Source organism: Erpetoichthys calabaricus, chromosome 3 (assembly GCF_900747795.2).
Source record: "Erpetoichthys calabaricus chromosome 3, fErpCal1.3, whole genome shotgun sequence".
Lineage (NCBI taxonomy): Eukaryota > Metazoa > Chordata > Cladistia > Polypteriformes > Polypteridae > Erpetoichthys > Erpetoichthys calabaricus.
The window spans coordinates 243,811,391-244,936,644 of record NC_041396.2 but is presented as its reverse complement, the minus strand read 5'-3'; the positions used below and the strand labels follow the sequence as shown (position 1 = coordinate 244,936,644).

The 1,125,254-nt window shown below is 37.6% G+C and overlaps 4 protein-coding genes and 1 pseudogene across 6 annotated transcripts in view; 3 read left to right on the top strand and 2 right to left on the bottom strand.

The window, feature by feature from the left end:
• Positions 1 to 62,850, top strand: part of arhgap18 (Rho GTPase activating protein 18) — a 152,251-nt gene extending 89,401 nt beyond the window's left edge. Inside the window, exons 9-15 of one of the 2 annotated variants that reach the window (XM_028797930.2) lie at positions 12,116 to 12,275; positions 16,162 to 16,244; positions 25,080 to 25,283; positions 28,734 to 28,880; positions 33,094 to 33,218; positions 39,164 to 39,225; positions 57,607 to 62,850. In XM_028797930.2, the coding sequence (XP_028653763.1) occupies positions 12,116 to 12,275; positions 16,162 to 16,244; positions 25,080 to 25,283; positions 28,734 to 28,880; positions 33,094 to 33,218; positions 39,164 to 39,225; positions 57,607 to 57,698 (873 nt within the window). In that variant the 3' untranslated portion in view covers positions 57,699 to 62,850. Of the gene's footprint in view, positions 1 to 12,115; positions 12,276 to 16,161; positions 16,245 to 25,079; positions 25,284 to 28,733; positions 28,881 to 33,093; positions 33,219 to 39,160; positions 39,226 to 57,606 lie in introns of both variants that reach the window. The other variant, XM_028797929.2, reaches the window with a different exon arrangement.
• Positions 62,851 to 66,391: 3,541 nt separating this feature from the next.
• On the bottom strand, positions 66,392 to 122,582 carry LOC114648729 (enoyl-[acyl-carrier-protein] reductase, mitochondrial). Of its 2 annotated transcripts, none has more exons than XM_028797927.2 (10): positions 122,380 to 122,582; positions 117,126 to 117,223; positions 111,646 to 111,777; positions 105,074 to 105,217; positions 104,696 to 104,798; positions 102,373 to 102,475; positions 94,590 to 94,663; positions 86,952 to 87,012; positions 79,019 to 79,091; positions 66,392 to 66,678 (listed from the first exon to the last, which is right to left on the bottom strand). In XM_028797927.2, the coding sequence occupies exons 1-10, from the start codon at positions 122,532 to 122,534 to the stop codon at positions 66,515 to 66,517; spliced, it is 1,107 nt and encodes a 368-aa protein (XP_028653760.1). In that variant the 5' UTR covers positions 122,535 to 122,582; the 3' UTR covers positions 66,392 to 66,514. The 2 variants fall into 2 exon arrangements, with proteins under 2 accessions (XP_028653760.1, XP_028653761.1); XM_028797928.2 differs by lacking the exon at positions 122,380 to 122,582 and adding an exon at positions 121,971 to 122,047 and having other exon boundaries at positions 66,393 to 66,678.
• Positions 122,583 to 150,661: 28,079 nt separating this feature from the next.
• lama2 (laminin, alpha 2) lies at positions 150,662 to 971,431 on the bottom strand. Its single transcript, XM_051924216.1, is given in 65 exon segments — positions 150,662 to 151,167; positions 157,753 to 157,975; positions 160,993 to 161,123; positions 161,219 to 161,372; positions 164,419 to 164,577; positions 170,337 to 170,526; positions 173,141 to 173,253; positions 175,968 to 176,027; positions 186,159 to 186,342; positions 188,570 to 188,749; positions 189,273 to 189,421; positions 190,215 to 190,391; positions 197,166 to 197,286; positions 212,021 to 212,159; positions 212,908 to 213,052; positions 216,423 to 216,585; positions 217,348 to 217,472; positions 237,857 to 237,973; positions 237,975 to 238,017; positions 250,377 to 250,510; positions 254,845 to 254,988; positions 255,437 to 255,591; positions 256,952 to 257,134; positions 260,988 to 261,104; positions 266,464 to 266,566; positions 272,933 to 273,071; positions 282,217 to 282,380; positions 290,440 to 290,556; positions 290,932 to 291,142; positions 292,946 to 293,108; positions 315,481 to 315,592; positions 318,291 to 318,389; positions 334,910 to 335,052; positions 351,568 to 351,761; positions 356,072 to 356,158; positions 356,287 to 356,411; positions 360,914 to 361,042; positions 368,993 to 369,110; positions 369,734 to 369,855; positions 369,943 to 370,128; positions 370,575 to 370,754; positions 371,185 to 371,328; positions 385,024 to 385,260; positions 395,701 to 395,837; positions 396,527 to 396,708; positions 421,928 to 422,063; positions 445,888 to 446,099; positions 454,446 to 454,532; positions 459,524 to 459,651; positions 477,318 to 477,431; positions 518,142 to 518,253; positions 519,121 to 519,332; positions 522,209 to 522,310; positions 611,377 to 611,550; positions 625,179 to 625,319; positions 630,935 to 631,095; positions 637,511 to 637,610; positions 637,743 to 637,921; positions 640,532 to 640,649; positions 640,865 to 640,954; positions 647,885 to 648,064; positions 659,754 to 659,996; positions 758,263 to 758,375; positions 784,126 to 784,296; positions 971,240 to 971,431. Coding segments are annotated over 65 exon segments (9,396 nt in total). The 5' UTR covers positions 971,310 to 971,431; the 3' UTR covers positions 150,662 to 151,012.
• Positions 971,432 to 1,033,923: 62,492 nt separating this feature from the next.
• Positions 1,033,924 to 1,053,181, top strand: si:dkey-126h10.1 (vesicular inhibitory amino acid transporter). The gene is made up of 2 exons (XM_028799017.2): positions 1,033,924 to 1,034,193; positions 1,052,030 to 1,053,181. Exons 1-2 carry the CDS (start codon positions 1,033,924 to 1,033,926, stop codon positions 1,053,179 to 1,053,181), a joined length of 1,422 nt encoding a protein of 473 aa, XP_028654850.2.
• A 43,238-nt stretch (positions 1,053,182 to 1,096,419) lies between these two features.
• On the top strand, positions 1,096,420 to 1,098,891 carry LOC127527124 (uncharacterized; annotated as a pseudogene).
• Positions 1,098,892 to 1,125,254: the final 26,363 nt, after the last annotated feature.

The window sequence follows — 1,125,254 nt, the reverse complement described above, 5'->3', positions numbered from 1 at the left end:
CATTTTTACCAACATTAAGATGTTGTAAAAAGGAACAACCCATTTCTTTACAGTGTTCCAGCAGCTTTTCAAACAATGCACTGTGGCAACTCATTTTTTGCCAACCAGTGCATGGATCTTAAAGCTCCCACAAAGGCATCTCTCTGTAAGTTATTTAACACAGATACAGATCTTTGAATTTGACCGATTCCAGTTTGCTCTAGTACACGCTTTCCTAAAAGGTCAGCAGAAGACTGAATGTGCGTTTTATTTTTTTCATGGTCCAGCAAGCTTTTTCTTTTCGAATTCTTGTGCATGGCACATTTACCCAAGGCAACTCCCTCCTTGAGGGGTGTTTGTTTGAATATTTCATGCACAATGAGCACCACATACCATTTTCTTTGACCATTAGCCAATCAAAATATTTAAATTATTGTTTGTTTATGCCAGATAAGCAGTGCTTAGATTTATCAATTGGCAGAGTGTGTGCTGAAGAGATTTCCCCTGATGGACCAGCCTCGGCAATGTCTTTGTCTGAAATTGCCACATCAGGAGTTGACGCCGCACCTTCATTAGTTTGTGGCGTCACTTTTCTGAAATAACTGAGCAGTGTTGTTTTCTGAACACTTTTTTTTGCTCATGTTGGTAAAACATTTGGAAAAAATTAAAAGTAACTATGAATAAGACTTTTAAGTGGTAAAGTGAAAGCCTGTTGGATATTCAATGCACACTTGCACTACGGTAGGGCAAGATATGAACAAAAAAGAAATGGCAGATGGGTCACTTTAACAAAACCCTCAGCAATTCAGTGACCAATTCTTTCGCTCAGGACATAGTGTGTGCTGCAAGGGTTTCTGCACACTTTTTGCAATATGGACGCAGGTCCAAATATGAGCAAATATAATAACGGCAGATGGGGTCACTTTAACAAAACCCTCAGTATAAGCAAATATAAAAACGGCAGAGAGAGTCACTTTAACAGGAACCACAGTGAGTGCTACAAGGATTTTTGCACACAGAACACACCTAATGCTTAAACAACAAGGGCCATATCCTCGATTTAGTTATTACTGACCTCCAGGTACTTGATCTGGGTGTTTCTGATCACAAAATTGTCTCAATGGATTTACCCACAAATTCACTATACTCTAAACCACAGCGCTGTATCCGCTTCAGGCACCTGAAAAAAATAATTTTGACTGATTTAAATGCTGACATTAAGAACTTCTCCATTGCTCCCCATCTTTCTTTTGTCAGTGAATTAGTCGATTATTACAACAATGGGCTCCACAACATCCTTGAGACCCATGACCCAGTTAAATCATGAGTGGTCTCTTTTGTAAAATCTGCCCCGTGGTTTACAAGTGAGCTTCGACAGATGAAAGTAGCTGGGCGAGCCCTCGAGTGGTGTTTTGTTGCAACCAGTTTAACAGTCCACAAATTAGCTTATCGGGAACACCAAAAAAACTACTCCAGGGCACTGACTACTGCCACATCTCAATATTATTCAAATTTAATCGACAACAGTCCTGGAAATTCCAAACAACTTTTTTCCGTGATAAATCATTTACTCAATCCTCACACCTACGCCTGTAATAATTTCACAGAGGAGCTGTGCAATAATTTTATTGAATATTTCACCTCTAAAGTGGACATCATCCACACCTCATTGTCTGCCTCCAGCCCTTCATCGCTGGATGTTTCTACATCAAAGCCAATGGGCTGCCTTTCCCAGTTCCTCTGTAGCACAGTTAAAGAAGTTGAGGGCATCATAAAGAGGATGAGGCCATCAACATGTTCATTGGACCCTTTTTCTACTCCTCTGGTAAAAGCTAATAAATCAGATATAAGCTCTCTTATCACACTCTCTTCAGAGTGGCTTAGTCCCACTGGCCTTGAAAACCGCAAAAATTAAACCTCATTTTAAAAAATCCTCTTTAGATCCAGAAGTGATAGCAAACTATCATCCTATCTCCAACCTTCCATTTTTGTCTGAAGTTTTGGAAAAGGTTGTTTTGGTTCAGCTTCAGGATCACCTCAAAAAATTCAATCTGTTTGAAAAATTTCAATCTGGTTTCCAAACTTCTCACAATACAGAGACAGCCCTGGTCAGAGTCACCAATGACCTCCTGATGGCTGCTGACCAGGGCTCTCTTTCACTCCTTATACTCCTGGACATCACAACCTTATTTGATATGGTATGGTAGATCATAATATTATGGGGTCCCACAAGGATCAGTCCTTGGGCCGACCCTCTTTAATATCTATATGCTACCCCTGGGTCACATCATCCGCACGCATGGAGTTTCATTCCATTGCTATGCCGATGATACGCAGCTCTATGTGAGACTGGATTCGACTTCTCTTACACCTCCATCAACTCTTTCCTCTTGCTTGGATGAGATTGAGGCCTGGATGTCCAAAAACTTCCTCAAGCTGAACAGCACCAAAACTAAAGCTCTTTTAATTGGCACCCCCCCCCCCCCCCCCATCAACTTCGTTCCTCTGTAAATTATATTTCCTTTTCTGACCGTACCATTACCCTCTCCCCTTCTGTTACAAATCTGGGTGTTAAGTTAGACTCCCATCTGTCATTTGATACACATGTCCATCACCTTTGTAAAATTGCATTCCTTCATCTCCGAAACATAGCCAAACTCTGTCCCTACCTCTCCCTCTGTGATGCAGAAAAGCTGGTTCATGCCTTTGTCTCATCCAGACTGAACTATTGTAATGCACTCTTCATTGGGATACCCAACAAGAACCTTCAAAAGTTACAACAAATTCAAAATAGTGCTGCTAGAATCCTGATGAGGGTGTGGAAATATGAACACATTTCACAAATCCTTCAATCACTTCATTGGCTCCCTATCCATCTCTGTATAGAATACAAACTCTGTTTACTCACCAGTGTATCCGTGGAAATGCTTCACAATATGTTAAAGAACTCCTTATACTACAATCCACTACAAGAAACCTCTGTTTTACAAATACCTACCACCTTCGCCCCCCTGTGACCAAACTTCATACAATGGGTGACAGCCTTTGCAGCCGCTGCTCCACGGCACTGGAATGCCCTACCAGAGAGCCTAATAACACAGCAGATTGTGGGCTGTTTTAAAAAAACTGCTACAGACTTTTCTATTTAGGAAAGCTTATTAACAAGAATGCTATAATTATTGTTGTTTTATCTCTGTTTTTATCTTGCTTTGCCTTTGTTTAAACTTTTATGTTGCACTTTGAGATTTACTGCTAATGTAAAGTGCCCTATAAATAAAATGCATTATTATTATAATTATTATTATTATTATTATATATTGGTTTGCTATGTACTGAACAAGAAGAGAGCAGCTATACGCTTAGTGCGGTCTGTGTAGTGCTGCTAACACTGAGAACAGAGACGTCACTTCCTGACACCCTTTTTCTGATATCTGACAGGCTGGTTCCACTAGTCTTTTTTTATTTTATCAGTCCTCCTCTCGCCTGCCCACCTCCACATCCTCTTTGCTTGTGAACTGCCACTCCGCTTCCACTATTAGCATGTACAGCCCCCTCTCGCCCGCCCACCTTTCCATATCCCTTGCTACTGTATTAAGCTGCTCTGCCCCCGCTATTACCATGTACAGCCCCCTCTTGAAAGCCCACCTCCCCATACTCTTTGCTTGTGAACTCCGCTCCGCTTCGTCCCCGCTATTAACTTTAGCATTGAGTGATCGGCAACCTCCCATCCCACGCCTCTCCCCTCGCCACTTACGATCCTGCTTCTAAAATATTTGCCCACCTGCCTGCTCATCCTTTGCCATCTCTGCAGATCATTAGATCTACCTGTGCCTGTAAATTTGTGACTGTAATCTCACAATGTCATGCGAGATGACAGCCGGGCGCACAACTAAATTAGCCGGTCGCTCCGAGAACACTATTAAAAAACAATGAGGCAAGTAGTTTCTCTCTTGTTTTAGATCAGCATAAGATATACACTTGGAGTCCCTTAGGATGATGAAAGAGAAACCATAAGAGTATAATATGAATGACAATAGTAAACAAATCTACTTTACATAATCTTATCTTACTTTAAGTGACCACTTTGATTCAATTTGACCAATCTTTGCGAAATGTGACAATGGAGGCTTTCAGTAAACTTAATTCTGTACTACTGCTCTATGCAGAATCCCTGGCTTTTTGGCAAAAATGCAAATTTTTGCTAATTTCTTTGTTTTTAACAAAAGTCACCGATTTCAGATTTCCTTAAATTAAACTTGCATATTCATTGTACAAAGTGTTCTACAAGATATAGGCACAATTTGAGTTTTAATAGTGTACATAGAAAACAAAAGATAGTATTTTGCAGTAATAATCACTAATAAAAAAAAAACAATAAAATGTTCTTAAAATACATTGAAGTAGTGGCTTCATGTTAAGTGCAATAGTATGGAATTTAGTGATGATTGCTCATTGAAATATTTTCTTTCAATGTCTATGTATTTGTTTCTGTCACAGTTAAGAAAAACAACTAGCATTTTTCTTTTGCAACAAATCCTATCTTTAAAATTAGTTATTCTGTAACACAGCCATTAGGTTAATCTTGAGGTATGTTTTATTACAAAGGAAGTGCAGTATGTTAAGTATACTATCTTAAATGTAGCAACAGTAGAATAAAAGTTACAAATATATGGTCTTCAGAGATGACTGTTAATTATATAGTGTCCATACTCTCACAGTGTATGTGTATATATTTGAGGAAATTAAGATTTTGAGATGTGTGCGAGTATAAAAAGAGAAAACAACTCACACTGACACTACTTAGAGTTTATTTCAGGTAACGTAATTTTTAAAACATAAGTGTTATTGGCTTACAAATTATACTTAAATTCCATGATTTTATTTTAGCTGCATCTATCTGTCTTACTTCTTTCACCAAAATGTTTATAAGTTCAGTCTTCTGTCATTACTGATTGTTTTATGCCAGAAGCATTCCTTGTTACATTGGTCTTGCAAACCATAATCTGCTTTCAAACCATATCAGTACACACACACATTTTTTAAATTAATAGGAAGCCATTATGCCTTTCTAAAACCAATATAAAATAAGATTCAAATACCAAGGGACATTAAAGGATATTTTAATAAGTCAATTATTTTTTCAAAAGCAGTTAATTACTTGCTTTGGTTTCTTATTATTCTTTTGCTTGCTGTAATATATTGTGTAATTTGCTTCTATAAAATAAAATGCATACATTTGAATAAGGCAAAAGATAAATCGTGTACAATATTTAAAAATGAAGGAATTGTATTTGTGACTTAAAAAGATATAGTATAGTGGAATACAAATTATGCATTTTCAGTGTGGTTGTATAAAATGTGTTTTTTTTTTATAAACTGGCTTAACTGAGCCCTACTCTGCAAATATAAAAGTAGCTAAAATGTGGTTATTTTTAAACTTGTTGGCTATGCTTTATAAAAGTAAGTGTCTTTCCTTATTGCATTCTAATTTATGATACTGATGAGGTTTATGGTCTTGAAACCTGTGCCAATTCAATTGATATCTATGCAAATAGTGAAAACAGAAGTAGAAACTGAAGGAAGAGGAGATGCTGAAGTAGAAAGCTGATATGAAATGAACAATCTGTATGTGAAGGAAGGGAAGAAATACAGGTATGTGATGCCTGAAGGTAAATGAGCAGAAGGTGTGAAAGGTATGTAAGAGATGCATGTGCTGTTAGTGTGTTGGAAGGGTTCTGTTATTAGTGCATGTGCAGCTAGAAATTAACTTGTAAAGATGTAGAGGGATGCTAGGAATGAGATTGTTAGGAATGTGCATAGTTTAAATTCCAGAAGCTGCCACCCATTCTGATTTTTAAAGAGAATAATTTCCTGCTCTAAGAATTATGGGTTACCCCCCAGTTTGTTAACTATATCCATTGTTAACCATTCTGGCCTTGCCCCATATCAAGCACTGTGGAAAGTGGAGAAAGGTTTGAGGTGTATTCAGCCAAACTATCCATGTTTGGATGAGGTATTTTACTAATATACATTCAATTTATGCAAGCCAGTTTATGTCACTGCAGGGCAGACTGACATCATTCACTCTTATGGCTGGAACACAAGTCCATCTCTTGAGAAGCCAAGGCCAGACACTTTTAATGTCAGGTAAAAAATCATAATTTCTATGACAAGGCCCCTGTTCGGAATGTAGCCTCTGCACCTTGTCTGATATGATGACCAATCACAGACCATGTAACACTCAGAGATAGCTCTTAGAGACACCATTTGGACACCCATGTTCAAAGAGCCATAATTCAATCAGTGGCAACCTTCATGAACAAAACATTTCACCAGTTGTCAAACAAAAGGATGGGCTTATGTGTACCAAAGAAATAAATAGCATGATGTCCACTCCTGCCTTTAAAAAATCCCTTGCACACCCCAACTCATTGCTTTCTCTATCAAGCCTTATTGCTTGGCCTGGCCATATCTTCTGTAAAGCATGTACCCTGCAGCTTACGGCTTAGCCATAACAAAGGCTAGAGCAATCCCTAGTACTGTACTTGAAAAGGTAACCAGTGTTAGACTGGAAAAATCAAAGGCTGTCTGAAAATGGAGTTAGGTGAGGGGTGCCATTAGTCCAGACTTTGCTAAGCACCAAAGCAGAGGAAGACTATGTAGAGCCACGTGTTCACCTTGCTAACGATGGGTACTCACTGATCACCAGCTGAGCAAGTAGGCATAACTTTACTAGCATCTATATATATAAAAGACCACGTTGCCCAACCAAGGAGGACGGACGCACGCACGCACGACAGAGCCCTGCCCACCAACTCTAACCCTCCTCCTGCATCCACCCTCGCTCTCGAGGCATGAGCAGGCAGTGCACATGGGGTACGCATGACAGAGCCCTACCCGCCAACTCTAATTCTCCTTCCGCGTCATGGGATACGCACGACAGAGCCCTGCCTGCCAACTGTAACCCTCCTCCCGCGACCACCGTTGCTCTCGAGGCATGCACACTGCCTGCTCATGTGCCCGCCCCCAACTCCTCACCAAACACATCCTGAGTCGCTTTGGTCTGTGCTACAGTCCACATGCACCTCTGAGCCACGTTGACTGTTCATTTTCCTAACATGGCCACCGCTTCACATGTATTTCATGGAAACAACTCTTCTTTCAAGGTTATACAAATTCCTGCATCAGGTAACTGTTTCTTTCTATCAGTCGGATATTTCTGGAAAAATGTCATCGGCGAAACTGTTGCTCTCGAACTTCGCAACATGGCTGTAACCTTTCTTTGCCAACATTGCAATAACTTCAGCGACGTGCTGTCCGTTGTTCTTAGTCACAGAAGCATAGTCATACAGTCTGCTCAACAATACGCTGACTACATGAATACTTCCAGAGTTTATGGTGGCGAGGCAGAAATTGTGGTGATGTCCCAAATACTTCCAGTTACTATCACCATTCACTTCCGAGAACGTCCTTCATTCCCCGAAGAATTTCTTAGCAGTCTTACTCCCACTGGCATGCCTCCGCATAAACTCAAAATTAAAATTGGTTCAGTTGTCATGCTTCTCAGAAACCTCATGCCAGCAACAAGTCTCTGTAATGGCACTAGACTGACTGTTACCAGCATTCACCCAAATGTACTGGAGTGTAAAACTATTGCAGCTGCTACCTCACAAACTGTCCTTATTTTTCCGGATTTCCCTGACCCCATCAGATTCAAATTTGCCTTTTACTTTTACACGCAGACAATTTCCTGTTAGATTAGCCTTTGCAATGACAATTAATAAGGCACAGGGCCAAACTTTCAAAAAGATATGCCTGTATCTGCCAAAACCAGTTTTCAGTCACGGACAATTGTATGTTGCTATCTTCAGAGTTCCATCTTTTCATTCACTCACAGTCGTATCCTCAAACCCACCCCATTTGGACAACTGTGTCTTTCAGGAAGTGTTCACCCATCAATAAATAATTATGATGCGTATACTACGCCGCGGGTCGGCTAGTACAAGATAAATAGAAAAGTCACATTCTCAAAATTCAGTGCTTTTGAACTGAAGACAAGATTCCTGATCAATGAACGAGTGGGAGATTCAAAAGCACTAAATTATGGGAAGGCTTCTTTCCTGTTTATCTTGTATGCTAAGTTTTCTGGAAGTAAGTACAGGGACATTCACTCAAAAGAGGCCCCGAATATTCTGTAATAACTCTAACTAGGACAAAGCAATCTGAATGAAACAATGTGCAATGTCCTTCTCATTATATGGAGCTTTGAACAAGCCAGAGCGATCCACAACCCCTGCGCCGGAGCGATGAGGTAGGCGCTGGACAACCATCACAATGTTTAACCTCGGTTTACAAAATCTAGGTGTATACCACCCGTACCCTTTCACTCAGTCACTCGACTTCTCATCAGGATGGTGGTGTACAGTATTGAGCAGTGCATTCATGGTGTGATCCTATTGGCTCACTAATTCGTTTAAGCAATATCAGAATCAACTGGATGATCGTGAGTTAACGGAAGGTTACTTCCAGCAAGACGGAGCAACATGTCTCACCTCGGCAAGGAGCAGAAATTGAGTCCTTCTTCAGCAACAGGGTAATTTCAAAGGGGCTTTGGCCACTACGGTCACCGGATCTGACACCACCAGACTTCTTCCTTTGAGGTATGCTCAAAGGAAAAGTCTATCAGAACAAACCTCGTACTGTGGAAGATTTGACGGAAAACATCCAACGTGAAATTGCCTCTATTTCCCTCAAGACGTTTGCTGATACGCTCAGGAACGTGGAACACTACTTTGAAATGTGTTCTTCAGAAAATGGAAACCACTTACAGCATCACATGTAATACAACTGATTACACATACGTCAAGGTATATAGCAGATTTTTTTGGTTCAGATTGCTTCATCCTAGTGGGAGTTACAACAGAATATTCAGGGCTTCTTTCAAGTGAATCTCCCTGTATTAATAATAATTTAGCAAAAATACTGTGCATGCATTATGCAATTTTGTGCTTACGAAATGGATAAGGGACATGTGAATTATGTAAGACAAGTTACTTTAGAAAGTATTTATTTTTTACATGAACGTTTTTCACATTTTTGCCATTGTCTAGCATTGGCCATTATTGGGGCCTGTCAGTTTGAATCTTTGCCATATACTTTCTCCACAAAAACATGCGATATAAAAATTTTTATCAGCCACTATTACAAAATACATGGGATAAGTAATATTAAAAAAGATTTTTTGGTGGAGTACTGCTTTAATTTCCCTGATAAACTTACAGGGAAGTATATATAAATATATTTGTGTATATATGAAGTCAGTTTATTTAATCAGCAAGAGTGAAAGGGAAGGTCTACAGGACGGTAGTGAGACCAGCTATGTTTTATGGGTTGGGGATGGTGGCACTGACCAGAAAGCAGGAGACAGAGCTGGAGGTGGCAAAGTTAAAGATGCTAAGATTTGCATTGGGTGTGACAAGGATGGATAGGATTAGAAATGAGTACATTAGAGGGTCAGCTCAAGTTGGACGGTTGGGAGACAAAGTCAGAGAGGCAAGATTGCGTTGGTTTGGACATGTGCAGAGGAGAGATGCTGGGTATATTGGGAGAAGGATGCTAAGGATAGAGCTGCCAGGGAAGAGGAAAAGAGGAAGGCCTAAGCGAAGGTTTATGGATGTGGTGAGAGAGGACATGCAGGTGATGGGTGTAACAGAGCAAGATGCAGAGGACAGAAAGATATGGAAAAAGATTAACCACTGTGACAACCCCTAACGGGAGCAGCCGAAAGAAGAAGAAGAAGAAGATGAAGTCAGTTTATTTATCTCCAATCCTCTAGAAAAAGAAGTTTGCTCATTTCAGTATGAAAAATAAAGTGCGACCTATTGGTTTGTGGATCATATCAAACTTTTGAAACAGGTCATGATTGTGGTTAAGATAGTGATAGTGTTAGAGAAAAAACTCAAAGCTGGTGCTTGGAGAAAGAACAACTAATGTGATCCTTGATGTCTGACAGATAAAAGAAAAACATCAGGCAAAGGGACATATGTTATGCTATGTAATTATAGATTTGTAAAAGGCATTTGACAAGGTGACATAAGAGGTGGTGAGATGGCTATTGAAAAATGGTCAGTACTCTGCATTCATGTAATGCACAAACACAATAAGTTGTCAAGGCAGCAAGCGAAGGCCGCACTTGGTAGTTGTTCTGAGTCTGGTGACCAGAGGGGTGCAGAAGGATTGTCACAGGAGCTTTTGTTTGCTGATTTCATATTGGCTACAAAAGTGAATCAGAAATTTAAGAGAATATATTGAAATTGCATGCCAGTTTTGAAGTCAAAGCCCTCAAACTAAATGCAGAAAGGGTCAGAGGCAAAGGAGAATCAGGCAGTAAGGAGGTGGGGTAGGGGCATGGCAGTGCAGCATGTGTGATAAAACAATGTGTTATGGATGAAAGGGTGTGTGGAAACAATTCTTGGAGCTGTATTTAACGAAAGCATTGGACCAGATTATTTTATTATTTCCCTGCATTCATCTGATAGACCATTCAATTAATTTCACTGATTGATCCAATTTTTTGTGACATTCCTCTTGGATTTGTAATGCCAGGCCTATCAGGAAACTTTTTATTAGTGGCTTGTTACTGTGACTGATACAGTTTTGCTCAAAACAATTTGACCACATTATTTTTTCATGTCATTTAATTATTGATCTGTAAATGGTAATAATTTTAGTAATATTCAAAATATACTTGTTATTTGTCTAGTTAACTGAAGTATTTTTTTTTAATTTTCTCTCCATATCCATTATGTGAATGACATGATTTTAAGTAAGCATTATTTGATATATTTAGCGGGCAAGAGAGAAAATTTCATACAGAAGTGTGTTCTTGTGAAGATTCCTTATCGATCTTTTAGATGAGATCTGTTATTTGTAGCATTCTCCTTGTGTATTGCTTTCTCTAATTTTTGTATTATGATATTATTTTACCTGTCTTGAGAGATTGCCAATGAAATTCAGATGAAAGTATAAAAATTAATTGAAAAAGCCCATCTATGAAGACATGCATTTAATTAAGATAGTCAACATCTGCAAATATGAGTGGATTGAAACATTAAGAGCTTTGTTGCAAAGGTAACTGCTTATTCCATTTTAAGTTAAGTAGACTGCACTGGCTTCATAAGTGCATGATAGCAGGGATGACATCACATTATCAATAAAAAAATATTCACTCTGTGATTGTTTGTGGTTAACTACAACAGAAAAAGGAAAAATGCATTTATTGTAGATGAAATACAAAATGCTCATATATTTTAGATGGCATAATAAGTTGCCATTCAATTAATGCTAACCCAAATAGAGTAGATGTGGTAGATTATTAAAGATGAGCATTCAACTACTGGGTTAAGACCATAATCCAGATCACCCCTTTTAAATAACCTTGTTAGAGAGAGAGGAAAAAATGGATACATGGTCCAAAAATGTATGATATTTAATTTGTAGGTTGGCCTGTATTATTTGAGAGTTCTGCCTATACTTTTGTAGCACCTCCTTAGATCAGGATTCCCCCAAGAGAATAACTTGGGGTACTGACTTTTGTTTCAACAGTTATTCTGCATATTTCAGATAACAAAATTTCCACTCTAAAAGACTGGTAACATCTGTCTCACTGATGTCTTCATTTTTAAACAATTTCTTCCATTATGCTCAAAAGAGCCTCCTGTAAAAATAATGTCAGGTTTAACAAAAGTTAGTTAATATACTATTTCATCATATTATTTTACATCATTATTTAATCTTTTGACATTTCTAGGGTATAATCTCAGTAAACCAACAGTATATTGTGTTTAATTATAGGAGTGTAATAGTATAGATAAACACAAACAACTCTCCACACAACCCTACTTCAGCAATATTGCCAAATAAAGCAGACAAAAACTAATATGGGTATGTGGTCTTAAACATGCTCTACAGCTATTTATTTAATATGAGTGATGAATAAAAAGGAGGAAGTGAAATCCAGTTGTAAATTTTGTCCTTATTTGCACCTTCCCAAACCTTAACATTTCAAAAAAGGAAGTTATTTTTTTTGTAAACATTCAGTGAATAAGCCGTGTTGTACTTTTATTCAAACCTCTAGAGTCTTTGCCAAGAGCTGGAGTCTAAATTCTATGATGGGACATTTATCTGGGAAAATGTAAAACAACATGATGCTGCAAGTTTATTAAAACTCTTCATCCGTGAACTGCCTTATCCTCTCCTGACAGTTGAATACCTCAACGCTTTCTTATCAGTGCAAAGTAAGTTATTTAGATATATACATTTGCTCTTTATCCCAACACTTGTGTTAAATTTAAATAAAAAACAATTCATCTTCTTATTGCTTACATAACAGGGCATAGGCATTCATCAGATTTTTCAGGTTTTAAAATACTCTTGTATAGTGTTTTCTAGTAGCACAGCGTAATGCTTCTACAAATTTGTTTGCATGCAAAAAGGTCACATACTGCATATTACTGAATTCCAAAAATTAATTGATTGAGGGAGATATGGTTGAGGAATATTAAGCAAATGTACAGTCATGGCCAAATGTTTTGAGAATGACACAAGTATTGGGGTTTCACAAAGTTTGCTGCTTGAGTTTTTTTAGATCTTTTAGTCAGATGTTTCTATGGTATACTGAAGTATAATTACAAGCATTTCATAAGTTTCAAAGGCTTTTATTGACAATTACATTAAGCTTATGCAAAGAGTCGATATTTGCAGTGTTGGCACTTCTTTTTCAAGACCTCTGCAATTCTCCCTAGCATGCTGTTGATCAACTTCTGGGGCAAATCCTGACTGATGGCAGCCCATTCTTGCATAATCAATGCTTGAGGTTTTTCAGAATTTGAGGGTTTTTATTAGTCCAACCACCTCCTAAGGATTAACACTAGAATTACCAGAGCCTACGAAAAAACTCGTATATCCGGCCCACCTTAAATCGCTTCTTAAATCCGTTCACACCTCTCCGCCAGCATCCTTTGTCCTCTAAATGTGCTGATAAAAGACAAGCTGCCAGCAGCCGGCTATTCCATCCCCCCACCGACTTAGAACGTGAGCGAAGTTTTCCCAGCTCACGCCTTGATTGATTATGTGGGAGTGAAGTGGAGTTTTACAGTGGAAATAAGAGATCATTATTCTAAAGTAATCTGTGTAAACACATTGTTAAAACAGAAACTTTGTCATATTTTAGTAATAAATGTTACAAAATGTAGTAGGCACAAACTATAGAATATATAAAGCCCGAGTTCCAAAGATCAAATAAACACTTTCACAAAAGCTTCAAGAATGATTCAACAGCTTCTGTGGCGTAGCGCGCTAAGATTTGCCTCTTAGCGCAGAGCAGCTTTTCCTTGCCTCACAGACCTGAGTTCGATTCCCTGCTGGGGATGAAGTGTTGCTTTTTTTTTTTTCTTTTCTTTTAAACCTCAAACGGACATAAAATTTATACATTGGTATGCACTGTCAGTTACTGAGATCGTTATATTTTCATGTGGGATGCTCCTTTTCAAATATTTTTTTAGCAATTGAGACTGCAATTAACAGGAACAACTGTCCTTATAACTTATTTTTAAGATCCATAACACACAGACAGACAGAGCACTGCGTAATAGAGAGACAGACAGGCAGAGAAGTCACTAGATATATAAATAAACAGGGAAGCCACGTGTACTGAAACAAAAAAAGAACAACATGTGCGTTGTCCCTGACTCTCTAAGTAAGATCGGGAGAGGGGTGATGTTAGAGCGCCTGCGCTTATTCAGTGCAGCAGGGACAACGCACATGTTGTTCTTTTTTTCTTTCAGTACACGTGGCTTCCCTGTTTATTTATATATCTAGTGACTTCTCTGCCTGTCTGTCTCTCTATTACGCAGTGCTCTGTCTGTCTGTGTGTTATGGATCTTAAAAATAAGTTGTAAGGACAGTTGTTCCTGTTAATTGCAGTCTCAATTGTTAAAAAAATATTTGAAAAGGAGCATCCCACATGAAAATATAACGATCTCAGTAACTGACAGTGCATACCAATGTATAAATTTTATGTCCGTTTGAGGTTTAAAAGAAAAGAAAAAAAAAAAAAAGCAACACTTCATCCCCAGCGGGGAATCGAACTCAGGTCTGTGAGGCAAGGAAAAGCTGTTCTGCGCTAAGAGGCAAATCTTAGCGCGCTACACCACAAAAGCTGTTGAATCATTCTTGAAGCTTTTGTGAAAGTGTTTATTTGATCTTTGGAACTCGGGCTTTATATATTCTATAGTTTGTGCCTACTACATTTTGTAACATTTATTACTAAAATATGACAAAGCTTCTGTTTTAACAATGTGTTTACACAGATTACTTTAGAATAATGATCTCTTATTTCCACTGTAAAACTTCACTTCACTCCCACATAATCAAACAAGGCGTGAGCTGGGAAAACTTCGCTCACGTTCTAAGTCGGTGGGGGGATGGAATAGCCGGCTGCTGGCAGCTTGTCTTTTATCAGCACATTTAGAGGACAAAGGATGCTGGCGGAGAGGTGTGAACGGATTTAAGAAGCGATTTAAGGTGGGCCGGATATACAAGTTTTTTCGTAGGCTCTGGTAATTCTAGTGTTAACCACAAATTCTCAATGGAATTACGGTCTGGGGAGTTTCCTGGCCATGTACCCAAACTTTCAATGTTCTGTTCAAAAAAGCCACTTGGTTATCACTTTTGCCTTATGGCACGGTGCTCCATCATGGTGGAAAAGGCCTAGTTCATCACCAAACTGTTCTTGGATGGTTGGGAGAAGTTGCTCTCTGAGGTTGTTTTGGTACCATTCTTTATTCATGGCTGTGTTCTTAGGTAAAATTGTGAGTGAGCCCACTCCCTTGGCCGAGAAGCAACTGCACACATGAATGGTTTCAGGATGCTTTACTGTTGGCATGACACAGGAATGATGGTAGCACTCACATTTTCTTCTCTGGACAATCTTTTTTCTGGATGCCCCAATCAATCGGAAAGGGGATTCATCAGAGAAAATGACTTTACCCCAGTCCTCAGCAGTCTAATCCCTGTACCTTTTGCAGAATATCAGTCTGTCCCTGATGTTTTGTCTTGGAGAGAAGTTGCTTCTTTGCTGCCCTTCTTGTCACCAGGACATCCTCCAAAAGTCTTTGCCTCACTGTGTGTGCAGATGCACTCACACCTGCCTGTTGCCATTCCTGAGCAAGCTCTGCACTGGTGGTGTCCCGATCCTGAGCCAGGCGGGTGGATAGACAAAAACCCACAAATCCTGACAAACTCCAAGCATTAATTATGCAAGAATGGGCTGCCATCAGTCACGATTTGGCCCAGAAGTTGATTGACAGATTGCCAGGGCTAATTGTTGAGGTCTTGAAAAAGAAGGACCAACACTGCAAATATTGACTCTTTGCATAAGCTTAACATAATTGTCAATCAAACCCTTTGAAACTTATAAAATATTTGTAATTATACTTCAGTATACCATAGAAACATCTGACAAAAAGATCTAAAAACACTGAAACATCAATCTTTGTGATTGTGTCATTCTCAAAACTTTTGGCCACGGCTGTAGAAAATCTGATCTTAACATATATTATGAACTTGGACATTATTGTTTTTTTGCCTTAGTTTGCCACGTTCAGTATATCTTTACAAGTCTCAGCCCTTATGTAAAATTGATAGAAGTATAATAATGGTCCATACAGGGTAGAAATAAATAATAAAAGTGTTTGGACTGTCCTTGTTACAGAATGGACATCAATATTAAATTAAATTATATTTCTTCATTAAATTGGGGCCCCAGGTCTAGTCTGCAGCATTCATGCAGGACCTGCTAAGACCAGAAAAAATATTTTTGGGAATTAACAAAGAAGAAGCTCTCCTTCTCTTTTTCAGGCAATGATATTCTCAGTGAAAAAATGCTCAGTTAAAAAAAAAAAAAAGCTTCCAGCTCCATCTTCTGGTCTCTGATATATATTGCTTAAACCTACAGAATTATGTAGTGCTGCATTGTATTCAGTTTATTGTATATGAGCCTGTTTAATTCACTTGTGCTTCTTTATCAGATGCTTTAAAAGTAGACAGTCTATTTTATGCATATATATTTTAAAAGAATGTATATGTGAAAATACATTTAAAATACATTTTTCCCCTGACTAGAACTTCCCAGAAAGAAGCAGCAGCTTCAATCACTTAATCTTTTGGTGCTTCTTCTTCCAGAGTCGAGCAGAAACACACTAAAGGTACCAACTTACAATAATAAATCAATTTTTCTAAGCATTGTTGAAATTTAGATTAAAATTTTTGGCATCTTATTGTTGTTTTTATTTTTCTTGTATTATGAAGTAGTTTGCAAACTAAAAATTTACTAGCATGTTGCAGAATTTATACTTTAAATGGAAATGATTTAGATAGCAATTATTGTTTTATGTTTCTATGCTAAAACTTTGCTTTTAGTTATTTTTAGTTGTATATGACATCTTCTGTGTTTATATTTTTAAACACACTTTATAAAAATAAGTTAAGGAAGTTGTAGTCATCTTCAGAGGTGCAATGTATATATTTTGGGTAACAAGTTTCATAATAATCACATTGTTTTAGTACCATTGTGCCAATCAATAGTAACATCACCAGTTTTTCTTAAACCATTTCTTATTATTGGGATTTATATCTTCATTATAGTTTTATACATTTACAAGGTCCATCCATCCATCCATCCATCCATTATCCAACCTGCTATATCCTAACTACAGGGTCACGGGGGTCTGCTGGAGCCAATCCCAGCCAACGCAGGGCGCAAGGCAGGAAACAAACCCCAGGCAGAATACAGTAAAATATTTGTTTTCCGTGCTAACCAATATGCAACAAGACACCACTCTCAAATGATACAAACTTAATAATTGGCAAAAAATATTGATGCAGAAAAAATTGTAACAGCTAGGAAAACTAGGTTAAATATAAGCAATTATATATTTAAAAAGCCATACTACCATGCAATGAACTCACAATTAACTGTAAATAAAGTAATTGGTGTTCAGATGTTGTGTGTCTAACTCTTAATAGGGAAGGTGATAATGATGAGTGGGGCTTTAGGACCCGGCACATTGGTCTTCAGCATATTTGCCAATTCTTTAATCTTTCATGAAGTTACTTATTGGTGTGCACCGTAAGCATGCATCAAAATGAAATTCTTTACAAAACTATCACTCCAGAAGATTTTAAGCCCCATAAATATCTGAGTACAGATAAGGAGTCACAGACACTTTGTTTTATTTATTTTCACTATTGAGATCAGACTAATAATGCCTTTACAAAACCACAGGTCTGAGGTTAGAGGGCACAGCTCTTGTGGAACTTGGAAGTGACAGTATGTGGCAGGATCACTCTCAAACCATCAAGGGCTAAAATGCGGATGTAAGAAAGCAAAGACCTTATTTAAATTAAGTTTGCAGAAATTCTATAGTAATAAATGACAATGAATTCAACAATCTCAACAGTTTTTCCCAGAACAGTTCATAATATAACAATTTCACCTTTTGGCCACCACAATATGAAAGTAAATACAATGTGAGTGCAAATCCTATATTCAGTTACTGCATATTTACTACAATAATATGATATAATATCATGTTAAAACCCAGTAATAGTTGCTTAGGAGCATGCTGCCTGAATTTCTTCCAAGTTATAAGCATCTTGTAAGTGAGTACACTTTTATATTGCTTACTATGAGCATAGACCACAAGAATTCTCTCCCCCATCCCCTCTCAGGTAGCTTGCTATTCTTAAAAGGACTACTTGTTGTTGTTGCACTAGCTGGATTTCATTTACAACTATAGCAGACTTGCCATTGTTATAGGTTCCCCTGGGCTCTGAAGCTGCTCTTTTGTATTACGTAGCCCTCCCCTGAAACTGCTGTCCCCAGTAACTCTCCCAAATCCTTGCAACGTGGAAAAAGCTCATTAAAATGCGAGGATGGTCTTTGTTTTCATTGTGGTTGTGTGACCAGTGACAAAAACATATCAGTATTGGTCTTGAATGCTTTTTGATCAAGAGGCACAGCAGGGATGTTAAGTGCTGTGCTGCCAGGCAGTGCAGCAGAGGTGTTTACATTGCATCATATATGGGCAAGTTAACTTCCTTGTGTGGAGCAGCAGATGTACCAATCTGATGGTTGCATTGCCACACACCCAGTCCAAGGTATCTTAGCAGATGGAGAAGCAATGGTGGAGCTGCAGAGATATAGCAGTCTCTCAGCTCTCTTCCTTCCTTTACTGATGCTGCAAACAACATTTCAGATCCTGGATGTCAGCATTGTCACTCTCCCACAACATCTTAGAAGAGTCCATTTTTGGTCTCCATAACTCTCTACGTTTTCCTAAGTCTGACTGAGTGCCAAAGGATTCTAGCCCTTTACATTGCTCTTTTAGGTGTATCACTGACCTTAGAAGGAGGGGTGCAGTGGAGTGTGTACACCTGATGAGCCCAAATAAGGGTGAAACACATGTCGCATACTCTTTGCATTATTTGACAGTAAACTATGTAACATTCTATGATCTGCTTCTCGCAACTGGGAGGGCGTGGTGGATGTTTGCCGACTTGCAGACCAACCACATGCATTACCTGCTAGGTAACCACCCATACAATCAGATTGTGTTTCAGACTATGAATGCGCTATATATATATATATATATATATATATATATATATATATATATATATATATATATATATATATATACATATATATATAATACATACATATATATATAATACATACATATATATATAATACATACATGCACACACACACATACTGTACATACATACATACATACATAGTGGCCTCCAGGGGGCACTCCAGTTTCCCTAACCCAACACACACAGATGTAGACACAAACTGGAAGCACAATAAAGGCTTTATTTGGTGGGAAACTCACCTGTAGTGCACAGTACAGCAAGCACCAATGATACAGTAAATGCAGCGGTTTGTCATCTTCTTCCTCTGTCTTGTCTCTCTTTCTTTCACTGTCATCTTCTTCTGCCTCCACCCCTCCTCAAGCAAGTGTCATCCTCTTGGCAGTGGCAGCAGGCTCTTTTTATGCTGCACCCGGGAACACTTAGCATGATCCGGAAATAGTTCTGGGTGAGGCGGAAGCCCAGTGTAGTAGGTCTTTGCAGCCCCTACAAAGGCCAATGTATTATAAGCACCTATCAAAAAAAAAAAAAAAATCTTGTGTTAATTCTCAAATAGATATAGTATATAAAACACAGATGTGTCAAAGTAAAACTGATTTAATTGAAAGTATAAGCATCAAGTGGACATACATTAAAATTGTGTTAAAACTGTTCAAATACCATCCTCAATTGTGCATCATCATCAACGACTTCATAATTATACTCTGCGCAAGTGTTTTTCGACTGGTGGGCTGTGGAAATAAAAGTGTAGTGTGCCCCTGGGTCCTGTCTTGAGAGAAACACATTCTCTCAGGTGGTCAAGATGGGTCTTAGGAGGATGGGATTACCTAAAAAACCCAACATAAAAGCAGCACCACAATCTCTGTTTTGCAGACATAGCAGTTAGAGTGCATTGTAGTAGCCAGGAGACATGCTGGGGGTCCATCTGCCTGGGTGTGTGTTTGCCAGCGACTCTTGCAGAGCCAAGGATCAGTGGACATTTGAGTACTCTCGAAGTACTGTGTCTGTTATCGCCAATCTTCAAACTAAATTTTTGATGGGGTCTCCAGTAGTCAAGACCCTTCAGACACTTTAGCACATGTATAACGTTTTAACATTTTTGTAGTTGCTAGAATCGTGGTGTGCCTTGGGAATTTTTTGGGTTACAAAATGTGTGCCACCACAGAAAAAAGGTTGGAAAACACTACTGTACACCTTTGCTTATGGTGTGTAAAAAGTTCTCCATAGCAGCTATCTCACCTAAAAACTGACACCTTTCATTGCTTGTATTGTTATGTTTGTTTCTTTGCATAAAATAGCGAAAATACTGCAAACTAGAATAATGTGTAGGGATAATCTTTATACTTCTATTTCGTAGAATTTTGTCATTATATTAGGTCAGTCAGTAATGCAAGCTTCCTTACAGACTAGCGAATTAAACACAGAGGTCAATCAAACAATCAAAAATTTTGCACTTACGTGGTATGACATTGATTTGATCTTACAGAAACATGAAATGAAATAAAAGAACAATTTTTATCTTTACCACTTTTCTCTAGCATTGCACCATGACTGCCATAAACCTACCTGCCACCCCTCTTTCCTCCCACACCCCTGCATCTTATGTCAGTATGTACAAATCAAGAAAATGAACACCAGTATGAGGTGATCATTTTGTATTGTATTGTATTGATGTGACAATATTTTTGACGTGTTAAATTGGCTACACTAATCGCAAAAATGAATGTGTTAACTTTCCCAGGCCTATTATTTATAGCAATCAGCTAAGAAAGGACATTTCAATGTACCCACATTTAGGGGTAACCCTTGATAGAAAATCTAAATAATATTTTACAAATTCAGCAAGAAAATACTTGCATCATTAAACATCATTAAACTGTGTATAATGTTCTCACAAAAGAATAAAATAAACAAAAGGTAACTAGAACTAGAAAATGCTATAAAATGGAAGGAACTTACATAGAACTATAAAGTAACCAGTATTTGATATATAATAAGAAGCATACAGGAATATAGCTATCATTAATACTTGTACAATGAAAGTGGTAGAAATCATTTCAGATAAATATAATTGTAATTACTGTATGCAATCAATACCAGAAATATACAAATAAGTACAAAATAATTCCAAAATGAAAACATTTACCAAAGTCTGTCAATTAAACAATGAGTTAAAAAAATAAAGAGATAAAAATAGAAGTTCCACAAAAATATGGTTATATTAAACATTTAAGTAGTTAAAGGATCACCAAGGATAAATCTTTATAAGGAAACAATTTCAGGGAGAAGACTTGTGCAGATATGACATCTAAAGCAGAAGTTCTAATACTGTATGTATAATATACCAAAGAGTTTTTAAATTAAATAGGATTAAACAGATCAATGCAGGAACTATTATGCAGAAATAAGAACAATGATTATTGGTTAAAACTTAACCTTTACTTACACATACTTTTAAAGATACTAATGAAAGCACCAACATAATTAATTATATAGGTACATTTACATTATAGATACATATGTAATATATATATATATATATATATATATATATATATATATATATATATGTATACTGTATAAGTATATATAATATAGTTGAAAATAGTTTTACTGTCAAATAATGCAAGGAGTACGCGACACGTGTTTCGCTCTAATTCTGGGCTCTTCAGGCGTACACACTCACAGCACTCCCTCTCGGGAATCGAACCTCGGACGTCAGCGCTAGAGGCGAAGCCCCTAACGTTGCGCCACGGCGTGTGGTTCGTTCATTTGACAGCATGTAGATCGGGGTAATTACATTCATGGCATTCATAGTCTGAATCACAATCTGATTGTATGGGTGGTTACCTACCAGGTAATGCTTGTGGTTGGTCAGCAAGTCGGCTAACATCCGCCACGGTGCCGTCTTTCAGTTTTACACATACATATATTGTCACAAAAGACTCCAGACAATCACAAAAGTGATTGGGGCAGCCACCCGTATAATATGATCCTGACTGCAAAAGCTTTGTAGAGAGTGAGTTGTTTACAAGACTGAGTCCAAAACAGAACTAAATATGCGGCGGTAAGATGGCGGTTTTAAGGGCTAGCAGAAGAAATGATGTCATCTATGCCGGAACCGGAAGTGATGTCTTCGGGAACTGGAAGTAGCATCATCTGATGCGCCTGGACTGGAAGTGACATCATCAGAGGCGCCGGAACCTGGCGGGATTTCCCAGGAATGGTCTGTAAGAGACTGAGAGAGAAACGGTCAGCACACTCCACCACCCCCTGGTCTGATGTAGTATTACAGTTACTCGAGCCCTTTAGCTGCCTCCTAATCACACGTGTGTGAGAAGGCCACCGAGAGGTCGTGAGAAAGAGCATCGGTGTTTTAATGGAGAGAGCCCGATGAATAAGTGAATACTTATATGGTTGAAGATCAAGAAACCACCTGGTGAACCGAGGATTCGACTCCCTGTGCAGGGCCACCCACTGTAAGGGTGCATGATCTGTCACAAGAGTGAATTCCCGACCCAAGAGGTAGTACCTCAACTGTGTAATCGCCCATTTAATCGCTCCACTGCCGCATACCTGGTCTCCCGATCCAACAGTTTCCGGCTCAGGTACATAACGGGGTGTTCAAAACCATAGACATTTTGGTTCAGCACGACAAAGAGGCCTGTCTCCGAAGTGTCGGTCTGGAGAATGAAAGGAAGAGAAAAATTAGGAGATTTCAAAATTGGTGCTGACATAAGGGCCTGTTTTAAGTCACTAAATGCAGCCTCCGTCTTATCGTCCCATACCACATTGTTAGGGGCCCTCTTCCTCGTTAAATTAGTCAAGGGCACCGCTGTTTCTGAAAACCGGAGTACAAACTGGCAGTAATACCCGTTACTGTCCAAGAAAGGCTTGGACTTGCTGCTTGGGTCGCAGACGGGGCCATTGTACCATAGCTTCTGTCTTTGAACACTGTGGTTTTACGGCACCCCGACCCACCAGGTAACCCAAATATTTAGCTTCTTTTAATCCAAACAAACATTTCTTTGGATTAATCAGAAGCCCGGCTTTTTCTAGCATCAGCAATACAATACAATACAATACAATTTATTTTTGTATAGCCCAAAATCGCACAAGAAGTGCCGCAATGAGCTTTGACAGCCCCCCAGCCTTGACTCTATAAGAAGACAAGGAAAAACTCCCAAAAAACCCTTGTAGGGAAAAAATGGAAGAAACCTTGGGAAAGGCAGTTCACAAAGAGACCCCTTTCCAAGTAGATTGGGTGTGCAGTGGGTGTCAAAAAGAAGGGGGTCAATACAATACAATACACGGAACAAATCCTCAATACAGTATAAAAATAAAAATATTACAAGTACAGAGCAGAATTTAACAGTAGATGATATCACATAATATGATTTGGATTTGTTTAGAGTCCTGGAGACCTCAGCCATCAAGCTGCCTCCCCCATTTGGCCATACCACAGCTGAACAGCGCTGGGCCAGCCAATCCAATGAAAGGACCCCTCTACCCCATGATTCCTGCAATCTTCCATCATAGGGATGACTTTACCTTAGGCAGGCAAAAACAACTTGGCAGGTTGGCCAAGTGACCTGTGACCTGCTGTACGTGTTCCTTCCATGTTCTGGAGTAGATGACGATGTCATCCAGATAGGCAGCACTGTACACATTATGGGGGCAGAGCACTCTATCCACCAGACGCTGGAAAGTTACAGGTGCCCCATGTAACCCGAATGGAAGGACACAATACTTCCAGTGTCTGCTAAGGGTACTAAACGCAGTCTTGACCTTTGCAGAGTCTGTTAAAGGAATCTTCCAGTACCCCATTATGTCAAGTGTGGTCAAAAATTTTGCTTGTCCAAGCCTCTCAAGAAGGTCGTCCACTTGAGGCTGCGGATAAGTATCAAATTGTGAGACTTGATTAAGCCGATGGAAGTCATTGCAAAACCTCCAAGTCTCATTAGGTTTACTAACCAAGACAATTGGGCTGAACCAGGGACTAACACTTTCCTCTATCACATCTAGTTCCAGCATGCACTTGATTTCAAGTTCCACCTCAACTTTCTTTGCTTCGGGAAGTCGATATGGGCGCTCTCGAACAACAACACCAGGTTCTGTCACAATGTCATACGCAATCAGAGAGGTCCTTCCGGGTTTCTCACTCACAACCTCTGTGACGGACAGGATAGCTGTTTCCAGCTCCCGTCTCTGCCTGGAATTTAGCTCTGGTCCAAAATTAAGGGTGGTGGATTGAGCAAAGAATGAGCGGGGCTGAGGGGAGAAGGTATCTGGATCCCTTTCCTTTCAGGACTTTAGCAAGTTCACATGATAAACCCACTCACTCGGTTGATGATTGGGTTGTTTCACCAAATAATCGACGAGCCCTTTTCTCTCCTTAATTTCATAAGGTCCTTACCAGTGGGCAAGTGATTTGGAATGAGAGGTTGGAACTAAGACTGTGACACAATCCCCCTGTTGGAATTCTTGGAGGGTTGTGCCACGGTCATAATAGTGGACCTGTGCTGCTTACGCTTCCTCCATGTGAGTTTTTAAGATCGGTCAAATTTTCCCAAATCTATCGTGTAATTGTACGGTATAATCTAATATATTTGTAGAAGGAAGAGCCTCTCCTTCCCATCCTTCTTTTAAAATATCCAGTATTCCCCTGGGTGGTCATCCATATAATAATTCAAAAGGTGAGAACTCATTAGAGGCCTGTGGGACCTCCCAAAGGGGGAGGAGCTGATCCCAGTTTCTCCCGTCCCCGCTGACCACCTTGCGAAGCATTTGTTTGAGAGTCTGATTAATCCTCTCAATGAGACCATCGGTTTGAGGATGATACACCGCGGTCTTTAAGTGCTTTATTTTAAGTAACTTGGCCGTCTCCCTGAACGTCTCATATACATATATATATAAAATACACAGTTGAAAGAAATTAAAGTAAAGTGCCATGTCATTCTGACATCTCGGCAACCTTTGTCAATGGTGATGATGTTGATTTGGTCAACAACTTTTTTGAAAGGGTAGGGTAGGTCTTACAATAAGTAACATGTTTCTATGTTCATTTTTGCCAAATATAATCTTAGTGCATACTTGTACTATTATGAACGAAAGCATTATGCAAGGAATTACAAAAATGCATGAGCCAAGTAAGTCTGTATATACTTGAAATGTAGAAGCCCTTCCTTGGTCCAAGTTGTTTTTTCAAATTGTACCTAATTTTAGCTGCAATTAAAATTAATTTTGTAAATCTCTCTCTATTACATTAACCTCACTGACATGTAGTTTTTTGACTTGCTGTTTTAGAGTTATTAAAATGTTTGAATGATTGTTTAAACATCTTTTTGAATTTCTATAAAAATATTTTGTTTTTTTGATTTCAGACTCTCTTGGAATTTCTTCAGCGGGTCATAGAAAACACAGAGAAGAACAAAATGACGCTTAATAATGTTGCTGTTGTAATGGCACCCAACCTCTTCATGTTCAAAGAAATTCGTTCCAAGAACTATGAACAAGAACTTGCACTTGCTACAGGATCAGCATCTATTATGCGTTTTCTAATTAAATATCAGACTCTTCTGTGGACAGTAAGACTTTGATTATTGCGGGAATGCTCTTTTTTGTTGCTTTATTAAAATCAATTTTAGAACAGCTAAGGAAAATCATTTCTCATTATAGCATTGATCAGGATGAACTAAATTTCTTATTCTGCTCCTTTTATAAAGTGCATAATTGATAATTGCATACTGTATTGCTGGTCACGTGTTTAATTTCAACTTCAATTTTGCAGTATATACAATAGTATATAACTTGCATTGATTTCTCTTCTTCCTTTGACTGCATATGCCAATCACTCATGAGTTTGCATGCATTTATATCCTGTTTTAACTCTTCCTATATTACATGTATATCAGTATTCCTAATCTGCATGTTGTTTCTTGACTAGTCCTGAAGCCTGTATCAACACAAGAAATTACACAGTGTTCTTATAATTTTTTCTCACTATGTAAGAGTAATATGGACTCATTAATTCAACTCAAAATTTTTAATGTTTTATTGCTTTAAATTACACTTAGGTGAATTTTTATTTTCTTGAGGATAGGTAAAGCTGATGCAAATGCAAAAAGCTTATCTATGTTTATTGTGTGTGTAAAGTACTATAAAAATGTAGACCTTGGCCACAGTGTCAGAGAGATGACCATATATAAGAAACGAATATAGAAGTGATGTCAAAGGAGGGTACAGTAGAGGAGTATTCACCTGGGTTCAGAAGACAATCTACTCTGCAATGCCAAGAAAAACTTAACATTATTGAAATAAAAGCTTTGACAATGTTATGGATTTACATTTTTAAAATATTATTGTGGATATCTATTTGATTTTGTATAGCTTAAAATAGTACACTTTTTTTATTGCTGAAATAGTAGTTTGCTTTGTTTCTTACATTAAAGAAAAGTAGATTGTATTGTCCAGTAGACAATATGTCTAGTACTACTGCATCTTGAAGGACATGTAATAAGTATAATGGTGGTCTAGCAAATGTTCAAAGTGATATTGAAATGCAGATTTCTGTAACCTGTTCACTTCGTTGAAGTATCTTTCTATCTGCCATTAAGTAACTTGTCTAAGTGACAGGCATCTAACAGAACTGTCTTTGTGTTGACATTTGATAAGGTCTATAAACTGTATTCCATTAGTGAAGACTGAGCTAGATTAATTTTCTGTCTGATAAAAGAGCTGGGCAAATCTAGCAAGAATGATTTCAGGTCTATTTTATTTTGCCATTTTTTTCCATAGATAAGGGTACTTCAAACATCATTGAAACATAAGAAGGATTAGTGTTTATAAATGAAGATTAAAGAGATTTTAATTAATAACCCAAGCTTAGCTCAAAGCATGGCAAAAGATGCATTTTGCAGTATTCAGTCAATCCCAGCAAGTCATTCTTCTGTTTTCCTTAACAGTAGTTGCTGTCCTTCATATCCAGGGATGCACATTTGCACATTGTCCATTAGGTTTTTACTTTAACTTGCTGGTTTCCTTCTCCGTTGCTGTTAGAATTGCAGCCATGAGAAGTATCAATCACCATAACTCCATAGCTGCCTTCACTACTAAAGTCTTGAAGAGGGTCAATTCCCCTCTATACACTGAATGTGACATCAGCTTTGCATATTTTAAATATATTTTTTCATTTTTTGAAAACTGAGACTTCTGTAAGTATTTATAGTTATGTTGACATTTTCAATTAGGACATCACTTTATCTTTGCCTTTGACTGGTAGCTAATATATAACCATATCTGCTTCATTTCTAAACTAAAATGTACAAAACCACACAACACATTTTTCAAGATAAAGCAATAGAACATACAATCTAGACCAGTTAAAAACATGATATACACAAAAGATAAACCTGATTTTGTTATCACACACAAAGAGGAACTAGTATACCAATAGTGTTTTTGGTAAGAAAACTTGTATTTGTATATGTGCAGACGTGTTACTAGTGAAATATGCAAGTTCACACACCTATCACATTACAAAAAAAATCAATCAAGTCTATCATTGTAATACCCTCTGACATTAAGATTACTTTTGGATTACTCATTGCTCAAAATTGAACCTTCTGGCTGCCTTTATTTAGTGGGTAGCTGGAGGCAACTAATGTCACTCTTATAAAAGGTATACTTCATGAAAATATAAATGAAAGTAAAAATTAGACTTAAATTTGTTCTTCTACTACTTTTACATCCAAGTTGTAGGGGGAAGTTTTCTGGTCCTCCACTAAAACTATATGTTTTATCTTGGTAGAGTAATATGTTGCTGTACTTTCCCCTATTGTATTATTAAGTAGCCTTTGTCAAAATGCCTAATCTCACAGACTTACTACTGTTTATAAGGTATTATAGTATATAACTTATCCCCACCTTCCCTTCTATATCTATAACCTCAGGCAATTAGGTGTAGTAAAAAGACAAGCAGGAGTTAAGTTACACATAAAATAATGTATTATTGATAATAATCATAAATAATAACAATATGCAAAGTACATTTGAATATTGGCAACCATACAACTTGATTAAATGGTGATGTGTAGTTCAGGCGGCACACAGACTTGTTAGTTATTTAAAATGTCTCTAGTTAAGGCATCAGTGGTGCTCAGCTTTCTTCAGAACAGGCCGCAAGCCTGTTCAATATGGCTGCCAAGCTGTGCTCTTCATTGTGTTGTCTTCTTAGTTCATCAGTTTGGTCTTCATCAGATGTTAGTAAGAGAGATATGCTTCTTCATGATCAGAGGTTAGTAAGAAAGATATGCTTCTTCATCATATGTTGGTTAGTAAGAGAGAGAGAATGTGGTTGAACAAGCAGACTTATAGATTCTCTGTCCAACCCCTACAGCCAGTAGGACATCATGGTACTTAAAAGCTTCTGATAGAAGCCAGTTCCAAACAGCCATGCTTCAGACCAATGGGGCAACACCTGCCATCTCCCAAAACCATATAGCAGCTTGGCTTCCTTGCGGGGGTTGAAAGACTTTAGCAGAGAAACACTCGCCAAACTGGTTTAAAGCACACCCCCCCCAACTCTGTCGTAAAATTCAAAGAGACCCATTCCTAAAAGGGGGGGAGGGGTTGTAAACATGAATGTTTCTCACTAATGTAACACTGAATTACATTGCTTTGCCTAAATTACAAATAAAGACATACAAAATATTTATCAAGTTATATGCAAAATCTTACATCACAACATTATATATAGTTTTTTTCTGTCCACTAAGATAACAATTGAACTGAAAAATTAATTTTAATTAATTCACTCATTTTCAAAACCTTCTTAGCCCTTTGAACCATGGAACCACACCTTGGAATAAAACAAAAATGGAGAAGAAAAAAATGTTTAGTATTTTATGGTACACATCTTGACTCCTAATCAAAGCTGCTTGCAAATTTGTAATTTCCACTTTTTATTTAGTTGCTCCTATTTTAAGTGTATAAAAGTGTACTTTGACAGTTTTTATTTTATTTCATATCTTTTACAGATACCACGATTTATTATGAATCAAGTAAGAAAACAAAATATAGAAAACCAAAAGAAGGCCTCAAAAGACAGAGCAATGAAGAAATTGCTAAAGAAAATGGCTTATGACAGAGAAAAACATGAGAAGCATGAAAAACTGACAGTGGATGTAAGTCCATCAAAACAAATTTGTTATATTGATTGTCTTCTACTTAAACTTTGTGTTACACTCCAGTGCTCAAGAAACTGGGCTTTGTGTCAGAAGGTTGCTGGTTTAATGCTAATTGGCTAACAAGTAATTCTAGGCTTATTTTTAGGCAACCTAAAGTAAAAAAGTTGTCACAAATGGATTCATCTCATGGCCTATCCCTATTCATCCCACCTCACCAAATAATTAAGGTGATAATGAGAAAATGATGTTTAATCATGTTTGATTTTTAATATTTGGAAATGAAATGACCATCTTACTTCTAACTGCATGAAATATGAGAAGTTTTGAACACTTAATTAAAAACTCCTTTAAACTCCTGGACACAATTTCATATTTTCTTAGAGAACAGAAACAACAAAGTTGGGTTTCACTAGGAACCAACCCTGAACAACAGCAAACAATTTTAGAATGTCAAAGAAAAAAATCTCTGATTAGTTGTATGGCATAATCCACATTTCAGGCATCTAGTCATATGATCAGAATATCACAAATACATAAAATGCTTTTGTGAACAAAACTGAAATGTGCTCAAATGAAAACAAGTATTGAATTACCTAGTAATAGCTTATTCATTGGCTAAAGTATCTATCTATCTATCTATCTAATATGGTGCTTCATTTGATATTAAAATTGCATAGCAATGCCTACATTTTCCTTTGAGGATCAATTAAGTATTAAAAATAATAATAATATTGTCTGAAAGCCTAATGCTTTCTTTTGATTTTCTTTGAATTACTGTATCTATGGCTGTCTTCTGTATTCTGTAATACAAATGGATTACATTACTAGAGTTTACTGTTGTATCTGGCTGTGCTTTATTAGTTCATATGTGTAACTCACTCCTGCATAATTAATTATCTCAGAGTTTAAAATTATTCCGCTGAATTACAGTAAATCATTAGTATTCTATAAATTTCTCTGCTCCTATCCATATTACTAAACGAGAATGGTAAACCGGATATAGATGCAGGGACCTGCCCGTGGACGCAAAAGACATATTGCGCAAGTGCCACACAAAGCCCTCCAAATCCCCCCCCCCCAGAGTGAAACGGGAGAGACTACGCACGTGTGCAGGCGCCACACAAAGCCCCCACTCCGCACCAGAGCAAAACGGGAGAGACTACGAACCGTCAGAGTAGGAAACAAAATAAAACGTCATAAAGAGGTTAAAGAACAGGGACAAACACATGCAGAGCAGGTTACAGAACAAAGCCCCCCTGCCCAGAGTAAAACGAGAAAGACTACAAACCGTCTGACATGCCGCAAGCAGGATAAAGCGAGGTCAGAAATAAAACACAGAGTAGGAAACAAAGTAAAACTTTATAAAGGGATTAAAGAACAGGGACGAACACATGGAGAGCGGGTTACAGATGATGAAAACTGGAATGCAACAGCTTCAAAAAAACCTAGGCACAAAACACATGCACACCGAGATACAGAATATAAAGGCAGAAACAACGACAGTTAAACGTCCACACCACACAGCGGAGGCAGACCCGGAAGGTGCAGGCGCCTACATCGTGCGTCAGAAGGTGCCTACACAGCATGGTAAAAACCGACATAATACGGAAGGCGCAGGTGTCGCCGCCATATTGTGAGTGGCACTAATGCGTAGTGAAAACCCAGGAGGAGACATAGTAAAACAAGAGGAGTCAACGCCCCGCCCCAGAGTAAAACGGGACACACTACGGAGTCCACAAAGGTTCATACATCAAACCCGAGATGGTACGGACACGCGTCTGAAACCGCGGAAGCAAAACTGTCTCGGCTCCAAAACCAAACAGCTCAACAACTAACACAGCTTCGACACCGAGCCCGCGTGGACAGATCTAATGAACGTGGACGCCTACAACTCGCGTCTCAAACTGCGTAGGCAAAGCAGGCACGGATTCAACACGACACAGCTCGAGTAACCGAGATACAAACACGTGCCTGCCTGGATATAATTAATGAACGCAGGCGCCTACAACGTGCATCTGAAATGCCGCAGACCAGGCAGGCACTGCTCCAAAAAGAAAGAGCTCGACTAAACGAGATTCGAAGTGAAACGGGAAACACTACAGAGTCCGCAGTGCTCCACAATGCACCGCATAATAGTTCGGAAACAGCTTCGTAGTGGGGAGACCCAGAGTGACACGGGCGAACGCTCCGTATTAAGCATACGTCCAAACTATACAGCATACGTGAATCACATTACAGTGATGCATTATTAACAGTACCATAAACATCACAGTATCGCAAACAAATGAAAATTATTAGTCAAAAAAGGGAAAATATATTCACCACGGACCAAGTGTCATTGAAACAAAAGCAGAATAAAGCGAGATCAGAAATGAAAGACAGAGTAGAAAGCAAAGTAAAACGTCATAAACAGGTTAAACGAGGGGGCCAAACACATGGACAGCAGGTTACAGATAATGAAGACCGCAATTCAAAAGCTTCAAAAACAACAGCTCGACTGACCGAGATACAAACTGAAACGGGAAACACTACGGGGTCCGCAGTAGTCCACAATGCACCGCATAATAGTACGGACGGAGCTCCGTATTAACAGTGGAGGGCCCCAGAGTGACACGGGCGAACGCTCCGTATTAAACGTGCGTCATCCTCACACGTGGCTGCCCAGCAGGCGCGGGTTCAAAACGCCGGGGGTAGGCGAGCGAAGCAAGCAGGGAGCGGAGCCCCCTTGTGTGTACTATCATGAGAAAAATTAGATGGCCTGCAGAATGCAAACTTTAATTATTACTTGTGTGTTTTTGTGTGTGTGTGTATAATATATATGTACTGTATGTATGTATGCATGTGTGTGTATGTGTATAATATGCTATTAGGGGCCATTCAGAGAAAAAAAGATTGGTTAGTAAATGTATGAATTTGTTTAGATAGATATATAATATATAATATAGATATATATATATATACAGTAAATATATATATATATATATATATATATATATATATATATATATATATTGGTTCAGATATATATGTTGGTTTGAATACATCCATTCAGATATATACATTGGTTGAGATATATATACATTGGTTTGTATAGGTCTGTTCTGATATACTGTATATACATTGGTTGAAATACATTGGTTTGGATAAAAATTCAGAAAAAATTATTACAAAAGAAAATATATTTTTATAACAATTTAAATATGCAATGTAATTATAAAAATATTAATATTAATTTTCAAGTTTATAAAGTATTGTTATTGTCTCTTTATGCTCGTCTTAAGGCACAGTCATAGGAGTTGAGCAACTAAGCATTTTAGTGCATTTTATACTGTATGTATAATTTGTATGTGACAAAAAGATTTGATTTGTTTGTTAAGCAATATAAAAAAGTAGCTGCATATGGATAACAGATTAGGTTAGATATGTATGACCTCTACTGGCCCAAAGCCGGCAGGTAAAGAATAACATATGAGACTGAACTGAAATTAGTTTCTCTTTCTCTACCTTTACAATTATTGCAAACTTGTAATGTAGGTGAGCTTTATAATTATTTTTTATTACATGCCAATATTTTACCCATAGTTTGTCAAGTGTGCATCCACCTAAGAAGGTGACTGGGTGTTAACTATGCATCGGCTGAGGTAGCTAAGTAAGCATTGCTGATGTTGAAAAGACTTATTATAAATGCAACACAAAAGCTGCTATAAAAGCAAAAGGAAAATCAGAAATTCAGCAGTGTGTAAAAACATTTAAGTATAGAAACTTTACAAATGCTTGATGAAGAAAACTGACTTAACTTACCTCACAATTGACCTAACCTCAAAATGCTCACCACAGAAAAAGGATTGAAAGCTCAGTGTCTGGAAGGTAATTCCTCATAAATTGTAGTCAAAGCCTCAGAACAAAGTACTACCATGGGTGCAAAGTCACTTGGAGTGAAGGTTATGAAAGTTTATGCTGTTAACTTCTTACGATAAAGAAACTGAACATTATGTTAACAAGAATAATTCAGTTAACCATTATTTCTTTTTTCAGTGTCATACTAGTAAAGATTTCATGGGAAAATTTACTTTTCATTCAATAATGTTGCTTTATGAAAAGCTAAACTAAATAAAGTGCAAACTTTCAAATTATGTATATTGTGTAACGATTACATCAATTAACTTTAATTTCATAATTTCATTTAGTGATCATTTTTTCCTATTTACAGACAGATGTTCTTCAAGGTGTTATACGGGTTCAAGCACCGCAGTTCTCCAAAGTCTCCATGGCCATTCAACTAACTGAGGACCTTAAAGCTAGTGATGTCCTAGCCAGATTTCTCAGCCAAGACAGGTGTGATGCACTTTGTTGTTTTGTTTTTTCCCCTTCCACTGTAAACAATAGGTTCCATAGTGAAGTATAAAGGTGTTGTGCCATTCAGTCTTGATGCAAATTTCATTAATCTATCAAGTCATTGTGATTTTTCAAAGAAAAGTACTGTGTTTGAGATATGTGTTTTTTGCATGGTGTTCCTGTACATTTTCTGCCATTCTTTATTTTGTAGCAAGTCATTTTATTAGTCCTACCATGTGCTTCACTTCACTTAAGGTGACTGCTGCAGTGACTGATTAGTGACAAGTTTAGATGTGACATGTCTTCTGTGTACAACAAGTTACAAATTATTTCAAGATGAAAATATGATATACCTTTTTGGTAATAATGTGACCCCCACCACAACAAAAGTGCATTCCTGCAACTCTCACCCTTTTTCAATGGTTTATAATGCATAACAAGCAGCAGTGTTTTGACCTACTACACATGGTAGTAAGTTACAAAATGGGGATTTTAAAAATGTATATGCTTATTTTGTCTGCATTTTTTTATGAATGTGATTTAATAATACATTTGTATGTACAGCATGCTTTTTTTGTTAGTATGCTTTTATTTTAATTCAGTTTAAAATTTGTATGCATTACTTTTTTGTTGTAAAATGATGTTCTTTGCATTGTTTATTTATTTACTGCCTTTCATTATTTATGTATTTATCAGTGTTGTCTCTAATTAGCAACCATTGTCAGATTTACTATCAGATTTACTAGAGGAAGCACTACTTCATATTTAACTTGTACAAAAGTCAGATTTGTAATAACACAATAATGAATATCCTGTATATTATTATTACAATTATTGCTGAAAACAAAAGGAATACTTTATGCTCAAATGCCACAGTGAGACTGGATACAGGTTGTCATTGTTTATTTAGATGTTACAGATCTGTATCAACAGTTCTGAAGGATTGTTGAGCAGTGATTTTGAAAGATTACATTCATAACTCCAAAGACTGCACAGTTGAAAATGGACCGGTCAGTCACTAAATTTCTACCCTCAGCTAGTTTTTGCATGCATAAATTTTGTTTTCTCTCAAGGTTGTAAGCAAAACAGCAATGATTTGACCTTATTTCCTAGGTTGCAGTGCATCAGAATCTCCTCAGTTAACCCAGGCAGTTCAGCTAATAAAACTCCAGCGATCATAGCTTTTTATTTCTTGAACTCACACAAGACAAGAACTTCTAGAAACCCAGAGCAATGAAATAAAAGGGGAAATGAGGAAGCAACTGGAAATTGGAATGAATTTCTAGTGTGGCCCTTTTTCTGAAGAAATCGCTAGACAATTTTCAAGTACAGTGGAACCTCGGTTTGCGAGAATAATTCGTTCCGGAAACATGCTCGTAGTCCAAAGCACTCGTATATCAAAGTGAATTTCCCCATAAGACATAATGGAAACTCAAATGATTTGTTCCACAACCCAAAACTATTCATATAAAAATGATTAATACAAAATATAAAGTAAAAATACATAAAACAAATTAACTTGCACTTTACCTTTGAAAAGAATCATGGCTGGTGTGAGTGAGTTTCTAAACTCTTGTGGGATTGCACCCAACGGGACGACACGCGGAAGAGCGTCCCAAAGCAATCGCAGTCTCCCAGCGCTGTAGCAGTTCTCCGTAAAAGCGAATCCGAAAAGATCGCGGACATGCTATAAGCGCCTGCCGTCAATGGGTGATACAAGGAACAAGGAACATTATAAATGTGCAGGGCCCTGCCTGACTGCTGTGTCTGTGTATAAATAACCGCGCTGTTGCAGTTTCAAGCTGATTAAAGCTTGTGTTGCTAAAGTACTGAGACCCAGCTTCGTGTTTTAGGGTGCAAGACGGGGACTCGCACATCACAGCACACACGAGCGAGCGAGCACACACAGTCACAATGCTAATGCTGTAGTAAACACTATACGCTTGTACGGATGTTGACTATATGAGTGAGGCACGCTGACTCAGACGGAGAATAGGAGACGATTGCCCACAATCCCGCAGTGAGAGAGAGAGAGAACAACCATCAGCTCAGTTGTGATCACATGTCGCTCAGCAGACAAACTACTCTTACTGCAAGACCTCGCTCGTTTATCAAGTGAAAATTTCTTAAAAATTTTTGCTCGTTTTGCAAAACACTAGTAAACCAAGTTACTCGCCAACCGAGGTTCCACTGTACTATTCCTCAGACAGCCAGAGCAAACCCAGTAGACAAGATGAAACAAGTCTGCTAACTCTTCTGACTAACTTGAGGGAACCTTTCTGTGATGCTTTATCTATTCTGACTTTTGCTCCATTGTTCTCTCCCATTTTGTGAGTCACATATATTAAAAAAAGAACATGCTGGCATGGTTTTGGTTTACAGAGGAACTTTATCAATCATTTTATCAATCAACCAGTCTATTAAGAATGTTTCTGAAGTGATGTGCTGAAGTTGTTTCACAGTAACAGTAACTGAATGCCATGCCATCCATGAGTCTGCTATGAAGTACTCTTTATACCCATGCATTCTAATGGAAATGTGAGGCAGTCTGTCTAACAACTAAAGCTTGGATTAAATTGCATCTCACAATCACACAATGATCCTAATAAAACCATCAAATTTTAAACTGAATGGCTGAAATGAAAGAAAATCAAGGTTTTGAAATGGCCAAGTCAAATTCCAGACCTTGCACCAGCTGTTACACTGTGATGGGGACCTTCAGACAGCTGTTAAAAAATGAATGCCCTTAAAATCAATCAAATGAGCAGTCCTGTAAGAAGGAATCACTAAAAAGTAAACAGATTTGTAAGAAATTGCAAATCATGCAGAAAAAAATTACTGCTTTTGAAGATCTAATTAAACATAAGATGTACATACTTTTTCACACAAGTTTTCTGCATTTTGGCTCAGGCTTTATTGAATGAAAGAAAATCTTTACTGTGGTGTTTGTCACGAGCTTAAAATTGGTGGAGTGGTGACTCTGAGGCTAGGGATCGGCACTGGCAAGCGGAAGGTTGCCGGTTCGAATCCCGTAAACGGCAAAAGAGACTCCCCTCTGTTGGGCCATTGAGCAAGACCCTTAATCTGCAATTGCTGAGCGCTTTCAGTAATGAAAGAAGCGCTGTATAAATGCAAAGAATTATTATTATTATTATTAAAATTATCTCATTTTCAGATTGAGTGTTTGATTATTTTAGAGAGTCTCTTGTTCACATTAGACTATAGAGAGATTAGGTCATCAAAGTAGTCCGGAGTAAAGCCAAACAAGGGATCTTGAGGTTAGGAGAAAAGCTTTAAATTTAAGCCAGCATAGATCATAAAACTAAAGCATTCGTGTGGATGTAACAAGGAACAGAATACACCAGATGGGTAATAGCATTATGATGAAGTGGACATGTCAGATATGAGCTGCAGAATAATTGGAACATGCTAAATACATTATATTGCCAAAAGTATTGGGACACCCCTCCAAATAGATAGATAGATAGATAGATACTTTATTAATCCCCAAGGGAAAATTCACATACTCCAGCAGCAGCATACTGATAAAAAACAATATTAAATTAAAGAGTGATAAAAATGTAGGTATATCGGACAGTAACTTTGTATAATGGTAACGTTTACCCCTCCGGGTGGAACTGAAGAGTCGCATAGTGTGGGGTAGGAACGATCTCCTCAGACTGTCAGTGGAGCAGGACAGTGACAGCAGTCTGTCGCTGAAGCTGCTCCTCTGTCTGGAGATGACACTGTTCAGTGGATGCAGTGGATTCTCCATGATTGACAGGAGCCTGCTCAGTGCCCATCACTCTGCCACAGATGTCAAACTGTCCAGCTCCGTGCCTACAATAGAGCCTGCCTTCCTCACCAGTTTGTCCAGGCGTGAGGCGTCCCTCTTCTTTATGCTGCCTCCCCAGCACACCACCGCGTAGAAGAGGGCGCTCACCACAACGGTCTGATAGAACATCTGCAGCATCTTATTGCAGATGTTGAAAGACACCAGCCTTCTAAGAAAGTATAGTCGGCTCTGCCCTTTCTTGCACAGAGCATCAGTATTGGCAGTCCAGTCCAGTTTATCATCCAGCTGCACTCCCAGGTATTTATAGGTCTGCACACTCTGCACACAGTCACCTCTGATGATCACTGGGTCCATGAGGGGCCTGGGACTCCTAAAATCCTCCTTGGTTTTGCTGGTGTTCAGTTGTAGGTGGTTTGAGTCGCACCATTTAACAAAGTCCTTGATTACGCTCCTATACTCCTCCTCCTGCCCATTCCTGATGCAGCCCACGATAGCAGTGTTGTCAGCAAACTTTTGCACATGGCATCATTGAGTCATTGAATTCAGGTGTTCCAATCACTTTCATGGCCACCGGTGTATAAAATCAAGCACCTAGGCATGCAGACTGCTTCTATAAATATTTGTGAAAGAATGGGTCTCTCTCAGGAGCTCAGTGAATTCAAGCATGGTACCGTGATAGGATGCCACCTGTGAAATTTCCTCGCTACTAAATATTCCACAGTCAAGAACATTGTGTAGCGAGCTTCATGGAATGGGTTTCCATGGCTAACCAGCTGCATCCAAGCCGTTCATCACCAAGTGCAATGCAAAGTGCTGGATGCAGTGGTGTAAAGCACACCGCCAGTGGACTCTAGAGCAGTGGAAACGTATCCTTTGGAGTGACGAATCACACTTCTCTGTCTGGCAATCCGATGGACGAGTCTGGGTTTGGCGGTTGCCAGGAGAATGGTACTTGCCTGACTGCATTGAGTGAAGTGTAAAGTTTGGTGGATGGGGGATTATGGTGTGGGGTTGTTTTTCAGGGGTTGGGCTTGGCCCCTTAGTTCCAGTGAAAGGAACTCTTAATGCTTCAGCATACAAAGCCATTTTGGACAGTTTCATGCTCCCAACTTTGTGGGAACAGTTTGGGGATGGCCCCTTCCTATTCCAACATGACTGCGCACCAGTGCACAAAGCAAGAAATAGATGAGCAAGTTTGGTGTGGAGGAACTTGACTGGCCTGCACAAAGCCCTGACCTCAAGCCGATAGAACACCTTTGGGATGAATTAGAGTGGAGCCAGGCCTTGTTGTCCAACATCAGTGCCTGACCTCACAAATGCTCTCCTGGAAGAATGGTTAAAAATTCCCATAAACACACTCCTAAACATTGTGGAAAGCCTTCCCAGAAGAGTTGAAGCTGTTATAGCTGCAAAGGGTGGGACAACTCCATATTAAAGCCTATGCATTAAGAATGGGATGTCATTGAAGTTCATGTGTGTGTAAAGGCATGCGTCCCACTACTTTTGGCAATATAGTTTATATCATATAGTTATGAAACTTCTGTATATATTATCCAGTTTTACATACTGCAGACAAGGCTGAAGACTTTGATAGGCAGGATATTTTGTACCAGGAGAAAACTTCTCCTTTTTAATCTAGAGACAAATCTGGGTTGCGAAACGATATTTTGTACCAGGAGAAAACTTCTTCTCCTTTTTAATCTAGAGACAAATCTGGGTTGCGAAACTAAACTGTTGTGGTGATAATGTGGTTTCAAGGTCTTTAAATGATTATAATAATACCTGACTTGTTATAATGGATTTGTTGAGAATGAAACACATCTCAGGTTCTCATACTTATGTTTTTCTGCTCTTTGTCAACATATGCCTTAAACAGTTAAAAAAAATGACAAAGCCTGGCTCATAATATTTGGAGGTGCTTTATAGAAATTAGTAGAATCCTTTAAGACAGTGACAAGAAAAGGGAAATGATGATGTGAATGTCCATTTACAGCACTCCTATTGTACATGTAGCTGCATTCATAGAAGATGACATGATTATACCTTCCGAAATGAGACTTTTATAGTAAAAAGTAGCTCAAAATAGACTACAGTTTGACTAAAACAAGGGAAGCTTTAAAGTGATTATATTGTATTCTTTTTACAGCAGCACTGTTGAACAGTCTGTGAAGAGAGAAGAACTGTGCCTATTTGAAATAGGAGGCAACATAGGTAATGTACAAATGAAGATTAATGGTTAATTAATTGATCTAAATAATCATTGTTTTAAGTGGATGTATCCTAACAAGTCAGTTGGCAATTGGAATCAACTTATTTCGGCATTAGTACAATCCTCTTAAATGACTAATTGGTTATCTAGTTTATGACTTAAAGAATGTGATCCAAGAACCTGCTGAAGCTCCCATTATTAGGATTTTCTTGTTTCTACCTTTAGTAGAGATAAAAATGACTAAACATAATGTAGTTTTGACTTTTTTTTTGTCATAGCACATGAATAAATGAATGTGCTCCTTCAGTACATATTCCTAGTAGATGCAGTTTTCCCCTCATGCTAACTACCAGTGTAGTCTGTTTTATTTGCTTTCCTGTAGTAATTAATCGATACTTCTCCACCCTAAATAGAATTACAGTACTTTGCTCATGTGCTTAAGTTTTATATCTTGTACATTGGTATTCACCTTATGTGCTGAACTACAGATGGTAAAACTGGCTAACTAAGCAGAAAATTTTGCATCTTTGGGTAAACTTAAATCGCTTTGTTCATCTTTAGTAAATGGGAGGTCCATAGTGATACTGTGTATGGCCTTATGAATGAATGACTTATCAAAACCTATTAACGGATGTATTTAAATGTAATTTTCTTTTCATACAAATATTATGCTTCTTTTTTTTCTTCCTTATTTATGTATTATGTTTTAAAGTACTAGCCATCTTATGTTTTAGCCTAGAGAATTAAAGTAGTCCATCTTCACTATATAGGTGCTAAACAATATCAAAGAAAATAGGATGAAAGTGAATTTAGAAAAGGTAATGCCATTACCCTCTACTGGATGATGAAGATGTATAAAAAAGCAGCACATCAAAAAACAAAACTTGAGTTTATACTTCAGTCTGGTAATTAATGAGTGGTCAGAACTTTCAAAGTCAGTTTTATTCATTGCTTTTATTGAACAGACTTTTCAATAGTAACATTTCGATCATACATGTGAGAGGTAAACAAGGAGTACCCAGGAATCACCAAGAGACATCAATTGCAGGGACAAAACCAAAAGGAATGCTAGTGATGAAAATTTCCTGCATAAGGTCTTGTCAGCCTTTTTTCTAGTTTTCACAATAATTCCTAAACCATGAGAATCTTTCTAAGTGCAGATTTTCCAGTGACTGATATGTTAGAGGTCATTCAGATTGACTTTGCTACAAGACTGTTACTCATCTTAGTTCCTTACTTAATTAATACACCCAATCAATATTGTCATTTATAATTTTCACCTCACTACAACAAACATATGAAAGTAAAAGATACTGATAAAAATTATGTTAGTAGTTTTTCCAAACATTTAAAGTAAGCCATTTGAACAATGTAACTTTTTTTTTACCCCATCCGTATGCTGCCATTTACTAATGAATTATATGTTTTAGGTATTGAAATTAATGAAAACTGAAATATCTCTGGCCTGGCTGATTCAGGGTGACAGGGGCTGAAGCCTGTCCTGACAAAAATTGGTACAAGGCACTTTCAGGCACACAACACCACAGAGCCATTTTAGATTTGCCAATTATCCTAACTTACCCAGGTTTTCTTTTTGTTTACTATATATTTGTATCTCTAGAAAAACCTTTGCAAATGGATAAAAGTGTAGAATCCACATAGGCAAATAATTGAGAGTGGGACTTGAATGCAGGTTGTTGGTCTATGAGGCAGAATATCAAACCTCTTTCTGTCATGGTGACCAAAATTACTTAAAGTAGACAAATAATGATAATTGATAATTAAATATGTAGGAAGCAGTTGTCTTACAATCTGGTTATAATCTAGTCAGTACCAGGAAAGTTTAGTACATTCAGATTAGTCAGTCAGTGGAGAATTATGGGAAATCAGGAGGACATATATTGAATCTGAAATTTGAATGACCATGTTACGTTTATGTGCATTTTTTCTGGATAATCTGCTTCTAATGTGTGGTTAAGTTAACTGGCAACTCTAAATTGGCTGATTATTTTCTATCAAACTTCATTATCTGTTTTCAGGTTCCGTTCCAAATTCAAGAGACAAACCATATTCAACAAACCCCTCCTTTAACCGCCACCTTATCGTGGTGGAGGGGTTTGCGTGTCCCAATGGTCCTAGGAGCTCTGTTGTCCGGGGCTTTATGCCCCTGGTAGGGCCACCCAAGGCAAACTGGTACTAGGTGAGGGATGAGACAAAGAGCGGTTATACAAACCTCCTATGATGGAAAACAATTTTGGACGGCGTTTTCCCTTGCCCGGACGCGGGTCACCGGGGCCCCACTCTGGAGCCAGGCCTGGAGGTGGGGCTCGATGGCGAGCGCCTGGTGACTGGGCCTGCACCCATGGGGCTCGGCCGGGCACAGCCCGAAGAGGCAACGTGGGTCCCCCTTCCCATGGGCTCACCACCTATGGGAGGGGCCAAGGAGGTCGGGTGCAGTGTGAGTTGGGTGGTGGCCGAAGGCGGGGACCTTGGCGGTCCGATCCTCGGCTACAGAAGCTGACTCTTGGGACGTGGAATGTCACCTCTCTGAAGGGGAAGGTGCCTGAGTTAGTGCGTGAAGTTGAGAGGTTCCGGCTAGATATAGTCGGACTCACCTCGACGCACAGCTTGGACTCTGGAACCAATCTCCTTGAGAGGGGCTGGACTCTCTATCACTCTGGAGTTGCTCCCGGTGAGAGGCGCCGAGCGGGTGTGGGTATACTTATTGCCCCCCGACTTGGAGCCTGTACATTGGGGTTTACCCCGGTGGACGAGAGGGTAACCTCCCTTCACCTTCGGGTGGGGGGATGGGTCCTAACTGTTGTTTGTGCGTATGCACCGAGCAGCAGTTCGGAGTACCCACCCTTTTTGGAGTCCCTGGAGGGGGTGCTAGAGGGCATACCTTCTGGGGACTCCCTCGTTCTGCTGGGAGACTTCAATGCTCATGTGGGCAATGACAGTGAGACCTGGAAGGGCGTGATTGGGAGGAATGGCCCCCCCGATCTGAACCCAAGCGGTGTTTTGTTATTGGACTTCTGTGCTCGTCACGGATTGTCCATAACGAACACCATGTTCAAGCATAGGGGTGTTCATATGTGCACTTGGCACCAGGACACCCTAGGCCTCAGTTCGATGATCGACTTTGTGGTCGTGTCGTCGGACTTGCGGCCACATGTCTTAGACACTCGGGTGAAGAGAGGGGCGGAGCTGTCAACTGATCACCACCTGGTGGTGAGTTGGCTTCGATGGTGGGGGAGGATGCCGGTCAGGCGTGGTAGGCCCAAACGTGTTGTGAGGGTCTGCTGGGAACGTCTGGCAGAGCCCCCTGTCAGAAGTAGCTTCAACTCCCACCTCTGGCAGAACTTCGACCACATCCTGAGGGAGGTGGGGGACATTGAGTCCGAATGGGCCATGTTCCGTGCCTCTATTGTTGAGGCAGCTGACCGGAGCTGTGGCCGTAAGGTGGTCGGTGCCTGTTGTGGCGGCAATTCCCGAACCCGTTGGTGGACACCGGTGGTGAAGGATGCCGTCAAGCTGAAGAAGGAGTCCTACAGGACCCTTTTGTCCTGTGGGACCCTGGAGGCAGCTGATAGGTACCGGCAGGCCAAGCGGAATGCGGCTTTGGTGGTTGCTGAGGCAAAAACTCGGCCGTGGGAGGAGTTTGGGGAGGCCATGGAGAACGACTTTCGGACGGCTTCGAGGAGATTCTGGTCCACCATCTGGCGTCTCAGGAAGGGGAAGCAGTGCAGTGTCAACACTGTATATGGTGGGGATGGTGCGCAGCTGACCTCGACTCGGGACGTTGTGGGTCAGTGGGGGGAGTACTTCGAAGACCTCCTCAATCCCATTAACATGCCTTCCAATGAGGAAGCAGAGCCTGGGGACTCAGAGGTGGGCTCCCCCATCTCTGGGACTGAGGTCACCGAGGTGGTTAAAAAACTTCTTGGTGGTAGGGCCCTGGGGGTGGATGAGATATGCCCGGAGTTCCTCAAGGCTCTGGATGTTGTAGGGCTGTCTTGGTTGACACGCCTCTGCAACATCGCATGGACATCAGGGACAGTGCCTCTGGATTGGCAGACCGGGGTGGTGGTCCCCCTCTTTAAGAAGGGGGATCGGAGGGTGTGTTCCAACTACAGAGGGATCACACTCCTCAGCCTCCCTGGAAAAGTCTATTCAGGGGTCCTGGAGAGGAGGGTCCGTCGGATAGTCAAGCCTCGGATTCTGGAGGAACAGTGTGGTTTTCGTCCTGGTCGCGGAACAGTGGACCAGCTCTACACCCTTAGCAGGGTCCTGGAGGGTGCATGGGAGTTTGCCCAACCAGTCTACATGTGTTTTGTGGACTTGGAAAAGGCATTCGACCGTGTCCCTCGGGGAATCCTGTGGGGGGTACTCCGAGAGTATGGGGTACCGGACCCCCTGATAAGGGCTGTTCGGTCCCTGTACAATCGGTGCCAGAGCTTGGTCCGCATTGCCGGCAGTAAGTCGAACCCGTTTCCAGTGAGAGTTGGACTCCGCCAGGGCTGCCCTTTGTCACCGATTCTGTTCATAACTTTTATGGACAGAATTTCTAGGCGCAGCCAGGGCATTGAGGGGGTCCAGTTTGGTGGGCTCAGGATTGGGTCACTGCTTTTTGCAGATGATGTTGTCCTGTTTGCTTCATCAGGCCGTGATCTTCAGCTCTCTCTGGATCGGTTCGCAGCCGAGTGTGAAGCGGCTGGGATGAGAATCAGCACCTCCAAATCCGAGACCATGGTCCTCAAGGGTGGAGTGCCCTCTCAGGGTTGGTAGCGAGATCCTGCCCCAAGTGGAGGAGTTCAAGTATCTCGGGTCTTGTTCACGAGTGAGGGAAGAATGGAACGTGAGATCGACAGGCGGATCGGTGCGGCATCCGCAGTAATGCGGGCGCTGCATCGGTCTGTTGTGGTGAAAAAGGAGCTGAGCCGCAAGGCGAAGCTCTCAATTTACCAGTCGATCTATGTTCCTACCCTCACCTATGGTCATGAGCTATGGGTAGTGACCGAAAGAACGAGATCGCGAATACAAGCAGCTGAAATGAGTTTCCTCCGCAGGGTGTCTGGGCTTTCCCTTAAAGATAGGGTGAGAAGCTCAGTCATCCGGGAGGGGCTCAGAGTAGAGCCGCTACTCGTCCGCATCGAGAGGAGTCAGATGAGGTGGCTCGGGCATCTGATCAGGATGCCTCCTGGACGCCTCCCTGGTGAGGTGTTCCGGGCACGTCTAACCGGGAGGAGGCCCCGGGGAAGACCCAGGTCACGCTGGAGGGACTATGTCTCTCGATTGGCCTGGGAACGCCTTGGGATTCTCCTGGAAGAGCTACAACAAGTGGCCGGGGAGAGGGAAGTCTGGGCATCTCTGCTCAAGCTGCTGCCCCCGCAACCCGACCTCGGATAAGCGGGAGACAATGGATGGATGGATGGATGGATATTGGCATTAAACTGCATAACAGTTTTTAGAGACTGGAATAGTTTTACATATTTTTATCACCAATTATTCAGAGAAAATCTCATGTAGATTTTATCATTTTAATTTCAAACGCATATAGTATTAATGTTTTCTTTTGAGTATATTATTTGAGCGATTCAGGCAGCAGAGTGCCAGATTACCTCCGACAGCCCATTAATAATGAATTAGTAACTCTCATGGTGTGAAGCAAAGATTTTTAAATCCTCTTGCATCTCAAACATGACAGTACAGGAGTGTGTGTTTGTGTGTGTATGTATGTATGTATGTTTGTATGTTTAATGCATTTTTCCCTCATTCTAGAAAATAATATCACCTAGTCAGGCAGATAACCATTTTCAAAATATCAGAATACCAATTATATACTGAAAATGATACACCAAATGCATGCTTTTAACCACTGTAATAAACAATTGTCTTTTAGTTTATCAAACTAGGTTACTAGCAAGTCATTCTACTCCAAACATTCTTCAGATGAGGTACATTTTAAACCTTTATTTAGTATAACCTCCTTTGCCTTGTACTCTACACATCGTATTATACTGTATATTCTGTTAGCCTTTTTAATTACTTCTGAAACTGCCTGGAAGTTGATAATGATGAGCCAACTACGACTCATAAATCCTTCTCATAACTAGTTCTTTCACATTTCAGACCTTCCATTTTGTATTCAAATCTAACATATTACTTAACATTTACCCTAGGTTCTTGTCTATAAGCCGGAGACCAAAAATCATACGAATTTTTAAAATAAAATCTTATCATAGATAAGCCGGACTCATGGATAAGCCGAACGTACTATAACCTATAACTAATAGAAGGGAGGGAGGTCAGTGGTCTCACTCGCACCCATTTAATTTCTTTAAGTGGGGAGAGAGTGTGAGATATTGGCGTCTCTCTCACTCCCCGCATGGCGCGGTTGGAGCGGCCGGAGCGCGTTCTTTCTGCTCTGGGCGTCGCCGAGTCAACACGCGCGCGTAGCGGTCATTTAAATTGTGATTTTATATGTAAGCATATTTAAATATATATCGCGGATTTTTTGCTGGTTCGCGGATTTCTGCGGACAATGGGTCTTTTAATTTCTGGTACATGCTTCCTCAGTTGGTTTGCCCAGTTGATTTCATACAAGGGACGCTATTGGCAGATGGCTGAGAAGCTAGATTGCTTACTTTTCTCTCTCTCTTGCGCCGACTATCTGTGATCCTGACGTATGGGGATTGAGCAGGGGGGCTGTTCGCACACCTAGACGATACGGACGCTCGTCTAAAAATGCTGAAAGATTATCTTCACGTTGTGATCTTTTCTGCAGCTGCTTCCTGAAACGACATGCTGCACAGTGCTTCGCATACTTAAAAGCTCGAAGGGCACGTATTGATTTTTGTCTGAAAAACAAACTCTGTCTCTCTCTCTCTCTCTCCCTGCTCCTGACGGAGGGGGTGTGAGCTGCCGCCTTCAACAGCTTTGTGCTGCGGTGCTTCGCATACTTAAAAGCCAAACAGCACCATTGATTTGTTTGCTTTTCTCTATCTCTGTGACATGATCTGCTCCTGATGCGCACTCCTTTGAAGAGGAAGATATGTTTGCATTCTTTTAATTGTGAGACAGAACTGTCATCTCTGTCTTGTCATGGAGCACAGTTTAAACTTTTGAAAAAGAGACAAATGTTTGTTTGCAGTAACGTTCCTGTCTCTCTACAACCTCCTGTGTTTCTGCGCAAATCTGTGACCCAAGCATGACAATATAAAAATAACCATATAAACATATGGTTTCTACTTCGCGGATTTTCTTATTTCGTGGGTGGCTCTGGAACGCAACCCCCGCGATGGAGAAGGGATTACTGTATAAGCCGGACTTATGTATAAGCCGATATTCTATTTTTTCATTTTCACAACTTTTTTCCTTAGATAAGCCACGGCTTATAGACAAGAACTTAGGGTACTTCTATTAAAAGTCATCTGTCACAAATATCCCCAAGCCTGTATGCTGTCCAAGTTCCCTTGTAATAATTAAGTGGATTGTAGATGATCTGCCAATTTACCGAAGTTGGTATCATGTGCAAACTTAACTAGCTTGTTACTTATATTCCAATCCAAGTCATTTATATATATATATATATATATATATATATATATATATATATATATATAAAATATTGTGGCAGGGCGTGGTCCTCAGCCACCTGCCTATATAAGGAGCCACCTCCCTTCATTAAGGACTGGAGTTGGGTGAGGAGAAGGACGAGGTCTGGGAGGAGGCAAAAGAGAGGCCTGGAAAGAGTGAGAGAAGGCTGAGAGAGAAAAGCCTGGACTTTGGGGGAGCCTTGGCGTTTGTTTGTGTAGCACAAGACTTTGTATATAGTTGTAAACTAGCAAAATACCCAGGAGAAGGACGAGGTCTGGGAGGAGGCAAAAGAGAGGCCTGGAAAGAGTGAGAGAAGGCTGAGAGAGAAAAGCCTGGACTTTGGGGGAGCCTTGGCGTTTGTTTGTGTAGCACAAGACTTTGTATATAGTTGTAAATAAACGTGTGGTGGTGCAAATTAACATGTCTGTCTGTCTGTGTCCGGGGCTCGTTCCACAATATATATATAATATACTCGGTTTACGAGTGTTTTGCAAGACGAGCAAAAAATTTTAATAAATTTTGACTTGATAAACAAGCGAGGTCTTGCAGTATGAGTAGTATGTATATGCTTTGTCTGCTGAGCGTCATGTGTCACAGCTGAGCTGATGGTTCTTCTCTCTCTCTCGCTGCGGGGTTGTGGGCAATCGTCTGCTATTCTCCGTCTGAGTAGGCGTGCCTCACTCATATAGTCAACATCCGTACGAACGTATACTGTTTACTGCAGCATTAGCTTTGTGACTGTGTGTGCTCGCTCGCTCGCTCGTGTGTGTGTGCTCACGCGCGTGTGTGTATGTGTGTGTACTGTGACGTGCGAGTCCCCATCTTGCACCCTAAAACACGAAGCTGAGTCCCAGTACTTTAGCAACACCAGCTTTATTCAGCTTGAAACAGCAACAGCGCGGTTATTTATTGTAGCGGGATCTGCCGCTCTCCTATACACAGACACAGCAGTCGGGCAGGGCCCTGCGCATTTATAATGTTCCTTGTTCCTTGTATTACCCATCGATGGCAGGCGCTTATAGCATGTCTGCGATCTTTTCGGATTCGGTTTTACGGCGAACTGCTACAGCGCTGGGAGACTGCGATTGCTTTGGGATGCTCTTCCGCGTGTCGTCCCGTTGGGTGCAATCCCACAAGAGTTTAGAAACTCACTCACACCAGCCATGATTCTTTTCAAAGGTAAAGTGCAGGTTAATTTGTTTTATGTATTTTTACTTCATATTAAATGATTAATACAAAATATAAATAGTTTTGAGTTGTGGAACAAATCATCTGAGTTTCCATTATTTCTTATGGGGAAATTCACTTTGATATACGAGTGCTTTGGACTACGAGCACGTTTCCGGAACGAAATATGCTCGCAAACCGAGGTTCCACTGTGTGTGTGTGTGTGTGTGTGTGTTTATATATATATATATATATATATATATATATATATATATATATATATATATATATATATAATATACACGCAATACTTCTCCCTGTACAATTTCCAAATCCCTCCAAACCTTCTTAGTATTACCTGTTGCCACTGAGACGTTATCTGCTTTCTCCCTTGTGAACACTTTCAAAAAATGCAATTTTAGAAAATTATTTCACTATTTCACTGTCTGTATATTTTAAATCCCCTTAGCTATTCCTGATGCACTTTACCTCATCAACTGTTCTTTTACTACTAAATTACTGAAAGAATCTTTTTGGGTTTGTCTTTTGCCTGATCTGCTATATTCCTCTGTAATTGCCTTTTAGCCTCCTTAATATCCTTCTTAATGGTTGCCCTCATGATGTTATACACACTATGATTCACAATTGAGTTTTTAATCTTATATGCCTTATACAGCCATTTTTTTCAATTTGCGGCTTCTTTTTCAACTCGTTATTAACTCACTGCAATGTTTTTTGTTAATTTTCTACAAATTCCATATTTTGGGTTGTACCTATCCTGCTTTATATGTAAAACATTTTTAAACTTGTTGCATTGTTCCTCAAATATTTCTAAACCTAAAATCTTATCCCCAGTTTATCCCTTTTGGATTTTACCGTATTCTATCAAAATTTGCCCCACCAAAGTTGAATTTAACAGTTTTAGTCTTTGCAAGTATGCTTTGCCAAAACACTGAGAATTACAGTATATTATATTATGGTCACTTGACCCTAATGGTTCAATCACCTCTACACCCTCAATTCTGTCTTGATTATTACAAAATACTAAATCTAGACAGGCTTCACCCCACATTAGTACTTCAAGATACTTACAGTGGGTACGGGAAGTATTCAGACCCCCTTCAATTTTTCACTCTTTGTTATATCTATCTATCTATCTATCTATCTATTGCAGCCATTTGCTAAAATCATTTAAATTAATTTTTTTCCTCATTAATGTACACACAGCACCCCATATTGACAGACAAAAAAAAGAATTTTTTAAATTGTTGCAGATTTATTAAAAAAGAAAAACTGAAATATCACATGGCCCTAAGTATTCAGACCCTTTGCTGTGACACTCATATATTTAACTCCGGTGCTTTCCATTTCTTCTGATCATCCTTGAGATCACCTTCATTTGAGTCCAGCTGTGTTTGATGATACTGATTGGACTTGATTAGGAAAGCCACACACCTGTCTATATAAGACCTTACAGCTCACAATGCATGTCAGAGCAAATGAGAATCATGAGGTCAAAGGAACTGCCTGAAGAGCTCAGAGACAGAATTGTGGCAAGGCACAGATCTGGCCAAGGTTACAAAAAAATTTCTGCTGCACTTAAGGTTCCCAAGAGCACAGTGGCCTCCATAATCCTTAAATGGAAGACGTTTGGGACGACCAGAACCCTTCCTAGAGCTGGCCGTCCGGCCAAGCTGAGCTACTGGGAGAGAAGAGCCTTGGTGAGAGAGGTAAAGAAGAACCCAAAGATCACTTTGGCTGAGCTCCAGAGATGCAGTCAGGAGATGGGAGAAAGTTGTAGAAAGTCAACCATCACTGCAGCCCTCCACCAGTCAGGGCTTTATGGCAGAGTGGCCTGTCGGAAGCCTCTCCTCAGTGCAAGACACATGACAGCCCGCATGGAGTTTGCTAAAAGACACCTGAAGGACTCTGAGATGGTGAGAAATAAGATTCTCTGGTCTGATGAGACCAAGATAGAACTTTTTGGCCTTAATTCTAAGCGGTATGTGTGGAGACAACCAGGCACTGCTCATCACTTGTCCAATACAGTCCCCACAGTGAAGCATGGCGGTGGCAGCATCATGCTGTGGGGGTGTTTTTCAGCTGCAGGGACAGGACGACTAGTTGCAATCGAGGGAAAGATGAATGCAGCCAAGTACAGAGATATCCTGGACAAAAACCTTCTCCAGAGTGCTAAGGACCTCAGACTGGGCTGAAGGTTTACCTTCCAACAAGACAATGACCACAAGAACACAGCTAAAATTAACGAAGGAGTGGCTTCACAACAACTCTGTGACTGTTCTTGAATGGCCCAGCCAGAGCCCTGACTTAAACCCAATTGAGCATCTCTGGAGAGACCTAAAAATGGCTGTCCACCAACGTTTACCATCCAACCTGACAGAACTTGAGAGGATCTGCAAGGAGGAATGGCAGAGGATCCCCAAATCCAGGTGTGAACAACTTGTTGCATCTTTCCCAAGAAGACTCATGGCTGTATTAGCTCAAAAGGGTGCTTCTACTAAATACTGAGCAAAGGGTCTGAATACTTAGGACCATGTGATATTTCAGTTTTTCTTTTTTAATAAATCTGCAACAATTTCAAAAATTCTTTTTTTTTGTCTGTCAATATGGGGTGCTGTGTGTACATTAATGAGGGAAAAAATTAATTTAAATGATTTTAGCAAATGGCTGCAATATAACAAAGAGTGAAAAATTGAAGGGGGTCTGAATACTTTCCGTACCCACTGTCACCCCACATTAGTACTTCAAGATACTTAATTAAAAAACAGTCACTGATTATGTCTATAAACTCCTGCTGTTATACTCTGCGATTTGTCTAGTGTATATTCAGTTAGTTAAACTCCTCCATGACTATATTATCCCCCTGTAACTTTGCCTTTTTAATATTACTAAAAAGATGTGTATTAAAATTATTGTCTGCAATTTGGTGGAGTGTCCATTTTTTTCTTTAGCACGCTCCTACAATAAGGCCACTTGCTTTAATGAATCCAGACATTCTCACTAACATTTGGCTCATCAACCAACTAGAGAAGATGTATGTTCTAAATTCTGTTTAAAATAAATGTCACCCCGCCCCCCCCTTTTTCTTTTCTATCCATCCTAAAAAATGTTTAACCATCTATGTTATACTCATGCTCATTTTTGCTATTTAGCCATGTTTCTGCCTTTGCTATAATACAATTACGCTCCGCTACATAAAACTCCAAATCATTTTGTTTTATTTTTGATCCATCTAGCATTACAGCAAGCTATTTTTAATATATTACTAATTGTTACTTTGAGCTGGAATTTACTATGCATATTTGTTTTTACACCATTTTTCGTCCCTTTATGTACAATTCTAAATGTGTCCTTTCCTAAACTCTCTGCCACTTCCTTCTCTAGTTTAAATAATCCTTGTATATCTTACTCATATGCCTCTCCAGCACATCAGTACCCTTTCAGTTCAAATGTAACCCATCACGGCAGAACAGGTCCCATTTGTTTCAAAAGGAGTCCCAGTACACCATACACCTATATCCTTCTGTCTTGCATCAGGGTTTGAGCCAAGTGTTAAGTGTTCTAATTTCCACAGTTTTACTTGGCCTGGAGGCATGGCATAGATAGAAATTTGGAGAAGAGTACCTTGTGAGTTCTGCCGCATAGCCTGGCACCTCACTCTTTAAATATGAATTGCAGAACTGACAGCCTGCCCTTATATATGTCATTTGTTTTAGCATGGACAGTGACTACTGGATCCACCTCCTCTCCGGCCAAGAGCCATTCCACCCTTTCAGGGAAGTTTCCCACCTATGCACCCTTAAGGCAACACACTTTGCGAAACTCCCTGTCTCTGGAGCAAACCTGCGTTTCATTCTTCCTAATGATTAAATCTCTCACTGTCACAGCCTATGGGGTCTTGGGCTCTACATGCCTACATAACACATCAGAGCTTTAAACAATACTAATTTCTTATACACTGTGGCGGACGGCTGGGAATCCTACCCAGCCGGGACACCTGGAAGGACCAGGAGAGGGACAGTGCCTCCCCTAGGCCACAAGAGGGCAGCCGCCCTGGTCTGCATGGGGTCCACGGGATCAGAGCTTGGAAGCTCATCCCTGTTGGGGCCTGTGGCCATTGCAAGGGTGCGCCCGGAGGATCAGGGAGCCTTGGAATGCAGCACTTCCGCCACACTTGGAAGTGTCGGCGGAAGGTAATTTACAGACCACCTGGAGCACATCCGGGGCATGATAAAAGGGGCCACCTCACTCCATTGGACGAGCCAGAGTTGGGAGGAAGGAGACAGAGCTTGTGAGGAGGGGAGTAGAGGTGATAGAAGAGAAACAGAAGAGAGAAAAGAAAGGACTGAGTTGGGCTGAATAGAGCGTTGTGTTGTATAAAGAGAAGAGAAAGCAATAAACGTTTGTGCGTTGGACATTTGGTGTCGTGTCTGCTGTGTAAGGGGGCTGCATTACCACAACACATTTTCAGGGACATTATCCCATTTGCTAAGTGGTCTTCTGTCTCTCTCTCGGACTACTTTACAGTCAACATCAACATTACCAGTTTTTTTTTTTTTTGTTTTTGTTTTTTAATTTTAGTTTATCCATATGACACTTCCACTAATGAAACCAGTGCGTATGCAAAAATTATAACAGATGCAACATAAACACAAAACATACTGTTAAAACATCAAGACAAGCATTGTGCAGCAAATCAAGCACATCCTCTTGTTTTAAGTTCAAATTCTAACTGTCCCAGGTCAGGTGTATTCTGTAAAGAATCATTCTGCATACAAATGTTGACAGTTTTCTTGTGTAGAAGACTCATAAGTTCTGCTTGCTGTTTTAACCTTATCTTTCTACTGAAAAAATTGTAAAATGTGTTTACGTATCCTGAAATACTTCTAGATCTTGCTTAGGACTTGCAGTATAAAACTTGTTCAGATAATTTAGACTGGCTTGATGAGTTGGGTACTTAACCTGTAAGATGTAGTAAGCTATGTAGGAGCGTAGTAAGAGGTTAGGGTAACAATATAGTAGAGAACTGGAAACACAGTAAAAACAGTGTTTGTCAGTCATAAAATATCCCAAAACACAGGTTCTCGTGACACATGTAATTCAAGCAAACTGAAAATCATATCTTGCAAGCGGTATTCTAGTGGACTTGGGATATTAACAGACAATTGTAAAAAGTTTTTTTTTTATTTTTTTTATTTCAAATTCAAGTATCTAAATCTTTACCAGATTTCATCAATACAACATAACACATAAACTTATATTTATTATATACTCAGGAGTAAAAATATTTGTAACCAGAAGCAGTGGTATAATCTGACAATTGGCAAACAGAACAGGAGACACACAGGATTTGGTAGTTAATTGGATAAAATTCCTATCGTTGGCAATAAAGGTGGGAGTGGATCATGGCACTCAATCATACTGTACAGGTTCTGGTGTGCCCTATTATAGATCCCAGCAATCATTGTCCTAATGCTTCCCTGGGGAGACCAGGGTCTGAGACAGCAATGTGAAATTAATTATAGTTGACATTAAATAATATCCAACACATGCTCACCAGAGAAAGGAAAGCACATTGATATTGCATTGATAGTCAAGGGGATGCCATTGTGTATGGCCAGGTGTTATCTTGTTGAAAAAAGGAACTGGATAGTGATGTATCATCACATGGTCACACTTTCCAAAAGAACAAGCAGGTAAAGAGCTGTTGTAATTGTGGCACCCAGTGTCATAGTATTTTGTTCTGATGGCATGCCATTCAGGAAATTTTTCTGGATTTCACTGTTGCATGCTTAGTGTCCCAAAAGCTTCTAGAAACTCGTTACAGATGATGATCCCACACTAGTTCCAGCGCTCTCGGCTGCATCAGCCTGATATCAGCCCAGACCTACTCATCAGACGTGAGTGAACAGTAGAAGATGACAAACTAGATGACATGACATAGGTCCCAGCTCCAGAAATTGTCAACCCACAGTTTAAAACAGTGCCTAGTGACCCCTCAAAATCACCACATGGGGTGGATGGGGTAAATTGTTAACGTAGGCTCTGCAATAACCTGTCAAATGATCTAATAATAGTTTCCTCTGTAATTTCTAAGTCTTCCCTGACTGACATGACAGACTTTCTTCAAATATTGTCACTAACATTAACATCCACATGACCAACATGTACTTTCATAAATTAGCAGTGATTCATCCTCAATCAAATTACCTCTGTTGTGTGTATGACATAACACCATTCAAGGTATTTTTAACATGACAGAAGAAGCATTCAGAGATGACTAGTTTGGCCCCTCTTTAATTTTTATATTGAACCCACTGAGCAATTCTCTTGCAGTATTTGTGAGCAAAATGAGTATGCAGATTTTATATTCATAACTACCCATGCTCATCTTTTGACTACACTGATAAATCAGTACAGTAAGGAAAGCTTCCCAAACAAAATAAAATAGTGTTTTATAAACCTCAAAAGGGAGGGATAAATCCAGGGAGAGCAAATACAATAGATTTTAAACCAACAAATTCTACCACTCTTCCTACACAAGTCATGAGTCCTTTCCTATCTCGGAGAGTGTGCCACCTGTTAAATACCATCAAGCATACTTTGTCGTTCTCTTGGCCTCCTCCTTTTCTAGCCATAATCACATACTTAATTGAGCCTTCTTTATAGATGTGACCCAGGAAAGGTGGTTAAAGTCAATTCTATGGTCAAGGCAAGGCTGCAAGAATCTTCGAACCACAGTGGCATCTGCTGGCCTCTGCACACACCAATATTTTCTGTTTACATAAATAGAAAATTCTGCCAGACTGCTTTTTAAAAGGACAGCACAGCTAAATTATTTGTAGAGACTCCAGAAGGAAAGCATTGGCCAGCCATCTCAGAGATCTGCATCTGATCTGAAACTAAATGGGCATGCTGACTTTGCTGTATAGCAGAGCACCATTGATGTTGCTTTAGTTGAAGAGTTGTCAACAGAGGCGTAGCTAAGGTTTTCAGCGCCCGGGGACAACTGAAGATTTCGCGCCCCCTCCTGTTTGCCAAAATGCAATGGGTAAGGGAAAGAAAATTTTAAAATGGCGCCCTTGGATGCTGCGCCCGGGGACAGATGTCCCCCCTTGCCCCTCCCTAGCTACGCCACTGGTTGTCAAACAGTCCTATAATATGATAATCTCATCCATTTATTTTGAGACTCTTGACCCATATTTAATATACGTTTTAGTTTTGTAATACGTTTACTTCTGTCATTGTCTGGTGACCAAACAGTAGTCATAAATAAGGTGAGTAGCAAACATTCAGTCATCTCTGCCCCATTCCCTATATAATACCAAGAGATTAGCTTTTTCAACTAAATATTCATAAATCATACCTGATTAACCACACGACTGCTGGCTCAGTCTCATCAAGTGACTTGTAAAACAAAAGTACAAACTGCATTATGCCCAGTAATAATTTAATGTAAATGTATAGTTATTAGTATGATACAGTTTTAGTAAAATTAACTTTTCTTTCTTGCCCTAGCAACAGGCAATAACTGATATACAGTAATCCCTCCTCCATCGCGGGGGTTGCGTTCCAGAGCCACCCGCGAAATAGGAAAATCCGCGAAGTAGAAACCATATGTTTATATGGTTATTTTTATATTGTCATGCTTGGGTCACAGATTTGCGCAGAAACACAGGAGGTTGTAGAGAGACAGGAACGTTATTCAAACACTGCAAATAAACATTTGTCTCTTTTTCAAAAGTTTAAACTGTGCTCCATGACAAGACAGAGATGACAGTTCTGTCTCACAATTAAAAGAATGCAAACATATCTTCCTTTTCAAAGGAGTGCAAAGCAAGCAGTCAAAAAAAAAATCAATAGGGCTTTTTGGCTTTTAAGTATGCGAAGCACCGCCGGTACAAAGCTGTTGAAGGCGGCAGCTCACACCCCCTCTGTCAGGAGCAGGGAGAGAGAGAGAGAGCCACAGAAAAACAAAGTCAAAAATCAATACGTGCCCTTTGAGCTTTTAAGTATGCGAAGCACCGTGCAGCATGTCCTTCAGGAAGCAGCTGCACACAGCCCCCCTGCTCGCACCCCCTACGTCAGCGCAAGAGAGAGAGAGAGAGAGAGAGAAAGTAAGTTGGGTAGCTTCTCAGCCATCTGCCAATAGCGTCCCTTGTATGAAATCAACTGGGCAAACCAACTGAGGAAGCATGTACCAGAAATTAAAAGACCCATTGTCCGCAGAAACCCGCGAAGCAGCGAAAAATCCGCGATATATATTTAAATATGCTTACATATAAAATCCACGATGGAGTGAAGCCGCGAAAGGCGAAGCGCGATATAGCGAGGGATCACTGTAATTCAGTAAGCACTGTTTGGTTTTATTTGTTTATTAATTTATATATTGGTTTGTTGAATAAAATGTACTGTACATGTTTGTTTAGACTTGAGATGTTTTCAAATTGCTCTAAATATAAAAAACACCACCAAGGGAAGACATTTTTCAGTTTCCCTCAGTTCAGTTACTTTAAGATAAAAATTGTACAGGGGTTCGCAGCTCTAGCATCATATTTTCTTTAAATTGTTAACCACATTCGTACTTGTAAATTACCAGTGTTTAGTATTTAATTGTAAGGTAAGGCTGTCAAATTAGCCAACAAATATAAGGTTTGTTTGAATATTCAAATTAAAAATAAGTAAATATTCTGATATACTTGAACTTAGGGTAACTACTCTGGGTGTGACATGCACATTTATGTGTTTTTATAGTTATGGTAACGTCCACAGTGGCAGCCAAAGCAAGATCAAATATCAACACCCAAAAAAAAAATTGTATTACTCAGGCAACTGTTATTAAAAAAAAAAAAAAAACAAAGAAGTAAAAATGTTAATTTATGTAGTTAGGCGCAGTGAAAACTCTGTATAACAATGCACACTGGTTTAAATCTCCCAAAATAAAGTTTGGAGATTTGGAAGTGTGATATGGATGCTGTATATCGCCTGACCCGACACACTCGCACTGAGGCATGTGTAAAACACCAAGAACTTTTATTTTTCTTCACCTGTGGGCACATGTCTTCCCTGTGACCTAAGCCATGCAGCTCCTCCGGGGGGTGGCCACGGAGCCCAACAGGTCTGAGTCCTGAAGTCCCACACATGTGGCCCCGATGTTTAACCAGGAGGGCTGCCACCACGCGTTCCGGGGAATGTAGAGTGCATCCCATGGCTGCTCCCCTGGATCCAATGTTGAAGGGGCATCCCAGCTGGGCATAGGACCCGGCCGCCCGTCACAGGAGACAGTGATTCAAGCCTCTGTATCATTCTGGAGATGGTGTTAACAACCTCACTGTCCTTGGGTGAATATACACGATTGTCATGAAAATCTGTGGAAATTCTGTGGGCATATAAACAGGGTGCAGGGTAAATGCAATATAAAAAAATCCACTAGTAAAATACTAGAGCTGTCTAGAGACAACAATATACTGTATCTCAAAGTATCCTCATGAACTGACAGTTTTAGGAACTGTGGCATCTGTATTTTATGTAAGGTTAGACAAACACTTACACTCGCCATCTAAGGTGTTTTTGTTTTTTGTTTTTTTTTTTTATAGGTGAGCGCTGCTTAGATGATGATACCTATATGAAGGATCTCTATCAACTAAATCCTACTGCAGAGTGGGTTATAAAGCCTCGTTCTCAATGAAAGTGGATTTTCTGAGTGCAAAGGGAAATGCAAAATGGAGAATTTCATATCATATTAAATATATATTTAAAATGAGGAGAAAACAGAAGAACATTTAAAAAAAAATGCTCCTTGTAGCAAAAACTGCCAAATTTCTATTCATATATATTGTAACTGTAAATATTTAATGGTATTTCAAGAAAATACCACATTATTTCAGTTTTTTCACTGTCAAAATATGATGAAGAATGGAACCTGTCCCTAACAGTTCTTCAACCTGAGTTTATAGCTGCCAGGGTTTTAAAGATGTTCTCAGAATCCAAGACAAATTTGACTGCTCTGACTTTTGTAAAAGAGTAAGCATGCTTATGTGCATATATTTTTGATACTAAAATTTGTAAATTTGAAATGAAAATTTGTAAGACATTATTGCACTTAAGATGCAATGCAGCCACAGAAATGTATATCATTAGAAAGGATATATGTATATTGAGATTTTTCTATAAAAGAGGAAAAAACAAACGTATCCCCTTAAAGCCTCATATTATAAACATTTTTGCACCACCCTTTTTTTTTTTATACTGGTGCCAATGCCATCATCTCCTTACATTAACATAAAACATCTGAACGGCTTGAAGAAATGCAGGCTAATTTATATAGTATCCTATAAACTGATAAATGGCATTTCTGTGTTTAAACAAAAATGTAATATATATATATTTAATATATTTTTAGAACAGACATTGGTGACAACAGGTTTAGGATAAGTCAAAATCTTTGTTGCCTTCTTTGCTGATTTACAAATTGGAAAAAATGCCTTCCCTTCAAAGATGCTCAAAACAAATGCACTGCTTCTGCAACAAGATGAAACCAGCTCTGATTAAAGTTTGTATGGCTTAATTTGCTTGTATTTCATCACTAAGTTTAAAACCGCTCTTATTATTTTAATCTTGATTTGTAAAGAAGCTCGGTCTATGAGTACAAACACCAGTGGCTTTTACTGTAGCTTTATATAAGCCATGTTTTGCCGAAGCATTAACTCTCTACTTATATTAAGCATGTTCATTCACAAAATGAAAGCATAATGTTCCTTGAGCCATGATAAGGAAGATCACCCCATAAAGCTACAGTGTGTTTGCTGAATTTTGCTTTGAGGTAATTCTGTAATGCTCATCTTTTGCTGCTTGCCATTCTAACTTACCCAAATCACAAAAATATTGTTGACCCAAGAACACTTTGGTCATCAATGTTACCACAGAGGCCATATAATGGCATCTGCTAGTAGTTTTCTTTTTGTGCGTTGCTTCATTTTCTAGGGTTTATCTGATTGAAACAGACTTATCCAGAGGGCTGGTAAGCATCCCAAACTCCAAAAGATCACTGATGATTTTGAAATTAATTTGTATCTTGTAGATCACTCTTGATTTATAACAACACAATATCTGAGTTAATCTGCTGTCATGAATAGAAATTAACTGGCTGAATATTGATTCTGTGAAGGTAGTGGTTTTAATTTATAATCATGTTAAAGCATTGTGTGTGAACAGAGGGCATTCTCAACCAAGTGTGAGTCTTGCAGTAAGTATTCTCTCCCAGCCCCTACCAAAAAGTTTCAACATTTTTTTGCATGTTTACCAAAACATACTTTAAATGGGCCGTAATCTCTTTATTTTGTTAAGAAAAAATATAATTCAGCTTTGAAAAGTATTTATCTTCTTAGCATTTGCTATCATTTAAAAAAAGAACTTAGTCTCAACCAGTGGGATTAGAGTTTGAACAGTCTGCTGATGGGGCTCAGCCTTTTAAATGGAATTCAGCTGTCTTTCGTTGCGTATATCAGTTTGTATGAGATTGCCATATTGGATGTTACACATGAACACTTTTCTTAGATATGAAGAAGAACGTTGTGGACAGACATAAATCAGGTAATGGAATATATATATAAAGATTCAAGGGAACTGACAAACTCGAGGAGAACTGCTGTTTCAGTTATCTGGAGGTGGAGCACACAAAACTACTCCAAAATTTTGTAAAGAATTAGTCATCCCAAAAACACTGTAAATGAAGAAGAAAAAGAAGAAAATTGGTTAAAGAAGCAGCTAAGAGACCAAATACAACTCTTTAAGAATTTAAAGTTTGGTATTTTTCAAGTCAGTTAATTTCTCAAAATAGTGGTACAGTATATACTGTATAGATTTGCCACATGAAATTGCATTCTAAAGTGTAGCACTTCACTGCTCACCTTCATCCATGATACTTTTCAGCCCAAGGGTGTGAATTCACCTGGGAAAGTCATCGCCAAATGCTAATATTGAATGCCAATGCCCAGATGTGAACTGCTGTCTTTGTTCCGAAGACAACTAGATAATAATCATTGAAAACGTCACACAATCTGTCACATTCTTTCACTACACAGAAGCTTATTTTGTTACTTCGCAAAGATATTGCTTTCTGCCAATAGAATGATACATTAAGTTATTACGTGTGTGATTTGGTGGTCTAGTGAGTGAAAGATTGAGCATACACACAGCATGCGATACAGTGACAAGAACTGAACAGACATTATAGGCATACATTTAGTTTTAATCATGCTTAAGTTTAGTACAAAAGTATTAAGATAAGCTGAGAGGTAGTACAGTGTGGTCACTCCTGCATCACAGCAGCAGGTTCTGCATGAAATTTGCATGTTTTCCCCATATATTTACAGATTGATTGGCATCAATCAGTTTACTCGCTCCAAACCATTCCCAGTTCTGTTATTACCTTGTGGATCATGAAAGTGAATTGTCATGCATTAAAAAAATCAATAATTGGGATGTAGCCCTTCAAACTGTGTCATCATGGTTAGGTTCTTTCATCACAGAAAGTGTGACGTGTGGGCTTGGCTCTTTCAAAAATCTAAGTCTTTTATTAAATATAAAATGCAGTGCAATCATTTCAGTTCAGATTCATTGTACTTTCTACAAATGACATTAAAAGTTTATGCTACCACTTAGCGAGAATCTCACTCTGTAGGCTCTGAAAATTAGCAAAACAGAATTTTACTAGCAAAAAATAATCACTGTTTGGGGAAAAAAAATTATAAGATTTGAATGCGCATCTGTTTGTTGTTAAAAAAAACTATGGCAGAACATAACCACTGAAGAAAGTGAATTGTTGAAGCAGAGGGATTACAAGCAGAATACGGCTTGGCATAAGGAGGTTTGAAATACCTCCAGACACTGCTCTGCTGCAAGCAGACAAGCGTGTGTGAAACAATTTGTTACCTTGAGAAAATAGGACCAAGAATCTATAATAAAATGGATTATTTTCAGTTTACTTTTATTGTCACAAGCTACCCATCCATAAATGAAAAACTTTACTACTTCAGTAACGTTTAAGGCTAACCATTAGCTCTATGTTAAAGTGCAAGAGCAGACTAGTTATTTTTTTAAATTTATAAAATATGCTTCATTTTAGAACACAATTCCATGTGGCAATTTAATGTATACTACATTTGTGAAGAAATAACACTGACTTGAAAATTACTGAACTCAATTCAGATGAGAAGAACTGTGTCTGTAAATTCTGTAATTGATCAGGTTGTCCACCAGGCTGAACTGTATGGTAGAATGATAATGAGAAAGCCATATAAAAAAAAAATAACAATACAACTTGTAGGAACCTCTGAAAGAAAATATTATTTCACCTTAATGCCAAGAGCAAACTGACAAAGTGGCCCACTCTTGAGTCCTGATGGAAGGAACGCAAGACTGCAGCGCACCATCTCTTCATCAAGTGGACTGCAATTGACGGAGCACTTTTGAAAGAAGACTTGGAAAACATTAAACCTCCAAAGATGCCACATTGTTTACCACCTGCCACTGAAGACTTGATGATTGCAACAGAAGTGACAGCTACCAATTATTTTAAGCCTAATGGCAGAGGATTGACATTTTCAAAGCTGGATTTTTGAGTTTTGTTTTTATTTACTTTTATAACAAAAGTGAGTTATGGTCTGTTAAAATATAGAGTGTGTTTTGTTAAATCTGTATTGTAAATTTTGTTGTAGTAGCACAATATTTTTTAACACTGCAGGAGACGAGGTGAATACTTTCTACAGTCTCTGTCTGCATTTTACTTGTATCTTGGTTGATAATGAATTTGTTTCATCTGTAAGGTATTGCCATGTACACAGAGAGTCTGGTTATTCAGCCTTGCCAAGAAACAGCAAAAATCAAAATTTCTAAGGTGGACTATTACATGGCTATGTGGGTTCATTATTAATTAACCCTTTATGTGTGTTTTTTTTAATCATGATCTCCTTGTAGAAGATAAACAACTAAAAGCTGCACAGGAGCAAAGCAGATACCATTTCCTTTGTATCTTTTTGTTTAGAAAAAGCTGATACAAATCCTTCAGGAAGGACTTTGTGCCCAACTGTTTTTATATGCATTTAAGGTTGTGATCTGTGTCTCATGTGAGTTTAAAAATGTGGGCCATCAAGATGATTATGAAAGGGGACATGAGAGACACTGGTGTCTTTTGTCATCTCGTAATACCTAGCTGACAGGCATTTGATTAGAAGTCGAAGTTGAAGCAATTATTGTGTTTATGTAACATAACGTAAAAAAGCAGAGGTAATGCGGTACTGTCGAAGAGAGAAGGATCACATGGACGAGATGACGGAGACTAAGCCCTGCAAGCATGAGGCTGCTTGGTTGCCGAGGATGTGACTCTTAGACTGGCCCCCATGTACTGGCCATTGCCTTCACTCTAAAACTGCAGGTACTTGCCTAATGTTCTTTTTTTGGGTTGTGTTTGTGAAGGCCTATTCAATTTTAAGTGTCAAATCTGTGAATGACAAGGGTCTGCTGGGTTTAATTGGGATTGTAACTTGATGTGTTGTAATTGGAGGATGTGAATACTTCAGCAAGGCACAGACAATCATTTTTTTTTTTTTTTTTTTTTTTGCTTCCATGTTCTATTAACATTCACTGCCAAATCTCTGCTTTGACTGAGTGCATTTTTAGGAAATATGTACAGAACATTATTTTTTATTTAATAATGCTGTGAATTTATTTGATAAATCAGGCAAACCTTTTAAATATGTTAGACACCCTGAATTTTAAAAAATGTAAAATTTGTACATTTGTTTTGTAGTCTTGTAAATAAAAAAATGAAGTATACACCATATGTATAATTTCTTGCAGCTTTATTTTGGTAATTAGTCCCTGCCCAATTGGAGGATTTTCTAACATCCGGAATGTTTTCAAATTGGCTTATGCAGAGATGTGTAGGATGAGAGTCAAGGGTTTGGCTCTGCTGTTTCATGTACTTGTTGAATTGATAGCCTTGGCAAACGTTTACTATGGATATTGTAACAAATCTTCAGAGTGTGACTATTATTTACAGTTGCAGGATCAAGATCCAAGCTGCATTGAGTTATCCCAAATTGTGTTTATGTTCAGTTTACTGGTTGCTGATATTTATTTATGTATGTATGTATGTATGTATGTACAGTTAGGTCCATAAATATTTGGACAGAGACAACTTTTTTCTAATTTTGGTTCTGTACATTACCACAATGAATTTTAAATGAAACAACTCAGATACAGTTGAAGTGCAGACTTTCAGCTTTAATTCAGTGGGGTGAACAAAACGATTGCATAAAAATGTGAGGCAACTAAAGCATTTTTTTAACACATTCCCTTCATTTCAGGGGCTCAAAAGTAATTGGACAAATTAAATAACTGGAAATAAAATGTTCATTTCTAATACTTGGTTGAAAACCCTTTGATGGCAATGACAGCCTGAAGTCCTGAACTCATGGACATCACCAGATGCTGGGTGGATTCTGCGATCATCCACCACTGTTGTCTTCCGTGGACGTCCAGGTCTTTTTGCGTTGCTGAGTTCACCAGTGCTTGCTTTCTTTCTCAGGATGTACCAAACTATAGATTTTGCCAGTCGAAATATTGTAGCAATTTCTCAGATGGTTTTTTTCTGTTTTCACAACTTAAGGATGGCTTCTTTCACCTGCACGGAGAGCTCCTTTGACCGCATGTTGTCTGTTCACAGCAAAATCTTCCACATGCAAGCACCACACCTCAAATCAACTCCAGGCCTTTTATCTGCTTAATTGATAATGACATAATGACGGACTTGCCCACACCTGCCCATGAAATAGCCTTTGAGTCAATTGTCCAATTACTTTTGAGCCCCTGAAATGAAGGGATTGTGTTAAACAAATGCTTTAGTTGTCTCACATTTTTATGCAATCGTTTTGTTCACCCCACTGAATTAAAGCTGAAAGTCTGCACTTCAACTGCATCTGAGTTGTTTCATTTAAAATTCATTGTGGTAATGTACAGAACCAAAATTAGAAAAAAGTTGTCTCTGTCCAAATATTTATGGACCTAACTGTATGTATGTATGTATGTATTTATTTATAATTTTTACTGCAGTTGGAATTACCCATCAATATTTGTTTTACTACAACTGCAGTAGTGCATTAACATCACTTGTATGTCTTGTGTTTCACTGGCACATGAGGGTCAGGAAATGGTCAGCCTTCATTGCAAACCCATTTACGTTCGTCACGAGGCTCCTGGTACAGAAATGCAGTGGCCATCTCACTTGCTGTAGAGAAGAGACGGAACACCATCTCTGCAACATCTACAGTAATGCAGTAAGAAAGGAGGACTTTGGGAAATGTTGGAGGACTGATAGAACCACCCAAACCTTCTACCGACTTGAACATCAAGGAGGTTAGCTTAGTGTTTTTGGCATTAAATCTGAACGTGACTCATTCTATGGAGATACCATTAGCCACGATTCAGACTCAGGATAATGTTTAATGGAATAATACTAGGGACAGTATTCTGCTGCCCTCTTGTGGATGGAATAACATAGTGCTGCAAAACAAATTCTTGAAAATTTTTATGCGTTTTGCCACTCTAAGGCAGTTTATCAGTATTCGTGAGTGGGGCAGAGCCTCTAACTAAAAATACAATGGTCGAACAGAAAGCCACAAAGGCAGTTTTAGAATAAATTGAAACTCAACTATTGATTGAATTGATTGATAGTGATGACTGGTCATTTGGCATTGACTCAGATAGTGAAACTGATGTGTGACACCGCACTGTATGCCCGAACTGCCTAGACATAACCCAGTTAATTCAATCATGTGAAGCTTCAGTGTGGTGTGACAAAAATGTAAGATAACGTCCAAGTGAGTACATGGACAGCAAGATCGTAGACCCCTAAGTGGTGTTCACAATACTGAAAATGTTGATGTTCATTGTCAGGTAAAATGTGGAAACCACTAAGCCTTGCACTGTAGTTACCTGTGTCTGGATTCCTACAAAGAATAAGAAGTTTAGTATTAAGCAGTTTAGGAGCACCTCACTGCTCAGCATTTAGGGGAAGTATCATTACCTGACAGTTGACTGACTACCTCTTGAAGAATGGCTACATTGATACCTCTGTACAGAAGTGTGGAATCCTGAAGGTCCCAGGGTGCCTTGAACACACAGCTAATCTGAGAGGCACAGAGGAAGGCAATGGAGATCTGACAGTGCTGCTTTTGGACCTCACCAATGGGTATGGGTCTATATCCCAGCACTGGAATGGTATCGTGTCCCATGTGCAGTCAGAGACATCATTTTGAATTGCTATAATTTCCATCTGAGAGTCCCCTCTGGGGCAGTAAAACCTGAGTGGCATCGATGGAGAAAAGGATAGCCTATGGTAGCCTATGATAACACAATGGCCATGTCTATCGTGCAGATCAGGCAGTGATATTCTGCCCACTCATACGCAAGTAACAAGAAAAAAAAGTGCACAAAAAAACAGACCTCTGCCGTCCCAAATTTGCGGGATTGATGTTCTGGTGCTGGTCTTAAAACATGTCACACTAAGGATGTGTACTAAATCTGCATTAGTACAGCAGTGAGCACTAGACATTCCTTTCCTACTGTATCTGTGTTGACTTTTTGGTGTTTGCATGTGGCTGTTGAAAAAAATCAACATTTTTAATTTATTTTCTAGGGTTTCAAGCTTTTAAATAATTCACTTTATTTGTAATACTGAAATGTGTTAAAGTCTTACTTTAAATCAATTATTTTCACTTCAACATACCTTTCCTTCCTCTATTTTCTTACAGTAAAACAATTTTCTCACCTTTTTTTAAAATTTTGGAGCAGAAAGCTTTTTGATCTTTTAACACTTCAGATAAGTCTATTAATTTAATTCTTCCACTGTTAGAAATCTAAGACTTATTTCAATTTGAATGAAGGATTAAGGATTCATGGCCTTTGGACAAAAGGCAGCAAATCTCCTGAGGTTTCGTAACAATAGCTCAGCCATACAGTGCAGCAAATCTACCCAATTAGTGTGATGGTCACACATTCAAGAAGGTCTTCTTGTATTTGCAGTCCAGCTTTAAATATTACACTGGAAGCCTGCTAGAAACCAATTGACTACTTTTAACCATTTTTATAAGCTATAATCATATTTTAATAAATAAATCTTGAAAGTACAATTGAAACATTTAGAAAAGTAAAAAAAGATCATCTTGAACTTTTTTTTCTGCCTCATGTTATAAACAAATTAAATGAGCAGGGGTCCTAGAGTTATAGCTCACCCAAAGCCATTTGTCAGATTAAACACTAGCGACGGTCCACCTGGACGGCACATTAATGCTCTCTTATATCTAATAAAACCCATAGGGAGTAGCAGTGCACCACATAGAACATCTTGATTTTTGGAATTGGAACCACAGCCCATTTTCTTTAGAAGTGATAAAAATCATTTTAAATAATATATATATTTTATCTTAAATATTTCACCAAAATCTACATTACAAGAACATGTTTTCTGCCCTGGAATGGCTGCAAAGCTGCTGACAGAGCTTGTTTGTAATCTTGAAAGGGAATCTTTGTGCAGAGTGGCGAGGAGAATTTCCCAGTCTTCACCAGTTCACACAGGTCTGCCACCATTGACTGCAGCTTGGAAATGTCTGTCAAGAAAGGACATGTGAACCTTTGAGTAAATGCACATAAAAATAATATGTCAGTTTTCCTGTTTGATAGACACTATAAATTACAATACTTCATGAATGCTTGTGTCCAGAAAATAAATGACAAATGTAAATATTTTCTATATAAATTCATTTTAGGTACACCCTGGAAACAAATTTGCCTAGGGCACTGAAAAGTGCATTACACTAAAAGAATTCTGCTAACACCTAATTAAGTAATTTCCATGGACGGTAACTTTTGAATTTTTGTTATGGATTCTGCAGTAGAGGAGATACCTCCAAATTTCTGAGCAGCACTATGTTGTTCTGCTTCTCTAAATGCCCTTTGGTGTATGAACAACATGTTCTGCCATTTTCACTTGCAAGAAGAGGTAAGTAAAGTAAATAACATTCCTCCAAAGCTACAGCAAATATCTGCATGAAAACTAAACTGACACTATTATTTATAGGTTTCTGTTAGTTTACTGCATGGAAGTACACAGTTTTTGGCTTGGATGAACAATTGTGCCTTACAGAAGGACCAGTGATAGCTGCTGCTCTCCTTACACCCAGTGGGTATTGCTGTAGCCAAGAGCCAAATGTCAAGTAGGAGGGGCAATGTCAAGTGGGAGGGACTTATGTATTGAGTAGGAGGGGTTTATGGGCTGTTAACATCAGACCCTCCCACAACCTGAATCTTAACCCTAGCGTAATTAGGCATGCAATGGGCGTATGTCCCCTCCCACTTGACACTGCACTCCTGGCTGCAGAGATAAGTACTTATAAAGACATGCTTAACTTCTTCCTCACTAGCTGTCACCAGACGACTGGTGCGTGCACATATGCTATGTTACCAACCCCAACAGGCAAAATCTTTGCAAAAAAAAAAAAAAACCTCAATCCTTCTGCAAAATAAAGTAGTATTTTTTTTTCTGGAGTTTCAGGGGAAAAAGCTTTTTTGTGATCTCATATATGAAAATTCATAGATTACCCAATATATAAGAAAAAAGTGCAGGTAAGGTTCTCCACTAGGAATGTAACAATATTTTGTGCCATGAAATTTTCTGATTCAAAAATATGACAAAATGTATCGTGCATATATAGATGTTGATTGCAATGTTGTGGAATCTGGTTCTCTAAGTGCTAACAAAAAGTTACGTGTTCTCTCTTCTTTTTAAATGCTCTTTTTTAGCAACAGAGGGTGCAGTCAGCATCATACGTGCTTTAAGTAGCTCTGGCCTGAGTCTGAGAACGTGTAGCTAAATGCAGAGTAACTTTAATAATGATGGAGTCAGGCGAAGCAGAAATTGAGGGTGCCCCATTGTCTTTCAAGTCTGCTGTCTGGGAGCTTTTTAGATTTCTTGCTAATGGTAAAAATGGTGAGAAAATAGATGATATGATGAAGACCATCTGCAAGTACTGCAAGAGAGTTTTGACATACGTTACAGCAAACACTACGAACTTGCTAAACGATGTACAACGCCATCATAGTGACAAATACAAATCACCATCTGCAAAGTAGCAATTGCCTAAAGCCCAAACATCTCTGACAAATTATTTGCAGCACTGCTTCCATAGTCAAGTGCAAGGGCCAAAAAAATATCAAGCTGTATTGGTGTTTTTATTGAGAAGGACATGAAGCCATTTTCAGTGGTTGAGAACAAGGAGTTTTGGCAGCTTATGAACAAGCCTGAGCTGAGGTACAGCATAACCCCTCACACCCGTACTTCAGTGGCACTCTATTGCCGGTCCTGTGCAACAAGGCTAAGATGATTGTGAAAGACGCAGAGAGCATCACAATAACTACAGACAGCTGGAACTCCAAGGCAACAAAAGTTATATCACGATCACAGACCATGTTATCACCAGCAACTGGGAAAAGGCGAGTTTTGTGCTTCAAACTCTGCCTTGTTTTGAAACCCGCTCTGGATACAACATTGTTGATGTGCTAAAATCAGCTGTTTTGGAGTTGAAGAGCTAATCACTACATCACTATGATTACTGATTATGCATGTAACATGGATGTAAGCAGTCAAGAGAGGATGGGCTTTGGACATTATCTGAATATGGCTACCCAGGCAGGCTTGGGCGTACCGTATTTTAGTCATCTGCTTGGTCGACTGAGACAGGTCGGCGCTTTTTTCCACCGGACTCCCACAGCTACAGCTGTATTCGCCGTTCAACAGAAATTACTGAGCTTTCCACTCAGCACAATGGAATAGTACAGCAAAAAATGCTCAATTGTTATCTTGTGCAGCAGCCCTCATAAGGACACAGATGCAGTGAAATGTGCATGAAATCGACACGCTGGATGGCATTAACATTACTGAAGCAGTGGATATCATACAACTCCTTAAACCCATCAAGTCAGCAAGTACAGTGCTATGCAATGAACATATCACCACTGTGTCTCTTATTGTGCCATAGAAGTACATGATTGAGCAAAACATGGCACCAAACAAAAAAGACTGCACTACTATGGCCAGCATTAAAAGTGCAGTTCTGAAAGACCTCCGGGCCTGATACAATGCCGGCTCTGATCTTTTTGGGGAGGGCACTGATCATTATGGATGCAAAATTTAGAAATCTGCCACATCTGGAACACAGCCAGCACGATGCTGTGTTCAACAGGCTGAAGGAGAAAGCAAAGCAGTTACAGCGCAGCCAGGTATTTATTTTCTATGTGTGTGTGTGTCTGTCTGAGCTCAGCAGTATAAAGTACGTTTTGTAAAGTGCTAGTAGTATTACTCACAATAGCGTCTGAAAACACACTAGTGACAGCTCAAATACTGATACATAATTGAACTGATGCTAATTACATATTAAATGTTGGGCATATCATGACTTAAAACCTGACCAAATCATTCCTCACTAGTCAGAGTTTACCTATAGATATTAACATTTGACTTACATTTGTATATTAATAAAAAAAATTGTAACCTCTGCTATTTGTAGATCCAGAAAAGAAGAGGAACAGGAGATAGGGGAGTAGAACAACCACCTCCCAAAAAGTTGTCTCTGGAAGTTCAGCTTGGAGATTATTTCACTGAATTAGTGGCATTGCCCATGAATGGGATACAGAAAGAAATTGATATGTACAGAAAAGAGCTCCCCATTGCACTCACGTGCTGTCCATTGAAATAGTGGAGAGAAAATTTATCCACTGGGTACTACGCTTCACATCAGCATTTTGTCATTATTACTATAGCATTTTAGTTATGTGTTCAACATTTCTTGCCTCACATTTCCTGTCATCTTACCCAGATCGTTGTAGACACGGAACACACATGAAATGTATGTATTCCAAATAACAATATATTATTTACCCTTTACAACTCCAGACACCTCACACCCATCAAAAACGTTGATGAGGAGATGCGAAGAAATTTAAGGTGTCCCAGGATTATGAATATTTTCGTAGGCTTCAGGGATTCTAGTGTTAAGTAGTGGTAAGGAAAATGCATTTTTGATTCTGAAATACATTGTAGAGCAATTGTCTCAGAAATAATAATAAACAAAAACTTTTCAATCATAGGTTTTTTCCATTCAGATTTTGTTTAAAAATCATGAGATATTGAATCATCAACCCAGTATCGTGAATTGAACCAAGTTGTGAACAGAGTGAATCGTTACTTCCCTATTCTCCATTATACAACGGATTGTAAAATTTATACTAAAAGCTCAGAAATAGAGAGTGACAGAAACTTTAACCTTTCGCCAGAGATCACCAAATAAGTCTGGATGGTGTAACAAAGTTACATAACAAATACAATCTTTTTTTAAACTTTCATTGTGAGAGGGTATTCCTTTTTAATAAATTTACTAAATATATTTTTATTCTACAATTCAAGCGAGTAGAGAAAATGACAGAAATTCAAACAATGTCAAAGTTACCCTTGAAATACATGCTTTTATTGAAAGAATGAGGAGGTAGACAGAAAGCGATATTCAAGGTTTCACTGTGGTCTCTGTGTTTCATAACCTGCTTATGATCTATTATTCTTTTAAATGCCATATATATTTCTACTTATTGCTATAATAATATTTCATTGCTTTTTCTTCTTATATAATCTTGCCTTTTGCTTTCATTTCAATGCTACAGAAGTCTGTGAGAAAAGTATTTCTTGGATCTCTGGCAGCAAAAACACTAAGAGAGTTTTTTGCTTCCAGATATTTTAAACAAACTGAGGCAAAGCTGCTGGTGTACTACACTAAAACAATAATATCTTAAGCACTACCAGCACCTGGCACTCAACAATCCCGCAACTGCTGAACTCTGGACATTCTAGCACCACAACCCCTGACCTTCTCACTCCTAAGACCTTTGAATTGCATCCCTTTTTTACCTCCAAACTTCTAAATTTCAGCACCAATGAGAACAACAGGAGAAGATAACAGATGGATCACTAACAGCATCTTAAGATTTTCATAGAGCATCCTAACTGCGATCATTCTGCAGATTTTCCAGATGAGACTTACCCAGATAATTATTCAATACTAAATCTAAAAGTATTATTTGTGTCATTATTGGTTTTTGTTTTGTTATTTTGTCTTCATTGTGACTATAAAAGTAGTGCTGTAACCAGGACCACCTTTCCACAGAGCTTTTCCTAACAGTGTGGCATAGTGGTTAAGGCTTTGGACTTCAAACCCTGAAGTTGTGGCTTAAAATCCTTCTATTGTATTCTGTACACTTGACCTGTCTGTATTCCAGTTGGAAAACCAAAACAGATATGTATTTGATTGTATCATAACCTAGCCGTGCAGGCGGCTCTGCCCGCATATTAGTGAAACAAGACAGCGAGGAGAGCCCTGCCCGGCTCCCCACTCCTGACGTCATGCTTCCCCCTCCCCTCGGCCTGCAGCCTCTGTCTCGGATTAGCGTGAATATATTGCTTCTGCAAATGAACTATGATTATTAGTGCTATGAGAGATGTCATAAAAAAACAACCAGAATGTTCAAGCAAATTCTGAAAAAAGCCCGATCTAAATCTGTTAAGTAGTTCTCTGGTTCGCTAGCTAAGCGGGTGTAAGATACGCCCTGAGGCTGGCTCCCCTAAGCCTGCTGCGTCTCTCTCAGATTCATGCAAATAAATTCATACCGCAAGCAAACTATACTTAGTGTGATGAGAGAGGTCGCAAAATCAACCGGAATGTTCAAACAAATTATAGAAAAAAACCCAATCTAAATCCGTTACGTAGTTCTCTCGTGAAAAGCAGACAGACAGACAGATGTTGGATTTTGTAAGTCACCTTGGATAAAGGTGTCAGCCAAATATGTAAGACAGTGAACCAATACTATTGGTGCAGCTAACAGTCCCTGCTGGACACAGAGTACTACAGTAGCTTCGTTCCAAAACTCTCCTAAATTGGCAGCGCTCCTAACCCTGAGATAATAATGTGTGTCTTTCTAACATAAAAACTCATTTGTGCTACTTTTTGTGTTCTATTTTTTTTGTTCATACACAATGTAACAATATGCCGTAACATGTGAACAGAAAACTGTTTGAAGAGTCGACTCACAATTCAACTCAACAGGTCAACTCCATGGCTAGAAAACAATACCCATCTGCTAGTCAGTCTCCCACTCCACTCCAGCTGCTATCTGGACCTCCAGTCTCATTATCTGAACTTCTGCCCTTCTTTCTCGTTGCCTAGAAGGGAGTACATTTTTGTGTGTGAAAAATGCTGTCTTTACTGCAGCTCAGCTGAGATCAGTCAGATGAGGTTGAAACTAACCCTCTTACTTGAAATGACATGAAGTGAGCCAGGCAGAAATACCACCTGGGTAAATGGATTGTTAAGTTACACCCCACATACAGTATATTGATTACTGTGCCACCATAGTAAATTACTGTACTGTATAAGTACAGTAAAAATACTGCAACAACTATAGTAAATTGGTAAGTAACCAAGAAAAAAGATTTTCTTTTTATTTATAAACACCCCCGGTGTTGGGTATCCTGAAATACATTAGTTGACCCAAGCAGCACATTACTCCTAACTTCACTCCGCAGTAGTGCCACTCACAATATGGCGGTGACGCCTGTGCCTTCACTCCGCAGTAGTGCCACTCACAATATGGCGCGGACGCCTGTGCCTTCCGTACTTTGTGGACCCGTGGGGCCCCCGTAGCCTCTTCCGTTTGAATTTGGGCTGCAGAGCAGAGTCCTCTTTTTTGTGTGGTGGTCGGTAGTTGTTAGCCTTGGTCGCGTTGTTGCTTCATTTCTCATTCACGTCAGTTGAGCTCTTTCGTTTTTGGGCTGTGACTCCTTCGTGCACGGTGGATACAACTTCGCGTGCGGTTTATGAGATGTGCGCTGTACGCGCCTGCGCAGTACGTCTCATGGTCCCATCGCCGTGTACTGATGCCATCTGGTTTACCATTCTCGGTTAGTAATATGGATGTCCAACTGTCACCTACTGTGCATGGGCAGCAACCCAGCTCACATGATAAATAAATACAATTTGTAGACAGCAAAAACAGAAACTTTAAAGAAGTCATGGAAAGTAGCCAACATACACCTACAGCTGCACCTCTGATTATCTCACAGGTTAAAAATAATTGCTTGGGATAACCATAACAATGAAAAGCAAACACAAAGAGTGAACACAACAAGTCTCAAGTATTTTCTAATTTATGCCTTGAGACTTGTTGTATCACATTCACCACAGAAATCAGATTTTTCTTCTGTCCTCCTGGCCATCTGATTTTATCAATGTGATATTGTATATAAGGATGCTAATTTTCTGCTAATTATGTATTGTGATGGGTGGCCATGGCCACTACCTGGCTGGGATGCCAGCAGGGTGGAAGGGCCAGGGGAGAGGGCATTGTTGAGGCAATACCTCCCCTGGGACACTACAGGTCAGCCCTCCTGGGCGGCTGTGGCACCACGGATTCCTGCAGGGCATGTCGGGAACTGGAGTTTGGTGAAGCCCTGTTGGGTTCTATGGGGGCCACCAGGTGGAGCTGCAGAGCCCCATAGGAGACCTCCAGCGCACCTGGGAGTGATTCCAGGCAATACTGATGAGCCACCTGGGACACTCCCTAGACCTGAATAAGAGGAGCTGCCTCATTCCATTGAGGAGCCAGAGTCGGGAGGAAGGAGTGGACAAAGCCTGAGGAAGAATGGAGGCGGATGGATTGGCGGCAAAGAAGGGAATGGCCTGTATATTGGTGTGGTGTTGGTGGTTTGTGCACGTTGTAAATAAACACGGGTGTTGAATTGAACCTGTGCCCTGTATGTCTATGTCAGGGGTTAGGGTGGCGGTGCGCCCCCTAGTGGCTCACAGTATCTTTATTATGTAAGCTCATATGGGTTTATTTTTTGTTGCTTATTCATTATTATTATTCTTACCTAATTAAATTTGTTTTTCTTTTCTTGTAACTTTCTCCTTCACATCTTGTAAAGACAGCACATACATTTGAAAATGTGCCCCTATATACATACGGAATATATACCCCATAAATATTTCTTTTTAAGCAATGAGGATACACTCATTGACCATTTTATTAGGTACATTTATTTAGTATTATGTAGGATCCCTCTGTGTCCGAGGAGCCTGAAATCTTCAAGGCATGGATTCAAGGTGCTGGTTACATACTTAGAGATTTTGGTCCACGCTGGTTTAATAGCATCATGCAGCTGTTTCAGACTTTTCAGCCACATATTCAATGTTTGAATCTCCTCTTTCACCACACACCACACACTAGAATTGCTCTTATGAATCAAAATCTGTTTATGCCGATGTACAGGCCTTTGGCATAAACTGAATTCACCATTATGTTTACAGAACCAGCTTGAGATACTTTGGGACATGGCACATTATCTTGCTTGAAGAACCCATTTGAAAAAGGGTTGATTATGGCCGTAATGGGATGTACATGGAAAACATTTAAGTTCACTATGGCTTTTAAATAATGTTCACTTGGTATTAAATCTAATGTATGCCAACAAAATATTACCCACACCAACTTAATACCAACTCTGTCCTGTACTATTGACACAAGACAGAACAAATGTTCACGGTGCTCTTGATAAATTGTGACCCCCACCATCAACATTTGGCAGACCAAGGAACATTTCTCAAATCTTTAACCTTCCAGTTTTTAATGTATAGGAGTGGAATCCAGTAAGTCGTCTGTTACTGTAATAAGGCCTAACATCGTAGGTTAGAGTTGTGTATTTGTAGCCTTTCTGTTAGTTTGTTAGTTCATTCACAAGGTGTTTTCATTCTCAGAGCCATCACTAACTGGACACTTTTTGTTTATTTCACCATTTCATGTAATCTCCAGCAATTATAGGAGTTGAAATTCTAAGGTGGGTAGCTGCTTCTGAGATGCTGGAACCTTCACAGTCACACCGTTTCAAAGTGTTTTTTAGACCAAATGTCTTGCCCAATCAAATGTCTGGTTAAACAACTGAAACACTCAGCCATGTTTGCATGATATACAGTATATATACAGTATACTGTATATACACAAACAAACACAAACACAGAGTTGATCTATAATTGAAACTTCAGCTTCTAAAGAGAACAGCACCTTAGGTCCAGGCTGTGCCATCAGTGTGCCTTCTTTCTGGACACGACTAAGACTCCCACATTCACACAGGCTATTTTGTTGCTTTGATACAGGTGACTGGATACCCTGCTGCAATTCAGCCATTTTTGATTCCTTGCCTGCTATTCTGCATTGCTACATTGCTATTCTGTTTTAATTTACCCTGATAAAGACCAATATGTGATTATTAATATGCATTAATAATATTTATGCTCACAGGACACTCACATAAATACTCCAGCTGCCTCCCTGCTAAACAGTACATCTCACAATTCATTTATGCTTGGATTATGTTACGCTTTTTTCCCCTCTGTTACCTGAAAATGAATAATGGATAGTAAGCACGCAGAAGCCTTTTGATGGTGTTTGTGCACTAGATGGCACTGCTAATTCAAGAGTATGAGTGCCTTTCTTTGTGTAAGAAACTTGACAAATCTCAGTCCAATTTTGTGATTTTCTTCCTTTTACCTTTTTTTTTGTAATGCCATTCAAGCCATTTTGGTTAAAAAAACTAAAGTAGAAATTCCTAATTACTTTTCTGAAACATTGTGTAGTTCATTGTATCATTACTATTAATAAACTACAACATACAAGGCCATCTCTTTTCCGAAATATTACACTTCTATTAAGCTCTTTTAATTTTGGAAGAAATGCCTTTTAGATTAACTGGTACTCTGGCCTGGAGTGACGGAGTGTGTGCTGTTCAGAGCAGATTACTGCCTCATGCCTGATACCTCCAGGATTGAATTGAGTGGGCACAGGAGATGGATGGGAGAGTGGATGGATGGATCAATAGACAGACATATTCTATTTTATGTTGTTTACATTAATAACTCAGCTCTTAAAAAACAGGACTTTTAATATATGTAATGTAATTTAAGAGGTATCTCACCATCACTGTGTGTGAAACCTTAACTTTCAGAGCTTCAAGCAAGCAATATTAATCTATATATATATAAAAGCCAAATACCACTGACTCACTCATCACAAAATATTCTGAACCATTAGGACTTGGGACTTGAAATTTGGAATGTAGGGTACCCTTGGCAATAGATGCTCGCTAAGAAACGGTTTTAAAAATTTCGTGGTCCAAGCACGAAATTTCTTGTAGTTTTTAGACCCCTTTGTATGTCTGTCCACTATTCACAAGAGAACTACTTAACGGATTTAGATCGGGTTTTTCTCTATAATTTGCTTGAACATTCTGTTGATTTTGTGACTTTCTCATCGCACTAAGTATCATAGTTCTCTTGCGGTACTGATTTATTAGTGCGAATCCAGGCTGTGGGGAGGCGGGCGTGACCCTCCTCACTCACTCACGCATCTGCCTCAGGGCGTAACCTTAACTCCACTTAGTTAGCGAACGAGAGAACTACTTAACGGATTTAGATCTTTTTTTCTATAATTTTCTTGAACATTCCGGTTGATTTTGCGACTTCTCTCATGTTGCTAAGAATCATAGTTTGCTTGCAGCAACGATATATTCACGCTAATCCGAGACAGAGGCTGCAGGCCGAGGGGAGTGGGAAGAGTGAAGTCAGGAGAGGGGAGCTGGGCAGGGCCCTCCTCACTGTCCTGTTTTACTAATACGCGGGCAAAGCCGTGGGGGATGGCTAGTGTATGTATAAAAATACATACGATATATTAGAATAATTAAACTGAGGTACTCTTAACTGTTTTGAAGCAAGGAAACTGAGACTGTTTAGGCATGCATGCAGGCTAGGTGGCGCTAGAGTGATAAAAACAGTGATGCTTGGAAGGTGCAATACAATTAAAGTATAATATAAGCTGATTAGTTTTCATTGTAGGCAATATTTCCATTTCATTTATGATTCATATGCATTTGCTGTACAGCAGCGGATTTGTTACAAACTAGCATGCACCTTTTGTTTTTGTTTAGATTTTCCAGGTGAAAACAAAAAAGTTACAAGTTAATCTCGATCAAATGTTTTTAGTACATAGAAGAAGTGAAAAGCCACCCTTTGTATTCACCATTGTCTTTTTTTTTAATGCCGTTCAAGCAACAACAATGTCAAAAAGAAAGCATAGATCATTGCTTGCTCATTTTGGTTTTGCAAAACAACTTAAACTACAGGTAAGCAACCTGCCTGCCACCAGCAAAAGCTGCAAGCACTAGCTTTCTAGACCGTATTCATGAAGCTGTTGACCTGCCAACTGTGTTTGCCAGGCAGAATATGTCCACTGGTCATGTTAGCTCCACAGAGCAGGAGGCTGATGCTGCTATGACCCCAACCTCAATTTCCACTGATCTACATGCGTATACTACAACCCAGAAATACAGAAACAAATGAAAGGTATTTTACTTTTGTCAAATTGTTTGAATTTAATTGAGCAGGGTATTAATGTACAAGTAAATAGTCACATACAGAAAATGCTTATATATCCTTATGTATAAGGATCACTACAGTACTGTATGTCACAATCAAAAGCAACTCAGACTGTAGAGATGAAATAAAAGGAGCCTCTTCTAATCAAAGAAACCTGAAGTTACTGCAACTCAGCAAGCATCTACCAGGAGAAGGTCAAAAGCAACTGCACCTACTGTGTATTTATGAAGACCTTCACAGATATGTTTCAGGAAACAGCAATTTCTTATAGATTTGTCTTACTCCTTAGCAGTATTTTATTTATTTCAATTTATATAATCTCTCACTGCTCCCACTCCGGGCCTTGCACCTCCCTCAAAATGATCTCGTTTGAGTGTCCCTAAATGCCAAAGCGTAATTTGCACGTTCACCTTTACCAAAGTGTTCAAGTCACTGAAAACAAAAACTGCTTGTCATGTTTCTTACCCACAGCTGTGTCTGTTCCACAGCTCAAAACCTTACCTGGTTATCCCTCAGAATGTATCTTTAACTGTAAGGACTTCATAATAATAATAATAATAATAATAAAAATAATCAAATACTGCTGCTCGTAATATTGTGGTGATATTCTATATTCTGCTGTTGTATGTTACTGTTGAACAAAATGTATGGCTGTTAACAACAAGACAAATTCTTCTCCACTGCTGTATGCTGCATGGCAATAATGGCTCATTCACAGGGCAGAATTTACTTCTAAGAAGTTTGACTCCCACCACTTAGGTCTTTTGAAGTGTTCCTAAAAGGTTGATAACTGCTGATCTCTAGACATAAAAGACAGTTTTATTATCTTTCACACTATAATGCCAATGCATGAGAATACTTTTAGTTTTCACTTGTGCCCCTGTCTTTTCCATTTGCTTCTTTAAAGGAGAGTTAAAATACTAATCTTTGACGATCTTTTCTAAAATGAAAAAATCAATCTACAACATTATCTTAACAGTAGCAAACAAACAAATAGCTTAATTAATTAAGCGTTCGATATACTGGCACAGGCAGATGCTACAATTACAACCTCTTGCCCATTTCTGCACATGCTGCTGTCATTCCAAAAATGTTTGATAAATATAGAAAAAAGTAGCCTGAAAATTAATCAAAATTGAAGAACCTTTCAGCCATTTTAAGATCTGGGCACTGATTGCTGCTCTGACTTACTAAACCTGCAAGTCAATTGGCTTTCAAAATTACTAAGGAAACCATGAAGGTGTAAAAAAAATTACCCTATTTTGATACCTCATTTGCTCTTTTCATTTAATTTTCTGTTTAAGCCAATTTTTCACATTTGAACTTAAATAATTCTAAATCTAACATGCATTTTACAATGTGACATTTAGACAAAAAGGCACATACTGGTGTTGCTTGAACATCTAAGAAGTTACATATTCTTTACCTTGTTTGTTGTTTCTTTTCCATTGTGTCATCCAGAATCCTTCAACTGTGATATTTCTGAAAATCACCGCTTTCTAAAAAGGAGGGAAACATATGTTTGAGATTAATATAGATATTTATAAAAATCATGCAACAGTAATATTAATAAAAAACTTGTTAAACTAAAGCTAAGCACTTTTCATTAAAGATTATATAACGCACATTTCAAAATTAAAAAAGCAATTTATGAACTGAAAGTGTGAAACTGATTTCGTGACAGTCTGCATGTTACTATGGAGATGTGCATGTTTATTTTAATAACTGTACAGATGGGTGTCAGTGATGGTCACCCATGTTGAAATTGTGCCACATGGTAACCATCTGTACACAGGAAGAAGCAAACAGCCTACTAAAGCTCATATTACCCAAATCACAGTCAAGTGGAGACAAGAACTGTTAAAAGAGAAAAATAACGCTTTCAAAGTCTGTGCTTACTCTTTTCTTAAAATCTACAGTAGAATAAAGTTCTGAACAATTTCTAGCATACACAGCTCTTTTTATCTAATAAGTTCACTACATTCACGATAATTTCAAAATGTTGATCCTTTGGGCATTCATTTAAAATGTATTTATGTAGTTTACTAATTCCAGGTTAATCCAGCAAATGTATAAAAATACAGTATCAAACTTTCCATACTTTAATTTCAGAGCCCACATTTTCCAGTCCTGGTTCACGGTAAGAGGAGGATTATTCTGAACACATTCAGCACAAGGCACAAATGGAGACTGCACAGACAAAGACCTATGCAAGGGCCACTCTCATTACAGTCACCAGTGAGCCTAACGTGCATGGCTTGGAATATGAGAAGTTGCTGGTGTGGTCAAACTGATAGAGGCAGTAACCAGCCAGAAACTTTGCCCCAATAATCAGGGCAACAGGAATAACCGACGCACCACCGCGTTGCCTGTAAAAAGCTTCCTCCGTTGTATTAAGAGTATCCCATTTAACTGCCTTGCAGTCGGTTTCCAAAATGAAGTTCTTGCTATCCAAGGAATTGATTTTTCAGAATTCCTAGAAAGAATGGTCCTTCTTAAGGACAGTTAGATGCTGCAGATCAAGAAGTTCTTAACTAGGCAGTTGAAGTACAATTTGAGTTGAAGAAATCACCAGTTGCTGAGCACATGATAAAAAAAATTAACACATGTCACATACTGTAATTTTTGTGTTTTCAATCTTGAGCCATTTTGGATCAGAACTGTACACACTAATTTTACTGTAGTCTAGTTTATTTGGAATTCTTAGCTTTTATTGGAGTTGCCAAACATCTAAAATACTTACCTATTTAATATAAAAGGTTAGCTTTTACATACAAAACCTGCAGCTTCAGGTACAGAACAGAACTAATTCAAATTACATGCTTAAAAAGATTTAGACATGAGTAAATAATACTCTCACAAAAATATTTTTAGGTGTCAGAGAAAATTAGAATAGTAGAACAATTTTGATGAAAACAGGCCAAAAAACTTGTCTAATTAACTAACTCCTACAAAAATAACATAGATTCCAGTTGTGAAGGTTCAGTTCTTTTCTGGTAAGTTGCACTTTCAGATTTCAGTTCTCCTACTGTGTATTTACTCCACCTAGTTTAGTAAACTTACGAGGGGGAGTCAAGCTAAAGTTAGAAATTGGGATTTATTAGAAAATGGAATGAACCTTAAAAAAACTGATAATGTCATATCCCAGTGTTGTCTCTGTAATGGGCTAGAATTCAGTATTTTAAAGAAAATTACATTTCTGTGTGTTGCTTAGTGTGATGGGCTAGAATTCATTCAGTGTTTTAAAGAAAGGGCAAAATTTCTGGAAAATTCTGCTACAAGTTATTGTTGATGGCTATATACAGCGCACAAATATTTACCTGTCTTGCTAAAGAGTCACCTGCTTTGAATAATCAGACTGCTTTGATTAGTATCTCCTCCACACACAATATGGTGATACAGAACTGCCTGCTGCCTTTGAAAATGAACGAGTTCTGGGGACATTGGTTTCTAATCAGGTACTTCTTGATAAATGACAACAATACTATTGTTGAACCAAAGTAAATGTGTTCACACTATTGTTCTGCAGAGGAAATTGGTTTGCACCACTGTTTAACTGATCATCATGTTGATCTATGCAGAGACTGAAGCATTTATTTATATATTCCTGGGTAAAACAGAATAAAGTAGAACAGAGAAGTATGGTCTGAGACTCGTGACTGCTGCCTGCTTCTTTTATGCTTTTTCACCGTATTGCTGTGGCTACACCCTGTAGCAACAGTGGCTTGTACCTGGCCCAGGTTCCCCTAGGACTGAGGCCGGTAACACCTCCACCCTTCTCAATGCACTTGCACCACCTGCCTGGAAGTGTTTGTCCTCTCAACCACTCCTGCACTGCTTTCTTCACGTTGTCATCTGTCTTGAATTGATGACCATCCAGATGTTTTTTAGCGATCCAGAAAGGTGGAAATCACACTGTGCCAAATCTGGTGAATAAGGAGGATGTGGCAATACCTCAAACTTCAGTTTCTCCAGACAAGCCTTGGCGTTCTTAGCAGTGTGTGGGTTGGCAGTGTCTTGCACCAAGAGGACTCCTTGAGACAGCAGTCCCTGACGCTTGGATCAAATAACAGGCTTCACATTGGTCTCCAGCAAGGCACAGTAACTTGCACTAGTGACTGTGGTACCCCTCGGCATGTAGTGTTCGACAATAACTCGGGTGCACGAGTGGTTACAAGGACAAGGCAAAACCTTTTATTCTGCTGGAATCCAGGCACTTCCAGGCAGGTGACACAAGTGCATTGAGAAGGGTGCAGAGTACATTGAGAAATGACATTATCAGTTTTGTTACGGTTCGTTCCATTTTCTAATAAATCTCATTTTCTTACTTTAGCTTGACTCCCCCTAGTATTTATATTCTTATTAAAATTATTGACAGTATGTCTACTTAAAAGAGGAGCAGATCCAGAGCTAATCCTTATAAGGCAACACTTTCAACATCATCTAACTCAGAAATATGTTGTATAGTATTCTTAGAGGATTCTTATAAAAACTTCATTGTATATGTGTTACCAAGCTTTAGATTTTTTATGTGTTTATAAGGTAAACATTGAAGCTGCCTGTGGGGCCCAACCTAAAGCAAGCTAAGAATGAACAAAGAAGAGAAAATATTGTGTTTAGAGTAAAAATGTACATTAGTATTGACTTTCTTTTGTGGTCGCCTCCCCCACTAATCATCTAAGATGGCATCTAATCAATGAAGTGTCCAGGAAGTATAATCACCTGTACACTATAGTTGTTTGTCATCTTAAAGAATTGAATATATTGTTTCCAGATGCAATTTTGAAGGTCCACTAATGAAAACAGGATGCATCTGTGAGTAACAAGTCTGTGTAACTTTAGACTTATAAATGCCCTAAAAATTAGCGTTTTAGTGATAGAGGATGTACACAGCTGTGTGAAACGCTTTGTCATTGATCTTTCTTGGTTTTCTCTCTCTCTCTCTCCTGGCATCAGTTACTAAAGTTTTTTGTTGAAATTCTCTAGTTGATTAAAATCTTTTCTGATGGCCTAAGAGAGTCGTACAAATGGTGAATTTATTGGGGCACCGGACATGCAAGTATGACACACTGAACCTTAGTAACATGTTTCTCTTAATGTGTTTATTATTATTACTAAGTTACTTCAGCAGACACATTGTATTTCTTTTTTATGAGAAATAAAAGGTGACTAATGGAATCAGTTCAGGGATGAAACTGTTACATCACAATCCAGCTTGGCATCCTAATTCTCTGTCTTTATATTTTAGTTAAATGCTCAACTAGGTAAAAAAAAATAGGATGGCTTAAATTTATTGACCCTTATATTTTAAAGACCTTTAACATTTATACATCAACCCAAAATTCTGTTAGTATTTTGATTATGATGTATTGTGTAACTTTTACATTAATTTATTATAACAAATTTGTCTTTTCCTTCATGAAATTAATCTGCTTTCTTAGTTTTTCTCATTTCATAATACTAATTCTTACGCAGCACATGCTATTTCTAAAGTGTTAAATACATGCACCTTTTAAAACTGTTGTACTAATAGCTGAGATTTTTAGATCAGCATGTAATATTGTCAGATGATACATTCCACCAAAGAGTTGTGTTGAAAAGTAAGTTATCATGCTGCAATATTTTTGTAACTGGCACTGTAAGACAATTTACCCAGCAAGAAGTCAATGACTGAGACAAAAAAGAAAGAGAAATAGAGATGTTAAACGACATACAGAGGTTAGGAAGGTAATTTTGAATGAAGGTGTGACCCATAGATTTTCAAGGCCCCATACAGCTAGAAAAAAGAAGTCAGATGTTAAAGCAAGAAAGTAAACCTCATGTACATCCAAATTACTATAATTTAGATAGCTGATACCATGGAGGGGGTTTACAAGGATCACAAGCATCATTTTTCAAAATGAGAAATCACAATCTTGCACCTCATGTGCTTTTCAACAAGATACTGGGTCAACTAATTACATGCCAGAATCCAACAAAGAGGCAGTCTACAACAGCTTGGATTCAATTTACAAAAAGAGGATATTGTTCTGTCTGCTTGGATTGGGCATTGGCTGCTTGTAATTTTTTTTTGTAATGCAGTACAAAAGAAAAATAAGAAGTTAAACTAAAACTAAAAAGGAGGGGAAAATGATAAAACTGCAGATCAAGAAGAGATGTCAAGATTAGATCTGGAGTGAAAAGGGTTGATGCATTTTAAACAAGGTCTCTTTTTCCATTTCACACAAATATAGCCAATAGAAGATTTCACTCTGTAATCTGAATCTGAATGGGTGGAAAGGACAGTTTTAACTGTGAAAGTGTAGAAATATCTTTATTTTGATAGCAGCCACATAAGTAAAGATGAAGCCAGAGTAACTTACTTATATTTCAACAAGAATATGGTAGTTAAGGATTAGTGCCAATAGTGCAATATTTAACTAATTATATTCTTAATGTTCTTTGACGAGATCAAACCCTGTTAAATGCAATATTAATGGAATATATACTTCAGGTATACAGTAAGAGTAATATGTTTGGAAATGCAGAGTGCCAGTGGTTCAAGTGAAGAGGCAAAAAGAAATGGGGAGTGTGGGCCTCTGTGAGTTGCTAGAACCAGGAAGGATAACAACAGGAGAACAATGAAAATGCAGTTGTTATTTTACTGATAAAGCTATCACATTAGTCCATGTGTTAGTTTAAACAAAAAAGATAATATCAGTTTAAGCAGTCGTGAGATTTTAAATCACAGAGCTACTTCTAGGAGTAGGGGCAGCTCCATACCTGAGAAAGGGACACCAGGCTAGACCACCTTCTGGTAGCCCTGGTGTCTCTACAGCCATGAACATTTTGAAGACACTAAATAGGCACAGGTTATGTGCAAAATAAATAAAAGTTGTTTTTTTTTTAAAGCATGCAAAAAATGAATATGGATTATATTGTAAAGATTGATTGCGAGACCCGGGTTCACTTCCTGTGTCCTCCCTCTCCGTGGAGTTTGCATGTTCTCCCCGTGTCTGCGTGGTTTTCCTCCGGGTGCTCCGGTTTCCTCCCACAGTCCAAAGACATGTAGGTTAGGTGCATTGGCAATCCTAAATTGTCCCTAGTGGGTGGGTGTGTGTGTGTGCGTGTGTGTGCATGTGCCCTGCAGTGGGCTGGCGCCCTGCCCGGGGTTTGTTTCCTGCCTTGCGCCCTGTGTTAGCTGGGATTGGCTCCAGCAGACCCCCCATGACCCTGTAGTTAGGATATAGCGGGTTGGATAATGGATGGATGGATGGATTGATTGTGTATTTATAAGAAGAAACACTGGTGGAAGTGTGGAGATTATTTAGGGAACACAACAATTTCTTTAAAAAACCATGATTACTTGCCAGTGGTCTTTAGAAATTGAAAGGTGGTTAGTGATTGTAGAATTTTAAAAGATTATAACGGTCAGACTAGAACTTTACCATCAACATTGTTCACAGCCATAACAATGATGTACCCTTATTTACTCAGAAATTCACTTTTTTTTTTTTTTTTTTTTTTTTTTTTAACAAGAGAAAGAACGGAAATAAAAAAAAATGTATTATTGGTTTGATATTTTTTTTCCTTGCTAGTCTGAAATGTTTTCCTATTTCCCATTCACTGCAGTAGGATTGCCTGTATATTTGTACCACTGCAGGGCTCCTGTTTTTACACTTGAGCCAGGAGAATTATTAATACATAAACAAGTTTAGGGTTTGGACCTTGTGCAACTGCATTTGGACATCTTTGTATTCTGATCTTAATAGTGCATGTCTAGAGAAAAAAATTGGCGAGTAGGTCAATAGCATCCGCTGGACCAAGTAAGTTGCCTCAGGAGGTGCAAACCACATCCTGTGACAAGAAAAGCTAAATTTAGTAAAAGACAGAGCTGTAATGAAATGACTAGAAACTAAAACAAGTCAATCAGTCATTTTCTAACCCACTTAGTTCTAAACAGGGTTGTGAAGAGTGGTAGCACAGGGCACAAGGCAGGGACAAACCCTGGACAGGGCACAAACCTAGGATTGCCCAACCAACCACAAATTTAGGATTGCCAATCCACCTAACTGCATGTCACTGCACTGTGGGAGGAAACTGGAGGTCACAAAGGAAACCCACAATGTACTGAAATACATTAATATGTATAAAAAAAAACTACAAATGTTGGCTGTAAGAGCTTACACTTTGGTTATATACATGGCAGGCAATCTTTATAAGTCATAAAGATGCTACTTTTCAGCTTGGTGGCACATTGATTAGTGCTGTTGCCTAAACGTACCAGAGACCAAATTCTATCCAAGCCACCGAGTTTGCACATAAATTTAATGGCCTCTTCTTATTTATGAATCCTGGTGTATTCTGTGATCAGAGATCTGTAGTCAGTGTAGGCAGATTTAACATACTTTAGCAGTGGCACTGATACAAAGTTAAAAAAAAGACCTAATTTTATTACAATAGCAAATTCTCTACAAGGCATCTTTATAACCAACATACAATACAAAAGCAATAATGGTAATTAACTTTTTAGGTTAGCTATTTCATTAGTTTGGGGAGCACTGTTGCGATCACTGCCACCTCATATATTCAGAATCCTTGTTTTAGATCCTCTAAATCTTCATTGTCTACATAAGTTAAAGGTCCCTTGCACAAACACATGCATGTTTGGTTTCCTAGAGGCTCTGAACTGGCTTAGCAAAGATAAACGTGGGTGATGTATAAATGTGCCCTGTGAAGTAGCAACGTCTCATCCAGGACTCACTCCTGCTTTGGACATGAAGGTATCACAACAGGCTTGCCCACACAACTCTGACCTGGACTAAGTATTTTTGATAATGGATTGACTTTTCAAACTGACCATATTAGCCACTAAATGACTAAAGAAAATAAATATTTACAAACTTTTTTGTCCTCATTTGCTGCCCGGTTATAATCATACAGGCACCAAGAAATCAGACTGACTTAGTCCTTAGTATTCACAGGTTGTTCAATGTCAAATTATTGCATTTATTATTGTGCTGGCAAACAGAGGTGCTTCTTTTTGCCACAAAATGCACAAGAGGGCTCCCCAACCCCTTCTGCTTTTGTGGTTGTTATTGCTGTTGCCCACATCTCACTTAAGTAAGAAAATACTAAAAGTGGGCCACATGTTATGTCCTTCACACTTAATGACTTTGGCTACAAGTGACGTCATCAACCATGCTTAGATTCCCTGCAAAATGATGGGAGCCACCATAATCTCTCCAGATTAGGTTCCTAGTTGCTCCTCCAAGCAAGATTAGATCCTGTGGGAAACACTGAGCACTCAGGGATAAAGTCTTACAATAAAACATTGCGCAACATGCAGACAATATTCATAGATTTATCTATATACTTACTGCAGGAAGTAGGGCTGGCTTTTTAGACATTCCGCCATAGGTGACCAATTTACCCCCATAGCTGTAGAAATACATAATAAAACTTATTAAACTTTTAAGATAAAATGCTCAGATAACTAGAGCCATATTTTTTTTTAAGCAGAAAGAGTAACATATTATATTCACATAATGCAAGGCTTACTAAATATTAACAGTAGTTATTCCAATATTTTTATTAAAAACATAATATGCTTTTAAAGTGAATTAAAGTTTAATAAGGGATGCATTATTAATGGATTCTCTCTACTGAATGACTCAGTATAACTTTTCTGTGTGCAACATGGGTCTTTTTCCCTCACTGACTGATATTCTCTCCACCCAAAATGAGGTTTTTCTTTACATGTTAGCTTTCTGAAAAAGAGAACAATTTCATACTGTAGCTGACATGAGCTAAAAATAAATTACAATTATGCACAAAATTTGCCTTGAACAGAAATGCACACCCTGACAAAGTGCTTCCTTAGCAGAAAGAAGGTTATGTAGCCATTATGACTTATTGTCACTGCATGTACAGTATGGCTCAGAATAGAAGATAAGGCCGACAAGATTAACTGTGTGCTTCGTAGAAGACTTTGATTGTAGTTTGTGGTAATACTGCCTTTCAACAGTTACACTTAGCACACATCCATGAGGACTAACTGCTTTCAAAATTACACACAAATGCACCTTACAATGGTAGGCATATAATTACCAAATACTTTGAGCTTATACTGTGTATGCACTGTATATCATCATATCTGTGGGTTTAATGTGTCACAAGCCTTACAAAGACAAGGATACTGAGGTGACACCCTGTACAGTAGTGACTGTTTGTCTTCTTGCTTTGTAGCCATGAGGACATCAGCTCAGATGACACAAACTCCATCCTGGCCTTATAACTGGCCCTTCTAGCCCTACGCAGAACATCCTAGATTGAGTCAGCATGGAGCCACGAGTGATTAAGGGACACCAATGTAGCTAAAACAGAAGCACTATTTATTTTAATTTTATTTATTTTTTCATTTTTTAAAAAGCCCTTTGCCGAATTAGCAATAAATGGGGAACGTCACACTGGATCCCAACATGCTTAACATTACTGTTTGTTTTCTTTCATCTGTGGCTATCTGCAGACAACTTAAGGAAAAACAAGATTCACTAAGAGATCAATCTTATGGCTGTAGGCCCTGAGGTCCAGAAAAATAAAACATTAATAGTGAAATAATTCTGAGAGCTTTGTGATGATGTTTTGCATTTAATATTATAATAGCAATTCCGACTGAGAGCCACTGGAATCATGGTTTGAGTCCAGCCTATACAATTTTTTTTATCTTGGTCTTATTTATGTTTCCTATATATACAGTCATATGAAAAGGTTTGGGAACCCCTCTTAATTCTTTGGATTTTTGTTTATCATTGGCTGAGCTTTCAAAGTAGCAACTTCCTTTTAATATATGACATGCCTTATGGAAACAGTAGTATTTCAGCAGTGACATTAAGTTTATTGGATTAACAGAAAATATGCAATATGCATCAAAACAAAATTAGACAGGTACATAAATTTGGGCACCCCAACAGAGACATTACATCAATACTTTTTTGCAAAAATAACAGCCTCTAGACACCTCCTACAGCCTTTGATGAGTGTCTGGATTCTGGATGGAGGTATTTTTGACCATTCTTCCATACAAATTCTCTCCAGTTCAGGTAATTTGATGGCTGCCGAGCATGGACAGCCTGCTTCAAATCATCCCGTAGATTTTCGATGATATTCAAGTCAGAGGACGGTGATGGCCATTCCAGAACATTGTACATTTCCCTCTGCATGAATGCCTTTGTAGATTTCGAACTGTGTTTTGGGTCATTGCCTTGTTGGAAAATCCAACCCCTGCTTAACTTCAACTTTGTGACTGATGCTTGAACATTATCCTGAAGAATTTGTTGATATTGGGTTGAATTCATCCGACCCTCGACTTTAACAAGGGCCCCAGTCCCTGAACTAGCCACACAGCCCCACAGCATGATGGAACCTCCACCAAATTTGACAGTAGGTAGCAGGTGTTTTTCTTGGAATGCGGTGTTCTTCTTCCGCCATGCAAAGAGCTTTTTGTTATGACCAAATAACTCCATTTTTCTCTCATCAGTTCAAAGCACTTTGTTCCAAAATGAATCTGACTTGTCTAAATAAGCATTTGCATACAACAAGCGACTCTGTTTGTGGCGGAAGTGCAGAAAGGGCTTCTTTCTCATCACCCTGCCATAGAGATGTTCTTTGTGCAAATTGTGCTGAATTGTAGAACGATGTACAGATACACCATCTGCAGCAAGATGTTCTTGCGGGTCTTTGGAGGTGATTGGTGGGTTGTCTGCAACCATTCTCACAATCCTGCGCATATTCCGCTTCTGTATTTTTCTTGGCCTGCCAGACCTGGGTTTAACAGCAACTGTACCTGTGGCCTTCCATTTCCTGATTACATTCCTTACAGTTGAAACTGACAGTTTAAACTTCAGAAATGGCTTTTTGTAGCCTTCCCCTAAACCATGATATTGAACAATCTTTGTTTTCAGATCTTTTGAGAGTTGCTTTGAGGATCCCATGCTGTCACTCTTCAGAGGAGAGTCAAAGGGAAGCACAACTTACAATTGACCACCTTAAATACCTTTTCTCATGATTGGACACACCTGTCTATGAAGTTCAAGGCTTAATGAGCTAATCCAATCAATGTGGTGTTGCAAGTAATCAGTATTGAACAGTTACATGCATTAAAATCTGCAAAATTACAAGGGTACCCACATTTTTGTACAGCCAGTTTTTTACATTTGATTTAATTTCATACAACTAAATGCTGCTTCACTAAAAATCTTTGTTTGGAAAACACCCCAGTACTTAGATGTTCCTAGGAAATGAAAGACATACCACTGTTATCTTTTTTGTTGAAAGTAGAGTAAATTATTATGCAGGCTGAGAGGGGTTCCCAAACTTTTTCATATGTCATCCCTTTCTCTTCACAGTTTTGATCATGTGCAGATTTGCACCAAAATTTGCATCTTTCTCAATATCTTTTTAATACTTTTACTGTGTGCATTCCTGTACTCTGCATTTTGCTGTGTTTTTGTGGTTCAGTTGCCTGCAGCTTTTATTAAGTATAGACCTAAACATGCTTCCAGCTGCAGAGCAAGTGAATCTATAGCTAAAAAAGCCAGGAAGGTGATGGTATTTGTCATTTCTAGATATGACACTACTTTGCATCTGTAGGTCATAGATATTCATGACATAAGTCAATAGTTTGCTGCAGTTATGACAAAACATTTTGTGGCTTGTGTATGAAAGTACTGAAGGCGGTATTATGTATACATGATAAGGCCGTAGTGACAATTGAATGAGCCCTCAATATCTGGATTGAACATATACCAAGAAAGCAAATCAAAGGGCAAAAAAAAAAAATCATGAATTCTCCTGTCCCAAAATCCATTTAATCCTGAATGCTGTCAAGTGGAGCAAAACAATAAATATTCGAAAGGTAAACATAGTCACGCAGAGCTAATTTGGAATTGCCAATTCGTGTAACTTGCTCTTTTTTTTGGGAAGTGAAGGAAACTAGAGTGCCCAGAGAAGACCCATTAAGTCCCAGTGAGAACGTGCCAACTGCACACAGTGTGACCTGGCCCAAGATTCAAACCATGATACCTATAGAAATAAACGACAGCATTAACCAACGGAGAAACAATTGTGATAAGGTTTTGCTTTTAGTTTTTTGGAGATTTTTTATTAAGTTTGTCTATTATTCTGATTCTCATTTTTCCAGGATAGAAGTTTGTTTTTGGTAGTTGCCCATTTTGTTGGCCATGTTTAAAAGGCTATTAAAAATCACATGATTGTTTTATTTTTTTACATAAACATTTTTATATTTTGCCTTTTATATTTTAGCCACAATTTTGTGGTGTTTTCTGATGGACACAGTCACGTTCTTTGTTGCAGCAGCAACAATTGTTAGTCATGTGAACTATGAAATCATTATGTGCTGCCTATAAAAAATGGTAGCATGCTGCAATTTGTGTCCAAGTTTCTGGACTAAATTCAAAATAGAATATGCTGTGTAAAACTTTGGTTAGGGGAAAAACTGCATAAAAATTATTAACAAATGGTAAAAAAGTTCTATTTCAATGCATGGGCACACTGATTAAAAAAAAAAAAAGTTTTCAATTCCTTTGCAAAGCACAAATTAAACATCTGTAATATATAGGACAATGTTCACCAAAAGTGTTCCTTATAAAAACCATTTCAGCACATTGTTAAAAGGCTCAGAAAAGGCATCTCTATATGTATAAAATCCAACGTCTGTCTGCCTGTCTGTCTGTCTGTCCGCTTCTCACGAGAGTACTTCTTTACGGATTTAGATTGGGTTTTTTTCTGTAATTTGCTTGAACATTTTGGTTGATTTTGCGACCTCCCTCATTGCGCTAAGTATCATAGTTTGCCTGCGGTACCAATTTCTTTGCATAAATCTGAGAGAGACACAGCGGGCTGAGGGGAGGGGGATGGGGCCCTCCTCAATCACACGCCAGCTTTGGGGCGTATCTTACATCCGCTTAGCTAGCGAACAAGAGAACTGCTTAACGGATTTAGATCAGGCTTTTTTCTAAAATTTGCTTGAACGTTCCGGTTGATTTTGCGACTTCTGTCATCGCGCTAAGAATCATAGTTCACTTGCAGGAGCAATATATTCATGCTAATCCGACACAGAGGCTGCGGGCCGAGGTGGGGGGAAGCATGACGTCAGGAGTAGGGAGCCAGGCTGGGCCCTCCTCACTGTCCTGTTTCACTATTACGCGGGCGGCTAGTTATAAATAAATCAATATATAAGCAAATAATTAGGATTAAAATTAGTAAAGTTAGAATAACCCAGTTTTTAAACCTCTATTTAATAAATAAATATAAAACGTTTCCATTTATCTTTTCTTTTTGTATGTGCGTTTTGAAAACTCCCATTATTATGGTAGGTGTCTTCCACTTTTTATTAAAGGTAAGACAAAGGAATAACATTCAAATGGTAGATAGATTTATTTTTTAAGGATACATTTAATAAAACTAAGAATACTTTCATCAGACAAATTTCCTATAAATGATAAAACATAAGATATGTAAAAAATTGGACTTTGTAACATATAGGATGGTGGTAGGAATTTTAGCAATAGGGTTCATTTCAAGGCATTTTTATAAAGTAAAGGGGATAAATAACCTTAAGGTTCATCCTGAAGAAAAAATCAGAATCAGGGTTTCAAGATTTACTTAACCTTAGGGTCCAATTTTACTCACCAATCTTTTTTATTTTTGGATAAGCTTTTAAATTAACCCTTTCATCTCCTGATCCACTTGTTCTACGGTATATCTAAAAGTTCTCCAGATCTTGCCCTCATCTTTCATACAGTATAATTATGACTTTTTACTAAATATGCCTTTAACATTTTATTAATTAACACTTTCATTAGTTTATTTTATTTTATTCTTATTAAGTAAGACGTTTATTTAGTATGCCTATAGAGGTAAAGAGTAATACTAACCACTACATCACAGTACATATTACATGTGATATTTTTCTAGCTATATTGTCTTAAAATTATACATTAAATAAAATTATCCCTTGTTAACATATTCTTTGATAAAAGTAAAAACTTTGTACTGTTCATCAGAATATTACATTTTTAAAGAATTATCATTTTCTAAAAAAAATCATACACTACTAAAACGTTTCATACCATAACTAAACACTTCATGTCTACAATAACTTATTGCTTCTTTTGTATAAAGATGTGCATTTTTAATATCATTTTATTGTTTGAAAATACTAACATTTCCTGATTTCCTTTGAATTTTCCATGCTTTTTTCTGTATTTCATAATTTAAACTTATTACATTAACCAATGTGCCTTGAGAAATCAGAACTGTTGCCATCTCTGCCTACCCTGCATTATTCTTTATTCATTCATATGCCTGACTTGCTCCTGCACAATTGCTTAGCTGGGAGTATAAAATTATCACTGCAATTCACAAGTATATTTAGTATTCCATACATTTCTATCTTCCTGTATGTAATATCATGATAACTGTGTTATCCATTCTAGGAAAAAAATGAAATGTGCTGCCAGTGACATAATCGCAATGCCACTCACATTTATGTTTAATATTAACAGTTTATTCTGAATATAGTTATCCCGGTCACTGTCTATGTGGAGTTTACACATTCTTTTTGGTGACTTCACGGATTTTTTTTTTCTTGGCACTAAGTTTTCCCCCAACAGTCTAAAGACATACATGTTCAGACTGATTCATCGTGAAATAGTGTGGGTGGGCGAGTGAGTTGAGTATGCCCTGAGATGGACTGCTATCCCATCCATGTTTGGGTTATGCCTTGCATCCAATGCTTCTGGGATTTAAGGGTGTACAAATTATTTTATTTTGTGTTCATTTTTATGATCCATGTACTTAAAATGTAATGAACGCATTAAAGTTCTTTAGGGTGGTGTGGAAGTACAGTAGTTAATGCTACTATATTACATCGCTGGGGGGAATGGGATCAAAACCCTGTCTGGTCACTATGTGTGTAGATTGTGTACATGTGTATGTATTTTTCTATGGCTACACCAGTTTTCTTCCTGGGTCCTAAAAATGTGTGTATTTAAGGTTAACTGAGGCCTTTGAGTTAGCCCTGTGTGAGCGACTGTTGTAGTGTACGAGTGTCTAACACACCATTTGTGATGGTGTTCTCTCCAAAAGATACAAAATACAATAATGGCTGAAGTAGTCAGTTTCATGACCCATTTTATCTAATCCAGCACCACTGCACATTATGTTGGAAACAGCCCTGGACAGAGCACTAATCCATATTTAATGTTTTAGCTTCAATTGTCTAATTCTACAATAAATGTAAGATACATCTTAAAAAAAGCATATATAGATGATATGCACAGAAAAACATATCAGTCTCAAATCCACTTAATCCAAATTAGGGATGCAGGGACCCAAACATCTGTCAGAGCAACAATAGGCAGAAGGTAGGAACCAGCCCAGAATGTGGTGCCACAGTGATAGAATCCACCAGTTAGCATCCATGTCTTTGGCATGTGGATGGAAAACCATAGTGTTTAGAGAAAGGTCCACACAGATAGTGGAAGAATATCCAAAATCCTCACCGACAGCAATCAAATAAATAAATAAATTCTTTGCATTTATATAGCGCTTTTCTCACTACTCAAAGCGCTCAGCAATTGCAGGTTAAGGACCTTGCTGAAGGGCCCAACAGAGCAGAGTCCCTATTGGCATTTAAAGGATTCGAACCGGCAACCTTCCGATTGCCAGCGCAGATCTCTAGCCTCAGAGCCAAGTGCAATCAAGTGCAAGAGACGAAACCAGAACAATGTATCAGTAAGGCAGCCAAGCTAATCACCATGCTACCACACCAGTTATACATATGTAATACACTCGATATACTGTATGTTTTGCTGTAATGGATCACCATATTAAACCCAACAACAATGTTCTTAACCCAAACATAGCTATTTTTCTTTTTCTTTTTTTTTTTTTTTTTTTTTTACACATTTCTTCATAAAAACGTTAATACATACTCTAAATGATCGACGAGATATGCAGCATTTGGTCCACCCACACAATTTAGTGCCAGTTTGGGCTTTGGAACATCCTGGTAATATAATACAAAATTCAAACAATTAAAAACAGGTAACAAACAGGATTTCAGTTTTATATATACTGTAAAAGTTAAGATGTTGAATCTTCCAATTAACTATTTGATTCAATTTGAGGCCAGAAAGAGTCAAATCCTAACCAAGCAGCAACAAGACCTTAAAGAATGGCATCCCATGACAGAAATATACATAAACGCTATCACATTTCTGTACATGTTGGTACTAGGGTGTTGTACCGTGTTAGCCATTGTGAATGTAGAGAAAAGCAAAGCAAAATGACACCTTTTATTGGCTAACTAAAAAGATTACAATATGCAAGCTTTCGAGGCAACTCAGGCCCCTTCTTCAGGCAAGATGTAATCAACATTGCATTACAAGATTACATCTTGCCTGAAGAAGGGGCCTGAGCTGCCTCGAAAGCTTGCATATTGTAATCTTTTTAGTTAGCCAATAAAAGGTGTCATTTTGCTTGGCTTTTCTGTACATGTTGGGAAAGAATTCCTGTGTAAATGAAGGTGTTTACAATTTTTTTAATTTATTTGAAATCTTTTAAAAAACCTTTTTGCTATGAAAACTATTTGTGAACATTCTAAGTCCTGATAATTTTTAAAATGTATTTTTAGTGCTATTAATGTTTTTAAAAATGGGTTAATTGTAGGGTTTGCACTGATTAATCACAATCTTTAAAATTGGCTTAAAGACAGGTCCAATTAAAGGGTTTTCCATTATCAGATATTTAATAAGTAATCACTTTCAGGTTTCACCTGAGCTTTTGCCATTGATACTAAAAATGAATAACAGTAGCTAAGAGGGTAATTTTCTTTCTTCCTTTAAGTTCTTCTGCAAGCAATAAATAGTTCATAACAGTCAGATAATTATATATTAAATACAAAGAGACCCTGAACAGTCATTGAAAATCTGCTGATTGCTTTTGTACCTTTTTACCACTATGAGCCAAAGAACATAATGATATTTTAAAAAGAAGAATTTAACTCAAAAGTGCTTGCCCATTTAGCTTCCAAAGGGATCAGAATTTCACATGTTAAGTGTAAGGTGTATAAAAGGAACAATTACTTAATTTTACTGATAGTACTAGGGACTCTGATACATATTGAATAAATAAATGACTATTGCATTAAGGATGAACCACATTCTGTGTTTAAGTGGGAAATTAAGGTACTTAGAAAGAGGAAAAACACACCTAGGCAAGACCCAACTTGGCATACACCTACACAACAGCTTCCGGATGTAAACAGCTGATATGCAGCTTGGCGACAGGTCTCCCACTCTTTTTGAAAGCATGCATTTTGTTTACCACACTTTTAAAAGGAAATTAAAAGAGAAAAGGAAACACACATAATTATGGTTGTGTAGTAAAAATCACAGCTGTGGTCGGAATTATAACCTTGACTACTATTCTAGCACAAACAAGAAAGAAAGTGGCAATCAGTTTTAAAAGTAGCAGAAACCCACGCTCACTTTGTTGGTAAAATGTTGAAATTGTAACCATCTATTATAAAATGACACCTACTTTAACTTCAGAAAGACTAATGGTACATTCCCACTTCCCAGTCATGAAGATTAGGCATGTTATACTTGAACCCAGCCCAGCCACAATACCTGTATGCCGAGGATCTGTGAATGTGTCCACAACTCAAATGTAAAACCAAAGCAGCCGTTCATGTGGTAACTCGGAAAAACTCATGTCAATTGGAGGTACTGTCTTCAAAATGTCCCACTTAATTAAATTTAACGTTAACTTACTAAATTCTTAAAAATCATCTAGCTTTTTGTCAGGCTAGCTTACTTCTGCTGTCCTTAGTAAGCTAAAGTGTCACTTAAGATTATTTTAACCCATTGTATGTGTGTGTTGTATCATAGCTGCACAACAGCTGATCGGAAAGCTCTACCACGTGTTATGTCAAGAGCGCAGAGGATTATCAGGGTATAGCTTCCAGCCCTGGAGAACATTTATAGCACACACTGCCACAGGAAAGCCACCAGCATCTGCACGAATTCTACTCAGTCATGCCGCATTCTGTTTGAAGTTCTCCAATCTGGCAAACGCTTCAGAGTCTTTCCTGCATGGACCTCGAGGCTCAGAAACACTTTCATCCCAAGAGCTATAAATGCACTCAATCACTCCATCATGTGCTCCCAGTACAACTGCTTATACTTATAACTACAACTACCTCACTGTAAACTTGCACTACAACTGTAACATTGCACAACCTGAGCCACTTTATGAACCATTTGAACTATCTGCACTGTATGTACATGTTTATTGTACTTATGCTTTCATATTGTATATTTTTCATTATTTTTATTGTATTATTGTTATTGTTATGTTATCATTTCATAGGAAAATAAGTTTATGGAGGATTTACCTATTGAATCTCCTTGTGCCATACAATGGCAATAAAGGAATTCAGTTCAATTCAATAGAAGAGGGCACATATTTACAGATGATGATGACTGGCTTCTAAGTCGATTTAGATTTTCAAGAGCTATCCTCTTGGAGCTGTATGCTGTTATAATATTAGGATGTATACTTGTTACCATTTTTATGATGCAATCCATTAAAGTATGCATATTACATTTTACAGATAAATTGTTAACTTAATTTAAATAATGTATACTGTTAATATTTAAACACTTGAGGGCATGGTGGTGCAGCAGTAGCGATGAGCTGGCACCCCATGCCAGGATTGTTCCTGTCTCGTGCTTGATGCTTGCTGGGACTGACACGACCCTGGATGGATGGAATAACTAAACATGTATAATGAAGATTTTTCAATGTTCTATAAATGTTTTGAAGAATCTACATTCTAAGCTTACAGCTGGTTTTACATTTATTACAGAGCTCATTGTGTAGCGATTGGTTATATGAAAAAAGAAAGTGGAAGGAAAGGAATTAGGGGTTGGTACGTTTGACTATTGCTGCACTAAATTTTATTCAGGGTCATGCATGTTCCAAGCTTCTTGCGGAAGGCAGGATCAATCTCTGGATAGGGCGCCACCTCATCACTACTGCTGCGCCACTTGTGCCCACATATGTTTAATACATGCTCTAATGCATTTCATCATGAAAATGATATCAAGCATACTGTTCTAAAATGTTCAGAGAGCTGTAATATCATGAATGTAATATATTCTGTGTGACAAACTTGTCTACCAAAGAGAAAGCCTGTTTAAGAAGTACATATTTATTAATGACTGGGTCTGTGAACACATATAATACGAATTATTTAACGTGCTACTTTAGTTACAAAGGGATTTGAGAAACTCTAGTAAACTAAACATCGATTTTAAGATAAAGTTTACGACATTCTACTTTAATGACAAAATAAAATAGATCAAAGTGGAAATTTCAAGATTAAAGTCTACATTTAGACTTTTTTTCGTCACTGTGTCCCTAATTTTTTTCTTTTCTCTGTGCCCTAAAACGCTTCTGTATGACACTCAGACGCTGGGCTACAACTCACCTTTTTACCTCAACTGTGATATCTGACCACTTCTTTTTTATTTCTGACACTGTGCGACTTTCTGAACTTGAACTTTTCAGTGTAATTCCATCAAGTTCCTTTTGTTGTTGATACCACTGCCTAAGCCACGAAGAAGTACATTTTTCCTTGCCTCCATTTCACATTCGCTGAATTTTTTTTTTTTCCTGTGGTTTTGCCATTATCTTTTCACAGAATGCAAGGAGCTATTTGTATTGATCTTCACAATCAAAGGGGCGTAATTTTGGGAGGAGTTGGTGTGGGGCAGCAGGAGCGCATGCATGTGCACTACATTTCACGCTGACCGGGATTTATGCAGCGGAAATGTGTGGAAGTTGGCTTAGGCACGGTTTTGTGCATCTGTATTTTTTTGTGTTTTCCCACATTTCCACTTTTGCCCATACACCATGTTTTAGTGTGAATTCTATGCACAGTATTATTCATAAGGCCCCATGTCTGGTCAATAGTGACTAAAGTATTCCTTTAGGTGTGTCAGATGTGACAATATTATAGGCAGGACTATATCTGCAGGCGCATTAGATGTTCCTAGATCCTTGTGAAGGAGCAGGAACATTACAGCATTTCCTTCATTTAGCCTCTTCTTCCAAAATTCGATTTTCTTATACAAATGTATGAACTTTATATTGCAATTTAAGTATACTGTGATTGCGGCCCTGCATGCTCTGATTCAAGGTATTTAAAAATTGAAATATGTCGGTAAAATACGCAAGTTTCAGAATCCATGGCTGGTTATAAAAACAGCTAGCAAACTGGGAGTTCTCAGATGAGAGAAATTCACGCAGCTCTTCATGGAGATCAAACACTCGTTGTAAAACTGCCCCGCAAGACAGCTACTGGACCTCAAAATGCAGCAAAAGGCTCTCAAAACTGGTGACAGAATTTCCTGACAAATGCATTTGGGGTAATCAAATCCATCTTTTTTCTTAGCCAGCACAAATCCAATCTCTATGTATGAAGCCTCATACTGTGAAGATTTAGATTTTGCTTTAGTATGGAAACTCTGTACCACACAATGAAAAAAATTATGGAATAACCCCTATCCCATACGTACATGAAAATATCTTGTACGTACAGTACATAAAAGTATCCCATAAATATGATATATTTTCTTGTATCTACAAGATGTTTTCACATACATACGGGATACCCAAAGTGCACTTTTATAATTTTTTTATTTAACTTTGTCTCACACATACTTGAAAGTATCTCATATGCATGTGAAAGTATTTCGTATGTACATGAAAATATCTCGTAAATACATAAAAGTATCCTGTACATATGTGTAAAAATCTTGAACCTACAAAAAAGTTTCCCGTCCATATGGGAAAACATCTTATATGTATGTGAAAGTATCCCTTCCACACAAGATATGTTCACTTACATGCGAGATAAGGGCTACCCCATATTTTTTTTTTCCCATTGTGAGGTTCAGAGCTTCCATAATTTAGAATATGACTCATTTGGTGAATTTAAAGCAGAACTACAAGATGGGTTTTCTTCGTAATGTTTCCTTTTTAAAAAAAGGACAATCATTATGCATGTTTTAGCATTCAGTGAGCTGTGTCTAGCTTGCTATGAACTGATTTAACACTACAATGCAACATGTGTACATCTATGGTAGTCTTCTCTGTTTAAGTGCCTTACCATGCACATTCTTTTGTACCTTTTCAATATATGTACAGAGTTTGCCTACTGGTGCCCCAGACCCTTTATGAGTTCTTTTGTGTTTTCTCTTTACAGTATAATTGGCAAGCGTACTAACGAAGTGACAATGACATTATTAAAATATAAGGTGAAGTAGAAAAATGCTTTATTACTTACAACTTTTTAAATAATAAGATCGTATATGCTTTTTGTTCTCCACCATTTTGCCATGGACCCTCTGACATATCCCTGTGGACCCCAGGTTGGAAACCACTGACTTAAACTACTCGTGAAAAATGTGCACTTCATGTCACCTCAGTTGATCTCAGCCTAGATGCTTGTACACAGAATGTTCTTTTTTTTCTCATCCTCAACTCATGAACTGGTTGTCCCATTTTTTCCAACTATCCCAATATATTACACAAAATGTTGGCTGTTAAGAAAAAAAGGATGTAACATTTCTTTTTTTTGTGGTTTATACAGTAAATGTATAATTTTACTTGGTGTCAACTGTCACAATTTTTCCAGATGCAAGCAGCAAGACAAGCATTTGCTTGCTTCTCGCTGTTGTATAGTTTGTTTTTTTTTCTTTCACAGCACTTCATATGATTATATCCAGCCATTTCATTTCCAGTTATTAGCTTATAATTTCCTTCATACTGTTTATTTGACAAGGACAGGCATGTTAGTTTTCTTGAAGTGGTGAACTATCAAGAGCATGTGTAATGTTCAAAATATACTAAAAGTATATTTGTGTGTGTATCTCTCCATGTATACATGGAATAGGCAATACAGTATGTATTAGGTATTAACATGTTTTAAAAGAGTATTTGTTCCAAAGCTAAACAAATGGTAAATGGTAAACATCATTGTCCCAGTCAATTTTCCAGTTATGTTATCTTGTGAAATACAGTATACTCCAACATGCAGAATCCAGTTCAGGATCAAAGGGAGCCATAGCCTGGCAGTACTGTTCTCAGCACAAGGCATGAAACAATCCTGAACAGGTTGCCATTCTATTTTAGGGCACACACATGCACACCCACACTAGCTCACGCTTGGGCCAGTGTTGAGTGTCCAATTAACCTAACCTGCATGTCTTTGGGAATTTGGGAATAAATTCAGGCAGACATGCAGGTAAGCACCAAGATGGCACATGTTTGGTATAGTCATTTTAAAATAAAGTGTTTCATTTATTATATTTGACACAATGGTTAGCTCTGCTGCCTCCCAGCTCCAAACTCCAGAGTTTGAATCTTGATCCTTTTACTGTGTGGGGTTTGTACGTTCTTTTTTGTGATGCTCCCCATCCCAAAGGCTTGCAGGTTAGGCTAATTGGAAACAAACTGTAGGCATGCACATTAAGGTCCTACTATGCACTTTTTTATTTTGATACGCCATAAAATGGAAAAATGGTAATGCATCATAATATTAGTTGGATACATCAGGCTGCTATATTTAGGTACAGCATTCTCAGTGAACAGCCTGACAGAGTATATCTCTATTGTACATATTGAAGGGTGCTTTTGAAAGCTTCCACAATTTTTTGTTTCCAAGCAATTTTGTTGAGGTATTTCACGGAGACTTTGTTTTTTGGTAGGCTTGATACTCTGTTGCAGTTGACCTAGCTGTCAGTGTAAAATTGCCATGGTACTGTAAACAGGATTGCACATCTATCAGTTTGCACCACAGAAGAACAAAGATTCATCATTGGCGTTTTATGGGCAGAAGGCATTGGGAAAATTAAAGAATGAACAGAGGAGAATGTTTTCTAGAAAACAGAGAGGAAGACTCTCAGAAGGTATTCTATTGTTACTCAATAATGTGTACCCTTACACATTTGCCAACACCATGAACATCATTCAGAAAGTGAACTGAGTTGTCGAGTTCAGATCTGGCATCTTTTTATTTTCTTCTGTTTGGACTGCTCAAGGATGCAGTGGGAAGTTGCTGATTTTTAAAATGAAGTAGTGCATAGCTGGCTTCACATTCAACTGAAAATATTGCTTTTCTAAAGGTATTTAGAAGCTTGTAGACCACTGGTATAATTGTACTGAGAACCAGGGATAATATATTGACAAATACTAAATTCTACATGGAGTCATTATGCTTATCATGTGACCACATTTTGTGCTCCCAAATGTCCAAAGACATACAGTTTATTATAAAAGGGTGATTCCCAACTGTGTGTGTGTATATGTATGTGTGCGTCTGTATTTGGAGGGTTTGTGGATGTGAGCCATGCAATGGACTGGCACCCTGTCCGGAATTCTTTCCTGCTTCGTGCCCAGTGCTGCCAGCATCTGCTTCAGCCCTTCCCCAATGCGTAAGTGGATTAAGCGGGTTTGAGAATGCTATGTGATAAATAAACATTTCAAAAATAAATTATGGAAACTTAAATGCATTCAAGATAAAAATAAAAAATATTTTTGATCAGTTATTTGCATGTAAAAAATATTAGGATTATTTGCTGATTTAAGGAGAAGACTCTAAAATCAATATCTTGTAAAGATTCCTTATTATAAAATTGTTTTTACCTTCAGTATATTTTCAGCACTAGATTTATGCAGTTGTTCTTCAGCAATAATGTAGTTTGCCCCCAGTGCCTTCAGTTTTTGAACCAAATTCTGTAGATCTGGTCTAAGAAAACAAAAGAGGTGATAAATATGACTGTATATGAGTGATGGTTTAGTAGTGTAGTGGCTAGTACTGCTGCATCAAACCTTCAAAAACCAACATGTGAAGTCAGCACATTCAACATGGATTTTGTCTAAATACTACAGTTTCTTCCTACATCTCAAGGACACACATGATAAATGGACCCAATATAAGTGAGGGTATGTTTTGGCCTTGCACTTAAAACTGCTGAAATAGACTTTGGCTATGCTGTTAATATAATATAATATAATATAATATAATAATATCTAGAGAACTAGTAATTTTCTTAATAAAATAACATGCTGACGAAAATAGATTAATTTCTAAGAAGTATAAATTTAACATTAAAATGAAATCAAAATTAGATACTGTATGCACACTAATTTTTCAGCAATATCATTGAGCATTCAATTATGTCACTTTAGATTATGAAGTAACACTTACAAACCATATATAAAACAAATTACCTCCAAACCTTCTGTATATATTAACAGTTAATTAAAATGTATAATTTATTTTAAAATGTAATACAAGCTGAGCCCCACTGGAGATTTTGTACTATGGGGATCCTGTACTTCTTCCGTCATTCATCCATATAGTTTTTGAAGTACAGGATAGCTGGAGCTAAAAACTTTTCTGAAAGTAACTGATGCTGAAGGAAACTCTTTCGTATTAACACACATGAATACCAGTTTATGTATACTGTCCATGGAAGTAACTCCTTCCAGTTTTGTGTTATCCTGTCACACAAACCACCAAAAGTCCACAAAACACCTGACCTGCCCTTATTTCAGGTCTGGGACCCCTAAATTAGGCCCCACTCTAGACAACCTAACCCTTATTCAAAAGTCAGGCTGCAAAGGCCAAGAAATGGAGTTGAGGCTGCTAAATGCTCAAAAATAACCAGATGGTCATCAGAAAGGAAGGAGTGGAAAACCATGAAACCTCAAATCAAAAATAAAAAAAGCATTTTATAATAAAAAGCACAAAAGACAGGACAAAAAGACAGCAAAAAGAGAAAAAACATGTAGCTAAAGAGATGCCTTATTACGTGGCCCCATTTTCTTAGGCTCCACATTCAGGACAACAAGGCAGACAACAAAAACACTAAATATATACTGTGAGAGATGGCCGGCAGTTTATCCCAGCCAGCACCCCCAGGCCCCTAGATGGAGTCTTCCCTGCAACATGGAGGTGCCCTGGATCCCCGCAGGGCATCATGGAAAATGGAGTTCGGCTTCAGAGCCCTGCTGGATACCGTGGGTGCCACCAGGGGACGCTGCAGGGATGCACAGGGATTGTTATTTTCCCTATAGCCCGGAAGTACTCCCTAGTCACAGGGACGGAAGAACTGAAGTACTTCTGGGCTGAAAAAAAATAAGAGTTTCCATCTGACCTGGAAGTGCTATAGAATCACATGGACTGAAGAACAGAAGCACTTCCAGGTTACAGACTATTTAAAGGACTGGTTGAGACCCAGCAAGGGGAGCCAGAGTTGGGAGGAAGAGTGACAGAGCTGCTTGGTGGAGAGGAGGATTATTGTTGATTTATTGTGCTATTGTTATTGATTATTGAGTATTGTGGAGGTGCTTTGTGCACATTATTGTAATTATTAAAATTATTACTGGGACTTTTACCTGGTGTTTGGATGCGTTGTCTGTGGGTTTTACGGGGCAACAGCGACCCCTAGTGTCACAATACTTAACATAAAACATAACAGTAAAATTAAACACCATATCAGTAAAATTATATAAACTCAACACAAAACTAAATCAAAAACAGAATTAATAACATAATATGAAGTTATCTTTAAACAGCATAAAGTCTATATAAACAAAAAATAAATCTAATCCAGAGCAACAATTCCTCCAAACAGTGTGAGGTGGCAAGGCGAGTCACTGCATCAACATGTCAAAGTTGTAAGTCATAATTCTGTCATAACCATCAAAAAGTTCAGTTGTTCATTTACAAATATACATTAGAATAGCTGAATGTTGGACGGATGGATGTATGGATAGATAACACTTTATTTGTCCACAGTGGGAAACTGACTTTTTACAGAAGCTCAATAAATATTATTATATTTTAGCAAACAACATATAAACTCCACTAATTTACATTGTTTTAAAGTATTTCTTAGCAGACTATTAAAATGTTACTCATGTAGACATATTATTATTATTATGAAACTAATTACAGTACCTGTTTCTTACAATGTTAATAGTATTTATCCCCATCGAGGCTGCAATCTGAATTACAGCTTGACCTACTGCACTGTTGGCACCATTTTGAATTACTGTGTCTCCTAAAGACAAATCACAAGAAATGACCACAAAATGTTTTACTGACTGTGCATTGCCATGTTTTTGGCCAGAATTCACTACAATTAAAGATTAGTTTCTAACTACTCTACCCTACCTTACTCCAAGTGGTAGAAAAAACATACAGTGCCCAGGAAGGAAGGAAAATAAAACAAAAAAAACCCCACACATTTATTTAATAAACCTATGTCTGTTCAAATAACATGTTTAAATTGATACATAACTAAAGTTATTAATTACCTAGTCACTTGGCACTCACCTGGTTTCAACTGTATAAAGTCATGTAGCATCCTATAAGCAGTACATGGGTTTACACCAATGGTTGCAGCACTGAGCAATGGTATATCATTGGGAACTGGAATTAGATCCCTCTCATTACATACGGCTTCAATTCGCCATGTCCCTTAAACAGGAAAAATAATTTCAATATTTAGTATGAAAAAGCAACAACTATATGAAGATTTTCTGTGGTTTTAAAGTTCTAATAAGTGCTATACAGTAATGTATGAATATGTTTTTATGGTCATTCAGTACATCAATAAGAGTTTCTTCAAACACTCTTAAGACATCTTATTAGGTCAGTTGTTCCTGTGTTTGTGTGTGCCCACTACATGACTTTAAAATGGAGAACATATCGACCTGATGCTTGATTGCATCATCTTGAGGATGTCATACCCAAGCAGATATCATAATTTATGACAGATTGCATAATTATCTTACAACTGTTCTACACAATTTCAAATTTCCAAAGTATCACAACATCACTGCATTTTCACAACTAATGATCATGCTGTCTGACCACACCAGTGACTGCAGGAATGTTTTCCAGGTATAATGCTGAGATCAGTTATCATCTGGGCCTTTCTTTTTCCTCTTTCAATTCTGACAAGGTTTGTGTTGTTCAATGCATCCACATTCCTTGTGTCTGTATTCTATTGTGTCTGTACACACAGGAACCCATCCCTACAGCTTAAGTCAATCTGCACTGGTGAGTCATAGATCACTATGACTGAATCACTAAGATGTCTCGCTATACAACTAGTAGACAATGGAGTGCTCCGTAACCATCCATGATTCACTAGGATTATTTAAATAAAAGCTACAACTGAAAATCACTAGAAAAGACATGTAGTGTGACACCAGCTTTGGACAAACCAAGACTCTTATTATAGGGACTTTCTTTCTTGAGCCCACTGGGAATAATTATGTCTCCTTATAATAATATACAAGACGTCACTGAACATTTAAAGACTTGCAATTTAGATTAACTGAGGGTTCTAAAATGGTCCAGTGAAAATGTTTGTGTGTGTGAGACAGTCATGCAATGGATTGGACCTCATGTAAGACCAGTTTCTTGCTTGCACCCAGTTTTGCCAGGATGGGCACCAGCTGAAAATGCTTAATCCCATTACTGCAGTGGTTGGACAGAAAACCGCTTTACTAAAGTCAAATTTAACAGCAGACCACTTTAGTTTGACAATCATCTGTAGGTATAATTCTGCATTTCCTTTCATAAACTAATTTTTGGAAGTGTATTTACAAGAAAAATATAATGTTATTGTATATGCATTTTAAAGTCCCAGATTTCAGCCAGTCATTCATAATTAACTCCTTAGCTATGAAAATCAATTAACAGTAGGTAGCCTGTTAGCACTAATGCATAGATTACTGGTGGCATAAAGTTAAAGGACCACCTTGACAAGATGTGGGTTCCCCAGGCTGACATTAAAGTGAGTTTAGACGAGAGACCTGTACAGTGATTGAGAGCTGCTGGATTTGATAGTGACAGTGCTTAATGTAAGAGCTTCAGAATGGTAAGAAGAGTGAGAGAGAGGAGTGACCACATCAAGCAAACAGGAAGGCTTGGAATTAAAACAAATGTTATTATCTGCAAGAAAGTCATAGAGTGTGCCCTGTACTGGAGGTTTCAGGCCCATGTTCCATGTTTCAAAATATATTGAATTAGTAGTACTAGAAGCCATTATTTTTAACAAATAAATGCTTAAATAAATATATAACAGAGAAAAAGCCTCTATGTTCAGTCATTATTCAGGGAGTGGATATGGAGTTGGTCCACTCCTACAAGTACTTGGTGGTCCACATCAATGATAGGTTGGACTGGTCTCGGAACACAGAAGAACTTAATGAGAAAGGGCAGAGCAGGCTCTTCTTTCTTATGAGACTGCATTCCTTTAATATGGGTAGTGACATCCTTCACATTTTCTACAACTCTGTGATGGCCAGTGAAATTTTCTATGCTGTGGTGTCCTGGGCCGGTAAGATCACTTCATGAAAAGGCCCACCGAATTAACAAGCTAATTAAAAAGGCAGGGTCAGAAAATGAAAACCAAACTATGCCATTATGAACAATGCTCCACATCCTCTCTCTGACACACTAACACTGAGTATGTCAGCCAATGAATTACTCAGCAGAAGTGTCTCCAGAAATGTTACTAGGGCCCCATTATACCAACAGCAATACACTTGCATAACGCCTCATGGAGACTGTCAAGTCAGAAGTTTTCTTTTCTTTCTTTTTAAAAATTTCTTCCCTTTTAGTTATTCTGGCATGTGTTCAGACCATAGTGTGTGTACATATATTGTAGTAGCCACCCTAGAGATGGGAAGGGGCTGGACAGGCGATTGATGGTAGAGTATTCACAGGTGTGCTGAGCTTGTTCCAGGAACCCCTGGAAGTTTCTCATTATACCTTTCAAGTCTGAGAAGGCAGGTGGAGACTTCTAGGGCATTATAAATACAGCCTTGTAGGTAATAACATAGAGACAGGGAAAGGGGCACTACATGAGACGCTGGACGACGATTCTTTTCTTTCTTTCTTTCTCTCTTTCTTTCTTTCTTTCTAACATATACGATTGATTTAATAGTTACTTTTCCCTCATTACTGTCAGCTGGCAGACCACTTGACTCACACTTAGGGACCACTGTTGGTCCATGGACCATATTTTTAGAACCATTAATTTATCTCACAGAACCAATTTTTGTTCTGCTGCACTGAAATTACTAAGATTGCATTGAAATTGTGTAAACTCAATAAATTCAATTTACCAAAACAGTTACACCATTTTTTTTCTTTTGGATTTATAGGTTACTTGTCACTTTGAGGTTTGTTATGAATGTTAGTATGGTTTGTCCTTTAACAATGGTAGATGAGTGACAACCTAGACTTAAGGTGCGCAACATATACTGTAAATTGTGTGTGATATTTAAACAGATATTTCAGCAAGATTTGTCTTTTGTTATTTTAGAGACTTTACAGTCTTCATAATTGCCTTGTTCAATATGGATTTTCACACAAAGCCTAGGCAGTTTTCTGCATGACAGGAGGCCGTATAGATTTTACCTGATTGGCTGCTGTGCTGCCAAAGTCTGCCTAAACAAAGTGAGCTCTATCTCAAATATTATGTGATGCATTCATGTTTTTAAAGATTCAGATGAGGATACTCCCACATCTGAGTCTCACACTCACTCCTGCTTGCAGTTATTAAAATTATACCTCAAACTGCAAAGAATAAAGTCAGGTCCAGCATGAATGCAGATGTCTACCTTCAAATGAAAAAGCAGTTTGGAAAATGGATGGATAAGTGCAAAGTGCAAATGTCAAGTTAGGAACGTATAGAAGCAGAAATGTTGGCTTATCTATCTGGAGTCAACACTAAATGGGATGCTAGCAGAGATGCAAATAAATTTAAAGGCTGAGACAAATGAATAACCAAAAATGTCTAAGATCAATACAGCAGAAAATAGGTTTCTCAAAATACCAGATCCAAAACCACAGTACAACAAATTTCAAAACCCTGTCTTAGCAAGTAGCAACCATGTGGCCTTATACCAACTAGACACATAAACAGTGGAGCTCATGCAAAAAGTGCACAAAATGATGATGTCATGAAAATAATATTGCGTTAAACATTTGATTCTGCACAAAAATGAAACAAAATTAAATCTACAATGAAATATGAGATCTAACAAACTCAAGTACAGATGTGCCCCATGCCAATATAGATTTTAAACAACATTTGGTAAAGGTGAAGTACATTAAAAGAAAACCCATGTAAGTCACAGAAGGACCATGCAAACTTTACGTTGATAATTCCCAAACCTGGGATTCAAACCTAAGACTCTAAATCTGTAAGTCAGCAGGGGACCCACTGTGCTGTACACATAATAAGGAAATACATTCTGAATCTCAAGGATATGAGGAAAAATATTTGGTACCAGAGTTACTCTACAGTCCTCTAATCCATAAGTAAGCATCCTTAGCAGACAAGGCCGTTGAATTTGGCATTGTGCCTCAGGGTCACTATGGATTATCAGTCCACAGCAAGCCCCAGTGTATCCGCATGTGTTTAAAAATACAGTAATGGGCTGAAGGCCATGTGATGAGAGACACAAGCATTAATATTTTGCACTAAAGAAATAAGGACTGAAAAGTGGGAAATCTTTTATAATAGTTGTGTCAGATTCAATCAACCTGTTTATGCGGTGAGCATAAGATACAGAAAATGTAGTCATCTTCATCTGACATACATGCTGAAGCAGCCATAAAAAACTCTTTAAAACTGACTTAAAATTTAGATGGTAAACTGCAAGGTAAGCCACTCACAAAAGCAAATAGGATTAAGTGATAAGAAAAAGTTTGGACTGGTATATCCAAGAGGAAAATAGTGTTTCTGATGATAAAAAAATTGCTAACGTTTGTAAAAATGACTTATTTATAAATTATAATAAATTGCAACACTGATAATTCATAGATTCTCAATCAATATACCAGATGCTAATAATAACAGTAATAATGTGAATTCCACAAGATTACATCTCCTCTATTATTGCTGTATAAAGTATTTACCCCTTAAACTGTTCATATTTTTCCATCTCACAATATAAATTCCTATGCTATTTAATTGGAAATTTATTGACATTTAATAACTGAAAATTAAAATGCAAACCCATACTGTCATTTTTTTTTTCTTTTTGGAAAAAGCAGACAAAAGCAAAGTACACAACGTAATTTAGTTAGATGTTCAAAAAGCACATGATACAATGCTGCTCAGATGATTAATTCTGAAACTAGGAGCCACTGATATAAAGTAACTTACAAAACTGGATTTTAAATTGGTGAATAAGTTTCCAAACAGTTAACATAGGGTGAGGTCACCAGTGAACTTTGCACCATGATGAAAAACATGTGAATATAGAAAGATACAAAAAATATAAAAATCCTGGAGGAAAGCTTACTAAATTTTGTTAAAAAGCCTTCATCAGTTCAATAACAATAAGACACACAGGAGTGATTCAGAATGTAAAAACAAATTCTCAGTTAAAGTCCGGACCTCAAACTAATTGAATTTATGTGGATACAGCTGAAAAATACAAGAACCCTAAAAACATTTGTGGCCAGATATGCAAAGACTTATACGTTTTAAGTGTGGTCAAAAGTAGGTGACTTCACTAAAAATAGACTTGGACAATTTTATGGATATATTTTATTAGTTGTTGTTTATTCATTTTTACTTTTCATGCCTGTTGTGTTCCTCTGCAACTCAGTACTGCATTCTGGTAGGTTACGAAGAAACAATGTGCAGTGTACTGTTTTTGGAATGGGACAGTGGCAAGATTTGATTCAGTATGGCCAGGTCAATCTGTCCTTTTTGAAATATGTGTACAGAAGTATAATGATAGCAGGCTCAGTGAGTTGAGAATGAGAATAAGTCACACTTGGTTATGGAAAGGTTTTGTCAATAAATTATTACTTTTGTATCTAAAAGCAAGCAGGTTAATCCTTTTATTAGTTTTTATTCTATGTTTGGCACTTTTTTGCATTTTTTAGAAGGATAGCCAGACAAACATGGAAATGGCCTTAGGAATGAAACATTCTGGGTCAAACAACTGATGAATGTGTTAATGGCATAATAAATGCAGCTGCACTGGTAAATCAGTAAAAGAGGCTTAAATGCCATGGCCATCCAGGAAATTGACAGGAAGAAGTGCATGTAGCACATGTTATGAAGATCATGCTGTAAATAGCCCCTTCGGATGAGGTAAACTACAATCTCAGAATGTTTTTGATTTTTTTCCATGTCCTATCTAGAAGTCCACCTAAACTTCAGTTAACTAAGATGGGTAGTATACCTGCCTACAGAGGAGTCTCACATCCAAGTCCAGATAGTCAGTTATAAATGTCTTGGTTCCAGGCGCTAACACTTCTGTCAAAAGAGGTACAGTAAGCAAAATTTTTTTACTTTTTCTTGTGTGTTGCTTTTTATGATTTTGCAGTTTTCACATTCTTTTAGGACTATTTGATTTTTTTGCAATAAAAGCAGTCAGTTTTGATAATAATGGGTGTTATCTTCGTTGTTTCTGGATTTAGCCATGCAGCCAAATGCAGTAAAATATGGGACCCTGTCTTAAGCTTAAGCCATACTTTATTTTCTAATGGCTACTACATTAAATGTATATGTTACAGCCAAAACCCGAAATCGGCCAAAGTGGGAAATGGCTAATTAACATATACATATTTTAAGACATACCTATATTAATAATATTTCCATATTGATATTTTACAAAATGTGAAATACAGAAAGATAAGAATTTTATTTGTATAACTAAACACTATTTCTCCCCATAAAATTAATGGGCACTATACATTCTGTGCAACTTTTTATATGAATTCAAAGTAAATTGCAGCTGACCCTGAAAAACAGCTAACATGAAAAATATCAATTTCTGTTTTCCACAGCAATGAAACATGCTCCCTCAATGTAGACCCAGGAACGCCATAATAAAACATGATTTCATAATAAGTCAGTTTACCAAATTCAGCATCTACTGGGATAACCCAGTCCCCTGGACTTAGTGTTGTAACTTGATTGCCTACTTCAATAACCTCAGCTAGTCCTTCATTTCCTCCAACTGCAGGTAGAGAGGGCAGGATGCCATAAGTACCTGAAAAAGGAGATTACATTTTAGGAAAGACATATTTCAAGATATAACTGTTAACATAATGTCATAGTCATAGGCAGAAAGGAGTTTAAATAACAGTGCATCCCTCATCTGTAGCAACATAAAACATTTACCGACTTGAATTACTTCAGACCAAACAAACACATATAGTATATTAAAAATTAATAAAAACTCAGAACAAATGATCATAGTAAATTTATAGGGGCTGTATCACAAAAGACAAATCTATTAAAAATGAACAAACTGGGGTTTCTGTAGTTTTCTCCAGGCAGTTACAATAATCATCATAAACAATATACATTTTAAACACTCCACACATTCTAAACAAAGAAAGGTATTTTCAGATGCACTTCCATATACAGTAATGCAAAAAGTACCAACTGCAATAGCCATGCCTGTCTGTCTGTCTCTCCAAATAAAATAACTTGGCTCCCTGTGGATCAATTTCTTTGAAGCAGCACGCTTAATGTTGAAGAAAATTTGTTGAGACAGTTTAAATTTCACTGAGATATCTCAATTACAGCAGGAATTTCAATATCTCCTATTGAAAAATACTGACAAATGTATAAACTTATCTCTCTTAACACAGAGAAAGATTCTGTGTGACTTCAACTATGAATTAGTTTACTTTTCAGTTTTACCTTGATGGCAGCTATTTCAATTTGTATACATTTTATATTTTTTTCTTTTACTCACTCGACAGTCGCTCCTGCTGGCAAAGCAGTGAAACACCTGTAGTCATGCACATCCACACCTTGTACACATTGCTGCAGGATATGTTATGAGGCAGCGTCATATGTAGGCAGAGATTGAATGGCTGTTTGTTATTTTACAACAAAGGCACAACTTTAGATGCATATTTATTTATCTAATTCCCTAATAATGATATTCTATATGTATTCGATATGGTAGAATAGAATAGAATAGAATAGAATAGAATGCCTTTTATTGTCACTATACACATGTACAATGAGATTAAAAGCAACTCCTTCAGTGCAGATATATATGTAGAACACAACAAGTAAATAAACAAATAAACAAATGGTGCAAAAAGTTGCAAAAAAAGTGGTAGTAATGATATTGTTTATTTATTCATCACTGTACAAACTAAATATCCCTTATGGTTACAAATGCAGTGGGAGATCAAGTTATATGCTAACAGTCTGTCTTCTGCCTCTGCCCCATCCCACACTCAACCCTGTAGCTGTGTGACATCTTTCATGAACCTCAACAGCAGCTCGCTTCTTCTGCTGCTTGAAATCAAACTGAGTAACAGACTCAATGTTCATGTCCATAAAAGTAAAAAATAAAACCAACTTTACTTATATAGAAATGTAGCAAAAGTGGCTTGGTGATGCATTATGCTGCAGTGACTAAACATGTACTCTGTATTTTGATATTTAAAATAACCTCACTGCATTACATTAACTAAAAATTATAATAATTCAGTATTTCTCTGACACTGTGATTTATTGCCAAAGAACCACAATGATTCTCTATTTATCTTATTCATATACAGCCAACAATTTCAGCTTGAGACTTCAGCACAGATTGTAATTTTCATTGTATACTCTTTGAATATTATGTTTAAAAATTTCAATTACTATTAGCCACCAACCCTACACATTCAACAACAATTAACAAAAGCATGTGTGTCTTTTCATCAGTTGTGTTGGAATCTGCTGTTTATTAAAGCATCTTCTGCCACATGATATTGTAAAAGAGTATTAAAAAGCATGTTTTATGTACACTACAAGTACATGTAATTACATTCTGTTATCACTGTTATTTTTGAATATGACACACTGTTACCAAAATGTAAATGATGGAATCGTGATAACAAACTCTTTGATGCAGTGATTAGAAAATTGAAAATGCTCCAACCTTCAATCCAAGTAACCCAAGTCTCCAAACGTACCCACATGACACGCCAGATGTACATTTTCTTGCTTGTTTAATTCTACCTTTTCTATTATTGTTATTCACTTTCAGCAAAGTTATCCCATAACCTCAAAGTGGATTATCTGGATATAATAATGATTGAATTGTGGATGTTTAAGTAAATGATTTGTCATGATGGGAAGAGTATATGTTTAGTAAAATATCAAAAGGAATATTTACACATTTCTTGCATATGGGTCAAATGCAACCACTTGTGGTTATGGTTGAACATCATTTCAATCAGTATCTTTCAATTGGACTGTGTTGTTTTTACCATTTATTGTCATAAAGTTTAAATGAGCTTATCCAGGGAGCAGACCTGCTTGCCACCTGAACTTCTGCAAAGCATCTTCTTTTCCCCGGTCTTCTGGATCCACAATTTCTCCCACATATCTAGGAGATGAAAATGTTAGCAACTAGAGAGTGGAAGATAATGTGTAAAAAAATAAAGTTGCCTATTGTATCTCTTTATCGTCTAATAATTAGGGGACTTTGCCCCCCCGACTCGCTTCACTTGCCAACCCCCCGGCCTGCGCTATGCACCAGCCGCTTCGCATCTCTGTCACTCGCGTATGTGGAATTCACTTTCACCAAACTACAAACCTTTTAATTCTCGCGAGTACGCCTCTTCATTGTGAAGAAACACTACTTTTCCCTGATGGCAACATGAATTAGACAATCTATAAGTCTCTGACTTAAAGTTTAAATCCGAACAATATCTACATCTGTCATATCACCTATGTCCATATATTCGATCTCTTTATGCTGTTCCGTTATTTCACCGAGTAATAATTTCCGTTTGTTTGCACTAATGCGATCTTTACTATTATTTTTTTAAGACTTTCGAATATTACTACTTTCATTATCTCTAACCTGCTCTGCATGTTTATCGCGCCAATGTTTTTGAACCTCTTTATGATGTTGTGCTTTGTCATCTACTCTTTGTCTTTTATTTTGGCCCTGGGTGTGGTTAAATCTCTTGGAACAAAGTCTTGTCTCGTGGGACATGAAAGTATCTCTCTGAAAAAGTCTTGTCCGTCCCAGGCTAAAAAGTCTTGTCTCGTCCCAGGATTTTTTTAAATAATAGAGAGATAATTATTTTTCATTTGTATTGTGCTTTTCTCACTACTCAAGCATTCTCCACGAAGGGAGGACCCTGGACGTGAACCCATGATCTACTAGCTGCAAGGCAGCAGTGCTACCATTGCACCACAAGGAAATGATGATCTAATAAACAGGCAGAACAGCACTCAACATATGCTCTGATAATGCAATAGGCAGCGAGGCATAATGGCTAAGGCTTTGGACCTCAAACCACGAGGCTGTGGGTTCAGATACGGCTACTGGCACTATGTGACACTATCTGCTTGTGCTCCAATTGGAAAAACAAAAGAAATTAAACCAGATGTACCTGAAATGTTGTAAGTCACCTTGGATATAAACATCAGCAAAATAAGTAAATAATAACAAATGGCTGCACAACAGGGTTTCTAAATACAAAGCAATTCAGTGTTGAAGCTCCATAGAAATAGAACATTCAGCTATCAGGACTCCCTTGCTACTACTTTTAACCCTCCATTCCAGGTTATCATTGCACCATAAGGATGGGGAAACCCAAGAAGCACTCTTTAGCGCCCAAAATAATACATTATTAAATGTTGCACAGATGCAGAAGCCTGACTCCACAAATCTATTTTGGGGTTTTGAAAAACAGTTGTATTCAATACTAGCTGTACTTCCTGAAAATATTACTGTAAATTTTACTTTATACTCAAATGAGAAAGCAACACAAAATTGACTGTGAGTTTCACTAGAAATGCCTGGCTTCAAAACATTGATTAACAGGGATCTGTGGCAATTTGGAATGCATAATTGGTAATATAAATAATATAAATACTGATTCTCCTTTATCAGATCCCATTAAGATCACTCATTCTACCTCTGGACTTAATGAACTGCAGCAGAAATCAGACAATATAAGATTTGAGTTATCCTCCAATTTTCATGAAAATATGCACAACAGTTTTTGAGTGATGCCAAAACAGCCATACATTATACAATCATTCATATACACAAACAAACAGATAACAAGTCAGCTTTATTTATACAGATGTAGCTATGTTTCCTGCTGTTGCCCAGGTAATATTTCAAAACTTCACTGGCAATTTTACTTTATACAAGTCTGAGCAAGTGACATACAGTTATTCATGAGAGCAGCAATTTGACCAGAGACACATGGCTGGAAGACAGACTCACAGAGAATGGCAATAATTTGAACTAGAAGGGATTCTTTGACATGATAAGGGGATTCCATCATATAAATAAACATATCGATCCTGGCCGCTCAATCTGCTCCCAAGATGCCCTGGTTGTGACCAGCAGTTTCAAACTTGCAGCCCCACAGCTAAGTAGAGTACAGCTTCAAAAACAACACCGAAACAGTGACTACTCAGGTTACAGCAGTGGTATACTGAGGTATGATTATGCTTGTGACCCCACTGGAGGCAGCTTGAAACAGTGACTGGAGGAAACCCTTGATAAAAAAAATGTATATTAGATGGGAATCAAATCCAAACTGCCTGCACTTCCCCACCTCAAAGACAAGCTTGCTGACCGTTATGCTACTGTCACACCCTTTGCAGCCACTCACGCGGAACCCTGGGTTGCCCTGCCACCCACTGGGGAGCTCAAGGCTGAAATTATATGTCAAAAATTTGACTTAAGGGGAGAAGCAACAATGTGCCAACTCCCAAGTCTGTGGCTTGAAAAACAACCAGTACATGAAGAATTAATAGAAATTATATAGTAACATAACTTGCAGAAATTTTACTGCAATGAAACATAAAATTCTGCTTTAGTGTTAAATGCAAATGAGCTACAACCCTATTGAAAGTTTAAATAATATTTTATTATTAATTTTTACAGATATAGGTCACGTCTGTAGTGATTAATAAAAACTGCTAAATAAAAAGCTTTCTTACGTATATGATACATTTTTCACAAGGCTCTAAGCACCACACCAGCTGGCTGGTAAAGCTCACAATCACCTGCTGAGGTACCTGAATGATTCCACTAAGGCTGGCGGCCCCTTCAATCAATAAAGACAAAGCCACTCTCAGATTTGGAGGAGCCATTTTTCAGACTCATTTGGGAATGTCTCCAGGGTGTGCCAATGGGAATATTCTAACATGGCTAAAAGGTCTTTATCATCTAGAAAACACCAGAGATTAAACCTTACGGTCTCCAAAACAGTTATTCTCAAAGACATGGCTTTGCCTTGATAGCCCATGTATATTATACCCAGAGGGTGCATTTCATAAAACAAAAATTCATATAGTATCTCTCTGACAAAAAAAAAAATGATTAAGCTTTACTTAAATATGCTTTACCTTGAATCATGTTTATATCTGCAGGATTGACAGGGGCTGCCAACATCCTAAGCCGAACATCCATGGCTCCAATGTCTGGCAGGGTCATCTTTTCCATTCTTCCCAAAAATTTAAATAATTATGTTTAGAAATGACATTATATCAAAAAATATGAATACTGTAATTTTAAAAGTTTCACACACACATCAGTTATAAATTACTATAGGTAAAGCAATATTAAAAAGAAATATCCTATTAGTAATGTAAAGGTCAATAACAGTAGCATGCAACTAATAACCAATAAATAATGCGTTTTTAAAGTGCACATTTTAAAAATTTGAATATTCAATAATATATCTTTTATTTCTTTCAAAATGAATTAATAAATTACTATCCTAGTAATCCTTAATACATTAGAGGTATTTTATTTTTTTTAATATAATTTGCCATGAATACAAAAAATAAAAATAAAACTATTATGTATGATTGTAGAAGTAGTAAAATGATAAAAGTGCGGAGTGATCCCAGACTTGTACTAAAGGGATTCAGGAAAATCAATAATAATTTCCTTCATTTAACACTTTTGTTTTCCATCTGATCTCCTAAATAAGGGTTCTACTGTAACTGCAAAATACAATTACAAAATGATATTGATTACATATTCTGACTTTTTCAAGGTAGTGTATGACAATCTCCTTCCTCTTCAAGTGATGCTGGACATTGTAGGAGGCACACAGGATGAACAGATATCCCGGCAGGAAGTCTGAAAAGTCTCTTACCCAGACGGGAGGCCCCGAGCAAACAGATTGGCGTCCTGACCGGATGTGTACCTAATTTTCTTCCCTGGCTGGGAGAAAAGAAGACAGGAAAGGACTGTTGCAGAGGGGTATTTAATTTCCTCAAGTGTTGGATGGCAGCAGTCCTCTATATCAGCGCCCATTTGGGAACCAGAGGGAATCCCAGAAGTTGTAGTCTGGCAGATCAGCCCTGCTGGGGTCCATGGATGCTGCAAGCGGTGCACTGCAGGGACATGCGCTCCCCAATTTTTGGGACTTCTATATGACCCAGAAGTACTTCCATCGGGCAATGGCCCTGGCACAAGAAGTACTCCCGGGTCCTCAATAAAAGAGATTGCACTCCCTCCTTCCAGGCGAGTTGGAGCTGGGAGGAAGGAAAGCAACACTCAACTGGAGGAAGGTAGTAAGGAGGATTGATTTCTGGAGAAAAGGAAACCTGTGATGTGCTACGTTGGAGGTATTTTGTAATAAACCTTTCATTATTTGAACCCGGGACTGTGCTGCTATGTTTCTGTTGGGGTTTGGGGCTCGCTGATGCCCCTGTTCACATTACAACTTATTATAGGTTTTCCTATTATATTTAATGAAATCAGGCCCTCTACATTTTAGTGATAGATGCAGTAAAGAGAAAACGAATGTTCATGGCAGAATTACCCATAGCAAATTAGTCTAAAGGGAAGGGCCACATAAACAACAACAACAATATTTATTTCTATAGCACATTTTCATACAAACAATGTAGCTCAAAGTGCTTTACATGATGAAGAAAGAGAAAAAAGACAAAATAAATAATTAAAATTAGGGAACACTAATTAACATAGAATAAAAGTAAGGTCCGATGGCCAGGGGGGACAGAAAAAACAAAACTCCAGACGACTGGAAAAAAAAATCTGCAGGGGTTCCGAGGCCACGAGACCACCCAGCCCCCTCTAGGCATTCTACCTAACATAAATGACCTCAATCAGTCCTCATGGTATTCAGGGTTCATTCACATGGAAGAATTTAATGATGATGGTCATGTGGACTTCTGGCCTTTAATCCTTCAATGTAAGGACATCACGGTGCTTTGATTAGGTGCTGGTGGCACAGATCACCACCACAGAAAACCGGAAAAAGAACAGAAGAGAAAGTAGGGGTTAGTATGGATTTTGGAGCCACCATGAATAATAATGGTAATTAATTGAATATACAGAGTATCAGGATTTAACTAAGATGAAGTTATGAGAAAGCCATGTTAAAGTAATGTGTTTTTAGCAGTGTTTTAAAGTGCTCCACTGCATTAGCCTGGCGAATTCCTATTGGCAAGCTATTCCAGAATTTAGGTGCATAACAGCAGAAGGCCGCCTCACCACTTCTTTTAAGTTTAGCTCTTGGAATTCTAAGTAGACACCCATTTGAAGATCTAAGGTTTCAATTTGGAGTTTAAGGTGTAAGACATTCTGAAATATAAGATGGAGCGAGATTGTTTAAGGCTTTGTAAACCATAAGCAGTATTTTAAAGTCAATTCTAAATGACACAGGTAACCAATGTAGTGACATCAAAACTGGGGCGATGTGCTTGAATTTTCTTTTCCGAGTTTCTAGCAGCTGCATTCTGCACTAGTTGCAATCGATTGATGTCTTTTTTGGTAGTCCTCAGAGGAGTGTGTTACAGTAATCTAGCCAACTGAAAACAAAAGCGTGAACTAATTTCTCAGCATCTTGCAATGTTATAAGAGGTCTAACTTTTGCTATAATAAGAGATCTAAACTGAAGAGCAACTGAAAAAAAAATTAACCTCACCCAAAACAGAATAAGGAGGACCACTACTGAGTCTGACTCAGGGTGATGTTCTCTAGTAGGTGTCTGGTGACTAGATGACCCTCACAGTTCAGTCTTCCTTAGTTAGAATGAGATGCTGTGAAGGCTTATCACTAACAATGTGAGGGATGAAGGCCAAGTGTGACATTCTTAGCTTTTGGTGAGCAGTTTTCTCAGACAGGGAAGGAAGACTAAAATGGTTAGGATCAACAAGCAAATGGCTCTTTATGGAATGTATGGCTCTCATTTCTGGAAGAGCATCTTCTGCACCTCAGGACCTTTTCGTCTAATGGATCCATTCAAGGCTTAAGTATGGGAAGCAGCTGCAACAATTTGTATTCAAAAGGTATTTACTGCCTTTCATGGCACTAAATCTAGGACCCAGGAGTGGATACCAATGAGGAGAGAAACTACCAACTGAAAGAAAATGGCCTGTTTTGCAATGTTAGCAAGAAGATCTCAGCCTCTGAGTTAGGTGTACCAACAGGCTAAGAAAGCAGTAGACGTGACAGTGATCAAATCTTGAGCCCGTATGTGCGAGGAGTTTGACAAGGCCATGAAGAATGGCTTTTGCATGGCTAGAAGAGGGGTTCAGAAAAAAAATGTTCTCAGCGTTAACAAGATGTAGCAGGTTCATTATAAGGAACTCTTGCTTCATATGGACACAATTACCTTGGAAGAGTCAATGCTGGAAGTATCATTTAGGAATAGGACCATTTTGTTGAGTAACGTAGTGGGTACAAAACACACCAGAGCGAGAAGTCCACAGAGCTAAGGGAGATTGTCCTGCTCCACAGACAGATTGAGGAGATCGTTCCTCCCCCAAACTATGCGACTCTAATTCCACCAGGGGGGGTAAACGTTAATATTTAACATTATACATAGTTATTGTCTGTTTTTTTCACCTGTATTATTATCATTCTTTAATTTAATATTATTTATTGTATCAGTATGCTGCTGCTGAAGAATGTGAATTTCCCATCGGGATTAATAAAGTATCTATCTATCTATCTATCTATCTATCTATCTATCTAAATTCAGAATGCACAGGATATAATGGGGTGACTTGAGTAACATGCCTTTTCAGTATTACAGTATATGGAAGGTGGACTTAGGGTCTTAGGACTAGTAGGAGAAATATGATCAGACTCCTCAGCCTATGACAGAGTAGTGGCACCAGTCAAATATCATATCCAGGAGCAGCAATGCCATTTTTTTAAAAATGGGAACAAGAAGATGTGTTTTGCTAGTCATTAGAAAAAGAGTGACAAATATTATTACTTGGATAAGTCAGTGCTTATGTTAGAGAAGTATGCAAACAAACCAATAGGAAAATTCTAAAAAAACATCACTCACTGTAACTCATGTAGAACTAGCTGGGGGCTCAAACTCAGATCCTAGAAAGTTTCAGGTTCATGTGCAAGCTCATTTTTTCTTGACTCAAGGTTAAGTTTTGTTTCTGATTTGCCATGTAAAATAATTAATATGTCCTTTAATCACAGCTATTAACTACAGCAGAGGACTTCCTTTTCTGGGAATTTTATTCAGGCCTTACGAAGTCAAAATTTTCACAGCATGGGAATTGATTTGGTCTCTATTTATTTATTTATTTTTTTTGCTTTTTGACTTTCTTTAACTGTTTTGCTAGTTAAGAGTAACTGCTTCCTTTTTTCATAACCAACTAGCAGATGAGGTCAAATTATAAAGGAGCTGACAGAAAAGAAACTAATCTGCTAACATGGCACCCTTGTGTGTTCAATGTACTGTTCATCCAGCCATTCACTTTAATCCGCTGCTGAGTGGCATGGGACCCAGAGCAGATTCTGGCAGCTTTAGGAACAAGACAAATAAATAAAAAAATAAAAATAAGAACCAAAAGCACAAACAAAGGATTAGGCTATTGATATATGCTAATATAGCATAGTATTCTCAAATCTGCTTAATCTAATTTAGAGTTATGGGACCAGAGCCTATACCAACAGCAATAGCAGGAACTAACCCTGGACAGAGCTTCGGTCCACTGCAGGTCTAGTAAAACTGCACATGCAGGTAATCCAATATTAGTGCCTCATATGTACTTAATTCAATTCTCAACCTCCAAAGGTTGAGGCCTATCCCAGAAGCATGTAGCACAAGGCAGGAAGATGGAAACAGCCTGGGTTGTGAGTGCCCACTCCTACACTGGGTCAGTTTAGAATCACCCATTAAACTAACAGGCATACCTTTGCAATTTGAGACAGAAACTTGAATAAAATGAATAAATCCTTACCAAATCTGGGCAGAATGCGTAAACTCCATACAGAGTAAGTGGCAGGGCATCAAGGTTTAAAGCCAGAACACCTGATCTGTCTGGTGGCGGCACTAATCACTGCCTCATACCCCTCTCCAATTATATCGTAAATCTAAATATGCCAGAAGGGCAATTGAAACGTGTGGGGTACTAATAAATAAAGCACGTCTGTTCATTGTTAATTGAAACAAAATCACTTCTAATTAAGGCAGCGATTTAAATAACACTTGCCTCCACTGTAAACTTCCATCGGTTGGAAACTCTCTTCAACATTCTTTAATGAATTTGTATAGATAAATGTTGGCAATGAAACCATAATCTCGTTATTGGCCGTCTGTTAAATCTCAGTAAATTTAAAGCAGTAAGTAACACCGCGGCGGCCGCTTACTTGATCACGTCGTTCGGGTGCCCGTGACTCCTATACAGCAGAGCCTCGTAGTGCCGTCTGCGGACGGCGGTGAAGCGAGGCTGCGTGGTCCGCAGGAAGGAGATGAGCAGAGAGCGCATGTGCGAGCAGACGGCGAGCTGGCAAGAAGCGTTCATTTGGCAGCTGGGCGTGGAGGCTGTGAATGAAGAGGCTGCGGTGAGTACGGACTTTAAAACCTTAAAAAAAAAAAAAAAAGCAGAAGCGGATATGTCTGCATATTATTGTCAACCTTTCAAACGTCAACGCAAGTTTATGATCACAGCAGAACCCCGGGCAATGACAGACGTTGGGAAGATAAACATGGGCTGTGATGTCCGAAAGGGTCGCGGGTTTGGTCAAGGAAAAGCGTGTAGCAAGAACAGATGTAAGACAAGATAAGATAAAATAAGAACTTTATTCATCCCGTGGAGAAAAGCCATTACATAAAAGATTACATCTTGCCTGAAGAAGGGGCCTGAGTTGCCTCGAAAGCTTGCATATTGTAATCTTTTTAGTTAGCCAATAAAAGGTGCCATTTTGCTTGGCTTTTCTCTACATTCATAATGGCTAACACGGTACAACACCCTAGTACTTCATCCCGTGGGAAATTCTTAAACAGAAATAGTGAGAGGAAAACAGGATCAAAGAAGAAAGTTATTTTGCAAGTGTCCTAACTCAAGCAAGTGGTTAGAAACTGTTTATACCATGCAAGAGTAATATTGTAACTAGAGGTTTGAATGAAAATTGTGTAAGTATCAATATACATACAGGTATATGAAGTGCTAATTATTACTTTTAAGTTGTACTCTTGTCATCTCATTTTCTGAAACTGCTTTTGATGGCGTGGGTCACAGTAGCAGCATACCAAGCAGATCTGCCCAGACCTTCTTTTCCCCAGCTACTGATTCCAGGGATTCCCAAACCAGCCAAGAGGTAGGTTCCATCCAGCACCTGTTAGGGAAGCCACCCAGGGAGTATCCTTACTACCTGCCCACAACACTTCAGTGGACTCCTCTCAATCTGGAGAAGCAGTGACTCTACACAAAGACTCTCCTAAATCACTGAGCATCTTACTGTATCTCAGTCTCAGCCCAGCAGCCCTGCAAAGAAAACTTCACATGTGCCACTTCTTCTCATGGCCTCGCTCTGTTTTGTAGGTTTTAAAAAAAGAACATGTCTTTGTCCCTCGGTATGTGTTGTGGGAGGTTCTACATGAATATGGGGTAACAGCCGCTTTTGTTGGTCCCTATCAAGGCTGTGTCTTGTCACCACTCTTGTCTGTGGTTTTCATTAACAGGATATCATTGTGCAGCCAAGGATGTGAGAATGACCACTTTGGATGGCTAGGTGTAGGAACATTGCTTTCAGCATATGATGCTGCCCTCTTTGCCACATCTGACTATTACCATGGACTTGAGTGATTAATTGATGAGAGTGAAGCTACTGGCATGAGGATCAGCACCACCATAGTTCTCTCTCAGAAAAGTGTGGCTTGCTTTCTCCACATGAGGGGGAACAACTGCCGCCTGTGGAGGAGTTCAAGTATCTCACTAGTAAAAGAAAAAGGGAATGTGAGATCAACAAATCAAATCAAATCAAAAAATTGTGAATTTCCCATTGGGATTAATAAAGTATCTATCTATCTATCTATCTATCTATCTAACAAGTGGACTGAAGCAGGAGCTGAATCTAAAGACAAAACCATCTGTCGATCTACATTCCTGTCCTCACCTGTGGTCTTGAACTTTGGGTAATGACTGAAACAATGTGTCAAAGGTATTGTCTGTCAACTTATGTAATTGAAGATATAAGGATATCAATATCTGAGGTGAGGCAGGAAAAGGGTGTTGAGACACTCTTCTGACTCTCGGATGGGATCCAATTCACTTTAGGATAGAACACTAACTACAGTGCAACATCAGCAAATGCCAAAGGGCACTTTCTGAAAACATATGAGATAGCATCCTAGAGTTCATTAACTAATTTTGTCACAATAAACTGTATATGAGTGTATTCATATAGCACAGGTGATGTAAAGCAATAATTCACACTTCACTCCTTAAGCTTCTTCCAAAAAAATCATAGTTGTCATTGCCTGAATGCTATGACATTGTATAGGTATTCATTTAACCACATTCTGTCTAACATACAGTACATAACAGTAAGAAAGAAATATGGATAATTAATTTATATTTCAATAGACAGTACCTTAGCATTTATGATACATTTACAGCATTTGACACACAATTGCCAATGATTCAGCATAAAACATGTCCATATTTCCATGACCATATTTTTATGGCATTGCTAAGAGATAATTCTTACATACTGTATTTTATGAAGCAACTATGATTTTGAAATGTGGCAAATACAATTATTGTTTTGAAATGCTCTGTGTGACTAATGTGTTTTTTTAGGCTGCTGTATGAATATAAGTGCCAGATGTGTACTCCAATGTTGGGTAATCCAATAAAGAGGAGGACCTCTTTTGCAACCTTGTTCTGTAGTATCATAGTCCTTTTAAATGTTACGGTACATTTACTTATTTGGCGGACGCCTTTATCCAAGGCAACTTATAACATTTATGATACAATTAGTTACATTTCATTTGGATTTCCAATTGGAGTGAAGGCAGGTCAAGTGACTTGCACATGTTCACACAGTGTCAATAGCGAAATCTGAACTCACAACCTCAGGGTTTGATGTCCAAAGCCTTAACTACTACACCACACTGCCTGGCACAACAAGTTCCTATAAAGACATTGAAATTTAGGGCCTTTAGAATGTCACTTTCCATAGACAAACAAGTAAGGTGATAAATGCCACATTTCCATTAACAGGTCAGGACTCAGTTTTTAGGTGCTATATGACAATCAAGAACTCAAAATAAAGCACTTGATTTAGATTTCATCAAAGACTTGCATATTATCCCAAAGTAGATATTCAGGAGATTACTGTCATGAAAGTGGTTGGATTTGCTGCTATTTTTGTTGTTTTACTCGGGGTATATTACTTGCTACTCTTTCACACTATATGGTGCAGCTGTTTCTACTGCCTTCTTTGATATTTACAGTATGTACAGTATGTGCATATTGAAATTTCTAGGGTGCATTACGAAATTCTAGTACTTCTTAAATCTGCTATCTGCGTGACAGCATATTGCACAAAGCAAACCAAAAGCAACTAAAGTGAGTGTTAAAAAAAAACATGCAGAACTTGAAAGTACCTGTACAGTCTTGTCATTTGCATGACAACAACAGCTGAATCAAACTCCATGGAAAAATGACATAGTTGGCTCCAGGAATGTTCTGAAAAAAATCTAATGAGAACAAAACATGAAGCAGGCTAAGTCTGTGTGTCGATTGGCCTATAAATTTCTTGTTTGGGCCCATCAACTTTAGACTTTAGATGGACTTGTGTGGGCCCATAGAGGAAATGTTGGTAATTGTTCAGTACACTTCAGATAAAGAAAAGGTCAAAAAAGTATGGTTTGTCCCAGGAACACTTTCGTGTTGCTTTGTTTTCATGAAGTCTATTCTATACAGTAATCCCTCCTCCATCGCAGGGGTTGCGTTCCAGAGCCACCCGCGAAATAAGAAAATCCGCGAAGTAGAAACCATATGTTTATATGGTTATTTTTATATTGTCATGCTTGGGTCACAGATTTGCGCAGAAACACAGGAGGTTGTAGAGAGACAGGAATGTTATTCAAACACTGCAAACAAACATTTGTCTCTTTTTCAAAAGTTTAAACTGTGCTCCATGACAAGACAGAGATGACAGTTCCATCTCACAATTAAAAGAATGCAAACATATCTTCCTCTTCAAAGGAGTGCGCATCAGGAGCAGATGTCAGAGAGATAGAGAAAAGCAAACAAATCAATAGGGCTGTTTGGCTTTTAAGTATGCGAAGCACCGGGGCACAAAGCTGTTGAAGGCGGCAGCTCACACCCCCTACGTCAGGAGCAGAGAGAGAGAGAGAGAGAGACAGAGAAAAACAAAGAAGCACAAATCAATAAGTGCCCTTCGAGCTTTTAAGTATGCGAAGCACCGTGCAGCATGTCGCTTCAGGAAGCAGCTGCACAGAAGGTAGCAATGTGAAGATAATCTTTCAGCATTTTTAGACGAGCGTCCGTATCGTCTAGGTTTGCGAACAGCCCCCCTGCTCAATCCCCCTACGTCAGGATCAGAGAAAGTCAGCGCAAGAGACAGAGGGAGAAAAGTAAGTTGGGTAGCTTCTCAGCCATCTGCCAATAGCGTCCCTTGTATGAAATCAACTGGGCAAACCAACTGAGGAAGCATGTACCAGAAATGCGAAGACCCATTGTCCGCAGAAATCCGCGAACCAGCAAAATATCCGCGATATATATTTAAATATGCTTACATATAAAATCCGCGATGGAGTGAAGCCGCGAAAGGCGAAGCGCGATATAGCGAGGGATTACTGTACTGAACAACAAGAAGTACTTTATGAAAGATCACAACAGGGCGTCTCGTATAAACCTGCAGTTATGATAAGCTACATGTTGCACTAACATATTGGCACAGGATGAATCCAGAGAGAAGCCGAGGCTTATTTGAAGTCGATGGACCTTTGAATGTCAATATATTCCCTGTCCTACAAAGTGAAGTTGTGCATATTTAGACTGCTGCTTGATATTTGAATTAATGAATAAAAAAAGTTAAGTAGCACAAATAATTAAAGTGTATTTTGTATTTATTTTTAGTAGGATTGACTGCTGTAGTGTTTTATTCAAAGGAAGAGAGATTTCATTTATTTCAAACCATTACAAGAACTAGAAAGTATAAGGTGTGGTGGACAGCCGACAATGGAAGGACTTAGTGGGGGCTTTTTCAGGACATTTTCTCCCCTGGACCAATAGAGGGCAGCCCCCTTGGTTTGCAGCAGGGCCACGGGTTTGAAGCATGGAAGCTCAACCCTGCTGTGGCCCATGGCCACTGCCAGGGGTGCCCCTGGACGTTTGCTGGGCCCTGTTTGGCAGTACTTCTGCCACACCAGCAGTTGCTGCCGGAAGAAGGTCATTAGACATTTGGAGTTCTTCTGGGTGTCCTATAAAAGGGGGCCAGTCACCACTGTTAAATGGCCAGAGTCGGGAGGAAGAAGGACAAAGCCTGTGTGGAGGCTGGAGGCCCAAAGGACTGTGCTGTAAATGTTAATAATAATAAATAATACATTTTATTTATATAGCGCCTTTCCCATGCTCAAGGCACTTAAATGTTGGCATTATTTGCATTGTGCTGAGAAGTGGGGAGCAAATTTAAAAAGCACTTCCCCACGGAAGAATAAAGGTGAGTGTTGTGCTGGAACTCTTGTCTCTGCCTGTCCGTGTCAGGTTCGGGTGGCTGTATACGCCTGGGCTTCACAAAGGACATAACTCCAGTTCTTGGGTTGTTACAGTGGCTTCCTGTCAAGCTTAGGCTTAGACAGCAGTGATATTGGGAGCCTTGGAAACAATCAATCAGTTGGCCAGGACTTTGACTGTGCTTCATTCTCTCTGACTTTGTCTGTTATAGCTGACCATAGCTTCATTTTAGTTTAATCCTGATATTCTGTATATGCATTTAATTATCATTATCAATCATGGTGGCTCCGAAATCCGTACTAACCCCTACTTTCTCTGCTGTTCTTTTTCCGGTTTTCTGTGGTGGTGATCTGCTTCACCACCAGCTAATCAAAGCACCGTAATGTCCCTACATTGATGGATTAAAGGCCAGAGGTCCACATGACCATCATCATCAAGTTCTTCCATGTGAAGCCTGAAAACCATGAGGACTGATTGAGGTCATTTATGTTAGGTAGAATGCCTACAGGGGGCATTCTATATAAATAAATATTGTTGTTGTTGTTGACCACGCACACTCCACAGGTTTATCTTTTCCAGGCATGGTGCTGACTGGGCAGCACGGTGGTGCAGTGGTAGCACTGCAGCCTTGCTGTAAGGAGACTGGGGTTCGCTTCCCGGGTCCTCCCTGCGTGGAGTTTGCATGTTCTCCCCGTGTCTGCGTGGGTTTCCGCCGGGTGCTCCGGTTTCCTTGCACAGTCCAAAGACATGCAGGTTAGGTGCATTGGCGATCCTAAATTGTCCCGCATGTGTGTGTGTGTGCACCCTGCGGCGGGCTGGCATCCTGCCCGGGGTTTGTTCCTGCCTTGCGCCCTTTGTTGGCTGGTATTGGCTCCAGTAGACCCTGTGTTAGGATATAGCGGGTTGGATAATGACTGACTGACTGATGGTGCTGACTGTAGCTTGTTTTCTTCTCCATTATTAACTGGCTATACCTGAATGATAATGTTAATGTAAGTTCCATTTATGTTGATTAGTTTGATACTGCTTTGTTTTACTGTGTTTTTAAACAAATCTTTGTCTTTATGTGTATGCATTATATAATTAGAAATTTATAAAGTTATCATTTTAATTGTGTACATGTCACAGTGCTCTGAGCCCAAATTTAGCAAAGATTACTGTACACACTGTAAGAAAACTGCAAGTGCAGGATTTACACTTTACAAAGAGCCGACCAAAGCTCCAACTGAGTACTTTAGCTTGAAAACCATATAACTGGCAAATGGATCAGGTGAAGGAAGAGTATTATGGACTCTATAGTTGCATTGAAGAAATTAGCAATACACTATGATTTTGAACTGTTTTAAAGCAATGTACTCCACGATAGGTTAGTGGGCAGTTTAAGCTACCTTTCCATCCTGAAGAAATATCTCTTACTTTGCAATTTAACTTTAACTGTCACTTTAAAGAAGTTCAGGTGCTCTATGCTTATAATTAGCTTAGGCATAAGAACTTTTAGTGCACAGCAAACAGCCAGAGCCATTAAGTAAGATGTCAACTATGTTTGGGAAGTGTCAGGAAGAAAGCGGCAAATAGGGCAAAATAAACAGTGTTTGGAAAACAACTGAGAGAACCTGTTTCTACTAAGGAGAAATCACATGTCAAAAGTGTGGCTATAGAAATGTAACAGGCTCATTGTATAATAAATGTTCTATGTTCTACCGTCCTAAAAGATACAACCTCTGAAAAGGAATTAGGAGTTTACATTGACAAAGCATTTTTATCCTTTAAGCAATGCACTGAAGCTATTATAAAGGCAAATAAAATATTAAGTTATATTGTTAAAACTGTTGCATATAAATCAAGAGACATTACGCTTAGACTACATATTACACGAGTTAGACCAAATCTGGAGTACTGTGTGCAGTTCTAGTCACCACGCTACAAGAAAGACATAGCAGCACTTCAAGCTGTGAAGAGGAGAGCAACCAAGTGCATCTCAGGACTTCGGGACACGTTTTACCCTAACTGAATTAAAGTTGTTTAGTCTTAAGCAGAAAAGAACTCAGCCTCCATTTTGGAGCCGATCCCAACCCCGGATAAATGGGGAGGGTGGGTGTGAGGAAACATCCAACTGCAGAAATCATGCCGAAACCAATCAAATGTCAACCCCCCCATAAAAGTGGGAAAAAGACAAAGAAGAAGTAGTCTCGAGTAGAGTGGATCATGTGGTGACCTAATCCAGTTCTTCAAAATTCTCAAAGGCTTTGATAAAGTAGATCCAGCAAAATTCTTTCAACTTAAAGAGCGGATTACTTACTTGAGGGCACCATTGGAAGTTAAGGGGAGGTGCATTTAGAACTGAAGCAATTCTTTAAACATAATTGTGGGACTACATAAATAGATAGAACTTTATTTGTCCCTCGGGGGGAAATTTGGCTTTTTACAGAAGCTCTTTAAATAAAAAAATACATACTGTAAATAGGTAGATAAGTAAGTAACTAAATCAATATACAAACAAACTTTCATTTGAACATACACTGCAATTACTATAAAGCAAAAAAAAAAAAATTCAAAAGGAAAAAAAGTTCTGACTTGGCTGTCACAGTCACTGTGATTATTGAGCAAACTTGCTTAGACATATACAGTAGTTAAAGAGCAAACCTTGACAACATTTAAGAAGAATCTGGATGAGATATTGAGATAGCTTTGCTGTTAGCTAAATAAGATGGACTCAACGGTCTCCTCTTATTTGTCAAATTGTTTATGTTCTTTTGCTTGGCCTTATTGAAGAGGTTATTCTTTGCCCAATATTATTATGAAAAATGTCTGAAATGGGTTAGATGAGATTGGGGACACTGATTTGAGTGCTTAGTTAAAATATTGTTAAAGACAGGAACAGCAAAAGCTTCAGTTCCCATAGTGAAATACTTTTGAAAAGCAATGGCACACACAGTTCCAGGTGTATATACATTTTACACATAAAGCATTGCATTGTTACAAGAGGCCATGTTTATTCATCTTTCAGTTCAGGGTTTTTCTGGACAATATCTTGGTCAGCACTTGCGCAAAAGTGAAATACTGAAACACCTGATCGCAGTGTTGGCTTCATTAAAGCAACATGGAGTTCAGTTTTATGCAAAATACAGAGAAGTATCTCTAAGTGTAAAGACACTCCATCACATTAATAGGGACTTGTTACCATTTGGAAGCTGCAGAATATAAAAATGTCACAGAACTCAGTCCTTATCTTAGTCTGTTAATATATTACATTTGGTTCTTGGTTAATTTATCCATAGTGCTACAGCCACTTTATAATATTCACAAAAGTGCTAGCCCAGGCAGAGGTTCAAACTGTGTGATCAGGGATTTATGAATCTGATTCTGATAAACACTGCTAGTTCACTATAACACAAAGAGGCAGTTCACTGCACAACAATTTTTTTGAAAAGTCTTGCTTCCTGAAAACTTTTTGCTGATTGTGACAGGTACCTACTGGGTATGCACAAATATAGTTTTGATTTTACTGCATCACGTAGGAACTCTGAGAAATAGGCATTTATATGTTTACTGACAATAACGGATTTAGTCACATTTATGTTTCACATAAGCTATTAAGTTCAACAGAATTAAAAGTGTTTTGCTCCTGATTTTCTTTTGTATTCAATGTCTGGTGCATCACGTTGCAGTGTCCAACAGTAGTCAGCAAGAACTGACGGACTCCAGTTTCCCTGGTATCGTTTCTCCATCATAGCAATGTCCTGCTGAATGTAGTTTGGGGCTCTGTAATTGCCCAGAAAATTGTCAACAACGTCTTTGAAGGCTTTCCAGGCAATTTTTTCCGGCCCAACTAACAGATCTTCAAACCGCTTGTCACTCATAAAATGTCTTATCTGGGGGCCAACAATAATGCCCTCTTTGATCTTGGCGTCAGTTATTCTTGGGAACATCTGTCTTAAATAATGAAAACCTTCGCCTTCCTTGTTCAGTGCTTTCATGAAATTCTTCATGAGTCCCAGTTTTATGTGAAGAGGAGGCAAAAATATCTTTGCCGGGTCGACAAGTGATTCATGTGCCACATTTTTCTGTCCTGGAACTAACTTTTTACGGAGTGGCCAGTTCTGTTGATAATAGTGTGACTCTTTGACATGGTTGTCCCATTCACAGATGAAACAACAATACTTTGTATAGCCGAGCTGCAGTCCTAGTAACAGAGCAATGACTTTAAGATCTCCACAGATATTCCAGTTGTACCTGCTATACAGGACGTGCTTTAGCAACAGTTCCATATTCTCATACATTTCTTTCATGTGTGCTGCATAGTCAACAGGTACTGAAGGATAAATATTGCCATTGTGTATCAGAACAGCTTTCAGGCTTAACATTAATGAATCAATGAAGAGACGCCACTCTTCCGGGTTGTGTTCACAGCCCAAGGCCGAGAACAATCCTTCAATGTCACAGAAGAAACAGAGACTGTTGACTTGTGCAAAAACTTAGGTTATATCATGATGTCGGCCTCGAAACACAGAAATTTTCATACCTGGGGGCTAATATATAAACGGTGCGTACGCACAGAAATGTTTCCACGCTCAAATCGTGATGTATAAAACCTAAACTTGGTGTAAAGCCATGTACATTTCCACGGTACCTAATACCCTGGCGTATGCAACTTCTCCGCTCGGTTTTGCAGACTGGTGGCAACCAGCGTCAAAACAGTGCTACTGTTCCTGTGTGGTTACCGTTTCTTTCTTAGATCCACATTCCTTTATAAATACACTGAAACTAACTGCATATTGTTTATTAGTGTAATGCATCTGATTGTAATTAACCTGTGTGAAATAAAGACACAATAACCGATTAAGGGTTGGGGTTTTTACGCCCTGTATACTGTAAATCAAAATTAAAGGTCAAAAATTAGTTCTCTGCAACTCAAAATTCGACAAAAACAGTAGGGAAGAATGGACATTTTATAACGGTGGACAGGAAATAACGAGTGAAGGATGCTGGGAAGTGGTGTGTTGGATTCTGGGAGTCTGACGTCATCACGGCTCGTCATTGTTTACATCTGCACCCGGAAGTGCGCGTTTTCTCGATATGTCTGGGCGCTCTTTACGGCTCCGCCGCTTCGGTCTTTCTGAGGAAGTAAAGAAAGAAAGGTTAGTACACTGCCACAGCTCCCCCCCGGGACGTGTTACGCCACAAACCGGGTCGCTAAGCTGCTCTCTAATCGCTCATGCGTGACACCTGTAACAATATAATGGTCCAGGGAATAGCCATAGTATTCCAAATACCGTAACTACTTTAGCGTTGTTACTGTCACTGCACCTTCTTTTTCTTCTTTCAGCTGCTCCCGTTAAGGGTTGCCACAGCGGATCATCTTTTTCCATATTACTCTCACTGCACCACTCGGAGTATTTATATCACTGTATCTGAGTTTGGAATCACAGCAGCAGCTGATCAGAAAGACAATTATCGGTATACAGCATCAAAAACACGCTGCCTCAGCCACAGCAAAACGCTTCAGAGCCTTTCCTGTACGGACCTTGCGGTTCAGAAACCGTTTAATCCCAAGAACTTTAAACGCACTCAATCAGTCCATCAAGTGCTCCTTGTAGAACTATTTGTACTTATAAGTACAATTACCTCACTGTAAACTTGCACTACAGTTATAATATTGCACAACCTGAGCCACTTTATAAAGCGCATATTTACATATGATGACGATATTTTTAAGATGAAATGCAGCAAAATATGTTGATTATATTATACAGATAAAACTTTAACTTCGTTTAAATAATCTATATTGTTAATAATTAAACATATGAGGACACGGTGCCACAGCGCTAGCTAGTTCACGTATTGTTCCTACCTCATGCTGTATTCTTGCTGGGCTGGCGCGACACTGGAAGGATAGATGGACAGAATAATTAAACACATACTACGAAGATATTTCAATGTTCCTTAAACGTTTTGAAGAATCGGCCTTCTAAGCTTACAGATGGCTTAACGTCTATTACAGAGCTGATTGTGTGGTGATTGGGTATTAGGAGAAAGAAAAGTAAGGCCAGGAATAAGGGGTTAGTACGTTTGAAAGAGACAGTAGTGCTGCAATAAATGATTTCATCGAAGGTCGCGCATGGCGCAGCAAGCATCTTGCGTGAGACATGAACAAACACTGCGCCACTGTGTTCCCAAGCTTAATAGCATGCTTTCATTCCTATCATCATGAAAAAGATATCACATATACATCTCAGTATTTTAATTATTCAGAGAGCTGTAATATCACGAATGTAATGGATTCTGTGTCCTGTCGGAGGAAGAGAAAACCCGGAAGCACGTAGTGATTCATACACACAGAGCACATAGAAGATCAAATACAAAACAAAGCATTTAACGTGCTACTTTAGTTACAATGGGATTTCAGAAACTACTAAATTAAACGATTTTAAGATGAAGTTTATGATGCTCTGCTTTAATGACAAAATAAACTACATGATTAAAGTGAAAATTCCAAGATTAAAGTTGACATTTCGATCTTTTTTCCCCACTGTGTGCCTATTTTTTTTCTCTGTACCCTAATAAGCTTTCATATGACACTCAGATGGTGGGCTACGACTCGCCTTTTTACGGCGACTTTGATATGTGACAACTTCTTTTTTTATTTCGGGCACTGTGCGACTTTGTGAACTTGAGCTTTCGAGTTTCTCTGACCCTCTATGTCACTTGATCAACTTCCTTTTGTTGATTATGTCACTGTTTAAACCAACGAATAGTAAGTTTTTCCTTGCCTCCACTTGGTATTTGCTGAAATTCTTCTATTTTCCCCTGTGCTTTTCCGATTGTCTTTTCACAGAATGCTGAGCTTAAGGGCTATTTATATTGATTTGCATATTCAAAGAGGCATAATTCTGGGAGGAGTTGGGGTGGGGCAGCAGGCTCGTGCACGTGCATTACTTTTCACGCTGATCGGGATTTATGTAGCGGAAGAACGTGGAAGTTGGTGAACACACAGATTTATGCATCTGGATTTTTCTGCGCGTACGCACATTCCTGCTTTTGTGCTTACGCCATGTTATAGTGTGAGTTCTACGCACAGCGTTATGCATGAGGCCCCTGGTGATAGCAAACACCATTCCTGCAGTCTTGAAACCAGCAGCTTGCCTTTTGCTTTTGACAGACCCAAATCTCTGACCAAATTGTTCAATTTGGACTGTGTTATCAGATGTGGCTAGCCTGATGAGCACGATTCAAAATCTGAGTCAATGTCACTGTCCCTGCATTGCAGTTTCTTCTCTGGTTCGTCTAAGGTCCAATCCTCCGGTGGTTTCGGAATTGGAAGACTGCCGTCATGTGGCACACGTCTCATTGTTGAAGGCAGATTAGGATATTCAATTGACTTCTTATTTTTGGCAGAGAAACCAGACACATTAGTCAAACAGAAGTAACAGTCCGTTACATGGTCTTTCTGTTCTCGCCATATCATTGGAACAGCAAACGGCATCGTCTTTCGAGTGCCTCTGAGTCAGGCTCTCAGACTGACAGCACATGTCTCACAGCAAATGTGAGGCGCCCATTCCTTGTCTTGATCACCAATTTTGCATTCTAAATACAGATGATAAGTATTCTTCACAAGAGCAGTCATCCAACGTCTCTTAGGCACAAGTGTATATTCACCACAGATATAGCAGAATGTATCACGGCTGTTACGACATTGACGAGACACATCACCCGACACCAAAACGTCTATAGCATCAAGCTTACTTACTGTTATATTGCTACAGATACTATACTTAACTATACTGATACTATACATTCACACTGACTATCTATATTAACCAAATGAGTAGGATCGGTGTATGCAAGCCACCTTTATAGCAAGCTGAGACAGCGTCAAGCTCGTTCAGACCTGCCCAGGAATGTCTAGGATGTCAGCTTCCACAGAACAGCTTCCAACCTGGCCAGATTCCTAGCCTGGACATGCCCAGGCTGCACAAACCGTTGTTGATAAGTCACTTACGGGAGCAAAAATGTTTGGATACAAATATAATAAAAAACCATGACAAAACTGAAACGGTACATGATGGGTAAATTTTGATGTGATATTCACGATCAGCACCCAAAAACTATAAGAAACACTGAGCAGTTGTTCAAGCAGCAAAAACTTTGTTGTGCAGTGATAAGCATAGCTTCACTCTTAAAAAGTAATTACAGTATGGCTGAATTTGAAATCTGAAAATTCATGTTCTTTACAATTTAATAAGAAAAGTGAGGAGTAGAAAAAATAATCCACATGAAAAACAAAATATGACCTACTGTTTAAAAACAAATGCCTGTTGCCCAATTTCCCATTTAGAAATAAACTGCATCAACTAAATCACTTTTAATTGATCTGACTTCTGCAAATTGGCTGTAAAGCAAGTTACCATCAACATTTTGCAATTTGAGAAATTTCAGACTAATTTTGCAACAGGTCTGCCAAAAATGGATGACTCAGTCAATCAGTGAACTTCTTTTCTGTGCAAATTGGAGTGACACATTCTTTACGAGAATTAGAACAAGTGCTAAATGATCATGGAACAAAGTTCCTCTGCTTTTCAACTGGTTTCTGCAAACATTATTTTCCGTACATTTCTAGCGATCACATTACAGGCTCAGCAGGTACAGATGGCACACTTTTCTGCCCCAGGCATGTTATGTACCCTTTCTACACACAAAATGTATTGTTAATTTATCTGTGACATCCTTCCTTGGTTAATTAATGCTTTGTCTCCAGGGCTGCAGGGATTAACCTTGGGCCCACCATGGCCCTGGATTAGATGGACAAGAAAATGGACTGATAAGTGGATGGATGATGATGTACTGTGCCTTTCATTTTGAAATGTGGCACAAATACCTTGTAACATATCACCTTGGTCCTACACCATTTTCTGCACATAATCGTATTAAAGTGTTACTTTGCTTAAAAACTAGAAAGTTGATTCTTTGAACATTTGTTGGCAAATAATACCAGGCATAAGGCCATTCTGTGACCGCTAGCTCTTTGGTTATGAGTTGATGTTCAGAGTCTCATCAGTAAGTTAAATGTGAGCAGTCTGGTTCTGCAAGGCTTCAAATTTTCAGTGTAACTAAAGTCTTAGATATAGTTAGTTCTTCTTACTAAATGAACCCCATGTGCTATTTTTATTAATTTTCCTTTAAAAATAACACAAATACACATGGTTCACCTTTGCAGTTTCTAATTTGTCTTTTGCCAAATTGTGTGTAGGCCTGACTTTAAACATCAAGGCACATTAAACGTCAGATTTTTTACATGTATATACAGTTCATGACCCTATCCTTTTCCTTGCATGATTAAGCTTAAAAGTGCATCATAGTTTCATTAAATAATACATTTTATTTATAGAGTGCCTCTCTCACCATTAAAGAGTACAGCTGTTTCAATTTTTGAAACCAAATCTCCTGGCTCTCTCAAACTTGTGATGGGTGATTTCAATTTATATAAACTGGAATCATAATACCACATCACCCATTAGTGTATGAGTATTAATACCAGAGGGGAAAACACACTGGACATGTGTTATGGAAACATCTGTGGCGCCTAAATATCCCATTGTAGAGCAGTCCTGGGTGTGTCTGACCACGTCTTTATTCATTTACTACTAAAGTGCGAACAGAAACAAGAGGAAACTGCCATACATAAACCCCAAAACCGGTGCAATGGCAGTGTAGAAGAACTGCCTGCACTGACTGGGATGTGCTGTCCTCCTCAAAGACACTAAATAAGGCCACTGGTACTGTTTGAGAATTTGTGAAATTCTGTGAATGTAAGATTATTATGGAAATAACCGTCAAAGTGTATCCAAACAGTAGGCCATGGATCACTAAATACTGTATATAAAAGCGCTACTTTTGAATATACAACATGTTCATTAGGAAAACAAGGTAGAAGAAAAGCGAGTTTTACAGCAGACATATTAACACGTTAATTAAACAAAAAAGATATACAAGGAAAAAATCAAAAGGTGGAACAATTCAAAGCAGATTTGGTCTCAGGGCCAAGCAGTCTGAATGACTATAGACCTGTGGCACTCGCCTCCATTCCAATGAAATTCTTCTTAAAGGTGTGATGGATGGCATGCGAGAGTTTCCGGCCCTCACCCCCAGGCCGCCAGGAGGAGCTCTCCCGACAGCATGGACGTGCCCCGAATTCCAGCAGGGCCTCATGGACTTTGTAGTTTTTATACACAGCCCTACTGGATACCTTGGGGACCACCAGGAGTCGCTGTAGGGAGGCTCATGGACTCTTATGTGCCCTATAACCTGGAAGTCTATCCTGGTCACGTGAACAGGAGAGATGACGTACTTCCAGGTTGAAGATAAGGACTGTTTACCCTGACCCGGAAGGAATAAGGACTTGTGGACTATTGGGCAGAAACACCTCCGGGTCAGGGAATATAAAAGGACTCTGGGAAAGCCCAGGCATTGAGCTGAGCTGGGAGGAAGGGTGGTGAAGTGTCTGGGAGAGGAGGAGTGGTATTTGTATTTAATTATTGAGTATTGATATTTGTATGTGGAGTGTGGAGTGGAGGGTGCTTAGTGCACAGTATTATTATAAAAATAAAAAGTCTTGGACTTTTACCTGGTGTTTGGCGTACTACCTGAGGGTTCGAGAGGTCGATAAATACCTCAACTGTTACAAAGGACAAAGTCACTTCAAGACAACCACCACTGTGCTTATTGTGTGGAAGTATAGATGATGCTCTGCTGATCAATTCTGCACTTTTCTTGATAAGCTTGGTTCATACAGTATACAGTATGTCAGAGCACCATTTCTGGATTTGTGAGTGTTCAGAGCCATCAGGTCTCACATACTGATTGAGGAACTGAACAGTATGAATGTTAATCCATTTTCTTACTTAATGGATTCAGGACTTTCTTGTAAGTTGTTCACAGACAGTTACATTTTCAAAATTCCATCTGTAATATACTGACTTCACAAGGAAGTGGTTTGTCTCCATTGCTATTTACACTGTAGACAACTGACCTGTGACACAGAACAATGACCACTGTTTCATGATCAAGTATACTGATGACACCATGCTGATAGGACAGATACTGTATCTGTGGAGGATGAAAGAATTATTTAAATCAAGTGGGCTGTTTGGTAAACTGGTGCATAAGAACCATCTGAATGTTAAAATGACCACAGAAAAGAGACAAAACATCTGCATGTTTAACCATCATTGTTCAGTGGGAGGAGAAAGAAATAGTGACTGAGTATAAATACTTAGGTACCAAGCTAGATAACAATTTGGATTGGAAAACAAACACAAAAACATATTCCCTAAATGTAGTCAGTGCTTATTTTTTCAGGTTAAGGCCCTCATGTTGGCCTTTTATCACAATGTGGTCTAGTGTGTCATCACTTTCAGCTTTGCTGTGTGTTGTACAGTTCTGACAAATCAAAATTGAAAAAAAAAATTACCAAACATGCAGCTAAAGCTATCTGGGCTGACGTTGATGAGTTGGTAAGTGTGTGTGTCAGGGGGCCAATGTTGAAGAGACTGGAAATCATCTCAAATGACGACAGACGGCCATTACATGCAGAATTTACCTTCAGTAAATCAGGGAGAACAGTTGCTTTAAAAACCAATACAGATTGCTCAGAATTTCCTTTTATTTCCCAGTGCTGTACACCTTTTTAATATAGAATATTAGACAAAAAAGAGGAGCGTATTTCGATTTTCTTATGCATCATGTAACCATTTTAGGTAAAACGTACCATCAAACTATTAGAAGTAATTAGCAAAGAATCTGTCTTTCAAATGATGTGCAGGTTCTGAACCCGTCTTGTCTCTGTTTGTTTGATTTCTTTCATTTCTGTCTGTTATTGGATGCAACTGAGAAGGCACTTTTCACGTTTTCTTGTGTAAACCTGACTAAATAAAAAACTTTGAACCTTGAATGTATTTGTAAAGTTAAAGCACAGTCAGTGTCTCACAGTGACTCACATGAACCTAAAACCTTGCGCTTTGAAGTCGTGTGCTGTAGCTGAAAAAAAGTGAAAGTATATTAGAATTTCAAATTATATTTGTTCTTGGTTTATAATATATTTTTATGACTGCCGCACTTAACTGATGCCATAAAAATAATTTATGATTTACACAGTTCATTTAATGTTCATTTAATGGGCACTGTAGCCAAACTAATTTCTTGCAGGAAAGTGTCTCTTTCTGGTAGTTGAATAAGCACCTCATATAAGTACCACAGTGCCACACTGATGGAATTTTTTCATAGCTGTGCACATCTACAATTTTCCTCCCAATGTTTTTTTAATTACCACTATACATTGTAATGCAACAGTGTGTGAAAATTCTTAGACTGCACTGTTTTTATTGAAGGGACCTGCTTATCAAACTGGCATAATCTACTGACTGTTTGAGTGTGGTAACCTTTTATGAAGGCACACTGTACATCATGTCCAACTGAGACACTTTTAAATTCCATTCCAGTATACAGTATATATCGAGCTGCCCTGTGGGACATCCTGAGAATTTGTGGGATCCCCTCGAGGTTGCTGGATATCATGAGTGGCCTGTTCACTGGTACTGTGAGTGCTGTGCAGAGTGGAGGCAGGACCTCTGTGTTTTTCCCAGTTGATTGTGGGGTTCTTCCGGGATGTGTTCTTGCTCCTACTCTGTTCAATGCTTTTATGGACTGGGTGTTGGGCAAGGTCGCGGAGTCCAGCGGCTGTAGGGCATCTGTTGGTGAGGAGAGATTCATGGATCTTGACTTTGCTGATGATGCTGTGATCTTCGCGGAGTCAATGGAGGCTCTGATTGGGGCTCTCAAGAGACTGAGCGAAGAGTCTGAGTGTCTGGGCTTGCGAGTGTCCTGGATAAAAACCAAGATCCAGGCCTTTAATGACCTCTTGGGCACAGCCAGATGCAGTGTGTCTGTCTGTGGAGTGAGTGTCGACCTTATTGTGAGGTTTACTTACCTTGGCAGTGACATTCATGTTCTGGTGACTCTTTCTATGACGTCAGTAGACGGATTGGGAGAGCATGGGGCATCATGAGGTCGCTGGAAAGGGGTGTGTGGCGCTCTCGATATCTATGCAAAAGGACGAAGATCCAAGTCTTTCGAGTCCTGGTGCTTCCTGACTTGCTATATGGTTGCGAGACATGGATGCTATCCAGTGTCCTGAGACAAAGACTGGACTCATTTGGTATCTCTCCGGAAAATCCTTGGGTACTGTTAGTTTGACTTTGTGTCGAATGAGCGGTTGCTCATGGAGTCCCGAATGAGGCACATTACCTGCATAGTGTGGGAGCGTCAGTTATAGCACTACGGACATGTGGCGTGTTTCCCCGATGGTGATCCAGCTCGTAGGATCCTCATTGTTGAGGACCCGAGTAGCTGGACCAGGCCAAGGGATCGCCCACGCAACACCTGGTTGCGGCAGATGGAGGGTCATTTCCGGAGGGTGGGACTGGACCACGTGTCTGCCGGGGGTTGCCAACCAGGATCCCAAGCTGTTTGTCGTGTGGTGGGTGCGGCAACGCACTGTACCGGTGCATGCTCCCCGACTTCACTTGACTTGACTTGTCTTGTCTTGATGGTATAACTTCAGGGTAGAAATGACATGGCCAGCGGAAGGCTTAGCGTCACAGTTTGACCCAGTTTGCTATACTCTTTCCACTGTAGTTGCCAAAACTCTCATCCAAGTTTATCTTATTAAACCATGTTAAAATGGAAAAAAATAGTATACCAGGGTTCTGTCTCATGTCTTTATACTTCATTGTTTTTAGCCTTTGTTTTATGTTTTATGCTAAATTATAAATGTGTTTGTACTACCTACTGTGCTTGTCAGTTAGCTAGCCTTGAATTTAGCTGTGCTGAAAACCAGAATTTTGTTATATTTTATTTATGTTTTCAGTCAGGACCTCAGTCCACCTGCCTCCAAGTAACCGATCAGTATGGGGATGTTCCATAAAATGAGGTTCATGTCTGCATTATTTGAAAGGATAATGGGGATACTGGCATGAAGACATGAGGAGAACATGCAGCAGTGACTGGGGTTCAAACCCTGGAGCTGTGAGGCTGCACTGCTAACAAGATGAGACAAAATAAGCTCTCATCCCTACTGCCATACTGCTTTCCGGTGATGCCCTTTGTTAATTCTCATTCACAACAGCAGGCAGAGCCCATTGATTGTCGCAGTGCACTCTGTGCTACTACAAGCCTTTGTATGACAAGCTACATTAATAAATGCACAATTGATCCTTACCACTGTTATTCAGAAGTAGTGAATAGGCCACTTGCTGTGCTACTAATAATTCTTTAATAATAAGCCTCAGGAAGTCAAATACAGACATCTAGCATTGCCATGGTGCCATAGTTTCTTCTTGGCAGTTCATTGTTGTTTCTTATTCAAAGAAGAAGGTTTAGGCCATTGATTGTTGTGTTGTTAATATGTGTATTATATATTGAATAATGCATTGTCAAGTGTAGGTATATGTTTTGTGATACAGGAAGACACTTTTATAAATGTATAATTGTTCAGCTTGGTGGCTTCAGTGCCCTTTATTGGACGAGGTAGACATTCGCCCACCTTAAAGCACATTCTTAGCCTTGTATAAATGAAAACACATTATGTTGTTTTGCTCTTTGTAAAAAAAGCATCCTCCTTATTAACCTGATGAAACAAAAGTTAACAGACCTTGAACTCTGTCTAATACACCGTTCTCCATTTGTTTACTCTGCCTGCTGCTAATTATTATTTTAAGCAATGAGTTGCAACCATTCATTTTTACATTTTTTATCACACATTCAACATGCATTTAGCACACATTATGGCCCCAATCAGTGCTGGTTTTTTTCCCCTTTTGTTTTGTTTGTTTAATGCATTGATGCTTTTCTGAAAGACATGGAATTTCCTTTGCCAGTCAATGTTTTAAGTAATTATAGAAGAAATACATTAAAAGCACTTCCCTTTTTTTTCTGAGGACTCTCTAACTAAATATAATGCAACATTAAACATAGTGGTCTGATGTTGTCTTCTTACATAAAACAGAATCAGGGTGTTGGAGGCAGTTCCTCATGACGAGAGAGTGAAATCACTCCTGTTCAGATGGTCTTTGCCATGTGATAGACTCTTATCAAATTCCTGAAATAAAAAGGATAGAATCACTAGACGTTTTAGTAATCTAATTTTGGGAGTTCTTTTTGCTGGTTTTTTCCACACCATACCATTTTCTAAACCCGCTTAATTCTCATCAAGGTCACAGGAGGCAGGAGGCCGTTCCAGCAAGCATAGGGTTCCGGTCTGTCACGGCGTGAACACATACATACAGTACACACACCCCATGGCCAATCCTATAACTCCGCTTTAAGTTCGCTCCATTTGCCATCTAATTTAAATTCTTGTACACCCCTCCAAAATATTAGTATGCTTTGAATTGATACCTCTGATTGTATTTCAGCCATCTTCTTTCGTATCACCCCCTTCATTAATCAGTGTTATCAACAGGGTCACTCAGACAGTGAGTTGACGTACCTAGACTGGAGTCTGCTTTATTGTAGGATACACTTAGTCATGCACCAAAACTCACAAATATAGGGTCATTTTACAAATTGAATTTAACATGCTTGCTTGCATCCATGTGGATGGAAACTGAAGTAACCACACAGACACAGGGAGAACATGCAGACTGAATAAAGAGCAGCTAAGCCAGAATCAAACTCAGGAGAGCTAACTTCCTTGTCACCCATAATTACTATACAGTAATCCCTCGCTATATCGCGCTTCGCCTTTTGCGGCTTCACTCCATCGCGGATTTTATATGTAAGCATATTTAAATGTATATCGCGGATTTTTTGCTGGTTCGCGGATTTCTGCGGACAATGGGTCTTTTAATTTCTGGTACATGCTTCCTCAGTTGGTTTGCCCAGTTGATTTCATACAAGGGACGCTATTGGCAGATGGCTGAGAAGCTACCCAACTTACTTTTCTCTATCTCTCTCTTGCGCTGACTTTCTCTGATCCTGACGTAGGGGGATTGAGCAGGGGGGCTGTTCGCACACCTAGACGATACGGACACTCGTCTAAAAATGCTGAAAGATTATCTTCACGTTGCTACCTTCTGTGCAGCTGCTTAGTGAAGCGACATGCTGCACGGTGCTTCGCATACTTAAAAGCTCGAAGGGCACGTATTGATTTTTGCTTGTTTGTTTTTATCTGTCTCTCTCTCTCTGCACCTGACGGAGGGGGTGTGAGCTGCCGCCTTCAACAGCTTTGTGCCGCGGTGCTTCGCATACTTAAAAGCAAACAGCCCTATTGATTTGTTTGCTTTTCTCTATCTCTCTGACATTACAGTATCTGCTCCTGACTCGCACTCCTTTGAAGAGGAAGATATGTTTGCATTCTTTTAATTGTGAGACAGAACTGTCATCTCTGTCTTGTCATGGAGCACAGTTTAAACTTTTGAAAAAGAGACAAATGTTTGTATGCAGTGTTTGAATAACGTTCCTGTCTCTCTACAACCTCCTGTGTTTCTGCGCAAATCTGTGACCCAAGCATGACAATATAAAAATAAGCATATAAACATATGGTTTCTACTTCGCGGATTTTCTTATTTCGCGGGTGGCTCTGGAACGCAAACCCGCTGTGGAGGAGATATTACTGTATATATTAATTTTAAATCCAAAATATTCCTGATTGAATGTGATCACTATGTTGAGTTTACAGATTCCCCGTTTGCTTCAGACACACAGACCAAAGATTTTTTTTTTCATAACAGTGACAATGTTTGGTTGCACCCAGTAATGAAGTGTCCTATTCAGTACTGCTTATTGATTACACTCGTTGCTGACAGCCTTAGCTTCGGGGAGATGGATGGAGAAATACTGCTGTTATTCCAGTGCTGCCAGTTCATATTTAACCTACAGCAAATAATCAGACTTTAATCAGCTTTTGTATGAATGATTTGCTACTCTTGTAACACCTTACGTCATTACTAGTTTTCCTGCATCAAACTATTTTTGTCAAATGCTTTCAAAATCAAAGTAGTCTGACTTCTGACTTAAGTAACGTTTCTCATGGTCGAGATAAATAAAGCACTCCGATCAAATGTGAATTATAGCTAACCAGAAACAAAATATTTAAATCAATGCAAGAGACTTTAGCCAACTTTGACAAATTACAGCTTTGTTAATAAAGTTTCATATACTTATATTCTTTAAGTGAAAGTTCATTTTCGAAGTAATTAGACCATTTCAAACAAATTGCCATTTCTGTTTCATTAACTGAATTGAAGCACTAGACCCAAGTTTAATGAGGCAAATAATTCTTTGCTTTTGGGAAATCATTTTTTATTATCACTTATTAATGGCATAGCTTATCTCTTGTGGTTGGTTCACTTCAGCCTGTAATTATTTATGTGTCTGTCAGGTTGTTTGTGAACAATGAACGTATTTCAGCCGTAACAAAAAGAGACCTAGTCCTTTAGCTGAAGTCACACATTCTCCAATATGAAAAGCACTTAGGCAGACATTAAAATTTGCAGGGGAAGAAGCTAATTGACAGAGAGCCGTATAACTTTCAGGAGTGATGGGCACGTTCATTCTGAGCCTGCTGAAGGTTGTGGAATATTTTTTTATTGTAGGTTCCAAATTATATGAGCATGATTCTTTCTTTTCTTTGTAATATTTTGGCTGAAAGTTAAAAAATGAGTGAATTATTTATAACTTAACATTTTTATTATAATTGCCATTAGTTATTTCTATCAATTTTTATGTCTAAGCAGCCTCCTTAGCATTATATGCACCCCCAGAAAAATAAGACAAAATGTCAATTTCAATTAGAAAAAAAAGTTATGTACAACAGAAACATGCAAATACCATGTCAACATAAATACAGTAGAAAAGGTATGTGTAATGTTAGGTGCTATACCGATGCAGATTTAGTACAGTACATGTCCTTCATATGACGTTTTGAAACAGTCACCAACATACAGCTTGACAACAGAAGTGCATTTTGTTGTGCATTTTTCTTATAATATTTTTTCTGCTACTTGCGGATGAGAGGGTAGAATGTCACTGCCTGATCTACATGATCAACGCGTCCCTTGTGCTATTTAAGGCTATCACAGTGCAAGGCTTAGTGACTTCCAATTTTTCTCTGGCTCAAGCATTGAAATTTGCTGCATTATGAACAGTAGTTAAGGGGCTAACGTCTTTCTTGTTCTTTCATTTAATTAATTAGGTAATTTTGTCTTTTTGCCGTGAAGCTATTTGCCAGACGGTTAACTTTCAGGTGAATACACTGAGCATATCACAGTATGCATCAATTTCACTATCCGTGTCAAAGTCTGATGCCCAATTCAAATTGTCATCACTATCACTTGATTCAACTAGTGGTTCACTTTCAGTTTGTTCTAAAACTGGTCTCACAGCTTTTCATTTATACACCTTTGTGTTTTTTGTTGATATTGATGAAATATTGATGAGCTGCCATAGAATGGCACTTAGAAAAATTAATGATTTTTTTGCAGTATAATGTTATTCCATCCACAAGATGACAACAAAATACTGTCACAAGTGTTATTTGAGGCTTAATATTCCATATTGTATCAAAAGAGATTAACCAGAGTAGGACTCGGGAGTAATCATATTTACATAAAGTTCCAAGGCTGAGAGTCACTTAGGATTAACGCCAAGCAGGTTAACATTTGTTTTTGATGATGTTATTGCAACCAAATTTTGTCTATGAGCCCCTGTTTCAGTTTTGTTCTACAATGGCCCCAATTATCTTGTTGTTAGTAAAAGCCTCTGGTTGCAAGTATGTGATCCTATTACAATATTGCATCATTAAGCCATATTGTTCAATAAGGCAACTAGCTTCTCACGTCATTGGATTGAGAAAAACAAAAAGAATGACCTACTAATTTTCTCTGTCTTTTAGTGTAGGAGGAGGCTAAAATGTGCACTACCGTGTTTCCCCGGAAATAAAACCGGGTCTTATATTAAATTTTGCTCCAAAAGATGCACTAGGGCTTATTTTCTGGGGATATCTTGTATTTATTCATGCACAACAATATACATTTATCCACAGCCATGTCACCTTCTTTTGGAATGTTCTCATAACTCTCCACATTCAAACCCTGAATTCCAGCCTGAATTTCTTGCTACTCCAGTCACTTTTAGGATCCTACGGGATCGATGTTTGTACTTCGTTGTTTGATGAATGGTTCGATGTGGTGAACCAAAATGCCGACATACTTTTTTATGTTGCTTTTATATTCAAGCATCGCATATTCCCCAAAGTAATAACACAATACATTTTAAAAGTCTCACATCTTCTGTGCCATCTGTTTTTTTTAATTTTGTACCTTACAATACCATCAAAATGTACGGTAGCGTATTTGAGCCACAGATAAAAAAAAAAAAAGGACATAATGAAAATGTCTATTTTGTGATTAAAGTGGAAATTTCGGCTTTAAACTTGAAATGTCCATTTTAACCTTGTAGTTTACTGTATCATTAAAGTAGACCGTCATAAACGTCATCTTAAAACCGACCCAGCTGTTAATCGCCGGGGCTTCCTCCTGACCTGACAGCAGCGGCAAGCAGCAATAGATCACCACACAGAACACATTACATTTATAATATTCCAGCTCTCTGCACATTTAGAATCCTTAGATTTATACCTGATATCACTTTCATGATGAAATGCATTGAAATATGTATATTACATTTTATGGATAAGTCGTTAACTTCATTTAAATAATGAATACTGTTAATAATTACACATATGGGGGCGGCATGGTGGCAGAGTGGTAGCGCTGCTGTCTCGCAGGGAATCACGTCCTTTGTGATCCCTGCCTGGAGTCTGCATGTTTTCCTGGTGGGCTTCCACAGTGTACTCAGATTTCCATCCAAAGACATGAAGGTTTGGGGATTTGGTGAAGCTACAATGACATTAGTGTATGTGTGTGCTTTTGTTCACCTTGCAATTAGCTGATGTCCCATCCAAGGAATTTGTTTCTGTCTTGCACCAATGTTTCTGGAATGGGCGCATCCCCGAACTGATGGATGTAATCATTAAACATTCTTTTCAGAGATATTGTGGCAAGGTGTCCTCGGAATTTAATGGATGTTTAGGGCACACACGTCACATCGCGTGAAGTATAAACCTGGCCTTAGGCACCTTACTTGACTAGGGCTTATTTTTGGGGTAGAGTAGCCTGAAAATCATGCTAGGGCTTATTTTCGGGAAAACACCGTAGTTAGTGTTTGGAGCACAACTTTATTTTCTATGATGTAATTTCTTGCTTTGCTTTTTGAATATGTCTTCTTGGCTGTATTATTCTCCCAGAATAAAGACCTTCTTGCTTGCCTTATAGCGTTGGAATCATAGTAAAATTTTAACTTTGGTACTGATACCAACTTCGACACCTTAGTACTAATGCCAAAACAATACCAAAGCAAGTAATGAATAACTCAATATTTTTCACAAAGTAAAATGCAAAATTATTGTTTCCTCACCCAGAAAGTATTGACAAAAAAAAAACCTGACTGAAGTAACAGAATAGTGGTGCCTTTTGTGGAAGTACATCCTTACTGCTGCCATATCATTTGAGAAGGTAATTAATGGCAGATGCTGTTAATCATCTGCTTTTAACTAGCTGGCTCAAGATGTCCAATCACTGCAGTATAAAAGAGAAACCATCTGCGGTTCTGTCTGGAGCACTCAGGTTTGTGTTAATGGCATGCCAGCAACATCAACTGCCAAACATTCTGGAGTACAACCTTTTACACTGAGAAGAGTTGTTTATAAGTGGAGGACATGAAAGACATGGAACGATACTGTGCGTGGCTCAACTACTGGGTAAATACTGGACAAGTATTATTATGACTGGGAGTCCCAAAGCACCCAAGTCCCAAAAGCACTTCCAAAATGCCCACTAGAGGGGGAAATACTACCAAAAGCCCAGGCTAGATACAAAAAATGCCACATAGAATCTTTATAAAATAAAATATTTATTTTTCACAGAATACTCTTCCATAACAACAAAACTCCTTGCAGATTAAAGGCAATAGGATTTGTCCAAAGCAATAAGGCACTCCAATACAACCAAGGTCCCAATATAGCAAACCAAAACAAAGTCAAAAACAGAACATGAAGTCACAATAAACATAGGAGATAACAGTAACTCTCCACTCCCTAAGGCTTTCAAATGGAACTGTGGGGACCCTCTAGTTATACAGGCTTGAGGGCAGTTCCTGGTGGTGATTGTCAGGTGGCCCCAACTCTTTGGGGACCACCCAGAAAGGCAGCTAACATAGAAAAAAATCAAAAATAAAGAATGATACATATACTATGCTTAACATGAATCTGAAACCCAACCAAGGGAGGAATCCTGGCTGAAGCATAGCAAATTAGACAATTAATAAAGGCTAAATAAAGAGAAAGTTCCTTCTAACAAAAAGAATCTGGCCAGTATGGCTTAGGCTATCAAACTTTCACCAGAAATAACCTGGCATGTTCTCTGGATTGATTTGACCAAAGTTTGGTTATACAAAATGCCATGATTGGGGAAAACCAAATACTGAAAATCAGAACAAGAATCTGGTGATGATCTGAGGTTACTTTTTAGCCAGAGGATGTGGAGGCCTTGCAATCATTAAATCTACCATGGACTTGATACCATCTGTTAAACAGCAACAGCTTTGATGAATATGGGCCATGCAATAGGACAGAGATCCCTAGCACAGTAGCAAATCTACAACAGACTGTCTAAAAAAGAAAAAAAATCAAGGCTTTGAAATGAGCAAGTCAAAGGCTAGAGCTCAAGTCCATTAAGATACCTTGATTGTACTTAAACAAATGCCCCTAAATACCATGAACTGCAGCAAGTCCAGTTTTTTGTTACATGTACTGGTTGAAGTGAAATTCTTATGTACGTATCACATCACCAACTTGGCGGCCCCTGATAATTGGGTTTATTTTCAATTTTGACTAAAAATTGACATTTGACTATAGGTTTCAGAAACATGAAGCTCTATAATCATAATATTGCACTTTGCTGCAGTTAGTTTTCCTCATTAGAATCACAAAATGTTAAAACTGACAAAGATACTAAAAAAACAAAACACAACAAAACTAAAATTAAAAGGCAGCACAACACTTTAACCAGGAATCACCCAGTAAACTATAAATAATTAATTTCTATGCTGTAAGGAGAAGTTAGTAAAATTCATGCAATATGATATAAATGACATGGTTTTTGTGACAAGAGAAACTCAAAAATGACTATTGATGCTAAAGGTGGTTCTTTAAATTACTGATATATGAGACATACTTACTTTTTCACTTGTAATCTGCGTGCTGGCTCATTTTTTTGTTGAGTAATGAGTACAATTCTGCATGTTATTTGTCACCCAAAGTTAGGTTATCGAAATGTAGAACTGGGTGAGAACTTGATACTTACTTACTTCTTCATATAAAAATAAACATAGAAGTGAAAGATGGTTTACTTACCTTTCTACAAATCTCAGGCTTTCTTGCTCTATAGGTTTGTTTCTATTCAAGTAGATTGTTTTTCTTATTTCTGTTTGAAGGCGTGTTGAACTTTTTCACTTTTGAAATAGACCTGTCTCAGCAAAACTTCTCAATTAACAATCAACTTGATATAGTGTGGCTCCGCGTTTGCTGGTCATTAGCTTCCTAGATCTCGCACTTCATTTCATGCTAATGTCCATGGTGATGATGTGTGACAATGCAATGAAATTAATTCATAAACTTTCAAGGTGCATAGAAAGTGCAGAATTACCTTTTACCTTAGAGATGCTCAATTACACTCAGAAGGTATTAGAAGAAGAGGTTTTCGCTATAAAGTTGTGCTTTTCAAATTTTCAATCAGGATGATAATGTGAAATAAAATTAGAGGGTGGTGAAGAGTGTAAGGAGTCATTTAATGCCTTTAGATATTAATGCAAAGCATACATTTTAACTACAGGGCAAGAATCTCTCCATGCACATTAATCTACAAAGCCCTGACCACATAAGCATATATAGAGTACTCAAAAAACTATTTTTACATCATATTTGCTTATTCAACACTCTTCTAATGTTCTCCACTTTTACACTTTCCTTTATATAAAACAGAAAATGAATAAAACACTGACACTTTCAGCAATTAAGTACAGAACAAACATGTTAACATAGCAATTTAATATAATGTTTGAACAGTTGTTTATTTTCTTGCTTTAATATTTTTACATGATTTACACAATGTTGAAGAAGGTTAATTTGTTGGACATGTCAGAGGATGGACACCATGGAGTGCAAGTGCTTTAGTGAAGTCTATTTTCTGAGCTTCTGAGCCCTTGATGAGCTCCAAGTTCCTTATGCATCCTGTGAATGGTGTATCAGTTGTCAATCCGTACTGGTTTAGCCCTTCTGCAAGACAGAATATAAAACACATAGTGTAGGACCCAGCTACTCAACACAGTCCACTCCATGCAGGGCCTCACTGGCCGCGGATTCTGGTTCTATCCAATTTCTACCTCTAATTGGACTTGCATCTTAAATGCATGTGTTGTCATTTACCCCGTTTCCACTGTTACTGTGTTAATCCATACATTTATAACAAAGTTACTTAACCTTTTAAAGGAATTCAGCATATATGACTTATTGTGTGGACATTTTCTTTGTAGTGAGAAGTCAAACAAAATGACACCTTTTATTGGCTAACTAAAAAGATTACAATATGCAAGCTTCCGAGGCAACTCAGGCCCCTTCTTCAGGAAAGCGATGGCTAACACGGTACAACACCCTAGTACTACGGACATTTTCTTTGTAATATGCTGCTTTTTTTCTTTAAAAATATTTAGGTTCTTTAAATAATCTCTTGTTAATGATCACACAAGCAGAAGTACAGGGACTGCTCCTGTCATCTGCACCTGTGTCTACTAATTGTTAAATGGCACCGTTTTAGCAATAACTGCTTCTTATTAAACTCCAATGTGCAATTAACTGGTCGTAACTTGACTCTTAATTTGTAGTCAGGAAGCCAATGCAGAGGCTCTTTTTCATTTTCTTCTTTTAATTTCACTTTGTTTTGTATAGTTTGCCTCCATAATTGAATCCAAATATTGACAGTTAACCAAACCAAAGACAAAGTGAATAGCAAAAGCAGTAATTGCAAACCAGAGGCAGTTATTATAAATTACATTTCCATGCATAGAAACATCAGACAGCAATTGCTAATGTATCTAAAAAGAGGGTTAACAGAGAAAAACTTTGAGATTTGCAGATTATAATCATACTTTTTAAAAATTTCAATGAAAGCTAAATGAGTAAAATAATTGAGTTTTTTTTTAATATACAGTACAGTAAAGCTCTAAGGCAGCAAATACAGTCATTCTAGAAAGTTTGTAAACCCTTTAAAATTTGATCTATTTTTTTTTTAATTTTATTGATTTTTATTAAAATCAAATAACATTCCACACAAATAACTCAAGTTTTACAAAAAAAAAGGTTTGTAACCAATCAACCTCCACCCTTGAGAAAGAGAGAGTAAAACTTTAACCTAGGAAAAATAAGTAAATAGATAAATTAAAAAGATAAATAGAGTAAAAGAGGGGAGAGAACCTGCTTCCTCAATTTAAATGCATATTCTAAAATGTTAAGGTTTTGAAAAAGTTTTGTATGAATCCTCTAAGTGCGAATTTGATTTTTTTCCAGTTTCAAATAGTATATAACGCCAGTTACCCACTGACTTAAAATAGGATTCCTCCAGTTGAGCAAGATAAGTCCACATGACAATAGTGTAGTAAAGGCAATTACAGTTTGTTTGTCCTTCTTCACTTTAAGCCCATCTGGAAGTCCACCAAACACAGCTGTTAGTGCATTAGGAGGGATTGGGACACCAAGGCTATTTATGCATTAATATGACCCTAAAATATGATCAGATTTTTTTAAGTCCTAAAACTAGATAAAGAGAACCCAAGCAAGTAAATGACACAAAACATTTATTTATTGAGAAAAATGATCCAATGTTACAGATTTGTGTGTGAAAAAGTATGCAAGTCTTTGTTTTCAGAAAATTGGTGTGACCGCTTTGTGCGACAAACACTTCAACTAAACATTTCTGGTAACTGCTGATCAACCTCGCACATCAGCTTAGATGAATATTAGCTCAATATTCCTTGTGGAATTACTTAAATTTGGGAATGTTGCTGGGCTTCTTTGCACAAATTGCTTGCATCAGGTCCTTCCATGACATTTCTGTAGGATTAAGGTCAGGACTTTGACTCATTCTTTCCAAAACATGAATTTTATTCTGCTTTAACTATTCTTTGTTAAAATGGCTTGTGTGTTTATGGTTGCTGTCTTGGTGCATGACCCACTTTCTGTCAAGCATAAGTTCAGGTGGATGGATACACTGACCTTTTCCTGTAAAATTTACTGGTACAATTCAGAATTCGTAGTTTCATTAGTAATCCTGGTTGACAGGCAGCAAAGCAGGCCCAAACCATTATACTGCCACCACAACATTTTACAGTTGGAATAAGGTTTTTATGCTGAAATTCAGTTTTTGCTTTTAGGCAAAAATAACACTTCTCATTCAAGGCAAAGGGTTCTGTTCTGCCCTTATCCAACCACATTCTTCCAAAAGCCTTCTTGCTTAGCCATGTGGTCTTTAGCAAACGTTTGATGTGCACCCATGTTCTTCTTGGAGAGCAGTGGCTTTTTTCTTGCAGCCCTCACACGCTCACACCATTGTTGTTCATTGTTCTTCTAATGGTGGAATTAATGAATAATGACATTAGCCAATGCAAGAGAGGCCTTTAGATCCCTAAACATTTTTTGTGATCTCCTGGATTACTACACATCTAGCTCTTGGAGTGATCTTTGTTGGTCAACCACGTGAGGGGAGGGTAACAATTGTGTTGAATATCCTCCATTTGTACACAGTCTGCCCGACAATGGACTGGTGGAATTCATACGCTTAGAAATGGCTTTGAGAAGTGGTTTTGTAACATTTTCCAGCCTGGTGAGCATCAACAACTTTTTTGGAGGTCCTCAGAATTCTCCTTTTATCAAGGCATTACACACTCGAAGAAACCTGTGTGGTAATAATAAGACTTTAATATTGAAGACACAGATTTGTCTTCTTTAAATAGGGCTGGTCCTGCCACATGCTATTGATTGAGACACCTGACTCTGATTTCCCATTCAAATGAACGGACTAGATGTTCATATACTTTTTCACTCACAAATATGTTTAATTGATCATTTTCCTCAATAAACTAAAGAACAAGTATAGTGTTTTGTGTAATTTGCTAAATAGGCTTCTTTTCATATAGGTTTAGGACAAACATTAATTTTTAATCATGTTTTAGATCATATTTATGTAGAAACAGAAAAACTTCTAAAAGGTTCACAAACTTTCTAGCACCACTGTAAGAATATCCATAAATAAAGGCTGGAGTTCCCATTAAATACAGGTGTTGATTGGATCACAAACCTGCACCCACTGTGGCTATCCGTGACTGTCGAGTAGGCCGGGTCTAGGATAAGGATCTCCAACTCCAGTCCCGGAGAGATACTGGGGCAGCAGGTCAATTTCTAACCCTTTGCTTAATTGGTGATCAGTTTTTGCTGTTAATTAACTCTTTTGCCATAATTTAATTGACTTTCCTTTGAAGACTCTTGACTCCTTAATTATTTTTTCCTTGGTTAGCAAAAAAACAATAAAATTAAGGGAGAAGAAGTTCATTTGGGAGTGAAAAGCTGCAGCCATAGTAGCACCCCAGGACTAGAGTTGAAGACCCCAGGCTTAGGAAACAAATAAATGTATTAAGCCTAAATCAAATTTGCAGCAGGCCAAAAACACCTCACTAAGTTAGATTGTATGCAATACTAGACAGCTTGCTTCAGTCAAATAGAAATCAGAAAACTAACAAGCTTATGGCAAGATAAGCATAAAGGCAGACCCTCATAACATCTTTTGTGTGGCTAATTCTGATCAGTTCACAAACACTAAAACCATCTTTTGATTTGCTAAAAATTTCATGTTTGCGACCGTAATATCACTTAAGTCTTGCTGTTCTTGTGACAATAGAATATCCTATTATATAGTACACTGTACAAAAATGTTAGATTTTTGATACAGAAGACTGCTGCAATTAATATATATGCATTTTATGCAGGTCTAAAAAATAAGAAATAATTCAGACCTAGTCCATACAGTATGGTAGCATTTTGTTAAATGAATACAAGATCTGCTTACATTCTTTCCTCCACATACTCAAATAATTTAGTGATATGCAGTTAATTTATGTTAAAAAAGCAGTTATTCTTTCAAAATATTTAGGTCCACGTTTGCTGTTGTGCTAATGTTTTTATTTTAAAATTAGCTGACACTACTTAGTAGAGTGATAATATTAGAATAATGATGATGGAAGTATAATGTAGTAAAAAATTCTGAGCATTCATAACTAAGCTGCGAGCGACACTTCTGTACAGCAGGTGGTAACTTATCTAAATGAAGTTGGCACACTTTCATACAGCAGAGCAATCCACTGCTTCACTTGTGCGTGTTTTAAATAAACTTGATTGTTTAGTTGTTATGGGGATTCTGAGAGCTTAATGCTATAACTGCTTATTAGCTGTTTTGTTATACTGAAAATTTTAACCTAATTTACATGTTTCTGGATTTTAACTGCAATAGATGACATTAAATTGATGTATGGTCATTTCACAGATTCCATTTAATTTAAGAGGGCCATAAAAACTTCAAATGGACTTACAAATGCGGTTTGTTTTGCGATTTTAAAAGTTTTCTGAATACTAAATGAAACTGCTGCGTTAGAGGAAACTTGCTGTTTTAGTAATGTTTTTACATCTTTACATATTATGGTGGCATGACTTCTAGATATTGTGTTTTGTTACTGTAACTGTTCTGTTCTTGCTGGGGCTCCCATACCTGGCTCAGTTCTTTTTGCTGTTACTTTTAGGCTCCTATTGGTTGTTAATTGCTTCCTCTCCTCACCGCTGGGGGCCTCCGTTTCTCTTGGACTACTCACATGTGCTGCTTTTGCAGTGGCCATCAGAGTGACTATTATTTAAAAAACGATATTGTCATCAGTTTCTTGATGAGGCATTTTCTTATGGTGGATTTTTCTCACCATGCCTGTGACTCTCCGCAACAGCTTAAATCTTTACTTTTGTTCAGCATTATAGTTTTATTTTATTGGGTATTATTTCAAACTTTTAAAAATTGTTAGTGTTTTGTGCTTCAAGTTTTAATCTAAGGATTTACGTTCAGGTGCTTCAGATTATTGTTTTGGGTCAAAAGTGGGCCTTGGTTATGATGTTGTCAGTTAAGCGTATGTGTCAAAAGTAACTCGTATCTAACTGAGGACTTTTCTGTATATGATATTTGTTATTTTTTTAACATAAAAAGGGGCTAATACTATTAGATCACTGGAGCTCCATACTCTTAAACATGCTACGTGCAACTACCCATCAGTAAAATATTTGTGCTATAGATCAGTTCCTGCTTTTAACTGATTTTAGCTTGCATGCATATTATTACATGCAGCATTGACATTTTCAGGCTGCACATTTATGTGGCCCTTGTATTGATGGTTTTAAGTATTGTACAGAAATGAACTGGTGAAAAGAAATAATATGGTGAACTTCTGTATGAACTATGTCCACCTACTCTATGTTCTGTCCATGGGGGTCACCCCTTTGCTGAGATGTGGAAGTGTTTAAACTTACCAAGGCATGCTGCTGCTCCTGCCTTGTATTGTACCCAGGGTTTGAAGTGGGCCGATATGAAAGTCCTTATTTCTGCTTTGTGAACTGAAGTGTAGTGGCGCATCATGGTCTGACTTCCAAGGGGACACCCCAGTTCTCTGCAATATTACATGCATTTCACCACCAAGGGCCCGCCATCCCCCCCCACCCATTGATCAAAGTATTTGTACTGTTTATAAGTGAGACTGACAATCCAATCCATCCTGAATTTGTATGTAGTTTATACTGACAGAACAGGGAGTACAGTTTGTTCCCAGTGGTGCAACTTATTAAGCATATCTTCTAACAGCTTTGGCAAAATTTTACACTTTACTTTTAGTTCATTTGCACAAAGCAGCAGCTCTAAGCCCTGTCAGTGGCGCTGTTGTGCTGACAACACTGATTTTCATGAACCGCAAGCTTTCTTTCTGTGTTCTCACAGGGAAAAGGAGGTGATGCCAAAGAATAGCCAGTTTGCTAAATTATTACCAACAAATATTGAGAAATAAAAAAACACATGTCAACTAAGTTTCTTTTTTCTATAACATCACCAAGTTTCCCTTAAATCACTAAAAATGTTTTTGAGATTTTTTGGGTATTTATTTTCCCTGTTGTTTGGTTTACCCCTAAGTATTGATATACTGAAATGTCCTTTCTTAGCGGATATCTACTGATCAAGATGCACCATTCTGACAATTTCAGCATTTTAACTAAACAGGGAATAGTGTTTTTGTTGATGGGTAGATGAATGTGAGTGAATGAGTTAGTCGGTCAGCTTTGCATTATGTATATAGATTATTGCTTGTGCTTGAACGGTCTATCTAGAAAAACAGTGTAAATAATCAGATATTTAAATAATATATATATATTTTGTGCAATTTTTTTAGATTACATTTTTTCATTTTTTTTACCGTACAGTTTTGTATTTATATCTATAAAGTTTGTCAATTTTCTTTTGCTTTTTTATCCTTTAGTTTACTATTATGTTTCCCTTAGTAGTTTGTTTTCTCTTGTTAATTTTCTTCTTATTAAGAATTTTTTTATCAATTCAAGATGATTGTGTTTCTCAATTATTTCATTTAAATAAGATAACATTAATTATTATTTAAAATATTAACTAGTATTGTATGTTTAAGAGTAATGATGGATTTCCTTTTCTGTTTTCATCAGGAGACAAAAGTAATAGAATGTTACCCTCAAAAGTGAAGTGCACAAGCATCAAATTCAACATACCTGGATATCCTCCAACAAAAACAGGGTCGTTCGTGTCAGCTGATGTCGAAGCCACATTAGAGCTCTGTCCTTCAACTACTTTTCCATCCACTGTAAGTTCTAATAGGTGGTGCTTCTTATTTGCTGTTATTGTGTGCCATTGTCCATCACACAATTCACCTTGGAAAACTGGTTCATATATCGCGCTAAATCTGCCAGCACCATTGTCGGCATGGAAGAGTACCTGTTACAGATTATATCAAGTAAAATATCAAGAAACACATTTTTGTTGATCTGTCCATTTACTAAACCTGTATTATCTACTTTTAAGGTTTGAAGACCTGTTGAGGGTAAGACAGGAGCAAGTTCCAGACAGAGGGACGGTCTAACATAAGGCATATTGATGAACAAACTTACATCAACTCACAAGGGTCACCTTTGGTGTCACCAGTCATCCTAACATGCATTACTTTGTAGGAGCAGCTGTGAAGGAACAAAATCATCTGCTCTTCGTAACACTGTAAATATGGACACTAAATTGGAAGTCAACATGTCTCTTTATTTAGGCAGAGATGTACAAAATCTGCGAGTAACGAACATGCAAACTAATTTAACAACATTCAAATGCAGTGATTTCATCAAAGGTTTTGCCAATTAAGAGTTTCATCCAACATCGCAAATACGCCACAAAGACAGTCCCTGTTCATACCCAAATTGTTTCTTTAAAAGTTTTGAACAACTGGGGTATTTACTAATTAATAAACTAACTGAATTATATGCAGAAAAGGGTATCAATGTAGCATTCTAAACTATGTTATAGGGACTTCTAAATACTGTATATTACACTAGAAACTGAACCCTTAGCTTAACAATTCTCTGTAAACTAAACATTTTATTGACCTAATCACTTCATGCAGAGATATATATCTTAGCTTGGTGAAGTGTCACATCAAGTATATACCTTCATAGCTTAGAAAACTGAAAACATTATTTTAGGAATCTTTGGTAGCATAATAAAATAAATTTGTAATTTCATATCCAGGGCATGCACACTATGGCTTCATTCTAGAGAAGATCACTATTGTAGGCTAAACAGATAATGGAACAGTTTTTTTTTTTTTTTTGTTTCCATATTATTAAAGATTTCCTTCCATGGAGTGCTACCATATTTTACTTTTTTATTTATATGAAATATTTACCCAGTTATTGTGAAAAAAGGAAAGAAGAGACACTCTCCTCTCAAAAAAGCTGCTCTAAAATGATTTTGGAGCTTTGCTGATTCAAAATAGACATACTTGATAATATTTAGGCTATTGGCCTCAAATGTAAGCCACTTAGAGTTTATTTAACTTAAAGATCACAGTACAGTAACACACTGACCAATCAAAAATACAATTAATGTGTTTCTAAATGAAAGTTGAGACGCATTAAAGAATATTTTGCTCAAAAATATTTTTTAATGTTACTTGTTCTGTGTAGTTTGTAATGATGGCAGAGGAAAAAATTTTAATCTCATATTTTTATGCAGAATGGAGACAATAACATTTCTGATCTAACATAAATCTATAGGATCCAATGCTAGACAAAGCAAATGAAGAAAAAATCTCAATGTCACTCTTGTTGCATAATCCACATGTCAAGTCATTCAGTCATTTGCTCACAATGTTCTAAACACATTTTTACTAAAATGTTAACTGTAGTAAACCAATTCCTGAATATGCTTTGTGAACAAAAATGAAACACAAGATATGCTTAAGTATTTGAATTGAAGACCCCAGACCCTAACCCAAGCCCCAACACTATATTATTTACTGCTGTGGAGTCCAGTGCAGTAACAGTCCGCTCATTGACTAACATTGCACTTCATCCGATATTAACAAAAAATCATGCACTGAAAGGCATGTAAAAAGTAAGAAAAGTGAGTAAAAATATTATATTATATATAGTTTGCACTAGTGCATATCTGAGATGTTGCAAAAAACAGATCAATTCATTCTTGTGGTTTCAGCTGCCGAATAATCCCAAAGTACTTCCATTGCAGCAGTGAGTACACATGTAATGACATGAGATAGGTCTACAGTTCAGATACTGGTTCATATCTGAGTGTCCCATTTTTGCTCACAAAAGCATATTGAAGAGGTGACTTATTTCACAATACACAATAAGTAAAAAGATGTGTTTGGGATGTTGTGAGCATATGACTTGAAGACTTCACATGACTTCAAGGACATTTTTGGTACTGTTTGCTGTTGTCCAGCGTTGGTCAGCATTGAAGCTTCTTATATCAGAAGCATTGTTATCACCATTCCTGCATGAAAATATTAGATTGAACATTTTTCTCAGCCATCACCTTCAAAACTATATTGGGTAAAATATAAAAATGTTATTTTTGGATGGAATATTCCTGTAAATCATAATTGTAATGCGAGTCATAATTTTTTAAATAAAATTATTAAATAGAGATTTATTTAGCAAAGCAAATGGCTTGGGGAAAAAGATAGCACACCAAAACTATAAAAAATACCAACCTTAGCCATTAAGCCAACATAATGTGTCTACACATGGTAATCTCCTTGGAATAAAGACCTATTTTTCATATAAATACACATTTAAGGACTTTTGGTGTGCTAGTGTGAATAATGTACTGTAATACTTCTCTCTATACTGTTAACCTGAAAATAAATCTAGTTTGGAAAGCATGACCATATTATTTTAAGATATTTATACATCATTCTACTTTTTATGATATAACGATAATGGTGAATTGTATAATAATTTTCTTCAATTTATAACAAATAGTTACTAAATTTATAATCTTTATAAATCCTATAATGTTTCACAGTTTACCTACTTCTGTTTAAATAAACAGAAGTACTCAGATTTGTTTCACTTCTCTAAGGAAGGAGGGACTAACCTAGACGCACACTACTTTGTATCACACTGTTCACTAGCAGATCCACCATTAAGTTTAACAACAGAGATCAGTTGGTTAACACTGAGCTTGTTTGTACTCATCCTGGTTATTTTTAAAAGCTGTCAAGAATTCCATTTCAACTACAGTACATGACTTTCATTTTAGGCTGACATGCCAATCAGCCAAACATCCATGTTTTAAGGATGTGGTAGGGTGACAGAAAGTGCAAACGTCAAACAGATGGTGTTTAAGCGCAGTCTCCTGACACTTTGAGGCAGAAACATTGACAAGTTAATAGCAAGTTAATTGTAATCATTGGCAAATATCACTGGTACAAAAAAACTCACCTTTCCATTAACTATTTCAATGCCAAGACCATCCATTTTTTGGCCACTTATTCCAAGCAACACTCCATTACTCTTTGATGTTCGGAACTCAAACTTTATTAGCAGCTCTGTGCCAACTTTATATGCTCCCACTGAAGTAGAATTAAAGGAAAACAGCTCTGTTTAAACATCTAAAATGAATCTACTGTACTTTCTGTATGTCTTATTTAATATAGTTTAACTATACCTGTTTTTGCATATCCAGTTCCTTTAAAGTAGGCTCCTTTCTCTGGATTAACAAAGCAGTTGCCAATGTTGTAGCTCGAGGTTGGGTTGTCTAAATCCAGCAGCAAGCCAACCATTTTAAAGTTTCGAATACATGCCTTCATACTGTAAACCACCTGGAAAAAAAACCAATAAAAACCATCAACACACTATTATGACATATTCAATGGTATGTACGCTATTGTGGTATATTCAATAGTACATAGAGTAATATCAGTTGTCAGTAATACTCATTAAATGTCATTCTAATTAGTTCATTAGAATTCTAATCTTTACATATTTAAAGTGTGGATTGACATTGCTCCAGTCTTTTTTATTTAAAATGCACACAACCAGGATAGAAATTAGAACATTAGAATATTCTTGACGAGAACAGGCCATTCAACCCAACAAAGCTTGCCAGTTAATTCTTTAAAGAAAACAAAACATCAAGTCTATTTTTAAAAGTCCTTAATGTCCTACTGTCTACACATACTACTTGGTAGCTTATTCCTTGTGTATGTGGTTCTCTAAGTAAAGAAAAACTTCCTAATGTTTGTACAAAATGTACTCTTAACAAGTTTCCAGCTAAAATTGAACTCATTTTTAAGCCACAGTCTCGATCCACTGTACTAATTCCCTTTATGATTTTAAACAGTTCAATTATGTCTCCTTTTAATCTTCTTTTACTTAAAACGAAAAGGCTCAGCTCTTTTAATCTTTCCTCATAATTCATCCCCTGTAGCCCTGGAATCAGCCTAGTTGCTCTTCTATGGACTTTTTCTACCACTGCTATGTTCTTTTTGTAACCTAGAGACCAACATTTTATGCAGTACTCCAGATGAGGCCTCACCAGTGCATTATAAAGGTTGAGCATAACCTCCTTGGATTTGTACTCCACACATCATACTATATAACCTAACATTCTGTTAGCCTTCTAAATGGCTTCTGAACGCTGTCGGGAAGTTAATAGTGCAAGTCCATTATGACTCCTAAATCCTTCTCACAAGGTGTACTTTCGATTTTCAGACCTCCCATTGTGTATTCATTTACTGATACTGCCCAAGACTGTATGACATCTAAGTCCCTCTATAATGATTCAAAGAATTCCAGATTATGTGCCAATCCACCTACTTTGGTATCATCTGGAAGCTTAACCAGCTTACTTATATTCCTATCCAAATCATTGATATATATTAAAAAATAGCAGCGTCCCTAGCACTGACTCCTGAGGGACACCAATTTTAACATCAGCTAGTTCTAATAGGGTCCCTCACAGGATAACCCTCTACTTCCTGTGTCTGAGCCAATTTTGCATCCATCTACAAACAATACCCTGAACTCCCAGTTCTTTTAGTGTGATGCCCAACCTCTCATATGGCACCTTATCAAATGCTTTCTTAAAGTCAAGGTAAATAATATTATAAACTCCACTTTGATCATATTCTTTTGTTGCTCCCTCATAGAATTACAACATATTAGTAATACTAGGGTGTTGTACCGTGTTAGCTATTATGAATGTAGAGAAAAGCCAAGCAAAATGACAGCTTTTATTGGCTAACTAAAAAGATTACAATATGCAAGCTTTCGAGGCAACTCAGGCCCCTTCTTCAGGCATGCCTGAAGAAGGGGCCTGAGTTGCCTCGAAAGCTTGCATATTGTAATCTTTTTAGTTAGCCAACATATTAGTAAAATATGACCTTCCTCTTCCAAACCCATGCGGACTATTCAGTAATACTCCTGTACTTGCCATGTGTTGCTCAGTCTTATCCTTAATAATTCCTTCCATTAATTCACCTGTGATGCATGTTGAGTTTACTGGCCTATAGTTGATTGGATCACCCGGTCACCCTTTTTATATAATACCATAATATTTGACATTTTCCAGTCCTTCGGAATTTCCCCAATGTGAAGTGACTTCCTGAAAATATGCATTAAAGGTTTATATATGTACTCGGCAATCTCCTTAAGAACTCGAGGGTAAATATTTATTTGTTTGATTTCAGCCTATTTAATCTCAGCAGTACTTCTTCCTCTAAAATTTCCAAATCACTCAGTACCTCCTTATTAGTCTTTTTTTTTTACTGAGGGTTATCTACTTCCTCACATGTGAGGACCTCAGAAAAAGTTGAGCTTAGAGCATCTGCTATTTCACGGTCTGTATTTTTTAAATCCGCTTTACTATTTCTGATGTACTTCACCTCCTCCTTAACTGTTCTTTTACTACTAAAATATATACAAGAATCTCCTTGGGTCATCTTTCACCTCATTTGCTATATTCCTCTCCAACTGCCTTTTAGCCTCCCTAATATCCTGCTTAATAGTTGCCCTCATTTTCCCATATGCCCTACGATTCACATTGGAGTTATTAGTCTTATACAACTTAACACAACAGGATGTCCCACAGGGCAGCTCGATCAACTGAGTTGAACGCTTTACGAAAATTAACAAAGGCTGCAAAGAAACTGCTGATATTTGTGTTTGTGCTCCATGAGAACCCTTGGTGCCAGGATGCAGTCAATGGTAGCCTTCTTAGGCGCAAAACCAGACTGTTCCAGTTGCTAGTAGGTGAGCAAATGATCACGGATCCTATTAATAGCTTACAGAAAACTAATTGTCCTTTTGACACAATGGCACCAGGAAAAATGTGTCTTCATTAACATAATGAAATGAAATGAACTGGTCAGTCTTCACTTAGTAGGAGTCTGACCACACTCACATCTATAGCTGCAAGGATTCAGTGGAGAGAGTTACTAGATTTACATTTTGTGGTGTTGCCATTACTGTAGAGATGATCAGGGGTAGGCACATAGTTTGGCTATTACCAAGAAGGCTCAAAGATACCTTTAGTTGGTTGAATGTCTTATCTTTGTTCACCAGTCTCTGTTGGTGTACAATGGATTTGGTCCTCAGTGGCTCGAACTACACATGTTCATCTTAAAACCTCAAAGCACCACAGAGGGTGATGAAGATCTCAGCCATTCTGTGCAGTTAGTTTATAAAATATTAGAATTAAACACATCTGTCTACATGTCCCACACTGTTTGCTTAAACAGAAACCAGTAAAGAAGGAATTACTATGAAGTTACAGCTCTTGTGCGTTTTCTGCTCCGAGCTGCTTTCAAAAGCAGTTGGATGTCTTGCACTTGCAGCGAGTGTCCCTGTAAAACCTTTGTGTCTTACCGGTCCTATTCGTCTTGTTGTATAATTCACCGGTAGGCCTCCTACGTACAACATTCCAACAACATCAAGGATGTCTGCTTTCTTAGGGCTAATTGTAGAGTTGATATATCGGCCATCAACTGTAAGACTGCCTCGTTGCTTATCCCGATATACTCTAATCTGTAAAAAGAGCAAAAAGTAGTTGAATGAAGCATACACAAGGTCAAAAATCCACATTATTTAAAAAATGTATTTATTAATAATGGAGCAAAACATTGAAAAAAAAAAATTACATTACTCCGTAAAGTTAAGTCAATATTTTGAGAAGTCCCATTTAAAAAGATGGAAGTTTTAAATTAGATTGTACTGTTAATTAGAATTTAAACTGTATACAATTTAAGCAGTGTATATTTTAGGGATGGTGAAAATGTATGATGGTCTTATTAAGGCAGTATCTTAGCCTTCAAATGCGGAATGACCAGATTTATGCTTAGACACACACAGACAACAGCATAAAGAGAAGAACAGAGCTGGATTTCTTTTCTATGGTTAATTAAGAAATTACAAGTTCCTCTTCCCTTTCTTAATCTCCAAATACTGTATGTGTATCTGCAATGCAATAGCAAAAATGGATGTTAGGCAGAACCTTTCCAACTCAGCTTTATCTTAGGTCTATGAGGAACTCATTTCTTTTTACCCGTAGCCTTCTGGTACTCCAAATAAAGAAAGTTACCATTGTGTGCAACTTTTTAAGAAATGACCTGTTAAAATATTGTTTTTGGAATGCATACACTTACAGACATTTGAGTTGAATTACATTTACAAAAAGTTTGAAAGAGAATATTTAGTTTCACAATGTTAATTTTTTCAAAGCTAATTTGCCAGTTGGATGTATCTTGTTTAACAAGTCCATTGAAATTATTAATGTTAAGTTTGAGAAAAACAATGTTAACATAATTCCAAGAAATAAAAAACACTGTATTCCAGTGAGATAGGGTTAGAATAAGATCACTGTCCAAATCGTAAAAAAGCAACTAAAGAAAGCTTGACTCCTTTTTTTAATGGCATCTGGCTGTAAAATCCTCTTCCCCAGTATCTTAAAAATTTGAGGGGCAACCAACCAGTTTGGGTGAACCCAGAACAGACAGAGAGCAAGACAGAGGTATATGAACTACTGTGTAAGTTGACATACAGAGTTATTTACAGGAAAATAGTATAATCCTATTCAAATTAACCTTGGACCAAGAAACTTTACACAATGTCTGTAATACATTTATTGCATATGGAAGTGATGAGCAGGGATCAGTCATAAAAATAACTATATCTTCTGCATAAAGTGATTCTTTTCATTCACTTTCCTAATTGCATGGCTGTTTGGTTATTTACTTCTATAGATGGTAAGGGTTTTAATAGCCATGGCAAATAAGACATGCCAGAGTCTGGTTTCACATTATAAAATCAGAAATTACTGTATAGTACTGGTATTTATATCAGCTGAAGCTTCTAGCTGGGGTATAATAGTATAATCCGAACACATAGTGGGTCTGTGGTGAAGCGTGTTAAGGACAGTGGCCAGGGTTGCCAGATGTGTGTTTTTCACACCAAATTGGGCTATTTTTGAAAGCATTTTGCAGGTAAAAATTTTTATTTTGTCGATGTGCGAGTTTTTGGGTTCTTTTTAAAGGTCATTTGCAGCATCCCAAATGGTAAACCTCCAAGGGGGCCTGCACACCACCCCCAGGACTTCAATAGCAGAAAAACACATAGAAAGACACCCCATCACCCTTACTCTAACCTTGTTGGCAGAACTTTGAGGGTAGAAAGACATCAACAGTGGGAATATTATGTCTACACTACAAACACTCCCCCCACCATCAACAGAGTCATTCATTGGGTTGGACCACAGCAAGGTTAGCTGGGTTTACAGCTGTCATTGGAATGGAAATATTTCCAAGATCTGGTATCTCTGTCCATGGCCATAGGCTGGCTTTTCGGTGCGACTTGGGCTCTGTGTTTGCATGTTTGGCTGAGAAACAGGGCAGACACGGGATGTTCAGAGGGGCAACAAGCTGATTGTTTAATTAGGTCAGCTCCCCCACCCAGCAAGGAGTAGGCAGGCAGCCAGGAAGACAGACACGCAGAACATTGTGCTTCCAACACTCAAAGGGGCTGAAGAGGTTCACACCTGCTGAGTGACTTTAGGTAGCTGAAGTGACCTGTTACTCTAGAGCAGTGGTCCCCAACCCTTTTGACAGCAAGGACCACTTTATTAGATGCAAATTTTTCCACGGACCGGTTCTCAGTTTTATACACAATTTACATAGCACTGCTATTATTATTAAAGTTATTAAGCAGTTTGCATACGTTTGCAACCCAAGATTTTTCTTCTTTTTTGCATATAACAAAGACATATGCTTTGCATTTGCCATTCCTACAGATTGCACATCACAAACATTAACACTGCTATCTTTTTTTCGTGTCTGCCGTTTCTGTAGGAGGGTGACAATGAGTTAAATTCCAATGGATGTTTTTCAAATGTTGACAAGCAATAAGCAAAATGTATCACTGAAAACCACAGAAAACAAAAACAGCAAAAAAAAAAAAACAGTACGAGGAAAGTTCGAAGAAAGAGATTTTTTTTACAATGTTTCTGTTTGGGGATCGTTGTGCAAACGTGTACAACTGAGCTGTGACCACAGATCTAACTGCTCTGTGGATGATTCGTTCAAGCATTTCAAGGTCACTTCGTTGTAATGAAAGCATCTGCTAAATGTACTTCGTAGTAACGTGATTTCTATAGACTCGTGTCATATGGGGAAACTGTCGGGACCATAAAAATACTTTGTTGTAATACTCTCTCACCTTGGTCTCTCTCCCCTCTCTGCGCCGCTGCAAAGCTCCGCCCGCCAAGCGTTCTAAAAAGTCTGAGTGAGTCTCCGATGCCAGCAGTTCTCTGGGCCGCGGACCGGGGGTTGGGGACCCCTGCTCTAGAGGGCACTCGTGTAAGGCTGTGGAGTGGTATGGGTAGTCAATGGAGTGATGCTCGGCATGTGATTTTAATGATTGGCTGTGTATGTTGTGAGGATGTCACCTCTGGCTGGAAGATCACATCTAGGGTAAGCAGAGGACACATCAAATTTTAGAGGAAGTGTTGTGGCTCATCTGTTTTTTAAAGATTTTTTCTTTTGAGTCATTTAAAATGGTTTTAAATGATTTTTTATTGGGATAATTTATTAATTTACTGAAGAAGGAACGCACTTTTTGTCACTTTGGGGACCCCTAACTTTGTCTTGGTTGTAATAAAGCTCAAAGCTCTTTTTACCTAACTCTTGCTTGACTGACTGTGTATCCATATTTGCCCGGCACATCCTTAGTCTATGATTATCAATGGTTCTGGCTTCAATTTCCTAAGGACATGGAACCAACCCAAACTGTCAAAGGGTCCAAATGCAATTGCGGAATGTGGTGAATAAGTATTCCCACTGAGCTCGATCGAAGTCTTTTTCTGCATCAAACAATAGTCTGACCTCTGCTTCAGTGCATATATTAAGTTTGATACTTGTTGAGGGCGGCACGGTGGCGCAGTGGGTAGCGCTGCTGCCTCGCAGTTGGGAGATCTGGGGACCTGGGTTCGATTCCCGGGTCCTCCCTGCGTGGAGTTTGCATGTTCTCCCCGTGTCTGCGTGGGTTTCCTCCAGGCGCTCCGGTTTCCTCCCACAGTCCAAAGACATGCAGGTTAGGTGGATTGGTGATTCTAAATTGGCCCTAGTGTGTGCTTGGTGTGTGGGTGTGTTTGTGTGTGTCCTGCGGTGGGTTGGCACCCTGCCCAGGATTGTTTCCTGCCTTGTGCCCTGTGTTGGCTGGGATTGGCTCCAGCAGACCCCCGTGACCCAGTTCGGATTCAGCGGGTTGGAAAATGGATGGATGGATGGATGGATGGATACTTGTTGAAGATTTGATGGTAATTGTCTGCCTTCAACACTTGATATTGCCACAGAAGGAAATATTTTCTCTATTCTGTTTGTAACAACATTGGCAAAATTATGAATATTATTGTTTAATACATTAAGAAATTGACCTGTATGATGTAAATTTTAAAAGGATTTTAATTTTAAAACAGAAATATACACCTGGCACAATTTGTTAGGTGGCAGCCTCCTTTTCTGACTTTGACAGACATACTAGCTTTTACAAGTCAGGAAACTTTAAAAATAATTTTCTCCTTCCACAAATTTCTGGTACATGCTGATCTCTTGGACCCAATGCACACCCTACAGGTTTGTCATTTTTATATGGCATAACACTTTCTGATTTAACATTGAGTGTTTCTTACTGTATATAATTCTGCTGAATAGCCATTTAGATCTGCAGTGTAATTGTATCCACCTTGTATCCAGCTCATCTACAGTACGTATGATTTCTGGAGCTGTGGTATCAACGCTTTAAACAAAGCTGAGGCAGATATTTCTAACATAATTTAATAAACAAGAATAATGAACATATAAAAGTACAATTTCTGTGTTTATTTCTAAAAAAAAATAAAATATTTTTACAATCAAATAAAAGAAATTGGTTTTTATAATCAAACCTAAAATATATAAACTAATAATAAATTATTATAGTTTCCTCTAATTTTTTTGGTTTTCATTTTGTGAAAATCTTCAAGGCATAAATTTAGGTATTGTTTTATTTTTTGTTTTCTTTTTTTGAATTAGTTTCATACGTTTGTTTTGTGTTTAATATTGTTACTTTGTCATTGATTGAAATGATCTCTTTTCTCTTGTTTGCTAGTTAATTTATTTTATGAGGTGAATTGTTCATTAGCTTAAATCAATTAGGTGGTGCGGTCATTTGGGCCACAGTTACACAGGGATATGCAAGACATCTGCTGCCACAGCCACATTTCTGCAGCATTAGTTGCTTCTGCAACTGTGTTTTTCCTCTCCTGTTATACATTTAGTTTGTGTTTGTTAAGTTTGTGGACTGCTGACCTTTTTAACTTTTGTATCTTGTGTTAGTATTAGTGCTTTGATCTAAGGATTTTGAGTATTTTGGATTGTGAGTTGTGTTTTACAGTTATTTTGAATTACTGTATTTTTTTTCCTGTTTATTGTTATCCTTTCTTCCATTAGGTAATATTTATTACTTTTATATTTTAATTTTTTGGGGGTTTTCAATCTTTAAATTAAAACTGAGTTGGTAAAGGTATACTGCCCATGTGTCAATAACTCACAACACAGGAATGCAGCAACATATACCTATATTAAAAACTACAACACACACTATATGCCATGTTAACAAAATTAAATAAACCTTAACTTTGTAAAGGTACCTCATTTGAAAGATGACAGAATTTTTTTCCCATGAAAACCTATCATACCAACAGACTTTAATCAATAAAGTAATGAATATATTGATAACTGTTAATGGACAAAATATGAATATAATATACTAATAAATACACACGTTTAGAAGGTTACTTTGGGAAATTTAATATGTATTTTTTATTTACAGCTTTTATGGTGACTTACAGAAATATTAAACTTTCAAATGTAACTAAACAACATTGGGTATGTCTGGCGGTATTCTTATAAAAGCAAAAATATACTGAATTTGATACAGAGAAGCCAATTTAAACAATACAAGAGCCCACCTAATGAAGGATTCAAGTTAACAGTATGGCAAGCAAAAAGCACTCTAAAATGTGCCCATGCCCTGGACACCAATCAACCTAACTGCAGATAGTCGTAAAATTATAAACAGAAGGTATCTCAGCTATGTTCTGTTCTTGAATGGTGGTGCTACCAGCCACTTTGGCCTCTGTGCCAACTAGTCGACATACCTACTTTTATAAACGTAATAAAGAATTACCAAGGGCTTTACAATAATGTTTTCTTCATAAATGCTTTGGAGTCTATTTATAATGCAAATAGTCGTACCTTGTGCCACTGGCCATCATTGATGATCCGGGAAACAGATGTACTTGTATTTCCACTTCCAAGGTCAAAACTCAAATGAGCAATACCCTCCTTTATCTGAACTGTTGCAAAATCTGCGTGGTTGATTCTTGCCATGTAAAATACCAGACCTGAAGCAGCTTCTGTCCTAATTTCAAACTCAATTATTAACCTGTAATAAAACAGTGAAATATTTGTATGTAATAGTAAATGTCATACAGAACAAGTGTGAAGTTGTCAAGAACAAATCCATTCTTCAGCAAAGCCAAAATGAAAATGTCCTTTATAACACACATGTAGTTTTTAGCCCTCGTGTAGTAATTTCTCTCAAACGACTGATCTGAAAGGAGTTTTTTCTTTTTCTTTTTTGTGATGAGATGGTTATTGATTCTCTGTCTTAAACAGAATCTAAGGCTAAGGAACTTCTTTTCAATTCCAAAGTGGAAAACTATATGTATGAGTAATATTGATTTCCCACAAAAACATCTTACAAAAATAAAGGAACAGTCACCTTTCAATCCTCCTGTCAGTACATACTGCATCTTATACTGTAGATACACCATTAAAGACTTCTCAGGGCTCCATTGTGATGCATCCACTTAGACATTAGTCATAAGGATACAAGCACTGCAAAATGCTTAAAATAATGCCCTCAACTTGAAAAATAACAGTGTACTTAAAAAAAATATTTTTATATCACAGTATAAACAGTAGTGTCAATAACATTTTCAGATCAGATTTGGGCATCTGCTTGGGTGACGAAAACCCAGACTTTCTCATGAGTTCTTCTAAAAAGAGCCTGGTGTCAGAGATCAAAAAGGGTTATTCATTAGAAAGTATTTGTTCATAAAGATACTATTAGGTATAAGAAATAAATTATAAAGCAATGTAGTGAACATGGTAAATTGGAAATCTTCACATCTGGACTTGGTGGGTTTTTAAACAATTAGGTGAATAAAGATTAAGAAGCTCAATTTAAATGACAAAGGAATTGTCCAGGTGCAGTCCATGTCTGATTAAAGTTTAGAGGTCTGGCTACATTACACAATGTGTTGTGGTGGAAGAGCTAAATTATGACAAAGTCAGAGAAGAGGCAATGGATTTCTTGTGTACTCCAAAATGCATGAAATACATGTATTATAACCTGCAAATATACATGAAGTAGTAAGCGTGATGTGCTGAGAGAATTGCCCAATGCAAAAACAGAAGTCAATTTGACTCACTCACTCACTCACTCACTCACTCACTCACTCACTCACTCACTCACTCACTCACTCACTCACTCACTCACTCACTCACTCACTCACTCACTCACTCACTCACTCACACACACACACAAGACAGGCTACACCTTACACAAGATCACACAATTTGTGAACTCTGCATAAAACAATGTTATTTGTATCTGGAATCCTGCTAATGTGGAGCACACTATTATGTACACCCAGCACACTACAATGACAGCTGCTACACACAAGATTTAACTTTCCAAAATAACTATCAAGTCACCTTGTTTTTATAAGTTTAGTAAAACGAAAGGCCAAGATCTCTCTGCAAATTCACTTCCATTTTGAGGGTTACTTCTTACATAAATATTCTTAGATGGGTTATGTGCTCATTTTGTTAGCTTAAAATGAAGGGTGCACTCTCATCCTTATGGCGGTAAAATGAAGGGTGCACTCTCATCCTTATGGCGGTAGTTCAGGAAGAGACAAATAGCATAAGCATAAGACACTTGAAGAAAAGGTTGTGAGTAAGCTGGGAAACAGACATGATGTAGGTAGCTACAAATACAGTACATACAACTTATTTTAAAAAACACAAAGTATTGATCTATAACAGCTCTTTTTATACAGGCAGTATGTACAGTACTTTAAGATGGGTATTTTTCAAGTCAGTTATTTCTTCACAAGCACGGTGCATATGCATGTGAAACTGTTTTTAAAAGGTAAGCACTTTCTATAAATTAAAAAAAAATATCTTTCCCACATTGGCCCTTTATAAGGGAGATTATGGGGCACAGAGGAAAAGCTTACACATTTACCAAATACATCAGTTTTTCATGCCAAGACAGTGGTCAAGTATTGATTCAAGCCTGTTGTGTTTCTGACATATTTTTATGACAACATAAGGGTTCTGAATATAATCATTTTTTCCACATATTCCTGGTACTATTTTTCTCATTTTCTTTTCATTGTTGTTAGTTCTCACATAAATATGGAAGTAAATCAAAACAAAACTCACCATGTGGCATGAAAGGTTTACTGTGATTTGCTCTTTTGAAAGGAAAGCACCCCCAGAGGGTAAAAGGTTGTGGAACAGACTAAGAGTAAGTGCTGAGCTCTTCTTCTCTTAAAATGGCTGCATCTTATAATATTGGTGTTTTATGTTAAAGAAAAATTACATGTATAAACTATTTTACAATGGGTGTGCAATTGCATGATGCAGGTTAGTATTTGACAACTGGCTTAGCTTGAAGAACAAACGTATTTGGTAAGTTCTTAAGCTTTTCCTCTCTGCCGCATAGCTTACAATGTAAAGCACCAATATGGAAAAGACATTCTTTTAAATTTATAGAAAGCACTTAACTGTAGAAATCAATTTTGTGTGGTAAATGTATATACTGTATACCATGTTTGGGAAGAAATAACTTCGACCTGAAAACTACTGAACTTATCCTTTAATCAGTTATGAGGGCAAATGTACAGAACTCCTTCTGCTTTCCTACTTGGTGATCAGTTGTATGTGTCTCACACACACACATGCGCACACACAAATGCACCTACCTGCTCTTGACCGTGGTATCATTAAATTCCATAGCAATGTGACTGTTTCTGGACAGACCAAACTGAATTGCATCCTGCAGAGTAATTGGCTCGGGTCCAGCAGCACAAGAAATCTGCAAAGGATTGATAGTGGCATTTGTTATTAAGTCATTTAAGTGTTTTTGTTTTACTGTCACATTCTAACAATGGCAATATGTGTTTATTATTTTCCTGTAAAATAAAATTCATCTCAGATTAATTTGTGCTCAGTTCAACATGCATCTATCCAGGGAAAAGATAATGCAAAGCAGGAGCCACCACTAAACAGGTGAACAATTTGAGTCATGAATTTGGAGACTCCATTTTACTTCAAAGCATGTCTTTGGACTGTGAGAGGACAGATGAGATTCTTTGACCAAACTCATGTGAATCTTAGGAGAATATACAGTATAAACTTCATGCAGAAACCAGTTTTTACCACAATCAAATCAAAGTGAAATGTCACACTGCTACCAAAATAATTGTAAAGGAGGACCCCAGTTCTACCCATTTGATGGCAGCACTTGTCAATGCATAATCAGCCTCCAAAACACAGAAGTGATAGTCTACTATATGACTGTTTTGGGTCAGACCTTATTGAGTGATTCTTCTTCTAATTCTTCTCATCCTTCTCTAACTCTTTTGCCTGCACATGCTTCAATGGCTACTAATCCTCTGTTCCTCTCTTTTAACTGGGCATGGGTGGAGTGGTGTGGTGCAGAGGGATGGCATCATTAGGGCATTTGATTAGAAAGAAACTTGGCTGAAGGTAGAGATGCCAGAGGGGTCAGAGAGGAGTGCTTTTTAAGAGATGGGAAAGAAGGATTTTGAACAAGATCTATAGAGCTAGGAATATAAGTGTTGAGGAATGGGGATGAACAAGGATCTGGAGTGCCTGTGTGGAGAACCTTAGATATTGGCACAAACAAAGAGAGAAAGATCATGTTGAGGAGAAAATGCTCAAAAAATGTCATAGAGGAGAATTTAAGAATAATAGAGGTTTAGAGGTAGAGAGAGAGAATAGAAAACAAAGAAACTGCAAAGTGTTGCCCTAGGGCCTGTGGTTTATTCTGATTTTCTGAAAAATGTTTCTATTTTGGGCGGCACGGTGGCGCAGTGGTAGCGCTGTTGCCTCGCAGTTAGGAGACCCGGGTTCGCTTCCTGGGTCCACCCTGTGTGGAGTTTGCATGTTCTCTCCGTGTCTGCGTGGGTTTCCTCCGGGCGTTCCGGTTTCTTCCCACAGTCCAAAGACATGCAGGTTAGGTGGATTGGCGATTCTAAATTGGCCCTAGTGTGTGCTTGGTGTGTGGGTGTGTTTGTGTGTGTCCTGCGGTGGGTTGGCACCCTGCCCAGGATTGGTTCCCTGCCTTGTGCCCTGTGTTGGCTGGGATTGGCTCCAGCAGACCCCTGTGACCCTGTGTTCGGATTCAGCGGGTTGGAAAATGGATGGATGGATGTTTCTATTTTTCATTCAAAGACAGGTCCACCTAAACTGATTATTGCAATAATTTGATTTGGAGGCACAGTGGCCACTGCCAGCTTCGTCACATGGTAGGTCTTGGGCCCCAGGGTGGATTCTGGACTGGTTTGCTTCCTTTTTGAAGTTGGCAAGCCCTCTTTCCGTTTTCATGGAATTTCTTCTGAGGACACTTTCTTATTCTTACAGACCAAAGACATCTTATTAAGTAGATTATGTACTCCACACGATAGTTGCACAATGTATTTGTTCCCAGTTACCAATGTGTGACTGGTGCTCCAACCGCAATGGGTTCCTGTTATTTAACTGGTTAGTGATGTTTGGATTTGAATGCCAAAAACGTGAAGGCTATTGTACATATGTCTTCAGCTTTTTTTTGTTTTGTAGATTTTCTTTTTAATTTAATTAGCATTTAGTGTTTTTACTCAATTAGCATTGCTGTGTACCTAGAAAAAGAAAGGAACTGAGCATGTCGCAATTGTGAAAATATACAGTACCTGTGTGTTTAAAACGATTCCAAAAGGATTTTAATTAAAAAAAATAATTACCCGTACACTTTATAACTAATCTTATGTTGCTTCTTCTGTTAGCTGTATTCTTTTCACTGTTACTGCTATTTAGGTTTTGATAAGTGTATTTGGACTAAACTAGCCTATTCACTACAAAATGTATTGAAGTAACATTCGTAAATATGTAAGATAAACAATAGTTAATACGAAAAGGAAAAAAGTGTACTTGTAGAATAAGGCTGTGTGAACCCTTGATTACCAGTAAGAACAGTATTAAAGTAAGTCAACTCAACACATTAGGTGACCATTACAGGAATACAGAAGTTAAGAGGTGAGCTGAGAAAAAGGGAGGCTCACTCATAATAAAGTTATTCACTTCAGAAAGTATCTATTGAACACAGAAGCAGATTTTGTTCAACATCAAATCAAATAGTGTCATGCACAAAGATAATAACCATAAAACACTCAAAAAGCATTTGAACTATTTCTCAAATGCTGCACCACAAATGATAATAATTTTGAATTTAGCCAATTTCTTTTCTGAAGTAGCAATGCAATATTTGTCTCATTCATAATTATTTGAGTTACATAATTGATTAAGAGGATTTAATTAGAGGATGCCTGCAATTTTTTCCAAATGGCTTGTAAAGAAAAGCTGAATGCTAGTAACACAACAACATAGTATTTAACAAAATGATGTCCTGTTTTAAGATATCACTGTTAGTAATTTTATATCACACTGTACATGAAAAGAAAATAGGAGTATTAGAATGTGAGAGGAAGAAAATCCACAGAAGGCAGAAACTCATGAGATGAACGGTACCGGTGTGAAGTGATGAGCAGTGGCAATGCTGGCACTCCTGAATTCAGCTACAATTGAATCCTACAAAGCAGCAAAGTGAGGCAAAGCATGGTTAGACACACAACACTTGCTGTAAGCAGCTGGGTTTTGCTTTCATCAAAGAACAAAACACAACACATTGAATACATTGTTGATACACAGGATCTTGCACATGGCTTCAGTCTGATCAATGCTCACATTTGTAAGCTTACCTTAAACTAAAAAATACCTTTTAGATTTTTTATACAACTACATTTTAATATGTTATTTTATGCAAAACAAATTTTTATTAGACTTATATAAACATACATGTGAAGCATCAAAGAAAGCTCATAAATATGTTAAGGCATTACTCTGATATTTTGTTGTTAGCATGGTTCATTATTAGATAACTAGATCGTACTTTATTTGTCCCAAGGAGAAATAGCATTTGCAGAATTTCAAGAAATATAGAATAATTGAAATAACAACAAGAACAGCAGCAACCCCCCTCAAACACCCACAAGAATTTCAAAAAACAGAAGAAAAAATGAACTTATTCAAACAGGTTTCAATTTTTATCCAACACTCAAATATGTCAATTAAGTTTTATAAATAAAAAGCTCTAAGTTCAAAATGCTGCCTAGGATGACTGGGTACTTTCAGTACCTCTGCCATTATACCTGTCTTAATTTGCTTACTGGTTAGCTGACACAATGTGGTTGCAGGAATTTAGACAATTGTTTGTCTGTCTCAGACACAGAACTCCCTGTTTTGCCCAGCAGATTTTACACTAAAAACATGCACATGTATACATGTATACAGTATGTGATATTAGTGGTTCAGTCAAAATACAAGCAAAGATATGACAACTAAATATAGATATGACAAATTTCTGTAGCAATTACTTCCATTAAATATTTTCATTACCGTAATGTACGCTTCATGAATCACACATTATTTCATCAGATTTTGCATAAAAAATAATGTGTATCAGCTGCTCAAAGCACTTAATATATAATAAACACTGCCACAGTTAACAACTTTACATCAAAATATTTAAAATATATCGATGCGTACCATTACACATATACACTATACACTTCAAGTTCTTGACCAAGGAAGGGAATAGGAAACATCACGTCCACTGCATATGTCGCTCCCAGCTGGGTAAGGGAGCACCACCCACCATGATGTCTATATATATATATATATACAGGTGCTGGTCAGAAAATTAGAATATCATGACAAAGTTGATTTATTTCAGTAATTCCATTCAAAAAGTGAAACTTGTATATTAGATTCATTCATTACACATAGACTGATGTATTTCAAATGTTTATTTCTTTTAATGTTGATGATTATAACTGACAACTAATGAAAGTCCCAAATTCAGTATCTCGGAAGATTAGAATATCAATTAAGACCAATGCAAAAAAAGGATTTTTAGAAATGTTGGCCAACTGAAAGGTATGAACATGAAAAGTATGAGCATGTACAGCACTCAATATTTAGTTGGGGCTCCTTTGGCCTGGATTACTGCAGCAATGCGACGTGGCATGGAGTCGATCAGTCTGTGGCACTGCTCAGGTGTTATGAGAGCCCATGTTGCTCTGATAGTGGCCTTCAGCTCTTCTGAATTGTTGGCTCTGGCGTATTGCATCTTCCTCTTCACAATACCCCATAGATTTTCTATGGGGTTAAGGTCAGGCGAGTTTGCTGGCCAATCAAGAACGGGGATACCATGGTCCTTAAACCAGGTACTGGTAGCTTTGGCACTGTGTGCAGGTGCCAGGTCCTGTTGGAAAATTAAATCTGCACCTCCATAAAGTTCGTCAGCAGCAGGAAGCATGAAGTGTTCTAAAACTTCCTGGTAGACAGCTGCGTTGACCTTAGACCTCAGAAAACACAATGGATGAACACCAGCAGATGACATGGCACCCCAAACCATCACTGACTGTGGAAACTTTACACTGGACTTCACGCAACGTGGATTCTGTGCCTCTGCTCTCTTCCTCCAGACTCTGGGACCTTGATTTCCAAAGGAAATGCAAAATTTACTTTTCATCAGAGAACATAACTTTGGACCACTCAGCAGCAGTCCAAAGGCGAGATGCTTCTGACGCTGTCTCTTGTTCAAGAGTGGCTTGACACAAGGAATGCGACAGCTGAAACCCATGTCTTGCATACGTCTGTGCGTGGTGGTTCTTGAAGCACTGACTCCAGCTGCAGTCCACTCTTTGTGAATCTCCCCCATATTTTTGAATGGGTTTTGTTTCACAATCCCCTCCAGGGTGCGGTTATCCTTATTGCTTGTACACTTTTTTCTACCACATCTTGTCCTTCTCTTCACCTCTCTATTAATGTGCTTGGACACAGAGCTCTGTGAACAGCCAGCCTCTTTAGCAATGACCTTTTGTGTCTTGCCCTCCTTGTGCAAGGTGTCAATGGTCGTCTTTTGGACAACTGTCAAGTTAGCAGTCTTCTCCATGATTGTGTAACCTACAGAACTCGACTGAGAGACCATTTAAAGGCTTTTGCAGGTGTTTTAACTTAATTAGCTGATTAGAGTGTGGCACCAGGTGTTTTCAATATTGAACCTTTTCACAATATTCTAATTTTCTGAGATACTGAATTTGGGACTTTCATTAGTTGTCAGTTATAATCATCAACATTAAAAGAAATAAACATTTGAAATACATCAGTCTGTGTGTAATGAATTAATCTAATATACAAGTTTCACTTTTTGAATGGAGTTACTGAAATAAATTAGCTTTGTCATGATATTCTAATTTTATGAGCAGCACCTATATATCTGTCTAAATATATAAAATTCTTTTCGCGTTTGAAACGGAAATTACGTATGACCACAGAACATACAATTCGTGTTTTCAGATGACATCGTTTGGCAACATGGCAGCTACCGAAGTGTCTGGGTAATGTATCTTTACTTCTTAAATGTTAATGTTTTACTGTTTAATAATTTATACACTTCTTATATTTTTTCTGTCCACCCTGGCCATCAGACCTTACTCTTTTTTTATGTTAACTAATATTGTCTTATTTTAATTTCTTATGTTGTTATATTTTTTTTTTATTTACTGTTCATTATGTAAAGCACTTTGAGGTACTTTTTGTATGAAAATGTGCTATACAAATAAATGTTATTATTATTATTATTATTATATGTCATTCAAATTCTCTTATTGAAATGTTTTACTGTTTAATAATTTATATGCTTCTTATATGTTGTTCAAATTCTTTTATCAAAATATTTTAATGTTTAATAATTTATATTTATATGCAATGTGCTCTTTATATATTACTTCACATTCTCATATGATAATGACATTAATAATGTTGTTTATTTTGATTTCTGTGTTATTGTAAATGCTCTTTATTTGTTGAAAAATAAAATTGGTAATTAACACACTTATTTTATAAATACTGCATTTTATTTTTTTCCCTTGCACTCAGTGAGCGAAGCCACTGGGTAATCAGCTAGTATATATATATATATATATATATATATATATATATATATATATATCCATCCATTTTCCAACCCGCTGAATCCGAACACAGGGTCACGGGGGTCTGCTGGAGCCAATCCCAGCCAACACAGGGCACAAGGCAGGGAACAATCCTGGGCAGGGTGCCAACCCACCGCAGGACACACACAAACACACCCACACACCAAGCACACACTAGGGCCAATTTAGAATCGCCAATCCACCTAACCTGCATGTCTTTGGACTGTGGGAGGAAACCAGAGCACCCGGAGGAAACCCACGCAGACACGGGGAGAACATGCAAACTCCACGCAGGGAGGACCCGGGAAGCGAACCCAGGTCCCCCAACTGCGAGGCAGCAGCACTATGCACTGCGCCACCGTGCCGCCCATATATATATATATATATATATATATATATATATATATATATATATATATATATATATATATATATATATACAGTATACTGCTCAAAAAAATAAAAAAATGAAAGGAACACTTTGAAAACACATCAGACATCAATGGGAAATCTGGATATCTATACTGATTTGGACTGAGTAATGTGTTAGGAATGAAAGAATGCCACATTGTTTGATGGAAATGAAAACTATCAACCTACAGAGGGCTGAATTCAAAGACACCCCAAAAATCAAAGTGAAAAAATGATGCAGCAGGCTACTCCATTTTGCCAAAATTTAATTGCAGAAACTCAAAATAGTACTCAGTAGTTCATATGGCTCCCACATGCTTGTAGCCATGCCTGACAATGTCTGGGCATGCTCTTAATGAGACGATGGATGGTGTCATGGGGGATCTCCTCCCAGATCTGGATCAGGGCATCACTGGACAGTCTGAGGTGCAACCTGACGGCGTCGGATGGACCAAAACATAATGTCCTTGAGGTGTTCTATTGGATTTAGGTGAGACGAGCGTGGGGGCCAGTCAATGGTATCAATTCCTTCATCCTCCAGGAGCTGCCTGCATACTCTTGCCACATGAGGCTGGGCACTGTCATGCACCAGGAGGAACCCAGGACCCACTGCACCAGCATAAGGTCTGACAATGTGTCCAAGGATTTCATCCCGATACCTAATGGCAGTCAAGGAGCCTGTAGTGCTCTATGCGTTCCTCCATGAATATGCCTCCCCAGACCATAACTGAACCCACCACCAAACCGGTCATGCTGAACAATGTTACAGGCAGCATAACGTTCTCCACAGCTTCTCTAGACCTTTTCACGTCTGTCACATGTGCTCAGGGTGAACCTGCTCTCATCTGTGAAAAGCACAGGGTGCCAGTGGTAGACCTGCCAATTCTGGTATTCTATAGCAAATGCCAATCGAGTTCCACGGTGCTGGGCAGTGAGCACAGGGCCCACTAGAGGACGTTGTGCCCTTTGGCCACCCTAATGAAGTCTGTTTCTGATTGTTTGGTCAGAGGCATTTACAACAGTGGCCTGCTGGAGGTCATTTTGTAGGGCTCTGGTAGTGCTTATCCTGTTCCTCCTTGCACAAAGGAGCAGATACTGGTCCTGCTGATGGGTTAAGGACCTTTTATGGCCCTGTCCAGCTCTCTTAGAGTAACTGCCTGTCTCCTGGAATCTCCTTCATGCACTTGAGACTGTGCTGGGAGACACAGCAAACCTTCTGGCAATGGCACGTATTGATGTGCCATCCTGGAGAAGTTGGATTACCTGTGCAACCTCTGTAGGGTCCAGGTATTGCCTCATTCTACCAGTAGTGACACTGACCAAAGCAAAATGCAAAACTAGTGAAAAATTCCTGTTTTGGGGATCATCTCATTGTTGCTCCTCTAGTCCACCTATTGTTAATTTCATTAACACCGAAGCAGCTGAAACTGATTAACAACCCCCTCTGCTACTTAATGTGTCTGTATATAATATACAGTATATATATTCACACACACACAGATCAACCATAACATTAAAACCAGTGGCAGGTGAATACCATTGGTTATCTTGTTACAATGGCATCTGTCAAGGGGTGGGATATATTAGGCAGCAAGTGGACAGTCAGTCATTGATGGTAATGTATTCAAAGCAGGAAAAGTGAGCAAGCGTAAGGATCTGAGCAACTTTGACCAGGTCTAAATTGTGATGGCTAGATGACTGAATCAGAGCATCTCCAAAACAATAGGCTGTGTAGGGTGTCCCTGGTATGCAATGGTTAGTACCTATCAAAAGTGGTCCAAGAAAGGACAACCATTGAACCAGCAACAAGGTTACTGATGCACAAGGCTCACTAATGTGCATGAGGAGCAAAAGTTAGCCAATCGGGTCCAATCCCAAAGAAGAGCTACTGTACCACAAACTGTTGAAAAAAATAATGCTGACCATGACAGAAAGGTGTCAGAACACCCACTCAGGCTGAATACATGCAGACCTGTCAGAGTACCTGAACTGACCCCTATACATTACTGAAACCACCTACAATAGTGATGTAAGCTTTAAAACTGGACCATACAATGGTGGAAAATTGAGGCCTGGTCTGATGGTCTTTCAGATCATGTGGACAACTGGGTGCATGTACATTGTTCACCTGTGGAAGAGACGGCAGAATGATGCACTATGGGAGGAAGGCAAGCCATCGGAAGCAGTGTGATGCTGTAGGCAATGTTCTGCTGAGAATCCTCAGGTCCTGGTATACATGTACATGTTACTTGGACACATATAACCTACCTAAAGAGTGTTGCAGACCACTTACACCCCTTTATAATATATATAAGGTACATACACACACGCACACACACACATACCCCTACACAAACACATATACGGTATATACATTTCCTGCTTTACCTTTCCCAAGCAGGAATTACAAATGATTCTTAAATATTTTTACTGCAAGATGTGCATGCACAAGAAAAAAATAAAACAAAACCAGTCAAAATGTACTGTATGGCCTGCATAACACTGAAACTAAAATATGCAGTTTGCACAAGCTGCTCACAGACTGGCCATTTAGGAGCAAAAATTATATACAAAATTTTGGTAAATGAGGCCTTCTCTCTTTATGTAACAGGCCGTAGTTTCAGTCTTGCACAAACGGACACATTTACTTCCATGTCTCTAACCAGTAATAACTGTAACAATGACTACACTGTCTGAATAACATATAACACAAATAGTGAAAGTTCTGTAGAAATTCCTCTTTCTTAACATTTCAACCATTTGTCAAGCTGTATTTCCTGGAGCAGTAAAAGTGAAACTGTCTACAAGAGATTCAAAAAATCCTGCAAAGATGTATATTTGTTTTACAATGCTATCTCAAAACAAGTGGATTTTTAATTTTATACACTGTTAACTGTCACTTTATAATTAACTGTATTTTTCTGATAAATATGCTTGACAGGTAAGTCTAGTAGAAATATACTCTTAACTACATCCATCCATTCATTTCTACTCAATCCAATTCAGGGTTGCGACTAAGAAAGCTTTACATTTTTAAAATGAACTTTTTATGCAACATAAATTATAGTCTACAGGAAATCACACAAAGTCTCAGTTAAAACTGAACACCGAATAAGAACCAGTCCTGGACAGGATGCCAGGTACCTTTCATAGATGTATCTGCACCAGCATCCACTGGGCCAGACTTTGAGTAAAAATTAACTTGTCGTTCATCTATGGAGGAAAACAATATTCGCTAAAGAAAGTCAAAGAAAAACAAGGAGAACATGCAAACTTCACACAGAGGCTGGGCATCAACATGAAGTCTAAACGTCTGTGCAAATGTGCTATATGTCACACTGAACATGCAGTTAAGCTCTATAACTTATAATTTGCTCATCTCTTTCCCTGCAGGTGTAGGTTTTGTTTTTTCCCTTCTAAAGTATTTGTGATGAGCCAAACAATTCTTGTGAAATTGAATTTGCAGCAAAATTTGGTGTAATGCTTCCAAAAAAAAAAACCAAATAATAAATTGCACTTCACTGTGCAATTCACTCAAGGTAAAGCGTGTAGTTCCTGTACAAAAGCGTTTACTTAGTTTAATTTCACATGTGATCGCCTGTTCTACAGTATTTAAATAAAGATCTCTAGTGATAAAAAAAAATGACATGGCTCATTTCCTGTTGCATGTAGACGTTTTGTTGCACCACCAGACATGTTCGAGTAGTGTGATCCCCACTTTGTCAATTATGATGGCAATCTTGGTGATCACAATCCTAAAGATGCATTGGAGACCAAAAAGAAAGTCCATGGCACTCAGCAGGAGTCAAGGGTTTCATGAGCAGCTACCCATGTAGTGAGATTTTCCTGTGCAGAAAAGTAATTGCACAATAGGGCATTTTGGTGTATCTGGTGTATCTTTGTGTGGAAAAATAAACACTGGACCTCTGGAAGGCACACATAGAATAGAGTACATGACAGATTTTATATACTGCACAGACTTTAAGCAAATTTTTATTTGAATAAGTGGGAGCAAAAAAACAAATTGGCATATTGAATTCTAGAACATTGTACCATTTTACTAATGATCTACAATACTACACCTAGTTTTGAAAAACATAAGTGCAAACAATAGTGTATGTTTTCAGAATTGGAGCACAAATATGTTTGTTATTTTTCTCCTCAATAAATGGAAACAGATCAGCCTAAAATTAAAGCCACTGTCTACTTCAATTAAAATCAGTTTCTGGAGTGTTTTGGCAGCCACTGATTTCTTTTGCTGCTTTTAATTCAGGTCTAATCATTCTACTAAAGTTAAGTCTTTGCTTAAGTCATACTTCCTAATTCTTTATTTGTAAACTAGGTATATTATACTATGTTGCTAATGTAAAATGTGCTTCTTGATCGTTATTTTACAACAGACCGCTGTATTTTGCATCAGCTCCTTTATTGCATGTTTTAATTCTGAAGGTCTTCACAGAGAACCCAGTTTTGTCTTTGTGTAATTTGTTTTATTTTCCCCTGTCTGTGTGCTCTATTTATTTTCAGAAATCCCAAAGCCATTTCTATTAAGATTATTAGTAATGCCAAACTGGCTATGGTGTGAATGAGGATTGGTATGTGCATCAGTGTGCCCTGTGATAAACTGGCACTGCGCCCATCGTAGGTTGGGTAATGGATGAACTTCTTCTATATGCATAGTAGGTCATAATGTGAGACTATGTCTTAAGACCCACTACATTACACTTTCTTTCTGTATTATTAAACTGAAATTAACACCCTGATTTACAGTGTGACATAATGCATAATAAAGAATGCACATTTCTACTCAAAACAGCATATATTGATGCATCCACAGCAATTTACCAATCGTAAAGATAGAAATTCATCCATCCATCCATCCATCCTCTTCCGCTTATCCAAGGTCGGGTCGCAGGGACAGCAGCTTGAGCAGAGATGCCCAGACTTCCCTCTCCCTGGCCACTTCTTCTAGCTCTTCCGGGGGAATCCCAAGGTGTTCCCAGGCCAACCGGGAGACATAGTCCCTCCAGCGTGTCCTGGGTCTTCCCCGGGGCCTCATCCCGGTTAGACGTGCCTGGAACACCTCACCAGGGAGGCATCCAGGAGGCATCCTGATCAGATGCCCAAGCCACCTCATCTGACTCCTCTCGATGCGGAGGAGCAGCGGCTCTACTCTGAGCACCTCCTGGATGACTGAGCTTCTCACCCTATCTTTAAGGGAGAGCCCAGACACCCTGTGGAGGAAACTCTTTTCAGCCGCTTGTATTCGCGATCTCGTTCTTTCGGTCACTACCCATAGCTCATGACCATAGGTGAGGGTAGGAGCGTAGATCGACTGGTAAATTGATTGTTTAAAGTTACAGTATTCACAATGTACAGGTTTATTTATTTTTTTTCCATTTGTCTAATTTTTTAACCTTTTTTAACTTTACATGGGTGCTGGGATTTGAAGCTTAACTCAGCTGCAGTAGATGCAACACAGATGGCAATCTTGCCAGGGTACCAGTCCAACAAAAGGGCACAGTTATACACATGCCCCACTTCAATTTTTTGAAAATAGCCTTAACTGAAATACAGAATAACTTTAAAAAATCCATCAGTGTATGTGGGGAGAACATGCAAACTATAGACAGACAAGGTACAAATGTGCCCACTTTAGTTGATGGTGAAATCAGATAATTGATGTTAATTCAAATGCCTTTTTTTGCAAGAACATTCTTTTTTTTGAAGGCCCTGATAACTGTTATTCTCTCCAACTTGTCCTTACCAGTAGTTTCAAAAGTGCTGCCTCAGTAAGAAACGAACCATCCTATGAGACAGATGATAAGTCAAGTGGTAAGCATGAAGTAGTTCTCTAAGAGTTTCACATTAGCTGCTTTTCTGGCTACACTTATCTTGCTATTTTGCACCTCGTAGGCAGAGCCTGCTTATCTCTTTCTATTGACAAAAGATCCCTAGTACTACCAGTAATAAAATATTTTTTCACACATTTCTTCCACCGGTGAATTGCAATGAATGAAATCTACTCCCAGTTTCCCTTTTGTTGCTATGGCTGCAGTTCTTGGCTCTGTCTTTGGTCTCCCTCTGAATTAATCTCTTGGCTGCAACCTAGCTCCTTATGTATTATGAGTTAATTAAAAAATGCATTTTGTTTTCTTAAGTCGGTGTGCCATTTGGCACCCACACTAACAGGTTTTCAATTCAACAAGCACTGAAAAAAATCAGTAACCAGTTTAAAGAAAATACTTACTGAAGCTGAAGGTGTTATTTGCTGGTCGATGGGGGCGGATGGAGTGCGAATATGTTGGGGTTGGATCTCCTCTGGGACCTGGGTGACTGTCTCCTCTGAGACTGGCATAAAGAGGGGAGTCAGACTGACACATTGTCCAATTTCTGCATTCTCAAATGACACTGGTTGGGCAAAGTCCATAGGGCTAGAATTAAACAAAGTTAAATGTTGAACCTCAGCACTGAAGTCTGCAAAATATATTGAACTAATTGGCTTCAGATTGTATGCTTACAACAGATAATGAAAATCCTTTAAAGACATTTGTCCTGCCTGAGATGAGGAAATGTACACTTCAAGTATATGGACTACAAAACGTAAAGATTTGCGCTACAGTTTATTGATTGTAATTTCAAAGGTCTAATTTTTTGAAATTCTGTAAATAAAAACATTTGGCTACAAATACCGCATAATATGCATTATTGAAAGCTTCTGGAGTGGGTTCAGATTTTTCAATGTATTCACCTGATAGATTCAACAGACCTCTACAAAGTAACTGCATTTCTATTAAGAAAAATACAAGCGCATAAAGTGAACGGAATCAGCAGCTTATAGGAAATAAACTAAATACATATTTTATATAAGCCTTTGTAGAAAAAGAAATGAATGGGTGCATCAGACAAAAATAAAGAGTTTAAAATAGAAGAATCAGACTTGTGTCATACACTAGGCATACTGCTGAAGACTAACCAAACTGTCAGGCTGGGTGGGTTTCTCAATTGTTCAGATAAGAGAAAAGTTGATGGTGTGACTTCAGTCCTCAATAAAGGGAAACAAAACGCATCCAGTTAACTATTAAGTCCTGTGTCAGATTATGTAAACTATAATCTATATATAAGTCAATGTATGTGTGTATGTATGTATGTTCCAGCATCACTTCCAAACGAATGGAGCGATATTCATGAAACTTGGTATACATGTTTCTCATTGGTCGACTAAAAATACTGCAGGATGAAATCAACCCTATCCCACCCCCTTCTGGGTAGGGTGGAGGGTGATCTTGAGGTCTTGTATGCATGTTATCATCCAGTTGACACTCGGAACGACCACCAGAGGGCGAACTGGAGGTGACTGTCAGCATTCTTTATGTTTGAGCAGCACCGCGCCCCTGTGGCTTTTGAAATTAAATAGAGTTGGCTGGTTACGAGCGTCAACTGGATGGTAACATACATACAAAACTGCAAGACAAGCACATTAGCGAGTCTTCATTGTTTGTTAATTTATTTTTATTTTTAAAGTTGTGTCAGCTAGTCAGAAATACATTTGAAGACTACATGAATGAAAAGAGCAACAACAACATTATTTATGTAGCACATTTTCATACAGATGTGCAAATCAAACTGCTTCTAAAACAGGTATTAGACAGCAGAATGAGAAATGATTCAATGATTATACTGTAAAAAATAATTATAAGCAATATGGCTTTAATAGAGGAAGATACTGCAAAACCAATCTTAGACTCTTCCTAAGAGCACAAGAGTAGAGGACAAAAATAATGCAACATAATTTACTTAGACTTAGAGAATTAAGAAGTTTACATGTTTTTAAAGAATTTACATTGGCATGTTTTCACACCTAAAGTTAGCTCAGAATTTAGAAGCATCAGATTTTTAAAGAAGATCTCAGAGGAACATAAAGAGTTCACATAAGAGACAAATATGTCCATATAAGATGAGGACATCAGTGGAGTACTTGGACTATGACCCTTTGCAATTTATACTAATGACATTGATTGTGTTAGTTGGTGTAATACTGAAATTTGCCTATGACACTAAAATTGGAAGAATGACAACCACTGAGTAGATCCCAAAGATGAGTCAAACAGATATAGACAAAACTATGCAGACATTTGGGAAATGCATTTCAAAGTAGACACCCAGACAAACAAACATCAATAAAAAAAAATGTAATGGGTGACACTAAACAATGGGAAGCAACCTCTAAAATGGACCTGGAGTTTACTTTGATGCAGAAGTCTGTCCAGAAAATGTGCAGGTAAATAAAATGTTAAAAACTCTTAAATAATGCTAAAGAAAATGTATGCTCAACTTAGATGCACTAGTGAGGCTACATCTGGAGTACTTTGTGAAGTTGAAATCAATGAATTACAAAAGAGACATACTGTAGAGGCACTTGAAGATGTGCAGAGAAAAATAATCACATACATCCCAGGTCTAATGAACGTGTCCTACTCTGACAGACTTGAGGGCAATTAAAAACAAATGCAGACTCCTAACAGACTGTTATCTGGCTCGAAATATATCCTAGGCCATAGATGTTTAAGAAAGCAGTGCTAATAAATGTATAACTTTGCCAATGGTAATTTAGAATTTATGAGCTAAATATTTTTGACCATATATTTCCAGAAAACTTACACAGTGTTGACTATCAAGTTCCATATACATCCTTCAAAAGGAGAAATATTTCGAAGTACTCCAGGTTGGATATAAGGGGGAACACCTCCAAGGAATAGCTTATTCATGATTATGGGCTGATCACTGGGCATTCTGTGCTGCATTTTTGGTTTCTCATCATCTACTTGCACTGTAAATAGCCTACAAATACAAATTTTAAAGAATTTAGTTCAGTTATACATAAATATACACTTAGTGTTTCTAAAGAAGTCTACTAAAATTATTTTGTAAAATACAGTACTATGAAATCCATTAAGACACTTGGTTTGGCACCCTAATGCTCTTAATTAAACTGGGACTAAGCATAGCATAATTAACATACTAGTCTAGAACCACATTATAAAGGAAAAAAAAAAAAAGACATAGTCGTTGATTTAAAAAATGTCAGTGTGATTACTCAGACATTTATAGATTCAGGTAAATAAAAAAACTGTGCACATCGAGTTTTAAGAACAGAAGCCTGGAACAAAGTTTTAAGTTAAGTTGATAAATATGCCTTTCATGAGAAGATTTCACCTCTCTTTTGAGTCACTGAAATACAAGTTCTGTTCTCAACTGTATCCACAGAAAAACTCTACAATACAGTGTGATATGGTTATCTCTGTGTGATACAGCAATTACTGAAGAAATTGCTTCTGATAAATTGCTAGCTGGCACTTCTTACCCTTTTTTTCTTTCTATTTTGATAGAGTGATCCCTGCCATCATGAAGAGCTCCCTCCTCCGGTTTCCTCATTACTCTACGAGGATCTCGGGAACCAGTGTAAACAAGAACTTCCAGACGGCCTTTGTTCAGCAAGACTGCACAGTAAGGCTGGTAATTATAATAATATGACAACAAGTACAAATTTATATACTGTATATATCCCAAAAATGTCTAATATCAAAGAGACAAATACATGTGAAACACAGAATTTGCTGTAGCAAATATTCATGTAAAGTAAACAGTTATAATTGTGCTGACTGTTATAAGCATTTATGAGGGAGAATTGAAAAATTACACAGAAAGCAAACTAAACAAAAAATACAAGGTATACATTGAATGAAAAGGTACAAAAACTTCTCACTTCTTCACTTTTAACATTTTGTTAATTCTGTTATATCCCTACTTTTTTTAAATATGTGTACACACTATCTGAAGTTGACATTACTTTTCATTTTCTGTGCTGGCTGTCTACCTGCATTAATCAGTTTAGTGCCTCACAGCACATGGATTTGGATTGAAAATCAGAGTTATCGATGGAAAGTGGTACTTTTCAAAATGAGACACGTTTATAATATGGAATACTTCCAAGCACTATTGTCAAGAGAGAAATAATCAAACATGCATGGTTTAGTCAAAGAGCTATTTGCAATGCAAATATGTGCAGAGGTAAATAAGGTAAAATAATCAGAGGGCCAAATATTTGCTTTATTTTTGAATCTACAAAAGTTTTAATAAATGCATATAATAACACTGTTTGAGCAAGTAATACAAACAATTGTCCTAAATGAATATAAAATGACCTGAATGAATATTAATATACATTTACATGGCCAAATACATATTAAAATGTATTGCCTCCAGAGCAATGTTTGACTTTTCTAACTGTAACTGAACTGGTTACCTGACCAGCTTGCCTGCGTTTCCTCCTTGGTTGTACTGGAACACCCCCACTGCCAAATAAAATGATTCCAGTGTCGTTATTTGTTGCAAAGGATAGAGTTATCTCACTGCCCACATCAAAGGAGAATGGCTTCACTTCCAAATACCCAGACTTAGAAAAGCTGACAGTGTTTATGTTCTGGTAAAGAGAATACAAAGAAATAATAATTTTTTGCTTGAATGCTTGAGCAATCACAAAATGACATAACAGAACATTCCGAAACCCATTTAATCCAATTTAGGATCGCACAAAACCAGAACCTATTTCAGCAACATTGGGTTTGTGGGCAAATGCCCATTCTCAGGCCTACTCATCATATACTCACACTCACCTAGATCCAACATTAATTCAATGATTAATCTACTTTGCACATATTTTGGATGTGGGAAGAAATCTGGAGTACCTGGTAAAAGCCTTCATAAACCTGTGTGGAATGTGTAGACGTGAACCCAAGAAAATGGATCTATGAGGCAGGAGTAGTGCTATAGTCAAGACCACTACTTCTGAGTCCAAGACAAGTTTAAGACCACAGCTAGTCAAGAGCAAGTCAGAATTGAGTCCAAGCAGGGTTAAAGCCAAGATAGGACCAAGTTCAAGTAATAGCAAGTGAATCAAAACCAAAACTAATACAAAAAAAAATGGACTCCTCAGTCACTCAATGCAAGTGAGTTAGATGAGGGCACTCGTGTGCAAAGAGATCATACAACAGTACACTCCTCCAAATGCTTTAGGTACAGTAAATTAACTATATAAGAACTAAACAAATAATTTCTCTGTAAATGAATGGAAGAGGAAAGCAATTATGTACAATTTAAGAGTGAATTGACTGAACTAGTATTATCTGCAGATTATTATTGTAAAAAAAAAGATAAAAAAAAATGCATTATCGAATAGCTCTCAAACAGTGTTTCAACTAATTAACACAAGAAAGGTGCAGCTCCCCCAACTGTTATAAACATAGCATGGGTTTAGCTGATGCACTGTATGAGATTAGAAGACTGCAGCTTCTGGGACCGTACTGTGGTGTGCAGTTTCAACTGGGCCTGAAGAGGTGGACTGTACCCCAAATAACAATGGCAGGGCAGGATTGCACTTTGCACTGTGCTCAAAGACTTACTTAATGGTACAACAGACTCGACTGAGGTTACGGTTTATTTATTAGCGCACAAAGAGTTGCTTTTGTTTCCGCATATCCAGTTTGGAATTTTAATCTTTAAGATAATTATCAACATTTGTATTCCTGATATGCAGTAAAGCAGTTCATTTTCAAGTTCTTAGTTATTTCTATAATTGTAATTAATTACTGGGCTTTAACTAATATTAATAGCTAGAAGGAAAACATTTATTCAGTTGTTTTTCACACGTTAATATTGTTATTTATTTTATGATAGTATTGGTCATTTTGTATTGATAGTTATTTTTTTTTTTGGTAATTATTTGGATCTACTGTATTGGACATACTATGAAAATGTTATGTTTTAGAAAATTAAACAACACCCTGTCACAGACCCTCCATTATTAAAACACCTCAATTCATGCCCTTTGTACATTACTTGTCTCGGAGTCTGGTATGTATGAAAGCTATAGGGCCATCACAACCCTGTGTAAGCTACATTTTTAATTACATGACATTGTAAAGTACTGTTAAAAAGCATGTATTTAATGTAGTCTACTAACGCATGTAATTCTATTCCTTTATCACTGTTATTTTTGAATATGACTCACTGTTGCAAAAATATTTCACAAACTAAAACAAAGCACCTAACTCTTGGAAGAAGAAACTACAAAATGTGAAATGCTCCCACTTTCATGTTAGTTAACTTTACTGCCAGATACACCTGAATGTTGTGTCATTCGTATGTTGTCTAACGTGTACGTATTTAATTTGGCTTAAATGGTATTTCATAATGAGAACCACCAGGGAGAAGTGAAGTACAATGAGATGTCCATTCCATCAGCCTAGGATAGTTTATAGTCACAGATTAAAGCAACATATAGATTTTAAGTGTAGAAGCAAAGCAAAACACTTAGATTAAGTGACTTGAGCCATGAATTGAATTTAGGTCACTGGGTTTGTGAAATAACAGCAATAACTAACATGCCAGTGTATTTCTTTTCTTTAAATCATTCCAGTTTTAACAAACACAAGAATCAACTTATACAAGTGACTTGCATGAGGCAACTTATCATTAAGTCAAGATGATAATATTTCAGTACAAATAGCTCATAGGCATAAATTAAAGAGAAAAAGTCAAAAACAACATCTGTTCTATAATGTGACCATGTTTTCATTAGTTTTAGGTTATATGTTGATATAATATAAGTAATATTGTTCATGTCGATTGGTCAAAAGGTAAAACAGTTAAAATGCAGTTCAAGGAGTGTGGCCTAAAACACCAGCAGCTATGCTAACATCAATTCTGAGGTCAAGCCGTAACACAACAGGAGTTAGACCTGGCAAATACTATATGATTTGAACCATTAAATGAAGATCAGAAGAGTACTTTAAGGCTTGTTCAAGAATGCTAAAACAGTCCACATGAAGCACTGCACTAAAAGTTTTAAGAGCCTTACCACTACAAAGTCATCAGCAGTGTGCTTCTGAATGCCTTGAACATATATACTGTACTTGACATCGATCATGGACAAATCTATTTCTCACTATAACTATTGTGCTTTTTTTGAGAGCAGGGGGAAAAAACGCTTTAATCAATGGGAAAAGAACATCAAAACGACTCTTGTGTTTGCCGTAGGCCTGCCTTATCTCCCATGTATGAACTTACACAGCATGAAAGAACAAGAAAGCCCAGTAGGTTGTTTTCTGCTTTATAGGTTTTTGTACTGTAGTGAGGATCAGAAGCATAGAAATATCACAGTTTATTTAAAGAAGTCTTCCACATCTTGAAGGAATGCATGCTAGGTTAATTGGCAACTCTAAGTTGATACTGTGTGATTGTGAGTGGGGTGCCCAATTCCTGGCGCACAATTGCTGTTGCTAGGATTGGCTCCATTACAATATATGATAGCAAGGCTGGCAGCTTTAGTACACAGAAAACTAGCCTAATTGTGTTCTTATTTAATATTACTATTCCATATAATAGTTCAGATTCTATCACTGTAACAAACTGGTAGAAAAAATTCTTGGAGACGGTTTATACAAGCTCCATAACCTTGTATTTTGAAAAATAAATAAAAAATTGGTTTAATAGACTTGTGGAACATGCTAGCTTCATCTCATATTGCAAAAGTAAACTGTTAACTCAGTGCACATTGTGCATGTGTCAGTTTGAATGTCATCATACAGTAAGATCAAATCTCATGACAGCTCTGGAAATGCCATTTGCCATATTATAACAGTGGAACTGTGGATTTGTTCCAGTCCTTCTGCTATGGAGATTTCAGGTCAAGGCTTATTATTATCATCCTACAATGGAGAATTCATATTTTCTGGTAAGTTACAAGTAAACAACAAATATATCAGATAATACAGTAATCCACAGGGAAACTCACTATGATACATATGGACATTTTATGAATTCATTAATCCATTAGTTCTTCTAAAGTTACACTTGACCATAAAATCAAAAGGAAAAAATTGTCTCCTATATCTTACTGTTTGTATTCACATTACTGGATTACATCACCTGTCAGTTTGCTAAAATGGAATTTATACTAGAGAAATATCATATGCACTCACACGGCAACATACAGTATGTAACATCAGAAGAGGACACAACTTCTCTATGGAATTCTCCAAAAAAGGAAGAGAAAGGTTAAAAAAAAAAATCATAATTTGATTAAAAATCATAATTCAAAATCATTTAAGTACAAAACACTGGCTCAGTGCTGAGTGTAAAGTTCAGATTGGTACGTTCAGTTATGCCATGCTTTAAACTAGCAATGTGATCACCTAGTCAGGGGTAACATTTACAGTAAGACAGTAACCAGATCAATGGCCAAGAGAAGCACCCAAGTATGCTTTTCAGTTTGTTTTTTCTTTTGTGGAGGAATTTTCTTTTTAATTGGTACAAGTATTTGAAAGGAGTTTTTTACCATTGTCACACACATGTGCATGGGAGGCAGCTAAAGGGCTCAAATGAAGGTAATTCCACCCCAGACCAGGGGTTGGCAGAGTGTGCTAATGCTTTCTCTCTTTCCACTGCAGACCAATTACGGGAAATTCCACATGGCCCCAGTGACATCACTTCTGGTCACGGGACCAAAGACACCACTTCCAGTCCCGACAACGTCACTTCCTTCAGCCTTCCTTTAACACCGCCATCTTTGCCTCAGCCAAGTCAGTTCTGTTTTGGACTCCAATCTGTACACAATTGTGCAATCAATTTATCATTTTGCATTCGGGTTCAAGTATACAGGAGGCTGCCCCAAACCTTTTTTGTGGCTCTTTGACTATTCTTTGACACAATATATAATATTTTCAGGACTTTTAAAATTGTAATTAAACAAAGATGTGCACACTCACATTTACAATGATAAAATGCATTTTTATTCCAGGGCTGAGGGCACAATCAAATCTGAGTTTATCCACACGACATAAATAACACTGTCATTTTTGCTCAGTGTGGGAACTATTAGCTACCACTTCTCAGTCTGAGGAATTCTGCTGACATTCGGCCATTGATCTTTGGCATTTCCTTAAATCAGTCTACCGTGAAAATAGGGTCTACTAACACATGGCAACCCATCTACTACACACAAAAAATTAATTTTACGTATGGCCAGTTACTCATCTATGGGGGACTGTTCCCCCATCAATATACAAGGACTCAAGGATGAGATGTGTAATTCTAAAAAAAAAAAAGCACCTCACGTACAGAGTTGAGTAAAACTGTTGTGTTAATCACGTGTGGTGTCATGATTACTTTGAAAAAACTCAGAACAATATCAGCATTACAGGAGAGACTTCCAAAATAGTTTCCAGTCATCTTTTCTGTTCAAAACCACAGCAATTGGGGATGAAAATGCATGTGTCCCGGCATATACATGCTAAACCAGAAGAAACTCCACTGTGAACTCCCCCAATCACTTCACTCCGAATATTGTGTATGCAAACAGGCCACCGACCCAAGAACACAGTGGCTGCAGTTTAGAGCTATGAGCCACAGAATTCCAAAGGCAAGCAAAGCACATTCTCAAAGTGGTAACTGCACATGTCTGTGGCGGATATGAGTGCAAGAAAAAGTTACCCAGAATTACACCACAAAGTGGCTGCTTTAATTCAAGAAGCTATTAATTCATCATCCTCTGAAGAGTCTGCATCTCACGTGTCTACTGTAAATGTGGCACTTCATTGTCAAAGATTTAATGTACGTTCTCATGATTCATGACAACTTGTTAGAGCTGACTTTCTAAACTTTGAGGGTGAAAATGACAGCTCTAATTTCAAGGTATATATGTAGTGTTATTGAAATAAAAAAATTAAGACATTCATTTTAACAAATAAAAAATTATGAAAACATAATTAAATAAATGCTTGGAGAAAATAGAAACAAAATTCATTTGTTTTGCGACACATTTACTTACTTATGCTCACACCTCATTTTGTTACTATTTATTTATTGTCACATGTTACAGTATGGGCGGCACGGTGGCGCAGTGGGTAGCGCTGCTGCCTCGCAGTTGGGAGACCTGGGGACCTGGGTTCGCTTCCCGGGTCCTCCCTGCGTGGAGTTTGCATGTTCTCCCCGTGTCTGCGTGGGTTTCCTCCGGGCACTCCGGTTTCCTCCCACAGTCCAAAGACATGCTGGTTAGGTGGATTGGCGATTATAAATTGGCCCTAGTGTGTGCTTGGTGTGTGGGTGTGTTTGTGTGTGTCCTGCGGTGGGTTGGCACCCTGCCCAGGATTGGTTCCTGCCTTGTGCCCTGTGTTGGCTGGGATTGGCTCCAGCAGACCCCCGTGACCCTGTGTTCGGATTCAGCAGGTTGGAAAATGGATGGATGGCTGTTACAGTATAGTTATTTATAAGCATATTTATTTTATTTTTATTTTTTTCTGAAATATTCCTCTATAGTCATCCAATGTCCAATTGCAGACAAGACAGTTCATGAAAAAGTAGCCCTGACATGGTAGAAAGACCCAACCTGGCATACTCATGTTAAGATAGTTGGAAGGCTCCATATATATCGTGCTTTGTTTTGTTAGTTTCTGCCATCACGCGAGGGATTCATGGAGCATATTCTATTGCAATTACTCCTGCAAAATGCATCAGGCATTGGTGAAAAAGTGGCTTACTAATGTCTTTTTGGGCAATGCGCTGAAACCAAGAAATGTTTTCATCCGTACCCAACATGTTGCCACAGATAATTATCACAACAGATGACACTGTTATCAACAGATGACACAAATGTCAGTATGTGCCTCATGAGTTGTGGCAACCCATTATTTAGATAGACAACAATAAAAGAAAAAAGTAATATGCACAAAAACACCTGTACTCATACACACTATTGCTCTTAGCTTATTATTGACAATGCAGTCCAGGGTCACTGCTTCCAGTCTAGGTTTTTTGTGTACTTAATGCTATGAATTTTATGACTTTACAAAATTAAACTTTTTAAAATTAACATGGAATTCACAGAAGCAGAACAGAATATGATGCCCTAAATAATTGGATAGTTTAAACAATTTTCAAAAAAGAAACCGTACAACACAATTACAAAGGAAATGACATTCAGACTAAGAAAACCAACGTCTAATTTGTGGGACAACCTTGATCACAAATTTTTTTTTAAATTCTTTTTCTGGGCTGAGTTGTATGCTTATCTTTTAAATATTTTTCTCATTTATTTTCATTTTAATGATTTTGTCAGGAACAGAGCATAATTAAATGTGTAATGTTTAATTTAATATTTTGGAAAATAGTTACATTTTTTTTTCTTTTTTACACTCACCTCCACTGAGCATCCTTTTGTAAGGCCTGTGTAATCAGAGCTACTTAACAAGTTGTAAGGTGTCCTGGAAATTTCAATGTCTTTGAAACAGCCAGAAAATTTCTTCAGGGTTACTTCGGCTCTGTGAGGAAACAAAAAATGTCGAGACAACTTTTAGACATTTTCAGAAACAAGATCAATTGTATATTGCATGTCTACCATGTCTATTTACTTTCAGCCATATTCTGTACTCATAAGAATTACTTATGAACGCTTTGAAATCACTTCAGTGTTTTTTATCCAGCGCTTATTGACTCACCGGTAAGAGAAAACCCGACATATAAAATTCCATTGGACTTACAGTATCTTGACATCTAGGTATACAAGATCTCATGATTTTTTCACCCTAAACCCAAACCACTCATATTTAGGCAATTTTTTTGACCATATTTTCTGCAAGAAATTATACCCTTATGATAAACAGTAAACCAATAGGTGTTTTCAGCAAAATAATTAGAAGAACTGAAGTTTTACATGACACATCAATTGACCCAACAAGTTCACCCCTTAATGGGATATGAGGGGTAAAAGTTGTTCCTTTTCACAAAACTTTGAAAAAATCAGGATTGTAATACAGGCCTGTGGGGTGTCGTTTTATGCTATTTCATGGTTGCAGATCTTAAATATGATAATATGTTTGATATTCAATTATTCACTGGTGGTCCTAGCCCTCTAAGAGCCACACCCAGAAGGTTAAAAATGACAAACGTCAAACATAAGTATGTGGAGTATCATTTTAGACTATTTCAAGGTCAGTGATTATGAATGTATTATTTTTGATTTTTGATCCTTTACTAGAGGTATGGGGCTTCATGCTTAACATTGTGCGTAGAATTCACACAAAAACATGGTGTATGGACAAAAGTGGAAATGTACATAAGCACAAACAAATCCAGATGCATAAATCTGTGCATACATCACATTCCACAAAATTTCACAAACAAATCCCAATGAACGTGAAAATTTCACGCAATTTCAGTTTTTTTCCTTTCCACCTTCTTTTTTTAATTCTTTATTAACCCACTGTGGAGATTTTTCAAATTTCCTATTAATTCCAAATGTAGGTATGTATGTATGTCCTGCATTACATGTAAAACATTTTTAAACCTGTTCAACTGCTTCTCAACTGTCTCCACACTTAAAAGCTTATCCAAGTCTATCTTCCTTAGACTTCGGCACATCTGCTCAAAATTTGCCCTACCAAAGTTAAACTTAACAGTTTTAGTCTTTGCATCTGCACTCTTACAAAACACTGAGAACTTATTATATTGTGGTCATTTAACCCTAGTGGTTCAATCACCTCTACACCCTCAATTCTATCTTGATTATTACAAAATACTAAATTCAGACAAGCTTTATCCCCTGTTGGTGCTTTAACACACCGTGTTAAAAAACAATCACTGATTACTTCTAAAAACTCCTGCTCTTCTGCTCCTCCATTTGCAACGTTATCCCAGTTAATATTTGGATAATTAAAGTCCCAGACGACTATGTTATCCTATTGCAAAGTTGCCTTTTTAATATTACTAAAAAGATGTGTGTTGAAATTACTGTCTGCATTGGGTGGTCTATAACATTCTCCTAAAATAAGGCCTCTTTCCGTAATTCCGAAGCCACATGTCCTCACTAAGATAGGGCTTATCGTCCAACTGTGGAGGACTTAAATTTAACCTCCTTATCATTATACCAGAGCGGCACTTGGGCAACTGTATAGATGTATCTAGCGTACGCGTTAGAACTGAGAATCACTCAGGCTGTAAAAGTGCTGTCAGTGCTGCTGTTTTTTGGAGACATTATGTCTGAGTGCAGGTTTTCACTAGTTATAAAATATATGCAATTTACCAAAAATGAAGACTTTGATGAGAATACCCATCCAGCACCCAAAATGAAGAAATTCTGGAAGATATACCAGATCATGGTAGCAAAATTTCAGAGCGTTTACATTCCGGACCGTGATGTCAGCATCAATGAAAGTCTCATGCCTTATAAGCGTAGACTATCATGGATACAGTACATCACGTCAAAAAGAGCAAGATTTGGCATAAAGTTTGCTGGGCTTTGTTAATCTGAAATGGGATTAATTTGGAATTCTGTTCTATACACAGGGAAAGGGACCATGTTAAATCTGAAATACAATCAGTACAGCGTTGCTGTGTCATCGGTGCTGACTATGATAGATGCTCTGCTGGATCAAGATTGCTGTGTAATCATGGGCAATTTTTATACTTTGCCAGAGCTATTTGACTTGCTGAAAAGAAAGACTGAATTACAGCGAGGTACGCTAGTACCTTGGTAAAAGGGTAAAGTGCTTGTGCTGAAATGGAAAGACAAGAAAAATGTTTGTCTTCTTAGCACAGTACATAATGCAGCTAGGGTCACCGTACAGGCAAAAAATGGCAAGCAGGTTACGAAGCCTTGTGCTATGGTCGACTGCAATAACATGATGAGCAGTGTAAATTGTGCAGATCAAGAACTGACTTTTCTATCCTATTATGCGGAGACCACAAAAGAAAAACTACAAAAAGATACTTCGTCAACTGGTGGAGCAGTGCATTTGGAACACATTCATCTTATACAAACAAAAAGCTGGAGAAACTGTATCTCATGCAAACTTTACATTCCAGCTTGTAGAGCAAATCATTGCTGCACATCCACCCTCCACACTACCACTAAAGAGATGCGGTCGACCCAGCACATTGGGGATCAATCCAGATCGTCTTATTGGTAGACATTTTATTGATTATACAATATACCTCTAACTGAAAAATACAGAATCCAACTTGTAACTATACAGTGTGCTGTTCAAAAAGTGATACATCTGGAAAGAAAATATGAAAAGAAACACCTATGACGTAGTAAAATAATGATACAAATAATAACAGTAATGATGAATAAAAATAATATGAAATGAACAGTAATAACAAAAATAATAACTAATAATAATACTGCTAATGATGCCAAAACAGTATATAATCTCAAAATGAGTACTTTGTGTGGTAAATCTTAAAGCATGGTGAAAGACACAATCCAACGTCATAGGTGTTTCTTTTCATATTTTCTTTCCAGATGTATATAAAAAGCATTGCATTTTTTGGGCATGAAAAATTACATTTTTATGCTCAAAAAAAATGCAACGTTTTTTACATGTTTTTTTGGAAAAATATGCAATGCTAAGGAGGTTAAATTCTGTTTGACATAAACAGCAAGTCCACCTCCTTTTCTGTTCTGTCTATCCTTCCTAAAAAATGTATATCCTTCTATGTTACATTCATCCCCATCTTTGTTATTTAGCCAGGTTTCCACTATTGTTATAATATCATAATCATGCTATGCTACAGTACATACAACTGCAACTCACTTGACTTATTTTTGATACTTCTGGCATTAAGTTAAGCTATTTCTAATGTGTTACTCCTTCTATATTTAAATGTCGGGTTAGCATTTAAATTACTAGATAGATAGATAGATAGATAGATAGATAGATAGATAGATAGATAGATAGATAGATAGATAGATAGATAGATAGATAGATAGATAGATAGATAGATAGATAGATACTTTATTAATCCCAATGGGAAATTCACACTACACAGTTTTATTTCTACACCATTGTTTATTCCTCCACATATAGTTCTAAACCTGGCCTGTCCTAAAACCCCCATTCCCTAGTTTAAAAAACCCTCAACTAGCCTATGATGGAACAGGTCCCATCTGTTCCAAAAGGAGTCCCAATGCCCCATAAGCCTATACCCTTCTACCCTGCACCAAGATTTGAGCCACCGAATCAGCCCCAACAAAAACAGTTCAGGGACCCAATTCTATCATAGCATCCCTTTCTTCTTACACAGTTGAAAAAGGTTCTTGCTATCCTCCTCTGGAATGACAAAAGATGACCTCTTGGCCTTTTTTGTATTGTCCAATCCCCATCAACGTACATCCTGTCACCTCCAATGAGAAGTGCACAGGATCGCTGACTACACCACACACTCCCCTTAACCAGAACACTCTCTCTCCCTCCAATAAGCCAAATCACTTTACTTGAGCCCTTTACCTCTTTTACGACTCTTCTCTGCTTCTGCTGGCACACTGATCTCTTACTTTCTCCTCTGTAGCATCAGACACACACGGGCTGCCATTCTATTCTATAACAAAAAGTGTATGGGCCATTTAGTACTCCACGAGCCCCCACGTGCCTCTGACTTGTGCAGTCGAGCAGCTGCACAGCTGCCTGCCTACCAGTACCCAAAATCGCATTCTTTCTCCAGCCAAGATAAGTACCTTTTGAAAGCTATTTATAACAACAACAAAATAGTCTATAAAGAGTTCACTCTCACAATGCACTCAGTCACAGTAAGTCATCTCTAATTTAAATACATCATGGCCAGTAGAGCACAGCTTCAACAGATGATGTGCAAAATAGTCAACAAGCTTCTCTCTGTAATTTAACTTGTTAGTAACATATTTATACCATCCTTCAGCTTAAGCATCTTAAGCATTTTTTTTTTTTTACAATTTTTCACCATATGTTAATTAATTAAAAAATAAAATACTGCCTACTGTAGTATTTGAATTTGTCTTCATGCTGTGTGCTGTTAGCCTGTTTCCCTGGTTGATGGGACTGGACCAGCTGGCCCTGCAGTGTCCTCAGTTTACTTTTGGGTGTGTTTGTACATGTTTGACCCGATCTTTGGGGTTTGAAGGCTTGAACCCTTCATTCTCAATATTAAAATGGGGGCTGCCTTTTTTTAAATCAGATGCTTATGTTTTCCTAATGAAAGATATGTTGCAACAAAAACAACAACATGTACAGTTAGGTCCATAAATATTTGGACAGAGACAACTTTTTTCTAATTTTGGTTCCGTACATTACCACAATGAATTTTAAATGAAACAACTCAGATGCAGTTGAAGTGCAGACTTTCAGCTTTAATTCAGTGGGGCGAACAAAACGATTGCATAAAAATGTGAGGCAACTAAAGCATTTTTTTAACACAATCCCTTCATTTCAGGGGCTCAAAAGTAATTGGACAATTGACTCAAAGGATATTTCATGGGTAGGTGTGGGCAAGTCCGTCGTTATGTCATTACCAATTAAGCAGATAAAAGGCCTGGAGTTGATTTGAGGTGTGGTGCTTGTATGTGGAAGATTTTGCTGTGAACAGACAACATACGGTCAAAGGAGCTCTCCATGCAGGTGAAAGAAGCCATCCTTAAGCTGTGAAAACAGAAAAAACTCATCTGAGAAATTGCTACAATATTACAAGTGGCAAAATCTACAGTTTGGTACATCCTGAGAAAGAAAGCAAGCACTGGTGAACTCAGCAACGCAAAAAGACCTGGACGTCCACAGAAGACAACAGTGGTGGATGATCGCAGAATCATTTCCATGGTGAAGAGAAACCCCTTCACAACAGCCAACCAAGTGAACAACACTCTCCAGGGGGTAGGCGTATCGATATCCAAGTCTACCATAAAGAGAAGACTGCATGAAAGTAAATACAGAGGGTGCACTGCAAGGTGCAAGCCACTCATAAGCCTCAAGAATAGAAAGGCTAGATTGAACTTTGCTAAAGAACATCCAAAAAAGCCAGCACAGTTCTGGAAAAACATTCTTTGGACAGATGAAACCAAGATCAACCTCTACCAGAATGATGGCAAGAAAAAAGTATGGAGAAGGCGTGGAACAGCTCATTATCCAAAGCATACCACATCATCTGTAAAACACGGTGGAGGCAGTGTGATGGCTTGGGTGTGCATGGCTGCCAGTGGCACTGGGACACTAGTGTTTATTGATAATGTGACACAGGACAGAAGCAGCCGAATGAATTCTGAGGTGTTCAGAGACATACTGTCTGCTCAAATCCAGCTAAATGCAGTCAAATTGATTGGGCGGCATTTCATGATACAGATGGACAATGACCCAAAACATATAGCCAAAGTAACCCAGGAGTTTATTAAATCAAAGAAGTGGAAAATTTTTGAATGGCCAAGTCAGTCACCTAATCTTAATCCAATTGAGCATGCATTTCACTTGCTGAAGACTAAATTTCAGACAGAAAGGCCCACAAACAAACAGCAACTGAAAGCCAATGCAGTAAAGGCCTGGCAGAGCATTAAAAAGGAGGAAACCCAGCATCTGGTGATGTCCAGGAGTTCAAGACTTCAGGCTGTCATTGCCAGCAAAGGGTTTTCAACCAAGTATTAGAAATGAACATTTTATTTCCAGTTATTTAATTTGTCCAATTACTTTTGAGCCCCTGAAATGAAGGGATCGTGTTAAAAATTGCTTTAGTTGCCCCACATTTTTATGTAATCGTTTTGTTCACCCCACTGAATTAAAGCTGAAAGTCTGCACTTCAACTGCATCTGAGTTGTTTCATTTAAAATTCATTGTGGTAATGTACAGAACCAAAATTAGAAAAAAGTTGACTCTGTCCAAGTATTTATGGACCTAACTGTATTTACAGAATTTAACAAGATGAAGAAAGAAAAGTCTATAAAAAAATATATAAAAATAAGATTAGGCAATATATCAATGCACAGCCGAGTATGTGAGGGTGTCCATTTGGGGAAGTTAGTGGGAACATTGGAGTTTTATGCAGATGATGTTGTCCTCTTTGCCTCATCTGACTGTGACATTCAGTGTGCACTTGAACGATTCACTGTCGTGACTGGGATGAAAATCAGCACCTCTAAGTCTGAGGTCATGGTTATTTCTTGGAAAAGAGCAGACTGCTCTCTCCAGGTAAGAGGATAAAAACTGTGCTTAGTGAAGGAGTTCAAGTATCTTGGGATCTTGTTCATGAGTGACAGAAAAACGGAACATGAGATTGACAAGTGGCTTGGAGTGGCTAAAGTCAAAGCTTTTGGTTTACCAGTTGGTCTGCATTCCTGTCTTCACCTATGGTCATGAGCTGTTGGAAATGACCAAAAGGATTAATTCAAGAGTACAAGTGACAGAAATGAGGTTTCTGTGTAGGGTGGCTAGGCTGACACTCCATGATAGGGTGGAAAGCTCAGCAATACAAGAGAGCCTCAGAGTACAGTCACTGCTCCTCCAAATCAAGAAGAGTCAGTTGAGGTGGTTTCAGCACGTCGTAAGAGTGCCCCCAGGGCTGCTCCGGTCACATCCCACTGGGTGAAGACTCTGCAGCAGACCTGGAATTTCCCAGGAAGAGCTGGAGTCTGTAGCTGAGGAAAGAAAAGTCTGAGCTGACCCGCTTGGCCTGCTGCCACCGTGACCCTCACCAGGAAAAGTGGATGTAAAGATGAGATGAAATGATTTTTAATCTTTGAGCTAAAGGGACAAAAGAAGTTTAAGGATATTATTTATTTTCTGAAGTAAATAACAGTGTGTATTATTCTCATTATTTAAAATGTTTTCATTATTAAGCTGTTTTTTCTAATTCACAATATATGATATTAGTATCTTCAACTCTCTATAAAGAGAAGCCATGTTAATATTCTGTTTTATACACTTGTCCAGCATTTCTTAAAAGGACATAAATCAAAATGTTACCTTACTTACATGTATATATGAGTCTTGTCATGTAAAACTGACTGTCAACAAATGGAAAACAGTAGATATTATGCTGTTTGAAGGAAAAAAGAATGATACATAATGTATTAAAGCAACAGTGTATGTCTAGTTAAATGCCCATTTTACACAAGCACATCTGAATGAAATACATGGACCCCTTTAATAAATACAATGCCATGAAAAAAGTACTCCCTTTGCAATAGCTTTTATATATCCATTTCATTGGTTTGGAGATTTAGCTCATTATTTTTGTAATAACTATTAACGTAGGGGTTCATTTTGAAAAGATACCACAAATTTGCTACATTTGTTCTGTTAATTTGCAGCTGCAGAGTGACTGAAGTAGAAATACAGGTTTCTCACATTTAAGTGATGGATGAACAGAACAAAATGTAAAACAATTTCCTCCAATGTGTAATGGATTGAAATGCCCAAGAATGGGTAAACATATTAATATGTGGTGCCTTCATCATGGTGGGTTGATTCTAAATATAAATGTGGTAAGTGCTGAGGTGAGTATGTTTTGTAATAAACTAGAGTCTCATCCATTATTGACTTGATTCTGTAGTTGTCAGCACAGGCGCTGTTTCCCCATGACGCTGACCCGGAGTATGTTAATATACAAAAGGTATTTAGTGTTGCATTTCATTTTCTTAATATTCAATATTGGCACTGTTAATTTGCTTTTGGCATTTTAAGCACTGCAATTGAGAACATTCACAACAAGAAATTAATAGCATCTGCAAGCATGAAGTGCACTCATTAAAAGAGTTAAGCTAATTAAACAGAGAACATCGTCTGGAGTGTGATCATTGTCCAGGTTTCAGAGGACTAAAGAATCTTTGGTCAAAGATGCCAGTAGAATGACCTCTCTGTCTGTCCACTCCACAGAAAACATACAGTGACCCCACCCACTCTACTGCCTACTTGTATGCCACTAGAAAGGGTCCCTCCGCTTATTCCATCTCTGTCTCAAGACCAGATGGAAACATCCTTACAGGTGGCACAGGAGACTGTAGTAAGGAGACTGTGGAAGATTGTGGGTTCGCTTCCCGGTTCCTCCCTGTGTGGATAGCGCTTTGAGTACTGAGAAAAAGCACTATATAAATTTAATGAATTATTATTATTATCCTTTCATGCTCCTTTCTATTTAAGTACAACAGGCCTCAGTGATGGAAATTTAGCACAACCACAACTTGTCCTCTGAAGAAATTCAGATGTTCTCAAAAACCTTTATGTGCTCTATCTCTTCTTATTTTAAAATAATAAATGGGTTGTTTACCACAAACCAAGATCTGCACAAATGACACAAGAATATTGGCCATCACTGAACTGTCAAAAATCTAATACCATCAGGGCCATAATTCCACTTTGCACTTAGGATAAAATCAGACAAATTCCAGTAGGTGATGTGACTTCAAGTGGAGACCGCGAGTTTAAAAGCATCAGAGTATTAAAAGAATGTATGGGTTGCCACACACGTGAGCATGGGTGGCAGCTGAAGGGCTTGAGTAAGGGCAATTCTGAGTCAAACCGGGATATGCCAGAGTGCACTGATTCTTTTTCTCACTTTCCTGCACACCATCCACGGGAGATTCCACATGGCCCTGTTGACGTCACTTCTGGGTTCGAGCCTATGAAGGAAGATCTTGTCAGCTCTGGCCCCTTTGATGTCACGTCCGGGCTCGAGCCTATGGCTGAAGACGCTTAAGAGCCCGACCCATCTGACTTCACTTCCTGTCTTCCCCTTTAAAAGCCTCCACCTTTTCCCTATTCCCTCAGTTCTGTTTTGGACTCGGTTTTGTGCACATCAGTGCTGTTATACATTTTGCAACTTTGCAGCCAGGATACCAATATACTGGTGGCTGCCCCAAACCTTTTAATGATTCTTATGTCTGGTTTTTGCGACATTGGCGTAGTCGGCAGGATGGAAAGGTCCCGGAAGAGAAGGGGACAGGACCTGCAACGTACCCAGGTGGGAGCATACCGTGGCCGAGTTTTCAGGCGGGGAGGGTGTCCCATGGTTCAGGGAGTCTGTGGGAGGGGCTCACAGAATTGGGCTGCTCCGGTTGCGGGAGGCAAAAGGGGCTTATTATGCTCTCTCGGAGGAGAGTGCCTGCCTCCCTTTGAAAACAGAGCCCCGATTTTCACCTAGGGGTACCCCAGACTGGCAGGTGTCTAAAGTGAGAAAGTGGAGGTTCGACCCAGAGCGGCCGACGCATAAACAAGCCAGGTCCTTATGGGCAATGGTAGGGCAGTGGTTATGGCCACATGAGAACAAGCCCTACCAAATAATAGAGTAGGTGGCCTGCTACCTGTTCCTGAAAGCACTACCCCGTGGCTTCAAATATAAAATACAAGACTGCATAAGCCAAAGTAGGTCACCTCATATCATGATGCTTATTTCAGATTGTTCTCATGCAGTATTTGTGAAATTGACATCTTTGCACTGCTTAGGTCTTGGCAGTGGATAAAAGAAAAAAATGAAAATAATCGTAAACACCACAGAGAAAGGGTACAATAACAATGGACCCACTAAATCAGATATGCATAGAGGGGTAAACAATCTGTAGTTAATGTCTTGGTTCTTTAAAAAAATGTACTGTAATTCTCAAGTAAATTGTTTTTTGAGAAAGCAAGGTCATCTTCAATTTTACTGCTTTGCTTCATATTACAAGGAACAAAGACCTCCTTAAATACGATTTTGTTAATACAATAGAAAATATGAATCAAACTGGTAATTGATAGACCTCCCTCCATCTTAGTTTAGCCAAAAGAATCTATATTGTCAACATTAATATGCTTCCTACGCCTCTATGTCTCTTTCAAAGCATCTCTGTAGATCAACAAATCACTTTTTACGAAGTTGGGCTGAACTGAAACATAACATTCCTTGACTTCAAAATGGCCAAGCATCAAAAGGCTACATAGATTTAAAGCTGAAGTAGGCATGGCACTATTTAATATTCATTTCAATTACTGAGTTACAAACATCTGTTCAACAAAAAAATGTAAACTGTAGGAAAACCATGAAATTATTCTTACTTGGTTAGCCGCGGAAATTTTGCTCTTAATCTTATTTTCACACACTGTTTGTGCTCTAGCCAACAATAATTATCTTCAACTTATCAGCAACACATTTGTTCAGCATTTACTAAAGATATGGAAGCAATATCAGACACATTTTAAAGCAGAAAAGCTCCTACACAGGGTGATTAAAAAAGATTCATCTGATTTCAAAATGATTTATTCCACTTGTAAATGATTATAGGACAATGCAGTAAATTGTAAATGGTTTAGGTGAGCATAAAGTTTATTATGTAATTTTACAAGTGCTCAATATGACTTCCTCCAGCTGTATGGACAACATCAAGGCGATAGTCAGATTCATCCCATACTCCATTGACCATGTCGGATATCACTGTACTCATGGCTCTTCAATGCAATTTCAGAGATCATCCAGTGTAGTTAGGAGTGGTGGCACATAAACAGAATCCTTAACATACCCCAAGAAAAACTGTCACACGGCGTGAGATCTGGTGATCTTGGGGGCTAGAAGTGGAGTGCCAAATTGTGGGCTCTTCTACAGCCAATCCAGCAATGAGGAAGCTAGTTGTTGAGAAATGCTCATCTCCTCGCAGACTGAAGGGAGCCATCTTCCAGTGACATTCAGAAACTCTATGACCCCCTCTTTCAATTGGTATGTAATTGGTTCCTAGGTGCCTTACAGTTGTAAAAATATGGCACTTTGAAATTGGATGAGCCTTTTTGAATCACCCAGCATTGCCCCATATGTGATAAACACGTATTGTATTCTTCTTTAATCTATGCTGCATTCAGTCTATGGCAGTTGATAGGATTGTGACAGAGCTTTATATTGTTAAGACATTTGCATCTTTTGAACTATTAAGATCTACCTTTAATCTTCCAGCAATACACTTTATACAAATACCTATATACAAATAAGAAAATTTATTAAAAGCAACCTACTCAACTTCAACTTTCCTCATCCTTCAGCTTTATCTGTCCTTGAGGTGACTGGATAGTTTGGATAAAGATTCAGACAGCATCTTTAGAGTACAAGTTAAGGAACATACCCCTTAATGATCTTTGAGAATGATAGAAAAGGGATCTATTATTTAATATTTCAGAAAAGGGATGTAATTCAGAAATTTATAAAGTACAATTTAGTGATAATTCAACTAAAGATTTTGATTGTTTACATATTATGTCTGCAATTGTCTACCTATCTAAGACAAGATCCAATTGGGAGATGGAGATGTCATTTGGCGCCTCTATTACTAAGTCATAGGTTTTGGGAATATCCTGCACTTAACCCATTGTGGTCAAAAATATTGGAAACACCTTCAGGATAGTGCTTCCCAAACTTTTTGACAGCACAACCCCCTTTTGGGTAAGAATTTTTCCACGACCCCCAATTATTAGAACAGTAAACATAGTTAGGCAGAGTGGTGGCTCTGAGGCTAGAGATCTGCACTGGCAATCGGAAGGTTGCCGGTTCAAATCCCATAAATGCTAGTAGGGGCACTGCTCTGTTGGGCCCTTGAGCAAGGCCCTTAACCTGCAACTGCTGAGCACTTTGAGTAGTGAGAAAAGTGCTATATAAATGCAAAGAATTATTATTATTATTATAGTTGGGTCTCAGTAACTGTTGCCTAATAGCAAGTTATAATGATTTGTGTTTCATTACATTGCTGCTAATTAGTATGAAAATCTTCTGAAAATCTGACAGCAGCAAACTGGCATTATAAGTGTACTCATGTGCTCATAAATATGGCAAACTAACTGGAGAATTGAAACTAATTGAAACTTTGAAAATGTTTTTGAAAAGACCATTGGTGTATTCTAATTCTAAATGCTATCATAATAAATGAAAAATAGACTGTACAGGAAAAAATCTCATGTATGGATTCACCATTATTTCTAGTAATAAACCGCAGTGGGTAGTTTAAAGTGAAATGCTATCACAAGAAAGTATGAAGCCACCAAGATTACTTTGAATTTTAAAAACAAAAAATCCATACAACAAAGACAAGATATTAGAATTCTACAAAACAAAACTATAAACTCATCATAAAGAACAAGCAAAGTTTACTTGCCTGTCTACTGTTAACGAAAAAACATTATTAACAAGTTATTGAGTTGCAAGTCACATACAATTGCTGATAATATGATTTTACCATCAGCTGTTGACATGGTCCGAATTATAATTGGAGAAAAAGAAGCTGAAAAGACTATACCTCACTGCAATAATACAATTAAAAGAAGAATGTGTACTATAGCAGAAGATATTAGTGACTAAACTGAAAAAATTAAAAGGAGCACATTCTTCTCACTGCAAGTGGATAAATCTACAGATATTTCTAACTAATCACAATTTGTAGTTTTCATACAATATGATTCGGAGAATGCGGTACAGGAAGATACATCGTTTGGCAAACCACTAGAAACTAACACTACTAGAAAGTGTTTATTTGACATTTTATGCAGAGCATAAAATATAAGTTGTAGAAAATGCATTGTCATTTACTCTGACAGTCACAAAGCAACAATGGGGTGTCAAAGTGGACTCTTTACAAGACTGAAAGTGATCATGCCCTGTGCTATATGGTGTCACTGTTTCAATATCAAAATCTGTATCCTCTGATCATAATCGCATTTTAAAAACTGTCATCAATGTGATAAACTCTATCAAAGGAAAAACACTTTAGATCGTCCTAAAAATATGCAAAGAAATGGGTTCATAATACAAAAATCTTTTTTACCACACAGAAGTAAAACAGCTATCAAGAGAAAAGATGTTAACAAGAGATTTTCAGATGTGAGTAGGACTTCTGATCTACCTGTGGAATGAAAAATTGGAATATGCAAAGTTATTCTGCCATCCACTTTGGCTACTTAAATGAGTTTACCTTGTTGATATTTGTGAACATTTGAGCACTCTGAATAAAAGTTTGGAAGACCATAATGTTAATATAATATCAGACAGAGACAGAATCAATGGATTTATAAAGGAAATGATCTTACTTCACTTGCAAAAAAGAAATTAGATTCATTCCAATGTGTTGAACAAATTATAGAAGAAGTAGCCATGCATGTTACGAAAGATGTAACACATATTTTCTAATATGGAACTAAGTTTGCAACATTTAAAACAAGAGTCTTTGGAATATTTTCCAGAAGAAATGCAAAACAGCAACATTAATCACATACAGAATCCTTCTTTACAAAACTCTATTGAATTGGCCACAGTTTCAACAAATATGAAAGAAAAATTTCATCAGATAGAAAGAAATATCGGCAGATAGAATGTAGAAACTTGAATTTTTCTTGCAAAGTGTGAACCAGTTTTGGAGAAAAAAAAGCAAGGCTATCCCAAGCTTTCAACAGGGGCTTTACAATTTTTGATACCATTTGCAACATCATATTTATGCAAGCAAAGTTTTTCATCTATGGCTGCAATTAAAATGAAATACAGAAATTTAAACTTAAAAATGAATTAATCATCAATGTTTCAAATACAGCGCACATATTTGAGAAAACAGTTGCCGAAAAACAAGCACATTGCATTACAAAAAAAACAATAACATGTCAGTGTGACCTATTTTACTAAATAATCAAACAATTCTTTTTGTAACTTATGTTGAAAACCCTTGCAACCCTCCCTAGATCAATATGGCGATTTCCACAGGGGGCCACAACCCACACTTTGGGAAAGATCAACTTGGATTTAAAACTATTCCTATAATGTCCTAACAGCAATATTTGGAGTATTACCAGATGGGATAAAAGTGTGATGTGCATAAAGGCTTATTTTTCTTCAATGGAGCGATCCCAATCCACCTTGTAAAATTCAATGGGAAAGTAATGTTCTATATTCTAATCAGACAATTTAGAACTCTACAAGAACTCATTAACGTAATAGTAAACGTGCTGAGTTTAGTTCTAAATCTTTTTTATTTTTATTTTTTTAACATATATAAAGAACCATATTTAATGGGGCTCTCTAGTTGTAAAGCTCTCTTTACTGGGTGGGGGTTGACTGCTGACATTTATGGGGCATCTTTGGAACATACTATTATACTATGCTATTTTAATTTGATTGGGTTGTGTTTTGTTATTATGTTTTGTTCCTTATATAAACAGATAATAAAAAAACAATGTTCCACAAATTTGGCTAAGTCAGAATTCTGTCCAGGCCCTCCAGTAATAATTTGGCCGAGATACAGTAACACATGCACATAGTTGACAATACCTGACGCTTTTTAAAGATGGTAAACCACCAAAGTAAATCTTCTCATTGTCCTTAAGATTGAGGCCAGAATTTGTTCCTCCAGAAACAGTGCCCATTTTCTCTTCCTGATTAGTGTCTATATCCACTATCGTCACATTAGCTAAGTGTGGAAGAAAAAACAATGAGAAATTCCATTCATATTACTCATTACATTTTTCATTAAAATACCTCATGCTCATTTTCTTTTTAAGATAATACATCACAAGATAAATCAATATTGTATTCATTATTATTCTTTTAAGTCTCTTGATTGCATAGCCCTGAAGCAGATCCCTAGACTTTGTAAAATATTCATCTGTATTTAATAACAACTACATCTGGCTGGCCATTAATAAGGCAACAACATTGAGCAACACTGTATTGTGACATATGTTATTCCATCATTTATTTAAAGAATATATAAAGTACAGATGAAACACAAATAAAAATGTAAACAACATTTAGTGATTAGATAATCTACTGATTGTGGACTTTGCCAGCAGTAAAAAATCATTAATGTAAAATCGCAAATTTAGCATTAGAAAACTTCATGATTTATATAAAATGCAGTACATTTTAAAGTCATGGACTTCCAGTCCTATTTGAAGAAAAACAGTTGCGATTAGATGATCACATTAAACATACCTGCCATACAAAGTCAAGGTCCTAATTTAAATTACATTTACTCAGAATGTGTTGACAAAAATACAGAAAAACAGATAATATAAAATGCTAAAACCACAGCATGAGAGAAAAGTTTATCTGGCCAAGTGAGTAATACGCAGCAATTAATTTAATGCTAATTCACATTACACCTAAGAGCACTTTCCTTTGTTCAAAAAAATGTTTTCATTGACTTAGAAACCTACCTTGCTTTTGAATTCTTGAGAGGGTCAACGACTTCCATTTGCCATCATTGTGCCGCTGTGTGCTGATTACAGATGCTGTACCCGAGCCAAGGTCAAAACTGGCTCTGATACGTCCATCATTTAGCTCAATACTCATGAAGTCTTTCTATTAAAAAAGGAAGAAATAATTGTGTGGGTTTATTGCGGTACTCCAAATGCTCTGTCAGTGCACTATTCAACATGTGGAATGCAATATAAAGACACTGAGAGTAGGTAATAAAAGTCAATCAGCTTGAATGTTGAAACTTTGTTCAGCTGCTAATATGACAAAAGTCAAAATATTATCTATTGCGTCCCTATTCAAACTTACTGTAGATTCTCAAAGATAAATGTATATAGTACTTGACCCTTTAAAAGTAAAGAGTCAATACTCTTTAAGTATAACTCTGATTGTTAATAAAGGTGTTTCATTCAGCTGATCTGCACCATTGTCCTACTGCAGGTGCATTTCTGTTGGTTTGTCTTGCTACTAAGCTCTTATTCAATTAATACACAGCTGAAACATACATTTTCCTGATTGATACTTTCATTTATTTTAATTACCCCCTTAATTACCCTTTTAAACTAAAAGCTTACAACCATCAGCACAACAATTAAATGACATCACATTATGTGTCAAACAATACATAAATGTCAAGTAGAAGGATGGCACTTAAAGTAAAAATAAAGTAGGATTAAAATGCTAACTGATTGATGGTACACATAACTGGCAGAAAGGCCTGCTGTCATTTAGACATAAAATAATAATCTCACAGGTGTCTTTACTTTCATTGTCAGCTACCATTCTGTTTGTATTGTGTGCTCCATCATCATGTCATTAGGATATATATGCATTAGACAGTGACATCTCTACTTCATTCTGGTTAATTGACACTCTAGTTACAGTATCAGCACTTTCTATGAAAAAAAAAACCAAAATGAAACATAAACATGTACTAAAGTAGGAAACACTAGACTATGATGAATAAGAAATACTAAAGCTTAGGTGAATTAAATAAGAGCGAAATTCACAATTAAAAATACGCTAACATAATCATTAAAATAACTGTTGATGTCAGAAATTTTGCAGAATGAAGTGTCATAAATAGAACATTAAATGCATGTTTATTTTTATTTCATACTTGTTTATAATATAGCTGATCAAACTGCAATGGTTCTGGAATTTCAACAAGGGGCACAGGCAATCATCTGTTGCTCCGTTGCCTCACTGCAGCAATAAAGAAAGATTTGTCTTTAGAGTAAGTTACTAAATTACCTTTATACAATGTAGCTGAACTCTGCTTTATGTGAAAATGTGGGGGTGACACTCTTTGCTCATTGAGTGATGGCAGAGTTGCTACAGCATTTGTCAGTTTACTCATTCCCCTTGTGACATCTGAGCTGAGTGCAGAGGGAAGACACTAGGAAGACAGGAGAGGGACTCCAGATGCCTCAAACAATGTTCTGCCCCCATTTCCTAACCAGGATGTCTACAATAGGACACGGTCAGAAGCTGGAAGTACCTGGGAGCATTTTGTACACGTTAAGATCAGACACTCAAGTCTTCCAGTTACAGTTTGCCTGATGCTTGGATAAAAAGCCAGAATAACCAGAACAATTGCTGGGACTTCACTTCTGGAAGCTCAGCAGGAGGACCTCCAGCCAAGTGTTAGGTATCATTGTTATAAGAGGAACCCTAAATTTGATGACTAGGGAAAATTCTGACTAAGAGAAAGGACATAAAGCTAAGAGATGCCCTATCAACAAACTGAACTTAGTAAGCCTAGAAGCATTCACTAGATTATGGGATGTTGGACTGTAATTGCAGGGTACAGAAGGAAGAAGACATACCACAAGTTGTTTTTTCCTTTGACTTGGATTAATACTTTGCTTTAATAAACAAAGACACACTATATTATTAAATATCCTAGGCATGGGTTTGTATTCTGGTGGTTATTCTATATACAACATCACAAATGCAGAATTTAACAAGGGTATGTAAATGTTATTTCCACTTTACTTTATACAAATTCTGCGGTGGGTTGGCACCCTGCCTGGGATTGGTTCCTGCCTTGTGCCCTGTGTTGGCTGGGATTGGCTCCAGCAGACCCCCGTGACCCTGTGTTCGGATTCAGCGGGTTGGATAATGGATGGATGGATTTATACAAATCTGCATACTGCGCTGAACTATATGTTAGTATTTGTTCAGTTTTTCTAGACCAATTGGAAACATTACAACTCTTGACTATTTATCTTTATAAATCTGAAAGGTCTTCCATTTATTTTTGCTCTGTTCATACTGTCTGGGTATCATCAGTACCACCTTGTTGCTCACTCTTAAAGTATATCACATTTCTTTTGATCACCACATAACTGATTACTTGTACTTCATTCTTTTAATTTCACTTGTGCAATAGCATTGAAATGCTTCCAAATGCCTGACATTCTATTTGAGTTCTGATTCTTGATGTGAGACTGTTACTCAATGAAAGAAGAAACACATTACAAGCTCTGTCTAAAAAATTTTAAAAAGTGCAGATTTGTATTGCTGTTTCCTGATTGATGAAAATGATCTCTCCATTGAATTGAAGTGAAAATATGTTTTTTTTTTCTTGACACAACTTCATAAAACCCAGTAATACAAATTATTGATACCATATCCATAGTACATTTGTTTTGTTTCTGCTTATTCAGGTTAGAAGTCCTTCACAGTATCAGACAGGGCTTCTAGCCTGCAATTGGGGAACTGAAAGGCTTTTCCACGTACATTTCTAATTTCTCTAACAGAATTACGTCCTGCTAAATTTTGAACTTTTTATTCTATTATTTTTCTTACATCCAATTTTCTGTTTGTTTACTCTTTTGTACTATACATAAATAAAAAAAATTAAGTAATTTCATAGTTAGTCAAACATGATGTAATTCACCTTCCTATTTTCTTACTATAATTGTTCACTTATGAAGTGCAGATAACAGAAAACTCTAAATTATTAAGGTGTAATGCTTAATTAATGCCTGAAAAATCCACCTCACCAGAGTTATAACATCCATCCATTTAGAATGCTTGCTTAGGACAATTTTAGGGCTTGTGTTGAGTTGGAATCTATCCTAACAGTTTCAGACACAAAACTAACTGGTCACCAGTTGATTGTATGGAGAAGTCACTCACATGCATTCTGTATCCACACTTTCGCACTCACATCAGGCCCCAAGTTAGAGTGTACTTAATACAAGGGAACACATTTTACACCTAATATTTTGTTCAACAAAATATGATAAGTTACTAAGCTGCAAAAATCATTTCTTTTTGTGTTTCCACCCAGACATATAATAGACAATAAGTTAATCATGAAGCATTTTTCTAAAACAATAACAACATTTCTTTTAACTCAATAACATTGGTCAACATTTGATAATTGGGGTGTACTGTTGACCTGGTAAGATATAAACAATGTAAACTTCAAACCAGTATAAAGTGAAAATCAGAGAGTCTTTACCAGGTCTGTTGTAGCAAAATACATAAGAATTGCATTTGTAGAGAATGTCCGGAATTTAAACATTATTGTTGACACGTTGGGGTTCCAGCGGGATGGTCGTCCCACAGTTGCATATCCCTCTCCATCAAACTGCACTGTCCCTTCATTATCTGCAACCTGAGGGCTGCAATCGATTGAGAATAATAAAAAAAAGAATACTTATGAGGAAAAAAGCATAAAAGAAATGTCCAGTAAACAATCAGAATCCAACAATTTAAACAGACTATAATGCTTATAATATTGCCATCTACTCCAATAATGGACATCATTAATCAAGTTTATTGTAACACTAATATACACAATAATCTAATAACTCATATACTTGATACTTTCATTATAATATAAACCTGAGAGTTTTCAATTCTCATCAGTTACTTTGCTATCCAGTAATAAGCCTTCTTTAAATAATTATTATGAATTTGATGCAGCAGTAATCCCCATGTTTTACTGTTTCACCCAGTTTAAAGAACCTTAAATAGGTTTCATAACATACATGCCTACATTGTTTTAGAGTTCTGAGGTCCACAAATGCAGAAATTGCAATGTTATACCAAACTATTTTACAGACGCACACAAATTTACTGACACACCTCTGGAATACCTATCGTATTCATTTACAATTTAAATAACTGTTGCAACTATTATAACAAATGAATGTTACATTCTGCATTTGACCTGTTGAATATAAACATGACATTAGCTCCAAAAACGTTCTACTTTAGGTGTTTTGTTAGTTCAGCTGCAAACAACAGTCAGGGTGGAGTAAGCAACACAGCAATGGCAGCCCAAATGAAATTTTATCACGGACACTGGCATATTTTTAAAGCCAGCAAATGGTCCCAAAATAATAATTCTCAGAGGCAATAGGCATGATTTTCTTGGGTACCTCACTACGCATCCTTTGCAGTCTCCCTCTCTCTCTCTATAGTTCCAGAGTCCGATTGGTTGTTTGTCCAGAAACGTCTCTCCCATGCAGCCAGAAAAAGTTGAAGATTTCACAGCATCTGCTTTCTAACAAAAAAAATTTGAAAAATGTGAACTTCTTCCATATTGTCTTATATACTGCAGAATATATGCCATATAGTAGCTCAAAGTTTGGATAAATACAAAAGTTGTTTTAGTTAGATTCCTAACAACTCTACTTTAAAAAATGAAAAAATTCAAGCAATAAATGGAAATGTATAAAGAGTATTTTATATCAAATTGACGATATAATTTGTACTTCAACTGGCATTCATTCTGTTTTTACAATAGTATATTGATATTGTGTGCAAAAATACTTTTCTGTGCATTTAATGATTTTGCCGTATTCTTGATAAAGTTCTGGAAAGTGAAGGCCATGTCAAGACCTGCGTTATGCCCAATTACTCTCCATTTTCACAGACTTGGAGATTTAAAGACACCACTCGGATAAACCCAGAGGTACTACACAAGCAGTGTGGTTTATTTGGAATGAAATTACATTTGAACTACAACTTTGAAGTTTCAGCCTCCAGCCTTGGCACATTATATGAGCCTGTCCAAACCACATACCTATGCGTGTTCCACTATTTTTTTTCCTGATTTATAAATATAATGTATTATGTTTGTAGCTGCTGGTGCTTCGAGTTGTTGTAGTCGCAGGCTGATACAGAAATGTGACTGTGTTGGTAGTCTACTGCATTGGATGTTAGGCTTGCATTGTGTTGTTCATATCTTAAAATGTGGTTTGGGAATATGAGAGATTCTTCATGTGCCAAGGCAAGGATCAGCAATAGACAGAGTGCCAATCCACCACACATTACCTCTGCAATGAAATCTAAAGGAACAGTTGTAAAGTGCAATAGAACATACATACTTAAGTAAGCTTTATGTAGATTTAGTAAAGTAATGTCATACCAGTTGGGAGTTATGCAACACAAATCAAATTCATATCTGTATGCTAAAATGCTAACAAGTGTAATTTCAAATCTGAATCTGTCTACTTACTCTCAATCAGAGTTCAAGGCACTTTGTGATTTGAAAACCCTATTGTCTGAAACCATGCCAAAAAACATTCAAATATGAATTGCATTAATATTGTCAGGTTAGTTAATACAATAAATATACACTGCAAACAGGACTCATTTGACATCCACCAAAAAAAAAACTTCATATATGGAAATAAGTTGACCATGAATACAGGACAAATTGGATTTTTATGACCGGCCGATGTATAATTACAATACAAATAAATCCTGCTTTATTTTTGATATGCAACAAATATGCCAGAGAGTAAATAAGCAATTGATTACAGCTAACAGAACTTCAACCTGCACAATGCAACATCACTGAATTGCACTGCAAAAAGCCAAACGCAGGCTGTATCTGCCAAACAAGTGTAAAGTGGCATCAACAGTTATTTATTTTCATTTGCTTTTTCAATATTATTGCAATTGTCTTTGTAATTTTATTCCTTCTATTGAATGAGCTACAACCTGGCACAACCAGTACCAAGTACCTTCCTGCAATACACTGATATTTCTGGCTATATTTTTGATGTTGCTGGGTACAATTCGGCCATTGGTATTATGATACTGAAGAGACTGTTGCGGTGAGAACCGTGTATATTTACATAAGCAAATATTTTTTTCTCTTTTATTAGCATAACTTTTCATTTTTTTTTATAAAATTGCTGTTTTTTCAACTAGCAATAATTGGTAGACATCAAAGTGGCACAATTGTTAGTGTTGCTGCCTCATGCTCCAGAGTATCGGCTCTGAATCACTGTGTGGGATTTGCATGGCCTCCCCATGCTCGTGTGTGTAATCTTTTTCTGGTACTCAGATTTTTCAGTGATATCCCAAATATTGGTGTTACTCCCATTTTTTCTAGTGTGAGCTCCTGTACTTGAATACTGCTACAGTGCTTAGACTCCAGTTTGATTTCCAACTGAAATTATTTCTGTTTTGAATTTTCCTAATTTCTCAGGGTTTGCTTGGGTTTTTCTTCATGACTTCAGTTTTCAAACAGTTAAAAGATAAGCTTTTATTTTGACTGGAGACCTAAAATTGAAGTGGTGTTAGGGTTACTGCAATGGAAAAACTGGTCATGTGAACAGCCCAATTCTAAAAAAAAAATAGTTTTAGACAATAAAAACATTCATCCATCCATCCTCTTCCGCTTATCTGATCGGGTCGCGGGGGCAGCAGCTTGAGCAGAGATGCCCAGACTTCCCTCTCCCCGGCCACTTCTTCTAGCTCTTCCGGGAGAATCCTGAGGTGTTCCCAGGCCAGACGGGAGACATAGTCCCTCTGGCGTGTCCTGGGTCTTCCCTGGGGCCTCCTCCCGGTTAGATGTGCCCGGAACACCTCACCAGGGAGGCGTCCAGAAGGCATCCTGATCAATACCCGAGCCACCTCATCTGACTCCTCTCGATGCGAAGGAGCAGCGGCTCTACTCTGAGCCCGTCCCGGATGATCTTTAAGAGAAAGCCCAGACACCCTGTGGAGGAAACTCATTTCAGCCGCTTGTATTTGCGATCTCGTTCTTTCGGTCACTACCCATAGCTCATGACCATAGGTGAGGGTAGGAGCGTACATCGACTGGTAAATTGAGAGCTTTGCCTTACGGCTCAGCTCCTTTTTCACCACGACAAACCGATGCAGAGCCCTTATCACTGCGGACGCCGCACCGATCCGCCTGTCGATCTCACACTCCATTCTTCCCTCACTCATGAACAAGACCCCGAGATACTTGAACTCCTCCACTTGGGGCAGGATCTCGCTCCCAACCCTGAGAGGGCACGCCACTCTTTTCCGGCTGAGGACCATGGTCTCGGATTTGGAGGTGCTGATTCCCATCCCAGCCGCTTCACACTCAGCTGCGAACCGATTCAGAGAGAGCTGAAGATCATGGCCTGATGAAGCAAACAGGACAACATCATGTGCAAAAAGCAGTGACCCAATCCTGAGCCCACCAAAGCGGACCCCCTCAATGCCCTGGCTGCGCCTAGAAATTCTGTCCATAAAAGTTATGAACAGAATCTGTGACAAAGGGCAGCCTTGGTGGAGTCCAACTCTCACTGGAAACGGGTTCTACTTACTGCCGGTAATGCGGACCAAGCTCTGAAACCGGTTGTACAGGGACCGAACAGCTCTTATCAGGGGGTCCGGTACCCCATACTCTCAGAGTACCCCCCACAGGTTTCCCCGAGGGACACAGTCGAATGCCTTTTCCAAGTCCACAAAACACATGTAGACTGGTTGGGCAAACTCCCATGCACCCTCCAGGACCTTGCTAAGGGTGTAGAGCTGGTTGACTGTTCCACGACCAGGACGAAAACCACACTGTTCCTCCTGAATCTGAGATTCGACTATCTGACGGACCCTCCTCTCTAGGACCCCCGAATAGACTTTTCCGGGAAGGCTGAGGAGTGTGATCCCTCTGTAGTTGGAACACACCCTCCGGTCCCCCTTCTTAAAGAGAGGGACTATCACCCGGGTCTGCCAATCCAGAGGCACTGTCCCTGATGTCCATGTGATGTTGCAGAGGCGTGTCAACCAAGACGGTCCTACAACATCCAGAGCCTTGAGGAACTCCGGGCGTATCTCATCCACCCCCGGGGCCCTGCCACCAAGGAGTTTTTTGACCACCTCGGTGACCTCAGTCCCAGAGATGGGGGAGCCCACCTCCGAGTCCCCAGGCTCTACTTCCTTATTGGAAGGCATGTTAATGGGACTGAGGATGTCTTCAAAGTACTCCCCCCACCGACCAACAACGTCCCAAGTCTAGGACAGCAGCACATCTTCCCCACCATATACATTGTTGACACTGCACTGCTTCCCCATCCTGAGACGCCGGATGGTAGACCAGAATCTCCTGGAAGCCATCTGAAAGTCTTTCTCCATGGCCTCCCCACACTCCTCCCACGCCCAAGTTTTTGCCTCAGCAACCACCGAAGCCGCATTCCGCTTGGCCTGCCAGTACCTATTAGCTGCCTCCAGAGTCCCACAGGACAAAAGGGACCGGTAGGACTCCTTCTTCAGGTTGACAGCATCCTTCACCACCGGTGTCCACCAACGGGTTCGGGGATTGCCGCCGCGACAGGCACTGACCACCTTACGGCCACAGCTCCGGTCAGCCACCTCAACAATAGAGGCACGGAACATGGCCCATTTGGACTCAATGTCCCCCACCCCAATAAAAACATAGATATTTAAAAAAAAAAAAAAAAAAACAACATACAGCTTAATATTGAAAAATATCCAAATATGTCTCATTAACTGGAAAAAAAAAATAAGCAACATTCATTTAAAGTAAAGACTACAATCATGTCACTAACATTTTCTTAATTGCTTTTGTTCACAAAAGTTCACATATTATTTTAAATTGTCCTATTTTCTCTTTCACTGCAATGCAGATGATTTCATCTGTAAAAGAGCTGCAGGAAACCTGGAAACAGATGTGCTCAAAATGACAATGGTCATAATTTGCAGGCAAATCTGAAAATAGAAAGCCATGTTTTTTAATAATATTTAACTTAAAGATAAAAAGTGAGAGCAGCGATTCCTGAAATTCATTCAACATGCTTTCATACTTGTATTCGGTGTGATTGATACTGTCATTTTCAAGTGCCCACTTATCAGACCTCTTGTAAAGTAAGTTATGGAGCTGCTGACTGTGAGCACAATGGGGTTCTGATATGGAGCTGTCAAGAAGTGAATTGTCTCATGCTGTCAGTTCAATTATATTGTTCATAAAATCTCATTCAATTACACACACAAACACGCAAAGGCGCTCAGGGCATAATAGGAAAAAAAAAACTTTAATAATTTAAAGAAAAATAAACATGTGTGAGTCACTGTTTCTTTTGTATTGTTATCTTATCCTGCTGACTCAGAAATCAGAAGATAATTAAGGATGGATCACTGCTCAGAGATCAAACACTCGCTTTGCATTTAAATGAATGAATACCTTTGTATCTTAACTTCATTCCTGCTAGGTATAAAAGTATTTCAGGAAAATACTAAACTTCTATCTGAGAGAAGAGGGTGTGTATTAAATGTGAAGGCCTATGAGAAGGAAAGCACTTCAACCATGTATCATATCGACGAAGATGAGCTGCTGGCTTGATTACGTCATCAGGAGCATAGTCACCAGGTTTTCGTTTTTCCTGTAAATATCAAGCTAATTTAATTCTAGCAGTGGGTAAAAAGTCTCAAGTTGTGGGTTTTGCCTTGTTGAACAGTTTAAAATGTTATTTAACTAAATGTACAAACTGACAGCATACAGTAAACTCCAATCTCTTTATCCTTCACACCAAGACTGGCTCACTACCCAGGAGATGTTTCCTATAATCTTTCAGTGTCTCCCTCTCAAACTGTAAATTGAGAGGTGGGCTATTCAGACTACCACATGATTATAACGCAAAAATACCAAGTAACTAATAAAACTTACTTAACATATTGGAAGTTTAAGAGTACATTTATAAATCACTGGAAGAAGAACAGCATGCAAACAGAGCGAATACAGAGAGAGGTACTTGAATACTCAAAACATTTTGAGTGTGGGTATTTACTTTTTTCCTGTAATATTTAATCTTATGGATTACATTCTACATTTCCTTTTAAATTTTATTACGTACACTACACCATGATTTTGGAAAATTTATGGTTAAGCTGCACAACCGTTACCATTTCTTGTTTTCCTTTATATCCCATGTTTGTCCTATAAAGCATCTCCTATCAGTTTTTATTTTTTTATTGTAATGTCACAGAGTGTGCTTATTATTTGTGGAATTTCACACGTATTAAAATTAAAGAAACTTTCAAACTTTCCATGGCAGGTACTGCTCCATCAAGCTGTTCTCTCTATAGGGATCAAGAAAATCTTGACACCTTTTTGGCTTCTCGCCCAGGCATCTTTTTCTGGCACAATTTGTTCCAAATTGCCCCATAAACTCTTATCAGCAGAGAGTTTCGTAATCATTTGCCACTATTGTCAAATTTAATAAATCAGGGATTTGTTTTCAAGGGAATAAGGTCTAGACATAAAGCTAGCCATTATGATTCCTTAAGGACTAGGAAGTCCATTTCACTTGCCAAAAATGTTTGTTACTGCTAGGTGTGTGTCTTGGGTCATTACCTTTCCAAAACATGAAATTCTGCCCAGATGGAAAAGCAGATGCATTAAATTACAGCATTATAGTTTATTGCAGAAAGTTTAATTAGATTATCACACGCCCAGGTGGTGTGCAAAGCCAAATTACCCAAAGTCAAATATATAACAAACTTAATTTGCATACGTCTATATCCACACTATTACAGTAACAGTTATGGAACAAAAATGTCAATGTTAAATATAAATGATACTGATTTAGCCAAAATACCTTGAAATGTGTACTCTCAGTAATTTCTAAAATACATTTCTATTCTGCCTTCTTCAAAGAGGTTGAGTTTGGGTTCATACTTTGACAGATAAAATATTTTGGTAATGATTTTTATTTTCTCGGAATGCAAGTGAGGTGCATTTATCTATCCATCTTTCCATCAAGCCATTTCTGAGTTTGCTTAATCAGCTTCAGGGCTGCAGAAATCGTAGCACTCCTTCAGTTTGGTTACAAAGAGCAGTACAGATGTGAAACTGCTCTGCTTTGGGTAACCAATGATTTACTTACAGCAGCAGACTCTGGGCAAACCAGCATCCTAATTCTGTTAGCCCTCAGTGCAGCAGTTTGACATTATCAAACATGACATTCTACTGTCCAGAGTGGAGAATATTCTGGATAACTCTGACACTGCCCTCCAGTGCCTTAAGTCCTATCTGACTGATAGGAGTTTGTTAGTCTTGGCAACAGGAGATCCAGCTCAACGCCAGTCACACAAGGAGTTCCTCAGTGCTCTGTCTTCGGCCCTCTGTTCTTCTGCATCTATATGCTTCTCAATGGCCATATTATTTGTAGCATTGGGCTAAGTTATTTATCATTTTTATGCAGATGACCCCAGATCTATTTCAATATTAAAAGTGGATGTTCATCAGAGCTTTCTGAGCACACAGCTTGCCTGATTGAAATTAAAATGTGGATGAAGCTTAATTCTTATAAAAATTAAATTGCAAAAAACCTGAACTCCTGCAAATTAGAACTAAAACTCAACTTAAGAAAATTTGCTACTTTTCAATCACTCCTGTCGATGATCTCAGCAGATCTTCTTCTACTCTAAGGAATCTTGGTGTCATTTTGATTACTCCCTTTCTTATTACATGGACATAAAGCACATTAAGAAACCTTCTTACTTCCACTCCATAACGTATCCCGTGTTCACCCATTCGTCTCCTTTTCTAATGTTAAGAAACTTTTCCATACTTTTATCACATCTCACATCGATTATTGTAACTCCCTACTGGCAGGTGCCGCTTGTAATCTTCTATCACAGCTCCAGCTGATTAAAAATCACTAGGCTCCTGTTCGCCCAATAAGGTCCTCTGATTCTGGCAATCTTGTTGTGCCTCACACTAACCTGCACTCTATGAGTGACAGGGCCTTCCACTCTATAGCTCCTAGACTCTGGAATGACATCCCTAAATTAATTAGATCAGCTGACTCAATTCATTCTTTCAAAAAACAACTTCAATCTCATTTGTTCAGGAATTTAACTTAACCTAACATTCTGACCCTTTTTTCAGTTTACCTCTCTGTCCAGATGTGTGTGTGTTATATCACAAGTTATGTTATTTGTTCAGGCTTTCCTTCTAGTATTTTATTTTATATTTTACTCTGCTTTATTTTCTTTTATTCTATTTTATGCTTTGTATATCTGTATCCACATAAAACTGTTATACGTTCTTAGTGTTCTATGCAAGTATTTTTTGTATCAAATGTTATATATACTTGCTGTTCTTTCTGAGACTAGGTGAAGCACCTTGAGCATGGTTGTTGCACACTAACTCTATTAATAGCAGGTAATTTAATGAGGTCAGTTGGTATTAGTAAATTAGGAGGTCCTGGTCTATACTGTGGTCCAGCCAAGCCACTTTGGATACTTGAGACTGGCATACCACCAGGTGATCATTACATTTAGTTTATGTCTGTGTCCCCATCCTTGTTTATTTTTTTTCTACAATTCAGGATCAAACATGAATTTCTAGAACTAGAATTTTTTAAAATCACTCATCTCCATTTTCTGGGACACAGTTCACTCTCAAACTACATGTACAATATATAAAGTGACAAGTGACATATATTTATTTGAACGTGTTGATAGAAAACTAACCCAAATATACTGAACCAGTACAATTACCTAAAGAAATTGTTTAACTCTTTGAGGGCTGAATATTTTTTCAGCAGCCAGCAGTAATGGGCAGCAGAGCAGCTGCCGGCCACCAGAAATAAAGGCAGATCTGGCAAGAGAGCAAAGCAAATGTGCAATGATAAATAATCTGACTTATCACACTCTGATTTTGATGCAAGTGAGCATCAGCAGATCATAGCACTGAATGCATTCATGTAGCGGCTTGAAGGCACTACTATATGTTGTTATAAGTTGACACCCGCCTTAAAAGAGTTAAGGAGAATTGGGGGAATCTAGCCATCCTGTCCTGCTTTTCTGGCAATGATTTAACTTTTTTTTTTTTTTTTAATAACCGGAGTCCAAAATATTGCGAATGATATTTTTTTGCATACAGCACAACACTGTGATGAGATAAACTGGATATATTAATGTAAGAAGTATGATTCCTGTTGTTGAAGGGCATATTAAATACATCCAAAATAGTAAGGCTGATTTCTCCAAGATTCCTGTAGATGGCTTTTTGGTCCAGAAACCAGTCATGCACCATACATAACACAATTAAACAATTAAAACAAGAACAATTTTTCACAAGTTTGACAAGAATTGCCAACATTATTCACCTAATTTCTTCAAAGTAACAAAATAACATCTGTACCCCAACTCATTGGCAATGCATTCCATGTGTCTGTTGTTTTCCTTATGAAGAAAACTTTGTCATTTGTGGAAAAGTCATATGTGACAAGTTTCCATCTGTGTCCTTGTGTTCTTGTTGTAAAATTAACTTTAAAGTAACTTCTGGTTTTGGCTATACTAATTCTCTTCATGATTGTATACACTTCAACACCTCCTCATTTCCATTTTCTTAAATTTAAAAGGTCTAGCTCCTTCAATCTTTACTCTAGCTCATAGGTCTCAGTTCTGTAATCAGTCTAGTCACTCTTCTCTCGACTTTCTCTAGTGCTGCTCTGTCTGTTTTGTAATATGGAGACTACAACTGTCCATGGTAAAACATGAGAGGCCTTACTAGTGTGATATAGTCCCATATCCCATTAAACTTCTCAATGGCTTCTTTACACTGTCTGGTTGTAGATAATGATAAGTCCACTGTGACCCCTTCTCACAATGTGTACTTTTAAGTTTCAAACCTCTCAATATGCAATCAAATCTAATATTTTTATTTCTTATGTGTAATGTGTAATACACATAATACTTATGTCTAATGTGTAATACTTGATGTTCATTTACATTAAATTTCATCAACCACAAATTTGTAGCATTTCAATTGATATTACATTATGTGCCATTCCATCTAGTGTAATACCTTGTGCAAACAAGACAAGATTGTTATTTATATTCACTGGTGAGCATCCAGGTTTTTCAAGTACATTTAAAGCAATCAATAGATGCAATAGACACCATCTTTGGGAATCCATAAAAAAAGACACAGGACTATACTGCATGTGAGCCCTTCGTGGAACAAACTAAAATATTCATTGTTCTTTTGCTGTCTTTTTAACCCAATTCCTATCCCAAGGAATGCCTTGGAGCCATATAGCCATGTACTTTCTTATTGATATTCCTTATTCAACAGAATATTTAGCCATTCTCTATGTTGCTAATAACTATCCATAAGCTGCACATGTATTTGTTTTTAACAAATTGCCAAAAAAAAACAGGGGACACTGTCAGACCTCAAAGATTCCACTTTCTTTGATAGAGCAGCCTAATTTGTGTCAACCTTTTTGAAAGGCATTTGTCACTAGAATTTTGGCATGTATGCCCTGCAGAGGACTGGCATCCTGTACAAAGTCATTTTCTGTCATTCACCCAGTGCTTCTGGGAAAGACTCCTCAAACCACAAGCCATGAATTGAATTGAAACCTGTATGCTCCAGGATGATTGAAGTAAACGTAAAGAATGGAATGCTCAAAAGGATCTATATTACTAACCGAGAATGCTAAACCGGATGATGGACGCAGGCACATCCGGCCATGGGCCGTAGCTGCAAAAAGACGTACTGCGCAGGCGCAAAAAGAGTCCGCGAGAGTCGGCTGAGGAGCCGAGAAAGGCGGACAAAAGAGGGCGAGAGAGGCGGATGAGGGTCCGCGAGAGGCGCAGGCGCAAAAACAGTCCGCGAGAGTCGGAGAAAGGCGGACAAAAGAGGGCGACAAAGGCGGATGAGGGGCCGCGAGTGGCGGACAAGACCACAGAAAAAAGGAGTGAGCACATACAAAAAGGAGTCACACAAGCACCGAAAAAAGGAAAAGGCACATAAAAAAGTACTCAACCGCGGGCAAAGCACAAAACACATTGCACACGAAACTAAACACAACAAAAAAAAAGAACAGACGAGCGCACAATGGCAAGGCACGACCACCCCCCCCCTACAGGCATGGGACGGGACACACACCAAGAGGGGGATTCAACAAGCCCATGGAAGACAATAAAAAAAGAACACAAAACCACCCCACAGACCCTACAAGCAAGGGACAGGACACACACAAAGAGGGGGATTCAAACAAGACACAGGAACACAAAAAGAAAGAAGACGCTCGCGCAACAACAATCCCCCCCACACATCCATAAGAAGTGACACCCAAAGCCACATATTCTAAAGTGAACGTCGACACCTTCACACTAGGCAGCATGGGTGTCGGCGTAGGTGTCAAGCCCATGGGACACAAAAAGAAAGAAGACGCTTGCGCAACAACAATCCTCAACCCCCCCCCCCCAATAAGAAGTGACACCCAAAACCACATTTCTAAAGGAAACGTCCATATTAAACATACGTCATCTGAACACCTTCACACTAGGCAGCATAGGTGTGAGCATAGGTGTATCTCCTTACAATAAAGCACTATTAACCGTTCAACTGCAGAAAAGGATACATATTAACAGTGAGTGCGATCCTCCTTATTTCGCAAAGCGGTGGCAAATCAATTAAAACTACAAAATAGCGCGTCACAAATAATGTACATGCAACAACGCGTCAGTCAAACGCCACAAGCAAAACATGCCCGTCGCGGACATCAACGCCAGACACCTGCTAAATGCTTACGCCAGTTGGCTGACAACGCCTTCAATAATGAGTCCACTATTGAGGAAAATTCATTGGGATTAATGAATGTCATTTGCAATCATTGTCATTCACTTAACTTCCCAGAAGAAACAACTGGCAATACAAATAATGAATTTACACGTAGTTGTCAAAAGGGTAAAATTAGACTGCCTCCTTTACATATAATCACCACGGACCCAGTGTCATTGAAACAAAACCGGAATAAAGCTAGGTCAGAAATTAAAGACAGAGTAGAAAGCAAAGTAAAACGTCATAAACAGGTTGAACAAGGGGGCCACGCACATGGACAGCAGGTTACAGATAATGAAGACCGGAATTCAAAAGCTTGAAAAACATGAGCTCAACTGACCAAAGATACAAACTGAAACGAGAAAAACTACGGGGTCCGCAGTGGTCCAAAATGCACCGCGTAATAGTACGGACGCAGCTCTGTATTACCAGTGGGGGACTCCAGAATGACACGGGCAAACGCTCCGTATTAAACGTGCGTCATCCGGACACGTAGCTGCCCAGCGGGCACGGGTTCAAAACGCCGGGGGTAGGCGAGCGAAGCGAGCAGGGGGCGGAGCCCCCTTGTTGCTCAGAACAGAGAAAAAATTTGCTGGAGACCTTCGGGGGGATGGGGGGGTTTTGAAGAGAGAGAGAGAGAGAAGAAGAACACCATGCTGATAGTAGTAGAAGTCCCATGTATGCCAGTTTCAGAAGGGGCAGTAGATCCTGACAGTAATGGTGCCAAAGAAATACAATCATCAGAAGGAACAATGCAGAAGAAAGATAGGAACAGCCTGGGTGGAAACAAGCAATGTTCTCCTAGAATGCAAAAGGACTGACCACCTATCGGGTATCTAGCCATCTATTAAAAGACAGAGGCCATATAGGGCTAGCAAGGGGCCACAGTATCTTCTGGATCACAGGTGCCGGTGTCCATACAAGGGTATTTTTTAGCCAGTTTTTCCATTTTAGGGGCAGTTGAGTGAGAACTAAAGGTAGAGAGAGAAGGAAACAAACACATTAAGGCAGCAACCTAATCAGCCACTTACTGGGAACCACTCTGACCTTGGCCCCTGCCCCCAATGACATTTTCTAGTCCTTTACTGGGGATGGGTCACTCTTTTTTAGCATGATAGTGTACTTTTCTTCTTTTAGCCTCTTTCTGTCCAATGACCCACTCTTTAGAAGCTCACTTCATAACAATGAGAGGCTAAGGTGGTAGAATTTTGCTTTGAAAAATCAGTCAAAAGCATGTGGTCTATTTAAAGTTTTATTAGTGGCCTTGCTACACCATTTACTGGTAGAAATGTTTATTTCCCAAATTATCTGCAAGATTTCAGACCTTGGAAAGCTCATTCAGAGTGATTTTGCTTTATTTTCTTGCTTTTCAAAGGTCTTTTTAGACGTGCTATGTACGTAGCATCATATGTAGATACAAATTATAGAATGCAAACCTGTGCTAACAGGCACAAAACTGCTAATAGTTTGCTTTATTTATTTCATTACAGCGTTTACAATTACCTAAACTTTATTCCAGTTCTGCAGTTTCTGAGGTGTCAGTTATATAATGTACAGTGTGTACACCTATTCAGCAGAGGGCAGCAGACACAGCAAAAGTATGACACAGAAAGACTGTCAAAAATGTCTATTATGTATTGTAGATGGTCACAGCAGAAAGGATGTGAGAATAATATGAGCAGACATAAAAACCAAAGAACAAGTCATTCTAGCACAATATCTCTTATTGTAACTATTCACATTCTAAAATTGCCTCATTTATAGGCAATAGAGTACAAAAAAGAAAAGAGAACGGGTTCAGCCCAAGACATGAAAGTGCTAGGCCATCTTTTACGTTTAAACAGGTTACATTCTGTAACAGGAAATTCAGGTGAACACAGAGGCAGACAGTGTGACCTGCTTTAATTTAAATTTCTTTACTGACTTTTCAGATAAGAAACCATTGCATTATATTATCAATACAATACGCACTATTATTTGACCACTTTTGAGATGTGCAAATCTTTCCCCTGCAGTATGTCCTAGTTGTTAAGGTGACTCTAAAGCTGAAGACTGCCAATTTAATCATGCTGCTGACTTACTATGAGCCCTGCACAAGTCACATACATTGCAAGTACTCCAAATGAAGAATATTTCTTGTAAGTGTCTGTACTATACACTACCATTCAATCATCAGTTTGTGAACTCTTATTTATCCCATTACATTGTTGGGAGGAACTGGAGGCTATCCATGTAAGTAATGTAACATTCTCAAACATGTTTATTCCAGTTGAATGTTGGTGCAAGGCAGATGTTGTGAACATTACTTCATTAATGTTGTTTTTTTTAATTAATATTCTTATGGGATTGCTGTTTGTTTATTTATTTATTTATGCTGCATTTTATTTGATAGTTGAAGCCATGAGAATATGCCAATAATAATTCACACTTTTGTAATAATTTTGCCTCGGTTGGCTCTCACCGAACATAAACACGGTGCATCTGAATGACCCTGATCAGTCAGTTTTTCTGGTTGTTTTCTAGAAGTAAACATGGCCACTTTGTGCTCCATTTGCACCAAAGAAGAATAGTGAGCAGTTATCCACCTTTTATGAGCTGAAGGTGTACCATAGGATGAAATCTAATATAAGGCTTTCTGCACAATATGGAACACAGTGTTTTACCATGACTGGGTGTGTACAAATGGATTGACACATTCAAAAATGGTTGGACAAGTGTTAAACACGAAGAAGGAATGGGACACTCGTCCATGTTTACTTCCAATGACAACACTGACAACAGCCCATAAAATCTGGATCACTGCTCTCTGCCATTACTGGAGGCAAAAGGAGAGCACAGCAGAGTGACGAAACATTATGATTAGATTATATAATGCACTAGTTAGAGTGCATCTGGAATACTGTGCAGTTCTGGTCACCATGCTACAAAAAACACATAGCAGAACTTGAAGCGGTGCAAAAGAAAGCAACTGAGTGCATTCCAGGACTTAAGATTTTGAAAGACTCAGAATGAAACCTATTTAGTCTTGAGCAGAGTAGGCTATGTGGGAACCTAATCCAGGTCTTGAAAATCCTCAGAGGCATTGATAGAGTAGATCAGTGTAAGGGAGAATTATGTACTGGAAAATAAGGGGAAGTGCATTTAAGACTTAAGACGGAAAGCAATTCTGTACACAAATAGCTGTGGGAATATGGAACAAACTACCAAGACGTGCAGCTGAAGCAGAAACTTTGAAATCCTTTAAGGAGTATCTGGATGACATATTGGGACAGCTTAGCTATTATTAGCTAAACAAATGAGCTTGATGATCTCCACTCATTTGTTAAATTTCTTATGTTTTTATATATATTTCAAGAAAAAAACTATAGGAACTGACTGATTAAGGTCAAAACTTTACCACAGTGTCCACACATGCACACACCATATTTTCACATGTACACAGGGAAAGTTATACAGCTAACTCAAACAAAATTATCATAAAAGTGTGGATAATTATTGCGTTATCCTCATAGTAATGGCTGCCATGTAGGTAGATGCTTTACTGGTGCAGTTGTGACATTACCGACCTGTGACGATAAAAGATGGTGACTTGCAATATTCTGTCACTGGATGATATACCATATATACTTGCGTATAAGTCGGGTCTTGAAACCCAAAAAATCCATCATAAAATCAGACCCCAACTTATACGCCCGTTCAAAAATATGACACTTACATTTTTTTAAATCTTCTTGCTTCTTCCAATCTCACATCAGTTTCTCAGACACATCGAATTTTGTTGCAGCAGCACAGTCACCAATTTCTTTTGCCACTTCAACGACTTTTAATTTGAAACCAGCTTCATATTTTCTTCTGATGAAATGCTCCATTGCAGATAAGGGATGCTCTTACGATAAAGGTGTATGAGGGTAGGAGATACAAAAAACACGAAACAGTGCAAATGTCGCTTCGGAATAGTTCGGGTATTACCGTATGGTCACGTAAGCACAATACATAGGAAAAAAAAGGCAGTGTGCTCAGGTAGACGTTAGCATATCATAATCTCTTGAACCAATGGCGTGAGCTTTCCGCATTCGACTTATACAACTGACATTATAATATACCGGAAATTACACTTCAAAATCAAGCCCTGACATATATGCGGGAGAACTTAAACGCGAGTATATACGGTATATATCAGCAGCCTTCTTCAAAGGGCATAGTTTTGTTAGAGACCTTCTGGTCAGTCTGTTTTCAACCTTGTGTTATGTTTTCTTTTGACTTTGACATTGAAAAACTCCTCTGTTAAAGACAATCAGTATTATGACTTTCGGCTTTTTCCTTGGCCTGCCTTCTGACATAAGTTTTGTCTAGGTAATTCAAACAAAAGAAATATGGTAAATGTTAATTTTCTGGTCTAAATGCATTGTTATAGTGTTTAGCAGATTTCATTACAAGTTTGGAGAACAGTCCCCGATTATAGTGATGAGTCAACTTTAATCACACAGACTTAACCATCGAGCTACCCAGATACAAACAGCTAGTTAAATGCCCTACCAGAGATGGGAATAATTCTTTAATAATAATTCTTTGCATTTATATAGCGCTTTTCTCACTACTCAAAGCGCTCAGCAATTGCAGGTTAAGGGCCTTGCTCAAGGGCCCAACAGAGCAGAGTCCCTATTGGCATTTACGGGATTCGAACTGGCAACCTTCCGATTGCCAGTGCAGATCCCTAGCCTCTGAGCCACCACTCCGCCTTTAGATCACTGCTACTGTGCTATACAGGACAAATACTGGGATTTACTTTGCACACAGCTGAGTAACTCTGGCTATGTTATGCAACAGTTGCTACCCATTGATAAGCCAAGGCAAAAATCAGCTAAAGAAATGACAAAATCTATACATTCATCATCTACTGAGGCAGAAGAAACAGTATAAGTTTGTTTGGATTGGAATGATAGGGGTGTTTTTAAAAATACTTGTGAAAACATTCATGAGCTGAATGACAGTGTTATTAATAATCCTTTTGCTCCTCCCATCCTGAAGTGGTTCTGTCACCAGTCACTTCTTCGGGAAAGTCTCACTCCTCTTCTTCATTGTTTATTAAGAATTTACAATGTCTGGAAGCTGTTTGCAAGACAGAACTGCAAAAAGTCTACCAGTCTGATTCCGTCTCATGCACCACAATCAAACACTGCAAGTCAGATTGCTCCTCTCTTCGGTTACATGTCTTGCACAGTGTGCTGTTCCAGATTGCTTTAAATCTTCTGGTATTGGTCTAGTTCCCAAAAAAGATCAAATAAGCGGTCTTGTTGATTACATTCTTATTGCACTTACATCTGTTCTAATATTTTAATAGTTAGTTCTAACTAGTGATGAGCGAACATTGCCGAGTTCGCTTCAACATTAGTTCTCTGAAATCACGGAAATGTTTGTGATATTCGCCAAACTCGTTGAACTGCATTAAAGTCAATGGGGAAGGACTAACTGAACTAGATTTGACTGGACTATAATGGTGCAGTTGTCTTTAAAGTGTCCCTGAGGGCTAGGGAAACATCTGCCAACTATACTGAACCGATTATTGTGGCCAAAAAGGTGACCTGAGCTGTGCGGCAGCAGTGCCAACCACTGTACCACTGTGCCTCCATGAGATCAAAGAAGAAACAACGCAGTCAGAGACACGCAATCATATATTTCATTAAAACAAAGCAGAAATTCCGAAATCATAGTCAAAAGTCAGAAAAAATAGGTCTTTTAAAGGAAGAAAATTCAAAGTGGCGTGTCATGATTGAATCCGTTGGCACGTTCTTTTTTTTGAAGTCGCGCTGAAGGGTTTCTAAACTGTCTCTGCTGATGTGTTGCACTTTTGTATTCTATTAAAAAAGATACAAATGTCTTGTAAATAGTAATAAATCTTTTGTTATTATTATTACTAGGGGGCTTCGCTCGCCAACCCCCGTGTTTGGTTTTCCGGATACACACTTTTAAGATTTTTTTTTTCTTTGAATTGTTGCTATTTCATTAGTTTCACTTTTATTTCAGAACTTCTGTAAAAACAATATTTGTAATCTTGCAAGTCCCAGTATGCTGAATCTTTTTAATGAGGTCAGGAAAGGTTTCTCTGTTTGGAATTTCAGCACAGACAAAACGATCTACATCATCAGCAGTTAATAATTTTTTTTTGCAAAGTAAAAAAGTAACTAGAGTTCTGCATTGGACTCCTGTCTGTAAAGTTGTGCTATTTTCCTCTCACAGTTCCAAAAGTACATGGGGTTACCAAGGTGATACCCCAGCTTTTGTCTAGGTTTTTGTACAAGGGCTTGACAGAATGTTTTTGACTCCTGGGGTAAATGTAGCTTTTTAAATAAGCAGACAGATAAATATATATATACATGAACAAAGTAACCAATAAATGCATGTGCGGTAAACTCCGTTTTTGAAATTCTCAAGATTCTTTATTTGTCACATGCATAGTTATACAGGACAACACGCAGTAAAATGCATCCTGATCCGCTTATCAAAAACTGTGCAAAGTTAGAAGAATACCAGTTAGATTAACAAAAAGTCATAGATTGAAAGATAACAGTATAGTAGAACATAATAAATAAGTACAATTATGTGAATAAAGTAGAATTAAGTGTTAAGGTGCAATAGTGTAGTAATTATTGTGCAAAACCAAAGTTAGACTGGTACATAGTTAAATGAGGCAGTTTGTTTGTTTGCGCTACTGCGATCTTTACTTTTTTATATTTTCTAATTTTCCTACTTTCATATCCTTTAACTTTCTCCACATGTGTATAGCGCCAACGTTTTTTTCTTTTTTTTGAGCCTTTCTAATTTCCCTGGTTTCATAGTCTCTAACCTGCTCTGCATGTGTTTAGCGGCAACGTTTGTAAATGTCTTTATGAAGTTCTACTTTGTTTTTTACTCACTGTCATTTAATTCTGAGCCGGATTGGATGTGCTTTTTTTCAATTCCACTTGTTCCAGGCTGATAATTACTTTCCTTATTTTCTGAATTTGCACCTTGATTATTCTTTTTTTGCTCTTTTTTCTGTCCAACGCATTTGAGTCTCTTTTCTCCGCGCTGCTTTCTTCTTCGTTTAGATGTCGACATTTAATTCATAACATACCTTATCGCTTTATATGAGCTGAGAGTCCTGGATCTGTGTGTGCTCAAATCCTTCACAAGACTGAATGTTTTGCTGCCTATTGTCCTATTTGATAGATTGTAAGTAGGGCGTCTCTTTGGTCTCGCGGGTCTTTAAAATGTCTCCTGAGAAGATCACATATCGTAGACTTGCTTTTTGCTTTCCAGGACAGGATTTCTTTTTATAATAGATAGACAGTATGTTTGAATGGCCTCCCACCTCTCAGACTGTCCATATCAATCAGAACAGGTGGCCTTTAAGGCTGTGTATGTTCCTGCTACTTTACCCTTTGTACACCAATGACTGTAGGTCCACAGACCCTTCAGTAAAAATCATTATGTTTGCAGATGACACCACCATTGTTGGACTAATTACTAACGGTAATGACACAACAAATTGAAAGGAGGTGACTTGTATTTTGTCTTGGTGTGCTACAAATAACCTGGTGTTCAGTACTGCCAAGGCAATGGAGATGTTAATTGACTTTCGTAAACAGTAGATACAATCTCTCTACCTCTAGAAATGAATGATTCTATAGTTAATAAGGTGGAATCCTTCAAATTTTGGGGGACAACTATTATATACACTCTTAGCTGGGACTTTAATAACACTGCCATCACTAAAAAGGCTATCAGGGGATGTACTTTTTACGCCAAGTAAAAAAATGAAATATTTCCCATTCCATCCTAGGCCAATTCAACAAAGCCATAAATGAAAGTGTGATCACATTCTCCATTGCTGTCTGGTTTAGTTTGACAATGGTCCACTCTAAATTACAATGGTTGAAAAAATAATTGGCTGTATTCTTCCATCTGTTGCAGACCTGTATGTATCTACTGTTATAAACTGTGCCAAAAGGATCACCATGAACTCATTAAGCCCAGGTCATCACTTGTTCCAAAAAGTCCCCTGTGGTAAACACTTTAGGTCAACTAAAACCAAAACTAACAGTTTCTTTACCAGAGCCATAACCCTCACAAACCAGTAATTTAGCGTGGTTTTCAAGCTTGTGTTCTTTCTTATGTGCATGAAGGTGTCAGCGTAGGAGTATGTACTGTATATACAGTGTATGTACATGGATGTGTTTGCATGTCCATATACACAATACATACACACACTTACTTCACTTGCACACCATTTGCACATCTCCTTTATATTTACAATATTCTGCAACTCTTCATAATGCATGTTGTTTAACTTAGGTTATATATGTTATTTCTGTGTGATGTTGTGTTATGCTATAAGTAGCTCCAAAGCTACCAAGTTAAATTCCTGTACATTAATTACTGGTGAATAAAAGAAATTCTGATTCTGACATGCTATGTGTATCACTACAACAGGAACCCTGTAGTCAGGGCATTAGTCCATCGCAGCAACAATAAACAACTAATCTAAATTGCACACACTACAATTTATTTTTCATTCATGACAGAAAAGCTACTTAACCAGAGAAATGCTACACAAATACAAGAAGAATATGCAATTTCTGCAAGACAGTAATCAGACCTAGAATCCCACCCAAATCCCTGGGATTGTAAAGTAATAGTGCTAATCGCTATGCCTTTACATTGTGATCTGTAAATCAGATTAAATACAAATATTAACTAAAAATGTAATAAAAATATGAATTGTCCTTCTGGAGGGAGGGACAAAAGGACACAAATACTATGTGGTAACCATAGAGTATAATGAGGCATACATAATTTTCTAATTCTGCTTTTAACTTGGTTTTGATGAACTGAATTACAAAACTACTAGGGAAAAAACATTTATTTTTTTTTCCACAATTGTTGGTTTAAGTGTTCAAAGGTGTAAGAGCAGTGATATGCTGTTAAATCTTCATAATTAGGATAATCTTTGCTTAACTGTGCAATATTTACATTATTTACTATATTTACAGAAATCAAAATTTGGCACTTATTCATACCTTTGCTTTGCCAGTTATGCCACCAACAAACAGATAAGTATTGCCACCAACATCTAGGATGTTGTAACCTTCAGGAGCCTCTCCATGGAAAATGCTTGGCATTATGCTTGCTTTTTTGGCCTTCCATAGCACGTACTGAAACACTGCCATTGCGTCCATTCCTGCAAAGAAATTAGCTGCTCATTAAACATTTCAGAAAAGGCCAAACATTATTTAATTAATATTTCAATGTTTTTAAAACCATAAAGCAAATTTAAACAACCCCTAACTAAAAGGTTCATGAAGGGTCCCAAATGGTTTCATTTTAATCAAGAAAGTAAAGTAAAATCACTCTTATCACTGGTCTGAAAGTGCAGAAGTCTTTGGAGGAGTTTTAGACCTATTACATCTAGTGATCTCAAGAGCTGATACAAGGGTACATAGTATCCCACCCATAGGATAACAGCAATGCTGAATCCCAAGTATTACACCTATGGTGGGTTGAGTGGGACACTAATTTATACAAGATAACTCACACATAATTAAAAAGAAATCCCAGACCGTTTGCTCCACCATAATAAACTAGTGTCCCCAAACTGAAAAGATAAACTAATTAATCAGTAAAAGTTGGTAAAAGGTGGTTCTTAACCTGGGGGAGGTAAGTGCACAAAGTAAAACAAAACATAAAAAACTAGAAACCATAATCCGACACACAATGGCATCATTTCAGAGTGTACAATGATCTCACTTTGTTGACTCTGTATACACAAATGTGAAAAACTCACAAATTAGATAACAGAAATGTTACTTTTTGAATGTATTGCTATGGTAAAACAAGCTCCTAATATTGTATTTATTTACTAGTGAAACATTCAGACCTATAATCCTAAAATAAATCTATATATATATATGCCAATGTGTGTATGTATGCATGTATGTATGTTCCAGCATCACTTCTTAACGGCTGGAGCGATTTTCATGAATCTTGGTACATATGTTTCTCAATGGTCGACTAAAAACTTCTTTAAAAGGCCAGAGACAATGATATGCCAACTTACAGCTCCATGTGGGACTGGCCATTTTGGTGTATGTCAAATTGGCCATATGTCGGTCACAAAGCGCACAGATCATTGCAACTGAAGCTTTGTGGGAATGGTATGGGATACCGGTATGGAGTAGCCCGGTGGCTGCACACTGGATCATGCAAGGCAATGTATCTTAACCTTTGCACCGTACCGCCAGTGGGTCACAGTTTGCCATTGTTGGTTTGTGAGTGGGTTGCCTAAGCTAGTGTTTCTCAACCACAGAGTTGCGACCCAGGTTGCTGGTGGTAGGCCAAGGGTTTCTGTAGTTGGTTCATGAGTAGGTTGTGGAGGGTTGCGAGTGGATTGCCTAAGTGGTCGGCAGCACTTCATGATATGTTTTCCCACTTCTAAGTTTGTTACACCAAGGGGGACCCCCAGTTGTATTTGTTTTACCAAGAGGGGCGTTTGCAATTGCTGTTATGGGGTCATCAATGAAGGGTTGACCAGTATTGGTGTAAGTAAGGCGGTGAGGGTGGAATATATAACAATTTGCCACATGGAGCAGTGCTGATCAAAACAAACCTTAAAGGACTCTACAAGAGTCAGAAAATATATGAGACCCTTTGAAATAATCATCATAGTTACAAAATATTTATCACTGAGGGTGGTTTTGGCAATTTCTAGAACATTATTACTGTATTGTTTTTCACTGACCCTCTGACGTAAGTATGAATTGCTTCAACTCGGTCAGACATAAATTGGTGCATGACCATATAAACAACTGTAAACTCTCTGCCTGTTATTTACAAACGTAAGAACTTACATTTGATAGTTAATTCTATTAGTTCCTCTTGAAGTCGTAATGTATTTTATTACTTCTGGTGGCTCATCTAGAGCAAGTGAAAGTTTTCTGTTTTGGCAACACATTCTTTTGTCTTCAGTATTAAAAAATACAGTGTGACATTTATCACATCACTGATGTAACTTTGCTAAGTAGCGGCCTTCAAAAAAACATTAACGTAATAATGTAAAAGCAATTATTTCATATGCTCAAAAGTTCAGAGTTTTTTGGCAATCTCCTCAATTTTCAACATGCATTTCTTTCTTTAGAGCATTCCTGCATTGTGTGTCCTGAACTTAAGGCTGATTTCAAACTCATCTTCTTAACATATAAAGCCTTAACTGGCCAAGACACTGTTCTTTTATCTGAACTTATCAATACTTACAACCCAAAGCACACATTGGGATTTCAAGAAGTCGGTCTACTTATGACTCCAAGGATTAATAAAATAGCAGTGGGAGGTTGAGATTTTAATTCCATGTCCCTAAAGTTGTGGAATGATCTGCCTGCTAATATAAAAGATGTCTCTTCATTCTTGGCTTTAAATCCAGGCTGAAGACTCACTACTGTAGTGTAGCATACCCTGACTAGAGCTGCTGATTTGGTGTGCATACAGCATTTCTGTTTGTTAATCATTCATACAGAAATGTAAGTAATACAGTATTTATAAACCTTTACTAAACCTCCTTTATTCTATTTGTCTTTTAGGTATCTGGATGTGGCACTTGGTGCCACTGCTCTACTGCCAGGTTGCTCTCCTGTGTATGAAAAAGTCATCCCAGGTAAAGAAGTATTGCAATCATTGGATGGAAAGATTCTCTCATTATATTGGATGGCCCAGCACAGACTCCACTATAGAATGCCCATGAGAAGGGGTAGGCGGCTACTTGCAGAGTCTCGATGACTGTAACTGTATCAGACTTTATTTTTGACTTTTTTTAAAAAATAATTTTAGTTTCCTCTGTTGTCAACTAGCCATAGTTCATCAAATAATTAATGAACAGATATTGTTGATTTCTATGTATGTTTAATCAGTCTCTACTATGTTCTCCATATGTTTTAACAAAGCTGTACTTTTATGTGTGCTAATTCTGTATTATTATGTATTATGGGTGGAGTGGTGGCTATGAGGCCAGAAGTGACTCTACTCCATTGGGCCCCTGAACAAGGCCCTTAACCTGCAATTGCTTCATCTCAGGTATGATGTTAATCTGCATCCAGCACTGCAAGCAGGTCCTCCGATTTACAGGGTACACTTGGGGGTTGGTCGCAGGATTGTCACTCCAGCCACCGTAAAAAACTTCCCATGGTTCATGTGTGGTGCTGAGGAGTCACTTGCTGCACTTGGGTCCCAATCCAGGTGGTTCTTTGTGTGGTGGGTACAGCAATGTGCTATCAGCACCAGCTCCCAATCTCTCTCTCTAATTCTGTATTTAGTAATTAGTAAAATCTATACTTGTATTTTAATTGCGAATTGTTTACAAAGTTCTGTGCCTGCATTCAGTGAAAAGCACTATACAAAAATAAGTTGTCAGCTGTATTGTAACTTTGCATTACATGCCTATGAACCACCATATTTGTGTGCTGCACAACTGCTCTATATTCAGGATTACTTCTTTCTTGTCGATGCTGTTCTGTGTCTTGTCTTCTTATACTTTCTCAGTTTTCATTACTTAGTTGTCTGTTGCAATTTGTTTGATGCTCAGAAGATGTCACCACTCTTCTTTTTCTTTCTGCCATTATGTTGTTCTTCATCAGCCTCTATGGTTGACTTGATGCTCAGCAGATGTTGTTGCTCTTCTTCTTTTTATACCATGTCACTTGGTTTAGCAATCACTTTGCTGTTATTAACCCACAAACACAGTTCACTTTTCTAAGGCTGATACTACCTTAATTTTTAGAATTTCCAGAATATATCTGATCATAACCTTTCAATTTAAACCAGGATCAAGGTTGTAGACCCAGTAGTTCATGAGTAATCACATGACAGATGGACAGACATTAACATTTTGGTCTGTGAAGGTCCTCACAAGATGACAACTACAAAATACACATTGTTGTTGAAGTACCTCTTATCCTTCCTTAACATCAACGTCCCTGTAATATATCATGCTATTCATAACACTGCTATATTAACAAACGTCTATGCTTTTTGTGCTCTTCTTTTCTGACCCTAATCTGGTATTCACACCTTCCACTGCTGGAAATAAACAAATGTTAGCCCTGTGACTATTTTACTTGCTTGACCTCCTCTATGTTTGCTGTGATATTTCATTTATTTCTTCTTTTTCATTCTATTCAGTGTACAGACTTCTCCCGACTCACATTCATCTTCTGTTAAATTCCAAGACTTCAGTACCGCTGTGTTAATTACTCCTTTGTTAGAAGCTGCCTTCAGAGGTTGCTTTTTCTTGAACATCATCAATTGCAATTTATGATTTTCAAGAATTTCATGAGCAAAAATGGTAAAATCTAACAAGATTAATTTGTTCCTTTTACAGATGCTGACTGTGAACTGCTTCAATATGTTCAGATAAGGCCAAATAAAAACATCATCTGCAGTGACCAGAGATTCAATCCCTAAACTGGACAGTTTGCAGTCCTCAGCTGTGGTCCAATATCATGTCAAGAAAAAAATGGTAACAGAAGAAGAAACAAGGTACACCATTGGCATTGTTCTTCATGCACTTTAAACGGATTCACCTTAACATTATGCTGACTTAACTTTGTGCAAATTCAGAGGCCAAATGCCATCAGACAGCTCCTATGAGACACCATATACTTGTAGCACCTCTTACAAGATTACCCTGGGTACATTCACTTCTCCAAGTCTGTAAAGAACATGCACACAGGAATGTCAAACTCTAAAAACTGCTCAAATTTTAATCTAAGTAAAATAGCTTGTCACTTGTTTTAAGGCTACAGCAGAATGTACACACTTCATGCTGGATTTGTTCTTTGATTGTATTCATTTTTCCTGAATTAATGCTACTTTGAATTCTGCTTAACCTTTTCTGTGGTTTGTTGGGTACAACAGCAGCCAGCAGCTATACCACATGCACTTCAGAACAGGTGATCCACTGAAGCTAAGCATGTTTTGGCTCAGTACTTGGATTGGAGACCAACCAGGAAAAGCATGGGTTGCTGCTGGAAGAGGTATTGGTGAGACCAGCAGGGGTGTGCTTATTCCATTGGCTGAATTTGGATCCCAATGCCCCAGTGTAGTAATGGGGACAATGTACTGTAAAAAATGGCGTGGTCCTTCTGGTGAGACATAAAACCGAGGTTCTGACTCTCTGTGGTCATTGAAGATCCCTTGGCATCCTTTGTAAAGAATAGGGTTTATCCTGAAGTCCTGGCGAAACTGACCATCATAGCCTTGTCATTCTGACCCCCTAATCATCCCCTCTCTCTAATTGGCTAACTGTCTCTCATTCCTTCACCACCAAACAGCTAATGTGTGGTGGGTGTACTGGCCCTATGTAAAGTGCTTTGAGTAGTGAGAAAAGCACTATATACTGTAAATGTAAAAAAATGTTATTAGTATGTTTTTATACAGTATGTTATGCATTGTTTTTAAGATATTTCATTTTATTTAACACTATTTTGAGATTCTCCACACTGCCATTCTGTTTTATCTTGATGTTGCATCATGTGACTCATAAGCACAAGGATTTGTAATCTGGCACTGCCTGCTTCACGACGTCCAAGATTGTGGATTTCTGAAGCTGATAGCCTAACACATTGTGAAACATGGTACAGTATTTCTCCCTTGCACTCTGATGCAACTCTTACTGAATCCATTTCCTTCCTCCACCACTCTACCACCGCTGCACTCTTCCATATTGCATGCATCCAGTGCCTGCACATTCAGGCCACTGGCACCACATCACTTCTCCTTTTAAGTCAAAGGTTACACCACCAACACTAACTTTCCCAAGATCAGTGAGGAAATCCAAGCCAGAATCCTTCCTGAGAGTAGCCAGTGGCCATGTATTTAGGGAACTGGATTTAAGCTAAGGAGTGAGTCTCATAAGCTCATGAATCAATTTAAGTGCTTGATCATCTGTCTCTCTCTCTCTCTCTCTCTCTCACACACACACACAGATCCCCTGCATTGACTTTTTTTATGTTTCCAGGACTAACACGAACTAGCATGAACTAGCATCTTCTATCAGGATGGTTCCTGCCTTACATATGATACTGGAAAGGATGTAGGTTAGGAAAAGAAATATATGAAGCTTTAAATTGAAATGAAAGCGCTGCCTGGAATCTGTGTAATGTATTTTGTTGCAGGATCACCACTTCTGGACTGTGGAAAAGATAAAGGGCAAGAGATAAATCATTAAATTGGGTAATAATAAAAGGTTAGCATGAGCAGCAAAATAGATTGTTTATAAGGGAAACCTGCTGTGCAAACACACCTATAATGCAGAGAATTCTGGCACTTGAAGCCCCATGGGGAAGATTTTGCCGATCAAGCACAAGATCCTAAGCTGAGGAAGTCTTGACAGGTTACAATGATTTATTTTCCTCTTCTTCATAACCTTGCTCAATTACATTGTTTTTTTTTCTTTTTTGCTGACCTTAGCAACTCATTAGTCTACAAGTGATAAGATGATTACAAAGATTATCTGCATTCCCTACTTACAAATTTACAAATGACATTAGGCGCCAATGAAAATATTACTATTTCCCACAGGAATTGCCAGTCTATCTTAATACAAATTGCAAATTGTTTAATGCATAAAGGATAATGTTTTCCTTCCAAACTGGCAAGTAGAAGGCAAAATAAGAAGTTCAATGTTGGATATTTCAATATTTGTTAAATAAAAGAGTAAAGAAAACATTTTACCTAGGTGCAGTAACCAAAATGTTTAGTATGTCACTTACAACTTAAATTTGCAGGTTATTTTTGCTTTTAGGGTGTCATATTATTTGCATACATTAAGTGGAAGTAATTTTTATCATAATGAAATAAAAGTATAATTCCATACAATGAATGTATATTTTGTATGTGCAAGAATGTATACATACATTTATGCATGTATATATATAATTAAACTGTGAAGGGGTGCCTAGCTGTCAAGAAGCTGCAAGAATCAAAGGCACCACTAAGGTGGGAATGGGTGACTCCATAAAAGTGACAGGCTCATACTGACAAGGAGAGAGTAACATGGCAAACCAGTATGGAGAGTCACACACTGTCCCATTGTATATGTTGCTCTAGGAGTGAAACCATGTAGGACAACAGCATATGGTAGAAAGAGTGGGGGCCAGGAGGACCACGAGGGCATTACCACAGACTGCTGGAGTGGATGTGAGTCAATCTCCAATGGCACTATAGAGAGAGAAGTCACGAAAAAGGTACAGTTCAGAAAAGTTAGGCTGGCCTTTCTAAGGACAGCTGGGAAGCTAGAGTGAAGAACTTTTATATTAGCGGACACCACATGGCCTCTTCCAAATCTGGGGACACCGCAGTGATTCTAAAGTGTGTGTGTATGGGGGGTGCTGATTAACTAAATAAAAAAAAAAGTCAGGCTTGGGATTGAGAGAGAATAGCTTGGTAAAGGCCTACTTGTGTGGAGAAAGGCATTCTGGAGGAAGGGAATGCTCGGTGTGGCCTTGAAAGAATGGCAAATAGACATGTAACCAGGTCACACTGACGGGGGTTTAAGACAATTTAAGAAAGATCAAAATGTATTGTAAATTCTTTGACAAGTTTTCTTTGGGTCATTTGTGAAGCATTGTACTTGCTATATTATTTTCTTTTGTTTACTTGTGTTCTGTTATAAAACTTTGTTTACAAATAAAATTAAGTTAAAAAAACAACAACAACAGCACCTTTTTTTTTAATAGTTCATTTACTTTTCTTAGTTGCCATAGTGATCTTACTATCTGCGCTTGGACTTCAAAAATGGTGGGCTGGAATGTCATTTGATTGGACTTCATCCTCAGTTACAGTATTTCTTTGAGGTCAGTATCACAGTCCTGTCGTTATTACCTTTTTTAAAACTTTAATTTCTTTACTGGTCCATTTGAAATAAGGAATACAGGGTTTGCAGAGACATAACATATGTAAACAAATATGTCGATAAGGTCAAATAGTGATGAGACATCAGGAGTGTGCTGTTTTCTGTGACTATGTACAGTACTGTTTACTGGCAAAACATATGCATATACTGCACATCATATACATACACAGATATTAAAGAAATAGAAATTTGTGCACAGACTGACATGTGAATAATTCATTCTTTTGTACCAAAATAAGTTGTAATAAAGGAAAAAAGTGTGTTGTGCAACTCAGTTGTGGCACATTGTCACTTGTAACATTTTCACTCAAGTATTCATATGCCTTATGTTTTCTGGCTTCACTTTGCTCCCAGGTCTCGGTCTTTCCAGTCACTGTAAATGTTGGTGTTTTCATGTGTATTCAGCCCTAGTTTTGTTTGGTAATGCACTGCATATTCTCTCTTTATGCCTCAAATTCAAATTTAAAGCTAATTATACTGGGGTAAAAATAAGTTTGTGTTGCAATAAAATCTTAAGTTCACACTAATTGTGTAAACTGAAGTTCTCCCTGATTAATAAATGCAATGGCTGTTTTTGTTTACCAGGTACTGATGTCATCAGATGAAACCCAGCAGTCATCAGACCATGAACCATTACCCATAATGCTCTCCTTGGGGTGGCTCAACAGTGCTAGCTCTTCGCTGCTCCTTGCCTCTTGGCCTTCACCTTAGCTCCTCCTGCCTATTTCAGAGCCAGCACGGGTCTTTTTCTACTTCCTCAAAGAATCCTCAAATTGATGTCTCTCCCTCCCAGTCAACCCATGGCTGTCAGCAAACACTACATAGAATTGCAGGTAATTCTCTGCATCAGACCTCCACTGGGCACAACCCTTTCTGTAAAACTTTCCCTATGCAGTCTTATGTTAGATCTAGTTATATAATTTATCGATCAGATCATAGTTCATCAATTAATTCATGGACAGATATTGTTGATTTCGATTATGTTTAATCATTTCATACTTCTTCCTTTGTGTGTGTTTAACAAACCTGCTTTTATATGTGTGCTAGTTCTGTATTTAGTTATTAGTATAATCTATACTTGTATTTTAACTGAGAACAGCGCTCTGCACCTGCCCTCAGTGAAGAGCACTATGCAAAAAATAAGTTGTAGTTGTAAATCTTCACATTTCTTCTGAAACATATCCTCGCATCATTCTTCATATGGTGCTATCAGCTCAATAAGGTTGATCTTCTTTGCTTCACAGGACATCATAACATGGGATCTTATTACTATGTGAACAAACTGCATTTATGATCTTTATCACTCATTTTCTCTCTTGTTTCTATTTTTATTGACTAATTCTTTGCTATTCACTGTTTGGTGTATCTGTTAACCTCAAGTTATTTGCTTCTAACGTGCTTCTAGTTTGGGTCTGTAAGCTCATTTTTGTGAAATCCTCAAAAGTCAAGCACAATTTCAGACAATCGTCCAGCAAAATCAGTACCCTTTATAAAGTTATTCACATTTGCACTAGTTCTCTGGCTAAAGTTCAGAACAACCAGATATTGAACAAACAGGTAAACTGAATTAGAAATCAGGTGCACTTCATAGAACAAGGACAGATTCATAGGCAGTCAAAAAGTCCCATTGCATGAAATGTTTAAGTTCTAAGGTTAAAATGCTATCCAATGACCAGTAATACTGACTAATTTTGAAGCATTTCTGTATAGAATAACTTGTAGAAATCTGAAATAAACTACCAAGTCACACAGTTAAAGTGATATTTCTAAATGATACAAGTTAGCAATTACGCAACCAGACAAGCTTGTTGGATTTAATGGTTTCCTCTCTTTTGACAGAAATGTGGTATTTTTGTTATCCAGACATTAAGGAAATGCACAGAGTAATGTCACAGATTGAGAAAGTCCCTTCTGCTTACATATTTCCTTATAGTCTGAAAGAAAGAATGCAAACTAAAAGATATGTGGCAATAGGCCATTCCATAGTTTCCTAACTAGCCACGCATGGTACATGACACAAGGCTAGAAAGTACAGTAGGAGGAAAGCAGTTAGTCAAAGAAGGTTACAAGTTTTTTGTAAATTCAATTTATTAATATTAATAGATCTAATATTAATAGAATATTACTAGATCTATTTTAATAATTAAGCATGCTTTACACACATAAGACTTCCCTTTCATACTAACCAGGAAACTGCTTGGGGAATCCATAGAGTCATCAAAGACCAGAACTTAATATGCTTGAAATGGCAGTGAGATTTTTTATTTTAAAGGCTGGAAAAAACTAATTAAATAGTATACTGAAACCTAAAATTCAATTTATATCTCACACTAACCACCCATATATATTAGATAAGATTAAATATATAAAATGAATGAAAACATTAATCTTAATTGAAATTTGAAGAGAACACAATATCAGTTAAAATATGACTAAGTCAACACTATCTCTGATGTAAAGCACGATGGTGACATCGTCAAGTATTAGGATATTTCCCTTAGGAGAAACTGGATTGAAGGTGGCTGATGCAAGTTAAAGACAAAGCTTAGAGAAAAATAAAAAACTACTTTGAGTCAGCAAAGAAAGTAAGGTATAAGCAAAAGGCTTTTCAGGAGAGCAATGACTTAAGCAAAAGGTCCTGCCCTGAATGACTTAGTTAAGATCCAGGGTAGAATAAAGTGTAAAATTTATGGTCTGATTTATTAAACTATAATAATTTTTTGTGCTTGATATTTACCAAAATACGCTATTCACTTGCTATCAAAGGCACTAAATATAAAATTACAGTTAGGTCCATAAATATTTGGACAGAGACAACTTTTTTCTAATTTTGGTTCTGTACATTACCACAATGAATTTTAAATGAAACAACTCAGATGCATTTGAAGTGCAGACTTTCAGCTTTAATTCAGTGGGGTGAACAAAACGATTGCATAAAAATGTGAGGCAACTAAATCATTTTTTTAACACAATCCCTTCATTTCAGGGGCTCAAAAGTAATTGGACAAATTAAATAACTGGAAATAAAATGTTCATTTCTAATACTTGGTTGAAAACCCTTTGCTGGCAATGACAGCCTGAAGTCTTGAACTCATGGACATCACCAGATGCTGGGTTTCCTCCTTTTTAATGCTCTGCCAGGCCTTTACTGCAGTGGCTTTCAGTTGCTGTTTGTTTGTGGGCCTTTCTGTCCAAAGTTTAGTCTTCAACAAGTGAAATGCATGCTCAATTGGGTTAAGATCAGGTGAATGACTTGGCCATTCAAGAATTTTCCACTTCTTTGATTTAATAAACTCCTGGGTTGCTTTGGCTATATGTTTTGGGTCATTGTCCATCTGTATCATGAAACTCTGCCCAATCAATTTGACTGCATTTAGCTGGATTTGAGCAGACAGTATGTCTCTGAACACCTCAGAATTCATTTGGCTGCTTCTGTCCTGTGTCACATCATCAGTAAACACTAGTGTCCCAGTGCCACTGGCAGCCATGCACGCCCAAGCCATCACACTGCCTCCACAATGTTTAAAGATGATGTGGTATGCTTTGGATAATGAGCTGTTCCACGCCTTCTCCATACTTTTTTCTTGCCATCATTCTGGTAGAGGTTGATCTTGGTTTCATCTGTCCAAAGAATGTTTTTCCAGAACTGTGCTGGCTTTTTTAGATGTTCTTTAGCAAAGTCCAATCTAGCCTTTCTATTCTTGAGGCTTATGAGTGGCTTGCACCTTGCAGTGCACCCTCTGTATTTACTTTCATGCAGTCTTCTCTTTATGGTAGACTTGGATATCGATACGCCTACACCCTGGAGGGTGTTGTTCACTTGGTTGGCTGTTGTGAAGGGGTTTCTCTTCACCATGGAAATGATTCTGCGATCATCACCAATGTTGTCTTCCGTGGACGTCCAGGTCTTTTTGCATTGCTGAGTTCACCAGTGCTTGCTTTCTTTCTCAGGATGTACCAAACTGTAGATTTTGCCAGTCGTAATATTGTAGTAATTTCTATGATGGGTTTTTTCTGTTTTTGCAGCTAAAGGATGGCTTCTTTCACCTGCATGGAGAGCTCCTTTGACCGCATGTTGTCTGTTCACAGCAAAATCTTCCACATGCAAGCACCACACCTCAAATCAACTCCAGGCCTTTTATCTGCTTAATTGATAATGACATAATGACGGACTTGCCCACACCTGCCCATGAAATAGCCTTTGAGTCAATTGTCCAATTACTTTTGAGCCCCTGAAATGAAGGGATTGTGTTAAAAAAATGCTTTAGTTGCCTCACATTTTTATGCAATCGTTTTGTTCACCCCACTGAAATAAAGCTGAAAGTCTGCACTTCAACTGCATCTGAGTTGTTTCATTTAAGATTCATTGTGGTAATGTACAGAACCAAAATTAGAAAAAAGTTGTCTCTGTCCAAATATTTATGGACCTAACTGTATATTAAATATAATGTTATGAGGAGACATGCAATCCACTTGAATTTGAATGCATAACATTTATGTTAAAAATTCTTTCAAAAATCTAGTTTAAATATTCTTCAACATAATTTATCACAAATTTAATTGAATGTTAGGCAGGTAATCCTTTTCCACTGACCGTGTGCCACATATTTGATTCAATAAATGAACACTTAAGAACCTACCTGGATGCTTCAATTCTGTACCAGTTCTCATCATTAATGATCAAGTCTGGGTATTCAGCACGGCCAACCCCAGACCCCACATCCCAAAGGAAGTTAACCTTTCCTTTACGCATCTCAATGGCTAAGAAGTCAGTCTGTAAAGGAAAAACACAAAAGATTTAACCACCCATTGGATCAGATGTATCACTCGTTACTATATATATCCCCAATATTTCAGTTTGGATGTTTGGATTTATCAAATACTACATAAAAATTGAATGTATTTTAATACAATTTAAACTACAACTCTGGAAGGCCTACCTAAGTTTCTGTTTTAAAAGTTTTCCTTCAGACTTTACTGACAAAAACTCCAAAGACAAGTTTTCCATAAAAGCAAAAACAGCACTTATGTCAAGCTGAAGACTTTACAAAAAGCATTGTCAGTAGCCTGAGCACAATATTTAGTATGAGCAAATTTTGTAATACCACAGCTAAACAATTTCTAAAGAGACAAGAATTACCAAAGTTGTATAGAATGTGAAACATTTTTTATGAGAAAATCCACTTTTTGGTAAGAGATGTCTGTTTGAGTTTCAAGACAAGTTAGTAACTGCTCTTTTATTACTGGGAAAAGAAAATGATCTTGACAGCAGTCGGTATATGTAGATAGCAGTTCTAACAGTTGCAATGTTTAACAAAATCATAAAACAGCAAAGGCAGGATTATTTGAAGGTGCATATGACATAAAGAAACTGACATATACATTTGCTCAATCTGAAGAGTTAAGTGAAGACTAAACATGTAAAATATTATGTTTTCATACCAACAGAACTGCAAAGCGCTATATAAATGTAATGAATTATTATTATTATTATATTAAATGCATCTTTAGGTTAATGAAACCAGAGAAATTATCAGACTTTTATTTTATGTAGACCTTTCTATACTCAGCATGACCCAAAGACAAATTACAAGCACAGTATACCTGTAGAACTGTAGTCCAATCATTTAACTGCAGTATGCATTTATATTGCCTTATAGCCTATAAGGTTAGCATTGTTGGTTGCCACATGAACTCTCACATCACATCTATTGGCTACCAAGGGACGTACAACATTACTAACAAACAGGCAACACTACCACCTAATGGGCACAGAATAATAAAGAAACATTATATGCCCTTAATGATTCCTGCCTTGTACAAGATGTTGCCAAGACAGGCTCCAGCTCACTAGGACTCAGTACTAGAATATAAAGGTGTACAGAAAACTGATGGTTGATACAATATATACTTTAATTCAAAATTGACTGTCCTGTCATAGATTTACATCAAATGTAAGGTTGGTTGCTGTAGTATACACATACCGGCCACTTTATTAGGTACACCTTGCTAGTACCGGGTTAGACCACCTTTTTCCTTTAGGACTGCTAGAATTCTTTGTGGCATAAGTTCAACAAGGTCCTGGAAACATTCCTCAGGGATTTTGGTCCATATTAACATGAGAGCATCATGCAGTTGCTGCAGATTTGTCGGCTGCACATCCACAATACGAATCTCCCATTTTACCACATCCCAAAGTTGCTCCATTGGATCGAGATCTGGTGATTGTGGGGGCCATCTGAGTACAGTGAACTCATTGTCATGTTCAAGAAACCAGTTTGAAATGATTTGAGCTTTGTGTCATTGCACATTATCCTGCTGGAAGTAGCCATCAGAAGATTTGTACACTGCAGTCATAAACGGATGGACAGGATCAGCAACAATACTCAGGATGGCTGTGGCATATAAATGATGCTCAATTGATACTAAGGGACCCAAATTGTGCCAAGAAAATATCCTTAACATCATAACACCACCACGACCTGCCTGAACCATTGACAAGGCAGGATGGATCCATGCTTTCATGCTGTTGACGCCAAATTCTGATCCTATCATCCGAATGTTGCAGCAGAAATCGAGACTCATCATACCAGGCAACCTTTTTCCAGTCTTCTGTTGTCCAATCTTGATGAGCCTATGCAAACTTTAGCCCCAGTTGCCAGTTCTATAGTTTTCAAGAGTGGCACCCAGTGTGGCATCCTGCTGCTATAGTACATCTGCTTCAAGGTTCGACGTGTTTTGTTTACAGAAATGCTCTTCTGCATACTTTGGTTATAATGAGTGATTATGAGTTACTGTTGCCTTTCTAACAGCTCAAACCAGTCCAGCCATTCTCCTCTGACCTCCGGCATCAACAAGGCATAACTGCACTGGATATTTTCCCTTTTTTTGGACCATTCTCTGTAAACCCTAGAAATGTTTGTACTTGAAAATCCCAGTAGATCAGGAGTTTCTGAAATACTCAGACCAACCCGTCTGGCACCAACAACCATGTCATGTTCAAAGTCCCTTAAATCAGCTTTCTTCCCTATTCTAATGCTCAGTTTGAACTTCAGCAGGTTGTCTTCACAATGTCTACATGCCTAAAACATTGAGCTTGTGCCATGTGATTAGCAGATTAGATATTTGCATTAACAAACAGTTGAACAGGTGTACCTAACAAAACTGCAGGTGAGTGCACCAATTACTGTAACAAAAAGTGGACTCAAAAATTGGGTGAATAGGACAAAATAAGAAATATAAACTGAAATATTTAAAAAGGCATGCACAAAAAGAACAAAGCAAAGAAAAGCACATCAAATAGAAAAAAGCACAACAGTACTAGAATAATAGCTAGAATGAAATTCTCAAAGCCAAAATTCAGATCCTGAGTACTAAACCAGATCTAAAGTCAAAAGATCCCAAAACACAAAAAGATTAAAAGACCTAAGCATAAGCACAACAGCTGGCATAGCTACAATGTGGCAGAGGTAGCAGGTAAATTAAAAACTCCACGGGTAACTAATGGTTATAGTACCTAAGGGCTGTGATTTAATCAGAGGTCCATTCCCTAAGTTTTGGACACAGTAACATAACAAAGAACAACAAACATAAATGGCCAAATAATTAGGAAAAGTAATTAATAAACCAACATTAAATAACTAAGAAACAATTTAAAAAGAACAATCTAGAAAAAAGACAGGGACCAACTTAAGTAACAGTTGTGACTTGTGTGAAAAACTGATAATAATATAACATTCTCCAATTTATTTAATCTAATTCAAGGTCAATGGGATTCAAAGTCTGCCTTGGCAGTATCAGGAATGAGGCAGGTGTCAGCACTAGACAAGGTTCCAGTACACAGTATGGCCCATATTTGAACAAACCTACACTCAACGCTGACACAGAACCAGTTTCAGGATCCAGGAGTATCGAGGGGAAAACTGATACAGACATGAATGAATATGGTGAATGTACTAACTTCACTTGGGAAATATCTTGGCATATGATTCAAACCTGGAATGCTGGATCTATGAACTGGTAACACTTCCCACTGGACTACCTTGCAGCCTCATAAAACAAAACAACTAAACAGAATTTTTTAAAAAGTATCTTCTACTGCACTTGGGTCCCAATCAAGGTGGTTCGGCATGTGGTGGATGCAGCAATGCGCTATCAGCGCATGCTCCCAACCTATTGACTTGTTGTACTAGAATGAATTAGAATACTAGGAAAATCGAATGAGGAGACTTATTGTTTGATACTTGGAGAGATGGGAAAGTCATCTAAGGAAAAGCCGCATTGGAACCATCAAATGGAAAGATTCTCTCATCAGGTTGGACGGTCAGCATAGACTGCAGAATGCCTAGGAGAGCGGGAGGGTGGTTTGTTGGCTGTGGTCTCCAGGACTGCAACTGTGTCTGACTTTTTGACTTTCTCTTTTACAATTTTAATCTCCTTCTTTGTCAACAGACGGATATTGTTGGTTTTCATTTATGTTAATAGGTCTCTACTTTGTTTTCTATGTGTTTCAACAAATCTGCATCTTTATATGTCGGGCATTTTGGGATGTCAGTGTGATGGTGATTACAGCTGGATAATTCGTAGGGATGCATCTGAAGAATTGTACAAATATCGCACCACCACATGAAGTTTTCAATGAAAGAAAGTAAGAAGTGACAAAAACTGGAAAGGCTATATGTCAATAAATATGTATTTTAGAAAACATTTTTAAAAATATTAAATTGCCTTAATATTTTACTATTAAATTGATTTAGAATGATATTAAGTACATAGTGTAACTTGTTAAATTTTAATTTAATTTCTTTTCAATTTTGAACTTTAATGTGATATAAAGGAAACATTCTAATTACATTTTAATTATGTTCAGTGACAATTAAAACAAATTTTTTATAAGCATAATTTCACAGACCTATGAATTTAATCAAACCTGAACAAATATCCACACAACACAATGGGGTCTTATTATTGCTGCTGCTTTACAGTGATAGTAAATTAAACATTTAGTACAATGAAATAATTTAATAAAACTGATTAATAGATTTATTGTAACTACATATATATTTTTCAAGTTCTAAAATGAATGAGATATTTCCAAGAGTAACTTACATATTTAGAACTTCCAAGATAAAAGAGCAAGTTATCGAGATGTGCTGTCTTCACATTTAAGACAATCGTATTATAGGAACCCTTTTTAATTTCAGGTCGATAAGTTCGGATGCATTCCCCTCCAGATGAAACAGAGACTTTAATCTAAAACATTAATAAAAAAACAAAAATAAAAAAAGAAAGTTTTGTTCAAAGCTGCAATGGCAGATGATGCACAATTAAAATAAAAAAGAGATGTGATTCATAATCAGTCAAAGGCAGGTGCAGTCTCTGCAGAATTTAAAAAGTTGCTGTGTAAAGTAAATCATGGTATAAACTGATAGGATTTTAACAACAGAAATAATGTGAAGGATCTACAGCTAAGACAATTCATATATATATATATATATATATATATATATATATATATATATATATATATATATATACTGTATATATATATTTCTTTTTTACACAGAGCATTTGTGTGAAAGTTAAAAATGGTAATAGCAAAGCAAAAAAGTCCATTGTCATATAAGATAAGACCAAGAACAGTCAGTTCATGTAATCATTAACAAGGCCATTTATCTATGATGATCCATGTGGCACTTACGGAGTTTGCCTGCTTTCGTGCTTGGTTTATGAGTTCTTTAATCTGGGAGATGTTCTTTTTCAGGTTGTCTTGAAGCTCTTTAATTGGTTTTAGTTTTTCCAATAAGCGGTCAGCTTCCTTCTCCAAATCGTTAACTTTAGCACCCGCTGCATTAACTATTTAAACAACAGAGCAAACAAACTGAAACATTTCATACACAACGACTTACTCTGCAAAGTGCATTTCAGCATTTAGGCTATGCATCAGCATTTGATAAACCATGCCAGTGCTTTGTGTAATGCTAAGTTTCCAGAAGCAGGTAAAAAACAAAAGCTGGACTGTGCATGACTTGGAAAGGGAGAATGATATTAGTATAGGGAAAATCTGAATAGAATAAAAAGAGTATTTTTAAGCTCACATCACAAAGGATGCTTTATAAAGAGACACTTTATCCTGTGAAAGCACAAACAATACTAAAAAATATTTTCTTAAGAAAGAGGCACCTTTTCTTTAATATAGCCAAATATCACTCATGCAGCAATAATATATGGGATACCACCATGCATAAGCATTGGTATGCACAAAGCTTTTAAAAATCAGCAGTTGCCATTTTAAAGAGATCAAATCCATTGTACATACTTATTTCTGTTGATGATGAAAACACAAAGCAAAGGAAAAAGAGAAACAGAGAATGTATGTGCTTATTTCTTTATATTCAATGCAAGAAAATTAAAAAACTAAGATGCTGTTTTATGACAACTAGTTTGCTTTATGCAATACAGTTGGGAATAATAAAAACTGATTTTACACGAGATAAATACACACTAATTTAATAGAAATATATAATTAAACTGTCTGAAATACAGTGTTCCTACCACCATTTATTCTCTAAACAGCCAATTTTAAAGGAGGAAATAAATTACACACAGTAAAACGTCTGTTGCTATGAAAAAGGTTGCAGTTCCGATTCATAAGTTTGTAAAAGTGTTTTATAAGTTGGCTGTTTAAAGAAAGCACAAAGTGTAAGGCTGAGTTTATATATTAGCAAAAATGGAACATGAAAAAGTGGTAAAAACCCTCCATTTCAGAACAAAAAACACCAATTGTTTTCTTTGGTCCTACAGTAGTTTTCATGGTTGACTACACCATAAATCAATTAATTTAAATTCAGAATTAGATCAGAATCTCTCTGATATGCATTTAAAGCATTATATTATTTTGAGATCCTCAGTGACGAGATTGTATTATCAGAAAATACATTTTAAAAAATCATAATTTGGCAAATTCAACCGACAAAGTGATGAGATCAGGATCATGAAATGAGTACATTGTAGGATTATACTTAACAACAATATGGCGTCAGTTCCAGCTCCTAGGCCAATAAAACACAGAAAGCATAGCCTGTTAACAGACTGGGCTTGTTCCTGATGCTTTTCTGTCATATTAAGAGCATTGGTAATCTGCAGAACAACTTAATGATGTCACACCAAGAATTAACAATGAAAAACACATTAGTCACTAGAGAAGAGTACATACTGTTTTTAGCTGGATCCTGGATTATAGCATTGGCTCTGTTCACATCATCTTCCAGTTTGCTGTAATTTTTCTGCAACCCCATAAGATTCAAGTTCATATCCTTAATTCGTGCAAGCACATCGCTGGCTGTTTCATTAGCTTGCTTGGCCTTGTCCTTGACGGCCTGTAGTTTTGAACTGGTCTCTGGAACATAAAGCAAATGTCTGATCTGCACTAAGTCTTTTGATTTAAGCATTGTGCTTGCAGAATTTTCTCATATTTGCTCTCTCCAGTTTCTTTTGATTACAATAAACATTTGTATATACTTTGATATGGTTTTATATATAGTATAGCAAATGCAAAACATTTTAATAATACAGTTTTAATCAACATTTTACTTCAATGAAAATGCAGGGTTAGTGATGGGGTCAAAAACTTGCCATCAAATTAATTTCAAATTCAGATTCAATGATGTTCAAAACATCAAGAAATGTTGACTTTAGCATGGTGTCTGTGGAAACCTATGTATAACAATAACTTCCAAAAAAATTGACCCCCATCTTTCAAATAAATTGTTTGCCTTGTTTCAGGCTCCAGACCTCCTGTCTTTGGTCCAGTACTTATCTCCTTGTCCTTTAAATACTATGTCCAATGATAACTGCCATAGAAATTGCTTAATATTCCGTTTAACCAGGACTTTTTCATTTAGCTTCATTTAGTCGTGGGACCAGGCCTATTGATTTGCAAAATTTTTACACAAGTTTTTTTTGAGATGTATAATTTATTTTTTAATGAAATTAGCTAACAGCTTGTTTACCATACAAGAGCACATACTCCATGATGCAGATAAAGAAATGAGCACATACAAACACACACCACAATAGATCTGTAAAGGTCGACATGCATAGAGGCATTAAGTCAGCCTGTCTGTATAAGCAGCTTGTTTATTTCATTTAACCCAATGTATTTAGTTTTAAATTAAATATTATTGTAGCTGGTCACATCCTTCTACTATACATTTATTGTCATGTCATTTTCTAAGCCAATTAATCCAGACCAGGGTCACAAGGGGTACTGTAGTCTATCCCAGTCAACATAGGGTGCAAGGTGGGAACAAAACCTAAACATAGCACCAGTCCATCACAGGGTGAACACACACATCAACACCTACACACCAAACATACATTAGGGACAATTTAGTGTCACCAGTTCACATAACTTATATGTCTTTGGATGGTGGGAGGAAACATACACAGACACAGGATGAACATGGAAACTCCACACTGAGAGGACCCAGGAAAATGAACCCTGCTCTACTTACTGTGATGCGGCAGCACTACCACTGCACCACCCTATACATTTATTTGTGTATATAATAAATATTACATATGTTAATGTTCAGTACTTGATTCTATATTTTTTACAGTATATTAATTTGTAATATTTTGCAAAATCTTCCATTGAGTGACTTCTTGCAGTATCACTAAGGATGGAATTACATGTAAGTACTGTATGGACTATCCTATACCATTTTTTATTTTATTTTACCCTGTAACACTTGAATTTACTTTCAGGATGAGGAGGAGATTCTGGATACAAGCTGTGACAAATGAAAGTTCTGAAGTTTATAGAAGCACATTATTATCTGAATTCTCAAAGACTGGGAGCGATCGACACTATTAGCATATTTTAGTGCCTAGCAAAAAAACTGTTTTTGTATATACACAGGTATCTAATTACGGGAGAGCACTCTTGTTTTAAGTGATTACTTTTTCAAATAAAACTTAAAGCAGGCTGGGAACTTTGAATAAATATGTTCCTGCAATAAAAATGAGGTCACTCCTGTTGGAGCTTCTTATGCCATCAATGTTCACATCAGATATCCGCCAGTTGATCTCTATGACAATTGTCATTATCCATAATCCACCTATACCACATATCTAAAAATCAATAAATTAAGTGTGGTCATGCAAGCTATAAGCTAGGAAATGTTATTTTCAAATATAAATCAAGAACATGAAAAAGCAACAAAGTAATAAATATTTTGAAAAGACAGACTTTGTTTCTGTTGCAAATGAAAAACACCGAGAATGTTTAATTCATAAGCATGTTATTTAGATTGTCAGTGGGGAGAACTTCAACAATTTAGTTGCAAACAAAATGCATAACTATTCTTTAATATACACTATTAATATAGTAATAATTTATTGACATATCTATTTGTGCAAACTCATTAATAAGCCAATTTTTCTCTTTGTATTCTTAATGGTAAGTTCCATGTGGCTCAGTATTTTAGGGTTTGTCAAATAGGTAGGATTTCTGGATAAGCATCAAGACTAGGAAGTAATAATAATTCTTTAATAATAATTCTTTGCATTTATATAGTGCTCTTCTCACTACTCAAAGCGTTTAGCAATTGCAGGTTAAGAGCCTTGCTCAGGGGCCCAACAGAGCAGAGTCCCTTTTGGCATTTTACGGGATTTGAACCGGCAACCTTCCGATTGCCAGTGCAGATCCCTAGCCTCAGAGCCACCACTCCACCCACTAAAGAAGTAGGTTCTTTAATGGTGTTTACTGCTCCAGCAGTGAAATGTCACACAAAGACAGATAACGATAAGGGGATCTCATTGATAAAATGTAGATGGATGACACCTTACATCTTGAAATGGAGCCTTTTATAAATCTTGGAAGCATAAGAATTTTATCAAATGCAGAAGGCAGCTGTTTTCCATATTATGTTATTCAAATATTGTTTAGTAGTCATCATGGGTTCTGCGTCAACTATAATATATGACTTCACTGATTATTCCTGCTATTCAACAACATTGTGTGTGAACAAATGCTACCTAGCTTTTATCTTGAATTATTTTTCCCTTAATTTCCATTATTGTCCTTGTTAATTCAATAAATGAAAGAATTTAGATGGATCAACTTTATTGATACTTTATACTGTTGTGAAGACTAGGATTAGTTCCCCATAAAGCCCATTCTGCTCAGGAATAAAAATGTTTACTTTTGTGTGTGTGTTTCAGAGTAAGACTTGCTCTCTAGTCATGGGATGCACTTGATTGTTCTCGTACGTTGATAGTTTAATTGTACCTTGGTGCCCAGAAATGGACACAGAACTACAGATGCACTTTGCATATTCTAAGAATAACACTGCTTGAGTTATATTCAATTGTTTTTGTAATGTAAAATAACTATTTTTCACTTTAATTTTTTCTGCACATTAAAATCGGAATACTTTATAATCCCCCTTATCTTGTAATAATATGAAGAACAGGAGACTAAACCATATTATGTCTGAGGAAAAAGAAAAATCCATATCATCTTTAAGAAAATTGTAACATTTAATTTGTAAATACAGTACATGCCAAAGCACTTCTGTAAAAATATGAAGAAGTTTTGAAAAAAAGAATTAATAGTGTTATAAACTGTTTTAAGATTTTTTTTTTTCAGTTAGGGAAGACAGAATGTTTGAGGTAAAAGTGCTCACTAACAGTGGTGCCTTATATAGTAAACCTATAAACAGTGCCTAGAAGGACAATGCTATATCAACATAAACCCCTAAAACTTTTCAAAGGTTGCTTCCCATTGGTCAGTTGCCCATCTTGTATTTATAATTAATGTTCCTTTTGCTTGAGTGAATGCTTTATTGTTTCCTAGTGTGTTAGTTCCTTTGTAGCTTATACTTTAGTAGCTTATATATTGCTTTACTTAGTTGTAGCTCACTTCATCCCTTTGTTTGGAGTTTATACTGGTGTAGGGAATCTACAACACAGAAGATATTGTCTTCATTTGACAAATTAAAAAAAAGACAACAACAGGACATAAACTTTCACTAGCTTTTCAAAATGTACCAGAAGTCTGACTCTGTAAAATTAAACTGTCACTGTCAGGTCTTCCTATTTATCCTATACTAACTTAAACACTCAGAAATTATAAATGATATACCATGGTTCAACTATTTAAGCGAAATGTTAAATACAACTCATTTATTTTATATCTAGTTCAGGCATATAGTACACTGGAGGATTAATAACTTTTTAATACTTACCATTAGTCATTGCATTTAGCTTCCTAAAGGCTTCATTCAGATGTTTAAGCAAATCACTGTGCTTTTGTTTTGCAGCTTTCACTCTTGTCTGCATGCTATTCAGATTATCCCCATTTTCTGGAAAATCAAGCACAATATAGGCAAAGGTAAAATTCCCAATAATGCATAGAAAATCAAAGGAAGAACAAAGACAAATCAAATTGTACAAATAATTCCAGCATGTTAAAACATCTTGTCTTTATAAGTGTATGATGACAGTCAAATTCTAGGCAAAATAAAATCACACACAAAAGATATGTTACAAATGAGTAGCAATTGCAATACAAACAAAACAAATAAGTGCAATAAAAATCTTTTTGTAGTCACAGTTTTATTATGTCTTTCAAACCATGCTATGATACTCTTGTGTGATGGATCTAAGATAGAGCACATGAAGTGCTGCCCCCACAGTTTGCTCCCAGGTCACTGGAGAAGTGTCTGCTACATATATTTACAGGTATGTATTAATTATGGTGTTAGAGGTGTCTTATCCAACTCACCATACATTGTATTCAATGTAAATTCATCATGTAAGATAATGCAGACTAATAAATAGTTTGCTAAGACATATGAGGTGAGGGAGTAATAAACACAACCTATACTGAGTTAAACAAAGAATGTCTAACCTATTCTTACTACTGTTGTGTTTTCCTAGCTCTGATTTCTGAGTAAAAGTCTCATATTTCAGTTTGTCATCTACACATATGAAGATATGACTGACAAAATCTTAAAGATCTTTCCGTCTATCACACTCATGGTCCTAAGCTGTGCCAATATTGCATTCAGATACTTCTCAACTATTGTTCAGATTTCCTATTGAACTAATTCCAGACTTTGTTTCGGATTTTCATGACCCTTTGTGTTAAAAACAGTTTCCTGAATGTTTTCTTACAATCTCCTTTAAATTCCTAACATGTACTTGAGTACATGATTTACTATTTAACTGAAAAAGTTTGTTGGAGCAATTTTATTCATGATGTTTTTGTTTTGGAAGACCTAGATCTCCAGATGGAATACTTTCCTAAAGATTAAAGAGCTTTAATTCCCTAATTTTATCAGAGTAGGACTGTCCCTTTTATTTCCTGGTTCTCTTGGCTGCTCTTTTCTTCTCAGGCTCTAGTTCTACTATTACTATTTTTGTAAGTAGCACCTAGAATTGCACATAGCACTCCAGATGTGGTCTGACTAGTGAATTACACACTCTGAATATAACATCCTTAGTTTCATATTCCATACTTTTTACAAAATAATAACAGACATATAAGAAGCAGAATATTAGTATAGAACAGAATTAGTAGGAAATCCTAGGTTAAGTAATATAATACATTCTTCTTTATACAGGTGCAGAAGGGTGGCAAAATGCTTTACAGTAGTCACTATACTCTGTACATATGACAATACTACTAGTACTTGTTTTGTCTTTTGCAGTTTAAGGAAGGGTTATTTTATTAGATCGATGAGGAGATGGAACACAACCATAAATGTAGCAAAAGTCAATAAGTCAGACAAAAATCAGACAAAAAACAAAATCAAAATGCAAAGAAAACTTGTAGTCATTAATTGATTGCACAGAATTCTTACATTGTAAATCACTCAGAAATATCTACACACTTAAATTTGTGCTTGGTTGCCACAGAGAGCCCAGCATTACTAACGGAAAGCAAGATGCACACAGAAGAGAAGCTGTATGAAAAAACTAGATGCTAATCTTGTTGAAGAAAAAGAGCTAATTAATCAGTAGCTTCCAGTAGATTCATTTTATGCTAGCTGGAGGAGGTCACCATTTCAAATCTTAAAGGACTGTAGCTGCAGTATAGACTGACACTATAAAGAGTGTCACTGCAAGCACTGAGATACCTGAACTTGTATCATACACATTCAATACAGTGTGGAAATCTGAAATGTCTAGGAACTGACTGAAAAGTTCATGAATGGCTGCATTAGCATAATAAATAAAGATTTGATTGCCCATCCGCATCCACTGCTCAAATATTAAAAGTGCTCCTGACAAGGTTTTGGCAAACAGGCATGTGACTGCTTGACAAAGTGTATTAATAGTCTGTACTCAGAACTGCAGAAATGTTGCCATAGGCTTCTTGAGACTAAATTAAATGGAGTGAGTACTTTCAATTAAAAGAAGGGAATGGATTTAGAAATAAAGAGCTGGTCTAAGCTACTAGAAAATCACATACAGGGCGAGTTTCCCCAAAACGATGAGTCTTACAGATAAACAAGCATATTTACACCAGATAAGTCACTGCAAAATAAAACCACAATGTTCTGAAGAACAGCTTGTACTTTGATGGTAGCAAAGTGTTTTTATTTAATAAGGCACACAGCAGCCTTTTTAAAAACTAGAAGAACAAAAGATGGGATAAGACAGTGAATAGAATAAGCCTGGGCATCAGAACGAAACTTTATAGACACACAGACAGTATCAATTCTTGTCCTTCCCTTTCCTTTTCTCCTGCTTCTGCCCATAAACAACTGCAGGTCAGAAAATGCCTCTGTCAAATTGAAGATAGCTTCAACATTAGAACATGGATTCTTTAAAAAATTAAAAGAACACAGAAATATTATCAACTTAAAATGTGTAAACAGTACAAATAACTTACATTGGCTTACCAATTTATCAATAAAGTATAATCATACAAATGAGTTAATACATTTTGCCATGAAAATTATGTCCTCTCAAGCGTAAATCTTAGCATTCTAAATACTCAGTGAACTGTCGTTATGTAAATGTAATGTGCTCTATCTGGTGACCACTGTCTGTCACTACAGTTGGCGCAAGACATTGACACTTTAAGAAGTGCTTCGTGATTAACGAGTGGTGCTGGGAAGCACATAAATTACAAAGTTAATGTGCTACTTAACTTATGAGGAATTTTTGGAAACCATTGTAAATTAATTATCAATCTTAAAATGGAATTTCCGAGGTATTTGGTGTTATAGGACAACTACACCCAGTATATATGTTGTTTTAAATCCACTTTAAGTGTAGAGTGAGTTATACAAATAATACAAGGCACAAGGATTGTTTTTTAATGTTATGTGAAAAATACAGATATGCAGACACATCTCTAAATAAGACAGTACATGTGCTGATGCTGATAGGTAGCCTGATCGGATTCAGAAGCCTCTCTGTTTTAGACATCCTTGATCTAGGGCCTTTTATTTGAAGACATAACTGGCACATAATATCCTTCCTGTAACCCATATACAGTACTGTGCAAAAGTTTTAGGCAGTTGTGAAAAAATGCTGTAAACAAAGAATGCTTTCAGAAATATAAATAATGATTGTTTATTGTTATCAATTTACAAAATGCAAAGTGACCGAACAAAAGAACAATCTAAATCAAATCAATATTTGATGTTACTACCTTTTGCCTTCAAACCAGCATCAATTCTTATAGGTACACTTGCACAGAGTCAGGGATTTTGTAGAATTATAGTCAGGTGTATGATCAACCAATTATACCAAACAGGTGCTAATGATCATCAATGTCACACGTAGGTTGAAACACAGTCATTAGCTGAAACAGAAACAGCTGTGAATGAGGCTTAAAACTTGGTGAGGAACAGCCAAACTCTGCTACCAAGGTGAGGTTGTGGAAGACAGTTTCATGTCATGGCAAGATTGAGCACAGCAACAAGACACAAGGTAGTTATACTGCATCAGCAAGGTCTCTCCCAGACAAAGATTTCAAAGCAGACTGGGGTTTCAAGATGTGCTGTTCAAGCTCTTCTGAAGAAGAACAAAGAAACGGGCAACGTTGAGGATCGTAGACGCAGTGGTCAGCAAAGAAAACTTAGTGCAGCAGATGAAAGACACATCAAGCTTATTACTCTTCGAAATCGGAAGATGTACAGCAGTGCCATCAGCTCAGAACTGGCAGAAACCAGTGGGACCCAGGTACACCCATCTACTGTATGGAGAGGTCTGGCCAGAAGTGGTCTTCATGGAAAAGTTGCAGCCAAAAAGCCATACCTCCGCCGTGGAAACAAGGCCAAGCGACTCAAGTATGCACGAAAACATAGGAACTGGGGTGCAGGAAAATGGCAGCAGGTGCTCTGGACTATTGAGTCAAAATTTTAAATATCTGGCTGTAGCAGAAGGCAGTTTGTTTGTCGAAGGGCTGGAGAGCGGTACAATAATGAGTGTCTGCAGGCAACAGTGAAGCATGGTGGAAGTTCCTTGAATGTTTGGGGCTGCATTTCTGCAAATGGAGTTGGAGATTTGGTCAGGATTAATGGTGTTCTCAATGCTGAGAAATATAGGCAGATACTTTTCCATCATGCAATACCATCAGGGAGGCGTATGATTGGCCCCAAATTTATTCTGCAGCAGGACAACGACCCCAAAAATACAGCCAAAGTCATTAAGAACTATCTTCAGTGTAAAGAAGAACAAGAAGTCCTGGAAGTGGTGGTATGGCCCCCACAGAGCCCTGATCTCAACATCATCGAGTGTGTCTGGGATTACATGAAGAGACAGAAGGATGTGAGGAAGCCTACATCCACAGAAGATCTATGGTTAGTTCTCCAAGATGTTTGGAACAACCTACCAGCCGAGTTCCTTCAAAAACTGTGTGTAAGTGTACCTAGAAGACTTGATGCTGTTTTGAAGGCAAAGGGTGGTCACACCAAATATTGATTTAATTTAGATTTCTCTTTTGTTCATTCACTGCATTTTGTTGATTGATGAAAATAAATGATTAACACTTCCATTTTTGAAAGCATTCTTTGTTTACAGCATTTTTTCACACCTGCCTAAAACGTTTGCACAGTACTGTATATGTATAGCATTTATATTTAGTAAAATAAACTTAAAGCTACATAATCTGATATAAAAATACTTAACACTTTAAATACATAATGTACTGTTTCTGGATTCTTTGACATATGGTATACACTATAAGATATGATCAATAAATCAGATCTAACTAGAAATCAGAGCTAACTTTGTTAGCTTCATTCCCAAGTCTGAAATTTCATTGCAAAGAGGCCTTCTTTAAAGATTGTATGTATTAAAAATAATGATTCTTTACTTTAGATTTTTAAATGTTGTAAAAAAGACAAATGTGCACATTTTATATGTATAATATTTTGCACAGGCCAGTTGCCAAGAAGAAATGCTTAGCTATTTGGAAAATGACCACGTTTTTGAGTTTGCAAACTTTGCTTTACGTTTATGATTATGTGCAATTATTAGGATATATATTTGCAATAATCTTTTTTCTTTAAGTTTCTTCCTGCCCTTTGACTTTTCCTTCAGAAGACCACATAGTCTGAATGAGTTGTTTCTTCATTATTGTTGAAAATATATAATAAAATAACACATATATTGCAAAATAATACATAACATTTCATCCTCCTTAATGATTATTATCTTTGTGCAAGTGCAAAAGCTTGGGCATTCGCCTGATGAGAATACCTTTTAAAATTTTATCTAGCATTTTAGCTTCATTCCAAAGTCTGAAACTTCGTTGCAGAGAGGCTTTCGCATTATCCTTTAGTGAGCCCATGGGACCTGAAGCCTGTGGAGCACAGAAAGTAATTCTTAATAAATCCAATAAGCACTGGTGGCAAGAGGTTTATTAACTGTTATAAAGTTTCACACATTTTTAGAACTGGCAATACAAGACCAAACCTTCACAACAAACAAAGCAAAGAATGAAGATTTCAGATCAATGAGCACCCTGCAGATGAATGAAGCAGTAGCAGATGGCTGACGTTATTTTAACACAATGACAGTTACTTTGGGAGAAAAAGGGAAATGCTGAAGGACATAAATTCAACAAATGTGTCATAACATTCATTTAATAATCCAGATGAAACTAACCTCAGATAATAAAAACATTTCTTCAGATATACTTGTTCTCAAATGACAAATCAGGACAGGAGAGCATTGGTTTTAAAATTCAGCATTATTGGAAAATGACAAATGTGCACATATCAGGTTAAACTTATTAATTGACAGATGGGTTATGGCACAACAGCATGGTGTTCTACAAGTTATCAGTAAGTCTGCACCTGTGTGTGGCTATGAGAACATAAAGGCTTTTACTTTTATACTGAAAAGTACACAAAATGAAAATTACAAACTCAATAGAGCAATCAGGCATACTTTAATAGTAAATACTAGTAAATAATATATTAGAAATGTTCTACCTGCCCAGAGTGACCAGCATAATCTCCTACCCTTTGGTCTGCCTGGAAGTAACAGCAGCTCAGGGGGTGCCAGACACCTGAATAAACTGATGAGGAACTGACCTTGGACTCACTAGAAGTAGTGGTAGAAAAGAGGGTGATGTTGCCCATCCTCTCCATGAGTTGCTTTCCAGTAGCACCCTCTTGCCACCAGCCCATTCCACCATAGTGTGTTAAGAGGTACTGGTTGGGCTCCCATCAGACCATATATTGCCTTCTCCAGTGTGCTCATCTTCACAACCTCTCCAGTTACAACAGACAGACTGGCCGAGGAGCAGTGTTTCTTCTGTGACACTATTGATCATTTGTACACTCAGTATCTTGTGTGTATAGCTCTGTGTCTTACACATGTACATTGGTTGGCTCTTTAAAGTTTCTGTTTTGCACTTTGTCCTTGTGCTCTTTATGTTCTTTGTTTGCTGCAGGATTATGAGAATTTCTCCTCTGGGGGTTAATAAAGTAGTAACTAGCTTAAAATTAATGAATATAGTCTTTTACAAGAAAGATGAAAATATACAACATAATTAGAATCAACCAACGGGACAAACAAAATCTGAGGTTAATCTAGGACTCCTTAAAGTCTTACATTAAGACCTATAAGTGTTCTAATGAAGGTATGAGTGCCTAAAGAATTTACTTTGAATTTTCCTCCTTCAGTACTTAAAGAAGTGATTACTTGCTGTGCTACCTGCCTTTTAGGTGCTTTAGTTACACAATTCATTATGTATGCACTGCTCAAAAAAATGAAGGAAGCACTTAAATCACACTTCAGATATTGAACAAAATATTAAAGTGGAAAATCCTTACTGAGTAATGCTGTGTGATTCATTGAGAGCAAAATGATGTAAAACCGGTCAATGGAAAGTAAAACCACCAACCCATTGAGGGATGGATAAAACATCACATCAAAAATGAGTCAAAAATTGAAATCACTGGCTGATTCAACTTGCATGAATTTCATCACAGCAACTCATAATGAGACTCAGTAGTGTGTATGTCCAACCCTGTGCCTGTGTGGACTCCTAATAATGTCTGGGCATGCTCCTGATGAGACAGTGAATGGTGACCTGGGCGATCTCCTCCGAGACCTGGATCAGGGGTCAATGAGCTCCTGGACAGGGTGCGGCATTGGCTGTACCAATACATAACATCCCAGAGGTTCTCAATTGGATTCAGGTCTGGGAAACTTGTGGGCTAGTGAATGGCATCAATTCCTTCGTACACACACTGGCCACATGAGGCTGGGCATTGTCCTGCACCAGGGGGAACCCAGGGCCCATTGCACCAGCATAAGGTCTGACAATGGCTTTGAGGATTTCATCGTGGTACCTAACCATAGTCGGGGTACCTTTGCCTAGCACATAGAGGTCTGTGTGACCCTCCAAGGATATTCTTCCCCAGACCATCCCTGACCCAATGCCAAACCAGTCATGCCGGATGATGTCTATCACATGTGCTCTTTGTGAACCTGCTCTTATCTGTGAGGAGACCGGGATACCAATGGCGGAGCTACCAATTGTGGCATTCTCTAGCGAATGCCAATTGAACTGCACAGAGATAGGCTGTGAGCACAGGTCCCACTAGAGGACATTAGGCCCTCATACCACCCTCATGGAGTCTGTTTCTGACAACACGGACAAATACTGAGACTGGCATACCAGTAGCCAGCTAGAGATCATTATGTAGGGCTCTGGCAGTGCTCCTCCTGTTCTGCTGGGTTGTTGCCCTTCTACAGCCCTGTCCAGCTCTCCTCATATAACGACCCATCTCCTAGTATCTTTTCCATTCTCATGAGACTGTGCTGGGAGACACAGCAAACCTTCTTGTGACAGCACATATGGATGTGCCATTCTGGAGGAGTTGGACTACCTGTGCATCCTGAATCAGCTGCAGGTACCACCTCATGCTACCAGTAGTGAAAAGGACACTAACAAAACTCAAAACTAGAGAAGAATAAGTCAGGAAGGATAAGTGAAGAGCAATTGTCTGTGGCCACAACCTGCAAAACCATTCCCTTTTTGGAGGTTGTCTTGCTGTTGCATCACCAGTGCACCTGTTGTGACTTTCATTTGCACCAATGCAGGAGAAATTGATTCACAATCGTTTGTGCTTCCCAAATGGACAGATTGACATCCCTGAAGTTTAATCGATTTGGAGTTGGACTGCGAAGATTAAGTGTTTCCCAACATTTTTTGAGCAGTGTATGTATGTATATATCTTATATATAAACGTCTACGTGTGGAAATGTGTGTGTCTGTCTGGTCCAGAAGTGAGAGGTGGAGTCGGAGTAAGGGCTCCACCTCCGAGGAAACAGAAAACTCGGTTAGCCGCTAATAACGCAAGCAGGGCCAGCACGTCAGCAAAACAAAACCTCAGAAGAAAGACAAAGTCACTCAGCGGCTAACATTGGCAAAAAGGTATCCCTTTTACTTTTCCTCCTGCCACTAATGCACAAGTGATGCGAGCACGTCGGCAAATCCAATCCTCCTAGGAGAAAGATGCCCAGAGTAGTTCCTTTCAAATACCTGACATCTCTACATTTCAGTTTATTTACCAACGATTTCAATAGTCTCTACGACCCGGGCTTTTTACAGCACAGGCTTACATGGCTAGTATATATTTTATATTTTATATATATACAGTAGTAGGTACCATGGTGAATGGACTGGCATCCCATTTGGGATAAAAGGTTAATTCTTGCCTGTCTGGGATATGGTAACAGAAGGACAAAATAAGAGGAGGTGCTTCCTGGCCTCTATGGTTATTGATTCCGATCCATGTCAGGCTAAAAGAATAATGGATGGACTGGAGAATTCTGAATAGTTCATCCCCAATTATGCTCCTCTGGTTTAGCCCCAGTCTGGATACCCACAGGGTGGCCTTGTAGTCTTAATGGGTGACCCTGTCGGGGTACTTGGGTAACACCAGGGGTGCTATTGGGAATATACCTACCTGATTTAGGAGGTTTCCATATGACCCAGAAGTTCTTCTGTTATGTAAGGCCATGACTCATATAGATTTGTTTTTTCTTTGTTACTTTAATATCTTTGCCTAATCTTATTTTTTTCTCCTTTCCTGTAACTTTCACTTTGACAACTTGTAAAGCACTTTCCGCAAAATTGTTTGTATGAAAATGTTCTATATAAACAGATGTTGTTGTCATTGTTATTGGTTAGGCACCCCCTGAAGGTCACAATACAATATATATAAAACTAAACAAGGTGAAATGTTTTACGAAATGCTGAAGATCTTTCTTTTCTTATTCAAGGACATCATTTCATTGTTACTTTATAAGATGATTTTTTTTTTCCTAGGTGCTACCATTTCTTTATCAATTTTATGTATCTGGTCACTGTCCTGCTATCTGGTTGCTGGACACGTAATATAATGCCTATAAAAATGCACTGTTCATCACCTTGAAAGCTTTTATATTTTATCGGTGTACAGCATTGAATCACAGTTGATTTAATTTGGCTTTGTTGACAATGATCAACAGAAAAAGATTCCTTAATGTGAAAGTGAAAACAGACCACTGCAACATAGTCTTAAATTAATTACTATTATAAAACACAAAATAATAGATAGCATAGGTTTTCCACCCTTTTAATATGACACACCTAAATCATCATTGGAGCAGCCTATTTGTTTAGACGTCCTCGTTCAATGGAGATCACATTTCTGTACTTTCAATTGATTGTAGTATAAATGGACCTGTATTTGGAAGCTCCAACTTGTGGTGAGTCACTATAATGGCCTAACCTACACAATGAAAATAAAACAGCACTCCAAGCAACTCCATGAAAAGGTGATTGAAAAGCACAAGCCAGAAGATGGAAACAAGAAAATATCCACATCACTGAATTTTCTTCAGAGTCCAGTTAAATCAATCATTAAAAAATTGAAACAGTGTGTCACAGCTGTATATCTTCCCAGAGCATGAGGAATGGGATTGTGCAAGAAGAAGATTAGTGAGTGAGACCACCAATGATATCTCTGAAGAGTTACAAGCAAATGTGACTATAATGGGACGTATAGTGCAAACAACAGATATCACCTAGGTGCATCACCAGTCACAGCTTTATGGGAGATTGACAAAGAAAAAGCAACTGTTAAACTATTTAAAAAAATGCACATAACATCTTGGTTAAAGTTGGCCAGAAGGCACATGGGAGATACGGAGGTCAGCTGGAGGAAGATTCTACAGTCTGATGAGACAATAATTGAGGTTTATAGCCATCAGATTACTGTAAATGCCAAGTCTGGCAAAAGCCAAACAGTGCACATTATAAAAAAACACACTATCACTCCTGTGTCACATGGTGTAGGCAGCATCATGCCTTATGGATGCTTCCCTGCATCAAGCCATGAAGGACTTGTCAGGATGAAGGGTAAAATGAATGCAGCAAAATAAAGGGAAATCATGGATAAAAACCTGATGTGGTCTTCAAAAATCCTGTCTATGCAATATTTATTTTCTGGCAAGACAACGACCCTAAGTATAAAACCAAAGCTACACAGGGGTGGCTTAAAAACAATAATGTCAATGTCCTAGAGTGACCAGGTCAGAGTCAAGATCTCAAATAGTTGAGAATTTGTGTCTAGGGCTTTTCACTCCTGATCTCCATACAACGTAACAGAGCTTGAGCAGTTTAACAAAGTGAAGAAAAAGAATGAAGAAAACCTGCAGTGTCCAGATGTGCAAAGCTAACAGAGATCTGTGCACACAGACTCAAGAGTGTCATGGCTGCCAAAAGTGCATCTGCTAAATATTGACTTGAGGGGGGTCAATACTTACGCAATCAATTATTTTGTGTTTTATATTTGCTATTAATTTGTACCACTTTGCATGTATTTAGTTTCATTTTACATAAAAGACTTTTTTTTTATTTTGTGTTGATCTGTATCAAAATAGCCAAATCGTACCCACTATAATTCAATGTTGCATAACAACAAAATGTAAAAACTTCTAAAGGTTGTGTAATTTTTATAGGCACTATATGTGTCCCATGTGAACCATGACTCATGGTGACTATGCTAAAAAAAGATAGTTATTTTTATTAAACAGCATCCAAATGTTTTCTTGAAAAAGTAAAGGAAAGACTTCCCAAAAAACTAGTGTAAAATGTTCTGTTATTAACACCTTCTGTCCTGAGGAATGTCTCTTGACTTTTTATATTTTTCCCATGTCAATGTTTGACTTCCCTTCTGTTACCTCCTAAACAAGTCTGCCACTTGATTTTCTTTAAAGTGTTCCATCAAGACTTAACAGAAGAGTCCAGATGGTCACAACAAAAGGGTTTCTGTATGTTGCACCTTCTGGCAAGCTCAAGTCTTAGATTGTATACATATACATTTTTTGTATTTTTGCTACTTCCAACACATAAATTCATTTTCACAAATACTGTGTGAAGGTAAGAGAAAATGGAATGAATGTTATTTAAATATAGCTGGCAGCTAGCAGTTTAACATTCCCCAAAGATGCTTAATATTTCTGAACAATATGGGAAAAAAGGTGTTTCATCTTTCCAGGATTCCTTTGCTTGAGGAAATTCAATAAAAAGAAAGAAGACTGTGATTTTTAAAAACTAACATTCAGTATAACTGGGTAATGCAAATATCAAACCTATTTCTTTTAGATAAAAAAAATAGAAAAACTCATTTTGAAGTGCTTTAAAAGAGATGACTGCTCCTACCAGTTGCACAGCTTCAGATGCGTGGGCCTTCGCTTGCTTGGCAACCTTTTCTGCTTCATCAATAAAAGCTTTAATGTTGCTGTAAGCTTTGAAAGCTGCAGTGGCATTGAAAGATAGGTTCTTAGCTTCTGCTAGAATGCTGCAAGTTAAAGAAAAACAGAAGTATCTTGTAAGCAATGGCAATTGTGCTTCTCCACTACATTAAAACTAAGAAAAAACAGTTTTCAACAATCTAAACTATATAAATTAGGGCATCACTTTAATCTGATTAATTTTTTTTTCACTTACTTCATAAAATATGCTGCACATCTAACTGAAATAGGTTTAGTATTTTATAAGTTTCTTTAAGTACTGACATACTTCATTTTGGGCTCTGATTGCTGGAGTACCTTTTGGCATAGCACTGGCTCCAATACTATGTGACCTTTTATGGCCTCTCACGCACACTTAACTCTCATCTTTAGGTCTTTTCAAAGCTGCTTAGACTTTCTCTCACTCATTTTGCTTGCATACTCAATGCTTGCCAGTCCTTTTAGCAGAACGAGATTATGAATGTTATCTCTTACTTCCTACATGCCGTACCTCCTCCATTCATATTATGGATTACAGCTCTTCTCCTCAGTCACCCTCAACCCTGCAGTGTATGATCCTTTCTGTCTGCACTTGTTTTGGCTCATTTTCAAGAATACAAGTTTTATACTTATTAATTATAAATAAGCTTCTTTCAACCTAGCCACAGGGGATAAAGAAACCAGTGTGTTTCTTCGTGCCATTCCCAAGTCCGGATAAATGGGGAGGGTTATATCAGGAAGGGCATCCTGTGTAAAATTTTGCCAGATCAACATGCAGACAACAATACAAATTTCCATACCAGATCAGTCGAGTCCCAGGTTAACAACGATTGCCACCAGTACTGTTAGCCAATAGGATGCTAGTGGAAGCTGGGCTACTGTTGGTCGAAGAAGGAGAAGAAGAGGGGGTAGACTTGTTCGGAGGAAAGAGGAGAGGAGGAAGGTAAAAAGAGTGGAGCTGAGGGTAGGAACTTTGAATGTTGGCAGTATGACTGGTTAGGGGAGAGAGTTAGCCGATATAATGGAGAGAAGAAAGGTTGATATATTGTGCGTGCAAGAGACTAAATGGAAGGGGAGTAAGGCCAGGTGGATTGGAGGTGGATTCAAATTGTTCTGTCATGGTGTGGATGAGAGGAGAAATGGGGTAGGAGTTATTCTGAAGGAACAGTATGTCAAGAGTGTTCTGGAGGTGAAAAGAGTGTCAGACAGAGTAATGATTATGAAGCTGGAAATTGAAGGTGTGATGATGAATGTTGTTAGTGCATATGCCCCACATGTTGGGTGTGCGATGAATGAGAAAGAAGATTCCTGGAGTGAGTTGGATGAAGTGATGAACAGTGTACCCAAGGGACAGAAAGTGGTGATTGGAGTGGATTTCAATGGACATGTTGGTGAAGGGAACAGAGGAGACGAGGAGGTGATGGGTAGGTATGGTGTCAAGGAGAGGAATGAAGAAGGTGAGATGATAGTGGATTTTGCGAAAAGGATGGGCATGGCTGTTGTGGCGGCACGGTGGCGCAATGGTAGCGCTGCTGCCTCGCAGTAAGGAGACCTGGGTTTGCTTCCCGGGTCCTTTCTGCGTGGAGTTTGCATGTTTTCCCCGTGCATGCATGGGTTTCCTCCGAGTGCTCCGGTTTCCTCCCACAGTCCAAAGACGTGCAGGTTAGGTGCATTGGCGATTGAACATTGTCCCTAGTGTGTGCTTGGTGTGTGGGTGTGTGTGTGCCCTGCGGTGGGCTGGTGCCCTGCCTGGGGATTTGTTCCTGCCTTGTGCCCTGTGCTGGCTGGGATTGGCTCCAGCAGACCCCCATTGGGTATAGCAGGTTGGGAAATGACTGACTGACTGGCTGTGATAAATATGTATTTTAAGAAGAGGGAGGAACATAGGGTGACGTACAAGAGTGGGGGAAGAGGTGCACAGGTAGATTATATCCTATACAGAAGAGTCAATCTGAAGGAGATTAAAGACTGCAAAGTGGTGGGAGGGGAAAGTGTAGTTAGACAGCATAAGAGGCTGGTCTGTAGGATGACGTTGGAGATCAAGAAGTGGAGAAGAACGAGGGCAGAGCCAAAGATCAAATGGTGGAAGTTGAATTAGGAAGACTGCAAGGTTGAGTTTAGGGAGGAGGTAGTACAGGCACTGGGTGGCAATGAAGAGTTAGCAGACAGCTGCACAACTACAGCAGAAGTAAGGGTGACATCTGGGCAGAGGAAAGAGGAAAAGGAAACCTGGTGGTGGAATGGAGAAGTACAGGAGAGTATACAGAGGTTAAGGATGGCGAAGAAGAAGTGGGATAGTCAGAGAGATGAAGAAAGTAGACGAGTATAAGGAGATAAGGCGCAAGGTGATGAGAAAGGTGGTGAAGGGTAAAGAAAAGGTGTATGATGAGTTGTATGAGAGGTTGGACAATAAGAAGGGAGAAAAGGACCTATACCGATTGGCTAGACAGACGGACCAAGCTGGGATATGCAGCAGGTTAGGATCATAAAGGATAAAGATGGAAACATACTCACAAGCGTGGAGGGTGTGTTGAAAAGATGGAAAGAGTACTTCAAGAGGCTGATGCATGAAGAGAACGGGAGAGAGAGAAGGTTGGATGATGTGAAGATAGTGAATCAAGAAGTGCAACAGATTAGCAAGGAGAAAGTAAGGACAGCTATGAAGAGGATGAAGAATGGAAAGGCCATTGGTCCAGATGACATACCTGTGGAATCATGGAGGTGTTTAGCAGAGATGGCAGTGGAATTTTTAACCAGATTGTTTAATGGAATCTTGGAAAGTGAGAGGATGCCTGAGGAGTGGAGAAGAAGTATATTGGTGCTGATATTTAAGAATAAGAGGGATGTGCAGAGCTGTGGTAACTACAGGGGGATAAAATTGATGAGCCACAGCATGAAGTTATGGGATAAAGTAGTGGAAGCTAAGTTAAGAAGGGAGGTGATGATTAGTGAGCAGCAGTATGGTTTCATGCCAAGATGCAATGTTTGCTCAGAGGGTGTTGATGGAGAAGTATAGAGAAGGCCAGAAGGAGTTGCATTGTGTCTTTGTGGACTTGAAGAAGGCATATGACAGGGTGCCTCGAGGGGAGTTGTGGAGTGGTAGAGAAGTATGTAGGAATTGTACAGGATATGTACGAGGGAGAGGAGGAAGGTAAAAAGAGTGGAGCTGAGGGTAGGAACTTTGAATGGTGGCAGTATGATTGGTTAGGTAGTGAGTAGTGAGGTCTGCAGTAGGAGTGACGGATGCATTCAAAGTAGAGGTGGGATTACATCAGGGATCAGCTCTGATCAGCTGTGAGCCCTTTCTTATTTGCAATGGTGATGGACAGGTTGACAGATGAGATTAGACAGGAGTCCCTGTGGACTATGATGTTTGCTGATGACATTGTGATCTGTAGCAAGAGTAGGGAGCAGTTTGATGAGACCCTGGAGAGGTGGAGATATGCTGAGGGGAGATGAATGAAGGTCAGTAGGAAAGAGACAAAATGCATGTGTGTAAATGAGAGGGAGGTCAGTGGAATGGTGAGGATGCAGGGACTGGAGTTGTAGAAGGCAGATGAGTTTAAATACCTGGGATTAACAGTACAGAGTAACAGGGAGTGTGCAAGAGAGGTGAAGAAGGGAGTGCAGGCAGGGTGGAGTCAGTGGAGAAGAGTGTCAGGAGTAATGTATGACAGATGGGTGCCAGCAAGAGTGAAAGGGAAATCTACAAGACAGTAGTGAGACCAGCTGTGTTATATGGGTTGGAGAAGGTGGCACTGACCAAAAAACAGGACACAGAGCTGGAGGTGGCAGAGTTAAATGTGTTAAGAATTGCTTTGGGTGTGACGAGGATGGACAGAATTAGGAACAAGTACATTAGAGGGTCAGCTCAGGTTCGATGGTTGGGAGATAAATCTCACAGAGGCGAGATTGCATTGGTTTGGACATGTGCAGAGGAGAGATGCTGGGTATATTGAGAGAAGGATGTTAAGGTTAGAGCTGCCAGGTAAGAGGAAAAGAGGAAGGCCTAAGAGAAGGTTTATGGATGTGATGAGAGAGGACATGAAGGTGGTGGGTGTAACGGAGCAAGATGCAGAGAACAGGAACATATGAAAAAAGATGATCTGCTGTGGTGACCCCTAATGAGAGCAGCTGAAAGAAGGAGAAGTAGAAGGAGCAGCACTGTACAGAGTGCTACTACTTCAAAGCACTTGAAGCTCAGCCACAATTCAAGGACTATGAGGTACATATATTACACATTGCACGGCACTCACGTGTTCTGTTTATCTGTTCTTATTATTTATTATTTATCTGTCATTCAAAATAGAAAGATGCCATTTGGGTGTGTGCTTGAGTGTGACCTATGCACCTTGTTACCATAATAGGCTCAGTATTTTGGTGCCAGAAAGTAGGTTCAGAAAACAGATAAACAAATGAAGTCTTCTTTGTTTCTTCTCAATAAAATAATTTCTAAGGGATGTCTGATAAATGTCTCTTTAAAAGTACAAGCCCCTTTAAAAAGTTGAATAAACAAAAAATGGCTCCTGCTGCTTGTATTGTGTATTTGCTTTTCATTTTCCACAGCCGTTCAGTTTTAATATCCTGGATGCTACTCTATGTTGTTGTAGAATGATTATCTTGATTCTGAGAACAATTGTCAAACTCAGATCCTGGAGAGTTGCAGTGGCTGCAGGTTTATATTCCTGCTCTTTGATAATTAATAAAAAATTACTTTTGCTAATGAAACTTACTTCTTTAGTGTTCATTTTAAGTAACATGCTTTTTAAAATTGATAATCTTGAATTTCATTTTGAGCCAACTGACAACAAACTAACTTGATCCCATTTGCACCAGTGTGTCCATCATGCAGTATCTTTATCTGTAAACTATTTTGGGGGAAAAAAACTTAAGATCTAAAAAAAATATTGATTTGCTCTGGTCCAAAAAACATGGTGATGGAGCTCTCAGAAAAAAAAGTAAAACCGTTTTGGAAATGCCTTGTGTGGCAGGATAAAAGCACTAAGAAGCCGTAAAATTAAACAATGGGATTTATTAACAGATAGGAATAACATCTAACTGGGGATTCTGTTGGAGCGAAAATAGAGCCCCTCCGGGAAGGTTTGAGACTCTTACGTTAGCTGGTCATCTTTTGTCTGTCTTTAAATTCTATTATTGCTTTTTCTACTGGTTAAGAAAAAATAAATAGTTAAGGGCTACGAATCTTAAAAAGCATGTTAATCAAAAGTAAGACAAAAGAAATGTGCTTCATACGCAGCAGTAAAGTGTTAAGAAAGATGTTGGAATGAAAACCTGCAGGCATAGCAGACCTCTAGAATGTGAATTTGGCACCACTGGAAAGCTATGAACAAACATAGTGCTGCCAGTATCAGCTAAGGTGTAATTCAGAACAGAAAAATAATCATTGCATGGTAACACTGTGTGGGCCAGCATGCATTATAAATGGAGGCCACTAAACATGCCTTCTAAAATCTTCATACAGCCTGGACAGAATAATCGCTTTAATATCAGAAGATCAAAAAAGTAAACATTACAAGTCCAAAGATTAAAGTCTAGAGTCCTCCTCGGAGACTTATACACTAAACCCATTATTAAATTTCTCAGTGGCCCCCAATAAGAGGCCAGGGCACAGAGATCCATGCAGCAAGCACACAAACACTAGAATAAATCCAATTTTGTCTGAAGTGCAAGCTGACCTGTGATTTCTAAAGACAGGTTCCTTCACGGGAATGTGATAATAAATCTGCACTGTGTTTGGGGTCTACTGATTAATATATTTATGACTTTTTTATTTGTATGTAATGGTTTATTGGTGAATTAATTGACTTAAAATGTATATTGCAATCTCTGTAAAAGTTTAAGTACACTTTTATTATTTTATTACTTTTTTATAGAAAGTTAAAATTAAACAACAAACTCACACTACTCCCAGAAATACAATGTCAGACTTAAACGTAAAAAAAGTAAGGATCACTGGAGACCAGATATGTTGTTTTTTCCTCAAGATTAGCTTCTCATTAGAAGAAAGCCAACACAAGAAAGGAAACAGCACAACAATCAACCACTCACAAAAAAGTATGGTCTAAAAATAATGTCAGTAAAAAGCGAAATGCATGTGAATCACTTGATTTGTTAGGAACTGAGATCACATAATCAAAGGATGATAAGCGATTGTAGGAAATGTAGAATGTAGAAAAGTGCAAAGTGCTACATGTTATGGGGCACAGTCTGGACACCCTGGAGGTCATAATAATGGAGAGAGTTAAAAAAAAACTGAGTGTCATTATGAACAAAGCTGCACATCCTCTCTCTGACACACTAACACGGAGGACTTTCAGCCAATGAATCATTCAGGAGAAGTGTGTCAAGAAACACTACAGAGGCTCCTTTATACCAAAAGAAATACATCTGCATAATGCCTCGCTGTGACTGTGTCAGAAGTTTTCTTTCTTTCTGAATTTTTTTGCTTTTAGTCATTCTGGTGTGTGTTCAGACCATTGTGTGTGCATGTGTGTTTATCTATGTATTTATGGACTTTTTTGGAAAAAGCCAAATTCCCCCTTGGGGACAAATAAAGTTCTATCTATTGCTCTAAGAGGGCAATAGGAACATCAGTAATAAATACTAGATGGGAAACACTGCCCTACAGGCAGCAACCCCTGAAATGGATTTAGGGGTTTATGTTGACTCAGCATTTTCATCATCTAAACAATGAGCAGAAGCTTTTAAAAAGGCAAATAAAATTTTAAACTATTGAATATAAATCGAAGGACAGTTTGCTTAGACTATATATTGCATCTGGTCACCATGCTACAAAAAATACATAGCAGTACTTGAAGCTGCCCAAAGAAGAACAACCAGGTACATCCTAGGACTTCAAGGATATGCTTGGTATTTTTTAAGTTGAAGTTATTTTTTTGCAAACATATATGCAGTTGTCTTGCGAAATTTTGTTTTAAGCTTAAGCATTTTCTATAAAGACAAAAGCTTAAGAACTTATTGAACATGTCCATTTTGCAAGCCAGGACAGTTAATGCGTATTGATCAGCGTCTTGCGATTACACACACACTGCAAAATAGCTTATAAATATAATGTTTGAACAACAAACACCAATATTATGAGGATTCAGTCATTTTAAAAGAAGACCAGAAAACTCATTGCTCATCTTCTTTCACAATAACCTGTCAACCCCAGTGGCATGATTTCCTCTTGAAAGACAAAAATCACAGTATACTGTTCATGCCATGTGGTTGGTTTCATGTTGGTTTACTTCTGTATTTATGTGGGAACTCACACAAGTGAATAGAAAATGTATCCTTACCTTGAGATAAATAGTACCAAGAATATGTGATAAAACGATTATTTTGAGATTCCTTTTACATCTTTGTTTGCCGCTTCATCTGTAAGTTTTTATGTTTTTATTTTTATTATCCTTTAATGGCATGTTGAACTTTGGCAGACTCAGAAGGTTAAACTTGTTCGATCTCAAGCAGAGGAGACTGTGGAGATACTTAATTCAGATTTTCTAAATATTCTAAGGCATTGATAAAGTAGACTCAGCAGAATTCTTTCAGCTTCAGGGGGAATCATATACTTGAGGACACCAGTGGAATTTAAGGGGAAGTACATTTTGTTAAGGGAGTCTGGAACAAACTACCAAGACATGTAGTTGAAGCAGAAACCTTGACAACCTTTAAGAAGTATCTGGATGAGATTTTGGGACAGCTTAGATATCAGCTAAACAAATGAGCTTGATAATACTAAATTGATAATAAAAGTGTAGGCACTAGGAAGATTGTTGGTCCTTGTCACATTACTACAAGGGAACAGTATATTTTTAATATGGAGTGGATTTTTATCATTTTTATTTGTTGGGATGTGGCCACTTTTGCATTAGTCACCATGTTCTTATATCTTTTCCTTATTTTCTTATTGCCACATACAGTAAAGTCAATGTTATTGTGCACTCAGAATCTAGTAAGATTTATGTATAATTATCATGACAGTAGCCTTGGTTACAAAAGATAAATGCATATTGATTTTTTACACATTCACATTCTTAAAGTATTGTTAAATGCCTTAGTTTAATTGTTTAATTAGGCATTTAAATTTCTGCTCATTTTACAAAGACCAATACTTTAATTACAGATATTTGTAGTAAATGACTTTCACAATATTGCAGCATTTCAGCATTTGTAACATTTTATCTTTTCTTTGGAAAATCTCTTTTTTTTTCTCATCAGTTACAGGCAGTTCAAAAATATGTGTTGTCTACAGTATATTAAATATATTAGCCATACCAATGCTTTATTGTGTGACATATGCAATATGTAGTTAAATCGCAACCAATAATTTACAACCAGCCATTCATCTATTTCCTTAATCCACTTATGGAGTAAAGGGCCACAGTGTATATCAAGAGTAGTGGGCATGGGGTGCCAAACCAGTACATAGTACATTTAGAATTAAAAAAGCCTAATAGTACCAGTCTGAAGTTACTAGCTAACCAATTACATGTAATTGTGGATTAGAAATATGGAGAAAACATACAAACTCCACAGATACTTCAATGGCGGGTTTTAAAACCAAGTTCCTGGGTATGTTTACAGTTCAATTTCCCAGTTTTTCTGTGGCACAGTGGGTAGTGCTGCTGCCTCACAACTTCAGAGTCCTAGGTCTGAACTTTGGGTAAAAATCTTCTAAATGACGCCTACATGTTTTCTGCAGATCTTCTTGAGCTTTTTTGCAGGTATTTTAGCTGTCCACCCAAATTTCAAAGATGTCATATTAAGTTTACTTGCTAAGTTTTAATTGTCACAATATGAGTAAGTACAGGAATGTGTATGTGAATTTGCCATACAGTGGACTGCTACCCCTTGCAATGTTGATTTCCACCTTGTACCCAAAGTGAACAGGTAAAAGTGCTGACTCCCAATGTTCCAAAACTACAGTATTTCAATATATTTCTGCTCAGAATCACTGAATATGTAAGTACAAAAATCTTGAATACTTTAAATCTTGAAAATCATAAACATAATTTAACCATATTACTTAATACATATTTTATATTTGTTATTGACTGAGGTTATCATAAACTTCCTAACCCCAAACTTTACAGTGGATTTCTAGCATGACATTCATTCACAACAAATTTTCTTGATTACTGCTCTATAATCAAAGAGTTTTGAACAAGAAAGCAAAAAAGGACATACCTGTCTAGAATGCCTGATGAGTCATTCAGCTGAGCTGCATGATTTTCAGCTTGGAGGACCAGTTCTGGAAGATTGTTTTCCAGCAAAGTTTTGCTGATTTTTTCCACTTTGTGTTTCAGCTGGTTACCAAGTGGTGACATGTTCTTTTGAATTTTCTCTAGGTCCTTAAGAGGAAATAAACAAAAATGAATGTGAAAGGAAAAGGGAAATGGGAAACCCTCGTAGAAACAGTGAGAATGTGCAAAGTTGACAGCAACTCTCATTGTGCTACAAGCCGCTCGACTTATTATATAACTCTGGATAAAACAAAGGAGTTCTGTGGAACCAGAGGTTATTTGTAAAGTACAGTGGCCTGTTGGTCACAGAACATTGTAGGGCTTGTACCTTTAGTACAAAGTAAAAGTAACCTCAGGATGGCATGTATAGAGGCATTTCGTACACCTGCTCGTTGGCTTTAATGTCCGGATGCCACATGTCTGGAAAGCTCAATATTCTAAAAGCAGTGTGGCCTGATTTGACAGGCATGAAAGCTGGAAGTAATAATATACATCAGCGAAAGGCTGGACTGGTGTTGTAACACAGTGAAACTACATAAGAAAGGGCAGAGAAGACTCTTTTTTACCCCAAGAGATTGTGATCCTTCAATGTGAGTATTTACGTTCCTTACATGTTCTACAACTCTGTGAGGGCCAGTGCAATTTTCTGTACTGTGCAAGAGAGGCCCAATGAATCAACAAGCTGATTAAGAAGGCAGACTCGTTATGGGATGCACTCTCAACCCATTGGAGGTTGAAGTGGTGGAGAAAGAATGAAGACAAAAAAAGAAGTGCTGTTATGAATAATTCTGTGTATCCTCTCTATGACACATTAGCACCGAGTGCTTTTAGCCAGAAGTATGTCATACCTACAGCAAAACATCTTTATAATGTCTCACTGTGGCTGCTCTTTTATCTTTATCCAACTCAGACATTTTCTACTTTTTTTTGTAATTCTTTGTGTGTATTTGAGAGGGGGTGTTGATTGTTTGTTTTAGCATTTCTTGAGCTTCTACTGTATATAAAGCTAAATTTTCTTTTTTAGACAAATAAAGTTCTCTCTTTCTGTACAAATAGAATTACACATAAGTGTTGCAACTAATTCCTGGTGCAGTACTGCACTTCATTATTAGTGCTCGATACTAGTGGATGCTGAAATTCAAGTTAGGAATCGTTTTAGAAAATGCTTAGGGAGACATATTGCGCCACATTTCTGTCTTGGTTACAGATTCAGGTTACACTTTCTAGCTTTAGCCAGCTCTACTACTTTCTTCCTGGTGGCTCATTTGAGTATCTATCACTTTTCAAAATCTGTCTATACTGTACTTCATCCATACCTCCATATTTTTGCTCTTTTTCTTTCACTACTGTTTCTTTATTCTTGTATTTTTTTCATCTAGTTCAGAGCCACAGACAGTGGAGCATTGAATATAATCAGTGCTATCAAGTGTTGCCACCATTTTGGTGTCAGTTATCTGAGAGGAACACAAAATGACCCTTTCTTCTGCAGTTCTTACCTATGGCATCTTTTTTTTTTTTTTAATGATTTTTGGTATTCTGCTTAATGTTATTTAGAACACCTCTCATGTGGTAGGCACAACAAATATCTGATATACAGTATGAGGTTGCAGTTAGACAAAAATAAATGATTGGCCATAATGTATTTTTGGCCTAGGTACACAATATTTTCAGGTTTTGGGTGTGTACAATTACCCACTAGATTTGATGTTTGGCTATTATGGGTTATATGTCTTAGCATCAAATTTTTATTTCTGGAACGTTATGGTCTGGCAGCACGTAGGAGGTGAGAATGGTGCGCCCCTTCATGTCAGAAGGCACTGCTTGCACTCATGAAGTTATTCAGTCAGTTGGGGAGTGAGGATTCCTCTCTTGCTCAGCATGATGAGACAGTTGTGGGTTTGTCCCTCTGTAACTCAAAGCTCGCTGGTGTACATTCCAGGACTGGCGCTAACAGCAATATCCACAAAAGTAAATTCCCACACTGAGACAAGGAGAATTCATGACTTCCTAGCACAGACTGATGGTAGTATCTTAAGGCTATGAGAAAGCCTCAGAATAGATCAGCTGTATATAATCTGAGATATCAATAGAAATCAGTTACAACTTTGGAAAATGAAAGGAAGTTAGTCCTTTCTTGAGGTGTCTGCTTCAATGGGTCACATATTTTGGGTATGTCTCCTATTTAGACCCTACTGGCACAGTATGTGTTCATAATGTATTTATTACACAGTCTTGGATTCACAGTAATCTGTAATATTCGAACACCTCTGAAATCATATCTGATGGGGCATTACTTCTTTATATAACAATATATTATGATAACGTAAACACTGCTGGTATGCCATTTTAGCTTGTCCAGCAGAAAGATTCTAAACCAACATATCCTTTCACAATGGAGCATGGGTGTCCTATTTAACTTACAATTAGCAAAAGAGTCAAGAGGAGCCAAATGGAGTGGTTTGGATGTGTAGTTAGAAAGCTCTCTTGCTGCTATTAATGAAAGGTGATCAAAGCATAGCCCGCATGGAGAAGACACAGAGGTCAGTCCCAGGACACAATGGAGAGATCATGCCTCTCATCTGGCCTAGAATGTCCCCATGAGTGGTTGGAAGGAATTGCTGAGGTCAGGATGGTCTGGTGGGCCCAACTCAATGTGTTGTTAACACAGCTGCTTTTCAGGGTAAGCAGAATAATAATGATTTTGAAAGATGATGCTAAATTGTGTCAGGAGAAGCAATTTAAAATTTCTTTTGACTTTAACAGGCATTTATTAATGTTATGTTCAAATAATTGAGCATGCTGAACCACACCGAATCTTCTCAATATTTTTTGTATTTTGAATGATTACATCAGAATTTTTTTTCTGTGCTATTCTTGAGTATGAGGGGTATATAATTTTATGTCACTAAGAATTAATTCTGTATGATTTATTAATTTTAATGTATCAATTTTACTGTAATCATAAAGCAGAATATTTAGCTTTGTTGAGAACTGTACCTTACCAATAGCACACACGTTTATTTCAGATTGCATATTTGAAACAATATTCTATACATGCCTGTTCTGCCCCACATCTTGTTAGCTGTTATGTGTTGAGCTGTGCTCCCCCTTCATCTTGTCATTTATTAACACACCTGTCAGTCACGCCCCACACTCACAGTGGTGTCATAAATGCCTATGAAACTCACGTAAAGCATGTAGGTCGCCTAATAATCATTTGAATACAATACACCCCATGTGTCTCACGTAGGCACCCCTTTATCTCTTGTTTCAGTCACATACGAAGCCTATCTTTTTTGATATATAAACCCCTAGGTGGTACACAGCAATTTGAACCTCTGTCTACGTGCTTCTCTTTGTCTTGATTCAACTGTGGAAATCACTCACCTTGTAAGTGTCTTTTAAATCTTTATTGTTTAATGTATACTGCCTGCTATGTATTGTTTTGTAAACCATTCTTTATTGTCTTTGGTTGTACACCTGTATATACCTGTATGTTTCTTTTGTATATATTTCAGTTTACAATGAGGTACGTCCAGTAAAAGCCTTGAAGAAAGCTCACCCCTTGTCGTTTTTGTGTGGATATGCCAAGTTGTTTTAAGCTCTCCGCAGCCGCGTTGCATGGACAGCGCGGAGTGAGGCAGAAAAGTAAAAAGGTGAATCTATGTCACGGGACAGACTGCAAGAGAATCGTTAAGACAGCTAAGTTAAGGAACGTTCTGGCCACGCGGATCGAAGAAGGATCTTATGGCAATTTAATAAAGGGCAATTCCATGGTGCTGGACGGACCGCAGAACATTGCTCCACATCTGCTAAGTAAAGGGACGTTCGTGCCAGGGATCAAAGGAAGGATCTTGGGGCGACTTGGCCAAAAGGCAGTATTCCCACCGCAAATCAGAGTGCAGCATCTCCACTGCATTTTTTAAATCAACTCCGCCTACAGACAGGTTGAAGAGCAGTAAGGACTGTTTATGCTCTGATTTCCAATATAGATTGGCATTTCTCGTTGCCATAAACGAGAAAATCCGTTCACACAGAAGCCGAATTGGGATCCGATTTGCCTTAAGCGTTTCAGCTTTATTCACTTTGCCTCTCCTGAATCACCTGAAATTGGCAGTCTTCTTTTGGTGTAGCTCACTACACAAGCACTCAGTTCAACTTATACAGCCCAAACTCCACTGTTGCAGACATGGAGAAGGTATACAAAACTGAATCTGCTTCTGTGGCCAATTCAAGACACACACGCTATTCCAATGCCTCAGCAAAAAGTTCCGCAACCAAAGCCCGTGCATTGGCTGAAGGTGCGCATGTATGTGCATCCTTCGCAATGAAAGAGCTTGCCATTAAAAGACTTGCACTGGAGGCATTGCTAGAGGCTCTTCAGTCCGAAAAAGAAGCTGCTGCTGCAGTAGCTGAAGCTGACATATTAGCAGCTGCGACAAATCTACTAAATCATGAGATCTGCAGCCGCCGAAGCTCATCTCAAGCTAAGGGTAGGACAGCAGAGTATGTAACTCTTGACACTGACACCTCTCAGCCTAACTCACCTACATGCGACCTGCAGCACAACAGGACGTCATGCTGAGGAGTCCTTCACGCATATTAGGTGACCACCCATTTTCTACAAAGGTACAGGCTGGAGAAAGTGAAGATGTTCAAAGAGAGTCATCACAATCAGCACATGAGGGAAGGACAGCAGAGTATGTATAGGAGCAGACAGTATGGCTCACTCTTGATGCTGTCACCTCTCAGCCTAACTCACCAACACACAAAGAAATGGAAGCATCAACCAGCACTACAACAGGACATCATGCTGAAAAGTCCTTTATGCATCTCAGGTGACCACCTATTTTCTACAAAGGTGCAGGCAGAAGAAAGTGAAGATGTCCAAAGAGTGTCATCACAGTCAGCACATGAGGGAAGGATGGCAGAGTATTTACAGGAGCAGACGGTATGGCTCACATCTGACGTTGTCACCTCTCAGCCTAACTCACCTACATGCAAAGAAATGGAAACATTACCTACAGCACAACAGGACGTCATGTTGAGGAGTTCTTCACGCATCTCACGTGACCACCCATTTTCTACAAAGGTGCAGGCAGGAGAAAGTGAAGATGTCCAAAGAGTGTTATCACAGTCAGCACATGCTATTTATCCAAGACTGCACCACCAAGCAGGACTGCCTGATCATCACATCAAGACCCCTCCTCTAAAGAGTAGCCCATTCACAAACTCTCTATGAGTTATTGAGATAATTGGATGGAAAGCAGTTGGTTTCCAAATAGAGGCAGTGAATGGAGTAGTAAGTATAGCCCTGACTCCACTTATTGAATGCAACATGATTTTGAACAATTGCTCAGAAATACCAACACCAGAGGCAGCACTTCACCACCCTCGCTTGAAGTCTGTGGCAGCCCATATCCTAGAATTGGACACTAATGCCCACATTCTACCGTTGCTTGGAAGAGACATCATCAGAGTGCACAAAGTCAGACAGCAAATTAATGGCCCTCACAATGCACCCTTTGCTCAAAGACTTGACTTAGGTTGGGTTCTTGTATGTGAAGTTTGCCTTGGAAATGCACACAAACCAATAGTTTGTACTTTCAAGACAAATGTGCTGGAAAATGGGCGACCTTCACTTTTCACGCCTTTTTACAGCCACCTTCGCTTGAGAGAGGGTGACTTATGGCGGGAAGCCAACACCATTAGCCTCTTTGATCAAGTCTGCACATAAAGATGTGCTGGGAATGTCAATATTTGACAAAATTATGGAGAAGGAACCTACAAGAGATGAAGCAAATAGCTGGGTTACTCTGATACCTTTCAGATTTTCCAGATCTCGTCTCCCCAAGAATCATGAACAGGCTCTTTCTCGCCTTGTCTCTCTGTAGCACTCTTTATACAGAAGATTCAAGATGAAAGAGCAGTTCACTAGCTGTATGGAGAAAAGATTTGAGAATGGGCATGCAGAACCACCCCCTCCAATGAAAGAAGGGGATAAATGCTGGTACCTGCCACTTTTCAGAACATATCCACAGAAGTATGGTCAAATGAGGACAATTTTTGACTCCATGTTGCAATGGAACAGACTGTCTGCACCTCCAGGTGGTTTCACAGAGAATGATCTCTTTAAAAGCCAATGGATACAAGTGCAAGCCTTCGCAAATGAATTCTGGACATGCTGGAGACGTGAAAACCTTTCCACTTTGCAGAGCAGGCACAAACGGGCTTACTGATCCAGAAATTTACAAATAGGAGACAATGTGTTGTTGAAGAAGAGTCCACTATCACGCAATAAATGGCCTATGGGATTTGTCACCTTGGTATTCCCTAGCAGTGATGGTACTGAACAAAAAATAGAAGTTAAGACTGCCTATGTCTATGGAACTCACGTGAAGCATGTAGGTCGCCTAATAATAATTTGAATACAATACACCCCATGTGTCTCACGTAGGCAGCCCTTTATCTCTTGTTTCGGTCACGTCCAAAGCATATCTTTTTGGTATATAAACCCCTAGGTCTGGTTAGTTGTGGTACGCAGCAATTTGAACCTCTGTCTACGTGCTTCTCTTTGTCTTGATCCAGCCGTGGAAATCACTTGCCTTGTAAGTGTCATAAAAAGCTTTATTGTTTAATGTATACTGCCTGCATTGCTTTGCAAACCATTCTTTATTGTCTTTGGTTGTACACCTGTATATACCTGTAAGTTTCTTTTGTATATATTTCAGTTTACAATGAGGTACATCCAGTAAAAGCCTTCCAGAAAGCTCACCCCTTGTTGTTTTTATGTGGATGTGCTGAGTTGTTTAAGCTCTCTGTGGCTGCGTTGCACGGACAGCGCGGAGTGAAGCAGAAAAATGCCTTTTTACTTGTGTAAACATAAAATCCACAAGTGATTTAACAAATTATTGTTTATGTGCTACTTGACTTCTGCTTTCTTTCAAAATATAGTGCCGTGACAGTGTAGTTTTTAACTGAGTAACAGTGAAAGCACTCAAACCGTAAAATTCTTAAATAAAGTGTGAATAGGATGTCAGAATAGAACATGATTTCACTTGAAATGAAAGTGATGTGAATGGCACTGTTAATTGCTTTGTGACTTTTTTTTCCTGTGTAAACAAACAGTAGATTTCTTAAGTCTTTGTTCAAAGTAATATGTACTACCATGAGGGGCTTATATTTCCTTGTTTATAATATAGTGATTCAAATTCTGTCTAACCATTTTTTTATGTGGTTAAAAAGGATATCTTTATACATGTAAGACAAATCCTGGTTATCAGACTGCACTTTTAGTATTCTTGAATGACACAACTGAAAAATAGATATACAAAATGCTGTAATTACATTGCCTAAAATGTGATTATTATGAAACAAATTGGAAAAATGATTTAAACCTTTTCACCATTTTTGTCATACTCACATCTGAGTAAAAGTTTCTCCTTACCAAAAAGAACCTAAGTTCAGATACATTCACATTTTCTGTCTTTAGTATCTACTTTTTCAAGCTTGTACCTTAACCAGCCAACGAATTAACTGGAATTTCTTAAATATATGCAGTACAGGCTTTTTCTTTTTAAAGTACAAAGATAATTCTGCTTGTGTATGATTGTTAGGAACTGGCACATTATGAACAATGGAAAGAAATATCAAAGCAGCCCCAGTCACATGTCACTCAAAAGGAAAAAATCCAATTGCAACAGTGGCTGGCAGATAATCAGATTTTCCGTCTTGAACAGAACCAGATCAATTAAACTGACAACTGTGATTTACCACAGGGAAGGACAGTCAGGTAATGTATGAACAAAATCTAAAGATATCACTTCCAATCAAACTGTTGTTTTTGGCCCCTGAAGAGGTTGCTGGCCTGCAATATAGATTAAAGAGCACGGACCAAGGCCAACGAGTTTACAGCTTGTTTCCTGTTATGCTGCTGGGTCGTTTTGATCACAAGAATGACAAAAATGAAGGTGCTATGTCAGTGGTTGGCATAAAAGTGAGAGAAAGAAAAGAAAAACCTACAAATGGAAAGAAAAGTTAATTCTGAGGTGTCAACCTTTGAGTTGCTTCAGAAATAATAACTACAAAAGAGAAGGAAAAAAATCAGCCTTGTCTCCAGTATACCTCCGTTGGAGAATTAGAGATGTATGATAATGAGATGTCTTACTTCAATTTCTGAATTTATGCCATCCAAAAGTTGACTTGCTTCCCCAAGAATATTCTCTCCTTCAGCAAGTACGTCTTCTATGCCCTTCTTGCCATCATTGACAGCCTGCCTTTTTTCCTGGGCATAAAATAGAAATAAGATTTACATCATCTAGCTTTTGAATGTATTCTTGTCACTGATTAAACGAGCTCTTAAAAAATGAATGTCAATTATATTAAATCAAAGTTACATAATTATATTAAATAATAAAATATATTGCATTAAATGCTGCTTGGTTATGACTTACAGATAGTATATAGAAAACCCAATTACAGTGAAAAGTCTACAAGAGAAACATTAATAATGTCTACACAAAATAAAACTATATTGGAAAGGATTTTTTTGATTACTCTCAGCAGAGCTATTTTACAAACCCTTAGTCTGAGCATCTAATACCCCTTTAGAGGCTCGCGATCAGAAAATCACATTGTACTACTCTGCCATTTTACGTGCCTCCAAGGCTGTCATGTTTCTTTGGTTGACGGCAGACAACTGGTTAGTGTGACTGATTTTTCCCTGGGCCTCCCTTAGAAGATTTTCAATGTCGTCCAGCTTATTCTGGTAATCTGTCATTTTACTTTCGACTTCCTTCTTTAGGTTCTCAGTTGTTTGATGGGGACCACCAAAGAGCCTCTTAACTTTGCGAAGAAGTGCATCTGCCAAACTGAAAGTGGATAAAGGTAGAAGCTTGACTTAGTTTTTACAAAAAGCAATGTACTTTTTTCTACAAAGCTAGCAATGCAGCTTGTCAGTTTAAGCAGAAAATAAAACTGCAATTTAAATATTAAGAACAATGCTTAGCTGTACCCACTCATCTGCATTCTAACATACTCATTCAATGCATGATTATTGTCAGTCAAAGTTCAGGGCTCAGATCTGCGGTACTGCCTGTGTGGAATTTGCACCTTCTCACTTTCACTGTGTTTTTCTTTTTTTTTTTTCATGTCACATTCCAAAGATGTTGCATGATGGGTGAACTAGCAACTCAAAACAGGCCCGGTATGAATGAATCTGTGCATTGCCCCCTGTCTATGAATGAAAAAGAACCGGATAAGCAAGTAGCTAAAGGGAGAAAATGTACGGGAGAATAAACATGTATTTCAGAAATACTGGGCAGACACCAGTGTCAATTTTCATCAAACAGGCATGCAGGGGATTTTAAAACAGATGGCTTTGCAAACTATTTGCCTCTCTTTCCTGTTCAGTACCATGGTGATTCATGAATCTGCACAACCCAAGTTCAGAGATAATGAAACCCACAGTTTAATAAACACTGATCTAGACTGAAAAGAGATGCCCCTTCCATCTTACCATTTCATAAGTCTCTGTGGAAATTGTCAAAGAAAGATGGCCTTGTCTGTAAGTTCATGACGTGTAAGGAATGGCTTATAGAATGAAATCTATAGGATGTAAGTCAACTTGTGTGAGAGTAGAATTAGATATGCAGTGTGGAGGAATGGCCAGGAAACTAATTGTTAAACCAGATGAATGCTAGCTCATGAAAGGTATCTGCCAAATGTACAACAAAAAGAGGCACACAACAGGATATTGAACTGCATATAATTCCTGTCTACCTCGATGAAAAAGAAAAAGAAAAATTTGGACTATATCATATAAAGTGTCACACATGCATATTATCCTAAACACTTCAAGATGATTCCACACAAAAATTACAAACTCCAGCAGATGCTCGCAGGCTTCCAGTGCTCCAGTTTGACATATGGATATAAACTACTTTTCATTAAGCTTTGAGGGGAATCGTGTTCTTAATCTTTGACTTGGAAGAAAACACTGTGATCTTAGACAGGAAAACACAAAAACACACAACAAATAAATAACTCATTCTGAGAAGAACAGACTTTTTTCCTTGAAATTCCTCTTAACTCAAATAAAAAATAAAAAAAATGCTACCACTCTTTGGAAATTGATCTATGTTACACATAAACTATGTCTTGTGTCCATACTAGTGTATGTAATAAAAGGTTAAATGATGCTTGCTCTTAATTTTATCTCTTAATTCCAAATCTGAGCAGGCAAGTGTTTTAAAATAAAAAAGCACCATAATGTGCCACTAGATGGTGCTGCCTATGCTTTGATTGCCATAAGAAGAGTAAAGGGGTGAAGAATCAGGAGTGAGAAAGACAAAAGAAATGACATCAACTTAAAGTTTTACAGTATTAGTTGCTGAATCTTTTTGAAATGAAAAAAGCAAATTGAATAAAACAAAAAAGGCAATCAATGATGCTTTTATTTTGTTCATGCTTTGTTTCTTAGAAAATAAAATAAAAAATATCTTAGGATCAATATACTGTAAATTGGGCTGGACACCAAAACATAAATAAAAGCTAGGAATTTTTTTAACTCATAAAACCATCCAATTGCTGCAGATGTGTTCAGATTGGTTAAAACAGTTGCCAATGTTAGTAACAGGATTATACAATATTAATATTTTCCAAACACCTCTCACCCTAGTTCTTCATCGGAGGCATGCTTATGTTTGTCTAGTCTTCTCTTCCTTAATTCTGCTAGCATCTTTTCTACATCCTTGCGTATCTCTGGCAGGCTTTTTTCGTGAGCCCCATCTTGTATCCCAAGAGTTTCATTTAATTTTTGACTTTTCTCTTTCAAAGCTGCAAGGAAAAATTGACTAATTAAAACATTTAAATTGAGAGTTGTTTTTTTTTATAGAAATGCCAGTTATAACATGTCTTAGTATTGTTCAGTTTAATGGTATGCTAGGAAAAAGGTTACCAAGTACATCGCCAGGAAGGTTCAGAGCTTTGAACATATCATGACATAACTGCATGAGAGGGAGAGAGAGAAAGAAACGGTGAGAAAAATTCACATTGGAAGGGAGAAAGCGACAGCATTCCAGTGTGTATTGGTAGGAACTGCTAGGGCAATGGACCAAGTCATACATAGCACAAAGGATGGAAAAACCACTGCAAGAGAAACAGAATGATGACCCCAAAAAGAATCAGAAAAGATTCATCCAGAATGCCAGAGGGCAAATTACTTAGTAGGCACCTGGTGTGCCTGAGCATCTGTCAAGAAGAGAAAGAGACAGGAAGACAGAGAGAGAGAGGCAGAGAGAGAGAGAGAGAGGGATAGAGAGAGAGAGAGGGATAGAGAGAGAGAGAGAGAGGGATAGAAGCTAACGAGAGCTGCAAAACTTCCTCAGAAAAATTGGTAACCACTGGGTCACTATCAGTGAATGTTCAGATAAGATAAGGAGAACTACTGTACTCTCCTGTTTAGCCGGTGGGGTCATAATACAGATCCTGTTAGTGAAGAATTATAAAATTAACATTTTTGAACCTATGTAAACTAGTTCAAGGTATCTGGTGGATGGAACTTATTCACATCAGCATTAACGACAAGGCAGGAAGAGAGTTGCGACCCACAGCAAGATCCACTGATCCACACACCCACACTCAACACATGGTTAACTGAGAATTGTCACTTGACCCAATATGCCTCCAAAGGGGTTTTGAAAGAAAACTAAAGGATACTGCAAAAAACCCATGTTGACACCAAGACAATATTTTAACTTCAGACATACAATGCTTGGAGTGGCATTAAAACAAAGCGTGATGCATCCATGAGATAGCGGTGCCAACCACACATGCCAGAAAGGCTACCTAAGAGACCCAGGCCTTTAAGAGTTAGTGCATAGTCACTAGGTGCCACTAGAGATAGTTCTAGCCTGATGTTTCTGCATAAAAAAAGTCAATTTTGACTGCAAAATTTATTCTAGGACTTGGTCACAATTGAGCCCAGGAGTTTTTAATCACCTTTGGCCATTCAGTGTGGAAAAAGTAGGAGATTTGGGGGTGAAGACAAGAGAAGGAGGGTGGGACCATAATGATGAGTTAAGCAGACCCTTCGTTTGGCCTAGGCCTCACCTCACAGCAGGGTCTCACCACAATACAATACAATATCATTTATTTTTGTATAGCCCAAAATCACACAAAGTGTCGCAATGGGCTTTAACAGGCTCTGTCTCTTGACAGCCCCCAGCCTTGACTCTCTAAGAAGACAGGGAAAAATTCCCAAAAAAACCCTAGTAGGGAAAAAAATGGAAGAAACTTTGGGAAAGGCAGTTCAAAGAGCGACCCCTTTCCAGGTAGGTTGGGTGTGCAGTGGGTATCAAAAAGAAGGGGGTCAATACAATACAATACAATACACAGAACACAAGTAATCCTCAATGCAGTATACAAAATAAAAATATTACAAGTACGGAGCAGAATTTAAAAGTAGATGACATCACATAATATGATTTGGATATACACAAGGATATACTTTACACCACTTTAGCCCTTTGCTTATGTTTCTAAACTTGAGCTAATTAAAACATTTCCCAAATTACTGTGGTTCTTGACTAAAGCACAGATTAATCTCATTTCTCTCCATAAACAAAAACTCCAAGAACTCAGCAAATATCCCAACTCTTTCTTTCCAAAACCCATAAATCTTGATGAAATATTATTTCTACATTGGAGTCAGAAAATATTCAGATCCCTTCACTTTTGCACACTTTATTGTGTTGCAGATGTAATTTTAAATGGAAAAATGTGTCATTTTTGCCCATCAAACTACATTCAGTAAGCCATAATGACAAAGTGATAATATGTTTTCAGAAAGGTTTGCAAATCTATTAAACTGAAATATCTCATTCATATAAGCATTAAGACCCTTAATTCAGTACCTTGCAGAAGCCCCTTCAGCATCATTTATAGCTTTGAGTCTTCTTGGGTAAGTGCCTACAAGCTTTGCACACGTGGATTTGGGGAGTTTATCCCAATCTTCCTTGCAAAGCCTCTCAAACTTCATTAGGCTGGATGGAAGGCATCTGTAAACTGGCATCAGCAGGTCTCTCCACAGATATTCTATGGATTTAAGTCTCGGCTTTGTCTGAACAACTCAGACAGTCAGAAACATGTCCTGAAGCCACTCCAGCGTTGTCAAGACTATGTGCTTTGGGCTTTGCTATGCTAAAAGACGATTATCCCAGTCTGAGGTCATGTGCATTCTGGAACAGGTTTTATTCAAGGACATTTTTGTACTTGACCAAATTTACCGTTCCCTTACTTCTGACCAGTTTCCCTGTCCCTGCCACTGACAAGCACCCCTATAGCATGAAACTGCCACTGTCATTCTTGTAAAAATGGCACTAGGCAGGTTAGGAGTAGTGCCATGTCTTTGCAAAACATATTGCTTGGAATTCTGGCCAAAGAGTTCAGTTTTTGTCTCATTAGACCAGAGAATCTTCTTCTTCATGCTCTGAGAGTCCAAGCAGGCTGTTATATACCTTTTACGCAAGAGTGTCTTTCTTCTAGCCACTCTACAATGAACACCTGATTGATGTAGTGCTACTGAGATGGTCATCCTTCTAATAGGTTATTCAATCTCATCAGAGAAATTCTGAAGCTCAGTTACAGTGACACTGGATTCTCAGTCACCTCCCTGACCCAAGCCCTTCTTGCCTGGCTACTTAGTTTGGCCAGACAGCCAGCTCTTGGAAGAGTTCTGGTAGTTCCAAACTTCTGTCATTTCACAGTTATTGAGGCCACTGTTCTCCAGGGATAACTAAAAACTTCAGAAATGGTTTAATCCTTTTGCTGATCTATGCCTCACCACAATTTTATCACTGAAGTCTACAGTGAGTTCCTTGGACTTCATGGCTTGGTTTTCATCCTGACATGCACTGTGAATTGTGGGACCTTACATACAGAACACAGTTGTGTAACTTTCTAAATTGTGTATGTCCAATCAATTCAGTTTGTCACAGGTGGACTCCAATTAAGTTCTAGACACATCTCAAGGATAAATACAGCAAACAGAATCCACCAGACCACAATTTGGAGTGTAATAACATAGGGTTGAATGCTTACAGGAATGAGGGATTTCAGATTTTTATTTTAATTAAATTACAAACCTTTCTGAAAACGTGCTTTCAATTGATCATTATAGATTATTTAGTGTAGAATGATGAGAAAAATTGTAAATGTATCAATTTAAAATTAAATCCATAACACAATAAAGTGTGCAGAAAGTGAAGTGGTCTCAGTACTTTCTGAATCCACTGTATGCTCCACAGCCCTACTATTTCTGAACATAATTCTCTCCATGTAATATCTAGAACTAAAAAAAATGTCTAACAAACATTTCTTGTTTATAGCTATTTTTGTCCAGGGCACTCTTACAGGTTGTCGGAGTTCCATTGCCTCCAAAGTGATTAAACTAATTTCCAGAATGCTACTCTCCGGGTGCTAAAATTTTTGATCAAAAGATATCCTTGTCATATTGTTGACAGTTCTCATCCTTGCCTATCTTTGCCTCTACCTTAACAATCTAATCATTAAACACAGTCTTACTATTTTACCTATAAATTCTGTTAGAGAAGCCTTTTTTACAAAGCAATTCATGACCTTCTAGTGCCAACTACCCAAAATATGTAGATTGTCTCTCCTCAGCTCTCTTCACACTCTAGAACCCCTTGTTGAGTACATTTTGCATCAGGAAGATTTTATAACACGTTTCTAGCAGCACAGCTATATTTGGTGTGCTTGGACATTGTACTATATCACACACTGGGATTCCTGCTGATGTAAAATTGCTATTTATTACATTTCTTGTTCAAAGTATTCTGCCATCTATATGGGTTAAACAGAAAAACATCTTGCAGTTAGTTTAAGAAACGTGATTGAGCTGTTAAAAGTATTATCCAATTAATTTTAGAAAATTTCAGGTTAGTGTTCAGATCTGTGGTAAAGTGAGGTCCGCAGCTGGTTGGCATTTTAAATAAATAATCACGAGAATCGAGTCTTCAGGAGGGGGCATGGTAGTGTGGCGAGAGCGGATCCCGTGCGCAATGCGGGAGCAGACAGCCCTGCATTTAGTGCACAGGTGCAGGATCGCCCACAACCCTAATTGACGCTGGAAACTACTGATTGCTGAAGCTCTGCCTTGTCCCTGCATTTAAAAAGGGAAGCTTGAGTGTGAGAGGGAGAGTATCAAAAAAAAAAGGAGAACGAACTAGGAGGTTAAAGTGAGAAGAAAAGAGGCAAGAGTATGAGAGGAAGCCGGTGTTAAGAAAGGAAGCAGACGGATGGGTATGGAGTCCCAGAAAGGAGTGTGTCTGGCCAGTGCTCAGGAGGGGGCTGAAATGGTCACTTCTGCAGAGCAATCAAGTAGCAGGAATGACCATTGTGCTCAGGAATGTGCTCTTGCTGGGAACAGCCAATGGACTGGCATAGGTGGGAGGACAGGGAGCTCATGCTTGGAGAAGCCGACGTACTGGTAGAGGTACGAGTGGAACAGGGCTCGGGGGTTGCCCAGGGACGCCGAGGATGTGGCAACAGGGACACGAGCCAGAACAAAAGGTTGTCTGTGTCTGCTAGCAGACTTCTCCTCGTTCTGCTAGATCAGCTTAGAGATAAGACCAGGAGGAGTCGGTTTTAAATGGGCACCAAAGCTAGTGTTTTTAAAGAAGCTTCCTGCTTGTGTTTTAACCTCTGATTTTAAACGATATTGATTGGGACTGTTTTAACCTCCACTTTCACTTCTTTTATGGATTATTTATTTATTAACTTTTGAGAACTGCACTTTTTGAACACTTGCTTTTGTTGAGTTTTTAATAAAAAGCACTTGCACATTTCACCATCCCCTTGCTTGGTGTGTTTTGTCCTCATCTGCTCAGCTCATCCTGGTCATGACTATCAACGTTGTCGAGTTCAAGAGGCTCTCAAAAATGGAAGTGGGAGCATGTTGCTGACCTGCATGATCACAAGATCCAATGTAATGTTTACATATTTCAATGAAATTCTTACTTTCACGGTGGTGGTGTTTAATGTGTTCCAACACTGATTACTCAAAACACCACACCACAATGGGAGACAAGTTCTTCTGGTCTGTATTCATTAAGATAGTTTTCTTTCATGCAAAGAGTAACACTGTAGTTGTGTTTTTGAAGCAGGTGAGGAGCTTTGATTCACTTAGTGTGGCATTAAAGATGTCGATGAAAATACAGTGGAACCTCAGTTTGCGAGCATAATTCGTTCCGGAAATGTGCTCGTAGTCCAAAGCACTCGTATATCAAAGTGAATTTCCCCATAAGAAATAATGGAAACTCAGATGATTTGTTCTACAACCCAAAACTATTCATATAAAAATGATTAATACAAAATATAAAGTAAAAATACATAAAACAAATTAACCTGCACTTTACCTTTGAAAAGAATCATGGCTGGTGTGAGTGAGTTTCTAAACTCTTGTGGGACTGCACCCAATGGGACGACATGCGGAAGAGCGTCCCAAAGCAATCGCAGTCTCCCAGCGCTGTAGCAGTTCGCTGTAAAAGCGAATCCGAAAAGATCGCGGACATGCTAAAAGCGCCTGCCGTCGATGGGTGATACAAGGAACAAGGAACATTATAAATGCGCAGGGCCCTGCCTGACTGCTGTGTCTGTTTCAAGCTGAATAAAGCTGGTGTTGCTAAAGTACTGAGACTCAGCTTTGTGTTTTAGTGTGCATGACGGGAACTCGCACGTCACAGCACACACGCGTGCGCAAGCACACACACACATACGAGCGCACACACACATACACACAACGCGCGAGCGAGCACACACACATACACACACAAGCGCGCGCACACACAGTCACAATGCTAATGCTGTAGTAAACAGTATACGCTCGTACGGATGTTTAATATGAGTGAGGCACGCCGACTCAGACGAAGAATAGGACACGATTGCCCACAATCCCGCAGCGAGAGAGAGAAGAACCATCAGCTCAGTTGTGATCACATGACATTCAGCAGACAAAGAGTATACATACTACTCGTACTGCAAGACCTCGCTCGTTTATCAAGTCAAAATTTGTTAAAAATTTTTGCTTGTCTTGCAAAGCACTCGTAAACCAAGTTACTTGCAAACCGAAGTTCCACTGTATCAATTATTTAGATACTATAGGTTATAAAATGCCCTAAAATTACATCTAGACATCAACTCATTTATAAATCCTCTTCACATCATTCAAAGAAACAAAGGATAAACTATGCAGTACTGCATACCCAGGCATTTCCACATTGTCCCTCCTTCCTACAGTAGTTCTTACACAAAGTACTTCATTGGTTCAGCATAGTTTCAGATTATGGGGCTATTGTGATGTACAGTATGTCATGTGTAATATTTGTCATATCCAGCCAAACTGGATAAAAGCGTCATAAAATTTGATTTTCAGGGCCACTCTGCAATTCAATTGTAAATAGTTTGCAAGCCTCAGGATAAGAATAATAAAGTGAGGAAATAAGTGAACCAATAAAGGATTTTTTTTACTCTTTCTAGTTTAGTTACATAACTGCAGTTAAAATATTAAATAATCAGATCACATTTTGGTAAGGTAAAAGATACCTCACTATGATTCCCCTCAGATCAGAGGCTTAATCTTGTCATATGGTTCGTCTGTGATTCAGCTTGTTTATTTAAATGTTTAATAAATTCCTTTTAAAGTATTCCAGTCTCTTCACTCTGCTGCCTAAAAAATCAAAGTGACACAGACTAATTTTTGAATCCTCTTCACTGTCGTTATTTATTGTTTTTAATAATAAGTTTTGTATTGACTACAAACACTAATCAATCTATTCACCTACAATAATTCAACGATACTCTGATGAAAGTTAACTTATTTTTAAACTCAATTTACCATTTTCCCCAGGACTCAAAGCTAATCATTCAATGTCACATATAATCTTCTCTATACCTCTCTCACCTGTTTCAGACATGCACTTCTTGAAACATAAGGTGGAGTAGTGGCTCTGAGGCTAGGGATCTGCACTGCCAATCAGAAGGTTGCCGGTTTGAATCCCATAAATGCCAAAGAGGGACTCTGTTGGGCCCTTGAGCAAGACCCTTAACCTGCAATTGCTGAGTGCTTTGAGTAGTGAGAAAAGCGCTATATAAATGCAAAGAATTATTATTATTATTAGCATTAAGAGCTGAAACATTGATCCTAAACTTGCTTTTTTTCTTTTAAAATCTTTAACTTAGGATTAAGTTTCACCTAAATTTGATTAAGCAAGTTTAACAATGCCATGTTTTGATAATATTATAAAACAACTCTTATGCAGCCCCATTGTACCTTTAGTACTGTTTGAAATAATGCAGTTGTTGAAGTGAGATAATGTAAAGCTTTTTTATATAACAACACAAATGGGTTGGACAGAATGTAGGTTGGAAGTGTGGGAAAGCACCAACAATGCCTTTTCAGCTAAATCATTCAGCCTCCCTTCCCAGTAACACTTTCTATAACTCTTATTTGATAATATACAATTCCAGCTTTCAGTACATTGCCACGTCTTTAGAATGTATTTTATCTATCCATCTACTTATAATGACTCACTAAGTATGCACCGTTTTTATTTAGACAGGTTTGCTGGGGCATCGGGTGAGAAACAACAGAAGACAAGACAAGCAGGGTTCTTACCTTAACAGAACAGCCCACACTTGAAACTGAATTAACTAGAAAGTATAAAATGATAATGGTAAACCTAGTTCAGTGTATGTCATAGCCTCCAAAGTCAATGACCTAAGATCTGTGTATGAGGAAATTGTGAAGTTTAGCTTAACCATTATTACTGTATCACTTAACAGGCTAAAATGAAGCATTGCAATATTTAAACATTTATAAATGAAAGATCAAGTTTTATTACAGTGCAGCTACATAAGTATGGAGGTACACCGTGGTGCAGGCATATCTATCCAGTGCCCTCAGATGACAACACTGTTTGAATGAAAGACAGTTGTGAGGTGAGTAGAAAAACTGGATCAATAGGAAACTGGAAAGACCTGGAGAATGAAAGTGGTAGAAAAGCACAAAGACAAAAGAGATTAGGACAAAAGCAGATTGCAGGTTTATTGCTTTTGTTATTTTGTGCAACTATAGAAGAACAGAAAAAGCAAGAGGGTCAGACACAAGGGTTTGTGGTACAGCAAGTTAGGGGTCTCTGGTGCTGAGTGATTTTTTTTTTTATAAAAAGAGTGTGGCTCGGGCTTGGTGGATATGTGTTGTGAAGGACAACCGGCGGTTCAGTACGGTCAGGACATCCTAGAACGGGAAGAAGGGAGAAGAGCAGCCTTTTCAGAGCACTGCCTCCACCGGGACGCTAGGTTGCAGATCTCTTGGATGGCAACAGTTCCCCGAATTCCCTCAGCGCATCCTGGGACATGGAGTTTGTTTCCTCAGCCCTGTTGGGTGCCATGGGTGCCACAAGGGGGAGCTCACAAAGAACCTGGGGACTCCTATGGTTACTACAACCTGGAAGTTTTGGAGTCACAAGGACGGAAGCCCGCAGTACTTCCAAGCCACTTGAGGAAGGATGATGTGGCGTTTGACCCGTAAGAAGAGACACTTCCGGGTCATGGACTATTTAAAGGACTGGTGAAGACCCAGCAAACTGAGCCAGAGTTGGGTGGTAGAGTGACGGAGCTGCTGGGAGGAGTGGAGGATTGTGTTTATTGTATTATTGATTTGTGAATTGTGGAGTGTGTGGTGCTTTGTGCACTTTATTTGAAGAAATTATTAAAGAATTCTTCTTGGTGCTTTTACAAGTGTGTCCTGGACGTCTGTCTGTGGGGTTTCACAGGGCAACAGTGCCTCTAGCGTCCACAGTGTGTATCACTGGAAAGCTGTGTAGCTGCAGGGTATGCAGTAGGCAAACTGGCTGATTAACTCAGCCATTCCTCATTGACACTCTGCGGGTCATTAAGCAAAGCACCTGCATCCGTAAGAATAAAAGGAGTCTGAGCAGGAGAGACGAAAAAACAGAAAAAGTGTGAGTTGTTGCAGTGGACAAGAGGCTAGGTGGTCGGGAGGCCTTGCTGTGAGCAAGAGGAAAGGCACTCTGGGGTGGGTCATGTCTGTTGAGCACTGAAGGAGGAGGAGCGGCTGAGGACTTTGAAGACCATCTCACAGATGTTGAGGGATGGTGGTGGGATGATGGAGTTGGACTCTGGGAGTCGTGGAGGGTACTGACTGAGGTGGCTGAGATGAAAGTCGATTGAATGTTGACTGTGCTCGCTGGAGTCTTAGCTCCCCCTAAGGGCCGGTTTAAACTTCATGCTCAGAATGTGTACATGCATGCATCATGGCTGCTACACGTTCTCAGTGTTCATTAGACGTATCCTCCGTGCACTTCCTCAGAAATTAACACAACATGTGCACAAATTGCAGTACCAGCAAAAAGTTGGGGGGCGTAGTGTAATCAAGTTGGAATGTGATGTAAAAGTCTGTGTTTACTATCTACATGTGACACAAAGCCGCTTTGAGGATTCTACAGGATCGATGTGCGTGCTTCAATGTTCGATGAATGGTTCAATGTGGTGAAGCAAAATGCCAACATTCAAATGCATTCGTGGTGCTTTTATATTCAAGCATCGTATATTCCCCAACATAATGAGACGATACATACATACCATCTTTTGTGCCGTCTTTTTTTTTTTGCACCTTCACAACAGCATCAGAATGTATGGCAGCGTATTTGAGCCATAGAGAAAAAAATTAAGGACATGGTGAAAAGGTCTATTTTGTGATTAAAGTGGAAATTTCGGCTTTAATCTTGAAATGTCCACTTTAACCTTGTAATTCACTTTATCATTAAAGTAGACTGTTGCAAATGTCACTTTAAAACCGACCCAATTGTTAATCGGTACATGTTTCTGGGGCTTCCTCCTGAACTGACAGCAGCAATCACCACACAGACCACATTACATTTATTATATTCCAGCTCTCTGCACATTTAGAATCCTTAGATTTATACTTGATATCACTTTCATGATGAAATGCATTAATCTATGTACATTACATTTTACAGAGAAGTCGTTAACTTTATTTAAATAATGAATACTGTTAATAATTACACATGTGGGGGTGACACAGTGGTGGAGCAGTAGCGCTGCTGCCTCACAGGAGTCACGTCGCTGGTGTTCCCTGCCTAGAGTTTGCATGTTTTCCTGGTGGGTTTCCACAGTGTGCTCCAGTTTCCTTCCAAAGATATGCAGGTTTGGGGATGCAAAAATGACGCTAGTGTATGTATGTGCTTGTATTCAGCCGTTGCCCGTCCATGGATTGTTTCTGCCTCACGCCCAATGCTAGCTGGAATGGGCACATCCCTGGATTGATGGATTTAACCATTAAACATCCATCCTTTTCAGAGACATTGTGGCAAGATGTCATTTAATGGATGTTTCAGGCAACACAGAGAAGCTGAACCTGTTCTCACCGTGATGATATCTCACACTGCCACCTGGTGGAATCTTCCATATATACGTAAAGTATGTGTACAAATATAAACAATACAATGGTTGCGTAGCAGTAGCGTCCACAGGCTCACGCATCGCATCTTGTTAAATATGAACCCAGCCTTAGCGGGGGAGGTGGGAAAGAGACAGGCACTATGGCTTGCAGGAGTGTATAGAAGAAAAAGCAACTCAATTTTAGCTCTGTTTTTAGTCTTGAGTTTTACATATCTATTTACAGACGTATTGATTTATTGATTGATTTTAATGCCCACAGAAAGTTGTGTTGTTTTGGATTATTTATTAATTGAAGATTTTGCACCATACTATTTATTGGACACTGCTGGATTTTAATAAACAGTATTATGCATTTTTTCCATAAGTTTTTTGTTTGTGTTCCCATTGCACTAGTCCATCATTAATACCTGACTATGGATGTCTTGGAAACAGGAAGATGCCAGAGCTGTGGGCAACCAGGGCCTCACAGAGCTGCAAAGGATGATAATAGAAATTAGGGTTTAGCTATAAAAATCCACTGGAAACATGACTTACAAATGGCGAGAAGGTTGCAACAGCAACATGGGGGAATCAGGGTGGATAGGACTGGTAAACTCTGTTTGGCTAAATGGTGCATTCTTGTCAAACATTTTTCTTATGTTCTAATAGTAACAACAACAGCATGCTGTGCAGGCCAATTTAAAGAAATTTGAAAAATATGATTTACTTCATTATTTATTGATTGCATTATTTAAATAAGGAACTATAAAGTAAGTAATCAGTGGGTGCTTCTGTCCACTATGTTTATGTGGTCTTCATTCCATAGACACTACTTTCTTATCCTGTCCCACACAGATAAACTTTTTACATTGTGCCCAAAGGTCCTACACTAAGCTGTGCCTCTCCCTATTGCTTGATGTTATACATTTAACTGAGAAAACGTTAGCAATAGGGAATAATATGCCTAAGTTCAAAATTGCATTATGCTGTGAGTTTATGAATTTGTAAAAGTACTGCCAGCAATTGACAGAATGTAGAGATGCTCATTTTAAACTCCTGCTAACTAGTTAAGAACATTACTAAAACTAAAACTAAAACTGCTAAACAGCCTTTCTCATTCTAAAAGTGCCGGTGTGCTGCATTACAGTAGGTGTCAATGTTGAACTGAAATGAGACAAACTTAGAAACTTGATGCTGTGCTTTTAGCAAATGATTAAAATGGTCAGTTGTGATTTATCAATGCCCTCGCTTCTTCCTACACATGTGTAAAGCTTCTAAATGATTAGTAGCTTTTGTACTGCTCCCTCAACTATCATTTTAATTAATCTAAATAAAAATGACTTATGGATCATATTTAAATTTGTCACATCTTAACGGGATGTCATGAATCAAAATGTATGCTCCTTTACACGAGGTAACCTGATCTTGTAAGTCTTTAGCTTAAAGGTATAATTAATAGAGTGACCATGAAAAACTAAAAGGAGAAAAGACTGAAAAGAAATATATAAAAAACACAATCAACAGAGATAATATTCAGGTAAAAAGAAAATCAAAATATTTAAAGTCAAGAAAATCTGAACTTTACCAAAGCAGAAGGTCCCCCCAGATAAAAACTGCAAAAGTACTTTCTCTGTAAAAAGTGGAATTTGAACAAAGCAAATGGGGAAAATAAACAAAGGAAAATTGTACAAAATATCAAACTAAGCCCAAAATAAACTCTCTATACCCACAGTGTACTAATAATGCTACATGCCCATTCTCATCTCAAATATCTCAACACGTCTAAATTCTGCCTCTGTTCATCTATTGATAATTCTCTTGCTCTCCCCACTAGCATTTCAACTTGGAGGCTTTTTCCAAGCTGACCTCCTGACTACCGACTTGAAGAGGCTCTGGCCAGGGTAGAATCTGAAATCCATCTGAGGATTGCCAAAAGAGGCTGACTGCTAAGACTGCAGTCTGGTGAGCTTAGAATAACTACACCACTTAACCCTCTCTAACTCTTAAAGGGGCTGGTGTGCTTAAGCACTACTGGGCTATCTGAATCTCTCTGTTCCACTTCTTTGTTTCTCCTTCATTTTGGGATGAAGTTCAATAGCTGTCACATGTGACTGCCATCAGCTCAAAGCTTTTCAGAATACCCTGACTGTTCCCTGATGGCCCACTTTTCCTGCACTGAACAATAGAGAAACCTTCCCATCCCCAGTGTTGGTTTCTTCATAGGCTCTCCTTCATCCTGTGGCAGGCTAGTATCTGTTCTTTTACCATGTAATCCCCTTACTAGCTGAACAACCACTTGTATAATTTAAAAATACAAAAGGTATTATCAGTTATCTTGTGTGATAAGTATAATGGCACACTTAATGCAATTAACACAAGACTGCAAGCTAGAATTGCAACTATTGATTCATTTCATTCTGTTTAAGATTTATGTACCTACTGCTATGACAACTGATCTTGATAAGTCTGGGTCAAGAACTGTTACATGCCATTGGATGAGATTTTTTTAAATTATTTTTATACTGAAGATACAAAACTTACCACCAGCCAGGGAGTGGCCATATTTAATAACTCCACTTTGTGGTCCTGAAAAAACGATCTTGGCATGCGTGCAACGCAGCAATGGACTCTGGACAAGGTCCCCATTACAGATCCCAAGAAACCTAACTTGAATGTCTTTGGAGATGTGGGACAGAAACTGGAATAGCCTGAGCAAAACCCATGCAGTTATGAGGAGAACATGTAAACTATACACACAAAATAATGACTACATGAGGGATTTGAATGGGATGAATATATGGATTTTAATGGGACCTCTATACGCATTAACCTGTTCATTCTTGAGTACTTTAGTATCATATGACAGTGAGTTTAATTAATAATTTTAAGGTAATTACATCTTCATTAGAGCAATTTTGTTCATGTTTATGTCCATGTCTTGTGCAAGAAAGATATATGTTTGAGCTTCAACTGATATATTTGTCTTTAAAAGTGTCTTCTTAAACATGTAGGCTTGCAATAACAATTGAAATTAGAAAAAGAAGTCCAGATTTTATTATTAATCTAATAGAATGGACACATATTTAAAGATTTGATTACTTTCATGATCAATTAATCTATATACAACAAGGTTCTGTACGCTTAGATGGATCTTAGTTAATTGAGCCAATGGAGAATTTCATCTTCTTAAGTGACTCCTGACTGCTAGGGTGCCTTTTCTTTGCAGTAGACTTGTTCAATGTACTGTATGTCAGTCAGTCAGTCAGCCTATCTATCTATCTATCTATCTATCTATCTATCTATCTATCTATCTATCTATCTATCTATCTATCTATCTATCTATCTATCTATCTATCTATCTATCTATCTATCTATCTATCTATCTATCTATCTATCTCTTTACATGTGACTTGTCCTCCTGGACTTAACAGTGCCACTTCTGCTACCTGTGCTTCTGAAATATTAACTTTAGAAAGGCCAATAAAATGGTAAGAGGTATCAACATGTAATTGATTAATAATTACAGTGTGCACATGTTTCATAGAGGTTTCAGGGTCGTTGAGGTTATCTGAGTGAGAAATACTTGGTGCATTCTCATACAAGCCAAACACAGTATAATTATTGCCATTATGTGACAAGTACTTTGAATGTGGCTCCATCTGAGAAAAATTCAATCTGTAGGAAAAAGAATAAAAAAAGCACTATTCTGTCCTGACATTCGGTACCCGCTGCCTCTGCTTGTCGGCTTTAAAACTCAGCAGGAAGCAAATTACTAGTTGTTGAGTGTGCACTATAAGTCTTTAACATTTTAACAGAGATTTTCATCTGTTTATAATGCCATTCCCAACCCAATCTTAAAATATGTTTTTTGTCTTCTTGCAGAAAAATAAGTCTCAATTACTCCTCCATACATGTGCTTGTTTTTTGCTGCATTACGGTACTACATGCCATGAATTATTCAGATTTTCAGTTGTATGACAGGCCATTTTTGTATAACATACAGTATCTTTGTAATAGAAAAAAATACAACGAAATAAAGAAAGCACCCCTAAATGTTCAGTCCTATTTGTACAACAGATAAAAGCCTGTTTTTCTTCTGCATGCCATCCTGAATTGAAGAGGATCAAATTAGTGTTCAACCAGCACTAAAACATACTGGCAATATATCAACAAAAACACAACTGTATCATTCTACTAATCTTTCATTTGCTTTTTTTTTCTTTTGGCAATGAAGGAAAGGAAAATTGATGCACTGATATTGCAATCGCTCACAACACCATGAAAATTATAAAATTCAAAGCAGCAAACACAGAGGAAAACTAAAGCCACAATATGGTGCTTATTTTTGTATTACTGCCAATATCTCTTTAAAGTGGATTCATAGTCTTTTTAACTTAGTTTCACAAATTAATTTTGTTAAATCAAAATGAAATTGTCCATTTTCAAAATCAAAGCCAAAATCAAACAAATATCTGAGCTGGAAATATTTCCATGTAACACACTCAATTCAAATTTAATTGGAATGTAATGAGTTATTTACAATTGATGAGCTTTTTATTCACACCATATTAGCCCTGAAAAATTAGAAAGGAAAATTAACATATAAATCTGATACTATCCATAATAAGAATAACATCTTAAACATAATTATTTATTAACTGCCATTATGTGTTTCATTGAAAATTAGATTAGCATGCATACATTGTTCTATAATTGGGCAATATGGGACCTGACTTACTACTCTTGGTGGACTCAATTAGAATGCCAGCTCAGACACTCTCTGCTTGTCTTCCCCATGTCTGTTTTTTCCTTTCTAAAGCCACATTATATGAATTTTTTAATGATTTGCAGTTGTAGCCTTCATGTCATAATCTTAAGGAAATCACAGCAAGTTGTAAACAGTTTCAGCATGCCCTTTATCATCAGCTGTGTAGTGTGACACCTTATGTAACTCTTGCTACATCAAAATCAGAACTGGTTTGTTTTCATCACAGTAAGTTATTAGTCATAGCGTAGGGCTCTTGTGTCTATGTGAGTTACCAGGCAATGACTGCTCAGCTGGAAGTGTGAGTGTAAGTCAATAATTATCCTTACTTTTGTGATATATTTTTTGGGTTGACTGTACAGTGTTCCCCACGCTCTTGCGAAAACATGTTATGTTTGTAGACACTGTGGAAAAACTTTGACCTTTGATCATTCAGTTTCTGTTATTGTTTAATAGGAGTAAACATGGTTGCTCCACTCTACATTTGCACCAAAAAAGAGCAGCAACTGATCAAAATCAAAACTTTACTAGTGTGATCACAGGCTCACCATTTTTCCACACGTGCTTGGAGAAAGCTGTACAGAAAACCCAGAAAAACGTTTCGCAAAAGTGAGGATAACTTATTGACTTACCTTTGTATAATGTATGTAATGCCTACAAACAGTGAGGAACATTGGTAGCTGCAAGGGAAGAAGAAAATTGAGAGTAATGAACTCTACAAATGGGAGATAGAGGCTCGTCAGATGTAGAGCCAACACAAATGTCTGTAGGCTGCTTTGTGCATTTCATACCACAACAGAGTTGTAAAAGAACATGAAAGGCAGAGATTGCAGCTTACTCCAAGTATAATTCTTTGCATTTATATAGCGCTTTTCTCACTACTCAAAGCACTCAGCAATTGCAGGTTAAGGGCCTTGCTCAAGGGCCCAACAGTGCAGAGTCCTATTGGCATTTACGGGATTCGAACCCGTAACAGTGGAACAGTGTGGTTTTCGTCCTGGTCGCGGAACAGTGTACCAGCTCTACACTCTTAGCAGAGTCCTGGAGGGTGCATGGGAGTTCGCCCAACCAGTCTACATGTGTTTTGTGGACTTGGAAAAGGTGTTCGACCGTGTCCCTCTGGGAATCCTGTGGGTGGTGCTCCAGGAGTATGGGGTACCGGACCCCCTGATAAGGGCTGTTCGGTCCCTGTACAACCAGTGTCTGAGCTTGGTCTGCATTGCCGGCAGTAAGTCGAACCCGTTTCCAGTGAGAGTTGGACTCCGCCAGGGCTGCAGTTTGTCACCGATTCTGTTCATAACTTTTATGGACAGAATTTCTAGGTGCAGCCATGGTGTTGAGGGGGGTCTGGTTTGGTGGACTCAGGATTGGGTTACTGCTTTTTGCAGATGATGTTGTCCTGTTTGCTTCATCAGGCCATGATCTTCAGCTCTCTCTGGATCGGTTCGCAACTGTGTGAAGCGGCTGGGATGGGAATCAGCACCTCCAAATCCGAGACCATGGTCCTAAGCCGGAAAAGGGTGGAGTGCCCTCTCAGGGTTGGGAGCGAGATCCTGCCTCAAGTGGAGGAGTTCAAGTATCTCGGGGTCTTGTTCACGAGTGAGGGAAGAATGGAGCGTGAGATCGACAGGCGGATCGGTGCAGCGTCCGCAGTGATGCGGGCTCTGCATCGGTCTGTCGTGGTGAAAAAGGAGCTGAGCCGTAAGGCAAAGCTCTCAATTTACCAGTCGATCTATGTTCCTACCCTCACCTATGGTCATGAGCTATGGGTAGTGACCGAAAGAACGAGATCGCGAATACATGCGGCTGAAATGAGTTTCCTCCGCAGGGTGTCTGGGCTCTCCCTTAAAGATAGGGTGAGAAGCTCAGTCATCCGGGAGGAGCTCAGAGCAGAGCCATTGCTCCTCCGCATCAAGAGGAGTCAGATGAGGTGGCTCGGGCATCTGATCAGGATGCCTCCTGGATGCCTCCCTGGTGAGGTGTTCCGGGCACGTCCAACCGGGAGGAGGCCCTGACGAAGACCCTGGACACGCTGGAGGGACTATGTCTCTCGGCTGGCCTGGGAACGCCTCGGGATTCTCCCGGAAGAGCTAGAAGAAGTGGCCAGGGAGAGGGAAGTCTGGGTATCCCTGCTCAAGCTGCTGCCCCCACAACCCGACCTCGGATAAGCGGAAGAGGATGGATGGATGGATGGATGGATGGGATTCATCCCTAGCCTCAGAGCCACCACTCCGCCGTATGCAAAAGTATGCCAAAATGAGATAATATAAAGGTACTTCTGAGGTGCAATGTAAGATTTGGAGCCATGATAAAAAGTTGTGAGGGTATTGTGCAATCAGTCATTGCTTGCATTTCTAGTCTTATTAGTTAAAATCCTCACAATTGTTTTAAGCCCAATGGCGGGATGCGATGCGAGCCTTAGAGATGTCCATACACAACAACACAGCATGTCTCAGTGGAATTAATTGATCTAAATTGGCCAGGCATGATTGCGTAAGGGTGTGACAAGGACTGTGCCATGTGAAAACTAGTACCCTGTTAATGGTTGTTCCCTGCACAGGATAAACTCCCACTCTCTACAACCCTGGAGTAAGCTAAGTGGGTTCAGCTAATATAAGGGTACAATGTTCCAGAATCAAGTGAGACAATCATTGAAAATGCTGTCATAAGATCAATCAAAATAATCTCTTGATAAACATGTTACCAACATTTTTGCCCACAACTGAGAGAAAGAGTGTGCTGAAATCTTATTGATATGATGCACCACTATGGGTAGAGTTCTTTCTGTTTTATTTAAAATATAAATCATGCCTTTGATGAATAACATGGGAAATTATTGGTATCTAAATCATTTTAATTTTTTTGTTTTATAATAACATTGACTTTTAATGTTCATTAACTTTTCTGATGTTTTACCTTCTACTTGAAGTAGAATAAAATAGTAAACGCAGAAAGCCCAGGGCTTTCTTTTTTTTCACAGAATGCTTACTGCAGCCCATTGGCACTTCATTTATCTCAGAAAATCAATACCAGAAAGTACAATGAAAACAATCAGAGGGTAATTTCTGGAAAAAAAAATACTATTGTAAAAAATGACTTATTGCCCAATTGCATTTTGTATCTAATTTTACATGCAAGGAGATAAACACATGTAACATACACCTAGAAGTAAAGCAGAAGTAAAACATAAAGTAGAAGACAAATATAATATAAAGTACAAGTAATATAATATTTCCATCCAATACAAATCCTGTTGAACTTCAGCATGCTCTTTTTAAAGAATTAAATTCCTTCACTAAAATAGGTTTCCATGAACTCCGTGGAATAATTTCTCAGCTAAAACCTTCCACTTGTGTCCTTCACCAAGTCCTAACAGAATTTTTTAAAGAAGTCTATTATGTGCTAATTAATAGTGTACTTGACACAGTGAACTCTTCATAACTCCTCTATTCTTGACAACGTTAGACCTATTTCTAACCTGCCTTTTTTAAGTAAAATTCTAGAAAAGGCAGTTTTTCCATCAATGAAATGATTATTTAAATAAACATTCTTTTCTTGATCATTTTCAGTGAGATTTTAGAACAATTAAGTAATAAATGACGTGAGGGTAAGTGTGGACAGAGGCCACATATCTGTTCTTGTTCTACTAGACCTGAGTGCATCATTTGACACCACAGACCACAGTATTCTAACAAATCACCTTAGTCAAAGGATGCGCCTCTCAGCCAGTGTCTTCAACTGGTTTCAGTCTTATTTAACAGGTAGGAAATTCTTTGTCAATTGTAATGATTGTAGTTCAGAGATTCATGATATTGTATATGGTGTACCAAAAGGATCTATTCTGGGTCCTCTGTTATTTTCAATCTATATGCTCTCATTAATAATAATAATAATAATAATAATAAGTTGAATTTATAGAGCGCCTTTCACAAACCCAAGGTCGCTTTCTATACAGAGGAAACAATAATCACACAGAAGACAAAAATTCGTTAAAGAGGAAAGTTTTGAGTTTAAAGGTGGAGAAAAAGGAGCAATCTTGGCGAGACTGAGGAAGAGCGGTTCAGAGTTGAGGGGCCGTAACACTGAAGGACCTGCCTCCCAGGGTGGAGAGTCTCGTGTGTGGGACAGTAAGGAGATTACTGCTTGAGGACCTGAGAGAGCAACAAGGAGTGTATCTCAAAACACAAGGTGAACTACCACAGCTATGCAGATGACATGCAGCTTAACCTATGTTTAGCACCTGATGACCGTGATGATCTAGGCTCTCCGACTCATTATCTGTCTTGTATTTCTGAATGGATGAGTAGTAATTTCCTCAAGCTAAATAAGGAAAAAACTGAAATCTTAGTCATTAGTAAAATGGAAAAAATAAGGATATTAGAAATACAAGTCAAGGCAGAATAAAGAACGTTGGTATAATCATGGATTCTGAACTAAACTTTAAATCGGATATTAACCATATTACTAAAACTACTTTTCCATTTAAAAACAATTTCAAAATTTAGACCTGTGATGACACTGCAAGCTGCTGAGAAATTACACTTTAGTTTTTACTCTGCTAGATTACTATAATGCACTCCCTAAGTGGTCTACCTAAGAAAAACAGCAATCAGTTGCGGTTAGTCCAGAATGCATCAGCAAGAATATTAGCCAAAGAAAGAAAATCTGAGCACATTTCTTCTAGAATTGACTAAAACACTACTAATGGCAAATAAAGCCTTAAATAATTTTGCTGCTTTGTATATTTTAGAGTGCCTGTCCCCTACACACCAATCTGTAACCTTAGATCTTCTAAAACCAACCTGTGTTTTCATCAAAGAGCCAAACATAAAAAGAACTAAACAAACAATAAAGGAAGTACTTCAGAACATTTATGTTTAGGAGAATGCCCAGTGGGTTCTGGGTGGCCTTTTTTTGGCCTTGGAACCCAGAAGATTTTATTTTTTTTCCAGCAAAACTGGATTTTGTTTTCTGTCCACCCTGACCACCTGACCTTATCATTGGACTTGCAATTAGAGACTTAAAAAACAATTCTATATTTAAGGACTCTACTTCTCTATTAATTATGCTGTATACTGTATCTATCTCATGTAAGCGCGCACTATTTATTTTTTGTATTTTATTTTTTCACTTTTTTAATCTACATTTAATTTGTTTTTTCTTTGCTTGTTACTCTTTCTTTGACATCTTGTAAAAACACTTTGAGCTACATTCTTTGTACGAAAATGTGCTATAGAAATAAATGTTGTTGTTGTTGCCTGTACAGAAGATTTGATGTTAAATGGCAATACAGCAGGAAAAAGCAGTAAGCATATTACAAGAATGGTATTTGCAGTTACAGGGTATACTGAAGCAGACGTGACCCATGGCAAGATGATTTCAGTGGTTGTCTAGGGAACAAAACCATAGCAGTACATTGGGGACAAAGTACACACCAGTGACACAGGCAATTTAGAAAACATCTGCCAGTTTGACAGTGACATGTGAAACATTAAGAGGCAAGTAAAGCCTCCTACAACAGCTCTTAAACTTGAGGTCATTGAGCAATGTGCTGGCAGGGATATCTAGTGGTATAGCTATTCTGGTGCTGCCCATAATTAAGGATAAAAAGAATAATTTTGCTAAGGGAAGTGTAGATATGAGCCATCATATCAGCCACAACAATAAATCAAGATCTGCTAAACTGGAGATGGAACCTATGAGAAAGGTAAAAAGATGATGGTCCCAATGATAGTATGATTAAGAGGAAGGGCCAGAATACTTGAAATTCATTGGAGATGAACAGTGGAAGGCAGTTTCTTCATAGCCCTGAATTTCCTGCATTTATCATATAGATAGATAGATATGTGGCCAAAGGCAAGGTCCTCAGTCCAACCTAGTCACCAAACTACATTTTAAGAATAAAGCAATCGAAAAAATCTCTTTGTACTCTTTGAATGAAGAGTTAAAATTGAGATTTATAATAAGCAATTCTTCAGCAGTTGTTTTGGTAAAGTGCTCTGTGATCACTTTGAAGATGGAAAAGCACATATTATGAAAATTATTTTGATGAGATTGCAATTTACAATGGAAAAGAACATGAAATGGTTTGCTTTTCTCTGAAAATAAATTTGAAATTGTGTTTAGCATTTCATAGCGACCAGTGATTACAACTGATTTGTTGTCAGCTTTTCTTGTTATTACATCAGTGACTTCAATAATGACAGAATTATTAAAGATGGAATGCAAATAACAAGATGAGTACAGGCAGTGTTTCGTTAACTTTGGCTAGGAAGAAATATATATTAAAAGCGTACAATGTTACACTATATTTTAAACACACATTTTCTGTAAAGCAAACAGTATTTTGCTAGTGGTGTTGTGCATAAGTGAACTTTGATATTGACTGGTGTTCCATCCACACAAGGTCTAGTTGAATTTGCTCCCAATGATCCTAGATGAGCCTGTAAACTAAACAACTTTAAATTGAATTAAGTAGACCTAAAATGGTTACATTATGCATTATACATAGCAATTAAGATAAGACTAAATTATTAAATACGCAAAATGGAAATATAACAGTAATGCCTAAACAGAAAATAATGAATGGTTGAAAAAGTAAATGGGTATATTTTTTTCAAATAAAATATGCCATCTGTTATAAATTATGAATAGTAAATACATTAAGTAATGATACATCTCCAATTTAATGTGCACTACTACATTTTTGACTGTAAATAGCACTGCATACTTTTTACTAACATGCAACCTCCTATCCAACAGGAGTATCATAATGTAATAATGCTGCTGGTTAACATAACAATCTCAGAGCTCCACACAATCATATAATAATGCATTCACCGTTACACGATTACCATTTAAATAGTCTAAATGTTGCAGACTTTACTCAGTAATTAGCTTATTTCTTTTATTTTAATCCACAAAAACAATCTATTTATTTACCTTCAGCTGCTTGCAAAGTGTCCTGAACAAAGTTTTTAACTTCGTCTGCCCTTTTCTTAGTTCTTGCTGCATCTGCATCTGTTTGTTCTCCATCAGCAGATACTTTTGTGGCCTGGAATACGGTGAAGGATGAAATAGCTTAAAGTCTCAAGTTTAAAGTCTTTTTATAGTGAATAGTAATCTAAGCTATAACTTTTTAAAAACCATGCCTAAAATAACAAAGACATAAATATCAGATAATTATATTATGAATTATCCATCAGTGTTCAAAACAACTTTGTTTACTTCAAGGGAGAAGGGAGTTGGATAGTATCCTAGCAGTCACAAGGGCAAGACAGGGGTCAGATTCTGCATATAGATAATCGGTTTTCATGATATTTTTGTGACATTATTACTATTAGTAGTAGTGATAATTAGAATTAGTATTAGTATTATTAGATTTCTTATTCTTCTGGTTGATGACAGTATGAAATCACCAAGTCATGGTTACTTAGCTAGACTGGTCTGGGCACATTAGTCGGCAATGTACATCACAGCAGTCATCCCCTGTCCTAATCAAAGCAGGCATAATAAGGCATCAGCTCTTAATGTGGCCATTACCAGAAACTCTTTTGACAATCTTTTTTATTAGCTCTTTTGCTTCTGTTGTGCATTTGCTCATGGTTATTGAAATCTTTGAGTATGACTATGTTATACTTTATGCTTATTTTGGTTTATTTCTGTGGTGGTATTTGTACCCATTTGGAGTCAGTATAAATATGTGAATGCATAGTAAAGTAAGGTCATGGGGACTAGGTTAGTGTAGTTTTAGCTTCTTTTTTAAGATTAGCATTAGCGCCTGCTACATTGAATTTTCATCATGGCAGAAATAACATTTATTTTTATGTTTTAGTGCTTGCTGATCATGATGGTAGAAACTTTTCAGATAAATAAACTGATAAATATAATACGATTCCAATCCATTGGCCAGATGTATTCATGCACACATACCAGCCATTTATGAGTCACTGACCAACAGAATAACTGTAGAAAGAACCCTAAAGGAAACTCAATTGAAAACAAGAAACACATGCAGACTACATAGAAAAGGCAACCCAACTTAGAATCAAGCAAACAGCCTACGCAGTATATGATATACCAATAAAAAAGAACATTGTATCTCAAATGAAAGATTTGATTTAACATCAAAATGAATTTACCGTTTTACCACCTTGAATGCATTTTATTTAAATCAACCATTTCATTTTTACTGTCTCAATGACTTCATGACTTTAGGTTTGTTGTTTTCTTTTTGTTATAAAGGTTATAATAAGATTTGTATAAAACATCTTCCAAGCATATTAATTTATCAGGTTGTTATCATTTCCACCTAACTTTCTGAAACTTAGCTAATTAAACTGTACATTAGTGAATACAGGGGTAAATGTATCCTGCTTCGAACTTGTGACTGAACATGCTCTGAACATAGCCGGTTAATGCATTGCATCTCATTGCTGCTGAGATATGCTCTTCTTGGTGTGCTAACACACAAAGATGAGACAGCATAATAAAGCTCTTTCAATAATCAATTGTTCATTTTAGTTTGAAAAGCATTGTTTATAGATTGAACACATTTGGAAACTTTTTGGACGGATGGATAATGTTAATTGATGTTAATCACAAGGATGGCTGTCAGTTATAGTACATTCCTCCATGTTCTGAGAGGGAAAATCTGTCATTGCTGTTTGGATTAATTAAACTCAATTTGAAATGTGAGTCGTTAACATTTGGAATATGTAAGAATAAGAGAAATATGTCTTGAGAGGATCTCATTCAAACACAATCACTCTCTGACACCTAAAATAAGCATTGAAAAGCTTAAATGACTTTCATGTAAGAAAATTCTCAGTTTGTGTAAGAGAAAAGTCCCGCTCTTAAACAGAAGTAATAACCCTGTTGTAAGCCATGATACAGTGTTATTATCATTTCAAATGAATGGTTCTGCAGACTGTGCCTGTTGTATAGCCTAATCCTTTTTCTTTCACCGAGTAATGGCTGCAGTGCTACTATTACTTTTTAGTTTAAGAGTAATCACAAAAATATGTGCAAACATAATATGGATTACACATTAATCTTACAAAAAACAAATAGACAAACTAATACAGTTCAGCAAGTTTTACAGAGAGATCGATGCATACCTTAAAACATATGCTTTGTTGAGATTTTCTTTGTGTTAAAACTAACAGCCATTTAGCTGAAGAATATTTAGAGGCGCTCCAACTTTTTTTCTTTTGAAAGTTAGGTGGATCTGACAGATTACATTTTAATAAAATATTTCTAGTACAACTGAAGGGCATTTGGATAAGGTAGTACAGTGCTATGAATGGGATTTGCAGTTTTTAAAATGTATTATTTCAATAAATGAATAAGTAATATGCATTAAAACCCCTTTATTTTCTTTGAATAGTATAAAACCTTTTCTGTGGCAAAGTTACTGTAATAAAGTAACAGCACAGAATTACAAAGCAAGGCTTGCATCTACTAGTCATATAATGAGATTTTTCAAATTCTTTCATACTATCTCTTATCACACTTTGCATATTTTGTTGTTGACAGAAGACAAAAATAAAAATGAGAAACAATAAAGTAGTTGAAAAGAATAACAGTTTCTGAATTTAAATGAATAATGTTGTTTTTCCTTCAGGAACATAGCTTAAATTAACTATGAAATATCACTTTAACACACAGTCACCCAAAAGTGATTAGGGCATGGCTTGAAAGGTTGTTATGCAGCAATTGCAGTCCAAAAAACTTAAATATTTGCATCTTACCCGGCTTAAAAGCTCATCCATTTCCGTTATTAATGTTTTTAGGTTACGGTCAGCCAATTGTAAAAGCCTTTCTGGTGCTTTCTGTGGTGACAGCAGGTGCTGGAAGGCAAAATACATGTAGTTAGCACTTATGACAAATTAAATCTTAAAATGCCCTGGTCTGAATGCAAACTTTCCTATTTAACACTTAATTATATAAATTCATACAGAAACTAATATGAACAATTCAATAGATATTTGTAGAATCATGTTGGGACTAGGAATACAATTAATTTTCCAGTTTTAGGAGGAGGGCTAAAAGAATCAATAACAGGTGACTTATGTGGCCTTATTGCAACTCAGCCACCACTGTCTATTGGTGCTATGCCTCGTAATTATGTAGGGTATCTCACTAGTTCTAGTAGCAGAGGTCCAGTATAGGACTAGAGGAAAGACACCAGAGAGTGATGGGTAATATATTAACAATCCCCCATCCAACAGGTGACAGCTGAGAGAGCCATGATAAGTGCCCTCCAGTCCACAAAGTTACCAACAGGACACGCTGCATTGGACTTGCCTGTCCTTTTAACTGAAAGGCGAGTCCATGGAACAGAGCTACCAGAGGAAGTTCTAGGTCATTCCTCACGTTGGAAGATGTTTCTAGCCAGTGCTTAAAAGCCCTTTCTGGCCAGTTTCCCTCATTCAGGAAGTAAGGAGGAGCTCTAGTAGAAGGGAAAGGAAAGTTAAGGTGAGGCGAGAGCAGGTGGAGACTCTTAGCAAGGCTCCAAAAGATAAGCAGGGGGACTAGTCAGTAGATCACCAATAGATATGGATGTACACTGTGATAAGAAGGCCCAGAATGATGTTATGGTCTTGTTTGCTTTTTTGTAATGTTTTGTGTCTTTTATCTTCCATATCTTGAATCTTTGAGTTATTATTATTATTGTTATCAGTTTAATTAAATAATTCTCCATTTTTTACTAATTGTGTATTAACTATATTTGAATTGAAGGATGGCTCAAGAGTGTCTCCTAATGAAAAAGATTACCATATATACACATTGGCTGTATATGAAAAATAACAGTATATAGTAATGTACACAGTAAAATGTATACTAATATATTGTGACGTGCGGCCACGGCCATTACCTGGCCAGGACACCAACAGAATGGAAGGACTGGGGGAGAGGGCATAGATGAGGCAATACCTTCCCTGAGATGCTAGAGGGCAGCCCTCCTGGGCAGCTGAGTTGGAGTTTGGTACAGCCCTGTTGGGTTCTGTAGGGGCTGCCAGGGGGAGCTGCGGAGCCCTATAGTGGACATCTACCTCACCTGGGAGTGATTCCAGGTAATCTTGATGAGCTACCTGGAACACTCTCTGGACCTGAATAAAAGGAGCCACCTTATTCCATATTCAAGGAGCCAGAGTCGGGATGAAATGGACGAAGCTTGCTGGGAGAGGAGTGGAGGCAGAGAGAAGGAAAAAAGGACTGTGCTGTGCTTTATGTACTGCGCTGTGGGGAGCAGAGAAAATCATTCCCCAGCTGTAAATGAATAACAACTTGTGTCCTGCCTGTCTGTGTTGGGGTTAGGGTGGCTGTATGTGCCCCAGTGGTCCACAATATATATATATATATATATATATATATACAGTGCATCCGGAAAGTATTCACAGCGCATTACTTTTTCCACATTTTGTTATGTTACAGCCTTATTCCAAAATGGATTAAATTCATTTTTTTCCTCAGAATTCTGCACACAACACCCCATAATGACAACATGAAAAACGTTTACTTGAGGTTTTTGCAAATTTATTAAAAATAAAAAAACTGAGAAATCACATGTACATAAGTATTCACAACCTTTGCTCAATACTTTGTCGATGCACCTTTGGCAGCAATTACAGCCTCAAGTCTTTTTGAATATGATGCCACAAGCTTGGCACACCTATCCTTGGCCAGTTTCGCCCATTCCTCTTTGCAGCACCTCTCAAGCTCCATCAGGTTGGATGGGAAGCGTCGGTGCACAGTTATTTTAAGATCTCTCCAGAGATGTTCAACCGGATTCAAGTCTGGGCTCTGGCTGGGCCACTTAAGGACATTCACAGAGTTGTCCTGAAGCCACTCCTTTGATATCTTGGCCGTGTGCTTAGGGTCGTTGTCCTGCTGAAAGATGAACCATTGCCCCAGTCTGAGGTCAAGAGCGCTCTGGAGCAGGTTTTCATCCAGGATGTGTCTGTACATTGCTGCAGTCATCTTTCCCTTTATCCCGACTAGTCTCCCAGTCCCTGCCGCTGAAAAACAACCCCACAGCATGATGCTGCCACCACCATGCTTCACTGTAGGGATGGTATTGGCCTGGTGATGAGCGGTGCCTGGTTTCCTCCAAACGTGACGCCTGGCATTCACACCAAAGATTTCAATCTTTGTCTCATCAGACCAGAGAATTTTCTTTCTCATGGTCTGAGAGTCCTTCAGGTGCCATTTGGCAAACTCCAGGCGGGCTGCCATGTGCCTTTTACTAAGGAGTGACTTCCGTCTGGCCACTCTACCATACAGGCCTGATTAGTGGATTGTTGCAGAGACAGTTGTCCTTCTTGAAGGTTCTCCTCTGTCCACAGAGGACCTCTGGAGCTCTGACAGAGTGACCATCGGGTTCTTGGTCACCTCCCTGACTAAGGCCCTGCTCCCCCGATCACTCAGTTTAGATGGCCGGCCAGCTCTAGGAAGAGTCCTGGTGGTTTCGAACTTCTTCCACTTATGGATGATGGAGGCCACTGTGCTCATTGGGACCTTCAAAGCAGCAGAAATTTTTCTGTAACCTTCCCCAGATTTGTGCCTCAAGACAATCCTGTCTCGGAGGTCTACAGACAATTCCTTTGACTTTATGCTTGGTTTGTGCTCTGAAATGAACTGTCAACTGTGGGACCTTATACAGACAGGTGTATGCCTTTCCAAATCATGTCCAATCAACTGAATTTACAACAGGTGGACTCCAATTAAGCTGCAGAAACATCTCAAGGATGATCAGGGGAAAAAGGATGCACTTGAGCTCAATTTTGAGCTTCATGGCAAAGGCTGTGAATACTTATGTACATGTGCTTTCTCAATTTTTTTATTTTTAATAAATTTGCAAAAATCTCAACTACACTTTTTTCATGTTGTCATTATGGGGTGTTGTGTGTAGAATTCTGAGAAAAAAAAATAAATTTAATCCATTTTGGAATAAGGCTGTAACATAACAAAATGCGGAAAAAGTGATGCGCTCTGAATACTTTCCGGATGCACTGTATATGTATATATATATATATATATATATATATATATATATATATATATATATATATATATATATATATATATATATATATATATATATATGTATATATATATATACACATATAGTATATGTACATAGTAAAATGTAATTACAAGGTTTTGACCTCACTATTTCAATTTACACTATATACTGTAAGAAAGGTATGAGGAAAAGGAAAAAGGTGTGAAACATCTATTTATTGAAATCTGTTAATTATGGGTTACTTCTTGTTAGAATTTTACAAGACAGAATACAGCTTATCTTCTTTATCTTTTTTACCAATTTTATGTTGGTTGGAAATCTCACAGGAAACAATGCAAGCACTGAAAATGCTTTCCCCCACAGTCTAGAGCCAGAGTGGACTTTAATAAAATCTCACTTGGCTATGCAAGTTATGATTTTTTAAATTTTTTTTTTTATTATCTTCTCATCAATTTTTTTCCCTTTCCTTATCTCTTATCATCACAAATAGCACTGGCGTGACAAGTAGAGCCGAGAACATTGTTCCTAAATTAAAGGATTTCAAAGTTTATGTCAGTGTGTGAAAATCATTAGAAATGATGGCGATGGTAATTTAGAGACCAGCTTCCTTGAAACAATACTAAGAAGTGAATAACACTTAACATTAAAATAATAGCATACCATATTTGCTGTTTAAAAGTCATTTCAAAACCCCTTCTACAGTGATCAATGATTGAGATCTCAAGCACACAATGAAGCATTCACCAAAAACATGTCTAAATGAAAGGGGTGTTCTAGTAGATAAAAAGCTGCAAGGTTGCTGGAGGCTGCACATTTACATCTTGCTTAATGATGCAAATGATCAGCAGAAATTATACTTGCTTATTCAATTACACCATTACTTCTTTCAGCACATAATGTTGTAAATTGAATGTTTCCTCAATTGTCTCTTATACGTTTGTGTGCAGTTTAACTTCTCTTCAATTATCTAAACAGAAAGTGCATCTACACTTCTATGTACTCAAAACAATAATCACTGACAGATATTATATTTTAGTGATTAATTAACCTATTAAGAGACAAGCATATGTCTTCCTTTCAACCATCAACAGTGGAACATGTTGTCTATTTGTACAAGTCCAAAATGAGATTAGATCTGGGTTCAATGGCTGCATTTGCAATGACTGCTCACAGAGACATATGACCTTCTTCTAATTTCCAAAACATGCTGCTTCCATGGTATACGTTTTAGAAGAGATTAACAGTTCCTACATCCACTTTAATTTGCCAAAATTTTGCCCGTTCCCTATTCGCCTTATACTCATTAGCCTCTTTTCATTTTCCTTCTAATCCAGTTTTCCTCAATTATCTCATTCAACCTTAAATCACTGCATGGCGTCTCTCATCCTAGATCCACTACTTTAGCCACAAATCTTACTTTCTATTGTTCTGACGTTGCCTGGTTTTTCGCACTATATTATCGAGTTTGGCTCATTTGCTAAAGCAATTATGCTTATGTGAGTGGAACTTTTCCAAAGGGAAAGAAATTTGAGCTATTTTGTTCTCCCAGTTTTTTGTTGACTCACTCGTACGTCTTTCTTGTTTAGAAGCTGAATAGTTGAATTCATTCATCTTAACTTTTTCAGTTTCTAAGCAGTAATTTAAACTGCATTCTGAAGACACTCTTTATATCGTAAACATTGACTGACTGAGGATTTGTCACAGCTGCACCTCTGTGCTACAGTACATCTCTAAACATTAGAAGTGATCCTCCTGAAGTCATCTTGCATTTCTTTGTCAAGTAACCCCATGAAACAGACCTTTTTTTGGTTTTATAATTAAGATTTCAATTTAATTGTTTTTATCTTAGATTTTGCTTGTTCCTGATGTTAATCTGTTTGACCTGTTTCCTTGTGTGGTTATGTAAAACTGAGTGTATCAGATCATTTTTGACACTGCTCATCAATATACTTTTATTAAAATAATTAGTACTTACAAATCAGTGTTTTTGATCTAGGCCATCTGACTATAATTCCATTTTACGCTTCAGTGGTCTCTTATTGTTATACAAAAAAAAAAGCAAAGAAACCTCAGAAACATAACAATCCATTGTTTTGTTGAAACAAGATCTAGTGGTAACCCATTTCCCAAAAGGTTGAAAAAAAGTGGCTTTTAAAATAAAGAAGAAAAACAGAAGGTGGTGTTTGAAGCTATGCTGTCCTACTGCCCAGTACATGAAATTGGTGAAGATTGTAAGGACTTGAAGGAGCCTTCAATAAAAGCATGCCTTATTGTAAAGTAAGAAAATATGCTTGACCTACAACTGGAGATCATTCACACCAATAGTAAGTCAGTTAATAAATACATTGTCCCAATACTTTACTCACATAATGTTTGTCCTTGAACCTCTTGCCTTACTTGTCTGTTCTAATTTTTACAAAATTATTTTCACCAGTATCTTCCAACAGAGCCTTTCCTTTACCTGACAACATACAGTCCTAGGTCCAGAAGTTTTATACATCTGCATATTTTCATTTGGATATTTGATTCTCCATTATTATGTTGTGTCCCTGATGATAACTTCAAACTGTATTTCAAATATCACACCCAGAAACACAGTATCAAAAAAGATTTATTTTTTACATACAGTATCCATTTAAGCCTTTGACAGTTAGTTTTTTCCTTGCTCAATCTTGGATCTCATGAAATTATTCCTTAAACTACAACAAACCTTGGAAGTGTACTTCACAGTAGCCCGGACCTCAAACTTCACACATTGACAGCCGTAGAGGCTGCCTTCAATCATGCACTGTATCTAAGCCAACTTAGATTCAAATGTAAGAACAATTAGCCATGAATTTCTTTCATTCAGTTTGACTGCTACATTTCACTTTTTAATTATGTTCATGTAAGAAATACTGACAGATTACACTGGGACCAGAATGCTGCCATCTTTCCTAATACTCAGTCATCTTGACAACTCTGCTGCTAACACTGACAATGTATATCTCTGAATTCTTCACTACATACTTGAAATCCCAGACCCTGTTTTTTTTTAACATTGCCCTGCTATGCAACACTTAATAAATGCTTACTCAACTTCGCTGCAGCTGCTTTGTGGATTTCCCCTTCCATAAACAGTTTATTAGGGTCCATCAGGTATAACTGCCAATTTGTAACTGAAGCCTCAACTGCTCTCCCTTCTATTGTAAACTAAGTTCTGCATGTACTACTCTTGATGCTGCCCTCGTTTGCTTATACTTCAGTATAAAAATGCATGGAGTTCATTATATATTTTTCCCTTTCATTCTACATGCAAAGGTATTGGAAAATTTAATTCAGAGAGCCTAATTGTCACTGCAATGTGTATGGTAAATTTTACATTATACATATATACTAAATGTGTACGTGTGTTATTTTAGATTTCTGCTTTATTATTTCTTTGGGTGTAATTAATGTTTACTCAGCACAGCATCTTGTGATGGATAATCCTGTAAAATGCTGTAGAAAACATAAATATTGATTTATTTACAGTATACAACAGGATAAGGAATGGGAAACACTATCCTCTTGGTGCTCCAGCTGACAATGGGGTTAGTCTTAATGCATTGTGTTCATTGCACTGCCTCCAGGACGTGACCTGTGTCTTGTAAAATTGTTCTTGTATGTTATAATCAGCAACTGCTGAAACAAAGGATTACTGTTTTATGCATAACTGCTGCAGACACCCAGCCCTAAATAATACTGAAAAGAAGTCACAATTCAACCATCCATTCATTTTCATTATCCACTTAATTTAATGATCCTTAATAAATGACATATTTGTTGGTGTTCTTATTTACTGTTAATTAACTAATATTGACAGAATTCAAATTTCATTAAAGTCACGTTTAAATCCTGAGCATCTGGTGTTAGCATGAAAGTTTAAGATGACCATAGCAGAACATTTGGTCTAGTGAACAATGATACTTAATAGTCCACAAATTCCATGATCACAATTAAAAATAAAAATGATTTATGTTGCTAATGCACCAATGCTATATTTAAAGAGCTGCAGTTAGAAGACAGGGCACTATACTATATATACACTATATATTTCCCATTGGTGTGAATTTCCCATTGGGATTAATAAAGTATCTATCTATCTATCTATCTATCTATCTATCTATCTATCTATCTATCTATCTATCTATCTATCTATCTATCTATCTATCTATCTATCTATCTATCTATCTATCTATACCTTTATGACCAATTAGGAAATACAGATTATGAAAATTGATGGATGTACAGTAATGAATGTTAGTTAGTTGCTAGAGATCTTGCAAATGAAAATAAAACTGAACAAAAAATAAATAAATAAAAAGAAACTGTGCACAATGATCACAAAGTAATTCTAAACTAGGGTTCAGGTAGCTACAATACTTGTCACATGTTATTACAAGTATATCAATGTATTCTTCAAATGCTTTATTTCAATGGACGGAGTTGTTATATGTGCATGAAAACAGGCAAAAATAAATTCTACTTTAATTTTTAATATCTGTAAACTCTTTGCATTTTATTCTAATTTATTCTGAATTGGTTCATATAATTAGCATAGTTTATATAAATTTATTGTGAATTAGTCCATATACTATTATCTCACTGAAATGGACTAATTCCTTTTCCAGTGCTGTTCTCCACAGAGAGCCTGGTCCTTCCAGGATAAGGTATGCCCCCTCATAGCCCCAAACTGGTGGGTTTGAGAATGTTATGTTATTTGATTTCAGTAAGGTTGAAACTCAACTTTATTTTTTTAAGTTTGTTGAAATGCTTGAAAGGAACTCACTGAATATTCATTTCATTGCAACAGAAAACAAAATTCAGTTTAATGGTGATTCCTGTAATTTCTGCTTCCAGATTACTTAATTTAAAGCATTTATGTATTACTTATTTCTGTTATAATGTTCTTCAACATTTGAGTCTTTTTAGTGATATATGTAAATTTAATGCCATAAAAATACAAGCAACAACAAAAAATGCACAGAGGTGTACACAGCCATAGAATTAAACCAACTGACAGATGTACCATGGTACCATACAGAAGGCCTTGGGATTCTGCAAATGAATAGTCTGCAAGTCAATGAACTCCCGTGATCTGGTGAAGTAAAATTTTTTCAAGTGATGATGCATAAATTGTAAAATTATAAAGTGAATTAGAATAAAATTATTGAAAATATTTGTTGGAAATCTGTTTGAAATTAAAGAAGTTGTCAAATCACTGGTGTCAAAAGTGAACATGTGCACTCAGTTGAATATCATTGATCTTCAGGCTCCAGTATATAATGGATGTTTCAATCAAATTCATTTTAATTAAATGTGCACTGATATTTGTAACAGTTTGGGAAAAGTAAAGGTATTCTACTAATACGTATGATAAAAGCATGGGGAAAGATGCATAACCACTGAAACAGACTTTTCTTAATAATCTTCCAATCAATCATCAAACTTTACTCACAGGAAACTATTTTTTTCTATTGTGTAGATTCTGAATATTATACCAATATTTTGAAACCAATTAGGCATAGTATATTTCTCTTCATTGTGGCATGCAACATGTTCTGCTGTAGGAATTTGTTTTGGAAATTAAAAAAGGGTACTAAACCAGGTCTGTATGCAATAATGCTCAAATATTTTCCATCGTATTATTCACCTTTTTCAGGAGCAAGACAAGCATTTGAATGATAATGCACCACAAATGAAAATTACTTAAAAGATAAAGAAAATGACTGAACATTCTGGCATATACAACACTTAAAAACATTTACGTTATCTAAATCATTTAGCTATTATTTATATTTTTTTATATTTTTCTACACTATGCCTTACATTCTTATATTTGTAACAAATGTTATGCAGTATCCCAAACTGTATTTAGATGTCTAAGTATCAAAAAAAAAAGCATATTCTGAGTTATATATGAAAAAGTCATGCTTATTTTAAGATTTTAAGATAATGACTCACTGAGAACCAAATCTAAGAAATAAATGGTCTATTTTCTCAGTTAGTCATCAGACTGCATTTGTTTATGGTATTCAATCCAGCATGTCCTTTTACTCTTGTATGTTTTTCATGAATTTTACTACCTTTTCACACTTATTTCAGGCATTTTAAATTTCTGCTTAGTCAGAGTTAGGGTCATGGTAGTCCAGAACCTAACCAATTATGGGACGGCAGTCTATTGCATAGGCCCACTCACATTAACGCTTCATATCTTTGGAGATGTTTGGTTAACTGGTGTATCTAGAGGAAAATCCATGCAGACACAGGGAGAATGTGTGAACTCCACAATGACTGGACACAAGCTGTGAATGAAAGATGTTAGGGCCTTTATAACATTAGTACATTAGAACAATCGCAAGATCAGGCCATTTAGCCCAACAAAGTTTGTGAATCGTATCCACTTAATTCTTCCAAGATAATGTCAACTCTAGACCTGAAGCTTTTTAAAGTTCTACTGTCTATCACACTACTTGTTACCTTATTCCATGCATCTGCGGTTCTCTTTGTGAAGAGGATCTTCTAATGTTTGTGTGAAATTTATCCTAAACAAGTTTCCAAATATTTCCCCATGTTCTTGCTGAACTTATTTTAAAGTAACTGCATCGATCCACTGTACTAATTCCCTTCATAATATTAATCACTTCAATCATGTCTCCTGAAAAGGCTCAGCTCTTTTAATCTTTCCTCATAATACACCTCCTGCAATCCTGGAATTAACCTAGTTGCTCTTCTTTGCACATTTTCTAGTGCTGTTATGTCCTTTTCGTAGCCTGGAGATGAAAACTGCACACAATACTCTATATGAGGTTTGCACATTGCACATTGCTTTGCACATTTTCTAGTGCTGTTATGTCCTTTTCGTAGCCTGGAGATGAAAACTGCACACAATACTCTATATGAGGTTTAACCAGTGCATTATAAAGCTTGAGCATAACCTCCTTGGACTTGTACTCCACACATCATGCTATATAACCTAACATTCTGTTAGCCTTCTTAATGGCTACAGATCACTGTTTGGTAGTTGATAATGTTGAGTCCACCATGACTCCTAAATTCTTCTCTTAAGGTGTGGTTTGGATTTTCAAAACTCCCATTGTGTATTCAAGTGTAACATTTTTGCTTCCTATGTCCAATACTTTCATTTACTTACATTAAATTTCATCTGCAATAAATCTGCCCAAGCCTGTATGCCGTCCAAGTCACCCTGTAATGATTCAATGGATTCGAGATTATCTACCAATCTACCTAGCTGGATATCATCTAATTTCTGGTACATGCTTCCTCAGTTGGTTTGCCCAGTTGATTTCATACAAGGGACGCTATTGGCAGATGGCTGAGAAGCTACCCAACTTACTGACGTAGGGGGATTGAGCAGGGGGGCTGTTCGTATACCTAGATGATACGGACGCTCGTCTAAAAATGCTGAAAGATTATCTTCATGTTGCTCCCTTCTGTGCAGCTGCTTCGTGAAGCGACATGCTGTATGGTGCTTCGCATACTTAAAAGCTCGAAGGGCACGTATTGATTTTTGATTGTTTATTTTTCTCTGTCTCTCTCTCTCTCTCTCTGCTCCTGACGGAGGGGGTGTGAGCTGCCGCCTTCAACAGCTTTGTGCCGCGGTGCTTCGCATACTTAAAAGCCAAACAGCCCTATTGATTTGTTTGCTTTTCTCTCTCTTTCTGACATTCTGTGCTCCTGATGCGCACTCCTTTGAAGAGGAAGATATGTTTGCATTCTTTTAATTGTGAGACGGAACTGTCATGTCTGTCTTGTCATGGAGCACAGTTTAAACTTTTGAAAAAGAGACAAATGTTTGTTTGCAGTGTTTGAATAAAGTTCCTGTCTCTCTACAACCTCCTGTGTTTCTGTGCAAATCTGTGACCCAAGCATGACAATATAAAAATAACCATATAAACATATGGTTTCTACTTCGCGGATTTTCACCTTTCGTGGGGGGTTCTGGAACACAACCCCCACGATGGAGGAGGGATTACTGTATATATCTATCCACATAATTTATATGTATTAAAAATAGCGGTACTAGCACTGACCCCATGGGACACCACTCTTAATGTCAACCAATTCTGATAAGGTCCCTTGCACCAGAACCCTCTGCTTCCTTTGTGTGAGCCAATTCTGCACCCATCTAAAAACGTTACCCTAAACTCCCACTTCTTTTAGTTTGATGACCAACCTGTGATGTGGCACCTTATCAAATGCTTTCTGAAAGTCAAGATAAATAATATCATTGGCTCCACTTTGATCATATCCTTTTGTTCCTTCCTCATAGAATTCCAGCATGTTGGTAAAACATGAGCTCCCTCTTCTGAACCCATGCTGACTGTTCAGTAATACTCCTTTTCTTTGTGTTGCTCAATCCTTTTCTTAATAATTCCTTCCATTAATTTACCTATGATATACGTTAATCTTACTGGCCAGTAGTTGCTTGGATCTGCCTAGTTGCCCTGTTTATATAATGGAAAAACGTTTGCTATTTTCCAGTCCTTTGGAATTTCTCCAGTGTACAGTGACTTCTTAAAAATATCTGTGAAGTGATTAAATATGTACTCACTAATCTCCTTAAGAACTCAATGATAAATATTACCTGGTCCCGGTGATTTGTTTGATTTGAGATAAATTAATCTAAGCAGTACTTCTCCCTCTATAATACCCAAATCACTGAGTGCCTCCTTAGTAGTCCCTTTTACCACTGAGAGGTTATTTACTTCCTCACACTTAAAGACCTCAGAAAAATGCAAGTTTAAAGCATCTGCTGATATACTGTCTGTATTTTTTAATTCCCCTTTAGCCTTGAGGCAGCAACACTAACCTCTGTGTTAACATGCCATCCTAAGTTATATGAACCTTTGCAATTATATGTGGCCTCTTCATTATTAACAGTCTTTTAGATTTAAATAATATTTCTGACTGTACCTATAAAAGTAATCACAGTCTTGGAGGTTTTTAAATTTTATTGTAATACAACATTGAATCACAGTGGATTTAATTGGGCTTTTTACACCGATCAATAGGAAAAGACACTTTAATGTGAAAGTCAATACAGATCTCTGCAAAGTGGTCTAAATTAATATCAATATAAAACAGAAAATAATTCATAAAATAAGTATTCATGCCATTTAATATCACACTCCTAAATCATCACTGGTCCCACAAATTGTTGTTAGAACTCACAGAATTAGTTTAAATGGAGACCACCTGCTTGTAGTCATGACATTTCAGTTGTACAAATGCAACTTATCTGGAATGAAAAACGTTTGGTGAGTCAATATCATAACCTAACCCTAACCTACACAATAAAGAGAAAAAAAACACTCCAAGCAACTCTGTGAAAAGGTGACTGAAAATCATAAGGTATGGAATGGAGAGAAGAAAATATCCACGTCACCAGAGTTTCCCTTGAAGTACACATAATCTGTCTTTAAGAAATGGAAACAATATGGCACAACTATAAATATGTCTGGAGCTGGCATAAACTGGGTGATCATGCCAGAAGAAGATTAGTGAGGGAGGCCACCAAGAGACCTATGATAATTCATTAAGGAGTTACAAGTTAAAGCCGTGAAGACTGGAAAGACTGAACTGACAACAACTGCTGCCTGGGTGCTTCACATGTCACAGCTTTGTGAGAGACAGGCAAAGAGAAAGCCACTTTTTACCATAAAAACAATTGGCTAGAGTTCTCCAGAAGACATGTGGGAGACTTGGGAGTGAGATCAAAGAAGATTCCATAGTCTGATGAGCCTAACATTGAGCATTTTGTCCAATAAATATGATGGCATGTTTGACGCAAGCCAAATACTGAACACTATCAAAACCACACTATTCTCACTGTGAAGCATGGTGATGGCAGCACCATGCAGTGGGGATGCCTCCTGCAACAGGCATTAGAAGACTTATGAGGGCAGAAAGTAAAATGAAATCAGGAAAATGTGTAAAAATCCTGGAGGAAAACCTTGTGCAGTTGGCAAGAAATCTAAACCTTTGGCAAAGATTTATTATTAAGCAAGATTACAACCCCAAGCATTACAGCACAGCTACACAGAAATGGCTTAAAAACAACCATGTAAATGTCATGAAATGGCAGAGTCAGAGGCCAGATCTCAATCCTAGTGAGAATTTATTGCTGGACGTTAAAACGTCTTTATTGATTATCTTAAATGCAACTTGAAAGAGCTGTAACAGTTTTGTAAAGAAGAGCATGGAAAATTTGAACTTTCCAGATGTGCATAGTTGATAGAGACCTGATCACATAAACTTAAGGCTTGGAGATGCATGCTAAAGGTGCATTTACTACATGCTGATTGATAAAGACAATGAATACTCATGCAATCAATTATTTTTTGTTTTATATTTGTAATTAATTTAGACCACTTTATAGAGGTCTGTTTTCACTTTGACATTAAACAGACTTTTTCTGTTGATCAATGTAAAAAAGCCAAATCTATTGTAAATCTATCGTAATCTACTATTGTATAATAATAAAATGTGAAAGCGACTTTTTATAGGCAGTGTATCATACCAGACAATGACAAATGAAGACCTCCATGAATACAGAAACCACTGTAAACAACTTGCACACTTACATTATACAAAAATAGTTTACATTGACATGAAAGATGTATAGATTAATTAAACAAAATTTACAAAATTAAAATATCTGTGGTAATTCTGTGAACAGAACAAAGTGAAGCTTTGCGTCGTTTTACCTCCTTCCCAAACATGAATATAACATGTAAAAAAAATCTTAAAATTTAGATTACATTTCCATTATGGAATGCATGTATTTAAAATATTTTAAGCACTTTGTTTTTTTTAAAAGAAAGCATTAATTTTGCTTTCAGTGGTCCAAAGTATACTTCCTCTGTATGAGATATGGGTGGATATGGACAAGCAGTACTCATTGTGACATCAGTACAGTACTGTAAATCAGATATTCTTTTTATTTAAATTGTTGCGTAGGCCCATTGGTTTGAATTGCTCAAATTGGAAGGACTCAGATTAAATCAGCAGAGTGCTGCAGAACCTGAGTTTATGGGGGCTGACCATGATACTATAATTACTCTTGTTTGTCAGTAAGAACAAAACATTCCATTTGTTTCAATTTCATTATGTGCTGACCTTTGACTTAGCAATCTTTAAAAATATCCAGCATTTCTCAATTTATATTTAATAATCTCAGGCAATCTGAGCAATCTACAGGGACAGACTCTTGCTCCTAGCAACTATAAAATTAGATTAGGCAGGTTCAGTAAATCAATGGATAAATGAACACCTTCCAGATTAATATATATATATATATATATTTTTTACAATATATACCAATGATAGCTGTTAAAGTTCTCGTCACCAGGTTTATTTTTGCTAACATCTTTACTAAATCTTTATTGGGATGAAAATATAAAATTGTGAGGTTAATAAATACTAGATTTTATCAGTTTTTACTGATGGGAAGTACTATAGCACCTTCAGAATTTATTAAGTTGATCCGATGTTTCTATAATAACGCAACAGCAATTAAAAGAAAATTAAAAGCAGTCATCCTTTGTTTTTATTGTCAAATAGACAGGCAAGGTGGAAGTAAAGTAATAGCATGCTATAGACAGAAAAAAAGAATCTTAAAAAAGATAAAGGGATGTCAATTTATACTTATAACTTTTAAGCTTTTATTTTAAGACACTTTTATACATTAGTGAAATTCTAAGCAATGAGTAACAAACTTTAGGGAATATCTTAATGTTAATATTCACATAGGTGTTTGCTTAATTTGAATAGTTTTACACAACTGCTTAGAAAATGGTATAATCTTTTACCCCCTGTAAGGTAACACGTAACAGAATTTTCTCAGTTATTGCTGTATTAACAGAATGTTAATCGGTCAGTTAGGAACATAGTCTCTGCTAAAAGCACGGATTGTTAGATTTGCTTGCAGCTAGCAGGTTACAATGGCACTGCATGGCAGTATGTATGAATGCCCTGACCTATGTTCTGCAATTGCAGAATAGGAACTTAAATAAATGTGGCAAGTTATCTAAGCCTTAAACTGAAACATCTTATACAATAACTTTTCCTTCTTTTTTGTATTTTCAATGGTTCCCTGGTTTGTTTTAAATTCGACTAAGACATTTAAAACAAAGATACTTGGATTGGAATATGGAATCGTTTGCATATGCATCACACTCATTGGCTGAAACATTCTATTAAGTAAGCAGAAGATGCAGAATTTTGGAAATCTTGGAAAAACACAGCTATAGAAGTAATATTATACCTTAATACAGTATCCCCGTCTTTCATGTCTAGGTCACACTAAGCTGAAGCTTACTGAAGAACAAAAGGCACAAACCATAAATCTTATCTAAATAGAATATTAGGTTACTACTGGCCCTTTTATCTTGATACACTTTGCAAAACAAATGATCAAATTAAAATACAACATAACGAAATGCACTACATATACCACAGACTACTCTTCAATTGTCTACAAGTTGATTGATTTTGCTATCATTTAGCTATTAGCTATTAAATGTGGCATGTCTCTTGCCTTCCTCCTGTCAACATTGGAGGGTGCAGCCTATTTACTTTATAGCCTACCGTATATTACAATATGTCATAATACATTGTATGTAAGTAACAATTAAAAAAACATTATATGAAAAAAGACTGAAGAAATTGGAGGCTGCTTAGGATAATTTATATTGCATTATGTGTAAAGCAAATTATAAATGATAACATAGTAATGCCTGTGGTGGGTTGGCACCCTGCCCGGGATTGGTTCCTGCCTTGTGCCCTGTGTTGGCTGGGATTGGCTCCAGCAGACCCCCGTGACCCTGTATTTGGATTCAGCAGGTTGGAAAATGGATGGATGGATAACATAGTAATGCAGCGTTAATGTAAGTGTACGTTATGAGAAAGTCAGCATGAGTTTACAATCTGAAAATGATGTTTTAAATAAGATGGTAGAATCTTTTGAAGAAACAGAAAACCAATTTGATCACAGTGTTTAAGTTTCAAATGATTTGAGAATAATCCTTCTACAGCAGTCTGCTTATTTTTCGAATAACTAAACTATTGCATCTTCTTAGGTTTACTTTGGGTATAAAGCTGTGCGATCTGTTCTGAATTTATACAATATTCTGTGTAGAGTATTGCTTCCTGGTCTTTTGCTTGAATACACATTCAGATAATTTACACCAGTATCTCTGAAGTCAGGTTTCACTATTATTTTAAGAAAAAATCTACATTAAATTGAGAAACAGTTATGCACGGCCTACTGAAGACAACTATATACAATAAATGTACCTTTAGCTCTTGTGTCGTGTTTTCAAATCTGTTCAACACTTTATAAGGTGGAGGCAGTGGACCAGTTAAGTTGATGCTCATCACCATTTGACCCAGGTTGTCTAAGTCAGTGAGGAGGAGTCCTGTACATTCATCATCACAGACTAATAAAACAGAGCAGAAATAATAAAGATTAAACTGCAGCTGATATCTTGGGAGCACCTGCAAATAAAGAGAGCAAATGAATAATCTTTTTTCACAAATGTATACATTATAATAATAATACACAAATAAAACAACTTTTAAAAGTTTGTAAATAAATGCTAATCTTATATTTAATTTATAACATTTCCCGTTAAGTTCATAACAAGAATAGTGTATTGAGGATAAGACAAAACATTAATTATATACTGAAAGCTAAGGAAAATGTTCCAAATATTTGTATATATTTATTCAATATATTCAGGAAAGACTCAGAATCTCAAAAGGCAACAAAACAAGACAATTCTTTTTAGAAAAGAATTTATGTCTAAATTGTATGTTTTTAACTTAAATTCAATGTGAAGTCAGTATTTTTTACCACCCTCCGCCATTTTACACTAATCTTGCAATAAAAAAAAGCCATGCAGTCAGGATTTACCATAGGTCACATTCTTGTCTTACACATGATGATCCTAATAATGTGCAGAAACTCTAGAAAATCTTTTAAACTCAGCATGGTGCATCATTCCACCAACCATTGCCTTCTCAGCTGTTGTCTGATAAGAGACAAACAACTATGGCTTATTTTGAGCTTAGATTGGTTTGTCAGTCTTGAGGGATAAGCAATCTTAAAAAATATTAGCGTGAACTGCTGTGGCTGGCGCCTGAAAGAGTCACATTAAATGGCTTAGGCCTTTCGCACAACAGGTGTGGAGTGTTCATTGGGGCATTTGGATGTGACCTCTGGTGGATGCTTCTCTACAGGACCTTTACAATATTAACAATTGTACCTGTCCAATCTAAACTTCTTTTTGCAGGCTGAGCACTGCTGAAAACCTAATCATAGCAATCTTTGCAAGGTAATTCATTTCAAGTGCATGCTTTTTATTTTTTTGATCACACAGCTTTTCAACCCATCACCACAACTGCATAACACCATGCTTGAGATTATAACAATTCAATAGAAAGCCAGCATTCAACATAATAGAAATTTAGCACTCAGTTATTTATTTATTGAATAAAATAAAGACAATCAGTACATGCAGAAAAACTACCTGAACTTTCAAAATTAAACCCACATCAATTGTTAATAGTTCAATGGAATTATGTATTGTCCACAGGTTAAAGGAGCTCTGTACTTGGCTTGGAAAAATACTGGAAACTACATTGAAATTCAAACAGAAGTAGCAAATCTTTCAGCAAAAACGCTTTACAATTGCATGCTAGGCCTTTGTGAAAAAGTAAAGACATGAAAAAGAGCAAGAACAGAATGTTTTAATAGACCTTTAGCAGTAAGCAGTTGCATTGTAGGGTTCCAGTATTTTACTCAAAGATCAAAATAGATCTTTTTTGTGACTCTTGTGGCAACAGTAGAAGCTGAAAATCTTTGGTGATATCAGAAATATCACAGAACATGAAAAAACCTGACAGGACCAAATATGCATACTGAAACATGTCTATCACAAGGGTAGCACAGGGTCAACTGTAGTGTCTCTTCTGTTATTTTTATGTTTCCAATGAAAAATCCTTAAAATTATTGAAAACTATACTATTGAAATGTTTCAGGTTTCTTGTTATTTTACAAATGATGGCTGAAATTCAAGGCTAAATAATCTAAATTGTGATCAGTGTGTAATTTAACAGTTAGTATGTGTGAGGTCAGAGAGAGAGTTGCTATGGAGAAAATTGCAATGAATATTGGCTGAAAGTCACTAGAAAGCAACTGGAATTTTTTAACAGTTTCTTAAAAAGTGATAATGCTGGATCACTTCACTATAGGAAGAAACAAAAGAATAAGATCAAAGTGGAGCATATAATATTATTAATATATTATATATATATTATATAATATTAATCTTGACTTTTAGAAAGCATTTGATAAGGTGCCACATGAGACGTTGACCATCAAACTAAAACGAGTGAGAGTTCAGGGTGATGTTTTTAGATGGGTGAAAAATTGGCTCAGACACAGGAAGCAGAGGGTGATGGTGCGAGGGACCTCATCAGAACTGGCTGATGTTAAGAGTGGTGTACCTCAGGGGTCAGTGCTAGGGCTGCTGCTATTTTTAATGTATATAAATGATTTGGATAAGAATATAAGTAAGAATCAGGTTATGTTTGCAGATGATAGAAAACTAGGTGGATTGGCAGATAATCTAGAATCCGATGAATCATTACAAAAAAACTTGAACAGCATACAGGCTTGTGCAGATTTCTGGCAGATGAAGTTTAATGTTAGTAAATAGGAAGTAAAAATGTTAGGTCATCATCATCAAATTCTTCCATGAGAACCCTGAATACAATGAGGACTGATTGAGGTCATTTATGTTAGGTAGCATGCTTACTGGGGGCTGGGCGGTCTTGTAGACTGGAACCCCTGCAGATTTTATTTTTTTCTCCAGCTGTCTGGAGTTTTTCTTTGTTTTTTCTGTCCTCCCTGGCCATCGGACCTTACTTTTATTTTGTGTTCCATAATTTTAATTCATTTTTATTTTGCCTTTTTTCTCTTTCTTCATCATGTAAAGCAGTTTGAGCTATATTATTCGTATGAAAATGTGCTACAGTATATATAATAAATGTTGTTGTTGTAGGTTTGAATACAAAATGGGATGTCTGAAAATCGAAAGTACACCTTATGAGAAGTATTTAGGAGTTATAGTAAATTTGTCACTATCAACAGCCAGGCAGGCTTCTTAGGTTATATAGCACAAAGACGTGTAGAGTACAAGTCCAAGGAGGTTGTTGTCAATATGCTGGCAAGGCCTCATCTGGAGTACTATGTACAATTTTGGCCTCCAGATTACAAAAAGGTCATAAGAAGAACTACAAAAAGTCCAGAGAAGAGTGTTTAAGCTGATCTTAGGACTGCAGTGGGTGAGTTATGAGGAAATATTTCAAAAGTTGTGCCTTTCTAGTTTACGCAAAAGGAGATTAAGAAGGGACATGATTTAATTGTTTAAAATTGTGAAAAGTGCAGTGGGTTGATACTGTTTATTTAAAATGAGTTCAGCAAAAACACATGGACGCAATGGGAAACTTGTTAATGGTAAATTTTGCATAAACATTAGGAAGTTTTGCTTCACGCAGTGAATTATATACACATGGAATAACTTACCAAGTAGTGTGGTGGACAGTAGGACTTTGGGAAATTCCAGAAATAAACTTGATGTTAATTCGAAAAAATTAAGTGGATAGGACTGGCGAAGGTTGTTGGGCTGAATGACCTGTTTTTGTCTAGATTGGTGTAATGTTCCAATGTTCTAAAATCAAATTGGCCATAAACAAATGTCTTTTTTATGTCATAAAAACTTGTTTTTTGTGACCTATGAAACAAAATGTCAAAAAGGGTGGGGGAATGGTGACATACATATCATCAGATCATTATATGATTCCACCACAGTTTTGCACATTAGTCTTTAACAGGGTATATTGATGAGAAAATGCCAGGTATTCTTATTTAATTGCTCATAGCCACTTCATCCTGACAGTTCCAACAGAAACTTCTCTTAGGAACTCTACCTCTTAAGAACCTTTTGTAGGACAATGTTTTAATCATCTGGCAATATATTGTACACAAATACACCCCTTCTTCCTACAGAGTTAGAGGTAATGCCTATGTTCTGTGTTTTCCTGGTGCTTAATATACTGAATCTGTCTCTTCTCAGTAAGTATGAAAACACTGATACTATAATATAATATGCTAGCATCTTATACATAAACGTCTATGTGTGGAAGTGCGTGTGTGTGTATGTCTGTCCAGCTCAGAATTGAGAGGTGAAGTCGGGGTAAGGGCTCCAACTCCGAGGAAACAGAAACTCGCTTAGCCGCTAATACTCAAGTAAGGCCAGCATGTCTGCAAAACGAAACCTCCTCCTCATTTCCTCTGTCTCTGTAGTACTTCCAGCCATAAAAACTCTGTCTACCATTGTTCCTTTGTCAACTGTCATATTTGTGCATTCTGACTGGTGTATCGGTTCCTATTGACTGCCTGAGTATCCAACAGTATATGGGGACGGATACCCACATCTTATTCTGTTTCTCTGTGCCTTTATTTCTTCACAAGATGTATTCATTTAGCACACAACTCCAACAGGATAGCTCTGGGAAATATAAATCGACTTAGAAGCCAGTCAACATCATTTGTAAATATGCGCTCTATACTAATTATTCCATTTGAGATGTCTTCTAATAATGCTAAAGCAGCCATTGTAGATGGAGTAGTTTGGCCATTCTGTGTACCATTATATTGTGCAAACGCACTATTTTTACGGGGGCAAAGATAGAGCTATTTGGCCACAGTACCTCATGATATGTTTGGTGAAAATCAAAGGCTGCCTTTGACCAGAAGAACCTGACAGTAACTGTTAATGCATGGTGGTGGAAACATTATGGTTTTCAGCTACCTTGCTGCTTTCCTGCATCTGGGGCTGGGCAGCTCACCATCATTGTACCAGAGGGTGCTTGAGGATAATATGAGACCATCTGCCAATCTTAAACATACCAGCAAATCCACCAAGTAAGTGCTGAACATAAAGAAATAGAGGGTTCTGGAATGGTCAAGTCAAAGCCCAGATCTGAATCCCATCAAGATGTTGTACAGGAATTTGAAACAAGACACTCCTCGAACATCACAGGACTGGAAGGATTCTGCATGGAGCAGTGGAAAAAACTTTCTTTCTGTGTGGTCTCCATGCCTGATGTTTCTAGGATAGGCTCTGTGTTCCTGTGACCATCATATAGATTGCATGGGTTTGAAATAGCGAGGGATATATTTTAAATGTTCTAAATGCTTCATACATTTTATTTAATTTTAATTGATTTGATTCAATTTAATTTAACTCAGTTATGTTAAACTTTTTTGTAAGTCTCTTTGGATAAAAGCATCTGTCAAATAAATGTAAATGTAAATGTAATTGATCTAATACGTAAAACTGTTTTTCCATTTATTTATCAATTGGCTTACATTGGTTTATGACTTTTATTATGTACTTTAAATTACTGTGATGGATACACACAAAGTGTTAAACATAATTTTTCTGAAGTTAAGTTTGAATTATGTATTTTATATCTTACAAGTTTATGCAAATGGAGAAATGTACTGAATTTTTATTAGACATTTCTCTGATTAAATATAACATTAGGTGTTTGCCTTTGTGAAAATGTCCCCTTGCTTTATTTCATTTTTGAATTACCACCCTTTGTCAGGGTCTTGCTGCTAGTAGTGTACTGGCCCGAATTTTGGTATTCACTTCAGAGCTGATTATAAACTTCACACCACAATTTACTGAAGTAAGCCATCATTAATTCTTTATCTTGGACAGGCTTTTCTTACTACTGAGTTTCTTTATTCATTATGGTACTTCATGACTGAATAATTGTATCTTTCTCCTCAACTGTCTTCTTGCATGTATAAATAAAGAACACCCACTACAGAAGCCTGCTTCTAGAATGTGTTGCCAACGCCGCAAAACTCCCTCTCTGTGTCTCTTTGACAGCTTCATTTGGTACTAATATTAGTTCCAATTGGAACAACCAGCTTATACCTGTTGCTTCTCGACAATTAAATTTCTTATTCTGTAACTGCAACAATATTGGGGAATGTACAGCATATTATACTTATTAATTGTATATGTTGTATATATGAGTTTACTGCAGTTTTTGAATCTATTCGTTTTGACTGGGAAAGGAATTTGTACACATAAGGGTCGGATGCATTTTAATAGTAAATATGACTGATTCCATGATTCACTTGCATTTGCTTAACAATAAAGATTGATTATGCTTAACTATTGGCACAATTTGTACCAAGGAAATGTCACCAAAACATTTTGATAGTGGGAATTCATGTTCCCAAAAGCATTAAATAGTCATTATACTTTATATGAAACATCATTAGTTTTCTTGCTTCAAGTCATAAAGGAGGATGTCAAATACCCCAAATGAGTTGAACAAAATTGTATTTATTTTTGAAAAACTTTCCACATAAAGCAGAAAGTAACCATAATAAAGCCAATTTTGTCTTCACAAAATCTCCAAATTATGCAGAAGTGACATACACTAAACATTTCTAAGTTCCCCATTTTACCATTTAATGACTTGATCCTTGATATCTGAAAAGAAAGTGACACCCTAGTCTATTGTAAATTACACAAACACTTTTAATGCCAAACATATATACAGTATATCTGTCAACAGAATATTGCTATCAAATTTCACTCATCAGTTTTCTTACCCCACTCATTCAGGCTAGGTTAGTGGGGAAACTGGAGCCCAACCTATCAATCACTGGGTGCAAGGCAGAAACAATCCCTGGACAGGGCGCCATCCCATCACAAGGTGAACATACATACTGTACATACATAAGTTCACCTAAGTTGCATGTCTTTGGGTGGTGGGAAGAAACTGAATCATATGGAGGGAGAGCATGCAGACACAGGGGGAACATTCCAACTCTATGCAGGAAGCACCTAGGACATGAACTCCAGTCTCATTGCTGAAAGGCAGTAGCGCTACCACTGCACTGCCCTGCTACTCCCAGTATATTAGCATTAAAATAAATCACGTGTTCCACAGTGTTTCTAAAATCATTAATTTTTTCTTTATTCAATAAATTTTTCATTTGGACATTTTCTTCTACAGGTTTTGAACAATGCAATATTTACTTTCACTTTTGTTTTGTAACTTTGTTATATTTTGGATTTACCACAACACTATCTTGTTTTTTTTTTCAAAGATTAAATACTGTTTTGGTGTAAGAGGGTAGAAAACGGGGATTGCATTTAGGGATTTAACAGATAAAAGCTTCTCTGCCTTGAAGTGCTTCCTACATTGATTCCATAGTCAGTGATTAATGGACAATTGGATTATTGGTATATTGACAATAATTTGTATTTACTGGGGCACAGAGCAGAGATTATAAAGAAGTACTACAAGATTTTATTTCTATATCAGACCAGGCTTGTGTATATTCATCAATCTGTGTCAATGTCCAGGTCTTTTTAGCATGTATATTTGCTGCTCAGTAATAAAATTGAAAGGTACTGCCATAGCCCCTTCTGCTCTAGGTTGTTGTACAGTCACCTTTTGGATGTGTGGATGTTTCAAATTCCAAATAAACGAGGTTATAATTGAGTCTAATTTCTAATTTTTGTTAATGTATATAGGGATGCTCTGAAATAGAAAAAGAATCTTGGGAAGGACGTTCATCTTGACAGTACTGATTCTCCCTGCTAACATGAGATGGAGGGTAGACCATCTGTTCACATCTTGTTTGAGTTTTTTTTCCATGCTGATAGCAAAATTCTGTTGAAAAAGATTTGTATATTTACTTGTGATGTTTACCCCTTGATATTAAAACTGTTCTGATAAAAATAAATGGATAGATTTCTAATCTAGTATTGTGTGCCAGACAGTTCACTGGAAAAAGCACACTTTTATTCAAATTTACTGTGAGTCCAGATATCTTTTGAAATTCTGCTAGTGCATTAAGGACTACTGGTAGGGATGTTTGTGTGTCTGATATATACAGTTCCATATAACCTTCATATAATAATATTTTCTGTTCAAGTCCTTCTCTGATAATCCCCTTTTATCTCAAATGCATTTCGAAAGTTTGCCAATGGCTCAAGAGCAGTTGCAAAAATCAATAGTGATAGGTGACATCCTTGTCAAGTTACACATTGTATAAGATAATAATTTTGTGGATATTTAAACAAAAATTTGGCAGGCAAATCCTATTAGGTTAAATTGAAATAATATCAATCTGGGCAAGCCTCTTGCTAGTTAAAGATTTCACCTTTCATGTTCTTTTTTAGGTCTGCCAATTTATAACCTGTAATAAAACACAACAAACGGAATGACATTTATATAAAGTGTGTTCAAAAATGGTTTTCAGTTTGGCTATCTATGTTTTAGTTACTATACCTATCTAAAGAAATTTAAATCTTCACTTTGTTGCCAAATGCTTAATTTCTTCAGTAGTAGTCAGGGCTTAATTCCTTCAGTCCAGAGCTAATAAGAGCGGATTCTCATTTACACCTTTTTCTTCCCAACCTACAATATTTACCCTCTGCTGGTGCGCTCATTAGAGGTGAGAAAAGAAACCTGTAATGTAGAGAACTGAATATTTTTAATTTCAAGATATCTTTTTCTTTTCATTTTTGAGCACCATTTATAATTAAAGAAATCTCTATTGCAATGATAACAATTGTGGTGCACCTCCTGCAGCAAAGTAAAAGCAATGATTATTTTTGACAAATACAGTACATAACAAAATGCATTCCAATACACAGCACATCACACATATTATCATTGCTGCAGAGATTACTATATTAAATGCTCTTTTCACATTTAAGTCAAGAATTTTGGTTTCCCCAGTGTTAGAGTAAAGAAAAAGTTTCCAATCATTGTCATATTAAAATGAAGCCTGCCAGTACACTACAAACTGGTTTACACCAGAGAAAGCAGAAATACAGTACAAGAAAGCTTATCCATAATCACTTGTAACATCTGACTGCAGTGTTTGCAAGTTCCTCAGGATGCTTTGCACCTTTTAAACTTTACTGTCAAAAACACATCCCTCCATGAGCTGCAATGAAGTTCAATGAGCAAAAGAAAAAAAAAACTGTAATAGCCATAAAATAATAAAAAGATGAATTTAATGCATTACAGGATGATTTTTTGCCCAGGGCAGATTAACATGGAAATGTTACCAGTCATCTGAATAGTGTTTTGTAATGTTTTAGTGCATGTCTACATGCACTTCAAGGCAATGTACATTTATGGACCCCCAAGATTTGTAACTAGGCATTTGTGTATATTTAGACACTGCCATAAATATGGAACAGTCTGATCTCAATTACTGGGTGACAAACTTACATCAAACAAACAGTATGGACTAATGTCACACAGGAGTAAGTTTAGGTGAGGTGCCTTAAATGCACCATAAGTGAGTTTTACCAGTAGTGCTGGGTGGATTGTTGTAATACTTGAAACACCTTTCCATAATAAAGAAACAATGAATTAATTCAATTAAATACATATGTCTACCTATTAGGATATGATTTCCTCTTTAACCTTAGGCAAATGGAAAGGGAATAACATATAGCAATAAAGTGCATAATTGAAGTGAACAATAACATATTTTAAAACAATACTATTGTATCATTGGGGTAACAAATTTCCCTTATTTTTAAAAAGGATCCAAAAATCTTACAACTTTACAATTTGTAGACTAATAAGAAACAAACCAAGTACTCAGAAAGCCAATATAAACAGATGAAAAATCCAAAACCTTCTGCACATTGTCTGAGACTGCCTAAGGCCAGGCATGACAAGATGGCGTTATCTCAGACGGCTGTCTGTCGCTGGTGTAAAACAGGCAGAGACATATTATGCCTTAATCAAGGCATCTGCTTAAAACAGAAGTGAAGATGTCTAAAGTCACCTTAGGCACAGACGGATTTAAATGTTCAAATAAACGGCTGAGTTGTTTTAAATAACAGTAGAGAAAATTAAATATTTAAGACAGTTGTCAAAAAAAAAAAACCAGTAACTCCTGTGTATCTCGTTCAAATTCAAGAGAACATGCTAAAAAAAGAAGTTTAGAGTTAAATGCCTGTTCACAAAGCCACAATTTCCATAACTTAGTGCATCTAACTCAATATAGAGGTTTAAAGGTCCCCAGAGTGCTACTTTACACCTCTTTACAAGGTAACTGACTCCATATGTTCTCTGTTCTTTGTGGGAGAAAACACTTAATATTTATGTACTTTAAAGTATGCTCTGGACAGCTTTTGGCAAAAAGAAAATGTGATTGTTATATCACCCCAGGCTTTGGTCAAACATATTTCACTACAGGAAAATTTGTAGCAGTTGAGTCTGGTGGCAAGGTTATTGTTGTATTCAGTGTAAATAGAGAATGCACAGAAAATATCCACTTGCACACCTGATTACACAGCATTTTCACACAAAAGATAACTCTTTATTTTTCTTGCTGCTTCTCTTAACATCTTCAGATCACATTCATCACTGCAGATCAGAAGGTATTAAATGACTGAGGACAATGGTTACAAGACTTTGTAAAACACTGCTGAAAATATTTCCACCGTATTTATGGACAATGAGTAGAAAGCCACTCCCTGAAAAAATACTCTTCCTCAGTCTGTGCTAGAGATGGATTAATGCCATTCAAAATCATACATCATGCGAATCTTCACGTGCTCTAATATCTACCAGGGCTTGGAAGCAACTTGTGAGAGATGAAACCAAGCATCAACCTCCCTTGGCCACGTGTTTTGGTTTTGCCCACAACTCATAATCTACTTCAGTGGTTCTCAATGTTCAGTCCTCAAGGTCCCCTGTGGCGGCAATTTTATGTTCCATTTAGTTTTGTAATTTCTGCTTCAATCAGTAAAAATAAGCACAAGGAGTTTGTAACTTCTGGATGAATGTAATAAACATAGAAACTGTAATGGCTTGCTTAATTAAGAGAAGAAATAGGCTCTGAGGACTGAACATTGAGAACCACTGCTCTACTGAACCTCTGTTTTCACTTTCCACTCAAATGCACTTGCGCTCTCTAAATCCAAAGACATGTATTGTGTCCTCTTTTGTCCTTAGTAGTGTAACTACAGTTGGGCCCATTATTGTGTAATCATGCTTGCTGTGCACTTTTGTTCACATGAAGAATCCTACTGTACTTTGCATTTCTTGATGGCTTATGAATGTGCAATATTATCTGAAAGTGGAAATACATATATTGTCAGACATGTGTTAGCAGGAAGCAAATAATGGTTTACAAAATAGGAAATATCATTGCTGAGTGGAAAAGGACAATTTTTGGACTCTTTCTCCTCTTTTACCTCTAGGATTCAATGTTTGACCATTGTGACTGATCTTAATAGTCTATTTTATCTTTTTTGTGCTTGATTCAACCTCTGGGTACCTCAAACCTTCTTCCTGTCTTTGTTGTTTTATTACAATTTATATATTTGCTTAAGAAAGACAAACAACATCTTATGGAAACAAATCAAAACTGGAGGAAGCGAAGAGCTTATAAAATATAGAACTAAGTCTTGGATGCTGTACCTCTTTTCTTTTTCACTATCTCGCAAATCTCAGCCTTGATCTCCATTCTTAATGTTAAAGAGGTGTGTTCATTCATACATTACGGATCTGCTTATTTCAATTTAAAGTTGGGAGGGGGGGTCTGAGCATTTCTGACCAACATCAGGAGTTTAAGTTTAATCCTCATGGCACTTGCAATTTAAAAGGTTTTGGGCACCCTGAAGATCTGGATAGTGGCACCGATTCCTCTCATGTGATAGGCAAAACTGAGTTACCACAGCAGTCCACCATTGAAACACAGAACTAGAGATAGCAGTATATACACAGTGTATATTGATGCAATTAAACCTGTTTGATTTTATCAGAGCGAGTCATAGCCTATCTGGAATCAGTTGTTGGGTATGTCACATTAGGCCATTGTCTTCACAGGAACACACTGCTGACTGTATCAGACTCTCTAAGGCTACATAAGTGAAGGCCACGACTGAAAATCTCTGGAAAAGTTGCCTAATGTGACATAGCCTTTAGCTGAGGAAGGATTGTTTAAACTAAATAATAGGTTGAGGATTTATGACAGGCTACCCTTTGAAAATGAATGTATACAGTAATACAAAAATAAAACACTGAAATTACTAAGCAACCAGGAGTAACCTTACATTGAATTTTTTTATCTTAGCGCTACGAAGATTAAGTTAAAGAAAAAATGAAATGGAGTTTTATACGTAGCTGCACATAAATATGATGTCAAACTAATAACAGAACATGGCTAATTCCTTGTGACAGAGATACAGTAAGTATAATATAAACTGATACATAAAAAGTGTTAAAAAAAGTACATTGATCAAAACCCTCAGGGGAATAATCGTAAAAATGTAAAAAGGTAATAAACACAATAAATTAAACTTAATTTCTTACTGGGCCTCTCTGCACAGTTGTTGTACCCTGATGATCTGGCGGACTGGCTTCTCCACTTTCCCATGTTCCCAGTGTACCATCATTCACACTTCCTTGACCTCCTCTCTAGCCTCTCCATCTCCTTGACAGGACATTTTGCCAAAGTATAAACTTAGCTGACTTCTAATTGAAAACTGCTTTTAAGCTCCATCATTGGTTACTATTAAAGCAAGTTCCTAAGACATGTCACAGGAAACTCCAATGCTGCTGTTCCACACTAACTACATTCCTTTGCTCTTAGCATTCTTTTAAAAGATGCAAGTCAAAACCATAATGATGGTCTTCTCTTTCTCCCTTTTGGGCAGTACATTCTTACCTGAAACACGTGAGATATTACTGTTACCAAATGCTAGTCCAGAGTGGTTATGCTAGCCTTCCACTTGTCCCTCACGGCGTCTGATTGAATTGTTTCTCCATATTTATTTATACATGTCATTGAGTGTAATGACCGTTTCATTCCAATTAATGTCATTGCATCTTACAGTATGCAAGAATTTTATGGCATTTCCCATACTTGAACAAGAAAATGTATGGCTTTATTCAAAGATATCATATGCAAAGGAAGTAAATTCCTGAGAGTTTTATTAGTGCTGTATGTGACCTAGAAAATTCCCAAGTGGAGTTTCCTAGGATATCAGAGAATTTCAATAGGATTTAAAAAAATAAAAGGACCAATACAATTCTTGAAATGTAACAAACAGTGGAAACCTTATTAGTTTTAAATCATCACATAGTGAAATTTGGTATTAGTACAATGCTAATTATTTTCATAAATGGGAAAATTAGTGTGAAGAATTGTATGTGTATGAATATACATATATTAAAGAGAAACAAATCTTAAATATTTCATTTTCAGGTTTATTTCTGGTGCCTTAAATCACCACTGAATAACAGATTGCCACAACATTACTTAGTTGGAGTGCAAATCATGTATACTAAAAGCATTTTAAAATGGAAGATGATTGTAAAGAACATTTTGTTTCAGGTACATATAAGATTGTCTAAAGTCAAGATGTTGTTCTTAGTAGGAAAATTACCTTATGTCTCATTTAATGTTCTGTGTTTAGAAAATTAATATATATTACAGTAATTGCATTATTTTCAACGTGAATTTGTACTGATACTCTAGCCAACAATCTTTATACTAAAGTCACTTAGTTTGGAATGTATCTTTTAAATGGATCTACAGCACCAAAAATATAATGTAACAGGTGGAAGAAAGACATCACTAGCTTATTACTGCATTGTCACTAGATGAAAGAAATATTTTCAATCAGCATAATGATCTGATGTAAGATAAATGAGACATTTGAAAAAAACATATAGTAATTTCTGCTCTTGTAACATGTTAAAATTAATGTCTAGTTGAGACTTTAAGTTCCCCAAGGTACTGCTTTCAACTTTACTGTCAGGTAAATTATTCCACACATGAAAAAAATATGTTCTAACCTGCATTCAGATTTTCTTTTCAAGATTCTTCTTTTAAAGTAATTGCTGACATCTACCTTATTTTTTTGCTTGACCATTAAAGTGATTTCTGTCATATTCCCGTTACATCTCTACTTACTTACCAAGGAAAGGCTTAATTCCTTCAGAATTAAATCCTATAGCCCTGGAATCACTCAATTAGCACTTATCTATATTTTTAAACTGATTTACAGTATATCCTTTATTGTATTATAGAGACAAACCTGCACACAACAACCTTATCTACTAAACAATAAAACGCTAAGGTTTGTGTATATAGTCCCTCTGAACAACCTGATTGGTTAGTTTGGCTTTGGTGTGATTAGCTAAAAGAGCAACTGCAAGTATGAGACACATGAGGAGGAGTAAAGGCATATGAAGCATGCTGAGAGAGTCACCTTCAAAGATAGCAAGTATAAAACTAGACAGAAGGTGAGAAGGGTGCCACAAAAATAAAACAGGGTCTGAGAAGCAGGCTTTACGGGAACATGCACGAGAGACAGTGATCTGGTTAAGAGACGTTCATACAAGTAAATACAGAGGAAAGGTGCTGAAAGTACATGAAGAGCAGAAAATAGCAAATATTTTTCAAATTATCCTATTACCTGTCATTGGTACTGTGAGTTGTAATCAATATTATAAAACATATTTTATTTCTTCCGTGGAAGATGTGCGTGGCATGATGGTGTGATAAGTATTAGTGCTGCCTCAAAACTTCAGGGACCAGAATTTGAATCTTGTATATGATTTTCATGTCTGTGTGGAACTTCTTCATGTATACCACATTTCTCACATATATATCAAGGTGCACAGAAAAAGCAAATTGTCAACTTTAAATTAGCCCTGCTTGTGCGTGAAGGTAAGTATGCTCTGTCTAACCTGTGATGAGCCAAATCTGGTGTTGATCTCCACATAGTACCCAGATACTCACAGATACTATGTTTACTCCTCAGACTATCTATATATGCGAGAGAGGACACATTACAGCGTGATCACGAAGCAAAGAGGCAAAGGCGTGCCAGTCGCTCGCAAGAAACGGACACTCAGCATTCACACAGATTAGCTCAACGACGCGTCTCTGCCGCACAACGAAAGGCAACTGAAACCCCTACAGAGAGAGAAGACAGATTACGCCGTGATTGCGAAAGAAAGAGGCAAAAGCGTGCCAATGAGACACCCGATGACAGGTCCTTACGATTGCAAAACAACCGTAATAGACAAACCCCTACAGAGAGAGAGGACACATTACGCCGTGATCGCGAAAGAAAGAGGCAAAAGCGTGCCAATGAGACACCCGACGAGAGGTCCTTACGATTGCAAAACAACCGTAATAGACAAACTCCTACAGAGAGAGAGGACACATTACGCATGACCACTTACTTGAAGCAAACATAATCACTGGTAAACACTGTGGTTAACACGTGTTCATCCCCAGGATAGGTCTCGATACTATGGATGACTCTGACCTGCCTTTTGACATGCACAGAAGGCAATTCCCACTCCGATTGGCATACGCTATTACAATAAATAAGGCGCAGGGTCAAACACTAGATCTTGTAGGTATATTCCTACCTGAGCCTGTCTTCACACATGGCCAGCTCTATGTCACCTTCTCCAGAGGAAAACGTTTTCCAAAAGTGAAAGTCAAAATATTGCCTTGCAAAAGTCAAGGGAAATTACTACAAGATACTAATAAATACTTCACACAGAACGTTGTTTACCAAGAAGTACTCGACTCTGTCCACTCGAATGCCACGGGACTGTGTGACTCCACAGACATTACTATGTGCAATGAAGGTGACGGACGCGATGACACAGTGCTGCATGTCACTGACGAAGTTAATGAAGACCACTCAAATGACCTACATTGCTTTGCTCTTCAGAATGAAGTACCACTACATGCCCCCTCGACAAGCACAAGATGTCCTCAACGGTATGATCCTCCTCTTCCTTACAACCATTTACACAACGTATACGATTCTGATTAGTCTGCGTCCCACACTTCGTGAATCATGGGTTTTGTTTTGAAATTTTGTTTCCCATGCAAAAATCAAATGCGGTGCGATGAAGGACCCAGTTCACAACTGGCAGCCGCGTTTAAACAGGGAGTCCTTCAACTGTGGTCATCCAACGCACAGCGTAGCACGCACCAAGTCACTAGTATTAGAATATTTTGATTCACAAAGTGAATGAATGGAAATGTAAGCCTTTATATTTGTACTCTGAGTCCGGTTGTCCTTGGTGTGAAAACATTATCCATGTATTACTCTCTGAGTACTCCTGTTTTCTTCCAACATCCCAAAAACATGCATGTTAGCTTAACTTATATATTCTTTCCAGGGAAAGTTTCTTATCTGTGCCTATTGCTACCAGAACAGACTCCAGCCATGGCTACCCTGAATTGCATAAAGCAGGTTTAGAACTTTATGCAGCATTAACCAGCATATGTTATACGTATAAAGAAATCAACAAAGGGAGAATATGAGTCTCTTAAAAGTTTTTTATTCCTTAGTTTGCAACCCCTACCAGGAGTCTTCATCAGAGGAAAATAATTAGACATACAGGAATGTAAGGCAGTATATAACAAATGAGGAATGGGGGGGGGGGGTAGGTGGGTGTAAAAGGAGGGTGGAATAATAAAGTGGGATTCGGATAATCCTCTGATGATGACTCCTGGCAGTTTAGGAATAAAAAAATATTTTAAGACACGTGCCTCATCTTCTCCCTTTGTGGATGTCTAGCTACAAATATGCAAACCGTATCACAGACCTTTACTTACATATATATATAAACCTGAATTTAGCTCACAACCACCTATAGAGTTTTTGCTAACTCACCAAATTCGGCAGTCTGCAAATGCTATCAACTTGTAACATGTTGCAAAAATGATAGAAAATTCAAGAACTTTACTTTCAATAACCACATGATAAATGTTAATGTCCATACATTTACAAAACAATAAAACCATGTATTATTGTTAGTATACGTACATATGATTTGTTGAGATTCACACACATGCCTTTCCATGCACAGATCACAGGTTGGTCCTGTTGCTCCAGGTCTACATGTACATTGTCCAGTGAGCTGGTCACAAGGCACAGGCAAGGAGCCTGTTAGACTACACTTACATTCCTGACATGAACCACCAAGAGTCGTTGGATCACCATGGAATCCAGGAGAGCACCTACAACCAGAAAAGAAATGAAAACTCCATAACTGATTGATTTAGGACAAATAGGCAGAATCATTTTAATGTTACATTAGGCTCAGATCTTAACATATTCCATAGGACATATGTTCTCCCTTAAGTAACAGATTTTCAGGGCACCTTCTTCAAACAGATTCACTTATAAATTGTCATGTATGCATGTTGGAGGACCTCCTCGCAGGTTCAGTTGAGGTATGTAATAACCATCTGAGGCAAGAGGGGGTGCTGCTGCTAATACTGTCATCTCCTTCTTTTCTCACAGTGCAGAGAAGCTGCCTGGTGAAGTTATTTATCCCTGCTCCTTCCAGTCCAGCCGTCATAAAATCCCAGGTGTCCTGGAAGGAAGCATCATTACTGGCCAGAGCAATCCGCCGGACGGAGATCCGCTAGAGTGGCTGCCACCCTTATTTATTTCTGAGATCACCGCTGAAGGGACGCACAACTTCACGTGTTATTTTTGTTTGTTTCAGTTTATTTTTGGCACCCCCATAATATCCTTGCTGCATTATAACTAGTCATTCTTGCACCCAGCCACAAAGTTCTAACAAAAGGCAAAGTTTTCAGCTGGGCCATTGCAGCTCCTTATTAGCTGAAAAATGTCCCTTAATAGACAGATAGTCAGAAACTATACACTGGGAGGTCAAGTCCTGAAGCTGGAGCCTCACTATGGCTGCAGGTTTTTATTCTAACCATTGTATTAATTAGTGACTTGTTCCTGCTGTTAATTAACTTTTTTTTTCCTTAATTGTAATTGACTTGCTATTTAAGACTCTGGTAACTCAATTGTTTCTTTTTTCCTTAATTAGCATAAAAATAATAATGAAATACCAATACCTGCTAACATGTGTCCATCATACAATATAAGAAAATAAAGAAAGGTGAAGTTCCTAGTAAAGGTGATCTGCTCAGTTGCACAAAACATTTTGTTTGGTGATCTTGGAAAAAAGAAAAATCAGCCATTTTGGAAATGTCTGCTGTGAGAGAACGAGAGTGCCAATAAGCCATGGAGTTAAATAATGGGTTTAATTAACAACACAAATTGGCTACCAATTAAGAAACTGGTAGGAGTTTGAGGCCATGACTTGGTCATCAGTTCATTTTACAATTCATTTTTGTTTCCATGCCATTTTAGGGGAAAAAAAGCAATTCAGAAGACAGAGGCTTAAAAAACATGGCAATTAAAAGGAGGAGAAAAGAAGTCAATTAACAGCAGAAATTGGTCACTGATAAAGAAAGTGGTAGAAAGGAAAACCTTCAGCAATGGTAGCCCCCCCAGGGATGGGGTTGGATTCCCCACCTTATACATAGAGTCAACGTGGAGTACAAGGTTACAAACTATACTATAATTTTGGCAGTAATAATCTATAGAACAAGCAGTAGGTCATTATGGCTTACTTGATACCAGTACGTCAATAGAAAAGAATATAATTCAAGATTCCACACTATACTATATAATGTTTACTGACAGTATTTTTCAAGCACATTTCACAACCCTCTATATAGTCAAGTGCTTTGTAGTGCTGAGTCATGTCCTTGCAGCAATGGAATCACTCTATGAATATACCCCAATGAGAGTTAGTCCATCCAAGTGAACACATAAATACTACAATCATGCAGAATTTCTTTTCAAAGACCTTGTTTCTGGTTTTACCTTGTAAAGATGTTTTTGTTAAGGGACACATTTTAAAATCTGAAAAAAGGAGGTTTGTTTGTTTGTTTGTTTTTTTAATTAACGTTGTCACAGCAGTATAATAGATACATTTTTCTAGCTGGCTTATCATGCCGCATGAGTTAAAAATGGGGTTCAATGATATTTATCACTACATTTAATATTTTTACACTGCACTACAAAATTAAGTGATTTACAACGTAACACAAGGAAACAGTAAATTTGAATCGGCAACCAAATAGACAAAAAAAAATCTTAGAAAAAGTAAGACAATTTGATGGATCAGTAAATTGCCAGGGATTTGAGAGGACTTCAAATTCAACAGGTTTTTCATTATATTATACCCAAAATTGTTTCTCATACTAGAATGTCCAAATTTATCACAGCACTTGCTTGTATGTGACAAGAAGCAATTAACCTCCACTGTCCATACTGCCAGCACTACAGATGGCTCTTATTTTTTCTATGCTAGTTATGCTTCTGTGTTGTTCAGGCTAATTTTTTACAATATTTATTCACAGTAGCTTATCTCCACTCTGAATAAGCATTCAGGCTGGAGACACTCATATTCCCCTTTTTTGAATGCCCATGCAATAGTCTTATTTCTCCAATAGCAAGGAGAATGGTGTAAGGTCTGTAGACAATCAAAGTTTCAGAAAAAAATTTAGGATTCTAATATGGTTATTGATACTGCATTAAAAGTGAGGCGTATCACAAAGATCCAGAGAAGCTTGGCTGCTTGCCTCCTTCAGGTCCAGCAAGTTGATGCTACCTTCTTAATAAGTAAGTCATACTTTCAAGCTGTATTGCTAAGTGATCAGGAATGCTTTAAAAAGGTGGCACCCAGGACACGCTTTGCACAATCCAATTCTGCTAATTATGTCTCTGTGCAGGCAGTTTCTTCAAGTAGAACCACTGCGGTCTTATCTTCCAAAAAATTTTGCATTTGTATTCTACTAAGCTGATCACATGGCTTTACAGCAATCTATAGGTTATTTGAATTTCATAACCAGTTATAATATTTCTCTGTGTATAATTAATATTGTAAAAATATGTTTAATTACAGGACATGTACCTGAACTTTCTTTACTGATAAATGTTGAAATGGATCCCATAAATATTTACAATTCAAAATATTCAGCTTTGCACATGCCTGATTTTATTTTATTTTTTTAAAATTTTATATGCTGTTGACAATTTATTATTATTGTTGTTGTTGATTTCATTCTGACTCTTGTAGCACAATTTTAGAAATTTTTATTCCCACATACTAGCTGTTGGATTCCAGCATGAATCTCACCTAAGACGCTGTTTGTGATGAGTTTACACATTCTCACTATAACTTACAAGAACGGTCTTTAGGTATTCTGCTTTCCATCTACTCTCCCAAAATCTGTATGTTAAGTAACCTGGTAACTCTTAATTACACCGTTGTTATGTGAGCGAGTGTGTGAGTATACAATATGCATATGTTGGTGTAAATGTAGGGACCTGAAAGTTCTGTGTATTTTACTGGTTCAGCTGTCACAGCCTACTGGGACAGCAGAGCAAAGAATTAAAATTTGGTTCAAAAGGAATTTCCAGCTAGAAAAATGCTACAACTTGGTGCTAAAAACGTCATCGGATATAGGTTGGTGGATCCAGATCAAGTGTTGCTACCACTGCTTTATATTAAACTTGGTTAAATTAAGCAGTTTGCCAAATGCAATCAAAAGATGGAGCCTTTTTTCAGTATTTGCGCAGAAAGTTTACACGTTTGTCTGAGGATACACTGATTTTTGTGAACCCGATATTAGAAAACTGATTTTTGATGCAAAAATTTGAAGATGCGACAAACAAACCAGAACAAGAGCCATCAGAATCATTCAAAGAAGTCATTTCTAAGTTTTCAGGTAACAATAAAAATCCCAATTATAAAGAAATATAGAAAAAAGTGTTTGTTAAGTTTAAGGAATCAGATAGAAACAAGAGTCTCAACGTTCACTTTTTTGGAATGGCATTTGTAATTTTTCCCTGAAAACCTTTGCGCTGTTAGTGAAGAGCAGGCTGAAAGATTCTATCAGGATATTAAAGACATAGAAGGAAGATACTGGGTACAATGGGACATCAGTATAATGGCAGCCTACTGCTGGATGATTCACAGGGACACACCAGAAAAAACTGAACAAATAACGTGCCACCAAATGAAGTTTTGTCTAAAAAAACAACTAAGAAGTGATAAAATGTTATATGCAAGTCAATGAATATGTATTGGTGTCTTCTTTACATAAACTATATATTTTCATGTTGAATTAATTCAGAACAACATACATGAATAAATTGTGTAACTTGTTGAATTTGATTTAAATCACTTTTCCATTTTGTACTTAAATGTGATGTGCTGGAAACATTCTAACTATATGTTTTATATTGTGTTCATGAATGCAAATAATTTACAATTAAAACAGTTTTTTGTGAGTTTACTTTTGCAGACCTGGGATAATAGATTAAACCATTTTATTTTATTTTATTCTGCTATGCAATGTAGCTTTTCCTTAATAAAATATTTTATAAGTGACAAAAAAAAAGATTTATACGGCAATTCCATGATAACTCTAGATTATCACAAAAATCATACCTTTCACAATACTGTCCTTCATAGCCTGGAGGGCAGGCAGTACAACGGAAATCAGAGAAGCCTTCCATGACGCAGCTTGGACTAAAACTGTAACAATAAATAAAAAATGTATAAATTCTAACATTTAAAACACAAACAGGTGAGTAACTCAGTCTCACGTGGATGAATTCCAGCCACAAAATAGATTCTTTAGAATGTTCATTTGTAAAACATACTTGTTGCTGGGAGTTGGAAGTGGACAAGCACAAGGCTTGCAGTCACTGGGTGCTCCCCTCACAACTCCATAGAAACCTGGAGCACAGTGTTCACACCGGTCTCCTACTGTGTTGTGGCGGCAGTTCTAAGGAGAGACATTTAACACTTGGCATAAGAAAAATGGACTTTCATACATTTCATGTAATTATGTTAATGTAAAAGGAAACACTAACAACTACATGAAAATTTATTGTCACACCCAACAGAAATGTAAGAAAAATAATGTAAAATCTCTCAGCTCTGTCTTTTGTCCTCTTCTCAACCTGATTCTTGGTAGCTGCAACTTTATATACTATTTACTTTTGAATATCCTATTGGCTTTTGAAATTAAAATAAAACTAAAGCTCATTATTTTAACTTAATTCTTGGCCATGGTTTCACAATCATTATAATGTTATTCTCGTCCATCTGTTAAGCATCTCTGTAATATTTCACACTTTTGGCTACATAAGCACTCAATATCATGGGAAATTTAAATTCACAGAGTGCCCTGGGAAAGCAACATCATCACAGACTCCACTGTCATACCAACTTCAGCATGGCACTCTTCAGTGAAATGTTTCCTAAGTAGCTGAATTATCTGTCTTCAAATACATGTCCAGGGAGTATAAGGCTTTTGTTACACAGAAGTTTATCATCTATGAGGACCTTTAACTGACAATGTCAGTTGTACATTAACCAAATATGTGTATAATTTATATTTGAAACTATAGAAAATTAACTGACAAAGACCTATACTTTTTATTATACTTATAAAAGAAATTAGTTATGGATTTAATTATTCTCACCATAATTAGCGGGAAGAGAATGTGAGGATTTACAGTGTTTCTTAAAAAGTATGAGCTACAACAGCTGCCTATCCTATACAAATTTACTAATGGTTTTTCACAAAATTGATGGCTATAAACCTCTTTCAAATCTAAAAAGGCTGAAAATTCACATTATTTGTGAGCATGATATTTTCATCACTAACATTTGATAAGTGACATTGATATTTTTTCATTCCATTCATATTTCTATATATTCATGTTGTTTGGTGTCTGGAGGTTTCATTGATTGTGACAGGTGATGACATTAGTCAGATCATGAAGCCTGCTCTCCACAAACACAATATGTTTGGATGACTGACCTTCTTGCACCTAATAAAGTGAGCTAACTCATTTGCAGGCAGTTTAAATCTAGGAAATTCTGATAAAATACATCTTAACATTGGAAAGTATAATGTTATAATGATTACTAACATCCAGGGCATGTTTATAGTATTGGTGTTTTGTTCATTTAAACAACATCAAAAAACATTCCAAGAGCTACAGAACACTACATGAAACAGAAACAGCAATAAGGCTGTAGTAGTAGGAGGAGGAGGGACTCACTAGAGAGAGAAAGACCTCTTCTGCATAAATTTACAGCTAGATTAAGAAAATCATATGGAAACAAAACACATTTTAATAATAAATATGTATAATATACAGTAGCTAAAAAATTATATTGATACTGTAAAATAACATACGAGAAAGTACACACGTACAACAGGGCAAACAAAACAATATTAAAAAAAATCACAGAACACAACCAACAACTAGACTAAATTTCTCTTTATCATTAATAATAATCAAATATTAAAATTACAATGTTAAAAAAATACACAATTGGTATAAAACAAATGATGAGAACAAAACAAGAAACAAAAATTAGGAAGGTGTAATAATAACTTCAAAAGGAAGACCATAGCCTAAGAAAACAGTAAACTTGAGGAAAACCCTAATTAAAAACAACCATAAAATCATTCCAAAGCAAAAACCTTTAAGACAAACAAAGAACAAATAATTACCTAAAATAAAAAAAAAATAAAAACAAACAACAAACAAGTCACTCTTTTGTTAGCCCTTACCCAAGGAAAAATCAATAAACAAATTCTCTAAACCAAGCCATAGAATTTAAAATATTGAGGACTTTACTCCAAATAGAGGGGGCCAAAGGTAACGTCACATTTAAGAACTGAGACCTGAAATATTTCTTTTATTTCCCTCAGGTGACTGCATCATCATTATTTGCAGCACCTGAGGGCTATAAACCCTGTCCAATTAGGCTCTAGACTAACAAAACAGTCAATAACTTTGTATAATGTTAACGTTTACCCCCCCGGGTGGAATTGAAGAGTCGCATAGTGTGGGGGAGGAACAATCTCCTCAGTCTGTCAGTAGAGTAGGACATTGACAGCAGTCTGTCGCTGAAGCTGCTCCTCTGTCTGGAGATGATCCTGTTCAGTGGATGCAGTGGATTCTCCATTATTGACAGGAGCCTGCTCAGTGCCCGTCGCTCTGCCACGGATGTCAAACTGTCCAGCTCCGTGCCTACAATAGAGACTGCCTTCCTCACCAGTTTGTCCAGGTGTGAGGCGTCTCTCTTCTTTATGCTGCCTCCCCAGCACACCACCGCGTAGAAGAGGGCGCTCACCACAACCATCTGATAGAACATCTGCAGCATCTTATTGCAGATGTTGAAGGACGCCAGCCTTCTAAGGAAGTATGGTCGGCTCTGTCCTTTCTTACACAGAGCACCAGTATTGGCAGTCTAGTCCAGTTTATCATCCAGCTGCACTCCCAGGTATTTATAGGTCTGCACCCTCTGCACACAGTCACCTCTGATAATCACGGGGTCCATGAGGGGCCTGGGCCTCCTAAAATCCATCACCACCTCCTTTGTTTTGCTGGTGTTCAGGTGTAGGTGGTTTGAGTTGCACCATTTAACAAAGTCCTTGATTAGGTCCCTATACTCCTCCTCCTGCCCACTCCTGATGTAGCCCACGATAGCAGTGTCGTCAGCGAACTTTTGCACGTGGCAGGACTCCGAGTTGTATTGGAATTCCGATGTATATAGGCTGAACAGGACCGGAGAAAGTACAGTCCCCTGTGGTGCTCCTGTGTTGCTGACCACAATGTCAGACCTGCAGTTCCCGAGACGCACATACTGGGGTCTGTCTTTAAGATAGTCCACGATCCATGCCACCAGGTATGAATCTACTCCCATCTCTGTCAGCTTGTCCCTAAGGAGCAGAGGTTGGATGGTGTTGAAGGCGCTAGAGAAGTCTAGAAACATAATTCTTACAGCATCACTGCCTCTGTCCAAGTGGGAGAGGGATCGGTGTAGCATGTCGATGATGGCATCCTCTGCTCCCATCTTCTCCTGGTATGCGAACTGCAGAGGGTCGAGGGCATGGCGGACCTATGGCCTCAGGTGGTGAAGCAGCAGCCGCTCCATGGTCTTCATCACATGTGACGTCAGGGCAACAGGCCTGAAGTCATTCAGCTCACTAAGGCTTAGATTGTGCAATTTTCACCAAAATTACCTGGTTATTTTATCAATGATTAGGCAAACTTTCTTTCTTCTCAGGTTGCAAGGTAGACTGTTCTTTTTAATTTAGCTTAAAGGTTTATGTCTGCTGATCACCAATACAATTAAGTTTCAGCTATTTTAATGCAGCATTTTCTACCAATTTTCTTTAAAATTATATTTTAAATATGGATTCCTGTGAGTTTTTTTCTTCTGTCTCTGAAGGGAAAACAGTACACGGTCACATTTGATTTAATTTACTAAAATATGTTTTGTTCTTTACGTTTTTGTATTCATATACTCTTCATGAAGAACCCTATAGGATAATCACTGTTAAAAAGTAAAGTGACTTGAACTGCTAAAACTATAATGGTGGTCATAACTTTGAAATTCAGAAGCATGTACAGGTTGTATAACAGTGCAAAGTGTTACTTCTAGCTTTGATTCTAGAAAATGGGAAAAACTGTAGCTCTAAGAGTAATTTTAGGATGACAGAGTGGGTGTGACTAGTTCTTTAGACTACAGGAAGGGCCTGTAGAGAATATGGCTTTGATGTAATAGCTACACCATGTCCTTAGCCTCATTTACTGAACATATGGCCTCCCCTTACTCTGACACCTTTACTCAGAAGCATCTCTCAATATGCATAAGCAACAAAATACAATAGAATTGAATAAGTTGAGAAGATCAGGACAGAATGCTATGCGTGCAGGGAGAGTCTAGTTGTTTAGTGGTGCCAGAAGGCCACCCTTGATTCCAAATGTAATTCAAGCGTTAGGATGAAAAGGACTGTGGAATGGGGGTTAACACCATTTCAAGGCAATACATTAAACAAGCGTAGGATGAATTGTAGGGTGTGGCAAGAGCTCAACTGCTGTAAGAAGGTAAGAGGAAGAAAGACAGAAGAAATATGAAGTGAGTTTGATGGAAATTGTGATTACTTTAAGGTAGATGTATTGGGTTTGGGTTAGACAGGGTTCAATACCAGCATAGTTAGACCCAGGGGCTGCAATTTTTGTTATACCGCTTCGGTTTATTTGATATGTATGTTTCTCCTTGAATTTAGCTGCTGATTAAAAGCTCTTTGTTTGGTATAGTTTGACCTGCTTGGCTTTACTCTGGGTAAGAAAATCATTACACTATCACTTCCTTTTTGTGAGATGACTATTGTAAAGACGCAGATGAGAGAAGTGTTAGTTAAAAGCACACCAGAAGACGTGAGTGAGGGTTGTTTCTCTAAGCACATTACTTTACCTGACATATTGATGTTTCCGGATCACAGATTTCACTGTGTCCATTGCACTGACACCTGACACAGCTCCCAATACTAGATGCTGCTCCTTGTGTTCTTGGAGAAAGTCTGTAGAATCCTGCAGCACATTCCTACAACACAAAACATACAAGTTTATTTTTATTTATTTATTTTTGTAAAAACGTGTACTATGGATTTGATTTGAAAATAAAAGTCTGTATTTATATTAATCAGTTAAGAGTGAGAACTATGGCAGTTTTATCAGATATAAAACGTATGAACTATAATTATTGTTTTGTAAAGTATATACTGTACTATAAATGCTGTGAAAAAGTATGGCTAATTTATAATGAAATAAGGCTTGAGTGACAAAAAATAACATCTGGAGCATAAGCTGTGACTATCAGATGACTGCTCCACAAACAGCATTCCCAAAGGGAAGCAGCAATTTAAGCTAGTGCAGAAAGTATAAATTCATTCCAAAGGAACAAGCACAAATCTTTCACCTCCTGTTCACTTCAAAAATGTCAAATAAAATTGATCCAGTAACCAAGTGTTTGATCAGCTTAAAATAACAGTAATAAGTACTGAATATGCCTTAATAAGAAAGCCAAAAGAATAATATTGATAATGAAAATCACAACAATGATAAAAAAAAATGAAACACATTACTATGCTATATACTGTAAACAGATAGCAAGTTCTGAAGGCTATTTTGTGCATAGTTAAGTTGTTGACAGATCTGAGAGATTTTTTAGCAATAAAAATATAGACAAGTGCTTCTTCCTCTACCTTTCTATAGTTCAGGATTCACTATAATGATGTACTCACTCATGGCTGAAGGGATATCATTTGCCCTGGACTTTACCCTACTGTATACTCTAATCAATGGTGAAAGATATCTCAGTTCTACCTTCTCACAAAAATACACAAACTGGACAATCTTGGATCCCTACTGTTTCTGTATGCAACTGTTCCATATTTCAACTTTCCTTAACAATCTTATAAGACCAGTGGTTTAAGGTCTCCCATCATACTTAAGTTACTAACCGTGCTCACAATTGTTTGACAACAATACATTTCATGATCCTGATTGCTTTATGTTTACTATGGACATCAGCTGTCTATATACAGTCAATCCTCATGATGAAGGTCTAATTGCCCTCAGACAGACATTCAACAGATCTCAAGTCCACCCTCATCAGATTTGCAGAACTAGTTGAATGAGTTCTTCCCCTCAATGCTTTCTCTTTTGAGAACTTTTTTCTCCAATGGCAGCTTTTTGTCACCTATTCCTACTTTATCTCCTTTCATCTACCCTGGCTTTGTTCTCTTGTATATATGTTACCTGCTCTTTCTTTTCATTTGCACAGCTGGTGAAGGCAATACATCTGAAATGTCTTTAACTTCCCTTTCTGTGTGGAAATAACCTTGAATTTTTTTCCTTTGCAGATGCACTCTGATCTTGCCCTAAACTAACTCCACTGTATACTCTAATATTCTTCAAACATTTCCTGAAACTTCTAACACCTCACTACCTCTGTATCACTGCTTAAGCCCACAAATACTTAACAGATTTGACCACATCAGTCATTGTGACCCCAGTCTGAAAGAATATTTTTGGAAAGTTTTCAAATATGTAATTTTTTCTTAATCACCAAGCTATGCCTTCTGCATAAGCATTATGTTATCTTCAACCCATGGAGCATGTTACCTGAGATTGTAAAACGGGCAGTAAATGGACTTTGAGACAAACAAGACTGCGTGGTCCATTAAATCAAATGAGTCTGCATACATTAATGAGTTGAGATGCCTTTCTTTTCAGCCCATAAAGCAGTTATCTAATGTGCCTGAAATGTGCCCATTAAAACCAGGATGCTAAGTATCAAAATAAGTGAAAGACTGGAAGAGGATTCTTGACAGTTTGTTGGTAGTTTATTCATTCTTTAGTGAAGTTAGCTCATGTTTTGTAATATAATGATGGTGATACCAAAATAATAAAGTGCTGCTGGTTTAAACATGTAAAAAACAAACAATTTTAAAGAGAATCCATCACTGGGAAAAAGACTTTACAATGCATTATATACAAATTTTAAAAAGTTTTGCCAGAATATGCTCAGAAAGAAAAACACTTATGTAATTCTAGTAGATATCATTTTATCTGATCTATGATAGTGCTATGAAAATATACTGCTCAAAAAACTTAAAGGAACATTTTGAAAACACATCAGATCTCAATGGGAAAAAAAAATCATGCAGGTTATCCATACTGATATGGACTGGGTAATGTGTTAGGAATGAAATGAAAGTGAAAAAATGATGCGGCAGGCTAGTCCATTTTGCCGAAATTTCATTACAGCAACACAAAATCGTACTCAGTAGTTTGTATGGCCCCCACATGCTTGTATGCATGCCTCACAATGTCGGGGCATGCTCCTAATGAGACAACGGATGGTGTCCTGGGGGTCTCCTCCCAGATCTGGACCAGCGCATCACTGAGCTCCTGGACAGTCTGAGGTGCAACCTGGCGGCGTCAGATGGACCGAAACACAATGTCCCAGAGGTGTTCTATTTGATTTAGGTCAGGCGAGCATGGGGGCCAGTCAGTGGTATCAATTCCTTCATCCTCCAGGAAATGCCTGCATACTCGAGCCACCTGAGGCCAGGCTTTGCCATGCACTAGGAGGAACACAGGACCCACTGCACCAGCATAGGGTCTGACAGTGGATCCAAGGATTTCATCCCGATACCTAATGGCAGTCAAGGTGCTGCTACCTAGCCTGTAGAAGTCCTTGCATCCCTCCATGGATATGCCTCCACAGAACCTCACTGACCCACTCCCAAACTGGTCATGCTGAATGATATTGCAGACAGCATAACGTTCTCCACAGCTTCTCCAGACCCTTACATGTCTGTCACATGTGCTCAGGGTGAACCTGCTCTCATCTGTGAAAAGCACAGGGTGCCAGTGGTGGGCCTGCCAATTCTGGTATTCTACGGCAAATGCCAATCAAGCTCCACGGTGCCGGGCAAGTGAGCACAGGGCCAACTAGAGGATGTCAGGCCCTCAGGACACCCTCAGAAGTCTGTTTCTGATTGTTTACTCGGAGACATTCACACCAGTAGCCTGCTGGAGGTCATTTTGTAGGGCTCTGGCAGTGCTCATCCTGTTCCTCCTTGCCCAAAGGAGCAGATACCGGCCTGCTGATGGGTTAAGGACCTTCTATGGCCATGTCCAGCTCTCCTAGAGTAACTGCTGGTCTCCAGGAATCTCCTCCATGCCCTTGACACTGTGCTGGGAGACACAGCAAACCTTCTGCCAATGACACGTATTGATGTGCCATCCTGGAGAAGTTGAACTACCTATGCAACCTCTGTAGGGTCCATGTATCGCCTCATGCTACCAGTAGTGACACTGACCAAAGCCAAATGCAAAACTAGTGAAAAAACAGTCAGAAAAGATGAGGAGGGAAAAATGTCAGTGGCTTCCACCTGTTAAACTATTCCTGGTTTGGGGGTTGTCTCATTGTTGCTCCCCTAGTGCACCTGTTGTTAATTTCATTAACACCAAAGCAGCTGAAACTGATTAACAAGCCCCTCTGCTACTTAACTGACCAGATCAATAGCCCAGAAGTTTCATTGACTTGATGCTATACTCTGATTAAAAAGTGTTCCTTTAATTTTTTGAGCAATGTATTTTATATATTGAAAAATTAGGTTTTTTTCACATAACACAATGTGCAGACAACACTTAATAATAATTAGGAATCCTAAAATTAAAATGACCTAAAAACACTATTATTGTTTAATTTCCTTTTTTATTTTTTTTTAAATTACACTTTTGCTTAATACTTCATTTCAGAATTACAGACATTTTGTCTTGAAAAACCATGTAAAAATGTTGCATTTTTTGGCTTGAAAATGTCATTTTTATTAAATCTAATCTTTCTACATAAAACATGCAAAACACTGAAAGTACAAAGTTAGAAGTATATAAAGTATAATAATGATGCACATAATAATAATAATACTAATAATAATGCTAATACTGTATATACTGTGAACATGTGTTGTTTGTCTGGCATATCTTGAAGTAAGGGAAATACACATTCCAACGTCACAGTCGGACAATAGTAGCATAATTCCTTGCAGATTTACTTTTCAGACTGATCAGCTTTTGAACAGCACACTGCACATGTGGGATTGACACAAGCATCACTTTACGATTCATCAGAATCACTTTCGATTTCACTTCAGCATCACTGCTTGTATCACTGTCAACAGCATGCAACACCTGGACTTTTGAAAAATGTTTCTTACGAGACGCCATTATGAGGCTAGGAGAGGACATGTCTGCACTGTTCCCTGGGTAATACTTGGGCCTGTAGCTGACACAAGACATGCCTATATCATTTCCCGAGCAATGCTTGACACTAACGCTGTTGGCACTTTTACAGCCCGAGTAATCTTTGGGTCTAACATGTATAGGCATGTCTATATAGTTGCCTGAATGATGCCAGGGACTAACGATAATTAGGATATGTCCAGTGCTGAGACACGTAATCTAAGTTATTAATCTTCCTTGTTTAGCTGCTTTTAAAGCAAGTGCTTTAAAATGACTTCTTCCTTTTAATATTAAGTGGTGTTAGTCATGGATTGAAAACTTGTAAGTACTTTTGGATCTTGCAAATGTTTGATTTGCCTTTGGTTAGCTTTTACTGGATCTCAGACCGAACCTGTTAGCCTTGGGTTGCCTCTTAGGGTAGGGCTTTCTTCATCATTATTGCCAAGTTTTTCCCTTGCTTTGCCATTTCTATTTTTCTTTGGTTTATTTAATAAACTTGGAATTTTTAAGAACATTGTTTGTCCTTTTAAACCAAATGTTTCTGGTTATCCTCTTCCTTAAAGGACATTTGTAAATATTTATAATATTTTTGAAAATAAAAAAAGACTTAGCACCATTTAGAGCTTGAGTTTCAGTTTGGGACAAGGCTATCCAACATGAGGCCTGTGCAGTTAATTCTGACAATTTGGTGTTGGATTTTATAAGAGTCTTGGGCAAAGGCAGCTACATGGGGACCTAAACCATGTCTTAAAAATTGTTGAAATACTGATAAAACTGACCCAGCAGAATCCTGAAAAATGTATTCTAAGACAGCAGTGGAAATTCAGAGAAAGTGCATTCAAGAAGTAACACAGAAAGTATGTCTTCAGTGTTCTAGAAATACAGAGCAAACTATCAAATTGTGAATCAGAGACTCTGACAGCTTCTAAAAACATCTGCAAGAGGTACTGAGGCAACATATTGCTTATAAGGCTAAAAGGTTTATTCTTATTTGTGTGTTCTGATTCTTCTCTGGCTGATGACCTGATCACTTTCTATGCACGGCTTGACACTAACAGAGATAGCATTAACTTGCCGGTTAGCAAGGATAACCAGTACTAGCGCCGCTCACAACAGCAGAGATGCGATTTCTGTTTCAGAGCATTGTGTCCTTGGTGCTCTGAGGCATTGGAAGTGCAGGAAAGCATCAGGTACAGATGGAATTTCTGAGCACATTCTTATATTATGTGCTAATCAGCAAGCTGGAGTGTTTACATCCATCCTCAGTGACTCTTTAGCCCAGTCTGTGGTTCCTACCTGATTTAAAAAATCTGTTATTGTACCCATACCATAGAACAACAAATCCATGTGTCTTAATAATTACCACTCTGTAGCACTCACATCACTTGTCATGAAGTGCTTCGACAGGTTTATTATAGGCTCCATCTGCTCCTTCCTTGTACTCCGGTTTGCATACTGTACAAACAGGTTTACAGATGACACCATCTCAAATATTCTGCACACCTCTTTGTCCCATGTAGACAGCAACAAGGGTAATTATGGAAGATTGTTGTTTATAGACTACAGCCAGGCCTTTAACACCATTGCCCCCAACTTATTGGCCTCAAAGCTTAAAGACCTGGGACTGAACCATCTCCCTCTGTGACAAGGTGCTTGATTTTCAAACAGGCAGGCCTCAGGTTGTGAGAGCAGGCATCTACTTTTCCAACACTATCACTGTCAACACAAGAGTTCTACAAGGCTATGTACCGAGTCCTCTGCTGTGCTCCCTTTACTCACACAATTATGTGGCCGAGCACAGCTCCAACACCATTGTTAAGTTTGCTGATGACACAGTAGTCTTATGCCTCATTTCCAACAATGACGAGGAGGCCTATCTGAACAAGGTAGAGAACCTGGCAGCATGGTGCCAGGCTCATAACCTCTCACTGAATGTCAGCAAGACCAAGGAGCTGGTGGTGGATTTCAGGCAGAAGCAGCAGCAGATCTACAGCCCCATCAGTATAAATGGAGTTCCTGTTTAGAGGGAGAGCGGCTTCAGATACCTAGATGTGCACATTACTGAGGACCTGACCTGGACCCAGCACATACAAACTCAGGTTAGGTAAGATAGAACCTTTATCACCTGAAAGCAGCTGAGTAAATTCAAGGTCTCCCCACCTATAATGAATACTTTTTATAGCGGCACCATAGACAGCATCCTAACACAGAGCTACACATCATGGTTTGGGAATTGCTCAGTCCAAAACTGACAAAGCCCTACAGAGAGTGGCGAGTTCAGCAGAGTGCATCTTAAGGTCAGCACTACAAGATATCTACATCAAGTGCTGCATGACCAGGGCAATTAAAATAATTATGGACTTTACCCACCCCAGCAACAGACTTCAGCCTGCTCAACTCAGGCAAGCGGCTGCGCAGTCTAATGGCAAAGACCGAGAGACTCAAGAGGAGCTTTCAGGCCGTAAGGATCCTGAACTCTGACAAGCCAATAAACACTCGAACCTAAAACTCATGGCACACTTACTGTAACTTACTGCACAGTAACTTTATACATTATACTGTTTCAGATTTCCGATTTTAACTTTAATCTAGTTTAATTTAATTTAGTTAATTTTATTTAATTTTGTTAACTTTGTCATCGTTTTCTTAATTTTATTATTTATGCTATAGTGTGTTTGTTTTTGTTTTGCACAATCTTGGAGTAGTCCATCTTTTCATTTCGCTGCACGTTGTACCTGTATAACGGTGTGTGATGAATAAACTCTTGAATGTTGAATCTAAAATGAGACATTCAATAAAAAGGACAGGTCTCTAAAATAAATGGGATTTAATTAATTATTTTTTTTATCCAACAGGTAATCACTTAATAACCAATTATTTGTCTATATTATGAAAATAAAGTAAAAACATTCTTTAAAAGAATGGAAATCCCTTATTTGTATTGGGCCGGTTAAAAACAACAACAACATTTTTATTTCTATAGCACATTTTCATACAAGGAATGTAGCTCAAAGAGCTTAAAAGAGGAGTTACAAGAGAAAAATCAACAAGTTAGAAATAATTATACAGTATATAGATAAATAAATGATATATAAAAATAATTTATAAAGAATCAATATGTACTAACATAACACATTAATAACATTTATCTAATCTTATCTAATAGTTAAAGAAATAGGGTTAATCAGCTAGTGAGTGTCAACTGATTAGGTTATTTGAGAATGTGAATGAGCATGGATGTATTTCACTTTATTTAGCCTTCTTAATTTTGCATTTGTTATTTTTTCGGTTCTGTAGCTCAGATCTAATTCCTCAGCATCATGATGAGCACCATCCAAGGCTCTTGGCATATATAGTACACAACATTTTAAACAGAGCTATTTATAACGGGATCACTGGCAGGTCAAGTGACTTGCACAGGGTCAATTAGTGAGTCAAGTGTAGAGTCTGAACTTGCAAATTTATAATCGTTAGTTCAGGTCTTTAATTACTACATCACATCACATTGTTACCTACTCTAAGATAATTACTCCCTCTGAAAAATTGCACAGTTTATTCTCGTCAGGTTTGAGGAGTGTAACATTAGTACAAAAAAGGGGTTACTTTTGTCCTAAATTAAACCACATGGAGCAACTAGACTGCAATGAATATATTGTATTGCTATTTTCCACCTGTGTTCGGAGGCCAGTTCAGATGAGGTGAGGTGATGTGGAAGTTAGTATATTTAATATGCTACCTCACAGGAGAGTCCTGAATATCCTGGGGGACAGTCACATTGCTCAATCTGATAAGCACGTTCACTCTCCCTCAAGCTTTTGCCTTCTTCTGCCACCTCCATTGAGATTTCTGAGATTCTGAGTGTGGAAAACAATTAAAAACATAAAGATGTCATTGTTAAAATGTATTAATTTATTAATAAGGAAAGTGTAACAAAGCAACCATCCACTTACTGTCATTTCTGCCCTCCAAGAAACACAATGGCACTAAGCTATAATGAATTGCATCTTGTAAACATACATTTTCAGACATGACCATCTTTATGAATCTCTTTTAAATTATAGGCCAATTTCAAACAGCTACCTTGTAAAAGTTTACTTTGTAAATTTTGAGACTTAACATTGTCAAAACATTGTTAATTCATGGTTGTAGGTGATAGTGAGGAGTGTCACCTTTCCCAGCACCATCTGGCACAAGCCTGGAACAAGCCTTGGATGGGGCACCAGTCAGGCCCCACACATGTACAAACTCACCCCCACACTCCTGCTGTGTCAATTCATACATGCACATCTTTGGGGATGTGGGTGAAAAAACAAAGGAAAATACATTCAGAAATTTACAGAATAAGGTACATGCAATATAGAGAACTACCAGGCATGGCCAGGGCATTTGGCCAATGAGATAGCAGCTCTATTCAATGTGATTTGGTGTTATTGTTGTTAAGTAAGCTGAGTGTTGCTATCACTGTAACATTTATTACCTGGTTTGTCTCATTAGGTTTCCATAAGAAGCCTTAATCAAGATATACTCAATATTATACAGAACATTCATAAAATCTTCTCTTGTTAAGGGGCTGCCATCGTGAAGAAATTTCCAGTTGTGCTAAAAAATAAAAAAGGCATATTGTGCATTAGGCAAGCCAATAAAACACAGATTTGTTCAGCATTTGAAACTGTCTGTTTTATTTACCTCAGTCATTTCTATTTCATGCCTGGTTAGCTGGCCAATCTGGAGTCCAGGCATATGGCGCACGATTGTTTTATCTTTGGCCGGGCCGCCTTTTATTATGACCTGTGGCTCATAATGAGAACGTCCTATTTCATCCCTCGCCTCAAAATAAATTGCATATTTCAGTTTACCACCATAGGCTGTTATCTGTTGAACAAAATAATAAAATTCAGATTTTACAAGCAATTATGTCAAAGAAATCACTATCTCAAATCACAGGCTTTGAACATTTTCATTATCTCAAGCAGACTACATCTATTTAAATATACTATTACAAAATTCGTTTCTTCATCCTTAACAAGCTGATATTGCTAAAAAATACCTTCTGAATAAACTAACATCTTGATTGGCACTTGATAGTGTTTTTTAAATGGTAGCATGTATTTTCTTTTTAAGTAAACTTAAATATTACAGATTTTAAAGAAGATATACACACATACATATATATATATATACAGTATATATATATATATATATATATAGTATGTACATATAATACATAATATATCACTTTTTTAAATTATAAACATTACTTTGTCATAATTAAAAACAAAATTCCTGACAACTGAATTAACACTAAACAGAAATATTACCATGCGGCCCTGAAACTGCTCTGGCAGATTCCAATAAAAAGGCTCTGACAAGAGGTCCTGGGTAACAGAATCTATGTTAGCAACTATTTCAGGATACTGGAATGAAATGCCATTTGTGGTCCGTCTTTGATTTGCCTTATCCACCAGAGGCAGCACCATCTGGTCAGGTCTGAGTGTCAGCTACAAATGACAGAATATAAAATGGTTATCAAAAGAATCATTTATTAAAAATTGTTTACTCTAGAAACATAGCAGGCTTTCATTTGCTGGCAAATGATTATTTCACAAGGCAGTCTAACATGAAACTAAACAAAAAGGTATTGCTGCTTTCTGTTCAGTTTGCTGGCACTAATTCAATATATTCAAATATTCAATATATTAATTCAATATAGTAATTTAGAGCAACATTGATAAAATAAAGACACAAGCTGAAAAACTTCATACTTTCATTAATTTAAAAACATAGTTATTTTATAATATGAATTAATTGTCAGTAAAACAATTTTCGATTATTGAATCAAAAAATTGACACTCAGCGAAACATTTTTCAATGTTCATCAGGAACATTGCAGCATTTACTTGAACTGACAGAGAAGATTTTATTACTCACCCACATACGGATTAGTCCCTTTGCCTCGGTGCAGGTGGCTGTAATGCCAAAACAGTAGCAGTTGCTGCATCCCAATGGATTATTTGCACTTAGTCCAAAGGTGCCTGGCTTACACCTATCACAATGCTCACCCTCTACGTTTGGCTATAAAAGAAAACGTAAGGCTTATGTTTACTCTGAAAAAAGGAAAGGTGATTCAGTTAAGTAAGTTACTACATTAGAACCATTTGAGAAAGATGGAAAATTGATGAAGACTGGAGGCTTTCTCCCATGATAGGAGAATGGAACAATGGGCTTCATTACGTCTTACTATGCACTCAAGATGCACTTTTGACCTTGGAAAGTCACAATGTAAAATGCTAAAAAAAAGGAACAGATAAACGCATATTTTAAATATTGCAATTTATAAGAATATACTTTTTGTACAATAATTTTTTACTTTATGAAGTAGAAGTACATAATAAACAAGAATAGTTGTGTCACATATTTGAAATGTTAAAATATGTGCTTCAATTGATATGTTTAAGGTTTAAATATTCTTTCTTGTAATAGAGATTTATCATTTTGTTACCCTCTGACAGAGGTCCATACATGGTTAAATCACTAGTAAAAGATATAACATCAATATTATCAAATTTGTGATCATCAACCTCGAAATAGCATAAAAGAACACTCCACGTGCATACATTACTGGTCCTCTTTTTTTTTTTTTTTTTTTTGAAGTTTTGTGAAATGCACTAAATTTGATCCCTCTTACCCCTTTAGGAGGTAAACACCTGAGATCAGTTGATGTTGCCTGAACAACTTCAAGTCCTTCTGATCATTTTTGTTGAAGACACCCATTGGCTTACTCTTTATCCTTAGGGTGTAATTTCCTGAAGAAAATATGGTCCAAAATTGCCCTAAAAACGTTTTTTTTTAGTCTAGAGAGCCAAAAAAACTGGGGAGTCTGGGGATAAAATATCTTTTATAACTAGACGTCAAGATGAATCAAACCAATATATGGTTGGTTTTCTTGTGCTGGTGAGTCAAGAAGCGCTGGAACATTAGAACAATCTAGACGAGAATAGGCCATTCAGCCCAAAAAGCTCACTAGTCCTATCCACTTAATTCTTCTAAAAAATCATAAAGTCGAGTTTTGAAAGTTCCTGTCTACTGTCTACCACACTACCTAACTTCTTAATGTTTGTGCGAAATTTACCCTTATCAAGTTTCCAACTGTGCCCCATGTTCTTGATGAACTCATTTTAAAATAACTGTCCTGATCCACTGTACAAATTCCCTTCATAATTTTAAAACCTTCAATCATGTCACCTTTAATCTTCTTTTGCTTAAACTGAAAAGGCTCAGCTCTTTAATTCTTTCTTCATAATTCACCCCTTTTAGCCCTGGAATCAGCCTAGTCGCTCTTCTCTGGACATTTTCTAGCACTGCTGTGTCCTTCTTGTAGCCTGGAGACCAAACTGTACACAGTACTCAAGATGAGGCCTCACCAGTGTGTTACAAAGGTTGAGGATAACCTCCTTGGTCTTGCACACCAGGGCACCATATAACATTAATACTCTGTTAGCCTTGTCAATGGCTTCTGAACAATAAAACTGACATGATTTCAAAGCTTTCATAAATAACTCTCATGAACATACAATAGTATATTTAAATTGTAATTTTGCAGATTATACTGTAGCAGTGATGTCTGGTACATAACATGTTATCTGCAGTGTACTACTAACATAGCCTTTATAATCTGAATGGCTGTGTAGTGATTCCTTCTAGTTCTGTGGAGTTGTCATATTGAGATGAATGTTAATGTGGCTGAAAGATATAACATGCATTCTGATGCCAACATTATAAATGTAGCAAAAAAATATGTAAGAAATGTACTTAACATGTCTGAATCATTAAAAGGCAACCAACCCCCAGAATCCAACTTCCCACCATACTGGGAGAACATGGTAATTCCAAGTACATTGCTCATTGCTTTTTTTATGAGACTGTAATAAAAAATAAGGGATAATTGCCTAAGCAATCTAATAATGGTACATTTCTCAGAGTCTACTTACATAAATACCATAAATGTGAGTAATTCCTGTTATAGACCTCCGTAAGGATGCAAAGTGATAATTTAAAAAATGTTTCATTGTTTAATTAGTTGACTGCATTAAATATCTTCACACAACATCAAAAACAAACAATAGTATTTTATTCTCATTTTCGGGGCCTGTGCTCTGTGACATTAAGGGCTTCTATGCAATGCAAACTACTCATAGTGACTACACATGACTGCTTCTTTGAGATAAAATGCAAAATCATATAAAACTGTGACACCACTTGATTAACCTCAGACATGACACAACAACTATTATATGACTGTTACTTATAAATTGAGGTCTCTGATAACCATCATGGAAAAGAGTTAACATTAACACATTATTCAAAATTATTGGTAGTACATTTGATACAGTGATGAAACGAACCAAACTGAGTTAGTGTAAAAAACATCACATATACAAAGCTCACAAGTTAGTAGTTAGTCTGCAATGTGATCTCTCTGATATTTCTTCCACAAACTAAAGACGCGTGTGCCAGATTGACTGGAGGCAGTAGATAGGTACCACATAAGTGAATATGCATGTGTTTTTGAAATCATCTAATTCAGATATAGATCACTTATTTGTAAGCATAAGTCAGTGGAGTAAATGAAAGGAGAGATAAGCAGAGACTGTAGCCATGATGCATTGATTTTAAGAAACTCCTTAGCATTTAGACTCTAAATTTTAGAGTAAAGCAGGTTTACACAAGCTTATACCATTTACTGATTTCTCATGTTAACTGGTGACAAGGTACCTTCAGGCCTCTTTTTTCCTTCCTATACAGTAATCAAGCTAAGACTTTGAAAAGTGTTGGGGACAAAATATATAGCAGCCTGTTGTCCAGAAATGTTCTTGGTATTCTTGGAGTGTGCCTATGACCTGGCACTTTATAGTCTGACACAATTTCTGTGCAAGACCATAAGGGTAATATAGTTACTTCTTGTATAGGTAAATTCTCATTACTGTATTGACAGAAGTCTCAAACTCAGCAGGCACTATGAAAGGAGAGCTTTATACTGACTCTCTTGACTTTACTATTAATAGTATAAAAATAATGATTCTTCTTTTTTCTACTTTTTCCGCTTTTCCACTGCTCAATTTTTCTTTCTGTTTTCACTCTTATGTTGCATTACTCTGGTTTATTATGTACTAGTAGTCTGTGCATTTTACTTTTGTTATTCCAAAGTTTTTAGGTAATGTTGTTATTTTGACCAGTCTATTGCTTATGGCTGTTAAAAGCATAATTTAAATTTGAATGCTGCTTGAATTGGAAAAAGAAATACATGTTTCAAATGAAAACAGTACCAAGATGCATTAGCTGAAGCACAAATTCTAGCTCAATTGTAGATGATAACACAGCATTCAGTGAACGAGATGAAAGCTGAGATCATGGCTATTCTGTCCAATTGTTTTGATGACAAGCAAACATGAGAGACTGAGAAAGAAACACATTCTAAAGGCACTCATTTTGCACTCCTACTTTAACCCTCTCTCCTTTGACCCTCTTGATTTAGTGACAAGCCGAATAATAGTGGCAATTTGATGTCTGCAATAATGTACATCACTTTCTAAATAAACTGGAAAACAATTCTTCTAAATTAACATTCATGGTTTCTACATATGGCTTAATAATAGCTCTAACTGTCGCAACCACCATAGCAATAATGAAAAGTTTTAAAAGATAATAATCTATATATATAAAAATGGAATGGGTGGGTCGTCGGGTGGGCCTTTTTTTTCATTCCGTCATTTTTTTCGACGTTTTGAAAATGTAGAATGATTATTTGATTTTTTTGTTTTTATTTGATCGTGTCTATGTAGCCGCCGTCGTAATAAAGTATCGCTAAAATCGTCATTTATCGTAATTTATTTTTGACGTATAACGTCGCCGTCGTCGAGGTCAGTGATACCAGTGCAAAAAATCTGCTTACGGTTGAAAGACACGCCCTACTCACTGGACAGTTAAAAACACCAATCAAACTAACGATGACATCAAGTATTACCCAATCAAAAGTAGGAAAGGAGGCATCTTCATAAAATGCGTGTGGGATGATTTGCATGAGACGCTACTTTAAAAAAAAATGATAAAAAAATACGGTATAAATCCCGTCCAGTACTGAATCAAAACGAGACGCGCAATTTTTATTCTCAAACGCGGCACGATTCCGTATTTAAAGGACGGGTGGCAACCCTACAGTGCCAGGTAACCACCCATACAATCACATTGTGATTCAGACTAGGAATGCAATGAATGTAATTACCCCGATCTACATACAAGGCGAAAGTCTTGCAACATTCAAAGATGATGGTTTGGGATAAGTACACCATACAACATAAAAGAGCTTATGAAGCCTTGAACCGAAAAAGCAACATCTCAGAGATCGTAAAAAAAAAAAATAGGAGCTAATGTCGTTTTACTCGCTGTAGATTTTAGTCAAACATTACCAGTTATTTCACGAGGGAGACCAGCACATCAACTCAACGCGTGTTTAAAATCCATGCTTCTCCCACGGTCGGTTATATGTCGCGTGTTCTCGGGTAGGTGCACCAAAAAATTTATACATTTAAGCATGTAATGGGCAAACAAAAAATGAGGTATACCCCGAAGGCACAGCAGTAGTACTTAATGTAACTTTACTTCTTAAATGTTAATGTTTTACTGTTTAATAATTTATACGCTTCTTATATGTTGTTCAAATTCTTTTATCAAAATACCACTGACAGCGCAATGCACGATAACATCGAGTAAATACACCATACGCATCCGCCCACGGCTGCCCTGCTGTGCGCAGATAGGACTTGATTGTACAATAAAATAAAATAAAGATAAAAAGACTAAAACAATCATCACCCATAAAGCGGATAGTAGACGTGACGTACTATATGTGTACCACATTTCAAGTGTATAGGTGCAACGGTTTGCGAGCTACAGGTCATTTAAAATCCTGGACAGACACACAAATTGCCACGGTAGCAAATTACAGAAGAAGATTTTACTGTTTAATAATTTATATTTATATGAAACGAGCTGTATATACCCGGCGTTGCCCGGGGCAGAAGTAACGTAATCGGTCAAACACTTACATATATACCAAAGTAAACCTAATCGGTCAAACAGTTACATATATAAAAAAACCGAACCTAATCGGACAAACAGCTTCATATATACAGAAGCGAACCTAATCGGACAAACAGCTAATCTATATACATAACCAAACCTAATTGGTCAAACAGTTACATAAATACAAAAGCAAACCTAATCGATGAAACAGCTTCATATATACAGAAGCGAACCTAATTGGTCAAACAGTTATGCACGTGCAGAATAATTTTAGAAAGATTATGCGTGTTAACAATCATTAAAAAGAAAAGATTGAGGAACTCTTCTATATGTGATGAAGCTGGATGAAGCTGACTTGACGAAGACGTAGGTGGCATAGATTGGTTTTTCTAAAACAGAAGAAAAAAATGAGTATCTATTATTATTTTAAATTAGAATGAAAATGAGAACCTTGATTAGAGATAGATTATCCGTATTAAAATATGTGCATGAATAAACTTTTGCTAACTCTCTAGCAAAAGTTTATTCATACAAATTGGCATGGGATGGCTTTGTGAAAAAGTAAAAATTAGATAAAAATAAATTGAGAATGCGTACTTCGATTTGACTGAGATTATCTGTAATGATGAAAAAAAAGTTTAGTATGTTTTTTTTTCCATACGGGAAGGATGTAAAACCTTACATAGGCACCCTTCAGCCCGTACTGAAGGGTAGTGTCAGATTCTTACTGACTAAAAAACACACTTTTTATTCCACAGCTACCCCAAAAACCACTATTAGGCATTACTTTGGGGTGGCAGTAGTTTAGTTATGAAACAGCTGGGTCCTGAAAAAAATCTGTCTTATTAGTGGCTTCATCACATATAGAAGAACAGTTCCTCAATCTTTTCTTTTAATGATTGTTAACACGCATAATGTTTGTAAAATAATTCTGCACATGCATAACTGTTTCACCAATTAGGTTCGCTTCTGTATATATGAAGCTGTTTGATCGATTAGGTTTGCTTTTGTATTTATGTAACTGTTTGACCAATTAGGTTTGCTTATGTATATAGATTAGCTGTTTGTCCGATTAGGTTCGCTTCTGTATATATGAAGCTGTTTGTCCGATTAGGTTCGGTTTTTTTTATATATGTAACTGTTTGACGGATTAGGTTTACTTTGGTATATATGTAAGTGTTTGACCGATTACGTTACTTCTGCCCCGGGCAACGCCGGGTATATACAGCTCGTTTCTTTACGATTATAAACAATGAATATGTGGGTCAAAGAGTGATGGGAATGGAAGATACAGGGGAAGAGAAAGTGAGGGAGGCAAAAATGGAGGTGGATGGATAAAGCAAAAGAAGATCTGAAGGAAAAGGACATGACTGGCAAGGTGGTGCAGGACCAGGGCGTACTGGCCATTGGGGCATTTGGGTAATGCCCGATGGGCCACGGATTCCGGTCTGGTCATGGGCCAGCCGTTTCATGAAATAAATTTTATGTACTGGTTACTGTTTGACATTAAAATGAATTTTCTAAACCACTAAACATTATCTGTCTGGTACTGCAATTTATATAGTCCTATATAAAATACCGTATTACATCATCAAGTTGCTTAAGTTGTCAGTACACAATGTTGCAACGAAAAATTTAGTGAAAACTGCCTTTTGCCAATTTCTGTTTCGATACCGCTACATTTCTGCTAGCATATACATTATTGCAATTTATTTTATATCATATCCTCTATTTAAATTCTTTGGTACTAATAATTAGTTTAGATTATGTATTATGCATTTTATTGTTCTGTGGTCGTCGGCACGAGTGATAATTAGTGGTTTTCAGCTGTGATTATTAGTATGATGAAATAAAGTTATAAAGCACAGGATAGGAATTTTTCATATTAGGACGGAACATTTATAGTTTAATCGTTAAGTTAATGGAACATTTCAATCAAGTGAGGTTTTCATTATAACCTCGGTTATAATTTATTCCATTGTAAATGTGCAGCTACTAGCCTACTAGGGTACTGGCACTTGGACATGACATGGACATTTGACATGTACTCTAACAACGTGTAAGCCGTGTTACAAAATTTTTATTTTTTCCTTAAATTTTATTTATAAGCATGTAATCAAATTTTAAGTTGTGTCTAAACAACAGTGTACAGATTAAGTTTGACAACAGGTTAGATCAGTGAAAGGCAACCTTTTCAAGTTGCGGCGCACTAAGTCCAAAAATTTTCTTTCGCGGCGCACCTGAGGGACTGCCCATAAATAAAGTCCTGACGACACACTCTATGGACAATCGCCAATAAAAACAGTAGCGTTCGTATTTTCTCATTCTATATTTGCTCCGCCTTCTTCTATCCATACAGTGAGCAAGATCTTCTAACAAAGAGACTTTTTAAGTCTCACGAGATGTGTTTTTGACACCGCTGGTGTTGATATTATGATGAATTGTGAACAGCGAAAATTTTAACTTGCATTCAAAATAAATACATTCGTTTATTCAACAATCTGATTAACCGTTATCTGTTTTTCCAACATAAAATATATTTTTTAAAACATTATCTTTTTAATCAACCAAAAGTTCAAAAACACTAGCAATTTTAAATATTTTACAAAAGTTTTCGCGGCGCCCCTAGAAAATTCCATGGCGCACTGGAGCACCGGTTGCCCGACAGTGGGTTAGATAGAGTTCATAGCATAGGCTCATAGCAAGTAGCGAGCCGCGTACTCATCACAAATTTTAAGAAAATTACAATGAATAATGGGTGGAGTGGGTCGACCTTGTCACCTCACTCGTTGAAGGATGCCTGGGCCGGTTTTGAGACCCAGTCTGCTCCTGTGCAGGACTGATCTGTTTGGAGAAGGTTGATCAAGCACATCAACCCTACATAAAAATAAGAGAAGATGAAAAGGAAGAAGAAGGAGGATTTCATTATGACTACAAGATAATTCCTACCTTCTTACAGAATCCTTTGCTAGCTGGATGCCTGACTGGGATTTTACTATTCACAACAACCTACTGGGCTTTGACTGGACTTTCTTGTAGTAGTCATCTGGGTACCCCTCAACCTTCCACCAAACCTTTTTGTTCTCAGCATTACTCAAAACAGCAGCATGCCAACTGGGGCAACATTTAGACCCTAATTTAGGTTCATGATTTTCCTGAACATGACAGTTAAACAAATGAAAGTCTTGGTAATATTTTAGCATTCTAGCTTCACCTCACCAGTACTGGCCTTAATAGGAATTCTTTATTAGTTTTATGCTCATTTTCCATGTTCACCCAGGTTGGCCAGATACGGAAAACTGGGTATTGAAGCAGAAAGCTTCATGACCAGATGCTGTTCCTGAAATCAATTTTGTTTAGTTGCCTTTTATGAGATGCAGGGGAGATGGTAACCTTATTCTAACTCCAGGTCACAGGAATAGCCTTAAAAGTCACTGAAGGTTGAAAATGATATTTTAACTCATACCTCAAATCAGGTTAACCTAAATATAAATGAAGAAAAAATGAGCTATGACAAGAACAGGGAAAAATGCAAAGAAATATTTTCATTCAACTGACAGGTTTATAAACAAGCTAAAACTCAGCTGTAGGCAAACTGCCTTGAAATAGTTTGACTAAAGCCTGCCCTCAGTGTAGATGAAAAGGCTTGATTGCCAAGATTATGATTAGACCCCTGGATTTAGGATTGAACTACAGTCAATAACACTAATCTCATAAACAAATACAAATTCACTTCCCTGCTGTCAAAGTTTCATTATAGTAGTTTTGTTTTTGTTAAACATGATGTTTTTCTTGATTGGTCGTGTAGTCTTTGATTCTGTCTTTTAACCTGTAGTTTATCTGAAACCATCAACTGCATCAAATCAGTCTTACAAGTAAACTGCACTTGAAAGCTCAGGAATCTTATTTCCAGTTCACATTTGACTTTAATATTATTTGGTTACTAATTTTACCCTGAAGCAAAGTACAGTGGATTCAGAAAGTATTCAGACCCCTTCACTTTCTGCACACTTTATTATGTAATACAGCGGTTCCAAAACTCAATCCTGGGGACCCCTGTGGCTGCAGGTTTTTGTTCCAATCAACTTCCATTTTTCATTGGACTCTTTGCCTAATTAAGTGAGTCATTGTTTCCCAGTTTGTGTGTTGTGGAGTCAAAGTAAAAATTACAAACTAAGTCTGATAGATTTTTATTAAAATGTAATAAGCAGTTATATGGGGAATATGTTATTTTTTCGTCGTTAACAGTATTTTCAACGTAACTTTCATTCTACTTTTTAAGATGTTCTAATTATTTAATTGATTGTTTACTAAATAGCAGGTCTGACACTGAAGTCGCTGCAGCTTTCATCATCCCGAGTGTCTGCTGTGCTGGTATCACTATTGGGGTTAAATGAAGGAAGCAAACTACACAGGAAAAGGGGAAAATAACAGCAAAACAACAAAAGAGAGTTAAGCATTTACAGCTTTAGAAAAAAATAGAAATATTTCTAAATGTCTTATAAATGTAAAAACAATCTGAATGCAAAATAAGAGAAAAGTAAAAAACACCAGATAATTAAATGACATCAGTTGTTATCGATTATTATCACTGATTCTGAATCTGGTTGGAACAAAAACCTGCAGCCACAGTGGGTCCCCAGGACTGAGTTTGGGAACCACCGATGCATAGATTTCATTTTTATTGGATAAATTTGACATTTATGCTCCTCAATCTACACTCAAAATCTGATAATGACAAAGTAAAATAAAAATCAAAAACTGAAATCTTTCATTTGTATAAATATTTTGACCCTTCACTGTGGCACTCCAAATTGTGGTCTGGTGCATCCTGTTTCCTCTAATTATCTTTGAGATGAGTCTAGAACTTGATTGGAGTCCACATGAGGCAAATTGAATTGATTGACACTCACCTGTATATATAAGGTCCCATAATTCACACTACACAAAAGGACCAAAAAAAAAAAAGCCATAAAGTCAAAGGAACCCTCTCTAGACCTTTGCAAAACAAATTGTGGTGAGGCATAGATCAGGGAAAAGGTTTAAACCTTTAAGTGTTCGGACAGGCAAGGTGGCCTTCTTTTCCACCATCTTCACTTTTTGACTGCATTGCTGAAATTAAATCCTGGTTTTCCTCAGATTTGCTTAAATCAAAACAGTGACAAAACTGAGGTCCTCCTCATTGGTACAAAATGATTATTATCCAAAGCCGATAATCTTTCATTTGCTATTGATAACTCCTTTGTTTCCCCTTCACTTCAGGTCAAGAGTCTTGGTGTCATCCTTGATAGTACTCTATCCTTCCAATCTCACATTAATAATGTCACCCGGTCTACTTACTTTCACCTACGTAATATTAATCGCATCCGCCCCTCCCCCACTCCCCATACCACTGCCATTCTTGTTCATAGTCTTGTTGCTTCTCGTCTGGACTATTGCAATTCACTCCTCTTTGGTCTCTCTAATAAATCTTTCCATAAGCTTCAGCTAGTCCAGAATTTTGCTGCTCTCATCTTTACTCGAACCTCACCTATTCACCATATTACTCCGGTCTTGCAGCAGCTTCATTGGCTTCCGATTAAGTTTCGAATTGATTTTAAAATTCTGCTGTTAACATTTAAGGCCATTCATAACCTCGCCCCTCCATATCTGTCCAACCTTCTCCATGTTGCCATTCCCTCCCGTAACCTTAGATCCTCTTCCTCCATCCATCTGACTATCGCTCTCATCGGTGTAACCACCATGGGGAGCAAAGCATTCAGCCGTTCTGCTCCCAAGCTCTGGAACTCACTACCTACTGAACTTAGAAATATCGAATCATTTTCAACCTTCAAATGTAAACTTAAAACCCATCTATTTAAAATGGCTTTTTCTTTATGATTACAGTGGCTTTGTTTGGTTTTAATTTTTATATTTTTTGTATTTTCTGATGTTTTAAGTTTTGTTTATAATGTGTTTTTTATTTATTGTTTGTTCAGTGTCCTTGAGTGCTTAGAAAGGCTAATTGTATAAATAAAATGTATTATTATTATTAAATAATTATGAGATGGAAGAAGTGTAGAATCAACATTATTGCAAGAAAATGAATATTTAGCAAAAAAAAAAATCTGCCAATGCAGTAAGCACACTTTACTTGAAAAGATTTTCTAAAATAAAATTAAAATAAATTTAAATATGTCAATAAATCTTAGAATAAAGAAAACAAGTTTTAATAGTTTGATATAAATACTTTTCACTTGCTTAAATTTCATATTTTTAGCCCGGGCAAACTGAGTAACCAGACGGGGTCAGGGAGGTGAACAAAAACCCAGTGGATACTCAAACAGAGCTTCAGAAGTCCTTTGCTAAGATGGGAGAACCTGTCGGAAAAATGGCCATCTCGACAGCACTACATCCATCAGGTGGTAATGGCAGAGTGCCTCATTCCTGCTTGGACATTGCCAAATGACATTTAAACTGTTAGTACACTTAGGTCTCTGAGAGCATGAGGAAAAAGATTCTCAGGTTGGATAAAACAAAAATTGAATTCTCTGGACAGAACTCCAAGTACTATGTCAGGCAAAGACCAGGCACTGCTCATCCATCACCTGCCTAATACCATTCCTGCGGTGAAGCTTGGTGGTAACAGCATCATACAATAGGGGTGCTTCTCAGTGGCAGGGACAGAAATATGGGGCAGAATTGAGGGAAGGATAAATGCAGCCAAATACTGAGAGGTCCTTGAAAAAAAACCTGCTCCAAAGTGCACAAGACTACTGGCTGAGGCGATAGCTCACCTTTCAGCAAGGACAATTACCCAAAGCAAACAGCCAAGGCAATGCTGGAGTCTGGTGCCACGCGCGATGACACCATTGCACAGTTTCAGACTATGAGTATCTGGAGCCGTAACCAAACAACAAGGGGATGCAAGAACTGAGACATAGGTAATGATAACTTGTAGAAAAAAATAGAATTCTGGCTTATTCCAGAGGTGCCGATAACTATGTACAGTAACGTCTTGCAAATATTCACAGTTCAATGCAAGAACATTAAAATAACAAGAAAAATAAGTGCAGGTGCTATATACAATAACTACAGTGTCTCCAAAGCAATAAGTGATGAGAAAAAATCTTTTTCTTCCTCCTTCTTCTTACACAGACCGTTTACAAAGGATAGACAGAAAAATAATCAAAAACAAAAAGTGAAAAATGACAATAGTAAAAAATGAGCACTCATAAGTACAGATTAGTTCCTCGTAAAAAATCTGTAAGAACCAAACTGTTCTTACTAATACTTACAAACATAATTCTTCTCTCTGCTCCACCAGCTTAGCAAGAAAAAAAAGCATGTTAGCCTGAACACTGGTCAGAAGACAACCCCTGGTGGTCTGGACTTCAGTTTTATACCACTAGTCCCTTTGCGTAGCCAATTATTACTCACGTCTTTCAGGATCCCCCAATAACAAGCATCGTTGAATCACACACCTGACATCCTCCTCTGATCAGGTGCAGCGTCCCTATTTTAAACCACCATCTTTCTCGGTGCACATGGATGTGTTTACAACCATGTTGCGCTGACTGCTCGTTCACCTCAGCAGGTAGCTACGTGGTGAACCTTCACCTACTTCACTCTGTCTTTTCCTTCTCTGCCTGCAACCTGCTAAACTCACCGCTCTGATCTTTCTTTCCCACAGAGGCTTCAGGCACGTGCTTTGCTGTTGGGCCCCTTAATTTCAAAAGTGTGCCTTGACATAATATAGTAGCATTGGACATGTGCCTTGGCATAGTGTCTATTCCAGCCCAGAGAAGCCATCTGACTCACAAACTTTCAAGTCAGTGGGTCAACTTGCAAGGCGACACAAAACGCTGGTGTGACATTGCACCACCACTGCTTTCTCTCTCACTAGATCGCTAAAATAGTAGGTAATTAACTTTTACCTTTAGAACTATTTAACTGAATGTGACAAGCTATTAATAGATATACTAAATGCTACTTTTAGATTGTCTGCAGACTCAGCTTATCACATTGAGTGGCTACAGGACAAGTCTCTGAGTAGCCAAAGCCCAGAGTTAAACCATATTCAACATCTGTGGAGAGACCTGAAGATGGCTGCTCACAGATCCTTCCCCTTCAGTCTAATAGAGCTTTACAGAATCTGCCAGGAACAATGGGACAAACTGCTCAAATCCAGGTGTACAAAGCTTAGTGAGACTTATGCAAGGAGGCAGAAACCTATAATTGCTGCCAAAGTGGCTTCTACAAGGTGCTGTGTTAAGGGTCCAAATACTTATATGAATGAGAAATTTCAGCTTTTGACTTTTAATAAATTTCTAAACCTTTTTGAAAATACACTTTGTCAATATAGGTTATTGAGGGTAGACTGATGGGCAAAAATGGCAAATCTATCCTTTTAAATTTTAATCTAAAACACAATGATGTGTTTAGAAATACTCTAATACTCTAAATACTTTCTGAATCCACTGCACATTCTTACTCAAAGCTAGATTTCTTTAGCAGCCACGTGATAATGATAACTTATTGATGCGCTATATTAGTAGTAATATAAACATGGAAAAAAAGACAAGCAAATTTTTGATGCAATCAGATCAGGTTAACATAAAAATATATGAAAAGGCAAAAAAGATGAGCTATGAGATGCATTTTTCTGAGAAAATGGAGGAGGACATTTTCATTGACAGGCTGTTTTACCTTGCAGGTGCATTGTCCAGTACGATCAGCACATGAACATGTTGCTAGAGTTTCGTCACATGTCTCCGGGGCGGCTCCCTCAAAAGAACACTCACAAGAGATACAGTGTGGGAAGTCTCGATATCCTGTCCTGCACTCATTGCACTTCTCTCCTGTAAATTCTGTTTGACAGAAACAGCAACCCGTTTCAGGGTTGCACTGCAGAGACTGGGAACCCATAACATTGCAGTCACAAGGCTGGGAGAGATAAAAAAAAAAAAGGAAACCATGTCAAAGAGTGGTCTTAATAAAATACAATGCATGGTCTATAAAGAAAAAAGAAAACATTTTTCTTAAGGCATCATGTTAAATTTTTTATTTGGAAAAAAGAATGAGATTTGATTAGATGTGTTTTCAAATATTTTTTCATTTCAACAAATACAATGCACATAATATTTTTTAAAGGTTAATCTAAAACAAGATGTGGGGAAGCTTAGTAGTTCACATCTTTGAAACCATAACAAAGAGCACAATTTAGTTCTCTACTATGCATTAAGCACTGCAAGAAATGATAACTGGAAATAAATTATCTCAACCAATTTAGTGAAGCAATCTCAGCAAATTAAGAAAAATAAATGAAAACACATGTCTGCCATTACCTTCTGTGATGTAAAGAAACAAAGAAAAACGCTTAAAAATTGTCTTCAAGCAAATTTGGAAATAAATAAATAAATAAATAAATAAATAAATAAATAAATAAAATGTGACAAAAACAGATTGTTGGAAAATGTTTTTTTTAGCCTTCCCAAAGACCATTTCATTGCTTTTTCTGTACAATTTTCAAACATGTCTTTTCAGGGCATTTAACAATAGTTGCTAAAATGAATACTTTCAAAAAGTCACTGCTAAGAAAGGAAACCAGCATTTGGTATTTTTTATGCACTTATTATTAAAGTCCAATCTTCAGAGTATATAAAAGAGCAGACTACTTTACTACATGTTGCTATAAACGTTCACTAAAAAAGTCACTTTTTTGGTTTTAAAAAAGGTGTTTTTTTATATATTAACAATGAAAAGCAAACAAAGCTATGAAAATTCTAACAATTTAAATCACCCAGTTGTCAAGCCATATTTTTTTTAAATAACATGAACTAATTTGTGCACATCTAATTGAGAATTCAATTATAATTTACTTACATCACTCAGCTTGTAATTACACTTTTCTTACTTGCCTGATTAAAAATAATTAAACCTAAATTAAACAGAAGAGAAAGCACAAGAATACTTGGTAGTTTTCTTACTCGCTGTTGGATCAAAAGCTATTCAGAGAAAACTACTAATTCTGGCTCTACTTTAATTAAGCTTTCTTTTAAAATGTTATGTTTTGAAATTATGTATAACTGCAACACAATGCAATCAGGCAACAAGGAAAAAGAAGCACATAGTACTTAAAATATAAAAAAAGCATTCCATCGGTCATTAAAAATGAAAAACATGAAAAAACTGGATAATTTTAACAACTGTAAGAACATGAAGGCACTGAAATCAAAGTAAGTTCCATAAAAATATGCATAGAACGTTCACCTTGTATAACAGGCCTGCATTGTGCTGCAAGTATCTTATAAAAGACAACTGGGGCACTTTGCCTGACATTTAAAACTGTGCATATGCAGTGTATGCTGGAGGATTTCATAATTTAGCAGAAAATGTAAGTTTTGGGACGGTCTCCTGTTTCATTGACTATTTGACTACTGTTTGCCTTATTCTGACTATGCTGCCAAAAACATTTTAATAGTTGGTCCTGATTGAACCTGCTGATGCTCCAGCTTAACTTTACACTTTTGTCTTTAATTCTGTGTAAAACTCACATCTAGGTTTGCCATTAGTATCTCTAGTGCAGGTACTAAGAGTTAAACGCAAGGCCAACTTCCCGCTGAAATTCCACCCAAGCCCACCATTCTCGCAGCAGTTTGTACCCAAACTCAATCAAACCTGTGTCCGTTTGTATGTGTATAATAATTAACCCTACACCCAAATTTTGTTTCTTGACCCCCTACAACATTTTCTTGTTAACTTAATTATAAAAAAAATGCCAGTCCTCATTAAAGTATAGATGGTTGTGTTCAGAAGGATTTTATTTGCAACAACTTGAGAGTCATGTGTGGAGATCCCATCTCAGCCATTGACTGTATGGATTTGGCAAGATGAGCTCTTACAGGTTCACATGTTTATAATCCTAGAGGTGTACACGTTAGAACTAACTTGTGGCCCTAAAGTGGCCTATGCTTATTGCATGGTGCGTATTGCCATTTCCTCCTGCATACCTGTATTAGAGGTTTTGTCTGTATTTTAAGAAATGGGTGGGTATAAAATAATAAAAATAATGACAATGTATTCCTCAAAAAAAAAAAAGCTGTCCAGAAATACACCCCTCAAAAACTAACCAATCCCTAATCAATCCAGTGAACATGCTGCTACAACATGCTGTAACATGGACAAGTTATTTGTTTATTGTATGAGTTTTGTTGCATGAAACTGTTACTACATTTACTCTTAATTTAATAAGATTTGTGAATTTATATTTTAAAGTAGCTTCCCTGCTTGTGAGTAAGACTTCTTTTGTTAAAATGATGTTAAAAAATTTAAATCAAGCTCTCTACTGTAGTTAGTCTCACTAGAGGTTATGCCAACAACAGTAACACAAGATAGAGTGCCATCCTTGCCGGATGCCAGTCCATTAAAGGGCACAATCAAACACATACAGTACATCACTCTAAAAAATAAACTAATGGGGTTGTTCACTTCTAAAGTTATTATAACTTAAAATAATAATTTTTGCTGACATTATGCATTTTTTATAGCTACACTGATCTATCTATCTATCTATCTATCTATCTATCTATCTATCTATCTATCTATCTATCTATCTATCTATCTATCACTCTCTTAGGTGTCAATTAAACTATTTCAAACTAAATCATTACATTATTTTCTTTAAACAGAAGTGTAATCAACCTCAGGGATTGTTAATTTTTGGAAAAATTTGATTTGAATTGATATACTTTATTAATTTCCAATGAGAAATGGTCTTGTTGCATGACTTTTGGGTGTCAAACCGCAGGGTCTGCCATTGTACAGCTCCCCTGGAGCAATTGACTCGCCTATTTTAAGTTAATCTTACTCAAAATTATCACTTTTTTAAATGCTCAAAATTTAGAATGCCCATTTTCACTATATAGTGTTGAATTTAATTGATGTAAAATAACAAGTTTCATGTATTTATTATCCCATATTTGCATAAGGATCCGCTCCTGTTGTTGCATTATGGTCCATTGCATCTCCAAAGACTTTTAGGGAAGTGACGGAATATGCAGCATAACTTCTGGTCCAGGCTTTGATCTTGTTGCAGCTCATTTCTAGCAGGAGTACCCACATCTGCTATCAAGACAGAATGCAGCAGTATGTCTTGTATTTAACCAGCTGAGACGGGCACATGTTCCTCCTCTCTTCAGGTCACTATATTGGCTCCCTGTAGCAGCATACATTAAGTTCAGAACCCTGATGCTTGCCTACAGACTAGTCAATGGGTCAACACCTGAATATATGGAGACACTGGTGAAGTGCTATACTCCTTCTCGCCCATTCAGGTCTGCTGCCTGAGTCTGGTGATACCACCTCTACATGTTACGTAGACTCAATCCAGATTCTTTTCCTGTGCAGTTCCTAGTTGGCCTTGCATTGTGGAATGAGCTGCCAACCTTCAACCGAACTGCTGACTCCCTCAATGTGTTTAAGAAGCAACTGAAAACCCATTTGTTCTGTGAATATCTGAATGATTGATTACAAAATACAAAAAAACTTTGCTCTATGATCTTTCATACTGTAGGTTGATTTATTGTTACTTTAAGTTTAATTGCTTTATCGATTGTTATGTTTCTAAATCTATTACATCTTTTCACTTGTGGCAATCAGCTTTTGTTACCTGTCCTATTACACCTGCTGAACAAACAGGCCTTAACCTAATATTACTCATTTATGTTTATCTCTGTACTAAGTCGCTTTGGATAAAAGCATCTGCTAAGCAAATAAATGTAAGTGACTTCTTCTTATTTCCATGGGTTATGTGAGGTTGTGGAAGCTTATTTATGTTACTTTCTTTGATATATTGGCAACTTTATTGTCCACCCTACATCACAAAAAGCATTTTTTTTTCTTTGTCTCCTATGCAACACAATTACTTATGATACAATTGAGCGAAATGTGAAGTCATCCATAATAAATGAAAAAAGTCTTTTATATTCTTAATTATTTGTGTTTATGCAATGTAAATGTCTACTTGAATACTAGTTACACCAATTATAATTCAATTAATTTGATTCATAGTTTTGATATAAATAAATAAACAATATTAAAATATAAATATTCATAAAAATATTAGTTGAATTAAATGAAGATTTGGTATTGGACACATTTTTAGAAAATATGTTTTTTTAAATAATATAGAAGTTCAACTAACAGGAAAATCATTAATTATTCCAAGTTAAAAAAAATTAAGAGTGAAAAATGACTTTATTTAAGTTGATCCAATGTTTTAGTTTTTACAGTTCACACACATCTGAGCATTTCTGATGCCATCTGAAAATAACGATATTTATACTTTTGTATTGTGGAAAGAACATGGAGTTTCTAGGTTAAAACACTCAAATCCATAGGGAGAATGCAACTAAAGCTTTGCATTTATTGTAAACAAATCAAAAATAAGTACTCATCTGAAAACATGTGGTTAAATCAGGCAATATAATGTGTCTTTGCACATTAGCTCATACCTAAAATATACGAGTAAGTGAATTTGTTCCAAAGTGTGACGTTCACTAGATTGATTTTTGTAACCCCACAGGTTGGGGGTGGTGGTGGGAGGTTAGAGGAATCTCTATTATCAGAATGCACATCCTCAAATCTGCATACAATGGCAAAAAAATAATACCATCAGAATAAATATCCTCTTTCATTGGTGTGGTGGTCTTGATTAAACAGATTGATGCTGACTTGTGACCGCAGGGAAAGATGGTAAAAGCTCAAATAAGTAAATCTTGTTAATGCCTTATACACATATTGTCATCAATTGTCATTCAGTTGCTGTACAAAGAGGACATTTTCCTTAAGCTCTACTGGCAGTGAGGGTTTGATTTGATTTTTGCCTTTCCATGGAGACAACACAGACTCTTTAGCCCCCTTTTCACAGTCTGCATGATCATATCTGCCACACAATTAAAATAAATAAGTAAACAAAAATAAAAAGGAAATAACAAACATATTGCTATAGTGAAGATTAAATAACAGTCCTTCGCTTGTTATTTACAGTTCCATAATTTAACTGGTCTTATAAGAGAGGGGACCCAAAAATTGTAGGAAGTTTAAAAAACAAAAAACAACCTTACACCAATTCCCTTTTTAGTCAAAGTCAAAACACTCTACTTGAGATGCAAAAGAATTGTCCCAGCACTTCTCCCATTCCTGGAAACTTAACCTGCACTCATCCTTTGTTATCATATCTAGAGCCTCTGGCGTTTATTTTCCTGGATTTCTTCCACAGTAGCAAACTTCTTCCCTTTAGTTTAAGTTTTCACTTGAGGAACAAAATGAAGTCACTGGGAATGATACCTGGAGAATATGGGGGGTGCGAAGCAACAAGCACATTGATTTTGGTGACAGACTCTTTGACTGATAACAGGTGTGCTGTCATGGTGCAAAAATCCAGTTTTGGACGGTTGGGAGACAAATCAAGAGAGATTTTGTTGGTTTGGACATGTGCAGAGGAGAGATGCTGAGTATATTGGGAGAAGGATGCTAAGGATAGAGCTGCCAGGGAAGAGGAAAAGAGGAAGGCCTAAGCAAAGGTTTATGGATGTGGTGAGAGAGGACATGCAGGTGATGGGTGTAACAGAGCAAGATGCAGAGGACAGAAAAATATGGAAGAAGATGATCCGCTGTGGCAACCCCTAACGGGAGCAGCCAAAAGAAGAAGAAGACTGCTCTGGGTGTTTTTCCCTGAGGCTTTTCTGCAGATGTCTCAGCAGTTAAATGTAATGTTGCTGATTAACTGTCCATGGGAACCAAATGCTTTATGAACAAGTCTGTCATTGTTGAACCATGTAATCACCTTAAAAATCTGCTGTGGTGGCTTGGAGGAAAAAAAAATCACCCAACTCATGTGAATGACAATAGAATAAACTCCAGAAATACATTATCTTCAATACATTATCTACTTAGCATGATGCCACTTGACGGCCTGACTAACCAAATTGTAGGTATATGGTACCTAGCTCCCATGCTATTGACTAATTTTGGGAATTTTTGGGTCCCGAGTTCTTTGGACAGATGAAAGCTGTGGAGTGTGTTTTTTATCCAGATGAGAACATTTCTTACAAAATGTGGCAACTAGCACTTTTTGAGTAAATGGTCAAGAGTGGACTTGAGTGAAAACGTAGAAAATGAGTTTTTCTTAGAGTTGTAATATAACGCTTGAGGTATAGCCAACCATCACTATTAGGTATCATGTGGTTCACCTTTTTTTAACCTTTTTAAGCTGTCTTTTTCAACTTTAAAATTTAAGGTTATAGTATAACATCATCATCAGCTATGATGTAGTGTTTGTAGTGCTTACATCTAACAACATAATTCCAACATCAAGAATAACCCTTTTGGATTTTTTTACGCTGCATATGAAATATTTTACTTATTTCAAAGAAATACGAAAGCTCTAAGCCATTGCTGTTAAAAACTTCACACTTCACAACTCTTGGCAAATGTTCAATCAGATTTACTTTTAAGTGTCTACTTTAAGGAATAATTTTGTTTCTTCTGAAGACACAGCCCTTCCATATTGAGAAGCAATACTTTTCACACTTTGTATTATCCTGTTTACCAGGTATACTGTCTGGAAGATGTCTGCTACAAAGCACACAATCTGTAATGTGAATTTCTTTATAAAACTGCTTTGTGTCTTTGTAGTACTAGGGTGTTGTACCGTGTTAGCCATTATGAATGTAGAGAAAAGCCAAGCAAAATGACACCTTTTATTGGCTAACTAAAAAGATTACAATATGCAAGCTTTCGAGGCAACTCAGGCCCCTTCTTCAGGCAAGATGTAATCTCTTGCCTGAAGAAGGGGCCTGAGTTGCCTCGAAAGCTTGCATATTGTAATCTTTTTAGTTAGCCAATGAAAGGTGTCATTTTGCTTGGCTTTTGTGTCTTTGCATATAGTGATTTTCTCACGATGAAAAGCACTATGTACTGTAAGGGAATGCTTAATGGATTTATAAACAAAGACTGACAGATATATTGGTTTGCATACCTTTGTAAATGAATACAAGCTATCTGACTTACTTTCCTGACCATTACACTTAAGCATTAACAAAAATGGTTTTAAGCCAGGGAATCTGCATACCCAAACTAGAAGTGTAAAATCGTTCAAAAGCAAAAGTTTAGACAGTTTGGGCAAACATTTTGGATAAGCAGTCCAGCAAGGACACATCTGTGACCTACAAGTGTCTTTTATAACGTAAATAGGATCATTGACCAGAGCTCATATGGCTCCTCAGAGGACCGTCTTATCCAAACCTTGTACATTTCAGAGCAAAGGCATCCATTATCACACTTGTAAACTGCTGCCGGCTTCTCCTTGTTTTGAGCTCAAGGTTAATTTGTGAGCCATGTAGGACTTTAGCTGCAAATGAGGAAACATTTGTGCTATGGAGGCCAACAGTGGCCGCTTGTTTTCAGTTCAAACAAGGTATAGTTTCTTATAATTACAGACCTTTCATACATTAGACTTCTTGTGTCAGATTGGATTAAAAAATAGGTTGTTTATCCAAACCATGACTCTTGCTCTTTCATTTTAGTCAACAGTATTCTTTTGCTTTATTCAATACACTCGCTATGAGAATCGACATTCATTTGTGTGTTGTACTTCTTCACAAATGTTCAATTTCTAATTATTTAAACTGCCATCCACATGATAGAGCAATTGCATAGTGGTTAGTCAGTCAGTGTAAAGTGCTGCCTACCACTGCTCACCATGATCAGGCACTTTTTTCAGAAATGCTTCAGCAAAACTAATGCAGCCACCTTTAATCAGTCAGCCATAAAATGCTGAATACAAACATGTGTTTTTACAATTATCCTTGATCATATTTAACATCCAATCCACCAAGAAAAAAGAAACAATAAGTAATCAAGAAATTCAATTATATTTGTGAAAAACATTTTCAGTTAAAAATATGTCTGAAACAAAAATCTACAAGCACAATTGCATTTTGAAAGCAAGATATAATACAAACGAGAAGTTGAGTTTTAGGAAGAAAAATGAAACAAACTTCACTATTTTCAGTTGCTGCACACTCTGGTACAGAGAGTGAGAGACAGTAAAATATTGCAAATTGATTTATTTTGAGGAGAGTCAATAAAATGGTGAGTGTAACTTATGCACAGGATGGACTCCAGTACAGTTTTGGGCTGGGATATTTTTCACTTCCACCTATGTGTGTTTCTGCTTTCTAACACAATGCAAGGCAATTTTGACAGAATGACAAGCAAAACTAAACTTTGAAAGTGTACATGAATTGCTCATGCGATTGAATGATGTCACTGAATGGAATGATCCTTGCCTGGTGCTTAATTGCTACTAGGGTATCTTCTGGCTATGTTTTACCAAGAAAACAAATGTGAGAATGAACTGTTTTCCCGTTACTAGAAAAATATGAAAGATTATTCTCTCAAAGTACTTCTCACTTCAGTACTAACAATTAACTGATTATTAGAATAAATTGATCAATTAACTGAAGTGAGAAAGGGAGACTTTTTTTTTGCAGCTCTAGGTTAATTTAAACCAAGGCTTGGTAATGAATGAATGAATGAATATAACCGTTTCCATAAAATGAAAGAAATACTATACATTTATTAGGGTTTGTTTGACCTTTTTGCCATCGTGCTATATTACTATGACACATGAAGATTTTACTTTCACTCTGTGAATAAACTGATAAAATATTGATTTCATAATTTCCTTTTTTTAATTTATATTCTATTCACTATGTAATAGTTTTTGTTTTTCTTTAATCATTATGTAATTATTCTTTTTCTTAATGGTGTTATTGTGGGATGCCTTTTTATGTTGACCCCAAGGGGGTGGGGCCTCTCAATTATGTAGGTGTGTAGCTGCTAATAGAGGCTGCCATTAAAGCCCCTATTTAAGGGTGTTAATCCATTTGTCATTTATTCTTTTTAGTCTCTTCTCTAAAATACAAATTGTATCAATAGAGGTTAGGAGCACACGCTGATACCCACCACATGACAAACCAACTCAGGATCCCAGATTAGGACCTGAGTGCAGCCATGCAATAGGTGACATTTCAGCACCACACTAGTTCAGATGGAATGGAACAGTGTGAGGTTTTTTATGATGGCTGGAGTGCCAATTCTGCCACCAACCCCAGGTTTTTCCCTGCAGGTTGGAGAGCCTAAATGCAGGGCTGGATGCAGATTAACGTCGTACCCAGGACAGAGCAATTGCAAGATAAGGGCCTAGCTCAAGGGCCCAACTAAGTAGAGTTATTTTTGGCGTTTACAGGATTCGAACCGGCAACCTACACATTGCCAGCGTAAATCCCTAGCCTCAGAGCCACCACTCTGCTGATGTTAGTTGGGTATTAATGTAATTTTGTATTGTTTGGCCTTTATAGTTTTCCTTGTCTTGGCCTTTTGTTCTGCTTCTCCTTTTTCATTAAACTGTTTAATATCTTCGCCTAGGCTCTTTTATATTGCCTTTTTTGTAACTGTGGCCTTTGTAAAGTTTTATCCTTTTATTGCATTAGAGCTGGAGGTAGCAAGAGTTAAAGATGTTAAAATTCGCACTGGGTGTGACGAGGATGGATAAGATTAAAAATGAGTACATTAGAGGGTCTCAGTTGGACGGTTGGGAGACAAAGTCAGAGAGGCGAGATTGCGTTGGTTTGGACATGTGCAGAGGAGAGATGCTGGGTATATCAGGAGAAGGATGCTAAGGATAGAGCTGCCAGGGAAAAGGAAAAGAGGAAGGCCTAAGAGAAGGTTTATTGATGTGGTGAGAGAGGACATGCAGGTGATGGGTGTAACAGAACAAGATACAGAGGACAGAAAGATATGGAAGAAGATGATCTGCTGTGGCAAACCCCTAACGGAAGCAGCCGAAAGAAGAAGAAGTCCTTTTACTGCATGATTGTTGTGTTGCTGGGAAAGACATACCACAAGGGCAAGAAAGTACAAGACCAGGAGATAAACGGGGGATCTTGAATGAAAGCAAAGCAGGAGATCTGAAATACATAGAGCCTTAGCACAAAGCAGCAATTCCAACTTACAGTCTATAACTAGAAATAATTCAATACTTGAGGAACTTGTACACACACACACAATATATATATATATTTTTTTTCTTTCTTTTTGGAATCCACAAACTTAGAAATCAGGAAATGCAAAGAGCTGACCTTTATACTCCTTAACCTGTGATGTCACACCATCTGTGACCCCAGATGTCAACTCTAACAACCACATAGCAGCAGGTACAGAAATTGGACAAAAAGGTAACACCACAGAAAAGACCATAATACACCAAAATATCAAAAAGAAATGTCAAAATTATATTGAGCAATGCCAAAAACATACCTTACATCCACTGATGATATCATGACCCCAATAATCTGGAGCACATCTATCACAGTTTTCGCCAATTGTATTAGGAGGACAAATGCACTGTCCTGTATTTGCATCACAGTGATTTCTAATGTGGGAACATCTGCATGCTGGGGAAAAAAGACAAATTCGGAGATAGATAGATAGATAGATAGATAGATAGATAGATAGATAGATAGATAGATAGATAGATAGATAGATAGATAGATAGATAGATAGATAGATAGATAGATAGATAGATAGATAGATAGATAGATAGATAGATAGATAGGATATCACTAGATTGCATTAATTTTTCTAAATTCGGTGTATAACAACAAGTCAGAGCTATATTGTGTTAGCATTCACCTGTGAAATAAATAAATAAATTTAAGGTAATTCAATGCTGAGCTAATGTGTAATATTGAGTTGCTCAGCTGACAAAAGATATCTACTGGCAAGTTTTCTAAAAACATGGCACATGACAGAAGATAGGGCCATCTGGTATGAAAAAAACGCACACTGGCAGACAGAGCACACTTCTGCAAATAAATTTGAACTTACAGACAGAGGATTCTAGTAGGTGGCATAACCATTAACAGAAAGACAGAGTGTCTATCCATTGATGGATGCCATTATTTTAAACAAATCATTTGCATGAGTATCAACTGCAAGCAGGAATTTAAACAATGGAAGCAAGTTTTACAGACTGTAGGACAAATTGTAGTCTCTATGCATAAGGCATGTTAGTGTAGGATTTAATTAAGCCCACTTTCAGATGAGAATATTCAGCAATGATAATAACATCAAAGTGTCATACGTGTGCAACCTCCTTCCTGAAAATTGTAGTACGCAACAGCACAATGGTCACATTTCTGTCCAGTTACTCCAGGCTGGCATATGCACTGTCCATTTTCATCACAATCAAAAGACTTGGAACCAAAGGAGTTGCAGTTGCAAGGCACACATCCTCTAGAAGGTTGAAGATTATACGTGCCCCACCTGATAAAAAAAAAAGAAGAAGAAGAAAAAATCAACAGTCTAAAAAAGCTTGTAATTCTTGATGAGGTACAAATTCTGTCGAGCATGAAGGAAATATGCTGCTCACCTCAAAAAGACTGTGATGCTAGATGAATGTGAGCTGTCATTTTCATATTAGTATGGTCATGCTTCAATATTTTATTTCATTCATGTTAAACAGGGTTGATTCTACAAACAAATTTAAAAATGTAGTACCTTGGTAAACTAAATATTTTACAGTATATTGATCAAAACTTTGGAACAATGGCATAGTCGAGCATTAGTTTAGAACAAAAACCACAGGAGACCACTGAGCTGTTGAGAAACAGAGAATACCAATCACAAAACACCAGGATGGAGAGGAATGGTTACTAGTCATTTAACCTGAAAACAAGGAAAAGATCACTTGACAACTGTCAAACATGTAACTTGGTGAGTGCTTTACTGGGACCAGTTTCTGTAGACCTAAGAGGGTAGGAAGAAAACAGTTACACATCCACCATACTAACATTTGCAGTCTTCTCTAAAGCAGACTGATGAACCTTTAAATCACTACAGCACCTTCTAGACTCCTCACCGTCTGCTCTTCCCACTAAAGAACACCACAACACAGGTTGTTCAATGTTTTTTCGACTGTAAGATGCTCAAGAAAGAACTAAAATTGAGACAAATTATACATAGGAAAAGCATTATCCTTACATTTATTGCCAAAGGCTTCATTTCTACAAAACTTTGCCAAATTAAACAGGGTACTCTGCCTAGGATGTAAGCACTTTTTCACGTTTCTCCCTACTTTATGCACCAATCGTTATATGACATGTTATTTAATGTATCAATAAAATAATTTGCATAGCATAGCTTTGATAAATTCACATTCACAAGAACGTTTGATTTCACATTCAATCCCTTAGTGACATATCATTATTATTCACTTTGGTATTTAATGTCTGAGCAGTGAGCTATGCAAATTACATGTGTCTTAAAAGAAAAAAAAAATGCTATGTATGTGCTTAATTTTTATTAATATTTAATTAATTACAGTTTGCCTCTAAACTTTTATAGCATATGCAAACAGTTATAAATAATTACAGAATGATTTGATTAAAATGCTCAGATTTCCTGAAAGGCTTGATATCAAAGAAAAAAGGTTAAAAAGTAAACTCTGATTTGAATCAGTTAATTTTTATTCTTTGTCAGCAGGGACTAAATTGACAATTGGAAAATGCCAGGACTGTTTGTTCTCTGCCCATTTGTGCCTTGAAATTTCATTGACATAGTGAAAGCTATAGTCGAGCAGCATGATCTCCGGCCTTTGCTGGTTGTTGGTTTTCTCACAATCACTTTTTATTACCTGCCAGCAGGAACTTTAACTGTTTGTAATATTCTGCAGCAGTATTGTTTGTCAATATATAAGAACAGAAAAAGTACATTTTGAACTACTCTCCATATGAATTTGATTGCAAAATGTATTTAACAACAATGAAAAAGTTGCATTGGTAAAAGAAGTTTATAAACGAAACAAAGATTAAGAGAAGATCAGGGCACTCTCATGCAAACATCTTCATGTATTCATTCCGAGCCATTAGAGCAACCATTTAACCTAACTAACATGTCTAGTTAATATTAAATATGAAGCATCTCCCAGGAGTACTTTATGTGTGATGGTTTATTTGTGTCCTACTACATTGTGCCTTGTAAACTGTCTTCACATCTCTTGAATTCATGTATCTTCTTCTATACATTTCTGAACATTATGTTTGTACTGCTGAGATTTGTTTTCAGAACAGGCAGTGTGATAGAGCAGGCCTTAAACCTTTGCATAGCTTCACAATGAAGAATAAAACTAAAATGCTGGTTTCAAAAAGAAAAGAAAATGAGGGGGTTATCTAGTAAGAATACATAGTAAAAAAGCAAATAATAGAAACAAATAAAACCAAATTCGTCAAACTGGGAAAATTTTTATCCTTCTGTTTGGGTAACCTTAAAACCAAATCATCTGAGCAATTCCAACTCTTCCACTCCTCTTCCAGTCTGGATCCTTTAAACATATCTCTGATGTCATTATCTTCATGCTAGTGAAATTCTTACCCAAATTCACCTTCCAACTCTAGCTTAAAGGGAGGCTTAAGTCGGCTTTAAGTTCTATCCAGGTGTTGCTTGCTGTAGCCAATGAGCTCGCTTGTTAAATCTAAAGGCTTCCAGGTCAGATCATCATCTACTGGTTTCTAGAACCATTGTATTCCTTAGCCCAGTTTCTTCCAGGCCACCTGCTGCCTTGTAATAGGCAACACAGTCTCATCTGTCTAAAACTGTCATGATCTAGAGAAGTTTGAAACCACTTGGGCAGAGTCAGGATATTTAGATTATTTATTTATTATCTACTTGCATGTTTACATTCTTTGAAATTAACTTTTATTTATGTTTCATTTTGCCAACTGTAGTTTCTTGGCACAATTTCCTGTGTCAATAATGCTACTGAGCAGAGGATAAATGATGATGTAGACTCAGTAGGGTTTTTAGGACTGAGTGGTTGAGAATAATCTCCTCTAGTTAGTTAAATTAGAATTAAAGGAAAGACTCATGATAATTTAGGCAACTAATAATTAAGTCTTAAGAGCTTCAGGCTGCCATCTTTTGCTCTCTCATCACTATAGATTTTTTTCCCCTTAAAAAATCTTTTCACCATTGATTGATCCTTGTGTGTTTTTTGGGTTCTGACAGACTAAAACTTCCACTCTCTGCCACTTGATGTAAAAAAGTCATATATGTTTTCTCTCTCCCTCTCTGTAGGCTGTCCAAATTTTTGTGTGATTTTGTTTTCTAAGAATGAACTAGATTGGGGTTAAGGGCATTTGGAAAAAGTTATGTGACATTATGATTGTGTATGTATGTGTATAGCTTTAGCACGGTGGGTGTTGCAATTAATATTATATTCTGAAATAAACAGTGAATAACTTCAAAACAATCTATTTGCAAATATTTCTTCACTGCACATGTTGCATTTTGGTTGATTTGTGTGAGGATCCATAAATAAACAAATATTTAAATTAAGAAAAATGATCCCCTCCTTTAAACCGCCACCTTATCGTGGTGGAGGGGGTTGCGTGTCCCAATGATCCTAGGAGCTCTGTTGTCTGGGGATTTATGCCCCTGGTAGGGCCACCCAAGGCAAACTGGTCCTAGGTGAGGAATGAGACAAAGAGCGGTTAAACAAACCTTCTATGATGATTGAAAACTTTGGACGGTGTTTTCCCTTGCCCGGACGCGGGTCACCGGGGCCCCCCTCTGGAGCCAGGCCTGGAGGGTGGGGCTTGATGGCGAGCGCCTGGGGCTCGGCCGGGCACAGCCCGAAGAGGCAACGTGGGTCCCCCTTTCCCATGGGCTCACCACCTATGGGAGGGGCCAAGGAGGTCAGGTGCAGTGTGAGTTGGGTGGTGGCCAAAGGCGGGGACCTTGGCGGTCTGATCCTCGGCTACAGAAGCTGGCTCCTGGGACGTGGAATGTCACCTCTCTGAAGGGGAAGGAGCCTGAGCTAGTGCGCGAGGTCGAGAGGTTTCCGGCTAGATATAGTTGGACTCACCTCGACGCACAGCTTGGACTCTGGAACCAATCTCCTTGAGAGGGGCTGGACTCTCTACCACTCTGGAGTTGCCCCCGGTGAGAGGCGCCGAGCGGGAGTGGGTATACTTATTGCCCCCCGACTTGGAGCCTGTTCATTGGGGTTTACCCCGGTGGACGAGAGGGTAGCCTCCCTCCGCCTTCAGGTGGGGGGGACGGGTCCTAACTGTTGTTTGTGCGTATGCGCCGAACAGCAGTTTGGAATACCCACCCTTTTTGGAGTCCCTGGAGGGGGTACTAGAGGGCATACCTTCTGGGGACTCCCTCGTTCTGCTGGGAGACTTCAATGCTCACGTGGGCAATGACAGTGAGACCTGGAAGGGGTGTGATTGGGAGGAATGGCCCCCCTGATCTGAACCCGAGTGGTGTTTCGTTATTGGACTTCTGTGCTCATCACGGATTGTCCATAACGAACACCATGTACAAATATAGGGGTGTTCATATGTGCACTTGGCACCAGGACACTCTAGGCCTCAGTTCGATGATCAACTTTGTGGTCGTGTCGTCAGACTTGTGGCCACATGTCTTGGACACTTGGGTGAAGAGAGGGGCGGAGCTGTCAACTGATCACCACTTGGTGGTGAGTTGGCTTCGATGGTGGGGGAGCATGCCGGTCAGGCCTGGTAGGCCCAAATGTGTTGTGAGGGTCTGCTGGGGATGTCTGGCAGAGCCCCCTGTCAGAAGTAGCTTCAACTCCCACCTCCGGCAGAACTTCGACCACATCCCGAGGGAGGTGGGGGACATTGAGTCCGAATGGGCCATGTTCCGTGCCTCTATTGTTGAGGCGGCTGACTGGAGCTGTGGCCGTAAGGTGGTCGGTGCCTGTCATGGCGGCAATCCCCGAACCCGTTGGTGGACACCGGCGGTGAGGGATGCCGTCAAGCTGAAGAAGGAGTCCTACAGGACCCTTTTGTCCTGTGGGACTCTGGAGGCAGCTGATAGGTACCGGCAGGCCAAGCAGAATGTGGCTTTGGTGGTTGCTGAGGCAAAAACTCGGGCGTGGGAGGAGTTTGGGGAGGCCATGGAGAACGACGGCTTCGAGGAGATTCTGGTCCACCATCCGGCGTCTCAGGAGGGGGAAGCAGTGCAGTGTCAACACTGTATATCGTGGGGATGGTGCGCTGCTGACCTCGACTCGGGTCGGTGGGGGGAGTACTTCGAAGACCTCCTCAATCCCACTAACATGCCTTCCAATGAGGAAGCAGAGCCTGGGGACTCGGAGGTGGGCTCCCCCCATCTCTGGGACTGAGGTCACCGAGGTGGTCAAAAAAACTTGGGGGTGGATGAGATATGCCTGGAGTTCCTCAAGGCTCTGGATGTTGTAGGGCTGTCTTGGATGACACGTCTCTGCAACATTGCATGGACATCAGGGACAGTGCCTCTGGATTGGCAGACTGGGGTGGTGGTCCCCCTCTTTAAGAAAGGGGACCGGAGGGTGTGTTCCAACTACAGAGGGATCACACTCTTCAGCCTCCCTGGAAAAGTCTATTTGGGGATCCTGGAGAGGAGGGTCTGTCAGATAGTCGAGCCTCAGAATCAGGAGGAACAGTGTGGTTTTCGTCCTGGTCGAGGAACAATGGACCAGCTCTGCACCTTCAGCAGAGTCCTGGAGGGTGCATGGGAGTTTGCCCAACCAGTCTACATGTGTTTTGTGGACTTGGAAAAGGCATTCGACCGTGTCCCTCGGGGGAATCCTGTGGGGGGTACTCCGAGAATATGGGGTACCGGACCCCCTGATAAGAGCTGTTCGGTCCCTGTACGATCGGTGCCAGAGCTTGGTCTGCATTGCCGGCAGTAAGTTGAACCCATTTCCAGTGAGAGTTAGACTCCGCCAGGGCTGCCCTTTGTCACCAATTCTGTTCATAACTTTTATGGACAGAATTTGTAGGCGCAGCCAGGGCATTGAGGGGGTCCAGCATGGTGGACTCAGGATTGGGTAACTGCTTTTTGCAGATGATGTTGTCCTGTTTGCTTTATCAGGCCGTGATCTTCAGCTCTCTCTGGATCGGTTCGCATCCAAGTGTGAAGCGTCTGGGATGGGAATCAGCACCTCCAAATCCAAGACCATGGTCCTCAGCTGGAAAAGGGTGGAGTGCCCTCTCAGGGTCAGTAGCAAGATCCTGCCCCAAGTGGAGGAGATCAAGTATCTCGGGATCTTGTTCACGAGTGAGGGAAGAATGGAGCGTGAGATCGACAGGCAGATCAGTGCGGCAATCCGCAGTAATGCGGGCTCTGCATCGGTCTGTCGTGGTGAAAAAGGAGCTGAGCCGCAAGGCAAAGCTCTCAATTTTACCAGTCGATCTATGTTCCTACCCTCACCTATGGTCATGAGCTATGGATAGTGACCGAAAGAACGAGATTGCGAATACAAGCGGCTGAAATGAGTTTCCTCCATAGGGTGTCTGGGCTTTCCCTTAAAGATAGGGGTGAGAAGCTCAGTCATCCGGGAGGAGCTCAGAGTAGAGCCGCTGCTCCTCCGCATTGAGAGGAGTCAGATGAGGTGGCTCGGGCATCTGATCAGGATGCCTCCTGGACGCCTCCCTGGTGAGGTGTTCCGAGCACGTCTAACCGGGAGGAAGCTCAGGAGAAGACCCAGGACACGCTGGAGGGACGATGTCTCTCGGCTGGCCTGGAACGCCTTGGGATTCCCCCGGAAGAGCTAGAAGAAGTGGCCGGGGAGAGGGAAGTCTGGGTATCTCTGCTTAAGCTGCTGCCCCCCGCGACCCGACCTCGGATAAGCGGAAGAGGATGGATGGATGGATGGATGGATGGATGGATGGATGGATGGATGGAAGAAAAATTAAATTTAAGTGGAACAACTTCATTTTTTTCCTTTAGTTCATTTTCAAACAAAGAGTGCAGCTCAATATAAAGAAAAATGACAAATATGGAAATTAAAAATAGAAAAAAAAGAAAAAGAGATGAGAGGTTAAATTAAATTATACCTGAATTCAGGCAGTTGTTTTTCTCTAATGGCTATACAGTAGCCATACAGTATATGCCATGCTCGTAGTGAGGGAGAAGAAAACAAAAATTTCAGCTGGCATAAAGTAAAAAGTGATTGGAAGAGGTTATTCAGTTCAAATGCTTGGAAATATAGTTTTCAATAGGAAAAAGATTCTGTTCATACAATTTTATCAAAAATCAGAGCTAGAGATTTAAAACAAAGCATTAAGTTAAAAACAGTCCTATCTCTATTCCTCAAATGCTGTCATTTATATTTTGGCTTTAGTATTTAACCTTCCCAATGCATACACAATTTGACACTTAAGGATTTGGCCCTGCTACTTAAGCAAGAACAGGCACCCAAAAAAATAAACGTTCCTGCTTCTAACAATAGAGGGATTGGTTATGTGGCACTAATGACGTGTTCACAGTTCAGTGCTTCAAATGTGAAACATAACCGAATTGTCTTCTAAAGAATGCATAAAAAAATGTAATTAATTATTGGTGTTTACTGTATAACACAATTTTTAAAACTGCTTTGATGTCTCCCTATAAAAAATGAATCTTTGGGAAAGTAGTTTTTTTTGCTTTCAAGGCTATCTGGCTGACACAGTGCAAATAACACAGAGCATTAAAATGTGCACTAATGTTTGAACAATAAGATATACTGTATATAACTCGTCGCTAAACAGAAATATTGCATATATTTCATTGCAACCAAAAATATATTAATGAGGTATATATTGTACGATTTTAATATATGTTGATAGTGTGTGTGAGTTTGACCTGTGATGGAACAATACACCATCTGGTGTTGGTTGCTACCTTGGATCTGATCCTCTCAGGATATACTACAGTTTTGTGTGAATGTGAACCCTGAGAAATGGAGTCAGCAAACTAGGGGAAAACAATCATTTTCTAGAAAAAAGTATCACTCTTTAAAAGTCAGGTGTCACATGGAGTACAGTACGATTTCTTTATCACCCACAAATAAAAAAGACAATGCACTAAGGAAAAACAGAATGAAAATAAAGATTATACACTCACACTGCAGACTCTCATTCATTTCATTAATAACTGTAGTCTTATGTTAAATACATTTTATTTTCCAAGGACTTTTGTGGTTGCCATGCAACCACCTTCTCCAGGATGATTGCCAAAAAGAAGAAAAGGCAGATGGATTTGTAATGTTGCTGAATGTGGCATTGGAAATCTTTGGAAAGCACATATTCCTAAAAGCTCTTTAAACCTGTTTTCATTCCAAGATGAGGCTGTAATTAAAGAAGCCCAAGATGAATACTACAGTACATATTAAGTAAATTAATAACTTCTTGATCTTTAGGAAAAAATACATTTAAAGAAATTTATTACAAAAAATATCACAATAGAAGATCAATGCAAGAAAAGCACAGGGAACAAGGATAGTGCTCAATATATTCTTGTCAGCTGCAAGACTATAAAGGGAACAGGCACTTTATTTATACCAGAGTGTTCTCCCATTCTCTCTCTGTCACTCTCTTTATATACTATATACAGTATTTACAAATACAATTGAGTATGGAAAAATTAAGGGAACACTTAAATCACACATTAGATCTCGATACCTAATACCTAACTGTCTAAATGTAGCCACCCACTGAAGAATTGTTTTCCAATTTGGGACATCATCGTTAGGAGGAATGCTGATGTACGTTCAGAAGGCGCGTTGTGTAGGGATGATGGATATACTGTTTTTGAAGAACACTTCAACAGCGAAAGCACGGTGCACATTGGACCAATGCATGTTTCCAACTGAAAACTACAAGGGACCACCGATCAAAGGACCCTCACCCCAACCTACTCAGCTGCCTCTACCTCGCGCAATGATTTTGAGAAATGTGGTACTTCATTTTGGCTTACTCAGTAGTAGTTTTTTCTGTTAGTTTTCATGTTATATTTATCATGCATGCCTAATATAAAAAGTAAAACTTCTGTCCCTTGTTTTTCCTGTCACTGATGAGGCATTGCTCGGGGCCATCTATGTGAACCTGGAGCATTCGAGTCAGTAAGCAGCAGTGGGGCTAAAGGGACTTCCCTGTGCTTACCTGAGCAAGTGGGCTTCGGTCTCCTAAACTGCAACTGCAAGGGAATCATATTACCAGCAGGCTCGCTCTCTCCTTTTATCTTTTCAGTCTCTTTCATTACACAACTTATTTTAACAGCACAGATAGAAATTAACCTTGCAAAAGATAACACTCCTCTGAGGACACTTGGATGAACACCCACATTCACTTTCACACATGCCAGGCTAACTTGGAGTCAATGTTTAACTCAACTTGAATGTTGTTTGGATGAGAAAAAGAATTGGAGCACCTGGAGAAATATGGGGTTAATGTGCAAACTCCATATTCATAACTGAAAAGTGATGATATTTGTTTTTACAGCAGCACACTAGTTTTCAGGCTAGTTTATAGCAGCAAGTGTAAAATACTGGGATTTCCTTGGTTTTTCCAAGTATATGACTGTAAAGCCATCATGACATGAAATAATTAAATGTGACTTATCTTCTGACAAGCTAGACACCTACTGTATATGGGGCTGAGGAACACTAGCAAACACTCCATCCCACTGAAAAATACGGTGTGTACTGTCTCCACTGCATAGCTACTATATTAATAACAAAGCAGATGATTTACATTTTGCTGAATTAATTCACTAAATAATGAACAAATGTTTACAGTATTACACTAGATCTGTTTTAATCATTTTTTCTAACCTACTTTTTTAAATGCACCCCATCTGCTATGTCAGCACTTTTTAAACACCATGTGCTTTTCTCCTTAGTACAGCTGCGATACTTGTTAAAATGTATAATGCAATATTAACTCTGCTTGGAATGTTGTTTTACATAAAAGTGAACCATTATTAATTAAGCCGTTAGCCTAATCTGAATCTGTTTTATGAAAGACAATTCACTTGAAGTGAGGATCTTTGTGCGTGATTACTGTAATTTCTTTTAATTTAAAACATATATTAAGTGCAGCCATTTGGTGGCATAGAGGATAGCGGTGATGCCTTACATTTCTTACTTGGCTCAAATTCTGGTCTGATTACTGTATGTGCAGAATTTCCACATTCTCTCTCTTCCTCCATGGATTTCTCCAAGTTGGGCAGTTTATTCACACATACAAATTAGGCTACCTGGTGAGGTTAAATCAGAATAGACGGTGTTAGTGAGTGTGGGTGAGTGCTTGAGTGTGCCGTATGATAAACAAATGGCCATCAGGGATTTATGGTCTTGTGCATGAGGCTGCTGTTTAAGGCTCTCATTCCAAGTAACCTCTGAAAATGGTCTGAAGAGGTTCATAAAATGATTGGATTTAAAAAAACAGCTTTCAGATTTTTTTCAGACTTATACCATTTAAAAAAGTAAGCCAACAGGGATTTTTGTTCAGATGTGGTGTGTTTATTGAAAAGACCTGTTTCACCCTAAGATTGCTCAGACTGAGCACAGTTCACTGATGTACAGCACGCAGGACATTTTATACTAGAGGTAGTCAAAAGTCAGTGTAACTATCCAAAAGCCACTATGAAATTATGAAAGAGGACTAACATCAGATCACATTAGGTGAAGAGATGAAAGGAAAAACCCAGTGTTACTGATGTAAAATCAAAACTGAGTTATGGGCTCTGTGAAAACAAAAGTGAAATCAAACTAAATCTGTGTGTGAAACACAGCTACCAATTTAATTGTTTATTTATGTTAAATTGTATAACACTCACATCCTGGTAAGTCTTAATGTGGTCTTTTTCTTCAGGAGCTGTACAGAAAACAGTTGATAAATCTTGCTGCTCACATAAATTCTTATTAGAAAAAGCTCACTACCCCCACTCCAAACCAACTTGTCATGTGTATTGATCTGTCTGTGCCACCTTCCGTATCAAAAATATATAAAATAAGAAATAATTTGCCTAGTTGCTGCCTCACTAGTAAAGGTCAAAAGTCAGTAATTTATCTGATGCAAACCCTGTCATTGTGAAGGATCACAACAAAAACACTCCAATTACAAAAACATCACACCACTAAAACTAAGATATTAGAAACATAAAACTGTAGTTGATGAAAGACAACAGAAAGTAGCCAAAGAAGAAGTGTGATAGTTCACAGCTTCAGAGGTGTAATCTGTTATTCACATTTGTTTGATGTCAAGCACAAGGTTCTTGTTTGAAATTTCAAATGGATAATTCTTTGAATTAGACAAATGATTGTACACCACAGTATCTAAAAGACTTTATAATGAGGGCATTAGTTTCTAAATTAGGATGCAGTTTTTCATGATAGATAGATAGATAGATAGATAGATAGATAGATAGATAGATAGATAGATAGATAGATAGATAGATAGATAGATAGATAGATAGATAGATAGATAGATAGATAGATAGATAGATAGATAGATAGATAGATAGATAGATAGATAGATAGATATTATTACACTAAAGAATGAATGATTATCTTAGAGTGACATGGGAGGAATCATCAGGGTTATGAGCTGAAGGCTAGAAAGCTCAAAGCCTCTTTATGAATCAGACTCAACGTAACAAAGTGTCCACTTCAACAGTCCAGTCCAGACAGCTCTAATGGGCTGTGTAGAAGCTCCAAAACCTTTATTAAGGCAACAAAGCAACGCTAAGAGACTTGTTTGTGCTAAGCATATACATGAATTTCACTACTGCAGAAGGAAAAAAGATTTTGAGGACTGATGTATCCAACTTTTCAATTCTTTACAGTTCACATATATCACAGAACACTGAGAGAATTAATTCATAGTGTGTAAGCACAGTTAAAAATGAAGGAGGTTATGCTAAAATTTTAGAGGTGGTTTGCTGTCTCAAGAGTAGGAGACCGGCATTGAGTGCCTGGACTTCAGAACCAATGGACCACCCACAGTATTCTCCAATGGCATGCTGTACCCTCTGGGGTTACACATATTAGACAGCAGTTTTGCTGTAGTAGGTCAATGACCTGAAGCATGCATTCAAGCTTAAAGAAGGAGGAAGAAAAAGAGAAGTTGAAGTGATGACCTGGCCTATATAACCTAAGTTTAACACCACTGATATGAATTGGGATCAGTTGGATAAAAAGGCCTAAACAGCCTGCTATTGCAGAACCTTTGTATCGACTTCTACAGCACTGCTTGAGTGAACATTCAGAACAATCTCTCAAATATCCACAGCTCACAGTACAGCTGTAATCACTATTACAGATGGTCATATTGATTTGGTTTGTTCCTTATTATAAATGTGCTGTTTGTCATTTGTTTAATATTTGCCCTTAAATATTGCCATTCTTCTTGTTTTGTATGTTCTGACTGTAGAGCTTAAACTGTAATAAAACATAAACTGTATAATAAAACGTGTAAATATAGACAGACAAAAGACACTAACAAACAAAACAAAACATAAAATTTAAAAAGTTTAGTTTAATTTTCTCTTTTTTTCCTCTTTTTAGGAAAAGGTACATAACTTATGAATTCTGATTTTTGTATTCATGATGTTAAGATGGATACTGTAAGTTCTCTAGCTGGTAAAAATGTTTCTGTTGTGTAAGTGATGTTCATTTGCTAACAGCAGCTACCTTCTACTATGGCTTATCATCAAATATCCCCCACATAGGGCATTCCCAATGTCTCCGTCTGTGAGAGCATACTGTATGTGCCTGTGAAATGCTGCTGTACTGGGTTTGGGAAGTAAAGTACAACACAGTGCCATAACATATTCTGGAGAACATTATTATCTTTCAGTTACATTGAAAAATACCAAAATATTTTAGCTGGCTTTCTCCCATCTATTAAATTTCAATTAATAGTTCTTGGAATCAAGGTAATTTATGCTTATGGTTTGAGGTGAGAGATGCTTTGTCCCTTTCCTGGTCGGCTTTCTCCAGACACATGGAATAATTCTCAGCGTGCTTTCTTTCTTTGTTCAGGGGGTCTCATTCAATGCCTTTGGTTGCACCTTATGGTTGTGGGTGGAACTACAGTTTTCTCTTTCAAGGTTTTACACAAAGTGTTCACAGATGCTAGAAAAAGTACAGCTGCTAGGGCAGCTGGTGACCAGTTAGTGACCATTACTAGAAAGGCAAACGCATGGTTTATGTACAGTCTCGTTATATTGCTCATGTCCTTGCAGTTCCTCAGCAAGGAGGGACTAAAGGCAACCTTGTCCTTACTCCAGTACAGATGAGTATTCCACCTTGTTGCAGCCCAACCCTATCAGCTATGGATTCTGGCTATAGGAAGCAAAATTATGACCAGTTCAAGCCATAGTGCAGTGAGAGAAGAGCAATTATTTAGGGTGTTACAAGGGTTTTTACAGTATAGAGGTCTTGCCATTGCTTCTTGGGTGCACATAAGTCCAACCCCTTGGTTGACCACTGGTGCAAATTTCTGTCCATCAATGTTACTCATCCTTGGTTTATAGTCTTTTTTTCAGAATTTGAGTCTATTTTGTGTTTTAGAGAGAGATATCCCTGGCTGTGACATGGGCTGGTCTTGATCATCTTATCAGAAAAGGCTGCAGAAGCTGCATTCAAAAGGAGGCCTAGTTAGGTAAACTGAAACTTTTTAAGAATGTCTGGCACTAAGTCAGGATTTCGGCCTGGCAAAATGGACAATGCCAGTCTGTCCTACACTCTCAGGCACTCATATGCCATACAGTTAGCAATGGGGTTATTTGTCTTGTACAAATGAGTGAGTTGTTATATTCTTTTAAATCTGCTCCCTTTTATTGACCATCCCCAAACTTAGATTTTGATGCTTTTTGTGAAAATTGGTCTCAATAAAGGTAAATTTAACAGTTTTTATTTCTGTAAAGATGCTCTGCTAAACACTGTAAAATGTACTATTATTATGATCCCTAGATCTTAATGGTTCCATTACCTCTGCCCCCTGAATTCTAAGTATTACAGAAGGATAAATCTACCGGATATATGCTTCACCTCTTGCCAGTGCTATACCATAATAATGTGTTAAAAAAGTATTCCTGATTACATCTGTAGAATCCTGCTGTTGTGATATATGATTAGTAACGTTGTTAGTACATTTTTGGTAAGTAAAGTGTCCCATTACATGCTGAGCAGGACTGTTTTTGTGGTATAACCAGGGGCTGGTGATCACACAAATAATTGAATCCAGCGGTTCTATCTGTATGTATGTCATGTGGTATTCGTCTAATCCAAAGATACCATATGTTTCTATTTGAATTTTAATAGAATTTTAAACCTACCTCAACAAATCAAAAATGTTTTGCTCCATTAACTCATGAAATATTGAGGTGTTTTAGTGGAGTTCAAGGAAAAATCTAAACAACATTATTGTTCATTTTATTTGAAGGCTAAATGTAGTCCTTAACTAATTTTAACATTTATAAATGTTACATCTAATAATTCAAAATTGAAGGTGATTTAAGGGAAACAAATATGTTATTGTTATTGCTATTGCTATCAAGAAAAGCAGATGTAAGCAAAGGCAGAAAATTAAAGTTGAAATAGATACGACTTGGGTTTATATGGATGCATTAGACATAAACCGTTAAACGGAATATGATTTTGTTCTTCATTAAAATGCCAATATGGCGTATTTGGATTTTTAATGAATAAACTGAGCAATGCTCCAGAGACTGTAAACAATATATTAATCTACTAGAGATCATTGCAATTGTTGCAGGCTGCGTTCATGAATCATCACTAGATTTCATAATACCATGATTAATGAAAGTTGTCCAAACAGAGTATTTGTTTTTTTTTTTTAAAGTATATTTTTATTGCTTTATGTAGTCTTGATAAATGCAAATTGTTCACATATGTTTAAATGATTCACATAAAATGAAAAAAGGAAAATTTCATTAAATGCTGCATTGCATTTTTTTTAATGTTTGATCCATTCATTTGTACTTAAGAGTGCACTAGAATTTAAAAGCAGAAAGCATAAAACGCCAAGACTCCAGAGAACACATTTTAGAAGGCCCACACTTTCCATTCATATTAATGATACACATATTGATGGATGTGCAAGCCAGCTAGCTCCAGTTGGTAAGTGTAACAGCACACCATGGAGTGTCTGGCAGCTAAAGTATTCTATGTGTTACATTTATCATGTGTCAAATATATATTATTCAAGTGGTAGCTCATTAAATCTAAATTGAATGAGTTGTGAAAAGCAACTCCAGGAAATGGAAGATCGTGTGTTACAGCCACAATATTAACTTTCAATACTTTTTAAAAATCAGGTATTTCTAATTTGTTTGATTTAAATATGAACATTTTTCATTGCAATTTCTCAGCATGAAATTTCTTACAAATGTCAGGCTTAGATGGAACCTTGCTTAAAGAACAAACTGTTTAAACGGTATGTTTGTTTTTTCATTGTCAACAGATCTGGAAATTGTGGTGAGAGCTAGGTGACAGGCAGGTGATGCTGGTCTTTTTCTTTATCTCAATACTGTGTAGATGAAATGCTAAACTGACAGCCTCCTTTCAGTGCACTCTGCTAATTTTCACAGTGCCCAACTGATAACTGTTCAAGTTTTTATTAGGAAAAGAAGCAATCTAAGGTATGGCTGAGTTAATCTACAATGCCTTGCATATACTTCTGAATTACAAATTATAAATACACATTTTTTACATGTCTGCATTTTCTTGCATATTTACAAGCTCAATTTAAAAAGTATCTAAACTACAACATTTGACAATACAAAAAAGACAAAATATTAAATTTGCTGCTCAGATAATGTATGTGTTATGACCTCTCTTTGATATATTATCTGTTAGATACGAAAATGGCTTGAAGTCTTTTGGAGTTGGTGTCTGCCAGCTCTGTAACTGGTGAAGATTTACAGGACTTTTTTCAATCCTGTTAGCAGATTTGCTCAAGCTCATTCAGGTTTGGTCTACCATGTTCTAACTGGGCATCAGATTCTTGATATAGATGAGGTCTAAACTTTGATTTGGGACCTCTTTACATTGTTAACTGTAAAACCACTCCAGTATTTGGCCCTGATGAGTATCCTGCTCTGAAATCCCATGTTGTTTCTTAAATCTCTACCCTTCAATAAGACTCCAAAGATGGCACCCTCTCCATTATCCCTGAAACCAGGGTATAACTTAAGACATCTCTCCCCTGTTTATTTATGTACTCAGAAGGTACTATACACTATAAAAGCACTGTGTATTTAAGTCCAGAGTAACAAAAAACAATAACAACAAGGTACATATTATTTCTTCTATTAGTTATCAGCAGCAGAATGTATGCTAGCCAAAAATAAGTAAGTAAGTAAATAAATAAAAATAACAACATATATTAGTGCTATGGACAGTGTTTAAGTGGTTTATCCTTCAAAGGCAAATTAATAGAAGTAATTATAAAAGCGAGAGAGTGGTGACAGTAACAGTTCCCAGACAAAGAGCCTTTGTTTTCCTGTGAACTAACCATTATCATTTCAGAAGTAGCACCATTAATTAACTGCAAAGTAAAACAGCAATCATATCAACACTGGCACTTACACTCCCTTTCACAAACTACCAAATAATCTTTTACTCCTCTTTTTAAAGTTAGTTTTACACTTCATGAACCCCCGTATTGTGCTGAAAGAAAAAAAAAGACTGTGAATGGGTGCTTCTTCTGCCTCCTGTTCCTTCAACTTGTACATACTGTATGTGTCATTATTCCTGCAGGGTGTACACATATCACTATGTCCGCTGAATTGTTTCTATGGCCGTTATCTTTTGGTGACAGCTGCATCTTATTTTAGGTGCAATAAGTGAAGTAGTGAAGATTCAGTGTTTTCCCAGGTGGCCAGATTTTTTAAAATGAAGCAGTTTACTACATACTAAGCAAAAGGTTGAAGAATCTGATCTCCTCTCATGTTACTCTCCTGTCATGCTTCTATACTGCAATTTACTTTTAAAATCAACAGACTGGGGACAAGAGAAGTGAAATAAAAGTATTAACAGAAAATACTATAATAGTGTTCTATGCCACTTCGTAGAAAATAGCTTAGCACCTTGTAAAATACTTGAAGCATGAAATTATTTGAAAAAGACACATCCAGTAGTGTACATTAACACTGGATGATGACGTAGGGTGCATTAAAGACTATATAACATTTAATGGTTTTAACTACAGTTTCACACTTTAATGTAGCACATTTGTATCATGAATGTGACATAAAACCTGTAACAAAGAAATAAAGATATAAAACATTTGCTGTTATCACACACATAGGTATGGTCTCCTTCAGGAAATGTCTTAAAGGTACACCCTGGTGCTTGTGAAGTGGTGGAACAGTTGTTCACTCAGTTTCTGTTCCCTCCGTAGAATAAACATGTATAAACAGGAGGAACACTGGCATCAGTTCTGCCTCAATGTCAGCTCCAAACTTTCCATCAGGGAAGAATAAAAACACACGTGACAATGCAGGGGTTTGTCATTCAACCAGAGACCGAGGCAGACAGTGGATGGACTACCTACCTTTGATGCTAGAGGGCGCTAAAACACTGTAAAATGTCTTTTTTTTTTTTTTTTGATTGATTGGCTAGCTTGCAAATTAAATGGGGTTGTGCCAATAAAATGGATGTCTCGTCTTCTTCCTTTTTAAACTGTATATCAATGCATTAAACAATTAACTGACAACAGAATGTTAAGAAAACAAACGCATTATTCCACCTATAATATGATATGATATAGAATGTTGATAAATGCATTATATCTGAATACACAGCAGGATAAAAAAATACAATTGAAATGGTAAGGTACAGAATAGTGAACAAAAGTAAATAACTTTCATAAAGTGTGATTAATTAAAGTCTGCTCATTCATGTCAGGGCTTCTTTTTATAATAACAGTCAGCAGAAATGAAATGTTACACTTAATGCAGTAGCTAAACAAATTCAAGAAATATAAACAGATTTTTTTGTAAATGGGCTTTTACCTAAGAGTTCAAATTGCATATTATCACATAAAACGGTTTTGGATGAAAGTTTTTACTTTGTAGATTATGCAAAGAAAACAAGGCATGTTGATGGAAATGTACTCTTCATTATATCCTTAAGGAGCAAATATATCTTACAATATATGAACAGATTGTTCAAGTTATTTTTCAGTACACTGCAGGATGTGTAAATACATTTTTTTTGTTCGCACTCAAATTAAAAAAGAAGCATAGCTCATAAAGTCCCTAATAACCATACTTGAAAATAAAATAATGAAAGGGTGGTGATAAGCTGGTTCTACAATGGATAAACAACATCTTAGACAAAGGCCTGTCCAGATTATGCTTCATGTTCACATCATTCAGGATAGTCAGACAAATACCCCTAAGTGGCTTGCGAGATGTCTGTCACAAAACAATCTGCTCTGTACACATACTTATCAGCTAGTACTGCACAATTAATGCCTGCAGTATCTGAAGGTAGGGGAAGGACTTCCAGCTTATTTTGAAAGGCAAATATATAACAAAAAGAGTCTTAATGCACTAATAAATGTGAATGGTCTAATAATTTTTTTTTTTTCTTTTTTTGTCCCATTATTTTGAATTTGTGCATCCTGCCTGTAGACTTTAGATTTAATGGTGCCTTTCCACAATGTTAAATATATCTGTATTTGGTAGCTTACAGCTGTTATTTGGCCTGTTTTGAGTGAGTGTGAGTTTGGGGTTGAATATGGCACTACAGTAGGCAATGATTTGCATCCTATATGGGACTGGCTCCCTCTGACCCTGTAATTTTAATTGTCTTGTTTTTAAGACTTGGTCCTCTGTATTACTTCTTCTTTTTCTTAAATGGCAGCCAAACAAAACGTGAAGTTAAACAAAAATGACCAGCTAAGTCAAGGTTCACACTCTAACCAGTTTCACTTGAACCAGTTTCTTAATTTGAACACGATTATCTTTTGTTAGTTAAAACCGTTATTTAATTTGCTCTTACTCTGCTAGAGCAGACATTTCCAAAACTGTTGAGCTTTGCTGAACTCATTATATTACAAAATAATGAACATAAAAAATGATGCAACTGTAATGTATTTTTCATGTTTGACTACACTGCAGCAGACTATCTATGGCAGCGGTGTGCAAACTTTTCTCTCCTAGGGCCACATAGACATCTGTAAGGTCTCTAGCAGGCTCCTTAAGAACTACAAGACAGACATGGCATATAAAGGCACAGCATTCATAAAAACATGGCATTCATCTTCAATTTTACGTTTTTTCACAGTAGCATTCATTGTTAGGGATAACAATATTTGAAATATAACACAGCGCTCGGATTACAACGGCCAAATTAATCTGAACAATCCAAACACATGCACGTGAATGCGAGTGCGTACATAGCAACTGGTCTTCTGACAATCTATGATCGAAACGTCAGTGTGCGCTTACGGTTACATGCAGTACAAAGTCCACTTTCATAAATACAAGCTTCTGTATGTACACATGGAACATTATAAACAAGCTTGCTCATTTGTTCACATGTTCCAAAATACGCACTAATTATGTATTTCATTTGTCATTTTTATTAATAAAATCAGAAAAGTTTTGAACTTGTGTGTGGCCTGCTCAGATTGACGTCACTGTCATTTTTGTTAACAAAATCACAAAGATTTTAAATTTGTGTGCAGGCCACACAAATTGATGTCAGGGCCATATTTTGCCCACCCTTGATCTATGGCATAAGCAGTTAATAATTTAATACATTTTCCACGTTTCCAAGATCTTTACATACAAATAATGTAAGTAAAAGATACTTACAAGTCTTTAAACTATTACAGCTAGTTCTGACCATGAAGAAAATTAAAATGCTATTAGTTCAAGCCATTTCACACAAACTAACTGCACTTATTTACCATCATTAGAATATTTTTAAGGACATCTTTCAGTTAGTACACTTATGTGACATTTCTTTAAAAACTCACACCAAGGGCTTTACTCATTAAAATTAACTAAAGTAAACTGACTTCTAAATATAAAATGAGAGACAAGAGCAGAAGAATCTTTTAATGAATATAGCCCAATGATTCAGCAGGCAGGTAAATACACACACATGCATGATATTACCATGCCTTGGAGTGTGGAAGGCCGATATGCCCCTCGGGGGCAGCCTCCTGTCCCACTTATACCCCAGCGTCGGGGTACTGGTAGTGGAATTTGATGGACAGGCCGTCGGGTCTCTCTTCTTTCATAAGACTGTCTACGTAGGTCACAATGCTTTCCAGTGTAACCAGGCTTACAGATACATCTCCCCGTGAGATCACAACGAGGAGACATGGAACCAGCAGAGTTGCAACTGCATGGCATACAAATCCTTCTTTCTGTATCCCACCAGCAATTAGGCTTCAGGAATAGAGGAGGAAAAAAAATCATTAAATGGACAGAGGCGTGAAAGATATTATATCACAGAAAAACAGCAAGTTGTTTAAATTTTCTACCATTAAGTATACTTTAGTAGTAACAACTATGTTTCTTAGGTTAAGTAAACTTTATTAAAAACACCTAACACATGTTCTTCAATAAAAATGAAAATGTAGAAGTAAATATCTGTAGCAAGAACTTGCAAAAAAAATGACTACATCTAGGATAACCATACTTAAGGAGAGTATTTTAGCCATTATATGTTGCTGCTGACTTCAACTGCAGATGTTATTGACCGGTGGAAGGAATACTTCGAGGATCTTCTCAATCCCACCAGCATGTCTTCCTTAGAGGAGGCAGAGTTGGAAGACTCTAGGGGGGGCCCGTCCATATCAGGGACTGAGGTCGCCGAGGTAGTTAAAAAGCTCTGAGGTGGCGACGCCCGTGGGGTGGACAAGGTTCACCCTGGGTTCCTCAAGGCTCTGGATGTTGTGGGGCTGTCCTGGTTGACACATCTCTGAAACATCGCATGGACTTCGGGGGCAGTGCCTCTGGATTGGCAAACCTGGGTGATGGTCCCCGTTTTTAAGAAGGTTGACCGGAGGATGTGCTCCAACTATAGGGGGATCACACTCCTCAGCCTCCCTGGTAAGGTCTATTCAGGGGTGCTGGAGAAGAGAGTTCGGTGGATGGCCGAATCTCGGATTCAAGAGGAACAATGTGGATTCCGTCCCGGCTGTGGAACACTGGACCAGCTCTACACCCTGGCCAGGATCCTGGAGGGGGCATGGTAGTTTGCCCAACCAGTCCACATGTGTTTTGTGGATTTGGAGAAGGCATTCGACCATGTCCCTTAAAGCATCCTGTGGGGTGTGCTCCGAGAGTATGTGGTACAAGGCTCGTTTTTACAAGCAATTCAGTCCCTGTACAGGAGGAGCAGGAGCTTTCCTGTTGAGGTTGGACTCCGCCAGGGCTGCCCTTTGTCACCAGTTCTGTTCATATGTTTTATGGACAGAATTTCTAGGCGCAGCCAAGGAGCAGAGGGGGTCTGGTTCGGTGACCTCAGAATCTCGTCTCTGCTATTTGCGGATGACGTGGTTCTGTTGGTTTCAGTGGACAGTGATCTCCAGCTCTCACTGGAGCGGTTCGCAGCTGAGTGTGAAGCGGCGGGGATGAGAGTCAGCACCTCTAAATCCAAGGCTATGGTTCTCTGCTGGAAAAGGGTGGAATGCTCTCTCCGGGTTGGGAACACATTATTGCCTCAAGTGGAGGAGTTCAAGTATTTCAGGGTCTTGTTCACAAGTGAGGGAAGAATGGAGCGGGAGGTACACAGATGGATCGGTGCGGCATCCACAGTAATGTGGGCTCTGCAACAGTCCGTCATGGTGAAGAGAGAGCTGAGTCAGAAGGTGAGGCTGTTGATTTACCAGTCGATATACGTTCCTACCCTCACCTATGGCCACGAGCTTTGGGTAGTGACTGAAAGAGCAAGATCGTGGATACAAGCGGCCAAAATGAGTTTTCTCCGCAGGGTGGCTGGACTTTCCCTTAGAGATAGGGTGAGGAGTTCAGTTATCTGAGAGAGATTCAGAGTAGAGTCGCTGCTCATCTGCATTGAGAGGAGTCAATTGAGGTGGTTCGGGCATCTGGTAAGGATGCCCCCTGGACGCCTCCCTGAAGGGGTATTCCGGGCATGTCCCACTGGGAGAAGGCCACGGGGCAGACCCAGGACACACTGGAGGGATTATATCTCCTGGCTGGCCTGGGAACGCCTCGGGGTCCTCTCAGAGGAGCTGGAGGAGGTGGCCGGGGAGAGGGAGGTCTGGGCTTCCCTGCTTAGGCTGCTGCCCCAGCGACCTGAACTCGGATAAGCGGTGGATAATGGATGGATGGATTTTAGCCATTATACTGTAAATGTGACCCTCCGTTAGCTGACATATCCATTGTTCTCCATTAGTTCACATACCATCCAAAGAAAGGATCAGTTTGGAGAATAAATTATCACTCCTTGACACTAGCAGACAATCTGTTCTGGACCAAAATACAGTCTCTAAAAAACACCACTGCTTGTTTGAGATTCTTTGAAAATAATTGTTGATAATTGTAATTTTAGGTTGCTATTTTAAAGAGAAAAACACTCAGAAGAAGGATATGAATTCATTTTAATAAGCTTATTGATCAATTAATAATTTGTTTGACATATTATAAGTTAAATGACATGGCACCAGGGGACTTAGGGCATGCCCAGCAATCTCTGCAATCATCTGACAAGGTAGAATTTTCATGAGGATAAGCTGAAAATTAAAGGAGTGCAGCCCTTACTGTTATCATCTTATGCTTTTCTATGGTAACATTTCTTATTTTTCTTGGCTTTAGAAGAAGCATTAATGTGAAGCTAAACTGCCATTCTGGCTCATTATATTCTCTTTATGAAGACAGGAAGTGTCTCATATCCATAAGCTATGTATTTCAATACAAATACAGAGCAAAGTAATGAATGTTATAACCCCAAAACACTATGTCTCACATCACCTATGGTGACTGCATTAATCATTATTGTACATATATACGGTTGTGGTATAGCGGGTCCGCAGCTTAGAAGAAAAGGTCAGTTTTAAATAAACAGTCCCTGCACTCGCGGCTTAAAGAGGGAGTGTGGTAGTGTGGTTGGAGTGATTCTCAGACGCGAAATGGTGCAGGCGTTTCCTCACTTAAGTACACAGGTGAGGAATCATCCGTATCCGTATTTGATGCCGGGAACTGCTAATCACCACACCTGTGCCACATCCCTATTATAAATAGGAGAAGCGCAAGTGCGGAGGAGGGAAGAAAAACAGATCGAAAGAGAGAACGGAGGTTAAGGAAAAAGAAAGGGAAGCTGGAAGTAGAGATCCGGTGTGAGCGAGTGAGCGACAGCATGCTCCCTGTGAGAAGGAAAGCAGCTGGGAAGTGAGTATTGTGTTTGGCCATCTGGGGCAGATGGATTGGGTCACTTCTGCTGAGTTTGCAAAGGAGCAAGAGTGACCATGATCAAGGACGGCCCACTGCATAAGGCAACGGGAGTCGGAGGCTTGGGAGATAGAAGCCCCAGCATGAGCTCCATGATTGCTGGGGAACCCAAGTCTTGGTCTGGTGAAGCCCTATGGAGCCAGGGACCGAAAGGCTTCCAGGACAATGGGAGAAGTCGGCTGCAGGTAGGGCGACTACCCTGGGGCATAGCCCGGATGGGAGAATCAGGGTAGCCGCCAGTTGAAGAAGGCACCGGGTTTTGTTTTTAAAGGACTGCTTCCAGCCGGTATTTTAACCTCGTTTTTAAAGGATTTATTTATTGGATTCTAACCTCCACATTTTCACTGTTATTAATGGATTATTTATTTATTGACGTTTTGATGCACTGCACTATTTATTTGGACACTGGTTTTGTTGTTTTAATAAAAGCACTGTTTGCACTTTTGCACCTTTCCCCTTGCTTCATTGGTGTCCTCACTGCCCAGCTCATCCAGTTACATTACCGACGGTGTGGGGTTCAAGAGATCCCGAAAAGTAAGACGGGAGCATGGAGCTGAACCCGCATCATCACAACGGTAGATTGTGATGTTCTAAAAATATTGAGTTTATAAGAATTACATATGAAGTCTTTAAAATCAATTTAGTTTTTTTTGTCCAGTGCCTCTTGACTCACTCACTGGTATGAGAAAACCTCCACATATAATATACCATTTAGCTAGTCTTGATGTCTAGTAATGCAAGATGCTGAGCTTTTTAGGGTTCCCCTCGTTTTTAGCCCTCTACACCGCAAAAAAGTCATTTTATGTTATTTTGGACCATATTTTATGCCAGAAAGTACCCCTGTATTCAGCAAATATGATCTGTAGGAGTTGTGGATGACACATCAACCGATCCCAGGAGTTCACCCATTAATGAGGTGAGAGAGGTCAAAGTTATTCCTTTTCACAAAACTTCTGGGATCTGTATTACAGGCATGTGGAGTACAGCTTTTTGCTATCTCAAGGTTGCTGATCACAAATTATATTTTTGATATTTGATTCTTTATTAGTGGTCCTAGGCCTCTAAGAACCCTCCCCAGAAGGCTATAAATAACACATTTTTTCGTATTTAGACTATTTCAAGGTCATTGATTATGAATATGGTATTATTTTGGATTTTTGTCTATTACAAGAATATTTAGACTTTAAACATTTAAATTGATGCACACATTGTAATATTGCAAATACTCTTGCTTATTATGTACTTCTGTCTCATGAAGAGAACAATTTCTTATGAACGACCAAATATGGCCAACTTATCCTAATTTAGACATTTTTGTGATTCAAGACATGACATGATTCATTAAAAAAGGGTGACTAATGTTGTAGAATAATTTGATACTTTTCATTTCTAAGAGCAAACTGCCATTGCCAGACAACGTACTATATTTATAATCGTGTCAAATGAACTGCGTGACCATTGTTGCCAATATGTGTTTCAATTTCAAAGATGTTTTTCCAACTTGTAACAGTAAATGTTCTGTGGAATCTATAATAGCATCTCTGGAAGAAATTATTGATCATCACCATAATGTGAAATGCAAATGGTATTATATCAGGAATGTTTTTTCTGTGGTCATTTGTAGAATTACTATATAATGGCCAGTTTACTACTGATAAATATTTGCTTTTATTATATTTTAGGAAATATGCAGTGAATTAAGTTTGGGCTAACCTTAATCTTTAATTCTAAAGTAATTTTAGTTATGATTCTTGACATATTTAGGTTTACTACAACTATCTGCCTAAACAACAACGCAGCTGTTTCTTAAATAAAGGTAAATTCAAAATGCATTGTCTGTTTATTTTTTTTAAGTTACTGGTACATTCAAAAACTGTACACATTAATTTCCTGCAGCTGTGTCACATTTTAAAGAATTTTAGCACACTGAGTTGCATTTGCTTGCTTTGCTGAAGGTTGGTTCCTTTGTTTCTAAATGATGCACACAAATAACATTTGTGAATAATAAAATATTCAATCAATGAGCAATTAATGAATTTTCATTTGCACATGCATCTCTTCTTTGTACACCGTTAACCTTGTGAATAAGAGTAATCCTAACAGCACCAGACCTTCAAGCACTTAGAGATCTGAGTCAGTGACAAGGTTAAAAGAAATTTGAATCCAAAGAAATTTTATGAAAGAGGCCCCACATTCTTTGTGCTGGTAATATCTATGTTGGCTAATTCATTTACAGTAAAACAATGACTTTCCATAATTGCAGATATTGATACTCACCATGCATTCATCACACTGTCTGCCCACGACGTGTTCTCGACACTGACATTGGCCTGTCTGAACATTACATACTTCTGACATAGAGCCATTGTGATTGCATTGGCATGCTGCATGAAGGAAAAGAAAGCAAATACTTAATATTTAGCTATTATTTCCAGACATTTATTTTCAAAAAAATATGCAAGGTCTTTTGATTAAAATGTAATGGGGCAAATACAGTACATATACAGTCAGCTATGGAATCAAAGTGAGAAATGCTGTCTGACTCACTCATCCAGTCTGATTAGACAATAAACACTTTACAGGTCTGCTACTGACTTATAAGGCTATTCATTTCAAAACTCCACAATACGTGTCTATGCTGATTAGAACATTCAGGTTTATTAAACAAAAATAAATTTGTTCCAAAGCTCTACTGCATAAATGCTCATTTTCTGAAGAGCTGTGGCTCCTACTCTCTGGAATTCTCTTCCAAGTTCTGTTTGGGAGGCTCCATCTGTCTCAACACTCAAGTCCAAACTGAACACAAAACTGTTCTCATTTGTTTTAGAAAGATATAATAACCGTACAGTAAACAAATAAGTGGTTTGTTTTTTTAATTGTTGTCCTTTTATTTATACATTTCAAAAGCCACTGCACTGTATGCTACACTAACTTGATCTACTTTCTTTGAAAGCTCTATAGAGAATTAATCAAATTATCCCTCTCTTTTATTTTGCCTATGTACTGTACAGTAGTTATGATTTTAGATAGATATGATAACCAAGAAAGCCTCTTAGACAGTACAGTTTTTTTATAGTAAGCAAATCAGTTGTTTTTTTGAAAGGCTTAGTTTATGTCATTAAAATGTTTTCACCAAATGTTCAAAGCAACTCATTGGAACGGAAGTGAGCACTACTGACTTGTACATACTCAGACTGCTTGGCCTGGAAACCTTAGGAACTGGAATATTATTGAAAGTTTACACAGTTCAGGTACAATATCATATATCAGGGACCAGTTAAAGCAAATTAAAAACTGGAGAGAGCTGCTTGAAAATAGACTGAAGGAGCCGACCTGATATGTCATTGGCATTTTTAGTTTTGAGCTGGTACAAAAATGTATTCACTTCAATCATGGTGACATCCATCCTAGTAATACTTCTATCATTTTTACAAAGCATTTCCATTTCTTCTGTATTTTGGATACGAAAGTAATTGATTTCAAATCTTGTTAAAAAAAAAAAGTTGTTTCCTTCATCAGCCTGTAATCCTTGTCTACTGGAATGGGAACACTTTTTTAGTACTGAAACCTGTAGTTTTTGCCTGTTTTTTTGTAATTGTACGAATGATTGCATGATTGGTGTCAAGATGGTGCAGTGATAAGTGTTGCTGTTTCACAACTATAGGTAAAGTAGATGCAAATCACCAAGTGGAGTACAGTGGTGTGAAAAACTATTTGCCCCCTTCCTGATTTCTTATTCTTTTGCATGTTTGTCACACAAAATGTTTCTGATCATCAAACACATTTAACCATTAGTCAAATATAACACAAGTAAACACAAAATGCAGTTTTTAAATGATGGTTTTTATTATTTAGGGAGAAAAAAAATCCAAACCTACATGGCCCTGTGTGAAAAAGTAATTGCCCCCTTGTTAAAAAATAACCTAACTGTGGTGTATCACACCTGAGTTCAATTTCCGTAGCCACCCCCAGGCCTGATTACTGCCACACCTGTTTCAATCAAGAAATCACTTAAATAGGAGCTGCCTGACACAGAGAAGTAGACCAAAAGCACCTCAAAAGCTAGACATCATGCCAAGATCCAAAGAAATTCAGGAACAAATGAGAACAGAAGTAATTGAGATCTATCAGTCTGGTAAAGGTTATAAAGCCATTTCTAAAGCTTTGGGACTCCAGCGAACCACAGTGACAGCCATTATCCACAAATGGCAAAAACATGGAACAGTGGTGAACCTTCCCAGGAGTGGCCGGCCGACCAAAATTACCCCAAGAGCGCAGAGACGACTCATCCGAGAGGTCACAAAAGACCCCAGGACAACGTCTAAAGAACTGCAGGCCTCACTTGCCTCAATTAAGGTCAGTGTTCACGACTCCACCATAAGAAAGAGACTGGGCAAAAACGGCCTGCATGGCAGATTTCCAAGACGCAAACCACTGTTAAGCAAAAAGAACATTAGGGCTCGTCTCAATTTTGCTAAGAAACATCTCAATGATTGCCAAGACTTTTGGGAAAATACCTTGTGGACTGATGAGTCAAAAGTTGAACTTTTTGGAAGGCAAATGTCCCGTTACATCTGGCGTAAAAGGAACACAGCATTTCAGAAAAAGAACATCATACCAACAGTAAAATATGGTGGTGGTAGTGTGATGGTCTGGGGTTGTTTTGCTGCTTCAGGACCTGGAAGGCTTGCTGTGATAGATGGAACCATGAATTCTACTGTCTACCAAAAAATCCTGAAGGAGAATGTCCGGCCATCTGTTCGTCAACTCAAGCTGAAGCGATCTTGGGTGCTGCAACAGGACAATGACCCAAAACACACCAGCAAATCCACCTCTGAATGGCTGAAGAAAAACAAAATGAAGACTTTGGAGTGGCCTAGTCAAAGTCCTGACCTGAATCCAATTGAGATGCTATGGCATGACCTTAAAAAGGCGGTTCATGCTAGAAAACCCTCAAATAAAGCTGAATTACAACAATTTTGCAAAGATGAGTGGGCCAAAATTCCTCCAGAGCGCTGTAAAAGACTCATTGCAAGTTATCGCAAACGCTTGATTGCAGTTATTGCTGCTAAGGGTGGCCCAACCAGTTATTAGGTTCAGGGGGCAATTACTTTTTCACACAGGGCCATGTAGGTTTGGATTTTTTTTTCTCCCTAAATAATAAAAACCACCATTTACAAACTGCATTTTGTGTTTACTTGTGTTATATTTGACTAATGGTTAAATGTGTTTGATGATCAGAAACATTTTGTGTGACAAACATGCAAAAGAATAAGAAATCAGGAAGGGGGCAAATAGTTTTTCACACCACTGTATATCCATGTCCGTGCAAATTTTGTCTGGCTATTCTGATTTTCATCCAACATCCCAAATGCATGCAAGCCAGTGTGAAACTGCAACACTAAACTAGCCTGGGAAAGATGAGATGTGGCCGTGTGCTTGAACATGCTCTGTAATGGATTTATGGCCTATCCAGGTATGTCCAGTTATGGTTCCTGCCTTGTAGACTGTTAGGATAGGCTCTGGTACCATGACTGTGACTAGAACATATGTAAAATAATGAAAGTATAGACAAGAAATACTTATGCTTTAGATTCACAGGAAATATCTCAGTTATTACTATGCATGTAGAGCAGAATTATTTAATACCCAAATTAAAATATCACCAAATGTGATATATATGCATTAACAATAACAATTTAGGAGAGTAAACATTTAATTATGAAATCAGGATGAAAACATAGCTTTTACTCATGCTATTACAGAACAAAATGAACAATTAACAGCAACTGTTCACAATAACTGCCCCAGTGCATCATATAGTTATTAAAATATATGTTCAGTAAGCAGAAATATATATGAAAAGGAAAACACAATCTCAGTTACAGTATTTGACAGGATTTATGCCACTTTGTCACTTCAAAAGCAGATGTCATGGCAGCCACTTTCTGAGTGGAATTGTGCAAAAAATTCTGCCATTAAGGGTTAAGATTCTCATAACAACACTGTACAGACTCAAAGTGCCAGGCAGATGCACGTTATCAAACTTTTACAAAATGCAGATATCAGAGGAGTTTCATTCTGGCTTCTGCATCAGGGTGGTTGCAAATAGTGGTCCCAGCCAGTTAGTTATTTAGTACTCTTCTGCACTGAACACCAGTGTAATTCACAATCCTATGGCAATTCTCTCTTAATTAATAACCAAAGTAAAAAGATTGGACTGACTGAATATACTGTATAAAGATTAAAATCTATTCCTGAAAATGGCTATTTGGTATTGTTTCTGAGAAAGGTCAAATATAATTTAAACGTATTGTCTCTATCTCAAAATACATTGATTAAATCATAAGGAAAACACAGTTTATTCATGTTTATTATATCGTAAATACCAGCAACATCACACATCATACTTCAGCCTACAACCTCTTTATTTATGGGTGCTGAAGCTCCACAAGTTTTGGCTAGGAAATTCTTGGCTTCTCTGCATCTATTAAGGTCATTCATGATTGGGAGGACGGTAGGTGGTTGTTTCAATTTATTATTAAAAACACATATTCCAGTAGACAAGCTTGTAGCAATGTATACATTCAGAAATACACTTTAGTTAAAATTATTCAAAGATATACAATATACACTTACAAATACTGTATACCAATGGTACACTGTTCAACTGTCTCTGCATATACTACTGTATGTCTGCCCATTGTTCTTTGGTTCAAACAATGCAATATATCTGCATACCATTGATGAATGTTGACCAGCATACTGTAATGACAAAATTAACCCCCTGTGCATGCATTGTGCACACCTGTCCGTGATACCTTGTGCCTTGGGCTAGATGAGGTAACACAGATGAACCCATTTACCTGGGGTTAATTAGTGTGAATGAGAAAGTGATGGAAGGATGGGTGCTGATTAGCTCTAAAGGTTTAAAAGATAGCTGGAGAGATGGAAGGGTAGAATATGTGAAGCAGTAGCAACAGGAAAGAACAGAGAGAGGATTATTGGTATTGTCAATTTCAGGAGATGGAAGTCTGAGACAGAACTCCGCTAGCTGCAGTGTTATTTTTCCTTTTTTTGTTTTATCATCCCGAGGTATCCTGTGTTTACTCAACCCAAGGGGCTTCAATTGCAGTTGCAGAAAAAAGGCTCAAAAAAAACCCGGAAAAGACAGCTAAAGCTTCATCCAAGCTTAAACAGGCTTCAGGTTCAATTTCAAGGTACAACCTTTTAGAGACTGACCTAGAACAGATAGGCAAAATCACAGATCTCCCATGACCTGATGTTGCAGTATCACATCCAACCAAGAACGAAGTGGAAGTGAAAGTGCAAGTGAGTTGGGCCAGGAGAACTCGTTGATTCCAGAAGGTTCATTGAAACTGAAAATGGCCTTACTTTCTGTGTGCTGTCAACTTCCTACCATGAGTACGAATGGGCTTGATACTTTATCTGTGGAGCATGGAGAAGACCGAAATGAACAGTTCTAGGTAAAGGTAATGATCACTGCAATTACCACCACAAAAACGACCACATTTGGGGGAGACATAAATGAGATAAGAGTAATATAAAGAAGATTACAAAAGATACAAAGAGAGATATAAAGGACATGAACATGACAAATGAGAAGCAACTTAAGGATATTAAAGATTTGGAGAAATGTTTAAGTATTCGCTTTGAGGCAACCTATAAAGGTATGCCAGAAAGAACTGAGGAAAAAATACAGGAAAATGCAAGTAAGTAGAGCACTTGGTGCTCAGCTGGAAGACGCTAAGCAAGTGTTTGTGACTTGTATTGAAATAGCTAAATAATTGGCTTCCGCCGCTGAAAAAAAAGCAATGGCTACAAAATACAAATACAAAGTGCTAGAGACAGACTATCTATGCTGGAAGATGGATTTAGAACTGTGAAAGCCCAAACCCAGTAAAATTCATCGCTGAACTATTCTCTCAAACAACCGGAGGGGACTTCAAATCAGACCTCAAAACCTAGAAGCCTCATTGTACGTTTTAACAAATTACAATCTAAACTAAATCTGATGTTGCTTCTAAACTGATACAAGAGATTAAATAACCGCATTCATATTTTTCCTGATTTTTTACCTTGTCTCGATGCATGCTCAATAATCCAGGTAAGGAAATCCTAGAAATTTGATTCTGTTCATCTGGACAAAGTTTTTAAGTGGGAGAAATATTTCGAGACTTATCCAAGTCTCTTCCTCAGTCTCAATTGACTGCAGGTTTCCCCAACCTTATAAACAGTACCTTTGCTTAATCACAGAGACTAGCACCATTGACAAAGGGCCAGGACTCCGCAGTCTATTTACATCTACAGGATAGTGGTCACTCCTTTAAAGATGAAGAGATGCACAGCCTGGACAGGGAGGAGCGCTGGTTTGAGAGAGGAATCAAGGAGGCCATTTACGTGAAAAAGGAACGACCATCTCTGAACAGAGGAGGGGGCCTAAGGGTACATCTGTCGCCATCTTACAATGCTGTGATTGCAGCCATTCCTCAACCCTCTATGAATGGTTCACACGTCTACTAATCAGTGGACAATTTGCATATCACTGATCAACTGGCCCTTTGTCGAAATATTTCTCCCACTTAAAAACTTTGTCCAGATGAACAGAATCAAATTTCTAGGATTTTTTACCTTCAACAACTACTAAATGTGCTGCATTAACAGCATTAATCAGCACTTATGAGGAGCCAAAATCAGATACAGCCTCTGTTATCCTTCTAAACTGAGAGTGGATATTCAAAGCAAGTTCTACATTTTTAGTTCTTTGGATGAAGCAGAAAGAAGTGCTAAAAAATTGATCTAGACACTGAAATTCAATTGTAAGTCACATCGTGTCATGGCACGAAATTTGTCCTATCTAAAATGAGACTTTTGCTGCAATTATATATTCCATTTCCTTCCCTGCTACATTAATGTTTTAAGTATGATTATAATTATACTTAAATGTGAATGTGTATACAGTATATATATATATATATATATATAAAATATAAATCACACCCTTGGTTTATTGTATTAGGATTGCACGTTATCTGCTGCTCCATGGGTATTTTTAACATCATACCCTGGATTTATTCTTTCAGGTCTGTTGAATATTATATTCTAGGTTTATAGTATTTGGACTGTATTGCCAATAGATATCTCTGCTTTATTCCTTCTATATTGCAGCTCGGTGGCTTGTTTTGTTCTGGACGTGCTCTGTCTCTAGACATGTCAGAGGACTGGGACTTGTGAAATGTGGTCTAGCCTCACTTGGGGAGGCAAAATGGGGGGGGGGGGGTAGGAGAGAAGGACAGCAAGCTATTTCTGATCTGTCCTTTTTATCCCCACAATTGTAAGTGCCAACACAACAATAAGCTTCATATCCATAACTCCTAGCAATATTGGAAATTTAGGTTAAAGCTATCATATGTAATAATGTACTACCTTAATTTGAGATTATAAAATAACAAAAGTTCAGACGTATTCTCTCTTTAACCAAACAGTGAACTTAGTGAGAAATAAGAGAAAAAATAATAAACAAATTAAAGAGGAAGAAAGTATTCTCTCAACTAACAGGTCTAAATGCTAAGACTGTAGTTTTACAGAAGACTCAATCAGCAAGGATGAGTTTCAGTTGCAAAGAGATTGGACTGGCCAGACATTACACTCCAACTATACAAAGAAAGCTAGAGGTGTGCAAATGTTAATTCATAGAACAATTTCATTCCCAGTATCAGATGTAGTATCTAAACCTGAAGGGCACTATGTGATGGCGATGGGTAATTTATTCAATTGTAAAGTGATTCTGATAAATATCTGCGCTCCCAATTTGAATTATAGAGACTTCATCCAAAATCATGTGCATCCATTTCTAACTTGAACACTCATAAAATTATAATGGCCAAAGACTTTAATTCTGTTTTAAATTCAGACCTGGATAGGTCTTCAACTACATGGGCGATAAAATCTAATACTGCAAAAATGATCGCACAGTTTTTAACTGATCATAACTTAACAGACCCATGGAGATTTCTAAATTCATACTTAAGACCAGTAAATCATTGTTCCTTAAGAATTGATTCTTTCTTTATAGATAACAATTTGTTGCCCACGATCAAATCTTGCAAGTTCGATGCTATTGTTATCTTAGACCATGCCCCTCTGATCATACAGCCCAAATCACTATGCCCCACATGCACATCTTGCAGCTGTGTACAGAATTTATATATCCAAGCAAATTGATTCTTTTTTACAGACAAATGCATCCTCATTGGTTTCTGCAGGAATACTCTGGGAAACTCTGAAGGTATTTTTAAGAGGACAGATTATCTCATATCTCTTCCACAAAAATAAATTGGAAACCAAGAAGGCCTCAGAGTTAATCAGTAAAATTACCTGAATAGATCAACAACATGCCGGGTCTCCAAATTAACCACTTTGTAGGAAAAGACAGTCTTTGCAATCAACTTAAACTCTTGCCAAAAAAAGAAACTGAACAACTCATTTTTAAATCACAACATCATTACTATGAATTACTGAAAATTACTGAAATTACTAATAAGATCTTAGCTCAACAAATCCACAAGCAGGAAGTTTACAATGCAATATGGTATCTGGTTTCTTTTTATATTTCAAGAACTAGTTTTCTCCTTTAAATATATAGGGTAAAAAACAACAACATAACGTTTTCAAACTTACTCCATCCAATTCATAGCTATCCCAGGAATATGAAGCTCAGGCCAGGAGCCAACAATGAATGGAGCACCAGTCCATCACAAAGGCCTCTTATGTGTATTCACTCTTACACAAGGCCAATTTAGATTCAGATACATGTTTTTATAGCCTGAGTATCCAGATAAAAAAACTCATGCTGACACGAAAAATATTCTAACTCTAGAGAAATGATTTGATTCCTGGATCACTCTCTCACTATGTTGCTTTATCGCTCTTCACCACTACTCCCCCCACCACAACATTAAAAAAGTTAACACAATTCTACTTCTATAAAACTCCATGCCAAGCAGAACAATCCAAGAACCAGTGGTTGGGTTTTCTTTTCACAAATAACATCTCAGACAACAAATAATGAAATTCCCAGTTATGGGATAAAAAAAATCAAGGGAAGTTATGATTAAGCTATATAAGTCGAGACTTGAGACTTGATTTTACTGTATAATTTCTGGTATTTTATAATGTTGGTCGTATAACTCGAATGCGGAAAACTCACGCGATTGGTCCAAGAGATTATGATATGTTAATGGCTACCTGTGAGAGTAACATGCTATCCTGTAGTCATATTGAGTCCCATGAGGATTATGTTTGAGTTTCATTGTAAAAAGTATTACAAAAAATTACTGTGATGGGCAGCCAGCGGAATAGAAAGACCCGGGAGACAGCATCACTGAGGCAATACCTCCCCTGGGATGTTAGAGGGCAGCGCTCCTGGGTGGCTGTGGCAGCCCTGTTGGGTTCCATGGGAGCTGCCAGGGGGAGCTGCAGAGCCCTATAATAGACTTCCACCACGCCTGGGAGTGATTCCAGGTAATACCAATGAGTCACCTGAAGCGCTCCCAGGAGAACAATAAAAGGAGCTGCCTCACTCCATTCAAGGAGCCAGAATCAGGAGAGGGTGGACGAAGCTTGCCTGAGAGGGAGTGGAGGTGGAAGGCCTGAGTCAAGAGGAAGAGGACAAAGCCTGTGTGGAGGACTGAAGGCGAAGGCTAAAGGACTGTGCTTACTTTGCTGCACTGTGCTGTGTTGTGGGTATTGTGTTGTGTCCTTTGCTCCCCCATGTGTAAATAAACTGTGTGCTGTGTGGCAAACTTGTGTCTCAGCCTGTCTGTGTCAGGGTTGGGGTGGCTGCATGCACCCCGATGGTTCACATACTATAAAAAATAAAAATTCATTAATTTATTATATGCTGTGTTCACCACTGTATAGGTTTTGTATCTTTTAAGACAATATTTAGGATCGCTGTTAGTTTGGGGGAAGCTGTCCATGGCTGAGGTACAATAAATGACTTAGTCACCTACACACTATTTTCTCGGGTTGCAAGTATAGCTTCTATAATTTTTCAAAAGTAGCATGCTTATTGCAAGCTTTCCATGTGTCACAAACTAATGATTGGTCAGTAGCAGGCACTGGAAGTGTTTCTGTATATGACTGATTTAATAATATGTCTTAAGGAGATCCCAAGAATAAAGCCCCAGCTTCTAAACAGAACAGATTCACGTTTTTAAATTATTTCATTTTTGTATATCATCAATTGAAGATTATTTCCCACCATACTCCTGATGCTGCTACTGAAAAAGGATGGATAGACATCAGTAGCTTACTTCTGGTGCTTTCAATTAAACCCAATAAATTATATTATGTTCTTTCCAACTGTCCATTTCATTAATCTGCTTACTCCTGCACAAGGCCACTGAAAACCAGTTCCTATCCCTGGAGCAAATGCCTTAAGGCAGTAATCAGTGAAGGAGTGCCAGTCCAACACAGCTACTCACATATAAACAGTTTGGGGCATCAAATCAATCAAACAGTTTGTCTTCAGGCTCTAGGAAGAAATCTGGGTCCCAGAAGGAAATGCACACAAACAGAACATGCAAACTCTACACAGAACAGACCCCAGGCGATGGCAAACCAGATGCCAACGCTGAACCAATTTGTACTAAATTGGTTGTTTATAAAATATATGGATTGCATCTCTTACTTGTACATATTTTTTATTGATAAACTATCCTTTGGAGCTCTGATGGGTGCAATCTGGGGTAATTTGACAGTTCTACCTGTAGTGGTAAATTCATACAAATTCTAATAAATTATGCAAACGAAATCAAAAGCTTAAGGCATTATGTCTGCATCAAACAGTTGGCTCTAGGCTATAAAAAATGTAGCTAACGGCCTAAACAGTCTACAAGCAGTCCCAAAGAAATAATCATTGCAGAGAGTGATTGTGAACCTTGATACTTTTACATTTGTCGGTTTATAAAAACTATCATGAAGCATTCCAATGCCTGAGTCTCATTAAATACTTTTATGATTAAAGATATAAAACAGCACAACCCTTTTCATAAATAAAATAGTTAATTTAAACAATTTCTTTTTAAGTGTGAATCACATTGGTACACTGGAAAGCAGACCTGTCCTCAAAGCTCCAGGAAACTCAATGTGAATTGGCCTAGGTAATAAGTATGTTGAGTTAGTAACATGAGCTTGTATCTCTAAAATGACTTTGAATGACTAATTGTGCATATGTGCTTATTTGTGTGCATGAGTGTGTGATAGACTGCTGCCCAGTCCAAGGTTTTTCCCAACCCATGACCTAAAATTGGGTTGATTGGACTTGAGAAGGAATGGTTTATCTTTCATAGTAAATACCATCCCAATATTTTTCATGTACAGAACCTCTTAATTTATATGAATATAGAAGCTATGAGGATAAAGTGATTGTTCAAAATACATAGTGAGCCAGTGGAGGATACTTAACCATTGACCTACTAAGCTACACTGCTACTTACAATAGTAACTGGTTACAATATAGGCAGTGCAGGCGGGCCCCTGACTGTATGGTTGTTGTTTCATAAGGCTTTACAATTAACCTGCCTGCCTGCCTACATTGGGATGAAAAGGGTAAAGATGTTATCATTACCACAGCTCCATAAGGATTAATCATGACTACTAAACTTTTATGTAGCTTGTATGCTTGACGTATCTCATTAATGGTGGTCATTTTTGCAATTGCTTTAGTTTAATTTCACATAACGGGGGCCTAATTTATTTTTTGGACAAGGCCCATCACATCCTTGTTACCCACTATAGTTACATGATATGATTGTAAAACATAACAATAAATCAAAATGTTTGCCACTTTCCCCCATCAGCTATCTGAGCCTTCCGTTTTTATATTGGAACTAGGGGGTTCCCCCCTGCTCACTTCTTTCGCCAGCCACTTTGCGTCTCTGCCGCTCGCGTTGAGAAGAGGGGGGCTGAATGCACCCCAAGGAGACACGGTCATTCCTTCCGAAACCCCCTCTTAAACAGTGGTACAGTGGGAAACAAATAGTTTTTTTTTACCTCCTCTTTACTCGATCAGCTGCTGGCTTGCTGCTGCTGTAGTGCTGCATGATCTACATCTCGTGCGGTGCTTTGAACATTTAAAAGCCTGTACAGCAGCTGTCCTACTGCCCGTGTTTTATTTCCACCCCTAGGCATTGTTAAATCTTTTGGTACAAAGTCCCATCTCGCGAGACGTGAGTTCTTGATATTTTTCAGTTCATAATTTAAAAACAGAATAAGAATCTGAAAATCTAACAACATCACATTAAAGTTCGATAAATTCTGAAAAGAATGATACCAAACATATATATGTAGGTTTTAAAATAAGCCTGATTTAAAGAACGACAAAAAAACGTGACATTAAAAACATCACCGTTGCACTTAGGCTTAGGATTTTATACATATAGAGTAGATTATGCAGAGCTGGAGGAACAGCATTATCTTGTGCAAATACAGAACCAGCTGTGGAGATCTGATGTTCTTTTTGTGTGACTTACTGTGAGTCAAATAATAAATATGATAGACTGTTTTCTTTAAATATGCAATACACCTTAAACAGAAAGTAACAAACAAATCTTCCCTCTTAGTGGCAAAGTTACTAGATAGATAGATAGATAGATAGATAGATAGATAGATAGATAGATAGATAGATAGATAGATAGATAGATAGATAGATAGATAGATAGATAGATAGATAGATAGATAGATAGATAGATAGATAGATAGATAGATAGATAGATAGGTAGTACATTAAAATACTGGCCAAGCACACCATACAACATGTACAGGATGTCACTGCTAACATCAAACTAATGCAGCTTCCTAAGAAAGAAGAGTCTGCTGTGCCATTTCTATATAGTTCCTCTTTGTTACTAAACCAATCCAGTATGTCACTGATGTGGACCTCCAAGCGTCTATAGCACTGTACAGAGCTCTTCCACTGAGTCCTATATGCCAGAAAATATCTCTAATTGATGTGACCTGGAGTTATATTTGTAGTCTGATGTATACAAGCTGAGCAGGACTGACTCCTTGGGGTAGTCCAGCATTGCTCACATCCACATCCACACAGTCCTTGAGCATCACAACCTGCAGCCTACTGGACAGATGGTCCATTATCATTGACACCACATGCTCATCCATTTAAACCTTACCCCTTAACAGGCATAGCTGTCTATTGCAATGCACCTTTATAATGCTACACTGTGACTGCTGTAAATTCTAAATTTCCCCTTGAGGCAAATAAAGTACGCTCTATCTATACTTAAAAGCACACACACAATTTGCTGTGGCACTCATTCTCCTGTTTTTATGGAATGTCAGTTGTATCAGTATTCTGTACAGTAGATCAGACACTGTCAAGAGGTACACTGTGGGTAAAAATGTGCCTGACCCAAATTATAAATTGTGTTAGGTGATAAATTGTGACATTTATAATTCAGAGTTGGTTCACTTTTGGAGTCTTAGAACTAGGGTCTTATAATGTTAAGTCAGATCAAATACTTTTATATAGTGAACTTCACTCGGTGCAGTCTCTGAACACTAGAAGAAGTTTAGGTAGAGTAAAAATTACATGAATCTGACAAAAATACAGATTAGCATGAATACACAGTAACACTAGATGCAATGGCAACATGAGGAAGCCCCAAGCATTATCAGGTACCCCTGAAGCCGACAATGAGAATTAGTTTAGAAAGAGAGTAGTGTTTCCTGAAGCCAACTGAGGGAGTTAGCCAAGCTGCATGTGACAAAACGCCTAATAATGGGACCCTAAAGGGTCATTAAATGCTGCTGATGTCTGTGTGTCAGTCCTTCCTCCGCTAAACTGAACGTGTACAACAATAAATTGTGGGAGCCTGCTTCATATATTTGATAACATCTGAGTACACAGAGAGTGCCAGGCAGTAAATGAATGACAGAAAAAATAAACTAAACTGTGTTTCTTTTCAAGTCTACTTTGTGAGTTTTATGCCAACACAGAGTAGTGATTTGTAGCAATTTTAAATCAGATTTCAATTAGTTTTAATATCTGGCTGTGAGTAAAATGGTACAGGGTCAAGTTCCCCATACATGTTTTTTAACATCATGGGCAATATAGCTGTTCAGCTTCATGAATAAATTAATAAATTGTATGTATACTTTAATAAATACATAAATACATACCATAATAGGTAAATTATATTACATAATAGTAAGAAGCATTCACATGTCAATGCAACTAAAAATTTTGGCTCATGCCATGTCAGTCCCTAGAGTTAACACTGATTGACATGCAGTTTAAAATAAGTGATAAATAATTCAAAAGGGAGTGCTTACGGTGCAGTACATGCAGGGTTTTCCAGTGATTAAGTATTTAAGGTGCTCCAAACTTTCATTTGTATATTTTTACAATTTGTCTGCACAAAAATGAATTAGTATGTTTCAGCTGTCCACTGTTTTTAAACTGGTGCCTCATTTCAATAATTAAACACAAATGAATGTTGTGTTCTGCCTAAGCTAACAATGTCCATATATAAAATCCAGAAATCACAATCCTTTAAACTGTGCAAAAATACAGTGAAATTAACAATACAGTGTTCCTCCCTCAACAGCAAATTCTCCATCTGTGGTTTCAGTTGCCCATGGTTTGAAAATATTAACCAAAAGAAAAATCCAAAAATTAAAAATTCACAAAATTGAACTAAATGTGCCTGCCAACAGTATCCAACATGAATGATGTCATTGGCCACTGTTTTTTATGTCACCCACTCCAGCCACCTAGCCAATTAGTCATGGTATTGCATGCCCACGGCATGGCTATAAATAAAACTTTTGATTTGCTTAACACAGTAAAACCTTACTATAGATTATCTTATTCATGTGTACAAAATTGCAAACTATTTTGAGACACTCAGAATTTTCATGTTCCTATTTGTAGCCATGCACAGCAGAAAAAAAAATCTGAGATGTTTCTCATGCAGCAGCAATAACAGGTCTGTGACGACCATTGATGTCCTGGATGGATCAACACATGTCTAACCGGCATATGGGTAAGCCACTGAACCTCATTTGTGATGGGGCTTACAATTGATCCCTATGAACACGGAATTCCCAGTTAGTGCTGACTATAAGCTTACACTGATTAAAACACTGCTCTTTGTTCACACCACCCGTCACTACTACCAATTGGATGGTTTAGTGAAGTCCTCAGATCGGCACTGCCGCAATCACTCGTGGCCTTTTGCAGAGTGCCTACATGATGATTGAACTTGACTGTATAGGAAGTAAAAGCTGTAACTTGTTTTCCGTAGGTAAACCAGCGGAAGGATCATTACCAAGTTTCAAATGACAAGAGCAGGGAGCCAGTCCATCTGCCTGATTGTGTCTCCCTAAGCTGGTCTTCCACTGATCTGCAGTGGGGCAAGGAATGTAGATCCTGCAGATATGGAGGGACCTTTGTATTCACAAAACAGATTAACAAAAACACACGACAATGATCTCCTGAACTGAACTTATTCAGCTGTGGCCTTAAATAACCAGCAAGAGGTTCTCAGAATGAGTGTTAGGATGGCCTGGCCCCTTGTGGCTTCAGCCACCAGGCACAAGGAACATCAGGACATTTATATTAACAATACATAGCTACAATCATCATGGAAAATACATAAAAATAATAATAATTCAAAAACACCAATAAAACACATAAAGATACCATAATACATAACAGTAAACAAACCGAAAATAAAAATAACAATGTAACATACAAAAAATATTTGAAAAACAACAAAAAGATTAAATACACATAAAAACACATTTGAGCCAGGGATGCAGTGCTGGCTGAAACATAACACTAATCTTCCATAATTGTTTTGTCAAACAAAAAATTTCTTCAAAATATCCAGCCATCAATTTCCCAACCCGCTGAATCCGAACACAGGGTCACGGGGGTCTGCTGGAGCCAATCCCAGCCAACACAGGGCACGAGGCTCTTCAAAACAATGTTCAATTAAAAACTACTTTTTTGGAGCTGCTCTAAATTTCTCATGTCAGCTGATTACTAACAGTCACAGAATATTCCAGAGCAGCTTGATTATAAATACTTTACAGTTATCTCCTGTTTAATTCAATTGTTATGTTATGGAGACAAGTAAGACTATACAAAGTAAAATGAATTATCTCACACGAAATAAAGGAAAAGGGGGATAGGTCCAAAAGTGCTGACACAAAGATATTTCTGACTTTACTCACCATTGACCAGTAATGATTTCACCAGAGGAGTTCACCAAACATTTTAGTACTGTTTGATTCAAAAAGTGGTTAATGAAAACTGACATTCCGTTGGTAGGTAGAGAAAATGGCTGCAGGGTTACTTTTGGGCATCAATCATAATTAAATCCTAATTAAAATAGCATTGAAATTTCTGCTACTCAATCATATGTACTACACAACATAAGACATTTCTCTAAAGGAATGCCTATGAGGTAAGGAAAAACTTTTGTTTTTTATTAAGCAGTCATTCAAAATTAGAGTGCAGTGTGAGAATGTTTGCCTTTTTTCCAAGATATGAGCTGCATGTTTAAATACTGCATTTGTGCAGCATCTGGTATTGTAATCATCAGCCGTTGAAAGTGAATCACCGAACAGCTTGTACAGAGTGCTAGCAGCTGGGAGGCAGGGACTACAGTACTTCTGTATTACATCAGGATTTGAAAGCATAAATAATTTTCCTATTGGCTTTTTTTTAAAGTTACAATTATTTCACTTGTATTGGAAGTATATTCATATTAAACAGAAATAATGTTATTACTATTTTAGAAATCCTTACAATTACTATCAATCTACCTTAAAACACAGATTTAAACAAGATGAAGCTGCACTGAGAAAAGCCTAAGCTTTATAACAAATATCTCATGGCACTCAGGTGAGTCCTTAGTTTGATTCTAAGTCCAGTCACTTTTTGTGTGGTTCTTGCTTTCTTCTCCCTGTGTGTGCATGTTTCTTTATTTTTATTTTTTTCCTCTGGGTACTACAGTCTTCCTCACACATCCCACAGATTTGTATATTTGGTTAACTGAGGAAGACTAAATTGCCTCTGTGTGTGACATCTCCGCATTACACTAGGCTCTTTTGGGGGACATTGTAAATAACAGCTCTGCTTTTATCATGTAAGGAAATAATTACTTAAAACTTCATGGGGTGTTGGGTCTTTTTAGTTTGAGTCATGAACCCTTCTGACAGCCTTGCATCCAAAGGCATAATTTTCCTGTTTATTTGAGATATCTTATACTATTAATATGCCTGGTAAGGTTTCCTACAACAGGTTGACAGACGAGAATAGACAGGAGTCCCCATGGACTATAATGTTTGCTGATGACATTGTGATCTGTAGTGATAGTAGGGAGCAGGTTGAGGAGACACTGGAGAGGTGGAGATATGCTCTAGAGAGGAGAGGAATGAAGGTCAGTAGGGACAAGACAGAATACAAGTGTGTAAATGAGAGGGAGGTCAGTGGAATGGTGAGGATGCAGAGAGTAGAGTTGGCGAAGGTGGATGAGTTTAAATACTTGGGATCATCAGTACAGAGTAATGGGGATTGTAGAAGAGAGGTGAAAAAGAGAGTGCAGGCAGGGTGGTATGGGTGGAGAAGAGTGTCAGGAGTAATTTATGACAGACGGGTATCAGCAAGAGTGAAAGGGAAGGTCTACAAGACGGTAGTGAGACCTGCTATGTTATATGGGTTGGAGACGGTGGCACTGACCAGAAAGCAGGAGACAGAGCTGGAGGTAGCAGAGTTAAAGATGCTAAGATTTGCACTGGGTGTGACGAGGATGGATAGGATTAGAAATGAGTACATTAGAGGGTCAGCTCAAGTTGGATGGTTGGGAGACAAAGTCAGAGAGGCAAGATTGCGTTGGTTTGGACATGTGAAGATGAGAGATGCTGGGTATATTGGGAGAAGGATGCTAAGGATAGAGCTACCAGGGAAGAGGAAAAGAGGAAGGCCTAAGCGAAGGTTTATGGATGTGGTGAGAGAGAACATGCAGGTGATGGGTGTAACAGAGCAAGATGCAGAGGACAGAAAGATATGGAAGAAGATGATCCACTGTGGCAACCCCTAACGGGAGCAGCCGAAAGAAGAAGAAGAAGGTTTCCTACAATGCAGGCCTCAAAATATTTCCTAAACAACCAGCTGCAGGGTACAAAAACGAAATAAGAAAAAAAATTCAAATTTGGAAATGTCACAACCAATTTGGGATTATACGTGGTTAATGGAAATTGCATGGCACTCCCAAATATATCCCTGTGATGTCTTCTTCTTCATCATCTTTCCCCACTTCTATGCGAGGTTGATGATCTTGGTCAACCTTCTCCAATCAGCTCAGTCGCGCACATCCTCAGCAGTTAAGCACTTTACCTTCAGATTTTCTTTTACTTTATCCATTCAGCTCTGCTTTGGCCTCCCTCACTTTTTCATTCCCTCTTCCCCTGTACTTCCATTTCCACCACTCTTTTGCCCACATATTCATTGTCTTTCCTCATCATAAGTCCATACCAATTCAACCTTCTTTCCTGTACTTTTTTAGATATCTATCCTACTTTTTTTGTACCTTTCATTGACTAATTTCTTATTGTGTCCTTCTTTGTGCCCCAACACACCCATCTCAACATTCTCATTTCTGCTCTATAGATTATCTACTAGCATTATTCAAAATAACACCTGATAGTGCAAAACCTGTTATGAAAAAAATCCTTACTCTTCATTGCATGTTTGTTCTCTTATGTTACTTACTTGGAAGAATCCAAAACTACCAGGATGTCTTACTTCACTTTAAACAAATAAAAATTTTCTTTTTGAGGAATGGTCTAAAGCATTTTTAAAATAGGCTGTTCTAAAATAAAAAAGTTTTGTTAATCACTTTGATGTCTCAATACCTGTGATGGACTACTGCACATTGGGCTCTCTGATCACATAGTTCTTCTGGGGGTTGAAATATTAATGCATGAGATATAGTACTGAAGGTATTTTTCACTGATCTGTGTATTATTCATTGTAATGTGATAATAAATCCATCCATCCATCCATTTTAAAATTCAATAGAAAACTTTATGTGCTAATCCATCACAATGCAGGTACACCCTGCTCCCCTTCTTTTCAACTTCTATTTTTTTTGACTCTGCTGTTTTCATAAGTTATTGTTCTTTCTCATGGAATGGGAACTTTAGGTTGCAGCAGTTATTAATAGAAAAGGACATTCTTAATCTACTTAATTTTATACAATTCTGAACGGAAATGTTTGCTAACAAAATGATAAAGTGTCCTGGGAGAAGCAGGATAGTCAGTTGGCCTATGTCAGTAACATTGTGCTTTTGCCTTAAATTCTTTAGTTAATGGTTATTTACACTCAGGCCTCCATTGAAACCTGAATTCTTTAAGGTATGGGTTCAACAAGTTGCTAGAAACAGATTTTTTGGTATTTCAGCACATACTAAAAAATAGCATTGCACAGTTATTACAGATATTATGGCTACAAATTCATGTTTAATTGCACCCCAAATGATCCATCTGGGGTTATTTGAGTACACTGAAGTCATTCAGATATTCCTAAAACCTTTTTGAGATGATACACGATTTGTGCCATTGCCTATTACCCCCCAGTAGTACTATTTGATATAAGACTAACAAAGCCTAATGTGTGCTAAAAATAAAAATAATCACTCCACTAAACTACCAGCATCACCCTGGTATGTTGACCTAAGAAATAAACAATGCTTGAATTGAACAAGAATATGTTGATGGTTAGGTTTTTGGAGTGAAGAGTGCTATTTTTACTAATGGTATTTTAGGATAAGATGCTCCAGAATGGAAGATCATGCTGTAAGACTAATTATATAGATTATGGATTTTAATCTGCTTTATTCAGTACCCCATATTATGAGGTGAGTGCTTTTTATGGAGAGTAAGTAAGAAAGCAAACAAAAAGAAGAAAAAGAGTGTGAGGGGAAGGAAAGAGAGAAGATGATGTAACTCCGCATGTCTTTAAGACTGACATCTGATAAAAAAGAAAGAAGAGATAAAAATAGAAACCTTGAAAATTTGAAGACACACACATTTGAAATATCACCAAGGTTCTTTAATGGTTGGTAAAACTGAAAGAGGGTGATATGTCTATCAATTCGAGGGGCATCATTGTGGAAGGGTGGGACGTGAGAATGGCATTTCAGGTTGGAGCCCAGAATTCTTTCAATTTGATACTTTCCAAGAGTTAAGAGAACCAGGTTGAGCATTTACCTTCAGAGAGGCAAAGGGGACAAAACAGAACAAGGGTAAACAAGTCAATATTCAGTACAGAATAACAGTGATGGAATGGCAGGATGGTCAATCCAATCCCAGATCAACCAGAGGATGCAGACCCAAGTTCTAGAATATGAAAAAATACTTGATTGGTGGGAAAGACAGAGCATAGCACTGATACAATGAATAGTACGATATTCATTGTATTAATGGTAACAATGGAAAGATAGGGCCAAAACAGACCAGGCAGGAAGGGATTCTTTAATGTCCTGTAAGATACAATGGTAGGCAGAGGCCATGATGTCCTGAATCATGTTAATGATAACTATGCCAAAGTATTTAAATAAGTTTGACATGAGGATGAATGGTGAAACTGGGCATGGCCAAAGTGTCATGTTATCGGTAGGATTTCATCCCTGGCTCTAGTTTCTTTTGTTTTTATTGCCCTTTGTGAATTCTTTTGTGATTACACTTTTAACATGATTTTCTTTTCTTTCTTATTGTATTTTATCATTATTATTATTTAATAAGTACAGCATTGTTTTGTTTATAAATAATTGTGTATTTGTTAAGCTTTCCTTCTCTATAACTCGTTTTGCTTTTTCTCGGGGTGCCTCTTAGGAGAAAACATTTAATAGTTTTTTGATCATTTTTTTAATCTTTTGTAAGTAAGCTTTATAATTATTAAGCAAATCTGTTGTGTTCATGGGCCTAAGGTTTCACACTTTCCCCATCCTCTTTGAGATTCATAAGCCTGACCGTTTTCTTGGTTGTAGAACTGACCTGATTTTTGCTTCTGGGCCAGGCCCACTTGTCCTTTGAGGCGTTTATGGAGTTTTGAGGTATTATTTTGACTTTAAAGTCTATTTTTGAGTTTCTCAAGCCTGGCGCTCATAACAGAAAAAAGTAATTTCAAGGAAACAGAACCAATCGAATTAAGGATATGAAGGAACGCTGTGGAGCCTTTATCAAGAAAGAGGCTTAAGTCATTGGCTAATAAAGAACTTTTTCAAAGAATGCCACATCTATCAATAAAGGTTGGCAGATTCAATTTACAAAGAGAAAAGGCAAGAAGTTAAATGGAAAGATTCAAGAAGAGATAAGATAGTGAACAGCCTTGTCTGTCATCTGTGCAAATTTAAAAGGGCTGGAAGATATCAGCATTAGTAAATATGACCATTGAAGGGGAAGAATACAGGTGCGTGACTATAATAATAAAATGTACCTCAAACCCCATCAAACTTTAAACCCAACAAAAATGGTCCAGTTTACTTGGTCAAATGTCTTCCCTGTATCTAGTGAGAGAACAGCAGCTGCAGATGTTATGTTAGGATATGCATTAATTACATGAAGAAGGTAGCAGATGCTGTCTGCAACATAATAAGCATGAAAAGCGCTAGTCTTATCTGGGTGTACTGACTTGTGGATGACAATTTGTAGGCTTCTGGTAAGATGTATTGCCAGAAGCTGAGCACTGGAATTAATGAAAGATAATGGGCTGTTATTTGAACATTCACAGAGTTCACTACCTCATTTAATTAAAAGTGTAATTATAGCCATATTAGTAGGGAAATCAATTTTTGTGGCAGAATTTAACCAGAAAGCCATTAGGGCCAGGTGGGGGCCCTTTGATCACAGAGTCCAAATCCACTTTAAATTCTAGATTTGAAGGCTTTGAGTCTAGTAGGATATGTATCCTTCTCACTAACCTTCTACAAATAATGATAAATAATTTATATTTAGGAGAATAGGGATAGAGCTTTCTGAAAAAATACTGTAAATAGAATTCAGAGTAGCATTTATTAATTTAAGTGGGATTGTTGGTAGAATTCTTGATTCCTATAATGAAAGCAAAAAAGTTACACTTCTGAAGCCTAAAAGTTAATCATTTGCAGGGTTTGGCCCCATACACACTGTATATGACTTATGTATGAAGGACCTCAAATTTCCATATTAACCAAAGCTCTAAATTTTCAGGAATAGCACCATTAAGTTAGCAATGAAACTGAAAGAGGAGAAACATAAGTGAAAAATCAGGATTATGTAAATAGCTAAATCAGTGCCCAGCCATGTCACTGCAGCTCTTGAGACTTACTCCGTTGGTTCCCTCCCACAATTAAAAGCATGAACCTATAAACAAAACATCCCAATATCGCCCTCTCTCCTTACTAAACCTGCTGGTACTACCTAAATAAGCAGGATAAAGACAGACCTTAACACCAACCTTGCACAGGCACTGTTTCCTCTCACACCCTAACTTTAGCCTCCCATGAATCAAAAACATTTTACAAATAAGCAAAAATAGAGTAAGAAATTAACTAGGAGTCAAATAGGATGTTAGATATCTATCTATGTTGAATGACAAAACATCTGGCACCTGTGCCCAGCTGTATTATTGTCTAGTATCCATAAGTGGGCTGCAGTGTCCGATGAGCAAAGGCAACAAGTAGCAAAAAGGGACATAAGGGCCACACTATCTGCTTCAAGGTTCAGGGAGTTAAGTGTTTAGAATCTCCTTTTTTTCATATCAATGTTGTAAAGCACTTTTGTTTGTCTACTGAGACCTGAACAAGTCTGTCCATTCTTCAGCTATCTCATAAATGTCGTAAAACATTTTTACTAACAGAACTTGTTCTCACTGGATTTTGTTTTGTCTATTGTGCCATTCTCTGTAAAATCTTGGGACTATAATGTAGAGAAGTTTCAGAATGGCAGAGTTTTCTAAGATGTTGGAAAGATCAAGTCTGGCCTATTTTTATATTTTTTCAAGCAACCCCTTTTACTATGCAGTAATGTGACTAGGATGTCATCTTGGAGAAGGCAAGGGAAACTAAATGTCAAAATAACCTAAAACATCATTTTTACTGACTTTCCGTTGGGTACATGTGTTATACCCTTTTTGAATATCATTTTTGTATATTTGATCAATATCTGACTGGCACGGTGGTGCAATGCTTAGCAATGCTACCTCATAGAGCCAGCATCCTGGGTTTGAATAATGTGCCCTTGTGGAATTTGCACGTTCTCCACAATTTTCCTACAAATCCTCAAAGACGTGTGTTAGGTTGTTTTGTGATTTCAAATTGGACCTGTGTGAGTGTTTGTATCTGAGTATAATGGAGGATGCCCTGGGGTGGACTGGTGACCCCTACAAGGCTTTATTTTATATTGTGTCCATTGCACTGTGGATACAAATGAACACTTTCCTCAAGATGACTTAAACAGTCAGGAAAAACTACAGTTGTTTACACAGATTTTGGAGAAAAGTGTCACACTGAAAATCAGATAATGAACCTCCATCCTTTTGGCTTAAAGTCCAGCGTTATATCCAATATAATAGAGTCTGGTTATATTTATGTTTAGGATGTACTGTCATGAAAATTTCCTCAGTTAAGCTTTGTATTATATTTCTTTGGTGTGGGCACAGAAAACCTTGGACATTGTGAATGCTTCTTTCTCGCACTGTCAATTTCCTTTTCATTCTTTACTGATCCTAAAGAGTGATGTTGGATTGATAAAGACTCATGAGGATATATTTATAGCATCTGAAACTCTTTAAATTACTTTAAAGCTTTAGAGTTCTGTTTTTTTTTTCTGAGAATGAATGCAACCTGACACAGAGTTAACCTTCACCCATACATTTACTTTCACTCCACATCCATAAAAGCAGTCATTTAAGAGTAAAAATGCAAAAAGCAAACTACAAGAAGTATCACAAATGTTATAATGCTTGGGGGAAAAACTACTACAATATAAAGTGCTCATAATTTGATCAAATTGAAATGCATTTTTTCTTACCAAGGTTACACACTGGAACTTTTACTACAAAAAAAAAAATCTCGAGATCACGGTAAGAATAGAAATAAAAGTGTACTCACGCTGACAGGACTTGGCTATAATAGCATCTCCAAAATACCCGTCTGAGCAACTCTCACAATACTGGCCGCTAAATCCGTCCTTGCATTTCAGGCAGGCGCCTGTGACAGGGTCACAGCTCGCAGGGGATGACAAGTCGAGATTGCCATTACACTCGCATGGTTGGCAAGAGCCTCCTGGCTCCGCAGGACGGCCATGGTACCCATCAGCACACCTGCAGTTTCAAAAAATTGAAAGTGCACATTATGTACATGATCAGAAATGAACTCAAATCTCAAAATTATACTGCTTTCTATAAAGACAATTAGGCGCCTTTGTGCAGCATCTTATTTCAGATGGAAAGAAAAGAATTTTGACAGCTGTACTCTGTGATTAGGCCCAACAATTAATTCCTTTTTTTTCTTGAGTTCCTTGTCTTCTCATTATCAATTAGATTTAAAATGTGATGTATCTATTATAGTGTGGATACTCTTTGTTTTACTTCAGATTTGATTTGACAAAAGAGAAAAAAAAATACTTCTCTAAGTTTTTTGTTTTAATTTTCTATGTTTAGTAAATGCAGAAATGCATGATTTAATATAGTGCAATACTATGTGTGTCAGCGACAGAGTTTAATTAATTGGACAGTTTATTGGTTTGGACAGTCTGATGTGAAAATGAACCATTCACTTGGAACACTGCATACGTGAAAATTATATTAACCTTTCCCAATAAACAGCAGCATTCCTAAGGGAATGAACAAGGCTATCAAATATTGCTGTTTCCATTTCTAAAGATATACAAATGGATGCAAGCATTTTGGAAGACCAATATCTTTTGACTTAAATACATCCCTTTAGGAATTTAACTTATTCAAAAACAACCTGTTTTACAATGGTTTAACTAAACTGCTGAAGAGATGTCAAAAAAGTGCTTTTTCAGATTAATGATTACATTAATGACAACAATATTCAAGTTAAATAGATTATCAATATGCAATATATCTAAAATTAAATTATGTAGATTTTTATGGAAATGAGTGTCACCCTCAAAAAATCTTTTTTTTTTCTAGGAGTAGCACTTCTCATACTGAGCAGAGTAACAAAGCAATATATCCATCCATTTTAAAGCTCTCTTAGTATACACCAGTGTCATGGAGGTGAAGCCTTTCCCTACAATATCTGGGACATGGTAGGTACCAAACACCTATCATATACAGAAACAAAATATAACTAAATAATAAATCAGGTAGGGTGTACACTCTTCTGCATTTACATGACAATTAACTAATCAGAAAACAAATTCATGTTAACAGGCATGACTGCAAAACATTTGTGGACACTCAGGAAGAAGCAAAGACTTGTGGTAGTATGCCAATCATCCACTCTGTGTTATTTTTATGAAGAAATATTATGATCGGGCCTTAAAAGAAGACATTTTGAGGAATGATGTCAGGCAGCTACAAATTACTGGTAGCAGTGCAAGTTTGTATTTACTATAGATCAACATAATGTTTTCAATGTGTAAATGTAAGCTGCAAATGAATGTCTAGCATGTAGGTATCATGCATGTGCGCAAAAGGGACCGCTGGAGAGCTCTACTGACTGTAATTCTACTGTCCCTCCAGGGTTGGTGCTGTGTCCTAATGCTTTCTCTCTTCCACCCTCTGCAGACTGGATGATTGACATCTATGACACCTCTGATGTCACTTTCGGTATCTGTCCTCCTGAACCTGCCTCTTCCTGTCAGAAGAATTCAAAGCCAGTTCTGTTCTGAATTCACATCTGCAATGACAACTCCACAATAATTGCATGTTTTTTTTTTATTCTTCACAACCAGTTATACGGTGTGACCAGACTGGTACTGGCAACTCTTTATCAGTGTAATCTGTTTCTCTTAAAGTAGGACACTTCTTCCTCCCTGTTTCCACTGATGCACACATGCCCATTGTAGGCGAACCACCTTGTCAAATGTTTTTTCAGTCATTTTAGTGTGGGCAGTGATACTTTTATAAATGATGTGAAAATGCTGTTTTTTAAATGAAGATGAAGTAGTGTGGACCTAGCCTAAGAAAACAACAATAAAACAGATCAACAAGTCTGTAAGAAATACCTTTAAATAAAGGAAAGTGGTTTAAACTGTAATACACTCTATCGAAATAAATGTTATTTATGTTCTGCGGTTAGTCATATATTATCCAAAGAGAAACAGGCTTAAACTGGGCCTTCTGACATTACCATTGGTTTGCTCCAAGTAAAATATATAGATTGTGTCACGTGGCTGGCGTCCATGCCCAGCCGGGACGCCCCTGCACTGTATCTTCAAGGGGAGCAGCCCTGGACGGTACAATACTTCCCCCTAGACGCTAGATGGCCGCCCCCCTGGGTTGGAGAGGTGCTTCGGGCTCCCGCAGGGCTCCATGGGAATTGAAGTTGGATGCAGCCCTGTTGGGTCCCGCAGGCACTGCCAGGGGGTGCTGTAGCTGGGACTCCTGCGCCCTTGTGGGCCACGTATGCACCACACCCAGAAGTGCAGCCGGAACAAGCCAATCAAGCACCTGGAGCACTTCCGGGTGAATTATAAAAGGGGCCAGCAGCCACCACTCAAGGGGCTGGAGTCGGGTAGAAGTGGACAGAGTCTTCGAGGAGAGGAGTGGAGGTGGACCTGAAGAGGCAAAGGCATTTGGAAGAGGCCTGGACTTTGGGGTGATTGGTGCTGCGGCACTGGGGTGTGCGTGTTTCACTTGTACATAATTGTAAATAAACGTGTGTGGTGCTTTAAGAACCATGTCTACCTGTCTGTGTCCGGGCTGTTTCCCACAAGATCCAAGTAATTATTGTACAGATTTTCATTAATCTTCCATTCATTCACACTTTTTTATGAACCTGATTATTGCAATACAATGGAGTACCACATCACATGGCATACAGTAATTGTCTACACAAGCAGAATCATTCATATTCACCCAATTTAGGGCCATTAATCAATCTAACATATATACTTTTGGAAGGGGAAGGAAACTAGAGAACCAAGAGAAACCCCACTGAAACACAAAGAGAATGTCAAAACTCTATGCAGACAGTGATATGAACTAGAGTTGCATGAGCATGGAAACAGCAACACTAAAAAATGCACACCCACACTGTCCTTATTTAATGCTAAATATTATTATTTGAAACGCAGATGTTTGGTGGTTACTGCTGCTGACTGTAAGGTACTGGGACTTGGGTTTTATTTCTGTCAAGGTCACTGCCTTTGTGATGTTTGCATATTCTTTCTTTGTCCAAATGGTATTTTTCTAAGTGTTCCAATTTCAGCCACTCTAAGATATGTTCGCTACTTGAGTCAATGACTCTTACGCTAATTTGGTGTGTGCCTTCAATAGTCTGGTTGGTCCCTGCCTTGTACCCATTGCTGTCATATAGGCTTCAGCTCCTTGCAAGAGATAATATATGTTCACATCAATAAATATTATTTTTTCAAATTATATTACATCTTTCATCATACTACAGATTGAATTAATTTGTACGCAGATGGAACATTTTACTATGAAAGCAAAGAAAATAACATCTGTTGATAAGGAAAAATCACAGGAACTCTTAAGAAATTGTATAAGGGATCTCAGGAGATGGATAGCTAACCATGCATTAAATTGAAATATCAGACCATTTGGAAACAAGGAATTTACAGTCTGCTTCTGGGGAACAGCTTCATCCCACTGGTATGCAATTTCCTCAGACTAATTGCACAACCAAGTCATATAAAAATTACCATCTAAAATCCATCACACTAATTTCTTATGGAAGCATAATTTGTTGCCCCACAGCTTCTGTGGTGTGGTAAATAATACCCAAGTGTTACTCTGTGTTTGCTGATTGCTTTTGCAAACTTCTTAGTGCAGAAGTAATGTAAAAATGACAAAATGGCCTTCACAAAATGCATTTGTATTTTTGATTTGGTGCAATGGCTTATTTTTTTTTAAAGATTATTACCTTGAGAAACAGTGGTACTGTCCACTGAAGAAGACAAAAATAAGTCTGTTTAAAATAGAACTTAGCCGCAGTGATGTTTACAGCCAGGTGCCGCAAAGCAATATCACTGTCAGATTCCCAAGGGAGCTCCTGCATTGCAGCTCCAAATTAAAGAGCCAATACTGTAATCCTAAATGGTGTTTTAAATGAGAACGTTGGCTGATTATTGTTTGCACACTTGTGCTGCAATTTCTTAAATATATACCAGCACAGTGAGATCAAGTAATTTCTCATTAACCATTAATAAATAAGCATAATTTACCCAAAAAAAGTCAGTCAGTCAGTCAGTCAGTCAGTCAGTCAGTCAGTCAGTCAGACAGACAGACAGACAGACAGACAGACAGACAGACAGACAGACAGACAGATAGATAGATAGATAGATAGATAGATTCAGCAATTTATCTCTAACATTTAAATAGTGTAAAAGTAGGTATGTGTTGCTATTAAGCTGTAGAATGTTTATTGCCTTGTACATAGACATACACAAAAGACCTGGGGCCTCATGTATAACGCCGTGCGTAGAACTCACACTATAACATGGCGTAAGCACAAAAGCGGGATTGTGCGTACACACAGAAAAATCCAGATGCAGGAATCTGTGCGCATGCAAAATTTCACGTTCTTCCACTACATAAATCCAGATCAGCGTGAAAAGTAACGCACGTGCATGCGCCTTCTGTCCCACCCCAACTCCTCCCAGAATTACGCTTCTTTGAATATGCAAATCAATATAAATAGCCTTGTGTGAAAAGACAATGGGAAAAGCACAGGGGAAAATATAAGAATTTCAGCGAATACCAAGTGGAGGCAAAGGAAAAACGTACTATTTGTTGGTTTAAACAGTGGTATAATCAACAAAAGAAAGTTGATCGAGTGACAGTGTCGGAGAAACTCGAAAGATCGAGTTCACAAAGTCGCACAGTACCCGAAATAAAAAAGAAATCACATATCAAAGTCGCCGTGAAAAGGCAAGTCGTAGCCCACCGTCTGAGTGTGATATGAAAGCTTATTAGGGTACAGACAAAAAAATAGGCACACAGTGGGGAAAAAAGCACGAAATGTCAACTTTAATCTCGAAATTTCCACTTTAATCACGTAGTTTATTTTGCCATTAAAGTAGAACATCATAAACTTCATCTTAAAATAGTTTATTTTACTAGTTTCTCAAATCCCATCGTAACTAAAGTAGCATGTTAAATGCTTTTTTCTGTGTTTGATCTTCTATGTGCTCTATGTGTGTGAATCACTACGTGCTTCCGTTCTTTTTCTTTCTCCGACAGGACACAGAATCCATTACATTCGTGATATTACAGCTCTCTGAATAATTAAAATACTGAGATGTATATGTGATATCTTTTTCATGATGATAGGAATGAAATCATGTTATTAAACATGGGAACACGGTGGCGCAGTGATTGTTCATATCTCACGCAAGAGGCTTGCGGCGCCATGTGCGACCTTCGATGAAATAATTTATTACAGAAGTACTGTCTCTTTCAAACGTGCTTTTCTTTCTCCAAATACCCAATTGCCACACAATCAGCTCTGTAATAGACGTTAACCCATCTATAAGCTTAGAATGCCGATTCTTCAAAACTTTTAAGGAACATTGAAATATCTTCGTAGTACATGTTTAATTATTCTATCCGTCTATCCTTCCAGTGTCGCGTCAGCACCAGCAATAATACAGCGCAAGGCAGGAGCTATCCGTGAACCAGCTCTACGCTGCGGCACCGTGTCCTCTCATGTTTAATTATTAGCAATGCAGATTATTTAAATGAAGTTAAAGTTTTATCTGTATACTATAAGCAACATATTTTGCTGCATTTCATCTTAAAAATGATATTGTCATCATACGCGCTTTATAAAGTAGCGCAGGTTGTGAAATATTATAACTGTAGGGTAAGTTTACAGTGAGGTAATTGTATTTATAAGTACAAACAGTTCTGCAAGGAGCACTTGATGGACTGATTGAGTGCGTTTATAGTTCTTGGGATGAAACTGTTTCTGAAACGCGAGGTCCGTACAGGAAAGGCTTTGACGCTTTTTGCCGTGGTTGAGGTAGTGTGTACTTGAAACTGTATACCGATAATTCTCTTTCCGATCAGCTGCTGCTGTGATTCACACTCAGATACAGTGATATAAATACTCCGAGTGGTGCAGTGAGAGTAATATGGAAAAAGATGATCCGGAGTGGCAACCCTTAACGGGAGCAGCAAAAAGAAGAACAAGATGCAGTGAGCGTAACAACGCTAAAGCAGTTATGGTATTTGGAATACTATGGCTATTCCCTGGACCGTTATATTGCTACAGGTTAATTACAATCAGATGCATTACACTAATAAACAATATGCAGTTAATTTCAGTGTATTTATAAAGCCGCGTCAGGAATGTGGAGCTAAGAAAGAAAGGGTGACCACACAGGAACAGTAGCACTGCTTTGACGCTGGGTGCCGCCAGTCTGCAAAACCGAGCGGAGAAATTGCGTATGCCAAGGTATGAGTTACCGTGGAAATGTGCATGGCTTTACGCCAAGTTTAGGTTTTATACATCGCGATTTGAGCGTGGAAACATTCATACGCAACATTTCTGTGCGTACGCACCGTTTATACATGAGGCCCCTGGTGCCTTGTGAGCCTATGGTAGATCAACAGTGATCTGAAAATGAATGGATTGAATTATTAATAATTGGATAACCTCATACAAAATAATGTACAATACTGTAACTCTTTTCAGGTATAACAGTGAATAATGGTCATTCAAATTGGGTTCCAGCAGGTAAGGAAACCTGAACTCGTGTTGTATATCCTACTGTTAATTCCTTGTCAAAGGCCCTGTTGACACCTTCTAGCTGAAGGAAACACATGTCCATCACTAGAAAAAAGATAACAGATAATTCCAACACAAAGCTCATCCAAAGCTCACCCTGTATGAGTACACTACTAGATGATTTAAATAGGCCGAAGTCCTAGGAAGATTTGAAAAACAGGAATATGGAAAATTAGTCTAAGCTGATTAAACTACACAAGAAATTTGCTGGTGATAGAAGAATTATACGAATCGTCCATCCATCCATCCATAATTCAACTCGCTATATCCTAACTACAGGGTCACGGGGGTCTGCTGGAGCCAATCCCAGCCAACAATGATATTAAAATAGTCTTTCAACGAAATACTCTAAAGAAATGCATAGTTTATTTTAAGATAAGCAGTTTCATTTTGTATTTGTCTAGCACTTAGTTTTGGTAAGGACTGCAGTATCTTAAAGAGAAGGCATTTCTTGAATGGTAGATGTTTGAGGTGAGAGGAAATGATTCAAAATTATTTCAGATTGTGGTAAAAGTACTCTGGGAGGGATTCTCAAGAGCTGTATTGTCTTGGAATTCAAATTTTAAATACAACATGTAATGTTATTATACTCCAACTCATTCCCAATTACCGCTGTATTATTTTTTACTTTATCTTCTTAAGCACACTCAGCTGCTAGTTTTTTATGCTTTAAATGTGTGGGCTGTTTCTCATCACTTATACATTATAAATTCATTAGATAGCTATACATTTGCCATCATATACTGTCTTGTAATAAGCCCACACACTTTCTTAATGATGAAAAGAGATGATCTGGCAAATTATCAGTGTTACTATGATGGGAACAGATGTGAGATGAATAGTATTATTTCTTTTATGTGTAAATGGATTAAAATGAAAACATTTTCCAAGCTTCTAATTTGTGTGCCACCACATTTTATGAAACTATACAACAGAAACAAATAAAAAAAAATATTTTAGAGCTCACATATTTTATTATTATTTTATTAATTTTGTTTATTTTACACCTGGCAAAGCTGTACCAAACAAAACAAGATCAGAAAAACTGAAGGAACTGATGGATATGTTGTATAATATATGTCACACAATAAAATTTAAATAGTGCTGTACACACATGGAGAAAAAGGCTAAAGAAGAAACATCTATCAAAAACATCTTTACTTAAAATGTTCATTTTTCACACCATTCAATTGTAAAAAAAAAATGTGCTTGGAACCAGACTTATTTTCATTTGTTATATTATTAGTACGTTATTTGACTGATGAGTTTATTGAGGCAAATTACAACATTTGAGAGACAGAATTGGTTACAATTCTTGTGTTTTTCCAATTGGACAACAGGCAGGTGATGTGACTTGCTCATGGCCGCACAATGTTAGTAGCGGGAGTTGAACGGACAACTTCAAGGTTTGAAGTCCAAAGCCTTAACCACTACATCACACCACCTTCTTTAGTTTTTAAGTTCTTATATCTAACCATTTCATTATCAATATAGACACACAAATTATATTCCTCAACAAATAACATTATACAGCAAATAGATGCATAATAGTGTTAAATAATTCAGTAGGTTTCTTATACGTATATTTCTTAATAAGACTTTATTGTAACATTCTTGTATTGTAAAACAGTTTAAGCTAAGGCAACAAATAGAATAAAAAGAAAAACTAATTGATCCAGACATGGCAATGCTTAAGGTAAAGAAAAGACAAACAGACTTACCTCTCACAGCGTGGCCCAGTATATCCAGGTAGACACTGATCGCATATTAACTCTCCTTTCTTATCCAGGTGGCATGTGGGGCTAAAGCTGTTCAGTTGATTTTGGGTAAAAGTAGGTGTAAAGAAAATAAGAAAACCATATATTATTAACTTCATAGTCCACAGTCAGAAATGAACAGCTTTAATGCAGGGAAAAGGGCAAGTGCAGTGTGTAGGACTACAAAGATAGAGAAGGGATCCTGTTCCACCCAACAGACTCAGGGCAGGCTTTAAGCTATTTCTGACGACACTAGATATAGCCCAGTGGATGGCAGCATCCCAATGGAATGCAGGACTGAGACTTTCTTTAGCTTGTCTCCCTGTGCCCTTACTAAAAACTGGAATTCTCAGCTGCTAGCCTGCCACCCTGAGGGCCTAATCACAAGCTTTATCTGCCGGGGTTTAGTTGCTGTCTCAGCGGAGCAATTGTGTTTGGAGCTTTAGAAGTTACCGACTGTCCAGTCAAAGGGTTTATGGCAGTTACAGTATGATATGGAAATCTAATATCACACATTACAAAACCAAAGGAGACAACCTTTGTGTAATATATATTATATTATAAAGCAGAGAATTTGCTTTTGTTTTGTTTGTTTCATTTTTCATGGTTCCATATACTGTTTAGCATTGTTTCCTCACTGCTCCAGTATTCTAGATTTGAATCCTGACCTGGTCACTGTTTGTGCACAGTTACATGTTTTCCTCATGTCTTCACAGCTTTTTTTTATTGGTAATCTGGTTTAATTCACAAATTCTAAAAATGTGTCTTAAAGTTAATTAGTGACTGTAAGCTAGTCATTTTGGTCCAAGAGTAAGTATGTGCCTAAGTATGCCCTGTGGATGACTTGCACTTGGTCTTTATTTGCTAGATAATTCACTGCACTGAGCCTGATCTGGAGTCAAAAATAGAAAAATTAAGTTCAGATCCTGGAATGAACTCAAACAAATATTCTTCATTTCCAAATACATAAAGCTACACCAAAATATTCATGGGACTGTTTTTTTTTTTTAATAAAAGACTTGAAAATAATTCAGATAAAAACTCTCTTGGAGACCACCAAGAAACACCACCAGATAAAATAATTAATAGTAGATATTGGGTAAATCACATTTGGCTAGAGGGGAGTATTCTTGGTCAAAACTGAGCTGGTGGGGTAGACAGCCTGACAGGTCTCTATATGTCACATTGTATGGTGGTCATGGCTTCTGAATAGCATTTATGACTTGGAAGTGATTCCTGGGCATACTGGAACTAGTCATTTGTCAAAGCTTTAAAGTCTTTTCTAGCTGTAAGGCTGGTGAGCTTTGAGTCAGAGGTAAGTTATTGGTATTATGTCATCTTCCGGGAAAAATCAAGGACAAGGTATGGGGAAAGTGTTTAAGAAGGTACATAGAAGATGTTGAGCAGGGTTTGTTTTAGGAAGTACTTGTGGGTAAATGGACCTGCAATGTCATGTGCTCGTCTTGGTCAACTGCTTATACAGGTTGGCCATATAGGGAAATAGGTATTTTGTTATTATCATTTTATGTTGTACTTTGTGTTATATTAACATTTTTTTTAATAAAAAAATCTTTTTTTGTTTTTGCAATTTTGGCCTTTTTGATTAGTCATTATTTGGGTTTGGATCTAGAGCAGGGGTGGGCAATGTCGGTCCTGGAGAGCCGCAGTGGCTGCGCGTTTTTCTTCCAACCCACCTTCTTAATGAGAAGGCAATTATTGCTGATGAAGCACTTATTGCTTAAGTGACATTTTGATGCTTCATTTTAGTGGTCTTGCTCGTTAAGGGCCCCCAACCTTAATTGCTTATTTCAATCTTAAATCTTCAGCTGCATTCACAGTTTTAATGGCTCCTTATTAGCAATAAGATGGCAGCCAGCAGTTCTCCATCTAGCTTCTTTCCATTTACATCTGTGTGTGTTCATCATACACTGCTTAATTTAATAAAACACTTAATAGAAAAATGTGACAGACTGAAAATTATCCATTTAAGGCTTCAAATCATTTGGATGATATCTTTGGAAAGGAAAAAATCTACGATATAAGAACCGTGCATTGCAGACTAACAAGCCATAAAATTAAATAAGGTCTGAGATTGGCAAGGATTGGTTTCTAATTAAGCAATTGGGTTGGAATGAAAACCTGTAGCCACTGCGGCTTTCCAGGACTGACATTGCCCACCCCTGATCTACAGCATCCTCTATTGACCAATGAGGGAATTTATGGAACAAGTTATGGGTATATGGATTTCAAAATTATATTAGCAAAACAAATTCAGACAATTCAAGATTTAGCTTTAAATACACTTTACACTTTAATTACACAAGCCCTAATCTAAATAATTGCCTAAACAAAACCAATATCAATAACCATCCCCTTAATTGGATTCAGGATTGTGGGAGCCAAAGTCAGTCCCATGCAACATTATGTACAGGCAGGAAACAGCCTTGAATTGGGCACCAGACTATTATAAGGCTTACACACACACACACACACCCTAACCTAACACACACACACACCCTAACCTAACAAGAATGTCTTAAGGGAATGCGAGAGGAAATGACCATACACACAATGCTCAGGCATAGGATTCATACCCAAGACACTGGCTCCATAAGGATTTAACAACTGTTCTTTTCAGTTTCCATAATTTACTGTGTGTAAGTAATTTTTATAGAAATTGTCACCTTGAATTTGTGTCATGTCTAAGTATTTCTAAAGTATTACACTCAGCCATCAACTTCTATGCAGTTTAAAAGAGAGACAAAAATTGAAAAATAATCAGAGAACATCCACTCTCATTCATTTGGGGCAAATTTAATAAGTGAAGAATATGGGGAGGCACAGGGAAAATGTGCAAATACCCATAAAAGACACTTAATCTTTGTCCGAGATAAGCACAAACTCTGTTTGGTATAAGTAGTTTGACCAGACATGACTTATGGCACGTGGTTTATCACATTGAGCCAAATGACCAATGTCAATGTAAATGTTACTTGTCACTTGTGCCTTCACCACAATGTTCTTCTTATATACAGTCAGTAAAAAAGTTGGGGAAGTAAATTCAGTGTGCTACAGCTACAGATGACAAACATGGATGCACTTCAAGAGCATTATAAATTGTAAGTGCAGGAGCAGGTGGTGCTGAACTACTTAAAGAAATACATCTCCCAAAGATATTTTATTTTTAGATTTAATATTTTATTTTGTAGTGATGACAGAGAAAACAAAAATATTCTCATGTTTTCAAGGAGAATGCAGATAAAAGAAAGTTTATGATATAATACAAGCCAAACTTTTACTCCAAATATCAGTTATCTAGTAGTTTGCTGACTACATGCAAAGCACGTGCTTTTTCAACATAAAAATGTTGCTATTTGAGTTTTTGTCTCCCCTTTTCTTTCAGTTAAAGAACATACTGTATGCTTTTCATAGTCAGATATATTTTTCATAATGTGATAATAAAATGCATATGGTCTCTTTGTCTTCAGTCACCATCTTATCCATGAGTTTCTCTGATTTTCATTTTAAAAAAATAAGTGGATCCCCATCACATTTTGATTATTGTGATTAGAGCTTTGAATTTTGTTAATTCACCAATACATTTAAAGACTTGCTTCAAAGTCAATAACCTATATTTAGGCATTAATTGCCTCGAAAACTGGCCTAAATTCTTATGAAAAAATCTACATCAAAGTAACTAGGATGTTCTTTATCAAATGAGGCCATTGATCATTGCAAGATTTAACACAAATCTAATAAATTAGTAAATGCAATCTTGTAATTGTCTGAGGAAAATAAGCCAAGTCATTGCGTGAAGATGATAATACTCTAACTTATAAAACCATTGCAGTCATCAGGGTTTATACCCTAGAACTTTGGATATGAAATATGACAATATTGTAGAAAGTGGTTTTTTTTGGATAATAAATACCAAGGATGGTCATTACTCTATTATTTCTCCATGTCTCAAACAAAAAAAAAATCTGTGAATGTCCATTCCCTGACTAGATATAACTCTTTCTTTACTCTGAGGGAGCTTTACTTTTTTACAACTTGAAACTCATAAGACTGTAGCCCCATCCACTGGGTTATTATGTAGTAATATTGGGTTAACATGGACCTGTCATCTTTGAGGCAAAAAAAAAACCTCAAAGTGTTCTAAACTGGAAATATAGTGAGTACATTTTACTTAAGTAATTTGGGTCTGTCGTGGTGAAAAAGGAGCTGAGCCATAAGGCAAAGCTCTCAATTTACCAGTCGATCTATGTTCCTACCCTCACCTATGGTCATGAGCTATGGGTAGTGACTGAAAGAACGAGATCGCGAATACAAGCGGCTGAAATGAGTTTTCTCCGCAGGGTGTCTGGGCTCTCCCTTAAAGATAGGGTGAGAAGCTCAATCATCCGGGAGGGGCTCAGAGTAGAGCCGCTGCTCCTCTGCATTGAGAGGAGTCAGATGAGGTGGCTCGGGCATCTGATCAGGATGCCTCCTGGACGCCTCCCTGGTGAGGTGTTCCAGGCACGTCCAACCAGGAGGAGGCCCCGGGGAAGACCCAGGACACGCTGGAGGGACTATGCCTCCCGGCTGGCCTGGGAATGCCTTGGGATTTCCCCGGAAGAGCTAGAAGAAGTGGCCGGGGAGAGGGAAGTCTGGGCATCTCTGCTCAAGCTGCTGCCCCCACGACCCGACCTCGGGTAAGCGGAAGAGGATGGATGGATGGATGGATGGATAATTTGGGTTCTGGTCTATCTTAAAAAATTGTGTATCCCATATAAAGAAATGAAGCCACAATTTACAGTAATATAAGCCCAATTTGCCTTATTAAAAACTCACCAGTGACCTACTAATGGATTCGGAAAATTTATCAGATACTTCAGTGTCAACAAATTGCAAATATTTCACTATTTTTTTCAATTCATTAAGTAACTTTTGTTTCAGTACATAATAAAGTACACATAAAGGTCCAATGAACACAATTCCAGGAAATGACAATGCAAAAATAATCTTAATTTTGGTAAGAAATTTTTAAAATTGTAACCTACTTGTTTGATGGATTCAGAAGTGGGCAGGCGCAGGGCTGGCAGTCTGTGGGTGTCCCCCTTTTTGGATCACCATAGAAGCCAGGGATGCATATGTCACAATGTGGTCCAGCAGTGTGATGCCTGCAACCCTGAAGACAAATGTAACTAAGGATGATTGTACCAAACCATGTTGAAAAATTCACAAATTAGTACATTCAAGAGAAGGCTAAAAGAGTCAGCAGCAGTCTTTTTGGGTATAATGGAATGATAATAATAATAATAATAATAATAATAAAAAATTTTATTTATATTGCGCTTTATATTTAACAATCTCAAAGTGCTACAAAATAAGAGTAAATTAACAAACAAAATAATCTATAAAATGAATGATATAAATTAATACTTTATAATAAATAAAGAATGTTAGGTTATTTGCAAAAAAGGGCAAATATCTATAACAAATAAAGCCATAGGGAGTGCTTTGCACTTATATTGATTCACTGATTGAGTGGTTTCCTTGGGTTTAAGATGTTAAGAAAACAGAGAACATGTGCTTGGTTCGAAGGCTGCAAATTTGACAGGATGAAGGTACATCTGTAAGGTTCTGGATTCCCATTAACTTTGTTTTACTTATCAGAATAAAACAAAAAAGAAGGAGCATTTCAATTAGTTTTTGCCATAAACAATATATCTGTGTTGATTTTAAAACAATTAGGAGCAATAAGAACTGAGCAGACAAACCATCTGAATGTGAGAACACGCTCAGAGTTAATATCACGATGATAGTTAAGCAAACATTTCCACTAGTTATCAAAGTCCATAATCTTTACAGTATTTTCAATCTACTCTCATGAAAATAACAGTATAAAAAATATTTAACAATCCACCTCCTTTGTCTATCCCAACAATTTGTAATTCATATCTTTACCAAAAGCATTACTAAATGTTACACTCATAGAACACTGCTCTAGAGAATGTGCAGGTATTTATAACAGTCAGTCAGGAGAATGAGCTTTACATTACATGTCTACCACACATCCAGGTAAGAAAAAAGTGTGACCCATGGCAAGATTTAAACATGTATTATTCACTACACTGTTGTCCACTGTGGCAGGCGGCTGGGGGTGGTACCCAGCCGGGACGCCCAGAAGGACAGGAGGAGGGCTCATGCCTCCTCCGGACCATGCCTGGAGGACTCGGGACCCCAGCACTTCCGCCACACCAGGAAGTGCTGGGGGGAAGAAGAAAAGAGGCACACGGAGTGCTTCTGGAAAGGCAGCCGGCACTTCCACCACACAGGGGCGTGTCAGGGGGAGATTTCCGAGAACCACCTGGAGCTCGTCCAGGTGACTATAAAAGGGGCCGCCTCCCTTCATTCAAGGCTGGAGTCGGGTGGAAGAGGACGAGCTCTCAGAGTGAGAGAGGAGAGAAGGAGGTGGCCTGAAGGTATTGTGGACTGGCCTGGACTACTGGGGTGATTGGTGCTGTAGCACTGGGTTGTGCATATTTGAATTGTGTGCATAATTGGACATTGTATATAGGGTAAATAAACATGTGTTGGGACTTCAAAATGATGTCTGTCTGTCTGAGTCCGGGCAATTTGCTACACCACCTATCTATTTCTAATGTCCCCTGAGTTGCTAACACGGTACAACACCCTAGTACTACTAGAAACAAGCTTAAAATTTTTTAATCAATTATACAGTACCTTTCAGTTTAGTGTTTTTTCTTCTGCTTTGTTTTCAAGTCTGTAAATAACTAAGGGGACATTAGTACTAGGGTGTTGTACCGTGTTAGCCATTATGAATGTTGTAAATAGTCAAGCAAAATGACACCTTTTATTGGCTAACTAAAAAGATTACAATACGAACAGTGCCGTAGCTGGAGTTCGCGCCACTCGGGGTGGGGCAGGGCTTCAATTTGCCGCCCTCCAACGTATCTGAATATGTTAACCTATTTAAATAGAAAATTAAAATGACGTATGGAGAAGAATTAAGATACATTTTGCATATATTTATTTATATATAGAGAAACAGCAATATTTTTTCACATAGGTCCTCACAGGTGGCGCAGTGGTAGTGCTGCTGCTTTGCAGTAAGGAGACTGTGGAAGATTGTGGGTTCGCTTCCCGGTTCCTCCCTGTGTGGATAGTGCTTTGAGTACTGAGAAAAGCGCTATATAAATGTAATGAATTATTATTTTATATTTATAAGCATCATCTAGACAAGAATATAGTACAGACGTACTGATAAACTAATAATCAGAACACGGCTTAATATAATTACGCTGCAAAAACCAGAACCGGTGTAGTGTACAAACGATAGGTGGGGATGAGCAAGAACGCATTCGGATTGTTAACGAAACAAAATTATACATTATGAATTAGGTGTTTATCTTCCTAGAAATTATTATCGGTGTAATGTTTCTGTTTATTTTTGTTATTGCCTCATAAATATCAACTGCCGTGTCTGATGCCGTCACAGAAGGACCGTCTGAAAATGATTTTTGAAGCATTTGTGGATGAAAAATCAGAGAATTTGACTTTTTTCATTCATGAGTGATATTTTTCCGAACACTGCTGCTTACACGTGAAGTGTTCTGAGCCTTTTGGCCAATAATGCCGCCCCCAAAAATGTGCAGCCTGGGGTGGACCGCCCCCTCCGCCCGCCCCTAGCGACGCCACTGAATATGAAAGCTTTTGAGACAACTCAGGCCCCTTCTTCAGGCAAGAAGTTTATTTCTGAAAGAGGTAATAAAGGTCCTAAATTTGTAAGAGGTCACAGATTAGTACCCATGTATTGTGTAAGCAAGTCACAAACACAGCAAAAAAGTGTGTGAGACATCCAAAATACACATAAAGCAAAGTAGGATCTTTACTAGCTAGCCCAGAAGAAGCTTGCTTCAATCCAGTTAGTTCCCCCAACTACTACCTACAGGCTTTGGCCTAAGGAGGTCTAAAATGAGGACCTGGTAATAAATGTTGAAAATACAAAAAAAAAAGCCCCTTAGAGAGAAAAAACAGCAGCATAAACCTCTGTCTTGTCAACAAAAAGGCAATGAAGAATCTTTATAAAAATGAAGATTTATTAACAAAATATCAATAAATACTCAGAATGGCAAAAACAAAATTCCTTAAACAAAGCATTCCAAAGCAAACAAGTCCCAGTACAAGATTCAAAGGGTGAAATCCAGAAAATAGAGTACAAAAATAACAGTAACCAGAAAAACCTCAGAATAAAAACACTTGGAAATTTTTACTTCCCAGTTCAAATGGAACACAGCATTGCAGTAGTAGTTGTTTATTATCTTCAACAAGAATACACTGACACAAGGAAACTGTTAAGGGTAAATTTTGCACAATTGTTCATTGTAAACAGCAGACTCTGGAACATTATTCAGTTCTGTTTGCTTCCTTTGCTGATGAAACCTAAAAGGGTTGTTTCTAGACACATTTTGTAAGCTTATTTACTAGTTTTACTCATGTTTCTCTCCAAAAGGACAAACATACATAACGGTTACATTTAGTAAGTTACTAGTTCATAGCATCCAGTTAATGACTGTGAATGGTAAACTTTAAAGTCAAATCTCATTTTGCAAAATTTGCTAGGTGGTCATGCACAGCAAAATCACTATCAATATATACATGTTCTATATATTTTAAACAACTAGTTTACCACTATAAAAGTTCATTTAACACTGCCACTTTTCTGAGTAGATTTATATTTGACTGATGTTCTAATCATGGGGGATATATATTAAAATACAGGTATATAGATTAATTTGCGTTTGTAAAAAATAAGATAATAATAAGCCACAACACAGGGAAGGTATTGGAGCCATACCAGTTGGAAGGGAACAATAGCTGAATTTCCATGCAAAGTCAGGCAAATAATAAGATTGAAAGAGAGGTACAAAGATTGTCCCTCTAATGACCTGACCAAAAAGGAACATGAAAAAGGACAAGAGTGAGAATCAATGAAGTATTAATGATTCCTACCATGAGACTTGACACTCTATTTGACTAGCTAATTACTATTTCTAAGAGAATACACCCCACTTTATTACTTGGAGACCTGGGATATTTGCAGCACTTAATTTGCCAACTAGAGGTGTGTTTACTTGATAGTTTTCATTCTGGGAAAAAAATACTACTAACATGTCTGAATTTCAAAATCAAATTAACTGCCTTACCAAGCATCCCCTTCTCAGTCCCAATCAACATACTGTATACCCCACATCAAAAAAACACATTCAGAAAATAATGAAACACTAATGTTCTAATGTGTCAAGTGCTAATTCTCCCTGAAGTGTAACCTCCATTCTCTTTCTTTCTTTTTATTTTTTTAATCTCTTTGTCTCTCAGATCCAGTAACAGATGATGGAATGTGCATAGCCACAACTACAGTATATAGATAAAATTAACTAACAATACTGCTGTTGAAATAACAAGAGGAGTGAAACCCCATAGCAAAGATGTGTGAATAGTAGAAAAAGATTAAAAAAAACTAACCTTTTCATTGGAACAAACCTTTTGTATCATTTTCTTGGAAAAGAGTTTCTGGTGTTCATAAGTCATTTTTATTCTTCTGTAACTAGGATTCAATATGTTACAGTGCAATTATTTTTGCTGTCTTCTTTAGAAAGCTGATCATCTTATTGTGAGTAATAACTCCAAGAAAAATGAAGACTAAGTGCTTTAAATTAGCCACTCTATTGATGTTTTACAACCCTCAGAAATTAAGTGTCCATGCAAATGCATTTTACCATAATACAAGGTGAAAGAGATACCATGGAATTAGTTATTCCAGATAACACACAGAGGTGACAGTGACTTGTCCTTACATACTCACAGCCAGTCTGTCAGAGAGCTCTTTAATAAGGTATAGTCAGTGGCTCTTTTCTTGACTATTAGCTGTATTTTACTTAGCAGGAGGGTGGAAACTGTTACTCTGCTAAATCACACATGTTTATTACCTGAGAATCTTATTTTATCAGGCTCAAAGAAATTGCCATTTGAGAAGCTGCTCGAGGAGGCAGGTTTCCTTTCTTGCCTATGTCATTTAGCACTGCCTGTTACGACCACCTTGCCAGCCTGGCCAACAGTCATATTAGATGTGTCATCAATTCAGTTTTTCAGCATGTTTTTTTTTTTTCTTCCCCAGTAAGTGTCAGGAGAACAGAGATCCTATAATATAAACAATATGTACAAACCGGACCAAGTCCTTCACGGCACAAATCAGTTTATGTATCAGTATGCACTTTTCATGTCAGAACAATCTGATTAGCACTAAAATGATGACTTATAAAAAAAATGATTGATGAACAATAGATATTTTTGGTTGATTATTATATTTTGATTTCAGCCTTGTTCATGTTGTGTAAGTGAAAACAATTATATTGAATATATTATATTATGGAGGGTAATTTTTTTTCAAGCAAGAATCAATTGAACCCTATGTCAATACTAAGCTACTTTATTAGAGGTCCTACTGTTAGCAAGGGATCTGTCCTACAGACCAAAAACGATATAATGATGACTGGTTTCTCGCTAGCTTTCATTTTCATTTCATTGATACTTGATAAATACACTCACAATACTGGACAAAACTGTCATTTCATGTGTTCATACTCATCTAGAAGAATAAAAAAATACAGACAGTTTGATCTTTTATTGGTAATATGTTGTTCAGGCATGCTGGAAATGTGAAAATGTACATTTGCAAGTAATGAAATGTTTGGCTTGTTGAATGTAGAATAGTTATTAATATTTAATTCAACGTATTAATACTTCAACATTTATGAAAATTTTTATCTAAATTAGGAGTATTACAGGATTTTAGTTTCTTCAGAAAAATTCTGATTTGCTGGTGTTATTTTCCCATTTATATTAGACTCAGTTTTGACGTAATAAAAGAAATTCAAAATTATCTATCTATCTCTCCTTTTCCTTTCTTTATAATGAAAGCAATGGCACATTAATTGATTTGCCTGTAACTTGATGAAATATTTCACTTCAGTTATTTTGAACCATTCTATCAGTTTAAGGGTAATATTGACTGAATAATATATGCGAATAAAGTCTTCAACCCAAGGGGGATTTTCCTAAAGTGTAAACCTCGTAAATAATTCTGCATGTTATAAAAACATATTTCTTTACAATGAAAGCAATGGCACATTAGTTGATTTGCTTGTAACTTGTGGATTATACATATGAAAAGTTGAATCAGCTAAACAGTACTATCAGTTAAAGGTCCTTAATGTTTCCAGTCATTCTGAATAACACATTCTAAAAAAGTCCTGAACTCAAGGTGGAGCATCCTAAAGTGAAACTCTAAAAAATAAGTCTGTGTGTTATAGAAGCTTTGAAGGAAAAGTGATGTAAAAGTTAATGTCTGAAACAGCTATATCTACCACTTCCATAGGAGGGAGCTACTGAAAAATTGCTAAAAATGTTATGTGAAGCTTAAAGGTTTTAAGGCCTCTCACAAGACCCTCAACAGAGTGTTCAACATGCATCCTTATGCTTGCAGTTTGTTAATCGTTTCAGTCCTTGAGTGCGGTGTTAGAGAGTTCTTTGATAAACCAGTATAATGGCAGTTTTCTTGACAATTGGCAGTGTTTTAATTAGCAGGAGGTTGGAGATTGTTACTCTGCTGAATTAAGTTTTTATTACCTGAGCATCACATTTTATTAGGCTCAAAGCAATTAAGCTTAAACAAAATGTTTAATATCAGGAAAATGGCTTCAGCAATATTGAATCAAATACAATTTGCTCCATCATGAATAGCAATATTTATCCATCATCCAACCCACTATATCCTAACTACAGGGTCACGGGGGTCTGCTGGAGCCAATCCCAGCCAACACAGGGCACAAGGCAGGAAACAAACCCCATGCAGGGAGCCAGCCAACAAGCAGGGCACACATACGCATGCACACACACACACACACACACTAGGGACAATTTAGGATCACCAATGCACCTAACCTGCATGTCTTTGGACTGTGGGAGGAAACCAGATCACCCGGAGGAAACCCACACAGACACAGGGAGAACATGCAAACTCCACACAGGGAGGACCCGGGAAGCGAACCCGGGTCTCCTAACTGCGAGGCAGCAGCGCTACCACTGTGCCACCTGAATTTTGCTATTGGAAGCATTAAGATCAGGGATGTACAAAGTCAGTCCGGGACAGCCATAGTGGCTGCTGGTTTTTGCTCCAACCCATTTGCTTAATTAGAAAACAATCCTTGCTAATAACAGACCTTACTCATTTCATGGCTTGTTAGTGTTTTCATTCTGCCACATCAGGTCATTTTTATATCGTAGATTTATTCCCTTCCATTGATGTCATCCAAAAGATTTGTAGCCTGAAGCAATTGATTAATTTTCCGCCCTTCACTTTTTTCCTATTCATTTTTCTTTGCATAGATTTTATTAAATCAGACGGTTCATGATGAATATACACAGGTGTAAATGGAAACAAGTTTGTCACAAGCATCTTAATTCTAATAAGGAGCAATTAAAATGATGAATGCCGCTTTTCAAGACTTAAAAAAAATTAAGAGTGGAGAACCTTAACAAGTGAGACACTGAAATGAAGCATAAAATGTTGCCTGACAATTTTGCTTCAATAGCAATAACTGACTTCTCATTAAGAAACTGGGTTGGAATAAACACCAGCAGCTCCAACAGCCCTCAAGAGTGACTTTGCAGACCTCTGATTTAGAATAAAAATCTATATTAAATTCAAATATTTTTACTATATTCTGTATTTTACTGGAATGACACAGTTGTTAGCACTACAACCTAGCAAATCCACAACCTGTCTTCAGTTACTTGCCCAGCAATTGTTTATATGGAGTTTGCATTTCTTCTCCACACTTACATAGATTTCTTTAGGTACTCTGGTTACCTCCCACTTGTCACTGATAGTTACTTTCTCCAAATCACCCTATTATTAGAAAGTGTCATAGTATAACATATGGCAAATTGATGGCTTGTGTTTAGAACTGCTGTGATAGACTCCAGTCATCCAGTCATAAAAACCTTCCACACATTCAGGCTGTCCAATGAATTTACAAGGTCGAGACCCAGCATAATCCCTGGGAATTGCCAGGATTGCCATACGTGTGAACAAATGCAGAAAACTGCTGGGTAAAGCATGCCAAACTTCATGACCTCTAGATTTATGTACACTGACATTTTCGTGAGTGAACAAATCACAAGAGACTCAGCAGATTAGCATAGTTCAAAGATTTAGGTACGATATTTGGAAAGTGTCTTTGAATTGGTTGAATTTTGAAAGAATGGAGCTTATCTCAATCCAATCTGTACAGCCCACTCACAGCTGCTGTTTTCCACCAGCACGGGAGCGTCTTGTGCCCATGGCAAAAAGACAGGGGGATCTATGGGGAGTGGGGCATTTGTCTGGTGGAGGTTCGTTAAGTTTTCTGAAATTGTAGAACTACAGTGACATATGCAAGTGGATCAATGCAGTTTTATTTATCAATGTTCTATCGTTGTGTTGTTTTTTCTGTAAATGTGTTGTTGTGATTCAACTGCACCATATTTTGTGCTTTGGGTAACTGTTTTTGGTTTTATAAGATTTTCTATATTTTAAAACCTTAATTTTCAAGATTTGTTTATATTTTATTTAGTGCTTGAGAAATATTTTTTTTTTCATTTAAATTTTAAGTTCATCACATTGCCATTTGAGAAGCATCTTCGGGTGGTTGGTCTCCTTTCTCGCCTATGCCACTTACCACTGCCTTGATATGTCACCAGCTGAATTTCTCAGCCTTTTTTTTTTTCAATAAATGTTGAGAGAACCAAAATCCTACCATCTAAATAATGGGCACAAGGCAAGATAGCATCTCGGATAGGTCACTGGTCCATCACTGGACAAATAATGTTCAGTTCTGTATATGTAAAATGATCTAACTTTTAAGAAGAATAAATTTTATTTATCATTGACTTTTTCTTGATTTCAGCCTTGTTCATGTTGTGAAAGGGAAAACAACTGGTCTGATCCAGGCACTTGGGTCCTCAACACATGGTCATAGTGCTGTAAATGACGTTCCCTCACAATGCAGGTAATGTGCCTCATTCGGGACTCCATGAGCTGCTGCTCATTTGACACAAAGTCAAACCAGTGGTACCCAAGAATTCTCCAAAGAGACACAATTTCGAAGGATAACGTACATGTTTTGCAACCACATAGCATGACAGGAAGCATCAGGAGTCTAAAGACTTGGACCGTCGTCCTTTTGCATAGATATTGGGAGCGCCACACAACATTTTCCAGCGACTGCATGATTCCCCCATGCTCTCCCAATTTGTCTACTGACTTCATAGGAAGAGTCACAAGAGGCATGAATGTCGCTGTTGAGGTAAGTAAATCTCTTGACTAGGTCAACACTCTCTCGGCAGACAAACACACTACTGATGGCTCATATCTATCTATCTATCTATCTATCTATCTATCTATCTATCTATCTATCTATCTATCTATCTATCTATCTATCTATCTATCTATCTATCTATCTATCTATCTATCTATCTATCGTGCCTTTCACATCTATTTGAGCACTTTGAGTAGTGAGAAAAGCGCTATATAAATGTAAAGAATTATCATTATTATTATTATGAACCTATTTAGTTATTCCAATTGCTGCCATGGTCTTCATCATAGTGTGAATACACATCTTGGCCTCTGCAGTACCAGACCCATAGGACAAATCCAGACTAAAATGTATTATACCCTTTCCACCATGCTGCCCAATCTGATGCCAGGTTTCCCATTTCTACTGTGCTCCAAAACTGCTCCAAAAAGTCTGTGACATCTGCAGTCCCCTTATTCTTCTCATAACTTGCCCTATGGATGTAGAAAGGAACAGGTTCACCTGCCAACCAAATTGTATACTACACCTGTCTCTCAATTACTCAGTCCTCTGCCAACTTGCCCCATTCTGCCAAAACTCACACCATAATGTCTGCAACCTACTTCCGCAATCATCCAATAACACGCATTTCCATCTGTTTTATAACAAATCCACAGGATAAGTCCAATCCAAATCATATTCTGCGTCTGCTAATAGAGTGCCCAGTCCATGGTCATTTCCACTCTATTCCATAAATCCACATAATGCAATCAATAGTGCTCTGATTTTTCTCAAGTCTTGCATCCCAGTTTATCATTTAGCACACCCATAGAGTCATTCCCACATTCCCTATTCAGTACGTCAACCACCTGTGGAAATTGTCCCTGTTTGGTTCAGATCCAGGTGTGCTACACTATTATTTCCATGGCACACCTGGATAGCTCTTATGGCGTGGATGAAAAACACTGGTCTAGATGACTGTGGCTACTTTCCTGCTGCTTGCATTTTTCAGAAAGGTGTTTTAGGTCTTGTACCACAGTCGTTGTCCACAATGCTTCAGTATAGACGCTTTGAAGTAGCAAAAAGGGAAAGCAAAAAAAGGTATTACTTACACCACATCCAGTTAGACAACTCTGTTTGTCATAACAACAGTGAGAAAGTCTGTGTGTAAGCTCCTCCTTCTTGAAGGGGTGTTTCATTAAAGAAATTACTGAATTTTCCTTGATTTCTAAAGTTCCTCTTGAAGTTACTACCTCCCTAAAATCACCCTCACACATCTGTAGTTATGTTAACAGCGGGTGTGAACTGTGAACCATGGATGTGAACATGAAGTAGTGCGTGTGGAAGCCTGAACCCTTGAACCCCTGGCACGTCCTTAATAATGGAGCTCCTAGTAATTCATAACTGAGATGAAACCATATTTATGTGAGACAAAGGCAACATAGACTCATATCAAAAATAATGTCCTTTATTACATCAAAAATATTTATCTTTCAAGTGTAGAACTACCAAATACTTCAAAAATTGGGTGTCTTGCAAATCAAACTTGTGTCCACACCCATTTGGTTGTAAAAAAAACAATTGCTTTGAGATGGTAAAAACTGTGATACTATTTACACATTCTGCACTTCAGAAGTCTGCAAGATTGAAAAAAATATGCAAAACATACAAAAAGATTTCTTCAATAATCCACTGCAAGAATATTTACAAAGTTCTTTTAAAAGTTCACCAGCTTTTCTGGTTATTACCCTCCACTCTCTATGAGCTTGGAGGTTCTCCCTTTGTGTCTTCTCTTTATCAGTATTGCCATCGACTAAACCCTATAATACTGATTTGCCCTAAACACAGACCATTCTCTAGCGTTCACTCCCCTTTTTTTAATGGCCATAGGCTCTTTAGCAGTCAATTGCGATTGACGCTCTATGGTATTCCCTATCCTGATTCACGTAGCGTGCTAGCTGCATCTACATCTCATTGACTTTCCCAAAAACTACTGTAAAGTATATTAAATTTTGCATGCGTACATGTGCTTGCTCCCGTGGTACCTGCAGCAGTACCCCTGTGCTCGTAGCACAGTGGCTCTGTTACGTGCAACTCAGCTTCATGACGGCTTCTAATGAGGCGACTGCCACATACCTCCCATTGCACATTAATGTTGGATGGGCTGTTGGCAGCACTTTTACTGCTGCCCTCAGATGCTGGTGACGCTTCCAGTGTGTTTCATGCACTTACCTACGTACTGCATTGGAAAAACAAACAAAGGATAGGGCACTGTTTAACTATTTACAAATGAATATGTTGGAAATAAATAGTTACACTTTGCTTGACTGCTTCCATATTTGTATAGCGCAAAAGAGCTATACCAAAGTGTGCCAACAATTGTCCAATCACATTAGATTAAAAAAACCTAATTCGCTGCCAAAAAATGTGGGAGTGTCCAGGGCACACAGAGTTGAGTCCCCGGAAAAATCTGAAAGCAACCAATTAAAGGGGAGCCATAGGTCACGTGCTTGACAAAATATCAAGGACTTAAATAGAGTCTCATTTGGCTGGTGTCCTTCACTCTGGAAATATAGGTGTTCACACAGATTTTTTTTTTTAATTCATAAAGAAGTTAAACAAATACAAGTCATAGCCAATTTTTAATGGATGTTGACATGTTGCAAGTAAACAAATTTATTTCATTATTATTTCACATTACCTAATTAAATTGAGGTTTTAAAATTTTGGTTTGCGCCACTCCAAAACCCCTCATTAGAAACCACCACTGCATGCATTATTTCTTGATTTCAGCCTTGTTCCTCTTGTGTAAGTAAAACCAATTACACTGAATATTGCATTATGGAGGTAATTTATTTCAGCAAGAATCTCTTGAACCCTAGGTCAGTACTAAGCTAGTTGTATGTTAGTGGTCCTATTGTTAGCATGAGATTTATGTTACAGACCAAAAACATTCTGCAATGATGATTGGTTTCTCTCTAGTCTTCATTTTCATCTCATTGATAATGGATAAATACAGCCACAATACTGGGCAAAAGTGTTGTTTGAAGTGTTCATACTAATCTAGAATAATAAAAATACAGGCAATTTGATCCTTTATTTATAATACATGCTGTTCACATATACTAGAAATGTGATAAATGTATATTTGGAAATAATGAATTTGGATTATTGAATGAAGAACAGTTATCAATGTAGCTATGATTATGTAAATTCAACTTATTAATATTTTAACATTTATGACAATGTTTATCTAAATCGGCTGTATTACAGGATTTTAATTTCTTCATAAATTTTCTGATTTGCTGGTGTCATTTTTCTATGTATTTACTGTTAATAAGCCTCTAGTAGAAAATTTTGAGGTGAAAACAAAGTTTTAAATTATCTATCTATCTATCTATCTATCTATCTATCTATCTATCTATCTATCTATCTATCTATCTATCTATCTATCTATCTATCTATCTATCTATCTATCTATCCTATTCTATTTGACTTCTTCAGCAAATAAAGCAATAGCACATCACTTGATTTGCTTGTAACTTGGGGATTTTACATATGAAAAGTTGAATCAGATAAGTGGTGCTATCAGTTAAATGTCCTTAATATTTCCAGTCGTTCTGAATATCATATGCCAGAAAAATCCTCAACCCAAGGTGGAGCATCTTAAAGTGGAAATCTCATAAATAATTCTGAGTATCACAGAAACCTTGAGGGAGACCTGATGTAAAAGGTAATGTCATAAACAGCTATACCTGACTCTTCCACAGAAGGGGGCTGTTGCAGAATTGATAAGGGCTCTGTGTGAAGCTGCAGTTATTAAGGCAAACTCACAAGACACTCAACAGAGTGTTAAACATGCATCCTCATGTTTGCAGTTAATTAATTGTTTCAGTACTTCAGCTATCTACATCTGTAGCAGACTTTTTGTCATTAAGGAAATTTGCGTTTCATTCTTAATTTAATTTTTATATCTTGAATACTCATAACAGTTGTTGCTGGGAAACGAAGCTGTTTTATGCTGGTCATAAGCAGAGAGAAATAAGACTGATTCCTCATTTTTAATCCATCAGAAAAAGTTGATAGATTACTACTACTACTACAATAATATGTATATTAAATGTTTTTGTAGGAACACTCCACTTAGAGCCTTTTCCTGTCGTGAACCTTTTGATTCTTTAATTGGCTGTGGATTAGACCTGTGATTGCAATCAAGATAAACCTGTCAACACACAAAATGGCAGTAAATCAATCTAATAATGACACTGTCCATCCATTTGACCATCTCTATCACTCTCCCTCCTGTATGTATATTGGTGGGAGAGCAGGCCAATCTAGGAAATGCAGACAAAGGGGCACAATAGCCAAGGGAACTTCCTCCCAGGCACAGTGGGTTGGTTTCATTGGTGATATCTTGACATTCTCTTCTTCTCCAAGTTGGCGGATGATGAAGATCATGCCAATCATGCTGCATTTGGGATAAAAGCCAGCTTGCAACTCTGGAAGTACTCTGTCTGCAATGTGAAGCATGACACAGGCAAGGACTTTCACAACAACATCCAGCAGTGAAATACCATGGCTGTTTCCACAGTTCAGTCTGTTCCCCTCCTTCTTGTAGAGGGCAATGGTGGTACCATGTTTCCATGAGTCGGGAGTTTTGCCAAATTTCCAACACAGAGTGAAGAAATTGGTCAATTTGAAAAGAAGATTAAGTTCCCCCATATTTGTATATTTCAGCAGGTACAGTGTCTTCAGTGGGAGCTTTCTTGTCCTTCAGGGCTTGGATGGCAGATTGTGGAGAGAGGGATACTCAAGTTTAGGGACCTGAAGGTGTAGGGATCTTCTCAAGGACTTAATGATTCACTAGGTTCATTTGGTTCCAAAAGTGCTCTGTCTCACGATTCAAGATCTGTTGCTTGCCTTTGAGGAGAATCGCACCATCTGTAACCCGGACTGGGCTACATTATGTTGAGAAGGACCATAAATTCCTTTGATGGCATTGTAAAACTCATAGGTCTTGTTCTCATCTGCATAGTGTTGAATTTCAGCAGCTTGGTTGATCCACCAGTCATCTTGGATTTCACACAGCCTACATTGTATAGTTGATCTAGTTTTCTTCCAACTCTGCAGGAGGGAAACTGATGACGTATTTAAAGATGAGCTTGAAATGCTGTGTTCCTGGCCTCCAGAATGGGGACAATCTTGTCTGTGGCCTGCTTGAACCAGTCTGGATTTTTCCTCTTAGAGAATCCAAGGTCTTAATGACTGGAGGGCTGTGAGCAGCAAGGTCTATAGTTCACCAACATCAGGACTCTCATCAAATAATTTGTGATAACAAATATATAATAACAATAATTATTATTTCCAGTTCTTTGGATTTTACAGCTTTTTTAGCTGGTATTAAAACTATGACTGCTCAAGAAACTTCTTGAGAGAGAGCATAGCTGAAGGTCTTAGCTAGGAGAACATTTCAGGATTTAGGTCAATTCATAGTTAGGAGAGGCTGGTCAATGGCAGTGGAAAGAAAATGTTTTGTAGAAAAGAGATGTTGATATTGGGAGAGAGCTTTTCACTATATCACTTGAAGGATTTAGCGATAACCCCAGTAGCATCTACAGTATAATGATTGGAATTACTTAAGAGTATTTTAATGTCATTCTTGAGCTGATGGTAGTACTCCAATTTATACTCTTCTTTTCGACCAATGTTATAGTCTGACAGCATTGAAATATCTATTAGATACATTTCATTGGTAGGTAGGTACAAATGGATGATGTCTATTTGGGAGACTGGCATTAACAGTGACATTGGTTGCACAGCGAGAGCTCCCAGAATATAGTGTTCTTCAAAGTATTTTCTGAGATAGTCTTATTGGTATCTTATATATTAGGTCTAGGTCAAGACACAGGGAAGTTTTATGTGGTGTGTTATGTGTGTGTGAGTCTTAAGAGATTGTGTTTGTGTCAAGGAATTTCCTCACTATGTGACATGGATTTAAAATGGATGGCTTCTGTTGCTTTATGTGTGCAAATTGTTTATATGTAATATCAATAGCTTTAATATTATTATGATGATAATGATGATGATATATGGCACTGTGTTTAGCATCGTTGTTTTATATTTCCAGGTGTTATGGGTCGAAGAGCCAGGCTAGACATTATCTTTATGTGGAGTTTATTTCAGTTTTCTCCTATAGTAAGTATGTGTATGAGCGGGCTCTGCGATGCATTGCCCCACTGCATTTCTTTCAATTGCCAAGCACTTGCAAATAGATGACATTTTGAAGGCTCAGCTCTCTGCCACCAAGCCCTGCCCCTTCTGGGAACCAGCATTCTAAATGCACCTGGCACCAGAAGGAGGCAGTCAGTTTGACTCGACCAATGCACCTGAGTTGAACAATGCAGAGTGCTACTTTCTTTTTATACTTTAGCATTCTCACGTGCTTGTCTATTTTGCCTTTTTTCACCCTTCCTCACCATTAAATACAAGCCAGCAGGTTCCCCACCAGCTCACCAATCTATCTATCTATCTATCTATCTATCTATCTATCTATCTATCTATCTATCTATCTATCTATCTATCTATCTATCTATCTATCTATCTATCTATCTATCTATCTATCTATCTATCTATCTATCTATCTATCTATCTGTGACATCACTGACATGAGAGAGTGTTATATGATGTTTGGAAAATTTTCCATGAGATTTAGCTGTAATTTTAGGGCAATTACTTTGCAGACACTTACAGTAGCAATAATTGCAAACTTAAAAAAACCTTGTGACACAAAATTACAGATTAAAATGTATATTCATAAAGACTGGCTTTATCCCAAACTCTTCTGATAGAATGCTAATGAAATAAGATATGTTTTTCTTAAACTACACGCCTCGTCAGTCCTAATAAAACCTAAATGCTCTTGAGTTAATTGCAGATGTCTACTCAGCATAATTATTTACATGCAAAAGATTCTTTGATTAAAAGGAGGATGGCTTTTCATTAAGTGGAGAACAGGGACTGGTTGTAACTGCAGATATCTGCTCTGTAATGGTTACACATTAGTACATTCATGTATATTCTGTAAAATTGTTTTCTATCCCTCATAAAAGATAATTAATGGTTGTAGTCGCATTAAGCTTATCTGTTATACTGCAATAATATCATGTTGTTGTTTTAGAAAATTATCTGTTCATCTCTATTCTGTACCTAGGTATTCCTAATACTTGGTCATAAGAGCCTGTCTTAGTAGCACTAGGGGCAGAGCTGGACCAGTCCAGCATAGGGAGCCATTCTTTTGTAGCACATACTTATACACACACCGTGATATTTAGAGCTGTGTGTCATTGGAATGAAGGTGGAAAGCAGAACACCCAAAGATACCCTAAGCAAGCACCCTGAAAATGTTCAAAATCCACACTACTGTAACAAATGGTCCAGGATTAGGACCTAGGACTCTGTAAGTTTGAAAAATGATAGCTTTTCAGATAAATAAAATGATTAAACTTAATATACTGTATCTTCCGCAAGAGGAACAAATTAAAAGAACCCACAAAAATGCTTATGAAATTAAAGTTTTTATAACTTTCAGAAGCTATAAACAAATTACATCATTATGTGCATCACTCCTGTATATAAATATTAAAACAAAGTTCATATTTTACTGGCTGTGAGGTTTGGGGTTAATTAAAAATGTACTGGGGGCTATGTGAAGAAGATAGTGGCAAAAAATGGGCATACATTCTGTCTGCATCATCAGACAGAAACCAAAAGCAGGACTGACTGACACTTTTAATCTTCTTATAGTTGGTCACATATCGTAGACAAGAGGCAAGACAGAAATGGTATCTGGCTAAGTATTCCACTGCCACAAACGCTATCTGAGACATATCTGTATTGTTTTCATCAATCAAGATCAACATTCCTACGTTTGTGCTATTTCTGTTTACTATAGCCTCATTCGCTTTTTAAAAATAATCTGTACTTGGCGACCAACTGGTGTCTTACTCAGAATAATTTCATGTACGGTTTGTATCTTAGTCCAGTCACTACCTGGATTCTCTGTCTTCTCCATATATCAATATAGGCTTTTTTACATTGGTGTTATTTGATGACTCTAAACTGTTCCATTGTGAATATGTGTGTGAATGTTTCATATGCCCCTTCCATGGTTTCTTGCCTTGTGTCTGATAGTGCCTGGATATTTTTATCCCCTAACAAGAATAAGTAAGTTAGAAAATGCATGAAATAATCAGAAGTAATGAATAGATGAGTTAAACTCTTTAATTTGGCTGAACAGATAAAAAATAAATCATTTAAAATAAGGAACAAGGTAAAGAACTGCAGTAGTTTCAATCAAATTTTAATACATTTACAATGGGGCACAAAAATGGTATTAGTGCACTGTATAACATTTTAAAACAATAACAGTTACCTTACAATTTCCGGTGATGTCATCACAGTCATCTGAATGACCAAAGCATAAGCACTTTTCACAAATTCCTTGCAATAAAGTTCCATTAATTCTTCGATACCCAGTACCACAAACCTGTAAGATAATAAGTGAAGGACACGTGGTCATATAGCATAAATGTTGTGTGTTTTATAAGACATACAGTTCATTTGAATTATAATACAAATCAATCAATCAAGAGTATCATTTGGGAGAATGCTCCCCCCAAAAAAGGAAACACATACCCATGTTCATGATGTTTTCATGTTTCAGCCAACTTTGAGTGGATTTTAGATTTCTTCATACTCACACAGATGGTGCTCCACTGAGGGTGTTACCTCCCACAAAGATATGTAAATAGCTACACAAAAAACCTGCTGGGCAATGCTATAACGGAAGGCTGTTCATACCATGAAATGTCCAACTTTGGCTTCAAAGAGGGGACCTCGAACAGCATATTAGCTATCAACCAAACAAATCATCTCTTTGGGAAGAAAATTCTAGTTTTGGAGTTTGTTTCTGTATTTCACCTTAGAATTTGGTTTTGTACTTGAATGATAAAACAACTCATGTGTGTCAAATTGTGATGAGTATTTGTCAGTTCTCCTGATGGGTCTTTAAAATCTCCACTTCTCACAAATAACTAAAACATCTGTTCTTTGTGTATTCAGCTTTTCCTGTTGAATACTGCAACAGTGCACATCATTACAGGAATTTCTAATTCTTTGAAAGGTGGGTAAGGAACCAGAGTGGCCTATCTAATATGCTAGCATATATATCTTCAGGAGTAATTTTGTTATAGCACCCTAACAAGTTTACATGTGGCCTGGAATTCCATCCGGGGCAGGTTTTCACCTTGTGTAATTTGCTGCTGATAAAGGCTCTCATTTAACATCAATATGAGTGTAAGATTGTCAGCTATATCATTTATTGTATGCTCAGCATGACTAGTAAACACATTGCAGTATAACTCATTATCATCTTTAACCTAGATGATCTTGTGAAACCACATTGAGTGCCTCAATCACACATAGTCGGGGCTAGTGTCCCAAGCAGCAACAGGTTACTATCATTAACATTATGAAGATGGTCAATGCCAGCACTTTTCTTTATCTCACCTCACTTGATTTTATACCCTAGTGTTAACCACTTTGCCACAGGAGTTGCCTGTTCAACAGGGTAAGCAATCAGTATAATGGTAATCTGAATGTGATCATATAAACAGGGCTAGAATGGCAAAATAAATCCTTAAATAATGTAGTGGGGCAACACGTTCACATCATTGGGGTGAAGCAAGCCCGATAAGTGGAACAAAGACAGTAAAATACCTTCACTGAACTTAATGAGGAGGAATTTTGGAAGCTTGATATGGATCCACTTGTGGTCCTCTTCCATTGTGATTACAGCCAGGTTCTTAGATGGCCTGTACTGTCACCTATTTTGTATTGAGCACAGCAGTTCAACCAATCACCACATTTATCAATGTTTCGACTCACAACAAGTCATTGAGTATTTAGTGATCTTTAGGAAAGTAAAATGGCTAGTAGTGGAAAGCAAAGAATGAAAAGAGTAACTTTTGACACTCTTGTTTGCTAAATAGAAATTCATGGCTTCTAGTAGCAAGGAAAAAAGTCTTGTACTAAGAAGGTCCATTTGAGCATACTAGGATTTTTAAAGTGAGACCAATGAAACTGTGCTGAGACTGCAGTTATACCTTTATTTGTGTCTTTTATTTTTTGAGATAAAGACCTCAAACAGTATAATTACATCATGGAGGAATTAGAAAACTGGGTCTGAATTTTGAATGCTAATCACTCTGTCATCTATTTGCATTACTACTTGTTAAAAAATTCCCATAAGCTTCTCTTTATTCATGAGTCTCCCTTTAGATTTATTTCAGATTGTTTATTAATTGCCTTTTTGATTTCTTTCTAATGTAGTTTGTTTGTATTTAAGTGCTTTTACATGGAATACTATTATGTGATACTTATATTCACCTCTCCATTTTTTTATACAAGGTTTATTAATATGGTGACAATAGAAGCTAGAATCAAGCCAGGTAGAATCAGTATTTAGCTATTCAGCTGTGTGGTTCTCATTACCTAGCAGCACACTTCTTCTCCACTGAGAGCTATAATAACCAGATCATCCTCTATGTGTATGGGTCTTGTCTTTAAAGATGTCTCTGTTATCCAGCCTACCATCCCTGCATTTTCTTGTACTGCTGAGGCTTGTTATGTTATTTCCACTCACTGAGCAGAAGTTGTTGATATGAGATGCTGCAACCCCCAGAGCCTCTCCTATCATAATGAAAAGTAAAAAAAAACTAATAATGATAAAATAAATGTGTCCACTGATCTGTTCTATAAATTTGTTTTCTGTCTGATTCCAATAATTTTGATCATTTTTATAGTCAAAATTGCTGAATTGGCGCATTTCCTGTTCAAATACTGGGGAGGAAAGTGATGTGCGGCCACAACGAGCCTCACCTCAGACTGTACTCTCCCTCACACACTGGGTTGATGCATGAAATTGGCACGCGCCTGTTGCTGACTCTCTGTATGTCGCCAATATAATGTTTGCAGACACGTTTATTATATACCCTGACTTTCCACAGTCTGAATAATATCTTTAATGAATGCGTGTGACATATTTAGTCTTGCTGATCGGACATAAAACTGCAGTAAAAAAGCACAAGGTGAGGCAGACAGTACCATGCAGCCCTGATGGGGGCGCATGTGAGCCTAACAGGTGATTGTTGCTGCTGTTCTCCTACGCAGAGTCTCTTGGCACCAATACTTTAGCGATATCAGAAAGTCAACTACACGGCAGCAGTCCGTTTTTTATTTTTTGTTCCGACTGACTGCCAAAATGATTTTTAAAACTAAAGGAAAAAATGGAGGACTTTTACAAAAAAGTGGCAGAGACTTTCGTGAAGAAGGATAGGCGCATGGACTTCATTTACAAATAAAGGAAAGACCATAAATGGTTTTCAATAATATAAAAAAAATGGGATCAGACTAAGAAAAAAACAATCCAATACTTAAAAACTAAATTTGACCTTAAATAAAATATTCTTTTGTTTTTCTTGTTATCCTTTTGTTGAACAGTCTGTATTAAAATTGATTAAAGCATCAGAATTAAAAGCTTGTAAAAACAACTAAATGTTTCAAATAAGGTCAAAATTGAAATCTGTTTTTTTTTTTCTTTGTACACCACTCTATACTTTCCTTTGTATTGAATGAGTATGAATTGTGGAATTGCAACGACAAATTTCGAACACATGGACAGTGCAGAGCAAATGTGCTCTCTCTGCTCTCTCGTCGCTATAAATGTAACGTTCTTTCTTAGCCAAATATGTACCTTACCTGTGTGTGTGTAAACAATGCTGATGAAATATGAAACATAACCAGTAGTCAATGTGCATGCTGCAAATTGAATAGTGAATAAGCTACTCTTTTGGGTTCATATATTTGTAAATCTGACTCTGAAGGTGTCAGTGCTTCACCAGCCATGAACCTCACCACACGTCACTGGTTAGACTGACAAAAAAGGGAAATGTGTATTGAATTATTGACATATGGATGAATGTATCATGTGCCCATAAAAGGTTGAACATATAAAGGCAAGGTTGGAAATAATACATATTTATTATTTGGTTTTACACATCTTGTAATCCTGTGAACTGTACTACAGTTTTAACTGATTATTCATGTTTTCCACATCCTTTCTTTCTGCTTCTGATTTACACAATTATATATGATGGCTAGCTGTCAGTTTTCATTGTTCACAAAATAACACAAATAGATTTCGACATTGCGTATTTACGAGTTATAAATGAACCTTTTCTGGAAAAAAATCTGGGAAACCTCCAAGCAGTTTATTCATTCTTTTATAATTGATGCATCTTGTGATAAACTGATAATCAACAGAGAAATGGCAGTTTGTGTGCTTTCTTGATCCTTTGTTAAGCCATGCGTAAACACTGATTTCTTAAAAGAAATTAAATGCTGATGTTTGTTTTCAGCATGGTTTTCAGATCAGGGTAAGGAAATCAACATTTGTTTTACTGTTTCCATATCCCACCCTGCATTGTTTCTAGAAGAATGTTATTACCCACTTAAAATCCAATTTATTATTTGCAAAGTCCTGGTCTACACAAAACCAGTACGTATTTGAGGTGACACTGACATTAAATCATACTTTAATAAAATTATATTTAATGTTATTATATTTTATCATCTATACGCAACATGGACCTTGGTAGCATCAAATGTGAATTTGCTTCCTCTGACTTTAAAAATGTTCCTGAAAATGACCATCAGCATTTTTTCTGCATTTTACAGTGAGTGACACAGTGGTGTGGTAGGTATTGCTGCTGCTTCACAGTTCAAGCATCCGTGTAGAGTTTGCACAACCACCCAGTGTCCGTATTGGCTTTCTGAATTTGCTCTCACGTCTTGAAGGTTTAGATTAACTGGTGATTCCAAATTGGCACTCTTGAGTATCACTGTGTGGAAAACAGTGGGCCCTGTAATGTCAAAAGAAGGCTCTAAAGATGGATGATTGGATGCATAATTTCTAGGAGGCTGTCAAACTGAAAATGAATGGCAAGGACTCAATTTGCCTCTGTTCTGTCAGGTATAAATTACTTTAATGTTTTATCACAAGTAGAGCTGTCACAATACCAAAATTTCAACATTACGAAATTAAGTATTGAAATTCAATACCATTTTCGGTACCCAATACAAAATAAAACGTAGCTCAATAAAATTTTATTTAAATATATAGCAGTTCTGTTTCTGTTATAATCTTAACTTTGATGAAAACATAAATTTTAGTCATTACATGCAAATACTTCAAGTAGTGTGATCTTTTATAAAATGGAATTGTAAAGTTCTGTAAACAATAAAAAGTAAAGATGTTTTAATCTTGTTAAGTTTTTTACACTGTTGACAGCAGATGCTGTTACTGAGGTCAAACAATGAAATGTTTCATTGTGCGTTAATTGAATAAGGATCACAATGTTTTGTAAACAGTATACATAAACATATTAAAACAAACATTAAATAAACATTAAAGTAAAAAGAAAATTAATGTGGTCTTTTGTAAACAATTGTCCAGAAAAGTAGCAGAACAGATCACCAACCCATTAAAATGCTTTGCATAATTGCACAGTACACATTTGTCCATAAATTATTATATCTCTGTAGCTTCCAAAGTGTTTGCAAGAAAGACTAGCAAGTCAAAGTGCTCATCTGTGAGGCGGTGGCGTGCTTTTGTTGGGCTGCAATTGAGACATATGAGCACACAGAGGAGTAGCACCAACATTGAGCACCAATGTTAAGCATTGAAAAGTTATAGCATCTTACATTATATAGAATTCCACTTTTGTGGCAAATGTTTAGAAATCTAAAGAGCGATGCTAGCACTAAAGATTGTTGCCTCTAAATGAACAGTAAAGAATAAAATTAACCCACACATAAAAATAACTGAAGAACCCTACCTTGATAATTAAATATTTAACTGGCTATAAAAAAAAAAGTTTTAACCTGTTTAAAAAAAACACCATATCCCTACTTCAAACGCAGCAATTTATAGGTTTAATCTTATTAATGCTTCTTCAATTTTGAAATTAGACACCTCTTCTAATTTTTTTGTATAGAGTCTTTTCTAAATCTTGCATACAGGCTTGCACATGTCTTGTGGTTTTCCTTTCCCCATTTTCAGATGCCACTCTGGCTGTCCTCTTCATCATTTAAGTGTGCTAGTGAGGGTTCAGATGCTGCTGAAATTGCCATATTATTAACATACAGTAATCCCTCCTCCATCGTGGGGGTTGTGTTCCAGACCCCAACCCCCCCCGCGAAAGGTGAAAATCCGCGAAGTAGAAACCATATGGTTATATGGTTATTTTTATATTGTCATGCTTGGGTCACAGATTTGTGCAGAAACACAGGAGGTTGTAGAGAGACAGGAACGTTATTCAAACACTGCAAACAAACATTTGTCTCTTTTTCAAAAGTTTAAACTGTGCTCCATGACAAGACAGAGATGACAGTTCTGTCTCACAATTAAAAGAATGCAAACATATCTTCCTCTTCAAAGGAGTGTGCGTCAGGAGCAGAGACTGTCATAAAGACAGAGGAAAGCAAACAAATCAATAGGGCTGTTTGGCTTTTAAGTATGCGAAGCACCACGGCACAAAACAGTTACAATGAAGGCAGCAGCTCACACCCCCTCCGTCAGGTGCAGAGAGAGAGAGACAGAGAAAAACAAACAATCAAAAATCAATACGTGCCCTTCGAGCTTTTAAGTATGCGAAGCACAGTGCAGCATGTCGCTTCACGAAGCAGCTGCACAGATGGTAGCAATGTGAAGATAATCTTTCAGCATTTTTAGACGAGCATCCGTATCGTCTAGGTGTGCGAACAGCCCCCCCTGCTCAATCCCCCTACATCAGGATCAGAGAAAGTCAGTGCAAGAGAGAGAGAAAAGTAAGTTGGGTAGCTTCTCAGCCATCTGCCAATAGCGTCCCTTGTATGAAATCAACTGGGCAAACCAACTGAGGAAGCATGTACCAGAAATTAAAAGACCCATTGTCCGCAGAAATCCTCGAACCAGCAAAAAATCTGCGATATATAAATATGCTTACATATAAAATCCGCGATAGAGTGAAGCCGCGAAAGGCGAAGCGCGATATAGCGAGGGATTACTGTATTTAAATGGACTGAAACAGGGATGCAACTCGAGCCAAGGTGAACCGGAACTGCATTTGTAATGTAGGCTGTAGAACTGATACCATAAAAAAATTAGTACTGAAGTAAATTTAAAGTGTTAAAATCAATGCATAGTGATGCTGCAATACTTTTCACAACCCCTTTTCAGATAAGGAAGACAGCAGTTTCAAGGTAAGGTAAGAGTGGTGACATGTTGCACATTCATTAGCATATACAAATAAGTATTTCAGTGTACTCTGTACATGTGGACCCTATAAACCAATAAACATATAATATAATGTATAAAAACATGGTGTATTATATGCAGTATATGTGTTCAAAATACACAAAAAGCAAGAAATGAGATGCAATTAGTTTAAATAGTATGTTGTTAAAACAGTACTGATTCAGGTCTGCATTGCATTCATATTACAGAGCTATTTATTTAAAAGTGCAGCCATTTTTAAATAAGTACATAGCACAAAACAAGTAACAAAAGCCAGTTTTGACTTCTTTGACATTATGTATGATAATAACAAGGTTTATCTCTATTTAAGCTTTCAGTATAAAAACAGGACAGTAATACTGACCTCACGTTATTTCAAAGGATTCTGAAACACAGGCTTCTGCAGAGAAAAGTGGAGCAACATGACAAAGAAAGGAGAGAGAAGAACAACATAATAAAAGCAGTAGCATAAAATAATCAGCGAAAAGGTAGAAAAAGTATCAATTGCAAGCAATTTGCAAAGGATGAGGAGAAATTGTATTTTACACCGTATGGTCTAGGGTTTCGGCTGTTTTGATTAACAGCACTTTACTTTGGCCAACAGACACTTAGCCTGAATGAGAGAGAATGGCTTTTCTGTGACAGAACAACTGTTGATCATATTACAAATTATGGACACTGCTCTGTAGTACAGTGTGGAATGCCTGGGGCAGGGATCATCAGAATTGTGGCTTATGCTTTTTCTTGTTTCAATGATTATATATATTATGTATTCTTGAATGAATACAAATGAGAGCTTATCTTACCTCTTCTTCATTACTAGTCGATTTTAGCTTACCACTTTTTCCGTATATTTAAAATCCACTCACTGTTTTATAGGCTAAAACTGGTTACAAACATATATCCATCCATCCATCCATTATCCAATCCGCTATATCCTAACTACAGGGTCACGGGGGTCTGCTGGAGCCAATCCCAGCCAACACAGGACGCAAGGCAGGAAACAAACCCAAGGCAGGGCGCCAGTATTACAAACATATAGTAACAGAAAAATACATAATCATTCAGATTTTACATACAGTACTTAAGCACACATAAATAGTATTATTCGTAATCTTTGGCTAAGATATAATAGGATCGTGCTAAAACAAAATATTGCTGCAGTTACCAACAGCAAAGAGTAGGTTGAAGAAGGTGGTTAAGCAACGCACAGGAGTTGAGCTAGGACAAAAGGCTACCTTTTTCCTTCTGGACTTCTTCAGCTTTTCACAGCAGATATCTATAGTATAAAATGATGGTCTGCTGTGTTTGTTATTGTTTATGCTAAAGGTTCCTGATAACACTTATTGTACAACTCATTCCACAGCTGTGTTAGCACACACAGGATACTAAAAAGTTGATACCCAGTTATGATTATTACTTCAGTTTTTCTTATCTCATTTCTCATTCTCCTCTCATTTTCCATCACTTATACAAGACTAGGTATGGGGGGAAACAGTTCTACCATTGAGGCTCAGATGTCCCCACACTTTTCCCACCCACACTTGCCAGCTCACACTGTAGGTGTTTCCAGGCCATCTGAGAGGTAGGGAGGTCTACTCCGGGGTCTCCTACAAGGTGATTGTGCCCATAAAAACCTCCACAGGGAGGTGTTTCTCCTACCTGATGCCTTTCCCCCTCTAAAACTGCAGAGTAAAGAAGAGTCCACTTTCTTTCAAGAGGTTTGGCTCCAGATCTAAGTGAATGAGTGGACATGAGTGCAAATATGTCTAGTTGGTAGAGCTCCGCCTCACCAACCAACTCCTTCCCAAGAGAGGTGATATTCCACATCCCAAGAGTCTCTGTGTGTGTCTGGGTTCCAATCTGCCAAGACCTCTGCCTTTGACTGTTACCCAGATCACACTGCATCTGGACCCTATTCCTCCTGCAGGTGATGGGCAGGTGGTGACTTTAGCTGCTGGTGGAAGCTCCCGTAACACCCTACACAACTGTGTTTGATCTTATTCGAGAAAAGATCCCAGTCGCCCCATGGGAGAAAGACTTTCCGAGACTAAGGTCATAAAGCTCATGAAACTGTTTCTCGACAAATGCAGAACCATAACAACAGTTGCGTGGAGCTTCTACCTGCAGCTAAAGTCACCTCAGTACACATGTACTTTGTGAGCATGCCCGTGTTTTCTTGTGACTTTACGCTGTAGGAAGATAAGTAAATGAATCAAGGTAAATACCATTCGATCTGACTTTTAAATAAGTTAACATATAAAAGTTTTTTTATATAAAGACCATCACAAAACATAATCACAAACAGGACTTTGCATGATACCTTGGTGAGCTCCGTAAGCCCTGCTTTTTCTCTGAAAGACAGGTGTGGGGCACACTGACTGGCAGTATGACGCCTGACCTGTTGCTGCACCCAAACGGTGCCATCGTTTGCCTTTATGCCTGGTGCAGCTGCATGTTGTTCTTATATGTGAGTGGACATTTCTTGTGGGAAGGGCTTTTGTTTTCTTTCTCCGATGTAGAACCCTCGTCCTCATCTGAGTTCACCTCTGCTATAGCACATCTTTATTTGAAAACAGCAGTGTCAGATTGGGGCGAGCATGAACATGACTGAGAGAATAAAACTGAATAATAAAAAAAGAAATTGCTAACCTTTACAAGTACCATAAATTTTCACTGGCTGTTACAGACTCAAATCAAATGTATGTTTTTATTCTATAATAGTAAGAATAACACTTCTTAAATGGAGGTGTCTGGGGTCGAACGTCTTGATTATGAGTCAGCAGGTCCTACCACTGCACCACCAAAGCGGTTGAATTAAGGGCGTGTCAATGTCACACCCTAACGCGAGTTCTTTTTCTGCAGTTATATTCTTGAATAAAAGCACACTTGCTTTGTTATACTTGTATGTTTTGTGAAAGTATTTATTTGATATTTGGGCTTCAGGCTTCACAGATTTTACACTTCATGTCTACATTTTGTCAATTATTACTAAAACATGAAAAATGTTTCTGTTTTACATAGGTTGTTGTAGACACGGAACACACATGAAATGCATGTATTCCAAATAACGATATATTATTTACCCTATACAACTCCAGGCAACTCACACGCAGGTAAACAGACTTGAGCTGAGAGACATGGCAAAGATCTTATCTGCTGTTTGATTTGTTGGCAATGACACTGGTACTGTAATTATACATCCTGCTTTCTTCTCTGCCACTTTTTATTTAATTTTAATTACAATTATATCTGTGTATGTATGTATGTATGTGTAATTTTTTTCTTCCCTCAGAGGGGACTGTTTAATATCATACCCTTGGTTTATTGTATTAGGACTTACGCTTATCCAGGACTAATGCTTAATATCATTCCCTAGGTTTACTCTCTCAAGACTGTTTTAGATTACATTTTATGTTTATAGTATTTGGTCTGTACTGTCAATAGATATCTCTATTTTAATCCTTATACGCCACTGCTGGGGGCTTGTTTGGGCATGCTCTGTCTCTACGTATGTTAGAGGACTGGGACTTTGTAAAGTGTTGTCTAGCCTGTCTAGTTGGGAGACAAAATGGGGGGGCAGGAGACAAAGAGAGCAAGCTATTTCTAATCTGTCCTTTTAATCCTTATAATTGTAAGAGCCAATGTAAGAATCGGCTTCATGGTAATAACTCCTGTAAAAATTGGAAATTAAGGTCAAAGCTGTCTTATGTAATAATGTACTATCTTAAATTAAGACTAAAAATGTCAACAAAAGTTCAAAGCCAATATCTCCATGACCAAACAGTTAACTTTGTCAGCTGGAATGTTAAAGGTCTCAATCACAAATTAAAAAGAAAGAAAGCATTCTCTCACTTAACAGATCTAAACACTAAAATTATATTTTTACAGGAAAACCACTTATTAAGCAAGGATCAGTTTCGGCTGCACAGAGACTGGATTTGCCAAGTCTTCCATTTCTGATTAACAAAGAATATTGCAATCAAGTTCCAGCCTCACTGGGCCACATGTTTTGGGTGTGCATCAAATTAACATCATTCTGGACAAAATCTTTAAATGCCTTTCAGACAGCCTGGGCGTCACTATACCTCCTAATCCACTAACAGTTGTGTTTGGTGTTCTTCCAGATGGGCTTAAAGTGGAGAAGGACAAACAAACTGTAACTGCCTTTACTAAACTATTGGCACGTAGACTTTTTTTTGCTCAACTGTAAGAATCCTAATCCACCTCTTTTAAGTCAGTGGGTAACTGATGTTTTTATACTATTTGAAATTGGAAAAAAAATTCTCACGTAGAGGATCTGTGCAAAACCTTTTTAAAATCTGGCAGGATCTAATCAATAACATTTTGGAAAAAGCATTTAAAGTGAGGAAGTGGATTCTCTTCCCTTATTTATTTTAATTATTTTTATTTAATTATTTATGTATTTATTTACTTATTTTTCCAACTATTAAAGTGTTACTATGTTGGCCTAGCTCCCTTTCTTATGGGTGGGGGTTGATTTGATTTGAACTTACTTTTGTAAAATTTAACTTTCTGGTATGGAATGTTATTTGCTTTTCATAAATTTAATAAAATGTAAAAAAAAAAAAGATTGATTAATTGGTTATATTATTTGTCGTGTGAATCTGTATCCTTGTTTTTTCTTTCTGCTACTATATGCATTTGAATTTCCCCATGGGATTAATTATGTTTATCTAATCCAATTTAATCCGTACCAATCAGTCTCTGAAAGAATAATCATATATTTCAAATACTTTTCTAAACATTGGTTCACTCTCGCCATCTGGCTATTGCTTTGCGGGTGATAGCCTGAAGTGAGATGAAGTTGAATTGCTAATTTCAAGCAAAACCCCTTCCAAAACTTAGAAGTAAACTGTAGCCGATCTGTAATTAAGGATTTGAAAAAGTCATGTAATCTAAAAAATTCCATAGATAGTATTTTTAATGTAATAAAATGGGTTGCTTTGGAAAAGTGCTCTACAAAATCAAGGATAATGATGTAACTTTTTTTTTTCTGTTATGAAATACGTGGAAACCTTCTCCCATGGTTTCTTGGGCGGGGGAAGTTGCTAGTGTAATCTGAGAGGGTAGTCTTATTTTATTTTTTTTATTATATTACAAATCTGCATTTATTTATGTCTTGTTGTGATGCATTTCCCAGGATGTCCACCCAAGAGAGAGTTGTGCCCTCATAGAAATAGTTTTTGATGGGCAATTTCAGGCACTTACAATAAGCCCTTTGGCAAGGCTTTAGGTAAATTTTGCTACCTTCTAAACTAAGGTTGGTACCCCTTCTAAGGTGGCAACAGAGATATAAAACATTCAGGTTTCAGGATTGCTTCTGTTTTAGCATTGTCAAATTGCTCTTTGAGGTAGGAAATTGCCAAATTTCAACAACTAAAAACATGGACCACGGACCTGGCACATTACTTGTTTTAATGATTTTAAATGCATTACATTTTTATGGTGGTTGTAAGTTATGAATGGATGCTACGACCTCTTCAGTCAGTGTCTCCATTCACTCAGGGCTAACCTAACTGCTAATAATTCTCAATCACTAACATAACAAACATAATAATTCTGATCTTTGGATACAGGTTTCTTAGAAAAGAAAGCAAAAGGATAAAGATTGTCAGTGTCAGAAAATCTCTGAGAAAGGAGAGATTACTAAGTAAAAGATGGTTTTATGAAATTTACATTTCTTCAATTTTACAAATAACTTCTGTCAAACAGGTTAGAACTTTAGTAACATTATTTATGTGAGACTCTAAATTTAGAGAAAAATAAGCATTTATATATATTGAAAATATATATGCTGAAACATACACGTCCAAGAAATCTCTAAATATGTCATTGACGATTAAATGAAATGCTTCAGGGTTCTTGGCTAATCCATAAGGCATTACTAAGTAGTCATATTGTCCTAGTGAGGTATTAAAATTACTTCCTTTCATCATCCAATCAAGTTATAAGCACTGGCTAGTGTTAAAGAATTGGGAAACCTATTTTCCCAGGTTAAAAATGTTTTGTGCTTTAGATACTTTATTTGGTTTACAAGAACTTTATATTCTGAAAGCTTTATTTCCAAGCTTTGTTTGTATGTGTGAATTTCAATTTTATTTGTTTGAGACTTTTTTCAGTTAAATTTTAAATGTGTCACATTGCTAAAGTCACTATGATTGGATGGTTGCTATGGGACGTCCTACTTGACTTGTACCAGGAAGACTCGCTATAAATTAGGGTACCACCTTGTCCAAGAGAGGTTGGGGGCACGCATTGCTTTTGCAGCATGTTGCTGCACCAACCACATAACGAACCACCCAGATTGGGATAAAAATGCAGTCGTGCGACGGGTGACACCTCAGCACCACACTGGAACAGTTGTCAGATTTTTTACGGTGGCTGGAGTGCCGATCTTACCACCAAGCCCAAGTTTTCCGAGCAGGTTGGAGAACCTGCTTGCAGATTAACATCATACCCAGGACAAAGCAATTGCAGGTTAAGGGCCTTGCTCAAGGGACCAACGGAGTAGTCATTTCTGGCGTTTATGGGATTCGAACCGGCAACCTTCTGATTGCCAACGCAGATCCCTAACTTCAGAGCCACCACTCCACCCCTGCCTTGTCCAACTTTTGGATTAAATTATTGAACAAGTATAGCTAAATAGAGTTGATTTCAATACTCTGATTTTGACTTTTTCAACTCATTTTTTGCATACAGTGTTTTGGCTCTAGTAATATAATATAATTTTAGTGGATAACTCTTTGCAATTCTTGTTTGATTAAACTCTTTGGCTAAGAAAACAACTCACAGCCTTTACAAAAGTTTTCCCTCTGTTTTCAGCTCTATTTCCAGTCTGTAAGAAAGACTATATCCAGTCCCTTAAGTCCCAAAAAAAACATGATTCACCTGGTAGATGCCTTAAACATCATGGTAATTGATCTTAAAAACTAATTTCTGGAAGATTACCTGATGTGGTCAGTTTAGTGAAAAGATGGGCAGCGGGAATTCGTACTTTAGAGATGTTGGGCCACTTTGCTTTCTCACAACTGCAATAACACCTAAAAGTCTAGCATCATAAAAATTAAGGGACAGGTTATTTGATTTAACATAGGCAATATGAGATGGGAGGGGACAATTGTAATTGACCATAATATAATCACACACAAAAATAGCCAATGCAAATAATAGATTGGAGAATAAAATTACCTGGCAACATTTCATTTAATATAATAATAATATAGATTTTCTTTAATATATAAAATTTCCTTTAATATCCATTGTCTTACTTCGTGTCTAAGACAGAGCATGCATTTTTCTAATTAGGATAGGAGTGCCTGGTAGCAGATCAGTAATCATATGGGTGAAGTGTAAGTGGGGGGAGGAAAGGAGATTTCTGTCTTGTAAACACATCCATAAATTGTTGGTATTCTGGTATTGTTCCAGCTGAGCAACAAGTTATGATTACACATTGGTTAAAACTGTACTTCAGCCAAATCTTGATTTCCCAGGTGCCCAACTTAAAGGATAATTTTCAAGTTCAAGTTATTTCTTCACAAATATGGTATATATGCATTTGCCACATGAATTTGTGTTCTAAATTTAAACTTTTCTATAAATTTTAAAATAGACATAGATTATAGATATACAGTACATAGATACATACATCTGATGTCTTACATTGAACCATTTGGGTCACATGTCATAAAGCATTAAAATGTTCTGAATACATCCATTATTCAAGACAAGACATTTGTTGAGCATTGATCTGTGTCTTGCGATAACACATACATTATAAAAGAGCTAATACGTGTAAATTTAACAAAAACCTCAAAAATTATGAGATTCTGCTGTTTTAAAAGAAGACCATCTGTGCATGGTACTTTAATGTTTATCTTCTTCCACAATAACCTTTCATCCCCCCTAACGCCATGGTTTCCTCTTGAAATACAAAATCACAGTAAACTGTTCATGCCACATGGTTGGTTTTCCTTTTGTTTGCCTATCTGGGACACCTTCTTAAAGGAAGGACCAGGGGAAGGAGCTTGCATAGAGCAAGGGGGAAAAGCTGAGCCCTCCTCAGCAGGACTGCCATCACACCTGGAAGTTTGCCTGGAAGGAAATCACAGGACAACCTTGGAAACTTCTGAGTGCTCTATAAAAGAATTTGCCTCACTCCATCCAGGAAGCCTTGTGTTGTGCTGCACTTTTTGTCTGTGTCTGTTGTGTTTGTGCACCCCCCCAGTGGTCTCAGTGAGAACTTGCACAAGTGAAAAGAAAACCTATCCTTACTTAATCTATATAGCTGACCAACCACAAGCGTTACCTGGTAGGTAACCACCCATACAATCAGATTGTGATTTAGACTACGAATGCCATGAATATATATATATATATATATATATATATATATATATATATATATATATATCTATATATCCTCTTTAATAAAATCCCTTTGTGCGTCCAGGTGTCCGTGTGTGTGTGTCTTCTGGTGAAGTGCGCATGCGCGGGGCATGGTGCGAGGCGCGATATTACTGTCAGAGAAAGTTACAAGTGTTTTACGGAAATACAAACCAGTATTACTGCGAGAGGAAATTAAAGGTACACAATACAGTGACGCATATTACAGCCACATACAAGCCAGTATTACTGTCAGAGGAGATCAAAGGCATATTACCGACGTGCACGCCTGTATTACCGTCAGAGAAAATTAAAGGTATATTACGGACATACAAGCCAGCGGACGTACAAGACGGTATTACTATCACAGAGAATTAAAGACACACAATACATGGCAACAGCCCACGAAGAACGGTCAGCTCAGCAAGTAAACATCAACAAAAGAAAGGCTGAAAGAAAGAAAAATGCGACCAACAAAAAGAATGAGGTCAAAGTCCCTTGCCATTTAATATAGACTGTTCCTACTAATGTTTATGCAGTACTGTTCTAGCGCCTGTTATTGTAACGGGCTAAATGACTAGTATATATATAAAAGTTAATGTATGTTTGTGTGTATGTATGTATGTATGTATGTATGTATGTATGTATGTATTGGTCGACTAAAAACACTGTAGGGTGAACTCAACCCTAACCCACCCCCTTCTGGGCAGGGTGGGGGATGATCTTGCAGTCTTGTATGCATGTTACCATCCAGTTGACACTCAGAACGACCACCAGTGGGCGAACTGGGGGTGACGGACAGCATTCTTTATGTTTCAGCACATTACAAACAACATTCAGAGAGATGTAGATTCAACTGACTTAATGCACAACTCTCATATCTCATAGTAATAAATGTCATTAAAGATGTCACTCTCGCTGATGTCTTTTTTTTCCCTTGCTTTGGGGATTCTTTCTGCTTCTGCTTGGTCTCAAAAATTGTTTCCCAAGCCCTGTCTAGCGGGGAAACTCGGAGAGGGTACTTTTAAATTTTATTAAGGGTTTCATTGAAAATTAGTTAAGTTTTCTTTTGTGTTTTATTTGTTACTTCTTCAAAAATAAAATGTGTTCCTATAAAGAACTGTTTACTCATTTAATTTGTGCAACTCAGGACCCAAAATACAACAATATATTATAATATACAGTCATGTGAAAAAGTAAGCACACCCCATGGGAACTATAGATTTTTTCAGCATATTTGAACGGTCAAACATTAGATCTTTATGCAAAGAGTGCCTACAGATAAAGTGATATATTTAAATAAAACCACAAGGAAAATTTGCATTTTCAAACATTTATTCAAGACAAATACCAATACATGTTATGGTCTTTAGAGGAAAAAGTAAGTAAACCCTTGGCCTTAGAAGCTGGTATTGTCCCCTTTAGCAGAAATGACTCCTTGTAGGTGTTTTGTATAACTGCCCACCAGTCTCTAACATCAAGTCAATGAAGTTTTTGGCCACTTCTTCAAGCAAAAGTCCTTTACTCACAAGATAGTTATAGATTTTCTTGTATATACTGCCTGTTTTAAATGCCCCACAACATTTCAGTGGGATTCAAATCATTAATTTGACTAGGCTAGTCCATAACCCACTATTTCTTCATCCTGAAGAAGAACAACTGCAGGTCAAATTTGTGCAATATCATCCTCATTTGCAGATACATGCACTTTGACACCAACATTTGTAAGTGTTACCACAGGGGTCCTCAATCACAGTCCTGGAGGGCCGCAGTGGCTACAGGTTTTTGTTCTAACCCGGTTGCTTAATTAGAAAGCAATTATTGCCAATAATTTAATTTCATGGCTTGTTAGTGCTTTAACACTGCTATGTCAGGTAATTCTCATATCCTAGATTTTCGTCCCCTTTCTAAGGATATCATCCAAATGATTTGAAGGCTAAAATGGATGAGTAATTCTCAGTCCTTCACTTTTTCTCTTCACTTTCCTTCCAAGTTTTTAATTAAACCCAATAGCGCATGATAAATACACACAAGTGTAAATGGCAACAAACTAAATGGAGAAATGCTGGTCTCTTTTGTCATTTGCATGTTATTACTAATTAGGAGCAATTAAAAACCAAGAATACAGCTGTATAAGACTAAAATAAGCAATAAGGGTTCAAAATCTTAATGAGTGAGACAACTAAAGTGAAGCAGAAGTGTTACTTGAGCAATAAGTGCTTCTTATTAAGCAATTGGGTTGGAACAAAAACCTGCAGCCACTGCGGCCCTCCAGGACTGAGATTGAGGAGCCCTGAGTTACCAGGTGATGAAATGTTAGGATTTGTAGAGACTTCTGTTAGTATCAAATAGTCAGCTGCTGGGCTGAATTTGCAGAGACGTCCAAACAATCATTTGAAATCTATGCCATTTGAGAACGATTTTCCTTACAGTGTAATAAATTATTTTAGATAAAGTCTGCAATGTTTTAAATCCTCAAAGGCATCCACAACCTTCTTTCTGAGCACCTTAAAGAGCTCATTGTTGTTGGCATGATGATATCACACACATCAATAGCAAAGAGAACACCACACCTTAGATGTCTGCAGTTTACATAAGACAGGCTTCAAATACATTCCACCTTAAAGGATGTTCTGATCATTGCCTAATGGCACCTAATCTGGAACACCTGATCCTAACTTTACTCATTTCAAATGGTGATAAACTTACTTTTTCCACATGATAAATCTGCCAGATTTACATGTCATTTGTTCAAGTATATCACCTTTACCTGCAGGCACTGTTTGCATGCAGATGTGATGTTTGCCTGTTCAAATATGTTAAAGTCAATAGATTTCACAGAGTGTGCTTTCTTTCCACATGACTGTATACTGCATCTTGGTACTGCTTATGCTGTTAATATTGTTGTATAGTATAATAAATTAATGAATGAGTGTCAATATTTAATACGTTTTTGCTTGATTAAATGTTAAAGTAGATGATGTACAGTAGATGACTAAGATGATTAAGTCCACCTCAAATGTAATACATGGAAGCATTTCACAGAAAAACCTGTTTGAAATTGATTCCAAATAATTCTGTTAATGTCAAACACTCATACACTTTAATTGCCATAAATTGCATTCATAGATATCTAATTGGTACTATTATTAATGTTGTTACACACTCATTTTATTAACTAAAAAGCATCAATATCAGGCATCTTGTTTTCATTGTATTTATAAGTACTACTGTATGTAAATTTCAAGATTGATTATTGCAGAAACTGAAAGATTATGCAAATACAAGTTGTGTATACAGTGGAAATTACCACAGATCACATTGGATTGGAGAGCAGCAATTAATTAACATGCTTGATAGCTTCAAGTGGGCACTGTGGGCAACCACTACAACAGCACTTCTACATGCCTGAAAACAAGTGGTGGTTATAACTTGAAGGGACAGAAACTGAGCAAAAAAATAATAAATACCAAGCATTTTTAGATGCATCTCTGTGTGATAGTTTTGTTTATTTTGTTTATTTTTTTAATTTTCATTTGTTATTGCTTTTTAGTAACATCATGATCAGCAACACATTAGAATTTAAATTTTGATGCTTTTTTAGTTTTGATGTGGTATTAATTTTTTTCTTGTTTTAATTTTTTTTAGCATTCTCAATATTTTTCAAAGGCCACTGCCATTTTACTGTATATACCTGCTGGGAAACAGTGTGCACTTGTGCCAGAAAGACTGAACTACAAAAGAAAAGCAGCACATATAGCAAAACTTCTAAACTTTAACAAATCAAAGAAAAGACTAGGAGTCCAACAACAACCAAAACAAAATGCATTGTAGGGAAAGAATCTTTTTTTGATTTGTTTTATTAATGTAAAGAACAATCTAGTAATATAAATAACATATGTGACCTGTAGGTGGTGTTGCTGGTCCCCAAACCCCAAGACTCAACTACACAACACAGTGTTGGGTTCAAATACAAGCTGTTTACATCACAAAATACCTTCACAGGGCTTCAGCTTCCTTCTTTCTAGACTTCACAGCAAGCAATAAGTTTCTCTTTCTACACCTCCCATTGACCTTCCTCCTAAGTGAGCAAATTATCCAAAGTCAGGCCACAGCTCACTACTGAAAAGGTAATTAGCCAGGGCAATGTTTAGAGAAAGATCTGTGGATGGAAAAATTAATGGCATATTTAGGATGTTGAATGGGTTAAGATTTAATTGTTTTATGAGGAATCCAATTGCATCATCTATCAGACCATCATAGAAGGAGAAATAATTAATATTTTTTGTGAGAAACTGCATATCAATGTGGAGTCCTATGGTTTTAAGAAAAGCTAAGGCAATAAAAAACTAATTTCCTGTGAAATTATACATGTCGTTCTGAATGGCTACATATTATATCTGAACAATATTTAGAAGTATGTGGCTTTGTATTTATTACCAAATTAACATTTAGCAGAACATTTGTCCTAGCTTAGAAAGATCTTAAATATTATTGTTCATCTTCAAGGGATTTTTTTTTTTTTTTTTTTCAAAAATTAATTTTCACCTACCAGGAGTTTTTAGCTAATTAAGCCCCAAGTATGTAACCACTTCCAGGCTCTGTAACTAAGATAACTTCCTCAGCTGTGTCTGAGATTGCTGGTCCCAAATCACAACTTTGAAAAAGAGACTGTGGATGAATGGGTGCTGTTCAAGGCAGATGGATTAAGAGTTGGCTTTGCCTTTTTCACTGGTGTTCCACCACCCAATTCAACAAGTCATTATTGAGCATGCAATGTGACCTTGACAGCATGGAGTCAGTAGCCTTTTGCCCATTGATGTAAACTACGCATTCCTTGCAAACTTAAGAGTGAATCATCATTCCACTGCTCTTATTTTAAGGACAAAGACAGGGAGTGATACTGAAGCTGCAGTGAGGCCAGTGGATTTGACGCAGCTTCTGATGATGTTTTTGGCTCCTCATTGGGGGCATTGTTGACATGCTTGACATTAGGGTGTTCCACATCCTGAAGTTAGTCTCCTTGTATTGGGTAGCCACAATATTACCTGCCATTTTGCATAATAGGGAATCACCTTTGGGGTGGTGGGGTACCATCCTGACCCAGATTCTACTCTCCCCCCATTACCAGGAGACAGTAGGTCTACTTTGCCTTTACTCTATTACTAGTCTCTGCTCAGGAAACAACCATGGATGGACACACATGCAGAAACATCCAAACTCACATCAAGCAGGGGAATGGAGCCTGCAGTTTTGACAGACAAAGGATGCCATTTTGTCAGATAGAGAGGAATGTTCTATAATGGACACCATACATATGCAAAAAACAATACAAAAATAAAGGGAGGAAGTTAAAAAAAAGCTTTGGAGAAACTATGACAAACAATAATCCTGAAAACTGATTGAAGAATATCTAGCAGATTTTAGAATGGATCAAAAAAACTGATGAAAAGGCTGACAACTTACTTGATCTGCCCCATTTAAGCACTGATTGCTGCAATGACACAACAGAACAAGTGCACTAAAACCACCACAGCAGTTGCACCTGCATATGTATGCTCTCAAAGTGTACATGCAAGCCTTGCAGCAGGTATGTCATGTGTACTATATAATAATGGAAAGCAGCAAGCAAGCACTGGCAGAGTACCGTGAGTAATAAAACAAATAAATAAAGCACCGAACAAATGCCACCCATCATTAAATCTCATAACAAGAATAATAAAAAAAATAGGAAATATGAGTTACACAAATGCAGCAGAATGACAGTAGGAGGATTTTCTATCCTTTTATAGATTATTAGTCTGTATGCCAGAACTTGTAAGTGTGTGCTGAAACGAATACAATAGAACCTATAGGATATTGATGTAATGGCTTTTGGGAGAAGTTGGAATCAATTAAGAATCAAAAAAGACACAGAAGAAAAGAAAAATAATCACAAAATTGAAACGAACACTTGAGAGATTGTGTATCTTACAGCACATATCCAAAAGGTATTTGATATTGTATCTCTCTGATACCCCATGGTCCTGTAATAGGAAAAGTAGCATCACAAAATTGATAAATAGACTGATCTTTCTAACACAGAGGGCAGCAAGGCCTGCAAGTGATGGTCTATAATCTGACTTATTCTAGAATCAATAAAGGCTTATAAGATTTTTTTCCAAGAGTTTTTTTAATAGTCTGTCTTCAACAAAGAGCCTTGCCTAAGAAAGAATCTATCCACAATTCTCTATGAAATGTTGATAAACCCACTTTGGGTGCTTGAATTTAATGGAGATAAACACTGTTTCTCACAGAGGAAGCTGAAGTGACTCATCTTGTCTCAAAGCTGATTTCACAATCACTAAAAATAACAATAATAAAATATCTGTCAAAAATGTATTTATGTTAGATAAATGTTATCAGTTGGGACATTATTAATTTGGAGTTACTGCTCTACTCTCTTCATTTAGCAAACATCTAGTGTCATAAGGAATGCATCCCTGCATTCAGGTGTTTGAGTCTAACAAAACACAGTGCCTGCTTTAATACTTTAACACTTTTTAATCAAGTAAAAAATAATGATTATTGAAATTTGAACAGGAGTGATTCAGACTCAATTTTTGTCATCACTAATCATGTTTTATTTCCACTAGCATTACAAGGGGTAATCAAAAGTTTTGAGGCCTATTGTACAGGAGTTACTTTGTAAACGTTCAAAGATTTGCTATGCAAATTAAAATTTTGTTTCTCATGTGGATATCAAACACAACAAAATCAAATGTTGTTCTTTCACTGAATTTCTAATGCTAGGGAATCTATGCCTTCATAGATTCATTCACAGGTACCAGAACAAAGTCCATTCATATGTTAACATCAAGAGATGAGCTTCCCAAAGAGGTGGGACCACCTGACTATTATCGCCATTGGGTTCCCAAAGTTCATTTGAATGTGTTGGGGATTTGGTGAGTTTACTTGTATTTTTTGCTGTGCTCCAGCTTTGTGATACCTCTGAATTTGTTTAACATTTTTGATCAATCTCTGGATTACTGTATTGGGACATTTTTGGCATTGGATTGCCTTATTGTTCTGGGCAAATCCCTTTTTCTTTGCGCTCCACGAACTTCAGTGTTATTGAAGAGCATTTTTGAAGAATAAATCTTTGTATTTTATAAAGATCCCATCTTAGTCCTTATATCTAGCTTATTTTTTTACATGATTGCCCCTCTAGTGGGCATTTGTGGAACTGTTCTGATGGGGGTTTGGCCAAAGATGTAAAAGCATGAGGCAAGGCTTGTGAAACTGTTGTCATGGTATATGAAAGAAATGAGAAGAAAGGCAGGAGCTTGATGGGATCAGACAAAGGGCCAAAAGCCCTACTTTTAGATGCCCCATTGACCCAAAAATGACGTAGGGAAATGTGAGAAAAACATAAATTCCAGGGCACATTAGTGGACTAGGCATTGCAGCCAAAGGCCCTGCCAGAAAGACATAAAAGATATCACTGCATAAAACAATACAGCCTGCCTCCTGACCGCTAGATGCACTGGATGTCTAGCCTTCAACAAGCCATTCAGGTTGTATTTAGAATAAATGCCATGCTAATATCTAATCTGTTTGCTTCTGCTTTAGGCCAGTTTTATGAATTAAGGTCATTTGTACTTAAAATTGATGATGAGTGTGTAGTGCACCTTGCAATGGCACTGTTGCACAGTTTCATACTCAAGGCACCTCGAGTAGTACCCAAATGAAAAGGGGAGGGAAGAAGAGAGACACAGACAATGATGACCGTGCCAAAAAAACAGAATTCTAGTTTATTCATGAGGTGCCAGTAACTATTTACAATAATGTCTTGTAAATATATACAATTCAATGCAAGAACATTAACAAAAACAAGAAAAATATAAACAGGTGCTATTTACAATAACTGGTAACTCCAAAGGAAAAAGTGATGAGAAAAATCCAACAGAAATAAACAAAAAGCCTTTTCTTCCTCCTTCCTCTTCTTCCGACACTTCATGAAGAATGGACAGAAAATTAACCAAATACATAAAGTGAAATAAAAATCAGCACCTACAAGAACATGTTACTTCCACCCCAAAATACATATAAATCAGAAGTAAGCTTTCCTCACTTATATTTACAACCTTTAAAGCTCTACTCTCTGCTCTATGTTCTCAGCAGTAAAGAAGTGTTTGTAAGCTTAAAGGCCAGTCAAAAGATGAACCCTGGTGGTCTGGACATCAGTTTTATACAGGTAGCACGTTTGCCTATCCATTCAATGTTTACGTCTTCTGGATACCCCTAATAGCAAACAATGCTGAGTCACACACCCCACGTCTTTCTTTGATGAGGTGTGGTGTCACTAATTTAAACCTTCCTTTCCTTGCATGCTCGTATGTGTTTGCAGCCACGTCGTGTCAGCCGCTAGTTCACTACTTCAGGTAATTTGCGCGGTGAGCTTTCACCTACTTTCTTTCTCTGCGCATGTTCTCTTTCTGCAGGCAACCACTTGATTACAGCACTCTGCTCTTTCTTTCCTGCAGTGGCTTTGGGCATGGTCTTTGGCTGTTTCAGTTAAAAAGTGCACCTGTGGATAATATAGCAGGTTTGAAATCATGCCTTGGCATAGTGTAAGTTCAAACGCGTCCAGAGTATCCCAGAGAAGCCCTCTGACTCACAGGACTTTGAGTAAAGTGGGTGACTTGGAAGGGGGGCACTAAACACAGGTGTGGCTTTGCACTACCAAAGCATTCTCACTTGCTGGAGTACTAAAAACAGTAATAAGATTTAAATAGCCATAATAACCGCTACTTTTCAATTGTCTGTGGACTCAGCGTATCACAGAGTGACTAAAATGTTGCACCCAGTCCCCTGCTTTATCTCTGTATACTGTTTCCAGGCTTTGAGTAAGTTAATGATAAGTGATACATGCTGTCAATCCTGGTTTGATCTGTCTGTGATCAGAGTCAGCAAAAAATGTTGCAGCCTGATAGCTAACTAATAGATAAACAGGTAGTGGTTAAAATCCACAACCATCCAAGTCTTAGCCTTGTGTAAGTATCACCTGCTCCCCAATATGAAGTACTTCACTGCCTCCACAGGAACTGCTATGTCAATGATAAAGGTGTGATGTCAGCTACAGATGAGGGGTTGCACATGCAAGGAAACACATTGTATTAGAGTGGCGTAGAAGAGCTTTATGACTGTTTAACTAGTGTACTATCGACTGGGATTATGTTGAAGATTAAAATTTATTTGGTTCTTCTTGGATTTCTTGTAATAGGTCAGATGCTTTCCTTAAAATAATACCTGTAGCTGGTTTTATTTATCAGTTTTTTTACTAATGATGGAATATTATCTGTGCATGTACTGTCTGATTGCCTTTTTTGCTCCCAATGTTCTCCTTTTCTGAGAGGACGGATAAAAGTTCTTTTCACCATGACAGTTAATGGCATAATAGTCTGAGATTACATATAGCATATTTTTAATTTGCCTGCAGAACTGGCCCTTTGAGAAACAGAGAAACATGCAACTTGGTCAGTAAGGTGCCACAAAACCTGTTCCCCAAGTAGGAGAAAAGTGCTTCTCCTTGCCAACTTGAATGTAGCTATCAAGTGAACATTGAGCCGAACTTGTGGTGAGAAAGCCCCATATGGTTGATTCCAGGATTATAATTAGAGCTGGAGGGTGAAAGTAAGAGGCACAACATTGTGGAAAATAAAAATCTGAACTGCTATATTTAAATTTAAAGGCAGTGTCCAGGTAAAATGATCACCTATTGTTGCTTCCAGAGCACCCATGATTCATCCCTGTAGCCTCTTTAGCATTAGAACCAAGCGTTACTCGGGCTGTGAAAACCATGCTAAAAGCATTAGTCCCAAGTGTAACTCGAGCAACTGTACAGAAGTATTGTAACCAAGAATCACTCAGGTTGTAAAAGTGCGGTCAGCGTAAGTCCCAAGCATTACTCGGGCAACGTTATAGGCGGGTCTTGCATAAGCATTATGTCCGAGCGTCACATGGGCAAAGGTGTTGGTGCATCTTCTCCTCTCACCTGTAAGCGTGATCAGCAACCCCCTCCATAATAATGGAGTTTCGTATGAAACGTTTCTCACCAGACCAGGTGTTTCACACTCTTGCTAGTGATACAAGCGGTGATGTTGAGGAGCTCCTCATCAGCAGTGATGAGGAAGTGAATATGTCCTGAGGTGGAAAAACTGAAATGGACAGTGAGCCCAAAAGTGATTCTGATGAATCCAAAAGTGACTCTCGCGTCTGGGAGTCTGTAGACCATGTTTCAAATAAACCAGCTCCACCTCATTTTGATTTTGTGCGGCAGCCAGGAATAAAATTGGATGTTGACAGCCAAGATCCACTCACTTACATGAAGTTATTACTGGATGATGATGTGATCAACAGAATTGTTGTTGAGACAAATTGATATGCTGAACCGTGTCAGGCAAATAACCATACGCCTAAGCAGTTATCTCGTTCAAAAAGATGGGAAATGGTAACTGCTGATGATATCTGGGCCTTTTTAGGCTAATTGATATTGCAAGGACTTGTAGTAAAACCTGAGCAGTGATGGTACTGGTCCAAAAAGAAAATTTTGGCAACACAGAGAAATTATGTCTGAGTGTAGGTTTTCACTGATTATGAAATATCTGCACTTTGCCAACAATGAAGACTTTGAAGAGAATTCCCATCCAGCACCCAAACTGAAGAAAATTTGGAAGATATACCAGGCCATTGTAACAAAATTTCGGAATATAGACTGTCATGGATACAGTACATCATGTCAAAAGAGCACGATTTGGCATAAAGTTTTACGAGCTTTGTGAAACTAAAACGGGATACATTTGGAATTTGGTTCTGTACACAGGGATAGGGGCAATGTTTGATCAGAAATACAAATCAGTACGACATTGCTATGTCGCAGGTACTGACTTTGATAGATGCTCTGCAGGATCAAGATTACCATATAACCATGGACAATTTTTATATTTCACCAGAGATATTTGACATCGTGCTGCAAAGAAAGACTGACACATATGGAACAGTACGTCCCAACCATCGTGGCATACCTGAAGACTTTGGCAGAGCTAAATTACAGTGAGGTGTGCTGGTAACTTGGCTAAAAAGGTAAAGTGCCTCTGCTGAAATGGAAAGACAAGAAAGATGTTTGTCTTCTTAGCACTGTACATAATGCAGCTACAGTCACTGTACAAGCAAAAGACAACAAGCAGGTTACGAAGCCTTGTGCTGTGGTCAACTACAATAGCACGATGGGCAATGTAGATTGTGCAGATCAAGAATTGACTTTCTATGCAGAGGCAACAAAAGAGATTTATAGCTTCCTGTACACAATTAGTGCAACACAACATGTATTACTTAACGTAATTATTGGCAGCAAGTGATGGCATTGGTTTCTAATCCTGAGAGGTGACATCAGATAGCCAATAAAAACTGAGAAAACTCTAATTAAAGTACTTCAGTGCACATATACGCATTTGCCCTTTACTATTCAACACCTTTGAGGTTTAATATATTGCTCATGTCAATGCACATTATAATAGCAGCTCAGTGATATGAATTATTACACAAATGAGTCATCATGTAGCTGGTTAGGCTGCACTTTTGAACTTGATTAAGTGTGTGATGATTTCCCTGTTTGTTTGAAGTGTTGCATACGTATGGTTCAAAGTGGCGGTAAATACACGCATGTTCCTCCGTCAAGTTTTCTTTTATAAATTCTGATGTTTAAGTAGAAAGTTGTGCATGCATACTTTGAGTCTTATTTTGTACACATGCAAGCTTTAGAGTTGAGGCCCCTGGTGTTTTACCCATGTGGGTGCTGAAGTCACCCAGCAGAATTATGGAGTTGTCAGCTGGGACCCCTTCCAGGATCCCCTTCAGGCACTCCAAGAAGGCCTGGGTTGGAATGGATTAGAATTTTATGGACCCCAAAGAATAATACAAAAATTTGCCATAGCTATCATACAACACAAGACCTTGTGGAAGAAAGCACAGGTCAATATAAGATGCAAAAAATTGAATACCCTTTGGTGTATGTGTTATCCAGAAAGGTCAAAAGCAGTATACCAAAAGCTTCATTTCATAGTAACTTAAACCAGAAAGAGAATATTAAGCATATCTTTTTAGATGTTTACTAGCCTAGAAGTGACTTACATGAATTAACAAGCCTAAACATTAGAACATTATGATATTCAAAACATTTTGGTGAGAACAGATCACTTAGCCCAACAAAGCCTCCCTATCTTACCTGCTGAATTCTTCCAAAATACTGTAACACAGAATAAAGTTTTCAAAGTCCCTAAAGTACAACTCTTTACCACACTAGTAATTTATTGTATGTGTCTAAGGTTCCCTGTGTGAGGAAAGATGATAGGTGCAACCTTTCTTATAGAAATAACACTTAAAAAATTTCCAGGAGAGAGAGGCTTCTGCAGTATATGCTTGAAAGCCAAAACATGAAATTACATATATGTCCTGTTGCTGTCCTTGCACAGGTATGATTTCCAGAGACATTCACTCCCAAACAAAATCACTAAACTACCATATTTTTTAGGAGTCTAACTGGCACATTTTTAACAGCTGTCATTTCTTAAAGCTTTAATCATGATTATGATAATATAATAAGAATTACTGTGCAGTAAATTAATTTGCTCTTTGCTAATTTGTGTGACCAGAGAGAGCCTCTATTGCTAATAGGAAGCTAAAAGTAAGCCTTTACTTCTTCTCCTTTAGATATAAACACTACCCACAAACTGACTTAGTACAGATGAAATATACAATACGTGTATGAATATTTTAAAGAAAAAATACTTTGCATGATTAAGATAACACCACAATCCAGCAAGTTGAATATGAAGAGACTTTTCAGCCCATAGACATTGTGTATTTTTTTATTCACCATTATGATAAGATTTAGGTAGGAATTCTTGAAAAGGTAACAACACAAGGAATGACAGGGCATGTGGCAGCATTTATCCATAAGCAAGTTGAATTAAATATTGCACCATGTGGTATGGGAGTCCCATATGTTGCTGGCTTGTCATTTAATGAATAAAAGCTCTGTCCTTCATGTGCCTTTTCATGTGGTAGCTGATATGGAACGGCTTACACATGGTAATATAAAATGCATGAACAACACTCACAGAAATAGTCTCAGTGAGCTGCTGGGCTCCATATGACCCAGCTGATTAGAAAACAAAAGCTGTTCTAATAGGGAGAGCAAGACACATGCTTGTTTTCCAATTGAGAAGAGCTAATCTTCCACCCTGCAGCTAAGCATTTAAATGCGGTTGGGAATCTGTAAATTGGGCACCTCAGCAGGGTGTTGTTAAATATGAAAAATCCAATCACTTGACCTTGTGTCTGAAAAATGAGGGTGGCATTTTGCTGCTTAGCCACTTGTAAAACAGAGCATTCTTAAAATTTCTTATTGTTTAAGAGTCATGATCTTGAAAATAATTTATATTTTTAGTATTGTTTTGTTCTTCTATATATTAACCAAGACAATAGGCATTAATACTTAAGGTATATAAAAGTTTATAATGGCTCAACAAATGCTCTGTTTTTTATGTCACGTGTTATGGTGTGTATATACTCATTTTGGTATTATTCTATCTAGTGTGTAGTGCTGCTTAGCAACAACAAAAGAAAATATTAAAGTTATGAAGTATCACCTTTAAAGTGATTCTCTTGAAGGAAACACTACAACTATGGTACATACATAGTGAATAGTGTCAATCAACTCTTATTTGTATATGACAATAACTACCGCACAAGATGGCGTGGCTTGCTCTGTTAAAGACTACTTCATAGTTTCTGTTAACTTGTTCTGCTCAGTTTCCTTACAGCGTCCTAGACTTTATAACTTGAAGGTTTACTGGAATTTGAATAAACAGCAGGGTTTTGAGTGTTCATAAAAGTGTACCGAAACACCAAACATTTCCATGTTAAGCCTATATTAATTTCTGTATCATCCTCATTATTTGCAATGTTTTGTTGGCAAAACTGCTGGACTGCTGCACAATTACAAAGAGCAATAGTTAGGAGACCATTGGAATGTAAATGTTAAGAAAGTTAAAGAGTGTGAATGGTCATATATGAAGGAAATAAGCTTTTAGGGACTGGCAGGATATTTTTGCCCATGATGATGAATAGCTTATGAGCCAATTTAGGCTTCCAAAGAGTATTCGCTTGAAACTATGTGTTGAATTGGAAAGACAGCCGAAATCAGACTTAACCTGTTCATATGTAGGTTTTAACAACGGTTGACTTTCTGCCAAGAGGCACCAACCCAAGGAAATTGGCTGATAGGTCAGCAATATCTCAACCAAGCTTTAGCTCCATCATGTCTGCTGTGCTGGCAGACATAAAACAACTGTAGAGATGCTACACTCATTTTCCTTATGGTATAGGTGTAGAGGCCAACATAAAAAGGCAATTTGCTGTGGTTTTCCTAACATAATCAGGACAATTGACAGCACTCATATTGCAATAGGGGTTCCTAGCAAGAATGAAGCTGCTTTTGCTAAACATAAGCAGTGACACTCCACTAATGTACAAGTCTTCTGTGATGTCAAGATGAGACTGACAAATGTCATGGCTCTGTGGCCTGAGTCACCCATAATTCATTTATTTTGAGGTAAAGTAGCATTGGCAGATGACTTTGCAGATGATGGTGCAGTATGTGATGACTGGCTTATTAGTAAGGTAATTGGCTGAACTCTCAGTGTTTCAGATGGCCTATACTTTTGTTGTAACAGCAATCATGTCATTACATATACCAGGTAGCAGTGCTGGTATATGCGCTCAAATGCTGGAGCTTTGCGTATTATGCCTTTCCTCGACCTCCAGAGCGCAGAGTTACAATGCCACACATGTTCTTGGTGCACAGTTGTGGAGCACAAAATCCTCAAATGCAGGTGGTGGTGTCTCGATGTATCAGCAGGGAGGTTGCTGTGTCAGCCAATGAAAGTTTGCAGCATTGTGATTGCATATGCATGAGGTTGATTAGCAGATTCCATATATAGTTGTTTGCTGGGGGGGGCAGACGCAACTGTGTGGGGTTCGACGCATGTTTAAAGATGCACATTGACAAAATGATTATGATTTATAAAGGGTGAATTGCGTACAAATGTGCACACAACAGGTTTTATAAATCAGACTTTTTTTTGACAAATGCATTTGGCTGTTTTATGACTTATGCATACCTTCACACTCCAAGTCATGCAAAGTTTTATAAAAGTGATCCAAAATATCTCTTTCTCTCTCTTTCTCTTAAACTTTATGTGATTTGTTCACATAGGGAAAGTAAATCAACTCTTTTAGGTTGCGCCTCAACCAATGTATTAATTGTGTATTACATGTTTTTCGTAGTAAGCAGTACAGAAACTATTTGACAAAAAAATCAGTAACCTAACAGGGACACAGTGATGCACTGGCTGGCACTGGTACCTTACAATTCGAGAATCTTTGTTTGAATCCCAGCCTCTGCACTACCTGTGTGCAATTACCCACATGACACTCTGGTGCCCTTCTTCTATATTCCAAAGACTTTAGTGTTACACGACTACTCTGAATTGGCTACATGTCAGTGAGTGCAGGTGTTTGTAAGTGTACCCAGTGATGGGGTGGCAAAGTGTGTAAGGTAGTTTCCTGCCTTGTACCTAATGTTGTCATGATGAAAAGCAATCTAACTGTGACTGTAAACCGGTTAACAGTAGAAAACATCATTGACGACACTGTGATATAAATTTTTTAATTATTCCATCAATATGCATGTCATGCATCTGTCCTTCCTTAACTTTTGCTAAACAGCTGCACTACAAATAACCATGCTGTTGTATTTCTAAAGTTCCACTGAAAAAAACATGATATGGTGATATTTTTATTTATTTATTTATTATTTATTTTACACGAAAGGCCTTCTATTACTGCTAGGAGCAACGCCATTGAATGCTCATACCCAGGTGCGAGTTAATGTCTTTCTCCTCCAGCCCCAAATTACATATCCTTTTTATCTTTGCAAATCCTCTACTGACACTGCTTTCAACATTCTTTTAACTTTGCTGCCCAAATGTGAATGTCTGTCTCTTTACTGCAGACAACGAAAAAATAATCACCAGAAAAATATCATACTTATAATCATTTACGTTGTTTCACTGTGTGATGTAACAAATAATAGACAAATCTGAAAGACTGTTGGCAATAGAGTTATGTCAGATGGGGGGATAAACAACTATAAAATCACTTGAAATGGCACCATAATGTTTTCACATAACTTATATAAATTGCACAGCCAGCAATAACTTGATATTAGGAAAGGACAATCTGGATGGATCAATAAAATGTAGAACTTAGTCATGAATGAGGTGCTGTTTAAGAAAAAGAAATCAAGTACAGCTATATTGAAATGCTGCTGCACGTATTGAATCACATACATACTCAGTCACACGTAATGAATCACAAACACACTCAGTTGCACGTATCGAATCACAATCAAACTCAGTTGCACACACTGAATCACAAATAACAATCATTTAATGGTAGATTTGTGCTCACATCAAATGTTCCTTTTTCCCCAAAATGTGTTGTGCTGATGTTCCATTGGACAAACATTCCGCCAGAGAATGAATTTACACAGGTTCCACATTAAATATGGCAACACAGATGTTCCTGTAGTGGCCCACTTCAACAGCCATGGACACTGTGAGAGGGACTTTAAAGTCACACTGCTTATGGGCAACTTCAAAACACAGCAAGATAGAAAAGAATGGGAAGTTAAACTTATGCTAAAATGTAATACATTACAACATGGCTTGAATAAAGACAAGAGTTTTATGGCCAGATATGAGGATTGTTTACATCACTCAGAATGATAGACAACCTGTCTACAGATCCACATTGTTTTGAAAAACTCATTACAAACTTCAAAAGACTTTGTTGGACAGTTATCTTATCCAAAGATCTTAACCATACATTGTTTTTCTCTCTCTTATTAAATTAACCCTAGCCTGAATGAATCTATTAATTTTTTACATTTAAAATTTCTCATTTAAAGATTTACCAATGTTGTTTCTTGTCCTAGAGTGTGTATATAAGCACAGGGAACTCCAGTTTCTGTATTATATCTAGCCTGAAGAAGGGGCCTGAGTTGCCTCGAAAGCTTGCATATTGTAATCTTTTTAGTTAGCCAATAAAAGGTGTCATTTTGCTTGGCTTTTCTCTACATTCATAATGGTTAACATGGTACAACACCCTAGTACTACAGTTATGACCAATGAAATTTTAATGCTGTTTCACTCAGTGCAAGTCAAGCAAAGAAAAAAAAAAAAGTTTGACATGAAATTATAGATAACTTCTGATGTAAATAACAAATATTTACTAAGCACTATTCCCAATTTGTGTGACTGTGGTGATATGACTAGTTCAGTGTGTGGCCATTCAAAGACTCAAAAAATGAGTTAGGATTGTTGATGTTGACAGTCTTATAATCATGTCATGTCATTTTCTAGCCTACTTAACTCAGACCAGGGTCTTTGCTGGAGCCTATCCCAGCTATCATAGGACACAAGACAAATCAGGAATAAACCCTGGACAGAGTGCCAGCTAATCACACATTTTATTGTTATTTTATGTGCCAAGCTGTTTTAAATATGTTGCTTTGGTTTTCACTAATAAATGCTAATAAATACAGGTTTCTCCAGAGATGCTGTGCAACCCTAAAAATGTTTTTTTTTTCTTAACCTAAAATGTAAGCCAACATTTAAAGTGAAAAAGTAAGCCAACAATATATGCTGTGTGCCAACTAATTATTGACTTTTACATTTTACATTTGCTAACTTACTGTATTAGGTTTTGTTTTTTGGGGTAGGGCAGTGGGGATGCCTATCTGATAGGCCGTAAGTGAGAACAAAAGGATTCATAAGCCACTTGGTGTAGAGTCTGTGGTTATAATACTGAAATAATGAATTGTGGTTCTAATCATCTAAACAACAGATAGAAGGATGAAAAAACAACATGACAGTCAAGTTTTGCCTGCTGTTATGAAAATCTAGAAGCACGGTTTTATTTCCAATCAATCGACAATAAATAAAGCTTCAAAAAAAGCTTCACAAAGGTCCCAAGACGCAACAATAGGTCTCAAACTGTTAAAGTACATGAGAGCCATTTTTCACAGCTTTGTACAAGAAAAGGCTATTGGTATATTTTTGGACTCTTAGTAGAGTGAGAAAACATAATACAGAAGGGAGCAAAATTCTTTGGTCTATTTGCAATGTTGCCTTAACATTCTTTTTATTCCATGGTGACTGCATAAACATATCTAATACACCACAGAACAAGGAGGCTGCAATATAAGGATGATTGTTTGAGTTGAATGCCTATTAAGGCAAGTGCCTTTCAAACACAAGAAGAAGCTGTAAACCGCAGTCTGATTCGGAACTATAAAAAGGATCAACATAGAGAAATTTTCAGCAGTTTTGTGCTTTCACACTTTATTCACACTGTTTATTCCAGTCTCATAAAACTCTTGGGATAATCAGTCCGACAAAAATATGTTGTTTAGTGATTCTGCTTTAAAAAACTATCACCAAGAACATCAACAGTCTATGTGCTGCAACCAGTAAAAGGAAGAAAACATCATTAACTGTAAAGTCCTGAATCCTGGTGGGCGAGTTTTCCAGTTTTAGATGTACACCAATTCATCATCTACTTTTCTTGACAAAAATATGTAGATATTGAGCAGAAAGGTGGATACTGCCTCCAAGACTCCTATAAAGCACAGCATTAAATGAAAGAACCCTGCTAGAACTGGTGATATCTTTATGCTTTTAACAGACCTGGATTAGGTCCTTGTGTATACTTCCTTTGTTCAAGACTATACAGGTTGAATTCCTTGAGATACTCAAAGTGGCACATTCCCTTTAGCCTAGAAATGTACTTCCTTTCATAGTTTTACACAGATTTTGTGTAGTCGGTACAGAGGGGAAACTATTGGTGGCCTTATTATAAAATTAAAGGCAACATAGTAACAAAGGACAATTTCACATATAATTATGTTTAAAGACATTGCTGTCATTGTTAAGGTAATGTACAAAGCATTTAAGCGAATAAGATTAAACATTTCTCATGTTGTATGGGTTAGTTGTTAGCTTTAATTGAACGTAGCTGCATATATTGTGATTACTGATACACAGAGGTGAAGAAAAGATCAATTAGAAAAGATTTCTTCTGTTACTTCAGCCTAAGGCACGTAATTAAGATGTGTGGTCACCTCCTGTGGAAACATCTTGGGCAGAGAAACAGTCCCCAAAGTACCACAATGAGCCCTTATCCATGATGTTACAGCAAGTCACTTAACGAAAATTAGCAAGATTTCCAACAACCACAATATGATGAAAATTCCAGTGCTGCCCTCACACCAGTAAGTGAAGTATAATTGGCTAGAAAAAATGTTTGTTCAGTTGTTAAAATTCCAAATGGTGTTAATGTTAGTTAATGATACAGTTAAACCATGGTGTTATCATTAGTGATGGTAACGCATATAACATACTGTAAATTATTAAGAAATAGTCAAGGATGGCATGGTGACAGAGTAGGCACTATTGTCATCTCATTGAACACTCATTTCTCTGTGTCTGATTGGGTTTCCTCCAAAATACCAAGACTTGCAGGTTAGGTAACTGGCGATTCTAAATTGCTCTTTGTGTGAATGTGTGTGTGATACCTACCCTTATTTAAACCCCTTCAGATCTGTTTGCATTTTAAACAGCCCTAACTACTTCTCCTTTACCATCGTTACAGTATCTCCTCCACATTGGATTTGGTGCAGGGAAAGGGATATAATCCAAATTCCCTTGCCACAAACCTTTTGATACTGCCATAATTAAATTGTAAATTTTGGCTACTTGTAAAAGTTAGCGTTTGTTTTTTTATTATTCAGTTTTATTCTCTCAGTGACGTTCACGTGGCACAACAAACTTGCCTCTCACTCTCTGAGTTGATAGCACTTATCTCCATTCCTTTCACAAGAGAAGCTGTGGCTGAAAGATACGATGTCCCATGACCGCTATCAGACTGGGCAAAGGCAGGACTGTAGTAACAGACAGCTTCTTCACAGCACTTTCGCCGGCAAATATGCGCCCAAACTTTACACCGGCTGTTACAGACTGAAATCAAAGGCTTCTTTTTTTGGTCACATACACCGTCAGCATGGTGCTGTCAGATCTAAACACTGACTTTAGCTGCAGGTGGAAGTCCCATTTTACTTTATGGTGCCAAGCAAAGTGCAGCAGTCTATTAGCCAGTGAAAGTGCTCTGAAGAAGCTGTCTGTTGTTATGGTCCTGTAAATATTTTGCATTTACTGTAAATACATTTAAATAATTTACCTTATAAAATAGATAACCTAAGTTAATAGTGCTGAATGATCCTCGCTGTCTACTGTCATTTTTCAAGAGAAAAACAGCACGCCACTTATTGAGTAGAAGGTGTACAAGCGAATTAGTGAATAAGTCACTGCAAACTGAAAACAATTCTACCTCCTCAGCCTATCTGTTCTTTCCATGTTTCACTGTGAGACCTCAGAGTAACAGAGGTGGGTAAAATATTAAACATGCCCTTCTTATATTCAGAACACTGTTTTGCAAATGAATCATTCTTTTGCATAAGACAATTACCAATATAATTATTACTACACAGAGAATCAAATTTCTAGAAAACAATTCCTTTAAGTTGGAATGATTCATTAGACTCATAAATCACATATGCTGTGGAATGTCAATACAAAATACTAATTTGTTTACGACTGTAAATTTTAATAACATGTTTTGAGACAATGAGATGTATAATTGCAAAATTCATGCAATCTGTCCCTAGTAGATATATAATAAGGCAAGAAAAATGCATGAAGCTGTCAATATTTATTTAAACGATTCTAATAAGCATTTTGTTTTACATAATGTAAATTTCTATTTTGTCTATTTTTACTGTTTCTGTCTATAATACATTTACATTCATTTACTTAGATACAGTATATCTAATGATTATTGCAGCAATTTATATGTACAAACATTTATGTATGAGGTAACTGATATTCCAATGGAATTATTAGCCCAGGAAGAGGGTGTATCTCCTGAGTACTTGGTCTGGGACACTGGGACCAACTCTGGAGCTTACATTACTTTCACCTTTGTGCCTGACAGTGAGATATTAAACACTTTAATCCAGTTTTAATGACCTGAGCAAAGGAGTACTTATGATATGGTAGTCTTGTCGTGTTCAAAGAAGACTTGGTGAGATTTGTAGGTAAGGGTGCCATGAAAAGGGAGATAAAAAAGAAAACCTGCTTAGGTCAGTAATATACTATCACACAAAACGTTATGCAAGCAGAGTCAGTAATGTAGGATACACTAGAGGTTAAACCATCACTGAATTTCACACATTCCTGGGCTGACACATTCTCTACCAAAAGTGGGCAAAATGAAGACCAAGAAAGTTTGAGGCTTCAAGATAAATTTCAAGCAAATTCAGGGTTCTTTGGAGGGTTGTCACACAATTTGTATACAAAACCATGCCAGATAAGTGATGGCTGGTATGCAGCAGTGTTTCTGCATTAATAGCTGCTATTGCATAGCCCTGCCAGATGTTGTGCAAATAAATAATAAGCTTCCTTCAGTAATTTAACTTAACATGGAATATCCACATGGATTATAATTAGATAGCTCAAATCACTTGCTAAACAAACAATACAAAAACTGTCAGAAATGCATTGTACCCCATAAATGATTCACAAATCTTAGGAAATTGCTTGAAGACTACAAAAGCTGCTGTTTTTATTCCAACTTGAAACAATTCAATTCAGAACTTAGGAACCATGAACTGGATGGGTGAGAATGTATGCTGTGTCAACATGCCACTTTAGGTGTCAGTTTGTGGTCACTGAAGTTATCTGACCACTGACCATGTACACATATTTTTAACACACTAGTTAAGTAAGGAGGAGAGTTTGACAACCCTTTCACCCAAAACTAAAGGGTCAGGACAGTTCAGTTGAGGGGACAATATCCCCTTCTGCCCACATTGTGGCATCTGATCTGAATATAGTGAATGTGGAGTATACAGGTTTACATTGTTTTGTAAGGTGTGGGACATGTTTAATCTAAGGGAAATAAAACAAAGTAGAGTAAGTGTTTGGTGAAAAACTAATTGCTTACTAGTTGCATGTAACAATACAGTATATCATGTTACTATCAATATAAATAGGGAAATGATGTGTTCTAGCACTGCCTTGTGGACATTACTTCAGCAAGCAATACCTTTGTAGCGATAGCTGGCTTCTTTTCAAGTAGTCATATGGTCAGTTTCTTTCAGATTTTACTTTACTTCATCCTGACCTATGTTTTGTTTTGCCTTTTAATTACCAATGCTTCGATCCTCTTCTGAATCTCTGGTATAACCACAGACCAGCTTTGACCCCACTCTTCCAGTTACAAGAACATCTCCTGGTTACATTTTCCTGTCAGATCACAATAATCATCAGAATTTCTCAACTGCCCATAACAGAATTTGTTCATCACTGAATGGTACAATTAACAGGAAAAATTCTCTGAGGAACCAGCATGTATAAGACTGCCACACAAGGGAAGTGGGAGGGATATGGAATTAAAGATTGTATACAAGAAGGCCACATGTAGACTAATGAATTGTTCCTCCCCATCCACCCAATTGAGACAAAATATAAAGGCCCAGATCTTCCGTTAGCTTAATTTCTATTACATTTTATAAAAAGTTTGTGAATGCTTCTATGGCAGGCCTTAGCCCTCTATGAACCCCAAACCTTGAATAAGCAGATTCATTAAATAGAGGAATGAATGTACTGTACAATGCATGAATGGTTTACCGATCACCCTATATATACTGCTAATTTAACTAAATTTGAGTGATTATATATGGTATATGTTTTATGTTACTGTAACTACTTTGTGCCTGTTACTTTGTTTGTGAAAAGCATTGCAGTAGCCTGCAGGCAGCAATTCACAAGCTGTGTGTTGCTAGATGCTTAAGTGGCAATATGTTGGGTGGGACTAGATGGTTAAGTGGCAGCAGTTCATCTAGCAGGGAATGTAAACACTTGGTTTGAGAAATCTCATAGGGATTGGAGAAAGAAGATAAAGACCTTCAGAGAAAAAGTATAGATAGGAACCCCACTCAGTTATTAGTGCTTGCCGTAGTCCAAGTCAGGGGTGGGCAGATTCAGTCCTGGAGGGCCGCAGTGGCTGCAGGTTTTTGCTCCAACCCAATTGCATAATAAGAAGCTCTTATTGCTCAAGTAACACTTCAGCTTCACTTTAGTTGTCTCGCTCGTTAAGATTTTGAACCCTTATTGCTTATTTTAGTCTTAAACAGCTGTAGTCTTGATTTTTAATTGTTCCTAATTAGCAATAACAAGCAAATAACAAAAGAGACCAGCATTTCTCCATTTAGCTTGTTACCATTTACACCTGTGTGTATTTATCACGCACTATTTGATTTAATTAAATACTTGGAAGGAAAGTGAAGAGAAAAAAGTGAAGCACTGAGAATTACTCACCTGTTTTAGACTTCAAATCATTTGGATGATATCCTTAGAAAGGAAAATAAATCTAGGATATGAGAATGACCTCGTATAGCAGAGTTAAAGCACTAGCAAGCCATGCAATTAACTAATTGACAAGGATTGGTTTTTAATCAAGCAACTGGGTTGGAACAAAAACCTGCAACCAGTGCGGCCCTCCAGGACTGAATTTGCCCACCCCTGGTCAAAGTGACACTGAGAAGTATGATGGAGGATGACAGAAAATGATGGAGATTGAAAATACAATGATACTGACAGTGTTTACATTGTAAGGGAACACTAATTACCCTCAAATTATATGCTTCTGCCTTCTGGGTTCATAATTGATGGCAAATTGATTCAGGACATGCCATTACATTAATTCACTTGATGAAAGAGAAGTGTTAGAGTTGCACTCATGGCATCTACAATAAATATATATTTGGCATCAAAAGTGACTATTCTACTATGATACTGGTCAGAAGTAAAATATGTCATCAGGCCACATGTTTTGGGAGTACATCAAATGAACATAATTTTGGACAAAAAATCTTTAAATACTTCTCAGACAGCCTTGGTGTCACTTCTAACCCTTTAATAACTATATTTAGTATATTTCCAGATGGGCTTAAAGTGGAGGTCAAATTAATTATAAGAGCTGATACCACACTACTGGCACATAGAGTTATCTTGTTTATCCTGGTAGAATCCCAACCCACCTTTTTATAAGTCAGTGGGTAACTGATGTTCTGTATTATTTAAAACTGGAAAAAATCGAATTTTCACTTAGACAATCTGTCCAAAACTTATTAACAAAACATGGAAAGAGTTAATTTTAAAAAAATTAGAACAAGAATTAATTTAAGGGGAAAAAGCTGTATTCCCTTTTAAATATTTATTTTTTGTCAGTTGGGGTTGCTTTGAAATGTTTTGCTTGATTGGGTGTTATGTTAGAAGAAGTAAGAGATGTCATGTCTTTGTTTCCAGATTGCATGTCTGTGTTGCAATTCATCTACTTAGGATAGGCATATCCAAAGCGATAACTTTCACATAGCTAATTTAATGTTTGTTTCATAGTACTAGAACAAGATTTCAGCCAACAATGGAACAGTGACTACTACAGGGAATTTCACAAAGTTGTTTTGTATGTTATTGGGAGCAATAATGCCTGTGCTTATGGCCATCAAAAGAGCACTGCAGTACTGTCAGATGGACATGAGAATTCTGAAAACAGCTCCTGGTCCCAAGGAGGGACAACAATGTTGACTTCAGAAACAACTCCTGCATGGGTTAAAAGTGTTCATCCCAATTCGGTATTCACTGAATCTAAAGTCATGAGGAGAGTTAAATAATATCTCACATAGAGGGAGGCTGTGAAGCTTAACAACCTTATAACATAAGGTGAACATAACATAACCTTGTTGAATCCACTTAATCTAAGCATTATTGGGCATAAGGCAGAAACCAATATGCTGAAATATGGAAATATATATTTTCATTATCAACTTATGATTTCTAAACTGTTCTGAATAAAGGCATCGCCTAAATAGGTAAATAACAAATAAATAAGAGAATCATTTAATAGATAGATAGATAGATAGATAGATAGATAGATAGATAGATAGATAGATAGATAGATAGATAGATAGATAGATAGATAGATAGATAGATAGATAGATAGATAGATAGATAGATAGATAGAATTAAGTGTTGTTATAATGAAACAATGCTGCCTACATTTGTGAAGAAAGCACACAGCATGCAGACACAAGACAAAAGCTGCATCCTTAATATAGCCAAACACAGTCTGAATCTTATATTTTCTTAACAGGCTGTAGGGGTCACTCACTTCACAAGAAGTGCCTTCATAGCCAGGAGGACAGCGACATATTTCAACAGCTGTTGCCACAGCTGTGCCTCTTGAATATGGATCAGCTACTTCAAGGCTCACAGAACTTAACCTGTTTGGATTAAGGCAAACATCAACATTAATTTAAAACAGCAAAATATCTCAACTATTGATTAAACCCTGGAGACTCGCATAAAAAGAGAATCAAGTAAAAGGTTATGAAAAACAGCTTATCACTGGCTACACTGCAGGGCAAACATGTTAGTTTAAATTGATTTTCTGTCACCTTTATTTCACAATAAATAAGTTAAATTCTGTAACAAGGAAGTCTGCTTGACCCGGATGCTGTAATTTATAACTGCTTAATTAGGTAAATATTATGAAATATAGCATCATTATCATCCAAAGCTGAAGAAATCCCGATAAAGCTTCAGATATTCAAAGCTTCTCATTTTGTTAGTGGTTGGCAAATGACAGATAGATTTTTCACAAAGAGCAATGTTCTAAAATTAATGAACCATAACCAAGCACTTTTCTTAAATTCAAATGAATGCATGTTTTACTCAGTGTACAAAATAAATCAGACGCAAAAAAATCTAGAGCGTTAGTATATGCCCTCTGCAGAAACAAAACATTCATTTATTATTTTACATGGGTTCTGGTGTCTGAAAATGTGATTAATGTCTTAATATAATATCATCAAACTGAAAGTAATCCTTTGGAAAAAACAAGTTTAAATGTACTGTAGAACCAAAAGAATTCAAGAGACTATATTTTCATTTTAGTGCTTGGTTGTTTTTTGGTGAGGGATTCGAGTAGGCTTGAAGGCATTATGAGAAATGAGAATGAGAAGAGCAGGCATAAATCCTAGGAGCTGACATGAAAGTAATCTGCGCTGTAAATTCTGAGTACAGCAATTTTTCACAAAGCTCATTTGCTGCCCGACGTGACTGAATCATGTAGAAGTTTTGTGGCCTACCTGTAGATGGTGTTCTCTTCATTGCTGTGTGTCACTCTGAGCAGGAGTTGGGACACATTTGTAAGGACTGCCATGAAGTCCTTCCGACTGACAGGAAACCAGGATTCAAGATGTCTGAATTTTTTGTAGTAAAACTTAATCACTTGAAGATTTGCTCCAGGTGAATAGAGCCCCATTTCCTCTTTGACATTACTGAGTCTTCTTCCATTGCCCTGCAATAAATTAAAAATATGTTGCCTTCATCAACAGCTCAAGATAATAATATTACCATGTTGGATTATGTGCTTGTAAGAGCCAGACTGAACATTTAGAAAGAAAGTTGCAAAGTTAATGGACCATGAATATGCTGTACAAAATGGAACACTTCCAGTGAATGGTGATCTTCAAGTAATTTTCAGAGGTGCTTTGTGGGAAGTTATTGAATGTCTGATTTATGTTTAGTCCTTTCGCTCCACCACATTCAAATACCAGAAGGTACCTCGAAAAATGCATGCCAGTGAATCAAAAAGGTAATTACCTGGAAAAAAGCAACCTGGAATACATTTGAGATGGATAGAGAAAATAGATTTTTCTTTTAGCTTTTTTTCTTATAGCCAAGAAAAGGTTCTAAAATCTGTGCAAAACCTGCTTTTGACAATGTAAATTACCAACAGATATTCTTGCATGTACATGCTAAAATGTATTACTCTGTTTTTTTCAACTTCTTTATGGCATGGAAAACATTTATATCATAATGCAAGACCCATCTGATTTATAAGTATTAATGTATCAAAATATATTTTAATATCCTTAATGTTAGGCATTAAAAAATAATGCAGATTGACACTGGGTAATGTGATCATCCTACTGTTTACTTGCATGCTACAAATAATGAAGGATAAAGATTGTATGACCTATGTGAGGTCAACAAGAGAGATGGACTGAGATTAGTGAGGGCTTAAAAAGCTATCGATTACCAAGAAAATGTAATTTACTTCTTAATTGGAGCTCAACACCCGCCAAATCCCATTGATTAAAATTATACACTGGAAATGTAGCATGTTGGGTCAAAGGGTAACAAATTACCGAAGTCAGCAGTGGGCTGACACACTCGCTCACCCAAGCAGTAAATCTGATTTATTCAGAATGTATGGACTGCTAGACAGTAAATTATACAGAAACAGCATGTTGTTCCCAGTTCAATTTTAATTTGCACAAGCTCTAAAATACCCATGACAAAAAAATTAGGCCTATCTTCCTCAAGAGTGTCAATGCAAACTCTCTTAGTAGAATACTAAAGAATTGCTAATATATAATCATCAGGAACAGTCAGAAGAGCAAGCATGGAGGAAAGCAAATGATTAACATTATTAGCTCAGCTAATGGCTGACTATCCCAGAGGAGTTATTCTGTATTTTTCCAGCAAGTGTCAGTTTAAGCCATGAGTCAAATTTTCAGAAGATATAGGTCCACCTTGAGGATTACTGAGCCTTAGTAACTCTGAAAAATGATTCTGGTTCAACCATATATTTTAAAAGGTGAACAAACCCAATTTTCAAAGACACTATATCATACTCCAGATTTCTCCAGGGAATTCCTGAACTGACTACACACCTCGGTATGAATTCATAATCTACTTATACTGTAGCTGCATCTCTTTGCACTTTAGATGTGTCAAGTCCTATGCATTTTAGTTCTAAAATGTCTAAGAACGCCTCTGCTAAAATAGTTAGAGGCTTAGGCACAAGATCACCTTCTTTGTGTAAGGGTGGATACAGATTATTTAAATAAAACAGGCATTGGTTTAAAGAGATGTGATATTTGCAGGATAATAAAGTGCAGTTTTTAATGCATATACTAACAGGAAGCAGAATACTGCAGGGAACATGATTTATTGAAAAATATGGAATGCAAAGTCTAATTATTTTGATTTGAGTTCTGAAAATGTGTTGTGTTTACTTAAAAGTCTATATTAAAATTGTACAAATATCCAAATCTAAGTAGTCATTAAATGTAAGCGTGCAGATGAATAGCTAAATGGTGCAGTAAGTAAGCAATTACTTGTAGTCAGAAACAGTCCTCAAATGTTCTTATTACTCACTCTCATTTACAGGCTTTAAATACTTGAAATTACTTTGACAAATCCATCTCCTCTGCTGCAAAGCTTCCAGACACATTCCTCACATACTCATGTGTGCTGTATCTTCTAGTGAATACTCTCGTTTTCCTCTCATATCTCTCAAAGACCAGCATAACAGATTAACTGGATCTCTGAATTGTCCCACTATGACTGAATGTGAACGCATCCATGAATGTCTCTTCAAATGGATTGGCACAACTTTTAGAGTTGTTGTCTGATTTACAGTGTTATAACCCACTGAGTGGACTAAAGTGTTTATAGATAAATATGAGAAACTATTATATGCAATCATTTTTGAATTAAACAAGCATATCTTGTAATTTCTTGAAGTTGTTTCTTATACTGATTCTGAGCCAAATTTAAAATGCAGGGAAACCTAAATTCTTGATTTACAAATTTCTCACTTCTCTCTCCTCTCCCCACTAGGTACAGAAACCCTTCAAACATTTAAATCATTTTAGAATACAGCATCCTCAATGAAATAACTGTACCCACCCACCCCACACTGAGAATGTTGCTCCACTAATGACTGTTCTTTTTTTGCACCCTGATGAAAAGCAGGAGAAGGAACAATAGAGCTGTATTTTAGCTTCCACTGTCCCAACCGCACAGTAGAGTAGTTGAAACTCCCACAGGGTTTAGCACTCCTGATTCAAGTCATCCCTCTCCCTTTCCTCTGGAGCAGTCTCTTCTTCCGCTTGAGACAAGATGCATTGTGGTTTTGATAACAACAAAACTCAAAAGATTCTAAACCCAGGACTTGTTTGGAAAAAGTAGATTGCTAGTACAAGTTATTTGCAACATAATACTTAACCTCAGATAAGATTGTATTAAAAATGTACACCTCTTTTCCTGTTTTGGAAGAAACATTTCAGTTTGGTAATCAAAAACAGGCTGATCAAACAAAATATGTATTAAAGTAGCTGTGTGGATCTTTCTTCCAAAATCGTATAAAGTTTCTGTACTCACCTCGATAATAATGTCAAGAGGAGTGAAAGTTCGGACATTATTGTCCACACTTTTGATGTCATAGGAAGCTGAGAAAGCAAATTTTCCACCATATGCTGCCAGCTGAGAAGAAAACAAGATTGACATTTAGAATTGGAAATTTTCAATTTGAAAAACTTGCTTGCATTTAGGTTTTCTTAAATCAAGGGATTGGTTGATTGTAAATTGTTTCAGGTTTTTGCAGCTTTAATTAGTTCCTGTGTTTCCAACGCAGGGTTTGTTGGGCTCATCCACTGTAAAGAATAAGGAGCTCAAAATTATGGATATTTAGTTGTTTCATTTTTTTCCCCTGTACTTCTTCTGATCTTTTCCTAAATTTTCCGGAAGGCTATTGTATTCTCATGTTTTTTAAGACAATAGTGTATATCAATACACACTAGACAGGGTTAGAGAAATAAAATTAAAAGGCCATATAACAAAAGAAAAACTGACTAAGCTACTGTAAAATTCCAGCAAGATCTCTATACATCTACCAGAAACTTTAATTACAATTTAAATTGCATCAATTAATTACTTCATGCTTTTGATGTTTATAATCATCAGGGAAACAACTACTGTGTATTTCTAAAGTTGCCATGCCATAGAATTTCATTCTCTTTTGTTTAATAGCTGTACAATGTGTCTTGAATATAAAACATATGTTGTTTTTTTTAGTTTATGATGGTCCCTGCTGCAACAAACCCTAAGGGTTGTGTGTTTGTTTTTGTAAGTGCCTGAGTTAGGACCTATTGCTTTAATTGATTCCCTAGGGGCTTGTAACAGCATGTGATAAGTATAAGCCAGCAGAGACAATAAAGACCTTTAATGCAGGTTTTTGTAATGTTCCCCATGGGATATAACACTTTTAGTTTTATATTTCTGATTTAACCAAGTTAAAAGAAGATGAGAAGATAATGTGTTATTCTGGCTGTTGTACAACACCTCATTATAGATAGATAGATAGATAGATAGATAGATAGATAGATAGATAGATAGATAGATAGATAGATAGATAGATAGATAGATAGATAGATAGATAGATAGATAGATAGATATGATTAACATGAATTCACTCACAAATATTTTGTAGTACACATGACCTGAAAACAGTTTATTATTAACTTAAATAATGTAAAAGTTTTGGTCTGAGATACAGCACAGGATTACATGAATATCATTTGACTTGGTTTTCTTTATTGCAGCTGTACTATCTCTTACCAAATGCACCAAATTCAGTTCATGTTCATATTCTTTGTTCTCTGTATTTAATAAACTATTTCAATGTGCATCTAGCCCAATTACCTCCTCTATTGAAGCCTGTGAAAAATTGCTCTAATTTTCCATAATAAAATGAAAGATGTAAATAATTCAACTAACATAAATCCATCATTCATTTATATCTTTCCCTGACTTCCCAGTCTACCCAGATCCTTTACTCAATTTTTACTAGTCACATCTACATTTGTTAATAACCTGCTTTGTAAGATGAGGCCGACTACTTGTGTACTGGACCCCATCCCCACCACACTTCTTAAATCCTGCCTTCATGCCATAATCCCTACTGTTACGACAATAATAAATATGTCCCTTGACACTGGCTTTGTGCCAGCCATTTTTAAAATCACTTCTGTAACCCCAGTATTAAAAAAGTCTGGTCTTGATGTAGACAATCTTATCAATTTTTGTCCTCTCTCTCACCTACCCTTTTCTGTCAAAATTTCTTGAGCATATTCTAGCCTCCCAATTTACCAATTACTTAACTTCTAATAATTTGATGGAATCCTTCCAATCTGGTTTTAGAGCACAACACAGATGTGAAACTGCTCTGCTTTGAGTAACCAATGATTTGCTTATGGCAGCAGACTCTGGACAAACCAGCATATTAATTTTGTTAGATCTTAGTGCAGCATTTAACACCGTCAAACATGACATTCTACAATCCAGAATGGAGAACATGCTGAGTATCTCTGGTACTGCTGTCAAGTGGTCTAAGTCCTATCTGACTGATAGGCAAGAGATTGCTTTTCTTGGGAAAAACAAATCCAGCTCAGTGCCCGTCACACAAGGGCTATGTTCTAAGCCCTCTGCTCTTCTCAGCTTACAACTTGCTTCAGTGAAATTAAAACCTGGATGGAACAGAACTCTTTAAAATGAAATTGCAACAAAATAACTCTAAATTCTGGCACTAAAGCACAACTTAAGTAAATGTGCTCCTTTTCAGAGACTCTGGATGGTGATCTCATCAGAACTTCTTCTGATGCAAGTAATCTTGGTGTCATTTTTGATTCCTCCCTTTCTTACTCCACCCACATAGACCACATTAAGAAAATGTCTTACTTTCATCTCTGTAAACATATCCCCTGTTTGCTCTTTCCTCTCCTTTTCTAATGCTGAGAAACTTGTTGATGCTTTTATCACATCCTGCATCGATTATTGTAACTCCCTACTGACAGGTGCCCCTTCAAATCTTATATCACATATTGAGTAAATTCAAAACTCTGCTGCAAGAATCCTTACATGAACCAGCAACAGCGAGCACACCGTTCCTATCCTGCTTTGCCATCACTGGCTCCCTGTGTGTTATAGGATCAAGCATAAATTTCTATTAATAACCTACAAAGCTTTAAATGGCCTTGCACTGGACTACATCAGTGACCTTCTGAATTGCTACATTCCTGTATACCCACTAAGGTCCTCTGATTCTGGCAATCTTGTTGTGCCTAACACTAACCTGCACTCTATGGGTGACAGGGCCTTCAGCTGTATAGCACCCAGACTTTGGAATGACCTCCCTAAATTAATTAGATCAGCTCACTCCATTCATTCATTCATTTAAAAAACAATTTATAATCCATCTTTTCAGGAAGGCTTTTGCCTTAGCCTTACTCTCTGCCCTTTCTTTCAGTTTACTTCTCTGTCCATATGCTCAATATAATTTGTGTGTGTGTGTGTGATATCATAAATTATGTAATTTATTCAGACATTTCTTTCAGTATTGAATTTAGTATTATACTCTGGTTTATTCTTTCTTTTATTCTATTTAATCCTTTTATATATCCTGTGTTTATTTGTTTATTGTTCTATGCAGAAACTATTTGCATCAGTTTGTTTTAAGTGCCTTGAGCATGGGAAAGAAGCTATATACAGTGCATCCGGAAAGTATTCACAGCGCATCACTTTTTCCACATTTTGTTATGTTACAGCCTTATTCCAAAATGGAATATATTCATTCTTTTTCCTCAGATTTCTACACACAACGCCCCATAATGACAACATGAAAAAAGTTTACTTGAGATTTTTGCAAATTTATTAAAAATAAAAAAATTGAGAAAGCACATATACATAAGTATTCACAGCTTTTGCCATGAAGCTCAAAATTGAGCTCAGGTGCATCCTGTTTCCCCTGATCATCCTTGAGATGTTTCTGCAGCTTAATTGGAGTCCACCTGTGGTAAATTCAGTTGGTTGGACATGATTTAGAAAGACACACACCTGTCTATATAAGGTCCCACAGTTGACAGTTCATGTCAGAGCACAAACCAAGCATGAAGTCAAAGGAATTGTCTGTAGACCTCCAAGACAGGATTGTCTCGAGGCACAAATCTGGGGAAGGTTACAGAAAAATTTCTGCTGCTTTGAAGGTCCCAATGAGCACAGTGGCCTCCATCATCCGTAAGTGGAAGAAGTTTGAAACCACCAGGGGCCTCATGTATAACGCCGTGCGTAGAACTCACACTATAACATGGCGTAAGCACAAAAGCGGGAATATGCGTACGCACAGAAAAATCCAGATGCAGGAATCTGTACATACGCAAACTTTCACGTTCTTCCACTACATAAATCCCGATCAGCGTGAAAAGTAACGTATGTGCACGCGCCTTCTGTCCTGCCCCAACTCCTCCCAGAATTACGCCTTTTTGAATATGCAAATCAATATAAATAGCCTTCTGTGAAAAGACAATGGGAAAAGCACGGGGGGAAATATAAGAATTTCAGCGAATACCAAGTGGAGGCAAAGGAAAAACGTACTATTTGTTGGTTTAAAACAGTGGTATAATCAACAAAAGGAAGTTGATCGAGTGACAGAGTGTCGGAGAAACTCAAAGGCTCAAGTTCACAAAGTCGCACAGTGCCCGAAATAAAAAAGAAATCACATATCAAAGTCGCCATGAAAAGGCGAGTCGTAGCCCACCGTCTGAGTGTCATATGAAAGCTTATTAGGGTACAGACAAAAAAAATAGGCACACAGTGGGAAAAAAGCACGAAATGTCAACTTTAATCTCAAAATTTCCACTTTAATCACGTAGTTTATTTTGCCATTAAAGTAGAACATCATAAATTTCATCTTAAAATCATTTAATTTACTAGTTTCTCAAATCCCATTGTAACTAAAGTGGCACATTAAATGCTCTGTTCTGTATTTGATCTTCTATGTGCTCTACATGTGTGAATCACTACCTGCTTCTTAAAAGGGCTTTCTCTTTCTCCGACAGGACACATAATCCATTACATTTGTGATATTACAGCTCTCTGAATAATTAAAATACTGAGACGTATACGTGATATCTTTTTCATGATGTTAGGAATGAAAGCATGTTATTAAACATGGGAACATGGTGGCGCAGTGCTTGTTCATGTCTCACGCAAGAGGCTTGCGGCACCATGCGCGACCTTCGATGAAATAATTTATTACAGAAGTACTGTCTCTTTCAAACGTACTAACCTCCAATTCCTATCCTTACTTTTCTTTCTCCAAAAACCCAATCGCCACACAATCAGCTATATAGACGTGAAGCCATTTGTAAGCTTAACACGCCGATTCTTCAAAACTTTTAAGGAACATTGAAATATCTTCGTAGTACATGTTTAATTATTATATCCGTCTATCCTTCCAGTGTCGCGTCAGCACCAGCAAGAATACAACGCAATGCAGGAACAATCCCTGAACTAGCTAGCGCTGCCGCACCGTGTCCTCACATATTTAATTATTAACAATAAAGATTATTTAAATGAAGTTAAAGTTTTATCTGTATAATATAATCAACATATTTTGCTGCATTTCATCTTAAAAATGATATCGTCATCATATGAAAATACGCGCTTCATAAAGTGGCGCAGGTTGTGCAATATTATAACTGTAGTGCAAGTTTACAGTGAGGTGATTGTACTTATAAGTACAAACAGTTCTACAAGGAGCACTTCATGGACTGATTGAGTGCGTTTATAGTTCTTGGGATGAAACTTTTTCTAAACCGCGAAGTCCGTACAGGGAAGTCTCTGAAGTGTTTTGCCTTGGCTCAGGCAGCGTCTGCTTCATGCTGTGTACCGATAATTCTCTTTCTGATCAGCTGCTGCTGTGATTCCCCACTCAGATACAGTGATATAAATACTCCGAGTGGTGCAGTGAGAGTAATATGGAAAAAGATGATCTGCTGTGGCAACCCTTAACGGGAGCAGCTGAAAGAAGAAGATGCAGTGAGAGTTGCAACGCTAAAGCAGTTATGGTATTTAGAATACTATGGCTATTCCCTGGACCATTATATTGCTGCAGGTTAATTACAATCAGATGCATTACACTAATAAACAATATGCAGTTAGTTTCAGTGTATTTATAAAGCCGCGTCAGGAATGTGGAGCTAAGAAAGAAAGGGTGACCACACAGGAACAGTAGCACTGCTTTGACGCTGGGTGCCGCCAGTCTGCAAAATCGAGCGGAGAAATTGCATACGCCAAGGTATGAGTTACCGTGGAAATGTGCGTGGCTTTACGCCAAGTTTAGGTTTTATACATCGCGATTTGAGCATGGAAACGTTCGTACGCAACATTTGTGTGCATACGCACCATTTATACATGAGGCCCCAGGACTCTTCCTAGAGCTGGCCGGCCATCTAAACTGAACGATCGGGGGAGAAAGGCCTTAGTCAGGGAGGTGACCAAGAACCCGATGGTCACTCTGTCAGAGTTCCAGAGGTCCTCTGTGGAGAGAGAAGAACCTTCCAGAAGGACAACCATCTCTGCAGCAATCCACCAATCAGGCCTGTATGGTAGAGTGCCCAGACGGAAGCCACTCCTTAGTAAAAGGCACATGGCAGCCCGCCTGGAGTTTGCCAAAAGGCACCCTGAAGGACTCTCAGACCATGAGAAAGAAAATTCTCTGGTCTGATGAGACAAAGATTGAACTCTTTGGTGTGAATGCCAGGCGTCACGTTTGGAGGAAACCAGGCACCGCTCATCACCAGGCCAATACCATCCCTACAGTGAAGCATGGTGGTGGCAGCATCATGCTGTGGGGATGTTTTTCAGTGGCAGTGACTGGGAGACTAGTCAGGATAAAGGGAAAGATGACTGCAGCAATGTACAGAGACATCCTGGATGAAAACCTGCTCCAGATTGCTCTTGACTAGGGCGACGGTTCATCTTTCAGCAGGACAACGACCCTAAGCACACAGCCAAGATATCAAAGGAGTGGCTTCAGGACAACTCTGTGAATGTCTTTGAGTGGCCCAGCCAGAGCCCAGACTTGAATCCGATTGAACATTTCTGGAGAGATCTTAAAATGGCTGTGCACCGACACTTCCCATCTGGCCAAGGATAGGTGTGCCAAGCTTGTGGCATCATATTCAAAAAGACTTGAGGCTGTAATTGCTGCCAAAGGTGCATCGACAAAGTATTGAGCAAAGGCTGTGAATACTTATGTACATGTGATTTCTCAGTTTTTTTATTTTTAATAAATTTGCAAAAACCTCAAGTAAACTTTTTTCACGTTGTCATTATGGGGTGTTGTGTGTAGAATTCTGAGGAAAAAAATGAATTTAATTCATTTTGGAATAAGGCTGTAACATAACAAAATGTGGAAAAAGTGATGCGCTGTGAATACTTTCCGGATGCACTGTAAATAAATGCATTATTATTATTATCTCCTGTCCTTCAGTTTTCTTTCTTTCTGTTTCTTTCCATGGCCAGTTACAATACAGAAGACACCTCTTTCTAAGTAAAGCTAGATTCAGCCTTGGAAAATGTTTAAATAGCATTGATGTAGTGGCAGCACTTTAGATTATATACTACCTATAATGCACCTATTAATAACATAACATGTGTAACAATATCTTATTGAAGGCTTTCTTTGGTCGTAATAACACTTCCAAAGCATCAACAAAGTAGCATATTGGGTAATTGTGATAAAACTTTTAGTAAATATAAGAGCCGAATTCGGTTTTATTAAGAATTATTTAAGGATTCACAAGTTTTATCCTAAGAGTTTCAACATTCAGAGATGCCATGACAGCCTAGAGTCTATGTGCATAGGTCTGTATCATCTTTGCACACCTGGATACTGCAATTTTTCTACCTTGTTCTTTGATGCTCAAGGTCTTTCAGCTTGCATTGGTTCATGAATGAACAGCACTTATTAAGTCCAGGCACAAATTATAAATTGGATTGAGCCATTCCTATATTGCTTTGGCTTAATTCTTGAGGGTGATGTCTTGGAAATGAAATCTTCTGTCAAGAAGTAGGCTGCTTCCACAATTTATCTGAATTTATACAACAAATAAAATCTGAAACTTTCAAAGAGTGCAATACTTTTTATAGGCACTTCATTTGTGCAGTATATGGAGTCAAATATTTTTAGATTTCTAGAAATGCCTCCTTTACAAAATAACCCTTCTGTGTATCACTAAATGGGGACCCACAGCAGGATAACATAGGAGAATGCAAAGGAATGGCTTCTGTAGGAAATTAATTTGGGTTAATTAATGCTTTTAATTAAAAAAACAAACAAACAAAAAAAAACTATAAAGCTATTATATAGCACCTTGTATAACCCTAAGTAAAATATCTTATAAGATAATGATTCATTGTCATGCTTCATTCGTTCTTACTTTCCTTTTCTGTTTCCATAAATGTTAATTCAGAGCTGTTCATTAGCCTACACACAGAGTTCTTCAAATGTAATCAATTGGGGTTTAATTACAGAACACCTTAAAACGATTTGAAAGCAGAAGCAGTTATTTGTTGCTAATTTGCTGCTATACTTCTATAGTTTCTAACAGGGAAATTTTATAGACCTATCATTACTGTTGTACCTTTTTGTAATAGTAATAACCAATAGTTGATTCCATGTATTAGTGAAAAGGATTTTCCTTGCCTTCTTTTCTGTGCTTCTGATAAAACAGATATTGTCTTTCCCTTTTGAAATTGCTTTTCTCAATATAGGAAAACCAATAGTCTCATTTAATCCATAGCAACATAAGAACAATTTTGATGAGTACCAGCCACACAGCCCAACATATGCTCATCAGTTCCTATTCACTTGACTTTTGTTGTGATTCAGAGGTCCCCATAGTTCTACTAATTGTCATAAAGGTTATTCCCCATGTCTATCTTTTCTATGCGCAGAAAGATTTTCTAACATTTGTATGAAATTTACCCCCAACCAGCTTCCATCATGCCTGTGGGCTATGGGTAACTAACTCATTTTAAAGTAACAGCTGGATACTGATTCTTTTCATAATTTTGAACTCTTCCATCATATCTCGTTTTAACCTCCACTTACGTAAACTTAAACATTCAACTCTTTTCTCGTAGCTTAAAGATAGCAGTCCTGGTATCAGTCTGTTCGCTCTGCTCTGAACTTTGTACTGCTATATTTTTATTGCAATATTTGGACCATAACTGTGTTAATTGTCATGTTTAGAAAAGCATTTGCTCAATGTCATGTCTAATGGCAACACTTGGAAGATAACAAAGAAACAAGATGGGTTACTGCATTTCTTTCTTATCAAGCTATGCTGTCGAAGGCATGTCAAAATCTTTCTGAGAACTGCTAGGTCTTCAGAATTATGTAAGTGAACTTTGTGACATGTCAGTCCGTCTTGCACCACAAAACACAAGGCTGATTCTCAGTACTTTAGCAAAACCAGCTTTATTCAGATTGAAACTGTTGCCCCGGCGACAGATAAACTGTTTTCCACAGAGGCGGCGATCGCACTTCAGGACTCTCTTTGGCATGTCATCTCGTTGGGGGGAGTTCCAAAAGAGTTTAGAAACCTCACATCTCCCCCCTCAGCTTTGTCCATACAGGTGTGGGCAAAGTGTCTGTCCAAGCCAGGCTCAGCTAGGCAGGAGAGAACGTCAGCATTGGTGTGTGCTGCCCTGGGATGGTGGCGAACATCAAAAGCAAAAGCATGCAACTGTGGTAATTGCTGCTCTCCTGAAAAGAATGGAGATAAATGGTTTCAACTCAGAGAGGGAGAGGGAAGTTGATTATACCACATGAATGTCATTGAGAGAATAAAACTGAATAATAAAAAAAAGCGCTAACTTTTACAAGTAGCCAAAATTTACACTGGGTGTTACAGACTCAAATCAAATGTGTTTTTATTATATTATAGTAATAATAAAAATAAAAATAATAGCAGCTCACTACTCAAAACACGGCACGCCAGGACTTGAACCAGCAATCTTTTGGTTATAAGACAGCAGTTCTTACCTCTGCGCAATCCAAGAATACATAATCAGCTTTCTGTCGATTGATATTTGAGCTTGAGTTTGCAACTCATTGACAGTAACATGTAAATTGAATGATTTTTTTTTTACTTTGGTTATATTCTTGAACAAAAGTGCAACTGTTTATTTGATATTTGGACTGAAGTCTTCACACAATATACACTTGACGTAATTATTAGTACAACATGGAAAAAGTTTCTGCTTTAGGTACTGTATGTGTAAGAGCCAATCTTAGAAAGTTAAAGTTTTGAGTTAAACTCATATTAATGTTTGCTTAATTTGAATAGAATATAATTTCTTCCATAGTCATTGTTCTGCCCTACATCTTGTTAGTTGAGACTGTTATTTGTTGAACCGTGCTCCCCCTTCATCTTGTCATTTATTAACAAACCAGTCAGTCATGTCCCACAATCACAGTGGCACTATAAAAGTCTATGAAACTCATGTAAAGCACACAGGTCCCATAATAAACATTTGAATACAATACACCCCATGTGTCTCACGTAGGCACCCCTTTATCTCTTGTTTCGGTCATGTCCAAAACGTATCTTTAGGGTATATAAACCCCTGGGTCTGGTTAGTTGTGGTATGCAGCAATTTGAACCTCTGTCTACGCGCTTCTCTTTGTCTTGAGCCAACCGTGGAAATCACTCACCTTGTAAGTGTCTTTTAAAGCTTTATTGTTTAATGTATACTGTCTGCTATGTATTGCTTTGTAAATCATTCTTTATTGTCTTTGATTGTACACCTGTAAATGCCTGCATGCTTCTTTTTTATATATTTCAGTTGACAATGAGGTACGTCCAGTAAAAGCCTTCAAGAAAGCTCACCCCTTGTCATTTTTTATGTAGATGTGCCGAGTTGTTTAAGCTCTCTGCGGCCGCGTTGCACGGACAGCACGGAGTGAGGCAGAAAAGTCATAGACAATGGTATAGTCCTTTCCCCCTATAAGTTAGTAAGATATAGAACCTTCTTGCTATACCTGAGAAACAGTGTGATATTAGGTTCAGTTGTGTTTAGAACAGGTCCCAGTAAACAGGGACTTAAAAGACCCATTTTCAACTTGGAAATGGGATAAGCAATACAGTTTTCTGACCGTTTTGAAATGGTTCAGAAATGTTAAGCAAATAGTAACGATATGAGATGTAACAAGATTTAAGCTTTGAACAGAACTTTCCTTAATAAGACTTTTCCCTTTTTTTTTTTGCTATTTTAACTTTCTTTTTTGTGTGAACTGTTTTACTTTGAATTTTAACTAAACTTTTAAAAACAAAGATATTTTGTCTGTGGAAACATTTCTGTGCGTCTGGCTTTTGTTGAATCCCATTTTTTAAGATAGAGCTGCTGAACTTTGATAACTTTGGAAAAAACGCAGCTACAGTATGTGTTCAGCATTTCTTGTCTCGCATTTCCTTTCATCCTACACTTACCCAGATCTTTGTAGACATGGAACACACATGAAATGCATGCATTTCAAATAACGGTATATTGTATTATTTACCCTATACAACTCCAGGCACCTCACACTCAGATAAGGAGCCTTGAGCTGGGAGAACTTTTTGCCCAAGTTGAGCTCCGTCAAGGGAGGGATGGGCCAGCTGGTTGCTTGTTGCTTGCACTGACTGACATATTTACAAAACAAAAGATGCTGATGGAGAGATGCAAAGGAATTTAAGGGGGGCCAGGATTACAAGTTTTTACGTAGGCATGAGTAACATTATTGGGTGTTCTTCCCCCTCAAAACATTGTGAGAGCGCCACTCCTAAACCGAAAACACTAGCATCTGTTTGCAGAATAAATTCCTTCTAAATGTCTGGGTTGCACAGAACCGGGAATGATGATAAAGTGACTTTTAGGTCCATGAAAGAACTCTTACAGGCATCGGTCCAGACAACACTACGATTTTTTCTGCCCTTTGTCAAGACAGTGAAGGGTGCAGCCCAATGTGCAAAATTGGAAATGAACTGCCTGTAATACCCCGCAAGCCAGAGGAAGGCACGAACCTGCCTCTGTGTTTCGGGAAGGGGATATGCAAGCACCTCCCCCATCTTGTCCATTTGAGGCTTAAGCAAACCCTTCCCCATGGAATATCCCAGATAGTGGGTTTCCGACATACCCAGCTTGCACTTCTTAGGATTAGCCGTCAACTCCACCAGCCGTAAACTGAGATTCCCAGTCATTACTAAAAATGACCACATTGTTAAGATAGGCACCCGCATATGGGGAATGGGGACACAGGATCTGGTCCATCATTCCCTGAAAGGTCAACGGTTCACCAAGGAGATCAAAAGTGAGTGCTGTTAATTCAAACAACCTGTCTGGAGTGGCGAATGCGGTCTTCTAACAACTAGACCTCTCCCATGGGACTTGCCAATAACCCTTTGTGTGGTCAAGGGTGGAGATATATGAAGCCTGCCCAAGCTTTTTCAACAGCTCATCCACACGCAACATCAGGTATATGTCAAACTTGGAAATCTTATTCAAACGGTTAATGTCAATACAAAACCGAACCATTCATCATGTGGATGGAAACTGCTATTTGTCCTAAGTTAATTTTCTGGAATACTTTCACCCAATACCCATTTGAAAAATAAGGCTGTAACTAAACATGCTTTAATAAAAAGAAAGAATTATCAAATTATTTGTACAACGTACTTGTTAAATTACAGGGTTATAGAGACTCTGAGTCCTTCCTGTGTCAGGCCTTCAGGGCTCCAATAAAGTAAGCAATACCACTCCATGCAATGAGGTGGAGCAGCTGCTAATGCCTTTTTCTCTTTCTGCTGCAGTACTGAAGAATGCTCAAAAACCAACGGAGGTCACTTCCACCCATTTTTCAGAATTCTCTTCTCTTGTGTACTCTCTATTATGTAAAGCCAACCACTACTGGAAGAGGGCATTCATTACTGGTCAGGCAACAAAAGGAAACAGAGATCCTAAACTCAGCCGCACGAGTGACAGAGCAGCCAAGGCCGTAAGATTATTCTTTGTTTCACCCTTCTCTTTTAATGAAATGGGGTTCACTGTGGAGGTGTCCCAACTCTTCAATTGTCTTGATTTCCAGTGATTACACCTGGCAGCATCTGCTGACAAGCAGGAGTCAAACCTGCATGGATTTACGATTCTTCTCAGAATACTTAGAGAAACACTCACAGTTACTCATATTGGACCAATATAGAACTGCTAATTAACTTAAAATGCACCTTTTTAAGATATAAGAGAAAACCAGAGTACAGAAGAAATCTCACATGCACATATACATGTGGCCAGGTGTAGCTTTTGAAAGAAAGGAGACAAATAAAGGTTCTGAATGTAAATCCAATAACCCAAAGCAAGTTAATGAGTAGTAAACCTAAACTGTGCAGAGGCATAAAACCTAGATTAATACCTGACAGTGCTCTATCATTGGTCCAGGCATAGGCTGTGTTGGGCAGATAAAGGGAAGAGATTAGTGGGGGGCTAGAGCTGTACGCAGAAGAGAAAAAAAAAATTGAAAAACAAAAAAGAGATGTATGACACGTGATGAGGGCTGAACACCGTAGACATGGAAAGTACAACTTCACCAGAATACTGAAGTGCGATAGACATAAAGACACAAAAAAAAAGTAGAAAGCTTCAGCAAAATGCTAAACTGATAGGAAATAAAGAAGTAGCAGCATAACGCTAATGAGAAAGTTATATTGAAATGCCAATAACAAAGGAGTTGAAAAGAAACATTCCAGAAGAAGAGAAGGCCGGTAGGACGTGAGTGCAACTCTAGCAAACCGCGGGTACGTTTTTGGTTGAAGACGGGGGTGAGACAGGAGGCCAAAAGGAGATACACATGGAGAAAGAGGATTACATTAACCAAAGGTCTGTTTTTTTTCTTTTGTTTGTTGCTTGGCTTGAGGTGAAACACAAGTGAAGGGGCCGGTTCTGTTTATGTGGCCGCAGTGCACCGAAGCTACACTTGGAGCCCCCAACAGAGTGACCAATTACTCTGGAAAGGTATGGTTACTACGGGTGAGCTAACCAGTGGCACTGGGAGGACAACATATGGTTCTGTAAATAACTTACTATTCTTCGGTTTTTATTTCATACTGTACATAGCTGTATTATGAAATGTTTGGTTGTCCATTGTTGATATAAACCTTCTATTAAAGAGAAAGTTTTCTTGTCCTTAAACTAGGAGTAAGGGATGATTTGTTATATGCTAATTGGTTGGAGATGACTGATACTGTAAAGTCCACTATTAGGGTGGTGACACGATACTAAAGAACTCAAGAGTCTTGTACACTGCTTAAAAAGGAAGGGTGGTGCAAGGGGGTTACATACAGAAAGTGCAAATTTCTCACAGTCAATAATTAGGTCAGGATTCAATCACTGAAACTGTGAGGCAGTATGGCCAACCAGTCAGCCCTCATCTGACCCTCCACCCATTTGCTTAATCAGGATCAATGTCATGGGGCCTGTATCCCAACAGCACTGGAAACAATACAATCACTATACCTAAAATGGGAGCCATTTGATCACAGGGCACATTCATGCCTCACATATCCATCATACTGAGTTCAAAACCCATGCTTGGTTGTTTTCATGTTTAGTTGCATGTTTTCCAAATGTCTGCATAGGACTGCACATGCACCAGGATGTAGCTGTTAGGCTAACTAGCAATTTCAAATTGGCCTGGTGTAAGTTTTGATATTTGTGTTCCTAAAATGGACCAGCAGCCTGTCTATATGCCTTTCCTGATTTGCACCCAGTGCTTCTGGGATAGGCTTCTGTGCCCCAAGACCCCAAACTGGATTAATTGGGTTTGAAATTGCAATGTTGTTGTGGTTAATTTGACCTATATCATGCATATCATTTGGAAAATATTTTTCTTTTTATTAAATCAATGTATAAGTGTAGTGTGTTCTTCTTGTGGTAGCGCTGCTGCCTCGCAGTTGGGTGATCTGGGGACCCAGGTTCGCTTCCCGGGTCCTCCCTGCGTGGAGTTTGCATGTTCTCCCCGTGTCTGCGTGGGTTTCCTCCAGGCGCTCCGGTTTTCTCCCACAGTCCAAAGACATGCAGGTTAGGTGGATTGGCGATTCTAAATTGTCCCTAGTGTGTGCTTGGTGTGTGGGTGTGTTTGTGTTTGCGGTGGGTTGGCACCCTGCCTGGGATTGGTTCCTGCCTTGTGCCCTGTGTTGGCTGGGATTGGCTCCAGCAGACCCCCGTGACCCTGTGTTCGGATTCAGCGGGTTGGAAAATGGATGGATGGATGGATGTTCTTCTTGTTTAATTCTCTAAACATGCACATTTAGTAAAAGTTTATCTATTGTCAGTAATTTATTTATTTGTCATTACTAATGTATTATTTAGTGCACAATTAAACTAACTCTCTCCTCTCTTTATCCTTCCAATCATACTTTAATCTGGACTCCCATTTGTTTTACAATAATTTCTCCATCTTTTTTTTCAGAGTATAAATATTAATAGAGGTGAAAACCCTTCCTTGTATTGTGGCTTAAACTTTTACAAAGCACTCTGTAACAATTTCATCCACAGGAAAAGCAGGCCCAAATTAAGTCTACTAGAAAAGGCAGTTGTCACCCTTGCCGTGACATCTGACCCATTACTAAAAACTATTTTCCCAGTCACTATTTTACTTTTGTGATTCTCAGAGCCATGACTTTTAGAATAATGTTATCGAGAGGCTCTTTTGACAATTGAACTCAAAAAGAAAAGCTCATTTGCTCATAATTCAACCCCTTTGAATTTCAAATATCAGTGCGGAAGCTAGTCATGTCTCAAGATGGCTCAGATAGACAATACAGAAAAATAAAAAGAGTATCACTCTCACATAAAATGAGCAAAAAATCTCTCCACTTAAAATTACTCATTATTATCTCTAGCCTGGTAAAATTCTATGCTTTAAATAAAGCTGGACTTGACTTTTTTTCCTTCTTGGACTCTATATTAGTAGTATAAAAAGACTGCCTTCAGGGAAAAGGTTTGCAATATTACCAGCAATGTCTTCACTGAAAGTTCTAAAACTTTGAACAATAAAAGTTTTAACAGGATCTGGGTTAGGAAGTTCACAAACCAAATAGAACACTCATTTATTTTGTGAGCACTGATAGTGTATTATAAAAAAAACAAAAATAGGTGAATGTTAAGTCAATGCTGAAAAATTATGTAATTTTCACAACAGAGTGAAGAGGACAAGGAAGAGTAGAAATTTCATTTTTTTAATAGAGCAGTAAATGAATTATATTTAACAACCTAACTTGAAAAAATTTGACATCTAATTTTAAGATCTTATTTTACGTTTAATCAATCCATGGTGAAACATTTTACATCTTATCTACCCTCATTCTCCAGTACTGGTTAACAAGAATGGTTTAGAAATGTAAATCAAAAAATATGGCACAAGCCAGTAGTTATTCAAACACACATGGTTATTTTTGTTTTTTTGCTTACAGCATAGAATGAAATTGCCCATTCATTTACAGTTTCTATGTACACAATTTTCTTAATTCTCCCATGGTCATCAATACATCAGCACCCCAGGAAACTGACCCTCCACACCATTCTATTTAATACCAGCTACAGAAACTATCTGAATAATCTTTTACTGCAAGCTATATTAAATAATGGAGATAACGATGGACATACAAAGGTTGTGGAGGACTTTGTTATGTAATGCTGGGAAAATCTGGTATTGAAAAGGGATATGCAGTTGGATGAGCCTATGATATCCTAGATAATGGTCCATCAGACTGCACTTTGTGAGGCTCAAGAACTGTGTTTCTGATGTGATTGTGAGCAACAATGGAGCGCCACAAGGAACAATCCTGTCTCCTTTTCTCTTCACTCTGTACGGTTTGGAATATAATTGTAACACCATGTTATATCACTTCTAGATGTTCCCAACTTATTCTGATCGTGTAGATTGTATCGATAAGGGGGATGTGAGAGAGTATAAGGAGTTAGGTGGAGAACTTTGTTTCTTGGTGCGGCAACTTAACATCAGCAAAACCAAGGAACTAATTATTGACTTTCATTGCATCAAAGAGCTTCTATGTTTGGTCACTATTCAGGGAGTGTCTGTGGAGGTAGTTCACTACTATAAGTACATCCACAGCAATGGCAGGTTGGCAGTAACCCAGAGGACCTACATAAGAAAGGACAAAGACAAAAATATTTTTTTCTTAGGAGACTGCAAACCTTTAATGTGGTTAGTGACATTATTCTACAACTCTTCATACCTAGTTTGACTTTCTACACTGTGGTGTGCTGAGCAGGTAACACTTCAAGAGAGGCCCACCAAATTAACAAGCTAATTTAAAAAGATATGGGCCACACTATCAACCAACTGTAGGTAGTTATGAAGGAGAGAAAAAAAAACTGATTGCCATTATGAACAATATGACACGTCCTCTCTGATACCCTATCTTCTCCTATTATCTTCTACTCCAGGCATACTAATGATATTTCATGACAAATGATGAAATATTTATTTGCTTCAAATCACTCCCAATTATAGCTAAGACTTTCTTCATATAGAGATTTTCCTTTCCTAATTTCTCCGGACAGCAGTTGAGAAATGAAGACAGCAGCCATTAAAATTACATCAAATCATTAGGCATGTTTAAGGGTAGATAGTTTGTTATTACAAATTACAGATTGGGTGGGCCATAAATTATTTACTGTTTTAGACTTTTTACTGGATATCTTGAGCTTTGTCTTGTAGACTTTGCTTTTTCATCCATCGTGTTGAATCCTCTAAGAAAAAGTCTAAAAAGACAAATAAATGACTACTTAAAAATATTTATGTTAGGTAGAATGTTTAGTGGGGGCTGGGTGGTCTTTCGGCCAGGAGTTCCTGTTAATTTTGTTTTTTTCTCCAGCTTAACTGGATTTTTTCTTTCCATCATCTGACCTTATCATCACACTCGAATTTAGAGACTTAGAAAACAATTCTGCATTGAAGGACTCTGCTTCTTTTAATTATAAATCTATCTTATGTAAATATGCATTATTTATTTTTTATATTATTTTTCATCTAATTCTATTTGTCTTTTCTTTGCTTGTAATCATCTCTTTGACATCTTGCATAGCACATTGAGCTATATCCTTTGTATGAAAATATGCTATAGAAATAAATGCTGCTGTTGCACATATAATCTCCGTTACAGGCCAGACAAAATATTAAACTAATTTGAAACAGCCATAGAAATATCTGATAAAAGCAACGCCAGAAGGTTTCATTCAACAGTTGCAAGACATGCTATAAGGCTAATTGGCAACAGTAAATTGGCTTTGTGTGGGTGACTATGGCTGTGTGCCCCGCAAAATACTAGTGTTCCATAAAAATTACTTGTAACCTAGTCAACTTGCCTGAAGAAGGGGCCTGAGCTGCCTTGAAGACCATGTATATTATAATCTGTTCAGTTAGCCAATAAAAAGGTGTAATTTTGCTTGACTTCTCATTGCAAAAAAGAAGAAAAACTTCAAATTTGGCTAAAGATAAGAGAACAGTGACAGTGCTACAGGTATAAAGGAGCCCCAGTAGTGTTTCTTCACATACTTCTGCGGAATAATTTGTTGGTTAACACTACTCAGTTGTCATTAGCTGAGAGATGACGTGCAGCATTGTTCATAATGGCAGTCCATTTGGTTTTCATACTCATTCTTTAAAGGTGGTATTATATGAAGTGGACTTTAGAGAACACCCCTACTTGAAAGTTAGGCACGGGCTATTTTTCTTGTTTTTCTACCCCTAAGTCACCTGCTGTTCTAGGCAGGGAACTAGCTAGCCATATTCAGAAGAAACATAGTAGTAAACCTTTGGACTGATAGAATGAATACAAATATAATAGTCTAGCCCAGTGTTTTCCAAACTTGGTCCTGGGGACACACTGTGGCTGCAGGTTTTTGTTCCAATCAGCTTGTTTTTAATTGGACTCCTGGGCTAATTAAGTGAACTGTTATTTCCCAGATTCTGTGTTTTGGGAACAATATAGAAATTAGAAAAGTTTAGCAAAAAAATATATGAAAATGTACTAAGCAGTTATATGGTAATAGTGTATTTTTTTTTCTTTTTAACAATATTTTCATCTTGATGTTCATTCTACTTTTCCAGGTATTCTGTTTCATTAATCCATTATTTATTAATTAGTGGGCCTGACGCTAAAGTAGTTGCAGCCTTTGATGAGTCAATGTTGTTTGCCCAGTTGTCCACTCTGCTCATTTTTAATTGTCATTAATAAGATACACCAAAGGGGGAAAACAGCACAGAGAAAGGGCAAAATATAATGAAAGCACCAAAACAGAGTTAAGCATTTAAATCTATAGAAAAAGCAGAAATATTTCTAAATGTCTTACAAATGTAAAAATCATGCTGATGTGCTTTTCTGAATATGGAATAAGAGAAAAAAATGTCAGCTAATTAAATGAGATCAGTGTGATCAGGTGTTGTCACTGATTAGGAATCTGGTTGGAACAAAAACCTGCAACCAGAGTGTGCCCCCAGGACCGAGGTTAGGAAGCAATGGTCTAGCCAGTAAAAGTATGTGTATATATACTGTGTGTGTATATATATATATATATATATATATATATATATATATATATAGAGGCAATTTTTCATTTACCATTCCTACATTCATACAGCACTTAATTCTGACTAACAGAGTGAGACACACAAAGTAGAGGAATTTCAGACTTACCATATAGAACATTTTTTCTGAGAAATTAATTGAGTCAGTTTATACTGGCCAAGACTTCACAATCTGAAAATGAAATTTAAAATGCCTGAGTCTATGAAAACAGGATATGCCCTGTAGCAGAAGTGGACTTGAATGAAATGGACTGTTTGTGTTTATATTGATTTTTAAACATCCTTTTTCGCAGTGGTATCGGTTTATTTTAATTTCCCCAGGGATCATAAGGGCTTGTTTATTTGACCTTTTAATCCAGGAGGAGTTCAGTTCACAGTGTAATGCAGTATAGTTTATATATCTTAGTAGTTATGAAATTATGATCCTTTGTCCTGTCAAATACACCAAAGTATGTTTAAAAAAATCCACACCAATCTGCACAAATTGGTAGTCCAGTCCTCATTATGCTATCTGACAAAACAGAATGTGTTGTCTTAATAGCTTTCCATAAATTGTTTCTTATTATCACTATGGGCAACCAGAGACTGCCTCTTTAACTGTCAAACTGCATATTTTTTTTTTTAAAAAAAAGAGTTATATATCTCAAAACATACAAAGAAACCAAATTTTGGTACAGCATGTCCTTGCCTTTCAATCACTGAAGCTGCTGCTGTTTCTTTTCATTCTCTGACCTCAGAGCACCCAAAATGGGCATTGGGAGTCTGTTTCTGTAGTGAATAGGTTTTTAGTAATCTCTTAATCAGAGGTGGTCCATCCATACATCCACTTCTAATCCACTTATCTCTCCAAGGTCACAGGGAGCAATCACAGAAGATTCTTACCTTTAATTGAATTCCTTCTTCATGGTCAAGTTTATGATTTATTTTCATTTGTACCAATTGTATTATAATTGCTATTCTGGCTTGCTCTCTCCATGGAAATGAAAACATCAAACTGCAATCTTTCAATACGAGGTGTCAAACAACAAACTGCACACAAAAATATAATGTACAAGAGAGTTCAACAATGTATAGCATTAGATTATTTGTAGAACATAAGAACAATTTTGACAAACACAGGACATTCGGACTAACAAGTTCACCAATCGGATTCACTTAATTTCTCTAAAATGACAACAGTTTGAGTTTTGAAGGTCCTTAAAGTACTTCTGTCCACCACACTACTTGGTAATTTATTGCATTAATCTGTGGTTCTCCGTGTGAAGAAAAACTTTTTAACATGTAAAATGTAGCCATAAAAAATTTGCATCTGTGTTCCTGTATTCTTGTGGAAATTGTTTTAATATAACAGCTGAGATCCACTGTACTAACTGCTTCTATAATTATAAATGATTCCATCATGACAGGTTCATCACCTCATTAATACTTCCTCATAGCTCATACCTTGCAGTCCTAAAAACAGCATCTTCTCTGAGCCTTTTCCAGTGCTCCAGTTTCTTTTATAATATCTAATCTATAACTGTTCACAGTACTCTTGGCAATACCCTAATAGTTTGCTTTATAACTTATGCATAATTTATTATGACTTCTACTACCCAAATATGGCTATACAAGCTAAAATTGTCATGGAAAAAAAACCTTCCTCTATCTTCAAAGAAGGCAGCCATGGAGCCCAGATGAGAATGCAGAACATTTCCTTATTTGCACAGAGATATGCACAAATGTCTCAGTTCATGGAGTGAGTACAATTCATCCTCTTTTTTACTTTTCTATTACCATTACCTTATCTAATACATCAGTCATCTGACTTTTAACAAGCAGGACTTTATCACTTTAATCCAATCAAATAAAGCTACAAGTAATTTCTGACTCCTGCCAATTCTCCAATTATTCTGAAGGCCACCTTGTTGATAGGGGTGTTCTGTGGATTCTCCCATTGATCTTAGCACCGATTCATAAGAGGGATGTTTAGGCGTTCCCATTAGTTTATCCTAAATTTCTAGAGAGTTGTTTGTTACTCATTTATCTCATTCTAACCTTACAAAATTAAGTTGGTGGGTTCCCTAAGATTAGGCAGACTTCGCATGCTTAAAATTTTAAGCTTCATTTAGATAACCCATGAGTTACCTTCAGTTGTTTTTCTCATGTTTAATAATACATCATGTTATGGCTTCATATTTATATATACTCTTGTAATAAATTATACATGTATATATAAAAATATATATACAGTAAGGGACAGCCAGCAGCCTTACCTGGCCAAAATGCCCATGAGGTTGAAGGATGGCAGTTTCTTTAAGGCACTGCCTCCCACAGAATGATGCGAGATGGCAGTAACCCTGAGTTGCAGAGGTGCCATGGTTTCTAACAGGGCATCATGGGAATTGGAGTTCTTTGACTCAGCCTTGCTGGTTGCTGTGGGTGCCTCCAGGGGGTGTTGCAGGGCCTGGGGAGCCCTACTTCGTGGGGCTCCAGCCTTATCCGGAAGTGTTCCTGGGCCAAGCCTTTGGCACACTGAAAGTAATTCCAGGGATTACTTAAAAGGAACTGCCTGCCACTCCTCTGGGAGTCAGAGTCAGAAGTAAGGGCAACATTCAACAGGAGGATAGAAGGAGGACGATTCACTGGTTTATTGTGTTTGTAATTGTATTTGTGGCTTGTTATTTGAAGGAGAGTTGGAGAGGTGCTTGGGAAAGGAATATTGTGATGGAAGACCACAGCCCTTCCCCAGTCAGGAGGCCAATATATGGGAAGGACTGGGGGAGCAGATATACACAGGACACTGTCTCCCCCGGAGCGCTAGAGGACAGCCATCAATGGTTGCCTTGGCTCCATGGATTCTCGCAGGGCATGCTGGGAGTTGGGGTTCACTGAAGACATGTTGGGTTCCAGTGGGAGCTGCAGAGCACTACTTTTAGTTTCCACCACACCTGGGAATACTTCCAGATATCGTTGATGAGCCACCTGAAGTGCTCCCAGGTGCAGCATAAAGGGAGCCGCCTCAATTCACTAAGAATGCCAGAGTCAGGAGAAAGAGGGATCAAGTTTGCCAGTGGAGGATTGGAGGCGAAAAGGATTGGAAAAAGAAAGAGAAGGGAAAGGAAAAGAAACGATAAGAAAAGAAAATGCTGTGTGCACTGTTTATAGTATACAGTATAGTGTTTACAGTACTGTGCTGTAGGCGGAATGAAAGACAAGCGTCTACCCTGTAAAATAAAATGTGTGTGTTGCAAAGACTTGTGCCTGGAGTCTAATTGTGTTGGGGTTGGGCAGCTGGCGTGCCCCATGGTGGCCACAATATACTGTATAAATATATATATATTAAGTAAAAATTCTATAACCTCTACTAGCCTTGATAATCCATTTTGTACACTGTTAGGAAATAGTGAAAAATCCACTACAACTCATACAACTAGGTCCACCTAAGGTGTACTTTCAAGTTTCAAACCTAGTATTTTGTAGTCGAATCTACATTACATTAAATTTAGTCTACAACATATCTGTCCAAGTCTCTCTGCAATGATGCAGTTGATTCTGCAGTACATTATCTGACAAATTTAATTTACTTGTTTTTCTTTTAAGAGGCAGCATTCCAGCAGCAATTGCTGAGGAACAGCAGTTTTACGATCAGCTAGTTCTTAAAAGGTTCCTTTTACCATAACTTGGTGTTAGCATCAATTTTACTTCCATCTGCACCCATCTTGAAGTGCTGGAGTGTTTAAAATTCTGAAGGGAATATGTACACCTGGAAACTTGTTAACGGTAAACTTCACACAAAAATATGGAAGGTTTTCTTCACACAGAGAAGCATAGACACATGGAATAAACTACCAAATAGTGAGGTAGACAGTAGGACTTAAGGAACTTTCAAAACGCAACTTGATGTCATTTTAGTAGAATTAAGTAGATAGGAACAGTGAGCTTTGTTGAGCTGAATGGCCTGATCTTGTCTAGACTGTTCTAATGTTCTTTTCTTCCACTTTCTTTAATTTAATCGCTAGCCTCAGTACCTGTGGGACCTTATCAATTTTTTTCTGAAATTCAAAAAAAATAATAATATATAATGTGGAAGTACCCATTGAGGAAGACGGGGATAGTTCAATCAATCAGTCTTCATTCAGTCACAGATGAGTACCTGGATTCATGCTTTGCAAAGCAGAAAAGCAAAATTTTTCTGGTTTCAATCTGCTTTTAATATTCATTTTCCTCCCTCCCCCTTACTTATGAAACAGCATCGAACCATTTCATCAATTCGGTCAACCGTTTCTTTTTTGTGTATGTGTCAAGAGGGGCCCCAAAGAAGGAAAGGTCATCTTTCCTGTGTCTAACAGACGCGTTCCTAAAAAAGGAAGTTACCCAAGTTCAGCTTACTTCACCTTATCTTATAACAGTATGAATAACCTGCCGTCATAATAAAACAGGTTTTAATCCATAGTAGCTTGCAAGCAATTAAATTTTCTTTCCCAATAATTACATAAACTATCTGATTATATGCCTTTACAATTTCCTGATACTGTAGAATTCCAGCATATTAGTGAATTATGATTATCCCTGTCTAAACCAATGCTGACTATTCAATAATCCATCTTTTTAGCCATGGGATGCCCAGTCTTTTCCTACTGTTAATGTATACCATTGATTGATCTTAGTTTTTATACAGCTGCTATGAACAATGACACTTACAGGGATCTACCACACTCAATATGTATCTTTCATTTAGCTGAAAGTGTGTCATAATGCCAAAGGTGTTTTCATGGCTAAGACTCACTTCTTCATACTGATCAGGTCATGAGATCGCCACAACACTCCAGATTGTAGTATATGAAATTGAACAGCATAATATTGATTATTTAATGTAATGTAATGTGCTCTATGGGTAATATTTAATGCAAGGTAAATATCAAGATTATCAATTGATTTACACATTTTATTTCCTTTGTTTACAACACCCTGAGGATTTTGGAGATTGCTATGTGCCATTAGCTGCTCAAAATGGTTCATCTAGCCTTTCATTTATTGAACCTGCTTAATTCAATTTTAGGATAAGAGGGAACTGGTACCTGTTCTAGCAATATTAGATACATGACAGAAAACAACCCTGGGCAGGACACCAATGCTTGGGAAAGGTGCTTTATTATATAAAGGTTAATTATTCTATAATAGAACAAAATAATGAAAATCAAACACATTTAATGCAATGTAACCCACACCTCTTATTTCTGTCAAATAACACTTTCAGATAGTGCTTGCTAGACAAGCCTATTATAAAAATATGATTGATTGATAAAGTTTAATTTCTTCTTTGCGCTTTTAAAGTTTCTGGAAATTGTTTGGAATTATTTTGTTCTTTAAATGCACTATACTGGTTGCTAAATTTAACCTGCCAAGTACTTGGGAATACTTCTTTTACAATGTCAGAAGAATCTAGAGAGAAGTAGGATAAAGCCTATTCCAAAAGCAAAATATTTTAAGCAGGAAGAACATTTTGGATGGGATGACAGGTCATAACAGTACACACTTAGGCACATACCCAAATTGAATAATTTTGGAACAGTTTGTATGCAATATATACTCTATGATAGACCTTGGCCCCAATCCACACTGCTCTATAATTGGATTAAGTGAAATCAGACAATGAATGAATGTATGGGTGCTTGGATGGATGGATAATTCACCCAACCTTCAAAAATATACTCAAACAAAGGAGTACAGATTCTACAGGGCAACAAACCCATACTTTAAATTAAGAACTTCACAAAAAATTTGAAAATGTAAATCTATAACAGTCAGAAAATACACTCAGTCCTTTAAAGACATTTCAAAGAGAAGTAAAAGGCGACAAAAAAAAACACAATGGGAAAGAAAGCTTTAAGCAATGAATTTCCATGACTCCCCTCCAGTCAATATCAGAGTCACAGTTTAACCTGACTCTTTGTGTGGGCTTCATCAGTACGATTGTCCCCTGGTCTCATACTTGTGTAGTTTTATGACAGTACTTTATGATAGCAATGATTAAAAACTTTTGAATACTGTATATAAAAATATTAAGTGCTCGCATGCTTTATAATTTTCAAAATTACTAGGAAATGCAGCATATAAAAAGTGGAAATGTATTGATTTATGTGGTCAGGTTTAATGCAGTTTATTCCTTTGTTCTTGTAATATTGCTTTTGAAGGCTATTTGAAGAGTACAAATTGAACGTAATGGAATACTTAGTTTCTAAGAACCTGTCAGGGTATTACAGCTGTAAACACAACAAAAATGAGCTAAAATAGACCCTAATCCACAGTATCCAACATCACTGCAACACAAAGGCATAATAATGTGTATTATGTAAGATTTGTAGCCAATATCATATCTCCTATAATTAAATTCATGTTCCATACTCTTTTCAGTACTTAGAAAAGACGAGAAGTGTGAAGCGAGGTAAAAGTAAATAAACAATAAAGATTGCTTGACATTTTAAAATAAACTATTTTCTTTAGAAGGAAATAATGGCAACATACATACTGCTGGCTTCATGAAAGCGCAAATTACTGCAATAGTACTCAAATACAGTATATAAAAGAACCAAATCTGGGCAATTAACTTTCCATCAAATATGACTTTTTTCATTTGGATGTTATACAAACTCTGACGCTGAGTTACTCATTTGATTGGCTGAGTGATGGGATGATTGCATTCAATCTGGAGGTTGCTTTGATCTTCAGTGATGGGTGCCAGGATACAGCAAGCTTCCATTAGAGAGCAAGTAAAGAAAAATAGAACAACCATCTAAGAGTCTATCATTTAGATAGCACTAATAAAAGAGCAACGCCATCATATTGGTAAAATACTAATGTATTTTAACCCTTTACTGGTTGTCCTAAGGTTTCATAAATAAGATAAATAGGAGAAGCCATTGAAATGAAGATAAAAAAAAATATATCACCCAGTTGCAGTATACTTATTCGTATGCATCTTTGTATCTGTTTCACATTAAATGCCAATCCAACATCCAAAAGAGTCGTTCAAATAGACAGATTTAACATTAAAATGATGATATTCAATGAGATATATTACCGCCATGTCAAAAATGCTTTATACATTATCAAAGAGTTAACTCGCACAACATATTCAATTTCTGAGCATCTACTACAATTGAGCAATCTAAAATAGAGCTTCAATTTGGGCGAAAAGCAAAATCATCCAGTTTTTAACCATGGTGCTTATATCCAATCACACATTAAAGCAGTGATATTTTATACAATAGACTGAATGTGCCATAATTGTGTTTCACGTAGGAGATGTATCTTCTACCCTCCAGGTCTCTCCAATCAGTGCCTGAGGAATGCTTCTGCAATCGGCACATTAGCAAGCTGCCATGACAATGATGAGGAAGAGAGCAACGGCCTCCAGTGAACAGTGTTTATTGAAATGAAAGGGAAAATGCAGCGGAAAGCATCATTTCAGCACTCTCACTAGAAATGACTGTAAATATATTCATTAGAGTAAAACAATCATTGGTGTCTATCCATGCATACTCTCTCCTCGCACTGCTGTCACTCTTGTCAATCTGAAGATGAGAGGTAATGGCCCCAGTTTCTGTGAAACTGCTGAAGTGTGTACTCAGGCAGCAGCCTGAAAGATGGGTTCATTTATCATCATAATAGGCTATTACCCATGATAGGTCACAACTCACTGAAGAGTCAGTAAGTCTAATTGGTGCAATTCCGTTTACTCTGGATACCTCAGAAGGTGATGAGCTGCACTTTTTAGGCAATAGTCAATCACATATCCAAGCAGTTTGTATAACATGTTTGTATGGTTTGATTGGATTTATAATGCACTTGTATTCTCCGCTATGCTACTTTCTTAGACAAAACTGTAACTCATCAGATCCTAGAGGTTGAAGCTTTAACAAAAAAAAGAGCAAACTTAAAATTAGTAGGCTTTATTCAGCAATAAATTGAAATGTGTGGCGTCTCACTGATTAACACAAAGAGGATTAAGACAAACAGTTGACTTTGCTTTTGCATAAAACATTTAACCTTAGCATAAACAATAAGTCAAAAAATTTACTGACAATTCAAGCAGCATGCAGGCCTCATCTATTGTATGTAATATTCTGACTCATGACTTCATTCACCAGCCATTAGGGTACACTTTCATTAAAAAACTTAATTTTATACAGTGTCTTTCTAATATGAATAACCATTCCAAAGCACTATTATAAGCTCTGGTACAGTTTCTTATAGATATTTTGTAATAGAAGTACAGACTATAATATAATTTGACCAAAGTGGTGTTCTTAATGCCATCCTTGTAGTTTAAAATCCTCACTTTTGCAGCTATGTCCAGCCAGTGACACTTTACAGGACAATGTTTGTTACATTTTAACCCTGGACACAAATTAGTTCCTGCTTTTATTTCTGTTTTTAATTTCATTGGAAATTTGAGTATAGCCTTAGGGCCATTATAATATTCTCGAACTTGGCAAAAAATGCTTGTCCAAGATTACTGATATTGTCAGACTAGCTGCGTGTGGATAAAAAAAAAACAACCTAAAGACTTCCAATCACTTTTACTATATTGTTGAACTTGCAGAGGCATCAGCTAAGTTGGCTGAAACATGTACCACATAGCTGAGTTTGCTGTCATGCTTCAATTGAATGAGAAGTGAGGTGCATGAAAGTGCCGAAAAAATGTAAAAGTGCATGCATGTACCATCTCACCAAGTGCAAGTCACACTTGTATACTTACACCAACTCCTGTGGCTGTGGTTGAATGTGAGCAGAGTGCACTGCTCCATACACACACACACACACACGCAAACGCACACACACACACACACACACACACGCACACACACACAGGTCTTTCATTTATTTATGTCTAATTATCAAAAATTACACATTTTAAAGAGAGAAAAGAAATAAAAGAATTCTCATCTAGTTCCATAGACTTTAAGGACAAGAGTTCACATCATTGCACATCAAATTAAGGATTTGTTCTTCCTCCTCATATTTACTATTTTGGGTCAAACATTGAAGAAGCCACCACCATCTGGTATCATATACAACCATTATTTTTTTTTGCATTACACTTTCAGCAACAAATTATTACAGTATGATCTAGAACCCTGAAGTTCAAAATAAAATTATTTATATATGATGTATGTATTAAGATTATTCAGTAATGAAACAAAAGGAAAATAATAATACACCAATTATTTCTTGGTGTTGTTCGCATTTGTATTTTATAGTAAAAAGTATTATTTAGATTTTGGCTCCTGCTTTCTGCATACATGTACTTAATTAATGACAATAATAGCAATAATTATAATAGACCATATTGTTTTTCCAGAAGGATAGTAAACAGTAGTTTACCGAGCTTTAACAAAGTATGTTGCTTATTGTTGCCTTTTCTTCATTTCTTGCAACAAAAAAGGCCTATGTGTTTAGGTCCTAACGGAAGAAAAGGGCACTTGAGCCAATAATGGGAAAGGGGCAAGGGCTTGAGCCCCCCCCCCTCCCCTTTTTGCTTGTAATCTTGGACAGCCTCAAAGCTCATTACAAGATTACTCGATACTTGTGCAATAAAGTGATGATTATCGGCTAGCAAGGATAGGGTTCTCTGATTCACAGCATACAAAGCCTAGACTAGCTGGTTGTTTGTTTGCATGGGGTACACAACAGAACAACCAAATCTGAGGACCTATTGGCACCCCATATGTTGTTGTTAATGCAGAACATTAATATGACTCAATCACAGCTGCTCAGCATGTTGAATCCTCTAAGAAATATGTGTATGTTAGTGTTGTAAACCACACTCCATGAACACACACTATTAAAATGCTATACTCATTAGCAAGTGACAGCCAGTGAAGTGCTTGTGTGGCTATTCATATTTTTTAAAAATTTAGTTATGATTAAGTAAAAGAAATGGTTAAGAAAAGTAACACACAACCCTCAATTAAATACATTTTTAGTGGGGATTGCTTCATGTGTTATATTTAGAATTTTGAAAGTTTCTCTAATAAGCAGTGTATTTTAAGAATTGGATGTTGCTTACTACATCTTAATTATAAGCAAAGTTAAAATATAACAATGCTCTTAAATTAAAAGAATGAATCAACTTAAAAATGAATCCTATTGAAAATCAGTGATTCATACTGTGTCACAATACATTCAAATTTAGAAACCTGGCCTCTCTGATTCAGCTAATAGGAGAATAACAACTGATTTGTTGAAGCATGACTCAGGATTCATGGGAAGCAACCTTCTACAACCTGTTGGCTCATGTAAATTTTATTTCAGACAACAAAAGGAGATGTGAGGTGCTGAACAGTCATTGAAGGAAGGAACAGATTATGGCCAGCACACTATAGTTAAAGACAGCATTTTATGTTGCTGCCTGCTATAATCCTCTAAAAAAATAGGAAGGAAAAAGGTCTCCTAAAAGGTAATGGAAATGTTTGGTTCATTAAGTTACGTTACTTCAGGTTTTTTCTAGTGCTAAAAAATGAATGCTAACTTGCCAAAAGGCTTCACATTTACTTGGCTGACTGAAACCCAATGTTGAACCCTTCATGTCATCTAACCTTGCAAAATAATGACCTTCATGTATACTAGCACCACATTGTAACCATTTTAAAATTCACATCAGTTACATTCTAATTATTTTGTATTTATATTATGTCTGCCTTAACAAAATTGTTTAAAGTTTATAATTGGCAGAATCCTAATTTTTGAGCAATTTCAAGTCAGACAATGCACTTAATTATAATGAGTGCATTACCTTTAATCATTCTCTGACAGTTTGTCTGACAAATCTGAATTACAATGCAATATTATACATTGTCACATGTTGGAGAAATAATAGTGTGAATCTTGAGTACTTCTACAGCTAAATAAAGAGTGGTGCAAAGTGGAGAGTTTTGGATGTGAATTGGAAAATAAAGCCAAAACCTACAATGATTCAATAAATCATCACATATTATTTCAACAGTTTATGAGACCAGAAGAAATGACATTATTTTAAGGGTTCATCGATGACTATTAAATTCTTGAGTGGCAGAGGATAGGTAAAATATTTACTAATCAAACTCATTATTCTAAAATCCAGGCAGAAATTTTAATTAAATTAAACTTAACCTTACCTATAACCCTAAGAAGAAATGAAGCAAACCAAAGCCAATAAACCCTTAAGTAAAATCTACATCAGTGCTCTGCTAGAGCAGCACTTCAATCAGCTCTCCAAAGGAAGAGGAGTTCACTCCTAAAAACTGGTAAGCAAACCCCACATTACAATTTTCCTTCCACTTGGCAATCACTGTTGGCAATGAAGAAAGATGTTTCTCTCCATTTACTTATGTAAAAACTGACTTTCATACACTTACTGTTAAGTGATCGTTTTTTCTATTCATTGTAAATTATTTTTTAAGTCTTTATATAATTGTTGTTAATATTGTTATGTTTCATTTAGTATCCATGTGAATTCTTTGTTCTCTTTTGTCCTTTTGTGCTTTGTGGGTGATACCTCAAGAGAGAGTGCCACCTTGAGACCTTCCTTTGGCTATTTATTGATTCAGGAAAGAACCCCCACTAGTGGTTCATTGTGTTTGTAGAATTTCTGCAATTCCTACTTTTTTATTTGGATTTTCTGGTGTTGTGATTATGTCTGCTTCTGCCTTTGGATTCTTCTCTTGGATTGTGTTTGGAATTTGTTCACTTTGGATTGCTTTTTAGGCAACTCTTGTTAAATGCTTGTTAGAGCATGTTTGTTATAGTTTCTATTTTTAATTTATAAAGATTCTTCTTTACAGAGTGTCTCTGCAAGCTAGAGTTTTTACAAATTTTCTCCTTTGAGAGACATCTTAGGATATTTTGGGACTTTAAAGTATACAGTAATCCCTCCTCCATCGCGGGGGTTGCGTTCCAGAGCCACCCGCAAAATAAGAAAATCCGCGAAGTAGAAACCATATGTTTATATGGTTATTTTTATATTGTCATGCTTGGCTCACAGATTTGCGCAGAAACACAGGAGGTTGTAGAGAGACAGGAACGTTATTCAAACACTGCAAACAAACATTTGTCTCTTTTTCAAAAGTTTAAACTGTGCTCCATGACAAGACAGAGATGACAGTTCCGTCTCACAATTAAAAGAATGCAAACATATTTTCCTCTTCAAAGGAGTGCCCCTCAGGAGCAGAGTCTGTCAGAAAGACAGAGGAAAGCAAACAAATCAATAGGGCTGTTTGCTTTTAAGTATGCGAAGCACCGCGGTACAAAGCTGTTGAAGGCAGCAGCTCACACCCCCTCCGTCAGGAGCAGACAAAGAGAGAGAGAGAGAGAGAGAGAGACAGATAAAAAAATCAATACGTGCCCTTCGAGCTTTTAAGTATGCGAAGCACCGTGCAGCATGTCCTTCCGGAAGCAGCTGCACACAGCCCCCCTGCTCACACCCCCCTACGTCAGCGCAAGAGAGAGAGAGAGAAAGTAAGTTGGGTAGCTTCTCAGCCATCTGCCAATAGCGTCCCTTGTATGAAATCAACTGGGCAAACCAACTGAGGAAGCATGTACCAGAAATTAAAAGACCCATTGTCCGCAGAAACCCGCGAAGCAGCGAAAAATCCGCGATATATATTTAAATATGCTTACATATAAAATCCGCGATGGAGTGAAGCCGCGAAAGGCGAAGCGCGATATAGCGAGGGATCACTGTACTTTGAACCTTAAAAACCAGTTTCCTCAAATCAGGCCTAGTTAGGCTGAGGTCTGCCTCTGGAGATTAGAGTTTTGACTGACTTGGGGTGAGCCTCTTCTGGTCAGCCCAGAAAAGGGGCACTGGAGGCCTAAACCCCTTTTTAATATGTTTATGACTTCTGTTCATGAGTGGTGGCATTTATAACTGCTGCATAGCAATGTATAGTCAGCAGTGTGTCTAGTGGTATAATTGATGTGCAACACTAAGATTATAAAAGCAAAAATAGAAAAAACAATTTTAAAAAAATATCCTGGCAATCACAGTCTTAATACATAAGAAAAAAGGCAATAATAAACTCATCACTACATCGATCATTGTGAGATGGGCGCTATTCCATTAAGGGTTATTGGAGCTGCAGTTTACCCTGTTAGCACTGGGAACAAAGCAATGCTAGAAACAGTCCCTTTAATCACTACTTGCTGAACCATATATGCAATTACATATTAAACAATAATTCCCAACTGTCTCATACATATTAAGAGATTTTAAGCATTTTAAATATATTTTGATTTGGCAGTTCACCTATAGCTACAAGGACATTCAATCTAGATTGCAGTTGTTTTAATGGTGAACTCTTCTACATGCAAACACATTTACTTAAAGTGATATGCCTATTTATTACCCCATCTTTTTTCCAGGACAAAGAAGATCACTCCCCACTGTTTAATATTCATCATACTCAGCAGCTGACACTAAGTCATGGTTCATTAACTCACCAGATGTTTGAAAGAGAACTAAACTGGCATACCTGACTTACTGAATTAAGGATTCACCACATGAAATGATCCACACCATGCACCAGGTAAAAAAAGTCAGGTGCTGTAACCTGAGTATTATTCCTGAACTATATACCTAATATATACTCCTTTACTTGCTAATTTTATTTGTACAATAAAAAGATGTAATATTTCAGTATTAAGAACAAACTTCAGCACTGATTGATTTTTAAACTGTAACAGACTCACTTCTCAAAGCTTTTCCTAGGAATTATATGGGATTATTGTTACACTGATAAAACTGGACATGCAAACCAGTGGTAATGTGCACTCTGAACTTTTACACAGTAGAATCAGTATTTAGAAAAATTTCCCTTTCAGGACTTTTTATTGTGTTATAGATTTAATTTTAAAGTTTTCACATTTACATTCTATAACACATAATGATAAAGTGAAAAAATGTTTTCAGAAAGGTTTGTAAATTTCTTAAAAATCGAACACTGAAATCTCTTATTCATAGGAGTGTTCAGACTATTTGCTGTGACATTCCAAATTGAGGTAAAGTACATCCTGCTTAAATTATCTTTGAGATGTGTCTAGAACCTGATTGAAGTCCACCTGTGGCAAACTGAATTGATTAGACATACCGTACGTAAATAAAAAAGTCACACACATGTATGTTAGGTCACACAAGTCACACTGCATGTCAGGACAAAAACCAAGCCATGAAATCCAAGGAACTTTCTGTAGACCTCTGTGATCAAACTGCTGTGAGGCACAGATTAGGGCAAGGGGATAAAAATATTTCTAAAAAATTGAATGTTTCCAGTAGTACAGTGGTCTCAGTAAGTATGAAATGGAAGAAGATTAGAACTACTGGGGCTGTTCCTAGCCAAACTAAGTTACTAGGCAAGAAGAGCCGTGGTCAGGGAAGGTTATCAAGAATCCAAAGATCACTTTAACAGAGCTTCAGAAGTCAACCGCTGGGAGGGGAGAACCTGTCTGAAAGGCAGCCATCACAACAGTACTCCACCAATCAGACATTTATGGTAGAGTGGCTACACAGAAGCCACTATTAAGGAAAAGGTATATGACGGCCCGCTTGGAGTTTGCCAAGCAACTTTTAAAGGTTCTCTTGTCTGATGACACAAATATCAAACTCTTTGGGCAGAACTCCTAGCATCATGTGTTGCAAATACCAGGCACTGCTCATCATCTGCCTAAAGCCATTGCTACATTGAAGCATGGTGGTGGCAGCATCATGCTATAGAAGTGCTTCTCAGTGGCAGAGACAGGGAGACTAGTCAGAATTCAGGAAAGGATGAATGCAGCCAAATACAGACAGGTGCTGGAAGATAACCTACTGCAGTGTGCACACATCTTCAGGCTGGTGCAACTGATCACATTTCAGCACGACAATGACCTAATGCATACATTCAGGAGTGGTTTCGAGACAAGTCTCTCATTGTCCTTGTGTGGCTCAGCCAAAGTCCAAACTTAAAATCCATAGAATAACTGTGGACAGACCTAAACATGGCAGTTTACAGGCACTTCCTATCCAATCTAATGGAGCTTGAGGGGACCTGCCAGGATGAGTAGGATAAAGTGTCCAAATCTAAGTGTGCAGAGCATGTACAAACATAACCAAGAAGACTTACAGCTGAAATTGCAGCTAAAGGGACTTCTACAAAGTACTGAATTGAATGACAGATTTCAGATTTTGAATTGTAATAATTTTGCAAACCTATTTAAAATACGTTTTCACTTTGTCGTTATGGGTTATTCAGTGCAGTGTGATGGACAAGAAAAATTTATCTACTTAATAATTAAATCTAAGAAACAATAAACCATGCAGAAAACAAAGGGGTCTAAATATTTTCTAAATCCACTGAATCATTTGCCAAAAAGCACAAATGAGTATGACACATTCTAAGGAAAAGTTAGTATCTCATCGAAAGTGGTTTGTAAAATCTCAGTTACATCTCCTCTGTAAAATGAAATTCTGATTCAAATATCAAGATGCCTCTGCTTATATGTATCCTTTCATTTCCTGTATCCACTTAATTCAGTATGAGGTCACTGAATGATGGAGCCTTACTGCCATCATTGCATTCAATCCAAATCTGGCTGGGATCCCAGAGTGACACAATGTACACTCAATCATACAGAGCTCTTTTAGAGATCCCAATTAACCTAACATGTATATTTTTGAGATGTGAGAGAGAATGAGACTCCGTGATAAAACATATGTCAACATGGAGGAAATAATGAACTTTATATAAATAGTGGCTATGCTGGCAGCAGAACATGGGTCAGTGAGAAAGGCAGCGGTTTTAGACACTGTCCAAGGGTGTGGCGTATGTATATATGTAAGTTCAATCAGAATTTGTAAAGATGTAAAATGCAAATAAATGTAGGCCATGGCACAGAATTACCGTTTCAACATTTACTAATAATTTTTAACTGAACAGTATAATTCCAGCTGGATAAAAAACAATTTTACTGCATAACAGTAAAACTGCAAAAAAAAGTTAGAAATAGTTTAATATTTTTCACCATATTTGACCTCCACCCTGGTTTTTCAGCAAGTCAGTCAGTCAGACATTTTCTAATCCACTTAGCCCCGATCAGGGTCATAGGGGGTGCTGGATTAGAGCCTATCCCAGCTAGCATAGGGCACAAGGAAGGAACAAACCCTGGACAGGGTGCCAGTACATTGCAGGGTGAAAACACACACACACCAATCACACATTAGGGACAATTTACAATAGCCAATCCACCTAACTTGCATGTCTTTGGACTGTGAAACGGAAACAAGATCACCCGGAGGAAATCCATGCTGACATGGGGAGAACATGCATACTCAACGCAAGGAGTACCCAGGATGTGAATCCTGGTCTCATTACTGCGAAGCAGCAGCACTACTACCGTGCCACCATGCAGTCCAAGTCAGCAATACAAAATTATCCAAAAAACGACTATGCACCCTGAAATTCAACAACAATCACTTAACTTTTGGTTTGCTTTTCCAGATAAGTGTAGGCGATCATTAAAATTCTGCTAAATCATAACAAATTAAAGGAATCTGTCCAATTTCTGCAAACAGATATCTGTTACTTTAAAGTAAGATTCTTTAAGAGGAACACAAGGATACTGTTATTTGTTCTACTCATAATCTGTAATATTTCTGTTGTTACAGACTAACACTAAGACTGCTTAATCAATACAATTAGTTTTATACCTATTCTACAATGTATGTATGGCTACTTTCATAAAATAAAACTGTATACAATTTTAATTCATATTTAAAGTTTCCAGGTACCAATCATTATTTTTTTATCTTTGTACTTTTTCCATTTTTTGTGTAGTGCTCTGTACTACCTCCATCTATTGCTTTTCTGTCGCTTATCTGGGTAAAGGTCGCAGGGTGAACAGTCTAAACAAAGATGTTCAGATGTTCCTTTTCCCTGCCCCCTTCTCCAACTCCTTGAAGGGGGATTCCGAGGCGATCCCTGGCTAGCTGCGAGATTTAATTGCTCCAGCATGTCCTGCGTCTGCTCCAAGGACTTCTCCCAGTTGGATATCCACCAACCACCTGCCACAGGGAGTTGTTCAGGAGGCATACCAATTAGGTGCTTGAAGCACCTCAGCTGGCTCCTTTCGATGTGGAAGAACAGCAGCTTTACTTTGAGCTCCCCCCAAATATCTGTGCTTCTTACCCTAACTCTAAGGCTCAGCCTACATACACTGTGAAATAAGCTAATCTCTGCCACTTGTATCCACAATCTAGTTCTTTCATTCACTAACCAAAGCTTGTTGCCACAGGTGAGGGTAGGAATGTGGATCAACCAGTAAACTGAGAGCTTTGCCTTTCAGCTCAGCCCTCTCTTTACCATGAGTGACCGGTACAAAATAACCACATAACTGCACTGCAGATGCTGCTCTGATCCACCTGTTGATCTCTCAGTCTCTACTTCCATCATTTGTGAACAAGATGCCAGAATACCTAATTCCTCTGCTTGTGGTTGCATCTTCTCCTAACCTCAGACTTGGAGGTGCTAATCCTGAAACTGAACACTTCACGCTGGGCCACAAATTGCTCCAGTGCACACCAAGATCAACATACAATGAAGCCAACAGGAATACATCATCTGCAAAAAAGTAGAGGATCCTGAGGTCATCATACTGGGCCCCCTCCACCTTTTGGCTGCACCTTGAAATTCAGTCCATTAATATTATCAACTGGATTAGTGACAAAAGGCAACCAAAGCAGAGTCCCACAACCATCACAAACAATACTAACTTAAGAAGCTGGGCCTCCTCTACCTGGTCTAAATCCTTTGTATCAGCCTTTGATGCTAGATAGAATAAAGGTGGACCAAAAGAAGTAAATCTCCTAGAAAGCTTAGCCATATGCAGATATTTAAGACTTTAGAATGTCATAGTGGGGCTGTGTGATCATTTTAGAGGTTTTTTTTCTCCAGGATTCACATTGGTTGCAATTTTTATTTTCCCCTCCTATCTGGCCATCCAACCATAGCATATAATGTATTTTTCAAACCTGACACTGACTTTTCCCATTCTAAAAATTGACGTCCCAAAAACTGTCTAAATTAAAATTTAATATTATTAGGCATTTTTCTGTTTCTACATTTTAATTTATTTTTTAGTTACAATTTGTCTTTAAATATTTGTAAATCACTTTACTGTACATGTTTTGTATAAAACTATGCTATAGAAATAAATGTTGTCGCTACTGTAGATAGCATCATTGTAGTCATTATCACTGCCATTGATTAACACCATTCACTCACACAACTCCATGACAGTGCTACATGCTACTTTTAGACAGGCCTACAGTGTCCATTTTAGGACATCCTCCTCCCTCCGAAAAAACTCCATCCTTCCTACTACCTTCGACAAAATATTCCTCCTCCCTGCGAGGAATCCCCCGTCACCCCTCCTCCCTCCTCCTTCCACCACCATCCGCTCTCAGTTCTCCGATGTCCGTTTTCCGTCATCCACCCTCATATCTCCGTCATCCGCCTTCAGCTCTCCGTCAAACCCCACACTCCCCCCGCCCCCCCATCACGGCATTTTCGTTAATGAAGTGACGTAATACTCCAGCTCCACCTTCTTCACAAGTTCATTCACCGAATTATTTGTCAATTAGATTTCACAGTAAGATTTTACAGCATGACTCAAACGCAGGAACGAAGGTAAATGACGTTAATTGTTGAGTGTCTTTTAATACTATGTAAGCATACATATTAAAACGTGTGCATTAAAACATATGCATTTACGGGGTGATTTCTCAGGCTTAAAAGCTCACCTTTTATTAAAAGGTAAATGCAAACTTTTTTCATTGTGAAGAGCACAAACCACGTCGGCTTTCAGCCGTTAAACGCGCGAAAATTTTGGTACACCAGATAAATAAGCACAACATATTATCAGTTGTATTGTATGCTTACAAAACATATAGAAATGTGTTAATCGTTAACTAATAGTATGGGATGGTATTTTTCGACTCAGCTACAGATGCAGATGGAAACCAGAACTGCTTTGGAAAAATACAAACGCCTTACTTAGGACCGATCTGGAAGAAGGTAACGCAGCGTCTTGATTTAAACGATTCCATGTTTTGGTGGGTCTGCGTAGCTTGTTGTCAATATCTTTACACCTGTTTTTAAGGCTTATTGACTGAAAGGGGCTTTCATGAAAAAAGTTAGAGCTTTGCTACAGGATACACCCTCCACAAGTTGAGGAAGTAAAAATAAAAGTTATATATTTCTGTTTTATTTAAACCTTTTAAGTTTGTATGCGGGCGGCATGGTGGCACAGTGAAAAGTTGCCAGTTAAGAGACCTGGGTTCGCTTCCCTGCGTGGAGTTTGCAAGTTCTCCCCATGTGAGCGTGGGTTTCGTCTGGGTACTCTGGTTTCCTCCCACAGTCCTGAAATCCGACGTGGTTTGTGCCCTTCAGAATGAAAAAAGTTTGCATTTACCTTTTAATAAAAGGTGAGCTTTTAAGCCTGAGAAATCACCCCGTAAATGCATATGTTTTAATGCACACGTGTTAATATGTATGTTTACATAGTATTAAAAGACACTCAACAATTAACGTCATTTACCTTCGTTCCCGCGTTTGAGTCGTGCTGTAAAATCTTACTGTGAAATCTAATTGACAAATAATTCGGTGAATGAACTTGTGAAGAAGGTGGAGCTGGAGTATTACGTCACTTCATTAACGAAAATGCCGTGATGGGGGGCGGGGGGAGTGTGGGGTTTGACGGAGAGCTGAAGGCGGATGACGGAGATATGAGGGTGGATGACGGAAAACGGACATCGGAGAACTGAGAGCAGACGGTGGTGGAAGGAGGGAGGAGAGGGGAGGGAGGAGGGGTGACGGGGGATTCCTCGCAGGGAGGAGGAATATTTTGTTGAAGGTAGTAGGAAGGATGGAGTTTTTTCGGAGGGAGGAGGATGTCCTAAAATGGACACTGTACAGGCCAATGTATTTTAAACCACAACCTCCAGGTCTTCAAAACATGAGGTTTAGCCGAGTTTTTGTGCAGTTTCAGAAGCTTTACTAGGTTTCCAAGTTTAAACATCCTTCATTAGCAATGGAAAAAATAAAACTGAAAAATTTTCTTTCAGCTTCCCATTGATAATGTTGGAAAAACAAAACCTTAACATTTTCTTCACAGTACATGACTACAGAAAAATTGCAGCAATTAACCATCTGAAGATTCCAGTTTCATGGCTGTCCTGATAGCTCAGTAAATTATAGATCAAGTGCAATAAGAGAAAGCATTTCTAAAAATACTGTGATGTTTTGCTTGTATTTGAGTGACTTACTGCACATTAAGTGTGTGCTTAAAAATAAAAAAACAAGTCATTAGATACTCTATTATCTAACATAGGGGAAGATGACATTGGAAACCAGGAACTTGTCTTAAAAATATACTTTGTGAAAAGCATTCCTACTGTGTTTATTTATTATTTGCAACAGAGCAACAAATGTGTTTGCTTTTTATAGTAAAACATTATCTTTGAAGAACATTTGCACATGAAATAATGCAAAAATATAATTGACAAGCCAGAAATCTAGTCAGGACATGGACACATTTCTTGGAGTTCATTCAGTTTTATAAAGCTGGTATCTTTATGTCTCCAGCTTAGTGCAGTATGAGCTAGAAGTGATGATGTAAAGTTTTGTTTCTCATTGTTGAGCTCATGTTTGGACTGCAAAGTGTAATGTAGGTCTCCACAGGAACTGATACGTGACGGGAGAAACTAAACGGGAGTATACAATATACAAGCCATAATAAAATGTTTAAATTTCCAGAAATATAAAATAAAATAATTATTTCAAAAAAAGTTATTTAAAGTCTCACCAGTAACAATATTCTAATGCTTGTTTTAAATTTTGGTAGGCCCATCTACTTAAAAATGTAATTTGGGTCTGCCTAAATAAAAGATCTGTAACCACAAATAGTATATAATTATTGGAATTTTGAACATTAGAACATTAGAACACTCTGGACGAGAACAGGCCATTCAGCCCAAGAAAGCTCGCCGGTCTTATCCACTTATTTCTTCCAAAAAAACATCAAGTCGAGTTTTGAAAGTCCCTAAAGTCTTACTGTCTACCACACTACTTGGTAGCTAATTCCAAGTGTCTATCGTTCTTTGTGTATGGCTGCACCGACGAGAGCTCCGAGTCATCTCAGCAAAAAGTTATTATTTATTTTCTTACTACTCACTCTTTTTGTGCGTTCTACTTTATCACACTTTCAGTATGACCGGCAAACACTATTGGAATTACGTTCATCAGCCAGTTCGGATTTTTCAACAGTTTTTGATATCGCGGACACTGTACTGCCTGGAGCCTTTTGCTTACTCGCGCAACGCTGAAGGAAAACAAAGAGGGGGAAACGCGCCGGAGTTCTGTGCCGAACCCGACAGAGAAACAACAAGCCTCCTCTGCCTAGCATCCTGCTCGCTAACGTTCAGTCTCTGGACAACAAATTAGATGAGCTGCGCGCACGGATAAAGCACCAGAAAGACATCACGAACTGCTGCGTTTTGGCGTTCACAGAGACGTGGTTGGAGCCCAGCGTACCTGACTGCGCAGTCACACCAGACGGGTTCACAGTTTATCGGGGAGACAGAACGAAGGACTCAGGCAAGTCAAGGGGAGGGGGTGTGTGCTTTATGGTTAACTCTTCGTGGGCTACGGATGTGTGTGTCTTAAAAACACACTGCTCACCGGTTCTTGAGCTGCTGACCATTAAAGTTAGACCCTTTTACCTCCCAAGGGAGTTCAGTTCAGTTCTCCTTTCAGTTGTTTACATCCCCCCATAAGCTGATAAAGCTTCGGCTATGGATGAACTGTATGATGTTATCAGTGGACTAGAGAACGCTAACTCAGAAGCAGCATTTATTGTGTTGGGAGACTTTAACAGAGCAAACATGGAGAGTTCTCCCTAGATACTATCAGCACATCTCTCCCCCCACAAGAGGTGATCAAACACTGGATCATTGTTACACCTTATTCAAGGACTCCTACAAATCTCTCCCTCGACCAGCTTTTGGAAAAGCAGACCATTGCTCTATATTGCTGCTGCCTGCATATAAACAAAGACTTAAACAGGAAAAACCGGTTTACAGGAACATCTACAAATGGGACAGTGAAGCTGAGGGGGTCTTACAGGACTGCTTTGAAACAACTGATTGGGAGATGTTTGAGGATGCAGCTGATGGCAACATCAATGAATTCACAGACTCTGTCACAGGATATATCAGCAAGTGCATTGACGATGTTGTCACTAAAACCACCGTTTGCATATATCCTAACCAGAAACCCTGGGTAAATAGGGAGATCCGGGCTAAGCTCAAGGCGCGGACCTCTGCCTTTGGCTCAGGGGACTCTGATGCATACAAAGCAGCCAGATACGACCTCTGGAGGTCCATCAAGAAGGCCAAACGGGACAACAGGGACAAAATGGAGTAAAGCTACCACAGCTCTGACACCAAGCGCCTGTGGAATGGACTGTGCTGCATCACTGACTATAAAAAGAAAAACACAGTCAGTGTTCAGCCCACTGCATGTCTTGCAGACGAGCTCAACACTTTCTATGCTCGTTTTGATGCAGCCAACAAAGAACAGGTGCTATATCCTCAAGGGGGCAGTGAGTCTGTCACTCTGATCCTTGAAACGTCTGATGTGAGAAGGTCCTTCAAAAAGGTCAATCCTCGCAAAGCTCCGGGACCAGATGGCATCCCAGGCCGTGCCCTCAGGGCGTGTGCTGACCAGCTAGCAGGTGTGTTCAACATTTTCAATCTCTCCCTGAGGCAGTCAGTGGTCCCCACTTCCTTCAAGGCATCCACCATCATTCCTGTCCCAAAGAAACCGGTGGTCTCCTGTCTGAATGACTATCGCCCGGTTGCACTGACATCGGTCATTATGAAGTGTTTCGAGCAACTAGTCAAAGGTTACATCTGCTCCTCCCTCCCTGACACGCTGGATCCTCTCCAATTTGCTTACAGAGCAAACAGATCGACAGAGGATGCCGTTGCGCTAACAATAAACACTGCCCTCACCCACCTGGAAAGAGGAAATACATATGTAAGAATGCTGTTCATAGATTACAGCTCGGCATTCAACACCATCATCCCCTCAAAACTCGTCTTGAAGCTTGACGACCTTGGGTTGGGGACGACCATCTGCAGATGGATTTTCTCTTTCCTCACAAACAGGCCCCAGGTGGTTAGAGTCGGCAAACACACGTCCTCATCACTCATTTTAAACACAGGAGCGCCGCAGGGCTGTGTGCTTAGCCCCCTCTTGTATTCCTTGTTCACCCATGACTGTGTTGCAAAACACGGCACAAACACCATCATCAAGTTTGCAGACGACACAACCATCATAGGCCTTATCATTGACAACGATGAGACGGCCTACAGAGAGGAGGTGCTGGCATTGAGTAATTGGTGCCTAGATAACAACTTGTCTCTTAACGTCAGCAAAACCAAGGAGATGATTGTGGACTATCGAAAACAACAAGGCAGAGAACACCAGGCCATCTACATCAGCGGCATAGAAGTTGAAAGGGTTAACAGCTTCAAGTTCCTCGGAGTAAACATCACCAAGGATCTCTCGTGGACCCTTCACATAGACACTGTGGTCAAGAAAGCTCGCCAGCGGCTCTACTTCCTGAGGAGGCTGAGGAAGTTTGGCATGAATGCCAACATCACCTCAAACTTTTACAGAAGTGTGGTCGAAAGTCTGCTGACGGGCTGCATTACCGTCTGGTATGGGAGCTGCACTGCCAGCAGCTGGAAATCACTACAGAGAGTGGTGAAGGCAGCAGAGCACATCACGGGCAAGAGTCTTCCTGCCATTGAAGACATTTACCTCCATCGGTGCTTGCGTAAGACAAGCAGCATCATAAAGGACCACAGCCATCTAGCACGCCAGCTGTTCTCCTTGTTACCGTCTGGCAGACGATACAGGAGTCTGGCTGCTCGGACTACAAGACTTAAGAACAGCTTTTACCACCAGGCCATTCGACTCCTCAACAGCAACACCTGAACACTTACATACACTTACATTACAACTACAATGCACTACATCTACTTTGCACTTCACACACAAACTGTACCTGCACACACTCAGAATACTGACTGGAACATGCATCTGCACTTTATGGAATATGCATCTGTACTTATAAAACATTATCTGTGCAATAACTGTCATTTGTACTTGCTGCTCATTCAACTCATATTGCTCTATAACTTCTTTTAAAACATACACATTTTATTTTATATGGCTTGTCTATTTTTAACTTGTAATCTTTTTTTTAAGCTTTATTGGATCTAGGCTGAGTGACTTGTTTTTCTCGTCATACACATTTCATTGTATGTTGACCCTGTGTTAACCTATATATGACAAATAAACCTAAACCAAACCAAATTTACCCTTAACAAGTTTCCATCTGTGTCCCCATGTTCTTGATGAACTCATTTTAAAATAACAGTCTCGATCCACTGTACTAATTCCCTTCATAATTTTAAAAACTTAAATCATGTCACCTCTTAATCTTCTTTTGCTTAAACTGTATAGGCTCAGCTCTTTTAATCTTTCCTCATAATTCAACCCCTGTAGCCCTGGAATCAGCCTAGTCACTCTTCTCTGGACCTTTTCTAGTGCTGTTATGTCCTTTTTGTAGCCTGGAGACCAAAACTGCACACAATACTCAAGATGAGGCGTCATCAGTGCATTATAAAGGTTGAGCATAACCTCCTTGGACTTGTATTCCACACACCATGCTATATAACCTAAGATTCTGTTAGCCTTCTTAATAGCTTCTGAACACTGTCGGGAAGTCAATAGCTTAGAGTCCAGTACGACTCCTAAATTCTCATAAGGTGTACTCTCAATTTTCCGACCGCCCACTGTGTATTCAAACCTAACATTTTTACTTACTATGTGTAATACTTTACATTTACTGACAATAAATTTCATCTGCCACAAATTTGCCCAAGTCTGTATGCTATCCAAGTCCTTCTGTAATGATATAACGGATTCCAAATTATCTGCTAATCCACCAATTTTGGTATCATCTGCAAACCTAACCAGCTTAGTAGAAAGTTATAAATAAAACATGAATATAGTTGTATAACTACATAGATTCACTTCTGTTGTAAATTTACAGATTTCTTTTCCATTCAGTTTGAAAATTGTATTTCGTGCCATAAATTCTTTTAATAGATTTAGATTCTTCCAATGACTAGTCTCCCTGTGCCATTCCTACTACATCAACAACTCCTACCACGTCAACTGGAATGGCCAGTGACTTGTCTGACCATCAGTATGGGCTGTCAATAACTGAAGACCAAGTAATGAGACAACTGAGGGAGTTTCACACAGAAAAAGCTGCAGGACCAGATGGAATCAGTCATCAGCTTTTTAAGGCCTTTGTTGACCAAATTTATGGTTTCCTCTGTCACCTGTTCAGTCTGTCCCTAAGGATTCAGAAAGTGTCACTGCTGTGGAAAACATCCTGCATTGTTCCTGTTCCAAACAAGCCAGGTACCTTCTCACGTAATGACTACAGACCACTCACATCACACATAATGAAGACCTTTGAAAGACTGGTCCTGGACTACATGAGTCCTCTTGTGTATTTTTTTGATTTCTCCAGTGTCTTCAGTACCATTCAGCCATCCATGTTAAGGAGTAAACTCAAAGATATGCGTGTTGGTCAGCATATGGTGTCCCAGCTAAGGGACTATCTGTCAGGCAGACCAGACCACAGCAACACTGGGAAATCACAACGAACAGTCCGGTCTCCTTTTCTCTTCACTCTGTACACCTTCAACTATGCATATAAAACCTGGTCATGTCACTTGCAGAAATTCACAGGTGATTCTGCATTTATGTCGAGTATTGATAAAGGGAATAAGACAGAGAATAGGAGTCAGGTGGAGAAATTTGTTTGTAGGTGCAAAGAGAATTGTCTGCATCTTAATATCAGCACAACTAAGAAACTGGTTATTGATTTTCGTCACACTAAAAATCCTCTATGTCAAGGCACGTTTCAGAAAGTGGATGTAGAGGTGGTGCACTCCTATAAGTACTTGGGAACCCATGTTAATGAGGTTAGGTTGAACTGGTCTCGGAACACATAGGAAGTACTGTATATAAGAAAGCATAGAGAAGGCTCTTTTTCTTAGGAGGTTGCATTCCTTGAATGTGGGAAATGACAGCCTTCACGTCTTCTGCAACTCTGTGATGGCCAGTGTGTTTTCTATGCTGTGGTATGCTGGGCTAGTAACATCACTTCAAGTGAGGTCCACTGAATCAACAAGCTCATTAAAAGGGCAGTTACAGTATACACTCTGGACCCCCTGATGGTAATAGCAAGGGAGAGAATTGAAACAAAACTGAGTGCCATTATGAACAATACTGCACAGCCTCTCTCTGACACACTAACACTGAGGACTTTCAGCCAATGAATTGTTCAGCAGAAGTTTGTTGAGAAACACTACTGGGGCTCCTTTATACCAACAGGAATATGTCTGCATAATGCCTCCCTGCATAATGCTTCCTATCTATCTATCTATCTATCTATCTATCTATCTATCTATCTATCTATCTATCTATCTATCTATCTATCTATCTATCTATCTATCTATCTATCTATCTATCTATCTTGATATCAAAACTCAAGCAGACTCCTAAAAAATAGTAGATAATCCTTGAGAAGCATGTTTGGGTCAAATCATCTTCTCACCCTGTGACTGTCTTACGTATATAGTGTTACTTTAAAATGAGTTCATCAAAAACCTGGGAACAAAGTTGGAAATGTGTCAAGAGTAAATTTCAGTCAAACATTAGGAGGTCTTTCTTTACACAGAAAACCATAGACACATGGATAAATCATCAAGTAGCTTGATGGACAGTAGGACTTTAGGGACTTTCACAACTAGACTTGATATTATTTTGGAAGAATTCATTGGACAGGACTGTCAAGTTTTCTTGGGCTGAATGGCCTGTTCTCATCTAGATCGTTCTAATGTTGTAATGTATTCTGAATGTGTTATTGTCTATATTATTCTGTTGTTCCAAAGTGACATGCTATAAGCCTCTACCAGGATCTAAATTTAATGCAACTGTACAAGTTAAACAATCACAACAACCACACTCAGTAGGTTCCGTTAAAAGAATCTGTATTGAGCAGGTTCTTTAAAAAATATTCTCAAGCAGATTTAATCCTGGTGGCTCTGGCAGAACAGAAGGAGAAAGAATCTGCTCCTGATGATGGAATAGAATAGTCCATGTTTATTTGCAAGAATAAGATCTAAATGAGAAAGGAAAAACATTCTCAACTTAGATCAATCCAGTTTAGGGTAGTTGGTACTAGCTTGATCAGTTGGGTGCAAAGCAGGAACCAGTGCCTGTCCTTTTCAGTGCCCACTCATGCACCCACCCACACTTTAACACTCTTATTGGGCCAGTTTGAAATTAACTTAACTTGCATGTCTTTCTAAATATGGAAAGAGAAATGGAGTATGCTAAGGAAAACTCACGCAAACAGAGGGACACATGGACTTCATGAAATGTCTGGGTGCAGGACTCAAAACCAGGATTCATGAGGTTGCACAGCTACCGCTGTGGTTGCTAAAATAAATAATGTTGTCATATTCATTAGTAGCACACTTATAAAATAAGGCAAAGGAGCGGACGTAACCTCACAGGTGCAGATGATCACACAAAACATACATCTTTAAGACTTGTTGAAATATCAGACCTTTGCAGCAAAAACGTTTGTCTTAATGAAAACACACACATATTTGTATTTGTGTACAATGAGAAGTTAAGCAAAATGACACATTTTATTGGCTAACTAAAAAGATTACAATGTGCAAGCTTTCAAGGCAACCTATATACCTTCTTCAGGCAACATGTAATACAGACTGAAATTCCCTGTGTTTATATAGACACTAAGACAGATACAGCATTGGAAAAACTTTAAGTGAGATATCTTAGATGTGAAAAATTAATAGACTTCTCCAGGCTAAGATTCATTTAGGAAGAGAGGAGAACAATGTGTAGTCAAGATCTTTTAGTAAGATAACTAACTGCCTGCTATGCCAAAGTGAGTTTTTTCAAGGCACCCTGGCTTCCTTTCTTATTCCAAATACAAGCAAGTTAGGATTTCTAGTGATACTAAAGTGGCCTTGATGATTGTCTGCATATGTGTGATGAGTGTGCTCTGTGTATAGACCATCTTTCTCTCAATGCTTAGATACTGCCAGCACCCAATTATAGCAGGATTAGTTCTGGCTCCACGCAAACCTGTAATGAAAAGTATTAATTCAAAAAATAGATAATTTAATGAATGTTATTAGAGTCAGACATATTGTTGAGTGCTTAGAACAAAACAACATAAGCTATAATACAGCAATAGGGATGGTTATTTTTTTACATTAAATATTAGGAGCAAATTGCAATAGTACACAATCAAATGAATATTTCGTTCAGTGGTCTTTTGCCTTATGGAAAGTCAAAATACCTAAGGGTATGTAATCAACTATATACATGAATTTGCACATGTCAGAAATGCACAGTAGTCGAGGACAACCAGCTTTGACAAATATGGTAGTAGTCAAGTTCCAAATGGTGCTCCAGTAGATTTTAAATGAAAATGTTACACTCAGTTACACAGAATAAATTGCACTGCACAGCAGGGAGTCATGCACTATTATTTTATCTGATGTGTTGTGTACTGTGAAAATGAACCTCCTAAATCAATAGAACAAAGAACAGACTCGCCACTAATATAAAAGCAGTGGGGGAAAAAAAACTCAGGGCTTATTTTTTTCATTATGGAGTCCTAACTCCTCTACAAAAGAAGACAACAGTGAAAATAAAGATCACAACATAGGTATTACTTATAGATAGATAGATAGATAGATAGATAGATAGATAGATAGATAGATAGATAGATAGATAGATAGATAGATAGATAGATAGATAGATAGATAGATAGATAGATAGATAGATACTTTATTAATCCCAAGGAGAAATTCACAAATACTTTTGCAGTTTCTTAAAAACTGAAAACAACAAAATAAATTTTGGAGCTTGATGATGTACCCAAAATATTAACAGTCTGGTTCTTTATGAGAATTTGCCAGAAACTGGGAAGTAAAACATTTGTAGATGCTTAGACACTTGAAAGCTATGCTGACCATGATAGACACAGTCAATTTACTGAAGTATTACCCAAGAAAAGATTTGCATGCAAGCCATTAGGATTTGAACTGCCTCACTGAAGCACCCCTTCTTTCCAATTAGCATTCATACTGACACTGAGACGCTGGTTTGTCTTTAGAGCTGAACCACTTTAAGAAATCACACTTTTGTACCCAAGATTGCATGTTGCAGGCAAACAGAAGCCACATGGCATCACATTTGCATGAGAAAAAAAAAACATACTTTAACAAATATACAAATTTATTTTTTCAGCACAGTTTTAAATTAGGCTAAAGAAGGATAACTTGCTAAATACAAGGAATTGTGGCTGGGCAAGCAATAACTCAAAAACTATTAAAGGCATACAATTTTCTTACTATATTCAGGAAGCTTGTTTAATGTTTAAGTAAAATGGGCAAATTCAAAAACAGATAAAAGTCAACCAAATACTCATGAAGGTCATTAGGTAAAAACACAGTACTACAATGATCCTTAAAACTGTTTTTAGGGCATAACCAGCTCAGAAGGGCATATCTCAAAATATATAGCTATATCAATAACAGAGCAATTATATTCTTAAATATATCTGAGAATAGCCAAGCAAAGACAAATGAAGAAAAGTGATGATAAACATTAGAAAATTGTTTGTCAATTCCGATGAGAACAGACCAGTCAAAGTAACAAAGCTCATTAATCTTATTCATCTAATTTCTCCAAAAAGAAATTGGATTGATATGAAACTTACACTTTTATTTTGTTTATTTCTTGATCAATTGTCAATCAAGTCTATATTAAGATAAATAATCCACTACCAAGTAACAATATATTTGCATCTAAAAATGCTTTTCATTTAAAGTATTGCAACTTATTTGATCAAATTGCTGCATTTGTGATTTTTTTTTAAAATTATTATCACAGTCTTCATATGAAAGGAGCAAAAAAGAAAAAACTGATACAATCTGAACAAGGAAAATTTCCCAGGGTTACACGAGAATATACAGCACCTTTAGAAAGTATTCAAACCCCTTCACTTTTTACACATTTTTTATGCTGTGTCCTTGTGCTAAAATCCTTTAAAGTCATTTTTAACCTCATCAAGCAATACTCGATAAAAAAAAAAGTAAAAAAAAGAGTTTAGGAATTTTTACAAAATGTTCATATGGCTGGATTTGGGGATTTTTCTGCCATTCTTCTCTGCAGATCCTCTCAAGCTCTATCATGCTGGATGGAGACTGTTGGTGGACAGCTGTTTTTCAGGTCTCTGCAGTGATGTTCAATTGGGATCAACTCTGGAAGCTGGTTTGGCCACTCAAGGACATTCCCAGAGTTGTCCCTAAGACACTTCCGCATTGTCTTTGCTTACTGCTCAGGGCGATTTTCCCATTGCAAGGTTGATCCTTCTGGAAATTCTGAGATTTAGAGCATGCTAGGGAAAGTTTTCATTCAAGATATTTCTGTATATTGCTCCATTCCGCTTTCCCCTAACCATAACTAGTCTCCCAGTCTCTGCTTCTGAAAAACAACCGCACAGCATGATGCTGCCACCACAATGCTTCATTGGTGGAATGATATTGCACAGGTGATGTGTGATCCTTGTTTCCTGCAAACATGTCACTTAGCATTGAGGCCAAACAGTTCAATCCAGGTTTCATCAGACTAGAAAATCTTGTTTCTCATAGTCTCAGACTCCTTTAGGTACCTTTTTGCAAATCCAAGCATACTTTCGTGTGTTGTCTGCCCACTCTGCCATAAAGCCCAGATTAGTGGAGAGCTGCAATGATGGTTATCCTTCTGGATGTTTCTCCCAGGTATTCTAGAGCTCAGCCGGAGTTCTTGGTCACCTCTCTTATTCCAGGCCTTGTCTCCAAATTGCTGAGTTTGGCCGGGCAGTGAGCTCTAGCAAAAGTTGTGGTTGTTCAAAACTTACTCCATTTAAGAATTAAGGAGGCCACTTTGTTCTTGGGAACCTTCTGCTGTAGCCATCCAGAAATCTGTGTCTCTACACAATCTTGATTCTAACTTCTGCTGACAGTTCCTTTGACCTCGTGGCTTGGTTCAGATACACATTGTCAGCTATGGAACTTTATATAGACAGGTGTTTGGATTTCCTAATCATGTCGAGTCAACGGAAGTGAGGACAAGTAGACTCAAACAAGGTGTAGAAAAATCTCAATGTTTACACACAGAATGGTATGGCCCTGAGCTAAATACGTATCAAAACAAAAGGACAGAATAATTGTGTTGTATGTTATTTTTGTTGTTTTGATTTTAAATTCAGGCACAAATTATGGTTCTGTGAAGCTAAACTCGCTCATTTCTTTATGATGGCACAAGATTGATAATTAAAAGTCTAATACTTTTCTTTTAGTGGAGACAATGATAACTAGAAAGGTGGCTGGAAAAATGTTTTTTTTTCACAAGTAAATATCCTACTCACAATTAATAACAATTTTTTTCCTTTGAAATGAATAAGGCAAAACTTAAAATACGGTGGCAATAAACTTGGTAAACTCTTGCTTTTTTCAGGGACTACAATTTGTGAGCTGCACTATACAATTACATATATACAAATTGACACATAATGTATTAATAAAGGATGTACTGTATATAGTTTTGTTGGTTAATATGATAAACCAGTTTTATTCAACATTTTTATTTGCATCTTTTCTAAGGCCAATAGAAATATTCATTTTTACATGCATCTGTTCAATGCCCAGATTTTTCTATTAAAGAATTATAAAAAGTATGAATATTACTGTAACAAAATTCTGTAGTGTTATTTCATATGCAAATACATGTAGAATAATGTACTCATTCTTTAAAAAAATTAGTAAAACATTTTTAAGTGTAATTAATTAATGGACAAAATAATCATAATCGGTTGTATTTCTAAAAAAGTTGTTGCTTGCACCCCAAAATTATAATTGCAAGAAAAAAATTCCTGAAAATGGAGAGATGAAAAGTTGCAGTAAAGCTGCAAAAATAGTTTTTATCTGTTTAGCTTACACTTTTTATTCTTATGTTAAAAGTACATTTGTTTTAGTGAGCTGACATACATGTGCTAACACAGGGAATAAGGCAACTTACTGTATACTTTTTTAGTTTCTACTGTTTAATATTCAACCGGCAAACATAGTTCTTCAGAATGAAAACTAACAATAACAGAAGTAACAAAGAAATTGTCAGTTCATGCCTCCCAGGTTTTGACATTCGTCAGCACCTACATGAAATCTTTAAAAGCCCCAGAGAGTAAAATGTATTATTCAGTTTTAAATTTGCTATTGATTTACAGCTGTATGGTTTTTATAGAGAAAATATTTTGTATAACAGAAACATCAACTGCTTCAGCAATTGTAGCAAAAAGTGTTTTCTGTGTCTCACACTTTCAGATTTTGAATTTGTTCAGAATTTGTAAAGTACATTAGCATATTTGAATGTGTAGAAAAGTCATGGCCTTATGTCCTGTACAATAACTCCTGAATTCCGTCCTTATCCCTGCATTAGAGATCATCCCATCACTGTAACTGAAGAGGACATTTTCAGTACTGTGAAATTGTACTTGGGTTTGGTGGGCCTAAGCTGGGATATTTGCATCAGAATCACAATTGCTGGCACTGCCTCATTCAGGCATGGTGAAGAGAACACTTGTAAAGGCACCAAATGCAGCATGTTAGTATTGTTTTTTTGCACCAAGAGGACTTGGCAGCCAAGGACATGGTGCTAGAGCTTCATGAAACTGTAAAATATGATGTGAAAGTGGTGAACAGAGGGTCAAAAACACAAAAAAAAAAACTGTGGAGAGACCTGGGCAGTGAGCATGGACAGGCGCCATTTCATGCTAAGGTTTGCTGACTTTCCAGGTGAAAGGTACTCTCACGCTTTTACAAACACAGAACAGAAATCACAGTCTTCTTTTTGGAGAACAGCTCACCTTTTGCTGACCTGTTTGGTAATGATGTGTGGGTTGCACAAGTAAATTATCTTGCTATTGTGTTCAAACAGTTAAACACATTAATTGTATCTATGAAAGAGAGGGGACACAATATTTTTGAAGTGTCTGAAAAAGTTGAGGTATTTAAATAAAAGATAACATTGTGTGAGAATCATGTTTCCATCAATAGGCTTGACATGTTTCCATATGCTTGTCATGTGGTACAACAACTGGACACCTAAAGCAAAAATGCTCTGAAGAAAACTGTCAAGGCCCATCTCACTAAATTGCAGGATTAGTTCAATGTTTACTTCCCAGAAACATACAGGGATGACGACTGAGCATACTATCCCTTTGAAATCATTATGTAAAGCATCATGTTGCCAAAGAATGAAGAATAGCTGGTGGAGTTGTCATGTGATTGGAAGCTTAAAAAGAAATTCACTGACGTGAGCCTCTCCCAGTTCTGATGCAGTGCTGTGATGACTGAGTATCCATCCTTCGCTGCCCATGCAATCAAAATCATCCTACCATTCAATACTGCCTATCTTTGTGAATGTGGTTTCTCAGCTCTAGTTCAGCTCAAGACAAAGCAGAGGGACAGAATAGACATTGAGCACAACCTTAGATTTGTGTTGTCTACTATCATATCAGCCTGCGTGACTCTTAAAAAAAAAAAAAGTAACCCATTAGTTCCCCCAAACTTAGATCAGTTATAGCAGCCTTAAGATGAAATATAAAATACAATGCTGTTCAGTATGTATCCTGACAGGGTAATCTCTGCTACAGTTAAATTTAGACTCTTGAAACCTAATAAGCCTAGTTTAAACTTGTTTAAAAAGCATACATATATTCTTCAAGATAAGTCCGATTTTCCCTTCATTGTGTTTTTTTAGCCCTAGTTGCATTTTTTTTTTGTTATTTCATGTTTTTAACAGAGCATGAAAGCATTGTCTATTACTGCAATATTTTTGTGAAATAAACTTGAGTGGTTCAAAACGTAATGACTCAGAAAAAAGGTGGTTCCTGAGGATAAAGTTTTCTGTCGTGTCTGCATTATTCAGCCTTGACCACACTGCTCGCCCAATCATTACTCCAACTGCACACATCCTCTCTCCGTACTACCGTGACACTCTCTATGCTGCTAACTCGCACTTCAACTCAGTCGATTTTAATGTCAAGGCAGAATAGCAAATTATCTATTTAAGAACGTTGAATTTTAGGTTGCAATAGGAAAACAAAAAGATAATGAAAAAAAAAGAGCTGCATATAATAAAAATCAAGAACAAACAGGATCATCCAATAAATGAGAATGAGAAAAATATCTCAAACAATATGTGAACAGAAATGTAAAAAAGCAACGTTTATAGAATGTAAGTTAGAGGATAAGGTAATTCATAATATCGTTTTTGACTAGGAGTTAATGTGATTTAATTTTTTATTTACTTTTTAGTACATTTTACTTTTTTACTTGGACTTTTTATTTATATGTTTTATTATTCATCAGTATTTAAAATAGACAGTAGTGAAATACTCAAGTAATTGATTTTCTATCTGTAATAACTAAGGACCAAACGGTCTTCCTCATGCACCCCATAGACTCTTTTATATATTACCTATTTAAATACAATCGCTTTCTCTAATAGAGGGGCACCCCAATGCCCTTTGAGTGGCTGAGCCGCAAGATAACGGGCGTCCAACACCCGCCCCGTGGGGATGGTGAGCAAAGCGAGTAGGGGCAGAGCCCAATACTAATAATAATAAAAATGAAAGAAAGCAAATGCTGCAATGCGGAAAATGCACTGTAATTTTTTCAAAACTCTGAAATCTTTACAACTACCATCAGTTTTATTTTATACTACACATTAGATCTCTTCAAAAGCTAAACACTAGACTGCAAACAGAGCTGAGTCTTGAAATGTTGTTAGTGCAAGTGCAAATGCACAAACACCTGACCTGCTTCAAACAGTTTCAAAGTGGATACCATGGACAAATGTATTTGGGAATCCTGCACAAATGTGAAAACAACATTTACATAGCAATTTACATAATAGCAAAGGGCATGGCTCTTCAGAAGGACTGCATAAATTGGGTAAATACCTATTTCCATATTAGAAAATTGACCTGTCTTGGCTTTTGTTATACAAAAGAGGGACATTTTGCAGCAATAAACAATCATTTGTGCAAATGAAGATAATTATATACCCATGCAGATGGTGCGATATTACTTTAAGTTGGCTTGAGTGCTGCATCAAGAACTGACTCTGATCGCAAAAACATCTTACATCAAAATGCAGGCCAATTCATTTATTGCTTGTCCAGAAAAAATACTTTTGATTCCCAAGCATTAACCACACAAAGTTAATAATAAGACTAAAGTGAGCTTACTGTTGACTTTACTTCAAAAAGATCTTTAGGTTGACAATGAAAGAAACAAATGATTGTCAAGTGCATTACTGTGGGATTATTCCATGCATAAGGTTGTATTTGTTCTGCCTGCTGTCTCTTCAACAAAGTTGAATTGAAAATCAGCCTCTGAATCTTTCAGGGCTATTTCAATGCCCTTCTCCTGCAAGACAATCTGATTAGACACAGTTCTGTGAAAAAACATCATATTTTCAAATAACCTAAGTTTTACTAAGTTTGCAAAGTTGCACTCTCATACTCTAAAAACTGCAGTCCTACATTAATTCCTTGCCTTGAATGAGGTCGGAGTATTTTGACAATAATTTTACTTACTACATAACCAGCTAGCTTCACAACATATGTTATATTTTTTGTTATGAACATTTCTCCCTATGTGATTAAAATAATTTCTAATGCTTGAAAGTTGGCCTTTTTCATTTCATATCAGATTTGACTTGTGTTTTTCCTTCCATCTATCCATCCATCAATACTTTTGTCCATGTAATCCAGTTTTCTGTTGCTGGAGTGTAAGTTATACTATTGGCACTGAGCCAGCCATGGATGATGCATGAGAACATTTCATCATCTGGTGGCTGAAATATATTTTCATTTGGTGATCAATACCTTTTTGTCTTCTTTTGAATGAGGTTTAGAGTGACACTGACCATGGGGTTTCAGTCTATCCAAAAGTAAATTTTATTTCTCCTATGATAAATGTGCACTCAATGTGCTAAAAACGTGCTGTACCCAACTTCTAGGATAACAACTGATGCAGGACATGACAATGCCATTTGAAAAGAATATAATTTTCTAGGTGAGTTCACTATAGGTAAAAGTTGAATCTACACAAGAGAACCGTGTAACCCTTAAAATTTTAAAAACACACAACACATAAGGAATCATATGTTAACCTTTAAATTTGACTTTTTAACATTAGAATCCCTGAAGCCTACAAAAAAAGTCGTAATGCCAGGTCACCTTAAATTCCTTCGCACTTCTCCTTCAGCATCTTTGTTTTGTAAATGTGTCAATCAGCACAAGCAGAAAGCAGCCTGCTATCACGTCCCCCACAGATGCAGCTGAAGTTCTGCCACCTCAAGTCTGTTTACCTGGGTGTGAGGTGCCCGGAGTTGTATAGGGTAAATAATATACCGTTATTTGAAATACATACATTTCATGTGTACTCCGTGTCTACAATGATCTGGGTAAATGTAGGATGACAGCAAATGTGAAGCAAGAAATGCTGATCACATACCTAAAACAGAAACTTTTTCCATGTAATAGTAATAATGATGTGAAGTGTATAATGTGTGAAGACTAAAGTTAAAAATATCAAATAAACACTTTCACAAAAGGTATAACAAAACAAGAGCACCTTTATTCAAGAATATAACCAAAGAAAAAGAAATTAAATTTACATGTTGCTGTTAATATGTAAAAAATGAAGACCAAATATCAATGGTATGGCCGGTTTAGAGGTAAGAACGGCTATTTCTGTATCAAGAGATTGCAGGTTCGATCCAAGGTCTTCCCCACATTTACCTTTATAAGTAGTGAGCTGCTGTTATTATTACTACTATTGTTTTGAGTCTGTAACAGCTGGTGTAAAGTGTTGCTACTTGTAAAAAATGTAAAAGATATCGTTGAAGGGATATGAGAAGACACAGAAATGCTGGTGAATCATGTCTTCTTGGTATCTTGTTGTTACTTAAATTTTTTTTATTCAGTTTTATTCTTGAATAAAAGCACACTTGTTTCATTATACCTTTGTGAAAGTGATTATTTTATATTCCAGTAAAAATTTGAATGATATCAAGTCTGTCTCTGCCTCTCTCATGCACGCACACATCCATGTAATCTGAACATGAGTTGTCATTTGAACATATTTTTTTTCCATCTTGCCCAATCTTCATATTACGGTGCATTATACTGGGAATACAGACGGACTTCACCTTTTTGGGTACATACACCGTCAGAATGGCACTGCCATATCTAAACACTAGCGTGGAGAATTGCACACTTACTGAAGTGACTTTAACTGCAGCTGGAAGTTCCTGTCCCACTTTATGGTATCAAGCACAGTTGTGTTGCAGTGCAGTAGTTTATTAGCCAGCAAAAGCAATGTGAAGAAGTTGTCTGTTGTTACAGTTCTGCCTCTGTCCAGAAACGGCTTCATGACCACAGTCTCTGAAAATCCTTCTCCTGTGGGACGAATGGGATCTTTTCCTAAATAAGAAGTAGCATTGCACATTCACATGCAAATCTGTCATTTTTCATACATTCTGCATGGGTGTCTTTGTTGTCAAAGTGGAAATGCCGCTTGACAGTTTGATTATGTGATTGTCGACACAACAAATAGTTCTGACCAGGCATCAACCATAGCACCAAATGTGGTCATTGCTTCTTTTGTGAAATGAATGGAGATAACTGCCATCAACTCAGACAGGGAGATGCAAGTTCGTTGTACCACGTGAATGTGACTGAGAGAATAAAACTGAACAAAAAAAAACACTAAGTTTTACAAGTAGCAAAATTTACAATGGGTGCTACAGACTGAAATCAAATGTATGTTTTTTTTATATAACAGCAATGATAATAACAGCTCACTACTCAAAACAGAAAATGTGGGGAAGACCTGGGATTGATCCTGCAACCTCTTGATTTAGAGACCTCTACACCACCCATGCAATTGACAAAAGAGCTTTGGTTTTTACATATTGACAGCAACATATAAATTGAATAATTTCTTTTTCTTTGGTTATATTCTTGAATAAAGGCACACTTGTTTTGTTATAGCTTTTGTAAAAGTATTTATTTGATATTTGAATTTCAGTCTTCACACATTATACATTTCACGTCAACATTTTATCAATTATATATGAAAACATTTTCTGTTTAAGTCATGTGTTCAACATTTCTTGCCTCGCATTTCCCATCATCCTACATTTATCCAGATTATTGTAGAAATGGAACACACATGAAACATATGTATTCCAAATAACGATATATTATTTACCGTATGCAACTCAAGGCACTTCACACCCACATACTGTAAACAGACTTGAGTTCTGAGAATTTTGTGTCTCACTTCAGCTGCATCAGTGAGGGGATGAGATAGCAGGATGTTTGCTGCTTGTGCTGATTGACACGTTTGCAAAACAAAAGATGCTAATGGAGAGGTGCGAAGGAATTTAAGGTGGCCCAGCATTATGACTTTTTTCATAGGCTTCAGGGATTCTAGTGTTAAGGAAGGATTAGTTTAATTGATTAAAACCTGTATAATCCTACCTGCTTTCCAGTATTTTCAATTTTTGTACCAAGTTTGTTAAATTTCAATGGGTCACCCTTTATGAGTCTTTGAAAAATTGATATTTCAGCATTCCAATAATGCTTATCATGAGAGCAGCAGGCAATGCTTTGCGAAACTGACAGTAAAATTTCTTGCTAATGCAATTTTATAAGTGTAAAACATGAAACTCACTGAAAAGAGTTTTTGGAGATTTTAAAGTTTTTTTTTGGAGTGGCAACTAAGCAATATTGCCTCCAAAAGCCTTGTTGACATTCTATGTTTACCTGTGTGCTTTTGTGAAGCTGTGCAATGCCTACAATCTGCTACACACCATTAAATTCAATTCTATTCAATTCTATTTATGCTTCTCATTCACATTGTTTGAAAAACCTGACATGCTGATTTTTTTCCATACAAAGACATAGCAAAATGCACCATTATGCACATTACTGTGCATTATTCTCAGAAAAACTCACTACACAGAAAACTGCAAGAAAAACACCCAGTGTTACCTTGCAGCTGTCCTTTCATGTTTCTTGATTCCTGAAGAAGACTTTGAAGAAATGCACTTATCAAGCAGCATGGGGTTTCAAGTATCTCTTCTGTCTCCAATTAATTTTTAAGGTTTCAACCACCATGATTGTCATAATAATTGTCAGATCAGGGGATCATGCTGCTGCTTTAACCCTGCACTTTTTGCACTTCTTTCATTTTCTTTATTGTATGTATAGTTCATAGATGCAAACAACTCGAATAGAATTGATTTTGGATTTATTTTTATGGACTTTGCCTTGACTGGGTCCACAGCTTCGTGGACAACTGAATCTTTCTGTAGTTCACTGGGCAAGGCTTTCTTTTGATTGCCCATCCTGCCTGATGATTGATCTATGAACATTTTTTTCTGCACCTTAGAGATCTAGAAGCTGGGGATTTTCTGCCTTCTTGATTATAATGGATATGCTGGATTGCTGTTGATTCCTTCTGTGTGTGCTTCAACTAGGAATGACCGACAAGTGATCTGATGTTTGCAGCCACCTGGCTTGCAGCTTTGGGGCAATGCAATCATGCCCGTAATACCCAGCGTTAAATGTATGTGGTTGTATGCTGGAACCTCCAGATTCTGTAAGCTATCTTTCATGTGCATTTTATAATATCTCCTACTGTGCGTCTTCTGGATTTTTTGCTGCTTTGCTATCATCACTCATCTGTGCCAGCCCACCCCGCCTTTTCTGCTTTGCTGCTCTGGATTTCTGCTACTATTGCTCTGTGCTATCCTGAAATACTCTTGTGACAAACTTCTTCATATTAAACAGTTTGTCCGGAACAAGTGGTCAGACTGGAATGTTCTAAAAGACTCTGGCATTGTGCGGCACCCAACATATTTACATCACAGATCAGGTGGAGGTCACCACTGGGCTGCAAATGGAAAGTTATCTGGCAGCATTTGCTCAGGAATATGCCAGCCTACTCATCACTTTGGAATTAAGAGTGTCAGTGTGCCAAATTCTCAATATGCTAAAATAACCTATGTCTAATAATTTGTGCACAACAAATCCTCATCAGCTGATGTTGCATTGTTTTATCCAAGATCTCTTAATGGCAACAGCATTAGTGCTATCAGAATTCATTACAGACTCCAACCATGATGTGATGTATAACAGAAACCTGGCAAAAACCGAACAACTTTACGTCTCTGACGGAGGTGACAACATCTGGATACGTTTACTTCTCAGAGGCTCGTAGCTCAAGACAAAGTGGAGGGTCACAGTAACTGGTTGATCGGAGTTAAACATCAAAAGAATCCCAATTGACTCTGCTTTGTTTTTTGAGTGTCCGACTCTTAAGCTAATAATGAAATCAGGTCCTGTCTTACTCATTGTTCTCTGTCGACCCCCAAAATACAATGGGTCTGTCTTATCTGATCTGACTGAATTATTAACTCACTTAAGTTCCTCTTTGCAGAGAGTCATATTTCTTGGCACTTTCCACATCCATATTGACACTCCCACATGTAAACTGAGGAATGAATTCCTGTCCTTACTGGACTGTTTTGACTTGGTGCTACATGTTAATTTTCCTACCCACTCTGGTAGTAATATATTGGACCTGATCTGTACATCTGGCTTATCTGTCGGCAACACTTACAACAGTGATTTAGGACTCTCTGACCATAAAGCAGCACTTTTCACTGTCTAGTTATTAATCACTCCTCTTACCTGTAAATGCCATATTTCTTTCAAAACCTTAAAAATATCTGTCCCTCTATCCTTGCTGAAACAATTTCTGATCTTTTTATGTCTTCTCCTATTCCATCAATGCTAGATAGTCTTGTTGATTACTATAACTCAACCCTTCATTCAGCACTAGATAAAATAGCTCCATTAAAAAATAAAGAAGTTTCCTTTAAGTGTTCATCTCCATGGTATAATTCAGGAGTATGGTCTATGAAAAAAGATGGGTGACGCCTTGAGAGAATGTCACATGAGACCGGCCTCACTGTGCATATCCAGGCTTTCTCTGACCATCAAAGGGCTTACAGGGATGCATTAACTGCAGCCAGGAACTCACATTATGGCTAAATAATAGAAAGTAGCCAGGTTTGCTTCCCTGCATTTAATAAACTACTTCAACCTGCATCTGGCCCAATAACCTCCCCTACTGAAGTCTGTGAAAAATTCCTCCACTTTTTCGGTAATAAAATTAAAGATCTAAAAAATTCAACTAACAAAAATCCGTCATCCATTTATATCTTTCCCTCTCTTCCCACTCCATCCAGCTCCTTTACTAAATTTTTACCAGTCACATCTGCATTTGTTAGTGACCTGCTTTGTAAGACTTCTTAAATCCTGCCTTCATGCCATAATCCCGACTGTTACAACAATAACAAATACATCCCTTGACATGGTTTTGTTTCAGCCACTTTCAAAATCACTTCTATAACCCCAATATTAAAAAAAATTATGGTCTTCACTTCAGTCTTTTTTTTTTGTTTTATGATCAACTTTTTATTGAGCAAAAATAAATTAACAGGAATAAACAGACATAACATACAAAGTAACCCAACCCCCTCACTCCCACCCTCTCTCACCCTGCCTGAGCCAAGGGATTATTTATTTAAAAAAAAAAAATCAAGGAGTTGCAAGCTGAGATTTAAACAATTGAGCCGCAGTAGAATAGGATTCAATTGTATTACTGGAAGCACCATTAATCCACACTGCAGACAACTCCAAACATATTCAATTGTAGAAGGAGGACTTCCAGTTGTCGACAGTGACGCATTCAGGTGTCTTCCAGCGGGAGGCAAAAATTAGTTTGGCTACAATGGTACCCAGATAGAATAACTTGCATTCAGAGAATTTGAGCTGAAACCTAGAAAGATCTAAAAGAAGAAAGATCTGAGGTAACAGAGGGATACTGTAGGAAAGAAAGGAAGATAGTAAGCGACATACGTGTGTCCAAAAAGAAGATATAGGGGTGACAGTGCCAGAACATGTGGAGAAAAGTACCAGGTAAATAAAGGGAACATAAATGACAGAGAGGAGCAGCAGTGAGTCTCATCAGAAACCGCTTGTGGGGAGTAGAATAGAGTCATTGTAGAATTTTGAACTGGTGTGCTGGATGTTTGAGTTTCTAGAACAAACCTTACATTGAAGAGAACTGTGTCCCACGAAAGGAGTGAATGGAGAGAAGAAAGGTCTCTGGACCAGAGAGAAATCAAGGACAGAGGTTAATAGGATGTTTTGCAAAGAAAAGAGCAGTGGGTAGAGACAGCTTTTTTCTTGGGAGAGAAAGAACAAAACAAAGAGTGTAATGATTGATTTGGTGGTTAGTCAGGGAAATTCCACATGTCCTGAGCACTGATCAGAGTTGAAGATAGAAACATAAACTGGAACCAGGGAGATTAAAATGTGCTTGTAAAGACTGAAACATCATAAGCCCTGAACTATTAAACCAATCTCCCAGCACACTAATTCCAGCACGCTGCCAAGGAGGAAACACACAGGTCTAACTACCTATGAAAACAGCAGGGTTATGAAATATAGGAGTGAGGGAGTGCCATTTTCCAGAGGATGTAAGTAACTTTTCTACACGATGCCAGATGATGATGGTGTATGGCAAAATAGGTTCCAAGGTAAGTTTGGTGGATTTAGACTATAGGGAGGTAAACATGGTATCTTGAAGTGAAAGTGGAAAAGCAAAGGAGGATTTTATAGGGAGCCATGGAGGGGGATGAAAGCCCAATGGTACAGTTCAAGGTCAGTTTTTACCTGCACTCAATCTATATCTAACCAGGGTTGAATATTTAAGGTTTGATCCCTTGTCATTCCAGAGGAACCCTGAAATCAGTGACCTAACTTTGGACCAATATTTAGTAGGAGGTGGAAGTGGCAGCATGGAGTTAATGAAGTTGAAGCAGGGTACAATATTTATTTTGATAATGGCCAAAGGAGAGTGAGTTTGGACAAGGTGTTTATGGAGGCTTTCGCGTCAGCAAAGATGCAGCAATAGTTATCAGAGGATATGTCTGAAATTGAGTAATATCAACTCCCAAATATCTTATACTGCTAGATACAGGGGTGACAGATGGTAGGGAGAATTGACAGCACATATGATTAAGGGACAAGAGAGATGATTTAGACCAATTACGTTTGAAACCGGACAATGCTTTGAAACACCTAAACAGTTCTAGCACGCAAGGGATGTCAGTTGGGCCATTTCCTAGGTAGAGAAAGATTGTTGTCGGCATATAAGGATATTACATGACTGGAATATGAAATTGTAATAGATGTTAGGAGCTGGGAATTATGGATGGCAATTGCAAGCGGTTGAGAGATAAGTTGAAGAGTAAAGAAGACAAAGGACAGCCTTGCCAAGCTCCCCTACTAAATGGAGAAGGAATGGGAGATATTTGAATTACACAGGAAACCTGCAGAGGGGAAGAATTTTCACCAGATTTATAAAACTTGGACTAAACCCCATTCTTTCCATGACTTGCCATACAAATTGCCAATTCATGTGATCAAAAGCCTTTTCAGCATCCAGGGAAATGAGAGCAGCAGGGCTGGGAAGGGAGGGAGCTGAATTAATGACATGCAGAAGTCTTCTCATGATATCCGAGGCTAATCGGGGTGAATTAATTTGCTAATGACTTTCTTTAAGCAGTGGGGCAGAACTTTAGCTAGCAGTTTTGCATCCATATTAATGAGAGAGAGGGGTCTGTAACTCTGACACAGAGTTGGGTCTTTACCTTGCTTCAAAAGTAAGGTACTAACTGCAATATTAATACTAGGGTTTAAATGACCAGAGGAGGCAGCTCAAAAAGGGGAAGGGATAAGTGTTTCCAGAATGCACAAATTACTACAGGCAGAAGCCCGTCCATCCTTGGGGCCTTGCCCGTGCTCATTGAGTCTAACGCCTCTTTTAGTTCAGGCAGAGAGATGGGAGCATCTAGAAGAGAAGCCTCTTCCTTAGTGAGGCAAGGAAATGGACAAGTATTTAGGAATTATTTCATATCTGAGGGAGTGGTGCCAGAGTTATCAGTAAATAGTTTAGAGTGGTAATCTACAAATTCATTATTTATTATCAGGGGATCTTTAGAAATCAAGCCAGATTTAGCATGGGTAGAAGGTATTTAGGCGAATGAGGAATTTTTCTTAATCCTAGTCGCAAGAAGTCTGCTTGGCCTGGCCCCCGAGATATAATACCGAGCCCTAGTATGGTTGATTAAGAATTCAGTTCTTTAGATTAAAAGGCTATTAAGTTCAGATATTGTGTTAGCATTCAGTTAATCGTGTTCTTCATTAACCAGGAGGGGACACGCTCTTTCCAAGGATGAAAGTTTAGACTAAAGGTCTTTTATTTTTTGGAATTTAGTATGTGCCAAGTGTGAGGAAAAGGAGATAGTAAAGTCCTAAATTAAACCTTTAATTGCCTCCCAGATGGCACATGCATTATCTACAGACCCAATATTAAATGATAAGAACTCGTCTAGTTTGACATCAAGTTGTTTTCAAAATTATTTGTTTTTCAGAAGAGATGTGTTGAATTTCCACCTTGGGGTGTGAGATGTTGAAAATGGAAGGATCAACTGTAAATTATTAAATTTGTGGTTAGATATAGAAGATGAGAACAATGAAGCATCTGAAACCAACGAAACCAGATTGCATGATACGAAAATATAATCAATGAGAGGCTATGAATTGTGACTGAAGGATTAAGTAGCTGAAATGAATCTATTAAATTAAGATTGGCAGTAAAATTACATAAAGAATATGTAATGTGAGGTTTGTGCTTGATGACCAGATGGTGGAAATCTGTCTAGCAATGGATTTAAGGCAGCATTTGTATTGATGCCGACTATAAGTTCACAGTCAGTGAACTTAACAAGACAATCAGTGAGGTCGGGGAAAAAGTAGGGGTGATACGGGACATAGACATAGACGGAAACGTCAAGAAAGCTTTAAGAACAGAATCTATAAATAAAAGAATGGTAATGAAAAATGATACAATTTTGGTTCATCATAGTAGGAAATCTACATCTAGTTTGAGATTTCACAGAAAGGACAGATGCTGCTCTCCCAAAAACGGAAAGCTTAAGAGTCTATAAGGCAAATGCCAAGAAACTTCAAAGGGGAAGGTATAGATGTGACATTTCTCTACCAATTACACACATCACTAAATGATAGGTTGTTAGGTTCATCTGTCCTTCTCATATTAGTGTGTGTTGACAACATTATTTAACACTAGAATTACCAAAGCCTACAAAAAAAGTCATAAACCCGGGCAACCTTAAATCCATTCACACCTCTCCATTCAGCTATCCTGTAGATCTTTGTAGACACAGAACACACATGAAATGCATGTGTTCCTAATAACGATATTGTGGTCCACCAGGCTGGCACCGCCAGCTGAACCCGACACAGATACGCGTGGGACACAAGTTCAATGCACACTAGGTTTATTTTCTCTTTTTCCCTTGTGGGAAACGCCTTCCCTGTTCCCCACAAGTATGACACAGCCCAAGCACAGCACAAACAATTACTTCCTTCTTTTACTCTTTTCCTTCTCTCCTCCTTCAGTCCTCGGGTCAAGCTTCGTTGCTCCTCCTCCCGACTCTGGCTCACCGAGTAGTGGCTGCTGGCTCCTTTTATAATGCACCCGGAAGTGCTCCAGGTGCTTGATTACTCGTTTCCTGAAGCACTTCCAGGTGTGACAGAAGAACTGCCCATAAGGGCTCAGCAGCTTCTGCTGCAGCACCCCCTGGCAGTGCCTGCAGATCCCAACAGGGCTGCACCACACTTCAACTCCCATGTAGCCCTGCGGGAGTCTGAGGCACTGCTGCAACCCAGGGGGGCTGCCATCTAGCATCTCAGGGGAGGTAACACTCTGGCCACACTTGTTCACTCGGTCCTCCCAGCGTGGAGACGTCCCAGCAAGGAAAGAGCCCTGGCCACACGCTACAGATATATTTTTTAGCCTATACAGCTCTAGGTACCTCACTCCCTGATAAATAAGGCATGAGCTGAGAGAGGTTTTTGCCATTTCTGCGGCAGTGGGATAGCAGCCTGCTTGGGCTTATCGACACATTTACAACACAAAAGACGCTGACAGAGATGTGCAAACGGATTTAAGGTGGGCCAGGTTTATGAGTTTTTTCATAAGCTTTGGTAATTCTAGTCTTAAAGCAGGTATGCAGATACTAATAGAACTGGGAATATAATGGACAAGAGTATAATGTTAACTTTTCGTCAAGCATTAATCACCGTCTTTCCTAAACAAAATAAGGACTTGTTACAATGTGCATCATACAGACCAGTATCACTCCTGAATAATGATATTAATCCATCCATCCATCCATTGTCTCCCGCTTATCCGAGGTCGGGTCGCGGGGGCAGCAGCTTGAGCAGAGATGCCCAGACTTCCCTCTCCCATAATGATATTAAGATACTCTCAAAAATTATAGCTAGAAGGATGGAGAAAGTGCTGCCCTCGGTAATATCACAGGATCAAACTGGATTTATTAAAGGCCGACACTTATCTTCCAATCTCCGACGCCTGTTTAATGTAATATATTCCCCAGCAAAGTCAAACACCCCAGAGATGATATTATCATTAGATGCAGAAAAAGCATTTGATATGATTGAATGGAACTACCTTTTCACTGCATTGGAGAAATTTGGGTTTGACCTGAATATTTGTGCATGGATCAAACTACTGTATACCAATCCAGAAGCTTCAGTTTGTATTAACAACATTTGTTCAGACTACTTTAAGCTAGAACGTGGAACCAGACAAGGATGCCCCTTGTCACCACTGCTGTTTGCAATCGCCACTGAACCACTGGCGGTTCACTGTCGAAATTCTTGTCAGATAAAGGGGATTATCAGAGAAGGACTGGAACAGAAAATTTCTCTATATGCAGATGATATGGTTTTATATATATCAGACCCAGAAAACACTGTGCCTGCAATTTTAACAGCACTTACAGAATTTCAAAAGATATCTGGTCTCAGAATTAATCTGAATAAAAGTATATTCTTTCCAGTGAATTTTCACAAGCATTTAATATTAGATTGGACACCCTACCTTTTACCATAGCAGATCAGTTTAAATACCTGGGGGCAAATATCACAAGTAAACATAAAGCTCTTTATCAACAAAATTTTGCCATCTGTATGGAAAAAATTAAGCAAGACTTGCATAGATGGTCAACCCTTCATCTCACTCTAGCCGGAAGAATTAACGTTGTTAACACGAATATCCTTCCTAAACTTCTTTTTTTATTTCAAAACATTACAATATATATTAATAAATCTTTTTTAAGCAATTAGATTCAACTATAATCTCACTTATTTGGAACTCAATACACTTATGTATCCGAAGAGCGACCCTACAAAGACCTCAGGCAGAAGGTGGCATGGCTTTACCTAATTTTCAGTTTTATTACTGGGCAGCAAACATACAAGCCATAAAAATCTGGACACAAATAAATGAACATACACAGGCTTGGCCCGCAATAGAAGTAAAATCCTGTAGTACTTCTTTATACTCCCTGCTCTGCGCTCCAATAAATGCAAGTTACCACAAATGTACTAATCACCCAATTGTGCTTTATTCACTCAGAATATGGAACCAATTTAGAAAGCAATTTAAGATGGAAAATCTTTTATCTGTGGCACCTCTGCAGGAGAACCACCTCTTTCAACCCTCGCAAACATATCCAGTTTTTAATACCTGGAAAAGATTTGGGATTAAATTGCTCAGAGATCTTTATATAGACAATATCTTTGCATCCTTTGAACAATTACGTTTCAAATTCAACCTCCCAGCTACACATTTCTTTCACTATCTTCAAATTAGAAACTTTGTTAAACAAAAACTGCCCAATTTTCTTCATCTCCTACCCTCCACCATGCTGGAAAAAATACTGCTCAATTTCGAGGAATTAGACACCATTTCCGCATTATATAAAATTTTATTAGAGTCCCTTCCTTTCAAAGATCCAAGAGGACAATGGGAAAAAGATCTCTTAATTAATATATCAGAAAAGGAGTGGAAGATAACATTGCAGAGAATTCACTCGAGCTCCATATGCGCAAAGCATAGAATTATTCAACTAAAAATTATATATCAAGCTCATCTATCTCAATTAAAACTGTCCAAAATGTTTCCAGGGCAAGATCCAACATGCGAATGCTGCAACCAAGCTCCTGCCTCACTGGGTCACATGTTTTGGGCCTGCACCAAACTAACATCATTTTGGACCAAAATTTTTAAGTGCCTTTCAGACAGCCTTAGTATCACAATCCCTCCTAACCCATTAACAGCTGTGTTTGGTGTTCTTCCAGACGGACTTGAAGTGGAGAAGGACAAGCAAACTGTGATTGCATTCACTACACTTTTGGCATGCAGACTTATTTTGTTAAATTGGAAGAATCCTAACTCTCCTCTGATAAGTTAGTGGGAAACCGATGTTTTATATTATTTGAAACTGGAAAAAATCAAATTCACAGTTAGAGGATCTGTACGGAATTTTTTCAAAACCTGGCAGGATCTAATCAATAATATTTTAGAATAAGAAGAAATAATTATTTCCGCATTTCTTTCCCTTCTCCATCTTATATATATATATATATATTCCTTTCTTTTCTTTATTTTTGCCCTATTAAAAAGCCCTAAGCAATTCTTCTTTGGCCATGCTTTCCTTCTCAAGGGTGGGGTTTGATTTGTCTTCAATTCTTTTTTGTATAAATTGATCTATTTGTATGGAATGATTACAATAAAATTAATAAAGTAAAAAAAAAAAAAAAAGAGTATAATGTTAAGTGGCCTGGCAGAAGAGTTTTATGTAAGGATAAGGCATTACCCAAAACATCCCACCAACTATGGGAAATGGATGATAGATGAAAGTAGCTGTTTGAGGCTACTATGACTTGTGTAGGACAACTTGCATAGGGTGAATTGTGTCTGAACCCTTGATATGAGGAGAACAACATTAGAATGCAACAGAATTTTAGCAGTGAACTCATCTCTGAATTGATTTTTTCAGAAGGATGATTCTTGATTTCAAAAGGCTACAAACGTCCTAGAGAATCTTGAGGTTTATTAGTATAAACTGTGCCTAGAGCAGTGCCATCCCCAGTCAACAGACCTTATTCCCACTGAGCTTGTGTATCATTCTCAGTACTGATAAGCTTGACTTTGATAAAAAGCCAAGTCATGTTTTCCATTAAATAAAATTAAATTTTAATACTGTATATTCTTGTTAGTATGGTGTTGGGGAGGGGCTACATACTGCATGTCTGTAATGCAGATAAGAATTTTACTGTACTCTGTACATGTGACAATAGTATTACTACTCCTACTACTAATAGGTAATTAGCAACAATTATGAGACAAACTGGAATTGCAATAGAGCAGTACATCTGTGCAGCACTTCACACATTCTGTCAAGCTGATGACCCAACAAAGTAAGGCAGTCCTGAGTGGAGATAAGGGACTGTTTCCTATTTGGTTGATGTACCAAATACAGTGGTCACTTTTACATTCACTTTAGAACTCTAACCTCACCAAAATAATCAGACAAATCTGTCTGTTCATCCATTCTGAGTGTCACCTTTCTCTTTTGATGTCTGTAGAAAATGCTTCTACACATTTTCTCAGTCACTGGGCCAAAAAACGTTTATATAAATATGACTTGTAAAGTCTAAATAGTCTTAAAAGTTTCCACCTTAAGGTTCCTTCCATTGCTTTATCTACATTGTATTACAAAAATGCTGCCTTTGACTGCTAGATTTCAGACTGAGGAGTGTAAAAAATGCATTGTTCTTAGTAACATTAGAAAAAATATCATAAATAAAGATGTGTGACACCTATATACAATGCAGATTTTACCTAATGTTCCTTTATCTTGCTAGAGGTACACAGTAAATTATTTATATGTGCTGTATACTAAGTGTCACAGTAAAGTGAAGCCCTAGCATTTCAATTTATGCACTTCATCTAGCGCTTTCATGTTCAAAGCCTTAATAATTAAATTGTGCTACCTCAGTGCCTTTAATCTATGAATAGATCAGAGTTGGAGTCATGATGTGTTATTTTGCAAAAAGCAAAAATCAACTTTTATTAGGGTGAAAAAACACACAAATTAATTTGCTCAGATTCATTTTTTTTTGTTCACTACTATGGACAATTCAGGAAAATTATCACACAGCCTACTCATGCACATAAATGCCCACACTCAATCACACAAGGCCCATTTCAAAGGTGACAATTAGCAAAACCTGCATGTGTCTGAATATATGGGAGGAAAACAAAGTCAGAACTGGCACAGGATTTGAACACAAAGCCTTCCATTGTAGCCCAATACACATTTATTAAACATGCTGTGGTACATACTACAGGTTTCTCCCGCTTAGTAAAATTAAACTGTTCCTAATAACCCTTTTGTAAGGTGAATTTTCATTATATGAACACATAATTATGAATACTTAAATGAAAAAAAAAATTAAGCATTTACTGGCCATAGGAAACAGCTCCAATTTTTGCTCAAATAAACCCCAAATACTTGAAACTTGACAGTTGCAATACTTGTATACCTGAACATCAAAAAAACCTGCTAATATATTTCTGTTTGTTTAATACTATACAATAAAGGTTTTTAACTATGTTGTATTATAGTGTTTCTCTACTACTAGGCTGCCGCCAATGGGTCACAGGTTTCCATCACTGGTTTTGTGAGTGGGTCACAGTAGATTCCTAAGCAACTGACAGGACTTGCAACTGTGGCCATTTCATGGTTTGAATTCCCTCCCATGTTCTTACAATCATGATCATTTCACTAATGGGGAAATTATCCCACCCCCACTTTTACATTTATACTTGTTTTACCAAAGGGGACCTGTCTTGTTTCCCAACCCCACAACTATTACTTCCCCCCTCCCCCCCAACTGTTATTAAACTCACACACATTTTACCAAAGGGGACACCACCCTACTCTTACATTCTCTCTTGTATCATGTGGGGGAACCCACCCCCTGCTTGTGGGTCGGTCATCAGTAAACTTGAAAAGGTAAAACTGGCTCGTAGGACAGCAAAGACTGAGAAACACTGCTTTATTACTTCCAAGTTTCTCATTTAAAGAAATTTCCTTTCAGTCTTTCTTGGACCTTCCCAACCCTGTTATGATGTTTTTGGAGGTAAGATAAAGTGGCAAGACACATGAGCAACACACAGAACAAATTAGCTGAACAAAAGCAAGATATTCAACATCAACTGTGAGAATGACTGAGACTGGATTTGTGCATCATCAACATCCAGCACTGCCCCAAACATCCTGTCCTACTCCACTCCCCACAGACTGCAGTTTTTCTGCCAAGGCAAATTGAATATTTATTTTCAGAATCAGAAGATGAAATTGGAAGAAATCTGAGGATGTACTGGGGTGGAAACCAAAGGGACGATCCAATCTTCTGCCAAGCCAGAAACAAGAAAGAGAACCGTAAAACAGAAGGTAAGTCAGAAAACTGAGAACAAAAAATACAGAGAAGTGCATATTAAGTCTTTTAGTTTATCCAAACACGGATAGCAAAATAGGGGTGGCACGGTGGCGCAGTGGTAGCATTGCTGCCTCGCAGTTAGGAAACCTGGGTTCACTTCCCGGGTCCTCCCTGCGTGGAGTTTGCATGTTCTCCCCGTGTCTGCGTGGGTTTCCTCCGGGTGCTCCGGTTTCCTCCCACAGTCCAAAGACATGCAGGTTAGGTGGATTGGCGATTCTAAATTGGCCCTAGTGTGTGCTTGGTGTTTCTGTGTGTCCTGTGGTGGGTTGGCACCCTGCCTGGGATTGGTTCCTGCCTTGTGCACTGTGTTGGCTGGGATTGGCTCCAGCAGACCCCCGCGACCCTGTGTTCGGATTCAGCAGGTTGGAAAATGGATGGATGGATAGCAAAATAGCACATAACATGACCCTTTCTAGGGTTGAGCCCATAACATCACACAAACATGTTCCTGGGGAATTTTGGAAAGTTGCCTCGGCAATGGGAGACGTAAAAATCATAAAATGGTATGGACAATCAATATTCAAAATGTCACCATAAAAAGATATTAAAAATTACATCTTCATCAGGAACCTTAGAATAGGTGCCAAGAAGTCACAGAAACTCCTCATGAAAGCACAAAGAAATGAATAAAGAACACCAATCACATTAACAAAAAAATATTTCACCCTTGATCCTAAAACAGTTCTTTTCAACTATGTAACAAAGAAGTGTAAAGTTTATGCTACAGCATGTTTGAAAAACACAGGGAACTATATAAGCACAGAAGTATAGAAGACTTAGATAAATGAGATATTCATCCATTTTCCAAGGCCCCTCTCTTTATTAGATGTTCAAAGGAGATGGCAGGATCAGGCATAAAACAAGGATTCATCTTCAATGGAGCACCGGATCATCACTGGTGCACTCCAGTGCACAAACATATTCACTCTCACACGACAAATTTAGCAGATGGCCAAGCAGTATCTCTTTAAGTTGAGAATGAAAACTTAAGAACTTTGAGAAAAGTCATACAAATACAGAGAATGTGCAAACTCTATACTGACTATTAGCAAGCAAAGAATAAAACATAGCTTCCTGATGCATTACATTTTATTATACTACATTATAAAATACTATACTGCATTACATCACATTATGCAAGACTTAGGTGCTGCATGTTTCATAAGTTTTCAGAGAAAAGAGATAAAAAAGAAAATGAGAATATGTGCAAAATATCCTTGAATTTATGTGACATAATGAGAACATGTACAAAATGCTGTATCTAATAGAAGCACTAAACTAATGAAGCATTACAAGAGCTAATGAAACATTACAGGAGAGATCAAATAGAAAATGAGAGCATGTACAAAAAGCTGTAGGATTAGAAACTATGTTTTCTGAACCTTTTTTTACTAATAAGAGGATCAAGAGGCCAAAGAATATGTGAAGTTTTTAACGGGTAGAGTGCAATTCATTATACATTCAAAAATATTACTGATCAGCAATCAACTGTCCTAAGAGCATGACTGATCCAACCAAATACACACAAAAAACAGCATATGTTCTGCCATTATTTTCTGTATATCCCGTGTTCATAGCTAACACAGGCTTTAAAATGACATAGTTAGTTTAGAATTTGCAGTATAATGTAATTTTCAGCAACAGTGCATCCTCCACCAGTTACAAAAATAGGAAAACAAAGTTATTTACAAAGCAAATAAAGAATAAAAGACTAATGTGATAAAGTCAGTAAGAAAAGGAAGTGAGATTTAAAAGACTGGAACACATCTTAAAATGCTTTGAGATTATGTGTAAGTGACTTAAAGGTCTCCTTAAATCAAGCTTATGAAGATATGTTGAAATGATTTATAAACAACCAAACTGCATTTACAGACATATCTAAATCATTTAGAAATGTCATTAAATATTATAATACTTCTTATATCCTCTAAATGATAATTTGGCTTGTCATAGAGTCAAAATTATGATTATTTATGTCCATTAAGTGTAGATGTAGCTAGTCAGTTCAGGTCAAGTTTTAACTGGCATGAAGATAGAATTTCCAGAGGTACACAGAAGATGTACAATTATTTTTTTTATTAATTTATTCAGCTTAGTATTCCCAATATAGAGAAAAAAAAATAGTATTGTGATTCCTGCCATAGCAAGCTCAAAAAGGGGTGCAGTCCTTGAGAAAATCACAAGCTTCATCCCAATCTGGCGTTTTAGAATAGGCCTCACCCCAGGCAGTCTAACCTTAAGTCAAAAGGTAGATTTCAGACCAGCCTAGGCCCAAAAATGCTCTAACTCAAAAGGAAAACAAGGTTCACTTAGTATTTAATTACTTAGGATTCAAAGGGTTTCCAGAAAACAAAACAAAAAAGAGTAAAAAAAAATATGATATGCTTTGTTGTCAGAGGACACAAAAGTTTGTAATCAATAACTCAAAAAGTAATAAGAAAAATGATAAAAGTTTTTTGTTTATGAATTCAAAACTTGAATGACCAGTAAGTGTAAGATGTTGACCTTTATGCCATTGTGGTAATGATATCACATATCACACACTGCCGGCCATCAAGCCTCAAAAGTAGCTGTGGCGTACAGCCTCCCTAAACCGACACAGACAGGCAGAAACACAAGTGCAGCACACAATACACTTTTATTTCAGCTGGAAAATGCTTTTTCTCATTCCCCACAGCACAGTACAATGCACCAAAGTACAATTCACCATCCTTCTCTTCTTCTCTCTCTCTCTCTCTTTCCGCCTCCACTCCTCTTCCGGCAAGCTTTGTCCACCTCCTCCCGACTATGGCTCTCCAAGAAGTGGCAGCTGGCTCCTTTTATAGGACACCCAGAAGAACTCCAGGTGTCCAACACGCTTTTACCGGCAGCACTTCAGGGTGTGCCAGAAGTACTGCCAAACAGGGCTCGGCACTATGCTCCAAACCCATGGCTCCACTGCAAGCCCGAGGGACTGCCCTCTAGCATTCTGGGCAAGATGATGTCCTAAATAAACTCTCTCCCCTGGTCCTTCTACTAAAGAGGTGTCCCAGCCACATACTCATTAACAAAACTATCCCAGAATGTGGTGCCCATAAGAAAAATATATCATCAACACAGGAGTATGTGAACCATATTTAATACTGATGAAAATACATGGAAATAAAAAGACCAAAAATTATTTGACTTTTAAAACCCCAGGAACTACATTTAATTATTTTTAAGGCTAAGGAAGAGTTGGAAAATAGTTAAAATCATAAGCCTGATCCTGACACTAAATTAATAAACATGGCATAAATAAAAATTGTGTTACTGAAATACAAAGACAAAATATATTGACATAACAATTGATACCATAATGTAAAAAATTAAATTTTAATATTTACATAATAACAAAATGTCTGCAATTCTCGTTTCGTCCTATGAAAGTCCATTGACATAAACATTAGCCAGACGTGCAGTTACGTGATAGGAGGGCAAAAATTTTTTTAAAAGTGGGAGCATTGCACTTCACATGGTGTTTCTGCTTGTTCCAGACATTCTGCTTGCTTTCTGCTAACTTCGGGTAATAGTATCTTCAGTAAATGCTGCTCCTTTGTTTCATTACACCATGCTTCCTTTTCATTTATATCACACTGATCTCTACACCTTCTAATGTATGCATTGCCAGCCATACCCTACAGAGTGGCATGCCATGTTGCAGTCTTGAAATTCAGCTTTCCTCCTCAGAAGTTGGTGTTGGTCTGTTCTGTAAATGCACACTTCTGTGAGTGTGCTGAGCTAGTGCATGCCTGAGAAAGCTAAATAATTGACACTGAATTTAAGAGATGGAAGAGAAAGGCACATTGTTCATAATTTTATGTGAAATGGATGAGTTTACAATACAAATAACAATTTACATTAAATTAAAATATAAATTATAAAAATATACACTTACCTGAAATATCATACATTAAAATGAAGAGATTTAAAACAAATTTAAAAGATATAGCTGTCCTTGATTGTGTTAAACAAAATCACAGAAATCTATTCAATTTTTATCTGTACATTTATTTTACATTCAAAAGTATGAGACTGATGCTTTCCAGATTTTTTTCTGATTTGTCACATTGCATTTCATAACTATTTCTATGGAAAGGGCAACATGTGGAAGCTTTTTTAATTTCCTTTTTTTTTTTCTTAAAGCCACATTATCTAATTAAGGTTGCTTGCGTGCTGTGTGCTGTGCTGCGATAATAACACACGGCTTAGGCTTTTTCATGAGCTATCAGAAAAGAAAATGAATTATCTTAGTATAACACATGGCTTAGCACGACTCACAACAATTATAACAATAAATTACCAATACAAAGTTAATAATAGAAGATATAATTTAAATGTGTATATTAAAATGCAAAGTTGTCCAGATTGACCATCAAAAATTACATATAATTTGCAATAAATTTGTTTATTTTACTATATTAGATTTAAAAAGAAACCATTCTCTGCAAAGTTTGGAAGATAAACATAACCAAGTAATATTACGTAATCCATAAAAAGCATTTGTTTTGTGTTCAAATGTTACAATATATTAAAACAAACCGACAGAAGTAAAAATATTTTAAAAGTAATAATTACAATTAATCTATACATATTAATAAAAGGCAAAGCCCTCACTGACTCACTGACTGACTGACTGACTGACTGACTCACTCATCACTAATTCTCGAACTTCCCGTGTAGGTGGAAGGCTGAAATTTGGCAGGCTCATTCCTTACAGCTTACTTACAAAAGTTAGGCAGGTTTCATTTCAAAATTCTACGCGTAATGGTCATAACTGGAACATATTTTTTGTCCATATACTGTAATGGAGGAGGCGGAGTCACGTATCGCGTCATCACGCCTCCTACGTAATCACGTGAACTAAAAACAAGGAAGAGATTTACAGCACGAGTCAAACGCGGGAACGAAGGTAAATGACGTTATTTTTTGACTGTCTTTTAATACTGTGTAAGCATACATATTAACACATGTGCAATTAAACGTGTGCATTTACGGGGTGATTTCTCAGGCTTAAAAGCTCGCCTTTTATCAAACGCGGGAACAAAGGTAACTGACGTTGTTCACTGTCTTTTAATACTGTGTAACCATACATATTAACACATGTGCAATTAAACGTGTGCATTTACAGGGTGATTTCTCAGGCTTAAAAGCTCGCCTTTTACTAAAAAGGTAAATGCAAAACTATTTTCAATCATTCTATGATCTGCTTCTCACAACTGAAGGCACCGTGGCTGATGGTAAATGACGTTAATTTTTGAGTGTCTTTTAATACTGTGTAAGCATACATATTAACATGTGCAATTAAACGTGTGCATTTACGGGGTGATTTCTCAGGCTTAAAAGCTCGCCTTTTATCAAACGCGGAAACAAAGGTAAATCACGTTCTTCACTGTCTTTTAATACTGTGTAACCATACATATTAACACATGTGCAATTAAACGTGTGCATTTACGGGGTGATTTCTCAGGCTTAAAAGCTCGCCTTTTACTAAAAAGGTAAATGCAAAACTATTTTTAATCATTCTATGATCTGCTTCTCACAACTGAAGGCACCGTGGCTGATGTTACGTCACTTGCTGTCCAACCATAAGCGTTACCTGGTAGGTAACCGGACACTCACTTCACTCCCTTTCGGGAATCGAACCTCTGAGGTTTTCTTTTGTTCTTAATTAAAATTTAAAAGCAATACTTCACCGCTGCTAAGCCCCTCTAGCACTGACGTCCGAGGTTCGATTACCGTAAGCAAGTGCAGTGAGTGTGTAATTACATTCACGGCATTCGTAGTCTGATTCACAATCTGATTGTATGGGTGGTTAGCTACCAGGTAACGCTTATACTTGGCCACCAAGTCAGGTCGAAGTGATCACTCGAGTAAAGGCAGCTTCACAAAAAAACTGATCCTTAACAAACTGTTATTAGTATATTTTCCCTCAATTTAAAAACGTTTTATTTTCTTCTTAATAAAAATTTAAAAGCGGTACTTCGCCGGTGCGAAGCGCGTGGATTTGACCGACTGACACATACAGACATATTCATGAGTGCAGGTACAGTAATCCCTCGCTACTTCGCGGTTCACTTTTCGCGGATTCACGACTTCGCGGGTTTTTAAATACAAGTGATTGCCCGCCTATCGCGGAAGTTATGTTCCAGACCCATCAGCAACAGGAGAAAATCCGCGATATAGAAAGACCATATAAATAAACATTTTTATAGTTTAAGCCTTAAAATACCCATCCCACATGCTTTAAACACATGTAAACTTATAAAACACACTTTGTTAACACATATGATATGTGGATGTCGGGCTAAGGATATGAGTAACATCTCACTATTATAAAACATTTTAACTTCACGCAAGACAAGACAGTGAGACAGGAAAATTGGTGATGTACAGGCTTTGAAATTATTGACAGGCAGAGCGACAAGCAGCACAAAGCCAGCACAAAGTCCACTTCTCCGTAGCGTTCATTCAGCTCCCCACCCCCTTGACAATGCGAACTGCGCCTCCGGGGAGGGGGGGTTGAGCGAACGTGTGTTCAGCCCTCACAAAACCACACACACACTCCTCCTCCTTCCGAACGCGCAGAGCGACAAGCAGGCATTTTGGCAGAAGCAGCACAAAGTCCATTTCTGCTCAGCGTGAGTTCAGCTGTCCCCCTTCACAAAGCGAGTGCAGACACATTGACGTCTGATCGCTGCGTGCAGTGTGCAGTGTTGGTCTGAGGTGTTTAAGAATGTAGAAAGTGTTTAAGAGCATAGGAAATGTTTATAAGAGTGTGGGAAAGGTTAACAAGAGAGTGAGAAAGGTTTATAAGAGTGTGGGAAGGGTTTATAAAGCCTTAAAATATGTATAAATAATAAAATAAATATAGGTCGCTACTTCGCGGATTTTCACCTATCGCGGGGGGCTCTGGAACGTAACCCCCGCGATAGGTGAGGGATAACTGTACTTCGGAAAGTAAGCACCGTGTAAACCTAAAGTTTAAATTAACTTCATAGACCTACAAAAGGTTGCCATTCATTTGAGGCAAGATTGCTTTTCTTCTGTACAACTATACGTTGCATTCTCAAGGGTGTGCTTGCACGGCTTCAGATATATATATATATATATATATATATATATATATATATATATATATATATATATATATATATGTCTATATATAAATATGTAAGCTTATAAGTACTGCCTTACTTCTCTTTAAGAAAGGAAGATGTAATGATACTTGATTTAAACGATTCCATGTCTTCCTGGGTTTGCGTAGCTTATTGTCAATATCTGTACACCTGTTTTTAACACTTATTTACTGAAACGGTCTTTCATGAAAAAAGTTAGGGCTTTGCTACAGGATACACCCTCCACAAGTTAAGCAAGTAAAAATAAAATATATATTTCTGTTTTATTTAAACCTTTTAAGTTCGTATGCATAGCCCCATTTGGCTGTTTAATTTTTTTTTTTTCTTTCTTCAGTAATATTTAATCTCCTTAAAGAAAAAGAACATATCCATTTTACTTTTTTTGTATCTCTGTAGTAATATTTTAGTGTAAAAGAATAACCAGTATTTAAACCTTTTATGTTACTTTATACATTTATTTTACCCAATGTTGAAAAATTAATAAGAAAGCTACATATTTTGGCAGCTGCTGCTTTCATTTTCAATGAAATGAAAAAAGCTCTCCAAGAGAAAACGTCAATGAAGAAGAAACAGTTTGCACTATCTAAAAAGGAGAAACCCTCATTTATAAAAGTTTGCTGCAGATGACTTAACTGAAAATAAATGAATAGTTCCTATGTGTATAATACATATTTATCTATTTTACTTATGCCTTTATTCCACCAACTTACAACATCTGAGGTACAATTTGTTACATTACTTTTGTTTTTTGCAGCACAGGCAGGTGAAGTGACTTCCTCAGGGTCACACAGTGGTGTCAGTACCACGATTTGAACTGACAAGCTCCGGGTTTGCTGAAATATTACTGAAGAAAGAAAAAAAACGAAAACGGGCAAATGGGGCTATGCATACAAATGTCCATCCGTCCATTATCCAACCTGCTATATCCTAAATACAGGAGCCAATAAGTAGATATGTATATATACAGTGTATATATATATATATATATATATATATATATATATATATATATATATGTGAATGTATGTATGTATATATGTATGTCTGTATATATATATATATATATATGTAGATATGTAAATTTGTATATGTATATATATATGTTTATGTGGATGTGTATATGTGTATATACGTATGTATATGTAGATATGTGTATATGTAGATATGTATATATATATGTATATGTATATATATGTTTATGTGTGTGTGTGTGTGTGTATATTATATATATAAAAGACAGCAACACTCATAACAATGACAACACAATTACATTGACAATCATGTTACGTTATTTTTAAAATGTTTCCTTTTTTTTTTTTTCATAACCTCTTTAACACACTACTTCTCCGCTGCGAAGCACGGGTATTTTGCTAGTTTAATGGAATATATCTCATTTTCAAGGAGATGCACCCAAACTGAACTGATGTGTATTTCCAAACACATCTCAACATTTATCTACTACTAGGTGATTACCCAGTGGCTTCGCTCACTGAGTGCAAGGGAAAAAAATAAAATGTAGCCTATAAGTTATTAAACAGTAAAACATTAACATTTAAGAAGTAAAGATATATTTACTAGAGTGGTTTCGGGTAAACTACATTTTAAAGGCGCTATAACACACAGGTAAGTAGTACTAACAGCAGCTAAAATGTATTTGGATCATCTCTCAGTAGTAGATCTGTTGTGAAAGACGCTACACGACCGTTGTGGTATGGAAATTACATTTTCTATGTGATCGTCCAAATTTCTGCCTGACAACCTTGCATTACATGCCTATGATTTACTTCTTAAAATAATTCATCACAAAAGCAACCTTGAATGTTGTGGGGTTTTAGTGACCCAAACTCACCTTAAGGGACAGTAAGTAGTCGTGCAGGGCAATTTACAAACAGAGTCCTAAAGGAGTAGTCAAGAGAGGAGGGCTGGGAGAGGGAGACGCGGGGTGCACTTTTATGAGATAGATCGGCATGTTTGTGTTTACTTCTTTTCAATATCAGTAAAATAACTCTCACACAAATAATACCAATTCGTAAAGACGATATAAAAATGGCGTCCACAAACGAAGTGATTAGTTCCTGTATTATAATATGTTCTGTGGTCATAAGTAATTTCCATATCGCGTGGTCATACGTAATTTCCGTTTCATACGTAATTTCCATATCGCGTGGTCATACGTAATTTCCGTTTCAAACGCGAAAAGAATTTTTTATATATAAATGAATGGGATAAAGCACATAACAGTAGAGAAAAAAAATGATACTTTTATTTCCTGTTAGTTTGCCACTCGTCACTTTCAATAATGAACATCTGTGTGTTCTTCCTGTGTCTTCATGTTTTTTTCTCTAGGTATCTTGTTTTTCTTCCACATCCCAAAGATTTGCATGTTAACTGAAGTTCTGCCCTACAGTGGACAGGCATCTGCCTAGACTTGGTTCCTGCATTGCAACTGATTATTCGGTATTGTTTTAAATCTCTACAATTCCCTTTAAATTTAGATGGATTAGTGAATGAATGATGGAAAAAATGAATGGCTAGCTCATAAGCTGTGGGAAGCAACAGGGAATGAGTGATTTCTGGTAAACCTTTGTGAAACTGAAGGATGCTCATATTGCACAAGGTGAAGTTTTGTTAATCACTGTATGCTGTGTTTCTAATTGCAGTGTGGTCTTTTTTGTAAGGTCACTATGGTGCTTTATGTTCGCTAGGTGCATATGCATGTCTCACATGACTGTTGACATCATAGCAAAAATGTTATAACTCCTAGCTATGCAAATTAAACATTGTCCAAATATTTTGTGAGAATAAAGGGAAGACTTTATGAGAGACGTACTGTTTCAGCAAAATACTTCTGATCATGACTTAGCTTTTGTTTTATGTATAGAATTGCCCTGTGAAACTTGAGTACCAATCCCAGCTCCTATTATACCAACCACTGTTTTGTCCGATGTTCCCTCACACAGCCTTAAAACAACCAACAAGTCCTCTGTCACTGTTCTTAAAATTCTCTACACAAAGGTTTAGGAATGGTTACATATTATTTGAAATAACTTCTTGAGGATTTGTACTAAATTGGTCATAGAACTGTTTATTTTTCAAAAAAAAGGAACTACTAAACTTCCATTTTAGAACAATGGAGATAACCATCCTTCCATCTGCCCAATTTCTTAATCTGTTTTCCCCATTACAAACTTTCAAGGGCAATGAATGTATACTGACAGCACTGAGCACATTGATGGAGGTGAAATTACTGTAGCATTTCTGATCCATGAAAGTTGACTGGAAAATTTTGTGCTCATTAGAAAGCCCGCACAAGTAAAGAGAGAATGTGTATACTTTACCAAGACCAAGAGAAGAATCAAAACTCAGTCCAAGGATCTATGAAGCAGACCGAGGAGAGGGGGGTGAGGCTCTTCTCACTCACTCTCCAGCCTCGTGGCATATCTTACCGCTTAGCTAGCGAACAAGAGAACTACTTAATGGATTTAGATCGGGTTTTCTCTATAATTTGCTTGAACATTCCGGTTGATTCATAGTTTACTTGCAGGAGCGATATATTCGCACTAATCCGAGACAGAGGAAGGGGACGCATGCAATATTGTGTATTTTATTATGTTTTGAGCTTTGTGAAGAAATTACAAGCAAACTGTTTGAAAGATATCTTGATGAGTTAGCATGACATGGAAGCACAGACATCACCATTTACTGATGAAAATAAAACTTCACATCTACAAAGAACCATGCACACAGTACATATATCTTTCTTCAGCAAAACACATTTTATCAGTAAACGACCTAAACCAAATGTTAACCCTATCAAATTTCTCAAACATCCTGGAAAAGGGAGATCTACAATTTGTCAATGTTGGAGATCACAGGCCAATGGGTGGGCTGAAAATGGATATAGTTGAAATGTAGACTGTGGCAAAAGAACCCTCTAGCTAGCCAGATCAACAAATTATTGTGAAAAGGCACCCATTGTTATTTTAATTTTTTCTCCAAATGAAAATACAATTGCTGATTGATGAGCTCTTGAAGTTTTTCCAGTCTTGTAGAACTGTTGACACCTCTACTTAAATTCTGATATGTAAAAATGATTCTTACAAAATAACCATATATGAAACAGAAAGCTGTAAGCAATTCAGACAATTTATTTGGTGTTTCAGGGAGTAGAAATAATAAACAATAAGAGAGAGGAAATATGTAGCCATTGGCCCATAAACCAGATGTAACGAGAAGAAAAAATTTGTGGAACGTCAGAGTATTCAACTATAGCTTTGCTGAGAAAAATATAATACCCCTAGTCAAAATCCTCCCTTTTATCTGTGTCTCATTTCCTACAAAGTCCTTGTCTCTATTATCTTGTAGGGTTAGCTGGTATTAAAGGGTAATGTGAAGGAATTTCTTTACCATATACAGTATTCTGTTTATTAAACTAGACAGTCATTAAGCATGTTGCCTATGATCAAGTTAGATTCATTATTTTCCAAGTGTCCTAAGGTTCATGTTCAATAGAGGAGGCTCATTTTGTTAATATCAGTTTAAAGCAGTTTTCAGTGTTTGCATGCTTTTGAAAATCTTAGAAATGTATTTGATTGCATTATTCACTCCAGGCAATCAAAAGTGTGATTTACACTGGCAAACTCTGACCTTCAAATAAACAGCTAATGGATTCTGATGTGCTTTATGCTGTGGTGAGGTGAAAAGTATAACACATTCATACGTCTACATGGTCAATTTATTTCTGCTGTACATAGTTAATAAATGTCCCTGGTTGCTGAACTACTTCAAATAGGGAAATACAGTTGTTCCACTGACAGATATATATCCAGAGCAATAAACAAATTCCTCTGTTTAGGTTATGATAAATGACACATCCTACAAAGTGAGAACTTTTGTCAACACTGATGTGCTGAAAAAAATCCACAACAAAATACATTATGCTCAAAATTAATTGCATTTTGACCTAAATGTGTTGACATATTGTGCAACAAGACTGCAGCATGTTTTTATATTAGTTTTAATTGAGAAAATAGCATTTAAAATTTGCATTCAAGACGGTTTCATAAATGAGGCCCACTCAAGTGAGACTCACACACTACATTGTTTTTTGCATGTGAAATGCATCACTAGACAAATAAGCTATTCTGAAAATATTATATTTATGATTAACATTAAGAAACTAAACTGACGGAACAGAGAGTACAGTAAATGTCACAATGCACAGACAAACACATAATTAAAATCAATATGGACATCAAAGCTGTAACTCAATTTCCTTTTCATTTATTACATGAGGAATCAATTTAACTTGTCCTTCATCTTTCATGTGTCATCAGTAAAAATAAATACATACAATATACTGATTCCATATTTACAACTTATTTTAGATAGTAGACTCAGTTTCTAAAAAATATTTTCCTTTATCACTTTAACCGCTAGTTCATTGATGACTGAAACATGGGAGTATACCCAAATGTATGTTTTGAGATTTATTCTAACAGAAATACATGCAACAGACACAACAGCCAAATGTTGAAAGTCAGTTTTATTTCAGACTGGGGTGCTTTCTGTACAAAGTTTGCCTATGTACAGATGGGCTTACTTCAGGGGCTTCAAGAGGAAGGATAACCATTTAACCTTTGGAACTAATGACTGGTAAAATGCTTTGAACTTCATGCCACATTATACATTCCCGCTAACACCCACATCCTCCTTCCTCTAGACAAATTCCCTTTGTTTACTATAGTTTGACTATCGCTTGACTATGTGTTATATTGTTTTGTCATATTTCTTTTTTTTCTCTAAGAAATGACAATCAACTGTCCTCCACTTATGTTTCTGGACCTCCCATTCACTCCCTCAGTGTCCTCTCAGAATGCTTAACTTTCCTTGAAGTCTGGGTACTGTCTTCTACCATTTCTCCATCTCATAGCTCAAGGATCCTCATTGTGGACCGACATCATTCTCTTTTCTGCCCCAAAATAGTGAAAGACTCAAATATACAATTACTAGGATGAAAGTTTTATGTTTTGGTATTTTGTTTTGTCTGCCATTTTGTGATCCCTTTTACAAAATATGTATATCTATTTAGAGGTTTTGAACATCGAGGAATCCAAAAAAAAAATTTGTTTTCATTTTATGGTCATCTGAAAAAGTAGAAAATATGGAAAATTTTGCTTAAATGTCATTTTGATTGACCTTGCAGTTGGATATTGTCATTTTGTACACTTTCAGGCATTGCTATGGGTGTCGTTGAGTGTCACATTACTTGTGTCAATAGGGATCAAGGCTATAAAGGTCAGCTGCATACATTGCAATAAAGCTTTTCCTGGTTAACAAACTTGCTAATGGTATTTTTAGTTAGCATTTTAACTCTTAATGATGGATCAGTTGGACTGTTGGGTATCATTTCAACTTGCCTTTTGAACTACTTTTTATCTCCTGATCATCTTCAAGAAAAAATCTCACAGTATCCAAAGAAGGGAGAATATACACAGCATATAAAATCAATTCATAATTAAAGTAGTACTAAGCTCTAAAGGTGCCAGACAGCGCTACCCACTTTCTCCTCTACGTTTTAATCTTTCCCTTGAGTCTCCAAAAAGTTGCTCTATATACAGTGTAACTCGGACCTATTCTCAACTATTATCATGCAAGTGGAGGAGCTCAAGTACTTCAGCATCTTGTAGGATCTGGCAAAGCAGTGATTGGCACCCATGAAGTTATATAAAAACATGCTGTTTTTAATTAAGATTTTATTGTATTTTGTGTATTGTACAGTATAGAGATATGGCCTAATTTCTGTGCATGCAAAAAGCCATCTACCATTTAGTTATCTTGGGAAATACAAATATATAAACTCACAACAAATGTTTAACTACCATGTCTCCCGGTAGTTAAACTACACAATATTCAAATGTTGAATCCTGGTTTAATGACTCTTGCTACAAACTTAAGAACTCGTATTTGCCTTCTTGGTTTTGGTTATACAAGCTATTTGTATTACTTAGGATGAATTGGTGACTTCAGTGTCTTAAGGCTGATAATAAACTTGGAAAATAATTGAGCTCTTGACTCTACTCTGTAAAAATGAATAAATAAATAAATAAAGCATTTTAAAATAATTTGTTGGGCTTGTTCTTTTCAAGACTGTTCTAATAATGATCCATAGAGCAACTCTGAAAAATGGCATCATATCCAATCTATTCAATATAAATATGGCTCTGGTCATACTTATCATTTATGTCAGGGGTCCCCAACCCCCAGTCCGTGGCCCACTAGAGAGAACTGCTGGCAACGGAGACTTACTCAGTGAAGGGCTACAGCAAAATGGCTGCCCCCATCACTGAGGTCACTTTGCAGAGGCGCAGAGAGAGGAGAGAGAGGACGGAAGAGGAGAGACCGAGGTGAGAGAGTATTACAACAAAGTATTTTTATAGTCCCGACAGATTCCTCATATGACTTGAGTCTATAGAAATCTCGTTACTACGAAGTACATTCAGCAGATACTTTCATTACAACGAAGTGACCTTGAAATGCTTGAATGAAGCATCCACAAAGCAGTTAGTTCTGTGGTCGCAGCTCAGTTGTGCACATTTGCACAACGATCCCCAAACAGAAACATTGTAAAAAAATTTTCTTTCTTCGAACTTTCCTCGTACTGTTTTTTTTTTGCTGTTTTTGTTTTCTGTGGTTTTCAGTGATACCTTTTGCTTATTCCTTGTCAATATTTGAAAAACATCCATTGGAATTTAACTCATTGTCACTCTCCTATAGAATCTGCAGACATGAAAAAATGATAACAGTGTTAATGTTTGTGATGTGCAATCTGTTGGAATGACAAATGCAATGCATATGTCTTTGTTATATGCAAAAAAATAGAAAAATCTTGGGTTGCAAACGTATGCGAACTGCTGCATTTGAAGATGCCGAAGAAGCTGTTTTTATGTGGTTCATTGATGCTCGTTCAAGAAAATGTGAGGTTTATAAACTCTCTTGGGACCTCTGTCAACGGGACAACATGCTGAAGAGCGTCCCGAAGTGCGATCACCGCGTCTGTGGAAGAATGTTTATCTGTTGCCGGGGCAACAGCAGGCTCACAGCTCTGCTGCGTCTCTCTGCCAAAGCAAACAGAACAGATCTCAATGGGTGATGCAAGGAACATTGTAAATGCAGGGAACAGTATTACTTGGCCACTAACCTAGCCACAACCCTGCCTGACTGTTGTGTTTGTTTATAGGAGAGTGGCAGATCACACTACAATAAATAACCATGCTGTTCCTGTTTCAAGCTGAATAAAGCTGGTTTTGCTAAAGTACCGAGACTCAGTCTCGTGTTTTGGGGTGTAAGACCGGGACTTATAGCGCGACCACGATCTTTTAGGATTCGCTTCTGTGGCACTTCACTGTACCGCTGTGAGCCTGCTGTTGCCCTGCCCCAGCAACGGACAAGCAATCTTCCACAGACACGGCAATCGTGCTTCGGGATGCACTTCAGCGTGACATTCCCGTTGGGTGGGGGGATCTCAAAAGAGTTCAGAAACCTCACAATATGAACAAGCATACAGGCACTATTGGGCACCCCACCTTTACCCACTCTGCAGACTCAGTATCCAGCCAGGCTGGGTGAGTGCTGGAGGAGTCCGAGGAGGAAAATCTGAGGCAGTGGTGGAGCAACAGCACATGGGGCAGAGGCAGAAGATACCCGTTGTTCAAGTTGGCAGATAAAGTGGCTGCATTCAGAGCCAAATTTGATTTATAGAGCTGACGAGTGAACATTGGGATTTTTGATATGTTTCATACGTTAGCAGAGGTTGTTAAAGATACCAAGCCAGGGCCTCCTTTCTCCCAGCTGGTGTATGATCACCTATCTCAGCTTTCAACAGAGTTTGAGCATTATTCCCAACCACAAAAGACCCCTGAAATGGGAAGAAATGGATCCATGACCCATTTGTGAATAAGCCAGGTGAAGAAACTTTGTCTGTGCTTGAAGAGGATCAACTGCTTGAGGTTGCAAGTGATGGTGACCTTAAAAGTATGAGACAACTTCAAATCTCCATATGTTTTGGATTAAAGTCAAGGCGAAATATCCAGAGGTTGCCACAAAAGCACTGAAAAGTCTGCTTCCATTTCCAACATCCTATCTTTGTGAGGCAGCGTTTTCTGCAGTGACAGCAACCAAAATGAGATTACGGAGTAGACTGAACATAAGCAACACACTTTGAGTGTCACTGTCTTCCATCATCCCCAATGGGATCGTCTGGTTGCAGGAAAACAAGCTCAGGGCTCCCACTGATTCTGCATTATGATAAGTTGTATCATTTCTGTTACGATATTATACCTTAATAATAATAGAAATGTAATGTAAATTGTGCATAAAACTGCCCTACGAACCCGTCCCAAATCCCCCCATCTCCCCCCCACCCAAACACCAGTCCCTGGAAGATTTTGCTTCTAGTAAAGCGGTCCTTAGTGTCAAAAAGGTTGTGGACCACTTATTTATGTAATGCAACTAAATTAGTCGTTTTTATAATAACCCATTCCAAATTAAAATGATAAAATGCTGGAAATGTGTTAATTTCTTCATTTGCCTCTTTTTCTTTACCATTTTGCTAAAAGCTAACAGAAAATATACATATATATATATTATATTTTTTTTTTTACTTGTAGACACACAATGTTTGTAATTTGTGCTGTTGTATGGAAGACTAACTACATTTTCTCAAAGAATTAATACTTCTTTCTCCTAACGAAGTTATGCTTTTGTTCATTTAATTCTCTTATTTCTAAAAGGGCAGTAAACTCTTAATGCACTAGGTTTTTATCCACTGACATAGAATGTGTATAAATATTTTCTACCATAAACATAGAGTATTTGTATTCAAGATCTTCTGTCCTATTCTCATTCTTGGATCAGGTACAAACATGTTTTAAAGTAAAATATACAACTTCAGAGAGAAATAACACCAGTGTTTCTGAATTGATGTTAGAACTGAATGATGAACTGAGGGACCCCATCACAATGTGCACCCAAACACATTGCCAGAGAAAACTTCAGTAAAGTTATTATTAAAATGCAAATTAAAATCATAAGTCATTTTCAATACAGAAAATCTCCTGCAAAATTAACCTTTATTTTTCTTTTCTAACTGAGTAGACAGTGTTTACTTGAAATGCACTTTAAGTCGCAAAAACAAACAATTTACATGATAGAACATGGCATTTAAAATGTATAGATGCAATTATCTGGGACTTTCAGCATTATTGCACTATAAAATCTGTATACTTCGGTATCTAATAGTTTAACACAGATCAAGACCAACAGACAGCACAGCACAAACATTCCTTTGGATGTTAATAAAGCCAAGTACAATTAATATTAATAAAGCCAAAGCATAATTATTTCTTTTCAGGCAAATATAAACAATCCTACATTCCTATTACACTGCTAAACACACTGTATTAAATAAAAAAACATAAATGTTTCAACCTGAAAATTAATAATCCAGTATATTTTAATAATGTTGGAATTATTAAAATATAATTTTAACAAAAACAGTTAGAAAAACAGCCAATGTTACAGTGATCAAATTGTCCTTTAATAGATCTTGTTGGATTTCCATTGTGAAGGACAAATATGCACTAGTTGTTTCAGAGCAGTTCAGTAGTAGCTTTATTCTATCAGCTTTTTACCTTGCTGAAGTATACTTTTGAAATTGGATCAGCAAGTTATGTACATTTCGCATCACTCATTATTCTTTTGGTAGCAATGAAATAATGATTACTTGTGTAAACTACAAAAACTTTGTCAATGGTGTTCAATTTGTGGCCTAGAACAGATGTAGTTATTAGCACTAACATGACAAGAAATAATGTTAGTGGTTACTAATTACGAAGTCAAGCAAACATGAAAGCAATTTTTCTCAGTGATTAAGGATAATTAAAGGAGAAAATTCTACAGACAGTTTAATTAATAATGTTTTGGAATACCTTGTTGCCCAAGTATGCAGGCGGTGCACTCCAATAATAAAAGAAAGGCGACTCTCTTTGTATTTCTTCACTGTTAAGGTGGACTTGCAGATTCATATTATTGGACTCAAGGATGACAGGAAGATTTTTAATACCATCTGAGCCCACAAACACCCATCCAGTCATGTCCATCACCTGTAGTGTGAAAACAATAGAAAGGAACTGGTGGCTGAGCGGTAGAGGATTTCTTAAGCTTTTATTTATTTTAAGAAATATGTATTTACTTTTCATTCTAAAATCCATGAATTTAAATCAGGGATATAATTTTGAACAAAATTAATCATTGAAAAACATAAATGCATATAGTTACAGGTAAATAGAATACAATTTGTGCCAAAATTAAATAAATAAAAGAGCAATTATGAAACAAACAATTACATGAAAAAGTGCAATATGATAATAAATTGAGAAAAAAAAGAACTAAATAAAAGTAGTTCAGTTTTTATGAAATACATCGTCATCATCATTTTGTTTTGGTTTGTAATTTGGTTACCTTGCATTTAATTATTGCCGGTTTCATATCAAAATGGCCTTGTTTTAGTGACTGTTGTTATTTTACAAAGAGGCTATTCTGAATGATACATTGCAAATGGAATGCCAATGCCAATAATTTCAAACTGTCTCGATTTCAGATGGTCTTGTCACTTGTGAACCAAGACAAAGATCAACTGGCTGAATGTATTTCTATTGGTTAATTCTTTGCTGTCAATTACATTTCCCTAACTGCACTGAGCACTTGCTAGTTGTAGGTTAGGTCAGAAAACAAAGATCAATTAGGTACAAAGATAAAATTGCCACTATAAGAAAATAATATATGGTAGTCTTATGCATTTGATGTGTTATCTGGTCTTAGCCACATGTGAAACTCAAAAAGGGGGCAGAGTTTGTGGTGTGAAAAATACCAGCCTCCAACACCCAAGATTCATCAACTGCATCGTTGCAGTATTTCACTGCTAAACCTGGATGTATCTTGTTTTTTAAATATTTTTATTGATTTTAATTTAAAGCTAATAATATTCCATTCAATCAAGTCAAACCTAACAAACCAAAATTCAAGAGAAACCCAAGAGAAAGAGAGGAGAGCCAATAACCAGAAAAAATCTTTAAAAATGGCAAGGAAGGAAGAATATCATTTTCCACAATAAAGAAGCTTATTCTAAAATGTTATTGATTAGATCCTGCCATAGTTTTTAAAAGTTTTGATCAGATCGTCAAAGTAAGAATTTGATTTTTTCCAGTTTCAAATAGTTTAGGACATCAGTTACCACTGACTTAAAAGAGGTGGGGTGGGATTCTTCCAATTGAGAAAGATAAGTCTATGTGCAAATAGTAAGATGACACCTTTTATTGGCTAACTAAAAAGATTACAATATGCAAGCGGGGCCTTGCATATTGTAATCTTTTTAGTTAGCCAATAAAAGGTGTCATTTTGCTTGGCTTTTCTCTACATTCATAATGGCTAACACGGTACAACACCCTAGTACTACAAATAGTAAGATAAAGGTAATTACAGTTTGTTTGTCTTTCTCCACTTTAAGCTCATCTGGGAATATACAAAACACAGCTGTTAGTGGATTAGGAGAGACTGTGACACCAAGGCTGTCTGATAGGCATTCAAAGATTTTTGTCTAAAACGATGTTAAATTGGTGCACACCCAGAACATATGGAGCTAGACTGCAACATTCACAGGATGAATCTTGCCCTGGATACATTTTGGACAATTTTAAATGAGATATAAGCGCTCAATAAAAGATTTTAAGTTTAATTATTGAATGTTGTGTCCATATGAAGCTAGAGTGTATTCTGTGCAAGGCTGCCCTCCGCTCCTTTTTTGAAATATTAAGGGAAAAGTCTTTTCCCCACGGTAATATGGGATGAAAGGAATGGACTTTAAAACATTTTTTTATATTGCAGAGATGCTATCTGAGTCTCCATGACTGATCAATATTTCTTATGGAATAGAAATAGGTGTAAGGTGAAGAAAATTGGCCATGTTCTGTTTAGCAAAGTTTCGAATTTAAAAGTAGTGGAAAAAATTGTGTTGATGAGAAGTTAAATTAGAAGCTTAATTGTTCATAGGATGCAAAGACATTATCTATGTAAAAATCTCTAAGTATTTTATTCCCGGACACTTTCTAAATAAATAAATAAATAAATAAATACTATGTATGTTTGAGATTCCCAGCCTGCATCTATCTATCTATCTATCTATCTATCTATCTATCTATCTATCTATCTATCTATCTATCTATCTATCTATCTATCTATCTATCTATCTATCTATCTATCTATCTATCTATCTATCCATCTATCTATCTGAGACAGGAACAGCATGGTTATTTATAACCTATACACAGACACAGCAATCAGGCAGGGTCATGGCCAGGTTAGTGGCCAAGTAATACTGTACCCTGCATTTATAATGTTCCTTGCATCACCCATTGATGGCAAGCGCTTATAGTGCAATCGCGATCGACTCGGATCTGCTTTAGCTGCGAGCCGCTGCAGCATTGGGAGCCAGTGTTTGCCCCAGCAAGTGATAGACTGTCTTCCACAGATGCAGTGATCGTGTCTCCGGACGTTCTTAAGCATGTCTTCCCATTGGGGGAGTCAGAAACCTTACAAAATACTTAAAATTTGAGAAATATTTTAATTTTAAAACTTTAAAATTTTTCAAAACTCCACACATGTAGCGGCATATGAACATTTAAAAGCTACAGGTCAGCACAATATTAGTGTTTATGTTGCTGATTTTCATATATCATATTGTCTATATACATTGATTACACATTTTTTAAAAATGTCGATTTTTTAAATTTTATTGAGGTGTCAGTCAAAGGTACAATGTCTGTTAAATATCTCTTATGTTTGCACTGCATGTGTTTAGTTAAGAAAAAGGGCAGGTGCCTTTTATCTTGCAAAAAAGAATTTGAAAATGCCCAGGCATTTACAAAAACAGCTGAGTTTTGTTTCACATTTAAAACAAAATAAAACCATTTAAAAGCATTTTACATTCAATGGTAGGCAAGTAAGTCCCAAAAACTTACTACAGTGCGATAAATAGCAAGCTAAAAAAGAAACTGAAATGGAAAAACAGTTGTATATGAGGTATAGACATGTGACTCCAGTGCTAAACATAAGGTTTATGAGAGCCAGAGAGCCACAGTTAAAAAGGATACTAGGAATGCCAAATGGCAGTTAGAAAGAAATATTGCAGAAAAGGTGATAGATGACACAAAGAGAAACTTTCAGTATCTTTGTAGGAAAATTTCACTCAAAGAGAAGCTGAAGTGTATAAGAAACAATGAACTAAAATGTACTGTCTGCAATATAGTGAATACTCTACATTTTCATTTTCCTAAAGTTTTTACATATGAAGATGCCAATAACCTTCTAGCATTTACAGGGACCATCGAGGACATTGAATTTGAAAATTGTAATGAGAAAAGTGCTGCTTAGATGGAAGGAATAATGCTTGCATTATGAAGGAAATTAATAAAAGCCCTTGGGAGCCTCTTCGCAGGGCACCCTGGATATCATCTACATGAGTCGCAGCACACGGCTTGACGGCAACTCCAGTCTGTACCAGGAACTGAGAAGGATGGCTGTGAGAGCTCTGAGGACAGATAAGGAGGTGTTTGTTAGAGGAATCTGTGAGCAAGAGACATACCATTTATGGTCCAGTGATTCATATCCTGCTTACAGAGGAATAAAAGTATTTCACACATCTGAATCTGTTCCTTGGACAGTCGCAGTCAGAGTGGGTGATGGAATGGTCCTTATAGATGACTCTGCAATTGTGACCTGCTGAGCTAGCTACTTTGAGCAGCTGATTAAATCTGATCCTCCAGCTAGATGTTGGACATCTCTGGGTTCATGGTTCTTGAGGCTGATCTTTCAGTTAGCTGTGAACCACCCAATCTCATTGAGCTTGCAAACGTGGTGAACCAGCTGAGGGTAGGGAATGTGGCAGAGGGTCTGCGGTATCTGGGGTGAACATCTCCAGGCTAGTGGTAAGGCTTTCCTCCTTGCCTTGCAAGCAATCTTTGCTTACATTTAGTAAACTTGCATCATCCCTAAAGACTGGGAAACATGACTTGTGTCACTATCTGGAAAGGGAAGGGTGATCGCCTGGATTGTGGCAACTACAGGGGGATAAAACTGCTCTCGATGCCGGATAAGGTCCTTGCTAGGTGCACCCTCAATAGAATCACTTACTCACCTACAAGTGACTTGAGCAGTCTGGTTTTATGCCTAAGAAGTCAACCGCATCCTGGTACTAAGGGTTCTTATGGAGCACAAACGCAAATATCAGCAGAGTTTCTTTGCAGCCTTTGTTGTTTGTAAAGTGTTCGGCTCAGTTGATCGAGCTTCCCTATACGATAACCTGAGACTTTGCGGGATCTCCACAAAGTTGCTGGATATAATGGCTGACCTGTACACTGGTACTGTGAGTGCTGTGCAGAGTGAAGGCAGAACCTTTGTGTTTTTCCCAGTTGATTCCGTGGTTTCTCAAGAGTATGTTCTTGCTCCAACTCAGTTCAATGCTTGCATGGACTGGGTGTTGGGCAGGGCCGTGGGGTCCAGTGGCTGTGGGGCATCTATTGGTGAAGAAAGACTCACTGATCTTGACTTTGCCAATCATGCTGTGATCTTCGCGGAGTCAATGGAGGCTCTGATCAGGGCTCACAAAAGACTGAGCGAGGAGTTAAAGTGTCTGGCTTGAGAGTGTCCTCGATAAAAACCAAGACCCAGGCCTCTAATGACCTCTTAAGAACAGCCATTGGCACTGTGTCTGTATGTGGAAAGAATGTCGACCTTGTTGAGAGTTTACTTACCTCAGCAGTGACATTCATGTCTCTGGTGATTCTCCCTATTAAGTCACTAGATGGATTGGGAGAGCATGGCGGGTCATGAGGTTGCTGTAAAGGGGTGTGTGGCACTACTGATAACTTTGCAAAAAGACAAAGGTCCAAGTCTTTACAGTCTTGGTATATGGTTGCGAAACGTGGACATTATCCAGTGACCTGAGACGAAGACTGGACTCCTTAGATACTGTGTCTCTTCTGAGAATCCTAGGGTACCGCTGGTTTGATTTTGTGTTAAACAAGCGGTTGCTCATAGAGTCTGAAATGAGGCACATTACTTGCATTCTATGGGAGCACCAGTTACGGCACTAAGGCCATGTGGCACGATTCCCCGAGGCTGATCCAGCTCACAGGATCCTCATTGTTGAGGACCCAAGTGGTTGCACAAAGCCTAGGGAAAGCCAAAATAACACCTTGCTGCAGCAGAAAGACAGTCATTTGTTTTGTCGTGTGGTGGGTGCGGCAACACGCTATACCAGTGCATGCTCCCCAACCTGACCTGATCTGTTGCCTTTACCCATTATTGTTATTTTTTTTTTTAGTTTTAAATTGGCCCAAGGCCCTCTGGGGTTGCATGCTTTAGTTCTTTACTGTAGCTATCTAAGTAGATCCCATTGTGAACAAATATTGTTTCTATTTAGTGTTACTATTGTGAAGTTTATTACTAGCTTGTTTCATTATTTTTGAAATTAATGCTTATTTGGATCAGGCAGAGCTTTTGTACACTTAAGAGGAGGGAATTCATATTTGGGCAAAGTGATTTCTGTCTTTATCTTTTCATTCTGTCATTTGCTTTCAATTTTCAGGATTTCGATTTGTTTCTGTACTTATTTCTCATTTGTTTCTGAAAAATTGGTTAATTGTTTCACTTGAATCAGTTATCTCTAATTTATGTAGTGCCACAAAAACATAAATTACAAAACACTTCACATCTCAAAAGAAGACTTGTATTCAACCCATGAGGAGAACAACATTAAATAATTCTGAGTTGAAATTAAAATATTGATGAAGATTTCGAAAAGCATGGAAAATAACAAACATTAAGAACTGGATAAAAAAACAGTCCGAGATTTAATGATAATAGAAACTAAGGCTAGGTCGAGTAAGCAGGAGTAACAAAGTGGCTTTTCTGTCTTCACTTAAGCATGATAATATATGAAGCTTCACGAATAAACTTTAGTTGAGAATTTCAGAAGCCAGCCATTTCACCATTTCAGGAAGCCACCAGACTAATGCTCACTGACAATTGTTTAGAGTGGCTCAGGAAAGGAAAGCTGTTTATATGGGGTGGGCAGTGCAGACATGGACTGTAACCAGAACTTTCCATAAAGGTCTGCTCATACTCATCGACTCCTTTTTCCCCATTACTAGCATCTAACACTTGGAAAATGTGTTACATTCTATATTCTCAGAAAACAGTGTTCAACAATGAAAGCTGATAAAAAACTGCAAGCTTGAATGGACTTCCAGAGGAAAATGCAACATTTGTACAGACCGAGGAAATGAACCGTAAGAAACATGATGGCAGTTTAAGCTGTGTGGCATTGAGCAAGCCACTTAACCTGAATTCTCCAGTTGTACAACTATGTAAACAATTGCACTGAACATATATTAATAAATCAACTTATCACTTTGGGGAACAGCACTATAAAAATGGACATTTTTCTTTTACTTGCTTTATAAGAATGTGTATCAAAAAGTATTACTTCCCAGTTGTAGATTTTAAATTTTACTTCAAGACTTTGACAGGATTGTTTTTTGAGGTTAATGGGCATAAAGAGCCACCACTGTAGCAGGGTTTAGCTGGAAAGTCAGGGTTTCAGTCCCAACATAATTCTATGAGGAAGCAACAAAAGGGTATAGTCAAAGTGGAGCATATGATATTATTTATCTTGACTTTCAGAAAGCATTTGATAAGGTGCCACATGAGAGGTTGGGCATCAAACTAAAAGAAGTGGGAGTTCAGGGTGATGTTTGTAGATGGGTGCAGAATTGGCTCAGACACAGGAAACAAATGATGATGGTATGAAGAACCTTATCAGAATTGGCTGACATTAACAGTGGTGTTTCAAAGGGGTCAGTGCTAAGGCCGCTGCTATTTTTAATAAATGTAAATGATTTGGATAAGAATATAAGTAACAATCAGATGATACCAAATCCAAAAATCTAGAATCCGTTGAATCATTACAGAGGGCCTTGAACAGCAACAACTTGGGACTGGACCGCGTGTCTGCCTGGGGGGTTGCCAACCGGGATCCCAAGCTGTTTCATTGTGTGGTGGGTGCGGCAACGTACTGTACCAGTGCATGCTCCCAGACTTGACTTGATAGTTGATAATTATATTAGTATATTAGTGAAATTAAAAAAGGTATATTTGTAATTTAGACTCTGGTAAAATATTCAGTATAAAGGGTAGCAAAATTTGTAGAAATGCTTAGTCCAATTCCAGGTCACAGCCAGTCATACCATATTATAACAGCACTGGGTTCAAGGAAAGAACCAAATGAAGAATGAAATCAGCTCATCATAAGGACCACTCATTCGCAATAACACACATACACAAACACCAAGCCAATTAAGCAGATTAAAATATTCATGCCTGATATACATGTTTTTGGTTTATGCATAGAAAAAGAGTATCCATAGAAAAATGTACATAGATGTGAGGCATTTGTGCAAGCTGTACATCAGGGGTGAAACTTAGATCCTGGTGGGATGCAGTGGCAGCAGGTTTTCTGTCCAACCACTTTCTTAATTAGTAATCAATTTCTGTTGCTAATACAACACTTTGTTGTCTTAATTTTAATTAACTTAAATTTTAAATTTTCCTTAAGCAGCAGCCAAAAAATAATGAGATGCAAAGCAAGCCAACAGATGGCCAGCTAACTTGATTCCATTTGCTCCTACAGTGTGTGTTTATCATACATTATCCATTTTAATAGAATATCTGAAAATAAAACAATGAAGTTCCAAGGAATCTTTTCAGAGCCACAACAAATTCTAAAGATGCTTTCAGGAAAGAAAAAAATCAACAGTTTTGGAAATGTCTGTTGTGGTAGAATTAGAGGTCTAACAAGTCACAAGGATTAAATAAGAGACTACTGATTTAGAAGGTTGAAGGTAAAATGGTGACTCTCCAAGAACTGACTTTGAGACCCTTTACTGCAGCTCATCTGTTGTCTAGCTTTAAATCTCATTACTGCTTGACTTTTGGTTAAAGAAAAAAGAAAAAAAATGTTTGGAATCTTTAAAAGCATGCAATTTAAAGTTAAGGTAAACAATTATGTTCCACTAGCAGAAGCGTTGGGTTACTAATGAAGAAAGCTGTTGGAACAAAATCTGTAGTCAATGCTGCCCTACATAGACAGTGATCAGTGTCCATATTTATCAAACATCTGAGGCTAATCTCAGAGTGACTGAATTTATTTGTCAGTTTCATCAATTTTCCTAATTTAGAAAACTACTTATAATTGCACCAGAATGTAGGAGAGTTTGTTATCTGTTCCAGCTGGCTAGAAGGTGGCGTTCACACAGAGATAAGCACTTACATTCCAGTAACAGCAGAATGTTTTGGAAATGCTGGTCAAATGGAATAATATTCATAACAAATCTTGTAATTGCTCCATCTACATGCAGAAGCCATGTCCTGTCAACCAAAATGAAACTTTTGGCAGCATTACATTTTTTCGGCCACCAGAAAAATGCAGCCTTTGCAATAATGATGATTTAGGTATGTCACAATCTACCATTTCTCAAATTTTGCACCAAACTTTCAGCATCCTTCCAACACCTGAGGCAATACGAAGATTTATACAATGTGAGGTAATATTAAACCAAGTTACATTCATGCAGATCACTGACTTTCCTAGAGTTGTTTGTGTGATTAATGGCACACATCTAAAGATCATTGCCTCAAGCATGGATGAGCACTCCTATGTGAATAGCAAGTGACATTACAGTATCAATTCATAGGTGGTCAGGGATTCAAACCGTATTGTTCTTGATGTTGTTGTGAAGCTTAAAGCAATGTCCTACCTTATAATGTTCACCTTCTTCTTCTTCTATTATTATTATTATTATTATTATTATTATTATTATTATTATTATTGTAGTGCAGCCTTAGCGTTAGTATAACAAAATCACAAAATGTCATCATCATTTCCAAGAAAACCACAAAACACCTTCATGAGTGCCATTTTGCTGCATGGGGTGCAGTAAAATTCAGACGTCATAAAATTTTAAACATGAACTCCTATTCCTTGCCAAGAGTGGGTTTGGGATGCTTCATAAATTTTTTTCATATCCTACCCTTGTCATGGTTATTGGATGCCAACAAAGAGAGCTGCAGAAGATCTCAATACCCTCTTTGAAGGGCTTCCACCTGATCTGGAAGTGCTTTCAGTGCGCAATGCACCAGGCACCAGAAGTTCTCCCAGGTCTGGCATGAAAGAAATTTTTTCTTACATCAATAGTCAGAGTTGGTAGGAGGTGGATAAGACTATGTGGGAGCAGCAGCAGGAAAATGAAAAACCTATTGCTTTAAGGTGCAGAAAAGGAGGAAATTGGAAACCTGTAAAAGTGTGGTATGGAGTAAAAACCTTGTTTGTGAACCCAGGACTGTGTTATGTAGTTGTATCTGGGGGTTTGGGAACTAATACACCCTCTCATGGTCACCATATACGTATGTATATGTATGTGTGCCAGAACCCAGCCACAGGGGATGCACAAACCAGTTTGTTTCTTTGTGCTGGTCCCGAGCCTAGATAAATGGGGAGAGGTATGTCAGGAAGGGCATCCAGTGTAAAATTTTACCAGATCAATATGCGGACAACAAAACAGATTTCAATACCAGATTGGTTGAGGCCCAGGTTAACAACGGCTGCTACCAATACTGTTATCCAACAGGGTGCTGGCAGAAATTGAGCTACTGTTGGCCGAAGAAGGAAAAGAAAAGGGGGAAGGTATGTCTGGAGGCAGGGGGAAAAGGGTAAGATAAAGAGAGTGGAAGTAAGGGTTGGAACTTTCAATGTTGGCAATATGACTGGTAAGGGGAGAGAGATTGCAGATATGATGGAGAGAAGGAAGGTTGATGTATTGTGCATGCAAGAGACTAAAGAGAAGGGGAGTAAGACCAGGTAGATCGGAGGTGGGTTCCAATTGTTCTACCATGGTGTGGATTGGAGGAGAAATGGGATAAGGGTTATCCTGAAGGAACATTACAGTATGTCAAGAGTGTTTTGGAGATGAAAAGAGTGTTGGACAGAGTAATGATTATGATGCTGGAAATTGAAGGTGTGATGATAAATGTTGTTAGTGCATATGTCCTGCATGTTGGATGTGCGATGGATGAGAAGGAAGATTTCTGGAGTGAGTTAGATGAAGTGGTGGCCAGTGTACCCAGGGGAGAGAGTGGTGATTGGAGCAGATTTCAATGAACATGTTGGTGAAGGGAACAAAGGAGATGAGGAGGTGATGAGTGTGCATGATGTGAAGGAAAGGAATGCAGAAGTTCATATTGTAATGGATTTTGTTAAAAGGATGGACATGGCTATGGTGAATACATATTTTAAGAAGAAGGAGGAACACAGGGTGGTGTACAAAAGTGGAGGAAGATGTACACAGGTAGATTATATCCTATGCAGGTGGGTCAGTCTGAAGGAGACTGGAGACTTCAAAAGTGGTGGCTGGGGAAAGCATAGTTAGGCAGCATAGGATGGTGGTCGGTAGGATGACGTTGGAAGTCAAGAAGAGGAGGAGAGTGAGGAGCCAAAGATCAAGTGGTGGAAGCTGAAAAGGGAAGACTGTAAGGCTGAGTTCAGGGAGGAGGTAAGACATGCATTGGGTGGCAGTGGAGAGTTACCAGATAGCTGGGCGACTACGGCAGAAGTAGTAAGGGTGACAGCAAGAAGGGTGCTTGGCGTGACATCTGGACAGAGGAAGGAGGATAAGGAAACCTGGGGAAGTACAGCAGAGTATACAGAGGAAGAAGTTGTTAAACAAGAAGTGAGATAGTGAGAGAGATGAAGAAAGTAGAAAGGAGTACAAGGAGATAAAGTGTAAGGTGAAGAGAGAGATGATGAAGAGTAAAGAAAAGGCGTATGATAAGTTGTATGAGAGGTTCAACACTAAAGAGGAAGAAAATGACCTGTACTGATTGGCTAGCCAGAGGGACTAAGCTAGGAAAGATGTGCAGCAGGTTAGGGTGATAAAGGCTAAAGATGGAAGCATACTCACAAGTAAGGATAGTGTGTTAAGCAGATGGAAAGAGTATTTCGAGAGGCTGATGAATGAAGAGAATTAGAGAGGGAGAAGGTTAGATGATTCGGAGATAATGAATCAGGAAGTGCAACAGAGTAGCAAGGAGGAAGTAAGGACAGCTATGAAGACGATGAAGAATGGAAAGGCTGTTGGTCCAGAAGTGATACCCGTTGAAGCATGAAGGTGTTTAGGAGAGATGGCAATTGAGTTTTTAACCAGATTGTTTAATGCAACCTTGGAAGTTGAGAGGAAGCCTGAGGAGTGATGAAGAAGTGTACTGGTACCAGTTTTTAAGAATTTGGGAGATGTGAAGAACTGCAGTAACAACAGAGGGATAAAATTAATGAGCAGAGAAGTATGTAAGAATGGTACAGTATATGTATGAGGGAGGTGTGACAGTGGTGAGATCTGATTAGGAGTGACAGATGCATTCAAGGTACAGGTTGGATTACAGTAAATCAGGGATCAGTTCTGGTGATGGACAGTTTGACAAACAAGATTAAACAGGAGTCCCCATGGACTATGATGTTTGTGGATAACATTGTGGTCTATAGCGAGACTAGGGAGCAGGTCGAGGAGACCCTGGAGAGGTGGAGATATGCAATAGAGATGAGAGGAATGAAGGTCAGTAGGAACAAGCCAGAATACATGTGTGAATGAGAGGGAGGTCAGATGAATGGTGAAGGATGCAGGGAGTAGAGTTGGCCAAGGTAGGTGAGTTTAAATCCTTGGGATCATCAGTACAGAAGAGAGGTAAAAAAGAGTGCAAGCAGGGTGGAATGGGTGGAGAAGAGCGTTAGAAGTGATTTCTGCCAGATGGATATCAGCAAGAGTGAAATGGAAGGTGTACAAGACAGAAGTAAGACCAGCCATGTCATATGGGTTGGAGACGGGTGGCCACCTGAGTTAAAGATGTTAAAATTTACATTGTGTGACGAGGATAGACAGGATTAGAAATTAGCACTTTAGAGGGTCAGCTCAGGTTGGACGGTTGCTAGACAAAGTCAAAGAGGCGAGATTGCGTTGGTTTGGACCCAATGCTGGGTATATTGGTAGAGGGACGTTAAGGACGGAGCTGAAAGGGAAGAGGAAAAGAGGAAGGCCTAAGAGAAGGTTTATGGATGTGGTGAGAGAGGACATGCAGGTGATAGGTGTAACGAAGCAAGATGCAGAGGACAGGAAGATAAGGAAGAAGATGATCTGCTGTGACGACCCCTAACGGGAGCAGCCGAAAGAAGAAGAAGAATAGATGCGTTGGATGTATGTGTGCCAGCCCGTATTACACTTTATGGAATTTCATTTACATTAACAGCAGCTTCAATAAAAAAAACAACTTTCCGTTGATTATAATATTAATAGAGGGACTGAGAAGTTCTTTTGTGCTTTGGAATAATAGCCCTCTGCAGCTTTAAAAAAGAGAAAATGCCTCAGAAATATGCCACACATTGTGCTGCAATTTCTATTAAAAATGACATTTCCTTCCCAAGGCGCTTTCCTTGCCTAGTTCCACTCTGAAACCACATCTTGAACGTATGAAATGTGGGCATAAAACAAGAAACCACTTTTATTCTGTCATTTTCAAATTACTCCTCTGACCTGCTCTCAGAGTTGCACATACCAAATAATTTGCAACCTGAGGTGAAACTTTAGAGGACTAAATATGGAAAAATGTTTAAAATGTCAGTCAAATTAATATCTTTCCTGAGGGTCAGTACAATTAACAGAAGTAGCTTAGAATATTGTAGCAAGCATAAACCAGCTAATTTCATGTGATTGTATGCTTCACATGACCCACCTACCCTAAAAAATATGTATTTTTTCAAGGACATCAAATTCCATAATACCTTTGCATACACAAAGCAATTTACCCTCATCTTAAGCATATACTTTACTGTTCAAGAGATTTCAAAAATATGTTTTACTATAGTGTGATAGGATGGAATGGTGGCACCAAGTTAAACGATGCTGCCACACAGCTCTAGGATACTGGGCTCTAAGAATCCTGATCTAGTCATGATCTGCTGGAAATTTTCAGGGTTTTTCTCTTGGTACTCTGGCTTTCCTCCTACCAGAGTGTTTATCAGGGCATTCAATTCAACGGCAAAAGCCCAAGTATGGCACAGCCCTGTTCCTTCACTATTGCATGCTGAATTGAGTGACATATTCGCCATCATCATTCATACAGTTACTGAAGACATTAAACATGATTTTATGGCCTTGGATGGGAAGCTTCCCTGGACAGGATGAGTCACATGCACACCCATATTCAATCACATTAAGCCAATTTAGACTCACTAAATAACCTGGCAAGTATGTTTTTGGAATGTAGGAGGAATAATATTGTACTTACAGTACATACATTCAAATCCTGTCACTGCCAGAAGGTATCCCACGCTTTTGGGCTTTTGAGCAAGGCCCTTAACCCAAATATTGCCCCAGGGGCATTGTACAATGACCAACCCTGCGCTCTAACCCCCAAAAGGTCATTTGAAAAGACAATTTTCCCTTGGAACTACAAGGGAGCATCACTCATCACTATGGCACAAGCCGTCCATATAGTCACTTCTTTGTCTTGATGTTACACTTGTGGTATTAGCATAAAAAGTGAAAGAAGTTTCAGCCAAGCTTATACTTACATTAGAGTATGCCCATTGTGATCCAGAACATTCACTTGAGACATCAGAACAGAAACATTTCTCACATCCATCAGCATTTTCTTGCAAAAGATTAAGAAATCCTGGTTTGCAGTGATTACAGTAGTCTCCCTCCACATTTTTCTGAAAAATTCCAACAAAACAATTTAAATGACTTTAAATCATTTACAAACATTCCCTTGCCATTTCTCATATTTAGAAATCTTCAGGGGCAATATGTGGTGTGTTTTTTTATGTTCTGTCAGCTTCACCTCCTGCATTACAACTCATTGGTTATCAATCCTTACAATACAATTTTTACTCCTGTCCAGATTGTCTTATTAACCAGAGTAAAGTAACTGATACCACATCTGAAACTGCATGCTAAAGATGAGCAATAATTAATGTCCTCCCTGTGCTGGATGATCCTATCTTCATGCTATGTTTACTAAGGGAATCATCATTATTGTTGTGCCAGCAAACTGTACATCAGTTTGACATTTATTATGTCCAAAGCTGCTTATGAAGTCATTTTTCACCTTCTTGCCTAATTACCAAAGCTATAATTTAAAATTAAGGGCAGCACTAAAATTTCATAGCAGATTGCAAACTTGTGCAGGGTAGCAAAGGCCTAAGGTTTTTGTTTCAGTCATGCGGGTATATATACTGGCAAATATGATCCCTTATTTAAATGAAAACCTTTTGAAGATGATTTTTCTTTTTATGTTGATCTTTTAATAGACATAACACAACACTGATTCTTCTTTAAGTTGAGATAACGGCACTGTGACTATTTACATTAGCTTTACCATATATTCTCAAACGTTCCCATAATATAGCATAATGCTAATTTCTATGCACTGATGTTAATGGCAAACCGCTCATTAGCATCTCTCATTGACATCTGTGGACATCAGAAGTACACAGTCACCAAGAAAATAAAAGATTTGTTCATTACGATATTCTCTAAATTGTTTTATTTCCTTTAGTTGATCGGTACTACAGTATTCAATAAATTGATCCAGCAATATTCACAACTCTTTGGTCATTACCTCACAATAACTTACTATGAAGTAAGGATGTAAGGGTAGCAAATGACAGAGGGCTCTATAGAATTCCTTAAAAGGTCCTGTTTAAAAAGTCCCTGTAGTGTGACTCTTTCGAAATTAACAGAATTGAGCAGCCCAAGGATCATTATTTCAAAGGAGTATGGGCACTGATAAGGAAGTCTGGAACAACTGAAGATTGCAAAGGAGATCTCAATCCATTAGATGGCAACAGGGGGTTCTTTCTTATTATGGGCAAAAACAGGCTACCTTTCCGATGTCTAGCCCTTAAAACATTAGCTGAGGAATTTAGAAATGTGACGCCACATGACAGAGCTCTAGGCATATTGGCACAATATTTGTAACCTCAGAAGTAGGTTTTATGGTTATCCTGAAAGTGATCTTAAGATCCTTCTCTTACCAGTTCAGTGAACTTTGACTCTGATGGGAGGAAGGGGAACCAGTGTGGAAGTAGAATGTCATATTTGGAGGAAGGTACAAAGGCTGTGACATTTTTATACATATGGGAAAGTGGACTGACTATCCAACAAGGGCGTGAGGGCCCATAATCTGTATAAGAAGACCATGTGAATTATCAAGCTCTCTCGTTCTCTGCTTTCCTTTGTATGCTTGTTCTGTGTTATCACCTACACATTGTAATAAAACCCCTTTCTAATGTATTTAGGCTTCCTTGTTGTTAATTTGAGCTCTCTGAAGAACAACCACTCTGGCCAGATAGGGTGTTAGATCAGGTATGCAGACTTACTCTTTCAACAAAGTGACATGTTTTGTTGTTATTACTTTGCAAAAAAGAACCATTTGTTTCTCATTTGCTATATATTTATATTTTTTCAAAATCCTAGAGAACAGATCTGATATGATTTGTCTAGGATGGCAAAGTCGCAAAGTTGCCTTGTTGGCACAGCATCCTAGCTTCAAATCCTGTGTCTGGCTGTTGCCTGCATGTATTTTGCATATTTTCCCTGTGTCAGTGTAGATATTCCTAGTTTTTGTCCCACATCCCTAAATATGGTGCATGAAAAGTGGATTGGCAACATTAAATAGACCCCTAAATTAATAAATGATCGGTCTTGATTTGGGTTTTTAATACCAACAAAGGCTTAAAATAGGATACCCACTTTCTAGATTTCAGTCCTACAGATTACATTTACTCAAAATATACAAATATACACACTGGACATGCTTGCAACCAATTTCCTAGCATTAATGACTTCCTCAAATGTAAAAGTTTTATCATCACCTTTATGGACAGTTACACATTAAGATGTTAACAATAAAGCTCAATATGGGATTAACTGTTATATTGTTTACTTCCATCCATCCATCCATTATCCAACCCTCTATATCCTAACTACAGGGTCACGGGGGTTTCCTGGAGCCAATCCCAGCCAACACAGGGCGCGAGGCAGGAAACAAACCCTGGGCAGGGCGCCAGCCCACCGCAGGGCTATTGTTTACTTTTTATTGTCAAATAAACCAAACACCTATCTGCTAAGCAACTTATTTAAAACCCTAAGAAACACCTTACGAAGTTTTACTTATTAATATATAACCAATGATACTGTGACATGATGCAATAAATGTAATAACTAATATTCCAAGTTTCAAGGTGACAGTGACACACATTTTGGCCATTACTCTCTTCATTGAACTTAGGTATTGTACTAAATTAGTCTCTGCATTTAAGCAATGTGTATCTGCTTCAATGAGATGTAATTATAGATATGCTTCGTTAACGCGTCATTGAGGTCAGAAAGAGTTTCACTCTTTATTGTTAACAGCTTTTCATTTTTTATGAAATGTTCTGTTCCAGTGAGTTGGGCCTAAGTGACCTGGCAACAAGTATGTGACTATTGAAGGAAATGAAGTTCTACCATACAATTTTTTTAGATGTATAACCTAAAAAGAATTATTAGGTATTCAAAATGTGCATGATTATGTTGGGCTGCCAAGACATATCAGTATGAGGCAGGCTAATCTTGGCAATGTGACATAGATAAGTGACCTAAAGAGGGCAATACTGTAATAATTTTAGATACGTTTTTTTTAATTTTTGCTAGTCTAAATTAACTCAGTATTTTTTTTTTTGCCATAACAAGTGTGATAAAAAGACAGACTACTGATTATCAATTTCTGTATAGGACAGTGTATTATATCACAATATTACGAATGACAGGTGTCTAGAGAAATAAAAGATTCTGAAAGAGTCAGGGAATGGTTCACGAGTGGATATATTTGACAGAAAAAAGAGATAGGAAGAGAGAGATGCAATGGAATGATGAAACAACTCTAAAAGCTAACTTACATTGTGGGAAACCTACAACATATTATATGTCTAGTTTTGAAAAAGTGTGACTTCAAAAGTGAGATTAAGTGAGATATTAAGTTAAACATGTAGTGCTTAGGGACTAGAAAGGGACCAGCCTTAGTTTTGGGAGAGTTTGGGAGAGGTGTGGCCATAAAAGCAGGGGAAACCTAAGGGTGAATTTTTACATTTTGAAGAGGAAGACAGCTGGGTACCCTGAAATCTCTACCATGAACCAGTTTATTCAATTGTAATTTTCCAAGGGGAAAAATGACCTGAAAGAAGGAAGGCCCACCTCTTCTGACTGTTCAAAAGCTTGCGTTGTCATCATTCACTAAAGAAGATGTACTAGCATGGCTTGATTCAACAATTTCAAATTCTTGGAATCTATTCTAGCTCAAATAATAACAATTATATATGATTGATAGATAGACAGACATACAATTATGACTCCAGACCGGCCGGGAGGCCAATATACTGGGAGGACCAGAGGAACAAACGTTCCCAGGACACTGCCTCCACCGTAGCACTAGAGGGTAGCCCTAGTGGATTGCTGTGGCTCCATGGATTTCTGCAGAGCTTCATGGGAGTTGGAGTTTAAGACAGCCCTGTAGGGTTCTGTGTGGGCTGCCAGGGGGGAGCTGCAGAGCCCTACACTGGGCTTTCACCACACCAGGGAGTGATTCCAAATCTAGCTAACAATCCACTTGGAGCACTCCAAGGAGCAGCATAAAAGGAGCCACTTCACCTCACTCAGGGAGCCAGAGTCAGTAGGAAGAGGGGTGAAGCTTGCCAGAGGTGGAGGTGGAGCTGGAACGAGAAAGAAAGAAAGAAAGAAAGAAAGAAAGAAAGAAAGAAAGAAAGAAAGAAAGAAAGAAAGAAAGAAAGAAAGAAAGAAAGAAAGAAAGAAAGAAAGAAAGAAAGAAAGAAAGAAAGAAAGGTGTTGTATTATTGATGCTGTGCAGTGGGGAACAAAAGTAAAACAGCTTCCACACAGTATTAAAGCTATGCTGTGTGGCCAGACTTATGTCTGCATCTGTGAATGTCTCTGACCAAACGACGTCCTCTAGTGGGCCCTGTGCTCACTGTTCGACACCGAGGGGCTCGACTGGCATTTGCCATAGAATACCAGAATTCCACCACTGATGCCCTGTGCTTTTCATAGATGAGAGCAGATTCACCCTGAGCACAATGTGACAGACGTTAAAGGGTTTGGAGAAGCCATAGAGAACGTTATGCTTCCTGTAACATTGTTCAGCATGACCGGTTTGGTGGTGGGTCAGTGATGGTCTGAGGAGGCATATCCATGGAGGGACACACCAACCTCTACAGGCTAGACAACAGCACCTTGATTGCCATTAGGTATCGGGATGAAATCCTTGCACATTGCACGCCAATGCCCGGCCTCATGTGTTGAGAGTATGCAGGCAGTTCCTGAAGGATGAAGAAATTGATACTATAGACTGGCCCCCATGCTCGCCTGACCTAAATCCAATAGAACACCTCTGGGACATTATGTTTTGGTCCGTCTGATACCACCAGGTTGCACCTCAGTCTGTCCAGGAGCTCAGTGATGCCCTGGTCCAGATCTGGGAGGTGATCCCCCTGGACACCATCTGTCGTCTCATCAGGAGCATGCAAACCCCCAGTATACACACACACACACACGATTTATCAAAAAGTTATACATCTGAAGTGATTGGATTTTTTTTCTAAATGTGCAATGATGTCGTGTTCAAAAACTGTTTTTGCTAGTCTGGTGACGGAGCTCTGATGCTTCTGCTTCCAAAGCCAGTGTCCAATTCAAAGTCAATGCTTATCACTGGGCCATTCACCTGCAATCAGTATCACACAGCATGCTTCTCCAACTGAAGAGTGATTCTCTATCAAGCAAGGCATTGATCACTCTAATAGGTACAAGAAGCAGGGACATGCTCTGTCATTTTATACCTTTGCTACCTTTTCAATTGCACAATGAGCAGTGAAAATGGCTTCAGAGCCTAATAATGAATAAATGATGTATTTTTACAGCTTAGAGAATCAAACGTTGAGCTTTACAACTTTTTGCCTCTAGTCCATACCATATGTACGGAAACCCATATAGCTTATAATTGTAATAAAATGGGCTATTAAAGCAATAACAGTCACTTGGCTTCAAAATCCAGAAGAACATTTTGTGCTTTACAGCAGCAGTAATAGATGATATTCTTTAATTTATGGCTAGTATTACCAAGGCCCTACAGCTACACTAATGAAATCGAGAAGCTAAAATTTACAGCTTTAGCATTTGAAACTGACACCAATAATTATATTTGGTTGCTCGGTAAATGTATTTCTGAATTCTCTTAATGAATTGATTTTCTTAATATTATTATTTTTGAACCTACCTTGCAAATACATGGCTCCACACAAGGATCGGAGTTCAAGCTTCCATGAATGCTGCAGTTGCATGCAATGCAGTTTGGAAAACCAATAAAACCAAAAGCACATCTGTCACAAGTTGCTCCACTGTAGCCATCTTTGCAACCACAGAAACCAGGCTGGAGATCTGTTATAAAAAATAACAGCAGCTCTTTTATGGCAGTGATTCTATGAGAAACTACATGGTTAAGGGTCTTCTTGGATTATGACTGGGAAGAAGTAATTTCTTACTGGGTATAATCATGAGGTGAAAAAAAAATCCACATATCAAAAAGTTTAAACCATAAAGCTGTTACTCATGATTTTCTATACCAAACTAAGCCTCAATGACCAAAACAGCATGTTTGTTTTTTTCAAATGTGTAATTAACTTTCACCCATTTTCACTAATATAGTAAAATAGTTATATTAAATTACTTTACTGAAAATCCTGTTAACATGTTAAAACAAACTGTATGTTAATTTATGTCAGAAGGAAATCAGTTACTGAAACAACTTTTCTATAAATGTCCTAAACAAAATAACATTCTTTTTTAAAACAGATGTTCTCCATCATAATTTATTATCATTTTAAAGTATGAATGTATTTAAAACAAAATGCAATACATCACTTATATTCTGTCACACTTGTAAGCATCAATTTATATAGCACTAAATAAAACAAATGTCAAATAGGAAAATCAAAATTAATTTAAATTGCGTTTGTGTTGTCCATGCAGAAAGTAAGCAACTCTGCTTGCCTGGGTGACTGATCCAGCAATACTGAGACCATACAGTGTGAATATAAAGGAACAATGAACAGTTTCAGACTGTAACCTGCACCCCATAACTGTAATAATCCATAGAATAGAAACATAATATTGTAGCTTAAGCACAAAACATAACTGAAGCTTAACACTGTAGGACAAAGTGGGCATTGGCAATTCTGCTAGACTTTAGTGGCACACCAGGCCTGTTAGGGCTGCAGATTTAGAACATTCCAAACTAAATAACTGCACTCCAGCTTGTACCAGGATTCATCTGATAAGAAAGTGTAAATCAGAGTTGAACTGGGATCTTTTGCGGGGTCTTCTCTGCAAACCTTTTGAGTCATAAGTCGCAAAATGGACTCAAGCAAGAATAAAGGACTATAATTCAAGGAATGATAACTGAGATGGAGAGAAAAACACACCAAGAAAGAAACTCCAATTTTGTAACTGAAAGGGTCTTTAAGCCAATCATATGAGGGCCCAACTCTCTTCATAGACTAGTTACACTCAACCCATCTGAGTAGTATACCAAAGAATACTTTCACTGAACTCCCTGGAGACTGCTTCTGTGAAAACTTCTCTCACTCTCTCTAAAATGACCTTCTAAAATCTTTCATTCAAACTAGAAGATGATGTGTTCCTGCCTTTTTGAGAAACTGAAAGCTGAGATCCAATCTGCCAAGCTAAGCACTGAGCATGTAATAAGCAGCCATTACTTCATGAAGGGAACTTCAGTATCTAAACTCTTGTACCAGAAAGAGTAACATTTTTCCCTATGAAGTTGCACATGGCAGAGCAAAGTGCCTAACCCAGGAAAACACTGCACACCACAGACAAAAGAAACACGCAGCAGAGAGAAAGAGTGCACGCCAACACAAGAAGAATCCTCCACTTAAACACAGAGCAACAACAAAGCAACAACTGCACACAATATCGGACATCACCTTTAAAGACTTGGTATCATAAAACTATTCATCTGTGCCAAGATAAACTGAAACTCTAAATAGCAAGTACACAGCCAGCCACTTCTACATATTTGTCTGTCTAGTCTGTCTGCATCCTATCATATACATCAATATATAGGTAGTTATCATATTTCTATATTCCTTGTGTTTGTCAATAAAGTGTATTATTCCATATCTTTAAAGGAGTGTGCTTGAGTTATCTAATATACTGTAAGTCTAAAGGTTGGAGACTGCCTTGTACAACAGAGAAAAGTAAGGTAAATAAAGTAGGAACCTTATCAAATTATTTTATTAATTACCAGCATTGCCATTGGCAACACTGATAATTAATTAATCAAGTTAAATCGCTCTTTTTTCATAAAGTATTATTTGTATCCCATGGTGGGTAAGTTAAAAATTCATATTCCTTTTCTACAACAGAGACAAGAAACATTTGTGTATCATAAAGATTTTTCCTAATTCTTTATTATTACATTTTAAAATCAACTTTGTTGGATTATGCAATTATTTGACAACAAAAAAACTGCAAAAGTGAACAACTCATCATTGATGACAGTGTATTGTGAAAGGTGTTATAAAGGAAGCAAAGACTCAGGTAAAGATGATGATGAGTGATCACTGTGGCAGACAATGCTACTTCATCTATATGATACCTGTGATATCTGCTAAGTTGGAATATTCATTTTTAATAAAGCACTATGAGCATGATAATGAAGTGTGGGAAATTCTGCCCAATGCTATATAATATTGGAAACTAAAGAGACCAAATGTTCATCTTACTGAAATGTGTACTTGCTTGTTTGCATTAATTGTTATATATAGCTTTATCTATTTTTATGTTTGCAGGATATTTGGGTGACATTTGTAAAGGTTAAATTCAAAGGAGACAACAGAAGGAAATCTTAGCTGTAAGCCATATTGTTTCTGGAATAAGTATCTAGATTAATTAAACAAAAAGATAACATCAGAATAGTTTATGGCTTTATAATTAAATTCACAGGAGTAAATATGTGTTCCTATGATTAAAAAATAACCAAAGCCATAGTCAGGCTATGTTCCTAAAGATCATATCCTCTTTTTCCGTTTTATCCTAAACATCCGTGTAAAAGCATATATAATTGGAAAACTGAAACTGAAAAAGTAAAAACACAAACTTAATTTGTGAATTTATCACTTCAATATCACAAGCGACAGCATAGATGGCAAGTTTGCTTGGCATTGCTTTCCTTAAACAGATACCAGGCAGCCTTAAACTTCAATTAAGGAGGATTTATAAGCAGTTATTAATATATAACTAGTCTTTATATGAATATGGTGTTTTCTTCTCTGTTTAAAAATGTATCTATCCTTCCATTTTCTTTTCTTTTGATCTAAAAGCTTTCTATAATGTTGTCTAATCCTAATCTGACTTTATTTGGACTTATTTTTAGAGAGTTAAAAAATGATACTATATACAGTATAAAGAACTATAGTTTTCTACTGTTTATATGTTTAGTTTATGTATTTTATGTACGTCTGTAGTAGTTTATTTTGTTAAATATTCATTATTATCCTAACCTAATTTTCATTGGCTTTTCTTTTCTTGCAACTATATTTAGACATCTTCTATGGGTATGAACATGTGTTATAGAAGTAAATGTTTTTAATGGTTAAAAGTTGCCCTAGTGAACTTTAATAAAAATAATGGATTTTCTTTTTGTTATGGATTTTTCTAAAGTTGAAAGCACATTAAATGCAGATATCCAAACTGAGAAAAATGTATTTGACTTGAACCTCAAAATTCCATGTTATGATGGATATCCAAGCAGAAAGGGCTTTCACTCATGTGACTTCTTTTATTCAAGACAAACGTGAGGAGTGAGAGAAGGAGGAATTTTTTCATGTCTGCTTAATACAATCACTTTGTAGCAATTCCTTCTTGTGTTTAAATTAGGCATGACCTCTAACAGAAGCAAGTTTTAGTTCATGCCTAGAAAGATTTTCCTACTTGCTACTTAAAAAAATCTCTCCTTTAAAACTAATATTGATTTTAGTTCTGCCTAGTTTCTGATTCTTCTTCCTGTAGTCTTAGCGTTAAGAAATCAATAGCTCATCACTGCGTATAACCATAGGAGAGGTGTAAGAAATACAATGGAAGGAATTAAATGAACACAACAAAATAAGGGGCTAGTGCATTCTTTGCAAATCCATATTCAGAAAGATCTTTGCTCAACTTTTAGCTCATTTATATGAAAGATTGTTAGGCAGCAGGAAAAAATTACCAAAAGGATGTGTACTTTAATACAAAAGGAATGCTAATACCCTATATGACCTACTTTATTATATTGTTATATCTGTTTTACTCATTTCTAAAATCCAAATTTCTCCTCATTATCTCATGTCAACTGTCACTCCTTTACCCAGCATTTAGCTTTGTCACCTTTTTCAGTTTTAGCCGACCTCTAATGAGGAGAACATTTACACTAGCCATTGCAGTTCTCACTCTAGAAACAATACTTAATTGTCATACATACTGAAAATGTAGTAAACAATCTGCATGATAATGTGCTCAGATTTGTATTTGTTGATATTTTCTGAGCAAGAACTAGTTGATGAGACTCAAGGAACAGGCAAAAATTGTGGGCAAAGTTAATATGAGGCCAAATCTCTAAATGAAATAAGAAATCAAGGCCAAATAGTTGTTTAAAAAAAATCAAAGACTGGAAACAAAGCAAAGGTCTGAGGAGCTAAAACTAACAGATCAATGTTCCTTATTAAAAAAGAAGCATGTGGCAAATGTAAAAAAATGTAAGAAAAGTCAATAAGCATAGCAATGATAAACAACTTGGTGTGTCAGACACATGCGCATAAAGGGTATTCAAGCACGATAGCACCTTGGGAAAAGAAGGATGCTGTTGCTAAGAACCTTGTCTTTCCATCTGCATCCCCATAAGCCTGAAGTACAGTAAGAGGATGCCAGACCATACCCCACAATCCTGCCAAGCCCCAACCCTTTTGGTCTTCTAAAAATATAAAGAGCCTTCTGATAAAGTCGGTGCCTTTCATTTGGACTCAAGACAGGAAGTCTTTCAGACACAGTTTATTATTGAGCTTTATTACAGGTTGATTTTAGCCATGTATTAAGCCTTCTAATCTTCTCAGTTCTTCCTGGCCTGGCACATGGCACAGGCAGAAGCTCAGAGAAAACTGCTTTGTCAGTTGTGCTCCTCTGCCTGGCACCTAATTCTTTAAATTTAGATTGCAGAACTGATAGCCAGCTCTTATGCATGTCATTTGTCCCAACATGGACAATGGCTACTGGATCCACGCCTGCTCCAGCCAAACGGCAATCCACCCTTCCAGGGAGGTCGTCTATATTTGTATTTGGAAGGCAAGGCACTGTACAAAATTCTCTGTCTGTGGAGCGAACCTATGTCTCAATATAGTTAACAATGGAATGTCACTTTTCTGTTTCTGGGAACTGGATTTGAGGTAAACCGTTGGGACTCCCATTTCCTACCTTTCACATCAGCATTATCAGAAAAACTGTTCAGTTTCACAGGGTCCTGAGAAAAACTGAAAAATTCAGACTCTGGGGTTGATGCCGCTGGACAGTGTGCACCTATTGCCTTACACTGATGTCTAACTGTGACCCACATATTTTTTTGGTTTATATGGAGTCTCCTTACGTGCTACTTTGGTGTAGCAATCTCTCTTTAATGGGTGATGCATCAGTTCTTTAATACAGCACAAGGTCTCCACTTCCTCCTTAAATTCAGTGACCCTGAGGTTGAAATGCTGGATCAGCTAGTATCTCCCACAGATGTAAGAATACTTGAAGCAGACTTCAGCAAAGTCAGCTTTCATAAAACCCAACATTATACAGGACTTGCATTTTACTGTCCTAATGATTAAAATTGTTTGGGTGAAAGTTAAGCCCTTTTAAAACTGCATATATTTTAATTACATAGTTTAACAAACTACAGTACCTACTGGTGATGTCTAAGCCCTTCTACTAGATGCTTATGTGGTTCTCTCTATTAAATGCTTTAGACATTCTACTGCTGTATCTCTTTAAGCTGCCTGCTGAAAGACTTTTTATTACTTAGTAGACTTTCCCTTAAGCCTGTTTGTTTCCTTAAGAGACTCTCTCTTTGCCACTTCCTTTATTCAACCCATTGCAATTATACATACTATAATGCCTTTTTCCTAGCACCAATGCCTGCCAACATGCTCTTAAAATACCCGCGTTAACTAGCAATCTTTTACTTCCTTATTTAATGGGAAACCCACTCACTTATTTACTTTTAAGAGATAGGAATCTTACTGTCAACAGCTAAAATATATTACCTGCCACCTCTGCTGAGACATGAATACCACAAACACACTCATATTTGTCTTTGCTCCTGGGTACTTGGGGAAAAAAAACAGCAAAAACCCTACGAAAGGGAAAAAAGCTAGAAAAAGATCTACTCAAAACCCTTTGTGCAGGTTTCACACACAGATGAATTATTGCAACACTCACTAAAATCCACCAGCAAGGATGGTTTTAGCACGCAGCACATGCTCTATAAGTCCTAGAACTTTTTCAACACTGTACAATATAAACTTAACTCAAAATCATTTGAGGAATTTACGTAATTTTATGTTACAACCAAATTACAATTACAATTGATTACATCTTGCCTGAAGAAGGGGCCTGAGTTGCCTCAAAAGCTTGCATATTGTAATCTTTCTAGTTAGCCAATAAAAGGTGTCATTTTGCTTGGCTTTTCTCTACAACCAAATATAACAAATTGTACTGTAAAATAAGATGTACAGATAATATACATATAAATTAAACAGTTTACCTCCTTCAGTTTTAGTTGTGTCTTTTATACACACATTATTCAGTGAGCCAGCTGGGTGACATTCACAGGGAACGCAGGGGTTAGGTACATCAGGGAAGATCTGAAAGGTAAATTGTACATTCTTAACTTCAAGAGTGCATTAAATGGCTAATGGATAATAATTCAAGCATTCAGTACAAAAGAAACATTGTAGATGACACTAATGTTAAAACATAACATTGACAGATCTTACCTTACTTGGCCTGAAGAAGCTATCAATACAAGTCTCACAATTAATTCCGGCCGTGTTGTTGGCACACTTGACACACACACCACCACCGTCAAATTTTCCCAGGATGTTTAGGCTTAAGTTGTTGTCTGCTACTGTCTGATTATAGTAGCACTCTTCAGATTTCCCATGACAATTACATTCTGAAAAGTTATAAAATGAACACACATGCATTTTTTGAATATATTGGAGAAAACACATAAAATATTATTTCATTTATATATACTGTATTTATACAATAGGGGGCTCTGCCCTCTGCACACTTAGCTCGCCCACTCCCAGGTTTGTTTTACTGGATATACAATTTAAAGAGATTGTTATTTTCATGGGAATTGTTACATATGCATTATTTTCACATTTACTTTAAAATTTTTGTAAAAACAATATTTGGAATTAACTTCGCATTGAAGATCACATTGAATTTTGATTCTGTGTTTGGACTTTCATCGTGACAACGCAACGTATAACTGCCTGTAAGTGAATATCGTTTCTTTCTCTCTAATAATTAAAACGACTGTCTAGAATGTTTGTCTATGCTCTTTCTTCTTCGCTTTGTCATTGACGTGTCATCTAGAAAGTATAAAATTATTGTCCTGATAAAATTCATAAGAGCTGAGTGTGCAGGAAGTGTGTCTGACAAAAGCATTCACACGACTGAGGTTAGATGACCGTGGTCTTGTTTGAAAATAGTTGTAAGTAGGGCATGACTTGAAAGAATCTCATGTTAAAAGTCTCTGTCTCACGGGACTTCATACCGCAACAATGTTTTTGGAATCTTTTAATTCTCGCTGGCAACACGAATTAGACAATCTACAAGTCCATGACTTAAAGTTTAAATCCGAACAATATATTCGATCTCTTTTCGCTGTTCTGTTATTTCACTGAGTAATATTTTCCGTTTGTTTGTGCTAATGCGATCTTTCCTATCCTTTTTTTGAGACTTTGGAATTTGTGTACTTCCATTATCTCTAACCTGCTGTGCACATGTACCGCGCCAACATTTTTTAATTCTTTACAACGTTCTACTGTGTCATCTACTCTTTGTCCTTTATTTCCAGCCCAGTGCGTGGTTTAATCTCTTTCTTGCGGGATGTATAACGCTGCTCACATTGTGAAGGGGTGGGCTGAACGCACACTAAGGAGATTTGGTCGGATCAGCTGCTGTCTTGCTGCTGCTGCTGGTGAGCTGCGTGTTCTGCTTGTCACGCTGCGCATCGATCATTTAATAGCCTGTACAGTAGTTGTCCTTTTGTCTCACTGCCTTGTCTCGCGTGACGTCCAAGTGTCTTCATCTCCCTCATCTCTCTATTCTAAGATTTTTTTTTTAATAATAGATAGATATACTGTATATACTTATACACACACATACACACACAAATCAAAGTATACATTTTTAAATCCCCTTCAACACTAATTTACTAATTCGTAGGCCCAGGGTTATAAGTTTTAAGCACAGGTGACAGTGGTAGCTGAGGACTTATAGGGAAGGTCATTTTTACACTTTGGGCGTTAATTTATTGCCAGTCGGTTTCCCGTGAGTCTAGCACAGGGCTGTCAAGCTTAGATCTTTGAGGGTTGCTGTACCAGAAGGATTCCATTCCATCCAATTTCTTAATTAGTTCTGTTAATAAAATGTCCACCTCACCTCTGTGTCTGGAGTCTCAGAAATTACTAACATTCTGTTAAGTTCAGATAAATGAGCTAATCTGTCACAATAGCGATCTACAGTATGTGTTCATCAAAGTAATTGAATAAGATATTAAGAGAAGGTGAGAAAAGAAACAGAGAAAAATACAGTGACCCAGTGATTACAAGCATTCTCCTTCTTCTGGTAAAATATTATGGATAATCATTATTATGATTCCCTCCTCCCAATCCATCCCTTCACTGCACTTTCCAATCTGCTGAATTATCACTTAAGATATTTAAGAAGATGAAGCCTTTTCCAGTAAAGCAGTAGAGAAACCAACCCCAGACAAACTGAAATTATATCACAGGGTCCTGTTTATTGCCCAAAGCCTAGCATTTACTGAAACTTTCAAATTCAGAGTTTTCAATCCACCTAAGTTGCACATCTTTGGATGGAGGAGGAAAAGTAGAACACCTAGTGAAAAAACTATATGAACATGGGGAGAACATGCACTATCCTCTCAAACAACAGAGAGTTTAAGTGTGAACCCTATTCATCCTGCTATTGAGGATTACAGGAGAAACATGCTAGGCTAGACCACTGTGTCATTACAAAGCACTACAAAAGGCTGCTCTTCATTTTGGTTTGTTTAGTACATTTTGCAAAGTAAGTACTACACCAAGGTGCTGAAAAGACAGAGGAGTGCAATTAATAAGCATCCTTAAAATTTCAAATTTAACTCTTGCATCAGTGGGCTTAGCAGTCAACTGTCAAATGCAACCCAGATTAGTATCAGTCTGAGATTATGAGTGAGAAAGTCTTATGTTGGTCTGGCATTCTGTCCTAGTCCATGCCATTCCTACCAGAATAGGTTCCAGGTGCAAATGTCCATAACCATTTTTTAAAATTTGATGCCAGTAATTTTTAAAATATTGTTGACTAATGTGCTTATTTTAAAATTCATTAAAAATGAAAATGTCAGTTTCTTAAATGAAGGTAATTTAGCACTATTTCAGAACCATAATAAAGAATACCTAAATGGAATCAGGTAGTTTAATTAATATCAGATGTCAAAACACACCATTTCTGAAGCACAGAAGTTTGTCTCAAATGCAGTACTTACTTTCACATACATGTCTGGTAAGAAAAGTACCCGCCATCCAAGGTTTTTGATTGAATCCTGGACAACAGCGATCACACCTTTCTCCGCAGGTGTTGTGTTGACATTCACAAGTAAATTTCTTCAAACATACAAAAAAGAAAAATTGTGATTACATGCTGTATGGTTTTGATGATAACAATGTTTTCTAAAATGTCTCCAAAGAAGTCACTATCTTAAGATTGTTAAATTTCTAATTGATGCAATTAATATTAATCGTGTTACTATTATATTTTAATGCACAATTAAAATATGTTGCACTTTAAATGTTTAGCAAGATGTTTTATAAACACTAACCTTCGTTAAATAGTTCAAAGGGCAAGCTTTTGCATGTCCATAGCAGATGCACATGCCGCCAACTGAAATATCTTTGATTGAATAGTAATACTATTAAAAACATAAAAGAAAACAATTAGTTTGATAATAATGCAATCTGTAAAAAACAACACATGAATTTCAGGTTTATATACAATTATACAATTATAAAATATACAATTATAATATGAGGGATGTTCAAAATGTTTCCACACTTTTATATTTTCGTTGGAAATGGTGAATGCAGGAGGAGCAATAACTGGGCATTAAAAAGTTGGTAAGATGCTGGGAAAATTGCATCATAAATGAAGTTGACTATGTAGAAAAGTAATGTAATTTGTTTTTGAAATTCTTAATAAATAGAGTTTAAAAAAATGCGGAAACTTATTGAACGTCCCTTGTACAGTCAGCTTTAAAAGCTCAGTACTGGATAGTACAGTATATTTTTCTATAGTATTTTTATATACTTTTGTACAGTTAAAGGATTTTCCAAGCACAGTACTATAGTATGATTCCAATGACTATTACAAATTAACATTTAGAGATATCTCAAAATGAATTTCAGATATCTGAAAATTTAATTTACTTTTTAAGATATGTGAAATCTCATTTTGTGATATCTTAAAATAATTTCCTTTACATTTTAAGATATCTACAATAAAATTTGAGATGTCTCAAATGCATTTCAAGACATCAATAACTATATGTGCATTTCAAGATATCTCAAATGAATTTTTAGATATGGTAAATTAACTTTGCATGCATTTTAAGATATATTTAATGTATTTGAAGATATCTTAAAATCACTTCCTGTAAAACTGCCTGTTCTTTCAACAGGCCTTTCTGTCTATTTTAAGATATCTTGAAATGTATTTGAGATATCTTAAAATGAGCAGGACGTGATTTAGAGATTTCTTGAAATGTAATATCTGAAAATACACAGGATTCTTTATTTGAGATATCTGGATATCTTCAATTCAGGTTGACAAATCTAAAATGCATTTTCAATTACTGTATCTTAAAATGTATTTTGAGATATCTCTAAATGTTAATTTGGCTTGCCATAAATGTCTTTATTACCATTATCATCAACAATTTAAAATCTATTTTCCAGGTTTAGCTAGATAAGCTGGTTGCTTTCTAAATTTTTTTACTCCACTCTTTTCAGTCCTGGGTATTCCTTTGAGTGACACCCCACCCATTTACTGTACATGTCATTCAACAATACTGTACTGCACATCCAATCAAGTTTTCTTGCCCCCCCCCCCAAGAATCTCATCCCGTCCTCCTCCATCTTTAAATACCTTTTCACCCTGTCATCTTCTTCCTTTTGCTCCACAATCCCCTCACCATAATATCTACTACCTTCAAACAAAGTTTTCTCTCAGGTCAGCATTCATGTTCCTCTCAAAAGACTCTTCACATAGCCACCTGATCATTTTCATCTCCACATTTCCAGCTTTATTCATTTTCCACCATCATCAGCTAAGTCTCACTCCCATATAGCATACATCTATTTAGATGGCTTTTATAAATTATCTCTTCAAGACCTCACAATGGAGTACACCTCCTGAATTTCCTCCATACCCCTCTCACCCTTACTATGACTACTCTGCCCTCACTTTTGTCTGTACTCAACATGTCACTTAGCCAATCTTCCCTATTTTCTCCAAAACAGCTCTGTTGCCGACACAATTTCTATAACAGCATCCTGCACCCTTCTCAAAACATTTACTAAAAATAAACCTCACATTTGCCTGCAAACTGACTTTTACAATAATACACCTTTTATGCACCCACTGACAATAACCTAACATTGGATTGAGTTTCTCTTAACTGTATGTATCCTTCCTTTCCATTCCTTTCCTCCTGTACCTTTGCCTCCATCCATCACTTTAGTTTTTCCTGCTTTACCTTGAGATCTTTCACTTTCAGTAGCTTTCTATTTCAGTATCTTTTCCATCAATTCTGCTTCACTTTCTGCCATCATTATGAGATCCCTGGCATACAAGAGCTTACATGACAATTGTTTATGTCCTTCTCTGGTCATCATCTCCATCACTATCACAGAAAGAAGTTGACTCAAACGGATCCCCACTTTAGTCAAACTTTCTTCTCAATTCCTCTGCCAATCTTCAATTTTGGGAAAATGATTGCGTATAACGTAATTACAGTCAGTGATCTCAATGCGATATGACATTTGTGTCAGCTGTAGGGTTACAATCTCTCCCTCCATCCTCAAGCTAGCCCTACCAACCTTTCCCCCCATTCCCCAGTATGTAAGAATAAAAGTCATTTATTGAGATCCTGAGTTATGCAGCTTGAAATACAACTAAGAAACAGTGCTAGGCAGGTTGAAATGATGGTGTAACTGGAAGAGATTAAGTTTCTGACCCCAAATTGCACTAAATAATTCCGGAGATATGCTATGGTAGAAAAAGTGAGGGAAATACTTGGTTATAGAAAAATCAAGTGTTTTGGAAGAATGCAAAGGCAAAGACCAAAACTGTTAGGCTCTACTTTGGTAGGACAAACATTTAATGTCCATAAATGTCTAGCATTTTATAATGACAATGACTGTGTTAAGCTTCATTTACATTGAGAGGTTCATTTTTAACTTTTTGTTTCCAAAGACTCATATCCTGATACACAGAAAAACAGACAGAAATAGACACACACTCGCATGCAGAAATCACTGTAAAGTCAACTTATGTTCAAGGATGCCAAAAATAAGTACAGTAATCCCTCCTCCATCGCAGGGGTTGCGTTCCAGAGCCAACCGCGAAATAAGAAAATCCGCGAAGTAGAAACCATATGTTTATATGGTTATTTTTATATTGTCATGCTTGGGTCACAGATTTGCGCAGAAACACAGGAGGTTGTAGAGAGACAGGAACGTTATTCAAACACTGCAAACAAACATTTGTCTCTTTTTCAAAAGTTTAAACTGTGCTCCATGACAAGACAGAGATGACAGTTCCGTCTCACAATTAAAAGAATGCAAACATATCTTCCTCTTCAAAGGAGCAAACAAATCAATAGGGCTGTTTGGCTTTTAAGTATGCGAAGCACCGCGGCACAAAGCTGTTGAAGGTGGCAGCTCACACCCCCTCCGTCAGGAGCAGAGAGAGAGAGAGAGAGAGAGAGAGACAGATAAAAAAAATCAATACGTGCCCTTTGAGCTTTTAAGTACGCGAAGCACCGTGCAACATGTCGCTTCACGAAGCAGCTGCACAGAAGGTAGCCAACGTGAAGATAATCTTTCAGCATTTTTAGACGAGCGTCCGTATCGTCTAGGTGTTCGAACAGCCCCCCTGCTCACACCCCCTACGTCAGGATCAGAGAAAGTCAGCGCAAGAGAGACAGAGAAAAGTAAGCTGGGTAGCTTCTCAGCCATTTGCCAATAGCGTCCCTTGTATGAAATCAACTGGGCAAACCAACTGAGGAAGCATGTACCAGAAATTAAAAGACCCATTGTCCGCAGAAATCCGCGAACCAGCAAAAAATCCACGATATATATTTAAATATGCTTACATATAAAATCCGCGATAGAGTGAAGCCGCGAAAGGCAAAGCGCAATATAGCGAGGGATCACTGTAAATCTATTGGTAACTTAAAGGCAAAAGTTTCAGGCTATCTCAACATTTTACACTGAATAATTCAGGGAAATTAAAAACTCTGAATTAGTCTAAGACGACCGATTTTGGAATTTTCATAAGAAATGTCATGGTTTGTTTCATGAGGTAGAAGTACAAAATAAACAAGAAAAATTACTTCAAATATTTTAAATATTAAAATGTGGGGTTCAATTTAAATTTTAAAAGTTAAAATATTTTCAATTGTAAAGGACTTTTGTCACTTTCATCCAATGATAGAAGTCCATAGAAGACAAGATCCCTAATAAAGGACCAAAAATCAAAATCAGATCATCATAGTTGTAATCACTGACCTTGAAATAGTTCAAAGATGCTACCCCACATGCTTACGTTTGAAATTTGTCATTCTGGGAGTGGCTCTTAGAGGGCTAGAACCACCATTAAAGTATCAAATATCAAAAATATGACCTTATGCGTGATCAGCATCCTTAAACAAAACCCCACATGTCTATAATAATGATCAGCATTTTTTTTAAAGTTTTGAGAATAAGAGTAACTTCATCCCCTCATATCCCATTAGGGGTGAACTCCTAGGATAAGCCTGCACAACTTCAAGTCTGTCATATCATTTTTGGTGAAGACACCAATTTGTTTACCCATTATTATAAGGGTGTAATTTTCTATACAAAATATGGACCAAAATGGGCTAAAAATTAGCTCTAGGGGGTGAAAAATAAGGAGGAACCCTAGAAAGCTCCTTGTCTTGAATAACTAGACATCAAGACGTGTTAAGTGATAAATGGGACTGTATGTGAGGGTTTTTGTTGTACAGGTGAGTCAGGAGGCGCTGGACAAAAAAAAAATAACTGAAGTGATTTTAAAACATTTATAAGTAATTCTTATGAAGTCTATGCAGTCCTTTAAAAGTTTGTGTAATTTTACAAAACGACTATGTGGTGAAACTGAATATAATGGTAAACAATTTATACCTTCAACATGCTAGAGATGTAAAGCAGAGGTACATTTAGTTTTGCCAGATTTGGCAAGCTGCAAATGGGTCACAGTCCTTAAAAAGCCTACACAAACATCCTTACTCACTTAATTTGTCACCATATGGAGGAGGATCTAGGAGCGGTACTGGTCTTCACTTTCTACATTCATACAGTGTCAAAAATGATAATGAAAGCTAATGTGATTTTTAGATTACATGGACCAAAGTGTGGAGCACAAATCCAGACAGGTTATACTGTACCTAAGCCGTATAACACACTAGTGGGGCTTCATATGAAATACTATGTGCAGTTTGGTCTCCATATTCCAAAGGAGATTACAGAAAGTCCAGAGAAGAACAAGTAGGTCGATTCCTCGACTGAGAAAAAGAATGAAGGAAATCTTGAAGAAGTTGAACCTTCTTAGTTTAAGAAATTTGAGCATTAAGAGGTGACACTGCTGAAGTGTTTAAAATTATGAAGGTATTTAAACCTTTGGATTCTAGGTATTACTTGACAATTAATTCTTCAACAAGAGCACAGAGTCACAGTTGGAAACTTGTTGGAAACGCAAACTTAAAGTTTTTATTCACACACAAGAAAAACACATACTGTACATATAGAATAAATTACAAATTAATATGATACAGCATAGTACTTAAGGTTATCTTCAAACATCAATTCAAGGTTATTAAAGGCAAATAATGTGAACAGGATTGGTCAGACTGCTTTCTTCTTAAATTCCCTGCATTTACGTAGTATTTGTTATTTTAATTGACATATGGAAAGGTTTGTTTGGATTTTCAATTTAGAACAGGGACAATATTATACTTATTATAACTAATTTATGTTAAAATGGGTGGTGCATGTGGTATAGAGGTTGGGAAAAGCATTTATGATATTTTAAGAAAAAAACAAAAACAAGACCAAAGATCAGCAGATTTGCTTAAACTCAATTTTTCCAAATAATGTTTTGCAAATATCCTGAATTTATGAGAACCTGTTCAATCCTGCAGCTATAGGGGAGATATGATTGATAGAGACAGGAACTGACCTGGGTCAAGATACAGTGAATCACAAAAATAGTGCTGAACAATTAGGACAGAAGATGTAATGAGATTCATCAACCTGTGACTCTGAGAGTTCCATAGACTGCAAGTATTAAGCATAGGTATCTTTACACCTATGCAGGCTCTCTCCTGTATTGTTTGTGCAAATCCATGTGTGAACATGTTGAATGGGGCATTTTGTACAGCTAGTACTCCTGCTCTTTTATTAGAATACAAAAATTAAGCTATAATGCTCTCAAGAAAGGATTTTTTAAATTCTTTTAATTAAATAGCTGTATCTACTTAGTTTTTTCATTCTAAGTGTTTATTTAACTGAAGCAACCTCACAGGAATAAATGGTAACAACTGAATTTAAATATAACATATAAAATCTTAACTGTTTTAGTTGTGTCTTCAAGGATGTGTTCTAGTTCCAAATGTATTATTCTGTGTTTATACTGTAACAAGGTAGATGGGTTTACTAACGTTCACATTTAGAACCTAATTGAATCAAATGTGTTTAATACAGATTATCTGCAAGTGCAGACACAAATAGTTTCTTATCTTTCACGTCTTCAAAACAACCTTCAAGAACTAAGGGTCCAAAACAAACTACAGAAATGTAAATTCATTGGGTTTTTAATCTGAGTAAATTATTTATGTGGATGCAGGTGGTTTCACCTCATCCAAAGTTGGATACTGCTTTGTGTGTAGTGCTAAAAGGAAAGGCAGACCTGGAGCACATAGTTGGCTAGATGGGTTTTGTCTGTATGTGTTTCAGGACATTATGTATCACTTTTCAAAATATGATTTTAAAAGCAGGCTCTCTCATAACAATTTCATGTGTATGCTTGAGGCCATGAAGTACCTCAAGCTGTAGATTATTCATTATGTGGAGTCCATCATTTTGATTGCTGGACATGGTCAGAGTACTTATTATAAGGTATAAACAGCTAGAAAAGAAAACACTGAAAATGTAAAATAAAGCAACACATTTTAGGTTTAAATCCATATACTCTTCCATTACTAACAAGGACGGTATGCCTCACATTTAATTTTATATTTCTTTCCTAAAAAAGTCTTACACTCAGAGCTGAATTCTATTCAATTTCAGTCTTCACATAAAAAGGCTTTTGCAATATAAAATTCTAAAATATAAAATATGAACTCTATATATAGAAGCGTGTGAAAATGGGTACACACATATAGTTCAGATGTAATCCACATCAGCAAGAAAATCTTTAATCCAGGTCATCTGGAAATACTGTGCTTTATTATTTTTGTCACAGAAATGTGTGTCAGACATTTCAATGGTGTGTCTTATTTATCCTGAGTCAGTGATTCTCCAGAAAGCATCATATATCTTACCCGTCGAGTAACAATGGGGTCAACATCTCGGGGATCATTGTAAGCTAAGGTCATTAAATCTGCATTTAGTGTTCTGATCCTCTGAAACTGAAGACGAATATACCGGGCAGAAGTGAAGTTCAGCAATATGAGAGATGGATCATCAGCTGTGGGTCTTCCATTAATAAGAGATGTGTGAATCTAAAAAATAGAAGATAAACTAAAATATTCGTACTTAATTTCACTTCACACATCAAATAATGATATACAGGTGTGAGGCTTAAGCTTGGGGAAGAACATGAAGTAATTAGACATCTTGGCAGCACATACACATTTCCTAAATGTGCACAAATCTAGTTAAATGATTGTAACTCACTGTCTGGGATCTTTTACAAGAAAGAAATAATGAGAATAAGTAATAGACATGAAAAAAAAAATACTAAAATGCACCCCCATGGGAGGGAACAAATATTATAGTGAATGACAGCAAATCAAAAAGTAAAATAAATAAAAGCAAATAAAAAAAATAATCAGTTGTATAATTTTACTAAGGAGAATTTTCCATTTCAAATATTTACAGCAATGCTTTCCTTAAATAACCACCCACCCTCTCATTCACTTTTCATGTGCAGATTGCTCAGGTCCTGTCCTGAATAGTGTGCTAGTTTATCAATGGCTATACAAGAGCACACACCCTTTTTCACTCACACCTGGAGTGTTTGCAGTCCCCCATCAACAGCATTGGAGGCACTTCAAAAAGGCGTGAAAATTCCCCACAGAAGGAAACTGAGCCAGGAATCAAGTGTGACAAAACAGCAATGAAAATGTCTGCCATGCATTACATACAGTAGGTGCTATTTTAGATATATACATGTAATGTAATGAGTGGGGAAAACAGATTTTTGACCCATCTGATTATGCACTGTTCTTTCTTTGCTTATATTTGATCATCAACTTCCAAAATATGTCTGGAAGTGGCAATGGACTGGCATCCTGTTCTGTGACAGATTTGGCCTTATGTCTGATGCTTTATTACCACACATACTGTTCCTAGGTATACGTATACTTATTTGCAGAATTGTTTCTCTGATTTGACTAGTTTTTCATTTTATAGGATGTTACTTTGTTTTTGTTTAAAACAAGCTTGTAAATGAGAATATAAAAAAATAATGCATGAATCATCTTCAGCACTTGTTAAATAAACACCTTACAATGCTGCCCAAAACTCTAAATACAGAATGTGCTACAGTATTTCTGTAATGATATCTGTCAGTTAACAATCATGGGCATAAACCATATGTGACAGGCAAGTATGTGAGAGGTGAAAGTTCCAATGTAACCCATTTGTAAACAGCTCCTGAACTGCAATTATAGAACAAAAAAAAAACAGGCGAGTTATATAATTTACAAAGACCTTTACATTTATCCATTCTAAAAAATGACAAGAAAGACAGAAGTTATTGTACCAAATAGCAAAAGAACAAATTGAAATGGATACATTTTTATTTCTTGAAGAGAAAACACAGGTTAGAGAGCTATAATAACAGCACACAAGAGGAAATAAATTCACTTGCTCATAATCTAAATAGGTGAACTGACTTACTGATTGATTCATGTTCCCCCCGAACATGCTCATTCAATTATAGGGTTGTGTGGAACTGGCACATATCATTGTGGCATCAGGTGTAATAGAGGAACCAACAGTAAATGGGACACCACTGCATTACTAGGAAATACTTAGTCAAGCAATGGATTTAAGATGCACATTTTTAGGGTATGGAAGGATTACCAAGATAAAACCCATCCCCACTCACTCCAGACAATGACCAGGTCGTGGAACAGAGCTGCTTAATCTAATGTTGTAAGAAATCATTGCTTATTAACAGATCAGCAAATAAGCCAGTCCTACTACACTCTTCTCATCAACCCCAAATGGAAGTCCCTTTACCTTTTTGAGTCTTATAAAGAATACTGTATGCTCCAAGACATTTAATTTTCAGCACTCTTTAGTTATTACATACCGAGTATATTATGAGGCCAACATGCCTCCTCCTCAAGGAATTATGTTTACTCTCCTTCTAATAGGAATTTAATTAACTAAAAGTCTTCACTGCTCAATTGTGGTTATGTTTTTTGACAGATTAATGGTCCCTCCAGAGCTGGCTCCTGTCTTGTGGTCAGTCCTGCCAGTTCTGTGTCAGTATTCAGAAAATGGAAGGAAATACTCATATCTCCATTCTTTTCAAACCTGTTAATCTATATTAAAGTTTATGGAAGCCACAGCCTACCCCTGGATGGGAGACCAGCCCACCACTGGGTATATTTGCACATTCATACTTACGCTGACCCAGTTAACCCAATCTTTACATTTTTCAGATGCAGAAGGAAAACCCATGCAGATGTGAGAACAATTTCCCACCTTTACAAGGACAGCACCAGAGTCAGGATTCAAACAAGGGCTTTGGGGCTGGGAAGCAACTAAGGAAGGTAGAAAGATGCTAATTAAGGTGGTAGATTAAAGGAGAAATATATATTGCCTTCATTTATTTTTTCTGTTTTATTTTAATGTACTAGATAAATTAGGTTTTACCCTTTAAAAAAACAACATTACTGAATAAATAATGAGCAGGTACAGGTTTAGCTGGCAATAAAGCCTGAAAAGGATTCATCATCCCTGTGTCATTAGTACCTATGTTTGCTCATCAACAAATTCTTTTAAAAAGAAATAAAAGACCAAAATGATAACGATTTATAGTGAGACATTTCTCTCCTTTGTAAAAGACAAATCTCTGACATATTTCACGTAAAAGGCCCTCTACTTAACAGAAGGAGATCTAAATAAGCTACCTAATTGAAAAGGGAGTTCACTTAATGGCAGCAATTATCTTTGATTGAAAAATCAGTTCTAGCAAAAAAAGTATTTGCAATGTAAGTGAAAGACTGGGGTTGAAAACCTTTGGTAACCACTAAATTATTTAACCAGCTATTACCAGCTATTGTTGTACCACTTATGCGTAAAAACATTTCCACTCCTTCAACATAAGAATGATACATTGGAAAACCTGCACAATACAATTTATTTTGAAAACTGCCTATCTTTTACACAAAAGCAAGTTTAGACAACAAACTATAAGTAAATGACAAGATGAGAAAACATTGAAAAAGAAGTACAAATCCCATTACAACATCAACTAATGATTGCATTCTGTCAACATTAAAATGAAATAATTTACTTAGATCACTGTTGATAGAATCTAGACATGCACAAGTCCTGAGACCACTTAAACACATTGCAGCTTCACCACTCCACCATAATCACATGCTGACCAGAATGCAGATGACAATATGAAGAGATATACATAAATATATTGCAAATTTGAAAGATTGAAGAACACCATCAGACAGTTGATCAAATCTTATCATAGCGTTCATGTTTTGTATTAGAAGATATTTTAGAAATTATGAAAAACTTTTACAAAATAAGAAAACAAAAAGCACATTGTCACGAAACAAAAAAAATTGTAGTCCTCAAGTTCAATCCAGGGGCCCCCAAGGGGCTTCAGTTTTTTGTTACCACCATTTTTACAATCAGCGAGCAATTTTCATCTGTACCGTAATTATTTGCATTGTTTAATTAGCTGACCTATTTTTTCCTTTATTTTGCAATTAGAAAGGTGCAGCAGTGTAAGATTTACATTTATAGGAAATTAAGACATATTTTAATTGCATTTTTTCTGCATCTTTAAATGCTTAACTTTGTTTAGTCATTTTTAATTCACTTTTACTGTGGAGTTGTCTTTCTTAATTGTATTTGAATACTGACAATCAACGACAAGCTGAACAAACATCAAGGCAAACGACTAAATGCTAAAAGTAGCAGCTATTTCAGTGTTACCCACTTGCTTTTTAGTAAATGATTGTCTAAATATCCAGATTATTAAAAAAAATGTAAAAACTAATAGGTAAATGAACAAATTCTTACCATTTAACATATATATTTCTACTTCTTTCAGTTAAAATATAGCATAAACAGAAACTGGGAAATAAAAGCTTGCTTAATAAGGGTAGGCATCCAATTAAGAAAAGCAATAGTTTAAATGAAAACGTGCAGCCACAAGGGAGCCCAGGACTAAACTTGAGAGTCACTGATTAGAATAAAAAAAAAGAAAAAAAACAATCAAAATGACAAATTTTGTTAAAAGAAACCTACCCAATTCTCCACCCCTCCCATCCATTTCTATCCCAGAAAAAATACTGATCAATCTCAACAATATATAAAAATATCTCAAACAAACTTCCCTTCAAAGGTCCTTGGGGAATGATGGGAAAAGGATCTTTCAATTAATACGTCAGAAAAGGAGTGTAAGTCAGCAATGCATAGAATATAGTCTAGCTCCATATGCGCAAACTTCAAAAACATTTATCTCATTTAAAATTGTCCAAAATGTATCCAGGGAAAGATCCAACCTGTGAATGTTGCAATCTAGCTCCAGCCTCAGTGGGCTAAATGTTTTGGAAGTGCACCAAATTAATGTCATTTTGAAGAAAAATCTGTGAATGCCTATCAGACAGCCTTGGTGTCACAATCACTCCTAACCCATTAACAGCTGTGTTTGGTGTACTCCCAGGTGGGCTTAAAGTGGAGAAGGACAAATGGATTGTAATTTTCCTATACAACAATACCAGCACAGAGTATGACCAGTGAACAGATACATTAAAATATTGATACTTATTTATTTACTATAGAAACTTTAGCAAAAAGTTCAATAAAATGTTATTCAATTGTTATTTATCTGTTTTCCACAGATCTGTTGCAAGAGTCCAACACACTCCATCTTCCATAACTCTCATAACAAAGTGACATTAATGTTTTTTTTTCAGATTGACTCGCTTTCTTCAGGTCCTGCAATAACTTTGTAGTGAGGTTTATACATGGAGTAATTTTGATGTAGGTATGTTTGTGTGGTTTGGAGCATTGTCTTGCTGTATGACCCAACTGCACGTATGCTTCAGCTAATGAACAGATGGCCTGTCATTCTACTATAGAATCATGAGATTCATTTATTATTATTATAGCTTTGATGATGCCAACTCATTCATTTGTCCACACTTAAATATTATTCTTAGCTTGGAATGTAAAGCTAGCTATTCTTGACATAATGAATCACCTTGGCTAAAAGTTCTACTTTGGACTCATCAGTCAAGAGAATAATATTACAGATTACTTTTTAATTCTTTAAAAGCATTTTAGTAAATATTAAATCAGTATGCTTCTTCTAATTAGTGATCTGTGGTTTCCTTCCTGGTATCTTACCAAAGACATTCTGGTTACGACAGCAAGCAAAACAAGACAGAAATGATCTCTTAGAGCAGGGGTTCTTAACCTGAGGTCAGGTTTCAGGGGGTCTGTGAGGGTCAGAGAAAAATTAACATTTATATTCACTATACAGCCCAGTACTGTTGATTTAGAGTAGATGTAGTAGTAGTAGAAGTAATGGAAGTAGAAAACATAGTAGTAGTAGGTCTGTTTTAATTTGCACAAGAGGATTGTATTTCATAAAAATAATGAGTGGCCACTACTTTTTGTACAAAAAGGAGTGTTTTTTTAGATTGTTTACTTTAAAGTTTAACAATACTTTGTGTATGTCATAAATATATGAGACAATCAAATCTTGATAAATAAAGTACATTATGCTCATTGCATGCAAAATTGTGTTTATGTGAATATTTCTGGGGAAGGGGGTCCATGGCTTTCATCAGATTCTTAATGGGGTCCGTGACTCAAAAAAGGTTAAAAATCACTGTTTTAGAGTTCTTTGTGACGTTATGAAAAATATTATGTTTCTGGAAATGTGCCCCATAGGAAGTGATGTTGTGTTGTGACAATGAAGGCTCAAAATGGCAGTGCAAATGGAAATGCAAAATGGCGATGGAAATGCCAATAAATTTCCAATAATTGAACACAATTCAATAAATAAAAATAGTGGTAAACGCATGAATCAGCCCCTCAAAGACATATTGGAAAAGAATTATTAACAATGAATTTGAAACAGGTGTTTGAATATACAGGCATATAACACTAATACGGTCTTTTAAAAAATGTTCTACTCTACCCTTTGTGTTTTGCAGCACACCTTATGGCCCTTTAAGTTTATTTGTTATTGGGAATTAATTTCTATAATTGTCAGTTTTGTTTTCTTGTAGATTAATATTTCACAGTTGACATGTTGTGTTTCCTGGATGCCACTGTTTTGTAGATGGTTTAACTATCTTTATTATGGTTTTGCTATGCACACATGACCTTGAAGTGCACTGATGTGACAGTATAAAGGGCAATGAAATGACCTTCCTGGTTGTCCTAGATTATGGATACAAGTCAAAACTTCAAGGGCAAATCCTGAGATTCAGTGTTTGTGGCTATAGAGTGTAGCTTTTCAATTCCTGACTAAAAGTTTTTTTTATCATTTTGGTTTAGGCAAATTGCATATAGACCTTCTGATAAAAACTGATGTCTCCTGAAACCATTTTCAATCAGTGTGCCTCCTTCTCTTTAAAGCAGAAATAACCATACTCAAAATTCCCATTCATGTTAAATCTTCAAAATTACTTTCATAACATTTCTGAGTTAACTTGAATAAGGCCATGCTTTTCCCATTGAATTTTTTGCATGACAGAATAAACTAGAAAAGGTTTTTACTGATTATTCTTCAAGAGGTTCATTCACCAAGGAACATAAACATCTCTTCATTTCTGTAATATTATGGGCAGTGTTGAAAATTAAATTTAGGTGACAGTCCTTTTTTTCCTTGACTTTTGGTTGTCAATAACTGTTTATATACTCAACATTCCAGCAGGTAAATTTTTTGTTTACATCTGCACTTGACCTGTAGTATGTGTGGTAAACGGCTTACTCTAATCACGATTGAACAGCTACTATTGTAGTCTATCCATTTTTGGTCAATATGGTTATTTTTAAAAGACAGTGAAAGGGTAAATAAACTAAGATGCAGGTTTTTGCCAGTATCTAGAGGAGTAAGGTTAGCCCCCACTGGGCCCGTAACTTAACTGGGCCCGGCTTTAAGACCCATTACTTTTATGTGTTCTCTACTTAAACTTAAATTTATCTTTTCCACAACGTACAACAGTCTGCTCTGGACACAGAGCTACCGAGTGAAATAGAAATCATCTCTTATTCATGCTCTGAAAGAAAACAGATAAAAACTCTGACCCATACTTCTGAAAGCACATCTGAATTTCTGGCAATTCTAAAGTCACTGACAGAGGCACACAAATCGAGGTAGAGTGGTCTTGCATAGAATTGTAGCCAGAGGCTATAATTACTTATGATCTATACCTTATGAAAGTAAGCCTGGGTGACAGTAACAGTAATATTTTATTTCCATTTAAAAATGAACTTTTTAAAAAATAGAGAGAGAGAGAGAGTATTTATTTTTAACATGCAAAAATCTGAAAAATCCAAAGTATACAGAAAATAGTAATATGAAAATGTCAACATAGCTTTAATTAAGTAAAATGATTACAATTTTATAATGGTAAATAGGAAACTATTTCAAATAAATATTAATGTTATAAAAATTAACCATAGGTGATGTAATGAAGCACTAATGAAATCATGCAATTGCAGAAGTGCATATTTTGACTGCTTGTTAAAGTGATGATTAATTTCACATTTTTTATTTCCAGCTATAAATAAGTCAGATTAGATTTCTCAATTGGCTTTATGTTTTAAGCATGATAAGACATGATTACATTTTGCCTGAAGAAGGGGCCTGAGTTGCCTCGAAAGCTTGCATATTGTAATCTTTTTAGTTAGCCAATAAAAGGTGTCATTTTGCTTGACTTCTCACTGTTTTAAGCTATAAATTTACTAATACGGCATTATAAAATAAAGAATTCACTGGATGTAATATGGGTCTATCTGGAGCAGATTGTCTAAAGTTTACAAAACCACAAAGCTATTGTCATGGCTTAAATAGAAGAATAAACAAAATCTTAACTCAGTTGATCAGACCTACCCATAATCCAAACCTTCTGCTTCCAATCTTCTTGTAAGCAAAGAGCACCCACACACATTCTCAATTATCTTCCTTAGTCTTTCTAGTAAGTCCATTATCTGAAGAAACCTAGGAACTACAAACTTAAACTCCAAGGTGCAACTAAGATCTAGAAAGTTTAGAGAACAATGGAAATTTGTTTAACCTGGCATTTCCAGAGATTTTTTTTCCAAGGCAACATGTACATGTTACATCAATTATTCAGTCAATCAATCAATCTTTATGTTTATAGTACCACAAACCATATTAAAGAGTAACTGAGACAACAACATAGTATCGGATTGAGAAACCACACATACAACAATAAAAAAAAATGCAACACATTAGTAGTAACATTCAAATATAATAACTAAACATAAAGAATGTATTTCTACACAGAAGGAAAATGCATTTTTAATGTTCATATGCTAAGAATGGAATAAAGGAAATATTGGCAAATATTCTCAGGTTTTAATAACACTAAATGAAAAAAGAAATAAGAAAATAATTTAAAATTATAAATTAAGTTCCACATAAGACCAGCTAATAATAATGGCTTCCAAAGCATATTTTAAATAATATGTAAAATAGTACAACTATTGGCACTGAAATTCATATCAAATTCTTATTCTATAGATAATCAGTGTGTAGATGTGTTTATGTCAAAAACAGAACTTGATTATAATGTTTTTCAGATATGAATAAAATTTAGGTAATTAGGAAATTTCAAACACCCACACACAGTAAGATGTAGGAGGAAAGACCTTTTATTAATGACTATAATAGAAAAATACATTAAATGAATTACAGCACAGTCAGTCTCGGAATTATAAACAAATGAAGCAATATCTCACAGGAAAATTATCTAGATGAGCTGTAGGAAGGTTAGCCTGAAACAAAACTGCTTTTCAAAATTTTCAAATATGTAATTGTAAAGTAAATGCCAATGCAGATTGAATTATCAAGAGGTGCTTCTTTTCATTATGGATATAGCAAGGCACAATATTATTGCCCAAAATTCTGCCCTGGTCCCCACTTCCATATCCTGCCTTCTCCTAACTCTACCCATTTGGCAGCATTAATCGGGATGCAATCACATGATGGACAATATAAAAAGCCACATCTTAAGAGAGTGCTCAGATATTGTGTGCATGTTTAAGACTTTTGCATTCCCTTAGACTGCTGGTATCATACTTCATGGGAAATACTTAGTTTAATACCCATATTTTGCCTCCTTGATAGTTTTTTCACTTTTTATTTTTGGATTACTCTTTTTGGAAATTAAAATTTAAATATTTTTGGTTACCTTATGTGAATCCTGTCAACAGTCTCTCTGTTTGTGCTGGCTATTTTGTTTTGCTAAAGATAGATCATCTTCTTAGCCCATTACTGAAATTAGCTACTACAGTGCAAAGATTAAAATTTAACAGTATAGAGCAAAAAAGTATCTTCTCACATCTGACTGGATGGTTGCATTCCAAGAAGATAAACAATGGTTGCAGAGGTCACAGACAGCAATGTGAAAAGGAATTAATATTATTGTCTATCTTCCAAAAGAGTAATCCTAACTATCTAGAAAATGTTGACATCCAGACAAAACCGAGACAAAGGAATGAACAAACACTATATGGCAGGTAAAATCCCTATGAAAGAAAAACTTCTAAAATTATATAAAAAAAAAAAAGTTACTTGAGTAACACTTTAGTTTAGGTACTGCAAAAATGCATCTATTACCCATTTACTCTATTGTAACAAGACCTTAAGAAAGGCTTCTTTTGGTCTGCATAAGATTTAGTAAAGTAGAAAGTAGAAAGGCTATTCATCTCTGTGCAGTGTGGCATATTGACATGATGGTAAAATTGCTTGTTAATATGAAGAACTGACAAGTCCTATATAATACACATAATATCAAGAGAAATATGTCTCAGCCACCTCAGACAACTCCAAAATGAGGTTTTAGTAGGTCACATTGTAGAGATGAATAAATACTTTCCTGATGCTCTTTAAGTGTTATGAAGATCTGAAGTATTTTTAAGGTCGTTTCATAAAAGTAATGAGTAATAGATGCATTTTTGCAGTGCGGTGTTAATGATATTTGAACTTTAAAGAAAGCAAACTAAGGTAAACAAGACTACAGAGCCATTATAATTGAGAAACCTGATGAGAGGAGAGCTTTCTTTTTGTCTTGTTCACCTCTTCCTCAAATTATGGCAACTAGCATTTTGCCACAGCAATTTGTATAATACACCTCCTATTCTGACACATAATACACCTTAAAAAATCAACCTCTATACTGATGACTGCTTGGTATTTTACAACCCTTTTGATCTTTCTCATGTTTTTAAATGATTAAACTATTTTGAAGCCCTATCCAGATATAAAATGAATAGGTTCCAGTCAATTGGAAACTTGTTAAATTGCACGCAAATGTTAGAAAATTTTCTTCTCACAAAGGACCATAGAGACATGGAATAAATTACCAACTAGTGTGGTAAAGAGAGTAAGCCATTACGGACCTTCAAATCTCGACTTGATGTTGCTTTAGAAAATCTAGATAAATAGGATGACAAGGTTATTGGGCATAATGGTCTGTTTATTGTCACAATTGTTCTAATGTTCACATGTTCTAAACTCCTTCCTTCTTTTATTAACCAACATCTGTCAATTACTTTTCTTCATCCATGTATGTTCCTGTGACCAAGACATTTAAATAACTGGGCATAGACATCATACTCTTTGTACAGGACACAGCATTTTCTGACTTCTGCTGGAATCACTGGAAATTTACACTACGTCCTATTTAGACCTGGCTTAACCCACCTGCTACCCTCTAATTTTGGTTGTCTGTAGAGGATAATTTGGTCTCCTACAGTCCACTTGGAAACTGAGGCCAATTTTCCCTAAACTAGGCCTTCCTATTGCCTTGGCCCTTAGAACATGGTATCAGGGTGAAGGCTTCTAAGCAATTGCACTCAATGTCTTTCACGTATGCCTATTTTTCTATAACAAAGCCTTATAAACTTGTTGGGTGGCTAATTCCCATGGTCTTATTTGGACATTGCCTCTCTTGGGGACCTTGTTGAGGGCTCAGGTTTTTAAAAGATTTTAGAGACTGCTGTTTATGTTTACTCTTCCTCCTTCTTTTTCTCAAACTAAACATCATTCCTAAAAACACCTGATATTCCACTATCTTCCTTTCTACTCTCTCACCCTCTTTTTGACTTCTCTCAATCATTGCATCCCTGGACTAAAACTACTTTATTACATTAGTATCATATAAAGGCTTTATGTAGTATACACAAATTCAGGTGTTTTTCAATTAATGGATTTTCCATCCATTCATCACTTCATTTTATGAACGATTTTTTCTAGTTTTAGCATAGCTGAGATAGAACAATGTCCCTCCCATCCCAATCAAAGGTACACACATGAACAAGCCCATACTCATTGCTGTCAAGCCAGGTTAGAGTTTCCAGATAACCTAATATACACATCTCTAGGATGTGGAAAGAAATTCAGAATTCCTGTACAAAAATCTCACAGACACAATTCTGAATTCAATTGTGAATTGTGCCACACACCAACTATAAATGTGAACAGCACTTTTCATGTACCCTAGATGAATATATACTATGTTGCTGGAACAGAGAATTCAGCAAGTAGTTGAAACTCAGATCCAGGAAACACAACACAGAGTCTGTAATTTATGCCCAATCTCTTGAACCTTCTGGTAGTTTTTTTAAGTCAAGTGTAAACATTCTATGCATTTTTTTCACTTCAGATTGTCCCTAAGCATGGTGCAACACAGCTGAAAACGATTAAACTCACAATCTCACCTCTCCATTTTCCAGTGGGTGGATCTTGGAATAAAATGAAGTGCAGATGACTTCATCATCTCGAGTGTAAGATGGTGGGCCAGTCCGAGGAAATATACCGTAGCGGGATATACACTCGGAATCTGTGATTGCATAATATTGCCATGGTCTAAAGACAACACCATCATTGGAGCTTTCCAAAATCCAGTTGCCAGGACGAGGAGAATTGGCAGCTTTCAAGATAACGTAAGCAATCTGAAAAACCTGAAAAACAAAATTATCAAAAGCAATTACATACTGCACAAAAGAACTTGTTTTTGGAAGCATGGTTTAAACAAGAAAAACTCTATGAAGTACAGTTTGTCAAACATCAATATTTTCAGTTCACAATGACAGCAAACTTTGCAAGCACTGAAACAGGAACAGCAGTTAACATACTAGTAATTTTATCAGTTTGGATATTTTGCTTTTAACATATGCTGCTGGTTAAGGTGCTTTCTTTAGTTTTTCAGAATCTAGAATCTACAGTATAATATCATGTTGTTTAATTCTGCACATGAGAACTGAAAAGTAAGCTTATTTTTTATTTTCATTATATGTAGTTGAAGGTGATGCAGAACCTATGTAGCAAGTTTGACATAAGCAAACAGAAAATGGAATATTTTCAAGGGACAAACTTTTTTTTAAATTCTATCTCTATACTGAGGGAAAAAAAATTGAGATTAAGAATAAATACCAACCAACTGAAAGGTTCTACACATCTAAAGTAGGCCACACAATAGAGAGAGAGATAGAGAGGTTATCAGCACGCACTGATACAACGCATTGCCACACCCACCACATGACAAACCAACTCGGGATCCCAGATTAGGTCCCGAGTGCAGCCATGCAATGGGTGACACCTCAGCACCACACTACTTCAGATGGAATGGAACCAGTGTGAGTTTTTATATGGTGGCCAGAATGCCAATTCTGCCACCAACCCCCAGATTTTTTCCTGCAGGTTGGAGGGCCTACATGCAGGGCTGGATGCAGATTAACGTCATACCCAGGATGGAGCAATTGCAGGATAAGGGCCTTGCTCAAGGGCCCAACGGAGTAGAGTCTCTTTTGTCGTTTACAGATTTTGAAATGGCAACCTTCCAATTGTCAGTGCAGATCCCTATCAGAGCCACCACTCCACCATCACATAATAGTCTTTTCCTAAAAAAGCTTTACTATTTACCTTTAAAATTTCTGTATGAAAGATAACATTGTTAATTACAATCAACACTTAGTGATTATTTGGCAAATACATGTTAAAATCATATATTCAGTATCTATCTTATGATTACATTAAATGAGATTACAAAATTAGGGTTAGGGGTTTGCTAGAGTAGGAAGGCAGCCATATTCACAAAGTGCAATTCTGAATGTTATAAACAGACTTTTTAAATCAGCACTAGAATGTTCTTTCATTATTCATTGTTACTGAGTTAATTATCTCTGATTTTACTGAATGTGTTTTTGGATACACATCAACTTACATTTTAAAAGTTCTTGTGAAAGTCAAGGATGGCTGTATAATTTATACTCTGTTTTAATCAACTACATTTCACTTACCTACCACACTAGTCTGTGTTTTTTTAATTTACTCAAATACTAAAATTAAAGCTTGCTAATCCTGCAGGGTTTTTGTAAAATTCTCATATACATTGTAAAAAAAATAAAAAACCTTGTTCAGCTACTATGATGGCACGTTCCTCAAAATCAAAATAACGATTTTGAATATTCCTTCAGCTATGATACTGAAACCATTTTTTTGTTTTAAAGCATGATTTCTGAAATGCTGCAATTTTGCAAGGATTTACCTTTCCTATGCCTTCCACAGAAAAACAGCAAAGCACATTTCTACAGATATTGGCTTGGACCATGTTAAAATATGTGATCTTTTAGTTATAGTAATTACAGCAACTGATTTATGAAATATTAATTCAAAATACAATATATATTGCATTCGGTTAATTTTGCTGTAGCAGACATTGGATTTCACTGAAGTGTGCATATATTAGTAAGGCACAATTTAAATAAATGATTAAATAATTGCGGCTGCCACTGTACTGTAGTGGTTAGTGTTACTGCTTCATGGATCAAACATACTTGGGTGAAATTCTGTGCCTGGCCATTATCCGTGTTTAGCTTGCACATTCCTCCTATGTCTGTGTAGGTTTTCCTCCAGGTCATGTTGTTTTCTTCTGTCACCAGTAAAGATTTTCTGGCTGGGTTAAATCATAACTTTCACCTGACCCTGCATGAGAGAATGTGTATATGGACCTTGCAATGATCTGACACTATATCAAGGGCTGGTTCTTGCCTTGCGCCTAGTAATGCCTGGATAGCATCCTGTCAGTTGGGACCTTGAGTTGCACTGACCAAATTTGAAAACATTTTATTATTAAATGATTGTAAGGATGACATACTTATGTATTTATAAAGGAAGAAACATGTTACATACACATAAAGCATGTGCTGCTACCAAATAACAGTCATTACATCAGAATCTAGCCACACAGATATGGCCAATGCTCATCTACTGTTATAAGGTTGTAATGCTGCTTTCTTTCATCATTCACTTATACTACTTGTACGTTTGCATATGGAACCAGACCAGGTTAAAATTTATCACAAAGCTCCCAGCACACCCATCATTGTGCAATGACACAGTTCACACTTTCTTGGAGCACTTCAACAGTCTCACAGTCTGTCAGAGTGAGATTAGAATTGTAAATAAACAAGCGTGTAAGGATTTATGTAAGTAAATTGAAGATGTAGTAAGGCTATAAGAAAAGAGGAACCAAAAATATTTCATTGGCCAGATAGAGACCACAATTGCAAGCAAAATGTGGTAGTATAGGACAGAAAGGTGTTGAGCACTGGCCCCAGCAACATTTCTGGTGACACAAGATCACCATCAATAAGGGCTACTATTCCCCAGTGTAACTGGGAAGTTGATTATGCCCCAAAAACCGGCAACTGGCAACCTAATCCCAACTATGGACATGTACCCTTGGAATGGTCAAGCACCAAGTTCCAAGTTCCAAGAGAATGGCCGTAGAAGTTCCCAAGGCCAGTTCTGACCCCAGATGTAATCTGATGGACTGGAAGTTGTTCCTGGTCAGGGTTGAAAAGAACCTTTCAGCCATAAGGCCAACAAGCTTATAGTCAGGAGGTTCAGTGTTGGCAAATGACATGACAGAAAGCATAAAGAAAAGTAAAAGAATGAATAGAAGGTGAAGGAGCAAGCAGTAGAGGCAGAACATATGAACTTTAGGGGGGAAGTGCTTTGTGTGACTGGTAGGAGTAAACCTATAAATGGTTCCATTCCATTGTATTGTTAAAATAACCCAATTTATTTGACATAATGAGGCCTCCCTGGATTATATATATATACATACAGTGGTGTGAAAAACTATTTGCCCCCTTCCTGATTTCTTATTCTTTTGCATGTTTGTCACACAAAATGTTTCTGATCATCAAACACATTTAACCATTAGTCAAATATAACACAAGTAAACACAAAATGCAGTTTGTAAATGGTGGTTTTTATTATTTAGGGAGAAAAAAAAATCCAAACCTACATGGCCCTGTGTGAAAAAGTAATTGCCCCCTGAACCTAATAACTGGTTGGGCCACCCTTAGCAGCAATAACTGCAATCAAGCGTTTGCGATAACTTGCAATGAGTCTTTTACAGCGCTCTGGAGGAATTTTGGCCCACTCATCTTTGCAAAATTGTTGTAATTCAGCTTTATTTGAGGGTTTTCTAGTATGAACCGCCTTTTTAAGGTCATGCCATAGCATCTCAATTGGATTCAGGTCAGGACTTTGACTAGGCCACTCCAAAGTCTTCATTTTGTTTTTCTTCAGCCATTCAGAGGTGGATTTGCTGGTGTGTTTTGGGTCATTGTCCTGTTGCAGCACCCAAGATCGCTTCAGCTTGAGTTGACGAACAGATGGCCGGACATTCTCCTTCAGGATTTTTTTGGTAGACAGTAGAATTCATGATTCCATCTATCACAGCAAGCCTTCCAGGTCCTGAAGCAGCAAAACAACCCCAGACCATCACACTACCACCACCATATTTTACTGTTGGTATGATGTTCTTTTTCTGAAATGCTGTGTTCCTTTTACGCCAGATGTAACGGGACATTTGCCTTCCAAAAAGTTCAACTTTTGACTCATCAGTCCACAAGGTATTTTCCCAAAAGTCCTGGCAATCATTGAGATGTTTCTTAGCAAAATTGAGACGAGCCCTAATGTTCTTTTTGCTTAACAGTGGTTTGCGTCTTGGAAATCTGCCATGCAGGCCGTTTTTTGCCCAGTCTCTTTCTTATGGTGGAGTCGTGAACACTGACCTTAATTGAGGCAAGTGAGGCCTGCAGTTCTTTAGACGTTGTCCTGGGGTCTTTTGTGACCTCTCGGATGAGTCGTCTCTGCGCTCTTGTGGTAATTTTGGTTGGCCGGCCACTCCTGGGAAGGTTCACCACTGTTCCATGTTTTTGCCATTTGTGGATAATGGCTCTCACTGTGGTTCGCTGGAGTCCCAAAGCTTTAGAAATGGCTTTATAACCTTTACCAGACTGATAGATCTCAATTACTTCTGTTCTCATTTGTTCCTGAATTTCTTTGGATCTTGGCATGATGTCTAGCTTTTGAGGTGCTTTTGGTCTACTTCTCTGTGTCAGGCAGCTCCTATTTAAGTGATTTCTTGATTGAAACAGGTGTGGCAGTAATCAGGCCTGGGGGTGGCTACGGAAATTGAACTCGGGTGTAATACACCACAGTTAGGTTATTGTTTAACAAGGGGGCAATTACTTTTTCACACAGGGCCATGTAGGTTTGGATTTTTTTTCTCCCTAAATAATAAAAACCATCATTTAAAAACTGCATTTTGTGTTTACTTGTGTTATATTTGACTAATGGTTAAATGTGTTTGATGATCAGAAACATTTTGTGTGACAAACATGCAAAAGAATAAGAAATCAGGAAGGGGGGCAAATAGTTTTTCACACCACTGTATATATATGTATATGTTTTTTTTTTTAACTTGGCATTCAATACCCTAATTCTCAATTTCAGAGATTAAAAAAAAGTAATCTGGTCTGTTAAGATCGACTTAAATCTAGTTTTATGATTTGCCAATCCCAGCAATATCATTTTCAAGGCAAGAAGCTTAGACACTCAGAATGGCTCAACCTGGATGTTAACATATGGAAGGAAAGGTTAAGCACCTGCTGGAGAAACATGGAGGCAACATGCAAAACACAATGAATAAATAAATATCAGTAAAAAAGCAACAGACTCTCAGTAAACAGAAGTGCCCATAATAACCTGTTGCTTAAATGAAAACGAAGGGTAAGAAATGGCCATGGACTGGTAAGTTCAATTTTCCTTGCATCCAGCTATGATTCAGAGCTTAAAGCCACCTATTTTGTAATACAGATTTTTATTTTTACTCTGACCACTCAGAAGATATTGTAATCACGTTTTTGAGTAATAGAGGTACTCAGTAAGAAAGCTCAAACGTTTTGACATTGACCTCAATTATGAAGATGGCTGCATTACTTTAAATGTTAAGTTATATAATCTTAAAAAAATAACTAATAACCTTTCTAAAAATGACAGTATCACCCAAGTAACACAATGCACAGTGAATTGTAGATATAAATTATCATTGTAAGTTATTTTAATTTTAGAAGGCATTAAATTTGCAATAATTTTCACAAGCCACAGAGAGCCGTTTTCATTTTATAGCCATACCTAGAGTTTTCATTCCCATACAGAGCAGGTTACAATTACTTTCCATACCTGGAGACTTCATGGAAATGGAGATCATACCTACTGGAACATTAAGGATTCAAATATTGAGGAGAAGCCACATTCTTAAAAATAAAGATGCCAGAATGATTCTTCATAGTGATGCTACAGGAGAACAACCTCCATATGAAGGATCCACAAATAACCTTTTATTTACACGCATAACAGGATTCATAAATAACATGAAAGGCGGCACAGTGGTGCAGTGGTAGCGCTGCTGCCTTGCAGTAAGGAGACTCAGGTTTGCTTCCCGGGTCCTCCCTGCGTGGAGTTTGCATGTTCTCACCGTGTCCGCGTGGGTTTCCTCCGGGTGCTTTGGTTTCTTCCCACAGTCCAAAGACATGCAGGTTAGGTCGATTGGAGATTCTAAATTGGCCTTAGTGTGTGCTTGGTGTGTGGGTGTGTGTTCTGCAGTGGGTTGGTGCCCTGCCCGGGATTGGTTCCCTGCCTTGTGCCCTGTGTTGGCTGGGATTGGCTCCAGCAGACCCCCATGACCCTGTGTTCAGATTCAGCGGGTTAGAAAATGGATGGATGGATGGATAAATGACATGAAGAGAAAAAAAAAAACATTTGTGAAATACTAATAGGTATTTACATCGGCATCCACAGAAAACTTTGCAGAAGGGGCAAAATATTCTGAACCACAAAATTAATGAGTGTTAATAGAGACCAATAGAGCTAATAGAAAAGAGAGGTAAAACAGTGTATTTGGTTGGTGTTATACAGTAGTATTAGAAAGTAACTCCAAATGACATCTATGGTACTTTCTTGATTTTAAAGGAAAGTTTTTACAATAAACATTTCAGGTAGTGATATTATATTTCAATAAACAGGTATAGTCTAAGATTGTGAGAGTACAAAGAAGATTATAATATGCATGGCCTGATCTACCATCAGGGTGACTTGGGTATACACCATGGGGCTCTGCTCATAAAGGAGACTTAGAATATGTAGGAGAAAAAAATAGTCTTATAACAGGAAAACTCCACGTTTTCACTGACGGTCCAGGTGCCTACAGCAATCTGTTGTCCATCACAAGATTATGATTATAATCCTATATAATCAGACATAAACAAAAAGGAATTCTAAAAGAAAACTATGAGTACTCACTGATTGATATGAGTGGGGCATGATCAGAGCAGGTGTCTCATAGGTCTCTATTATGTGATTGTATATTTAATATGTTACCAAACCACAAAAAAGAAAATGGATGGTCATTCAAAACAAAAAAACATACAGAACCAAAAGACTATGTTGCAATGAAAACTATACCAGACATTTAAGAAGATAGATAGATAGATAGACAGACAGACAGACAGACAGACAGACAGACAGACAGACAGACAGACAGACAGACAGACAGACAGACAGACAGACAGACAGACAGACAGATAGATAGATAGATAGATAGATAGATAGATAGATAGATAGATAGATGCAATATCAAAACAAAAGTTCAATTCCAGCAGATGTGATGTTGTACTCATCTGTTTGTTACATTCATTGCAATACACAAACATGAAGATGACCCTGCTATAAAGTTTGGACCTTTTTCTGCTTTAATTCTTGTATCGTATATATTATTTGCATTTGTGATGTTCATAATTTGTGAGTAAATGAGTGAGTCTGATGGGGGTGTATTCAATTGGTGTCTTAATCCTGCCTTGATTATATGACAGTTGAGTCACTGTTGCTTGAACAGATGTAGTAAGGCAATTATTTTGTCTGAACTTATTAAAACTTTAACAGTTTGTTCTTAAGCTCATGAATATTAGTTATGTAAACACATTGTGCACAGCCAAATAAAGCGCATGTAATGTGCTTGTCCTCAGCCATGTTTTGACATTTTGCATGACCTTTCTACTCCACAAACTGTTACATGTAATGCTATAGCAATAAAAAAGGCTCATCAAATACCAAGAAAGATCAGTGTATTTTAGCAAGTCTGACATTAATATGCCAGAAAAGAGGTTGAAACCAATTAAAGGCTGTAGTGGTTCTTCCATTTTGCCTGTATTAACTTTGAGAAGGTTTAGTGCTCTCAGAAGCCAATTACTGACCAGTTTAACAACATATCCACACACACTGAAACAGATGGAATCAAGTCCACCAAGGAATTCTGTTTATTTATAAGGCATCTAAAACACTAATGACCTACCTACTTAACACTTCATAGACTCAACAGTATGTATATTTAGTTGCAGTACAAAAGAAAACACAATGATTTTATTCACTTTTAGAAACAAATTAGATTATGTTTCCTCCTACACATGAATGGGTAGGAACTGTGATATAAATACACATTTAAACCACAAAATGAATGGATATAACGCTTAGCAATATAATAATTTAAAAGAATGGTTGCTTAATGGGTGAAAAACTCAACTGCATTTGGATGGCAAGAAGAGGGTATGGTGAAGGGGCAGCTCTTCTTGTTATCTTTTTTTGTAAACATTTTTCATTTAATAATGGGGCAAAAACACTGAAAAATCAAAAAACATATTCAAACATAGACAGCACAAAACACAGCCCTGGGACAGACAAACTACAGTGTAATCTTCATCTTTTCTGGTCAGGCATTGAATTTTAAAATCCTTTTAAAAGTTTTTTGGATGCAAATTCCAAATATGAGGGTTTCAATGTGGACAGTGAACTTAAGATGCAAATATCGGAGAGGGAGATTACAAATAGCAAAGAATTAAGTAGTAAAAGCCTGTAATGCAAAGTAAAAATTGAAAACACAATATAATTAGTAGTATTGCCACAGTAATTCTAGCGTAAACCAATTAACGTAAACACAGCAATGAAGAAAAAAAAAAATCACTTGGCTTTTGTGCCCTCCTTGCCCCCTTCACAGACACTTCAAAGGATTCTCGCTGCATACAGTAACACAGGCTAAGTTCAGGTTTTCTTGATCGGTCAGTATCTTGCTACTATAAAAAAAAGATTCATTTTTGGGAAATCTGTCCTTAACGAGTTTCCAATCGAGTCTATTCTTGTTTATTTTAAAGTAACAGTTAGGATCCACTGTACAAATCCCTTTCATAATTTTTAAACATGCCACCTTTTTATTTTCATGTGTTTAAACTTGAAAGGTTCAGCCTCTTCAATCTCTCTTTCATACCTCTCAGTCCTGGAATCAGCTGATATCACTCTCCTCTGGACTTTCTTTAGTGCTACGTCTTTTTTGTAGAACAGAGACCAAATCCTTACAAAATATACCAAAGTGAGATTTCACCATTGCATTATGTAACTTTAGCATAACCTTCCACATTGTGGTATATAAACTAATATCCTATTAGCCTTTTTGGTGGCTTCTGTACACTGTCAGGATGTACATGGTGAGGAGTCCAGTATGACTCGCAGGTCCTTCTCCTAAGGTGTACTTTTAAGTTTCAGACCTCCTTTTGTATATTCAAATCTAACATTTTTACTTCCTACCTGTAATGCCTTACTCTTACTTACATATAGTTAGAAGAAGAAATGTAGTTGGTGTTTAGGACGTTTTTGGCTTTGTTTTTGACTTTGTATTTGAGTTGTTACTTAAAATAAGATGTTTGCTATCAACACTCGTTTCATGACCTCTGCCTGTTTATTGACCATATTTTTGCCTGCTACAAAGACATTTGTCATCAGCTAGTCTTTAAAATATTTTTACCATTAAACTTTAATGTTTTAGATTTGCTTGTTACCTTTTAGTCAACATAATTTACAGTAGGTTTGGTAAATGAATGGGCTTACCTAGCCACCAGTGAGCTCGTGTTTTTTTTTTTTTTTAGTTCTAACTTATTAAGGACTAGTATTTCTTCTATCTGTTTTGTTTACTTTGATGTCAATGCAATAGTTGATTTGCTCATGCATGATGGAGGGGCATTGATGTGCATGTGCCTACATTTTGTCAATTTTTCTGAAAATGGAGCATGGTAAGGCTGAGGTGAGGCAAAACAACGTCTTGTCAGACAGCATGCCAAATTTAATGGTGAATTATGTTATCTCTGAGGGTGTCAGATAATATGATGAGAAATTATAGCAGGAACATGTGATGATGCAGGTCGGCTCCACCCTCCCAATTCCCAAAGTGCAGCTGTCTCCAAAATGTTCTTAAAGTGAACTGTGGAGATTAAAAGTAATCTAATAACTAAATCCATTAAAATGAGGTTACAACTCAGGCAGGAAACTATCCTTTAAAACTGAGCCCTGGTGCCTTCCTTTTAAAACTGACTTCTCTTCATCTCATCATTTTCTGGACCTTGCAGACCGAGAAGTCCATCAGCAGACGCAGACAACCTTTCAGTCCTGGCCCGTGTCCCCACCGCCAATCCCACAGCGTTCTATGAGGAGCCACCAAACCCTGCTCTATTCCGTGCCAACTGCTGCCTTTCCTAGCTTCACCTAGTGAAAACATGCTGTTCTCTAACTGCTGCAAACTCAATGGCTCCTCCCGGTGAGAGCACACACAGGCACTCCTGCTACCTGGTCACTCAGCAGGAGTGACCCCTCAGCCCTATCCTTAGCGCTGGCCACACACACTCCTCTCTGGGGTAACATTCCCGTCTGATTACTTTCTTTCCTCACAATGTTTCTGTCTCTCTCTTTCTCTCTCTCGTCCTGCCTTTCTCTCAATTCCTTTCTTTAACCTCTGTTCTCTCTTTCCCTTGTTTTTCTCCTTTCTCCTTGCACTCGCACTTTCCTTTTAATATGGGGAGCGTGGCACAGCTGTGGCAATCAGCAGCTCCCTGTACCAATTTAGGTTACATGCAGGGCCATCTGCTCCCACATTGCCCACAGAAACCGCTCTTGCCACGTGACCGTGCCCATCCAAAGATGCAAGTGTGGCAATTAGAATTATTTATTTAAAAACGCCAAACAGCCACGGATCCCACTTTACCACAGAGGACCAATTACAAGATTCCCTGTTGCCATTTCATCATGTTTTCTAATGTCCTGATGTGCGCAGAACGTGTCATAATGTAGCCGAAATTAATTGACCAGTCAACAATGAGCGCAATTACAAAGTAGCAATCTCTGTCTATCTTTTTTTATTTTCCAGTCTGTTGTAGTACAACAAACAAGCAATATCTAACAAATATATGTGCTGGGTCTAAAGTCAAAACACTTGCCTTCCTTCTTTGCTCTCAGTTGCTGTTGTTCCTCTCTGTTTGTGGTCACTGTAAGCATTGTACCAGTTAATCATTTACTTACTGTTAATTTTCACAGACACAAGAGCCAAATCTTTTAATAAGCAACTCACTTTGGTAAAATCAAGTTAGTTTGAATTTGTTATAGTGAGTCACAGAGCATTAACAGTCATACTGTGTTAAAGACTTCAACGCACTGTGATTTTCTTATTATTTAAATGAAAGCAGTACATGAACTTTATGTGGTGATGGGGACACTTTATTTATGATGATATTTCAAATTGGCTGCTTGAATCATTCCATTCATTATTTTTAATGCACATTGCTCATTACTCTTTGTTCAATTTTAGTTTGTCAAATGATATACGTGTACTTTCTTTCAAAATTTTTGATAGAAGTTTGGACTGGACACTTAGGGCCTAGGGAATCCATTCCTGGACAGGTTTATCCATTCTCGGGAATTCGGGAATCCTGCATTTCATTCCCGGGAATCCCGGGCTCCCGGGGATGACACAATGCACGGGCATCTCACATGTGAACGGTTTTAGAACGACCGACACTTATTTTTAATAAAACTACTGCAATATGTTGACACAAATAAAAAAGACTAACCTCACCTACAAGCAATTCATGCTGTCATATAAGTACGTGTATCTTTAGTTGCGGTAATAAGAGCGTAGAAAGCACAATGTCCTCACAGGTGGTGCAGTGGTAGTGCTGCTGCTTTGCAGTAAGGAGACTGTGGAAGATTGTGGGTTCGCTTCCCAGTTCCTCCGTGTGGATAGCGCTTTGAGTACTGAGAAAAGCGCTATATAAATGTAATGAATTATTATTATTATTAACGTGTCCAGTGTGCGGTCGTCCAGGCAAGAGAGTACCTTTGTGCAGAAGTACGCCAGCCGCTGAGAAAGCACGCTCTGCCTCCACTGAAGTAGGCGGCACAATCATCAGATACTGATACACTTGTTCTAAACAACGCCCGCGCTTGCCGTTGCTCTGAAACACCGCCATTTCAGCTTTTACTGATGCATCCAGTTTCTTGTCATCATTCTGTGATGGCAAGTTTCTTGGCACAGATAATGCGGATGCAACAGACTGACACATTGCAATTTCAAGTTGCTGTTCAAAGCTGTTGTCTGATGAAGTGTAAGCTGCAGAAATGGAGCCACCTTAATTATTTTCAACTATAACTCTGTTATTTCTTGATCGATTTTTACACTTTTACACGCTATATATGCGAGCTTGGCCATTCCCGTTTTCCCGGGAATTACAGCAGTTTCATTCCTGGGAATGCGGGAATGAAAAATGTCTGGGAATGGATTCCCTATTAGGGCATGATAGGTGAAATTAATCTTTGTGGGATCATTAGAAGTTTCTTTCTTTTGTAGCATAGCAGTAATTTAAGTTAAAAGGAAACTAATAAGTAAGTCCTCCTGGACTGTGGCAGAGATCAATCAAGGTTTTTCCTTAAATGAGTTTCAGTAGTACATTATAGATTAATGAGTTACATTAAATTTGGAGCTAAGAGCAAAAGAGATTCTCTGAACTGATTAGGACCGAAAGTAAAAAAACTATTCAAAAATCAGGCTAAGATTGTTACCAGAAAGTCAAAAATGCCAAGAAAACCAAAACGTGAGACAAGAAATCATAGTCAGAAAACCAAGATGTGAGAGAAGAAATCATAGTCAGAAAACACAGGGCTTAAATATCAGGAACCAGAAAGAACTGTTCATTAAAAACAGCACAAGCATGGTAGAGTTTCTGCAATTTCATAAAAGAAAGAAATGTCAATTGTGACCCTTTGACCTGTTGTAGTGATGACACAAAAATCTCAACCACTAAGACTCCCCCTAACAGCCGGGCACTGTGCCTTGGCAACAGGACTTCTGACACAGCAGCACCTACATACAAACAAGATGACAATGTAAATTGAAGAATAATTTCAACAACTGTAAATAATAGTTAAATACAAAAACAGGTGCCAAAGTTGATCTCTCCACACTAAAAAACCATAAGGGAATACAAATTGCCTGAGAAAAACTTGCTTAAGGCTTAGCAACAAAATTAATATGGAATCAACTCACAGCACAGCCCTCCCCTTACAGTGCCATCTCTGAATGTGCCTTCAAATTTGTCAGAAAACAGGCACAAATATGAGACAATAACTGGCAGTTATGAATGGCACAAGACTCAATTCACGATTGATCTTTTACATAAGCCTTCCAAGTATGAGATATTTAACATAGGAGCGCTGCCAATGAAAATAGTGCCCATTTTAATGAGGCAAAAGTTGCAACCTCCAACAGCCCACACCCCCAGTACCAGTGTCTTGGCAACAGATCAAGATGGCATCTGATACAGAGCAAAATATTATAGTTATTAAATAAAAAAAATGTCAAAATTGAACTACAGAAACCTAAAGAAATAAAAAAATATATTTTGATAAAAACGTGCTAAAGGCTTAGTAAAAACAATAATATGGAGCCATCTCACATTTATTTTAAACTTTTGCTTTGCTTATTGCTTCGATATCTTCTAGTAATTTGTGAATTGACCTCTGCCTAGACAACTCTTCTCGATTTTTTCATAAAACACTGCTAATTCAATCTAACAAATATACTGACTTTTTCCTTTCATATTTATGGAGAGATTAAATCTGTCACTAGGCACACAGCTTTTGTTGTTTTTTTCTTTTTGTACCATTCCAACTGAAAACTGTGAGGCATAGTCAGATCAATCTAGAATCATGTTAAAGAATATAACCTTTGAAAAAAAATTTAAAGGGATTTTTAATTGTCATTCCAAAAATATTTTCATTGAAATATCACATTTATTATGTGTACTATTTATATTTAAAAATGTAAATATCTTTGTGCAGAAAAAGTTAGTAGACCAAGATCTGTTTTTTATTTATTTCTTTTAAATTAAAGTTTTTGTATCTGTGCATTAACAACTAGTGTTATACCACACATAAGAGGTAGTGATTGCAATGAGCTTTTTTAATTGCTTAATACAGACAAGCAAAGGGCCATGCACCAAGTAAAGAATAAAATCATAATTTCTGGACTTTTTAGAGTTAGGACTAGGTTCCCGAACCCCTGAACATGCAGTCAATGTGAATTTTGACTGATTGGATACTTTTGTGCATGCAATCTTTGTGAATAACTAGGCAAGAAAGGCCTTGATCAGGGTGGTGATAAAGATCCCAATGACCTCTCTAACAGAGCTTCAGAAGTCCTTCATTATTCTAACAGGTTCTCCTAACTCAGCAGCACTCCAACAATTAGGTGCTTATGGTACAATGGCTAGATGGAAGATACTACTGAGTAAAATGAATATGACACCATGCATAGAGGAATGTGAGAGCACAAGTAAAATGACTCTATGGTCTAATGATACAAAAATTAAACTCTTTGGGCAGAACTCTAAGCACTGGTGAAGACTAGGCACTGCTTATCATCTTCCGAAATACCTGTGGTGAAACATGGCGGTTTCAGCATCTTGCTATGGGGGTTCTTCTCAGTGACAGGGACAGAGAGACTCATCACAACTAAGGGAAGAATGAATGCAGCCAAATACTGAGAGGTCCTTGAACAAAACCTGCTCCAAAGTACACACAACCTCAGTCTAGGGAAGGTTCACATTTCAGCACAATAATGACTCGAAGCACACAGCCAAGACATCCCTCAAGTGCGTTGCAACATATCGGATTCTCCTTCAGTAGCCCAGGCCAAAGCCTAGACTTAAATCCCATAGGACATCTGTGGGAAAACCTGAAGATGGCCGTTTACAGATGATTCCCATGCAATCTATTAGAGTTTGAAAAGATTTACCCAAACAAGCTTCTACAAAGTACTGAATTAAGGGTCTGAACACAATCTCAGCTTTTGAAATTTAACACATTTTCAAATTTTTCTGAAAACATGTTTTCACTTTGTCATTATAGGTTACCGAGTGTCAATTGATGGATAATTTTGCAAATTTATCTGCTTATAATTAATTCTAAAGGATAATAAAGCTTACAGAAAGTGAAGAGATCGGAATATTTTCTGAATCTACTATACATGGTCTGTTAAAGTTACATTAGACAGAAAGCAAGCTAGGCATGCTCAAATTGTGTCCCAACAAACTTTAAAAAGTCAGGAGCTACAGGCAAAAGTAAAGAAGAGAAAGGAATGAAGACCAGAAGACATCTCAGCTACAGCATGCAGTTACTGTAAGAACTAAGAGCCATCTGAACACCAACATGCATTTGGTGTATTGGCCAGCACTGGCAATGATAGCTGCTAACTATCCAGATTGTTGTGATGTTGTGATTCAACTATCAACAATCAATTTCATATTGTAGCAGACAGTACCTGATCGTGAATCATAAGTGAATCTTGAAATAAGACAATAATCCAAAAGACTTACATGGCATGTCTGAGGAGTTGCAAGTTTTTTTTTTTTTCTTTTGTGATCAACTTTCTCTATATTATAAAAATAATCCTGGGAGAGAATGACTAGGGAGACAAGACGTGATCTTCACATGAAGATCACGGAAGACATTTAAAAAACCCACGAGATGAAAGAGATTGGCCACGGAGCATCTCGTGGGGACCTTAAACATGAGACTTTGTGTCAAGAGATTGACCCAGGACTGTCTCGCGGGGACGTAGAACATGAGATTCTTGCAAGACACACCCTACTTATAACCAATATTAAATAAGACCACGGGCAGCAAAACACTCAGTCGTGTCAAGGCTTTGAGCACACACAGATCCAGGGCTCTCAGCTTATAAGGACAATACCTTATAGATGAAACGTCAACGACTAAGCGAAGAAGAAAGAGCAGCGAGGAGAAAAGAGACTCAAAAGCGTTGGAGAGAAAAAAATGCAAAAAAGGAAAAGAATACAGTGATCCCTCGCTATATCGCGCTTTGCCTTTTGCGGCTTCACTCTATTGCGGATTTTATATGTAAACATATTTAAATAAATATCGCTGATTTTTTGCTGGTTCGCGGATTTCTGAGGACAATGGGTCTTTTAATTTCTGGTACATGCTTCCTCAGTTGGTTTGCCCAGTTGATTTCATACAAGGGACGCTATTAGCAGATGGCTGAGAAGAAACCCAACTTACTTTCTCTCTCTCTTGCGCTGCCTTTCTCTGATCCTGACGTAGGGGGTGTGAGCAGGGGGGCTGTTCGCACACCTAGACGATACGGACGCTCGTCTAAAAATGCTGAAAGATTATCTTCACGTTGCAACCTTCTGTGCAGCTGCTTAGTGAAGCGACATGCTGCACGGTGCTTCGCATACTTAAAAGCTCAAAGGGCACGTATTGATTTTTGACTTTGTTTTTCTCTGTCTCTCTCTCTCTCTCTCTCCCTGCTCCTGACGGAGGGGGTGTGAGCTGCTGCCTTCAACAGCTTTGTCTTTTAAGTATGCGAAGCACCGCGGCACAAACAGCCCTATTGATTTGTTTGCTTTCCTCTCTGTTTCCTTTGAAGAGGAAGATACAGTGGTGTGAAAAACTATTTGCCCCCTTCCTGATTTCTTATTCTTTTGCATGTTTGTCACACAAAATGTTTCTGATCATCAAACACATTTAACCATTAGTCAAATATAACACAAGTAAACACAAAATGCAGTTTTTAAATGATGGTGTTTATTATTTAGGGAGAAAAAAAATCCAAACCTACATGGCCCTGTGTGAAAAAGTAATTGCCCCCTTGTTAAAAAATAACCTAACTGTGGTGTATCACACCTGAGTTCAATTTCCGTAGCCACCCCCAGGCCTGATTACTGCCACACCTGTTTCAATCAAGAAATCACTTAAATAGGAGCTGCCTGACACAGAGAAGTAGACCAAAAGCACCTCAAAAGCTAGACATCATGCCAAGATCCAAAGAAATTCAGGAACAAATGAGAACAGAAGTAATTGAGATCTATCAGTCTGGTAAAGGTTATAAAGCCATTTCTAAAGCTTTGGGACTCCAGCGAACCACAGTGAGAGCCATTATCCACAAATGGCAAAAACATGGAACAGTGGTGAACCTTCCCAGGAGTGGCCGGCCGACCAAAATTACCCCAAGAGCGCAGAGACGACTCATCCGAGAGGTCACAAAAGACCCCAGGACAACGTCTAAAGAACTGCAGGCCTCACTTGCCTCAATTAAGGTCAGTGTTCACGACTCCACCATAAGAAAGAGACTGGGCAAAAACAGCCGGCATGGCAGATTTCCAAGACGCAAACCACTGTTAAGCAAAAAGAACATTAGGGCTCGTCTCAATTTTGCTAAGAAACATCTCAATGATTGCCAAGACTTTTGGGAAAATACCTTGTGGACTGATGAGTCAAAAGTTGAACTTTTTGGAAGGCAAATGTCCCGTTACATCTGGCGTAAAAGGAACACAGCATTTCAGAAATAGAACATCATACCAACAGTAAAATATGGTGGTGGTAGTGTGATGGTCTGGGGTTGTTTTGCTGCTTCAGGACCTGGAAGGCTTGCTGTGATAGATGGAACCATGAATTCTACTGTCTACCAAAAAATCCTGAAGGAGAATGTCCGGCCATCTGTTCGTCAACTCAAGCTGAAGCGATCTTGGGTGCTGCAACAGGACAATGACCCAAAACACACAAGCAAATCCACCTCTGAATGGCTGAAGAAAAACAAAATGAAGACTCTGGAGTGGCCTAGTCAAAGTCCTGACCTGAATCCAATTGAGATGCTATGGCATGACCTTAAAAAGGCGGTTCATGCTAGAAAACCCTCAAATAAAGCTGAATTACAACAATTTTGCAAAGATGAGTGGGCCAAAATTCCTCCAGAGCGCTGTAAAAGACTCATTGCAAGTTATCGCAAACGCTTGGTTGCAGTTATTGCTGCTAAGGGTGGCCCAACCAGTTATTAGGTTCAGGGGGCAATTACTTTTTCACACAGGGCCATGTAGGTTTGGATTTTTTTTTCTCCCTAAATAATAAAAACCACCATTTACAAACTGCATTTTGTGTTTACTTGTGTTATATTTGACTAATGGTTAAATGTGTTTGATGATCAGAAACATTTTGGGTGACAAACATGCAAAAGAATAAGAAATCAGGAAGGGGGCAAATAGTTTTTCACACCACTGTATGTTTGCATTCTTTTAATTGTGAGACAGAACTGTCATCTCTGTCTTGTCATGGAGCACAGTTTAAACTTTTGAAAAAGAGAGAAATGTTTGTTTGCAGTGTTTGAATAACGTTCCTGTCTCTCTACAACCTCCTGTGTTTCTGCGCAAATCTGTGACCCAAGCATGACAATATAAAAATAACCATATAAACATATGGTTTCTACTTCGCGGATTTTCTTATTTCGCGGGTGGCTCTGGAACGCAACCCCCGCGATGGAGGAGGGATTACTGTAATCTATGTTGAAATTCAGAAAATAAGGAAAGTAATAATCAGTCCGGAACCAGTGGAATTGAAAAAAAAACATGTGCTATCGTGCTCAGAATTAAAAGACAAAGTATAACTTCATAAAGACGTTCAAAAACATTGGCGCTATACACATGCAGAGCAGGTTAGAGATTATGAAAGCAGTGGAATTCAAAAGGCTCAAAAAAAACAATGGCGCGATACACATGCAGAGAAAGATAAAGAATATGAAAGCAGGAAAATTCGGAAATATTGTAGCGTCCCTTCCACGGGAGGAGGGGGTTGGAGAGGGTTGGGGTTAAGAAGTCGGAGTTCTTTTTCTTGATTGTTCAAGTAAAACTTTTGTGAGACTTTACTATGTCTGTCTGTTTTTTTTTTTTTTACTTCTTCTTTTTTCGAGCCGGACGCGGAGGTCGCTACAGTATCAAAAAAAGATAGTAAAGATAGCATTAGCACAAACAAAAGGAAATTATTACTTGAAAAAAGGGAAAATCTCACCACAGACCAGGTGTAATTGAAAAAATAGCAGAACAAAGCGAGGTCAGACATAGAAGACAAGAGTAGAAAACAAAGTAAAACGTCATAAAGAGGTTAAAAAACAAGGGGGCCAAACACATGCAGAGCAGGTGAGAGATAATGAAAACAGTGGAATTCAAAAGACTCAAAAAAAATGTAGGCACGAAACACATACAGAGCAAGATGCAGAATATGAAAGCAGAAAAAAACCAAAGTGTCAAAACAAAAAAAAGTAAACATTACATTAGCGCAAACAAAGAGAAATTATTACTCGGAGAAATAACGAAAAGGCGAATAGAGATCGAATATATGGACATAGGTGATATGTCTGAAGTATGTAAATATTGTAAAGCTTTGAAATTTAAGTCAGAGAATTTGAAAAACGGGGTTTACCTCACATGCATTTTTATTGGTTACTTTGCAAAAAAAATTATTAACTGCTGATGATGTCGATCGTTTTGTCTGTGCTGAAATTCCAAACAGAGAAACCTATCCTGAATTATGGTACAAAGTCATTAAATACATCTCACAGACCTCATTTAAAAAATTCAGCATGTTGGAACTCTTAATATTGTTTTAAAGAAGTTCTGAAATAAAAGTGAAACTAATGAAATAGCAACAATTCAAAGAAAAAAAAATCTTAAAATTGTGTATGCGGAAAACCAAACACGGGGGTTGGTGAGCGAAGCAAGCAGGGGCGAAGCCCCCTAGTTTATTAAATAAAGACAAATTGACAGGATATGAACAAAAACAACTACATGTGCTTTAATAAAACAGTGTAGCTTAGATCAGGATTGGGCAATTGAGAAGTGAGGTGGTCACATGGCCTTGTGATGGATTGTGAAGACTGGTGTATAGATGGAGTAGGAGACATCATAGGCTTGAAGAGACCTGTGGATGTGAAGGAGGTGACAAGAAGAGGGAGCTAGAATGTTGACCATGCTCACTGGTGTCTCAACCCTGCTGAGCATACCTGATCTGTGAATAGGGTACGATGATAGAGAGAATGAAGAGAGGGAATGAATGCAAGGAGCCAATCCTATTTTTGTTCTTATTCTTGGCTTTAACTACTTCATGGATGGATTTATTTATTTATTTAGTGGTTTTAACCTCACTGAACTATTTTATTGATTGTTTATTGAAAAGACTTTGATCTGCACTGCCTTTTTGAACACTAATTGCTTTGCTTGGAATAAATATGCACTACTGACTTTTGCACCATATCTGTTGTTGTGTCGGCATTATCCTAATTCATCTTGGTTATAACTATCAATATCCTGGAAAAAGGAACAAGCCCAAGGCTGCAGGCACCCATGGCATCACAAAGTGGTGGCAGAGGTGGGATGGACCAGTGGCTGTGAGGCAATAAAGATGACAAAATGGGATCGAGGGAGAAAAATGACAGAGGCTCACACCCCCAAAGGACAAAGGACTTAGGAAGAATGCACAAATAGACAATGGACTTGAAAATCATTTTGCTAGCTTTAATTATTTTCATTCATTGCAATGTTCATTGTACCAGTTATTGTCTTTTGTCATGTTTGCATATATGGGTATTTGATCTTAATTTCAGCAATACTGAGAGATAAAAGATGTATAATTTACAAATAACATTGCTAAAATATTGCAAAGAGAATTTTACTGTTTGTGTTTGTTTCTTTTTTTTTTTTTTTTAAACAGGGCAATGTATCACGGCTTCTTTTTTTAAACAGTGCAACATGCTGTATCTTCATCCCCAGGCTACCAGATTTATCACATATGGGGCTGAAGAAATCATCTTGGCTGTACTAACGGGTAATTTGTGGTGTGGGATTTGTTGTAAGACAAAGGATGGGAGTGTTTTAATTGTTTGATTTATTTAATAATATCAGCATAGCCCATTTTTGACTCTTGCCAGGGCACAGTACACACATGTAAGTGAGATGTGGCTTATTAAAATGATTGCCGAGTGGCGCAGAAATAAATAGGCACTGGTAACTGGTCCACTTGAATAAAAGGAAACATATTAGTGCAGGAAAAAAAAGCTTCTCTTGAGAAAGTTATTTGATAGAGAAAATTTGTTTAGAAGAAGGATAACCTGACAAAGAACATGGGTCTTTTCATAGGGTGTGCTTACTTTTTTACAGTAATATTGAATGCAAGACCATTAGTCATTGCCTTTCATGTTTGCCAAGAAATAATATAATCAAGGCTTTAGTATGCGGTACAATAATGGAGTATTCAGAGAAATCCCATGTAAACATAATGTGCAAATTCTTTAAAGCCAGTAAAAGGTTCAGAATCAAACCTAGGACTCCAAAATGGGTAGACAGCAGAGATAACCACTGCAACAGCTTTATACAGCATAAGAATTAATATACTGACAGAGAATTATGGTGGCTTAAACAGAACTCTACCATAACAATTTTCACATTTATCCTACAACAAGCTCCTTTCATTTAGCTATTTGGCTTCCCTTCAAACCAATATCTTAATCCAAATTCTTAATTAATGTACATTTCCCCTTCTTCTTGATCTATTTAGTAGACTGGTCTACAAACCACTAACTCTTTCAAAAGATGTAATCAAGACAATATTTGTATGAAGACTATTTACAATGGAAAATTCATGAAATGTCAAGTGCCAAGAAATAACAAGCCCAAAGACTAATCTTGAATGACATCAAAGTAAGGCCTGGGACTGTTTACATCACTGGCCATTACATCACCCATTAAAAAGCACCTTTGTAGTTGTATCTTTCCCCACCCTGAGGATGTTGTCCTTTAAAAAGAAATAGAAAATGATATAGAAGTATCTGCTCAGCGTAGTTAAGTCCATCCGTCAGCTTCACTGTATTTACCTTGAAGCCAGACTTTTTATTCTGAATTTTAGACTAGTTTCTTCTTTTATAATGAATATCTTCCACAGGGGCTTTGCAATTTTTTTTTTGTGGTGATAGCCTCCATCATACAAATGGTCATGTCTTTAATGTTGTCTAATACAGTATCATGTTCTTTCATTACAATGGCTGATATGCCTGAAAACACAGAATTGTTTTAAAAACCTGTAACAGAGCTGAATTCTGTTTAAGAAAACTACAATAAAACAAAAGGTCCTTTTGTCCCTTCTCAGCGGAAGTGTAAAAGGACCAAGGATGCTGTTTCCCAAATGGAACTGATTAAAAGTTTGGCTTGCATTTGGTGCAGATGTAAAACTCTCAATCCCCTTCACAGCAGCACATCTGTTTTCATGTGGGTACAAAAGAATGTGACCTGATAATAAACAGTTGTTATAGTGAGACATGCAAAAAAGTGTTATGAACTTTTATAAATTCTAACACTGACCAATGTGCTTAAGAGGCACATTGCTTTGTTAGCAATAAGATCCATTTAAATGCCACAACTCTATCAGCTACCATCTTATTTATGGTAATAAATTTTGTTCATACTATATAAATGTTATATATACTCTATAACTGAGTCTTGGGATTAATTATAAAGTCAGACATTATGATTTGACAAATTACATATTTTGATGATTAGATAATAGATTATCACTACCAACAAATAAGAGTTTCTGCTATCATGAAAGTAATATCATACTGTAGCTCCATGTTAGGTTATTATAAATTAGAATCCATAGTAAAATATGTCATGTAATTTTCTCACAGATCTGACAGCTTGGGGCTGACTACGAGCTGATGTATTTTGTTTTGATATGCTGGAAAAGGATTCTGTGGTTTATTTAGTCTGGCCAGTGTTCATGATCACACATGTTGCTAGTTATCTTGTTCATAATCATCACTACTGTAGAATACAGAACTTTCCAAAATGTGGAGTCATAATAAGAAATGACATCCCATCACTAAAGAATATATGGAATTGACTCCCAAAAATAACTACCTCATTGTTGGAAATTCACAGATATCTCAGTTTTACCTTCCCCCCAAAATCCACAAACCAGAATCCCTATTTTTTTCTACAAGTAATTCTTCCACTACTCACTGGTGGAAGGTCTCCCTTTATACATAAAAGATGTTAACCATGCTCTCCAGTGAATAGGCAGCTTTGGATTTCATGGTCCTATCTGTTTTGTCTTTACCATGGACATTACTCCTCTGTACTCGGTCATTCCTTACAAATCAAGGTCTAATCACCCTCAGACAGGCATTCAACAGATGTCCAGTCCAGAGTCCTACTGGCAGAACTCATTATTACCCTTAATGCCTTTTCTTTTGGTAACAACTTTTTCATGGGGTCAGTGATGTTGCAATGGGTACTAGACTAGGATCTAGCTATACTAACATCTTCAATGGATTTCTTTTCTTCCTATCTATGCTTTGTACCAGACCTGTACAAACTACATATTGACAATTGTGTTGGTGCTGCCTCTCCTTCCATAAGCCAGCTACAGAAACCATAAGCCAGCTACAGAAATGTATTAATGACTTTACTTGTTTCCATCCATCTCTTAGGTTTACAGTCAATGTTTCTACAACCTCTATCATTTTTAGATATCACACTTTTTATCAGCTTCCCAGGACTTAGAAATCTCTATCTGTTACAAGCTTCTGTAACTGACTAACACAGTTACCTTCTGTGTAGCTCCTTCCTTCCTTAGCATACTAAAAACTCTCTACCTTTTTCACAGTTTCTTAGACCACCCTGCCTCTACAGTGATGAAACTGACTTTTGTAATGAAGCATTCAGAATGAGGAGGTTCTTCATTGACAGATGATCCCCTTCTCATGTTATGAACAATCACAGTAGACCACGTATCATCCAGTCTAAGCAGAATCCAAATAATAAAATTTATATTACACCCTAACACTCTCTTTCACAGGTCTTTGAAAAAAAAAATCCCCATTTTGCCAACTGATCCTTCCACAGAAGGTGGATGTCCTTTCATCCCCCACCAAACCTATACAAACTTCTCATCTACAGCTTACTTCTCAGAGGAGAGCCACATTCCCCAACAGGCACTTTGAGTTGTAACAAGATCCACTGTATCACTTGCAAACATGTCACTAACTCTTAGCTATAAAAATCTTATATGTTGCATTTTTTTATAGGAAGTGTCTAACCACCTACAAAGCTGAAACAGGGAGATGGCAAGCAAATAGTTTCAGAGACCAAAGATCTTATAAAAACTCATCTCTTGATTATAGCCAAATTGATTTCTCTTTTTCTATTCCTTAGCAGGGCTTCAAAGATACTTCGCAATAAAAACCTAAGAAGCTAAGCTCATTCTCACCCTGGTATCATATACTTCTCCAGGTCTTACTGACCAACTTACATTTTAATCTCTCTCTTCATCATCTCCAATGACAGCTTTTTCTCACCTACTCTCACCTTTTCGCTTTTCATATGCACTGACTTTGTTCCCTCCTTCCCCTCCTATATATGCTACCTGTTTTTTCTTTTCAGATGAACTCCTGGTGAAGGCTATACAACCAATATGTTGTGTCTTTTACATCCTTTCTTTTCAGCATGGAAATAACATTTAACTATTTTATTCCTCTGCAAATGCATGCTGATGCAGCCCTACACACATCTTGTAAGTCAGGTGACTTTTCTACTCTACAGCTGGTTCAAGCACAGAGAAACCACAATAGCTTACAATTTACCCATGTTGAATCAACTGAGTACAGCTAAGAGGCAGCGTGTAAACTCCTAAATCTCACTGTGTTCAGGTAGCTTTAAAATGGTGTTACATAAACAGTATTTTTGTTCTTTGTCTTGTTCAGACATTACACAGCTTGCATTCTGCCTCCCTTCAAGTGGATTTCTTCTAAGGAAGACATTTTAAGTTCTTTTAGTCCCAAGAATCCACCACTAGAGCATAACAAGTGTTAGAACTGTCATATTTGCTGTGTGTTTAAAGAAAGGCTCTTAATTCTGCTTCTTCAAGTTTAACAATAAAGTTTATTAGCAAGTAACCTTTTGGCGCAAATCAGAAGCCAAAGTGTGAAAAGTGATATAAGAAGTGAGGCTGCACAGAATGGATCCTTAGCAACAGCAGGCTCAGGTAGTGGAGCAGCCTCGATACTACCCACAGGCTTGGGACATCTGTCTTCAGGACAGGGCTTGTGTTCCTATTTGCGCAAGGGATATCCTGCAGAAATTGTCCAATACCAATGATCTTGAGTGCTTTGTGTTTACCTTTGGAATATGGTATGATGATGCACTGGGAAAGAAGGTTGGATGACTTTATGAAGCAGCAAATTCTTCATTGTACCGCTATGAGTTCCCTTACCAAAGGATACAAGTTCCAGGCCTGGTAAATTGATCTGTATTATCCTATAAAGGAGCAAGACCAACAATGTGTGACCCTCTTCCAAAGCTGGTTCCAAGATGACCCATGGAACATATCATACAGACATTTGCCATGGAATAAGCAATGAGCTCTCCAATGACATGCTTAGAGTGGTGTGCAAACCCTGATGGATTTGGTCAGGAGACTCAAGGTATGCAGGCCACTTGAAGCGAGAGGGAATATCTTAGACTGACACCTGGACCATAGCCGCTGCTCCATCCCTGTTCAGCTCCTCATAGGGAAAACTATGATCAACAAGAGTTCTACCCGGTGCCTCACCCTCAGAGTGCTGCTCAAAGTATGCTTGTCCTCTGATTATTCTTGAGCCTTCCGCCACAGTATTCTACATCCCCCAGTCAAGCTCTCACTGCTCGGAAGATGGGATTGTGGAACCTCTGTAGCTTGGAATGAATATGGTTGCTTCCACTGTGGGCAAGTCATACCACAAGAGAATGTTGTCTGCCTCCAGCCCAATCCATGGAGATCAGCCTGGTACAGGTTTATTGCTCCATTGTTCCAACCAAGATAGACAAAAAGAGATAATTTTCGTGTCTCTGTGTGGTTAGTGTGGCAGGAAGTGCTCACATTACTGGACTCCGGCAGTAATCTTTGTGTGAACATAAACATTATTTTAAATTGTAGCTTTGTATAAGTGAACATTAGATTGATCTACAAAGCACTGTAGTGGGAGCATTTCTGAGGACATTATACCAAGTCTTAGTGGTGAAGAAGATGTTAAATTCTCAGGCAAATGTTTTGATTTACTACTTAGTTTACATTTCCGTTGTCATATCTGGTTACCAATTCTGGTTTGGAACTGAAAGAATGAAACTCTGAATGCAAAATGTTGAAATTAGATTTCTGTGCAAGCTGCTCAACTCACTCTCCATGATACTGTGAGCATTTCAGCAATATGGAGAAAAGTCTGCTGCTTCACTAAGTGCAAAGAAACCACCTTTTGTTGTTTTGAAATGTATTGGAATTCTCCCTTGCGCCATCCATACAAAGGTGTATTTTGCACATTCTAATTGGAAAAGACTCAGGGCAAGCAGGGCACATTGGGGGTGTTTATATCTGGCATGTGAGTATCTGGAAATTACATAGGTTGGACCAAAGACTGTTGCTGAGAAGTGGCCTGGTTTGTAGTTTTCTCTGTATTTATTTCAAACTGTGGTGCCTGAAGATTCAGTAACAAGGTCACAGACTTAGTCAGTGGAAGGGACTGAATCAACACCCTTGCAGTGTACATTTCAATGCCTTTATACAGTATTTTTATTTATCACTCAGACATCATCATTAACATACCAAATAGCCAGTAAGCCAAGTCAGTACCTTCTGGCCCATTTGTATAAGTCTGATGGGAAATGATAATACACACTTTGTCACTGATATAGATCCACTGCCACAGATGTTGCAGCTTGCAGAGGAAAATATTACTGGCTAGAAAATTGCCATCTTAAAAAATGAATCAGTATAACTTAAATGTTGCATGAAATTACAGTCACCTACCTGCTACATTTGTCAACCTGTCTATGCTCAAAGAACGGGATAAGAAACTAAAGTAAATAGAGGACAAACTGCTTTGTTGTGTTTTCAAGAGATGTTCCATAATTACTGATTTAAATTTTCCTCCAAAGTATTGCTGTTTTAAAGGGACGGTGATTACAAGTTTAAAAGAATATTCCATCCAATTATTTTAACATCTTACTTGCCCTATATACTGTAATCTGAAGTCTCAAACATGTATTTTTACTAAAATAACGTTAAATATACCACTTCAGAAAATGTTCCCATGAATGAAAATGGAATACACTCAGATGTGCGCAAAGCATTTGAATTAATGACCAACTACCCCAAATCATTCATTTGTCAAGAGTCCAGCCCAGTAACAGCTTATTCTTTGGTTTAGATAGATAGATAGATAGATAGATAGATAGATAGATAGATAGATAGATAGATAGATAGATAGATAGATAGATAGATAGATAGATAGATAGATAGATAGATAGATAGATAGATAGATAGATAGATAGATAGATAGATAGATAGATACTTTATTAATCCCAGGGGGAAATTCACATATTCCAGCAGCAAAAATATTAAATTAAAGAGTAATAAAAAATGCAGATAAAAAAACAGACAATAACTTGAATAATGAGGCGGAGTGGTGGCTCTGAGGCTAAGGATCTGCACTGGCAATCGGAAGGTTGCCGGTTCGAATCCCGTAAATGCCAATAGAGACTCTGCTCTGTTGAGCCCTTAAGCAAGGCCCTTAACCTGCAATTGCTGAGCGCTTTGAGTAGTGAGAAAAGTGCTATATAAATGCAAAGAATTATTAACGTTTACCCCCTCTGGTGGAATTGAAGAGTCGCATAGTTTGGGGGAGGAATGATCTTCTCAGTCTGTCAGTGGAGCAGGACAGTGACAGCAGTCTGTCACTGAAACTGCTCCTCTGTCTGGAGATGACACTGTTTAATGGATGTAGTGGATTCTCCATAATTGATAGGAGCCTGCTGAGTGCCCGTTGCTCTGCTACGGATGTCAGACCGTCCAGCTCTATGCCAACAATAGAGCCTGCCTTCCTCACCAGTTTGTCCAGGCGTGAGGCATCCTTCTTCTTAATGCTGCCTCCCCAGCACACCACTGCGTAGAAGAGGGCACTCGCCACAACCATCTGATAGAACATCTGCAGCATCTTTAAACTGCGCTTCATGTGATATCATTAAAATACCTGCACTGAGAGACATCCAAAACTCAAAATTAATGAAGAGAATATGCCTCACATGTATGCATATCCAAGATGTTTTAACAAGCAGAAGGACAATTCACCTTTGCAGTATCACTAACTGCTAGTAAATAATTCAGAAGCGTTCCAGTTGTGGCTCACCACTTTAAATTTATATGTGACGAAAGGAAGTGGGTCTACATTTCTAATGCCTGCTAGATTCTGAGTGGGTTTTATTTTTGTTTAAAAAACCACTTTCCAGAAGTGGTTTATTTAACAATATGTTAGTAAAACTATGCATTGGGATGTTGTGAGCATATGATTTGGTGACTGGACACGTGTAGTATGTAACATGAGTAAATTGAGATTTTTTTTCATGGAAATTTTTGATTGTTTCTTGTTGTCCAGTATCAGACATCATAGACGTCTATTATATTACAAACTTTTGTTTTCTCCATTCTGCATGAAATCATAAGATTACCTTTTTTTCTAGGCCATTACTACAAATATGTTGGTAATTAATATATAGAAAAGCATCATTTTTGAACTGGTAAAGCACAGTATTTGTGACTAAACCCCCACAATGGAAGAGGTGAAATCCCCTGGAAAAAAAAGCATTTGCAGTAGAACCTCAATTTAACATCCCACATTTTGCATTTTGCAACATTGAATGTGTCATGATTAGGGCTGAATTGTTAGGGCTTACAGACTTTTCCTATTATGGAAGCCATTTTGGGTACCGTTGTCATTGTCCCATCCTGGGTTTTTAGTGAGCCTTATCTCATCTGCGGATAAAACCTTCTAAACCTTTTTTGAATTCTCTTTGTAATTATTTTCATGTCTTGTCTTGTTTTCGACTTCTTGCCTGATTATTGGCTGTAATTTTTGCCTCTCATCTGGATTTCAATCGCTTCATTTTATTTTATTTTAATTTGTCTTGATTTTTGCATGCATCATCCAGTTTATTTCAAGAGCCTAGTTATCGGTTTTCAGGACATATATATATACACTGTATATATATACAGTATATATATATATATATTTGGATGCTGTTGTTGAAATATAAAGTCCTCATCTGTAGAAGCACAAGTCATTTAAGGCTAAGTTCACACTGCAGCTAAAAGTGATTTTAGCCTCGTTTCTTACTTTTTTTTTTTTGATTGCTCAGATTAATTTTGTGACTTATTCAAATCTGATTAGTCTATCCTGAATGTGTACAAAATTGAATAAAACAATTTTGTCAAACAGATGCAAACTAAAAGATGCTGGTTGTTGCTCTGTTTTACATCATTTCAGTGCAATACATCCTCAAATTTGTAAGCTCATAATGAAGAGAACCAAGATACAAAAAAATCGCACCTGTTGGGTTTAGTGTATTTTTTTATTGCCAGTGTTATGTATATAGAAACAAGTGGTCCAAATGACAGGAGACAGGACTGGTGACATCAATGTTTTGGGTTGTTAGGACAGTAGTGTAAATCCTTTCTGAAAAGTTTTGATTCCATGTTGTTTTTTGTTTGCTAATCACACTTCTCTAAAAAATCTAATCTGTGTCACATATGGGTGGAAAAAAAATTGACAATTGAGCTGCATTGTCAAAGTAGCCTCTTTTAGTTTCAAAAATCAAACACAAGGTTGTATGTGGTGGTTTAATAACGACATAGTAGCTTCTATCAATAACACAGAGGAAGGAATAACAATCTAAAAGCAAATCACGACACTCCAGATAGAATCATAACTTAATCCTAACTCTTTAAATGTAATTGGCAGTGGCTGGATGCATCACATGGAAGGCTGTTCTACCTGCCAATGAATGTCGGCAGCATTTTAACTGTATACAGTGCATCCGGAAAGTATTCACAGCGCATCACTTTTTCCACATTTTGTTATGTTACAGCCTTATTCCAAAATGGATTAATTTTTTTTCCTCAGAATTCTACACACAACACCCCATAATGACAACATGAGAAAAGTTTACTTGAGATTTTTGCAAAGTTATTAAAAATAAAAAAAACTGAGAAAGCACATGTACATAAGTATTCACAGCCTTTGCCATGAAGCTCAAAATTGAGCTCACGTGCATCCTGTTTCCCCTGATCATCCTTGAGATGTTTCTGCAGCTTAATTGGAGTCCACCTGTGGTAAATTCAGTTGGTTGGACATGATTTGGAAAGGCACACACCTGTCTATATAAGGTCCCACAGTTGACAGTTCATGTCACAAACCAAGCATGAAGTCAAAGGAATTGTCTGTAGACCTCTGAGACAGGATTGTCTCGAGGCACAAATCTGGGGAAGGTTACAGAAAAATTTCTGCTGTTTTGAAGGTCCCAATGAGCACAGTGGCCTCCATCATCCATAAATGAAAGAAGTTTGAAACCACCAGGACTCTTCCTAGAGCTGGCGGGCCATCTAAACTGAGCGATCGGGGGAGAAGGGCCTTAGTCAGGGAGGTGACCAAGAACCCGATGATCACTCTGTCAGAGCTCCAGAGGTCCAGAAGGACAACCATCTCTGCAGCAATCCATCAATCAGGCCTGTATGTTAGAGTGGCCAGACGGAAGCCACTCCTTAGTAAAAGGCACATGGCAGCCTGTCTGGAGTTTCCCAAAAGGCACCTGAAGGACTCTCATACCATGAGAAAGAAAATTCTCTGGTCTGATGAGACAAAGATTGAACTCTTTGGCATGAATGCCAGACGTCACATTTGGAGGAAACCTGGCACCATCCCTACAGTGAAGCATGGTGGTGGCAGCATCATGCTGTGGGGATGTTTTTCAGCAGCAGGAACTGGGAGACTAGTCAGGATAAAGGCAAAGATGACTGCAGTAATGTACAGAGACATCCTGGATGAAAACCTGCTCCAGAGTGCTCTTGACCTCAGACTGTGACGACAGTTCATCTTTCAGCAGGACAACGACCCTAAGCACACAGCCAAGATATCAAAGGAGTGGCTTCAGGACAACTCTGTGAATGTCCCTGAGTGGCCCAGCCAGAGCCCAAACTTAAATCTGATTGAACATCACTGGAGAGATCTTAAAATGGCTGTGCACCGACGCTTCCCATCCAACCTGATGGAGCTTGAGAGGTGCTGCAAAGAGGAATGGGCAAAACTGGCCAAGGATAGGTGTGCCAAGCTTGTGGCATCATATTCAAAAAGAATTGAGGCTGTAATTGCTGCCAAAGGTGCATCGACAAAGTATTGAGCAAAGGCTGTGAATATTTATGTTCATGTTATTTCTCAGTTTTTTTATTTTTAATAAATTTGCAAAAACCTCAAGTAAACTTTTTTCACGTTGTCATTATGGGGTGTTGTGTGCAGAATTCTGAGGAAAAAAATGAATTTAATCCATTTTGGAATAAGGCTGTAACATAACAAATGTGGAAAAAGTGATGCGCTGTGAATACTTTCCGGATGCACTGTATGTATGAGGCTGATTGGCATAGTCCATGTATGGTTGTTCCAGAGTGGCAACCAGGTGGGATTTGAGGCATGTGATTTATAAATGTAAACTGCATAGAAGTGTGTGTATGGCAGGTTTTACAAATCTGATTTTTTTTTTTTAACCATACGCATTTTCCACTTTTTTAGTGGGCGTATATTTTACGCTGGAATCCACACAAAGTTTTAAAAATGAGACCCCTAGTGAGGGGGCCCTTTGGGTTTGGAGAACCACTGCACTGTGGGGGTTGCAAGACCATGTGCATTTTTGCTTGGAGTATTCCTTCAAGTCTTGGTCATAATTAAACATTTCGATACCACAACTAAAAGGACAAACCAACACACAACTTCCATACAAAACTCCAAAATCTGATTTTTTTATTGCAGTTGCTTTTACTCAGGGTCTGCTTCAAAATTCTATGTGTATATGGAAGCAAAGGTCTGTGAAACAGTTTTCATATTAGTAGCTAGAAATCCACAAAGGGAGAAAATGTGTCACATATCTTAAAACAGTTTTTTATTCCTAAGCTTTCGACAACCTGCCAGGTCTCATCAGAAGAGGAAAATGATTAGACATACGGGAACCAAAGGCAATATATACCAAATGAATAAAGAGGGTTGTAAGGAGGTGGATTAATAATGTGGGGTTCAGAGGATGTGGGTCAAAGTCTTTTTTATTATTTAAGTGTTCTTTTTATGCCTGCATATGCTGGGTTCAAGTCCAAGTGTCCGTTAATGACGTTTTCATTTGATAGCTACAATTTTGCCAGCTATCCGGTTCCTCAAACCTCTATGAGGTTTTCTCCTTTTGAATTATTGTATGGGCATCCTAAAAGGAGGAAGGGAGGAAGAGTCACTCCCAATCCTCCAATATTCAAGAATATATTACAGTACACCATTACGAAATAATATGGATAAGGCACAAGCAGCACAGACCTAGTGTTCTAATCTTGCACATTGGCAAGGCACAGGAGCAAAAGGGTCTTGTTGACTATTTGGTTAAACAACCTAATTGCTGACCAGCCGATCAGGTCTACCATATTCATTTCCTGAAGCTGTGGAAGAAAAGGGATTCAGAACCTTACTGTGCTCAGCACTGATCCCTTTACACTCATAAAACAGAACTTAATTTTGGTCCCAATTTGATGCCCACTCAAAAACACGAGCTTGGGGCAGTTATCCTGTCATTCCTGGAAGTAGTTGTCTAGAGGCCTGGCTGGACCTCCCTGATTGCACATGACATAATTCCAGAAGCAAAAAAGGCCGAATAACAACTTGAGATCATTTGAATACTGGATCTAGGTGTAATAGAGGAGAGTTATAGTCCCTGGCCTAGCCCTATACTCCCCAATTCCGACGGGAGTTGGAGGTTCTACAACAACTTCTGCTCTAGTGATCTTCCAATGTCTGGTAGATAAAGTGTTATGACCCCACAATTCCTATAGTGCTGCCTACCTGGATGACATCGTCATCTATTCCAACACATGGAAGAAACACCTAGAGCAGGTTCAAGCTATACTTCATACACTGTAAGGCCGGTCATCGAATTAATCCAAAGAAATGCTTCTTTGGATTAAACAAAACTAAATATTTAGGATACCTGCTGGGCAGGGGTATAGTGAAACCACAGTTTTCCACAGTTAAAGAAATCTTAAAATGGCTCTGACTGAAAACCAAGAGGAAGGTACTGTACAAGCCTTTCTTGAATTAGTGGGATAATACCGCTGGTTTTTGCCCCACTTTTCAGAGAAAACAGCACCCTTGATATATCTGACAAAGAAGCGGCTTCTAATTTAGTGGTCTGAGATAAGGACACAGACACTGCATTTCGTAACCTGAAGCAGGCCCTAAAGTTGGCACCAGTGTTAATTACTCCTGAGTTTCCTCTACCTTTTATCCCCCATCATGTTCCTGAGCCGGAATCTACTGGACAGAGAAGCCAGGTATGTGGCAGTGGAACGAGAGGCTTTGACCATTAAATGGGCAGTAACTGATCATGCTGCTTTGCAGTGGATTGTGGTGTACAAGGAGTCAAACTCACAAGTCACAAGGTGGTTGTTGGACTTACAGCCTTATAGATTTATTTTTGTTTATCTCTGAGGCTCTCTCCAAGCCAATGTCAATGCTTATCCTTGGGTTCACAACCTCTTGGTTCAGGCTGCCTGACCCATTGGGTCTGTCCTAGTCGTGTCATACACATGCAGCACATGGGAGACAGTTTCCAGCCTGAAATAAATATATTTCCCTGCTGGACCTGGGGTTGGTGCTGCCCTGCAGACCAACAGAAGATACCTTAGCCTAATTCCTCTTCTAGTCTTCAGAAGTCAACTTGCAATGCTATCACTTCCTCTTCCACCCTTCAAGATCCCACCTTATCATGATGTCATTTCCCCTTTCAGTCCTCATCACTTCCTAAACCTGCCTATTCCTGTCTCTTGTGTATGTTATAATTATATACAGATAGGAAGAGGCAGGTGGAGTCTCCAAATCTTTATGCTCTCTTGTGTCTCTATATTTGATTACATATACATCTGAACAGATGCATGAATGTATGTTTATGTATTACTGTTTTTACCAGATATAAAAGGACTGTTTTGATAACAATACTCAGGGATGGTGTGGGAAAGGGAGCTGAATACAGATGTATCAGAAGAAATATGGAATGAGATTTGGGAAAATGTAACCTGTTACTAAGCATGGCTTTGGACCACTTAACTGGCATATTGCATTCAAAATGTGATATTCCATAAAGTATAGCAACCTTATTTGACCTACATTGGCAATGACCTTTTTTATTGCAGGCTTCTCAGTTTTCTTAGATACTGCACTGAAGTGCTTGGGCATGGTGGGCAGTCATGGGTCAGAGTATTATGAACCAGAATTATTAAATAGGCTAGAGATAATCTTAAAGATCAAATACTTTATTATACACAAAAAATTCAATGAAAAACTAAACAGCTTACTGCAGCTTTATTTAGCTTTAATTAAGGTATTTAATCTTCATACAAAATATTGTAAATGCTGCATTGCTCCAAATATTATAATGTGTTGAATGCTGAAAATTAATAGTAAAAGTGGTATGCCAAATTAATTTTGTTTTCTTACTATGGTAATACCACACAGATATCTATACTCTAGAAAATGTTTAGTTTTCGTTGCTAGCCATATATAATACATTCTGAAAGAAGAGTAATTTAAGGAAGTACAACAAATAAATCCTTATATTTGTAATCTTCCATATGCCCACAAATCCAACCATCCATTTGTTCATTCATTTTTTTTTTAATTTGATAAGCCAATAAGTGTGTCTTTTGCAAATACAAAAGAAATAAAAGGATAAAAAACAACAGGAATTCTACATTCTGGAAAAAAAACTACAAGAATTTGAAATGTCTACTATGATTTAAATATTAAATGAAGAAAAATACCAAAAATTATAGTTTGCTGTTTTGGTACTGTCTGAAGTTTGCTTACATATAAAATGACTACGTTAAAGGCTCTAGGGCAAATGCTGTTTTTAGCACTTTAAGTTTTTATCACTTTGAAATTTGCTGCATGCCACTCTCTATAATAATCAAAATTCATAATTTTACCTGAATGCTCCCTGTAGTCACTAGAACACTGTTGACCTCTTTACTAGTGAATATGTCAGAAAAATTAGGCATAATTGTTATTTCCTTGTCTGTATAATTAATTTTCCCCATTTCCTCAGTTCACTTCACCTCTTCTTGATCTTTCTGTTACTGTTAAAATACTTCAATTACTTTTTGACATTTCCAGTTTTTATGTTACTGTTGATTTGTGTAAAACAGGCAGGCAGTGTGTTGTTGTGGCAAGGGCTTTGGATTTTAATCTAAAAGGTTACCATGTTGCGTCTCTACAGACCCTGCACAACTTAACTGTATCCTGACTGTAAAAAAAAAAATCAAGTAACCAGCTAAAACCCATTCATCATTCCACTGTGAGACATGTTTAATTTAGTACAGGATTATGGATACCAGCATCTGTCCAGATTGCACTGGGGGACAAAGCAAGGACCAGCTCTAGACAGGGAGCTAGTCCATCATAACCCATGGCACTCAAAGTACAAATAGACTGCATGGGTACAGAAAAACTTCATTTTTTCTTTCAAAACTGCTCTCAGTACATCAGAATAATCTTTCTCAAGCTGATTTACCAACAGCCAAAACTACTGTATTGGACAAATGTCATATTGTGAATTAACTAATCAAGCTTTACTTTAAGATTAACACTTTTAATGTGCTTTTTTAAAGGCAACTTGAAAATATTCAAATTTTTTACATTTATTAGAGAGCTGCTTTTTCCTGTGTAGCTGAAAACCTGTTGTACTGCATATACTGTATTTCTTACTTTAATATTAATTGTTATGCTATTGCATTTTAGTAAGTATTCTCTAAAATCTGCTAAATTGCGCTTACAATGCATTCTTGTTCACCCTCTTCTTGAGTTTCCTAATACTCGTCAACATCAGCCCAAATCTTACCTTTCAGAAATGTCTAATATGGTAGGAGAAACAAATAAGCAAACCTTTAAAACGAGGCAGTGACAGCAAACTGATTTCCCTGGATATCAAGCGGCCAGAAGTAATGGACTAAGTGTGATCTCACTGCTACACATAGAAAGTCATGCTTAATAAGCCCTGTGCTATATATTTTAAGCTTATTTATGACTGGGTTCCCCACTACAGTACAGCATTAAGTTTAATCTACGACATATATTTTCATTAGTGTCCTGCTAATTGCTTTATCAATCTTGGAATTCTACTTCGGAACCACTGTGAACAATAATAATTGATGTTTCAATCGACCAGGAAAATTGAAGCTAGTTACATTGTTTTGTCAACATAAATTATGGATTTTTTTTTTACTCAGTATTTTTTTTTGTACTATTTGTTTTGCCAACACTGAATTAATGCAAAAGTACAAATCCAGGGCCCTGTGATGGGGTGGAATCACGTCCAGCATGTCAATGGGGTGGAGAATGCGTGTACAATTACAAGTAGGGATGGGAATCGAAAACCGGTTCTGTTGAGAACCAGTTCCCACTGTTTCAATTCCTTGGAATTGTTTGCCATTTATGCAAACGATTCCCTATCGATTCCAGTCGCCTCGAATGACGTCACCGCGTTGCGTAGCGTCATTTACCCAGCAGGAAACATGGCGCGTAAGCGGCACAAATGCTCAAAAGTTTGGTTATACTTTACGAGAAAGGATGACAACAGGGCAACTTGCAATACTTGCAAAGTAGATATTTCATCAAAGGGAGGAAACACTACGAATATGCAAAAGCATTTGTACACAAAACACGCGATAACCTTAAATGAATGTTGTGTTTTTGATCCGCTACAGACTAGTGAATCTCAACCCAGCAGCAGCGGTAACGTTTGCAGGTCCTCTCCAGTTAATACAGCAGGTAACTAATCAACTAACATTGCATATTATGTTAGCGCGATTTGCCTTATTGCAAAACCTGCTATTACTGTGCATTGTATTTAGATGACCGTGACGAGAGAGACAGACAGAGTCTGGCTGGCTCAGATGCTGGCAGTTCTCGCTGCAGTCTACCGGTAGCTTCTCCTTTCAGAGAGGCGGGGAAAAGTAAAATGACACAGGCCAGGATAGACGAATGTCACCGAGCAGTGACTAAGTTTGTGGTAAAAGGCTTGCACTCATTTGCCACAGTAGATGCCCCCGATTTTCGGTAAGTGAATGTGTTTAATTGTAGGCTAAGTCAGGGAATGTCAAATTTGCGTGTTCTCCTCTTACCAGATGTTTCATCCGTTTCCATTTCTGAGCTGAAACGTGTTGAAGGCAGCCGTCACTGCAGATGGATGGGCAAGTTTTAGTCAAGATCATTACCTCACAGTAACGCTGCATTATGTCAGGAATGGCCAGGCTCAAGAAAAAGTCCTCAAAACCAAACCAGTGCACCAGGCACAGACAGGGACAGCTGTAGCAGAGGAGACTGATGAGATCTTGGAGGAGTATGGTATCAAAGACAAGGTTGTGGCAGCCACTGTTGATAATGCGGCCAACATGGATGTAGCTGTCAAAATAGTTGATGGTTGCAGAATTGCACTGTGCACAGTTCCATTGGACTTGAGTTGATTGTATTTGTTGCTGGCTGATGTAGTTTTATTTTTGAGTGCTCAGCTCATATATACTTTTAAAAAGGAGAGTGTAAATGTTACTGGACATTCTTGTGTAATTGCCACCGAATAATTTATGTTATAATTTGTTATTGCTACAGAAGAATATTTATTTTATTATTATTTTACATTTACACATTTTTTTCTGGGGACCCCGTGGCACCCCATCGAGGAGCCGTAGACTGTGGATCTCTTAAGATCTCACTGTTGGGTTTGTAAGGTCATGCTACTCCTAAATTTTTATCTTGTTCAAAGATAAGATATAAAACAAAGTTCTAAGTTAATCGACCTGTGTGTTCTCCTTTTTTAAAAATAAGAATCGATAGGAGAATTGATAAAGAATCGAATTGTTAAACAGAATCGAAAATGGAATCGGAATCGTGAAAATCTTATCAATTCCCATCCCTAATTACAAGCATGATTAATATACTGATAGGTTTTACATTATACATATGAATCAGTATGTATGTACTGTATATTTGACAAAGGAATTCTAAATAAAAAACATCACACAGGATATGTTGACTGGTTTGAGGTCTGGCTGTATATGTTTTTCAGTAGAGCAACCTATGTACAGTACATGTTAATTGTTAAATGTAAATATAAGAAGGTCTGTGTAGCATGATTAAAACCAAATGCTACAGAAACATTAGTGAAGCTTACATTGATCTGGATAAAGTGAAACTGATGAGCTCTTCTGCACCATGATAATTGACCTGAGAAAGGTAAGGAAAGGATTTATAGAATTGGTCCATCTGACAATATTCACAATATTTCCCACTTGACTGTCATTGCCGAATTGTATGCTTTCAGTGAACTGGGCATAAGAAAATTGCTTCTTTGTTACACTGGTATCCAGAGATGGAGGGATGTGGCTCTGTATTTCTTTTCCATTCATTGAGGTGCTGTTTCTACTGCAGATATATTTGTATTGTTATTCTGGTAGGGCAAAGGAAATAGTTCTAAAAGAGCTCTTAGAAATATATTTGCAATTTGCTGTGCAGGGCCACATTCTGGTCAGAAGTACTATCATGAATATTTACTAGGCTTTCGCTTCAACTTCAATTTGTTTTTTGTTTGCCAGCTTTCTTTTTTCTTTTATAGCATATTGTTACCTTTTCAGATAGCATGCAAAAAATAAAAAAAAACCTTTGTGATTACCTTTGTTGTATAAGGCAATAGTTTACCACTAAAATGTGAACAGTGAAATAATGATAAAATATTTTTTACTTACCACCAAAGAAAACATATAGTTCCTAGTGATATTACACAATAACCAAACACATCAATCTTTTGCCACATAAATGGATTTTTTCATTTGCCACTGTAATAAACACAGATTATGCAAACAATATGCTGTACAGTCTACAAATTACATAAAAATGAACATGTCATATATTTGATGTTCATGGAGTGCATGAAACTCTTTTGCATAGAAGGATCTTAAAACATAGTCACTTTGAACTTTGCCTTCTGGTCCTGACTAAAAAGCACCACTAAAAAGTGAATTCTGAGTAAGCTGCTCTAGTACAAGTTTTCCAATCATGCAAACATATAAACCTGTCTGGAAAGGAGGAAACTGCCATTGATACAGTGCATCCGGAAAGTATTCACAGCGCATCACTTTTTCCACATTTTGTTATGTTACAGCCTTATTCCAAAATGGATTGAATTCATTTTTTTTTCAGAATTCTACACACAACACCCCATAATGACAACGTGAAAAAAAATTTACTTGAGGTTTTTGCAAATTTATTAAAAATAAAAAAACTGAGAAAGCACATGTACATAAGTATTCACAGTCTTTGCCATGAAGATGTTTCTGCAGCTTAATTGGAGTCCACCTGTGGTAAATTCAGTTGATTGGACATGATTTGGTAAGGCACACACCTGTCTATATAAGGTCCCACAGTTGACAGTTCATGTCAGAGCACAAACCAAGCACGAAGTCAAAGGAATTGTCTGTAGACCTCCGAGACAGGATTGTCTCGAGGCACAAATCTGGGGAAGGTTACAGAAAAATTTCTGCTGCTTTGAAGGTCCCAATGAGCACAGTGGCCTCCATCATCCATAAATGAAAGAAGTTCGAAACCACCAGGACTCTTCCTAGAGCTGGCCGGCCATCTAAACTGAGCGATCGGGGGAGAAGGGCCTTAGTCAGGGAGGTGACCAAGAACCCTATGGTCATACTGTCAGAGCTCCAGAGGTCCTCTGTGGAGAGAGGAGAAACTTCCAGAAGGACAACCACCTCTGCAGCAATCCACCAATTAGGCCTGTATGGTAGAGTGGCCAGACAGAAGCCACTCCTTAGTAAAAGGAACATGGCAGCCCGCCCGGAGTTTCCCAAAAGGCACCTGAAGGACTCTCAGACCATGAGAGAGAAAATTCTCTGGTCTGATGAGACAAATATTGAACTCTTTGGTGTGAATGCCAGCCGTCACGTTTGGAGGAAACCTGGCACCATCCCTACAGTGAAGCATGGTGGTGGCAGCATCATGCTGTGGGGATGTTTTTCAGCGGCAGGGACTGGGAGACTAGTCAGGATAAAGGGAAAGACGACTGCAGAAATGTACAGAGACATCCTGGATGAAAACCTGCTCCAGAGCGCTCTTGACCTCAGACTGGGGCGACGGTTCATCTTTCAGCAGGACAACGACCCTAAGCACACAGCCAAGATATCAAAGGAGTGGCTTCAGGAAAACTCTGTGAATGTCCTTGAGTGGCTCAGCCAGAGCCCAGACTTGAATCTGATTGAACATCTCTGGAGAGATCTTAAAATGGCTGTGCACCGACGCTTCCCATCCAACCAGATGGAGCCTGAGAGGTGCTGCAAAGAGGAATGGGCGAAACTGGCCAAGGATAGGTGTGCCAAGCTTGTGGCATCATATTCAAAAAGACTTGAGGCTGTAATTGCTGCCAAAGGTGCATCGACAAAGTATTGAGCAAAGGCTGTGAATACTTATGTACATGTGATTTCTCAGTTTTTTTATTTTTAATAAATTTGCAAAAATCTCAAGTAAACTTTTTTCATGTTGTCATTATGGGGTGTTGTGTGTAGAATTCAGAGGAAAAAAATGAATTTAATCCATTTTGGAATAAGGCTGTAACATAACAAAATGTGGAAAAAGTGATGCGCTGTGAATACTTTCCGGATGCACTGTATGTTTGTGTATTTGCATTGTTTTTCTACCTTTATTTTAAAACGTCATGGGAAATAATTTCATCAGAATATGTAAAGCATACAGTAACAGTGATACTTATGTTAAACAGAGGACATTTTAAATGGATTTCCTCAAATGGTAAAGAAACAGGAACTAATTTCAAATGTATTCTTCTGTTATCAAAATCCAGTTTCCAACACACAAACATAGTATGGTGCTTACTGCATCCGAAGAGGGTACAGCATAAGACAAAATAGCAGTGTATTAAAGGGCATGCTATACACAACATAACAATGGCCGCTTGACCTGTGTTAGCCAAAGATAATCCACACAGCTGAGCCACACTTCACCAAGAATTCATTTCCTATTGGAGTTCACACCTAGTATCTACATGACTTGTAGTTCTAATGCTTAGAACCGCACTGCCATGTCACTGTTGACTAATTAAAGTAAGATGTACAGTACCTCACGCTTTTTATTAAACATATTTACTTTGTCACATTTTAACTCTGCTACAGCACAAAATTATCCATTTATAGGAACAGCAATGAAGTTGTTTTAATTTTGAGTGTGGTAGATAATCTATATCAAAAAATGTAATTGAATGCAAAAATTACTGTTTTGCATGTTAATAACATGTTTATGTAACCGGTTAATACTTCAATAGCAGCATGAGTGAAAAGATTGTAATGTGGTCTGAGACTGCACACCACTTCTCTTACTTCTAATATGACAACTGATAATGGTTCTAAAAACATATACATGCACAGAAGCAAAATTTAGGTCATATGACCCTTTCACCCTGGTAATATACAGTATTGTGCTGGATCTGTTTGGGTTTCCAGTGTCTCCAAATCAACATGGAGAGGTTGGCATTCATGGCAGTAAGTTATATCTTTACTCTTTTTTCAAAAAACAGAGACACCATAGTTAAAAGTCATGTATAATTTGCCACATCCAAGTAATGATTTAAAGTCAACTAAACTATTAAAACAAAATGGTACATGTCCCATATTACAACACAATACATGATGAACCCGGATAAAGTGATTAGCAGGTTGAATTACACTAGGCTGCCTTTGTCTTCACTTTTTTTTTTTTACAAAAAAGATTTACATGTTAATTTGCATGATTAATAATAGTTTTGCCTGTTTGTAAATCTGTTTCAGGTGAGAAAGATTTTTCTGATGTACAGCATGTAATTTGGAAAAATTAAGGTGCCTGTACCCATGCAATGTATTTGTACTGTGTGTAAGAAGCAATGCAAAAAAGGACATTTGTAGCAGTGCTCCGCAACCGGTGTGCCGCGGCACACTGGTGTGCCTTGAGCCGATACAGGTGTGACGCGGTCAAATAAGACAATTTTCTAACTAAATAATATTTCAACGGTCCTCCTTAGAAACACAATAACGAGAATACGTGCAATGAAATATTCGCGTAAATAGCCTTTTAAAGGTTTCATAATTTTATGTGTCATTTCTCTGAAATAATAAATCCCATCGCCTGTCGCCTACGACGTAGGCCCTACGTAGTCGCCAGACAACTCCGTAGTATGCTTTGATAGGCAGATCGCTCCGTGCCCTCACCTAGATTCAATTCAAGCTGACGTATTAGTCGTGCTACGTCGCATCCACTCGTCTTGCGACAGTAGTTATCATTCATTACTATTAGTTGTGTTGCTGAATTGTGTATGGTTAACGTTCTTCGTGTGATTCATATTTAGTTTTATACCCCTTTAAATATGGATAAATTTTTACGTGGAAAAGATTCGTCTTCACGTACAGATGATGAAGAACCCAGCACAAGTGTTGCAAAAAAAAAACAAAGAAGATTGTGAAAAGGAAGTACAACGAAGACTACATTCGATACGCATTCTCGTGGTGTGGTGACGAAACGGCTCCAAAGCCACAATGCATCATTTGCGGCGATCAGCTATCAAACGAGGCAATGGCACCCAGTAAACTAAATCGCCATCTAAATTCAAACCATCCCAGTTACGCCAAAAAAGACAAACAACTCTTGTGTTAATTAAAAATGATAAGCGGTCATGCTTAAAAGATCTTGACCAAGAACTTCGGGGTGCGCTGTCAAATATTGAGCCGAATATAAAACTTTTGTGTTCATTGAAACAAGCGCAGGTATCACATTAATCAGTCATTATGTTATAATAATTATTAAGATTGCATAAAAGTTAATATAGTATAGTTTTTATGTATGTATACTTATAATAAAAAATGAAAATTTATTGTAATATTTGTGTATTAAATTCATATCTATATATCAGTGGCGTAGCTGGAGATCATGTTGCCCGGGGCGGTGAAAAATTTGACGCCCCAAAGCTGAAAGAAATTTTTTTTTTTGCGCCTCCTCAAGGAACAAAAAAAAAAAGAAAGTACCGTAGTTTGGACGCCCCTAAATAGCTGACGCTCGGAGCGGTGCCGCCCCCCCCAGCTATAGCGACGCCACCGCTATATATTTTAGCTTTTGATGTGCCGCGGAATTCTAGGAAGAACTTTGGTGTGTCGTAGGTGAGAAAAGGTTGCGGAGCACTGATTTGTAGGACAAAGTGGCATTGCTCTCTTTTTCATTTGCCATGACACAGGAATCTTTCGTTTTAGCTATAGACATGCACTAAAATGATTGCGCCTTTAATGTCCAATTCCCCCTCCCAAAGCACTAATTTTTCTTTTTTTTTTTTGTAACTAGGGGGCTCTTCCCCCTGCTCGCTTCCCTCACCAATCCCCGTGTTTGGCTAATCGGATAAAAAATTTTAAAAGCTTTTTTTTTCTTTGGAATTGCTTCAGTTTCATTATTTGCACTTTTACTTTAAAGCTTCAGTAAAAACAATAGTTGGAATTACCTTTTCTTCAAGATCGCATTGAATTTTGATTCCGTTTTTGTAGTACTAGGGTGTTGTACCGTGTTAGCCATTATGAATGTAGAGAAAAGCCAAGCAAAATGACACCTTTTATTGGCTAACTAGAAAGATTACAATATGCAAGCTTTCGAGGCAACTCAGGCCCCTTCTTCAGGCAAGATCTTGCCTGAAGAAGGGGCCTGAGTTGCCTCGAAAGCTTGCATATTGTAATCTTTCTAGTTAGCCAATAAAAGATTCCGTTTTTGGAGATACATTTTGACAACGCAACGTATAACTGCCCTTGAGTGAATATCGTTTCTTTTCCTCTAATAAATAATCTAACTTTTTCTAATGTTTGTCCCTGTGATTTATTAATTGTCATAGAAAAAACTATTCTCATGGGAAACTGTAAACATTTTAATACAAATGGCATATCAAGATCTCCTTTAGTGTCTAATGTTATTCGCGGAATATATACTACATTACCTTTCTTGTTGCCTTTTAAAATTTGCATCGCTTCTCCGTGATAAATATATGATATACACCTGACCGAACTGTGTTTTCTTTGAAATTAAACTTGTCGTTGCTTTAACTGCTGCGGGACCACAGATTCTCATAGCGTATGGTCCATTATTGTGTAAATCTACGTTTTGAGCATTGAATGATGCGAAGGTGAAAAGATTATTGTAGACTCCTATATTTTTCCTCTAGATTTTGTGGATTCTGCGGTGGGCTGGCGCCCTGCCTGGGGTTTGTTCCTGACTTGCGCCCTGTGCTGGCTGGGATTGGCTCCATCGGACCCCCGTGACCCTGTTTTCGGATATTGCAGGTTGGGAAATGACTGACCGACTGTTTGTGGATTTCACTTTCCCCAAACATCAAATCTTTTAATTCTCTTGGATACGCCTCCTCATTGTGTAGAAACACTACTTTTCCCTGATGGCAACACGAATTAGACGATCTACAAATCTCTGACTTAAACTTCAAAGCCTTACAATATTTCCATACTTCTGACATATCACCTATGTCCATATATTTGACCTCTATTCGCCGTTCCGTTATTTCATTGAGTAATAATTTATCTTTTTTAACGCTAATGCGATCTTTATCTTCTATTGATACTTTCGAAATTTTCTGCTTTTATATTCTGTAACTTGCTCTGCATGTATATCGCACCTACGTTTTTTTGTGTCTTTTGAATTCCACTGTTTTCATTATCTCTAACCTGCTCTGCATGTGTTTCGCCCCCTCGTTTTTGAACCCCTTTATGACGTTTTTACTTTGTTTTCTACTCTTTGTCTTTTATTTCTGACCTCGCTTTATCCTGCTATTTTTTCAATTACACCTGGTCCGTGATGATTATTTTCCCTTTTTTCGAGTAATAATTTCCTTTTGTTTGTGTAAATGCGATCTCTACTATCTTTTTTGATACTGTAGCGACCTCTGTGTCCGGCTCGAAAAGAGAAGAATTAAAAACAAAACAAAACAGACAGACGTAGTAAAGTCTCACAAAAGTTTTACTTGAACAATCAAGAAAAAGAATGCCGACTTCATAACCCCAAACACAACTTTCTAGCACCCTCTCCAACCCCTCCTCCCATCCCGGGTACCCCCCACTTACTGCATCAATTAATACCCCGATGTCAGTCTTCCGTGCTGTACTCCTCCCTCCCTAAATCGGACCTAACAGTCACTCAAAAAAAAAAAGGCTTCAACCTGGCTGGGATGCTACAATACTTTCGAATTTTACTGCTTTCATATTCTTTACCTTTTTCTGCATGTGTATCGCGCCATCTTTTTTTTTGAGCCTTTTGAATTCCACTGCTTTCATAATCTCTTATCTCCATTTTTTTTCTCTCCAACGCTTTTGGGTCTCATTTTCTCCATGCAGCTCTTTCTTCTTCGCTTAGTCGTTGATGTTTCATGTAGAACGTATTGTCCTTACACGCTTTATATGAGCTGAGAGCACAGGACCTGTGTCTGCTACATGCCTTTACACGACTGAGTGTTTTGCTGCCCGTGGCCTTATTTGATATTGGTTGTAAGTAGGGCATGTCTTGCAAGAATCTCATGTTCCACGGTCCTGGGACCATCTCTTGGCACCAAGTCTCATGTTTACGGTCCCCACGAGATGCTCCGTGGCCAATCTCTTTCGTCTCGAGGATCTTTTAAGTGTCTTCCGAGATGATCATGTCTCGTCTCCCTGGTTTTCCTTTCCAAGATTATTTTTTTGTAATAGAGAGACAAAATAAATGACATGTTAGGTTGGGCCTTTGTGCACCCAAGAAACCCATGGCCTGACATAGGAAACAAATAAGTGATAGTACTCTCTGTGTCTGTCGGCTTCTTGGTTGTCTTCCTGATGTGTTTCAAATTTTAGATAATTTCTTAATTGAGCCTGGAGGCTCCCCTTTGGAGCACAATGATATACAAACATTTTATCAGAAAGTCCTCCATGTAGTTTTCATCGCAAGTTTGGAATGGGGTATATTTGTACATTAAAAAGAGGAGCAAGGGGGTCCTGACTGAAGCTAAGAACTTGAGATGCTGGTATTTAGCCATTTACTGCAGGGACGCCACAGAGAAAAATGGAATAGTGAGTGTACCGGCTGCTTCTAGCCCTGTTAATAACTAGTTGCTTCAAACTCCCAATATATTAACTTCAGTAGAGTTCAGTTTTTACACTATAGAAGAATACCCTGTTGTCGAGGGTATGAACTTCAAAAAAGCAGGAAAATAACCCTTGAGAAATAGGACTACTAACTTTGAATAAAACTGAACTTTGAGAGGCTTTTGTTGATGGTAATTGCTAAAAGGACTTAGTTTGCCATATGAGATCCCCTGAACTTCCTGTTCTATAGTAGAGCTGGATGAGAATACTACTCTGAGAATTATGCAAGTTCTCAGTATGAAAAGAAAAATTTGTGTTTTATATGGAACAAGTAAATGTTTGTGCAGATGTTACCTGTTTGTAAAGCTATAAGCTTTTTTCTCTTTAAATCTTTTATTAATTGTATTGACTTTCTGTTTGTACTAAATAATATGTGCTATTTTATCTTTTTCATCTTGTTAAAAGTACAATAAAGTGTCTTTTACGTTATAATTGTGCAACTAAGAGATGTCATTTCAAAGTGATTTTGGGAAAGAAAAGTATACCTGGTAACAAATATTACACTTGATTATTTTAAACATAAAAACTAACATTACATTTTATAGTGAAATTATAACAACAATTATTGCCTTATTCAGTAAGTGTGTAAATAATTTGCATACTATAATGTTCTAACTCAATAGATATGTGTGTAGTACTAATAAATGAACTGAAAAATATAAAACATGCAAAAGTAGAACATTTCATATACTATAGAGTAAGAATTTGATATGAAATGTCCCATTGATTTGTTGGTGTTTTTGTAAGTAAGAAGAATCTCAAATTTAATTTTTGATATGAACAGGAGGAGTTCCATGTCTCCTTTCCATTCTCTCCAAAAAACCCACAATAGTTATGATGCACATGACATGGGCACTTGTATGTTTGGTTTATTTCAATAGCCAAATGATGGTAATATGGTTAATAATACTCATTTCATAATCTAAATAGGACTATTCTACGACTATTTTGAAATAGGCAATTTTAAAATCAGTCCTGAGGTTAACAAGATTCTCATTTCAACTAATTAGTTAGAAGGTAATTACTGACTTTAATTGAACATTTTATTCAATTAAGCAGATTGCTTCTCAGATTCTAGGGTGAAAAATGCGTTATGTGTAAATGAGTGTTGTAAATTATCTAATTTGATGTGAAGACTTTCTAACTTACCTGGAGGACAGCAAATACCTTTGGGTATCACAGTTATACCAATCTCTACCTCATTTGCTGTTTGGAAAAATATATGAAAATCACACAAAATAATCTAAACAATTTGAAGTACAACTCTGTTTAGCTTCCCCCTCAGCTTGTTTGTAGTGTTACAGTCTGGTACAACTCTATGTGTTCTTGTTGCTGCATAAGTTCAGCTGCACATGATTTCATGTGTGCTAATTACGCTGAGCTTGATTGAAGTGTGTTGGTCAGTTTTGGTTTTAGAGCACGGGTGTCGAACTCTGGGAGGGTCACAGTGGCTGCAGGTTTTCATTCTAATCATGTTCTTAATTAGTGACCAGTTTTTGCTGCTAATTAACTTCTTTTGCCTTAATTTTAATTAACTTGACTCAGCCCCCTTAGTTGTCTCTTTTTCCTTAATTAGCAGCCAAACAATAATGAGACACAAAACAAGCCACCACATCACACTATATCTGAAAATAAAGAAAGGTGATGGTCTCGGTAAGGTTGATCTCTCAGGTCACCAAAATATTTTGAGTGTTCTTAGAAAAAACAAAAAAAAATAAACAGTTTTGGAAATGTCTGCTGTGGCAGAATGAGAGCATCAACAAGCCAATTAACAGCAAGACTCAGCTTCTCATTATAGACTGGTTGAAGTTTGAAATCCCAGTTTAGCTGGTCATCTGCCAGCTCATTTAACGTCTCATTTCTGTCTGGCTGTCATTTAATGAAGAAAGGAATAAATTTAGAGGACTGAATCCTTAAAAACAAGACTATTAAAATGAAGGGAAAAAGAAGTTAATTAGCAATGAAAACTGGTCAACTGATTAGGAAAAAAGTCAGAATGAAAACCTGCAGCTACTGCAGCCCTCTTGGCCTGGAGTTCAACACCCCTGTTATAGAGCATTGTCGAGAAGTCTTTGTCAGTGAAGCTCCTGCCAAACGTTCTCTACCAATTAAGACTCATAATCATGAAGATCCCTTCCCATAGTATCAAACATATCAAAACTGAGCTTATGCACTATTTTTTACGTGACTATAAAGAAGATATAATGTACCCACTACTGACAATGTGTGACCAAGAGCAAGTCACTACACCTGCCTGTACTCCAAGTGGAAAATAAAAAGAAATGGACGCAATTATATCTCCGATATTGTAAGTCACCTTGGATATAGGCATCAGCCAAACAGGTAAGTGAATAATTGAATTTACTTCATTATCTCAGTGAGTACATTTTAATAATTGAATGGGTGAAGATGACATAAAGAGCAAGTGGACAGTTAAACAGGACATAAAGGCAACTGGCAGCAAAATCTTTCCATTTCAATCAATCCAAAACAATATTTCACACATGTAATAAACACTGGTGAAAGGGCATTATGTTAGTGAGACAATTGCTACAGCAACACATACAGATAATGAAGAGGACTGCTTGACAAAGTTCTGCTGTGGGGTACTGATGTTTCACTAATGACAATTAAACAGTCAAATATGGTTTAGCATTTAGGACATGGATCCTCAATCACAGTCCTGGAGCGCGGCAGTGGCTGCAGGTTTTTAGTCTAACCCGGATTCTTAATTAGAAAGTAATTCTTACCAATAATTTAATTTCATGGCTTGTTAGTGCTTTAACTCTGCCATGTCAGGTCAGGTCTCATATCCTAGATTTTCTTCCCCTTTCTAAGGATATCATCCAAATGATTTGAAGGCTCAAATGGATGAGTAATTCTCAGTCCTTCAGTTTCCTTCCAAGTATTTAATTAAACCCAATAATGCATGATAAATACACACAGGTGTAAATGGTAACAAGTTAAATGGAGAAATGCTGGTCTCTTTTGTCATTTGCATGTTATTGCTAATTAGGAGCAATTAAAAATCAAGAATACAGCTGTTTAAGACTAATATAAGCAATAAGGGTTCAAAATCTTAACGAGCGAGACAACTAAAGTGAAGCAGAAGTGTTACTTGAGCAATAAGTGCTTCTTATTAAGCAACTGGGTTGGAGCAAAAACCTGCAGCCACTGCGGCCTTCCAGGACCGCGATTGAGGACCCCTGATTTAGGAGGATGAGAAATGTCTGTGTCATCTTTTTTACAATTAATACTCCAGGGTTCTATTCATTGTCATTGTCATCCACTTTATCTAGTTTAGGGTTGCAAGGCAGGCTATTCTGAAATCGCTGGGTGTAGAATCCGCCTTTTATATTGCATCTTTAAAAACAAGGAAAACAAACCATGTTATAATAAATATTGCATAGTAATAAACTAGCTGTTAAATGCTAGCTACAGTAAACTTTTGTTTCAAAAGAATGAAACTTCTTAACTTTAAGGCAAACTATCAGAATCAAGACAGCGTCATATATTGATGAAAAACTGAACTCCTTTAAAATGTAACATTCAGAACATGATAATAAAATGAAATTAGGTATATACTTTCCAGAAGTTTAAACAACTCACAGCTCACATGTATCATTTTCCCACATATTTATAAGCTGTCATCATCTGTCTGTTCTAAATCACTATAGTTCAGATGATTGGTGCAGAGGTACAGTTATAATGCTTCTAAAAAACAATTTATGGAATCTGAAGAAAATATTCTGCTTAACAGGGCTTAAAATGGTTTGTACCTCACTTAAAAGCACAAAGACAATGATAGGTTAAAGCAGATAGAAATTTAAGTAAAAGCAGCAATTAAAGAGCTGCAAAAGAAGAATCTGGAGGGGTGAATATAAATCAGTAGACGTTTCCAGTGCTGTGTGACTTAAAATCTTGTGTTGTGATGCTGGAGATGGCATTTTCAAGCAGGAATAACCAAGACCCCCTTTTTTCAGCAAACATACAAGGATGCTAATTATCCTAGCCATTCCTTACTATTCTTTAATAATTTGCAGTAAATGGTGACTATTTTAACATTTTAAAGCAATGACATTAAAGCCTTTTTTTTTTTCCTTCATTCTCTCATCCTTGACTAACTAGGTTGAAAGGACGAATCTCTCATAAATTAAAACTACAATTAGCAACCATAAGACAGGAACGAAGAGTCACATGAATGAGAGGAAGCTATCATCTAATACTTGTATGAATTATAAAAAAGATCTCTTTTTGCATATGATGAGCCTGGTAAATTTTGGTGTTGACCAGGGCTTTTATATGTCAGCCTTGAACCTTTCTGGGTGTTGAACACTATGGCTAACTTGTAGTTCCCGAATATCTAAATATAAAAATGATGGGAAAAAAGATATACCATGAACCAAAGAAAAGGAAATAAAAGTGAAAACATCTTTAAAACAGAGCAATGTCTTAAAAAAAAACCTGATGTTTTTAATTCACAAAAATCAAACTGCTACTCTGCAACATGACTCTGCTCCACTGCCTTAGTGTCCTGCAGCACTATATTTGTTGCTCATTTAATATTATTTATTTGGTTTTCCAATAAATTACTGATAAATTATGATAAAACTTCAATTTTAGGAATTAGTATTTTTACAGTGGAGTCTGTATTCAGAATATAAAACAGTTTATCAGTAAAATCAACCATACTGTATAACAGCAATTCTACAAGATATAAATGGGCTAAACAAATTTAAAAAAATGTAACTGGCTGGCGTTTATAAATTTACATACAGTATGTATTTACTCTGCTCATGCTCATTTATAAAGTACTACTTTAATTTTATGTTATTTTCATGTTTATTTTGATTATACAAAAGATTTCTTCCTTGAACACTAGGAATAAACATGGAAACCAAATGTTTCTGAACACTACAATCCGTTGTTCTAAAAAAAAAAAAAAAAAAAAAAAGGGTAAACCATAGTATTGTCAGGAAAAAACTCCAAGGAGTCATTCACTGAAATTCTGCAATATAACCAGAGCCAAAATGTCAAGACAGAGACCAAGTTAAAAGTGAAACAGCAAGAGTCAAAAACAGAATACTGAAAATAAGACTTTCAAAGAGCTGTTGTTTACTGGCTGAATCCGTAAGAAGGAACTAAAAGCAACTGCCACAAATTCTGAGACATGCTGTCACTATGTACACGACATGAGTAGAACTCTGATGATTACGTGATGAGTTGGGCAAAAAGTCGAAACTAAAAATTCAATGTAGCTAGGAAATTAGCTTTTCTCTTGATAAAGCATTGTGACCCAAAGGTGAGTTTTCCCCACAAAAGTCAAAACTCAGAATTTTTCTGTGACTGAGAGTGGGCATTCACTACTCGAAAAGACACCCAACTGACAAGTGAGCTTTTATCACAAAAATCAAAACTGGCAAATTCTCTGCAACTGTAAAGTGAGCTTTAATCACGTGAAAAAGCATGTCGATGAGAAGGCAAGCTGCCACCACAAAATTTGAAACTCAAGAAAAGCACTTTAACCCCATCAGGGCTCAGGGTGAAGAACCCAACACCTTAGACACAACGATTGCTGTTGCTTTGCTTGAATTAACTGAACCATAATGATGCAAGTCATTGAGGTGGTCCTTAAAAACCATAATATGCACCCTCTGAACTCATAAACTGAATGCTAAAAACCAAATAAGAAACTACGATGTACTTAAAATTCAAGAACAGAAAAGAATATAAAAATGTTTAATTTATGAAAATATAGCTTGACAATCCAGCTTTCAAAGTATTAAAACATAATTAACTAATAATATGCATCCATACATCCAACCATCCATTTTTTAAACCCACATATACAGAGCAGGGACATGGGAAAGCTGGAGCCTGGCCAAGCAAACATTTGACACAAGACAGATACATCTAACACAAAAAAGAAAATTTAAAAACAAGCCTAAATTTCAACAAGCATTATATTTCCTCAGCCAAAGTAAATCCAGACTTAAAAGTGGTTAAAATATGAGATTTTCAAAGTGCAGGTTACCAACTTAAGGCTGTGAGGGAGTAGTCCCAAAATCCCAAACCAATAGGACCACCATCAATAGATAATACATTTAGTTTTTAAGGGCACTTGAGACACTTGTAGTTCTGATAACAAATTGGAACTTAAAGTTCTCAGCAACCCCTGAACCAATGAGGTCCAAATAGGTCCTGGACTGTACAGTAAAACCTTGGATTTTGAGTAACTTGGTCTGTGAGTATTTTGCAAGACGAGCAAAAATTTGTAATAAATTTTAACTTGATAAACGACTGAGGTCTTGCAATACGAGTAGTATACGTATAAGCTTTGTCTGCCAAGCGTCACGTGATCACAACTGAGCCGATGGTGGTTCTCTCTCTCGCTTCAGGATTGTGAGTAATTGTCTCCCATTCTCGGTCTCAGTCAGCATGTCTCACTCATATAGTCAACATCCGTATGAGCATATACTGTTTACTATAGCATTGTGACCATGTGTGTGTGTGTGTAAAGCATTTTTTAATTTTGTGTGCGAGTGATGAATCTGTTTAACAACAATGCAATGTCACATTTCCACGTAATCCTCAAAAGGAGGCAAAAGCAACTGTCATTGGATAAGTTCCTTGTTAAAGTCGTAAAAAAAGAAAAAGATTCCTGTAAGCCAACAGATAGCAGTGATTCCGTTAGTTAGAATGAATGTCATCCTACACAATTACCCTCCTCTTCTTCTCTCTCTCGTTTCCCTCACACCAGCCACAATTCTTTTCAAAGGTAAAGTGCAGGTTAATTTGTTTTATGTATTTTTACTTTATATTTTATTTTAATCATTTTTATATGAATATTTTTGGGTTGTGGAACGAATCATCTGAGTTTCCATTATTTGTTATGGGGAAATTCACTTTGATATACAAGTGCTTTGGATTACAAGCATGCTTCCAGAATGAATTATGCTCGCAAAACAAGGCACCGCTGTATTTTAACTGAGATTAATTTCTACAGAATAAAATAAATTGTCAAGAGAGATTTAGCAGGCAGGCAGCACGGTGGCACAGTGGTAGTGCTGCTGCCTTGCAGTTGGAGACCCGGGTTTCCTCTGGGTACTCCGGTTTCCTCCCACAGTCCAAAGACATGCAGGTTAGGAGCATTGATGATCCTAAATTGTTCCTAGTGTGTGCTTGGTGTGTGGGTGTGTGCACCCTGCGGTGGGCTGGCATCCTGCCCAGGGTTTGTTTCCTGCCTTGCACCCTGTGTTGGCTGGGATTGGTTCCAGCAGACCCCTGTGACCCTGTAGTTAGGAAATAGCGGGTTGGATAATGAATGAATGGATTTAACAGGCTGATTTACCTGGGTAATAGATGTCTCAAAATCACATTCTGCACTTATTTAAAAACTGTTGCAATAGCAGATTTGATTAACAAAAACACGGAGAAAATAGGAACTATGGAATTACCTGCACAAAATGGTGACTGTTAACTCTGTCTAACATATCACCCCTGAATGAAAAACTGGCACTGGCCTCAGTTACCTGTTCATAGGTCAGTGCACGAAAATGTCTGAAAAGAGTATGTCATTTTAACAACATGCCATAGCTGAATTTATTTTAATGAGGAAATATCCACAACTAATATTCACACATGACACTTTAAAGACAGAAGCAGAGGCACAGATATGCAAACATCACTGCAAGCTGCCTCTTCTGAGAGTATCAAAGTAAAACTAGTGTGCTCATCACATAGAATAAATATTTTATAATCAAGAAGCTTTCCAGACAGCAATGCATTGCTGTTTGTGCAAGGTTAGAATGGAGTTCAACCACAAGGTATTCCATAATTTTCTAAAATGATCACACAAAAAAAAAAAAAAACAACTTTGACTGTGATATTTATATAGAGGTTAACAAAAACACAGTAAGCACAATGAAGTTGCTGAGACTTAAAAATACAGGGTTACTAGTTCAGCCTGCTTCACTGTGTGACCTTGACTAAGTCACTTAACCTGCCTGTGCTCTGGCTTTAAAGAGTTATAATATCTACTGAACTTGTTAAGTGCCAAGGATAAAAGAACCAGCCAAATATACTGTACAATAATTATTGATTTGATCATTGAAGGGCTGCATCAGTCAGCTGCAAAAGACAAAAAAATAGGTAAATATTATTCCTACACTGGAAAAAAAATGAGGTTTAGAAACACAATGTTTCAGCTGAATGACTCTCAACAAATGACTGAAAAGGGTAAAGTTAAGTTGCATATAAAGGAGTGGAAGGACAGAACAATGATAGGCGAGGATAAGCCAGAAATGGAACCCAACATCCACCTTTTCCACCATAACAGATTTTCACCATTTTGCAAATGTATCCTTCTCTAGGATTCTTTTTCCTAATTCACAATTGATCTCCTTCCACCAACAATCTAAGTCATTTATGTCAACTTCTTGAATATAGCTCACTTCACAAAGTAGTGCTAATTTCCTTTCTAGGCAATTGCTATTTTAACAGCAACTGCTGTATTACTTAAATGTCTATTAAATCATATTTTTCTCCTCTGAAAAAAACACGCCACCTGCCAGCTCAAATATCTCATTTATAGTATTGCTTGCAAAACGTGTGCAGCCATCTGGATAGATGAAACCAGTAGATAGTTTACAGGTCATTTTAGTAAGCACACTGAGCCATTAAAATAAAAGAACTTACAAAATTTAAAAGTGAACATTTCAAAACATTGATCAATGGAAGAAATATCACTGATCTCTCTGCTTGTGTACATTCACAAAGCTTCAAGAACACCTTTCAAAGAAAAACAAAAGAAGCCAAATTCATTCTCATGTTTGGATAAATCATTTCTCCTGCCCTAAATGATCAACTAATGCTTCAATGTCTCTTCTCAGCTTTCCTAATGGCGTCTTTGAGGAGCTCCTCTTTTGTTTCTCTGGCTTTTGTATGTATCCCATTTGTTCCTTTTTAGTTTTATACCTGATGAAGGTTACAAAGCTAAATAATTGTGTCTATAACCTTGTTTCTACTTTTTGACATTGGAGTGACATATAATAATTTCTTAATCATTTCTTTATTAAAATATGCTTATTTGTTTTGATGCATACATTAGTAATTTGCTACAGATTCCCATGACCAGTTGAACCTTTATGCAATGAAGCGTCAAATATACTTCCTCTTCAATTTGATTGTGCCCTTGAGCACATGTTCCACTACATCACAGGAAAGATTCTTAGAATTTAATTTTGAAAGTTGTTTTGAGCTGGTTCATGCACTAAATATCAATATAAGAAAAGAAAGGAAACCATTCAGTCCCTAGAGCTCCTCAGGTTACCTAATAGCTAAACTGTCCCAATATCTCATCCAGATACTTCTAAAAAATGTGTCAGATTGTCTTCTTCCATTGTGTGACTGGCTAGTTTGTTCCTTTCTCAAAACCCATATATCTTTGAGGTCCATGCATCCTCATATCAGCTGAATCTACTTTTTTGGCAGCTAGTACATTTAGTTTACTCCAAAAGTCTCTAGTAGCGGATTTTGTTACACAGACACCTTCTACAAATTGGTGCAAATTGTGACACCTCACTTTAGTTATGATTATAACTCACAAACATAATGGAAATGGTGTGAAACCATAAAACATACCAGGATCTTTGTCAATGGTCAGCATAGAAGAGACTCATTCCAGGCCAGCTTGCCCCAAAAATCTACCTGAAGGCTAGGCCCAAAATAGGGAAAACTGGCTAAATAGTTCAAAATATAAAGATATGTTACAAAATGTAGCAAAAAGCACACTAAGGAAGAGAATGACCATAAACAAATAATAGATTTTATACAAAAGTTTGAATTATCGTAAGCAACTCTATTTTGGGGTGTTCATAAGAAATGCAATGATTTACTTCATGAAGTAGAAGTACATAATAAACAAGAATAGCTGTGCCAGATATTTGAAATATTAAAATGTGTGCTTCAATTTAAATGTCTAAATATTCTTGATGATATTAGACATTTTTCAGCCTTCATAGAGTGATAGATCCCTAATAAAGAATCAAAAGTCAAAAATAAGTTTATACTCATAATCACTGACCTTGAAATAGTCTAAAACGATACTGTATATACTTACATTGAAGTTTCTCATTTTTAACCTTCTGGGAGTCGCTCTTAGAGGGCTGGGAGCAGTGATAAAGAATCAAATATCAATAATAGTATCATACAGTATTTGTATTCAGAAACATGGAAATTGCATAAAATGACACATGCCTATATTAACAATTTCCATTTTTTCAATGTTTTGTGAAAAGGAATAACTTTGACCCCTTGTACCCCATTAGTAGGTGAACTCCTTGTTTGATGTGGCATGAACAAGTCCTTCTGGTCATTTTTGCTGAAGGCACCTACTGTGTTGGTTTACGCTTTATCATAACGGTATAATTATGGTCAAAAAATTATAGTCTTTCATGTCTACATGGACAAAAATTGGGGAGAATCACTATTTGCATGACTAGACATCAAGACAAGTCTGGTATATTATATGTGGGGTTTTTCTTGTACTGATGTCTCATGAAGCAAAAAAAAACTGAAATGAATTCTAAACATTCATAAGTAATTCCTATGAAGACAATAAAGGATTTATTTACTGGTAACAACATGGAAAAATATAGCAAAATGCTTAAAAGTAAAAAATAAAAACTGCCTAAGTAAGTACCCAAAAAAAAAATCGAATGAATAAAGAAAATTAGAGAATCCAATAAAAATTAGAAGCAATTACAAACACTCTACAGAAACACAATGATTTCTTCCTCCTGACCCTTTTTAGCTGACTTAAACAACCAGGGGTTAGGCTCAGGAATGGTGAGGTCAAAGTGGCCCCTCCTCCTAGGGCTCTAACCATAAAGAACATGGGAAAAAAATTGTAAGCAAACTCAAAGGTACAATACACAATTAACCAATTATAAAAAAAATCAACAGAAATAGCAAAGAAATATGAAAAATAATCACTCAAGGACAACAAAAACAATAAAACACATGAATACTTTCAAATACATAACAACTTTGAGCAAGTAATACATGTAATAATTAAAGCTGAGAAATAGTAATTCAAAAGTTCTATTCAGACATTTTTTTATATATATAGTTACTGTACTAAATATTCCTGAGATAAGCGTGTTCCTGCCCTAAACAATGTACTAATGAAAATGGTCAGTACTAAAAACAGATGGGTTGAGAATTAAATGAAGGCTTGAGTGACAGTTTATCCTGAATTTCTTAAATTTAAATTTCTTAAATCTAAGAATCATAGTATGTTAAGTAACATGTACAGTATCTCATCTCTCAATACACATAAGCATAACATGAATCTTTATTACACTTTTCCCTCCTAACACACAAGCTGCTTGCATTTTGCATTCCAACTTCTGATTGAGAAACCAGTCAACTTCATCACTCTATCCATTTTTTTGAGCTCCGTTTTCTCATTGAAAAGTTATTAAGAGCCCAAATATACCTTTGCAGCATTGGGTGAAAAGCAGTAATGGGGTCCCATGGTATGCTAGGGCCTACACACACATATACCCATATTCACTATTATCAGGCTATTAGAAATGTGGAAGGATATCAAATTGCCAGACAAAAGTGGAGAATAACATGGAGAAGATTGTGTAGACTTCACATACTGCACATGGTTATGTCAGTTCTTTAGCTCAGACAGTAGTATTTACCAATGCACCCTTGAATATAGAAGTGGGACCATTACTGGATCACAGAATTTGTACCTCTGTGTGATTTCTGGCTAGGGTCTATTCCAAAACAGTGAGACATATTTTACTGCAAGGCAGAGCGCCAGTGCTTTATAGGCTTCTTATTATTTAATCATTGTTCTGTGCACAAATGTTGCCCCCAATTAACTGGAATACTGTATGTAGTTTCTTCCTGTTTGTTTACTGCTGCCAGAATTGGCTTTCATTACCATTTTATTCAGAAAACATATGGCTTGGGAAATTATGCTATATAAATTATAAACTGGTCAGAGGAAATCTCTGTAAAAATTTCTAAGCTAGTACATTCCACTGATCTCTGGGAAAGAATTAAGCTGGTGATATACTGAAAATTAAGCAAGTAGGAAAACAAGTTACAAAACAACTCTTCCAAAACATATTAATAAAATGAGGTAACAAAACACTCACAAAAGATGGATTTAACATTCATTTGATATCACTGTTAATTTGTTAGAAAAGATTATTTTTTAGAAAGGGCTAAAACCAAGAGAATGAAAAGCTTTTGTTTGATTGTTATAAAGTGGACAGTAGTCAAGCTGAAAAGAAGCCAGTAAAAGTGAATGGGAAAGTTCAGAGGTGTGGGGTGTCATTGAACAAGCTGCAGGCAAATGAAAAGCGTCCAATTTAATAAGTAATCATTCAGCCAGGAAGCTTGGCAAGCTTTTAGGAATAAGAAGGCCCCATTCACAATTTTCTAAACACTCTGCCTCTTGAATGTTCTGTCTTGAATATTAAACAGAATTAAAGTTGTAGTGATCATTAAGATTTGAATTGTGCTTTTGTTGTGATCATGTTTCACAGTGTATAATGATGAAGCAAATCTTGATTGATGTGTAATATCTTCTTTATTCAGACCTTTTTTATATTCTATTTTGTGATCTCTTGGTAATATGCAAACTGGTAACTTACCAGAAACTTTCCTACACATAATTTAAAATGTAGCAAAAATCAAGTGTTATTGCATATATATATTGTGGCAGGAGGCTGGGGGCCAGACCTAGCCTGGATGCCTGGAAGGACCGGGAGACAGTCTGTATGTCCCCCGGGCCGCGAGGGGGCAATTGCCCTGGATAAGGAGGGGACCACGGGGACAGAGCAAGGAGGCTCAAACCCAGTTGAGGCCGTGGCCGCTGCCAGGAGGCGCCCCGAGCATCATGGAGCCTGGGAGATCTGCACTTCCGCCACACGGAAGGACCTTCCAGGGATGCCCAGAGTGCTTCCGGGTGCTAGTACGGCATTTCCGCCACAACAGGACGCGCCGGCAGAAAGTCAACAACAAGCACCTGGTGAATATAAAAGGGCCGTCTTCCTACAGTCGAGGAGCTAGAGTCGCGAGCTGGAGGTGGACGAAGCTCGAGCGACAAGAGGAAGAGAGGCGGCCCCCAGACATTGAAGAAGCCCGTGTATAGGGGTGTTTGGTGCAGGAGCACTGTGTGCTGTGTGGGACTTTTTGAGTTCATTAAACTTGTGTTTTATAAAGTGCTAGTGTTTGTCTAATGGTGTTCGGGTGACCTCTCACAATGGCATCCCAGATGAGACTCTCTGTGGACGGTCTGCAAAGCACCCAGGGACCATTGGTGGTTCACTGAACCGCCATCTTCAACTCGATGGGGGAGAGGAACTGCAGGCGAGGCAGGAGAGCCGTGGACTCCCCAGTGTTCACCGTCGCCGTGAAGAACGTGGTCGGCACATCAAAGGAAGTGGCCACTTGGAGGCAAGGAGCTCAGAGGGACAGGATGCAGGAGGTGAGTCCCAGGACCTATGGCAGTTGGCCCGCGAGGTCGGTCGTGCCGGGCCCTGTATTTGTATTGCAGAAAGGGACTGTCTGGAACCGCATTGCTGGCTGAGGTGTGCCGATCCATACAACAAAGCTGGGGTGGTGACACTAAGAGAAAGGGAGGGTCCGCCACGACAGAGGAGCTGCCACGAGACTTGCCACCCCATCGGGAGCAGGAAAAGGATGACGGCAGGGAACCGGAAGTCCCTCCCCACGGCAGACGAGGGATTGGATGGTGTGTGTCATGTTCCCGTCAATAATTGGTTGGAGGCGGAACCGGCGAATGTCCACCCCGAGCCGGGGGAGGGCCCGACAGAGCGAAGAAGAAGGCTCCATGGCACACAGCCGGCGTGTAGGACCGTTCTACAGGTAAGTCCTCCGCCGGCTAATCCTCCATTTTTGCTTACGGCTCTGCGCGATCCAGAGGTTTCCCTTCGGTTCGCTGAGTTGTTTTTCCAGGGGATACGTGACCTTCGAGAACTGCCTAGTCAAGCTGGAGGGGAAGGTGATCGTGCCACAGAAGACACTGGGACAGTGGACTGAGTGGTGCGGTGCTGGAATCTCTGGCCGGTGGAACATAGTAGTGCAGGTAAGTGATGCCTGTACTGTAAAGGGAAATGGAGACGTGAGCAAAAGGGTCTCGGTATTGTGTGGTTCCGGTGACCGAGTAACCGCATCTCCGATAGTGGAGGCGACGCAGAGGGCTGATCGCGTGGTGAGAGTGGAGGCAAGATGCTGGCTGATAAGTGTCGTGGGTCTTAATGCCCTACTCCCAAGGCCAGTGTCAGTCCCACATCGCTCCACAGGGGTGCAGACGGCCAGGGGTCTCTTCTTTTCCCGTAGGGATACTCAAACCGTCAGGGCACCCCAGAGGAAAAGGAGGAACCAGAGCAGTAAAGCCGGCTCTCCCAACAGAGAGAAACGTGAGCCCGTGTGCTCACGTACGATAACGGGACGCCCTCTGCGGTGGCAGAGGGAAGCCCCGAGGTCCAGAGGGAAGATGGGAGTGTGAGCTGTCCCGTTGGACAACCCAAAGACGGGAGCACGAAGGCCGCGGAGCGGGTGCAGAGGTTTCAGCTGCTGGGGTGCCGGCCGAAGGGGGGAGCATTGGCCCTTTTGGCTTAATGGAGGACGCCAGGCAGTGGCGTCAGGGCAACGTCTCTGCCTCTGTCTCTGCTTTATATTTTGCAGGACCAGGCCCTGGACAAGCACAATTCAGACCCGCTTCGTGGGAAACCTGTCCTCACTCAATAGGGTTGAGGTTCCAAGCTCTGATCCCGTTGCCCCCATGCAGACCAGGACGGCTGCCCTCTCATGGCCCAGGGGAGGTATTGTCCCTATATATATATATATAAATATGAAGCAAGAAAAAAGGGTCTAAGTCTTAAATATGTACTCAACCCCAATATCTCAATTTGAACATTAGGACCCAAGGCTCTTCACAAAGTATGCAATCCATCAACTTTTTTACACACAGAAGGTGTCACAAACAGTTTAAAAAACATTTGCCAAGGGTTGATAGCTTGAATAATTCAAAAATATGTATTGACAAAAGAATGTATTCTAAACACTAGACATCGAGATTCCGCTATTATGGATGATACTACATAGATAATGTAGGTAAGATTTCATCTTAAAATCCTAAATATCTCAAAAAAGCTGTATTCTTTCATAGCAAATCACAATTAACAATGATGAAGTATGATATGTGATTTTGTGTGCCTACAGCATAGATTATATGCATCATACTAGTGATTTATCAGTGACATTTTCATTTTCAGACTAATTTATTTTCTTCTTTGTTCTTTTCATGAGTGAGAATATACAATAGTGTCCTCCAAGCTGATTGATATCAGAAATAAAATAAGCATACAGTATAAGCTGATAAAACAGATAAAATGTAAATAGAAAAAATTTTTGCTGAACTGAACATACAATAAGAGGACAATATTTGTTTTGGGTAGGGCCAATCATTCAGTCACTACAATACATAGTAACAAAAAAATTATGTAATAGTGGGAAGTGTGGTGTGATGGCTTAGGCACTTGACTTTAACCACACAATGCCCAGTTATGTACTCACATCCCACCCACATTGCACCAGTCAGTATATTGCTTAGCCACTTGTTTTCCAACTGGGTTATTGAAGATGTGAAGGATGCCAGTCCCTACATTAAAGGAACAATCTCCTAAGGAAAAAGAGCCTGCTCTGCTCTTTCTTATATAGTTCCTCTGTGTTCCGAGACCAGTCCAACCTGTCATTAATGTGGACTTGTACTTGTACCAGTGGACCACCTCCACATCCACTCTCTGACAATTCTTTCTACACCAAGAAACAAAGTTCTCCACCTGACTCCTACACTCTGTCTCATCCCATTTATCAATACATCACATAAGTGCACAATCATCTGAGAATTTCTGCAAGTGATATGACCTGCAGTTATATACAGTATATAGTCAGAGGTGTACTAAGTGAAGATAAAACAAGACAGGACTGTTCCTTGTGGTGCTCCAGTGTTGCTCACATCTATATCAGAAACACAACTGTTGAAAATGTACCAATGTGGCAATGTTTTTTGTTGGAAAATCATTTTTAGGAAATCAGCTGGGTATAGTTTGTCCAAATCCATATCAGCATGGTGGCTGCCATAAGCTCACTAGAGAAAAAATAATCCCTTTTGGATAAATCTTATCTAATAGCTCATAACTACTCCTGGAGACCAACAACTAGCTACAATTCTGTCTGGAATGGATGTCACCAGTTTACAGATTTAGGCAACATCAATTTTTATCCACTCTGTCAGCACCATATCTGACAGTTCAGCCAGATAGGCTGGATGGTTCTGCTGGTGTTTCACTTGTTGCTCCTAATAGTCCCACAAATTTTCTATGTGTTTTAAATCAGGGGATTTAGCAGGACGGTTGAGATGCAAGAATATTTCAGAATGTTCTTTGTAACAATTGGTGTTTTGGACGAGATAGCCATTTTGTGTTCACTCTGGAGATGAAGAAACAAAAGGTAACACATGGTCATCCAGAAGCCCAGTATAACCCTTCTGGTTCAAGTGCGTTATCAGCTTAACCAAAGAACCCAATTCTTAGAACATCAAAATGCCACCTCCTATCTTGAACAGCACTGTACACACAGTCCTTATGGAAGGCTTCATCTGGTTTACAATATACCAGTTGCTTCATCATCATTTGAGTACAAGCAGACAATCAACTCATCAGACCATATAACATGTTTTCAGATATTAACAGTCTAGTGTGTCAGGTTCCACATCTACTATAACCATGCAGCTTTGTGAATAGCTGTTAGCAAGGGCCTCTTCCTTAGTACTCTGCTACACATATCCAGGGCAGGCATTTTCCTCAAGAGCATTCATTCAGAAATGGCTTATTGTGAGCCTGATTTGACTGTCTGCAGCAGTTCTTGTCTGGTGGCAAAGCGGTATGCTGTTTCAATGTTTGACACACAGCAATGGTACCTATCTGTAAGCACCATCTTTCAACTGTATTTCCAGCAATGATTACTGCAGGACTGTTAGTTGGCAACTGCTGGAAGAATTCTTGGATGGTACACTTTGACACACCTGCAAAGTCAGGAGCATCCTGTACCTATGCCCTTGGGCGTCGCTGAATGCAATAACTCCTTTTTGTCTATCATTCACGTCTGTCATGCAATTAATTTTTCACTGAGTGAACCAAACATATATCACTATTCCTTGTCACTCTATGAATCCTGTTGCACATGACACAGCTATTTGCAGGACAATAGTTATACTGGGGTGCCCTTTGTTGGTGTCTGACATAAGTATCACCTCTTAGATGGGCAGTGATTAGTTGTCTGGTGAGCTTTTTTTTAAGTTGTTTAGGGGTGGACAAGTCTTTGGAGAAAATCAACTTCCAGTTTTAGTGGTCAGCAATTGATGTGGAGGTGAGAGAGTACTGTGAGCCTCGCCATGAGTGAAATTAAATTCAGTTCCCTAAACATCAGCAGGTTCATCTGCAGCCTTTGACTTTAATTGTCATACTCTTTGATCAAATTACTAGGGATACTGTGGGACTACACACAAAATTTTCTCACAGCCACAAATATATCCTAGTGATTGTGGATTGTGATACCCTGAAGCCATCCCACTTTGTGTAGCCCATTTAAAAACAATTGTCTGGGAATTTGCAAGATGTAATCCCCAAGAGGAATTTGACTAATCTGGAGAATCTCTTTGCTTCTATGACTTTAAGAAAATAAACTGCTCAAAGGCAAACAATAAAATATTTTTAAAAATATGTATCATCTGCACAGTAAAGGTCTGCAAAGAACAAATGTTATAGATGCTCGTACAGGAAACCAAGAAGGTTTAGGATCAACTGTCCTCCATTGGGATGTTTGCTTATAGAGGTGTCCTTTTAGTTTCTATTTGGAAGAACCGACCAGGTAGATCCTGGATCTGGGCATGGAAAGCTGGGAGGTACATACTGAAATTGATGCTTGTGTTTTGGGATAGTTTTCTCAACTTAGCGACTGACTGACTTTAAAAGCTGTACACTTTATGCAAGAGTCCAGCAGACACATGAATGGCTGTACAAATGTGGGGCAATGCTACATGAGTTCCAGTCAGAAGATGGGGTAATGGTTGTAATACTAACCTCTCATTTAATATTTTTAACTTTCAAACTAGGTAGTTATGAAATTAAAGGAAGGGCTTAGAAGACTGTGGGGTTGAACAGCCAGAGCCAGTGACATAAAGAATAGATTTGGTAAAGACCCAGCATGCGGGCATGCATATGACATATTATCTGACGATGGTGGCTTATCCATCACACTTCAATAATAATAACAACAATAATAATAATGATAAATTGAAAACTACCTTTCAAAGTACCCAAAGCCACTGTACAACAATACTCATAAAATCAAACAATCCAATGTACAAAGTTAACAACAACAAAAGGCAATATTAAAAGATAGGTTTTAAGTCTAGATTTAAAAACAGAAAATGAGGTACATGCACAGAGCTTCAAAAATGATACACTAAAAGCCCTGTCGCCCATAATGCGCAATCTGCATAATGGAATGGTTAATAGCAAGGAATCAGAAGAACAAAGTGAACGTGAGGGAGTATATGGATAGATCAAAGAATACAAATAAGGTGGGGCTAGACCAAGAAAAGCCTTAAAAACTAAAAGGAGAAGTTTATATTGAATACAGAAGGGAACAGGTAGCCAGTGCAATTTTACAAGTGTAGGGGGGTTTACCCTGGGTTTTAAATGGGTAACAACCCTACTGCTGAATTCTGTACATATTGTAATTTATTTAGACTTGAAGCAGGGATACCAAACAGCAATGCATTGCAATAGTCAAGTTGTGAGGTGACAAAAGCATGAATATGTGTCTAAGTTGCAATATTACAGAGCAATGGGCACAGCCTTGAAATATGCTTAAGGTGAAAAAAGGCAACCTAGGTAATATTATTAATGGGAGGATCAAAGGAAAGTGTAGTATCAAGGATAACACCAAGATATTTAACCTGTGTAGGCAAAGATGTAATAAAGCCAGGGATTTTTACTGAAGAATTGTCTTTCTTTAAAGTGCCTGGAGATGCAATAATTAAAGCCTCAGTTTTTTCACTATTTAGTCTGAAGAAGTTTTCAGACAACCAGTGTTTGATGTCGGCCAAACAGGCAACCAATGCAAGAGGAGGTAATGTTTGCGTAAGGTCTGCGTGTAAATAAATTTGTGCATGATCGGCTTAACAGTGAAACTGTAGACCCTGCCGTCTAATAATGGTACACAGAGGAAACATATGATAAAAAGCAGAGGGCCAAGAACTGAGGAATCCCTGAGGAACACCCTGAAGCAAGTAAGATGGGTCAGACCTAAACCTACTAACAGCAACAAATTGCTGACAGTCCTTAAGATACACTTTAAGCCATGCAAGAGCTTTTCCAGCAATATTTAACTCACTCTCAAGCTGAAACAAAAGAATGTCTTGATGGACTGTGTCACAAGCAGCAATAAGGTCTAAAAAGATCATTAGTGTTAAAAGACCACAATCTGCTGCTATTAGGAGATCATTAGTCACCCTGACAAGTGCTGTCTCCGTATTGTGATTGGCCCTAAAACCAGACTGAAATTCCTCAAACAGGTCATTAGAGACAAGACAGTCTTTTAAATGGCCTGCAACAGCATGTTCTAGGATTTTACTAAAAAAAGGAAGGTTTGAAATAGGTCTATAGTTTTAAAAATCCTCAAGTCCAGGTTTTTTGAAGACATTTGCAACAACAGCCATCTTTAGGCTAGCATGGACCAAGCCAGTATAAAGAGATGTGTTGATGATACTGGTGAGAAGAGTGAGAAGAAAAGGCAAAGCAGCCTTAACCAAAAAAGAAGGCATGGAATCAAGTGTACAGGTAGTTGACCTGGTGGTCATAACAAGTTTATGGACTGTTGGATCATCCAACAAAGGGAAGCTGGATAAACAGCTGCTAGATAAGATATGGGATGGACACAGTTTTGACTAAATAAATGGACATTTTTAAAATTCAGAATAAATCAGATCAATCTTGTTATTAAAAAAAGACAGAAATTTCTGACAAAGGTCAGAAGAGGCAACCGATGTAAAGTTATTTGCAAGTTGTTTATCCACAGCAGCAAAAAGCATTTGGGTATTATGCTGACCACATAGAACACTATTTATATAGTAAGTGGTCTTAGCTCTCTGTAGTGCCTGTTTGTAAAGGGGAAACATGTTCCTTACAGGAAGTTGCATGAGCATCTAAACTTGTTTTTCTACTAAGGCGTTGAAGCCTACGCCCAGAAGGTTACATGTGATAATGATGAACTAAAGTAGCAGACAAACACCATCCAGAGGAGGCCATTGCTTCAATGTACTTACAAGAGCTGTGGCACTGATATTTTTCGTGTTCCTAAAGGTGATATTGCGAGGTGATTGTTGCCCAAGTGACTGACCAGGGATAAGCTTATCAAACAAAATAGCCTTATGGTCAGAGATTGATAAATCAATGCAAATTAGCAGGAGAAACATCAAAGGAACACACAAGGTCAAGTGTGTGTCCTCGGGCATGAGTAGGGAAATTGATTAAAATCAAAGTACTGAAATACATTAACAAATCAACCATATATAAAGAATTTACAGAGTCTACATGTAAGTTTAAATAACCAAGCAATAGCATTGCAGGATGCAAAGAACACAGAGAGGTGAGCAACTCAGTGAGTTCTGTCAAGAAGACAGGTGACTATTTAGGAGGACGATAAACAAGTAATATCAACAGAGGTTTTGCACCAGACAGCAGTAACGCCAGATACTCAAATGATGAAACATTGTGAGAAGAAACTGGCTTGATTCTAAACTTAGAAGAATATATACTGTAACTGCAACACTACCCCCATGGCTAGTAGCATGTGACTTTATGAGATAACAATAATGGGGTGGAACAGCCATATTTAGTCCAAAATAATCATTAGGTTGTTGCCAGGTTTCCATCAAGCACAAAACATCAGTTCCACAATGCTCCACAATGAAGACCTCAATAAAAGCTAATTTGCTATTTACAGAGCAAACATTGAAAAGGGCAATTTTCATATTTTGCATATAGCTAGAAGATTCTGGTATTAGACGTTTTAATGAAATAGACTGCAAGTTCTCAAAATTCACAGTAGTAGACAGTCCAGTTGTGATAGCAGAACAGCAACATAAATAATACAGCATCCAGATCAAGTCAATGTTGTTCTCAGGATGACAATAGTGAAACTTCTGACGTAAGCTTCTGTGACAGTACCTGGGCTGGCGCAGAATTCCTAAATGCCAGAAAAGAAGGAGCAATGTCGGAATACAGCGCTCAGTCCGCTGAAAAGCTTAAAGTTCCAAAAAAGAGTACCTTGCAGCCATAATCCAAAACCACAGGATTCAAAAATCAGACAAAGAGGAAAGCAGAAGACCATAGAGATTCAGTTTATTATCCATGGGGGAGAAGCGGCAGCCAAAATGCACCAGTGTAATCTCTCATAACCCAGAAGAAGACACTTCTTTCTCATAGGACAAAAATACATGTCAGAGAAAAATTGTCACTTCAACAACATGTAAATTTACAGAAAGAAATACACCAGATAGTAGATATGTGGATACTAAATCATGTCACAACCACAAAACCTTGCATTATATTCCTAGCAATCCAAGCATAGTGGTATGTGAGAATCCAAACATATTGTATCCCCACGGTAAATAACATGGAACTTGAGATCCATAAGATATTAGATCTATTCGTTACTGAAGAGAAAACCAGTCAGTGTTCTAGTCCAAATGTTTTTTTAACCCAACCATAATGGCAACTGGCAATTCTGTAATGACTTCAGGGGTTTTAACCACAGATCCTGATTTGATGCTTACCCAGACCCAAAGGTTGAAGATCTTATTGAGGTTTAGGAATGTGTGTTTTCTGACAATTTTAATACAATCAAAATTTTTGGAAAACAAATGCTGTTATGGAAAAAAAGCTTTTACAACCCCAAGTATTCATTACATTGGCAATACCCTTTGAGCTTCATAGAATTCCAGGAACCTTTTAACATTTAGTGACCAGACTGCTCAGGTGTCACAATGCCTATTCTACCATCTATCTAGACATTATTATCACCTCTTCCAAAATTTGATTAGGAAATTTGTGTCACTTAGTGAATATACTTAAAACTAAAATTTAAAAACTGCTATTTTGGCCTTTCTGAAGCAAAATACTTTTGAGTATGCAGTAGGACAAGGTATGGTAAGCCACAAGTGTCAAAGATTCATGTCATTAACAAACACTTCTGGCCTAACCCCGAGATATAGTATGGTCCTTCTTAGGTCTTGTAGAGTACTAATGGAGGTTTATACTTCATTTTTATAAAATAGAGTCTCCTCCCATGAATCTCACAGAAGATACTCACATACTCAGTAGTATGAGTATGTGGTTCAAAAATTATTTTCAATGACTTGAAAGTAAGAAATAAAAAACACATAAATATACTGTACATTTAACCATTAATCTTCAGTAAAAAGGAGCAGAATCAGTGAACCTTAAGAAATTGCTCAGCCTCCAGTTCAGAAAATTTGCATTGAAACATTCTGCCACTTTCTTCCATACTGTATTCGTACAGAGCGTCACAGAGGTATCTTTAAGAGTGTTGTACAGATCTGATACAAGATCTCTCATAATATGTAATATATAGAGCTTGTGTTCTACTTCAAAATATTTTTTACGAATATTGTACCACCTCTGAATAGGTATTTTATACACTTTGGTGACTGTTGGATTATTTCAGTTACTAGGAAAAGCTTGGTGCATAATGAATGACAAGTATCAACTTTTCTGTATTATTTATGCAATTGGGAAATGTGTTACAGCAAGAAAAGATTAAGACTCCCACAGGCCATAGGGTGTCACACTCTATGAACATCACAATGAGGCAAGGTGGTAGTCTCCCATGGAGATTCAAACCAGAGGTCACTCATGCATTAGATCAATGGTGGCAATATAATGTACAAGTAACCACATATGTTTGTTGTATGGAAGAGTGCAAAGAACCACTGAAATAGAAGAATACCAGCATTCCCTTTTTCTCACTTTTGCCCAGTCCCCAGGGCATACACCCATGCACCCTGATTGTAGATCCATCCATAACTTCAGACAATTCAACTTCAGAAATGATTCTAATACTAACTTGTACTTTTCATTTTCATTACTTTCCGTTTAGTGATTTCAGGGCCTTTTCATACACTCTAAGTGAATAAAAATGTCAATAATGATAGTGTCACTCATTTTAATCTAACAAAGCTTAATGATTTCAATTATTTTTTAATAAGTTTACATGAGGACATACATTTTCCCTGGGCTCTGTCCCTTTGAATCAGGAGGAATGTGTAGCAGCACATTTATTAATTGAGAAAGGGCTAGATGTTAATTACAGGCAGGCCGCTGTTAACAGGCAATCAGACGGCCAGCTGAATAACCGAGGAGACACACAAAACTAAAACAAAACTAGTTGTGAATTTGTTAAAGTTGGTATTGATCTTCTTCCACTGATCAGTGCGGCAGCACTTATACCTGAGGATTGTCTCCTCTTAGTACCATACTGCATAGTCTGTTCTTGATCTGCAGTCAATACAGAACTATCTCAGGTACACTGACTCAGTTAGATTTGGTAATATTTAAATCACAGGAATCCAATAGTATAAAGTCAATCAAAACTTTTCAAACCATTCAATTCTGATGGCAAATATTGTATCCATGATGTTTTAGTCAATCTCTTTCATGTACTCCAGCCCCAAGTATGCAGTTTAGCCTGCACTTTTATGAGGATGTTTATTTTTTTTAGGCATGCAGCCCTTCCACTTTCTCCTCCCAAAACATTGTGACAATAATTAATTTTTTTTAAAAAATGCCAATTTTAGGCACCAACATTTGGTACTTTTTTAAAGCCAATTGGATTTTTTTCCTAAGAACACAGTAAAAAAAAAAGTTATGATATTCCTACAATGTCTAAACATGAAAACCTGAAAATATAACCTTCCATCAGAAATCTTGCCATCCATAAAGTGTGCCAACATTCTTTTGTGTCTGAGACAGAGGTAAAGAATTTGAAATATATGCACATATGAAATGTTTTTGTTACTCTGCACACAATTGATTATTTACACTTTCATTTCAAATTCTAAGACCTTCTCAAAGCTACAGAGTGGAAATCAGATGCAAATTAAATTTCCTTTGGAGTTTATAAATGATGGAGGAAAGTAGGCAGAGATGATACTTCATTTTTCTAATTCTAGTGCTAACAAACAGCATGGTGGGTGTAATTGTTTATTGTACCACTGCATGTATGTTTAATAAGGCACACAGAATATTAGATTAGACTCGGTATATATGCTGTGAACTTTGGTAATCCACTCCATCTGGTTTCAAATTTAGCATTGAAATATGAGTGCTAAAGTGGTCACGGTCTGATTGAATATGTTCCTGATCACAAAACAAAGAGACAAAGTACATAGGGTCGGTAAAGCTTTCAAAATTGCTTGGCAATTTTAAATTACAGTATTGTGGTGCCTGCAATATTAACAATCATGAGTAGTTCTCATTTAAAATTTAGATTTTGTATCCTTCAAATATGCTTAGCTACATTGCATTTTAAAAGACTGCATTCAGCAGCAGAAAGGAAACCGATCATGCTATGTGCCTTAATAACAGTTCATGTGTGGAACAGTATAAAAGGAGTTGTTTTTTAATTCCAAATTGTATTGAACTTATACTTCCCATTTCAACAAATACAACACAGATTAGTAAACAATGCAATTAACATTACGTTTCAAACATTAATGTTCAAAATTAAACTGACTGAGACTCAGCATCCCTCTCCATCCCTCCAGAATGTCCAATATGAGAGTTTCTCTTGCACTTTAAGACATCAAATGGATTAAGCTGAGGCCCAGCATGTTTGTTTTAAAACAGAATTAATACATTATTGCCAAGTTCTGAAAACATGTCACACTACATCTCATACAGGAAATTAAATTTTTCCTAGTTTTAGTTATATATAATATAAAACATTTTTCTTTGACTTGTGTAGGGTAGATAGGGAGTAATAGTAAATCCAACACTAACTGACAGATACGCAACTATTTTCTGGTGTGCGTGTGGAGCATTCACAAAAGGCACAATTTAACCACATTGTTATCTTATATAGTATGACCACCATGAGATCCTGGGCCACATGGCACATGCATCACATAACATTGTAGTGGCTATGCGGACAAATTGAGGTGCCCATGAAAAAAAACACAGACAACAAATACAACAAGTATTTTACAGTACTCTGTACATGTGATAACACTGACCCCATGAATACCATGGCAGATGATACCAAACCAGGTAGAATAGCAGAGAATCAGCAAAATCATTAGGGGAACATGGACAGAATACGGGCTTGGACAGACTTGTGGCTTATTGAATTTAATGTAAGATAATAAATGTAGGAAGTAAAAATTTTAGATTTGAATACACAATGGGAGTTCTGAAATGTTAAAGTCTGAAGAAGGACCTAGGAGTCACAATGGACATGTTATCTCCAACCAGATAGTGTTCAGAAGCCATTAAGTAGGCTAACAAAATGTTAAGTTATACAGCACAATGTGTGCTTGTTAAAGGAGGTTATGCTTAGGTTTTACAAAGCATTAGTGAGGCTTCTCTTGGACTATTGCATGCAATTTTGGTCTTCAGGCTACAAAAAGACCAAGCAATTCCAGGACTACAAAGCATAATTTCTGAGGAAATATCAAAGGGGTTTTTTAACCTTTTCAAATTAAATAAACAGAGATTAGGAGGCAACTTGACTGAAGTTTTTAAAACTATCCATCCATCCATCCATTGTCTCCCGCTTATCCGAGGTCGGGTCGCGGGGGCAGCAGCTTGAGCAGAGATGCCCAGACTTCCCTCTCCCTGGCCACTTCTTCTAGCTCTTCCGGGAGAATCCCAAGGCGTTCCCAGGCCAGTCGAGAGACATAGTCCCTCCAACGTGTCCTGGGTCTTCCCCGGGGCCTCGTCCCGGTTAGACGTGCCCGGAACACCTCACCAGGGAGGCGTCCAGGAGGCATCCTGATCAGATGCCCGAGCCACCTCATCTGACTCCTCTCGATGCGGAGGAGCAGTGGCTCTACTCTGAGCCCCTCCCGGATGACTGAGCTTCTCACCCTATCTTTAAGGGAAAGCCCAGACACCCTGCGGAGGAAACTCATTTCAGCTGCTTGTATTCGCGATCTCGTTCTTTCGGTCACTACCCATAGTTCATGACCATAGGTGAGGGTAGGAACATAGATCGACTGGTAAATTGAGAGCTTCGCCTTGCGGCTCAGCTCCTTTTTCACCACGACAGACCGATGCAGAGCCCGCATTACTGCGGATGCCGCACCGATCCGCCTGTCGATCTCACGCTCCATTCTTCCCTCACTCGTGAACAAGACCCCGAGATACTTGAACTCCTCCACTTGGGGCAGGATTTCGCTACCAACCCTGAGAGGGCACTCCACCCTTTTCCGGCTGAGGACCATGGTCTCGGATTTGGAGGTGCTGATTCTCATCCCAACCGCTTCACACTCGGCTGCGAACCGATCCAGAGAGAGCTGAAGATCACGGCCTGATGAAGCAAACAGGACAACATCATCTGCAAAAAGCAGTGACCCAATCCTGAGCCCACCAAACCGGACCCCCTCAATGCCCTGGCTGCGCCTAGAAATTCTGTCTATAAAAGTTATAAACAGAATCGGTGACAAAGGGCAGCCCTGGCGGAGTCCAACTCTCACTGGAAACGGGTTCGACTTACTGCCGGCAATGCGGACCAGGCTCTGGCACCGATCGTACAGGGACCGAACAGCCCTTATCAGGGGGGCCAGTACCCCATACTCTCGGAGTACCCCCCACAGGATTCCCCGAGGGACACGGTCGAATGCCTTTTCCAAGTCCACAAAACACATGTAGACTGGTTGGGCAAACTCCCATGCACCCTCCATAAAACTATGAAAAGAAATAATTCAGTGGATACAAGCTGTTACTTTATAATGAGTACTTCAACAAGAACATGGGGACACAAGTCAAAACTTGTTAATTATAAATATCATACAAGTATTAAGTTTTTATCCACCAGGAAAACTATACACACACGAAATAAATTACCAAGCAGTATTATAAACAGTAAGACTTTAAGAACCCTCAGAACACACCTTGATAGTGGATAGGATTGGTGAACTGTTTGGGCTGAAAGGTCTGTTCTCATAAGAAGTCTAATAGTGTTTTAATGAAAATTGCTTCGCCCAAGTAGAGTACATAGTGATGTCACCATCATAATAGTAAAATAAACAAAATACAAAAACAATATCTGCACAATGCTGACATACACATTGAAGAAGAAAATATCATGTGAATAGATAAATGTCATTATTTACAGTATTTTAAATTTTAATTGAAATGTCCCTTCCCGTCATCATCTAGGATCACCCATGGGTGCACTATTTGAAATAAGTTGCTACAGTCTAGAAAAACTGCCATTATAGTCATCATTACTATATATTTACAAGAATAGACATGGATGGAAGACTAAAGATTAATTAAAAAGGGAGGTTTCTTTTGATAAAACATGTACATAGTTATTGTTACTGGAAGATGCATTTGAAGCAAAGTTTTTCAAAGGGTGTGTACAAATTGTCCCTGTAGAAGTATAGATTCCTAGTGAATGTCAAGTGCTGGAATATATGATTTTCATGCAAAGTATCTGCTACTACTTCATAAATAGTATCTACTACATTGGTATGTTTTCAGCAAAAGATACTCCTATCTATCATGTCCATATTGATCTCTGCCCTCTACCTGAAACTGCTAGCATACCACCTGCCTACCCCTCACCAGATAAGAACCACTGTCACAAATCACTCTGTCTGTAAGTCAGACTTGAAGTATGGGGAAGCCACTAAGGTAAGGACTGAAAACTCGATAAAGCTATGCTCTGAACCTCTTCTACTATGTCTTCAGAAGAAGAACAGGCACACATCAGACGGCACACACCTAACATTTTCATCAAGAACAGCAAAATGAAGATGACAGAACTTTCCTTTTTGACCATGTGATCTTTGAGTAGGATATAAGAGAGTAGAAGAAACAGACAGTTCATTTATAATAACAGCCAGAAAGAGGTTACTTGAGCCTATCTTTATTTATAACATTTAATTGTCTTTTCAAAACAAGATCATTACAATGACATTCTGCTCAATAAAGCATATAAGAATAACATATAACCATTCATTTTGAAATAACTACAAAGGAAATAATGAAAAATAGAAATGCAAAGTTAAAATGAGCAAAACAAGAGAAAATGAAGACATGGGAAAATTATAAAATAATTAATAACATAAGAGAGTCAATCACAGGACCAAAAATAATTATCTTTCTATTATGTAAAAAAAATCCTGGGACAAAACGAGACTTTTTAGCTTGGGACGAGACGTGACTTTTTCAGAGAGATGCTTTCAAGTCCCACGAGACAAGAGAGAGATTTAACTACGCCCGGGGCCGGAAATAAAAGACAAAAAGTTGATGACAAAGTACAATGTCGTAAAGAGGTTCAAAAACATTGGTGCAATGCACATGCAGAGCAGATCAGAGGTAATGAGAGTACTAAAATTAGAAAGTCTCAAAAAATGATAGAAAAGATTGCATTAGTGCAAACAAACAGAAATTATTAATCGGTGAAATAACGGAATAGCGAAAAGAGATTGAATATATTGTTCGGATTTAAACTTTAAGTCGGAAACTTGTAGATCGTCTAATTTGTGTTGCCATCAGGGAAAAGTAGTGTTTCTTCCCAATGAAGAGGCTTATCCGCGAGAATTAAAAGATTTACTGTTTGGTGAAAGTGAAATCCACATACGCAAGTGGCAGAGAGGCGAAGTGGCTAGTGCATAGCGCAGGCCGGGGAGGGTTGGTGAGCGAAGCGAGCAGGAGGCGAAGCCCCCTAGTTGTAAAATAATATTAATAAATGTATACAATATTTTAAAAGACATTAAAAACATTACCTCTAAAAGAGAATGCTTTTTTTCTTTCTAATTTGAGATAATATAGAATGTTGCTTACCCACTAAGTTACAGAATGTGGGTCGGGATTCTTTCAGTTGAGCAAGATAGGTCTGCATGCTAGTAGTGTGATATAGGCTATTACAATCAATATATATCCCTATGCCCTTGAACCTATCTTTGTATTTTAAAAGATAACTTCCACTCTGCTAACTGGATTGAGAAATCATTATTGGATTAAAGGGCAAGACATTTATTTTGATTAAAACAAAGAATCTCCTCTCTGTTAAATAAGGAGGAACAGAGACAGGGAGAATTTTCCTTGTATAACTAAATGAGAATATCTGATAACTAAAATGCATCCAGTAGTTTTGTGTCCCGTTATGCTGATCTCCATTTAGTAATCACAATTTGTGTAAATCAACATATAGCCTTCACTCGTTCACTTACCATATATATGTTTAATTTGCTATGGTTTATGAGAAGCAAGGGTCTAACTGTGGAACAACATGTATGACTTTCGAATTGACACACATGACTCAAACTGGGACAATTTGGAAATAGAGATGAACCCAGTAGCATTTGTAGAACAGAAACAAATCCCCTTTTAGAAAATACTCTTAAAAAACAGGGCACAAAAATCTTTGCCAAAAATAATGAAATACAAGCAAAACATGATGCAAAAGTTTACAGAAAAAGTTTATGAAATTTGTGAATGTTTCTGATTTTTCTACACAAATGGCTTCTAAAATATGCTTTCATAAATATCTAAATCATAACAATAAATACTTTAAAACATTGTCCTAAAACAAACAGTAAACACAATGATTTCCTGCACAAAATTTGCTACAACATTACAATTCTCACCCTTTCTCTTATCCAAAGAAAAAAGTTTTTCTTGTGCAGATAAGAAAATACAATAAAGCACTTTTCATGAATATACTGGCCCTCTTTTGTTTTTACTGATTATTTATTATATATTTATTTTCTTTCACTGATTTTAACAAATTGAGTTTATCAGCTTGGCCTACCTGTCCCACCTTTCTACTTATTTTACCAAGAGTTAATTACAGAATCACTACGTGACTCCAGATGTTGTTGTAAAAATCCTTACACTCTGAATTCTGCTACACCGCTATGTTTGGTCTGCACTAGGGTAACGGATTTCTTCTACTTTCTTTTTGTTGTTAGGTATAGTATATGGGTAATGCTTCATATATTTTGACTCTAACACAAACTGTACATTAGATTATTTAAGGTGAAAGGCACTGTAAGAAAAAAAAGATAATGTGTAATTCTACTTTGGAATGTCAGGTACAAACATGCCTGCCTCCACCATTGCCTACTTGTCTAAACTGACACTTGTGAGCTCCCTTGTGCAGCTGGATACATTCAGCATATCACATAAAAGTAACAGAAATCAAATTTTATTTAGTAGAGGTAGCTGAGATTACTTCTAAGATCAGGGACTTACACAGTAATAAGTTGCCATGATTTGTATTTAAACATATGTTGAGTCATAAGATGAGCACAGAGCAGTGCACTTTGCACATTCATTGTGCAGTCACTGATTCTGCACCTTCTTCTTAATATTTTGGAATTCTTATTTCAGCACTTTTAAAAATGAAAGTAGTCCAGTTTATAGTAAAAGGAAAGGTTTGAAATATCTTTATAGCTCATATAACTATTTTTTTATCTTAAAATTCACTAAATGTCTCATATTTATTGAATTTATTTAAAGAATGTAACATTCCATACGATCAAGTCAAACTTAACAAAACTAAATTTAATTCAACCCCCGACCCATGAGAAAGAGAGAAAGGCCAACAGCCAGAGTAAAACTTTTGAGAGTAGTATAGAGGGAAAGTCTTTCACCCCAATATACGCAAGTGCTTATTCTAAAATTGTAATTTTACAGGAGCTCAGTGTCTAATTTGTTAGAAAACATTTTGATTAGTTCAAAATGTGTAATTATTGGTTCTGGAAAAAGAACCCAGTCAGGCTGACTGTTACTGTAAGGATCAAATTAGGACATGTCCTGATTTGTGTTGGTAATATTCTCTGCATTTTTATCAATTATTGTTGTTTTTATTTAACAAATCCAAGTTTTGTGACATTTTTAATTACTATCTTTCACATTTTTACTGTTGCTTTGCAGTTAGAGTTTTGTTTAGCATTATTTTATAATTTTTTTATGGTTGCAATCAAGTTGCTGACAGCAACAGAATCTACTGCTAGCTGTACTGGTAAGCAACAAGTGTGACACGCAATGTCATTATGCTTCTCATAGAAAAGACAACAGCACTAATTGTCCCACATCTGAAGACTGGATCTGTGCAATTAAGATGCAATAGTAAGAGCTAGAGCCTTTCAAGATAAAGAAGGGGAAAACATGTTAAGTGAGGTAAAGACTTAACTTTGTCCTCTGAGCTGAACTTGGTAAAAGGAACTTCCTAGCTACTTCTAACAGACCTTACAGGTCTTACATTTGGATCTTTGCTTCTCAAACCAACACAGGTTGTTTGCTTCACAACATCCTTAAGTGTTACTTGGTATAACATTGTGAAAATTTTATATTTTACATGTTTAAAACTGTAAATCAATTTACAAAATGAAAATGTCTAACTCAGTTATTTTATTATATTCTTGAAATTACAGAGCAAACAAAATGTTGTTCTGAAGCATAGCCTTTGAAAAATTGTATTTTAATTACTGTTCACTAAATCAATGCACAACTTATGTTGCAGGATGCATTACATAAAGAATACAGTATATATTGGAATAGCCTGGAATAAATCATACATATAGAAGCACTATAAGAAAGCCAAATATAAAAAAAAGAAAATTCTTTTTTTTATTGTTATTCTTGTCAACTATTCTACAATAATAAACAAATATCCATTTTTTTCAAGATACATTGCCCCCAGTGAAAGCTATTTGCAAATTTCTAGCTCTATAGGTTGTTTTAAAGTGCCATTGCTTGAGAGCTGTAGCACTGAAATTTATCTGCAGAGCATTGAGTCTATCAATGCCAATCTCATCTTTTAAAAGCAGCTTTTTAAAATCACAGTAGGATTTTCTTTTTTTATTTATTTGCTTAGACACCATTTCACATTTATTCTCTGTGACATGCTTTGTTTTCAACACTTTGTGTAATAAGTGACTTTCAGGATACTGATGTGGTGTAAACAGAACTATTTATGTAAGCACTGGCTGAACATCACAATACTGCTAGGTCTGTATATTATTTTACATACATACATTAACATGATTTCACAAAATATATAAGTGATTGATTCATAGAAAACCTTCTTGTGACTATAATTACATTTTATACTCTAACTGATTAGTCGGTGCCTGCGATAACTCAGCTTTACCTTAGGCAGGAGGTTGGGCATACATCCCAAGATGTCAGTGTACATTGTTGATAATTACAAAGCCAAGATCATATTGTTTTTAAATACCCTATGGATTTTAGGAATTGTATGAATCACCCACCCCCGGATAACATTAATTTACAGAGAAGATTGTAAAGGATTCTGCCTCTCAATCTGATGTTGCAGTAGAAGAACCCTACATTCATGATGACAAAATACATCTAACAAGTGATAGGAACAGGGACTGCCTTGGCATTCGCCATTAAGAAGGTGTTGAGGGTAGCTCACATGCTCTCCCTATTCTGAGTGTGTCATTAATATGGGATATTGCATTTGATTATTATAGTATATGGTACATACAGTTTCATATTGCACTTGCACCATATGCTACTGTATCTGTACGTTTTTCATTTGCTTTTTCAGCTTGAAAATTCTGGTGGTGCCACATGAACGAAGGAGGAAGTTGCTGCCAGAAGTCATTCTGAGGAGTTGTGCAGAGGATGTGTGTGTGTGTGCGTGTGTGTGTGTGTGTGTGTGTGTGTGTGTGTGTGTGTGTGTGTGAGAGAGGGAGATTGTGAAGCATTTATACAGTAGCAGTTCCTTGTTTAATTCCATTAGCCTGGGTATGTGGCCGCTAGCGATCTTGGGAAGAGAAAGGATCATCAGAGCCGCATTTAAGGAGTGGTGAAAGATAAAAGCAATAAAGTGTGGTTGTTCAAAGAGACAGTCACTAGTAAACCTTGCATGAGGGAGCAAGGGAGAGACACTATATTTCAAAATATATTAGGCTACCAGAATCAATGATTCTATAATGCTGACTAAGTAGAGCCTTAACAAAATCAAAAAAACTAAGGATCTATCCACATATTTTGTCATAAAGTATAACCAACAAAGGAGAGTAATACACGTTATCTGTACATCTCATTCTCAACACCGAGTCAGAAACACAAACTCAGAAAATAAATATTTTTAAATTTAGATTATTTTTTTCAGTGGGAAAATTGCTAAATTGTATTGTATTTTTATGTGACGCATAATAAGTACTACAACTACTCCAAAATAGCAAGTTGTAAAAGTTTGTGCACTCTTTAAGTAGCGACAAAGAAATCAGCCAATGTGTTATTTTAAAGGTCTGAATAAATTAAACTCTGAGGCAAAACTGAAACAAACATACTGTACAGACACAGACACATACACATGCACAGACTGCACAGGCCCACACAGATCAAAAGTACATGAACACTGCAGCGTCATAGGGCTCACTCAAGCAACTTGCAATAATCAATCTGCAATAAGGTGCTGCAGATGTTCTATCAAATGGTTGTGGCGAGCGCCCTCTTCTATGCAGTGGTGTGCTGGGGAGGCAGCATAAAGAAGAGGGGTACCTCACGCCTGGACAAACTGGTGAGGAAGGCAGGCTCTATTGTAGGCATGGAGCTGGATAGTTTGACATCTGTGGCGGAGCGACGGGCGCTGAACCTGCTCCAGTCAATCATGGAGAATCCACTGTATCCACTAAACAGTGTCATCTCCAGATAGAGGAGCAGCTTCAGCGACAGACTGCTGTCACTGTCCTGCTCCACTGACAGACCGAGGAGATCGTTCCTACCCCACACTATGCGACTCTTCAATTCCACTGGGGGAGGTAAATGTTAACACTATACAAGATTATTGACTATTATACCTGCCTCGCACTCTCCACCTTGCACTATTTAACTTGCACTGTGTTTTTATCACTCTTTAATCAATATTGTTTTTATCAGTATGCTGCTGGAGTATGTGAATATCCCCTTGGGGATTAATAAAGTATCTATCTATCTATCTAACTTAGAAACAGGCAAAAGGTGACAAGCACAATGAAAACAAAATTCAACAGTAATTATTTTTCTAGTTACAAATTGCTTTGAGCATACCATGGAAAATTGGAAAACAAGTTAATTATGATGACTACATTGAGTTTCTATAAACATTTTCACAATATGTTAAAATATTGAGGTGAGCTTACTACTTATTTAATTTCTACAGAACACCGACATTTGCAGAGATGCAGAGGTATTGAAAATCTTGGTAGCAGGAAAGATGATGCCACTTTAGCTTAGATTTCCATTATAAACTAAAATTACATATAATGATATAATGATAATCCACTCAGCCATATATCTTCACCTGATTGAACTCTTGTTTCAGCACAGGATTATGGGAACTTCAGCCAGTAATCCCAGCATCAGGTACTAAGCAGGATCACATTTTGCCCCACTTGCCCTTAATGTAAAAATGCCACTGATGCTTTTATTAGCTTGCTGCATTTTTGCTTTGGCAGCTTGAGGGGAATTGTGTTTTTGCTTAACTCTAGTTTGGCCTGTGAAAAAAGGTCTGTTCAATCGATGTTAGTTTGTCTATTGAAGTGTACGATGTTTGCTCATAGCAGCATGGACCCCTTGTAAAAAAACATTTCTTCAAACTAATGCTAAATTGATTAGTGCATTAGCATCACTGCTATTTGTTTAATTTAAATCTTTTTACATTATGGAAACCAAGACCAGGATTAATTTAATTTTATACTGAAAATTCATATTGACCAGAGCCCTCCCATAGAAATGTTATTATTATTACTAACCTTTTGTGACTGATGCCTTTATCCAATGTGACTTAAAATATTTATAATACAATTAGTTGTTTTCCCAAATGGAGCACAGACAGGTGAAGTGACTTGCTCACTGTCATGAAGTATCAGTACTGGGATTTGAACTTACAACTCAATGTTTAAACTCCAAAACCTTAATAACTACACCGCATTGTCTGCCTCCTTTAGATTTGATTTGGGCAAGTGGACTGAGTATTGTGGATTATAAATTCCCTATCTCTGACTGCTCTTCAGTCCATCACTGACTGATCACATGCTAAGATACAAAACCAAAGCCCATGAGGCTTTATTGTCTTTTAGTAGCAGGGTAGACCATGTCACTTTAGTTTACATTTCCATTATAACTATAAATAATGACTGAAAAAACATAATGATAATCCATTCAGTCATATATCTTCACCTTATTGAACTCTTTTGTTCCAACACAGGATGATGTAGACTTCAACTAGACATTCCAGTATCAGGTACTAGGCAGGTTCACAATTTCTTCCACTACTACAGTCAATTCAAGAGGTGCAAGATACAAAAAAGGACAAGCTGACAATTTTTAAAATGTAACTGAAAATGCATGATTCATTCATTTAAAAATAGCTAAAAAAAGTTTGCAAATGTTTACAAATACGTTTTGCCCTTTATACTGTACAGGAAAAATCATTACAACAACAGATACAGCAAAGCCAAAGAAGCCTAACCAATTGTAGTCTGATCATTTAGATTTTTATCCTCAATAATTATACTCTGGACTAAAAGCTGCAATTTCATGCAACATGAACAGTTGCCATTACTTATTATCTTTTACAAAATGAACAGCCTTGAACATAGCCTTTTTACTTACTATGACCTCTGATTAACCTACCATGTCAAGCTAGAAGATAAAATGCCCAGCTTTGCTCCTCCACAAAAGTATTTTATTGAATGATGATACACTGATGTATAATAATTCTGCACCCACTGATACCAATATTTTTAGCTATGACAGACATAAAATGTGTACAGAGAAGGAATATATTTTCTTGACATCATTTTGTATAGTTTGCTTTTTAATAATAAGAGAATTTATATTTATATTGAAAAAAAAATAATTGCTTGCAGGTGTACGGTGACCTTGAGCACCCCAGGATTGCTTCTAGTGCTAGATTTTAAAGTAAGACATAATAACTCACTTGAACCCAATAACACAAAGAGATAAATTACTAGCTGTCACTTAAAATATGTTGCTTACACTAAAAACTCTAATGAACATATTGTGCCAGACATACTGGAAAATTCACATACTGTATCTTGTGATGTTTTGTTTAATATGCTAAATTATTTGATCATTCATCAGTAATGATACAGTCTAGATGTATCAGTATTTTCTAGTAGTGACCTTCTAATAAATGCACAGAAAACTACCAAATGAGAAACAAAATAAGAAGGGCCAGGTGTTTCTTTCACCTTTATTTCATAAGAAAATTAAACATACAATATTCCTCAATTTCAACACAAACAATTTCAGGTCTGTTACATGCTATTCACGACAGCACTGCAGCACAGTAGTTAGCTGGGCCAGCATTCTGGGCTTGACCCCCTTGTCCAGGAGTGTGCATGCACTGTTTGCCTGTGCTCCCTGTGTCTGTGTGGGTTTCCCTTCCACTTTTCCAAACACACGTTGGTTAAGTTAAATGGCATGTTTAAACTGGTGCTTTGCACCCGGTGCTGCCAGGATAAGTTTAGGCAACCCAGGACTCTGAACTAGATTAAGCAACTTTAAAAGGTTATGTTGTAATACAGTTTTGCATTACATTTGGTTAGTTAGGTATCAGTATGATAACATTTTATAGGAAGATGTGTGGATTTACATAAGACATTACACCAAAAAGGCCTCACCATATACTTTTTAGATAGATAGATAGATAGATAGATAGATAGATAGATAGATAGATAGATAGATAGATAGATAGATAGATAGATAGATAGATAGATAGATAGATAGATAGATAGATAGATAGATAGATAGATAGATAGATAGATAGATAGATAGATAGATAGATAGATAGATACTTTATTAATCCCAAGGGGAAATTCACATACTCCAGTAGCAGCATACTGATAAAGAACAAAATTAAAGAGTGATAACAATGCAGGTATAACAGACAGACAATAACTTTGTATAATATTAACGTTTACCTCCCCGGGTGGAATTGAAGAGTCGCATAATGTGGGGGAGGAACGATCTCCTCAGTCTGTCAGTGGAACAGGACATTGACAGCAGTCTGTCGCTGAAGCTGCTCCTCTGTCTGGAGATGACACTGTTCAGTGGATTCTCCATGATTGACAGGAGCCTGCTCAGCGCCCGTCGCTCTGCCACGAATATCAAACTGTCCATCTCCATCCCTACAATAGAGCCTGCCTTCCTCACCAGTTTGTCCAGGCGTGAGGCGTCCTTCTTCTTTATGCTGCTTCCCCAGCACACCACTGTGTAGAAGAGGGCGCTCGCCACAACCATCTGATAGAACATCTGCAGCATCTTATTGCAGATGTTGAAGGACGCCAGCCTTCTAAGGAAGTATAGTCAGCTCTGTCCTCTCTTGCACAGATCATCAGTATTGGCAGTCCAGTCCAATTTATCATCCAGCTGCACTCCCAGGTTTTAACGTGTATTCAGGAATACTTCCTGTTTTACTGTATAGTGACACACATTGCCTGGATTTATAAACTATTTTACCAATCTGTTTATCATATTTGTTTATCATATTTTATATTCATATAGGCAATGTCTGTGAAATATCTATTGTTGTTGCCTTCAGCACAGTGCCCTTATTGCACCTCTTACAGTAAGCTTATGGTGATCTTTTAATTTAAATATTTTATACTTTTAAATATACAGTACATCCATAATATATATTTTGGTACAGCTACACTAAAAATAATGTTAGATGGATGATGACTATATAGTAAAAGTTATAGTTTATTGCCTATACTGTTATGCATGTTCCAAGATTTCCTAAAAAATGTTATAACCAGCTAAAATACTTAATGTTTGATCATAAATGAAAGTCAGAAATAGAGTACGTAGAGTGGTTAAAGATTCCATGTCAGCTTCTGACACTTTACTTCCCTTCAACATTCTTCAGTTATTCATTTTACTCTTGGATTGTTCCTTTTTCACCCTTTCAATAGTCTGCTTCATCTAGTCTATCTCTAGAATGCTCTTTTTATTAACAAACCTTGTCTTGATTGCTAACATTAACATTTCTATGCCCAAAGCCTATCACTTGTGTAAGACCAATTGTTTTTTAGACTGTGAGGCAAACCAGTCAGCCAGTACTGCCTCCCCAAAATCTATTTTCATCTTTTTGACATCTCTGCAGGAACAGTAAACCGCAAGCCATCTACCGTGCACTGCACAATATTGTGTCTCAATTTCTTCCCCAATTTGCTTCAGTTCCTGCCACTGTTACAGAAATTACATGATTTTTAAAATTTCTGTTTTGACTATAATCTGAAATTCATCAAAGTTTCATGCTATTGCTCCATGTCCCCTTTTTCTTATATACCCCACTGGCTGCATTATTCCCTCATACAGATGAGAACTGCTTTTTATTTCAGCACAGCACATGTGCAAGCTGTGTCCAACATATTGTTCTTGTATTCCTTTTTGTCTCCAGATCTGACATTCTCCTCATGCCCCAGATGCCTAGTTTTCCTGACTATTTGCATGATTTACCATTAAGCTGTATTTTATCTTGCACATTTTATGTTAGGTTCCTGTCTTGAATTTGCCTTACTGCCACCTTTGGATCCATGTAACTATAAACGGGAGTTGGCCATCATTGCCCACATGTTCAGTTAAGACAATATGGCCATATAACTTCACAAACTGCTATTGTGTTTTAAAAGTGACTATCTTTTGGAAGTGGGAAATGCTTGATGCAGATAAAGCATTGCACAGTATCAGTTTAACTTGTGGTACACTAACAACAGCTTGCAAAAGCAAGAAGATATGTCCAACAACTCATCACATCCTCATTGTGTCTCCTGTTCAAAGCGCTGCTATCTCATTTTGATAGTTTTCATTTTCATCCAGACAAGACTCTCTGACTGTGATATCACAGTGGTTTAAATTATTCCAGATAAACCAACCTACTTGCTTTACAATGTTCTGTCACGTTCTTATGTTTGACAATTTTTGATCTCCCTCTACTAGCTATAACCTTCACAACACTGATTTATTTTGGCTTACTGGGTTGGTTTCAGTTCTGGCACTTTGTATGTTCATACTGAAATCATGATATTTTTAACACTTTCAACAAAGTAAGGAAGCAAGTAGCAGGGATTATTTCAGAAAGAATTATTTTCCCTTACTAGAAAAATTGTCTTTATTTTAACAAAACAAATTTCAGATGATCAGTTAATGCATGTCTAGACCTTACATAAAATGGTTGCCGTTTGAAATCTGGTGTCTCGTCTTGCTGCAAGGGATAAGCAAAGGAGACGCCAGGTTTCATGTTTATAAAGGAAGATCTATCTGACTTTTAACCTAATTTTTATTGGAAATATTTATTCTGTTTATGGAAAGCTACACTCCACAAACGTCAGTTTTTATGGATTGTTTATTTATGGATGGACATTGCACTTTTATTACAAAAAACAAAGTGTTCAAAAAGAACTAGCACTTGCACCATCCTTGGTTACATTATCAATGGTTTTAGGTTAAGCTGCCAAGGAGTTTGGAGCCAATGTGGGCCGTCACACCATGTAACAACACTCCTGTGACATCAGACACAATAAAGGCTATGTCACATTAGATGTCATATCCAGTGATTTTCAGTCATGACCTTCATTTATGTTATCTAGCCAAGTCAGCGGCACTTGGTGGCGAACTCCTGTGAAACCATGAAGCCAATCGTCTAATGTGGCATGCTTAATGACTAAAACCTAACCTGCAACTCACTCTGATAAAACCAGGTTGAATTTTCTCTTTAGTTGCAGGGACAGGCTGTGTGTGCAGGAGAGCACACAACCAATTAATGCTCATCAGAAACTGTAATGCATAAACTCTAGCTACAGTACAAGGAATAAGAAACAGAATGAAGATTGAAATGAGACTTGTCTTTCTGATGTGTCATGTATTACATACTAAAATAGAATGGAAAAAAAGAAAAAAAGGATCAAGACAGCAGCTGAACTAACTGTACCTGTTAACTGTTTAACCCTTCATACAGCACCGGCTCTGCCAGACAGCATGAGGACTGTGGACCTCAGAAACAGACAACGGGCTCGTCTGTCTGATATCTCGTGTTTTATATACTATGACAGAATTAAAAAAACAAAAAAAGGACAGAGACTGATGCTGAACTCAGTTCATCTGTGAACTGGCTTCATCAGGCAGTATGCTATTATTAGCTGTCAGAAAAACACGCATGCGTGACTATGCTGAAAAACATAGTAGACATAGACAGCAATTTTCAGTCTATAAATAGAAGTTAGCCATCATTGCTCACATGTTCAAGTAAGACTCATATAACTTCACATAGACGAGATCGGTGAATGTAGTTGGCAAATCTGACATGCCCCACAAGTAGCAGTCGCGTAATGTGACATGGACTAAACAGCTATAGGAACTGCACCAGTTACACAATATGTCAATAACAAATTCTAAAACAGCTGTTCTTGGTGACATCTCCAGTGTCCAAATAGAGAAGATGGAAGAATAAAAACACTTTAATTTATTTTATATACATGATTTTCAGTGGTGGAACAGCTTTTCCATAGCATTTTAACTGATGATTGATTCTCCAAGTTCTGAACAGAACTGACAGCTTGTCTCTCGAAATTTTATACAATTCGTACAAGTTACCATTCATCCATCCACTATCCAACCCGCTATATCCTAACGACAGGGTCATGGGGGGTCTGCTGGAGCCAATCTCAGCCAACACAGGACACAAGGCAGGAAACAAACACAAGTTACTCTTTAACTCTAAAACATTCTATGCAGTTGCAGCTGTACATTTAAAGCACTGATTTATTCTCATTTTTATTTCATTCATAATTATGAAGTATGTTAATGGGCAGTGCAGTGATTTAGTTGTTATGGAAGCTGCCTCAAAGTTCCTCAAATATGGTTCTGAATCGTGGCCTACATACTGTCTGTGTGGTGTTTGCATGTTTTTTGGGTTTTGTTTCTGAATAATCAGACTTCCTCTCATTTTCCAAAGATATAAATGTTAGGGGGCGGCACAGTGGTGCCCCCGAGCAGCCATGAGTCGAGGTAATTCTTGGTAGCGAAAACCAATCAGATCGCTTTCTGCTACCAACGTTCTACCAAGAACTGAAAGCTCGGACCATTCACAACCCGTTTCGGCTACCAAGAATTGTCCATTGACGGCTCGGTCGGCTACAAAGAATTGGCGAATCACAGCTCGTGTCGGCTACCAAAACTTGGAAAGGGCTTGTTCAAGTCGGCACACAGACGCTTTGCGATTTGCGTTTCATTTTGAACTTTCTAAAAATGTTACTCACGAGTGTCGGTTTCTGCAGATATGTTTACATTCACGTACACATTTTTTGAATGATTTTTTAAACATTCTTGGTGCAGTTTATTACATTTATTAAATATGTGTGCAAAACGTGTAAAGACATATAATAATATATAAATATAATAAACATTGAATTGTATAATCATAGTTTCATTTTTTATACTTAACAATAATTTCACAAATCGTTCATATCAATGGTAATACAGAATAATAATAATTATAGTTATACTCTATATTAACATTGATGTTATAAAATATGCTTATAAAATAAACCTACAACTTTAATACTCAAACGATTCTATTTGTAGAACAACATATTATATATATATATATATATATTCACGGCATTCGTAGTCTGTGTCACAATCTGATTGTATGGGTGGTTACCTACCAGGTAACGCTTGTGGTTGGCCAGCAATCTGCTAACATCCGCCACGGTGCCCTCAGTTTGTGAGGAGCAGATCATAGAATAGTTGAAATAGTTTACTGTCAAATAAATGCAAAGAGTACGCGACACGTGTTTCGCCCTCATTCTGGGCTCATCAGGCGTACACACTCCAATATATATATATATATATATATATATATATATATATATATATATATATATATATATAATATTAACTAAGTGGTGTGTATGCTGTTTACTAAAACACGTATGGTTATTTAGTGCTAAGTTTATAAATATTTCCCTTTGCAATATTTCCAAATATTTATTTTTACCTACTTCAAATTAATTAAATGTTAACATCAACTAGAATATATTACTTCCCAAATTTTATAAATACATACAAACACAAGGCTGTGAACTATTATTTATTCATTCTTATTGTGCTTTCATTTTTATTGTACCCCTCTTGATTATCTGTGCGGCTGTCTGAGACCATGGTAAAGGTGCTATACAAGTAAGTGAAATGCGTTATTATTTGTTATAATTATGATTCAATAGAATTTGCAGTTTGTTTAATTGTGATTTTACTGTAACTATGCTTGTTGTCCATGTGTTCCTTGACAAATCAATCATTCATTAAACAGTTTTTGTTTAATCAAAGAAGAAAAATAAACAACTAAATCTGCAAAGTAGAATTCAAAGCACCGTTCGTTAAAGAGAAAGTTTAAAAAAAAATATATATTTTAGAGATATATTCTTCCATTCAGCAATGTGCCATGAACGGGATTTGAATTTCTGGTAGATTGTCTCTCAAGAATCGCAGCTATACCTCGACTACTATGCGCAATCCTTGGTGCAGTGGGTAGCGCTGCTGCCTCACAGTTAGGAGACCCGGGTTTGCTTCCTGGGTCCTCCCTGCGTGGAGCTTGAATGTTCTCCCAGTGTCAGTGTGGCTTTCCTTCAGGTGCTCCGGTTTCCTCCCACAGTCCAAAGACATTCAGGGTAGGTGCAGTGTGATTGGTGTGTGCTTAGTGTGTGCTTGGTGTGTGGGTGTGTGTGTGTGTGTTCGAACCCTGCGTTGGGCTGGCACCCTGCCCAGGGTTTTTTCCTGCTTTGCACCCTGTGTTGGCTGGGATTGGCTCCAGCAGACCCCCGTGACCCTGTACTTAGGCTATAGCGGGTTGGATAATGGATGGATGGATGTAAATGTTAGTTTAACTGGTAACCCTAAATAGACCCAGGATTACAGTAAATGTGTAAATACATATGTACATATATTATCGTGCCTGAAGATCAAATGATTTGCTACCCAGTGTTCATTCCTGCATTGTGCTTAACACTGCTAGTACTCCCCGTAATACTGCTATGGACTAAGCAGAAAATGGATGAATGGAATAATTTACCAGTAGTTTAGTGCTTGTGTAGTTCCCTCTTGTTTTTATTGATACTCATCTCTCTCATCTGTAAGTCATATAAGATGAAAGGGCCTGCTCAGTTCACATAATTAGAAGCAGAGCACTGTGGATTCCTCTGTGTTATTTCGTACGTCATTACTACAGTTTTGGACTCTTGGCTTGACAGTGTTCTTTATGTACTGTTATAATATCAACTGAGGGTTTGTAAGGCCAGCTGGACATTATGTAAGAACTGTAGGCCCTCTATAGATTTGAGTAAAAGTTTTGCTTTACTCTTCCCTAATGACAGTATAGCTTCAGTTTGTCACATACAATATATTTGTAATTCGCCCCATTTTTTGGTGTTTTTCTGTGGATTCAGTGGGATAATAATTGAGGATTTTATAATTTGGCAATTTACTCAGTACCTTGAGTCATGTAATAATATTAAGAATGCTAGATGCAACAAAACAATATGTTTTAAATGCATAAATGTCTTAAATAATTTTTTCAGAGGAGTATCAAAATTAGCCAATGAGAAATATAAAAGCAAAAGGCCTGAAGAAGAATACTGTTACATTTCCTAAATGTATTGACGTCCCAAAATGAATCGCAAAAACCTTTTGTACACGGATATTCTCTACGAGAATCCTGTTGGATGGCAGTGGATGGGTTTCTTGGGAAACAGAAGGAGTCGAACCATACTTTCCATTATTTATGAGAATAAAAATGAGTGCTTGTTCCTTCTGCAGCATCAGCACAACGTCAAACCTTTTTTACCCATTGCCAAAAAATGAAAACAATAACCGAAACAAAAGATGAATAATTCATGTATACTAACGGCTGTCAAAAAATGCTAACTTCTGTCATAACCTTGGACTGAACGAACAAGGACTGAATAAAAATACTGAGTTGTTATATTATTTACAGAGCAATATATATTTTTTCATATAAATAAAAAATGTTGCCAGAAAGGTCAGTTCCTTAAGTGAATGGTCATGAAGCCCAAAGTAGGAAGTGTGCCATATCATCCTTCTTCAGCTATTGATAGCACTGTTCATGGTAAACAATCAAAAAATATTTTTTATTAAATGTATTTATTAGAATATTAGCTGACAATGCTTTGCATGTATAGCCTCAGGTATAATTCATCTTGCACCTTATAGACCTTATAATGACAAGGTCTTTAACTACCCAGTAGTGAATGCAAAGTGGAAATGCTCAGGCAAGATGGAAAAGGTATGGACTGTATATGTCCATTGTAATGGTTTAATTCCTAGAAGTGAGGCTTGCTTAGAGCAATAAAACAGAAATGTATGAGCTTAAAATAAAAAATATTTACAGTGCACTGTTTTTTCTTCCACTTTATACATCTGTTAAATAGACTGCGTCATGCAGCGTGTGTCAGACCAATAATGCCTGAAGGTTGTAGTCTGAATCTCCAGATGTGATCTTTCCCAAGTCTAGAGACCAGATGGTACTACAGTAGGTGGCCATGTGGATGGCAGATGCAATATGATGGGTTTCTTATGAGTCAACTGTTCAATATCTTTAACAATTCCTCTCAGTCTGTAATAAAAGTCACAGTGTAACTTGTATATTGTGCTGAGAAATGTAATGCTTACCGGTAAGTATTTTTAAAGAGCTATTTGCAGTAGACCTTCATTGCTGGAAAATGTGTAATGCATAATTCACCAATGCACAAATCAACTTCCAGTGCATGAATTGAATCTATTACATAGATTTTCATTAATTGATTTTAAAGACTCAGGTTTTCACAAACGCAAATATTGCATTCAAACAGCACATTTTTAGAACCTGCATACTACAGTGTGTAATAACCACATCAACAACAGCCCAGTCCTTTTATTAACCATCTTTTTTAAGTATAGTGTTAAGGAAGCAGTGTTTCCATCCATCACAGGATACACTTATACATACATAAACTTGGCAGACTTAGAGTTCGCTGTATAGAGTAACGGCCTATCATAAGGCATAACAAATATAATCTAAATTTAAAAAAAAGTAACAACATAGAGTAGTTGTTAAACAGCTAAGAGCGATGGGCTATTACACTTCTATTTTAATCAAGACTAATATTGAAGCTTGAATTCAGAAGAGACATTATGATTATTTTATGTGTTTTTTGGAGCCACTATAACTTTGCATTTCATAAATCAATTGGGTATTTTTGTTTCTCTATTTCACATTTGATAAAAAAGCTTCAACTACATTTAAAAGGATATGATAGTGTAAGGGGATTCCATGTGAAATAGTAAATAGGCTCTTAGTGGTCTGTAGTTTGGGTGCTGAAGCAAGATGTTACTTAGAACAGCACCTGACTGAATAAAATATATCTTTTTCTTTGTATACCTGTTATTTGTTGACAAAGGGTGTTTGGTATGACTAAAGGCAGGGAACAAGAAGGAGCCATGTTTTAACATATCATGCTATGTTATTTAGCATCACTAAACTCAACCCACGTGAGAGTATGTGCATGAGTGTGCCCTACAATTGGCATTATGTTCTTTCTCTATTCATGAGTTGAGCAGAGTGATGTTAAAATAAGCTCCAGTTTCCATAAATACACTGAATAAAACGGCTTAGAAAATGGACAAACAAATGAAAATGCAAAGTTTCTGATTTGGTAGTCTGTTTTCTCCAAAACTGTCCTCACACAATTACATTCTATAAGCAGTCCATATACATTTTGGTTGAAATTACACTGATTTAGCTGATTGTAAATGGAGAAAAAATAAACTGATAGTTCATTATGAAATACTGAAGGCAAAAACAACCAAACACAGCAATGCAGTCTGCCTGGAGGGGCAGTATTATTTCTCTAAAATTCTACATGATAATGCTAGTAATCCAAGAGTTTTATTTTCAACTGTTGATCTTCTTCTAAACCCAACTCACTCAATGGAATACCTCCTAAAAACTGCTAGTGAAACTTGTGAGGCTTTTGTAATTATTTTTTTAAACACAAAATAAATGATTTTAGGAATAATATAGCACTTCCCTTAAAGTTAATGCAATTGAATCCCAGAATGCCCTTTTAAGTGAGTTAAATTCTTTCACTGGAATAGAGCAACCCAAACTGATTAGAATTGTTTCTCAGCTGAAGCCCTCCACCTGTCTCCAATGTCCTTACTAATAGTGTACTTGACATAGAGAACTCATCATTAGATATAGGGGTCTACCTTGACTGTCTAAAGACATCTGCATCTGCTCAAGAAAAATAACCTCGACTCCTCTGACTTTGACCATTTTAGACTAATTTTTAACCTGCCTTTCTTAAGTAAAATTCTAGAAAAGGCAGTAATTAAGCAGCTACTTGAGTACTTGAAAAATCTTTATATTCTTGAAAAGTTTCAGTCAGGTTTTACAACACACCATAGTACAGAAACTGCCCTGGTTAAAGTAGTAAATGATTTGTGGGTTGATGTGGACAGAGGCCAAATATCTGTTCTTATTTTCTTAGACTTGAGTGCAGAATTTGACACCATAGACCACAGGTGCCGCAGTCCAGTCCTGGAGGGCCGCAGTGGCTGCAGGTTTTCATTCTATCCTTCTTCTTCATTTATGACCAGTTTTTGCTGTTAATTAACTTCTTTTGCCTTAGTTTTAATTAACTTGACTCAGACCCCTTTGTCGTCTCTTTTTACTTAATTAGCAGCCAAACAATAATGAGACACAAAACAAGCCGCCACATGACCAGGGGCCTCATGTATAATGTCGTGTGTAGAACTCACACTATAACATGGTGTAAGCACAAAAGCGGGAATGTGCATACGCACAGAAAAATCCAAATGCAGGAATCTGTACGTACGCAAACTTCCACATTCTTCCGCTACATAAATCCCGATCAGCGTGAAAAGTAACGCACGTGCACGTGCCTTCTGTCCCGCCCCAACTCCTCCCAGAATTACGCCTCTTTGAATGCAAATCAATATAAATAGCCCTTAAGCTCAGCCTTCTGTGAAAAGACAATGGGAAAAGCATGGGGGAAAATATAAGAATTTCAGCGAATACCAAGTGGAGAAAAACATACAATTTGTTGGTTTAAACAGTGGTATAATCAACAAAAGGAAGTTGATCGAGTGACAGAGTGTCGGAGAACTTCGAAAGCTCAAGTTCACAAAGTCACACAGTGCCTGAAATAAAAAAGATTTTGTCACATATCAAAGTCAGCATGAAAAGGCGACTCATAGTCCACCGTCTGAGTGTCATATGAAAGCTTATTAGGGTACAGAGAAAAAAAATAGGCACACAGTGGAAAAAAGCACAAAATGTCAACTTTAATTTTGAAATTTCCACTTTAATCATGTAGTTTATTTTGTCATTAAAATAGAACATCATAAACTTCATCTTAAAATAGTTTATTTTACTAGTTTCTCAAATCCCATCGTAACTAAAGTAGAACATTAAATGCTTTGTTCTGTGTTTGATCTTCTATGTGCTCTATGTGTGTGAATCACTACGTGCTTCCGTTCTTTTTCTTTCTCTGACAGGACACAGAATCCATTACATTCATGATATTACAGCTCTCTGAATAATTAAAATACTGAGATGTATACGTGATATCTTTTTCATGATGATAGGAATGAAATCATGTTATTAAACATGGGAACACGGTGGCGCAGTGATTGTTCATATCTCACACAAGAGGCTTGCAGCATCATGTGCGACCTTCGATGAAATAATTTATTACAGAAGTACTGTCTCTTTCAAACGTACTAACCGCCAATTCCTGTCCTTATTTTTCTTTCTCCAAATACCCAATCGCCACACAATCAGCTCTGTAATAGACGTTAAGTCATCTGTAAGCTTAAGGAACATTGAAATATCTTCGTAGTACATGTTTAATTATTATATCCGTCTATCCTTCCAGTGTCGCGTCAGCACCAGCAAAAATACAGCACAAGGCAAGAGCAATCCGTGAACTAGCTAGCGCTGCGGCACTGTGTCCTCACATGTTTAATTATTAACGATACACATTATTTAAATGAAGTTAAAGTTTTATCTGTATACTATAATCAACATATTTTGCTGCATTTCATCTTAAAAATTATATCGTCATCATACGCGCTTTATAAAGTGCCGCAGGTTGTGCAATTTTATAACTGTAGTGCAAGTTTACAGTGGGGTAATTGTACTTATAAGTACAAACAGTTCTACAAGGAGCACTTGATTGAGTGGGTTTATAGTTCTTGGGATGAAACTGTTTCTGAACCGCGAGTTCCATACAGGAAAGGCTTTGAACCGTTTTGCCGTGACTGAGGCAGTGTGCTTGATACTGTATACCGATAATTCTCTTTTCGATCAGCTGCTGCTGTGATTCCGCACTCAGATACAGTGATATAAATACTCCGAGTAGTGCAGTGAGAGTAATATGGAAAAAGATGATCCGCTGTGGCAACCCTTAACGGGAGCAGCTGAAAGAAGAAAAAGAAGGTGCAGTGAGTGTAACAACGCTAAAGCAGTTATGGTATTTGGAATACTATGGCTTTTCCCTGGACCATTATATTGCTACAGGTTAATTACAGTCAGATGCATTAAACTAATAAACAATATGCAGTTAATTTCAGTGTATTTATAAAGCCACGTCAGGAATGTGGGTCTAAGAAAGAAAGGGTAACTACACAGGAACAGTAGCACTGCTTTGACGCTGGGTGCTGCCAGTCTGCAAAAACAAGCGGAGAAATTGCCAGGGTATGAGGTACCGTGGAAATGTGCGTGGCTTTACGCCAAGTTTAGGTTTTATACATCGCGATTTGAGCGTGGAAACGTTCGTACGCAAGATTTCTGTGCGTACGCACTGTTTATACATGAGGCCCCAGCTCACTTGTGCCCAGCACATAATATCTAAAAATAACAAAAGGTGAAGGTCTCAGTAAGGTTGATCTCTCAGGTCACCAAAACATTTTGACGATGTTCTTAGATAAAACAGAAAATCAAAAGTTTTAGAAATGTCTGCCGTGGTTGAATGAGAGTAGCAACAAGCTGTGGAATTAAATAACGAGTTTAATTAACAGCAAGAATCAGCTTTTCATTAAGAGACTGGTTAGAGTGAAAATTGGTTGGAGTTTGAAATCCCAATTTAGCTCGTCATCTGTTGGCTTGTTTCACATCTCATTTCTGTTTGGCTCTCATTTAATGAAGAAAGGAATAAATTCAGAGAACTGAATCCTTAAAAACAGGGCTATTAAAATTAAATGAAAAGAAGTTAATTAACAGTGAAAACTGGTCAGTGATTAGGAAAAGGTTTAGAATGAAAACATGTAGCCACTGTGGCCCTCCAGGCCTGGAGTTCGACACCCCTGCCATAGACCATGGTATTCTTATAAATCAGCTTAGACAGTGGGTGGGCTTTTCTGGCAGCATCTTAAATTAGTTTCAGTTTTACTTAGCAGGTAGAAAATTCTTTGTTAGTTGTGGTGATTGTAATTGGGAGATACATGATATTGTATATGGTGTACCACAAGGATCTATTCTGGGTATGTTACTCTTTTAAATTAAATCTACATGCTTCCATTAGGTCAGATTATCTCAAAGCACAAGGTGAGTTACAACAGCTATGCCGTCAACACACAACTTTGTTTGTCTATAATACCTGATGATCCTGATGCTCTTGGCTCTCTGATCCAATGTCTTAGCAGTATTTCTGAATAAATCTTAGTGATTGGAAAACATGGATATAGTGAGAGCATTAGAAAAAAACTTAATCCCTTAGGTTTAAAAATCAAGGTGGAGGTAAAGAATTTAGGGGTAATCATCGACTCTGACCTAAACTTTAAATAGCATATTAAATAGATTAGTAGGACAGCATTGTTTCACTTAAGGAGTATAGCAAAAGTTAGACCTCTTATAACTTACAACAGAGGCTGAAAAATTAACTTACGCTTTTGTTTTTAGTCAACTAGATTACTGTAATGCACTCCTTACAGGACTACCTAAGAAAAACATAAATCAGTTGCAATTAGTGCAGAATGCAACAGCCCGAATTTTAACTAAAAAATGAAAATCTGAGCACAAATCACCAGTTGTAGTGTTGTTACATTGGTTACCTGAGTTGACTAGAAATTACTTTAAATACTACTAAGGGTTTATTAAGCATTAAACAATCTTGCTTCACCCTATATTTTGGAATGCATGTCCCCCTACACTCCAAGTCATAACCTTAGATCTTCGATTGAAGGGCTGGTAATAATTCCAAAAGCCAAACTTAAAAGAAGTGGTGAGGAGTTATACACCTAAAATGTGGAATATTTCACCTATAGATATTTTCCAGGCTAATACTGTGGAACATTTTGAAAAACTACTAAAAACCCATTATTTTAACATGGCTTTTTGTAAGTACATTTCAGTTTTATTTCTATTGGACTATATGGGACTAGAATTATCATATTCTTCAGGGATCCGCAATCTGTACTAATCATACTATTATCTGCTGTCTTTTTTGTTTTTTTTCTGTGGTGGCAATTTGTATCACCACCACCTGATCAAAGCACCATGCAGCCCCATGAGATGAAGGAATGACGACAGGTGTCTTATCTGTCCATGAGACCAACTTCATCAAATCCTATCACGTGAAGCATTAAAACTAAGAGGTTTGATTTAGGAACATGTACGTTAGGGAAATGCCCAGTGGGGGCTGGACGGTCTTTTGGCCTTGGAACCCCTGCAGATTGTGTTTTTTCTGACCTACCGGCCATTTGACAATACCTTGTTTTGTTGTTACTTATTCTTTACTAATATTGCTTTATCTTAATTGTTTTTCTTTTCTTGTAACTTTCTCTTTGTCATCTTATATACAGCTACAATGCTGTATGAAAATGTGCTATATAAATAAATGTTGTTGATGTTGTTGTAAACAATGATCATAGGATTACTTAGGCAATGCACTAACATGTAATTATGGTGCTGTCAAAATATTTCCCAAATAAGTTTTATATTTCAAAGGAGCCTGCTAGACCAGTCAACTGATTTTACAAAAGTGAAAAGAAGAATCAGCACAAAGGTTAGTAAGTCAGCAAAACAAAATAGCATAGAGACAGTGGGGGGTAGAAATCTGTGTGGTGTGATATTAAGCGAACCATGAGCTTATAATTTTGAGCAAATCTGCTGGCAGCAAAGATATTTTACAGGCAGGTGAAGGAATAATTGTTTAGGTCATTTTTCTGCCATACACAGTTAAAGTTAGATATACAATAATCCTTCAGTTTGATAACTATGTTTTTAATCACGCACTCTATTTTAAAGTATGCTAAACAGGTTAAGATCTGTAGATAGCATACAGTGTACATGAAAACTATTTCTAATGAGACTTTGATTTTAAATAAAACAACACTGAAAAGGAAGGCAGCCGATTTTTTTTTTCAACTGTCCTGAGATTGAAATCTTATTGCTCCAGAGGAAATAGGATTTTATTTCCTTATTCTACCTTTGATCAGTCCATCAATCAAGATTTAATTTTAACATAAAAATACAGCACATAACAGAGCACTAAGGAGTCTGCCAGGCCATCTGGTTCACTGTTGTTCTTGCATGGGTCAGTGACTAGAGACTAATAATGAAGAAATTATAGTATGTAAAGCAAAGTTTTTAGTAATATTATTACTTTGTTTGTTGTAGCTCAATTGATTGCAGACATCAGGCAACTTGATAAGTTAGATAAAAATAATTCTCAAAGAGAATGACAAAAAAACTAAACTTAACAAACTAATGACCAAACAACAATACAGGCCCACATTTCATTAAAATTAACCATACACAATATTTCTTACATAAAAGCATAATATATGGTGTTCCTACCTGACGAAGATCCAGAGTAATGGTGACATAATGAAAATCCATACCATTTTGAATGCTAGGGCTTTGCCACCATCTGTTTGTGCCATCAGTAGCATGTGTGATGGGATGTCGTTCTAGTAAAACAGACAAAAATATTTCTTGTGAAGTCAGGACCACTTTCTTAACACTCAACTCTCATAAACATTTGTGCTGCTCACTTTTTGGTGCTTCTTTTCTATTTGTACAGTTAATTCTGTCCTAACATTCGATTCCAAATGTATTTTTCAAAATCATTTTTTTAACATAACAACTAGAAATATGAGAAAGAGCACAAACATGCAAAATAAAAACATAATCCAACCTTCACAGCAACCCAAACCACCATGGGACCACCCAACCCAATAGTCTTTAAAGTGGAGTGAAATTGAAGGGAGGGGTTTATGAGATACTTTACAGAGTAAGAAGTGGGTTGTAGAAACAAGTTGTTGAGTAGGCCGAGGAGCAGACAGGTGAATTTCACATGTTCTGCAAATTGACCAGAGTTGTATATAGAAGAAAAAAGTTAGCACAAGGAGAGTTGAAAAAAGCCTATAAGGCGTGGAATATCATAAGTCCCTAGCTATCAAATGTTTTGCCAAGACAGCTAATCCTCATCCACTGTAATAGGAGAAAAACATAAAGCTGACTTACAATAGAAAGGTCAGCATTGTAGAGGACAGGTGTATTGTATGAGTATGTCATTTTGTGGAGTGAGCGAGACACACCTTCACCCAGATAGAAAAAGCATGCAACACAATGGGACCCAAGGGCAGCCTATTTAATTTAGGCATTAGTGAAGCAAACTGATTGCATAGGAGGGGGACAGAGAAAAGTAATGTCACTGGATACGTTAATTATGTTCCTGTTATATTATTTAGCTGGCGTTGGAGAGTGATCACATGACTGTGTTCATAAGACTTTGGACTCTCAGAAAACACGGTTCTGGGATTGACTGATTGGTTGATTGGCAGGTTATGGGTCTGACAAACATTTGTGGGTTTCTTCTCACAATGTTCAAGCCCAGAAGTTGCTTACCAACATTCACTGTTTATTTTCCTTAAAACTTTAAGAGGAGGGTAATGTCATAATGCAAGTTAATTATGTTTTAATTTTTATTCCTGTTATATTATTTACGTGACGCAGGGGTCAGGTTATGTGACTGGGACCATCTGATTTGTTACATCACCAGCAAGTAACAGTATAAATTTGATGACAGTCCCAGCCTAAGTTATCCCTCAGCTGAATTATCAACAAATAAAAAAAAAATTAGGGTCAGTTAGCTTTATTGCAAGTATGCCCGGTGTTATGTTCCATTTTAAGCTTTGAACTAATTTTAAATTTGACTGTGATTTTTGCTTTGCCCATGTGCTTTGTTCACTTGGTTAGCTTTGTGATCATCTGGTTATGACTTTCCCTGTCCACAACAATAAATTTGCCTTGCGTTTCTTAACTCCCAGACTTTTAGTTCACTCACACTAATTATTGGAGACACTATCTCATAACAAATGGTGGATTCTATGGGAGTAAGAAATGAACAGGGGAAGGAGAAAATAACTATTTCTAAACAGATTGTGCTGAAAGTAAAAATGCTAGATTTTTTAAGTTAGAAATTGACACACCAAAATGTATGACATGAGCTAATGTTGTTAAGATTTGGTCACATGCCATTCCACGAAAACCTGGAAATCAGAATCCAGACTTCAGCCCACTAATTAGTGGGTGAGCATGGTCATCGCATTTATAAAAGTAAAATGTGGTACAACGTTCACCCTGATAATGGCTGGATAACATTAGTGGGAGAGTCTGTGCTTAAACCATTTGAGAATTGGGCCCCTGATGGAAATTAGAAACTGAATAGGTGTCAGGTAGCATCTGTAAGTAGATCAAAAGAAAATTTAAAAAGAAGAAATTTAACAGCCCTGCCTAACTCCAGCATTGTTTAGGAAAGACATGTAGGAGTCTACTCATATTATCAGAGGATAGCTTGAAAGCATTTAAAATTATTTTAGTCAGAGAGAATTAAGAGCTAAAAGTTTAACATGTGCATTCATCTGAAGGAGAAATATAAAACTCAGACACAAAATACAGTTCTCACCTTGCATTAACAACAACATAAATACACATTAAGTTTCAGACTTAAAATACAAATAAAGTGACCCCTTACTCATATTAAATAGGAGGAGATAATTGTTTCCAAAAAAGAAAGTTAGTTCAGGTGGACAGTCACCTAAACCTGGAGCCTTCCCCACACATGGAGTCCAAAGCTAACTTAAACTTAACTAAAGAGAGATGGCAGCATCTAAACGTGAGGTAAATTATTAAGAAATTATTTGAAATTTTATAATTATTATCATAATATTTTTTGTATTCCCGTCCTTGTAACATGGGTTGTTTGCATTATATTTAGAAGTAGACACAAAGCACCAAAAAAAAATATTCAGTGAAAAAAACTAATCTGAAAGTATAAGGAACAAAATTTCAGCAATAACTTGAACATGAACCAGGTTCAAGCTGACAGAAAGGCTATGGTAATTCAGATAACCACTTTGTACATCTGTGATGACCAGAACAAAAAATCTCAGAATGCACAACACATCAAACATTAAAGTGGATGGACTACAACAGCTGAAGACCACGTTGGGTTCCACTACTGTCAGCCAAGAACAGAAAGCTTAGTCTGCAGTGGGCACAGGCGAACCAAAACTGAACAGCTGAAGACCAGAAAAACATCTGGTCTGATGAAGAACACATATGGTAGAGTCCAGAATTTAGCACCAACAGCATGAATCCATGCATCCATCCTGTCTTGTGTCAACAGTTTAGGCTGCCGGTGGTATAATTGTGTAGGGAATGTTTTACCTTGCCACACTTTGGGCCATCAATACCAACCAATTATTGCTTGAATGTCATGGCCTATTGGAGTATTGCTGCTGACAATTTGCATCCATTCATGGCTAAAATGTGCTATATACGTAAAATGTATTATTATTATTATTATTATCTTATAATGCCTACTTGCAGCATGATAATGTACCATGTCACAAAGCAAAGGTCATCTCAAACTAGTTTCATGAACTTGACAAAAAGTTCAGTATTCTTCAGTGGCCTTCCTCGTCACTGGATCTGAATCCAATAGAACACGTTTGAGATGTGGTAGAATGGAAGATCTGCAGCATGCACTGTAGGTGCCTCTGACAAATCTGCAGAAATCGTATGATGTAAACTAAATTGAGAATGATATTAACATATCAATATACGTAATAAAACATATTATGTTGATTTTGTTAACAGTAACAAAATACCCTCTTTATCTCTCTCTTTTTCTCTTTGATTACAATGGCTCTGATTTTAATTTTTGTATTTTAGTTTTGTTTATAATCTGTGTTTTATCTATTGTTCGGTGTCCTTGAGTGTTTAGAAAGCCGCCTACAAATAAATAAAATGAATGTATAAAATGTAAGCCTGTCAATTTAGTGTTGGGAGTTACCTAATAAATAATATGACCAGGCCCCTTCCTCTGTCATAAGAAGATCTGTATTGTGCCCAGCAGGCACACAAGACTTCAGAGGGTGACTAGAAGACAAGGAAGTAGTCAAAAAACAACATGGTCAGTAACCTAGCCAAGTAATCGCAAGGCAAAATCAAAGTCAAAATCCAGAGAAATAAAACAAAGGAATTTTTTTTTCAAAAAGGTTCAATGGGTTTTGGAATCTGTCAGATGGGGAAGTATATACCCCTAGGTGGCATTTTATCTCAGGTCATGACCTCTGAGGACATACCCAGTCCAAAACTGTCCTAGTAACGATGTCACCATTCTCTTTTAGTGCCAAATATGCAGCGACTTCATGGTTTTCATGTCAGCTATGTCGTGCACGTGTGCAGCCGTGCATTTCCTGTTAGGAAATGGCCACGCCAGGTGTATGTGAATTTTTGTGTGACAGAAAGATAGTCTTATGCATAATGCAATCCTGGATGGTAGAGGATAAATTGGCATTGATGTCTTTCAGAACCCCCAATTTGATTACCAGCCTGGATGGTTTTTTTAGTCTGTATATTTCACAGTTGATGCAGATGTCTTTCTTATATCCAAAGAAATATTGTTAGATTGATCAATTAATCAAGAATTATTCCAGTGTTTAGAGCAGACTGCCCCTCTTGACTCTAAAAATGAATTTTGAAGGTTCAGGAAATGGATGGATGGGCAGAGTTTTCCCCGATGAATAAGGATGGTATTCTGTCCAGGATATTTTTTGCCTTACAAATGCTACTGAGAATGCAAGATGTGGCTATCTGCAATGCTGATCAAGAAAAAACAAATACAGGTAAAATTCTGTTACAACGAACTTCCAGGGATCTAAAAAATATTTCGTTGTAATGAGCTTCTGTATTTGAGCTATAGTGCTTTCTTTAACTTGCGTCCAGACGTTTGCAATCATTTCAATAGCTTCTTTCGCGTTAATTTTCATCTCCTCCTGTCTACAAGTTATGCGGACGAGAATTTTTCTCAGCATTCCCTTGCGATAATACACTTTCAGGGTGTGAATGATGCCCAGATCCAGTAGCTGAAGCACTGCCGTGCAATTGGGTGGGAGGAATTCAACGCGAACATTATCTAAATGTGGAAGCATGTTGTGGGCAGCACAGTTGTCAATTAGAAGCCGAATTATCCTTTACTTCTTCTTCATATTGTGAGGTTTCTGAACTTTTTTGGGATCTCCCCCACCCCACACCCAGTGGGAACGTCACGCTGAAGTGCGTCCCGAAGCATGATTGTTTGTCTGTTGTCGGGGCAACAGCAGGCTCAAGCGGTGCAGTGAGGCGCCACAGAAGTGAATCCTAAAAGATCAGGGTCGCGCTATAAGTCCCTGTCTTGCACCCCAAAACACTAGGCTGAGTCTCAGTACTTTAGCAAAACCAACTTTATTCAGCTTGAAACAGGAACAGCGGAGTTATTTATTGTAGCGGGGTCTGCTACTCTCCTATAAACAGACACAGCAGTCAGGCAGGGTTGTGGCCAAGTTAGTGGCCAAGTAATCCTGTTACCTGCATTTACATTGTTCCTTGCATCACCCATCGAGATCTTTTCTGTTTACTTTGGCCCCGGCAAAAGACAAACAGTCTTCCACAGACACAGTGATCGCACTTCGGGACGCTCTTCGGCATGCTGTCCAGCTGGAGGAGGTCCCAAGAGAGTTTAGAAACCTCACATTTTCTTGAATGCATGCCGCATTAATAGGAATGTTTATTGAACGAGCATCGCTGAACCACATAAAAACGGCTTTTTCGACGTCTTCAAATGCAGCAGTTCACATACGTTTACAGTAATCCCTCCTCCATCGCGGGGGTTGTGTTCCAGAGCCACCCGCGAAATAAGAAAATCCGTGAAGTAGAAACCATATGTTTATATGGTTATTTTTATATTGTCATGCTTGGGTCACAGATTTGCGCAGAAACACAGGAGGTTGTAGAGAGACAGGAACGTTATTCAAACACTGCAAACAAACATTTGTCTCTTTTTCAAAAGTTTAAACTGTGCTCAATGACAAGACAGAGATGACAGTTCTGTCTCACAATTAAAAGAATGCAAACATATCTTCCTCTTCAAAGGAGTGCGTGTCAGGAGCACAGAATGTCACATAGATAGAGAAAACAATCTCTAGCAAACAAATCAATAGGGCTGTTTGGCTTTTAAGTATGCGAAGCACCGCGGCAAAAAGCTGTTGAAGGCGGCAGCTCACACCCCCTCCGCCAGGAGCAGGGAGAGAGAGAGAGAGAGAGAGAGAGACAGAGTTTGTTTTTCAGTCAAAAATCAATACGTGCCCTTCGAGCTTTTAAGTATGCGAAGCACCGTGCAGCTTGTCGTTTCAGGAAGCAGCTGCACAAAAGATAGCAACGTGAAGATAATCTTTCAGCATTTTTAGACGAGCGTCCGTATCGTCTAGGTGTGCGAACAGCCCCCCTGCTCAATCCCCATACGTCAGGATCACAGATAGTCAGCGCAAGAGAGAGAGAAAAGTAAGCAATCTAGCTTCTCAGCCATCTGCCAATAGCGTCCCTTGTATGAAATCAACTGGGCAAACCAACTGAGGAAGCATGTACCAGAAATTAAAAGACCCATTGTCCGCAGAAATCCGCGAACCAGCAAAAAATCCGCGATATATATTTAAATATGCTTACATATAAAATCCGCGATGGAGTGAAGCCGCGAAAGGCGAAGCGCGATATAGCGAGGGATCACTGTACATTTTTCTTCTTTTTTTGCTCAGTCTTTCAAGAAAGCTGACAGTGTCAATGGTGAAATTCCAAATTGACTGGCAAAGTTTTTTTTTCTTTTTGCCGCAATCGAGAGCTGCAAAAATGTAAAGTTTTTTTTTCTAATATGAACTGTTATCATTTTTTCGTGTCTGCCGTTTCTATAGGAGGGTGACAATGAGTTAAATTCCAATGGATGTTTTTCAAATATTGACAAACGATAAGCAAAAGGTATCACTGAAAACCACCGAAGACAAAAAACAGTACGAGCAAAGTTGGAAGAAAGAAATATTTTTACAATGTTTCTGTTTGGGGATCGTTGTGCACAACTGAGCTGCGACCACAGAACTAACTGTTCTGTGGATGATTCATTCAGGCATTTCAAGGTCTTTTGTGCACTTCGTTGTAATGAAAGTATCTGCTGAATGAATGTACTTCGTTGTAACGAGATTTCTATAGACTCGTGTCATATGGGGAAACTGTCGGGACCATAAAAATACTTCATTGTAATGAAAATTTTGTTGTAAGGATATTCGTTGTAACGGAATTTTACCTGTATACCACAAGGATGACTGAATGGATGATTTAAGGTACTCTTCACCTCACAATGAATAAATAATGAGTTTACCTTGGTTTGAATCACAATATCTCATTATTTGTTGATGATGGGCACTGATTACATTAACCTTTTTTGCTGTAAACACTTAAAATAATAAAAACGGAAAATGTACAAGGATAGAAAGAATCAGGACAGCTCCAATAAATCTTAAGCTTTCAGATGAGTATGTACTCAAACTGTTATTAATTATTTGATTATTTGAAAGTATTCCTTAATATCTAAGAAAATATCATCTTATGAAATATCAGACTGTGACCTGAAGTAAACCTGTAGTCTAGGATTAGAACAAGGTCACCATCCCTTTTGTATGTTGTAAATAGCAATTAAAGGAGGTTAGCATTAGGAAGGGCATCTAGCTTGATACATTTCTTCTTCAAAACACCTTGATGTTCAGATACAAAGATAAGATTTATGGAGCATGGCCGGGGTCCTTCCCATAACATCCCGTGAACTCCCCTACCTGTTGTCACAGGAGGCTGGGGGACAGACCCAGCCGGGACGCCTGGAAGGACCAGGAGGTGGCTTATATTTCCCCCGGGCCACAAGGGGGCAACCGCCCTGGAGCTTGAGGAGACCATGGGAAAGGAGCAAGGAGGCTCAAGCCCATTGGGGCCCGTGGCCACCACCAGAGAGCACCCCGAGCCACACCTGGGAAGGTGGAGGAAGATCCTTCCAGGGACACACCGGAGTGCTTCCGGGTGCAAGGGCAGCACTTTCGCCACACCAGGAAGTGCTGCCGGAAGAGTCTCATCAGGCACCTGGAGCACATCCGGGTGAGAATAAAAGGGGCCGCCTCCCTACAATCAGGGAGCTAGAGTTGGGAGCGGGAGCAAGACATTTGGAGGAGAGACACGTGGAGAGGGTGATTGGTGCTGGGGGCACTGTGTGTTGTGCGGGACTTTATTAATGTACAGTATAATAAACGTGTGTTTGGACAAAGTGCTGGTGTTAGCCTGATGGCGTTCGGACCTGAGGTCACACTGTCTACATCAAATGAAAGTATGGGAAACACAATTTATGATGGTCCTAGACCTGACACATTGTGAGGGGGCTGATTTGGCAACAGGCAAGTATTATATTATATATATATAAGACAGCACAATGGTCAGTATGCCTGCAACAACTCTTTACTTGATACAGTATCCCACATTTCAAAAAAAGCATGTGTTTCACTAATGCGTGCAAAAACCGCACAAAACATGGCACTGTTACAATGTTGTGCAGATGTAATAGAGTTAAAGGAGAGGTAGTAACTAAGAGGTATGAAAGAGATAATATATAGACAGGAAAATTAGGCAAACAGGAGGAGGATATATTTGTGCTATATACAGAAGGTAAAGTGGAAAGACTAAGGTGTGAAAATGCTTAACGGGAGTGGTGGAAGGTACACATTTTTCTGGCAAGGAACAAAGTGATGGCAATGCTGGGGTTGGTATACTTGTGTTTGATTAATGCACAATTATAGTGTGCATATCAAGTGAGTGTATTATAGATGTTAAGATGACTGTTGAGTTAAAAACTAAAGGATATAGCCTCAAAATATGGCTAACTGGTTGGGAGAAGCAATGTAAGGAAAGGTGAGTTTTGAGACAGACTCTTAAAGGTGACATTTGGGTCCCTCAAAGAAAGATGATTATAACGGATGGCAACTTCATTGAAGATGCTGAAACTAGTGCTGATGATACCCAAGGAGTCCATAAAAGGCTTTGTCTTCGGCATTAGGAATTCTGAGGGTGAAACTAGTAAACTAGTTATGTTTAAAAAGCAGGACAGCAAGTGGCTGACATATCAATCTGGTATATGATAGCCATTTTGTTGGTGAGGTAATCTCTGGAGAAGGGTACATATCTCACTGCTTGTTTGTAGGAGATGTTTCAGTCAGAAACATGATGAGAAATAAGAGAATGTATGTATCAAGGTTGAAGGTCTGGTCATCAAAGGAGAAGACAGAGTTAAATTTGCTGAATCAGTGGTAGCAAGATCTAATAAGGTTTCAGAATCATCAAGTGTGAATGACAAATAGGAAACAATGAAGAATCTCCAACTGAAAGTAACAGAAGAAGTCTATAGAAATATAATATGGTGATGGAAAATGGAACTGCAGAACAAAATGCAGATGTGACAGATTGATCTATAGGGGAACAATTGTGAGGGCACAAGAGCATTTACATGTGAACTATAGAGTGAGGAAGGAAACAGAAATGTGTCCAACATGGCAAAGGAGGATTCATAATAACTGGAAAAGTGTGCTCATTCCAGTATACAAAGAAAAGGATGATTCATGGTAGTATGGGTCATATAAATCAACCAAAATTTTAAAGTAGTTAATAAAGATCATTGAGAGAGTACTGCAGAAAATAATCAAGGATCGGGGAAAGTTATAAATATCCATATATCGTCATAGTTTCCTACTTCATCTTGTTGTGATATTGGGGCTGGGAGTACAGAGCCACCTTAGGATAGAGGTCAAAGAGCTGATGCCTCAAAGCATCTTCTCCTTTTTCACCCACGCGAGAACTGGAAAGCAGCTTATAAGAGCTATGCATATGAGGGACACCAGTAACCAAGATACTGTGGACCACCTGCTAAGATCAACTCCAGGAAAATTAACACCCACCTCTTCCAATCACGAGTCTTTGGTCTAAGAAATAAAAGGAGGGACCAGCAGATCCCAAACAAAGCTGAGAAGAGAAGAGAAGAACCATCCACTAGATGCAGGGTTTAGTCTTTGTATCATGTCCATAGTAGCCAATATGAAGAAACAAAAAGACTGCAGAGACATCTATACTTGCATTCAGTACCTGTGATTTTGGCTTGGCCCCCAGAAACTCTATATTAATAATACATTTTGCAACTGTCTTTTTTAAACATAAAAACAATTTTGTTTTACACGAAGGACAGATTGTGTCATGAGTTCTACTTTTGGTGATCTAAGTGCCTATTGGAGGTAAAAAAATTCAAACAAAAACAAAGTCAAAGCTGTTAATACTTCTTGTTTTCCAAATAATGTCTTCTTTCAGTTCCTCTAGAAATTATATTGTTTTTTATTACTTATGCTGGATTATATAGAGCAAACTGTACTTTTATATTTTGGCAATACATTTTTTTAACATTAAACAATACAGCTTCACATCGATGTAACTTTGTTAAGTAATGGTTTTCAAAGAAATATTGATGTAAGGATGTTAAAGCAATGCTTTCATATGTTTGGAAGCTTCAACTATTTGACAATCTTCTATGCATGTCTGTCACTGGGGTGTTATTGCATTCCGCATACTGGCTTTGCCTCTAATCCTGTCAGATATTGTTTTTGTCTGCTACTCAACTGCCCTATATTCGTCTTATTCTTTCTTGCTCTACGTCACTTAATTGCCTTGTGGGATTTGCTTCAAGCTCAGTAGATGTGGCTGCTCTCACGTGACCAGAGGTCACTTTACATCTTTTTATGGCCTTCAGGTTATGGCTACCTACATTTCTTTTACATTTCCAGAACATATTAGGTCATAAGCGTTCGATTAAGACCAAGATCAAGGTTCTAGCCTCAGTAATTCTCAAGTAGTTGCATGACTGACAGACAGACCTTAGCATTTTATAAACAGGTAAAGGGTGTGACAGGTGGCACATTGCATGTTTTGTGACATGGTCCCTTATTCTTCTGGAAGTATCCATTTGAAAAATGGGTAGATTTTTGACATAAAGGGATGAACATGGACAACAGCAATGCTTAGATATGCTGTTGCATTGACACACTGCTGAAATAAAGTAACCTAATGTGTCCCCACACCATTACTAGTCTGTACCATTGACAGAGTGCAGGATAGATCCATTTATTCATGCTTTTTACATCAAAGTCTTGTTCCACTGCCTGCATGTTGCTGTAGATTATAAACTGGTGTGGCCAGATGACAACTTTCCAATATTTAGTTGACTAGTCCTGTGGTCAGTGTAGCCTCATCTTCATGTTTTCAGATGGCAGGAACCTAGCATGGCCTTCTGCTCCTGCAGTCTATCTGCTTTAAGATCTGAGGTGTTGTGTATTTAGATCTGTTATTCTGTACATCACTGCTGTAAAGAGCTGTTCTTTGAGTATTTGTAGACTTTTTGTCAGCTTGAACAAGTCTGTCAATTCTCCTCTGACCCCTATATGTTTTATGTTTATTGCACCATTCTCCAAAAAATGAACCAAAATATCTAATAACAACATTCATCCATCCATCCATCCATCCATTTTCCAACCCGCTGAATCCGAACATAGGGTCACAGGGGTCTGCTGGAGCCAATCCCAGCCAACACAGGGAGCATTCCTGACACAGTTAAATTTTCTTAGATGATGATATTTGCCAATTCTAATGACTGGCTGGAATAAATAACTTGGTCAGGTCTACATACATTGAGCTACAGCCACATGATTGGCTGTTTGGAAGTTCAGGGTATTCGAAATCATAATTCTCACAACTTACAGAGGTGCAAAACAGTCCTTGCTCTTGAAATATGGGATGTGTGCTGTTCACTATCAGCATAAAAAAATCTTTTAACATTCTTCTCATCCTTCTCCAAATACAAGAAGGGTTGCTTTAACTCGGGTTTCCTGGAGGATCATTGTTTCTTTCCCTCTGATTACCATTTTCTTCCAGCATACCTCTGTCCTTAGTCTTTGTAGGCATCATCTGTTTCAGGCAATATAGCTTCTTGATGGTGAACTTCTTTATACACTGTCCAGGGTATGGTACCTTCCTGTTTAGTTCCTACTTCTGCCCTGTGTGATTATTTCCTACCTGCATTAATAATAATAATAATAATAATTCATTACATTTATATAGCGCTTTTCTCAGTATTCAAAGCGCTATATAAATTGTGTTCATCTTACCACTCATTATTATTTATAAAGTAATAAATAATATGCAAGATGAGTAATTTTGTGTTTTAATTTTACCTATAGTGGGTTGAATACATTTTATAAAGTGACACTTGTTTTATAATAGTGCTCTTGAAAGGCACTATATAATAAACATCTGATTGTGTGGGTGTTATACAGTTTCCTTTGCTCAACTTTTGCATACATCTAGGCTACTCTAAGTCAAAAATAAAGGTGCCTGTCTAAATAACAAAACCATGCTTCTTCATTTAGGGCATATATTGAAAATAATTTTGTTTCATCTTCTATGGTTCAGATGTTATTTTTCTGCAAAACCCATCACCAAAGTACCTGTTCATTTTGTATATCTCATCTTATGACATATTGTGGGAATCACCAGAAACATTTTATACTATACATGTAAAAAGATGCTGTGTGACAGATGAGATGGTAATGTGGTACCCTAGAATACTATACATTAGCAAATCCATCCATCCATCCATTTTCCAACCCGCTGAATCCGAACACAGGGTCACGGGGGTCTGTTGGAGCCAATCCCAGTTAACACAGGGCACAAGGCAGGAACCAATCCTGGGCAGGGTGCCAGCCCACCATAGGACACACACACACACACACACACACATCCACACACCAAGCACACACTAGGGCCAATTTAGAATTGCCAATCCACCTAACCTGCATGTCTTTGGACTGTGGGAGGAAACCCATGAAGACACGGGGAGAACGTGCAAACTCCACGCAGGGAGGACCTAGGAAGTGAACCGGGGTCTCCTTACTGCAAGGCAGCAGCACTACCACAGTGCCACCGTACATTAGCAAATGCAACATTAAAATTTAAACATTATAGTTCAGAGGCATAAGTGCTTGAGAAATGATTGAACTATTCAAAACTAGTGATGTGCAACTTTGCTACTGACACACAGCTAAAGTCTGCATTATATATAAATCAATACTACATATTGAAACCTCAAAAGTGGCAACAGGAAATTTGTGTTTCTTCCAATTCTGTAATTTCAGAAGTAAGAAATTCACTTGTACAGTTGGCTTTGATGCCCACCTGGCTAAATCTACCAGTGTGAAATGAAGACTTCCACCCTCTAACTGGCATGAATGCAGTTCTCATGGTTCATCTACAGAAACACTTGACTAACATGCCAGTACTGGCTTCAGATTAACAGTTCCAAGCAACCATGAGCTATGAGGGATGAGGAGATAGACAAATACAATTTAGTTTTATAAGAATAGACGATGCGCTGCTCAAGGTGTTGCCTTCTAGAACCATCATGACCGAGACACATACAGCAGTGAACATGCTGAACATCAATGCAAAGACCTGAGCCGTCTGCAAAACTGGCCAAAAAAACACTGCTATGTTATATGATGTGGATTGTCACATCTTGACTTGCTTTCACGTTGGCACTATATATTATAGGGTACTGATATTCCGAACAATACAATATGAAATTGAATTAATTGCGTGCTTCTCCAGTCAGCGTGTTTCTTTACTCTGACACCCCAGGACTGCATGTATTAGTCAGGTCAGCAGGTGAGGAGGTTGCTGCGATGGAGTGATAAAGTAGCACAACAGAGAATAATAATAACAATAATAATACTTTTTACTTATATGGCCCCTTTCTCAAGCTCAAGAATAAAGCGCAGGCTGTGTAAAAACTGATATAAAAGCATGATACTGGATAAAGTGTAGCCTGTATACAGAAATATTGTTAAAGGGTAGAGTAAAAGAAAATTAGACATTATACTATGGGTCCACATTAAAAAAAATCTGTGCATCTTAGAAAAGGTGTTTATGTTTTAAGGAGAGGTGTCCTCCTTTCCATGATAAAAGAGCATCTTCAAAGTTCAGTATACATTATAATTGGTTATAAATACTGATTATGGTTTGAGTTTAGGCAAAATAGGCTAAATGTAATAGCTGTTTATATTAGAAATAAAAGAGGAAAATAAAAGCACAAAACTAAACAAACTGTGCTTTAACAAAATGTGCATAATCTTTTTTCATACTTAATATATTTTGAAGTGTCCACCATATGTACTGCTTCAAACTGTGATACAACTACACCTATAATGTGAGGAGCTTAAATTATAGTGTAAATCGATGCATGTGCAATGTGGCAATAGGGAAGGGGGTGCTGGAGCAGACTGTACCTGGCCATTTCCTCTGTGGTGTGGTTTCATATTCTATACATACAGTTTTGTGTTTATAAAGCAACTAGCTGCGTGGAGTCTTCGGGACAAAAAACAACCCCAAGAATCCCTAGCAGTTTTAGTATATTCATGAACTTGGAGAGGTGTCAGCTAAGAATTACCCAGGGCAGAGGACGTGGACCCACCTGTGTTTGCTGCCCCACTGACCTACGTAAGAAGGGCGCTGGTGATACCATATCTTAGCCATATTGCTGGCATAGGAGTCCTATTAATCTTTATCTTGTGAAAATACCTTCAGATAGACAATGTTTTTAGTGAAAACTTCAAGCCTTGCCCTCATTTTCTGAGGTGTCTCACTTGCACATTGTTGAGCAGCGGTGTTGGCTTCCTTTCGATGTTGTGTCTCTTCATCTGTGTCATTAGCACGTCAATGTTGTGCTGTGATGTTTGCTGCACACAGGTCTTTTGCAGTGAGAAGTGAGGTGCATGCAAGCACCAAAAATATCTAGTGGCTGTGTTTGAGCGTGAGCAGAGTAGACTGCTCCATACACACACACACACAGGTCTTTATTTACATATAGTATGTCTAATAGATAGAATAACTGATCCTAAGCATGTTCTTCATCAAACAGTAATGATTTATTGATACAAAAAACTGTCACACAAGGAAGGGAGGGAGTGATGAATATCAGAAGAACTCAAGGTCAAAACAAAATAAAAACAAGCCTTGCTACTTTAATGGATTCAATTCCTCATCTAAGCATGGTGACTTGCCCACTTTCATTAACACAGTGTCACAAGTACTAAGCAACTCTGCTTTTCACTTCTAAAGTTCGTACATTCTCTGTCCCTACAGGTTCTGCCTTCACTCTTTTCCTATCTTGAGATCCTTATACAACTCACCTGTTGACACTAAGCTCTATAGGTTAAAGGGCATGTGGCCACTTACAGGGCCAGGATTGCTCCTGTGGATTGAGCACCATTTGGTAGCTCCAGGTTTCCCTGCACTCATGAGCCCACATACATCCTAAAACAATAAGACACTCGTGGTGTATCTGCACCTGTACCAACTGGAGGCCCTATGCTGCCATTTGTCAGACCTCTCTCAATCCCCCCACAACCCTCCCTCTAACCTTACTGCTATCATAGTATCTTTTTCCAGTCTTTGAACCCCAACTGAATTAGATCCCCAGGAGGCTGCTGACCCATAACTGAACCCTGAGAAACTCTCTTGTTACAATTGTTTTTGGGAAACCTCTATGACATGAATAGTCTGCTCATCTTACAATGATCATCAGCAACAATTGCTAGGGAAAAGTAAAACCTAAACTCCTGAGAATTTTTTCACATTTTATTATAAATCATTGATCAAAGTCAAAAATTAATGGATTCAATAAGCATTACAAATTTTGTAATGGTCCTATATATTTAACATGATCTTGTTTAGTTATTTGTATTACTTATTGCATCTTGAAAGGCACAAACCAAAAATAAATTGATTTCTAAATTTCCCTTGCATTGCTTGCCAAACAATATCTTCCATTGCAAGTGTCCAAATAAAAAAAAAAAACTTTTCTGCACCATTTCTTTCCAAGTTCACGGTTTCCTATTTCTTCTTTGTATCAACACAAGGGATTATGAAAAAAAAAAAAAAAAAAAAAATCAAACATCAACAGATATAAGAAATGATAATCAGGATTTATTTAGAGCTTGTTTGTTGAAATTTCATTTTGATTCCATGAATGTCAATGAAGCTCCTGGGATTCTGATGTAAATTAATGCATCAGTAAACATCTTCCCAAAACTATATTACAGCTGAAAACGTATCAACCATAGATGTACAGAGGATTTTTCATGTGTATGTATGCACGCACATATTCAGGAATAAAGGGATAAGGTTCTCAGTCTGTTTTGGAGGTGTTTAATTCCTATTTATCTTCTAAAAATGGTTTGAATATATTGTGCTATATATTTTATGGAAATCTTTACACTTTTAAAGGAATATAAAATAGGATAGTACAAGCAAACATGAATTGCTAATAAAAAGTATTCACCCCCTTGGAATATTTCACATTTTATTGTAATACAACATTGAATCGTAATGCATTTAATTTGGCTTTTTTGTCATTGATCATCCGAAAAACAATCTTTAATGTCAAAGTGAAAACAAATTTCTGTAAAGTGATCTAAATTAATTTCAAATATAAAACACAACCAAACTGATTGCACAAATATTCTCTCACTTTAATAGGAGTATATTAATATGACACAACCCTCTGTGTGCGGCACGGTGGCGCAGTGGTAGCGCTGATGCCTCGCAGTTAGGAGACCCAGGTTCGCTTCACGGGTTCTCCCTGCGTGGAGTTTGCATGTTTTCTCTGTGTCTGTGTGGGGTTTCTCCGAGTGCTCTGGTTTCCTCTCATAGTCCAAAGACATGCAGGTTAGGTGCATTGGTGATGCTAAATGGTCCCTAGTGTGTGGGTCTGTGTGTGTGCCCTGCGGTGGGCTGGCGCCCTGCCCGGGGTTTGTTCCCTGCCTTGTGCCCTGTGTTGGCTGGGATTCGCTCCAGCAGACCCCCGTGACCCTATAGTTAGGATATAGCGGGTTGGATAATGGATGGATGGACAACCTTCTGTAGTCGTGAGGTTTCAGTTGATTGTAGTATATATGCAATTTATCTGGAAAGGATAACTTGTGGTGAGTCAGTATGGTGGCCTAACTTACACAATGAAGACAAAAGAACACTCCGAGCTACTCAGTGAAAAGGTAAGTGAAAGACAGATGGAAGGGAAAGGAGACAAGAAGACAAGAAAATATCCAAGACATTGAATAATCCCTTTGAGTACAAATAAAGCAATAATTAAGAAATGGAAAGAGTATGACAGAGCTGCAAATCTGCCTAAAGGAGGCCAGTCACAAAAAATGAGTGATCATGGAAGAGGAAGACTAGGGAAGGAGGCCACCAAGAGATAACTCTGAAGGAGGAGGACAAAAAGGGAGAAACCGTGAAGACAACAACTGTTGCCCAGGTTCTTCACCAGTCATAACTTTATGAGAGAGTAGAAAAGAGAAAGCCACTGTAAAAAAAAAAAAAAAAAAAAAAAAACGCACATGACATCTTGGCTAGAGTTTGCCAGAAGGTACATGTGAGATTCTAAAGTCAAATATTAAAAAGTTCTATAGTCTGATGAGATCAAAATTGAGCTTTTTTGTCATCATACTATAAACCACGTTTGGAGTCAGCCAAACACTACACATTGTGCAAAACACACCAACCCCACCATGAGGCATAGTGATGCCAGTAGCATGTTGTGAGGATGCTTCTGTGTCGCATGGTCCTGGAAGACTTGCGAGGGTAAAATGAATGCAGGAAGATAACTGGGAAATTCTGAAGGAGAACCTGATGCAATCTGCAAGAAACGTGCAACTTGGGGAAGATTAGATTTACAGCAAGAAAATGACATGCACCATAAAGCCAAAGCAACATAGGAACGGCTTAAAATCAGTGATGTTAATGTCCTGGAGTAGCCAAGTCAGAGTCCACAGCTCAATCCAACTGAAAATGTGTGGCTAGACTTGAAAAAGGTTGTTCACTCATGATCTCCATGAGATCTGAGAACGATTACAAAGAAAAAGGGGGAACATAGCAATTTCCAGATGTACAAAGCTGACAGAGACTTGTGCACACAGACTCAACGGTATCATGGATGTTAAAGGTGCACCAACTAAATACTGCCAAATACTGCCTTGAAGGGAGTAGATACTTATTCAATTATTTTGTGTTTTTATTTTTCATTAATGTACACCACCATGCAGATATTCTTTTTCACTTTGATATTAAACAGTTTCTTTTCTGTTGATCAGTGCTGAAAAAAGCCTAAATAAATCCACAATGTTTCAATTTTGTATAACAATAAAATGTGTAAACATCTAAGGGGTGAACAGTTTTTGTTGGCACTGTAAATATGGAACTGGAGCCAGTATGTAGGTGTATTTTTTAATGTGCCATCTCACCTGTTCGAGTCTGTCTGAGTGTATACCTAAATGTAGTGTGGGATACACTAAGATCACATCAGGGCACCTGTTTTGTGCCCAGTGCTGCTGGAATAATCCCCGATTCCACATGACTCAGTATCAAAATATGCAATTTTGAACACTAAATGAATGAATGTAAGATTGCCAAAAATATGACAAAGCTGCAGGTCTTAAACTTTGGCAGCCTAATCCAGAAAGACAACTGTTTTTATAGTAGTGTGCTGGCAATAACACAGTTTTGTGCTTTTCTCCTGTGTGTTCTGGTTCTCATTTATCTTTTAACTTTCCGACTCTGTAATTGTTATTTGTTTTGTGTCGATCTTTTAATACAAACAAGCTGAAGGGAACACTAAGATCCTCTACAAAGTCCCTTGATGAGATACTCTAAACACACACTGTCATGCTGATTACTAGCAGTGATAGAGATGAACTTTCAAAGATAACATTCTATATTGATGAGGAATGCTGTGTGTTCTGAAAGCCCCTGTGAGCAAGGAGATATGGTGGAATGAGGGGGAGTAAAGAACTGGATCTTGAACAGCCACTCTCACCTCTCGTGTTGAAAATTGTACTAAACAATTGTAATAAAGCAGGTGAACTCTAACCTTGTACTTGTCAGTCCTGTATGATGTTCCTGTGAAATATTGTCTAACTGCACTGGACACTGAGTCAGATGTGGATTTAAAAAGTTTTATTCTCAGTAGGGAATAAGAACTCAGAGAAAAGTGTATGAGTTGTCTGCACTACTCCATCAGCTATCAGCCAGGCTGCCTCTACTGTTATTCAAAACCTAGTGTCTCAAGTCGAGGTGAAAGTTTTATGGGGAAGCCAGATAAATTATAGAATGTTATAATGTCTGCACTGTACATGGACATTTAAATCCAGATATGAAGTATATCACCTATTCTGCACTGCCTATTGTACGTTTTAGCCTTACTATGGAAAGGTAAAAAACACTTAAAGTATCTGTCAAAACCAGCTCTTAGGAGGACTGAAAATAGGTTGCATTTTCTACTGAACTAAAACCTAAAAAGATGAAAGTTGAAAGCTCGTCTGGTGAAGTAACTGTGACTCATTCGTGCTGTTTCTAACACACTATGATTTTTTTTAATTGAACAGAGGATATCAAAGAGTCAACTAAGGTGTTTCCTACAAATATATATTGTCACACGTGTGCAAAATATGTCTCTTCTGAACACTAATACATCTTAAATGAATGTGGACTACATCGCACAAATTTATCCTGCTTAGTTCTTAAACTATTGCCTGGAGGCTAGTGTGGTGATCACTCGGTGTGGCTGTACTGTGCACTACCCCTTGAGCTTCATGGGTCCTACAGCCACTCCCTAGTGTATGATAGACAGACTAGTATGTCCCCCAAAAGTCTCTATTATCGACAACATTACTACCTCTTTCAAGACAAAAAGGAACACTTGGACTGCCTGCTGTATACATTACAAACTTTGAAAACTGCTGGCCTATGCATCAAGCCTACAAAAAATATTTTGGGCTAGCTGAAGTAAATACCTTGGGTATGAGGTAGGACAAGGGAAAATTAAATCATGTGATGACCCAAAAGGATGCAAATTGGCCCAAACTGCAAAGTAAAAGATAAATGCAAACCTCTCCTGAACTAGGTTATTATCAGAGGCCTTGATTCTTAAAGAGGGATGCTCCTCTAATGAACTAAACACAAAAGTGAGCTTCAGATACTATGGAATGGAATGTGACTGGTCACATGTGTGCACATAAGAGATCATTCATCTGCTTCGGTGATGGTTGTTCTCTGTCATTCCAAGGGTTGGCACTGTATCATAACGTCCTCTCTTTTCCTCCATCTGCAGTCAGGACGATTGACAGCTCTCCTACTCCAACGTCACTTCTGGTGTCCATACATCTGGACTGCCTCTTTCTTCCCATTTGCCGCATAACCAGAAGAACCATCATCTTGGGAAGTCCACTAAATGAGACTTGCAAATGAAGAAGACTTGTTTGCATTTTACACTTTTTTTTTTATCTCATCTTTTCAGTTAGACGGGGATTGCCTGAGGGTGCCCCAACACTTTTATGGTTTCTGTCTTGTTGTTTATTGACTTTAAACAGGCCCTCACAACAGCCCCTGTGCTGTCCTCTCCTATCTTTTCTCTTCCTTTTGTTCTCTAGATGAAAGCCTCTGTGACCAGCTTATGAGTTCAATTATGTCAGACTGTCACATACATTCAAAATCTCTGTCTCTTTGAGAATAACTTGGGGGAAGGAGATAAAGGTCACACCTCTGCTTAACTAATATATGCATCTGCCCAAGCTTCCAAGGCCGCCTTATTGAGTCCAAACAACAAAAAAGAGACCACTATCCAAAAGACACTGTCATTGACAGAGTAGCACAGGCATGGTGTCAGTATTCTCTGGACTTATTTACTTTAAATGTATATCTCAGCATTGAGCAGGTTGGCCTGTGGTGCCTAACCCCTTTGTATATTTTACTGTGTTTGAATTCACAGGGAGAAATCATTTAGAATATATATTTTGGTGATGATTAAACAAGAAAGCCTTTTAACAGCCTTAAAATTGAAAAAGTCTTTTAAATTTGGAACCAGCAAAAAAGGAAGAAGAAATCTGCAGAAGAGGATTAAAACTAAATTAAGGAAGGCAAGGAAAACTCATGAAGACAAACTAGAAGTGTATTTTAATAATGATGCAAAGACAGCCTGGAAGGGATTATTGTCAACAACTTGTTATATGCCCAAGAGACTCTATATGAGTTCTGCTAACGAACTAGTTCTTGTAAATTATATAAATGGTTTTTTATTGAAGAATTAATGCCAATGATTTTATTTTAGAACAGACAAAGGCTCACAACAAATTAAAAATGTTCCAGTCATTTCAGATGTTGAAATACCTATTTAGATGTATAAACCCAGGCTAAGCTGATGGTTTCAAAAGGGATGAGTTGTACATTTTTCAGACCAGTAAAAAATCTGTTTCAATGGTCAGTAATGGAATAATTCACTAGTGCCCAATAACTAATGACCAATAAATGATCTATGTGATGTTGGCCCTACTTCAGTATTCTTAAAGAATACAGTGTAGACCAGTTAATCTTCTCTGAGATAATCCAACATCTTTAAATATTTAAGACAACCTAAACTTTTGTTAAGATTCTGTTGATAGATTTTAAAAGTATGTTCAATACTGTTATGACGTGTGTGTCACTGTCCTGCAACCGAAAAAACAAAGCTCAGTCTTAGGCTTCAGAATGACCAGCTTTAATAATCAACTTCAAACAGGAACAGGAATTTATTCAACCACTCCATGATACAGCAACACAGCAAACAAGCAGTGACTTCCACGGTTGGTCTCGTGGTTGTGGATCCGCGACTGGGATTGGATCGGCCTGGGGGAAAGTGGGCCAGGTCATTGGCCAAATTAAAGTACCCCGCGGGTTGTCGATCAGTCCCGGCCGACGGATGCGTTGCGTGGTGGGGCTGCGGGCGAACTTGTCGCGGTGATGAGCCTTTTATGGCCGACAGATGCTCTGTGCGACAGGGCTGCTAAGTCGCTGTTGAAGCAGGATGTGTTACGCGGTGGGGCTGCATGCATGTCACACTGTGTGTTGGGATCTACTGACTAAGAAGCTGATGAAATTTAGAATTCACTTCAAGTTCAAGTTTATCTATACATGTACACTACAGTAAAATTGCTTCTTGCTTTTCTGACCATCAAGAAACAAGTCATCACTCTTCAACACTATGATCTGCAAGTACTACCAGTCAACCATGGACACTGAAAAAGGAAATTTCAAAGCAAAGTGATTTGTTTCTAAAAAGTTACCTAAAACCTTATAGATACTAGACACGGCTGCTGTCTTTTGTACAAAGTACAGTCAATTTCTGACTTGTATACTTGAGCAACATACAGGACCTACCTATCCCCCAATGTCTGATTCCTGGCTTAAACATGCTTTCTTTTGTTTTAAAGTTTTTGTTGTTTTTCACATTTTTTTTTTCATTGTAAGTTAATGTTTTTAGATTGCTTTTGTCTTTTATGAATCTATCTTTATATGCTTTTTTGTTAATATTGTCTTTATATATTGTATTTATGTATTTAATTTTATATCCCTTGTGTTATGTAGGTAGAACCCAAAGAAGTTGTTCCACCATGGTATCACTGCCTATTAATTTTGGCAGAGGGAAAATATTCATCAGAGAGTTATTGGGTTTCATGAAGTAAAGAACATATTTGTATGTTTTTAGGATTTTTCTGGTATCTGGTTATTTTTGCTCTGTTCTTTGGATATTGTTATTATATTTCAGCCTGGGTGTGATTGCTTTGGATTGTCTTTTTAAGGCAAAACCTGTCTCATTTTTGCTTTTTTTCTCTGTTTTCCCTTTATTTGCTTATTTTTTTTTTTTTACTATTTAATAAATTCTTTGTTTGCCTTTGTCCTTTCACGTCAGATATTTACAGCCTTCCTCTCATCTGAAGGACATATTTGAGTATTTTTGAAATTTTAAAGCCTGAGCCATATTTTGGGCCTGTGAAGTCCAGAAATCCTGACATTTAAATTTATGGCTAGTATGCCCGGGGTGAGGCCTGGTCTGGCTTTTATTTATTTTTGAGGAAAGCTTACCTTTTTTTGCTATTTTGGTGTCGCTGAATCACAAAACAAACACTTTTTACAGTACATACACTAGTAGTTTTCTAACATTTTAGGTTACTGTATTGACAATTACACTTTTCTCCATCTAAAATGTTCCTTCTTTATCCTTCCAAAACCATTTATTCTGGCAGGAACACATGAATGTATATTGGCCACGGATCATTATATTTTAAATAAATATTGATAGTTCCAGTAGGTAAATTTCTCATGAGAGTTTGGTTAAGAGAAGAATGGTTAAGGTGGAAGTAACAGAGATTTAATGATAAACTGAGAACACTGCTGCAGAATGGGTTAGATGATAATATTTAAGATAGCTTGTTCCATGTGTCAGACTAAACTCATAGTGAAAAACATTTTCTTGGTCAATACCAGAACTAATTCCTTTAAGGTTTCTTTTGAGGTTTCAAAATTCTCAAGCAGTCTTTCCTTTATCATAAAAAAATGTTGGAACACTCTTTAACATTGCCATGACATCACACATTATACAGCTCACTGCCCAACAGCAGGTAACATCATAAAAATAAGACAAAAATATAGTGACAATCATAATATCACCAATAAAAACAGTAAAATAAACTTTAGTAACAAGTTATTTAATCAGTTTTAACAAACTTATTTTGTGGCTATACAATTTTTATTTTTAACTAAGAATTGCAGATAGAAAGTGACTGTAACTGTATTTTATCATCCTGAAAACCTATTAACACACTTCATGAGGCTTCATATTCTCTCTCAGTGTTGTACATTTTTTGCACAATTGTGCCAAGATTCATGTCTAATAGGCACTGAACTAGTGGGGTTTTTAAAATGTCATAAAAATGTTACAGCAATGAGGCATCAAATTTGATTAAATGAAGCTCTGATAACGTTCTTTAGGTAAATGTGATGAAATTAAAAAAAACACATGATCTTAGAAAACAAAAAGAAAAAGGCACACATATTGTGTATTCAAATAAGGAAAGAATAGGGTTACTTCACCACTGATTTTAAAAGTTTTATTAACAATTTCAGGACTGTCTTCTTATTTCTAGTTATGTCATTATTTATCTTTTGTGAATTCACACTGCTTTGGGGCACCTAGAATTGTTGCTCTCACCCAGAACCAGGTAATAACATAACATAATCCAATTTAGGGTAAATGAGGCAAAGAGAACCAACCTAGTAAACAGCACCAGTCCATTTCTGGGGCAATTCCTACACAAACCCATACTTACACACCCAATTTAGAATCATCAATTAGCCTATAGAACATGACTTTGGGATGTGTGTGGAAAATCAAAGTTCTGTACTATGAGGAAATATTCAAGGTGTTGAACACTAACTAATGCACCACTTTGCCTCCTACAAAAATAAAATATGGGCTGAACTGGGGCATGGAGACAACTACTTAACTGAATTATTTTGAGAGTTTATATCTGTATCAACACTATGAAATGATTCTTCTTCTTTCGAAACAGGACTAAGCCTATGTTTAAAAAAGCACAAAGCTCTTCATTTTGCTGGGGTATGAATGACTATAGCATATTAACAATCATTTCATGATTATAGGTTGCCCAATATCTGGGCCCACTTTGTCAAGCAGTGGTTTCAAAGCCAACACCAAGCTTCACTTCACCAGTAGGGTTAGATATTGGATATCCCAAGTATTTTAAAGCAATTTTGAGGTTTTGAGAATCATGCTTCTCCTAGAAAAGTAACAAGGTAAAGGAATTCCATCCAACTGGGACTAAGTAAAAGGAAACACATTTCACTTGGTTAGAGGATGCAGAGGAAGAGACCCCCTATTTGATTTAATAAGAAGTTTTAGGTATCTGTGTGGCAGCAAAAAAAGTTTTTCCTTCTTATTAATAATTGAGATCCTAGAAGGAGGTCATGAGTGGTCCAACATTCTAGATTAGAAGAAGACAGCCTGATTTAATGTCAGCCTGAGGGGTATCAATTGGATTGTGACATATCTCATCATGTAATCAGTTTGCAAGAGACTTACACAACAATACAAGTTAGACAAAAAAGACCGACAGAAAGTATTTGGAGATCTGGTGATACAAAAAAATGTACCTCCGGAATTGTGCTCATTTTCTTAAAACAGGTAAGGGTTTTATTAGGGATGATGGCTAAATACTTCACATCAGGATGTTATATTGCAATTATGTCAGGCTCAAGTACAGTTGGTAAGTAAATAAATCATATTGCCTCAATGGAATATAAAGAGTGAGATGGACTGATAACTATGGTCTAAGAGAACAACAGGAAAGAAAAAATGCCAGTGTAAAGAGTTTAGAATGGCCATATAGGTTGATGGATATTCTACCTTTTTAGCCAAATTGCTTTAGAGAAAGTGTGGATCTCCTTGTGATTATGTGACTAGATGAATGTAAATGCAATACAGACTCAATGAGACTGCAATGGAAAGATCTGTACTCCAGCCTTAGATCTCATAGAACATACCTGAATGAAGTATGAAGAGACCTGAAGATTGCAGTTCTATCTAAGGAACCATGACAGGATCTGCCAGGAAGAATGGGATAAACTGCCCAGGTGTCCAAAGCTTGCCAAGACTTACCATAAAATACTGAATACTTATGATAAATTTCATTTTTTGATTTTAAATATATTTGCAATCTTTTCTGTTTTTACGTTTTCATTGATAGGAAAAAATAGAGTGAATATTTGTTGATAAGCCATATTTGGATTTGTTAGACTGTTACTTTCTCTATTTCATATCAACAAATGACACTTAAACACAGTTCACATCTGAGGCAAATTGGAAGACATAAATATAATGTGCTGACAGCAGGTTATGCAATGGTAAGGAACAGTATTTTTTGTTTTGGCAATCCTTAATTAGTAAAATAGTCCAAAAAATGTATCACGACTAGTCAGGCATTCTAGGAATGGTCAGCGTTACAATGCAATACATTTAGCAAGATTAATATGCATAATAGGCAAGTTATTTGCATTTACTCTTAATAAATTTATGAAAATTTTATGAAAACATACTAAGAGAAAGGAAAACTCTGTCTCATAAGATTTGATTTCTTGAAGGTGTAAGAGAACACTCTAAAATAAGATTGCTTCCTCCTTGTATTGCACACAATTAAGAGTTTAAAATAAAGAGTTGGGACATAAATTATGCTTGCAGTACGTTAGGCAGAAAATCAGTTTCAACCTAAATTGACCAATGCCTTAAATGACCAGATAGCCCACAATATATACTTTGATAAAGAGGTTACATACCGTAGGGGTTGCTACTCTTTGTATCACAGTAACGACATTGAGGATTTCGAACCGGTTGACCAGGAACATGTTCTACCAGCTTACAATACAGCTCACGGCCACTTTCACCACATGTTGCATTGGCTGTGATTTCAGCCATGGTTGCCAAGTTCAGCACAGCTGGGAAAAGCCCTGCAGAGGAAAAAGTAAAAAGATTAGATTTTAGTAATATCTCCATACTACATAAAAAGATGCATTCACACACTATTGTAATAAGAATTATTCATTTTCATAAGTCACATTAAATTCTTTAGTGAGTAATGCCTTCCTGATCTCTGGTAATGAGATGTCACAATGCCAGACTGCTTACCACAGTAGCATATTAACATTCCCTCTGTAGTGGAAAAGTCTTATTTTCACAACCCTTTCAAAATCTAAACTTCCCACCACTCTCATGTCAAATTAATGCCCTCTGATTATGTGTGCAAGTTTACATGAAGATAGGTTTTCAGTAGACCAGTCTTTAAGCTACTGTAATATCACAAATGTGTTTCTTCTATAGAATTTAAGTCAAATATTTTAATAAATACAGGATCATTTTTACAATTTAATATAAGCTTATACTTGAATGAAGTTGCAACAATGGATTATTAAAAGCATAACGAAAAGGACTGAAGGTAACAAAAGGGTTAACTAAAGGGTTTAAGCTTGAGCATTTGAGGCTTTTGCTTCATCTAGAGGAGCCTCCAAATTAGTTGCTAAGGTTAAAATGAAGTAGGTGTGTATTGAACACCCCCTTAAAAAGCAAAAACAAACTAGTGAGAAAGCCCCAACACCCCTAATTATGAAGCAGTGATAAGATCAATGGGAAAACCCTTAGGATGTCCCTATTTAGGAAGCAATGTTTAGAATAATGGAATAATTGATATGTATACAAAGTTACTGTTGGCTGCAGTTGATTGGCTAAGATGATAGAATTCTGCATATTAAGCGTCAGAAGACGTGATTTTTTTAGATAAGGTAATGATAAGAGAAAAGTATAAAATGGAATGAATTGTTTTCTTGATTTTTCACTTCATGGACTATTTGTGCCTAGCTATGTGCAAATAAAGAATTGTTCTACATTTTCATCTGGTCACTGATAATGATTTACTTTATATATAGCAAAGAGAGCAAAGTTTTTTTCACAACACTTCTCATTGTGATGATTGTCTAAATTTGCATTATTATACAGTTGTACAGTTATTTATTTATCCAGGACCATGTCCTTGGGTTGTGAAAAGCGTGTTATGAATAAGATGTATCATCATTATTATTATAATATTGCCACCTCTTGTTCTGGAATCCTGGGACACAAAGAAAATTTAAAAGAGTAATTAACTTGAATGCCATCAGCAAATAGGAACTTTGTTTACATTCAATACAAATTAAGTGCTGCCTGTCTGAGGTAACAGATCAATTTATGTTCATTTTATTCACATCCTCTGAAAATTACTGAGTTTTTCATACACTACATCTACTGAATTGTCACTCTCATGAAAGCAGATATGCTCCAGGGCAAACAAAACTGTCATTCTTTTCATTAATCACTATTTTCTTTTTTAAAAGTAACTAGCCAACCCGCGGCGTAGCATATGCCACATAATTATGTATTGATGGGTGAACACTTCCTGAAAGACACAGTTGTCCAAATGGGGTGGGTTTGAGGATACAACTGTAAGTGAATACAAAGATGGAACTCTGGAGAGAGGGCAGGGAAGCGGGCCCGAGAGGTTTCAGGTCCTAACCTATCCAAGGACGGGTTGGCACAACTGGTAACGATCCTTCTGCAGGTTCACCTACGGAACCCGTGTTAGGACATTTACATCCTCTAGATAGGCAAGTTCGATCGTCTGACGCCCATTCCGCCCCCGCCATTCTAGTCTGCCGATTTCTTAAGTCATCTCTTAGTCATTGTTCAGTATGCACTGCCTGCTCATGTGTCTGCCCCCAACTCCTCACCTGAATTGCTTTCATCTGTGTACAGTCCACATGCACTTGTGAGTCATGTTGACTGTTCATTTTCCACACACCGCCTCAGTCGCATGCACCTGTGAGCCACGTTCGGGCCGGGCGAGGTTTCCCGTGTTGAGTCCAATTAAGCCAAAGGCTCCACACCTGGTGGTGCCCTTCCGTCAATTCCTTTAAGTTTCAGCTTTGCAACCATACGCTATAGTTCATATGCACCTGTGAGCCACGTTCAGGCCGGGTGAGGTTTCCCGTGTTGAGTCAAATTAAGCCGCAGGCTCCACACCTGGTGGTGCCCTTCCGTCAATTCCTTTCAGTTTCAGCTTTGCAACCATACTCCCCCCGGAACCCAAAGACTTTTGTTACCCGGTTGGTTGCCTGGCGGGTCATGGGAATAACGCCTGATCGGCAGTCGGCATCGTGTATGGTCGGAACTACGACGGTATGTGATCTTCTTCGAACCTCTGACTTTCGTTCTTGATTAATGAACACATTCTTGGCAAATGCTTTCGCTCTCGCGCCATGGTCAGCTGTTTAGTGAATTGTTGGTGAGCGGGGCTCTGTGAGTTGGCAGGCGTGGCTGTCTTGCGTGCGTCTTGCTTGCCATGGACTTAGTAAATTATATATATAGATATACATTTGGTGCTGACAAAGACTTTACTATTGGGGATTACTGCACTGGTGTGGTACCCTTTCACATGATATAATTGTGTTATGAATGCAGTATTTGTCATCAATTTGCCAGGTCCCAGGTACTACAAATGAAAGACAATGGTCTGTGGAGCACAGAATTCGGCTACACCTGTATGATGTTGCGCCTACATTCTCGGCGAAGAGACCAGAAGTTTAGCAACAGACCGTCACTTTCTTTTGGTCTAACAAAAAAGAGTCTGTTGCAGGGTTCCTGAGACTCAATGCCACACCTGTACTTCCGCGAAGTATTTTTTCATTATCATCTTCAGTAGCCATTTTTGGTCGAAAAAATGTTCACTATATTGAAATTTAACTTCATTAAACGAAATCCACTAAATACAATGTGGTATGAACGTTTGTCCGGGAAACCAAAACTATTTGTTATTCTGAAAACTTTGTCACTTCGGTATTCGCTATATATGGCAGTGAGACAGAAGGACAGCTGCTGTACAGGCTTTTAAATGATCGATGCAAATAAAGGACAAATATTGTTTTTACAAAAGTTTTAAAGAGTCAAGTTAAAGTTAGAAAATGGGATTTATTAGAAAATGGAACAAACCTTAACAAAACTGATAATGTCACTTCTCAATGTTGTCTACACCCTTCTCAATGCACTTGCACCACCTGCCTGGAAGTGCCTGGATTCCAGCAGAATAAAAAGCTTTTGTCTTGTCCTCTCAACCACTTGTGCACTGCTTTCTTCATGTCATCATCTATCTTGAATCGATGACAAGCCAGATGTTTTTTAGTGGTACAAAAAGGTGCAAATCACATGGTGCCAAATCTGGAGAATAAGGAGGATGTGGCAAATACCTCAAACTTCAGTTTCTCCAGTCAAGCCTTGGCGTTCTTAGCAGTTTGTGGGTGGGCATTGTCTTGCAGCAAAAGGACTCCTTGAGACAGCAGTCCCCACCACTTGGATCGAATAGCAGCCTTCACATTGGTCTCCAGCAACTCACAGGAACTTACGCTAGTGACTGTAGTACCCCTCGGCATGTAGTGTTCAACAATAACTTGGGTGCACGAACGGTTCCGAGGACAAGACAAAACCTTTTATTCTGTTGGAATCCAGGCACTTCCAGGCAAGTGGCACAAATGCACTGAGAAGTGTGTAGAATACATTGAGAAATGACATTATCAGTTTTGTTATGGTTCGCTCCATTTTGTGAAAAATCCCATTTTCTAACTTTAGTTTGACTCCCCCTCATATATACCTATATATGTACAAATATAATGTGATGGACAGCATGAACAAGTGGGCATCCCTGCCATGGTGGATTCCAGTTCTTTACAAAACTGGGAGGCCAAGACATTGTGTGGGCAGGAAGAGAGGCATGGTTGTCCCAGCCTCAGCCAGAAGATGCCAATGTGGAAGCTGGTATGTTGTTATGTTAGCGGGGTTGGATTGAAGATGCTTACTAGGCCATGGTACCTGTATGGACACCTGCAGGACATGCTGGGAATTGCAGTCCTTTGGGGCAGTCCTGTCAGGTTCCACGGGGGCTGCCAGGGGGTGCTGCAGGGATTCTTGATCCCTACTTTGTGGATCTTCCACTTGACACAGAATTGTTTTTTTATGGACAATGTCCTTACACCAGAAGTACTCCTGGCTGGTGTATAACAGGAGCCATCCTGCCTCACTCAGGCAAGATGGAGTCGGGTGGTCAAGGATAAAGCTCACCCTAGAGGAGGGGAGGAAACAGATGAGAAAAGGGAGAAGACCAGACTATTTAATTGTATGTGTAAGAAGCCTGTTTGAAGATATTTGTTATAATAAACCCTTTATTTGAAATAAGACTGTTTGTGAAGAATGTGTCTGGGGTTTGGGGCTCTGTGAATTGGACCTGGACTTAAAAACATGAGAAATAAATGGACAAATGGATGTGTTGCTTTTCTAAAATACTTTTGCAATCATAATTTTTGCAAGAAAGTATGTATGCTTCTAAAACACACCCAGCAGCATTCCAGGACCTTGATCAGCTCACTGCAGGTAATCATCTGGGGGAAAAAAACCAGCCTGCTCTTATAGAGCACCTTTAATTATGGTAAATGCCAGAGCAAATTTTAGAAACCTAACAAAGATCTTTATTAGAAGCAAATGGATATCCATTTCACATTTGTAAGAATGGTGGCACAGTGGTTAGCAGTACTGTCTTACTGATCCAGATTTCTGGGTTTCATGTTCAATATTTGTATGAAGTTTGCATTTCCCCCTGTATCTGTGTAGATTTTCCTCTGTACCTCCTTATTTTCTGCCCACACTTCCAAAGAACGCAGGTTAGAAGAACTGAGATTGAATGTGAATGTGTAAGTGTGATGGATTGACATCTTATTCAGAGTTGTTTCCTGCTTTGTACCCAATGCCTCTGAACAAGCTTAGGCAGGTTTACTAATTTAATTTTACATGATCTATAAAACTATAAGAGATTTGCATCAAGACATATGCAGAATAGAGTGTAAAATAAGAAAGAACCAAGAAATTGAAGAGCAATCACTATGTAAAAATGACTAAAGTGCCACACTGAAAAGACAGAGCTTCAGAATAATGAATTTAAGTATCAAGACCAAAAACAGATGCAACACCCTCTTCTAGCAGTCTAGACCTATGGGTAAACATCTTCAAAGCCTGCAGATTCAGATCCTGTGTGTGCTTACACACTTGAAATAAATCAAAATTAACTGATGTACCTGAGTGAAAACTGCTGAATTTACATTTTTATTGTGCATTTTTCATCTCCAAAGAAAACTCGCTGCAGTTTACAAAGGTCAAAGTATGAACTAAAAATCAACAACTACTGCAGACTGGAGCATCTTTAGGGAATAATCTCAAATATTACAAGACCTCAGATCCCACTTTATAATAGAGAGAGACAAGAGGAGACAGACAAAAAGTCAGGCAAAGTGACTTTGATAAATGCCAAAGGACTGAGTAAAAGAAAAATAATGCCTCATCCACAATAATGGAAAAAACAGAAACCAATTAAGAACAGTAGCAAAAAACATGAATTTCTCATGTCCAATAATTTTTATCTAGGATCCTTACAAAAACATTCAATCTGTTTATATATTTTCTTGGAAATACATGAAATGTGTGCTTGTTTTGATGGAGGATTACTTTAATTGTGAGCTGTAGCAGACAGTAAAAATAAGCAATTAATAATAAACATGACATTGGCATTACTGTTTTAAATGGCTCTGCAGACGTTTATGCTCTATTACGATATATTTACATATATATTTAACTTGCACAGTATTTATAAAGCATGGCACGATAATGCAGTGGTAAGCACTACCACTTCATGAGCACACAGTTCTTTATGCAAAGTCTGGATGTTCTCCCTTTATCTGCCTGAATTTTTCTTTTAGATAATTGTTTTGTGCTTGTTAGTTTAATTGTGAATTCTAAATTGCCCCCCATGGGTGGGTCTGTAAATCTGCCCTGCAATTTCCTGGTACCCATTTAGGGTTCATTTGTGCCTGTTCTGAAAGTGACTAAATGCTTTTAAGAATGTTATGTTATCTTATGTATAACATTGTGCTAGAGAACATATTTTATTTAATGTCAGACACTTTAGGAGAATGTATTTAAGCAGCTAGATAGAAAAACTGCTGGAGTATGACAAGGTCCTTTTTAGTTGAAAATATCTAAATGAAAAGAGACAGATAAGAACCAGATAAAGACAAACGGTGTTAACAAGATTCTTTCATATAACAGCTTTTAAGTCAGAATATTCTACACCATTACTGTTAAAAGAAACATTTGGCATTCTTTAAATCTAATTTATTTATTTTATTTTTTAACAACCGTGGCATGCACTTATTTTCCCTGGGAATTTGTGCTATTCAATTAGCTTTTTTTAAAAATACAATTATGATTAATGGAGTGTAGGCAGCTATGGATAGTAATACTTCCTTTGAATTCTTTCACTGGTTTGTTTCCAAATACTAAGATCTCATGCCTGGCTACTAGTGCCAATCTCCAGGACACTGATTCAGCAGGCAGGATAACTTAGGCATGACGGTGATGGGTAACAAGGCTTTATTGGGTATTTTAACTGTCAGGATGGAGTAACCAACCAGGGCCTAATATTTTCATATTTGTTTGTGAGAAAGAGCAAGTTGCTTTTATTTTCCAGATATTGGTTCTTGGTCATGTCCCACTATCTTGTGGGTGTTCAGGGAAGGATAAATACTAAGGTAGCAGACACCAAAAGAAAATGTTTTTATACCCCTAACATACATCCTGGAGAATTCACTCCAGTCTCGCAGAAAATGAGAGCACAACATGGAAGACAGATATAAGTTCAAATTTGTCTAGTGCTGTCTTCATTGGTAGGATTGGCCACTCCATCCAAATGGTTACCTACCAGTCCTCATAAGCCAGACAGTCCTTGGACAGTAAAGCGCTGTTTCAGAAAGTGCCTGGAGTTTACAGTCCCAGTACTTGAAAACAGATCGTCAACCATGTACCAAGTAAACAACTTCAGAAACTCTTTGTTTTGCCAAGTTGGAATGTGAAAGTTATACACCCACTGGTGTATACCTGAAAGATACGTGTTATTGATTGAATAAATTAAACACACATCTTTATATATAATACGCTACTGTGGCTGTTAGATTGTCAGTCCAGGATTTTAAACCGATTGACCTATTGACCTGAAATTTTGTACACATATACTACATTCGGGGTGATGATTGACCTCCAAGGTTATTCCTCTTTTTATTTTTATTTTATTTTATTGTAGAATCAACTCTCGGCAGTGGCCAGCAGGGCCTCATCCCTACCACCTTTGCCGTCACTTCCATTTCCTCTTCATATCTTAAATCATTCTTGAGGCAGATTAAAGACTTAAGTGCCAGCTTAAGTGAAAAATTAAAGAAAATGTACTAAGTAATTGCAACACAAACACTGACTTAATCAGTTTTAATGCGAAAAGATGCAGACAAAAGAAGAGAAGAAGTGGGCTGCTACGGTGAAGAAAAGAAGAGCTGCCCAGGAAGCAGCAAGCACATCAACTTCTGAGAAAACGAATGTTAAACTTACAGTGAAAGAGTATGAAAACTAGGAATGCTCAATCAAGTGTATTCATTGCACGTTATCATGCAGTGCGCCGTTACTGGTTGTACCATAGTGCAAGAAACCAGACTACCAGTGTCTTATTGAAGGAAGAACATTACACCTTGATTTGGACAGAAAAGGACAGGGAGGAAAAGTGAGAACACAGAGTAGGCTTTGCTGTACTGAACACAATGCTTTGCATGACTGAATCTCCAGCTAATGGGTCACACATAATTTTAAAGCTCTGTCTTTTATCAGCCTGGTGCCTTGTTCACCTTGCATGTTGTAACCCATTACACTGTGGCAGAAGCTAAATATCAGGTCTGTGAATAACTGTAAGCTACCATCAGAAGCATTGAACTCTCGGAATTCATTTATGTCCTGGGTCACTTGATTGTAAGAATTGATGTTGATTGAGAAGTGTGGTCAACCTGCCCAGGACATCATGGCATTGAGTAGATGAATGAAAACAGACAGCATCTGATTTCTGTAGTTTTATGTGAACTTTGTGCAATCAACACCTTCTTCCAGAACAAAGCACTAAGGCATCCCAGACTGAATGAATTTCATCAACTGGACCTGGTTATCAGTTACTGAGCAACATCAGTAACATCAGATTATAACTTAATGTCAACTGTGATATTGACCACTCACAGGTTATTTCTGCTATCAAGCTAAAACTATTAAAGTTTTTATAGATCTAAGTAAAAGGGAATGTCATGATTCAATGACAGCAATGTTGGCCCTGGTAAGAACAAAGAGTTCAATGATCTGTTTATCAAAATCAGTGCTAAGCAGCCAATCAACCTAATGCCATAGACAGATGGGACTCCACCCATAACACAATCTATGCTTTTGCAGTCACCAAAAGGAATGCAAGAATAATGAAATATTCAAAGCAAACATCATAGCAATGAAGCCACTTATTGTAGATAAACATTATGCACCGTTCACCTACAAGCTTGATCCAACCCATAAGAATCTGCAAATATTAAGAACAGCAGGAAGAAAATTCTAGCCAGTTACCCTGCAGTGTGAAAATGATTACTGTCTTTCTGTAGCAAAATGTAGCTGTTCACAGATCTAGAATATGGAAGAAGCATGTCTGAGAGAATCAAGCAAACCACCAGCATCTCAGCCATAAAACAGAACTTCTCAAAACCAAGGATGTTGTTTTGATTACATTGAAATAAAGATGGAAAAGTCAGCTGAACTACCTAGAGCTATATTCCAGAGAAACCAGAGTCTCCCAGAAAAGACCTAATGTCATTGAAGACCTGATTGTCCTACACAAACTACTACAGATAAAGAGCTCACAGTTGATGAAATTAGTAAAGGCATCAGCACCCAGGACTGTACAAAAACACCTGGTTATGACTCTATAATTATAAAAAGTATTAAACATGGAAATCCAGCTTTACTGGAAGCTACAGAGTTCTCCGTCTTTGCCAAAAAGAGAGGGTGAGGTATTGCAGTGTATATGATATTCCAAGATTATCACCTCATATGTGAAAAAATATGACCATAGTAATTGTGATAATTATTTGGGCATCTTCTTACTTAGCATTGTGGGAAGGGTTTCCTCCCAGACTTTAAACTCTTACAGATTATGTCTATCCTGAATCACACTGTGGTTCCAGAGACAAAGTCAACAGATGACATCTTTACAGTACACTAGCTACAGAAGTGCTGTGGACAGCAAAGGGCTTTCACTGATTTAACCTCATTAGTAGGTAAAGATTGTTCCAGGTATTGATGTAGAGAAAAGTCAAGCAAAATGACACCTTTTATTGGCTAACTAGAAAAGATTACAATATGCAAGCTTTCGAGGCAACTCAGGCCCCTTCTTCAGGCAAGATGTAATCAATTACATCTTGCCTGAAGAAGGGGCCTGAGTTGCCTCGAAAGCTTGCATATTGTAATCTTTCTAGTTAGCCAATAAAAGGTGTCATTTTGCTTGGCTTTTCTCTACATTCATAATGGCTAAAACGGTACAACACCCTAGTACTACAGGTATTGATGAAAACTGAATGTTACTCATAGATGTTTACGATCATCATCTCTGTGCAAAAGGCCATAAAAGATGCAGTAAGTTATGATGTTGCTACTACAAAACCCTTCATGAAGGAAAGCATAGTTGTAGCCTTGCACCAAAGGTTTTTGAGATTTCTTTCCCCTGCTGCTGTCATTTGGCTTCTAAAACTAAGTTATGCATTTTCTTTTAAGAACACCTACATATGTCTACATTTTTACCATACTACACTGTGGTTTGAAAATGAACACTTTTAAAAATGCTCTCTCCAGAGCCATATACTCCTGAAAATGTTGTGTCAGCGTTTTGAAACGAACAGGCATAAACTCGTTTTTCTGAAAACACTCCTCTAATCACACTCTGATTGGTTCTAACCTGTATCTCAGAATGGATGAATAGTAACTTTCTCAAATTAAATGAAGAGAAAACCGAAATCTTAGTGATTGGCAATAATGGATACAATGAGGCTATTAGAAATAAACTGGATGCATTAGGATTAAAAGTCAAAACGGAGGTAAAAAGTTTAGGGGTAACCATTGACTGTAATCTGAATTTTAAATCACATATTAATCAGATCACTAGGACAGCATTTTTTCACTTAAGAAACATAGCAAAAGTTAGACCTCTTATATTATCGAAAGATGCAGAGAAATTAGTTCATGCATTTGTTTTCAGTCGGCTAGATTACTGTAACGCACTCCTCTCAGGACTACCCAAAAAAGACATAAATCGTTTGCAACTAGTGCAGAATGCAGCTGCTAGAATCCTTACCAGGAAAAGAAAATCCGAACACATTTCTCCAGTTTTGATGTCACTACACTGGTTACCTGTGTCATTCAGAATTGACTTTAAAATTCTGCTTATGGTTTATAAAGCTTTAAATAATCTCGCCCCATCTTATATATCAGAATGTCTGACATCTTATATTCCAAATCGTAACCTCAGATCCTCAACTGAGTGTCTCCTTAGAATTCCAAGGGCAAAACTTAAAAGAAGTGGTGAGGCGGCCTTCTGCTGTTATGCACCTAAAATCTGGAATAGCCTGCCAGTAGGAATTCGCCAGGCTAATACAGTGGAGCACTTTAAAAAAACTGCTGATAACACATTATTTTAACATGGCCTTCTCATAACTTCACTGTAATTTAATCCTGATACTCTGCATATCCAATTCATTATAATAACTATTCATTCAAAATCTATACTAACCCCTACTCTCTCTTCTGTTTCCTTTTCCGGTGTCCTTTTGGTGGTGGCTTGTGCCACCACCATCTACCCAAAGCTCCATAATGTTCCAACAATGATGGATGGATTAAAAGCCAGAAGTCTGTATGACCATCAGCATCAAGTGACTCCGTGAGAACCCTAACTACAAAGAGGACTATTTCATTTATGTTAGGTAGAATACCCAGAGGGGACTGGGCGGTCTCGTGGCCTGGAACCCCTACAGATTTTATTTTTTTCTCCAGCCATCTGGAGTTTTTTTTTTGTTTTTTCTGTCCACCCTGGCCATCGGACCTTACTCCTTTTCCATGTTAACTAATGTTATCTTATTTTAATTTTGTATTTTGTCTTTTATTTTTCTTTTCTTCATTATGTAAAGCACTTTGAGCTACTTTTTGTATGAAAATGTGCTATATAAATAAATGTTGTTGTTGTTGTTGTTTTTCTTATTGTAAGAATTATTGACTTATCAAAAAAATTATTATTTAGTTTACTTTAAGAAATCTTGTCAAATAAATTTTGCTTATCCCATTAGCAGATTTTTTTTCTTGCCCAATAAAAGCAAAACAACTCCCATTTAAAGTTTTTTTTTTGTGTCTAGTTTCTGTATATGCATTTTTTGCAGTGTACATTTCATTCCCTCTTTGTTCACCCTTTACAAAAGAAAAACATTTTCCAACATAGCAGGCATAAAAGAATTGCTCTCAATGGCGCTTGTTGTGCTGTTTACCTGTATGCATTTAAATTGCATTTTGTAAAGTGAATGCTGGATAAAAGCAAATTACTTACTGGTCACTAAATTTTTGCGATAAATCCCGTGGCTGGCAGCATTACCGTAGTAGTGAGATATTCAAAGCCCTGTGAAAATTAGATTGTAAATAACTCAGTTCACAGCTTCTAATCAATGTTTATTACTTAAACTTAATCTTTTCAGTAAGAAGGAGTGCATTCTGCAGCAAAATTAACAACAAGGCGCTTAATGAATGGTTGTAGTAGGCAATGGAGCTCACAATACAGTGGAGTGAAGATATAGACACAACAAACATGCACTTATTTATTGATTGATTGATTGATTTCTTCTATTCAGTTAAATGTTGTTTGGTACAACATGTGCTCTGACTTCTGTGGACTGCTTATAATCAATCATCTTGCAAATGTACAGAGAGCTTAACACTTTTTGTGTTAACTGCCTGTATAATGTCTTTAAAAGATGTGTTTGAACTGGTTGCTTGGAAGAAATATGTAGCTTTCTGACAATAGGCATGTGCACTAAGTGAAAAGTTTAAAAGGACTTTGAAGCATTGGAAGTCCAGAAATTTTAGGAATGTTTCATCGATAAGAACTGATGTTTTATAGTTTTACAAGATGCTTCACTATAACCACCTACCCCCTTCTTCAAGCTGTTTCACTATTATTCTCCCGTGAGGGTGCAAAGGTGTAGAGATATACTTCTGATGTACCACTTCTGAATGGGAAACAACACAAGCACGCTAAGTGCATTGGAGGTGTTTCATCTGAATGTGATGATTCTGAATGAAAGGTAAAATGAACAAGAATTGCTATCTGCTCCTGTCTGGTTTTAGAATCACTGCTCCTGAGTGTGCTGCTTGTGGAAGGGCATGAGGAATTAGGAATTTAGATATAATTGAGCTTCAGTGAAGGGGAACAGGTTTAGATGCATGAGCCATTTCTCCACCAAGGAAGAAAATGGGGGAATGAGAGACAGGCATGGTGTCGCAGTGGTAGTTCTGCTGTCTCGCAGTAAGGAGACCTGGGTTCACTTCACAAGTCCTCCCTACGTGGAGTTTGCATGTTCTCCCCGCATCTGCGTGGGTTTCCTCTGGGTACTCCGGTTTCCTCCCACAGTCCAAAGATATGCAGGTTAGGCACATTGGTGATTCTAAATTGTCCCTGGTGTGTGTGTGTGTGTGTGTGCCCAGGGTTTGTTTCCTGCCTTGCGCCCTGTGTTGGCTGGGATTGGTTCCAGCAAACCCCCATGACCCTGTAGTTAGGATATAGTGGGTTGGATAATGGATGGATTGATTTATGTTTTTATGAGCAACTTTGATAAGAGGCAAGTGCACCAGTTCAGTAAATAAACGAGCAAGCTGTATAAAGACAGAGAGAGAGAGCTGACTAGAAAGTAGAAGCCGACAAAAAAGAGATGAGCTGTGCAGAGAGAACAGGGAAGTTAAATTGAGACTTTATGTAATTAAAAAGATAAGCCCTGCCTGGAATCCACACATATATTGAATGTGTTTCTGCTCTTTGTCTGCTTTAAGAACTACAGGAAGATTCATTTATGGTTTGGATAGCCACATTTCTGTTTTCCTTTTGTTTATTGCACTAGGTATTTGATGATAATATTTAAAGATTAAAACTAAGTAAGTCTGCTTTCCTTTTACATTTTGCTGTTTTCTGTTATTGGGGGCTAAGAAACTGAATTCATTACTCAGCTAGGTTTATCAGTGATGGCTGAAAGTTTGAAAAATAGAAAAGCTACAATGACAGTCATTTCTGCGTGAAGTCTTAAGGTAGTGGACTATATACTGGGTGCAAGTGCATTGCAACAATGAACTGTAAATTCGTAATAGTTAGCAAGTGTAATAACAGATGTCACCAGTACGGGGAGCCCCCAAACCCTAGGCACATTCAACCACCATTCAACCAGAGTTCAAATAAAGCACTTTTTAATTCACACAGCTCAGATATAACAATCAATACAGACTTTAATACTCATTCTTTCTCTCTCTTTCGCCTGCTGCCTACTAACGCTGACTCCATAACGTATGGCGACAGGCTCCTTTTTAAGCTGGAACCGGAAGTACTTCCAGTGGCATGTCGTGGTTTGTTGGGAGCACTTCTGGGTAATTTATAAACCAGGGAGGCCGTCCTCTGGCACTACCCTCTATTGTCACCCTAGGACCTCTACAGCACTGCACTTCTGGACTCCAATTCCTACGCAGCCCTGTAGGTGTCCAAACTGGGAATACTATACCACCACCTATTAATTTAAGGGATGAACTGCTCCCGACTTCCAGCTCTCACCAGTTCATTATTATAAGGTGTTCTGGCCGGGTAATGTCTGATATCTGGCAATCTTGCTCCATCCTGGTCAGGAATCCATCCATCCTCCAGGGCAGTTACACAGGCAAATGAGAGTAGAGTAGAGTAGAGTAGAGTAGAGTAGAGTAGAGTAGAGTAGGATAGATAGATAGATAGATAGATAGATAGATAGATAGATAGATAGATAGATAGATAGATAGATAGATAGATAGATAGATAGATAGATAGATAGATAGATAGATAGATAGATAGATAGATAGATAGATAGATAGATAGATAGATAGATAGATAGATAGATAGATAGATAGATAGATAGATAGATAGATAGATAGATAGATAGATAGATAGATAGATAGATACTTTATTAATCCCAAGGGGAAATTCACATTCTCCAGCAGCAGCATACTGATATAATAAACAATATTAAATTAAAGATTGATAATAATGCAGGTAAAAAACAGACAATAACTATGTATAATGTTAAATGTTAACGTTTACCCCCCCGGGTGGAATTGAAGAGTCGCATAGTTTGGGGGAGGAACGATCTCCTCAATCTGTCAGTGGAGCAGGACAGTGACAGCAGTCTGTCGCTGAAGCTGCTCTTCTGTCTGGAGATGATACTATTTAGTGGATGCAGTGGATTCTCCATAATTGATAGGAGCCTGCTGAGTGCCCTTCGCTCTGCCACAGATGTCAAACTGTCCAGCTCCATGCCAACAATAGAGCCTGCCTTCCTCACCAGTTTGTCCAGGCGTGAGGTGTCTTTCTTCTTAATGCTGCATCCCCAGCACACCACCGCGTAGAAGAGGGCGCTCTCCACAACCGTCTGATAGAACATCTGCAGCATCTTATTGCAGATGTTGAAGGACGCCAGCCTTCTAAGGAAGTATAACCGGCTCTGTCCTTTCTTGCAAAGAGCATCAGTATTGGCAGTCCAGTCTAATTTATCATCCAGCTGCACTCCCAGATATTTATAGTTCTGCACCATCTGCACACAGTCACCTCTGATGATCACAGGGTCCATGAGGGGTCTGGGCCTCCTAAAATCCACCACCAGCTCCTTGGTTTTGCTGGTGTTCAGGTGTAGGTGGTTTGAGTCGCACCATTTAACAAAGTCATTGATTAGGTCCCTATACACCTCCTCCTCCCCACTCCTGATGCAGCCCACGATAGCAGTGTCATCAGCGAACTTTTACACATGGCAGTAGTGTAAGAGATGTAATATAAGAGCATAAGAAATTTGACAAACGAGAGAAGACCATTAAGCCCATCAAGCCCATTTGTTCAGTTAACAGCTAAGCTGTGCTGTTATCTCATCCAGATTTTTCTTAAAGGTTGTCAAAGTGTCTGTTTCAACAACTGTTTGTTTCTTCCAGAGTACCACAAGTCTTTTCCATAAAGAAGCACTTTCTAGCTTCAGTTTTAAGTTCTCCTTAATTTCCACTGTTGTTTCAACATAAATCCATAAATCCTTTACAGAGTTTGATTCCTATAAGACAGTATCTCCCATTTTGTCTTTATAATTGATATTCCTTTTGCCCATGTGCATCACTTTGCACTTTTCTACATTAAACTGCATTTTCCAGGTGTTCTCCCAGTACTGAAGGTTGTCCATGTCATTTTGAATTTGGAGAAAATTACTGATTTTGATTTGGTCTTTCGCTTTTCTCCAAGTTCCCTAAATATGTTCAGCAAAGAATATGCATTTGTCTTTACAACATCATTTGTTCCAATATGAACTATTAACAAGAGGATCTTCACCTGACTTCACCAGTAACTGGTCCACTCTTTGAGTTATGTGGGAAACTCTTGCTCCTTTTAAGTGGCAAACTGTGGTTCACCCCTGAAATCTAATGCATATCAATCTCCAACAACGAGTTCTTCCCTTTTCTATCCTCCATTCTCTTGAACTTCTTTGAAGGCATAATTTTCTCAAACTTTTGAAGCAAGATGCAGTATAACTATTAATTCAGTCTTATTCTCTAATGAGATGCTGTGGTGCCTTATTCTTCTTTTGACTACCCGAGTCCATGTTTGATCAGTCATAGTCTGTAACTGCTTGCTTCTCTCCTTAACTTGGAGAGAAGTCTCCAAAACTTTTGGTTCATACTGTTGTAGGTTGGGGAGTCTCTGGAGCTATTTTTCAGGAGCAGAAAACTTTGTGGTAAGGTTTGCTATTTTCATTCAGGTATCACATACAGTATGTAGTCCAACTTGGTAGGACCTTCAAAATTAAATATGTTTTGCAGGTTATGGGCTTTAGAACTACTTTTATACTTTCCTTCTTTACAGATTCTCTGTAGTTTTATGTAGATAATTGATTTTACAAAACAGTAATAGTTTTGGGATCACTATTATTTGGATTCAGTATTGCTGCAGAAAATTATTCCATTCCTTCTGCAATGGAAAAACAGCATAGTTGTCTGCTAGAGCTACAATGCTAACAACCCCAATTAATAGGAATCAGCTCTACTTGGCCGGTAGTCCACAAAGAAAGAACCTTTGATGTGCCTCTGAACTGACCTTAACTAATCAGCCGTACTTGCAAAAAAGCAAACTAAAATTTCACTAGCAACAACTGAAAACAAATCCAAACAATCCTAACCAAATTTACTGTCTTGCTATACCTGGCGTACCTTCTTACAAAGGTATGATCTACAGGTGAAAGGGTCTATGCAATTGGTAAAAGGGAATTTATGCTTAAAGGAGAGGAGTCCCAAAAAGCTTTACTAATGATAAAACATTTGATACAGTGAGAGAGCGAGCAGCATCATTTCATTTTATAGTGCGGCACAGTAGGACTCATTCTGTTCTTGCCTGTCATCCCACTGTCATTGCACCCAACCTCACTTTATGTCTTATGGTGGGTTCTTATAGCTTTTGTGGACAAAACCTCTGGACAATGTGTGAAATAAAGAAATCACGAGTATAAGCACCTTAAATGAGGTTCCTGGACAGGGTTACTGCACTTTCTGTGAAAGATAAAGGAAGGCTTTGAAGTAATACTATTGATTTTACAGGAAAGCCAGTCGAGGCTGTTTGGACATGTAGTTATGATTCTCCCAGGAACCCTTCACAAGGGGCATACTAGAAATAGCTGACTAGCAGAATACCAATGGGTAGACCTATGAGAAGGACCTGGTAAAAGATTTCCACCCTCACAAATAGATGCAGAGTGAAAGGGAGGTGAAAGGAAATATGTGATATACTTCCATTTAGTCTGGCATCAGTCCTGACTTTCTTTTTTTTTATTTATGTTGACTGAGAGGCATTTTTTGTACTTGTTACTGTGTGTATTTTATTATGTATTGCAAACCTGTGTAAAGTGTTTTGTGATGATTAATGCATTTAATATCTCTAAATAAAGTGAAAATTGATTGATTGATTGATTGACTGATAATCTAGACAGGGTAATAAAATCTAGTGATACCGCATTGACAACAAAATTAAACAGTTGGAGGAATCATTTTCTCTGTAGCAACATCTACTCTAGCTGTTAAAAATCAAGAAAACAAAGAGAGAGAAAGAAAATCAATACTTGTGAGATGTTGTGTTGGAACAGAATGTGTACACCATTGACTGAAGGATGAGCAATTCAGACAGACTCACATAGAGTAACTAAAATTAAGCTGAAACTAGAACGATTTTGTCATGTTATGAGGAAGGAGGCTCATCAGAAAAAATAGTAACTTCTGATAAATTTAAAAGTGAAAACAAAGAGCTACAGAATATAAGATGGAAAAATACCATACCATACCATAATGGATGTGGTGTAATGCATGCAATTAAAAATTAATACATTGTTTAAAAAACAACAGCACTTACATTTTTATAGTGATTTTTTTTCTCACTACTCAAAGCATTTTACATAGAGAGAAGGGAACCACTTCAGCCACCACCAATTTGCAACATCTGCCTGGATGGTAAGAAGGCAGCCATTTCTGAGCCAGTACACTTACCACACATTAGCTGTTATGTGGTGAAGTGTTGAGAGCAATAGTTAGACAATTAGGGACAGGGGATGATTAGAGGTCAGAATGACCAGGCCAAGGTGGACAATTTAGCCAGGACATCAGGATGCACTCTACTTTTTAAAAAGAATGTCCAAGGATCTTTTATGACCACAAAGTCTTACCTGAAGAACAACGTCAGTTTTTATTGCACAGTGTCCCATTACTGCACTGAGGCACTAGGATCCACACACAAACCACATGGTAAGCGTTCCCTGTTGGCCTCTCCAACACCTCTTATGGCAGCAACACATCCTTTCTCTTGCTGGTCTCCTATCCAAGTACTGGCTGGTTGAAAACATACTGAATTTCAAGTGGATTGTTCTGAAGTGCATGTGGTATGGCTGCTGGTACTTCTGCCTAATAAACGGTATAATTTAACACTTTTCAGGTATCTCGTGTTTCCTGTCTATTTCAGATTATACTAACGCATGCATTCCTCAGTTGAACCCAGCTAGTCCAGTTTCAGATTTGCTGTGTATTGTATCCCATCCCGGAAGAAATGTCGACAAGGCTGGAACCAAACCTGGACAGGGTATTAGTCTATCATAGGTCACATCTCACATATCTCACATATACTACATGTATATAGGGTCAATTTAGAGAGGCTACTTAAATTAAAATGTGTTCCTATATGAAACAGGACAAATACTTTATACATTTTCTAAGTGTTTCACAAACAGGATTTACAAAGTCCACACAAACAGGTTCAAATCCCAAATGACTCACTAATTTCCAGGGCTAATCACTATGTTATTATGACATCTCATCCAATACCTGTATATATGAATAGGTGTTGTCAGACATGATAGTGACACGTTGCTGAGAGGCCACAGAGAATGCCAAGGGACAGGTGAAACTCTAAAGGACTAACACAAAAGGATTAGCTTTAGTTGCTCAAATTCATCATACATCCCATTCAGAGCATCACATTATGTGGTAAACATGCTATACCTGTTGTTAAAAAAGTTTCAGAAATCTTTACAAAGGTAATAAAGTGAGTATTAATTAAGCACAATTTCTTGCACTAATGTCATAGTGTCAAGCACCAAGTTTAAATGTATACTTATAAACTGGAAGAGATTTAAAGGAATGAAAATAGTAAAACTACCTTTCTTAAAATACAGCAATAATGTGTGTTTCAAAAACAGGCAGATCAAGGCTTGTTTTTATTTATCAAAGTAAAATGAGATATAGAGGTATTCTTTGTCTATTGCCTGATATATCGAAAATAGTTTTTACCAGATTTTATTTTGAATGGTGAAATTCTGAGGGTTTTGTTAGAATTATAAGTCCTCTCGTAGCATTAAAATTTTTAATCATGTAATTGTTATTTACTTAAATGAGGAATACGGCACAGCAAGGATGATCAGCATGGTCCTGGAGGGCCACAGTGGCTGCAGGTTTCTGTTCCAAACCAGCTGCTTAATTAGAAAAAAATTCTTGGAAATAACAGGTCTTATCAAATATCATGACTTGTTGGTGTTTTAATTCACCAACGTCGGGTCATTCATAAATCAAAGATTTTTTTTCCTTTCAATTGATATCACCTTATGATTTGAAGCCTAAAAAGGATGAGTAATTTTCAGTTCTTCACTTTCTCTTCAGTTTCCTTCTGAATACTTTATTAAACCAAGTAGTGTAGGATGATGTGAGAAGCTGCCCGGACACAGACAGACGGACACAATGTTAAAGTCCACGACACGTTTATTATACATAATTTACAGTCCAATAAAGTGCACAACCCAGTGCCTCAAGCACCAAACTCCCCCAAAGTCCAGGCGTCTCTCAGTCTCTGCCTGCTCTTCAGGCTGCCTCCACTCTCCTGCACACAAACCTTGTCCACTCCTCACCCGACTCCAGTCCTCCTTTGCAGGGAGGTGGCCCCTTTTATAAGTACCCGGATGGGCTCCAGGTGATCCCTGACACTCCCTAGACACTCCCCTGTGTGGCAGAAGTGCCGGCTGTGTTCCCGGAAGCCCTCCGGGTGTTCCCAGTCTTCTTCCCCCCAGCACTTCCTGGTGTGGCGGAAGTGTTGGGGTTCCTAGTCCTTCAGGCATGGGGGCGCCCCCTGGCGGAGACCACGGGCCCCTACAGGGTTGGGCTTCCAAGCCCTGCACCCGTGGCCCCCAAAGGAACCAGGGCGGTCGCCCCCTCGTGGTCTGGAGGAGGCATAAGCCCTCCTTCTGTCTTCCTGGGTGTCCCGGCTGGGTGCCACCCCCAGCCGCGTGCCACAATGAATACACACAAGTGTAAATAGACGTTGTTTGTATCTTACTGCTAATAAGGTTTAATTAAAACAGTGAATATTGCTGTTTAAGACTAAAATAAATAATTAAGGGTTCACAATCATAACCAACAAGACAACTGAAATGAAGCAGAAGAATGTCACTTGAGCAATAAATGACTTTATTGACTCAGGCGCCACCGCAAGTGGCAGCCTTTCCAGCAGCTCCGTGTACAACTTTATATTTATACCTTTTTCTCTATTTCTCTGATCAGTCCTACCACTTTCTTTTATGTGGACTCATTCCCTGGACACTTTTTACTACTTGGACATGGATTTTTTCACGTCAAGACTCGTCTATTTAGGTAGTCAACTTCAAGCGCTGAGAACAAAGGCCTATGCCGGTGTGGTTCCTTATTTACCTGACGAGGTAAGAAGGCCGTATCGTGGCAGCAGAGCCGGTGCTAAGCTAAAGGCTAAGTGGCTAGCGAGAAAGTGGCGATATAAGCCTTCGGTGCTTTCTGTGATCCTGGGAAATATGAGCTCACTACCAAATAAGATCGACGAACTGGCTGCGCTGGTGAAAAATGTCAGGACCTACACAGAATGCAGTTTGTTGTGTTTTTGTGAAACGTGGCTAACAAGCTAACATCCCAGATGCTAATGTGGAGCTACCCAGGTTTAGCACAGTTAGAGCGGACAGAGACACAAATACCTGCGGGAAGCGGAAAGGAGGAGGACTCGCTATCTATGTGATACAAGGTGGTGCAACTCTGGACATGTAAACGTCAAAATCTCCACTTGCTGCAGGGACATCGAACTGTTGGCCGTAAGTCTGCGTCCCTATTACTTGCCCAGAGAGTTTGGACATGTCATTGTTGTTATTGTTTACATCCCTCCTCGGGCGGACGTGGAGATAGCGAGTGACAACATCCATTCCGCTGTTGCTAAACTGCAAACACAGAACCCCGTGGCGCTTGTGCTAATCGCTGGAGACTTTAACAATGTGACACTGGACAAAACATTACCTGCCTTCTCCCAGTATGTGGACTGTAACACCAGGGGAAATAGGACTATTGACCTACTGTATGCAAACGTTAAAGACGCATACAGCGCCACCCCGCTGCCTGCGCTTGGGAAAGCAGATCATAACCTGGTTCTGCTTTAGCCTCACTACAAACCAAGAGTGAGGGGAGCTACCTACAACCACACGCTCATTCAGGAAGTGGGCCCCTGAGGCACAGCAGGCTCTGAGAGACTGCTTAGGAACTACGGACTGGAATATCCTGCAGGGATCATATAGTGAGAACATTAAGAAGGTTGTTAACTGCACTACTGGCTACATCAACTTCTGTATGGACATTGTAGTTCCAGTAAGAACAGTACGCTGCTATGCTAACAACAAGCCATGGATTACAAGTGACATGAAGGGCCTTTTGAACCAGAAGAAAAGAGCTTTTAAAGGCAGTGATCAGCATGAGCTGAAGCGCATGCAGAAGGAACTCCGAGTCCAGCTCAGGGTGGTGAAGGAGCAGTACAGGAGAAAAGCTGGAGCAGAAGTTACAGAATAACAGCATGCCACCATCGAGAGAGACGGGGAGAGAGCAAACCTGATGAACAACATCTTTAACAGGTTTCAGCACCCTAACCCACTCTCACCTCAGAGTACAGGTAGTCCCCAGGTTACGGACACCCGACCTACGACTTACGAACGAGGACGCAGCTGCGACGCATGCGCTTCAGTAACTGCCGCTCCGTCATCTTCGGCCTGGGGATGCTGCAAGCGGTGGCTGGAGGGGGGCGATTTCGCTGCTCGCGTAGTGTAGTGTCCCTCGGGCAGCTCCCACAGGCAAGCGGTGACCCATGGTCCATAGTCACCGGGGCCACAGCTCATGAGCAGGACGATGGTTCGCTGCCCGCTAACTACGCCGCCACAGCTGCTGCTCCTGACTGAACGCAGGCTGGATGGAGCAGAGGGGGGCATTTCACTGCCCGCCCAGCACACACGGCTGGTAATGCTGCAAGTGGTGACCCGGTTGTGGCTGAAGGGGGGCGGCAGGAGTAGCATTGTAGTGTGCCTCGGATGGCTGCCTGTTGAATTGGGGTTGGGCGATTCACTACTCGCCTTTGGCCGCACCGTGTTCATTCTACAGCATACTGTAGTGGAGGTGACTGTGAGGTGAGTTGGTGATGAACCGCCCCTCACCGCCCCCATTCATTCTCAATAGCATGCCTGCTTGTACTGTTACACATAGCAGGAAGTTGTCTCTTGTCAGTATATCAGACGTGTTGATGACTGGTGTCTTCCTGCTGTGATAACGTGTACAGTGGTGTGCAGAAGAGCTCATCTTAACCTTTTGTCTTCACCCTTCAAGAATGTCTCTGAAACACAAATCTGATGCAAGTGCTGGTGATACAGTAAAGAAGAGAAAAACCATCACCATTGAAAATAAAGTAGAAATAATAAAAAGGTCAGAGAAAAGTGAAACTCCATCATTCATTGGCAGAGCACTTGGTTACAGTTGGTCAAAATAGCATTTATTAAAATAATGTACCTGTTCCGACTTACATACAAATTCAACTTAAGTACAAACCTACAGTCCCTATCTTGTACGTAACCCGGGGACTGCCTGTACTGCACCCTCCACCCATCCTTCTGCTGATGCCAGCATAGGAGAGAGTTTCCCCCCACCCACAATTACAGCAGCCCAGGTAAGCAGAGAGCTGAGGAGACTGCGTGCCAGCAAAGCAGTGGGTCCAGATGAAGTATCGCCACGACTGCTGAAGGCCTGTGCATTGGAGCTGGGGAGTCCTCTACAGCATATCTTCAACCTGAGCCTGGAACAGGGGAGAGTCCTGAGGCTTTGGAAAACATCTTGCATCACCCCAGTCCTAAAGGTATAACGTTCAAGTGAGCTGAATGACTTCCGGCCTGTCGCCCTGACGTCACATGTGATGAAGACCATGGAGTGGCTGCTGCTTCACCACCTGAGGCCACAGGTCTGCCACGCCCTCGACCCTCTGCAGTTCGCATACCAGGAGAAGGTGGGAGCGGAGGATGCCATCATCTATATGCTACACCGATCCCTCTCCCACTTGGACAGAGGCAGTGTTGCTGTAAGAATTATGTTTCTGGACTTCTCTAGCACCTTCAACACCATCCAACCTCTGCTCCTTAGGGACAAGCTGACAGAGATGGGAGTAGATTCATACCTGGTGGCATGGATCGTTGACTATCTTACAGACAGACCTCAGTATGTGTGTCTCGGGAACTGCAGGTTTGACATTGTGGTCAGCAGCACAGGAGTGCCGCAGGAGACTGTACTTTCTCCGGTCCTGTTCAGCCTATATACATCGGACTTCCAATACAACTCTGAGTCCTGCCACGTGCAAAAGTTCGCGGACGACAGTGCTATCATAGGCTGCATCAGGAGTGAGCAGGAGGAGGAGTATAGGAACCTAATCAATGACTTTGTTAAATGGTGCGACTCAAACCACCTACAACTGAACACCAGCAAAACCAAGGAGCTGGTGCTGGATTTTAGGAGGACCAGGGCCCTTATGGACACTGTGATCATCAGTGGTGACTGTGTGCAGAGGGTACAGACCTATAAATACCTGGGAGTGCAGCTGGATGATAAATTGGACTGGACTGCCAATACTGATGCTCTGTGTAAGAGAGGACAAAGCCGACTATACTTCCTTGGAAGGCTGGCGTCCTTCAACATCTGCAATAAGATGCTACAGATGTTCTATCAGATGGTTGTGGAGAGCACCCTCTTCTACGCAGTGGTGTGCTGGGGAGGCAGCATAAAGAAGAAGGAAGCCTCACGCCTGGACAAACTGCTGAGGAAGGCAGGCTCTATTGTAGGCACGGAGCTGGACAGTTTGACATCCGCAGCAGAGCGAGGGGAGCTGAGCAGGCTCCTGTCAATCATGGAGAATCCACTGCATCCACTGAACAGTATCATCTCCAGACAGTGGAGTAGCTTCAGCGACAGACTGCTGTCACTGTCCTGCTCCACTGACAGACTGAGGAGATCGTTCCTTCCCCACACTATGCGACTCTTCAATTCCACCCAGGGGGTAAACGTTAACATTATACAAAGTTACTGTCTCTTATACCTGCATTTTTATCAATCTTTAATTTAATATTGTTTTTTATCAGTATGCTGCTGCTGGAGTATGTGAATTTCCCCTTGGGATTAATAAAGTATCTATCTATCTATCTATCTATCTATCTATCTATCTATCTATCTATCTATCTATCTATCTATCTATCTATCTATCTATCTATCTATCTTTGCCTGAAGTAACTGTTTTGGAAGAAAAACCTGTAGCCACTGTGGCCCTCCAGGACTGACGTTGCTCACTCTTGGTCTGGGTCTTAAATAGCAAATTAAAAAGTTAATTAGCAGCAAAAACTGGTCACTAATTAAAAAATGATTAAAATAAAAAAAACTGTAGCCAGGATCAAAGCTGGACATCCCTCCTGTACATTGTAAGTCATGGACACTTAGACTGCACTCATAGTAAACAAGTTGGTTAAATTATTTAAATGAAATTTTAATGCTTTATCTGTTAACCGATATCAATGTTGGAATTAACAATTTAATATCTACCCATTCATCCATTTCTGGAATACAATTTTTAATTTTGTAAATACCATTAGCCTTAAAAAGCTATTCAGTACTGGATTTAAAATGAGTAATTGACCAATTTAAAGAAGATGACATCATATCTACTAAATTAAAATGTGATCAGTCATATCAAAGCAGGATATATTGAATTACTAGAAAATGCCATAGCACGTAATACATATTAAACCAAAGCCTCATTATTTTTTTTTTGAAACATGCATAAAGTGTAATATGGAGAAGCATTATTGTAGCAGACTACTGGCATATCATATTACTTCTCCTATTTTTTATCTAGTGCATTAAGAGAACCAGGTCAATACTATGTCACTAACTGAATACGAATTTCTGTACTTGCACTAATCCCTCACAGCAACAAAAGTTGTGTGATTTTTTTTTTGTCATTTGATACTTACAGTGTAGCACTGGGCCAAAGTGTATATTGCTGCTGTCTCACAGATGGGTATAAATATGAGCGTAGGCACTGTCTGCATGCAGTTAAAATATTCTCCCTTCATGTTTTTCTTTCAGTTCCTGCAGTGTAACTAGCAATTCGGATTTGGATGAGTGTGAATGAGTGTGTGTGGTAATGTTTTTTCAGGCATACATTTTTCATAACCCTACACTCAGAGCAAAACATTTTATTGAATGGATGGATTGGTGGAATAATTACTTTCATATAGTAGTGTATAGTATATCTTACATATGTGTTTGTTTTACAGCAAAAAAAACTTAGATTTAGCTGGATTTACAGTTTTGCCAAAGTGTTAAATATCTATTTATTTATTCTACATATTAAACTGCAACTTAGCATGTTTATTTTGCATTTTGAGTACATGCTGTTAATTGCTTTACTTACTGATTTAAAAAAAAAACACTATACATGAATAAAATAATACCACTTGAACTGGAGTATTGGGGAATATTATTAAATCTACACGTATTCTGAGATTCGATCTGACTAGAGATCTTTTAATCCAAGATAAAGAACCAGCACAGAGTTCTCTCTATATTTCTAGTCACGGATACGAGAGCCAGTTTGGACAAATTAATCTCATCCTGAAAATATGATTGATTTGTGTGTGAAGTTGGAAAGATGGTAATAAAACAGAATGTAAGAATATCACCGAGAAATCATTTCCAGCTGTCCTGCTGGGGCACCAAAGCAAAATTCCAGATGTTGAAGTCATAATTGATTACAACGTCTGAAGAATGTTTAGCTTAAAAAAAAAAATTTTTAAAGCATATACTTAAACTAACAATCAGAAAGAGACATGTGCTCTTGATTTAGACCCATAGATGTCTTAAATAATATAGAAAGCCTCTGTAAGAATTTAAGGAAGAGCTTGTTCTAAACAAAATTCCACTTGCTACTATAATCTTACACCATTAATTTAATAGCAGTCACTTAATTTTTTATACTTGCAATAAAAACAAGTAATTTGCATTTTACGCTCATGAAAAAATACTTTATGTAAGATAGCATAGATAATGTTTGACATGAATATACCATATGCTCTTGTATATCAAACATAATGGAATTTCCTTAGTAATCATAAACACATTTTTCCTCACATAAAACTTAAAATAAGCATAATGAGTAAATGCTTAAAACTCATGTAACATCTTAACACGTGATTCTCACAGACTGCAGACCAGCAGTGCAGCAATTATTTTGACAGAACTATTTTATACACGTGTGATGATCAAATTGCAGATCTGTTTTCTGTAATGCTGTTAGCATGCTGTATATCACACACTTCCTCAACTCTACAGAAATGATTCTAATGAGATTTGCCTTCTAATGAGAGTCCTTGATGTTTATTTTTTTAGTGCCTAAGCTTAGGACACGTGTTGCTTAGAGATATAAACTGTACAGTGCCCAGTTAAGAAGCACAAGTTAAGAAGCCTGATCTGTTTTTCAGATAGGACCTCTTCACAGGCTGCTCGACTGTATTATGTAAGCAAATGACCAAAAAAAAAAATCACAGAAATGTTTTAAATGATTAGCTGATCGGTAAATTGTCCCAATATCTCACTGAGGTATATTTTAAGCCATTAGGTCTCTATCTCATACTATAAGTGCTTTTCAATTTCCATCACGAATACAGGCTCTCTAATTTTTTCCACGAAGGTCCACTTGTTTCTCTATTTAAATGAAAGGATTTTCCTTGATCAGCTTTAACAATGCCTCAGAGAATTTTGAAGATCAGCTTTAGACCCAGTATAATCTAAGCTGTTGAAAACTAAAGAGAGATAGATTCTGTTAGCCTTTCATAACAGAAATAGAAGAATTCACTAAAATACCAGACAAGTCTATAATGGCTAAATTACAATATATAAATTACGATGCTGTGTTCATTCAATGGCATTCCTCCTAATTAAAAAAAAAATGAAAAACCCATTTATTAACTCGATTACTGAATTTAGGACACACAACCTACAGAAATGTTTTTAGTGACTAAAAATACTGAAAAACAACTTATTTGATAAAGTTAGTTATGTCTATGTATAAGATGGACATAAGAAAAAATGGGACACATGCCCACATATTCACTAGATACTACAGAAAAGTACATTCCTGACACCTGGATCTGCCCACCAGCACAACATTCTGGACTGGCAGTCATTCACAGAATGTGCCTCTTCATGAGTTGCAGTATTCTTCTGTCTACATTTCTTTGTCTGTTGGGAGTTTTCACAGGAATTAATCCACCATTTCAAAACTCTGAAACAAATCAAATTCCCTCCAGTTGGGAAACTAAAAATACATCTAAACATCAAGGGAAAAATTACAATCTCTATCAAAATGCAATTCACACATTTTAGTTTGGATCTATTAATTAATAATGTAAAAGTAGAAACGCATACTCATAAGCAGGCAAACTTTGAAAATATGCATAAGAAACTTTCAATTTCTGCTAGAAGTTTAAGTTACTTTATGCTACAGATCTCCTTATTTTTTTCAGAGGTACAGACAGTCTAAGAGGACTGCTGCAAAAGTGGCTGTGCGAGCAAAGACTTGAGCATGGACGTAGTTTACAAAAGCAACATCAAGGCCATCCAATAGTCTTTTTCAATGGCCTTTCCTAACTGTTTGATGCCTTAGGAGGAGAAGTTGTAACTTGCCTAGACTAAGTTAAAGCAGAGATGGAGAGGTGCTGACTCTTTCTGGGAAGATTGTCAAGCGGTGGAAGAAACACTTTGAGGAACTCCTCAAACCAGTAGAAATGCACTCCTGCCAAGAGGAACCATTCGATAAGTCCAGTGTGGAAGGAGCCCATCACTGTTGCCATAGTCACTATGACCCCCTTCTTTTGACACACACTGCACGCCCAACCTACCTGGAAAGGGGTCTCTCTTTGAACTGCCTTTCCTAAGGTTTCTTCCATTTTTCCCTACAAGGTTTTTTTTTAGGAGTTTGTCCTTGTCTTCTTAGAGAGTCAAGGCTGGGGGCTGTCAAGAGACAGGGCCTGTTAAAGCCCATTGCGACACTTCTTGTGTGATTTTGGGCTATACAAAAATAAATTGTATTGTATTGTATTGTATTGTATTCCAAGGACTCTGTAGTGGTAAGGCTGCTGAGGTGGATTAAATTCGACCAGAGATGTTGAAAGCGTTGGACATTGTTGAACTAGTGAGATTAACACGTCTATTCAATTTTACACAGGAGGTGGGTAAAGCACCCTTGGAATGGCAGATTGATGTGGTGGTCCCCATATTTAAGAAAGAGGACCAGAGGGTGTGTTCTTCTCCCTGGCACAGTTGCCAGAGGGTACATGGGAGTATGATAGCCAAGTCTACATGTGTTTTGTAGATTTGGAAAAATATGACCATGTCCCTTGGCATGTATTGTGGAAGGTGCAACAGGGCCACTCATGGGAAATACTTGGCATTCAGCTCCAATTTTTTTTAACTGTGGGGTGTTGGACTCCCTCAAGGCTGTGTTTTGTCGCCACACCTGTTTGTGTTTTTCATTGACAGGATATCAATTCACAGCTGAGGATGTAAGGGTGTCCAGATGGGGAGGCAGAGGTGGCATTATTGCTATATGTAGATGTTGTTTTCCTCTTTGCCTCATCTGACTGTGACCTTGAACAATTCATTGCTCAGTATGAAGTAGATGGGATGAGTATAATCACCTCTGATCTGACTTCATGGTTCTCTTTCAGAAAAGAGTGGATTGGTCATTCCAGGTGACAGGCGAACAACTGCTCTTAATGGAGGAGTTCAAGAATCTTGAGATCTTGTTCACAAATTACAGAAAAATGGAATGTTAGACAGACAAGAGAATTGGAGAGGTGGCAGCTGTTTTGTGGGCACTGTACCAGTCTATGGTGGTGAAGCAGGAACTGAGTCTTACAACAAAATCCTCAATTTACCAGTAAATCTACATCAATGTTCTCACCTGTGGTCATGAGATGTGGGTAATGACCTAATGAATCAGAACACAAATACATGCGGCAGAAATGAGGTTTCTTTGAGAGGTGGCTTGGCTGATACTCCATGATAGGGTGATAAGTTAGTGATGTGGTAGAGCCTGTGGTAGAGTACTGTCACTGCTCCTCCAGATTGAGAATGAGCCTGTTGGGATTTGCTGTCATTTAATTAGGAAGATTATTACAATTATTAAAATTCTTCTCTTTTTAATTTTGTCTTGTTTTATTCGTCCTTTATCAAACTTGTGTACTGGAATATCATGCTGGTTCTACTGTTTGTCATTTTACTTGTCTGTTCACCCAGCATCTTTTCATGTCATTGTCTCTCTATTATAAAAGGAAATCCTGAGATGAGACGAGACTTTTTCTAAGAGATTTTTTCAAGTCCCGCGAAACGAGACTTTTGCCATGAGATTTTAATCAAGTCCTGCCCTCCTCTAAACCATATTCAACCACGCACACGGTCCTCACACCTCTCATTTATGTGAATGGTTTTGACTGACACAGTTCCTGTTCTCTCAGCTCTTATAAGTTTTTATGTTTTACTCACTTTAAGATCCCAAATAAAGAAGACTTATTATGGCCAAATCTTATTGAAGAATTTCATCCTGAAGGGTAATCAACTGAAGAAATTAGTACATGGGCAATCCTAGCACCGAATTAACACGAAAATATTCTATCGGCTACACGGCAAATTGGTTAAATGCGTATCAATATACTATGCTGAAACAGTTGGTGGTGATGGTGCGGAAGATGAAAACAACAACTTACACTATCCCAAAGAATATCTACAACCGTAAACACCGTCCGGTCTTCTGCTGCCCAAATTACTGTTGAAATAAGGATGTATCCAAGAAAGGTAATGTAGTACATTAGACACCAATGGAGATCTTGATATGCCTTTTGTATTAAAACGTTAACAGATTCACGTTAGAAAAGCTTTTGCAAAGAAAATTACAAATCACAGAGACAAACATTCAAAAAAGTCGGTTTATTTATTAGAAAGAAAGAAACAAAATTCATTCACGGGCAGTTATATGTTACTCGCTGTTTCTATTATGCATATGTAACAATTCCTATGAAAATAATCTGTTTAAATTGTACATTCGTATTGTACATACAGGCGGAGTGGTGGCTCTGGGGCTAGGGATCTGCACTTGCAATCGGAAGGTTGCCGGTTCGAATCCCATACAATGCCAAAAGGGACTCTGCTCTGTTGGGCCCTTGAGCAAGGCTCTTAACCTGCAATTGCTAAGTGCTTTGAGTAGTGAGAAAAGTACTATATAAATGCAAAGAATTATTAATTATTATTATTCGCATCCCCAAACGCAAGTGGCAGAAACGAAAAGTGGCTAACGTGTAGCACCGGCCCGGGGGTTGGCAAGCAAAGCGAGCAGGGGGCAAAGCCCCCTAGTATTATAAATGGAAAATGAGTATGGGATGCTTTGTTTTAATGCATAATATCAATATCCCCATTTTTATTTCTTTTAAGACTCAAGTGAAATTAAGGGAAAGTGCCTTTAGGTCTGAAGCCAGAAAGCACTTCTTTACACAAATGTTGGGAATCTGGAACAAACTACCAATTCACACAGTTGGAGCAGAAACCTTGACAACCTTTAAGAAGTATCTGGATTAGATACTGCAATAGCCTAGTTATTAGTTAAGCAAGCAAGGTTGATGGACTGAATGTTCTCAATTTATTTACTAAGTCCTTCCTTTTCTTTTTTTTTTACTGAGAAAATCTACAATTCTGTCTGCTTCAAAAAGACAATTATGTCACTGGTAAAGAAAACAAAACCAGGCTGTTTCAATGCCTGCAGATCTGTGGAACTCATTCATTAAATATACTATTCCAGACAGATCAGACCATTTTCAGTTTGCATATCATCACAACCCTGCACTTCTAACCATCCTAGCACACCTAGATAATTCAGCATTCAACTTAGAGCCACTCTGCAACTGAAAATTGGACCAGATATCTGAAATACTGCGGCATTTGCAGATTGGCAGCATCATTTCCTCCACGCTGATCCTCAGCGCAAATACAGCAGAGAGCTATGTGCTGCGATGCCTACTGGTGTCTTTCCACTTATGACTGTGTGGCTAAACACAGGTTCAACTCTACCATTAACTTTGCTGATAACACCTCTATTGTAAGACATCACCAGCAATGGCAAGAAAGCTAACACAGAAGATATTTGCTTTCTGATATAGTAGAGGCAAGACAGCAATGTCATTCTTAATGTCAGAAAAACCAAGAAGCCAGTCAAAGTCTTCAGAAAGTAGGCGGCAGAACTCACTCACATCTATGTAGGATAGGATGATGTGGAGAGGATCAGCAGCTTAAAATGTCTTGGAGTTACCATCACTGATGATCTGGAGGGTACAACATATTTGAGCCATGGTGAAGAAGTCTCATGAATGTCTTTATTAAATCCCTGAGGAAGGCCTGAACGTCTACTGTATATCTATGCTCAGTAACTGGTATATTGTAGATGAAAAGGAGAGTCCATCTTTATTGGCTGCATTATATTCTGGTACGGAACCTGTTTAACTCAGGAACACACTATAGAGGGTGGTGAAGGCAGCTCTGAATACTACTGGTACTAGTGTATACTCTGCCTTAGAAACCATATAATCACTTTCTCTTTTTTCCATTCTGTCAAATGGTACAAAATCATTAGCACTCTGATCACTATTTTCAGAGACAGATTTTACCCACAGGTCATAAAGTTATTCAATATCCACTCATGTTGACAACTATGTTGTATTTAATGATTTTGTATTAATTTTTTGTTTGTAATCTACTAATAGTACATCGTAGACATGATAATCAATTTGAACTTGAACCATACATCCATCTAGCCATCCATTTTCTGAAACTGCTTTTTCCATTACAGGTACTTTAGCAATAGTAGTAAGCCTGGCATAGTTGTCAGTTACAGCTAATTCAGTGGGACGCTGCCAAAGTAAATGAATAAATCATTACATCCTTTTGCCGACAGTTTAATGGGGACTGTCTCAAAATGAATCCAAATGGCAGACAGAAACCATGTCAAAATCACTTTTAAAGGTCAACTGATCAAAAATCTACCTCTATCCAAAGGTGTGGAGAAGCATGTCTCCTCTTGTTATGACCTGTGGGTACAAGTCACATTCAGTTTAATCAGCTCAAGTTGCTAAAAGCGAGAACATGTTTTTAATTAGCCAGTTAGAGTATATGACAGATGGAATTAAAACTAAAGCACAGCTCAGTGATATATAATTCCTCAATAACCACTTAGAATGAAAAAGAAAAACAAAAACATGTATATAAAATAAAATTACAGCCTTCATGATTTTCAAAGAAAAGACAGTTCATTTTTCATAACTGATTTTTGCATCATCACCAAAGAAGTGATTTCATGTTCTCTACTATTGACCAGTGACAATCTAATCTACTATCATCACTTAAAACATATGACTAATTAAAACTCTGAAATTATTTCCAGCAATACCACAAACTGCAGAAAATATATCAACAATTCTGATTCACAATCTTTACAAATTAACATTGCATATTTGAAAGCCTCCAAATAAAAATCTTTTTAAGCCTGATGTATACATGATAACTACAGGGTGTGCTTTGGTATACAGTACATAAGAAAATATTACAGGAAAATAATTCATTATATAGTTTTTGTGATGCAAATGTTATTTAACACTTAGTGATACTGAGCCTCAATATTATTATTGTGCATACACACATTTTCAAATCCACTTAATCAGTTTCAGTTCAGAATCATAAGGCTGGAACTTTTGCTCAGTAGAATTGGGCTGAATACAGGAGTCAATTCCATATGAGGTGCCAGTCCATTTTAGAACATTCATTATTAATATTATTAGTCATTTCTACATCTTACCTGTTGTTTGATGGTAGTAACTGGAAAATCCAAAAGTATATAAAAGATCAAAGCAATTTATACAAGCACATTCACGCGATGCGTGCAGTATCCATTAATGTGATCCTGTGCACTTCACTGTCTGATGGAGGGCCTGGGAGCAGCAGCTGGTTTTGATTAAATCCCTCTTGATTGTTCCTAAAGCTTCAGCTATGACTGGCACAATTTTTGTTTTTACATTCAGCATCCTGCTGATCTTGATTCCCAGGTCCTTGTATTTGCTGAGTGTCTTTCTTTCAGCATGATGTTTAAATGATCTGGGATGGCAATTTCGATCAGTAGGCAGGTTTTCTCTTTGTTATGTAGCTCAGTTGTCAGGATGATTCACTATGATGATTTTTTTCTGTGACTTTTGGCCCACAAAATAGTAGTATCATTGATGATGATGACCTGTTTGGCTACATATTCATAGTTACCTGTCATGCACTTGTACTCCCAAATGCAAGGATATTATCCAGTGGATGTAGATGGCCACTTTGTCTGTTCATACTAAAAGGGTGCTAGCATTGTACTGCCTGCAACTATATAACTTTCATGTTCTTTTGTCTTGTCACACATCCTGCATCTGCTATTAGCTGCCTATGTCAGGATGTTTGTTTAGGATTAAGTTTTCCATGTCTTCTTTTAGACTGGAACTCTGTGACCATGACATAGACATTTCTTTTGTGGCTGATGGTCTGACAAGATCTTTGTAGCATTGTCCGTGTAGTTTCCTCTTTAGAAGCTCAATTTTTTCTTCCTATGTGATGGACTTGGGTTGATTTTTACACTTTAAGTAATGGTCTCTTGTCTCACACACTTGACTTTGATTAATGTAGATTCCTTCTTGATAGAGTATTTTGATCTGCAGACATCATTCCCCTTCAATAACCTGGTAACTTGGAACAATAATGCCTGTATTATAAATAGACTATCTCAAGACTGTCTCTTGATATACAGTTTGTTGACAACAGCCTTTGGGTGAAGGAGGCTTCCAATATTAAGGAGTTGTCTTCTTTTACATTGTCAGTCCTTACCACTATTCTGAAATGGTAAGCTACAATGGGTACACCTAAGGTGATGACAGCTGTAACTTTATCCTTTGAACTTAGCTCTGTCTTAAGTATTTTTTGGACTTGACAATAGTACTCCCTCACAAAGATTTTCCTCATCTGCATGTTATCAATACCATCACTCTCCTCTACACCCCAGTACTTGGAGTTTTTTATCACCATTTGGTTGTTTAGCTGAATATTTTGGATGTTGAAATACTTACCCATTTGCATATTGCTGTGCCTCATTTGTCAAAGTCTAAGTCAATTTTGATGTTGCAAATGAACACTGTGACAATGGTAAGATCCTGATTCAACTGACTTTCAACTTTTGAAAATATTTTCAAGTTGCACAAATATAATAGTTTATTATTATTGACATCAAATTCAGTGCCATGCCATGTTAGGCATATTGGTCAGTGGTATTAATTCTAAGCAAAACAATAAGTGAGACAAGGACTTACCTAGGAAAATTTCTCATTGGGTAGGAATTCTTTCCTTTCCAAAATGGTCACCAGTGTAGTACAACTAAATTTCTGTCTTCCACTGTTTCATTGACATCTCAGCAAACAGAGTCATAGCTGGACAATTTCAATAGATGTCTTTGGTTGCCAGTATCCAAGAAAGGGGAAAGTTGTCAAAAGCTTTCTTGTAGTCTACCCATGTCAAATCTTGAGTTCCTGTTTCTTCAACAGTGATACAACCATTTTACTCACAAGCAGCTAATCTTTAAATACTATAGATGTTCTTTGGCAAACCTTCTGTTCATCTGGGAGGTTACCATTGTTGAATAAGTGACTATACATCCAATTCGTCAAAGCAGCTGTGAGGATCCTGCACATGGTGAGAAGATAAGTAATGAAAGGATAATTCTTTGGGTCCTTAGTGTTCTTGCCTTTTGATTTTAGGTAGGTAGTTCCAGATGAAAACCAGTCAGAAATACTTCTCGGATGTTTGATAATGTCTCTGAGCCTCTAAGCTTTTGCCTCCACTTTCATCTGAATACTAAGCCCTAGTTTTTTTTAATTTTCTTGTCCGTTTTTAACTTCTTGAGTATGTTGTTGGCTCCTAAGTGGATCTGATGTGTTGGAACTCCTTTATTAAGTTCATTGAGGAATACTAAATCTTTCCAGCACAGTTCAATGGCTTTTTCAATGCTTTTTTTCCATCCAAGTTCTTCGTGGGCAGCTATTGATGGTGTTCTCTACTTGACCTCAACTATGGTAGCAGTAGTTGCACACATGACATCTTTGATTTCAGTGAGGTTTAAGTAGTGGTCTTGCAGCATCTTCACTAGTGCAATATTTGCTATAGTGATTTAATATCATACAGTCATAGTGAGTTGCATTTATTAAGGCTGTAAGCCCTTATTTTGAGAGGTTTTGCTTAAATCTTACTGTCCACCACCCTTTTTTCTTCATCTTTGATAGTGTGTAATATAGTTTGCTGTTCTCATGCACCAATGTCTATGACTAGTGGCTAAGAGGAATAGAAAGTGGGTTCTTTCAAGGTGTCAGTAACTTTTTTCATTTGACAACTGCCTGGATCTGCTCAAGCTTAATGTAGGTGAGCTTTTGCTTCCTAACTATGAATCATTAGTTGGTTAAAGTGTTTGGATTCATATTGGGACATATGTCTGGAATTATGATCCTCCAACCTATGTTTATTCCTTGTGTTATGCCACCAGCAGTCTTCTCAGCATCAGCTATCACCACTTGATATCCTTATTGGTATGTAATTTGTTCTCGTTTTCTTTTACTTAGGCTCAGACAGTTTTGGCGCTGGATCATATAGGCCACATTTAGATACAGTGGAACCTCGGTTCACGAACGTCTCGGTACACGTACAACTCGGTTTACGACCAAAAAGTTCGCCAAACTGTTGCCTCGGTTCACGACCACACACTGGGTATACGAACAAGCCAGGTTCCCTTTCGGTTTGTACATGTTCAGTCTCTCCCTGTGCATTTCCTGTGCAGCGAGCAAGAGAGAGAGCGAGAGAGCGCGGCACACACACACACACAGAGGCAGCGCGAGACAGAGAGAGCCGTGCACACACACAGGAGCACACACGAGAGAGGCGCGCGCACACATACAGGAGTGCTCTAGAGAGACACACACACAGGCGCTCCAGGCTCACAAAAGAGAGACGCACGCACCCACACACAGGCGAGAGAGAGAGAGAGAGAGAGAGAGAGAGAGAGAGAGAGAGAGAGCGAGCGAGCGAGGGACGCATAAGGTAGAGAAGGCTTGTTTTTGTTTTCAGTTCTATTTACAGTGATCGGTTCGTAGCCTGCATTGTTGCAATGTTACTTTTCTTGGTGGTTTATTAAATTACAGATTTTTCAAATGTTCATTTTTTCCCCTGTGCTTAAAACTGGTGTTTTTAGCGAGCGGTTCCTAGCACTATAGCGCAAACTATTGCAGTGTTAGCTTTCTCTGTTGTTCAAGTTTTTCTCAGTGTTATTCAATGTTTTTACATTTAGTTTACCATTACGCTGTGCATTCCATGGTATAATTAACTATATTTGTGCTTAAAAAACTAAAATATATATATATATGCATACAGTTCGTACGGTCTGGAACAGATTAATTGTATTCACATACAATCCTATGGGAGAAATTGCTTCGGTTCACGACCAACTCGGTTTACGTCCAGAGTTTTGGAATGAATTATGGTCGTGAACCGAGGTTCCACTGTATAGTCTACCTTTGGGTACAGTTTAATTATTTGTGAGCATCTCTTGGGGGAATGAGGGTTTCTATGGATGACCTTGTTTATGCTGTTTAACATGCATTCTTACTTCATGGAGTCCAGTTGCCCTCAACTATTTTCGCCATCTCAATTCTTTTCCTAGCATGATTGCCTCCCAGGTTGATGAGCAGGACTTGATGAATGTTGTCCTGTCATGCAGGTGGATTTGGGATATTGCTAAAATTATAATTATTATTTGTAAGGTACCTATATCCAAAGCAACATATAAGTTAACACTCTATATTCTTGGATAATAAGATTTCATGTTTCTCTAGTTTATTACATTGTGGGGAATGCATAAAAACAACTGAATTTTTATTGAAGATTTCAAATAAAGTAAACCTAATCCATGGCAACCAGACCTGCATTTATATGCTGTAAGTCAGCAGTGATACAGCATAATACAAGCATCAGGAGAGACTACATCAGATGAAATTGAACAGAATTAATACTTTATATTTAAAATAATCTGTTTGTATAAGTAAAATAATGTGCTTCATCAAGAAGTATGAACTACACAGTAAACAAAAGAAACATATATACTATGAAATGGCATAATATGTCTAAGTGTTGAGGTTTTTTGCAACTATTTTGTTAAACAAAATATCAATTTTTGCTGAAAAATTAACAGATTACTTGTATGGTTTTATTCCTAGATAAAGTTAATTATTTAGCTTTATTCATGCAGGGATTCCTTTTTGCCAATTCTCATGTAGTGACCATGACTTAAAAAATCTAAGTAAGAGAGGTCACTGTACAATGTTTAAAATAAAATACATTATCTAAAACAAAAACAAGCACACATATGACAAAAAGGTATTCTGAATTCTTACAAATAATGTGTACTTATTAATGAAGCACTGATTGCTTGATGCATAGGTGGTTGGATATTTACTGAGTTTGGCATTTTTGACAATATCACCACAAAGTCTGTAAAGGTTTCATCACTCAATCTATGGACTCCATCCATAGGCCGTGAGTTATTTCCATCCACTTTCAACATACACATTTTCATCCGAGTGTATAAGGATCGGCAGTACACCCTAGAAGCAGTAAGCACAAGGTACGGCCCAGCCAAGCACTGTATATAATGCTGACAAACAATCAAGCCGAAACACCAAAGACATTTAGAAAAGCCAGTTAACCTGACTGCATGTCTTTAGACCTTTAGAGAAACCCAAGAGTTCAAAGAAAATATGTGAATATGTAGAAAAATATTCAACCTCCACAGAACAGACACCTTAGTCTCTGGACTCATGCTATGAAGCATCATCCACTGTTGAACTGGGTTCAAGTGATGCAATTTCCTTTGTAGAATTTTTTAATGAGCATCTTTTTTTCTAGTAGAATATACAATTTAATTCATGGTAGAAGATAAATAACCTGACCGCAGTTAAAGCTAACTATTAACATTTTAACCACATCAGTCAAAATAAATACAACATTTTATATTGAGGTTTCTTTTTTCTTTTTTGGCTATCACACACACAAATAAGGAGTACAGCCCTCCCCCTTATGTCTTATTATAAAACCATCTCTCTCTCAGTCTCTCTCTAGCAATGCATACAATAGATGACATAGCCTTTCATAATTTGACAATGATGAATACAGGCCAGCCAATCCCAGAGGTCAAGTATGAATTTAAGAATGTCTTTTGTTCTGGTAAAATAATGAGAACTGCTTCATGAACATAACATGGGGGGGGAAGCTATGGGATAAGGATGCTAATCTGATACTCACAAATGGTAACTTTTTATTGCAAAAATTCATGTAAACATTTACTTTTTTCTGAATCATTAAACTTAATTTATCTATAAACCATGTTTTGTCAAACATTCATGCAAGATCAAAGTTATCTTTAATAATAAATTAACTCACAAATCTGCTATACCAAGACCTTGCAATTTAAACATTTTACATTCAGTCCACCAAAAAGAGATTCACTAGACAATGCATACACTGTATACCAATGAAGATAGGTTACAGCAGCTTCCACTACTCAACCAACCATAACTCATAACTTATTTGGGTATTCTTCCCATGACTGCATGATTTCTCGGAGTACTGTTTTTTCTTTCCAAATCCTGAAGATATACAGGTTAGATGAACTGGCAAATCAACGTGAGTGTGGGTGTGTGTTTGAGTGAACCCTGCATTGTAATGGCACCATGTTCACGGCTGTCATAGCTGGCACTGGCTCCCAGTGACCATGAAGCGGATATCCTTAAAAGAAGGATATAAAGACTATCCTCTGAATAAACAAATCATTCTAATGTTAAAGTACTACATGAAAACTATACATTTTTCATACATATTTATTGAAAATATGCAGTATATAAATTATGACAAATGAGAAAAGGACTTTTAGTCCATCAGGCTCTTTTTGCTAGCTAATACTTGTCCTAAAATCTCATTTGGATACTTTTTAAAAATTGTCATGATTTCCTCTTTATTTATATAACTCTGTTGCTCCCTTATAATTCCTACAACTCTCTGCATAAAGAATTTCTCTACCAATATCCTTGAGTGCTTAATTCACTATGTAACAAGAGGAACATTGCTGAATAAACTTTATCAATACCTTGGTGAATTTTAAAAGTCTCACTTATGGTCCCACAAAGCTGTCTTTACTGAAGACTAAAGAGATTCAGAGCAAAACTGTCATTAGTCCAGGGATCCTCTTGGTTTTGTATTCCCACATAATATCCAGAGTTACAATGTCTTTTTTGGAGCATGGTGAAAAGAACTGCACACAGTACTCTAAATGATGTCTCCCTATTGCATTACAGTTAATCATTTTTACAATATAACCTAATCTGCCTTTTTAATTGCACCTGCATGTTGCCTAAATGATGAAAATTACATAAAAATGTAAAGTTCTAAATATTTAAAATCCTAAATCAAAGGTTTGTTTCCTCTAAGATATAATCATCCAGCTAATACTTAGAATTAACGTTTCCCCTTTGCCTGCATGTAGCACTTTGCACCTTTCTACATTAAACTGTATTGTCCAAGTGCATACCCAGTTTTGTAGATTGTTCAGGGATTTCAGAATTAATTTTGCAATTCCGTCAATACTTGATATCCCTGTAAATGTGGTGTAATCTACAAATTTCATAAAGTCACTAAGTATACCATAATAAATGTATATTAAAAAGTTAAGTGGTTTAAGACAGAACACTATTGCCAGAATCGTCCTATGAAGTGAACTAAAAGCTGCAGAACTTTAGTGATTTTGGGCGAATGCAGCTACACACTGTTTCCACATATTACTTACTTTAAAAAGGCCTCCACTAGCCTAAACACAGCCTAGAATATTAGTGCCCTTCATTTGTCAGTGAAGTACTGTAGTTCTCATCTGTTCAAAGGGCACCCAATGCCCCTTAAATCTTTTACATATTGCACTACAATAAAGAACAGCTTCTCTGAAGACCAGTTTTTGATTTCTTCCCCAATATAGACAGTGTACACTTACTGCATCTATAAAATTTATTCTTACGTAGGCAATACCAATTAAATCCAACCCTGCCCTGTGTCATTATACAGTGACACAAAAATAGTTGCATATCACCCACATAATAATTTCTTAGTATCAGATATTCCCTCTTTGTTAGGGAGGATACAAATGTGTTGTATTTGAACTCTTCAATCCTGTCAGGTTCACTGTCTACTTCCATAAAGTGTTCAGTGCAGTTGGACACCACAAACTCTGGGGATGCTGCATTTATTACTGCTTTTGATTACTTTGTGTGGATAATTTTAGTTTTAATGCTCATTTGATGTTTTTTGCCACAGCACAAAGGAAAAAGATTGATTTATCCTTTAGATCTTCCCCAAACCACCACATTGGTTTAAATATGATTTAAATAAATACAATATGTATTCCTGATTTTTCCTCTACAAGTGTTTCCAACATTTGCGAAAGTTAGTTCCTTTGCCAATTTCCAACACATCTTCACGCAATGTCTTTTTTCATTTAAGGCTGCAGTAAAATGTACATACTGTGGCAAATACAACAACAAAAAGATTCTTTCCCATTATTAGGTTTCAAACAGTTTGCAGTGGAGACATTAGGAGAAGAAGAGGGTAGAATGGGAAACAGAGAACAAGTAAGACAATGTACACGTGGCGTAACATTAAGGTACATATGACAACTAAGTTAACTGATATGAAAGTTGCAGCATTTAAATTTTTTTATTTACTTCATTCAAGAGACAATTATAACATTTTTACTCTTTAAATTGTCAGTATTACCCTATAAAATGAGAAAAAAGAACTGAAACAAGTTTCCCCATCTAGATATTAATACTAGTTGAAACTCAGTAATTTGTTAAAATGATATAAATAAGTAAGAACTTGGAAAGGAACTGATTTATTGTAATGGGAATATGAATGGTATCTGATGGGTAAGATGATCTGAGGATTGCTACAATTGTTTGTGTATATCTGAGACTGAAAGATCAGGGACTTAGCACCAGAGATCAGGGGCTTAAACCACTGAAGCCTCCCACCTCGCAACACCACTGTCCATTTTAAAAAACATCCTATGTTTATATAAGTTTGGAGTTGCAACTTTCCCATATTATTAATTAGTTCAAACACCATTTAGCTGCAGTTGGATACTGTCAGTTCTTTACAATAATAATCTGCAGACAAAATGGTTCAATTCAGTCTTATGTATACTACATAATTGCTTTCCCCTTTCATTATTTCTAGAGAAGTGGCTTTTTTTTTGTACTCTCTTAGATAATTTACCCAAAGAAGCAGGAGAAGACTACTGTTGTATGACTCCAGGGACTTTACTGGCCTACCCAGAAGTGGCTCACTTAAAGCCAGACAGCCTAAACTGCTGCCTACTGGCTGTGGCCTACACATGCCCAAAATGTGGAAACTGGCTTTAAAAGTTCAAACTAACAAAAGTCTCAAGAAGTATCAAAGATGCTCTACAAGGGAGAGAAACTATTACACTCTGTGTTATATTTAAGCCAGCATTTCCCCCTGGCTATTGTTCACAGTTATGTTTCTTGTCTATTGTGTTTAATTTTTTATCATTTATTTGTAATAATGTTTACTTCATTAACAATGTATATTTTTCTATGTGTGTTTGGAAGGTATGGCCTAGGTTATGACCCCCTATGCTTTTTGAGTGGCTCCCCAAGCGGCGGGGCCACCTGCCAATCACCACCAGGTACATTTCTCCACCCTATTTAAGGGAGGGCCTCCTACAGTTCGTGATGGTACTTTGAACACACTTGGGAGTAGAGTGTTTTTCTTATGTTTCTGTGCTTTTGCTTTGTGATTTTCCAGATTTTGAGGTCTTGCTCTGTTTTTGACCTCACTTCTGCATTGTGTATTGGGACTGTGTTAATTGACATTTTTTGAACCTCTGCTATGTTTTGACCACCACCTTTGGATTCTGTTTTGGGACTTGTTTTCTGTGTCTACCTTGCCTCTTCAGGTATCTCCTCTTGTGTTCTTTAGAGGTTGGGCCTTGCAAAGCCTTTTACTAAAATAAACCTTCAAATTTTTATAAAGATTTGTTTCAGCCTATGGGTATCTAGTTGGAGTATTTGATGGTGTTTGGCACCTGTGTTTTCAGGATATACATATATATATATATATATATATATATATATATATATATATATACACACACACACAGGTAAAATTCTGTTACAACGAATATCTTTACAACGAAATTTTCATTACAACGAAGTATATTTATGGTCCCAACAGTTTCCATCTATGACACGAGTCTATAGAAATCTCATTACTACAAAATACTGTACATTCAGCAGATACCTTCATTGCAACAAAGTGCCCAAAAAGACCTTGAAATGCCTGAATGAATCATCCACAGAGCAGTTAGTTCAGTGGTCACAGCTCAGTTGTGCACAACGATCCCCAAACAGAAGCATTGTACATTTTTTTTTTCTTTCTTCAAACATTCCTTGTACAGTGGAACCTCGTGTTTGTATGTAAATACAATTAATCCGTTCTAGACCATACAAACTGTATGTAAATATATTTTTTTTAAAGATTTTTAACCACAAATATAGTTAACTATACCATAGAATGTACAGCGTAATAGTAAACTAAATGTAAAAACATTGAATAACACTGAGAAAACCTTGAACAACAGAGAAAACTAACATTGCAAGAGTTTGCGCTATAGCGATACGAACCGCTAGCTAAAAACACTTTTTTTAATGAGTTTTAAGCACAGGGAAAAAAATGAACATTTGAAAAATAAGTAATTTAATAAACAACCAAGAAAAGTAACATTACAATAATGCACGCTACGAACCGATCACTGTAAACAGAAGTGAAGTGGAGGTTAAAATCCAACAGAAAAATATCATTAAATAGAACGAGGTTAAAACAATGCTCGAATCAGTCTCTTTAAAAACAAGCCCGTTGCATTCTTTAACTGCCTTCTCGGCCTCATGCAGCCAGCCCTCTCTCTCACGCGCGCACGCATGTGTCTGTGTGTCTCTCTCTCTCTCTCTCGAGTGTGTGTGTGTATGTGCGTGTGTGTGTGTGTGCGTGTGTCTGTCTGTCTGTCTCTCGCTCACTTGCTCTCTCGCACACTCTCTCGCTGCACAGGGAATGCACAGGGAGAGACTGAACACATACGGAAATCATTGGTGCGCACAAACCGAAAGGAAAACTGGCTTGTTCGTATACCGAGCATGTGGTCGTGAACAGATGCAAACGTTTGGCGAACTTTTTGGTCGTAACCCAATTTGTGCGTGTTCAGAGACGTTCGTGAACCGAGGTTCCACTGTACTGTTTTTTTTTTTTTTTTTTGCTGTTTTTGTTTTCGGTGGTTTTCAGTGATACCCTTTGCTTATTGCTCATAAACATTTGAAAAAATCCATTGGAATTTAACTCATTGTCACCCTCCTATAGAAATGGCAGACATGAAAAAACAATAACAGTCAATATTAGAAAAAAAAACTTCAAATGTTTGCGGCACTCGATTCCAGCAAAAAGAAAAAAGACGTTGCTGGTGAATTCAGAATTTTGCCATCGACAAAACCAAGCAAGAAAAATCTCAAGTTGCTAACGCAGGCGAACTTCTGCATTTGAAGATGTTGAAAAAGCTGTTTTTATGTGGTTCAGTGATGCACTGTCAAGAAACATTCCTATTAGTGCAGCACTCATTCAAGAAAATGTGAAGTTTCTAAACTATCTTGGGACCTCCCCCAGCTGGACAACACTGAGAAGAGTGTCCTGAAGTGCGATTACCGCATCTGTGGAAGACTGTTTATCCATTGCCAGGGCAACAGCAGGCTCACAGCTCTGCTTCGGCTCTTCACCAAAGCAAACAGAAAAGATATCGATGGGTGATGCAAGGTACATTGTAAATGCAGGGAACAGGATTACTTGGCCACTAACCTATCCACCACTCAGCCTGATTGCTGTGTCTGTGTATAGAAGAGGATTCCGCTACAAGAAATAACCGTGCTGCTTCTGTTTCAAGATGAATAAAGCTGGTTTTACTAAAGTACTGAGACTCAGTCTCGTGTTTCGGGGTGCAAGACAGGGACATATAGCACGACCGCAATCTTTTAGGATTTGCTTCTGTGGCACCTCACTGGTTTGATGACATCATACCCAGAATGGATATAAAATTACAGTACATAAATATTAAATCACAGACAAATGTACCAAAAATCACATAAAACCAGAAAATAATTTGGGTATAAAAAACTCAAAATAGACAAGAACCAGTGTACAGAAATACCAAATACTACAGTTGTGGCAAATTGGTTGTGTTTGAGGGGGCTGATGATTTAGCCACTCTACCAAACAGACAGGTGATCAAAAGTATATTCATCAACCTTTTTTGTTGTAGCTTTTGCCTTCATACATCATTATTTGTAATAATTTTGAATTTTTAAAAAACTCTTTTCATGAAATTATAGTGGCAGACAGAGGTGCCCTTTCGCATTGTTTATGTGTGTGAAGAATTCAGTATGTATACAATATATACGCACACCACCTTTTGTGCTCCTGGTACATGCATATGATGAAGCTATATAACACAGAATATTACTTACTGCTAAAGGCTAATAGCTAAAAGGAAAACATACTGATAATAATTTATTATTATTATGATGTGGATGTGTTCTGCACATATTTCACATTATAGGAGACAACAATATGTGGCAGACACAGGTGACAAGATGGTGTATTATGTGTCAGGACACAGTGTGCCTTCAATGTACTTGTGAAACATTTAGTATTTTTAGCATAAAATGATATGACAATCACAAAGAATGTGACAGTCATGAAGAGACAGGAATCATTTTAATTGCAATCTTATCTTGATAGGAAGCTTATTAAAATTGAGAACATCTTCCACTTTTGTTATCTGGAGCTGTTTTTTCAAAGAGAAAATAGGTTGTGTGTATTGATTGATTTATCAAAAGAAAAAAAAAAAGTGTTTTCACATGTGATGTTGTAACTCGTGTTTGCTTAGCTAATTATTGCTACTCTTTTGGAATCTTCAAAAACTTCAAAACATTATTGAAAAATGTGAAGAGAAAATGCAGAACAAAGAAAATCTTTAATCAAATAAAATCAATCAAAATGTCTTTGAAAAGCTGCAAGGTCAATATAAAGCTTTTTATTTTACTCTCCTAGCTTTACCTAATCTTTACTTCTATCTCTGCAATTTGCATTTTGTTGTAAAGAGAATTTGGATGGTGTTTATGATGAAAACACAATAGACAAGAAAGATTTATTGACTGATACTAATACCATTACTGCAGTCTTTGTATCTGGTCACATTTATAGTAGTGCTGTGGAACAAAACTTTCTTGTTTTCAATAAGGGAGACATTTTCTGCAGTCAGACATATTTATATTTTTTATCCATATTTATTATTATCAATATATAAGCATCAACAAAGTGTGGAAAGGTCTGCATTTTGCTAGCATATTTATTCCCAGAATAAAAGAAAAAGACTTAATGCTGTCCAGTCCAAAACCAAATGCCTGCTACTATTAGAAACAAGTACCTATACAGAAAAATGATCACATGAAGCAAAGATAAGTAAACTCCGGATACTCACTGTTTTCTGCTCATACACAGCATTTTATAAATGAACAACAGCTGAAAGGCAGTACATAGTTTCTCTCAAAAGAACAACAAGAGACCATAATAAAGGGGGCACTCTGTGAAACCACATACAATATATAACACATCAATTTGAGTGACAGTGTATGTAATATACAGGATGTTAGCAGAGACCGAAGGATTCTGTGCAGGTCACTGTGTGCTGAAAATGCACTTTTTTAGTAAAGCATGCATAGTTTAATATCTGGGAAAGATATACTTAAGCAGAACTTTTTCTTTATAGCACTGTTTAGGAATTTGTTTTAAGCACGCCTTATTGCTAGTGTATTTTATTTACAATTATTAATCAAAAGCCGCAAAGAAGGAAACACTGAAAAATTGAATGAAACGAATGAAAGCTGAGATTCTATAATAAATATTATAAAATCTCCTGACCACTTCCTGCTTACTCCTAAATTTACTTTTACAGGTTTAAACATTTGCTAACTTTCAGAAAATACCTGTTATTACCCTACTCAACTCTAAACACCTTGTACTTTATAGGAAAAAAAAAAAAACAAAAAAAAAAGTAGCATCTGGCACTTACACATCACTAAAAGCAAAACACGCATCATGACAGTGTCTCCAAAAATGAGCACATATTTGACATATTAGCTTTTAATCCTTACTGAATAATTATTCTAAATTGTGGTCATCCATGCCCTGTTTCTGAATATGTAGAATTAATCCAATGGACTGATAAAGCAGATGCTAAACTCACTAGGGCTTCTATATGTGGCCTCAGGTCTATTTTAGGTAATTGCCACTGAAGATGAAATTCCCTGCATTTTCATGCATGAATAATAACAGCAATAGTGAAGACCATGTAAATCCTTGCAGAAAGTGTGTCCAAAACAATACTTAGTCACAAGGAATATCTTTCAAAATCATTTTATGTAATGCCATGTTAAATTATTTTTTGAACAATTTATTTTTCAAAGTAGGATGTTGCTATAATATTGCTGCTCTACTGTGAGTAGTCTTTCACAGCTGAGTGCCCATCCTTGTTCATTTTCATAATCTAAATCATGCAGACAGGCTGACTCCAAATACACATGGTGTGGTCATGTGATTGTCTCTCTAATTCGCTGCTGTCTTATCAGAGACTGGTTTTAACTTCTTGCTGCCTTGATAGACTTTAGCTCTTTGCAGAGCTGTACCAGAGAAATAATATTTAGGAACTGCATAAACTGCAACATAACCAGGTTCTAATTATATCCCATCTGATTGCTTACAAATTTATTTTAAAATTTAAGGTGAGATTCAAGTTATTTTCTATTCTGATTTTATAACTTTCTGCAATGGTTTCCCTTAGTCTTTTTTCACTTAGGCTCAAAATGTTCAACTCTTACAATTTCTCCTCAAATACCACAGTCTGCAGCTATGGAGAAACTCAGTCAGCAATTGTAAGAGACTATTTGCAGCAGCCTAATCTTATTTTGCTGTTACAGATAGTGCCAGATATTAAATTTATCATAAATTTTGTCAATCCTTTCTGCAAGCACAATACACATCAGGATAGTGCAAGTACATTATCTTTATGTTTTTTTTTGTTCTTTGACTTTTGAATGTTGCAAAACTGTCCTTTAATGACACCATGGACACTCTAAATGCTTTGGATACATTTTTACAAAGGTGATTTGTAACTGCCTTTTACATTTGCTTGCGCTTCTGGGACAAAGTATAAAGTCATGTTGAGAAAATCCATTCGTTCATTCACCCTTCACAAATGTTTTTAGTACACAGTTTGACGGTTATTCATTTTGAAGCAACTATGATTTATGAAGCAATGTGAACTGAAGCTCAGTAACCAAATATTTCCACAAATAACATTGACTTGTAGAAGAAAGCACTTACGTCTGATCTGAGTTCAAGAATTTGGATCAAATAACAGTCCTGGGGAATTGCTACATTTACCATCAAGGTAACAAAATTTGTAACAATTAGTATATTCTGAAAAATCATTAGATTAGGTAAACTTAATCCCACGTGGACATTCAATTGCATACAGCAGCAGAAACATAAAAACAAGAATACAGACTCACATGACAGAGAATACATCCAATCAATCAATCAATCAATCAACTTAAAAATAAAAGTAAATAATTTCTCCATTACAAATAAACATTTAATGCTGTGATATGCAAAGTGTAATTGGTTTGATGACATCATAGCCAGAAATGTAGCTTTATGTAAAATGTGCAAATACAAACACACAATGGCATGCAGACTAGATTGTGGGGCTTGCTCATCTTTTAGCACTAAACTCACTTCATCAAACTCCATTTATGGTGAGCCTAAACATTTTCTTAATTTTGCTCTCTGTCACTCCCCCCCAAAAGGTGACCAAATGCTGTTGATTGGTTGTGCATCATTTTCTTTTCAGTTTTAATCAGTTACTTGTGCATTTTTGTGTTTTGGGAGAATTAACTTTTTGGGTTTTGTGTATGTTTTCAGCCTTGTGGCTTGCTTTCTGGTTAGGCTTTAGAATGAGCCTGTTTCGATGATCAATGAATGTATACTTGTAAATGGAAACATTACTTTAAATTAAAAAAAATTAAATATGTTTCTGGGTGATAGTTATTTTTGCACGCCCAGAATGTGATGAAGAAGACAACTCTAATTTTAGACTCTGATGCGAATATAGAGGTGTAATATGCACCATTTTTAAATCAACTTTCAACGACTGTTACACCCCATCTTCTTCTCATACCTGGCAATGGTTCAACTTGGGGCATTCAATAGTTATAGATAATATAACTATATAATCCAGAATGAGTGAGCAAGACACTGACAAGATGTTACAAAAATAGTTTATTATTTTAAAAACCAAGTGATATAACAATATCAAGTGTGTCCGACTTGTTCATAGAGAGAGTGAGACTCACATCCATATATCTGTTAATTCCCACATTATGTGTTGAGTAACAACAAGAAAATATGATAATAAAAATAAACATACAAAAAAAATCTAGTCCGGCTTCCTTCTCTTTTTCAAATAGCACGAAAGGGTTTGCACAGGACATTTGGAATCCCAAAAAACAAAATGCACCAGAAGTTCCATACTTCTTCCCCCTTCATATTATATCAGGCTGCACCAGGGACTCTCAAGGACTTCCTCCACACAGACACAACTCAAAAAAAAACAAACATCCAGAGCATCCTTTGTTTATCCACACTCACTCAGCAGCTCTAGGGGATAAAACCAAGAGTAAGTGTACCTCCTCCTCACTTCATTCAGTCACCTCAGGACTATTTGTAGTACACCCCTCCAACAAAGACAAGCTGTCCTCCCTTCTACAAACATCCATTTCATTGTATACATCCCATGGAATTATGTCCACCAATCATATTAATCACTTCACCAGGCTCCCTCCAATCACCTACTATGCCATTAAATAGTTTATTCTACATGCTGAGACCCAGAAGAAAGCCTTCAAAGCCCATGCTCACATTTGCTTGCACGTGTACCAACATGGACACTCCAAATTGGATCACTCTTCAGTAGGTAGCCACGTTTGATTCTCAGGTCCTCTTATATCATACTGAAATGGTTTTACAGTATCTATTTCCTTACCTATCCTTCGCAGCAAGGCATCTGTTGCCTGGATGCCTCCACATGTCCCAGCTGGGTTAGAATGGAGTAATGCTCCTCCATTTGCACCTGTATCTCTGCCATGGTTGTGCATGCTGCATCACCATTTTCCCACTAAACTAGAGACCTCTGGGCACTACTTTTAATTAATCAAAATAAGTGCCAACTCATGCAACTGTTTACACCCTCAATTCTATAAACAGTTCCACCCTCTCTCACTCATCATATGCAAGCAATCACACACAGGCAAACACCATCACAACAGTGCATCTTACCCCTATGATCTACCATTTAATAAAACACAACTCTCTGTGTGTTTGTTCAGTTCCTTTGAGCAATCTGATTGATCAGTTTAACTTTGGTATGATTGATCAGTTTGGCTTTGGTGACATGATCGACAGAGAAAGTTCCAGCTAAGGGAAGTTGAGGCACACAAGGAGTCATCAAATTGTTGGAGGCACACTGTGAGTCACCTTCAAATATGGGAAGTTTTTGCAAGAATATCAATGATGTTGTCAGTAATGGGGCCCAAACTACCACTGCTGGTAGTAAAAAATAATAGACAAGAGTTGAGCAAGTTGCCTTGGAATGACAGATTGATAAGCAGACTTTCTGGGAACTTTATGAAAGAGTGAGTGAGTGCTGGAAAGAAAGGTTCAGATACATGTTGAAAATGAGGAAAGGTATACAAAGAATGCTGAAGGTACATGAAAGGCAAGAGATATCAAATATTTTAAATGTATTATAGTACTTGTGTTTGACAAGTAACATGGCTAGTTTTATAAAATCTAATTTTATGCTATGTGCTCTCAAATAAGGTACAAGATTAAGTTGACCATGCAATTTTTCTTTTTTTATTTTTTTTAATCCGGTGATGAGCAACATAAAACAAATGAATTCAGCTTTCTGAATGAATTAAAGAATGAAATGTTTATGCTTGAATAGTTTAAATAAACATTCCAATTGAACAAATTCATTTGAAGCACATTTTGTAAGCAAAATAAAATTCTGGTTATTACATATAAATATTAAATTATATTGTATAATAATAAGTAGTGCTTACAAGGTAATGTAACTGAAAATTGTTGCTCGTGAAGAAAAATGCTTGCTCATGCCAACCCAGTGCTTAGAGGGAACATTGTAGGCCAACTTTCTTTCAAATACATAGTTCTATAATTTGAGTCTCTTACTAACCCTCTTGAGAATGAATTACAATAGTCCTTTGACCGCTACATTAGTATTTGTAACCCAGTTTAACCATCATCATTCTCAGCTATGTTAGCAAAGTACACTTTGTAAGTACTTTACAAATGAAAAATTGAGCTTTCCTAAATTGCAATCATTTGATTTCAAAAGAAGCTTGCTAACATTATAATGCCTAAGTTAGTTTTATGCAGACAACTGATTAGAAATATGATGTTTTTCCTTTACTACTGTTCAAACCTTCAGGGACTGACTCACTTCAACAAATCCTTCTACATGCCTTCTAAAGATGACAGAATGTCTGTTGACAAATAGTGATAAATGGTAGTGGTATTATGTGGGAAATTAGGAGCTTCCCAGCTTCAAGCTTGAAGCTTTTTGAACATATCTCCTGTAGTTTCTTTCTGACATTTCATACATATTGAATGATGGTCCCTAATGATGAGTCAGTTCAGAAAGAGGCATAAAATAAGCTATAATTATCAACGTCTTCAGAAGTAAGAAAAACAGAAGAAATGAGAACACATATACATTCTAAAAACACAGAAATAATTATAAACAGACACTGTATGTTCAAATTAAAATAAAGATATTTCACTTTCAGTTCACCCCACTCTCCAATGAGTAATTCAAATTTATTTTTTGACATTATCATCTATCCATCCATCCATCCATCCTCTTCCGCTTATCCGAGATCGGGTTGCAGAGGCAGCAGCTTGAGCAGGGATGCTCAGACTTCCCTCTCCCCGGCCACTTCTTCTAGCTCTTCTGGGGGGATCCCGAGGCATTCCCAGGCCAGCCGAGAGACTGTGGACAGAGACTGTGTGGGACAAGTCCCTCCAGCGTGTCCTGGGTCTTCCCTGGGGCCTCCTCCGGTTAGACGTGCCTGGAACACCTCACCAGGGAGGCGTCCAGGAGGCATCCTGATCAGATGCTCGAGCCACCTCATCTGATTCCTCTCAATGCTGAGGAGCAGTCGCTCTACTCTGAGCTCCTCCCAGATGACTGAGCGTCTCACCCTATCTTTAAGGGAAAGCTCAGACACCCTATGGAGGAAACTCATTTCAGCCGCTTGTATTCGCGATCTCATTCTTTCGGTCACTACCCATAGATCATGACCATAGGTGAGGGTAGGAACGTAGAGTGACTGGTAAATTGAGAGCCTTGCCTTACGGCTCAGCTCCTTTTTCACCACGACAGACCGATGCAGAGCCCACATCACTGCGGACGCTGCACCGATCTGCCTGTCGATCTCCCGCTCCATTCTTCTCTCACTCGTGAACAAGACCCCGAGATACCCTTTTCCAGCTGAGGACCATGGTCTTGGATTTGGAGGTGCTGATTCCCATCCCAGCCGCTTCACACTCAGCTGTGAACCGATCCAGAGAGAGATGAAGATCACGGCCAGAAGAAGCAAACAGGACAACATCATCTGCAAAAAGCAGTGACCCAATCCTGAGTTTACCAAACCGGACCCCCTCAACGCCCTGGCTGCGCCTAGAAATTCTGTCCATAAAAGTTATGAACAGAATCTGTGACAAAGGGCAGCCCTGGTGGAGTCAAACTCTCACCGGAAACAGTTTCGACTTACTGCCAGCAATGCAGACCAAGCTCTGACACCGGTTGTACAGGGACCAAACAGCCCTTATCAGGGGGTCCGGTACCCCATACTCTCGAAGCACCCCCCACAGGATTCCCCGAGGGACACGGTCGAACGCCTTTTCCAAGTCCATAAAACACATGTAGACTGGTTGGGCAAACTCCCATGCACCCCGCCAAGGGTGTAGAGCTGGTCCACTGTTCCGCGACCAGGACGAAAACCACACTGTTCCTCCTGAATCCCAGGTTCGACTATTTGACAGACCCTCCTCTCCAGGACCCCCGAATAGACTTTTCCAGGGAGGCTGAGGAGTGTGATCCCTCTATAGTTGGAACACACCCTCTGCTCCCCCTTCTTAAACAGGGGGACCACCATCCCGGTCTGCCAATCCAGAGGCAATGTCCCTGATATCCATGCGATGTTGCAGAGGTGTGTCAAACAAGACAGTCCTATAACATCCACAGCCTTGAGGAACTCCGGGCGTATCTCATCCACCCCCAGGGCCCTGCCTCCAAGGAGTTTTTTTACCACCTCGGTGACCTCAGTCCCAGAGATGGGGGAGCCCACCTCTGAGTCCCCAGGCTCTGCTTCCTCATTGGAAGGCATGTTAGTGGGATTGAAGAGGTCTTCAAAGTACTTCCCCCACCGACCCACAACGTTCTGAGTCGAGGTCAGCAGCGCACCATTCCCACCATATACAGTGTTGACACTACACTGCTTCCCCCTCCTGAGACGACGGATGGTGGACCAGAATCTCCTCAAAGCCGTCTGGAAGTCGTTCTCCATGGCCTCCCCAAACTCCTCCCACACCCGAGTTTTTGCCTCAGCAACCACCAAAACCGTATTCCGCTTGGCCTGCCGGTACCTGTTAACCGCCTCTGGAGTCCCACAGGACAAAAGGCTCCAGTAGGACTCCTTCAGCTTGACGGCATCCCTCACCGCCGGTGTCCACCAACATGTTCGGGGATTGCCGCCACAACAGGCACGAACACCTTACAGCCACAGCTCCGGTCATCCACCTCAACAATAGAGGCACGGAACATGGCCCATTCGGATTCAATGTCCCCCACCTCCCTCGGGACGTGGTCGAAGTTCTGCCGGAGGTGGGAGTTGAATCTACTTCTGACAGGGGACTCTGCCAGATGGTCCCAGAAGACCCTCACAACATGTTTGGGCCTACCAGGCCTGACCGGCATCCTACCCCACCATCGAAGCCAGCTCACCACCAGGTGGTAATCAGTTGACAGCTCCGCCCCTCTCTGCACCCGAGTGTCCAAGACATTATCATCTATCAAAACTTATTTCATCATCTGCACCTAGTGTCTCCAACCAAATAACTAAACTTATTAGCAGGCATACTTTTTCTACCTTGTTAGGTGCTACATCATGAATGCAAAAGACTCCAGAAAATTATCTATGCATCTAGGCAGTGCTTCCACCGTATGGAAATAAATAGTAAAGTTGCTCTAACAAGCACATGTTTACAAATCATGCCCTTCCACTATTTTCCATAAAGCTTGAAATCACTGACATAATGGCCCATAATGCCCATGAATGATTAGTCTGTCATTAACTTTACTGGCTAATGGCTATGGTCTGCCACCTGTCAGCCAAGAGGTCTTGAAACCTCTGTCCATCTTTCCCTGGCCTCAGACTTTGGCCTATGGGGTATGCTCTGTCACTTGCTTTAGTGACACCGCTGTACAGAAGATGGATGTTGAGCGAGGAAGAGAGCTCAGCTGATATCACAATGAAGTGTTCTACTTGCAGTGCTTACAGGCAGTTATACCTGTGGTTACGAGTTCTCTTATTGCTCACATCATAGAAGGACCTGCTTCTGAGGGCTTTTGTAATCCAGATGTTTTGGATTTGCAGCTGACCGCCAACAGTTACAACAATGCAAAATGTGTGATCTGGGATCGATCACCTACTATTTAAGGTCCTGGTGAAACGCAAAATTCCATCCTAGCAACCACTTTATTTTCCTTACTATCAATTCTGCATCTCTCTTATGGACCTTATGGTGTCCTGTGCCTTCCTGTTAGTGTTGCTCTTGGCTCTGGTCAACCAGACACCCACCCACACAGTACAGTATATGCCATAAAATAAGTTGTAAGTTCACAAATGGTAAATGATACATAATAACCGTATTTTTATACAGCATGCTTACTTGTACATTAGATTTTGAAGAATTAAAATGGAACCAGAAGTAATATTACACCTCTTGCAAGGATTCACATAGAACATTATATATTGAGGCATGTAGATTATCAAACCTTTGCCAAGTAATTTATGATAGCATAAATAATTTGCCATTTTAGTGTGATTTAAAGACGTGTTGCAAAGATATTTTGACAGCCTCTAAAACAAATCACTATTAATGCTAAAACTGCTGACTATGGAAAGAGCTCCTTTCACAAAATTAAACATTAAATGTATTATTTATTTTACCCAAAATAATAAGCTTCCATTTAAACTGTAAAAGCCAAGGATAAATAATAAACATACATTATATATTGTGGCACGTGGCTGGGGGTGGTACCCAGCCGGGACGCCCAGGAGGACCGGAGGAGGGCTTGCGCCTCCTCCAGACCACGAGGGGGCGACCGGCCTGGTTGCTTTGGGGACCACGGGTACAGAGCTTTGAAGCTCAACCCTGTAGGGGCCCGTGGTCACCGCCATGGGGCGCCCAAATGCCTTGGCAGCCCTGGACCTCAGCACTTCCGCCACACCCAGAAGTGCTGGGGGGAAGAGAAGCAGGGACACCCGGAGTGCTTCCAAAGATGCAGCCGGCATTTCCACCACACTGGGGAGTGCCGGTGGAAGATTGCCAGGAAGCACTTGGAGCACATCCGGGTGGCTATAAAACGGGCTGCCTCCCTTCATTCAGGGCGGTGGAAGTGGACAGAAGTCGAAGGAGAGGAGTGGAGGTGGTCCTGAGAGAGAAGGCATTGTGAAAGGGCCTGGACTTTTGGGGTGATTGGTGCTGCGGCACTGGGTTGTGTGCTTCATACCAGTTGTAAATATTGTAAATAAATGTGTTGGGTGACAAAATGATGTCCGCCTGTCTGTGTCCGGGCTGCTTCCCACAATATAAATAAAATGTCTGCCTCACAATTAACACAGTTGGTTATCAATTCTAAAATCTGTTGCACTACTGTAACTTTACTACATTTTTTTTTTCAATAGGCAATTGAAAGACTTTCAACTTAAGTATAGTAGTTTTAAAACCTCAGTTGTAACAACCATCCATCCATCCATCCATTACCCAACCTGCTAAATCCGAACACAGGGTCACAGGGGTCTGCTGGAGCCAATCCCAGCCAGCACAGGGCGCAAGGCAGGAACAAATCCCGGGCAGGTCGCCAGCCCACCGCAGGGCACACACACACCCACACACCAAGCACACACTAGGGACAATTTAGGATCACCAATGCCTCTAACCTGCATGTCTTTGGACTGTGGAAGGAAACCGGAGCACCCGGAGGAAACCCAAGCACACACGGGGAGAACATGCAAACTCCACACATGGAGGACCCGAGAAGCGAACCCAGGTCTCCAAACTGCGAGGCAGCAGCGCTACCACTGTGCCGACTTTCAGTTGTAAAATGTAAACTATATCTATACCAGACAAACAAAGTAAACGTTTAACCAATCAGGTTTAATGGAAACCATTATTGTCAGACCTATGTTCTCATTAGGAATAAGTGCATTTCCTTCCACCATCCATTGACAAACTATTACACTGCCTGGCAAATAAACACAGGCCTGGTACGAGTCAATAAGCTCTGTGATGATTCAGGGTGATTTCCTGCATTACAGCAAATACTGATGGAATTCAGTTCCCCATAAGCATATACTGGATAAACTGGTTACAAAATTAAGCGATAGTTAAGAGTGAAATGTATGCTGTTTCATTGAAAGATTTTGCCAAACTTTACCTAGATAAAGTTATGTACTATGCTGTGTTCAAAGTTGTTCTAAAGTCTTTAGGAAGAATTTCTGAGATATCATACATAGACAATGTCATGGTAAAAAAAAAATACTTAAAGCATCCAATAGATTTTTTTTCTCTTGCCAACAAGCTACCTGAGAAAGATAAGCAATGCATGAATGCAGAAAGAAGACAGGTGTTGTATTAACAATAGAACTGGCAGAAAACTCAGAAGCTATTGTGTATCTGTCATGAGTACAAAGATCACATTTGAAATCAGAACAGTAAGAAAACCTTTGTTAAAAATAAGTTCAAAGACTGAAAGTTATTTAACAGCAGAGAAACAAATCCTTTGAACACTCAAAAAGAAATGCTATTTGTCTTGGCCTAACCACAGCCAGCAAGTAATTTGGTTTAATTGATTTTGAGAGGGTACTGAAGATTTGCAGCTGGTGTTAGATCACTGATGAAAAATGAGGATAATGCATGTTTACATTAAAAATGATATTCACAGTGTTTATTTTCTGTACCCGTTTGACTAAAATTTGTCTTATTTCACATTATTTTAATTATTGAAACATACAAATTAAACTAAAAGGTCTACTCAAAGGCCAGATCTTCATGTCATAATAGGATTACTAAACAAACAAACTGTAAAAAAACAAACAAATAAACACAGAATGAAAATGAGAGGTTAGATGTAACTTTTTTTGTTTTTAATACAAACGTACTTCTAATTTTATTTCACTCAGGGCCCAATGACCAATCTTTTAACTTTGTCTTCTGTTTTTTTCCGATCTTTCGAAATTGTTAACACTGTTGAAGGCGTGATTCCAAATGCTTTCACCATGTCATTTTTCTTCATTTTGGAAGGTTAATTTTTTTTTCAGCATAAACTGACGACATTTCTCACTTTTTTTGGTCATTACAAAGAAAACTTTGAGACATGCTATGAAACTCAAATAGTACAGTATCTGCACATGACACAACTACCCACGCAAATTCTTGGTGAAGCACTGACTCAGAATTCTGCTATGTGTACGATGTCTCGCTTACACTCATGCCAAGCCATCCCAAGACTGCTTGAGACCAGAAATTTTGCAACAGACTGTCACGTTCTTTTGATCTAACAAGAAAGAGATGGCCCGTTGTAGGTTTCCCAAGACTTGGCATTAAGTACGATTCACATTGCATTATTACCTTTAGTGGCCATTTATGGTAAAAAAAAATGTTTGTTATACTGAAAGTTAAATTTTGTTCAAACAAAATCAGTTTAACATGATGTTATATGAACATTTCTCCGGGCCAACAAAACGTATTTATTATATCTGAAAATTTTGTTACTTCGGTATTAGCTATAATGGGATTTGACATGTATATATTTTACGTTAAAATACATTACATATAGAAAAAGTTCCATCAAAAATATAAAAATCCAAAGAGAAATTATAAAACAAGGTCAATACTAAAAGAGAAGTAATTGCCAGAATTTCTGGTCACACAGGGCGGGAAGAACAAAGTACATGGCGAAGAGACATATGTTCACAGTCTCAGGACAAGACTATCGACTTGAATAATAATCAGGGAAGATCAACCAATACACCTGATGGTAATTGTAAGAAATTAACCAGTACTTCTGAGCCCTAATATGATGTTTTCTTCTCACACTTCAGGATTTCTTCAATGAATTTTCTGGGGTCTAGAAAGATTACACTGTATAAAAAATTGGCATTTTTAGTGTTAGGTTGCCATTATACAAGGGGCGTTCAAAAAGTTTCTGCACTTTCGTATTTTCGTTGGAAAACAGTGAAGGCGGTTGCAGTAGTAATTGGGCATTAAAAAGTTGGTGCGACACTGGGAAAACTGCTTTGCAAGGGATGGTGACTATGTAGAAAAGTGATATAATTTGTTTTTGAAATTCTTAATAGAGTTAAAAGAAAGTGTGGAAACTATATGGAACAGAGTAATGGGTGACATTACATCTGCAGAAGGCCTGAAGAAAGGACTTTTACAGACACCATTGAAAAAAGCTAGACATCAACAACCTCTGACATCATGCAAGATTATTTTTATATTACAGGATACTGCAGTTGGTAATCATTAAGGGACATAACTCCCACTTCATACTGTATGTGCCATCAGAAACAGCCCAATAATGCAGAGTCACACATAGCTACCATGATTAATGCAACTCTTTGAAACATCATAACCACTGAGTAGCTTGTAAGGTCCCTCGGCTGAATCGTACTGAACAAGTGGGGCATATTATTTAAAGATATACCGATTCTGAATAGCAAATAAATGATGAACTTTGAAAGCATGTAACAGATCCTTGAGCATGTAAACATTTGTTTTAAAGGTCATCATTATTGGTCCCAAATTTGTTAAAAACATATACAATTAATCCTTTAATTAAACAATAGATAACAATAATTGTTAGCCTACAAGGTGTAGAACATTAGCATATAAAATCAAACTCTCAGACTCACTTAATAAATTCCAGGTCATGGTGGAGATTAGACCCCATCCCAACTCCATTAGACAAAATACAGGAAACAGCACTGGACATGGTACCAAGTTATTACTGAGCCAACTCACACGTTTCACACTCACATTCACAATCATATTTGGGAAGTGCCACTTAAGCAGAGTATGTCCTTGGACATACAAGGAGAAAGAATAAACTCCAAATGTACAATGACCAATCAAACTCAGGACTCCGTATTTCTGAGGCAACAGTAATGCAAATTGCATTACTGTGCCACCTTAAACAGGAGTGTATATTGTACCTTATTGCTAAGCATTGCAGCATGTTATGTTGTAAGCAATAGAATTATATTATATATATATATATATATATATATATATATATATATATATATATATATATATATATATATATATATATATATATATATATTAGTAGACCCTTACAGCTATTACAAGTTGTTCTTAAATTTAACTCTTTTCACATAATTTTATGGTTCACAGCACTGAATGGATATATTATATATGTACTAGGAAACAATTAGACCTCTTATCCTTGAAGAAAGATAGTTCATGTGCTTCTTACAAAACACAGCACCCTAGGTCACTCTGACGAGGGTACTGGCACCTCTTTCATGCCTTAGCAGTGTGTATAACACATTTGCAATGGAAATGATGTCAGCCTATGCAGTGTGCTTCACTGTCAGCAGATGGTATTGCTATTCTTTTCCTGTCAATAATGCAGCATGGCCATGTCTGCACCACTGCCTACTGTGAGAAGGACCCAAAGAACAATTACATGGTCAAGGTAGCTCATGGCAAACCATTCAAGGCCCATGTTACATTTGTCACATCATAAGCTATCTATTAAGACCAAGATTAAGGCTCAATGCCTGGTGGTTTGCAAGTTTTTGTGTAACAGTGGACAACCTTATGCATTTTATACCTATCTGGTCTCATATGGGGTGTAAACTTGGGTTCCCACTACTATAAAATGTAATAATACAATAAAGGCGTTTCATTTTTAATTTTTTATCGAGGATTTTGTCATATAGCTGCCCAGAGTCATCAGAAATAGTGTGCTCTGCCTACTAATACGATCCAATATATTAGGTCTAAATCTAGAAGAAGTTTTCTAGCAGCTTTCATTTGTTTCCATTAGCAATAAAAACACTCCAATTTACTTCCTCTGTTATAAAAAAAAAACACACTACATAATCATTCAGGCTATTAAACTTAAACAGCACTTTAAAGACTGTAGACAAAAACACTTGAAATTTCAGAAAATACAAATAATACATAATTCTGTTTTATTATTATTATCCACAATTTTTTGTTTGATTGTTCTTTTAAATAGCATGAAAAGCTCTTGTGAAACAATATGCTGTCAAATTACAGTAGTTTGTGCTGCAAATAATAAAAAATTACATGTTTTTAAATTCAACACAATGCATGCATGTTAAGCAGTGAGTCATACAGTAAATAAGGATACATGCAGTGGACAGAAGATTTTAGTGACCTCTCCTTTCACTGGACTACTATGCATGAATGGCTTCAGAGTTTTCCAAATACTCAATACCAGTTCAGAATCTTCATTACCTATCTAGTGGAACAGAATCCTATTAGAATATGGTCATTTAGCTATCTATATACCCATCCATCCATCTGTCCACGTTTGCTGCTACAGGGTACTGGGAAACTAGAACCCAGTAATATCGGAAAGAATGAAAAAACTAACCCTGGACAGTCCGCACAAACACATCTAGACTTGTACATAGAGAGCTAATTTAGAGCTTTACTTTACTGCTGTGCCATCCTAAATTAATATAATGGTCATGACAATGGCTTTAGTTAAAAGTACTGGTCGTGTTTCACAATATTAATAGTTAAATGGATTGGTATCTGCCCTCTGTATCTATCTTTTTATGGTTAGACAGGCTGGAAAAACAATCTCTCCTGCCAAGTTTAAACTCGATTATTCTTAATGTTGGAGGCACTGCATATGTACATAAATATTTGAGTGGTTTACATAATGTGAATGGCTGTCTTAATAATGAAAAAGATAATTGCACATGTAATTAGTAATTACTGTAAGACAGATCCAGAAAATACATCACATTAGAGGTGAAGTGTATTACATTGTACTGATATTTTCCTCAAGACTATAACATAATTTTCAGAATATAGGTTTTTTGTTGTCTTTGCTGAATTATAATCAAACAGGAGAAGAGTGATATCCAGAATCTGCTTTAATTATGAGAATCTTAAATGCAGAATAGAACATTTTAAGAAATATTACACAGTGAAGGGGTCAGTACTGCTAGACCATGAATCCAGCATTCTTGATTTGAATCCTATGGTGGTCATTTCTCCATGTGGAATTTATGCGTTTTTCCCGTATCTGGGTTTTCCTCTAACATCCCTAAATATATATGGGTAAATTGTCTATCTCCATGTGAAGTTGACAGTGGGTATTTCAATGAGAAGACCCTATGGTGGACTGCTGCCCTGTCTAAGGTTGATTCCTGCCTTGTATAAAGTGAGGCTAGTATAAGCTACAACATGACCTTGAATTGAATTACTCAAGTGTTTGTATTTACTGTATTTATTATACGATACAGCTGAAAAATCTACAAGCTATATGAGTGACTCTCAACTATTATTTTAAATAACAAATTTCATAGTAATTACCAAATTAAAATACTCTACAGTCAAAAACATTCATCCTACTATTTTCTCTATTCATTTAAGCTGATTTTGGGATGCAGGGGCCTGGCAGCACAGGGCACAAGGCATTAACTAGCCCTAGATAGGGTGCCAGTCTACTGTATGACACACTTACGCACACAGTTACTTACACACCAATACCTAATCTTGTTGGCCTAGTTTGGATTGCCCATTAGCCTAAAAAGTATGCCTTTAGGGCATGGGAGGTGTAATAAGGTGCTATATAGTGCCCGACTCGGCACAGACTTACTCAGAGGCACATGTAAAATAAACAGTTTCTTTATTTTTCTTCAGCTGGAGGGCACGTCTTTCCCGTAATCCCTCCAGCCACAACACAGTCCCACAAGCACTTATTATATCACAAATTACACTTTTCTCTCCACCTTGGCACCACCACTCCTCCCAGGCAACCTCATCCTCTTCCTCACGATTCTGGCTCCTGAGTGGTGGATGCTGGCCCTTTTTATAGCCCACCCAGAAGTGCTCCAGGTGCTTGATCACCTGCGGCTAATTGCACTTCCAGGTGGGGCTGTAGAGATGTCCAGGTGGGTTCCTGGCTCCATGCAGCACCCCCTGGCGGCCACCCCAGCTCCCCACAGGGTTGTGGAGAACTCCATCTCCCAGGAAACCCTGCAGGAAACTGAGGCACCATCGTCAGCCAGGGAGGCTGCCACCAAGCGTCCCGGGGGAGGTAGTGAGATGTCCATAGCTGCTCCCCCGGAACAAATACAGAAGGGGCGTCCCGGTCAGGCATGGGACCCGGCCACCTGTCACAGAGGGAAAACTAGAGCAAATCATGAGAAGTCTATGCAGTCTTATGGAGGACAGGTACAGTCTACACACATGAAGTGAACAAATCAGATTTCAAACTCAACTTGTTGGAGCTGGTAGGAAATAACACAGACCATGCACCACCATGCCATCCCCATTTACTATACAATAAAATACCACTATCTGTGTTTGTGTGTGTGTGTGTGTGTGTGTGTGTGTCCGTCCCGTTTCTCTGAGCAATCTGATTGATCAGTTTCATTTTGGTTGTTCAGTCAAAAGTGAGCAAGACAGGAAGTCTCAGGCAAGAAAGCTTGACACAGACAGAAATACCAAGAAGAAGTGTGAAGGATACTTCCTGATTGTGACAATTTTTATTTCTTTCTTTTTACAAAAAAGGAGTTTTTATGGAGCATTTCAACAACAGAAAAGCAAATACCATATCAAGCAACATTAGGTTCCTAAATATTAACAAGGCACGACCTGAGTTGACTTCATAGACAGAAGCATAAAGTGGAGAGGAGATAGTGAGGCAACATGCCTCAGAATGTCGCAGTCGGAGAAACAGGCTTTACAGAAACATGATTGCGTGAGGAAGCACCAGGCAAGAGAAGCTGAGAAAAATGAGGACACCAAACAAACAGGTAGGATAAATGCTAACAGTAAAAGTAAGACAAGATATATGAAATATTTTAACATTTACTCTATTAACATAAACCTATTAAAATTTATATCTCATGAATGTACTCAACTGATAAACTATCACCAACATTTGGTCAACTGATTATTTATCACCTTATTTTGCTCTAATGTCCTGAGCATATGGCTTCATATCGTATAACAAGACTACAATGTCATTTATGGATCTTTGGCCCAAGGTACCATGATACTAGGAGAAATTTTGTGTCCACACATGATGTTTACTACCAACTATCTTTGATCAGAGCCCTTTCTATCTGTGGCATCCATTAACACATTATTTTTGCTTTGTGGTCTTAGCTTTAGCTCTAGGTAGGTTGAAATAAATTTGGCATTTTGCTAACCAGGTGTCTCGTACATTTAGGTTAAGTTTTACCTAATTTGTTTTTATCATTCTTACATTTTTTATTCCTTAGTCTTCCATTAATGCCTTTTACCTTAAAAAAAAACAATACTTTCGTTTCAAATCTGAGTGCTTTGAGCCACAAATATTATCAATTCATTCATCTTTCCAACAGACTGCCGTATTATTTTGTTTTTTCATAGTATATATTAGTCATTTGGCTATTTATAAATGTTTAGTGTTAGCCTTGAATTAAGAGCTAAGGAAAGCCTTGAAATAATCCAGTTTGTGCTGTTCCATTTACACACCTGCTTAAGCATTCATTCAGGCTGGGTGAAGAGAGGAACTTTATTTAAAAAATAAATGTGTCTAAAATATCTGTGCTAAAGTGTATGTTCATTCTGTGTTGTACAAACACAATTTGCAGGTTTAAGTTATCCCAAGGACCTTTTTGTTGTTTCTCGATTCACATGTTACAGCTTTGATGTAGTAGGTGGTATGCTTGAAAATGTAAGTTTTCAGAGGGTACTGCACTATCAAAGTACAGAGTAGTACGGTAATAACAGTTACAATCCTTGGGAGGTATGAGTTGACAATAATGGGGACAATCCAATCATAGGACTGGCATCCCTTACACATATAACTACGCTAAAATACAGACAGCTTTTAAACCTGCTATTTGTTGCTTTGTTTTTCTATACTCTTTCGTCCCCATCTTTATTTATTGTTGTTTAGGAAATTATTGGTAAGAACTCTAATGTTTTGGTTATCTATGGCAACAAAATAATGAATTACAATAAAATTTAAAAAGTGAAACATATTATGGCAAAATAAGCTTTTCCCAGTTATTTACCTGAACCTCACTGGTAGAAATGGTTAATTTACTTCTAAATTTTTAAAAAATCACATATAGACATATTTTATATTATATCCCAAGATTCATTAGGCACTATAAAGTAGAATTGAACTAGATTTTGTGTTGACAAGTAGTTGTACAGTACATTATAGTAGACAATATGAGAGTATGACAAAAGTGAATTTCTTGCCCTGCCTCCATTATGATTACATTTTCAAAGCAATGAACACCCAATGCCTGCTAAGAGTATGGCTGAGAAAACAGATTAATACAGAAAAAAATAAATCTTCTGTTACATGTTATTTCATTATTTTCTAGACATAAGCACACTTAAAATAAGTTTACTATATCAAGTTGACTTAAACATTTTGAAATCTTATTATGGTCTGATGCATGCTATGGCATAACACAAACTCACTTTAGATTAAAAACCAAAAACATAAATTCTGGTATTATGACATGAGATGGAAATAAATTATAGGGAAGTTAATTAAAATGTGCTCTTGCATTATTGGCACAAATGTTTGATTATATCCCCATTTTTGAAATGACATTATGTATGTGTTTTTTTCTGTTTGGTGTATGAAAGCAGTGCTACATTTCTTTGTTTGATAGGCTCTAGCACCCCACAATATTGAACTAGAATATATGGGTTATTATTTTAAATTGTTTTTCAAAATCTGTATAAAGCTTTGGAACTTACTACTTTATTCATTCCTTAAAAAATTAAATATAAAAAAGCAATAGTTATTCACACTTTTATGGTAATGTTAATTTTTAGATGTGCTTATAGTGATTTACAGTTTACTATATCTTGCTATTTTACAAGTTCAAACTATACAGATCTTACAGTTTACTTACAGTTACAGTTACTTACAGTTTTTATTATATTATGATTGTGATATAAAAAGTAGCACTGCTGGTTACAGCATTTGGATCCCAGTTCTATTCCTGGCTGAAGTGCCTTCTATATGAAGGGTGTATGTTATTCACAGATTTGCTTGGGTTTTCTCTCAATGTTTAAAGACCCTGAAAGCGTACACAGTGAAGGTGCAAGTGAGTGTTGGTGCAAGTACTCTATAAGTATGCCAATCTAGAAGTGGCTCCCTTATTGTGTCATATTCTTCTTGCAATGCTGTATTAAATAGGAAAGATTAGCAAATGTATGGAAAGAACACAATGATGACGGGGACTTCTATTAATTGATTATTTAAGCTTTTTTGTATAAGTAAAATATATAGCATTTTTATTTTACTTTTCATTTTGAAATACTGTATGTCTGCATAGTACTGTCTGGGTATGTACAATTTTGAAATATATACTGTATATATAAGTGAATTGGTGCTTTTCTTTCTGACAAGTATATACTGTATATGGTGAAAGTAGAGGTATAACATAATAATGTTTATCATTCTCAGGAAATGGCTAACTGCGACTAAATCGCTTCCATCTTGAACATTTTGGACAGATCAAGCATTTCTGTTACGTTAAAAGCCTAACCATAGAAACATTTAAATTCCATCAGAAAATATTAAGAAGAAGAAGAACAAGAACAGCAAGGTGGAAGAAAACATTTTTATAAAGGAGAATTTTCATAGTGATCTACAATAACTTAAGAATCATATGAAGAGGATGGACAAAACACTGATGTGGAAGGTAGTGAAGCACGGGCCAGAGAAATGGACAAAAAAAAGAAGAAAATCAATACATGACTGTAGTCATTCAAAATATATGCATTGTGATGAACTGTGAAACGTAGCTTGTAGAAATACAATTTGGAAAAGAAAGTATTGAGAGGACAGAATATTCATTGATGTAATTGGCATAAGAAAAAATAAATATGTTTAGGCACATTTTATATGGCGAATCCCCATTTTAAACATTACAGGAGGTTTTCTTGAGAGAAAAGAAACAAAAGGATGACCATGGATGTTGAAACTGGACACAATGATTCAGAAAGGAACATTTGTAGAATTAAATGAAAGAACAAGAAATATAAGAATTAAGATGGTTAGAAAAACAGGACATGCCAAACACCACAGATTCATAAGTTGAAATAGGATATTTGTTTAAATTACATAAATGAACAGTTTGTTCTAGACTCTTTTTTCCATCTTAATGCATATCCCTTTATTTTTATGGTGTGGTACCCGGCGGGGGTTCATGCCCGGCCGGGATGCCCAGGAGGACTGGAGGAGGGCTTGTGCCTCCTCCAGAACAAGAGGGGGCGTTCTCCCTGGTTATTTTGGGGGCCACGGGTAATGAGCTTGGAAGCTCAACCCTGTAGGGGCCCGTGGTCAACGCCAGGGGGCGCCCCAATGCCTTGGGAGCCCTGGACCTCAGTACTTCCGCCACACCCGGAAGTGCTGGGGGGAAGAGTATTGGGGACACCTGGAGGAGTTCTGGATACACCGACAGAGCTTCCGCCACACAGGGGTGTGGATACAGAAGCCCTCAGGATGCACCTGGAGTCCTTCCGGGGTGTATAAAAGGGGCCGCCTCCCTCCAGTAAGGGGCAAGAGTCGGGTGGAAGAGGACGAAGCTTGGTGAAGAGGAGTGGAGGCGGACCAGAGACTGTAAAGGCATTGTGAGTGTGGCTAAGGACTTAAGGGGTGATTGGTGCTGAGGCACTGGGAATGTACACTGTAATGGATGAGAATACTGTAAATAAACATGTGTTGGGTGATAACATCTTGTCTACCTGTCTGTGTCCAGGCTGTACCCCACAATGGATATTAAAAAAAATAAATGTTTCCCAATTACACTGACAGAGTTTTGCAGATTTCACTTTGAACATTTTGTATTTGAACATTTGAATTATTTTCCGCCATAATTCATGATATTGCAAGCTGGACGAAGAACCACCATATCCAGCTGAACCTGGCAAAGACAGACCTTTTTGTTTATCCCAGCTTTGTTTATTCAGCACACCAACCCTGTTCAGCTTGGTTCACTATCGCAAATACCCACGAAGTTGGTGACTGATGTTCCTCAGTGACCAGGTTGCTAAGTCAGTGTGGAAGAAATACTCTATGTAATATCTGCAAGATCAGACTGTATCTGACAGAATATGCAACACAAATCCTGGTCACTCCTCTCTTCAAGAGGCTTTCTGTCAAGAACATGTTAAGTTCAAATCACTGATGTTTGCCTACTGATTAGTCAGTGAATCTGCCCCTATATTTATGGTGACACTTCTGAGGTCTTATGCTCCTTTTTGACCACTCAGGTCTGCTGTTGAATGTCATCTGGCAATGTCACCTCTTGTAATCTAGGAATTGTAACTACTGTACCTTATATTTTGTTTCTGATCTTTTCTTTTGTGATGATCAATTTTGTTCCCTTATCCTATAATACTTGCTCTCCAAATGGTCACCAGATTGGTGTTTACCCAATTATATTGAGTTCCTTTGTAAGCCGCTTTGGATAAAAGCATCTGTAAAGGTTTTTGCAGCTCTGTACGTTCGTGGTTCTCTTAATAAAACACTCTAAAGGAAAAAAAAAGTAAAGTCGGCGTGCAGTCACGCCAATCAGAGGGGTTAGTCTGTGGCCAGGAAAGAGCACAGAGAAGAGGAAAGGGTTGTGCTGGCGCGTAATCGGCAGCTTGGGCCACAAGCATATAAAAAAAACTGAGCAAGAGGGAAAAGTGGTTACAGACGCTCTAGAATCTCACATTTAAAAAAAAGATGTCTTGTAAGCTTAAGAGGGAATCTTGTTAATAAATTTCAGGTGAAAATAAAGCCTGAGTAGTGCAAACTAGCAAAGAAGACGGCATTCGGGCATGTAAATGTATTTTTGATCATCACCAGTGCTGAGACTTGGATGTGAAGACAGTCTAAGCTACTCATACAGAGTGAACAGTGTTTGCTGAAGGCTAAATGACACTTTTATTTTGTGAGAAGCCTTATGCCAAACTCTGTGTTGTAAAAAAAAAAGAAAATATCAAATTAAGAAGTTGTCTTACCTGCAAAACTCATCACATTGGTTGCGCACTTCGACAAGGACATGTCAATAATAGTAACAAATTAGAACATGCTTCTGCCTCATCGAACAGGCCGTTGGACTGATAGACTTGACCTGGACGTTATCCTGCCAACCAGATGACATCTCTTCAGCGACTCATTTTGTAAACAAAAGAAAAGTACTTACGTTTACTTGCTTGGTCCTGCTTCTCCTTTGGATTAGAGACAGACTGATCTGTTTTATATGTAATTATGTAAGAAAAATATATTGATTTACCTTTTTTCCGGAAAAATGGGGGCAAATTAATGTTATTGGTGTGTTATAACCTGAGCAAAGTAAATGAATTAGGAATTTTATAAATGCTGAAAGTTTTCAAAATATTATGATTAAGAATTAAACTTGATTGCTTGGGTTATCTTGTGACTTGATGTGACTTGAAAACTTTAAGAAATTGTTAAAAATTAGTTTTTTTTGTTGTTAACTAAATAGATAACAAGGGGTTCAAGATTATACCCTTGTTCTGTTGAATGATTTACTTCTCAGAAGTAGGGATGTCTCACCTCCTTTGCTGTGCTTGGTAAAAGGGAAAAGAAGCTGTTGTTTCAAAATAAACATCTGGTATGAGTTAATGCTTCCACTTGCCACCATGCTTGTATGTTTGAAACCTATATAGACATACTCATCCCTAAACAGACTTATGTATCCAGATAGGGAAGACTATTAAGGGTGCATTACCCTGAAAAGCTGGGGGATGTTTTCCTTGCTAGACATCTGCTAAGCAAATACAAGTGAATGTAAGCATAGCCTAAAGAACCTGAGCACCCACAACTGGTTGAAGGACAGATCGCTGGATAGATTTGATTGCACCTGCTACAGTCCATTTTGCTTCTCTTGCATTTTATTTGCTGTTGTCATTTTTATTACATTCACAATTTTAAAGTTATCTACAATAAACTGAGTTATTTCCCTCATTAAAAATATTACTTAATCAACATTATTATTGCTGGTCATACAATATAATGCCTTTGATTAACTTTAAACCTTGTGATTCAGCTACCACATTCCCACTGATCACAGCTCAGATTTAAATATAGCAAGGCTGACAATCTGTGACAACAGAACAGTATTGTAAATACTGTTTTCAAATATGTAAAACAGAGTAAGTGTGTTTCAAGGGTCAAACTTTGTTTTGCACTAACCTTAACCCTATACATACACAGAACAGGCCTGAATTAATGAAATGCAGACCTGACCATAAATCTTGGCCTTAGACAAGGCCATATGCAAATTTAATGTCTGATTTACCACAAGTAAGTAAACCATCAGATTTGATTGCAAACCAAGTGATGAGATAATAAATCCTGTCTGATCCTAAGTATTTGCCTACAATATATGTATGTACAGGTTTCTGGAATTAACATAAAGCTATTCCATTGAAGGAGACTCCAATACATTTTACTTGTCAGTATAAATAGATCACTGTGAATAAAGTTAGTGGGCAAAGAATGCATAAATAAAGTCATTAATTAAGGAAACAAATTACCAAAATAATTTTTAAAAACTCAGACTTTAGGCTATAAACTAAGCTATGTTGTTTGTTTTTGATGTGAGAGTATCTTTTTTTATCATCTTCTTTATGCCCCTATAATCTGTTCTGTGATCCAGCAATTGACTTCTTCGATAGCAAAGAACATTGTCGAGTATACATTTTCTTATAAATCAAAGTCAAGCAAGTTAGATTAATTAGAGCGCTAAATATGCTCAATATGACTAAGTGTGTATAAGCATGAGCGGGCCCACTATATGAATGTTCTGTTCAAGTTTGATTCGTACATGGACAGCTTCTACACAAAGCTGGTTAAGAAAATGAATGGGTGAATAATATTTTTTACACATGCTAGTAGAATAAAATGTGTTTATGCATTTATACATATTGACAGCACTTTTTGGTTAGTTGGGTTAAAACTGTAAATGAAATGACTCTTCTGACCTCTGTATAGTATCTGCCTATGTCCTTTGCTCTAAAAATGTGGACAAAGAATCAGTAGGATTTGGCTCTGAATTAAACAAATATTTTTCCTAAACTGAACCAGTAGACTGAAAGCAACTTATTTCACATATGTTAGGTAATTACTAGTCAGCCATAAAAAAGACCATAAGAAAAAGTATCTTAAATACTATTTGTTCCTTTCTTTGATGTTAAATACAGGCTTACTTGTGAGTAGTTTTAAACTGACTATGCAAATGTCCTAGATTCACTTTTCCCTGCAAGAATGCTCAAGATTAGGACTTTTAGTTTATTATGGCTCTGAAGAACATTAAAAAGGTGACTATAGTGGGGTCTAAGCACAGCCAAAAATTCTTTTCATAATCTAGTTTGTTAGCATGACTAGAGTCTTGCTTGTCTGAGCCATGCCCAAGTTTCATCTGCAGACTTCTCCCATCTTCAGATACCATCTAGCCTTTGTCACTGTATTCCCTTTCACTTTGTCTAATAAGACCTTCATGAATGACCCATCACTAAAAGAAGAGTTAACTGTGTGAACAGTCAAACACAAAGGCAAAACACTGACAAGATGAGATGATTAACACGACTAAAAGTTTTAAATGCATTAAAATCTTCCAATACAAGAAAACTGCAGTCTTTTTAATAGAAAATGAGGCTTTATTTTGACTGAAACTAATGTTATGCACACTTCAAATGGTTGCTACATTATCCCATATCAACCTTTTAATAATGCTCTGATGTAGCTTGTTGCAAATAGAATATTAAAAATGATTATGGATTTTTTTTTGGTAACACCCCTACACAAGACAAAGGAACATTTAATATCCTTCTGAACAGTCACAAAATTGTCTTGGCTAGTTGTTCATGTGGCCAAAAGGGGAAGTGGTAACTAAAAAGCATGAATCAAACAAACAGCTCTAAGGCAGAGCACTGTAAGGATGGGAACCTAAAAGCACTTCCTCTTAGAGTGTGGGGTACGTCTGGTAAAAATGATTCAAATATGCTGAATTCGATGTCATCCACACATATAGCCTAGTATGTATTTTCAAATAACCAAACAAATGAGACTTGTTAAAAGTTTAAACTGTGTCAACTGTATTATGTTATTTAGTTGTTGCATTTCAGCAAACCAAGAAGAGTTCTTCCTTAAGGAATAGGTGTAACTATTATGACCATCATCAATTAAATGAAAGGCCCTGAGGTACTAATATGGACGTTTCAGAGCACAATATCCTTGTGTAAATTCTGTAATCTTTTTGATGACTGTATCATGAAAGTGAAACAATTTCAAATTTGATTACATTCTATAAATAGAATACAGCCAGCAGTCAACTGACTTAAGTATTAAAGGCACCCCATAAATCTTTCATGTACAGGACAGCATCAAACTAGATATGTATGTGTCAGCTGGACAAGTGCAATATCACCCAAGACATAAGAGGACTTGTGTTGAAATAAGACAGTGGCCAATGTCATCAAGAATGACAACAACTGCAAGCTGTTACAGGGTGTACACTCACATAAGGAAATATGTGGGACCATGCTGTTCCTCATACACTATAGGCAGCCACAAATGTTGGCTTTTTAAAGGTTAAGGAATTGGAGCCAAGCTGAGCTATAGCCTGCTCTCCTTGAAATGTAGAGGGAGGCACTACTTAATCTGAAAGTGATTCTGGGGAACAAACAGGATGAAGTATAAAGTTTGCTCATGAAAAGGGATTTATCCAGTATGGAGTCAGAAGGAAGCTGGAAATGGGCACTTGCCTGATAGGAGGAGGAGGTATAACTACAGACAGAGACAGACAGATAAAGAGAGGAAGAAAACAAAGGTCTTCAAGGTAAAAGGGAAAATATCAGTGCAGCATGGTTGAGGAGAATTGGACAGGATAGCCCTATATGATAGACTAGACCAGTGGTTCTCAAACCACGGGGCGGGCCCCCCTAGGGGGGTACGAAGTAACAAAAAGGGGGGGGCGCGAAGATGTGAAAAAAGAAAACAAGAATCAAATATATGAAAGATACATCTATTGAAACCAAAACAAATTAACTTGAACTACATTCTGATACTAGAAAAATAAATATAGAGTTAGATAAATGTTAATAAAAGTTAAGTAGGTATAACAAAATATGCATCTATGATATATCATTAATTAAAAAAGAACAAATTGGTATTGGTGGGCTCCTTTCAAAAAAACATTAGGGGGGCACGATTAAAACTGTTATGAAAACTCAGGTCGCAAATACTTAAAGGTTGAGAAATGCTGGACTAGACACATAGAAAGCTTTATTGTCATTATACTTCTGTACAACAAAATTAAGTTAACATTTCTGCCTTTATAGCCAAGTATATGTTTAAAAATTTACAATGAATATGATGTAATGTAAATATGGACTTTCATTTGTATAGTAAGGATCAAAGGCCAGTACATTTGTTATTTTCTCCATTTATTTGTACTTTATATATTACCCATTGCTTATCCATGTCTCTTGATTAATTTGCTTTAATAAACATAGAATATACTGTTAATTATTTCTTTATCTGATGTTATTTTGGGGTTCAGGTACACCTCAGGGGCACCTCCTATCATCCACAAAAACTGACAATCAAAATTCTAAGCTGACTTTGAGAACTTTAATGCGATTCACAAAGCTTTATAATGTATAATAATATATTTACTGCTTAACTCTTTCCATTTTATTGAAGAAACATTAAATTTAGCAAGATTTTAAATAGAATCTTTTCTCTTACTCGTGTAACCGTTCTCCAAGTTACATAATGGTAGGCCCTATGGAGTGAAGGAACATACATAGAAAATTTTTGTGTTAAATGAACTCATATAGGGTTACAATAACCTTAAATATACCTTAAAAGATTTATTTAAAACTGCACATTTTGCTTTGACTAAAGAATTAAAAAATGCAATTGCCATTATTCTAAAATGTAATGACAACTTTTAGGAGATACAGTATACTTGTGTGTGTGGTGGAAAGAAGTGCAGACCATCAAAAAGTTTTAAGATAAAGAGGAAAACAATAGGGAAAACAGTATTAAAATTTTTTAAAATAAACTGTCATGGTCTAGTGTCCTCAAAACCAATGGCTACCACATAATGAAACTTTTTTTTTTTGGCTGCTATTTTTTTTCTTCCGACTAAAATTTATTTAAAATATCAAAAGTGAGCTAGTGTACCCTGAGAAAAAGTAAAATAGATTTAGCTCAAAAAATCAATTACAGTAGATAGCAGATATATTAACTGAATATGAGTTGAGACTCCAAGGGCAAAAAATGATTTTAAAATCCTTTGAACCTTAAGAAAATTTGTCCAATTCATCTGTGTCCTTTACAATTTAACCTGCATTGCAAAGAATAACAGTGTACAAATAAATAAATAAATAGAAATTAGTCTCCTGATTTTTAACACAATTGTGCTGTTACCTTTTTCACTTTAATATACAACACTTAAAACTGCACATTTGATTAAAGTTACTAATAATGAACATTAAAGTACCTCCACAAGGTACACTTATTTTGTCATACATATTTAATTTGAACTTTCACATGTGTACAAGTGTGCCTTACAATAAATACTCCATGTATACAATATGATTATTTTCTTCTTTCCTCAGAATTAAACTTTAATGTAATTTTATCATGGACTAAAATGATATATATTCCTCCAACCATCCATTCATTCATTTCCTGAACCCTCTTTCTTTATTATTTACTCTAAGAAAAGCACAAGGCAGAAACTAAATTTGTCCATCACACAGCACACATATGGACAAAAAAACATTAGCTCATACCAGATCAGTCACTCAAGTCAAGTGGCTTTATTGTCATACCATCCAAACACTGTATTCCAGCATACAGTGGTATGAAATAACATTCTCCTGGTCCGTGGTACAACACAGGAATAAAAACAGGACAACTGCAAAACAAGTAAAGAACTATACTATGCTATATATATATATATATATATATATATATATATATATATATATATAAACATATATAACTAATAATAAAAACAACAGTAGTAACAAGTATAACAACTGTAATGCAAATAAACAAACTACTGGGGGTAGATCTGAGGGAAGAGGGGCAGTCCTGTTCAGAGTTGGGTTGAAGCTGTTACAGAACTGGTTTTAAAATTATGGTACTTTCACCCAGACGGAAGTGGGACAAAGAGACCATACAAGTGGTGGGAGCAGTCCTACACAATGCTGTAGGCTTTGTGGATGCAACACTTAACAAAGATGTCTTTAATGGATAGAGAAGTCTGAATGATCATTTCTTCTATGTGTTGTCAAGCACGTTTGAGTAGGGGGCAGTCTCAAAGCTTGTGCACCGGATGGAATTCCAACCCAGGACGTGAGAGGGCACTGTCATTTACATACTCTCCTCTTTATTTTGCAGATCAGAAGATCTAAGGCCGGGTTTATTCTTCACATGACGCAATGCATGTGTGCATGCGGATACTACTGTTACGTAAGCGGTGTACTGTTTATACTTTAAATTAATCTGGAAGATTCCACCAGATATCATCACGGTGAGAAAACTTTTGGCTTTGCTGTCTTGTTAATTGCCTGCAACAGCCATTAAATTCTGAGAACACCTTGCCACAATATCTCTGAAAAGAATGGATGTTTAATGAAGAAATCCATCAATCCAGGGATGAGCCCATTCCAGGAAGCATCAGGCACGAGGCAGAAACAATCCCTGGACAGGGCATCAGCTCATCGCAAGGTGAATACAAGCACACACATACACCAGTGTCATTGTAGCATCACCAAATCCCCAAACCTTTATGTCTTTGGATGGAAAACGGAGAACACTGTGAAAACCCATCAGGAAAACATGCAAACTCCAGTCAGGGAACATCAGGGATATGATTCCCTGCGAGGCAGCAGCGCTGCCACCCCCACATGTGTAATTATTAACAGTATTCATTATTTAAATGAAGTTAATGATTTATCTGTAAAATGTAATATAAATAATTTATTGCATTTCATCATGAAAATGATATCAAGTATAAACCTAAGGATTCTAAATGTGCAGGGAGCTGGAATATCATAAGTTTAATGTGCTCTGTGTGGCAATTGCTGCCTGCTGTTGCTGTCTGTTCAGAAGGAAGCCCCAGAAGCATGTAGCAATTAACTGGGTCGGTTTTAAGATTATATTTATGATGGTCTACTTTAATGATTAAATAAACTACGAGATTACAGCCAAAATATCCACTTTAATCACAAAATAGACCTTTTCACGGTGTCCCTAATTTTTTTTCTCTGTGGCTCAAATTCGCTGCCGTACATTCTGATGCTGTTGTGAACATTCAAAAAACAGCACAGAAGATGGTATGTGAGACCTTTGAAATGTATCGTGCCATTATGTTGGGGAATATGCGACGAATGAATATAAAAGCACCATGAATGCATTTGTAGGTCGCCATTTTGTTTCACTACATCGAACCATTCGTCAAACATTAAAACATGGCATATCGATCCTGTAGGATCTGCAAAGCGGCTTTCTGTCACATGTTGATAGTAAACAGAAACTCTGACATTACGTTCCAACTTGAACACACTGAGCCCCCGACTTTTTGCTAGTACTACAACATGCGTTAATTTCTGAGGACGTGCTCATGGGATGTGTCAAAAGAACACTGGGAATGTGTGGCAGCCAGGATGTATGCGCATGCACATTCTGAACATGAAGTATAAACCGGCCCTAAGAGTTGAGGACACCTGAAGACATGCCCACTTCCATACCAAACATCACCTATTCCAGGGTAGAACCCATATGGACTTAGGTCTGGAAAAACAACTCTAATTTTCAATTACAATTTTTCAGTGTGAATTTATTTCACAATATATAAGTATCAGTGTTTGGAGCCCGAGCTCTTTATCTGTGTTGTGCCTGATCTTTTACAGTGTATTATATGTTGTAGACCTTTTGGTCACAAACACTGCAGTTTCCAAACCAAACTGTGATGTGGCTGGTCAGAACACTCTTGATGGTGCCCCTGTATAATGTGGTGAGAATGGGGGGAGGTAGGCTTGCCTTTTTCAGTTGCTGAAGGAAGTGAAAATGCTGCTGCGAAATTTTGGCTACGGAGGTGGTATTAATTGAGCAAGTAAGGTCAGCTGCCAGGTGCATTTCAAGGATTCAGGTGCTCTTGACCGTTTCCACCATTGAGCTCTCAATATGCAGTGGGTTGGTTAACTTGGGCCTTTCTGAAGTCAACAATCATCTCTTTAGTCTATTCCATATTTATAGACATATTGTTGCTCTTGCACCAGTCTGACAATAGATATTTTTCCGATCAGTAAACTGACTCATCCCCAATGCTGATGAGACCCACCACCATTGTGTTGTCAGCAAACTTAATGATGAATCAGTAGAATGAACAGAAACTGGCTGTGTACGTGGTCCTGTCTGGTGCCAGTGCTCAGTGTTATGGTACAGAAGGTGATGTTTCTGATGCAGCCTGTCTGGGCTCTCTCTGTCAGGATCCAGTTACATAGGGAATTGTGCTAGCCTAGCAGATTTAGCTTCCCTATGAATTTCCAAGGGATGATGGGGTTGAATGCTGAACTGAAGTCTTTGAAAAGAATTCAAACAGAAGTGTATCCATCCATCCATTATCCAACCCACTATATCCTAACTACAGGGTCACGGGGGGGGGTTTGCTGGAGCCAATCCCAGCCAACACAGGGTGCAGGGCAGGAAACAAACCCCAGGCAGGGTGCCAGCCCACTGCAGGCCACACATACCCACACCCCAAGCACACACTAGGGACAATTTAGGATCGCCAATACACCTAACCTGCACGTTTTTGGTCTGTGGGAGGAAACCGGAGTACCCGGAGGAAACCCACGCAGACACAGGGAGAACATGCATACTCCATGCAGGGAGGACCCGGGAAGCGAACCCGGGTCTCCTAACTGTGAGGCAGCAGCGCTACCCACTGCACCACCGTGCCGCCCTGAAGTGTATTTTTTGTCCAGATTAAAAGTATTGTACATGATATGGCATCTGCAATTCAGGTGATTGGCAAAATGGAGAGGACCACGTAATGCATGAAGTGTGACTTTCAGGTGGCCCTAGACTAGCCTCACAAAGCACTTTATGATGACTGGTATTAATAATGTAGGGTGGTAGACATGAGGCAAGAGACATAAGACTTCTTTGACAAGAGTATGATAATGGTGGTTTTTAAGTATTTGGGTATGGTTACCTGCCTCAAGGAAATGTGGACGATATCTGTAAATATAACCATCTACTGGTTTGCTCATTCAGTTAGCAATGGAGGCAGAGTTATTAAAACATGCTTCTGCTGTTGGACTGATATACTTAACCTGGATGTTATCCTGCCAACCAGGTGACATTGCTTCAGTGACTCATTTTGTAAATCAAAGGAAAGTACTCATGTTTACTTACTTGGTCTTTATTTTTTAAGGTAGTTAAACTAAATGAAAGCTATTAAAAGAAAATCATTTTTGGGGGAGACTAATTAATTAAAAAATATTTCTTTGTGTTTTGTTACTCATTTGGATTAGAGACAGAGAGATCTGTCATCTTACATCAGCTGTGGACAAATAGTACTGTTTTAACTGAGAAGGATTCGACTTCCTCAAAAGGTATGTGGTTCAGGTTATCAGACTATGCAAAGAAGTTTTTTAAAACATCTGGAAGGGTGGCATTACCATTGTAGACAGGGGCTGTTGTCTTCTAGTTTGTGATGGCTTGGATTCCCTGCCACATTCTGATGCAGGAAATTGTCAAGGGACCGAGAAAAAACACATAGTCATAAGCAGCCTCTACACACATAGTCAACAGGCTAAGAAGTTAATCCATTTATGAGACAATCACTAACCATTGTTCTACGGTAATTCTCCTTAGATTTTCAGATATAAAACAACTTATTTATATACAGAGTATGAAGTTATTGTAAGTTGTGAATACATTGTGTATAGCATTTTATTCAGTACAAGCATATTGTATTTAAAATCATATTTCTTTTAAAACATGGATTTACTGTATGAAAATGAAAAACAAAACTGGTTTTATTTGAATCTAGTCAGAGAGACACCATGGAGAACTTTTTACCACTGCAGGAGCTTGGGTTTGATTCACATCCTGGTCTTTATTTAAATAAGGGTGGTAGCTTGCACTGGACATTCTACTTTACTCCAGATCATTTTACAATGTACATTCATTTGACTCGTGTTCCATTCAGAATTGGACCCTGCCAGGTGTTTACTCAGAACCCAGCAATGGAACAACAGACTTAAAAAAAGAAGAGATTGTAGATGGATCTGAGTTACAAAAACTTGTAGAGTCAAAATAAACAAAAATAATGGCAATATGGCTGCAGCTGCCATAGGAAAAACATGTTTTACATTATTCAAGAATTTAAAACTAATAAAAGCATGCCTGACAACTTTAAATATGCAAATTGTTCAGTCTCTGCTGAAGAAGCCCACTCTTGATCCTACAGTTCTTTCAAACTACAGGTCTATTTCTAAGTTATCATTTTGGCCAAAATTATGGAAATGTGATTTCTTTGTAGTTCACTTCATATCTAGAGGACAACAACTTATGTGATGTGTTTCAGTCACGTTTTAAAAAACTTCATAGTACTGAATCTGCTTTGTTGAAAGTAACAAATGATATCTTATTAAGGTATCATATTTGAGTTGTCACTTAGCTTTGATAAACAAATTTCTTCAGTAGTAAAGGCCAGTTTTTACCAACTGAGGCAAATTTCAAAACTGAAATCTAACCTTTCACAGAAGGACTTGGAATCAGTCATTCATGCCTTTATCACATCACTGCTACACTATTGTAATTCCTTATATATGGAACAGCCCAAATCTGCTCTGTCATGCCTTCAGTTGGTTCAAAACACAGCCGCTAGAATTTTAATTGGTTCTAGAAAAAAGGATCCTATCTCCACCATAGTAGCCTCTCTCCACTGGCTGCTGGTGAGATGTTGTATTGATTTTAAAATCGTGTTGTTTGTTTTTAAAGTCTTGCATTGGTTTTGCTCCAAAATACACCTGTGATCTCCTTCACCCCTACTCAGCACCGAGAGCATTGAGGTCATCTGGATAACTTGTAGTTTGAAGATGAAGTTGAGGGGAGACAGAGCTTTCTCAGTTGTTGCTTCTAGGCCTTTGAATGACCTGCCTTTCCACATCAGGTCTTCATCCTCTATCAACGTTTTTAAAAGTCGTGTTAAGATCTACTTGTTTTCTTCCGTCTTTTGCTGTGTATAATGGGTTTTGGAGGATGGTTTTAAATTGGTTGTTTTTATTGATCTGCTTTTATATGATTGTATGTATTGTGTTTATTTTAATGCTCCATTGTACAGCACTTTGGCACAACATATGTTGTTTTAAATCTGCTTTTACAAATAAATATGACAATGACATGGTGGCAGTGGTAGGTACTGCTCTCTCACACCTTTAGAGGCACAGACTCATTTCCTAGCCAGGTCACATTCTGTGCAGAGTCACAAGTCATACCAATGCCCTTTTGGAGTTTATTTGGATATTTTATTTTTTTCCACCTCCCAAAGGCATGAACATTGTCATTGACAAGTTGGCTTAGTGTGATGAAGTGTGTTCTACAGTTTTGGGTTGACTTTCTTTTCCCTTCTTCGACACTACTATGAAACCAGCAAGTCTGAAATATTAATGAATGACAAAGTTCCTTCAGCTTGCATTTAATATTTAGTAACATTAGTATTTCACAACTACTGTATTTCAGCTTTACAATTTTTGTTTTATTTTTGCACACATTTTTTTTTCTGAAAAAATAATAAATAATAATTAATGAAAGCCAGCTTGTTAAATACTAACAATTTTTGTGTATTTTATTTTACATTTAAACAGTACTGTAATTAATAAAAGAACAAATACTGTAATGTGTTAAAACTATTCATTTTTATATAATTGTAACTTATAACTGATTTAAACCTTTATTATAGTTATTCATGGTGGACATGCTATAATGATTTCAGTTTGAATAATATATTTTGTGTGTGATAACGCCCTATAAGGGCCTTCATGGACGACCTCAGTTACCACAACTTTAATCCCAGGCTGCAGATGGATCCTGAAGGGCTTTGAAAAGCTTGTCTCATGGGCAAGGATGAGCTTTAAGCAAACCAACCCTCATCCTAAAGAACGGCAGAGTTACAAATAAATGTCACTTCGTCTTCGATGGCTTTACAGTTCCATTGATCACTGAAAAGGCAAAAGTCTTCAACTGTAGTCTTAATGACACAACCGCCATTAAGACACCCATTAAGGAGCTGAGACCTGGCTAAAATAGTTGGACATGTCAGGTCTGCAAGGTAGATTTAAAACCTGGATATATCAGCACGGCATCCTGCCTCAAATCTTGTAGCCTCATTTGGTATATGAGGTGCCAGTTACAACAGCAGCTTCCTTCGTAGGTGGTTAGGACTGCCACAGAGTCTGAGCATTGCAGCCTTGTATGGGAAGAATAACATATGGAGCTCCCATTCAATAGCATCTCTGAAGAGTTCATAGTCACTGCACAAAGGAACCAATGCACTACAAGAACTCCAGAGATCCCAAGGTTTCAAAAGCAGGCAAAGAGGTCTGGACCGTCAGGAAATAGAAGGCCCACAAAGAGCTACAAATGGCCGAGTCTTGGATGAGGCATAGGTCACTGCTGGGAACATTGACAGTTGAGTGAGCAAGGCTGGGCAGTTCCCCAAGGCCACAGTATGAGAAGACCAAGGGCAAATAAAGGCATCAACTCATCCAGGAGAAAGTGAGAGTAGGCATCAAGGAAATACACATGTGTGAGAATGGTAGGGATGAGGCAGAAGGGGGCCTGGACTAGGTGGAAGAGTTCGCTGCAGCAGAAGATCACCTGGGGCCTCATGTATAACAGCATGCGTAGAACTCACAATATAACATGACGTAAGCACAAAAGCAGGAATGTGCGTACGCACAGAAAAATCCAGATGCATAAATCTGTGCGTTCGCCAACTTCCACGTTCTTCCGCTACATAAAGCCCCACCCCAACTCCTCCCAGAATTATACCTTTTTGAATATGCAAATCAATATAAATAGCCCTTAAGCTCAGTGTTCTGTGAAAAGACAATGGGAAAAGCATGGGGGAAAATAGAAGAATTTCAGCGAATACCAAGTGGAGGCAAGGAAAAACGTACTATTCGTTGGTTTAAACATTGATATAATCAACAAAAGGAAGCTGATCAAGTGACTTATAGTGTCGGAGAAGCTCAAAAGCTCAAGTTCACAAAGTCGCACAGTGCCCAAAATAAAAAAGAAGTTGTCACATATCAAAGTGAAAAGGCGAGTCGTAGCCCACCGTCTGAGTGTCATCTGAAAGCTTATTAGGGTACAGAGAAAAAAAAAATAGGCACACAGTGTGAAAAAAAGCTTGAAATGTCAACTTTAATCTTGAAATTTCCACTTTAATCACGTAGTTTATTTTGTCATTAAAGTAGAACATCATAAACTTCATCTTAAAATCGTTTAATTTACTAGTTTCTCAAATCCCATCGTAACTAAAGTAGCACATTAAATGCTTTGTTTTGTATTTGATCTTCAATGTGCTCTATGTGTGTGAGTCACTATGTGTTTCCGGGCTTTCTCTTCCTCCGACAGGACAAAGAATCCATTACATTTGTAATATTACAGCTCTCTGAATAATTAAAACACTGAGATGTATACATTATATCTTTTTCATGATGATAGGAATGAAAGCATGTTATTAAACATAGGAACACGGTGGCGCAGTGTTTGTTCATGTCTCGTGCAAGATGCTTGCTGTGCTATACGAAACCTTCGATGAAATAATTTACTGCAGCAGTACTGTCTCTTTTAAACATACTAACCACCAATTCCTGTCCTTACACAACACAATCAGCTGTGTAATAGACGTTAAGCCATCTGTAAGCTTAGAAGGCCGATTCTTCAAAACGTTTAAGGAACATTGAAATATCTTTATAGTACATGTTTAATTATTCTATCCATCTATCCTTCCAGTGTCGCACCAGCCCAGCAAGAATACAGCATGAAGTAGGAACAATCCGTGAACTAGTTAGTGCTGCGGCACCGTGTCCTCACATGTTTAATTATTAACAATATAGATTATTTAAATGAAGTTAAAGTTTTATCTGTATAATATAATCAACATATTTTGCTGCATTTCATCTTAAAAATGATATCGTCATCATATGTAAATACGTGCTTTATAAAGTGGAGCAGGTTGTGCAATATTATAACTGTAGTGCAAGTGTACAGTGAGGTAATTGTACTTATAAGTACAAACAGTTCTACAAGGAGCACTTGATGGACTGATTGAGTGCGTTTAAAGTTCTTGGGATGAAACGGTTTCTGAACCGCGAGGTCCGTACAAGAAAGGCTCTGAAGTGTTTTGCCGTGGCTGAGGAAGCATGTGCTTGATGCTGTATACCAATAATTCTGTTTCCGATCAGCTGCTGCTGTGATTTCAAACTCAGATACAGTAATATAAATACTCTGAGTGGTGCAGTGAGAGTAATATGGAAAAAGATGATCCACTGTGGCAACCCTTAAAGGGAGCAGCTGAAAGAAGAAAAAGAAGGTGCAGTGACAGTAACAACGCTAAAGCAGTTATGGTATTTGGAATACTATAGCTATTCCCTATATTTATATTGTTGTAGATTAATTACAATCAGATGTATTACACTAATAAACAATATGCAGTTAGTTTCAGTGTATTTATAAAGCCGCGTCAGGAATGTGGATCTAAGAAAGAAAGGGTGACCACACAGGAACAGTAGCACTGCTTTGACACTGGGTACCACCAGTCTGCAAAACCGAGCGGAGAACTTGTGTACGCCAGGGTATGAGGTACCATGGAAGTGTGTGTGGCTTTACGCCAGGTTTAGGTTTTATACATTGCGATTTGATCGTGGAAACGTTCATATGCAACATTTCTGTGCGTATGCACCGTTTATACATGAGCCCCCTGGTCTCCTGGTCAGCGCATAACAAATTCTTGATCCAGGCAGTGTGTGATGCCTTACCATGGCCAGCAAATCTCCACGCCTGGGACAAGAGTGAGGCACCAACTTGATACTTATGCTCAGGAAGGGGGTTATTAGAACACATCCTCAGCAGCTGCCCAAAAGCCCCAGGAGATGGTTGCTATTGTTGGCACATGACCAGGTGTTAAAAGCAGTGGCAAAAACTGTTTCCTCAGTCATCCTCACCCACAGGCATCATCCCCCAGGAGGAATATCACCTTTGAGTGTGCAGGTGAACAGACCCTTTTACATTCCAAATCACCGGCAGGCTTACTTGAATCTGTGCAAGACTGGAAGCTAATGGTAGACCTGGGTAAACAACTTAAGTTCTAGGCACACATCATACATAGTTGTACTGTCAGAAGCCACAAAACAACTAGTAACTATAGAACTCACTGTGTTCTTGGAGGATGGAATGGAGTAGTCATACGAGAGGAAGTATGCAAAGTACAAGGACCTTCTGGAGCAGTGCCAGAGAAAAGGATGGTGAGTTTGTTGCCTACCAGTGGAAGTGGGTTGTAGGGGCTTTGCTGGCTGCCTACTTTATAGAGCTTTCACTCTGCTTACCACGACAGGTGTGGAAAAAAGGAGAGCAATCAGAGCCATCACAGAAACCACAAAAAGTCACAGAGCCTCAAGTCAGGGAGGGTGTCTGATGTTGCAAGAGCAGAAACACCCATTGACCCCAGGAGATACATCACTGATGTTGCATCTCAGTGCATCCATATGATGTACAGTATTTCAACACACATGAAACCCAATTCCTGTATAGTTTAAAACAGTTTAGTTCCTCAATTTATATATAGTTTAGTTAAAGCTTTACAGCACTACAGATACTTTATTTTATTTTTTAAATTAGCATTGTTTGTCTGTTCGTGCTGTTTGCAATATAATGTTGTAGATCCCACCAAAATTGAAACCTACACAGGAAACAACATTCAGTCAGTCATTTTCCAACCCGCTATATCCTAACACAGGGTCACAGGGGTCTGCTGGAGCCAATCCCAGCCAGCACAGGGCGCCAGGCAGGAACAAACCCTGGGAAGGGCACCGGCCCACCACAGGGCACACACACATACACACCCAAACACCAAGCACACACTGGGGACAATTTAGGATCGCCAATGCACCTAACCTGCATGAATTTGGACTGTGGGAGGAAACCCATGCAGACACGGGGAGAATATGCAAACTCCACTCAGGGAGGACCCAGGAAGCGAACCCAGTGTCTCCTTACTGCGAGGTAGCAGTGCTACCACTGCGCCACCGTGCCGCCCATAAACAACATTCAAGACAAATGATACTCCTTATAATCAAAAAAATTTAACTTTGATTTTTTTATCTCTCCTATTTTTGTGTTTGATCTTCAATGACCTCTGCCATTACTGACGATAATATACACATGGATACACTGTACATAAAGATTATTTAATCTATTTATTTCCACATCGGAAAAAAGTAAGTAATGTTGAAAACACTGTTTTTCAGATGTACAGCCTATATACAGGGTGGTCCAGATCTAATTATGCAATTATTGTATTGGACCACCCTATAGTTTTAGTGATTAGTCAATTCGGAGTCTTGTTGTTATACTACCATTTTACTTTCAACATGACAAGAACAGAAAGAATCATCCTAAGTTAGACAGAACAGTGCACATCTTCTACAAACTTTTTTAATGACAAGGGATGCTGGATGATTTATCTGTTACTTACTGAATAATTTAATAGTAATATAGTTTAGTATAGCATTATTTTTGTTTAATTTGTCTTGCAGGTCCTGCGTTATGTTATATATGTATTTGTTTTTTTGTTGCATCGTGGTCCTGGGTAATGTTATTTTATACTATTGTTTATTACAATAATGTATAATGGATGGTATGACAATAATGCCATTTGACGATAGGAAAAAAAGTACTATGCACAAAACAAAATGAGCCTCAATTCTGCTATCGGCCAACTTCTGAACAGTAATGATGAAGTATTAGAATATGAGCCAAGTATTGTAGATCTTTAGTAAAGACATGAAGGTATATCATACCTGGTGAATAAATGTACAGATTTCAAATACAAGTTATGTGTTATAAATTTGAAGTATGCATAGTAGGATAGTTTTGAGTAGCAGGTTGTCATATATTTTTGATAAACTCTATATCATTATATACCATTTAATGAATGATGCATAGCTGACAAATTGTCTAATTAAGCACCCTGCCAGTTTCCACAGTGAAACATAGAGAAGACAGATGAGTCATATTTACATTAGGAAAAAAAAAAGAAAAACTAAAAAAGTCATTATCTGCACCTCAGGTATGCAATGTAAAATTAAAAGAGGTTTAAGATTTACTTTTGAAGCAGGGATTTTTGGGATGCTATACAAAATCCTTTAGCTAATTTTGACTGAGAGCAGAGCGTCACTGGTAGTTGTGTACTAAATTATAGTCAATTCTTCAACAAAGACATTTTTAAATGCTAAATAATACCATATGTTACACAAACATTAGTAGAATAAAATACTTGCATACATAGAAATCTCCAATATATGCAAGGACTGACCCAGCAGAGTGATGCATTTGCATCCATCCAGATAGCCCATAAATATCATCTTCATAATACTTTAAAAACCTATTAAACGTATAGAAAAAAAATCCATAAATGTATCAAGCTGATGACAAAAAACATCTACTATACTAAAAGTGTCATGCATAAGAAGACGGACATGTCTTATGGCAACACAGGGAAAGACTGTACTGACGTTACAACATTATAGTTCAACTCATTTATTATAACAAACCTAACCAACTGTGACATCATAGGTGCCATTTACTATAAAACCATGTGAAGCCCTGTGGTATATGTGTTCTTTTCAAAAATGGTGGGCTGGTCAGGGATTAAAAGCCCCAAATTGATTTTTCAGATCTTGAGTATGGTCTTTTTTGTGTTTATATACCTTAGTATGATCTTGTTTGTTTTGTTTTGTTTTTTGATTACATAACATGTTTTAACTTTAGTAGATTACAAAATTTTTATCACTCAACTAAAAAAAAAATAAAACAATCAGTCCAATGAATACAAAAAAAAACTATTTTAGAAAGGTCACAGCTCTACATCCCAAAACATTAGTCTGAATGTTCTTTCATCTTCAATAGTCAACCTAAATTATGTGGACTGGGTATCCCAAATATTAGTTTTGGTCATGTCTTCTTTAATTGAGCTGGTGAATTATTATCTTCTTAATTATGAAAAAAACTTTTAAAAACTTCAAGATAAATACCTGTTTAATGAAAGTGAAACCCCTGTTTTTTTACTTCCATATTTAAAGAATGCACATGTTAGGTTAAATAGGGAGTACAAAATTGATTTTTTCTTGGTCTTATAAACTACTTCTGCCTGTCCTCAACTGTCCTGAGTTCTGCCTGTCCTCTGAGCTTACTTCTTCCTTTGCTTAATCCTTTAATCTGCTGGTCACATTATTCACAATTATCTAGACATAAAAATATTGTTTCCATTACAGTAATATCATCCCATTCAAGGATTGTTCCTGTGTTGTACCCAGTGCTGTCGAGTTTGATGGTTTCATTAACGTCTTTGTATTAAATACTTTTGGATAGACATGCAAACATGTAAATGTGACAGTAAAAAGTAGGCTGTATTTGAACTTAAAATATATATTCTAACATCTGATCTGACTGAAGCTTGACTTAAAGAAGAGACTGCACCATATGGAAAATTTCAAAGAGAGATTATACTGCTCCATAAGGAAACTGTAGTGTGCCTAAAATTTGAGAACTTGGTATCTACATGTGACATGCTTGATAGCAAGTATTATAGTCTCATATTATTATGACATCAAAAGAATAATTTGTTATCCTAATAAAATAAAATGTATGATACAAAAAATGAACAACATTAAAGAAAGTGTATAGTTAAAGGAGGAGAAGGAGACTTGCAGCAAAAGCAAACAACAAAAAAACAACCCTGACTTATACCAAAATCTCAGACTCTTTAGTGATAGGAAGGAATTGATGTTGCAGCCCGCTGTATCCAGACAGATACACATATGGCAAAAAATAGTCATACAAAGAAGAAAAACAACAAATTTTTCTGGGCCTACCTAAGTGGCTGTCAAATTCCTATATATCTAATGGCATGGCTGGCATACATGCCCACCAATGTACTACTCAAAAGCACTTGTATTACACCATCCCACTCGTTTCAGAATTTATCCTTTTTCTCATGCCAGATAAGAACATGTCTTACTCTCCTCCCAACTATAGACTCAACATAACCCAAGCTGTGAGGTGGGTTTTAACCTCACTGGATCAAATGTAGGCTTGCTTCCAGAATCACTTCCTGGATCATAAGACATTAGGTTTGTTTTAAGGATGCAAACCTAAAGATTCCCCTTGTGTTTATTTCCCATTAGTTTCCCTAAAAGTCCATGATGCCAAGGCAGGTTATTGGCTGCCTACTCTTTTGTATTGTCAGAATTAGTCCCCTGTTTCTTCCTGTAATATTGAGCCCTCTAGAAGCTAGGAGGTGTTGTTACCTTTGGTGCATGCCGTCAAACCTCAGCCATTCAGAGAAAGTTGGATGTCCATCCAATAGCTGTGTCTCGGGGACAATTGCCATACATCTAACAATGTCAATCTCTTGCTAAAGGGGCACAACTATATAATAACAATCCTTTAAAACAACACATAAATAGAAGATTAGGGCAGCCTCTACACCGGGAAGATGAAAGATTCTCTGACAGATTTCATAACAAGTATAACATTACTTTTCATTTGTTTTGTATCTTTTCGGATTCTCCAGTTTCTACAATACTCTATAGTTAACATTAACAGATAAAGGTTGGTTTTTGCCATAGAATGAATTGAGTCTCTTTGGATTACTACTTTCTTTAGAGGGATAGTTCAGGTACATTGTAACTCTAACTCTAAAGACACACCCATAACAAAAGGATACATCATTGGGAGCAGCATACAACAAAAGACCACAGTATGTGGAAAGTGGCATGCTGTTATTCTAGGGTGTCATACCTTAGACTTGGAAAAGACTGGTTTGCTTTGAATACTTTTTTACATTATAAAATATCCAACTGACTAAATTAAAAGATTTTGTTATGTAGAAAGTCATTTTCTCATAACCTTTGAAAATGTCCAGTATGCATACGGGTCTGTGGTAAATGAATTCTGCTCTTGTGTTATCCACGTGCCTTACACTTTTTATCCCATATATAATGGGTCTTTAATTTGGTTACTGAAGAAGAGAAAGAGAACATTCAGAGAGAAGGACTGTTATCTCAGCAGCACTGGGAAAAGGCTTAAAGCTATTTGTTGAATACAGAAAATATCAGTCAGTCAGACATTTTCTAACCTGCTTAGTTCTGAACAGGGTGCAAGACAGGAACAACCTCTGGACAGGGCACCAGTCCAACAGCAGAGCAAACACACATTCACACACACACTCCAGAGCCAATTTAGGACTGCCAACTTGCCTAACCTCCATGTCTCTGGACTGTGGGAGGAAACCAGAGTACTTGGTGGAAAAAAACACAAACCTGGGGAGAACATGAAAACTCCACGCAGGGAGGACCTTCGACACAAATCCTGGTCCCCTTACTATGAGGCAGCAGAGCTAACACTGTGCCACCGTGCAGCCCCATACAGAAAATGTAGTCAAGCAAAGTGGAAGAACTTACATTTAGAAAACAAATTGTGTAACATAGCATATTTAAATCAACTTAATCAAAATTAAATTGTAAAGACTGTAAAAGCCCTGAACGGTGGTGCCATTAAATCACAAAGCCCACTCAGAAAATCCAAAACCAGGTTGACTTATAATTGCTAGTAAGATTACCACACATCTTTGGGAGATAAGTGGTAATCAAGAACATAAAAAAAGAGAGCACAGACATCATTTGTGAAAATGATATGCCATCATTGACAGGATGAAGAATCTGTGAGGCAGCAATGCTAGTCATCATGTCACCTCTGAGGAGGATACAGATCCTTGTTTATAATTATATTGAATATGTATAAACTGATTATTCCCATGCTAATTCCCTCAGTCAAAGTAAATACAATAAGCTACATATGTATGTTTCTAATAAAAAGTGATATTTCATCTCAATTTGATTTTGCACCAAAATGGCAGAATGGTATGTTCATGCATTTACAGTGCCAAGTTCAAAAGTTAAGGGCAAAGTAGTGGCTCTGAGGTTAAAGATCTGCCCTGTTTGCCCGTTACTGCCTGAAGGAATCCTACTTCATTGGGCCCATAAGCAAGGTCTTTAACCTGAAAATTGCTCCAGGAGTGCTGCACAATGGCTGACCCTGTGGTCTGACCTCCAGAGGTCATATGAAAAGACAATTTCCCTTCAGGGATTAATAAAGTATATCAAATCAAAATCATAAATATCAAATCTACTCTAAAATTGATGTCCTTCATAGTGCATCAAGAGTAGAGAGAGTAATATGCAAAAACAAATGAAAAAAATATAAAAGATCTTACAGAGGCAGCACACTGCAAATTGTTCAGTCATAGAACGCTGAGCTGTGTTTGAAAAGTGAAAAATTTTGCCCATGACAGACACTAAACCTAGGAAAAGATTGTATAACAGTCTTTAATGTACAAACCAGAAGCAGGCCACAGAGTTTCTTGAAACTGCTATATAGTTCTGTTAGGATGATCTGTATCTCAGAAATATTGTAAATAACTACTATAATTATATTCAAAGTATAAAGCAACTCTGATTAAAAATAATAAGTAAAAAAAGTAATTATATATTTAAAACAATATATATATATATATACTGTATATATATATATATATATATATATATATATATATACTGTATATATATATATATATATATATATATATATATATATATATATATTGTAAGGTTTTATACTATTTTGGGGCTCCCCCCGATGAGACAACTCAGCAAAGAGCATCCCAAAGAGCGATCGCCGCATCTGTGAAAGAGAGCGTAACGGTCATTGGGGAAACCGCAGGCCCTCAACACTGTAGCAGCTCGCCGCAAAAACAAATCCTAAAAGAGCCACCTGCCGTCGATGGGTGATGCAAGGAACACTGTAAAACCATGGAAAAGTGTTACTTGGCTATTAATCTGGTCACGACCCTGCCCGATTGCTGTGTCTGTGCATAGGAGAATGGTAGATCCCACTGCAATAAATAACTGTGCTGTTCCTGTTTCAAGCTGAATAAAGCTGGTTTTGCTAAAGTACTGAGACTCAGCTTTGTGTTTTGAGGGGCAAGACAGTGACTCACACGTCACTATATATTATATATATATATATATATATATATATATATATATATATATATATATATATATATATATATATATATATATATATATATATATAAAGCAGTACTGACTTGCCAAACAGCTTCTACAGATACCAAATCAAGAATCTAAATGGTGTACATTTCAACTGATGATTAGGGCATTTTAGGAGGTTGTTTATATTTGCTTTAATGTTATTTTAATTTGGATTATCACATGACCAAATGTAATAGAGTACACGTTGAACAACAATCAGGTTCATGGTAGTTTCATACATCCATTAATTCAAACACCATTCAGCTGCAGGTTGACAATGTTGGTTCTTTGCATTCATAATCTTCAGATAACACTGTTCAATCAAATCAGTCTCATATATATCTTACATAATTGCTTTCTCCTTCTATTCATTTAATGAGAAGTGATTTTTCTTTGTACTTTATTAGTTAACTTACTTAAAGGAGCAGGAGAAGGGTACTGCTGCATCAGTTGTTTGTGTGCACACAATCTGCCCAGCATTTTACAGACTTGACACCTTTGCATGGGGCACCCAAGCAGCTCTCAGGCAAATAAAAGAGAAAAATATACAAAATCTACAACTTCAGGCAACCACTCTCAAAGTTGAACCGAACCAGTAAATTAATTTCTGGTTGAAGTTGCACAGAACATTTCTTCCTTTTAAAATGGCAAACTTGCAGATGTTTTTCAAAGGGAAATTTAGAAATATTAAACATTTATACAGCGTTATTTGTTTGAGATATCTGAATGAAAACTAAACTGCCAAGTTTCTTTAAAGAATAAGTGTGCCACATTTCAACAAAACTGGTCCGCGGGGGTCGAGTTGTCTCATGCTGACGGACAAACACTGGCTTTCACAATAGGTGCTCCTTGAATGCACCTAAAAATTGATTTCAGAGAAGCAGGTACTGGCACTGGTTATCATCCACTTGTGGGAAATAAGGTGTTGGGTCCTTCCTTCCAGCCATCCATCCATTTTCCAACCCGCTGAATCTGAACACAGGGTCACGGGGGTCTGCTGGAGCCAATCCCAGCCAACATAGGGAACAAGGCAGGAAACAATCCTGGGCAGGGTGCCAACCCACCGCAGTGGGTCCTTCCTGAAAACCATAATAACAATTTTTATTTTCTTGAGCACCTGCAGTTTTTATTTTTCTATCCTTCTTATTTATCTTACCATAGCATCAAACTTATTGTTATAATTGGAGATTTAAAAAAGGAATTTAGCGATTTAATTCATAATTAAAGATTATGCGTTGTTATCTGTTACTTGTTTATCTGTTCTATTTCAGTGAATTTTTAATTACCGGTATTCTTATTTAGGTATTTCATTAATTTATTCATTCATATACTTAAGTATTTCAAATTTATTATTTTTATTTTTACTTTTGTTTTCTTTAACTTCCTGTAATGCACTTTGTATAAAAAAGTGCTGCAGACATAATTGTAGTTATACTACATAGAAATTCCAAGTCTTGATTTTGTTGCTAGTAGTTCTATAAAAATATCACTAGTATATACTTTAATAATCTACTTATTTTTACTCATTATTTTGTTGTTTGGATCAGATGTGCTGGATGCAGAAAAAATTGGGGGCAATATCCTCAAGATCATGGATCACTTGTAGGAGTCAGGGAGAAGATGCTGTTTTCCGTCAGACTTGGGTTGTCTGTAATTTTGTAAATCAGGACTCCTGAGTTAAGTCCCTTTATTTCCATTCTTACTGCTTTTGTGTATATGCATTGAATGCATTTTTTGATGACACAACGTAAATAACATTCATAATCATGAACAAGCTCTTCAAAATTAGGCAAAGGTGTCTAATGTTGTGACAACCCCCTGAGAACGACTATATTTATATTCACACATTTTATAATTAATAAAGTGGCAAGAAGGAAACAGTAATTAAACAAAGGGAGGAAGATTCTCTATTATTAGCACATCTGTCTGTCTATGGATTAAACATGAACCTCTGTAATTATGTCTTAGTAGAGTCATTAAGCACATTGCGTCCAGTGAGGGCTTACTAAATTTTAGCTACAATCTACTATCTTGGTATATTTTAGTTAAACGCCCATTATGGGACTTCCCTCTTAGGAGATTTTCAGTAACTAATCACCACTGCCTATCACCTACAGATTTAAGAATAAAGACACAGCTTTCTGATAGTGATGCTGGCCATCCAGACAAAGAGAGGACTGTTGTTTGAACAGATTTTAAAATTGCACTGTGCTTGGAGTATTCACCATATGTCGTGGCTTACTTTCCCAGTAAAACTTAACTGTTCACAATGGCATGTGCACAATGATTAATTCTAATTTCTATATGCTTGCCTATGTGCTACCTGTTCAACAACTCTCGTTCTCACATATTGAAAATAATTTTTGTAATAGAGCAGTCTAATGTCATTTTTCTCTGAGCATAAAATGTGGGAAAGGGCAATAAAACAACTGTGTATATAGAACCTCCTTGTATAACTATATCAGGCATCAAAAACATTTTACAGAAGACTATACATAACTCATTTTACTATTAATAGAAAAAAGATAAGTCAGAAAATGTATTCACTCTGTTACTGATATTGCCTTATTTGCATTTTCAATAATAAGGAATTTCAGATCTTATCAGTTAACTATCCAGTCATGTCTTAAAGAACATATTTTTAAAAGCATGTTTGCTTTTAGAAAAAAATACATTCTTTTCAAAGGCAGTATGTTTATGTGTCAGAGAAATGTTAGATTACCAATGTGGTGGGGACAATTTTAATGAACTTGTAATTTGCATTATCTTGTGTTGTTTTCCATTGTACTCTTAAAGATAAGACTGAGTTAGATTCAACAGGACTCCATTTGTGTTTAACAGTTTACTTTTTTGTTCAGCTACTGAATATACTTTAACAGTGATGTATCACTTCCAATCATAAGGTGGTCTGTTCAATTTACACATGGACCACTTATTCTCTTTTTTCTATCAAGTTGTGGGTGGTCTTCTAATATTCAGTATTACAGTAAAAAGAATGTTTTCTCCCTCTCTTGTTCTACCAGGACGTGGGTGGTCTCCTAATAATATTTTGCATTATAGAAGAAGATGGATGTTTTCTTTGTGGTGGGTGGCCGTCTAATATTCATGACTGCTATACTAAAATTAGCATTGTAATTGATCTGATTCAGTTTTTGTAATAGGTCTCACATTAATTTACTCAGTATAATCTATTTGTCAGGTTGAGCAACTGTTTCTGGTCTTTAGTCTTAAACACAGTAAATTTTATTTCTTCAAATCTTTCTAGAAAAATTTAGACCAGAGCAGGTCATTAAGCCCAACAAAGCTCACCAGTCCTATCCACTTAAATCCCCCAAAACAACATCAAATCAAATTTGCGCTTCAATATCTATAATGACTGAGGCCTCTTAATATAACAATCTGTCTTTCTGGTGACTGGATTTGAAGTGGTCCTTTGGGGCTCCTCATGTGTGCCTAGCAGCTCAAAGTTTTCAGAGATACCATCCAGCCTTGTGAGTGTAACCCATCTACTCTCTCCTGTCTGGAGTCTCGTCCCATGCAACCTTAGCAGTGCACACTGTCTCTCTAAAGGACACCTACTCCTCTAGTTCAGCAACCCTGAGCTTGAGGTGCTGCATCAGATGGCATCTTTGGCAGATGAAGCCTTCAAGGAGGACTGACTCCAAAAAATCCAAAATCCAACAGCACTTGTATTGCACTGGCTTTGGATTACTTAACTGTTCAACTCATTTTATTAAATTGAAATTAATTAACTGAAATTATTAATATTAATAAATTAAATTTATTAAAGAACTACTGCAGTTATTTAATACATTTTACACCCTTAAGCTCCTGTAATACTCTCCCCCTCCATTGCTTGCTATGCACCATTCTTTGAAGATATCAGACTTTAGCTGTCCCTGTCTGTTTTTCTGACTTTGCACCCCAATTATTACTTACTTACTTTGAAGCTCTCTACTTATATCTTTTGTATTTCTTCCTGATAATGAACCTGTACACTTTCGCCCTCTTACCTGTGCCAACTTTCCTGACTGCTAAGACCTGTTCTTTCAAGTAAAATGTTTTACAAACTGCCTCTTTCTTACTAAGACAACTTGCTTACTAGTTATTTATTTATTCACTTGTCTGTTTCCACCACCGAGTCACTGTCTTAATCACATTCAAGTGAGTTGCCCAACTCCAAGAAATGAATGCATATGCTCTTGCTTCCTACTAATGCTAATGCTTTAGTTTAGGATTGCCATATGGTGCTCTATCAAATTATTCTTTATGTGCCTTAACTTCTTCCTAATAAAGAATCAGTGTTATTTTTAATTATCTGTTGCTATGACACCAGTTATTTACTTACAGACTTGTCAGTTTCCACAACTACTTTCTGCCCCGCCTGGCCTCGCCTCACCAATGCTAGTTTTGAATGCAAGTAACATGTACAAGTAACTTTCCCACACAATTCTCATAAACACTTAGCTACATTTGCTCGTGCAGAAGAAGAAAGAAAAGCAAAAAAAAAAACCCCTTCTAAAGGGAAAAAAGCTGTAAATATTTTAACACGGGCGGCACAGTGGCGCAGTTGTAGTGCTGCTGCCTCGCATGTTAGGAGACCCAAGTTCGCTTCCCGGGTCCTCCCTGCGTGGAGTTTGCATGTTCTCCCCGTGTCTGCGTGGGTTTCCTCCGGGCACTCCGGTTTCCTCCCACAGTCCAAAGACATGCAGGTTAGGTGGATTGGCAATTCTAAATTGGCCCTAGTGTGTGCTTGGTGTGTTTGTGTGTGTCCTGCGGTGAGTTGGCACCCTGCCTGGGATTGGTTCCTGCCTTGTGCCCTGTGTTGGCTGGGATTGGCTCTAGCAGACCCCCGTGACCCTGTGTTCGGATTCAGCGGGTTGGAAAATGGATGGATGGCTGAATATTTTAACACAGCCCCTTAACAGCAACCAAAAAATAAAGTTTTTAGGAGCAAAATTTGTATTTTAATTAACTCTCACACAGCAGTTACACAAAACGCACAGCACTTCCATTTCCACCTATAAGGACGACATCATCACATCAGTATGTGTCAATTTCCAATCAAAGAATGAAAATGAGATACTACTGCCATTGTGTACACTATGCCTTACATCGAAAAACTCATTGTTACAAATTATAGTAGACAGACAGAACTAAATGAAAAGACAGGTAGGCAAAGTACAGAAGGCAAGGCATTCTCTAAAGGAAACATTTCAGAAGATAAAGATAAGGTAGTCCATCAGAATTGTTTCAAGCTTTTTCACGCAAACATATCAAACTTTAAATTCGATAAATCTCCCACCATTTATCCATTCATCTCCTTAACCTGTTTATCCAGGGCAGGGTCACATGTAAGCTAGAGTCTATCCCATTAAGCAAATGGTTGAAACAATCCCCAGACATGGCACCAATCCACTGCAGTCAATAAATCTCTGTATTTTAAAAAGCAGAAATGTTTTGGGATTCCATGCTGTCTTCTTTATTAGAAGCTACAATGCATCCTTGTCCTCAGCCACTAAATGGATGACCATCAAGCAATATATGAATGCTTTGTCTGCCTCCACAAAACAAAAAACTAACATATTTTAGACAAGGATCCAGGAAATTTAATCTTTACTTCAGGCTATACACACATTGTTTCTGTATAATTCAACAAGGTTGACTGTTACAAACCATTAAGTAATATGAGATGCTTTATCTTAATTTAGTTATTTTGTAGTGGATAGGTTCAATGTAGCAAAAATTAACCCACATAAAACAAAACATCAAGCATACCTTGAGCAGTCATTTTACAGGTACAGGTAAGTACCTTCAAAACTTTGTAAATAACAAGACATTAAACACTTTGTGATGACTTTTCATTTGAAGGCTACTTTTTCCAATATGGAGTGCATTTTCTGAAATATTACTTTCATGATTAATTTAAAATCATTCACTTGCCTTCATACTTTATATTAAACTAGCAAAATACCCGCGCTTCGCAGTAGCGAAGTACTGCTTTAAAATTTTTATTAAGAAGAAAAGTAAATCTGTTTAAACTGAGGAACATGAGGGGATATTGAAGTGCATCATAGGATCTGTGGGTTTCCTTAATGCGTTGCAGTTTATTGTCTCAGCTTTTCAAGACAATATCCCTATTCTCAAACGTTTGCCCAACGATGACAATATCAACTTGACATATTGCAGGTTTATTAAACCTGCCTTTGTGTGCATTTAATGGTTTTTTGTCGGCGTGAATGACAACTTTGAAGTCTTTGTCTTCATCTGAAATACTGTCGATTGCAGAGTGGAAGTCATGCAGCATTTTTTGTAATTGCTGCACCAGGGCCGTGTTAACTCCAGAAACATTAGCGCATCGCATTTGTGCTTCCTTTTCATCGTCCCTGACGAAATAAATTTGCAAACATTTGTGTTCCTCAGTCAGCATAGGTAAAAGACTGCCAATCAAGTGATACACTTGTCCCTGGACTTTAAATGAAGGCATAAAATTTCCCTCAACAATTTGGTTAGCACCAAATGACGTCATTTGAAATGCGCTGTTGTACTTTAGAATGTTGTTCAAGAAATGCTCAGTTTGAGGATGTTCACTATTTAACAGGCCCTCAAGAAGGTCAGGAAGCTTACGTAAAGGAGTGAGAGACACTTTACCACTGTTACAGCACAAACCAGGAGACTCGCATTTCCACCTATGAGCTTGACAATACTCACAGTCAACATCCATGGATCCAATGTGCACTGTTTTGTCAGATTCATAATGTACTATATGTTTGGGTCATACACAAACCCACAATCGGCTTTTTTGAGCCAAACCTGTTGTTTTCATATAAGCTGCTTTTCATTATTAGGATCGTACCTAGAAACAGAAGCTCTATTAACTTGTGGATTTGCCCGCGAATACTTAGCGGCAGCGTGTCTATGAACTTGTGGATTTGCCTTCGAGTATTTAGTGGCAGTATCTCTATGAACTTGTGGATTTGCCTGCGAGTATTTAGCGACAGCGTGTCTACTAACTTGTGGATTTTTCTGCGAGTATTTGGCGGCAGCGTCACGAAGTTGTTTCCGTCTAGCTGCATCAGAAAATGTCCCACGTCTGACACGCCTCCTTTTTACTGTTTTCTCACAGCTTAGATTGCTGCTGTCATAATCGGTTTGAGTTTTATGGTTTGTTTCAATTATGTTAGTATTTGCAGGACTTGTTGTGTTGAAGTTACATTTGGCATCTGTCAAGCATTGTAAGCATACAAACGGTTTCATCGATAACTTCGCATCCAGCTTTTGAGAGTTTAAACATTCATAAACATCAAAGTGTCCACTACTCAAATCGTCACCTGTGAATCTAAGATGTTTAAGAGGCATTGGCGGTTGTCCAAAGGTGTAAAATATTTGGCCATTTCGGTACACTTGAAAGTGACAACCGAACAACTCAGCGGCAGCCATCAACTCATATGCAGAACCATAGGTGAAGGGCTTAAGCATTTCACTCTTATAGTGCTCCTGTGTAGTATAATTATCTCCTGTACCAAACTATGCGACTCTTCAATTCCACCCGGGGGGGGGGGGGTAAACGTTAACATTATTCAAAGTTATTGTCTGTTTTTACCTGCATTTTTATTACTCTTTAATTTAATATTGTTTTTATATCAGTATGCTGCTGTTGGAGTATGTGAATTTCCCCTTGGGATTAATAAAGTATCTATCTATCTATCAGTCCACACCTTGAACCTGTCCCAGTCATTCAATACATAAGACACAATGTTCCTCCAGATATCAAGAGTGAGCCTGATATGGCCGTGCAATATGTAACACAGAGAATGGAAAAGGCAGTCACTATCTCTGGGCATGGAAACCACTCGGTAAGTGACAGTTCTTTGATCGATGGTGATCACCTCGATAGACATGTTAATGGGGGTACAGTTGGAACGATAAAGGATATGGGTACCTGAACAATGTAAACTAAGTCTAAAATACCTACACAATAACTATAATCGTAATAAACGAACAATAAAACAGTGGAGAAGCCGTGGATTAAATAAAAAGCCTGCAGTTATCAGCAGGGAGACGTGAATACCGTGGCGAAGCAAGGAAGGGAATGAAGAGACCGGAGCGACGGACGGCCTTATATAGGCAGGCAGCCAACTACGTGGGAGGCGTGGGGATGGGGGACCCAACGCCGCCTCACACGGCGACCGAGCTGCAGGCTATGGACGTATATATGTACGTAAGTAGGATTCAGTTAGCATTGAGAACCCGCGTACCAAATTTCTTGAAGATGGGCCCAAAAGTAACAAAGACCGTTGGAAAGTTCAATATGGCGGCTGACAGTGGCGTGATACCACCGAAATAAGTACGTACATCGGTTTCGGTTAGCGCAGGGAAGCCGCCTACCAAATTTCGTGAAGATGGGGCCATAAATAAGAAAGTTTATCATGGCGGACGTTGTCGACCGTTATGACCGTTACACGTAGAATTTCGCAATGAAACCTGCTTAACTTTTGTAAGTAAGCTGTAAGGAATGAGCCTGCCACATTTCAGCCTTCTACCTACATGGGAAGTTGGAGAATTAGTGATGAGTGAGTCAGTGAGGGCTTTGCCTTTTATTAGTATAGATGATGGTGAACAAAATAGCATAACAAAGATATTCAGTTAAAAAATGTCAGCATCAATTCAAGAATCTAACAGGACAGATTAAAATTCTATTAAAAAATACTGTATTTTCTCTATAGAGCTTTATAAGTTTCCTGGATATCCAGTTTTTTGTTATGGTTCATGAAAGTGTTCAAGTCATGTTATCCACAAAAACTACATTAGTTTGTCAGTTATTTCATTTTATTTTTGTGTAGGTGGTAAACAAAATTTAAAATGCAGCAAGTGACCAGTGGGCCTATTAAAACCCTTAATAGTTTCTATACTGTTTACATACTATACTTTAACAGATTCAAAAAGTTTTGGAAAAATCCATTTGGTGTCAATTTAAGGTTTAATATTTCTGTTTTCTTTTTTGAAGTGTACAAAGTAACAAACTATCAATCTGTGACTTTAAATGTGTTGTGATCATATAGAAGTGACGAAACTTTTATGTTTCCCTCAACGGAGTCTGCTTTTAATTTTCTGCCTTTCCTAATCAAAAAGTACTCTAAACATTTTCTGTATGCACTGCCTATTACAAAGAGATGTGCACATTATGTAGGACATCTGGATCAAAGCCTATGTGAGTAAAAGAACAGTGTGCATTTCTCTTTTGTCTTGCTCCTATTCATTAGGCAGACCCCAGACATTTTGGAGGGATTATATTGTTCAGCTGCTCTAGAAACACCTGATGATCACCAGATGAGGGCTGGAATGTGCTGTTGATCTACAAAGCAGGAAATGCAGATTACCCTGTTCAGCGTGTGATGGGTCAAGATAGTTGAAAATGGAGGGATGAATGAAAGACTTGCTCATAAACAGATGCATAGCTAACACAATGCAAGAAGCAATTCAAAAATGAATGGAAAATTATACAATGTAATGAATGTAATAATAATAATTGAAGCCAATTAATAACTGATTATAATTCAACAGCATATAAAAATCAAACATTGTATGTACAGTATATGAATTGTTTGATTTTACTCACTGAAATTTATGAGTGTATGAAATCTTACCTGATACAGACAACTGATAAAAAGGGTAGAAAAAGTGGCAAAATTCCAGCACCCTTTATTATCTGTAAGCAATAAGATGCTAATGTAATGCATATTCAGTGGCCAATCTGATTTATAGTTCACACAAGCTTTGTGCTAAATCTTCCATGAACTCATTCTAACCTGTATTATTGTTTGAACTTTAAAATGATTTATTGTCCATGAATAGTGTATAGGCTTCATTAAAGAATAAGTACCATAACTGAAGTTCTTGAACATGACAGCACCACATATTCAAGGCCAGTAAAGCAAAAAAAAAATATCGCTTAAAACTTGCAGGTGGAATGCAAATTTTCTATAGTCTCTGAATACCTAGTAGTTTAAAATGATGATTTTTCATTTTTTAAAGCAATATCACTGCTTAGATTAATATTTTTATCTCAAGATTCCATTCTCTTCTAGAAGAGAATTGTAAGCATATAATATACAATAAAGATTGATTAATTGGCTTGCATCCCTTCCACATTCTGAGGCAGTCAATATTGGAGAGAAGCCCTGCAAAACATTCTGGTTTTATTTTGTTGTTTTATTGCTTATTTTTTAATGCACTCTTCTACACTGTTTTCCTTCATAAGCAATAAACACTATTTTATCCATTTCGTAGCCTCAGTCAATTGAAATTGTACATACTGTAACACCTTTACAGCAAAAACACCATCACAAGATGCTATGAAAAGTAAATACTCAATATGAAGTATAGGACAAAAAGCAATATATTTGCTAACTAAAACAAAACCAGAATCATACAGTTAAGTGCATCATTCAAAAAACAAAGAAACCCAATATATGCTGATTGATTTAATTTTTACATTCTAGCCAAGAAGCTTCCCTTAATAGAAAAAATATTAATTAACGTTAATTTATCTAAGCCACATAATTAGATACGTCTGTATATTATTACTAACTCTTTTCAAAATTACTTTTGAATCCCTGGCGCCAACAACAGCTTGAGATTAAGGTGGATGGCCTTCAACACAAAGTATTTCCTGATGCTACTTTGAATTAAGGATTCATACTGATCACTGCTACATGTATTGATTCTCTTGGAGGAATTTTAATGGATCCCTGCATTCAGATATACTTGAATAAGTGTACACTGTTCCCAAGTAATAGTCCTGTAAATCAGATTAAACTAGATCACTTTCCCCTGATTGTCTCAGAACATTTTAAATATCATAAAGTTGTAGTTAAAATTACAACAATGTCTAGGCTGATACAAGACATAAAACAAGTTGGTAAAAGATAACCATCTTTTTCATCTCATATTAGCTGAGACAATAAATATTCTTCACAAGTTCCAGGTGCTGTGACCAATTAATTTACAGTATGTATTGGGTAGACATTAGTATAGCAATGGCCACATTTATTATATTTATTTATTTTTAAAGTTTTCACTTACTCATTCCTGAGGCAGTTAGATTATACAAATTAGATCAAAGTGAGTCAGTGATGAGAACCTGAAATCAGTGGAGATATCCATCCATCCATCCATCCATTATCCAACCCGCTATATCCTAACTACAGGGTCATGGGGGTCTGCTGGAGCCAATCCCAGCCAACACAGGGTGCAAGGCAGGAAACAAACCCCGGGCAGGGTGCCAGCCCACCGCAAGGCACACACACATACACCCACACACCAAGCACACACTAGGGACAATTTAGGATCGCCAATGCACCTAACCTGCATGTCTTTGGACTGTGGGAGGAAACCGGAGCACCCGGAGGAAACCCACGCAGACACGGGGAGAACATGCAAACTCCACAGAGGGAGGACCCAGGAAGCAAACCCAGGTCTCCTAACTGCGAGGCAGCAGTGCTACCACTGGGCCACCATGCCACCCAGTTGAGATATAATACAGGCCAAAAAACTCAAATTTAACTACAACTGCATGTACAGTTTATCACACTACATCTTTCTTTAAGATCTATTTATTTGCATTAAATTTACATTATAAATTACATCACCACCATGGCTTCTTCTCAAGCTATGTTACTGGAATTTTTTCAGACTATTACAAGAACATCAGCATATCATTTTTTATAGTTAGTCGCATTCCAGACATTACAGGGATAAAAAATATTTTAAGTCTTATGTTGCCTAATATTTGGCACTTACAGTATAAACCTGCATCCATTTTGTTTCCCATACCCCTTCTTTCTTATTTAGCTTTTCACTGGGACACATTTAAGCAACATTTATGCTTTAAACAGCTGAGCTGACTTGTAAGTCAAGCAGTTTCATCTGAGCATTTCCTTTCTCAACCCAGGGGAGGACATCATAGGCTGTGTCATTCCAGTATTCCCATTTTAATGCAACAATAAGCTGTGTTCATATTGTTTGGCCAAAATAAACAGTACTTTCAGGCTGAACTGAGATCAGTCACTGAACTCACTGTGGAATCTGAGCAACATATCGTGTAATTCACAAAAAAAAAATTTCAGGTCATTTAATCCACTCAAGACATGCAATTCTCAACTTAGCCTAATTAAATATTTTTGCAGAGTTTCATGATTGAAAGGAACAGGTTCTAAAAATGTTGAATCCTTTGTAATAAAAATGACATTGTAAAGAGAATGTTACACATACTGTACATCTGGCCATTCCTCACATAAAACATTTTTGCATTGCAAAGAGATTACCATCTCCAGAACTAATTCATAACTAAACTACTGACAGGTCAACTGAACATTATTTCTGACAAGAAAAACTTGTTCTGGATTCTGAAGTTCACTGTACTTGATTCCAGCCAGAATTTTATCAGAAGTATCTCAGTTTCAAATTGAAGATTTAAACTATAGATGAAGTACTTTCCTTTCACTTAAGTTTACTAGCATAACTGTTTTGTAGGCATATCTCTTGGGAATAGAATGAATTTAAATGACAGCATGAATTTTTATCATTTGCTATATTTCTGCAGATCTTCAGTCAAAATTCACTCATTGTTTTAATCATTTGATAATGTAAAATAAATATTCAAGTGCATTGCTGAAGTATACTGAATAGACAGACATAATGCTTTTCAAACTCATAATTCAGAGCAAGAAAATTTGAATTGCCTTTCTTCAGTCAAACTTAAAAAGAAATGGGTTTTAAAAATGCTGTTTATGGAAATGAGCAATAAAAAGTCAAATTTTGAATCAGGAAGCAGCTATGCATTTTGACTGTGCAGTTAAAAATTAACAACATAAACCAAGAATAGTGCTCTTGGCTCCAGCATTGTTTATGCAGTAAACAGTTTTGCTGAGTTGTAATCAGATATCATAATCACCAAAAATTAGTCAAAGTTATTAAATAACATTTCTGTGTTAGAATATACGTAGTTTTACTGATCATATGTGTGTATGTTCTACTAAGCACATCAAGGACATCATTTTGCCCTATAAATTGCATTGTGATATTGCATATTATGAAAGATGCTATTGTAAGTATGGAGTAATTTCATTTTAAGGTTTAAGGTAAAATCATGCCCCTGAAGAAGGTTGCATTTTCAGTTTATTTTACCATACATAAACATTTACTGCCTGTTAGATTGTGAAGAATAATTTCTTACTTCTGTTTGGTCCTAGGAAATTTCTCATGACAGGCAACTTTACACAAAATGTTAAATAAAGTTCAATGTCTTTATTTGCAAGGTCAAACACCTCTAACATCATCCTCCAACACCACCAAATCTCTCTATTATAAAACAAAATCTTGGAAGGTTGGAAGGAGACGAGGCGTGATTTTCTCAGAGAGACACTTTCATGTCCCATGAGACGAGTCTTTGTGCCAAGAGATTTAACCACGCCCAGGGCCGGAAATAAAACAAAGAGTAGATGACAAAGTAGAACGTAGTAAAGAATTCAAAAATGTTGGCACGGTACACATGCAGAGCAGGTTAGACATAATGGAAGTATGAAAATTCTAAAGTCTCAAAAAAAGTATAGTAAAGATCACATTAGCGCAAATAAACGGAAATTATTACTCAGTGAAATAACAGAACAGCTAAAAGAGATCGAATATATTGTTCAGATTTAAACTTTAAGTCAGAGACTTGTAGATTGTATAATTTGTGTTGCCATCAGGGAAATAAAAAAAGTAGTGTTTCTTCCCAATGAAGAGGCGTATCCACGAGAATTAAAAGATTTGTTGTTTGGTGAAAGTGAAATCCCGCGAGAGAAATCATTTCTCATTTGTGTGAATGCTATTGTCAGACATATTTCTTGTAGAGAGAAAGAAACGATATTCACTCACGGGTAGTTACATCATGACAACGCAACGTATAATTCCAAACACAAATCAAAATTCAATGCGATATTCATGAAAAGGTAAAAGCGAAAAGAGATCGAATATATGGATACCAGCAAGCCCCCGATTCTCGAAAGAATCGCAAATCCAAGAATGGCAATCACTTTCAGTTCCCTCTGATACTTGGAGGGATGAAATATCATGGAGGGTGGGTGCGTCCTGGGACAGTTCATTTAATTAAATAAACATATTTGTACTAAAGCTGTGTCTTTTTGGAGCTGTGACTCAGTTGTAGGCGCCTTCGTTTATTGTTTTCAGCCATGCAGTCGCGCATTTGTTTTTCTATGGCTGTGCCGTCAGCGAGAAGTCGTTTGCTGACGGCGGCGGATTCGTGTGCTGAAGTGGCCACGGCAGCAGCTCCGGGCCTGTAGGGCTACATTACTAAACGAACGTGGTATATGCGGTGGTGTGGGCGGTTGCGCCCGGGCGGCTGTACACTCTGGCATGCACGCTGTACCTCAGGTGTAGTGTACAGGTTGTAGCCATGGTTAAGGTTTCATTTAATTAAATAAACATATTTGTACTACAGCGGCGTCTTCCGGGCATGGAGGGCTACATTACTAAACGAATGTGGTATATGCGGTGGTGTGGGCGGTCGCGCTCGGGCAGCTGTACACTCTGGCGTGCACGCTGTACCTCAGGTTTAGTGTACAGGTTGTAGCCATGGTTAAGGTTTCATTTAATTAAATAAACATATCTGTACTACAGAGGTTTCTTTGTGTGGGCATCCTCGTTCATTCATTTCATCCATACGGGCTCGTTTACAGGTCATAGCCATACGGGCTTGTGTTTGTATGTAGTTGAGCGGTTTCATTGTGGACTCCGTACTGTAATACTTCAAATATGCGCTGAATCGTTTCGGTCATGTTTTCTCTGTGGCTGCGTCGTTAGCTATGGGCTCGGATTTGTACAGCCTAAGCAAACGGCCGAGTCTGGTACATGTAGTCTAGCAAGTTCAGCCCTGCGCGCTGAATCCTCTCATTTTTGTTTTCTCTATTATGGAGGGTGGGTGCGTCTGGGGACATGTCATTCAATTACATATGCACATCTGTAGTAAATCGGTCTCGTTTTGTGGAGACGTGATTCCGTTGCCTTTGCTGACACCGACCGCTGGGAGAGTGGAGCACAGCAAGTTCAGGCCTGCGCCCTGCGTCCATATCCGGTTTACGCCATGTGATGCACTGCAGTGCGGCAGTGCGCGTGCACCTCGATGTGCCCAGCACCCAGTGCCCTGCGTCCATATCCGGTGTACAACCTTCGGTTAGTAAGATGGATAGGTGAGATGCAGATCACACAGCATGGCAGCAGCAGCAAGCCAGCAGCTGATTGAGCAAAGAGGAGGTAAAAAAAAAATGTATTTGTTTCCCATTGTATCACCGTTTAAGAGGGGCTTTCGGAGGGGTGACTGCGTCGCCTTGGAGTGCGTTCAGCCCTCCTCTTCACAATGCAAGCGGCAGAGACGCGGGGGGGGGGGGTTTGCGGGTTTTGGGGGGGTTGGTGAGCGAAGCCACCTAGTGATATAATAATATCAACTAAAGTCAATTTGTTAGTTGGACAACTGTAGTGGAAAGAAAACAGCCATTTCAGCAAAACATAGTTCAAACTGTTAGTAATACTCTGCTAGTCCTAAGAAGGGTTTGATCTTCCCTTCTATTTGTAACTATCAGGGTCAGGTCTGTAAGACATATATTTTGATATCTGAGGCTTAAACAGACCTTGACCAACTATCTCACTTTTTAGAAGTTCATGCTAAGTCGTTATCAAATCTAAGAGGAAAACAAGTTCCAAACCATGTGAAATGAAATCTTAAAGCTGAAGCTGCATTTCAAAATGTTAAGAAAGTCTGTGATGAGGCGTGTTAATGCTTAATTTGGCTAACCAACCCCCCACCATGAGTCTTTTTTAATTTTATGATATGGTTGGAGGAAGTGCATAAAACCATTTAGGCAAGTGATTCTCTACAGAACTCTCAATCAACCCCAACAGGAAAGCCACATTATTTGGGGGCAGGTGTGAAAGGTATTGTGTGCCGCCAATGGTCTGAATCAGAGCCCATTCTGTATCACAACACCCTACTGGTGTAAGGATTTGAGCAAAGAATGCATAAATTCGGTTGCTTTATCACTCCCTCTCTCTTTTGCCCCATAATGATGAAGGAGCATCTCACACACCATGAACTGAAAAGAAGACCACACTGGGAAGCACAGCTTGACAGCCATATTGAGACAGGCATGTGGACTGTCCTGAAGAAAGCCATAAAATGATGACTTAACTAGAGACATTTATAGTAACTGCAAGTCTGTGTGCTGCCTGAAACTACATATCAGCATTTAGCAGGTTGTATGTTTGAAAATATTCACATGTACTTTGCTTATTGTTATTATTTTATGAACAGTATCAATAATACATTATTTAAAGTTGTAACTTAACTCCTGCTTGTCCTTTTACTCTATGTAATTACCTTAGGTTATAGATGGAGAAGGGAAGGATGGGAAAAGTTATAAAGTACAATACCTTATAAACAGTGGTAAATCTATGGGATATGAGGCAGTCTAACAAAGGCTACACGATACTTAATACAAAAGGGGAAAGTAGAGTAATATAAAGCTCTACCGAGACAAAACAGCATGTGAATTGAGTAGCAGTCGGATGGTGTTAAGGACTAAGGTCCAGGCACTTGGGTCCGAATCCCAGCAGCACAGTTTGGATAGTTAATCAAAAGAGAAACAATCATTATAAAGGCAAACATGATAGAAGTGTGTTAAACATGTAAGTAATGAGTTAATGGTAAAGCTTTAAAAATGAACTAAAATTGCACTGCCTCTCTTGTTCTTTCCTTATCTTTTGCTGCCTTTTAGCATCTGACACAACCATCTTGCATGTTAATATACTCTGAGAAAGACTCTGAGCTGATCAAATTGGAAAACTGCTATTTACTCATATTCTTGATGCTCCCTCTAATTAAGTGTTTAACTGCAACACTGAAAGCTTCCTGGAGTTGAAATTCTGATTTAGGAAAACTGCCAGATGAAAAAGTGAAGGCTTTTCTGTCTAGTGCATACTGTATCAGCTTATCATTATTATATAAAAATGCTGCTTTCATTAACCACATTTTTGTTGATTTTATTCCTTTCTGAATTCAGAATAAATATACTGATTTTGTAAATGAAGAGGGAAATAAAGGTAGATGGTAGAGAGACACTGAATATAACTTTTCATTTATACTAAAAATAATCTAGCTTTTGTATATTTTTTTTTTTTTTTGCATAGGAATCTTGAGCACTGATACATATGCTCTGCACTGCTGTTTCTTTATTATTATAAAGGAACTACTATACACTTGGTGTAATACCCAGCCAAAAACATTTAGTTTTTGAACAGAGGGAGCTGTTAAAGAAGTTTGATTATATTCAAATATTTCTGATCAATATTGCTCTTTTGCTAACATTATAGAACATACTGCAGTTACTGTAAGATAATTTGCAATATACAAATATTTTACTGTTATCAAGACAAATCATATTTGTTATTTCAGAATACATAGTATTTTATAATGACACTTCTTTCAAACTCATTTTAGTAGAAATTATAACAATGTTCTATAATGCATTATACACAACCCATTAATAAAAGTTTTGTAGATTAGATTAGAAAAGACCTGATCTCAGCAGTAACAGTTGTAAGACATTCATTTTGGGTGCCCTTCATCTATAAAGGTTTTCATATATTATGTATAGAGGACTAATGTTCATGCTGGTTTTACTCCCTTCATCTAATAACTGCACATTTTTCTAGGTAGCTTATTACCTTCGACCTTATTGCCCTATATACAGTATGATCCTTTAAATCCAAATAAGTGGCTTGGGATTACTGGAGAGTCAAAGATTCTGACAGCAGCAATAGGTTATAAGGCTATATCATGGTATAAATAGGGAACGAAAGCCTAATAAATGTAGTGCATAATGTCCTTGGCCTCTAGGGTCTCCAGAAAAAGGTCATATGACCATGGTAAAATTAAAGAAATTGTGTAAAGTTTTCAAATTAGCTCTGATCTAAATCAGCTAAAAGGCTATGAGACATTCTGCTTCTCTGTATTATGAAACTTTATAATACATTATTCATGTATTTTGCAAATTATTAAATGTCCTTTTTTCACATCATGTAAAATAAATAGTTATTAAAATGTGTTATTTTACTGCAATAACTTCTACAGAATCCACCTCTGAGGTTCAGCAGCTGCAAACTCATTAATGACTTAAAATTTCACTTGACACATAAGCTCCCAATCCATGGGCAGGATTGCAAAACTGTTCAGACCTTCCAAGTACAATTCTATATGCAAGTAAGATAATTTATTTTTTATGGATTTCAGACTGTCTTTTAAAAAAAAAAAACAACTTGGTCATCCACTGAGGAATAAGTGAAATCGGGCTCAGGCATATGGTGGGTAGTGCAACAATAGAAGCAAGGAGTTGATTTGCATAATGTCCCACTTGGGCTACTCCTTCTGTAACTCCATGTTGCCACCACCATTCTTGCCAACATTCTTACAAAACAAGTGCTTTTCTGCACAGACTTTCCTGGGTCCCCCACAAGTCCCAGGCCTCAGAAAAGTGTTAACTTCCCAACTTTGCTGTCCTTACTTCACAGTAAACACTTACATGTACAAATACAGGACCAACAGTCAAACTAAACTGTATGTCCTTTCAATGTAAAATAAAGCCATGGTATCTGGTGAAAATTCACATTGACACAGGGAGAAGGTGTAAATTGCTCACAGGCAGTGTTTTAGTTAGAACATGAACTCTGGTGCTTTGAGTCAGAAATGCTGACAAGTTTGATACCGTACTATATCTATTGTGTTCTGTTCTGCAATGATGTTTAGCACTCCTTCTTCTGTGCAAATCCTATAACTTCTCTTTCTCCTATAGATCAATTTTGCAATTAAAACCTAACAACATTGAACTAAAGTCAAAATCTCTATTACACTGATCATCCATTTTCTACCTATTCTAACATATGAAGAAATTACAGACTATTGTAATAAAAGCTATATTTGACCCGACAGACCGGGATAAACAAACTGCAGGAGCTTAGACAAGATTTCATCAGCCACTCAAAAAAGAAGAGCAACTGCCATACCCAGAGACAACCTTCTGGAATATAAAAACAAAGAAACAAGAGCCGCATCCCCCTTGTTGTCACCTACAACCTACATCTTGAAGCACTTCGAAAAATTATAAAAGAACTTCAGCCAATGCTAAACTATGACCAAACACCTAGAAATGTATTTCCTGAACCTCTCCTCCTGGCATACAGACAACCACCAAACCTGCAGCAACTAATTATATGAAGCTCACTAAGTGAACCAACAGAAAATGGCACACCTCCCTGCCAAAAGAAAAGATGTAAAACATGTGCTCACATTTATAATACAGATCATGAATTTATACCACACTGCAACTAGAACATCGCATAAAGGGATCATTTTCCTGCAGATCATCTATTTTGGTCTACCTCAATTTCTGTATGAAATGTCTTGACACTGCACTCTATATGGGAGAAACTGGACAAACACTCTGCCAAAGGATGAATTTACACAGATTTCACATTAAACATGGCATCACAGATGTTCCTGTGGCGGCCCACTTCAACAGCCATGGACACTGTGAGAGGGACTTTAAAGTCACAGTGCTTATGGCCAACTTCAAAACACAGCAAGAGAAAAAAAGAATGGGAAGTCAAACTCACGCTAAAATTTAATACATTACAACATGGTTTGAATAGAGACAAGAGTTTTATGGCCAGGTATGAGGATTGTTTGCATCACTAACCCAGACAACTTGTCTACAGACCCACATTGTATGGAAAACTCATCAGAAACTTCAAAAGATTTTGTTGGACAGTTATCTTATCCAAAGACCTTGACCATACATTGTTCTTCTCTCTTGTTAAATGAATCTTAGCCTGAAGAGGTCTATTAATTTTTTACATTTAAGATGTCTCACTTAAAGATTTACCAATGTTGTTTCTTGTCCTAGTGTGTATATATAAACACAGGGAACTCCAGTTTCTGGATTACATCTTGCCTGAAGAAGGGGCCTGACTTGCCCGAGTTGCATATTGTAATCTTTTTAGTTAGCCAATAAAAGGTGTCATTTTGCTTGACTTCTCACTACATTCATAATGGCTAACACGGTACAACACCCTGTTAAATTTCTTTAAAAACTAAGGATACAACATCATTGTATTTGAAACCTTAAAACATAGAACAAAAAGATTGTACATGAAAAAATCAGCCAAAATCCATACAGATTAAAACATAGGTTATGAGCATTTTCTCATGGGCAGAATTGAGAAACACTTTTATAGAGGTATCTGTGAAAAAACGGTAACATTATAAGATCACAGCATTTAGATCCCAGATTTTATTCTGGGCTAGGATGCAGAGGTTTAATATTCTCAGCATGTTTACAAGTGTTTCCTACAGTACAAAGACTCCAGTTTCCTCCAGCAATTTTAAGATATGAAATCAGGTCATCTGACATGTGTAAAATTTCAATGGTGTAGCTGTGTTTCTGTGCAATCTACAAAAGATTTACATCGTGTCCAGGGCGTAATCCAAATCACCACTATTGTTGCCTGGGTCTAGATAGTCTCTGCTGTTATCATAGATTACAGCAGTTCACTGGAAATCTTAAAAAGTGATGTGGGAATGAACACATTGCAGAAATGGAAACAATACTGTTTAGTACTTTTATTTATACGTATTTATTTAGATGATACATAAAACAATACATAAATCACAACTGTGCAGTATATTTAAAATATATATTTTACAATGGAAATTACCTGGCTGATGGTTACAGACAGAGTTGAGTTTAGTGGTGGGTGTTGAATTGGGAAACTTGAAGTAAAAAAATTTCAATTCAATGTGTTACCCAGGTGGCCATATGGCAGCACAATAACAGCAGAGCAAAAAAAGCACCTGGAACTCATTGGAAATTTGCTAGTCAAAATGGAAAGTGAAATTTCTCAGTATTTAAAATGAAGACTCACTGCATGCACCTTTGATTGTGAGGTAATTTCTTAATTTTTTATCATTGAATAATGGGACAAAAGACACAACATGCAGATTATACTAATGGAAAGAGATGCAACACCATACAACATGAACCTTATGGTGTATTTGTTTGTCTTACATACAATATCTCCTGTCAGTTGACTGGAAGCCTGAAAATCTGATACTCAGTAGATTAAAACTATAAGAAATCTTTTAACATAGGAGTACAGTATAATAGGAGAAAAGCAGCATAATGTCAATCTAGCTATCAAAAAAGTCAGACTGAGGGCATTGACAAGATCAGAACACAGAGCTGTATAAGCTAGACAACATTTACACACTGGTAGAGGGGAAGTCTTAATTAGCCAGGAAAGTAAAAGTAACGTCACACAACGCTTGTTGTCTAAGAACATATTATCCCTATTGCCAATTAATTCTTCTTTATTACAAAAGCAGAGGAGTCCATGACCATACTACTAAGTAAAGAATAATGCCAGGTTAGTATTGAATTAATGTATAACAAAGCATCTTTCTACTAATCTCCCCAAAACATGTCTGTACCACATGTAGAAACTCAACAGGATGTTATTTCATCCAATGAGTTCATACAATGAGGACCTGGTCAATGACCTGCTACAGAAACATACCTTTCTCATTTTCAGCTCTGGCCAGGACAGTTACCTGTTCCTTTCTAGCTAACTCACATAACTTCAACTTAATAAAAACTCATCTACTATCAGGATCAAGTTAAATTTATTTTACTGCACTCCCCCATAATGATCTCAGTATTGACAATAGGAAAAATGGTAATCAATTGCCAATAGTCAATGGTAATTCCACAGCATGCACAATGACCTCCTTGGTGGCCCCATCTACTATGCACGTCCCATTACTAAACCCATTTATACTATGTATCCTGTCCATGAGCCACACATCTGACTTTGGGCTATTTAGTACATGTGTTTAATCTGCAGTCCTCTCATAACCATTTTTGTCACACCACCCGTTATTTTGTTCCAGTCATTTCCTGACTGAAAACTGTACTAAAATTTTTCAGCCAAAATGTCTGCACATCCTCCAAATCTCCTATTTTCAAACTGGCATTGACAAGATGGAAATAGTGTGTTACATATCTTAATGTTGACTGACACCATGTTATCTATAAGCTTTTCCTTTGTCATATTATTCGTAACTTTGGACTGGGTTATTACTTTTACGCAGGTGATACTCAACTCTATTTCAGTGTTAAAAAGTGTAACTTCATCAGAGCATTTATCTAACAATTTGCTACAGTGAAACTAGTGTCATTTTTGATTCCTCCTCTTTTCTTATTTCACTTACCTAAACTGCTTTGAGAAACTTTCTTACTTTCATCTCCGTAACATATCCTTCGTTTGCTCATTCCTCTCCTTTTCTAATGCTGAGAAACTTGCCCATGCTCTTATCACATCCCACGTCGATTATGGTAACTCCCTGCTGGCAGGTACTGCTTCTAATCTTATATTCCAGTTCCAGTTGATTTAAAACTCTGCAGCAAGAGCCCTTAGATGAACCAGCAACAGAAAGCACATAACACTCATCCTGTTTCACTGGCTCCCTTTGTTTTACAGGATTGAATATAAAATTCTATTTAATAATCTACAAACCTTTAAAAGGCCTTGCACCAGCCTACATCAGTGACCTTCTCCATCACTATCCTCCTGTTCACCCACTAAGGTCCTCTAATTCTGGCAATCTTCTTGTGCCTCACACTAATCTGCACTCTATTGGTGACAGGGCCTTTAGCTGTATAGTACCCAGACTTTGGAATGATCACTCAAAATTAATGAGATCAGCTGACTTAATTCAGGCTTTTAAAAAACAACTTAAAACTCATCTGTTCAGGAAGGCTTGTAACTTAACCTAACAATCTGCTTCTTTCAGTTCAACTCTGTCCAGATACTCAGGATAATTTGTGTGGTGTTATATCATAAATTATGTTATTTGTTCAGGCTTTTCCTTTAGCATTGAATTAAGTATTTTACTCCTGTTGATTGTCTTAGTTTATTTAATGTTTTGTATATCCTGTATTAATATATTTATTAATATATTTTAGTATTCTATACAGATGTTGCATATACCCTGCTGTTTTTTCTGAGACTCTGTGAAGTGCCTTAAGCATGGAAAAGGCACTATATAAATAAAATGTATTATTATTATTATTATATTTTGGTTCCTGCCTCCACTTAATACTGCTGATAATGTCAGGAAAACCTGCACAGTCTGATTTTATAAATAGAAGGATGGATGTACTCAAATCTCCACATGTGGGAAAAACTCCTCTAAAGCCACATAATCTGTACGGTCAAGTCAAGTTAACGGAAAGGGTGTATTCTCAGTATGGGGTAATGAGGTAATGATATGACATGGAGTAGGATTAGCTTGCAGCGGGCAAAAAATGTTAAAAAGCACCGTTTACAAAAACAATTTTTACTCCATTGAACCCTATGATTGATATATATATATATATATACACACACAGTATAAATATTCATGCAAGTCATATATATTACACAGTTCTTTATATTATTATTGAAGATTAATCTGGTGGCAAAATTGCTCAATTGAACCTAAACAAAACAAAAAGAAATAGCCAGATATTCATCAACCAAGGTAAATGATAGTGCACTGTTTCCTGAAATATAGAGTATTTGTGTAACCCTACCTGCAACAGCTTAGTATTCTCAAATCAAAAAGAATCTAATAGAATTTTTTTTTTATTTTCTTTCACTCAAAGCTTGTATAGACATAAATACCAGAAAAGCCACAGACTGGCTTGATTGGATTTTTCTATTTAAAGGAACAGTGCATGGTGGGAATTAGCATACATTACATCTCAGCAATTACAGATGAGGTCTCATTTTCTTCTCAGGTGCTTATACCCAGGACTACTGTATCTGCACACTATTTCACTATTTGAATGCTATTATTTTTCCTTTTTTATTGCACATCATTATGCGCTAGAAAGAACTGGAGATGTGCAACCACTCCATAGAACCAAAAGGTGGCAGGTGAATATCTAAAACTACTATTTAGAATTTTAAAAGTTTTTCATTCTTTTCATTTGAGGCATACTGAAATATGATTATCAGTTGAGTGTTTAGTGAAACCAGTTACAAATGATAAATGGGTGCATTATAAAACTAAGTGTGCTTAAATCACCCAAATGTTTTCTGATGAATAAATGACACATGGTAAAGGTTTCGTGAATCTGAAAACATTCAAAAGCTGATACTCAAAACATTGATCTGTGACTGCACGCATAAGTTGCTCTGTAAAGTTTCACAAAAACCTTAATAGTTCTTTTATATAAAAAATGATAGTATAACACTAGATCTTTCCTTCCTTCTAACCCCAAACATTTCTAAAATAAATTATTGAGATAGGGCGGCATGGTGGCGCAGTGGGTAGCGCTGCTGCCTCGCAGTTGGGAGACCTGGGGACCTGGGTTCGCTTCCCGGGTCCTCCCTGCGTGGAGTTTGCATGTTCTCCCCGTGTCTGCATGGGTTTCCTCCGGGCGCTCCAGTTTCCTCCCACAGTCCAAAAACATGCAAATTAGGTGGATTGGCGATTCTAAATTGGCCCTAGTGTGTGCTTGGTGTGTGGGTGTGTTTGTGTGTGTCCTGCGGTGGGTTGCACCCTGCCCGGGATTGGTTCCTGCCTTGTGCCCTGTGTTGGCTGGGATTGGCTCCAGCAGACCCCCGTGACCCTGTGTTCGGATTCAGCGTGTTGGAAAATGGATGGATTATTGATATAAGTTATGTGGTTTAGCAATGACACAATGCAAGAAAATGTTCTAAATGCTATTGTGATTGCTTCTATTAGTTACATTTGTGAGGCAATTAGTTAAACATGGCTCAGTATGAAACAACAAAAAATAAACATTGATTGATGATTCATTACTACAAAATAAAAATGAATAACATCTATATAAGGCCTTTTTAATACCTTTCAGTTAAACTAACTGAGTAATGTTTTAATGAACTAAACCAGCTGCAACTCTATATTTTATTTTTTTTAACAATAAAAAAATAAAAGCAAGCAAGCAATAAAGTGTACATATTATTCCTTCACTGAAAAACATATTTGTATGAAGGTGATTCAAAAGTAAAACCAGGCTTTGATAAGTTTCTGTTTACTCTTTTAATTGCTTAATTATCACCGGAACAGCTTACCTAAATAATTTTCATTCAAGCAACATCTGTGTACACAATACAAGCCATCCTATTTATAATTATGAGCAGCTCTAAAATCTCCCTCCATGGGGACTCTGATGAAATTTAGATGCAAGTCAGATGCAGAGTAAACATCATATGCACTTTTCTGCAGATCAGTGTTCCTGATATTTTACTCTGAACTGTTATACAAGCAAAACATCATAAATCAACCATTTAAACAGCTAAATATATGGTGTTTGAAAAATTCCCCATATTAACCTCAGGTATAAAGTAAATATATTTATTTTATAAGCTAGCAAGTGGTAAGGAATGTCATGTACAGTGGGAATGGATTCACACAAACTGATTTTTAAATGAATTTGCACTGTGGCTTCATAAAAACCCCTCAGTTTCAAGCTGATTATCAGAAAGTTGAAAAACATTTCTCTTAAAAAGTGAGTTAACAAAGCCTGTGTGGATTAAAGTGTGTTCAATGAAGACACATGAGCATAAGGACTCTACCGAACAATGGCTGTCCAGTGACTAGCAATTATTTTACTTCAAGAAAATTTTCCTCAGTTTTACCTACAGTAATAATAATAATAATAATTCATTACATTTATATAGTGCTTTTCTCAGTACTCAAAGCGCTATCCACACAGGGAGGAACCAGGAAGCAAACCCACAATCTTCCACAGTCTCCTTACTGCAAAGCAGCAACACTACCACTGCTCCACCTGTACAGTAATATCAGTTGTCTAGTAGCAGTCTTTACTGTACATGCTGTAGTCATGAGTTTATAAACAATGAGGATCAAGTGAATTAGGTAATAGGCCAGAAAATTAGTCACCTTTTTCTCAGTGGAATTTGACATAAAATATGCATATTTAGTCACTCCTTAAGCATTTTATAGCAACATACAGGAAATTGTGCAATTACTTGATTTGTCTTCCAGACATGGAGTGACGCTCCAATTCTCTAGTCAGAGTTTGCAGGCAACAATAAAACAGGCACAGTTATTCCAACACATATATTTCAAATGTGGATTATCATGACACAATGAGCAGCTTGAATTTCTCCTACTAAAATAATTATAAGTGACATTTACCGGGTATCTGGGTGTTTATAATTGTGTCTTCTGCTTTTTCAGGTGGGAGCAAAACTGTTCTAAAGAGTAGACAGAATTCCTGTTCAACGAGAAAAAAGCAAAAAACAAAAGCACGACTAGTTCAATCAATGGAGAAATAGACATTATCTGGCCTGAAAAGATTGCAGCTATTTTGGAACATCCTGGTTTAAAAAAAAAAAACTTCAATTAAAGGTGGAATCATTTTTAGAAAAGGAGAGGATCAGGAGATGAAATGTTATTTTTAACAAGACATACATTTCCCAGGAGAGACGCCACAGTATATAATTTTGGTTGACTTTGAAATTAGACATGGGGTGTCCTTAGGGCATTCCACATTGTCCTTCCCAAGGCAAATTACTTTTATTTTGGAATCAGATGAGGAAGTGAAAACAAATCAGGGAATAGCTACAGTAAGAACCAAAGAGACAAACCGATCTTTTGCCAATCCAAACACATGAGCCAAGAATCAGAATTGTAAGCCATAAAGTAAGTCCAAAAACTGAAAATAAGAATACCAAGAAGCATACAGTAAGTCTTTTTAGATTTACCCAAGAACAGAATATCCAACAGTGCTTAAATTACCTTTTTAATCAGGTCGCACTGATTATATCACATGAGCATGCTCCCAGGGACTACTGGGAGATTTCCTTAGTAATGGCCAACGCGAAAATCACAAAATGGTGTCTCCCATAAGTATTTAAAATTGTACCACAGAAAGACACAAAACAATTAAAACTTAGTCAGAAGCAAAGATAGGATGAAATAAATGTTGGAATAGCACTCCTCTACCTCATAAATCCCTGAATACCCACCAAGAAGTCCCTGAAACTTTTCCTCAGGAAAGCACAAAAAATTAATAAAGAACACCAATTACATTACAATACCCAACATTACCCCCAAAAGAATCTGACAGAGATTATTTCAACCAAAAGGGTTACTACTTAATTTTCTGCCAGGTTATATCTAAATATCATGTGCACCAGTAAATTTTGCTTGTGGTAGCAACATTGGCCAACCTTACATATCACAATAGATGGAATAAACACAAATGAATATGGAAGATCGTTATTTGTGAATCAGCCATCCTTACTGTCAAAAAGTTGTTGCCAAAATAAGTACTCTAAAGTCAAAATAAAAAAAAAAACATACTAACTCTTAGGATATTATTCACAATTTTGGACGATCAGGAAGTATACAGCTCAGCGTTATACTGTTGCATTGATGACATCACAGGCTGTACCCTCCTGGTCATACATGGGTAACAAACCAAAAGCAACTGGAAACAAAACATCACAGTAAGAAGTTAAATAATTTTAAAGTTCCTAAATACATTTCAAATAATTTTCAAACTGACAAAACTAATTATACATGTATCAAAACACCACAAAGTAACTCACTTAGACCAAATTAAGACACAGGAAAATGACAGAACAAAATAAATATAATTTCAGATTATAACAGAAACAGAGCCTCTTCAGCCATAAAGAGAGAAAACCATAAAGAAACCTAATCTATGCCTTTAAAATGTGAAAATAATTCAGTAACAGTTCAAAACAATGCTTTCATTCTGCCTTTTTATTCCTCTTCCATCAACGAACAGCTTGGGTTCAGTCCATGTTAATAATTATTTAATGAATTTACTTTGGTGTAATGGAAAAGCAAAAAGTGCTTGAAACTGCCTGCCTCTTAAACAAGGACATCCTGTTTTATAAAAAAGAAGTCAGACAGACACCAAAAATTACTACTGAATCCAAAAAAATAAAACTCACTACTGATATCTTTACCATTTTCAGCATAAAACAATTGCTGAAATAAAGGCTTAAACATTACTATAAAAATATGACTCTCAAGCTCATCACTTGCAACCGATGTATATTTTGAACTGTCATCTAAAATACTAATGAGCTAGACTACATATTTGAATGGTTAATGAACAGCAGGTCCAGAACATTCATGACACTGAACATGTAGCAAGACCAAAATTTATGAAAACAATTGAAATTAAAGACCACAGCAAACACTAAAAACACTAAAAAAGGCACTAAAAAATTGTAAAGTTGGACTCAACTAGTCAAAATAGCACTAAGAAAACACAGCATTCCATCAGCAAAAAAATGTATATAACATATAGGTATTATATTCTGTGTACTGACTACATAATAGGTAGTTAGCTGAAAATAGGTAGTGAGGATCAGAATAAAGAATGGAGTTAAAAGGGCAAAACTGCAAGTCAAAAAGACAATTGTCAGAGTCAAATTAAAAAACTGAAAATCAAAAGATAAAACGTATCCAGAAACCAGTAATAAAAATTGTCAAACATAAAAAATCTATATTTGGTCCAGTTGCAGATAATAAATGGCTTTTTAGGGGCACTTTATAGTGGAGCCCCTGATGATGTCATAAACGGCAGTTATTGGCAGTTATCATGGGATACAATTTTGACAGTACCAGCAGGAGTTAAAGGGAAGGTCTACAAGACAGTAGTGACACCAGCTATGTTATATGGCTTGGAGACGGTGGCACTGACCAGAAAGCAGGAGACAGAGCTGCAGGTAGCAGAGTTAAAGATGCTAAGATTTGCACTGGGTGTGACAAGGATGGATAGGATTAGAAATGAGTACATTAGAAGGTCAGCTCAAGTTGGATGGTTGGGAGACAAAGTCAGAGAGGCAAGATTGTGTTGGTTTGGACATGTGCAGAGGAGAGATGCTGGGTATATTGGGAGAAGGATGCTAAGGATAGAGCTGCCAGGGAAGAGGAAGGCCTAAGAGAAGGTTTATGGATGTGGTGAGAGAGGACATGCAGGTGATGGGTGTAACAGAACAAGATGCAGAGGACAGAAAGATATGGAAGATGATCCGCTGTGGCAACCCCTAATGGGAGCAGCCAAATGAAGAAAAAGAAGAAGATATACACACACACACATATATACGCACACTACATATTTTTGTCTTATGGGGAAGGATTTGGATGAAACACTGCCCTTAACCTAATTTCCATTTGCCCTAGAATAAAGGAGCACAATCCAGAGGAACAATGATGTTACCTTCCACCTGAGCCCACCAACATTCCACTTTAGACCAAGGGTTCATGAAGATGGTGCCTCTCTGAAACAGAGACCAAATCCACAAAGCCTTTTTTTTTCTCTTTACTTTTTTTTTTTGCCAACCAGGCTTGGACAAATATAGAAGACATATGTGGTGCCCCAATTCTTCCCCTGTTTATCTTGTCTATCTTTTACTGTTTATATGTCATTTTTGTAATGCAGCAATTAGAACTCCACTGAATACCCCAGTTGTGATCTCACTATATCTTAAAAAGCAGAATAAACTCCATTGATTTGTACTTGGCACAGAAAGCTATGTAGTACATCTTGTTATACTTCTTAAAATGTTTTGTACACTCCCTGGATATGAACAGTGATGGGCTCTTGCAAGTTGTACTTTTCTTCTATGTACGTCCTACTCAAAATAAATCATTTTACTTCATAAACGTAACACTTTACATTTACAGTAGTTGCATTAAATTTCTGTTCCGGTCTATCTGTAGTCATTGTAATAACCAAGATTTCCATGGTTTAAAATCAAAAAAAAAAATTCTCTCTCTCTCTTTCTTTTTAGCAAATGCAGTCATTGAAGCTGATCAAATGTCTGTGGACCACCTATACCTTTACTCAGCAGAGCCCAATTAATAATTCTGCTAATTTATTGCACTGTAAGTTTATTTTTAAGTGTTTGAAAAGGAACAAAATTATGCAATACCATAGAAAAGATTGTTTGTACCTTCATCCACAGTCATTTTCTCAAACATTTATGAACAATTAACTTGATCAAATGAAATATACATAAACATCTCTTTCATTTTTTATGTGCCTCATCCTTTGTGTGCATTCTTTTTTATTCTCTTCCTTTTAACTAATTTCCTAATTTAACTAAGTTCCTACTAACTAATGTTAGTATCACTTATCCCACAAATAAGATTTAATTTTGTGCATTATTGAATAACAGAAGTGTACTATAATCACAAAACACTGATATTCGTGGTATTCTTATTTACAACCTTCTGTCACTCCACTATTTAGGTGCTCACCATTATCCATGTTAACATATTTATTTATGTCCAATCTTCTCTCTAGCATTCTCTCTCACAGCAGAACACATTTTTATATCCAGTGTACCATAATTGTTTCTAGCTCTCAGGAATTAGGAAGAAATTAGGTAGTTTTACATTTTACTGTAGATAATGAGAATGTAACTTATTTGGCAAGAACTTTTATGAATTTCCCTTAAAACGCAATACACAGGATGGAAAAAAAGAGAATTAATAAAATTATAATAATAAAATTTGGTTTATATTCTCCTAAATGTCCTGTTGGATATTTTTTTACAATATTTTTTAAATGAGCTATAGATTCATCAAAATCGCTTGCTTTCTTTTCTTTGTTAATTTAATCATTATTTATTTTACTTTTCTTACCTTTTCATTATCTATGTTTTAAGGGTAGCTGTGGTAGAAGCAAAGGCAGAAAAGTTTGGAAATGGATAGCTCATAACATTAGAAAATGAATAACAAGACACCAGCAATTTCTGACAACCTCCGCACATTAATTTGAGTGGCCTGTTCTTTTTGGATAACAGTTTCCTTGTCTTTAGGGTATTTTTTCTGTCTTTCAAGGCAGGGCTTTTTTTCTCATAAAATTCCAGCCTCTGAACACATCTGCAATTGCAATTCCCTAAGTTTACTTTCTACTTATTTTCTGGTGGATTAGGATTTTCCTTTCCCAATCGCCAGATTGCTCAACTAGCAACTGAGGAGTTATGCAGCACTTGGCTTGTCTCCTCGCAACAAATCTAGAATAACAGCAGAGCCTTTGTCTTGTTGTTTGAGTTTTGTCTGCATTGTGTTATATTTGAAAGGCTGTGGAACACATCATTACATATTTAATGTGTTTTCAAATTGTTATGATAAATTGAAACAATATTGTTATAATTTCTGCACTTTACAGTAAATGTAAACGACAAAGAATGATTCAGCCCACAAGCATAAAAGTGCAGCGCTAGACCTTGCTCAGGTTTTCACATTGCTAATAGCAACACCAGATGTGACATCAACATTATGTTTATTCAGCGTGGCAACTATAAAGAACTCACAGAATCATCTCTCTTTTAAAAACCAGCCATATTATTGTGATTTTACAGTATATTGCTTTACACAATAACTTAAAGTAAACATTTCTTAATTGCATTACTTGATTGTTAATTTTTTTTTGGTAAATTAAACTTTATCACGGAGTTCTTGCTGAACAGGCGTATTATAAAATGAGGGTGAATTAACTTGCACCAGTTTTTATGGTTTTGGTTTTGATTGTTTGATTGACTGACAGATAACAATGATGTTTAAATAAAAACATATTACAAAAATAGATGGATAAATGATTGATTGATTGAGCTGCTGATTGATTGATGTTAAAATTTGTTTTAAGTAAGTGCACAAATTTCATCAGAAAGCACACAGACTCTTTTATATTTTAGTATATTGTAAATCTTCAAACAAACTGAAATTTTTTTTTTCTGTGGGAGGCTGCAAGCAACTCATTGCAGCCTGACAACTCCAAAGACCTTGAAATAGAGTCTGCACATTCTGCTCATGCCCTTTTGAACTTTTTCCTTGTGACTTGCTTTCCTCCTATAAATGAAAGACTAATTTGATAGGTTAATTGGCAACTCTACATTGGCCTGGTAAGAGCAGATGTATGAGTGAGGCATATGCCACTTATATCAACTGCATGGTGGCCTTGTGCTCAGTATTATAAGTGTACACTTTGGCTCTAAACAACTCTGTAAAGAAAAACACAGGTTTAGAAAATAGATACTTTTTTTTCTTTTTGGAATTTACCTACAAAATAACTGTGAATAACAACTTATATGAAAATTTTGCCTTTTCGACATTTAGTTTAAAATGAAACAAAGTATCTACTTTGCCTTGACATTCCAAATTCGGCTCAAATAATTTCAAATTAAGCGCAAAAGAATTGAGCTTTTGAATGAACTTACTGATCACTATAATTGGCTGGCATGCCTTTCATAAACCTGTTTAGATAAGGCCCTGCAAATAATGGTTTACTAAAGAGGTGAAACAGCTGTCCATACAAGTACACAGTTCAATTCTATAATAATTTCCTATAATTATGAAAGGTACTGTATAGTAGCAAAGAATCTAATGGCCATCATGGCAGAAATTCTACATTAAAGGTTGTCTGAGTCTGCTGGTGAACTTCTCCTCGGACTACAAGGTCCAGAAAGGGATAAGACGAGGAGAATTCTGTTTTAAAAGCCACCGAGGTTCAGTGTTTTTAAAGACAGTTTCCTGCTGTGTTTTAACAGATTATTTATGGGATTGTTTTTAATCTCCACCTATTCACTTTTTACTGGATTATTTAATTATGAAACTTTGCACTGCACTTTTTGTTTTGTTGGTTTGGTTGGTTTTTGATAAAAAACACTAGAGCACTTTTTATACCTTCCCCTTGCTTTGTGTGTTTGTCCTTAACTTCATGACTATTGATGGTGTTGGGTTCAAAAGGCTCCCAGAGGGATCCGGAAGCACTGTTACAACCACCAATGGCAGGATGACTAGCATCACATTGTGATTTTGGACATGTCACAGCTAAACTTATTACACCATGATGGATGGATCAGTGTATTGAGGCACTGTGGTGAAAGGCTCCTGGAGGGTATGCATTTTGCAACACCTTAAGGGCCCATCACCAGGGGCCTCATGCATAACGGCGTACGTAGAATTCACACTAAGACATGGCGTAAGGACAAAAGCTGAAATGTGCGTATACACAAAAAAATCCAGATGCAAGAATCTGTGAGTTCACCAACTTCCACATCCTTCCGCTCCCATAAATCCTGGTCAGAGTGAAAAGTAACACACGTGCACGCGCCTGTCACCACTCCCAAACTCCTCCCAGAATTACGCCTCTTTGAATATCCAAATCAATATAAATAGCCCTTAAACTCAGTGTTCTGTGAAAAGGCAATGGCAAAAGCACGGGGGAAAATAGAAGAATTTCAGCGAATACCAAGTGGAGGCAAGGAAAAACGTACTGTTTGTTGGTTTAAACAGTGGTATAAACAATAAAAGGAAGTTGATTGAGTGACAGAGTGTCGGAGAAACTTGAAAGTTCAAGTTCACACAGTGCCCGAAATTAAAAAGTAGTTGTCAGATGTCAAAGTCGCTGTGACAATGCGAGTCGTAGCCCACCGTCTGAGTGTCATATGAAAGCTTATTTGGGTACAGAGAAAAGAAAAAAAAAATAGGGATACAGTGAGAAAAAAGATCAAAATGTCAACTTTAATCTCGAAATTTCCACTTTAATCAAGTAGCTTATTTTGTCATTAAAGTAGAACATCAGAAACTTCATCTTAAAATCGTTTAATTTACTAGTTTCTCAAATACCATTGTAACTATACTAGCACGTTAAATGCTTTGTTTTGTATGTGTTCTTCTATGTGCTTTATGTGTGTGAATCATTATGTGCTTCTTAAACGAGCTTTCTCTTCCTCCAATTGGACACAGAATCCATTACATTCATGATATTGCAGCTCTCTGAATAATTAAAAAAAAAGCGAGAGAGAAGACCCTACTGTTGCAAATGGTGTCAAACAGTACATGTTGATATGCAACAGACCACAACTGTTGGGCTAGGGTCTGTGATTTGGCTGTTCTGTCAATCATTGCCATGCACTCAAAATGCTTGGCCTCCCATTCATTTGTGCCCCTGACTTTGGTTGGTCTAATCCTCCTCTACCCACTGACTACATACTCTTGACACTCTTGCTCACATTTCAATCAACATAAGTACAAGATGTCCCAGGATTACCTGCCTTTATGTATACCTATAATTCTCCTTCTTAAAGATCGAGAACTGGATATATGGTTGCCGTTCTCTTTGCAGGGGCATGTCTGGTCCCTAAGAGTACACTAAATGCCAGCAATCACTTAATGAGCTTCCCTTTGCAGGCACCCTTTATAGCGACTTTGATAAAGACAAGAAGGTGTAATTCACACACAACATTTGCATATATGTTAGACTTCTAATAATTTTCAAATTCTATCATACGTGGTAAAATAGGCTAGGGGTCCGTGGCGATATGTAATTTTAGAAAAAAACTGTAGTAGCAGGATGAGATGAGGGAATTTGCTAATTGCACTTAACATGCATGACAACGGTTAATGTAGCTGTCCCTCATAGAGGCTCTGTGGGCCATTTGTTGTACATGCACTCACTGGGAATAAAAGAGATGGAGGTAAATCAAGAAAGTGATAGAGAGAGAGACAGAGAGAGAGAGAGACAGGGAGAATGGCAGGATCCGGTACAGAGGAAACAAAGCAAGGCAGATCTGGAAGACCCATGCTGAGTGACAGCAGCCAATTGCTCTGGCAGTGGACCTTACAGGACTTGCAAAGTCCCCACATATGCCAGCTTCTCATCTCTGTCTACTGAGCAGACCCGACATATAAGCAGAGAAAACTGTTTTGAGAAGAATGTACTTGGGGTTTGAGGGCTAAAAAAAGAACAAGAAATTAGCCAATTCTGACTGTTTTTAATTTAGATGTTACACAAATTTGGGCGTTTTTTATGTGTATAATTTTAACTTCCATTGAAGAAACTTATTATTTTTTTATTGAAGATTTTACACCACACTGTTTTAATGGATACTGTTGGAATAAACACACAATGCAATTTGACTGGCCCTTGTTTTTTAGGTGTCCTCACTGCACTAGTCTGTACCAGTCATGACTATTAATGTCCCAGGTACATAAAGATGCCAAGGCTACAGGCACCTGGGTATCACACCACTATGTATTGATACCGCAAGCTTTGGACTAATATGAAGCGATTTTCCCAGTGTTATAATTTTAATGGTCAGCAGTATATTAAGCAACACATTCTTTGGTGTAACAAAGAAAACAGCACCATCTTATGAGGACAGATATAGAAATACTGACTGTGGCATTTATCAGGATAAAGAAACAAAAACAGAGCCAAAAATAGCAATACCTTAAGCAGCATGATTACAGATACTGCAGTGTTTCTTTGATATGCTCTTGTTACACAAGTTAAAAAATTTTGCTGTGCAAATTTAAATGACAAATTAAGAGAAAATGTCCCTCTATTAAATATACAGAGAGTAACAATCTAAAATTAGCAAGGAAATTTAAAACAACTAGAGAAACAGTATTACTCTGTAATAGTACTAATAGTATGATTGATGATATGAGTACTGAGAAAAGCACTATATAAATGTAATGAATTATTATTATTATTATTATTCTTTATTATTTTGAAAGTATAGTATGAAAGGTGCTTATGCCAATAAAACAAAGATTTTTTTGATTGTTCAAAATACATTAATTGTTCAATAAGGCATTGAAAGATGAAAAGTTGCTCTTTCACTTTTCATAGTCAGTTTCATTCACTATAAAATTTAAAGCCTGCAATAAGAAAAAATAATTGTGATTAATTGCTTTTTCTACTTTTTTTCAGACCAGTTTTATGGTAGAAGTAATTTGTCTTGAGTGTTTGAAAACTTCTGCTTAAATCATGATTGCAAAATTGTAACTTTATCAATGTTCATTCACCTAGTGACAAAACTCTACCCGCTTACTATGAATAGTTTGTAAAACCTGAAAATGATGCTTTTGCCTCATTTTAGAGGAGCCATCAAGATAGTTGCTAAGGTTAAAATGAAGTAGATGAGTACCAAACACCCCTCTAGAAAGCAGGAATAAACTATGGGAAAGCCCAAACACCCTTCCCATGAAGCAGTGCTAAAATCAATAGAAGAATCTTCAGATCACCTTTATTTACAAGGCAATATTCAGATTAATGGGAGAGTAAAAAGGAGTCAGAAAATACTAATGGCACTTGTTGACTGGATGAAGCTCTTCATATTCTGCATATTAATAGTCAGACGACTTGATGTATTTGATGAGGTAATGTAACAGAAAAGCATAAAAGCAGATGAATTGTTTTACTGAGTGCTCACCCCATGGAATGAGACATTTGTGTATACACAAGTAAGCCCGCGATTCGCTAGCGAATCGGAAATCCAAGAATGGCAATCAGTTTCTGTTCCGTCTGATATCTGGATGGATGACATATCATGGAGGGTGGGTGCGTCTGGGGAAATGTCATTTAATTACATAAGCATATCTGTAGTAAAGCGGTCTCGTTTTGTGGAGACGTGATTCCGTTGCCTTTGCTGACACCGACTGCTGGCAGAATGGAGCACAGCAAGTTCAGTTTACAGGTTGTGGTGTTCGTGTGCCAGCCACTGAGTCTGGGAAGCCGCTGGGTTAGAGTCTGTGACCGTTATGTGATCTATATTACTGGCACAGTGGATTACAGCAAGTGTAGCTCCCAGGTTGTGTTGTTTGGGTGCCACGTACTGACTCTGGGAAGCCGCTGCGTTTTGGGAAGCTGCTGCGTTTGACTCTGGGGCGGGCGCTACGGCGCATCACGTTGTGTTATTTGGGCGCCACCTACTGACTCTAGGAAGCCGCCGTGTTTTGGGAAGTCGCTGTGTTTGACTCTGGGGCGGGCGCCACCGTGTTTTGGGACACCGCTGCGCAAGTTCAGTTTACAGGTTGTGGTGTTCGTGTGCCAGCCACTGAGTCTGGGAAGCCACTGGGTTAGAGTCTGTGACAGTCATGTGATCTATACATTAGCTATGGGCGGGCTCGTTGCAGTGCGGCAGTGCGTGTGTGCCTCGATGCGCCCTGCGCCCAGCGCCCTGTGTCCATATCCTTAGTAATATGGATATGTGCAGATCAAGAACCATTCTGCATCTTCATCTGGTCTCGTGAATGACGTCTTGAAAACAGAGGAATGTATTTTCCACTACAAGACTTGAAGTACTGCTCACAATTTCCATTACATTAGTTGATTTTTTAAAAGCCAGATAACAAAAGAAAACACATTTAATAGCACATTTCTCCAAAGCTGAAAATTATCTAATAGCTTGCAATATTTAGTTTATTGGAAATGCAGAAATGGCAAAGTTAACTTTTTTGGCAGTGCTGGCTGTTTTCTATATAAAGGCATTGATGCCAAAGAAAATTCAATAATTTATAGCACACTTGTATCAATAGCAGAATCCAGTCTTTACTTACTGTACATCCTTCTTTAAATAATAACATTTATGTTATTAACGTGCTCCCCGATTAGTGCTGCTGCCTCTCTAACAGGTACAGTATGCCTGCTCTTACTTATAACATGTAATGCAATTCTGCACAAAGTGTCTGAGATAGCAGGAAAGCTGTCAGTATACAAAGTGGACAGCCATCATCATTTTCACGTGGGAAAAGGAGAAAAAAATATGTAAAATGTCACCATACAGTAGTTTCTAGTTCTACTTCATACTGTATATTATTTTATGCGCCCAGCTGATTGAAATGTGTTGTTTTATGTTTCACTAATAAATACTGAAAGATGTTGTTTTTTGATTGATATGCAAAACAATATATACTGTGCACCAAAAAATGAATAATTTTTACGCCTACTTAAGCTTTATTACGCTATCTGTGGCTCTTGGGGATATGGCAATTAATATGCATTTTTGGTAGCATAAATCAGAGTGTATCAATCAATCAGTTTGCAGCAGTGAATTTTTAAGAACATGATTCATCTAGTTTGGGGCTACATAGATTTAAATCAAAAGCCATAGAACTGGGATCAGTTCTGGACCATCCCTTGTCAGGAAGTTAGTCCATCGCAAAAGCACATGCTCACCCACTCAAATTGGCCATTTTTGCGTAACAAATTAACATGGCAGTATTAGAAAACCAATACAAAAATGAAAATAGTATTAACATTTCAGAAAGAAGACACCATAAATTAAAAAAATTGACAAAGAAAGCACCTTAGATTGAACTATAACTGGAGGCCAAGCACCATGAGGCTGAAGCGAAACTACATCATGCATTATTCATTCATATGTCAAGATGGAACTACTGTATTTACCTTGAGTCTGAGCCATTCATTCTGTTGAGAAGGATAAGGAGGCAGAGCTAAATTACAAGCTAAGCTCAGGCCAGCAAATCAACCATATTTCATTATTTTTTTAAGAATGTAGTATCTTTTATAGCAAATATTAGACTAATAGTAGTTAATTTAATTTCATGAAAGTTTCATTTTAGAGCAAGATATTATATGAAAAAAACTTTGATCTCCTCAGTTGATAGACTGTTGCTGGGCAAGTCATATGCATGCAAACACTTACTCTCACTGTGCTAGTCAGCCTAACAACAAATCTTGAAGTGTAGTGGGAAACAGGAATCAAATTATGATTATTAAATCTACCAAATAGTCAGTACTGTAGAGAAACACTTTAACCTTTACAAATGCATCCTAAAATATTTCATGAAGTATAACTGAATAATGTTCATATACTCTAGCCTGTTCATTGTATTGTGAAGTCACTAATTGGGTAAATAACCTAACAATAATCTATCTAAAATGTTGGTAGATACAGTGCCATTTAATTTAAGGGCTATAATATCAAAAACTTACACTGTTTTGTATTTATGTCAGTAAAGAAATGCCTGGACTGTTTCCTAAATTTGAACGTTAAAACATGAAATGATCTGCTTATTTGCTTCTTAGTAGCAGAACACCATAGTATGACATCCCTCAGGTTACAGTGGTTGAATCTGTATTCTAACTACTAACTTTATTTAACTTCTGAAGTCTGATATCTCAATGCTTTAAAATGACTGCATTTTTTGTCTGTTTCCTTGGCAATATATAATTCCATGTTTTATTCTTACTGGATGGGTAGGTAATCTTTGAAAACCTCATATGTTCTTTTACTTATGGATTTACTCGTAATACACTGAGTAAACTAGCATTAAAAAATCAGATTTTAGGTATATGAATACATAATTTGTGTAAGTGTCTTCAGGCAAAATTTTGGGTAAATATATACATAGTGGCAGGATAAGAGTGGAGAGTGGGTAACAGTAAATCCATTGCAGAAAACAGTAATCAGGATTGGCTTTTAAATACAACACCATTTTTACATCTGTAATGCTAATTGTAGCTAAATGGAGCTAACTGTAAATTCTCATATTACTTCTTTGCCCTTTACTTTCCAAGTTTCAAAAAAACATGACCAGTTACTTTAAAGCCAAAACATATTTTTTTCCACTTAATGTTTCTTGATATGACATAGGGAAACTACAAACCAGCATAAAAGTGCAAATGTCTCTCCTCATCCATTGCGTGTAACATTCTGGAAAATTAAATATAACATTTTTTCACACCAGGGGTGAAGATTGGTGGGTGGGCAGCAGGCATTGTCTTTTGCATTGACTATCTCTGCAGGAAGCCTAGAGGCTCTAAAAATGACAGGAATGTCAATCTGTCACAACAAAGTGCAAGAATCTGTGATGGGGAAAATGAGGGGGTACAGCCTGCTGAGAACCTCCTGGTAATACACATACCACATTAAGAAGGGAATAAAAGGGCAAATGAGTCATGCAAACAAGAAATAATGTAATGTTACAAGTCTGTTTCATTATAAATTTCACATTTTGGGTAGCTGAACATTTACAACTGGAGATACTCCATGCATCACAAACAAAGTTTACAAGGCCAGCAGAAATCAGTCAGCAGAGTACTACAAATTAATGCATTAGTAATTAATTTTATTATTAAATGACTCTACTTAGTCTTAAAACTTCCTCACTGTGAAGTTTTTCCAACTAATCCATTTGAGATATTAAATATTTTAAAATTCAACTCATTCAATAGATAGCACACAGAGAGTACGCTTCAATTGAAATAAAAATCTACAGCCAAGTAATACAAACAGAGATTTCTATCTTAATATGGCATGTTAGGCAAAAAACACGTTCACATCTATATATGTATGGCTGGAGGATTCTGAAGGAACCCAGAGACAAGCTTTACGTTCTCTGTACAAACACATGTTGGAGACTGGAAACACAACCTTTCATAACATATCATAGTACCCAAACCTCTCCTTACACAATATGTACTTGACCTCAAATGAGACAAACAGTATTGGAATACTTAAAAATGTAAAATGAAGTTGAAATGTATTGGGGATAAGTAAAGTAGCAGGAGTTAACACTGTCAGTTGTCCACTAGCTTCTGGCAATAGACCTAACCCTTGACATCCTGTAACCCAGGACAGAGTATACATGATGACTTTGTGCTAAAATCATCCTATCTAAATAATCATGCTTTATGAAATACACGAGAGCCAAAGGCAAGGGAAAAGCAGAAAGGGTTGTGAGGAAACAAAAGAAAATATATATACTGCACATAAGTACATTGTGCTGCTTTATTGCCTCACAGTTCCAGGAACATTGATTCATTTTCCCAGTCCAATCACTATGTATGTGTTTTTTAAACATTCTCTCCATGACAGTGTCTACTTTCTCTGGGAAATCTTATTTTTTCCTAAATCCAAATAACATGCAGGTAATGCTAAATGTCAACACTAAATTGACTGAGTAAGAGTGAGCATGAGTGACTTCATGAGTTTTCCCAGAGATGGACGGGCAACCCATGCAGAATTGACTGCTGCCTTGAATTCTAAGCTGATGGAATAATAACTGCCGTGAGAAGACTATGTGATAAAATAAGGCATTTCAGAATATGGATGAGTTATAAATATATCATATATCAGTTAGTTTTGTCTTTTCAGAGTTTCTATATTATCTCAGCATCTGTACAGATCATTTTCCAGATGCTGCAATGTTCTCCCCAAATCCCAAAGATAAACCAGTTAGATTAACTGGCAATGTGATGTTGGATTCAGTTTTGCATTTAGTACCTCTGGGACAAGCTGTAACACACGGACTCCTTGATTGGACTAAGTGAAATCAAAAAATAGATCCATGGGTTGAGTAAATACATGGATGAGTGCATGATTGTCAAAGACAATGCTTATGGGAGAAAAAACTCCAATCTAACACTTTTTATAAATCGCTGACCTCTGTATAATTTGGCAAAATCTCAAATAACCATTAGACAAATCTTAGTGTCTAAAAACAAATTCCTCAATACCTCACTACAATAATTTTAGATTTTTTTTACTGCAGGATATTTACATTACCTCTTTGTAACACCAAATACAAAAACTGCTGCACACCTAACGTAATTTTATTACAATCCTATACTAGAACATACAGAGCACAGTTTTACTAATCCTGCAGAAACAGCACTCATAAAAATGAATTTCATACAAATATCAAAGGAGAAAGACATAATTTAGAACAGTACTTTCCCAAATCTTTTGAAGAATAAATTCTTTATGAATGACCGTGACTCTTAGCTCTCCAAGGACAGTAGTAATTAAATTGCACTGTACTATTTTTATTGTTGCCTTTATTCAAGACTACATAAATCAATGTTTGACAAGAAATTATAACAAAAATGGTAACAAAATTGAATACCACTTATTTAATATGGAATGAAAGAAATGCATTTAGTATTGCAAGTATTGCAGTTAGTCTAAGAGCTAGGTGGAGAAACTTGCCACAAGATAACCACACCCACTTCTCACCCTAGAATCTGGCCAAGGCACAGCTTGGATAACCTACTTCAGCCTGATCCCAGTTTGGGATCAAGAAGATCAGGTTTAAGAACACAAAGATTGAAACAGTCACGCAAGCATGAAAGATGTTTATAGCAGAGTATTGGAGAGAAAAGTGGCAAATAACAGAATAAATGTTGAACACATTGATGCAGATTAATACTGCTTCTGTGCTGTAGTATAGTCATTTCTTAGCTTTAACCTAGGCTGGACAGTTCTCTTAGTACCATACCAAATGCTCATTAACCACTCAAGTCTTTTTCAATGTTAACTGCTTGGTTTCCATAGGCACTTTACTTCTCTTTCCAATCATATGCACTATTTCTCTTTCATGAAGTTCTCCTTTATGTCTTTAATGCTCCACGACTCTGAGCAGGAAACACAGGTTTGAAAATAGACAGATGAATGGAAGAGTATTTTGTAAATTGAGTGAAACATGTAACGCTTTTATAAACTTGTATAAACATAAAAAATTTAATTTAATAAGGTAAATTTAGAAGAAATATAGCTAAACCTAAAATAGACAAACTGTGACAAACTTTTTAACTATGAAGCCAGTCAAGAAGAATAGAAAATAAAAAGAAATGCCAGCAGATGGAAAAAGATCTAAGAAAGAAATTGCAGAAGAAAAAGGAAGTGTATGATGCAAACAAGACAGTTAACTCCAGTATTAACTGGAAGGCTTATGAAAACATTAGATCAGTAATTAAAATGGATGCTTAGAATGCTAAAAGGCAGTCAAGAAAGAAATACTGTGAGAAGGCAAACGCTTATATTCAGTATTTTAGTAGTAAAAGTAAGTCAACAAGAACATGAAGTGCAATAAGAAATCTTCCAAATTCACATTTTTAAAGATGATATATGTGAAGGAGTGGATAATCTCTCAGTAGCTACAGGGACTATTAAGGATGCATGCACTGACTTGAATACAGCAGAGAGAAGAAGTTCTACTAGGTTAAAATGGCTGTAATCAGAAAGAATAGAAACTATTGGATACATACATAAACCCTTGACATGTATTTTACAGAAATCACTGCATTCTGTGGAAATTCTCTAAATACTGGAAGATGGAAAATGTTCATTATATCAAAACATAATTGGGTCGATTTTAGCAACCATAGGCCAGTAAGCTTAAAATTCAATAGAAGCCAAGTACAGATGTATTTGTTAACAGTCAACATGGTTTTGGACAAGAAAGTCCGAGTTTCATTACTATGCTCGAATTCTATAAGGAATCCTCAAAACAATTTGATAAAAGGTGCACATGATTTTATTTATTTTGATTTTCAAAAAAAGCTTTTGATAAGAGTGAAACAGCTTACATGATAGAATCAACAGAATTATTATATATGAATGTAGACAGAATTCTAAATTGGGTAGATAGATGACACATTAAATTTAACGTCAACAAATGGAAAGCACTGCAGGTAGGAAGTAAAATATTAGATTTGAATGCACAATGGAGGGATCTAAAACTTATAAGACCTTCTCATATAGTGTACTTTTATGTCATAGTGGACTCCTTATTATCTACATCTAGACCGTACAAAAGTAAGGCTAACGTAATGTTAGCTACACATTGCACTAATAAGGCTTCATTTGCAATATTTTGTCAATGTCTGGTCTCAGAATTAAGATATTCTGTAATACTAGAGAAGGTCAAAATACTAAAGAAATAAGCTATGACATAAAATTAAAGAACAGAATCTTTCAGTTTAAACAAATGAAGGTTAAGAGGAGACATAACAGTAGTGTTCAAAATTATGAAGAGACTTACTACAGCAAATTCCATAAACTGAGTTAAAGCGGCTGTAGTGACTGCATGAGGTGGCAGCAGCCTTTAAAGAAATTGCAATTTGGAGATTTCACCAATGCAAAAATGTTAAGCCAAGAGTCATAACCAAAAATCTAATAATTAAGCAAACAGTGCTCGGGACATCTTTCAAGGGTTACAGCCAGGAAACCAAAAGAAAGAGGAATATGTAACCAGTACCAAAATCGTAAACTATAGTCAAAACATTCATATAAATGCAAAGGCCTTTTGGGAGAATCCAATCAAGGCACAACCAGGAAGTGAACGACATGACTTTTATAGTCTTGACCTGGAAACATTACATGCCATATACTTCTTATTGAGCTTGGCTAGAAACGGCATAGTAACTATCATCACAAATGGCAGTGCTCATAAGAAAAACAAAATGGTGTCACAGGAGGCCACTTATTTCCAATATTGATAAAAACAAGCACGTAAGTATATGTAACATCAACATTTCTTGACCTATAAAACCCCTAAAACATGATTAAAATCATTTTTAGTGAAGGAGAACTTATAAAAAAAAATCAAAAATAAAAAGCCTTATCATGACCTTGGTTTTTAACAGAGAAGCATAGATGGAAGAAAACATTTTGCAAAAATCTCAGAAAAATTTTATTCACACAAAGAACTATAAATATATAAATGTCGGGTTGAATTACGTGTACTCACCAAAACTGTTCTTATGTTTTATTTTAAAGACACGCATTTTTAACTTAACTGGCAACTGTAAATGATACCATTATGTGAATGGGTGCACGATTGTTTGTCCTGTGATTTACTACCTTTTTGCCCTGGACTGTTCCTTGCTTTATGCACAATACAGTAAATGTCAAACAATGATAAAATACATAAAATATATTCAAATATAACACATCACTTCATGAAATAATATAATTGCAATGGAATTGTGCCTTTTCAAAGTTACTGTTTGCTTTGCATAAGATGCTTCTGGAATAGTTAACCTGAAAGCTGATGGACATTTAAATCAAATATTATTTGTCAAATTATTATACATACAGTACAGTATGCAGTGAAATGCTCAGTAGCTCAACTCTAATGACTGTGCTTTTAAGAAGAATATACAAGATCAAATAAGGATAAATAAGCTAAAATTACGCTAAAAGAAAATCAAAATTTAATATTCCAGAATTACCATATCAAAGTAGTTTATAGGTATTCTCAATTTAAAAAAAAACATTTTAAGGCAGATTCTTTAATTGTAATCATTACTGAATTAATAAAAAACAGGTAATTTTGTGTAAGTTGCCTTTAAAATAAATTTTAAAAAATGCAAATCCACAGTTTTCCAACAATGCTGCGGCTGTCAACATATTAATCAAATCCACAAAGTCCTCAAAGCAATTACACCAACTAATGCATTTTGGTGCACAAGTTATATAATTCATGAATATTATACGCTTAACAGAGAGGTATGATAATGGAACAGCTCTCATCTGCTTCTCTAATGTATTTCCACTGTATATTCTGATAAATGGCTTAAAGGGAATTAGAAAATATAAGCCCTCAATATATTCTAAAACAGTTTTCTCCTCATGACCAAAAAGATTTTATGGTAGGACATGTCCACAGTGCACATACAGTGGTGTGAAAAACTATTTGCCCCCTTCCTGATTTCTTATTCTTTTGCATGTTTGTCACACAAAATGTTTCTGATCATCAAACACATTTAACCATTAGTCAAATATAACACAAGTAAACACAAAATGCAGTTTTTAAATGATGGTTTTTATTATTTAGGGAGAAAAAAAAATCCAAACCTACATGGCCCTGTGTGAAAAAGTAATTGCCCCCTTGTTAAAAAATAACCTAACTGTGGTGTATCACACCTGAGTTCAATTTCCGTAGCCACCCCCAGGCCTGATTACTGCCACACCTGTTTCAATCAAGAAATCACTTAAATAGGAGCTGCCTGACACAGAGAAGTAGACCAAAAGCACCTCAAAAGCTAGACATCATGCCAAGATCCAAAGAAATTCAGGAACAAATGAGAACAGAAGTAATTGAGATCTATCAGTCTGGTAAAGGTTATAAAGCCATTTCTAAAGCTTTGGGACTCCAGCGAACCACAGTGAGAGCCATTATCCACAAATGGCAAAAACATGGAACAGTGGTGAACCTTCCCAGGAGTGGCTAGCCGACCAAAATTACCCCAAGAGCGCAGAGACGACTCATCCGAGAGGTCACAAAAGACCCCAGGACAACGTCTAAAGAACTGCAGGCCTCACTTGCCTCAATTAAGGTCAGTGTTCACGACTCCACCATAAGAAAGAGACTGGGCAAAAACGGCCTGCATGGCAGATTTCCAAGACGCAAACCACTGTTAAGCAAAAAGAACATTAGGGCTCGTCTGAATTTTGCTAAGAAACATCTCAATGATTGCCAAGACTTTTGGGAAATTACCTTGTGGACTGATGAGTCAAAAGTTGAACTTTTTGGAAGGCAAATGTCCCGTTACATCTGGCGTAACAGGAACACAGCATTTCAGAAAAAGAACATCATACCAACAGTAAAATATGGTGGTGGTAGTGTGATGGTCTGGGGTTGTTTTGCTGCTTCAGGACCTGGAAGGCTTGCTGTGATAGATGGAACCATGAATTCTACTGTCTACCAAAAAATCCTGAAGGAGAATGTCCGGCCATCTGTTCGTCAACTCAAGCTGAAGCGATCTGGGGTGCTGCAACAGGACAATGACCCAAAACACACCAGCAAATCCACCTCTGAATGGCTGAAGAAAAACAAAATGAAGACTTTGGAGTGGCCTAGTCAAAGTCCTGACCTGAATCCAATTGAGATGCTATGGCATGACCTTAAAAAGGCGGTTCATGCTAGAAAACCCTCAAATAAAGCTGAATTACAACAATTTTGCAAAGATGAGTGGGCCAAAATTCCTCCAGAGCGCTGTAAAAGACTCATTGCAAGTTATCGCAAACGCTTGATTGCAGTTATTGCTGCTAAGGGTGGCCCAACCAGTTATTAGGTTCAGGGGGGCAATTACTTTTTCACACAGGGCCATGTAGGTTTGGATTTTTTTTTCTCCCTAAATAATAAAAACAACCATTTACAAACTGCATTTTGTGTTTACTTGTGTTATATTTGACTAATGGTTAAATGTGTTTGATGATCAGAAACATTTTGTGTGACAAACATGCAAAAGAATAAGAAATCAGGAAGGGGGCAAATAGTTTTTCACACCACTGTACTAAGGAGCCACTGAAGGCTCTTTCTCAGGTTTGATTGTATTACACATACCTAAAGTAGGACTTTCAAGAATGATTTTATACTCAGCCTATTTTCAAATTAAGTCTGCTATTTTTTTAACAAATCAGATCCAATATATGCATAACAGAGATCATTCAGCTGATGGGGATGCTAGTTCTTCAATTCTTTAATCCAATATTTATCAGCACAAGTGCAGTATACTTGTTACAAATAATAGTGTTACCCTGTCCATTCTTTCCTTTCAGACCTTCAAATCATATTAATAAATATTATCTCAAATGCAATTTTTGAATGTTAAGATGCTGTTATGACATACTGTATTGTTTATTGTTTCACAGAACTCTCAGCTTATATAAACAGTGTATTAGACCAGGTTGGGTAAAATAATAATAATAATAATAATTCTTTACATTTATATAGCGCTTTTCTCACTACACAAAGCGCTCTCCACACAGGGAGGACCCGGGAAGCAAACCCACAATCTCCTTACTGCAAAGCAGCAGCACTAACACTGTGCCACCTGTGAGGAAAGAGAAGATTCAACCACTTTTTTATTTTGTGTTAAACTATCATCAATATTTGAAGTTTATTTAAAATAATATCATACAGAAATTAAAGAAAGTGTTTTCTTTATTTATGACTTGTTTATCCAGCATTCCTTAAATACAGCCTGTAATTATCAATTTTTAACAGTAAATCTTGAGCTGGAAGATATATACTATTTTGAGTCAGGTGCATGTCTTCCATTACAAACTATGTCTTATTATAAAGAAATTCAGCATATTCATTATTGACTACTTTTTATTACACAAGAAACATGAAAACAATTCTCATATAATCCAACTTGGTGAAAATTAGGAGTTATGACAAATATAATGAAAAATAATCCAAATTTTATATGAGTTTTTACTATCTTCATCCACACTACCACATCCTTTCATATATTTCATAAGCAAAGTTCATGGAAGTAAAATTTTGGTAAATGGAATTCTAATCACAATACACAGGCACCAACAAAAGCTCTCTTTTGAATGACAAACAAGAAATTAGTATTTTCTACTGTTGGATAGAATTGATGGAGCTGCAAATACTGTATGTTATTGCTAATTTATACTACTTATATTAAAGCTTTTAACCCTATTAATTATATGAATGTCACAAGCAAAAAAGCTCCAAATAAATCCTGCAATTTACTGTATTGGTGAGACAAGACATCCTTAGTGGATTAAGTTGAAAGATGTTATGTATCACATCCTTAGTTTTTACTGAGAAAAAAAAATATTTATGATACAATGCCCTTACCAATTGCAAAATGTGTTTACAGAATCTGTACTTTAAAAATGCATGAAGTAGATAAGGCCACTTTACTCTGTCAAAGGCTTTCTCAGCCTCCAGAAATACTTGTTTGCAGAGAGAAAGGTTGCCTTATGTATTACATCCGTGTTCTCATTAACATCAACTGAAAAACTCTGCCTCATTCAAATAAATTAGAAAAGGTATAATCTTGGCTAAACATAAAACCAAATTCACACCAATCACTCTGTCATTATTGAGTATATATAGAGGGTGCCAATTGCTTATTTCAAAACCACCTTTAGTGGGTTTTGGAAGGTTACAGTGCAGATAACATTATATTATAGATAAACATACAGCTAATACTTTGTTTCCCAAGGGGACAATTTAGACTTTCACATAAGCTCAATAAATAAATAAATGGTATAACAACCAGACAACAAACTCTCTTAAATACATACAAGAATTGCCAAAAAAAAATAAAATTTCAAGTTTGACTACAAATAAAAACAGCAGTTATAGTTGGAGTGTGGTATTATGCAGGCATATTGCTGTTAGTATAAAGGATCAGATGAGAAATAGCTCGTTTTTTTTCTGGATTTTTAGTTTGCTTCCTTAAAAAAAGACCACTTGCTCAGTCACTGTGGAATACTAACTGGTAACTGTGAGTGACAGCCTGCCTGATTTTTATAGCTCTGCACTGTAAGCACTGGAAAGAGGCAGCTAATTTGCATAATAGTTTGTCACCTGCCAACTGTCGCTGGTCCTACTATTGCTACTTACCCTGTGGTGCCATTACAGTATTGTCCACTTTGAAGTCACCACAGTACACTCTGAAACTGTTTTAATATTACTATATTGTATCCATGTGTTCCTGGACTATTCAAATGAATTTCTTTCTCCAGTATGTGTACTTGTAAGCCAATAAATTATTCATTATCTACCACATGAAGAGAAAATTCTGTTAAAATCAATTCAAGTCATATGCTACATTCACAGAACTTAAAATAATTTGTAAAGGCTAAATTACTGGAACGTTGATATGTAATAAGCAGCCTACACCTGTTTCTGTGGCTGCTATCATGGCTGTTAATAACTGTTCTCTAATTGTTTTACATTGTGGTCTAACATTTTTTTCAACTTTGCTGTTAAGTTCAAACTGTTTCCTTTGAAAATAATCGTTTCTTCGTAGAGAACTGCTTGCAAGACTGATCTGACTAAACAGAATTTGATCTTTTAACAATGATTTTGCACTTTTACCATATGTTTCATTTTAAAAACAATAAAATTATTAAATCCTTATTTCTATCCAATTCTTTAGCTGTATATGCTAGAATATAATTTGTGAATCTAAACAGGACATGTCTGAGAGTGTGTGAGTATATCAACCAGTGTGACAAGGGAAGCACTGGAGTTCCATGCAAGATTAGTTCTTGCCCTGTGCCTGATAGTAAAGTGAATATTTCAAAAACACACGATCCTTGCATTGAATTAAGTTGGTTTGAAAATGGATGGATGGATGGATGGATGGATGGATGGATGGATGGATGGATGGATGGATGGATGGATGGATGGATGGATGAATAGTTCTGAAGAGCAGCCGAACATCCAGACAGCGCTGCTGAGTTTACTTATTTTTTTGGCCGACAACATACAACATTTGAGATACAATATGTTACATTTCTTTTGTTTTTCCAATTGGAGCACAGGCAAGTGAAATGACTTGCTTATGGTCACACAGTGTCAGTACCAGGATTTCAACCTACAGCCTCAAAGTTTGAAGTCCAAAGCCTTAACCAGTATGCCACACTACCTGCCTAAATATTGCTAACATTCTTTGGATCAATGTTTATAAATTACACAATTTCCATTTTAATTACACATGTTTAAGTACAGAATGATTGCATTTAGATTGATGGTTAAACCCAAAAGAAAACAAACTATAACTATAGCAACAGAACATGGTCAGGAATAATGATATCATATACTAAGAAGTCTGTATTATTCACATTAAGTGACTTAGAAAGAAAAAAATATGGTCTCTTCTGAAGTATGAAATGTGTCTGAATAAAAGTATATTTATATGAAACAAAAATTAGAATAATAACACAGACAACTATTCAATCTCTAAGAACCAATATATTTTAAAAGCATTGGACAGTTCTGAAAGGGTGCCTAGATTATTGACATATACATATATGTCAAGGTTACATATGATGTTAAAGTAACTAAAGTTACTAAAAGTAACTAAAAAGCAAAGTAAATTTAAAAGATTTTTGTGTATTATTTCATTCACATATATTAATAAGTGAAATTAGTTTCTGCTGTCAATAAGTTGACAGTGGTAGTTGCTACTGTAGGGTAATAAAAACATCTTACTGTAGCCACCACAGTCTAAACATTAGCCAGTCAGCCTCAGTATGTTTCTTTCAATAGGATCAGTTTACTACTGCCAGTTTCAATTTATTTTGTGCTAAACATACTAATTCCTAAAATGTTAGTGTGAAAACTTATGATGGTATGTGTAGTGCCAAAGAAAACAGTGGAATAAGCATAACACATAAAACAATTTATAGACATTAATTCCAAATTAAAAAAATAAGGAATGGCTTCCATCAGTGTCCATTAATCTAGCTGTTGCAAACAAAGCAACCACAAACATTAATCAAAAACAAAATACTTAAGCTACTGAAAGCAAAGTGGAGTAGTTTCTTTCATTTTCCATCTAAAATGTAATCACCCTGTCTATTGTTCATGAAATTAGCCTAGAGACAAAATTAGGCATAATTTCACTTCAGTACATGTGACTAACATATTTTGAAAGTATGTTTAAAACGTTTGATTGGTAGAATGAAGTAGGTAAATTTGATTAAACACTTAAAGCATTCTCACCTTTAAATTATTGGCCAGGTACTCCCTAGAATAAAAATGTGTCTTACAGGGTGTAGGATTACTTTTTCTACTGAGGATCACTGTAGCTGAAGGAAGGAGGAAGGAAGCCTTTATTGTCATTGTACCAGTACAATGAACTTGTAAAAGTTACAACTGTAAATGGAGCAAGTACAACGACAAACAAATAATATAAAAAGTACACAGCCTATGACAAATATATACAATACATAAATAAGGAACAGGAAACTATTATTCACTAAAGTAATCATTATACTGTATGTGCTGAAGGAAAGAAAAAAAAGTAACAGTTTTATGAGTTCTTAAAATTTAAAATTCTGATGGCCCAAGGATAAAAACTATCTGCAAATCTTTTTGTTTTACTTGTGGTCTTGTACTGCCTGCTAGAGGGCAGTAGTGTGAACAGTGAGCGACCAGGATTGTAAAGGTCTTTAATGATTTTTCTGACCCTGAGGAGACATTGGGCACTGGAGATATCCTCCAGGGAGGGTAGAGAGCACCCAATGATTTTCTCTGACGTGGATATTACCCTCTGCAGAGCTTTCCTGTCTGCTACTGTACAGCCAACATACCATGTTGAAGGGTGATATGCTAAAACACTCTCAATGGCTGAGCGGTAGAAGGTCAACAGCAACTTCCCCTTCATTGCCATTTTCCGGAGAGGTCTCAGGAAATTGCAGTCACTGCTGGGATGTTTTGAACACCTCTACAGTGTTTGCTGTCCAGGACAGGTCCTGAGAATATAAGTTCCCAGGAACTTAAAGAAGATGACCCTCTCCACTAGGTCCCCGTTGATGTATAGCGTGGCTGGCTCTGCTCTGTGCCTCCTGAAGTCAATGACCATCTCTTTAGTTTTGTCGGTGTTGAGTGAGTGATTGTTCCTGGAGCACTACACTGACAGCTTCTGCACCTCGTCCCTGTATGCTGACTCATTGTCACAAATTATGAGAAATGCCACAGTGGAGTCATCAGCAAACTTGACAACAGTGTTGCTGGAGTAATTAGATGTGCAGTCATAACAGTACAGGGCAAGGAGAAGTGGGCTCAGGAACTAGCTCTGTAAGGAGACAGTGCTATGTGTGAGGGTGGAGAAGTCGTGGGGGCCACTTCTAACAGTTTATGGGCAGCTAGTGAGAACATTCTTTATCCAGTCGCAGATAGAGGGGGAAAAGTTCAGGTTATACAGCTTATCAATTAGTATGCAAAGGATGATTATATTAAACTCTGAGCTATTATCAACAAATAGCATCCTTACATAGGTACCTGAGTGTTCTAGACAAGTCATCATGGATGAGTGTACTGATGGTGGTGATTATGAAGGTCAGTGGGAGGCTGGCTTTAATGTGCCATGCTATAAGTCTTTCAAATCATTCCATGATTGTTGACATTAATGCAATCAGTCTTTAGTAATTAAGGTTATTGATGATTGATTTTTTAGGGACAGGGATGATAGTAGTCAACTTGAGTCATGGTGGAATTTTGGCCTGCATCAGTGACAGATTAAATAACTTAATAAGGACTCCTGGCAACTGGTCGGTACAAGTTTTAACTACCATGCCAAATATGCCATCTGGTCCAGCAGCTTTCCTTGGGTTCATTGTCTTTAGGACCCGTCTCACGTGAAGTTCCTGAAAGGTGACTATGTTGCAGCTGGGAGTCGGCAGGAGAAGAGTGTCAGTATGAGACTACTTTGCCTCAATGCGCGCAAAGAATAGATTTAGTTCCTGTGCCAGTGGGACATCAGTACAGATCGACCCCTGTGTATTGCTTTTGTAGTATTTCCTGCCATATCCGCCGTGGGTTATTGTCTGCCAGGTGGGCCTCTACCTTGCTCTTTCAGGCCATCTTGGCAGTTTTGATGCCTCTTCTCAGATTTGCTCTTGCTACACTGTACCAGGCTCAATTCCCTAACCTGAAGGCCAAATCTCAGGTTCTTAACAGAGACCGAACCTCACTGGTCATCCATGGTTTTTGGTTAGGGTAAACCCGTATGCTTTTATGCACTGTAACCACATCTGTGCAGAACTTAATATAGCCTAGTACAGTTTGTGTGCTCCTTTAAGTCTAATTGTTCAAAAATGGATATTCTATGTTTTCAAAACAGTCCTGCAGCAGCAACAGGGCTCCCTTAGGCCAGTATTTGAAAGTTCTAATGGTTGGCTTGATTTTCCTCCAAAGGGGAGTGTATGCTGGGATGAGGTACAGTAAGAGATGGTCAGAGAAGCCCAGATGTGGGAGAGGTAGGACTCTGTAAGCGTGCTTATGGTTGGAATAAACACAGTTTAGCATGTTCTTCCCCCTGTTGCAGCACTGCACATATTGCACAAATTTGGGGAGTACAGTCTTTAGGCATGCTTGATTAAAATCACCAGCAACAATGTGCACACTGTTGGGATAAGCCCGTTGATCACATCATGTAGGCAGATGAGAGCTGACCTAATGCTAGCATTAGGAGGGATATAAACAGCAGTAATAATAACTACTGTCAGCTCCCTTGGTAGATAGTAAGGTCTGCATAAAACCGTTATTGCTTCCAAACCAGGAGAGAAGTGTGTGTATAAACTCTTACTGTTTGTACACCAGTCATTGTTTATATATACACAAATACCCCCACCTTTTTTTTCCCCCAGAGTCCCCATTCCTGTCATAGCACTAGATTGGATGGCCTGCCAGCTGCCCTACAGTGTCCGGGATAAGTGGGTGTAGCCACGTTTCCGTAATGATCACACACAACCTTCTCGGACATAGAAGTTTGCAGCCATCAGTAATTTAAGATTGTCTAATTTGTGGCTGATGGCTCAGGTATTTGTGAGGAAGATCGGGGGTTTATGCAGCTGCTTCCTTAGTCTAACCAGGAGGCCCTTCTGGTATCCATGGTTCAGCTTGCCCTCCCAACGCAGTCTGCGCTGCCTGAGACCGGATAACAATCTAAGGAAATCCCTGAGGCCTCACTATAATCTGCAGTATGTTGTGAATCTGCTGGTAACTGTTTTTAATGTTCATATGGCATCATAATCCAATATTAAGCAAATCTGTATGACTATACCGATCCATCTTAGCACACTTTGCACATAATACATACATACACATTAATACAATCAAGCATCGCCACCTAACCTAAACATTTATGCTGTAACCCAAACAGAAAGACAAGGAATGGCAAATCAATATTTTTTATAATCATAAAAGCTTATACTTTTAACACCACTTTTATTTTACCACCTTAGTGAAAAGAAATAATATATTAATAGATAAAACACAAGATATCACACCATAAACCTGGTAATGATTAGATGCATGGATGAATTCACATAGGTTCTAGTGCTTGGTCTAGAGCATTTAATTAGAAGGTGAAAATTTTGCCAATGACAACTTTAGTTAATGTGCAGTTTAAACAAATTAGTGCGTTACTCTCAATTAGTAAAACTACCGGACATAGTTTCTGTGAGATGGTAGAAGACATCAAAAACATTCACAAACCAGACTGTGGTCAAAGTAGGCAGAAATCGCACACTGCTGGTCATTGATAGTATACAAAACACTGGAAGAAGGAGGTCTCATTTCCAAAATGCTCATTATGAAAGGATAAGGTACAGGCTCAAGAGCTCAAAATACATGTTGATTTTTTCAGAAGTAAAAATCACATGTATTATCCAAATATGTGGGCATACAAAATTGATAAGAATACACTCTTAAGAAAATAGAAAATAAGATTTATATACATATGCCTGCAGAGTGAAAGGCAGTTTAAGAAATATTACATGAATGTCGAGTTATATGCTAACAATATTACAAGATATTCTAGTATAGTTTAATCTCTAAAGTCTGGTAAATGGGAACAGTTTCAATGAGTCTATGGTGATTTTCCTTGCCTGTTTCAACACTCTGAAATAGTAAACATGCTGTAAGGTGGAAAGACTAATAATAAACTAAGACAGGACATCAGACACGTACCCTTACACAGGCTTAAAGGGGTTCCACTTAGGAAAACGAATAAATAGGATTGTCAGCCGTAATATAAATTAGAATGTAGAAGAAACTAGCAAGCAAGAAGTTTAAAGCTTATAATAAAGTCTTGCATTAACAGCAAAATGAAAAGCTCTTCAAATATAACATTCAAAGTATTCAGGAATACACAATTTGATGATCAGTCTACATATTACAACAACATGAAACACAGTATTCATATATGAATAAAAAGACTTGTGAAAAAAAATGACAGAAGTACCTATTTCTGAGAATTAAACTGTTACAGGCAACAGAAATAATACACAAGGAATGACAGGGAATTGAATGTGGAAGATTGAAAACTTGACACAGATAATAACAATATTGAAGACCTTGAAGCTCTTTATGCCATGTCTGCTCAGTACTAAAGAGGTGCAATCTTCAATAACCTGTCAGGGAAGTACATATTCTTTAGTCCAGGAATGCACTTGTTTTTTTACAAAGTAGCCAGACATTTTATTTGCCTTTTTAAGTGTTTCTACACATTGCATTGACAATGATGCTATCCATTGTTTACCCATACATTATTTCATAGGTTTCCTCCTGTAATGAGCATCATCCATCTTATATTAATCTTTATTTGCCCTTTTCCCTGCTTATAGAACTTTACACTTCTCAGCTTTAAATGGTACATTCAAAGGATCAACTCACAGAATTAATTGTCTGCACAATACTCTGCTGATTTTAGGCTAAGACAATTTCCACTTGTTCTAACTACAAAATAATCAGTTGACACAGTTTGTTGTTTTCTGTAGCTTTTACAAGTTTATAATGATTAAAATATTATAAAACTATGAAAATACTGGTTATTTACCGTATTTTTCGGACCATAAGACGCCCCGGACCATAAGACGCACCAGTTTTTAGAGAAGGGAAATGAAGAAAAAAAAGATTCTGATGTCTTAAAACATTTTATGTGCATTAAAACCCAACATCACAGTCATAAACACATGTAATCAACCCTGTAAAGTGAACAGCAGCATTTAGAACCATTATTAACAAATACAGTCAGCAAAAGACAAAATTACTGTAAAACACAATAACGAGAGACTTCAGTAATAAAATAGAATAAAGTTGAACAGTTACGCTCTTTTAGGTTCTGCTTGTTTTATGAGAACCCCAAGAACTCCTCATCGCTAGAGTCAGAATCTAGAAAGCTCAGATCCTCACAATCACTAACAGGACTTTCGTCACTACTGGTGCTGGTACCGGTATTTTCATATAACATATCATCTTCAGTCCCATCTAAGGCATTGCTGATACCACATTTTTTGAAGGAATGTACAATGATCTCATCCTTAACTGAGTCCCATGAGGTTTTCACCCACTCACAAACTTGGGTAATAGTGGGCCTTTTCATTCTTCCAGTAGGTGTAAGATCATGATTACCAGCAGCCATCCATTTGTTCCACTCTTCCCTCATAAACACTTTAAATGGTTTGTTGATGGACACGTCCAGAGGTTGCAGCTGGCTGGTAAGACCACCGGGAATTACAGCTAAATGAGTTTTGACTTCTTTAAAGTTCTTTTTTGTAGTGTCAGTGATATGTGCTCTGAACTGGTCAAGCACTAACAAGGATGGTTTTTTTAAAAGCCCACCAGGACGTTTGGACCATACTTTTTCAATCCAGAGCCTCATTCCCTTTTCGTCCATCCATCCTTTGTCATGGACATGCACCACGACTCCGCGAGGAATTGCTTCTTTTGGAAAAGTTTTCCTTTTGAAGATGAGCATTGGTGGCAATTTAGTACCATCTGCACAGCAGGACAACACAAGAGTGTAATGGGTTTTCTCATGCCCTGAGGTTTTAACGGTTATAGTTTTTGCTCCTTTGTGGTCTACTGTTCTATTGGATGGTACATCAAAAGTAAGCGGGACTTCATCCATATTTCCAATCTGGCTTAGTTCAAATTGATTCTTCTTTCTGGCATCAATGACGAATTTGTGAAAAGACAAAATCTTTTCTTCGTATTCGTTGGGCATTTTTTGAGAAATTTTTGTTTTGGTGCGCATAGCAAGGCCAGATCGCTTCATGAATCTGTAGCACCATGATGGTGAGCCAGTGAAATCTTGAATTCCTTTTTCTACAGCAATGAGTCTGACTTTATTCATGATCATTTTTGTGGAGACTGAGAAGCCATTTTCACGGTGATGTGTGATCCACTCCTTTATGTCCACCTCCAACTCTGGCCACTTTGCAGCATGCCCACGTAAAGTGTGCTTACTTTTGTCCAACTTTTGCAGCTGATCCTCCTGTTTCCGCCACTCTCTAATTATCTTTTCAGAGGGAGGTGTTCCAAAGTGTCTCTCTGCTGCTCTGTTGCCATGTTCCTTGGCATATTTTATAACTTCCAGTTTGAAACCAACTTTATATGTGCATCTCTTCTGCTTGGACATCTTAGTGAGGAGGTGGTACTGGTACAGTATTTCTGCAAAACCTTCAAAATCGTAATTAACTCTTTTAGGGCGGATGTCGACTTTTATCGACAGGAGGGGTTGAAGGCGGATGTCGACTTAGCTGTTAATGGCGACAAATCTCACTGTCACGTCACAGGCATTCCCTCTGTGCTTGGAGGAATGCTAGACTCGTTGACTCGGCAAATAAACATTGCGTGTGCGTGAGTTGCGAAATGTAAACAGGCAAGATGGCACCGACATGTGAAAAGGCAGCGAAGCAAGTGCAGAAAAGAAAACACTCGCATTATGCGCATTTGCGCATTATCGCGGAGTCAGACTCTTGATTTTTCAGAATCGGACTTTATTGGCAGTGATCAGGAGATCGAGCAAGAGAGTTAGAAGCAGGCATCAGCTGATCAGACACCAGCCGATGCCGCGCCAGCGGATCTGCTGCCAGTTGCGTGCCTTCGCGCAGCTGATGCATCTACGGCAAGGTTCGCATGGGATAAATACACAGACATTGATCCGTTGAGAGCTGATCTGGCTACCGGAGTTTACAAGACGGCATGGCTTGCTGTTGGACACGGCAGATCACCAGCTGCTGTACTTCAGGCTGCTCTCTCCTGATGCTGCTTTTCAGCTACTGTCAGACGAGACAAACAGGTAGGCAGAGATTTTTTTTGAATCGCGGGCTGCGTTTGCATCGCATTCTCATTTTTCAAAGTGGAAACCCACAACGAAAGACGAGATGAAGCCCGCTGTGGCATTACAAATAGAGATGAGACAGAACTGGTGATATAACTTCAGGGAGCATTGGTCCAAACGTGTTTTGTCCCCTGGTGGCTTAGGTACGTGCTGCTGCAAAGTTTTATTCACTTCTGTAATAAACAGAAGCAAATCCCATGGGGTGAGCCAGGCTATAATGCCATACATAAAGTTCATAAAGTTTCAGAAGATGAAAAGAGGTGACAATACGGTTTTCATGCTGGCAGAAAACTTGGTGGCAGTGGCATGGCATGATGGCAAATGGGTGACTTGTCTCTCTACAGTACACACTAACAATATATGTTAGAAAGTGCAGCAACAGACAATTGAAAAATAGGCACCAAAGCAACACGTATTGTAAGGAGTGCAATGTGGCAATGACTGAAATTGGCTGCTTTGAGCGAGATCAGACTTTGCTGTGTAAAATGTATGTGATATGTATGTGAAATCATAGAGTATGCAGGCTCATACAACATGCAAGACAGTAACATTTGTCAAAAGTAAATATTTTTTGTTGATTTGATATGTTAAACAATTGCTTTGTGTTCTTTTTTAAAAAATGTTAGTTTTTGGAAAAATATTCAGCCCTGGGAGAAAAGAAACAAAAAAAAAAATTAGCCCTAAAAGAGTTAAAGAACTGTCAGTAATACCAATACGGTGTCTTTTTAATTCCCCCCCCCCCCCATATTCCATCAGGTGCTCTCATATCCCCCCTCATTCCATCCAGTGCTCTCATATCTCCCCCCCCCCCCCACACACATTTTATTACTATCAGGCCTAAACACTGTTACCAGTATAGTGGGGGGGCAAGCTGTACCGTAGTTCACAATATTGCCCGTATACTGTATGCAGAGACTTTCTGTGATTTACCATAGCGGTAACATTTACGGTACTGTCCCACAGTGTAAAACACTTTCCAGCCTCTCACAAGGCTAAAAGCTGTCAGCAAAGTTCAGTGTTATTTGCCATGATATGTATGGTCATTTTGTTCCAGGCTCAGGCTGACTGAGACTGTGACAGTCTGTCACTACTAGTTCTGAATTTGTCTCAGTTGTATTTTTAATTGTATTAGGGTTTCTATTTATGCATATTCAGTTGTATTTTTAATTGTATTAGGGTTTCTATTTGTATGCATATTCTTGCGCTTTTACCTTCACTCAGTCATTTCACTTGTCATTTACCTCTATTCGTATTTCACTGGTGTGTGCAGTGGTGGCGCTCGACTCGCAACTCCTGTCCTGCCTCAGCTGGTTTCCCCCACTTCCGGGATTGGAACCAGCGTGAGGCGCACACGTGTTCTCACAGGAGGGAGGTCACATGTGCGCCTCACGCTGGTTCCGATCCTGGAAGCGGGCGGACACCAGCTGAGGCGGATGGGAATCGATGAATGATGATGCATGCAGACTGCAGGATCAAGGAAGGGACCGTCACCGTACACTACACTGTACCAGTTAGAGTCCAGTCCCCTGACTCCAGTGAGCGGTGCGGGCGGGGGCGGGAATGGAGCATTGCAGCCAGCAGGAATGATCATGGAAGCAGGTACGGTACTACTACTACCACGTCTGTACCAGGGCAGCAGCAGCGCCTGACTCCAGTGAGCGGTGCGGGCGGGGGCGGGAATGGAGCATTGCAGCCAGCAGGAATGATCATGGAAGCAGGTACGGTACTACTACTACCACGTCTGTACCAGGGCAGCAGCAGCGCCTGACTCCAGTGAGCGGTGCGGGCGGGGGCGGGAATGGAGCATTGCAGCCAGCAGGAATGATCATGGAAGCAGGTACGGTACTACTACTACCACAGGGCAGCAGCAGCGCCTGACTCCAGTGAGCGGGGCGGGCGGCCGCAGCGGGAATGGAGCACAGAGCCGGGCAAGTTGAAAATTTTTTTTTTACAGCACATGTTTAGGCTATATTCGGACCATAAGACGCAGGGACTTTTTCCCCCCAATTCTGGGGGGAAAAAAGTGCGTCTTATGGTCCGAAAAATACGGTAATTAGTTACAGAACTATTCTGTAATGAAAATAATTGTAAACAAAGTAATTTATGAACATATGAAGATTTACTCTTTTGCATGTTTCCTGGCCCCATAACACCCGCAACTGGATGTTGAAGGTTTGAGACGTTATTTTATTTTAATAAAATATTATTTTATGTCATTCAAAATTGTTTTTTTTTTTAAATGTCACAGCTAATGAAAAGGTTTTCCTTTTCCTGGTAACCAAAGGCACTTTGGTGGGTATTTAAATGTACACAATCTATTTTCAAGCCATCTTATTCAGGTTCAAAAATGGATCAAGTCTGATGCAGTTCAAGATCATTAAAGGATCATTAAAGAATGGAAATATGATATTATATAACAAACTGGCGAGAACTCACGTGCGCATTTCTGGTCACTACACAAAAAGAACTTCAACATTTGCCATGACAGGTTTCAAAAATATAATAAAATTACAGCAATAACAATAATATACTTTAAAGGAACAAACTGGGGACCAGTGATATTGCAGTGGAAAAAAATAACAGATAGACAGAATTATGTATAAAGTAAAAGAGATACTGAAAAAAAAAGACTAGCTGTGTGCCTTTATGGAGTAGAAAGGACTGGAATATCCCTGTTTGCTAAGATGCACTGTATGGCTAAAAGTGCAGGGACACATTCTAAATTGTTGAGTTGAGGTATTTCAATCACAGCCATTGTTAACAATTCCATAAAACCAAGCAAATAACCAGTGCAATTGCCATTGACATATATTGGCTGTAGAATGGGTCATACTGAAGAGAACATTGACTTTAAACATGGCACTATCATATGATACCTTTACCACAAGCCAGTACATGAAATTTCTGCTCTGGTAGACGTGTCAACTGTTAAGTGCATTATTGTGAAGTGAAAGTGTCTAGAAGTAACAACAGCTCAGGCACGAAGTTGTAGACCATGCATATTCACAGAGCATTGTCACCGAGTGCTAAATTGCATAGCATGTAAAAATCACCTATCTTCTGTTGCATCACTGACAACACAGTTCCAAACTGCCTCTGGAAGCAACATCAGCACAAGAGCTGTGTGTTGGGAGATTCATGAAATAGGTTACCATGGCCAAGCAGGTGCACATGAGCCTAAGGTCACTATGTGCAATACCAAGCACAGGTTGGAAAGGTGTAAAGCACATCACCATTGGAATGTGGAGCGATGGAGAAAATATTCTCTGGAGTGATGAATTACGTTCACTATATGGCAGTCAGACAAACGGACAAATCTAGGTTTGGTGGATGCCATAAAAATGCTACCTTCCAAAATGCATGGTGCCTACTGCAAAGCCTGTCGGAGGAAGAATAATGATCTGGGGTTGTTTTTCAGTTTTTGGGCTTGGCCCCTTGATTCCAGTGAAGGGTATTGTTCATGTTACAGCATATAAAAACATTTTAGACAATTGTGTGCTTCCAACTTTGTGGTAACAGTTTGGGAAAGACTCTTTTCTGTTTCTGTATGCATCTGGGCACAAAGCCAGGTCCATAAAGCTAATATTTGACGAGTTTGGTGTAAAAGAACTTGAGTGGCCTGCACATGGCAGTAATCTCAACCCTGCTGAACACCTTTAAGATGGATTTGAATAATGATTGCAAAGCAGGTCTTCTCATCCAACAGCTTTACCTGACCTCACAAATGCTATATTGGCTGAATGGGTACAAATTCCCACAGACACACAAACCAAAATCTCATGGAAAGCCTTCCCAGAATAGCAGACGAGTGGAGGCTGTTATAGCCACAAAGGATTTAGGGGTGGGGGTTTGAGCTGGGGGGTTGCAACTCCATATTAAATCATACCATTTTGGAAAGGGATATCCAACAAGCTGATACTGGTTTAATGGTTGGGTGTCTAAAACTTTTTGGCCATATGGGGTATGTTGTAAATTATGCAAACGAGAGATATTGAAGCTTTCAACCTAGGTTTGGAGAATGCGTTTCAGTTAGCTTTTATCTATATTTACAAGGTACTGGAAATACTGGAACCTTAAATAAAATCTGCAGAATTGAAGAAAAACATTCAATAAAATTACAGTATACTGTAGAAACTATTAAATATGTGCAAATAATATAATGAAATTGAAGATTATCAGTGATAAATATTGCAGTCAAAACTGAAATAAAATAAAGATGTTCACATTTTTCAGTGATGTCTATATAGTTTACAAGACTAGGACCTAAGAAGTTAAAGTTAGAGAACACAGAATGACAGATAATACCAAGTAGCAGATCTGTGGATATGAAAATCCTGAGCGGAGATAGAAGACAGAATAGGCAAGCAATATAGCATGCAACAATATGTGGAAAAACCCCAGGATGTAAAATGAATAATGAAAAATATGAATGTGCATTATGAGGCAAGCGGTGAACTATACCGCAGAGCAAAATTAATATAAGGCAAAGAGCAAAAGTTGTGAAATTTCAGTGCTGAGACTGACTAGCAGAAAGTGAAACTTGGGTAATCCTGGAGGGAAATATAAGAAAATGGATTTATACAGCTTAAGAAGACTGACAATGGATTTAAAGATTTTATTAAGAAAAATGTAGTAATTTTGTTAATGTATAATATGTGAATGTTATGATGTTCCAATAAGTAAAAATAGTCTAAAGTGTTTGTTACAATTTCTATGGGGAACAAAGTGAAAAACCATCATGATAGTGCTGAAATAAGTTTTCTGAATTTAAAGAACTAGATATTTCTGAAGTTTACTGAAGCTGCGGATGTAGATTTGCGAGTGAATAAAACAGAAAAACAGGAGATATCATGTGACATCCAATGGGAACTCTGGAAATATGCACAGTGTCCTTTACTAATATTTGCAGCTTTGGTTAATAAAAGCAAAATGGACTGTGAAAAAAAAAATGTCTTTATTGTTTATTTTGTTGATCTTTCGCTCAAAATGTTAACAAAATTTAACCCTTATCTGAAGTAAAATAATTAAAAGGAACAAATCATAAACAAATCTATTTGTGCCACAATTATTGGTAGCCAATCATTTAATATTTTATGAGGCCCCACACACCCCCTAGAAACCCTCCCCCCCCCCCCCCCCCCCTCACACACCAAACCAAGATAAGCATTATAGGAGATGACTCAGTGTTAATGGCAAGGGATCGGAGTCCTTCATACAGAATCTCACTAGATTCTACAGATTTCACTATTCATGCTTGTGCAACCGCCTTTTCTACTCACTGCACTGATTTTCAGTGAAGTTTAGTTCAGGGGACTGGAACTGCCATTGCAAAATTGAAATTTTGTGTTCACTCATCCATTTTTTTGTTTATTCTAAAGCATGATGATTTGGGTCACTGTTCTGCTGGAACAGGCAGTCAAGTTTTGATTTAATATCTGCTGATACTCAAAGTTTTTTGATTCCATTTATTCTAACAGGTTTTCCAGGGTCTTTGGCAAAAAAACAGTGCTACAACATCAAAGATCAATGATTACACTTAACAGTGTCAATGAGGTACTTTTCTGCATGTCTACCATTCCCTCTATGCCAAATCCATATCTGGTGTTTGTTACTAAAAAGCTGTGCATAGAATTTGGTTGTATTAAAAGTTCCAGTAAAGACTGACAAACTATAGGCACTTGAGTTTGTTGTTTGATGACAACGAAGGCTTTTGTAGCAACTCTCCCAAACAAGCTCTGGTTATATAGGTGGCATCTGATTATCCTTTTGGAGACTTTTTGACCTTAAACACACAAACTGATGTCTGCAGTTCTCCATTTGTGATCTTTGATGATTCTTTGGTCACTTAAACCATCCTCCTTACTGTATGTGGTATTAATATAGACACACATCCTCTTCCAAGCTGACTTTTAACATTTCCTGTTGCTTTAAACTTAATTTTTTTCCACATTGTGGAAATTGGCATTTTTCAACTATTTATATACAGTATTTCCTTAAAGGTATTTCCTTATTTCTGCAGCTTGAAAAACTTTTGCCAGGCATCATTACTATGTTCTTGGGTCTTTCTCATTGTGATAGATGACTAAGGGAATGTGGCCTATGGGCCACCTCATATTTATACCCTAATGACACAGGAAGTCAGGGCTGAACCCTTGTGTGTTTCTATTCACTCAGATGAACTTAAAGTTTTAATATATGAATCAGAATATACTTCAGCAAGATTTTACTGTCAAATGTTTGAGAAAAATTTGTTTTATAATGAGAATTATTTTATGTCCAATTATTTTATTTCATTCTAATGTTTGTTAATATTTTGAATGAAAGATCAAAAGGACAAGCAATAAAGACTATTTTTAACAGGTAATTTTGTTTTTATTTACAAAGGGTATCAATATTAGTGGATTAAGTGACAGAGAAACCAATAGCATTTTACATAAATGATCAATGTGAAAATATTAGTAAGTGCTTAAAATGTATAAGGGTGTATAGAAAATAAAAATAAATCAGAGAAAAATATAGATCGATAGATTCATAGACCATTTCAGTGCTAATGTAATATCAATGATCAAAAAGTATTTTTCAAAACCTATTCTCATCATTTAGACTGAGCTGAGAAAATGTCAGCATATTATGCATGAATCTGGAACAGGGCTCTCCAACTCCAGCCCTGGAGGACCCCATTCTGACCCCTTTCTTAATTAGTGACCTGTTTTTGCTGCTAATTAACTTCTTTTGAATTACTTTTATTTGACTTGCTCTTGAAGACTCAGACCCCTTAATTGTTTCTTTTTCCTTAATTAGCAACCAAACAATAATCTTTATATATAATCTTTATTTGGATCTTGATCTTTGTTTGTCCGCGAATTCACTGCCTTGTGTGGTGTTCCTGCAGTGCTCAGTAGAGGGCAGTAGTGATGGAGGAGTAGGGATGGGAATTGATAAGATTTTCACGATTCCGATTCCATTTTCGATTCTGTTTAACAATTCTATTCTTTATCAATTCTCCTATCGATTCTTATTTTTAAAAAAGGAGAACACACAGGTCGATTAACTTAGAACTTTGTTTTATATCTTATCTTTGAACAAGATAAAAATTTAGGAGTAGCATGACCTTACAAACCCAACAGTGAGATCTTAAGAGATCCACAGCCTACGGCTCCTCGATGGGGTGCCACGGGGTCCCCAGAAAAAAATGTGTAAATGTAAAATAATAATAAAATAAATATTCTTCTGTAGCAATAACAAATTATAACATAAATTATTTGGTGGCAATTACACAAGAATGTCCAGTAACATTTACACTCTCCTTTTTAAAAGTATATATGAGCTGAGCACTCAAAAATAAAACTACATCAGCCAGCAACAAATACAATCAACTCAAGTCCAATGGAACTGTGCACAGTGCAATTCTGCAACCATCAACTATTTTGACAGCTACATCCATGTTGGCCGCATTATCAACAGTGGCTGCCACAACCTTGTCTTTGATACCATACTCCTCCAAGATCTCATCAGTCCCCTCTGCTACAGCTGTCCCTGTCTGTGCCTGGTACACTGGTTTGGTTTTGAGGACTTTTTCTTGAGCCTGGCCATTCCTGACATAATGCAGCGTTACTGTGAGGTAATGATCTTGACTAAAACTTGCCCATCCATCTGCAGTGACGGCTGCCTTCAACACGTTTCAGCTCAGAAATGGAAACGGATGAAACATCTGGTAAGAGGAGAACACGCAAATTTGACATTCCCTGACTTAGCCTACAATTAAATTGTGAATTTCCCATTGGGATTAATAAAGTATCTATCTATCTATCTATCTATCTAAACACATTCACTTACCGAAAATCGGGGGCATCTACTGTGGCAAATGGGTGCAAGCCTTTTACCACAAACTTAGTCACTGCTCGGTGACATTCGTCTATCCTGGCCTGTGTCATTTTACTTTTCCCCGCCTCTGTGAAAGGAGAAGCTACCGGTAGACTGCAGCGAGAACTGCCAGCATCTGAGACAGCCAGACTCTGTCTGTCTCTCTCGTCACGGTCATCTAAATACAATGCACAGTAATAGCAGGTTTTGCAATAAGGCAAATCGCGCTAACATAATATGCAATGTTAGTTGATTAGTTACCTGCCGTATTAACTGGAGAGGACCTGCAAACGTTACCGCTGCTGCTGGGTTGAGATTCACTAGTCTGTAGCGGATCAAAAACACAACATTCATTTAAGGTTATCGCGTGTTTTGTGTACAAATGCTTTTGCATATTCGTAGTGTTTCCTCCCTTTGATGAAATATCTACTTTGCAAGTATTGCAAGTTGCCCTGTTGTCATCCTTTCTCGTAAAGTATAACCAAACTTTTGAGCATTTGTGCCGCTTACGTGCCATGTTTCCTGCTGGGTAAATGACGCTACGCAACGCGGTGACGTCATTCGAGGCGACTGGAATCGATAGGGGAATCGTTTGCATAAATGGCAAACAATTCCAAGGAATTGAAACAGTGGGAACCGGTTCTCAACAGAACCGGTTTTCGATTCCCATCCCTATGGAGGAGGAGAGGAAGTGAGGGGGAGGATCGTTGGATGAGGTTGGAGTGTGGTGTTTAAAGAGGATTGAACTAAAGGAGACTATGTGCTGTTTGTACTGGCTGAATACACAACACCTTGGTTGTTACTTTTGTTTACAAACACTGTCGTTAGTACTCTGTGTTTAGATCTAGCGTCGACACCGTGCTTTGTGTTTAGATCTGGCGTCGACACCTGCTTCGTTGTCGAGACTGTGGTTTTTTGTGTTTCTATCGACCGTCGTTGGCAGCACATCGTCCAAATCGAATGTTCACCCACTTCTTGGAGTCGGCAGTCAGAGTATATAAGTCGGGCACACTTTTGTGATTTTCCATCAGTCGGCGTGTGGAGTTCAAGAAAGAAGCATTGGTTCTTCCTTACTCTTTGGATTGCCACAAAGCAAACTGCAAGATTGGAGAAAGGTTGAGAAGAGATCGTAAGAGGAAACGACAGCGTCATGAAAATGAGACGGACTGTGAACGGAGAGAAGCAGAAATGCTCCTCCACCACCACATAATTACTATTCGGACAGTGATTCCGGGTAGGCCATTCCTATCGAATCAATGTCCAAGGGTTTTCTTTTGTAATTTTGTTTCCCTTATAAAAAATCATAATGCTGTGTGACGAAGGGCCCAGTTCACGACTGGCAGCCGCGTTTAAACAGGGAGCCCTTCACAGACAACTTTAACACGCGCAACGTAGATGGGCGCACATGGCTAGTGATATATAAAATGAACCAAAACATGACCAGCAAACTGTGTCGATCATACAATATCTGAAAATAATGAAAGGTGAAGGTCTCAGGAAAGCTGATATGCTCAGGTCCTCAAAACATTAACACTGCTCTTAGAAAAGAAATGTATGCTATTGTACAATGAGAGCAGCAACAAGCTATGGAATTAAAGAACAGGTTTAATTAACAAGAATTGGAGTATAATTAAGCAACTGGTTGGAGTGAAATTGGTTGGATTTTGAGGCCCTGATTTAGCTGGTCTTCTGTTGGCTCACTCACTTCACGTTTCATTTCTGTTTGGATGCTATTTAAGGAAAGAAATGAAGCAATTCAGAGGAACGATGAAGAAATTCAGGGGAACAAATTTTAAATAAAAAACAAGTCAATTAAAATTAATTCAAAAGAAGTTAATTAGCGGCAAAAACAGAGCGCTAATTAAGAAAAGGGTTGGGGACCCCTGGTCTAGACGTTTATATGTTACTTCTATGCAACCTAATACGTATGTCTTTTAAGCTGTCACATGTCTAAACTTTCTAAAACCTACTTTCTAGTATTTAGAAATATTGCAAAGTCAAGGCAGTTTCTTTTGTTCAGGAGTCTTGAAAAGGTAAATCTCTCATTTGTTTCAAACAGAAATTATCATTATAATGCTTTGTGGTCATGACATTTAATCATTCACTTACGTTTACAGTTGCAGCAAGAATTATAAAAAGAATTCAAAAGTCCAGTTTTTAAAATCACCTCACAGGCTTCAATTTAATTTAGACCCAGATATAAAATGTTCCTTCTTACATGTACAGTATTGAACTGCTTGATCCCCCAGTCTTCCCTACCTTAGAGAATGTAATAATTCCTTTTCCTTAAAGTGTGCAATGCAGCCTCAAAGTGCAGGCCTGCTAAAAATGCCAGGGATAAACAAAACTAGTGTAAGAGGAAGAACCTTTAGCCGTAAAGCCCCCAAACTCCAGAATGATCTATTGACCGAAATTAGAAAAGCCCCATCAGTCTTAGCATTTAGATCACTAGCTGTGAATTTTTTTAAAACAATGGGACTCAGTTATAGTGCTATCAGTTAATTAGGTGTAAAAGAAGTACTATATAACTAAATATGTGCTTTTTTTTAAACCAATTGCTAATATTAATTAGTTCAATGGACCTCTGTACTCTTTAACATGCTAAATACTATTCTCCTTCAGTAAAACATAGATTAATTCATGCTTTTCTTAGTTAAAACATTGGCACTGGCTTTTGCTGATGGCCATCAGAAAACACAATTTTACAGAGAACTGTATACTGTTGAAATCAATCAGGTAATTAAATGAATAATGGGCATTTTGGGTGTAAATATAATTTCAACCTGTAGCACATCCTGTAAAAATTGTATCTTCAATAAGATTTTAATGTAACACTTTGATCTCTAGTCTTATACCGTTACAAAGTTTTAGAGGGTTTAGATAAAAAGCAATACAAACACTGAAACAGGCCTAGTGTAAGGGGACAAGAATTTAACTCAGAAAAAGTGGGGAACTAAAACTTAAAACCAGTAAGAACCAAAATAAACCCCAAATAAACTTACAAAATGGAAACAATGGAAAGCAAAATGAAAAGTAGAGCAAACCACAAATTCTAACCTTGAAATGAACACTATGCATAAATCATACAACCATAACAAACAAAGTGAACTAACTCAGCTTCAAATGTAGGTTTTCACTTTGAGCATTCAAGAATTTGTTCTAAAGTTTACCACAGGGAAGGGGAATGCAGTATTACAGTATTTACAATAATTCTTTTTTAAAATGTTATTAATATGCTTTTATGGCTTAATCATGCTTTATATGAACTTGTTACAAACAGTAGATGATTACAGGCTGCACATTTACATGGCACATTTTAAGCAGTGTACAGAAAAGAACAGCTGAAAAGAAATAAAATAGTGAACTACTTACAGCATGGACTGGAGAAAGCATCTATAGTATTTTTGAACAAAGAAAATTTAAAGTTGATTCATTCAAAGCTAAAAAAATGCTAAAAATATCTTACCTAAAATTTGTACTACCTTATTATACAGTGGGTCTGAATAAAAGTCTACCAACAAAAAATAAAAATTGCTAATTACTTTTACTAACTTAAAAACACTCTTATGTTTCTCTTTTAATAACATTGAGAAAACATAGCCTAAATCAGCTATAGAAAAAAAAATGTGCTTTATTCTTTCCATCATGGCTTGGCTCCGTTGGTTAATTTTTTTTTTATCTCCTCTCTGATTTTGTCTTTTACTTCAAAAAGGGCTTAACGCTAATCATTGACTTAATAATGATATGCAAGTGGACAACACAGCTATGCACTTATAACATAAAATGTAGTATAATCAGTTTATTTCTGAATTATTATCACATAAGGAGTACACAGTACATAAATGTGCATGCTTGGCCAAGTGTATCATGCCACCTCTGCCCAGCTATCCAAATCACACTTCAAAGATTATGTTGTGTGGGGAACAGCCCGGACACAGACAGGCAGACATCATTTCGTCACCCAACACACTTTTATTTACAAGTCTATTTACAAAGTTCAGTGCTCCACAATCCACAGACTCCCCAAAGTCCAGGCCAAACCACTATGCCTCACTCTTCAGGCCGCCTCCGTGTCTCCTCCTGAGACCTTGTCCAACTTCTCTCCCGACTCCAGCCTCTCTCTGAAGGGAGGCGGCCCCTTTTATGTGCACCCGGATGTGCTCCAGGTGCTCCCCGGCAATCTCCCACCGGCACTCCCCAGTGTGGCGGAAGTGCCGGCTGTGTACCCAGAAGCACTCCAGGTGTCCCCACTCATCTTCCCCCCAGCACTTCCTGGTGTGGCGAAAGTGCTGGGGTCCAGGGTTCTCCAGGCAAGGGGGCGCCCCCTGGTGGAGACCACGGGCCCCTACAGGGTTGAGCTTCCCAGCTCCATGCCTGTGGCCCCCAAAGGAACCAGGGCGGTCACCCCCTCATGGTCTGGATTAGGCACAAGCCCTCCTTCCGGTCTTCCTGGGCGTCCCGGCTGAGTGCCACCCCTAGCCGTGTGCCACAGTTGAATATAACATCACAACAGGTAATGATAAACAAAACAGCCAAGTTTCCTTCTGAACAGAGATATTAAAGACTCATTATTTTAGGAGAGCCTAAACTTGATGGAACTGCTAATGAGAATTTCATATTGTACCCCCATATTGCTTTAAATTGAGTTTGTGCATTACATTACTTTGGGTAACACACAGAAATATCAAGGACACCATCAAATATTGCATTCCACACATCTGTTATACATGAATCTGATATACTGATACTAAGATAATTACTATGTTAAAAAGATTAACAGAGACCCATCTTGTTTAATTTAGAAAAATATTAAGAAATTATTGCCAAATATCAGACCACTACTGAAAGAAATTTTCACTTTTTCTAATTGCAAGTCAAATCTTTTCCCAGGTAGTTTAGGTAGGCAACATTAGGATTATTTCAAATTAAGAGGATAAAAACAACTTCAGCTGGAGTATCATTTACACTTCCTGATACAACATTACAAAAGAGACATAACAGGAAAAAAAAGCTGTACGAAGAAGAGCATTACACAAAAATGATTAATGGCAGACATAGATCTTGTTAAGATTGGCTGAATGTTAATATAGTTGCCCGTGGAGGTAAAATTACATGTACTCAACTAGCTTAACTTATGACTAGGGGTGTGATCTTTTGTGATTCAATATTCTTTCAGTAGCCAGAAAAAGTAGATACCATAGTGGTGAAAGAACAAGTAAAATTAGCAATGCCCCAAATATGAACTAGACACTTATTGCTAGCAGACATCCAACATAAAAAGACAATAGTTAGGTGTATTGCCTCTACTGTTGTTATTTTTAAAGGCTTAAAGTTTCTCTTTTTCTTTAAGTTGTGAAATGTAGCTTTTTTCCCCATAATTTTAAAAGCAACATTACAAAAACTTGCAATTTAGTATACAAGTCTGCATGGTTCCTGGCCTTCTTTTTTCTCTGTCTAAAATGTATTTTTCCTTTTTTTTACATGGATTTTTGACAGAGAAAGGCAAACTGGGATTCTGTAATAGCTAAATAATGAATATAAATACCAACTATGTAATGGAACATCTGAACAACAACATGTAATACATGAAATATCAGGAAAAATCCTCCAAATGCCTGTCTTTTCAGCCTCTGTTCTTAAAACATTTGCAATTTCTATGGCGGGGGGAGGGGGGGAATAAATAAATTAAATAAACTTGGATATGAAGTAACCACAAAGGTGCATTTATTTTAGTTTGGAATTACTACAAATTGGACACTAACATGGCTAAAAAATTAAAATAAGTTTGTAATACCTTCTTCTATCATAGTTTGCTAATCCTCCAGGAAAGTAAAGATTCAATATGTGATCCTTGAATTGCAGTTAATGGGGAGTGGATCCCCAAGGTCACCATATCTGGGAACATTACAAGGATAGAAGAAACCAGTGAAGCAAAATATGACCTGGCTTGAAACATTCATGACATATCTGGCAGCAACAGGTCTAACTTGGACTTTCTTAAAACAACAGTAAGTTCCTGTCCTTGATGATGCTTTATAGGACATCCCTAATGGGACAAAAGAACTTGCTACAATAAATGCTGAGATATTTATTTTGAGCCAAATGTAGTCTGTGAAATTCAATTGAACTACATTAGGCATTACTGTATTCTCTTAAAATATTTTACAGAATTTCAAAGGCTTTTTGTTCAATTCACATTGAATTTATTCCGCTGTAAAAAGTATCAGTGGGCCAGCTCTTGGAAAGCTACTGCTTGGGTTTTATATTCCAATTAAGGTCTTAATTACCCAATAAACTCTTTAATTAAAACACTAACTTCGTAGAGTAGAACATTTAAATTGGTTTTAATTACCAGACGGCAGCTTTAAAAGCTCTCTATGTGGACGAAAAGCAAAATGAAATAAAAGCCAAGTCCATGGAGAGCTCTTGTACTGTGCATCTCAGATATTGCTGTAATGTCAAGAGCAAAAGCAAAAGAATTCCTGTAAAAAAAAAAAAAAAATGCTAAGCAAGTAAGTTGACCTCTAACAACCCATGTTGTTTAGCTTCACACCTGATCTTCTTCTTGCTCTAGACTTAAATTTATGTTGATAATCTTATTTGCATCTTTATTTGACATTATAATGATAGTTTTTATGCTATAAAAGTCAGATAAAAATTAAACATTTTTATTTCTGTTACTGCTTATATAAAAAGGAATAGTAACCAGGTAGTTACATTGCTTTACAATGCTTTTATAATGATAAGTAATTTTAATGTAAGATGAGCACTACTGTTTAGAACTGTGACTATTATTTATTTATATAAGAAACAAACATAAGAAAAAAACACCACACAATCAGATGAAAAAACTTAGCAAAGAAAGTACAATATGACATTCCAAAGACAATCCATGAACCTCAGCAGTTAACCTTTACCCGAACTAGAGAGCTATACAACAGAACAGCCCCATCTAAAATGGTTCCTTAGGCAGAATAAAGAAGAAAATAAAATAAAAAGGTTCTGTACTGGTCCCTTAAAACACAGGCCTAGCAACCTTACCTTAGAATTACACAAATGAGTTCTTGTCAAAATCTGAAAAAATTCTGAGCAGATCCTCATCTATAGACTCTCTTCAGTTTGACTAACAGGACCACATAGGGGTGGATGGTGCTATTAACAAGAGAAACAAGGTGGCAGAGTACCTTGTTTTTTGACTTCTCTAGTGGATTCAACACCGTATAGTCTAAACATCTGGGGGAGAAGCTCCTGTCAATGAGGGCTAATGCTGTATTGTGTCTTGGATAATGGATTACTTACTGTAACTGGTAGGCTACAGTTTCTGTGGTTTAAGAACTGTACATATGACATAGTCACGAGTATTGGCTCTCTTCCTGCTTACCCTGTAAGGCCCAGACTATAGATATAATACAGAACCATAAACTTTCTAATGACATAGCCGTAGTTGGGTGTATCAGCGGTGGGCAGGTGAATGAATACAGGACACTAGTTATGGACTTTGTTGTGCAAGTTGAATGACCTGTACCTCAATATCAGTAAGACAAAAGGGATAATTGTACACTTCAGGATGGTTGAGCCGTCTCTGTCCCTGGTTCTCACTGATGGTGAAAATTTGGAGGTGGTGAAGATATGTGAATACCTCGGGGTGCATCTGAACAACAGACTTGAGTGGAATACGAATACAGAGACTGTATACAAGAAGGGTCGAAAACGTTTCTATTTCCCAAGGAGGTTCAGGTTGTTTGGTGTATGCAAGCCACCCTTATGTTTTTCTGCCAGTCTGTACTGATCAGTGTACTTTTCTATGCATTAGTTTTGTGGGGAAATGGCATTAGTGAAGATATATACTGATATTAACACTAGTCCAATTTTGAGTGTTAGGCTGGACTCACTGGAAAAAGTGGTAGAACAAAAGTCACTTAGTCATTTTCTAGGAGTATAAGCAGCTTCCTTTCTCCCCCATTTGAAGTTTTGACTAAATAGAGGAGCACATTTAGTAAGAGACTGAGACATCTACATTGCTCCAAGGAGTTCTGTGTTAGGTCATTTCTACCCTCAACCATCTGGCTCTATGAGTCACCCCCTGGGCTGTGGAGGTCTTATTCACTATTTGCTGAATGGTACTGAGTTCTATCCATTTCTGTAATCCTGAAGTGTCCTTTGAGACTGAAGTAATTTATTTCCCTCTCTCTATGAAGACAATTTGATTTTTTTTTCAATTTGAGGTCATTTTTCCATTCAGTTATAGAAGATGCATTTGAATTCTTACAGTGCAGCAAAAACATCCTTCTTGCAAACAGTGTGGTATAGGATATTGCAGTTGATTTTACATAGCACACTTTTATGCCAACAGCCATAAAAGCATTACCTGTAATACTATACTGCATATCATATTAATGCAGTCAGAGAGATGTACAGAAATCTTTGTCCACACTGGTTGTAAGTGTTGATCATTCCCAAAACGTGATCTTACGACATGGGTACTTGATAACATTCTTCACACATTGGATTTTGACCTGGGAACATGTTTCAAAAATTTATACCAAATATACAGTTGTATTTAAAAAGTTTGGAATCAACCACAAATTTTTATATTTCTGATAGAATTTCATACTTTATCAAGATACCACTGAAAAATGTGTCATTTATTATCCACAAATGATTGTAAAGCCCTTTTTTCAGCAGCAATTTCTCTGTTGTCCTAATGGTTAATTCTCTTTGCTCATCCTTAATTAGTTTTGTTTAAAACTGATTATTAGAGAAGGCCTTTGTCTTCAATAAAGAAAGTAAATTGAATTCCTTGGGTTACAACATAGTGGAATTAAAAGCTCAAACATTGTGGGTTAAGAAAATGGATGGATTGACCAGAAACTTAAGATTTCTTACAAAGGTTTCCACTACTGTCTTGAGTGAAGAGTGGAAAGTAGATCTAACCAGAACATGAAAAGAAATGGAAGCCTCAGATGCACAACTGCATAAGAAGATAGGTATATCAAAGTACATAGTTCAAGAGACAGACACTTCACAGGTCATCAGTTGCTTGCTTACTTAAATAATACATTCCAGACATCAATGTAATTTGCTACTGTGAAATAAAAGGTTAAAATGGGCAAAAGAACATGGACATTGGATGATGGATTTCTGAATGATCCCAAATTTTTGACTATTTTAATACATACAAGCACAGGAAGAATATAAATCTTAACACAGACATTATTAACCTTTACAAAATCAATTGAATTTTATAGTATGTTGTGGCACCCGGCTGGGATTCCTACCCGGCCGGGACACCCGGGGAGACAGGAGGAGGGCTCATGCCTCCTCCAGACCACGAGGGGGCGACCACCCTGGTTGTATTGGGGGTCACGGGTACAGGGCTTAGAAGCTCAACCCTGTAGAGGCCCGTGGTCACCACCAGGGGGCGTCCCCGTGCCTGATGGACCCTGGTGTGGCGGAAGTGCTGGGGGGAAGAAGAGAGGGAACACCTGGAGTGCTTCCGTGGAGACAGCCGGCACTTCCGCCACACTGGGGCGTGTCGGGTGGAAGATTGCCGGTGCACACCTGAAGCACATCTGGGTATGGATAAAAGGGGCCACCTCCCTTCATTCGGGGCTGGAGTCGGGTGGAAGCAGGACGAGGTCAGAGAGAAGGAGGCGGTCCGAAGAGGAGGCAGTGTGTAGCACTTAAAGACTTGCTATCATTTGTAATTTTTAGAACATATGAAAATGAGAACAATTATGACAAGAAAAGGTCATTCAGCCCAACAAGCGTGTCCATCCTATTCAACTAGTTTCTCCAAAATAACATCAAGTCAAGACTGAAAGGTCCCTGAAGTCTTACTCTACACCACACTACTTGGTAATTTACTCCATGTGCCTATGTTTCTTTGTGTGAAGAAAAACTTAACATTTGTACAAAATGTTTTATGTTGCAGAATTTATTTCAACGTAACAGCTGGAATCCACTGTAATAATTCTGTAATAATCCCTTTCACTTTGAGCATGTCACTTCTTAATCTTTTTGGCCTAAAAAGAAAAGGTTCAACTCTTTCATTCTCACCTCGTAGCTCATACCTTTTAATCCCAGAATCATCCTAGTCTCTCTCCTCTGGACTTTGTTTAGTGCTTCTGCGTCTTATTTGTAATATAAATCAAAGCAGAACACAGTATAGCTGTGGCCAAAAGTTATTGAGAATGACACAAATATTAATTTTCACAAAGTTTGCTGCTTCAGTGTTTTTAATTTTTTTTTGTCAGATGTTTCAAAGGTATGCTGAAGTATAATTACAAGCATTTCATAAATTTCAAAGGCTTTTATTGACAATTACATTAAGTTTATGCAAAAAGTCAATATTTGCAGTGTTGGCCCTTTTTCAAGATCTCTCCAATTCACCCTGGCATTCTGTCAAATTCTGTGCCTCTTGAGGATTGACCACAAATTCTCAATGGGATTAAGGTCTGGGGAGTTTCCTGGCCATGAACCCAAATTTCAATGTTTTGTTCCCCGAGCCACTTAGTTGTCACTTTTGCCTTATGGCACAGTGCTCCATCATGCTGGAAAAGTCCTTGTTTATCACTAAACTGTTCTTGGATGGTTGTGAGAAGTTGCTCTCGAAGGATGTTTTGGTACCATATTATATATGTATATAAAATCCTAAGCCTAAAAGTGCAACGATTTTGTGCAACGATTTTATGTGACTTTTTATGTGACATTTTTTGTCACGCTTTAAATCGGCCTTATTTCTAAACCTAAAAAACTGTATATATGTTTGGTATCATTCTTTTCAGAATTTATCGAACTTTAATGTAATGTTGTTATATTTTCAGATTCTTATTCTGTTTTTTAAATTATTAACTAAAATATCAAGAAAGGCATGGTTTTTAATATCAAGAAAGTTGTGTTTTTTATTTTTGATCGAGAAAATTTTATTTCACAGGAACAAACTATTAAAAAAGAAATTATTTATTCATAACACCAATGTTTGTATTTAGGTGATTTAGTTAGCTGAAGGTCAAGGCACCAAAGGCACCAGGGGGGCTTGCCACCAAGTTTCAATTATAAAATTATTGAGACAATTTTAGATAATGTATTTGCAGTTACTGATATAAGTAGCATAATTTAAACACAGTTAAAATTTCCTCCTATTTTAAGTTCTTACAAACATGTTGTGAAATTTAGTTAGGGGAAACAAATCTAGCTACTGTAGGGACCTTTTTGTTTGCTGTATTTTAACTTTGAATTTTGTTTCAGTGTATTAGGCTTTTGATGATCAGTACTTTTAACTTCCATTCACCACACTTGGTTTGTTTTTCTGGATAGACAACTCATGTTCTCCTGTCCTCTAGCATAAGTCTAGTGCCTGCCTTAGTGTATGATTATTGTCTGTCCTGTTTGATTGCACTCTGAAATGTAGGTAATCGCACCAGGAGTACTAGAATGCAGAATACCTTGAAAAAGTGTGGAATACTTAAATTATACCACTGTTGCTGTGAAAGAAGCCCATGCCATATCTGAGTGACATCTCACTGTCAATCAAACTTTATTTCATATAACATCTATCACTGCATGCACTATCACAAGGCTCTTTAAAAAGAAGACATTACAAAGGAAATAAAGATAAAGGTTGTGTCAGTGTGTGTCTGCAAAGGGAAAAGGATCAAGGTTAGTCCTATTATGAAAATACAAAAAAGGTTAACAGCTGCACACCTGATGAAGATTACACAGCCAAAAAATTGTATCTGTAACTCTCCTTTCTAATTTTTTTTTCAGCATAGGAATAACCTTTACATTTTTTTCTTTTCTGACACTAATTTAGAGACTGAACTTGTCATTTATAGACTTGTGCAAATGAATACCCACAAATCGTTTTATTTAATAATCTACTATTTGAAAAGCTGTTAAAGTAAGGGATTAGTAGATCAATACATTTTATCTTGTAGCACACAGGTTTTATAAAGAAGAACATTAAGACTGACATAAAACGTTGCACAATTTTCTATTGCTCAGTTTGTGATTATAATGCTAGCTTAAATCTTACATGTCAGGGAACTATGCTATTGCAATTTGACTCACCAAAATCATTTTCTTTTTACATTTTGAATATCTCTTATTAACAGTCTGAGCTATTGGAGTACCTTTACAGTAACTCTAAACACATAATTTGTTTCCTTTTTAAATTCACTCTGCATTGCAAAACTGAGTTCATCAATGATAATTTTTTGTAACAAAGAAATGTAAGAGGAAAGTCAAAAATGATAGTAGTGGAACATTGCACCAATTCAAGTCAACTACAAGTAACAGATAATCTGTGATTTAGAAGGTACTGAACATCCTGCAGTAAAAGGTGTTTCACTGTAAACCTGAATTTAAATTGTATACATTCTGACCCAAATCATTGTCATCACAACATATGCTAAGATTACTTGCTTTGTAAGTCAAATCTGCAGTTTCATCCATAGCAGCACTGCCCAAATACACTAGCTATGTGAAATAAAATTGCAATTATTTTAGCAAAGAATGATATAGAATAAGGAAATTAATACTTGAATATAGGTATGTTGTAGCATTACATTATTGCCCACACAATGGCAGATAATTAAAATTAATATGAAATCATTTCATATAACTACAGCTTCTCTCTGCAATAATCATTTCAGTTTCAAACAAAAAATAAATCCTGTTCCAAACATTAATACAATTGAAGTGATCACTACAAATTACTTAACTTTGACTATCATATTTTCCAATCCATTACCTAAACTACTGGCAAGGTTTAGTGATGCAGCATTTTAGTTGCTGTATAGCTGCCACACTGATCCAGCATCAAGAATTCAACACCCAGCCCTGTATCTGTGTGAATTTGTTCAGATGTGTATCTTTGGGTGCTCTGGTTTCCTCTCAAACAAAATGTACATTGGGAAGTAAGAAAAAAAAATGTATTTTCGGTAACAGCTTAATACTTGAAATTGTCAAAAAGTGAAAAAGAGACACAAGTTCATATCCAGTTTGTGGCCAGAGATAAACTTTGCAAATAAAGTGATGTAACATAAAAGACTACAAAGAATTGTTTTAGGAAAAAGATGGAAAGATACAATGAAACCTAAGAACTACAATGGCATATGCTTGCAAAGGAATTATTTTGGCAAATATTGCTATAAAACACTTAAATATCTTAAGTCACCATATATTCTGACAATTCCCTATAATGACTGCAATTAAGCTGAAAAATATGGTGACACTCAGTCAAGTGGATCCATTCTCTCTTTTCTTTGTGAGTCATTTTCTTTTGAATGTAGCCTGTATTGTATTCAGTAACCCTAATTTATCATTTATTGCAGACACATTTCATGACTAATCATTTCAAAGATGTTATAGTATTGCACATGATTTCAAGTTTTCATTAAAACAAGTTATTTTGTAAGAATTAGGTGCCATACTTTATTACTTGAATAGTGTGATAGGTGGCCGGCCATTTATCCCGGCCAATAACCCCAGGCCGCCAGGTGGAGCTCTCCTTGCAGTATGGAGGTACCCCGAATGCCAGCAGGGAATTATGGACATTGGAGTTTTCCTTTACAACCCTGCTGGATACCACGGGGGCCGCTAGAAGGCGCTGCAGGGAGGAGCAGTAGTTATTTTCCCTACGCCCCGGAAGTATGTCAAAGACACATGAACAAAAAAACGGATTTTTTTTCTGAAACACTTCCGGGTCAAGGACTATAAAAGGACTATGGGAAATCCCAGACGTCGAGCTGAGCTGGGTGGAAGGGTGGCAACGTGTCTGGGAGAGGAGGATTGGATTATTGTATTGATTATTGGTGATTATTTATGAGTATTGTGGAGAGAAGGGTGCTTGGTGCACATTATTATTATAAAATAAATAATAATTGGATTTTTATCTGGTGTCTGACGTCTGATCTGAGGGTTCAAGGGGACGACAGTGCCTCTATCTTTCACAACAGATGCAACAAAAATGTGTCATACTTTCACTAAAATCCATTTACCTTGTGTCTAAAATTTCAGACAAAAGTGTATTATAGTTTTTCCCAATTGCTTAAACACTATTTGTTGAATAATCAGCTACTGTAGATAACTATTTGCTTTAATTCAGTCCTGAAAATTATCACACTTTTCCCAGAATTACCAACTGTATTCCTGTCATGAGTGTCTTATCACAGATTGGTTGCACCATTTGAGCAAATCTTCAAAAAAAAAAAAATAATCCCATTTGTGAAACACTTATCACCATACAACCAATCGGAAAACACTCTTCTCTCTAATAAAACACAAGGTGTAAAAACTTAAGCTCAATTAGCACTCTTGCTCTCCAGCTGAAAACAACATGTGTCAAATTGCTTCACACAAGATACTAAACTACTGATTGCTTATAAATGAAGTCATGTGTGTTTTTACCGTGGTTGTTTTTGGATGAACCTAATATAATGGATAATAGACAGGGAATGAGATGAGGACAAGGACAGCAAAAAACAGTAATAACAGATTATATTCATGCTACTGTGGTTACACAATCACTTCCAAAGTCCGTACCTTCAGAGCTGATAAAAGGTGAAGCACTTTACCTTTATGGCATTTAGCAGACTTGCGTTGAATAATTACTGGGACAGTCTCCCTGGAGCTGTACAAAAATGTTAATATTACCAGTTTCTGATCGTTCCTATACAAAAATTACACTGTACTTAAATCTTTCACTGTTTTTTATACAATGGACATCGATTGCAGTTCCCAAAGTTGCATTTTGTGTGTGTGTGTGTTTTTTGTGTGTGTAGAACTGAAAGGTGACCTCATAATGGGGGCAAAAAACTTCTCCTGTCAGATGCAAAAGAAAAAGAAACAGTGAATAGCTGTGGCCAACAACATTATTCACTAGCAGGAAATTCAGATTAGAGCCATAAAAGATCAGCAAACATTTCAGAGTATAAATCAACCCAGCATTTCTACTATTGACCGCATACTACAGTACGTTGTAAAAACCTGAAAATGAAGCAGGTATACAAAGTCCCTTTAGAAAGGAATTCAGACCAAATCAAGATCCAGTGCCTGCAATATGTACAGTTAAGATCATTGCAACCTAAGACAGTATGTAGTACCGGGTCATGCTTCAGTAAAAAGCACAAAACTGATGTACTGTAATGCACATACAAAGTTCAAACTTTTTGTACAGTATGTTTATCTCTGTTCTTTCATTGTAGAGAATTTTTGAGATTGATGCCAGTGACATGCCACATGAATACATCTTTGTTGATGAGGATGGATTTAACCTCACTAAAAGAAGGAGAGGGGGCCACAGCATCATTTGGGCAGCATGTCATTGTCGAGGTTCTTGGGTTGAGGGGAGGAAAATGTGTACAGCCATACAGCCATACATGAACATGGAGTTCTCCACCACTATACCATTTGGGGCACTTACAACACAGCAAATTAACTATTGTAAATTTCCTAGATTACCTTTTTTGGAATGTTGAGCGACGACAACAAAATGAGGCTGCAATGACACAGTTGTCACAATACATTATGATTTGGGACAATGTCAGTTTTCACAGAGCTGCAGTCTTACATAACTGGTTCACTGATCATCCCAGGTTTTCCATTTTGTTCTTGCCAGCATATTCCCTATTTCTCAACCTCACAGAAGAATTCTTCTCAGCATGGAGGTTGAAGGTTTATGATGGGAAATTTTATGATGCAGGGAATCTTCTGTGGGCCATCGAGGAAGCCTGTGGGGATTTAGCTTTAGAGTCCATTCAAGTCTGGATGAGACAGAGCTGAGCATATTTCCCTCACTGCCTTTGAAGACCAAACAACTTGTGTGACATAGATGAGGCTTTATGTCCTGACCAGGCCCGGGACATGATGATGAATAATGTCTATAATGGGCAGTATTTGGCAGACATTATTCATCAGCTTCATGTACATTTTCTTACAGTTTTTTTTTTGTCATTTATGGACTTTACTTCCTGTAAGGTGTTTTTTTTTTATTTTAGTTATAAAGCATGTATAAAACTTTTCCTTTTGCGGTTTATGAGTTTACATATTGTTGCATTTGGAATAGTGCATTTGAAAAAAAGTTAAAATTTGAAACTTGGTCTTGCACTTGGTGCATCTGTATACTTTAATTAGTGTACTTTGAGTACTATAAATGGAAACCTTTAAGTTTGAAATATATGGTTCCCGGTTGTATCAAGTTTTTAGTGTTCTGAATAGTGTCTTGTGGTCGTTGTGTGTGAGATAATTTTTGCTTGCTTGTGTGTCATCTGAGTGAAATATGTTTGCTTCAAATTACAGGGTGAATGATTTTGAGTTGACTGTTTGCATTTGGATTGGAAGTCTGGGATTTGCACAGATGAGTGAGATGTTATGATATTGCGTTTAAACTTATGAGAGAATGAGGGCACTTCCAGTTAAATGTGTTTAAGCAATTGGGGAAAATTGTAGCATTAACCTAGCTAAGCATGTCAAAATAATTATTAGATTGATCCACAAACATACAGCACTTAAATGAGCTAAACCAAAAGAAGTTTTCTCATATTTCATTTTTTTTATTATTTAATCTTAAAAAAATGCATTGCTTCAAGATATTTAGCTAATTACAGATTTATTTTAGTAGAACACTCACTCAACAGAACATGTATTCATGGTTTACATGAATACAAAACCAGCTCAAAAAGGGTAGTCTCATTCATTTGCATAATATGTACAATTAAGTGATAAGGATGTTCTGTTGTTTTAAATAAAACACTTTCTTAAACTTTACATCTCTATCAGCAAAAAGAGCTATGGAAATTCTTTTTAAATTACTGCCACATATTAGTACTCATTTTGCTGTTGCCTAATCATTTATAATACACTTTTCTAATTTGTTAACATGCAAGTTATTAATGCTTGTCATGCTGATTAGAGACATGAGCTAATCTTCATGAAAGATATAACTGTACTAAAGATTTGCATATTTATCATTTTACAACAACTTCCATCCCTCTTTTCTAATGGCATGAATACATTTACTATTCAACAATTAAAAATGTCCATTGCAGCTTTTGCACTTTATTCCTATGACAGTCTGAGACTATCAATATTGTAAAAAGGAAAAAAATTTAAAATGTTTTACTCCCCTCCTTCATTCACATTTCAGACTCCTATCTCCAGATTCTGCTTTAACTCCAATATAGATACGGCAGTCATTTCACTTTGTTTAAGCAGCATAAGAATGCATGGACAATTGACAGGCTGCTTTTACTTGTATTAAAGTATTAATACAAACTAGCCAACCCGCGGCGTACCATACGCCGCATAATCAAGCCGCTTTTTTAATGATTTTTAAGCACAGGGAAAGAATTAACATTTGAAAAATCCGGAGGAGAGGGGAAGGACGCCCATTACACCCCATCCGTCATGCTAGTCTGCTGATTTCTCGTTCAGTAACCTGTGAGTAGTGATGGGCGAAGTGAAGCCTCACGAAGCATCAACACGTTTGAAGCAATTGTGTCGGAAATCGTATCGAAGCTTCGAAGCATTTGACACTCACCTCTCTTGTGACACCTCCTGGCCATTTTCATTAACGTTACAGAAACTTATGATACACTTCAAGGACATCTGTTAAAAGTCGTATTGCTTTTATTTTTTCGTAGCTACAGACTGACAACGAAGAGAAGGGTTCGTCAGCAGCTTGTAGTGTGTGATGTCTAAAAAATATAAATATAACTAACGCCGACAGGCAGAATGCACTATACGATAGCAAGAGTTAAACAAAATAAGACGCCTCACCTCATGCATTCCCGGCTCTTTCAATTAGTATTTCCTTTTGCACTGTATCATTATAATCGCTCCTGTTATTAGTATTATAATTAACCCTGATCTTTTCTTGAGATCACATTTAATAGCCTTAAATGTTTTCTTTGGCCTGTCTTAATTAAAACGGAGTAGACAGAAAATAAAGGTTTATCCCTGTACTTTGCCATGATATAGGTAAGCACATTTGAGAAAGAAAATGTGAAATCCTTAAATCACAGATGTTATTATTCGATCAAGTATTAAAATCTGCAGTGCTTCGAAAGCTCGACACAGTGTCGAAACCTAACTATCGAGCGGCCCATCACTACCTGTGAGTCACGTAGAGTTTTCATTGTTGTTTGCGGTTCTGGCCGCTTTTCACATACTGAGTTGTTCCGGAGTCACAGTTGAGAAACAGTTTTTTAATGTCTTTTAAGCAGAGGGGAAAAAATGAACATGTGGCCTGGTGCATTCTTTAACTGCCTTGTGGCGCTGTAGTAGTACGGCTGCTTTGCAGTAAGGAGACAGTGGAAGATTGTGGGTTCGCTTCCCGGTTCCTCTCTGTGTGGATAGCAAATTATCCGTGACAAACAAACTGTTTTACACACTGCAAACCAATCCGCGCCGCTTTCCAATGTTTTTTAAGCAGAGGGAAAAAAATGAACATTTGCAAAATCCGTAACGCTGCTTTCAGTAAGTACAATGCACACGCGTTTAATTTGTCAGCCACTTTTTTCCAGCCGTCTTTTCTGGTTTGGGCCGCTTTTGCAGTGTTACCTCTTGTGTATATTATATCTTGAAATCCTTTGAGTTGCTAATTAACTAACTAACACCCACCCACTCAGCTTGTGTGAAAAAAATGCGCCCGTTCTTTCATCATTTTGTTGCAGCCTATCAAAGATTTGCTGATCATGTTTTGTAGACTCAATATATATTGGCTTTTCACTCAGCGCGAGGGCGCGCATTCATCTCGGATTATTACATCCTGCTAGACTAATCTGCTACACGGCTGCGTTTGAAAAACCGACTTATCCCGGATGAGTTTCACCGGCATTAATGATTAGGAATCTGGTTGGAACAAAACCCTGCAGCCACAGAGGTTCACCAGGACCGAGTTTGGCAAACACTGCTGAACAGAGACGAAACTGACTCAGGTGAGGAGTGGGGGCGGGCAAAGTAGTTGCAGCTATTGATTATTCAGTGTTGTTTGCCTGGGTGTCTGATCTGCGTTGACTGACATGGCTGTTTTCTGCATATCCCATGGTTGTCTTCCGGCAGTGTGAATGCCTCGAGAGACAGGACGTCCTTGTGTGGTGAGTTGTTGCAGTTTGTGACCACGTCGCCGACATTATCCCAATGTTGGCAAACAAAGCCAACAGCCATGTTGCGAAGTTTGAGAGCAACAGTTTCGTCAATGACATTTTTACATCCAGCTAGTCTGCTAGACTAATGTGCTACACGTCTGCGTTTGAAAAACCGACTTATCCCGGATGAGTTTCACCGGCATTAATGATTAGGAATCTGGTTGGAACAAAACCCTGCATCCACAGGGGTTCACCAGGACTGAGTTTGGGAAACACTGCTGAACACAGACAAAACCGACTCAGGTGAGGAGTTGGGGCGGGCAAAGTGGTTGCAGCTATTGATTATTCAGTGTTGTTTGCCTGGGTGTCTGATCTGCTCAACAGGATCATAAATAGAAGGAAAACAATGTGAAGGCAATGTCACAGGTGATCCTGTGGTATAGCGGGTCCACAGCTCCCCTTCAAAAGCCCATTTTTAAATAAATAATCATCGCACTCACAGTGTAGCGAGGGGCGTGGAAGTGTGGCTGAAACGGTTTCCGGGTAGACTCGTGCTTCGGGCATTTTTCCCCTTTGCAGTGTGTGAGCGAGTGAGGAGAGAGAGAGAGAGAAAGCCGGTACGTTACAGTGAGCGAGAGCAGGCTCGAAGGCAATGTGTTCCTGTGGTATAGCGAGTCCATAGCTCTCCTTCAAAAGGCCATTTTTAATCAGGCGACTGACAGTAGTGGAGTCACGCACAGAGAAGGTCAGCTGCAGAGAGAGCGTCTCGACTGTTGCAGGGCCTGAAGCAGGTGAGACGCTAATGAAAAAGAGGCACAGGGCTTATTGGTTTTTAAAGACTGCTTCCTTCATTGTGTTTTAACTTCAGTTTTAAAAGATTGCGTGGCTCTCTCTTGCGCTGCCTGTGTGTGCCTCTGTCTCTCTCTGGCGTTGCCTCTGTGTGTGTGCACGGCTCTCTCTCTCTCGCTGACTGTGTGTGCCTCTGTCTCTCTCTGGCATTGCCTCTGTGTGTGTGTGTGTGTGTGTGTGTGTGTGTGCCTCTGTCTCTCTGGTGCTGCCTCTGTGTGTGCCTCTGTCTCTCTGGCGCTGCCTCTGTGTGCGCGGCTCTCTTTCTCGCGCTGCCTCTGTGTGCCTCTGTCTCTCTCTCGCGCTGCCTCTGTGTGAACCAAGGTTCCACTGAGGTTGACTAATGAAAAGTCAACGTGGCTCAGAGCTGCAAGTGGACTGTGGCACAGACAAACAGAAATGACGGCATGTTTTCCAATGCGTCGCGTCTGAGTTGGTGGGCGTGGCTCTGTGATTTTTTCGTCGTATCCAATGGTCTAAGAGTTGGTGGGCATGGCTCCTTCCTGCGTGCGCCATTGGCGTCTTACTTGTCGGCGGTTTAGTGAATCCACGCCCCTTCCGGCATGCTTTCCATGGGTGGCTACTTGTCTCCCGGCTTAGTGAATTATATATATAGATATTAAAGAAATGTATTGTATTAAAGAATACACACATTAAACTCACTGCTAAATACTCAGCCATAATCTGCACACTGTCCCTACTAAGTACCAGTTCATCTTGACCAAACTTATTTATGTAACTTTAAACTGATTCCCGAAAATATTTGTATCCTTTTCCAAATAATTGATCCTGTCCCCACACTTTCCACCTCCTCTACTTTATTATTTTCAGTTGCTGAGAAAGTATTGATCACTTAATCTGTTGCTGTTTCTGGCAAGTAGTACATCAAATAAGCTTCAGGGGTTAAGACAACACCTGGTGGATCAAATAATGAAAGCCCAAATAAAAAAAAAATGTAAGCTGGGAAGAGATTTTAAAAGCCAAATGTAACTGTTTACTTGGTTTTATTCAAAGGGTTATGCATGTAAATATTTATTTAAGCTAAATCCACAATATACTAGGTAGACACAGCAAACGTAAGTCATGCACCTGTAATGCAGGAATATATATCTAAATGTATAGATAGGGAGAACAGAAATAAGAACAGTTTAAAGTGTGCACAAATGTGCAATTCTCTGCGACATTTCATAGTTAGTCACAATCTTTTTTTGTTTCATCGAGCAGCTTTTGAGTTTCCCCAGCAATAAGCCAAAGCTTGGTAGAAATGCAGTTATTTTAAAAATAGACACAATTTATAACTGCACTTCTGCTATACTCCTTTGCTCTGATGTGATATACCATATGATCCCAATCTAGGGGTCTCTGGTTTTCTTGTATGTTCTGCATTACTGAACACTTGCCTCCTTTAAAAAATGTGTGGAGTTATACCACTGTGAAAAATATCCAGAAGATGCTGCCTTTATTGGATGCTGACTTTGTGAGGCAAAAGTGTCAATCACTGCTTCTCTCTGTTACCCCAATAAACAAATGAAAAACATATCTTTTGTTATAAACCACTTCATGGCATTCTGACTTTAATCACTACAGCCTATTTGATACATTTAACAGAACAAAAATATCATTAACTTATGCTGTGACAGACATTCTTATATAATCATGTGGAAATACTTCAATTATTGTAACTTACCATTTTTATTTAATATCCTACCATTAAAAAACAGAGTTTACTGCATTAACAGGCAGTGATGCAGATCTTAATGAGTCTTTAATTAATAGCTCCAGTGCTTTATTTATGAACAATAACTAGATGTCTTTAAAAGCAAAAGAAGAAGTTTTTTATTAAATGATAGGAATGCTACAGACAATAACGGATTACTGTCACTTTTTAACATTGAGAAACTGTACATTATTTTTGCCAAATCAGCACAAAATTTAGATTTTAGCTCAGCCACCAGTCATTTACTACTCATCATATCTAAAACCTACTTTTTCCAGCTAAAAATAACATATTCTGGGTGAGTCAAAAAGAAGTACCACATTTCAAAAATGTATTCTACAATAATGCTACAAAATAAAATAAATTTCACTACAACACAAGAAAGAGTACACAAAATAGATTTTTTCACTGTGTTTTAAAAATGATGTCTTCAAGGTGGTGGCCATCATTAACGATACACTCTTCAACACGATTTCTGAATGCTCGCATGACTCGTTCAGCCATTTCAAGTGGAAGAGCGGTGATTTTGTGGAGAATAGTATCCTTGAGGGCTCCAAGGTTTTGAGATTGGTGTGTGTATACTTTCAACTTCAGATAGCCCCACAAGAAGAAATCGCACAGTGCGAGATCAGGCGAACGTTAAGACAACCTATCATCACCACGCAGGGAGATCAGCTTCCTCAGAAACACCTCCCACAAAACTTGCATGGATCTTTGCACCATATAAGTTGTTGCTCCATCATGTTGAAACCAGGCATCAAGCACATCCATTTCTTCCCTGTGGGGCCACAAAAAGTTCTCTACATTTCAATAAAACGTTCTGAAGTGACAGTGACCGCTGCTCCCCCCATCCTCAAAAAAGGTAAGTAAGGACCTACAATGCCAAATTCTGCAACAGCGCACTAAACTGTAACATGCTCACAGTTTGCAAAATGTTCACGCACAACTCACTACGGCTCTACCAGTCTCTTTCTGCAAATTCCTGCACTACCATCTTTTTCTATGGATGGAAATTAAGGTCCTCATGCAAAATCCTCCTCAGAGACGTGTTGGAAGTACCTAAGGCAGAAGCATGGTTTGCACTGAACGTCTAGGAGACTGCAAAATCGATGCCCTTACAGCTTGGATGTTTTCAGGCATTCATACAGTCAGAGGATGGCCTGGAGATTTACTGATGAACGTTGTACCCATCTGTCTAAATTTAGCCACCCACTGAAGAATTGTTTTCCGATTTGGGATGTCACTGTTAGGAGGAATTCTGAAGTGCACTTGGAAGGCATGTTGTGTAGGGTTGATGAATTCGTTGTTTTTGAAGAACACTTTGGAAGCGAAAGTACAGTGCACACCGGACCTTGGCATGTTGCCGACTGAAAACTACAAAGGATCACCCTATCATAGAACACCCACCCCAACCCACTCAGCTGCCTCTACCTCACCCTGAGAAATGTGGTAGTTCATTTTGGCTTACCCTGTATATACTTTACAGTGGATGGAATCTTAAATGTTAATGAAACAACAACTAACAATATAATTTACTTCAGTTTATACAGTTACCAGCTTATAAACTTAAACTTAGCTTCCTGGCGTACCTGATGTTGTCAGGAAAGACTCCACTTCTGCCTAGCGACCAAATGAAAATGCAACATCCAATAAGTTTGAAATGAAAATAATTTGTTTTACTACATAGACTTCACATATAACAAGTAGTTATTAGCAATACTAGATGTGAAAATAGCTTTCTGAATTCATCAAAGAACCTGTCATCAGCTATTTATGCAGGCATATAACCAACCACTCAGGTTTGCTGCTTCAAGTCATTCTCAAGTTTCTGAAGCTGACTGACTGTGTAGTGTAACAATTTTATCATTTTTCCAAAATGAAATTACACCCCATTTGAAAAATGTATTCATTTAACTTGGTACTTTAAATCTCCTAAACTTATCTAAAACAGAGACCTTATGAGCTAGATTTCTAGTTGGTCAATTCATTTCATCAGACTAATTCAACTTACCACACAATCTAAAACAGGTTCATATTTTGCATAAGTATACAGCAGCAGAGAAATACTTTGAGATTTCTTCTATATTCTGTCCTTGAAATGATGAAAAACTAATGTTTAAAAAGTCTTGTAATATGCTAAAAAACATATAAAAAGAGTAAATAAAAAAATTTTAATGAAATGTATTATATCAACATATGATGAATTAACTTAGGATCACATACAGATACAAATGTAGAGAGTTTTGGATATGGACATATTTTGAATAAAGACTTTCCAATTTCTGTGTTTTATAGGTTTCTTTGATAATGTAAGTTGTTTTAGAAATTATTACTAATTTAACATTACTTTAGCTCCACAGAGTAGTTGGCATGTGTAACTAATTTCAGGACAAAAAAAAACTTAACTAATGTGAAATTTTTCTTTCAAAACCACAATATGTTCAGTGTCATCTGTCAAGAACATTGTTAGTCTGCAAGAGGCATTTTGAAACAGTCCATTTTAATTATTAATTATTTTGTAATAATTAAGGAAAGATACAGTGCACACTGCTGGGCACCCAGCATCCTCTCTCTTCAGTTTAGTTTGCTATGGAAGCAGTATGTACATACTTTTTCCAAACACAGCTTCTGTATGTTGGTTTATTTTTTGTTGTGTAAAATTGATAAAGTAAAATTTGTCATAGTGTATGTTGTTTGTTACCTGTTATTAGGTGGGGGCTAGATGCTTGTTAGTTATGTGCATTTTCACATGATTGCTTATATATCCTGAAAGAAAAAGAAAATGCATATTTTTCTGGAATGAGGAAACTATGGTTCTAGTATGAGTATTTTGGCAGAGTTATACATTTGTTTTAGCCCTTTGAAAAAATAAAGCTTTTGTACTGAGGTATTGCAACTTGTGCATTTTTACCCAATTAGGTCCAGGTCGAATACTTTCTGATAACCTTACCCTTAAAAAGACCTTAATTCACATCTTAGATCACAGCAAGGTAAAAGCCACATTTAGTGTTCTGTGCATTCTTTAACGTCTTGAGTGTCTCCAGAAGCAAGGGAAAGGGCCATTAGTATTCTTCAAGTTTGCATATCATGTGCCAGTACTGCCAGGTACTACAGATTATACTGTTCCATTGAGTCCTAACTCCAGGCAAAGTTTCAGCAGAATGGCAGGAACAATGACTAAGATCTGGTCTACCTAGACTAACCACACCACAACAGGACTGACACACTAGACTAATCCATCTGAGAGACTATTTCAGATCTCCTACCTATACTGCTACTGAAACTTCTAGGAGATTCAATATCCAAACCAAGACAGGCTCCAAACTGATGGTACTGGAGGCAGGAGACCTGTTAGAAAAGAAAAAGTAAGCCACAGTAATACTTAACAAAAGGAGGTCTTGTAATCTATAACATCTTGTAAAATGTGATTCAGACTCTCCAACAGAAAGTGAATGAATTAAATTTGCACATGTCTATTCGTTTAGGCTTAGATACATAACAGCATGAAAAAGGCAGGATGGCTTATTCTGAATTCACCTATCCTGAGTTGGTTTGTCATGTGGTGGGTGCAGCAATGTGCTGTATCAGCGCGTGCTCCTAACCTACTGCTCCTCCTATTGTTATTAAAGCAGGGATGAGAGGAGATGTTATCCTATTCCTATCAGACCTTGGCAAACAGTAAATTGCAAGTTCTATTATCTAGGACTTTTAATTTTGCACAAAGTGAATCTGCTCACACCATACATGACCTGACTCTACAGCAGGACAATGTCGAACCTCACATGGCTGCTATGGTCATAACTGTCCTGAGTAACAAATGCTCCCTGGTGTACAGGTGCTACATCCCTCTCCTGACAATGATCTTGTGGGGCACCTATGGACTATGGGCCACCTTATACTATGCCTTACTGTATATATGTCTAACATAAGAAGAAGAAATGCATTGTTTTATATTTAGTTCAAAATTCATTACATTAATACATGCATATAACACAGTAGCTTACTGAAAGTGAAAAGTTTAGATTAAGCTTTTGGCAATACCAGTACCTTTTGATGTTACATTTTATAGGTGAAGAGTTACTGTGTTACCTTTAATTGGCTTCTCTGCACTTTTTTTAAAGTGGTGTCTCACAGTTGTTGAAAGATTATTTACAATGCGTATTTTGTACTCAAATGTTCTTTTTTGATTTTAAAGCCTTCCATTACAGTCACAGCTGCAGGTTTTATTTCGCCCTGTATAGGCCAGTAGGGATTTGCATTTGCCAGGAATTAGCTGGAACATTAGTATTGTAGTTCTTTGGCAGGTTATTACTGAAAATGCTGCTTTATTTTCCATCACATTTTTGAAACCTATTTCTTCTTGGTCAGGGTTACATGGGGGTCTAAACCTATCCTTATGGTAATACTGTACATGCAAATCAGAAATCATCCCTGAATGGTAGTTTAGTCCATTACATAGCACATCTTAGAAAAAGCATAACTCATAGTGGGCTAATTTAAGCTGATCAATTTAACAATGATAAGTGTGCATTATTCATAAAATGTATTATTCTTGATTTAAGCATCATAGAAATAGCTATGCTTCTGTTCGATATTCCATATAATCCGTGTAAAGGTAAATGAGTATTAACATGGGTAATTTCAAATAAACTATATTTAGTACTCCTTACTTATTCCATCTTAATTAAACCTTTTTTCTATTATTTTTTTAATTGTAAATAAACTTTTATGATATACATCCTAAAATGATGTCATAAAAGTGAAATGGTGTAATGTGATTTTTATTAATCATTTTAATTTATTAAACTCTTTGTCCTCACCATGACTTTTTAAGTACTGCCATTTTGTCCTTACAGTCTTGAATATCTTTTATCATTTAGAATAAAATAGTGCTCCCTATGAATGACCCCAACAAGTACTTTATCATCCAAGTAAAATTTTGATATATTTTAATCAATGGTGGAACAATAGTATAGTTTTTAATACTGCAACTCTGCAGTTCAAATTATGCAATGTTTTCACATTCTCATAGTCGTTGCATGTTTTTTTCCCCACATACTCCTTTACCTTCACACTTTCTAAACAATTCAGTATCTCTGGGAAACAATGCTGGCAACATTGGGCTCAAGGCTGGAACCAGCCTTGAACATGCCAGTCCATCACAGGGCCTCTACAAGCACTGTGAAAACAATTTCAAGTCACCAATTAAGCTGACATGCATGTATATGTTGGTGTGAGAGAAAAACTGGCAAATTCATGCAGACATGTGAAAGAGGTACATATAACCTTCATACTCAGAATGTCCATAGAAATTGAAATTAGGATGCTGGATCTGTGAGGTAGCAGTACTGACCACTGCACCAATGTCCCACCCTTGTAATGACATGCATGCTGCATTAACTGTTGACTGTAAATTGCCCCTATTAAGTTAAATGCCTGAGTGAACCTATAATGAACTGGAATTCCATTCAAATTTGATTTCATGATGTTGCCAAGATAGTCTCCAGTTTCACATGACTCTAAGCTTGATAAGCAGAGTCAAATATGTTGAGATGATATATTTCCTTTACATGCTGATGATTCATATTAATATTATGAAAAAAATTTTAGTCTCTCACTTATTCTTGCTTTGTTGTGTTTTAGGATTATTCTGAGTTAGATTAAATTAGGATATCTACTTCAGTGGTCTACAAAGCTTTGCATGCTTTTTAAAATTAAAAGTCTGACAATTAACAGAACAATTAAAACCAGAAATCATCAGATTAAAAAAAAAAAAAAACAGTTCACCCCTTTGTAATTTCAAGATAGGATTTTCTCAGATTCAATACAGCATCTCAATGATTCACACAATCTGGTGATGGATTACCTGCTTTAATCTATGAAGATAAATTCCAGGCTATGGGAGTAAATGTGAAAACGATTTAAGGGCCATTATACAGGACACAAGGACTTGAGAAAGAAGAGAAAAACAAATAGATAAAATAAAGACTGATTGACTAATTACTGTTTTTTTCGTAAGTGTTAGACATTCAAATTGCACCAAGAATGTAAGGAAATGCAGTTATTTAATGGTCATTATCTTTCCAGGTTTAAAATCACAGAATTGGCAGAATAAACAGTGTTAAAAGCAAGCAATGTCATTTGCAGAAACTCCAGTCTCTCTTGTTGGAGATGATTTTTGAATATGCACTGCAGGAAGCATCCACTTATTGCCATTGAAAAAAACAGAAGTCAGCAAGAGCCTCAGCATAATACTCTGCATGTTTCGGAAACTGGCATAAAATGTTTCTCTGTAATTTAAATTCTCTAGGTAAATCTTTCTAGCAGAGACATGTGCATGAATGGCACAGCTCAAGTTTGCGATGTATGGAAGAGAAATAACACTTTAGCACAATTCATAATGTAATGTCCATTATTAATTTAAAAATTTAACATGTGTTGAGGGCACTCCTACCTATGCTTGAAAGACTCTTTGTCTTTATTAGCCTATGTTCTATCTCAAATGGTCTGAAGGTATATTAAATCACACAAAACGGGTATTTTTCAGCAGTTCATCTTCATTAATGAGTCAGAAAATGATCTATGCCACCATCTACAAGTTACATACTACTCAATATATTTCTAAGACAAGCATTAATCTCCACACAAGATCACTATCACAGACAGCTGCCCTGTCAACAAAGCAGCACACAACACCATACGAGACATTTATTTCTTCAAGTCATGGACTGCCAACTATAATTGTAAATTAATTGTCTTTCCAGCTGGCTGCACTGGAATTAAGAAACTTATATTTTGAAAGAAACTCACCTTTTCACCCTGGTGTTTTCTTACCTTGAATAATCTACTCATAGTACACTGCTCAGGAACATTTTGCACTCTACGGTTATTTGTTATTTTCTTTAACCATGCTCTTCTCCAATCTCATTAACAATAGTGTGAATAAACAAATTCACATTGAATATGTTGTGTACAATAGACTGGAAGTAAATATAAAACTGATTGTTTTACCAGTTGAGCAATCATGTGCACCACTACATATAATGTTATATTACTTATCTGTACCATTGAATCTGCTGTGCAAGTATTATTTATACATATATATTGTAAGCATCCATGTAACAGTTAAACCTTTGTGGTCTACCCATGTAATAAAGGAGGAATCCAACATAAGAAAGACATCCCCATAGACGATCATTGTGAAAATTAGTTTGACAAACATCCATACAATTTGTAAACAAAGTTTAAAATGAGACAACATTTTGGGCATCATTTTTTACATCTTTTCATTGTCTCTCGATTTAGATAAAGCCCAGGATGCTGTAGCTAACTATTTCAACCTGTCTAAAATTAGCCTGGGGCAGCTGCTTCGAAGGACTGTATGGCATTTTTAAACGTTGCTTGGCTCATTTTGTGGGAATATATATGTGTGTGTGTGTGAACAAGGGTAGAAAATTAAGCATTTCCTGAATGAAGAACTCTAATTCAAGGAGTCTCTTAAACATCTTGCCAGATCCTTCAAAATGACTACTGCTTTTCCTGATAAAGAAATTGGTCCGTTATTATGTCGCTATATAGGCCTACATTTCTCCTTTTAAATGATGTTTCTTAAAGTACCCAGTACATGCTTTGTTTCTTGCCACAATATGCATAAACACATTGTATAGGATACCGCATTTCAAGTTTTTTTTTTCCAAGACTGTTACAGGACACTCTCACAAGGAAGATACTGAAATATTCTTTAGATTACTCTTTAGGATGGATGAGATTAAAATAATTCTACAAAAAAGCTGCGTGATTGCAGATACAAACAAACAAACACAAGAACACTACCCAAACCTGAAATGTTTATTTAAAGCTGTATTGATACAGTATGTACAACTCTAATCATTTTACTACAGCCCTGAATGATGTGTCTCAGTAGATATTTCATAATTTTAAAATATACATACGTAAATGAATATGCATGTTGCCATTACTGGTTAATACGTGTAAAGATTTATTTCCGATACTAATCAGATGCTCTTTAAATGTGCTGCCTTCAAGTTTTCAAACCAAACATTTTTGAAGAAAGAAAGAAAGAAAATAAATAAAATACTGGAATTACTACACACAAAAAATGGCAGAGCTAAATGAAACAGAACTTTTAGAAGACTTTTTTGTCTTGAGGCGGCGGTTCGCACAGCCCGCCCATTGTAGCCCATCGCGTGCTGCTGATGTTCACGCCAGGTGCTCCTACCTTTAAGATGAGCACATAATACGGCGGGCCGGCTGCGCTTACAGCTACTGTGATGGGATGGGACGGCGCGGCTCTGCGGTCGTGGCGCCGTTTCGCACCGCTTCACTCAGTAGTAATGCAGCCGAGCGCTTCCCAAAAGTTTCCACTCACCTCTTTGCGGTGCGCAGCTGCCTCCCCACAGAGCCGCGATTAATGTCAAAGCCAGGAGCAGGGATTTCATTCTGGATATTGCCGTTTCATGCAGTTTCTTCTACTTTGCGCCGCACCGAGACTGTGGGGGATGTCAGACAAGTAGCGGCTACAACTTCGAACTTCTTGCAGCCGCGCTCCGCCCGCCCAGACTTCACGGAGTGCGTTCAAGTTGCCACCCATGTGCTTCCAGCCCAGTCTGGGTTCCGTTCGCTGGTATTACTTTTTATTGCTGTACTTTTAATCACAGGAAACCTTCATGGGTGAAAGCAAAAACGTTTCTGTGGGGAATTAATTTTTCTTTAAACGTCTAATCTGAGGTAATAATCTAATAGCTGCAATTTGGCACGATTTATTTATGAATTTACATGACAATCAATGCTGAGATTTTGTTGCAAAAAAATCACTTATTTTATTTAACTATTAGGTGCGTTAGTTGTTGCTGCCCAGGTGAAAAAGTAATAAGGTGCAACAGTAAATGGCACTTGGAAATGATATAGAACGAAATTTATTATCCTTAATTTTTTTTTTTTTTAAACATTACCCACATTGCTAAGATTAGAAAGCTTGTGTTTTACTTTCTGATGCAAAGGGCTAGGTGGAGGGGGGCTTTGGGCAATGACAGAAATAGTGAGTGAAGTGATTAAAGAAAAAGTTAAATGTATGGCAATTAAACCTTACTAGCCAACGCCGCATAATTATGTATTAATGTGTGAACACTTCCTGAAAGACACAGTTGTCCAAATGGGGTAGGTTTGAGGATACGACTGTGAGTGAATGAAAAGATGGAACTCTGGAGATAGCAACATACAATTGTCCCTGACTGAAAACTGGGTTTGGCAGATACAGGCATATCCTTTTGAAAGTGTGTCCCTGTGCCTTATTAATTGTCATTGCAAAGGCCAATCTAACAGGAAATTGTCTGCATGTAAACGTAAAAGGCAAATTTGAATCTGATGGGGTCAGGGATTCTCTCTTGTGCCTGTGTGTGTGTGTGTCTCTCTCGTGTGTGTGTGTGTTTGTTTGTTTGTTTGTCTCTCTCTCTCACGCACGCCTGTGTGTGTGTGTGTGTGTGTCTCTCTCGCACGCGCCTGTGTGCTGTAAGTGAATGAAAAGATGGAACTCTGGAGAGAGCAACATACAATTGTCCGTGACTGAAATCTGGTTTTAGCAGATACAGGCATATCTTTTTGAAAGTTTGTTCCTGCGCCTTATTAATTGTCATTGCAAAGGCCAATCTAACAGGAAATTGCGTGTAAAAGTAAAAGGCAAATTTGAATCTGATGGGGTCAGGGAAATCTGGGGAATAAGGACAGTTTGTGAGGTAGCAGCTGCGATTGTTTTACACTCCAGTACATTGCGGTGAATGCTGGTAACAGTCAGTCTAGTGCCTTTACTGAGACTTCTTGCTGGCATGAGGTTTCTGAGAAGCATGACTACTGAACCAATTTTAAGTTTGACTTTATGCGGAGGCATGCCAGTGGGAGTAATGGCTGCCCGGCGGGTCATGGGAATAACGCCGCCAGATCGCAAGTCGGCATCGTTTATGGTCAGAACTACGACGGTATGTGATCTTCTTCGAACCACCAACTTTTGTTCTTGATTAATTAAAACATTCTTGGCAAATGCTTTCACTCTCGCGCGAATTGTTGGCCCTGTAGTGCCTGTGCCATGGTCGGCTGCTTAGTGAATTGTTGGTGGGCGGGGCTCGGTCTTGCGTGCGTCTTGCTTGCCATGGACTTAGTGAATTATATATATAGATTGAAAGGGAAGCATGTAATCACTCCTACCACCACAACCTGTATATTGATGTTCACATATCACAAAAATTGCCTTTGGTGAGAAATATCTGTCAAAGTTCAATTGCGTGACTTAAAAAAATAAAGCTGTTGGGAAAGAATGGACAGATAAACAGAGTGTGTGCTTTATAAGTACAAAAAATCTTTTTTTCTACTGGATATGGTAGAGTTGGGACAGTACTTCTTAATGGCCGTTTCGACTCTTCCAATCTATTGGGCTAAAATAGAGCTGTTGAGATGTCCAGTTCCTTTGCTTTACAGTACACTCCAGAAATCATTTGCAGTCTCAGGTACCACTGTGGTCCATGTGGCTAGACACGCCACTACATTTCTCCAAGACCACAGGTTTGTTTTCAGTTTCAGTAACAATCTGTGTGGAGCTTGCCATTCTACCAGTAAACATAGACTTTCTCAGTTTAAGCTGTTTATTCCTAAATCCAAAAGATGTAAACATCAAACAGACGCCTGTACTTCCAAAAAAAAAAAAATCAGAAGATCAGAAGCTGTCAGAGGTAAAACAGAAGCAGATTTCATATCTGACCACCATATCTTGGTTGCAAAGTTGAAACTCAAACTGATAAAGAAGTGGTTGACACCAGAATCAACAAGGTAGATATTCAGCATTAACCAAGACACATGCAGACCTAATAAACATTCAAATTGCTCCTTAGCAATACGGTCAAAATGCTACAAGAACTTCACAAGTAAGAGGACATAAACAGCAAATAGCAGAAAGTTAAAAGACACTGATCTTAACCTGTCAATAGGTACTAATACCAAAGAGAACCAGCAGAAGGAATGGAATTCACCTCAAACATTAAACAAGGTCAAGGGTAAGGAGGCAGAAGAAAGCAGAAGTGAACAACAATAGGACTATAGCAGGAAAGGCTAAAGTGCAGAAAGCATATGCAGAGGCACATAAGAGTAGTAAAGAGAAGTGTAAAAGCAGATAAGAATAAGTATAGCATGCAGTCCAGCAGAAGAAGAAGAATAAGCAGTAGGGAGTGACAACTTCAGAAAGCTGTACAGCACCACCAAGAAACTGTACTTCAAGTACAGCAAGCCTGAGAGGGCAGTTAAGGATAAGAACACAAAAGCCAATATGGGAATAGAGCAGCAGCTGAAAACTTCAAAAATCTGTTTAACAGATCTTGACCTTTGAACTCATCTAACATTATTTCTGCTGTGCTGACCTGCCTATAAGCTGTAATAACCCTACCAGAGAACAGGAAAACATAAGTTTCTAAAGATTGGTAAAGCAAGCTTTCTTGTTTTTGGCTGGGAGACCAGAGCAGAGATTCTGTACCCTCTCTTTAAAAAGATCTAGGAAGAAGAGTAAGTACCAACACGCTAGAAAGGAGGCTACCTTGTGAAGATCCTAAAGAAGGAAGACATCAGTCAAATACTGGGCAACCAGACTCTTGTCAGTTACAGGAAAAAGTCTCCTTTAGGGTTGCTCTATAGGGTGAAGGATGATGCAAACATTAAACTAAAAGATGAACAAGCAGCCTACTCACAAGAACAGATCATGGATTGACCAAACAGCCATACTGCTCATCATAATCAAGCAGTTACTTGAGTGACACTCTTCTCTGTATATCATCTTTGTTGTTTATGAATAAGCTTTTGACAGTACAGTATAGACAGAGCGGCCCTGTAGAGAATCCTGCAGTATTATGAAGTGCCAGTCAAGATAGGCAGACTGATCAAAATCTCATACAAATGTTTTGCAGAGTCATACATTGTGGATAGCTCATCAGTGGTTTTTGGGTGAAAACAGGAGTCAGTCAAGCATGCCTAATGTTCCCATTCTTTTTCATTCTGGTCATAATGCAAAGAATTATTATAATTATTATTATTATATACTGGAAAATAAAGGCATCCACCACACTGAAAGGGAATGGGTCCCAGTGGACTCTATGGAAACAGCTAGGTGACCTGGACTTCACCAATGATATAGCCATCCTGTCTATACCAGCAAACAGACAAAGATTAAAAAATCAGTCCAGGCAAACATATTACCATACAATATCCTCAACGTACACAAAGATGAAACTAAAATCCTTAAAGTCAACTCAACTTGTGTCAATCCAGTCACTCTCAAGTAAAGTGCACTTGAGGAGGTAGAACTCTTCACCTACCTGGGTAGTGTCAGACAGGGTGGCATTGATGCAGACATGAAGGCAAGGATCAGCAAAGCTACAGTAGAGACCACATTTATCATCTTGTTCTTCATCAATTTAGAAGAGATAATCCATGGTTTGTGTTTACTATTAGAGGGTGACAATGTCAGTTTCTGGCTAGTTAGCTGTGAGTTCTAATCTCTTTAACTTGTGTCATATATTTGAATGATTCAGTTATAAAATGATAAGATAATGAATTTCTTTTTGAAGCAGCACCATACATAGCCAAGATAAATAAACTAACATTTTGCCATCATTTTCATATAATGGACTTGTCTATACTTCTTAGTTTAACTATTCATCCGTTTTCTAACCTACATATGTGTATCTGTAACTTTTATACAAAAATCTAGAAAATGAGCTGCCTGGTATGCTCACTGCAAAATACCTTTTTTTTTTTAATTTGGTGTTTCAAAACATTCACACTGACCTGACCAGATTTTCATGTGACTCACCTCATACTGATTTAAAGCATGAGGCAGACCACTCTGATGACACAGTCTCAGATGTATTAACAGAACCCATAATCCCTGAGATGTGTACTTATGATTCAATCAGCAAATGCAAAATTTGTGTCTTTTGGATTTCTGTAGTCAAGGTAAGTATGGGAGAGAATGTGAAGCTGTCTCAGTCAGAAGTAATTTCTGCTGGTGTCATCAGTCTAGTAGGGAGCAATGTGGAACATTAAAGCATCAGGAGATTCTGACATTTCAAATGTGAAATGATTTGATTTGTCCATTAAATTTTATGATCAGTAAATTGTATTATCCATCTAATTATTTCCTCCATATGCTAATCTCACAACAGTAAATGTTACAAACCTGACAAAGTGATTTTTTGACAACCTCATTTGACAAATATGCCTTTACAAAGCAGCTTTGGAGAGTGTGTGTAAATGAAAATATCCTGAATAATCATGGTATTCAGTTTATGTAGCCCTTACATTACAATGTTTTCATTTTTATTTTTTAGCACTGATTTTAGTCAGTATTTACTGAACAGAAAATACCAGTACATGTTTTACTACCTTTACAATGTAAGGTAAATAATATAGTCCCTGATCATTTCATTTCCTATAAATGCTATGCTGAAATCCCTCCATTCCTTATCCTGTAGACTTAACGTGTGGGTGATTTAATTGAGAGTGTAATGGGAGTGCATCCTTTGAAGTGTGCATAGGAGTTGTGTCAGGGGTCGGGTGGGGGTATGGGAGGGGTCTTTGGTATGGGGAATCTAACCCATAAAATACTTGACTCTAAAATTCCATCCCCAGGTCAACTCTATTTGATGATTCTTGCTGTATGCCATCTGGATATTTAATGCCTTTGGAAACCTTTTGGAATCAAATGGGGTGCTTGTGAAATTCAGCATTGCAAAGTTTTTGCCCACAACTGTCAGAGACAGATGATTTGCCATAAAACCCACTTTCTGTAATTTAAAGGTGCTTGAATGTGATAAGCTGAACCAGTGTTAAAAGTCAAATTATGTAAATTTTTTCTCCAGTAATCAAATATATGAAGTTGAGAGTAGAGTGTGGTTTCCATCAAAAGGTTACAAGTAAAAGAACCATACGTTAAGGCACAGATACGCTTTGAAGAATACAGTATGGTTCCAAGGCAGCAAAAATACTGGATTAGTTCATTGCACAACACACTGAACTGGCCAACTCAGAACCAAAAATTAACTTAGCAGGCACATTTTTTCATTATTATTATTATTTAATATTTGGCTGATACCTTTATCCAAGGCAACTCACAATACTACAATGACATTTTATTTATTTATTTATTTTGCAATTAGAGCAGTGGCAGGTAAAGTGGTTGGAATTGAACCACTTGGGTTCAAAGTCCAATGTTTAGTTTAGTCCAATGTTCAGTTTAGTCCAATGTTCATGCTGCCTATCCTTTTTTGGAATATTGAAGGAAACTGGAGTATCTGAAGAAAGCCTACATGGAAACGAGGAGAACATGTGAACACAGACAATGATCGAGCTAGCAATTGAACCCAGAACTCTAGCCCACCATGATGCCCTGATTCCAAAGCATCATAATATCAACTGATACCAGTAAAAAATAATTTAACTTATTTATTTGAAGCCAGTTTTACTTGCTCCCTTAATGCCTAGGGGTGTGCCTAAATTCACTACACTTATACTTTGTTAGAATCTTGAGAAAATGCTCCACCTTGTGGAAAGAAAGGAGGTGTAAATGATGTGTTTTTTTTTAAGACCCAGCACACTACTTTCTGTCTCACAGTCTCAGATTTGTGACATTTGATGCCTGCTCTAAATATTATCCAGAGGGCTTGATCTTTATTTACCAATCAATATTCAAGTTAGTTAGCAGCACTTTGTTAATAGTTACTTTCATCTTTCATTTAAAATGTATACATGCAGCAAAAAAAAAATGTAATAATAACTTTACAATCTCATTTTTTGCAAGTATAAAAAGAGGAAGCAATGAAAAGAAAACAATTCAATGATTATTTTAGAAAGTGCCAAAAATAAAATAGAGGATGATATTTGGGGACTTTAAAAAGTGAAGAAGATCGAACATTTCAGAATGCCAAAATAAATATACAATTTTCTTTGCAACACAATGAGCCTGGACAGAATGAAGGTGAACTTGCAAGTTGTTATATTGATAACACATACTTAAGGAGTTCACTTATTAAGACTGATTGGTTGACAGTGATAGATAGATAGATAGATAGATAGATAGATAGATAGATAGATAGATAGATAGATAGATAGATAGATAGATACTTTATTAATCCCAATGGGAAATTCACATAGACACTGGTGAGATTCCAGGCTGTTTTTGTTCTGTTATGAGTTTACATGAGTTCACTGTTTATCTGTAGTTTTACTCATAGGTGGCAAAATCACTTCATAAGATAAAATACATGCTCTTAGTCTAATTGACAATTCTAAATTGGCCTAAAGTGAGTGAATGTGAGTGTGATGGCGAGCTGCACTGGACATTTTATTAATAGTCACTTCGAGCTTTGCACCAACACTTGCAAGGATTGGCTTTTGTCTCCCGTCCGTGTGAAATCCAGTAACAGAAACCTATAAATAAAGCATCAATTTGACTAAACATATTTATAAAACACAAGAAAATGACCACTAATGTGATGCTTATTTTCAAATTCTCAAGTGTCCGATGATGACTTTAACTCTTTTTTTTGCGCAGTTTAATGATGTCAGAGAGTTTTGCCAAAGAAGGACTCCAGAAGATTACTTTGGGAATGTAAACACAGTTTTTTAAGAAACAAGGTTTCTGCCTTAATCAGGTTAGGGGAACAGCCCGGACACAGACAGGCAGACATCATTTTGTCACCCAACACACGTTTATTATACAATCACTATTTACAGAAATGCCACACAACCCACAGACTTCCCCAAAGTCCAGGCCAATACCACAACGCCTCATTCTCTTCAGGCCGCCTCCTGTCTCTCCTCTAAGACCTCGTCCTCTTCCACCCGACTCCAGCCCCGAATGAAGGGAGGCAGCCCCTTTTATCTTCACCCGGATGTGCTCCAGGTGTGCACCGGCAATCTCCCACGGACACGCCTCACCCAGTGTGGCAGAAGTGCCGGCTGTCTCCCCGGAAGCACTCCGGGTGTCCCCTCTCTTCTTCCCCCCCAGCACTTCCTGGTGTGGCAGAAGTGCTGGGGTCCAGGGTCCTCCAGGCATGGGGACGCCCCCTGGCGGTGACCACAGGCCCCTACAGGGTTGAGCTTCCAAGCCCTGTACCCGTGGCCCCCAATATAACCAGGGCGGTCGCCCCCTCGTGGTCTGGAGGAGGCATGAGCCCTCCTCCTGTCATCCTGGGCATCCCGGCTGGGTGCCACCCCCAGCCGCATGCCACATAGAATATTCACTTTAAATCAATTATGTCGGTGCATGTAAACGCACTTACTGGAACCTTCTTATCCAAACACATACTGTATAAGCCATCCTAACTGGAATTACCATTAACTTTGAGCTTTACTTTTCACTTAGGTTATCCCACTGGATTTAGTCATGTGGTGTTGAACAGAACTACTTTAGCAGAAATCAAGAAATTTGGACTAGATTTTAAAGACTTACAACAGACAACAATAGAATAAACTTAGTTTTCTTATTACTAGTATCACCAGAGCAGAAACATAATTTGTTCCCTACCTATCTGTTATTTATCAGTTCTCCTTTAATATATGCTATTGTGGCAGGCGGCCAGGGTCCATTCCCAGCCGGGACACCCCTGCACTCTATATTCAGGGGGAGCAGCCCTGGATGGTGCAATACCTCCCCCTGGACGCCAGATGGCCACCCCCCTGGGTTGGAGCGGTGCCTCGGTTTCCCGCAGGGCTCCATGGGAATTGGAGTTGGGTGCAGACCTGTTGGGTCCCACAGACACCGCCAAGGGGTGCTGTAACTGGATCTCCTGAGCCCGTATGGGCAGCGTATTCGTGAAACTGGGTGGACTATAAAAGGAGCCAGAGACCACCACTCAGCAGCCAGAGTCAGGTGGAGGAGGACAAGGTTGCCTAGGAGGAGTGGTGGTGCCAGAAGAGAGGAGTGTGGTATGCTTACTTTGTGTGTTTGTACACTGGGGACTGTGTTGTGCCTGTGGTGTTTACGGGGAAGACGTACCCCACAGGTGAAGAAAAATAAAAAGTTTATTTATTTTATACGTGCCTCCCGTATCCAATCTGTGTTGTGTCGGGTGCCATATAGTGCCTTTTTACACTATATATAAGTATAGTTTGCATTACCATTTTACAGTAAGCAAATGCAAAAGTAACAATGAGTGTTTGCCAGGAGTAGTTTAAAGAGAAAAGCTAAGAAAAACACAGTAGTTTTCACAGGAAACAGAAATAAAGGTTAAAATGAAAAACTACACATGCTTTTCTGATATAATCCTAGGTAATATGTTTGGGACAGCTATTTTATCTTAATGGATATATACTTATACAAATAATGGAGGATCAGATGTTTAAAGTTAATATATTGAATTATATCCTATTTTCATTCATTTCCTATACTTTCCAAGGCACACTCACATACAATGTCAATTTATAGTTGGCACTGAAGAGAAAGGAGGAAAAGTGGAGCATCTAGAGAAAACCTACACAGACTCAAATGGAAAATGTAAACTTCATAGCGACATTGACCAGGCCATGGTTTGTACTCAGCTGGACTTGGGAAGCACCATTTGTAACCATCAGGCCACCATGCTGCACAGGCAAAGCTTATGCCAATTACTATTATTTCCTGTGCGTATGTAATTAAATTGTATTAGTTTATTCATGTGTGCGGTAAAGAATGTTGCCTTTGTTAAAAAACTTGTTAGGTTTGGAAGCATAAGCAAAATCTGCTAAAACCAGTTAATTCAGCTTGCCACAGAACCCACTTCTTCAATACTGACAAAATAATAAGCCATTTCTTAACTTGGCTGAATAAATGTTTCCATTTCACTTTCAACAAATTAAAATAAGCCGTAGGCAAAGTTTTTGACTTGTATAATGTGTATTCTACAAAATTAAGATTTTCTCAGGGTCTTTATGGGTTATCATGCGTTAGCTTTTAGTGAATAAATAAATAAAAAAAAACTTCTATTTCTCAGCACTAATTTTAAATAAGATCATAATTAATTTTAAAAGTATGGAAATAATAGTAAAAATGACACTGGCATCCATTAAGTTATTTTGTGCTTTTATTTTTTTCTTGGATTTTTTGGTTAAACTGCCTAGTATTTATATAGCAGTTTTATTGGAAATCTTGCTCAGAAATACATATGTTTCGAAGTGATGTTTAACCTGTCATTTTAACCACAAGAGCTTCAGTAAAATTTTTAAGTAAATATTCATTTATTGTAACAAACATGAATGCATAATCCTAGTAAAGATGGTAAGGAAGTCAAAGCCACACCTACAACTAGTGGGTGGAAGAATCTATACAGACATCAAAGACCTTTTTGGGATGTCTTTTTGTGTAGATTTTGAGCATTCTTCTCATGTCCCCATGGGTTTTTCTAAAGGAAAAAAAAAAGTTTTTTTTTTTTTTTTTAAAGTTTTCCTCCCACATCGTCAAAAATCTGCAAGTTAGCTTAACTTGTAACTCTAAATTGGCCTCTTCATGAGTAACTGTGGTCATTATCTGTGTGGGTTCTCCACTTCATCTTCTACATCACCAAGACATGGTAATCTGGTTAACTGGCTATTCCAGATTGGCCAACGCATGTAACAGTGCGTGTTCAAATGGGCAATCCAGAGTTATGGACTGGTGTCCAGTCTATGGCTGTTTCCTGCTAGAGACATAACCTTTATGCAACTGCTGTGGTGCTAAATAGGATTTAGTGGGCTTGAAAAATATCATGCCATATTATATTTTATTCATCCATCCATGTGCTCTGGAATAGATTAATTAGCTTTGTGATTTTTTATGTTCTGTTATGTTATTTACCTATTCTACTGTAAGTCACAGTTGCAAAGTTAAGGCTTACTACTCTAAATTATTTTTTTAATTATTTGGCCTAAGTTAGGTCTAGACCAGGGTTGGCAAACTCCAGTCCTGGAGTGCCGCAGTGGCTGCAGGTTTTCTTTCTAACCCTTTTCCTAATCAGTGACCAGTTTTCACTGCTAATTAACTTCTTTTTCTCTTCATTTTAATAGCTCTGTTTTTAAGGATTCAGTGCTCTGAATTAATTATTTTCTTTATTAAATGGCAGCCAAACAGAAATCAAATGTGAAACAAGTCAACAGTTCACCAGCTAAATTGGGGCTTCAAACTCCAACTAATTTCACTCCAACCAGTTTCTTAATGAGAAGCCAATTCTTGCTGTTAATTAAACTCGTTATTTAATTCTATGGCTTGTTGCTGCTCTCATTCTGACACAGCAGACATTTCCATAACTGTTGATTTTCTGTTTTTTCTATGAACATTATCAAAATGTTTTGGGGACCTGAGAGATCAATCTTACTGAGACCTTCACCTTTCTTTATTTTCAGATATTGTGTGATGGGCACAGGTGAGCTGGTCATGTGTAACCTTGTTTTGTGTCTCATTATTGTTTGGCAGCTAATTAAAAAGAAAAAAAGAAGTTAATTAGCAGCAAAAACTAATGAAGAAGACGGTTAGAATGAAAACCTGCAGCCACTGCGGCAATCCAGGACTGGAGTTTACCACCCCGGTCTAGACCAACACAGGAATGAGCACCTCAGCATATTCATTTCCAATCACTTAATTCAAATAAAGAACACTTCCACTTGTAAGCCCAGCACACTATACAGAAAATTTAAAAAAACAAATGCAATTCTGAAACAATGAGGGTCCCCAGGATGCTTAAAAAATACTGTAAGTCAAATGGCTTAATGCCAAAATACTCAGTGATCATCAGCCATCATTTCTGAGTGTTACTGTGTGCAGTTTGGGTCCAGCAGTCACGGTCTTTGGAATGAATAGACACCTAAGGTAATGTATTGGTGTTTCCAAGGGCAAACCGGAAACGCCAATCACTTTTGGAAGGTTCCTTGAGGTAAGATATGTTAGGGGTCTGTGGTGGTGCGAGTTTTAAGATAAATACAGAGTGGCTTGGGATGTGTGCGTATGGGTGTGTGCTGCTGTGGAGCAAAAGGCATGGTACTCATGGGGTAGACTCACTCCTGCTGAAAATCTGAAGGGCTCGAAAGATGTGCTGTGAATGCCAGTGAATGATGGTGCACTCTTAAAAATAAAGGTGCCAGAGAGGTTCTTCTAAGCATTGCCATAGTGGAAGAATTTTTGATTCCCAAATGATCCATCCACATGAAGGCTCCAAAAAGTTTTAGATCAGCAAGAGGCTCCATATAGTAAATAACCATGAGGAGATTTCAACAGATTAGACAAATACCAATGGGTCGTGATTTTCAAATGACTATTGCTACATATAGTAACTCAGGCGAAATCCAGGTTTTCTTGATCTGTTAGTTTCCTGCAAGGTAGATTACCATACATTAAAGATTTCAGGTTACTTCTACATATTAGGAATTTTTTCAAAACACAAAGAACCAACTTCATATACAAAACTCTTTTTGAATCAAATGGCTCTTTGTCAAGCAAGGAGGAATCACAACACCCAATAAAGAACCATAAAATGCCACTAAAGAACCATTTCTGTTGAGAGTGTGGTAGAACAATGAAGCCAGGCTTCAGACTCCTAAACTGGGACCAGTGGAGGTGTCTTGGGCCCAAACCAGTTTTAAAAGATTGGCCATGCTTGCTTGAGAGCAATTTACCTGATGGGTGAGCTGGGGCCAAAAAGAAGAATAGAGGCACCTAGGATTAAAGAAGAGAGAGAGAAGTCCTGATTTTATGCATCTCAGTTTATTCCTATTTTTATTCTCTTGGATTATTTATTGACTGATTTTAGTCTCAATTGTGAAGCACTTGGTTTTATCATGGATTGTTTGTTTATTTAAGGAAGATTTCTGCACTGCCCATTGATGGACACTTGTTTAAAATGGAATAAACTCCACTACACAACCCCGTCAAAGTTATCAAACAGCCAACACAGAATACCCAAGATGAGGAAAGACTTACAGTCCATTAAAACAATTGCTACAGTCATTGCAAATATAATGGCAAGAATAAGCTACAGTATTTGTAAAGATCATGCAGTATTAGTTTCACATTTTTATTTTACCCCTTTGACAATATTGTCTGTCTCTAAACATTGCTGAATAAGAAAAAATGATGTGAAAACATTGTTTTTGAGCACTATTTTGCTTGGTATATTTTGGTTAATTATCTGGTTTTGTTAATGACTTAAAAGTCTTTTAAAACTTTAATGAAAATGTTTTAATCACTACTGTTACTTACTTTGACTATGAAGAACTTAACTTCTATAACATCTCTAAGGAAATATCTGTCATTCCAATATAAGCAATTTGGTCCATCAGGATTTTTGTTCAAGTTGTGTATGCTCATGGCAACATGCTGTATAAAAGTGAGTGTTCACGCTTAATTTAACTGCTGAGACCAATAGGGCTTCTCGAATTTTGATAGATAATTTGAAGGCACTACAGCTAACTGCTCTCCTGTCTACACTTACCTTTATATTTTTAAGCAGGCCTGTATTTTGAGATTGCAATATACTGTATAATCTGAATAACAGATTGGGAATAAGTTCAGTATAGTAAGGGGCACTAAGCCATTTAATGACTTCATATATTTAAAAGACAGAGTCAGAGTCACACTTTTTACTTTTAGTTATAATCCTTAGTGTTTTGAATTAACAAGAAATGAGAAAATACTGTAGAAACTTGAGCAACCTAACAAATAACATTACAGTAGCTAACTCTGTTCTGTTACTTTGATGCAAATGAATTAACTAGCTTTTCAAGATCTTGCAATTATGCAACTGTTTAAATTTTAATTTTTAAATTTTTCCAAAATGAAGAAAGCAACTTTAGAAATTATGGATATGAAAAACAGTTTTTATTGAACCATTCCTCACAAAGAGGAGTAATTTTTGCCAATTAATGATAATATACTGTAAGACATCAAAATTTATGTCTTTATTACTGTAAAACTATTTTCCAAAATCACCACGCTCTTAAAGACCTCCTGTTTTGACTCATCACTTGTTTAATCTCACAAAAGCAGTTCTTTAAAGACCAATGTGATGGGCTTTCCTGAATCAATCCTTTATGACAGAATAAGAGATTTTCCTAATTTAAGATAACATATGACATCCCTTTCTCATTGAATTGTGGTAGTTGGCTAAGGTTCATTGGGAGAACAAGGGTTAGATATTGATGGATGATGAGGAAAGTTAGGCAGGTTACTTTAGCAGATTTTTAGAATGCATATGCATTTTCTGTACAGAAATCTGTAAAGGTCTAAATACCAAATGACTTTCATAAACTGAGAACTGTATACATTAAAGAAGGCTGTAATATATAGCTATGACAGATGAGGTTGTGGTAATCCGCCTACCAGGCCTTACAACTTAAAGGAAAAAAGTCAAAAGAGTAGGGTAAAGTCGACTTTTACGGAGTAAAATGTTAACGCATATATCTGTTTAAATGTGCGGGAGCGCGCTTTCGCAAGCATTTTAAATTTGGCTTCGGCAGGTGCAGGCAACGGGACGCCGGTGACAGGTCGGGTGCGCCTCCAGGTCAGGCCTGCTGGATGACGCTGCGCGTACCCCGTCATCAAGTCGAGCGTCTTTTTAGCCACCTGCCGTTAGTACATACAAAGAGGCGGAGTGTTTAGTTACGTTTGTGACTTCCTTAGTTTGAGAAGGAGGATCCCACAAGAAAAAGTAACTTACTTTCATATCCCTTATCAGCTTGTCCGAAGGGAGCGCGAAGGGTTGCGCACAAGCGCGTGCACACGACGCCGCTTGCCTATTTAATCCACGCCTTGCAGTGTTGAGTGTAGTACCTGTGCAGAATGTACTGTACCTGCGACAGCCGCTATAGGTGGAAGAGAGCGGCGTGCTGCAGGATTGGGTGAAGATTTGTTCCCCGAGAATAACAGTCACTTCCTGCCTCTAGGGGTTGTCTTTTGACTCGGTGCGGTGGATAGTGTTGTGGTATAATTCATTCTTTAGTATACCAGAGAGGAGCTTGTGCTTTATTTGTAGATATTTTCTTGTATATAAATAGATATAAATCTCCCCTAGTTGTAGTATTATTTTGGTGGAGGTATAGACTTTGGGTTTGCGGTTACTATGCATTTTTTTCTTGTAAATATTTTTGGGATTCTTTGGACTTTGTTGTGTGTCGTTTCTTCCTGATTGTTTTCTTTATAGGAAGACTACCGTTTTGTGCATACCGGTATACATTTTTGTCTTTATTTTGGAACTTGCAAATTCACTGCAAATATTGTTCACTATTTTTGATTGCGACATATTTTTTGTGTTTTTGTGCACCTGTAAATAAAACCCACCTTTGTTTTATGCAAATACCACCTTTTTGAGTCTGATCCCGGTCGGTCCTGAACTACAAGATGCCCACTGTGTAGTCTGGTGCCAACATTGCCACTACACTGGGTGTCACAGAGGAGCAGATGGTAAGAGTATCCTGCTGGATTTAATTAGTAACGCATACAGAGAAAATTTTGACCAAGATTTCTTTTCCATGAACAACTAGGTATGTGTGGTTTTCAAGATCACCACCCAGTGTTTGGCTGAATTATGTCACCTTCTTCTTTAGGTCTTTACAGAATCATTTTTTAATATTTCGTCATTTTGAATTCCAATAAATCAAGTTACTAATGACTTTTTCAATTTGTATTGAGGTGGATCACAGAAGAAGTATGAGTTTTGGAGGGATATCTGTTCTTAGCTGACAGGAATAGATCCCAGCATAGTTTTCAGCTTTAGCCCATCCACTTCAAAGTCCATCATGTGGTGCATGCAGAAATGCTCTTCTGCATGTCACTGTTGTAAAGAGCCCTTATTTGAGCATTTGTTGCCCTTCTGTTAGCTTGAGTGTGACGGTTCTCCTATGATCTGTTGTCATTTCTGTCATGTTTTCACACATAATACTGCCTCTTACCCGCTCATACTGAGATCATGTGTCTTACCCATTGTAATGTTTGTTCAAACAACAACTATTTACAGTATAATTTTTTCTTTTTCCAAAAGCAGAACATTACAATGGCGTGCTATTTAACCAAACAAATAAAAATAACATACCAGATTCTACTTAAAATCAGCATGAAGAAAGCAAAGAAAAAAACAGAAATACAATGAAATAAAAAAGCAAACCACGATACAACGCCCATCAAAGAGAAAAAGAAAAAGAAGTGTGACCGTAACAAAAGAAAAAAAACAATTTTTAAAGCTATTTTTCTGGGTAGTAAATATTTACTCGCTCATGATAGAAATATGTAACATTAAAATAAGCAAAAATAAACATACATAAAAGGTATCAAGAATTTCTTGTGTTTATTACAAATCAGTAGTTTGTGTGGCCTTTCTTTGAATGCAAACCTGAAACAATTCACTATGGTAAACTACTGATTACAGACATGGAAAAATGTGTTGGTTTCCATCCATGAAAAAGAACCCACATTTGTTTCTGAAATAGCTTGAAAAAAAAAGTCATTGGCACCCATCATTGTTTATTTCATATTTAACAATAATCAGACTTTGCGTTAGGGTTTTCATTAAAGAGAATATTTCAAAATATAACACACATGCAAATGGCATGGACAAAAATGATGGATCTCTTAACCCTAATATTTTGCTGCACAACCTTTAGAGACAATCACTGCAAACAAGCAATTCCTGTAGCTCTCAATGAGACTTCTGCACCTGTCAACAGGCAGTCTGGTCCGTTCATCCTGAGCAAATTGCTACAGCTGTGTCAGGTTTGAAGGGTGCATTCTTCAGACTGTATGTTTCAGTTATTTCCATAGATGTCTTATAGGATTCAAATCAGGGCTCATAAAATGCCACTTCAGAATTATCCAATGTTTTGTTCATAGCCATACTTGGGTGCTTTTAGCTGTATGTTTTGGGTCATTATCCTGTTGAAGGATCCATGACCTGCAACTGAAACAGTGTGCCTTCTGCCACTGGGCAGTACATTTCTGCCTAGGATGTCCTGATGTTCTTTTATTCTATTATTGTAAAGCACTTTGGCCACAGCATTCCTATGTTGTTTTAAATGTGCTATATAAATAAATTGACATTGACACTGATAGTCTCAAGATTTCCTTGTCCCCTGCACAGACTCAAGGCCCCCCTTACCAGATGCAGCAAAGCAGTCCTAAAACATAACCAAGCCTCATCCATGTTTCACTGTAGGTATGATATTCTTTCTTTGATCTGTGGTCATAAACCAGATGTGACTCGTCAAAAAGCTTGCGTTTTGTCTCATCTGTCCAAAGGACATTATCCCAGAAGCATTGTGGCTTGTCGATATACATTTTAGCAAATTCCCTTCTGGCTTTTTTATGTTTTTCTTTCAAAAGATGAATCCTACTGGGTCTTCTTCCACTGAGATCACTGTCATTCAAAAAGCGACAAATGGGCCTATCAGACACTGATGAACCTTGCCTTGGAGTCCATCTTGTATCTGTTTGGAAGTTGTCCTTGGCTTTTTTCTTCGGTTCTAACTATCCTTCTACCCATTCTGGGGTAATTTCTTCTTGCAGACTGTCACACGTATGTGCTTGGGGAACAATTTAAGGGCTTGGATAATTATATTAATCCCCTGGAGCACACAAAGGTGCTAAGAAATAATGATTTCTCTCCTCCTATCTCCTCTGTAGAAAGGAAGAGTGGCATGCCTCCAATCATGGCTTCACTTCCAGGGTCACTCCAGCTGGACCCATCTCTTCCTCCCGGAAGCCATCAAATATTGAAATGTAGCCATTTTGGACAGACTCCCAAGAATTTAACAAGAAGTATCGACCGTTTGCACCTTTTGTGCTTTTCAATATACAGGGTTCACCTTCGAAGTGCCCCAGACCCTTTATGATTGTCTGTCTTGTCTTTACAGGACACATACAAGGAGGTTGGCTACAGTCCCATGGATACTTAAATGCCTTAATAATATTTGTAACTGTTGTCACAGGAACATCAAGCTGCTTTGAGATTATCTTATATAGCCTTTGTCTTTATGCTTTTCTATAATTTTCTTTCTAATCTCCCAGACAACTCTCTCCTTTCCTTTTTCTGGTCCATGTTCAGCATGGGACACACAATGATATCAAACAGCAGAGTGACTTCTTTTCTCCATTTATATAAATTGAATGACTGATTGTACAATTGTAGATGTGTGATACTAATAAAAGAAAACAGCCAGTTTGAAAAATCAGTCTAATATTTTTTAGAGGTACCCAAAAGTGTGTTCAGGATACTTTAGGATATCTTTAGAATAAGGAAAACTTTATCTCTTTTCACACTTTGCTTTTACTTTGCTTTACTTGATGACATAACAAAGGCATGCAGGTATACTGTATATGGACAATTGCTTTCATTTAATCACTTTTCAGGAGGCATAAAGCACTTTTTCAATAAGCTGTAAGGGTACTAATACATTTGTTAAACATAGAACGCTGAAGTGGTCAGTGTAATACTCAAAGGGGAAGCTCCTAGTAAAACCTTTTAGAAGTAACTTTATTATCCATATTCATTGAATTGGTTGGACTAAAAACCTACAGCCACTCCCTGTCCCTATAGGACTCCCTGAGGACTGGAGATGAAAATCACTGGTTTAGGCTAATAGCTCTAAATGTAGAACATCTGCTGACTTAATATGTTTTGTTTAATAAAGGGTTTGTTTTTCAAAGTTTTAAATTATACACATTAAGATGGTTTTAGAACAATAACACACACACACATCAGCTGGACACAACAGAGGTGATTTCCCTTTTAATATGTCTTCTGTGCAATGACATAGCAGTCTGCTTTTTCCATCTTAATTATTTTGGGTAGGACTTCATCAAGTTTAGTCTGAATCAACTCTGAGTTGGCAGCTAGACAAAAGTGTGGCAGATTTGTACATGGTTATGTCATGGACAGAATCTAAATTGAGTAAACTCCAAAGTGAGTTACAGAATTACACAAATTCTGGGTGAGACACAGGTACCTATATATGTAAGAGAAGGTGAATGTGTGCTGACTTGTTGTGGCAGTCATATCATAGACTACCTACAGAGTGATTTCAGAGGTCATCTGTGAGGTGTTTTTGGGGCCTTACAACACTCATGGAAAGGCAATAGTGCATAGTTTTTGTAAGATGGGATCACTGACTGAAATGGCATGTAGTACTTTTTTTTGTGTGCAGGAAGTGTTGCACTCCAGAGTTATCCTTAATCATATCATTACCTGACTTTGTAAGTACTGTATCTCATAGTCTCTCTGCTGGTTTGCTGTATGTGAGCAGAGTGTAAGATGTCTTGGGCATGAGTGAAAGGGGGGCATAATTTTCAGGAAAACATCAATATTGGAGGTAAGCAGGTTAGCTTCACGCTCGCTGTTAGAAATTTGATTCAAAACCTATCATTTAAGGAGTTCATTGTTTTGGATTTTTTTTTCATTACAATTCCTACCAAGTGACCAGTCTTCTAATAGTTGCGTATCTCTTTCAAATAACTTTCTCCTACTTTTACATCCTTTGGTGTCTCTGTGTTGATCATTGAGGGTACAAAATGGTTTGGGGTTGGTATACTGTGAACCTATAAAGATAAGAAAATTAAATAAGCAGTGTTTGCTGTGTTTTATGTAGGGGTGCAATGCATCTTTGCACATTTAATCTCATTTCTGTTGTGGTAAATTATGCTCCTAGAAGTTAATAATTTATTTTATAATAATACCATTTCAAAGAAAAATATATTTTTGCAGAAAATAGTAATAGTTGTTTACTTCCTTCTGTTATTATTATATTTTAATCAATGATTGCAGTTATTGTTTTGTAAATGCAAACTTTGTTTACTGTTACCCCTAAAAAATAAAATGACTGACAGCTAATGTGCAGACATTTCACATTGCAGCAGTTGAAAACTACTGTGAACTTCAGTAATACAATTTGATAATAATCAACAAAGTATTACATAAAATATTGTTTTACTAACTTTAATACATTTCTGTATCACATCAAGGGTGCCCCGAACCTCTCCTCTCTCCTAACAAATACATTTTGGGGGTATACTGTTATTTGTCAGAAGGGGGCAGGGTTATACTCACTTGCTTGTTATCACTAATCTGGACATCAATGCGTCAGAACTGGTGAAATATGGGAGCACAGCAGAGAGACTCTATTCAACAATTTAGAATGTTGTCTGTATTTTTCTAATGCTGCCAAAAAGGTTTCATTGTTTCAAAAACCTAAGAAAATTGGAAAAGCAAAGTAACTAAATTCCTTACAATATAAATTCATAAGTACAATTTACATATACATTTAATGCAAATAGTGCACATGGTTCATAGAGTGACTCAGATTATGCAATTTTACGGTTACAGTCCAAGTTTTGAGTGAGGTAATTATAATTACAAACAGTACCACCTCAGTTACTGATTTAATGCATTTATAGCTCTTGGGATGAAACTGTCTCTGAGCCTCGAGGTCCATGCATGAAAGGCTCTATAGAATTTGCCGGATGGGAGAAATTCAAAGAAACTGTGGCATGGGTGAGTGGGAATCATGTAAATGCAGATGGCTTTCTGGAGGTTGCATGTGCTATTGATGTCCTCCAAGACAGAAAGCTGTACCCCGACAATCCTCTGCGCTCTCAACACAAGCCGCTGTAGAGCTTTCTGATCAGCCCCTATGTAGCTGAGATACCACACACAAATACAGTAAGTTAAAATTCTCTGTGGTGCAGTGGTAGTAGGTCAGAAGCACCTGGGGCCTCATATATAAACGGTGTGTATGCACAAAAATGTTGCGTAAGAACGTTTCCACATTCAAATCGCGATGTATAAAACCGAAACTTGGTGTAAAGCCACGCACATTTCCACGGTAGCTCATATCCTGTCGTACGCAAGTTCTCTGCTTGGTTTTGCAGACTGGCAGCACCCAGCATCAAAGCAGTTCTACTGTTCCTATGTGGTTACCCTTTCTTTTTTATATCCACATCCCTGACGTGGCTTTATAAATACACTGAAATTAACCGCATATAGTTCATAAATTTAATGCATCTGATTGTAATTAACCTGTAATGATATAATGGCCCACAGACTGGTCAAACTATTCTAAATACCATAACTGCTTTAGCGTTGTTACTCTCACTGCACCTTCTTCTTCTTTCAGCTGCTCCCGTTAGGTGTTGCCACATCGGATCATCTTTTTCCATATTACTCTCACTGCACCACTCGGAGTATTTATATCACTGTATCTGAGTGTGAATCACAGCTGTACAGCAGTTGATGGGAAAGAGAATTATTGGTATACAGCATCAAGCACACGCTGCCTCAGCCATTCGCTATTTGAACTGCTCTCATCCGACAAACGCTTCAGAGTCTTTCCTATACTGACCTCGCGGTTCACAAACAGTTTCATCCCAAGAACTCTAAACACACTCAATCAGCCATCAAGTGCACCTTGTAGAACTGTTTGTACTTATAAGTACAATTACATCACTGTAAACTTGCGATACAGTTATAATATTGCACAACCTGAGCCACTTTATAAAGCGTGTATTTACATATGATGACAATATCATTTTTAAGATGAAATGCAGCAAAATATGTTTATTATATTATACAGATAAAACTTTAACTTTAACTACATGGTGCCGCAGCGCTAGCAAGGAGTTGGAAGTTCGTTCACGGATTGTTTCTGCCTCGCACTGTATTCTTGCTGTGTCTGGTGCGACACTGGAAGGATGGATGCATAGAATAATTAAACATTACAAAGATATTTCAATGTTCCTTAAAAGTTTTGAAGAATCGGCATTACACTTACAGATGGCTTAATGTCTATTTCAGAGCTGATTGTGTGGCAATTGGGTATTTGGAGAAAGAAAAGTAAGTACAGGAATTGGAGGTTAGTACATTTGAAAGAGACAATACTTCTGTAATAAAGTATTTCATCAAAGGTCGCGCATGGTGCAGCAGGCATCTTGCGTGAGACATGAACAATCACTGGGCCACCGTGTTCCCATTTTTAATAACATGCTTTAACTCCTATCATCATGAAAATGATATCACGTATACTTCTAAGTATTTTAATTATTCAGAGAGCTGTAATATTACAAATATAATGGATTCTGTGTTCTGCCGGAGGAAGAGAAAGCCCGGAAGCATGTAGTGATTCACCCACATAGAAGATCAAATACAAAACAAAGCATTTAACATGCTACTTTAGTTACGATGGGATTTGAGAAACGAGTAAATTAAATGATTTAAAGATGAAGTTTATGATGTTCTACTTTAATGACAAAATAAACTACGTGATTAAAGTGGAAATTTTGAGATTAAAGTTGACATTTCCTGCTGTTTTCCCACTGTGTGCCTTTTTTTTCTCTGTACCCTAATAAGCTTTCATATGACACTCAGACGGTGGGCTATGACCCGCCTTTTCACGGCCACTTTGATATGTGACAACTTCTTTTTTATTTCGGCACTGTGCGACTTTGTAAACTTGAGCATTCAAGTTTCTCCCACACGCTATGTCACTCGATCAACTTCCTTTTGTTGTTTATACCACTGTTTAAACCAACAAATTGTAAGTTTTTCCTTGCCTCCACTTGGTATTCGCTGAAATTCTTCTATTTTCCCTCGTACTTTTGCCATGGTCTTTTCACAGAATGCTGAGCTTAAGGGCTATTTATATTGATTTGCATATTCAAAGAGGTGTAATTCTGGGAGGAGTTGGGGCAGGTCAGCAGGCGCGTGCACGTGCGTTAATTTTCACACTGACCAGGATTTATGTAGCGGAAGAATGTGGAAGCTGGCGTTCGCACAGATTTATGCATCTGGATTTTTTTGTACGTAAGCACATTTCCGCTTTTGTGCTTACGTCATGTTATAGTGCAAATTCTACGCACGGCATTATGCATAAGGCCCCTTTTGAGGGAGACCAGCTTTTCTCAACATTCTTTTCTTAGCCATACTGTGGTGCTTGTTGTCCAGGAAAGGTTCCTGGAGATATATATCACCAGGGACCTACAGCTTGCTACCTGCTCCACCCTGTTTCCATTGATGAAGACTGGAGCATAATCCTCTTCCAATAATCCTCTGAAATCGATTATGAGCTCCTTGGTCCTCCCTTTGTTGAGGAACAGGTTGTTCACTGAGCACCATCTCACCAAATTTTGCACCTCTGCACTGTAGGTTGGTTCGCCATTATCTGAAATTAGCCCAATGACTGTTGTGTCATCTGCAAATTTTATGATGGTATTGGTGGTACAGTATATGCAGGTACACAATCATGAGTGAAGAAGGAGTAGAGGATGGGGCTCAGTACATGACCTTGAGGTGTGCCCATGTTGACAATTATGGTGCAGGAAAAATGGGGGCTTGGCTGTACCACCTGATGGAGCTTTAACAGGAAGCTGAGGATCCAATTACATAGTGGTATGCTAAGGCCCAACTGGTGTAGTTTATGGATGAGCTGGGAGCATACAACAGTATTAAAAGCTGAGCTATAGTCTATAAATTGATTTGAGTTCAAATTGATATGTTGGCTTTAATGTAAGGAAGAACCAGTCTTTCAAAGCACTTCATTATTATCAGTGTCAGAGCAATTGGATAATAGTCACTCATATTACTGATGTTTGTTTTCTTTGACACTGGCACAATAATGGCCGACACAAGGCATGCAGGGACACAATTCTAATGTCAATGAGACATTAAAGATATTCATAAATACCACAGCAAGCTGCTCAGCACAGTTCCTGAGCACTCGTCCTGAAAATCTGTCTGGTCCAGCAGCTTTACATGGTGTGGTAGAACAGCCCCTGTACATAGACAAACATGACACCAGATGTCCCAAACACACACATTCAATGCTTTTCTTGTATACAACACCACACAATGCTCCAACCAGCCAAACTCAGTCCCTTCTTTTCTCTCTCTCTTCTTCTTTTTCTGCCACCCTCACTCCGCCACACGCAAGCTCCGTCTTCTTCCTCCAGCTCAACTAATGGAGTGAGGCAGCCACTTTTATAACACCCCGGATGTGCTCCAGGTGCTTCATGATGATCTTCTGATGGCACTTCCTGGTGTGGCAGAAATGCCGCATGAGCACCCAGAAGCACTCTGGTTGTGCCTGGAATCTCTTCCGACAGCACTTCTGGTTGTGGTGGAAGTGCTGCAGTCCAGGACTCCATAATCAACAGGCCCCAACAGGATTAAGCTTCTAAGCTCTAAGGGTGGCTGCCCTCTCGTGGCCCAGGGGAGGTATTATCCCTCTCCCGGTCCATCCAGGAGTCCCAGCTGGGCAGGCTCCCTAGCCGTCCGCCATTGTGGATTGACCGTCTGCAGCGTGTGCTGTACATCATATGCCAATAGCCTGTGGAAACTGAAATATCTGTTTTATTAGAAATATAATAGAGCCCAGTTAATCTTTTTTAAAGTATAATCATACTGCATAGCTGCAATTACACAGTAATGGCAATGATGCCTGAAAAACTGATCACCTCAAGCAAAGCTTGAAAATGAGTGGTGCACGGTCACTAGCAGAGGAACAGAGTTAGTTTGTATGATTCAGTCTAAGAGGTCATGCTTCAGAATAAGATAATTTCAGTGGATCATCCAAATAATAGAATTTTTGCAATATTCAATTCTGCCTCTACTTTATATAGTGAGCATTATAAATAACCCTTTATACAAACCTAACTAACAATTACATGAAACAGTGCTATATATGTACACAATAAAAGCATTAGACAGTAATGTCAAAGTGAAAGTGAAAACCAGCAAGTACATGATATATGTGTCAGGTTAATTACTGAGTCTCATATGAAAGTGAGTGGGTGTCCATTTGTGCACTGCAATAAACTGGTTTCCCATATGAGGTTGTTTTTTTAATTTGAACAATGATATTTGCAGCCAATCTCTATAACTATACTTGTGTCTTACAAGTACTTCATTCATCCATTTACAGAGTAACAAATCCATTTACAGAGTAACAAGAAGAAGACACTGATTCCAGCAGCATTAGGCACAGTTCATGGACCACCACTGGATAGGATTACAGTCCATTGCAGGACACACACATCCACACACATATAAACTCAATTAAAAACCACCTGTTAGTGTAACATAGTCATCTTTGGATATGGGAAGGAACAGGACTACCCAGCAAAAATTAAGTGGCTGTGCAGAACTAACACAGATAATAGTTTGGCCAGAGATGAAGACTGGCTGTCTGCAGTTGTGGGACAGCAGCTCTAACCAATGTGATCACCTAACCAGACAAAAAGCCAAAACCATTAAAGTGTACAAAAAACAAATGCAGGAAACAGTCCCACTTCTCAATAACAGGGAATTCTAAAGTGGGCAGTACATCCAACAGCTTGTCTTTGGATTCTAACACATTGCTAAAGTTCGTTGGGAAAATCAGTGCCGGATGTGATGTCAGTCAGCTGCAGGACACACTCATGTCATACCAGGAAAACATAAGGCCTCCAGTAAAACTGACAACCTTTCATTTGACAGGAAATTAGAGAACCCAGAGGGGACCATGACAGAAGGACATAATAACAGATTAAATTTGACATTAATAACAATGTCAAACAGCACCAATTATATTTTATGTTGCTTATGAAAGGTCGGTACTAAGACCAGCTTGACAAAGCAAAGTTAATTTAGATCAATCCAGTCATCCAATTTCCTAACCTTCATTTTCCATCCATATCTGCTCTCTTCAATTACAGACCACACCTACACATAACTCTTAAAGGTTGAATAAGTCAAACAAACATCTTTGGGATGTCAGAGTATACCAGAGAAGCCAGAGAAATTCCACATACAAAAACTTCAGCTAAAGAGACTGGAATTAAAGATGTATAGAAAAGATGTATAAGTGAGTTAAATATAAGCTTAATTTTGGAATTCTGCTGTAGCTGTATCTTGGAGGAAAATAATGATTTCAAACCTTTTAAAGTATTTGAATGGTTTCAGTATAAGTATACTGACTGGCTTTGCAGTGGCTGATACTGAAAATCCACCAATGGCCTCTATTCATACAATCAAAGATATTCTTAACATAAGCATATTTTGAAAATGCCTACTATACTATAATAAAGTGATGACTAGTACAATAATGCAGACACAAATTGTTTATCTACAAAATCATTGCTAAAGCAATACCTTCAGCTGCTTCTTCATCTAGCTCATATAAAAGATGTTGAAACTGCTTACTCTGAGCAACACGTCTGAGTATCTGATTGAAAGATCTGCAGTGATGATAATATTTTATTAAGTGGCAGTATTAGCTTAGCTGAGCATAGAATAACCTCTCTGAAAATATAATACCGTAGATTTCAAATAAAGTGATCGTGTGTGAGACAAAACTCTGCTTTAATGCACTCTATGTTAACTTTGTTATATCTATCAAGATGTATTCCAGATTTACTGGTACACAAAGTGTGAACTGCAAAAAATATAATCTTCCAGTGACATATCATTTAGAAAATAAAAATGATATTCAGCTTTTTCTCTCTTTTATATTATAAGAAATAACCTGGTGGCAGAACCTTACGGAATGCCAGTTTTTTGCAGGTCAGACTCTTGCACACACTGACACTTCCTCATTCATGGCCATTCTTTATAAAATGAATGATTTTCTCTTTCAAAATAATTGTTTTTTATGCAAACAATACTGTTTTCTATTTCTGCTTTTTCATGAACTATTTTTCATTTGAGTTTATTTTATTAATTATATCCAATTTTCAAACATCAGAGTAGAGGCAATTGACAATGACAATGAATATAGATCAGTTAATTCGTTATCATTTCCACCTGTGTACTTCTTAGTAAGCAATGGCTTAAATAATGAAAACATTTCAGAATAAACCATGGAGGGAAGTCTTAACCATCATCATCAACACAATGTATTCATACAAGGGTATGAAATACAACAACAACAACAATTTATTTCTTGTAGAGCCCAAAATCACACAAGGAGTTTACCAGACTTTAACAGGCCCTGTTTTTTGACAGCACCAAAGCACCACACCTTGACAAGAAAAAACTCCCCAAAAAAAGACTGTGGTGGGGAAACAAATGGAAGAAAAATCGTGGGAAACGTAATTCAGTGAAGAGAGACCCTTCTAGGTAGGTAGGGCGTCCAATGAATGTCAAAAAATGGGGTAAATACAATACACAAAAACAGAACACAAGTAATCCTCTTCACAAAGCTAGATGGCCAATTTATCTTTGCCACCTCAGGAATACAATACGATAGATAGATAGATAGATAGATAGATAGATAGATAGATAGATAGATAGATAGATAGATAGATAGATAGATAGATAGATAGATAGATAGATAGATAGATAGATAGATAGATAGATAGATAGATAGATAGATAGATAGATAGATAGAATAGTACAAGCTACACAGCAAAATGCAAGAATAGATTATATGACTCAATACAGAACTACCACCTATGAGAATACAGATTTGTTAAGAGTCCTGGATGACTCGGCCAACAAGTCACCTCCCCAAGTCAGTGCTTGACTGGCCAGTCTGATGAAAGGACCCTTCTACCTGATGATTCCAGTGCTCCTTTATCAAAGATGTTTAGGAGTCCTGTAACTAAACCTCCCACTGTTATTTTATTAATCCTTGGAATCATAAGCATCTTGAGACCTTAATGTACGCTCTGGATGATAAGTTCAGATAAGTTGGACCTTGGCCATTTAAGGCTTTACAGTATATGTTAAAAAGAGGATTTTGAAATCTGTCCTAATCTTAACCGGGAACCAGTGTAAGAATTTAAGAAATGGAGTTATGTGTTTGTATTTTCTTGTTCTTGTAATAATTCTTGCTGCAGCATTTTGAATTAACTGAAAGCTGTATATATTAGCAAGGAGGAAGTAAGGACAGCTATGAAGAGGATGAAAAATGGAAAGGCCATGGTCCAGATGACATACCTATGGAAGCATGGAGGTGTTTAGAAGAGATGGCAGTGGAGTTTTTAACCAGATTGTTTAATGGAATCTTGGAAAGTGAGAAAATGCCTGAGGAGTGGAGAAGAAGTGTACTCGTGGCGATATTTAAGAATAAGGGGGATGTGCAGGACTGTAGTAACTACAGGGGGATAAAATTGATGAGCCACAGCATGAAGTTATGGGAAAGAGTAGTGGAAGCTAGGTTAAGAAGTGAGGTGAAGATTATTAGTGAGCAGCAGTATGGTTTCATGCCAAGAAAGAGCACCACAGATGCAATGTTTGCTCTGAGGGTGTTGATGGAGAAGTATAGAGAAGGCCAGAAGGAGTTGCATTGCGTCTTTGTGGACCTGGAGAAAGCATATGACAGGGTGCCTCAAGAGGAGTTGTGGTATTGTATGTGGAAGTCGGGAGTGGCAGAGAAGTATGAAAGAGTTGTACAGGATATGTACGAGGGAAGTGTGACCATGGTAAGGTCTTTGGTAGGAGTGACGGATGCATTCAAGATGGAGGTGGGATTACATGAGGGATTGGCTCTGAGCCCTTTCTTATTTGCAATGGTGATGGACAGGTTAACAGATGAGATTAGACAGGAGTCTCCATGGACTATGATGTTTGCTGATGACATTGTGATCTGTAGCGATAGTAGAGATCAGGTTGAGGAGACCCTGGAGAGATGATGATATGCTCTAGAGAGGAGAGGAATGAAGGTCAGTAGGAACAAGACAGAATACATGTGTGTAAATGAGAGGGAGGTCAGTGGAATGCTTAGGTGGATGAGTTTAAATACTTGGGATCAACAGTACAGAGTAATGGGGATTGTGGAAGAGAGGTGAAAAAGAGAGTGCAGGCAGGGTGTTGAAGAGTGTCAGGAGTGATTTGTGACTGACAGATATCAGCAAGAGTGAAAGGGAAGGTCTACATGACAGTAGTGAGACCAGCTATGTTATATGGGTTGGAGATGGTGACACTGACCAGAAAGCAGGAGACAGAGCTGGAGATAGCAGAGTTAAAGATGCTAAGATTTGCATTGGGTGTGACGAGGATGGACAGGATTAGAAATGAGTACATTAGAGGGTCAGCTCAAGTTGGACGGTTGGGAGACAAAGTCAGACAGGCAAGATTGTGTTGGTTTGGACATGTGCAGTGGAGAGATGCTGAGTATATTGGGAGAATGATGCTAAGGATAGATCTGCCAGACAAGAGAAAAAGAGGAAGGCCTAAGAGAAGGTTTATGGATGTGGTGAGAGAGGACATGCAGGTGATGGATGTAACAGTACAAGATACAGAGGACAGAAAGATATGGAAGAAGATGATCTGCTGTGGAAACCCCTAATGGGAGCAGCCGAAAGAAGAAGGAGATTTCTAGTAGGATTGATACTGCAATGCAGTGTTCATCGGCTGTTCAAATTGTTCCACCTTTTGATCCTTTCTCTGCCCTCACTCTCTTCCTCTTCTTGATCTCCACCATCCTATGCTGCTTAACTACATTTTCCCCTGCCACCACTTTGCAGTCTTCAATCTCCTTCAGATCAACTCTTCTGCATAGGATGTAATCTACCTGTGTGCATCTTCCTCCACTCTTGTACGTAACCCTATGTTCCTCCCTCTTCTTAAAATACGTATTCTTCATAGCCATGTCCATCCTTTTGGCAAAATCCACTATCCTCTGTCCTTCTTCATTCCTCTCCTTGACACCATACCTACCCACCACCTCCTTGTCTCCACTTTCCCCTTCACCAACATGCCCATTGAAATCCACTCCAATCACTACTTTCTGTCCCTTGGGTACACTGTTCATCACTTCATCCAACTCACTCCAAAAATCTTCTTTCTCGCCCATTGCACACCCAACATGCGGTGCATATGCACTAACAACATTCATCATCACACCTCCAATTTCCAGCTTCATAATCATTACTCTGCCTGACGCTCTTTTCACCTCCAAAACACTCTTGACATACTGTTTCTTCAGAATAACTCCTACCCCATTTCTCCTCCCATCCACACCATGATAGAACAATTTGAGTCCACCTCCAATCCACCTGGCCTTACTCCCCTTCCATTTAGTCTCTTGCACGCACAATATATCAACCTTCCTTCTCAGCATCATATCTGCTAACACTCTCCCCTTACTAGTCATACTGCCAACATTCAAAGTTCCTACTCTCAGTTCCACGCTCTTTACTTTCCTCCTTTCCTCCTGCCTCTGAACACGTGTCCCCACCTCTTCTTCTCCTTCTCCTTCTTCGTTGGCCAACAGTAGCCCAATTTCCACCAGCACCCTGTTGGCTAACAGTACAGGTGGTGGTCGTTGTTAACCAAGGGCTCGACCGACCCGGTATGGAAATTTGTATTGTTGTCCGCATATTGATTTGGCAAAATGTTTACACCGGATGCCCTTCCTGATGTAACCCTCCCCATTTATCCAGGCTTGGGACCAGCACAAAGAAACACACTGATTTGTGCATCCCCTATGGCTAGGTTATCTATTATTTTAAAATAGTAGTCTGAGCAGACTTCAAGTAGAACTTTTTTATTTTTTTTAACACTATTTGTCCGAACTGCAGCTTTGTTGTTCTCCATCTACACTCCAGTTTGACACCCTATTTTAAGAACTTGAGTGCTCTGATTAACACAGGAGGAGTGGAGGTGGAGGTCAAAACAAGTCATAAATAAATCCAGTAAAAATGAGGATAAAAACCATCTGTCAGGAAACTGTCCTTTTCTAAAATCAAACTGCATCTTACAACTGACGTGTCCTCTGCTTATCCCATACAGGCCTCACAGCAGAGGAGTCTCCCTGCCGACTGACACAGCCGACCTTCCACGGGTCCAGGTCCCTGTTGTTCCAGGCTATAGTAAGGCTCACACTCTGGACATAGGCTTGGGTCCCCAAAGGCCATGGCACTCACATTGGGGCTGCCAATTCCAAACCTCATTGACCCCTGCTGCATTCCCGAACTTAAACAGCGAGTTATCTCTGTCAAAGAGCATCATTCTGGCTCCCTGAGTTGCTCAGCCAGACCGATTACTTCTTCAGCCCCTGGGCGTCAGCCACTCACTCCCCTACAGGGGCTCTCTCTCCCAGCTGCCTGCCTTCTCCCACTCTTAAGCTCACTTGCTCACGCGCACTGGCTCCTTCTCTCTTCCTTTAACCTCCGTTCATTTCTTTCGTTCACCGGATCATTCTCTCTTTTTTCCTTTCTGATCTTGTGCTCCCCTTTAATCAGGTGCGATCGCCTGATTGGTGCCCCGGACTGATAATGAGACAATCAGACTGCATGCTCATGTTGACAAGGCAACATACAGACAGCTGACCGCCTCGCACCAACCCGGAGACGAGCAGTCTTCTCACATGATCACTCGCACCTACTCGACACCAGTGAGCCGTGGATCCGCTATACCACAAGGAGCAAATGCAACCAAAGCCTCTCTCAATGTCCTTTTATACTATGATGTTAGCAGATTTAAATTGTTTTCCACAATTACACTTGACTTACTCTAAATATCTACAATTTCTGAAGCACTTTTACAGTCTAGATGTCACAATGTCTTTGTTTTAATCTGTGAATGTATTGTTAAGAACGGAACCAAATGAAATGTAATTAAGCAAGTGATCGAAAATAACTTCATTTAATGGAGTAATATTTAAATTTTGAATTTCAACTCTGTGTGCTATAATTAAATCTAATGTGTGGCTATGATTATGAGTTGACAATCTGACCAAATCTCTATTGAATTTAACAAATAAGAAAAAACATTTGCTACAAATGTCAGTTTCCACATCAATGTGTACAAAAAAATTTCCCATCAACAATACATGGTCATAATTTCTAGCCAAATCAAATAAAAGGTTATCAAATTCAGTCATGAACAATGAATACATTTCTAGAAGTGATTTGCATTTTGTCACAATGAATTATTCCAAGCTAACTCCTATCTAGATTAATGAAGGAACGTATATCCATCTGGTTACGCCTCGGCTAGGGGACCAGTGTCAGATTTACTAAGCCAGGTTTCAGTGAGAAGACACAGATCAGATTTTTTTAATAAAATCATTTACCAAAGCTTCTTTACTTCGAAGAGAGTGTATGTTTACTAAACAGCTATTTAAAATTGTATAGATGTTTCTGAACATTTGAACTAAGCTACTGTTACAGGTGCCCATGGTGGAGGATCTGGTTTTATCTCTTGGTCTAATTATACACGTTACTTTTTTGGTTATCAAGTAATTTAAGATTTGTTTCAAAACTACATTTATAAGATGACCCACAACAGGGATTATTACACACATATTTCTTAAAATTCCTGTATGAAGAAATGAAAACCTTATAGAAATTCCAGGTTGACACATTAAACATAAAGTGGTACTGTATATGGCAGCATATTTAATAAAACTGGTGTCCACTTAATTAAATTGGTTTTGAGAAAAACCTTCTTTTATGGAAACCTTCATAATGAAGTTCAACCTTAGATTCCTCAAATATTTAATTACTAAACATACAAATCTGAATTTTCTGACCACTAAGGGTTGCTTAATAAAGTACAATATATGAAGTACCTTTGTGAGATCAGGTTTATTGGATTGTCTATTTTTTTTTCCACCAGAGTGTTTTTCTCCCTCAGGGATATGTGGGACAGTCTTTCAGGCAGAGTTGCTACCTTCCTAAAAACCATTTTCTTTGGTTTATCAACTTTATTAAACCTCAAAGAAGGAGTGGAACTGAAACTGCTGGTCCTTGGAACATGGCAGGGCCGTGCTGAATTCTTGCAATCAGAACAGGAGAGTCCCTGAGGCATTTGAAATGTACTACCTAAATCCCCCCAACCCCCACAATACACCTTTCCCACATAAATTTGTGATTCAAGCAATGCAATATTGCAATATAATACAGTGCATATTATTTTATTATGGGAAATGGAATTTAAAGAGTCAAATGTTCTTGAAAAAAATGTATATTCTTCCCCACTTCAGGCACAAAAGTTCAGAAGAAAAAATCATTATCTCTGTAGAGCAAAATATAATGGAAAGATTTTGCACAAAATCAATAGACTTCTAACATTTTACAGTACCAATAACTGTGCCAAGGTATCCATTCCAGTTCAGTGATTCATTTTTTAGTTATCTTGTCCAGACACGCATAGACACACACATGCATTACTCTGAAAGTAGTCATGTTAGGTTGAGGGATGCTTAAAATGTGTTAATACATTGAAAATTCAAAGTTACAATTTGACCACATTACAATATCTCCCCTAGATATTAACACATATAATATAATATTTACTGTATATATGTGAATATATTAATACACTTGTTATATGGAGTTGAAATGGCGTTCTTATGTCTTTTTTGTTTAGTTTTGATTCCTTTGTTTGTACAGTATTAGTATTGTTGCTCATTTGGTTTCTATGTATCTTTTTTATGTTCCATGTGTTTTGTTGGTGGTTCCACAAAAGGCAGGGTACCTGGCAATCACTGCAAGAGACTGCGTTGATGCCCTGAGCCCTGTAAAGGCTAAATAAAACTCATATTCCCTTGTGGATCATTATGAATGTGTTCGTAGTGTGATGAGTCCTCTAGTGGTTTTTTTCTGTGCTTTTGTGTTTTCCTGGATTTTTTAACCCTTGCTCTATTTTTTGAATTCGCCCTTGGATTATGGATTAGGACATTTTTTGCCTCTAATCTGCCTATTTTGGAGGCATTTTGCTCTGTGACTTTGCACTCTTGGGAGCTTATTTTGTTTCATAGCATTTTTTGTGGATAATAATTATTTTTTTATAAATAAACATTCTTTGGTGCCCTTTGTGTGAGTAGTTGGGTTTTGATGACGTTTCCCCATCTAGTGGGCATTTTAGCATTTTTTGAGACTGTATGTGTTTAGGAACTTTTTAGTTCATAACAATACTGTATACCTTTGAGTAAATGTCATTGGCTCTTTTTTGCTCAGGATGACCGGAACTTGAGCATTTTGTAGTTGTAATATTTGCATCAACTTTCATTTGGACTTTGTTTTTGTGTTATTATTTCTACAACCTCAGAATGTGACACACACACAAACACACAAACAACATTCCAAAAATGGTCAAATGGTGTTCAGGGATGTATAAAACATGTAAATTCACTATTAAAAAACACAAAGTTAAGATTTTGAATCTGCTTCAGTACTTCCCTTAAAGTATATAAAGTAAGATTATTGTCAATCTGCTTCTCATATATGTGATGTCACAGCTTGATCATGCATTAAAAATAAAAAGCGATCTTATTTTAATTTAAGGGGCACATTAGCTGATCGTTACAATAATTTTATGAGTACTGCCACCAGTTATATGCCACTGATCTCTACAAGTCAAGGCAAACCTTAAAGAAGGCCTCTACCACTCCCTTTAGATTTCCAGGCGCTATTTCTTGGAGCTTTTGATATCATTTTTCAGATGAAATGCAGTAAAGTATATGTATTACATTATACAGATAAATTTTTAACTTCATTTAAATAATGTATACTGTTATTATACGTTTGGATATGGTGGACAGTGGTAGCGATGAAATGGCACCCCGAATTGTTCCTGCCTCGCGCTGTATGCTTGCTGGGACTGGCGCGACCTTGGATGGATAGATGGATGGAATAATTAAACATGTACTACGAAGATATTTCAATGTCCCTTAAAAGTTTTGAAGAATCTTACAGATGGCTTAACATTTATTAAAGAGCTGATTGTGTGGTGATTGCTTACTTGGAGAAGGAAAAGGAAGGACAAGAATTGGGTGTTAGTACGTTTGAATGAGTCAGTACTGCTGTAATAAATTATTTCATCAAGGGTTGCGCCCGGCGCAGCAAGCATCCTGCAGGAGGCAGGAACAACCTCTGGACGGGGCACCAGAGCATCACTACCATTGCGGCACTGTGGCACCATGTTTAATACATGCTTTAATTAATTTCATCATGAAAATAATATTAAATTGTTCAGAGAGCTGTAATATCATGAATGCAATATATTCTGTATCCTGTTGGCGTAAGAGAAAGCCCATTTAAGAAGCACGTAGTGATTCACACACATAGAGTACATAGAAGAACACACAGAACACGAAGCATTTAACGTGGTACTTTAGCTACGCTAGGATTTGAGAAACTAGTAAATTAAAAGATTTTAAGATTAAGTTCATGACATTCTACTTTAATGACAAAATAAACTACATGATTAAAGTGGAAAGTTTAAGTTTTTTTTCCCACTGTGTCCCTATTTTTATTCTTTTCTCTGTACCTAATAAGCATATTACACTCAGACGGTGGGCTACGACTCGCCTTTTCATGGCAACTTTGATATCTGACAACTTCTTTTTTATTTCGGGCACTGTGTGACTTTCTGATCTTGAACTTTCGATCAACTTCCTTTTGTTGTTTATACAAGTGCTTAAACCAACAAATAGTATGTTTTTCCTTGCCTCCACTTGGCATTCACTGATATTATTCTTTTTTCCCTGTGCTTTTGCCATTGTCTTTTCTCAGAACGCTGAACTTAAAGGAATATTTAAATTGATTTGCATATTCAAAGAGGCGTAATTCTGGGAGGAGTCTGGGAGGGGCTGCAGGCACGTGCACAAGCATTACATTTCATGCAGACCAGGATTTATGTAGCGGAAGTTCGTGGACATTGGCTTACACATGGTTTTCTGTATCTGAATTTTTTTGTGTGTAAGCACATTTCGACTTTTACCTGTATGCCATGTTTTAGTGTGAATTCTACGCACGGTGTTATGCATGAGAACCCTGGAGTCATGAAATCATACAATGGAAAACTTAGCCATTTTGTGCCCCAAGAATGGAACTCTATGAGCTCAAAGACATGGATGATAAATTAGACTGGACTGCCAATACTGATGCTCTGTGTAAGAAAGGACAGAGCCAACTATACTTCCTCAGAAGGCTGGCGTCCTTCAACATCTGTAATAAGATGCTGCAGGTGTTCTAAAAGACGGTTGAGGCGAGCGCCCTGTTCTACGCGGTGGTGTGCTGGGGAGGCAGCATTAAGAAGAAAGACGCCCCATGCCTGGACAAACTGGTGAGGAAGGCAGGCTCTGTTGTTGGCATGGAGCTGGACAGTTTGACATCTGTGGCAGAGCAACGGGCACTCAGCAGACTCCTATCAATTATGTAAAATCCACTGCATCCACTAAACAGTGTCATCTCCAGACAGAAGAGCAGCTTCAGTGACAGTCTGCTGTCACTGTCCTGCTCCACTGACAGACTGAGAAGATCGTTCCTCCCCCAAACTATGCAACTCTTCAATTCCACCATTAACATTATACAAAGTTACTGTCTGTTTTTACCTGCATTATTATCAATCTTTAATTTAATATTGTTTTTGTATCAGTAAGGTGCTGATGGAGTATGTGAATTTCCCCTTGGGATTAATAAAGTATCTATCTATCTATCTATCTATCTATCTATCTATCTATCTATCTATCTATCTATCTATCTATCTATCTATCTATCTATCTATCTATCTATCTATCTATCTATCTATCTATCTATCTGCTGTCTGACACATTTTCGGCCACAATAATTGGTTTGGCATAGTTGAAAGATGCTTCCCTAGCCCTCAGGGACTCTTGAAATACCATCACATCATTATAATCCACTCAAAAATAGTTCAGTTCCTTCTTCCCTTATTGACTTCAGTACATTTTGCAGAGTTTGGCAAAGTTCCCGAACATTTCCATGATTTCACCAAACTCATGGTGAAGTGAAACTTTGTGGGGTTCATTCATCACTACTAGCAACAATATGTTTAAATTTGCTCTATACAGCTGATTATACTTTATGGTGAGCTGTAATAAAGGAATGTTACCAAAATGTCAGAAAGGATAAGTTATACCTTAGTCTTCCAATATTTTAACAGACAGGCAGCTTGTGGTCATGATATCCTTAACTAGATCTAAGAAGATTTCATAATATTTCACTCTTTTATGTCATAATGGTCATTCAACTCTTGTCCCGCAACCCCAGGAATGATCTGTAAAATAAGTCCTTTATTACCAGTACCTTCTTCTTGGATCACATTCTTTCATACAGGGTTATAAAATAATTAGATATGATTTAAAATGAGATACAATACTACTGCTAAAAAGAACCTAGCTATTGTTGAATTTTGCTCGGGTATTCTTCATCTGGCATTCCAAATATGGTGGTAACCCAAAGTCCTTTAACAATTACAAACATCTGTCCAGGGAAGGGTACGTCTTTGGTTTGGTACATTAAGAACTAGGACTATTTCTAGACGAGTGATGAACTAGAATGGTTAATGGGATTGTGCTCCCTTATAGTCCTTTCACACCTCAATATAAAATAGAGAACCTTTACAATGCATAATCTTCAACAATAACACAAAATAGTATCTTACAGTTTCAGTTGCAAAAATCACTGGTAGGCCTACTGGAAATGAAGCAAAGGAAGCTGCCATGACATGAAATCATTATAACCATAGTGAATGTCCAACAGCATCCTGCCAATTGGCTCATGCTGACAAAAACAGAAGCCAAAAACTGATTGAAAGCAGATCTACGAAACTTTACAGTAGGGGGTGGAGTACAGTCATGCACCGACTTACAACTCCATTTGGGACCGGCCATTTGACCATATGTTGCTCACAAAGTGTACAGATCATTGCAATTGATTCTCTGTAGGTCTGGTGTAGGTTACCAGTGCACATACTTTAATTGCCAGTAGGGAGAAGTATAAACCAATAATCAAGTCTTGGCGGCTTTTTTAAAGGGTACTTTTAGAGTTCAACTCTGCTGTTATCGTGCACCTAACTCCCCCTTCCTAGGCAGCTGTTTGGAACTGCCATGCAGCTGCGTTCTTGAAGCTATACAGGAGAAGTTCTCATTATTTATGTGTATTGCTTCACAGCAATTAATCAATGCTTCATGGGGAGAAAGCTTGTTGTACATTTGTTGGTGGTTCATGGTGATCAATACTTCATGGGAGAAAGCTTGTGTGGTGTAGTGGGATTAAAGAATTACATAAAAGTCTCAGCTCTATTATATTTCACACCCACTCATAAGTGAAAAAAAAAATTACAGGAAATGTTGGCCGTAAGCACAAATGGCCTCATCCTGGTCAGCCAGAATTCAGCACAAGGCTGTATTTCCCCATTGACAATGATGGCAAACAATTATTAAGTGCATATGGAGTCTTGCAGAAAATCAAGTAATAGTTTACTTCAAGATAGCTGAATTAACATTTAGCTTCCAGTTTAATAATGTAGATAAACATATAATTTAATAAATGGATAGTAACCTGATAGATGGTGACTGCAACAACATCGATACAACCAATTTATGGAGTGACTCCAGAATTAGGCAAGAATGATTGAAATGGGGTGTGTTTTTGGAACAGAACATGTCATTTTTCCATCAGGTGAGAGAACTTAGTCTAAAATAAAACTTTTCAAGAATTATCCCAAGATAGACATATCTCAGTAAAGGCTATTTGAACCCAATACTTTCTTTGGTTCGTTACACCTTCAAAGTCAAACTATGTAGGAGTATAGGGGAACCAAAATGGGACTGAGGACTATGGAGGCTGCAGAGCTTGTTCTTTTTTTTTTTTTGGGTGAAACTGCCGCAAAGATTGGAGGAGAGAAGTAAGCACTGACCTATCCAGTCGCATGGTTTCAGAGGTACAGTATATTTAAATGGAGCCAAGAAAAATGAAAGACATTTCAGCTGTGGATCCTGCATTTACTGGAACTCTGAAAGATTGGTCTAGATACTTTAATGATTGTGGACTCATACTGCTAAGGCCATTGAGTGTTTGCCTACTTTTCAGGCATCTTTATATATAATCTTCATTTGGATCTTGATCTTTGTTTGTCCGCGAATTCCACGCATGCGTAGATCACCTTCCAGTTTAGTACGTTGTTGTTACTCACGGATGTCAACAATGTGCCGGAATAATGAAAGGGGTGGTGGACAGTGTTACGCTGGTTAGCTCCTGAGGCCTGGTTAGAGAATGAGATTGCCGAAGATAAAAGGTACGTGCCTACGTAACATATGAATGAAAGAAAGACAGTGGGTAAAATGAGTGACAATGTAACAGCACGTTCCGGAAATTATTACAGTAATCCCTCCTCCATCGCGGGGGTTGCGTTCCAGAGCCACCCGCGAAATAAGAAAATCCGCGAAGTAGAAACCATATGTTTATATAGTTATTTTTATATTGTCATGCTTGGGTCACAGATTTGCGCAGAAACACAGGAGGTTGTAGAGAGACAGGAACGTTATTCAAACACTGCAAACAAACATTTGTCTCTTTTTCAAAAGTTTAAACTGTGCTCCATGACAAGACAGAGATGACAGTTCCGTCTCACAATTAAAAGAATGCAAACATATCTTCCTTTTCAAAGGAGTGCGTGTCAGGAGCACAGAATGTCACATAGATAGAGAAAACAATCTCTGGCAAACAAATCAATAGGGCTCTTTGGCTTAAGTATGCGAAGCACCGCGGCACAAAGCTGTTGAAGGCGGCAGCTCACACCCCCTCCATCAGGAGCAGACAAAGAGAGAGATAGAGGGAGACAGAGTTTGTTTTTCAAGCAAAAATCAATACGTGCCCTTTGAGCTTTTAAGTATGCGAAGCACCGTGCAGCTGCACAAAAGATAGCAACGTGAAGATAATCTTTCAGCATTTTTAGACTAGCGTCCGTATCGTCTAGGTGTGCGAACAGCCCCCCTGCTCAATCCCCCTACGTCAGGATCACAGAAAGTCAGCGCAAGAGAAAGAGAAAAGTAAGCTGGGTAGCTTCTCAGCCATCTGCCAATAGCGTCCCTTGTATGAAATCAACTGGGCAAACCAACTGAGGAAGCATGTACCAGAAATTAAAAGACCCATTGTCCTCAGAAACCCGCGAAGCAGCGAAAAATCCGTGATATATATTTAAATATGCTTACATATAAAATCCGCGATGGAGTGAAGCCGCGAAAGGCGAAGCGCAATATAGCGAGGGATTACTGTATTGTGACGTTGTAGCCGGCGAGTGCTGCGCGTCTCACAGTTGTACCGTGGCTTGCTCACATGTCAGTGAAGTGATCCCTATTTATGCTTTAAAGAGCCTGGATACCTATGTGTCCCCCTTTTATAACCATTGCTCCATGTATATTGCCTTACTCTTTGGATTGCCACAAAGCAACCTGCGAGATTGGAGAAAGGTTGAGAACAGATCGTGAGAGGAAACGACAGCGTCGTGAAAACGAGACGGACTGTGAACGGAGAGAAGCAGAAATGCTCCTACACCACCACATAATTACTATTCGGACAGTGATTCTGAGTAGGCCGTTCCTATTGAATCAATGTCCAAGGGTTTTCTTTTGTAATTTTGTTTCCCTTATAAAAAATCATAATGCTGTGCGACGAAGGGCCCAGTTCACGACTGGCAGCCGCGTTTAAACAGGGAGCCCTTCACAGACAACTTTAACACGCGCAATGTAGTTGGGCGCACATGGCTAGTTTTTAATAAAAGAAATGATGTGCTGTAATTACCTGGCGGTTTGTGAGAAAATGTATGCATTCACCATGACTAGATTTATTGAATTTACAGATGGTTCCTTGAGTTTGCCAAATGTTCCTTAGTGATCATACATTTTATTGACAGAGAGAGATATTGCTTTGAATATGGACTATCAAAACTTAACTTCTTACAGCAGTAAAGGAGACTAAAATGTTTAAATGAACAAGCACTACAACAGAACCCCAATTTAATTTTCCAATATTTAGCATTTCACACATTGGATGCTGCTATTGAATATAAAAAGCTGAACAAGAGCAATCCTTTTAAGGCTATGTTCACAATGATTTGCTTTTTTTTGTGTGAATGTTCAGATTCATTTTTCAGGGGTTCATAATGTAATCTGAGTGTGTGCAGATACTTTATCTACCTGGAATGTGCCGCACATGCACAAAGTGAAAAAAAAACAATTTTGTCACACAGATACAACCTAACAGACAGATGCTGGTTTCTGCTCTACATCCCATCATTTCTGTGTAGGATGTCTGCAAATTTGTCAACTCATGATGGCAAGGTAGAGAAACTGAACATGAAAATCTTCGCCATTGTTTTAACCGCAGTTATCACTGCAGTATCTTAATGGAGAAGCCTGTGGACTCAATAGAAGGGCCTGAACTGGTGGTATAGCTATGTCAAGGTTGTGGAGGGAAATCAATTAATTGAGAAGTTGTGAAATATTGTGTAATTTTTTTTTCTAAACTGTTTTGATCCTGTGTTGTTTTTGCTGATGACACTCTTCTCAAAAGATCATAACTGTGGTACATATGAATGAGAAAATTAAAATTGAGCTGCAGTTTGAACATTCTTTGTTTTGTTTTCAAAAAGCCAATGTGCAAAGTTTTACACACCACGCTGTAATTGAGGTTCTGGTGCTTTGGCTGTCAAGAAAATATTAGCATTTCTGAAAAGGAATAACAATCTGAAACAACAAAAAGCAATAATTCTAGAAATTATTGTAAATAGAACAAATATGGACACACTCAAACCAGATTTTAACTAGCAATTACTCAAATAACTACAGTAAAATATTTTAAAAAAACTTAACCAATGTGAGCCCAGTCCTGTTGTAATGAAATCCTGACAAATCAGTAACAATTTCCTTCATTTAATGCATTTCCTACACAAAAAAAATAAATGGGAGTTCTACTGTATATTCCTGGCTGCTTATATTTATAGGCTAATCTAGTTGTTTAGCGGATGTATTTTTGTTGTGTAGTTGTACAGTTGTGTGTAACAGAGCTGAACTACAGTGCATCCGGAAAGTATTCACAGCGCATCACTTTTTCCACATTTTCTTATGTTACAGCCTTATTCCAAAATGGATTAAATTCATTTTTTTCCTCAGAATTCTACACACAACACCCCATAATGACAACGTGAAAAAAGTTTACTTGAGGTTTTTGCAAATTTATTAAAAATAAAAAACCTGAGAAATCCCATGTACATAAGTATTCACAGCCTTTGCTCAATACTTTGTCGATGCACCTTTGGCAGCAATTACAGCCTCAAGTCTTTTTGAATATGATGCCACAAGCTTGGCACACCTATCCTTGACCAGTTTCGCCCATTCCTTTTTGCAGCACCTCTCAAGCTCCATCAGGTTGGATGGGAAGCATCGGTGCGCAGCCATTTTAAGATCTCTCCAGAGATGTTCAATTGGATTCAAGTCTGGGCTCTGGCTGGGCCACTCAAGGACATTCACAGAGTTGTCCTGAAGCCACTCCTTTGATATCTTGGCTGTGTGCTTAGGGTCGTTGTCCTGCTGAAAGATGAACCGTCACCCCAGTCTGAGGTCAAGAGCTCTGTGGAGCAGGTTTTCATCCAGGATGTCTCTGTACATTGCTGCAGTCATCTTTCCCTTTATCCTGACTAGTCTCCCAGTCCCTGCCACTGAAAAACACCCCCACAGCATGATGCTGCCACCACCATGCTTCACTGTAGGGATGGTATTGGCCTGGTGATGAGCGGTGCCTGGTTTCCTCCAAACGTGACGCCTGGCATTCACACCAAAGAGTTTAATATTTGTCTCATCAGACCAGAGAATTTTCTTTCTCATGGTCTGAGAGTCCTTCAGGTGCCTTTTGGCAAACTCCAGGCGGGCTACCATGTGCCTTTTACTAAGAAGTGGCTTCCGTCTGGCCACTCTACCATACAGGCCTGATTGATGGATTGCTGCAGAGATGGTTGTCCTTCTGGAAGGTTCTCCTCTCTCCACAGAGGACCTCTGGAGCTCTGACAGAGTGACTATCGGGTTCTTGGTCACCTCCCTGACTAAGGCCCTTCTCCCCCATTCTGTGCATCATACTCATTGTTTTTGAGGTGTAATATGTTTGTCACGTCAATGTACATAAAAATAACAGCTTGGTGATATGTTTTATTGTCCATGTGAATTGTCATTTAGTTGGTTTGGCATCATTTCCCTACTTGATCAAGGGTGTCCTCTGTGAAAGATGTCCCATACACAGACAGACACAGCTGCCAAATGTCCCCAAAACACACACGTTTAATTCCTTCTGCACCTACTCACACAATAAAGTGCACAAATTACCACCAATAAAGTCCGCTCAGTCCTTTCTTTGTCTTTTTTTCTGCCACCTCTACTCCACTCCTCGCAAGCTCCGTCCTCTTCCACCCAACTCCGGCTCCTCAATGGAGTGAGACAGCTCCTCTTATTCAGGTCCCGGGAGTGTTCCAGGTGGTTCATCAGTATTAACTGGAATCACTCCCAGGTGCGCTGGAGGTCCTCTCTAGGGGTCTGCAGCTCCCCCTGACGGCCCCCATGGAACCCAACAGGGCTTCACCAAAGTTCAGTTCCCCACATGCCCTGCAGGAATCTGTGGTGCCACAGAAACCCAGGATGGCTGCCCTCTAGTGTCCCAGGGGAGGTATTGCCTCATCATTGCCCTCTCCCCTGGTCCTCCCACTCTGCTGGCATTCCAGCCATGTAGTGGTTGTGGCCACCCATCACACCTCATTTCCCAGTTTCTCTGAAATGTTATAAGAGTTAATCGTGAATATATGCATGTTCCCCCTCGTCAAGTTTACTTTTATAAATCCTGAAGTTTTCGTGGAAATTTGCATAAGCACATTTCTAGTTTCTTTTTGTGCGTACGCAAGTTTTAGAAATGAGGGGAGGATGGGGACAGGGACGGGGACCCCCAACTGTTACTTATACCATTTCAACAAATAGTCATGGGTTTCTTGCCTCAGTTACTGCACATGATCCTTGTCTGTTAAAACAGTATGCTGACCAGGAGAAGTTGTGCATAGAGTAAAAAGTCAGAAAGGGTCCATTTTAATCATAGATTATGTCAGTCCAGGCTCGACTGGATCCGTACAGTTAAAGTGGGGTAGATCCCGCTAGATTGGCAAAGAAATACAGAGAACTCCCAAACAGGAGCCATGCATATTTCTGTTTTTTTTTTCTTTATTATTACTGAGTCCACAGGACAAAGACAGGAGTTTGCACTTTGCCTTCATGAGACATTTTCCTGGCTTAAAATTATATATTTATTCCAGGAGGCAGCATACTCCCTATTAAACTTTAGAAGTAAAGGAAGATAAGTTTCCTTTTCTTTCCCTGGTCTATTTATGAACAAGATTGTGGGTTGAAATGTCATTTCTTATCTTTTTTTCTTCAAGCAGCCTATTTTCTTTGATGCTTTTTTTTTTTGTTTTGACAAAAGTATTGCTTAAGCATATGCCTCAGGGAAAAAAAAACATTTTAGTAATTACAGAAAACACAAGAGACACCAGATAACTTAAGTCAATATAGTAATAAATACTATAAACTGTTTATCATGAATAACCCCATACATTTTCATTTACGTTTCCATTTTCTCCCACTCTGAGTTAATTTAAAAGTCACAATGAGCTGGGACCTATTCAATTTTAGACACACATATTCTCATACGGGGGATAATCTCTTTATTGATTGATTACTTGTGATCACATTTTTATCAAAGTCATCAAGATTGCTCAGCACATCCTTGACCTTCTGCTCTGCTCCTCTGTTATCCAGGAATATCTTTAAGAATATCTCTATAGTCTCAAAAAAGTTTAATCATCAATACATTCAGTTTAAATTCATACAACATTTGTATGTTATGTTTTAAAATCTGTGTCTCTGTTCCTAACATCAAAACTCTTTGCTTCCATAACCCTTTTGCAGCCATTTACAAAATGGCCTTGAACACCCACTTATTTTAGTTTGATTTCTTATCACATGTGTTCTAAAAATCAGGGTCAAAAGATTTTGTTGTTTGCTCATAGAATTCCAGCATATTTGTGAAATACAATCTCTCCTGTCTAAACCCATGTTTACTTTTCTCTAATACAGCTATTCATGCTGCTTAATTTTTCCTTATTAAATGTTATACCAGCTTGTGTGATAGGTGCCTCAAAGCACAACAGCTTCAAGCACAGCTTAACAGTGGTTGAAAAATGCAAGTCTCCTCTCCACAGTAGAAACTGAGACTTGCTTTTCTTGACCACTGTTAAGCTGTGCTTGAAGTTGTTGTACTATAAGGTGCCTGTGATCATACAAGCTGGTCAGCCTCAGAAACTTCTGATTGGGTTGTGACTTGGGTCTGCCAGATCTCCATGTATCAGAGTGTCTTCCAGTTTCCAATTGCCTTTGCATTGTGTAGGACACCGTACTCACTGACACTTTGAATTTTTCTGCAGTTTCTCTAAATGAAAGGCCTACACTTCTAAGGTTAATAATGCTCTGTCTCATTGCCATTTTCTTGCCATTATCACTACAATATTGTCTAAGTAGTACTTCAGAAGGTGTAGTAACACAGTCTATTCCAACTCTGCTTTAAGACAGAGAGTGGGTTTTTAAGTAATCAACAGAAGTTGTCACACCTGTGCAAATTGTTTGATTCAACTTGCAAGGCTTAATTTACTTTAATTTCTGCAGAACATCTTGGTTATCTTCTCTCAATGAGCTGAGTGTTATCTCTTTTAACCCTGCTGGAAGCACAGAAAAACATTGCTTGATTAATATTAAAGTATTGCTTGCCTGTGTAGACCCTCCATAATTTACACCTATTTAATTCCATGCCCATCTCACTGCTGCACACAACACAACACAACAACCACAAAGTAGAATAACTTGCCTAACTGGTTACTGGCAAGAAGGCCATCACTCCACCCAAACATACTTTAGTCAGTCACAATGTGAGCAAGACCTAGAAAGATTTAAACAAATAAATTTAAACGTATATCCAGTACAAGACTGTCATGTCTTAGACAGCACAGTAAGATCTAAAACTGAATGTAACTGAGACAGGTGAAGGAGCAGAAAGTGTGTGTGATGTGTAGTGTAACATCAGAGGAACACAATTTAAAGAGTAAGTGTAGAGAATTCACAGAGCCAGTGGTCTGAAAGGATGAGAAGATCTCCATTCAAAAACAGCTCAGCTAATTAAAACACTTTTTTTCTTTTTTTAAATCAGCCTCTTCCTTTTCTTTTATCCTCAGGCAGTCCCCACAGTGTCCAGCAGAATATTTATTTATGAGCAACCCATTTGCTAAATTGTTTCAATGCTGTGCTTAGCATCTTCTGTTCTCTGGAGATGTTATCACTGTATGTTTGCATTCTCAAAATCTGGAAAACTGCAGTCCACTCTGTGTTTCTTTAAAGGCAAACACGGATGTATTTTGTTTACACTGTAAAAACGATGGGATGCTATTGTAGTGACCCTCTTACCAAGAATAATGCTAAGGAGAACAACATATGCAAAGGGAGAATTTATTAAAGAACTCAACATAAAGGAGTGCGTAACAAAAGAAGAGCACAAAATGTGAAATACAAACACTGAAGTACACAATTACACCAACAAACTCTGCTACAGATCTGGTCTGATTTCACAGATGTGGTGGCTTGTCATCTTGTCCAACTTAAAGTCCATGAAAGTATTCAACTACAGGAAATGGTCATCAAAGCAGGACCTGTTCCTGCTTACCAAGTACATTTTCTACAGGAACTCTGTTAACTGATCTTTTTCTATGCCCCACTCTGTCAAAAACTGGTAATATTTTAATTGTAATGTTTATGAACTTTATATTATTGCACTAGTTTTAGATTACACAGTGAGATTTAAATTAAATTTTATGTACATCTCATTATGTATGATTTAACTATTTGCTGTGCTGGAGCAAAGTACAGACTCAGCCACATCAAACCATACTTACCTCTTTGTTCTTTACCCACCCTCCACTCAAGCTCCCCAGCCAACTGTAAAAACAAACAAGCTGAGCATAGATAAAAGGCTCAGTATGTAAAAAAATGAATATATTGATAAAAGAGTGAAATATAACGTAGAGAAATCCCCCATATTCCCTGAAATCGATGCAGGTGCAGATATATACACTAAGAAAAAAGGAAAAACAACAACACAGCTCAGACCTCCCTTGTGCTCCCCTTGTCTTAACCCAAAAAAACAGGCATAATTTAAAAAAATGACAAACATTCATATACACAAAAAAGTCCAATGAAAGCATGGAAAATGTGGAGATGAAAAATGGCTGAAAGCCGGCCAACTCCCAAATAATGAAAATGATAGAAAAAACAAATTCAAACAGTTCTATTTCAAAGTATGAATCAACACAGTCTCACCGATGACTCCCATTTAGCAGTCTGACAGGCTTGGGAAATGGACAATGCTATGTGTAACTGGATAAGCAGTAATGATTTGTGGATGCCTTTGATGAAAGAATAGCACTGCTTGATGTGGTGGATCGCAGTCGTCTTATGCTTCCTTCCTTCTCCTTCTTCCTCCTTTGAAAATACGGAGTCTTAACTTATAATGTACACAACTCCAGAACTAAACAAGAAACCCCATCTTCTAAAGGTTCAAGTGTAGTGCTTGGTAACATCCTTGCTGAAGCGGCGAGGAAACTCTTTTCCAGGTACCCATATATATATATGTTGCTATACATTTTTTACGCAAAAAAAGGTCAGGCAAACACATCACTTGCAAACATTAAACAAATACTGTATGATTAACATTTTATGTAGCCCCCGCTACAACTGACAATGTATTATTGTTGCATATTTTTGTTGTGAGAGGTAATGTTTTTTCTATGTGTGTGAAATATGATTAAAATACAGTGATTGTTCTAAGAAAACCTAATTTCTGGCTGCCACAATGGGATCGGTCAGATCTTTTCCACTTTGCTTCCTTTTACAAGAGTTTTTGCTGTTTTTTCAACTACTCAGGACCAAATGCAAGTCTAAGTATATTTGGGGAGTTTGTGTCTCAGCAGAACATGCAAGCAATAAACTTCAGCAGCAACCAGTAAGTAAATAATTAGACAACTTTGTTTCTGTTAACTGCGGATGGCTGGCGCCCTGCCCGGGGTTTGTTTCCTGCCTTGTGTCCTGTGTTGGCTGGGATTGGCTCCAGCAGACCCCCGTGACCCTGTAGTTAGGATATAGCGAGTAGGACAATGGATGGATGGATGGATGGATGGGTGGATGGATGGATGTTTCTGTTAAAAGTAAGTGAGTGAGTGGGTTTCCCAGGAAAGAAGGAAAAAAATTACTAGTTAGCTCAGACACAACTAGGCACAAACTACTGACCACTGATGCTATGAGGAGAAATAAACAGCATATTTAATGATGATGTTTAAATAGTAAGAGTATTTGTTGTTGCATTGGGATGAAGGAAAAAAAGTAGCAAAGAGAGTTTACAAGAGAAACAGACAGTCTCAATGGACAGTTTACTAAAGAATAAAAGCACTTTAACAGCATTTACTGTAGTAGTGAGAGCACCTTAAACATTTAATACAGTGGCTTAGAGAAGGCTGTAAGCATTGAACAGGTACTATAGTTTGGTTTAAAAGTATTTTATATATAACACAGGACAAGTTCTATGAAATTAAAGAAACACCAAGGTGTATAAATAAGGAACTGAAAGAGAAGTTACAAAGAATAAAACAGCTGTAAGGTACGTAAGACTAGTAACTGCAGAGCTAACCATAAGGCATATGAGAGCATCAGAGACACAGCTGAAAGGGATATTAGGAAGACTAAAAGGCAGCTGGAGAGAAATATTGCATAAAAGTTTAAAGATGACCCTAAGAAACAGTCATGGAGGGAGTGAAGAGTATTAAGAACAGTAAAGGTTAGCTGGAATATACAGACAATGAAAGCAAATTTTTCACCTTGTACTTTATTGTATTTTGTATGTGCGAAGAATTCAATAACATCCCAAAAGTAACAGGAACTACTTAGAATGTAGATAGTGACTTGAACATTATAGAGGGAGAAATACTGGTTAGATTAACTAGGTTGAAGTTTAAAAAATCACCAGGACCACATAACATTTATCCTAAAATGTTTAAGGAAGTTATTGAGTAGATATACAAATCCTTGGCGCACAGTTTTCAAAAATCTCTGGATATTTGGGAAATTCCTAAAGACTGCAGACTACCAAATATTATCCCATATGTATAAAAAAGGTGATAGAGCTCATCTGAGTAAGTATAGGCCAGTAAGCTTAAAATGTATGGAATCAATTATAAAAAAGAAAGAGTAGCACATGTCTAGAATAGGAGTATTAGTAAACATTTACAGTACCATGAATTCAGATGAGGAAAGTTGTGTTTTCAATATTATGCTGGAATTTCATGATGAAACAACAAAAGAATAAAATTAGAGAGATACATTATATTATTTATCTTGATTTTCAGACAGCTTTTGATAAGGTACCTCATAAAAGGTTAGTGATCAAATTAAAAGAAGGGAATTCAGGACACAGTGTGTAAGTGGGTACAAAATTGGCTCAAACACAGAAACCAAAGAGGTATGGTGATGGGAGCTTTTTCAGAGTTATTTGAGGTTAAAAATGGACCGTCATTGTTGGAACTGGTGCTCTTTTAAATATAATATATGACCTATTAAGTTAAGTTTGCAGATGGGAAAAGTGCTATGTAATTAAAATGTATTATTATTATTAATATTAGAAATCAAACTGGGTGGAAGGGTAGATAATGTAGAATCAACCAAATTGTTACAGGGAGACCTGGATACCATACAGGCAGAACTGTAACAGATGAAATTTAGTATAAGTAAATTTAAAGAATTCATAATAGTCATGTGAACCACATATGACTCATATCCCTCATATGACTAATACAGGGAAAATTAACAATGATCCAATAATCTAACCTGAAAAAAGGAAACTGGGGCCCCAACCTGGAACCAGGCCTTGGGAGCTTGGCTCGTTGGCAAGCACCTGGTGGTCAGGCCTTTACCCATGGGACCCAGCTGGGTACAGCCCAAAGGAGCAACGTGGGTCCTTCCACTAATGGACCCACCACCTGCAGGAGGAGCCATAAAGGTCCAGCGAATTGTGGCTTAGGCGGCAGTTCAAGGTAAGGTGGACTGATCCCTGGCTACTGAAACTGACTCTAGGAACATGACATGTGACTTTCCTGGTGGAAAAGGAACCCAAAGCTAGTTTGGGAGATAGAGAGATACTGTCTGTCCAGATGTAATCAGGATCACCTCAATACACAGCATGAGCTCTGGAACCAAACACCTGGAGAAGGACTGGACCCTATTTCACTCTCTAGTTGCCCAGGGTGAGAAGTGCCTTACATATAGCCCCCAGTTTAGAGCATGTTCAATGGATGAGAGGGTCACCTCGTTGCGACTTCAAGTTGGGCAATGGGCTCTGACACTTATCTGTGTTTAAGCATTGAAAATTGGGTCATAGTATTTGGCCTTCTTCAAGACTTAGGGAGAGTGCTGGAAGCTGCTCTTACTGGGATCTCTATCATTCTACTGGGGGACCTTAATGCTCACATAAGCAGCAACAGTGAAATCTGGAAAGGTGTGATTAGGAGAAATGGCGTACCTGATCTGAGTCCAAGTGAAAACCTAAGAAACATTAATCCTGTGGAAAAAATGGGGTTCGATTCCGGTGAGATGATGGCTCAGGGATGACTGGTTTGTGGAGATGGGGTCAGGCAGATGTGCCAGCCCTCTGCTGCCACCTCTCGAGGCTGGGTAATGATCCTCCACAGTTTCTCCTACAGAAAACTTGTTACAAGTTTTAATTTCTCTATTGTCAAAATTGATCATCTTCTAGGCATTCCACCAGAGTCTGTGAGCGACCATGGTAGTGGCAACCTAAAGTACTCATTAAATTATCCAATCACTAGTAGTGAAGGATGGTGTGTACAAAGGTCAGGGTCTTAATCAGTGCGAGCTTCTGACTCAAACTAATTGGGAATTCCTTGTTTGTAGGGAACAATTGCAAGCCCCTGCCCCCCATCATGAATGGGGTTTAACGGCTTATCCATACCACATATTGCAGGGTAGACACATGTTGATTTATTTAGTGCAGCAGGCGTGCAGTCCTCTTTAGATCTAAGGACATCAAATACCTGTTATTGCTGCATGGGAAATCTCTCAGATTGTTTTTCTACTGTGCAAGGCCATGAATAAACAAGTACAAACAAGTAAACTGGGGTGTGTAACAAAATGGACTATATTTTTGTACACTTGGATAACTGAATCCATGGTGAGGTTTTACAGTATTAAGCAAAATAAAAGTTATAGAGATACTATGAGTGTAGATAACTTTTACACGAATGGATGCTGTAATGTGTCTAGCAGTGGGAGCTGGGTGGCTGGACCTTGAGACGTCAAACAGAGGACAATCATTTATGCTGGATTGGTTCTGACAGGTGGACACATGGTTAATTCAATTAAATTACATTTTAATTTTTTGATTTTTATTATTTAATATTTTTTAAGCTGGGATAAGTCAAACTACAAAATGGAGAATCCGCAGTTGAGGGGGAACACTGCATTTTTAATGTTCATTGTAATATACAAAAATGCTATTCAAGGGAGAAAAAATTCAAAATGAGGTCCCAATAATCAAAAATCAAGAAAGAGAAGTAAAAATCAGTGAACAGAAAATACAATACTCAGAAAACTGCACTCTTAGAAATGTCAATCAATGAACCACTGCTGGGACTATCCTTTTTATCATCAAAATAAAGCTGAGGATGGTCCCCTCCAGTGATGTCAGAGTAGACCCGCCTCTTGGGGTCTCACAAATACAAAGAACAAAGGAGAATACATAAATACAATGAGAATATGAAAAACAATATTTGAAAATAAAACAATGAAGACACAAAGAAGAAAGTAAATAAACACCAGGGAACACACAATGGCTGACATAACAATGACAACAACATGTATTTGTATAATGCCTTCCAATGCAAAGTGTAATTCAAGATGCTTTAAAAATATGAAATAAGTGGAAAACAAAAATAAACAACAATCAAATTAACTAAATATATCAAAGATCAGATGGTCAGTGGGATGAGGCAAAAAAACTGTAATGGAGAAAAACCTCTGTGGCTCTATGACTAAATGCCTGCTGGGTATTGAATTATATATAAAAGATACAAGAAAAGAATAAAAGAGCCAGAGGTGACGTCATCAGGGACAGGACCACGGTTTTGTTTTTTCTTCCACCAGGTTCCAGAAATTGGTTCCAGAAAGGTGGTGGCACAGGGCCGCCACTGGACACCAAGTAGAGAAAAGAAAAGACAATGTGGTTACTTACAAACTTAACAAAAAAGAGAATAAAAAAAAGTTTAAGAGGTGAATTTAAAAAACCTACCATGTTGGCCTAACATATCTCTATTGGTATGTCAGATTATTCCATATTTTTTAGCAAAGAAACTAATAGCAATGTCAGCAATTATTTCATGTCAGAATAGTAAGCAATGCAGATTTGAGGATCTAATGTTGTGATTAGGGATGTAACGGGACAAACATTCCAAGGTATATGAAATTGCAAGAAATTAGCCTATAGGCTCTAATGTCCAAAATCACCAAGCTTCAGATTATTTCCAGGATCACTATCATTAAGCAACACTCATCTGAAACTCAAAATGGCTTAAAAAAAAACAAACAAAAAAAAACTATGGCTTACTACATTAACCTGGCCCAGAAACTCTTATGCAGGCTGCAGCTTTTATCTTTAAGGAAATCCAGGCTCTAAAGGAAGAGGGGAAACCATAAATGATCCTGGCCCCAAATAACAAAACAATTTGGCCCCTCATGGACCCCGTGATCATCAGAGGTGACTGTGTGCAGAGGGTGCAGACCTATAAATACCTGGGAGTGCAGCTGGACAATAAATTGGACTGGACTGCCAATACTGATTCTCTGTGCAAGAAAGGACAGAGCTGCCTGTACTTCCTTAGAAGACTGGCATCCTTCAACATCTGCAGTAAGATGCTGCAGATGTTCTATCAGATGGTTGTGGCGAGTGCCCTCTTCTACGCAGTGGTGTGCTGGGGAGGCAGCATTAAGAAGAAGGATGCCTCACGCCTGGACAAACTGGTGAGGAAGGCAGGCTCTATTGTTGGCATAGAGCTGGACGGTTTGACATCCGTAGCAGAGCAACGGGCACTCAGCAGGCTCCTATCAATTATGGAGAATCCACTACATCCATTAAACGGTGTCATCTCCAGACAGAGGAGCAGTTTCAGCGACAGACTGCTGTCACTGTCTTGCTCCACTGACAGACTGAGAAGATCATTCCTCCCCCAAACTATGCGACTCTTCAATTCCACCAGAGGGGGTAACCGTTGAACATTATTCAAGTTATTGTCTGTTTTTTACCTGCATTTTTTATTACTCTTTAATTTAATATTTTTTGCTGCTGAAGTATGTGAATTTCCCCCTGGGATTAATAAAGTATCTATCTATCTATCTATCTATCTATCTATCTATCTATCTATCTATCTATCTATCTATCTATCTATCTATCTATCTATCTATCTATCTATCTATCTATCTATCTATTAGAATACATCTGAAATGTAGATATGTTCCACAGTATTAGCCAGGCGTATCTCTATTGGTAAAGTATTCCAGATTTTAGTTAAATAAGAACAAAAGGCCACCTCAACACTTCTTTTAACCTTGGCTTTTGTAATTATAAGCAGCCCTCCAACTGAAGGTTTAAGGTTACAACTTGGAATATAGGGGACAGGCATTTCAAAATATAGGACTGAGCAAGATTATTTAATGCTTTATAAACTATTAGTGGTATTTTAAAATCAATTCTAAATGACACAGGTAACCAAAGTAACAATGCTAAAACTGAGATGTGCTCAGTTTTTATTTTTTCTACTTAAGATTCTAGCTGCTGCATTCTGCACTAATTGCAACCGATTTATCTCTTTCTTAGGTAGTCCTCTTAAGAGTGTATTACAGTAATCTTGCTGACTAAAAACAAATGTGTGAATTAATTTTTTAGCATCTTTTAAAGTTATGTTATATAACTTTATATAACTTATAATAAGAGGTACAACGTTGTATAAGAGGTACAACGTTTGCTATATTCCTTAAGAATAAGAATGCAGTCCTAGTAATAGAAGTAGTAGAAGATCAGAGCTAAATCAGAGTGTTATGACAGCTTGAAATGGTAATTGTGTTATTTGTGTTAATGCCTCTTTATGTAAATTTTTTCTTTTATTTATGATCTGTTTTTATAATTCTAATACAGTACACATTTATAGGTGAGATGGTAAACAAATTATTTGTATTATACTGCTTTGCCTAGGTTTTTATTTAGATTATGTTTGGTTATTATAGTGCTAATACAGTGCACATATAAAGATGAGCGCATTACAGAATTATCACATCCTGACAAGGCATTATAGAAAACAATAGGACTAAAATGATGTAATCAGGGAAGACCGAGTACCTTTGAGATATTTTTGGAGGGGATATTTTTGAAGAAAAATGGCCTTTTCCAGAAGATATCCCAGTTGTCCATGAAACCAATGTTTCATATTTTGCAGAAGTTGTTCAAGGACAGTAGTTGACTGTAGGCTTCATTTGACCTTATAAGTAATGGCAAAGGACCTGAAGTGATGATTCTCGTAATTCGTGGCCTGAATTAGTGCTGTGAAGTCCATCTTTAGAACCTCTGGCTGTTGATATTGAATGTCCTTGCATCTCAGATAACATCTACATACAGCGTTTGTGGATTGCGATGCTTGCCTGAGCCAACAGAGGTGATTTGGCCTTGATCCCTGGCCTGCAACTCTGAAACAGCCATCGTCATCGTCATCATGTCGAGTATGAGTGGGGGTAAAACCAGAGGTGGGTAGTAACAAGTTACATTTACTGCATTACATTTACTTGAGTAACTTTTTAAAAAAATTGTACTTCTAAGAGTAGTTTTACTGCACCATACTTTTTACTTTTACTTGAGTACATTTGTGAAGAAGAAACGCTACTCGTACTCCGCTACATTGGGCAACACTTGACTCGTTACTTTTTTTCCATTTTTCCATTAGATACACTATATTTTTGCCGGAAAGAAGCCGCCCGTGGATCTACTGCATGACTGTTTCACCAATCAGATGTAGCAACAATAATCACAAGACTCTGTTTCACCAATCAGACGTAGTAACAATAATCACATGGCTCCATTTCACAAAATCAGACATAGCCATGCAGTCACATTACCACACACAAACTGTGGCGGCATAGCAGCACAAACTCCTCACAGACAGCGGACAGGGAATGAAAGAATACATGAAAAATGAGAGCCAACTCCTGATGAAGCTTAACCATCACTTCACTGAGTGAAGAACAAGCATGTTTTAACCAAACATGCACAGACACAGACAGTCAAATTAAAGTGAAACTTCTTGTACGTGCACAAGCTGCCTTGTTCTAATGTTATTTTCTATCAGCTGTGCTATTTGGAGGGCAAGTGAATATGTAGTATTATACTGTCAGTGTACAGTATATCTTGTCACTGTAAGTAGTTTGCACTGTTCAAACATACATGTTACCTGCTGTAGGTATTGGCTTCAAAAGCTTTGCTGTGAAAAACTGAGATTTGGAACTTTTTGTTATTTGTGCATCCTTATTTTGTAAAGATATTATTTAATTTTACTCATTTTTTATTTTATTATTTGGATATAGCAGAATTTGCACATTATTTTATATTTTTGTCTGTCTTATTACAACATTTCTAAAAAATAAATCATTTATTATGATCAAACAGTTACTCAGTACTTGAGTAGTCTTCTCACCAAATACTTTTTTACTCTTACTTGAGTAATATTTTGGATGACTACTTTTTACTTCTACTTGAGTAATTTTATTAAGTAATAACGCTACTCTTACTTGAGTACAATTTTTGGCTGCTCTACCCACCTCTGGGTAAAACTCACTTGACCCAGTGAGCATGTGGAATGCCGCGGGGTTAATGTTGCTGCATCAAGACAAGTTGCCTCAATCTCGGCTGCTGAGGAGGTCTGTTTTCACAGGCAAGTTTTCAGATCTCTGAGGTGTGTTTATCTGGCAAGCAATTGCTGAATCTGACTCTCAAGAACCTGGAGTTCATTGTCAACACATTGCAGCTCACAATCAGCCATCTTCCACTACTTCACATCCTAGAAGAGAGAGAGAGAGAAAGAGACAGAGGTTAGAATATCCACCAAACATTCTTGGTAACTAGTAGGTTGTTTGTCAGCTGGCCCGCTTCCACCCAGGTCAATATTGTCTCTCTTCAACTTTAGGGCCCATGACTTTGTCCCTTCCAGAATATCCGGTACATGGTATTCAACTACCTAGTGGTACATGCCTTTACTTTTACATTGCCATGATGGCACACATCATCCATATCAGTGTAGTACCTGTTTTTCAAGTTTCTTCCTCTACTTCATGCCACCCTTTCCTCTCTGCAGTACCTTATTTTACTAGGGCACCCATTACACTCCTTAATATCTAATTCCTTGCTTGATTCCCATGAAAACATCCACATTCATCACTGCATGCTTTATTACACATATTGTATTGCTTCTTGTTTTCTAATCTAAATAAATGTAAATATGCTAAATTTAAGGATGGTTAATGAGACATCTTTATGATCTGTTCTAAAGTTTAAACAGTTGGCAACAACAAAAACCTTTTTAAAATATGTTTCTACAGGCTCATAACAATTAGACTGCAATTATCAAATACAGAGGGGTAAAGCATGTTATCTGTGCTGTTTGATATTGTAAACCACAGGGAAGCCAGGTGTTACTTTCAGTTCAAGTTAATTGTACTAAGATGAACCAAAGCCACATGAATCTCTGCACATGTGCCCGCTCCCAGAGCAGAATTGAATTTTGCCTGACTTTGTTGGTTGTCTTTTGGCATTACTGAATGTCACCTGAATAATGCAAAACGTGGTGTATTTAATTATGGTGATCCAGCCTTCTGAACACCAGGCAGAGTTACTGGAAACATGTGCTCAACACAGCACAACTGTTTACAATAGAGAATAAGACTATCCTTTGTTTTAGCATGTGGTAGTAAGAAAATAAATGAAGTAATTACTATTTTGTGTAACAGTCTTCATACGGGGCTCAAAGCTATTTACAAAACAATTTAAAATACAGTATAATCTGAAACAATGCATTTCAAGATAATTGAAGGGATGAGCTGTAATTATAAGTGAGAAAGGAATATGTGGACAATTCACATTAAGTGCTTTTTAAATTAACTTTTAATTTCAATTTTTATTTGTAAGAAACATTTAATCATACTAAACTTAATTTCAGTAACTTCACATTATCCTTCAAAAACTTAAAAACAGAGCAAAAGCCTTCACATCACCCAATAGTTGGGTTGCATTTGCTCCTGCACCTCACACTTTTTGTCCACAGAGATGCTACAAGAAGATTGAAATGAGATGTCAACCAACTGTACAGATTGTTCAGCTGCAAATAAGTACTATCATCAGGACCTTTTAACAAATAAAATTAAATAGTAGTTAAAAAGAGTAATGCTGAAAACAGTGTGCAATCAGTAGCACATTCAGGTCTGAGGAGATGTTTTTTTCCAATATCTATTCAATGTCACTAAGAAGAAAATCTGTACCAGTATTATACCAGTGTTTCTTAAACTTTATTTTGTGGAGCCTAATCTTACCCTTCTTATTGAGACCTAGTCCTTGATGACTGACACACTTTTGGTCCACTATGGAGAACCACTGCAAACAGTCAAAGGGGGGGGGGGCTTCTCCTTAAAGAATCTGAACTGACAGTCATAGTAGAGCAATGTCGATTGCTTAAACTGCCCACGACGACCCATTGTGAGACACTTCACAAATCATATGCACTCCTTCCCAAATGAATTTAACGGTGAGTCACAACCATGCACAACCCAAAAGGCAGCAACCAGTAACCCACTGCTTAGAAAACTATGGCCTAAACATATGAATCATTATTCAAACACAGAACCCAGAAGACCGACAAGGGTCATTTGATTGCATGAACACTATTAAATAGTAATCTGAAATTTTGAATTTAAATATGATGACATCACTTTCAGGCTGGTCAAATGCCTGGCAATGGGTGTTGTGACTGTAAAGAACGAGGCTACTGCTATGGAAAGACTGTTACAAAATGGTGGCAACTATATAATTATATAAAAAAAGAAGATAAATAAAATAACATAAGAAGTATTAAGTAAATTACAAGGGTAATAACACAACACAATTTATAATAGTGTTCTTGTTTTGTTCTAACAAAACTCTGGTCCTTTTAAATTTTCTGATTTTAATAGTTCATGAATCACTTCAGGTGATAAGTGGTCCATTTGATTGTTAAACCATAATGGATTTTAGGCAAATAAAGATAGGAAAAGAATATTGCATGCATATCCCCCTAATAATAACTCACAATAATTCCAGCATAGCATAAAAGAATATTTGTCATAAATTTGTGTTTCTACTGTGGTGACATGTTGCAAATTGATTAGCACTTAGAAGTAAGTGTTTCTCTATATGACCCTATAAACCTGTTGTTCACTCAAAAACAAAGGAATTAAATGGTTCCTTCAAAGCAGGTAGACTTCTATTAAACTTACATCTTCTGCTGTTCCCAACCTCTGATGAATCAACCAAACTTTAAAGATTTCTAGTGAGTAATGAAATGAACATACATAAAATCTGATTTCCCCTACATACTGCGGTTTGGGAAAATGTTCAATATGAGTTTGTAAATATTTCTGAGTTTGACTTTTCTATACTTTCTGCACCATTTGTTTTCAGTACATTCATCAAGGAAACAATGAGAAAATGACAATTAATTCTTTACATTATTTTCTCTATAAAAATGTATGTTGTATATAAAAAGTTCCTATTTAATGATAAATTGTTTGCCAAAGAATTATCTGTTTTGGGACCTTTAGATGTGCAAAGATATACAGTGTGTTATAGAAATGTACCATTTATCTGTACAGCAATTGGTATAACTAATGTGTTTATTAACTACGACATGCAAATGAACCTAGCTTATTTAAGATTGTTCCTCTGCCATATACAGTACTTTAGACTGCATAGAGAACTTATCTGTTAATGTGTAGGTTCCATTGAGTCCAGTGCTGCAATGAAGAATGTCTGATTCCAGACTTATTGCAATGATGATCTCAACCATTATTTAAGATTATTAAAAGTGATTTTCCAAGACACAGCAAATACTTTAGTGATTTAAAACAAATTCAATTAAGAAAATGATGTACCTCAAAATGAAAGGGAGCAATTTAAATATACAGTACAAACCTCATCTGTAGGTAGGTTTACAGAGTGGACATCACAAAACTGATTAGGTATTTAAAACACTACTTCAGTGTGCTTTGGAATAGTGAGGAAGCAATCTTCTTAACATATTCTGGGACACTGAAAGTTAGGGTGTTACGTGTGAGTACTGAAGTTTCAGTAAGATTCTGAAATGGACAAGAAGCCAGTGGAATCAACCAAGTTAGGGTTTATGATGATTCATATGTATGCAAACACTAGCAATAGCATCCATAGACCAGATCATGATTAAAGAGTGTATTACTGTAACTAGAACCATTTTTGAGCCAATTAATTTCAGTACAATATCTTAATGGACCAGCGTCTATCCTAAGAGACTCAGTAGTTAGGAAGAAACAAGCTTTCATCAGGCACGAGACCATCATATATACACATTCATAGAACTGACCTCAGCAGAGGCACTGTGTTTAGGGTGCTTGGTTAAAACACAGTATATGTAAGACTGTAAGAATGTGTAGGCTGAATGCAGAAAGCGAGAAGTCCATAAACTGAAGTTAAATCTCTGCATCCATATGCCACAGGAGTAAGCCAGGGAATTTAAAGAGAAACATGAGACTAAACAAGTGCAGATCTAAAGACAAGGTCAGAAATGTAAACACCAAGGAAATCTATAACACTAAGTTTTTATTACTTTATTTTTAAACAATGTTTTAAGATAACAGGTGATACAAAATAACCAGAACCTGATACTCAACTGTAAAATATCTTTTTCAATAGATGATTTCAAGAAACTCTAATCAGTACAAATCCAAAATGTCACACCTATACAGTAAGTGAATTGGGAGGTGGTCTTCCAAAATGCATTATTCATACAAATATTACTTTTAGTTTTTTGATAGTTTAGATAGATTTTGGAGCATCTGCTGAGACTGTTCTTATACACACTAAATTTTAACTGTTCCAACTTTGAACATTTGAGATATCTAAGCTCACATGAATTATCAAAGTTTATCTGAGCTGTTAAAGTGCCTATTTAAAAGTAAAACTTTGGTTTAAGTGCAAGCAGAATCCTCTGTTATGTAGTTTGTATGTACACCAAGATGTCCTTCATCTGTTTGTATACATTTTACGTCAGCCTTCAACCACTCCAACAACACGAAATCTGAATGCTTACGTTTTGTTCATAGGGATATCCACCCAAACTCAAGATTACTAACATCTACAACAGGGATGTGTGGTCAGGGGAGGCAAGTGAGGCACAGCCTCACCTGTCATCATGAAAAGTAAAAAAACTAATAATGATAACATAAAATACATGTAAATGTGTCCACTGGTCTGTGCTATAAATTTGTTTTCTGTATGATTCCAATGATATTGATCATTTTTATAGTGAAAATCGTTAAATTTGTGCATTTCCTGTTCAAATACAGGCAGCATGGTGGCACAGTGGTAGCGCTGCTGCCTCGCAGTAAGGATACCTGGGTTCACTTCCCAAGTCCTCCCTGCGTGGAGTTTGCATGTTCTCCCCGTGTCTGCATGGGTTTCCTCTGGGTGCTCCAGTTTCCTCTAAAGACATGCAGGTTAAGTGCATTGGCGATTCTAAATTGATCCTAGTGTGTGCTTGGTGTGTGAGTGTGTGTGTGTGCCCTGCGGTGGGCTAGCGTCCTGCCCAGGATTTGTTCCTGCCTTGCTCCCTGTGCTGGCTAAGATTGGCTCCAGCAGACCCCCGTGACCCTGTGTTAGGATATAGTGGGTTGGAAAATGATTGACTGCTGACTGTTTAAATACAGGGGAAAAACGTGAGGTGCGGCAGAGACAAGCAGAGCCTGTTGCTGTCTCTCTGTATGTCACCAATATAATGTTTGCAGACATGTTTATTATACACCTTGACTTTCCACAGTCTGGCTAATATCTTTAATGAATGTGTGTGACGTAGTCTTGCTGATCGGACATAAAAATGCAGTGAAAAGACACAAGATGAGGCAAACAGTACCGTGCTGCACTGAAGGAGCGCAGGTGAGCCCAACAGGTGGATGTTGCTGCTGTTCTTCTATGCAGAGGCTCTGTGCACCAATAAGTTAGCGGTATCAGAAAGTCAAGTGCACTGCAGTGGTTCGTTTATTTTTATTTTTTGTTCCAACTGACTGCCAAAATGGAAGATTAAGACTTTTAAAACTAAAGGAAAATAAGAAGGACTTTTATAAGAAAGTGACGAAGATTTTCGTGGAGAAGGATAGGCACACGGACCATAAATAGTTTTCAATTTTATAAAAAATGGGATTAGACTAAAAACAAAATCCAATATTTAAAAACTAAATTTTGACCTTAAATAAAATATTCTTTTGTTTATCTTGCTGTCCTTTTGTTGAACAGTCTGTATTAAAATTGATTAAAGCATCAGAATTAAAAGCTTTTAAAAACAACTAAATATTTCAATTAAGGTCAAAACTGAAATCCGTTTTTTTTTTTTTTTGTACACCACTCTATACGTTCATTTGTATTCAATGAGTATGAATTGTGAAATTGCAACGGCAATTTTAGAACGCATGGAGGGTGCGGAGCAAATGCACTCTCTTCACTCTTTCTCGCCACTATAAATGTAACGTTCCTTAATAGTCAGATATATAGCTTACCTATGTGTGTGTGCAAAGAATGCTGATGAGATATGAAACATAACCAGTAGTCAATGTGCATGCTGCCAACTGAATAGTGAATACACTACTCTTTTGGGTTCATATATTTGTAAATCTGTCTCTGAAGGATTCCGTGCCTCACCAACCATGAACCACACCGCACGTCACTGATCTACAAATTCAAAGTGTGTATACCGTTATTCAACTTCCCATGAACATTTGTAGGCTGCAGCTATTATCTTCTAATTTAAGCCATATTTTATACAATAATCTACTTTGTACAGCTTTCATGTGTACATATATCCAATTATATAGAAGGACTATGAGGATTTAGAATTCATTGTGGCAACTAAAAGTCAAAGCCAGGATACAACCCTTGATGGGATGCCAGACCAACATAGGGTGTATTCAAAGAGATTAACCATATGACAAGACAGGACAGCTTAATAAATTTATATTGTGGAGGAAAACTCATCCATCCATTCATTTGTTTTATGAACCATTGTAAGGCACATTTGTGCACACACTTACACTGGGCCGACTCAGAGTTGAGCTACCAATCAATGTACAGTACTTCTTTGTGATGTGTGTAAAACTAGAGTACCTGGAGAAAAACAACGTTGAACACGGGAAGAACATGAAGTCCATAAAGACGGTGACTGGGCTGGAACTTACAGCACTCTTATTACTCTAGAATAACACCTTTAAAACTTTTAAACAAGTGCATTCCCATTTAAAGTTTTTTCTGTCAATTCTTTGATCAGTATCAACAGTTATAGGCATCATCAACCTTTCATTAATTAAACAAGCAGATGTTTTGTTCCTCTATAATACAAAAGACTAATAGATTTTAAAGGAGTAGGCTTTTGTAAAAGCTATGTTCATAGTATTTAGTAGTCCGAATGGCAAAAAAAAAGATTAACATCTGAGCAGAGAGAAGCAAATTGCAAACCCTTCGTGGAAATTTCTTTCTAGCAAAGAGCTGAGATGTCAGCCTCTTCAAAATACTGCAACCTATCAATCACGTATTGAGCACTCTCATCTGAGTGAGAGATCTGTGAATAGTTAAAGGTGAAATTATACTTTTAAATTTGTATTTGTCAGCTCCGGACCTTATTTGCTGTACGTAAACGTTACAGACTCAAAAGGTTGACACCAATTGTGTGTTCAATTTTTTCTCTCATGAGCTTTAAGATATCTCAGGCTATTCACAGACAGCACCACAACTATTTCCTGAACAAAATCTGGAAAACATTTTTATTTGAAACAAATAAAAATTTTATTTTTATTTTTTTTTTGTGCTGTTTGGAAATGAATTATTTAGGAACACCAGCTAGTTTAATCAGAGTTCTGAAAATAACAAAGTTTGGATTTGCAGAAGACTCTGATGAGGAAAACTTAAGTTTTGCCCTGAGGGATACATTGGACAGAACTTACAGACAAGATGAAGAGGATCCAGATGGACATGTTGAGGATGGCAGTGGTCAGCTGTCAGAAGAGCCACCTGTTCCAAGTCTGGAAATTGCCTCCGCTCAGATTACCTCCTGGGAGGCTGGCTGGAATGTGACCAATGCCATTCAGGTATATTCTTAGCAGGGGCAGCACAGTGAGAGATGATTAATGTCTTTTAGAATAGTTGAGCTAATGAGGAAATCATTTAAAAAATAGGAACAAACTGGGTATTTAATTAAAACATGCATTTCATCTGAAATTACAATTCATAATAACTATTCAGTGCTACTCTTACTGAAAATATATTATAATGAGCTTGCTCAAAGCTGCATAAGATTCACTATTTTATTACCAGATTGAATTTTTTTGTAATATTTTTGACTACAAAGTGCTTTGTGATAGTGCTCATTAGTAAAAGTTTACAGAATCCATCAGTTATGTGTTTTAAAGCCAGCAGTTTTTTATTACCTTAAAGATGCTTGACTGTATACTTAAAGGGCAGCATAACCATTCAGATTATTTTATTAAAACACATTTGCTCAAATTAGTCTTTAAAATACTGCAGATTTTTTTAATGCCTATATTTCCAACACTGCAATGTCATTACAAAAGAGGGTTGAAAATGAGTCATTGCATGCTTTCCGAGATCTATGGTAATCTTTACATTACATTCTGTATTTCACTGGTTTTATGGCCCATTTAAACATTATTCTGCTCTCAGTGTGCTTCTAGTAGCAACTGGAAATATAAGCTTTATCATTGTTTCCGATCTTTATAAACATGCTAATGTTCTCTGCTTGTTCTACTAAAATAAATTATCTTCCATTCCCTCTAAAGTGTTCTGTAAGGAATATATACAGAATAGGCAGCTGCTCAGCACAGGTAGTCATAAAATAAATGTCCTTGTAACAAGTGTGGTTAAACATAACTCACACTGACACCAAATTCATTCCGATTATGTCTAGCTGTTTCTGTAATGTTTAGGTTGATGAAATTCATTTAAGTACTGCTGCATTGCAGTATGTTTAGAGTTTTGCATTTATGCATTCAAAGAAATTTAAATTCACAGATCAGGATTTCAACTTTACTTCTGAATAGTGAGAAAAAGTGCTATATAAATGCAAAGAATTATTATTATTATTAAATGTACAGCTTAGGCTATTTGACAGCGCTGCTCTCTTCTAGGTCTCTTCTAAACATGGATGATCTTTCATTACCTTAATTATTCCATTTTCCAAACCTGTTTTTTGAATAAATAGTTGCTTGGGCTGGTGCCTTTCCTTGCAGCACTGAAAACAACTCAGGAACTGAGGCTAATAGCAATTATTTTACAGAAACCACCTAATGTAAGTTTAGATTTCCAGCAGTTTTGGGTACAAAAAAGGTCCCAATCCTAAAAGGAAAACCAGTACATTGCATACATACATACTCATTAAGAAGCTGTTAAAAATTACTGATTAATATGGTATTCCTCCTGTTTCCATTCCACAGTCAAAAGACATGCAGGTTAGGTGAATTGGCCTGTGTGAGTGTGTACTTCTGTGTCCCATTCAGGGATTGTTCCTGTTTTCTGCCCAATGTTTGCTGGGATGGGTTGCAGCTTCCCTATGTATGTTATACACTATATATGTATATAAATATATACATATATATTTATAGGGCACCCGGATGGACTCCAAGTGCCTAACGAGCTTCTTCGAACCACACTTCTGGGTATGGTGGAAGTGTGGCCAAATATGGCCCTGGAAAGGTCCACGTGCCCAAATGTGGTGGCCACAGGTTCCAACGGGGTTGAACTCCCATGCTCATGACCTGTGGCCCTGCTGAAAACAAGGGGGACTGCCCTCTGTCGGCCCAGGAGAGAAATTGTCCCAAAAATATTCTTTCCCCTGGGTCCTTCCACACTCTGGCAAGAGTTCCGGCTGCACACCACTATATATATATATATATATATATTATAAAAAGAAATCCTGTCCTGATAGTCTACGATACGTGATCCTCTTGGAAGATAATTTAAAATGAAAGAGACCTGCCACGGTGCGTCTCATGGGAACATAGAACGAGAGTCTTGCAAGACACACCCTACATAAAAGCAATATCAAAAAAAACAAATCAGTAGTGTAAAGGCAGTCATGCAGCACACACAGCTCCAGGGCTCAGTGCATATAAAGTGTATAAGGTCAATACGGCAGAAATGAATAGGGTAGAAATGAAATGTCGACGATTAAACGAAGAAGAAAGAAAAGCGCGGAGAAAAGAGACCCAAAAGCGATGGAGAGAAAAAAAATGGGTACAAAAAAAGTAAAATGTCATAAACATGTTAAAAAACATGTTAAAAAACAAGAGGGCAAAAAACACACAGATCAGGTGAGAGATAATGAAAACAGTGGAATTCAAAAGACGCAAAAAAAATGGAGGCACGAAACACATGCAGAGCAAGATACAGAATATGAAAACAGAAAAAAAATAAAGTGTCAAAGAAACTAAAGATCGCATTAGCGCAAACGGCCAGAGTTATTTATTACAATGACTTGCAATCCACAATGGCCAGAAATCCGGAGATTCCTGAAAAAAATGCCACCAGCTACATCGGCACAAGATATTCCAACGTTCGTAAGTAGATTGTTTTATCAGAAAGTATTAATTTTATTGAAAGAACTTGAAACGGCATTTGGGAAAATCCGAGCATACATTTACACGATCGAATTTCAAAAGCGGGGTTTACCTAACATGCATTTATTGGTTACTTTACAAAAAAAATGATTAACTGCTGATGATGTCGACCGTTTTGTCTGTGCTGAAATTCCAAACAGAGAAAGCTATCCTGAATTATGGTACAAAGTCATTAAACACATGTCTCACGGGCCTCATTTAAAAGATTCAGCATGTTGGGACTTGAAAGAAAAAAAGTGTTTAAAAAAATTTCCAAAAGCTTTCGTTCAAACAACAGATATGACTATGGCTGGCTTTCCAGACTATCGCTGAAGAGATAATCGTCACGAAAAACACACTTATCACGGAAAGAAAGATGAAAAAATTGTGATGATCGATAATTCAATGATTGTACCATATAACTAAAAAGATTTGACTGTCATATTAATGTCGAGTATTGTGCATCAGTGATGAGTATTAAGTACATCTACAAGTACAATCATAAAGGACACGATAGAGTACGCGAAACTTTATCAAAAGAACAAGCACAGGACCAAGTACAAGCATATTTAGATACTCGATACGTTAGTGCAATGGAAAGCGGATGGCATTTAATGGAATTACCAATGAACAGACGAAGTCATTCTGTCTACCTGCGAGACCAAAGAGACGCCCTACTTACAATCTATCAAATAGGTCAATAGGCAGCAAAATATTCAGTCTTGTGAAGGATTTCAGCACACACAGATCCAGGGCTCTCAGTGCATAGAAAGCGTATAATTTACGTTATAAATTAAATGTCGACATCTAAGTGAAGAAGAAAGCAGCGCGGAAAAAAGAGACTCAAATGCGTTGGACAGAAAAAAGAGCAAAAAAGAATAATCGAGGTGCAAATTCAGAAAATAAGGAAAGTAATTAAACCTAAAGTAATTAAACGCTAAACACATGCAGAGCAGGTCAGAGACTATGAAACCAGTGAAATTAGAAAGGCTCAAAAAAAAACAACGTTGGCGCTATACACATGTAGAGAAAGTTAAAGGATCTGAAAGTAGGAAAATTAGAAAATATAAAAAAAGAAAGTAAAGATCACAGTAGCGCAAACAAACAAACTGCCTCATTTAACTATGCACCAGTCTAACATTGGCTTTGCACAATAATTACTACACTATTGCACCTTAACACTTAATTCTACTTTATTCACAAAATTGTACTTATTTATTATGTTCTACTGTACTGTTACCTTTCTATCTATGACTTGCAAAAACCTCAAGTAAACTTTTTTCACGTTGTCATTATGGGGTGTTGTGTGTAGAATTCTGAGGAAAAAAATGAATTTAATCCATTTTGGAATAAGGCTGTAACATAACAAAATGTGGAAAAAGTGATGCGCTCTGAATACTTTCCGAATGCAGCGTATTTATATATACTGTATATATATATATATATATATATATATATATATATATATATAGAGAGAGAGAGAGAGAGAGAGAGAGAAAGAAAATAATGCATACATTGTAGAGGCAGACTTCTACATGACCCTGGTAGTAAAATACAGAGCCCAGTACAATAAGTGGCATATCACCAGTGCAATAAGTGGCAGCAGAGAGATGAATATCTACCTGCTGCGTATTGCAGTGAGAAAGCATCATGGGGGTTTGACCGTTTCTGTCAGACACAACTGGGGTCCAAAACTGCTGGGACACCTGGGGCCAATAAGGGAAGGGCTATGAGGAAGGCTCCAGGATGTTCAAGTCTGATTCTGATCCCAGGAATTATTTCCAGTGTCTTTTCAGAAGTATCTGGGGTTTAAGAGGTCCTTCCTGTAATGCTTTTGAATTAAATAAGAGTCAAAACAGTGGAAAGATTAAAATGAAAAAGGAGATTTTTTATGGAGAAAAACAGTCCTCTTTCTTCAAAGAAGCTGTCACAGAGCCTAGATGAGAATGAAGAACATTATTTGCGCAGACGTATGCACAAATGTCTCAGTAATTGGAGTGAGCAGTTAATTAAACAATTCAACCTCTTTTATACTTTTCTATTACCATTAACTCATTTAATACATCAGTCACCCAACTCTTAATATGCAGGACTTTATCACTTTAATCCAATCAAGTAAAGCCACAAGTAATTTCTGACTCCTGTTGATTCTCCCATTATTCTGAATGCTGCCTTGTTGATAGGGTTGTTCTCCGGATTCTCCTATTGATCTTAGCACAACTTCATAAGAGGGGTGTAAGGAAGAAGCTGAAAAGGAATTAAGGAAGCTGTTTCCGACACTCTTTTGAAAGTTAATAAGGAGCCGTATTCTGTCAAGGCATGGGAAGGACCTATCATCTGCTCTCTGGATCCATATTTAAAGAGACTGGTATTATAATTATACATCCTTTTCTTTATCTGGACATTATATGTTTATGTCTTAATTAGAGTTATAGATGTGAGTGTGGAATTGTGGAAGTAATTAAAGTAGGATTTGTTTTTTTTTTTTTTACTACCTTAAACTAGACTGTTTAACATCATACACTTGGTTTATTGCTATTTATACTATTACATTATACTATCAATTTTTAACAGTAGGAATATCCTATTTTTTTTACAGTAGGAATTACCATGTTTATCCTAGACTACTTTTTAAAATCATTCCTAGGGTTCATTCTTATTTTATCTTAATATCTTAATATCTTAAAATTGCTGAAGATTATTTTAAGCTTAAAGATTGTTAATGATTATATTTTTGGCAGATAGCATTAAGAATTCAGCTGCAATAGATATCTCTTTGTTTTAATTTTCTAACGCCGCTGCGGGGTGGGGTTTGTTTTGTTTTGGACGTGCTCTGTCTCTTCGTATGTCAGAGGACCGGGACATCGCAAAGTGGGATCAAGCCTCATGTGGGGAGGCAAAATGGGGGGTGGGGGGATAAAGGGGGAGAGAAGGAGAGCAGGCTATATCTAATCTATTCTTCTAATCCCTATAACTATAAATATCAATGCAACAATAGGCCAAAATGCAATAACTCATGGGGAATTTTGAAACTAAGATTGAAACTGCCTCATTACCAGTTAAGACTATAAAATGACATTAAAAACTCAGAATCAATGTCACCATGATGGGACAGTTAACTTTGTGTTAAAGGCCTGACTCACGAATTAAAGAGAAAGAAACAATGCTCTCACCTAACAGGCTTAAATGCTAAAATAGTATTTTTACAGGAGACCCACTTACTAACCAAGGATCAGTTCAGACTACAAAAAGATTGGACTGGCCAAATGTTCCATTCTAGCTTTATAAAGAAAACTAGAGGGGTGGGAATTCTCATACACAGAACAGTTCCATTTGTAGCATCAGATGTAGTATCGGACCCTGAAGGGAGATATGTGATGGTCATGGGCAACTTATATAACAGTAAAATGATTTTGATAAATATTTATGCACCCAATATTGATGATAAGGAATTCATGCAAAATCTATTTGCATCCATTCCCAATGTGAACACTCATAAAATTATAATGGCTGGGGACTTTAATTGTGTTTTAAATCCACTCTTAGATAGGACTCCTGTGACAGGGGGGACGACATCTAATACTGTAAAGACAATTACACAGTTTTTAAATGATCACAACTTATCAGACCCCTGGAGGTTTCTTAACCCAAACTCAAGAACATATTCGTTCCACTCACCAGTGCATCATAGCTACTCAAGAACTGATTATTTTTTTATAGATAATAATTTCCTGCCTACAATTAAATCATGCAAATACGACACAATTGTTATCTCCGACCATGCCCCTCTAGTCTTGGAGCTAAAATCATTAAGCCCCTCACACTCACCTCGCAGATGGCGCCTTAAACCTCTTCTATTAGCAGACGAGAACTGCACAGAATTTATATCCAAACAAATCAGCTTCTTCCTAGAGACAAACACGCCCACAGAGGTTTCCGCAGGAACACTCTGGGAAACTCTAAAGGCCTTCTTAAGAGGACAGATTATTTCATTTCTTTCCCACAGAAATAAATTAGAAACCAAGAAAGTGTCAGAGCTAAGAAGCGAAATTACTAGAATAGATGAAGAACAAGCCAGGCGTCCAAGTAAAGCTCTCCACAGGAAAAGGCAGGCCCTGCATACAGAACTTAACATCTTAACAACTAAAGAAACTGAACAACTTATTTATAAGTCTAGACATCATTACTATGAACATGGAGAAAAAGCTAACAAGCTTTTAGCTCAACAACTTCACAAACAAGAAGTTTGCAATGCAATACCAGTAATTACCAACACGAATGGAGAAGAAATTATAGACCATAAAAATATAATGCACGCATTTAGAGATTATTATAAATCTTTATATTCTACTGAGCTCAAAGAAGACAACACACAATCTAATGCATTTCTGGATACATTACAGACACCACAAATAGATGCTTTAAGTGCTGAGGAACTGGATAAACCTCTAACGCTAATAGAATTACTAGATGCTATAAAGTCACTACAAAGCGGGAAATCAGCAGGCCCTGATGGTTACCCTGTAGAATTTTATAAGAAATTCTCCACTCAGCTAGCTCCCCTCTTATTGGCAACATTTACAGAAGCTAGAGACAACCAAATACTACCTCAAACATTTCGACAAGCATTAATCACCATCTTTCCTAAACAAAATAAGGACTTGTTACAATGTGCATCATACAGACCAGTTTCACTCCTGAATAATGATGTTAAGATACTCTCAAAAATTCTAGCTAGAAGGATGCAGAAAGTGCTGCCCTCGGTAATATCACAGGATCAAACTGGATTTATTAAAGGCCAACATCTATCTTCCAATCTCCGACGCTTGTTTAATGTTATATATTCACCAACAAAATCAAACACCCCAGAGATATTACTATCATTAGACGCAGAAAAAGCATTTGATATGATTGAATGGAACTACCTTTTCACTGCATTGGAGAAATTTGGGTTTGGCCCGAATATTTGTGCATGGATCAAACTACAGTATACCAATCCAGAAGCTTCAGTTTGTATTAATAACATTTGCTCAGACTACTTTAAGCTAGAACGTGGTACCAGACAAGGATGTCCCTTGTCGCCACTGCTGTTTGCAATTGCCATTGAACCACTGGCTGTTCACTGCCGAAATTCTTATCAGATAAAGGGGATTGTCAGAGAAAGACTGGAACAGAAAATTTCTCTATATGCAGATGATATGGTTTTATATATATCAGACCCAGAAAACACTGTCCCTGCAGTTCTAACAGCACTAACAGAATTTCAAAAGATATCTGGTCTTAAAATTAATCTGAATAAAAGTATACTCTTTCCAGTGAATTCACAAGCATATAATATTAGATTGGACACCCTACCTTTTACTATAGCAGATCAGTTTAAATACCTAGGGGTAAATATCACAAGTAAACATAAAGCTCTTTATCAACAAAATTTTGCTGTCTGTATGGAAAAAATTAAGCAAGACCTGGATAGATGGTCAACCCTTCATCTCACTCTAGCCGGAAGAATTAATGTTGTTAAGATGAATATCCTTCCTAAACTTCTCTTTTTATTTCAAAACATTCCAATATATATCAATAAATCATTTTTTAAACAGTTAGATTCAATAATAACCTCATTCATTTGGTACTCAAAACACCCACGTATCCGAAGAGTGACCCTACAAAGACCTCAGGCAGAAGGTGGCATGGCTTTACCTAATTTTCAGTTTTATTACTGGGCAGCAAACATACAAGCCATAAAAACCTGGACACAAATAAATGAACATACACAGGCTTGGTCCGCAATAGAAGTAAAATCCTGTAGTACTTCTTTATACTCCCTGCTCTGCTCTCCAATAAATGCAAGTTATCGCAAATATACTAATAATCCAATTGTGCTTTACTCACTTAGAATATGGAACCAAATTAGAAAGCATTTTAAGATGGAAAATCTTTTATCGGTGGCATCTCTGCAAGAGAACCACCTTTTTCAACCCTCGCAAACATATCCAGTTTTTAATACTTGGAAAAGTTTTGGGATTAAAATGCTCAGAGATCTTTATATAGACAACATATTTGTATCTTTTGAACAATTACGTTCAAAATTCAACCTCCCAGCTACACATTTCTTTCACTATCTTCAAATTAGAAATTTTGTTAAACAGAAATTGCCTGATTTCCCCCATCTCGCACCCTCCACAATGCTGGAAAAAATACTGCTCAATTTCGAGGAAACAAACACTATTTCCGCAATATATAAAATCTTATTAGAGTCCCTACCTTTCAAAGATCCAAGAGGACTTTGGGAAGAAGATCTCTTAATCAATATATCAGAAAAGGAGTGGAAGGTAGCAAAGCAGAGAATTCACTCGAGCTCCAAATGCGCAAAGCATAGAAGTGTTCAACTAAAAATTATATATCGAGCTCATCTGTCTCGCTTAAAACTGTCCAAAATGTTTCCAGGGCAAGATCCAACCTGCGAACGCTGCAACCAAGCTCCTGCCTCACTGGGTCACATGTTTTGGGCCTGCACCAAACTAACATCATTTTGGTCCAAACTTTTTAAGTGCCTTTCAGACAGCCTTGGGGTCACAATCCCTCCTAACCCACTAACAGCTGTGTTCAGTGTTCTTCCAGGCGGACTTGAAGTGGAAAAGGACAAGCAAACGGTGATTGCATTCACTACACTTTTGGCACACAGACTTATTCTGTTAAATTGAAAGAATCCTAATTCTCCTCTGATAAGTCAGTGGGAAACCGATGTTTTATATTATTTGAAATTGGAAAAAATCAAATTCTCAGTTAGAGGATCTGTACAAAATTTTTTCAAAACCTGGCAGGATCTAATCAATATTATTTTAGAATAAGAGAAATAACTATTACCGCATTTAATTCCCTTCTCCATCTCTCCATCCCTTCTCAGGGGTGGGGTTTGATTTGTCTTCAATTTTGTTTGGTTATAAATTGATCTATTTGTATGGAATGATTACAATAAAAATTAATAAAAAAAAAAATAAGAGGGGTTTATGGGCTCTCCCATCAGTTTATCTTCATTTCCTGGGGGATGGCGTTCGTTACTTATTTACCTAATTCTAATCTTGGAAAATTACATTATTGTTTCTTTAAGATGGGGCAGAGATATCTTGCACTTTCGGAATAAAGTTACAGTCGTTTTATTCTGTTTAATAATTCATATATATATTAGTATATACACACTTGTAATTAATTGTAGAAGGTTATTATATATTAATTAAATAATCCATAAAAGTCACTGCAAAATCAGAGAACAAGCAACAGGTCAAAATAACAGGAAATCAAAAACTGAGCTGATTCTCAAAAATCAAAACACGGGACAAAAATCAAGGTCAAAAAATACAGCAATAGTTCTGGGTATCTAATGATCCATTCGCTATTTAAGTAATGTCTAGCCAAAGATTTATAGATTCAGAAATTTAAACTTGGATGAATAGAATATCATATTGCCATCTTAAATGGTGACAATGACATGACATAACACATCACATGACCAGGAACAGGTGCAGCAACAGTAAACGACATGGTTACTGCCATGACATGGAATGCCAAAAATAGTGACTTCTGAAAGAAATAACAGACACAAAATGGAACAGCAAATACATCAAAAATATAATGTTATAAATTCAAAATACTGTATTCAGAAATTAATAAGAAAATGAAGTTAATTCTGAACAGAATATATATATATATATATATATATATATATATATATATATATATATATATATATATATATATATATATATATATATAAATACTGCACTATATATATCTTACAATTCTGTGCCATTTACATATCAGGACATGACTCTTACACTCTGGAATTTTCATTTTTTGTTCAACAGAAAATAATTATTTGAGTGTGACCTCTTGCCGCAGTTGACCAAGTGGGAGCCTCTTAATTAAACAAATGCCTGTTTGGATGAAAAATATTCCCCATTTATCATAATGGTAAAAATTCTAATTTAGTTGTATAATAGTAATGCCTAGAGTACCCTCTCAGATGGAATTTGCCTTTAAAGTGGTCCCAGTTTAATTACTTTTTAGTTGCTCTAATTTCTGTTTTTAAGGTAGTGGGCTCATTTGACCAGTAGCTTCTTTGACTGGTTGCACATCTTAGTACTGTCAGTCTCCCTCATGAGAATGTCTGAATTGACGTCCTTACATAATCATGCTGTATATTCTGAATATGTACACATACTGTATGTCTTATTAAAATAAATTTGCTTGGTGAAAAATGATGACATTATGCCCGGTAGTATAACAAAACATTCTCTAACCGCTAAATCCAATTTAGGGTTATTAATAATAATAATAATGATACATTTTATTTATATAGCACCTTTCCCTTGCTCAAGGCACTTCACAGAGTTTAAGAAAGAACGGCAGGGTATACAGTATATAGCACTGTACTAAACCAAATAAATAATTAAAGAAGACTAAGATAGTAATTCAGAGAAAAGCCTAACAGACAACATAATTGATGGTCTAGCACACACACTTAGGTTACATGAGCAACGTGACATAGAGGTAAACTGAGAGAGGGGTAATAAAGTCAAGCAGAGTTAAAAGCCTTCCTGAACAGATGAGGTTTGAGTTGTTTTTTAAAAGAATTCACGGAGTCAGCTGATCTAATTAATTTCGGTAGGTCATTCCAGAGTCTGGGTGCTATACAGCTGAAGGCCCTGTCACCCATGGAGTGTAGATTAGTGTGGGGTACAACAAGATTGCCAGAATCAGAGGATTTTAGTGGGTGGACAGGCACATAGTGAAGGAGAACGTCACTGATGTAGTTTGGCGCAAGGTCGTTTAAGGCTTTGTAGGTTATTAATAGAATTTTATATTCAATTCTGTAGGACACAGGGAGCCAATGAAGGCGAAGCAGGATGGGTGTTATGTGTTCACTGCTGCTGGTCCATGTAAGGACTCTTGCAGCCGAGTTTTGAATAAGCTGGAGCTGTGATATAAGATTAGAAGGGGTTGCACTGGGCTGAGCCTATCCTGACCGCATTGGACTTAAGGTGGGAAACAGCTCTGGTGTGACCATTATTGTATCAAAGGGCACACTCATGCACAAACACTCATGAGGCCAAATTAGAATCATCAGTTAACACGACATGCATCTGCTTGGCATGTGGGAGGAAAACCTGGAGTACCCAAAGAAAGATCATCATGAACAGAAAGAGAACATGAAAGCTTGACACAGATAGCAACCAGGTCTGGGACTCGAACTCGGGGTGGGTGATCTGTGAGGCAGCAGTGCTAACCACTAATTTGAAACATGACGAGATAGCCTCACTAAAAGGAAAAAAAAATTAAATGTTGTCTCTTTCCTCATGAAACATAATTTGAAAGGAAAGAATTTTTGCAACATAAATTTGATTTCCTTATAAAAAAACTTTGTCATGAATATGGAATAATCACAAAAATATTTCCAGGCAAGGGTTTTATTACTGAAAATTAAATAATTTCCTGTATTTATCTTCTGTCCTGGCAAGCATAAAGGAAAAATACCTATAGAATTTACTTGTGTGCATGCTATATTTGCATTAAGAATTTGACAATACTGTTTTCAAAAGGATAGTGCATTATCAGGGACAATGCTGAAAATAGATGTATAATCTGGAAAGTTAACAAAGGTAAAAAAAATTCAGACTGCTGTATATTACAATTACTGACAAATCACAAATAGTAAAACCTACTGTATTTTAGAAACCTCCTGTTAAAGTTGCAATCATTCTTCACTTTTTATTTCTATCGTGTTCTTAGAAATGTTAAATTATTGCATTAGCAGTTACAAAAAAGAATTTTGCAAATAAAATTGTTAATTTATATTAATATAAGGCACACATCTCAACACAAGCTTATTAGAATTTGCAGCCTAAAGCAAACATATCTTAAATCCATGTTCTCATATATAATGTAATCAGATTGCAATTATACTGTACAGGAGAAAAACTAAACTCCAAATACTGTACAGGCAGAAGTGAATGTCCATACTCTAGCACTGAAATTAGTTTTTGCAGCTATTATGTACCGAATACCTCATTTTGATTTCTACATTTTTTTGTGTTTTTATGCTTTTAAATATGCTGAAAACCAGCTGGTCTAATGAATGCTCTGAAAAGATGCATTTGATTGATATCTGTTGAGCTGTCATTCTACTTGCTAACTAAACATATTAAAATATGAAAACAGCAATAAAATGTGCACTTTTAAAAACTCACTTGCAGCTTTGATATTGTATAGATAGATAGATAGATAGATAGATAGATAGATAGATAGATAGATAGATAGATAGATAGATAGATAGATAGATAGATAGATAGATGTGAGGACACGGTGTTGCAGCGCTAGCGACGAGCTGGTGCCCATTCAGGGATTGTTCCAGCCTTGCGATGTATTCTTGCTGGGGCTGGCATGACACTGGAAGGATAGATGGGTAGAATAATTAAACATGTACTACGAAGAAATTTCAGGAGCTTTAAGTCAGTAAAGGCATCCAGTGTAAAGTTTTGCCAAATCAATATGTGGACAACAATACAAATCCCCGGGTTAACTTCCACCTGTACTATTAGCCAACAGGGTGCTGGCGGAAATTGGGCTACTGTTGGCTGAAGAAGGAGAAGAAGAGGGGGGAGACATGTCCAGAGGCAGGAGGAGAGGAGGAAAGTAAAGAGAGTGGAACAGAGGGTAGGAACTTTGAATGTTGGCAGTATGACTGGTAAGGGGAGAGAGTTAGCAGATATGATGGAGAGAAGGAAGGTTGATATATTGTGCGTGCAAGAGACTAAATGGAAGGGGAGTAAGGCCAGGTGAATCGTTGGTGGATTCAAATTGTTCTATCATGGTGTGGATGGGAGGAGAAATGGGGTAGGAGTTACTCTGAAGAAACAGAGTAACAAGAGTGTTTTGGAGGTGAAAAGAGTGTCAGGCAGAGTAATGATTATGAAGCTGGAAATTGGAGGTTGTGATGATGAATGTTGTTAGTGCATATACCCCGCAAGTTGTGTGTGCAATGGGTGAGAAAGAAGATTTTTGGAGTGAGTTGGATGAACTGATGAACAGTGTACCCAAGGGACAGAAAGTGGTGATTGGAGTGGATTTTAATGGGCATATTGATGAAGGGAACAGTGGAGACGAGGAGGTGATGGGTAGGTATGGTGTCAAGGAGAGAAATGAAGAAGGTCAGAGGATAGTGGATTTTGCCAAAAGGATGGACATAGCTGTGGTGAAGACGTATTTTAAGAAGAGGGAGGAACATAGGGTTACGTACAAGAGTGGAGGAAGATGCACACAGGTAGATTACATCCTATGCAGAAGAGTTGATCTGAAGGAGATTGAAGACTGCAAAGTGGTGGCAGGGGAAAGTGTAGTTAAGCAGCATAGGATGGTGGTCTGTAGGATGACGTTGGAGATCAAGGAGAGGAAGAGAGTGTGGGCAGAGCCAAGGATCAAATGGTGGAAGTTGAAAAAGGAAGACTGCAAGGTTGAGTTTGGGGAGGAGGTGAGACAGGCACTGGGTGGCAGTGAAGAGTTACCAGACAGCTGGAAAACTACAGCAGATGTAGTAAGGGTGACAGCAAGAAGGATTATTGGTGTGACATCTGGAAAGAGGAAGGAGGAAAAGGAAACCTGGTGGTGGAATGAGGAAATACAGGACAGTATACAGAGGAAGAGGATGGCAAAGAAGAAGTGGGATAGTCAGAGAGATGCAGAAAGTAGAAAAAAGTGCAAGGAGATAAGGCGCAAGGTGAAGAGAGAGTTGGTGAAGTCTAAAGAAAAGGCGTATGATGAGTTGTATGAGAGGTTGGACGCTAAAGAGGGAGAAAAGGACCTGTACCGATTGACTAGACAGAGGGTGCCAGCCGGGAAAGATGAGCAGGTTAGGGTGATAAAGGATAAAGATGGAAACATACTCACAAGCGAGGAGAGTGTGTTGAGCAGATGGAAAGAGTACTTTCAGAGGCTGATAAATGAAGAGAATGAGAGAGAGAAGAGGTTGTATGATGTGGAGATAGTGAATCAGAAGTGCAACGGATTAGCAAGGAGGAAGTAAGAACAGCTATGAAGAGGATGAAAAATTGAAAGGCCGTTGGTCCAGATGACATACCTATGGAAGCATGGAGGTGTTTAGGAGAGATGGCAGTGGAGTTTTTAACCAGATTGTTTAATGTAATCTTGGAAAGTGAGAGGATTCCTGAGGAGTGGAGAAGAAGTGTACTGGTGCCGATATTTAAGAATTTAAGAAGAAGGGGGATGTGCAGTACTGCAGTATCTACAGGGGAATAAAATTGATGAGCCACAGCATGAAGTTATGGGAAAGAGTAGTGGAAGCAGCAGTATGGTTTCATTAGTTAGTGAGCACCACAGATCCAATGTTTGTTCTGAGGGTGTTGATGGAGAAGTTTAGAGAAGGCCAGAAGGAGTTGCATTGCGTCTTTGTGGACCTGGAGAAAGCATATGACAGGGTGCCTCGAGAGGAGCTGTGGTATTGTATGAGGAAGTCGGGAGTGGCAGAGAAGTATGTAAGAGTTGTACAGGATATGTACGAGGGAAATGTGACAGTGGTGAGATCTGCGGTAGGAGTGATGGATGCATTGAAGTTGAAGGTGGGATTACATCAGGGATCGGCTGTGAGCCCTTTCTTATTTGCAATGGTGATGGACAGGTTGACAGATGAGATTAGACAGGAGTCCCCGTGGACTATGATGTTTGCTGATGACATTGTGATCTGCAGCGATAGTAGGGAGCAGGTTCAGGAGACCCTGGAGAGGTGGAGATATGCTCTAGAGAGGAAAGGAATGAAGGTCAGTAGGAACAAGACAGAACACGTGTGTAAATGAGAGGGAGGTCAGTTGAATGGTGAGGATGCAGGGAGTAGAATTGGCAAAGGTGGATGAATGTAAAAACTTGGGATCAACAGTACAGAGTAATGGGGATTGTGGAGGAGAGGTGAAAAAGAGAGTGCAGGCAGGGTGGAATGGGTGGAGAAGAGTGACAGGAGTAATTTGTGACAGGCTGGTATCTGCAAGAGTGAAAGGGAAGGTCTACAGAACGGTAGTGAGACCAGCTATGTTATATGGGTTGGAGACGGTGGCACTGACCAGAAATCAGGAGACAGAGCTGGAGGTAGCAGAGTTAAAGATGCTAAGATTTGCACTGGGTGTGACGAGGATGGATAGGATTAGAAATGAGTACATAAGAGGGTCAGCTCAAGTTGGACGATTGAGACAAAGTCATAGAGGCGAGATTATGTTGGTTTGGACATGTGTAGAGGAGAGATGCTGGGTATATTGGGAGAAGGATGCTAAGGATAGAGCTACCAGGGAAGAGGAAAAAAGGAAGGCCTAAGTGAAGGTTTATGGATGTGGTGAGAGAGGACATGCAGGTGATGGGTGTAACAGAACAAGATGCAGAGGACAGAAAGATATGGAAGAAGATGATCCACTGTGGTAACCCCTAACAGGAGCAGCCAAAAGAAGAAGAAGAAGTACTACGCAGATATTTCAATGTTCCTTAAAAGGTCTGAAGAATCGGCATTCTAAGCTTATAGGTGGCTTGACATCTATTACAGAGCTGATTGTGGGGCGATTGGGTACTTGGAGAAAGAAAAGGAAGGACAGGAATTGGGGGTTAGTACGTTTGAAAGAGACAGTACTGCTGCAGTAAATTATTTCATTGAAGGTCGCGCACGGCGCAGAAAGCATCTTGAGTGAGGCAGGAACAATCTCTGGACGAGGCGCCACCTCATCACTATCACTGCGCCACCGTGTTCCCATGTTTAATACATGCTTTATTCCTATCATTATGAAAATGATAACAAGTATACATCTCAGTATTTAAATTATTCAGAGAGCTGTGCATGAATGTAATGGATTCTGTGAAATCCCGTTTCAGAAGCACATATTGATTCACACATAGAGCACATACTGTAGAAGAACACATACAAAAGAAAGTATTTAACATGCTACTTTAGTTATGATGGGATTTGAGAAACTAGTAAATTAAACGATATTAAGATGAAGTTTATGATGTTCTACAAAATAAACTACGTGATTAAAGTGGAAATTTCGAGATTAAAGTTGACATTTCAACCTTTTTTCCCACTGTGTCCCTATTTTTTGTCTTTTCTCTGTACCCTAATAAGCTTCCATATGGCTCTCAGAAAATGGGCTGCGACTCATGGCAGCTTTGATATCTGACAACTTCTTTTTCATTTCGGCCACTTTGCGACTTTGTGAACTTGAGCTTTCGAGTTTCTCTGGCACTCTATGTCACTCAAAACTCCCTTTTGTTGTTTATACCACTGTTTAAACCAACAAATAGTATGTTTTTCCTTGCCGAAACTTGGTATTACACTGACATTCTTCTATTTTGCACCTTGGCTTTTGCCGTTTCCTTTTCACAGAACGCTGAGGTTAAGGGCTATATATATATATTGATTTGCATATTCAAAGAGGCGTAATTATGGGAGAAGTTTGGGGAGTGGCAGCAGGCGTGTGCACATGCGCTACTTTTCACACTGACCAGGATTTAGGTAGCGGAAGAACATGAAAGTTGGCGAACACACAGATTTATACACCTGGATTTTTTTTTTGTTCATACGAACATTTCCGCTTTTGTCCATACGCCATGTTTTAGAGTGAATTCTACGCAAGCCGTTATGCATGAGGTCCCTGGAGCATTTCCGGGTGCACTATAAAAGAAGCCACTTCACCGTCAGTCAGAGAGCCAGAGTTGGGAGAAGGAGGACAAAGCTTGCAAGGAAGAGTAGAGGCAAAGAAGAAAAAGAGAGAGAAAGAAAAGCACTGTGTCTTATATTAGTTAGTGCTTTTGTACCATTCTGTGAAAAGGGAACAAAAGAAAAATGCTTCCCCACCTAAATAAAATGTGTGCCTGTCTGTTTTGGGGTTTGGGGAGCGGTACGCCTCTTGGTGGTTCACACATATTAAAAATATATATATATATTTGGGTGAAGTATTTCCTTGAAAGGTTGCTGAATCATGGGTTCAAATTCTGGGCCCTGGAAATGTTTTCTGGGCACTACTGTATTTCTCACACACCCTTAAGTCTTTCACGGTAGGTCCAAATCACAAAAAAAACTATCACTTAGTTCTTGTATAAATTCGTCAGACATTTTATATTGCTCCTTTTATGATAAGCACTGTCACAAAGTACCTTACTAAGCTACAAACATTACAATAGCAGTAAACATTGCAGTAAAAATGAATGCAAAGTGAGATAAAACAATTAATATGCATGTTGCTAAAGATTTGTTGTCAATTTCCTGCAGGGTATTTTTGTTTTAGGTCTACCATATGCACTTCTGAACAGTGGATACCTTGGCTTTCTTCTCATCATACTGGCTGCAATGATCTGCTGCTACACCGGCAACATTCTCATTGCCTGCCTTTATGAGGAGGATGAAGAAGGACGACCTGTCCGAGTGAGGAATACCTATGAAGATATTGCCAATGCATGCTGCAAACATTCCTTCCCCAGGCTTGGCGGTAGATTAGTCAATGTGGCCCAAGTTGTGGAACTAATGATGACATGCATTTTGTATCTGGTTGTAAGTGGTAACCTCATGTATCACAGTTTTCCTTCCTTGCCTCTTTCTCAGGCCAGCTGGTCAGTCATCGCCTTTTTCATACTTCTGCCTTGCCTGCTGATCAAAAATCTCAGGATTGTGTCTAAACTTAGTCTTCTGTGCTCTTTGGCCCAGTTTATAATTACCTTCATAGTCATTGGATATTGTCTGACACACATAACCCAAATGTCATGGAGGAGTGTCACATTTTATGGGAACTATGAAAAATTTCTTGAATCGGTAGGGGTCATTATATTTAGCTACACATCCCAAATTTTCCTTCCTACCCTGGAAGGAAAGATGGTACATCGAGAAAAGTTTGTGAACATGATGACCTGGACACATCTCATTGCCTGCATCTTCAAAACAGCTTTTGCCGTTCTGGGATTCCTTACCTGGGGTGAGGAAACAAAGGAAGTGATTACTGACAACCTGCCATCTGCTCTTCGGACTGTGGTTAATGTGTGTCTTCTGGTAAAAGCCCTTTTATCCTACCCTTTACCTTTCTATGCCGCCACTGAAATTTTGCAAACCTGTATTTGTGCACTGGATCTGGAACATTCAAGAAAGCAGACCTACTCTCTGGTCATGAGAGGCAGTCTTCTTTTGGTGACATTCCTCGTGTCCATGTACATACCTCACTTTTCCCTGTTGATGGGCTTAACAGGAAGCATGACAGGGGCTGCCATGTCCTTTCTTCTCCCTGCCCTTTTCCATTTGAAACTAAAATGGAGAAACCTGACTTGTAAGGACAAGGTCCTTGACCTGTCCATTGTTGCTTTGGGAACCTTATGCAGTCTCTCGGGATTGATTTGTTCTGTTACGGCGCTCATTGAAGCCTTTGGGAAAAGATAAATGGATTAAATTGACAATTAATCAAGTAGTAAGATAATCAGCTTCTGTTTAGTTACTAGTAATAAGTAAATAGGCTGCTAATTGGGAATCAATTATTAATAATATAATACATCATTTAATAAATGGATGAGTTAAGACTTGAACACAAAACATATTATAAGGACAAAACATTATCCCATTGATAAGCAGTAATAGCTGCTTTAGTCTGCTGGGCACAGCTGCCCAAGGCCATTAATAATAATGCTTTCACCCTGGCCCCATATGACTTTATCCAGCTGGCACCATTAGTACTTGGCAGTATAGCACCTACATGGCTGAAGTGAGCTATTAAAGGAACTCCTGTGGATCATCCAGGACATATTTTCTTTTTTTCAAAATGTTTCTTGAAACATGTTTTCTGTTTTTCTTTATTCCAAATTACCATTCACATCACTTGAATCTGAATTGTTATTAGCCATTTTAATTTTGTAGATTTATATTTTAAAGTAATATACTATAGACCATGTACTTCATAAAATTTGATTAATTTATGTATTTTCCAAATTACATTATATCAGGATGGCAGTATGGTATCATAGCATTTAAAACTGATATCTCACAGATTCAACATCCTAGGTTCAAAACTAACCCCTAGTAGTTGTTTGCACATTCCCCCTCTTGGTGTAATCTATTTTACAATTGTACATACTGCACATTTTTCAAGATAAAGATTGTATAATTTCATTCACTCCCCCACATCACCAAAGATGCTCATGTTATGTTAACTGGTGATTCTGTATTTGTATAATATTAGGGTGAGTGTGAGCACGAGTGGGTCCTGTGTTGGAATGGCACACAGCCCAAAGCTTTTTCCTGCATTGCACTTGATGTTGCCTGGATGGGCTTCAGCTCCCTGCAACCTGAATTGGACTGAACAGATTTGGGTCTGTTATTATTTATGTTGAGGCCTCAGTCCTTGGAAAGGGATCAGGGCTTGAAACAAAGAATGACCAAGAGGAATCCTTTTATTCTAAGAATCTTGTCAAGGACTGAAAGTGCTAAAATATTGTGCATTTCAGCTTCAATTCAAACCTGAAAATTTAAACTGATGGAGATTTTGTTCTGAAGGATGGGAAGGCAATCTGAGTCATCTGTTTTGTGCTCATGCAAGATGTGGGTTTATTCTTGCATTTTACTCGTATTTTCTACAGGCACAAACATGTTGTTTGTGGCAAAAGCTTCCATTGCCAACCATAATATATGCCACTATATTACATAGGGTAGTTCATCATGCTGCTGCTCAGGATGTGTGAAATGTGTTTTAAAGGAAAAACTTTCAATTATCTTCAGATGTGAGCAAATTTAGGAACCATGACTTTAGTGCTGATTTCTGATTAAATTGTTCTGATTCTCATATTAATTCTTGCTTAGTGACTTTTCCTAAGATTATCCCATTAAGAAGTTTGCAACTCTGTCACTCAAAACTGTCCTAATACTAATAATTAAAAGCAGTTGTAACAAAAGGTAACTGCAGAAGAAGCTCAGGAAGAGCTTTAACTTGAAGATTGTGGAAGGAAATGAAAGAGCTGGGGACTCTCAGTCATATACAATGGAGATGCATGTGTAAGAGTGATTTCATGATGAGTGCCCCTCACTTTGCCACTGTCTTCATATAACTGAACAGAACTAAGCATTTCAAGGGAACTGTTGATTAGCAGTGGATCCACTATTAGTCTTTTGAATAACATTTAACTGTCAAAATCATGTCAACTTCAAGCCAGTGTCCACTGAGCTTTAAATAATGATGAAGAAAGACAAGAGATAGTATGGTACGATTTGGAAAAAGACACCAAAACAAACAAAGTTTCCTAGGTGCAAAGCGGGGCAAGTATGATAATTATACCCCTCCACAGTGCCACCAACACTGTGTCTCTGCAAATACCAGACAGCTACTTTTATGTTTTTTATCATTCTCTTCACTTTCTTTTACCACTCCATTACAAGTGGATCAATGGCACAATATATAAAGGCACTGCTTAACAATGATTTGTAACTTTACAAAAGTACTTAATAAAAAACAGTGTTCATGGAACATCTTGGATGTTTCCTAATAATGCTTCTATTTGTTAGGTTGGACGACGTACAAACTGATGTTTTATAAATAATAAATGGATACTATCAATAAAAGCCATGACCCACGCTCTTACACTCCTCAAGTACTGGTGTCCAGTTTAAGACCTCCAATTGTGGCTTCAAATCTAACAATTTTACTTCCTACATGTACATGTACTATTTTACATTTATTTACATTAAATTTCAATTGCCATATTTCTGTCCAGGTCTAAATTCTGTCTATGGTAGGCATGGAGCTGGACAGTTTGACATCCGTGGTAGAGCGACGGGCACTGAGCAGGCTCCTGTCAATCATGGAGAATCCACTGCATCCACTAAACATTATCATCTCCAGACAGAAGAGCAGCTTCAGCGACAGACTACTGTCAATGTCCTGCTCCACTGACAGACTGAGGAGATCGTTCCTCCCCTACACTATGGGATTCTTTAATACCACCCAGGGGGGTAAATGTTAACATTATTCAAAGTCAAAGTTATTGTCTGTCTGTATACCTGCATTGTTATCACTCTTTAATTTAATATTTTCTTTATTAGTATGCAGCTGCTGGAGTATGTGAATTTCCCCTTGGGATTAATAAAGTATCTATCTATCTATCTATCTATCTATCTATCTATCTATCTATCTATCTATCTATCTATCTATCTATCTATCTATCTATCTATCTATCTATTTATCTATCTATCTATCTATCTAGAAAGATTTGTAATTATTCTGCTGACTGTAGGGTATCTGCTACACCACCTAGTTTAGTGCCATCTGCAAACATAATCAGCTCATTACTTTTATCAACATTATTTATATAAACTGAAAAGAGAAGAGACCTCAGCGCTCATCCTTCAAGGACATCACTTTAAATGTTGCCTAATTCAGAAAAAGTTCCTCCTACCACAACCCTTTGCTTTCTTTGTTTGAGCCAAGTTTCCAGCCATCTGCACACTGCATTTTAAATACCTGATTTTTAAAATTTGATCACTAGCATCATATGTAATAACTTAACAAAAGCTTTTTGAAAATCAAGATAAATGATATATGTTCTCCTACAATTAAAAGCTTTTGCTCTGTCTCCAACATTTCAAACATATTAATGAAACAAAATCTCTATTTGTTGTCACTGCAGTAATCCACCTGTAATTGATATGTGTTACTCAATATTTTCTTTATAAAAATTTCTTCCATTAATTTACCCATGAGACGCTGGCTGTTAGTTATTTGGTTCAGCCAAATCGCTTTTTAAATATAAAGGAAAAATATTAGGAGAGCCTCCAATTTTTTTTTTTTGGACTGTGGTGGGCTGGCACCCTACCCAGGGTTTGTTCCCTGTGTTGGCTGGAATTGGCTGCAGCAGACCCCTGTTACCCTGTGTTAGGATATAGCGGGTTGGAAAATGACTGACTGACTGACAATTTTTTGGAATTTTCCTAATGTACAGTAAGTTTCTGTTGAACCTCTCTTGTATGTTTCTAATAAATGCTGTATGTACTGTTAATCCAATGGTTATTCCACTCTGTAACCTGCTTGTATGCTAATGGCTTATTACTCATGCTCACATACTGTATATTCTTCTGTAATAAACTTCCATTTGCTAAAATGCTTGCTTCCTTCTATTTCTTTATCAAACATTATACATTAAGCACAACATGAGTGGTTCAAACGTTCTCCTTAAAGAGGTTCTGTGTTCTCCTGATCACTTACAATGTGTTATGTTACAGCCAGGATAATACCCCAGCTCAAGTTTCTTTTCTTTCTATTCCGTCTCTTTATGTTTGTTTATTTTTTTATTTAATGACTAGTGACACTTACTGTTGAAGACAAGTAATAGAAAAAAATGTAAAATATGTGATATCTCTTGACCTACATGTACCCTGTGACCCCCTATTCCTTTCTTTGCTATTCTTCTGTGTCTTCATCTCTCTTGCCAGGCACTCCCTTTCATGACAGCCTTGGCATAAAGTCTCCTTCTCAGATTCTGTCATTTTGAGATTCCTGGATTGCCTCCTGTTTGCTTTTTGACTTCCAATAATGGTAGACAGGCCCCCATTACCCAATATGAAAACATCAGATTTTTTTTTATAATACTTCCTGTCTTTGAAGGCAACTCTCAGCATGCCTCCTATGCCTTTACTCTTCCTTGTGTGTCTCAACTTCTCTTTCCAGCACTTCCTCTCATTAGTGTCACGAAAGCCAAACTAACCAATCAGATTGCTCACAGGGACCACGCACACACACACACACACAGAGTAGCATTATACTCTAGATTATTATTGATTATGTTTTTGTATTCTTTTTTTATATTTTGATTAATATTATTCTGTTTACTGATTGATTTTGTTATATTTCTGAGTAATGTTTATTCTAGTTTTATGTTTTCCTGCTATGTCCCTTTGGGTGGAGCCTCAAGGGCAGGGTCTCATTGCGCACAGCTGAGAGACCATCCTCAGCCTTTATTTTCAGGGCTGAAAGCTAGTGTTCAGTGTTAAATCATTGGTTTCTTGTTAACTCTTTTAGTGACTCCCTCTTTTCTGATTTTCCAGTTTCTCAGCTATGAATTTTAACGATTAAGATTTCTGGTATTGTTTGCTCTGGTGTCTTTGAAGCATATTTTTTGATTCCCTTATTTTTTACTTTTGCTTTTGATTTTTGTTTTTCAATTTAGCATTTGTTTAATAAATCCTGAGTCAAAATATAATTTTGTTTTGTTATTGTCATAAATTCACGCCATTCATTGTGCTGAATGTTAGTTTTTATTATAGAAAACTCATTTTGTTGTATTTTAAACTATTATTATTTGCACAAAGTTTAATTCTTCATGTTGGTCATTGCCATATTGTGTTTAAGCGACATACAATTTGTGTTATGTGATTTCACGTGGCACATCAATGTTGTATGCCAATGTTCTGTTTTAAATACGGAGGCTCCGCTACTTAGGTTATCCCTCAATGGATAAATTCCTTCAAACAAAACCTATAATGCAGTGAGTTTATCTCCAAGTAGGCCTAGTGCTAGGTTTCATTTTGACTTCCTTCTGTCAATGATGTCTCTTTTGACTCGCCCTCATATTTTGTTTGTTGTTTGATTCGCCCTCATATTTTGTTCGCTGGTTTTCTCTTTACTTGAGGTTTAGACCTTTGCCTGGCCATCATTATGTGCTTTCTGAATCTGACATCTCCTGGCCCCCTGAATCTCACAATAATTTGTGAAGATGCTGTCTCAACAGTTGATATGTCTAAGAAGTTTGACAATTTTCCTTCTGCCATTTACTTACATTTGAGATATCGAGTTTCCTTTAGGGTTTTCCCCATTCTACCATGTCAACCCTGATCTTGAATTTGGAGATAAGCTTTAGCCTCAGAGGAGCTGACTGAGCACAGGGACAGGTAGGATTCTTAACAGAATAATCCCATAGCAGACACTATCCTTCACGTCTGAAGATAAAGGCTGAGGCTGGTCTCTCAGCTGTGGTGTAAGGGGAGAATGAACCCCTGAGGCTCCAAGCAAAGGCATAAGGCAGGTAACACGTAAAAATAGGATAAGCATAACTCAGAAACAATAAAACTGAGAAAGCGAAAACTAAAACATAATCAATAATATTTACTAAGTAATGAATAAACACAAAATGGTTGAATAGAAAGAAAAGAAATGTGAACTGGGGTAAAACCCTGGCTATAACTTAAGACAATGTCTATGTAATGGGTTGGTTCCTGCCTTACATCTGATGCTTCCAGAAAAAGCTGGACAGAAGAATTGTTGAACTTCACAATTAACTGATATCACTGGAATATTTTTTGACATATTTGGAATTTTTCAATGGAAACAACATTTAGCTGTATCACAGCAGGACCTACACTGTGCCTAAGCCTTGACAGAATGATAAACAGGCACACATAGCAGAAAGATTAAACACCTCTTGCCATTTCTTGATGCATGATGGTTATTGGTTGTTCAGGACATATTTCTCTAAACAAGAGTAATCTGTCTGACTTTTACATCTTGTGTTTTTCACCTCAAGTTCATGTTTTAAAACTGACAACTCATATTTCCCTTGTTTGGATAACCAGACTCTCATTTAAAAATATTTTTGAATTGTAGTACAAATTAGCAAAATTAAGAATAATGCATCATCTCTTAACTTTGGATTCCAAAGACATACAGGAATCTCACAGTGATTGAGTGGTGCACAGTATAAGGACTGGTAGTACACTTAGTAAAATTCACATAATTTGTTTTTGCCCGATCAAACCTTGCAGCAGCTTTTCCACTGATAGCGTCTGTCTGATGTAAGCTGTGAACAATTCACTATATCAAATAGACAAATGTATTAGGATTCGCTGAAATGGTCTATCATTACTTAACCAAGCTTGCCCGATGAAATCACACAAATATGGCTGCAACATAATGTAGCATGACAAAATAAAAAATAAATAAAGATACAGATAAACCAACAAATACTGGGATATTAAAAAAAGATCTATCAAAAACACTTATCACACTTGGATGAATCTAATGTGGGAGTTTATCTTACCTCAGATTTGCTCAATTGATTATTAATGCTCACGTACTTCAATGTGATTTGGCACATTTCTTTTCATTCAGTTGACCAAATAATGTGTTTTACTTTATTAAATTCACATTTCTGAGATGAAGCACTCTTTTTTTAAAAATCAAAGATCTCTTTTTAAATGTATGCCTTTTTCATCAAATGAACTGAAATGAATAGGTCGATCAGTTAAATTATTCATGTGTATCCAATGCAGACATCATTGAAATAATGTGGTAGAAAAAAGCAAAAAACCCATTTGCTAACTTTACATTTCTTATATTCAGCTTATAGCAGTTTTACGCTTACTTTACAGATTATTCAACTTCATTTTAACTTAATGTATTCTTATAAAGAGCCCAGCACCATGTAGTTTAGTACAGCTTAACAGTTAAATTAAATGCACAAAATGAGCTGCAACAAAAGAGAAAATAAGCCAAGAACTGGAACACTGTGCAAAATAATACAACTATAAAAACATGTGGAACATTTACAACAATCTAGATGAGGACAGGCCATTCAGCCCAACAAAGCCCGCTAGTCCAATAGACCCAATTCTTTTAAAAAACATCAAGTCTACTTTTGGAAGTCCCTATAGTCTTACTGTCTACCATACTATTCCATGTGTCTATGGTTCTCAGTAAAAAGAAAAACTTCCTAATGTTTTTGTGAAATTTACCCTTAAGTTTTCTAACTGTGTCCCTGTGTTTTGATTTACTCATTTTAAAATAACTGGACTAATTCCTTTCATAGTTTTAAACACTTCAGTCATGTCACCTCTTCTTTTGCTTAAACTGGAAAGGCTCAGCACTTTTAATCTTTCCTCATAATTCATCCCCTGTAGCCCTGGAATCAGCCTAGTTGCTCTTCTCTGGACATTTTCTAGTGCTGCTATGTCCTTTTTGTAGCCTGCAGACCAAAACTGCACACAGTACTCCAGATGAGGCCTCACCAGTGCATTATAAAGCTTGAGCATAACCTCCTTGGACTTGTACTCAACACATCAGGGCGCTATATAACCTAACATTCTGTTAGCCTTCTTAATGGCTTTTGAACACTGTCTGGCTGTTGATAGTGTTGAGTCTGGTATGACTCCTAAATCCTTCTAATAAGGTGTACTTTGGATTTTCAGACCTCTCATTCTGTATTCAAGCCTAACATTTTTACTTGATACATACTGTATTTTTACTTACATTAAATTTCATCCATTACAAACCTGCTCAACCATGTACAGTATGCTGTCCAAGTTCCTCTGTAATGAAAGGAACATGACATACCCATACTATATTAATAGTGTTAATTATGTTCTTAATGGAACCAAATGACAGAGGAACATTCTAACTCAAGGATCCAGAACTCAGGCACAGAGCCCCAAAATGGATAGTCAACAATACATCACAGAGGTTTAAATATTGACTATTCCAGGAGAACATGCTAAAGATCTGACACAGGGTCCATCATTGTATTAGGGTGGATAACTTGATGAAAATAGCTATTCTGTAACAGGAACCAGATGAGGAAATGTAAATTTGATTACATACTATTGACCCCCTTCATTTTGACACCCACTGCCCGCCCAACCTACCTGGAAAGGGGTCTCTTTTTGAACTGCCTTTCCCAAGGTTTCTTCCATTATTTTCCCTACAATGGTTTTTTGGCAGTTTTTCCTTGTCTTCTTAGAGAGTCAAGGCTGGGGGGCTGTCAAGAGGCAGGGCCTGTTAAAGCCCATTGCGGCACTTCTTGTGTGATTTTGGGCTATACAAAAATAAATTGTATTGTATTGTATTGTATAAGTCAATGTCTTTGTTAAGTTTATAACCAGAAACCAGAAAAGCAAATTCATGTGTCATCAAGCCCAAAACAGATCCTAATTCGTACTCAATAAAATGCGGAGACAAATTCTTTAGCCAGGAAACATCAATATAAAATTGCTCACATGTTAACTCTCACAGGTACATCCACAATCTTAGATAACCAGGAAGTGCAGAGCACTGACATTTCCACTGTTGTGGTAATGATGTCACACACTGCACACTACAGGGGCCTGAAACGGTGTATACACACAAACATGTTGCGTAAGCCCGTTTCCACGCTCACATCGTGATGTATAAAACCTAAACTTGGTATATGCAAGTTCTCCGCTCGGTTTTGCAAACTGGCAGCACCCAGCGTCAAAACAGTGCTTTTGTGCCAGTGTGGTTTCCCTTTCTCTTTTAGATCCTCATACCTGATGCGGCTTTATCAAATACACTGAAGTTAACTGCATATTGTTTATTAGTTTAAGGCATCTGATTGTAACTAATTTGTAACAATATAATGGTCCACGGAATGGCCAAACTATTCCAGATACCATAGCTGCTTTAGTGTTGTTACTCTCAAGTATTTATCCCACTGTATCTGAGTGTGGAATCGCAGCCCTACAGCAGCTGATCAGAAAGAGAATTATTGATTCTATCGATTTTATCGGTATACAGCATCAAGCACACGCTGCCTCAGCCATGCACATAGTCTATTGAACTCCTCTCATACGGCAAACGCTTCAGAGCCTTTCCTGTACGGACCTCGCGGTTCAGAAACAGTTTCATCCTATGAACTATAAACACACTCAATAAGTCCATCAAGTGCTCCTTGTAGAACTGTTTGTACTTATAAGTACAATTACCTCACTGTAAACTTGTGATACAGTTATAATATTGCACAACCTGAGCCACTTTATAAAGAGCGTATTTATGATGACAATATAATTTTTAAGATGAAATGCAGCAAAATATGTTTATTACATTATACAGATAAAATGTTAACATCATTTAAATAATCTATATTGTTAATAATTAAACATGTGAGGACACAGTGTTGCAGTGCTAGCTAGTTCACGGATTGTTCCTGCCTTGCGCTGTATGCTTGCTGGGACTGGCATGACCCTGGATGGATAGATGGATGGAATAATTAAACATGTATTACGAAGATATTTCAATGTTCATTAAAAGTTTTGAAGAATCTGTGTTCTAAGCTTACAGATGGCTTAACATCTATTACGGAGCTGATTATGTGGCGATTGGGTACTTGCAGAATGAAAAGTAAGGACAGGAATTGGAGGTTAGTACGTTTGAAAGAGACAGTCCTACTGCAATAAATTATTTCATTGAAGGTTGCGCATGACGCGGCAAGCATCTTGCGGGAGGCAGGAACAATCTCTCGACGAAGCGCCAGCTCGTCACTATCACTGAGCCACTGCGTTCCCATGTTTAATAACGTGCTTTAACTCCTGTCATCATAAAAATTATATCACGTATACATCTCAGAATTTTAATTATTCAGAGAGCTGTAATATCATGAATGTAATGGATTCTGTGTCCTGTTGGAGGAAGAGAAAGCCCATTTAAGAAGCACGTACTTTTTCACACACATAAAGCACATAGAAGAACATATACAAAACAAAACATTTAACATGCTGCTTTAGTTACGATGGTATTTGAGAAACTAGCAAATTAAATGACTTAAAGATGAAGTTTATGATGTTCTACTTTAATGACAAAATAAACTACGTGATTAAAGTGGAAATTTCAAGATTAAAGTTGACATTTCGAGCTTTTTCCCAACTGTGTCCCAATTTTTTTTTCTTTTCTCTGTACCCTAATAAGCTTTCATATGACACTCAGACAGTGGGCTACAACTCGCCTTTTCATGGCGACTTTGATATCTGACAACTTCTTTTTTATTTCATGCACTGTGCAAATTTGTGAAGTTGAGCTTTAGCATTTCTCCGACACTCTATGTCACTCGATCAACTTCCTTTTGTTGTTTATACCACTGTTTAAACCAACAAATAGTAAGATTTTCCTTGCCTCCACTTGGTATTTGCTGAAATTCTTCTATTTTCCCCCGTGCTTTTGCCATTGCCTTTTCACAGAACACTGAGCTTAAGGGCTATTTATATTGATTTGCATATTCAAAGAGGCGTAATTCTGAGAGGAGTTTGGGGAGTGGCAGCAGGCGTGTGCACGTGCATTACTTTTCACGCTGACTGGGATTTATGCAACAGAAGAACGTGGAAGTTGGTGAATGCACAGATTTATGCATCTGGATTTTTTTGTGCATACTCACATTTCCACTTTTGTCCGTAGGCCATGTTTTAGTGTGAATTCTACACACGGTGTTATGCATGAGGCCACTGGTCCTTTTCCTTAGTGACTGTAGTGAATTATTTTAATCTGTAATTTGTCTTGTTTCACCACTATTTTTGCATCCTACTGAGGTTTTGAATTCATGTATGTCAGTGGATATTAATAATGACAGCTTTTGAATGGCTTCAAATTATTTGGTATCATCTTTTACACGACTATTTTTTTTTGGACATCACCATGGTTACAACCCGATTGTGCTTGTGTGCGACATCCCTGAAGTGACAGAATAAAAGATCATATGTCCTGTCACCATCTGACTACAGAGTTTATTTTTTGATTCAATTCTTTGGTTAAAGACTGTTGGTTAAATTAATTTTTGACTTTGATTTAAGTGTCACAGTTTTGTTATTAGATGACAGTTCTTTTGAATTCTTGGTTACGATCTTTGCTTCGGCTAGTGACTATATTTTCTGGTCCATTTTCTCCTTTCTACTGTGCTATTTCTTTGTTCAGCATAAGTGCAATGTCGCAAATGCCTTGCAAAATTGCAGTGCCACTGAAAAACAAATATGAAAATATTTTACCTACTTTAATTTTTAAGACAAAAATAACTATAAAAACTGGAGTCAGTACATTTCATACCACCAAATGAGTATAAAAAGAGCAGAAAAATATAACAGAAAACTGAAAAGAATAAAAAAAATAAGGCCAAGTCATAAAAATGGCAGTGCCATTAAGTGGAATCACAAGATATGGAAAAAAATAATGAAGTTGCTACAAAACAAGTATGTACAACCACAGCAGTGCTACTAGCAAGAATTCTGGAAGCAAATTAAGACATTTCAGGAAATGTAATTAACACTAGAATCCCTGAAGCCTATGAAAAATCCCGGCCCACCCTAAATCTCTGTGCACCTCTCCACCAGCGTCTTTTGTTTTGTAAATGCGTCTATCAGCACAAGCAGCAAGCAGACTGCTGTCCGATCCCCCGCCTTGACGGAGCTCAACTCGGGCAAAAAATTCTCCCAGCTCAAGCCCAGGCTCCTTATCCGCATGTGAGATTTCTACACCATCACCATGGCACTGCTTGCATACTGAAGTGACTTTAGCTGCAGGTGGAAGTCCCATTTTACTTCATGGTGCCAAACGGAGTTGTGTTGCAGTGCAGCAGTCTATTAGCCAAAAAAAGCATTGTTAAGAAGTTGTCTGTTGTTATGGTTCTTTCTGCCTTTGTCCAGTCTGATAGCGGTCATGGGACATCATATCTTTTATTGCCGGTACAACAAATAGTTCTGAGCAGGCATCATTCACAGTGCTGCTCTTGTGAAAAGAATGGAGATAAATGCCATCATCTCTGAGAGGGAGTGGCAAGTTTGTTGTACCACGTGAACGTCACTGAGAGAATAAAACTGAATAATAAAAAAACAAGCGCTAATTTTTATAAGTAGCCAAAATTTACACCGGGTGTTACAGACTCAAATCTAATATATGTTTTTATTATATTATAGTAATAATAATAATAATAATAAAAAAAAAAAAAAAAAAGCTAACTACTCAAAACGTGGAATGCCCGGTACCTTTGAATTATAAAGTAGCAGATCTTACCTCTACACCATTCAAGAATACATATGAACTTCCTGTCAATTGACATTTCAGCTTGGGTTTTTATCTCATTGACAGTAACATGTAAATCGAATGCTTTTTTATTCTTTGGTTATTTTCTTGAATAAATCACTCATGTTTATTTGATATTTGGACTAAAGTCTTCACACATTATACACTTCACATCATTATTAGTATAACATGGAAAAAGCTTCTGCTTTAGGTATGCGTTCAGCATTGCTTGCCTTGTATTTCCTTTCATCCTACACTTACCCAGATCTTTGTAGACACGGAACAGACATGAAATACAAGTTTTCCAAATAAAAACATACTGTATTATTTTCCCTATACAACTCCAGGCACCTCACATACAGATAAGGAGCCTTGGCTTAAGCTGGGAGAGTTGAGCGGAGGATGGGAAAGCAGGCTGCTTACTGCTTGTGCTGATCGACGAATTTACAAAACAAAAGACTCTGATGGAGAGGTGAGAAGGAAGTTAAGGTGGGTCGGGATTACGGGTTTTTTCGTAGGCTTCAGGGATTTTAGTGTTAAATAAAGTAAGTACAAAGTAATCATATGAAGAAAGAAATAGAGAGTATGATCGTCACACTCAAGAGAGGTAGCAAGACAGAAAAAATGTCTGAAGAAAAAGTCGAAACATTAGAGTTAGGAAAAGGAACAATCATTGTCAAGGTATTATGACTTAGTGGAAGGAGGCAGAATTGTTAATGGAAGGAGAAAAACAAGGAGACTTTATTTTAGTCAAGTCAAATTTCGTTAATGGAATATCAGTCTTCTCTTCCATCTAAATGAAAAATTTTAACAGAATTTGTAGTTGAAAAGTCATTGCCAAAGATCAGTATGCTAAAGTCAAAACTAAAGAAACACACTTGCTGACTCTCAGGGTTTAATCCAATCACAAATGACCAGGAAGTGCTTCATGCTGAATTTTAAACTGCTACATTGATGACCTCACATGGCATGCACTCCAGGGGCCTCATGTATAAACGATGCGTAAGCACAAAAATGTTGTGTACTCCCGTTTCCACGCTCATATCGTGATGTATTAAAACTAAACTTGGCGTAAAGCCACGCACATTCTCACGGCAGCTCAAACCATAGCGTACGCACATTTTTGGCTCAGTTTTGCAAACTGGCAGCACCCAGCGTCAAAGCAGTGCTACTGTTCCTGGGTGGCTACCCTTTATTTTTAAGATTCACATCCCTGACACAGCTTTATCAAACACATTGACGTTAACCACATATTGTTTATTTGTTTAAGGCATTTGATTGTAATCAACCTGTAACCATATAATAGTGCATGGAATAGGCAAAATATGGTCTGCAAAATGTTGATGCAAATTTAACTAATAACAGTGCCACAATGAGACCTTAGAGTAAATATTTTTAACATAAATACACTTACTATAATTTTTTTATGCAACTGAATTTTTTACATATCTAAACTTCTAAAAGGATGAACTTAGACCCAAGAAAGACACAGATTAAGGTCAAAGTACTTTTAAAATAAATTCAATAACACAAGGAACAACATTTTGGGAAGGCCAATAAAAAAACAATTGTCAAACCCCCAAAACATTAAGTTTTAAATCTGCCTAGCAGCCATTCCCTGAATAATCTCTAAAAAATATCTTAATTTGTTTGAGCTTTTTGTCCAAATCTTGAACATCTGGATTACCGTGCTGTCATTTAAAGTACTGACAATTAAATGACACACATAGTCCTATGTGACTGGTGAAGGACACCATTGTCAAAACCAGCACGTTTGAGGTCAATGAACAGCATTTCAAAATTGCAACACTAACCAGGCAAGGGACATCAACACAATAAAGATAACATTAAAGTCATAAGAATTTTGTACCAATATTGCATAATCTTGGTTAAGATTAAATCCACAATTTTGTTTAGTAACATAGAAGACAGACAGAAGATGTGCACAGAGGAAGTAAATCTGAGTTGTAATAGGTTTTCAAGTTATTAAAATTTGACTAGCTTTATTAGATGTCATCTTCTGTTATGTGTCTAAAAAGGGTGCATAGTTTATATCTAGACATTATTATTTATAATAGGTGTAATATAATTTAATGAGGCAAAAACGATTGAAATATGAAATATTTGGCTATATAAACCAATTAAAGCATTATGGCCATAGCTTATACTAAAGAAGTCTAATGTTATTAAAATGCTCCCAGTGATCATATGGGGTGCTCACTGTTTATAAAACCTAAGTAGCCTTTTTTAAGAAGGCTTTGCCTCCAATCCTCCTGACATTCAGATTACCTACTAAAACAGAAAAGACTTTCTGCTATGTAAATATCTGTGCAGATGTCAATCAATCTTTATTTTATACACTGCCTTTCTTAGTGACAACCATTACAAAGTGGTTTATGGAAGGATTTGGAATTCATTATAATCCTGCAATGAAATGGTTTTCCAGCTACGGTGGTACCTTCCTGGCACTCATTCCTGTGACCCTGAACAGCCTGCGGCAGGTATAAAGATGGATTTCTTTCCAATAATTACTTTTTTTTTTAATTATGACAATATAAGAAGCCCCCCTCCCCACTACAGGTGCTCATGATGACTGGCAGGCATTTTGTTATCAGCACTTCTGCAGCACAGTACAGATTTATTTATGTCCACCTCACCGACTCTAAATGGGGTGGGGGGGGGGGATGTTAGAATATAAAAGTATTAAAAATCAATTACAGGCTTACAGGGGGGATAATAATAATAATCTGAGAATGTTTCATTGTGATTAACATAAAGCTTCTTGTTCCCATACTGTGCTTTTAAAGCTTCTTTTTCAGTGCTCCTGCCTGCTACAGAATGTCATTCAGTAAAGAAAATAGAAAAGTCCAGGATTAAGATGATTAATATGCCATTCTTTGAAAGGACTGCATTTCATAAAAAAAAACAATATTTTGCAGGAAACAAGATGAGCACTTCCAGATGTTTTTTATTGTATTTGTCAGTGATGTGCCGTACAGCAGGCAAATGACTGACTCTATAAGTAAAATTCAATTCAGTTTAATTTATTTTATATAGGTCACATTTATGAACATGACCCTGGACTGGATTAAGCAATTTTTATAATGGATTTATGGATGGATAGCACATCTTTTGGCAAGCAGACCACTGTACTTAATTACTAATATAGTACAGAATAACACATATTACAATAAAAACAAAAGTAAAAACACTTTTGAGGCCTGAAGGTGAAGCTTCAATTTGTGTTCATGAGTTGGTCTGAATTATAACAGCAGGGACTTTATGTAAATCTTCAAAAGTATTAGTTAATAATATACTTAAGATAGCCAACTAGGAAACTGTCTACCTGGGCATTTGTTCTGTTTTAGGCCTCAGCAAGCAGTTAATTTGATTCTGATATTTTGGGCCCACTCTAAGTTTATAGGATGATTATTGTCACATGTACGTAGTACAGTGAAGTTCTTATTTTCATGTGCTGTTCAACATACACCACAAACAGTGACAATGAAGACGATGTGAACCCTTTTGGAATTACCTAGCTTTCTGCATTAACTGGTCATAAGGTATGATCTAATCTTCATCTGTATCACAAGTATAGAAAAACACAATATGCTTATGGCAATAACACACAAACAATTATAATCTTTCATGTCTTTTCTGAACAAATTCATTGAACATTCATAGTGTGCTATGGAAAAATAAGGTAACCCTTTGATTTAAAGGGTAAGTTCCATAAAACGCATTACTAAAAATATCTGTTATGCACCATCTGTTGGCACATACTGTACTGTAACTTAGATAAAGACCAGGCCATATTTTAAGTCAAATTTATACATACTGTAAGTGTGATTATTTCCAAAGGGCTCACATACTTTTCTTGCCACTGTAGTATTTTAGCTCCTTGTCTTGCAAGTCGACTTGCACAGATTTATCCCACTTCTAAACTCCTGATAATGTCCAGTCCAATTCAGAATGCTCGAGTTCCTTGATTTTTTTGTTTTTCTTAGAATGATTTAATATAATGTGTCCCTTTGCTCCAGCATTATACTCCTTCAGCCTTATTTTTATTCTGCTATCTTACCCTATTTGTCTGTCTCTACCAGCATAACACTTCTATTCATCTCTTCATTTACCTCTCTAAATGTCAGTCCCACAAACATTAACAAATGCTTCAAGTCTCACAATAGCATACAGACCTACCAGATTGTGTTTGCATATTCCCTACAGTCGTGCAGCAGACCACATGGAACATAATGATTTGCTTGCTGTTTTCAAAATCCTGACACCAATTGGCCTCAGTGACATCTTCAAGAAGAATGTGCTCCCACCACAATCTGGTTCTCTCATTCACCCAAGTTAGCCGCTCCACTGAGAAAGTGTTTAAAGCTGCATTGATTGACCTTACTTGCATGGTGTTGTATCCTTGTTCGGGTGATAGCAGATCAGTGCAGATTTCTTCCTTTAATGTGGGAAGTGACATTCACATATTCTGTATCTCTGTGATGGCCAAAGCAATTTCCTACGCTGTGGTGTGTTGGGATGGTAACATCACTTCAAGCGAGGCCTACTGAATACACAAGCTTATTAAAAGGGCAGGCTCAGTTACAGGACTATGGAAACCCCAGAGGTCATAGCGAAGAAGAGAATTAAAACAAAACTGACTGCCATTATGAACAATGCTGACACACTAACCCTGAGGACTTTCAGCCAAAGAATTATTTAGCCGAAGTGTGCCAAGAAACTTTATTAGGGCTCCTTTATACCAACAGCAATATGCCTGCATAATGCCTTACTGGGGCTGTGACAGCCAAATCAGAAGTTTCCTTCCATTTTAATTTTATCTATCTATCTATCTATCTATCTATCTATCTATCTATCTATCTATCTATCTATCTATCTATCTATCTATCTATCTATCTATCTATCTATCAAAGGCTTTGCAAAAGATCACAAGTCTAATCTCCTCTGTTGCTTTGGAAAACACTACCACGTAGCACAAATAGTTGCTTTTAATAAGAGAATTTTATAAGTCTCCAAACGCAATGATTTCCCAAAACAAAATGTAAGACATTTCCCATTTGGCCTGGTGTGAATAAGTGTCTGTGTGTGCATTAGTGTTCCCCAGGGTGGACTGTATTCCCTCCTGAGGTTGGGTTAAGTATTGCTAGAATAAGCATCACCTCAAATTGACTGAATTGGAATAAACAAGTTCAATAAATGGAATGAAGGATGAATGTTTCACTTCTATATGTAAGCCACTGGTCACCTCTCCATCTAAAGGTTTTAATGACAAATGTGACTCTGAAAGTGCCCAATCCTTTGCCAAAGCTGGGATGTTTTGCATGCTAATTTGCTGTATAAAAGTCCTATTCTATGCTTGAAACATTTTCTGTACAGCCAGCTGTTTTTTTCTCAACATCCTGTGCTTCTTCATGTTTTCAGACATTTGCTGCAGTTTTTTTTTCTTGATTTTTTAGAAATAAATCATTAAGGATGTACAATAATAATTTCTTATTAATGTTTTGCCAGACCACTTTTAAAAACCACACAATTTTAAAAAACATGTCTCAAATACGGGTTTGCTTTCCGGGTCCTCCCTGCGTGGAGTTTGCATGTTCTCCCCGTGTCTGCATGGGTTTCCTCCGGGTGCTCCGGTTTCCACCCAAAGTCCAAAGACATGCAGGTTAGGTGCATTGGCAATCCTAAATTGTCCCTAGTGTGTGCTTGGTGCGTGTGTGTGTGTGTCCTGCGGTTGGCTGGCGCCATGCCCGGGTTTGTTCCTGCCTTGCGCCCAGTGCTGGCTGTGATTGGCTCCAGCAGACACCCATGACCCCGTGTTAGGATATAGTGGGTTGGAAAATGACTGACTGACTGACTGCCTCAAATACAAGACGCTAAACAACTTGATCCACGATGTTGTTGTTCAGCCATGTACCATTATCAAAATTAAGATTTATTTAGACAGAAAAACAGCTAATAAAGCACAAATTGGAGAGACAGCCTGTGGCTCTGTGAAGTGAATGCCCTGAATAGGACTTACAATTACTCATTTACTAAAAGCAAATCCTTCCCTCGATCTGTTATCAAGCCAGATTGTAGGGGTCTGTAGCCTATCTTGGCAGTTTAAGGTACAAGGCAAGGCACCAAGCGAAACATACAGCATGATAATAAGTGACTTTACATAGCAGATCTGTGAACAGGCCATCATTTTTAAAAAGCACAATAAAATGGGGAATAATTCACAAAACTGATGCATCCATTATTTTATTTTTTTTAATTTTTATTCTATTTTACAGTGCTCTCAATCCAAAACAATTTAAAAAAAACACTTCAGAAAGTGGTCTTAAAGTTGAGTCTGTTGTGCAGCTACCCTACAGTTTGTGGAATCACAGCTGGTGACCATTTCTCTGGTGCCCACTGCTGCTCACACCTACACATACCCCATGGTGAGTGCAAATGTTGATGTATTTGGCAATGAGCAGCATTTGGATAAAAAGGAAAATGCCACAAGGTAAGCTGCCAAGATTTTATACACTGTGGAAAGGAAACAAACCACACTGTTCTTTGTGAATCTTTAGAAGACCATAGGCATGAATGTTGCGGTTTATCTGTTCAGTGCATGGCACCATTATTTTTGATGGCTCACAGGAGCCAGATGTCACAGGTGGATGTCTTATTTCATATTGGTTAGGTGACGCAAGCTATTGTGAGCACATCTACAGGTTAATGATTAGATTCCTGTTCTCTTTTAGAGGAGCAAATAGAGTATCACACTATTGAATTTCTTTAAATTTGTCTTAATGTAAATGTTCTAATTTTTTCAGTTCAGAATGATCTTGCTGCCACCTTGTCAGTAAAAAACTACAAAGGTGCATTTGCGACATAGCTATGGTAGGACTAGGAGAACAATAGGTCATGCCAGAATGAGTGAAGGTCATTGGGGGACTGTCTGCTATGGTCATGTTGTTTCCCCTGTATGCCATGGGGCAGCTTCCCTTCTGGCGAGTCCATGTTTGCATACTGAAGGTTAGCAGTGGAGTTGTGTTTCAATAGGCCTGTCCTGATATTGGGAGGGGATTCCCTTGTCTTGGGGTGGTTCTACCTGACCCAGAAGTGCTTAGGTTAGGTTGAAAAGGGAACAGCCTACAGAGCCTAGGAAGTCAGAGTCGGGAGGAGGTGAACAAAGCTCACCTTGGGGGAGTGGAGGAGAAATTACAATAGTATGTATTTTCTGAAAAACAAACCTGTGAGAGATATTTTATTAAATTAAAATCATGTTTGAAACTAGACCGAAGTCTGAATAGTTGTACTTTTGGGTTTGGGGATCCAAGACACCCCGTAGTGGCCAATATTTAATTAAATGATGTAACTTAAAAACCACTCATGCAATAAATTTGAAAATCAAATAGTTTATTCCCATGAAAAAATGGAGCAGACTTCAAACATCCAGGTTAAATTAAGCAATTTCTATGGCAGTTATCATTGGGCATAGGTCAAATATTTCTTTAATACATTTTACTTCAAGAAAGTAACATGGTATGCAATCAGAACTTATGCAACAAATTAACTTCAAAATCAGCCTAGAAAGAATGCCAGATAAATAAAAAAAACAGAGAAAAAGAAAACCTAACAAGAATTCAACACCCACCCAAAAGAAAAAGATAGAGAGGAGAGCCAAAAGCAACATCCACCTATATGAATGCCTAATCTGTCTTTTTTTAATTAGGTCTTGCCATGTTTTTAAAAAGTTTTGAACAAATATTCTAAGCGAGAATTAGATTTCAAATAATACAGAACACCAGTTATCCACTGAGTTATAAAAGGTGAGTTGGGCTTTGTCCAGTTGAGCAAGATAAGTCTAAATGCTATTAATGTGGTATAGGCAATTATAATCAGTTTGTCCTTCTCCACTTTAAGCCATCTGGGAGTACACCAAAGACAGCTGTTAACAGGTTAGGAGTGATTGTGATACCAAGTTTGTCTGATAAACATTCAGATATTTTTTTCCAAAAGATGTTAATTTGGTGTGCCCCCACAATATGTGGCCTAATGATGCTGGAGCTTGATGGCAGTACTTGCAGATTGGATCTTGCCCTGCATACATTTTGGACAATTTGAAATGAGAGAAGTGTAATCGATAAAATATAAAAGAATTATTGGGTGCTTGGGACATATACTGCCAGAGGGTATTCTATGCATAGCTGCCTTCCACTACTTTTCTGAGATGTTAAATGAAAGTACCTTTTTCCACTATACCCTAGGATTTTTGAAAGAAAGATTGTTTAGGATATTTTTATAGGTATTGTTGAGATGCAATCTGAGTCCACTGATCAGTATTTCTTCTGGAATAGAAATAGGTGAGTTGTTTGGAAAACTGGGTAGGTTTCTTTTTTCAAAATTTCTAATCTGAAAATAATGGAAAAATTGTGTTGCTGGAAAGTTCATTTTGAAGTGTAGTTGTTTGTAAGATGCAAATAAATTATCAATATAAAATTCTGTAAGTGTCTTAATCCCAAGTGTGTTTCATAGATTAAATAGTGAGTACGTTAGAAAAGGTTGAAAAATTTGATTATCGTGTCAAGGAGAAACTTCTCTGTCTTGAAGTGTATCGTGTATTGGTATTTATATTCCAAGTGATTGGTAGATGACTAGATTTTTTGTATATTTACAAAAGTTAATACTTTGTGTGGCACAAAGTTGGGCCTATAAACAAGAAGTACAGCAAGCTTTAATTTCCAATGCTGACCACGCTGATGTAAATTCATTAATTTGTGCTGATTTTCAGGTGTTTATAGTGTGTATTTAGTGTGTTTTATTAAAATTAAAAGATAGTTACATGCCACATTCTGCTTTAAGTCTTTGTAGATTCATCTTTTGAATGTGCGGACATCTGGAATTCCAGATAAATTAGGTTATAATTGAGACAACAATCTGTTGATGTACAGTATATAGGGATGCTCTAAAATTGATATAGGAGCTAGGAAGGATGCTCATCTTGACGGTATTGATTCTCCTTTATAAGGTGAGATGGAGGATAAACCATCTGTTAAGATTTTTATATATACCTGGGATATTTGTCCCTACATGTTTAAACTATTTTTATCAAAGAAAAGGTTAAATGTCCAGTCTAGTACGATCTGCTGAAGAGTTCACTGGAAAAAGCATGTTTTTATTCTAGTTAGTCAGTTTGTTTACATGGACACAAATAATCGAGTTAAGGTGAATCACCTGGTTAAAGCAGAAACCTCTTTTCTAAATAATCTACATTTACATGCGCAAGTAATAATCTAAAGTTTTATTTTATCAAAACGCTCCAACCTCATTACACTTCAAAGAGTTAAACATCATTATTTGCCACCATGAATCCAAAAATGAGCAAGATGTCTGTGATTATTTTCATGTTTTATAAATATCTTTAGTCAAATTGTCGCTTTACTTTTTAGGTTTATGTTAAAAGATTGTAGGCAGCAAACTTGTTTTTGCTTGGCTGTGTGACTCAGCCCTGCAGAAGACCCAGTATATGTGCTTCTTGCCTTACACCCAGTGCTGCTGAAATAATAATAACGTAGGTACTTCAATAAGATAAGACTGGCGTTAGATTACTCGTTACTTTAACATATAATTGGACTACATATCTTATTTTGCCCTCAGGATTGTGTTACTGATATTTAGCACTGTACATTCAGTTCATCAACATAAATTTAACAATTTCTGAAATTTGAGACAAATTATTTCAGCCAGGAAAGGGATCACCCATACATTTGCTTCTGGAATTGTATTTTGCAGACGCCCCTATCCATGGCTGCTGAAATTGTGTGCAAAGCAAATACATATGTAGGCTGAAACAATACAATGGACATGTGCAGACTACAAAATCCTTAACAGCAACTCAATTAAGGATTTACATTGCCACATAATCAGGTTATTAGCAGAGAAATCTACCTGTTAATCAGGTTTCTCAGATACCAATAACCTGATTTCTCAAATTGGAATAAAGATTTACATGACATTTTTAGGTTTTTGTGAATAATTGGATTAATGCAGCGCATGTAAACATGCCAAATCTTTAGTGCTGATGGCTTTTGAAATTTTTCTGTTGTTTTAAGGACTAATGGTAAAAATATTTGTGGGTCTAATGTATAAAGTACCATATCATCTGGGTATAGTGATATTTTCTGTTTGAGTCATTCTCTGATTATCCCCATTATCTATGATGTATTTTGAAAATGAATAGCCAATGGCTTAAAGATATTGTGAAAAGCAATGGTGACAGAAGGCACCCATATCAAGTACTGCATATAGTCTGAAGTATTTTGCGTTGTTAACATGGACTGAGACTTCTTGACAAGTATAAAGCAATTTTATCCATGCAGATATATTTTGGCCAAACCTAAGATAAAGCTTTGGAAAGTATTGTAACATCATTATTCAGAAATAAAATTGGTCTGTATGATACACATCTTTTTTATCTTTGGAAAAATGTTAATGCATGGTAGAAAGTTTGAGCTTAAATTGATTATCTAGCTTCTGTGACTGTTGTTAATAATAATACAGGCATTTCTTTTCTAAAATTCCACTGAGCAGCCATCAGGTCCTACTGGTTTTTCACTTTGGAGTGAGTTTATAGCATCCAGTACTTCTGAGTGTGTCAGAAGTTTGTCAAGTTTTTGCACTAAGTGCAAAACCCATCAGATTGTGTCACATCTTTTTAAAATTGAGACAAATAAAAAGACTTGTAGTATTCCTTAAATTTGTAAGTTACACAGTATTTTTATGGTCTATGAACTTTTAACCAGTTGCATTGTTATTTCTGTTATCGCTTTGTGAATTTCCTGCTTATGGATTTTCTAAATTAAAGTCTTATTAGCCATCTCTCTGTGTTCATAATAATGATGTCATGATTTAAAGATAAGTTGTTCTGTTTCTTTTGTTGTGAAGAGATTACATTCTGATTGCAGAGCCTGTCTTTTACTGAAGTGCCTCATTTGGAGACCTGGCATATGTATAATCCATCCATCCATCCATTTTCCAACCCGCTGAATCCGAACACAGGGTCACGGGGGTCTGCTGGAGCCAATCCCAGCCAACACAGGGCACAAGGCAGGAACCAATCCCGGGCAGGGTGCCAACCCACCGCAGCATATGTATAATCTATACTTGAAATCTCACTAATTACTCTGATGACTTTTGGTCTCAAATTTATAAGGGAAATATGAAATAATGTGTTCTCTTAACAATGCATTCAATATTTCCAAAAGTTTTCCTCTGGAAATCTCTGAGGAGGGGATAGTCCATAAAAATAATCAATTTGTTTGGAGATGAATTCTGTAAAGTTTCTGTAACTGCTGACAACATGGAATTAAGACACCAGTTATGAGATGAATGTGTAGGACATAATAATTCAAGCCCCAAGATAAGAGGAGCATGATCGGAGATAACAATAGCTCCATACTTATGCAGTACATTATTACTGATAAGGAAATAATCAGTTTTGATTGTATGATGTACCAATGAGAAAAATACATTTCTCTTGAATTTGGATTTAAGATTCTAGATGTGTCTGATAAAGTATGATCTATTATAAACTGTGTGAGTGTCTTGTGGTATCAAATGTTATCATCACTGTAGTTGATGATCTGTTCATGTATGGATTTAAAATGCAATTAAAGTCTCCAGCCATTATATTTTTAGGAGTTTTCATATTCAGAACAGATGCAAATACATTTTGGATAAACTCTCCAACATCCACATTAGGTGTGTATATATTTATCAAAATTACTTCAGAATTGGAAAAATTACCATTCAACATGACTTAATACCCTTAAGGGTCAGATACTTTGTCTAATACTACAAATGGAACAGCCTTATGTACACAAATTCCAACACCTTTGGTATTCTTTTTAAAATGAGAATGAAAACTCCGGATGATCCAGTCAGTTTGTAGTTGAGACTGGTCCTTACTTATTAAGTGTGTCTCCTGTAAAAATGTTGTCTTAACCTTTAGGCTTTACAGGTAAGAGAGTACTTTTATCTCTTTATATCATGATTGAGGCCTTTGACACTACACCTTATAAAGTTCAATAGTTTGTTCGGAGAAATACTGCTACTGCTTCTGAATATTTTCTAATCTTAAGTAAAAGCAGTGCTTTATTTCAGAATTGTTTCCAGAAGGATATGGAGATAAGCATGAAATTAGACTGCAAGCTGAACCAAAAAATTTGGGACAGAGCCTGAAACAAGAGACAATGTCCAATGTCTGATAAAAGTAGTTTTTTTTTCTTGTAAACAGATCTAAGGTTCAGGTTGGATATCTTGGAAACTGCTTGTTCTAAAAAGTTCTATCTTTAGTAGGAAGTAGGCATCCAGGAGTTCTATACAACATAAAAAACATTTAAAAGAGGCAATTTTCAAATGAAAATTGAAGTTTTAAGAAGTGAAAATAAATTTGACCAAACACTCATTTACAAGGAAGTAAAAGCTTGCCTCTATTGTAACTCATTAATATGGAAGACATAAAGACTATATATTAAACGGACAACACTACAAAGCCCAACAGCTGGGGTGTTTTATTTTGCAGTCTAATTTCCAGCTTTACTATAAGGTTGTGAATGTTCATAATTTGTGACAGTGAAAGATAGTAGAAGGTACTGAGATGCACCTGACTGTTTGGCCTTGAAAAAACAATCTTATAAAAATTTCTCTTTTTATACTGTGCTCTGTATTCTGGTCATCATTTATCAGCAGTTTACTAATAATCAGAAAATATATGGAACCAATGAAGGACAATCATTAATGCAGAGATGGTGTTTTCTGATGCTCTATGACAAAATAATTTTGTAATTCAGCTCTTCCTTAATTACTGTATAAAGTGTTTAATTTCTGGAAGTAATTAAGTATCATAATGTTAAGAGGCCTTAATACTGATACTGTGTTCGGACCACTTTATCAACTCTTTTGTAACTATATACCGTATTTTTTGCACCATAAGATGCACTTTTTTTTCCCCAAAAGAAGGATGGAAATGTCTGTGCGTCTTATGGAGTGAATATTGCGTCACAGACCATGATGTGTATTACCTGACAAAAGTCGACATCCAGGGGTAGAGGGCGACAAAACTCATTGTTACGTTACAGGCATTCCCTCTGTGCTTGGAGGATTGTTAGACTCATTGACTCGGCATCTAATCCTTGCGTGTGCGTGAGTTGCGAAATGTAAACAAATATAAACAAAGGCAAGATAGCATCTACATCTCATGAGGGAGCGAAGCGAGTGCAGAAAACAAAAAAAAGCAGATGATGTTTTGCACATTATCACTGAGTCGGACTCTGGACTCGACAGATTACCAGCCGCTGGACTACTTCAGGCTGTTCTTTCCTGAAGCTGCCTTTCAGCTACTGTCAGACTAGACAAACAGGTATGCAGAGCAATTTTTTGAATTGAGGGCTGTGCTTGCACCGCATTCTCATTTTTCAAACTGGAAACCCACAACAAAACACGAGATGAAGGGCTTTGTGGCATTACAAATATAGATGGGACTAGACTGGCAATATAACTTCAGGAAGCATTGGTCCAAACGTGCTTTGTCCCCTGGTGGCTTTGGACAGGTTATGTCGCGTGATGATAGGTACGTGATGCTGCAAAGTGATTGTGAGCAACTGAGCTTAATAAATTCTGACACTAGCGATGAGGAGTTCTTGGGGTTTCCATAAAACTAGAAGAGTGCTTGAACCTTAAAGTCTCTCCTTATTTGTTAATGACAGTGATGATGTTTCTTAATACCGCTGTTGAATTTACACGGTTGAAATATTATTCTGCTATATTTTATTAAACATATTAGTGCACCATTTGGTTCAGAATATTTTTTTTCTTGTTTTCATCCTCTAAACCTAGGTGTGTCTAATGGTCAGGTGCGTCTTATGGTGCAAAAAATACGGTAATTCCTTCAACATGCTTATTTTTTCTATGTACAAATCAGAAAACATTTTAAAAGGAAAATGCCTCAGTTCCCTAATCCTCCATATACATATAAATATAAATATATATATATATGTATATATATATATATATATATATATATATATATATATATATATATATATATATATATATATATATATATATAATACGCTACCATGGCTGTTCGTTTGTCTGTCCAGGATTTTAAATCACATCTAGCTCACAAATCATTTAACCTATTGACCTGAAAGTTGGTACAACATACTGTATACTATGTGACATCTACTATCCGCTTTCGGGGTGATGATTGACCTCCAAGGTTATTCCACTTTTTATATTTATTTAATTTTATTGTAGAATCAACTCTTGGCAGCGGCAAGCAGGGCGGCCATGCAGCACATGTGTACAGGCGCCGTTCTCATCCCTACCACCTTCACCATCACTTCTCCTACCTCTTCATATCTTATATCAGTCTTGAGGCAGATTGAAGACTTAAGTGCCAGCTTAAGTGAAAAATTAAAGAAAACGTATTAAGTAATTGCAACACAAACACTGACTTAATCGGTTTTAATGTGAAAAGATGCTGACAAAAGAAATGAAGAAGTGGGCCGCTAGGGTGGAGAAAAGAAGAGATGCTCAGGAAGCAGCAAGCGCATCAACCTCTGAGCAAATGAATGCTAAACGTACAGAGAAAGTGTATGAAAACTATGAATGCTCAAGTCAAGTACATTCACTGCACGTTATCGTGAAGTGCGTAGTTACTGGTATATATATATATATATATATATATATATATATATATATATAATATATTCTATACTAATAAAAGGCAAAGCCCTCACTGACTCACTCACTCACTCACTCACTCACTCACTCACTCACTCACTCACTCACTCACTCACTCACTCACTGACTCACTCATCACTAATTGTCCAACTTCCTGTGTAGGTGGAAGGCTGAAATTTGGCAGGCTCATTCCTTACAGCTTACTTACAAAAGTTAGGCAGGTTTCATTTCGAAATTCTACGCGTAACGGTCAGAACTGGAACCTCTTTTTTGTCCATATACTGTAATAGACTGCAGCTTGATGGCCGTGGGAGGTGGAGTTGCGTATCACGTCATCACGTCTCCCACGTAATCACGTGAACTGACTGTGAACGCAGTACGTAGAAAACAAGGAAGAGCCCCAAAGAGCGCTGAAGAAAACATTCATTACACAATTGAGAAGGGAGCGAAACAATAAGAAGCGAGCGAGTGACGCATACAAGCATATTCATAAGTGCAGCTACTGCGGAAACAAAGCACGATGTAAACCGTAAGTTTAAATTAAGTTTATAGAAACGCTCCCGCTGCCGTTTGCAATACCATATTCGCGACATACAAGTTTAATGAGAAGACACAGATATGTGTATATGTAGATATGTATATATATATATGTATATATATGTTTACATAACCTCTTTAACACACTACTTCTCCGCTGCGAAGCGCGGGTATTTTGCTAGTATATATATATATACACACACTTGGAAATAGCTAGTAATGACAGAAATATTGGTAGTATTTCAGGACTTGATCAATTAATATCAGACTGCCCACTACCAGGTGACTGGGAAAGTGACCTTCCAATTAATATTTAAGGCAAAGAGTGAAATATTGTTATTCATAAAATTCATAATATTCATTTTTTATCAAAGTGTGCAAAACATGCTGTAATCTTAAAATATTATATTGGACACACCTCTCTACTTTAAAATGACCTAAAATATGGTTTACCATGGATTAAATCCTTATTATGAACTACTGTATGCCATGCAGCTTTAGCTTCTCTAAGTCATTTGTTTTGGAATTGTCTTATATTAAGACCTTTTGTGCTGAATGTAATAGTTTTCAGATACTATTGGATTTGCAAACATCCCTTTTACAGCTGTATTTGGAATAATGACGTGTGAAATTAGACTATGTAGTGTTTTTTGTGATATCTTACACTACATTGTTAGCACTTTTAAGCAGTCTTGTTCAGCTGAAAGACTTATAAAGCACCCTCCAAAACTCAATGGGAAAATTATATCTTAAATTACTTAAAATTGAAAAAAAATGAAACAATCTGTGCATAGTTTCTTTAGGATCTGGCAAAAATTATTTAATGTTACTCTAAAAGATGCCTGCGGTGCTACTGCCAATGTTACAGTTTAACTCCTGTTTTCATTTAAAAAATATGATGACCTATAATATAACAGGCTATTTCATTATTAATTAACTCTCTGCATTGGGTAAGGGTAAGGGTTTCAGTGCTATTTAGGATTAATGAATCTTAAATCATTTTATGAATTATTGCATAGAATGTGTTTTTGTTTGGAGTGATTTCTCATCATTTGTTTATAGTAGTATGTGTTTGAATGGTTTTATAACTCTTCATTGGAATGCATACTATATATCTGGAAATTAATAAAATTGTATTATAAATATGTAAATATTATATCAACTTTCCAGTCTAAAAGGTCTCATAAATGGTATAACAATAACAGTTTTGCATCAAACAATAGACATTTCAGATACAAAGTAAACAAACAAAAGAAAAAACAAGGTAATCAAAGTAGAACAAAGAATAAATATTATTTTGTACTGTTACTGATGAGCATCTCCACCAAGCAATGTACCACCTACCTTTTTAGAGTTATCTAATGATTTGCCAGGACAAATTTAAGGCCACCTGAGAGTCATTTTTCATGGCCCAGACAAACTTCTCCCACACACAAGCCTTCACTTTGACTGCAGCTGCAGCCTTCTTTCAGTGCCAGAATCATATTGGATTGTTATGTTCAGACTCTTTCCATGTCCCAAAAGTCAGTTTCTAGTGCATCCAGCTCCATCCCACTTATCGATTTACCCCAAATGACATTAAACCTGACACCTATCCTTTACCTTTCAGATGTGATCATCATGACTAGGTTTTGCTGAGCCTGGAATCTATGCATCAACAGGGGTCCCAATATATTTTTCATTAGCGGTTTGAATAAATTTGCTGAGAATGATCATGGGAGCTTTGTTTTTAGCTTGCCCTTTCTCTGGCATTTTTAGACTAATTTGCAGTGTGTAACCGTAACAGGAACACAAGAGTATTGATCTAAGGATCACTGAAGCACACAATCCGTACAACTAGGCAAAGTCCCCAATCAGAGGGAGGTGAAAATTCTGTAAAATGTTATATAACTATATATGAAGGCAGACAGAGAACTGAAGAACATTAATCTGTGTACAAGTTGTCATTTTTAGATTGCAGAAACTGTACAGTTTGATCAGACAGAAAAAAAACACAATTTCTTTTAAAGAAAATGTTTTTACTTTCTGTGCACCAAAATGACAACTGCTTTTCATGAAGCTGGGATCTGAATATCAAACAGGCAGTCACTTCACACAGAATGGACTCGGCTAGTAATTTGGGTAAATGACAAGTGAAGATAAAAACAGGAAAAAGTGGTGCTGACTGAGCCTTTGAAAGTATTTCACTCAGCGTATTGTAAAGATAATAAGTGAATCTTCATCTCTCCTCTTCTGGATCATATGCCACCTGCTGCAATAATAATCTACAATGCCAGTTAGGAACATCACACTAGTGTATGGACAACATTAGAATAACCCAGTTTTCAACCTTACTATTTACATATAATACATATAACATCAAAATTAATGTCACCCATTTGGGATTATATGTGGCTCAGTGTTCAGTGGTGGTTCTTTATAGTTCCAGAAACCTGGATTTGATTGTTGCCACAGGTAATGTCTGTATGGAATTTTTAATTCTTCCCAAGTCCTTGTGGGTTTACTTCAGGTGTTCCTGTTCTTACCTCAACCCAACCATCTGCACAACAGATATGTTGACATTGATCTGGTGTTTAATCCAGGTTGACACCAGATTCTTCAAGTTTTTTTTTACCAGATAAGTGTGATACAACACAAGAAAAATCTGAAAATGAATTTTATGAGAGAAAAGTCCAATCTGATAGAAGCATTTTTTTTCTTGAAGCTAGTGTGTACAAATAGGCCACTAAGAGGTGTGGTATTTCATGGCCCAGCAAGTTACTCACTCCGGATACTTGTATAGAAGGGAGTTGAATGTTCCTGAAGAGACATAATGAGAAACTACAGCATACAGTGTGAAGAAGGGCAGTTAGTACAAGAGCAGTTCTGAAATTTTTAAGAACACTTCAAGGTTCTGGGTTTTGTGTGGATCCTGAAATTATAAAGACTACTTATTTTGAATGGTGTTTGACTTTAAAAAATTTTCATAAACTCTGAAAAAGGGGTTTTCCAAAAGAAATTATAGTACAATCCTGCCAGTATTCATTTATTTTGCCAAGCTTTCTGTAGTTCTCTTATGTCCTTTTTTAATTAGAAAATCAAGAGAATACATCAGCACCTCTGTCCAGATTCTCTCAGTGTTTCTTTTGAACTACACTCGCCTATTCACTTTTTCTCTTCTTTCCAGCTTCCCTCTTCCTCAGAAATCTCAGATCTCATCTGCATATCTAAGTCATCTACTTGTCAGATGGACCCCCTCCCTACAGTTCTGGTTAAAGCCTGCCTCCTCTCTTTGGTCCCTCTCATTTCTGCCATAATTCACTCTTCTCTTACTACTGGTATTATTCCCTCATCTTTTAAAACTGTTGCAATAACCCAATACTGAATACCCAACTACTAACTTCAATAATTTTCGCCCTATTTCTAATTTGCCCTTTATCTCCAAAATTCTTGAAAAAATAGTAGCTATCCAACTTCACTCCCACTTATCTCATAATAATCTATATGAAAAGTTCCAGGCTGGTTTTCACCCCCTTCACAGTACAGAAACGGCACTTGTTAAAATTACCAGTGACCTTCTTATGGCTGCTGACTCCGGTCTAATTACTATTCTCATCCTCCTTGATCTGAGTGCGGCCTTTGATACTATTTGTCATACCACTCTCCTTACTAGATTATCTTTGATTGGCATTACTCACACTTCACTTGATTGGTTTAGATCCTACCTTGCAGGCTGCACTCAGTTCATTCAGCTTAAAACCTTCACATCCCAACCCACCGCTGTTACTTCAGGTGTGCCCCAGGGCTCTGTACTGGGGACTCTTCTTTTTATTATTTACCTTCTTCCCCTTGGCAATATTTTTCGCAAATATAACATTAATTTTCACTGTTATGCTGATGACACCCAGCTCTACCTTGCTAGTAAACCCACCTCTCTCTTGCCACCATCTTTGCTTATTAGATTAATTAAACAGTGACAAAACTGAGGTTCTCGTCATTGGCTCAAAATAATCATTATCCAAAGCCAATAATCTTTCTCTTATTATTGATAACTCCGTTGTTTCCCCATCACTTCAGGTTAAGAGTCTGGGTTTCATCCTCGACAGTACTCTATCTTTCCAATCTCACATTAATAACATCACCCGGTCTGCTTACTTCAATCTACATAATATTAATCGCATCCGCCCTTCCCTCACTCCCCATACCACTGCCATTCTTGTTCACAGTCTTGTTACTTCTTGTCTGGACTATTGCAATTCACTCCTCTTTGGTCTCTCTAATAAATCTCTTCATAAGCTTCAGCTAGTCCAGAATTCTGCAGCACGCATCATTACTCAAACCCCATCTTTTCACCATATTACTCCGGTCTTGCAGCAGCTTCATTAGCTCCTGATTAAGTTTTGAATTGATTTTAAAATTCTGCTATTAACATTTAAGGCCATTCATAACCTTGCCCCTCCATATCTGTCCAACCTTCTTCATGTTGCCATTCCCTCCCGTAACCTTAGATCCTTTTCCTCCATCCATCTGACCGTCCCTCTCGCCTGTCTAACCACCATGGGAAGCAGAGCATTCAGTCGTTCTGCTCCCAAGCTCTGGAATTCATTACCTACCGAGTTTAGAAATATCAAATCATTTTCATCCTTCAGATGTAAACTTAAAATGCATCTGTTTAAAAAAATTTTTTCTTTATGATTACAGTGGCTTTGTTTGGTTTTAATTTTTATATTTTCTGATGCTTTAAGTTGTTTATAATGTGTCTTTTATTTATTTGTTTGTTCGGTGTCCTTGAGTTCTCAGAAAGGCACCTTGTATAAATAAAATGTATTATTATTATTATTATTATTATTATTTAATCGAGTGACAGAGAACATGAGTTACAGCTTTGTATGCATTGTATTGCACAGTATTTTCCACCTTTGTATGTATCTATTATAATGCACGTGAGAATAGGAAGCATCTTCAGAGCTCAAAATTACTTAAAACTCCTGTGAAAGGGGGCAGGGTGTCATAGTCACTAATGGCTTCTCCTTCTTCATCCATAGAACAGAGGAGGACTTCTGGGAGGATATCTGACATCACTTCCACTTCCTGCCCTAGAAGCCTCACCTCTTCTGCATTGCTGACTACTTAAGATGTCAGTGAACCAGAAACTGACATCTAATAATGATCCTGCAACTGCTGGAGAATGCAGATCCTTCATCCTAGGACCAAAGCCTAAATACCAATTGCATGGCTGGTACAGAGGAATGAACGGCTGCCTTTAAATCAAGAGGTTGTGAGTCTGATCCCAGGTCTTCCCCATATTTTCCATTTTGAGTAGTTAGATTCTGTTATTATTACTCTTATATAATACAAACCTACATTTGCTTTGAGTTTGTAACAGCTGGTGTAAAGTTTTGCTACCTGTAATAGATACTGCTGAAGGGATATAAGCAGACATACAAACACTGGTGTCTTCTTGGTATCTTGTTGTCTCTTGAATTTTTTGTTATTCAGTTTCATTCCTGAATAAAAGCACACTTGTTTCATTATACCTTTGCTAAAGTGTTTATTTTATATTCCAGTAACCACTTGAATGGTATCAAATCTGTCTCTGCCTCTCTCATTCATGCACAAACACATCCATGAATGAAAACTTCATTATTTGAAAAAGCTATGCCATCTGAAAATGAGTTGTCATTTGAACATGTTTTTTTTTCAGTCTTGCCCGACTTTTACATTATGGTTCATGATCTACAACCTGTTCTTACCTCTAACCCACCCATGAAATTGATAAATGGGCATCAGTTTTTACATAATCACAGCAACATGTAAATGGAATTATTTCTTTTTCTTTGGTTATATTCTTGAAGAAGGTTGCACTTGTTTTGTTATACCTTTTGTGAATGTATTTGATATTTGGAGTTCAGTCTTCACACATTATATATTTCAGGTTAACATTTTACTAATTTCTACTATAACATGGAAGAAGTTTCTGTTTTAGTTATGTGTTCAGCATTTCTTGCCTCACATTTCCTTTCATCCTACACTTACACAGAACATTGTAGACACGGAACACACATGAAATGTATGTATTCCAAATAATGATATATGATTTACTCTGTGTAACTCTAGGCACCTCACACCCAGATAAACAGACTTCAGCTGCGTCGGTGGTGGGGGCAGGCTGCTTCCTGCCTGTGCTGATTGACACATTTGCAAAGCAAAGATGCTGATGAAGAGGTACGAAAAGAATTTAAGGTGGCCCGGCATTACAACTTTATTCATAGGCTTTAGGGATTCTAGTGTTAATTGCCTGTTTTAATTTTTAGCAGTTGCATTTAAGTTTTATTTGTTGTGTTTTCTTAACCAGACATTAGTTAATAATGAAATGCAGATAACCAATAAACTAGCAGCTCTCCAGCTTACATGCATCCTTTTAAACCTGGACATATGCACCATGGAGTATCAGGGTTAAAAAATGTTTACGAAGATTGGAAATATTGTAAAGTTTAAATAATTCCTGATCCACAAAACTCATGGATGATAATCTCAGAGAAGGAAGTTCTATAGTGCAATAAAAATTTCTCTTGGATGAATGAAAGGACTAACAAGCTGAATAGTTAAATACCAAGTTTCATTATTTGCAAGGACTGTCTTCTAATTAGGAAACCAGTTGAAAGAAACATCTTCAGCCAGGACTGTGACTGAGGACCCCTGGTTTAGGCAGTTAACTGTATTGGACACCAGAAGCTCGAGAGGTCCAGTGTGTTGGAGAGCTTTTTTTGAAATGAAAGGAAACTATTTTTCCTGCTATACTGTGTTCTTTTTTATTGAGGCACCAGTTACTATATTTTAAATTCTTACTCACTTTGAAAGTTCTCCTTAGTTTGGTACTGTGTGTAAAAAGATGCTATACAAACTACTGAGGGGAGTCCAGGCCTAACTTCTGTTGAACTCATCCTACAGAAGGTATTGGTTGGTTGTGTAGGAACTGAGCCTCTAAATCTAAAGCTCAGCAATCAGCCTCAGTTCAATTACTTAAGAGGAAAATTAGGTTAAGTCATGGGGTTTTGAAAGAGTGACAAGTAAAGAGATAGACCTTAAAACTATTCTTTAGGCGTGATCATCATGTCTAGAACATTTGATGCAACATTAGCTGGAGTAAAATGCACCTCAGCTTCCCAAAGTCCTTCAAATAGAAAGCAGTGCATTAGAGTGAGCTTTTTTTGTTTTGTTTTTGAGTGCATGGTGATAAGACTACACATACAATGTACAGTGACAGGTCGATATACTAGATACAAATATATCATTTGCAGTCTGATGGGTTCTGCACTCTAATACACCATTCTGAACAGCCCTGTTATAATGTGGTCTGTGAATTTTTTAATTTCCTGTTGGCAATTTCATTATAGCAGCTATTTTTGGGCAACAACAATGTCATTGACTGAATGCTTTTTTTAAATTTCTGGACTGCTCTTGTTATACAATACATAGGAAAATCCCCACAGAATGTTTCAAACCCTTGGTCTATCATCTCAAGTTCAAGTTCTTTGTGAAGTGTGCATAGCAAGTATTACACATAATATAATCAAATGCTTACTTTTGTATCTCCACAGAACAATTAGCTGACAGTTGTTGTCTATTTCAAAGTGAAAAAAAATATCAAAGCAGCAATTGGAAAGGAAGGGCAGAAGATCTGGTAGAGAGTGTCTTGAGCCGGTGTACATAAAATTGACTGTGACCAATGAAAAAAAAACAGTTTTGCCTTTTCTGTCCTGCTGTTATATGATAGGTTAGGTGCCTACTCCTTTCCCTTTGTACTCTGACTGTCAATTCCTATAATGCTTGTCCCAAATTATTTGCACATAATAATTGTGCAATAATGAGTACTAGTGAGTAACGAGCCTCGTGGAGTTCACTTCATTGTGAATTTGGTGAAACCGCGGAAATGATCAGAAACATCACAGAAATTAGCAAAATGCATGGAAGTAAAGGGGGAATGAGGAATTGAACTAGCTTTAAGTTGATGTCTTTTAAGTTTCTCTGAGGGCTATGGAGATTAACTATCATGGTCCAATTATTGTGGCTAAAAATATGACATGAGGTGTGAGGTGCAGATGGAATGCTAAACACAAACAAAATACATCAAATGACCAGAAACTAGCCATTTCCAATCTTTGGGGCAATATTTGGTTATGAATGGGGACTGACTCTTTTCCTCGTTTGAAGCTAAGATTCCTGGTGCAGCTGAAATCTATTTTTTGTTTCTGACTTTTTTCTGATTTTTCAGAGTAGATACCTTTTTTTTCTTCCATCAAGAACAAAGAAATGCCTTGTAAAAAGTAATACATCTTTTGTAATTCTTTCACAGGGTCTCATGTTTTTTAACTAAGGGAGTTGGGGGGCTCCTTTAAAATTTGTTTGGTTTGATGCATTCAGTCAGCATACAAAAATAGCCACGTGGCTCAGCAGCAAGTGAGTGAGCACAAAGGGATCAGCATTATACTGCATGTTGAGCTGAACTATTAATTAAATTCTCATTGTGGTCAGCTAAATCTAGCTGGAGTACTATTTGGGTAGTGACGTCACACATGGATTCAGGTAGTGACATAAATTATAGGGTATGCTTACAGCATGCACATGTGAAAGTTTGCATATGGCTGCCACAGCTCTATGATGTAATAATGACCTCTCAAAGCATCATGGAGCATCATGGGATGAAAAAAATATTTGCTTAAGCATTGTGAATTTCCAGGGAAATATTCAGTCAACAAGATTACTGGTGAACACAGCATATTTGCTACAAAAATGCTTTGCCAGATTTTGACAATTAACACTAATGAGTACCTACTGCTTTTAAATGTATTATTATTTAATAAATTTTAATTTTAATTAAAATAAATTTACATATTTATTATTTAATAAATATTATTAACATTTAGAATTTAAATGTATTATTATTTCTTTATTTTGAATGAAATGTAGAAAAGGTATATGAAGTGTTTTCAAGTTTATTTATTTGTTTTGTCATGCATGCCATGAGGGCTTCCTGATTAGTTCAACTGAGGTAAGCAGTTCTACTCCAGGGCAAGAGAGACCGCTGTCTCTAACAGTCTCCTCTCCTTTTTCCACGGCCCAGAAAATATGCCCAGTGCAACCAAGTCCAACAATAAAGTTAGAAAAAAGTCTGACCCTTCCAGATCCAGGGACATAAAAACCGAAATCCTGGGAAGGTGGCATCATCTTGAGAGAACCACAGAGGAGAGAGCAGCTCGAATGGGCGACTACATGCTATGTAAGCCATTTAGTTATAATCATTTCAGTTCTTTTGAAGTGTTTGTTCAATTTTTTTGGTTCTGTTTCTGTTAACATTTTATTCTTTTGAGTTAAAAAATAAATGGGGTTACTGGGGTAGTACCCAAGTTTTTGCATTGTCTCACCTGCTTACTGGCCAATGGTCAGTTTATTTATTTTTTAGTTGTATTATTTTTATTAATTATGTAACTGAGGGAGTAATTCAATCAATATTGCTTCCCATATAATTATATTCCATGTCAATTGAAATTAATATCACCACACATGGAATTAAGATAATTTATTGGCAGGGATCAGAAAAGGTGCCCAAATTAAAGAGATTTACCAACAGAATAGTCAGAAAGAAGCGTAACTATCAGTACATAAGATATAATGATTATCATCAAAATATAAGAGGGTTAGTCTAAAATTAAAGTAAAAAATTAAACTCAAAACCAAAATCTTTTCTAAATTCCATTTATTGATCAAGATAATTCTTTTGTGAAGTCATTCATATAAAGTTTTAACTTTAAAGTTCAAATGTTACATCATGTGTGCAGCCATCTTTTATAGCATGAGCACCACGATGATACCAATCAAACGGCAAGTGCATGATGTACTTAGCAACCATGTAGCATCATTGTGAAAAAAAACACAAAATGGTGCCGCTCATTAAAAATAAACAAACAATATGGTGATAAGGTCAGTTGCAGCGTAGATTCAGTACAGGAACCCCCTGTGATGTCCTTAGGGCTACAAGAACTTTATATTGAGTATAGTGCTATTGCAGTATGCGTTTAAGGTGCATACTAGTAGCAGATAAAGAGAAGCTTCATACTAAGGATAACTGCCATTACAGTGTACATGTTGTGATTTAGTGAGTTTATGAATGATATAAAAATGACTGCTCACGTGCATCATATAGACATGAAAAGACAAATATATATCAAAAATATTAAATCAAACCGTTACAAAAGATGTAAATAATGACAAATATACTGTACATTGTGTATCAAACTTAGATAGTGAGAAAAAGTGTTGAAGTCTCAAAGGATGTTCTGTTTAATTAAGGTAATGTTCAAGGGAAAATGAAAAGCAATAATGCAAAAAATGTCTGGGTTCCCCCCATTGTAATGGTACCTCCAGGTCACAGAGCTCCATCCCCCTTAGTATCAGGTCCAAGAGTGAATACCAACTTTTAGTCAGTGGTCATCTATACTAATAAAAGGGAAAGCCCTCACTGACTCACTCATCACTAATCACTGAAATTTGGCAGGCTCATTCCTTACAGCTTACTTACAAAAGTTAAGCAGGTTTCATTTCGAAATTCTATGCGTAACGGTCATAACGATTGACAACGTCCGCCATGTTAAACTTTCTTATTTATGGCCCCATCTTCACGAAATTTGGTAGGCAGCTTCCCTGCGCTAAACTAAAACCGACGTACATACTTATTTCGGTGGTATGACGCCTCTGTCAGCAGAAATTCTACGCGTAACGGTCATAATGGTCGACAACATCCGCCATGTTAAACTTTCTTATTTTTGGACCCATCTTCATGAAATTTGGTAGGCGGCTTCCCTGCGCTAACTGAAACCGATGTACGTACTTATTTCAGTGGTATGATGCCACTGTTGGCCGCCATATTGAACTTTCCAACGGTCCTTCTTACTTATGGGCCTATCTTCAAGAAATTTGGTACGCGGGTTCCCAACTCTAACTGAATCCTACTTACGTACATATATACGTACATAGCCTTCAGCTCGGTCGCTGTCTGAGGCGGCGTTGGGTCCCCCATCCCCACGCCTCCCACGTAGTTGGCTGCCTGCCTATATAAGGCTGTCTGTCGCTCCGGTCTCTTCATTCCCTTCCTTGCTTCGCCACGGTATTCACGTCTCCCTGCTGATAACTGCAGCCTTTTTATTTAATCCACGGCTTCTCTGCTGTTTTATTGTTCATTTATTACGATTATAGTTATTGTGTAGGTATTTTAGACTTAGTTTACATTGTTCAGGTACCCATTTCCTGTATCGTTCCAACCGTACCCCCATTAACATGTCTATCGAGGTGATCACCATCGATCAAAGAACTGTCACTTACCGAGTGGTTTCCATGTGGTTTCCATGCCCAGAGATGGCGCCTGCCTTTTCCATTCTCTAAGTTACATATTGCACGGTCATATCAGGCTCACTCTTGATATCCAGAAGAACATTGTGTCTTATGTATTGAATGACTGGGACAGGTTCAAGGTGCGGTTTGATGATGGTACAGGAGATAATTATACTACACAGGAGCACTATAAGAGTGAAATGCTTAAGCCCTTCACCTATGGTTCTGCATGTGAGTTGATGGCTGCCGCTGAATTGTTCGGTGGTCGCTTTCAAGTGTACCGAAATGGCCAAATATTTTACACCTTTGGACAACCGCCAATGCCTCTTACAAAGCCTTCTTCAAAATGTTTACCCCAATCTACGAAATCTCCATGAAAACGGCGTGTTATGGTTGAGGGAGAGAGCTATCCTGACACCAAGAAATGACATGACTACGACTATAAACCACATTGTACTTCAAGAATTACCTTCACAACCAAAAACATATAAGTCTGTGGATTCAATTGTAGAAGTGGAAGACGCGGTGCACTATCCAGTAGAGTTTCTCCACACTCTGAATCCTCCAGGCACTCCTGAGCATAATCTAATTTTGAAGGTTGGGGCACCAATAATGTTACTGAGAAACTTACAGCCACCGAAACTTTGTAACGGCACGAGACTTCAGGTCACGTGTCTGCAAAAGAATCTAATTGTGGCAACTATTTTTACTGGCAGTGGCTCAGGGGAGAGAGTTTTTATTCCTCGCATCCCCGTCATACCCTCTGATCTCCCATTTCAATTCAAACGCCTCCAATTTTCAGTAAGGCTCTGCTTCGCAATGACAATTAATAAGTCTCAGGGACAGACCCTACAAAAGGTTGGCATTGATTTGAGGCAAGATTGCTTTTCACATGGCCAACTGTACGTTGCATGCTCAAGAGTAAGCTCAGCGCACAGCTTGGTCATATTACAACCGGAGGGCCGAACTAACGACGTGGTATACAAACAGATCCTTAACAAATAATTATTGGTATATTTTCCCTCAGTTTAAAAAAGTTTACTTTTCTTCTTAATAAAAATTTTAAGGCAGTACTTCGCCGCTGCAAAGCGTAGGTATTTCCTAGTATTAAATATGAGCAGAGCTTAAAGAAGCAGGGTGTATGACTTTTAAGAAGAAGTGATGTCACAAATCGTTTGTGGGCTTCTCCTCCACTCTAGCAACGAAAACACAGAACAAATCAATGATTGCACCAAATATTTATTCCTCCCTCTGTGTTTCTCTTCACCAAAACCAGTAAAACATTACCTTTGCTTGTATTATATTGTATGCTTGTAAAATTCAATATTGATTTATTCAAATTGTTGTAAGTTGTACTGAAAAAATAAAGATTGTCTTGTACCTTTACCAATATTTTTTCTTCAGTATGGATAATGCTGTGCAAAATGAAACATGATGTGAGTTTTTTCCATGGTGCATTCTGTTTAAATACTATGGAAACATCTTTGTAGATATCCTTAAGGTCTGGTAGTAAATTTTCCACAAATTGGATTGTATAGAGATTTTGTAATTTGCACTACAATAAAGCATACTGGACTAATATTATCCATCATCTGATAGGCATTATACAGTCTGGCTTGCAGGGAGCACTCAGCTCCCCAAACCTCTACACAGACAGACACATACACAAGTTCAGGACAACACACAGGCTTTTATTTTGCCATGGGAAACTCCTCCCAATTGTTTCTGATGCATTAAGCACTATATAAAGCACCAATATGTCATGATTTAGGCTGAAAACTGATGCTTCAAATCCTTTTTCTTTAAGAAAAGCCATATTGTGTACCATTGTACGGTCACATCTTTTCTTTCTAGTTGGGGGTCCCCGGGGTATAGACCTTGACTTAATCAACATCCAGCATAAAAGGTCAGCCTTTTGGTAGGGACCTTACCCGATCTATGGATAAAATCCTTAATTTCATTTTGATCTGTTGTGTTCTTATATTGCCTGGTTTCGACTTATTACCTGTTATTTGTAATTTGACCTTTATTTTGCTTCTTGTCTGGGTTATGGTCACTACGGTTTATTTTTATTTTCTTTTGTTTTGCCTTTTTCCCTTTTCCCCCAATTTACTTATAAAATCTCTTCTCCTGTTTCCCATCAGGACAGAATACAACACAAAGCAATGCATTTCTCATCTTTCTGTCTACTCATTCTCTCTCTTTTTCTCTTCATTACCTCCACTGCTCCTCCAGCAAGCTGTGTCATCTTCCTCCCAACTCTGGCTCCTTGATGTGAGTAATGCAGCTTCTTTTATCTAATCCTCAGGAGTTCTTCTGGTGTTCCATACACATGATCTGCAAGCACTTCTAGGGGAGGCAGAAGCCACATGAAGTAGGGCTCCCCAGTACCTGCAGCAACCCCCCTGGCAGCACCCACTGAATCCAACAGGGCTGAGTGGAAGAACTCCATGTCCCATGATGCCCTGTGGGAATTTGAGTCACTGCTGCAACTCAGGGGGGCTGCCATCTAGCGCTCTGGGGGAGATAATGCCCTATGTACGCTCTCTCCAGTGGTTCTTCCATCCTGAGTGTGTCCTGGCTGGGTAAGGATACAGGCTATCACTCATGACAGTGTAGCTTTTGGTGATGCTTATACAATACTGTTAACATTATTCAGATAGAGTGAGTGCATAATAACTGACAAGTATCAAGATGAACCATGCTTATTTTTTCCAGTTTTTCCCTGTTACCTAAAAAACTGTCTTAATCAAAGGGGGTAATAATGTGATTCTTATAGGGTGTAACTAACTATCCACATTCTTAGCAAGTTATAACTTTCTGCATATTCGTTTTTGCTTATTAAAGACAAGATTTCCTCATACTCGTGCCTTGTTCAATGCACCAATTATGCAAATGTAGACTGTGGACCAATTGGTTAACATACTGTAGCTCAAAATAAAGGGTGAATATGTGGTTTAGAGGCTAAGACTTTGGAATTCAGACCCTGAGGTTGTGAGTTTAAATCCAGTTACTGACACTGTGTAACCACGAGAAAGTCGCTTCACCTGTATGTGCTCTATTTGGAAAAAAAAAAAAAAAAGAAATGTAACTAATTGTATCCCAAGTGTTGTATGTCACTTTGGATAAAGGCCTCAGAAATTAATACAGCAAAAAAATGTGATTTTCTAGGTTATGTTTTTACAGTAAATAGTAATTATATGGGAATTTCAAAGTCTTTTTATAAGGCCTAAAGTAAATAATATTTACAATAATCCTGCAGTTTGTTTTACAATGAAAGTCACCTTCTCATGACTTTATATAGAATTTCAATGTGCCACAATCATAATTACCTTCTTCTATCTGGGGCATCAGCAGTCATAACTGGGATGGACCAGGACGAGTCAGGCAGACAAGTCAGGCTTCATTTACATCAGCAATAGCAGAGTTTCAGAGTGAGTATAAAAGACAATAAGTAATTCTTTGAAATCTGTGCCATTAAAATTAAACTGTGAGCTATAAATAAGTAACCCCAAATAAATATATTAAAATCATCAATTCATGGAGAGGGTAATCCAGTTAACATTCTGTCTGTTTCATGCTCTCAATCCTCATCAGGAGCTCTTGATTCAAGATCACATCTCGATTCACCAGGCAGACTATGAACTACTACCTCTGTTGATCGCTGTATTTCCAAAGCTGCCTCAAACAGGCACTGCAGCTCCCCCAGGGAGCCTTGCTCATGCTTGGATGCCACCATGTCTTGACACCTTGTTCCAGCTGTGCCTATCTCCACTCTTGTCTGCTCTTGTGGGGTAAATCAATAGATGTGAACTTCACAAGAGCTACTCTGCAGAACTTCTCACAACCCTCACAGCCCTTGGCCTTGACCAGTCTCCCCATACCATCTCTACTACCTCAACAACTCCTATCATGTCAATTGGAATGGCCACTGATAAGTCCACATCTGAACATCAGTATTGACTGTCTCGATGCATGCTCAATAATCCAGGTAAGGAAATCCTAGAAATTTGATTCTGTTCATCTGGACAAAGGTTTTAAGTGGGAGCAATATTTCGAGACTTAACCTTATAGGTTGGGGAAACCTGCAGTCAATTGAGACTGAGGAAGAGACTTGGATAAGTCTCGAAATATTGCTCCCACTTAAAACCTTTGTCCAGATGAACAGAATCAAATTTCTAGGATTTCCTTACCTGGATTATTGAGCATGCATCGAGACATCGAGAGCCACTTTGACAAGGACGGCCTAAAGCTTGTACATGAGTATGAGCAAACAGCACGCAAGATGGCAGACTACAGGAACCATCTGAGATTCAGCCTCAGATGTAGACAGAGCGGGATCACTCCTAAAAGTCTACAGATGAAATCGTCAGTAAAAGGCCTGCGAGCTAACAAAATCCTCCAGAAGGCACAGAGTCAGCTGCTAAATGAACGGGTGAGACAACTTCACTATTGATATTTTAAAATCCAAAGAGGAGCAGATCCACCAAAGACTTTCTTCACTTCTAGATGAGAAAACACTTCAACAGGTGCTTGAGTTCACCGAGAAGGCTCATCTAGCACAGCATGAAAAGTCTAAAACCAGGCAAAAGAGGAAGTTTGATCTACTTGCTGTGCGCCACAAACACCAGCACACTATGGGGAGTGTCCTCCACAACCAGCAGAGAGAAGGATGCCAGACAGAAACTAAAGATGTGGACAAATGGGTGAAGAACTTGTCTGACAAACAACTCACCCAAGCAGAGAAAAACGTCCTTTCTAAAGGGTTAAATTTTGCGGTCACACCGAAACAAATCCCGCTAGTGGAACTGATTACAGCCACAGAATCTGCTATCAGAAACAACAACATTGCTGATTTGGAAGCAGAACAACTGCGGATAAAAGTTTCGGCATGTCTCAGCAATGCAAAACCCCCTGCATCCAATATCAGCATTGAGGAGAGGAAGGCCCTCACGGCACTCAGCAAGGACAACAACGTCATCATCCTTCCAGCGGACAAGGGGAGATGCACAGTTGTGCTAAACCAGACAGACTACCATGAAAAAATTTTGTCTCTGCTCAGTGACAAAAATACTTATGAGCCCTTAAAGCGAGATCCAGGTAGTGGTTACAAGAAAAGGTGATAGATTGTCTTAAGCAGTTAGTTCAGGACAATGCTATTGACCGGACCACATACCACAGATTATACCCAGGGTAATCTACACCAAGTCTGTATGGTTTACCAAAAATACACAAACAGGGTGCTCCTTTAAGACCCATTGTCTGCATGATCAATTCAGTCACGTATAATATCTCCAAGTTCCTGGCCGCTGTTCTTAACCCGGTGGTAGGCAGCTCAAAACACCACATTCAGAACACATTGGATTTCGTGGAGAAAGTGAGAGAGGTCATTATGGAGGCAGAAGAAACCTTGGTCTCATTTGATGTTACATCTCTATTCACTTGTGTCCCAGTGACTGAAGCAGTGGAGGTAGTACGTAAGAGATTACAGAATGACCCCACTCTCAGTAAAAGAACCTCTCTCAACGCAGACCAAGTGTGCCTGCTTTTGGAACTGTGTCTTCAATCAACATATTTCATATACAAAAGCCAGTACTACAGGCAGAAGCATGGGTGTGCCATGGGTTCCCCTGTTTCACCTATAGTAGCCAATCTATATATGGAAGAAGTGGAAAAGAGGGCTCTATCATCCTATCCTGGAACACCACCGAGCCATTGGTTCAGATATGTGGATGACACCTGGGTGAAAATCAGATCTCAGGAGGTACCACAGTTCACAGACCACATCAACGGGGTGGACAAACACATCAAGTTCACCAGAGAGGATATGGAAAATAACAAGCTAGCCTTCTTAGACTGTGAAATTTCCATCGTCAACGGGGGACATTTGAAAGTGGATGTGTACTGTAAACCCACACATACGGACCAGTATCTAAGGTTTGACTCTCACCATCCACTAGAGCACAAACTAGGTGTCATTAGGACTCTACAACACAGAGCTAACACCATTCCCACAGACTCAGAGGCCAGGGAAGCAGAAGAACACCACGTTAAAAAGGCCCTGAGTAAATGTGGATATCCCAGCTGGTCCTTTGTCAAAGCAGGGAGGACACCTAAAGAACGCTCTAAGTGATTCATGAGAGAGGAAGGACATCCACTGCCTAAGCGAAAACCCTTAGTGATCCCGTATGTGTCAGGAGTATCGGAACAGCTGAGGCGCATTTTCTCGAAACACCGGGTCTCAGTGGCTTTCAAACCCCAAAACACGCTACGCCAAAGATTGGTCCATCCCAAGGATCGGGTCCCACGGCACAAACAGAGTAACATAGTTTATGCAGTTAAGTGCCAGGAGGAGTGCCGTGAATTGTACATCGGGGAAACCAAGCAGCCACTGGCTAAGCGCATGTCACAACACAGAAGAGCTTCCTCGTCAGGCCAGGACTCCGCAGTCTATTTACATCTACAGGATAGTGGTCACTCCTTTAAAGATGAAGAGGTGCACATCCTGGACAGGGAGGAGCGCTGGTTTGAGAGAGGAATCAAGGAGGCCATTTACGTGAAAAAGGAACGACCATCTCTGAACAGAGGAGGGGGCCTAAGGGTACATCTGTCGCCATCTTACAATGCTGTGATTGCAGCCATTCCTCAACCTTCTATGAATGGTTTACACGTCTACTAATCAGTGGACAATTTGCATATCACTGATCAACTGGCCCTTTGTCAATGGTGCTAGTCTCTGCGATTAAGCAAAGGTACTGTTTATAAGGTTGGGGAAACCTGCAGTCAATTGAGACTGAGGAAGAGACTTGGATAAGTCTCGAAATATTTCTCCCACTTAAAAATTTTGTCCAGATGAACAGAATCAAATTTCTAGGAGTATTGACTGTCCATAACTGAAGACCAAGTAAGAAAAAAATTGAGGAAGCTACACACAGGAAAAGCTGTGGGATCAGATGGAGTCAGTCTTCAAGCTGTTAAGGCCTGTGATGACCAACTTTGTTGTGTTCCCTGTCAACAGTTCAGTCTGTCCCTACAGCTCAGAAAGCACCACTGATATGGAAAACATCCTGTATTATACTTAATGATTACAGACCAGTGGTACTTACTTGTCACATCATGAAGACCTTTGAGAGTAAGACCTTTAAGAGAGGTCCTGAACTATATGAGTTCTCTTGTGATAGACCACCTGGACTCACTGAAGTTTGCCTATTAGACAAAGATTTGTGTGGAGGACACACTTATCTATCTGCTGCACAAGGCTTATTCTCACCTGGACAAAGCTGTCAGCACCTTGAGGATGATGTTTTTTGATTTCTCCAACACCTTCAGTATCATCCAGCCATCCCTACTGAGGGGTAAACTCAGAGATATGCAGTTTGTGAGACTCAAGGACTGTGGTTCTGATACAGCAACACTGGAGCACCACAAGGAACAGTCCTGTCTAATTTTCTATTCAGACTGTACTCCTCAGACAATAAATATAACAACAAGTTATGTTACTTGCTGAAATTTTTAGATGATTCTGCACAGATGAGGTGTGTTGATAAAGGGGATGAAACCGAGTATAGGAGTCAGGTGGAGAAGTTTGTTTCTTGGTTCAAAGAGAATTGCCAAGGAACTGGTTATAGACTTTAACACAGCAAAGGGCCTCTATGTTAAGTCACTATTTCGATGTAGAGGTGGTCCACTCCTACAAGTTCTTAGAAGTCCACATTAATGACAGTTTGGACTGGAACTATATAAAAAGGGTTGAGCAGGCCCTTCTTCCTTAGGACTCTATGTTATGTACTTTAATGCAGGAAGTGACATCCTTCACATCTTTCATTACTCTGTGATGGCTAGTGTGATTTTCTACATTGTGGTGTGTTGGTCTGGTAACATCACTTCAAAAGACATCCATTGAATCAACAAGCTAATTAAAAGGGCAAACTCAGTTAAAAGACACACTCTGGGCCCCCTGAAGGTAGTAGCAATGGAAAGAATTAACAAAAGAATTACCAAAGCCTACGAAAAAACTTGCAGTTCCAGCCCACCTTAAATCCCTTCACACCTCTCCGTAAACGTCTTTTGTCTTGTAAATGTGTCGATCAACACAAGCAGTCTGTTATCCCAACCCCCAACCGTTGTAGAAAGGGCAAAAAGTTCTCCCAGCTTAAGCCTTGATTATCTGGGAGTGAGGTACCTAGAGCTGTATATGGTAAATAATATATCGTTTGTGAGCTACACCCGGACACCACCAGCCGGAGACCACGTCTTTATAAAAAGCACACGTTTATTAATGTTCAAACACAGTCCCGCGCAGCACACTATGCCCCCAGCACCAATCACCCCTACTCCGGGCTTCTCTTGCACTGTCCGTGGGCCGCCTTTCCTCTCTCCACGGGAGCCTCGTCCTGCTCCCACTCCCGACTCTAGCTCCCTGACTGTAGGGAGGCGGCCCCCTTTATAATGACCCAGATGGGCTCCAGGTGCTCTGTCTGACGACACTTCCTGGTGTGGTGGAAGTGTCAGGAGAGCACCCAGAAGCACTCCGGGCATCCCTGGAAGGATCATACTCCATGTTCTCAGGTGTGGAGAAAGTAAATGTTTCCTGGGCTCTCTGGGACTTGGGGCACCCCCTGTGGGCTTGAGCCTCCTTGCTCCTCTCCCGTGGTCCTCTCCAGATCCAGGGCGGTTGCCCCCTCGTGGCCCGGAGGACGAATACACCACCTCCTGGTCCTTCCAGGCGTCCCGGCTGGGTCTGTCCCCCAGCCGCTTGTGACACGTTATTTGGAACACATGCATTTCATGTGTGTTCCATGATTACAACAATCTATGTAAACACATCATTAAAACAGAAAAGTTTTTCATGTTTTATTAATAAACAACAAAATGTAGACATGAACTGTATAATGTGTGAAGTCTGAAGTCCAAATATCAAATAAACACTTTCACAAAAACTGCAAGTATTGTATGAGAGCTTCTGTGGTGCAGTGATAAGAATTGCTGGATTGTAATCAAAAGGCCGCTGGTTCGATACTGGCTGCCTAGCAAATTTACCATTTTGAGCAGTGAGCTGCTCTTATTGTTAATATTATACAATAAAAACATACATTTGATTTCCGTCTGTAACTGCTGGTGTAAATTTATAGTACTTGTAAAAGTTAGTGTTTTTTTTTCACTTTCATTCTCTCAGTCACGATCACGATACAAACACCCCAGATCTGACGCTGTTAGTTTTTATTTGAAACTGGGAATAACTGTAAATGTGAGTGATGTTTTGAGACAATGGAACTATAAAATCTCTGATCTGGAGGGATAAAAGCTGACACACAAATGCTGGTGTATCATGCCTTCTTGGTATCTCATTGTCACTTGAATTTTTTTTAGTCAGTTTTATTGAGTGTTCCTGCTCACGCTGAATTAGTATGCACCTTATGGTCCATGATGTCAAAGCCACACTGACAAAAAAACAGAGACATAGGTATATATGATATTTGGAATTATTCATTTTATGACCTGTATAGTACATTTCGGAAAATATTGTGGCACTGATGCAACATTATTCATATTATTCATATTCATTCACATGCCTTCTTGCATTTGTAATCAGTGACTGCATTTTATTTTGTTTTTTTTTACCCAATCTTGCCCAGTCTCCACAATTTGGTGCACTGTGGTGTTTCTTTTGTACTCCAGGACATGTAGAGGAAAGAATAGTACAGAGAGGTTAGTTCCGCTCTATTTACAATCATCAGATTCAAATGTTAACAGTTCCCACACACCCAAGGACCAATGGATTAATGAAACCTGGTTCTGATCTCCTTCCATTGTTTGCTGCAACAACCCTTGGACCTGAAGATCATATCCTGCTTGTAACAATGTTGACTAGACTTGATATGGTGCTAGTACGGTACTAATCACAGGTAAATGTGACACTAAATGTATCAAAAATAACAACAATAATATCAACAATAAAACATCAAAAATAATATTGCACAAAACAAAAGCAGATGAGATCAATAGATTAATAATGTGTTCACACACATTCCCCTTCTACACTTATACAGTAGTCCCTTATATATTGTCATACACATGCTTGAGAGACAACTTGATGGCTTACTAAATGGTAATAAAACCCCAAGATGAGGGTTGGCGCTGTTGCCTAATGCTTTCTCTTCCTTTCTATAGATCAGATGGCTGACAATCCCAGTGACGTCACTTCTGGGGAGAAGTTTTCTGGCGTCACACCTTCTGGCCCAGCTTCTTCCTAAGGAGCTCTGCTTCCATTTTGAGTTAGTCTGTTGTTTGACTCCAGTCTGAAAAGACCTATTTGATATTTTGTTGATTTGTTTTTCCCATCAGTTATATGGGGTTTACCTTCAAGGTCCCCAAACACTTTTTGTTGTCTTTTATATTACAATATGTTGAGACATCATAAAGCCTATCAGGGGCTCCGGTTATATATTCAAGGATGAATACATTCCTGAAAAATACTGAAAAAAGTTTTGGACTATTCCTCACATAGAAAATATATACTAAAAAGTGGTGGCACAGAAATGGTATTCTAATGGGTGGAAAAACATAATAAATTTGCTAACCTATGAACACACTGAAAAGAAGCACATGCTCCTCAAAATAAAAAATGATATTGTGAGTTTGTGTCTAAGCATAATTACTTTACATTACTAAGACTGACTACAAATGTTTCATTTTTTCACTTTGAGTCTGTAAGCATTGTATGCATGCAATTGTTCCTGATTTGCTTCTGATATCTCAATACAATCCCCCATCCCTAGTCTGCTGCTGTGTGTTCCAGCTGAGCTGTTAATCATTGAATAATACCCATCATTAAAATAACAAATGCCTTGATTAGAACTTTGAAAATGTTTTTAATTATTCTCACATCTAAAACAGCAGCTGTAATCATGGGTCTTAGTCGGACAAAACAGTCAAAGAAGACAAGAAGTGAATCATTTGGCGACTGGGGAGCTGCAATTAGTGACAGTGGATGGGCAGAGCTCACACTGCCATCTTATACTGAAGAGAGCCCTTAAGGGATTCAGACAGGCTAACTATACTGTCTTATAGCCATTTCAAAAGGCATTCTACATATAGAAACATGAAGGCGCTGCTTATTTGCATGCTGTGATGAACTTTGATTATGACATTAGAATAATGCTACCAGACATGGAAATGAAACCCACAAACATCTATGATGGGAGATCTTCTTTTGAAAAAAAAAAAAAATATTATTTTGTGTAAAGAATTGGTATCGTGTAGAAATGAACATTTATTGCTCATACACAAGTTGGTAATTCATTCTGACAAGCCACTGAAAAGTTTCCAAGAAACAATAAATTATTCTCAAGGATGGAAAGTCAGTTTCAAAAAATAATAAATTGTACCCATGGGAAGGTAAATTGTTACCACTACAGGCAGACCCCCAAGTAATGAATATTTTTACATTTATTTATATTTTTCTCCTCTCCTTATTTAATTTGCCCAGTGAACAAGCACTTAGTTCCTGCATCAGTGATGTGGAACGAGAGGAAAACATTAAGAGTAATCAGACTCCTATGTTAAATCAGATAAAAGTAGACAGAATGCCTAGAGTTTCTCGAATTTAAATGGACTCTCTCCCCACAGATAGGACTCATCACTTTCACAAACTTGCAAAGTTTTCTGTTCACGTAAGTTTGCAAATCAGGTTAATACAGCGCTTTGTACAACAAAGATCTTCCTTTAAACGAACACTATTCCTTAGATTGTCTTTGGCATCAACAAATAGCTGCTGAGAGTCCCTTTTTTGCAAGATATGCCTTTAAAACACTTAGTCTAAATACAGAATTTATATACTGTATATATCCATTAGACATTTTAAAAATGTTATGTATGCATTGTGCCCACTTAGGATTGTGACATTGGCAAAGAAAACACTAAATCTGTATTCCTACCCACCAAGGGCTGCCATTGCCAAAAACATGCCTAAGACAGTGTTAGACACAGCTATTGATGGTTCTCATTAAATCTAACTTCAAACTTCACGTTGCACAGAAATACAAGGACTGATCCCTGGAACCAAGCCTTATTGTGGTAAGTGTCACATGACGTCTGAAGTCCAATCAAGCTCAGTCAGAAAAAACAGTACACAGCTTCTAAGTTGGCTCACCTTGTACAAGTAGAGAGAGTTAATTTTCAAGAGCGTTTATACATCAGGCATATGTGTAACACATTTAGATAGACCAGACATTAGCAATGGAAAGTAGCACTTGAAATTTAGACTATCAATTCACTGGTGAAAATGTAGGAGCAGCTTATACTAGAGGTAGAAAAGAGCAACAGGAGACACTTGTACTCACCTCTGTGCGACATGATGGCTTGGGAAGCAAAGCCTCTGTTTTCAGAAAGGGGACCAGCAGGTGCAGCCACATTATTAGAAGTATCACAGTCTGTGGAAAGTCTATGCTGGGGATTAAAAAGGGAATAATAACCATTAATGTGGATTCCAACCTGGTTGTGGAAGGGAGGACCACATCTGTATCTATTCAAGGGCATTTGAAAATATTTATGAGCTTGCCAGTTGTGTTTAAAGATTCCAAAACCATGACTTCCAAAGCAACTATTTAATGTCTGTACTTGGCAAGGAAACATGGTGGCTGAAAAATGGGTACTTTTATCTGAGAGCCTTCAGTAACTGTCCCACAGAGACACCCTAAACAACCAACAGATGGGCAGAATATTTGAGCACTAAAGAAATATATCCCTTAGCCTGGCTTTTAATGCTAATTTAACTTCTTGAAACAAATGCTGTAAAGGCACAGGAAGGCAACACATCATCACAAGGATCTCTGGTACAACAGAATGAATTTCTGAGGTTTTAGCTGTTCAGGTGTGTCCATGTACCATTACTTCAATAAAAATGTAAAGGCCAGATGGCTTTATGAATTCCAACAAGTCACCATCCACATATTAAATCATGATGATAGACAGATAGGTAGCAAATAGCAGGATGTAATAGATGCTCATCTTAAGTATTGTTTACAATAATCAGTCTAATAAATAATACAACAGCCTAGATGTCCCAAAATCCTGCTTCTCTCTCTCTTTCTTTAAACATAAGATTCTGGTAAGTTCTTGCTTATGCAAAAAATGTTATGCTTGAGACTTCAGCTGTTTTTGTAGTTTATCTCCTTTTCCATTTGAAGTGGACCTTGTCTCAGCTTAAATAATAAATCACATACTGTAAAATAAAGAGTTGAGAAACAGCATTTTGTGGCATTCAGCAAATTTCATAAACTTTTCTGTGATTTTGCAAACTCTACATTGTTTGTTAATCACTACTGGTGAAGAGGATCAGCTGCCAAACACAGGAATATTTTGGATTGTTGCTCATCAGTGACGATAGAGGGATTATTTAGATTGACCTATGGATTGGCAAAGCAGTTGTAGTACGCTTGGAAGTTGCACCTGGTAATGATGATACAACAGGGGCAAACTTCTTGTAAAAACCTCTCAGTTTTTACAAACTGATCCTCACTTACAGCTGAAACCTTTGAGGAGTGACCAAAAGAATGTTACTAAAAGCACAAATGGTTCAAATAAGGCCCCTCTGCAAGTCTTAATGACCCCTCTTTCCAAAGATCATGGGTAAGTCTTAGAGTAAAGTCACTCAAGACTGAGAGGGTCATTTGAGTAGACTTGTACATTTAATAAGGATACTCCTAGCACATCTCCCATGGAAAGCACAGTATATCTCAGAAAGGCGAAGAAGAAATTAAAGTTGTTGATAAATTAAAATGGTTACACAATGGTTATACTCCAGTGTGTAGAAGCCTTATAGTATTTCTTTGATACAGTATGTTTTCAACTTTAGTTACAACTGCATTGTTAATGTCTACAATTGAGTTTCAAACTTTCATTTCGTACTTTTGTTGAGCTAAAATCTTAGTATCACTATATTCACAGTTAGAGTTGCTTGACTTAAAATGTTGTTGCTTTGTTATGCTTGAGGTCAAAAGATGAAATTCTGTTTGAAATTACATTTTTATACAGCATAGTGTAGGGGAATCTTACATATTCATCATCAGTCTTAAAAATCACACTAATTAGTTCAGATGCTCTCCTGCATTTATTTTTGTGTGAAATGTAAGACACGATTCATACCTTTAGATATGATTTTAGTGTTATCCAAAGTATACCTGCAAATACTGTATATTTTTACTAGTCTCTATGCAAATACCAGTTTGGGTAGAAATTAATTTAATAGAATTTTTCTCAGCAAGTAAAAACGAACTGAAATAGTAATTCAAACATACAGAATATTAATAAAATCAAATTGAGATACCAATGACATTGTAGTTGGAAGAGGGAGTGGAGTACATTATTTAACGATAAAGTACTAATAAATTTGTATCTGTGATGCGCTGAAAAAGGAACATTATCCAAAATTAGTAGAGAAACCTTGTTGGGTCTGATAGGTTGTGTTCTTTGATAAAATATCAAATAACAAACATTAGAACAATTTTGACGAGAACAAGCCATTTAGTCTAACCAGCGCATCTATCCTATTTACCCAGATTCTCCAAAATAACATTACGGTTTGAAAGACCCTAAAGTCCTACAATTTGCCACACTACACGGACATTTATTCCACATGTCTATGTCTTTTTGTGTGAAGAAAAACCTTCTAATATTTGTGGTAACTTGCCCTTAACATGTTTCCAACTTATGTCCATGTGTTCTTATTGAACATTTTATTTTAAAGTAACAGGTGGAATCTACTGTACTAATTCCCTTTATAATGTTAAGAGATAGTGTCCATGGGAATTATTATGAGTGAACCTAAAAGAAGAAAAGAAACACAAAAAACAAGGCAAAGCCAGGCAAGGACATAAATCATAAGATCCTAAAGGTAAATGAAGAAAACAAGAACATGGGCAAAGCAGAAATCACAGTCAAAGTAAAAGAAGAGTTCAGAACTGAGCTGAAACCTACTGCTAGGCTAACCTGAGAAAGAACTGTCGCTAAAGTTTTTGTTGATTGTCTAACTGAGGGATTGAACATTATTGTTACATTAAATCAACCAACAAATCAATGCAACAGAATAAATACATGTCTCACGATGAAAAGTCCTGAGATGCTCATCACCTCCAATAAAATTTAAAAAGCATTAAATCCTTCCAAAAGACTGGAAGTAACAATAAGGTTCTATTGCAAACTGGGATGGGTTATGTGATGAACTATACACATAATGGGGTATAAAATTGCTTGATGGTATCCTGATTTCTAATTTCCATATCTAGCTATTATTTAATAGCAGGTTAGTATTGTTTATCCCTTCTATATTTTTGCATCAATGATATTTATATTTTGCTATATTTCTTTGGAGGTCCAAGTTGTATTGTGATGTGGGTGCTACTTAAGCTGGTTATGCAAGTTGGTTTAATGATTTGTTTCTACTGTTGATATGCCCTACTTCTGCTGGATCTGCTGCTGACCACCACACACAAATATCCATCACTAACAATATGTCATTGTTCCCAGGTCATTGAAAAAAAAAACAACAACAGAAAAAAGCCTTTTAAAGGGAAACAACTGTAAATGGTCCTGTCTGCCTGCTTAGTGACAAGCAAAAACTGAATTTTAAGACCAAACACTGTATTTTAATCAAGATTCATGCAGAAGCAACATACAGTACTCTTAGTGCAACACACCACTAAGGATAATGTCAGCATACAGTACATGCTGTGCACACTATATCTGCAAACCAACTCTCTTGTATTAGATATTGTTGTTGTTATTAATAAACAATTAAATTTACTCCCTTTATAAGCTCATGGGAAGTTATAATGATAAAATTTTATCCTGTTTAATTCATATACCCCAAATGATAAATTTAGTTTTGTTGAGTTTCTTCATCACCATTATATGCTTCTCAGTTCATGAAGGAGATTTATGAATCCTAATTTTAACTCTTTTAGTCTCCTTGCCATAATTACAGTGAAAGACTTTGCCCAACCAATCTCTTCTCAGTCTAAGACCCTAAACTGGATTTATAATAACATATTATCAAACATTCAACATTTGTAACATTTACCCCTGCCGTGGCTGAGCTTCCAGGTGATTTGGGATGCAGAAAACCCCTCTTATCAAACTGAATGCTTAATGTACTTTAATGATATGTAATTGGTCTTAATACATGTTCTACAATCAAATTAATGTACTGTATCATGTAAACAACATAAAATTGTATTATTCCATTTTGGAAAAATTAGTCGCAGGGTAGTGTTATGTTTTGTTTGTGAGCAATTTTCAATTTAAAAAGGTTTGAAAGCAATTCTAAAGTTTAAAAAAAATTCTCAATATGTTTTGTAAAAGATTTTTGAATTGATTTGAGTATTTGGGCGGCATGGTGGTGCAGTGGTAGTGCTGCTGCCTCGCAGTTAGGAGACCCGGGTTCACTTCCCGGGTCCTTCCTGCATGGAGTTTGCATGTTCTCCGTGTGTCTGCGTGGGTTTCCTCCCACAGTCCAAAGACATGCATGTTAGGTGGATTGGCGATTCTAAATTGGCCCTAGTGTGTGCTTGGTGTGTTTGTGTGTGTCCTGCAGTGGGTTGGCACCCTGCCCGGGATTGGTTCCTGCCCTGTGTTGGCTGGGATTGGCTCCAGCAGACCCCCGTGACCCTGTGTTTGGATTCAGTGGGTTGGAAAATGGATAGATGGATTTGAGTATTTTATTACATTAAAAGTTTTAAAAGTTCAACGATGCGCCTCATGGTTCTGACTTGGCTTGAGCATTTTCAGTTTGCACTATTAGAAGGATGTTCCTAGTTGTTTAAAAGCTTGAAAGTTCTTTTTACACTCTAAAAAGGTTTAGTGTCTTGGGGTCTTAGAAATTTTAAACAGTGGTACTTTTTATGCAGTTTGAACGCTGTACCTCACGGTTGAGCAGTTTATAGTTTAAAAAGGGCTTAGCGTTTAGTATGTTTTATAGGTTTTGACCCAATTTAAAGAGTTTGAAAATTACTCCTTTATATGTTAAACAGTTTGAGTGTGAGTTTGAGTTATTTATTGGTCTTTTGTAAATGCTTGGGTTACACTAAACATCTGCATTAATTTTCACTATAGTTCTTTTAAGTTCATTGATTAAGACTATTTTTTCACTACATTTTGAAAAGGACTTTTTTTTTTTTAAATGCAGCACTTCAGGACCATGGACAGAAGGAAGTTTTTCCTCTTCCTTTTTCCTATTTCTCATATATCTACTCTATATATATAAAATCCTAAGCCTAAAAGTGCAATGATTTTATGTGACATTTTTATATCATGTTTATTGTCACGCTTTAAATCAGGCTTATTTTAAAACCTACCAATATATGTTTGGTATCATTCTTTTCAGAATTTATCAAATATTAATGTGATGTTGTTAGATTTTCAGATTCTTTTTTTAAATTCTAAACTAAAAAATATCAAGAACTCACGTCCTGTGAGATGAAACTTTGTGCCAAAAGATTTAACCATACCCGGGACCAGAAATAAAACACAAGCAGTAGGACAGCTGCTGTACAGGCTTTTAAATGTTCGAAGTGCCGTGCTAGATGCAGATCACACGGCACGGCAGCAGCAGCAAGCAATCCAGCAGCTGATCGAGCAAAGAGGAGGTAAAAAAAAAAACTGTATTTGTTTCTCATTGTTTCACCAATTAAGAGGGGATTTCGGAGGAGCAACCGCGTCTCCTTGGGGTGTGTTCAGCCCCCCTCTTCACAACATGAGCGGCAAAGACACAAAGTGGCTGGCATGTAGCGCAGGCCGGGGGGCTGACAAGCGAAGCAAGCAAGGGGGAACTCCCTAGTATATATATATATATATATATATATATATATATATATATATATATATATATATATGGTTGAAATAGTTTACTGTCAAATAAATGCAAAGAGTACGCGACACGTGTTTCGCCCTAATTCTGGGCTCATCAGGCGTACACACTCTAATGCACTCCCTCTCGGGAATCGAACCTCGGACGTCAGCGCCAGAGGCAATGCCCCTAAGTTGCGCCACGGCGTGTGGTTCGTTTATTTGACAGCATGTAGATCGGGGTAATTACATTCACGGCATTCGTAGTCTGTGTCACAATCTGATTATATGGGTGGTTACCTACCAGGTAACGCTTGTGGTTGGCAAGCAATCTGCTAACATCCGCCATGGTGCCCTCAGTTGTGAGAAGCAGATCATAGAATGGTTGAAATAGTTTACTGTGTGTACGCCAAGTCTAACACACTCTCCCAAAGCACAATACACTTGTTTTCTTTCTCTTCAGCCACCTCCACTCCTCTCCTCACAAGCTCTGTCCTCTGCCTCCCGGCTCCAGCTCCCTGAATGGAGTGAGGCGGCCCCTTTTATGTTGCACCCAGATGTGCTTCAGGTGTGCCCTGATGAACTTCCTGCAGCATTTCCGCCACACCAGGACTCCAGGAATGTGGGTCATCCAGGCGCCCCCTGGCGGCGGCCACCAACCCCAACAGGGTTGAGTGTCCAAACTCCAAACCCGTGGCTCTGAAACAATCCAGTGAGGCTGCCCTCTTCAGCCTCAAGGGAGATTTATATATATATATATATATATACAGTATATATACACAGTGTAATGTTTTTTACATTCTTCAGGCATGTGCCACTTGTAAAAATAACCATTTTTTGTAACTATCTCTTTTTACTTTATTCATTTTCTCATTGCTCAAAAATTGTGGACACCATGTAGTTTTGCTGGAACACATAGCAGGGGAGTGCAGCTAATGCAATATAGACTGGTCAGTCATTTTTGATTTTAGTCCTCTTTGTAATAGTACTCATGCATCATTAGTTAATATGTTTTGGAAATGTCCCACACTCACTCAGTTTTGGCAAAATATTTTCCTTAGCTTTTGGATAATGTTAGATTTGAAATTACTTCAAATGTTTTAATATGGTGTAACACTTGAAGGAATAAAATTATGCAATGAAACATCTATAAAGACGATTTACTCTATCTGAGCTGTGCCTGCCCTCTATGAAGCGCTCCGTGCAAAAATAAACAAATTAATGGAATTGCTTGTATATCAAGCTAGGAATAACTCAAATCCACACTACATAACTCAGTTGGAATGTGATGTCTTCTATTACGTAAAACTGGAAAAAAAATCAAGCTATCTCTACGGTGCAAACGTTTTTTGTATTAGGCAAGAATTCATGAAACTCTGCTGCCGTGTTAACCTCTGTGATGTCTTAATATAAATGAGGACCTATCACTCTGCGCTCATAAATCTGTGGATAGGAGAGGGGGTTTTGAGTCTGACGTAATTTAGTTTTTGATATAATGTTTGGAATGTAACGTTGCTTGTATATTTGACTGAAATGTGCTTTACTTACTGTAATGGGATTTATAAATTCAGTACAATTAAAAACAATAAGCTAGATCCAGTGTTATTGACATGCTTTTATTGTATTTTGTTTCTCCCTTCTGGGTGCATAAATGCCTTCTCAAGTTGCAGACTCCATTATTTCTGTTTTCATGGGAGATATGAGGGTTTGGCAGGGTCAGGAGGTGCGTAATGCAGAGTGAGGTTGTGTTCAAATGGCAGAGATAAAAAAAGAAGATGGCTTAGAGATCATTTTAGGGAATATTGCAGGGATAACAAAATCAAAGACCTCTCAGAATTTGTTATGGTGCATTTCACCTGTGTTGATATGTGTTTCTTTTGTTATCTCACACCTAATTAAAGGTATCTATCTATCTATCTATCTATCTATCTATCTATCTATCTATCTATCTATCTATCTATCTATCTATCTATCTATCTATCTATCTATCTATCTATCTATCTATCTATCTATCTATCTATCTATCTATCTTCTTATAGCACTGAAAGATCACCTACTCTTGAAATCATAGCCTTTACTTTCATCTGGTGACCCTTTCCACCCACTCTACATGTCTATTCTATTAATTTTTTTACCCCTGCTTCCCACCCAGCCGAACCTACCTGATAAAAGTGAAAATGTCACAGCCAGCTGGCACTTCTAAATAAATAACATAATGTTAATGTTTTCAAATCTGCGTAATCCAATTGAGTATCACTGGGACTTTACACCCACCTTATCAGCTTTGAGCCCAGACAGCAATACGCTGGGTGCTAGTTCATTGCTTTCACAAAGGTTTACTGCAAATGTAATGTTTATTATAATATTTTATTTCTATTATCTCCACTTTTTGCAATTCACTGCTGCTTCTCACCGGTGGTGTCTCTTTGCTTTATGAGCTGCAATTATTGCTTATTTCCCTGTTTTGTTTTGTTTTTTCCTGTGTTCTTTTTCTGGATTTGTTGCTTAAACCTCCAGTGAATGGATCTGATCTCACTCAGCTTTGGACACTGGAGTTTACACTTGCTGCTTAAAGTCCCCGGTACTGTGCTGCCTGCCTTCCTTTATGCTGCTCACCCTCTTCCTCTGTGTCCTAATACTTTTGTTGAGGTCGGTGAGTGAGTCTTTACTCTCTCGGTTAGTTTCAGTACTTTGCCTGGTTGGGTTTTCCCCTACTGCCAATCAACTGCTACCAGTGAGACTCGTTGGTTTTGACCTTGCTGCTGCTGCTTTTGATACTGTGAAACATAATGTATTTATGTTATGTTAATTCTCTGACAGATAATACTTCATCTCACTCAAAAAACACAGATTTTCCTCTGGTCATGTTAGGTGTGCCCAAAGAATCAGTTCTTGGTCCTTCCTTTTTTAAATATATGTTTCTCCCCCTTGGCCTAATCATCTACTGCCATGGTTTCCATGTTCGATGTCATCTCAATGACACCTAGATTTATTCTAGCACTAAGGCTAACACTGATTTACCACCCCATTCTGACAGAATGCATCTCTGATTTAAAGGGATAGTCCACACAATTTTTTATATGTTACTTATCCCATGTAATTTGTAGTGATGGGAGAAAAAAAAAATTAAGTTAATGTTTTCATGCAGAACGGAGAGGCAAATATTTATGATACAATAGAAGCCAATGACAACCAAAGCTGTGCATGGGGGAAAAAAATTTGAATATCTCATAATCCACATGTCAATTATCCAGTTGCATGCTCAAACTTGCAAAACACATGCATACTTTGCTAAAAATGTGTAAATAGATACACAGAAGTAAGTGTACATCATAAATAAGAAGCTAAAGTCACAAGGAATTGTCTTTTTGAATAGAAGGAGGGCTCTTGACCACCAAATGAGGGGGAGAGACAGATGCTCCATTCAAAGTGGAAATCATTGTAAGCTGTGTATTTTATTATTTTCTCATTAATGTTGTGTGTGGTGACCATGGGTTTGTGAAAACTGTCTTATAAATATAATATTTTTGATATTATTATCTTTTTTTTCAAATTATTATATTTATTGCAACTCTGCTTTGTTGGTTCATTTAATAGTGGTTGCCATTTTGTTACAAATTTTCATGGCTGTGGCCATATTTTTTGTTGTTGTTGCTGAGCCCAGCATTGATTCCGTATGTGTATACATTAGTGTACCATTACTACTTAAGATCACGGAATACTTTGTTTTTTCTCCGTATGTTTTGCTTCTTTAACAGATTTAAAATTGATTTTCTGAAATTTAAGTTAAGATGGGGAAACACCTTCCTAGCTACCTCACCTAAGAAAAATGAAACAACAGCAAGAATTTGCTGTAACCTACTGACCCATAATTAGGCTGCCAAGTTTATTGTGCCCATCTGCAGTCTCCAAAACATGACTCTTAGTGCACATGCACACCATCCAAACTACAAAAACAGATAACACATGTAAGTACTTAGGGTAATTGAGCATTTAGATTACTGAACAAATCAAGGTCAAGTTTATTGTCACTAGTACACTGTAGAGAGTACAGTTAAGTTACTTGCATGTTTGATCAAAACACATTTCTCTAAATTAGAAAATGGGAAACTGTAACATTCTGTAAATCTCTGATGGAGAGGTAGAGATTTCATTTCAGGAAGCAAAATATTTAAGAAGCAGTGTGACACTGCAGTTAAGGGATTGGAGCATAAATCACACTTCAATGTCTATCACCGAATTGCTCTCTGATTTTGGGTCAGATTGTGCTGTAGTTAATAATGTTATACTGATTACTAGTGTTTAATGCAAAGAATGTTATGTGGACAAAATATTACACTTTGGTAGCAATAACACTTTATCACATAATCGGAGTTCTCTTAAGACATTGTTCAAAAGGATATACACCCACTGTAATACAAAGAATACCAAGAAGAAGGAAAGACGTTATCTGCTCCATACATTTACATCAAACAGCTTCTCTGAGATATTTATCAAACAATGCTTACATAGGAGACGCTGCAGACCTCAGCAAAAAAATGGTACCAGCCCGATCTCCCATTCTACCTGGTACATCTTCCTTTTCACCTTGGCATATCAGAAACCACAGTGTGCATCCTCTTCAGATGAGGCATTCATGTAGCATATAAACTGAGAACCATTCTATCGACATTTCACTTTAATGCCGAAAGCAAGAAATCTGCAGCAGAGACACTTGGGACATATGTTTAAAACACTCACAACATGTTGTCGTGGACAGCCGGGGTCCTTGCCTTCCCAGGACACCTCGAAGTCAAAAGGAGCAGGGGAGGAGATTCAATACAATACAATTTATTTTTGTATAGCCCAAAATCACACAAGAAGTGCCGCAATGGGCTTTAACAGGCCCTGCCTCTTGACAGCCCCCCAGCCTTGACTCTCTAAGCAGACAAGGAAAAACTCACAAAAAAAAAATCCTTGTAGGGAAAAAAATGGAAGTAACCTTGGGAAAGGCAGTTCAAAGATAGACCCCTTTCCAGGTAGGTTGAGCGTGCAGTGGGTGTCAAAAAGAAGGGGGTCAGTACAATACAATACAATACAATACAATACACAGAACAGAACAAATCCTCAATACAGTATAAAAATAAAAATTTTAGAAGTATGGAGAAGAATTTAAATGTAGATGATATCACATAATATGATTTGGATTTGTTTAGAGGCACCCATCAAGCTGCCTCCTCCATTTGGCCATTCCATGGCTGAAACAGCACTGGGCCAGCCAATCCGATGAAAGGACCCCTCTACCCCACGATTCCTGCAATCCTCAATCAGGGATGACTTTACCTTAGGCAGGCAAGACAACTTGGCAGGTGGGCCGTGGCACCATGTGCCACATTTGAGTACCGAGAAGAGAAACAGAATAAGTGAGGGTTAGTATCCAATTATAACTATCATGTTACTTATGTTTTAGTGCTAATGACTAACAACAGAGATGCAGTCTGTACAGTTAATCAGCAGCTCTAGTCAGGATATGCTAAACTGAAGTAGTGAGTCTTCAGCCAGGATTTAAAAGCTGAGACCGAAGAGGCATCTCTTATAGTAGCAGGCAGACCATTTCACAGTTTAGGGGCCACTGTAACTAAAAGCTCGACCTCCCACTGTTATTTTATTAATCCTTGGAATCATAAGCAGACCGGCATCTTGAGATCTTAATGGGCGCTCTGGTTTGTAAGTCATGATAAGTTCAGACAAGTAAGCCGGACCTTGGCCATTTAATGCTTTATATGTTAAAAGGAGGATTTTGAAATCTTCCCTAAACTTAACCGGGAGCCAGTGTAAGGATTTAAGAACTGGAGTTATGTGTTTGTATTTTCTTGTTCTTGTAATAATTCTTGCAGCAGCATTTTGGATTAACTGGAGGCTGTATAAAGAACAGTTGGAACATCCAGTGAACACCGCATTGCAGTAGTCAATCCTACTAGAAATAAATACATGAATTAATTTCTCAGAATCCTGTTTATTTAGAAAGCACCTTAATTTCCTAACATTTTTAAGATGGAAGAAACATGATTTGGACAACTTTGTAATATGCGCTTTAAATAACATGCTAGAGTCAAAGATAACTCCTAGGTTGGGGGCTGATTCCGTGAAATTAATGGGGATTCCAACTGAGTTAAATGATGACGAAATTTTGTTGTGATCAGCGTCATTCCCTCCAACAATTAACATCTTTGTTTTATCTTTATTTAAAGACAAGTAGTTCTCATTCATCCACTCCTTTAATTTACTAACACAACTAATTAAAGACAACATTGGAGAAACTTCATTTGATCTAAATGAAAGGTATAACTGGGTGTCATCTACAAATGAAAATGAAAATTAACATTATGTTTCCTAATGATAGATCCCAGTGGAAGCATGTAAAGTGAAAACAGTAAAGGTCCCAGTACTGAGCCCTGTGGGACACCATATTGAACTTCTGTGTATAATGATGGAGTACTGTCAGCACATTTCTGTACATATTGGAATCAATTTGATAAATCAGATCTAAACAAAGCGAGCATGGTGCCTGTAAGCCCAACACAATTTTCTAGCCTGTGCAGTAAAATAGAATGGTCAGTGGTGTCAAATGCTGCACTTAAGTCCAACAACATAATTACAGTGGAGTTTCCTTCATCAGAGGATATCAGAATGTCATTTACAACCCTCGTTAGTGCCATTTCTGTACTATGACCAGTGCGGAAACCAGACTGGAATTTCTCAAATAAATTGTAATGCGTAAGGTGCGACTGAAGCTGACTGGCGACTACTTTTTCTAGTATTTTAGAGAGAAAGGGTAAATTTGAAATAATCCAATAATTATTTAGTATGTGTGGGTCTAGGTCTGACTTTTTAAGTAATGGTTTAATGACTAACATTTTTAGTGCTTCAGGAACTGTGCAATAATGAACTAGATGTGACGAGAACATTGCGTCTCCTGAAATGCTAGGTGGCAGCCACCATGAGAGTTGGACTTTGATACAGCCCTGTTGGGGTCTGTGAGTGAACCTAGACGATGAGCCCTGGACCACAGCACTTCTGCCATACCTGGAAGTGCTTCTGGAAGTCCATCACCAAGCATGTGGAGCACTTCAGCAGACACTACTCAGTGGGCCAGAGTCAGGAGGAGGGAGATGAAGCTTGCTTGGAGGAGTGGAGGAGAAGAGAAGGAAGAGGAAAGGAAATAAAATAAATTAAATTGTGTTGTGCTTGTGCTTGTGCTTTGGGACAGTGTTGTGGGTTGTGGGGAAAAGGGAAGACATTGCCACAAAAGCAGAGAAGAAAAATAAAATCATATGTGCTTTGAACTTGTGTCCCACGCCTGTCTTTGTCGTGTTGAGGTGGCGGTATGCCCTCTAGTGTACAACAACATATACAAGAACATTGCAATGCTGTCAGAAGGAAGAACCCACGTTCTCTGATATATGCACATACCGATTCAACCGGGCACATGTTTAACTGGGACACAGTGCAAGTAAGATGCAGAGCAAATACTAAGAGTACCAGAGATCTGGTAGAATCGTGGCTATCAAATGAAAACGCTGTCAACAGACACTTGAACATGAACCCAGCACATGCAGGCTTCAAAAGAAGAACATCTAAATGATGGAGCAAAGACTTTAAGACAAACACCCTCTGAACCCCACCTTACTAATCCACCCCTCATACCCATCTATTCCCTTCTTCATTTGCTATTTATTGCCTTTGATTCTTGTATGTCTAATCATTTTCCTCTGATGATGACACCTGGTAGGTATTGAAAGCTCAGGAATATTTTCTTTGATTAAACACATCGAGTATGAATGAGATGCAGAATGCAAGTGGCCAGAAATTCCATCTTCTGCCCAAACTCTCAAGGCTATCAATAGCTGCCACATGGGTAGATATTTAAAAAAAAAAAAAAAAAAGGTTAAATCTAATATGAATGTGGATCTCTTGCTGTGTGTGATACTTTTTGAATCTGCTTGGTTTTTTCCATGCAGGTGGCACAGTGGTAGTGCTGCTGCTTTGTAGTAAAGAGATTGTGGGTTCACTTCCTGGGTCCTCTCTGCATGGGGAATGCTTTGAGTAATGAGAAAAGAATTATTATTATTATTGTTTTTAAGAAGCTGTGTAGTCTGATGCATAAAAAACTGTCAAATGATCTGGTAAAATTTTTAATAATACTCTTGGGGAGTATTCAATGAAACACACTTAGCGAGTAAGCCTTATTTAAATCGAGATGCCTGGCTACCAAAAGTGCTTCATATTGCTATTGAATACTTTCTTATTTTACGTGTTTGTAGAATGGTGATCCCAAAACAATACATTTACTATCAAACTAGGCAACTTAAAGGAAGCTTTTTGTATTGAATAATGCCATTAATATTTAATTATTCAATGCACAAATTCAGACCCATAACGTAGGCATCATTCTGCTCTGGATTGCCATGCAGCACCTCGCACTTTCTTTATGCTTTTCTGGAAGTTTTTCTTTTCTTGGGTTATTATATATCAACTATTATTTCTTGATGAACTACTGAAAAAACTGTCACAGTCTCTGTTATATGTTTTTCTGTGTTATCACAATGTTCCATAATATACCATGCATCCCATCAAGTTTCAGGTTTAAAGTCACAAGTACTCAATTTTCAGATGTTGCACTCTTCTCTGTGCTTTTTAAGCCATGATTGATGTTATTGACTGTCATGGATTGCCGAAGCCCATCTTGAGTTAAGAAGAAACACTGTGCATTTATGGAACTGACTGAGCATTGATTGAAGAATGAGGCCTGTACAAGCGAGGTTTCACAAGCGCACTTTGTGGAATGCCCCTCTAGACTGCACGCAATCTCAAACATGTGTTGTAAGGCAGGCAGTAGTTTTGACTCAGGATGGATGACCACATTTATCTTTGTGTTAAATCCTCTATTTCTGTATATTTGTCACAGTGAATGGATTCAGACCTTTAGGCAGAATGTAATATTAGATAAAGTGAACCAGGGTAAACTTATAGTATCATTTTAAATGGCTATGTAACATATTTAAGTAATAAAGTTACCCAATACCTGCAATGTCCATATGAAAAGGTAATTGTTCCCTTATTCACTCAAACAGCTGACCAAAGTTAATGAAATTCAGCTGACTGGACATGTCCAGGACTGACTGCAGCCAGTCCAGTTGAATCTAAACCTCACCATATATTGACCCTTGCCATAAGAGTGCAGCAGTCACCACAAGGTTTTTACAAGAACACTATGCCTCGATCCAAGGAACTTACAGAAAAATAATGAGGAAAAAACAGATAAGAAAAGGGTTACAAATAGTGGTCCACCAAAATTACTCCAAGGGCACAGCAATGACTCGCTGAAAAAGTCATAGAGGATCCCAGAAGAACATCTTAAGGACTACAGGCCTGCCTAGGCTAAGGTGATTGTGACTCCATCATAAAAAAGCAGATTGAGTAAAAAAAGGGATTCATGGGATAGTATAGTAGCAAGACGAAAAAACTCTGCAAACCTACCAACTCAAACTTATAAGGGCAATGATCAAAAAGGATATTGTAACGACCTCACCAGGGAAACATACAGGGGCAAAATTAATTACACACACACGTTAGTAAGTTCAGTTTATAGGCCATTGGCCTTTTATTTGAAAGAACTGTTGACAGTTTATTTATTTACATTTCCATGACTCACACCATGGGAGATGCTCTGCTGTGATTGTGATATTCCAGTCCCAGAACACACTAATACATTCACCCTGCTTCTCGTGTTCACAACAACTAAGAGCTGATTTTCAGACAATGCTCCTTGTACACCTCGTGTAATTTTTCTTCCGTCTCCAGCGTTTGTGCTACCTGCTTCTTGTTGGTCACTGATAACTCCATCTTCCGGGATCAAGCTCAGTCCATGAAGCCTCTAATCTTTCAACTTTTGATGTCATTTTGGGAAGGCTCTGCCAAATAACGGCAGGCACGCTTTCCCTCACAAGGTCATGGTGCCAAAACATACACACAGTAACCGCACATGCGCTCTTGAATAAACCTGCTGAGTCATTATGCTATTATGGAAAGAATGGCGGTTACAGAGGAATATTACAGTAAATGCAAATGTTCAACTAAAGGGGTTCTTTCAAAATGTACAGTATGTAGTGTCAATAAGTGGACACTTGAGAGCACTGTTGCCCCCGTAAAACCCAACGGACAGATGCAGACACCAGTTTAAAAGCACCAAGAAGTATTTTAATTTTCTTCAATATAGTGCCTCTAAAGCACCACATCCACCACAATACACAAATAATCAATAATACAATTCTTTTCCTCCTCTCCTCCCAGCAGCTCCGTCACATTCCCTCCCAACTCCGGCTCGGCTTTCTGGGTCTCCCATAGTCCTTTGTATAGTCCTTGACCCAGAACTACTCCTGTCCTTCTGTCCATGTGATTTAATAACACTTCCAGGTCAGATGAAGACTTGTATTTAACTTCAGCCTAGAAGTACTTCTGTTCTTCCGTCCCCGTGACTTGGGAGTACTTCCGGGCTATAGGGAAAATAAAAATCCCCATGTCTCCCTGCAGCGTCACACGATGGCACCCACGGCACCCAGCAGGGCTGTGAAGCCGAACTCCATCTTCCATGGTGCCCTGTGGGCACCTCTATGCTGCAGGGGAGACGCCATCTAGCATCCTGGATGTGTCGGCCGGGATGAGCTGCCGGCTGTCTATCACAGTAGTTAAAGGATGGCTTTGGAGGAGGTTAATTGTGTTAGAGTGAAATAAAATCTTACAGAAAACTAAACAGCAAACATGGAAAGTCAGTTACCTCAATATATCTGTCAATAGAACAGACAGCAACTTAGTTAAAGAGGAATAATTAAAGAGAGAAGAGCAGTTTGGTTCATCTTTGATATTTTGCAGTATTCTATAGACAGAAAACAACAGGATGACAATCAATACTTTCTGATGGAAAAATAATACATTAGTTTAATGAAAAAGTTTCATGACACTAGTGTCTTCAGGGCATGACAGCTGTTTGTAGCCTTTAGATGGTACTGTAAATTAATTTTAGAAGGCTGCCTTATTTTTTTTTTCTTTCACTATCTCTTAAAACCAATTTTATATTTAAGAACTTTGTTTCTCTTAATTACATATCTATCTTGTATAAGTGTGAATTATTTATTTTTTGTAAATTATTTATGCTGTATTTTACTTATCAGATTTTAATTTGGTTATCTTTTTATGTAACAAATTCTTTGACATCTTCTACAGCACTTTGAGCTACATCCTTTGAATGCAAATGTGCTTTAGAAATACAGTAAAGGTTGTTTTTATTGTGTTTTGAAAGCTGACACTTCTCTCTCTGCCAGTTAAATGGCTTTTTTCCTGGGTTTACCCAGGATGGTGGGTATTAGGACAGAAATGCTCTTTCCAGCATCCATTTTCTTAAGACACCCAACATGGTGACCTTATTCCAACTCCAAGACACATTGTAAGTAGATATTTCTGTAGAAATATCCTATTGGTAAAATACTATACAACTCTGTTCTCACCTTTCATAAGGATTTGATCCAAAATTAACATAAGATAACTGTTTCAAACCTACTTAATACAATTTGCGCTTGTGTCAGCTTTGGGAGCAAGGCAGGAGCAAAACTGGAGAGTCCACCATCAAATCCATTAAAGAGCTCACTCATTCACCTCCCCATGTGGGGTTAACACACAATCTCCTGTCATTCTAGCATGAATGTCTTCAGGTATCAGAGGAAAACCAAATTATACAGAGAAAAAAAAACTCTCAGACATGGAGAGAATGTGCAAATTCTACAGAAGCATGGACCAGACTGGGATCTGAACACTCGGTATAGGAGGCAGCAGAGCTAACCATTGCACCAGTCACTTTCTGTGGGATGTTAAATTGCCCTAGTATTAGTGAAAGGGTCTTGTCGTGAACTGGCATCCCCACTCAGAAAAGGTTCCTTTTTTGTACCCGAATGCTGTCCAGCTGGGTTCTGGCACCATGCAGCACTTTACTAGAAAAAAAGACTGTAGAAAGTACATGCATATACAGTATGCATAAATCCAAAAACAATGTGGAAAATGACATTTTATTTCTGATTGCACTCATTTTTAAACTTATTTTAGCTTCAAAATAGTTTTCTTACTTTCTGCTCAAATAAGTTAATGAGCTTAAGATTACAGCCGTGTAATATATTCTTCAGAGACAGAAAATTAAACATCCTGTATTACTGCATATAAACATTTGATTTAATTATATGTGAGTCTATAGAGCACAATAGTCAACAAAATGGTACTGCTTAAACTTTAACTGGTATCACATCACAAAAAAGAATTCATTAAATTGCTGTGAGGACCAAGGACATCTCATTATCCAAGTGTTTTGCTTCTTCTACATATGTGTAATGAAAAAGTGCATAGACAGAGAATAATTTTGTTTGTGGCTGGGCTGATAAAGTAGATTGTGGATGTGGACACAAGTGTGTTCTGTGATTGATTGGTTCCACAACCAGGACTTCTTCCTGCCTTGAGTCATATGCTAGGACCACAGACCCCAGCCTATATGGCCAAATAACTGACTTAAGAAGGTTCAGAACATACTGTACATGTATACCTATTTCAGAGTGTTTGCTCTAATGACAGTTATCATTTAACTAGAAAAAGCACACAAGTAACCATTTTTTGTTTGCTTTTTAAAGGAATTTAAAACAAAGCCTGTGTATTACCTCTTCTTCCATGAACAAGTGGTGTAGTAGGTTGATTAGCAGTCCATCTATGAGTATTAACAAAATTCATGGGCACTGAGGCCAAGTACCCCTTTACTCAAGTGGTAACAACGACTCATTTTCACTGAATGCAGACTGGCAATCAGCAATATTAAGAGTGGTTTCTAATAAGACACAGAGTACTTTTATATACTCCTTGAAAATCAAATCACTGCTAAAGGATGCATACTGCATAAATTATTATGAAAAATGCAACATTAATTACTCATATTTATCAAAGATATTTGTTCACTCTTATGCCGCAGAATTAATAGCGTTACAGCAAGTGCACACTGCAGTGATAAAAGCCGTTTATGTGCATTAGTATTATTATCTCTAGTACAATTGCCAATAAAAAACTACTGAACCTTCCAATGAGCAGGTTCCTAGCTGCCCATTTGTATGGAAATGATGACCAATTTATAAAACATTTGGTGAAGTACAGTATATCTCAAATACATGGTCACGGAGCCTACTCAAGGCAAATCTGTCAACCATTCTTATCCTCACCACTGGGAATGTTTTCTTGTCACTGTTGATGCTATTTTTTAAGGAAAATAGCTAAACCCATATTTACAATTCCATATTTGTTTTCTTACCTGTAGAAAGGATTCTATTTTGTTGAATCTGAAATTTGAAATTCATTTAAACTGCTTTCTTGGACTTTTGAATTAAGATCCAAACTTGGTAATTCAATGGCCTTTTGATTATCCATTGTGTTCCAAGGGGGCACTGCAGCTCCTCAAACTGTCTAACACAGAGGCTTGGACACAACTTTGCAACCACAAAGGCTTTTTATTTGTGTGAAACTCTTATGGGAAGAGTTTCTCACAACATACCCACATATATAAGTACAGCACTAATATACACCAGGACTTTTGTCTTCTTCTTCTTCTCTGTGTCACCTTGACTTCTTTCTGCCACCTCTGCTCCACTCTTAGGCTTCATCCTCCTCCCGACTCTTCTGGTGTTGTGGCAGGCAACTCCATTTATATAACACCCGGAAGCACTTCTGGTGTCCCAAAGCTGTGTCTCAGAAGCAACAAAGTAGGGCTCACGATTCCCCTCAACCCCTCTTGGCAGCACCCATGGAACCCAACAGGGCTGAGTCAACAAATTCCATTTCCAAAAATGCCCTGTGGAAATCTGTAACAATGCCTTAACCCATTGGGCTGCAATCTAGCATCCTGGGGGAGACAAAGCCTTGTCCAAGCTGTCCCCCCTGTCCTTCCAAGTTATGGGGAAGGTTTCCAGCTGTCCCTCACACCATCCATCCACTGCCTACACATGCTTAAGCCAAATGCAAGGCTATGGGCTACAATAGCCTTTTCAGACAGCATTTGATCACAATGCGAGAATCAAACCTGACTAGATTACCAGACGTCACATAACACACACACACCCACAGCATGCCAATTTAACTTAACGCACACATACTGTACATCTTTGGGGTAAATAGAGAAGACCCACATGCATGGGAAGTATATCACAACTCCATAAAGGCAGTGACTGGACCTAGAATCACACTCAGCTCAGTAGAGCTTTAAGAGAATAGAAGTAATCACTATGCCATTATATTGAACCTCCATTAAGATTTTGGATTTACTATACTATTAAATGAGACACACTCAAAATGATGTACCAGACTTCATAAAAACAATTATTGACAAACTATTGAAATTCAGACAGTGTAACATCAGTCATGCCCCAGATATCCAGACTGCCATGTTTGCATTGCTACAAGCTTGAATCAATGATGGCCAATAAGAAACAAAATGCACAGAGATCACCAAGATGACAGGAGAATGCAGCTTGTTTACTTGATGAACCTTTCTACAGATGGTAAATAATGGAAAGAACAGCATAAATGTATTTTACCAGTTTGCAGCTAAAGTCAACACACATTAGGATATTAGACATGTCTTTTAAATAGTGATGATACAGAGCACTAACTGGGGAGAACTGTAGAAACAGTGTGTGACCCCTGACCAAGGATCATCAAGATAATGGCACAGCCTATCATCAACGTCAGAATCAATCACCAGCCAAGATCAAGAGCATAAAATGAAAAAGTAAGGAACCATACTGCCTGGTGCAGCTGGATGCATTGTCTCCCTTGGCTGTTGTATGTCCTTTTAGAAAGTATCTTTAAACATTAAAGTGTTCTTATTGGTGAGGATTTGAGCTCCATTGCATTGTGCTTAATATTAAACACTTAATACGGCCATGGCATAGCTAAGTTAATTTATAATTGGGTCCTCTGGGTACTATATAGATAGATAGATAGATAACAACAACAACAACAACAACAACATTTATTTATATAGCACATTTTCATACAAAAAGTAGCTCAAAGTGCTTTACATAATGAAGAAAAGAAGAATAAAAGACAAATAAGAAATTAAAATAAGACAACCTTAGTTAACAT

What these genes read in the sequence shown, in the direction of transcription:
- si:dkey-126h10.1 (XM_028799017.2), top strand. Translation starts at nt 1,033,924, where the DNA reads ATGAATTATTTAGGAACACCAGCTAGTTTAATCAGAGTTCTGAAAATA. An exon ending in ATGTGACCAATGCCATTCAG is followed by an intron (nt 1,034,194 to 1,052,029) that starts GTATATTCTTAG and finishes AATTTCCTGCAG; the next exon opens with GGTATTTTTGTTTTAGGTCT.
- LOC114648729 (XM_028797927.2), bottom strand. Translation starts at nt 122,534, where the DNA reads ATGAACGCTTCTTGCCAGCTCGCCGTCTGCTCGCACATGCGCTCTCTG. An exon ending in CACCCGAACGACGTGATCAA is followed by an intron (nt 117,224 to 122,379) that starts GTAAGCGGCCGC and finishes ATTTTTGGGAAG; the next exon opens with AATGGAAAAGATGACCCTGC. An exon ending in CCCAGTAGATGCTGAATTTG is followed by an intron (nt 105,218 to 111,645) that starts GTAAACTGACTT and finishes TTCCTGTTTAAG; the next exon opens with GGACATGGCGAATTGAAGCC.